The sequence below is a fragment of the Macaca nemestrina genome, chromosome 11, assembly GCF_043159975.1.
Source record: "Macaca nemestrina isolate mMacNem1 chromosome 11, mMacNem.hap1, whole genome shotgun sequence".
Classification (NCBI taxonomy): domain Eukaryota; kingdom Metazoa; phylum Chordata; class Mammalia; order Primates; family Cercopithecidae; genus Macaca; species Macaca nemestrina.
The window spans coordinates 133,573,521-134,726,953 of NC_092135.1; the positions used below are offsets into that span (position 1 = coordinate 133,573,521).

The window sequence follows — 1,153,433 nt, forward strand, 5'->3', positions numbered from 1 at the left end:
AATAGTAAAAATGTCAGCACATCTCTGGCAAGTTGTGGAACCCAGCCAGCAAGCCAACACAGCTGGCTACCAGGGTGCTTAGGCCATAGCAAACTGCGTGTGAGCCGGTGAAGGCTCAGCAGGCTTTAAACTGGGATGCCGGCCGGCTGGTTGTGTTTCAAAAAGACCACGCCGATGGCTGGGGGCAGGGACTCAGCCAGTGTCCTCAATCCAGGACCTTGTGAGACCGCCCAGCAGTCGGTGCTTCCGCAAATCTCAAGGGTCCCATTTGCCTCAAGGCTGCGGGACGAGCCTTCCAAGCGCTACTGCAGTGCGGTCCCAGCTCTGCGGGGTCCCCGGGGCTGAGCTCAATCGGGGACTGCTGTGGGACGGACAGGCCAGGGGCTAGGGACCCCCGTGGAGCAGGCAGCGGCGCTCAGGAGGCAGCAGCTTGAGATCCACGGCTCAATTTTTAAAAATTGTAAGGGAGAAGGATGCCTCGAAAGCCTCCGTGGTATTCTTTCGCATCTCGCACCCCTGTCTAAACTTTAGTCCACTCGTGGAGTGTGGATCCCCACGCCGCATGGGTTCAGGAGGCGCTTCGCCTTTGGAAAGAAATCGTATATATTAAGAGAAAACACGTGTGCTACTTTGAGGAAAGGAGGCAGAAAGTTACCAAACGCGGGAGGGGGAGGCCCGCTAACCAAGCGAGGCCGTGGGACGCTGGCGAGTCGCAGAGGCTCCTGGAGCCAGCCGCTTGGAAACAAACAAAAACGCAGGCGGGCGGACTCCTGGGCAGCCTCCCCCGTGCCGGGGCGCGGGGGCCGCCGCGAGAACCCGGATAGGAGCTGGGTGGCGCAGGGCCCGACCGGCGGCAGGGTCCTGCACCCTGGCCTGGTGTGAACACCCCGCGCACCCCGCTGCCCCGGCCCGCCGGGTGCACGGACTACAAGTCCCAGGAAGCCCAGAGGCAGGCGCGGGGCGGGGCCTGGCGCAATTCCCCGGGATCCGGCGCGCTGGGAAGCGCCGAGGAGGACGCAGCGGCGGCGGCCGGAGGGCGGCGAGCGCGCGGGCGGGCGGGGCGCGGGCGCGGGCGAAGGCGGGGGCGGGGCCGACGTGGGCCGGAGCCCTGCGTGCCAGGGAGGGGGCCGGCCGGGCAGGCGGCGGGCGGCGCTCGGAGCTGGCTCCGCGGCTTGCACGGCGCCTGCGGCTCGGTTCCAGCTCGGCCGGCGGCGCACGGCGGGCTCGCGCGGGGTCCCGACGCGCCGGGCGGCGCAGTACGCAGCGCGCGGACCCACGCCGCGGCCAGGAGCCCGGAGCGGCGCGGTCACACTGCCCAGGGGTCGGCCCTCGGCCCCGGCGCTCGGAGTGCGGCGGCTGCCTGGGCTTTAATGGCTGCTCGGCGGAGCAGCCCCTAGGGCTGGAAGGCGGCTGCGGCTCAGGAAGGCGCCCGAGCGAGCCTCCTCCGGGGCCGGCCGCGCCCGCCGCGGCGCGCTCCATGGGGGCGCGCTCCCCGCGGGCGGCCCGCTGACCCGGGACGCCGGGGCCCGCTCGCTTGCCGGCCGCGCGTCCCGGGCATGAACTGAGCCCGCGGGCCAGCCCCGCGCCTGCTCCGCCCGCGCCTTTCTTCTCGCGCCTCCTCCGCCCGCCGCCGGCGGGCCCGGCTCCCCGGGGGCTGCGGAGCCCCGGGCTCGGCGGCCCTCGGGCCCCGGGGCGCGGGGCGGCGGCGGCGGCGGGGGGCGCGCGGCTCCAGGCGCGGCGCCTGCACCATGAACTACCAGCAGCAGCTGGCCAACTCGGCTGCCATCCGGGCCGAGATCCAGCGCTTCGAGTCGGTCCACCCCAACATCTACTCCATCTACGAGCTGCTGGAGCGCGTGGAGGAGCCGGTGCTGCAGAACCAGATCCGGGAGCACGTCATCGCCATCGAAGGTGAGGGCCGGGCCGCCTTGGGGCCTCGGGAAGGCGCGGACGCCCGCGGCGCGGCGGGGGTGTGCGCTGTGTGCGTGCGGGTGTCCACACTCGCCGGCCGGGGCACGCGGCTGCCCCGCCGAGGGAGCATTGCGGCGCTGCTTGCCTTGCAAGGCCGGTGAGCGTCGCCTGCGCCCCGCGCGCTGCGAGCTCCGCCAGGAAGATGGATCGTCAGCGTTAATTTGATAATGGACAATAGAGTCTCTCCTGCGGGAAAGTGGCTCGGTGCCTCAGCGTCCTGGGCCGCCCAAGCGTCCCGGCCCAGCAGACGCCGGGGGGCAGCCAGAGGGGTTGGCGCCACCCGACCCCTGACAGGTTGCCAGGCCTGGGCGTCTTGCTGGACGTTGAAGACGAGTTCTGCAGAAGTGCTGCCTCGGGGGGTGAGGCCCGGGCCGGCGTGTTTGGGCGGTGCAGGGCTGCCCTCCTTAGTGTCTTTGCTCAATTCAGGGGTGCAGTTGAACTTAGTGGATGCCGAGAGCCAGCCCCAACCGCGGGAGCATCGCGTCCAGATGCAGCTCCATTTGCCCCTGTGCAGACGCTGGCCCCGGTAGTGTGCTTTGTACCAACCAGAAGTCCTGGGTTGGATGAGAGGAAGGAAGAACCCTACCAGGAGGGCAGGGCGTCCTCCAGCGGAAGGGTCTCGCTTTCGTATGTTTGCAGTTGGAGGCCACTGAAGTGGAGGGTGCTGTGGTTTTAAGGCGGGCAGGATACTTGGGCAGAACCCCCCTCCCCCGCTTCCCTCTGCATGTCAGGCAGGGCCATGGCCTTCCAGGAGAGCTGCAACAGCAGTCTGCCTTCCGGGACAGTGCCCTTTGGATTTCTGGTGGCTCTCATTTCTCTGTTTCCAGGCTGCTGAATTATTTCCTTGCTTCATCCCTTTGGTCCTGCCAAGACTCACCTGGGGCACCAGGTGGCATGTGTGTGGGCAGTGTGGAGTCATATCCTAGCCACAGTTGATCAGCACTTTCTCCCCTGTCAGCGCTATTGGCCAGTGATGGTAAAAAGCCTGCAGAGTGGCTTGTCCATAATACACACTGGCCGGTAAGACCTCTATTGAGGAACATTGAGAATGGCTCAAGGCCGGCAGGAATGTGCCTGAAAGCCTGGTGCTGGCGTTGCCCAGCCTCTTCCCTCTGTGAGGGAGAGGGTATCAGCCCACAGAGAGGCTTTGCCTTGGCACTATGCAGTCTGAACTACTAACCCCAAAGTGTTTTGGTTTGAAACTTGGCCAGTTAGGTGGAGAAAGTGGATGTTGTGTTGCTGAGCCCTTGGCATTTGGCAGCCCTGTAGACTTGAACCATGTCCCAGCCAGGCTGGCTGACTGGCAGACTATACCCTTGGGGGACTTGCTAATTCCAGGGGAGGATCCAGGTGGAGCTCCAGCTTTATGGGGTCCTGGCCCTTTGTGTGTATCTGTCTCCGATGAGGTCACCTGGCTGCCTTGTTGGTGACTTAAGATGCTCTGTGAATTCCTCAAGAGACAGGCCGGGTCTGCCTCTGGATGACTCGTGGTGAGAGGCGATGGGACCTGCACCCCTCTGCTGATGGTTGGGTGGTGTTGCAGCAAGGTTCCTCCAGAGCTCCAGCTCTGCGTCTGGTACGGGAGCTGTGAAGGCTGCACGGTGCTCATTTCAGATGGTTCTTCCTGGCTGGCAGCATCCGCAGAAGTCTGATGAAATGCTGTGAAAGCCGGCGTCAGATATTGAAGGCACCTGGCTGAGAGCCTCTGTTGCTGCGTGAAGACCTCTGGCTGAGTGGGGTTCACAGCACCTCGTTTTTATTTCCCATTCTTGAAGCTGAGCTCTGGGGCTCAAGCACTTCCAGCAAAGCAGTTTGACTTTCTAGAAAGAGGATGTGGTTGCCTTTTCCTTTCTTCCTTAAAAAAAAAAAAACCAAAAAAAAAAAAAAAAAAAAGTCGTTCCTAGATGATGGTGGTTTTTGACAGCATGAGCCTCCCTTTATGATTTGAGATTTTAGGCCCCTTCTTGGCCAGGATCCTTGTCATTTGTAATAAGGCTTAGAATCATTGGGCGAATCCTGTTTGGAACTGGGGTGATGCTGTTATTTTTCTCTTAGAAATAGGGATGTCTACATTGTGTGGAGCTGTAGTTAATTTAGTGAGGCTGAAGAACCACTCAGACATGCTGCTGTTCTTTGCATGTTTTTCTGTGATCAATAATGATACCACCTTTCATTTCTGTAGAACTTTAACAGAAATCTTTTTGCATTTGTTGTCTCATTGTGTGACTTCACCAACCCTGTGAGGGAGGGTGGGTGGCTTGTTATCCTCATTTTATGGAGAAGCGGTTGGAGGTTCAGGGAGGGATAATGGTCTCCTGAACATTTGACTGCGGTGGTTTAAAGTCTGATCTGAACCAAGGGGTCATTTGAATGGAGCTTCAGTCTCCAGACTGCGTGTGAATGGCAGAAACCCAGTGCTGGCAACTCAGCCTGTGCTGGAACATCACAGTAACTGCAGAGGGCTCCCCGCAAAGAGCTGCCCCTGCCTGTGCGTGCACCTTGGAGGTTTTAAAGTCTAACCATTTATAATCAGAACAGCAGGTGCACATCATAACAAATGGCTCAAAAAGTCACTTGTCCCACCAGATAGAAAACTAGCCACACTTTAGAAGATTTTCAGCTAGGGTTTTTTTTCCCCCCTTCCTCCATATGTACATACACAAAATTGGGGTCTGACTTCCAAAGCTTCTGGACTACCATGATGTGGGCACTTCTTAATGTTATGAAGAGCTTTTGAAGATAGGGTTTCTCTTGTTGGCACAATATTCCCACATTTGGCTGCACCCTACTCAAAAGTTCACTGTTTTCTGTCATCTTCAGGAGTTTTTGCTGTTGGAGTGAGGTGCGGCCTTGTCCAAGGGAAGGATGTTTTGGCTGATGCTCATTTCAGAGCGAGTTGAAGTGGGTCTGGGTTGGAAAATCTCTTAACAATGGACGAAATATATTTTAGTTGAAAGGCTCACCAAGGCTCCCAAATAAAAACAGATCCGTAATCCTGTTTGTAGGCATGGGATTACATGTGATTTTGCCCTCAGTCTTGTTTTAAAACGTTAGCTTATCAGGAGAGAACTGTGTTTTTTTTTCCCCAATTTTTATTTTGTACATTGAGAGGTTTATTCCTCCCTCCCCCCACCCCCAAATTGCTAGAGTTTAAGGAAGCATTGCTGATTGTTCCAGATTTATCTGATCAGGTTTCTGGGATGTCCTATGGGGCATGGGGTGCTGTGAAACGTAGCCACACAGCTGTGTCGTCTCCGGAGCCTCTGCAGCCACCATGCCCAGAAATGAGCCTGAGACCCACCTCGCCTCCAATCTAAACAGCGTGTGTTAGTTTGCCCTCTGATTCTCTTTAGAAAACTCCATCTGGGGTTGATGGCGTCGAGGTAGATGAATCAACTGCCTTTCTTGTTCAATAAAGCTTGTTCTTCTTTCAAGGATAAAGGCTCTCTTAGCAGTCGCACATCGTAATTCAGCTTGCCAGCAGCAGGACCGTGATGTGAGTGAGTGATAACCCAGCCAGCTCATTCAGCCAGGCAGCGCGATTCCCAGGTTCCCAGGCATCGCCGGGAAGGTTGGCCTTCCTCTGAGGTTGAGCCCTCAGCCAGCCCTCAAGCCTCCATCCCCACCAGGTGGCCGATGAGAGGAAACCCAAGCTCTCCACTGGCCTGGCCTGGCCTGGCATTTGGTGGGAGAACCCTGCGCTGCACTTCTTAAGGGCATTTTCACAGGGAGATTCCAGGACCCTTTAGTAGTATCTGAGCCCCAGTGTTTGGGGGACCTGGGAAGGTGGGTCAGGGTTCCCCATTTTGTCCCATGATACAGCTGCTCTGTTGAGCATCGGTGCCCCGCAGAGTGTGGAGTGTCTAATGTGCATCATCTCAGTTCGTCCTGCGGCGATCCTGTACACAGATGCACTGCTGAGGCCCAGCAAGCTTGGGACACTTGTGCAAGAGCGGTGAGCTGGGCCCGGCCGACCTCCCCTCTGGCCCTCTGTCGCCGTGTGAGATAGAAGCAGAGCCCCTGTTATTCATACTTCCCATAGGCTGTGTGTGCAAAGCGTTCCATGCTTGTTTCCGCCACCTAAGGCAAGAGGATTTGAGAAGGCCCCAAAGAACCAAAAATATTCTCTGTAAAGCAACTGACTGTGGCAAAACTTCCAGAAGCGTTTGTTTTCACGTGGAAGTGTATTTGGTCCGGTTGATGCGGGTGTGCATGTTTAGGGAAACAAACATTTTCTTCCTGCCGCCGATAAGTGTCATGTTTCTTTGTCACCATTGGCCATGTTCATAATCCTTCAAGTTGAATGGAAGGCAGCAGGTTTGCAGTCCCCTCCTTAAAAATAACACTCAGTTGGCTTTTAGTTGCTTCCAGGTGAGCTCTTGTACCTTACCGGCACCCGGGGCCTCCACCATGCGGGCGTTCCTTGTGAGTCCGGCTTACTCATGCCTCTTAGTTGTGGTGCAGGTGCTCTTTGAGATGCTGCCTTCTCTGCCTGTTGCTCACCATGCGAGGCCCGGTCTGTGTTGGTGTCACTCATGACCAGCCTTGCGTCGCCAGAATTAAGGCCCTCCTGCTCTTTGCCCTCCCCGTTTGGCTCACCTACTTAATCCCACTCCAGCGGGGAGGTCTGGAGGCTGGTCGGGAGGTCTGGAAGCTGGTCGGGAGGTCTGGAAGCTGGTCGGGAGGTCTGGAAGCTGGTCGAGGGCAGATGTCGGGGCTTGTTTATTGTTGTATCCTCAGTGGTTTGATATATCATGTCTGGCCCTCGAAGGATGCCCGAGGATTGTTTGTTGGCTGACTGGCTGACTTGCCAGAGGGTCCTTTCAGAAGCTCCTTCTTGGTAGGATCAACAGTGTTTATGCGCTGCAGAAGTAAGGGCATTTTGAAACGTCCCCAGAGCACAGAAGTTAGGGTTCGACACCTTTTGGATTTGGTGGGCTGGCTTGGTGGGAACTCAGTATCATGTGGTGTTTGGGATGGAAGTGAAATTTTCTTTACTGTAGGTAGGGGAAGCAAAAGATTTGCTTGCTAAATCTTGGCAGCTTTTTCAGATCACCTGTCTACAACAGGTTGGTGTTTATGTTTGGTGTAAGTGAATTTCAGACATAGAATCAATATTAAGAGGACAAACAGGTGACAGCCTGTGTCACTGCCATGATGTAGTATCTTCGGTGTCACACTGAGAGCACATTGTGTGTGTCAGGTCACATTGAGGGCTGGTGGAAACAGATTGCCGGCCCTTCCTGTTACCTCCCAAGTTTCTAGTTCTGTGGGTTTGGAGCAGGATGCAAGAATATGCCTCTCTAACAAGTGTCCTGAGGATGCGGATGCCCTGGTCCAGGGACCACACTTCAGGAAGCATTGCTGTAGAGGGAAGGCAGCTCCAGTTGACTTGGTATCATCTCTGGGCCATTACTACTTCTTCCTTGCTGTGCTTGTAGCCAGGTGAGAAGGTTTCATCAGCCTCTCCTGCAGGTTGCAAGTGAAGACACCGAAGGCCAGCTGCTCAGGGAGCTGCTTGTGGTCACACAGGCTAAGCGTGGTGGAGGAGGGACTTAAACCAGATCTGAATGGTATCAAGCTGGTGTTCATGTGAGCTCCATGATGCTATTTGAAAAGCAGCTGAATGCTGGGTCTGTCATCCTGGACCCCTTTGAATTTCATTAGGGATGGCACTGGGTTCAAGAGACTGGAGAAGAGACCTAGAGCCAGCAAACAAAAGACAAAGGGTTATTTAGGGGAATTTATGTACAGAGTGGTCCCATGGTGGCCTGGGCAAGAGAAGCGCTGCTACCTGCTTTCAGAAAGTGTGCAGTTTATATAGCGTTTCCACTTAACACATTCCTCCAAACAACCACCACCCAGCAACCTTCTTTTAACCCCAATCAAAGAGCCTCAATACCCTGTATGGCCTGCTTTCCATGAGACAGGCTGGGGGTTTAGATGTTCCTCATAGATAAGGAATGAATCTCCGGGTTGGCCACTCCCGGATTCCTTAGCTCAGAACCGCGAACACACATTCAGGTGCACCTGCCATGCAGGGCCATTCTCAGGGTGTGCTTCAGTTATTGCTCTCAGGGGCATCTGCCAGTGGGCTGTGTTTCTGCGACATGGTGGCATGGCGGATGGCCATTGCCAAGAGAATCTGGTCTGGAGGTGGAGACAGCTGATGTCCATTTCCTTCTAGTCTTGTTCTGTGGTTTTGTGGATTTTCCTTCTTGTCTTTTGGAGATTGTTGCTTTTTAATGTAGTCTCATGTATATTTAGATGGGGTTCTTCAATATTCACTTATTGTATGATAATTTGGCAGATGACACATTTTGTTACCAATATTTCCAAGCTGAAAGCACATTTCTGTAAAAGACAGGATCTAGATGTTACTAGTAGCTTAAAAGAGCTGTTGGAGGAGCCTGAAGGAAGTGACTCAGAAGGGAGAGAAGCAGTGGGGGCAGCTGCAGGAACCTTCAAATCAAAACCTGCAGCCCTGTTGCTACCACCTCTTGTTTTTTGCCTAAACCAGGCATTTTATTTTGTTAAGATGAGAATCCCTTATTTTGCATCCGTTTTTCTCCCTGTGTACCCTGCAGGTGTTTATAGTTTGTGAGTCTCACTCTGGCTTGTTTTAACCACCGATTTCGTTTTGTCTCATGTTTCTGTACACTCTAGCAAACCTGTGTCCCCCTCCCTGCCCCCATCCCAATCCTCCAGACCCTTGGAGTCCTTAGCTTAAGTGATTGAGTCTGGCAAAGCGGATGAGGCTTAGCTATTTTTAAAATCCAGGGTTTGAGGTTCTGATCTGGTGCTTAGCTACATAATTCCTTCCCTTTGTTAAGTACCTTTCTCCGAGAAACAAAATGCACTCTACAGATGTTAATCTCTAATCTTTGCAGCATCTGTTATTTTTATTCAGGGGTACAAGTGCTTTGTGTGTGCTGCCGTGAACCCTGGCCTTCTGGAAGTTCTGTGCTTCTGAGGGGCTGAGGGGGATTTGGGGGTCCCATTTCATAGTGCGGGCCTCTGTCTTTCCCAAGATGCAGTGATGACCATCCGGAGGCAGGGCTGGCATTGTCCATTGGGTCCAGTCCCTCTCTCTTCCAGGGCTTTTCTCACAAGTGACCATGGCCAGAAGTGGGTATCGTGCTCGTGTCTGAGGCCTGGGGAGGAAAGGAAAACAAATACCACCCCCTGCAGAAGAGATCGTTGATGGACCCTTTGAATAACCAGCCAGATAGCTTGTTTGTGTGCGAGGTTAGGACATTTTCCATAAAGAGCAGACTAAATATAGGCTCGAGGGTGGGGACCAGGGCCCGAGAGGGGGCCATCGCTGCTCGCTCCAGTATTGTTTCTTCCGTTGGTAACCAGAACTTGCCACCAGCCCCGAACAGGTGGCCACCCTGAGCTCTCTGGGAACAGATTGGTGTTTTTGTTTAACCAGGGGCTCATTTGCAAATTTCACACTTCTCCCGCTGTTTGATGGGGATTGTCTTTTTTGGGCTGCAGTGTTGGAGTATTTGTACAGTGTTTCTACACAAGCAACTGTCTAATCTTTAAAACTGCTCATGCCGTCTGGTTGTCATTAGCATCATGGTTAGAAGCTTTTTATTTCCTTTTTTAATTTTTTTTTAAAGGGTGGGAAAACACTTTTCATGGTTCTGGGAGAAGAATTTCAAATAATTACTGGCCGTGTTCACAAATGATTTATGTTTGGTCTTGGAGAAATGTCAACATTCAACAGGCTCTAGTAAATATAACCATGTTGATTTCCAGCTTAGGACAAAAGTACTGTTACCCTATTCTCACTCAGATAATAGTCTTAAAGGCAGAACGGTATCTTTAGAAAGTAAATGTAGCTTCAATTCAACACGTTTTAGTTTTAGCCGATAGTGACTTATAGTATTGAGGATACTTGAAAGACAGAAGTCAGACATTTAAAAAAAATGTATATGAATGCCTGCAACAAATAGCCACAAGACCTACCCTTTTTTCAGGAAAGAGTTTTCACTTCTTAAATGTCACCTTGGGGGCACGCCCACCGTGTGATGGTACCCTTCAGCAGGATTGGTATTGTCGGAAGTGCTGGCTCGCTTATGTAATGAAAAAGAAATTGATTTGGAAAGACCTGATTGCCCTGAACTTCCATCCTGTTTGTGCATCGAGCTGCCCTTTTCAGTGGGGGAGAATCCAGCATGTTTTCCAGAGAGGGCACTTCCGGAAGCCTGTCTGCCCCCGCTTTGTTGTTGTTTTGGAAGGTCTGGGGTGCTGCTGTGAGCCCGGATCGAGTATCTGCTCCTGTTCTGACGACACTGCTCCTGCTGGAAGTTCAGGCTGGTGAACCTGATTTGGGAGGGGATGGTGTGATTGGCAGGGAACAGCATTGTCGTAATTTTAGCTTCAGCAATCAAGCCTGGGTCTCTGAGTGTTCATGTAGTACTTGAAGTTTGGGTTTGGAACTGGTGGGATTGAGACGACTTCAAACTCTTTCTTGGAACTTTTTATTATTTATGATTTGTTTTTTGAGACAGGGTCTCTGTTGCTCAGGCTGGAGTGCAGTGGCACTGTTGGGGCTCATTTGTAGCCTCAACCTCCCAGACTCAAGTGATCCTCCCACCTCAGCCCCCGAAGTAGCTGGGACTATAGGCGTGCATCACGCCTGGCTAATTCGTTGTATCTTCAGTAGAGACGGGGTTTCATCTTGTTGCCCGGGCTGGTCTTGAAATTCTGAACTCAAGCAATCCACCTGCCTCAGCCTCCCAGAGTGCTGGGATTACAGGCATGAGCCACCGTGCCTGACCTATTTTTTAATTTTTGAGACAGTCTCGAATGTCAGTCAGGCTGAAGTACAGTGGCATAATCATGGCTCACTGAAGCCGTGCCCTCCTGAAGCGATCCTCCTGCCTCGGCCTCCCAAGTAGCTGGGACCACAGGCACATACCACCATGTCCGACTATTTTTTTTTTTTTTTTAATTTTTTTGTAGAGATGGGGTCTCGCTATGTTGCCTTGGTCTTCTGAAGTCTTAGAATTACAGGCTTGAGCCACTGCACCCAGCCTCGAACTCTCTTTTTTTTTTTGACACATAATGTATAGAAAGGTGCCCGAGTTATAAAGGAAAAAGTTTTCACAAACTGTTTGTGGTACCAGCATCCAGTTCAGTGGCCAGCACAGACTCATCTGCCTTGAGGGAAATGGTTAGAAATTGTAGCCCCTGTTTATTGGTCTCTTCTGCCTGTGATGTGTGCTTGAGTGGCTGCCTGTTTTGGGGCTGTCAGTGTTTGAGTGGTTGCCTGTTTTGGGGCTGTCAGTGTTTGAGTGGTTCCCTGTTTTGGGGGCTGTCAGTGTTTGAGTGGCTGCCTGTTTTGGGGCTGTCAGTGTTTGAGTGGCTGCCTGTTTTGGGGCTGTCAGTGTTTGAGTGGTTCCCTGTTTTGGGGGCTGTCAGTGTTTGAGTGGCTGCCTGTTTGGGGGCTGTCATTGTTTGAGTGGTTCCCTGTTTTGGGGGCTGTCAGTGTTTGAGTGGCTGCCTGTTTGGGGGCTGTCATTGTTTGAGTGGTTCCCTGTTTTGGGGCTGTCAGTGTTTGAGTGGCTGCCTGTTTTGGGGCTGTCAGTGTTTGAGTGGTTCCCTGTTTTGGGGGCTGTCAGTGTTTGAGTGGCTGCCTGTTTTGGGGCTGTCAGTGTTTGAGTGGCTGCCTGTTTTGGGGCTGTCAGTGTTTGAGTGGTTCCCTGTTTTGGGGGCTGTCAGTGTTTGAGTGGCTGCCTGTTTGGGGGCTGTCATTGTTTGAGTGGTTCCCTGTTTTGGGGGCTGTCAGTGTTTGAGTGGTTGCCTGTTATGGGGCTGTCAGTGTTTGAGTGGTTCCCTGTTTTGGGGGGCTGTCAGTGTTTGAGTGGTTCCCTGTTTTGGGGGCTGTCAGTGTTTGAGTGGCTGCCTGTTTTGGGGCTGTCAGTGTTTGAGTGGCTGCCTGTTTTGGGGCCATGATGAATAGCACCACTGTGCAGATTCTAGCTTGCCTTTTGGTGCCCTTATGGCCTCATTTCTGTCGGGTGTATGCTGGGCTGTGTCTCTTTCTCTCTGTGGGTTGGACGTAGCTGCTCGTGAGGCCGCTCCTTCAGCCCAGCAGCCGCTACCTGGGAAACCTTTCAGTGCTTTCAAGGTTCATTTTATGACACTCGGGATGGCCGTTTGTCTCCCTCTGCTGATTTTCATTCTTTCAGTTGTTTGTTCATAAACAAATATTTGCATGGCTAATGCATTTCCAGCACTGTCTTAGAGATTAGGTTTTTAAACTTTTGGATTGTCTGCAGGCTATTAATTCCTTGTGAGTTAAATAATGACGGCTGTGAATGGAGCTGTGTAAGTGAAATCCCTCACCAGGAAGAGGGCGCAGTTCCCCTGGGACTGGAACAGGGGCCCCCTTTGGCTCTCCTTGGCTCCTAGCAGAAGTCAGTTGTCAGCTGGGGGACTCTTTCTGGCTGAGTCCCAAGCAGCCCCAGTCCATCTCTGTGCTGGGTTTTAGATAACCCACTGGATCTGTGTTGGTGTTTGAAAGGGAATTCACTCTGTATGTTTGGCCTAAACTGTGTTACGGCCTTCATAGTTATGTATTAGCATTATTCAGTTTTTGTTGTTTGTAGCAATTATGCTGAAGACACAAAAGAAAAAAAAAAGCTAAGTGTTGCCAACTCAAGGAGTAATTTTCTTTGTTCCGGGACTGTGTCCTGGGAGCTGCCCATCCCCCTCCACAAAGGCCAGTGCTAAACAAGGCCAGAGCCAGGAAGGACACGCGGGGCCATGGATTGAGTAAGGGCGGTGTGTGCATGTGTGGATTTCTCTGGTGGCTTTGCAATGGCAAATATTTATTTTGAGGGATGGTGGTGGGAGGACCAAGTTTATACTTACTTTGTTTAGTCGGGGAAATGGCTAAATGTGAGAATCAATAGACAAGATTTTATCAAGCCCCTGCACTGGGCAGAGCCCAGTTTTTGAAGCTGGGAGAACAGGCAGATGTGTGGGACACTCAGGGCCCTTCAGATCTCACCCGGGAGCCACTGATACCTTAGAGATCTGAGCCACACAAGGCTGTGTGGGAGGGGCCTGGGGGATGGGCGGAGTCCAGGGAGAGATCCTGGAAGCCAGGTACCTGTCAGGAGGGCTTTCCCGGCTTTCCAGGCCAGTGGGTACTATGATTGGAGCATCCGGAACAGTCTCTTCAACCTGGGAAGAGCAGGGTAGGTGGCCGAATGGTGGGTGATCCTTGACAGCCCCCGAAAGCAGGCTGGGAGACCTTTTATTGGACGATAGGAACTACTGATTATGGATCTCGCTTGGAGAGGGGAATGCTTTTTTTTTTTGGCTTTTTTTCTTTTCTTTTTTTTTTTTTTTTTTTTTGAGATGGAGTCTCGCTCGCTCTGTCGACCGGGCTGGAGTGCAGTGGCGTGATCTCGGCTCACTGCAGCCTTTGCCTCCCAGGTTCAAGCAATTCTCCTGTCTCAGCCTCCTGGGTTGCTGGGACTACAGACATATGCCACCACACTCAGCTAATTTTTATATTTTTAGTAGAGATGGGGTTTCACCATGTTGGCCAGGCTGGTGTCGAACTCCTGACCTCAGGTGATCCGCCAACCTCGGCCTCCCAAAGTGCTGGGATTACAGGCGTGAACCACTGCGCCCGGCCGGGAGTGCTTTGATTCCCAGCTGTTACCACGCAGGATGGAGATGCTGGTGACCGGGGGTCTGGGCTGTGGGAACAGCATCAGGGCTGTTATAAGGGAGGGAGCTCATTGCAGTCAGCGTTTCCAGAAATGTGTGTTTAGAAGACCCATTTTCCATGGTTACCGTTACCTTGGCTCTTGTTACATAATTCGTGTTAGATCCAGATACTGAGGTTTTTTTTTTTTTTAATTTTTATTTTATGTTTTAATTTTTTTTCTTCTTACAGAGTCTTGTTCTGTCACCCAGGCTGGAGTGCAATGGTGTGATCTCAGCTCACTGCAACCTCTGCCTCAAGTGATTCTCCTGCCTCAGCCTCCCGAGTAACTGGGATTACAGGCACCTGCCACCACACCCAGCTAATTTTTGTATTTTTAGTAGAGATGGGGTTTCACCAGGTTGGCCAGGCTGGTCTCAAAACTCCTGACCTCAGGTGATCCACCCACCTCGACCTCCCAAAGTGCAGGGATTACAGGCATGAGCCACTGTGCCCGGCCCTATTTTATTTATTTATTTATTTAGCTTGAGTTTCAATATTTTAAAAAATTTGAAGCAGGATGCGGTGGCTCGTGCTTGTAATCTCAGCACTTTGGGTGGCCGAAGTGGGAGGATTGCTTGAGGCCAGGAGTTTGAGACCAGTCTAGGCACAGTGGCGAGTGCCGTTAGTCCTAGCTACTTGGGTGGCTGAGGTAGGAGGATCGCATGAGCCAAGGAATTGAAGGCTGCAGTGAGCTATGATTGTGTCACTGCACTCCACCCTGGGTGACAGAGTGAGATCTTGTCTCAAAAAAAAATTGAACCGTGAAGACTATGACATTGTCTTTTGGGGGTTGTCTGGACATAAAATTCAGAATTTTACGTAGAAACTTGAATTTATTTGTCCAACAGTTTCTTGTTTTGAAAGTAGGGTGCCACTGGGAACATTCTTGGTTAGGAGCTGCCAGAAGCAGGGTCTATACGGGCAGGGCCAGTGAGATGCAAAACCACACATGAAAGCGAAGCACACACTCTTGTTTTCCTCATTCACATCCATGTTCATCCTCTTTCCTGTGTTGATGGTTTGCAAAGCTGGGAGAGAATGAGGGCTGGAACCTTGGGAACTGAACGGCAGAGCAGGTGACATAGAGACCTCGGCTGTCTGCCCACAGGGTATGGGCAAGGTTTATTTCTGTGCATTTTCCTTTCAGTCTTGTGTACATTATCGTCTCTCGCAGGACTTGAGCTTGGAGGGAGCTGGAGCTGGAGCTGGAGCTGGAGCTGGAGTGGCCACTTGCTGAGTCTTTCTTCCTGGAGCCCGTGGGCAGCCGGTGACGCTTGCGCTGGGGCGACCCTGACTTAGGAGCTCCTGCCATTTCTCTGGGTGACTGCTCTGCAGTCATGAGTCGTGTCTTTAATGCTGAGCGTCAGTACCTGCACAGGCCTGAATGAAGCAGCTGCCCAGAATCTGTCTTGTCATCAATAGATGGGCAGTTGCTGAGTGTCCTGTGTGCCGACCAACTAAGGAGTTTTTGTCCCTGTCACCCTGTCCCCTGTGGTTTTATTCAGACGTTAGTTATGAATCTGTGTTTAGGATGAGAAGACATAAGAGTGAGGAGGATAAGTGAGAAGCTGGCAAGAGTCTGGATGGTGATGGCAGGGGAGCGCTGGCGGAGGAGTCGGGGGCATCCCGCTGGACTGGGGCACAGCTCTACTGCAGCAGCCGGTGCGGTTTTGCCTTGTAAGTGACACCATTGCCTGCAGGCATCTCTGACAGCTGCTCCTGCTCCAGATTCCGGAAATTTCTATGGAACGTTTCCTGAACCATCCTCCTGGTTTCTTCCCTTCCCCTCACTGAGTAAAATCCGTAATAGCACCTGCCGCCTGAGTGTTTGGGGACGACACTCAGGACGCTGTGTTCAGGGCTGGGTGCCCTTTGTGTCATTTTGTTATCCTGGTCACTGCCAGACAGAGGTGGTAGAACCCTCATTTGGCAGATCAGGAGCCTGCAGCCTGGAGAGTTTAAAGCCTTGCCTGAATCTGCCCACTCCTGAAGGTGGTGGAGGCAGGATTCGAACTCAGGACCCATGGACACCAGCCACCCATGGGTTTTTATTTTTATTTTTTTAAAAAGCTTTTAGTTTCAGGGGTACACATGCAGGTGTGTTACATAGGTAAGTTGTGTGTCATGGGAGTCTGGTGTACAGATTATTTCATCACACACATAGTAAGTGCAGTACCTGATAGGTAGTTTTTCAGTCCTTTCCCTCCTCCTACCTTCCACCCTCAACTAGGCCTTGGTGGCTGTTGTTCCTTTCTTTGTGTCAATGTTTGGCTCAAGTGAGAACATGAGATATTTGGTTTTCTGTTCCTCTGCTGGTTCGCTTATGATATTGGTCTCCAGCTCCATCCATGTTGCTGCACAGGACGTGATCTCATTCTTTTTTTTTATGGCTGCATAGTACTCCACGGTGTACAGGTACCACATTTTCTTTATTTAGCCCACCATTGATGGGCATTTTGGTTGATTCCATGTCTTTGCTATTGTGAGTAGTGCCACAGTGAACACACAACTAACTGCATGTGTCTTTATGGTAGAACAATGTGTATTCCTTCAGGTATATGCCAAGTAATGCCACCTACAGTTTTGATGTTTTAATAAAACAGAAAAGGCAACTTCAGAAATCAGCCCATAAGTCTGCAGAAGTACTTGGGGAATTCTCTGTGCAGTTTGCAGCTCTCCTGCAGATTTCAGTTTGTGTTTTGAAACTCACATTCACCCTCAGTTTTTTACTCACCAAGGTTATAAAGAAAATAACAGCTGTTGGTTCACTTTTATTCCCTTGCTGAGAGTTGGTGGTGGCTGGGATGCTGACTGACGGTTTTGATTACATGAGGAGGAGGCATGGAGGCAAGCTGACTGCCTGCGATTACAGGTTCCGCAGTGCGGGAGGAGGGAGGATTTCCAAACAGCATGCCTTTGAAAATTCACCTGAGTTTAGGAAATCTGCACCACCTTTAATCCTAGCTAGCTGAAAATACAGCTTACATTTAAGCCACACGAATTCTGTGACATTTTAATAATGGAGATGTTAGTGGGCAGTTAACTTTTTATACATGTAAATAGAAGTTACTTTCCCCCTGTGCTGTAATTAGCAAAAGAGGGAGAAAGGGATGCTCTGGGCATCAAAGTGATTTGCCCAGGGTTACACAGAGGAAGGTGGCAGAGCCGGAAGTGGCAGAATCCAGTGCATGGGCCTGATGCCGAGTGTCGCCAGACTCTCCACCGCTTTAGTGGGGGGTGTGGTGGTGACTGTGCTGTCTGCTTCCCACTCACTGGCGTCCTAGCAGTGTGGGGGGTGTGCTCACCTGCAGCCACCCTCACCTGCTTGAACCAGACTTGCCTAGAGGGTGGTGTGAACTCATGTGATGTGAACGATTACTCACAGTTACCGTGAAAATTACTGGTGGGTTTTATAGTTGGAATGCTTTTTCTGCACTTACTTGATTTTTGTCTACCTCTTTAGAAAAGTGTGATTTTTTTTTTTTTTTTTTTTAAATTTGAGACAGAGTCTGGCTCTGTCACCCAGGCTGGAGTGCAGTGGCATGATCTTGGCTCACTGTAACCTCTGCCTCCCGGGTCCCTGGCTTTAAGCAGTTCTCCTTCCTCAGCCTCTTGAGTAGCTGGGATTATAGACATCCACAACCACGCCCAGCTAATTTTTGTATTTTTAGTAGAGACAGGGTTTCACCATGTTGGCCAGGCTGGTCTCGAACTCCTGACCTCAAGTGATCCGCCCTCCTCAGCTTCCCAAAATGTTGGGATTACAGGTGTGAGCCACTGCGCCTAGCCAGAGGTGTGATTTACATAAAAAGTAAACTCCAACTCTTGAAAGTTCACCATTTGATGAGTTTTGACCCGTGTAGCCACAACGGAGGTATGGGAGGTGACCATTCCCTGACTCCAACACTTCCTCATGCCCCTTTGCAACCCACACCACCTCTACTTGTCTGCTTGCACTCATCTGCTGTCTGTCACTGTGGATTAGTTTGCATTTTCCAGAATTAAATAGAAATAAGATGCATTAAAAAGGGGGTCCCCAGCCTCTGGGCCATGGACCAGTACTGGGCCTATTAGGAACCAGGCCGCACAGCAGGAGGTGAGTGGCGGGCCAGCAAGTGAAGCTTCATCTGTATTTACAGCCACTCCCTGTGCCTTTTGTTACCCTCTGAGCTCCACTTCCTGTCACATCAGTGGTGGCATTAGATTCTCATAAGAGCACAAACCCTACTGTGAACAGCACATATGAGGGATCTACATTTGGCGCTCCTTATGAGACTAATGCCCGATGGTCTGCCGCTGTCTCCCATCCCCCCCAGATGGGACCGTCTAGTTGCAGGAAAACAAGCTCAGGGCTCCCACTGATTCTACGTTACGGTGAGTTGTAGAATTATTTCATTATGTGTTAAAATGCAGTAATAATAGAAATAAGGTGCACAATAAATGTAATGCATTTGAATCATCACGAAACCATCCCCCTGCCTCTCATCACTGGAAAAATTGTCTTCCATGAAACCGGCCCCTGGTGCCAAAAAGGTTAGGGACCACTGCAGTAAAGGACCCCTTCTTTGACTGGCTTCATTCAATCAGCAGGATGATTTTTAGGGTCATTCAAGTTGTCATGTATATCTGTAGTTTTTTCTTTTTCATTGCTGAGTTATGTTCCATTGTATGGATTTACCACAGTGTGTTTATCCTGCAAATGGATATTGATGGAGTTGTTTCCAGTTCTTGGCTTTTACAAATAGAGCTGCTGTGAACATTCACACACAAGTCTACATATGGGCACGTGCTTTCATTTCTCTTGGGTAGATACCTAGGAGTGGAGTGGCTGGTAGATGTGGTGGGTGTATATTTTTTATGTAAACTGCCTACTGTTTTCCAAATCGGTTGATTTTACTCTCCCGCTAGCAGTGTCCACTTTGGGCTTAAGTTCAGCAGGCTTCTGGCAGTGATGGGATAGCGGCTGTCCTTCAGAAAGAGTGTTTGCCATCTGTGTCTCTTGGGCTGTGAAGTGTCTTGTACTGATGAGGGGGTGGGAGGCTGTAGGGGTGAGGCTGAGGAGGGAAAGGAGAAGCCCGAGAAAGAGGTGCAGACTGAAGACCACCTTATAAGGTCGCAGAACCCAAGGGAGCAGAACCAGTGTGCCTCTCCTTGTGACCTCTGGCCTCAGTTTCCCTGTCTGTAAATCCAGATGTTTGGCCAAGATCAGTTTTCAACAAGGTGCTAGGGGTGGGTGGGTATGGTGTGCAAGCATCATAGCCCCCAAGAGGACATTTGGCAATGTCTGGGGCAATTTTTGGTTTGTTACAACTTTGGGGTGGCGTGGTTTTTACTGGCACGTGGCAGGTGGAGGTGAGGGACGCTGCCCAAGATCCCACAATGCTGGGGACAGCCCTGAGTCTTCATCATCCTGAGACTGAGAACCCCAGGTCAGATGAGCTCTGTGACCCCCTCAGCCTCTGATCTGTACTTACCAAGGGTCACTCTGGTACACGCTTCTGTTTCAGGTGGAAACTGGTGGAATTATCTAGAGGTGTGTCTACCAGTGTGTCCAGAGGGGACCGCCCTCTCAGTGAGCAAGGATACCTGGTTCCCTGGGGTCTGACCCTGGCCCTCAGGGAGGGGGCAGCCAGGAGCAGCAGGGAGCTCAGCCAACTCCTGGCCCACAAGTGTTCTAGGAAACCGGCTTCTCCGTGGGGATATGACTCTCCCTCTCTCCTCCCATTGCCTGAGTAGGCAAATTCCACCTAGCTCTTTATGACTAACCGCCTGGCAGCCTGAGCTCAGGGCAGTTCCTAACGAACTTCTTTGATTATTAACCTATGCTGGGCTCAGGGAAATTACTCACTTGTTTTCTGGCCAAGAGAAAATCAGGAAACTTTTATATATAAATCTTTTTGACAATTCCGCATTCGAGAGAGTTCCCCTGGCAGTTCTATTTGTAGGGTGGGGAGAAAAACCCATGTAATTTCCCCAGACTGTGGATTTTGTTCCTATAAAACATGCTTGTGAGATTGTGTGTATATGTGTGAATGTGTGTGTGAATGTGTGGGAGAATGAGTGAGTGAGTGAATGTGGGTGGATGTGTGTGAATGCATGTGTGTGAATGTGTATGTGTGAATGTGTGAGAATGTGTGTGAATGTGTGTGAATGCATGTGTGTGAATGTGTGTTAATTTGTGAATGCATGTGTGTGAATGTGAATGCATGTGTGATTGTGAGTGCAAGTGTGTGAATGTGAATGCGTGAGTGTGAATGTGTGAATGCGTGTGTGTGAATGTGAGTGTGAATGTGTGAGTGTGTGACTGTGTGTGAATGAGTGCGTGAGTGTGAATGTGTGTGAATGTGTGTGTGTGTGAATGTGAATGTGTGTGTGTGAGTGTATGAATGTGTGTATGAATATGTGTGTGTGTGGGGTGATGGTCATTGTCCACATTGGTGGCCATGCCAATCACTTCTTGATCCGATGCTGCATCAGCAGAATGTGGGGCAGGTGGCTGTATCTTGTTTGGAGTTTGAGAGTTTGAGTATCTGTTTTTTAACTTTTAGGGGAGAATGCCAAGGTTGGGGAAACACTGCTTTGTTGACATAAGAATAAGAAAATTGGGCAGGTGCATTGGCTCACACCTGTGATCCCAACACTTTAGGAGACTGAGGTGGGACGATTGCTTGAAGCTAGGAGTTCAAGACCAGCCTGGGTAACATAGGGAGACCCCCATCTCTACTACAAAACAAAAAAAGCCAGGTGTGCTGGTGCTGCCTATGGTCCTAGCTGCTCAGGAGGCTGAGGTGGGAGGATTGCCTGAGCCTAGGAGGTTGAGGCTGCAGTGAGCCATGATTGCAGCACCACTCTCCAGCCTGGGCAACAGAGTGAGACCCTATCACTAAAAACCAATCAATCGATCAATCATTCCATGCATATCCTCCCCCATTCCTGCCTTGATTTCCCTGTTAGGATTCGCCATGATGTGGGCAGCTGGGCAAAGGCGTCTGAACTGGAGGAAGGTGATGAGCTCCCTGGGCCTCCCACCCTGCCTGCCCCTGCTCAGTGTGCTCAGTGGCTCCTGGGTCCCTCCTGACTGTGTAACCTTTGCGCCAGCCAGAGAATCTGCCCTTTGCCTTGCTCTCCAGGAAGTTGTTGAGATACATGAGTGAAAATGTTATTCTTTTAAGTTCTTTGGATGTTATTAAAAAAACACACTGTGCCATTAATCCATGTGCAGGGCTCCCGGCTGGCCTGGGCCCTCTGCACCTGAGATTCCTCCAACAGCTTCTGTTTAGAGCTGGGCACTCTTGGTTCTGGTCAAGTTTATCCTGACCGGTTCATTTCATGACAGTTCGGGTCATTTTTGAGAAAATCTAGTTTGCAGTTTCATTGGACCCCTTTGTGCTTTTCTAGTTCAGATGTGGCTTCTCCAGCTTTTTCTTGCTGCTAAGTGGTCTTAAAGGTTTGGGATCAGTGGTTCTCAGATTTTAGCTTGCATCACGGTTACCTCAGGTCACCTGTGTTTTAACTGAGGGTGGGTTAAAATGCAGATAACTGTGCGGATGCGGGTGGTTCATGCCTGTAATCCCAACACTTTGGGAGGCCGAGGTGGGCAGATCACTTGAGGTCAGGAGCGAGACCAGCTTGGCCAACATGGTGAAACCTCGTCTCTACTAAAAATACAAAAATTAGCCAGTAGTGGTGGCAGGCACCTATAATCCCAGCTATTCGGGAGCTTGAGGCAGGAGAATCCCTTGAACCCAGGAGGCGGAGGTTGCAGCAAACTGAGATTGCACCACTGCAGTGCAGCCTGGGTGGCAGAGCCAGACTCTTGTCTCAGAAAAAAAAAAAAAGGAAATGCAGATCACTGGGCTGCACCCCCAGAAGTTCTGATTCAGTGGGTGTGGGGTGAGACCTGGGAACTTGCCTTGCTGACGAGTCCCCTGGAGAGGCTGCTGCTGCCATTTTGGTGTCACATTTTAGGTACTATGGCTCTGGGCACTGCCAATCCAGGTGCCATGGCATGGGGAACAGTGGGTAAACCAAAACCTGGAACCTGGACTGTTCCAGTGGGCGCATTCCTGGCTGGAGGATAGAATACCACGTAGCTGTGCTTGATGGGGTCTAGAAGCATCGAAACTGGTTTGCCATTATGATGTCCATGAGGTTGGAGTCCTTTCTTACTTAAAAAATCCGAAGACCCAACAACACACAGTCCCCGCACACTCAACCCTCCCAAGAATGATTGAGCTCTTCCAAATAAAGGGCAATTTTGTAGCTTTTCAAGTGTTAACAGTTTGATAACTCCCAGGCTCCCGTTGAGATGTTTTATGAAGAGGTTGTGTGTTCCCCTGTATCTTTCCTGTGGGTGTCCATGTGTCCAGAAGACATGTATCTGTATTCAGATGACTGAGCACAGGCGATTTTCCCGAGTCTCACCTTGGTGTGTGCCAGTGCGGTCCGCGTGCACACACACACATCTCCTCTCAGAGAATGATGTGGCAATTCATGTTTGACAGCTGGGTTAACCCATAAATAGGTCCCAAAATATAAATCTACCCAAACCTCAACCTGCTTAAGCCTTTAAATGGCTCACTAGGGCTTTTAGAATGAAGTTAAAATTCCTTGGCCTCACCCTTAAGCCTTTTTAGAAGGAGTCACGGAGGAAGTAAAGAAATGGAAATGGAGTTGCCTCGCTGGACTCCCAGGCCCTTTGCTGTGGCCCTGCCTGCTTTCCAGCCTGGTCTCGCCCGGCCTGTGGCACGTTTGCTGCGTAGGATACCAGGAACCAGGCTCACAGTTCCTGGCAGGCCACTTGCTCTGCCTGGGGCCCCTTCTGTGGCTTTGGATCACCTGAGTCCTGCCCCTTGGCAAGCCTCTGTTCTTAACCCATCCGACACCTTCACAACCCAGCTCAAGAGTCCTGCTTCCCCAAGGCCATTTCGATGGCTCCTGCTGGCGATGCCAGGGCCTGCCACCTGGTGGCCTGTGTACTTTGCTGTGATGGGGACTGCACGTCTCTCCCCAGCGTGGGCTCAAGGTGCTCAGGGACCAAACCCCAGTGTCTTGTCCAGGACTGGACACATGGTGAGAGCTCCGTGGAGCTTAACTGCACGAGGGAGGTGAGATGGACTCTGGCCTGCAGGGCACAGCCTGTGTAGCAACAAGGAACATACCTCGTGTTTAGATCAGATGTTCAAGGACTCATGTCCCAGAGAAGGGGAGCTGCGGCCATATTGATCAGTTGGGGAACTTGTATACTCAGGCCGTTGAGGTTGCCATGGCCACCATTTTGGGAATCTTTTCTTTGGGAGTTGCCATCAGAATTTAGGGCATTAAAAAAGTCCTTACATTTAGGTAATGTTTGCCTTAAGCAGATGGGCTTTTGCCTTTTAGAACTGTCAGAACTTTTTACCCTTCAAGCTGGGGACTGTGGTAAGTTGACTCTTTGGGTCCTTGGTTGAAAACGTGAGAATCCCATTCTGGCTGACTCCAGCAGACATGGATTTTATTGGAAGGATGTGGGGATGGCTTTGAGCATGGAGGCATTGGGGTGGACTGAACCGGGGGCCCAGTGGACAGGCTCAGGCTGCCTGTGTATTTAGGGCACTGCTTGGGTTGCCTGGAGAGTGTTTGATTGGCCCAGATTCTGCCACTCCTTGGCCAGGGGAGGCCTTTCATGGACAGCCTCATCAGAGTGGCAGCAGAGAGAAGAGCGGGGCAGGTCCTCAAAGGAACACTGAAAAGGTTCTCTGAAAGACAGGAGTGTAGATACTGAGCTGGCAGTAACAGTGCTGATCCACTGGAGTGGGAAGGGTCACGAGCTGCTCTCTCAAGTCGTTCGTCAGGCGTCATGGGGATCATTTTGTGCATCTGCCTTGTTCAGTGTTTCCTTGTAATTTTGCAGAAAAAGTCTGCTTGGTGTTGAACCAGACATTCTGCAGCCTTTACAAGAGAATGGAAATGGAGCGATTGTGATGTGTTCATTGGTGACTTTTGACACGGATGCTAACATGAAGGTGTGCAGACATATCATGTGCAAACTATTAAGATGCTGTCTACATTTTGAATGACTTCTTGCAAATAGGAAGGAAATTAAACACACATAGTGCTGGGCAAATGCTAGAGGATGGTGTTGCCTTTTGCATCTTGGTGGAAAAGAGATATTTAAGGGGGTGAGGGGAGCTCAGCAACAGTGACTTAAGGGCCTGCTAGGAGCAGGGAGAAGTTGGTTACTGGGGTGTGTGGCCTCTGTAGCCCAATCCTCTGAGGATTGTGACATGTGGGTGCCTCAGTGCTCAGGTATGGGCTCCTGCTCCTGCCGCATGGGCTCCGCTGCTGCTGCTGCTGCTGGCCCGGCTGTTCCCATGGGCTCTCCCTCACCTGTGCTTCCTTCTGCTCCCCGACTTCATGGTTGGAATGTGCTGTCTTCCCATCCCTCTGGGCACGTGGCTTCTCTTTTACATGCACGCCTGGCGAATAGTATATCCCCAATAAAGGTTTTGCAGAATGAATGTCTTTCCTGAATGTTCTGCTCTGCTCCTGAGCCCATAGAAATAAAACAGAAATGCTGTACTCCTTCCCTCTCTCAGGCCCAGGCGCATTTTTTTTTTTTTTAATCTCTTGTGGCACTTTTCTACTTTCTCCTCCACGGTACAGCTGCATGTGGAGAGGCAGCGTATGTCATGCACAGTGTATGTCGTGTCTAAGAAGAGTCCTCAAAAGGAGTCTGGTGCAGCTTCCTTCTAGCTGTGTGCTTTTGGGAAAGCCATCTGAATTTGGAGCCTCAGTTTCCTCTTGCTTTACTCCAAAGGAAACAAATGAGTGCTTGGCACCTGCCGCCTGAGCGCAGGTCATGCTGCCCCTGTTTCTGGCTGGCCTCCGTCCTCCCGGACCCAGCAGGAATGTGTTTGTGGCCTCTGGCCCTAGGCACCCTGGCTTCCTGTCACACCTGGAGACCCTGGGACAAATGCTGGTGGAGTGGATGAGTGAGTGGATGCGGGTCCACTCAGCTCCCCGGCAGGCGTCAGAATACTTCCCTGTATTCTGGGAGTAAGTGGGGTTGCTGCTTGGTTTGGGAGAGTGCCATGTGGGACCCTGTTCCGTCAGCTGGGTTGGTGCAGCGGGACTGAACTTTCTTCTTGGGTTGCCCCTCTGCAAACAGCCATGCAGATGTTATTGATGGGCAGTTGCAGGTAGAAGCATTTTTGGCCCTACAGGGTAGATCTACCAGCATGGCAGGCTGCAGCCACAGGTGCCGTGCGGCTTTGGAGGGGCTTGGTGCCTGCATTAGTCAGCTCGGGCTGCTGTGACAAAATACCACAGACTGGGAGGCCCAAACGTATTTTCTCACAGTTCTGGAGGCCGAGAGTCCATGATCCAGGCGCTGGCAGCTTTGGTTTCTTCCCGTTCTGTGTCTCACCTGCTCTTTTCCGTGCGTGTGGTCTTCAGTGTTTTTCCGTTCTCAGGAGGACACCAATCTTGTTGGACGAGGGTCCCACCCTTAAGCCCCCATATTACCATGATTGCCTCCTTAAAGACCTTATCTCCAGCGACAGTCACCATGGGGCGTGAGCCTCTGCAGAGGAATTTGGGGGATACTGCGCAGTCCGTACAGCATCCCTCCCTCCCTGGGGGTTTCCGAGGATTTGTCGCTGATGTAGCATCACGAGTGTTTCGTCACTTAACCCAGAGCAGGACTTTGACGACATAGCTGTGCCCAACATAGATCTTTATGATCATTTTATTTTAATTGAGGTTGCAGGGACTAATTTTTACTGGAAAGAAGTAGCAGCCATGAGGCAGGAGATCCTCTTTACTTTGTTAAAAACAAATGTAAAAGAACTTGTTTAGATCAAAGTCATGTTTTAAAAATATAAACTAGATTATGAAAAAAATTAAAACTCTATTTAAAAAGAATTCTGGGCCAGGTGCAGTGGCTTGCACCTGTAATTCCAGCACTCTGGGAGGCTGAGGCAGGCAGATCAGTTGAGGTCAGGAGTTTGAGACCAGTCTGGCCAACATGGTGAAACCCCGTTTCTACTAAAAACACAAAAATTAGGCATGGTGGCGCATGCCTGTAACCCCAGCTACACGGGAGGCTGAGGCAGGAGAGTCTCTTGAACCCAGGAAGTGGAGGTTGCAGTGAGCCCAGATCGTGCCTATGCCCTCCAGCCTGGGTGACAGAGTGAGACTCTGTTTCAAAAAAAAAGGTAGTACTCATAGTTGCCGTTGAAGTCTGAGTCCTGGCTTGCCTCAGTTGGGGTTCTTGCCCCCATTTACAGGTGAGGGGTGGAAGCTCAGGCAGGCCCAGTCTCCGAAGGTGCAGCGCAGGGACCTGAATCCGAGAGCTGGAAATGCTTTCTTAGAGAAAGCGCAGAAGGGCTGTGGCCATCTCCCCTTTGCCCGAAGACGACTGTTCTGCTGCGTTGGTTTCACTGTGTTGTTTCTGTAACCCTGGTGTTTAATCCACGTGAAGACAGTGGAGCTGTTTACACTGTTTGATTGATTGGGTGCTTATCAGGAATCTCAAAACCCAGCTTTGGGCAACCGGATGCCTTTGACTTCTCTTTCTCCCACTGACAGTGATCTCTGAATGCTTTTAAAAAAGGTTTTTCATAAGGAATATAAAAAGTGACAGAAATAAAATTGGCAATCAACCAATTTCCTTACCTCCCAGATTACCTCTTCTAAGATTTTTTGTGATGTGTGTGCCCCGCCCTGCAATTGGTTTCATAGAAATTCCTTGGATTTCCTCTTTTTCTGACGAAGAGCCAGGGCGGAAGCTGCAGGTCACCGGGTGCCAGCTGTTTCCCACCGTCAGCCTCGGGAGGGGCATGGAGCTTTGCAAATGTCTCTTTAGCTGGTGTTTTCTGCCGTAGGACAAAGAGAAAGGAGAGTGACGTGTGGTGTTTTGAATGTTTCAATAAGAAAACAGCCTCCACCTGCACACAAACAGAAAAAATTAATGCTTGGATATCACTTTTTTAATCCTCAAAGTAATAAGAACTTTCTGTATCATAAGCCAGAGGGATGGTGGCATAGCTAACAGCAGCTGCACGTCCTCAGGTTAAACTTCACATCTGGACTGGCAGGCTTGCCTTGCGGGTGCACTTCGTGGATGCCCGCTGCTCCTGCAACCGAAGGGTCTCCTGTTCTTGGGCCTCAGCGGCAGGGGCGGCAACAGGAGGCTGCGGCCAGTTGGCTTCACACTGTTTGGGAACAGCAGAATGGTCAGAGCAAACCTCAACATATCTGAAACAAGTACTGTTAACAACAGCAATTTGCAGGTTATGTGACAAGAATCATATCATTTAGTGTGTGTGTATGTGTTTATTTATGAAACAGGATCTCACTCTGTTGCCTAGGCTGGAGTACGGTGCCACGATCATAGCTCACCATAACCTCAAACTCCTGGGCTCAAGCAATCCTCCCACCTCAGCCTCCCAGGTAGCTAGGACTACAGGTGCACACCACCACACCTGGCTAATTCTTTATAATTTTTGCAGAGACAGGCAGGGTCTTGCTCGGTTGTCCAGGCTGGTCTTGAATGCCTCAAGTGATCCTCCCACTATGGCCTCCCGAGTTGCTGGGGTTACAGGCATGAGCCACCGCACATGGCCCTAGTTTATATTTATTAATTGGTTTAACCCTCCCAGCAATTTAAAGATACAATTCCTGATATATAGGTGTCAGAATTTGAGACTGAAGAGTATTGAGTGATAATTCATTTCTCGCCTCTCTGGAAGGAGGTGTAATGATAAGCATAGAAAATACAGAATTTTTGGCCGGGCGCGGTGGCTCAAGCCTGTAATCCCAGCACTTTGGGAGGCCGAGACGGGCAGATCACGAGGTCAGGAGATCGAGACCATCCTGGCTAACACGGTGAAACCCCATCTCTACTAAAAAATACAAAAAAACCTAGCCGGGCGTGCTGGCGGGTGCCTGTAGTCCCAGCTACTCAGGAGGCTGAGGCAGGAGAATGGCGTAAACCCGGGAGGCCGAGCTTGCAATGAGCTGAGATCCGGCCACTGCACTCCAGTCTGGGTGACAGAATGAGACTCCGTCTCAAAAAAAAAAAAAAAAGAAAATACAGAATTTTCTATGTACTGACATAACACATATTTTCTTGTGTGTACGTGTGTATGTGTTGTGTGTACATAGTGAACAATGGCACAAGAAACATTTAGGCTTAAATTTTTTTAGCTAAGTATAATTTTCTAGAGCTTACCAAAAAATTCAAATACATATAAGTATGTAGAATAAGTGTAATGATCTCCTGTGTACACTCAACCAGCTTCAGTAATTAACCTATCCTGTATACACCCTGCCACCTACCAATATTATTATTATTATCATTATTTATTTAGTTTTTTGAGACGGAGTCTCGCTCTGTTGCCCAGGCTGGTGTGCAGTGGCATGATCTTGGTTCACTGCAACCTTCACCTCCTGGGTTCAAGCAATTCTTCTGCTTCAGCCTTCCGATTTGCTGGGATTACAGGTGCCCACCACCACACCTGGCTAATTTTTTTGTGTTTTTAGTAGTGATGGGATTTCACCATGTTGTCCAGGCTGGTCTCAAACTCCTGACCTCAGGTGATTTCGCCCATCTCAGTCTCCCAGTGCGCTGGGATTACAGGCGTGAGTCACTGCGCCTGGCCTGATATTATTTTGAAGTGAATTTCAGACACCCTGCCATTTCATCCATAAATATTTCAGCATCTGTCTCTAAAAAATGAGAACTTAAAAAAGCACACATGACCATTACCACACTTTAGAAAATGAACAGTTCCTTAATATGGTCAAATATCCAGTCTGTGCCCGCATTTCCCGTTGTCTCATGATTAGCATAACTTTTCCCCTCCGTTTGCCGGTTTGAATCAGGATCAAATACTGTGTGCATGTTGCAGTTGGTGGAGACTTCTTCCAAAACTCCTCCAATGAGTAGGTTCCACAACCGTCTTTCTCTCCTTCCCAGGGCCTGTGTTTGTTCAGAAGCCAGCATTGCTGGTCTGGAGTTTTTTGACTGCCTCCCCTTGGAGTCAGTTGGCACGCTTCTTTGTCTCCTGTATTTTCCTGTAAATTAGTGGGTGTTTGGAGGCTTGTTTAGGTGTTTAGCTTTTGTTTGGTTTGGTTGGACTCCTTCCTGGGCGGGTCTGTGTGGTTCATCAGGAGGATCCCACCTTGTATTTGTCATTTTGTCCACGTTGGCAGTCTGGACCAGTTAGCTTGTCAGAGGTTGCAAAATGATGATTTTATAGTCCTGTCATTTTTTTTTTTTTTTTTTTTTGCTGTTATTTGTTTAAGATGAGATAATTCTATAAAGAGTACCATTCGGGTCATGTGGGAAAGGCAAGATAACCCTCTTTATTTACTAATTGTAAAAATAGCAAGTTTTGGTCTAGTAGACTCCTGTTAAAATCGACTAATTAGTTTTAGATCGTTGTGAACTCTCTGGATTAAATGTACGTGGTGCATTCCGACGGAAGCTGTTACGGTTGCTCCAGTGATCCCATCTTCGGCATGTGGCAGCGTTTCAGGAAGCCGCCTGTGTTCTCTTGACATGACGTTGACTGCTTCCTAGATTTCTGATGTCACAGGAAAGATAAAGACGGAAAGATGCTGCAGTCACATGTGCTACACTGGTCATCTCTCTAGCAGTCAGGGTTTTCAGGGATGTGAACATAATTCCTCATTTGCTTTGGGCTTCCCCAGATAACTCTCAGAAGACATCTCCAGCGCGACTTCCAACAGTGTGACCACCAGAACGAGTTCAACGTGCTTTTCATCTTTAGGGTTTGTCTCACTTTCGGTGATGAACTCCAGTTACTGTGTTTTAAGTCATGTGGAATTGGTCTTCTCTGTGACTCTGCTATCCTGGTGGAGATGTACTTAGATGCATTTCTTTATTTTCAATTTTTAGGGAAATAGTTATGTAACTAGTTAAATATTTATGTGGAACCAGTGTCACATCATCAAAAGAAATTCTAAGAGTCCTGGCTTTGATTCTTAAAGATAAATTCAAAGACTCTATCTTTGTCAGTTTTTTGCCTTGTTTTCTTCTCTTCACCTATAAATGTTTTTTAGTAAGTATTGTTTATATCGTCTCTTTTAAATATAAGCAAATCCATGTGTATGGGTACTTAACATAAGCTCCTGCTTAGATACATGTAGCTTGCCATGCACTGTTTTTCATTTGCCTTTTTAACTTAGGAGCATGTTCTAGAAACCACTCCATAGCGTGGGTTCCAGAACAGGCCTCATTGTGAAACTGTTTCCAGTTTATTAACAGGTCCCCTATTGATAGACGTTGGGATTGAGCCAGTTTCTTGTTTTTGTTTGTTTTATGTGTGTGTGTGTGTTGCTATTTAAAAAATAGTGCTGTATAGTCTACATCTATCTTTTTCTTATTTCTTGTCAATGTATTTTTGGGATAGATGCCTAGAAAGGAGGATTGCTAAGTCAAAAGGGTAATGTGCATGTAGTTTTGCTAAAGGTTGCCAAATTCCATCCATAATGAGTGTGCCACCAGCAATATATGTGAGTGCCTCTTTCCCAACAGGGTGTTGTCAAACTTCTGGATGTTCGCCAGAGAGGCACAGCTTGGTTTTTGAATACATCGGATGTAATCAGGATGTACAGTCTTTTTGATTCCTAGAGGCTGACTGGGCTCTGAGAAACCTAGAACATTTCCTCAAGAGGCTTAGAGTCTGTTTAGGGGTGATGAGGCTTCCTGGCAGTTCCTTAAATGTCAGTAAACATTGTTCGTATGCCCGCCTTAGGCCAGGCTCTGTTAGAAGCTGGAGCTATGTACAGGGAGTCCAGATGGCGTGGCGAGAATGTCATGTCTGTTGAGGATTTGGAGAGGTCACTGGTTTTGGTAAAAAGGTGGTAAGGAGTGGACGCATTGGACTTAGACCTCCTGGGCTTCTGTCTGTACCAGCTCCGAGGTACCTCTCCTCCGTAAGACGCTCAGCCTCTCTGTGCCTGTGGGGTCTTGATAATACCAATCTCATGGTTCATAGGAGGTGTGATGGTGGTGATGGTGCTGGTGAGGAAGGAGAGGACACAAGAGAATGGGAGACACCCTGGAGAAACCAAGGTGGGGAGGGAAGGGAGACGGCCCATGAGGAAGGCCAGGTTTTTGGATGGGAGAGACTTGAGTATGATGAGTGCTTGGAGGATGCTGGCCCTGATGAGGGAGCGATTGCAGCGACGGGGTGATGCCAATGAAGAGGCTGGCCACAAGGCAGGGGAGAGGCTGAAAGGTGTGTGAAGATGGCGGAGTGGGAAAGACAAGCAAGATGAGAGGAAGGGAGGACGTCCTGGCCTTTGCGCCTGAGCCTATTTTCTCTGTAAGCTGGAAAGCTGAACTTTATGGTGATATCTGTTTGGTACCGTTAGAGCGATTTGACCTGCATCTCTGGGCAACCTGCGGGCAGAAGAGGAGAAGGATAGAGCCTTCTGATATCTCCCGGGATTGGCAGTTGGCACGGTGGATGTCTTGTGGGTGACATTATGCCACCAGGATGTCTTAGCTGGGGCTACTGTAACAAAACACCGAAGACTGAGTGGCTTAAACAATAGTCGTTTATGTCTCGCAGTTCTGGAGGCTGGGAGTCCGAGACGAGGGAGCCAGTGAGGGCAGGCTCAGGTGAGAGCTGTCTTCCTGGCTTACAGACAACTGCCTTCTCGCTGTGGCCTCTCCTGGTGGAGAGAGAGAGAGAAAGGCTGGTCTCTTCCCTTCCTGTAAGGGCGCTGATCCCATCATGCTCCTCACTGCCATGACCTCATCTAAACCTGACCGCCTCCCAGAGGCCCCACTTCCTCATGCCATCGCACTGGGGTTTAAGGCTTCAGCATACGGATTCGGGGGGACACACGCATTCAGCCCATAACAGGGTGAGGGTGCAGTTCTTCAGCTGGAGCCCCAGGAGGCTTTTGGGGAGAAAGCGTTTCCTTCCCTGTGGGGATCTAGGCTTTGCTCACCTGTGCCGCGTGGTGATTGTTGTGAATTTTGAGAGGAACTACTTCTTACCAGTGCCTAGGACTTGACGGATGGTGCCTGGCAGGGTCGGCTACTTGGTGCAGATTCCTGTGCCCATGTCCGGGTGCACGCTGTCCGCTTGGCTCCCTCCCAGCCCTTAGTGGTCCTCACTGTGAAAAGCCGATTTGAGAAAGGCTTTGTTTCACCCAAGGATGAAACGGCAGGTGTTACCAGTCAGGCAGTGGGGTGGGAATGGATGTCTGCAGGGGAGGCTGCATGTACTGGTGGGGGGTGGTGGCCAGTGGTCAGTCAGGTGGCCTTGGGTTGAAAGGCCCACGGACCACCGTGTGACCTGACCAGGGTATGGGATTGCACCCTGCTTCCCTGCCCTTCCAGGAGGGATTACCCTGCATGGGTGTAGCAGGGGGACGGTGGTCTCAGGTTGAATGGCCCATCGACCACCCTGTGACCTGACCAGGGTATGGGATTGCAGCCTGCCTCCCCACCCTTCCAGTGGGGATGACCCTGCAAGGGTGGCTGGGGGCGGTGGCCTTGGGTTAAATGGCTCACTCACTACCCTGTGACCTGGCCAGGGTGTAGGATTGTGCCTTGCTTCCCTGTCCTTCCGGTGGGGATGATGACTGGCATTTGCTGAGTTCCATGGGACTGTGGAAAGGGCTGTGTCACTGTAGACGCTCCATCAGAAATGCTGATGTGTATTCTTACCACGGGCATCTGTGGGCCGCCATTGTCTCCCGGCATCTGGCTGCCCTTGGAACCCAGCAACACCCAGGGACTTGGGCTCTGATCAGAAGTCCTGCCCAGAGCGAGTAGGGTCACGCCAGAGTGAGGCTGGGGACAGCACGGTCCACTGTGGCCGAGATGTAACTTTTAGTCCTGCCTCCTTATCCGGTTTGGCAGGAACAGGACAGGGCGGTTAGCAGGCTGCAGTGTGGTGGGAGTGAAAGTGTACAGTCCTATGCGGTATTTTTGCACAGCCTGACAGTGGGGTCAAGTTTAGAGCCTTTGAGCTGAGAATCTGGAGAGAGCAGTGGATGCAGATGGGCAGTTGCTCGTCCTTGAAGACAGGCCACGGGGCTGCACGCAGCCCCCATGGGTAAGTGTAACCCCCACCCCACCACTGCCCGCCCACCATGCCTTCCCCACGTGGATGAGCTGCTCCCTCCTGTAGAGTAGGAAAACATGCTACCGCTGGAGAGGATGCCTAACAACAGCTCCTGCTGCCCACGAGGAAGGGACCCTGTGTCCAAGAGAAAACCTGATGGCCGGTAACACATCACCGCTCTCTTGTAGGGACCTCACCCTTTTCTTTTAGGGACCTCATTGGCTTGTCTTGGACCCAAACATAATTAGTGGGGGTGGGGGCGAGGAGAGAAACTCTTCAGTGAACAGGTGTCTTCTTGGGCCAGTTGTTGGATATTGCTTGCCAGCTGGTTGTTAAATTCTAGAAAAACTAATTCTTTTTACGGATTCTAGGTAAAATGTCTCTGTTGCAAAATAGGATTTTTCAATTAAGAAAAGCTTTAAAATGTATCGTGTGTTCCTCCTTAGTCTGCAGTATCTGAATGTCACCTTAAAATGTCAGGGTTAAATTTCTTACGGTTAGTACGTGGGGCAGGCATGAAATTTAGCACAGAAAATTGAGATTGATTACTTTCATTTACTTTCTCTCTTTTGGGGCAGTAACTGTTTAATGTTAAATTTGTATTGTATGTCAGAGCCTCTTTGGAAACTGGAGATATTGATGTGATCTTAAGCAAATGTCTCCATTACAGGAGAGAGGACTGATTTATAAAGTGGAGAACTGAGAGGCAGTTGTATCCGGATGGCTTTTTTCAAAGTAAAGGCCACTCAGCCAGATGAATTCAGAGGCATATCTGGGTTCTCCTGATTGACAGGAACCTGCAGACCAGCTGTGCTCTTGGTCCTGTGGTCTTCCAGCGGGGAGGGTGTGGGAAGGGCTTTGGTGCACCACAGATGTCTTGGCCTGTCTCTTCCAGTGACTTCCCTTTGCTTATAACTCATACCTGTTTACTCGGAGACTGGAGACTGTGAATTAGATTTTTATTTTTGCACCTAGAAAATCATTTGAAATTGTAGACTATTCCTCTTGAAATCTCATTACATAAAAAGATTTAACAAGCCTCTAGTGAATAAGTTAGGGTGACAAGGAATGAATTATTTGGAGAAGTAAAAAAAAAAAACCTTAAAAATTAAAAAAGGTTTTCACAAGTAATAAGAACTTTACAGAATTACTGTGTATACATTAATATCAAAGGGATATACTGATGAGGACCTGAACAACATGGGTGATGAGTAAAAGGTCATTGCCACCCTGAGGTTGGAAATTTGAGGTGCTTGTTGCTTCTTCGGGTTCAGAATAGTTATGATTTATGATAAACCTAAAAGTCAAAATACCAACTTTTCTCTCAAATCATATGTGGGTGGGTTGTGTCCAGAAACAAACAGGAAAACTTCCACAGATGGAATGAAATAGTGGACCAGATATGGTGGTTTTGTTTTGGAAAGGATTTATCTCCACACTTTTGGGGTGGAGACATTCTAGTCTTGTTTTTCTTCTGAGATGGAAACACTGGCAAACTCAGAGTCTTCCGTGAAGCTGTATCAAGCAAAAATGAACCAGTAGTTGTCCTGTGACAAGTTAATATTTTGTCCATGACATACAGCAATCAGTAGAAATAGATAAGGGATGGGATATTGGAAAATCCCCTGGAAATGAGAAATGGTGGATGACATGTGATGAGAGGAGGAGGATTCAGGGAGCGGAATGAAGACACTGGCCAGGCAAGCGTCTCAGTGTGGAGACAGGGCTGCTTACACACTTAAATTGACCTAAATCACGCAGTTATTAATAAATGGGGAAAACACCGGAAAAATCGTACTCCATTCCTGTGCCTGTCAGGGCTGTTCTATTATTTTGAAACAGACTTTACTTACCTTATTGATTGATTGAGACATGGTCTCACTCTGTTGCCTAGGCTAGAGTGCAGGGGCACGATCATGGCTCACTGCAGCCTCGACCCCCTAGGTTCAAGTGATCCGCCTACCTCAGCCTCTTGAGTGTCTGGGACCACGGGCATCACCATTGTGCCTGGCTAAAATATATATATATATATATATTTTTTTTTTTTTTTGCATTTTTTTGTGGAGACAAGGTCTTGCTACGTTGCCCAGGCTGGTCTCGAACTCTTTTGCTCAAGCCATCTGCCCATCTTGGCCTCCCAAAGTGCTGGGATTACCGGAGTGAGCTACCGCTCCTGGCCTACTTTAAACATCTATAATTTGTGTTCATTGTAGGGTTATTCACAGTAGAAACAGGGCGGAAAAAAATGCTCACAGCCTGGCATTTCAAGACGCAATATTTTAATTCTTGTGTCTGTCATTACAGATGTTCTTTACTTGCTCCCGTTCACACCTTAGAACAGAGAGGCTCCTTTGTGTAAAAGTATTCATAAGCCTTATGCCCTGCGTTTCACACCTAGCAGTATAATAAGTAGAGCATCTTCACCAAATTCTGTCTGTATCGTCTCGAGTACACAGATGTTTCTTAACTAGCCACACTTCTTTGGACACGTAAGTCGTTTCTCAGTTTTCACTATTCTCAGCAACGCAGTGAGGATATTTTCATGATAACCTCATTAGGCTCTTTGTGATGTTGTCCTGGATCTGTCAAAAATTGGTCTGTCAAAAATTTGTTCTTAACAATGATAGCATATTGTTCCAGAAAGTTTGTACCAATTTACCCTCCAAGCAGAATGGACCTCCTTCCCCATCCCCCCACATTCAGGACCTTGCATCTTAGGGGGAGCCTGGCCGCGTGGTTGGCATTCCTGAACCATGCCAGGCTGCTGGAGCGCACGAATTCTTTCACCCCAGCAAGCCCTGCTCCAGCCACCATCTGTGCACTCAGGCTCCATCCCCTGCCCCCTCCCCTCCCACCGGCGGTTTTATTTTTATTTCTTATGCTTTATAAGGATATTAATTATGGACTTTTGGCTGATTTCGGATCTAGAATTACAGAGTGAGATGGAAAAATGACAGAAATGCAGGGAAGAGTCGAAGCACAGTGTGGGAGTTGCGTATGGCGAGATGTCAGAGAGATCGTCATTTTCCTTTAGTCAGTGGAAGATTGGCTTCTCAACAAACAGTGTCTGCTCAGCTTGTTTTGTATAGTAGTTCTGGGAGACCATACCTCTCCAGCCTTCTCTTGTGTGCGTTTGTATGTGGGGCTAAGTGTTTGTTTGTTTTGAGACAGAGTTTCACTCTGTTGCCCAGGCTGGACTGCAGTGGCGTGATCTTGGCTCACTGAAACCTCTGCCTCCCAGGTTGCAAGCGGTTCTCCTGCCTCAGCCTCTTGAGTAGCTGGGATTACAGTCATGCACCACCATGCCTGGCTAATCTTGTATTTTTAGTAGAGATGGGATTTTGCTATGTTGGCCAGGCTGATCTCAAACTCCTGACCTCAGGTGATCCACCCACCTTGACTTCCCAAAGTGCTGGGATGACACGCATGAGCCACCGCCCCCAGCCAGTGGGGTGAATTTTTGTGATCATCGTCTGGCTATTGGTTATTACTTGATTTCTCCTGCTGTGTGTCTTCTCTCTTTCCTTCTCTGTGGTGCCAGTTGTTTCTGAGAGCCAACAAAACACCAGGTCCCCTTGCTCGTGACTCTAGCTCCGTGGCCCCTAGGCCGCACCTCTGCTGTCTGGTTACTTTCCTAGCTGCATTGTGACAGAGCCCCTGTGGCCGTGCAAGTGTTGCCTTGGCGCCGGTCCTTTCCTGTGGTGGAAAGTTGATCTCAGTCCTCCCAGGGAACTAGTCTTACAGTGTATGCTGAAGGCTGCTTTGTGCTGATGGTTGTCATAGCCACAATTTAGTGGACAGCCACTGTTGCCAAGTATCTTATGTACATTGGTGACCTCTTATAATAATTTACTGAATCCATGCTGTCATTGCCATTGTAAGGATTAAAGTGGCAAATGGCGAATCCAGGTTTGGTGTCCAGGGGTGCCTGATCTTAGAGCCTGTGGATGGGGATTGAACTGGCAGGAGGTACAGATCTCGCAAGCATGCGGAGTGTCTGTGGGACAGGGGACAGCTGTGCAGTCAGCGTGAGACTCCAGTTAATACAGAGCGCTTGAGAGCTCATGCTCCCCACATCACAGAATCCAGGACCTGGAAGGGAGCAGTGAGCCCCCACATTGAGGTTATTTCATGACTGTATTAACCTGGCCCCCACCGATGACCCCCCGTGTGAGGTACACACATTTGTCTGCATGTGAATCCTCAGCTCTGGTCTGTTGGGAATGTTGGAAGCAGTGGCTGGGCAGCCGAGGAGAAAAGTGAAGCTGGGTGGGCAGAAATCCAGGCCCCAGGCCCATCAGCCTGAGTGGTTGGGAGGAGGGCTCGGAGCTGGATTGGTGCAAGAATTGGGCTGGGCAAAGGCAGTGTCCACCTTGTTGGGTGATGAGGATGGGATTCGACAACTACCTGTCCTCTGGAGATTGAAAGGTTTTGATAAGGCTTGTTGGAGGCTTTACAGTCTAAAGCTTCTGTATGGTTTTGTACAAGTCTTGTACCAGTGTACTGAGGAGTCTTGTACCAGTGACAGTAAAACCCCCCATAGGACTACAAGATGGTGATCATCCCACAGCTGCAGTTAACCTCAAATGCAGGTTCACGAGCTGACCAGAGCCAGCTGCTACAGAGGCTGAGCTCATTCCCAGTCTTGGTGTATCTGAACTCAGGATTGAAAGATTTTGATGTACTGTTGACTTGTCATATGTGCCATGTGATATCCCCTTAGACTGTGCTTTTGCTTTAGATAGGTAGTAGTTACAAGGGCTTTCACGGGAGCCCTTGTGATCTTGGTCCCGGTGTCCGTTTCCCATTGCAGCTGTACGAGGTTACCCCAGATGCAGTGGCTTCAAACAACACACATTTATTCTGTTACAGTTGTGGAGGTCAGCTCCTAATATCAAGGTGTTGGTTGGGCTATATTCCTTCTGCAGGCTCTAGGGGAGAATTTGTTTCCTTGCCTTTTCCAGCTTCTAGAGGCTGCCCGCATTCCTTGGCTCATGGCCCCTTCCTCTGTCTTCAAAACTAGCTGCGTGGCGTCTTCCGATCCCTTCTTCTGCGCTCCACTCCATCCTGATGTCCCTTTCTCCAGCTCCTCTGCTTTCTTCTTTCATTTGAAAAGGACCCCTGTGATTACACTGGGCCCATCTGGATAATCTTGAATAATTTCCCTGTCTTAAAATCCCTGACTTAATCACAGTGACAGTGCCTCTTTATCATGTAAAGTCACAGTCGCGGGTTCCGGGGGTTAGGACTTGGGCATCTTTGGGGAGGATGGTGTGTGCCCACCTCAGTCTCCTTCCTCCGTGTTTCTCCTGAGGGCTGACTCTTCCCTCACTGTGGGAGGCCCTGCACACCTGCTGTCCTTGGGGCTGAGCGAGTCAACACCGGGTGAGGGTAGGGGGGCACTGGCCAACCCAAAGGCTCTCGGCGGTCTCCACAGACTTCCACTTCAGTTTAGGAAGTACAGTGAGAAAACCAGTAGCTGAATAAAGATTTGGGGTATTTAGCACAGATCTGCTAATGCACGTGTCCGCAAATCTAGACTCAGCACAAGGAGGCTAACTTTGGGATCACAGCGGATTCTCCTGGTCCAGTGATACCTCTGGGCTCTTCTTCACTGGCTAGAGCTCCTCTTTTTGCTGGGAGGCAGTGCTTCATCTTGCAGTTCATGAGATGACTGGCACTTTTGCAGCCAGCCTCACGTTGCTGGTCACGTGCATGGAAGAGGTCTCACTGCTTCCTATGGCTTTTCTAGCTGGGCAGACTCTGGCTCCTGGATTCTCCCTATCACCCATGGTGTTGAGTGTTCACTGCCCATCCTTTCCGCCCTGCTCCGTGGCTTCCTGTCCTCGTCTCTGCATCAGTCTTTTCATGTCCTGTAGCTCATGAGTGACCCGCTCCCATGTCACCTGCCACTTTGGCCTCGAAATTTGGTAATGATTCGTGCATGTGTCCTCGCTTGTGCCACATCCAATGGGACAAGGGAATTGGGATACCTTTGGTTCTCTGGTAGCTTTGCTTTTTTTTTTTTGAGACAGAGTCTTGCTGTGGCACCCAGGCTGGAGTACAGTGGCACGATCTTGGCTCGCTGCAACCTCCGCCTCCTGGGTTCAAGCAATTCTCCCATCTCAGCCTCCCAGAGTAGCTGGGATTACAGGCGCCTGCCACCATGCCTGGCTAATTTTTTGTATTTTTAGGAGAGACGGGGATTTCACTGTGTTGGTCAGGCTGGTCTTGAACTCCTGACCTCAGGTGATCCATGCGTCTGCCAAAGTGCTGGGATTACAGGCGTGAGCCACCACATCCGGCCTAGCTTTGCTTTTAAATTGCAAGCAGGGACTCCAGCCCTATGAAGTGGCTGTCCCCATTAGATCGGACACCTGGCAGACTCTTGTTTAAGTTTTAGAATTCTAAAAACGAAAATACAGGAGAAAAGGTAGAGTTGATCACAAAAAATAGATTTTGCAGGAAATGAGTTTAACTTTTTAAAACCGTATCAGCGTGTTATATGCTACTATGGAAGACTATAAAGAAGAAGAAAACAGTCACCTATAATTCGTCCATCTGGAGGTACCTGCTGTTACTCTTGGGGATGGTTGTTTTTTCTACCTTTGTTTTTTTTTTTTTTTTTTTTCCCTGAGACATGGTCTCCCTCTTACCCAGGCTGCAGTACAATGGTGTGATCTCAGCTCACTGCAACCTCTGCCTGCGTGGCTCAAGTGATCCTCTCACCTCCACCTCCCAAATACCTGGGACTACAGGCCCACGCCATCACACCTAGCTGATTTTTGTATTTTTGTAGAGATGGGGTTTCACCCAGAATGGTGTCAGACTTGGGCTTAAGCGATCCTCCTGTCTCTGCCTCCCAAAATGCTAGGATTACAGGCATGAGCCACTGCACCTGCCCTACCTTTGTGTTTTATGAGGGTTGTGTATGTGTCACATATGCAGTGGTTTGTCTAGTTTTTCTCCTACTACAGCGACATTTTTCTGTGTCCTCAGCTTTTCATAAACTCTTTTTAATGTTTGCTTGATATTTAATCATGGATGTATTGAGATTGATTCATCTCAAACTCTGTTAAAAACACTCTTTGGATGCTTTAAATAAAAAATGTCATAAGTTAATGCTGTAAAAGAAGTGAAAAGAAAACCAAGAGCTCCTGCCTGCCTCAGCTTACCCTTTGTTTGGTACGTGGGTGCAGCGTGGCTCTGGCTGCAGTGGGCAGTGAGCCGTGCCATTCCCTCCTGGCAGCCGGTGCATGGCTGGCCGTGGTCCTTACCAGTGACTGAACAGCCATGGGCTACTTTGTTACCCACCCAGTGCTATTTTTGTATGTTGGAAATTGTGGCTTTCGCTCTCCTTGGTTTGATTCTGTCATTGATGCTTCAGACTAGTCATGCTTTTGTTTGAAGGGGAAAAAAAAATCAATCAGTCAATATCAATAACTTGCTATAGATTTTTATAAAGGAAAAAAACCCACAACCATGTTTAGTGGGGAGTGAGTCGATGTGGAAGGAGTCATGACCGCGTTAAGTTAGGAGAGTCACGGATGTGTGGAGTTACAGCTCTGCTGTGGATGTTTTTATTTTAAGAAAACATCTTTTAAAAATCCAGTAATAGTTCATTAAAAACCAGAAATGGTCAAGCTCGCTAAAAACCATCATCAGCCACATTCTGATGAAAGAGGTTTTGACTTTAATTTTTAAAAAATTAATGAAGATACATCCAAATGTTTGTGGCAGGCAGGAAATGAAGCGGATTTTAATGGGAAATTATGTAAGAAAGCTTAATGACTAATTTTTCTGTATCAGACAAGTGGAGAACAATCTCAGGGAAATGTGTACATCCATTACTCATTAGTTTGCTATATTATAATTACCATCGTATAGAAAGAAGCATGTCAGATAATTAGGAACTGGGTGGCATTTTATGCTAAGGATCAAAACAAAGATTTTGCTTGGAATGTTGAGCAAAATTACACTCTGGCTGAGATTAAACACATGGCAAGCATCCTACTCCAGTATTTAAAATCATCAGCCAGGCTTTATTATATTTTTTGGGTCTTTGTTCTTTCATGTTTTGCTCTGATAAAAAGGAATGCTTAGAAAATGGCATTGGGAGGCCAGCAAGAAATCAGCGTCGGGATTTTCTCATATGTGAGGAGCTGTTACTGCTCCTGTCCCCTGGTTTCACCCCTCAGCTCTGCTCCCAGGAGTTGCATCCCTCCCCACCGGCCCCTCTGTACTGCAAGCATCCATTTTGGACTTGGGGATAATGGTCAGGAGAGTTGGTTGGTTTGGACTGTGAGCTGGACAAGCGCTTGCTGCTTAAACCATGTTGATTGTGGCTTAACTGCTGAACCAAACCAATGCTTCGTGCAAAGAACTTCTCCAGGGAGGGAGTGGGCTTCAGGGGAGCCACATGGGTAGCCCCCAACCAACATTTCTGTAGCACTTGATTGGAGCCTCCAAACACCATCTCTGTTGATGCCACAGTAGTCCTCTGGGTGCAGAAGGAGTACTCACTCTCTGTTGATGCCACCGTGGTCCTCTGGTGCAGAAGGAGTACTCACTGCGTGTTCTCCGTGCCCTTTTGTCTCAGAATCAGCGTGGCGTGTTCGGATTGTGCCCTCCTGCCGACCCCTGGTGGCTCAGGCCAAGGGCTTGCCAGATGGTCGGTGTTCTTTGCCAAATGGGACGATAGTGTACTCATTGTGGGGAAGAGGGGAGGACTGGGGAAGTAAATACAGTGCCTGCTGCCACGTCACTCGCACACGGTCCATGTTTAATAAGAGGTCGCTGCCGTGATGATAGGGGTCGGCCAGACATTTCCACTATTTAAAAAGCAGCATCCGTCTGAGGACTCATTGGATTAAATGTACACCTAAAAAAATTACCGTGGCACCTGCCTGCAGTGCCCAAGGGTGGCTGTGCTGTTTTACCGGGTTCAATGTTTTTTGGAGATGCACGTTTGGTAGTTCATTGTTGGGTTAGTATTTTTGTCTCCATAACCTGTTTCAGCCTCAAGGTCATTTACCTTTGATCAGTGCTTGAAGCTTAGAGGTTTGTTTATATACATATTCATCTATAAATTATATTGCTCAGTCTAATCATAATATATGCCCAGTGCAAATCATTTCATTGAAGTCTCAGGGGTACACGGTGCCACCGTTTCCTCATGCAGGGACACAGGGATAGTGGTAGTGCGTTTTCAGCATGGCATGGGGAAATTCAAAGGCAGTCATCCATGGAAGAGCCGACGGCAGCCCGTGCAGGCGTCAGTGCCTGGGGAGTAGTATCAGTCTACATCTTTAGTTGTCAGGGTATCTTGTTTCAGCCTCATCCTGCTCTCTTTAGGGGTCTTTGGATGAGTTATCAGTTGTAGTATTGACATTTTCTGTAAATAGTGTCACTCAAGCGAGTGACAGTGGGAAGCAGACACCAGCTCTTAGGGAGCAGCCCAGGATGCTTTTTTCCTGCAAATGCCTCTCGCGCATTCCCGTATCCTCGCTGGAGTTGGAGCCCATGTGTCTGCAGATGTAAAAGGACCTGCCCCCGCAGGTGAATGGATTCTCGCCAGGGCCAATACTTTTCCGCAGGGGCATGTGCCAGGCAGCCCAGGTCAGCCTCTCTCCACCGGGCCACCCACACCAGGTTGCCTCCCATCCTTTGCAGGAGCGGAGGACCCGACGGAGCAGTTTTCACAGTGCCCTCGCCGCTGCCTCCCGTTTCATCTGCACGTCTCTTTCAATGCGGGCGTGCGAACTTCCAGGTAGAGCCGAGTTCAAGAAAATGAAGTACTGCGTGCGACGAGCAAGTTTATTGAAGAGGGTGTGAGGTCGCGGCGCCTGACCCTCATTATGTCAGTTACTACTAAATGAAATTAGAACTTCACTGCCCCTTTTCTTTTTCCCATCGAGGTGCAGGAGGAATTGATCTTAGGGTAGTATTTTGGATTTAAAAAAACACATGAAATGAAATCCCTGTCCTCTTTATCCTCCCCTCTCTCTGTTCTGCGCGGCAGGTAGCAAGGAACGGTGGCGGGGCCAAAGGTTTCCTCAAAGACCCTGGGGGCCGGGCGGGGCTGTGCCAGGCACCCGCGTTGCGCTCCAGCTCCAGCCCTTTAATGCTCTTTGCCATTCAAGCCACTCACTTTCATTTTCTATAGAAAAGCCTTTCTGCCGCCTTTCACAAAACTTGTATTTTCATGCCTAATAAGTGAGCGTGTGACATGCAGTGGGCTCAGTCTCTGCATAGCCCGGCAGGCAGCGGCTCTGCTTTCCAGAACCTTCTGGGAGTGGCAGACACCATTGGAAGCCCACGCGCAGGTAGCCTGGCCTTTGAAGCTCTCCAGGTTCCGGCCACAGGGGCTTTCCTGCCTTCCTTGTCTGGTGGACGTAAGGCCCCTCGCCCCATCTGCTTCCTGCTCTCCTGGAGCCGGCCTCACCTTTAAGACTCACGCTTCCAAGATGGCTTTCTGTTCCCCTGGTGGTGCCTCCTCTAGACCCCTGTGGGGGTGGAGGGGCTGCCTTCTTTGTGGCTTTCTCACGATTTCCTCGCAGTACACACAGCAGGACCCCGGGGTTTCTGTGTGGCATCCTACACACACACACACACACACACACACACACACACACACAGCAGGACCCCGGGGTTTCTGTGTGGCATCCTACACACACACACGCGCGCGCACACACACACAGCAGGACCCCGGGGTTTCTGTGTGGCATCCTACACACACACACGCGCGCGCACACACACACACACAGCAGGACCCCGGGGTTTCTGTGTGGCATCCTACACACACACACACACACACACACAGCAGCACCCGAGGGTTTGTGTGGTATCCTACACACACACACACACACACAGAGCAGGACCCCGGGGTTTCTGTGTGGCATCCTACACACACACACACACACACACACACACACACACAGCAGCACCCGAGGGTTTGTGTGTGGTATCCTACACACACACACACACACAGCAGGACCCCGGGGTTTGTGTGTGGCATCCTACACATACACACACACACAGCAGGACCCCAGGGTTTGTGGCATCCTACACACATATACACACACACACACAGCAGCACCCGAGGGTTTGTGTGTGGTATCCTACACACACACACACACACACACACACAGCAGGACCCCGGGGTTTGTGTGTGGCATCCTACACACACACACACACACACACACACACACACACAGAGCAGGACCCGAGGGTTTGTGTGTGGTATCCTACACACACACACACACACACACACACAGCAGCACCCGAGGGTTTGTGTGTGGTATCCTACACACACACACACACACAGCGCAGGACCCCGGGGTTTGTGGCATCCTACACACATATACACACACACACAGCAAGATCCCCGGGTTTGTGGCATCCTACACACACACACACACACACACACACACAGAAGGACCCCAGGGTTTGTGTGGCATCCTACACACGTACACACAGAAGGACCCCAGGTTTGTGTGTGGCATCCTACATACACACACACACACAGCAGCACCCCAGGGTTTGTGTGTGGCATCCTACACACACACACACACACATACACAGAAGGACCCCCGGCTTTGTATGTGGCATCATACACACACACAGCAGGACCCCAGGGTTTGTGTGTGGCATCCTACACACACACACACACACACACACACACACACACACACACAAAAGGACCCCTGGGTTTGTGTGTGACATCCTACATACACACACACACACAACAGGACCCCCGGGTTTGTGTGTGGCATCCTACACACACACACACACACACACACACACAAAACAGGACCCCTGGGTTTGTGTGTGACATCCTACACACACACACACACACAACAGGACCCCCGGGTTTGTGTGTGGCATCCTACACACACACACACACAGAGCAGGACCCCCGGGTTTGTGTGTGGCATCCTACACACACACACACACACACACAACAGGACCCCTGGGTTTGTGTGTGGCATCCTTCACACACACACACACACACACACAACAGGACTCCTGGGTTTGTGTGTGGCATCCTACATACACACACACACACAACAGGACCCCCGGGTTTGTGTGTGGCATCCTACACACACACACACACACAGCAGGACCCCTGGGTTTGTGTGTGGCATCCTACACACACACACACACAACAGGACCCCCGGGTTTGTGTGTGGCATCCTACACACACACACACACACACACAACAGGACCCCCGGGTTTGTGTGTGGCATCCTACACACACACACACACACACACACAAAACAGGACCCCCAGGTTTGTGTGTGGCATCCTACACACACACACACACACACACACACAACAGGACCCCCGGGTTTGTGTGTGGCATCCTACACACACACACACACACACACACACACAACAGGACCCCCGGGTTTGTGTGTGGCATCCTACACACACACACACACAACAGGACCCCCGGGTTTGTGTGTGGCATCCTACACACACACACACACACACACAAAACAGGACCCCCGGGTTTGTGTGTGGCATCCTACACACACACACACACACACAACAGGACCCCCGGGTTTGTGTGTGGCATCCTACACACACACACACACAACAGGACCCCCGGGTTTGTGTGTGGCATCCTACACACACACACACCCCTTGCTTATGTCCTCCACCCGTCCCTGAAAACATGAGGTCTGTGAAGGCGTCTCTGAGTCTGTTTGGCATCCCCAAATGCAGTGGTGAACCAAAGAGAGAGGGAGCATTCACTTGAGTCTTCACACGTCAGTGTTTTTCACTTCTGTGGCTGGGGGACGGCGTGTTTCACCTTTTCTTAGTTTCCAGGGACTGCGGCTTCCTTCCACCTCTCCCCTCCCTCTGCAGTTGGACAGGCCATGGCTCCCTGGTTCTCTGCTGTGGGCAGGTGCGGGAGTCCGACCAGCTCCTCCGTGAGTCCATCTATCTGTGTGTGTGTTTATTCATTCCTCTCTAGTGAGGCAGGCACCTGATGAGCGGCTCCTCTGCGCCTGCCCAGGTCCAGCGATGGGGATGCCGTGATGAACAAAACAGACTCAAACGCATCTTCACAGAGCTCATGTTTTAGGGGACGAGTGGAGGATATAAACAATAAGCACAATTTAGTAAAACATACGGTACCACAGCTAGCAAACGTGGCATGGAAAACAATGAGAGCGGGGGTGTTGTGAATGTGTGTGTGGGTCCAGGGGCACCTTGGGAGCCTGGCTGGGAAGGTGGCATCTGCTGCAGAGCCAGGAGGGGAAAGGGTGGATGCTGCTTCCAGGCCCAAGGAAGAGAAAGACAGAGGCCTTGAGGAAGCACACAGCTTGAGGGAGAGGGCTGGCGTCAGCTCAGGGAAGCAGGGAGGCCAGGCGGGGAGGCCAGGCGGTGTGGGGCCTCATGGAGGCTGGGGAGTCATGAGGATGGGGGAGCTCTGACTGCTCAGGCAGCGGGGAGAGGACAGCACCATAGTAATATGCCCTTGTGTTCATGTCTTGGCTGCCCCATTGCTGGGCACGTGTAAAATAGGAGAAATCTTAAAGCTTGCAGCTCTCCATGTGAAAATGATCTGTTTGTTTCTTCTTATTAGTTATCAATATTAATATTGATCCTGTAGTGCTTTCACGTTCACATTGTTGAGTTCCAAATCTTGTCTAATAGTTATCTCAGCAATTGGGATACCGTTGGCTGAGGGTCATGGAAGTTTTCAGGCTAAAGTCACTGAGTGATTGGAGGGACTCACTGCTGGCAGTCACTTGTATGTTTTGTGGGTTTTTTTCTCTCCCTCTCGCCCTCCATTTTTCTGCACAGCATTAAGTCAGCCGCATTTTAGATTGTGTGCTTCGGTCGTCGGAATAACTGGCATGCTTGCCCCTGATAGCAGGCTTGACATCTTTTTCTGATATTTTGTACCAACCGCACTAAGAGGTTTCTTGTTAGCTGTTAATTCATATTTTCTGAGGCTGCTAATATGCATGGTAGAGCCATTACTGTTGCATATTCAAGATAAAAGCCAAATCTCAGCTTATACCCTGTTCTCCCAGGATAAATGCAGAGAATCGCTGTGAAGTCTAATCCATACTGTGATGTTGCTGAAAAGGAAATAGGGGTATAGGCTTATTTGGAGCCTTTCACTGTTTGTGGTTGTACGAATTGGATGTTACTGACTTATAATGTAAAATTGGAATTTCCAGGGCAAGGACAAGGTTCATTTCTGGCCGAGGCATCTTGTGTCCGTGGGGCTGCTGAAGGAAAAAGAGCATTTTATTTTTATGTGATTAGCATTTTGCAATCACAAAATGCATTGGATTCTACTCAGACTGTGGGAGAATATGCTTGCTCCTCTCCTAGGCTGTGGAGGAAGAACCTCAGCCACTGTGTGTGTGTGTGTGTGTGTGTGTGTGTGTGTGTGTGTGTGTAGGAAGAACCTCAGCCATTCTGTGTGTGTGTGTGTGTGTCTGTGTGTGTGTGTAGGAAGAACCTCAGCCACTCTGTGTGTGTGTGTGTGTGTGTGTGTGTGCATGCTTGTACACCGAGGGTGGGGAAGGGGCTGAGACCTAAGTCCTGGGGTCCTGTTCTCTGCACAGACTTCCGCACGCCGTGCTGTCTCCTCCTTGTTGCAGGCGTGGAGCAAATTATCACCTGGTGGTAACTCCAGTCTCCGCCACGGAGACTGCCTTCCCTCTGCCTCTGGTTGAGGCTGAACCATCCTCACTCATCTCGTAGAGCCGCCCGTTCCCATCTCCTCATCCATGTTTCCTACTTTCCTTGAGCGTTCCTTTTTGTTCAAGATAGGATTTAGTATCCTGGAGCCAGACTTGGAATTCCAGTGTGGGGAAAGCTTGCTTACTATTACTTTATTGTGGCATTTTAAAAGTTTTTTCAAGTAAGTGGAAAAAGGCTTTTCGAACCTGTTACTACTTTCTTATAGCATTTTAAAGCCATTTTTTTTTCCTAGTGGGAGGCAGAAAGAAAAACTCGGTCATGTTTCACTCACTACTTTCTTAAAGGGAGAGTTTTATATTATACCTTCTTGTTCACAGCCAAGTGGCAGCTACATTGCTAATTGCAAGCTTTCAGGGTGAGAAAGGGAACCCGTGCCTGCCTGCCTTTTCCTAATTGAAAATAGTGATCTGCGTTGGTCTCAAGACCTTGCACAGCCTCGCGGAGATTGCCCCGCACACATCCGATTGCATTGAATCGGAACTTTTTCTGCAACCCCTGCCAGGAAAATGTGTACTAGGAAGGCTACCTTCTGCAGCTGGACTTTTGTGATGCACAGGATTGTCATGGCCTTAGAGATACCAGCAGGGCACAGAGTGACAACAGTGCTTTGCAGTCTTGACGCATGCCAGGTAGTGGATCTCTTAGGGAGCTTTCTGATTGAACTCCATGCCCATTTTGAGGGATGGGGATGGGCCGTGGGTCTCATCCCTGCCTGGCGCTGCCTTGTGAGGGGTGCTGGCCTGTTGCCTCCAGTTCTTGCTCCTTTTCAGGAAGCCATGCTCCCTCCTTCCTTGTTGTGCGGTTATTTTTCGGGTTGTGTCTATTTTGGTATTTTTTTTCTCTTCCACCTCCTCTCCCATATTTCCCTTGTAGGGTGGGAGGGAGGAGACCCAGGTGTGAGGTAGTGCAGGTGGCTGCTGTGTCCTCAGAGATACTGAGCTGTGGGGCAGAGGTAGCTGGAATCTAGATCAGCTCACCTCTCTTTTATCAACCATTTGTTCTGAGAAGAGAGGCTTCCAGGAGAGACGCTTCAGTAAGGACTTGCTGTGGGGCCTGGGGTCAGGGGTGTTAGTTCTGGGTGCCAGTGGGGGACACGAGAGACAGAAGGGATAGAAATGAAAATGAAGAGCAACTAAAGGACATGAAGATTTCCCTTGCACTTGTTTTGGGAATAGGAAAGCAAGCCCTTTCAGTCTGGGGCAAGGAAGCGTGTAGTGCCTCCACCTGGTCATCCACCGCAGTCGTCCTGGCCTCCGTTCAGGCCCACAGGTCTCTGGACTGCCCCATCCCTCCCAGGGAACTGCCCTGTGTCCTGCTTAGGAAGGTGGTGGGGAAGGGGTAGGCAGGATGGACAGATGGACAGTGACAGGTGGGGACACCACCATCTCGTTTTGTTCCTCTCAATCCATTTGTTTTTCTTTTCTTTCTTTCTTTTTTCTTTTTCTTTTTTTTTGAGACAGTCTTACTCTGTTGCCCAGGCTGGAGTGCAGTGGTGCAGTCTCAGCTCACTGCAACCTCTGCTTCCTGAGTTCAAGCAATTCTCATGCCTCAGCATCCCAAGTAGCTGGAATTACAGGCACGAACCACCAACGCCTGGCTAATTTTTGTATTTTTAGTCAAGATGGGGTTTTGCCATTGTTGGCCAGGCTGGTCTTGAGCTCCTGACCTCAGGTGATCCACCCGCCTCAGCCCCCCAAAGTGTTGGGATTATAGGCGTGAGCCATTGTACCCAGCCTCAATCCATTTCTTTATCCTAATTGAGGAGAGAATTTGAAAAGAAATTAATAGAATCAAAAAAGAGAAAAGGGTCTGGTTATCAGAAATGCAAAATGAATGATGTTTTTAAAGATGCTAGAAAGCTGTGCTCCCTCCCTGGGTGCTTTCTCTTTGGAGGGGAATGCTGGAGAAAATGTTTACAAAATCTTCCTCTTGCAGTGCCTGGGAGAGAGTAATGGTGAGCACATCCTTGTTGAATTAAAATGGGATGAAGAGACCCTTATGAAGGGAGAAGGCAGGTGAAGATGGTGGGGATAGGAGCGGGACGTGTAGCCCCTTCACTTTCTGTGCCGGGCAGTGTAAAATGGGAGAAGGAAACATTTCAGGGCTGGTGCGTAAACTTCATGTTGGATAAATATATGACTTCTGGTATTCTGGGGGCGTGGAATCAAAAAGTTACAGGTTTGGAGGGATGTTAGCAGCCACTTCTTACCCAACGTGGCTCTCTTTGTGGTTGTTCAATGGCTTACACAAAGTCTGGGTAGACTTAGAATTTTTTTTTTTAATACAAGTAATATTTGCTTATAGTTTTAAAAAAGGGAGTATAACCATCAAAAGTAACTCTAGCGAATGATTTTGGAATATTCCAGAAATTTTCTACCCTTATATGAGCTTGTATCTCCTCATCTAAAACAGTTAAACGCAGTAGCTCTGTTTAATAATCACTGTTGGGCACGTGGACTTTCATCAGTACATGTAGATTTGCCTCACACAAACAATAATGAACTTGAATGTACAGATTAAGGGATAATAAAAATGGCATCCTGGCTGCCATCTGGCTGAGGAGATGTTTTACAAAACCTTTGAAGCATCTTGTGGGCCTCTTCTCCATTTACTTTGCTTCTACCCCCCATCCCCCTTCCTAAATCTTCTGTTCATTATTTCCTTTTTCCATTCTTAATTTTATCACTTAACATACCTGTATCTGTATCTGAATCTCTACCTCATTATGTATGTAATGTCCCTAAAGTATATTGCTCAATTTTACCTGTTTCTGTAAACTTTATATAGATGTAATTTACCTGTAGGTGGTTCTGTGACTTGCTTTGTTGGCTAAACATGATTTTTGGTAATGAGTCATGATAATGCACGTAGCTATAGTTCATCCATTTTCACTGCTATATAATGTTCTATTTAATGAATTGCACGGTATGGCCTCCATTGGTTCTTCTTTCTAATGGCTGCATTATTTATTTTTTTCTGCCGTCACTGGATATTATCTTGACATATTAAATGGATAAGGACCTAAGTTGCGAATGACCAGATTGTTCCAGGATGGAAGTTGTTATCCTTTGTGGAAGCAGGGTTATTGCTCTCAAGGCTGGAACTGTTTGTGTGCTTTGTATTTTCACTTTCATTTACTGCAACTGGACTTCAGAGCGGGACCTAGGAAGCAAAGTGCAGTTCAGACAGTGGGTCCCTGGGGGGGCCAGTTGTCAGAGAGCCCGGAGTTAGGTGTTTGAAGCCTTGTGAGCAGAGACCCAGCCTGAGCACAAGGGCCAGGGCCAGGGTCTTGGCCTTGGCCTTCAGGGAGCCCGCCCTTGTGTGGATGAGCGGGATTGAATCCTCAGATGAAAAGGAAGCAATCAATGGAGCTCGTTTCCTCCTGCAGCTTCAGACAGCGCCATCTCTACCGGATCAAAAGAGCTCATCAACTCCCAGCCTCCATCACCGAACAAGCAAGTCTCATCTCTGTCTGATAATACCTATTCACTGTTACAAAGGAAAAATCCCAAATCTGTACATCCTCCTGACCCATGTGATACTAATACATATCTTTGATGTGTCCATTCAGATTAAAAATTCTTAATAAAATGATACATATTTTACATGTACAATCATTTCAAAAAATAGACTGTTCTGAGAATTGTTTGCAAATATGATCTTAAAAAGTTGATTTTCTTGGAGACTTTAAAAAACTAGTTTGTTGTATTTATCAATCTCTATGTATATAAATATATGTGTTTTTTGTACTGAGCCGTTTGAGACTCCTGCAGGCCCCGTGGTGCTTCAGCCCCCAACACTGCTCCCTGTGTCTCTTGGGACTGAGGCCCCTCCCGTAACAGGCGCTAAATCTCACTTTCACCTGTGTGAATTGCATCACCCAAGGGGAGGAGTCCAGTTGCATTGGGCTTTTGTCCTTGTTTTCCTGACCTGGGGATGGTCTCCTGGAAGCCCGACTTCCTGTTTGCTGAGGGCGGACTTTTCTTCAGGACCTGTTTGGCAAGTTGAGCCTGGAGCCACAGTCATTCCCTCCTTGGGTATTGTGAGACCCTGCTCCCCCCTCAACCCCCGCCCCCTGCCCCCCATTGGGTGTTGGCTGTTGAGTGTCCCGGGGCTTCCCGGCTGGGATGCAGGCAGTAGTCAGATCATCAGTCATCAGCAGCCAAAGTGACTCAGTGTCGCCCACAGGTTCTGAGTGGGAACTTGACGGAGCCAGGCAGCATCAGTAAGAAATACATAGTCGGAACGTACGTGTTCTTCAGGGTAAACTTAGTGGCTTCCCTGTATTCAGTTTCCACTTCTATGGGGCATGATCTCCAGGAGAGAGTTGAATCAGAGCCTGGAATTCTGGCTGATGGGCTGTGTCCCCGTGTATGAGGAGAACTGCTGGTTTCAGTCTTAACCAGGGGACGAAGGACATGACAGAGCATCCAGAGGAGAAGCTGGGGCTCGGCCTGGTCTACCCGGCTGCGAAGAACTGTGCTGGATTGAGGTGTGCAGCAAGGGCTGTGGCTGGCCAGGGGCGTTTCCTGGGCCTCTCCTCAGCCCGGAGCTGTGGCACTGGTGCCTGATTACAGTGCCCGGGATAGCAGTGAGGCAGGTGGGGGGTTGACCTCGCTCTCCAAGGATCTGTCTCCTGGAGCCCTTCCGTGCAGGCCTGGGAGACTGGGCTGAAACCACCTCAGGCCTGTGCATCTGGAGGAACAGCACGAGAGCTCCTTGGAGTGGTGGCGTCAGGGCGGTAGCCATCCGAGCTCACACTGGTCCTAGGGGCTGTATCCAGGCAACACGTGCCCTCTAGAAGCATAGACTTGTCAGGGAATCACGGGATGGTTCCAGGGTGATACCTGGCCAAGGGTTTGCTGAAATAGGAAGAGTTCTCTCTCTGCTGCCTGTGCCCAGGCCACTGCTGTGGCCTAGTTCAGGTTGGCTCTGGCCGTGCCCTGTTCCTCGTGTGCTGGCTGTTAGTAACCCCCTGCCCCCACTTTAAACAAACACGTTTGAATGCAGAGTGATTCGGGGTGACATTTTCATGAGGCTAACCTTGAATATGCTCAGATGCTTAAAAGGCATTTCATTTGTGAATGGCGGCATGTCTTTATGAGGAGTGACAGATTGCTCAGATATGACTTTCCCTGGCTTTCAGGAGGGGTCTCCTCCTGTCCAGTGGGCCAGGGAGGGTCAGGTGGTGTGGCAAGAAGGGAGCCAGCGGACTTCCTTTTGTTAAATTTGTGCAAGCACCGCACCGCCTGGGTTTGTGCCTCCTGGCGTTGCTTACGAGGTTCTGAGTCCCGCAGGCACTGGCTTTCTTCCTCTCTAGGAGTTTCCTACCATGTAAGTTTTAGAAGGAAAGGATACTCTTTGGGGCCTCAGCGGTCCCCTTGGACTGAACATCTGAGTCTTCCCCTGGTCACTGTGGCTGGAAGGAGGCTTCCATCGCTGGAAATCCATTTCTCAAAGCGAGGAGCCAGCCGGGCTGACCACAGAGCCCCTTCCTCTGTTACGCACGAAGTCGTCCAGGTGTTATCCCATCAGTGGTCCACCGAGGTGGGACAGTGCATCTTGGGCCAGGCGGAGGTGGGGAGGCCTGCTGGGTACCCCTGCTGGATTGTAGATGGCCCCCAAAACCAATGCTGCCTCTCGCAGGCAGCCCTTCGCCTGAGGCCCTCCCACACTGTAACTGTCAAACTCGAATTTCCAGTTGAGGGAAAATCTGTCTTCCTGCTGGAATGTTGACTTGAGGGGACCTTTCCTCTCAGATTTCAGACTTGCTTTGTTTCTGCTGGGTCACGTTGCTGTCTTCTCAATACTCGAGTATTCTTGGTGTGGTGGGGAAGGTTTTAAGTTAAATTTTGAATAGTTTTAAAATTCAGGTTTGAGTTCAGCAGTATTCTCATGGGATAAGGGGTCATTTGACATACCAATAAGTCTTTTACACTCTATATAGTGGAATTAGACAATTTTCTGAACCTTCCGTCCCAGCCTTCCGTCCCTTACCATGGTTCTTGCTGCTTTGTTGTTTAGATCATGGTCTGTTAGCGGAAATATGACTCCACGCGGCCCATGATATGGGCACTGGACAAGTTGTTCTAAATAACGGCACATAGGTTCAAAGGACTTCTTAATAATAGTGCCATTGAGTAAAATCATTTTGGCCATCACCTCCTTCTCGTGTGGAAAATAGTGTTCGGTGTTCAAGAATGTGATCGGTGAAACACGGCTTAATTCAGCTGTACAGCCCGAGTGTGAGTATTTAGCCCTGGAAAGGAAGGAACGATTATTGCAGGGTTACAAGGTTCAGGAGAACAGTGCCTCCCTCCTAGTCACAGTTCTGCAGGGCTGGCGTGTGAGCCCTTACTTAGAGGTTTACTTATAGGAAGTTTGAGACTGAGCCAGAACCTTTCTGGGTCTCTTGCACCTGCAGGGGAAGTAGTAGCAGCTGGGGTTTTCTGCTTCTAGCACATTGTTAGTGTTACTCCGACTCCGTTGCTGTTTCCCAGAGTCATTTGCTCTTTTTGAAGACGCTGGGCCGTGGGCGTCACTGCCCTTGGTGGAGTTCCTTCCTGGCAGCTCTCCCTACAGATTCTGCCTCTGGAAATCAACACGTATTGCTCCCGTGCTCCCCCGGATTACTTGGCTGGAGTCCTCTTTCCGTCCTCTCACCTGCAATGACATGCTTCTTCCAGCCTGTGGGATGTTGCTTTATGCTGGACAGAGCTGGATTCTGTCTTGGCTCTGCTGGTGCTGAAAGTGCCGAGGCCCAGGACCACTGTCCACACACCTCCGATATCTGGCGAAGCACCAGGCATTGTTGGCGTTGCTGAGTACTCAAAGAAGCACCAGGCATCGTTGGCGTTGCTGAGTACTTGAATGACTGACTCTTGACCATGAAGGCAGGCAGGCAGGGTCCCCTCTGTCTGGATGGCTCCCCACCCTTCGCCCGTAGGCACCTTGGCCAGACCCTCCTCATTCTTTAAGATTCTTCAGCCCTCGCCTGCTGTGAGGAGTGAGTTAGGTTCCGTCTGTGCCCAGCTGTGCTGTGTGCTTTCAAATGAACTGCAACAGTCTGTCTGTGAAGGGGAGGGCAGAAATTGAGGGATGGAGGACAGCTCTCATCAAAGCAGGCCACACCAATCCGGCTGTTCTGCTAGAATTCAGTTGATTTCTTATTTTATGTGACTATTGTTCATCCGAGCCCAAGATGGAGCTACAGGAACCCCATGTCTGAGCGTCCAGCAGGCCCTCAGTTGCCACCTGATGGGGACATCCTGCTTTTTCAGGTCCTTGATTATATCCCACAAAGAGAAATAGATGGCTTGAAAGTCTTTTTTCAGAGGCAGAAGGGACAAGAAAAGTGGAAGTGTAGTCTGGAAGTAGCCAGATTTTAAGTTAACCAGGTTGCACTTCTGGTGGTTCCTGGCGTCCTCACAAGAGAAGGAATTATGGCCCCAGAGCCGTGCCTGGAATCTGCACGTCTGTCGCAGATCTCTGCTGGGAAGCCAGGCTGGGTCCCTTCCAAGGTGAATGGTGGTTTCCATCCAGGGTTCAGGTTTCTTCGCAGCTAGTGGTGATGGTGAGGGTGTGAGTGTGGAGACATGGCTGGGGTGGTGATGGGGGTGTGGGGGCATCCTTGGGAGTGATGAAAATGGCTTGTCTTCTCACCAGCAGGTTTGGAGTCCAGAACCACGTGAATGACCTCAGGGTGGGTCAGAACAAGGAGCTGTCAGTCTGAGACCTCTCAGTGTACTCTTTCTTGGTTAGCAAGTTGCTTTACCTCGGTGGTCATCAGTTTCTTCTTCGACAAAATGAAAAGATTTTTATCTAGACGCTGCTGTGCATCTTGAAGCAGGTTAAAAGAAGGTTAAGGAAAACCGAGCAGTTTGTGGAAGCCGACTGTGCAGGCGGCTCACTGGCAGTACTCGGCTCTCCACCCGTGGGGACCTGCTGTGGCAGCCGTGAAGCTGTGCGGAGGTGAACCGCTTCAGCAGAAAGGCTTCCCCAGAGAGATCTAGGAGTCTTTGACTGTTTAACAGGGAAAAAATCCCCATGCTTTTAGGATCGTAGGGTAAGACCCCACGGTGGAGAGATGCTCTCTACACTCCAGCACAGACCAGGGCGGGGACAGACAGTGGCTTTGGGACACCATTAACTCCAAGGAGATGAGCTAGCCACTTGAGGCCCGTGTCCAGAGTTACACACTTTCTTTTTCTGATTCTTGAAGGCTTTAAGAAATTCAACCCAAATGTCCATCAGTGACAGATTGGATTAAGAAAATGTGGCACATATACACCATGGAATACTATGCAGCCATCAAAAAGGATGAGTTTGCGTCCTTTGTAGGGACATGGATGCAGCTGGAAACCATCATTCTTAGCAAACTATCACAAGAACAGAAAACCAAACACCACGTGTTCTCACTCATAGGTGGGAACTGAACAATAAGATCACTTGGACTCAGGAAGGGGAACATCACACACAGGGGCCTATCATGGGGAGGGGGAAGGGGGGAGGGATTGCATTGGGAGTTATACCTGATGTAAATGATGAGTTGATGGGTGCAGCACACCAACATGGCACAAGTATACATATGTAACAAACCTGCACGTTATGCACATGTACCCTACAACTTAAAGTATAATAATAATAAATAAATTAAAAAAAAAAAAAGAAATCTCTTTAGCAAGTCTTTACCTGTTTTTAATTCTTTTTTTTCTCCCAACACCTCAGTAAAACTCCGGGCAGTAATATGCTGCTTACATTGACTTACTTTTGTTTTTTTGAGACGGAGTCTCGCTTTGTCACCCAGATTGGAGTGCGGTGGCGCGATCTCGGCTCACTGCAACCTCTGCCTCCCGGGTTCAAGCGATTCTCCTGCCTCAGCCTCCAGAGTAGCTGGGATTGCAGGCATGCACCACCACGCCTGGCTAATTTTCGTATTTTTAGTAAAGACGGAGTTTCACCATATTGGCCAGATTGGTCTCAGACTCCTGACCTCTGGTGATCTGCCTGCCTTGGCCTACCAAAATACTGGGATTACAGGCACTGACCACCACAGCCGACTAATTTTTGTATTTTTAGTAGAGATGAGGTTTTGCCGTGTTGGCCAGGCTGGTCTCAAACTCCTGACCTCAAATGGCCTGCCCTCCTCAGCCTCCTGAAGTTCTGGGATTACAGGCATGAGCCACCGTGCCCCGCCATGAGTCCTTTCTACTGTGGGGTTGGCCTTATTTCCCCTTGCTCCTGTGAGAAGCTGAATTCGCAAATGCCAAGGTGAACTTGGTAGTAGAGGCAACAGTCAGATGCTCGGTGTCTGTGGGTTGAACAGAAAAGAGCCCGGTGAAATTCCATGCCTGTCTGTGTTTAGCATGTGGTTTCTGAATTATTTCATGAGAATGCAGGTATAGTGGTGACACGTACAATATTTGTTAGCCAAGCTGTAGTCAAAGGGTTGGCGTCAGGCTGCTGTTTCTGCCCCAGTGTCATGAGAAATCGCTGTGTCCATCTTAGAGCAAGAAAACAAACAGCGTGATTGCTCTGCTGTTCCTGTTCTAGGGCAGAGAGCTGAGTCAAGCACTCAGCAGACTGCATCTCATCTCCCTTGGAACGGCAGTGGTAGAGCTGCGCTGCACACCGCACTGCTCTCCTGTTCCTGTAGTGTCGCTCATGTAAAATGCGGTACAGGCTGGTGCTGCTGAATGGGCTCACTTTCTCCCATTTCCTTTTCCTTCACTTTCAGATTCGTTTCACCTCTCTCCAACTTACCTTCAGAGATGCAGCGACGGGCCAGGTGCGGTGGCTCACACCTGTAATCCCAGCACTTTGGGAGATGGGCAGATCACCTGAGGTCAGGAGTTCGAGACCAGCCTGGCCAACATGGTGAAACCCCATCTCTACTAAAAATACAAAATTAGCCAGGCATGGTGGCATACACTTGTAATCCTAGCTCCTCAGGAGACTGAGGCAGGAGAATCACTTGAACCCAGGAGGTAGAGGTTGCAGTGAGCAAAGATCGTGCCATTGCACTCCAGCATGGGCAAAAATCATGAAACTCCATTTAAAAAAAAAAAAAAAAGAAAAGAAATGCCACAATGTGTGAAGACCTGCAGCCCCTTATCTGGAATTCGAAAACCCCAAAGCACAGATTTTTGCAGCCCACTCATTTGGCAGCAGAACCTGAGTTATCTATGCATGTGAGGGTGCACCCTTCATTAGAAGAGTACCCGTGCGTTTGACCAGGGGTGCTCTGGGACATGGGTCGGCCAACTCAGGCCACTGCCCCGTTTTTTAACATAGAGGGTTATTGGAACACAGCCATAGCCTTTCGCTTATATTGCCTTTGGCTGTGTTTGCACCTGGTCCTTACAGAAAATGCATCTGGACCCCTGCCCTAGAGAGGACCTGCCCTGCTTGCGAGGTGGTCCAAGTCTGCGTGGAAAGCACTACAGGGCAGCTTGTGCAGAAACTGGGACCTGCTCTCCTTGTAGAGACACAACCCCAGGGTACTTGGAGCTCATGCTGATGACTGTAAATCATTCAAGGCTTCCTCTTCTTAGATTTTATACCTCTTAGTTCTTTGAGGATGGTGTGCCATGTTCAGCGGGATTTTCCAGACCTTTTATTTCTAAGGAATGCAAACTAGAAGAGGCTGGTTCCTGTAGATGACAAAGGTGGGAGGAACGTGGAGGACAGGGATGACTGGGAAGAGCTGGCGAGTGCAGCCTGCTGGGATGCCAGCTCTTACCTGGGAAGGGCAGCATGCAGGGTTGCAGACTGCTTAAGCCCCCTCCTGTCAGAGAACCCCAGAGAGAGCACCCTCAGCTACTTGGAGAGATGCTGTTGAGGTTGGGAGGCGATGTAGGGTGTTCACCAGCCAGCATGAGACCCTTGCTTCCAGCCTGTGCCTTTAGCCCAGCCTTGCTGTTCTAGGTGGTGTTGGCAGCCTTTTATGTACGGAGTTGCATTGCTCGTCCGTCTTCCGCCTGCCTGTGGGCAGCTTTTGTTCCTTTGGATTACTTTTGTTTCTTTAAAACTGCTTTGCACCATCTATTTTTTTTTTTTTTAACGGAGTCTCGCTCTGTCGCCTAGGCTGGAGTACAGTGCCCGGTCTTGGCTCACTGCAAGCTCCGCCTCCTGGGTTCACGCTATTCTCCTGCCTCAGCCTCCCAAGTAGCTGGGACTACAGGTGCCTGCCACCACGCCCGGCTAATTTTTTTGTGTGTTTTTAGTAGAGACGGGGTTTCACCATATTAGCCAGGATGGTCTTGATCTCCTGACGTTGTGATCCACCCACCTCAGCCTCCCAAAGTGCTGGGATTATAGGCGTGAGCCACTGCACCTGGCCTGCACCATCTAATTTTTTAAAAATGAGCCTAATACTGTTCACATTTTAGCACCTGGCAAATGTGTTGATAATTTCTGGGCATTCACATGAATTTAAGAGTGCCCCTAGCAGCTCGCGGTCTATATAGGAGAACTGTTGACACCTCTCAGGATTCTTACTCTGGCAAGCAGGTGTAGACAACACCCTGGTTGCATCTCACAGTGGCCTACCATCCCTGGGAGCATGGGGATTGGTGGAGTGAGTGGGAGGACTCGCCCTGCACAGGTGGAGGGTGATGAGAGGCTGGGGATGTTCGCGGGTGACCACAGGTGTGAGGCGGCCCTCGGTGGAGGAACTACCTGGGCCTTACTCCTTGGCTCTGGTAGTCTCACATAACTCTTTCGTGGTCTGCAGCTGTATAACATGATAAATGTCCTTGTGTTGTACATTTTCAGGAAGGACGGGTAGGGTTGCTGCTTCAGAGATAGAGTGGCATGTCCATGTCTGGACTAGACCCTGAGTGGGGCAGAGCCAGCGTCCTGTGTGCAGCCTGCACACTCCCAGCCCCCGTGGCTGTCTTAGCAGATGGATTATCACCGAGCACACAGGCAGCCTGAGACACCTGCTCATCACAGTGTTCTCCGCAGCCCTGACTGGCGAGGAGGGCAAGTCCCCACGTTCATGCCTTGTGCTAGGGTCCCCTCTGGCACTCTTTCTCTGGGGCTCTGTGTTTCTTTGCCTTTGAGCTCTTTATAAAATCACTGTCAGTGACTTCTCATAGCTGTTCGTCACTGGGAGTCAGCTGAGCGTGCACACGGGCTCTCAGGTCCTGGTCCCAGCTCTGCCTCCCTCACCTCAAATGCCATTCACAGCAGTGTCAGTGCCTGCCCGGAGTGTGCTAGAATGCCAGTTCTTGGGCCCCACCGCACACCTGCTGACTCCAGACTTGGAGTGGATGAGGGTCCACAGGCTTCAGTCTGAGAGCCGCAGACAGGTGTGCTTGCCGCAGAGGTGCCGAGGGCCCAGCAGGACCGTAGCACAGGATCAGCAGCGCCCACACCCGAGGCGTGGGGATCTCCGCGCACGATGCCGAACTTGGTGACGATTGCAGAGCCTTCCTGTGGCTGGAGTGAGCTCGTCCATGCTGATGAGATAGTGTTTATTTATTTTTATCTTTTTTTTTTTTTTTTGAGATGGGGTCTCACTCTGTTGCCCAGGCTGCAGTGCAGTGGCACTGTTTCAGCTCACTGCCACCTCCACCTCCTGGGTTCAAGCAATTCTCCTGCCTCAGCCTCCCGAATAGCTGGGACTACAGGCGTGCACCACCACAACCAGCTCATGTTTGTATTTTAGTAGAAATGGGGTTTCATCATGTTGGCCAGGCTGGTCTTGAACTCCTGGTCTCAAGTGATCCACCCACCCTGGCCTCTCAAAGTGCTGGGATTACAGGCGTGAGCCACCGTGCTTGGCCGTAGATCGTGTTCTTAAGAGTGAGTTTGCTTCTGAGGAAGAGAAGTGGGGGTCGGGGACATCCCACCTCCCTGGCCACCCCCAGTGGTGTGAGTTGGTTGCTTGATGTCATCTGAGGTTAGGCCACCTGGGAACGGTCCTCACGTCTCACTTGTACGCCTTCTTGGATCAGGATTTCCAGGCCTCTGCATCTCTTGAGTTGATTCTTAGAGGGTGAGGAGAGAAGGGCTAGACGAATTCTTTCTGTTGAGACAAGGTCTCACTCTGTCACTCAGGCTGAAGTGCAGTGACCCGATCATAGCTCACTGCAGCCTCAACCTCCCAGGCTCAGGTGGTCCTCCCAGCTCAGCCTCCCAAGTAGCTGGGTCTATAGGTCCCACCACACCTGGCTAATTTTTTTTTTTTTTTTTTGTAGAGACAGGTGTCACCCATTGACACTCAGGTTGGTCTCTAACTCCTGGGCTCAAGGGATACACCCACCTCAGCCTCCCAAAGTGCAGGGATTATAGGCATGAACTACCATTGCCAGCCTGAGCCGCACACATTGTCAGCACCCTTTGTGAGACTAGTTAAAACGTTTTTCCTTCCAAGGCACGTGGCAGATGGGCGCTGTTTCTCTCCTGCAGGATGTTTGCTGAGCATTTGTGAGTGGAGCATCTTTAGGCAAAGCAGGATAAACCCTAAAAGGCTTTCTCTGAATGTTACCTTTGCTCTTCACCTTGACTGGTAGGTCCCGAAGGTGTAGAAAGGGGGTCCTCTGGAGAACACAAACTGAGCATTGCTGGGCCTCAGGAGCTTCCTGTGAAGCTGGAGGCGGCCACTGCTGTCCTTCAGCTGTGAGGAGCCAGGAGGGTGATCCCAGCTTTCTCCTGGTTGATTTTACCCTCTTAAAAAGATAGGAAGTTTGCAAGATTTCTTGAAATAACTCTAGTTGGAGTTGTAGAACTAACGTTTTTTCTCTGGTGCCTGCCACCCGCTGGAAGGGGACTGCAGGAAGTGTGTGTGCTTGGCTGTTCAGTGCCCCGTAACTCTGGCCGCAGTACTCTGGACAGGGCTTCTGAGAACCACCTGCAGTTCTGCTTATTGATGGTGTTGAGAAATAGTTTCTGCAGGAAGTAGAGAAACATTGGCGCCAAGAAATTCTGTCGGGGACATTTAGTAACTGCAAATAGCTTAGGAAGCCAGGTTTGGAGTGCTGCCTTGGTGTCCTTATAATGCAAGTGGGATTTCATTATGTGTTTAAGGCTTGGCATTGTTGGAGCTCAGGAAGACCAACTCAGTCAAGCAGAGCCATTGGCTGCTTGAGTGCCGTGCAGAGCACTGGGGAATGGACTTCCTGGGAAGTGTGGGATTTTTTCTGCTACTCCTTCATTCACACCTGGCTTTGGTTGCCCTCATGAGCTCACCCATAATGTGTGTAGGGGGATGCTGCTGCCATTGGCCAGGCACTGGGGATGCGGGGGATGGGCAGGTGCACACACACCTGGCAGAGGTTTGGAGCTGGATTGTGGGTGAGGGATGCAGAGAGGCTTAACCTGGAGAATGGAGGAAAAGGAGACCAGGAGAGTTCAGAGAGTTGAAGAGTGAGAAGAGAACAGTGGCCAAAGTTGAGAGAGTTGGGTTTCGGAAAGCCAGCTGCAGAATGCAGTGCCCGACAGAGAGTGTGATGGCCCCATCCCTCTCTGCTGAGCCGGGTTCTGACTCCGCAGAGCATCAGAGGCCTTGTTGTGGGCTCTAGGAGTGCAGAGAGGCAGCGCCTGTCTTGGCCCTAACTTCTCACACACATACATCCACACACGTATCTGCTTGTGTGTGTGACACAGTGAAGGGTATGGGGACAGCCACATCTGGGTTTCAGTTTTCAGTCAACTCACTAGCTGGGTGGTTCCTCTGAGCCTCTGCTTTATTTCATCTGCAGTTGGCATTAATACTGTAACCGAATGCAGAATCAGCTACTCACCACTCGAAAGCCGGACTTGAGAGCCGAGGGTTGGTGGGAGAAAAAGCAGGGGTATTTGAAAACCAAGAAGATGGTGAACTAACATTCTCAAGTACTGTCTTAAGTCAGTACAGATTTTAGGCTTTTTATATTAAGGGCTGGGGGAAGAGGAGGGGTTTGAGATCAAGAGGTGACCAATGACTGCGGACATCTGGGAGGCAGTGGGGGTCAGAGGAAGTTGTGAGTTGTTTTGTCTTGATCAGGTCATGATGCTCCTGTGAAGTTTTAATAAAACATAGTTGTTTACATACCTCTTCTTTAATCCCACAGTTAGTTTTAAAAACTACATGATTGTATTGCTAGGATTAGTTAAGAACTGATTCGAGGTCACTGGCACATGGTGAGTAGTTAGTAAATAATTGCTCCAGCTGGAATCACCATTGTCGATATTAGGAAGGCAAGTGCACGCATCTCTCTGGCCTGCTGGCTCACATTTGGGGGTGTGGCATTTGTGCGTGAAGTGGAGCCTGGTCCCTGGTGACCCAGGTACAGTTTACGTCTGGAGCCACCGTTTGGAACGTTGCCTCCAGGGTCCGGGATTTGGAGAGAGCCAAGTGCCAGAGTCTCAAGCAGGTGACGGTGGGGTGCAGGAGAGGAGTGTTCAGGGCACCTGTGAGCACATGTGACATTCGTAAGCGGCACTCCTCATGCTGAGCAGTTGAAGTCGTATTTCCACCTGACAGTGGGTTGGTTCACTTGATGCGTGAAAGGAACTTCCATGCAAGGATCCCAAAGCACGGTTGCCTCCGCCTCCCACCCCACCCCGTGGTGGGGCCTGTGCCGAGACCAGCCCTCTGAGGTCGGCCCTCCTGGACCCCTTACTGGGTGGACAAAGGCTTTTGTCGGTGACTTACCTCTGGCCAGAAATTCGGGGAAGCTTATTTGTAACCAATACCACCCAGTCGCTGCGGGAGACTGCAGAAGGCTCTGGGGAAAGTGATCTCCAAAAATAGAAAGGTTGGGTTAAGGTAGGGCTTTTGGGAGAAGGAGAAGGAGCCTGTAAGACAGCACATTAATTTGGCAGGTAATTAGGAACTCTGATCTTGAGCATCTCATTTTAATTAGCGTGGTCCAGCCTGCCTTGCGGTGCTCACGCTGAAGCAGAGTGGCCTGCTTAGATGCTCCGCACCATTTATTTGGGTTTCTTATTTGGGAAGTTTGCATGTGACCGGGCCAAGTGACATTTGTTTTGAGGTCCCTCCTAGGGCCCAGGGGTGAGCTCTTAACAACCCCAGGGTAGAGGTGGGGCACCTGCGCTCGGGCATTGATTTCCTGGGAAGGAAAGAAGATGCCAGGTCAGGCTGCTGTGTTACAGCCCGTTAATCAGAAGCCCTCTCTGCACCTGGGCCTGCTGTTCCCAGTGCCTTTCAGGAAACCACCAGCAAAGCTCCAGCTTTAGGGAGGATGGTCCATTTACACGCCTGTGGTTGGAAGTTCCAAGTGCCTTGAAAAATGCCTTGATGTCCGTTGGAGCTGTTTCTTTCTTCTCTTTCCTTTCCCTTTTAAAATCATGGAACTGTTTCTTTTCTTTTTCTTTTTTTTTTTTGAGACAGAGTTTTGCTCTTGTTGCCCAGTCTGGAGTGCCGTGGCGCAGTCTTGGCTCACTGCCTCCTGGGTTCAAGCAATTTTCCTGCCTCAACCTCCTGAGTAGCTGGGATTACAGGCGCCTGCCACCATGCCTGGCTAATTTTTGTGTTTTTAGTGGAGACGGGGTTTTACCATGTTGGCCAGGTTGGTCTTGAACTCCTGACCTTAGGTGATTCAGCCACCTCGGCCTCCCAAATTGCCAGGATTACAGGTGTGAGCCACAGCACTTGGCCGGAACTGTTTCTTGGGTTTTTCAAACAATGCCTCTTCTCCAGCCAGTTCAATTTTAGAGGGTCCTTGAGAGGTCGTGGAGCAGTTGGCTTCTCAGCATTGTGGGGTGGGGCTGGGGTGAGGACAGTGCGGCCGCCAGCGTCAGCCTGGATGCTCCTAGGCAGAACCACAGGGGTTGCTGATTCTTGTTGCCAGATGGATGTTTCTGAAGTCTCTCTTGAAGGAGCCAGAGGCTTGCCTGCTCTGCAGTGCCATCCTTCTTGCCGTCCCCACCCACTTCTGTGATGCACAGAACCTGCCACCCTGCCCTGTCTCTGTGTTCACTGGTCTCCATTTCTAGTGTCTGAGTAAAGGCAGTCCCCAGTCCAGTCTGCAAAGCCTGGCCACGTGCACAGGAAGATGCTCATAGATGCCTGGTCCCTGCCAGTGACACACGTGAACCTGGAGCAGGTGGGTGGGTGGAGCTCAGGGAACAGGCATGTGGGGCACACTCTCCAGGCACATCCAGGGCTGGACTGGGGCCGGCATGGGGGTCACTGGCTGCAAGCGAAGGCAGCTTATGTCATTCCCTCCGCCGCCGCCAGCTGTGCTACAGCAGGAAGAGGTAGTCATGTTTGGAGGCCGGCTGTGCGTGAGCTCTTCAGGCCTTGGGGCCTTTTCATCAGGTTCCTTTTGACAGAGTATAAGGAAGTTGGCCCAAACCATGTTTTTGAACTTCTGCTTTGGCCTTGTCAGTCTCCCTCTGTGATTCAGACCGTAGTGAAGCCCTGGTTGGCTGAAGTGCTCAGGAGAGGAGACTTTGGAGGTCATCACTCATTTCTGAGTTACAGAAGTTCAATAGCGACTTGATTTGGGGGCATGCCATGTGTGTGAGACTGGAGTTTGCAGGTTTGTGCAGGGCATTGATTGGTCGGTTGGTTCATTGGCTGAGGAATATTTGGGGCACCTGCTCTGGGCCAGGTACACAATGAGGCAAAGCAATACTTAGACCTCAAAAGCAAAGCGACGTAGACCTGGCTGCTGTGTCCTTGTGTTTCTACCTGTGGGCTGCCTGGGAGCTGTGAGGGAGAAACAGCATCCTGCAGGAGAGCGATGCCTCCAGCCTGACTTCCGGAAGCCTCCAGAAGGATGGACGGGGAGACTGAGACCTGAAGAAGGGTTGTGCATGTGGGAGGGAGCCAGCCTGGTGGGGCCTGGCCTGCACACCTGCAGCAGCTCCTCAGAGCTGCCTCCTCATGCCTCCACTGATCACAGAGCACCCTTTCTGTCCAGGCCACTGATCAGCCCCCAGGTCCAGGTCCAAGAACAAGCCTGTGACCCCCTGGGTCCCCTTTGTCCTTGGCCTACACCTGCCGTCTGCGTTCTGGGGCTCACCCTTTGCTTCAGTGGCTACAGAAGAGAGAGGAGAGACACCGACCCCAAGGCCCAGGCCAGTCTCGTCCAGGCTGCCCACACCTAAGTCTTCAGGATGGGACAAGGCAGTCTTGGGGACTCAGGCGACACAAACCAGAGAAGGATTTCAGTAGAGGGCCATGAGTGCCTAACCTTTTATCTGTTTTCTGCTCTAACCAGGCACCTGGTGGGAGGGAAGGCATCCGGAGCCTTCTGCTGAGTTCAGTGGAAGCTGGTCTTCCTTTCCAATACTCTCTGGTTCCCTCTCTCCCCTGTGTGCATGTAAATAATATGCTACTACATGTAAATTAACACAAACGGATGTAAGATAGTTATATGTGTCTCCTGCCTTAGAAAGTACAGTAAGATGAATATTAAACTTCTCAGACCATAAGGTCATGAATCTAAAAGGCGTGGCCTATTGTATATTTGAGAAGTGGCGCTTATTTACCCTGGAGTGAATGTGTTACTGGAAGTGTCTTTTGGCTAAATTCCTGACTGAAGCTTGTGTGGTCTTTTGCTCTTCACTGTCAATGTAGAAGTCAGGTTTGGACTGAGGGCTGGCTTATTTTAGATCCAGGTTTGATCATTTTCTGAGGATACAGCATTTAGTGCGTACCTCTGTTGTGCAACACAGGGCTTTCTGGAGGTTGCGGGGGCGGATCCTGAAGGCAGGCTTGGCCTTCCCAGCTGGCGTGGGACTGGGGATTTACGGGACTGGGTCCTGGGATGAGCTCTGGAGCCCGTGGGTCTGGTTGTCTTGCTGACCGGATCTGCCTCCTGCTTGCTTCCATAGCAGAGCCTGTGGGACGTGAACCACCATTCATGATCCTGGGAGGTGAAGCCCTGGGAACATCTGCCACTTGGAATGAGAGGGGAAGGCTGGAACCGAGCTGGGCTGGTCATGGGGATGCCCAGAGCCCGGCTCTTTCATGGGATCCCAGTCCATTCCCCTCGGAAGCTGTTGCTCACCACGTGTTGATTTTATTGAAGCTGGAAAGGCTTGTTCACGTGTCACTGTTGGGAAGGGAAATCACTCCGAAGACGGTGGTGCTGGGGACGGACTCTGGAGTCATCTTGATTTGGTAAAAGGCATGAAGTCTGAGTTCATTCCAAAGATTCTGGCTTTTGAGAACTTATATAAAGAGAACTTATAAAAATGGAAAATGAGAAATGATGTCAGTGAACATTTATTGGCCTTTTTCTCTGTGCCAGTAACTCTCAGTGCTTAACCTGAAGAAGCCCACTTAATCCTTCCAGCGTCCTGTCCTAGAACTTTCCCTACTGTCTGGATAAGGAAACTGAGGCACAGAGGGTCGAGGAACTTTCTGTGGTCCACCCAGACATCCTGACCCCAGAGCGGGCACTTCAGGTCCCGCCCTGTGGCTGTGTGCACCTTCATGGTACGTGCTGGGGTCGAGCCTTATGAAAACGACGGACTTGGCTACACTTCGACAAGGGGAAGTTAGACACTTTAGATCCACAGTTAACTGCTGATGCTTAAATGACGTTTGAGGAACCTATTGGTGCTTCCTTGCGCCCTGCCCCATGTGAGTGAGGTCCTGGACAGGTTAGCTCCCCTCCAGAGGCTGCCTGTTTGTAAAATGATAGGTTTAGACGAACAACGTGGTCTTTAGAGACAGATACACCTGGGGCAGAGTCCATCTGTGAGTGGGAAGAGTACCAGGCACGGGCTGTGGAGAAGGGGGATGGCGAGTAGGAGGCTGGCGGCCTTCCCTGTGTGGAAGGGGCCTTGCTCTGTGCCTGGCCCTGCAGGGTATGCAATACAGACCCACGTTTATGGGAATTATTCGGTTCTGCATGGGCTGTGTGTAGATGGGGGGTGTGATGCTCAGTGGAGATGGACCAGGCTCTCCTCCTCGAGTACTGTCACCTCTTCCTTTTCTTTTCTGTCACCTCCTTCTCATCACCTCTGTTGTCTGTCCCTGACAGGCTTCTGTGCTTTGGAGACCTCTGTGTGTCTTTCTTGGTTCCGGTTTCCCTGTCTCCCAGCATCTCTGGGAGATATGTGTATGATTGATTCCAAGAATCAAGTGTGACCAGGAAAGCCATATGTTTTGAAATCTGACCTCTCAAGCCCTTGAAAATACTCAGAGCTTTTCCAGAATGTTCTCACGTCTCCATCCACTTCCTTTCCCTTTCTGCTTTAACCCCTCTACCCTCCAGTTGTAGCCTTCAGGAGAAATAAAAAGACCCCAGAGAGGCCAGCCCACTTTCCCCCACACTGAGTTCCAGGAAGCTCAGTCTGGTTTTCCCATAGGAACAATGTTATGGGATGGGGACCGCATTCCTCACAAAGGACTCTGCCTTGAAATGTGCGATTAGAAAGATGCAACCGCTTTCAGCCGCAGCAACTTACAATAATGCCGTTATACCCTCAGCCATAAAAACACTGTGCAAATTGATTTCCTGAGGAGCCCCAAGGTACTGTGGGTAGAAGGAGAACATCTACAAATGTGAGTGCTGTGAAATCATTACCATAGCCTCAAACATGTCTGTTCTTAATAAGGAAAAAAAAAAAGTTCATTACATGTCATTGAAGTTTTTTTTTTTTGTTTTTTTTTTTTTAAGATAGGGTCTTGCTCTGTGTCCTAGGCTGGAGTACAGTGGTGTGATCTCCGCTCACTGCAGCCTTTGCCTCCCAGGCTCAAGAAATTCTCCCACCTCAGCCTCCTGGGTAAATGGGACTGCAGGCATGCGCCACTACACCCGACTAATATTTTGTATTTTTTTGTGTGTGTAGATGGGGTCTTGCCATGTTGCCCAGGCTGGTCTTGAACTCCTCGGCTTAGAAATTCTCCCACCTCAGCCTCCTAGGTAGCTGGGACTACAGGCATGCGCCACTACACCTGACTAATATTTTGTATTTTTGTGTGTGTGTAGATGGGGTCTTGCCATGTTGCCCAGGCTGATCTTGAACTCCTGGGCTTAAGCGATCCTCTCGCCTCAGCTTCCCCAAGGGCTAGGATTATAGGCCTAAGCCGCCACCACAGCTGGCTTGAAGATTTTTTAGAAACTTGCCAGCTTAGACCTTATAAAAATACAATGAAGGGGTGATTTGGATATCCCAAGACTGTTTGGAAGGTTGTTCTGAGAAGCAGGTGCTGATGTTTTGTACTTGATGGACTTCTCTGCGGCAAGCCAGAGGCCTCTGTGATGAGCACGCCTGCAGATGCTGGTGGGTGCTTGCCGTATGCCAGTGGGTTGATTGACGTTAGTGTCAGTATCTCTCATTGTGAACTTTCTTCTCTAAGGTTGAAAGTCAGTTTTTCATTATGAAAGTAATGTGTACTCAGTGTAGGAAAAATTAGCACAGGAGATACAAAGCTGAAGGATATCCCTCATGATCCCTCATCCAGATCCCCAGACATGACCACTGTTACGTGGTTATGTTATGGCCTCCCAGAAATTTTCTATACCCCTGAAATTTAGCATTTTGGTGGGTATGATGTAGTATCTCACTGTGGTTTTGATTTGCATTTCCCTAGTGGCTGAAGGTGTTGACCTTTTTTTTTTTTTTTTTTTTTTAAACATGCTTATCAGCCATTTGTATATCTTAGGAGTAATACCTATTGAAATCTTTTGACTGTTTTTAAATTGGGTCTTTTTATTGTTGAGTGTTTGGAGTTATTTATGGATTCTGGATAGTAGACACTTATTAGATGTATGATTTGCAAATATATTCTTTTTTTTCTGTGGTTTGTCCATTAATGTTATTGATATTGTTCTTTGAGGTACTAAAGCTTTTAATTTTAATGAAATCTAATTTACCTGTTTTTTTTTCTTTGCTATTTGGACTTTGGTGTCATAGTTAAGAAATCACTGCCTAATCCAAGGTCATGAGAATATACTCCTTATGTTTTCTTCTGACAGTTTCCTGATGGTTTATTTTACATTTAGGTCTTTGATTTTGACTTACTTTTTGTATATGCTATAAGATGGGGTAATTGTCAATTTTTTAAAAGGAGAATGAAATTCTATTAATATTGTACAGGTTGTTTTCCCCTCCACAGCGTATTTGGCTGTCTTTGTATCAGCATGCTTAGATCGATTGATTGATTGATTTCTCTTCTTTCTTTCTTTCTCTCTTTCTGCTTCCCCGCACCTCTCCCCTCCCCTCATCCTTCCCCTCTCCCCTCTCCCCCTCCCCATCCCTCCCTCCTTGCCTCCCCCTTCCCCTCCCCATCCCTTCCCCTACTGTGGTAGATAGAAAAATGGCCCCAAGATGCCTGTCCCCTAATCCCCAGAACTTGTGATGATGTTACCTCACATGGCCAAAGGGACTTTACTGATACGATTAAGAACTTGAGATGGATGATCTTGTGGGCTCAACAAAATGATGAGAGTACTTAAAAGTAGAAGAGGGAAGTGAAAGAGGAGAGTTAGGGGACTGTGGAAGGAGGGCGAGAGAGTTGCAGCGCTGTTGGCTTTGATGATGGAGGGAGGCTACCAGCCAAAGACTGTGGATGGCGTCTAAAAGTTTTGGAAAAGGTGAGGAAACTTGGAGCCTCCTGAAGGGCACACAGCCCTGCTGACACCTGAGTAAGCCTGGTGAGACCCACGTTGGACTTGTGACCCTCAGAACTGTCAGACAGTGAAATCACGTCATTCGTAGCCAGTCAGCTGAGTGGTCACCGTGGCAGTGGGAGATGAGTGCACCTCCCCTTTCCAGCCTTGTAAACCTCAGATGTTGCCTTCTCCACTAGGCCAAGCGATGCTCCAGGAAACCTCAGGTCACAGCCAGATGCTCTGCCCTCTGTCAGTTTCTCATGTCTCCTTGAAAAGTCATAAAAAATGTTGTCCAGAATATCAGTGCGGGCAATAAAGGTGCGAGGGTTTCTTTGGAGTGGGTGCCACTGCCTGGTTGTTTGGGCCACGCACAGAAGGCTTGCGGCAGGAGACGGTGGCTCCTGCAGGGGAGAGTGTGGGACGAGGTCTCCCAGGACTGGTGCTGGGTGCACCCCTGCCTAGGGTCTCGATTTAGCCTTCTCTGTTGTGTTGGCTTCCGTAGTCTCACTGCCTCCTCACCTGTGCTGTTTATGTGAGCACAGAGTTTCGGTTTCACTGTGGGATGGGGAGGTTTCAGTGAGTTGTCCATGGACCTAGTCGCTGTTTCCAATGTTATTTCCTTAGGGAAGGGTATCCCCACTTTTAAACTGCCCACAAACAAATGACCTTTTGGAAACCTTGTAGGTCAGGGGCTGCGGGGAAGGGCAGGAGGGCTTGCTAAGCTCTTCCACTGACTTGGGGGTGAGGTTGGGAGGGCTTTCCCGACATGGTAGAATTTTTCTTTATTCCTACTCATTGGTTCAGGTGTGTGATTATTAATAGTTACACCATTTATCTCTGGCTTCCTCTGGCTGCTGACCTGGAGGGATGCTGGGAGAAGGGGAGGGCTGGAGGGTTGCGGATGAGTGTACCTGGCTTCCTTCTAAGGTTTAGGGCTAACCCTGGACAGTCCCAGCCCCAGGCAAGTATTCTTGAGGCTTATTGCTGTCTGCCTAGTTGGGGAGGATGTTGAGAGGATTACATAGCTAATTCAGTATTTGGAAAAAGTATCTGTAAACTTAAATAGAGGCCCATTACATACCTTCTGTGGATTAGAACTGTAATTGACTTAGTGTTTAAGGCAGAAACTAAGGCCTTTGATTTAAAAACTGTTGACAGATCGGAGCCTAAGCTGCTTCTGTTTGTAGAGGAAAGCCGTGACTTCCAGTCAAGTTGAAACATAGGTTTCTTTATACCCTTCCCAGTTGGACCTCTGTCATGTTTTACAAAATTCAAGGCTTTTAACTTAACTTAGATTTATGGCTCTTCCATGGACTATCTTGAGGTTTTTCTCCAAAGCAAACCAGCTCATACCTTGACATTGTCAAAATAGCAAAAACACATATCTTAACAAATGATCGCGAAATATTTGAGCTGAGAGATTGGGGTATGTGTAGTGTTATACTTTTGCATGTAAAAGATTATGTCAAGCAATCTTCTAAAGGAAATCAGTCAGTTTTTAGTTAACTTTTAAGGCTGTTCACCATGATTTAAAGCAATTCTTTGATTCCTGTGTTACATTAAGTATGATTGAAACTGTACCTTTATTTTCTCATGCCTTGATAAGCAGTGTAGTCAAATCATAACATATTATGACTGCAATCAAGTGATTATAGCATGTGATTGTACCTTTTGCCTCTGTGGTATGAGGAGTGGAAAGCGTGTCTTTTTTTGCACCACTTGGCACTAACCTTGGAGAGAGATGGTTCCCCGAAGCCCGCTCCTTCTTGTGCGTTTTGGGGCAGAGCGCCCTGTTCCTGAATAGCACTGATGGCACGTGTTTCTGAGCACGGCGTGTAGGAGACTGCTTTCCCTTCCTGCCGTCAACTCGCCAAGGTGCCTCCCCAGTCCCAGCAGTCCAGCTTCTCTCCACCGCCCCGCGCTTTCTGGTGGCCTGGCAGACTCAGGACTATCTTTGAGTCCTTCGCAAAACTCTCCTCCACATGCCTTCTTTTGTGAAAACCCTTAGTCCTGTTTAAGAGCAGGGCCTCTGGAGCCAGACGGCTCCGGTTCGGTCCTGGCTCCGGTCCTTTGCAGCTGGGCGACCTTGGGCAAGTCACCATGCCTCTGTGTTTTTCATCTTTAAAATGGGGATACTGGCTGGTGTTGTGGCTCATGCCTGTAATCCCATAACTTTGGGAGGCTGAGGTGGGAGGATTGATTGAGCCCAGGAGGTTAAGACCAGCCTGGACAACATAGGGAGAACCTCGTCTCTTTAAAAAAAAAAAAAAAAATACAAAAAAATTAGCCCAGCATGAGGGTGTGCGTCTGTAGTCCCAGCTATTGCGGAGGCTGAGGCGGGAGAATCTTTTGAGCCCAGGAAGCCAAGATTGCAGTGAGCTGGGAGCATGCCACTGCACACCAGCCTGGGGCAACAGAACAAGACCCTATCTCAAAAAATAATAAAAATAAAATAAGTACAGTCACTTTGGCCTGGGGCTCCTGTGGAGAGTCTGCAAACAGGACCTACCTCATGCTGAATGCAGCACGTCTGTTGTCCTTGGGAGGCGTGCAGTTCCAGCATCTCTCATGCCTCGCACCCCCTGAGCTGCCTGGCCTTGGCCGTGCCCCCCAGCCCTGGCCCACTGGGCGTCCCCAGCACTTCATTTCTTTCCATCCTTCCCCCCTTTGCTGTGTCTGGTTCTTTTATCACTGCTCTTGTGTCTGCCTCCATGCCCTCCTCTCTTGGCTGTGACTTGAGCTCACACTGCCATGCCTCTTGCCCAGGTGACCCCCCCCCCCCCGAGAAGCTTCCCGAGCTCCGCTAATCAGCCCCCCTTTCCTCCGCCCACACAGAAACTAAGCTGCCTCGGTTCCTTCTGTGGAGGAAAGCAATGTGTTAATTGGATCCAAGGTCCCCAGCACACACTGGGCTATTTTTACAGTTGGACAGGAAGTTGTCGTTTTATAACGTTCTCCTGTGTAAATTATAGCCGGGGGCCGGGGGACTTGGATTGTTCAGAAAGTGATCGTCCTGTTCTTAGATAGGGTGATTTTGGCTCTCTGGGTAAGTTCTAGGAATTTGCTGTATTCTCTTGATTCTAATGAACTTTGCTGTGGCTTGGGAAGGGACCTCTGCATGGAGAGAGAGAAGGAAGCGAGCGTTTCTTGAGGGTCTGGTATATGCTAGGCTCTGTGCTGGCTGCTGAATTGGACTGTTTGATTTAATCCTTGTCACACCCCTGTGAAGTGGGTCTGTTTACCCTCTTTTACAGATGGGGCCACTGAGGTTCCGGCAGGTTAAGAAGCTTGCTCCAGGTCACGTGGCTATCACTGGGAAGCCGGGTGGTGGTATGGACAGGTCTGTGGTTCCCAAACCCATCCTCAGATGCTCCCGGAGCCTCTTTGTGGGAGAGTGCATGTGTCGTGGCGAGTACGTGGCTCTGCGTTTGGAGGAAATGTCTCTGGACCAGTCAATAGGTCTTCCTCTTTTCAATTACCTTTTCTCATGAACGTTTTTTCTTTAGCCCACACAACCTTTTAAAATCTGTTTATGATCATGACCCTGGCCTTTATCCATCTAATCCTAAAGTGATCTGGCTACTACTGACCAGGGGTGACAGCCGGGCTGCTTTCCTTGGACTGAGAAACCTGGCTTACATGACAGCCTTGAGCCTTACTTTGGAGCAGCCACCCTCTCCAGGGACACTGTGACTACTACTGAGCGTTCTTCGCTGCAGAAGTTGGTTCCTTCTGCCATACAGTAGGCCAGGGAGGCCTGCAGGTACCTTTGGTGGGGGAAGGATTTTAGTTGCTCAGGCCAAATACCCGAGACTAGCTCCCTGCAAATTCCATGGAGCTGTCTATACTTCTGAGTATATCTTCAAGTGCTACTCCTAAATTTAAGGTTCTTCTACTTTTCATCCAGTTCACATGTAGTTAAGGGCTTGCCTGCCTTGAGCCTGCCAGGGGGCCAGGTATGAGCCTGGACCACCACCCATGGCCAGATGTGAGCCTGGACCACCACCCAGGGCTACTTGTGAGCCTGGACCACCACCCAGGGCTACTTGTGAGCCTGGATCACCACCCAGGGCTACTTGTGAGCCTGGATCACCACCCATGGCCAGGTGTGAGCCTGGATCATCCTCTCAGGGCCAGGTGTGAGCCAGGGTCGTCCTCACAGGGCCAGGTGTGAGCCTGGAGCAGCACCCATGGCCAAGGTGTGAGCCTGAACCACCACCCACGGCCAGGTGTGAGCCAGGATCATCCTCCTAGGGCCAGGTGTGAGCCTAGACCACCACCCAGGTCCAGGTGTGAGCCTGAACCACCACCCACAGCCAGCTGTGAGTCTGAACCACCACCCAAGTCCAGGTGTGAGCCAGGATCATCCTCGCAGGGCCAGGTGTGAGCCAGGATCATCCTCGCAGGGGCAGGTGTGAGCCAGGATCGTCCTCGCAGGGCCAGGTGTGAGCCAGGATCGTCCTCGCAGGGCCAGGTGTGAGCCAGGATCGTCCTCGCAGGGGCAGGTGTGAGCCAGGATCGTCCTCGCAGGGGCAGGTGTGAGCCAGGATCGTCCTCGCAGGGCCAGGTGTGAGCCAGGATCGTCCTCGCAGGGCCAGGTGTGAGCCAGGAGCGTCCTCGCAGGGCCAGGAGTGAGCCAGGAGCGTCCTCGCAGGGCCAGGTGTGAGCCAGGATCGTCCTCGCAGGGCCAGGTGTGAGCCAAGATCGTCCTCGCAGGGCCAGGTGTGAGCCAGGAGCGTCCTCGCAGGGCCAGGTGTGAGCCAGGATCGTCCTCGCAGGGCCAGGTGTGAGCCAGGATCGTCCTCGCAGGGGCAGGTGTGAGCCAGGATCATCCTTGTAAGGCCAGGTGTGAGCCAGGATCATCCTTGTAAGGCCAGGTGTGAGCCAGGAGCATCCTTTCAGGTCCAGGTGTGAGCCAGGATCGTCCTCGCAGGGCCAGGTGTGAGCCAGGAGCGTCCTCGCAGGGCCAGGTGTGAGCCAGGAGCATCCTCGCAGGGCCAGGTGTGAGCCAGGAGCGTCCTCGCAGGGCCAGGTGTGAGCCAGGATCGTCCTCGCAGGGCCAGGTGTGAGCCAGGATCGTCCTCGCAGGGCCAGGTGTGAGCCAGGAGCATCCTCTCAGGGCCAGGTGTGAGCCAGGATCGTCCTTGTAAGGCCAGGTGTGAGCCAGGAGCATCCTCTCAGGGCCAGGTGTGAGCCAGGATCGTCCTCGCAGGTCCAGGTGTGAGCCAGGATCATCCATCCAGGTCCAAGTGTGAGCCAAGATCGTTCTCGCAGGGCCAGGTGTGAGCCTGGCATTGGTCCCATGCCACATGGTGCTCTTTGTCCCTTGTCAGCATTTTAAACCAAGGTGAAGAGGTCCCACTTAGCTATGTGGTATCTGTTTTATAGGAATGAAGCAGGTATTTTAACAGGTTCATCTTAGGATTCTCATCTCCAGTGTTGCCTGTGCAGTTAACCACTCGTGCCCACCCAGCATAATTAACAGTGTGACCTACGAAAGGTGGGGCGGGGCTCACAGGAACTGACCAGGGATTCCTGTGTGTGAATGTTATTGTGAAGACACTTTACCTCATTAGTTATTTGTGATGAAAATACTGTTAAAAGGCCTGCTATAAAGCATCAATACCAAAAGCTTCTCATGTCATTGACATTAAAAGACTTTTTGGAATTTTTTTTTTTTTTTGAGACAGGGTCGGCTCCGTCACCCAGGCTGGAGTGCAGTGGCATGATTTCTGCTCACTGCAACTTCGGCCTCCCAGGCTCAAACCATTCTCCCACCTCAGCCTCCTGAGTCGCTGGGACTACAGGTGCATGCCACCATGCCTGGCTAATTTTTTATTTTGGTAGAGACCGGGTTTTACCATGTTGCCCAGGCTGGTGGGCAGTTTGTCCACCTCAACCTCCTAAGATATTAAGAAACTATTAAAGAATGTTTTGCCACTGAACTATTGTTTTACAACTGAACTATTGTTTTACAACATTTCATTATGAAAACTTTCATACAGAAAAGTGGAAATAATTTTATAGTGAGTACTTGTACACTGATTGTCTAGATTTTATAAGCAATATTTTCCTCTGCTTGTGTCATCTCTCATTTGTCCATTCCTCGATTGTATTATTATTATTATTATTATTATTATTATTATTATTATTTTGAGATAGAGTTTCACTCTTTCGCCCAGGCTGGAGTGCAATGACGTGATCTAGGCTCACTGCAATGTCTGCCTCTGGGATTCAAGCGATTCTCCTCCCTCAGCCTCCCAAGTAGCTGGGATTACAGGCATGTGCTAATTTTGTATTTTTAGTGCAGACGGGGTTTCTCCGTGTTGGTCAGTCTGGTTTCAGACTGCTTTGGCCTCCCAAAGTGTTGGGATTACAGACGTGAGCCACCATGCACGGCCTTGTATTATTTTTCAGTGCACTGCAAAGTCAACGGCAGACTGAAGGACTGCTGCATCCATAGCTGCTATTATTAACTCGAGATCAATATTGATTTACTGATTTGTTTTTTAATTTCCAGATAAGCATTCATAAACAGTGAAAAGCACAAATCATGAGTGTGCCGTGAGTTTTGGCCAGCACTTTATTTTATGAAACAGAGGACTAGGTGACCAGTGCTGTGAGTGGGCAGGTCTGTCTCCTGCCTGTTGTATTTATGTTGTATGCTGAGCACCTTCCTCATCCCGCAGGACCAGCCGGGACCAGGGAGAGGCTGTTCAAGGAACACAGTATGTGTATTCAGGCAGGAAGTTGTTAGGGTTAACATGAGTGGACCCTAGATTTCCCTGCCCGAAGGGGGTCCTATGTCAGTTTCCCATGACTGCCGTAACAGCCACAAACTAACTAGGTGGCTTAAAACAACAGAAAGTCATTCTCTCACAGTTCTAGAGGCCTGAAGCCCAAAATCAAGGTAAGGCCAAGATCAAGGTGTGCCCAGAGCTGTGCTGCCTCCAGAAGCTAGGGCAGGATTCCTCCTAGCCTCTTCTGGCTTCTGGTGGCCCCTGGCAATCCTGGACATCCCTTGCAGCTGCGTCACTCCAGTCTCTGCTTCTGTTATCACGTGCCCTCTTCCCGGCGTGTGTCTTCTGGGTGGGTGTGAACTTTGGGAGGACACTGTTCACCCCAGTACAGGCCTGAGCCTGGTTGTGGGGGCTGTGTGGACCTCTCCCACGGGTCTGTCCCCCTAAAGGGAGCACACTGCCAGTGTGCCCACCCCCAGGCCAGCAGGCAGCCCTTGGTGGAGGGTATGCATAGAGCTTGGATGTGTGGGCTGGATGTCTTTGCCTCTCTTCTTTCCTGTCCTGGTTTCAGTTGGAAGGATGTTCAGACATGAGAACGGGAAAAGGCAGAGCGGTGTTTGTTCACGGGAGAGGACTGTCCTGCCCTCAGCTGGCCCATGGCCTTCCCTTCCAGAGCCCCAGTGGGCCCTGCCCTCAGCTGGGAGATGGGCCCTGAGTGTCATTTAGCTCGAGCACCTACCTGGTCATCCTTCTGTCCAGGCCCCAGTCGCTGTCCCTGGGAGAGGTTCCACAGCTCCCCACTCACACCTGCGCCCTTGCTTCTCCCGCTGTGTCTGTTCTTATGCTGTTCATCTGTATGGGAGCTGTCTTTTCATGGGTCTCAGGTCTGTGCCAGTATGCAGCTGGGGAGCTGTGAACCCCAGGTTTTCAACCTGCTTCCTCCCAGCCCATCGCATACTGTGGGACTGGTGGACTATTTAGAGGCCCAGGGAGTGGTGGGGAGAAGGGGCTGCAGGGCAGGAGCATCTGATGGTGGTGGCCAGGAGGAAGGTGGCCTTGGGGTGGGAAGGGTGGGAACTGTCCACTGTGGGGGGCGGCTGAGGAAGCCGAGGGGTCTGGGCCTGTAGGGGAAGTGGGGGAGGAGAGAGGAAAGGACAAAGATGAAGGTGGAAAGGGGGAGGTGACAGTGGCCTCTCAATACGCGGAGGGCCTTGAGAACAGGAGGGCTGTGCACTAGAGGATGCTCTGGGGCAGAACTGAGGCATTTCCAGAAGGTGGCTTTGGAGCCAGCATCCTTGCTGGTATTTAAGAAATGCCAAGTATATGCCCTCTGGGAGGTTGTGCTGTGGGCTGGGTGTCACTGCCAGTTCCCTCCAGTCTCTGGGGCTGTGACTCAGTGGGGATTTCCACACTGACCTTGTGATGTCTCTAGTGGCCTCAGGGCCCCTGGACAGCATCCTGAGCTGCAGCCTGCCTGAAAGGAGGCCCCTGAAGGTGTCAGGTTGTCAGATCGAGGCCCACATGGACGTCATTCCTTACTGGGCTTGGTGATGCTCTGCCAGCTAACTTGAGGGCAAAGGGGTGCTGGCAGGTTGATGAGCAGCTCTGTGGGATCTGAGCTGCTGCTGTTTGTGGGCTGCCTGCCGTGGGCTAGGCGCAGTGTGGAGCGTGGACGCCCGTTCTCTTACTCTGTTGACGCAACAACCCATTGAACCAGAGTTTGTCTCCGTTTTACGGAGAAAGAAACTGAAGCTCCTTGATGAAGTGAAGCCATGTCCTAAAGCCACCAGCACTTAGCATGTGGCGGGCACCTGGCAAGCATGCGTGGGATGAGCATGGACTTATAGCAGAACCGAGACCCAGACGGCAGGAAAGAGAAGCTGTGTGTGTGTTGGGGGAGGATGTGGATCGCTGCTGGCTCAGTGCCGGTTGTAAGAGGAAGCAACTGCAGATGTTTCTTACTGCTGCTATAACAGATTACGACATATTTAGTGGTGGAAAACAGCACACGTCATTCTCTTTGAGGTCAGAAGTCCTTAAATGCATCCACAAAGCTGTGTTCTTTCTAGAGGGTGCAGGGAGAATCCATTTCATTCCCTTTTCTAGCATCCAGAAGCCACCTGCAGTCCTTGGCTTGTGGGTCCATCCTTCATCCTGAAAGGCGGCAGTGGATGGAGCATCTTCCCACCTCTCTGTCCCTCTGTACCATCATCATGTTGACCCCTAACTTTACTGCTTCCTCTTACAAGGATGCCTGTGATTACATTGAACCCCCCTGGATAGTCCAAGGCACCCTCACCTCAATGCCATTACTGTAATCACACTAGCAAAGTTCCTTTTGCCGTATAAGGATATTCATAGGTTCTGGGTGTTGGGACATGGACATTTTGGGGGACCCATGATTCAGTTTCCCTCACATTGTTAGAAAGGATCTTGGAGTAAGTACGTGACCCCGAGTGGATGCCTCTCCTGGCCAGGTGTCCCCTTGTGTATGTTATCCTTAAATCTTCCCAGCAATCTTCCAAAGTAGTTTTCGGGATTCAGTTTTACAGATAGGGAAACTAAGGCACAGAGAGACTTTTGGTGGCTCTATAGGCAGTACAGGGCAAAATGGAAAACGAACCTGGCCTCTTATGCCTCTGAGCCCTGAATTCTGCCCTCTGCCCACGTGAGCATGGTCTGTGAGCAAACCTTCCTGGGGACAGGTTCGGGGGATTCGAAGGGACAGACATCCCTGGAGGGACTGTGCCCCTGTGTGAGGGTTTGCAGTCTTACACCTTTGCCAAACCCTTTCTGGGTTTTGCCCCTCACAGGAGATCCAGGTCTTTGTATGGAGCCTGTAGGTTCTAAGACAGAGCCTTGGGTAGTTTTTATTTCTTAGGCTCTCTGGAGTTCTCCCAAATCCCCATTGCTAATCAGTAGCTGAAAGTGGATGCTATTGTTTTTCTGATTGGTGGTCTCTTTACTTGCTTAGTGAAAACAGCAAAAATTTAGAATGTTTATAGAGTTGAACATGAAAACCAGAATTGTATATCTAAGGAAAACATGGTGTGACTGGCCCGGGATCCAAAATATTTGCACCGCCTGTCGTCTTTGTTAACTCTGTCAGTTCTCTTTTTCTTTCCTTCTCTCTGTTTTTTTTCAGTTTGGGTTTTTCTTTTTGAAGAGGGAATCAAAGGAAAATTATTTTCATTTTCTTCACAGTGAGTTCCCAGGCTTCCCCGCAGCCTTTGCTTTACTTGCTGTGCCCAGTTCCGTGAGAAGAAGTTGTTACATTTCTTCTTCCGAAAGCAATGATTGGTGCTACTGCCCCGGTGGAGAAGGCTTGAGCAGCCTCCAACCAGCAGCTGTTGCTGCCTACAAGCCTCCGCCTCCACTAGGAAGCCATTTATTTATGGGGCCTAGGTAGGGGCAGGAGGTTCCTTTCAAGAAAACAACAGGTTGCTTAATGCTGGTCTCCTTGTTGCTGACCAGAAGGAATGTTAAAGCCAGATCATTATCTTATAGTTATAATGTGTGTGAGAGTCCTGCTTAAAAAGAGGACAAAGACTTATGACACAAATATGCTTGGGTCCCTTTTAATGTGGGAAGCACATTCCATATAAAGGCAGCCTCCCATTCCTGTCTGTCTTTGCAGAGACTTGGAGAAGAAGCAGTGCACTCATCGAGCGTTCTTTTGATCACTTGCTAGGTGTGTTTGGTGGTTGTTTTAGTGCTCATCTTTGGCCTCGGTATTAGAGACTAGTTTTTTAAAATGAAGTTTCTTTGGGTGTCCCAAGATTCTTTTAAATCCAGAGACCATTTAGGTTCCAGCTTCCTTGAGCCTCGGTTTCTTCCTCTGTGAAGTGGAGATAATGGCAAACATCTGAAAACATTTTATCAGGATTCAGTGTGACAGTGCGTGTAGGTGATTAGACCGGTGCCTGGCAAGTACTGCTGCTCGAGGAATCTTAGGTATCTGCATTCATCTGTTCTCACACTGCTATAAAGGAATACCTGAGACTGAGTAATTCATAAAGAAAACAGATTGAACTGGCTCCCAGTTCTGCAGGCTGTACAGCAAGCATGGCAGCATTTGCTCAGCTTCCGGGTGGCCTCAGGGAACTTACAATCATCTCGGAAGGCGAAGAGGGAGCCCACGTATCACATGGTTGGAGTAGGAGTAAGAGGGGGTTGTAGGGGGATGTACCACACACTTTTAAACAACCACATCTCGTGAGAACTCCGTATCACAAGAACAGCACCAAGGGGATGGTGGTGCTAAGCTGTTCATGGAGGATCCACCTCCACGATCCAGTCACCTCCCACCAGGCCGCACCTCCAACATTGGGGATTACAGTTCGACATGAAGTTTGGGATTAGGACAGGATTCACACCTTATCAGTGTCTTATGCATAGTAAAGCATTTTATGAATGATTGTCTCTATATACTGTAGCTGTGTATCCTCCAGTATAGGCCTCATGTGGCTAAATTTAAATGAAATGAAAGATTCAGTTCCTTGGGTGCACTAGCCACATTTTCCAGGCCTGATAGCCATGTGCTGCTGATGGCTGCCTTATTGGACCACACAGATAATGAAAGGTTTCTGTCACGGCTGAGAGTTCTGTTGGCCAGTGCTTGTTCAGCTAAGGTTAAAATATTAACCACTTATACTTCCTTTGTATCTAAACCCATTTCCTTGGTTCTTTCCCAATACTTATTGCCTGGGTAGCTCTTTGTGTTACAGGGAAATTGTGAATTTTCATTTTAAAGGCAACTCACCTGGGAGATGACTTGCTGAGAGGGAAGAGGCAGACACTGTAGTATATAGTCAGTGTTCAATGAAGGGAAAGGGGCTTCACTTCCCCAACAAAGTGGCCCTCTGAAAGGGTTTTACTTTGTTGCCCAGGCTGGTCTTAAACTCCTAGGCTCAAATGGTCCTCCAATCTTGGCCTCCCAAAGTGCTGGGACTACAGGCATTTACTGCCACATCCAGCTGCTGCTCCATCTTTAAAGTTGTCTTGCCCACACTTGTGTGTGTGTGTGTGTGTGTGTGTGTGTGTGTTTTTAAAGCAACTCGTCTTTATTGAAACTTCTCAAAACATCCTACCTGATTTTCAAAGCTCACAGCTCTGCTCCTGGCTTTGGCGGGGCTTAGCCTCTAATTTGGGTCTGAACGTTATTGAGCTTTGCTTAGCAAATGCAATGACGAAAGCATTACCAGGTGCGTTACTGAGAGCCCTTGAGGGTGGGGGCGATTGCGTGCCGTGCCCTGTGTGTGTCAGCTGGCTCTTGTTGACAGCCTCTTGCACCCCAGCATGGCTGTGTGACTTAGGACTTTCTGGATGCACATAATTTCGGGAGTGGCATTTGAGTGCATTTGGCTTCCCCTGCAGGGCACCAGGCACGGAGTGACTGAGCCCCATGAGTGGCACCTCCCTGTTGCTGTGCACTGGTGGGGGAGTTCTCCGGGCAATGGGAGTGATATCCGTCAGCCAGGTTCCACCACTGGGCACCACCGCCCTTCCCCGGCGGGTGCTCCTCTGTCCTCTAGAAGTCCTGCCTCCTGTATCCTTTGCACCACACCCCACAGGTCCTGTCACCCCTGCCCTTGCTGTTTTCATCTCTGAAGTCCCTCTCATAGGGGCTTCCTGCCCACTTCTCTGCGCCTGGGCTTCTGCCCCAGCTAAAATCTCACCTCTCCAGAAAATAGTGGCCAACTTCCCCATCACCTTGGCTAGAAGTCACCCCTCAATTTGGAACGCCACAGCAGCTGCCCCTAGAGTCTTCCTGCTCTGGCAGGCTGTTGTATGTATCACACTGACTTCAGCCCCATGAAGGAGGACCTACTGTGTGCCCAGTGTGTGCCCAGCCCCGAGCAAGGCTACACACGTGAACAGGACCAGCTCGGCTGCGGGAGCTTCTGGCGTTGGGGGCAGGCAAGCAGACGTTCTGCCTGAGATTCCTTTTAGAACGTGATTGAGAAGCAGCACGAGAGCTGCTGTCAGACTCCCCCCACTGCTCCATCTTTTTTTTCTTTTTTCTTTTTTTAAGATAGTATCTCGCTCTGTTACCCAGGCTGCAGTGCAGTGGCACAAACAGCTCACCACACCCTGGATCTCCTTGGGCTCAAGCGATCCTAGAGTGGCTGGGCGACAGGCGTGCACCACCATACCTGGAGGATACTTTTTTACTTCTTTATAGAGACAGCGTCTTACTTTGTTGCCCAGGCTGGTCTCAAATTCCTGGGCTGATGTGATCCTTTAACCTTAGCCCCCCCCAGTGCTGGGATTACAGGTGTGTGCCCCTGCACCCGGCTGCTGCTCCATCTTTAAAACTGTCTTGCCTACACTTACTTACATTTTTTTTTTTTTAAAGCAACTTGTCTTCATTGAGACTTATCAAGACATTCAACTTAATTTTCGGAGGAAAAAATCCTCTTATTTAAATTCTTATTTAGTCAGTGTGTATAATGTTTAATCAGATGATGTCATTATAGTTACTGTTATTAAAGCTCCCATTTCATCGATTTGTGTGATATTTAAGTGAGGTAATTATAGTTAGAAGGAAGCGTATGGAAGAAAGTGTGGCAACAACACTGCTGGCACTGGAGGACCGAATTCTGGTCTCTGCAAGCGGCGTGGGTGCACCCCGTCACCAGCGGGTGGGCTTGGCAGGTGTGCCTCGGCTCATCTGGAGAGTCAGGTCAGGGGTGGCTGCTCAGGATAGCTGTTACCACATGGAACATGCGTTCCTAGATCCAAATGCTTGCCTCGCCCCAGTGCTGAGCCTGGCCAGCTGAGAGGCTGGAGACCCCGTGCGTTCGTGGCTGGAGCTGGCTCCTGGCAGAGCCTCCCAGCGGGGTGGCATTCTCTTCAGCTTTCTCCTGCTGTCTGCACAGCCTTTTCATTGACCCCTCCCTTCCTGTGTTGGCCAGGAGCCTGCTGGCTTCACCAGACCCTGACTGTTAGCTTGTCAGGAAGGCAGGGCCTGGGTGCCTTGGGGCCTGTCCTGTCTGAGGTCCACAGCCTGCAGGGACATCACCTAAAAGTTGTCATCAGCTTCGTTAGCAGCACGCAGCCCAAGCTGGGCATTCAGCTGTGAATGCATTCTGGAACCTGAAGCATCAGGGCCTGGACGGACTTTTTCAGGTTGTTTTACCATTTGGATACTAACGCCTCTGAGATCCACCCCCACTCCTGCCATCAGGCATTAAAATCTTCCCAACAGAAGAGCTGCAAATGTTCCCTTACCTTACGGGAAAGGCCTCAATGGATTGATTTAATTGTATGTGTAAAGCATTTTTTCTTCTTTGCTAAATGCATAAACTGTATAACAAAATGTAATTAGTGGAGGTGCATTACCTGATAAAGTAAATCTCAGCCACTGGTAAGAGTCGTTTTTGGCAGTGTAATTTCTCTTTTAATAGCTGTGATCAGATTATACCTTTAAATCTCTTTAAACACTTCCCACCACTGAAGTCTTTGGTTTCCTTGATTTGGTAGTTTTTACCAGGTTGTTCAAAAAGTCAAGCAGTATTCTTTTAAGGTCCTTTTTGGTTCTGTGTAACAGTTAATGAATAGCTATGCACATTTGACCCCTAAAAGGAAGGCCTTTTGCTTTCTAAAGAGAATGTATTAAGAGGAATAATGGAGCAAGTACACAGGAGGGAATGAACGAGAAAAAAAAAAAAAGAAAAAAAAATCACACAAGACCAAATAACTAATTTTGAATATTTTCTGAGACCTTTGGTTTAGAATCTAAACTTAGTTGAGTCTGGGCACAGTGGATCACGTGTGTAATTCTAGCACTTAGGGAGGCCGAGGCGAGTGGATCACCTGAGCTCAGGAGTTCGAGACCAGCCTAGGCAACATGGCAAAGCCCGGACTCTTCCAAAAATACAAAAATCAGCCAGATGTGGAGGCACACACCTATGGTCCCAGCTACATGGGAGACTGAGGTGGGATGATCGCTGGAGCTTGGGAAGTTGAGGCTGCAGTGAACCACTATTGTACCACTGCATGCCAGCCTGGGTGACAGAGTGAGATCCTGCCTCAAAAAACAAAAAGAACAAACCAGAAAAAGATGACATTGAGAATAAAGAGATGGTGGTTGGATTTGTGGGTATTTTTCCAGCTGCTCAATAGTTGTACAAAATGTAGCTTGGCTTAATGAGTGTTTCCTAAATTCCTAAATTACATGTGATGTTTGTTGATTATTTGTATATGTTTTAATTTTTTTTATTTTTTGAGGCGAAGTCTCGCTCTGTCGCCCAGGCTGGAGTGCAGTGGCGCGATCTTGGCTCACTGCAAGCTCCGCCTCCCGGGTTCCCGCCATTCTCCTGCCTCAGCCTCCCGAGTAGCTGGGACTACAGGCGCCCGCCACCACGCCCGGCATTTTTTTGTATTTTTAGTAGAGACAGGGTTTCACTGTGTTAGCCAGGATGGTCTCGATCTCCTGACCTCGTGATCCGCCTGCCTTGGCCTCCCAAAGTGCTGGGATTACAGGTGTCAGCCACCGCGCCCGGCCTTTGTATATGTTTTAATGTGTATTAAAAAGACACCAAAGGTATGAGTTCATAAATATTAATACTTAGGATAAACCTAAGGTTTGAAAGAATTTAAAGTTGAAAAGAGGTGAAGTAGTTGATAGTTTGGGTGGTCTTTGAATGTGGCAGAAGCCATAAAGGTGGTGCATGAAGTTTGGGAAAAACTGAGCCAAGGAAACTTGAAGGCTTTCTCCTTTAAGGACCAATGTGATTCTAGACTGTTGAACAATATCTTCAGATACCCATTCGGCCTGTTGCTCTGCCTCCCCCGTGACCTGTGCTTGTGGGTGGCCAGGCGTTGGACACTGGTGTCCAGAGATGCGCCCTCGGCTCTATTCCTGGAACCTGGAAGAAAGGGCTGCCGTAGGGAAAGGTGTGAATGCACAAGTTTGCATGCCTAAAATTATAGCACTTTTTTATTGCAAAGGTTCTTTTCAGCTTTTTTTTCTTTTCAAGTAAATGGAGATATGTCTTTCTTCTGTTTCTGATGTCCTTTTTCTTTCTGTAAAATAACCACCTCTTTCCTGAGATTGGGGAGGGAAGTATGTCTCCATTGAATTGTCTCCTGTCAACATCAGATAAGACATTACCTTCTTTTCTGTTTTCAAAAGATGATGTGGAAAAAAAAATAAAAAACAGCGGCATTTTTATAAGACATGTTGTCCCCTCACATAACTTCTTGGGTCCCTTTCTCTTGTCCTAGGGACCTAAGCCTCTCTGGGTGTCACTGTGCATGCACAGCCTGCGATAAGCCGCTGTGTGGCAGAGACCAATTGTGGGTGATTTGCTGCTCTCCAGAGCCTGGCTGCAACAGGAGGAGCCACCAGGCTGGGAGGGCACCAGGCAGGAGGCCGGGCCCATACCTGGCGCAACCCTGGGCCTCATGTCCCCAGTGGCAAAGGTAGGATGGGGGCTTTGGTCGCCTCTGTGCTGTGAGTCTTTGTCCAGTTCGTCAGTCGCCATATTCATTTTACTCTCCAGTCTTTTCTATAAAAGTGTTGGGGGCTGGGAGGTGTTAACCTGGTTCACTCGGAGCTGATGCATTGATGATTTTTGTGTGTGTTGTACTCAGCACGTGCTTCTTAGTGCGCTGTGTCCTCACTTGCTGTTTCCCCTGAAGTTTGGCGAGTATGGTATGTTCTGGTCATGAGGCGGGTGGTGCTTGGGGAATATCTACTGTCGGTATGCTGGAAGCATTGCCTGATTTTTATGAGTTGACTTATTGCATCTGGTTTTTAGAACTTTGTTGCAGGTATTGGTTGACTGCAGTGTTCCCAAGTGGTCGTGCTGTGCCCTAAAGGCTGCTAGAACCTCAGAGGCCGTGGAGGGCAGGTTCGAGTCCCGCAGGCAACAAGGTGGAACTCTGGAGAGGAGAGGGTTGCCTTGGCCGGGGCCCCCTCTGAGGGAGGACTGTCGCCCCTGCTGCTGGGAGCATCATTAGCTGCAGCCCCTCACGGAGAGATGCCCAGCTTAAGGGCACATCCTATCAGACCGTCTTCCCGTGACTGTTCCTTCAGGGTGTGAAGGGCAGAAGGGTGGGGCCATCTGGACCCATCATGGGACAATTCTGGTGGCCTCTCCATTGCTCCCTGTTGGGTTGGCAAGGTGGCCTCAGGCTTGCCTGGCAGTTCCGCCTCTCTGTGGCCTGTTCTGCTTCCTCCCCTCCTTCCATAGGTATCTGTCTTCCCTCCATACCCCAAATGCCAAACTCCACTTCCACATCTCCACCACGGAAAGCATTTCTGTTGTCCTGAAATATCAGACTTTCTTGAACCCCCTTGTACTTCTGTCCAGTGGAAGTAGAATGCCAGCCACAGAGGTCATTTAAAATTTTCTACTAGCTACATTAGAAAAAATAAAAAGAAACAGATGAAATTCATTTTAATAAACTCTGTTTAATCCAACATATCCAAAATATTATCCTTTCATTGCAATTATCTGGAATTTGTGGACGAGGTGTGCTATAATCCTGTTCGGTACTGATGCTTTGGGTGGTGCTGTGTAACCTTCATTCATCACACATTTCAATTTGGCCACGTGTTAGTGCTCAGTAGCACCTGTGGCTGGAACTACTGTATTGGACACCACGGCCTTAGGGTTTTGATTTAAACCCCTTTCTCTTGACTTTCTGCCCAGAGCCTTTGCCAGATGAGACGGTGCCTCTCACTGAATGCCTTCTCGGAGCAGAGTCCTGTGTTTGTTTGGAAATGATCTGAAGCTCCTGTGTCCCTGGTCACTTGCTGGAGTCGGTGGTAGCTGAGAGTCCCTTGCTGCCCGGAGCATGGCTGTGTGGCTGCCTGACTGCATGGCTCTTCCCCTGGTTATTTTTGTTTGGGCAGTTAACTCTGAGCATTCGGAACATTCCCCGAGTGGAACGTGTGTGTCGTCATCCCTTCGAAGGCTTGGCTGATTGAACCAGTAAACAAAAAGTGCATTCAGCACAGGCTTGTCTGCTGGCCTCCCCTGGGAGAGAGAGTAGGTTTGCTATTCCTGAAATGTAATCCCTCCTTCAGCGCTGCACAAAAGCCCCATGTCTGCTCGCTGGGACCTGATAGTTCGCCTTTGTACAGATGAAAAAAACCAAACACTGAGCCTGGTCTGAGCGGGGCTATTGGTTGAGGCTCCTGCTGCAGAGAAGGGAGCAGTGTCTGCATGGAGGGGCCTGGATCGCACCTGACACCATCCAGGTACCTGCTTGTGCTGGCCCCGCTGTCAGGACTGCCCCTTGTGAGGAGCTGGGTACCACTGTTATCCTGCCTGCTGCTCTGAGGGTCCGAGCATGATTGGGAGCAGAGGGAAGAGTTCTGGGGGGGGCCTCAGTTCTGGGACCACCACTGATCAGTAGAGCTGTAAAGGACTTGGCCACCACCATTGGGGCTGAGCCCCCCAGGTCATGAAACTGCCACCGTCAGAGTCAGCCTGAGCTCCACGGGTCCCACCTGCACTGTGCCCCACATCTTTGTGGACAAGGATCTGACCTCTCCTTCCTGACCCATGACCCAAGAACCACGATGCCTATTCGCCTTACCTGCCCCCAGGTGTTCTGGGAGAAGTCAGTGACGTGACTAAGACCTTCAAAAATTATAGTAAGCATGTGACGGTGTGAAGGTACTTAGTGCCACTGAGCTGCACACTTAAAAGTGGTCAGAACGGTGCATTTTATGTGTATTTTGCCGTAGTTTAAAAAATTACAGGCTGGGTGCAGTGGCTTATGCCACCCCAGCACTTCGGGAGGCTGAGGCAGGCAGATCACTTGAGGTCAGGAGTTCGAGACTAGCCTGGCCAACATGGTGAAACCTCGTCTCTACTAAAAATACAAAAATTAGCTGGGCGTGTTGGTGGGTGCCTGTAATCCCAGCTACTTGGGAGGCTGAGGCAGGAGAATCACTTGAACCTGGGAGGTGGAGGTTGCAGTGGGCCGAGATTGTGCCACTGCACTCCAGCCTGGGCAATAGAATAAGACTCAGTCTCAGAAAAAAAAAATTTTTTTTTTTTTTTTTTAAACAATAAGCTGTTTAAACATTTGTGTGTAGCCCAATAGTTTTTCACTGTTGAGGGTCAAAATTTTACCTTTGTCTACCTGTCCCTCTAGCTGTCAGCCATACAGACGGATGTTGATATGTAATTTGAATTACTTCTCTTTCTTTCTCTTGTTAATCTAAGTCTTAGAAGAATTAAAGATTTTCTTATTACTGGCTACAGTAAAAGGTACCCAGTTTAATCATCATGGAAAGAAAACCAGGAAACTAAATTATCATCCTGAAACAGCCCAGCGTGTGTCACCGTGGAGCGCTCATTTCTGTGGCTTGTTTACTGTCGTCAAACTTTCGTATAAGGGCGCACTGTGTCAGCCCCTGTGCACTGAGGGCTTCAGAAATGAAAGGCACTTCTATTTACACCCAGCTGGCTTCTGCAGAGCCGGGCTCCGGTTTTCTCCGCATGGGAAGCACCTTGGAAACCCCTGAAGGTCTCACTCTGATGCCACACAGTAGCATCCTGGGGCGGCCAGGCCACTTTCTGAGGCAGCTCATCAGTACTTGACAGTTTACCAGGCGACACTTTTGCTTTAGTCCTTCCTGGTGTGACGTGACCTTTCACTGTCCTTCCCATGCCCCGAGGTCTCCAGCCTTTTTGTTAAAAAACAAAACAAACCTTACTTGGGCGTGATCAATACAGTTGTGGGTTGCAATCCCAGGGGGGTGACTTGGCTCTTCTTGGTGTCATTAAAAATTATTATTGAGGCAAAATGTACATAACATAAAGTTCACCGTTTAAAAGTGAACACTTACCTGGCATTTAGTGCATGCGCCATGTGATGTAACCACCCACCCCTGTCTAGTTCCAAAACAGTTTCATCACTCCCGAGGGGAAACCCCATACTCTTTAGCCATCATTGCCCGTTTCCCCCTCTCCCCAGCCCCTGATGACTGCCCATCTTCTGTTCCTGTGGGTTTCCCATTCTGGACATTTCATATAAACAGAACCATACAACATGTGACCTTTTGTGACTGGGCTCTTTCCCTTAGTGTAATGTTTTTGAGATTCATCGAAGGTTGTGGCACGCATCGGTGCTTCATTCCTTTCTACAGCTGAATGATATTTCACTGTATGAAGGGACCACATTTTGTTCGTTCATTCATCTGTTGATGGGCGTTTGGGCTGTGTCCATCTTTTGGCTACAGGGAACCGTGCAGCTATGAACGTGCATGTACAGGGATTTGCTTGAGTTACCATTTTCACTTCTTTGGAGTACATCCTTAGGAGCTGAGTGGTTGGGTGGAAAGGTAATTGTATCTGACTTTGTGAAGAACCGCCATACTGTTCTCCCCATTAGTGGTGAGAATGAAGACATGCCAGCCGCTTACATGTTGTTGGGCTGATTTCTTCATTTTCTTGCATCTCCTTCACAGTGGCAGCGGTGGCTTTTCCCTTGGTGCTTGTTGGAGACAGCGGTTGAGGAGGGCACGCTTTCCACTCCGCCATTCTAGTGTCTCCTAGAGGTAGAGTTGAGTGTATCTGAGAGTGCTTCCCTCTTAGAATAAATGACATTAACATCTGAAAACACAGCTGCTTGTGCCTGACTGGGCATTTTCATGTACAGGAGTTCTCGAAGCTGAGTTTATTGAGAACGGTTTTGTTACCTGATGATAGCTATCTTTCTGTGTTTAGTTCTTCTTGACTTCTTTGGCCTCTGATATTTTGACAGTGGCACTTAGGTGACAGTCAGCAATTGCAATAGTGAATGAAATCACACAGCCTGAGTTCAAGGCGGAAAGAGAAAAATCTAGAGAGGATGTTACCTGACCTGGTGTGAGAGGTGATCATCCTGTCTCTGAGCAGTGGGTTCTTGCTCTCGACCTTAGGGCATAATGTGGCCCTGCTCCTCGTGTGGTGAATAACTCGTGACTGCTGTGTTTGCCACATGGCTTGACAGTTCACAAAGCACTTTTGTATATATTATTGCATCCTCTGATCCTTATGATAATCCGTGAGGTGTGGAGTGGAGGCTTAAGAAACAGAGACTGCTTTGGGAGGCCTAGGTGGGCAGATCACCTGAGGTCAGAAGTTCGAGACCAGCCTGGCCAACATGGTGAAACCCCATCTCAAGAAAAAAAAAAAAAAAAAAAGCCAGGCGTGGTGATGGGTGCCTGGAATCCCAGCTACTTGGGAGGCTGAGGCAGGAGAAGCGCTTGAACCTGGGAGACAGAGGTTGCAGTGAGCTCAGACCCTACCATTGCTCTCCAGCCTGGGTGACAATAGTGAAAGTCTGTCTCAAAAAAAAAAAAAGAGATAGAGACTTGGAGGTTGCACACTCTTCAGTGGAGGTGCGGGACTTCTGGCTCGGTCTTTGTCCCCAGCTTTATAAGAATTCGATCATGAATATGATTGTTTATATTGTTCTGTTTTTTTTAATGGATTGAGTGTGAAACTGGTGGAAATATATTCCAAGAGGCCATTTAAAAAGAAAATAGGCGGGTACAGTGGCTCATGTCTGTAATCCCAGCACTTTGGGAGGCCGAGGCGGGCAGATTGCCTGAACTCAGGAGTTCAAGACCAGCCTGGGCAACATGGTGAAATTCTGTCTCTACTAAAACTACAAAAAATTAGCCGGGCATAGTGGTGTGTGCCTGTAATCCCAGCTACTCAAGAGGCTGAGGCCGGAGAATTGCTTGAACCCGGGAAGTGGAGGTTGCAGTGAGCTGAGATCGTGCTACTGCACTGCAGCCTGGGCGACAGAGTGAGACTCCATCTTCAAAAAAAAAAGAAAGAAAGAAAATAACAAGGTTACCATGGATATCCTGCAGTCACATGATCGTTCTCAAACATCACAGTGATTGGTGTCAAAATTTGAAACCTGGAAGAAGAAAACTGGACTATGATTGTTGAATTAGCACCCAGGGAGGTTTTATTGTTCTGTGTTGACCCCAGGAAATTCTTAAGGCCTGAGTGTTGATGTCCTTCAGCAACCCAACATGTTAACGCCGTCTTTAGGAGATATGAAATGTTCCTTCCACCCAGGGAAGATATGATTGCAGCAGGCAGGAGTTGTAGTGATGCTGTGGGGCTGTCTGCCCTGTACGAGGAGCAGAGAGACCCCTGGATCCTCGTGGGGCCCCTGGTCCCCAGATGTGAGTCCTGGAGCGCATGATTGTGGTTTTGACTCATTCTTGCCCCAGCTTGAGCCTGACCTTTGGCAGGTGCAGAAGTGTGCTGCGCCTTTCTACCCAGCTGCGCGGTGCTGCCTGCAGAGGTGGTGTGGCTTTGTGTGCTGGCATTCAGGTTGTCATTAAAGCCCGAGACCAGGATTGCTTGGCCTTTGCAGTGTACTGGACAGGAGCCACACAGTGTAGAAGTGACTGGCCCTAAATGCTGATGAGTCCTCATTGAGAAGCGTGGCTGTCCCGTTAGGCATCATGGAGCTCATTGCATTGATGAAGCCCTGCTGAGTCAGATGGTGGGGTTGGTTGGTCATGCGTGTGATTATGTGGTAAGGTTTGGTGCCTTGAGATTAAAGGGATGCCACATTTTGGGCTTCTCAGATATAAAAGAAGGATTCTTTGGGGGAGGACCTATAAATACTTCTTAGAAGTGTTTTACAACAAAAGCATGGAACGTACTTCAGAAGGAAGGATTTAGCTGCCGCAGCGATGGCCAAAGGAGCCCGGGAGAAGTCAGAGCGCGGTGGCTCGTGGTCCTTATTGGACTCTCATTGCTGTTAGTGGGAGTTGACACTTGTGTCTCCCATCCTAGCCTCCCGGGATCACAGCCTTCTGCCGCATTTCCTAAAGTGCTTTCTAGTACTGACTGATTCCAGGAGGTAGCGCTGGCAAGGATTTTGGTGAGCCTTTGATGGAGCATGTTCCGAATTCGGGAGGAAACTTGTAGGGCTGCTTTCCACTCATTTTACGTTGTTGGGGATTTGGCTCGGAACCTGCCAAGGACCCCTGTGTGTTAAAGTTGAAATAGTTTTCCCTAGTAAATTGGCCACTTTCAGACCAGCTGCATTTTCTAGAATAATTCTCATTTGTCCTTGACTCATAAAGGGAAAGGCCAGAAGCCAGGGGCTCTGGGGCAACTCCAAGGGGGCCAGGATTAGGTGTGGGTCCCCTGCCTGGGTTAGTCTCACTGCCACAGAACCCTGGCCATGGTGATCTTACCAGAGAAACTCATTTGAAGCTATGCGGCTGCTTCAGGCCGGTGGTTATTGGCCTGATAGGAAGAGAGCATACTCAGCCTCATACTCAGCCTCTCGTGTAGCTGGGGCCACAAGCGTGCACCTCCATTCCTGGCTAATTTTTTTTTTTTTTTTTTTTTGGTAAAGATGGGGTCTCAGAGGCTTGGTGTGGTGGCTCATGCCTGTAATCTCAGCAGTTTGGGAGGCTGAGGCAGGTGGATGACTTGAGGCCAGGAGTTCGAGACCAGTCTGGCGAACACGGTGAAACCCCGTCTCTACTAAAAATACAGAAACTAGCTGGGTGTGGTGGTGTGCCTGTAATCCCCGCTACTCAGGAGGCTGAGGCAGAATCGCTTGAACCCAGGAGGCGGAGGTTGCAGTGAGCCAAGATTGTACCACTGCACTCCAGCCTGGGTGACAAAATGAGATCATGTCTTAAAAAAAACAACAAAAAAAGATGAGGTCTCACTTTGCTGCCCAGGCTGGTCTTTGAACTCCTGGACTTAAATGATCCTCCTGCCTCAGCCCCCCAGAGTGCTGGGATTATGGGCATGAGCCACCACACCTGGCCAGGGCCTGCTTTTAATTGTCGAATTGCCCACATTGCGTTATCAGGATTGAAAACACAGTAGTGGCAGAGCCTCCTGGAGCGTGCAGACGTAGCTCACGATACCGTGGGGTTTCTGCAGAGCATGACATCAGGCCGTCTTCCAGCCTTGCCGCACTAAGAACATGAAGCATGACCCTCAATAAGCCACTTTTTTTTTTTTTTGCATGGAAATCTGTGAAGGAAGAAGGCCTTGGGAAGGCCTGCGTCCAGGCCTGTCATTGAATGTAATAATTACATTAACGAGCAAGTGATTTAAGTTCTACACTCTTTGTTCTTATAGGAACAGGGTTGAGGAAAGACTGTTGTGGGTTGAAATGTGTCCCCCAAAATGGTGATGTTCAAGTCCTAACCTTGGTAGCTGTGTGTGTGGCCACACTTGGAGACAGGGTCTTTGCCTGTAATTAGTTAAGATGAGGTCATACTAGATTGGAGTGGGTCCTGATCCAGTGACCAGTGTTCATCTGAGAAGAGGGAGGTTGCGACAGCAACAGGCAGGAAGGGCCATGTCACGATGGAGGCAGAGGCTGCAACAAGCCGTGCTAGGAAGAGGCAAGGAGGGATCCCCTCCCCCAGCCTTCATGAGGAGCACGGTCCTGCAGACACCTGGATTTTTTGAACTTCTGGCTTCCAGAACTGCGAGGGAATACATTTCTGCTGTTTGAGCCACCTGGTCCGTGGTACTCGATTACGGCAGTGCTAACCCTCCCCACAGTTACCCATGACCTCTGAGTACCTATTTGCTGCTCACTCCTCCCTCTCCCATTGCCACGTGGTCTCTGCTTTTATTGCTTTTCTCGGTGGAAACTTGGAGGCTGTTGGCTCTTTTGTGGTTACCCAGTGTATTGCGGCTAAGCCATTACCTCTTTTTTTTTTTAAAGAAAACCCGAAACCAAAAAACTCCTTTTAGGTGTCCCCCCACCGAGCCTCTGAGGTCCGGTGCTTCTGCTGCTGCCCCGGGCTTCTTGCAGCCTTCTTTCTGACTCTCTGATAGAGACTCGTGAATTTCTTGTAGCTCTGACATTTTTCTTTAGCTCTGGTCTTTCCCTCTTTTGGCTGTGGATTCGTTTCTTATTGCTGTTGTAACAAATTACCACACACTAAATGGCTTAAAACAGCATAGATTTATTACAGTTCTGAAGCTCAGAAGCTCCAAATGGGCCTTACAGGCCTGAAATCAAAGGCTGTGCTCCTTTTGGAGGCTCTGGGGCAGACTCGATTTTCTTGCTTTTTCCTGCTTTGGTGACTACTGCCTTCCTGGCCTTAGCTCTGTATCGCTCTGGCCTCTGCCGCGGTGGCTGCGTGGCCTGCTCTGACCCTGACCTCCTGGAAGGACCCTGTGATTACATTAGACCCACCTGTGTAATCCAGACTCATCGCAAAACCCCCATCTCAGAGTCTTTCACCTAATCACACGCACACAGTGGCTTTGCCACGTGGAGCCACATACTCTCACGTTCCAGGAATGAGTCTGTGGGCATCTCTGGGGGCCACTGTGCAGCCTGAATGCGTTCTGAGGCTTAGTATTTTGTCTCTTTGAGTTCACGTTCATTTTGATCATTACTTCATCATCTGCAGGGAACAGGTGATTCAATCTAGGGTTGGGAAGAGGTACTTAAAAAGGCTCCACAGAAATTTGAGTCCATTTTTACTTAAATGTACTTTTACCTTTAGAAAAACTTGCAGGTAAAAACCAACAGATGCATTCAAACCGATCACATGCCGACTTTTACCATCCGCCACTGTCTTACCTTCTGCTGCAGGGTTGGCTTATTATTTTGTGCGGACCCGAAATAAAGGCAGTCTCACCCTTTCTGTTTAATTGGAGGGCCTGGAGAGCACAGGTGAGTTGTTAAAAACCCAGTGAATCCTGCATGCATTGGCAAACCAACCTACTTGGAGAAATCAGTTAAATTCTCAGGTTTCAGGATTGCAGCCGTCACTGAGAAGTGTGTTTAGACAGGTTCTGGCAGCAGGTTTGGTGTTGGGCTCGAGTGGGAAGGTGATTTAGGAGCTTCATGAGCAAGTCAGATGCAGGTTGGGGAAGTGGCTGAAAAAAACCCCTCCTGGAAAAAACAGTAAATTTTGTAAGGATTTAGGTCGGCCGTTGGCTGAGTGTAAGTCAACACCACCGTGTGTGTGCGTGCGCGCGTGCTTACACGTGAACAGGGTGGGCCCTCAGCCCACCATACGGGCATGTTATCCGGAAGAGGGCAGAGAGAAGCCTGCTGCACTCTGCACCGACCAGACCACCCACTTGGCCCTCTGCAAACTCATTCCATGAAGGACGCAGGTGGGGCCCCTGCCGCAACCCCCTGGGTGTGTGTGGAGCTGGGAAAGAGACGGGATGTTGAACCTGAAGAGGCTGTGACCTCCCCAAATATTTGGACTCCCCTGTGGAAGGCAAGGTGGAGGCAGATGTTATGTGATGTCTGGGCCTTGAATTCACAGCAGTCAGGGCTGCCGCGAGCGAGTGTCTTGTGTGCTCCTTGTGTCCATGCAGAGGCTGACGCCAGAGGATGCTACGCACAGGCCCGTGTGACCTGAAGGCCCTTGCAGACTGAGGTCTCTTGGTGATAATCCACACACTGTCCTGGGCCTTGGTGTTGCAGCATTTCCAACTTGTGTTGTCAGAGTAAGGCTGTGCAGGACCCTCGCTGTACAGTATGGTTTCTATACGTGAACAACACAGACCACTAAGAGATGTGACAAAGCTCTTCCATCAGAGGAAGCAGAGCTTGGGGGACAAATCCTCCCATTCCTGATAGGACAGGAGGGGTGGTTGGCTGGGAAAGACCTGAGTGAAGGAGTTTTCTCGAGGACGGGTTTTGTTGGAGTGTAAGTCACATACCATGCACGGCCTGTCGGCATACAGCTGGGATGAACTCACGTGTGTAACTAGCAACCAGATCCGGAGGCAGGAAATTACCAGGGTGGCAGTTTTGAGTCCCATGAAAACAAACACATTTACTCTGTCTAGCTCCATCTCTAGTTAATTCCAGCGCAGTTTAAATGCTCACAGAATCCTTATTTGAATGGATGAGTCAGTGGTTTGAATTGAATAGTTTTTGAGCCATTTGTAGGGAGATGGTATTACCCAAACAGAAACATGGTGGTGATAATAGACTCACCTTGATTTCACTTGTTAACTGAGCAGACACTTCTTGTCTCCTCATTCCGTGCAGAGCATTCTGGGTGGAAAAGTCATTCCGTGCAGAGCATTCTGGGTGGAAAAATTTCTGAATTTTGTTAAATTCACAGAGTAATACAAATGGTGATCTTTCTGTTCCTTTAAAATCCGTCTTTGATTTGGAGATTACTAGGGTAAATTATAGATCAAGAATGTCATACATGTCATTATTCACTGGAATTTGCAGTCAGCTCTGCAGACAGTGTCCTGCTTCCTTTACACAGCACGTTGGGGATTGTAACTACTGACAAGACCTTTAAAGAATCTTCTGGCTGGGAAAGGTCCCGCGTGGCCTGCTTTCCTGGCTTGTTTGAGAATTTTGCCTGGCCCCTAGGTTTCTCAGCAGTCTATATTTCCCACTGTTTGTTGTGTTCGTGAGTTGTTTTCCTATTGAAATACAACTGTGTTTTCTTGACCTTGAATAGCTCTGCCAGATTTCCCAGGTGCTCCTTGCTCTGGGAGACCCTGAAATGCCCTTTCTGGTTCCTCTTGGGTACAGTGCCCAGGGCCTCTGGAAGGTTTCAGGAGCCCCAATGCTGGTAGAAAAGGAGATTTTGAGAAATACCAGTTAATGGCTTATTGGTTTTTTTTTGTTTGTTTGTTCTTTTGTTTTTTTGAGACAGAGTTTCGTTCTTGTTGCCTAGGCTGGAGTGCAATGGCGCAGTCTTGGCTCACTGCAACCCCTGCCTCCCGGGTTCAAGTGATTCTCCTGCCTCGCCTCCCAAGTTTGGGATTACAGGCGCCTGTCACCATGCCTGGCTAACTTTTTTGTACTTTTAGTAGAGATAGAGTTTCACCATTTTGGCCAGGCTGGTCTCGAACTCCTGACCTCAGGTGATCCGCCCACCTTGGCATCCCAAAGTGTTGGGATTACAGGCATGAGCCACTGCGCCAGTGCTGGTCCCAGTTAATGACTTATTTCTGAATTTCCCGTCCAGCCAAACTTTTCAAGTGTAACTCCTGGTTCTTCATGGGCAGGAAGACCATGTCCGCTCTAGGTGGCATGTCCTCTTTGGGAAGGGCTGTCTTTGCATTTTAAAATTATTCTGGATGACAGAGTGAAACCCTGTCTCAAAAAATATGCGTATTTTGAGATATATATGTACACACACACACACACACACACACACACACACACACACACACACACAGAGAGAGAGAGAGAGAGAGATTGGAGATAATTGGAGGAAGCAGTGGTCATTTTAGCGTTTTTTAGCCAGGAGGGCACCGTCAGGACTCACTCAGAGTTGGGGTAGCCAGAATTCAGAGCATCTGGAGAGAGAGAGAGAGGCCCACCTCTTAGGAAAGGGGTTGGGAATGAGTAGGAAGTGTCTTTTCCTTTTTTTTTTTTTTTTTTTTTTTGAGATAGTATCTCGCTCTGTTGCCCAGGCTGGAGTTCAGTGGCACAATCTCAGCTCACTGCAGCCGCTGCCTCCCAGGTTCTAGCGATTCTCCTGCCTGAACCTCCCGAGTAGCTGGGATTACAGGTGAGTGCCACCACATCTGGCTAATTTTTGTGTTTTTAGTAGAGAGGGGGTTTCACTATGTTGAGCAGGCTCATCTCGATCCCCTGACTTTAAGTGATCTGCCTGTCTCAGCCTCCCAAAGTGCTGGGATTACAGGCATGAGCCACCATGCTCGGCCCTTTCTTTTCTGTCACTGTTGCTGTCTCCCTGAATTTTTACTCCGTGGTAACGTTTAAAAGCTCCAGCTTCAAAACTAGTTTTTAGTCTTTCTTAAAATACAGATGTAAGCATCCATAAGCTCTCTGCCCAAAGATAAATATTCTTAACCTTTAGGTGCCCATCCTTTTATGCCGGATGCCGAGTTGACCAGGGAGTGTCTGCGCAGATTCCCAGTGTGTGCACCTCCTAGGGATATGGAAGGAGGCCTAAGCTCCGCGAGGTTGGGTATTGAAGCTGGTGATGAACAGGTGTGGGCAGGAAGGGATGGGAGGCTGGAGACTGTGACCGTGCCCAGAGACAGGGCTTCTGGGGGTCACCGGCAACACCCTGCATTGCACTCTCCACCACAACCTGCTTTTCGAGTTTAAAGATAACAGAGCCTGCCAGGAGAGGCCACTCATTTTTGTTTTTGTTTCTGGGTTTTTTTTTTTTTTTTGATATATTTTTTAATTTTTTGAGACAGAGTCTCGCTCTGTTGCCCAGGCTGGAGTGCAGTGGGGCGATCTCGGTTCGCTGCAACCTCTGCCTTCTGGGTTCAAGCGATTCTTGTGCCTCAACCTCCCGAGTAGCTGGGATTACAGGCGCCTACCACCACACCCAGCTAATCTTTGCATTTTTAGTAGAGATGGGGTTTTGCCAGGTTGGCCAGGCTGGTCTTGAACTCCTGGACTCAGGTGACATGCCCACCTCAGCCTCCCAAAGTGTTGGGATTACAGGCGTGAGTCACTGCTCCTGGCCCTGTTTTTTAAATTCTGTAAACAGCAAAGGAATGAATTGACTGAATGGAGGGGGAGTGGAGTGGGAAGCAGTGTGCCGCCTGGGTCTGGGGTCTGAAACGCGGTGGCCCTGGCCAGAATGTGCAGCAAAGGCGCGTGGATTTGGGTTTAGAGACCTAATCCCTCATTCTCTTGGTGTGATGTTGACTCCGCAGGGGCAGATGTGCCCCAGGCTGCAGTCAGCTGTTTGACCTCGAGTCTGGGATGAGCGCACGGCCTCTTCAGCCTGATGTCACTGATGTGGTTTGGATGATTTTCTCCAAATCTCACCTTGAAATGTGATCTCCAGTGTTGGAAGTGAGGCCTGGGGCAGGTGCTTGGGTCATGGGGGTGAATCCTTCATGAATGTCTTAGCACCACCCCCTTGGCAGTGAGTGAATTCTTGCTCTGATAGTTCATGAGAGATCTGTTTTGTTTTGTTTTTAATTTTCCTTTACAAAACAATATACAGTATTAGATGCCAAGAGACTTGGTTGTTTAAAAGAGCCTGGTATCACCCCCCCCTTCTCTCTCTCGCTCCTCTCTTGCCGTGTGACATCCCTGCTCCCCCTTCCCCTTCCCACATGATTGGAAGCTCTGGGAGGCCCTCAGCAAGAGCAGATGCTGCTACCAGCTTCCTGTATAGCCTTCAGGAGCATGAGCCAAAATAAACCTCTTTCTTTATAAATTACCCAGCCTCAGGCATTCCTTTATAACAACGCAAGAACAGACTCATGCAGTCATATATTGAAGTGGCACTGGTTCACAGGGGCCCAGGCTTGGCTGGACAGCGCCCTGTGGCCAGGAAGGCCTGGGGAGGGAGGGTGGCCGGAGGCCAGGAGCTGTGCTCAGTATCCCTGCTCTGCAGCCGAGGAGGCTCCTCCTGCACTGCCCTGGCCACCTGGATGCTGCATTGAATTCTGGGCACCATACTCCAGAAGGAGGAGTAGATGAGCCATGTTCTGGGGGCAATGAGCAAGATGGTGAAGGAGCTTTGAACCGCAAGAAGACCTCGCCTTTCCGGGGTTTGGGAGGGCTGGGCTCCAGGACAGGCTCCTTTAGGGCTGACTGCGGGCTTGCTGCTGGTGGCATGAGCTTTCGGAGATTCTCCCTAAGGAATCAGCCAGTCAAGCCTTCCTTTCTCGTGGGTTTGAGCAGATTCCAAGCTGGCTTCACGGAAGGCGTGTTGAACGGAAGTAACCACGTCCGAGTCAAGGCAGGGAGGTGAGACCTCAGTACCGCTTGATGTTGCACACGGAATATGGGCGCATCTTAGGGTTCAGTCCCAAAGCCTGTGTCTGGCCGAGGTTGCCTGGGGACGTGATGGCTAAAGCTGTGCCCTTGCAGGGTGAGGGTGCTGGGTGGCTGCTCATCTGGAGAAGAGAGCACCGCTTGGGAAATGGAAGATGGGGTGGGGATCAGCTTCTGCACAGTTTCCAGGAACACTGGCGTCTCAGGGAGACACCTGGCATCTCAAAATAAGGATAAGCTGTCTGGGCCGGGCGCGGTGGCTCACGCCTGTAATCCCAGCACTTTGGGAGGCCGAGACGGGCGGATCACGAGGTCAGGAGATCGAGACCATCCTGGCTAACACGGTGAAACCCCGTCTCTACTAAAAAATACAAAAAAAAAACTAGCCGGGCGAGGTGGCGGGCGCCTGTAGTCCCAGCTACTCGGGAGGCTGAGGCAGGAGAATGGCGTGAACCCGGGAGGCGGAGCTTGCAGTGAGCTGAGATCCGGCCACCGCACTCCAGCCTGGGTGACAGAGCGAGACTCCGTCTCAAAAAAAAAAAAAAGGATAAGCTGTCTGACAGCTTCAGTTAAGGATGATCAGGTGGGCAGGGAGGGTGGCCTGGAGGGCCGCTGAGCGTCTGAAATGAGCCTTAGGTGACCCTGACCTGTTGAAGGCCCCTGTTCACCTGACCAGGTGAGAGATGGCTTGGAAGTAAGGGAGAGGGGTGCAGGTTGCAGGCCTATAATCCTTACTGATCTCATCCGCCCTCAACCTGAGATGTAAATCGGAATCACCTGTGGCTCCCAAGCTGGCATTCAGACGGGCAGCTTTTCCTGAGCTCTCCAGAAGATTCTGTCTTGTAGCTCATGGGTGACAATTGGAATGGGTAAATAGGCTTTTACCTGGAGGAATGGTGTTACCCCAGACACCCAAGACTGAGCTTAGGAAACAAAAGTGGAACAGAACAACCTTCTGATTTCAAAAGCAAAGGCTTAAAATTTATTTCACAATGAGTTATGGTGATATTAGTAAGTTTTTTTAGGTGGGGAGGACAGAATCTAATTTTAATTGTTTTAGATTACAGTACTTTTTCCTGCTTGGTTTACATGTTAAATGTTTCTGATGAACTGTTAAAATCTTCAAGGTTTTTGCTTCATTTAAGCAAATGATGCCTGCCAACTCTACAACATAAATATGTTTTCTGGGTATATACATACTTAAATATATCTACTGTGTGTTTTGGCTTTGAGGTTTTCAAAAATGTGTATTCAAATTGTGTAGCACTACAGCTAATTAAGTAAAAAGGACCAGGTTTAGTGGCTCATTCCCATAATCCCAGCACTTTGGGAAGCCAAGATGGGAGGATTGCATGGGGCCTGGAGTTCAAGACCAGCCCGGGCAACATAGTGAGACCAACATCTCTTAAAAAAAAAAAAAAAAAAAAAAAAAATTAGCTGGGCATGATGGTGAGCATCTGTAGTCCCAGCTACTTGGGAGGCTGAGGTAGGAGGATCACTTGAGCCCAGGAGTTCAAGGCTACAGTGAGCCATGATTGCGTCACTGAACTCCAGCCTGGGGGACAGAGCAAGACCCTGTCTCAAAAGGAAAAAGAAGAGAAGGAAAAAAAATGAATCAAATTCTAAGGTGAATTTAAGAGTATATGTAAGTTTAATGAAAATGTTTATTTAATAATCACAAGGGTACATGTAGTAAGGATAGTTTTCAAGTGGTATTAAGAAAGTGGAGATTGAGATGTTAAATAGAATCTGATAGGCATTTGCTTTTCAAATAGACTTTTAGTACTTGAGCTTCTTACTCTAGAGACAGAAGAAACAGTTTTTACATGGCCTTTAAAATGCTGCCCCCTTCTGGTGACTAGGAAGATTCTAGTATCTGTAGCAAATAGGCATTCTGGGTTTTTTTTTTTTTTTTTTTTTTTTCATGTTTAAATATTAGTTTTATTATTGAACCTGAAAAACAAAATGAGGATCAGAGGTAGCATCTCCTCCCCTGTACGGTCCTTTCTTCCTTGAGAGGAGAAATAACTTTCTGTCTCTTGCTGTTCTTTGTAAATGATAGTTTTTTTGTCCTTCCTTCCTCTGATGGGTAGAGCATCTCTGTCAGCCAAGGCATTGTGTTCAGCATTTCGTTACATTTATCAATTTTAAAGAATTGACAATATGATGCGGAGTTTTCCAGATTGCTGGGGTTTTTTGTTTGTTTTGAGAAGGAGTCTTGCTCTGTTACCCAGGCTGGTGTGCAGTGGCGTGATCCTGGCTCACTGCAACCTCCATCTCCTGGGTTCAAGCAATTCTCCTGCCTTGGCCTCCCAAGTAGCAGGGATTACAGATGCATGCCACCACACCCAGCTAATTTTATTATTATTATTATTATTATTATTTTATTTTTAGTAGAGAAGGGGTTTCACCATGTTGGCCAGGCTGGTCTCGAACTCCTGGCCTCAAGTGATCTACCTGCCTCGGCCTCCCAGAGTGCTGGGATTACAGGCGGGAGCCACTGCGCCCGGCCCAGATTACTGTTTTTTTTTTTTTTTTTTTTTTTAATGATACAAATAAGAGTATCAACATATTTTTTAAGGAAAATTTTATCTGCTGCTATCTAGAGGAGGTAGCTAGAGCCAGAGCACCAGGTTGGCACTGGCAAGGAGGAGAGGGGCGCCTCCCGGCATATGGATGGAGTGGCCCCGGTGAGGCAGGTGTGGAGCCAGAGGGGCCTATTGCAGACCTGAAGAACTCCAGTGTTTTTTCCAGAAAGGGGGCTTCAGAGAATAAGGGGCAGCCTTGACTCAGAGGGCTTGGGAGAGGAGTAAGTGCAGCCCAGCCTCCGGGGGAAGGGGAGGGAAACTGAGGGTTTGTAAGGGATCTGGCCAGCATGATTTTGATGCCTGGAAACAGCTCCTGGACTTCTCACCAGTGTTGGCAGCTGACTCTTAGAAAGACAGGCTTCCTGGGGAGCACACCCCCGAGGGGCCGGAAACCGTGAAATTGACCCCAAGCTGGTAGGTCCGGTGGACACTGAAATACATTCTCGGGAAGTAAGTGCAGCTGAAGTCCGGAACTCACCTTACTCTCACTCCTGGGCCTGCTGCTGCCTTAATGTGCCTGCTCCTGTGTTTTTGTTCTGAAAAACATGTATAGCACTTTCAGTTATGCTGTTACTTATAGCTAAGTAAAGCAGTGCTAGGTCGGTTAGTCGGTGCCACTTAGTACAAACTAAAGCCTGGATTTTTGGGGGACTCATTTCCAGCAGCCGCCAGCAGGTGGAGGGAGTGAGATGCATAAACAAACTGTCCCTCACGCTTGGTGTTTGTGCAGATGCGTCGCTAAAGCTCGCTCACTAATAAATCCCCTGCTGATACGGCACAAATATTTGTAGCTGACGATTGATGTGAAATTAACAAAAACTAGCAGTTGATAGCGATAGGAGGTGGCAAAGGCTATTTGAGAAAGTTTCACTTGTCTTTGAAAATTAAAAAAAATTATACATTTACTTGCCTTGCTAAGAACTGTTTAAGAATAAATCAGCATAAACTAGGGCAGCTTCTTAAACTATGATGGAGAAGGACAAGGTCAAAGTGTTGCGTCTCAGAATGAAGCAGTAATGTATTACTTTGCGTACTGTGTACAGGGACCGGCAGATGTTTCCGTTGTTAGAAGCTGTGGTCTTGGAAGTAGTTGTGAAAATCGCAGCCCTGTGAAATTGTGTGCCCTAAGAGCCTGCTGTGCTCCTAACAGAGTGATGCCATCTTTCCATGGAAATCACCCATAAGTACAGCCTTCACTCTAACTTCATGTCAAGTGTCAGCGGCACAGCTGTCCATGAACACTGTAAACATTCCCAATTCCATCTAAGGCGATTAAGATTAAACGGAGTCAGAATCTGGCCATGGATGTGTATCACTCTTATTTAACAGATGCTCAAACTAGACAGGTGGGACTATCCAGATGCCCATGGGGCCCTACGGAGGTATGAGGAAATAGAGTCTCAGACTGCAGCCCCAAGGACCTTGAGGACGGAAGTCTACCTGGGAGGGGCATCCAGAGACTTACTTCAGCTGCTCAGACTCCCGTGTGCCTGGAGTCACCTTGGGACCTTGTTACCTGCAGATTTGGATTCAGCAAGGCAGGGTGGGCCTGAGAGTCTGTGTTTCTGGTGAGCGGCAGGTAGCACCCCGGCTGCTGGTCCCTGGTCTGGGGAGAGGCAGGCAGAGTGGAGAGACACCTCCCAGGTTCCTGACTGCAGGCGCTCTGTCATCGTATGGCTGTATTTGATGCGATTACTTAAGAAGACGTTGTTAAATTTATTTTTAGAACGATAGACTTTTAGATAGAAAAGAAACCTCGGAGGTCAATCAGCTTTCACTCTTCCTCTCTTATGCCCCAGTCCTAAAGATGAGAAAACTAATGATGTTTCCTAAGGCTGGGGCTATGGGCTAAATTGTGTCCCACCTCACATTTGTATGTTGAAGCCGCACCCCGCAGTGGGATGGTATAAGGAGATGGGATCTGTGGGAGGTGTTAGGTCACGGGGGTGGACCCCTCGTGGTGGCATGAATGCCCCTCAGGAGTGCTTGCTCTGTACCCTATGAGGACATCATGAGGAGATACGTCTTCTGCAGGAAGAGGCCTCACCAGGAACCAAATTGACCAGTACCTTGAGCTTGGACTTCCAGCTGCCAGAACGGTGAGAGGTAAATGTGTGTTGTGGAAGTGCCTCTGTCTTTGTGACAGCAACCCCGGCTGACTCATCACAGCCAGATTAAGGGAATGGAGATTAAAAGCACACCAACATGGCACATGTATACATATGTAACAAACCTGCACATTGTGCACATGTACCCTAGAACTTAAAGTATAATAAAAAAAAAAAATTTAAGCCAATTTTGCGTTTTAGGAATAAACCTCACTTGGTCAAAAAAAAAACAAAAAAAGAGTCAAGGTTCCAGACTCCAGCTCCAGAGTTCTATTTGGAAAGATGTCCCTTCAACCACCAAAGGCAGGGGTGCCCTGTGGTTCAGTGTTGTCACCCTTGTTGCCAGCCTCCAGGGCAGAGCTGGGGGCACCGGAGGTGTTCAGGACACGTGGAGAAGATTGGGAGTGAGTGTTGTGTGCTCAGGGCCACCTTCTCTCTGCAAGCACAGCTCCCAGAGATGAGGATGGAGTTTGCTTTGTCCTCTGTCACTGTCACACACAGCCCTTCGTGCAGGGCCTTGGCCCCTCCAGGGCCACACACCTTGGCCACCCAGCAAGCACCCCTTGCTTGGCCAGTCTTTCCGTCACTTCCTTTCCTTTTTCTCTGTCTCCTGAGTTTCAGACTAGTTGACCCTGAGGAGTGTCTCCAGCTGTAAATAACTGTCCAGACTGCTTGTAAAGGAGAACATTGTAACCACCTCACTGCACAATTGATACTGTTATTATTTTTGGGTTACCCAAAAATGTGCAGCACGCCCTCGAATAACATGGATTTGTTCTAATGCTGATGATGAAAAAAATGGATTCCCACTGGGGCCCCGTCTCTGTGGAGCGTGCATGTTCTCCCGTGTTTCCTTTGGGTCCTCCGGTTTCTGTCCACGTCCCAAAGCTGTGCACATCAGGTGAATGGCATGTCTACAGCGTCCCAGTCTGAGTGAGTGTGGGCATGTGTGAGTGGCCCCGCGATGGAACAGCGCCCTGGCCAGCGCCCTGGTTCTTGCCGGCCCCCACTGAGCTGCTGGGACAGGCTCCAGCCACCCACCACCCTGAACTAGAGTAATTGGGTAAATAATTGTTTTACTTATTTTTACTAATCTTTCTTACGTGTATGTAAGCTCACATTTATTGCAGTGTTTAATATTAGAAGTGCTTTGGTGTTTATTTAGACGTTTGGCGATGTTTCTGTGACCAGAAATAAGACATAGGAGCTTAACTCTTATTTATATCAAATAAGCCTATGGGAAACTTGGTTGCATTGTACGTCGTCTCATTTAAAGTTGCTGTTTCCAGGAACCTATTGGTGATGTGAAGTGAGGACTTACTGGATGACATGAAACAAATTTTAACTTTCTTTTACTCATCGTCCTGGGATTACTCAAGTATAAACTCAGGATTGCCAAATTAAATGCAAAGATTTGAAAAGGAGCTGCTTTATGTTGAATGTACAGATGATGCATTTTTGCTGTGATGGAGTCGTCCCTCTTGTGCTGACTGTGCCACTCAGCATGGTGGGGTGGCCAGGGCTGTGTGTTTGGTGCACAGTGGAACGTCTTAGTCCCACTACCTCAGCCGGACTCATGGCAAAGTCCTTATTTTTTAAGATAATTTATTTTAGATTTTATTCAAAATGAAAACCCATTTAAAAACATACATCACCCCTGAAGATTGTTGAAACCAGGTCTGCTGACCACCTTTTTGGGAAACCTTCCTCAATACACCCCTGCTGTATTAGTCAGGGTTCTCTAGGGGGATGGAACTAATAGGATGTGTGTGTGTGTGCGTGTGTGTGTGATATATATGATATATATATCCAATATATATGTTATATATATCCAATATATGATATATGATATATCCTATATATGGGTATATATACATATGTCCTATATATCATATATCACACATATATATGTTTATTGAGTAGTATATATACACATATACGTGTTTATTGAGTAGTATATTATATACACACACATATATGTGTTTATTGAGTAGTATATTATATATACACATATATGTGTTTATTGAGTAGTATATTGTATATACACACATATATATGTGTTTATTGAGTAGTATATTATATATACACACACATATATGTGTTTATTGAATAGTATATTATATATACACACACATATATGTGTTTATTGAGTAGTATATTATATATACACACATATATGTGTTTATTGAGTAGTATATTATATATACACACACATATATGTGTTTATTGAATAGTATATTATATATACACACACATATATGTGTTTATTGAATAGTATATTATATATACACACACATATATGTGTTTATTGAGTAGTATATTGTATATACACACATATATATGTGTTTATTGAGTAGTATATTTTATATACACACACATATATATATATGTGTTTATTGAGTAGTATATTATATATACACACACATGTATGTGTTTATTGAATAGTATATTATATATACACACACATATATATGTGTTTATTGAGTAGTATATTATATATACACACACATATATATATATGTGTTTATTGAGTAGTATTAACTCACACGATCACAAGGTCCCACAATAGGTGCTTCCAGGGGGTGTTGATCTGTCCTCACTTTCTGTGTATTGTCCATGAAGGACAAGGCACCACGTTTAAAAAGTACGGTTCTAGGAAGCCTTGATTTGGCAACGAGACCTTGCATTTGAACAGAAAGAACCATAGGAATGGGGAGCCCTTGATTAAGGATGTGAGCAAAGGGCTCCTTGTAAATTAAATTCAGAGCCCAGGCAGGTGATGGGGCTTGGTGGGTGGGGAGGGTGGGAGGTCACCACATGCATATATGACTCTGCTGATCTGAAGGGAGGGTATCAGTGCAAGTTGAGGAGTTGGGGCTTTCTCCTGGGAGAAGTCAGGAGCCATTTCCTCACATCCGGGAGCTGAGAGCTCTGAAATTGTGTGGTGCTTCTTCGGGCAGGTGAGTGTGGTGGTCCAGGTCACACGGGAGAGTCCTCATTGCCCTTAGAGAGCTGCTCTCCCCTGGTGAACCCAAGATCCCCTGGCAGAGAGAGGTGATGGTTACTTCTCACTGATGGTCAGAGAGAGGAGCTGGGGCTTCATTCCCCTGGCACTTGCTGTGTGTACTCGAGCAATGGCTTTATTTAAAAAGCACATGAGAAACGAGTTCTTTATTCACCGATCTAAATATTTAGGGCTGTGGATGGGCTCAGCTGCTTTAAATATTTGGTTGGGTGGATGAGTGGGAGCCTGTCTTCCTCTTGTTGACATTTCCCTGTGTGGTGGTGTACACAGACGGGCTCACTGCTGTCCTCGGAGCAGGTAGGAATGCGTTTATTTACTCGCATGCCTTCAGATGCTTGCAGTAAGTCCGTTTGAGATGCTGCTTCTGTTTTCCTCATGGAAAACTTACTTGACGCCAGAAAGGACATTTCTAGCTGCTTGTAGAAAGCACCCCGGGTTGCGCAGCCAGCCCCTTCCACAAATACTGCGAGAACCCACACAGCTGTTCATTTCAGTGGCCAAGGGCATGTGGGCAGGGGTACGTTTACACTGTGTGTTGGGTGGCAGTGTGCTTTCTTCCTGCCCCTGTTTTGCCCAGGAGGAGTCTGGTGTTGGAGAAGGTGTGGCGGGCGTCGAGGAGGCTGGGGAGGTGGGTGGTGCAGGGCGAGCTCTGGATGACCCAGGAGGAGGTGGGAATTAGCCACATGCAGGGGGCACTTATGTGTGATGTGGGAAATGACTGCAAAGCTCTCTTACTCTTTATTCCATGGCCACAAAAATAAGTTTATAAAAAGCCCCCACAAAATCAGGATTTGTCCAGAATGGTCACTCTGCTTTGGACAATTGCACAGAACTGTGGATCCCCTGCCATGGCCCACGTGCCTCCTGAACCTTCCGGGAGTAGATCGTAGAGCCTGTTTTCATCCTTCAGATGGAATCCTGTGGGCCACTTGCCCAGTGTCACTTCCGCCAGTGCCCTTTCTGGGCCCCACTTGATTCCACCTGATCGCTGGCTCTCTAGGCAGATTCAACTACCGAGGGCTTTTCCCCTCCAGGTTCAGAGAGAGCACCTGCCCCAGGGCTGGGAAGATGAGCAGGGATCCTGGGATGCGATGGTGCGGTCAGTCGCCCCTGGTGGAGGCAGTGCCGGTACCCACGACGTGGAGCCCTGAAGGATGAGGAAAATAATTTCTGAGAAACTGAGTCAGGGAGGTGCCTGTGTTCAGGATGGAGGTTCCACTGTGATTTGAAAACAGGCAGTTCTTCCAGACAACTTTAAAGACGCGTAGGTACACACTGCAGCCACAGGAAACTTCCGGGTGCCAACTTCGGGGAATGGAAACAGCCTCTGGGAGCCCCTCTCTCCATCCCAGCCTTTCTTCCTCTCTCGTAGCTGTTATTTACTCAGTAATTATAGGTTCACGTCCCTTATCCAAAATCCGAAAAGCCGACACTGGAAATATTCTGTAGCTCATCTGGCAGCAGGGCCAGAGCTGATGGTCTAATTTGGATGATTTATGGCCTCTGTTTACCCCACAGACGATCAATGTGCCTGCTTCCAGGGGGCTGCTCCTAAGGGAGGTGTTGGCACTACCATTTCAGCCTTCATGGACTGTGCTGGAAACAGTAGCAACTCAAGCTCAGGGAGCCCTCACCTGAAGCCCTCCTCTTACCCACCCACTGCCCTGTAAACCCCCATACCCCTGTAGATACCCCCTCGTTAAGACCCCCACCATCCCCGCTGTATTAGGATTCTCTAGAGGGATGGAACCAGTAGGACAGATACATAATAAAGGGGAGTTTATTAAGGAGTATTAACTCACATGATCACAAGGCCCCACAATAGGCTGTCGGCAAGCTGAGGAGCAAGGAAGCCAGTCCTAGTCCCAAAGCTGAAGAACTTGGGAGTCCGATGTTCCAGCACGAGAGAAAGATGTAGGCTGGGAGGCTAAGCCAGTCTCGCCTATTCGTGTTTTTCTGCCTGCTTTATATTTGCTGGCAGCTGATTAGATGGTGCCCACCCAGATTAAGGGTGGGTCTGCCTTTCCCAGCCCCACTCAAATGTTAATCTCCTTTGGCAACACCCTCCCAGACACACCCAGGATCAATACTTTGCATCTTTCAATCCAGGCGGGTTGACACTCAGTATTAACCATCATACCCACCACTGTTTCACCTGCAGCCTCCCCATCTCAGCTGGTGCTCACTCTGTTTTTACGGCTTGTTGTTCTGGCCCCAGACCTCAGAGTCCTGGTAACGCCTCTCCTCTTCTCACTGCCTTCTGTATCCATCCCAGCTGAGAAACGCCACTGCCCCAGTACCTGCAGGGTCCGGCCCGCTGCCCACCTCTGCTGGATGCCGCTGTCTTAGTCAGCTTGGGCTGTCACGACAGAGACCGCAGAGTGAGTGGCTGAACAGAAGTGTATTTGCTCATAGTTGCAGAAGTTGAAAGTCCAAGGTCAAGGTGGCGTTTCTGGAGGGGCCCCTCTTTCTGTCTTGCAGATGGTTCCTCCTTACTGTGTCCTCTCTGTGCTTGGGGGAGGGGAGAGAGGCGAGGAGGGAAGAAGGAGATGGAGGCAGGTTTGCTGTCTCTTCCTCTTGTTATAAGAACACCAGTTGTATGAGTCTGTTCTCACGCTTCTGATAAAGACATATCTGTGACTGGGTAATTTATAAAGGAAAGAGGTTTAACGGACTCACAGTTCTACATGGCTGGGGAGGCCTCACAGTCATAGCGGAAGGTAAATAAGAAGCAAAGTCACATCGTACATGGCAGCAGGAAAGAGAGCTTGTGCAGGGGAACTCCTGTTTATAAAACCGTCAGATTCTGTGAGATTTATTTACTACCACAGAATAGTATAGGGGAAACCACCCCATGATTCAGTAACCTCCCACTGGGCCCCTCCCATGACACATGGGAATTGTGGGAGCTACAATTCAAGATGAGATTTGGGTGGGGACACAGCCAAAACATATCACCAGTCCGTGGAGCCAGGTGTGGGGGCTCACACTTGTGATCCCAGTGCTGAGGCGGGAGGATCACTGGAGGCCAGGAGTTTAAGACCAGCCTGGGCAACCTCTTTTAAAGTTAATTACCTCCCAGCAGGCCCTGTTTCTGGTACAGTCACCCTGGAGGTTCAACACAATCCAGCCACCATGTCACCCAGGTCACTGCAGTAACCTCTTAGCTGGCCTCTGTGCCCCAACCCAAAAGGTCCATCTCAAAGGAGACTCCAGGGTGACCCCTAAAACCCAAGTCCAGTCACGTTACTCCTGGGCCTCACACCTGCAGCAGCTCTCCGAAATACTTAGGATAAACGCTGATGTCCTTACTATGGTCTACAGGGCCCCAGAGCAGGCACTGGCAAACTGCTGCCACCTGCTTCTGTATGGCTTTCCAGCTCAGCACAGTGGCTGTGGTTTGCAGTAGTTGGGGAAAGAAATCAAAAGAATAAATTGTGGTACATGACAATGATATGAAATTCGTATTTCAGTGAGCACAAATAAAGCCGTGTTGGGTCATAGCCATGCCTGTTTGCTCAAATGTTATCTGTGGCTGCTTTCCTGTGACATCGGCAGAATTCAGTAGTTGTGATGAGACCTACATAATTCGCTCGATTTTGTCTCTTGGCCCACAAAACTTAAACGATCTACTGTCTGGCCCGTGGCAGTGGAACTTTGTTAATCCCTATGTGGCCTTCTTTCTCTGCTACCTCTTTGCCCACCAGGCTCACCCTCCTTCCCTCCACTCCAGCCACACTCAGTCCCTGCCGTTCCTCTAGCACACTAGCCCCAGGGCCTTTGCACCAGCCATGCCCTCTGCCTGAGTGCCCTTCCTCTTCCTGCATTTTGGCCTTCCTTCAAGCCTTTGCTCAGACCTCAGCTTCTCAGTGTGGCCGTCCCGTTCAGCCTAACGGTGCATGTTTCCTCCACCTCCACAGTTCCTCTTGTCTTGTTTCCATTTTCCGTAGCAGTTATCTGCATCGGCGTAGCAGTTATCTGCATCGGACACATTTCTTTTTCTTTTTTTGAGACAGAATCTCGCCCAGTCACCCAGGCTGGAGTGCAGTGGCGTGATCTCAGCTCACTGCAATTGCCGCCTCCTGGCTTCAAGTGATTCTTGTGCCTCAGCCTCCTGAGCAGCTGGGATTACAAGCACTTGCCACCACACCTGGCTAATTTTTGTATTTTTAGTAGAGAAGGGGTTTCACCATGTTGGTCAGGCAGGTCTTGAACTCCTGACCTCAGACGATCTGCCCGCCTCGGCCTCTCAAAGTGCTGGGATTACAGGTGTGAGCCACCGTGTCTGGCCCATAGGACACATTTCTTACTGATACGGTTTGGCTGTGTCCCCCCCCAAATCTCATCTTGAATTGTGGCTTCCATAATTCCCACGTGTTGTGGGAGGGACCCAGTGGGGGATAATTGAATCATGGGGGCAGTTTCCCCATACTGTTCTCATGGTAGTGAATAAGTCTCATGAGATCTGATGGTTTTATAAGGGGAAACCCCTTTTGCTTGGCTCTCATTTCTCTCTTGCCTGCCATGTAAGACACGCCTTTCACTTTCCGCCATGATTGTGAGGCCTCCCCAGCCACTTGGAACTGTGAGTCCATTAAACCTCTTTTTCTTTATAAATTACCCAGCCTAGGGTGTGTTTTTATCAGTAGCATGAAAAACGAACTAAGGCACTTACTGTATTTGTTTCCTTGTCCATGCACCACTGCGGAACTGTGAGCTCCCAGAGCGCACGGATGTGTGCCCAACACCGAGATCAGAATGGGTGCTTCGTAGTGCTCAATACATTATTTACTGAATGCCTTAATGTAGAATGAATAGCCACGAAGTTCAGGTGCTAGGAGCAGTATGAAAGTCATAGAGCAAATGCTTTAAGAAACTGTAGCATACACCAGGAAATGCAATTCTTTAGTTAGATACCTTCTCTTTTGGGTATAAAAGTTATGTTCAGTGCCGTAAATCGGCAACTTTCAGTGATTTGTTTTTCAAACAAGTGGCTTTTTATCTTTACCTCTTGACGGTGAGTGTCTCTCCATGTGTGAAGTATTTTCTCCCCTCATATCTGTGAAGTCCTGCTTGTAAGTGTTTTGGCTATGAAATATTTCATGGGGAATTTGAGCACTGGAATTCTTGGTCGTTAGTTAGGTGGGTCTTACCACATTTGTCAGAAAGGAATGCATCCATCGAGTTAGTTGACCATCTACAAGTTGCCGTCTTGGCACAGGCTCCCACCCATCAGAATGACACACTGGTGACTCTGGTTTCTTCAAGCATCCCTGAGATGAAGAATGAAAAAACTGTCGCGGAGCAGCTGGATCTTGCTAGAAGCTCTCCAGCCATGCGATTAATTTGCTCATGTTTTTTTTCTTTTAAGATAAATATATCAGAATTGAGGCATATTTCTGAACCTGGCTTCAGGAATGGAATTAAAAACAAATTAGTTCAGATGTATCATTCCTCCCACTGGCGTATATGAAAAGAGTAGTGTGGCTCTTGCCTGTAATACCGGCACTTTGGGAAGCCAAGGTGGAAGGATTGCTTTACTCCAGGAATCTGAGACCAGCCTGGGCAACATAGTGAGACCCCATCTATAAAAATATATATATTTTTAATTAGCTGAACATGGTGGTGTGCACCTATAGTGCCAGCTACTCGGGAGGCTGAGGCAGGAGGATCCTTTGAGCCTGGGAGGTTGAGGCTGCAATGAACCATGATTATGCCAGTGCACTTCAGCATGGGCAACAGAGTGAGACCCTGCCTCAAAAAGCAAATGCTTGTTACTCTCCTCTTTATGCCAGTTCCTTTAGGTTGCACTTTCATGCTTCTTTTTTATTTTTATTATCATTTTTTTTTTTGAGACGAGTCTCGCTCTGTCCCCCAGGCTGGAGGGCAGTGGCGCCATCTCGGCTTACTGCAACTTCCGTCTCCTGGGTTCAAGTGATTCTCATGCCTCAGCCTCCCAAGTAGCCGGCCACAGGCGGGCGCCACCACGCCCAGCTAATTTTTGTATTTTTAGTAGAGACAGGTTTCACCATGTTGGCCAGGCTGGTCTCCAACTCCTGACCTCAATCAAGCGATCTGCCTGCCTCGGCCTCCCAAGGTGCTGGGATTACAGGCGTGGGCCACTGCGCCCAGCCTCATGTTTCTTTTGACAGATAACATTTAATAGTAATAAATAAGTGGTAATAAGTAATAAATAATAATTGAGTGCTTTCCGCGTTCCAGGAGCTGTGCTGTTTTGCATTTCACACCCCTCATCTTCATTTATATTATTATTCTTATTATCCCCATTTTGCAGATGAGGAAAGCCAGGCCCAGGGAGTTTGTAACCACCCCAAGGCTGTACAACTGACATCCAGAGAGCAGAATTTTGCCACATGTGAAGATTCTAGCTAATCCTAAAATCTGTTCTTCACCAGACGATGCCCGCCCTTCCAGCTTGTCGTGCAGCACGGCATTATCTGGTAGCCACCATTTGTATCCTGGCATCATTTATCTTCTCCCTACCTTGTTGCCAAGGCAAGTGTGGGTCCCTAATGGATGGAAACACCAGTTATTCAAGACACCCTAAGGGAGACCAGAAGGAAAGCGACATTTAAGAAATGTCGCTTTAAGCATTTTAGACTCATTCTCCATCAGAAACAGGGAGGTCTTTGAAGAGGCTGCTTTTGTAAAAATTGCCAGCTGTACCCGGTCAGCACATTTTTGTTGTCTAACATTTGTTCTCAACCAGCAATTAGTCAATGACTCTAGAATTTCAGCGCAGATCCGATGAGTATAGAGGACGCGGTGTACGCCCTGTGTTGCCATGGCGACGCGGCACGCACACCCTCCTCCCTAGGCTGCAGCGTGGTGGTGAACAGCACTCGGTTGCTTAATGCTGTCTGCAGACACTAAGATGTGTTTGCCTGGTGGAATTACAGCGCTTTTCTTTCTACTGTTTAAGAATTTTCTACACTTTATCCAATTAGTATGTGTTTTATAAGGAAAACAACAAAACAAGCAAACATGTCTGTAGGTCTGCAGAGAAGAGTTCTTGTAAACAGTGTTCAATAATCATGGTTCCCAAGATCGGCCATTTCCCCGGCCTTTCACAGATGAGAGGTGAGGTGTCTGCTCTGGCCAGTGGCTTGCGTTCCATTGATCACCCTTGGCATTGCTTCACAAGTGTTTGCGGCTGCCCTTTTTTAACTCCTTGGTGAATGTGATGTAGGAGGCTGAAGAAAGGACTTCCGTTCTCCACAACAGCAGACGGCTGAGAGCCGATCGCGTATCTGTTCTTAAGGAAAGCAAAACCCGCTTGCCAGAGATGAGTATCCTTCACCCTGGAGCCAGCCTCTGGTAGATTTGGGGGCTTGGGGTGGCAGAAATGAGTTACTTGATTCAGAGACCAAGAAGTACTTCTGTGAAAGCATCATCTGGGCGTATGTTTGGAAAGTCTAGTATCACATCCATAATGAACCTTTTTTGAAAAAAGCGATTGGGCATCAGAATGAATCTTGCATGTCACTGATATTACGAAAGCCAATCCTTGGTCATAGAAGCATTCATTGGTGCCAGAACTTGAAAGAAAGGAGGAGCATGGCTTACTTTAAATTATAATTGTTTACCGTTGTTTACAAACCTGTTGGTGCAGTGGCTCACGCCTTTAATCCCAGCGCTTTGTGAGGCCAAGGCGGGTGGATCACCTGAGGGTCAGGAAATCCAGACCAGTGTGACCAACATGGCGAAACCCCATCTCTACTAAAATACAAAACAATTAGCCTGGCGTGGTGGCGCACGCCTGCAGTCCCAGCTACTCGGGAGGCTGAGGCAGGGGAATTGCTTGAGGCAGAGGCTGCAGTGAGCCGAGATCACCACTGCGCTCCAGCCTGATGACAGAGCAGAGCAAGACTCCCTCTCAAAAAAAAAAAAAATGCTTACCTTAAATTAAAATTGTTTACAAACAATTTTACAAAATTGTAAATTTTGTAAAATTACAAAAAAACTGTTTACAAACCTGTTTCACACACATTATCTCATCTGGCCCATGAGACTGTCAGGTGAGAAAAATGGGTATTAAATTATTGTTTACATCCCACTGACAAAAAACAGGCTCAGCTGAGTGAGGGACGTTTCCTGGATTCGTTAAGTGGCAGAGGTGGGACCACAGTGAGTTCCTTTGTTTCCAAATCCAGAGCCCCCCTCCCTGCCCTGACCCAGGGCTGCCCCTAGACCATGCAGGGGAATCCTAGGTGGGAAATGGGACATTTTGTTGAAGCTCAATGCGTGATTTAGCCCACTAGTACTTGGGTTCTAATATTCCATTGTGTGCTAATAACAGTGTACTTGAATCAAACTTTACCTTATATTCATGTAATCTCGCAGTTATGTGGAAATCTAGCTATTATACAGAATAATATTAACCTACCTTTAGGACTCCCCACAGCAACAAGCAAACTCACAGAGCCCTGGGCAGGAAGAGAGCTGTTCTGACTTCAGGTAGCCTTGCCAGGAGCCCATTGGCCTGGGTATCCACTGTTAGCGGATGGAGATTGATTTGGGGTACCTTTCTCGGCCTTTACCTTGTCTGTCACCTGAAGGGGGCTAGACCCCAAGCCTTGTAAGGCCCCCTTCAGCTGGCACACACAAGAGGACAGCTTTGGGCCTCCACCAAGGACTCTGGATCCCACTTTAAGTGCGGGCTTGGGTGTGGGAAGCTGCAGGCCAGCCTCAAGGGCAGCCTCCTGGAGGTGGAAGGGCAGCGGGGTGGGGGACTGCTGTGCTGGTGGAAGGCTCGGATTCCCAGACCCCAAGTCACTGTCGGGGAACATTCTTTGAGGTTTAGTAGTATTTTAGGATTTTTTAAAGGATAGATAATATCTAGATGTTGTGTTCTACCAAAACAAATATTGTTCTTTTGAAAATATGTTAGACCAAAAAAATGCATCTAGATCTTCAAGTTTTGACTTGGAAGTGCCTCGAGTGAGTGAGTGCCTGCTGTGTCTCAGACACGAGGCGGCTGCTGAAGAGCTTACCCCGACTTCATAGCGTCCTGTCTCAGAGCGTAGGCAGGTTGGCATCGTCTGCATGTTGACTGGGTCGTTTTTAGCTTTGCTCACTTTTCATTTTGGGCTTCACAGAGTGATGCCTCTGGAGCATCCCCTTGCGGAGCCTCAGCATCTCTTCTCTCCTTGGCCCACGTCTAGCAGCCCTTCATCTTGCAGGGAAAGTGTGTTGGCAAACATGCTGGAGACTGTCAGAATCAGAGCAGGCTGGATCCATGGCCGTATTCTGTAAAATTCCATTGTATCTTCCCCCCCACCCCCATGTAATCTGGCTCTGGGAGGAAACCTGCTGATTGGAGACCAGCTGAGAGGGCTTGGCTAGGATTCCGTGGGGTGGGGCCTTCAGGAGGTGGAGCTGCTCCAGGCCATGGAGACCTGGAGATGCTCAGGGAGGGAGTGGTCAGGCCCCGGGTTCCACAGCAGCGGCCTCCCTGGCCCAGCGTTGGACTGGGACCCTCTGCCTCTCCCAGTGAGACCAACCCTACTCTCTGAATGGATGGGAGGACGTTGGGGAGCTGATGATGTCCAGAGAGGTTACAAGACTGGGGAATGCATCCAGGGTCCCAGGCCCAGGAAACAACAGAGCCAAGACAGGAACGAGGTCTCTGGATTCCAGAGGCCCTGCTGCTACTTGGCCTCCAACCAAAAAATTGTTCTTGTCCTTACTTTCTTAGTAGGGGAGAGAGGAGCGATTTTCCATGGAATATATCTGATGGCGGGCCTTGAGATCAGTCTGTCGGAGGCCTGGGAGATCAGGGGACAAGGGTGAAATTCAAATAGATTGTCCGAAGGTTTGAGCTGGCATGACCCAACTTTGGCCATAAAACCTTTCAGCTTGTTCTTGACTTCCCCCCAATCCCTAATACCCCCAACCATGCAAACAATAGTACTGGGAATAATAGTTGTAGAAGTAGTAATAGTAATTACAGAAGAGCACATTTAAGAGACCATGGAGGGAGGAAGGAGGCAGCGGTCAAGTTCTGCATTTTTACACAGAGCTTTGTCACTGGGAAGGGTGCTTATCACAGGGGACTGGTGAATTTGTTTTGTTCTTGCCTTATTTTTGGCAGTTTTCTTTCTTGATGGTCAGGAGAGTTTGTGACCAGGTCCTAGTGAGGCAGCTTTCTGAGCACTTTTTCTTGATCACTGATGATGACCGTAAACAAGCCGTGGGAACATAAGGAAAAGCGGACGTGGCCACTGGTGGTGCTTGGAAGAGAACACAATGAAATTGAGTCCCTAGCATGAGAAGTCCCTATTGAAATGGCCAGAGGACATGGAGACATGGGGCACGGAGAGCTTCGGAATGAGCAGGAAGCCTCCACAACCGGTGGAGAAACTAGCAAGGTCTGCTGGGCACGATCATTCGAGATTCCAAGACATAAGAACTAGGGGCTGGGCTGTGGAAGAAGCATGAGAGGCTGTGGGGAAGGCAGGCTGGGTGTGCTGTGGTCATAGGCAGCCTACACGTCTTGAGTTTTCGGTAGAGAAGGCCTCCTCCTCGCTCTGACCCCAGACCTACATGCGTGCTGAGGATGGCAGAGGGGCTCCTGCCTGTCTCAGTGCCCTGGGGTCCCGGGCTGGGGAACCATCCTTATTGTAAACGTCCCTGGTTCTGTACCGGAGGGACAGGAGCCCTGGAGGTCTTCTGTTGGCCGTTGCATGCTCTGGCTCAGAAGTTATGTGGCCACTTTCGCTCCCATCTCACAGGCCAGCAAGTGTAGCAGGAGGCTGTGGGCATACGTGGCTCTTGGCAGGATTGAAGGCGCAACTCTTGGCTTTGTGTTTCAGAGGTGGGTAAATGGAGTCTTGCTCGCCGGGTGCATGAGGTGAAGTCACTGGGCTGGGTGCAGGGAGTGAGTGGCCGGCCACCTTGGAATACCTGACGTCTCCTTCCTCAGGGACAGTTTGGCACTGGGCGACAGCTCCATTTAGCTAGGGTGGGATAATTGTAAAGTTGTCAGCAGCAGTGCTTTTCCTGCATTTGTCCCGACTGTGCAGGGCCAGCACTTTGAGCTCCGAGTTACAGATACGGTGACAGGCTTGTCTCCACCTTTGGAGTAAGCTCCAGCCCGGCTTCTGGCTTCTGCTCTGTGTTGACTGCTACCTGATAGAGCCACAGTCATCCTGTGTGCCTGCTTGAGTCTGCACCCAGCACGGCTCTGGCTTCTTAGTTGGCCAGGCGGGATCTGCTGTGCCCTGATACCTGGTCATCTTGGAGTCCACCGTGCATTTGTCCGCTTGGGCCGCCGTAACAAAATACCAGATGCTGGGTGCCTTAAACCGCAGAAATGCGTTTTCTCACAGTTCTAGAGGCTGAAGTCCAAGATCAGGGTGCTGGCACGGTTGGGCGCTGGAGACACTCTTGTCCCGGCTTCTAGACGTCCACTGTCTTGCTATCCTCACGTGGTGCAGAGCATGCCAGCTCTCTGCTATCTCTTTTTATAAGGGTGCTAATCCCATCATGAGGGCCCCATCCTTATGACCTTGTCCGACCCTGATTACCTTCCAAAGACCCCACCTCAGATACCATCGCATTGGGGGCTACAGCTTTAATATATGAATTTCAGGAGAGCTCAATACAGCCCATAGCACAGTGCTTCCGCACACATCCACAATGCAGACCCGCCGTCCTCAAACGCCCTGTGCTCCTGTGAGCTCCCTGACCTGGAGCTGAGACCCCGGGCTGGGGAGGAGGTGCGCTAAGACTAGGCCACAGGCGTGCTCTGGTTCAGAAAACTCTTGCAGGCACTGCTTCCTGCCTTGACACCACCCCCTGCCCTCAACCTTCTCATTCTTTTCCTGTAGCCCAGTTTTGTTTCAGCTGTCCCCTGCCTGTGATCCTTTTCAGCCTCTCTGAAGAGCCACCCAGTGGGATGGTTGACTGACGTTAGCTTGGCTTTCTTCCCAAGGCACCGTCTTCTGCACTGAAACTGTGCACCATGACCTCCAGCAGCCTGCTGACTGCCTGCCTGTGTCCCCGTAGCCCAGTCAGCTCCCTGAGTGCGCCAGTGTGTTGACCTTACACTGCCCTGAGGGGAGGACTCTGCCCCACTGGGTCCTCCGCCTCTCACTTCATTTTGCCAGTTGAAATGTTCCCCCGCCCAGCGTAGGGACTACCATTTCCATGCCGTCTTGCCAGAGCATCTTCTCAGGCAGCTGCAAAGGTGGTCTTGGTTTGACTCCCTTTTGGCCCACATAACACTCTCCTTGGAGATGAAGAGTCTCCCTTTCAGATTGCAAGCCCCTTGAGGTCAGGATGCTGCAATGAATATAATAGAAAATGATGTTAATATTTCAAGGTCGTGGTCATCCTCAGTGCAGCCTTCCTATTTTCATAATGAATAGTTATCATTAAGGAGCTGATTTTTGGAGGAGTGGTTTGTCTGCATTTGCACACACCTGTGGTAACATGGGGTGGGTGGTTCTGATTCCTGCTTTGAGGTGGTGATTTAGGATGCCCATGTACTTCCCTGTGGTGCCCAGGCCTGCAGATTACAGACGTGGTGTCATTGGAGAATCCCTCTCCATATGTGTCCTCTGAACAGGGAGCCCAGGGAGGCTTGGATCTTTTGATTGATAAGCAGGATAGTAAACCAATTGTGAGGAACGTTACATAGAGAAAAAAAACAACCTTGAGTTTCTGCTAGAATCTAGATTTCGTATAACTGTCTTCATTTCTTTAAAGAGCATTTGTCAATGATATTAATGATTTTCATTTATACCTTTGTAGGAGTTTTCATATAAATAGATGTACATAGGAGACAAAGGAATCCTTCCCTCCCTGTTCCAGTTGTGGAACATATGGTCACTGTTCTGTGACTGGGAGCATTGCTGTTTGGCGTGCTTGTGGGCATGGTTTAAGGGTTGAGACCACATCCTAAGCTGCGGTCACAAACCCGGCCCAGCGGCCTCCCTGCTAGGCAGTCCTCCATCAATATTGATGTTAATAATTATGTAAAATCATTCTGGTCTGCAGCCTACAGTCTCACTGGAGAACAATCAGACATGCTTTATTTTCTACTTGTAATCGTAATCTGAGTGCAATTTCAGGTCTTTGTTTTCCAGATGGCTCATTGTTTCACACGTTTTCTTCTCTCAGTGAAGCCCAGGTAATCTGCTGCTTGGGCGGGTTTGCTGCGCTGAAAGAGAGAGTGTACAGATTTTACGCCAGCACCTTTCATCTCAGGGGTGCTTGTGAATTGATTGCACCTCTCCTGTGGCGTGGAGGCGGTGCCTGGTTAAAGTGGGGCTCAGATGCCCCTTGGTTGCATTTAATGTGTGTGCATAATCAGAGGGCAAGGACAGCAGTAAATAATTTATGTCAGCTGGAGCCCTTGGCCCTGGTAATGAGATCTCAGGGGCAACGCCTAGAGTGCTGGACCCTTCCAGATGATCTATGAATTGGTCTTTGCCTTTGTACTTATTCAAACTGACAAATACGTACTTAATAGCTAATTGTGTTCAGGTGCTAAGGGAAAAGAACGTGACTGTGTGGGGGTCTTCCTGACTCCTTAGAACCTGCAAATGCGTGCAACTCATATAAGAACAGTTGTGATTCACATGGACTAAACCTGGGAATTCCTGACCAGTGCATCCAGCATCGCTTGAGGTGCAGTGGTCCTTCTGCATGGGGTGGCCAGCCAGCCGGGTGTGCCAAGTCCCACCCGGGCTTGCATGCTGAACGCCCGCCCGGCACCTGCTTCCAGGTTGGCCTGCCAGCTGATGTTGTGATCTTGGGCGGGGGAATGACCCCATGTCTCTGGATTCTGGCTTCTGCTTCCACGTGAAACTCAGCCCAGGTTATGTTTGTGGCCTTTTATCTCTCCATTGTGAGGCATCTCTGATGATGCCTAAGGATGTTCTTCTGATTTGGAGTTAACCTCTCTTTCCCAGGTGAGGTTAGCAAATAGATATAGATTGTAATGGGAGAGTTTTGCTGTTTTTTTGTGTTTTTTGTTTTTTGGGTTTTTTTTGTGGAAATGGAGCTCACGCTGTCGCCCAGGCTGGAGTGCAGTGGTGCGATCTCAGCTTACTGTAACCTCTGCCTCCCGAGTAGCTGGGATTATAGGCATGCACCACCATGCCCAGCTAATTTTTGTATTTTTAGTAGAAACTGGTTTTCGCCATGAAGGCCAGCCTGGTTTTGAACTCCTGGCCTTGAGTGATCCGCCTGCCTCGGCTTCCAAAAGTGCTGGGATTACAGGTCTGTGCCACTGCACCCAGCCACATTTAATGTTCTTTACCTGAGATTTTTGAGGCAAGCAGACCTGGGGATGTAAGCACCTTTTAATTTGGCAGCTTATTTGATAAGAAAATGGGTTATATCTTAAAATCCAAAGCTGTTTACACTTAATGCATATTTTGAGAGCTGTTACCCAAACCTTTTTGCTTCCTTCAATGAGAAGACATATATCTTTTTGAGTAGAAACTGTGGATTCAGAAACCAACAGAACTCTTCATTCTCCTTAAGGAGGTAGAGGCCAGGGAGAGTGTTTTTAGGTAAATAGTAAAGCCTTCTTTCCTCTCTCCCTTTATCTCCCCATTCTCCCTAAAAAAAAAAACTACAAGAAATTGTAAGGAAGAGAATAAAAGAGGAAATAAATCACAGGTAACTAGAAGCACTTTATTGCTATTATTCCAGGTGATCTGCTGATACATTAAAAGAAGGATTAATATAAACTGGTAATTACTTTAAAATATTCCTTTGTGAATGTGCCTAATTGGCGCGGCCTTCCCTATAGAACCAGGCTCCTCCTGCAGTTCCAGGAGAGGCTGTAATTAACAGTGAATTAGCATATAGCGGCTCTGTGCGGCCCGCAGGGTGGCCTTGTCCATCTGCTGTGTAGGGGACTTAGGTGACACCTGGCTAGCGGTAGCCTGCAAAAATGCTTTGTTAATGGGAATGTTGTGGATGAATCAGAATTCAGAATCTTTGGTATGTTTTTTTGTTTTGTTTTCCTTGTGTGGATTTTGGCCAAATACTCATAAAAGCTCTAAGTTTTCTTGCTTGGTATCTATTCATTTATTGATTCACCAAATATTGATTGTACATCTGTGAATGTGCTGGACACCCTACTGGTGCTGGTGAGCAGAAGCAGCCAAGGTCTTTGGCCTTGGGGGTCCTTGGAGTCTAGAAGGGATGGTGACATTGGCCAGAGTCACCCCATAATCATACAGTTAGCAGTGTGGTCAGTGTCACTTAAAGCTGGGAGGTGGCTGGTGCTGGAGCGTGTATAACAAAAGTGAGATCCAGAAAGGGCTCCTGGCGAGCGGGAGTTTTCTAGGGAGCTGCTGCTCTTGCTTCAGGTCTCAGATGGTGTAAGAGGGTGTGTCATCCCAGAGGAGCAGCAGCAAAGGGCCTGTGACTGGCTGGATGTATTTGGGGAGGGAAGAAGGCAGTTGTAGCTCAAGGGAGAGAGAAGGCAAGGAGAAACATGGCAAGCGGGGGTGGAGGGTGGCTTTGCCCTTTAGCCCGTGAGCAGTGGAAGGTCATTGAAGGCTGTCTGGTGTAAAATCTGTTATCAGTTTCGCTTCCATCCGGAGCACCCAGGCCTGCAGGAGTGTGGGCTGGCTCTCTACCCCCATTGCAGATTGACTTACGGTTTGGGGTGTGCCAGGCTCAGGGACAGGCCCCTTTTTCCACACGCTTAGGGAAGATGTTAGACTGGCTAACTCAATATTCTCCATGAATTCTTTTGTGTGAAATAGAACACAATGTTGGGTACCAAGAGGGTGCTGTGTTTTCCCATTTTCTTGGCCTCTTAGGGAATCAGTTTGATTCTGTGGCTATTAAATTAATGGTTTAGCAGAGATGTTTAGCTCTCTACTCAGCCCAATGCCATATGTGATATTTTACAACGAATTTGGTTTACTGGGGCTGACTTGAAAATAGTCGAAGTCCAAGTAAGCGTCTGCCTGTGTGTGGTGCGCTCAAATAAAGGAGGCAGTTCGAGTTGAGTGGTTTTCCTGGCGGTGCGGTTTTTAAAATTTCTAATAAAATGCAAATGATTACAACCTCTTCCGCGAAGAGCGCAAGTACGCGTGACTCCTCTGCGCAGGGAACGAGCAGCCTCTGCTCCTTCATTTGATTGCTATGACAACCCACAGAGGCGGGCGTTGTCACTTCCACTGCCAGCCAGCTTGCACGGTCCAGGGACGTCCCCAGCCTGGGTTGGGTCATCTAGGATCACGTGGTTGGGAGTCAGAACCAGACTTCAAAGGGCATGTGACTACAGCATCCATCCTCCCTGCTCTGCCTCGCACCGCCTTTTAATGGGCCCCACTGAGGAGCTTGCCAGTATTGTTAAAATTGGAGTGATCTAATACGACCAAAAGTTGGAATGATCCCATTCTTTACTCACAGCCTGAGCTGTTTTTTTTTCAAAGCATTATCTCACTACTGTTTGTAGGCAGAGAATTTATTAAATTTTGCCTAAATTTATCCATAAGCATGGATCAAATGCACATTTGGCATGAATCTCATCTCTGAGCCATTGCAACCTATTTTTTAATGCCAAGAGAAAGTATTTTAAGGAAGTGGGGTCAGCGTTCCTCTGCTCCCCTGACTTCACAGGATAGCTATGCATTTCGCCTCTCGGGGAGCTGGGTTGTTGTGAAACTAGGTCAAATTATTGTTTTTCTCTTTGTGCTCACAGCCATTCCAAAGTCAGAATCCTTTCCTCAAAAAATGAGTATTTTTTAGTGTTCATATATTCTTGGGATGGACTTCGAGGGCAGAAAATAAATGAAAGGGAATTACTTTGACAGCATCTGAACAACGGAACCCCTTCTGAACAGCACAAACATTTGTAGCAAAATTAAAAGACCAACAAAAATATTTATTACATGTAGAGCATTGTCTTCTGTATGTAAAGAGTTCTTACAAAACAATAAGAAAAACAGAAATTTCCTAACGAAAGGACATGGGCACAAAATTCATAAAAGAAGAAACAAAGGACCAATCAAGATGTAAATATATTTGGCTTTGTTGATTAAAGAAGAACAATTAAAATGACAGGTGACTTCTGGGCCAGGTGCCGTGATTTAAGCCTGTAATCCCAGCACTTTGGGAGGCCAAGGCAGGCGGATCACGAGGTCAAGAGATCAAGACCATCCTGACCAACATGGTGAAACCCTGTCTCTACTAAAAATACAGAAATTAGCTGAGTGTGGTGACGCACGCCTGTAGTCCCAGCTACTCGGGAGGCTGAAGCAGGAGAATCACTTGAACCCGGGAGGCAGAGGTTGCAGTGAGCCGAGATTGCGCCACTGCACTCCAGCCTGGCTACAGAGTGAGACTGCATCTCAAATAAAAAAAGAAGAAAAAAAAAAAAAAAAAAAAAAGAAAGTACAGGTGACCTCTTTCTTTTCATCTGGTTAAGTTCAGTGTTAAAAACAAGGCCCAGTGTTGGCGAAGGTGGTGGAAAATAGTTCCCCTTTTACGTTTAAGTGGGAAAAATGTAAATTGAGATAACCCTCTGGAGAGAAATTTGTCAAACTGTAATAAAAACCCTGACAATGTATTTGGCCTCTGACCTAGCAACTTCATTTCTACCTATCTTCTCTTAACCCTAGATTAATTAAACTCGTTAAATAAAACACATCGTGGGTATACAAAACTTTATAGGTTTCTGGCTTCTTGCCCCTCCTGCGGTTTCATTCTGTCCGGTTGTGTTCAACTGGAAAACGCTTGGTGCCTAGCACAGAGTAGACCCTTAATAAATGTTTCTGTCCTGAACAGATTTAAAAACAAATAGTGAAAACAAAATTCTGAATGCATGATTTAAAAAATCATTTGGTAGCTTAACTAACACTTAGGAAACGTACTTTTTTGTTGCCTCACTGAAGTGAGGAGGGGTGTACTTGTAATTTTTAAATGCCATTATTAACTTCCCTAGGGATGCTTGTAAAATGAACAAATGTGAATCTTTAATTTTTTTTTTTTTTAAGCTTCGAATGAGTTGAAAAGTCAAAGTCACATCAGCTCTCTAGGGATTGGGCTGGGCTCACATTTTATGAATTTGCAGTAAAGAAGGGAAACATTTGCTTTCATTTTTGGCATGCTGAAGTGGCCTTACCAGGGGATTGTGACTTTAATTGTAAGAATTAATTGTAATGTAGGGGGAAAAAATGTTGTTAAAACAGAAAACAAACACGTGTGAATAGACGAGGAACAGCAGTTAAAATAATAACTTTCAACAACTAGGTTAAAATGTCCAGAAAATTAGATTTTGTTAATGTTCAAAGCACAGCCAAGATGCTTTTTCTACAAACAATTTTTGAAAACATTTTTGATTTTTAAGAGGAAATTAGAATAGTGGTTGAAATCATTAAGCCCCAAATCAGCAGTGTGCTTGCTGTTAATTTTGTTGTTGTAAAGAACATTTGTTTTTGGCCTGGTGCGGTGGCTCACACCTGTAATCTGAGCACTTTGGGCGGCTGAGGTGGGTGGATCACCTGAGGTCAGGGGTTCGAGGCCAGCCTGGCCAACGTGGTGAAACTCTTGTCTATACTAAAAATACAAAAATTAGCCAGGTACAATGGTGGGCGCCTGTAATCCCAGCTGCTCGGAAAGCCGAGGCAGGAGAACCGCTTGAACCTGGGAGACGGAGGTTGCAGTGAGCCGAGATCCCACCACTGCATTCCAGCCTGGGCGACAGAGTGAGACTCTATCTCAAACAAACAAAAGAACGTTTGTTTTTGAGTTATAATCTCTATTTCTGTGACCTGGCTAAAAGTTTGGATAGAAACATGTCTTACATACATGAGTATTTTGTTTTTTGTTTTTAAAAACACTCCGAATTCAGATTTCTTTTATTAAGTAAGTGGATGCAGTACATAGTTTTGAGATATACATGCGTGCACTTTTGAATTTAAATACACACTGGGATGGCAGTTGGGGGACCTGAGTCTCCTTTGTGGTGGTGTGGGTTTGTAGGGGATGGCGAGTTAACCGAACTAAGTAGCTCACATTTCGTGGAGCATCAACCAAGAGTAGGCAACTTGTGTCATTTTGAGAAGCTCAGACTTGGAAGTTCTGCATCTGTATGTGATCGCGCACGTTTTGGAGGGTGGGATGTGTTCGGTCTTGGGCGCGTGCAGTTTCTGCTCCCTTTTGCTATTACTGCAGTGGTGATGTGTAACCCGTGATATTCATGAGTTGCTGTGATTTTTTTGTTTGTTTGTTTTGACCCAGAGCTCCAAATACGTGGGATGCTGGTAATTTCTGTGTTATCATTGCTAAACCACAAGAGCTGGAAAATGCCAGTAGGTTTTTGTAGGTGATTTTTGGGGAGCGGTTGATTTTCCTTGGCCTTCATCCTACTCTACAGAGTGGATGTGACTAGGTTCAGTTGTCATGGGGCACCTGGTCTGTTCCTGCAATTTGAAGCCCCTGTCTGTCCAGTTTAATTGGCCTCCTGCAGGTCTGGTCTTTTCTTAGTTTTTTTTCTAACCTTCACTTTCTGGTAGACCCATTTCACATGAGTGCAAAAAATTTTCAGTCTCAATTCAAGCATAAAGCTTCAAGTTAAGGATTTGTAGATGAAAAGGGTTTAGTTATTTTATCTTTTTATTAAGATCCATTATTAAGCTTACATTTAAATAATGTACCATAAAAGCTTAAAATTACAAGACTTTAAATTTTAATAGTGGCTACTAATAATTATTATTACTGAGCCCTTGTTATGTGGTATGTATAATCTTATGTAATCCTCAAAACAAAAGCAGAAATTAAAACCTGGATGGGTAGATGTGGTAGAGGTAATAATGGCCCCCAAAGATGTCCCGAGTCCTAATCCTTGAAACGTGTGAATGTGTGACCTTATGTTGGCAAAAGAAATTAAGGACCTTGCATTGGGAGATTATTCTGGGTTATCTGGATGGGTCTGTGATAATCACAGGGGTCTCTGTAAAAGGAGACAGTAAGAATGATATTTTGGGTCAGAGTCACAGAAGGAGATGTGAAGATGAAAGCAGAGGCTGGAGTGATGGAGCTATAAGCCAAGGAATGGGGGAGCTCTCTAGGAGCCGGAAAAGGCAAGGAAATGGACTCTATCTCAGAACCTCCAGGATCACAGCCCTAAGTCACCTTGATTTTAGCCCATATGGATTTTAGACCTTGGATGTAAGGTAAGAAATGTATGTTGTGTCAAGCAAGCCACCAAGTTTGTGGTTTGTTAGAGTAGTAATAGGGAACTCACGCAGTAAGGACAGGGCTATCCCCACTTTACCATGAAGGAAACCAACACTCAGAGAAGTTGAATGATTTGCCCGAGTTCACATCATGAAGTGGGGGAGCTGGGATCAAACCTGAGGCTGTTGGACCCTAGGATCTTGAGCACAGTCTCCAGCTGGAGGAGATTAAAGGCTCCATGTGGACGCAGCCCTTTCCCCCATGCCCACCCCTTTAGTTTCATGAGCATCCTGGGCTGGCTGCACTGGAAGGGGACAAGACTGCCAAGAGGCAGCCAGCTGCTGGAGGTCAGCAACACCAGCTTCGGTGACCGAGTTGCTGCAAACTGTCCCAGCAACTCAGGTGGGTGTCCAGCTCCTCTGAGAGGACAGGTGTGCGGGTGATTCTGCATTGCAGCAAGGGCCCCGTTCTACTATTTTCTGCAAGGTTTGTCCAGAGTGTGCGGCCAGACTATATGCTGGGCTTGGTTTTCCTGAGCCTGGGCTGCTGCTGGCCCCCCGATCCCGGGCCAGTTGTTCTTGGTGGCATGGCTGTCCTAAGGAGACCCGTGTTACTGTCTCTGTAGCTGCCTGTGCCCCCAGGTGTGGTGCTGCCTTCCTGGGCCTCTGCAGCACCTGCCCTTGTCCCCCAGGGACCTTCTTTGTCACAGCTGAAGTCCTCGCATGCTGGAGACTTGCCATTCTTAACCTGCAGGGCACGGATGCTGGCAATGGAACCGCCTTCCAGAAATCAGCAAATGCTGGGCTGTGCCTTCAAAGTATATCCAGGATGCAGTGGCTTCCTGGGCCACCTCAGCCATTAGCACCCTGGTCCTGGGCAGCAGCGTTGCTTGGTGGATTACTGCTCTCCTCTTCAAGCCGATGCTGCTACTCTCCTGGACAGTCCACTTGCCCAGCAGCCAGGGGCATCCCTCAGAACCCGGGTCAGGGTGTGATGTGTGACGCCCTGTGCCAAAACCTCCTTTGGCCCTCACCTTCTACCGCTCTCCCCTTGCATGGCTCTGCTGATCCTTCAGTGAAAGGCATGCTCCTCCCCCTTACGTGTCTGCACTGCTTCCTCTTTCTGGAAAACCTTCCCAGGGCCCTTGCAGCTCGGCGCTCACTTCCTTCAGCCTCACCTCCAGTGTCATTGAGGATCCTCTGTGGCACCTGGCCCTGCTCCCAGCCACAGCCCCTCCTGCTCACCTGCTTCCTATTTCCCCGTAAACCCCAGCTCCCTGACATGCCTGGTGTCTCTCTCTCCCCACTGGATGGAATATAAGGGCTTGTGTTTGCTGTGTCCCCAGCACCTAGACAGGACCCAGCTCATGCTAGGCCCCTTATCGATGTTCGTTAGGCATGCAGCTGAACAAGTGAATGAATGATGCTGATTTTGCTCTGGTTTCCTTCTAGTTGTGGGAAGTAATTCCCGAACTGCAGCCCTACAGCTTTTATTGGTGACAAGTTCTTGACTCCCCATCACCTCTGATGGAGAGGGCTGGCGTCCGTTGTGAGTTCAGGAGCCAGTGGGCTGCATCTGCATCTCGGCTCAGCTGCTGAAGTGGCTGGGTGGCCTTGGAGATCTACTTAATTTTTTTCCTTTTTTTTTGAGACCCAGTTTCACTCTTGTCACCCAGGCTGGAGTGCAATGGCACGATCTCGGCTCACTGCAACCTCCGCCTGCTAGGTTCGAGCAATTCTCCTACCTCAGCCGCCCGAGGAGCTGAGACTGCAGGCACCCGCCACCATGCCTGGCTAATTTTTGTATTTTTGGTAGAGACGGGGATTCACCGTGTTGGCCAGGGTGGTCTTGAATTCCTGACCTCCTGTCATCTGCCCACCTCGGCCTCCCAAATTGCTAGGATTAGAGGTGTGAGCCACCGCGCCCGGCCGATCTATTTAATTTCATTGTGCCTTGGTTTTTTCATGTGTTTCAGTAAAATGGGTGTGTTAACAGTCCCTACCTCCCAGAGTGGGTGGGAGGGTTATGCGAAGTCAGCTTTGGAACAGCATCAGGTACTTAGACAGGGCCGAATGAGCCAGAGCCTCTGCTGCTGTCGTTGGCGTTGTCACCATTCTTACCTCCTGTACCTACAAGGCCGTAACGAGAATGTGTCAAGGGCTCCCACCTAAACCATCAAGGGCCGTGTCATGTCTCTGATCTGGCTTCTCTGGCCACCGGCTGGGCTGACCCCAGTGGCCCCAGCCCATCATGCATTTGGAGCTCCTCTGACTCCTGAGGTCAGTGACCCTTCTGGTGTCTCCTACACAAGGGACGGTCATTCCCTGAGCCCATTGTTCACGCGTTAGAAGTTGGAGTGCCTGCTCTCTGCCCTGGGTTTATGTCGGAAGGATTTGAAGATGGAAGAGGCACAGCAGTCACTTGGGAGGTATTCCCAGTCTAACAGGAGAGGGCACATGGCAGTAACCCCCTGGGAGCAGCCGCTGATATTCCGGCTCTCTGCAGTTGGGTACGAGTGGAGGGGGGGTGCGATCTGAAGGGAGTGCCACACAGACCCCTGCCCACTCAGAACAGCGGCCGCTGTGTGGATGTTACTGATGGCCTCTTACAGACTCTGTCCTTTTTGTTGTCGCTGATGGAGCAGAATTTTAAATGCATGCCTCTAGCTAGTGGTCAGCTTGCTACTGTCCAACCTAAGATCATATTCAGCACTTTAGGATGCCTTCGTCTTGTCTTGTTGTGTTTTGAATAGGTTACATGCAGACATCCAAAATAAACTTTTTTTTTTTTTTTCTTCTGTACAAGATTAGATTTAGTTAAAGTAGCTTAGGTTAAAAGCTGCTGTTCTTCATGCTCTTCCCAGTTTTGGGAAAGGAACCCGTCGTCTTTGCTTCCTGGGAATGGTCACAGTCACCCCAGCCCTCCCGCTGGCTTTGTGGTGTGCTCGCAGTGGGATGGACTGTCAGCAGGTCCTGGGATGAGTCTCTGGACAGCATTAGTGGTCTGTAGCATTCTCATCCTTCAGAGCTCCCTCAGCTTCTTGACGGCCACACTGCTCATGCCTGTCTGCCCATGTCACTGGGGTGATGAATAGGTCTAGACCTGGTGCCTGGACTCAGTCTGCAGAGACAGGTGTCTGGGATCTGAAGACAGCAGTTGAGGACAGTGTTGGCTGTCGCTATGTTTCCTTTAACTGAACCCCCGTGTCTCAGTTGCTCCTCTTCTTGCACTCAGTACGTGAGCTTTAACACTATAGCCAGCGTCAGTTTTGAGAACCCGACGTGCGAAATTGGAGCCCTGGCTGGATCAGAAGCACATGGTTCGGTGGACACTCTCAGAGGTGCTGTGGATCACTTGGACCACAGTAGCTAATGTTTGTAGCACACTCACACATGCCCGACTCTCTTAGCACTAAGCCTTTTACCCAGGCTCTGTTATACTGTGAGACTTCAGGGCAGGCACACATATCACTTCCTGCACACACACTGGACAGTCATTGTAGAAAGTAAATTATGATGTTAATCGTCTGTTCTCGGAGTCAGCATTGCTTCACGGTCCTATTGGCATGAGAGTCACGTCCCCACTATTCCCACCTGCACACTGGAGGGAAGCAGGAGGGGAAAAAGTCAACAGCAATGACTGTCACTGAACCTAAGTTTATTCTGGGTTGAGAAAAGTGGATGAGGTTAGAAGCTAACTTGGACATTCTTTTGGGGGGAACAGATATCTCTCTTGCAGCTCATTTTCCTGTGGATTGCCTGATGTTCTCCAGGCTGCTACAGCTATGATATTTTTAAATCAATGGGCCTTTCCTTTCGTTTTGAACTTTCAATACAGCTGCAGAAACAATGCCTCTGAATGGATGGACTGTTTTGGAGATTTATGCATGTTCTGCAGGCTGACCTCTGCTTGTTGATTGTATTATAGCATGTGGGGCATATCAAATGAATCTGGGCGTTAGCCTACAAATCAAGATTCGCTTTGTCTCGTTGTGTCAATATCAGCAAACCACATTTTGGGGATGGAAAACTAGTTAATTTGGAGATGGTGGGTTATTAGACTTCACTTGTTCGGCACGTGGTGGCTTTGAGATTTGCTGCTTTAAGGTTTCGGGATGACACGAGCCAGGAGGTCGAGTATGTTTGTTTCAGCCCCTCTGGCTCAGCGCTTCTCTGTTCCTGTTCCTGTACTGCTGGGCCTTTACTGTATGGTGCTCCCACGCCGGCTGCTGAAGCTGTGGACCTTTGAGCCAGGCTGCAGATGCATGGTAGGTCAGGGTGCTGTGCTGCAGGTCTGTGATGCAGTTGCAACGTATTTCTTGACTTTTGGATCTTCACTCCTCCCCTCATTTTGGATGTTTTCTCAGAATGAATGATGCATCTCTGCTTTCAGCCTCTCTAAGCCATTAATTTACATGTCAGATTTTTTTGAGTATTGTAGTGTTTTTCAGTATTTATAGAATGCTTAGTATTTGTAATGCAACAAAAGGTCAGAATTAATAAGGTGTAGTGCCCAAGAGGAATATTTTGTTTCCATTTTCAAGATGATTCCAATTTGAGCTGTCTCCTGGAGAAGTTGGATCCATCTGTGTTTCTAAGTGTGCTCGTAAGCAGTCTTGGGGGATCTGTCACTGCTTACGACTCATAGGAAAACACCAAAATAAGGCCAACCTGCTCCCAGGCTGAATCCAGGAAAGCCAGTGGCCAAATATCAGCTCTGCAGCCACCATTACAAGTGAGACTTTGTGAAAGGAAACTTCTCACCGTTAAACGTACCTTGTATCTTAATTGTTGAATGTACAGGATGGTTCAAATACTAAAAACTGGAGGGAAGACCATGATGGATGTCATTTCTCCCTGATTGGACATTTTACCATATTTGCTTTCTCTATATGTTGTGCATGTTGACGTTTATGGAAGAAGCCCCTGCCGAGACAGTGAAGTCCCCTTGCCCCCTCCTCTGCTCTGTTGAAGACGGTCTGTCTTTCCCGTCGGATCTCTTTCCTCCGCTGACAGTCGATGGTGCTGTGTGTGTGTGTGCGGGGAAGCACCTACGGTGGTCGCCTGCTGCAGATGTCCTTCAGCGGTTGGAATGGAAAAACAGTTGTTCTGCTGCCTGTTGCTCTGGTTCTTTCATTTTACCTGCTCTAGAATATTCCATTTAGAACTTAAAATATTTTGTTATTTAAATATAGCCTTTTCTGTTCTGTGTGCCATAAAGTGTATGTGCATGTGCGCTGGCGTTGTAATGTTTATGCTTGTGCGGAGGGTGGAGGAGATTCTGATTTTGCCAGGGGACTCAGCTGTAGCCCCTCAGGTCATAGCAGGTGATATGGTTTGATGTTTGTCCCCTTCAGATCTCTTGTTGAAATGTGATTCCCAGTGTTGGAAGTGGGGTCTGGTGGGGGGGTGATTGGATCATGGGGGCAGGTCCCTCATGAATGGTTTAGCACCCTCCCCTCGGTGATGAGCGAGTTCTTGCTCAGTTCATGCAAGATTCAGTTCAAGGGAGTGCACCCCTTCCCCGCTCCCGACCCCTCTACTCCCACTCTTGCCATGTGATACTCTGCTCCTCCTTCACCTTCTACCATGATTGGAAGCTTCCTGAGGCCTCACCAAAACCAGATGCTGATGTCATGCTTTCTACACACTGCAGAACCGTGAGCCAATTAAACTTATGAATTACCCAGCCTCGGGTATTCCTTTAGAGTAATGCAAGAGTGGACTAACACAGCAGGTGTGATCACTGGATGTGGAGGGCTCTCAGAATCATTCCAGGTGCCTGCTCTAGGCTCTTGGTGTTGCTCCTTCCTTCGTGATCTTGAACTCTCTGACTCCAGCAGTCCCCTCTGCACATGCCGGAACTGCTTCAGGGCACCCTGCAGGACACTCAGGCCTCCAACTCTGGGGTGATGCTTTTAGCAGCAGTGAGTAGAAGGTGACCTGGAGGAGGTGTGAAGACCTGCACGTGTGGACAGTTTGGAAGCCTAGCTGAGGCAGCTGGAAGAAATTCATGGGAGTCCTGCATCACTGAGGTCAGGGGAGGTTCTGTATATCTGGGAGAAAGGTGCCTTTCCTTTGGAGGGATGGTGGGTTTCAACAGTTTGAGAGAGAAAACCATGCTTTGCATGTGTCTTGTTACCAACTCAACAAAATTGCTGATTTTGCAAGTACAAGTCACCAAATTTTAGTTGTTTATAAACTTCAGCTTAAAAGGAGGGGTTAATAGGGAACAACATAAATGAGGGCAGGTATGTGTTTCAGAGATCTTTGTGCAACTTTTCTACATACGGAGTTGACTGTGACATATTTGGCTGGAGGGAAGATAGTCATCCGAAATATATTATGGTTTGTTTGTAGCTTCAGCTAGTACTTTTCATTGTAATCATGGCTCAGTGAGGTTTCTAAGAGAAGATTAAAATAATTTAGGAGGTTACCCCACACTGATGGGAGGTGTAGATGTTGCTGCTGCATCTGGAAAGCATTGTGACAACATGTGACCAAACGTTGAAAATGTTCTCACATTTAGTCTTGAAATTCCACACATAGAAAGGTGTTTCGGGGAAGTGGAATATTAGCAGAGCTATTTGTAAAAATAACACACAGGCATTTGCTGCTGCAGCCTATGAGCGAAAACTTGGGAAGTGTGATATCTGTGTCTGCCTCCATACTGTGCAGAAATCACTGAATATAGGCCTGTGGGGTGGCTCCTGCCTGTCATCCCAGAACTTTGAGAGGCTGAGGCAGGTGGATCACTTCAGGTCAGGAGTCGAGACCAGCCTGGCCAACATGACGAAACCCCATCTCTACTAAAAATACAAAAAAAAAAAAAAAATTAGCCGGGCATGGCAGCGCATACCTGTAATCCCAGCTACTTGGGAGGCTGAGGCAGGAGAATCGCTTGGACCTGAGAGGCAGAGGTTGCAGTGAGCCGAGATCACGCCACTGTACTCCAGCCTGGGTGACAGAGTGAGACTGTCTCAAGAAAAAAACGAACTGAATATGGCTGTCACTCCTTTGTAAGCTTCCTTGGTGCATTAATGGGGAGATGCATGTAAGGCCTGTGTGCAGTGCGTGGCACATGGGAAATGTGTGACAGTTAATGGTGGCATTTTTTAAAAGTACATATGCCTATAGCAGTCTGGAAAGGCATACGGCAGAATGTTTGTGGCAGTGACAGTGGATTTTGTAAGTGATTTTTTTTCCCTTTACATTTTTTTCTTAAATATGTATATCTCCTTTCCTCAATGAACACATTAATTATGTGAATAGTTATTTAAGAGGAAGTAACCTGAGTAATACTAAAAATGTATTTTCTGAGGGGCAAAAGTATAGTTGAAGTAAAATGTTTTAGTGCGTTTTCCAGAATGGGCCAGATGGTGACTATTTTAGGCTTTGTGGATGGTACCATCTCTGGCAGCTGCTCAACTCTGTTGTAGGGAGAGGAACAGATACAACTTGGCATGGGTGCGTTTCAATAAAACTTTATTTACAAAAACACATGGTGGGCTGGATTTGGCCCATGGCCCATGGCCTGATCTGTGTTCTAATATGTCCCATTAAGGACTTCATTTTTGAAATCCACTGGTACTGGGTCATTCCAGCACATAGGTGTGTTGGGTTTATTTTCACTATTCACGTAACGTCAGTTTGAAACCGAACTGTCTTAAGTTGAAAAGTAAGAAATCGCATGGATATTGTTTTGTCATTTAATTTTACACTGTGGAATCCTTTTCATAAAACGATTCAGTCTGAATTGTAAGGGGGAGTGGCATTGTCCCCTGATTTTCCTATGCGGGCCCCAGGCTGTTTTGAGATGTTTTTGTTGTTGTTGTTGTTGTTGTTGTTGTTAAGACTGGGTCTCTGTTGCCCAGGCTAGAATGCAGTGGCGCGATCTGGGTTCACTGCAGCCTCCACTTCCTGGGTTTAAGCAATTCTCCTGCCTCAGTCTCCTGAGTAGCTGGGATCACAGGCATGCACCACCATGCCCGGCTAATTTTTGTATTTTCAGTAGAGACGGGGTTTCGCCATGTTGGCCCTGCTGGTCTTGAACTCCTGACCTCAAGTGATCAGTCCACCTCGGCCTCCCAAAGTGCTGGGGTTACGGGCGTGAGCCACGGCGCCCGGCTGTTTTGAGTTCTTTATGTTGGGCATGCAGATCTCCTAGCCTTAGCGTCTGACCGTCTTGGTACCAAGTCCAGTGCCCTTGGGGCTTATTTTGTGGTGTGAGGTGAAGCAGCAGCATGTGTTGATTTTGGGGTCTGTGTCCCCCAGATTGCCCAGGATAATAACAGTAACATGCTTTGTCCCTGGCTCAGCCCTTAGTCTCCCATTGCAATACTCCCATTTGAGATTATTCACAGTTGGGGCTCATGTCTATTGCTGAGAAAGGGAAATGGTTTTTCTTGGTGATTTTTCTCAGTGGTTTGAATGTTATTTTTGAGTTTTGGCCAAACAGAGATGGGACAAGGTCAGAACTAGAAAAATATGTCCTGGAATCTTCTCAATGGGAGGGAGGAAGAGGTTCCCTCAGGAGCATGAACTTAGGAAAGAAAATGGTGCGTTTGGTGGAAAAGAAGGGGGGCATAGGCTGAGCTGGCACCGTGCCCTTGACTGACACAGGGAGAGGGTCCGAGTCCCTCATGCACTTACTGGGCAGGTCTCCCCCCGAAGCAAGGTGGACCTGCATCTGGTGGGAGGAGAAGGGGGAGCACTAGACCCCTCCGTGAGACCATTGACTGCACTGGGGTAGCTCAGTGGTGAGCGGATGGGGAGAAGGCAGGGCCAGCCCCCGGCACACATCGGGCACTGTCCTGGGCACCTGTGCATTGCCGCCCATAGTCCTTTCAGAGACTTGGCAGCTCAGCGAGAGCCCCTCACCTGCCAGTGGTGGAGCCGCTGCTGGGGCAGAGGATTCTGAGCCTCACCACTGCCCTGTGCTTGTTCCCGTCCCCATGGAGGAGCACTGGGCATGTCCAGGCACCAAGCAGGGAGCCGGGAACCCGGGCAGGGCCAGAAAAGGGGTGTTCTTTGCATGGATTTCTGAGAATGTGCTTGGCAGAAGGGAAGCCTGGAAGTGAGCTCCAGGCAGAAGAACAAGCAGGTAGAAGGACCCGGTTCTGGAAGAGCCCAGAGTATCTTTGGGAGAAGATGGAGACAAGATTGGGGGGGCCTTGAATGCTCTGGAAAGAAGAGGGAGCCATTGCCCATCTCTTTTTTTTTTTCCATAGGTTATTGGGGTACAAGTGGTGTTTGGTTACATGAGTAAGTTCTTTAGTGATGACTTTTGAGATTCTGGTGCACCCGTCACCCAAGCAGTGTACACTGCACCCTATTTGTAGTCTTCTATCCCTTGCCCCCACTTCCATCCTTCCCCGCAAGTCCCCAAAGTCCATTGTATCATTTTTTGTTTTGTTTTGTTTTTTTGAGATGGAGTCTCACTCTGCTACCCAAGCTAGAGTGCAGTGCCGTGATCTTGGCTCACTGCAACCCCTGCCTCCTGGGTTCAAGCGATTCTCCTGCCTCAGCCTCCCAAGTAGCTGGAATTACAGGCGCGAACCACCGCTCCCAGCTAATTTTTGTATTTTTAGTAGAGATGGGGTTTCACCATGTTGGCCAGGCTGGTCTCGAACTCCTGACCTCGTGATCCGCCCGCCTCGGCCTCCCAGAAGTGCTGGGATTACGGGTGTAAGCCATTGTAGTATTCTTATGCCTTTGTGTCCTCATAGCTTAGCTGCCACCTATCAGTGAGAACAACAATGTTTGGTTTTCCATTCCTGAGTTATTCACTTAGAATAATAGTCTCCAAGCTCTTCCAGGTCACTGCAAATGCCCTTAATTCATTCCTTCTTATGGCTGAGTAGTATTCCATCGTGTATATATATATATCACGGTTTCTTTATCCACCTGTTGATTGATGCCACCGCCCATCTCTTGAGATGCAACAGGATCAGAGTTGTTGGGGAACAAGGAGGAAAGTGGGTGGTGGGAGGCTCTGGCCGTAGTCAGACACCATAGACCAAGAAAAGGAGAACAGGACAGAGACATGAAAATCAGCAGGTGAGTATCAAGTGTCCAGCACAGGGACCGAGTGTTCAGCATGGGGACTTCATGAGGATTTTTAAGAGTAAGAAATCATTGAGGGTCTGGGAGCAGTGGCTCATGCCTGTAATCCCAGCACTTTGGGAGGCCAAGGCAGGAGGATTGCTCCAGCCCAAGAGTTTAAGACTAGCCCTGGCAACATAGTAAGACCCTATCTCTACAATAAAAAAAAAACAAAAAACAAAAAACAAACAAACCTTGGCGTGGTGGCATGCACTTATAGTCCCAGCCCCTCTGGAGGATCCCTTGAGCCGGGAGATCAAGGCTGCAGTGAGCCGTGATCATACCACTGCACTCCAGCCTGAGTGACTGAGTGAGACCCTGTCTCTTAAAAAAAAAAAATCACCATTGATAATGTGACATGAATAGACTTCATGAAAGACATGGAATTACCATTACTCCAGAGATTTTTATGATTTTTACTTTATTAATTAAAGTATCATCTTCAAAGATATTAACCACTTCATCACTGTATACAAAATGTCTGATTACATTTAATTTTTTTTCCAGCAGGGTGGAAATGCATGAAGATGAAACTTTAAAAATATAAGAATGTAGAAAGATTTTGTGCCAAATTAAACATATACTGAAACAAAAAAATTAATTTTTGAAAACCCAGGGAGTTATCACACAATTGTTAATATTTTAGTGGAATTCTTCCTAAACATCTTTCTGTACTTTTTTTTTTTCTTCTTTGAGACGAAGTCTCGCTCTGTTTCCCAGGCTGGAGTGTAGTGGTGTGATCTCAGCTCACTGCAGCCTCTACTTTCTGGGTTCATCCAATTCTGCCTCAGCCTCACGAGTAGCTGGGATTACAGGAACCCACCACCAAGCCTAGCTAATTTTTGTATTTTTAGTAGAGATGGGGTTTCACCATGTTGGTGAGACTGGTCTCGAACTCCTGACCTCAGGTGATCCACCTGCCTCGGCCTCCCAAAGTGCTGGGATTACAGGCGTGAGCCACCATGCCCAGCCCCTGTACATTGTTTTTTAAAAGATGGTTAAGATAGGGCTTGTGGCCTTAACACATTAGCATTTTTCCATGTCATGTTGTAATATTGCACATCCATGTTATTGATAAGCTGTATTTGAGAAAGAATTAGGGGTTTGGTTTGGGGAGCAGCGGCTGATGTGTGCCTCAGTTCTCGTTAATTGGTCCTGCTCCTTGTCTGCCCTGGTGTGCCCCTTGGCTCGCCACTGGCTTAGGTGCAGGTACATTTGTCTTTCATCGGAACAGGACCACCCTCCGTTGCTGCCACCATGGCAACGCTCAGCCCCGCTGCCTCCGTTTGTCATTTCTCCTCCTAATGATTTGAACTGAGGTCTCTGTGCTGGCCCAGCCCGTTGCGGGTCTGCATAATGTATGAACACGAGTGACAGCCAGCCGCAGCCCGATCAAAACAAAGAGCCGCTGCACGAGAGGGGCAGATTGCGGAAGCATATTGTGAACACATTCTCTGGTAACTGTGAATCGTGTCGTAAAACGCGTCTTGGGCCTGTCAAAAATATTTTGACAGGGCCCACAGTCTAGCTCCTTCATATGCAAATGCGCTGGTAATGCCTGGATACCAGGGTTATACACTCAGGGAAAATCCACAGGACAAGGGCTGATGTTAGCAGGGTTCATTACTTCTGCAAATAAACACGTTGAAAAGGCTCCTTCCAGTGGGTAAATGGCAAACTCGATAACTGGAATGCTGTCAGATCCCAGGGTAACAAAAGGGTGGTGTCCCCTAAAGGCTTGGAAGGATTGAGTTAGAGAGTTCATCGGAAACGTCCAGCATGGCACAAGGAAGGACAATGGATTCGCCAACCATGACCGGCCAGGCTGTGCGAGCTAGCCAAGGAGAGGCCAGGTGGCGGGAGAGCCAAGGAGGATAGCCTCTGGGTGGGCCATCACTGCTGGTAGAGAGGGTTCCTGGGTCCTAGGACTGGACTGCATGGTCCTGGTTATACCTGCTGGTCAAAGGTCAATCTGCCAAGGCCCCTCCTTGTGAAAATGGACACTCAGGGCACCCTTCCTAGAGGACCTATTTTCCTCTTCGGTTTCTTCTGCTTTTTGCTTCTTCCCTGGGCTTGCTTTCCATATGATTCTGGGCAAGTTGGTTAACCTCTCTATGCTTACATGACCTTTGATGGCACGGGGGACAGTAGTATCTGCTTCACATGGTCGGAGTGAAAAATCCGTGAGGTCACGCACGGAGCCTTAGAGCTGCCTGTGGCAGGTGGCGGTGCTAATTAAGTTCCGGCTGTTGTGATGGTCTCCTCGGCTGGGTGGCCCTTCCTGCTGTCAGGTGTGGCCACTCATGGGATGCAACTGGAGGTGTTTTGTGGCAGCTTCTGGAAGATCTCCCTTTGACCCTTCCTTTCTGCTTTTTCCATCTGTTACCTGCATGCATATATGATAGCTGGCCACCATCTGAGACCGGGACAGCGAGGGTCATGTTGGCATTGGAAGAGGTCTGGGTTTATGGGGTCACCAGCCTCCAGGGACAGCCCACCTGGAGATTTTGTTAAGGGATAAGAGAAATATCCTTCTGTCTTGTATAAGCCACTGTTAATTTGGGATTTTCAGACATATGTGGCCAAGTGATTCTAATTAACACACAAGGTGAGAATGTGTTACCTGCAAGATCCAGAGCTTAGCCACCCTGGCAGTTAGTTCAGTGACTTAAGGGGAGTTAATGAACTGGTTTTCTGACTTCATCTCCCACCACCCGAGCAGTATTCCCATGAACCGCCCAGCCAGCCATCCCAAGGAGCTGAAGAAGTCAGTTTCTGAGCTTGAGAGCCTCTGGCTATCCTCGGGGTGCCTCAGAGTTGTGAGGGCAGCTGTGGGGAGCTGGGACCTCTCAGCCTCCCCTCCGCCTTTGTGTTCTTCCATGAGCCCCTGTTTTGCCACATCTGTTACACTTGCAGTAGTCAGCAACTGCCTAGTGAGCTTTGCATGCCTGATGGGCTTTGGTGAGCTGGCAAGTCTGAAGCACACCTGGGGTCATCCATGACCATCTGCTGATGGCCAAGTCTGATAGGTTTTATTTTTACTTTCTTTGCTGAAATCGGACTGGGGTCTTGGCAGCAGTTGGGAAACTTTGATTGCTTCAGTTACTTCAATTTTTCTAGCTCCACCTGGCCTCCCTCTGGGGACCGAGGCTCTGTCGCCTCACCTGCTGTTTAGGTGGCCGTGTTTCCCATGCTAAACAGTGCCTGCTGATTTAATCAAGCGACTTGATAGCCGGCCATTGCACGTTCATCAGCCTGGTCTTCCTCTTGTGGTGCCTGGTGGGGTGCTCGTGTGTGGTTTATAAAACATGCTCTGCCGCTTTGATTTCCCTGCTTGGATTGACATAATTGTTTTAGAAGAAGGTTCAGGTGCTTTGCTGGCAGAAAAAGGGAGACGACCTCTTGCAAAGTGGGGTTGGCCCTAGCCTTGCAGGAAGGGGTCTCGGCTTCCTTCCAAACCAGAAGCCCGTGGTGCAGCCTCTGAACCCCTGGCTCTTGGTGGGCTTTTGAGTTCTTTTTTTTGCTTGAACCTCTAGCGACAGAAAGGGGGCGATCCCTTTCTACTCCATCATAAGGGTCATGGCCCACATCCCTGTAACAAAAGACAGGTTAGCAAGAGAGAAGCATTACACATTTCTTTGATCCTGATTTTACGTCACATGGGAGCCTGCAGAATGAAGACCCGAAAATTCAGGGGAGGTCATCTGTGTGCCTTGGTTCCATGACTTGGGGGCAGCCAAGTAGAAGTGGAATTGGACAAAAAGGGCATGAGCGGGCCAGGCACAGTGGCTCATGCCTGTAATCCCAGCACTTTGGGAGGCCAAGGTGGGTGGATCACTTGAGGTCAGGAGTTGGAGACCAGTTTGGCGACATGGTGAAACCCCATCTCTACTAAAAATACAAAAATTAGCCAGGCATGGTGGTGGGCTCCTGTAATCCCAGCTAGTTGGGGGGCTGAAGCAGAAGAATTGCTTGAACCCGGGAGGAGGAGGTTGCAGTGAGTCAAGGTCACACCATTGCACTCCAGCCTGGGTGACAAGAGCAAAACTCCATCTTAAAAAAAAAAGGCCGGATGCGGTGGCTCACATCTGTAATCCCAGCACTTTGGGAGGCCAAGGTGGGCGGATCACAAGGTCAGGAGATGGAGACCATCCTGGCTAACATGGTGAAACCCCGTCTCTACCAAAAATACAAAAAATTAGCCGGGCGTGGTGGCGGACGCCTGTAGTCCCAGCTACTTGGGAGGCTGAGGCAGGAGAATGGCGTGAACCCGGGAGGCGGAGCTTGCAGTGAGCTGAGATCCGGCCACTGCACTCCAGCCTGGGCGACAGAGCGAGACTCCGTCTCAGAAAAAGAAAGGACCTGAGTGAATTGTCATAGACGGAGTGGGGAGGCCCAGCAAGGCCTGTGTGTTCGGATTCCTCTTGGCCTCTGTGTGACATTTCCTCCTCCCGGGTATGGGATGGGACCCTCTGGAATGAGCGTCTTAATTACCTTATGACAGCTTTACCTAAAAAGATAGGGGAAGGTTAGAGTGATATTTTTAGGCTTATGGCGAGCTTTGGGGAAAAGGGGTTTTGGTTTCTATGACCTGCCTTAGGGAAGAAGAATTCTAGTTCCTGTGGCTCAGGGGAGAATGAGGGATACGGACAGGAGAACAGGAGAAGCTTAGAGAGAAACTTGGCTGCTTCTGGGGGAGGCCTTTACTTTGGAGTATCATTTTTCCGAGCCCCAGCAAGCCCCTCCCCGCAATGTTGCAGCCCCCAGCAAGCCCCTGCCCGCAACGTTGCAGCCTGGTGCCCTGATTTTCTAAAGATCTTGGGTGGACGGTCCCACAGGCTTGGGGAAAGCCATAGCTGAGGCTTTACGGCAAGTTTGTGGGGCTTCTCACTCGATTTTCCCACCATTAATCTTGTCTGTCTCCTGAATTTCTTCAAGTCCTGATGATCAGTTATGGCATATATTCCAGAATACATGTTTGAGTTTGCGTTGGTGCATTGCTAGAGGAAAGCACCTAGTTCACTGTGTATCTCTGTGTATTTGTATATTTCATCTACACATCCTTTGGAGTCTTAAACACAGCAGCAGCACTGTCATTGTAATAATTGTGCACCCTGCCTATGGTACTGTTTAAGCAACAAAGAGCTGAGACTCCGGAAGGTTGCCAAGGGCATCCCTGAGATGGGACTTGGTCCTGCCACAAGCAGCTGTGGGAGCTGGAGCTTAGAAGCTGTCCATCAAAAAAACAAGTTTTTGTGTCAAAATGGAGTCTCTCAGGCTGTGAAGCAAGCCCGTCTCTAATCAGTTCAGCCACCTGTACTGCAGACTAATTGTGACCAAGACACGGCGATTCATCAGAGAAAGCTGAGCCTTTTGGGGAATTTGGGTACAGCCTAAGTTCTTCCTCCGCATTCCATTTTAGAAAGGCTTGTGTTCCACATTTTTGTGGCTTTTTCTCATCAGATTTCTCTGTGTTCTTGCTTTAGTTCAAAACTGAGAACACTAATTTTTTTTTATTTTGATCAAAATAAAGCCATCTTTTCAAAATGTCAAAATGTTTACTTTTCAGAGAGAATGGAGTTTACGTACCACGAAGGAGGGTCTGTTTTGTTCCAGAACATGCTTTGGTTGGTTATCGGTGTTAGGATGTGTTTGTTGCATGCACGAGTGGGTGGAGCAGACGGTGCCTGGTCCACCCCCACCTCCTCACCCTCATCCTCCCCCCGCTATAGACAGTGGCCAACTGTGTGTCCTCAGATCTGCATGGAATTTTCTGTGGCCCTTTCTCAATTCTGGGACCAGTTTTCCCTCTGAAGTGTGAATATTTCCTCTCCAGTTGGGAATCTCCTGCCCCAGGACGTGGTGGTCTAGGGACTCTGGGTATAATTAGAAAGAGCAGCTGGACTTAAAGACAGGGATCCTGAGTGTCGATGCCAGCCTTACCCTGACCCTGTGTGTGGCAGCGGTAGGTCGGTCCAACCTTTCCAAGTCTCCGTGTCCTCATCTGAAAATGGGAATGAGGATACCTACCCGAGGTAACGTAGCAGAGAATGAAACACGCCCGTGAGTGAGCTGCGCATGGTCTCCTTGTACAAGCAGGTCATTTCTCCCTTTCTCTGCCCATAGGATTGACTTTCATCTTACCTGGTAATAAGCCCTCCTAGGAAAACAAGTTACTCTGAAAATTTGTCATTTAGATGTGGTGAATTCGTTCTTTTATTCATCATCCAAAAAGTTCCATTGTCTGAGATGATGTAACATGATTTGGAAACCATGGGATAAGTCTCGGAGGAACAAGAAGACAGAAGAAAGAACGCACTTTGGTTTTCTTTTGGAAACCTAGAGCAACCTACTAGATCAATGAGTTTTCTAGGGTAGGCATCAGAGTTAGCAGTGGCGCCTTCTCCAAAGCTGCCTCACTCCTGCACTGATGCTGTGCTGTGGAGAGCCGTGTTGCCCAGAAGTCTGATGCGTGAGGCGAGAAGGTTAAAATGTGTTGGTTTTAGAGGTTTACCGATAGGTCGTTCTGGGTAGAACACATGTCCTTTCAGTGCTTTGAAAGTCTCATCTTAGACTGGGCGCAGTGACTCACGCCTGTAATCCCAGCACTTTGGGAGGCCAGGGCAGGTGGATCATGAGGTCAGGAGTTCAAGACCAGCCTGGCCAACATGGTGAAATCCTGTCTCTACTAAAAATACAAAAATTGGCATGGGGGTGCAAGCGTGTAATCCCAGCTACTTGGGAGGCTGAGGCAGGAGAATCGCTTGAACCTGGAAGGCGGAGGTTGCAGTGAGCCGAGATCGTGCCACTGCAGTCCAGCCCGGGCAACAAGAGCAAGACTCTGTCTCAGAAAATAAATAAATAAATAAATAAATAAATAAATAAATAAAAAGTCTCATCTTATGGAGCAAAAGATTCTCAAGAGAAAGGCTGGTCCTGAATTTCATCCAGCTCAGTTCTGGTTTCTTCTTTCTTCGGCGAGTGCAGGACCTTTATCCTTGAGGCACCTTTCCGGGACTTTATCTGACTCTGTGCAGACAGACAGGGAAGTGGTCCCTACCCCGAATTTTTGGGGTGACCACTAAAAAATGAACACACCCACTCAGGGAGCATTTGTGGGATCACTGAAGTCAAATCGTTCACACCCGGGAGAAAGCCCTTCGCTGTGGATTTGGTCATGCCTGTGGAAAGGGAAGTTGGCTGTCTGGTCTCGAGCTCTCTGAGTCAGTGTCAGGGATGGCAGAGGACTCATCCAGAAACCAAGATGAAGTGAAGCCTCCCCTTCCAGAGGCCCCCCCCCTCCCCCCCGCCAGCATCCACTCCCCTAGGCATCCCTCACCTGTGGGACCCTCCACATCAGCGTCCCATGACATTGGGCTGGACTCACCGTTCCGGGACTCCACTGGCTCAGGGGTGAGTCGGCCTGACCAGGTTGTCGTGTCGTCACTTGTTGGGGGTTGAAGTCCTACCGCCCGGTGCCTATGAATGTGGTCGTCTCTCAGAATGGAAATAAGGTCGTCGCAGATGTAAGTATTTAAGATGAGGTCATGCCAGAGTGGGGTGGGCCCCTCATCTAATATGATGGGTGTCCTTCTGAGAAGGGAAATTTGGACGCAGATGCACAGAGGGAGAACGTCATGTGAAGATTGTGGTAATGCTTCTGCAAGCCAAAAAGAATGCCAAGGGTAACCAGACAGCCACCAGAAGCCAGGACAGAGGCCCACAGCAGACCCTCCCTCACCGCCCCTAAAGGAACCCTCCCTGCTGATGCCTCCATCTTGGACTGCTGGCATCCACAGCTGTGAGACGATGTATGTCTGGTTTTGAAGCCACTCAGATTGTGGCACTTTGTTACAGCAGCCGCAGGAAACTAAAATGTTACCTGACTCACTGTGGGATTCAGCGTCTTGTACGAGGCAGTTGCCACCAGTCTCAGTTCCTTTGTCTGTAAAATGAGGCTAAGACTTGCTTTATTGAGTGGTAGTGACAGTTTGCCTGATACCTCCTAGGAGCTCAAAATGTGACTGTTTTAAAAAGACAGTCTTGCTTTGTCACCCAGGCCAGGCTGGAGTACAGTGGCACCATCATAGCTCACTGCAGCCTTGACCTCCTGGGTTCAAGTGATCCTCCCACCGCAGCCCCGCCAGTGAGTGGGACCACAGGTGTATGCCACCATGCCTGGCTAATTGTAATTTTTTTTTTTTTTTGTAGAGACAGGGTCTTACTATGTTGCCAGGCTGGTCTTGAACTCCTGGACTCAAGCTATCCTCCTGCCTCAGCCTCCTGAGTAGCTGGGATCACAGGTGTACAGCCACCGTGCTCAGCCCTAATTATTATTTTTAGGACAAAAGTGAAGGTGGAAAGTTCGGGCCAGAGGGCTGTATGTTTCAGACCTTTACAAATACGAAGAGGAAGTATTGTGTATGGAAGAAAGTGAGTGTTGCATTATTCAGGGTTCTCAGAGAACCAGAACCAGTAGGATGTATGGGTATAGAAGAGGAGGTTTGTTAGGGGAATTGGTTCGTGAGATTATGGAGGTCCAGAAGCCTCATGATCTGCCGTCTTCTAACTGGAGAACTGGGAAGGCTGGTGGCATCTTTCAGCCCGAGAACCAGGAGCGCTGATGTCCGAGAGCAGGAAGAGACAGACGTTCCAGCTCCAACAGAGAGAGTGAGTTCGCTCTTCCTCCACCTTTCTGCCCTCTTTGGGTCCTCAGTGGATTGGATGATGCCCCCGGCATGGGTGAGGGAGCTCGTCTTTACTCGTTCTACCGATTGAATTGTTATCTCTTCCAGGAACACCCTCATAGACACACCCACAAATAATGCCTTATCGGCTGTCGGGGCATTCCTGAGCCCAGTGAAATGCCCAGTCCAATTGACACATAACATTAACCATCACAGGTGTGGGTAGACAGTCAGGAGAGCAAGACTGTAGTTGGTTCTGTCACATAGCAGAGCTGTGTGGCGTGGGTATACTCCTCCCATCTGCCTGGGCTGCTGTATCCTGGGCTGTAAGGTAGGAGGTTTGATCAGATGACCCCGAGATGTGCTGTGAGAGGTGAGTGTGGCCCCTCACAGCTGGGCTCTTGGAACTGGAGCCTGGAGACTCCAGGTCTTCATCTTGGGAGGTGCACTACACAGGGTGGGTGCTCCAGAATCGTGGGGAAAACCGGAGTGTGCTCCAAGAAGAAGTCGTGAATAGAAACTAGTTAAAATAAACATCACAACGGTGATGGAAAATGTTATTTCACTTTATTAAGTTAAAACAAGTTATAAAATAGTAGGTCACATATAAGCTCAGTTTTGCATTGAAAAACCCTCAAAACTGGATATATGCCCAGAAAAAAAGACAGGAAAGAAAGATACCACAGTATGAATGGTGGCTCCCAATTAGTAGGAGAATTAGGAGCCATCATTGCCTTTGCTCTCCAGAGAAGAATAACGTGGTGTCCTGGAGTCACACTGCTGCTCTGGCTTCCCAGTGGAGAACAGGCTGAGGCCGGAGGAGGAGGGAGCAGGCAGGAAGCTGTTTGCAACCCAGGCGAGGGCTGGTGTGGGCCTCAGGGGTCTTCAGCTTCGGCAGTATTGACATTTCGTGCGAGATAATTCTTTGTTCTGTGCATGTCAGGATGTTTAGGAGCATCTCTGGCCTCTACCTACTAGATGCCAGTAGCATCTCTTCCAGCTGCGGTGACCAACAGTGTCTGCAGACAATCCAGATCAAATGTCCACTAGGGCACAGAATCGCCTGCTGAGACCCACTTGTTAAGACAGTGTCAGTAGGGGTGGAGAGGAGGGGACAAAAGAGTCTTAGAGCCATTTGAGAGGGAGCTTCTAGAGGACTTGATGGATGGAATTTGATCAAGGCAGGAATGAGGGTGGATGTGGGGCTTGGGGAATTGAACGGATGATAGTGGCCCACAGGTCGAGGGAGGGGATGGGCTCAGCTTTGGCCATGCTGTGTTTGTCTGTGGTTCCCAGGGAGCAGCTGAGTAGGCTGTTGGGTGAGTGGTTCTCAAGCTCAGAGCTCAGCTGGGGGCGTCCGTTTGAAGGTTATCGGAAGACAGAAAGCACGCCCTGGGGGTGGGTGGGTGAGCTCACCCAGGACCATGGTGTGGCCTGAGAAGTCGGCCTGCTATAGAACCCGGGGAATCCCAGCGTTTCCAGGGTGGGCAGAAGAAGAGGAGGCTGGGAAGGGAATTTGTTTCTCTGGCCAGAGCTGTTGCTCAGCGACTGTTGGCCGGTGAGGATGAGGCTCATGAACAGATGTGGAAACATCGTGGGATGATCTCATGGTGGGTGGGACTTGTCCCCATCATCCACTCAGCACTCTCTGGCCTTTATTGGTCAAGTTGCCTGCTGTGTTTGTGGTGCCCAAATGTTCTGGGCACACTTTTGTTTGGGGAAGAATCGCAGGGACTGTCCTTCACTCTTAGAAAAGTGGCAGCGCTTGCCTTGCTGCATCTCATGTTCTCAAAATCAGCGCGTTCCATCTCACATTCTAGACCATCCAGTTTTGCTTCTCAGCTCTGAAAAACACTTTAGGAGCAGGATAAACTGTTCTTGGACTTCCTTTTTGGATTATTTGCAACGTCTTGAGGGGTCCAGGGATTGATAGAGTTGGCAGGGATGGACAGTTTCCCCTTCGGGAGATCAGCACCTTTGTAGTTGTGATTTGCCCATGATGGGGTTAGAGACCCACAGTTGCTCAAAAGCACTTTTTGTTTTTCTTGATAATGGGGTTCTCCGCTAGATTTGGGTTATGTCTTAGGAAGTGGTTAGCAGCCTTTAGGGCAACCTAATTGCATTTCTTTGTTTACAAGCACTTAACTTCGTCCCTCTCAGGTGCACACCAGCACTGTCTATCACTAATACTGGCAGTTCTTGTGTGAGGTGGACAGTTGCAGTTAGTCAGAAACTCACTTTGCTGTTTTCCACTAGATTCCCAGATAGAGAAGGACAGTTGTTTCAGGCAAGCCTAAGACCCTGTAACATTTCTTAGCCTTTTTGATTCGAACTCCCTATCTCCATAGCTCTGGCTGGTTTTACCCTGCAGTTAAAAAAGAAAAATGGTCTTTACTGGCCACATGGTCTCAGGCCAGGAGAAAAGGTGCTGTTCCTTCCAGCAGAAATTTGAAGGTCGGGGGAGGCTGGCCCAACCCAGGTCAGAAGGATAATCTCAGAAAAAGAAGGAAGCGTGTATTACCCATCTCAGAACTTAGGAACAAGAAAATCCTAAAACTCCAAAGGACCGTTTTTCCCCGCTGACAGGCCCAGCTTAATTAGAGACCAGCTAGGAGTTGCGTTTCCTGGTTGTTTACTGGCTGTTCTCTTCGGTAAACAGCTTCGGTCTGTAATTAAGCTGTCTAATTGGGAATGACTGCAGGAAAAACCATGAATGGGGCTGGCCTCCCTCTCTCTAACCCCTGTCTGCTCTGTTACCTACCACCGTTGTTATTCCCCTGTCTTCTTTTAAAAATGTCATGGGGGCAAATTCTAAAGAATAGTCTAGGCAGGCAAACTCTTTGAACTTCACTTTGCAAACCTGCCTGAGAGTGAGTCTGGGAGGCAGATTGTTTTTCTTTCCACTTGAAGAAGTGTCAGAAATTTGGTGGATTGGAAGAGATTGGAGAGGAAAGTCCAGGAGTCCTGATTGCTTCCACTCATTTAGGCAGGCTGGCAAGCTGCGCCGGCCGCTCCACCTGTTTTCCTGCCTAATAACAGTGTCTTTTATAATTGTCTGATTTGTCTGATAACAATGTACTTTATAATGTCTCATCACTCTGCCTTTTTGTAACGACCGGCCTAATACCTTTGCCTACAATAGTTCTTTTTTCCTCTGGGAGTTTAATTCAGGTTGTGATTAGAGAGTATTTCCCGTAAATCACGCAAAGCACACGTCCTGCCCACCAGTAAATTACAGAAATGGAGTTGGTCAGACCTACACATTATCTGAAACAATGCGTAATGGGAGTTTTGAACTAAAAAAATTACTCTCTAATGTTACAAATACGATTCAGGCAAATAAAACCGCAGATGTATGTGTAGGTCCTCAGTACTGCGATTGTCTGTCTTTCCTTTCCTCTCCTCTCCTCTCCTCTCCTCTCCTCTCCTCTCCTCTCCTCTCCTCTCCTCTCCTCTCCTCTCCTCTCCTCTCCTCTCCTCTCCTCTCCTCTCCTCTCCTCTCCTCTCTTTCTTTCTTTTGTTTTCTTTTCTTTCTTTTCTTTCTTTCTTTTTTTGAGATGGAGTCTCGCTCTGCCACCCAGGCTGGAGTGCAGTGGCGCGATCTCGGCTCACTGCAATCTCCGCCTCCCGGGTTCACACCATTCTGCCTCAGCCTTCCAAGTAACTGGGACTACAGGTGCCCACCACCACGCCCGGCTAATTTTTTTTTTTTTTTTTGTATTTTTAGTAGAGATGGGGTTTCACCGCGTGATGGTCTCGATCTCCTGATCTCGTGATCTGCCCGCCTGGGCCTCCCAAAGTGCTGGGATTACAGGCGTGAGCCACCGCGCCCGGCCTCTTTCTTTTCCTCCCTCCCTCCCTCCCTCCCTCCCTCCCTCCCTTCCTTCCTTCCTTCCTTCCTTCCTTCCTTCCTTCCTTCCTTCCTTCCTTCCTTCCTTCCTTCCTTCCTTCCTTCCGTCCTTCCTTCCTTCCTTCCTTCCTTCCTTCCTTCCTTCCTTCCTTCCTCTCTCTCTCCTTTCTTTCTCTTTCTCTCTTTCCTTCCTTCCTTTCTTTCTTTCTCTCTCTCTTTTCTTTCTCTCTCTCTCTTTCTTTCCCTCCCTCCCTCCCTTTTTTTTTTTTTTTTTTTTTAAGTGTCCTGGTTGTGTTAGGGTAATGTAGAAAAGAAATGCCTCTCCTCTCCCTGACCTGTTTTTTTTTTGGGGGGGGGGGGCGGGGCGGGCGGGTAGGATGCCTCCCTTTGCATTCCAAGGCAGCACTTCCAGCAGCACTGTGGTAAATGTCAAAAAGTTGGAGAGACTGAGTGGGTTGCGTGGCCTGTCTGTGCCTGTGGGCTCCTCTCCCGCCCATGCAGCTGTGCCTCTTACTCAGAACCCTGCTTCTCTTGTCTTTGTCCCAAGGCTTTACTTTTCCCCCCCATAGACGTTCAGTGACATTATATATTACATTTTTAAAAATACGTATTTTATTTATTTCACAAACAATGTTACTGGCATAACGTTACCACACTATAGGATATAATGGTTGAAGAATGATTTCCCATCATCTAATTTCAACACATTACCTGGATGGAGTATTCTGTGTCCTCTCCAGCCTTGCTTTTCCTTGTGCACAGATATGACCTGATTCCAGTGCTTTTTAAAAATTATCGTTAGCATTTTCTGCATTGCTCTTTAGCCTTCACAGTTGTCATTTGAACAGTGGCACAAGATTCTCTGAAACTGCTCCTCTCTCTTCATTCCCATTTTGTGAGCATTTAAGCTGTTTACTATTGATTGTCCGTTTCTTCAGGTATCTTCTTACATCATCTTGCTTCTTCACTCAGCATAAAGCCTCATGGTAGATTCTCAGGTCCCAGGTGTGCACAGGCCTGTGTTATTACCTTACTTCCCCGGGGTCCTCCAGAGGGTGCCCATCCACGGAGTGGGGCGCCTGCTTGACTTGGCCTTCTGACACTGGGGATTCGTCTCCTAAGTCTTGCTAGCTCGTGGCATGTGCACTGGTATCTCTTTCCTGAGTGTGCATTTATTTCCTCACTGACATTTGGGGGCATTCAGTGGGGGAGGATTTACAAAGAAACTTGAGGTGGGGGGCCCTCTGCACTCAACCTCCTGGGACCTGGGGCTGCACCCACTGGCATTGATTGGAAGAGAGCTTGTGACCGAGGAAAATCTAGCTAGGTATTTATCTGCAGGGACTGTCCCCAGTCGGTTTATCAGAGCCCAGGACAGCAGCAGCCCTCTGGATGGGGATTTGGGTCTTGGTTTTGCCAGCACTCCCAGTGGACAGTCATGCCTGGACTTGTCTTCTCCACCTTCCACTTGTCCTAACAGCTGTTGGGACCGTCATCCACCAGGGGCCAGCTGTCCAGAGGCAGACCCACCCTGGAAGGCAGGCCAGCCTCCAGCCTCCACACCAGCCTGGGGGTGAATCAGCGGGTGCTCTGACCACTACTTTCCCAAGGCCACTTTGCTTCAGAAGTTACAGCAGCCGTAGAGGACTCTGCTTATGCGAGATGTGCAGACATAATTCTTGCTTTTAGAAGGAGGAGGGAAAATAGAGAAGTAGTTATCTCATTGTCTTGGAATAAAATTATTTTGCTTTGCAAAACAAAGTTCAGGCGAATCCCAGGTTGCTGAGTCTTGACAGATTTCTCATGGCCTAGACTGTGGTGTTTGGGGCCGCCTGTCTGTGATGTGCTGCCATGACAAGGCACGGTGGTGCGGGGCCTGGCGAGGTAACGAATGGAGGAGGTCATTGTAGGGGGAGACCTGGTGAGGTACCGAATGGCAAAGGTCACTGTAGAGGGGGACCTGGTGAGGTGCCGGACGGCGGAGGTCACTGTAGGGGGGACCTGGTGAGGTGCCGGACGGCGGAGGTCACTGTAGGGGGGACCTGGCAAGGTGCCGAACGGTGGAGGTGACTGTAGGGGGGGACCTGGAGAGGTGTCAGATGGTGGAGGTGACTGTAGGGGAGGACCTGGAGAGGTTCCAAACGGCGGAGGTGACTGTAGGGGGGACCTGGAGAGGTGCCAAACGGCGGAGGTGACTTTGCGGAGGGACCTGGCGAGGTGCCGGACGGCGGAGGTGACTGTAGTGGGGGGACCTGGCGAGGTGCCGGACGGTGGAGGTGACTGTAGGGGGTACCTGGAGAGGTGCCAAATGGCGGAGGTGACTGTAGGGGGGGACCTGGCAAGGTGCCGGACAGCGGAGGTGACTGTAGAGGGGGACCTGGAGAGGTGCCAAATGGCGGAGGTGACTGTAGGGGGGGGACCTGGCGAGGTGCCGGACGGCGGAGGTGACTGTAGCGGGGGACCTGGCGAGGTGCCGAATGGCGGAGGTGACTGTAGGATTAGCCCTGGCTTTGTGGCAGGTTTCCTTGGGAGGAGAAAATACACAGTTGGGACAGACTCCAGAGACCAGCTTCTTCCCCCTTCCTTCTATTGCAGAGGGGGAAACTGAGGCTCAGGCTGCGCATACATGAATTCTTTGAAAGTTTAAAGGATGGCCAGGTGCGGTGGCTGACACCTGTAATCCCAGCACTTTGGGAGGCTGAGGCGGGTGGATCACGAGGTCAGGAGTTCGAGACCAACATGGTGAAACTCCGGCTCTACTAAAAATACAAAAATTAGCTGGGCATGGTGGCAGGCGCCTGTAGTCCCAGCTCCTTGGGAGACTGAGGCAGGAGAATTGCTTGAACCTAGGAGGCGGAGGTTGCAGTGGGCCGAGATCGTGCCATTGCACTCCAGCCTGGGCAACAAGAGCGAGACGGGGTCTCAAAAAAAAAAAGAAAGAAAAGAAAGTTTAAAGGATGTTAAAAATTTTCCCCACATTATCTTTTAATGTGTTCGTCAAGGAGCAGTGATCATCATCGTGGCACTGGGGAAATGGAAAAAACTGGAAAACTTTCTTGGTTTGACAGAAAGGGATAGATCTGTTTAGTGTTGCCAAGTGAGCCCCCAAACATCTCCCCTGGGAAAGTCATTAGGCATTTACCATCTCCATCTGCAGGGGCCCAGTGAGACAACCATATCTAGCACGGCCATCTGAGCAAAACCCCGTTTCTCTTCCCTTGAGTAGGAAGCCAGAAACCACTGCAGGGCACTGTTGAAACATAGCTTCGAAATAGATACTTTGTGGGGGGAAAACAACCGACTTTCCCATTATGCTATCTCTTAATAGGGCCCCTGGTATCTGAGCCAGCACACACATTTGGTTCTTCGTGTCCTGTGATCTTCCTCTGAGTGAAAACTGATTATCTACTCAAAGGAAGCAGATGACAGAGCCCCCGTGATGTGTGCTGCCCTTGTTCTGTGCCTCTGTAGTAAGGGAGGCCTGGAATGAGCAGAAAGATGGCTCCCCTGGCCACAAAGGGGGGTCACTCTATCGCAAAGCAGCCTTCACGTTCTGGAAGCAGGGAGCAGTTGGAGCCGGGGAAGGTCAGCCTTGCAGACTTGCAGATGTCATAGGATTATTTGAGCTGCTTCCGCTGCAGGTGGTTGGGAAGTACTGGATGGAATCCTTGGAGGCGAGATGAGAGGATGGGAGAAGAAAGTCTGGAAGAACAGTTAGATTTCTTCCTGATTAGATAATACCAAGTGAGAGTGGGAAGAACGGAGCGGAGCCTGTTGCCAGCACGGTCTCTGTCCCGTTCACTGTCATGTGGCCTCTTCACGGACATATGTGTGTCTGCAGGGACTCCTGAGAACTCTTGTTGATGTTTAGCCCTTGGACATGCTGGTGCTTACGCATGCGTTTCCATGGAGTCTGTACCAAAACCACAGAGGATCGCCCCCGTTTATCTGAGAGTAGCTCATCATCATTCTCTGCTTGGGTGTAAATAGCTCACTGCAGAATCTTCATCCCCAGAACTGGAGACCAACCATTTTCTCTGCACTTGGAGGGAATCATTCGAACATCCCTGTTGGGTCAGCATGAGGAAAAGCCAGGTCAGGCGCTTGGCCACCGGGGGATCTTGGCAAGAGAGGCCGTGGGATTTGAGTAGAACTGATACGCAGCCCAGTGCGCCTTGGTGCCGGAGTTCTGACCGGTGGTGCTGCGTCCACTGGTCCACCATGACCCATGCATTGAGAACCCCTGTTATGTGTTGATGCTATAGCAATATTACTGTGTTCAGCTTCGCTGTCTTTCAAGGATGACTTGCGTAGATTGCATTTAAGTGTAGTTGAGCAACAGCAATCAAGGTGTAAGACTTTTTTTTTTTTTTTTTTTTTTTTTGAGACAGTTTTACTCTTGTCACCCAGGCTGGAGTGCAGTGGCACAATCTTGGCTCACTGCAACCTCCGCCTCCCAGGTTCAAGCGATTCTCCTGCCTCAGCCTGCTGAGCAGCTGGGATTACAGGTGCTTTCCACCACACCCAGCTAATTTTTTGTATTTTCAGTAGAGATGAGGTTTCGCCATGTTGGCCAGGCTGGTCTTGAATTCCTGACCTCAAGTGATCCGCCCGCCTCGGCCACCCAAAGTGCTGGGATTATAGGCATGAGCACTGCACCCGGCCAAGATATGAGTTCTAATCTTAGGCCTACATCCTGCCATATGGCAAAGTAGAATTAAAATTGAAAACTAATTAACTCTACATAAAACAAAAATGAAGAGGTGGGCTCGCATACCTATCTCAAAGTTGCTCTAGAAGATGGATTTAGCCCATTTAAAGGAAGCTAAGGGATAGAATTCACGAGAAATGAGGTCTCCGGCTTTGTATTTATTAGGGCACTATTGTTAAACAGCAACAGATAAATCCCAAATTCTCAATGACTAACCAAAGGGATGTTTATTGCCCTTTCACATTAAGTTGGAAAGAGATGCCTCTGCTTAGAGGCACTCCTTCCATGACTGGGCTCAGCCATCCAGGGCCACCGTGCAAGGAGAAGAGTTGAGAGGATGGGGTGTTGTAGGGGTTTACGCCCCAGACCTGGCAGGGCCACAAAGCTTTGCACATCCCCCTTCTACAGGTCAGCACGCAGTCAGATGACCACCCCTTCCTGCAGAGGGAGGTGGGGAGACAAGGTCGGCCTGAGTGTCCGGGGCAGGAGAAAACCAGCCAGAAACAACTAGCCAGTCTCTGCTTGTTACATCAGAATTTATAGGAAGGTAATTTTTAAACGGCTTAGAGAACTTTTCTAATTTTTCAGCGAGGGTCTTGTCTGAAAATTACAACTTGGGATAAGGACTTCAGAATCTAGCAATTCTTTGCTCCATTGCTACAATTGCCCCAACCCAGAAGTGGTGAAACCAGGTCTATCAAGCTTCTTGGTTGACATCAAGAAGGTTGTTCCGGCCGGGCGCGGTGGTTCATGCTTGTAATCCCAGCACTTTAGGAGTCCCAGGTGGGCAGATCATGAGGTCAGGAGTTCGAGACCAGCCTGGCCAACACAGTGAAACATAGTCTCTACTGAAGATACTTGACTGAGCATGGTGGTAGGTGCCTGTAATCTGAGCTCCTTGGGAAGCTGAGGCAGAAGAATCCCTTGAACCTGGGAAGCAGAGGTTGCAGTGAGATGGCACCACTGCACTCCAGCCTGGGCAACAGAGCTAGACTCCGTCTCAAACAAAAAAAAAAAAAAAAAAAAAAAAAAGATTGTTCTGTTTGGTAAACAGAAAAGGAGACATCTTAAGATAATGCATCTTTATTTAACAGTTATGAATAGAATCTCTCCAGGTCCAAAATGAATCTTTTGAAAGAACTAGAAATTCTTGCCTGTACCAACCTTACTAGCAAGACTTGAAATGCAGGTGATTGAAATGCAGCATTCTAAGATGTGCCTCAGGAATAATGTTACTGACCGAAACCAGACATCAGCTTGCAGCCTTGTGAAGCCTCCTCTCCACGTAGGAACGGTGGGCATTTCGGTTAGCTGGATTAGGCTTTGCTGAATTTTAACATGACATGCTTGCTTTTCCTGTGCTGGTATGTTGCTTCTCTCCCTTGCCCCCCGCCCCGCCCCTAACTTTTCCACGTGTTCTCTGACTTCTCCATCTTTCCAACCCCTGAACAACAACTAGAGATAAGTTCAAGGTCACTGCTGGAACTGACCTGTGGGTGCTTGGGCCACCCTTAGGCACAGAGAGGCACAGGCTGAGGCCTTCTGTCCAACCTCCTGGCCAGTGTGGAGGGGCCGGGCTCCAAGCAGGCTCATCCTCATCACAGCAAGTCAAGAGTCTTCACAGTGAATGTTGCCAGTGAGACAAGGTCAGCTTTTTGTTTGCTTTTCAAAGGTTCCAGTCTGGTCACAACTGCATGCAACTGAGTTTTGTAATTATCATCTTAACAATTTGATCACAGTCTGCCCTGCCATTCATGTATTTGCTTAAGGGTACCCATGTAGCATGACTGTCTCAGATCAGATTGAAGCCTTAGTGAATAGAGGTTTTTAGTTGAGCAATCACATTTCTTTTCTGAGACAACGTCTTGCTCTGTCACCTGGGCCGGAGGGCAGTGGTGCAGTCATAGCTCACTGCAGCCTCAGACTCCCAGGCTCAAGCGATCCTCTTACCTCAGCCTCCCAAGTAGCTGGGACTACAAGTGCACCCCACCACACCCAGCTAATTTTTATACTTTTTGTAGAGATGGGATCTTGCTGTGTTGCCTGGGTTGGTCTTGAACTCCTGAACTCAAATGATCCTCCTCCCTTGCCCTCCCCAAATGCTGAGATTACAGGCATGAGCTGCCACACCCGCCACTCAGCCTCCCAGAGTGCTAGGAATACAGATGAGAGCCACGGCACCTGGCTGAGATTCAGCTTCTCTAGCACCTCCCAGGTGGTTGTGCTGCTGCTGCTTGTCTGGGACCTTGCCTTGAGGAGCACTACTCTGTAGATTCTATCACTGTAATGATACTGTAATGTACAGGGCATCAGGTGTCACTCATTTAAAGATCTAGGCTGATGAAAATGAAACCAATTGAAGTACTTCAGCTCCTCCACGCAAGCATGGGCTGGCTTCTCTTATTTTACTGTGGAGTGCCTTTTACACCAGAGTAGTGGCTTTCTAATGTCTGGCTCAGGTTAATTGATGAGATTCCAGGGCAACATAATTCAGTAAATGAAACCGGATGAACATCCTCTACCATCAGAAAAATATATTTTTGATTAGATGGTGATCTTTGGATGGAAAATATTAAAAAAGGAATTGATTAAACCAGCTAGGCATGGTGGCTCACGCCTGTAACACTAGCACTTTGGGAGGCCAAGGCGGGCGGATCGCCTGAGATCAGGAGTTTGAGACCAGCCTGCCTAACATGGAGAAACCCTATCTCTACTAGAAATACAAAAATTAGCTGGGCGTGGTGGCGTGTGCCTGTAATCCCAGCTACTCAGGAGGCTGAGACAGGAAAAATCACTTGAACCCAGGAGGGAGAGGTTGCAGCGAGCCGAGATGGTGCCACTGTGCTCCAGCCTGGGCCGCAGAGTGAGTTCTGGGAATTGGGTTTGTTCATTCATTTATTCATCTGTCCATCTGCCCTTATGTCCTTCCATCCTTCTAGCCACCTAGACATCCATGTCTTCCTCCTCTCCTTCCTCTGCCCACTCACCCATCCATCCATTATGTGTTACTTGAGCATGCTCTGTTTCAGTTCTAGGCACGGGGGATACAGCAAAGAAGAACACATAGAACTCTGCAGTCTCATGCTGTGGCAAGTGGTGCCTTCTGAGGTCCAGAGTGTTCCTGGAAATTAGCTTGCTCTTTACCCTGCTCTGCTGAAGAAAACCTTGGCAAATAGGGCACAGAAAACTCAATGTCAAAAACGTACCAATTTTCAGAGTAGGAAAAAGTGTGTTTTTCGCAGATTACAAACCTGTGAGCTTAGCTTCAAGTAAAACTCTAGAAAGACTTATTAAAGGAATGTCCTGTAAAAAGAGCTAGTATGTGCTCTGGAAGAGCTGGGTCTGGCAGAGCAGCCTCTGAGATGTGTGGCACCGTTAGGAGACAGCCAAGATAGAGACCCTGGCTGGGCACGGTGGCTCACGCCTGTAATCCCAGCACTTTGGGAGGCTGAGGTGGGTGGATCACCTGAGGTCAGGAGTTCAGGACCAGCATGGACAACATGGTGAAACCTGGTCTCTCTTAAAAATATAAAAAATTATCTGGGCGTGGTCGCATGCTTCTGTAGTCCCAGCTACTTGGGAGGCTGAGGTGGGAGAATCGGTTGAACCTGAGAGGCGGTGGTTGCAGTGAGCTGAGATTGTGCCAGCCAGTGCACTCCAGCCTGGGCGACAGAGTGAAACTCCGTCTCAAAAAAAAAAAAAGAGAGACACCCCTGCAGGCAGTGGTCACAGGCCGAGGAGTCTGGTGGACGAGCTGGGGAGCAACTCAATGGAGGATGATAAACAGGAAGGAGATCTAGTACCACTGAGAAAACAATCTGCCAGATATCTGCATCAGCAATGTTCCTAACATGTTTTGTTTTTGACATACTCCAATCCTCATTTTGACAAGTTTAAGGGAAACATATTCGCAGGGAATGTTGCAGACAAATGGTTATTCCTGATGTTTAAACAGCCCATACAAATAGATTGGAAAAACATGAAGATTCCCATAGGCAAATAGACAAAAACGAATTAATCTGAAACGCTGTTATTGAACAAATCAGCAAAGACTAAAAACAGTGACGACGGCGACATAGACAGATTCAGCCCTCTAGACACATTGTGGCTGTTGGCAGATGAAGCCCGTGTGCTGGTGGGTGGGCTGGGAGTGGGCATCGTTGAGCCCCCCAAATAATGATGGTGGAAATGGAAACCTTTGTAAACACTTGTTTGGAAATGTGGATGTATGAAATGTTGGCTTCCTTTGACTCAGGAATTGTGCTTCTAGGAATCTAAGCTAAAGAGATTTTCATAATAATTGACAGGTTGATTTATATTTATACTCGTATCTTGTTCCAGAAAGGATAAAGAGGTCCACGGGGAGGGACAGGCATATAAAGGCCGCATGGCACCCAGAAGACAGCTTGTCTTGATGAGAAAAGGAGCAAGTTTTACAGCAAGTGTCTTTTGGTATGAAATTCTTAGGGTTTGGGGCACCCTTTTTGTTTTTTGAACTCTCTGCTTTTTTAATGGTTATAATTGAGAAAGACAGGATATTGCAAACCCTAGACCATATTGAAGGGGGCAAACTTAATTTCATTTGAAAGACCCCTGGACTGGGCAGGAGACCAGCTGATCAGCTCTCCAGGTGGCAGAGGCAGCTTTTATAGTGACTTCCCTGACTGGCTGACTGGAAGCTTGGTTGAATGTCCTGTGTCCCTCTGGGAGCAGCCCACCTCTCTGTGAGGGCCCTGGCTTCCATGGTTATCAGGAGATGGCCATCTTAGTTATCTGGCCACTTTCCAGCCTTCTGCCCACGCAGCCCTGAGGGCCCCTCTCCCCCCGCCCTGCCCCGGGCCACTGTGTCCCTGGAGACCCCCCTGTCCTCTGCATGCTTCCTGCCCCTTAGAGGCCCATCAGCCTCCAACAGCCACCCTAAGCAAGTCACCTGGTCACCTGTCTGTGGGGTGACAACACTGAGTCCATGTTAAGAGAGCAGCCTCTATCAGGCTGGGGGAGGAGAGTCCGTGTGATTCAGAAGACGCCACGTCATCATTTCAGAGCCATCACTGAACATCAGGGAAGAGAACTCAAGGGTGGAGTCGAACAGAAACTAAATGATCCCAGGCCGGGCGCGGTGGCGCACACCTGTCATCCCAGCACTTTGGGAGGCCCAGGCGGGTGGATCACTGGAGTTCAGGAGTTCAAGACCAGCCCGGCCAACATGGTGAAACCCTGTCTCTACTAAAAATCCCCATCTCCGTTAAAAACACAAAAATTAGCCAAGTGTGCTGGTGGGCACCTGTAATCCCAGCTACTTGGAAGGCTGAGGCAGGAGAATCGGCTGAACCCAGGAGGCAGAGATTGCAGTGAACTGAGATTGCGCCACTGTACTCCAGCCTGGGTGACAGAGTGAGAGTCCGTCTCAAAAACAAAACAAAACAAAAACAATCCATGTTCATTTTAGAAAGTACAGATACAGAACCAGAAGAAGAATCGGACAGTTACCTAGAGGAGATTTTAATCAGCATCCTTTAGGTTCATTCGTTGCTTATTTCAATCTGGATTGGGACAGGACAACAGAGACCCATGAAGGCATTCTGTATATAACTGTGTGCTTAGTGTGACGTGGGTGTTTGTGTTTTATCCCCTGGCCTCTTTGTGGCATGTGACATCTTTGACAGGAACCCCAATTGATTCCTCTGTGCTCAATGGTGTCTTCACTGCCGTGGTATTTCCTGCACAGCTGGGGTTGCTTAACTGTGTAACTACAATAGCAAGATAAGGGAAACAGATTTTCCAATTGGATATTTTAATAAATGATGGCTTCAGAAGGGGCACAATATTCTACGCCACTGATTGAATGATGACAAGAAATATTTTAATAGGTGCATTGCTGTCGCAGTGTAGAGACCAAAAGTAAAGAATGGTTCACCAAGTCAGATCATCCTCAGATGTCCTTACGTGTCTGTTAGTGGAGATAAAGCCATCTCAAGACGGTGACACATTTAAAGTGACGTGAACTAGATTATTAGTAGTCAGTAGTCCCCCCGGCCACTTCTAAAGATGACATGCTTCTAATCATACCCACAGGATTTTTAAGGTCCTTTTTTCTTTCTCTTATCAAATGACAGTGCTTGATGATAATTTCATCAGAAGGTCTCCATCACTAGTCTCTGCTTTATTTTCACGTAGGCAAATGGTCTCAAGAAAATCGGAATAAAAATATTCAATTAGAATCTCCCAGCTATATCTGGAGCAAGATTAAACAATTATAAGGAGTAGGCAGTGTGTTTTCAAGCCCTGTGTTGTCTTTGTCACCATGATTTGCATTCATATCGGAAGGCCAGCAAACTCGGAAAGAAAATGACTTTCTGATTGAATCATACCGTTTTAAACAAAGCTTTTTCACGAATAAAGAATATTAATTACTATATCCAGAATGATCCTCTTTTTTTTTTTTTTTTGAGTTGTGTGTTAACAGAAACATTTGTGCATTTGGTACAAGGTCAGCATAGATTTATCAGGAGACATAAGCTTTGAAAATTTATTCATGCTGGAATTGAACATGGAATTAATTAAGTGTACAGAAGCTGGAAGGTAGATGGGTCGTTGTCTCCATTTTTGTTCTTTAAAGCACTTTATTCCATTGGGAGATCACAATTTCGTAGCCTGGTGTATGCATTCCTTGTGGTGTGTATTAATACATCGAGTAGGTGAAAAAGACAATAGATGGAAAGCTGGAAAGTGATGTGGCCTGAATTTCTTTCTAGGTAATTTCGATGTTGGTAATGCCCAGGGATCTCTTTAAGTGTTGCAGAATCACACCTGGACAACCCAGGTGTCCAGTCCTTTATTGCCTCATGGGCTCTCTAGTCTTACTTTTGATCCCTTTTCCGGTATTTCACCGGTATAATACTCCCTGCCCCTAGATGGGAATATCTGACCTGTGTTGAGTACCTGTATCTGAGGAGTTAGTAGCTGTGAAAATGTTTCTCTAGCAAGGCTGCCTGTGAGTGGGATCCCAGGCCGAGCAGTTCACTGCGTTCCAGCAAAGCAGGTGCCCCGTGTGTCACTCTGCAAGTCCACATGGAACAAGATTCCTTAAAGAAGGGATCTGTAGTGCCATGTGTGTATTTTTAACACATTTCCAAAAGCATGATTTCTTCAGGATTAGGTTTATTCAGTAGAAATTTCCAAGGTCTTTTTTTTTTTGGAGTCTCGCTCTGCCGCCCAGGCTGGAGTGCAGTGGCCGGATCTCAGCTCACTGCAAGCTCCGCCTCCCGGGTTCAGGCCATTCTCCTGACTCAGCCTCCCGAGTAGCTGGGACTACAGGCGCCCGCCACCTCGCCTGGCTAGTTTTTTTTTTTTTTTTTTTGTATTTTTTAGTAGAGACGGGGTTTCACCGTTTTAGCCAGGATGGTCTCGATCTCCTGACCTCGTGATCCGCCCGTCTCGGCCTCCCAAAGTGCTGGGATTACAGGCTTGAACCACCGCGCCTGGCCTTTTTTTTTTTTTTTTTTTTTTTTTTTTTTTTTTTTTTTAAAGTGGGGCACCGTCCTGGATGCTGTGGAAGAATCTTTGTTGGAATATGACCCTGGGTTTTACATGGAAAAGGGAGGGGGCAGTGCAGGATGTGGCAAGGCAGTTGTTGGAGCTCCAATACTTCTAGTAAGTAACTAGCAGGGCTGTATGCACTCTACCAGGAAAGCCAGAGAAATGCAGAGTCCAGGGAAAGCAGTCCATCGCATGTTTCTTCCTTCCCTGCAAGGGCACTGGAGTTCTCCTTCACCAGGAAGACTGCAGCCCCCATTCTGATTGGCCTCAGGGGGCCGCTCCTGCTGATGATGGCTAATGAGGACGAGCAGTAGAGAATATTGCTTTCATTTATCTTGGTGCTTTGTACTGTGATGGAGACAGATATTCGGCTTTCAAGAAGACAACTTTTTTTGCACCGCAGGCATTGTATGCTTGTTTTAAGGCTACATGCGAGAACAAACAACAGTTTCAAGCCTAAGACTTGGGTTTACATGAAGCTAATTGTTAGATATGGGTTCTAAATTTCTTTTCAAAGAATCAATATGTCAGTATGTTCAATTCTTTGCCTTTTACTTTTAAGCTTAACTTTCTCATAAAGCAACCTTTTTTTATTACCTGCTCCACCCTGACTCATTTCAATCACCTACTCCACCCTGACTCATTCCGATTACCTGCTTCCTGCTCTGCCCTGACCATTCTCCACCCTGCATAACCATTTTTGCCGCCAAACCACTCACCCCGTCACTCTCTTTAAATTAGCCAGTCGGAATTAATTTAGCCTGTACGGTCTAACCCAATAGGGGAATGACACCGTAGCAGGGGTCATGTGCATCAGGGATAAGAACCCCCTTCCCTCCCTTGTCCAAGTGCGCGCTCACCATTGCTCCATCTTTAAGGGCGCACCCTTCTATGGAAGTGACTTGCCTTGCTGAGAATTAAAAAGAAAATTTTATATTTGAGTGCTATTTCTTTTGCGGCACCAAAACTTTATTTATGACATAATGCTGCAGTCCTTTAACATAACAGAAAGGAAAAGGAAAGGCATCCTGTTCAGTTCTGCACTAGGAGTCCCCGCTGAAATTGCTGACCACAGTCACATGGACTATGATTTAATATTTGAGCAAGACATGCATGATTTTAAATGAATCCAATTAATATTCCATTGAAAAGTGGAAACCAGAGTCCAGATAAGCTGACCGAGCTCTCACACATGTACTGTTAACTTTCCTACTTTCCAACGTTTCTGCTTTCCCCAAGAGTATCACAGTGAAATTGAGCCGTGAGGGACTCTCTGCTTCTTCCAGTTGGAAGCCTCTGGACTTCATCCTCAGACACGGGAGATCTTGTCTCTCTCAGTCCTGAGTTTCTCTCCCATTTATAACTGCTACTTCAGTTGTGGGGCACTGGGTAGCCCTGGAGTTGAGTTGTGCAATGCGTGACCTTGTTTATGTCGCTCTTTGAGTTTTTATTGAGAAAAAGGCCTTCTGTGAATCCAGATGTGACTATTACACACTGAATGTTCCCATTACTTTAAGAATGAGTTATGGTGGTGTTATTATTATTATTATTATTATTTGAGATGGAGTTTCCCTGTTGTCTCCCTGGCTGGAATATAATGGCATGACCTCAGCTCACTGCAACCTCTGCCTGCCCCCGCCCCCGGGTTCAGGTGATTCTCCTGCCTCAGCCTCTGGAGTAGCTGGGATTACAGGTGCCCACCACCATGCCCAGCTAATTTTTTATATTTTTAGTAGAGATGGGGTTTCACCATGTTGGCCAGGCTGGTGTTGAACTCCTGACCTCCGGTAATCCATTGGCCTCGGCCTCCCAAAGTGCTGTGAGCCACCATGCCCAGCCCAATGGTGTGATTATTACACAACCATGGTGGTGATTCCTGTGGGCTAAACTGTGCCTCCCAGAATGTGTGTGTTTTAAGTCCTAACCCCAGTGCCTCGTAATGCGATTCTATTTGGAGACAGGTTCTTGAAAGAGGTGACTGAGTCAAAATGAGGTTAGTAGAGTGGGCCCTAATCCAGTAAGACTGTGTCCTTATAAGAAGAGGAGATTAAGACACACACACAGAGGAAAGACCATGTGAGGACACAGGGAGAAGACGGCATGTCCAAGCCGAGAGTACTCGAAAGAGACCAGCCCTGTCCACACTGTGCTGATTTCGGCCTTCTAGGCTCCAGAACTGGAATAAATAGGTGTCTGTTGTTTGAACCACACAGCCCGTGGTACTTTGTTAGGTCAACGCTGGTAAACTCGTACAGTGATGGCTTCAAATGTTATGAACATTAAAATCTTTCTATTGCTAGTGAAGGGCGTTAAAACCTTGGTGGCCTATTAAATATTTATGGAATTTTTTTCCTTTACACTTTTGCAAAGCATTTTTTCTTGTTTGTGCATACCTTCTTCTATTAGCAAAAGGTCTTCTATTACCAGCTTTAGAAATAATGGTGCTGATACTTTCCTTGGAAGGGTCTGGGTTGACAGACCTGCGAAAGGTCTGGATGTGTTCAGAGAAATAAGCGATTTTTCGAAGGCCCAGGCCTTGGTACTGCTCTAATTATATCCGGAATGCTTCGGATGGGAAGAATTTATGGCTTTGTGAGTGAGTATTTCCGCATTAGCAAAGAGACATCTACAATTGAAAGACTTTCCTGCAGCCTCCCGGGGTCGAGGTCAAGAGTCTGGGAGGAGGTGTGCAGTGGAGTGTCCGGTGAGAGGGTGCTGGGGGCACGCGCCCAGCAGGGGTGGAGGGGTGGACAGGCTCAAAAGAGAGACCTGGGCAGTGGACAAGGCTGGGCTTCCCTGGAGCTGTTGGCGGGGCAGAGCCAGCTCAAGGAACACCTGCCCAGCCTTTCCAGGAACTCTGGAAGGAAACTGGGGACTTCGTGGTGAGGGTGGGATTTGGGAGATAATCCTAATCACTGGGCTGTTCCTTTGTCCTTTGACATTCAAATGAAATGGGAGCCTGTTTTACCCCAATCAGCCTTGAGTTTTCAGCACCCTCCCCCTTGGAATACCAGTGAGGGACCTTCTGTTTTTGTTGGTGGTGTTTTACCCCTTTTGACTACCATTTCTGGGTACTTTCTCCGAAAGCTCTTTTAGCACATTGCTTTTCTCTCTGCCCTCCCTCCCTCCTCTTTCCTCCTTCCTGCTCTCACTCTGAAGCAGCCCAGCAAAATGTACAGCTCTTGCTTTCCTTTGAGAGTCCCTCCATTGTTCCCGCCCTGCCAACTTCCACGCCGGCCTCCTTTTGCAAATCCACCTGCTGTTCTGGGCTTGCCCTGGGGAAGGCCCTGGAGCTGGATTCCCACACCCCGCCGAGAAGAGTTTGTGTGTTTCTGTGAATCTGATGAGTGGGTCGTGGACTTCAATCCAGCCCCACCCTTTTCAGTGAGATCCAGGGACCCTTTTAACCTGTGGCTGACTTTTTATGTCTTTCTGTGTCTGTAAAATCGGGATAGTAATAGTACCTACCTCTCCGGGGCACTTTGGGGGTAGAATGGATGAACTGAATTAACGTCTGAAGTGCCACCACGTCCTCCTTAAGCATTGGTCTTGGTGCATTGGGAAGGGGTGTCAGCTGAGCAGGCTGAACCTGTCACCTTTTTCAAAATTTCCAACAACTGTGGCTTCTGGGGAAATCCTTTGACAGTCAGGGTGCTATCTGAACACGTGTCTTTGTGGGTCACTTCCCAGACATCGATGCCCTGCTCGGGGTCACTTTACAGCTCCCCTGAAGGTGCTATTTGAAGCACAGCAACCATTCCTTTGAGAACCTGTGCAGGTCCAGGTGCCGAGAGCTATCAGATCCCTGCATCAACTCTGGGGATGGGTTCAATTATTATCCTCTCTATAAACAGTTCTCAGTTATTCCAAGTATTCCGTTTCTTAATGGATCTTCTAAGCCCTGGATCAATAGTGTATATTTCTTTGTTTCTCAGCTAGGGCCCTGGCCTCTGCAGATAAGCCCTTGGATGGGAAGTCTGGGGAACCAGCCAGCCACCTCTGGTCCTGGGAGGGTCAGGGACTTGTGAATCTACATCTGGCTTCTTGTGCAGTGGGCCTGGCATGGGCCCAGGCTGGTGGGGTGGGCAGGGAAGGAACAGGCCCACAGGCACCCCCGCATGGGTCCCTCAAGGCTGCAGACCCCTCTGTCTGAGCAGCAGCCCATTCTCTGAAATGAAGCAGCTGCCAGCAGTCTGACTTTTCCCAGGCAGTCACACTCTGGGATGCTCCCCACCCCCTCGGCACACGCAGTGAGTGTTTTCATGTTTTCCACCGAGGGAGGGAGGGACAGGCTTTCTCGGGGGGCGGCCACCCAAGATCAGCTGCGCCGAGGATTTTTGTGGCCAGGGGAAGAAGTGAATCACCCTCTTCTCTGTGTCTTTCCCTAACCACTGGAGACTTCCTAGATAAACTTGCGGGGTCATGGTGGGGGAGGCACTGTGTGGAAGGGTAAATGGGCTTCCTGGGGGTTTAGCACAAGTTGACCAACCTTGTTGTCGGTAACATGACTGAGGCATTACCTGGATTGATTAAGTCAACCACCAAGCCGCATTTATTAAGCAGAACATTGATAAGGGCTTGAGGGTGAGAGACAGAAGTTGTCCTTGACTGAAGGAGGGGGTTCTATAAATGGAAGTGTCAGGGCAGGGTGACAGATGCCCAGGTGCGCACAGGTGTGCCCAGGTGTGAGGGGAGAAGACGGGGTCAGAGCCAGCAGGGGAAAGAGCTTGGGGACTCCTCAGTCCAGGCCCCAGTGATGTGTATAGTTGAGCTGCATCCTGCTGGTGCCAGCAGGAGACAGTGGCGAGACTGGGTATGGTGTGGTTGGGAACTAGAAAGGACACTGGTGTGTTTAGATGGGGAATCCTGGGATGCAGCAGAAACAGCCCCTGTTGGTTTTCAGCATTGGAGTAGATGCTTCCCATACATCATCACATCTTACTGTCACAGCTACCGTATTGTTATTGTCTCGTTTTTGCAGAAATGAAAACCTGATGCAGAGCCTCAAGGTCACTTTCCCGAGGTCACATGTGGTTTGCATCCTTGTGGCCTTGGACCCCAGCCTCTTAGCCACTCAGTGCAACTGGGGAGACTGGAGAGTGTCAGGGGCCTTGAATACCGGTTAAGGAAATGGATGCTTTATTCTGCAGGTGACAGGGACTCACTGAGGGCTCCAAACAGAATCGTACCCTCAGATTCTGACTGCAGGAGTAAGGATGGTTTCCTGAGAGTAGGCTGTGTCTAGGGGTGGGTCAGCAAGGACGCGTGTGCTAATCCCGGGATGGAGGAAGAGTGACCAGTAGAGGAGAGTGGACTCTTCGGGTGGTTCAGACAGATGCGCAAGTGGGGAGAGATTGGCAGGCGGAGGACAGGCTTTTGTTGAAGGCTGGAGGGAGGGCTGGAGGGAGGGCGGAGAGGCAAGCTGTTTGTGTTTTCTGGTAAGTGGGATGTAATCGAGTGTTCTCCTCTGCCGAGTGAAGGAAAGGCAGTGATTGTGATTGAGGGTGCAGGGTCCATTTGCCAACTCTGAGCCAGAGAGTTGGGTGTGGGCGGGAGGCAGGACATTGAGGGAGCTCTGAAGTCATGGCCGGATGCCATCCTACTGAGGGGATGGGGCAGTGATAGTTTCAAGGAATCCTAGGAATGGGAAACGGTCTGACCAGGGTTGTGGGGGTGGTGGGGCTGTGGGATGCTGGAAGCAGCCCCAACTTGTGTGCATCTGCAGCTGGGCTTGGTGAGGTGGACTTGGGGCTTCTGATGCTCGTGCTCCCCTGAATCTCCGGGAGACGTGGGGCATCTCGGGGTGGGGTCAGGTTTCCGGGTGAAGCCCCTGCTGCTGATCTGTGGACCGTGCTTGGAGAACACTGGTCCAGTGCACTGGAGTTTGTACAGATCCGCCTTTGGGGGCATGCTCAGGTGGGGTCTTACAGGAGCCAGGTACAGGTGGGGCCGTGTCTGGAGTGGACAGTGATACAGTGATATCCCTTGGCCTCTGGAGGTGCCAGGAGGCAGCTCTGAGTTGGGATGGAAAGGATACATGACAGTCAGCTCCCCTACAGCTGGAGGGGAAGTTCCAGAAAGAAAGGATGGCCAACCTGGGAGTTGTGGGCAGAGAAAGGGCTTTTGGAGGCCAAGACTGTAGGGCAGCATTATCCTGGGTGAGTTGGGGTGTGGCCATGGGAGGAGGCCCCAGGAACTCAGGGAAGGAAAAGACCATGGCGCTGAGGAGGCGGCACGGCCTGGTCCTCCACCTCCAGGCTGACCACCCTACTCAACTCCTTTAGGGTGGAGTGACTGTGAGGCAGTGACCAGGAAAAACGGGACCCAGGGTGGTGGCACATGAATCCCAGCTTGGTGTATCCACTCAGTGCCATGCCAGGCAGTCACATCTTAACTTGTGGCATGGCTTTAGAGAGTGTCTGTGCAGGCTTCCTCTGATCCCTCAGTCCGTGCGCAGAGCTGAGCTGATGAGGAGTTAACCTCCTTTTCCAGATTTGGAAAGTCTTGGTACGTAATCAACCAGGTCCCACCTTCAGCCACACTCCTCGGGACAGAGTGCGTCTTTGGAGGGGAGGACTCACAGCGGTTTTGAAGTAATGTAGATCGTGTGGCCATCACAATTTAGTTTATCATTCCCCCACTCAGTCTCTGCCTTCATGGAAGTTGGTGATTTATTTATTTATTTATTTTTGACTCTGTTGCGCAGGCTGGATTGCAGTGGTGGCATCTCGGCTCATTGCAATCTCGGCCTCCTGGGTTCAAGCTGAGGCTCCTGCTTCAGCCTCCCAAGTAGCTGGGATTACAGGTGCACACCAGCATGCCTGGCCGAAGTTGGTGATTTTGGACAGAGGAAAGATAGCACGGTGTCATAACTCAGCAAAGGTGCTCAGCAGCTGCAGGAGTTGGGGTTCTCCGGGCTCACACCCAGCCTCTGTGTCCCTCATCCCCCTGCCCCGCTGCAAGAACCCCTCACCGTGCTCAGTGCTCCTGGCCACTGCTGACTGGTACATGGTGAGCAGAGGTTTTATTCCATCTTACTGTGTCAGACGTGATCCCGGGGACCCAGTTCTTTCTTAAGAGCTCCCATGCACATTCCAACTAGGAGGGCGGGTAGCTGCCGCTCCCAGCAGCCCCTGATGTGTTTTCCTCCAAGCCTGGGGAACACAGAGCTAGGGACATGCTGTCTAATCGAGGAAGGGGAGCTGGGTGTGGTGGCTCATGCCTGTAATCCCAGCACTTTGGGAGGCCAAGGCGGGTGGATCATTTGAGGTCAGCCTGACCAACAAGGTGAAACCCCGCCTCTACTAAAAATACAAAAAATTAGCTGGGCGTGGTGGCGGGTGCCTGTGATCCCATCTACTTGGGAGGGTGAGGCAGGAGAATCGCTTGAACCTGGGAGGCGGAGGTTACAGCGAGCCGAGATTGCACCATTGCACTCCAGTCTGGACAACAAGAGCGAAACTCTGTCTTAAAAAAAAAAAAAGGAAGGGGAGCAATCATGTCCCTCCCTCTGCTGGGACGGGAGCAGCAGCCAGGGGTTGGGCTTTGAACTGGCATCATAGGCATTTTGCTTTCCACATTTAGAGGAAAAAGATACATCAAATATTCAAGTCCCCTCGGCACAGATGAAAGATTTTTCAGATATCTCTGCAGCCAAATCCCAGATGGGATGCAGAAGGGAGAACTGTGTAAAATGACGCTCTTCCAGAAGCTGGGCTTTGTAATGGGGCTGGCAGAAATTCCCAGGGCATCGTTTGTGGCCTCGATGTGATTTTCATGTAAGTCATGGATTTTCTAAATCTTTGAGGTCAGTGGATCTAAAGAAAAGCTTGGTAAACATCCAGATGTTGTCAAACATATTTAGGTCATTGTTCTCTGACAGCTCGTGGTATTCGTTCCTACTCCAGGAGGCTCTTAGGAGAATCCAAATCTGACTCTTCCCTGTGCTTTGAGAAGGAGTGTCTGCATGCAGACCATCGTACAGATGGCGATATTAGAAGAGTTCCCTCCCGTGAATCCTGTAGAGGAAAATGTTACCAAAGAGGCCTGTTCCCCTGTGTACCTAATACTAGGAAGATCAGGTAATTTGTAGGGATGTCTTGGTTTTTCTGCACGCAAGCTCCAGAGCTGCTTGGAGGCTGTGTGATAGACAGCTGCAGTGTTGTGTGTTACCCTTGACCGCATCCCTCCTGTCCCTGAGCTCGAAGGCTGGATGGTCGATGGGAGTTCCTTTGGTGACTCTCTAACTGTGGCCAGAACTGGGAGCTGCTGTGTTTGTAAAGTGGCTGCTCAGTGTTGTTTGTGTTGGCTCTATAAAACAATGCTTAAAGAGATCGAATTTTAATATATAGCTTTTTTTTTATTTTTTATTTTTTTGGAGATGGAGTTTCACTCTTGTTGCCCAGGCTAGAGTGCAGTGGCATGATCTCAGCTCACTGCAACCTCTGCCTCCTGGGTTCAAGCGATTTGCCTGCCTCAGCCTCCCAGGTAGCTGGGATTACAGGTACACACCACCACGCCCAGCTAATTTTTGTTTTGTATTTTTACAGATATAAAAAAGGTTTTACCATGTCGGCCAGGCTGGTCTCAAACTCCCGACCTCAGGTGATCCACCCGCCTCGGCCTCCCAAAGTGCTGGTATTACAAACATGAGCCACCATGCCCGGCCTGATTTAATATCTTAAGTCACCTTTGCCTGACACTTGGCAAGAAAAACTACCAAGAAATATCTAATATTTTCCTTTTGTTTGGTAATAAGAATCTACTCACAACGGACACTTACTGGCTTGCTTTAAAACCAAGCTTGCTTCTCACTGGCCTGTTTAAGTGGAAATGAAGTCTCAGTGTGGGGTCCGATGCTTCCTGTTGGCTGCATGGAGGAAAGGAAACTGGGCCTGAATCTCCCGTGTTCCTCATGCGTGGGTAGAACTAAAGCCTCTTCTTCGGTAACATGGCAGTTCCCATTCTCAGAGCATAAGGTATGTGTGAGTGATGCCACCTCAACCCTTAGCCAGGTGCAGGCGTAACAAGGGAGACCCACCTGTGCAATATAGTGAGACCCCCATCTTTACAATAAATGAAAAAAAACATTAGCCAAGCATGATGGCTCATGCCTGTAAATCCCAGCACTTTAGGAGGCCACGGTGGGAGAATCACCTGAGGCGAGGCATTCGAGAGCAGCCTGGGCAACATGGCAAGACCCTCCTCTCTACAGAAAAATTTAAAAATTAGCCAGGGGTGGTGACATATGCCTGTGGTCCCAGCTATTCAGGAGGCAGGAGGATCACTTGAGCCCAGGAGTTCAAGGCTGTAGTGAGCTATGATCTTGCCACTGCCCTCTAGCCTGTCTGTGTGGTGGTGTGTTCATACACAATAGAAATGGCCAGTGTTCTGTTGGCAGGAATTGCTGTCGTTGGTCCTTAAGAAAAAACACAGGAAGGATGCAGGTGCTCAGAGGACCTTCTGGGGTCTTTTTTCCTGTTGGATCAATGTTCCTGCCTTAGAGACAGACCATACCAGTCCTTCCTCGACTAGCAGATAAGGGTCAAGTCCTCATCTCTTTTACAGTTCCATGTTTAACCTTCAGCTTTTAAAATGAGAAAAATGGGATCCCCGGTGAGTTCAGCTGGAGTGTGCCAGGCAAAGAGATGCATGCAGAATTTTCAGTTCCTAGAAGCTGAGCATCATGGCAAATCTTAGCTTAGAAACCATTCTAGCATGACATTCTCAGATGAGAATTTGAGTCTCATGCTAAAAATATAAAAGTATTAATAAGACATAACTGTCTTTCTAATTGCTTCTCCTTACATGTATCTGTCAGTCAACTGGCTACCAGAAAATAGCCTTTGATGTGCCCATGGAGGGGCTCTTGGTTGGCTCCCGGGGTGGGCATGCTCGGGCCAGGGCAGAACCAGTGGTTGGCCAGTTTCTACAGTCAGCAGACGCGGTTCTGCTAAGATACTGCAAACGTGATTACTGGCTGTCAGGTTCTGTTATTTGGAAAGCCAGCCTGTGTAGCAGATGGCTCTGCTGACTGGCTACCAGAAGTTTCCTTTAAATAAGGCTTATCGACTCTAGCAACACTTGGAAATACTATTCTGAAGGAGAATGTTTGATTTATAGGTCGCTAGAAATGACCCGGGACAGAGGAGTCGTGGGACGGTGGCCAAAGCATCTCATAAAGTTGGAACTAAGGGAGCGAAGCCAGCTGCTGAGGGTGATGAATGGGGGTTAGCTAGGGCTGGCACCTTTCCTGAACTCTCTGCAGTCTTCCTCTCTCGGGCGGCATTAGTCCCTGCAGCACGGAGGCATTGCCCGACTGCTGTTTGGTTTTGAGGTAGCAGTGAAATCAACTACATGCTTAAAAAAAAAATGGTGATATGCTCCATGGCATGGAAAAATTCAAGAAATGACAGTCTAGTGGAGTCAGTTTTAAAAACCACAGGAAAAGAAAGCATAATGCCATCTGAACATATATAGTAGTATGATTTTTTTTTTCCTCTTCAAAAAAGACTGGTCTGGCTTTGTAGAAGGGGATTTAGATTTTGGAGTGACATGTCGGGAGCATGTGTCTTCTTTGCATCGGGAGAGCCCATCTCTCTAGGGCAGTGGGGAAAGGCAATTCTCTCTGACCAGGTGTTTCAGCACCCACAGTCGTACTTGACATGGCATTATTATGATCGGTATGGAAACTAAGTGCTTCCTTCTGAGGTGGAAATGCTGAAGGATCACAAACACACTGGCTATGGCTGAAAGAGGTTCCCTGGAAGAGTCAGTGTCATCTAAGGTGGAGGGAATGGATTCTTCTACTCTGCAGCCTGCATCTCATATGGCAAAGTGCAAAACCTGGGATGGATTCTAGACAAAGGTACAGTAATTGGGAGAGACAAACAGTCCAGTATTTTAGCCCTGAAGGAGTACTACTTTATTTTTTACTTTGGGCTCTATGAATGCTTCAGAGAACAAGCGAGATAGATTTGCATATCTTAATTCTGGACAAGCTACTTTCATATTAAAGTTCATCTCAGTATCTGAGCATAGCCATGGTCTCAAATCATGGGAATTGATCTCCCCTTCCCGCACCTGGCTAAGTTAGGAGCCCAGGGTTCTGGTCCCACCCTTGACAGTAGCAAAGATCTCTGTCTTTCCACGTTGCTCTGTTTCTCAACTTACAGACCTGGGTGACCTTTAAGTCTGTACAGCTGCAGTGATAACATTTTAGACTTTTGCCAAATTTTAGTGGTGTTCATCATTAAAGAGAGGGTATGGCACTGTAGCTATCTCTGGCATTATCGCGAAGCTTTTATCTCCCTCACTGTCCTTTTGTGGTAAAATCACGTAGTCTTAGCATTTTTTGGGTGTTGTGTCAATTCTTTGAGGACAGAACCCCTGTATTGTCACTGTGTAGCATTGCAGTAGGTACTCAATATATATTCGATGAATAAATGAACCAATAGAAAAATGAGTAAGTCTGAAAGTTTGCTAAAAATGCTACCTGGAAATGTCAAGATAACATTTACATTTGATTTGCTTGGAGTTTAGTAATATTCACATGTTTACTTTTGTCTTTGTTATCAACAAAGCAGAATGCTGATGCTTACTAAGACAAAAAAAAATGAGCACAGGCAGTGTGACCCCCAAACCCCAGATTTCACCCTTACTGAGGAGCTGTGTAGTCCTGGGGAAGTGCCTTTTGTCTCCAAGCCTCTGCATCTCCCTAACCAGATGGGCGTTAGGCTATCATTCTGAACCATTCTGACAGATGAATCCCGCCTGGCTCCCACTCTAGAAGTTGGGGGTTCTTGGTTCTTATCAAAGAGGGCTTCTTTATTGAAACTCAAAAGGTAAAATGATTCTGTCTTGGGAACCCCTCCTTACAATGAGGACGTAATAAGAGGTACCACATCCAGAGCCTTTAAAGTTTGAGTAGCTGGTAGGCTGAGGTGTGACCCTATGATGGTGAAAATCATGTTGAGGTCGAGGCCACAGAGGGTGGTCAGGTGTATTTTAAAGTATCCTTTCAAGAAAAATAAAGTGAATCACCTAGCACTCTGATATATTTCATTAAATCTGAATATTAAATTTCAAACTGTCATAAAATCCAGATTTCCTAGGCTATAACTTCTATAACTTCCTTCAAAAGAGAGCTTGCCCAATTCATTTTTATGCCACTTCCAGTGCCGTGAACACAATAGGCACCCCCACAATAAGATTAAAGTAGGGAAAGTTGGCACCTGACAATCCCTGCCTGCAAATAGCATATCCCAAAGTAATGCTTCCCCCTGGCCTGGCCACCAGCACCTTGCCCAGAAACAGCCTGTAGCAAGCTGTGGCATTTCTAGGTCTGGAGAAGGTCGTGTAAGCATGTAGTGTGATCAGGGGACATTGTATTTTTCCTTCTGAAACTTTTTCATCAAGGAAACTCTGAAACAATACATCTGTGTTTAAGACAGCGTGAGGAACTGATAAGTAGATCACCTATGTCTAAATATTGTGTGGCCTGGGATAATATCCAAGACCAGTATCTGTCAGCCCACCAGGTAGGAAGTGGGGGATTTGATGGAAGAGACGTTCAGTTTTCAGTATTAATGGTGAATATTTAGCATGTACACAGAATGCCTGGCACATAGGATTTTAATCAATTTAATCTTCACAAGAATGCTCAAAGTTTAGGAGCTTTTATCGGCGCTCCTATTTTACAGGTGGATAAGCCTGGCTTGCGGGCAGGCACGTCTGTCTTCTTGCTCTTAACCACAGTATTTTCCTGTCTGTCGTCATGGGGAGTAAGTGCTTACCTGTGAGGAATCTTTCCCCACACATTGGTAAAATAACCCGACGAGATTGTTTTAGAAGCTTTGCACAGAGTATGGATGATACGGTATGGTAGTGTATGGCACCATAGAAGTTTATCTGGGGTGAGATTATTGCTAATTGAAAATGAAAACAAGACAGAATTATGTTAGGAGGCAGATTGTGGCCCTTCATTGGCAGGGCATTGGTGTAAACAGCACCCTCCCCTCACAGTCACATCTCTTTGTTCTTGTCTTCCTGGAAGCCCACTTGTTCCTAGGTGAGGTTGGGGGTAACAGGTACCAAAGATACTTGGTTTTTTAAACGAGTCACATGAGTTGCATCTTCGAGGCTGCATGGTTAGGAAAGATGCCTCATATAAACGCGCAGCAGGTGAGATATGCCCCTAGTTTTGTTTTTGCAGGCCAAGCCCCAAAGTGTGCGTGGTTTTAGGGTGCAGGCTGGTGCTAGGCTAGGGCCCCCCCGAGGCTCCGGTCCGCGCTGCGCCGATCCATCCCGGCGCTTGGGCCTGCACGCCGCCGCGCTCGCCGCCGCCGCCGCCACCGCGCTCCCGGGACTCCGCCAGCCCGGCTGGGCGCGCGGCCCGCGGTCCCTGCACGTCGGCCCCCGCCGCCCGCCCCGCCCCGGCGCGCGTTTCCATTTTAAACCGCCACCCGCCGCCCGCCACCCGCCACCCTTCGGTCGCAGCCGGCGCAGCTGTCCGCGCGTCCCGGAGCCCAGGGAGTGGCGGAGGCTGCGGAACCGCCGAGCTGTGCTGCCGGGGCGGGAGGATGCGCACGGGCCCCGCGTCGTAGACAATGAAGCCGCGGGCGCCGCCGCCCGCCCTGGGCCCTGCGCACCGCGGCCGCACCTGCCGGCGAGAGCGCTCTCGCGCCTGACCGGCCGCCTCGCCTGGCCCTGCCGGCCCATGGCTCGGCGCCCCGGGCCCGGACCCCGGCACTCGGGCGGCGCGGCGTACGGGCCGGCGGGTGCCAGGGGCGCCTTCCCCGCAGCCTGAGTGCGGCCCTCGCGGCGAGCGGGGGGCGTGGGCCACACTCCCGGACCGCCTGCCCTCCTCGCCTGACCCGGCGCCCTCCCAGCCCGCGGGCTCGCTGGATGCGGCGGGGCCCCAGTGCGCGGGCGACATGTACTTGTTGGACGGCAGCGGCGAGCCCGCGTCGCCACCCGCGGACGCGATGCCGCGCGGGACGCCTCCCAGAAAGACCGTCTACCGCATCTCCGTGACCATGGTCAGGAAAGAGCAGCTGGCCGCGCCGGGCTCTGGCGGCCCGGACCCGCGCCCCGCTCGGTGGCCCCGGCCCGCGCGCTCCCCGGACGCGCCCGGGCGGCTAGAGGAGGAAGCCGAGGAGGCGGAGGGTGTGGAGGAACCGGAGGGTCGCCGGCCGCGCGCATGGGATTTCCGCACCTTCCGCACCCGCAGCACCGGGCAGCTGGAGCTGGGGCGGCTCCGGCCGTGCGCACGCGGCCTGGAGCCCGCGGACCTGGCCAGCAGCGGGCGGGCGGAGGAGGAGGGACGAGGCTCGCCCGCGCCCGGCAGCCCCGACGTGGAGGGGGCCCGGGCCGCGCCCCTGCGGCGGAGCTTGAGCTTCAGGCACTGGAGCGGGCCTGAGGCGCCGCAGGGCCGGACACTGGGCGGCGGGAGGCGCCACAGCAGCTCCGGGAGCCTGGCCTGGGCGCCGGATGACGAGGCCGCAGCCGGGGCCACCCTGGAGCCCGCGGCCGCCACGCAGCCCTCCTCGGAGAAGCGCAACACCCTGGACGTGGGCGAGGTGCTCAGCAAGAACGACACGCTATCGGACCTGGAGCGTTGGGAGCGCAGTAAGAGCAAGAACCGCACGCTAGACAACAGCGACCTGCAGCGGCTGGAGCGCGCGCGGGCGGCGGCCGGGGCCGGCGCGGCCTCGGAACACCGGCTGCTGCGCTTCTTCAGCGGCATCTTCGCGCGCAGGGATGGGGGCCCGGGCGGCGGGCCCTCCCCACGGAGCGGAGCCTCGCGGCCGCGCGGCTACTTCAGCCTGCGGCGGCCGCCGGTCGAGGCGCACTCGTCCAGCGGCGAGAGCATCGACGGCTCCCCGCGCAGAGGTGGGCAGCGTGGCCGGGGGTCCCGGGACGGGAAGGGGCGTGGTGGGGACTTGCTGGCTCCACAGTGGCCATGGAACCCGCCCTCCCGGGTCGGTAGCCGGCACGTGGCCTGGAGAGAAGTGAACTCGGGTACTGCGGTTTTCCCCAGCAGGGCGCAGCGGTCCTGCGTTTTCTGGCTGCCCCTGCGCCTGGCTGTGCGTGCCAGTTTCCCTCGGGGTCCACCACCTTCATCAAGGAGAGCTTGACCCGGGACAGGTCGCCTTGCCAGGCGGCGCCGACCTCCCTCGAGTTCTGGCTGGGCCTTCTGCGGGAGCGGGCCCTGAACTGGCTGCCCGTGACACCTGTGAGGCCGCCCCAGGGAGCCGAGGCTCGCCGGTCGCCGCCGCACAGGTGCCGCTGCCTGGGTGGGAAAAGCCGGCATTTATCCTGGCGCCCCTCCCTGCCTGCAGTCGTCTCCCTGTTGGTGCTACCATCTGTGAATGCTGTGGTGGGGCCTCAGATGACTCCGTGGCCCTCGGTATTGAGCTGGCTGTGAGGACACTTCACTACAGTGGTGAGGCGCAGGGCGGGACGGAGGCCTCTCTCCGCAGCTTTCCTGCCAGGTGACATCTTAATGTGGAGAGCGAGTCTGGGACCGGATCTGTTTCCTCGTAATGTAGGCTAGCAAAGGGGCAGGAAAACTGCAGCCCTGCAGCCTGTTCTGAAACCTCAGGTGTCTGTTCCCTTGTGTCCTCTGACAGGGACTTTGCAGGGAGGGATCTCCAGCCAGGTATGGTATTCCACTGCAGGAATCAGTTAACCTTTTGGTAGGTAGCATTTGGGGGTCAGAGCCTCCAGAAACTTCCCTTCGTGTATTCTCTTAAAATATTAGAAAGTGATGCGTGTTATTTTGTTAAAAGAATTGGTTTGCACGAAGTTGCTCCTGTCATCATTGGCGTTCAGAGGAAGTTAAGACCTGAAGGTCCCAGTTCTCTAATAGCAGGCTTGCATCTTTGTTCTGTGGACTTTGAAGAAAACAGTAATTAGCTGCATTGGTTCCAGACGAGTTTGTATCAGAGCGAGAAAGAGAAAGGCACAGACATGATTTAGAGAGGATGCGTTTCGTTGTGGTCCCTCTTGATACAAGTTAAAAGCATTTGGGGTTTGGGTAGTTCCTCTCTGGTCAAATGGATTGATAGTAGATTTGGAGTAGTAAGGGGGTGACGTGTGTTGGAATGTTTATAGTAATGCTCAGTTTGTTCTTTGTGGTCAGTCCTTCTCTGGGTGGAATTACTTTGGTCTGAGACATAATATTAGTAGCATTGTGAGTTGTATAGAAAAATGGAAATTTAATGAACTACATTACAGCACATATGGTCAGAACTCTAGGGCCTCACTTTTTTCTGAAGTTCTAAGTAATCACGTACTCAAAAAAGCTACATGTTTCACCTGGATAAATTCTTTGCCTTTGGCTAAAATGTCTGAAATATCAATATTCTTAGGATTTTGGTGATACCAGTGTCTATTACAGGTAAAAGTTGTAGTCCCCACAGGTATCACAACCTCTCATTTTATTACACTTCTCCAGTCTTTACATGTTTGCTTCCTGTGACATAAATTATTCAGAATTTAGGTGCTGTATAAGGTTTTGAATTTAGATGAGAGTCTCTAAGGTAAGAGTCAGATGCAATAGAGCCCAAGCTTGGTTTCCCTGTAAATGTCCATAGGATGCAAGTCCCCAAACCACTGGGGACAGGTGAGTTTGTAGAACTCGGAAATTTTGGATCTGAGGAAGGTAAAATGGTGTGTGTTGTAGAACACTGCCTGTGAGGTCGGGTGGCGCCCTGTAATAACATACTAGTATTTTGCAGCAAAGCCAGAGATATCCACACTCAGTGAAATAAATAGTGATTAAAAATAGCCTCATGCCAGTTAGGTTAGAGTCTGGTTTTGCCACCAAAATAATTTGCCAACCATTTATGAAAAGAAGTTCCTTCCATTCTCAGACCTTTTTGGATTTTAGATTGACAGCTAAACTGTCGTAGATCTGCAACATGATAAGCATCATGAGAAGCACCACTGGCTTTCTCTGCATCTTGGCCATAATGTTTAAAATTTAGAGTCCTTGAAAATATAAAGGAAATTAAAAATGACATCAGCTTGTGCAGGTTTTCCTTCTGTTAGAATCTTTCCATCTTCTTTAAAACAGCTAAGTAAATTTTTGAATTGGCTACAGGAAACTAAAGACTAAGTAATTATTGCATTAAATAGTCTATTTGGCTTCCCAGCGTTAAATGCTTAGGCAAGGTATTTCCATTAGCACAGGGAAGCAAGATGGCTGGAGTCTTATTTTAAAGCACACACGGGCTCCTACATATGTGTGCCTTTGGTTTGCCTGTATTCTGAACTCAAGGCGTTAAGGATGAAAGGATTGGAACACCTACCTTTTGTAGGATGATTCTCTTGTACTCTCTGATCCTTGTTGGAACTTGTCTATTTAGGCTCTTCCCAGTTCTTCCCCCTAATGCAGAACAGTTGCCTCCCTGAGTTCAGGGCTGCTCCCTCTATGTAAGGCTTGCAGCTGATGGCAGCCAGCCAGCAGACATTCCAGAAAGACCCTGTGTCACATCGAGGGCAGTTTCGTGTTACCTGATACACATGTATTGAGGCAGAGTCCGTTGACTCAAGTATAATTTAATGCAAGGAAAGATCAAATAATAAATGATTAATGACACTGTAGGGTGTCCCCTTGCAGCGCATGCTCTGCATCCCAGTGGATGCTCTCCGGGCCGGCCCTGGAACCAGCTGCGCTGGGAGTGAAGTCCACACTGACTATGCCCATCCAGAGCATTCAGTGTCTTTAGGGTGTTCTCTAGCTGTCTGGGAGGATTGATTACAGTAATAAAGTGATTCATTGATACTCTTACTGAGGTTAGCTTTTAAAATTAGTAATTTACAACTAATTTTTGACAGCACATTTTATGACTGGCTTTGTTCTTTAATTTCTGATTCCCTTGATTTATATCACTCAATTACTGTAGGGTGATAGACCTTTTTTTTTTTTTTTTTTTTTTTTTTTTTTTTTTGACGGAGTCTCACCCTGTTGCCAGGCTGGAGTGCAGTGACCCAATCTCGGCTCACTGCAACCTCCCCCTCCCAGGTTCAAGCGATTCTCCTGCCTCAGCCTCCCGAGTAGCTGGGACTACAGGCGCCCGCCACCATGCCCAGATAGTTTTTGTATTTTTGGTAGAGAGGTGGTTTCACCATGTTGGCCAGGATGATCTCCATCTCTTGACTTCTTGATCCACCCCCTCAGTCTCCCAAAGTGCTGGGATTACAGGCATGAGCCACCGCACCCTGTTTTTGTTTTTGTTTTTTTAATCATTTTAAACAAACAACCTTCAGTGGAGAATGTGAGGACACAGCAATTAAATGAAACAATTTGATAAATTTTGATTTTTAAATTTGATTTGTTCCTGAAAAGGACACTTGTAAGGAAACTATGTAATTCAGTGTTTCTCATTTGAAACATTTTGAACTGATCACAGTTTTTTGTTATTAGAATTGATTAGCTACAGTCTTTTGTTGTTACAATTGAATATTCCTAGAGTTTGCTTGCTTTTTGTAAATGACTCCAGATAGCAATTTGGGAAACTCCTCATTATTTTTGTTTAGGGCTAAAATTATTCTCCTGGAGACAGAGCAGTTGTACTTGGGGTACATGGAAGAGCTGTGCTGAAGGTCAGCCAGGGAACCTTCTAAGCCACCCGGGGTCTGTGTCCTGCTGTGTTTATTTCCTTAGATTGGAGCCCAAGTTTCAGCATAGGTCACCTGTTAACATCTTTCTCTTTGATGACTTGGGGTGGAATATCCTGCCACCAGGGGAATGTTCAAAAAGTACATCTGCTCCAGAGGTCCTCCAGTGTTAACACGCACATTGCAGCAAATTATTGGGTTATACAGTTAACAAATACCTTTTGTTTGGAGCTGTAAGACCCAATTATAAAGCACCAGTAGTTTTGTTTTTTTAAGTAATCTTATTGTCTCTAATGCGTTAACAAACATATATTGCGTTTCTATGGTGTGTTCTGCGTTCACTAGGCAGTGGGAGCTGGGGCTAACTAGAGCACAGTTCCTGTCTTCACAGGTCAGTAGCACACTGGAGGAGATGGAAACGATTGAATGAATCACAGCCTCACGGGGTACTTGAGGGAAGATATGACTATTTCTCTGCACAGCATATCTCCATTAGAGCACTAGTCGCACTGTGTAATAATAACATCGCATACATGCCTGCCACTTCTAACTAGTGAGTCCTTCCTGGGCATGAAGCATGATCATTCCTCTGTGTACTGCAGAGTTATAGACACCGTGCTTGACACGTAGATTTTAGTAAATGTTTGTGGGAGGAACTAATGAGAGAACTAGAAGAGGGAGTGAATTGAATGTCCTTGAGTTAATGGAAAGGAGTTAATGAAGGCCTCACATAGGGGTAAACGAACTGGATCTTGTAGGATCTGTAGGAGTTTACCAGGTAGAGACGACTCCACCAGCAAGGTGTTTGGGATTTCTGTAGTTAATTGCTAAGAATTTATTCGTGTTCCCCAGATCTTTATGACTAATGCTAACACTAAACATAAAACAGGATGTTACTCTTTCTACAGTGAGCTTTGGTGTTTTTGTTTTTGAAAACTATTTTTGGTATATGGTTTTTGTTTCTGATAGGAATTCTCCTTTAGGCTATTGTCAATTTATTTTCCTGTAATGATTCGAAACAATTATATTAACTTAAAATGATGTCACAGTGAGTGAAATAACGACAAAAAAGTTTTAGTTATTGAGGGTAGTCTCGTGATGAGCTGAAGTGCGCACAGCTGCACTCATGTTGCCAGGTGATTAAGAACAGAATTGGTATTAAGGTCAATGGATTAGCAGAAAGGGGGGAGATTATTGTCTCTTCGTTATTTAGAAAGAAGTACCATCTGCCCATGATCGTTTTGGTTTAGGTTTTGTTCAGCCCAAATTAGAATCCGCTGTGGTGTTGATTTTTCCTTATGGATGGCAATCCTACTGTGTTTCCCATTGTTGATACATGCACTCACCTTTGCTAGTTCTCTCTTCTCCTATTAAGACATGAATGTAGCTGCTCCTTTAATTTCTTTTAGCTAGTTTTAATTCAACAATGGGTCTTGGCCCTTTGTTTTCTTATAATCTTTTATTGTGTTCATTTTCCTGGTTGATTTTTAATTGTGACATCACTAACAGCTCTAAAGACTCAGAAAGCTTACCAGGCAGCACGCTTCCCTGGGTCAGAAGATGGGAGTCCTCTCCTCTCATTCAGTACCAGGGTGTACCAGTGAGAGGCTTGTGAAGGGATTGTTTCGGCAGCTCCTTGTCTAACAAATGAAGATAATTTTTATGAGGTGCATTTTGGTCGGTGGGAGTGGAAGGGAAAATGATGGTTGCTTTCCTATACTGTCCTTTGTTGGGAATGGTGAAAATATTTTGAATCTGTTTCTGGTGTGATCGTTAGGTCCAAGATGTCACGTGACGTCATGTGCCGGGTGTTTTGGTCAGCATGCAGGAACGCTCCTTTTCTCTCTGTACGGCCTTTTGGGGCATCGTTTGAGTGGATGTTCATTGGTTTGAAACGACTGTCAGAGGGAATCTTGTGTTCCTTTGCTCTCTGTGCCTGTCATTGCAAGGGCTTCTTTGAGCTGGTCTGCTGACCGTCAGGCACTTGAGACTGACTCGGTGAACAATGCCGCCAGCCTTTCTGACACGGGCCCCGCCCTCTCTGACTCCTACACAGGGTCAGAATCACTCAGATACCACTTCTGTTGGTGGAGATGAGGGAAGAATATTTATCTAGTTTCTGCCTTTCTGCCCCCATTAGCTCTTTACAGGGGGGGGGGAAAAAAAAAAAAAAGCAAAACCAGTTGTTCTGTGAAATATGCAAAGCAGGGTTTTGGCCTTGAGGATGTGTGTTGGTGACTTGCTTTCCTGTGCCGTAAGTGCTGCTGCCTCAGGAGCCGGCACAGTCACTTATGGCGCTGATGGGCCTGCGTGGCACTGGTCTTGCTCCTCTGGTGCCAGTGCAGCTCGTTGACAGCTCCAAGATACTTGGATATCTCACTCTTCTGGCTATTTCAGTTGCCAGACTAGAATCCCAACCTTCTGAGAGTCTGTTCTCTTTTGGATTTGTTCATAGATGCCTACTCTGCTCTCCTGATCTGGTTCATGAACACTCGGGAAGCCAAGTTCATTGAAGACACTGTGGATGTGTCATTTGGAAGAGGAGACTGGAGCATGGAGGCTTTGTTCCTAGTATTAGAGAAACAGACATGGAAAGGACACAGTGTCTAGTGCTGCTTAAGGAAACTTAAAGGCAAAAGGATTTGGGCTCCGAATTAGGAAGTCATTTCTCACAAGCAGAGCTGTTCCGATGTGGAAGAAGCTGGCTTCTCCTATCACTGGAGGCACCCAGACTCGGGCTGGTGAGGGACTGTTAGGATGGGGGCTGTGTGTGTGGTCACGGGTAGAATTGGTGGTCTTCAAGTCCCATCCTAGTTTTCAAGGTCTAGAGTCCTTTCAGAATCTAGGATTTGATTTTTCACCTGGTCTTCTCTCAGCGGTTACTTTTCTCCCAGATTTAAAGGAAGATAATTGTCTGAAGTTTCTTTGGACTGTCCTCCTGCCTGCCTGCCTCCCGCCCCCACCTTGAAATCCTGGTATATTCTGCCGGCTCACCTGAGACGTAGTAAGAGTTCTGCCTGTCAGCTGCAAAGTGCTGGGTGGAAGGTCCCTGCTTCCCACTCTCCTTTTCCCGCCTGCCAGCCCCACAGTAGTGCTGCCTGGGCTTGTGTTTGGCCATGAAGCCCCTCTCAATACTGATGCCATTTGCCTTCGGGCATCCAGATGGCGAGTGGTGGCTGGGCATGATCTTAATCGGATTCTCCCTATGCACAGTCTTGGCTCAAAAACTGATTTCAGGTGTGTGGATAATACAGTGATGGTGGCAAGAAAGAATGAACGCTTTTCTCTTGGTTGTTGGAACACATTTAAATTGCCATATGGAGAAAGCAGTGTCTTGATTCAGTGGAGTGGATTTAGTCTTCACAACAATACTTCGGTTAGTAAGGTGGTTCTGCCTAGCTATCTACGTCTCTGAGCCCTGCCTACCTTATGCCAGTAAACAAATGTGTCACTGTACAGCCCAGCACCATATCTTTGTTTTAGTTGATTTAGCTGTAATACGGGTTTTGCAAAAGACCTAAAAATAGAAACATTGCATATGTGGCTATGTTTGTATTTATAGTTACTATGAGATACACATTTGCTCAGGTGGATTTTTAATATCCCGAAGCTACAAGTATAAGCCAACCTTGTATTTTGCTTTCACTGTTTTCCCCTGTGTTTTCTCATGATCTTCAATTTAACTACTTCCTTTAAAATTATTGACCATTGTTACCTTAAAATTATAAACGGGAAGAATAAAGCTCTTTTTTTCCTTTGGCTTAATCCCCTTCCCACTCCTCTTATTCGTAGAACTGGAGGAGTAACGATTACTTGGCAGCATATGGATTCGTCTCATTCCTGGTACAAGCCAAATATGTGTTTATGTTGGAGAGCCAGTCTGAGTGCTGCGTCCCAGCGTCACCTTTCATAATCCCTGCTGTGCCTTCTTCCGGAGAGCTGGCACCAGAGAGCATTGCCTGGAAAGCAGAGTAATCTGTGTTCTTGAGATTTTAGAGAATAAGGATGGATATTCGTTGTTGGGTGTGACTTTCCATCTTCAGAGTAAGAAAGCATTGACACAATATATCGATGAGGTTTGTTCACTGGAGTGTAATAAAGGTCATTCGGTGAATTCGGTATTTTCAGATATTTAGGTTTCTAATATGATGCGAATGGTGTTACGTGGATCTGTGTTATACTGACGCTGACATTTTGACTGTCATTTGTAAGTAACGTACGACTACTTTGGATCAAAAGCACCATGGCTTAACCGTTGAAGATAATGTTACAAACTTAGATAATGGTTGTGCCAGCAGGTAACTAGTGAGAGGAACTTTAGCTTTATATGCCAGAGATCAGAGCACAGGGAGCTGGCCCCATGGCTGGCCTTCCTTGTGGCTACCCATGCCCTGCAACTGAAGAGCGGTGATTAAATATATATTCATAGAAGATTGATAAAATCTACTTTGGCCGTGGAAATGAGCTAAAATATTAAGAATTCAAGGATGTTTGGCCAGGATTTGGTCTTTGATTTGGCTGCAGGAGAAGTGTTGGGCCTGAGCCCTGGTGGGGGTGGGGTGGGGCAGGGGTTTGAGTGTGAATGCTGGTGTCCAGAGGGGTCAGGGGCCCTGCAGCCCCCTCTGGAAGCTGTGACTTGGGAAGCACGCTCGTGACCATTTGGACCCATCTCAGGTGACTTGATGTGTGATCCCCCCGTCTCTGTTCTGTGGCTCTCTGTGGGCCTGGGGAAGGGGTCCCAGGCATCCCCTTGATGCCATGGGGGGAGGCACCGAGAGCAGAAGGCTGGCTTCTCCTGGTGTCTTGTTCTTGGCCGGGAGCAAGTGACATCCATTTTGGCTGGTGCTGACATGGTGAGTGTACCTGCGTAGGTGTGTGCAGCTGGGGCTGTACCTGCCCGGAGCATCCTGGCGTGGGTCTCCTGCCTGAGCCTCTCCTTGTTGGGAATGCTGTCCTTAGGCACATCCTCATCTTCAGGCCTCACCAGAAGAATCGCCTGGCCTGGTGGGAAGAGAGTGGCTGCGGGCTCCCACAGGTTCAGCTCAGAGTCCCACTCCACACTTCCTGGGTCAGCTTCCCCCTCTGAACACCTGAGCCGACACTGGGACTGTGAACCCAGATACGATGACTGTGCTCACAGCTGCAGCTCAGGATGCAGCCAGCTGTGTTTTTCCTACTTCCTCTCAGCTGGGCAGTTTGCTGGCCTCTGAAAATTTCAGCCCTTTTGACACTGATCCTTCTTACGCGCCTCCCACGGAGGAAGCATGCACTAGAGCGGAGGAGCAGGTGACTGCAAACCTGGTGCCGTGCTAGAGCGGGAGAGGGGTGACTGTCCTGTCACCTTTCCTCCAGCTAGTGAACCATCTTGTCTGCTCCCTTCTCCCAACACAGCCCACACGTGGACAGCCAGACACATGCAGAGCCATCGTTTTTTCAAAGACCTGTGAAAGTGTAAAGGCTTTGTTCACTCATTCTTGAGACTAACAGTTCAAGTTCACAAGACAAGAATAAATGTGGAATACAGTATGCACCTAAAAATATAATACAGTTTTAATTTTCATCTGTACCGTTAGCATTGACCAGCACTTACTGAATGATGTGCTCTTAGACTCTGTGTTAATTGACTTTTAAAAGTGGATTGTTAATAGAGCAGTAGGTTGGAAATTACAGTATTGGCGAAATTTATTGTTTTCCACGTGTGTATACCTTAAGTACTCTAAAGGGTCTAATTTAGTTTGCTTGTAGTTTTTTTTTTTTGAGATGGAGTCTTGCTCTGTCGCACAGGCTGGAGTGCAGTGGTGCAATCTTGGCTCACTGCAGCTTCCGCCTCCCGGGTTCAAGCAGTGCTCTGCCTCAGCCTCCCAAATAGCTGGGACTACAGGCATCCGCCACCACGCCCGGCTAAATTTTTTTTTATATTTTTAGTAGAGACGGGGTTTCACCATGTTGGCCAGGCTGGTCTCGAACTCCTGACCTCGTGATCCACCCGCCTCAGCCTCCCAAAGTGCTGAGATTACAGGCATGAGCCACCGTGCCTGGCCTCAGTTTGCATATTTTATACTGTGTTATAAAACAGTATCAGCCCTTTTGTTTGTTTTAATGTAGAAATAACTATATATACATTGTGGACTCCTCCTTTCAAGATGGGCATATTTCATTTTCACTCTGAACTAGCTTGGTGGCTAAGAATGAGGCGTCTGGAGCCAGGAACCTGTTTGGTGGGGGTTTTGTTTTGTTTTGTTTGAGATGGAGTCACACTCTGTTGTCCAGGCTGGAGTGCAGTGGTGCAATCTCGGCTCACTGCAACCTCTGCCTCCCAGGTTCAAGCGATTCTCCTGCCTCAGCCTCTCAAGTAGCTGGGATTACAGGTGTGTGCCACTATGCCTGGTTAATTTTTAAAAAATTTTTAGTAGAGATGGGGTTTCGCCATGTTGGCCAGACTGGTCTCGAACTCGTGACCTCAAATGATCCGCCCACGTTGGCCTCCCAAAGTGCTGGGATTATAGGCCTGAGCCACCATGCCTGGCCCAGAACCCTGAATTTGCCGGTTACTAGATGTGTGACCTTTAGCAAGTTATTTAACCTGTCTGTGCCTTAGTTTTCTCACCGGAAAAGCGAGGACTGGCAATGGCATTTTACCTGCTGGGCGTTGGTGAGTGAACTCGATATGTGGGAGTGTGCGCATGTGCATGTGTGTGTGTGTTTTCAGGCAGCACGAGCGTGGAGTTCGTGTTCCGGCTTGTTGCCAGCTGCTGTAGTTTACAGTCCTTTTTGTTGATGGACTCATCCCACCCCCTCCAACACAGGGAATGTTCTGGAAGGAAGTGCGGCTACCCTGCCATGGTTCTGTGTTTATGGGAAATCTTATTCTCCTGGAAAACCCAAAGTAAATTATTTTCTTTAAGACAGAACTGGGGACTGGCGCGGTGGCTCAACTCCTGTAATCCCAGCACTTTGGGAGGCCAAGGTAGGCAGATCACTTGAGGTCAGGAGTTCGAGACCAGCCTGGCCAACATGGTGAAACCCCATCTCTAGTAAAAATATTAAAAAAATTAGCCAGGCATGGTGGCGGATGCCTGTAATCCCAGCTACTCGGGGGGCTGAGGTGGGAGAACCGCCTGAACTCAGGAGGCAGAGATTGCAGTGAGCTGAGATCGCACCACTGCACTCCAGCCTGGGCAACAGAGTGAGACTCCATTTCAAAAAACAACAACAAAAAAGACAGAATTGGTAAAAAATACTGACCCCTTGGAAAGAATTAACTATTTTAGATACCATTGTTTTATTAAAAATGTACTTGCCTCCCTCATATTTGATATAATGCCATCTATGTTTGTATAATTTATAAATATTGTACATACTTAATACGTATTATATTTAATATTTATAAATTATACAATAAAATTTATAGATTTTAAAATAAGTTTAGTTATTTTAATATTTAAATGTGTTACATGTAAGTTTGTAAAATTTAGGAATAACTTGTTAGAAAGACAAAGAAGCTCTGGATTGAAAGGTGTCTGCTAAGGTCAGGAGTCCAGCTCGCTCCCCTTCAAGGAGATGGCCTTTCTTTTTTTTTCTTTCTTTCTTTTTTTTTAAATTATACTTTAAGTTCTAGGGTACATGTGCACAACATGCAAGTTTGTTATGTAGGTATACATGTGCCATGTTGGCTTGCTACTACACCCATCAACTCGTCATTTATATTAGGTATTTCTCCTAATGCTATTCCCACCACCCCCAACCCCCTGCCCCCGCCGACAGGCCCTGGTGTGTGATGTTACCCGCCCGGTGTCCATGTGTTCTCATTGTTCAACTCTGACCTGTGAGTGAGAGCATGTGATGTTTGGTTTTCTGTCCTTGTGAAAGTTTTGCTGAGAATGATGGTTTCCAGTGTCATCCATGTCCCTGCAAAGGACATGAACTCATCCTTTTTCTTTCTTTTTTTTTCTTTTCTTTCTTTTTTTTTTTTTGAGATGGAGTCTCACTCTGTCATCCAGGCTGGAGTGCAGTGGCGCAATCTTGGCTCACTGCAACCTCTGTCTCCTGGATTCCGATGATTCTCCTGCCTCAGCCTCCTGGGTAGCTGGGACTACAGACAGGCACCACCATGCCCAGCTAATTTTGTATTTTTAGTAGAGATGGGGTTTCACCGTGTTGGCCAGGCTGGTCTTGAACTGCTGACCTCATGTGATCTGCCCGCCTCAGCCTCCCAAAGTGCTGGGATTACAGGCGAGAGCCACCACGCCCAGCCAAACGCATCGTTTTTTATGGCTGCATAGTATTCCATGGTGTATATGTGCCACATTTTCTTAATCCAGTCTGTCACTGATGGACATTTGGGTTGGTTCCAAGTCTTTGCTATTGTGAATAGTGCCGCAATAAACATACATGTGCATGTGTCTTTATAGTAGCATGATTTATAATCCTTTGGGTATATACCCAGTAATGGGATTGCTGGGTCAAATGGTATTTCTAGTTCTAGATCCTTGAGGAATCGCCACACTGGGAGACAGCCTTTCTTAAGGCAATCATGAGACCCAGCCCATCGTGGCCTGGTGAAGGAGCAAGACCTAGGATTCACTTTCAGTTTGCTTATATGTATATATATACATATATAGATACACACCTATGTAGGTGTATGTATACGTATACACATATATACACACCTATATATGTATGCACATGTATCTGCATATACATATATACACATATGTGCATGTATGCATATATGTATGTATATATGTGTGTGTGTGTATATTTTTTTTTGAGACAGGGTCTCGCTCTGAAGCCCAGGCTGGAGCGCAGTAGCATGATCATGGCTCACGACAGCCATGGGCTTAAGCAATCTTCCCACCTCAGCCACCCAAGTAGCTGAGGCTACAGACACATGCCATCATGCCCAGGTAATTAAAATAATTTTTTTTTTTTTGTAGACATGAGGTCTTACTGTGCTGCCCAGGCTGGTCTCAGAGCCTTGAGCTTAAGTGAACCTCCTGCCTCTGCCTCCCAAATGTTGGGATTACAGGTCTGAGCCCCTGGGCTTGGCCTAGGAAGGCTTTTTGAATAATCATCTTGCTCACTCTCTTTCTGCTCACTCTCCACTCAGTCCTGATGAACCCTGCTGGAATGTATTACATGTCTGCTCACTTGACATGCAGATTGCAGATCAGGTGGGCGGGAACTGATAACAGTCTCACTTGGCCTCAGTTTCCTCGTATGTCCAGTGAAGGGATGCACCCTAGCTCTAAAAGTAAACATTATTCTCAACAGAAGAATCTGGGCATTTGCTATCAAACAGATTCCCATTCTTCAGGCAGTTAATTTTCCACACTGCAGGAGATGTTGGCGACATTTCACATTTCTTTGAAGTCTAAGGTAGATATTGATCCCTTGGAAGGAGATTAAGTTCTCCAGTTCCATCAGGTGTAATGATTTCAGTTTTAATGTTCCTAGGTGGCGAGTGCTAACCCAAACCTTTCATGTGTCAGAATGTCATCCCTCTGCAGACCTTTGAGTCCAGATTTCATTTGTAGTTGACCTTTGGGGGTGACAGTCTGATATGTGTAAATTGTAATAGCCCTTCATCGTAGATACCAGTTTAAAGTTCATTTTAGGTGAGTTTCCAAACAGATACATTGGAGGTATATCAGTTTAGTTTGATAAACATGCAGATAAAAACGTATTCCATGAGGACCAGCTTTTGAAAGACGGTTTACATGACCTGATAAGTTTTCATTTTGTCCATTTCCAAAATACACAGGGATGTAGGAACGCCTGAACACCACCTTCATTCAGATCAGACTTATTTTCCTTCGCAGGATGTGGCTAGAGATTTATTTAAGACATTAGCTGTGATGAGGAAGGTCAGATAACTTAAGTGAGGGCAAAGTACACATTACCGAGGAATCAGCGCTCTCTGGTAGAAGGATGTGTTCCTGGATTTTTCTTTTTCTTTTTCTTTTTTTTTTTTTTTTTTTGGATTTTCTTAATCTCTGCCCTCTGACTATTTATTTATTTATTTATTTATTTATTGAGGTGGAGTCTCACTCTGTCACCCAGGCTGGAGTGCAGTGGTGCAATCTCAGCTCACTGCAACCTCCACCTCCTGGGTTCAAGCTATTCTCCAGCCTCAGCCTCCAGAGTAGCTGGGATGCACCACCATGCCCAGCTAATTTTTGTATTTTCAGTAGAGACGGGGTTTCACCGTGTTGGCCAGTCTGGTCTCAAACTCCTGACCTTGATCAAGTGATCTGCCTGCCTCGGTGTCCCAGAGTACTGGGATTACAGGCGTTGAGCCACCATGCCCAGCCTTGCCCTCAGATCTTGAACCTCCTGTCTGCTCTTGCTGGGCTGTAGTGGATAGAGGTGTCAGTATTTTCGGTGTGTGACCACTCCTTTTGCTTGTTGGTGTTGGGGGTCCGTGATGTCTGTTTGGGGAGCAGGTGTGTGCAGGAAGGAATCTGCATTCTCCACTTTTGCTTTCCCGACATTGTTTTTTTCATTCTCTCTGGAAGGTCATGAGGGTCCCCTCCACTCACTCACCTCTCACATTTCCAGCCCCCCCCCCCCCCCCCGCCACTTCAGACAGACTTCTGAAACTTTCTGCCTCTCTCGGGGTGCTTAGTATGCCCTGCAGACGTAAGCTGCTTTCAGAAAAAGCCAGATCCCGCCACATGAAACTGCAGGCCCTGCTAGAATCTGTTGAATCCTACATCTCCAGTTTTAGGTGGGTGGGAAGTGGGAATTGGAATTTTTTCCTTTTGTTGAGATTTTCGTCATGACCACGTGTGTACCCGTTTAGACTAGACAAGGGAGTCACCGCTGCTGAAAGAAGAGTCATTGTTTATTCATTTTGTATTGGAGGAAATGAGCATTGGCATGTTTTGGTGACATCTCGGAGGAGCAGGGGAATCAATGGCAGGGCTAGGCCTGGGTCCCCTCATCCTGTCCCCTAATTCACCTGCTAGTGCTATTTGAGGGCCAGAACCACCTGTGCCTGTGTTTAGACGGGGTTTGTTGCTGTGCCACAGTAACGCAGTTGCAGCAGCAGCAGCAGCAGCAGCCACACCCGTGTGACGTTCGCCAAGCTGGGTACTGTTGGAAGCACTTGGCATGCATTTGTGCAGCGATTCCAGCAACAACCCTGTGCGGTCGATTATTGTCCCGTAGATCTGTAAGATTGATTGATTATCTGTAGGAGACATCTACATATACATAGTTATAGAGCAGTGAAGAAATAAGCCCAAGGCTATCCCATGAGTTAGGAGCTTCAGGGCTTCTGTGCTTTGCTGGCCCTTGTGCTGCCTTCAGTAGATGGCCCTGGCCCTGCCTGTGCCCTGGACACTCTTCATTCGCTAGCACTAAGATGGTTCAGGGCACTTGGGAGCTAGAGCAAGAGCAATGGAGAGAGTGAGGTTGCTGTGTCCACAGGTCACTGCACAGCTCACCATGCTGGGCCTGCTGCTGTTCATCGGCCCGTAGGGTCTCCTGCACAATACCGGGTTAGTGAGCAGAAAGTAGTGCGTTAAACCATAGAACATAACAATTTTGACTACAGAGAGGCAGGCAGAATAGCTTGTCCAGGAAAATAATAGTGCATTTGTAAGCCAGAGAAAGATGGTACTGTGTGGTGGGGAATTCTGAAAGTCTTAAGTCTGTTTCTCAGCTCCGCTCGTTTTCCTTGTTTCAGGCAAATAATTTCTGATGGACCCCAAATTGGCAGGTCACCATAGGGACCACCCCTAACCTCAAATCTGTGTAATGAAGTATCTGAAACATTCCCACTCAGTTGAGAGTTCTACTTTTTGGGACAGTCATAGAGCTGTGCTGTTGGTAAACTGTCCGGCATGTATGTATGTGCACACTTGTGTGATGTGCCAGCTCGTGCCTGCAGAGACTCGGCCAGCAGGGCTGAGGCTGCTGCCAGGAAAGTGTCTAGGGTGGTGTCCTACACCTCCTTCCAGGAGTTTCTGTGTGCATGGAGCACTTCAGAACCTATAGTGTCATTTATGGTATTTTTTTTTAATACTGCTTTTGTTTATTTCCCTGGTCTAATTTTTTTGGATGGTAAATGGATCGCATTGTCGCATGCATTTGATGAAAGTGATATCATAGCAAATGCAATGGTGACTGGGAGTTCTAAGCCCCTGGGTGTCTCTCCTTGTGGGTTTTCATGCAGTATTGACAGTCTGTTCTCCCCAGGTGCTAGTTCCCCAGGTTCCCCTCTACCCCTACCTGAGGTACTGAGGGATCTCACTTCCTACCTCATGCTTGGAGCCAATCCAGTGGCTTCACTTTTATCACTCAGAGAACTTCAGTACACAGTCTTAAACAACCCTGGAATGTTGAGCTAAAAGGGACTCTGACCCTCCCTCTGCACCCCACCCTTTAAAGGTGAAAGCAGCAGGTGGGGCGGATTCCTGGGGCTGGGGAGGCCGTGCCCCTGGGTGCGGGGGCAGGTACAGGAGGGAGCCTGGGTTTTCAGGTTAAATTTTGTTTCAGAGGCAGGGCTTACATTGGAGCACTTGATATTGTGCATTTGAAACATTGAGACACAGCTTCTAGTTTAAAATAAAAGTGATAACCAAGGGGGAAAGCGTGGTTTTTTCCTAGCTTCCGGTAGAGGAGGCTGGCCAGCTCAGACACCTAAGCAGCCACATCAGACCCAGAGTCCGAGGCAGGATGGATATTGCTAAAGCTGAGAGCTCCAGCACCGTGTCTGCTTGAGGAGCTCTGACGGGCCGGGCAGCCAGTGCTCCTGGCCCTGAATGTATTTGAAGGAGCTCTTTGGGAAGAGGTATGGACTTCCGGCTACTAGACTTCCGGCTACTGTCTGCTTGGGGCAGCCGCACTGACTTTTTGTTGCATTTACAGTATCTTTGGGTAAAATCATTGTGTTTCTTCTTGATGTATTTATTTTTTCTCCAGTCTAGTCATAGTATTGGTTTCGAGAAGTCAAAATCAATGGTTTTATTTTCAGAGTTCTAAATCCAGCCATATAAATACTTCGGATCTGGCCTGAGGGTTTGGCAGGGATTCGTGGCTGCTATTTTAGATACGCCAGGAGCCTTCTTGGAAGTTGCTCACCACCCGGTTTTCTCCAATTAGGCTGTGAGCCTATATCTTCGAACACTCAGATTAGTGTGCCTAGAGTGCCGGGGTGGGGGTTGTAGACAAGATTCTACCCCCTCCTCCAGACTCTGCTCCCTAGGCTGAGGCAGGGCCGGTGAGGAGTCTGCCCCAGGCGATTCTGAGGCCTTGGTCCCTTCTGAGAGACCCCAGCCCTGGGAGGTTCTGGGCTGCTGGATGCTGGTGCCTTTTTCCCCACCATCAATCAAGCACATGCACGTAGGTCTCTGCACCCGGCCCCAGGACTGTCATATCCAGGGAAAGGCCCCTCTCTGGCAGTGGGCGCCACCCTGTTGGTGGCAAGTTAGAAAGGCACACCTTTGTAACGGCCAATGGTTGCCAGAGCCTTACTTTTGGAGGCAGGAATTGTTAAACGTCTCCATCGCAAGAAGCAAAAGTAGATTTAACACATCTTTACAATCTGCTGAAGACTCTAAAGATACTCATTTAAGATGTGCCAACATTTATTTGGGGCACTGAGGATTCTGTGACTGACTGTCAGTCCCTCTCCCTCCACACAGCAACACTGGTTCTAAAACGTTTGGACAGCCATGGTCATTTGTGGATGTGACCACTGCCAGGCCCCATGTTGACAAGTGCTGGACAGTGGACACCGGCAGGAGACTCAGGACAAGTCATATTGCTTTGGGCTCGTGCACATCTGCAGAAGGCTCCAAGCTGGGGAACCGAGGGGCCTCTTGCTCTGGGGACCGTGCCTGCCTTCCCTTCCTTCCCTGTCCTGAGTGTGGCCTCTGTCATGTTGACCCCTGTGCTCCTGCCCACGCCCTGTTCACCCACTAGGAGAAAGTACTGGATAGGGATGAGCTTGGGGACAATGGCCAGTGACATCCAGGAGAGGGAACTTAGAGGCAAGGCAGGAATGCAGAATCGGAGTTCCCAGTAGAAACAAACATGCAGCATATTGTGAAATGTTACAGCGAAGTCAGCAGCATCACGATAGCACATTGTCTAGTTGCTGGTTATCTAGTTACTAGTGGTAAGACACGGCCAGTTAACAAAGACCATAAAGTTTTCTCAAGAGGATGTAAACGAAGTAAACCAAATCAATTCAGACCCCAAGTGCGCATATTGAGTTTGACTTTGAATATCCATCTAGGAAGCTTTTGTACATGTGTTATGTATCCATAAGCCAAAGTTGGGGGCTCCCTGGCAGATGCCCCTGCCTGGCCAGGTCTCATCAGTCTAGGTGGTGACACCCATGTAGATATGCCCGCTGCCTCGCACCTGCTCCTCTGGCCTCATCCCCGTAGCAGAACATGGCCCCTGCCTTCCATCTTCCCCAGGGTGCCAGTGGGTACCTTGCCTTCTCCAGCACTGGGCTGTCCACTTTCTCCTTTGTGCCTGCACTGCCAGGCGCACATCAAGCCTAATCTGGCTTAGAGAGCAGGAGGGGCACCAGCTGGAAAATGTGACTCATGTTGCCTTCCAACTCCCAAAAGCCACCAGGTGACTTCCACTGCCGTTAGAATGAAACCCAAACTCTGCCCTCCAGCACCAGCATCAAACCACACTTGGCCCTGCTGCCCCTGTGCCCTCCCTCTTGCCTTCCTGGGCCGTCCTTTTCTGACTCGGCCTCAGTGCCTGCCAGCGGTGCCTTCACTGCTGGAGACGGCCATGCGGAGGCCAGCTCCCGTCGCTGACCCTCAGCCCCTAGTCCCAGCACCTCAGAGAAGCCGCTGACTGACATGCACCCCACCAGCCTCCCCTGCATATCCTTTCCCGCCACCTCGTGTGTCCTCTGTGGCGTTCATTACAGCCCGCAGTCACAGGTCTTGCGGTGGACTTGCTGGTCGCCTGCTCTGCTGCTTCTCGAAGGCAGAGTCAGGGCATGCTTGGCGTGCGTATCTCCCTTGGTGTGGTACTGCCTGGCTCCGGAGATAGCGAGGGAGGGAGGGAGGGAGGCAGTGAGCAGGACCCGCTGCTGTGGGCGGTGGTGTCAGTCGAGTTGGCAGGTACCGTCCATGGGAGAGGGAGTGTGGCCTGCAGACCAGTGTGGACTATAGAGTGTCAGATTCCACTCACTGGCCTAGGGGCCTTCCTGGTGTGGGCCGCGACAGTCACCGCTGGGGAAGACCAGGCAGAGGGCGGCTCCTCGGGAAGGAGCCTCTGGAAGGAGAGCACGTGCTGCAGCGCCTCTCGAGCTCCCACCTAAGGATTCGCTCAGCTGGCAGGCCTGGAGGAGGGGGCTTTGGGGCTGCAGTTCAGTCTCCACAAAGGGTTCAGGGGCCCTGAAGGTGGTAGCACTGTGGGCTTAGTAGCTGGGGTAGCGCTCCAAGCTGTCCCTCATTAGGCAAGGGGGCTGGGCCTTTATGCCTGTTACCAGTCTGTGATTGGACGTGTTCTGTCCTCCGGGCGTCATATCCTTGAGCCACACCACTGACTTCTCAGCCCAAGTGCAGTCTCTGGCGTGGGGACTCGGACTGGAGTGACCAGCCACCTGCGCTCGCGGCAGCCAGGTACTGAAGGCTTTACCCCTGAACAGAGGGGCGGGCTGGTGCCCACCACAGTCACGCGAAGGCATTGCGGAAAGCCCTCATTAAAAGAGCATGAAGCCAGGCGTGGTGGCTCATGGCTGTAGTCCTAGCTACTCAGCAAGCTGCGGCGGGAGGATCGCTTGAGCTCGGAATTCAAGTGCAGCCTGGGCAACATAGTGAGACCTCATCCCCAAAAAACCCCTCAAAACATTAGACGTAGTAGTGCTTGCTATTTCCATAGGAGGGTGTAGAAATTAGGTAAGAGTTAACTGAGAATGGATTTGAATTAGTTTCTATTCCCATTGAAAAAATCAGAAATAAACTTGATTTCCCCTGGCTTAAGTGTGGGTCCTGTGAGTTGGTCCCCAGGATTTACTTGGGAGTTAATGACATTCCCATTGGAAAAACATGGCAGTTTCAGTGTCTCCTAATGTTGCAAAGCATACCAGGAACATTTTGTAAAAAGTAACAGAGACTACCGTGTGATTCTGGAAGCTGCATAGTTAACTATCCGTTTATCTTGAAGTCTAGTGATGTAAAGCATAAGAAATAAGATCAGGAAGCTGGCCGGACGTGGTGGCTCACACCTGTAATCCCAGCACTTTGGGAGTCTGAGGTGGGTGGATCACCTGAGGTCAGGAGTTCAAGACCAGCCTGGCCAACATGGTGAAACCCCATCTCTACTAAAAATACAAAAAATTAGCTGTGCCTGGTGGCGGGCCCCTGTAATCCCAGCTACTGAGAGGCTGAGGCAGGAGAATTGCTTTAAAGGGAGGTGGAGGTTGCAGTGAGCCGAGACTGCGCCACTGCACTCCAGCCTGGGTGACAAAGTGAGACTCTGCCTCAGGGAGAAAAAAAGAAAAAATCAAGAAGCTGCTACCTTCCCAAGGACACTTGCTCCTCCTCGTCTTGCTCAGGCATCTCCTGGACACCTTTCGGGGCAAGTCCTGCTGTCACTGCATAGCTCACCTTGTATATGTAGGGTGTTCTCCTCCTCTCCTGGGGAGTTATGGATGATTAGGAAGCACACGCATCTCAGACTTGGATATCAAATGAAGAGACGTGTAAGCATCAGGATGCCTGGGGGGCTCCAGCTTCTTTGCAGTTTCACCTGCACGTGGGTGGGTGGGAGGTGCTGGCGGGGCTTCATAGTTGGGGAATGTAAGTATTTTAAAAATCTTGTGTCTGCTATTTTACTATCAAATAGACTGTATACCCTCGAAACCAGGTAAGAATCTTTGACATTCATAATGTGAAGAATGAGAAGCTGGGAAATAACAAGGACCTTTGCCTCATGTTTCCTCCTTAACGATGCTTGCCGGGGTTTTAAGCATCGAGGCTGATCTTTGCAGGCTTCAGGGTTACGTGGATGCGGATGAATCAGCTCACGCCCTAATAGCCCTTAGAGGTGTAGAAAGGAACTACCTCTCTCCGTGAGAGCACCTTTATTACCGTATCTTACAGAAATACCAGATGCTCATCGTACAGACTTACAACAGGATTGAAACTGGTGAAGAGAAAAAGGCAATCCCCTAGCCCCCGTCCCTCAGAGATAGCTGCTGTTGTAAGATCAATTGGATATTCTTGAAGACAGCTTCCTCCACAGGTGTTTATATGCTGTCTCAATCAGTCAGTGACACGGTGAACACGGGCTGAGGGTCAGCGAGGGGAGCCCATTGGCTAGGCACTGAGGCCGAGTCAGAAAAGGATGGCCCAGGAAGGCAAGGGGGGAGGGCATGGGGGCAGCAGGGTGAAGTGTGGTTTGATGCTGGTGGGGTGCATGTCAGTCAGCGGCTTCTCTGAGGTGCTGGGCCTAGGGGCTGAGGGTCCGTGAGGGGAGCTCAGGGGCTCAGATTACAGACAATCTGTAGCCCAGTTTTTGTGCTCAGTATATTACACTTGATCTGTCATGGAACTTTTTTTCGAGAACAGACAGCTTTTGTTCCAGACACAGTATTTGGTGGGGCCAAGGTCTGCCTCTGAGCATACATATTGGCAGAGCAGTGTCTCTTCCACATCTGAGCTGGTCAGGCGGAGGGCCGGGCACAGTGGGGGCACTTTGCTGGGTGAAAGAGGTAAGAGGTAAGTCAGCAGGGGCACAAAGAAACCGTGCGTATTTACAGGAACATTTGAGCTCCAAGCCCAGGGAGCTGAGAGGGGTCACTGTCCTTCACAAGGAGGTGAAGGCTTCTCTTCTGGACACCAGACAGCATGGTCATGGGAGATGCTGAATAACCACCACTTCTGTGACGTAGTCTTCAAGTTTGATTCCCTTCAGTGCACCCGTGGAAGGTCTGTGCTGAGAACAGAGGAGGGCCAAGGAGATGCCTGCATGGGGTTGTCAACAGAGTGACACCAGGATGGGTATTGCCCAGAGGGAACCTGCATAATTGTTTTGTTTACCTTTTTTTTTTTTTGAGACGGAGTTTCACTCTGTTGCCCAGGCTGGAGTGCAGAGGCATGATCTCAGCTCACTGCAACCTGTGCCTCCCGATTCTCCTGCCTCAGCCTCCAAAGTAGCTGGGATTACAGGTATGCACCCTCATGCCCAGCTGATTTTTGTACTTTTAGTAGAGACAGGGTTTCTTCATGTTGGTCAGGCTGTTCTTGAACTCCTGACCTCGGGGTGATCCACCTGCCTTGGCCTCCCAAAGTGCTGGGATTACAGGCGTGAGCCACAACCCCTGGCCTGTTTACCAATTTTTTAACCATGATTTATGACCCTTACCCTGAGCATCAGTGATGGGGAAACTTAAGAGTCGTGTGAGGTCCCAGGGTGCACGGTGGACATTTCAGTGTCAAGGGCAGGTCGGGTGCCCCAGCTTCCACAGTTTCCAGCCTGGATCGTGGCATCTTGGATTCGAGGCACAGAACAAGCCCACAGGGAGGAGAGAGGGTCTGTGTGGGTCAGCTGGCTCCACAGACCTTCTCCCAGGAGGCTGATTAGGTTTGCCGGGCATTACAACCTGATGGGCAGGATTTGTTTTAATCATGTAACACAACCACAGAATTAGTAGTGGCACCATGAAATCGCTGCCCGTTCCCCATGCATGTGCTGCAGACTTATTTGTGGGGGAAAAGTTATCCCTGCCGCCTCTCAGAATGAGCCTCGTCCCCACCTTATACGAGACCATCCCGGCCAACACGGTGAAACCCCATCTCTACTAAAACTACAGAAATCAGCTGGGTGTGGTGGCCGCATGCCTGTCATCCTAGCTGCTCAGGAGGCTGAGGCTGGAGAATCGCTTGAACCAGGGAGTCAGAGGTTGTAGTGGACCTAGATGGCATCACTGCACTCCAGCCTGGCGACAGAGCCTGGAGACTCTATCTCAAAAAAAAAAAAAATAAAAATAAATATCCTAACTTTTGTTTGGTTCGATTTGGTTTTATCAACGTTAAGTCAGGGGTGATTTTAGCTGAACCTTCCTCTTTGGTCAGTGCCAGCCCGTTAACCTAAGAGAAGCTGGGACAGCCCCAGGCACCAACCCGCTTTAGATCTGCACGGAAAGGGTGTTCTTACTAAGAGTAGATTCTGGGAGGTGAAAGCTGGAAGAACCAGATGCGGCCCTCCCATTTCACAGATGAAGAGATTGAGGCCCCAAGAGGCTAAGTGACTCGCAGAAAAGCTGCCCAGGTGTTCCATGCAGAGCGTGGATTTGAACGAGCATTGCCGCATCGGGATGGGGAGGTGCTGGTTTGCTTGTGAGCTGTGTTGGATGTACATGTAGTTCGTCTTCATGTGAGGTTGTTAGAAGTAGTTTAGCCACATTAGTCACTGCTCCCACTTCCCCCTGCAATCCCTGATGAAGCAATGCTTCTGTGTGAGTGACATGCCAGTGGACTCTCTGTGCCTGTCACCCCTCTGCCTGGGAGGGGTGACCCTTGGCTTCACAGACTGTGCTCCCTTCACCTTGCCCCAAGGACCCTCCCCCAACCAATTTCTTAGTCTGCTGTTATGGCCAAAATTCAGCACCAGTAAGGAGCGAGTTAATTCTGATTGCTCTCTCTGTAGTAATCTTCTGAATTTGTTTGTGTCTATTATTGAGCCATCCCTTATTATAAACATTAATTTCACCATGAATTAAACAATATGACTGACTGAATTAATAATTCTTTCTGAAATGAAAACTGTCAGGCCCAATTATATCCAGCCCAGGACTGACAGAAACTCCACATATGAATTGTAAATATCTTCTCTCCTACGTTCTTTATTTTAACCCGGGAAAATGTTCTCATGTCCCTCAACTTTGTCTGAACTTCAGCAAATACGGTGGCTCTTGCATGCTACCAGCATCTAAGCTGCAGAGTCGAAATTATCTTTTAATACAGTGGTCTCCATCGTTTTTTTTTTTTGGCACCAGTGACTGGTTTTGTGGAAGACAGTTTTTCCAGGGACCCAGGGGTCGGGGAAGGCGGGATGGTTTGGGATGAACCTGTTCCACCTCAGATCATCAGGCATTAGATTCTCATAAAGAGCACGCATCCTAGATCCCACACAGGTGCGGTTCACAGTGGAGCTCGCACTCCTATGAGACTCTAATGCCGCCACTGATATGACAGGAGGCAGGGCACGGGAGGTAATGGGAGCGATGGGGAGTGGCTGTAAATATAGATGAAGCTTCGCTTTGCTCACTCACACGCTGCTCACCTCCAGCTGTGTGGCCCTGTTCCCAACAGGCCATGGGTGAGTACCAGTCCATGTCCCCACGGTTGGGGACCCGTTTTAATAAATAATATATATGTCCACCCAAACTGCAGTAAGACAAATAGCTGTCTACTATTACATCTCAGGAAAAAAAAAAAAAAAGGCTGTGAATTTAACCTACGAATTTTGTTTTCTCTTGCAGTTTCTGACTCGTACCTTTTCATAAAATACCCCTATTTCAACATTTTTACTCTCAAGGACTCGGCGGTTTCATTTTAGGTGTTAACATGTTTTAAAACATTCTCGAGATCTGTTCAAAATTCTACGTCTTGTATGAAATGTAGGATTCTGGCTTTGGTCTAAGGTGACAATGTTCTACCGCTTCTTAGGGGTGCCAGGAACCCCTGGCAGGAGGCCATGTCTCCCTAGTGTGACAGCTGGCGTTCTGGTGGTGGCGCTCAGTGTGTTCCTACAGTCATTTTCTCAGGTTCTTGTTATTGTAGCAGCTTGATGGTTGCATAATTGTTCATCACACCTATCACAATTTTTAAATTTTTATTGCTCTTCCCACTTTAGATAGAAGCTCAGTTACTCAGAGGCTCAACAATAAATTGAACATGTAGTCAGCGTGTGAAAACCCTGGGGTGGGTTTTTAGCAAGCTCCTGAAGGCAGGTGTCTGGAGATTAGAGAGGAGGGGAGCACAGGGGAGCCCCGTCCCTGTGGCTGGTCGGTGGTGCAGGCAGGAGATGGGGGCCTGGACCAGCACTGGCATCAGACACGCCACCCCCCATTCCCCCACCCCAGGCTCGCACAGGAGGGACTGGAAGGTGGGAAGGAAAGAACTGATTGGGCAGGATGTCCCCACTGGGCCCCATGCCCTCTCCCTTCCCCTCCAGGTTTTCCCCTCCTTTGGTGGGGGGAGTCAGGTGTTACTGCGAGGCATGGGAACTACAGTGGATGAGCTGGGTCAGGGGACGGGGCCCCAGGGCCTGGGGAGACCTCCTGTAGATGCAGGCAGTGTCTTTGGTTGGATTATCTTGGTCCAGAGAGCCTGATGTATTTGTAGGAAGGCTAAGAAGGTTTTGGATGGTGGTGATCAGGGGCTTGGTCCCTTTAGCAGGGGAAACTGGGGCTGACTTTTCATAACATTGGAGCTCACTATATACCCGAAGTTGAATTGTACTTTTTTCCCCTGGAGTTCTGTGACTCCTCAGGGGTTAAATGGGATCCTGGATACTCCCTCCCTCTTTGTAAAACCCCCGCAGCATTTTGTGGCTGAAGTTTACTTCTTAGAGTCATGAAATGCCCTCCAAAAAGTAAAGGACCACATCCAAATTGCATTGCATGCCCAAAGTGGTTAACGTCACTCGGAGATGCAAACTCGAAAGCAGTTTTGGTTTTGAGAGCCGCAGTGCTTTACCCACAGGATGGGCAGGCCATTCCTTCTCCACTGACCGCGTCAGCAGTCCGGGCTCCAGGAGAACCAGCATTCTCAGTGGGGGTGTCTGCACTCTCTGCCATCGCAGTGCGGGTGTCTGCACTCTCTACCAAGTCCAGGTTCGGGAATTAAAGATGGAAGTGAGACTGTGAAACAAGGAACTTGTGAGGTGTGGGGCTTTGCCAGAAGTGCCAAGAAGGCCGCAAAATGTATTTTGGAGGCAACCTGAGGCTGGTTCTTCTGGGGACCTCGGTGTTGGGGGAATGGCCTGTTTCTGGAGCTTGGGGTGAACGTCGTCCCTGCATCTGTGAACAAGCTTGTACTCAGCCTGTAGGTTAACAAGCTGGGGCCAGAAGGCCATACTGCACTGGACCCAAAACCTGCCCTAGGAAGATGCTTGCAACAAAACCTGTTATCACTTTGGTTTATAACAGTGAGGTGGAAATTAGGTGGAATTGGGGCACGGGTTTCAGGATTGTCAAGTTATTATTTATGCATTAAATATTCTGAAGCAGCCTCAGCTAATGAAACACAGTTCATCTAAAGGAAATGTGGAAAATAATCCCAGCAGCGCGGGAGAACTGTGCTCCGCCCCTCAAGGCTGTAGGTGGGGCCTCTGTTTTCACATTTTAAAAAGGAAAGGGCAGTTTTCTTCCTTGCCGTTTTCACTTTCAAATCCTCACGCCCTCTGCTTTGCTGCTGTCAGACATGAATCCTTTAAGCAGTGCTTTAGACACCCACAACAAGGACGTTCTTGGGGAACATGGTGATTCTGGAGCAGGAGTATTATGAGGCACTCAGGAATGCTTTCGAAGAAACTGTAATGGAAATGAGGTGGGGCTTGGTGGCTCACACTTGTAATCCCAGCACTTTGGGAAGCCAAGGTAGGCGGATCATTTGAAGTCAGGAGTTCCAGACCAGCCTGGGGAACATGGCGAAACCCTGTCTCTATTGAAAATACAAAAATTAACCAGGCATGGTATCACGTGCCTGTGGTCCCAGCTACTCAAGAGACTGAGATAGGAGAATCCCTTGAACCCTGGAGGCAGAGGTTGCAGTGAACCAAGATTGTGCCACTGCACTCCAGCCTGGGTGACAGAGTGAGAATCAATCTCGGGTGTGTGTGTTTGTATAGTATACATTATATATATTATATATGTATAATATACTCTACATAGTATATATTTATAATATACACATATATATATTATGTGTATATTATGTATTATATACTCTATATAGTATATATTTATAATATATAATATATGCCTATATGTATTATGTACTCTCTATAATATATAATATAGTTATGTGCATATATTATGTATATATTATATACTCGTGTGTATTTTGTGTATATATACATATATATACGTATATGTATATATGTATGTATATATATGAGAGAAAGAGAGAGAGGAAAAACAGTCACCATCATCTTAAGAAGTTAAAAACCTGCAAATCCTCTAGAGCCCACTTGGGCTGGCAGACTTTTGCTTTGGGATTTCCTTAGAGGAGAAGAGAGAGGACCCAGTCAAATGCTGACATTGTTATGACAGATTCTGAGTCACCTCAGGGCTCGGGGGAAAGAGCCTTGGAATTGTAGGCAATGGTGTGGATGTGCCTGCAGGCGTGGGCATGGTGGCATGTTGGTGGCCAGGTGTTCGTCACCCTGCACTGAGAGGGCCCGGTGAATGGGAGGGCAGGGGATGCTGTCGGGACGTGTCAGGGTGGGAACCTGTCTTGTTTGTGGATCTTTGAGGCTGCTGAAAAGGATCTTTGAGCCTGAACTTCCAGGGAAGTCTGAAACCAATCTGGTATCCCCAGGGTTTATGTTTTATTTCAGTTATTATAGGGATTCAAGGATTTCCAAATAAGAAATTAAATCATACCATTGAAACTGTACTGGTGAAGTTCTGCTAAGTCCTGCATTTGAAAGTCATCAGCGGATTATGTCTGATCCAGTTTGCAGCGGGCTCTTTTCCGGCTGCATTGAAATGGATTTCTTTATTAAGGACTCCACTTCCTTCCTCGGCACAGAACTGACCCGGCCGCGGCAGCCACAGCCTCCTCCAGCGCTCCTCTCCTCTGTGTGGATGTGCCATCTTTCTTCCATTGTTGTTTTATTTTATATCTGGGGACTTTACGGCTGCTTTAAACTAAAAATAAACGCACCTCCCCTTTTCTGTGCTAAAAATAATAGTTAAAATCCTTGTGACATTTAAGGTTTTCAAAGAAACATCCCCATCTCTGAGATAATATGTTGTTTTTAAAATCTCACCTGCAATTTCTGGTTCCTTTTTTTACCCTTGTGTATAATTTCACGAGTTTTGTCTGGAATGCATATTTGTGGTTCCTGGAGCCAAACAGGGCTGGGGGTTGAGCTAGGGTGAGCATGACACAGGAGACCATCAAGTCATTCTGATATTTGGCTGCCTGCTGTGCTTCTAGTTGATAATTTGGAGGAGAAAATTAGAGTCCATAATTCTGCTGGGGAATGAGCCTACCTCCCAGGCGATGGCTGTCTTAATGAAGATGAGGTCCTGGCTCCCTTGTCGAATGAAGATTGTCTGGGAGCCTTTAGCAGAAGGCTCTGAAATCCCCAGGAAGGACGCAGTGGAAGCACCGCTGGACAGGAGCTGCCTTCCCTGGTCCTTGCAGCCGGGCTCCTGCAGCCTGGGAAGGTGGGGCTTCCTTATCTCAGGTCCAGTCTCCTCTGAAAGTTCTCTTCCTTGACTGTAGTCCTTGGACCCTGTTCCTTTGATGCTGTTGTTTGCTGAGGTAGAATGCTAAGAAAGGCCAACTGGAGGCATTTCCAGGATTACTTCCCACTCTAGAATTTCTGGTATTTGTTAGTAGTCATATCACATGGATGACTTTTTTCATGCATGTTTATGTGCTGTAGGTTGAACCTCCCTATGAAATTGCCGTTATTCAACCATATTTGACCATAGTTGTGCCTCCAGTGCAGCAGCGAGTACAGGTAGCTCGTGTGCCCGTCTCCAAGCTGGAGCATCTCCTCCTGGCTGCGGTCAAATTGACCTGGCAATTTTATGTGGTTTGATGCAATATAAGTTGACCTGGGATGAAAACTAACTCTAGTAATGGCTTTTAGTTTGTTTTACTCCGTGTAGAGTTAATGGTCACTGTGAGCCAGTTTTCTTTTCTTTCTTTCTTTTTTTTTTTTTTTTTTTTTTTTAACAGAGTCTGGCTCTGTCTCTCAGGCTGGAGTGCAGTGGCGCAATCTCAGCTCACTGCCACCTCCACCTCCCAGGTTCAAGCAATTCTCCTGCCTCAGCCTCCCACGTAGTCTGGGATTACAGGTGCACACCGCCTCACTTGGCTAGTTTTTATATTTTTAGTAGAGACGAGGTTTCACCATGTTGGCCAGGCTGGTCTCAAATGCCTGACCTCAAGTGATCCGCCCGCCTCAGCCTCACAAAGTGCTGGGATGACAGACGTGAGCTACCACGCCCGGCCTGAGCCACAGTTTTCGATCTCCGTGGTGTGGTTGCTTCATCAGGACTCGGCAGGCCTATGGTGCTCCAGGCCCACCTGTGCCTCCAGCGCTGCAGCAAGTTCAGGTAGCCGGTGTGCCTGTCTCTGAGCAGGAGCATCCTCCCCCGCTGTGGCACCTGGACAGTGGCGCCTCAAGCCCTGCTCTTTAATCCTACCTCCAAAGGTAATAGGGGGCTTCCTCTGTGGGTAGTTGGGCCCTTTCCCAGGCATCCTGCCACCTCCTTGGTAGCATCTCCTTGGGACCTTACAGAAGCCTTAGGAGATAACTGCTCCCTCCCTTCCCCTCCCCTTCCCCTCCTCCCTCCCCTCCTCCTCCCTCTCCCCTTCCCCTCCCCCTGCTCCCTCCTCCCTCCCCCTCCCCTCCCCCCTCCCCCTCCCTTCCCCCCTCCCCCTCCCTTCCCCCCTCCCCCTCCCCTCCTCTCCTCCCTCCTCTCCTCCCTCCCTTTCTCCTCCCCCTCCTCTCCTCCCTCCCCTCCCCCTCCCTTCCCCCCTCCCCCTCCCCTCCTCTCCTCCCTCCCCTCCTCCCTCCCTTTCTCCTCCCCCTCCCCTCCTCCCTCCTCTCCTCCCTCCCCTCCTCCCTCCCTTTCTCCTCCCCCTCCCCCTCCCCTCCTCCCTCCCTTCCTCCTCCCCTCCTCCCTCCCCTCCTCCCTCCCTCCCTCCTCCCCTCCTTCCCCCTCCCTCCTCCCCTCCTTCCCCCTCCCTCTCCCCTCCTTTCCCCTCCTCTCCTCCCCTCCCCGCTCCCCCATCCCCCAGGCTGGAGTGCAGCCTTCCCTTCCCTTGCTCTGTCCCCCAGGCTGGAGTGCAGTGGCACAATCTCATCTCACCACAACCTCTGCCTCTTGGTTCAAGCAATTCTCCTGCCTCAACCTCCAAGTAGCTGGGATTACAGGCGCCTGCCACCATGCCCAGCTAATTTTTGTATTTTTAGTAGAGACGGAGTTTTGCCATGTTGACCAGGCTAGTCTCGAACTCCTGACCTCAGGTGATCCACCTGCAGGCTATTCTCGAACTGAACTCAGGTGATCCGCCTGCAGGCTAGTCTTGAACTCCTGATCTCAGGTGATCCACCCCCCTTAGCCTCCCGAAGTACTGGGATTACAGGCGTGAGCTACTGCACCCGGCCAGAAATGCTTCTGTTTTATGGCAAGGAAATGGAGAGACCAGAAAGTTAACTGAGGTAATTGTCAGACCCATGACTCCTGGCTCCCTGACCCCTCACCAATTTCCCTCTGCCTCCTCTTGGTCTCCCATGGACACTGGGATGGGCAGGGCCAGGTGGGAAAAGCAGGACTCATCTCTGAGGGCTGCGTTGTGGGGTAGGTAAGAGCCTTTAGCCTCAGTAACTGCAGCACTTTCTGCCCATGACAACCTGTGCTGTTTTCACATTTCTCAGAAATTCCCACTCTTGGTGTTTTGCACTTGTAACATCTGCCTAGCAAATTTTGAAAAATTGAAGATAGAGAGTAATAAAGCGTGGACAGAGCTCTGCAGGGAGCTTGTTAGAAATGCTGATTTGAGGCCAGGTGCAGTGGCTCTTGCCTATATTTCCAGCTCTTTGGGAGGCCGAGGCAGGCGATCATGAGGTCAGGAGGTCGAGACCATCCTGGCCAACATGGTGAAACCCCGTCTTTACTAAAAATACAAAAATTACCCGGGTGTGGTGGTGGGCGCCTGTAGTCCCAGATACTCGAGAGGCTGAGGCAAGAGAATTGCTTGAACTCGGGAGGTGGAGGTTGCAGTGAGCCAAGATCGTGCCACTGCACTCCAGCCTGGCAACAGAGTGAGACTCTGTCTCAAAAAAAAAAAAGAAAAGAAAAAAGAAATGCCGATTTGTAGGCTTTAATTTCCAGAGTCCTGGCTGATGCTCACCTGTTGCCGGCTTTGCTAAGCGTCCCAGGTGAGTCTAGGGCAAGCAGACTCTGAGCCACACAGCAGGTAATGAGGGAGGGTTTTAGAATCTGGCATTGCCAAGGGGGACTTTCCCAAGTGTCCCGCTATGTCCAGGGGCAGCAGCAGGGAGAACCTGCCCTGAAGGGCTGCAGTGGTCAGTGAGCCCAGCACCTGGCTAGCTCTTGGGAAGGATCATTACTGTCACCAACCTCAACTGTAAGACACTCACAAGACGTGGTTTTGTTTTGTTTTGTTTTGTTTTTTTGAGACAGTCTCACTCTGTCACCCAGGCTGGAGAGCGATGGTGGGATCTCGGATCGCTGCAACCTCTGCCTCCCGGGTTCAAACGATTCTCCTGCCTGAGCCTCCTGAGCAGCTGGGATTACAATCATGTGCCACCACGCCTGGCTAATTTTTGTATTTTTAGTAGAAACGAGGTTTCGCCATGTTGTCCAGGCTGGTCTTGAACTCCTGGTCGAGACACTTCTGAGAACGAGCTGCATCCTCTGTGACGCTGGATTCTGGCTGATCCAGGAACACAGGTGTGCATGTATCTGGATGTGCATCCACACACGCATGCGCACATGCCCAGCTGTGTTTCCCTGAAGCATGTTTATCCTTCCGGTGTTCCTGCACTTCAGAAGGAGGCAGAACAGCTGGCCTGGGCCCTGCCCCGCCCTTCCTCGACCCCACCTACTGAGTGATGAACAATTGCACGCCAGCACCATGTCCAGCTCACAGATAGGTCCCCATAGTGGAGTAGGAGGAAGGACTATTTTGGTATGTATGGCTTTCGCGAATCTTTGTTAATTTTCATTTAGCTTTGTAGGAGGCAGCATTCCATTTTGACTGGGCAGTAACGGAGGTGATGAAAGTTTTTAAAATAAATATTTTTTAATGGAAGATGAGGAGTTTTGGCTAATTGAGTCTAGCATGTATTTTATTACTCTTGTTGCCACAAACACAAATATGTTCCATTCAAGTGAGGATGTATTTGCAAGTAAAAAGATGCCTCACATTGTTCCAATGTTTATATAATCATGCATCTTTGTTTAATGGAGCACTGTTAATTTATAATGAATATTTTATATTATTGTTAGAAAGTTAATCTTATGGTGGTATGTGTTGAAAAATCAGCAGTGCATTGATGAATAGAGCTAATTTTAATTCACAGTTTACCCTCTTTGTTTTACTATTAAAGTTCATTTTTAAAACTTCACAATTTAATTTCTTATGTGCCAAACGGAATAAAACTTAAAAGGTGCCAGAAGGTAACAATGAAAGGAAAATCGTCTCATCACCCTTGACTTCAGCCATCCAGTTCCTAACCCTAAATCAGCACTTGTTAAGTTTGAAATTTTACCAGAAACAGTCTCAGCTTTGACAAGCATATGCATGTTTTGCACCCCTCACCCCCCATACACTTTTTAGGAATGTGTTTGTGAGGGTCCTATCCATCCATCTCTGTATCATGCCTGGCTGTCTTCATTTGATAATAGCCTGGGGACCTTGGGGGATCTCCACTGCAGTATGTTGAGCTTCAATTACTGGTTTTACTATTTCATTATGTGGATATATCCACAGTTACTTAACCAGGGTGTGGTTTGTTACAGTGCAGCAACAGGGTGACGTTCTGAGAAGCTGGACACTATTGGTGCATGCATTTTGGAGTCATCATCATTGACCTTTCAGTTTTCCCTGGACCATTGGGGTCACCCTGCAGATCCTCTGAGGCCACATTGCCGTTTTTCTGCGAGACTAGTTGGTAACAGAAAGAAGTGTTTTGCAACTTAATTGGTAATGCTGTTCACTCATGGTGTTAAGACACAATTAGTTACCACTGAGCGCCTGCTGAGTGTCAGGCCCATGCTAGTGCGTTCCTCACGTCATCTGTCCACGGGTAAAGTTTGTCTGCAGCATGTTGGGGTGGTGTTTGGGTGCGCAATTATGCAAAATCACAATGTGCACCCCCGATATTTAGCTGCCAATGCGTCCGTGTCAGTGGGAGGAGAGTAGAGGGACAGTAACTTGGAGTCTTTGTGGGCGGTGCAGGGAGAAGTCCGCCTCCCAGGCGTCTTCCTCCTCAGGGCTCTTGTGCTTTCCTCCTGAGCTCCTGCAGATGGGCCTCTGCCGGCCTGCTCTGCCGGCTGGATAGGCGTTTTTGTGCCCCAAAAGTCTCTGCCCTCTAGAGATCACTCAGATCTCCTGATCTACCCAGCCATCCTTTTCTGGAGCAGGGAGTGCTCCTCTGACTGGATGTCTCACTCGACATCGGGAGACCCTTGGTGCTGTCGTTGTAGGGCCTGTGGCATCTGGTTGGTTTGCTGCGCTGTTGCCCCCCCGGCTCCCCGCCCAGCACACACTGGGTAGATGTGCCCCGTCCCATCTGTGACCTGGTGGGACGTGCTCCCCAGCGTGTGACCTGGTGGGACGTGCTCCCCCGCGTGTGATGTGCTCCTCATCGTGTGACCTGGTGGGACATGCTCCCCCAGCGTGTGACCTGGTGGGACGTGCTCCCCCGTGTGTGACCTGGTGGGATGTGCTCCCCAGCATGTGACCTGGTGAGATGTGCTCCCTCCCCAGTGTGTGACCTGATGGGTTGTGCTCCCCCAGCGTGTGACATGGTGGGTTGTGCTCCCCCATCGTGTGACCTGGTGGATTGTGCTACCCAGGGTGTGCCTGGCCTCCTTCAGATGCCAGTCTTGCCTTCCTGTGTCACATCCGTGGTCTGGTCAGGCCCTTGGCTTCCAGCCCTGCATCCATGCGGTCCTCATATCACACAGTTCTTTGAAGGTGATGGTTTTTCTTAACTTTTAGGCATCTTACGAATCACGTCACCTCTTAGACATAATGTCGAGTGAGTTTCAACATTGGAGGACAGTATATCGGAAGTGAATCCCATGTGGAAAGAGCTGTTTTTCTGTGAGTGGGATGCACTTCCTTCCTCTAGTCCAGCCCACTCGGCTTGTGTTGACCGAGCTGCCACGTGGTCATCAGGACAGATCATGGCTACTATTGTGGGGTCTCATTTATGATAAGAGTGGCTTGTGGTGGGTGTGGAAAACTGGGTCGCAGGTTAAGCCATGGTCGTTTGGGTCATCTGTATCAGGTGGGCGCCCTGTGCACAGCCCATCAGGGGAGGCGCGGGAGAGTGCCCCTGCACAGGGCTGGGCTCTGTAGACCACCCCATGGAGCTTAGGAGCCCTGCATCTTTCTGACATAGTCTAAACCATCCTGGCTGGGTCTTCAGTGTTTAATATCTTTGTGAGGATCAAAACTCTAGCACCAGATCTTTCTTCTGAGCTATAATCTGTTATTTATAAACACTAAAGTGTTTACTTACATTGTGAGTGTTAAGATCTTCAAATTCAGTCGTCGTACTTTTTTCTGTGTGTGTGGGATTTCAGAAAAGTGACTATTGTAGTAGACAACCAAAAGACCAAAAGTGGACCTACTGGCTCTAACAGAATCACTTCCCAGAAAGCTAGGCGTGTCCTTAAATACCTCCACACTTGTGAGCAGGCACAGTCAGGAGGGTCTGAAGATACATGCTCCTCCTTAGGAAGGGCTGTGGCTTGAGCAGGGGAAGAATGAAAAGTTAGATTTTTCAGTAACTTTCGAAGTCATTGGACAGAGCATGTGTTACCGACCTCAGACTTGGAGCTGGAACACCCCACTGGCATCTAGCTGAGTGTCATGAACTGGGACAAACTGCTCTTTCTGGAGTGGCAGTGACACAGGGAGGCTGGTCTGCACCATCTCCGGTGACCTTCGGATGGGAATATGGTCCATTGAAGGTACTTTGACTTGGCCTTTACGTGAGTTGTGGTGTCTGACTTTGTGTCCTCCTCTTTTTCAGATGCCTTTGTGAACAGCCAGGAATGGACGCTGAGTCGATCTGTCCCGGAGCTCAAAGTGGTGAGTGGTTCCTTCTGGCCCTGGCAGTTGTCCTTCCTCACCTGTGGGAAGGGAGGGGCTCTGTGCACACCCAAGCCTGCATTCCCAGGCAGCTGGTCATCGCCGGGGGCCCAGACGGAGAGTGTGACTCTGGGTGTGTTCCTGGGAAGGGCCAGGTGTAGCTGGTAGCTTGGGACTGGAGTCCAAGTCCCTGAGTGCCCCTGGGACAGCTACGACAGCCATGACTGCCACCCAGCCAGGGTGGCGTTTCGTGTGCCGGGCAGAGGCCATCATCCTCCTCTCTCTTATATCTCGTGGGTGGGTTGATTTGTCCTTTGCAGGATGTCACGGAAAGCTTCTGTAATGGGTCGCCAAGCTTTGGCATCCATCATTTTTGAAATGTAACTATTTACCCTATGACCAAGTATTGGCATAAAATGAAAAAAAATTTTTTTTTTTTTTTTTGAGACGGAGTCTCGCTCTGTCGCCCAGGCTGGAGTGCAGTGGCCGGATCTCAGCTCACTGCAAGCTCTGCCTCCTGGGTTTACGCCATTCTCCTGCCTCAGCCTCCCGAGTAGCTGGGACTACAGGCATCCGCCACCTCGCCCGGCTAGTTTTTTGTATTTTTTAGTAGGGACAGGGTTTCACCGTGTTAGCCAGGATGGTCTCGATCTCCTGACCTCGTGATCTGCCCGTCTCGGCCTCCCAAAGTGCTGGGATTACAGACTTGAGCCACCACGCCCGCCCATAAAATTAAAATTTTTATCATTTATTATGAACTTTACCCTTTTGGTGAAATTATCTAGAGCTTCGAATTGGCGTATGTAAAAAGTGGTCCATTGCAGCCACCCTTTCCAGCCACTCCCCTCTAGTCACCACCCACCATAGGACTGAAGGAAGGGGCAAGTTGAACTTTGAAACAACCACGTTCTTTGTTGTGAAATATGTGGTATCTGTGTGTATGTTTATGTATGTAGGTATATAGGTGTACATATGTCTAATTTCCGTGTGTGTTTATATTTATGTATGTATGTATATATGTGTGCATATATGTCTAATTTCTATATGTGTGTGTATGTATTTTCTAATTTGACCATGAAAGGAAAGCAGATGAGCTCTCACTGTTCTACAGGCTCCGGCATGGGCCTGCCTGGTGTCTCTGTCCTCTGCATTTCTATAGACAGCACCAGATCCCCTGCGGCCCGTGGACTCCTCCCCACTGACCCCCAACCTCATTGCGTGCTTGGAGGACAGGACAGGGGCCAGGAGACAGGATCCTTTCGGTCTTTCCTGTCTGAGATGAGGAGATAGAGCAACAAAGAACTTCTAGGTCTTTGAAGACACTTTTGTCACCAGGAAAAGTATTCGTTTTTAAACTTAGGAGATGAAGTACAATGAGTGGGAGGTGTCCTGAGATGGAAGGCCCTGTGGTCACTGTGCCCTCTCTCTCATTGGTGTCTGACACACCCATCCCCACTGCGACCACGGGGTGTCGTCGGCTGGGCCCATCTCCTTCCCAGTGTCTGCCCCCTGCCCCGTTCCTCCCTGAAGGTCTCTGGGCTGTCCCTGCAGCACTCGCCCATGGGAGACAAAGCATCTCTCAGTCCCAGTGCTGTCTCAGAAGCCTGGGGTTCCGCAAGACTGGCCTGCAAAGAGCCTCCTCTCTCTGCCTTTTGTGTGCTTTGTCACCGCGGCACTGGCAGGGTGTCTTAAGCCCATTGAAGCCGTCCAGGAAATATGCGTTGAATGAATGGCACAGGCTTGGCAATGTTGTTACCAGGAGATTTCCAGAACAATCCCCCAGTTTCAGTTACTCCCTGTTAAGACAGCCCCTGCCACTCGGGTGCTGTGATGGGCACGGAACAGCAGGCACGGTGCTTTACTGGTGGTGATGGTGTCGATACAGCGCTGGCTCGGCTCTGTGCGGGTCGTGTTCTGAGTGCTTGACAACATTACTTAATTCCTGACAACTGCCCCATGGGGAGGGGTAGGTATGGTTATCCCCATTTCACAGATGAGGAAATCGAGGCTCAGAGACATGAAGAACTTGCCCAAGGAGCCACAGTAAGTGGTGGAGCTGAGGTTTGAACCTGGAGTTAGGGCTTCCACCACCGCACTGCCTGATAGAACTTTCTCGATGGTAAAAACCTCCTGTGTCTGCACTGCCCAATGCGGTCGTGGCTGGCACCATGTGGCTGTTGAGTGATTGAGATGTGGCCGGTCAGTGCCATCAAGGAGCTGCATTTTAAGTTTGATTCTAGTTCATTTAAATTGAAATAGCCACACAGGGCCAGTGGCCACCCCAGTGCCAACATTACAGACTAACTGATCGTCAAGTATCGAACCTCCTGACTTGGCAGTTCCAGGTGTTACAGGTTTAGAGAGGGCCCACATGATCATACCAACCCGTAATCGAGGATGCTTACCACCAAAAACTTGTACTCTACCAGTATTTTGAAGGCATGTGATTTTCTGGAATATCTGCCTAGAGCTGGAGGAGAGACAGTTGCATTTAAGGCAGCAGGGGCTCCTCATTCTGAAACGGATTGTCTTAAGGCTTGCTTCAATTTGCTGACACCGGGGACTTCATTGTTGTTGGTTCTACAGTTCTCAGAACGCTCCTGTCCCTGGCCTCAGTGTGGATGGACTAGATCCTGGCAGGCCCACCAGCTCTGCTCTAGCCCAAGTGCCTTCCTGTGTGGCATCAGCGGGCGCTGGTCCTCATCGGCAGCCCCAGCAGATCCCTTGTGTGCTAAGGAGTGCTCAGGGTCTGAAGAAAGCGCTGCTTTGTTTCCTAAGCAGCCTCCAAGTGCCTATAGGGCTGCAATTGTTTCCTTCCTAGTGCAGCCCCCCCAGGACAGGTGGCCCTTTAGGTCAGCGTCTCAGGATCCCAGCCCCTGCTTCGCAAATGCAGCAGTGACATGATGTCATGGCAAGCCTCCAGTAGGCCCTTTATGTAACATTTTGCAATGAATCTTTTGAAATCTGTCAGAGAAAAAAATTCAATGTTCGCTTTCTTCTCAAGAGTGGTAGTACCATGCCTTATGTTTTCTTTTTTTTTTTTTTTTTGTGACAGGGTCTCACTCTGTCACCCAGGCTGGAGTGCAGTGGGGCCATCTCGGCTCACTGCAACCTGCCTCCTGGGTTCAAGTGATTCTCGTGCCTCAGCCTCCTGAGTAGCTGGGATGACAGGCGCCCACCACCACATCTGGCTAATTTGCGTATTTTTAGTAGAGACAAGATTTTACCACATTGGCCAGGCTGTTCTCGAACTCCTGACATCAAGTCATCCGCCTGCCTTGGCCTCCCAAAGTGCTGGGATGACAGGCATGAGCCACGGCACCCGGCCTTATGTTTCCTGAAGTTGCACTGTGGTCAGATCGTCCATGACCAATTGCTTTTGCTGCTGCAGAGGAGCCAACCACTGCTGGCTGCAGATGTGTGCCCAACGGTAAAGACTTGATGCTTGTGTCGGAGGGGAAGGTAGATAGGCCCTGGACGTCTTGCCTGTGTCGGGGACCTCAGTCCCCAGCTCCTCACATCCTATTTGTGTGTTTTCATTGAACACCAACTGGGATTTTTCTAAAAGCCTTGATTCCCTTCTTAGCAAACCTCAAGGTTAGCAGGTCAGTGGTGAAGTGTGGGGCGCTGGAGAAAAACAGTTTAGAAAGACACTGCGTTTCCTTTGGCCTTGTAATATGAAGGGCCGAGTATGGGCTCCGACACACTTCATGGCCCTGCACAGATGATGCGGGGTTGACAGTGGCGACCTCTTCCTGCCTTGAGCGTGTAGTTCTGTGGTTTTTAAGACACCTCATTCCTCCTCACGTAACTCTTTGGCTCGCTCTGGATTGATTTCCTCCATCTTGGTTTACTTCCAGCAGCCGCTCCGACACCTTCACGGGTGACGTGATGCACTTGAAAGGGCATTCTGACTCCTTATTTTATTTTCCTTTCACCATCAACCGTTCATTTCCACCAGCGTTTCAAAGTAAAATAATGCCATCATGTGTGACTGTGAGGTGGTCTGTGAGATGGCTGTTCCAGCCAAACCAAGCCCCTTCCACTGCACTCCAAGATTGATTGCCTTTGTTCCCCTAAGGTGTGAGCTTAGTCTTTGCCCGTCTTGTTAGGCAGAAGGCAGGAACGTTGCTATGCAGAGAAGGCGCAGACCAAAGGATGTTTGGTTTTTGAGCATTTTCTTCCTCGGGAAAGAGAAACTGATCTTAATTAAAAATTTAATTCTGTGGCATACTGTTTTGGATTTTCCCAGCATGAAGCTGACAAACAGCGGTGCCCTTGAGCAAAAGAATAATTAGTAGGTAGAAATTCTCAGATTATAGAGGCCCCAGGGTAAAAAAAGATGTATGTCGAATTAGGAGGGGAAACAGATTTTTTTAGAATCTGTCCACACAGCCTGACTTGAGCCTGGCTCTGAGCCTTAGTAATAAGCATCTCATTCATACTCACCAGCAGTGGAGTCGTTCATTTACTCGGCCAGTGCTGTTGAGCGTCTACCTTGGGCTCTGTGTTACTCAGGAATTCAGAGAACAAGACAAGTAAGACAGGGTGCCTGCCTTTGAGGAATTGTCAGTATTGGAGGGAGCCAGATCAACATACTGTTGTTTCCAAAATAATGTGTTCCCTTGTAAGATGTCCTTGGGGCAGTGGCCTAAGGGCGCTTTCAGAAGAGGCATCCAATTGAGACTGTGGCATTAGGAAGGTATCTTCGTCTCTTCCGGCTCCTGTAACAAAATATCATACACCGAGCAGCTGATAAACCACAGAAATGCGTAGCTCACAGTTGTGGAGGCCGGGAAGTCCCAGATCAAGGTGCCTGCAGATTTGATGCCTGAGGACCTGCTTGCTGGTCTGTAGGTGGCATCTTCTTGCTGTGTCCTCACGTGGAGGAAGAGGCAAGAGATCTTTCCCAGGCCTCTTCTATCAGGGCGCTAATCTGCTGCCACAACTGCCTCACCTCGTAATACAATCACCTCGGGGGTTACGTTTCTTTTTTAAAAAAATTATGTATTATTTTGTTTTTATTTTTTGTCAGCTCCGTCACCCAGGCTGGAGTGCAGTGGTGCAAACTCAGCTCACTGCAACCTCTGCCTCCCAGGTTCAAGTGATTCTCCTGCCTCAGCCTCGAGTAGCTGGGATTACAGGCATGTACCACCACGCCTGGCTAATTTTTGTGTTTTTTAGTAGAGGTGGGGTTTCACCATGTTGGCCGGTCTGGTCTTGAACTCCTGACCTCAGGTGATCCACCTGCCTCAGCCTCCCAAAGGGCTGGGATTACAGGCGTGAACCACCGTGCCCAGCCGGGGGTTAGGTTTCAACATACGAGTTTGGCCAGGAGTGTGTGGGTAGGAGGGGGAAGCCTAAATATTCCTACCATAGCTGCAGGCTTCTCAGAGGAAGTGACATCTGAACTGATAGAAAGAGTAGGTTTCAGGGAATGATTGATGTGGAAAGCTTTAGTTGCCTGGAGACAGCAAGGCCTGTTAGGATGGGGCTTGGTAGCTGATTGACTAGAAGGCCGAGCAGAGAGCAGGAAGGTGAGAGAGAGGAGGGTTGTAACTGGGGTGTAAAAGAGGAAAGGACTGGGTATAGGTTTTAGAAAGGCCACTCTGGCTGATGAGTAGAGAGTGGGAGTGGCCATGACTGGGTGAAGGAGAACATTTGGATCCATAAGCCATCACTCAGACAGCAGACCACGGTGGCCTGTAAATCACTGAGAACCTTTTTTCTACACTCTCATGCAAAATTTGTTCTTCTATGTTTGTTTGTTTGTTTTCTTTCTTTCTTTTTTTTTTTTTTTGAGGAGTCTCGCTCTGTCACCCAGGCTGGAGTGGAGTGCAGAGACGTGATCTCGGCTCACTGCAACCTCTGCCTCCCGGGTTCAAGCGGTTCTCCTGCCTCAGCCACCCAAGTAGCTGGGACTACTATAGGTGTGTCACCACACCCGGCTAATTTTTTTGTATTTTTAGTAGAGATGGGATTTCACCATGTTAGCCAGGATGGCCTCGATCTCCTGACTTCGTGATCTGCCCGCCTCGGCCTCACAAAGTGCTGGGATGACAGGCGTGAGCCACCGCACCCGGCCCTGTTTGTTCTTATAGCTATTGGCTTCATCATCTACTTAATCAATGGTCCTTCCTCCCTCCTGTTTCTCCTCCTCTCCTCTCCCCTTTCTTTCCATCTCTCCTTCCTCCCTCCCTCCCATCCTTCTTCCTTGCCATCCATCTATCCATCGACCCATCTTGTGTTTACCAGGCCTCTCCTGGGGCCAGGAGCTATGACAAGTGTACAGAGTCAGAGTTGGTGTCCTGGCCGGTATCCAGAGACAGAGATCTTGGCCCTCAGGGTCCTAAGTGTAGTGGGAGGTGGAGCCCAGGGCCTCACCAGCCACTGTCAAGGCCCTCTGGGGGTGGGAGGAAAGCAGGGAAGCCTTCCCAAGAGAAAGTGAAGCCCTCATCAGGCGAGAGGGGAGGGGTGCTCAGGTGACAGGAGTAGTGAAGTGTTCTTGTGGCAAGTTCACGGACCTGCTGGGTCCGTTAGCTGCCAGCAAAGTTGTGTGTGAGGATTTGGAGGGAGACAGTTTGTTCCTAAAATGTTTGGAGTTTGGCCTCCAGGCAGCAGGAGTCTCCCAGGGCTTGTGAAATGAAGGAATGCCACTTTCTCATGGTCAGTTTGTTTCCAGGAACCTCTCTGGTGTTCTCGGGATGAAAAGCAGGTGCTTGCAGGCAGGGAGAGGCCCTAGAGGCTGCCTTCTCGATCTGTGCACACCGGAGAGTCCACACCGAGGTGGCAGCAGCGTGCCCAGGAGGGAGTCGGGGCTGGCCTCCAGCTTTCTGGTTTGAGAGGCTGGGTGTGATGTGGCCTCAGGAGCTGATGAGCAGTCTGGGGGAGAGAGGCGAGGTGTGGACTCGTCGAGGCGTGAGCACCACGTAGGTGGTGTATGGATATATAAGAAGTCCTGGTGGGAGCTGAATAGGGGCGCCTGGAGCTGGGGTGGACGGCGGCCAGGGGATGAGATTTTGGGAATAGGCCGCTCTTTTCCCACATCAACCTTCTATCAACGAGCTATGATTCCAGAATCTGCAGGGCGTCTCCTTTTAAATGGAATCACAGCTCATTGAGAGAAAGTTGGATATGGACAGGCACATGTTGGGACATTAGAGTGGAGGATCAGCTGGAGATGTGAGGATGCAGCCCTGGCGAGCCCCAGTGTGTGCCGGCAGATGGAGGAAGAGCCCACAGGGCTGGGAGGGAGGCAGAGGCGGAAGCCAGTGTGAGAGTTGGAAGAGAGTGTCTTAGCAGCAGCTGCCGGTGATGGGGTCAGGTCAGAGCAAGACAGGCTAGTGGCTTTGAAATGAAAGTCACGGGTGACCTAGTGGGCAGTTTCCTGGTAGCAGCAGGGCCAGAGCTTCAGATAATTTGAGTGGAGGCAGGAGGGAGGTCAACAAGTGGAACCGAGAGCAAGTGGGGCCAAGAGCAAGTGGGGCTGAGTCCCAGCTCTGGGAATGGCAGGTGGCCTTAATGAGCACCTGTGCCCAAGGATGGGTCCCTTGTGATGTTTTGGGCTTTTAAAGGAATCAGTTCGATCATGCTTAAATTTGATTGCTAGCAATGTTCTAGTGGGGGAGGAAAAGATTAAAATGCAGGAGATTTTTGATGAGCAGCTTCCCACAGAAGGCAGCGTCGGGGGGATACAGCTCCCAGGCACAGGGAAAGGGAGGCTTCCTGTGGGATCCGCCCACTTGGAGGCTTGGAGGCCAGGTGTGTCCACTGTGTCAACAGGGAGCCTTCCTCTGAAGAAGCCCCTGGAGCGTCAGCCTCGTCACCGGGTTACTGCTAGGACAGCGGCCCTCATGTCACCCTTACTCCTGAGGGTCGCCTTCTAATCCAGCACAAACGAGCACCTTTGCCGTCTCTCCCAGCAGCCCCGGCACCGTCCCCTTTTTCTCGGAGATGCCGTGGTGGGTCCTGTGTCTGGGAGGCAGGTGTGTGCCCTCCTTACCTGTATGGCCGGCCCCTGCCTCACTGCTCCACCCCCAGGTCTCCCCACACTGCTCTTTTCTGCTCCTGTTGTCCTGCCCCCAAGTCTACCCTAGACTCATTCCCTAGAGATGCTACCATGCATGGGTCCTCGCCACTCTTCCCACGTCACTCAGCTCTGCCCTTGGATGCCACCTCACCTGCTGCTTTTCCCTGTCTCTGGAGGGTGCACAGTAGATGCCGGCGGGCTAACTCAAGGAACACAGCCCTGATGTAAGCAATGTGCTTGTTTTCTGGAAGAATACCAAACCAGTGTTTATACCAGCATTGCTGATGCCGTTGCAGCTGTTGAGGCTGATGAGAACGTGAGATGTTAATTAAGAGTATTGGACTCCCTTTTACTCCAATAGAAGTAGTGAACGAGCTTGTTTTTGGCCATCCAGCCAGTGCTTGGTTATGTTTGTGTTTAGGCCTCCTGTCTATTTTAGCCTCTTTGTATTTGCAAAATGCCAAATAGAGTGATTTGCTTATGCTTAACGGTTGTCCGTTTCTGTTTCAGGGAATTGTGGGTAACTTGGCCAGCGGCAAGTCTGCCCTGGTGCACCGGTACCTGACGGGCACTTATGTCCAGGAGGAGTCTCCGGAAGGTATGCTGTTTGGCAGGCAGTTGGAAGCTTAAGAATGTAGTTTTTAAAAATTTTTCCTTAGCATATTGTAAATCATGACTTTGATGTATCACAGGTCAAGAAAGCAATAAAACATACCAAGCAGTAAAAACCCTTAAGTATGTGGTTTCTTCTGTAGTATTTCTAGCAAACCCATTATATTCACTTTGATATTTGGAATAGTACAGTAGAACCATGAAATACCATTGAATTTATTTCTTATCTAATTGTTCTGTCCTTTCAAATGTCGTTTTTAATCCAGTGTCCTTTTTATCCACTGTTACTCCTTTAAATATTGACTGGACATTTCTGTGATCTGGATATTGAATTTATACATAATTTGTATGTAATGTTACTTAGTTATAGATATGAGCCTTTCTGGATAAGACGTTCAGATTACCACCACCATATGTTTGAGTATGTTTCCCCCCTTATATTTATAAACATTTAATAATCATTTTGCATGAGAGTAAGATTTTTTTTTTTTTTTTGCCATTAGGCATTTACTTCTTCAGTTAACATGTCCATGTTTTATTTTTTGCCTTAAATAAAGTTATGATAATGATAGGAAAGCATTTAGCTCCCATGTCCCCTAATGAAGGGGTGTAGTTGACAAGCAGTTTTCTAAATGAAATTTTCTCTCCATGTAACCTTGTTAAATCCAACTCTGAGACACTGAATTTCTGGTTCCTTCTTTTTCTTACTGGCTGTTCCATTCTTTGCAGATATGGATGCAGGTAACTATTCATTTTCTTCATGGCAGCGCTTGTCTTGTTTTGGAGAGAGAGGAAAGGCACCACTTTGTACTGTAGCGTTCCCTTCCCCTCTTGTTCTGTGTGCCATCCTATTTTGTTTCATTTTATCTTTTTTTTCAGTTGAACATTCCACCCTGTTTTGTCCCTTAGTTGTCTTTTTAGCAGTAGTCCCAAGTAGCTTCACCTGTTTCCTGTAACACCTGTCCTAGCATTTAACTCTTGTCCTGAATACTGTGGAACCGTTCGGAAAAGTATAGAAGTGGCTTGAGGCTCTGCCACTGTTTTGCAGAATTGTGCGGTCATGTAATGAACACCTCACGCTTCAGGAAAAGACCTTCCGTACGGAAATGATGATTTAGGAAGATGAGAGATGGAAATGAAGGCTCGTATGTGGGGTCAGTAAGAGAAAGCTTGCCTCTCCACTGAGAAATGCATACAGCTGCTAGAAAATGGCATGATTTGGAGAAACGAGCAAAGGCCACATTTTGCCAAGGCTCTGTCCCTGGGTTTTGATGGCTTTTATTTGCTCCTTTGTGTTGGAGTCTGAATTTTAGCCACAGTCAGCTGATGACAGCTAGAGAATCTTTTAGAGATGTTTCCTTGGGTTTTCCACTTATTTCTCAGGGCTCGCTATTGTAGAGGTTATACAGAGGTTAACTCACCTGCAAGTGAAATGACCACCTTTTCCAAGTAAATCTACCTTCAGGCCCCTGCAACTCTGTGGATTTCAACCTGGGATCACAGGAAGTTAGACGTGGGTGGGGCCCTGGTTTTGTTGCTGTTGCTCTGGCTGTCCCTGGCTCTGGGGTTCAGGTGTCTGGTGGGGCAGCGCTGGAGGCCCTGGGTCTCTGGAGTAAGAACAAGGACCACGCCTCCCTCATGGTAGCCTTTCTGCTGTATGGCTATTTGGGCATTTTTATGGCTTTTTGCTTTTTTCCCTCTGGGCATTCACAGTGTGTTCCGTTGTGTTTGGTTCCAGCTGTGATGTCTTTGCAATGCATAATCGACCCTTACATTTTGACTAACACCAAGGCATTTCTCTTGAACGTTTATACATCAAAAGGAAGGATTTTGGGGGGACCTAAACTGATCGCTAACCGCCCTGCTGCTTTGATTTTTCAAGTAGTACATTTTACTCCATTGAAATTTCATAGTATTGTCTATGGTTTTTAAAAATACATTATTGTTAAGAGTAGGAGCGTGGGTGAGTACCTCCCTTTCTTCATCTGCAGAGTGGAACTAGCTCATCCTCTCCATGGGGCCCCATGCCCAAGGCTTCCTGGGTCAGGGGAAAGATCATGATCCCTGACCTTTTCTCATGCCCTGCAGCAGCCCTCCCTGGGGATGTGGCCTCTCATCTTTTCACTCATGGTCCCAGGGATTGTTCTGTGGGAGTGTGAGGAGCTGACAGCAGCAGACACCCAGGTGCACCCCAGTGGGTGTGCGTCTAGGGCCCCCGGGTGCTGAAAGAATTATGAATATGTGGCTCCTCGTGCCTGGAAGACTCTTAGTCCTGCTGAATTCATTCTTCTCATGGCTGAGCCACCTTTCCCGTGTAGAACCAAGCAGGTGGTTCCACACTGTCTTTGTCCCTCTTAACGAGACCAGGGAACGGACTTTTACTTCCTGTTCATTTGACTGTGTGCCTCATGACAGTGGCAGCAGGGAGCCATAGCTTGTTGTAATGTAACTTGTAATGAAGGGAGCCATACTTGCTGTTTGGGAAAGAAAGTGAATGAGAAGCCGTGATTTCTTTCATACCATGGTCCTGCCATCCTGAAATTCCTTCTTATGCTCAGGGAGCCTGTACCTGGAAAGTGATTTCAATTTTTGTCCAGTGAGTGTTGATCAATTACCCGTGCTTTGCTTAATTGAGAAGCTTTAGGTATAGAGTGTTGTGGGTTTGGGATATAATTTACTGTGCTGTCGCCTGGGTGTGTGGAGAATATCAAAGGGATGTGTTGTCCTCGGGGAGTGCTGGAGGTTGACAAAGCCGATGATGGCCCAGCCTCACCTGTGGTTAGTTACCCACACAAAGGTGAGGGCACAGCCGATGGTGGGAGTGGCTGGCGCCCGGTTGAGGAATTGGATTTTGAGTGAGCTCTGTGACCTTCCCATTTCTTGGTGTACTGCTCCTTTCTCATCAGCCCCCCTTTCCTCATATGACTGCTAGAGCGATCAGCTGGGCAGCTGCTTTGAATGAAAGGCATTTTGCTGTGTATCTGCCTGTCCAGATAGTTCCTTGGATTCTCCCTGTGCTTCTTAAATGTCTGTACCCTGTTCTTCTGATTTATTAGTGTGTGAATATCCTTTATATCCTAATCCTGACCCGTGGCTGGGATATGTAGCTTGCTGGGAGCGGTGAGGTGGTGAGGGCCTTCCTGTCTTCAGGGGAGAGCTCTCTCGTGGTAGAAAGATTTCTGGTGCACAGCTGTCTCCAGATCCGAGCCTGCTTTTCATCAAATACATCAGATGGATTTTAGCTCCATCCCAGAGGGTATATCTGCTGTCTTTTAATTGTATGATGCATTTTGGTTGAACTTTATTCTTGTAGTGAAGAGAGCCAACTCACAAGATTTGGATCATATTATTTATTTATTTATTTATTTTGAGACGGAGTCTCACTCTGTCACCCAGACTGGAGTACAGTGGCGCGATCTCAGCTCACTGCAACCTCTGCCTCCAGGGTTCAAGTGATCCTCCTGCCGAGGCCTCCTGAGTAGCTGCTATTACAGGTGCGTGCCACCATGGCTGGATACTTTTTGTATTTTTAGTAGAGGTGGGGTTTCACCATATTGGCCAGGCTGGTCTTGAACTCCTGACCTCAAGTGATCCACCCGCCTGGGCCTCCCAGAGTGCTGGGATTACAGGCATGAGCCACCACATCCAGCCAACATTTAGATAATTTTAAAGATGCAGTTCAAATGAGGGAAGGATGTAAATACTCTGTTTTTCAGTTAGTGAATTAGCAGCGCAGAAGTGGGTGACACGGCAGGGAGCTTGGGATTCCATGAAAGCAGTCAGAGAGTAAAAGTCTTGGATTGACAGATTCCTTAACTCTGTGTGTGTGTGTGTGTGTGTGTGTGTGTGTGTGTGTGTACAGCTAGGTGTGTAGTACGTGTATGTGTACTTCAGTCCTAGCACTGTAGTAACAAACCACCACACACAGTGTGGCTTAAAACAGAAATGTATTCTCATAGTTCTCAGAAGTCTGAAATCAAGGTGTTGATGGGGTCGTAAACCTCTTGCATTGACAGATTCCTTAATTTTGTGTGTGTGTGTGTGTGTGTGTGTGTGTGTGTGTGTGTGTGTGTGTGTATGTCCAGCTAGGTGTGTAATACATGTATGTGTACTTCAGTCCTAGCATTGTAGTAACAAACTACCACACACAGTGTGGCTTAAAACAGAAATGTATTCTCATAGTTCTTAGAAGTCTGAAATCAAGGTGTTGATGCGGCTGTAAACCTCTTGCATTGACAGATTCCTTAATTGTGTGTGTGTGTGTGTGTGTGTGTGTATGTACACATAGATGTGTAATACATGTATGTGTACTTCAGTCCTAGCGTTGTAGTAACAAACTACCACACACAGTGTGGCGTAAAACAGAAATGTATTCTCATAGTTCTTAGAAGTCTGAAATCAAGGTATTAACGGGGTTGATTCCTTTTGCAGCTTCGAGGTTGAATGTTGAATCTGTTCCGTGTCTGTGCAGTTCTGATTTAATTAGTGCGTGAATATCCTTTATGTCCTAATCCTGACCTGTAGCTAGGATATGTAGATTGCTGGGAGGGGTGAGGTGGTGAGGGCCTTCCTGTCTTCAGGGGAGCGCTCTCTTGGTAGAAACATTTCTGGTGCAGAGCCGTCTCCAGATCTGAGCCTACTTTTCAGCAGATACATCAGATGCATTTTAGCTCCATCCCAGTGGGTAACATCTGCTGTCTTTTAATTGTGTGATGCATTTTGGTTGATATTTTATTGTTACAGTGAAGAGAGCCAACTCACAAGATTTAGATAATTTTAAAGATGCGGTTCAAATGAGGGAAGGATGTAAATACTGTTTTTCAATTAGTGAATTAACAATGCGAAAGTGGGTAACAGCGTAGAGAGCTTGTGATTTCATGAAAGCAGTCAGAGAGTAAACTTCTTGTATAGACACTTTCCTTAATTGGGTGTACGTGCTCACGCGTGTGTGTGTGTGCACACCTAGGCGTGTAATATATGTATGTGTACCTCAGTCCTAGGGCTGTGGTAACAAAGTACCACAAACTGTGGCTTAAAACAGAAATGTATTCTCACAATTCTCGCAAGTCAGAAATGAAGGTGTTGACGGCATTGGTCCCTCTGCAGGCTTTGAGGTTGAATCTGTTGTGTGTCTGTGCACCGTTGTTGTGATTTAATTAGTGCATGAATATCCTTTATCCTAATCATGACCTGTGGCTGGGATATTTAGATGGCTGGGAGAGTTTCTGGTGGTGGTCAGCAATCCCTGGCCTTTCTTGGCTCATAGACTCCTAACTCCAGTCTCTGTCTCTGTGGTCACAGCGTTTTCCCAGCTACCGGTGACCGTGTCCAAACTTTTTTTCTTATAAGGACAACAGCCATTTGATTAGGGCCCACCCTCCTCCAGCATGACATCATCTTTACTTGATCCCATCTGCAAAGACCCTGTATCCAAGTGAGGTCCCACCACAGGTCCCAGGGGTTAGGGCTTGAACGTATCTTTTGGGGGACACATTCAATCCGCAACAGTGTGTGCGTTATATACCTGTGATGTTTTCCAGGGGTGTCCAGTCTTTTGGCTTCCCTGGGCTACATTGGAAGAAGAAGAATTGTCTTGGGCCACACATAAAATACACTAACACTAACAATAGCCAATCAGCTAAAAAAAAAAAAAAAATTATACACACACTAAAAACTCATGTGTTAAGAAAGTTTACGAATTTGTGTTGGGCCTCATTCAAAGCCGTCCTGGGTGGCAGGTTAGAGAAGCATGGTTTAGACGGGCACTGCACTTAGAACTGCTGGAGTTGGCCCCATCACTTGGTGGTGGTCACGGTTCTGCGGGCGACGCTTTTGCAAGCTCCGCTGGTGTTCTAGAACCTCACAAGGACTCATTGGCTGGCAGTGACCTTCACACCTCTGAGGACAATTTCACAGCTGCCATTCACTTCCAGAATCAGATGAAAATTTCTCATTTGCCAGTTGAGCCCTATTAATGGCTGCTGATTAGAATCGTGTGACGTTTTGGGGGTGTGATGTGACTTTGGTCATCGTGTGTTTATGTGCTTCATATTCAGCATGTGCCTGCTTCCCCCAACACAGGCCCCACATGATGCCACTGAGCTTTTAACTCTCCTTTCAAAACAGAAAAAGTGAAAGGAAACAAAGCTAGGACATCCAGTATTATGTGGACGTTTGATAGGAAATGTGGACCTGCCCTGAGACCCTTCAGCCCCTGCAGGTGGGGAGAGCGCGGCCCCCGCAAGTGGGGAGGGCGCAGCCCCCGCAGGTGGGGAGAGCGTGGCGACCTCCTGAGATCTTTCCAGGTTGCAGAACTGAGTCATTGCTCTGAGACCCATTCGCTAGGACGTCTTTCTCTGTGACACCCATGGCGTCCCAGGTGCCCTGGGCCATGGGCCCTCCTGGGCTGTACAGGGTAGCCCATGTGCTAGAAGGACCTAAGGACCAGAAAAGCTGAAAGCCGGCACCACGTTGAGATCGTGGCACACCTGAGTAGGGCAGAAAGGTGGCCCCACAAGTTTCCCAAGATGAGATTAAACTGTGTATGGATTGAGTGGGAGCTTTTATGGTTGGCTGGTCGAGACTGACTTGAGAATGTTCATAGACCAACTCCAAGCTGCGAAATGGCACTGAAAGTACCGAGAGGAAGTACTGAGAGCCGCCTTTCATCCCAGATCTGGAAGAAACCAACATCCAGGTGTGAAAGGGGCAAAAGGAGGGCCGAGGCCGGCCTGCCAGTGGGGCCCAGTGGCTGCCTGCGAGGGTCAGTGTTGTCGTAGCCTGCTGCCACCACACAGGGGGATTCGCAGGGAAGGGCCTTAGCCAGGCATGATGTGGGAACATCGGCCCTGTCATTCCCGAGTCTTCATGAGCTTAATTCAGCAGGGGCTCCTTTCTTCAGTGATGGAATCTGGAGTTTCTGATTGATTCTTAACCAACTCAAAATTTTAGGCAGAAAGCTAGCTCCAAGGCTGAGACAGTCCTGAATGTGCCTAGGCCAACAGCCAGCAAGCTCCTGGCTGGGAGCCTGGTAATGGGGATGGCTGGTAAAAGCTGTGCCCGCCCTGCCTCCCTCCCAGAAGGGTGACCCTCCAGCCCCATCAGCCCCATCTCCAGGCTCTCCCATCTTCCCAGCTCGGGCCACACATAGGTAGCAGCTATCCCCATGCTCTGTCCCAAAGACAGAACACATTGGTCACTAGGAGGTTAGCCTCCCCTGTTCATTTTGCCGATAGAATATGATAGTCGTAGCTGGAAGAGTAAGGTGAAGGGACTCAAGGCAGCTCTTTCACTCGAGAGCCTGCCAGCGTAGGGCAGGGGAAGCCGGTGCCCTCCCAGGTGGAAAAGGTACCTGCGAGGGGGCTTCCCTATGTAAAGAAGAGTCCAAAACAGATAAGGGAGACTGAAGAAACCTCAACACCCCGTGCTCATGAGGAAAAGCTTTAAGAGAAAATACCAGGTGCTAAGAGCAATTATAACTACCAGGTAAGGACCAGTGAGAAACAGTGGGTGAGATTAAGCTTGACGGTCCCATAACTCAGGAAAGTCGAGTTTTTGAGCATAAGTCCTAGGAAATTCTCAAACATACTTTTGCTTTGTGCCTGGGAAGCAGGAAAGTACACCAGACCCATTTCATCTCTCACATCTCTCCAGAGAACCCTTTCGCTTGTCTGTTCGGTTTATTTGGTTCACATCAGAGTTTGCTCAAGGCTTGGAGGTTCTGTAGGAAGAAATGAGCTGCTTCACCTCCTGGAGAAAGGACGTCTCGTTTCCAGCATCTCGGGGGTCAGGCTGTGCTGTACTGAGGCTGAAGGGTTCTGGGATTTTCCACTGCGTGTTTGGTTTCTGTTGCTTGTTCCTAGCTGCTGATGCGACATGCTGGAGGAGAGTTCTACTGGCCACTGGCTTCTGGCCCCCAGGGCCAGCTGGCTGTACGGCCACCTTCGAGTCTTTCTCCCGGGGTCAGCCTTACTACCCTCCTCCAGGACTGCCTAGAATTTTTTCCTGTCATCAGGATAGTAAATGTGTTCTCAGGAGCACGTGTATCTTAAACATGTTTTAACGAATGTTTACTTAGTTTCCTAGAAACAAAACATGTGGTAAACACCCAGTCTTATTTTCTGGGACACATGAAGTGTGTTTAAGCTGTCAGCTCCAAAAACCCTTTCCAAGTCAAATAAGTTAAAAAAAAAAAAAAATAGTTGTCAGCTACCACTGCATCCCAGATGTTAGGGCTTATTTCTAAAGCTGTTCTTGGGTGCTGTTTAATGTTCCAGTGGAAAAAGAACCTGTAATACTCCAGTAACACATGACTAGTCGTGAAATCTAGCCATTTAGATTTTTCAACCTGAATTTGACCGTTAGTTGCAACCAAGTGATTATAAACACATGATAATTTTTTAATGAGGATCATCTGTAAACTTTGAGATTATGAGCCTGCTGCTGTGTTGGTTTCATAGATAAAGCAGAAGTCAGTTCAGCCATCTTCACTGATGATTATCAGAATTACCCTGATCGCTCACCATGGAAATACCGTTCCCCTTTGTTCTTGTCTTCCTCTGTGTGTGACAGTCCCTAACTTGACCCCTGGCATGGAAGCTATCTGTGAGGATCAGGTGATATTGTCTAAAAATAGGTAAAGGATGCTAACATTACTAGATGTTCAAAAAAATAATAAAAGGAAGCATGTTCTGTTTCATTTTGAGCAAGAAAAAAAAGCTGTAAAATCAGACTAAGGAGATTGTCATGTTTTTGGCATTGATGAAATTGGCAGGGCAAAGTGTGTTTTTGAGTTGGCTGCATGGACTCAGAATGTATTGTCCCATATTGTTACAATTAATTTGACAAGAAATCCAGGGCTTACTGAAAGCCATACTGGGCCTGCGGTGGAGCCTGCGTTCCAGGGAAAAGACCTTTCTGAATGAGTAACCGTGATTCAGGGCTGGGACTTACACCCGATCTGGGAGCGCCCTGAAGAGGACAAGCCCGCTGGCTTCTGTCGGGAGTCACTGTCTCCTCAGGGCAGGACCCAGACGCTCATACGTGTCCCTTAACTCACAGAGAGCCCAGAAACAGCACAGCACATGCTGTTGACATAACTGTTGCTTTCCTAAGAAACCTCACGGCATCAGAGGTTTTAACAAAACCGTTCTTTAAGAGGAAAAAGAAGACTAGAGCCTAGAAAGTTTCACATATGTAATTACTAATCATTTTTCATTTTTCCTAGAGAAATTTTACCCCAAAGGTGTTCTGAGGCTGTATGCGCATTTACCTGTTAATTGCGGATTAACAGAGCCATTGGATCTATCCCAAGGGAACCACCATCACACACTTTCACCTGTGTTCACTGCTCCCGTCTGCCCATGTCTTTGGCCTTGATCACACCATCTCTCTGGAAGCCCAGCTCCAGGTCCAGGAGACCAGATGGCAGCAGACCAGTCTGCCCCTGGCCAGGAACCTCTTGCTCTGGTCTGGAAGCCCCAGAGCCATGCCCATTGTGTTAGTCTATGCTCTTGGTTGCAAGAGATGGTTGACCAACTTCGAAGAGCTAAAACAGAAAGGCAGGGGGCCAGTGGTGAATTATTAACTTCGTAACTTGCATCCCTGGAGCAGCCAAGGGGATGGATTTAGTTTTAGAAAGACCCTAATCTCCTGATGCACTGGAGTTCTTGAGGAACCCTCTCCCCCATTTCTTGCCTGTGTTGGTCTTCATGCCCAGCCAGGTCTCCCCACTTGGTAGCAAGCCCTTCATGGTGGTTTCATGGTCCTTAGTGCTCAGATATGGTGAGGAGGGAAAGGTGAGTATTTTTGTCAATAGCTCCAGCAAAAGACTATAAGTCAGTTCCACGTGGCCTCGTTTGAGCCACGTGCTTTTCCCTAAAACAATCAGTATCACAGGGGTTGGAGGGGATATTTTGATTGTTCTGTGCCTTGGGGTAGGGAGATGAGGTCGGCCTAATTGAGCTGAGTGGCTTGAGCAGGAGGAGTATGATAGACTAGGGCTGGGCAGAAGGTGGACTCGAGAAAAGGCGGGGAGGCACGTCTGCACCTTGTGTCTTCAGGATTTGTCCTTTTTAAGCATTTTGACCAGTATGGGGGTTGGAGGGAGGGGGGTGTTGTGCAGTGCAGTTCTCTCTCCTAATTCACAGATCAGGTTACACCCAGCTTGCACGGTTTGAACTTGGGTGCTAAAGGAGAAGCACCTGGGGTATGTTTGAATTCACCCCAAAGCTACCTCTGGTAAATGTCTCCCTGTGACTTTTACAATCTCACTTGGGCTGTGGACCTCTGACGTTTTCAGGCAAGTTTTTCCTTCTTAATCTCCAATGCCGAAAGCTTAGTCTTTGAAATGTTATACATTGTTTGGATCTTAAAAATGTCAGCTCACAAAATGATGTTTTTACATCCTTCCTCCAACATCATCAGCCACATTAACTCACCACCACTCCTCCTCTCCCCTTCTCCCCCAACCTATTTTATCGGTGTCAGAAAAGGGGAGAGAGCAGTTTCTCAGAAGGTACCCATATTGATCATAATACAGCCTTTCTTAGGCATAGGCAATCCAGCAATCAGGGTTGAATGGTTTCCTGTGGAAGGTAGCATACTGAAAAAGGTGAAGTGCAGAGAAAAGACGGGGTGAGGGTGCAGCATGTCTAGTTTGAGGGTCTGGCTGTGGGTCAGGATGGAGAGATTGATACTTGAGAGGAGGCCGGGAATGAAATTGAACGTGCGGAGCACACGTTCCACTCAGCAGTGGTTAGAGCTGGGATTGCCTCTCGCAGCTCCCCGAAGAAAATGTTGCATCCTGTAAGATCGTGCCTGCCCAGTGGGGACCTGGACACTAAGTGCTACTTCTCTGCCTGTGGCAAACTCCAAGGGCCAGGACAGTGGAGACAAGGAAAGTAGAAGTTGAAGGAAGGTCCCAATAGCGAATTAGGTCGAGTGCCAGAAAGAATTACATCAGGAGAATTTGAGATGTAATGAAAGTGCCCTCAAGCTCCCCACTCCGCTTCATGGGCTACCAGCCATGAGATCTGAAAAGGGCTGGGCTAGACTCTGTGTGTGTGTGTGTGTGTGTGTGTGTGTGTGTGTGTGCGCACGCGCGCTCTTAAATCAATGTAAATTAGGCTATATACGGCTGCCAATAATCTGCAAAAGATGACAGTTTCATATGGTTCCAATGGCTTAACATAAATTCATTAATGATTGACCCAGACTCGAAATGGAAACCTGATTCAACTCACAGTGTAGTCCTTTATCCATGCTTGGTGGCTTCTGGAAGGCACAGAGTTCGGGAGGATTCTGAGGCAGGGTCTGGGTGCAGGAGGAGTGCTAGTGTGACAGCTTCTGGTGCCTGCCCTGGGTCCACAAGCTGGTGGTCTCTTCTTGTTGCGTGAGGGCAGCCCATGTGGCCAGCGTTTATTTTCGGAGCCCCGTTTCTTAATGTTGTATATTTTTAAAAATAATTAACACCACCACAAGCAAGAAGGAAAAAAATCAGCACTTGCTCTTTGAAAGCCGAATACGGTGAAATGAAAGCATGCCTGGTGGACCAAGAGTGGGGCGAGGAGGAGGGGAAGCCAGCCTGCAGCGTCTCCCTCTAGACATAAGGGAGGTTTGGAGCCTGGACAAGAGCAGGGGGTGTGGAGGAACGGTCAAAACCCAGGCGTGATGTGGCTGCACCATCTGGCAGGAGACCAGGCCAGCTGCTGTGTGGGTCTTCCAGGGACAGAGAGAGGAGAAGTGGGGTTGGCCGGGCAGAGGCACGATAGAGTCAGGGCGGCTGGGCTCCAGGGCTCCTGCCAGGTTGTTAGTAGGAGCACTGGCTTTGGAGAGGGACTTAAGAGGACAGATAGGGGAATCCCCAGGCTACCTCTGGACCTTGACACTGGCTAATGGGATGAGCTGCTGAAACCCATCACCATGAAGCCCCCTGTGCTGACTAGGGCACTTGCTCCTTCAGGAGCTGCATCTGCTTATTAGGCCTAAGAAAAACTGGTTCCCAGGTGTGTTTGGACTGTCTAGAACCATGTGACCTGGCACCTACTTTAACATGGGCAGCATCTAGGCTGGGAGCCCCAGGGAGCCTGGCAGTGCCTCAGTGGCAGATGTAGCTCGTTCCAGGATGTTCCAGAGGCAGGAGGTTCCTGGAAGAACCTCTGGGCCTTGGGTGGTCAGCTCAACCTGAGAGCCAGTGACCCCATCCCCCACGAGGATGCTGTAGGGGTGGTCTAGGGGCGGTCTCACCTCTGCCACCTGTGGATGAGAGGCTGGACCCGGTCTTGGTGCTTTCCAGCTCAGGGCGTTGGTCCACTTGGGTATTCTTGGGGACCAAAATCCTAGTTAGGATGGGGACAGGCCTGGAGACAACTTGCTGGCCTCCTTCCATTAAAGCCATTACAGTGTCACCTCAGGATTGTAAGAATTACAAATGCGTTTTCCGGAGTCCCCAGAGTAAAAGGAGTCTAGCAGTTAGAAGAGCAAAGTGCATCGGTCAACAAAAGAAATACCAAAGATGAGACTGCAGCAGCGACCTGTCACCTCGTCTGTGTTGCTACTGCCTGAGAACAGAGGTTTTTAGTTTTTTTTAAAGGGCCGTAAACATAAAAACAAGGATACAACATGCAAGGCCTAAAATACTTACTTTCTGGCCTTTTACACGAGCAGTTCGCCAGCCCCTACCCTACAGTATGGAAAACTGACGTAGAATAGTCAAATCGCATAAGATTTCGTGGTTTCTCCATGCAGGCTCATCGAATAGCAACCACCCTTTCTTAGTTTCTTGAAACAAGCACCTTATTTACATTCAGAGATTATATGTGGACTAACAGCTCATCAGCCCATACTTTCACATACTCACTTCCTGAATTGTGTATTGAAAAAGAGAGTTCATGTAAAGCCAATTATTTTTTAATCTAAAGTTACGCTCACATAGGAACCACTAGTGTAGAGCAATAGGCTCTGAGGGACGAGGAGCCCGTGTGGGCAGCCGAGTAACTGCCGAGGGGCCCCTGAGTGGCACTCTGCTCTCCCACTTGCTTCCTGCCCTCTGGATTCTAACACTTGTGCCATTGTGCATCCATCTCAGGTCACGGTGCCATTACTTGGTGAGAAAGCCTTATTTAAATACCCCAGGTGAGGAGTTAGACACTTTCTCCAGTTCTGCAATGCTCCTTTGTTTCCTTTTTTTTTTTTTTTAACGAGACAAGGTCTCACTCTGTCACCTGGGCTGGAGTGCAGTGGTGCCATCATAGCTCACTACACCTTGAACTCCTGGGCTCAAGCGATCTTCTTGACTTGGCCTCCCAAAGTTCTGGTATTACAGGTGTGAGCCACCATGCCTATTTACCTTTTTTATGCTTAAAATAAATGTACAAAATATTAAAAATCATTTTCCTCACAAGAACCAAATGTGTATGACTAAATATGTTAAGTTGACCATGCAGGCTATTTCAGAGACAGTGGGAGATGCGGAAATATTCAAGCACCACTGCGTTGGTGGGTGTTGGAAGATTTTCAATCAACAGTTTACTTATTTGGTTGTAAATTAGGTTTTATTGGGTGGGACCCATCATTATGTGACTATTTTTTTTCTTCAAAGTGGTGATTGAAAAGCAGCCCCCAACCGTTTTCTCTGAGAGGTGCAGGCTGAGCCTGCCTGCAGCTCACCCCCAACCCCCAGCCCCCAGCCCGGCTCTCCTTGTCTAACATGAGTCAGTTTGCTTCTCCTGCTGCTCTGGACAATAAACTCCATCAGGGCGGAGACCTTGTCTTGTTCACCCTATTCCTGGCATCAAGGCTGTGTCTGGCATGTTATGGGGCTGGATGTTTGGTGGTGGTTGAGATGACCAAGATGTTCTTGACCTGTGTGGGGTGGTAATGGAGAAACAGGCACAGGTGCTTGTGGTGTAGTTGCAGAAAAGGAGCTCACACCAATAGGAACCAGATTGTATCACTGGCTGAGTATACAGCAGATGCGTTCCCCTTTGTTCTTTTATCACTTGCTTACCTGCAAGCTCTGGTCTGACTTTAGGAACATGCCACACACTTGGATCAACATGGACTCCTTTACTGGAGATTTGTAGAATCTTTTCCCTGGAGCCATTTGAGAAGCACTTGTCCAAGACATGCGATTTTACAGGCTGTTTTGATGTCAGGGAAGAGATGTATCCTGAATCTTCCAGAAAGCATGGAATTACGACTGCGTATTAGGAAGAGGCCTGGCTTTCCTATGGGAATTGAACGGAAGACAGATGCATCTCTCATGTTCTAGTTGTTGCAGTTTTACTGCTTCTGTTCATTGAATTGGTGTTGCCAAACTCTCCCTCCATGTGTGAGTTTCCTTTTGGAAATGATATGGTCATGGTCGTAATGTAGCAGTCATTCGTTAATTTTTATGAGCCACTTGTGACATTTCAGGAAGCTGACAGACAGCCGACGTGGATTAGCTCATTTACACCTAGGGAAACAGAGGCACCAGAGGCCACAAGAGATATTCAGGGTCATATAGCCTAGAGGTATGGGCCTGAGGTGGGTTCTTGGAACGTGGCTCAGAGCCCATTCCCCTGCATTGCTGCCCAGAGGGCCGCCACTCATTTCACAGTCAGCAGATGTGCTGACGGGGTTCAGAAGGACTTCTCCTCACCCAGTGGACTGGAGCTGAGCCCACACGTTGGGCCGGATGAGACCCCAGAGCAGCTGCTGAGCTGTTGAGAGAAGTGTGAGTTCTGTGAAGCTCTTCGGGAGCCTGGGGTCTTGCTTCCAACAGTGGATTTGCAGAAAGTTCCAATATGCAGAAAGTTCTGAGACAGGCACAGGCAGGACCCCATGGCTGGTGGCAGGACCCCATGGCTGGTGACAGACCTGGGCTGGCAGCCCAGGGAGGTGAGTGGTCGTTTGCAGGCCGACTTCTCTTTCCCGAAGGCATTCTCCGTGTTTTCACGCCATTATCTCAAAGTGAAGTCCTTATAACTTCACAGGAAAAAACATGCCTTGGGCTTTGTGGCATGCTTGCTCTTTTCAGGTTTGATGATGCTGCAGGGCATATGTTATTCTTTGCAGTACAGTCATGTGTCCCTTAATGATGAGGATTTATTCTGAGACATGTGGTGTTAGGCGATTTCACTGTTGTGCACTCATCATACATGTGCTTACACCTACATGGTGTAGCCTGCTACACACCCAGGCTACGCAAGAGGACCTGTTGCTGCTGGGCCACAACCTGGACATGTGACTGTACTGAATATTGTGGGCAGTTGTAACTCAGTGGCAAGTATTTGTGTATAATCTAAACGTAGACAAGGTACAGTAAAAATAGGTTACTGTGATCTCATGGGACGACTGTCATTTATTGCTCCGTGGTTGACGAAAGTGTTGTTAGGGTGCAGGTGACTGTATCTGAAATTCTGCAGCTGTCAGAGAACACTTTGTTGAGATAATACTATTTTGCAGTAGTTTTAGATCTTTTTTTCTTTTGTTTTTTATTTTTATTCTAACGTCTGCTTTTCTAAGGATATAGTGTTTTCTAGAGGGAAAAAGACTAATAAAATCTAATGAAGTTGCTTCTGCTGACAGTTGGATGTCGTCGGATACTGATGATGGAAATTGGTCCGTGTGAACCAGCCTACACCACCTTGCCAGACTTTTTGTTTCCATTTTAGTTTGTGTATTTGTTTGTTTGTTTTTGAGACACAGTCTCACTGTGTTGCCCAGGCTGGAGTGCAGTGGTGCAATCTCGGCTCACTGCAACCTCCGCCTCCCAGATTCTCCTGCCTCAGCCTCCTGAGTAGCTGGGATTACAGGCACCCACCACCATGCCCAGATAATTTTTGTGTTTTTAGTAGAGACAGGGTTTTGCCATGTTGGCCAGGCTGGTCTTGAACTCCTGACCTCAGGTGATCCACCCACCTCGGCCTCCCAAAGTGCTGGTTTTACAGGTGTCAGCCCCCACACCTGGCTGTTTTTATTTTAGTTTTTAAAATATGTTATTTGGAAGAGAGAGCTCTTAATAGGTTTTATGTGTTAAGCTGCTAAGTTTTGTTTTTCTCAAAGCTCTTGGAAGTCAAGATGTAAGGAAATTAAATTGTAACTATTGGGCAAGAAACTGTTTTCTCAAACACTAGTTTTTCAGCTTCTTTTCGAGCAGCAATATCATATTTTTTCAAAAATATTGTAAGTATAACTTTTACTAGTTCAAGTTTATACATTTGTACATTTGTTGAAGACAGCAATGAAGTTATTTTCATGAACACATATTAGGTCTCCAGGTTTCAGTTTTATATCTGGTTTTTCATCCAGTGAAGTGTGTTTTTGTTTACTTTGTGTCAGTAATTCCTGAGCTACTCAGGTAAGTCCTCTCCTGTTTTTTTTTGTGTGTGTGTGTGTTTTTTTTTTTTTTGGCGGGGAGATGCCCAGACTGGAGTGCAGTGGTGTGATCTCGGCTCATCGCAACCTCCACCTCCTGTTGGTTCAGGCCATCCTCCTGCTTGTGTGCATTCAGAGATGTGCTGAAGGGGTTCAGAAGGACTTCTCCCCACCCTTTCTTTAACGTATAACCTACTTGTAATTTCAAGCGCTCTTCAATTAAATAGATCCAAAGTCTTTAAGTAATAGGAGTAGTGGGTCTTCAAGAATTCCAAAGTGGGTCAGTAAAAGCAACTGTTCTCATTCCTTGGAAGTTGTCAGATAGAAGCCTTCTAAGTCATGGTAAACATTAAACCCACCATAACATACTTTGAAGAGTCAGCTAGTTAACAGTCCTTACTGCTTACCTGACATGTCACTCATGAGAAGGTCGGATGCCTCCCACAGCTGTGTGCTTGTCTGCATAATTTTCAGGTGCAAACAAATGCAGGCCAAGGTTGTTGAAAGGCCAGTGTGAAGCTGCAGCCTTCCAGCCTAAGCCACAGCAGGTGGACTCTGCTTTGCACAGGAGTTTACCCAACACGAGTTTACCCACGTGTTCCGTGTTCTTGGTCTCACTTTTATTCGGTAGCACACTTGAGTGCAGGTTTGTTGTTACTGTGATACAGTTTAAAAAACAGCTGTATATATGTATTTTAAAATATCTAAAGCAGCCTTTTTTTTTAAAATTATTTCTATTTCGGAGACAGGGTCTCACTCTGTTGCCCGGGCTGGAGTGCAGTGGGGCAGTCATGGCTCACTGCAGCTTCAAACTTCCAGGCTCAAGCGATCCTCCTGCCTCAGCCTCCTTAGTAGCTGGGACTACAGGCCTGTGCCACCATGCCTGGCTAAATTTTAAATTTTTTATAGAGACGGTCTCATTATGTTGCCAGGGCTGGTTTTAAATTCCTGAGCTCAAGCGCTTCTCCCACCTTGGCCTCCTAAAGTCCTGGGATTATTACAGGTATCAGCCACCACGCCCGGCCCTGTAGCCAGTTTTGAATTTGCTGATGCCTCCTTGGAAAAGTGCTCCTTGGAACTCACTTTGAAACCCTGCTGCTCTGAGGTCTTGCAGCCAATAAGAACCCCACCCCCCACCTCGGCCAGCGTGTGCTGTTTTTCCCCAGACCTCGGTTTTCTCATCTTGAAAGCTGTGAACCTGTGTCACGTTTTCCTGGGGTATTGCGTGCACTTTTGATCTGCGGATTCAGATCTTTCTGCGTCTCAGGAACATTCCTTTGTCTTTTATCTTCGAATAGTCTTTGAGTTCTTTTGCAGGGGATGTGTTGTCAGAGATAACCATTTATCCTTTTGTTTAGGTCCGTTTGTCAATGAACTTCTCTCTTAAATACTTTACCTCTGTCTTTTTAATCTCATTGACTGTGTCTGTTTCAAGCCGTTCCTCTGTGTCAGAAACTCAGCTTTCAGCCTTGTCTCTCCTGCTCCTTACTTTTTCTAATTTTATTCATCAGTTCCCCAAATGCTGTTTTGATCCTCGGATCTGGACGTTTCCATTTTATCTCATGTTGTTTCAAATTCTCATCCTGGAGTTTCTCGTCCCACGGAATGGCTGTTCTTTCTTAAGTCACATTGGAGTGGGAAGCGGTTTAACGGACTTCCTTCTGCTTTTTGAGTTTTGTTTTCTTCTCCATTGTTGCTTTGTTTCTCTTCTGTTCCCTTCCCTCCTTCCTATTCCCAAGCCTCTCCCACCTTGCTGTTTTCCCTGCTGGGGAGCCTTTGCATAATGTCCCCAGCCCTGCTCTTCAGCCTTCTCGGCTTGGACCTCTCTTCCCAGACATTGTCTTGACCGAGACTGACGCTGACCACTGGGAAGGCTTCTCCCTCATTCCGAGTCAGGCTGTTTGGGAGCCTCTCACCGCCCTGCTTCCTGTGGTGGGAGAAGGTGAGGGAGAGGAGATGCTGTCATCCTGAGTGCCCCGGACGAGATGGGCCGGACCCTTCTGCCCACATTCCCATTTGCCAGAGCTCAGCCACCTCCCCCAGCCAGCTGCAGGGGCGTTCGGGGGCATCTGTCGAGTGTCACTGCCCATGCCGCAGGACCTGAGACTGGATGCCGTTCTTCCAGAGATCCCAGGATTTGCTGAGCATCCATGCCCTGCCATCCCTCTGTAGTTGGAGGGAGCTGCCTCCCGTTGAAGGAGTCTGCCCTTCATTAGGGACCAGGGCTCTGCTCTTCCTGGGAATTTACCACGTCCTCTTCCAGGTTCCCTTCACCTGTCCTGGGGGGTGGGAGGAATATATCATTGTTCCCCTTGAGGTGCCCCCCTACGTGGGTCACTTCTCCCACTCACCAGGCAACGCGGGCATCTTCTTCGCCTCCAGAGAACCTTTGCCCGGCCATTCACTTCCAAGGCTTTGTCATTGCCATTCCTCAGTCAGGAGACCAAAAAGATGAGGCCACGGCTGCCCCTTCCGTTTCTTCCCTGTGCACTTTGGGGTGGAGTGATGGGGTACTGATGGCTCAGGAGAGACGAGGAGCCTCTGCCCAGCTCAAATCTTCCTTTTTGTTCCTTAGAGCCTGCATTTTTTGAGGTCTGTTATGTTAAGCTGTGCCCTTTTTCCTGTTGGATGGTGAAGTTCCTTCCTTCAGGCTTTCATGTTTCCCCCTTGTTTTATTAGCAAAGGAGGAAAGAAAATTCAGTTATAGTGAAGTTCTTATCCGCCATCTTAACCTGGAGTTTGGCTTTTTTCTTTTTCTGTGTTCCTTTAGTACCTTGCTTAGATCTGGGTTAGACAAAACCATGAGAGACCGTGGCCTGCCCAGGAAAATCGGGTGTTAAGTGCCCCCATTTCACTGCGGGTCAGAACCCCGGAGTGTTCCCCCCCCCCCCCCCCGGAAATAGTCAGCAGTCCCCACATGTGGGGTCCTCACTCACTGCTTGTACCTTTGTATAGTAGTTACTTTTTATTTTACAATGTAAGTTTTTAAAAAACAAGTTGAGAGAGGAAGTGAAATCTGATTTGGCTAAATTTTGTAAACAAAGATGTTACCAATAAAACCTTTTTCCCAGTGTATAAATAAATATGTGGTCCAAAATTCCTTTTAAATGTCACAATACGAAACTTTTCCAAAACCGCAACATTGGTGACTGACTTCAGTATTTTTATCCAAGTTAAACGAGCCAAATTAATTTTTTTACAAATTTCTGGCGCATTCATGATTGAAATTTTAAGTATTCTCCTAGAGAAAAACGAGGGGCGATTGTCCTTTTCAAGGTATCCATCTCATCCCACTTGTTAAAAATAATTAGGGAACAATGCAGTTTGCAGATTTTTTCCCGATGTCATGATGGCACTCAGCAACAAAGAATATTGTAGATGAATTTTGAAAATGTTTTCCTGGAAGAAATCCCAAACACATGGCCGGAGGGAACCCAGGACCTGCCAGCCATGCTCCGCCTGTCTTTCTCCCATCCAGTCTGACCCCATAGCGCTGGGCAGTTGACGAGGCGTGGCCAGCTTGCACCTGCTGAAACAACCGGGTGGCTCCACTGCATCTTGATCAGACACTGCATGAGGTCCCTCCCCTCTCTAATGGCAAAGGGAAACAGTGGGCTCTGCACATGCAGCTTTGAAGTCAAGAGTCATTTTCATCCTTAGCTCAGGCATGAAAAAAAATAATAATAAAAAATTTTAAAACACTTTAAAAAGATAAAAATCAGCAGTGAAAAATGAAAGTTACAGATAGGTGTCTGTCTTTCTAGTTTCCTAAGCACAGTGATGATGATTGGAGCTAAAGGCAGAGATCACCGTTCCCCGAGTGTGAGTGGAGTAAGGATAAGATAGTCCCACCTCTCTGCATGTTTGATGTTGGCCCTGTGAGTGCTGCAAAACCCAGCAAACACGGAGGCTGCCGGCTTTGTTTCTGTAGGGCTTGTCTTAGCAGAAGTTCACATGGAAAGAGAGGGAGGGGTCAGAAGCAGTCAGAGCGTCTGGATTTGAGTCTTGGTCCTGCTGCGTGCTGGCTGTGGAGCTCTTGCTCTGTGTCTGAACTCCTTTTCCTCCTGCGTGGATTTGGGCGTCACCAGTGATGTTTGCATCATAAGACGGGGTGAGGGTTAACGGAGATGATGTGGGAAAACAAGTGCTTTGTAGACGACGGCTTTGGAAGGCACACTGTCGTTGCCATAGCTGTCGCTTGGAGGACTGTTAATGATACGTTGATAGCTTTCAGTTCAATTAGCCAAAATGACAGAAATGCCAAACATCTGTTGCAGTGTTGACTCCCAAAAGAGCCCTTTTTTTTGGAACGGGAAAATTCAGTTTTCTCTTTTTTTTCTGAAAGCAGAAATGACAGCATAGATGATCCCCCTCTCCGACGTCTCCCTGTGTAGACCGCACTTGTGTTGAAGAGGCTCGTCTGTAGCTCCACCCCGCGTGAGTGCAGAAACTCGAAGGAACCCGCTTGTTTTATTTCCCCCACAGCCCACATTTAACACTGGTTCTCACATTGTGAGACCAGGATTCAGAGTAGTAATCACAAAAGACTAGGAGGACTTAGAAAAAGGTATTTGAAAAACAAGAGTGCAGCTGTATCCTTTTCTTCCTGGTGTACTTCAGCATCTTGGTGGAAATAACTCAGTTCCACCTTCCATACACTTTTCTCTCTGCAGTGTGGGATTTAGGGAGAAATTAAGACCTCGACTCACTCACAAATACAAGCTCAAGGGCAAACCAAGGCTCCCAGTGCAGTTTCCACATGTTCTGGGAACCCTGAACACTTGCCTTGGGGTGAAACAGAAACCTAATACATTGCACTTGAAGTTGACTTCAGACAAGAAGACAGTACCGCTGTATCCCCAAGTAACTCAGACGAGATAAGAGCCCTCCATTCTGCTTTAAACTCCGTACAGAAAGCCAAGCCCAGAAAGGATGCGGGTTCTGTTCTCACCTCCCTCTGCTCTAGGCTGAGGATTCCGTGTGATGCTGTTTACCTCCAGTGACATCCTTGTGTCCTGGGGAAGCACAGATTTCAGTGAGACTGGGACTCTGTTTTCCCCTCTCACTGAGATGCGGTCACAGCTGCCCAGCAACCTGGTTCCACCTCAGGGTCAGGCAGCTGCGGCTGATCTGTCTGGTTCCTCAGCCTGGGGGTACCCGCCATTGGGAGGTGCTACGGTTCCAGGGTGACGCTTGCCCCTGCCTGCAGAGCTCGCCTAGCACCTGTTCACAGGTGTGCCTGGGCCAGATGCGTGTCTGACAGGGACGTCAGGTTTGGGGAGACTGAAAACCCTTGTTGAGAATGAAGTTATCCTGATACGATTTAGTGTTATGTCAACATAATTGGCAGCAGAGAAGGTTGCACATCACTCATGGCAGATCTGTCACATGGGCCATGGGCCAAGCTGTGTGCATCAGGTGCTGGGAGGATCCAGGTGGGCGAAACAGACCTGCAGGAAAATACGTGGAAATGGGGACAAAATTGGCATTTAAAAAGCGACATTCAGCTTGAAACTGGATGTAGCATTTGGTGATATCCTCTAAAATTTTGGTGGAAAAAAGATCTCCCTTTGGGAGGCTGAGGCAGGTGGACCACTTGAGCCCAGGAGTTCAAGACCAGCCTGGGTAACATAATGAGGCCCCACCTCATTTACCCAGGTATGCCGGCGCATGTCCGTGGTCCCGGCTACTCGGAGGGCTGAGGTGGGAGGATCTCTTGAGCCTGGGCAGTCGAGGTTGCAGTGAACCTGTCCGTGCCACCGCACTCCAGCGTAGGCAACAGAGTGAGACTGTATCTCAAACACACACACACACACACACACACAACAACAACAGCAACAACAATGAAAAATCTAATGACTGGGATGAGATCTGATGAAATGGTGGGGTTGAATTTAAAATGATGCGAGTGGTGGTGCCAGCAGAATACCAGCTTGTTGCCAACCATGGTGTCATCCTAAGGCTCTCCTTCTGTGGTTAAAGTGGTTCAAGTGCAGAAAATGAATTTTAAAGTGTTACCTACCTGCCAGCCCAGGCTTCTCAAGGCCCAGTGGTCCTATTGAGCTGAGTTTGCACCTATCAGTAGTGCCCTGCAGGACCTTTTTAAAGACATTCTTGAATTCTTACAACCTGGTTGCTTGAGCACCTGGCTGACTTTTATCTTATTATTCACCTTTGGGTTTGTGGCAAATACTTAGCAGCATTTAATTTTTGCTTTCTAAGGGTAATACAAAAAAAAAAAATCATGCAAATCAATTACCAGTATCTAGTGTTTGAAACTGTAAAATGCTGCAAAGAACTATTAATTATACTGTGTATCTGGGGAGGGAAGTGTAAACCGACTTTAGGATTCGAAGAGACCTTGCTGATAAGAGAAGGAATCACTGCTGCTTTTAGAGGCAGTGAAAGCTGGGCCTGGAGTCCTTTGCTTGAGGTCACAAAGCCAGAGACTTTAGAAGAGGAGAAGGGAGAAGGCTCAGTGCCCTCCTAGGGAAGCTTTTGTAACTTGAATGTTGTGATTCAGCCACCTGGAAGCTTCTTCACTTGTGAACGTGACTCTGCAAAAACACGTTAGAGGAAGCAAAGGAGAGGATGGACGTGAAATCGTCCTGCATGTACTCACCGGAATGCAGCAGGGAGGGTCGTCTGCCAAGGCGTCATGGTCATTCCACGAGAGCTGGGTGGTGACACTCCTCAAGTCCCCACTCCCAGGGAGGTAGGCAGCCGAGGGACACTGGCATTGCAGCGCCCCTGGGACAGGCCCCACTCCTCCCTTCTTGCTCTGGAGGTGACACAGTATAGTGATTGAGGAATGGGACCTGGGGCCAGCGTGCCTCGACAAGACGAAGCCTCAGCAAAGTTGAACCCTACGGTTCATCTAGCGGGGAGGGCTTCCACGTACTCTTGTATCTGGGGCAGCCGTCAGAGGGCAGGGCTGGAGCCAGGGCCCTGTAGGGCAATCAGCGTCCGGAGGGCACAGAGGAGCACATGGGGGGCTCAGGCCACAGGGTCAGGACGATGTCGCGGTGAGATCCGTCTGCTGTGCTATATGTTAGGGGAAGGAGGAGCCGAGGCCGGGAGTGGGCACGGACAGGTGGGAAACTTGTGCAGAAACCTAGCGAAGAAGTGTAGATTTCAATGAATGTGAGGGGTAGGGAAGGAGAGCAGAGGGAGATGAAGATACTTGGGGGTGAGGTAAGTGGGGTGGGGGTGATGAGGATACCTGTTCACTGAGCTCTCTGTCCCAAGCAGGATTCTAAGTGCTTTTCATGCGTTAACTCATTAAGGAAGGCTCTGTTTACCCCCATTTCACAGGTGAGGAAACTGAGGCACCGAGCAGTTGAGTTATTTGCCGCAGGTCACCCAGCCAGGGAGGGCTAGACAGGGATTTGAACCTGGTGGGCTGGTACCTGGGGCCATGCACAGATCAGGGTATGGAGGAGATTTTTCTCCAAATAAAGAATAACAGATTTCCTTTTCAAATGTTATTTTTCTTTTTCTTTTAATTTTTATTATTTTTTTGAGACACAGTCTTAGGCTGGAGCAGTGGCGCGATCTTGGCTCACTGCAACCTCCGCCTCCCAGGTTCAAGCAGTTCTCCTGTCTCAGTCTCCCAAGTAGCTGGGATTACAGGCACCAGTCACCACACCTGGCTGATTTTGTATTTTTAGTAGAGACAGGGTTTCACCATGTTGGTCAGGCTGGTCTCGAACTCCTGACCTCAGGTGATCCACCTGCCTTGGCCTCCCAAAGTGCTGGGATAACAGGTGTGAGCCACCACATTCAGCCTCAAATGTTATTTTTCTTAAAAGGGTGACATTCGATTCATGTCTCCAAGATATAGCAGGTTTCCAGCATCTCTTTTTAAAAGGTTTTTTTAAAGAGAAATAATATTGCTATCACTGTTGCAGATTTTTCTGTTGTAAGCAGGTTTATTCAATGTTAAATTTGACTTTTATAAAAGCAGGTTAAAAGAATCTTGGCAGAAATTTCGAGTAAGACCAGGCTGGGTACTGTTCAGGGTGCTTTGTGTCAACTCGTTACTCCTCACCTGCTAGGACATCATCCTCTTTGCATCTGGGGACACTGAGGTGGGTAGAGGTGAGGCGAGGCTACACAGCTGTGTGTGGCAGAGCCAGGGTTCAGGCAGAGCTAGATCAGTATCGGCGTCTGGGGGCGACCGTCTGCATCAGCTTCACATACGTGGGGACGTCCACCTGTGTCAGATGTTTCCCAGCTTGTTTCATGATGACAACAGCTCTGCTAGAAAAGCAGTTTCCTTTTTGCCTATGAGCACTCTCGATTCAGGGGCCCTGAGTCTTTGGGCCCCTCGTGCAGCTGGGCCTCACCCTGTCTGGACCCAGCATCCTAACTGGCCTGGCTCTGTCCCCTGCTAATGGACCTCAGCCTGACTGTTTCCAGCAGGCCCTACCCTCTTGTTTCAGTGATGGGGGGACAGCAAAATGAGAGTTTACCTGCTTTAATATCAAAAGGTTTTCTTCATTGTTGTGTTATTGAGTGAACTGAACAGCAGATTTATTTGCTTTAGCAAATGCAACTGCCTGTGATGGTGGCATAGGTGTTGAGTGTGACCACACGAGCGCGGCGGGAGTTTGCGGGAATGGGCGAGTACCCCAGTCAGCCCTCTGTGGCCTCAGAGGGTAGCTGCCCGTCTGGAGGGCCTCGGACACTTTCAGGCTGGGATGGGTACTCCGATTTTTTGCTTCTCGGGCACTGATGTGGTTCAGACCCGGGATTCTAGGAGGGAAGGTTCCTCTCGCAGGGGAGGGAGTCAGACGTGTCTCTGGGTGGCAGAGGAGCTGGCAGGTAGCCTCTGGGCTACCAGTGGAGCACTATCCAGTCCTCTGGATCCAGTGATTTGGGGTTTAGACAGGGTTTCTGGAAGACATCCGCACAGAGGAGCAGAAGAGGAGAGCTGGGAACTGATGCGTGCCTTCCTCTCTCTAAAACGAGAGTTCCGAGTCCCTGTGAGGGTTCCCTAGCGTGGTCTCAGAGCCCAGGATCTGGAGGGGGCGTCTGTCGTTGGAGAAGGCAGAGGAGCCAGGGTGGAGTCCTTCCCGCTGGCGAGGAGGAGCAGGGCTGGCCTAGAGGGCCGGCTGGGCACTGCAGCCACCTTGTACCATCCCCTCCTGAGAGCGTCAGGGGCCGGGACATCCAGGGTAGCACCGGGCCACTCATGCCCGTCGCCCCCCTCGTGGTCTCCTCTGTTCCTGCAGGGTCCCGGTGGTCTCCCGCTAACCCCGCGTGGTCTCTAACGCCTCCTGTCAGCTGCTGCTCTGCTGTCTCCACCTGTGTGGAGGTCCCATCCAGTAGTTTCTGTCTAACCCGTGTGTAGTAGTGAAGCGTCCCTCCCCTAATTGTGGCCTGTGACTCTGGAAACACCATTCTCGTGATGTTCTATGTCTCCCTTTCAAGAACTGGGTTTCTCTTGAGGAGAATACAGGTTCTCGGCCCTGTCATTTACCAAGAGGTTGCAGATCAGGCACCTGTTAAGCATGAAAAATTTGTTTTCAGTTTCGTGAACCCAACAAGAGAATGACAATTTTGATGTTCTCTGTTTCCCAGTGAGTGAGAATTCCTGAATTTACCTAGAGAGCCCACATGAAAAGTCCACACTTCTCGGCCACGAGTGACTGGCATTGCAAAGGAGGCTGTGCCTTCTAACTGGAAACGCACACGGGTTCTTAAAGACGAACATTTAAATCTGAGTTCAGCTCTGTTAAAATTCAGCGTTGGCTGGCGACATCCTAAGTACTTAGTTGCCTCCAGGGCGACAGCCTAGGGTGTATTTTTCCACAAGCGAAGCCCACGTCTGTCTGCCCTGCTCACTCTCTGCTGTTCTTGTGTAACGAGGTGCTTTGTGTGTGTGGCAGGTGGCAGGTTCAAGAAAGAGATTGTCGTTGACGGACAGAGCTATCTGCTGCTGATTAGAGACGAAGGGGGCCCCCCGGAGGCGCAGGTGAGTACACGCACACGCCCCAAGCCAGCTGTTTTCCCTTTGTTTTCTAAGGTTTCATGCAACACATGCTTCTAGAAACCAGTGACGTGCTTTCCAAAAAAGTGGAAGTCCCTTAAAAAATGTTTCCTGTCACTGCATTTTTTCTCATCTCTAAGAAGCTAAGTCTTTTCTTCCACCACCTCCCTGCCCAGACTAAATCCTACAGAGAAGTTGGGTTTATATGGTAGCTTTTCACTTTCTGTGTTTTTAAAAAGGCAGGAAACGCACCCCCTGCCCTGGTTGGGGAACCCAGTTGAAATGACATCTGGACATTTCTGTAGTTTGGTTTGTGTTTTGGCCTTTTCCTTTGAGTGGTGTGATCTCTAGAGCAGTGAGATGTAGAGAGCTTGCTGGGCGGAATTTGGAGTCCCGTCTTCTCTCTGTCTCTGCTAACCGTAGGCGTTGGCGCCTCTGTGCCTCCCTGGCCTTGGCCCAAGCAAGGCGGTCTCCACTGAAAGCTGGTATGAAGCATATTATGATTTCTTTGGAAGTTCCTGGAAAGATGGGCATTCTGGAAATAACAAAGCATGAGTGTGGAAGATCTCTTTTTTTGGTTTCTTTAACCTGCTTTGTTTTACTTGAAGCATAATTTACCGAGTAAACACTTGAAAGGAGCCAGGAGCTAGTAAATGCAAACTGAATGTCAAAGATTTTTTTGGCGTTATCTCCTGGACCTGTCTTTTTGTGAACATGCAGCATAGGATTGTAAGATGATGAAAGTGAAAGATACTGAATACAGGACTTCTTAGGCCTCAGGTCTAGTACTCCACACATCGGAGGGCTGTGTGGTTATACAGAAGATGCCACAGATTTGCCATGTGCCATTGACTAAAACACCAGTGACCGTAGGATGTACCAATATTCAAAAGGAGAATGCTGCCAATTAAACTGTGAAACAGCCGCAATAATTAGGCGCATTCTGATTTCAAAGATGTTAAAGTGTGTAACATTTTGTTTCTTAGCATTAAGGATACCATATGCTGATCATAATAAGGAAAGACCTTGAAGACATGTTGAAAGTGAAAACTTAGTTGCAAAGCAGTTTGAGCCCATGTTCAGTGACCATCTGGTAGTTTATAGTAAGGCAGGGCAAAGTTAGAGGTCTGACTGATAGGATCCTAGGTTTGTGATGCTGATCAAAGTCAGCTCTTTCTTAGTCCCACTGAGGGTATAGGACCGTGTTCAGTGACCATCTGGTAGTTTATAGTAAGGCGGGGCAGAGTTAGAGGTCTGACTGACAGGATCCTCGGTTTGTGATGCTGATCAAAGTCAGCTCGTTCTTAGTCCCACTGAGGGTATAGGACTGTGTTCTGCTGCACAGGAACTCTTGGGTGCAAGGGCCCTCCTGTGGCTGGTGATCGGAGAAAGAAGTAGGTAACAGTTAGAATCACCTGAGTTTATTTTCCGTTTTCCCCAGCACATAAATGTTTTGAGTGACTGGAAACAAGCTTTTTTCTCCACAATTAAGGAGCAAGTCTTAGCAGTATATGAAGCACAAAATTGAATATGAAGCACAAAAGCTTATAGATACAGAAAAATCTACAGAAGAGGCTAGATGCAGTGGCTTACACCTGTAACCCGAGCACTTTGGGAAGCTTAGGCAAGCGGATCACCTGAGGTCGGGAATTCGAGACCAGCCCGGCCAACATGGTGAAACCCCATTTCTACTAAAAATACAAAAAGTAGCCAGGCGTGGTGGCGTGTACCTGTAATCCCAGCTACTTGGGAGGCTGAGGCAGCAGAATCGCTTAAACCCAGAAGGAGGCGGTTGCAGTGAACCGAGATCTCACCACTGCGCTCCAGCCTGGGCGACAGAGCGAGACTTTGTCTCAAAAAACAAAAAAAACCCCAAAGCATAGTTTCAGTTTTCTGCTGGTGAACATGTTAGAGTGGGGGGTTATGTATTGGGTACCCCCCACACAAGGAGCGTGGAAGTCAGAATGCACCCTTAGGGGATGACGGCCACGGTGCATGTTTCCTCCGGGTGGACGCTCAGATGGGCTTCAGCTCCCGATTTGGGAACTGAGGTCTCTTCATGGCGCAGGGGGAGTGTGCTCCCACGTGTTTGGAAGAGACAGGAAGAGCCTTCCTCAAGGCAGAGAAGAGGAAAAGGAGATGCCTTTCATCAGTCTAGGTCCTGCTGCACTCTGTGGGAGCTGCCATCGCGGTCTTCCCAGGTCTCTCCCAGCCGCCTTTGTTGGACTTGAAGTCCTCATTCTCATTTAATTTTGTATTTATCATTAGAACTTTGGGTTAAGTTTTCTCATGTAAACGTTTTACATATAACTGAATACACTTTTCACTTATATGCGGAAGTCAGAGTTTAACCCATTAAAAACTTCCCCCAAATGTATTAGAGGTGATAACCTTGTCCATAGAAACCTATCTAGGAACTACAGCTGCTTTTAGAGAGAAGGGAAACAGGATGCATTTCGGTTTTGTTTTTCAAATTTCCGCTTGGAAAGAGAAGGATCTTTGTTGCCTGATAGACCTGATGTCAGATGTGCTGAGCCAGTTGCAGCGAGTGTGGAAAGCCTCTGCCCTGCAGGGAGGCTCTACTCACTCAGCTCCAGTTTTGCAAGATGGTTATTGGTACTAAATGAGGTATTAATATATGCCTGACAGTGTGGGTATTTGTCAGAAAGAGGATGTGATGTAGGTTAAACTGGCAAGACAAGAATAAAGTGAGTACAGCAAAGCAAGAACAAAATGGCAAGAGTCGGGCTTTCTTCCCTAAGTTTTGTTAGTTTCCCTGAAAATAAGTAGTCATTTTCTCGCAGGGGTGGTGCAGGAGTTCCGCCAAGGCTGAGCCTGGGTTGAATCTTTACCCTTCGGCAGAGTAGGCCGGCCGCTGCGGTGGCGAGTGGGGAGGACTGTGGGGTGGGGGGTTCTGAGCAGGCCTGAGGGGTCCAGCAAGGCTTCCTTAAGAGGTTGGGAGTACAGTGGAAAGCCTCGGGGTTTGAGAGGCTCTGGCAGGAGGTGGGGCCGGCCGCCTGTCTGTGGGACAGCAGGTGGACAGGCCAGGAGCATGAGGACCGCGGGGAGACTGCGTGGTTTGTGTCCTCTGAAGACGGAGCGTCTTGGGTGGGAGCAGGATGAAGGGCCCATTCCCGAGGGGAACACCGCCCACGGTGTGCTCAGGAGGAGGACGTTGGTGCCGTGACAGTGTGTGATGGTGACGGTCAAGTCAGGCACCCAGCACGCGACCGAGGGGATTCCTGCAGCCCCTGCTGCCCGCCACCGTCCAGACGTCTGTTCTTAATTAAGCCTTCTCACTCAGCTCCTGCTGTCCTCCCCTTCTTCTCTCCCTAGTTTGCCATGTGGGTGGACGCTGTTATATTTGTCTTCAGCTTGGAGGATGAAATAAGTTTCCAGACCGTTTACCACTACTACAGTCGAATGGCCAGCTATCGGAACACGAGCGAGATTCCTCTGGTTCTCGTGGGAACCCAGGGTGAGTGATGCTCGTGTGCAGGTGGTTTTCAGAGGATTCTGACAGTTACGTATTTTCGGTATGGGGGAGTTTAAAAATGCTTTAAAAAAGGAAAAATTGCCTACTGAACGCTCACTGTTTTTGGGAAAAATCGTGAAACTGAAATTATCACATTTCCTGATTGGATTTTATGGTGAAACCACTCATTTAACAACCTGAAAACAACACACACACACATATCCTAGGTGCTTTAGGAAAAATAAATCTATTTTCCCTTGTTTTCTGGGAAAAAAAAATATATATATATATATATGTGTGTGTGTGTATATGTTTTGTATATAAACATATATAGTCAAATACATATATTGTTTTCTGCTGTATTTTAATTCTCCGTTCTATAAAATGATTTATAAACAATCTATTAAAGCTTGTCTTTCAGTGCATCTTGAAAATAGTGCTGATTTTCAGCATAAGAGCAGTTCCGTTTATTAAGTTCTATTTGTCACCATCTTGTGATCTGTATCTCATATTTAATCTAGCAGGCCCCTCAGAGAGCGTAGAATCATACTGGGCACGTTTCTTGTTTTCCCTCAGGTCACTTCACGCTTGGTCTGTTAGTAGAGTGGCTGTCACATGGACTGAGGCACAGCATCCTCGCTCTTGATCACAGACCCATGGCTGTGCTGGGGTCTGCCACTAGGGTCTACGACGTTACATAGGATGTTTTTAAAAGCCAGGTGGAGGTTAGCTTTAAAACTGCTTTGTCAGAAATATGGGTAACTGACAAATAATCCTGTCAGGAAAAATTGTATATCCCTTCATTTTGTTGTGGCTGTTAATAGACTGTCTTGCAAATTCTTTTAAAATTAGCCTATCTGACATGCCCGTCCATGCTCTGATGCGAGACGTTTCTCTTTAGGACGTCAGCTGTCCATACCGCACTGGGTGTGGTCTAAGTAGGAGGTTGCGCAGGCAAATGATTGGCAGCTTGATCAGGAACCTACAAAAGCCCAGATAAATAGTGTGGCATAAACTAAAAGCATTTTGCAGCCAGACATGGTGGCTCACACCTGTAATCCCAGCACTTAGGGAGGCCCAGGCGGCTGGATCACTTGAAGTCAGGAGTTGACCAGCCTGGCCAACATGGTGAAACCCCGTCTCTACTAAAAATAGAAAAATTAGCCAGGCATGGTGGCGCATGCCTGTAATACCAGCTACTCAGGAGGCTGAGGCAGGAGAATCACTTGAACCCAGGAAGCAGAGGTTGCAGTGAGCTGAGATCGCACCACTGCACTCCAGCCTGGGTGACAGAGTAAGATTGTCTCAAAAAAATAAAATAAAAAGCCAGGCATGCTGGCGGGTACCTGTAATCCCAGCTACTTGGGAGGCTGAGGCAGGAGAATCTTTTGAATCTGGGGGAGGTGGAGGTTGCAGTGAGCCAAGATTGTGCCACTGCACTCCAGCCTGGTAGACAGAGGGAGACTTGATCTCAAGAAAAAAAAAAAACGGAAAAACTAAAAACATCTTCTCAGTGTGATAGATGGGAGGTGTTAGAGTTGGGCTTCCTGGAGAGCACCTCTCCACCCCGTTTTTTTTTTTTTTTTTTTTTAAAGCTCACGCGGAGTGGCCACCGGCCACTCTCCCTCCTGAAACCTTCAGAGCCAGAGCTCTGTTTATCCTCACTCAGAAGGGAGGAGGGATTCTTAGGCCTAACACGCCCTCTAGTGTTCACCAGGAGACAAGGCCGCACCACCAAAAAAGTCCTTGGCTCTTGTGAGAATGCAGAATTGCCGTATTTGAGGTGGCGTCTTGAAAATTCCTCATCGTGTTTTCAAGTGGATGCTCATCCACAGCGGATTCTGCTTAAAGCCGCCTTGAAGTCGAATAGAGAAATTCCAAAAAAGCTCCTCTTCCCTCAGGCCCGACCGTGGCATTTCTGAGCAGAGTCCTTCGGGGCTATGCGGACACCACTCGTGGGCTGTTGGAGCTCAGGAGGTTTGATTTTAGGACTCAGAATGGGCTTTTGCTTGGACTCACTGTGAAAAGTGGCAGTGAGGTTCCCAGCCTGGAAAGATTCTCTGCGATCAGGGTCTGTTCTCTGAGTTCTGAGTACACAGCCATGTTCCGCCAGTGGGAAGGGAGTGTCTGAGATCCCGGGAGTTGGGACCACACACACCTGCATGTGACTGGCTGCTGCTGGGTGACCGTGACCCCCGGGGCTCTGGTGGGGTTCAACAGGAATTCCCAAAAGACACTCAGTGCATCCATGGGTAGGTGATAGGTGTCTAATGGTGGCTGCTTTTGTCCCTCATATTTCAATGTGTGACTGGTGTTCCAAGGGCCCTGCCTGGGATCCTGAACCCCACCCCCGACTATCCCTGCCCCTGGAGACAGCATATCCCTCTGAGTCTCCTGCCTGAGCCGAGGGGCACATCGAGCCTCCTGCCGGGATGGCTACTTAGATTCTCAGGAAACGCTAATGAAGTTGAAGTCCTTGAGTAAAAGAAAGTAGCCCCGTTTATTCCCATGAATTCCATGAACATCCATTGATCGGATGTGGAAAGATCCCCAGGAAGACCACAGGGGAGTGTCTGCATGTGCGAGGGTGGCCTCCGGGGTGGGGAGGTAAAGCCGGCCCCACACCCTCCCTGGGCGAGCAGGTGAGCCGGCCCCATGCCCTCCCTGTGGGACTCCTTTTAGCTGGACCACCCCCGATGAACCAGAACGAAAAGTTCCAATTAGGGCTGCATTCCTCACCTGTGGGATTCTGTTGGTCCTTACCTAGATTTCAAGGAGCAGCCCAGCAGCCCGGTGGCAGGAAGCTGGCATGCACATGGGCTCGGAGGGTCCCTGCTGCGACGCTTGCTTCCTGCCTGCAGACTTGCTCTCTCGGAAGCCTGTGCTGGGCTGCTTTTGCAGGGACTTGGCTTCCTGGGCTGCCAGAGACAAAAGAGGGACCACGTTGTCCAAGAGGGCACCTGGCGTTTCTCTTCCTGCTGGTTTGGGGTAGGCGGCCAGAGAGGTCAGAGCATATGGGATGGGAGAGAACCGAAGAGGAATTAGGTTCATTGCCAAAGAATGCCTGGGCTGGGGTGAGGCCTCCGCCCGCTGGCAGGAGGGGCAGCTCTGCCCACAGGAACTCTTTCTGGGCAGTAGCTAAGGACTGCGCGAATGTTCGTAATTGGACAAGATGGGAATGAATGAGGTAATCATCTAATGTTTGTTAAACAGGTTCTGTTTTAAAGACTTGCAAATTAAATGGATTTGAGGGAGAAGCAGGATCTGTAAAAAGCTACGGAGTTAAAAGTGGAGTGAAAATGAGACAGGTATAGAACCGAAATGCGAGTGCAGAAGCCGGTTTCCATGCAGTGGGAGAGATTCCCATGGTGCACCTTTGAAGCGGAAAGTTGACAGAAACCGAGTGAGCCACTGAGGACGGAGGGGCTGCGGGATCGCTGGGCCGCAGGTCAGGGTCTCGTGGAAGCTGAGTGGATGCCACGTGGCCTGTGTTTTCAAAATTATCCTAGAACATGGAAACATCATAGACTTTTAACTTCTTTCTACAATTAAAAAGAAATGTTTATACTTAAAAAAAAAACTTTATTTTCTTAAATGTTGTGAAATGCAAGTGAGATTTACTAATCAGCAGGACAAGAAGGCAGGACGAGGTGCCCTTTGACCGTATCTCTGGAACGGGGGTGCAGCCTGTGGAGGCTGTAGTGGTAATTGTCAGAGGAAGAACCCTTAACTACAGAATTCAGTTGCCTTCTGGTAATGGAGAAACGTCAGCCCAAACCTATTTCATAGGGCTGAGAAAATAACATGAGAAAACAGAAAAGGAAAAACTGAATACATTCCTTAGGACATCACGTTTTAAATATACTTTAGAAAATGGAGTTGCCAAATGCCCTTCCTCTACAAAAATAAAATGTCAAAGGTGGTCGCTCTGCAGTATAACTTTGCTACTATTTCTTTGGCTGGTAGAGAAATCCTGTTGGTGGATTTTTGTTTAAAGAGTTGTTTATTGTTTTCTTTGGCGTAAGAGCCTTCAAACCCTATGAAAAAGATTCAAGTTAGGAAACTGTCTCTGAAGGCTGGGCACAGTGGCTCACGCCTGTAATCCCAGCACTTTGGGAGGCCCAGGCGGGTGGATCATTTGAGGCCAGGAGTTTGACACCAGCCTGGCCAACATGGTGAAACCCTGTGTCTACTAAAAATACAAAAAATTAGCTGGGCGTGGTGGTGGGTACCTGTAATCTCAGCTACTTGGGAGCCTGAGGCAGGAGAATCACTTGAAACCAGGAGGCAGAGGTTGCAGTGAGCCAGATCACGCCACTGTACTCCAGTCTGGGCGACAGAGTGAGACTCCATCTTATAAAAAAAAAGAAAGAAAGAAAGAAAAAGAAAACCGTCTGTGAAAAGTCCTCTCTCTGCCCTAAGCCTCGTGGCTGTTCACATTCCAGCTCCTCATTTCTGTGTTCCATGTGCCACTGTAACTCAGTAGTAACAGAATGAATGGGGCGGGTCTGAGGGTGGGGAATCCTGGCAGCTGAACTTAAAAAAAAAAATGGCTTAGTTTCTTTTTTAGGAAACGGGTGCCAACATCCCTGCAGCTGCTCAAACGCCCCCATGTGCACACATGACTTAGATTGGGTGGATTCAGGTCACCTGTGACCCTGAGGAGGTCCATCAAAACCTCAGGGGACTCGCTGCTCCCCTCTCCGCACACCTCCCTCACCCCCTAGGCCTCACCCCTGCAGTATCTCCCTCATATCCACCAGCTGCCCTGCCGCCCTCTGCCTCAGGCACTCTGCCCCAGGCAGTGGCTGCTGCACCCACCTGCTGCAGGTGAGGGTTCCCTGATCCCTTTAGCAAGGACTGTAAAACCCAGACTCACCCAAGCCTCCTGACCTCCTTCCCGGCATCACTCACAGTGTGGCCATCTTACATTCAGAACCATTCATCACCTTCGTCTTTATTTTCTGCTTGCCTCTCTGGCCAGCTAGAATGTCTGTTTCATTCACTGGGGTGTCCCTGTGCATAGAACAGGAACAGACCCCAGTGCTCAGTGAGCATTTATTCAATGGGTCATTGGACAAGTGACCACGCCTGGAAGAAGAATGCCGGTGTCGGGAATATGCTTAGCCACCTGCGTGGTGCACAGAAGGGGACCTGCACATAAGGACTGTGTGTGGTTTTTCCTTCTTTCCGAAGTATGTGTCCTCTAGACCCACATTTCAGTCTTGTTGCTTCTTTCTGAACATTATAAAATTTTAGTTTCAGAAGCTCTCCTGCAAAACACATTTCTACTAATGAATAACTTTCTCTGGTGTTTGAGTCTGTTATTTGGGAGGCAAACTACGCTCTACAAACTCCAGATTCATAGACTAATAACATTTCTGTTGAGTAAGGTACTGGTTTTCTGCGACGTGGGGAGTGTGGGAAGTAGTCGGAGCTGTCATTGTCACCGTGCCGTTACTGTTTTGGTCTTCTGTTCCAGATGCCATCAGTTCTACTAACCCGAGGGTCATCGATGACGCCAGGGCGAGGAAGCTCTCCAACGACCTGAAACGGTGCACGTACTACGAGACGTGCGCTACCTACGGGCTGAACGTGGAGAGGGTCTTCCAGGACGGTAAATGCGCACGGCTGGGAATTTACTTCCAGTTCACAATACAGGAGGCAGTTCAAGAAACCAGTCCTGCCTGCACTTGTGCACGTGGGTGGCGGAAATACGTCATTGATGGGTGGGCGTTAGTATCGAGAGCACTCCATTCCAGAGGCGACTCTCAGGTATGTTTCGGATATAAAGTGCCGTGTTCAGAAGAGACAACAAGACGTGGCTTGAGAACAGCCTGGTGTCGGGTCTGCGTGTCACTTATGGGGCCTTTTTGTATACAGGATAGAACATTTCTTGAGCTGTTGTTCATCCACGGGCTCCATAAAACTTGTTTGTGAGCCATTTCTTTATTGTCATTGCCCATGCTTAATCCAATCCCGTCCTTTAAAGCAGTTTCAATATTTGATATCGGGCTTTGAGGAGAGAAGTGAAAGGAGGAGAGAGAGTATCAAGTTTGGACTTGCCCACCAAAAACGTAATAACATGGCACGGTGGGACTCACAGCCGCGAGTGAGGACCAGCCTTTTGGAATTGTTTTCAGGTGATTTTATTCATTATTGATCATCTGCCTTCAGGAACGGCCACAGATCAGACAGACAATTCTCCTAGAAGAGCTGAGGTTCTGCCAGGGGGTCAGATACTGGCGGATGATGGTAGCTCCAGACGTCGGCTATGAGAGAGGAGCCTGTGGAGATGCGTGGAGTGGGTGGGGGAGGTGGCGTCACCCTGGGGACAGGAAGGTCTGGGGTGAATAAAGACTGATATTTCTAAATCCAGTCTTTTCACCCTGGGGGCTTGGGAGAGGCCTGGTGTTCTGGCAGAGGGTCGCACTGCTGGCGGGAGTGGTGGACATCACTTGTAGGTCCTCTCCCCTTCTGGTTTAAATCCATGGGGGCCGAGCCACCTGTGCCCCTGCTCTGGTGCCGAGGGGATTGTTGGGGGCAGAGCAGGGCAGCCACGCTGGGGCTCTCCGGAGAGTGCCAGAGCCGCTCGGAGCTGGGAGGAGATGGAGGACTCGCCGCGCCCTGACCCCGAAGACCAGCTATGAAAGCAGTGACTACGGGACTGTTTCGGGACCTCCTCCAAATGGGGCAACCTGTGTTGTTCTTTTAAATGTTTCAATTAGTCTTCAGATGCCGTTGTAGAGATTCTGTACGTTCACTGTTCAACTCAGTTTCAAAGATGCCATCAGTTCCGTCAGTTCTCAGACTTTACGTTTTCTTTCCTGTAGCAGTGAGGTTCCTTTTCTGAGCCTGCCGTCTCTTCCCGCGCATCTCTGCCTCTCAGATACTCAGCTGCACTTCAGCACGTTGGTCCTAGTTAGTCCTTCACGGCTTCAACGTTTCTTCTCGCCTTTTCCAGTGCCAGTGCTGAAGAAGCGCAGGGTTCCCCTGAGAGGCAGCACGAAGTCGCTGGGGGCCCACAGCCCCTTCTTCCCTCCACTCACGTTTATTCCGGGCACCTCGTGCCGCCTCTGTTGGGAGAACGTCCTATGGGGAGCAAACCTCATGTCAAGCCGTGCTGGTGAACGTTAGTGAGATGTTAGTAAGACTTGGAAGAACTGTGCAGGGAGGCCCCTGGAGCTCTTCCGAGAGGTGAACCCTCACGGAACAAGGTCACTGTCGGCCACCGCGCTGCTGAGGCCCCGTGAATGTTGAAGTAAAGCATTGTAGATGAAGCGTCCCCGGGCCCATGCATGAGGCCAGCTGCCTGTTTTCATAAATAGACTTTTCTTCTTTTTTTTAGACAGAGTCTCGCTCTGCCACCCAGGCTGGAGTGCAGGGGTGTGATCGGCTCACTGCAACCTCCACTTCCCAGGTTCAGGCAATTCTTGTGCCTCAGCCTCCCCAGTAGCTGGGATTACAGGCACTCGCCACCACACCTGGCTAATGTTTTATATTTTAGTAGAGACGGGATTTTCACCATGTTGCCCAAGTTAGTCTCAAACTCCTGAGTTCAGGCAGTCCACCGACCTTGGCCTCCCAGAGTGCTAGGATTATAGGCATGAGCCACTGCGCCTGGCTGTAAATAGACTTTTGGTGACACAGAGCCACGCTTGGTGTCGATGGGCTGCAGCGGGTTTGGGCTGTTCTCCAGCTGTGACAGCAGAGATGAGGGTCTTTGCGGCCCGCAGAGCCCAGAATATTTCCTCTCTGGCCCGTGCAGAGAGCCTGCCAGTCCCCGATGCAGGATATCAGGGACTCAGTTGTCTGGGTAAGTTGAGTCTGCACAGTGACTCCTTTGCTTTTGTATTTATCATGGTTAACATACATGAGTTTTCCATAAATTGATGAACGTTCCTTATAAAAATAATGTTATCAGTTAACGAATGCTGGAGGATGTCAGGATGATGGTGCCTTCCTGCCAAACAGCCTATCTTCGGCCATTCTGGCTGCTCTAACAAGACCCAGTGGCTTACACAACAGACTTTTGTTTTTCCCAGTTATGGAGGATGGGAGTCCAGGGCCAGGTGCTGGTGGGTGTGGTGCCTGCCGAGGGCCATCCTCCTGGTGGGCTGTGTGCTCACATAGTGGAGAACAGAGGACATGAGCCCTCACCTGTCCCTTCCCATAAAGGCGCTTAACCCATCACAGGGCTCCACCCTTGTGATCAGTCACCTGGCAGAGGCCCCACTTTCCCCCTGAGGGTCGGGATTTCAGGGTAAGAATTTGGGTTGAGTTCCATACCATACCCAGCACGTTCGAGTCTGAGGACAGGCAGCCACCTCTGTGTTGGAAGTGTTTCATTTTCGTCAAGTTGGGGGCTTGGCAGGAGGAGAATAAGGACTGATATTTCTAAATATTTTTATTTAAAAATATTTAGATAAAGCGTTTCCGTTGCCGTGACAGCTCATGTCACACCTCCCCAGGTAGTGCTGTGACGAGTGTCTGTGTTCATAGGCACAGGAGATTTCCATTCCGGTTTCGTGTTTTAGAAATAATACATTCTCTGCCGGGCACGGTGACTCACACCTGTAATCCCAGCACTTTGGGAGGCCGAGGCAGGCAGATCACCTGAAATCAGGAGTTTGAGACCAGCCTGGCTAACATGGTGAAACCCTGCTTCTACTAATAATACAAAAAAATTAGCTGGGTGTGATGGCATGCACCTGTAATCCCACCTACTGAGGAAGCTGAGGCAGGAGAATCACATGAACCCCAGAGGTGGAGGTTGCAGTGAGCTGAGATTGTGCCATTGCACTCCAGCTTGGGCAACAAGAACAAAACTCCATCTCAAAAAGAAAAAAAGACATAATACATTCTCATTAAGTATTCAGATTTTGGCCAAGTGTGACGACTCACGCCTGTTATCCCAGCAGTTTGGGAGGCCGAGGCAGGTGGATCACCTGAGGCCAGGAGTTTGAGAGCAGCCTGGACAGCATGGCGAAACCCCATCTCTTCTAAAATTACAAAACATTAGCTGGGTGTGGTGGCGAGTGCCTGTAATCCCAGCTACTCAGGAGGCTGAAGCAGGAGAATTGCTTGAATCTGGGAAGCGGAGGTTGCAATGAGCCAAGATCGCACCACTGCACTCCAGCCTGGGTGACAGAGCGAGACACTGTCTCAAAGAAAAAAAAAGTATTCGAATTTTATGGAATCTGAAAAGCAAATACCTGTGATGCTGCAACTACTGTGACTGTTGCGATTTTTTTGTGCTTCAAATATTTTCATATGAAGATACATTTTAAAAATCAGGGTTACTCTGCATATTTTATATAGTAGTTATATGGTATATGGTTTCTTATATATATTTTTTCACTTAAATCACAAGCACTCTCATTGTTAGTGATAAAAGTAGTTGCTGAGGAATTGCTTTATTTAGTACTTAGCAATCCCTGACAATAACAGAGTAAAAATCCTCAAGGAAAGTTAAACATTGTAAGATGTATATAATGTTGAAGAAATTGTGGCTTAGAGAAATGACATAGCTTGACCCAAAGGGACACAGCCTGGACTGGATCCCCCGTCTTGGGACCTGAGAGCCACAACTTAACCACAACACTGGAACATTTTGTCATTAAAATGGAAGCAAGTCAGGTCCTGGGGCGTCATAGAACCCCAGCTCTGCCCACAGGTCTGGGGAGGGCCTGGCAGGGTATGCACCCAGCCAGCAGGGCCCCTGCCCGCTCTGCCCACAGGTCTGGGGAGGGCTTTGCAGGGGACACACCCAGCCAGCAGGGCCCATGCCCACTCGCAGACTCAGTTTATTCAGCTATCTCGATGACTCTCTGGCTTCTTTTTTGCCCTAGGGCTTACTTTGTTTATTTGCTTTTTATACCGATATATGGTAGAAAGAAAACATGAAGGAAAAGCGTGTAATTTCTACATAATGTTCGGCTTGTAAATAAAAGAAAAACCAATCCAGCTGCTTCCGTTGCCCTGCGGAGTCTGTGTTCCTGATTGGCTCTGTACTGAGGTTCATTTAAAAGGCCAGGGACCTTATTCTTTGCTTCTTCAACATTTGACTTAGTGTCTTGTAACAAAAGGACATTGTAAAAATTAATGAAGAAACATTGCATTCACTTTCCTGTTCACTTGTGTAGTCCTGTTTACTTTGCTTTCATTCATGGAGTTGCCAGATGGCTACTAGCAAGTGGCTTTAGGTATTGGGAAGCAGGCTAGCAAGCTGGTTCATCCATCCAGTCACTCGTTCGTCTGAGCACCAGCTTCCCACCCACTGTGCATCTGGTCGGTGGCTAGAGGCAGATTCTGAAGCGTGGGCAGGGTCCCCTTCTCCATGAAGTTAAGGTCCGCTAGGGAGCATAAACATCAAACAGTCACCCAGAAACATGACTTTGTGTCTTGCCCAGGGGTGGAGAAGTAGTGTGGCGGCCCAGGCCGTTTTCTGGGGGTCCTTCCCAGCAGCCTGGGAGCGTCTTCGCTCCTGCTCGCAGGCGAGATCGTGTGGCTCGCGGGGCAGGCGGGATCGTGTGGCTCGCGGGGCGGGGCGGGATCGTGTGGCTTGCGGGGCGGGGCGAGATCGTGTGGCTTGCGGGGCAGGGTGAGCTGGTTCCACAAGATGGTTTCCGCTTGACCTGGGCAAGTGAGCCGGACGTGGGCCACGGGTAGCCAACTGTTTGGATTCTCAGCAGAGCCCTGGGGGAGGGAGACACTGGGGGCTGGGGCGGGCTGGACGTGTGGACTTGGCAACTGGGGGCTGCAGGTCCGTCTGTGGGGGCTGCACAGGGCTCCCGTTCCTAGATCGCCCCACAGCCAGCGGCTCTGCACCTGTCAGATTCTGCGTGGCTCTGTTTGCCTCTTGCCACATCTGGGAAATTACCTATATACAAGTTTTTCTGTTCTTAAGGTTAAAATGGTGGTTTCAGTGTTTGGCATTAAATTTTTTGAAAGTCCCTGTTCATTTGTTCTCCTAGGGCCTGGATACATGAACATGAAGGATTACGGAAAAATAAAGTTCATTCCCTGTAGACATTGTTTCTCTGGTCCTGCGATTCCTTCCTTCCTTCCTCCCTTCCTTCCTGCGTCCCTCCCTCCCTTCCTCCCTCCCTTCCTTCCTTTTTCAGGCAGCGTCTCTGTCACTCAGGTTGGAGTGCAGTGGCACGATCTAGGCTCACTGCAACCTCTACCTCCTGGTTTCAAGCAGCTCTCCTGCCTCAGATTCCTGAGTAGCTGGGATTACAGGCATATACCATTATGCCCAGCTAGTTGTTTGTATATTTAGTAGAGACTGGTTTTTGCCATGTTGGCTAGGCTGGTCTTGATATCCTGGCCTCAAGTCAAGTGGTCCTCTGGCCTCGGCCTTCCAAAGTGCTGGGATTACAGGCATGACCCACTGCGCCCAGCTTGCGAGTCTTCTTTAAAGAGACCTTTCTCCCACGTCATATGAAGAACTAGCTTGAGTGGCGGCAAGCAGCTCTTCCGGACAGACAGAGTGCGTGTCCGACATGGGACTGTAGTCAGGTCTCCGGAAGTTCAGGAAGGGTGTAGTGTTGGTGATGGGATTTCTCAGCTTACGTGCTGAAAGGTCACCTAAATTAGTTATAACTTAGCGACAAAAGTAAATCCTCCTTTCAGAAGGCCAAGTCATATATGCTCAAGTTGGTAGCAAGCCGTGTATAGGTAGCGACAGGGCCCTTTTGAGCATTACACGTGCACCTTGGAAGGAAGAGAGCAGAGATCAGGCTCTGCCTGTATGTTCTTGGATGGTGCATTCAGCACTGTCGTTCCCTGCAGTTAGGTTTTGGAGAGCGTCAGTTTTAGTCTGTCTTCAGATGCGTTTGAGTTTCTTGTCTTCCTGAGTGGCGTGTTAGGAGCTTTCTCTGCTGCGGGTGGCAGTGCCATAGAGGGACACAGGGGCCTGTGTCGTGGCATCTTTTCAGTCGGGGAGACAGGATCAGGGTGTTTTTGTTTGACATTTTAGAGCCAATGCACCCCAACTTTTATTGGGCATAGTTTCTGACTTAAATTATGGTGTCCTTGTGGTAGCTGTATGGCATGTGGGATTTTAAAGGCCCCTCATACCTACAGAAAGAGGGGTTTCCCCTTCATGTACGATCAGGAGTACAACCTGATAGTGGTACAAGAATTGTTTTCATTTCTTCTTCTCCAAACAGCTTGGTGCCCTTTCTCCCTTCACTCCCCCTCTCCTAGAATGAGCTGGTAAAGATGTGTCTGAGTGGTCCACAGTGTGGTTTTATGCGTGGATTGTTTATTTGCCTCCCAGCATGTTTTGTATACAGTAGGGGTCTCCAGTCAGGCCGCACAGGAGGTGAGCAGCTGGCAAACGAGCATTACTCCCTGAGCTCTGCCTCCTGTTGCATCAGCGGCAGCATTAGATCCTGGGAGCACGAGCCCTGTTGTGAACTGCGCATGCCTGGGATCTAGGTTACATGCTTCTTATGAGAATCTAATGCCTGATGATCTGAGGTGGAACAGTTTCATCCCAAAACCATCCCCATCCCCCACCTGCCCCCCAACCCCTGATCCTTGGAAAAGTTGTCTTCCATGAAACCCGTACTTGGTGCCAAAAAGGTTGGGGACTGCTGGTATATAGAATTTAATATTCTTGCATGCATCTTCTGAACCTTCTAGTCAGTGGTTAAATCCCAATTCAAAGCATCACATTATATGTATGATCTGCGCTGTGCTAGGGCGTGCTCCCCACCAAAACATCAGCCTCTTCTTAACCTTGTATTCATACGACCGTAGGAAAACCTACATGCAGAACTTTGACTCTGGTAATAGTTGTTAGACCAGGTCAAGATCATGTCAAAGAGGTAAGTTACAAATTATCATCTCTCTGCTTAACTGTCTCCAGGGCCAGTTTGGTGATCTCACATAGGAGACTTCTGTCCTAGAACAGACCTGCATTATTGTGGAGGGAGGGACAGTGGGGTCTAGGTGTATGGGAAAGCTGGACAGTGGTGCTGGAAGGGCTCTGTGTGCCAGGTGCTAGCATGGCCACAGCCTGTGGCTTATTAGGGATTCCTCTGATTCCCTGCTGTGTACATCATCCTGGTGGATGGGTATTTATCTGGCAGAGTAGTTCCTGGTCTAGGCAGATCTATGTTAGTCCTTTGACCTCATTGCCCCAGGTTTTTTATGTTTGTGTTGCAATTAACATTCTGGAAAGCACTTTTACAGAAGCCATTCCATGTGTCTTTTGTCTCTTCTCAGTAACAGCTCACCTGGGCATGTCCAACCCATGCCGAGAGCCCGAGCTGGGAGAGTTTGCGTGATTTTACCAAGGTTGTGCGGCGAGTCAGGGAACCTCGGTGTGCTCTTGATGCTTTGCTTCCAGAGATTGAAATCCTAGTGTACAAAGAACCCACCTCATATTAAATGTCTGCAGCTGCCTGGTCCTAATGACAGGAGTGTCCACAACCAGGGGAGCTGTATTAATGAGCCCGTCGGTGCCACCTAATTGCGTGCGCCAGAGCGTCGGTGAATGTACTCAGGCTTCTGGGCCTTTTCTCCTGAGTCCTCCGTCATCTTGGACCGTTTCGTTTTGCTTACACTGCAGTCTTTGTGCTGTTAAAGGATATATCCATTAGGCCTAGTCCGTTCTTTCCTGAAACCAGCTTCATTTTCATTGTCGGGGTGGCCGGTTTTATGATTTGTTTTTGTTGCTATTTTTTTTTCCTCCTTTATTATGTTAGAGATTAGATTGGAACTTGTGTGTGTGTGTGTGTGTGTGCAGGCATGTGTGTGTGTTAGCGAGGGAATACTTCAAAAAATAAGATTTTTTACACTTGAAAGCATGCCCTGTATATGTGTACATTAGGCACTTGATATATGTTGAAAAGATGAATTAATGGGTCATTAATTGTCCATTTTTTAATCACTTGTAATGACTAATAATTATGTAACAATTTAACGGCTTATGCTGTAGGATAGTGGATCTCATTAGGCCCAGTTACAGCTGGGACTACATTGCTGGAAATGCTTCCTTCCCAGAGGCACATGGTGCAGCTGGTGTCAGGCCGGGCCAGCATTTCCCGTTTCTACCTGTGGTCTTGGCTGTGCACCTGTACTCATCACTGCGCCCCTCTCCACACCCCCACCCCCTCCACACATTGAAAGTCTAATTCCAAGACTTCCTGGGGCAGATGGTGGTTGGCGTGTATTAGGACAATATGAAAGAGGTTCAGCTGCTTAAATTACACTTCATTAAGGGGGTTCATATTTTAACATTTTCTGAGAACAAAGATGACACGAAGAAAGTGACTTCCGTAAGGCTCTGGCAGCACTTATGCGGCACCAATACAAATGGGGGTTGGATGATCAAGTCACGTAAGACGTGTTGTTTTTGTTTTGTTTTGTTTTGTTTTGAGACAGTGTCTCACTGTGTCACCCAAGCTGGAGTGCAGGGACACAATCTAGGTTCACTGCAACCTCTGCCTTCTGGGCTCAAGCCATCCTCCCACGGCAGCCTCCCAAGTAGCTGGGATGACAGGTGTGTGCCACCACACCCAGCTAGTTTTTGCATGTTTAGTGGAAATGGGGTTTTGCCATGTTGCCCAGGCTAGTCTCAAACTCCTGAACTCAAAGTGATCCGACTGCCTCAGCCTCCCAAAGTGCTGGGATTACAGGCGTGAGTCATGGCACCCGGCCATAGAAGGGGGTTTGATGCTAGTTTGGGAGCCGTTCTGGCGTCATTAGCCCTAGGGTCATTGATGTCACTCGCCAGCAGCTTCTAATGTAGGGCCATTCGGTGCATGTCAGAATCTGCAGATTGTCTCCAGATGTCTCCAGAAGAGCCACATCTGGCCGACCTAGTAGCTTATCTCCCAGCGAATGGGGGAGTGCCGACCTGCCATTGACTATAAGGAGACTTGATTCAGCCTGTTGGTGGGGGCGCACATGTAAGGAAGAAGCCTTTGTGGGTTTGTGTGGGTCTTTCTCTTATGCCATATCCCTGGTTTATATTTGGATGGGAAAATCTGTACATGTTTGATAGTGATCATTTTTATGAAACATGACATTGCCAACTCCTTTCTTCGTAATGCTTTTTCAAATTCAGTTGTTAACCAAAGAAGCTCTTTCTACAACGGGGTTAAATTATAAACTGAAATAGCAAATTAATACCAAAACTAAAATAAAGCTTTTTGTATAATAAACCATACATTCAGAGGTTTAAAAAATCCAACAAAATGAAAAATAACTTTTGAGTTATTATTTTTAGAAAAAAATTAGTTTGGATTGAAAAATTCTTACCCTCATGAAGCTATAAAAGCACATGTTTTACTGATGAATGAAGCTTCTGGCACATCAGCTGAGACAAAAATCTTCCATACTGACTCAATAAATACAAATATAGAAGATGGGCTGGGCGCAGAGGCTCACAGCTGTAATCTCAGCACGTTGGGAGGCTGAGGCAGGCGGATTACCTGAGGTCAGCAGTTTGAGACCAGCCTGGCCAACATGTCGAAACCCCCGTCTCTAAAACTACAAAAATTAGCCGGGCATGGTGCCGCACGCCTGTAATCCCAGCTACTCAGGAGACTGAGGCGGGAGAATCTCTTGAACCCAGGAAGCGGAGGTTGCAGTGAGCTGAGATCATGCCACCGCACTCCAGCCTGGGCGACAGAGTGAGCCTCCGTCTCAAAAAGACAAAACCAAAAACAAAATAAATACAAATGTGTAAGATAGAATTCATTATGAAACTACACCAACCATTTTCAGAACTAATTTGAGAATGTGCTTGAGGTGATGATCCTTAAATCATCCAAGTGTTTTTGAATATCATTTCAGTGATGTCATCTTAGCAATAGGAAATCAGCTCGCTTCTTGTTTGCAGTTGCCCCTTCTTTTTATTATTATTTCTTAATGGAGACAGGATCTCGCTCTGTCACACAGGCTGGAGTACAGTGATGCCCTCATAGCTCACTGCAGTTTCAGACTCTTGGGCTCAAGCAGTCCTCCTGCCTCAGCCTCCTGAGTAGCTAGCACTGCTGGTGCATGCCACTATGCCCAGCTCATTTTTCAAAATTTTTGTAGAGATGGGGGTCTCGATATATTGCCAAATCTAGTCTCTGGCTCCTGGTCTCAAGTGATCCTCCTGTCTCAGCCTTCTAAAGTGTGATGGGGTTATAGGCGTTAGCCACCACTCCCAGCAGCCCCGCTTTTAAAGGATTCTCTCTCAGTCTGTCCCTTGATTTGCTTAACACCAGCCATTTAATATGAAAATGTTTAGGTGGGGGAGGGAATATCTTAATTATCATTGTGCTCCGTACTCCACAGATTGCACCTGCTGGCCTTAACAATGTGGGGTCAAGTATGAAACATAAAGTGACACCAAAGGAACCAATAAGGAAAGGAATTTTGATTCAAAGATAACAGGAAGAAATTATCTTAAAATCTTAAGGTTGATATTACAAACAACGAGAGACAATAAATACATTGTTATTTAGTAGTGTTGTAAAATATTGTGTTAATAGAGCCTGTGATCTCTTCTGGCAATTTCTTACCCTAAGTGTGGGATTTTTCCTGCTGTGCTTCTCTTACTGGAAACGTTAAGTGTGCACAGATATGCTTATATGTGTGCAGAGAAATGCCTGAATTAACTCTCACACTGCCAACATTAGATCATTAAACACACTATTAGGAAAGTTCTCTATTTTGATTTTCATGTTAAGACTCATCTCTTTTGCTCATAGAATTAATTTTATCAATGACATAGAAAATGGTTATTTGAATACTTTTCTGCACTGCGGTATCATAGCTGTGTTTTGCCCCAGGACTTCTCTCTAATGACTTTAGCCAGCTTGAATTAGCGTGATGTATCATTAATGCATACAAATGGCTTTTATTTTTGTTCATAATCTGTTCATAATGCCACGGCATTCTGCTCTTTCTAATGTTTTTAAAATGATTAAGTAGTGATGTACTTTTTGACCTAGTTAACCCTCCACGGAATCGCTGATCAAAAGAATAAGAGAATATTACTTAACTAGGCTAGTCAGAAGTTGTTACAATCCGTAGCTGATGTTTTCCAGTTATTTTGAAGTTTTTTATAATTTTTTTCCTTAGAGAGTATGGACATAGGCTGGACACACAGTAGCTCACACCTGTAATCCCAGCACTTTGGGAGGCCAAGGTGGGTGGATCACTTGAGGTCGGGAGTTTGAGACCGGCCTGGCCAACATGGTGAAACCCTGTCTCTACTAAAAACAAAAAATTAGCCGGGTGTGGTGGTGCGCGCCTGTAATCCCAGCTACTCGGGAGGCTGAGGCAGGAGAATTGCCTGAACCTGGGAGGTAGAGGTTGCAGTGAGCCAAGATTGTGCTATTGCACTCCAACCTGGGGGACGAGCAAAACTCCGTCTCAAAAAAAAAAAAAAAAAAAAATGTGCAGAGAATATGGACATAGCCATATGGTCCTTTTTCCTAAGTAGACTTCACTCATAGGGGAGCTACCCTCAAACCACTGGGTTAGCAGCACTGAATTTGTTCACTTCATGGCAGATGAGGAAAAGTAATCCTTTTTAAGTCGTGAAGTTCTTTAACCTCAGAAAGGGTGGCTTTGTCTCGTGGACTTTGATATTTTTTGCATGGTCCTTGTAGGATGAGCCTGGCCAGGCACTGGCTCCAAGAGGATGTGAAGAATTGGAGCAGATCGGGGCATCCTTGAAGGTTGGGCTCTGGAATCCGGGGTGAGTTTGTGTATTGAATGTGAAACCGCTGGAAGCATTGTGACGAGGAGAGTGATGCACTGACAGCCTTGTCAGTCTTCCCTGATGCAAGCAAAAGTCAGCTGTGAAGAGTGGATTTCAACCTTGTTTTTCTTAGAGAAAAATAGGCCAGATGCAATGGCTCACACCTGTAATCCCAGCACTTTGGTAGGCCGAGGCAGGTGGATCCCCCGAGGTCAGGAGTTCAGGTCCAGCCCGGCCAACATGGAGAAACCCTGTCTCTACTAAAAATACAAAAAAAAAATTTAGCTGAGCATGGTAGCGGGTACCTGTAATCCCAGCTGCTCAGGAGGCTAAGGCAGGAGGATTGCTTGAACCCAGGAGGCAGAGGTTGTGGTGAGCTGAGATTGCAGCGCTGCACTCCAGCCTGGGAGACAGAGTTGAGACTCCATCTCAAAAAAAAAGGAAAAATAGATTGTAAAACCTTCAGTGAGTACATTGGATTTTGTGAAATTTGCCAAAGAGAAGAAAGATCATTTTTAAAGGATATAAAATATGGAAATAAAACCAGTCACAACACTGCCACCCAGGGGCAATGATTGTTAAGGCTCGGTGGGTGGGGTTGTGTGTGTGTGTGTGTGTGTGTGCACGTGTGTGCGTGTGTGCCTGCCGTGTTTGAAAAAGATGGACTGTCACGCATTGTGAGACTTTATAGCGTACTCTCACATACACGAGGAGCATCCCTAACCCGAAAATCCAAACTCTAAAACTGATAATGCTCCAAAATCTGAAACGTTTTGAGTGCAGACGTGCCACACAAGTGCTCACGGAGAATTTCGGATTCCAGGTTTTCAGTTTAGGGATGCTCAGTCTGCAGATATTCTGCAAATACTCCAAAATCAAAAAAAAAAAAAAAAAAAAAAAAAAACTGAAATTCGAAACACCCTGGTTTCCCAGCATTTTGGATAAGAGATCCCCAACCTGTGAATACTTTTCCTACCCTGTGGTTACTGATTTTGCACGGCATTTCCGTGAGCAAACAGAACAGCGTTTGGATCCAGTCTCCAGTTAGACATTCAGTTGGGTTTTTATCCCTCTGTATTTCATTTTGATCAGTGCTTCCACGCATGGTTCTCTTTACTGAAAGCTGTGTCTTTGTCCCTCCTAATTTCCCCTAGGATACATCTCTGGAAGTGAGACTGTGCGTCCACGGCTTGCTGAGTGTTAGGGCTTTCAATCCTCAGTGTTGACTTGCCTTCTAGGAGGCCCATCCTAATTCAGGGTTCGCCAGCAGCTGCCCTTTTTCTATACCTGGCCACACTGGGAATATTCATTTTGAAAACCTCTATCAGTTTCTACACAGAAAAAAATCAAGTATTATTTCATGTAAGTCACCCCCAAATAAGCAAGTAAGTCCACGTCCTGTCATCAGTTTTGTTAACTGATTTTGCACCTGTCCTAGCTAGGAGCGTCCGTGAGATGGGGGCATCTGGGAGCGTCCGTGGGATGGGGGCATCTGGGAGCGTCCGTGGGATGGGGGCGTCTGGGAGCGTCCATGGGATGGGGGCGTCTGGGAGTGTCTGTGGGATGGTGGCATCTGGGAGTGTCTGTGGGATGGGGGCGTCTGGGAGCGTCCATGGGATGGGGGCGTCTGGGAGTGTCTGTGGGATGGTGGCATCTGGGAGTGTCTGTGGGATGGTGGCATCTGGGAGCGTCCGTGGGATGGGGGCATCTGGGAGCGTCCGTGGCAGCTGCTTTGCTTTCCGCATGGGTGGCAGTCTCATGCTGCCCCCACAGGCCCGGCCCCTCCAGTGGGAACATGTGCCTGCGCTTCTTAGTCAAACATAGAGTTAATCAGCAGCAGTCCAGCCTAAAAAGAGAAGCCGAACACTGTTTGGGGGCTCATCGACTTGCTGCTGCGTGGTCAGTCCTGGTGCCGTGAGTGCAGCCAAGTGGACTGTACCACGTGTTCTCTTCTCCCTGGCTGAGCACTCGCTTCCCCCCTAAATGTTCAGCAGCACTTTGGCTTGTACATGTCTACTTTTGCAGGAGAGGCTGTGACTCATCCCCAGCCAACCGTATTCCAAGTACAGCCATAGTTCAGAGTGACTGTTTATGGTCTGTGAATTCTGGAGTTTCAGAAAACTCCCTCATTTAACTTTGTGTGTAAACTGTAAGAAAAAATACTGAACACCAACATAGTCATCTGGATACAAGGAACTACTCCCATGCCCGCACCGAGATTTCATTATTCAATGAAAAGTCCAAGGTAGCGCTTACATTTCTGGCCTGACCTCTAGATGTGTAGAATTTCAGAGCTGGAAGGACGGAGACCCCACCTAGCGCGACCCTTCCCCTCACAGGTGGACAGGACCGGTCTTGTCAGTGTTCAGTAGCAAGGCAGCTGCTAGAAATTAGGTCTATATATTTTGGCTGCACAGTTTTTTTCTTGTTTTATGAATGTGATACTTAGAAGCCATTGGCTACATTTCAAAACTTGGTAGTGAGCTAAAATAAAATTCTCCTTTAAGTTATTATTTTTAATAAAATTTAAGCCATTTTAACACAGGGTGCTTGGTTTAAATGCAGTACGATAATCAACACGTCGATTATTTTTTATAAGCTAACTAATAAAAACTCATTCACACAGAGCGTTTTCTGCGTGCAGCAGAACATGGGGATAACAGGACGTTGGATCTGTGACAAGGTCTGAGCTAGAAGGACCATATGGCCCATGAAGTACAGTGTATGCATTCAAGTGCTGTTGTAATTTAGTAAACCGCCACTAGGGGGCATTGAAAGCGCTTCTAAGGATTATTCTCGCGCATATTTTTTCCTTTTGGTGTCACCATGGAGAACACAGATGTAATAAAACACACTGGTTTAAGAGACCATTTAGACCTGTAATAAGATACACTCCATAAAGCGTGTGAAGTTACTGGATCAGCAGCACATGAGTGCAGAAGTAAAAAAGTTTCATTCATTGGAATGAGGAGGAGAACAAAATTAAAAAGATGAAATTTTATATTCTGTGGTTAAAGAATTCTACATTCTGTGGTTATATATTCTGTGATTTTGCCCTGCATGTAACTTTACAGAAGAATCAAAGAAAAGTTGGCCAAAGATACAAAGGGTTTTTTTGTGTTTTTTTTGTTTGTTTTGTTTTGTTTTGAGAAGGAGTCTGGCTCTGTCGCCCAGGCTGGAGTGCAGTGGTGCAATCTGGACTCACTGCAACCTCTGCCTCTCAGGTTCAAGCAGTTCTCCTGCCTCAGCCTCCCAAGTATCTTGGACTCCAGGCACCCACACCATCATGCCCGGCTCATTTCTGTATTTTTAGTAGAAACAGGGTTACACCATGTTGGCCAGGCTGGTTTCGAACTCCTGGCCTCAACCATTCCACTCACCTCTGCCTCCCGCAGTGCTGGAATTACAGGTGAGCCAACGTGCCTGGGCAGAGTCTTCTAGTTTCTTGAAGGTTTTTTCTTTTCCTTCTTAGTTTTTCTCACCCTTAGATAGAGGGCTGTTCCTTGCCAGTTTTCCTTTATTTTTTTACTGTTTTCACCCTTTGTTTTCTCTCACTAGATAAGGTTCATTAGAATTTGAGAAATTGTAGCATCTCAGATCAGAACATTTTTAATTTCTGTATTTGTAAAATGGTACTAATTGTATTTTCAATACCTCAAATGAGAAATACATCCAATCACAAACTCAGTATTCTTCAAACATTTTCTCTATCAGTATATGTACAAATTGAGTGTCTAGAATTTATAAAGATTTTGGAGAATTTTACTACTTTCAGTATATAGAATAGTGAACATTTGGCAGAAAGTCATGAGAAAAGTAAGTGAAAGTGGGCATTTCCTCAGAACGGAGTGTCACATTGCCTTTAGGAGGGTAACTTTCTCAAAGTAGTCTTTTAGTGCCAAAGGACAATGTTTTACCATCCTCTAAAAATTAGGGCATTCTATGGGAAGCCAGTGGGTAGAGCTGTGGCCCAACGTTCAGGAGGTGCAGTCGAATCAGTAAACTCGGGCGGCATCCAAGGATGTGCACGATGCCAGGCGTATTCACAGAACCTGCCTGCAGGTGGGCACGGCTTTGTAGAGAGGCACAGCCGCCGTGGGATGAAGCCGGCTCCCAGCACCGTGAGCGGTTGACAGGCTTGTCAGGGAGATAGGGGTCACCATGTGGTCCAGGCCGCAGTTCGGCCAGCGCTGCAGCTTCCTCTGTCTGATTCATCGAGTTCCGAGATGCATTGCTTACAGAAAAAGAAGCACCTGCTGCCGAAATGCAGTTTGAAAAGCGCTCATCTCAGAAATAGGATTCCTGATGACCTTAGCAGATATCCCAGTAATTATACCAACTGTATTAAAGATCCCAGTGACTCGAGTAATTCACAATAAATGAGTGAAAAGTATTCAACTGCATTAGAAATGGCCAGCCTAGGACAGTTTTCCCAGATACTTTGTTTCCCTAGGTATTTTCCCTCTTCTGGGCTCTTGGTGCCTGTCCCCGGTAGCTCCGTCACACAGTCCTGTTGCTGCTGCCTTGGGGTCCAGGCGTGTCTTTTGTCCCCCAGTGCCTGGCATGGTGCCCTCCAGGAGCACTCCTAGGATTGGTGGCAGGTCATGCAGTCACTGCTCACCTGCACACAGAGCTGGGTCTGTCTCTTCAACCCACAAGAGCCAGGACGTGCCTGGGCTGCTGAGCGGGGTGTGCCCAAGTCTTTCTGCTTGGAGTTTTCTTTTTCCTCTAATGGCAAGGTTTGTGTGATCTTCACCCTTTTGCAGAAAATTGTTGGCATTGCATCATTGGCTTATGCTACTAACTAATATTTTAAAGAATTGGAGTTTTGCGAGAGAGATGGTGACAAGCCTCACTTGGGCCTTTGGTTTTTGTCCTCCTTCCTAGGCAGGCCCTTTGCCCAAATGGTTGTTAAAGAAACGCAAACAGTTAGTTGTTCCGTTCGTGTTGTTGCGTGAGATAAGTTGGGATGCTTTTGAAGAAATTTAATGACATTCAAAGGAAATCCTTCCAACACAGTATACAATTAATTGCTGTAAAATATCGTCAAAATGTCGGGGAGGCAGTGAAGAAAAACAAAAGCAGGGACTAAAGGGCATCTCCAGGTGCCGCCTCTCACCCGGTCGTGGATCATGGGGGAGGCACAGACGACATGCAGAGGCAGCCTGGCTTGTGTCGGCTGAGTTCTGCCCTGGCACAGGGGAGGACATGGCCCTCAGCTGCCAAGGAGCATCCACTTCTTTCCACGGACTTTGGTTTTCCAGAGTTACACTTCACATCCATTTCTACTAAGATACACAGTTATGTATGTTTCATATATTAGCAAGTGTATCTCATATCTTCTCAATATTTACATACATTTAAACATGTTTTTGTGATTAAAATAACTTGTTTGTAAAAATACAGGAAACTATAAGAAAGCCAGTAAAAATCACCTGTAATCCCACCTGCTAGTAATAACTAATATATATATATACTTTTTTTTTCTAACTTTTCTTTTTGAGACAGAGCCTCACGCTGTCACCCAGGCTGTACTGCAGTGGTGCAATCTTGGCTCATGGCAACGGCAGCCTCCCAGGCTCAAGTGGTTCTCAAGCCGGGACTCCGGAGGGCTCCTGCATCCCATGACGGGTATTCAGCCAATCATAAAATCTCCTCAAGCTGCGCCACCACGCCCGGCAAATTTTTGTATTTTCAGTAGAGACTGGGTTTCATCATGTTGCCCAGGCTGGTCTTGATCTCCTGACCTCAGTTAATCCACCTGCCTCGGCCTCCCAAAGTGCTGGGATTACACGCATGAGCCACCATGCCCAGCCAGTAACTAATATTTAATTGTAAATGCCCCTTAGTTTTCAATACTACTTAAGTAAACTTGGGACTCTCTCTTAAATAATTTGCTTTAATAAAGCCTGACACTATTTACCATGTTATTTAATTTCCTCTGGAACCCATGTCTTGATGACACCATAGCATTTTTTTCCCTGCTGGCATCTGCTGGCCGTGGATGGACATCCCCAGAGGCAGCCATGTGCTGTTCAGTCCTTCTCTGGGTCCGTTCTGTGCATGTTTTTTGAGTGCCTACTGGGTAGCAGGAGTGGCTGCCTCTTGTTCAGGAGCTTTTGTTGAACTCACAGCAGCTTAGACTCTGGGCATTTAGCCCAGGCACAGCCAGCTGTGACATTCCTGGGTCTGACCAGAGCACCCCGGTCATGGGAAGACAGGAGCTGGTGCATGGCAGCACTCCCAGATGGGTGCCCCAACTCCCTGCTGTGTGGGGGGGATGTCAGCCTGTCAGGACCCCCTCTCCTGCGTCCCTGGTCACCCGTGGACTGTGCAGTTAAAAACTGGCTTCCAGGTAGATTTTGCCATGAGAAGTCACCAGTAGCCAGAGGGTGACAGTAGTCCATCCCTTTGATAAGTAGATGTCTCATTGGAAATAATGGAACTGATATTAAATAAAAGCATTTGATGAAAATTGCCAGGGACTGGATAGGCTCATTGAGTCCCCTTTTTGCTGGCAAATGATAAAGCTGAGCTGGATTTTATAAAGATCCACTCCTAAACCTGTGATGAGTGTTCACCCAATCATAAAATCTACAGTAGAAGATTTAAATAGAAGCTTCAATTGAAGACAGGCTTAGAACACTCAGAATCATTTCAGACTTTTATTTAAACTACTTAGAAAAGCTGGTGGATTTTGAGAAAAAAAAAAATTGCCTTTGGTGGATTATCACAGTCAGTGCTAGGACAATTAGGCTCGAAATGACAGATTCCAAAGCTTCAGGAATGTCCGATCCCTGTACCGAGATGGTGTGGTGGCGGGAAGATGGGTTCCCAAAAGATATGTTCCAATCCCTGGAATTGATGCATGTTATATTTTGTGTCCAGAATATAAAAGGTCTTTGCAGATGTGATGAAGAATCTTGAATACATTCTGGTCAGGCCCTGAAAGCAGTTGCATGTATTCTTATAATAGGGAGGGAGAAGGGTCCACGTGGAGCAAAGGAGTTGGAAGATGCTGCCTGGATGTTGGGACTGACATGGCCCAGGAGTGCGGCAGCCACAGGTGCTGGGAGGCCCACAGATCACTGCTCTCCTAGAGCCTCTGGGTCCAGCGTGGCCCCCAGCACCTTGCTGTCAGCCAAGTGATGGCGATTTCGGACTTTGGCCTCCAGAACTTTGAGGAAATTAAGTTTCTGTTGGGCCACTGGGTTCGTGGGAACTTGTTAGAGTAGCTGCGGGAAGCTAAGGCAGATGGTCAGAGGCAGGCCGGCTCCAGAGGGCTTCTGCTGGGGAGCACGTCTCCAGGCTGTGCCGTAGGTGCAGAAGGTTCAGGTGCACCTGAGGAGCCTCGGGGCTGCTCTGGGGCTCCCACCACACGTGGGCACAGCTGGGAGCAGGGCACCGCCAGGAACCCACAGACCTGCCACACGACACAGCCAGGGTGACCTAAGGCATGTGTGGCATGCAAAGATGACGGGTGTGGCTTTTCAACTGGAGACATGGTGGTCTCTGGCTCATGGAACAGGTGGCCGCGTGTTCACGTGACTTCAGAGCTCCATCTGCCCTGTCGGGTGTTCCCCGAAGACTCATCCCCGCCTGAAGAGGCTTAGAGCCTGGGAAGCTGAAGCGAGCAGGAGAGGCTGTGACTGCTGGCTCCTCTCCGGCCATTGTGGTGGGCCCCCATCTGCATCAGTTTCATCTTATGCAGCCAGGGGCTCCCTGCTTCCTTCTTCCCACCCACTCACTCCTTACCTCCCCATCTTCCCAGCACTCCTGTCTCTCCCCAGCGTTAGATACGAGTTCTGAATTTCTCTTCAAAGAATCAGTATGTCGTTTTAGCCTTATGATACTGCATATTTTAATCATTCATCCTTTTTACTTGTTTCGAGACCTGTGACAAAAAATTCAGATGGAATTACATTAACAATTCTGTTTAGAAAATAGAAGTAAATGCAACGTTCCAGAACTGAGATGTTTCTTTTTTCTTTCCTTTTTTTTTTTTTTTTTTTTTTTTGAGATGGAGTCTTTCGCTCTGTTGCCCAGGCTGGAGTGCAGTGGCGTGACCTTGGCTCACTGCAACCTCCACCTCCCAGGTTCAAGCGATTCTCCTGCCTCAGCTTCCCAAGTAGCTGAGATTATGTTAATTGACCAACCACCACGCCTGGCTAATTTTTGTATTTTTAGTAGAGATGGGGTTTCACTATGTTGGCCAGGCTGGTCTTGAATCCTGACCTCAGGTGATCCGCCTGCCTCAGCCTCCCAAAGTGCTGGGATTACATGTGTAAGCCACCACACCTAGCCCCTGATGTTTCTTCTAATCCTGCTAATGACAAGACAAGCAGAGCGGATGCTCATCACAGACCATACTGAGAAACTGATTTCTCTTGACAAGCTTCCCTAAAGACAGCTGTTGACAAATAGCTACTCACCAGTAGGCACATTAATTCCAGCCCCATCAGATCTCCATCTTAGTTGTTCCTCAGTCAGCTATCCAAGAAGCCAGCACTTGTAGATTATGGCCTCTGGATGGATAAACGCTGGGCTGGACCACAGAGTCCTCCCATTCATGGTGATTCAGCATCTCACTCAGTTGACCCAGCTGTGAAATGGATCTGCCTTTTCTTAATTATCTCCTTCTGGGAATGCCCGTCATAGCTGAAATGTCTGTAGCTTGGGCCCAAGAAGGTGGGTGACACTAAACACAAGGCAGAGAGTTCATTGTCACAGGACTGAGCACAGCTGAGCGGCTGTGAGCAGCCTTTACACAGAACCAGCCGCAAGCAGACAGGCAGAGGCCGCCCTCGGAGCCTGGGATGCACACTGGTCGGTCTCTGACCTTCAGGAGGTGACCGAGTCCTTGTGGGCCCTGCAGTCTTTACGTGCCCAGTAAAGCTGTTGGAATGGCTCTGTTTGATTTTGTTGGGATCTAGCGTAAAAAGCTTCAAGCTCTCTGTAACCACTTTTTCTCCCCTCTGTGTTTTGGAAGCAGATCAACTTACTGTTGTTACTGGTGGAGGGTATCCAGGTTCTTGGCCTTTTGAACAAAGAACTGAACAAAATGCACAAACAAGGCAAGGAAAGAATGAAGCAACAAAAGCAGAGATTTATTGAAAGCGAGAGTACACTCCACAGGGTGGGAGCAGCCCGAGCATAGGGGGCTCAAGAACCCAGTTACAGACTTTTCTGGGGTTTAAATATCCTCTAGAGGTTTCCCATTGGCCACTTGGCATACACCCCATGCAAATGGAATAGTGGCCCCCAGTCAGTCTCATTTGTTGCGGAAAGCAACCAATCCAAGGTGGAAGTGAGGTTACAAAGGTTATGCTTCTATGCAAATGAAGATTTGACCTAGGGTCCGTCTGATTGGTTGTGGAAAGCAGCCAATCAAAGGCTGAAGCAAAGTTACAAAGGTACTCTCCTATGCAAATGTCTGATTGGCTGCAGAAAGCAACCAGGCAGAGTCACTTTCAATTTTCTGTCTGCCATGCAGAAGAAGGCAGGGAGGGGGCTGCAAAGGGAGCAGCCTCAGGTCCTTTTGTTACTTAGGTATGGAAAGTTGGGATTTTCCTTCTATTTAGTTCCAGGAAGTCAGCGTGAATCAGCCTTAGGTTCCCTGCCCCCGTACTCTATTCTACTGCCTCACTATAGATTCAGATCCTTTTAAATAATAGCGCTGGCTCATTCATTAGAAACAGTGGTTGGACCTGTGAATGGACTGGTGAGTCATGTCCTCTCCTATCAAAGTTTTCTGAGATGGGGCTGGTTTTCTTCGGAGAACCACAGTTTATTTTCTAATTAATTGAGTGTCCTTTGTTTTCCTTTATTGTCCTTGCACCAAAAGAAAAAAAATCTTTTTGAAAATATTGCCAACATTTATTGAAGAGATTTTTTTCTTCTTTTCTTGCTTGAAGAGATATTTTATGTTTGAAGACAACCAACTCTTCATCTCGCCTGCTGGTCCATTCAGCCAGTCTTTTTTTTCCCCCTCCTCTAAGATTTTCAGCAAAAGTAAACAGGACCAAGAGACAGCAATTATTACTACTATTATGACTACTGTGAACAAAAGCTAAATTTCTTAATCTCAAATTGTTTTACTGTCTTGCAATTAAATATCCAGATCTAGGAGAAAACTATTTGTAGAAAATCTTGAAAATTCAACTGATAGATAAATGCCCTTATTCTTGACATTATAGACATTTCTCCCATGAAGTACGGCATCCCTGTAAGAATGCACATCCGGAAAATCCGTAAGACAGAAATGCTAGCCTCCCCCATCCACAGCCATCAGAGGAGTCCCTGGTGCACCGTCGCCAGCCCAGGGATGGGAAGATGGACGCCCTGCTGCAGAGGGAGTTCCGCGACTCACCCCTGCTTCCAGTTTTTAAAAAGGGCTGAGTCTGTCGGGTTGGGTACCCCCCTTCCATCACGGCAGGCAGTCACTTTTCCCAAATCAGCGTGGACTTGGGCAAGACCAGTAGGCTAATGGGAATATAAGAATCCAAACCTTCAAATGTAGTAGCCTAAAAATTGCTGATAGGAAAGCGATCAAGGGCTGAGAACTGTCCCATTTAAAATGGAAATGAAGCCAGCGCTCTGAAGTAGAGCTGGGCCTAAATGCAGTAATTAAAATAGTCGTTAGGCCGCTTCCAATTACCTTAGCTGCAGCAGGCTGTCTGCATCTTTATGGCGGTACTTTGATTCCAATCAGAGATGTCAAATGAACTTACTTTGGTATCTTCAGTGAAGTCTCAGAGTAGAAAACAGATGCAGTCCTAAAGTAATTACTAACCTTTTTATCTTGTGAAAGAGAATTCAGATGAGTGAGATCTCTGCAGTGGGATGATCTGAGTGATGCCTGCATTCACTCTCCCATTCCTTCACCTCCTGTGCTTGCCACCAGGCTACAAAAACGAAGCCACCACCCCTCACTGGGGTCCCTGTTGACATGTCAGTGTCAGTTTGGGGAAGGCTGGAGCTTCCTTCTGAGAGCCAAATTTATTTCTTTTATGGAAGGGATTCCCCTGTAAATTCTGGAAAGGTTTGAGAGAAAGCTCCAGGAGTGATGACAAAGAAAAAGGACTGGGTGGACAGAAGGAACGTTGGAGATTGTCCTGTCTGCCTGCAGCCTGCCGGGGAACAGAGAAGGTGAGTGGAGACAGCGCCCACAGGTCCTGCAGGTGTCCAGGAACCAACCATTTGGGATTCCTGTCCCAGACGGTTGCACGCTCTTCGGCGCAGGATTGTCGTGGGGCCGTGTCACCCTCATCGAAAGGAGGTTTGCATCAGTATAGCCTGTGTTTGGGGCCCTGATGACTGGAAGAATTCTTGTGAGATCACTTTGTGCCAGCCAAAAGTGAGTTTTATTAGTGGAAGCATAAAAAGCTGTTCTCTTAAATCGTGGATATAATGACTTTCTTTCCAGGACAAGTTACCATAGAAAGCTTTTTTTAAAAATGTGATTTCCTACCTTCTGAGCCTATTCCTTAAAGACAGAAAAGAAAAATAAATGTACTTTCCTCTGTTATTGTCAGCCTAGATTTCTCTGTCTGCCAGGAGATAAAGGCTTAATAATTCATGGCCACTGAGAAGTGTCATAGTCCTTCCTCCTACCCTGCCCCGAGTTATGTGTTAACTCCGGTACATACCTGGTTACACTCTAATTTAGTAATGATGGTCCTTTGCTATTATAAATTTTCTCTGGGGACTTGAGGGGATGGAAGAGCCTTTACTTCGTCTTAAATTCTATGTACATGTAATTAATCAAAACATTGATTAGTACTCCTGGAAGTATTTCAAAGATAGAAAAACATTGGAAACACATTTTAGGAATTTCTGGACATAAGTTTTCAAGGAGGTTGTGCAGAGTTGGCAATAAGAATTGAATATGAAGGTGGCCTGTTGATTCCTTTTAAGTGTTTAGGTTTTTCTGTGCCTGGGATTGCCTTATGTGCAACCGCCAGCTTTGGTCCTTTGAAGGTTTTCCTAAGATATTTTCCTAGTTTAATAGGAAGTGTGGACATCGGACATTGTACGGCGTAGGAGACTGCGTTGTGTTTGGTTTTGAATATAGGTTAGATGTGTGACCCTTCCTCTTAAGAACTGATTTTGCTTTGATAAGCTCTACAAGGGCCAAAAGTGGACCTGTTTCAAAATTCTGGTCACAGTGTCTAGAATATGGTGAATTCTCCATCAGTGTGGCTTAATGAATGAGAGTGACACGGGAGGAGGGTGGGGCTCCAAGGCCAAGCAGGGGTGGTCAGGACTGGTGTTGCCTCCAGTCCCTCAGCCTCTCTCCCCCTCCCCACCGCCCATTTGGAAGTCCAGGCCTCCTCCTCGGTCACTGAGACTGCTTTGTCAGCCTCCCCCTTCTGTATCCAAACAGATGACCCCGATCTGAATCTTTGCTGTGCTGGCCTCTGCACTTGCCTGTGACAGCTCAGATAGGATTCTTTCCTGCTCAAAAGCCTTTGATGACTCCCTAGCACCTACCATAGTGGTTTCCAAACTTGTGTTTGGCTGTGAACTCGTCGAAGGTCTCCTAAGTTGAAGGCCAGTGTGTAAGGCAGCAGGCAGTGCAGGGCGCCGGGATTCCTGCCCTCTGAATGTGGCACCACCTGCCCCAGTGGGCGTCACTCGCTCACTGAGCAGCTCTTCCCAGAGAGCCTCCTGTGTTGCAGACGCCATGCCCCTTCCCCTTGCACACCTTGTACTCCAGGCACTGCAAGCTTGCACCCTTTCCTTAGCCTCGAACGCTTGCTCCACTGAGCCAAAACCTGCCTGTACCTCAGGCGTCGGCACTAGCTCGGAGCCCCTTTTCCAAAACCTCCAGGCTGCCCTAGTCCTTTCTTGGCTGAAACCTATCTCTGCCTTTTCCGCCAACCTGGAAGCAGCCTCCGAACAGGAAGAGCTGGGGCTGTGCTCACTCTTGCTTCCCTTTGCGGAGTACATGGCGAGTTCCTGGCACGTTTTATCATATGAGCGTCTGCTCTTGAGAGGCCGGACTGGATCCCGCAGAGGAACGAGGAAGTAAAGACAAAAGTGATTCCGGGCGCGGTGGCTCACGCCTGTAATCCCAGCACTTTGGGAGGCCGAGGCGGACGGATCACAAGGTCGGGAGATCGAGACCACCCTGGCTAACACGGTGAAACCCCGTCTCTACTAAAAGTACCAAAAAAAACTAGCCAGGCGTGGCGGTGGGCGCCTGTAGTCCCAACTGCTCGGGAGGCTGAGGCAGGAGAATCCCTTGAACCTGGGAAGCAGAGGTTGCAGTGAGCCGGGATTGCCCCACTGCACTCCAGCCTGGGTGATAGAGCAAGACTCTGTCTCAAAAAAAAAAAAAAAAAGGCCAAAAGTGATTTATTGAGTTGCTCCAAGCTGGAGACAGAACCAGCAGACCTGGGACAGGAGAAAAATTCTGGGTGTGAAGAGCCTGTGTGGGGCTGATACCCGCCCACCTCCCTCCTCGTTATCAGCAGGCAGCCTCACGTCTGCCTCTGGGAGCAGAAACCATTGTTTCAGCAGCAAACTACACTGGCTGTACTCACCATGACCTGTCGCCATAGAGGACGAGTCCCAGCTGTCTCACCTGCGCCCCTCCAGTCGCCTTCTCAGAATCTGACGCTGGTCCTAAGTGCCTTCAGCTGTCACCTGAGCACGTTCAAGCCTCCTGCCCAGCACCTTCCTTGAGCACTGCCATTGGCATAAGGACTAGGTAGGCAGATGTCCTGATAAAGGTGCATGCTCAAGTGTTTGGGATGTTAACAAATGATGGCTGTGATATAACTGACTCAGTTGACAAATACAGAGATAGAACAAATATGGCAAAAGACTTGTATTTGTTGGATGTTGGTGGGTTTATGGGGTTTATCTATTGTATGTTACATTTTCTGTACCTTTGAAATGTTTGTAGTGGTCGGAAGGAGGAGGCTTCCTTGGCCCCTCCTGGCTCCGCCCTGGGCCCACTGCCCTCACCCTCTGCCTCAGACCTGGGTGATCTCATATCTGTGTGTTTCACCGGGGCGCTCACATTTCTGCCCACTGAGATCCTTTCTCTGAGCTTGAGACTTAAATATCAGCTGTGTCCTTGACATCACACCTGGGCCCCAGCTGAGTGGCCCCTGTGTCCCTGGCTCAGGTTAGACCTCTGGACCGCTCTGACGCTTCTTAGTCCCTGTGGCCACTTGAGCACCAGGTTATATTGGTTCACGTACCTTGTGCGACCCTTGCCATCAGTGTCCTGGCCCCAGCCACCATCGCCCCGCCTGGGTTTCCTTCCGCACTTTCCACTTTGGGTATCCACCCATTTCCCCCAGTTCTTTGACCAGTGCAGCCAGCGGGGAATTTTATTTCACGTCTCATCAGACAGCACCTCTTTAGTGTCTTTCTCAGACCCCCCTATGCTGTGGATCCTGAGAACCAGAAGGTTCCTCGAGATTCTTAGAGTTGCTGTCCTCATCCTTCCTGCTCTGTGCTCTTCCTCCTGCCCTGAACCCCTCACTCGCTCCTTATCTGTGAGCGTAGAGCTTCAGCTTCTAGCTTCCCAGGGAGTATTTCTTCCGCCTCTCCTCCCTAGTTCGGTTCTGGGGTCAGAATTCCCGGCTGCCATGTGGCTCCCCTGACCCGAGACGCAGTGCCAGGGTCCTCATCTGAGAAGTTGGTGATGACAGAGGCCCTGCCAGTGCTTGCAGCAGGGCCCCACACAAGGTGGGGCTCAGCAGGGCTTGGAGATGACAGTGACCTCTGATGGCTGTGTTCTTGGTCTAGACTATAAACCCCACGGGATCAAGAACCACATCTAGACCCTCATATTAGGGATGCCAGCCCGGGTACCCCATCTCTGTCACATCTCTGTGGTCTCTTCAGCCCTGTGGCAGTCCTCACTGCCTGAGGCTGGCACCCTGTCTGTGCCTCACATGGATTAACTGACTTTCCTCACCAACCCCAAGAAGTATATCGTGTGTGTCCATTTTGCAGATAAGGAAACTGAGGCACAAATGAACCAGGTAACTTGCTAAAGATCGTGCAGGTCATAAATGGCCTAATTGAGCTGGGAACCCAGGCAGTCAGCGTCGGCGCTCCCCAGCTCTGTCAGGCGACCTGTGAACATTTGCCAGAAACACAGACTCATCTGCAAGGAAGCCTCAGTAACCTGACAAGGAGCAGCTAGAGGGCTCGAGGGAGAAAAATCCTTGTAGACACATCAGTGGATTCAGGTGGCGTGTGTGATTTTTAAAATACAGCTTCCCCAAGATACAATTCACATAGCCTCAAACCGAACGATTTAGCTCTGTTTTTGAGATCGTTTTGGGTTTGACTTTTTTTGAGGGGCCTGCCCCACTCTTGGGTTGTTCGTAATCTGAAAATAGTTGGGGATGAATGTTGGTTACATTTCCTCCCATAGGACCTCAGTCTATTAGCCTTACCCCTCCGGGCTCTTCAAATGCCATATTTGGCTGTGTGAGAATTTATCAGAGCTCAGCACTCAGAACCTGCTATGGCTCTCTGGTTTCTGCCCCTTGGAAAAGTCTGGCAAGTGACAGCGGAGGCCACTAGATGGCAGTACCACCCTGGCTAGAGGTGCCCTTGGAGCTGGGGCTCAGACATCCCTGCCCCTGGTTTCCTTCAGGTGAGATCATCAGTAACCTATAGGCTTTGCAGACTGAAGGTGATAGCCAGTTAATGTGCTACATCCATTTTAATTTGAAAGATACAATTAATTAAATTAGGCATAAAGTGAATGTGATAGGAAACTGGAAGCTCAGGGCTGAGGCCCGGTCCGCTGTGGGAACTGTGCAGCCTAAAGCCTGGACCCCTGGCAGCTGCTTTGTAAGATGCAGCAGCAAAATCCTCATCACTGGCACTCGGAATATACGCTGCAAAGTTTGTACCTAACAGCAAATGGCATAAATAGTCTCTGTTCCATTAAAGAATTGGACTGCACAGTCTCCTTAGAGAAGATTTAATGAAGCGGTTCATGCAAGACCCAGAGTAATGGTATCACCACGTTAGCCTAAAAGAGTGTTTGAGATAGGAGGTGACATTCCTGGGGGACTGCCCCTCCCACCTCCACCCCTACCTCCTGTTTTCGCCATCTCTTGATACAGTTGTGCCTAATTTTATTTCAAAAAGAAGATAGTTTGTTGCCTTTTTTTTTTTTTAACAGCTTTAAAAAGTAAGTTGAGGAATTTAAGTTTAAAAAAATTAATAGCTACAGCTAACTGCAAAAGATATCATTGGCAGATGCAGCAAAATATATATATATATGTTTTCCACAGAAAATTGGATTCTGCCCATAAAACTTAGTAATACTAATAAAGTCAGGTCATTACCAGTTTTCAGCCAAATAAGCAAACTCAAAGAGATCTGCTGTCAGTGTGATTCTTGGTGGTTTTTTTATTTTTTTGGAGAAGTGTAAATCAGCTTTAGTGCAGCAAGCACACCACAGATTTGCTCAAATCATTCCTGCCCCTTCTGAAGGTGGGTAGAGTCGCTCGGCCAAGTAATTTACAGTGCTGTGGCAAGGTATGTTTATATTTAAGCTGTGCAACGGTGTAGCTAATGAGAAAGATAAGAAATTTATAGTCCTTGGTGATTGATAGGATTACTGCCTAGGCATTAATTGAAATCTGAGGGATCACAGCTGTGGGTTTAAGTTAGGGGGAAAAAATTACTTCAAGTAAAGGAAAACTTTTAGATTTGCTTCTTAACATTTTGAAGATAGTTCTCCCGCTGACAGTCTGGTTGGTGGTAGAAACAGTTGATCCTGGCCAAGGCTGGGGTAATTATACCGAGATAATTATGGTATCTACTGTGTAGCCTCTTCAAGGTAGGTGGTTTATAAGTGTGGGAAAAAAAAATAAATACTGTGGGGTTTTTAAATGGCTTTAAAATTTTACATGTATAATAATAAAATTCTCTGCAGTTACTCTTTGCTAAATATTCTCTGGACTATTATTTAAGACACTTAAAAAAAAAGAAACCCGAACTAATAATGGCAGAGGCAAGCCTGTGATATTAGTCATTGCCTTAAAATTTCCACTGATTATACTTAATCTGGGTATGTCTAAAGTAATCTTATAGACCTTTCCCTACCTGTCATTTTTTAAATGTACCATTCCTGTTGAAGCTCAGTCTTGTGAAAATGTCTAAATTTTCCCATTAAGTGCTTAAAAAGTAATAAAACTAAAGTCATTAGACTTCACTTATCAGAGCTATATCGGGAGAAGTATTCTTTGGTGCAATAAATCTGACCAAGGGTTCGACATTCATATCCCTTGGATTCATTCCCTGGAAATGGACGTTTGAAGGTAAATTGCTTAAGTAGGGCAGTTTAAATTTTTAATACAATCTTATTGTAACTGTTAGCTCATGATTAAAGTGCAAAGGGGCCTTAGATGTTTTGTAAGATTTATAATAAATGCTCTATGATGCCTTTTCTATGCTGAATTTTGGATGTTATGACAGTTAAATGCTTATAAAGGCCAGAAAGGCACAAATGAAGAGTTGGGTCTTTATTGGAGACTAAATCACACTTACCGAATGCAGACAGTTTTTCACTGGACACCTGTTCATTCCTAGATTCACAGTCTCAGAGGCACCTAGAAGCCTTCATAAGCCAGACAGTGGCCGGTATCTCTTTTTTCTAATGCAGTTGGGCTCTGGAAGGGCAAGGCCTGAGCCAGTGGAAGCTGTTTTGAAAAATACCCAAATGACAAATTATTGTTCCCATCACCAGTTGGCTTTTTTTTGGGGGGGGTGAGTGGAAGGTGGGGGGGGGACTTTTTTTTTTTTTTTGGATGTAAATAATCTTTTCATCAGATGCCTGTTTCTCTAATGGACGCCACTAGTGCATACGGAGTTTCTGCATTCCTTTTGTAGAATCAAGGAAGCTTGAAGCTACATCTTTTTGCGTCACGGAAGCTGTGATACCCTTTAACTTTCTAGACCCAGTGATACAATGGCCACAGTTTGGCCACGGTTGATTGGAATTGTTGTTTTAAGGCCTAGTGTAACTGGACAGCAGGACTAACTCTTCATTTCAGAAGGAAGGCCTCCAGCCCAGGAGATGGAGCTGGGCAGGTGCCCTCCTCACGAGAGGCTGCAGGCCAGACGCAGGGCACCGAGAGCATGGCGTTTGATTCAAAGCCATGGTTGGGTGGATTTTCAATCTATTTGAAGGATAACTTTGGCTACTATACAGTATATACACTCCTGCCTGTGTTTTTGTTTTTGTTTTTGTATTTTTTCCATCAAAAGAGAAATCTGTTTTGAAAATAGAGGTAATATCTTTACCATCTTTTCTCATGTATGTTATTTTTTGGAGGAAGGAAATAGCTGATTTTCTATACTTTGACAGTGTCACCATTTGCCATCTTAAATTTTATAAGCTGTAATTTGCGTTTTTCTTAAGTATCTCATCCACAGATGTATTTGAGTGTCCACAGTGAAATGGTTGCATTACTTTCAAATTACTTCCTTTAATTCTTCAGATGGGTGCTAATGGTTTGGGTTATTAACTGGCACAAATTTGAGTTCTTTTTATCTATGCACATTGTTTTTTTCCCCCTTCAAAATGAATTTGCAAAAGCATCACTAGAAAAGCTTACATGTAAACATTTATGCTGGTAATAGATAAAAAGGTGCTGCGTAGCAGTACCATTGGGAGAACTCTGGAGCCCAGAAGGAAAAATCTACTTTCTTTGGAATAACTGAATAGGAGTCCCTGTCAGTTATTCCCACTTTCTCTTTATCACCCTTGGATGGTATTGAGGAAACCGTATTGCATGCTTAATTTTCACAGCGCTCAGTATTAAGGAAAACCTACGGGTTGTGTTTAAGTTGCGGTATACCTTTTCCAAGTAGTTGTGTAACTGGCAGCAACAGAATAGGCATTGTACGGGAGGCAGCATTTTCAGCTGTAAGTGCAATAAATAGTGGTTTATTTGTTTTAGTTTTTAACCTTTTAGACTACTTTGTGATCAGCAGGAGAGTGTGTGTGTGTGTTTGTGTGTGTGTGTAGGTTGCAGAGTGAGGATCTAGTCTATGATTGAGACTTGTTTTCAAAGTGTTCACCATGGATTTTTTTTCTTAAATACCATTTTTCTCAGTGAGCTTTGCACCATGCTGTCACCAAAGACAGTGTTTCTCAGGCTTTTCTTAGTGAAAGATAGTTTCCTCGGGTAGTTTATAGCAAGATTTGGGGGTAAAATTGAATTTATGGCCTGAAGAGTCATTATAACCTTTTACCTATAGCTAACACTTACATACCTCAGGTCAAATAAATTTAGATATATGCTTAATGTTCTAAAAACTCTGTTCCTTGTTCATCCATGGCCGGACCAGAGAAGTTATTGATCATCAGGTATTCCTTTCTTTGTGGTAGAACATCACCATGTTCTCATAGAGTCCTGTTAGGAAGCAGAGGACTGACTGCTCTGTGTCACTGTGGAGAGAAAAAGACCTTGTCCCGTCCCTGTCATCAGAGGATTCTAGTATCTTGTTATGCCAGTGATGTGGTTTGAAAACTTGTTTTTATGGACGTGCCCGCAGAACATTATGCTCTGTGGAAAGAGGCGGGCACAGAAAAGAGTGATTCCATTTATATGAAGTTCGACAACAGGGAAACTAATTGGTGATGAAAGAAATCGGAAGAGTGGTTGCCGGGAAGTGAGAAGGCAGGATTGGCTGGGGTTGGGGGTGGCCCAGAGGAGCTCCTTAAAGGGATATCGTCATCGTGGCTTGGCTCACATGGCATCTGTCAGCATTCATGGACTGGTACAACTAAGGTGTTCTGCATTTCACAGTATGTACATTTAATCTCAAAAAAAGAACCTAGTAGTTAATCATGTGCATGTTGAAATGTGTGGGAGTGAAGTGAACTGATGCCTGCACCATAGTTGAATTGCATCAGAAAATGAAATGGACAGACAGACAGATGGACGGACGAATGGACGGACGGACGGACGGATGGATGGATAGGTAGATATATAATAAAGCAAGTATATAGCAACATGTTACAATTATAAAATGTAGCTGGAGTGGAAGGAGGTGTTCGCTTTCAACGTTTTTTGTACGCTTAAAAAATGCGTTAATAAAATATAGGGGGAAATCAAAATAATTGTTACTGCATTAAAAATGTCACTGTAGATCTCTTACATGAAGATGGGTCCAGATAAACCTAATGTAATGTGAGCGCTTTCTCACAAGTAGAAGTGTACAGTATTACAATGAGCCACAATTTTTAAAAAAATGAATCCTGCCAGAATTAAAAGGCATACATGATTCTTTGAAGAATTTCACTAAAGCGTAGAAACTGCAGTAACAGAAAAGAATACTTTGACTTCCTCACAATTCCTAAATCACAGCAGATTACAGATTCAAAATCAATCAGTATTCTCTGCTGAACTCTAATTAACACTTAAACGTTATTAGTCACAAATGTGAAATCTTGATCAGCGATGACCTCAGGTATTCTAAATGTAAATAAAATTAGATTTAGATCCCTTTTAATTACCTGAGGTGCTGTGAGTAATTACAATGGCAATTGATAAACTTAATTTCTTATTAAAGGGGGAAAAAAAACCATGAAAAGTTTCTCTCTGCTATATACTTAACTCTTCAGTAGCCATGGCCTATGCCAAAAAAATTTTATCTAGATTTATATGTCAATCATGTCGAATTGTACATCATTTTAAAAGTGTTTATGTGGAGCCTCACATTCATCATGCATCTCCTAACTTCGTGGGTAATGTTCCTATAACATCACAAAGGGCACAACTTCCCCAAAGGATCTTCATGTATCAGAAAAGGTAGGTTTCTCGGAGGTAATGCTGGTTAAGTAATAATAATGGATGGGTGCTGGGGAGAGTATTACAATGACTTAATGCACAAAGCCCTGTTGAAGACCAAGTGGAAATCTGTTTTGTCATCTCATCCTTCTTCCTAATTGCATCACAATACATTGTATAATTCAACCTGTGTGTCACTGTCACTTCTTCCCGTGCACGGGGCCACCGCTGCTGGTTCATTATTAACAGAGCAGGGAGGAGAGGAATAATTCTCTCAGGTTCCAACCAAGACATCTTCTCTCCCCCACTTTAAGAAGAAAATGTCTTTTTTATGGAGATTGTTGTAAGGATAATTATTTCTGGAAATAGGAAAACAGCTTCAGTGGTGGTAGATACGTCCATTTTTCTTAAAAGTTAGAAGCTATCCGAAGGAGAGTGTGCCTGTGACAAATGGAAAGATTAGAGAAGTTTCTAAACTCCTTTTTCTGTTGGTATTCGTATCTAAAAATAGGAAGCAAATTAGACCTGATAAGTTGTTAAGCCTGTATTAATCAAACTGTTAATTTTTTAAAAAGAAAACCAATTATTGTACTTAACCGAATCTGTCTCAAGATTCCTGATTTCAAAATCGACTTTTGGCCTTTACATCTTACGTTTTCCCTTCTTTAGGACTCTTGAGTCTCCTGTTCGTCATTTATCTTGATCTTGTCATCTTTTTTTCTTTAAAATTTTGTGTAGTTTAGCTGGAATAATTTAGCATAACCTATTTTCTTTTAAATTTGTATAGTTTCTTTAGCTGGGATAATTTAGCACAATCTATTTTAAATTTTGTGTAGTTTCTTTAGCTGGGATAATTTAGCATAATCAGTCTGGCACGCTATCATGTTTTTGTTGGTATGTTTTTCTCTGTGTATGTTTTAAAATCCTTTGCCAGTCACTTTTTCTGTATTCTGTCTTCATAGTGTGTCGTATTCCTTTGATGCCACCACATTTATCTGCACTTAGGTCTTTCTTTCATTCCACTGACAAATTGTGTTAGTTTACTTTGTAACCCCTAATTTGGGCCTTTTTAAAAAATGTGGATGGAAAAGGGAAGTCCTGTGGCCTCGCTGGCGTGGAAGAGTGTGGAGGAACCTCGCCATGCGGATTAAAGAATTACCGGTGAGCCTTCATCTTCAGGGGGTGGCAGAAGCATGGCTGCTCCGGGATCATCAACTTTCTCTGCGAGACAGCTTGATGAGTCGAGAAGAACTGACAGGCTCATCTTTCCCCTCTTTGTTTAAGCCATTTATCTTTGAGATCCTTGCCTGCCATCTAAATTGTATTGCCAATTTACTGGGATATTCACTTGCCTCGTCTTGGAAGACACTGATTTGCATCCAGCTTGAGAATGAGTGAGCGAGAAAGTTAATCATCTCCTGGCCTCTGGAACAGATTTGTACTGTGTTTAATTGTAGCGTTTGAAATGTTACATGTTTTCTAATGAGAGTCTATATTCAACCCTGTGTTAACCTGTATCACAAGGAGAATAGAACAGGGTCCTACTCTAGAAAGCTCTGCTCTTCGGAAGATCTTTATGCTTTTTACATATCTTTCTCCATTTCAGATTAACCTAAGCTGTGTGAGCTGCTTTTGAATTCTGCCTGCTTGTTGTTGATGATGATTTATTTGATTAAGCGGAATAATTAATAAAGAATTGTAGTTGGACGTGGAGGGAAATGGTGTGCTCAGAGCTCTAAGAGATTCTGAAATTTTTATGGAGATTGTTGTAGAGATAATTATTTTTGGAAATAGGAAAACAGCTTCAGTTGTGTTCAAGTCCATTTTTCTGGAAAGTTAAAAGCTATCCGAAGGAGCATGTGGCTGTGACAAGATCTCGTCTATTTTCTTGTGCCCTGTGATGAGAAGAGCACAGCTCTCTTACTCTGAGCAGGTGAGGTCCCGAAGAAGAAGCTCATTAATAAGGTCCTGAAGAATAAGTTCATTTGTTTATAGGGATCAGGAGACCCCTAGAGTTCCAGTGAGAAAGCGTGAGCTCTGTCCATTGATCCTCCCGGGCCTGCCACTCTTCCCCACTTGTACTGGCTCCCGTATTCTCCTTGACATCTTTTCCGAGCATATGCTAGTTTTGTTTCCGTCAAGCTTCCTCGAGGGAGCTGTCAGCCCCCCATCAGGGTCTTGACACCAGCTCCTGCCACTTTGACACATACTTAGGCAGTGCTCGGAGCCGAGCTGGCCCGGGCCATGGCCCCACAGGCTTGTGATCAGTGGGTTCCAGTTCTCACTTCTTGCCTTTGAGTTCTCAGACTTCTCCCCTCTCCTGTTTTAGAGTTGAACTAGCAGGGGCTGCCTCCCCCCTTGGCTGCTGCTTGCAAACCATGTGGGTTTCCTATGTCATGAAGGCTTTTCTTCGTTTTGCGCTAATGACCGCCCGTTCCACAGGCGGAATACTTTCTCATGTTTCATTCACCCATCTGAGTGTTTCCTGCTTTAGGTGTCTCTTCCGTGTCTATGCAACATTCATGATTTCTCAGTATTTCCCTCTTGCAGATGATTCCTTCTTTGTCTGCATCATAAACACACACCTCTCTAGACAGCACTTTCTGTATCCCACACGCTGTCACTTATCTAACACATTGGGAGAGAAAGGTGCTGACAAGGTGTGCAGGAGGTGGATGGGATGGATGTTCTGGTTGGTTGGTTGACATTTTCTAGATGGTGCAGCTGGCAGATTTGTCTGGATCCCACAGTCTCCCACATCTAGCAAGTTGCCTAGCACATACTAGTTGCTCAATGAAAGCAGTCAGTAAATGGGATGAGTGAGGGATGCTATAAAGCATAGTGAAGAAACCTTCCTTGACACATTAAAGGGAAAAGCAGCCAACTCCACATTGTAAAGAATGGGAAGCAACTTGCTTGGTTTCTTTGAGGACTTGCTTAACTCTGCATTGACCAAGAGCAAGCCGAAGAGCATTCTGGGACCAGGAAGATGACCAAGTACATTGTAGGATCAAGAGCATTCTAGGCCATGAGCATTCCAGGACCAAGAGCCATGACCATGATGAGCATTCCGGGACCAAGAGCCATGACCATGATGAGCATTCCGGGACCAAGAGTTTGACCAAGTATTACACGTTCTGGGACCTTCCTAGGCCATTGGCATCATCACTGCAGCCTCTGGGTCACGCGTGCCTCATGGGTGTCATCCTGACTTAACCTGTGCTTGATGGGTGGGACTTACTTGAGTAGGGCAGGAGGTTTTGAAAGGCCATGATCATACACAGTACTTAGCTCAAGTGCACTGAGAAGCAGAGCTCCATCCTGGGACTCTGGTACAGCCAGCCAGAGACACAGGGTTACAGACACAGCTTAAGTCCTTCAAGCTGGAGTATGACTTGGATGTACAAACTCCTAATCCCTAAGGATAGGAAAAGACCTAGAAGATCTGAGGATTTTAATTCAGGAAGGTCCACCAAAAGGATAAACAGCTAGTAAGCCGGGATGGTATGGTGCGGATTTTGGATGAAGGTGGCTGAGTTTGAAAACTGGAGAAGGCATGAATGAGACCAATGCTGAGGGAAGGCGAGGCAGGGCAGGGAGAGGAGTGGGAGAGTAGGTGAGGCGGGGTGAGGAGAGGAGTGGGAGGTAAAGTGAGGCGAGGAGAGGAGTGGGAGGGTCCATCGGTGTCCTCAGTGCCTGGAACTGACTGGTGGGCGTCCTGTTGGCACATGGGGCAGACTGAAGCCTGACACATGACCCCCGAGGGTTCTCCAGACAGGATCATATCGAGCCCCTTCTCCTTTCCCAAATGGTAGTGTAGACGTGCTGATGGAAGCAGAATGGAACCCTCAGAAGCGCGCGTTCAGACTGGCAGTAGACAAAACCAGCTGCAGGGCCACACCACGTTTAGGGTGCTTTTCAGCATCTCTCGGGGGAGTGAATGTTGGCATGTTGGTGCTTCTGAATACAGGATCCCTGGTCCTTCCGAGGCCTGGACCCTGGCAGATGGTCAGCTCCCCAGCCCCTGCGACCCTCTAGCCCAGGGTGACTATGGGAATCAAACATGCCTGATTTTTGGCAGCTTGATTTTAGCATGAAATTTTAAGGAACAATTGTGCTGTGAAGGAATGCATGGCAGAGGAAGGAATGTGTGTTTCCTGCAGCATGATTTGATGTCCCCTTTACCACAAACAACTACTTTATACCAGAGTTGGATACACATGTTAACAAATGTCAAATATACTCTATTTGTTTCAGCAAATAGTGTTTTTGTTCTTGTTTTTGTTTTTAATTGTGTTCTTTCCCCTTTTCTCTGAAAGGAAAAGGGAACTCCAGCTGCCCTAGACATGGTAGAAATTCCCCCTCATTCTAAAATTCTGAAATTAATGTCAGCAGCCTTGACTTTGGTCCGTCCTGAAGGTAACTGTTTATTACAGTCGGCATTTAAATCCCCCGATTAATAGGAGCAATTAAACAATAGCTTCATTTCCAGCAAATTAACAACCCTAATAGGTAATTGCGACATAAATGAAGATAAATTTGTTTTAATACAACGAGATAAAAAGAATACAGACAAGAACTGAATTTCAGATTAAGAATGCAGACTTCAGTACTTCAGGAAAAACTTGAAAGCTTCCCTAGAAGAAATTAAAGCAAGCTTGCCTTTTTAACCATAGCCTGTTTTAGATTAGAGGGTTGTTTGCGCAAAAAAATGTATATATATATAGAGAGAGAGAGAGTCGTATTTTGTGCTTCGATACTCAGAAGGTAAGGCATCAAAGGATTACTTTGATATACGTGAGGTAAGTCATCGAAGGATTACCACCCACCACACCCTTTCTCCTGCTGCCTTGCTTGGGGCACGGCAAGTCCTAATGACTTGCTTGAGCCGTTGAATCTTGGCCACAGCCTCTCATTAGGCTTTCAGTGACAAGGAACCGAAAAGCAAATGCATAGAAGAGCATTTCCTGTTTTTACACCCCTACGTTAAATTTATGACCTGTTTATTGCAGGATGTCTTACTTTCCTTGTTAGTATTTGTTCTGATTGGGAAAGTATTCTGCAAAAAAAAAAATAATTTGCAAAAATTAGAATTTGTCCTGTTGAAATGTGGAAGTGGCTGGACCAGACTTGTTGATAAATGCAGTATCTGTGTGAAGGATGGGTGGGAATGAGTAGATTTGGGGTGAATAGCGAAGTGCTGATTTTAAAGGTAGTGGCAAAAAAATGATGAAAGCCTTTTCTTCTAGAACAGGGATAATGAATTTCTCCTTGTGGGGTCGCCGTGCTTATGGGAAGATGGAACGCAGGTTAAAGAAACTATTGGAGTTTAGCTAAAACTGTATCAGTGAGCTTGTATCCACTTATCAGAACTCATTTGGGTAGCTTAGAATCATCAGATGATATGTAATTAGCCTAGAATTCTATGTGCTGCCAAAATATTAATCCAGTAAAAGGGTAGAGGGATACAGTTTTAGATATGGGAGTCTCAAAACAAAATTCAAATTGTGTGTTTCTCGGAAACCGCTGGAACCAGTCTGCTGAGTTCAGCCCCTGAGGCTCTTTCCCAGCCTCTCCCCACACCCCTGCACACTCCAGGTAGGAATGACCTGTATTTTCTAACCACCCCAGGTATCTTTCCAAAGCATAAATCTCTTCACTGTTCAATTTGAATAACCCCCGTTTGCCCTAAGGACAGCTTCACACTTGCCACTCTTCTCTGCATATCGAGTCCTTAGAAATGCATTTCTGGTTGACCGTTTCAGCATCTTCTCCCACTACCTTCTTATAACCTTCCCACTCCGGCCCCACTGTTGATCCATCCATCCATTCATTCATCCAGTTGGTGTGTGCCCTTTGAGTGTCGGGCAGGCCCTGGCCCTGGGAAGTTAAATACAGCATGGCCTCAAGCATTTCCAGAAGAGGTCCCAGCTCCGTGGAGTTGACCCATTGTCTTGGAACATGGGCTGACTGTATTCTTCAGTAGACGGCACAGTTGGGCAGGATCTCCACAGGTGTGTAAGTGCCAGGCCATGCCGTGGGTCCCATGGTTCACTGATTGCCATGAAAGAACATACTGTAGCCGGAAGACCCAAGAGACCCTCATGGATGTGTGTGCTTCCTCACATGGCTATGATTTGACTTAGCTTTTCTTTATTGCTCAAAACACAGATCATGTGAAAACACGTTTAGAAGATGGGCTTGAATTATCAACCATATAGAGTACACCTTCTTTAACATTTAACTTTGAGATATTCATGGTGAGAAAAATTCTGCATATTTCTTTTCACTCCAAAGTCACACATTCGGAACTACATAGATAATTTGGTAATTAGTTTCTTGTTAATTAATAAGATAGTTTAATCACTCTACTGTAATTTAAAACTGAGTTGAGACGTTAGGGGATCTTTTATTTGTTACTGGAAGATTTACAGCCGGTAGGAAGGTCTCCAGGTAAGCCCCCTGTGTTTCGAATGGAAGATCCTTTCTTTTTCTTTTTTTTTTTTTTTTTTGAGATGGATTAGGGACAAACTGTCCCTGATATGCCCTGCCCAAACTCCTGACCCACAGAATCATGATAAACAATAAGATGGCATGTTGATATGATTTTTTTTTTTTTTTTTTTTTTTTTTTTTTTTTTTTTTGAGACGGATTCTTGCTCTTTGGCCAGGCTGGAGTACAGTGGCGTGATCTTGGCTCACGGCTCACTACAACCTCTGCCTCCTGGGTTCAAGCAATTCTTCTGCCTCAGCCTCCAGGGTAGCTGGCACTACAGGCACACACTACCATGCCTGGCTAATTTTTGTATTTTTAGTAGAGACAGGGTTTCACCATGTTGACCAGGCTGGTCTCGAACTCCTGACCTCAGGTGGTCCGCCCATCTCTGCCTCCTAAAGTGCTGGGATTACAGGCGTGAGCCACCGTGCCCGACCTAGAAGAGCCTTTCAATGAAAGGTGGAGTAAATGAAGACACGACAAGACATGCAGTGCCCTCAGCTATATAAATTTTGCTTTTAAAATATTTTTGTGGAGTAAAGTTAGTGTTTCATCTTGTGTGAATTAAATTTCATCAGTGTGTCTATGGTGAACATTTAAAATACGGTTTTATTGGAGACGTGGTTCATACTTTATAATCCCTACCTATCAGTGCTTACTGGGAATTGCTCCCCTTCTCCCGAGTTACTGGCCTCACTGTGCTCCAGCTTTCCCGGTAGCAGAGGAATCCACTTCCCAAACGTGGGCTCGATTTACACCGAGTTGTTGGTTGTCGTCTAATGGTGGCTCTTCAGTGTCACTGGAATCTCTACGCTTTCTCTGTGTCTTCCTTAGTTCTCTGCCCCCACTTTTCCCACCCTTCGCATGTCATCCGGTCCCCCACAAAGCTTCTGCATGCGGCTTGTCTGAGCTTTCTGCTTATTCCAGAAGAGACTATGATCCTTATCCAGTAGTGCTAATACAAGGAAATACCAGGTGTGGACAAGCCACCTTCCCCAAACGTGAAAGAGCCCAGTTTTGCTAAGGAGCTGTTGAAGAAGTAGAAATAGAACAGTGCCGTGGTAAGATCTGCCTTTGAGGTCACCCCGTGGCGTGTTCAGGTCCTTTAGGGGGCAGTCAGGGAGACTCATTTGGAAGCTGCTTTGGTCACAGCTATGGAGGGATCAGTCTTAGATCAAGGCAGTGGAAGTGAAGACGAATTTCTGGGAAACTCGGTGGTTGAACCAGTAATCTTTTAGGCCTGTTCTGTCCATGCTGAAGAGTGGGTGTGCCATCGACTGAGCTAGAAAACAGATGAGAGACAGGTCGGAGAGAGGCGAGGAGGCCCAGGCTGGGCAGTGTGGACTTGAAGGCGCTGCAAGCAGATCCAAGGGGGGATCCTGAGTTGGTCATTGGCTGCACAACTCTAGAAGGCAGGATGCGAGGCAGAGCTCTTCATGGCAATGGCGATGCTGGGAGCACCTGGCACTGAAGTGGTGACTGAGACATTCGCGAGGAGATTGCCCACATTCGCGAGGAGATTGCCCAGCCAGAGGGCATGGGAAAAAAGAGGACACCAGGAGGGCGCCAGGGAAGCACCCATACTTCAGGAGCCAGCAAGGGAGGATGAGAAAGAGAAGTTCCAGTCGGAGGAGGAAAACCAGGGACGTCAGGGTTTATGGAAGCCCGAGGAAGATGCAGAAGAGGAAAGGAGAGAATGACCAGGAATGCCACGTGCTGCTCAGAGGTCCAGGAATGTGCGACCTAGCCTCCGGGCCGTTCCCAGTGACCATGGCAATGGCAGGCCCAGCCCAGAGATTGCAGAGAGCAGGAGAGGCAGAGTCTAGCAGCATCCCTAGGCTTTCCAGAAGGCCTGGCTGGGAATGGGGTGTGGCACACGGTGTAATCGGTGTGCCTTGGTGAGCACCTCCTGTGTGCCGGTCACCACGTTCAGTCCTTTTCAGCATTTGGCTGGAAATGGGGTGTGGCACACGGTGTCATTGGGGCAGTCTTGGTGAGCACCTCCTGTGTGCCAGTGGCCACACTCAGTCCTGTTCAGCATTTTGTTTAGTCACCCAAATAAAAGTTAGAAATTGCTGAGAAACTGAGAGTGCAGGGCAAAAGAACACATGATTCGTACTGTGGAAGCAGGACGGTCTGTTGGGGTGCTGGCAGGGAAGTTGGGTGTTTGATTGCCACATGGTGGTGTCATGAGCAGTCACGGAGCCGTCGGATTGCTCTGGTGAACTCGCTGCCTGGTTTTTCTCAACTGCAAAATGAAAGAGCTGAGAGGATGAAATAAGTTAACAGATGGGAAGTGTAGGCCACCCAGCCCTGCTCAGCCTTTGAGCAGCAAAGAGGAGGAGGAGGAGGAGCTGTTCTCTGGTTACAGAGGGCATGGGGCTGGCCCGGAGGCTCATAGTGTGACCAAGGGCGATTCCTTGCCTCATTTTGTGTGATTTAGAAACAAGGTGGAAGCAGAAATTGGGCATTATGTCAGGATTTAATGAAGCCTTGTTTGGGAGCTATTGTCTTATTTTTAACCACTAATTAAAGGGTGCTGTTTCCCTCTATAGAATAAAACATTTACAATTTGTAGATAAAGTAAATGTATGCCTCACTTTTTTCGTTAAGTTCTTAAACTTTTTTTTAATTGAAGAATGGAAACATACATGAAAGTGTATTTGGGCTTAAAAAGTTGTCACAAAATTATCCTCAGGTCAAGAAGGACCCATTTCCAGCCCCCAGAACCCCCTGCATCCTGTCCCAGGCACCTGCCTGCTCTGCTCCCTAAAGATGGGCACACTTCTCCCTTCTGACCCTGTGGTGAAACCGGCTTGGTTTTCACCTTTATGCAGGGTACACACACACGCACACGTGCACAGTCGCAGGGCTAGCTGAAGGTATCTTCTATCTGTAAATCTAAATAAAATTTTAAAATTGTAGAGGAAGTGACTTTTAAATGAACGCTAAGCATTACTCTTGGGAGTCTCAGGAGGGTAATTTAATTGGTAGTGTCAGTAGTAAGAGCAAATGTTTTCTGTACCCGTTGACACTGTTTTAGATTTAGGAATAGCTCATGTGACAGAGTCATGGTGAAGTGTGCCATCCAATTTGAGAAAAGATCAAATCTCAATGACAAAGCTTCCAGACTTTTTTAAACATTAAATTTAATTTTTCTGAGACTGTCTCTGTTGCCCAGGCTGGAGTGCAGTGGCGCAATCTTGGCTCACTGCAACCTCTGCCTCCCGAGTTCAACTGATTCTCTTGCCTCAGCCTTCCAAGTAGCTGGGATTACAGGCGTCCGCCACCACACCCAGCTAATTTTTGTATTTTTAGAGATGGGGTTTCACCATGTTGGCCAGACTGGACTTGAACTCCTGACCTCAGGTGATCTACCTGCCTTGGCCTCCCAAAGTGCTGGGATTACAGGTGTGAGCCCCCGCGCCCAGCGACTTCCAGATTTTTTTTACGTAAGTCCATGTGATTGTGTTTCTGATCTATGCACCCACATACATTTACATTGAACATATTTATGTCTATGCACCCACACACGTTTACACTGAACATATTTATGTCTATGCAACAAACACGTTTACATTGAACATATTCATGTCTATGCACCCACACACATTTACATTGAACATATTTATGTCTATGCCCCAAACACGTTTACATTAAACATATTTATGTCTATGCACCCACACACATTTACATGGAACATATTTATGTCTTTGCACCCTCACATGTTTACATTGAGCATATATGTCTATGCACCCACACACGTTTACATTGAACATATTTGTGTCTATGCGTCCATACACGTTTACATTGAACATTTATGTCTTTGCACCCACACACGTTTACATTGAACATTTATGTCTCTGCACCAACACACATTTACATTGAACATATGTATTTATATAAAACAGCAAATTTATTTCTTGAATAATCAAATATAGACAGAAACTCAATGGTTATAAAAAGCTTCCCAGACAGCATAGTCTGGGGTAATATTCACATGTTAAACCTATTAACATTTAAATGTTCTAAATATTATGAGTAATTAGCGATTACAGCCACAGAAGAGGAGCTCCCTCCCGTGACATTCCATCCATTTTCTTTGAGTTGTTTTTTTGGGGGTGGGAATGGAGGGGGGTTCCTCCACTCACATAGACCCAGCAAGCTTTTCCCTCTAGGAGCTTTTGTGAACTCACCCAGCCTGCTGCCAGGTTATGTGGAGAAGGACTGCAGATGTCTTGGATGGCAGTCGTCACACTAGTTTTTTGCTTGCCCAAACAATTCATTTAGGGATGTCTTCAAGTGAGGTGCCTAGAGATTCCATCCCATCCCTGGGACATCGAGCAAATAGCAGCAACAGCCATTGGCAAATTTGTGGCTGTTTGCCAGCGTTGACTCTGTAGTCAGTTTGCATTTTCAAGATGGGGGAGACATGGGCAGATGGTACAGAGGCGTCCTTTCCCTTCCGAGTCCTCATGCTCTCCCTCCTCCTCCTCAAGTCAGATACTTTTTGTTCTTCATTCAAGTTTTCCCTTATTCTTACGGGTCACCCTATAGTCTTAAAGCATTCAAGCAGTCTGTATATTTTAGAACAACATATTTATAAATCATTTTCTTTCCTTCGTTTGTGTATGGAAGCAGGAAGGACATAACAGTTGCAGGTAGAGGGAAAATAGGACAAATATGAAAAAAACAGTAGAGTTTAAAAAATACTACCAGTTATTGGATGTTGTGACGTCGTTTTATTTTTTAATTAATGTGCTAGAACAATAATTAAATAGAAGAATTTCAGCAGTTAACAATGCTAAATACTCATACTTTGTACATCCTGTCTGTAGTTTGATGAGAGGCTTTGTTGTAAAAATATTCTCTTTACTCATGAACTGACTCTTCCTAGACTCCAAGTAGGAAGGATAGAATATTTATTTGCATTTGAAGTTTCATACAATAGAGATTTCAATAACATATATGACTTGTCTTAGGAAGTTTCTCACATCTTCCCTAGTTTCTACAAATGAAAATGTCTGCAAAGCTCTCAAAGCCTGCATCCTAGACCTATCTAATTCTGACGTCTGCGCATTTCTTTCGAGTGTAAAGTCAGTGTGGCCATCCAGCTGAATAGTAACTCTGAGGCTGGGAGTAAAATCAGATATCAGTGTAGTTGATAATCAAAGCCCCTTATTGCTATTTTTCAAAAACAAAGTAGCAGTACTTTAGCACTCACCCAGGCAATTATGATTTTTGGCTAATTTACTTTTGGTTTTTGCAATTTCAGGGTACCTAGACAACACATTTTGCATCTGTTGAAGTCTTAGATTTTATTTTTGAGTTCACGTAATGACTTTTAAAATATTCTAGTAAATGTCTTCAAAGACCCCAGATCAATATGCCAATGGTTCTGAAATGACAGAGTGCCACGATATTCCTCTGTAATTTAAACATGATTAGCTGATGAAGGTTATGATCAATACACTACCGGAAGATAAATTAATTGATATCATCCTTTCAGGATGATAAGAGGCCTATTGGAGGTGGGATGTAACTAATGAAGCTGCTTCTTCATCTCTGAGAGCCATTTTTTACTTATTGCATTTTCACTTAATCATATTTATACCATCATTCATTTACATGAAACCTATAGGCTGTGGACAGACCAGTTTCTTATTAAAATTGTATTCATTTGGAAAAGAAATTATCTGCAAACACGATATGGGCCCCGTCTATGTTATAACCTATTGCTGGGGAGAGATCACATGTTCTTCTCCATGGACATCTTCGAAAATAGCAACTATCTAGGCAAAGACAAGGATTGAATATCGTTGAACTTAATTACTGCTAGTCCCCAAAGACACACATCTATTCAAATCAAAACTGTAGTTATTCTGCGGCAGTGACACCTATTGGTGTAGGAAGTTTTCTAATCGTTGACTTCCTTTCCAATTACATCCAGTATGCTTTATCAGCGAGCCTATTTGCCAAGAGAAGTTATGGCTGCTTGAATTTAGATTTGTATTGATTAAGATAAACTTCCAATGTGTGCAGTAGTATATTTAAATAAAAGAGGTCTTTGATATAATTACATGTCCTTGAATATAATTCTGTATGATAGCTTGTAGAGTTAAGAGGAATTCTTTAGGCTTTAGGGGGGGAAAAAACCCCAAAAAAACAGTTTTTGTCTTTCCAGGGGGTTTGGTTAAATTGCCCTGCCTTATTTAGGATTATTTTTGTTCCAAGTAACTGGAAAAAAAGATCATTTTATGAGAATAACTTAAATGAGACAGGTGTGTATTTTTTTGCTTCACATTCCTCTGAGGTGGTCTGTGCAGGGCTGCTGAGGCCTTCTGTGGAGGCGGGAGACCGGAGTCCGGGGACCGGCTCTGTCTCCCTCCCATGTGGCTCCTGTTCCCAGCGTCACCTCGTGTTCCACAATGCTGCTGAGGCAACATAACATTTGTGCATTTCAGGCAACAAGTAGGAAAAACATACAAGAATTTGGGGGCAAAGGGAAGCTCTCAAGAAAGATCCTTAAGCTGCCCTGTGATCCTTCTGCTCTCATCCTGCTGGCCAGAGCTGGTGTACCTGGCCATGTTCAGCTGATGTGGGGGTGGGGGGATGGGAGGAGGCTCTGGAAAATGTCATATTTATTCTGGTTGTCATTTGCCCAACTAAGAACTAGGAATGCTATTACTGCGAAAGAAGGAAATAACAGATTTCGATGACAGACTGATGATCTCTGCTCTGTTCCTGAATTTGGAAATTGATTGACATGGATTTCTTTTTGTCTGTGTGTCCACCAGTTGCCCAGAAGATTGTTGCCACAAGGAAGAAGCAGCAGCTGTCCATAGGACCCTGCAAGTCGCTGCCTAATTCTCCCAGCCATTCCTCCGTCTGTTCTGCGCAGGTGTCCGCCGTGCACATCAGCCAGGTACGTTAGGTGACGTGAGAAGTCGGACTCTTAGAACCAAAGAGAATGTGCAAATAGTGTTCCCAGCCAATGCAAGGTTGAATTTTTTTTTTTTCAACTTTATGAGTAACAGCATGATGTAATTGACTTAACATTTTCTTCAGAAACTGCTGTGGCCAAGTGAGTTTTATGGGAATCATTCGTTAATGTTTTCTGTCTTCATGCTGCCTGTGTTATGAGGCATGCTGGCCCGGGTGGTGATGGGAGGTGTGTGGCTGTGGTCCTCGCTGGTGATTTAAACCACCCTTCTCTGGTCTTGGTCCTAGTCTGCTTATAGGTTGAACAGTTGTGAGTAAATCTTAATGGCCAATCTCGCTTTATACTTAAATTTGGTAGTGGCATTCAATTATAATTATCATCTCCCTTAGGTCCCATAGAAACTGCTATCTTTCCATAACAACATTTTGCAAAATTATTTACTTGGAAGCAAACGAAATAATTGTCACTTTGAAGAACCCAACCAAAAACCTCTTAATGCTTTGTTTTTGCCTGTGCTTGTTTTTTGATTACGTTTCCTGGGCAGGTACTCTGTTGGCACTTTTTTTTTTTTTTAAGGACATGGCGAAAAGGTTCAATGTCATGCTTTCAGTTCACTTGGGAAGCCAGTAAAGTTAGGGCATGTATTGTCAGAGCCTGTCCAGGTACAGTCATGAATGTTCATGCTGGCTGGGCTGAGTGGCAGATGCCTGTAATCCCAGCACTTTGGGAGCTCAAGGTAGGTGGATCGCGTGGTTCAAGACCAGCCTGGGCAACGTGGCAGAATCACACCTCTGTATCTACAAAAAATAGAAAAATTAGCCAGGCATGGTGGCTTGTGCCTTGGGAGGCTGAGGTGGGAGACCTGTGCCCAGCAGAAGATTGAGGCTGCAGTGAGTGAGATCGCACCACTGCACTCCAGCCTGGGTGACAGAGTGAGACCCTGTCTCAAAAAAATAAATAAATACATAAAAAAAGAATGTCTTCACTTGCTGTGTTTATTTTTCTGTAAATCTTGAAATACTTTTCAAAAACACTCAGATTTTCCAGGTGTCGCTTTCAGAATGTTAGCTGTGGTTCTACTGATCTAAGGCAGTGAAGGAAACATAGAATCCGTTTAGTTTAACCAATCTCTTTCATTTTCAGAGGAAAGAGAAAATAATCAAATTTGAACTTCAGAAATCTTCTAAGTTAAATGAAAGAGATTTCTTTGTCTTCAGTCACTTTTCTTAGGGGACGCCACTGAGTGAGATGGTTGGCATGTTCCAGGATGAGACCTCGTAGACGTGATGCTAATACACCTGGCAAAGCCATAGACGCCAGTCAGCCATTCTCACGCATCCCTTCCGTGGGGCTCATGCCCCCTTGTTGGTTATGACCTTGCTTAAGTGGAGGGCTTGCGTTCCTGAGTGTGTCGTTAATAAAACCTTGGATTTTAATCATTTCAGACAAGTAATGGAGGTGGGAGTTTAAGCGACTATTCCTCCTCCGTTCCATCGACTCCCAGCACCAGCCAGAAGGAACTTCGGATCGATGTTCCTCCCACTGCCAACACGCCCACGCCCGTTCGCAAGCAGTCCAAGCGCCGGTCCAACCTGTTCACCGTGAGTGTCACCCCTGGGTGGAGATTTGAATGAGATTCTGAAGCGTCTCCATTAACGCAAACCTGGTTGCCGCACGGTTCAGTGGTATTTGTAGAATCTCAACTATATTAAAGTTAATACCATTGATTTCTGTGGAAGACTAAGAAAATCATGAGAAGCAAAGATTTGGATGTTGAGTAGAGTGGGGGTTTCTTAGTGTAGACATTCCTGACTTCATGTGTCTGAAATAAAGAGCTGGGGGTGTGTGTAAAGGCACTTGTTATCCTGTGGCTCCAGCTAAACACATGTCACAGTGGATACAAGGAGATGACAAAACTCTAAGTTTCCCAGATGTGTGTCTCTAACCGTTCAGATGATATCTAAGCTGTCACTGTCCACAGGCCCCCTTCTGCTGCTGCTGGCGTGCCTGGCGCTGCCTTCGGGGTGGAGGCTGGGGGCTGGGAGGTGCTTCCTGGAGGCTCATTGCCATGAGGCTCTCCACTTGGGTTTTTTTCTGTAGAGCATCTTGAAAGCAGAGATGAGCTATCTGGGTTCAGGTTTATAAATTCACAATCTGGGTGCACTCGGGCACGTGTAGTTCCTTTTTTTTTACCCCCCTTTTGAGATGGGGTCTCACTCTGTTGCCCAGGCTGGAGTGCAGTGGCTCAGCCATGGCTCACTGCAGCCTCAACCTCCTGAAATCCTCCCACTTCAGCCTTCTGAGTAGCTGGGACCACAGGCACTCACCACTGTGTGTGGCTATTTTTTTTTTTTTTAAAGAAATGGGTTTTACTGTGTTGCCTAGGGTGGTGTTGAACTCCTGGGCTCAAGCCATCCTCCCGCCTTGGCCTCCTGAAGTGCTGGGATTACAGGCAAGAGCTATAGTGCACAACCAGCATGTGAAGTGCTTAAAAACTCCCTGGGTGATTGAGATGCAGAGAATAGCTGAATTACAGAGGAGGCAGAAATGCCACCAGCCTGTCCCTTCCCTATGCATAGCAGACATTACCAGTCAATCTGGAGTCTACACAGTTGAGCCTCAAACTCCAGGCACGGCTGCTGTCAGGTGACCGAAGCCTTTGGACTTGAGAAGAATGCTTTTCCTCCCTGGATCATGCATTACAAGTACATGCTTTTGAAACAGTGCTTCTCAACCAGGGTGGTTTTGCTCTCCAAGGACATTTGGCAATTTCTGGAGAAACTCTGGGCTATCACAACAGGAGTATGGGAGTGGGAAGGTAAGGTTCTGCAGATGTCTAGCCGTGAGTAGCAACCAGGGGTGCTGCAAAGCATCCCACAGTGCACAGGTCAGCCCCTCACAGCAGGGAATTATCCAGCCCCACATGTCAGTGGTGCCCTGTTTTAAACCATCTGACTTCCATTTCTGGTTGGTTACTGCTGACCCAGATGCAAAGCTTAATATTTCCTATTGAGTTAAAGGAGGACTCTAGAGGGGTGGCTGGGAGTCAGATTGCTGCCCCTTTGTAAATCCGATCTTGATATTACGTTGTGGTTCCTGCCAAGTCTGGGAGATCCCCAGCCCCTCTGCCACGTGTTTGGGGCAGTCTCTCATTGGACGCTCGTGACTGCTGAGGCGGTTGCCAGCTGCACACACCCCCTCCTCCCCAGCCTCCCCTTGCCTTTGCTGGTTGCGTTACACCACATCAGCTCCCACAGAGGCTGCTGCTGGGCATCAGGGTGAGGACTGATCAGACAGACCAAGCTCAGACCCTGGCCTCCACTGCTGATGGATGTTTGACCTTAGGCAAATGACTTGACCTCTCTGGGCTGGAAACCACAGTACTTCTGCAGTGGGGCTTCCGGGAAGACTTCCTGGAGGAGGCAGAAGAGACCTGGTGGCATTGCTTCCGTTGTTTCCTCACTCCCATTGATGCTATAAAATGATTTCTGGTAGTGTTAAGCATATGTGATAGATTATAGGAGGTGGGTAATTAGGTTTCTGCAACATACAGGTGAGTATCTCACATGCTTAAATTAGTGCATGGATAACACGTTTTATTGGGCAGTTTCTTCAGACACACCGAGAACAGCAGCAGTTACCTAAATAGCTGCTTCCCAGCTCCGTCTAACACCTGGAGCCCCTGCCTGCACCCAGCCCGGGGGGCTTTGGGTTGAAGTGTTTCCTCTCAGAACAGTCTGCACAATGACTCGGTGACTTGAGAAACCAATAGCCAAAGATGCAGCTGGATTGAGAGAGGGTGTGGGCTGTGGGCAGGCGGCCTGTGCCTTGGGAGGAAGGGTGGGCTTGTCATCGTGGTGGTCGAGAACACCTGTGCCTTTGTTAAGGGAGTGGAAGGGGGACAGCACTCATTCTCAGACGCCTTCTGAGGGCCACATTTTCTGCTTGTTGACTTCGCTTTCTCTTCAAAGGAGAGAAATTTAAAAACCACAAAGTGTCTTTAAAAATGAGAATATTTACGAGGAGAATGCCAGCACCTTCCTGTCCCCTCCCTTTATAAGCTGTGGAACTGGAGTGTGCCAGAAAGCAGTATCCCACTGGGTAACTGACCACCCAGGTGACTTAGGGAGGAAAACACTTCAAGGCAGAGAGAATCAAAATAAGAGCTCAGTTAATAAATACTGACTTAACATCTGTCTGCACAGCCCTGGTTTAGCTCAGTGTCTAGGAGAAACTTGCTGCCAGAGTCAACGCATGTTCAAGAGAAAGCATTTAGGGTGAAGGAGAAGGGACTCTGCACCCTAGGAGGAGAGACCCTGTTCCTGTAGATTCACGCTGCAGACACACAGATGCACTTACAGGCATCCATGAAGAGGCCGGGCAGGGCAGGTGCAGAAGCCAGTAAAAACTCATCGTTACAGTGACCAAAAATCACAATTAATTATTTCACCATTAATGTGTTGTGTAATATAATGGCCTGCCTATGGATCTAAGTGTGACCAGTGTTTGTTGTCTTTCTCCTTGATCCTGGAAAACAAATTTGAGATCAGATCAGAAATTGAATCCAGCTGCCTCATTGGCATTAGTGGGAATAGGAACTTGGAGTCATAAAAGAAGCTGCCACTACAATAGGTTTGCATTGTGGCATTTAAGGAAAAGATGGTGATAGTTCTGGGCAGGGATCCATATGTTGGTCCTCAGTGGGCTCGACATTGAACAAAATGATGGTGATGATGATGGTGGTGGTGGTGGTGATGGTGATGATGCATGTGGTGTAGTCTTAAGTTGAAGTTCTTGGAAATAGTAACTCCACTAGATGTCAGTGTCATCCAAGGAACAAAAGGAAGGCAAATTAATTTTGAAATCATAGCAATTAAGTAATTAAATTTTTAGCATGACCAGTTTTCTTCTGTTTTTAAATATGTAAAATTTGATAGACTCTTCATCCCTGGCAGTTGTTGGTGGTTATAGGCATAAACTGTCAAAATGTGTGTGTATTTGGAAGTGTCTAGTCGGAGGACAGATGCATGGTATACAGACAATCTTAGTGAATAAAAATTTGTGCAGACTGGGATTGTAACACCCAGCTGGAGGGGCACTATCCACCGTATTTATTAGAACATCATAAAGAGGCCATAGTTAATTAAGTAGCACACGCATCATTTTTTCCGATACCATTCTTATACATTTTATAAAGTAGACTGTAATGTACTGGTCTGGGCTAACATTTTGTGCTCCCAGATGTTCGTTTGCATATATTCATATACAATTTTTAAACAAAAATAAATGACACTTTTTTACAAAAGAGTACGAACAAAATCTCTGTAATAATCCAAATTATATGTTACATTTACAGTAGGAATTATACTTAACTGATCAAACACTAAGTTATATTTTATTTCATTCATTTCTTTGGGAAAAAAAGCATTAAAAGACTGTCTCCAGTTAATGCCTAGTTTGGTAATATGGGTTCTTAGAGCAATTAATTTAGTTTAGCAGCCCTAGTTTACATGTGGTTAAAATGTTTTATTAGAAAAATTTTTCAGACATACAGAAATAAAAAGCATATGTGTACTCACCACACACTTCATCAAATATAAGCCCTTTTCTGCCATGCTGCTACTGCAAGAAATAAGCAAATCCTAAGTAAAAGTTGCAGCTCCTTCCATGTGCCTCCAGAACGCATTTTTCCTGCCTGTCTGCCCAGGGATCAGCATTAACCTGAATTTGGTCTATATTATCTGTGTCCATGCTGTCAACTTGCTCTAGTTTGAGTCCTGAAATTATACATTGCATGGCTTTGTCCATTTTCAAGCTGTATAATAACGATGTCATTTATGTGATGTTTTTTTAAAAGCTTACCGTATAATGCTGATACCGTTAGAGCCAAGCGTACCCAGGAAGCAAAGATTGTGAATATACATTGCCCAACTCAGAAACTTGCCATAAAAAAATAAGGCAGCAAAATTCATAGTGTGAACAGAACTGTTTGAATGGCATTTATTTGTTTTTGCAGAGGAGCTCCTGGGTACCTCCCATAGTGTGTTCCAGCAGCCGTTGACTTAGCCACTGGTTGAAAGGGGGAAAGCGGTTTCTGTTTGATACAGAGGGCTCTTGGCAATGATGCCCTTGTTCCTGTAGGCAGGTAGTTAGTTGATGGGGGTGTCCTTCATGGCTTCTCTCACCACGTCGGGAAGTTAAACATTTTTGTAAAGAAGCAGGTGATAATTGGATTACCTTAACCTTTCTTTCCTCTGCATTGAGTGTTTGTTGGAGGCGAAGCAGTTACTATGGTGGCTTGCTGTGCGTTGACTTTAAATCTGCAACCCTTCTGGGATGGGTGTGATCTGCTGTTGTTACATTTCTGGCAGTGTGCAGCAGGCTGTATGCAGGGCAGGGTCACTCCTGGCAGACGCCGTGGGTGCTGAGGGCTGCCTTGTGTCTGATGATTCTTCGGAGCCATTCCAGCATCACAGAAGGATGTGCCATTAGGGATGAAGTCTCCCAAGTTGGCAGAGAAAGGAAACCTTACTGGGAATTTGTGTATGCTGGGGTGTCTCTGTCCGTTGGATTTGATTTAGTCTGGTTGTCGGATTTCAAGTTTATGGATACAGCCTGATGTAGACAAAGTGATTGTGGGGCTGAGGTACAGCAAACTCTTTTGCCTCACAGCTTGCCACTGTTCTTTCCTGGAAATTTTAGTGTTTTGACTGTCTCCAGCCAATTGTTCAAGTTGTCAGGAAATTTTTGTTTTATTTTTGCAATGAAGTCTTACTGAAGTTTCAGTCTCTTTTATCTCAGTGTGTTATCAGATGCTGAGTTGCGTTGCTCACAGTTCGTGTTCTAAGGTGTTTGCAGCAGGGCAGTGAGCTGTTTTTTCCCATTTCAAGTGGAATCTGAAATTCTCTTCTGAGAATGGAGTGGCTGGGGGGACAGATGTGCTGCCTTGAGGAAGATGTTAATTTTTTTAATGTTTGTTTTGTTAATTATTCTGGTTAATAGAGAATAATGAAGATGGATTTCCAAATTTAGAAATTTAGAATTTGTAAAATTCCCAAAGTACTCTAAATATTCTTTGTTAATTAAAAAATATTTTTTTTTAGTGTTATCACTGTGTGCTTTGAAATTTATTTTAAAAGTAGGAACCTCAGGAGCCAGCTCTTCTCATCAATTGAGACGTGGAGAAAAGAATTTAAGGCTATTGTGTAGCTCTTACTATACATTATTAATTAATTAAAGAGAAAAATGAGCTCTTGACAAGGAACTGATAAATATCTCTCTTTTCCTTCTAGCCCAAAGGGTTAACCTTACGTTTTATATTCTTCTGCAACTTTGTGTTTGTTACTTGATTTATTCCCTGTCATCTCATTCTAGGCATCCACCATCCTAAGGGAAACAAGTGCACAGTGCTTGGCACGTAGTAGGTGTTCAATAAACATGAGCTCTTATCACCGTCTGCGAAGCGTGTTTCCTGATGAACACAGCTGCGCAGGAGAGTAGCACCCTTTGAAGTGCTGGATCTGAGTTTCCATCATGGGAACTGTTCTCCTTGTCCTCCTCCTTAATTTGGTAGCAGCCTCTTCTGGAATCCTAAATGTGTCCCATCAGCCCTTGTTTTTATTATGACCCGTGACATTGCCCCTTTTAATATGTATATTTTTTAAATCAGCTGTTCCATCTCACATCCCTTTGAACCTGGATTCCATTAGCTTTTCATTGTAGCAGTGGACACCACAAAGTGTTCATTTCATATATCATCTCAGATTTGAAAAGCACATGAAAATGTTTCTCCATTTTCAATATTGCGTGAGTAATGTTCCCATTGAAAAGTAATGGAGTGAAGTTGTCACTTGTCAGCACAGTTATTAAGGAGGACGAGTCTCCGATCTTTCTCTCATAATAAAATAAATCTGTCAGAAAATCATTGTGCTCACACTTCCTCATGCCATCGAGAGAGGAGGCTGAGACGATGGAGCTCCTTCAGTTTTACCCAAGTCAAGGTGTGCTTTTGGCTGGGGCTTCCCTGGGTTAAAGGTCGCCACCCATCCCACCCGGCGCCCGTCACTCGTTGTCCGCAGCAGGTCAGCAGTGCATCGGAGATAATTGACTCAGGACCTCGTCAAACAAAGCTGTTCATTATTTCCCAAATACTGACCTTTTGTCCAAAGGCGATTTTCAGGGGTTTTCTTTTCCCTTCGTTATTTTTTGTGGTTTTGTCCATTAGCTTAGCTTCGAATTTGCCATTTTCCACCCACCCAGAAGCAATACAAGGAAAATGTTAACGGCACCTTGATACTAATCAAGGGTGTGCCGTTAAATCGCACAGCTGACTAGTTAATAGAATTTTAAAATCATTCAAACATTAGTTAAATATGTATGTTTATGTAGTGGATTTTCCAAATGAACATTGAGCAGCCCCTTTTTTCCTCGGCTCTGTGAACTGCAGCTTTCGAATGCGTTTTTCTATTGGGCGTTACTTTCCTCTATGGCCCATTGGTTTGTAGTAATTGAATTTTGAACTTTTTAAAAAAGAATTAAAAGATAATTTTGTGGTAGAAAAGTCAGTGGGAAAGTTTAGACGGATCTCTTTAAAAATGATGAGTCAGTGGAGATGAACTGCTGAGCGGTCTGCTGGTCGGACGTGTCTGTGCGCACACATAGATCACGCGTGTTTTCTAAATGTGTATTGGCAGGAATTCTGCAAACAGGGGCAGAGCCCCGTCTGTGAACTGCAGCCCTTACCCAGATGCCAACTTTCCTTTTGCTTTGCAGTCTCGGAAAGGGAGCGACCCAGACAAAGAGAAGAAAGGCCTGGAGAGTCGTGCGGACAGCATCGGGAGCGGCCGAGCCATCCCAATTAAACAGGTGAGCAGCATCCCCATCCTTCCTTCCCTGTCGCCGGAGACACACCTCAGGTCTTCCCAGAGATGATGCTGGCTCGCGCGCCAAGGTCTGTCTGCTGTGCTCTGTTGATGAATGTAGAAGTCTGTCACTTGACATCAATTAGCAGAGTTCCTGTGTGTATTCAAATGGGATCATTAGAATGAGAAGAGGGAACGGAGACAACAGACCTAATGAAGTGCGGGCTGCCCGCCTGCATATGGAGTGCGTTTCCAGGCTGAGAGCCTTCAAAGGCTGCCTTTGTAGCGCGGCTTTGATTGGGCCGCGGGCCGCCGGGCAACAGGGGTAACTCAGATCGCCTACAAGAGCCCCTTGTGATCACAGGAACAGCCCGACGTGGCCCTAATTTGCTCTCACAGACGGACATCTGAACACTGTTTCAGGCTGGTTTGTAACAACGAGGCAATTAGTTGTGATAATCATAGCTGGTGTGTCAGCTGTGCGCTCTTGTTTGTAATTTGCTAATGAAGGAATTGTAACTTTGATTAGGTTCGGTTTCATTTAGACCTTATTATATAAAGGAACATTTACGGCTGTAATGTGGGGCCTTAATTAAACTTCCTCATTACACAACAGGACTTGAATTCAACCATTTGTTTTGGCCTGTGTTGCTAGCCTGGAACAGGGTTTCATTAGCCCAGAACCGGATTCTAAATCACTTTATGTCTCCAATAAGAAAAAAAAAAAAAACCCTGGAGTCCACGTGTGACGTAGATTGTGGTTCGATTTCCAAGGAGAATAAAAATAGAGTTCAACCCCACACCGTGGCTTCTGGAAATGGCATCTTCTGGTTTGTTAAAGAAAGCCAGTTGATTTGGAGTGCATCCTTCTTGAGCAAAAGCCTCTGGGCAGGAGAAGGGCTCCGCCTCTCAGGCACAGGGCTTGTGACCGGTGTGCACCTCTGGTCCAGCTCACTGCTTTGCTGTCCTCTCTCCTGCGGGTACCTACACGGCGTCCCTAATCCCTTAGGAACTGTGTAGGCACTGGCTGCCCTTAACAAGGGGACAGTCGTTCCACACATGGAGTAGGATTATTCTGGTCATGTAGGGTTCGTGCATTTGAAGCAAATAGGAACACAGCCTTAGAGACGGGCCAGGCAGTGTCAGCGCGAAGATGTGGGAGAGGAAGGGGTTAAATAGGACCACGACATCTTGGGTGAGACCAGAGGAGGGAGTCCACAGAGTTTCCCAAGATGCCCAGGAACTACTGCAAAGACCGCAGCTCTGCCCGCAGTGTAACTGACCCTGCCCGGGATCAAGCTTTCTCCTTCCTGGCTCACAGGGCATGCCTTTGCCAGGCAGAGAAGGAGGAGGCCTGCAGGCCATCACCAAGGCCCTCATGCATCTGTGTAAGACACACGTTCATCTACTGGGCCGCACATGTATGGATTGGCCCGGGGCACCTTTAGGAGAGGTTCTCTTCCCTCCATATATTCAAAGACAGCAACAACAGAACTTCCCACTTTGATGGTGGGTGGTGTTTTCACTATAAAAAAGGTCCTTCACTTTAGAGGTCCGTGCACATAGTTGTTTATTCTTTCTTGGTGCATTTATTTATAACCTAACTCTGCGTAAGCTGATTTTAATGTGTAATTTTTATGCCATTGATCCCTTTTTCAACTGGAATTATAAAAATCATTTAACATTTTATTTTCTTTTTTATAAACTGGTGCCAGGACATTTACTTTGGGGAATATTAAAACTAAATAATAGACCGTTTTCTTAATGCCTGTCTGTGGTTGATTTGGGTGGGAGTGCTCACCAGCCTGGCAGGAGTCCCTCTGTGCGAGCCAGGCAGGCCCCCAGAATAATTGGAACCTTCATTCAATTTGTACCCTGCTCATCTGTGGAGGGGGCTAGCTTTGCAGGCTAGCTTTTCAATATGTGTGCAGATTGGAGTTGACCATCAAGCGTAAAATGAGTATTATCCAGTCCTTGGAAGCCTTTCGATTGTGAATGTTCAAAGTAATCTCGTTGAAATCTAAATCATGGTCTGATTTCCCGGTGACTCCTGGGCACAGGGAGCTCCTTGTCCCTCCTAATTGTCCCCCTCTTGTAGCCATAGACAGCTCCCTTCTCAGATCCACACCTGGCCCAGCAGAGTCCCCCTGTGGCTGGCACTCCAGGCCTCAGGTGCCTCATCTGTAAAATGGGGAACTGGATGATGTCTGCAGCCCTTGAAGCAGTTAGATGTGGAGGTTCCACAGAGAATTTTTAAATGTTAGCAATACTGGATTTTTGAATTAGTCATGTTCAGGGCACCCTTGTCAGAGCCTCTCTATGCATCGGGCGGATTGATGTGGATTTGCAGACGGTTGTATCGATTTATCTCACATCCCTGTGTGTGCCCTTGTTTCTAAAGGAACATAGATCACTCCAGGTAGCCTCGAATTCCTGACCCTCCTGGTGTGATGACTTCAGTGTGGAAATGAAATGAGAGGATTGCAGGGGATGGAGCCTGATGGCCATATTCTAGAAACTCAACCGAATTATTTGTTGAATAAATGAACAATTAAATGAGTGCTTATTATGTAAGTGCTGTTCATTCGGGATCCTGTTTAATCCTCGACATTGCCACAGTTGTGGTAGCTGTGTTGTCCTTATTTTAAACACAGAGATGGGGAGGACCCTATACCAGGCAGCCAGGAAGTAGGTGCAAGGATGCGGACCAGGTCTCTCTGCCCCCATGCCCATGCTCTTTCCACTGCCCATCGATGAAAAGCCTTCAGAAAGCTTAGGAAGCAACGTTACATGTTTTAAATTAAATAAGTGAATCACAACCTGAGACAAAAGTATCTGATGACTGTAGAAAGAAAGTTCTCAGACTGCCTGCAGCAACATGTTTCTCCAGGGATAACACAGCCGTGCTCAGCCGTTCTCCGGGTGGGAGGCATCTTTCCATTCCCCTCCTTACCGTGTTTGCCGCAAACGTGTTCTCTGCTCTTGTCACCAGCTGCAGAGGACTGTGTCTTAGTGCTCAGCCCATGCGGAAGTCTCAGGTCTGCGTGATCAAAGCCTCACACACCAGCTGATGGACCTTTGCCTAATGGCAGAGGAATTGTTTTAGAACCTCAGCAACCTGCGTGGAGTTGTTATTGCAGGCTCTTCTTTCCCCCAACAGGAGTCTTGTAACGGATGGTTTAGGACCCAGGCAAGGCAGCCTTCAACACTCTTTGCAACCTAACCTCTGAGTTTACAGATTGTACATGTTGCAGTGGCTTATGTTAACCCCCTTTCACTTCCATGTGATATCTCGTTCACCGTGAGCACCAAGGCGCCCCCGACCTCAGTGTGGGAGTTCGCTGAATCATGGTGGTCAGTGACATTATCTCTTCTTTCTCCCAATTACAGATTCCCCATCAAGAATATAACTTATTTTCTGGACCACAACTTCATTTCTTGTGGACCTGGGTCTACTTCTCCTTTTGTGTCCTTTCTGGGGTCTTGGAAGAGATTGGTTCAGAGAGTTCGGTTTCTTTTTTTTTTTTTTTTTTTTTTCTTTTTTACCTAAGAAGATAAGGTCTATTGGAGTAAAAATTAAAAAGCAAAGCAAGAAAAATAAAAGCCAGAGGCCCGGCTCAGCGGCGAGTGGGCTTGTCACGTATTAATTTTTCATTGCTGTGGAGAGTTGTACATACATAATCACTTGATTGCAGTGGGAGTTAGGGAGCTCCTATGGTGCCATTTGCATAAATCTTGTTAAGTCAATGGCAGTTAATGAAGTACAAATGAGCCCGGAGAAGGTGACATGCAAATCGTGGGTGGCAGATGGGAGGTCTGTTTGGGGGACGGCAGCTGTGTGCTCTCCTTTCTTTCTTTCTCTTTAGCATTTTTTAATCTCTATATTTGAGTACAGATACACAGCCGTACGCCTTGGCCTCCTCCCTGCCCTTCGCAGAGCCCTGGCCAGAGAACCTGGCCATCTCCTCCTGCCCCTGATGTCCAGGCTGCAGACACCGTTCAAGACTTGCCTTGTACTTGGGTAGCGTACACTAGAAGGATTTGAATTTTTTGAAAATCGTGCTCAGTTTATTTCGTCATACTTACACAATTGAAAACATATTATTTTTATTTGGTGGGGACACGCAGAACCTCCTCATGACATTTTTTGAGACTGTGTGTTGTCTCATGAGGTTTCAGAATGAAACAGAATGGAAGATACCATCTTTGCCTTATCATGCTTCCATTTGGGGGTCTTGTCTTGCTGCTTCAGACAGGCCAACTGTATGTAGCCATTATCTCCGTCCCTGGTTTGTGGTTGGACCCTCAGAGGATTGGCGTTCCTAGGGTTAGTCAGGAATGAGAAATACAGAAAGTGTGCGGGGCATGCTCTGTGCCTCAGGCCATGGGGACGACCCCTCCCTGTCATGCAGACCCCTCAGAGGGGCCGCCCCTGGCCTGGCTCAGCTTTGGCCAGGGTGTCTCGCGCTCGCGGTTTTGTGTTTAAGGATTTAAGTGCTAGCAGGACTCCCAGAGAGCCCTTAGAGATTCACGGGAAGAACACTGCCTGCGACTTTCGGAAGTTTTATGTTTGTTTGATCAACTGGCTGATGTTTTGAGAGAACCAGGTCTCTGCTTGCCTCAAAGAAAGGTAGGCAGAGAGGTGTGCGTCGGGAGGCGACAGCCCGGATGGCTGCGGTGGTCACGTGCTGGGGGTCCTTTTCTTGCAGGCCACCCACTCTGGTCCTTCCTCTGCGATGCCCGCCAAGGTGCTGTTTCTCAGTTCTCGGGGCTGCAGGGCGCTAAGGGGGACCCTCCTATCGGGCAGGCTCCCTTTTGTGATGCTCGGTGGAGACACCAAAGAAACAACATTCCTCAAAACTTTTTTTGTTAAGTCTTCATTTTGACCTTGAACCCTGATGTCATGGCCACCTCCAGGGAGTCAGCTGTGAGAGCAGTCATTTTCCAGCAGCCATCTGAAGCCGCGGGAAAAGCCTTCCCAAGCTGTCAGAGGAAGAGCCGGCCTGCCCGGGGCAAGCCCGCCGCACCCGCCATCAGGCCTGTGAACTGTTTTGAAGCCGTGCGTGTTTTTGATTCTCAGTTGAGTAGAAAGAGGCAATTGTCAATTAAGTGAAAGGAACCTCTGGAGTTAATCCCCTCGTCCAGCCTGCCGCAGGCCACCGACCTGTGTTGTCTGGTACCTGGGATCAACACGAGGGGTGTATTGTGTGGCGTGGGCAGAATGAAAGCAGCCTAATGACGCCCGCGTTAACAGCTCCTGAAACTTTGACACTGGTCACAGCGAGTTGGTTGACTGCCTCGCCGTCGCGTGCTGCTTTCATGGAGGAAACAAATGTGCAGACCACGCTGAAACTTGGTAGAGATCGGAAGAGATAGAGAGGAATGGCAGCGCCCTTCCTTCAGGGCTGTGGAGAGAGGAGCTCGCAGGCCTGCGGCCTCTCTGCGTAGACAGAGGTTTACAGGAGAACGGCTCACGTTCATTAAGCCCGACCACTGAGGAAACAAGGTGAGCGAGAGGCTCGCCGAGCATACGATGCCCACCCACGTGGCAAATCAGCCCTGCCTGGGCATCGGGGCCCATTGTGCTCCCCAGAAGCAGATAATTTACGGGGTGAACTTGCCGTGCCCTGCGAGCTAATTGACCTCACTTGGGTGAACGGCTCCCTGAGAGTCATATTTAGCCTGGTTCACAACAGACCCGGCCCAGTTACGATGATTAATTTAGTGGCCAGGCAGGTGTATCAGTGCTTTTACTTTGACTCCTCAAATCTCATATTGTCATTGCCAGAACAGTCCAGAATATCTGGAGGCCTACACGTGAAATGACAGTCATCTGTCTTTGAGCATATCGGGCACACCCTCCCCTACATCCCCGCCCTTTTGGCAACGGTGGTGGGTGACAATATGTTCCTCACAAGATGCACAGAATGTTTATTGGAATTACTTTAGCCAAAACACAAAACCCATCATTTATACACAAATCTGCAAAGCAGTGGAGAAGAATACTTCCCTGGGTCGTGAGGGCTGCATGAGGGTGATGGGAAGTAGTGTAGGCCAAGGTGCTTCATACGCTGCCAGCTGCCGTGCCAGCAGAATGGCACTTCCGAGAACGGAAGTTACTTTTAAGACTCAGTGTGTCCTCTGTGTATCCATTCTCCAGGAGCTGGTGAAACAGGAAAAGTTCCTTTATCCGCCTCACAGGGCGTGTGATGGGGTGGGGCTCACTTCTTCGGTGCCCCGCAGCTCAGACCCCTAGAGGGGCAGGCAGACAGGCGGCTTGTGGGGAGCGTAGGCTCTGACCCCACCGCATGGGCTTGGGCTGGGCGTTTACAGCCCCTGAAGCCCCAGTGGGCGTGTGTGACAGTGTGCTTTTCGGCTTGACTGTCCACAGGCAGCCTGTGATCGTCAGCTCAATTAGTTCCTCTGCCTTATTGCAAGGACAGAGGGTTTCTGTATCTCAGGATTCTTTCCTTAGTGTTCTGGAAGAATTGGATCACACAGTGGCTTGGAGAATGAGTGCCAGGTTTTACTGAGTGGTGGCAGTAGCTCTCAGCAGATGGATGGGAGCCAGAAGGGGGATGGAGTGGGAAGGTGGTCTTCCCCTGGAGTCCAGCCATTGAGTGGCCAGACTCTCCTCCCACCGCCCCCAGCTGAATTCCACGTCATCCACATCATTTTGCCATTGGTGGCCTTCCAGAGTCTGTTGGTATGTTCTTCTGCTGGTGTGCTTCTGTCGATGCCCAGCTGCTTGTGTGTGTGCCCACTAGGGTCTCAGGGTTTTTATAGGCACAGGATGAGGGGGCATGGCAGGCCAGGGTGGTCTCGGAAAATGCAATGTTTGGGCGCAAAAACTGGAGTGCCTGTCCTTACCTAGGTGTGTGGACATAGACCCAAGGGTGGAGCTCCCGCCAGGTGACCTGCCCTTCTCTACCCAGCACTTCCCTGCCTCCCTGCCTGCCTCCCATTTCACCGCGATAATGTCTAAGTGATTTGTTTCAGCAAAATAGTGCTTATTTTCTTTAAAAGTTGAGCAGTGGTGGTGAAATCCAATTCCCTATGAGCTCAGAAATACAAACTATCCTACAAGTAGAGGAAAGATTCTCAAAGTTAATGTTGCCAGAACTTACTTTTGTGTTGATGAATCAATAAGATACTTATTTCTGGAATTAATTTCTTACCATATTTGATCAACTAGTAACAACTGTGCTCTGGTCCTTGTGTGACATGCCCCGGGTCCTCTGCTAGGGCCGGAGGAGGCAGAAGGTGTCTGCAGCGTCCGGGCTCAGCTCAGACATGTACTGACAGTCCCATCCCATGACCCCCGATGCACGTGGACGGGTGTCACACCAAGGAATGGTGAATTCTACTGAGTTAGACAGGAGAGGGTGAGGAAAGGACAGCTAAATGGAGGTGGGGACAATCCCACTGGACTGGGACGTACAAGTAGGTGGTGACAGAACAGGAGGGAGGCGGAGAGCAGAGCTGCGGATGGAGGGGTTCAGGAGGAAGTGGGCAGGAGGGTCCTAAAGGCCCGGGGCATCTGCTTGCCAAGGACTCTGGCTGCCCTACAGAGGGGAGTTGATTCCCCCGTATTGTTTGTAGGAGCAGTGGTGTGGGGCTTTAGAGACTTGTGGCCACACGGAGCGGATCTCCCTCCCCTTCTTACCCTGTCCCCACAGGGTTTGAGATGATGGGGGTTCTAATGTACCAGAGTATTGGCGGTAACCAGCATTTATTGACCACTTTTTCGAGTGCCCTGTTCTAGAGTTTCCTGCTGCCGTCCCTCTTGCCTAGGAAGTGCCACGGTCCGCTTTCCCATATGGGAACATTAAGGCTTGGGGAGACAGTGGGGCATGCCGGGCAGCCCCACACAGCGCATGAGTCCCCAGGGCTGCTGTAATGAAGTCCTGCAGCCTGGGCGGCTTAAACAGCAGAAGTTGATCTCTCAGTTCTCCGAGACAAGGCCTGGCAGAACCGGTTTCTGGAGAAACCTCTCCTTGGCTTGAGCCCGTTGCCTTCTTGCTGTGCCCTCCTATGGCCTGGACTCCATGTGCACACGCCTGGTGTCTCTTTTTCTTATAATGATGCCAGTCCCATTGAATCAGGGCCCCATCTGTACAACGTCGTTTACCGTTATAGACCCCCTTAAAGTCCTCGTCTCCAAAATACAGTCCCCCTGGGGTTGAGGGCTTCAATGTGCAAATTTGGGGGGACATATTTTATCCTGTAACACACAGCTGGGTAGTAGCAGAGCTGGGATGGGAGCTGAGCTCTGTGTGGCCAAGGGCCATCTGCCATGTTCTTTCCATCTGGAATGTCCTAGCTTAGGCCTTCCTGGTCATACAGGGTGAGGCCACTTGATTTCTAACCAGCATGTTTGAGAATAAAAAAGAGAAACTTAAGAGGCTTCATGCGTTAGACAGGAAACGTACGAGGCTCAAAGTACTCCGACTTGAGGGTTTCCTTTGAAACTCTCCTAAGTTTGGTAAACTATTGTCATTTGAAATAAGACTGTTGCTGGAACGAATCCTTATCCAAGGTGCGTAGCTCTCACTCTGCAGTGCGTTTTACAGCTGTTAAGGCCTTTCAGTCGCGTCCACGGGAGACCTCCTTCAGGCTGGTTTTGAAAACCAAAACTCCCTTTCTGTGCAGAGGCAGCTCCTCAGGGCCTTGGGCAAACGTTGGGCCTGCAGCTGGGGATGTTCTGGAAAAGCCTGTGGATTGAGCAGGTGCCCACTGTCCGTCAGTTGTGTCACTGGTTGCTTTGACCGTGGCTGTGGTGCTTTGTGTTTTAATTTCTCCCAGGTATAAAAGATGGCTGTATACTTACTTCACTACTGAAAGATACAGCTGGGCGCAGTGGCCCATGCCTGTAATCCCAGCACTTTGGGAAGCCGAGGTGGGCGGATCACAAGGTCAGGAGATCGAGACCATCCCGACTGACACAGTGAAACCCCCGTCTCTACTAAAAATACAAAAAATTAGCCAGGTGTGGTGGCGGGCACCTGTAGTCCCAGCTATTTGGGAGGCTGAGGCAGGAGAATTGCGCGAACCCAGGAGGCGGAGGTTGCGGTGAGCTGAGATCGCGCCACTGCACTCCAGCCTGGGTGACAGAGCAAGACAGCGTCTCGCAAAAAAAAAGAAGAGAAAGAGAGAAGAGAAGAAGGAAAAGAAAGGGAAAAGAAAGAAAGAGCAGGAGTGCAGAGACCCCAGTTGAGACTTAGGAGGCCTTTCACCTTAAAGGTTAAAATCCACACACATGACGAGTAGCTATGACTACTTCCCACAGTCTTTGGCCATTTGCAAACACTACATAGAAACAGATGTCTACCAGCTGGGTGTGGTGGCTCACGCCTCTAATCTCAGCACTTTGGGAGAGTCTCCGTGGTGAGTGGATCACCTGAGTCCAGGAGTTCAAGACCAGCCTGGCCAACACAGCAAAAACTCATCTCTACTAAAAATGCAAAAACTAGCCACATGTGGTGGTGCGCACCTGTAATCGCAGCTACTTGGGAGGCTGAGGCGTGAGAATCACTTGAACCCCGGAGACGGAGGTTGCAGTGAGCCAAGATCACACTACTGACTCCTTTTTGGATCTCTGTCTCAAAAAGAAAAAAAAAAAAAAGATATCTACCAAGACCAATAATCCTGAGGTAATCGGATCATTAAAGTCTTATTTCAGTTCTGCAGTATTTATTTAACAGTTCCTAACAGCAGCCTCAGTTTCTCCTCGTGTAGGAACTTGGACTGTGGAACAGGACTTCTCCCAAGCTGAGTTTTGTCCTTTGTGAGTAGAGAATTTGACACCCAAACAAGCACCTCTCCTGGCAGAGAGAATCACTGGCCGTCAGCGTTTCATGTTTTGTTTAGAAACAGCAACCATGGAACTTAACAGCACTTGGCATGGCTGTCACACCAGACACGTTTTCCCAGACGTGGTCAGGAAAGCCCAGACTGTCGCTGTGGTTCTCCCTCACACACCACTTGATGCCATGGGTCTGCTTGTTGCCTACTCCAGAGCCTTTGGCTCCACAAGTTCTAAAGAAGGTGGCAGCTTAAGAAGTCTTCACAGTCCTCTTTTGAGACTTTGCAGGAAAGTCATCAGGCAATGACATTTTTATCAGATAGTTTTGAGTAGCAAAAACACTTTTTCCTTTCCTACATCTAAAAGTAAAAGAATTTACTTTTAACTGACTCACTGAAGGCCAAGTTTTGAAACCAAAAAACACTATTTCCTTGGTACCAAAGCTGACAGCTATAATTAAATATATAGGAATGTAAATATTATAAAGCAGGCATAGAAGAGTTTGTTAGTTTTGGGTTGGGTGCGGTGCCCCATGCCTGTAATTCCAGCACTTTGGGAGGCTGAGGCAGGCAGATCACTTGAGGTCAGGAGTTCAAAACTAGCCTGGCCAACATGGTGAAACCCTGTCTCTACCAAAAATACACAAATTAGCCGGGCATGGTGGTGCATGCCTGTAATTCCAACTACTCAGGAGGCTGAGGCAGGAGAGCCGCTTGAACCCGGGAGAGGGAGGTTGCAGTGAGCTGAGATCGCACCACTACACTCCAGCCTGGGTGACAGAGTGAGACTCTGTCCCCCGCCAAAAAAAGAAGAGTTTGTTAGTTTGGGAAATATGTTCCTAGTTAGACATTGTCTATAAAATACCTAATACTATAGTTAATGTTTGCAGACTGGTGAAAACAGAAACATTTCAAAATACTATTAACATCTTAGGGCCGTCCCAAGCCTAGTCCTCCTAGTTCAGTCCAATCTGCTCTCTGCAATATTTACTCCCTACCCTTTCTTTCTGTTTAAACGCATCAGAATCAACCACATTATTACTCTGTGAGACTTGTAATAAGAATGCTGACATATGCCGAGTACATATTGTGCATTACATTGGATGCTTCATCATAGGACCTTATTTAATCCTCCACCAACCTAAGATACAACTTGCTACTCTGTTCTAGACGAAGTTTGAGGTTTGGGGATGTTAAGGTATGAGACCGATGTTACCTCCCCGTGAGTGGAAGAGCTGGGATTCAAATCCAGGAGGCCTCTCTGAAACTTTCTAGAAAAGCCTGTGCTGTTGCATCCCCCTCCTGCCCCCACCATGCCATCTGTGCTCACCATGACCGTCTTTTTTTTCTTTTTCTTTTTTCTTTTTTTTTTTTTTTTTTTTTTTGAGACAGAGTCTTGCTCTGTCACCCAGGCTGGAGTGCAATGGCACGATCTCGGCTCACTGCAACCTCCGCCTCCCAGGTTCAAGCGATTCTTCTGCCTCAGCCTCCCAAGTAGCTGGGATTACAGGCACGGGCCACCATGCCCAGCTACGTTTTGTCTTTTAGTAGAGACAGGGTTTCACCATGTTAGTTAGGCTGGTCTCGAACTCCTGACCTTCAGCAATTCTCCTGCCTCACCCTCCTGAGTAGCTGGGATTACAGGCACAAGCCACCTTGCCTGGCTAAGTTTTGTATTTTTCGTAGAGACGGGGTTTCACCATGTTAGGCTGTTCTCGAACTCCTGACCTCGGGAGATCCACCTGCCTCAGCCTCCCAAAGTGTTGGGATTACAGGCATAAACCACCAGGCCCGGCCCGTGGCCATCTTTTCAATGCGAGATCAAGCGTCAAGTACACGGCGTACTTTCCTGGTGGGGGACAAGCAAGGCAGATTGTTTTCTACAGAGCTGTCCTGGAGAGTCTGTGCTATCTGGCACCTGGATCAAGATCAGATGAGATCCTTGAACTCCAGTGTTCATCGGAGTCCCTGTGGGCCCAGAGGTTGCCTGAGTAGGTCAGAATCGAGTATCAGGAAATTGTATTTCTTTTTGTTTTTGGATGCAGAGTCTACTCTGTCGCCCAGGCTAGAGTGAAATGGTGCGATCTTGGCTCACTGCAACCTCTGCCTCCTGTGTTGAATTGATCCTCATAACTCAGCCTCCCAAGTAGCTGGGACTACAAGCGTGCACCACCATAGCTGGCTAATTTTTTGTACTTTTAATAGAGACCAGTTTTTGCCATGTTGCCAGGCTGGTCTCAAACTCCTGAGCTCAGGCAGTCCACCCACCTCCACCTCCCTGGGTGCTGGGATTGCAGGCATGAGCCGCTGCACCTGGCAAGAAATTGTATTTCTGTGTTCTCAAGTGATGCTGATGCTGCTAATCCAGGAGCCATACTTTGAGATCCCCTTTCTAGGTGCGTGGAGTCACTTGGGGCTTCTTTCCTTTCTGGCCTCACACGCAGGTGACTCTTAACTTTGGTTGGTGCCACCCCTTTAATCTGTGCTCGTGAAAATCTTGCCATCCATGAGGCCTGTGTCAGATGCCTTCTGGTCTGAGAAAACTGATGAGGTGTGTTCTCTTTCCTCTTCTGTCCTTCGATGCCTGTCCGTTCTTGGGCTTTTGCTCTCTGTCTTCCCTGTTGATACATGTGTGCATCCTTCACATCTCCTTTGCCACGTGCTTCCTGATGGTGCACACTCCGAGACATGTTCTCCCGCATTGTTTACACAGCAGGGAGGGTATTTGTTAGGGAGGTTGCTGGTGGTAGTAATACTAGGTAGCATAAGTTAATTGTGTAAAATGGCTTTTCTTTTCTTTTCTTTTCCTTTTTTTTTTTTTTTTTTTTTTTTTTTTTGGAGACGGAGTTTCACTCTTGTTACCCAGGCTGGAGTGCAGTGGTGCAATCTCAGCTTACCACAACCTCTGCCTCCCAGGTTCAAGTGATTCTTTTGCCTCAGCCTCCCGAGTAGCTGGGATTACAGGCATGCACCACCACATCAGCTAATTTTGTATTTTTAATAGAGATGGGGTTTCTCCATGTCGTTCAGGCTGGTGTCCAACTCCCAACCTCAGGTGATCCGCCTGCCTCGGCCTTCCATAGTGCTGGGATTACAGCCACCGTGCCCGGCTAAAATGTCTTTTCTTCATCGAAACAGATTTTGTTTGTTTAAAAGAATATGTTATATTGGAGAAGTTGCAGTATTCATTAAATTGTATTTTCAGGAACATTATAATTTTTAAGTCAACGTTCTTTAACTTTTATGTATATAAGATAGTATATTTAGGTTACACAAAAGTGGTCACATTTTTTTTTAATCTGCAAAGAATAAAATTTTGCCAGAGACCCAAAATAATTTCAGAAAACTGGTTTCTTATACAACTTTTCTACTTTTGAGTATTTATACAGAAGAAAATTTGTCCATATAAATGTCTTCACATACATAATTTTGTTTATAAGGAATTCTTTAAGGTTAAACCCACAAATTTTAGAAACACCGGACTGTTTTTGTAATTGGCAGGTTTTTACCGTATTGTTCAGTCTCTATCAGCCACAACCTCTGTGACTGTAATTACTGTTAAAAACAAGAATGTTTATATTTTTAGCATACATAAAAATTAATTTTATACAAATTTATAAAACACCAACTACATAGAAATATTAGTGGAGACATGAGTAATGTGCCACGTCATGATTAGGCAGTGAGGCACCATGAGAAGCAGATAGCCCTGGATGGGTGTGTGGTCTTCCTGTGCTCATATCTAAAGTAACGGAGATTTAAGACCATATGAAATCATTGTATACTAAAATGTATCATTAACAAAGAACGATAAAATCCTACTCTAAGAAAAATGAGCAGGAGCAGAGTTGTGGAAATACACTGCTATAGTCCTGAAACTTGACCCAGCCCTCTTGAAGGGCAATCTAACAGTCATACATGATGGACATAAGAAATTTGATGCACTTTCTCCCAGTGATCTGTCTTGTAGAAGTTTATCCTCGAGGGAATAATTCACTAGGAGAAAGGGAAAAACACCTCCAGTGTAAAACAGTGTGCATAGCAGTTATTTATAATATTAAAATTCTGGGAGCTACAAATTTTCAACAAGCAAGAAGTTAAATTAGTAATTGCTGACTGAATAGTACCAGGATGTACAGCCATTAAAATGGCCAATTTGAATACTCTTTAGAGATAACTGAAAGCATAAAACATAAAACTGTTTATAATAATTGAAACATGAAAATATGTATACATGTGGTGTTAAATTGGATGAATAGGAACACAGTAACAAGTGAATTGGGCTAGGATTAAAGCAGAACTTTACTTTTTTTTTTTTTTTTTTTTTTTTTGAGATAGAGTCTCGCTGTATCACCCAGGCTGGAGTGCAGTGGCACCATCTCAGCTCACTGCAAGCTCCGCCTCCTGGGTTCACGCCATTCTCCTGCCTCAGCCTCCCAAGTAGCTGGGACGACAGAGAACTTTAAAAATTTTAACTTCTTGTTTTGAAGTAATTTTAGATTTGAAGGAAATTTGCAAAAAATAATACAGAGAGCCCATATACCCTTCACTTAGCTTCCTCCACTGTGGACATTTTTATGTAACTAATACAGCTATAAAACCCAGGAAATTAGTATTGGTAAAGTACTAGTAACTTATCTATATGCCTTCTTCACATTTCACCAGTTTTTCCCGAAACGTTCTTTTTTATCTCAGGATCCAGTCCAGGATCCCTCCTTTCACTTAATTGCTTTATTTACTTTGCCACTTCTACCCTGAGAAAATTCCTGTCTTACGGTCCATGACCTTGACACTATTTTAGGAATATTGATCAGTTACTTTGTAGAAAGCCCTTTAATTTGGATTGCCCGATGTCATCTCCTGAATAGATAGAAGATCTACATTTCTGGCAGGAAAACCACAGAAGCCTTGCACCTTCCTGGTGCTGTCTGCCGGAGGCACCTGACAGCCACCTGTCTTATTCCTGGGGACATTGACCTTGGTCATTTGGACAAGGCGAGACCTATTGGATTTCTCCCTTGAGTTCTTATTTTTCCATTTGATAAAGATAGGGATGCATGTCTTGGGGGAGATACTTTGAGGCTGTGCGGATCATTTTTAAAGTTGGACATTGTATTCAATAATAAGTAGGTTTTATAACATGAAAACTCTTTTCTTCTGGTAATGTGCACAATCTTTAATAAAATTTACAGTGCTTTTTCACTCCTCCTGTATTGGAGAGAAGGAGTAAATGAGGATGATTTTGAAACTTATTGGTTACTTAAGACCTGGGGAAACCTAGAGGTGAGGAGGAACTGGAGAAGCCCAGGGGTGAGGGGGAGCTGGGGAAGCTCAAGGGTGACAAGGAGCTGGAGAAACTCAAGGGTAAAGAGGAACTGGAGAAGCTCAAGGGTGAGGAAGAGCTGGAGGAGCTCAAGAATTAGAGAAGCTCAAGGGTGAAGTGGAGCTGGAGAAGCTCAAAAATGAAGAGAAGCTGAAGAAGCTCAAGGGTGAGGAGGAGCTGGAGAAACCCAAGGGTGAGGAGGAACTGGAGAAGCTTGGAAATGGGGAGAAGCTGAAGAAGCTCGGTGGTGAAGAGGGACTGGAGAAGCCCTGAGTGAGCCCAAGCTGGGAGTGTTGAGGGTGTGAGTGTGAGTGGACCTTCCCAGATAGATCTGGTGAGAATGGGGTGGCAGTTCTGGAACTGAACAAGAGGGGCCCCTGGTCGTGGACCCCGAGGGGTTGGCACGCCATAGATACCCAGCACATCCAAGGGAAGGATGGATGGATGGCTATTGATTTCCTTTCAGGCCATGCCAATATGTTTATCAAGCAAAAGATGCAGTTAAAGTGCTGCTGTGATCCAGGCATGGTCCTCTGTTGAGGTAAAGAAGCTTCACAAAGGCACTGCCACAAACCAACGTGTTTTCTTTGGGTTTCATCTCATCTAATTTCATTCATGAAGGTTGGAAATTCTGTTATTCAGAATCTTACCTGTTTTTCCCAAGTAATTTCTCTCAGAGAACAAAAACTATATATAGTATGTGTATACATATATACATTCATGTAATATGTTAACATGTTATGATATGTAACATATTATATATTATGTTAACAATTGTAATCTATAATTCTGTAGATTAACCCTAAGATTTATTTTTCCCTTCCATCTTCCCATTGTTGCCCAAATAACTGAGTGCCCTCCTTCCCCACCTCCCCATGTCACCCAGGCTGGTCTCGAGCTCCTGGCTTCAAGCGAACTTCCTGCCTTAGCCTCTCAGAGTAGCTGGGACTATGGGTGTGAGCCACCACACCCAGCTCTAGAGTGCTTTTCCCCGTGCTAGCGCCAGAGTTACAGTGAATTGCCCAACAAACGTGCTGTTTTTAAAGCTGGAACACCTTCATCTTCTACATAGGGAAACTGAGTCCCGGGAAGAGTAAAGAGCATGCCCGAGGTCCTTCCAGATGCTCTTCCAGTACCCTTTCCACCACTGACACTGCCATTTCCTTATTCCTAGTGCACTTCTCAAAAAAATAGAAATAACAAATAGTGTTTGTTTACTGTTTCAACCCAGATATTTTTATTGTATTGTGACTGGTCAGCTTTTTCTAAGTTGAATTCTTAAGCTTCATGCTGTTTTATCTATTTGTTTTTTAATATGCAAGGGAATAGATTAAAAGCATTACATTTGAAAGCATCTGGTTACTAAGAGAGAACACGACCATCCTTTGTGTTTATGTATCTCGCAGGCTCATTGATTCCCAGCAGTCCTGTGAGGCTAGCTGGCATTCATTCCTCTGCACATTTTATAGATGAGAAAGCTGAGGCTCGCCTTGCATGATTTCCTAGAGCCTGGAAGAGGCAAAGATAAGATTCAAACCCAGGTCTACTTATCCTAAAACCAGTGGCCTTCACCTTGAAGGGCCTTATGTGGCACCGAGCTCCCAGTATCGAACTTAACTTAAAAATATATAACTTACATTTTGTTTATGTTAAAAATTCAGGCACAGGACTACACCCAGGGACTGCTGCAGAAACGTTTTCTAAATAGCACCAGCACTGAGGGGTCTTCGGTTGGTGGCACCTGTGTTCCATGGTACAGCTTGGCCTTCTGCGAGATCCCTTTCGACTTAATGCAGGAATCCTCGAATAAGTGTATTCGAAAGCAGTTGTTTGTAATTGGAGTATCTGGGATTGACAGTGGTTTTAATTAGTTGATTACCAGTTCTTTAAAATGTACTGTACTCACTGTGGATCTTGCAAATTGGTAACTGGTAGCTACCAGTATAATTAAATATTTCCGAGCACTTGGCTACAGTAGCATTGAACTGTGAAGAAATAATGTTGTACAGCCAATCAAAAAGAGATACTTGTAAACTCATTTACAGCGTCAGTGTGTGTTAGGACCATCATTGAGATGCTTATTGCTGGAGAAATTAAAGATACAATTTTGTGCTAAGAGGCAATATAGAAATTAGTTCCCGAATTACTTGTTAATTGATTTGGTGATTCCCTCGGGTCTGCATGCTCCTTTTCCCCCTTTTTGTTGTTGCATTCAGTTAACAGTGACTATTCCCAGAGCAATAAAAATATATTCCACACTTAGATGAGATGTGCCCTTATATCAGACGGCCCTCATTCTTTCGTGGCACCAAAAAATACCCACCTAAAACACAACTGTGTTTTTCTCAGGCATATTGTTGTTTTATGTATACCCATCAAGGTAACCGGTGCATTCACGGGTTTGGATAATTTCAGGAAAAGGAAAGCATGTTTTTATGTCTTACGTTTACAGGCACTTTTCTGATTTTTCCTTCCCCCTAATGGAAACCCTCCTTTTTTATCAACAGTGGAAGAGATTCAGGAGACTTGATTTATGGAAGCTTTTTCTTATTGTTTGCAATTCAGCAAGAATAACCATATGAAAGACCATTTGTAGAAAAGTGCAAATTGCTACTGAAAATGATACTGAAAGAAAATGAGACCTGTTTCTCCTTGTTTAAATTGAGTGTGGATAGAAGGAGAGACAGTGAACCATCATGGGCCAGGCTTCCTGGACGCGGGCTCGCATCTCCAGACCCCTTCCTTCTTGGTGAGCAAGGGGAGAGGACACTGAAATGAGGCCCATACTGGTGCTGCTTATGTGGAAGATGTAGAAACCGTTACCCTTTTCAATTTCCAGCGGAAGATCCGGCGACCCTTTGGACAGCTGCCAACGTGGTAGCTGTGGCTTCATTTTGAGGAAAACATTTTTAGTATCTTGTTGGCTGTGCTTATGGCCTGAAAAGCAGCATTAACAAGTTTTTGAAAACTATTATTATTAATTTTAGGCCAGTCCATTATTTTTTCTATTGCCCTTCCCGTGATCACTTACACATATAAATATCATTATGCTTTTGCTTAACTGGGGCAAAAATCATGTGCATTATTTCCGTGTCTACTTTTAAAAGTAGATGGTGGTAGTTTATTTTCAGTTAGGTAAAGCAGAAAATGTATTTAGCAATGTCTTCATTAAAAAGCTGAAGATGGCTAGAACTAAATATACATTGAACACAGTTACTAACTTATCAGATAAATATGTTTGCATGTTGGTCAGTATATACAATAAAAAATAGTGTTTAATTTGAAATATAAAAACACTCTCTAGGTCCAAAAAATAGAATGAGTGAGACCTACTATTTGACAGCACAGCAAGGTAACTACAGTCAGTAATAACTGTACCTTGAACAATAACTTACAGGGTGTCGTTGGATTGTTTGTAGCTCAGTGGATAAATGAGAGGATGGAGACCTTGTTCTCCACGGTGTGCTGCTTTCACATTGCATGCCTGTATCAGAACATCTCCTGTGCCTCATAAATGTATACACCTACTGTGTACTCAAAAATTAAAAACGGGAAAAAAAATAGAAACCCTCTCAATTGTTGCTGCACCCAGCCGTGGAAGAGGTGTGCTAAACCGTGCCTACATGGTGCCACGCCCTGGGATGAAAGCCACTTGGTTAGTTGTTGGCTCCAGTAGGAGGAGAAGGAACACTCTGTTTGCTTACTGGATGGCAGAGCTTTGGCAGCCTCTCTATGCCTGATAGATTCATTTCAGGTTACCCCCAAATGGAGTAACCTGGTTTTCCTCATGAGCATGACTTATTAAGGGCCCCAAAGTCCAACCTCTGCCAACTCAGAGGTGCGGCTTGGGCAGATACAGGGCCTGACTGGGGATAAGGAAAGGTAACCATCAGCTGCATAACCATGCATTGCAGGTTCATTCTTTCTACTTTCGTCTCCGTTGCACTTGTTTTTTTTTTTCTTCCCCCGCCCCTCTCCTTTTTTTGAGACAGAGTCTTGCTGCTCTGTCACCCGGGCTGGAGTGCAGTGGCATGATCTTGGTGCACTGCAACCTGCACCTCCCAGGTTCAAGTGATTCTCTTGCTTCAGCCTCCCGAGTAGCTGGGATTACAGGCTCCCACCACCACAGTCGGCTACTTTCGTACTTTTAGTAGAGACGGGGTTTTACCACGTTGGCCAGGCTGGGCTCGAACTCCTACCACCCCTCTCAGCCTCCCAAAGTGCTGGAATTACAGGTGTGAGCCACTGCACCCGGCCTGCTTCCCCATATCTTTTTTAAAATGTTTTTTTTCAACATTAGCCCCCCTGAAAGTCTCTTCACGAAGTTCCTGTGGAAGTAGCTGGCTGTCTTCGTCACTTTCTCCACAGAATGTTTCTGAAAGACAAATTTGGCGAAACAGCCTCCAAAGCAATGATTTCGTAACTCCTTCCTCTTGTTTCACTAACTTTGATTAAGTTAGAGAAAAGTATCTTCCCTCTTCAGATATGGTGGCTCCACCTGTTGGAGAACTCAGTACCAGATCATGGCTCATCCTAAGCGGGGCGGGGAGGAGGGGAGCTCTTCAACCCTAGGCGGGTTTGTAATGTGGCTTGTGCATCTCCCCAAATCGCAGAGGAGAGGAAATACGTCCCCCCTTCAGGATGAGAGGACACAGCTGCAAACATCTTATTTTAAAAACAGATGTGACTTTTGCTTTCTGCTTCATAAACGTATCACGTGTTTGAATATACTTTCTATTATTTGTCAGTTAACATTGCTGTTTTTCTCCAAGTGCTTGAGTGAAATTGATTCTCCACCCAGGCTCTCTGCTCACTCGGTGGTTTCAGGGCTTTGAACTGAGGACTGAGACCACAGGGCACAGCTCCTGACCCACGTGGCTGAGGAGCTTGGAGCAGGAGGCGAGGGCTGCGGGCATAGCTCCAAGGTGATGAGTATTTCTACTTGATATTTCTCATGATATTTCTGCACTTTAATGACTATTTCTACTAATACTTGTACTAATAATTTTTAATGGTTCACATTGAGTAGGTGACATTTTGATACATTAATGAGCCTTATCAATGACTTTTAAAAGTTCTTTAGTGTGCCGGGATACTTTGCTGCAGCCCCTGGAAGGAAGGGGAGAGGGCGTGGCCATGGCCAGGGCCCCCATTCTGCCCTCTGAGCGTAAGTCACAAGTGGCACAGGCCGCACACCTAAGAGTAGCTGAATCGCCACCCGTCTTGAATTGCACTCCAAGGTTAGTCCGGGAGGCTTTGCGCTAACATAGCTTGCCCCTACTAAGAGCTGTCAGAATACTAGAGAAATGTAGGCCTTGAAGATGGAGGGGTGTTTTCAGGGGTGGCTGTCTTCACTCTGGAATGCTTTGGGCCTGTTGGGGTGTTGCTAGCACGCTTAGGGGTGAGGCCTGGGGGGCCGGGCTGCGAGGGAGGCTGCGCTGGCTTCTGGGAAGCGCTGGTTTCTGGAACGGGCCGGCCCGGCAGGGTTCCGGTACTGAGGCTTGCCCAGCCGCTGCGGGTCCTGACGGCGCAGCAGGTCGGCTCACCGAGGGGCTGCATTTTGACAGACTTAACGACAAGTATCCCAGAGAAAGATGAGAGCGGGTGGGGATCCTGAATTTTGGTTTCCTGGGGACGAGTGTTTTCTGGTTTGTTCTCAGGTTTCTGGGAATAATGGGATCAAATTCAAGTGTCTTTCTTGGGTACAGGACTTGATGGAAGAGGAGGTATTTTGAACTCAGTGAAATGAGCATTTCTCTGTGCTAGGTTGACGCCTTTCCGTGGCAGCCCCTGGAACATAAGCACCCCAATGTCGGGAATTTCTTTTTTTGGTCACTAGTGTATCCCAGACACCTAGAGTAGCTCTCAGTAAATACTTATTTAATGAAAAATCGCAATTCTCACAACCACCTTAGGAAGGATAATAGCATAATCCCCATTTCACAGACAGACTGAATGCTCAGAGAAGTTGAGCCACTTATTCAATGTCACGCAGCCTGGGAGTGGTAAACTAATGCTTATGCATTGTGTGGGACTGCCCACAAGTGACATTTGTTCTGTGGGAAGGCAGAAAAGACCTGGAGAGGTCATGCCCAGGGGCGTGTACGTCTTAGTTGATAAGCGTCTGGAATTGGAAACGTAGAGGGTCATCCGTGGTAGAATTTAGGCTCAAGTTTATTTTGAGAGCAGGTTGTCCTAAGAGTGGAATGTCAAGGAGCAAATTCCAGAAGCTTTCGCTCACCCAGCATTTTCAAAGTCCATCCCAAGACTGTTGGGTCCACATGCTACTTGAGTGTCACCAGGTGTCCCTGGTTGACACGTTGAGGACATACTAAACCACACAAAGATAATGGGTGTCATTTTGCATGAGTCACAGCCTTTACCATTCGAATGTGCAGTGGATCCTTCGAGAAAGGACAGACCTTGAGTCCTCGTTTGCAAGACACAGCTCTCAGACGGGGCCCCTCCAGAGTTCTGAGCCTCAGTTTTGGGGGTCAGGTGTCATTGTTTTAAGATGAAGTTTTTGGACTGGTACAGAGTTCAGTCTAAGGCAGATTTCTCTGTTTTATTCCTGTTGTCTTTCAACAGCTGGGCCGCTGGGTAGATGGTCACCAGTGTCTGGGTGGATTGGCACCAGGACTTTGTCTACAACCTGCGTTTCCCTGTTTGTTCTGCCATAGGGCGTGAGGCAGAGCCTGGCTGACCTTGGACTTGCAGGTGGCCTCTGTGCATCCCCCCGGCCCCTGGCCTTGCCGTTAGATGGTGCATTTCATTTTCTGAAGAGAGAGAGCTGGACCACTGTGGCCTTTGTCAGAATTCCACTTTCTTGATCAAGGATTTCTTTTCTTTGTGTCCATTATGTGATAGGGGCAGCATTAGCAGTCGGTCACCTGTGTTTCCAAAGGGAGAAGTATTTTCGGGATGTAGAGACTGGCCATGTTAATAACCAAGTTCTAACTTTCCTAAGAACCCTGAGACCTTGTGAGCAAGAAAGGGCACAGCATTTGACATCTAAGTCAATCCTGGCCAAATATGTACTGAATTGCCGCTGGAGAATTCACTACCACTCCTGATGAAGTCAGTTGGGTAGTTTGTGAAAAATTAATCATGATGTTAGCTTGTTGCCTATTGTGAAGATATTTTTTATAAGTTGGTGATAGATGATTTTTAATTTTTTGGACTCTGTGTATTTCTACATCTTCTCTGTGGGAAATTCTTCAAACTCCATGAGGGTTTGGTGTCTCAGCCTGATAGACAGGAGGCTGCTTGGCCCTGAGGAGTTTGCCATGCAGGGGCTGGTCAAGGACCGGAGAAGGTGGTGTGAAGAACTGGCAATAGAGAGTGGGTATCCCTGGGCCGGGACAGGCAGAGCTTCAGGAAGTGACAGGTAGTGTTTGGGGACCAGCACACCTGGACGTGGACAGTCAGAAGGAAGATTGCTGGGGGTGGGGACCAGCACATCTGGACATGGACAGTCAAAGGAAGAGTGGGGGCACATGGGGACCAGGACACCGGGACATGGACAGTCAGAAGGAAGATTGCTGGGGGTGGGGACCGGCACATCTGGACATGGACAGTCAAAGGAAGAAGGGGGGCACGTGGGGACCAGCACACCAGGACATGGACAGTCAAAGGAACACGAGGTCGGGGTGGGACAGCGTGATGCAGAGCTTTGGCAGCTGATGGAGACGTTCTCATTTGGGAAGACACTGTCCGGTGCTAAAGCAGTACTTTCCAATGCAAGGGCACGGTGATCCGAGACTGGGAGGCCCAGAGAAGATGCAGACAAGGTAGGAATCGGCTCTGTGCGACTTCCCCATGACACCAGTGGGCCAGGCTACAGTCTCCGTCTGAGTGCCGGTGGAGGATTAGTTTACTTAGTCAATTCATTGTATTTTAAAAGTCTACTGAATTATGTAGCAGATGGAATTTTTCATCATATTTTGGTCATGTCAATGAGGAGATAGATGTGTGCTGCTGCTTAGCAGTATCCGTTGTCTTCAAATGAAGGCCAGTGAATTTTCTGGTTGCAGGCACTTTTGAAGCAGTCAGTTCCATTCATTGTTTTTCTTTCTTTTTTTTGTTTTGTTTTTTTGCAGTTGCAAGATTCAATAGAGTGAAATAGAGTGAAAACAGAGCTCCCATACAAAGGGAGGAGACCCAAAGGGGGTTGCTGTTGCTGGCTGGAATGCCTGGGTTTGTATCCCGATCATTGTCCCTCCCACTGCGCCCTTAGGCGACAGATGATTGGCCATTTCTTTACCTCCTGTTGTTGCATAATTAGCATTTTAGTGAGCTCTCCTTACTATCTGATTGGTCGGGTGTGAGCTAAGTTGCAAGCCCCGTGTTTAAAGGTGGATGCGGTCACCTTCCCAGCTAGGTTTAGGGATTCTTAGTCGGCCTGGGAAATCCAGCTAGTCCTGTCTCTCAGTCCCCCCTCTCAACGGGAAAACCCAAGTGCTGTTGGGGAGGTTGGGTGACGACCACTCTAACTGCTTCCCCCTGAGTTGGGGTGTAGTAGGGGTTATGCAGTTGAGATTTCCTCAGGAGGGGTGTCTTCGATGTCATTAACATGGGAGCACAGGCTAGCTGGCCGGTCCAGGGGTCCGTGGTAGATCTTCGTCATGGACTGCATCTGGGACTGCATTTGAAGAATGATTTGTGGTTTATAGTTTTGATTCTGGAAGAGACAAACTTAACAAGGAGGTTAAAGATACAGGGATTGAAATGTATGGCCTGCAGTGCACGGGATTATTTCTTTGGCACACTTCACAGGCCCTGACTATCTGCTTGATAGTTTTGAAAAGACTTGGTCCAGTAAATAATAATTTGGCCATCTGATGGGTGCTGTCAATGCCTGAGTGAAAGGTTTGGTGAAGGGTTTTAAGTAATTTCTGTTGGTTAGCTGCAGGCAAAAGTATTGTTCCTTCTTCGATGGCTAGCCATCTGGAGGGGAGGAAAGTATGTCCTCGTGAGGTTCCCTATTCTTTTTTTCCTGCTGAGTACTGGGGCTTGGTTTCCTGGAGGGGATTACCTCATACTAGGGGTCCTTCTTTTTTTTTTTTTTTTTTTTTTTTTTTGAGACGGAGTCTCGCTCTGTCGCCCAGGTTGGAGTACAGTGGCCGGATCTCAGCTCACTGCAATCTCCACCTCCCAGGTTTACGCCATTCTCCTGCCTCAGCCTCCTGAGTAGCTGGGACTACAGGCGCCCGCCACCTCGCCCGGCTAGTTTTTTGTATTTTTAGTAGAGACGGGGTTTCACCGTGTTAGCCAGGATGGTCTCGATCTCCTGACCTCGTGATCCGCCCATCTCGGCCTCCCAAAGTGCTGGGATTACAGGCTTGAGCCACCGCGCCCGGCCCATACTAGGGGTCCTTCTATGAACATTTCTAATGGAGGGTCCTGCCTTGTGGCTCTTTTGGCTTCAATATCCACTTGGCGGTTCCCTTCTATTTCCCTTTCCTTTCCTTTCTGATGACCCCGGCAGTGTAAGACTGCCACCTCTTTAGGTTTCTGGACAGCCAATAATAATCTCCTAATGGCTTCCTGATGTTTGATAGGTGTTCCCTCAGAAGTTAGGAATTCCCTTCCTCTCCATATTGCTGTGTGGGCACGGAGGACTAGGTAAGCATACTTAGAGTCTGCATATATATTTACCCTTTTTGCTTCTCCTAATTCGAGTGCATTCATTGTTTTTCAAAGTGTTCATTTCATTAAACATCCCAACAGTCAGAAAGCCGCTGATAGAGGGTGCCCTCTCATCAGGTCCGTGTGTACCAGCGAGTTTACAGTTCAGAAGTGTTGCATGCTGAGCGCTCTTTGAGAGACACTTTGGGGGCTCAAGGGGCTCAAAGTTTATTTGTGGGGGGAAGCAATGTTGGGGGTGGGGGTTGCACCTTGAGGTTCCCAGGCCAGCCCAGGACAGGGTGCGGCCCCAAGCCACTAACACGGCACTCCCACTGTTCCTCACAGCAGGTGGAAAATGCATTTATAATATATTTCTTCCCTGGAAGTTATTAGCTGGTTAGTTGTCTGCAGCTAAGCAGGAGTGGGACTGGATGGTGGGGACTCCTGTGAGAATGTTGATGGGTGCTGCCTCATCACCTGTGTGTCACAGGTGTACGCAATACCCGGGAAGCCCTTCTATGGGGCTGGCATTTGCTACCTTTATAAGATGTCCCGAGTGTGGCCCATGAGAGTCACAGTGGTACCAGCACCTGCTGGCTGCTCTCTGCGCTGATGACAGCTGTTAGGGAATCACATTCAAGACTTTAACTGGATTGGTCTGGAGTGTTTCACTCTTCTTCTTTAAAGAAAAAAAAAAGTAGATGTTCTTTTTTAGAGCAGTTTTAGGTCACAGCAAAGTTGAGCAGAAGGACACCCACAGCCTCCACCATTGTCCCCCACAGTTTGTTGCAGCCGATGTGCCTGCACTGACAGCACTGTCACCCTTGGTCCATCTGTACTTTAGGGTTCACTGTTGGAGTGTGTTCTGTGAATCTGGACAAATATATAATGAGCTGTATCCACCACTGTGGTATATAGGGTCATAAGAAACAGTTTCACTGCCCTAAAAATCCTGTGGTCTGCCTGTTCATTTCCCCCACCCCCTGAAATCACAGATCTTTTTACTGCCTCTCTAGTTTTTCCTTTTCCAGGATGCTATAGAGTTAGAATCATAGAGGTGTAAGCTTTTCAGATTGGCTTCTTTCACTAATATGCATTTAAGCTTTCTCCATGTCTTTCCATGGCTCAGTAGCTCATTTCTTTTTCAGTGCTGAGTAATATTCCATTGCCTGGATGTACCACAGTGTGTTTATCCATTCACCTATTGAAAGACATCTTGGGTGCTTCCAACTTTTTGCAATTATGATTTCTGCTGCTAATACACATTTGGGTGCAGGTTTTTGTGTGGACCTAAGTTTTCAGCTCATTTGTGTAAATACCAAAGAACATGATTGCTAGATGGTATGGTAAGAATATTTTCAGTTTTGTAAGAAACTGCCAAACTGTCTTCCAGAGTAGCTGTATCACTTTTTACTTCCACCAGCAATGAATGAGAGTTTCTCTTGCTCCACATCCTGCCAGCACTTGGTGTTGTCAGTGTTAGACTTTGGCCATTCTGATGTGTGTATAGTGGTATCCCCTGATCATTTTCATTTGCAGTTACCTAATGACATATAATGAGGAGCATCTTTTCATACATTCATTTGCCATCTGTAGATCGTCTTTGGTGAGATTTCTGTTCAGATCTTCTGCTCATTTTTCGATTGAGTTGTTCACTTTCTTATTGTTGATTTGAAGGGTTCTTTGTATGTTTTGGATGATATTCCTTTTCAGATGTGTTTTTATAGATATTTTCTCCCAGTCTCTAGCTTGTCTTCTCATTTTCTTGATCTTTCTTCTTTTCATTCCTAATCATTGTTCTCCTTCAAGGTTCTCCAGCTTATTGATATGCCGCTAATACAGATCTTGGGCTTGATTTTGCCTGTACTATATCATTAGCATTTTCTTTAGTTTGGTAAAATTAATTGCAACAATTTCTACACTGTTAAACCTTCTGAGTGAGCACATCCTCAAAATCATCAACTCTTCCGATGAGATAATTGCTTAGGAGCATATACAGTTCTTAAAAGCACTTTTATACATTGTATGAAATGTAGAATGGGTGACATTTTATAAGTTATATGTTGTAGACATTCTAGACTTCATTCCACTTAATAAGCATTCAGGAATCCGTGAAGTTCTTATGAATAATCATTCTCCCCATCCCGTGTCAGTGCTAATAACATCTGTAATTAACAGCTGGGAAAGTCGTTGCCTGTTTGCAGCTGCGCTCATTGGCTGAAGTGACCACATGCAAACCAAGCCTGGCTGAGCCTTGGGAGTGGGGGGATGTTCAGCCCCACAGATGAGAAGGCAGGTGGGCAGCTGGCACCCAGTTCCCATGGATCAATACTGTGCGTGTGAGAGAGAGGGAGGGAGGGAGAGCCCAGGCTGCCAGGAGGAGGCTGGTCTCTCCCCTGCTTCGTGGTGTGCGACAGGAGACTGGCAGCCCCAAGGCAGTGAGTAGCCTCTGTCACTGCCCTGACCCAGGGCCAGGGCCTTTGGCTCTGAGACCATGTCACATCTGACGGCCAGGGCATGGACATCATCACAAGGAAACAAGACCTAGAGGGGGCTGGTGGGCCAGGAAACATGGCAGAAGAGGCAAGCCGGAGAGCAGCTGGCTTGGGGACAGTGGCAGGACCCTAGGGTGCAGGCAGCAAGCAGGCTGTTGGGTGCTGCAGGTGCTCTCCGTTGGAGCAGTGCTGTGGAAGCACCGTCGGCCTGCAGCCATGCTGAGTAATGCCAGGGCCACGGCAGAGGCTCGTGTCGGGAGAGGGACCACACGTGGCCAAATGAGCAGGAAGGAAGGGTCTAGGCAGCATTATTTTAGAAACTTAGAAAAATCATGCCCGCTCGCTGTAGCAAAATTAGGAGATGTTCATGGACAAAAACATAGAATTCACCCCCTTAATGCCATTACTCTGGGATGAAAGTGATTATCCCCATAGTTTGCACCCCTCGAGTTCACTTTCTCTGAAACACCTTCTAACCCACCCACCCCCACTCCCCAAGGCCCTCGTGCTCACCTTGGCTCTCCCCATCACCGCACTCCCTCCTCGGAGTGCTTGCTAATGTCACTCTGGATCCCACCTACCCCGGCTTCCATGTGGGTAGAAATCTTGACTTTTCGTTACAGTGAATGTCATAAAAGGTGCTCAAGAAATATATCCTGAAGGAATAAATGGAACGATAACTGGTAAACCTTTAAATACATTTATCAAATGGGATCCCACTACAAATATAGTTATAAAATGGAACCACACACTGGTTATATATGTGCATGTTTATGTATACATGTGTATAATTGAAACAAAAGTTCCATGAAATGATCCTAAGTGCATCTCATGCCAGTCCTCCAATCTGGTTCTTTGTTTTTGTTTTTGTTTTTGTTTTAAAGCTCTGGTTGCAGCTCACTAAAGTAATTTCATGACCCACTAATTATCTCACATATTTTGTAAAACATCATAGTAGCAGCACTGGCTCTTTGTCCAGTATTGACATGTTAGCTGTCATCCTGGGTGAGCCAGCCTTCTCCACGTAGGTCAGTCTGGAGCAATCCAGTGCTGTGTCTCCATGCAGTCTGCTGGCATGCTGAGTTTTCATTTACCTGGTTGGAACACCTGGTGGTTAGTTCTCAGCGCGATCACCGTGGTCAGATGGGTGCCCCATATGGTGCCTTATGGGAGAAAAGTTCCAGGTTTTCTTTAGCTGCGTCCATAGGTACACAGAGGTGTGCTGGCCGTGGGGTTTGTGTCTCTGCATGTTCTTCCGTATAGGATGAGGTGCAGGCTTTTATTTCATAGGGACACAGCAGTGTCAGAACATGGGGACAGGATCACACTGCAGATTCAGGTGTGCCTTCTCCTCTTTCAAATGGTGTATCCTGGTTCACCTTCTGTCCCCGCCTGCTGGAATAACTGCTTCCCATGCTGTGTCCTGTCCTCGTGTTCCATCTGGGAGCTGGGCGGCACCCATCCAGGCCACAGAGCTGGATCTGTGAACAGCAGGAGGGCAGAGCCCTGTCCTCCTCCGCAGCATAACCCATACTTACGGTTCTTAATTTACATATTCCGTGCCTGCCTTGAAAAAATATTTTACCTGGAATGTCAGTTTTTTGGGTACCATCCGCTGGAGTTCACATTCATTTTCACCAATTGTTCACTTAGCAGACCATTAGAAAGGAGGTCCCCGCGAGGTCCCGGTGAGAGGATAGGAAAATGCCATTTTAAATAAAGGTCAGCAAGAGCGAGAGGCTCCGAAGTTAGACAGGCGTCTGGAGAAAGGTGGATGTGGAAAGAGAGGTTGACTTCTGGGCACTTGTGCGGAATATCCGGGCCCTTAGAGGCTCGGGTGGTGAAGGATGAGGCCCCTCTGCCATAGGGAGAGCCCGTCTTAATCATGCCACGCAGGTGGAACAGACGCTATACAGAAAACTTGCAGAAGCATTGTGCTAACATCACGAGAACATGTGATTCGTTAGTTGGAGTGGACGGGGACGACTTCAGAAACCAGAGCAGGGAGTCTCGCTTACAGCCTTGACATCCCCGTCCGTCGGCCTCACACCTCCCCCGTTCCCGATTCTCACTACTTCTACTCTACCCAGTTGCACAGTAGCCTCACCGGATGGACAGGTGCCCTCAGTGTGTTCCCCGGGCGTGCATTTCCCACACTGAGTTCAGAGGTAGCTTTCAGTGAGTGCCAGCTGGATTTTGTCACTGCCTCACTTGCAGTCTTCAGTGGCTCCCCATGGCCTGCACCAAAATGTTTATAACCCTTGGAAGGCATAGGAGCCCTGCACACCCCAGCCCTAGTCTGGTCTCAGATAGTTTCCCCAGAGCTCCCAGCCATCAACTTTGTTGGTTTTCAGATACACAGTGTGTCTTGTGCTGCCACCCCTGCCAGAGATGCTCCTCAGCCTGAAGCATTTTTCTTCCTTCATCTACGTCCTGTCTGTTTTGTAAACTTGTCATCTTTTCAGATGTTGCTCATGTAGCCCCTCTCTTGCATAACCATTCTCATTCATCTGAGGTGTAAGTTGCCCGCTGCCCCACCCTGTGGGCCTCTTAGCACTTTGTCCATTACTTTGTTAAAGTTCCTGGCACATTGTGTAAGCTTTTCCAAGGAGGGTGAGAGGTTCCTGTCTGGCTCTCCATGGACACTGAGTTCCTGGAGATGGCTGGGACTTTGGTGCTTAGCCCTGTGCTCAGTACTTTACAACAAAATCATGTCTCCGTTGCAGAAAGTTTGTATCATGTTAAGCTTTGCTCGTGAGGCTTACTCTAATAAGTGTGTATCAGAGATTAAGGTAGAAAGGAATGATTTTGATACTACTGCTTAGACAAAGAAGGCAGCTGACAACAGCCAACCACTGACTGGAGAGGCTCCGGCTGTCACCGTGATTATTAATACATTGTAAAGACATTTTGGGGATTCCGCCATATTTTGTATGGTTGCCAACAAAATGTTGACAGTTGTATTGTGGTTAATAAATTCATTTAGATTTATAAGCATTGTTTACAGAACCTGTTCGCCTGCTGAAACTCTAACAGCATCTGTTCCTTCTTACTAATTAACTGCTAATTACGAATGAGCTTTGTGTGTTTGTCAGTATAACTGGCTCATGCATTTTGTAAGGAACATTAACAAATTGATTTACATAGTGGAAAAGCAATCAAAAGAGTAAACTGAACAGCACGCGTCTAAAGCCCTTTAGCCGGCTTTTGAATGAAGCAAACTTTTGATGGCTATAAATATTGCCATAAATTTTCCATTACCTTAATTCTTTGGTAAAGGTACAGCGATCAAAAGCAATATTGAGTGAGTAATCCTCAAATTAGAGCACTGCAGCAGGTGGTCGGGAGCGCTGGTGATGGCCCTGCGGAATCCTTTAGGGGCCGATAGAGGAGAGACACCAAAAAGTGGTCCCGTAGGAAGTGCGTCCACTCCCTTGTGGGAATGCTGCTGACTTTTGAAAGCTACGCTCGTGACTGGGATTGCTTCAGAACCCAGTCACTTAAGTACAGGTTCTCCCTGTGATACCAAAGTCAGTGTCTCAGCCAGCCTGCTGCAAGGAGCTTAGCCGGGAGGTGAAAATCTGATGTCCATCACACTTTTTCTCCTCTTGGGTTCTCAGATTTCAAACTGTTGATTTGTGTCATGCTTCAGGGGGAGGCATTTAAAGTTAACCAGTTTAAGTGGGTGATTCCAAAAATCCAGGACTCCTTCATCCACTCTTCTGAAGGAGCGGGAGGAGATGGAGACAGCCCTGAAGAAGCAAGTTCCTGGTGTGTTTTCTAAAGCTGCCTCCTCGAGATAGAGAAGTATGACTTAGGCAAGAGCAGTGGTTCTAAAGCTCCGTCCTTGAGAAAGAGAACTATGACCCAGGCCAGAGCAGTGGGTTCTAAAGCTGCCTCCTCGAGATGGAGAACTATGACCCAGGTGAGAGTGGTGCGTTCTAAAGCTCCCTCCTCGAGATGGAGAACTATGACTCAGGCCAGAGCAATGGGTTCTAAAGCTCCCTCCTCAAGATAGAGAACTATGACCCAGGCCAGAGAAATGGGGGCACAGACAGAACAGAAGGAACGGGTAACACTGGTGCCGTTTACATTCACAGTTAACTCTCTAGGTGATTCAGAATGCTGGTGTAAAATGAGATCACAACTCAGGCAGCTGGCTGGAGAGTTCAAGGGTTTTTTTCTTTTCTTTTCTTTTCTTTTCCTTTCTTTTGTGGTTTGAGACGGAGTTTTGCTTTTGTTGTCCAGGCTGGAGTGCAGTGGCACAATCTCGGCTTACCGCAACCTCTGCCTCCGGGGTTCAAGTGATTCTCCTGCTTCAGCCTCCCAAGTAGCTAGGATTATACAGGCATGTGACACCATGCCTGGCTAATTTTGTATTTTTAGTAGAGACAGAGTTTCTCTATGTTGATCAGGCTGGTCTTGAACTCCTGACCTCAGGTGATCCGCCCACCACAGCCTCCCAAAGTGCTGGGATTACAGGCATGAGCCACCGCACCCCGCCTTCATGGGTTTTATTTTTTTAGAAAGGTTCAGGTTAAATATGATTAACAGCAGTTACATTAAAGTAATACTGAGTACTTTACTGAGAGGGCACTTTTACTTTAAAGGATCCAGATACGCAGTTGTAGGCCTGAGCCCTGACACTAATGTTCAGGGTGAGAACTGCTGGAAGAGTGGGGAGGGCTGCTAGGTCCAGGGCCGTAAGCCTTGGAAGGAGGCCCTACTTGCCGGCTGTGAGCCTCAGGCAAACCCCTAGACCTCTCTGAACCTCAGTTAACTCCGGTGCAGAATGAGGGTGATAGAACAACCCTCTTCCCCAGGGTTGTTGGTGGATTAATAAGATGATGGATACTACCTGTAAAGCAGGTGGCATATAATAATAGCCCACTAAATAACAGTTACTATCCTCATGATCTCCGTATTCCTATAAAAGTAACCATATGTAAACACTAGACGTTGAACCTTATTAGGTCATAGTAACTCCGTATCGGAGGAGTCTCTTTTCTCATCAATAAATTTATGACTGTTAATTCCAGATAAATGTTAGAAAAAAATTAAGCAGAAAAATAGAATAGATAAGGGAGTACAGGCTCCCTTAATAAAGGCTAAGAAGTGATGTCAGAGCCGGGTGTGGTGGCTCACACCTGTAGTTCCAGCCCTTTGGGAGGCTGAGGCGGGTAGATCACCTGAGGTCAGGAGTTTGAGACCAGTCTGGCCAACATGGTGAAACCCCATCTCTACTAAAAACACAAAAAAAACTTAGCTGGGCATCGTGGTGCACACATGTAGTCCCAGCTACTTGGGATGCTGAGGCAAGAGAATCACTTGAACCCAAGAGGCAGAGGTTGCAGTGAGCATAGATTGTGCCATTGTACCCCAGCCTGGGTGACAGAGTGAGACTGTCTCCCCCCCGCCAAAAAAAAAGAGGGAATGTCAGGGTTACTTTACAAAGCTGTAGTTTAACACATTTAATTGGCAATTGAGCCATCTCACAAATGTAAGTAAATGGCACTATTGATAAATAACAGGCTTGCCATTGGTGAATATTTTACCTCCAAAGTGATTTTGCTAAAAGTATGTATATAAACGTTTTCCGTAACATTTCATATGGTAGGAGGAGGAAGAGGCGCTGTGCTCTCTGAAGCATTCATTCCTCCTTAGAATTTTTCCCAGGGGTAAGTGTTCAGATAATCTGATGAATTCAAAAGAGTTTGCTCCAAAATATTATGACATGATTAACTACATATTGTGCCAGCCAGCATTTACTGACCGTATATATGTATTAGCCACCATCAGTAGTTATAAAAAGGAAATGGATTTGAGTGAGATACATCTACGCTCTTAAGAACTCACAACCTAGGAAGTAACTGCTGTGCGGATCTGACTCTACTAGGTATGCACTAGATAAAATGTGTCAGGGGAACCCCAAAGGGAGCATTTGCTTCGGTTTCATGTGTTACATCCATCCCCAACCTTCTAGTATTTTCTTCAGATGACATTTAGTGAACAGAAAGCCTCTCTCTTAGACCTTAATTGATTAAAGACTTTTTAAGAAGTGTAAATTAGAAGTGAACACAACTTTTTGGACTTATAAGTGAAAAATCCAGTGCCTAAGACTTTCTGGTTAAATGTTGCCACTCTCGAATTTCAGTTGGAAACATAAAGCCATTCATTAGGCTAACTCGGATGTATGTGAGATTTCTTCAAGAGATAAATGGTTGGTGTTTCAGTATTTAGCACATTAACCCTGTTTGGTATTTCGTGTGACCGAGATCTAAACATCAGAAGTCATGCCCGTGCCATTTCTCTCCCCAGCGACCTGAGTCTGCATTTAGTATGAAGCAATCTTTTATGGAAAAAACTTACAAACAGTAGAATGAGTTTGCAATAGAATGTCTGAGAACACAAACCTGTGCTTCTCCATTTAAATATGGCGCAAGGAGACCCCAAAGGCTTTGGACCAGTGATTTTCAACCCTGGAAATGCCCACAGGTGCAGGCGTGCACACACACATACACACACTCTGTCCACGGAGGGTCAGATTCACACTCCTTGGGCCTGGGTGGGGCCCGGGCATCTATTCTCTAGTGTTTCCCATTTAAAGGTGTTCGTTAGAATCACCTGGAGAGCTTAAAAAAGCAAAAAACAAGCCGGGCACAGTAGCTCATGCCTCTGATCTCAACACTTTGGGAGGCTAAGACGGGAGGCCAGGAGCTCAAGGCTGCAGTGAGCTGTGATCGCTCTACTGCACTCCAGCCTGGCCGGTAGAGCAAGACCCCACCTTAAAAACAAAACATGATGTTGAAGGAGCCAGACCCCAGGCTTTGGGAATGGGCTTTCCTGGGCAGGGCAGATTTGTTGAGAATCCATTTTCCCAGGGAATTCATTTCCACCCTCTTAAGAACAACCACTTTAGAGGAATATTAGGCAGAGGAAAGGGGCTCCTATGTGTGCCTCCTTTCCCAGGAAACATGGGAACAGGAGGAATATTTGCCTTTTCGTACTTGAAATGGTTTTTTATTTGCAGATTATCATTTGAAAGACATTTTCGTAGCCTGATTTCCACTCAGAAATAGATGTCACCAACACAGGATGAGAGAACCTTATAAAGAATTATGAACTTCTGTTAAAATGAGAAAGTCAATGAAGGGAGGCGGCATACCCAGAAAAGGGGAAAATTAAAATCTGAAATAATTTATGAGGAAAATAATTTTCCATCTAAGAGCGTATTAGCTGTTTATTCAAAACCCTTGATGGGGATGTTTGTAATCAGGTCATATTGTGATCTTCCCGCAGCCTGTGGCTTCTGTTTTTCCCCTCCTGGCCTTACAGTTAGGGGTGTTAGGGTAGGTTCCCTCCAGAGGTGACACCTCTTGACAGCCGGGCTTTCGTGGCAACAAGCCGCTGTCCATTCTGATGGCTTCAGCCATTGCAGTGACCATTAAAGAAAGTAAAGTGGCTTAGAGACATAACAGGGTGACATTTATGCAGGGGCAGAGAAGACACGGCTGTTCCTCTCCTTGTTCTCACCTTTGCCCAGAAGGTGTTAGAAACAGCCTCTTCCTGAGCCTCCTTTCTATGCTTCTCCCTTTAGAAGCCATGCACTGTGGTGGGTCAGTCCTCAATACTCATGGGTCCGTGTTGTCTTGGCGGTACCATTCAACCATGTCATACTTCAGAAAGGCCAAGCTGGCCGCAGAATGGAGGCCGTCGGAGGGCAGGAGCCCAGGCAGGAGGTGGTCGGTAGAGCAGCATTCCCAGGGAGAGCCTGGTGGGCTGTCAGAGTTGGGGGCTGCAGGATTGGAGAGGAGAAGACCTGTCTGGAGGCGTTCGGGAAGTAGAATAGATAGGACTGATGGACAGGTTGATTCAATATGGAGGATGAAGGAGAAAGAAGAGGTTTTTTGTTGTTGTTGTTGTTGTTGTTGTTGTTGTTGTTTTAATAGATGAGGGACACTTGTGCTGAAGGTGGTATGTATTTGGGAATCATACAGAAATAGCCATTGAAGACATGAGAGAGTGTAAGATCCAGGAATTTCATGGAATGAGAGCTAAGGAGCACTGGTGTTCTTAGGAGAGACGAAGGCAGAATCGCCAGAAAGCAAACAGGACCAGAGAAGCGGGAAAGAAATGTGAGAGACTGTTCTCCTAGGAGAACAAAAAAGAACTTGCCTTTTGAAAGAGGGAGATCAAATAGGAAAAGAACTAACGCATGTCCATTGGCTTGTGGGATGGAGGGGTCATTGATGACATCAGGGAAATGGTGGAGGGGAAGCGGCGACAGGACTGTGAACAATGAGCAGGAGGGAGCCACAGCACAGCAAGTGTAGACACCGCCCAGGAGAGGCCCAGCTGTGACGCTAAAGGGAGGAACAGGTCTAGAAGTTACCAATTCGCTTGGAATAATAAATGCTATAGTGGAAAACTGTTCCAAACAGAAGTTACCAACAGTCCCCACTCACAAGGAAACCCTAGAGTAGAGATACATTTGATTTAAGTTAGTAGCTTGCGGGCCTGATGTGGTGGCTCATAACTAATCCCAGCACTGCAGGAGGCCAAGGCGAGCGGATCCCTTGATCCCAGGAGTTCTAGACCAGCCTGGGCAACATAGTGAGACCCCATCTCTGTAAAAAATAAATAGATTAGCCAGGCGTAGTGGTGTCCATCTGTGGTCCCGGCGACTCTGGAGGCGGAGGTAGAAGGATCACCTGAGCCCAGGGAGGTTGAGGCTGCAGTGAACCGTGATCATGCCACTGCACTCCAGCATGAGCTGTGACAGAGCAAGACCCTGTCTCAAAAAAAGAAAACTTGTAGCTTATCATTCAGCAATTTATAAATAATTATCTATATTTGTCAAACACTTTGTACATGTCAGGCATTGTAATTTGGCTTGATGTTACGAATGCATTTAATTTTCACCGAAGGACAGTTCCTTCCAGACAGCTCTGAGTTTCTGTTTTCCTCGGTTGTTGCTGAGAGCGTAAGTTATATTCCCGACTATAGTCTCATCCAGGTCGCATTTCCTCCTGATTTCCTGTTTCCTCACCCATATCCCACTGCTCTCTCTCTTCCCTGAAGCTCTGGGAAGTCTTCCGTACACACTCATTAGTGAGTTAGGGAACTTCGATGCTTCTCCGTGTTTAGAAGAAACCTTGCTGTCACCACTCCATGCAGATGCTCGGATACTAAGGTTTTCACCTGCTGCTTCCTGCGGGGTGCCGCTCTCGTGGACGAGGGCCTCTCGTTGGAAGCCCTGGCTCACTCCATGGCTGCGCCTCTCCCCAGCCTGCTGGCCTTGGGCTTCCTTCCGCTCCCGCTTTCTTAGTTTTGGAGCACAGACTCTGTGGTTCTGTAGCTAGAATTCAGGGGTCCGCGAATGTGGCCGGGGGAAATTCATTCGTATTTCCACTGACTTCAACTGAAAGTTAACGTTTCCTTCAGACACGAATGTACTCACAGTCGTGTTAGCAGTACCTGTGACTTTGCCGCCCTCGGAATTGCAGACACATTCACAGCACGTTGCCGTTGTCACAGATAATTGAATAGGTGGTTTGCTCTGGTCACCATTTGGCAATGGTAGGTACTAGGTCTGCCGTCGGGTCTCAGTGCATTAATAAAGCAGTGTGCTTATTACCCAGCCACAGGCATTGCTTATATTTTCATGACTGCATTTTGATATGATTGGTTCTTTTGTAATCCTGTGAATTTAAACCTAATGTTTTGAGAAGGGATCCTTTGGGACGTGCCAAAAAAGGCTCACCTGTAGCAAGCCTCCCTGTGGATTTGAGTTTCTTACTCTATTAATTCTATAAACTGAAGTTTTCATCCCATGTGTGAGGTTTGTTTTGTTTTGTTTTGTTTTGTTTTGTTTTTTTGAGATGGAGTCTCACTCTGTCACCCAGACCAGAGTACGGTGGTACGATCTTGGTTCACTGCAACTTCCACATCCCAGGTTCAAGTGATTCTTCTGCCTCAGCCTTCCGACTAGCTGAGATTACAGGCATGCGCCACCACGCCCAGCTAATTTTGTGTTTTTGGTAGAGATGGGGTTTCACCATGTTAGTCAGAATGGTCTCGAACTCCTGACCTCAGGTGATCTGCCCGCCTCGGCCTCCCAAAGTGCTGGGATTACAGGCATGAGCCGCCGTGCCTGGCCCATGTGAGATTTGATGTAAAATTGAGGACGCCGGTCTTCAAAATGACACAGAAGTACTCATTGTCCTGTTACCACCCTTGTCGGCTTTTCACCCTGCAGCCCCTCGAGACCAAATCCACCTGTGAAGTTGCTGTTCATCCCTGCAGGCTCCCTGTACCCCCGGCTCCCAGAACCCATCACCAGCCCTCCTTCCTCTTAGAGAGCAGTCTTCGGGGGGACCTGAGCTTCGGCCGCGGCCTTCCAGCCCCCTGGGTCTCACTGCTCACTGCCTCCCCTTTCTCACCCGGGCGATTCTTTCCATCTCCTCCCTTTGTCCCACGCTGAGTCCCTTTCTCTTCCTTTCTTTGAGTTCATTTCAGAATTCCTTCTCTGTGTCTGCTTATTGCATGGCACGGTCTGATTGGGCCCCACTTTCTTCCTGGAAAGGTATTTTCTGGGACCAGTGAGCAATGTTACCATTTCCAGAAAAGCAGTGCAGCTCCTCCTGCACGGCACTCTTTCTGCCCTGGGATGCCTCCACCTCCCTTCGTTCCCCATTTGGAGCTTCTGGGTGCCATGTCTTGACCAGCAGTGCCAGCCTTCTCTTCGCCATCAACTGTGGTCTTTCTGCACCTGGGCTCCCCTCCGCCCTGCATCTGAGATCGCTGTGTTTAGGCCAGCTCTCCCTAGATGTGTAGCCACTGGAATCTTTTTCATCTCATCAGCTCAGCTCCCGGCAGGACCTCCCCATTGGACTTTTCCAAGATGTCAGTGGACAGCATAGACCTGGGTGCCGGTGGCCACCATCGAGAGTCACTGCCACATTTCTTTTCCTTTTGTGTCCGCACTTGGCCCAGAATCTTCGTCCAGGCAGCCTCCTGGGCCGCCAGTGGTGTGGAGCTGGCGGAGAAAGGAGCCTGCTTCCCAGCATGGCCTCACATTGTCATCAGTGTCACTCAGGACCTTGCCGGCTGCCCCAGCTCAGAGCTTGAACCTCTCCCTCTTGGAATCTGTCAGGGGTCCTCATAGGACCACCCAGCCTCAGTCTTGGCCCCATTGAGTCTGCTCTCCCCACTGCTAATGAAGTCTTTCCTGCTGAAAGCCTTCTGGGCCATCCGTTGTCTGCATGTGGGCGTCCTTGCTTGCCCCCACAGGCCTCCCCTGCTGGTCTGGAGCTCAGCTAATGGCTCTCATCCCCATTCCCTATCCATCTTGAATGTTCTAAACAGTGAATTAAAATGTTTAACTTGAATGCAGGAGCCAGGCAGGTACTTGTCATGCATGGGTTTGGAGGGGGCAAGGATCTGGGTGAACAGGGAGGGCAGCCGTCCCTCACTTCCACCCTCCTCATGCCCAGTGGCCTCATGTTCCCGGATGGTCCTAGTGTTTAAGGAAAGCCAGGAATTTTGATTTGCATATAAAATTTTATAATTTTTAAATGTTGGCAACTGATTCCAAACATCTATTATGCGCTTTTGGGGGCTGATGAAAATGCTTCTGCAGACTAGAAATAGTCCCCAAGTCACCAAGATGGCATCCCTGCATTAAACCCACCCCCTGACCTTCCCAGGAAGCTCATGCAGCTTGGCACGGCATTTAAGGCTCCCCCGACCAATGTCTGCCTTCCTGTCCCAGCTTCTGTCTTATCCACGTCCAACACCCAAGTCCCTAGGCATCTGAGTGGCCTCCTCTCCGTACCTGGGCACACAGTGCTCTTCCATCCATCACTCATCCGCCTGACTGGTCCTGCTGGTCCAAGACATGCCTCCTCTCCGTACCTGGGCACACAGTGCTCTTCCATCCATCACTCATCCACCTGGCTGGTCCTGCTGGTCCAAGACATGGCGTTAGTGCTGTCGCCCCTCAGAAGTCTTCCTGGCTTTCCTCTCCCTGGCCTGAGGGGGCGCCTCTTTTCTGTGCCTCATCCCTTCCTTCCCAAGATGGCCTTCTGTAGACGAACGTAGTGGCACCTGTCACGCTGGGTAATGATAATTTATTACCTTTGCTGCCTTCCCCGCTAGACTCTGATTTTTGTATGAGCAGCAATTATAGCTTGCTGTTCCACGTCCCCAGGACCTAGCGGGGTCCCGGCCCAGCAGTGGGGCTCCACATGGCTGAATTGAGCAGTCTGCAAAGCAGCCTCCTAACCGCAAGTCCTGCGTCACCCTGTTTAGCCGGTCACTCACTCAGAGAACTGTGGATGGGGCTGAAGCTTAGTCCCAAGAGCTACGCGTGTCCAGGAGACCTGGGAGCACCAGCCCAGCCATCCCAGGATCTCACAAAGAGGCCCAGCGGCGAGTACGGGGGAGACAGACAGACCCCTGCGCGGGACTCTAGAGGCTGAGTCTGTAATGAATCCAGCTCAGACCACATGTATGGTGTGCTCAGGGGACCCCCAGACCAAAATCCAACACCGTGCTGGCTTCTGGGAGTGCAGATTTTGCAGATATATAAGCAGAAAATCATGTGATACCCTGAGTTTCTGAGTCAGCAAATGGAATGGGGGCTGAGCATTGCTCAGCCAGCTGGGCGAACCCTGGGCTTCCTGAGGACAACCAGTCCTTAGCTGTGGGGTGACCACTAGCCACCGACAGCCTAACCAGTCAGCTGCAGACCTCTGCTTCCAGTTCCTCCTTTCCTGACCCCCCCAGATCTGCTTTTCAATTTCTCAGTGTATGTTTTCTGGTATAATCTGCTTGTCTTTGCCTCTGAGTGACATCCATGGAGTCACCCAAGTCGCCCGTCGGGACTATTCCTGGTCTCATCTATTATCCTTCTCCAGCTGCTCCTGGATGGTCACCGGGTCCTTCCTCCCTTTCTTCCTGAGCACCTGTCCCGTCGTGCCCGCCGAAGGAGTCGTGCATGTGGTTTGGGGCCTGGATGTGTGTTTGGGCCTCCTCACTGGTTTCCAGCCTTCAGTCTGTAGCCCTCAGACACGCCCTCCTTCCTGCACCCCCAGAGTGGCCCCTCCACTCGCCCTTCAGCTGCAGCCACAGGGTTGAAATCTTTCCCAGGCCCTCCAGACCTCCCAGTTAAGGCTTAAATTTAAAGAATACTAAGTTAAATTTAAAAAAATATTTTTTTTAATTTCACTATTTCCTCAAACTTCTCACCTTTACACTCACCATATTTTACTGAGATCCTATATTTAAATGTCTTTTTCTCCATAAGCCATTGAGTTTGAAAGAGACATCCTTGTAAATCATTTACTGAACTGTTGGAAATTTCGATCTAGGACTCAGAAGATACAGAAGATTTTAAAGAAAGCCATTTGTAAATTCTTACCCTGAGGTTTGTAGACCCTTGTGAAACCCAAAATGGAATGTAAGAGTTTGTATGTACATCTCAGAAGAGGTTCTATGGGTGATTGATTGATTTATTGACAGAATCTCACTCTTGTCACCCAGGCTGGAGTGCAGTGGTACGATGATCTCAGCTCACTGCGACCTCCACCTCCTGGGTTCAAGTGATTCTTCTGCCTCAGCCTCCTGAGTAGCTGGGATTACAAGCAGGCACCATGATTCCTGGTTAATTTTTTTTTTTTTTTTTTTTTTTAGTACAGACAGGGTTTCACCATGTTGGCCAGGTGGGAACTCATGACCTCAAGTGATCCTCCCACCCCAGTCTCTAAAAGTCCTGGGATTACAGGCATGAACCACTGTGCCCGGCCTATTTATTTATTAAATAAATAATTTTTTTTGTTTGTTTTTAGAGACAAGGCCCAGGCTGGAGTGCAGTGGCATAATCACAGCTCACTGCAGCCTCTAACTGCTGGGCTCAAGTGATCCTCTCACCTCAGCCTCCCCAGTAGCTAGGACTACAAGCATACTCCACCATGCCTGGCTGATGTTTCTTTTTTCGTAGAGAACAGGGTCTCACTGTGTGTCCCAGGCTGGTCTGGAACTCCTGGTCTCAAGCAGTCCTCCTGCCTTGGCCTTTCAAAGTGCTGGGATGACAGGCATGAGCCACTGAGCCTGGTCTGGTTCCACAGTTTTGAAGAGGGCCTGTGGCCTCCCCATCTTCCCCACCCTAAGAGGTTAAGAGTCGTGGATTGCTTGACATGTCCCAGGTTCAACATGTTGAGCAAAATGCTAGGAGGGTGGTGCAGAGGCCACCGTGGCAGGCAAACAAGTGGACCAGCAAGCACTCCAAGACTCAGCAACTTTTTGAATATAGAGGCTTAAAGGTAGAACATCTCATGAGACTTTAGGTTTCCAGAATGGGTGCCTGTAAGAATGGTGGTTTCATTAACAGAATAGCAAACTAAGGAAGAAAAGATGATTTGGTTCAGAAAAAATAATGCTGTCAAAAGGAAACTGGGACTGAAAATCGGCCGTCTTTTTCATGTATGGCCATTCTGGCTTTTGACTCTATCCCAAAATACCAAATGCTCTTTCTACTCACTGACTCTTGCTTTCAATTTTGTCCAAAAGAAAAATGATTCACAAAGAAAATGATGTTGTTACACAGTGTACATACTCAATATTAAATTCATAAGTAATGTGAACCACTTCATAAATTATTTAGCTTGAAGTTCATTTTGTATAGAAAATTACATCTTTGAAAAGATATGACAGGGTTAAAATGAATCAAGTTTATCGTAAAGCTGTTCTAGCCATAGTAATTTAATCTGAGTCATTTTATCAAATAAGAAAAATTTTTAATATTTTGACTACTCATCACTCAAGCAGTACAGCTGGTGTTACTAAAGAGGTCATTTCTATTCAGTACCGTTCGTAGATCCTGAAACGGGCGCCTTTCTGTGCTTGTTTGCCACGACAGTGGCTCTCGTACATGACGCCTGACGTATATCTCATGTGAAGGTGCTGCCCAAGCCAAGCTCCCTGGGGCTCCGTTTTCCGTTTCTTGACCGAGGGTGGCAGAATCCCCAGGAAGTGATCCTGTTCCTGGCTTACGTTTTACAGGATGGATCTTACCAGGCAGCCTTGGAAGCCACTTCTCACACCAGGGTAATAAAGTCCTGTGTTTTCACAGTCTGGGTAATACAACGGGGAAGAATTAAAACCTTTGGCATAACACAACTTTTGGTCCATTCTGTAAGCAAAAGCCGTTCACAGCCTCCTGAGTGATACCTGTTTCTAGGCACTGCTTGGTTTCTGGGTGCCCTAGACAGGGAGGATCCCACCGCTTACACTGTCACTTGCTGTCATCCTGAGGACGCTGTTTCTGTGAGCCATGGCTCACACAGCTGTCCTCACGCTAGGTTAAGGGCCCTTGCCTGGGTCCTCACAGTGCTCTGGGCATGGCCCTGTCTTGGCCTAGCTTTCACTAAACTGCATCTGTCTGTCCACATCTGTGGATAGACAGTGCTGTGCCTGTGCTGTCATCTGTCCACCCACACCCAGCACAGGACCTGGGACAGAGTCCATGCAAGGTCAGTGAATAAGGAACGAGGTCATACTCAGAGGCACATCTCTTCCTTCTAACACTGGGAGCTGTTCAAATGCCAATGCCATATGAGAACATGCTTAAGAACATGCTTAAGAAAAAGAGGGAAATAATTATTGTCTCAACAGAGATTTGGATTTAGCAAAAACTGGAAATAATTCACAATGAAATTAATAATCCATTGATTGTGATGTCCATGGTGAGATCATTACCCTTGAGAATAATCCTGGTAATTTAGTTTGCTCGGAAGGTCCTATTTTCAAAGTACTTTTACATTTTCCAAACCCTGCTGTGTGTGTTGAAATGTAAATCACACAGCACCTAGATAACCAGATGATTTTCCTGGTCCTTTGACCAAAAAGATCAAGTGAGAACACACAGTTGCACCTTAATCATTTAGTGCTTTAACTTTCCCCCCCCAGCTAGTATTTGAGGAGTTTCTCTCATTTGGGCTCTGAATGCTTTTCTGATATTGGGGAAGGCTTTAGGAATTGTATTCAGGGCTGCTTTGTTCTCCCCCTTCCTGCCCGTCTCAGTGTTTAGGGTTGTCAGTATCCCAGGACTGATTTCCCTGTCCATCCGTGTGCTTTGGAGGTATCCTGGCCATGTTATTCCTTAAAGTTCTAAGTAAAAATGACTTTGTTCCGTGGCACTATGTTAAATTGGCTGGTTAATTCTGGTGTTATTTACCCTGTAATTCATTAGTTTCACCCCACCATTGGCAGCTGACAGGCTGTAATTTCACGCCTTGCAATAAAAGATGTCTCATAATCTGCTTCATTTAGCAGCAAGAGAATTTAATGAAATTAACTGCACTCCTAATTATGCCAGTGAATACTAAAGACCGCCATCAAGTTTTCTCAGAAAAAGGACAAGGTCCACCTCGTGAAGGATTTAGAATATAATTTCCTGGGAAAAGTTGCAAATATCTTCCTCCTATTGGCCAACCAGGGCCAATTATGAGTACACATATGACTATAATTAACTGGTTTTTTGGTGAATGTCTCTCCAAGTATTCATTGTTTGAAATCAAATTTAAAAGTGATTTCTCTATCGGAGTGGTGTAGATGATAGCAACAAGCTAACGTTAAGTTTTCAGGCAGCGGCCTCTCCTCCTGCAGTGGAGGACAGGTTTGCAAAACATCACAGTTGGAGTGCAGGTTTCCGTGTGTGACTCTGGAGGGTTTCTGGAGTGAGCAGAAGCCCTGGCCGCCTTCCGCCTGTACACTGAGAGCTCAGCCTCTGCAGCCACGACTTCTCCATGCTGCAGGGATGCTAGGCCTGGATGAGGGTTGCCGCCTGTTGGGCATGGAGTGTCCAGTCTCACCCGACCCCTCACCTGGCCTTTCTCCGTTCCTCATGGCCGCTAGGGCAAGCCCTCCCTTCTCCAGGACAGATGGCCTTTCCCCGCTCTACCGTCCATCTGCATCCTGCCCCTGGAGGGGAGGAAGACGAGCTTGTTCTGGGTGCCCTGTGCGCCTGTCCCCATCTCACACGTGTGGAACAAGCCACTCACACGCTGACATGCTCTTCTCTCCCTCTTACCACGACTCTCTCTTGGTCCTGCCTTTCTCACCTTTCCCTCTGAGCCTTCTTCACGGCCTCTTCCTCTTTGATGGAGGACAGGGCAGAGGAAAGGCAGGGAGGAGCATCGATGCCTCCTGAGCAGGTCTGGCCTGGCACTTGCCTATGCTGGGTGTACACACACCTGTCTCCTTGCCTTTCCCACTCACCCCACAGTGTCCTGGCCCCAGGGCTCTGCAGCCCACAGCACCTTTTACAGTGCTGTGGACAGATTCAGGCGAACCATGGATTAGTAACCGGAAAACATTAGCAAACACAGAGGCTGCAGCTGAGCCAAAGGAATGGAGACTCTAGAAGGAAGATGTGTATGTTCCAGCTCTGCAGAAAAACAGCTGAAGCAGTGGGAGGTTCTCTGTTACATCTAAATGCAATGGAAATCTCCATAGCCACAAGTGACTGGCCTCTACCTCTCTTCCAATCTTGCTCTACTCATGTGTGGCCTTTCTGTAGTTCTGAAAGGAGCCCCCTTCCCAGGGGCAGTGCCTGATGTGGTGTCCTTGGTCCCAGCACCTCTGCATCATGCACCTTTGCAGGACATCAGCCAGCTTGCTCTGCCACCCCACATGAGTGTCCACACACCTTAGTGAAGACATCGCTCTGAGCAGCTCTAACTTCAGAGGCCTCGCTTGGGAAGCGAGGGCGCGGTGTTGCCCCTTGGTTTCCTGAGGCTGCTGGCAAGTAGGGCTTTGCAAAGACATACTTCAGGACATTTTGGAATAGCTGTTGTGTGTTCTCACCAAAAATAGCTGCTTTGGCAAAGAGTATTCCTGTTTCTGGTCACCCTTCGTCTTCATGCCATCCCACAGGATGGGGGTGGTGACTTCACACACATTTTAGATTTGAAAGGATGATGACTGTACTTCAAAGTCGGGGAATTCCATGGCCCACCCCACAGCCCACTCATGTCAGGTGCATTCCAGGGAGCAGTGGGTTCCAGGTTCAAGTCCATTTGGGGGACTGTGGTTCTGTGGTGGGCAGGGGCTGACTGACCTGCCCAAGGGGTTTAGCAAGGGAATGGCTGTTCCGGGACCTGGCCCAGCATCCTCCCACTGTACACAGCCTCCCTGCTCAACCTACGGAGGGGCTCCCGGGCAGGCTGTTCACGGGCTTGGCGTTCACAGGACTCTCCCACAGGAAGGGTGCCGGGCTGTCAAGGAGCCAGGAGACCTGATTTCTAGGCATGGCCCAGTGTTAACCTTGGACACAGCAGCCGGTGTCACCAGGACCTCTGAGCTCATGGCCTGACCTAGAGTGCGAGGAGCCAGTGGACCTCAGAGGGCCCTGTCCAGGCTGTCAGTGCTGAATATAGACCATCAATGCCCGCCTGGCACTCCTGCTGTTCGGTCAGAGCTGGGAGGGAAACGCAGCTCTGCTATAGACATGGGGTTTGGACTGGGAGGCCATGGAACGGTGAACACACTTAGCAAAGCCATTTCCTGGAAAGGGCAGAAGCAGCTTAGCCCCAGGGGTCTGCACATCACCCCTTTCCCTAAACTTCACCTGTCCACCAATGTACCGTGTGCCACAGGCGAGTGATGGGAACATGGCCCTTGTTTTGGGGATTTTTTTTTTTAAGGCAAAGTGTGTTGTGTGTTCTTGCAATTACTTGCTACCAGTGTCCCTTGGATATCTCTCCCCTTGGAGCGTTTGCAGCCAGTGGCACCAGGATGCCCACGGCAGTGTACTCTGGGCTCATCTCCGCGTGTGTGGCCCTGAACCCAGAACACCCGGAAATACAAGTGCAACTGCAAGGAGCCCATGAACAGAAAGAAGAAGAAGGGGATGGGGAAGCGCTTCTTGACTGCTCGCCATAAAAATAATTGAGCTGAAATTAAATCTGGGGGCTTTGGTAGCCTCCTGTTAGGAAAAGAAATAAAACCCTGTGTTTTGATGCACAACTCGCACATCTCATCTGCAGTACGCCAGAGGTAATTTTGGCGACAAGCAGTAAGGAAACCTGAAGTATTTCTCTCCCAGACCCTCCCAGCTTATTAAAAGAACTTATAGACATGAAAATACATTAAAGTGGGCAAAGCGGAGAGAGGGTGAAAGAGATTAACAACCTCCGCTGAATAGAACCCATTGATGAAACAGGCCTGTGAGCTGCTGCCGACTCTGAAACAAGGTGCCAGGAACTGAAAAGAAGGTCAGGCCTGTCCAGAATTTAGGGGGGAAATGGAAATGTATATTTAAAACTAATATATGCCTAAGTGCTCGTTTCTCCCCTGTTGCTGATTGGAAAGATTTACTCGGGAAGAGGAAAAACAGTTCTGTAGCCGATTACCCAATGTGAGCACCCAAATTAAAAGATTCACTTAAAATGCAGCAGAGACAAGGGAGGCAGCGGAGAGGGGCCCAGGCGTGCATAATGCCTATTGTCTGCGTCTGCGTCTGCGTTTGCGTTTTAATGCCAGTGCCCAGCATGGGAGCAGGGACCTCCTAGTGTGTGCGGAGGGGGCTTGGGGTGGAAACGGAGGGAACCCCCAAACAGGCCGCCTTTTGACAGGTGCCTGACAGGTATGGGTGCCTTTGGAGATCTTTTTAGGAAATTGGGTGTTTGCGAGTATAAATTGAAGCGAGCATGCTGTGTGTGGATGTGTGCGAGAGAAAGTTAGCCGTCAGTCAAGTTTTATCTCTTAATGAATAGAGACTGCTGAAGTAAGGGTTAGGTAATTGAGTTTATAATTAATTAGCCATAACCCTCATCAGATAAAGCAGTTGTGAAGAATTTTTTTTATCTTCTTTCTGTCCCCAGGGCCTGCCCTTCTTTGTCCTTGCACTGACAGCCAGCACTTATCTCGGGCCTGCTGGAGCCCGTGCCCGTCAGTCCTCCCCCTGGCCAGGGCCGAGGGGTGGTCAGCCCAGCCCGCATTGTGCTGAAGGCCCACAATCAGCCCAGCTGTCCGGGCCATGATGAATTAGCGGTGGGAGTTAACATAGAGGTGAACTCCAGATCTGCCGATAGCTGGCAGGCCGCCGCTGTTTGTCCTGACTTCAGCGCATCTCTGATAGACCTTTGACACCTTCCAACAAAGAGGTTACGGGAGGGAGAGCTGGAGAAATGGAGCACTCCTCCAGAAAGTTGGGCAACTCACAAAAGACCCCTTAATTTCTATAGCGGGCAATTCAGTCCACAAAGGAAGGAAATCAATGAGAGTTTACGCTCTTTCTTTAAGGAACCTTTTTTTTTTTTTTTTAAAGAAAAAACCATTTGCTGGCATTTTGCATGTTTTGGGTACGAGCAGTAGTAGAACCATAAGACATTAAAATTGTCTTGACTGCGTTTTATAGACTGGATGAGAAAAAAAACAGGGTAAAATGGCTCCCCTACTCTGCTTCAAGATTTGAAATATCTGATTCAGGCAGGTTGAGTGAGGAATTGTTTTAGGAACAGGGAAGGTTGTGACTTTCTTGGTACTGAGTTGGAAATAATGTCAACTTCCTTGTGATTTTAGTTGTTCCTTTCTAATTAACCCCCAGGCAGGTACAGATAAATCTCTCAGTACCCTAGGGATGTGGCAGATAGGAAGATGTGAGCCTTTCTTCTCACTCTTCTACAGTCAGTGTTTTATAATAGACAGATTAAATGGCAGTTTTGTTTCTTCTTTGTTAGCAAGACTAGGTATCACTTTTCCAGACCCACCCTATGGTAATTATTTGGGGACTTAAGGCCAGAATGTTTTATCAGACAATATGGCTGAATAATGATTTTGGATGTTAATGAAAATTTAATCAGACAAATATATTATTCAGCCTCGTTTAGGGAGTAAAGTATGATAAGTGCATCTACAAGTGCTGAAATTTGTAGAACAAACGAGTTCATTTTTGCGAAGTAGGATGAGAAGCCAACAGACAGGTGTGTGTGGATGGGGGAAAGGATGGGTGCTAGTTTGTTTTGTTTTTAAGTGTAGGCCATACCGAGTTAACTTGGGAAGCACTGTGACTAGCGAAAGTCCCTAGTCATTCATTGTAGACTCATTGTCAGCTGCCCATGTGGACATACTAGATGCCATAATTGAGCCACACCTAACGATTCCGAGTTTTTAATGAAGCAAATATGGTAAATATGTCCATTCCAGGCTTGCTTTGAGTATAGCAAAAGAAAGTTGATGTGTAGGCTCATGGGATGATTGCACCTTATACGACTGGATAAAATCCAAATAACTCAGCTAGAGAGAGTGGAGCCGCCGTGTAGAGGCAGGCACTCCCCCTCAGCCTCCCCTTGTCTTCCAGGGCTTGTGGGGTCACCTCCAGCAAACCCAATTTGAAAACCAGTGATCAAGCGTTGACAACTCCCGTCACAGCCGAGAAACTCAGGCCTTGTTCAAGGTCACATGGAGAAAGAATATTGCATGGAGTAGACCCTGCTCCTCCCCCGCATCCAACTGAACATGGGCTGTGGTCCTGTTGGCTCCCTGCGGGCCTGCTCTCCTTCCCTGCTTCTCTCCCCCTTAGATGGGACCTGTGAGGCCTGTCTCTAGCCCTGCTTGGCATCAGATGGGGCCACTCCTGCCAGCTCACCTCCCTGCTGGCCATTTGCCCTTCATCACAGAGGTGGGGGAAGATGGCAGCCTCATTCCAGCCTCAGCTGCTATTGTGGCTGCAAAGGTACAGCCAACTGTACAGCAGCCCATTTCAGTGCATTGTAGGAAACCAGAGGCTTTCAACCCAGACCGGCTTGGAGCCTAGGGCTGCCGCGTCCGCTTACTAATGGTGGACTTGGGGATGTTTCTTACCCTCCAAGCTTGACGTGCTTTATCTATTAAGTGGCAGTTGCTGATGGCAGTGAATTGTGGAGTGATAGGTACTCTCATGGGAGGAGCTCAAAAGTGGCTGGGTGTCCCCTGGTTTCACTTGTTTTATTATTATTATTGTTTTCATAGAGGAGTTAATGGAGCAAATGAGAAACAAATCTTTATTCATTCTTGTTTTTGGAGTCTGCATCCTGTACAATGCCCTCAGAAGTGTAGATTGCCTCTGCTCCGGGAGCCCAAGACGTTTGGTCAGCTCTAACTTCATCACGTAGACTTTGTGAGAGGATGCTTCAGAGGAGGCCCACCATGAGGTCTGCCTCCTTGTATTTGTTACTTTTGAAATCTTAATGCCAGTTATTTTAAACTAGGGTGACTAATGGACCCTTATTTCGTGAAGGAACAGAAAAGTAGAAAAGGTTTAAAGGCAAAAAAAGATGAAGGTATTTGTCTGTGATGTTCAACAAACCGGCCTCATCGGGCCCCAGGTGGAAAACTGACGTGGTGATGCGTGTGCTTTCCATCCCTGGGGGTGGCGCACGGAAATGGAAGCGTGAGGTCATCCTTGTGATCAGTAACAAAAGTCTACCTGGAAAATGGTTGCTTTGATTTTCCAGGGAGTTAGTAGTGTGACAGGCATGTCAAAATTAATCATCAGTAGATTTATTCAAAGCTAAATGTCAGCTGAAATTCTAAGTTCTCTTTGCTATACTACATTTAAAGATAATTGCTATAGTTTCTTAGATGTCCTTATTCATTCAGTTACAGATTTATCATTTTTCACACCAAATTCTAAACTGCGTTACGTTCAGTACGTTTTTGAAGTCATAAAAGTTGAGTTATAGTAAATTTAAAATCGAGCGGTTTCTGCTTTAAATATAGAGTATCAATCTTTCCTTTAGATTCGCTGCTCTGAACTTTTGATTTTGATATTATAAATATACAACTATTCATCTCATTCTTTTACCTCCACCGTGCTGGGAAGACTGAGAGGCTGAGCAGCTCCCCTGAATTCAAGTCAGAAGATGTTTGTTTGAATTGGAGACTGGGTGTTGGTAAATGTGTGGCAGTGACAAGTGGGTGAGTGGGGACACATCCTTGATCCTCATGCCTTAGAGGAAATGACTTGCTTACCCTATGGGGTCTCTAGATGCACAGAGGCTACTGCATTCCCAGGGGGTCAGCCTTGTCTCAGAAGTACTGAGAATATTCTTTTTTTTTTTTTTTGAGACGGAGTCTCAGTCTGTCACCCAGGCTGGAGTGCAGTGGTGTGATCTTGGCTCACTGCAACTTCTGCCTCCTGGGTTCAAGTGATTCTCCTGCCTCGGCCTCCCGCGTAGCTGGAACTACAGGCACCTGCCACCACGCCCGGCTAATTTTTGTATTTTTAGTAGAGGTGGGGTTTCACCGGATGGGCCAGGCTGGTCCTGAACTCTTGACCTTGTGATCCGTTCGCCTCGGCCTCCCAAATTGCTGGCATTACAGGCGTGAGCCACCGCGCCCGGCCGAGAATATTCTTAAATGTTCATCTTAAGTTAGCATCACTGAAGCTATAGCTTCTTCTCTTTAGTTTATTCTTCTACCCAGTGATTCACCGAGAATTATTTGAGTTTTCCATGTAAGAAAATGTGATTCGCTTGGTGTCAGTAAAGTAGGGATTCTCTGACTCATGGAAGCAGGGGGGTCACCCCAAACAGCACTGTGAGGAGGCGTGGCTTGAGTTTGATCCCTCTGGGTTGGGACTGCCGTCAGGGTCTGTACATTCTCATGACCCATGTGCTTAAACTTGGGCCCTTGAGGTTCCTGTCCTTTCCACGTGTCAGCCAGCAGTAGACTCAAACCAGCGTCCTGGAAGTGCCCTCATCAGTCGTGAGCAGCCCCATGTGGACCATCTGCTTGTCCAGTACTGAACCAGTTCCTGTGACTGGGGCTCATTGTCTTGGCCTAGGCCACATGTTAACCCAGAGTACACAGGCCAGGATGGGAAAGGGTCACCTTTCCCATGCAGAGTCACAGGTCCTGGCCATGAGCACAGGAGTTGGATGTAGGACAGCCACCATAAATGTCCCTTGCCCAAGTTGTCCTGAAAGTTTAGAACTTCGGCCAATGTTCCCTACTTGACACTCAGACCTGAAGGCCTCCTGCAAGTGGTAGCCACTGTCGTGAGCTCAGGGTTCTGAGAACGCGCTTGGTTCCCACGCTGCGGTTCGGTTGGATGTGGTAGATGTGAGACCAATGCCTGAAAGAATGCCGCCGTAGAGAAACGTGAAGACACACACACTCGGCCACGCGGTATTTAATGGGCCTGGATTTGTGTAAGTGGGAGTCAGACGTTCCATGTGAAGTGCCCTCCCTGGAGCAGTAGTAGCATCAGTGATCTCCATGGAAACGCAGGTGGTGAGCCTGAGATGCTACACTTTAGAGCAGGGGTCACCCATTCCTGGGTGGTAGCCTGGTACCAGTCTATGGCCTGTTAGGAACCAGGCCACACAGCAGGAGGTGAGCGGCGGGTGAGTGAGCATTACTGCCTGAGCGCCGCCTCCCATCAGGTCAGCGGGGACATTAGATTGTCATAGAAGTGCGAACCCTGTTGAGAACTACACATGTGAGGGATCTAGGACGCACACTTCTTTGAGAATCTAGTGCCCGATGATCTGAGGCGGAGCAGTTTCACCCTGAAACCATCCCCCCTCCCTGTCCATGGCAAACTTGTCTTCCAAGAAACTGGTCCCTGGTGCCAAAAAGGTTGGGGGCCGCTGTCGTAGATCCTTTCATGAGCATCCCCGAGGAGACCCTCAGACACAGCTTCCTGCTTGCAGGGTCCTGACCCCAACCCTCCAGTGGCTCACAGCATGCGTGCGGCTTTCCACCCTGGTTGCAGCTGTTCCTTCTTAAACAGAACCTACAGAAGTCGATACACCAAGAACATGGATGCATTGTGTGTCATGTGTAGACATTGTCTGTGTCCCCACATGTGCACCATACAGACATGACACGGAAGAGCACCTCCTCGGTTTGCCAACCAGCTTTTGTATAGCAGCAAATTCAAAGTCAGTTGGTGATGAGGGAAGGCTGGATGCAGCTAATAATAAGCATTTTTGTATAATTCATTTGCGAGAATGTAGTACAGTCGGCATTTGGGAATTGACTGGGTGTAAAGAGTTTTCCAGTAAAAGCACTGAAAGAACCAGAGCCTGCGGGAGCAGCCTTTCGCCCTGTGCCGTGTGTTTTGCCACACTGTCTGCCCATGTTGGGAGTGTGAGGCATATCCCCAGGGCTGCTTCCTGGGTGATCTTGGGGGATTTTCATTTTTCTGGTACAGGACTGGAGAGTTTACACGATACTATGACGGTACAGCATTTAATTTAGTATCACCACTTTGGGAAAATGTGTATCTTAATTGCTAAAATCTTCAACTTTGTATAAATTCAAATTGAACATAATCCAGACTATATAGCAATCTTTAATGAATTCCATCATCAACATTACCACATAAAGGAAGTTAAGTTGGGCATATAAAATTGTAATTCAGTAAATTTTTCTTTAGTTAGTAAGCAGATTACTATTCATTGCTAAGATGCGTTTTATCAACGGTTTTGGTAGCGTTAGTTAAAAAATGTAAGGATGATGTTACAGAACATGAACATAACATTTTTAGAGAAGTATACTTATCAAACTTTAGTTACAAAGTTTCTAAGGGCTTCTTACTGATTAAAAAATGTTTTTACTTATAAAAAGTCAGCCTTTTTTTTAAGATAAGACATTGAGCTTTCAAGTTGGCAAATTAATGGGCAGAATGTATATATCCTGTTTGTACATATTTGAGTTTAAGATGTAGTAGTTTAGGGGGAAAATGTTTTAAAACCATACAAAATTTGGGAAACAGACCTTTTAACCAATAACTGTTATTGAGAGGTGATTAAAAAATCATAAATATGAATTAGTTCACAATGAATTATATTCTGTGTGCATGATTGTCTGTGATCATTACTTGATGTGTACTTCGCCTTTGTCAAAAGTTATAATGTATCCATCGACCATAAAAGGTCCCCAGAACATGAAAGGTGGATTCCCTACATGCCTGTGAAATTGATGAGCAGGGAGAGGCTTACTCATATTTTAATGCCAGCGGTAACAGTGTTCACACCCAGAGATCAGGGGCATCAAAGTTGGTGGCAGCAAAGAGTATTTGCCACTGTAATTGACAAATAATACCCCTCATAAATACTGCCAGTCTTTTCAATTAGTTTTCATCTAAAATTCGGGCTACAAAATGATGGCCTGTCAACTGACAATGAATGGCAAAAATTAATAAATTGTCTTCTAAATAGAATGGACACTTAAGAAAAATTGGGCAGCCAATTTAGCTCAGCATGAAGCGAGGGGAACCTTTTGTACTGGTGCCGACCACTAATGTTGTCTCGATCTTTATTAATGGTGCTTGGCGGCTGCTGACAGTTTTGTTGCTACTGGCAACTTTCTTCATTAAAATTAAAGCCAGCATCAAATTCCATTAGCCGTACTCTGGGCACCTTGCTTTTTTTTTTTTATACATATTGTTTCTTTTGTTAACTCCCTCTCCACCCATAAGAAGTTTTCAGAGAAGTTAAATGGAAGGAATTGTTTGCTAAGGCCAGAGAACCATTCTCTGTTGTTGTGGGGAAATGGCCATGACTGGCCCGGTTAGAACCCCCATCCTGAAATCTGCAACCCCCCCTCCGCCTTTTGTTCCATCCCCTTTCAAAACTGGAGCATATTACCTCTAAAAACTACACACTATTTTGGATCTGCAGAACGACTAATTGGTATGAGGCCTTCTAGTTTCTTATTTTTCCTGAGCATTTTTTTTTTTTTTTTAAAGTTCCTGGTTCCCTTTTCTAACTGTATTTCCATAGCTGACTATACCTTAACACAATAGTAACTCAATGCTCAGAGAGTCTCGCATTTGTCCGGAAGGCCTTAGAGTTATTTTCCCGAAGGCATTACTTTTATCTGTAGGACAAATTTCAACCTTTGAAGGAAAGAATCGAGCTTTGCTGAATAAGTTCTGAACTATTGTCTGAAAAGCCATTGCCTGCCCTTCACAGCACTGTGTGGAGTTCAAAAGGCTCTGAAATGCCTCCGCCCTGGAGCTGCTCCTCTTTCGGCAGCAAGAGGCAACAAACAGCTCTGATTCTGGGACAACTCAGTTCTTGGCTGTGCGCAGCGCCTTCCACCAGCAAGCAGAGGTTGTATGGCCACAGCGAATGTCTCTTGTAAAGGAACTAGGCTGGGATCACCATCCCCATGGGTTACCTTCCCCTCCCAGCCCAGTCTCATAATTGCCTTCTTCTGTCCTCAGTAATGCTAAGTTTAGGGGCTAAACCTTCATCTCAATTTGTTTTCTTCTTATCCTCCTCTTCCTCCTCCTCCTTTTAACTTGTATCTTACCCTGAAAGAAACACAGATACTCATTAAAACAGTGAAAAGATAGTTGTCAAGCAACAAAGGAAAGGACATTATCCCAGAAAACATACACTGGGAAATAAAAAATATAACTTTGTCTCTGAGCGTCCTAGCACTCAAGGCAAAAAGGAAGATAATTCTGAGCTCTGCTGGAAGTCATTACGTAAGTGCATTCTGTATTTCCTTTAACTGTGTTCTAACTTGAAACCGTAATTTATTACCTTTTTTTTTTTTTTTTTTTTTTTTTTGCCTCAAGGAGGTGGCTTATGGATTTAATATGAGGATTGCCTTTTTCTAACTGCGCAGCTTTCTAGTCACCACTGTCTCCCCATACCTTCCAGTCTCACATCACAGATAAGTATTTTATTAATGGTATCTAGGATAGTGTTAAAGGGACTCTAACAAGTGCAATATTGTCCTCGTGAATCTTACTCTCAGTTTTGGAATTTTTTGAAAATATAGCAAGTGACCGGGATTCCAAACAGCTCATAATTAAAGACAGTACAGGGTTTAGCTCCACAGAGAAGTGGCGGTAGTGCAGGTTCTGGTTTTTTGTAATAAATGTTTCTGACATTTTAATAGTGAAGTAAATTAATCAAATAATTGCAGGAAGATTCTGCTATTCAGCCGTTCTTTTTTGAGTAATCTTAAATAATTAAAGGAAGAACAACATGCCAAATGATGGTTCAATTAGCATGTATAAAAATAAATATTTACCAAGACTGCATTATTTGCCAAAACGGAGATGTGCAATTATTTAATATTGTTGATGGACCCATAAAACAAATAGTACCAAATCTGCCCCTGTGTATGGCCATCAGCCTCCAAGGGCTGTTCTCCCACTGCAGACACCCCTCCTCTCAACCCCCACAATATCTGAACCAGGCAAGGAGACAATTGTCACTTGATGACTGAACCCACTAATATGTTACAGGAAATGGGGCATGAAATATAATACTTTATGGTATGTACGTGTGATTCTTCCATTGAAACAAGGCCGTCTTTAACTTGCTGATACAATATTTGCAGTGGTTCATCATTCGACTGTCCTGATTAACAATCAGCTTCTATAGAGGGACTATTTGAGTCGTTTTCTTTTAAATGTGATGAATCAGAGGATTTGTTCAATATCACTTCCTCCTCTTCTTTAAATGGTAATTGGCATTTGGGAACTTTGGAGTGGAATAAGGTGTGGTCTGTTTTATGTGGTCATTTCCAGAAGTGCCATTTTGACCATGGCCGTGCATTTCATGCAGATTTCTGAAACTGGTAAGGTGTCAGAGGCACCATGTAAATCTACTCCGTCATCAGGGAACACATTTCTTGTTGATAGCAACAGCATGCAATCTCTGTTACAGCCTCTAAGTTGGAACAGAGAAGGCTTTCGTAGAGGACATTTGGTGGAAACGAAACACATCCAAGCCGTCCCACGTGCACCACCTGTGTTTAGCAGGGCAGCCTCTGCCTGTGACTTGCAGGGAGCGCATGCTGGTGGCTCTCTTCCCTCTCCTTAGTTCCAGGAAGGTCCAGGCGGTTGAGCTGACTGCTTGTCTGTAGAAAGACCCGCTGTCCCTGGTGGGCAGCGGTGGACTGGTAGATACCCTGGTTCCTGCTCATCTGGGGAATGATTCTGGGCATGACCCTTCACCTTCTCTATGCATATCTATATCTTACCCCCATCTGGTTACCATTTCCAGTAACTTGGCATTTCCTTCAGTGAAACGTTAACATCTGTAGAAAAAGCTCTCTGACATTTTAGATGTAACATGACTTAAAAAGTACCATTTGGGAGGAAGAGAACCATTGGGAACCCTGCCCCATGGGGTTCCTGAGTGTCCTGGGTACCTTTGCTTGAGCTCATTCTTTTCATCACAGATCAGAACCAGGAGTGCCTTCTTCAGCTTGTGCTACCGGATAGCTTAGCACCTGGCAGGTGAGTGTCTCAGGAAGAAAACTGCAGGAGCGCATTAGACCACTCAGGGGCCCAGCTGTCCCGGGCGTTCATCCATGACTCCGTTCATCCATGATTCCATTCATCCATGGCTCCGTTCATCCATGGCTCTGTTCATCCATGATTCCATTCATCCATGATTCCATTCATCCATGGCTCTGTTCATCTATGATTCCATTCATCCATGGCTCTGTTCATCCATGGCTCCGTTCATCCATGGCTCCGTTCATCCATGATTCCATTCATCCATGATTCCATTCATCCATGGCTCTGTTCATCTATGATTCCATTCATCCATGGCTCTGTTCATCCATGGCTCCGTTCATCCATGGCTCCGTTCATCCATGATTCCATTCATCCATGATTCCATTCATCCATGGCTCCGTTCATCCATGGCTCCGTTCATCCATGGCTCTGTTCATCCATGATTCCGTTCATCCATGGCTCTGTTCTTCCATGACTCCGTTCATCCATGGCTCTGTTCATCCATGATTCCATTCATCCATGGCTCTGTTCATCCATGACTCCGTTCATCCATGATTCCGTTCATCCATGATTCCATTCATCCATGGCTCTGTTCATCCATGATTCCATTCATCCATGGCTCCGTTCATCCATGGCTCCGTTCATCCATGATTCCATTCATCCATGGCTCTGTTCATCCATGATTCCGTTCATCCATGGCTCTGTTCATCCATGACTCCGTTCATCCATGGCTCTGTTCATCCATGATTCCGTTCATCCATGGCTCCGTTCATCCATGGCTCTGTTCATCCATGATTCCATTCATCCATGATTCCATTCATCCATGGCTCTGTTCATCCATGGCTCCGTTCATCCAGTTCCGTTCATCCATGATTCCATTCATCCATGATTCCATTCATCCATGGCTCTGTTCATCCATGGCTCCGTTCATCCATGATTCCATTCATCCATGATTCCGTTCATCCATGGCTCTGTTCATCCATGGCTCCGTTCATCCATGATTCCATTCATCCATGATTCCATTCATCCATGATTCCGTTCATCCATGGCTCTGTTCATCCATGGCTCCGTTCATCCATGGCTCCGTTCATCCATGGCTCCGTTCATCCATGGCTCCATGCACACACAGCCCAGGACCATGACCCTGATTCAATGCACTTTGTTTTCCAGAAGCACAGTTTGTTTTCTAACTTCTAATCCGTTCAGGATGGTATTCAGATGTCCAAGAAATTAAGTTATTTGTAGTAGGGAATCACTGCTAGTAGCAGTGGTAGCGGTCCTTGTCATCATCATCGTCAAAGTGGCAGTGGTAGTAATAGCAGTATAAGGAAATATTTGCTCTGCTCATAATGAAATGTGCACATGGAATGTTTCTGTAGATCAGGGCCAGATGAAGGGTGCATTTTCTGTGCCAGTTCTCATCCATAGCAGAGACTGCATGGAGTACTGTGTTGAGAAGGCTTCTGAGGCTTAGGCGTTGCAGATGCCATCTGCCATCACCATTGGGGTAGGGCAGTGGGAGCCCACTTGCAAACTGTCCCAGGTACCTTTTAGCCATTCTTGGTTTAAGTCTTTAAGACTGAAATTGACACATGGCTATTTGTCTGCATAAACCTTTTTCTTTCTTTCATCAGGAAGAAAGTGAGTAATCTTTTTCATTTCTGCAGTAGGACCTCTAGTCCATGTCTGAAGTGCCTTCCCCGACCATATGCACCTCTGAACTTCTGTAACAGATGTCAGGATCCTGAGGGCAGCCCTGGGTGTGTTCTTTATGCCTCTTCGCATCCAGGGTAGTGCTGTCCACTCACCATGCGTGCATCAAGACTGTTTGGGTTGCTTTGGTCTCTGGTGAGATCGCTGTGTGCATGCTATTTCTAATCTCGTCTGCTCTGTGTAGGGCAGGGCATATGTATGTGGTTACCATAATGGGATTTGGAGCCCACAGACAATGTGGCTTCACCTTTCCTCCTCACTGGTTATATTACCTTGCCCAATTATTTAACCTCCGTGAAACTTTTTACCATTCGTGATATTTGTTAGAATCAGTAATTCATTCATCCAATACTTTGAACACTTGATATTTGCCAGGTTATGGGCAAGACGGGAATGGTCCCTACTGTCCATAAGCCCATGATCCAGCAACTAAGGAGCCAGGCGGCAGTGGCATCCCACGTGGTCTGAACAGCCCTGTCAAATGGAATCACAGTGCCAACCACAATGTAATTTCCATTTTGCAAGGGCAGATACATTAGAAAAAGTAAGAGGAAACAAGTGAATCCAAAGTTTATTTTAGTGTGCTCTGTTTAACCTAGTATATCCAGTGTTTGATCATTTTAGCATATAGTCAACACAAAAAGTTACCTTGTGCCCTGTGGAACCTTCAAAATCTGGTGTGTAGTTCACCTATACAGCACCTCTCACCTGGGATTGGCCTCCCGTCGAGTCCTCAGTTGGCACATGTGGCTGATGGTGGCCCTGTGGGACAGTACAGGTCCAGGGACAGCCTCCTCTTTGAGCAAGGGATGATTTCAGCTGACCAGGAGACAGACGCTGGCTGGGGTTGAGGAGGCAGTGTGAGATGGGCCTCCTGGGCCCGAGGTCATCGAAGGCCCGGGTCGGGAGAGCACATGGCTAGCTGCAGGTCGCTCGCCAATGCAAGACAGCAGCGTGGGAGGAAGCCCTGGTGTGAGGCAGGACACCTGGCGTGCGGACTGAGGATGTGCCACTTGTGGGACACCAGGTACTGATGTCTGCAGCTGTGGATGAGACCTTCTAGGGGAAGAGTTAACTCGGAAAGAAAGGAACTCTGAGCATTGAAGAGTCGGGTGGATGAAAAGTTGCCAGAAATGGGAAAGAGGAACTAGAGGGAACAAGGGAAGTGTGTCTTTCAGGAACTTTCTGTATTTAAAAGTGTGTGTTGGAGAGAAAGGACAAATCTCCCATGCAGAGGACTTGTAAGTATTTTCCATAGATACAAAGATCGACTTCATAGCTTGCCTGGTGTCCTCGGTTTTGACTCTCTAGATCTGACTTGAATGCGCAAGCAGGCCATTCCCACGTGACTTAATAAACAGTTGCGGTAGCATGTATAATCTTTGCAATGGCAACAATTTAGGGATCGTTCGCTAGAATAAAGCAGGAGCAGCAGGTTCCGATTGTTCCTTTTACAGGAATTCCTCCCTGCCATATCCGTGTGCCACTGTGGAGTCCCGTGAACTCTTTGCGTTTTCGCAGAATGCCCCCATCACATGAAGTGGGGGTTCGGCTCACTCTGTGACCGGCCTGGAGGCCTGGGTGTACTTCCTAGGCAGGCAGTTGGATTCTGTTTAATTTTCTTTAGCTATGGGAGAAATGGAGTCCATTTCCAGACCATGGTAAGTGCCCTTTGGTTTTGTTTGCGGTTCTGGCCTCCAGGGCGGTCTGGGTGGGAGGAGGAGATGGGCGACCAGAAGGTGATTGAGCGTTTCTGCTCCATTGCACGGCCCCCGGGGCCCCCGGAGCCCCCGAACGCAGGTCAGCACGGAGGGCCGGCCTGCAGAGGTGTTACCGGCAGCCATTAAGTGCAGATACTGTCGTCCCTGGTGTCGTCCCTGAAAATCTTATGACAGGGAGAGACAGAGTGAAGAGAAAGAAAAACGAGGCAATCAAGATATAATATTAACTAGAAAAATCAGGAGGGCATCTGTCAGTCCTGGTGGGGAAAAAAAAAAAAAAAACATTTTGTTTTTCTTAGTTTCCTTTTCCTTTCTTTTCTTTCCTTCGGATGGAGGAGGTTTGGTTTGGTTTTAGTACCCCAGCATATAGTAGCTTCATTGGCTTTTTTTCTGCCCATATTCAAAATTCCTTTGATTAGCATTTGGTTCTGGTTGAGACTTAATAATGCTAGCCAGACCTAATGTGAACCATACATGTCATCGGCATTACTTATCGTCAGCATGGTTTTTTTTAAAGGGAAGGAAAGAAACACAACAAACTTTTTATTTCTTTCCCTGTCATTGTTCTTGGTCTTGTTATTCAGTGGACGCTGTATTAAATTGGATTCTGTGTCCATCATTATTAAAATGTGAAGTGTGTCGGTCACAAAGCATACATTTCGGGGCAGTTAGCTGAATAATTCTTTTCTTTATTATCCCAAATTACTGCTGAGCTCTGGAGAGGGGAGCAGTTTAGCCAATTATTGCCATTTGAGCTGGATTTGTGGGTGATTAGCTCCTGGCCGAATCCAGTCCCGACCGGCGCTTTGAAGCCTGTGCTGTGTGATTTTCTCAGCAGTGAGGTAGGAATAGACGCGGCTAATGACAGGAAGGTCGCGCGGGTGAACTGACCTGTGTGTGGCACAGGCTTGGGTTTCGCAAATAGGGCATCCACAATAACAAGTGTGTCACTAACCCCGCCGTGCATAATCGGGGCTTTACAGGATTGTTGGAGATGCTGACAGCTCAATTAAAGTGTAACCCTTTGTACCCTGCAACCTGGCAGAACGACAGAAATATTACTCGCCAGAAAGGGGAGGGGGTCTTTGGGGAGCTGGTTAAAGATCCAGAATCAGCCCCTGGCCCGTTTGCCCCTCCCCCAGCTCCCTGTACAGAAGGAGCCACAGAAAAGCCTCCATCTGTAAAATAATAGGTGCTCTGGAGGAGGGGCAGGGCGGGAAATATTACTATTTTAAAAAGCTCGGGTAAGGGGGGATTCCTGCTGTTCCTATGGAAACACTTTAAACTGGATAGAAAGTTAAAAAGATTTAGTAGTGGCAAAGCTTGTGTCTACTGGTCAGATTTTCTAGTCATCTCCTTTTACCAAAATTTACCTCCCAGTATCGTGGATGTGAATTTGCCAGAAGTTTTCCATTTGTGGAGGACTGGGGAAAACCGGTTAATTGGGATGTGTTTTTGCACCCAACGAATGATTTCTATGTTATCGATTTACTTCTTCCACTTAGCGGCATTTTCTGCAGCTTGAATGAAAGCCGCCTTGATCCATATATGCGTATCTGTGGTCTGGTCATTTTTGCCACCCTTGGTTTTTTCTGTTAAATCCTACGTCCTGCAGTATGTGCGTCACTCATCCAGATTGACTTGATGCTGTTTTAATTAAGCGGCAGCATGTGACGTCCTGTGCGCTTCTTTATTTTTGGTTTTAAGTTTTTGATGGATTGCTTTGATTTTTTTTTTTTTTTTTTCTGAGACTAGGAGTACCTGTAACTTGGTGTGATTATTCTTGCAGGTAGAGCCGGGTGCCAGCTACTGATGTGGGAATCTGGGAGCCAGAGCCGCCTCAGACAGTCCTGACTCCCCAGAATTCCTAACCCACTGGGGAGACAATCCGTGTGTGTGATTGGGGTGTGTTGGACTTGAGGTGCCTGATAGATGCTTGGGGAAGTGTGTCCAGTACGCAATGGGAATTGAGACTCCAGCAAGTGGGGAAGAGACAGCCGAAGTCCCCAGTGTGACACCAGGGCCTGTGGGGCGTATTTGGTGAGACTGGTGAGGTCAGCGTTGGACCGCCTCCCATGCCGGTGCCGTCGGTATGGGAGGGGGAAAGGGGAGGACAGCATTTCTCTGTCCTAGAGCAGTGCACGGCCTGTTCATGCACCTGTGTGTGAGTCAGCTCGAACTGCCCTAACAGAAGACGACAGACTTTGGCTTAAACAGCAAACGTTTGTCTCCCAGTTCTGGATGCTGGAAGTCTTAGATCAAGGCATCAGCGGGATTGGCTTCTTCTGAAGCTTCTCTCCTTGGCTTGCAGACAGCCATCTTCTCCCTGTGTCTTCACGTGGTCTTTCTCTGTGAGTGTCTGTGTCCTGATCTTTTCTAATAAGGACAACAGTCATATTGGATTAGGGCCCATCCTAACAGCCTTATTTTAACATGATTTGCTCTGTAAAGGCCCTGACTCCAAATAGAGTCACATTGTGAGTGCTGGGCATTAGGATCTCAATATCTGGATTAGGGAGTGGAGCATAATGCAGCCCATAATAGTCATCGTCTAATGGATGAGCATTGGTGGGGGTGTTTGCTTATGTAGAGCCTGTGACCCTGCAGCTCAGCATGGGAGGCTAAAGGGGTGCTCACAAGGATGGTCAGAGTAAGGGGGAGGATGTAAGAAGGACATTTCGGGGAGAAAGAATTGAATTTCCCAATTTACATTAAAAGTGATGGCCTCTGGTTGGGTCTGCATGGTTTCCTGTCCTATAGCAGGAATCAGCAGTCTTCTATAAAAGGCTAGAGAGGAGGTACGTTAGGCTCCATGGGTCCTGTGGTTTCTCCTGAACTACCTACCTCTGCCAGTTCAGGGCAGATGCACCCATTCCAACGAATGAACTTGACTCTGTTCCGATAAAACTTTATTTACAGGAAGAGGCAGAAGATCAGATTTGGCCAACATGTGGGAGCTTGCCGGCCCCAGGCCCGTAGGATCCCCAATGCTAATAGTCTGGATGAGGGTGCACAGGCTGTGAGAGTTCCTGTTAGGTGGGAAGGCTCTGGCCACTCGGGATTGTACACCTTATACTGGTGCTGTAGTGTGTGTGTGTGTGTGTGTGTGTGTGTGTGCGTGTGTGTGTGTGTATGAGTGCGCGTGCGTGCGCACGCACCAGCCTAATCATGAGTGCAAGTGAGGGAGGGTGACCCCTAAACCAGGCACACGGGGCCATGGATTTTCAGTCTCATTGGTCCAGGCCTATTTCTAGCTAGGTGTTATCTGCAGGGAATAGCTTAGCATAATGAGAGCAAAAGCAAGCTGAGTAAGTGTTCATCATGGAAGAGTGGGATATCGGGAGCCTCAGCAGGGGCATCACCTGGATGGACCATTTTCCGCATGGAGCTGGTGCCGTGGGGGAAGAATAGGTCACAGCTTGTATGACCCGTGTGCTTCTCCATTTTCCAGTGATGACATTCCGTCCACCTACCACCCACCCAAATGCATTTCTCTAGTTTTATTGAGGTCAATTTGGTTCCTGTCAGCCACAATTTTAATACGTGTTATAGGGAAAAAAATCTTAATTAGAATAAAATTATTAAACACAAATGTGAAAATTGAGTGATTGGTACTCACACTCTTTGGATCTCAGTTAAAGGTACCAGCTTTTCTCTGAGCCATTTTAGAACTTCATAGAAACCTTTAACAAGAACCTGTTCCAAAGTGTAATGAATGCAAATCATAAAGTACCAAATGAGCGATTAACAGTATTCACTGTAAAATCACAGAAGTACTCAAACATCACTTTTTTTTTTAGAAGTAGAAACAAACATTTTTGAACTTGCATGGATGTTTTTAAGCCAGGAAAAACTTTTTTTTTTTTAACTTGGTAATTGGGAAACTATTAGTGCTCCTGCAGCAGCAAGAGGATTCATTGGACCTCGCTGCGAAATCACACGGGCACCGTCCTTTACATTCAGTCAAATGCATGTGCGGCCTCCCGGTGTCTGTTAAAGCCGACAAAGAATGCTGCCCACAGAGTGAAGGCGAGTGGTTGCGGACGTGCCTGTTGATAATCTGATCTTGACTTGGAGCCGCCTGCATTGAGACTGTTGCTCCATCACCACGTAGGAGCTTAGCCATGAAATGTTCGCTCTGTGTAACGACGATCCCTGTGCGAGCACAGGCCAGGACCATTTGGTCTCTGAGACTCAAAACAAAGACTGATTTGCCTGGTTAAGACCCCCAGTCTCTAATGCAGTCAATAAATCTTTGTTGGTAAATAATTGCTATCGAGCAGAGTTTTAATATAAATTTATGAGTGGTGTTTTATCACAGCTTGGGGCTGCAGCAAACACTGAGTGATGGATTTCAGATAGCACTTACATTCATTACATTAACTTTGTAAGTTATTTAAAGCTTGTACACTTAACATTGCTTTTGGCTTTCAATGACCTCTTGGGACTAGACAAAGAATACACATGACGAATAAAGAGATTGCAGCCAAACGACAATTCTACTCTTTGCTCCACTGTAGAAAAGGTTCCTTGGGCAGAAAGCAAAATGTGCCTGCCTGGAATCCTGATATTTTGGTTGTAGATCATTAAAATCAGTCTTTCTGATATGTCAGTAAATTAGGTGGTAGGAATTAGACCAACATTTGCCATTTCCAAGTAAGATAAGAAGAATAATTTGAGGTGTCACAAAACACTTAAAATTTCTTGCTATACAAACAAGTTAAAATTTGTCTGGTAGATGAAATGGTTCGCACGGAAGCAGCAAAGCAGCAGGGTGACAAGTACAAACCCTTGGTTTGTACCTCGAATCTTGCCCCTGTTTCTGCCCCTTACTGCCGTTTGGGTTATCTATTGCTCGGTAATGAACCCGAATTATAGTGGCTTAAAACAGTGCCATTTTGGCCAGGTGTGGTGGTTCACACCTGTAATCCCAGCACTTTGGGAGGCCAAGGCAGGTGGATCACTAGGTCAGGAGATTGAGACCAACCTGGCCAACATGGTGAAACCCCATCTCTACTAAAAAGTACAAAAAAAAAAAAAAAAAAAAAAAGCCAGACGTGGTGGCGGGTGCCTATAATCCCAGCTACTCAGGAGGCTGAGGTAGGAGAAACACTTGAACCCAGAAGGTGGAGGTTGCAGTGAGCCAAGATCGCACCACTGCGCTCCAGCCTGGGCAACAGAGTGAGACTCCATCTCAAAAATCAAAAATAATTTTTAAAAACAGTGCCACCTTATTGTTTATCATGATTCTGTGGGCCAGGAGTTTGGGCAGGGCATATTGGGGACAGTTTGTCCGTGCTCCACAATATGCTTTCTTAGGGCTACAGCGTCCAAGAGCATTTCTTTACTAATGTATCTGGTTCCTCAGCAAAAGTGGCTCAACTGGCTGGGGGTCATTGGCAGTCATCTGTCTGAGACCCCAGTTCTTCCTCGAGTAGTCTCAGGATGTCTCCTCTTTACTTGGTCTCCCTGGTAGGATAGTCTGACCTCTTAACAGGGGTGCTCAGGCTTCCCAGGGGCATAAAAGCAGGAACTTCCAGGCCTTCTTCAGGCTTTGGCCAGAAGTGGCACAGCATAATTTCCACCACATTCTGTTGGTTCAATTGAGTCAGAGGGCAGAGTGATCACACAGGGTATGAGCACCACGGGGGATGAGGGGACTGGTTTTTGTGTGCCATCTTCAGACACTATCTACTTCACTCTACCCTCCTTCATGCAAAGTACCCACAGCCTGTCCCCAGCTACCCAAAGTCTCAAGCCATTATGGCATCCGGCCCAGGCTTAAAGGTCATGGCCTTGTCATCTACACCAGGTACACATGTGGATGAGTCTCTTTGGATATGGTCCTCCCCATCGGAAGACCAGGGTACCCAGGAGACAAGTTATCTCACACACTGTGCAGGGGTGACTCAGGAACAGGAGAACTGCAACAGATACCCTTATTCTAAAAAGGTGGAGAGGCTGTAATCCCAGCACTTTGGGAGGCTGAGACAGGTGGATCACCTCAGGTTGGGAGTTCAAGACAAGCCTAGCCAACATGGTGAAACCCTGTCTCTACTAAAAATACAAAATTAGCCGGGCGTGATAGCACATGCCTGTAATCCCAGATACTTCGGAGGCTGAGGCAGGAGAATCACTTGAACCCAGGAAGCAGAGGTTGTGGTGAGCCGAGGTCGCACCATTGCCCTCTAGCCTGGGCAACAAGAGCGAAACTCCATCTCAAAACAAAACAAAAAAAGGTGGAGAGGGACAAGAGACATGGAGCAGTCACTGGCCCATAACAATTCTGAAATCCAGCCAGCACATGATGCTGATTCACCCTGCTCTGGGCATAAGAACGGTATATTCTCCCCAGGAGGCATCCTCCTTGGCCCTGGGCTCTGCCTCTGCCTTTCCCATAAGAATTGACCCATGTTTGCTACTACACAGCTTTCTCAGCCTGCTTCCTGCTGTACTTAAAGTTGAGGGCCCAGAGACCACTTTTCTTTCTAAACTTTCTCTGTGCATTTTAATCCAAGGTGGTATAATTCCTTTAAAAATCTTGTGGGTATCCTTTGTGTTGAATCATAATCTGTTCCATTAAACAAAAACTAATGCACAGATTTCTCTCTGTAATCCATGGATCTCTAATCAGAAGGGTCTGTGAGGCATTGCCTTCAAATCTTTGAGTTCTCATGGAAAGGGTCTGACTGCCACACTGTTGAAGAGGTCCTCATTCTGTGATCACAGCTACTGGTATCCCCAGAATTTGATCTTAGTTCCGATGCCGGTTCTTACTCAAGGGTTTTCTGCTGTCAGGAGAAGCTGGGAATGAGAAACTGTTTTGTGATCAGTCCAGCAAGGTTTTCAGTTGAAATATTTGTTCTAATTGTGCTGGAAAATTCCCTGGACCTCCTCTTTCTCCTCCCGTGTTTAACAGAGCCAGGAGCACTTCCAGTATCCGGCATGGCAATCTGGTAGCCAGGTGTACAGGCTCACGAGGCACTCTTGCTATGCTACCCATCCCCCTGATGGGTGGGGGGGGCAGGTTTGCTAATTGCCCTGCTGGTGCACGGTCTGCCAGCCCCATTTCCATCCTCAGGTAGGATTTTCCTCACTGTCCTCACAACTTCCACTCGTGCTGCTTACGTCTCTGCCAGCCTCAGCCAACTGCCTAGTTCCAAAGCCACTGCCCTGTGTTTTTGATTTTTGTTACAGCAGTACAGGAGGCTAATTCTGTTTTTCTTACCTGTTGCTGCATAAGGATCCACCCTGAAACTTCAGGATTTAAGAAAATGATCATTTGACTATTTGTTATAACACTGTGGCTGAGGCCTGTGGACAGAGCCCAGCAGGACTGATTTGTCTGTCAGAGCTCCCCAAGGCAGGTGCTGCCAGGCTTTCTCGAGAATTAAACCCAAAGGAGATAGTGTTATTCCCATGGATGCTGTTAGCTAAAGTGAGTCTTGGGCAGCCCAGGGTCAGTGTGGGAGGATTTATTTATACTGGAGCACCAGTGCCACGAAGTGTGGTTCAGTGGGAGCCGTCTTTGGAGAACAGATACCACGCTGGCTGTGCACGTGGGGCAAGTTACATTACCAGTCTGTTTCAGTGTCCTTATCCGTGAAATGAGGATCGTCGTGGATGTCAATTGTGAATGCAGTTGATGAAATACACAGTTGTGAATGCTGAGGGACTGGCGTTCATACTCTTTGGACCCCTGTTAAAGGTGTCATATCAATTCCCGTCCATGAAATGAGGATAATCAATGACCATCCGGTTGTCATGCACTTGCAGTGGGTTAACAGTTGCAAGGCACTTAGAGCAGCAGCATCTGGTTCAGAGTGAGCCCAATATTGTATAGAAATAAAAAAAACTTTTTAATAAATGCCGAAGCCACATAGGAGTCAAAGAAGGCATTTTAATTGATGTCTTCACTGTGACAGCTGGACAGCAAGAAAGAATCTTAAGCAGAGGTGGTTTTCACATGTACAAAAGTGGCATCTGAAAGATGGACAAAGTATGCATGGTGACATGCCACCATGCCGTTTGGCCCTGGGTTATGCGGAATCAAAAAGACTTAGGATCACAGGGGCCATTGGCACTCACTGACGGGAACTGTCTGCCTGAGCGTCTCCGGCAGAGCCTTCCGGCCTCTGTCATCTCCTGACCAGTAGGATCGTGGCTTCATCTCCTCTAAAAGTTTCAAATGAACTATTTTTAGAGTTTTCCATTTTCTTGGTCCTTAGAGTAGGGAAGTGTGAAAGTTCGGACTGATGGAAGCTTAGGGGAGGCTGTCTGCGCGCTCAGCCCAGACCAGTGGAGGCCACCTTAGTACCACTTCCTCCCTAAGGAAGGCGACGGGCTCGCTGTCTTCCCCAGTTGTTTTCCATTTAGCTGCTACACGTGGGGGACGCTGAGTGTATTCAGAGGGGCGTCCCACGGTCGAACTGGAACTGGCTTTGGGAAGAGTGTGGACTAAGAAGGGGCTTGGCTTGTGTTGCCACATGTGAGAAGACATCTCACTGGGGCTTTTGTGGCGGCTCCACGGTCCCTGGAAGTCCCCGCTAGCTCAGTGCACCTCTAGCGTTAGGTACCAGCCGCGCCCTGGGAGGGCAGAGGACCCTGGCTCTTTCCAAGGGAGACCGTCCAGGCAGCTCTCACTGTTGAGACCTGTGGACCCCTGTCCCCAGGGTGCTCATGCAGAGACTGAGGGGCCCCAGGTGGGGAGCATGCAAAACATTTTTGTAGCAGATTCAGGGCTGAATGGTTTAACTTCTGGGGCCTAGCTAGGCTGAAATTCTGTGATTCCCACTTGGTACAAACACTCTTCAAAAATCAATGTTCAGAATTAATTTAAGCCAAGAAAGAAAAAGCATGTTTTTAATCCACAAAATCTAGTTCCCGAGTCTGCTCATTTGTAGTCCAATTGAACCTCTGATTACGAATGCTCATCTTGCCTCCTGCTTCTGAAGCCCCAGCCAACGTCTTCACTCATCAGAGAGCTGTCTAATCGTGCTTTTGAGAAAAGGCCTTTTAGAATTATGTAAGGAGAGACAATAGAGAGTTTTGTAGTTTATCCTATTGTTTTGGCAAACTTTTTTTTTTTTTTTTTTTTTTTTTTAAGGTTTACATGTGTTAAGTGCAGACATGGACTCTCTGATGTCAACGATCTGTGGGCGTTAAAACCACAGCTGGGCTTTCCTGGGATTGGGGCCCTTCAAAGAAGTTGAAGCCTGTGTAGTAAGTTGGAGGCCTAAGCTGCCCGGCTGTGGGAAGGCCAGTGCAGCTGTCCGGTCCATGTGGAAGGACCTTGATGTCAATCCAGAACCACATTTTTGTTTTGTTTTTGAGACAAGGTCTTATTCTTCACCCAGGCTGGAGTGCAGTGGCACAGTCATGGCTCACTGCAGCCTCGACCTCCTGAGCTCAGGCAGTTCTGTACCTCAGCTTCCCGGGTAGCTGGGACTACAGGTGCACACCACCACACCTGGCTCATTTGTGTATTTTTTGTAGAGACGGACTTTCAAGGGTTTCAATTTGTTGCCCAGGCTGGTCTGAAACTCCTGGACTCACACAGTCCCCTTGCCTCCGCCTCCCAAAGTGCTGGGGTCACAGGCGTGAGCCATCATGCCCAGCCCTGAACCACATTCTGTTTTTTGTTTTGTTTTGTTTTGGTTTTGGTTTTGAGACGAAGTCTTGCTCTGTTGCCCAGCTGGAATGCGGTAGCATGATCTCAGCTCACTGCAACCTCTGCTTCCCGGGTTCAAGTGATTCCCCTACCTCAGCCTCCTGCCCAGCTAATTTTTTGCATTTTAGTAGAGATGGGGGTTTCACTATGTTGGCCAGGATGTTCTCGATCTCCTGACCTCGTGATCTGCCCACCACGGCCTCCCAAAGTGCTGGGATTACAGGTGTGAGCCACTGCGCCTAGCCCAGAACCACATTCTTGAGCTGAGCTCCCGAGGTTACCTGGTGATGTAGAAAGAAGGTGGCTTAACTGGGGGCGCTGCAGTAGCTTCTCAGACATGGCTGCCCTCATGCCTCCTTGGGGCCAGGGCTGTGGTTATAGTTGCTGTCCATCACTCTAGATGCTTTCGCCTAGGCAGAGCAACCGAAGTGCACTTTGCAGGGAGCTAAGAGGCTTGGATGCTAACATCTGACGGGTTTGGGTGGGACAGGGGTGCACTCAAGATGCTGTGGCAGGCCTCACTTGGATCAGCTGCTCCTATCCCCAGGGGTCAGGACAGGACTCTGTCATGTTTCTGGCCTTGCCTTCATCTACTCTGGAAATTTCAAGAGAACCTGGACATGTGAATATGAAAGAGAAGGCATTCATGTATAGAACTCATTACAAAGACAGCATCACTCCTAGAACCAAGATACTCCGTGTGTGCGTGCGTGTGTATGTTCGTGGATCAAGGCAGACACGGGCTGAGTTTAAAAACTGGTACTAAAATACCCACTTATTAGAGAAATTGTCACTCTCATGGCCCCACATTTCCATTAGATAAGCAGTAACCTCTTGTGAAGTGGAAGCAAACTAGAAACAGCTCTCCCAAACGTGGGCGAAAAGAGAAACTAGAACTGGTTGAAGACTGAGGTTTTGGGGGAAGAACCCTGGAGGCCAGGGGCAGTATTCCTGGGGTCCTGGGATGGAGAGAGCCCTGTCACCCCCTTTCCCCCATCTGCCCTTGCTGCAAGGAGGAGGTCAGCCTTGTTTTATAAATGGGGTCACTTTTCAACCTTGCTGGTCCATGGCCCTGTCCTGTTTCTGTATCTGCCAACTAGAGAGCAACTCCCATCGTTTGTTTTCACCTCTTAGAATTCCTGGGACTAACAACAATTGTAATAGAATCGATGGTATTTTAAATGCTTGGGATGAACAAGCACTTTGGGTTCCTGGGATCTTAATATAAAAGCCCACCGAGGTGCAAGTCTCACCATCGTGCTGTCTGCTGAGAGATCTGATTCCCAGGGGACCAGCCTTCCCCACTCGATGTTTTCCAGGGCTGAGACCTCAACACAGGTCTGTGATGCCCATAAGGCTGTGCTTCTCAGGGCCAGGTTGATTTTGAGTCACGTGCTTCCTGTGTGTTGGAACACTTGTGCTTTGAAGGCTACAGTTGGACACATGATTCCCAGCACGTTTCCTGAGGTTCCACCTGCAGCCCGGGCCTGTGGTTGAGTAGAGCTTCTCTCCCCAGCTTTCCTGGGAGTGTGTGCTCTCCTGTTTCCCATCTGCATTTGCTTATGGGGCGCCATGAAACCAACGCATGGAGCCACTTGGAGACTTTCGTGTTAGTTGTGCACAGATATCTACACTTCTCATTGCCAAACAGTGCGTGCACTGATTTTGATGGCTGATTATCTAGACCAATCAGACAAAAACATCTTCCAAAATACATTGTAATTGCACTAGGGACTTACAAATGTTTATTCAACTGGTGAATGTCTTTTTATTTCATTTTAAAACCTCGATGCATTGTTTGTTTATATTTAACATGGATTCATTGAATGAGAATTAAGTTTGACCGTATAATGGAACAAATGCTAATTTCCTCAAAAAGTAGTTGTTCTATGTCAGACCCATGACCAAGGTCTCCTCGCTGTAATTAGATGACTTGTTTCCAGGGGAAGGGGCTCACCTGCAGATAATTTTCTCATCTCCAATACAGGTGTGCGTTGCTTTCTCTTTATTTGCTTCATTATTCTCTAGCTTCCTCATTTGAAAGTGCAAATATTCTTATCTGTTGTTTTCCTAAGGTGAACATGATGCTTTTTACTATCAATTTATGTACTTTTAGAAATATTTAAAATAATTTATTCTTAAAGGAGAATGAACTAGTCAACCTATTAAATGATTACATCATAATCTTAAAGATTCTCAGGAAAATTTTGCTGACCCTTAGATAATAATTCTTCCAAATGGGATTCTGATTCTGTGTTGGCTAAGCAGATTATAACCCGGCCCTTGTGTGCTAAACCTTAAGTGTGACCATGTTCACCCCCTAGGCTTCTTCCTGTATCTCTTGGCTCCTCCCCAGCCACCCTCCATCTCCCAGACTTCCTCCTTGAACATGGAACCTCAACGGCTGGCCTGGCCGCCTTGCCTACCTGGGTCCCCAGCCCCTCCAGTGCCGTGTGGCTGATACCAAAGTCTTCTTTTCCCTCCTGGTCACCAGCTCCTGTACTCTCTGGCTCAGTGAATGACCCCACTGGGCCACAACAACTAAAGCCTGACTTTGTCTGTGCTGGCCCCGCCCCACCCCACCCAGCGCCTTGTCCCGATTTTACCTCCAGCGTGTTTCTCGCACCTGCGTTCTCCTTGCCTGCCTCACCTTCTCCTCCCTTGCCCCCAGAAGTATCCCTGATCATCACTGCCATTCTAGACCAGTCTTTCCCACATTTGAGTGGTGTGGAACTTTTGTTTTGGTTTGGTTTGGTTTTGGTTTTGGTTTTAAGACAGTTTCACTCTTGTTGCCCATTCTGGAGTGCAATGGCGCAATCTTGGCTCACTGCAACCTCTACCTCCCGGGTTCAAGCAATTCTTCTGCCTCAGCCTCCCAAGTAGCTGGGATTACAGGCATGCACCACCGTGCCCGGCTAATTTTTGTATTTTTAGTAGAGATGGGGTTTCACCATGTTGGTCAGGCTGGTCTCGAACTCCTGACCTCGTGATCCACCTACCTCGGCCTCCCAAATTGCTGGAATTACAGGCGTGAGCTACCGTGCCCAGCCAGAGCCTTTTAAAAGAACAAAAATCTCATGAATCCTTCAACATTTATTTAATTGTTTTGATAACAAGTATACAGTTAGGTACAAGCAGAAAACTAAGATTCAGCTCCTTGTCTTTATAGCTTTTGAATAAATATGAAAGTTATATTTATTAAAAATTTAATAGCATTAATTTATTGTGCATTTAATAATAAGGATGATGATGTTTTGCTGAAACAAAATGACGGCCTTCCGTGCCAGGGGTTAGGGATGACGGTTGCAGTGCAGGCTCCTTTGGTTCAGCTGCCTCGTGACTGTATCACGTGGTGACCCCAGCCTCTTTCTTTCCTGCTTTCATACTGAGAAATCGTTTTGTGTGCAGCATGCGGTGCCTTCCCCGGGGGTTGACTTGTTCTCGGAGTGAGTGATTTACATGTTGCGTCTCCCTCAGTGCTCTCCCCCTTAGCGCAGCTCGTGACCCAGGAAGTCAGAGATGCCAACTCGGGTGGTGGAATCCAGTGGTGGTTTTGGATCACTTTTTAGATAGTGATTAAAATACACTCAAAATTTTAAAAATTCTCTTGGAGAAATTATGGTTCCAGAGAAAATGACAGGTTTCCAACGTGTCTCAAATTTGCTCAGACCGTCTGGGGATCTTGTTACCTTCGGATTGATTGCTCCCCTCTCGAGTAGACCCAACCGCTGCTCCAAAGTGGGCCACACTTTGAGCCGGAAAGCGCTTCCATCTTTCCAACTGCTCACCAGGGGAATCTTTCCTAATGCAAATCAGATAACCCCTTCCTTCCTCCACCCTAGTCACCTGTGGCAGGGCCCAGACATTCAGGCACCTCCAGGGCCAGGCAGGAAGTGGGGCTGAGGGTAGCCCGCTGGTTTGAGAGAGGGGCCCACGGTGCCCGCGGAAACCCGAGATTGTGGCCTCTGCACGCTGCTGGACTCTGCACGCTGCTGCCCCCTGCACGCTGCTGCCCCTCAGGCCACGCTCCCCATGCCGCATGGAGAGTATGGGTGCTGTGACTGCTGGATCCTTAGATCCATGGGAGGCCGGGGGGGCTCCATCCAACCCCAGTGACTCTTGGCCAAAAGTCAAAAACACCGTGGGCATGTGCAGCTGGCCCGCAGCAGGTTCGGTGTAGCCTGTGTTCAGTGCAAAAATGTGTACCTGTGGCCAGTATTTTAAAATAAGAAGCCATCACACACAAGTCCAATGTTTCTACTTCTCTTCGATAATCAGGATATCTGGACACATGGGGCCCTCCAGCCCTGCAGGGTCGCTGTGTCGCACAACCCCAGGGGCCTGGTGGTGGCGGCATGTGGCCTTGTCACGTTCTGGGCTAAAGTAAGCCTCCTTGCCAAGCAGGTCTGACCTCCAGTTTCCAGCAGCCCTGGGCACCCCGTTCCTGGAATTTGCTAGTCGGGTTAAGATTTCTTGTCCTCTGGCTGCCCTTAACATTTTTTCCTTCATTTCAACTTTGGTGAATCTGACAATTATGTGTCTTGGAGTTGCTCTTCTCGAGGAGTATCTTTGTGGCGTTCACTGTATTTCCTGAATTTGGATGTTGGCCTGCCCTACTAGGTTGGGGAAGTTCTCCTGGATGATATCCTGCAGAGTGTTTTCCAACTTGGTTCCATTTCCCCATCACTTTCAGGCACACCCATCAGACATAGATTTGGTCTTTTCACATAATCCCATACTTCTTGGAGGTTTTGTTTATTTCTGGAAACCATCATTCTCAGCAAACTATCGCAAGAACAGAAAACCAAATACTGCATGTTCTCACTCATAGGTGGGAATTGAACAATGAGATCACTGGGACACAGGAAGGGGAGCATCACACACTGGGTCCTACTGTGGGGAGCGGGTAGTGGGGAGGGATAGCATTAGGAGACATACCTAATGTAAATGACGAATTAATGGGTACAGCACACCAACATGGCACATGTATACATATGTAACAAACGTGCATGTTGTGCACTTGTACCCTAGAATTTAAAGTATAATTAAAAAAAAAAAAAAAAGATTTCTTGTCCTGTTCTCTTTTCCTTGAAGACACTCAGAGTGGAGGCCTTCTCAGGCTGCTCCTGGATTTAGCAAACAGAAACTGCTTCCTCTAGAGCCATGTGCACTCTCAGTTAGGGGAAATATTTGCTCATCTGCTCTCACTCCGAGCTCATGTTTTGTTTCAGTGGGAATTTGGGAGTGAAGCGGAGCCCCTGTCTGCTTATGTTCCTTGACTGAATCAGAATGTCTTGGGAATTGGGGATACCCTCGGTAAACTGTGGGGTGCAGCGGGAAGATAAAATGCGAGTTGTCATAAAGTCTCACTTCTCTCCCTACAAGGGACTCAGGTGACAGAGGTGCCTGCCAGAGGGATCCTGAGCAGCCGCCTCTTGGTGTTTGTGCTTTGGAAGGGGGAACTGAAGTTCAAAACCAGAAGTGCTAGGCTGGGCAGTAGCTGGAACACCCAGAGGTTCTGTGTGGGGAGCAGGTCACCGCCCATCAGTAGAACGGGAGACTTTGGCAGCCTAGCAGCCCAGTGTCCTGGCAGGAGGGCTGGCCCTGCCACGTTCCGTTAGCTAACAAGACACTTCCCCTGTGTAACTCAGAGTCCTGGCTTTCAGGGAGCCATGGCTTCCATAACTTTGCTGCCCCTGACCTGTTCCTTTGGGGAGCAGGGGAGTCAGGGGACACGACTGCACAGCCAGGCTGAGCGTGGGGTAGTGCTCCAGCCCCTGAAAGAAAAGCGCACCTGCCCCAGCCCAGCTGGACCACAGCCATGACGTGACAAGCGGGGCAGCCGAGTGGCTCTTCGTCTCCACAGCAATTCTTGGGGGCGTCATATAATAAACCAACTGGGGCCGAGGCTGGAAGGCAGAAATATGACTCCTAAGAGGCCAGGGTATTCCATAGTCCTGCTGACTTACGCAGCATTTGAATAGTGCCTGTAATCCAAGATTATCCTCCCTGGCAAGACGTAGAGTTTAAGTTAAGTTTATTTATTTAATAAGCTCTTAAGTTTATTAAGAGTTTTCCTAGGATCAGAAGAAAGTCAGCCTAGGCCAGGTGCAGTGGCTCACTCCCTGTCATCCAGCACTTTCTGAAGACCTAAGCGAGGCACAGTGGCTCACTTCGGTGTTACCCCAGCACCTTTGGGAAGCCAAGGTGGGAGGATTGCTTGAGCCCAGGAGTTTGAGACCAGCCTGGGCAAGATGGTGAGACCCTGTCTCTACAAAAAGTAAAATAAAAAATTAGACAGACATGGTGGCATGTATGTGTAGCCCTAGCTACTCAGAGGAGACTGGGGCAGGAGGATTGCTTGAGCCAGAAAGTTCAAGGTTGCAGTGAGCTGTAATTGCATCAGGGTACTGCACTCCAACCCGGGCAACACAGCGAGACCTTATCTTTACAAAAAACAAAAATAAAAAAATTAGCCGAACAGGATGGCACACGCCTGTAATCCCAAGCTTCTCAGGAGGAAGGAGGGAGGATCACTTGAGCCCAAGAGTTCAAGGCCACAAGAAGCTATGATGGCATCACTGCACTCCAGCCTTTTTTTTTTTTATTTAAAAAAAGTTTTACTTCAGCCTAGTTTAGTTCTTCAGAAAGCTATGAAATCATGTCTTCACATGCCTCCCGATTAGACTGTTTCCCCTTTTTTCCTTAACAAATAAGTCCTCGTAGCCTTCACTGCAGTAGGACAATTTTGAGGATATGATTTGCTCACGAAAGCACCCCCCACACGCCAGCCAGAAGAGTGGTGCAAGTCCATCCGCATGGAGCCCCAGGGGTGTGCGCCGTGGCCAGCATGTGTCTGAGTGGGAACGGACGAAGCTTTTTGAATGAAGCCGGGAGCATCTGTAATCTTCTGGTGACACCAGAGACCTGTCATTGTTTGAATTCCATCTGAAATGAATGACGGAAAAATGGGAGCCCACTGGAGAACTTGACTGAGGGCCGGGCGCAGTGGTTCACGCCTGTAATCCCAGCACTTTGGGAGGCTGAGGCAGGTGGATCACCTGAGGTCAAGAGTTCGAGATCAGCCTGGCTAACATGGTGAAACCCCGTTTCTACTAAAAATACAAAAAATAAAAATAAAAAAATTTAGCCGGGCATGGTGGCACGTGCCTGTAATCCCAGCTATTCAGGAGACTGAGGCAGGAGAATCACTTGAACCTGGGAGGTGGAGGTTGCAGTGAGCTGAGATCGCACCACTGCACTCCAGCCTGGACGACAGAGGGAGACTTTGTCTCAAAAAAAAAAAAAGGACCTTGAGTGAGGCTTTGTTATGCTAAGTTTTAAAATCCTCGGGAATCCCACTGGAGAGGGGTCTCTCATGAGTTGAAGCAAATGCTTATTTATTACTGCGTCAGTAGTGGTGACTGCCCCTCTCCTCTATTCCTGCATGGGAGGAAGCTCTTACTGTCTTGGTTTGCAGCTTAGTAGCATTTTCCTATGGACTTGGTTCGTTCAGTTGATTGGTCTCAGTTCCGTATTTGGTTTATAGTGATTTAGATTCCAAGAAATCAAGGTATGCCACATTTTGCCACGTTTCCGTGAATAAGAACTTGCAAAGAAATCATCTTCCAAAGTCGTTTCAAACTCAAATGTTTTCCCTTAAGCAACGATGTCTAGTGGTGGTTGGAGCCCCAAGCTGGCCCATACTTCATTATGTTTGCGAAACTTGGTTACGATTTAGTAAATAAAAAACAGTATTGTCGCAGTACTGGTAATTAATTGGAAATTGAACTCAATTATATCCCATAATAGTAGTTAATTCATTCTCATGTTGTGATTCTTGAAAGATAGCAGAGTTTAGGAAGTCAGTGGAGGCTGGGAAAAGTTCCGAAGGCGATTCGTAGGGCATCTCGGCTTTCTCAAAGTGTCTTCTTATATTTCAAAACTCAAAACTCCTTCTGCCTCAGTCCAGGTGAATTCGCTAGCCTGAGTCTTACGCTTTCTCAGTCCTATTAACGTTACATAAGTTTATAAAAGGATAGCGGAAAAGGAAGTAAAGAGATTCTCTTATTTTTCTTGGTTAACATGGAGCAGAGTAAGATGAGAAGGGAGGAAGACAGAGGCAGAGACTCTGACGTGAACGCTGTCATTGAAAGGGACTGAGCTGGACAGGCATGGAGCCCAGGCTGAGAAGGAGAGAACCCCAGCTCAAGGCGCTGGGCCTGCCCAGGCTCCGTGTTGGCCATCGGCTTCCTTAACAAAGGGAAACCTGTAAAGATAGAGCAAGGCTTGCTGGGAATTGGTGTTAAAACAAGAAGAAATTCTCAGCAACCGTTTAAGAAAACTGGATTAAACATGGCTTCAAAAATGTGTTGGTTTCAGATTCTGAGTGGTTTTCAAGGAGGCCTAATATGATTTCATTAAAAGTGAATTAGAGTCACTTACATGGGATTCATCTGTTAAATATTGTTACTGAAACTTGCCAGTGGAATTTTGGTTTTAATAAAAAATCTGAAATGAAGGAAACTGTAAAAAAAATTCTTCTTTACAAATCTAAGGTGAGAATACAGTTAATGCAGTTTGGGTTTTTCTGGGGTTTTTGTGGGGTTTGTTTTGTTTTTTGGTGTTTCTTTGGCCACCAGGTGTGTTTTATTTTCATTATTCATAGAAATAATTTTCTATAATGTCCCGGGGCCAACCGGAGAATTTGGCAGTCCGATTGGGGGTGGTTCCTTCAGAGACCCACAGGCCGGTGGCATTGGCGCGGGGTGCCCAGGTTCACAGTGCGGCTTGTGGCTCGTGTCCGTCTTGCAGGTGGCTCTTCCTCCACACCATGACTGGGGTCTCAGGGATGATGAGGGCAGGAAATCCTCCAGGCGCTTAGGAAATTTTACTCCGCTTCTGCCCAGTGGTCTCTTTGGTCGGCAGGGTGTTCTCCTGCGTCTCTGTTTTCTTCAACTTGGCCCCATCAAAGCTGGCGATTCCCCCCATGTCTGGTTTGTCTGCCATTTTCTTAAAACAATCGGTGCCATCCTGCTCCGAACCCAATGGTTTGTGTGTGTTTGTTTGTTTGTTTGTTTTTTGGCGGAGTCTCCTGCTAGAGCCCAGGCTGGAGTGCAGTGGCGGGATCTCAGCTCACTGCAACCCCTGCCTCCTGGGTTCAAGCAATTCTCCTGCCTCAGCCTCCCCGAGTAGCTGGGATTATAGGTGCCCACCACTGCGCCCAGCTAATTTTTGTATTTTTAGTAGAGACAGGGTTTCACCAGTATTGGCCATGGTTGGCCAGGCTGGTCTCAAACTCCTGACCTCAGGTGATCTGCCCGCCTCAGCCTCCCAAAGTGCTGGAATTACAGGCGTAAGCCACTGTGCCTAGCCCAGTTAATGCAGTTTTGTTTTTTTTTGTTTGTTTGTTTTGTTTTGTTTTGTTTTTTGAGATGGAGTCTCGCTCTGTCGCCCAGGCTGGAGGGCAGTGGCGCGGTCTCGGCTCACTGCAAGCTCCGCCTCCCAGGTTTACACCATTCTCCTGCCTCAGCCTCCCGAGTAGCTGGGACTACAGGTGCCCGCCACCTCGCTCAGCTAGTTTTTCGTATTTTTCAGTAGAGACGGGGTTTCACTGTGTTAGCCAGGATGGTCTCGATCTCCTGACCTCATGATCTGCCCATCTCGGCCTCCCAAAGTGCTGGGATTACAGACTTGAGCCACCGCGCCTGGCCAATGCAGTTTTTTAAGTTTGTTCTTTCTTTTTCTCTCTGTCTCTCCTCTCCCCTCTCTCTTTCACAAGGTCTCGCTTTGTCACTCAGGCTGGAGTACGGTGGTACAATCATAGCTCACTGCCACCTCAACCTCCTGGGCTCAAGGGATCCTCCCACCTCAGCCCCCCAAGTAACTGGGATTACAGAAGCACACCACCATGCCCAGCTAATTTTATTTATTTATTTATTTATTTATTATTTGTTTAGAGATGGGGGTGTTCGCGTCTTGCCCAGGCTGGTCTCAAACTCCTGGGCTCAAATGATCCCTACAGTGTGCCCAGCCTGAGGTTTCTTTCTTTAAAACATTACACCTTTAGGTGTTCCCTGTGTGTTTAGCAGTTAATTATCCGAAAGATCTAAGTGTAGCACGCCTGCATGTGTTTGGGTCGTGTTTGTTGAACTAACGGCACATCTTATCAGCATTCGCCAGTGTCACAGAGTGACGTTCTGCGCGCGCGCGCGCACACACACACACACACACACACACACACACACACACGTGTTTTGAATGTATGTGTTGCCTATGTACCTGGTTTTTCTTTTTTTTTTTTATTTACGTCAGACTTTCTATTTGGCTCTTTTTCCCTTGCAGGGCATGCTGTTGAAGCGAAGTGGCAAATCGCTGAATAAAGAGTGGAAAAAGAAATATGTCACCCTGTGTGACAATGGCGTGCTGACCTATCACCCCAGTTTACATGTGAGTATGGCCCCCTCGGAGCAATTAACAGCTGCAGACCTCAACTAAACACCGTGGGGAAGGGGGACCTACCAGCAGCCCAGCCTCTTGTCTCTGTTTGAAGTGAAAGTTCGTATTTGGTCTCCTGCTCAACTGCGAGATAAATAACACTGTCCCTCACACTCCACTAGACCATATGTCTTTCTCTCTCTTCCCCTCCCTGCTAGTCAATCTGTGGCTTTCCAATTCTACAAAGAATTACAATAAAAGGCACAGATGAAGTAAAATTTTAGATGAGAGTAAAAAGACAGGGGCAAGAAGAAAAGAGAAAGGAGAGAAGAGTGATGTAGCTGAAAATCGAGAACGTAGGAAACAATCACAATTGAATCCAGGATTTAGCTTTGAAAAGCTGTGAACAAAAATCAGAAGTGAAATGCAATTCATGACTCAGCTTTTACTGTCAGATAACACATTCCAGTTCATTAGGCAGAAGAAACTTTTCTCTTCGTGTTATATGTAAGATGGTGTTATATATAAGTTTGTTATACGGGTGGTGTGTAAGATAGATTTATAAACAAAATTAACTTTATTCTTGGGGAAGAAATGCAGACATTCTGCCCATTGATAAAATACAAAAAATGCAGACATTCTACCCTTGATAAAATTTAAAGTTGGGGTGTTAATTCTAGTTTCATAGCAATACATTCCATAACTGTTACTTAATGTAGAGCAATGTGTAGATTAGAATATATGGTGGAAGTCAGTCCTTCTATTCCATTGTCCCTCAGTATCTATGGGGGATGGATTCTGAGATCCGTCTTGGATACCAAAATCCATGATGCTCGAGTCCCTTATATAAAATGGCATAGTATCTGCGTATAACCTGAGCGCATCCTCCTCTGTGCTTTTAAGTCATCTCTAGATTACTTATAATATGTAATAGAATGTAAATTGTCTGTAAATAGTTGCTATACTGTTGTTTTTTATTTGTATAATTTTTCACTGTTGTATTAGTTATTTTTCACTTTTTTTTCTTTGATTTTTTTTCTTTTTTTTGAGAGGAGTCTCACTGTGTCTCACAGGCTGGAGTGCAGTGGTGCGATCCTGGCTCACTGCAACCTCTCTCTCCTGGGTTCAAGCGATTCTCCTGTCTCGGCCTCCCGAATAGCTGGAATTACAGGTGCCTGCCACCACGCCCAGCTAAATTTTTTTGTACTTTTGGTAGAGGCATGGTTTCACCACGTTGGCCAGGCTGGTCTCGAACTCCTGACCTCAAGAAATCTACCTGTGTTGGCCTCCCAAAATGCTGGGATTACAGGTATAAGCCACCATGCTGCCTTCTTTTGAATATTTTTAATCCACGATTGATTGACTCTGCACATTCAGAATCCACAGATACAAAGGACAACTTTCTATCACTGTCAGGCTAGTGGTAATAGTAGCAGCAGCAGCAGTATTTTTTGGTAGAGATTGGGTCTCCCTATGCTGCCCAGGCTAGTTTTGAATTCTTGGCCTCAAGCAATCTGCCTAACCTTGCCTTCCCAATGTGCTAGGATTACAGTCATGAGCCATGACACCCAGCTAAGCTATCAGTTTTTAAAAATTTGAAATGCTTTATAAAATGGCACAGTTATTGATGAGAAGTTAGAAAAAGCATATTGAAGAAAATTAATATTATTCCTAAAATACCACCTAGGGAACCTGACTTAACATTTTAGGGTGCATACTCCCAGCTCTTTCTATGTATATATGCCTTTTCCTTCCACAAACACGTGGCCACTGTGTATACACTGCCCACAGCCTGCCTTCCTCACTAACAGTAGATGTTTTCATGTCAAGGAATGTATTTGTACACCACCATTTTTAATGATTATATAATATTTCACTGTGTGGATATGCCTTCATTGATCCCACAGTATCTGAAAAATGAACCTTCTCAAATAAATTTACTTTCAGTTTTTTCGCTATCAAAGAACTCTAATCAGCATTCCTCTGTTTATCTCTGTCCCCTTGTCCGTTTGCCTTGCCAAGGATAATTTCCTAGCAGTCGGCTTCCTGCGTTGAAGAGTTACGTGTGCTTTCATGGTTTTGGTGTATGTTGTCAAATTCCCAGAAAGGTTGTATTAGTTTGTCTCATCTGGCCTTTTCTCGGCCCTCTCAAGAGCATTTACCTTCAGAAAGAAGAGCTTTTCCTAATATGATAGGTAGCACACGGTAACCTTGATGCCGAATTCGCTTGCTGGCCTGAACTGCCCCCGTCTCCTCATCGTTTAGCAGTAGCTGCACCTTTCAGAACCACGCAGCAAAGCAGGTGTTCCATCGGCATCTCTGGTTTCTGTTGTTACTGAGAGCACCTCCCATGCATTACTATTCAGTGGGGTTCAAGATACAGATACAGATAGATTCTTACATAGATATTCTTTATTGTAGTAAGGAAATTCCTTTGTGCTCAGTGACCCACTCGTTTAGTTTTGGAATATAGTCAGACTGGTTCTCCAGGGGGCCTTCAAATCAAAGAGATGTAATGCCTGTTCCATGAGGCCCACCTGGGACCAGGTTGGCATCTCTCCAGGACCACCCCATCTAGGTCTCCAGTTCTGCAGCCCACTGCACACCCAGCTTCCATCCATCAGAACAACAGCAAGGCACCGGGTCTTCCCTCGTTCTCTCCGCAGAGTTGCTCCATCAGCAGCAGCGGGGCTGCCGTGTTGCTGGCTTAGCTCCTCCTATGGACCCTGTCAGAGAGCGGAGGTCTAACTATTGAACCAGTTGCTTTATGTAAGTTAGAGAAGTGCAATCAAAATATCATTCTTGGTAAGACTCACTGGCCAGTAAAAAGGGAGAGCTGATGAATGATACGTTTCCAGTCAACCTACGCTCACTGCTGAGCCCAGGCTCCGTGGAAGGGATGTTTGCTGCCTCTTGCCAAGGGGCAGGTGTGGTAACAACGATATGTATCAGAAGATTCCCTCAGGAGGCCTAAAGCCTGTTTGCTTTTCATCCAACCTCTTGGGTATAGAATCACAACCAGTTCTTCAAAAATTCTCCTATCCACAGGCATTTTCTTGTCATGTCCCTCAGTGTTTGCCAATTCCATCCTTTCGCCTTCATTCATAAGTATGCATGAATATTATTGGAGTACAGAAGAGGGGCGCAGTGGGGCTTTGTTGTATAATTGTATAGCAAGCAAAAGCCAATGTCATTTTCTTTTTTTTTCTTTTTTTTTTTTGTGAGACGGAGTCTCGCTCTGTCGCCCGGGCTGGAGTGCAGTGGCATGATCTCGGCTCACTGCAAGCTCTGCCTCCCAGGTTCATGCCTTTCTCCTGCCTCAGGCTATAGAGTAGCTGGGACTACAGGCGCCCGCCGGCACACCTAGCTAATTTTTTGTATTTTTAGTAGAGACGAGGTTTCACTGTGTTAGCCAGGATGGTCTCGATCTCCTGACCTAGTGATCCACCTGCCTTGGCCTCCCAAAGTGCTGGGATTACCAGCTTAAGCCACTGCGCCCGGCGAGGCAATGTCATTTTCAAATGCAATCCTGTTAATGCTAGTCTCCTTGGAACTGAAATTTTTGATGCAGTTACATAGTTCCCTAGGGGAGGGGCTTAATCCAGGAATGGATTTGAATCACTAGAGCCTGGTGAGATTGCATGACTTTCCATGTAATCCTCCATTGGTTTCATTTTCACAGCCAAGCATTGGATAAAATTGTGGAGAGGTAGTGACTTCCAGGTGTATTCTCTGACAGGTACATCCGAGTCTGTTCTGTTGTGAGTTGTTAGGGGAAGTGCTGACCCACACCAGCTGGGTTAGTCCGGTGGTCTTGGTTCACAATGGGAAGAGGCGTTCAACGGGACACTCATGAGCCGAATCCAGATTTTCCTTAATAAGAAACTTGAGAGTGTGCAAATGTGTTGCTAGTTCGAGTCCCAAAATTCTACACCGTGAGAGTGACCCCGTTATCTCAGTCTGGAAAATTTCAAAGGATCGTAGAACCAGGTGATCTCAGTTAAACACGGACCACACTGTGACACCCACATCCTTGGTTATCTCCAGGATGTATTACGGCAGAAGGACCATGAGAGTCATTGGCCACATGCAGTGGTGGCGTGAGTGGTGAAGTGCTGGGAAAACTGCCAAGATTGGTGGCGTTTGGGTTTCAGAGTCATTCTTGTTGGTCCTGACTCTATTACTGACCACAGCGTGCAGTGGGGCCCCTCCCTGCTAACACCCTATTGTCTGAACATGGGAACCTGCTTCCTTTTCTCTCCTCTGGGATTCAGGCCCATGCCAGCCTCTGTAGAGCTGTATCAAGTCATTAAAAGTAGATGTTAACCTGTCAGTGGACCAGAATAAGCCCCTGTCTTACACCAGAGGAAAATGTTGTCTGGTTTCTGAGAACACGGTCCTCATCCACCTTTTCTCTGAAAGGCAGATGGGGCCCAGGTTCCACAGGAGCCCCCAGAGCAGGAGCCCCTGGAACGGGGGCCTGCATTGTTCTCGTATAGCACAGCCCACAGCCCGTTCTTTTCCACAGAGCCCAGGAAAAAATCCCGGCCAAACCATCAGATATTTTTAGAGTTTTCTACAAAGATGTAAGCGAGTATCAATAGTGAGGTTGCTGTACCAGCTCCTGGTGTATACCACTAACTTAAGAAGCCCAGGTAATTAGTGGACTAAAAGGAAACTAGCATGCTTTTGGGGAGACGGGATTCTAACCAGCTGATACTTCTATTGTGGGGTGGGGACTTGAGAGCGCCAGGCCTGCAGTTGTATTAAATATGGCAGATTCAGACAGAGATGAGGTAGGGCCGTGCAGCAGCCCATCAACACCAACGCTTGCCTGTGGCGGCGAGGCGCTCTTCCTTCCGGCACAGACATTTATTTTCTGTCCACGTGTATGCTGCTCACAGTCCCCGTGAGGCTGGACCCTGGTGCCACCAGCAGCCTCCTTCCATTTGCTTATCATGTTAAATTCAGGGATCTGGGGAGAGGGTCTGGCACACAAGGAACGTTGGAGCAGGAGTAAACAACTGAGTCAAGTTTAAATTCTATAGGCCAATGTGGTTATGGGCAGGGGTGGGGGAGGCGGTAGTTCAAGAGGATCTCAGGATTGTTTTTTCTTTAGGATCAAACCCAGAAGGTGGAATCGAGGGTCTTTACCAGCCTTGTCCTTCTCCCTCTGTGACACAGGGATGCTCAGGCATAGTGGCCGATGTCAGAGGACTGCCCATGTGGGATAGGAGGGTCTAGAAGGCTCATCTCCCCTCCTAGGGCTGCTCCACACGGCTCCTGCATTAGTCAACCAAATTGAGTTCCCCAGCAAGCTCCCCAACCAGTCCTCCCTAGACAAGACAGGCATGCAAGGGCCGAGTTGATAGACCAGCCTGGGCAACATGGAGAGACCCCATCTCTACAACAAATAAAAAAATGAGCCAGGCGTGGTAGAGCACACCTGTGGTCCCAGCTACTCAGGAGGCTGAGTCCGGAGGATCGCTTGAGCCAGGAGGTCAGGGCTGCACAGTGACTCCAGCTTGGGCAACAGAACAAGACCCTGTCTTTAAAAAAAAAAAAAAAAAAGTTGATAGAGGCAGTTTGTCGCTGTCGGGTGGAGCGGCTGCCCGCTACCCCAGCCTTCCCTGTGGCCGCCTCCGCTCCTGCAGGCTCCCGGCAGTGCCAGCATCCTCATACCTTTACTTGGGAAAGATGCCCCAGCAGTGGGGAGCTCTGGCTTTCAGTTCCTTTGCACACTGTGGAAGCAGGAGACTGACCATTTCCGAACCTTGCTAAAATCTCTGGGTGAGGGTTTTTCAATGTCTCTGTTAGATGCCCTTAGAAGAAGATCTCCCTGAAGAGGTGAGTTCGATTCCTGAGGTATCTGAACACCATTTGCTTATTGCACAAGTGTCCACGGACATGTTTGTGTGAAAGATCGATCACCTTTGGACACGAACTTCAAGTATCAGTCCCAGACAGATGTTTTCCACACATCGGTGTGTTCTAAAATAGACGCAGCTCTTGGCCAGTCGGTGTGTGGCCGTGCTATGTGCTGAGCTTGTGGAATCCCAGCAGGATGACCTGCTCTTTGGAACTCTGGCTTCAGAACAAAGCAGCCAGTCATGAAACTGGGGGCACCTGGCATTGCAGGACACTGTGGGGCTGGTGTGAGGCTGAAAATGTACCTGGAATGGGTCGGTTGCCTGGGAACCTCACAAATACTGATCCCCGGGGACTGCGTGTCTCCCTCAGAACGGGGGCAGCTTTCTACGTGCAGAAGATCATGACAAGGGACTTCAGCTGGGTGGTGGCCCTGGGATGTCACTTTCCTTCCCATTGAATTGCTTCAGATTTCTCCTTCCGTTCTTGTCATCCCCCAGAAGTGTCTTTCTCGGTTTGTTGGTTTTTTGGGGTTTTGGGGGGGTTTTTTTTGCCCTGAGCCCCAAGCTCAGTCCTTACAAAGACTGTTAGGAGACCAGCACTCCCTAGTTCCTTTGACACACAGCCCAGCCTCACTCTGCCCTTTACTTAGGACATAAGCTAAATCTACATACCCTTCCTACACCACAGATGGAAGATGTGGAGGGAAATCTTTTTCCCCAGGTCTGTTTCCTGTTGTTGAAAATCTTAAAGCTTTTTCTTAGGAGAGAACCTCTGTTTCTAAGCAGTGGAACAGAATTGCTTATGGAGTAGTCAGGTCGTAGGATGTAATAATTTCCCTGGAAATCAGAGGAGAAAATAAGCAAAACATTGAGCCAACTGAGACTAAGAAAGCTCCCTGAAAGTTTATGCCAGTGGTACCTCCAGGCCCCGGATCTCCTCAGCTTAGATTCTATGAAGTCTTGACCCCAGCCATCACCCACAGCCACATCTCCCAGCCTCCTTCAACTCTTTCCCAAAGGGTTAGGAGATGTTAGCACTGGCTGCCCCGGATGATGAGGTCCCTGCACTTCTGTGCTTTGTAGGTTGAGAGAAGGAGGTATGGGCACAGGAGGACGTGATAGTAGATTTCCACTGTAGTTATTTTATTTTATTTTATTTTTTTAAGAGTCTTGCTCCGTCCCCCAGGCTGGAGTGCTGTGGCACAATCTCAGCTCACTGCAACCTCCGAGTTCAAGTGATTCTCCTGCCTCAGCCTCCCAAGTAGCTGGGATTACAGGCGTGCACCACCACACCTGGCTAATTTTTTGTTTTAGTAGAGATGAGGTTTCACCATGTTGCCCAAGCTGCCAAGCTGGTCTCAAACCCCTGACCTCAAGTGATCCACCCACCTGAGCCTCCCAAAGTGCTGCGATTACAGGCGTGAGCCACTGCACCTGGCTGTGGTTATTCCTAAAGGCCAGTGGTAGGGCAGGATAACAAGGACAGTGCCAGAGTGGGGAGAGGTGAATGAACCTACAGCGTCCACATCATTGCTTCCCTGGCAGAGTATGTTCAGCCACTGGTTGACAGTAGGCGGGGGCTGCCCAGCCTGTCCAGGAGCGTCTGCGTAGCTTTCGGGTCACACAGAGGTGCCCCGCTGCGGACGCTCAGGTTACATCTGTTCTAGTGGGTACGTTTGAAAGTAGACATTGGGAACTGGCTGGAAGGTGTCCGTTTTGGAAACGTGGAGAATGAGTTCTTTCACTGGGTAGGAAGTTTTGATGACGTTGTCTTCAAACTTAGTAATGTCTGTGGACTTAAATGTGAGCCTTGGGGAGCACCTCGAGAGAAAAATGGAAGCATAATGAGAAAGAGTCACTTCATACTCTGACGAGTGCAAGCTCTAAAACTTTCAGCAAAAGCTCTTAGCAAACAAAAGCTAATGGAGTTAGTTGGATTTCTAAGGAAAACGCTGTCCTGAAGTTGAAGCTACTGGGGGTAAGACTAAAACTGGGGCTCAAAAAAAAAAAAAAAAAAAAAGCCTTCAGTTATTTCGTCTTTCTTTCTCAAGATGCTATTATTAAATGAAACCTATAACCCAGTTTAGATAACACATAGAAAGCTCAACCAAATAATGAATGAAACTGCCTTAATGGGGTGACCAATCGCCCTGGTTTTCTGCAGGACTGAGGGGTTCCCAGGGTGCCGGACTGCCATAGCTGAAATCAGGGAAGTCCCAGGCAAGCTGGGACCTGGTCACACTTACTCCGGGACTGACCACCCTACCAGCTCCTTTACCTCCACTTGGCATTTCGCAGAGATAACCCCAAACGTGTAAATAAGACTGACACGGTCAAAGCAAGCACGCTGGCTGCTGCTGCTGCTCCGTGGTCTACATGTTTGTGTCTTTGAAAAATTGTATGTCTCCAAGACCTTTAAAAAGCCCTGACTCTTAACTTTGTTGGGGGAAAATATATATGAGTGTCTCAGGGTTTCAGACACTTCGCTGGATCACAGTTGAGGGGGATCGAGGGCAGCCTGTTCTGAGACCCTGAGAGTCCCTTTCTGTGGACTTAAATGTGAGCCTTAGGGAGCACCTTGATAGAAAAATGGAGGCATAATGAGAAAGAACTTGGACCTCAGGGCTTCACAGTTCAGCGTGGCCACCTATTCATCTTCCGTGTCGCGAGCACGGCCATCGAGTGCATGGCTGCAATTCCTGCTGACAAAAATGTGTGCAGTGGGATTCCTAAGTGGACCTGGAAGGATGAGCTCGGTGGCCTCACGGTCAAGCCAAGGACTTCACGGTGCCCCTGTCCAGGAAAGCTCACCTGGGTTCCGATCGTGGCTCTCTGGGCTTCCTCGGGAGGTCGTTTGGCAACTGTGAAACTCCTCCCTTCCGGGCCATACCTGGCTGACGTGCATGAACTGCTCAGACTTCTAAAAAACCTCCTTCTGGCCAGGCGCGGTGGATCACACCTGTAATCCCAGCACTCCGGGAGACTGAGGTGGTTGGATCACCTCAGGTCAGGAGTTCAAGACCAGCCTGGCCAATATGGTGAAACCCCGTCTCCACGAAAAATATAAAAGCTAACCAGGTGTGGTGGTGGGTGCCTGTAATCCCAGCTACTTGGGAGGCCAAGGCAGGAGAATTCCTTGAACCCAGGAGATGGAGTTTGCAGTGAGCCGACGTGGTGCCACTGCACTCCAGCCTCAGCAACAGATTGAGACTCCATCTCAGAAAAAAAAAAAAATCTCATTCTTAGATTCCTTTCCATTCTGCATGTGCCCAGACTAAAACAGCTGTAGCTCTGTCATTTCTTCCTGACCTGCGATACTGGAATTTTCCTTCTTAAGTTTTCCTCCTTTAAAATTGTTAAAGAGCTTTCCTTCTTTTCATTACTGGGCAGGTTAATTTCTAACTGAGTGGCTTGGACTCCCCTGCAACACACAAACCCTTTGATTCTGTGTGTCGTCGAGATTTGGTTTTGTTTTTTCAAAGCCAGGGCAGCCAAACCTGGACTCTCTAAAATTATCATCAGAAGGCAGATTTCAGAAAGTTTCTAGTTTCAAAATGAGACGGAAGACCCACTTTTTTACTGATGTAAAGATAACAAAAAGATCTGTGATGATTCCTAAGTGGGTATTTTCCTCTAAAGAAATCATTCAAGGAAAAAAAAAAAAAAGATACGTATGCTACGTAGAATAGCAGCTCGTGGCTGTGCTCAGTGCCCATAATTGCCTTTGTAAATACACGAATTCCTCACACAGGACTGCAATATTTTACCTGGATCGAGGATTCACTAAGAATCTGAGATCCGTCTCTTCACCCACCTTCACATGTCTGCTAGGGGGGACCTCGAACTTCTTAAGGTGGTGAATATTCATTTACACTCAGAGAAACTTTTCACTGATTTCCCCAGAACATTGAGACAGTCAGAATAACTCCTGTACAGGCTACTGGACTGACAAATGTGAAGGCCAGATTTTCAGATGTGAGGCTGCGATGACCAAAAAGACAGACCTCCCTTTCTTACTGAGAAGAGCGTAGTCAGACGTGTCAAGTCGATGGCACGCTGCTGCAGAAGGCGTGATTCATCTTAAGATCCAAAATGATTTCATCTTGCTTTCTTGGTCGTAAGCCAAGGTGCCTGGAGCTGTCCTTTGGCCTTTCATGTGCTGTCTCTCTGGTGCGGGTGTGCCGTGTCTACCATAAGAGTGTGGCGTGTCTGTGGCGCAGTGTGCCGTGTCCATCATAAGGGAGGCCCGTGTCTGTGGTGCGGGTGTGCCGTGTCTGTGGTGCGGGTGTGCTGTATCCATCATAAGAGAGTGCCGGTCTGTGGCATGGGTGTGGCATGTCTGTGGTGAGGGTGTGCCACGTCCATCATAAGGAAGTGCTATGTCTGTGGAATGGGTGTGGTGTGTCTGTGGCGCAGGTGTGCCGTGTCCATCGTAAGGAAGTGCTATGTCTGTGGAATGGGTGTGGTGTGTCTGTGGCGCAGGTGTGCCGTGTCCATCATAAGGAAGTGCTATGTCTGTGGAATGGGTGTGGTGTGTCTGTGGCGCAGGTGTGCCGTGTCCATCATAAGGAAGTGCTATGTCTGTGGAATGGGTGTGGTGTGTCTGTGGCGCAGGTGTGCCGTGTCCATCATAAGGGTGTGGCGTGTCTGTGGTGCAGGTGTGCCACGTCCATCATAAGGAAGTGCTATGTCTGTGGAATGGGTGTGGTGTGTCTGGTGCAGGTGTGCAGTGTCCATCATAAGGAAGCGCCGTGTCTGTGGCATGAGTGTGGCATGTCTGTGGTGCGGGTGTGCCGTGTCTGTGGCATGGGTGTGGCGTGTCTGTGGTGCAGGTGTGCCGTGTCCATCATAAGGGAGCACTGTGTCTGTGGCATGAGTGTGGCGTGTCTGTGGTGTGGGTGTGCCGTGTCCCTCATATGGGAGTGCCGTGTCTGTAGCATGGGTGTGGTGTGTCTGTGGCATGGGTGTGCCATGTCTGTGGCATGGGTGTGGCGTGTCTGTGGTGAGGATGTGCCTTGTCCATCATGAGGGTACACCGTGTCCATCATACAGTTGTGCCTTCATGGCCCGCCCTGGTTCCCAGGCCCCATCTAGTGTGTGTCATTGCCTCTGGTGAGAATGTCCTTTTCTGCCCCATCTAGTGTACATCGTTGAGGAGGAGAGCTGTGTTCCCCACAGTCTGCCCAGGGGTTGTCATGTGAGTGGCACATAGGTATTGCTTAGTACGCACCGGTCACAGTGACTTGAGTGCTGCCACAATGAAGCTTCCGATCATGTGACTCCTTCAGCATCTTTGCTCCTGAACTGCCTGGACTCCAACCCTCAACTTTGGCAATCCTGGCTCTGCTCTACAGATTGTGGTGTGATTGAGCTAACAATACTCACCACGTCGTACAACATGGACTCCCTAAGCTGACATAGGGTAGGGGGAGAACACACACACACACAAGTAATCACTCACACGGCACTATTACAAATGCTGCAAAATCTAAAAACATCACTGGAATCCAAAAAACAATCCATTTAGAGGTATATGAGGAGATTATACAGCTATTAAAGAACAAAGATCTGGAACTCTATGACAACAAACCAACATGGCTGTTCTAGCCTGAGCTGGCAAATGGGAACGGTTTCGTAAACAATACGAACCGCAACGGGTATTTCTGCAAGTTTCTAAGACTGGCAGGAGTCAGCTCGGGGGAAGCAGGAAGAATCCTCAGTTGGTTGGCTGTTCTTGGGACTAAAGAAATAATCCCCATTGAACAGAGCTTACACTCACATCCTTGAGTCTGTGAATGTTCTTCAGTTCCCTGGGAACAGCCAGAGTCCAACTTTCCGCATGGATTGCTTTCACAGGGACACCTGGCCCTTCAAGCCATTACTATGAATGTCACCTCGGCAACCTTGATGTGTAGATATTGCCTGTGTCGAGTCGTACTGCAGCTCTGCCTCTTTCCACGATAGGATTTAAGGCAGCTTCCAACAGACAATTGATGTGAAAATGTATTGTGAACACATGCATGGGACCATACGTACGTCATACACTCACACTCACACATACAATACACACACTCATACATACATACACATGCGCATATACACACACACACACACACACACACAGAGCTATGGGCACAACTTCATTTCAACTTCTTTTATGTAGATTGTGAAGTAAAGGTGTTGGATCTTTGTGGTTTGCAAATCTAAATTACCTCCTTCCATCTTAAGATTTCTTCCCCTCCTTGATTCTAAAGTGAGAGTCAGTTCCTTTCTTAGCTGATCCTTCTAGTGTGCAGGTCAAAGGAACACAGAACTGGGAATCAGACATGGTTTCCGGTCCAGCCATTTCCCCACCCACCTCCATGTTGGTTCTAACATGGCTTTGTGGAGTCCTGGGACTCAGGCACAGTGTGAGAATCACTGAGCCTCTCAAGGTCAATTATGCAGTGATTGCTTTGCTAGCCCTTCTTCCTCCACCCATAACCTCGGCCTCCGTTTTCTCTTCCTCCTGGGAATTCATCCAGAATGGCGTCAGAAGTCACACCGAGATGATCTTGCAGACCATACTCCCCTGAGTGTGCATCCTACGTTTTTGCTCAGTTCAACTAGCGCAGTGGCCTGCTCATAAAGTTTTCCACAACCTGTTGGCTGTACGAAGAATAGCGATTACTCCTCAACTGCTTTGAACCTTCACCTTGTCATTCTAATCATATTTTTGTTTGTTTCCCTCCTTTGAGTTCTTTTCTGTATTTCAATGATGGAGATAGATCCCTCCTCCCCCTTGGATGATGTCCGTGCCCCTGCTCTTGCCCCAGCTTGCCTCCTGAGACTCGTCTCTCACCCCCTTCCTGCTCTATCGCTGTCTTTGTTTGCTTTTAGTTTCTCATACTTGCCATGTTTTCTGGTAATCCTGGCTTAAATGCTGCCTCCTCTTGGGAGTTTTCCCCCACTCGGCCTATTTGAGCACCCGTGCTGTGTGTGGTCTCACATTACTCTAGAGGGCCATCTCTCTGATTCTCCCACAAGACTGGAAGCTCCTTGAGGCAAGGATGTATATGTTACCAGTGTATCTCTAACATCTGGAACACTGGCTTGTTGGATGGATGGACGGACGGACGGACGGACGGATGGAGGCACAATTAGCCCATATGCTTAACCTTTCGTTAAATCTGTAGGACTAGAGTTCCTGAAACCTCGTGGAAGGAATCCACCATGCAATGCTTTTAGGAAGCAGAAATATGTCTCGGCCATATTCTGGCTCCATTTGCTGCAACTTAGAGAAGGATCTCGATGGTGGGAGAAAAGCTTCAGGATTTTGTTGGTTTTTTTTTTTTCATTTTAATTGTAAAATACATACAACATTTGCCATCTTAACCATTTTAAGTATACAGTTCAATAGTACCATGTAGGTTCATGTCGTTGGGCAATCAACCTCCAGAACTTTTTCATCTTACAAAACAAACTATGTTACCCATAAACACTAATTCCCATCCCCCCTCCCCTCAGCCCCTGGCAACCAGCATCTAGGTTCTGTCTCTATGAATTTGTCGGCTCTAGAAACCTCATATAAATGAAGTCATAACACTGTTTGTCTTTTTATGACTGGTTTGTTGCATTTAATATTATGTCCTCAAGGTTCTTCCAGTTGTAATGTGTGTCAACATTTTCTTCCTGTTTGAGGCTGAGTAATATTCCGTCATATGTACACACCACATTGTGTTCGTCCATGATGGACACTTGCTTTCACATCTTGGCCATTGTGAACAATGCTGCTAAGAATGTGAGCATACAGAGCTTGGGTTTTAAATGTAAAAACTGTAACATGGGAAAGCTGCAGAGTATGGCTGAATGTTAAACCTGCCCAACCTTGCCAGCACTCTGGTCATGGGACATTTGCTGGGCCCAGTCCTTACCGCAGTGAACGGTGTAGGCTTTGTAACCTGCATGGTGGTCTGGAAGCCATGTGATAAGAAAACCACCTAGCAATGACATGGTCACGTGGGCCCCCCGGAGTTTGCCAGGCACCTGGGTGACCTGGGAAGGAGCTTTGTCATTCGCGTGACCTGTTTGAAAGAGTATGGTCTGTTGTTTCTCCCATATAGCAACAGTTCCAAAGCCAAGGTATTAGACCACCATAAAAGTAGAAATATTTTCAGGGCATATTGACAACTTTTGTTGGAAACGGAGCCTACTGAAAAACTCACTGCTATTACACAAACGCAAAAAGGATTCTTTATCAAAGTCTATTTCTGTCTAAGGAATTCTTTATTTTATATACCCCCAGGGTTTGGAAATGTTTGGGATTTAAAAATAAAAGGGCCGAAAGCTGTCCTCACGACATTTCATTGTTGATGTTGTTGACACACAGTGAATGGAAGTAGGGTGAGACTGGACAAAATAAGTCCTCTTATTTTTTTCTTTTCTGTTTTTTTGTTTGTTTTTTGTTTTATTTGGTTTTATTTGGTTTTTTTTGAGACAAAATCTCGCTCTGTTGCCCAGGCTGGAGTGCAATGACGTTTATCTCAGCTCACTGCAACCTCCGCCTCCAGGGTTCAAGCAATTCCACCATGCCCTGCTAATTTTTATATTTTTGTAGGGGCAGGGTTTTGCCCTGTTGGCCAGGCTGGTCTCGAATTCCTGACCTCAACTGATCCGCCCACCTCGGCCTCCCAAAGTGCTGGGATTACAGGAGTGAACCCCTGCGCCTGACCAAGTCCTCATGTTTCTAAAAATTAAACCACTAAATAGCGTAGATCCTATCTAACCTATTTTCAACACTGAAAAATTCTGCCTTCTTGCATTTCCTGATAAAATGAAAAATCGAGCATATGTGTGTTTCTATAAATAGCAGATTTAACAGTGTGGCTGAAGGGTTTGAGTCTCTAAGCTTCCAGTGGAATCCAAGAGACATTGTCCTACCAGTATACAGCGTGATATGTCAGATCGTCTCTGGCCGTCCTTTGTACCCAACTGATAACATTTTGTTTTCCGTTTTTGGCCTTTTAGTGTTACTCATAGAGGCCAAAAATTCTTACGCAAGGTAAATAAATCCAATCCCTCTGGTTTCCTCAGCAACAGTAAGTCACAGCCGAGGACTCAGTGGGAGAGGATGACTGTGGGGGGTCATGAGGAATGTTCTTTTACTTCTAAGAAATTGAATTTCGTTATTATATTTTATAAATATTTTCTTACTTGGCTCCTAACCTGATTGTGGGCTTGTTGCCGCGGTCTTGGAAGGTAGGGAGGGGCGGGGCTGGAGAAGCCTGTTTCTTCTCAGGTGTGCCTGTGGCCCCAAATGGAAACCAATCAAGGTGCGATTTATGTTCATTAAGTGCTTGTCAAAACTGAAAAATTTTCTAATCAACAGCAATCTAGCTGCAGCCCCCTCGATGGCTGGGAGGGCCGCCTCTGCCGCATCGGCTATTTGCCTGTTACAACTCTAGGCTAAAAATCCGCTGATGATTACATTAGGCTAAGCTGCGAAGTAAATGAACCATGTCTTATTTAGGTGCCACTAGCTTCAGAGTAGTCCTGCCCCGCAGGGCACTTGATAGCGTTTTATGGCTTTAAAATTAGTGTAGCTTCCCATTTGCTGCAGGGTGCTACATGTTATGCCTTTGAACTCAATAAGCAAAGGGAACGGGGCCTTTTGTTTTCCCCCTCCCCTTTTTTTCCCCCCTTGCATTTTAGCAATTTTGTTTTGCATCTTTTCCAGACGGCATTTTGCAATAAAAATGTCTGACTATCATATACATGCCCCACTTAAAAAAAAAAAAAAAAAAAAAAGGTGAAGGAAGAGAAAGAAGGAAAAGCAGAAAATGCCATGCGTTTGCAGAGGACAGGTTTTTCTGTGTTTCCCCCCCTGTGCTGCAAAGTGAAAAACGGCTTTGCAGGTCAACCCTAATGACTTACCATGTCCCACTCAAGTGGGAACAGCACCTTTAGCTCAAGAAATTGCCCCATAAAGTCAGAGAGAAAATATTTCAGTATTTTTATTGGACAAGAGTGATAAGAGCTAACATTTATTGAGGGCTTTGGCGCTCTGTTAAACACTTCAGTATTATCTCAGTGAACCCTCACAACAGTATCATGAAGCAAGAACTGTTTTTAAAGATGTGGACGTGGGGACTCTGAGTGGCTGAATGACATGCCCTCCGTGTGCAACTCGGAAGACAGTGGAGGTGCTCTGAGTTCGAGGCTTATTCCCTGACCAAGAGAAAGTGGACTTTTGTCTTCGGAAGACTTCTTTAGGAAGTCAGACAAGTGTGGTTATCAGTGAATTACCTGATTCATTTGAATGGAATCTAATACAAGGTGCTGTGAACTCCCTTGGCAGGCATTATGTTTAGGAAAACAGAGTAATTCCTGTAAAAGCAGTGCATGGGAAAAATACATATAGGAGAGTTCTAAATAGGCCTAGGTGGAAAGTTTAAAAATTGGAAGTACTTACCATTTGTCATGGGGGAAAAACCAAAAACCGAAGTGGGAGTTTCTCCGTGTTACCTTGGGTCTGATGGCAGAAGACACAATGTAGCAATCGATATTCACTTCAGAGGACAGATGTGTATGCTCTGCTGTCTTAAAACTCTACTGTTTGGCCAGGCACGGTGGCTCACCCCTGTAATCCCAGCACTTTGGGAGGCCGAGGCAGGCAGATCACTTGAGGTCAGGCGTTCGAGACCAGCCTGGCTAACATGGAGAAACGCCGTCTCTACTAAAAATACAAAAATTAGCCAGGCGTGGTGGCGGGCACCTGTAATCTCAGCTACTCGGGAGGCTGAGGCAGGAGAATTGCTTGAACCCAGGAGGCAGAGGTTGCAGTGAACCGAGATCATGCCATTGCACTGCAGCCTGAGCAACAAGAGTGAAACTCTGTCTAAAAATATATATGTATATCTATATAGTCTGTCTATATATATATATACACACACACACATATATATATTCTGTCTGTTTTAGCTGCACATTTCAGCAAATTCATCCAAAGAAATCTGAAGTTTTAAAGAGACCCAGACAGGCAGTATCACCATGGTGGACGTTTCCATATAACAAAATTTCTAGGATCTGTTGATCCAGTTGTTTCAAGCCATATTCAAATATTAAAATACTAGGACAGCAAAGGAATGGTGCTGGCTCCTTGAAGTTCATTGTAGTGAGAGGCCTACAGCGACTGTGTAGAGACAGGCAGCTGTTTTCATATCCGAGGCATTCATTGTACAGGCTAGGTTTGAGCAGGCGTGGCTTACAACTGCGTAATGCTCATTTTAACCTAGAATGAGAAAAATCTTTCCCGCAGTGTAAACCTCAATATAGTAGGTCAGTCAAGACAGATACAATCAAGAAGCAAGAGGTGTATTCATAATTCGATTTGGAATTTTCTGCTTTTTGATTTGTATTACAATAACTTATCCCTTTGGGCTGGTGGACTTGAGCCCACACATGTTGGATGCTGGCCTCTGCAGCACCTGGAGCAGGGAAGTTTGCTTTTGCCGTCATGTAGGAACTCTCCATTGTACGAGAAGCTGCCACCACTGGTCCCCAACAAGGCCTCACCAACCTTCTCTTTTACCATGTGTAGTGTAATGACCCAGACCCAATAAAGGATTTACTAAGTAAGAATATTCCACACATACTCTTCCTTACCTCCATGATGGAGTGATAGACTGATTTCATCTTGATAGTCCGGGTCAGTCATTCCAGCCAACACTGTAACTTCCTTGTTAGCCTCTTGACTTTGAGGTAGGAGGAGCCCGAAGTGGCCAGGTGACAATCTTCCAGTTTAATGGAATTGTTATTGTGTCTCCTGGTGGCAGCATTTCTCCCTCTGGAACTGAGACCCCTTGGCCAGCAGAACATAATGTTGCGGGAACAGGAAGCAAAAATTTAGCTAGTGGGTCACTAGGGGTGACGGTGAGTGGTGCCACTTCCATTTCTGCCCCTCAATTCCTGGACCCGTGAATCCTAGCAATGGGAAAAACAGTACCATATATTGGACACTGATTCAGAGCATACACGGCCTTCTGGAGAACTTTGCCCCAGCCCTGCAAAGGATTGTCACCTAGTTGGCATTGTAATTATGATTTCAAAAGGCCATTCCACCCTTCTATCAATCCAGCTGCTTCAGGATGATGGGGAACATGGTAAGACCAGTGAATTCCATAAGCATGAGCCGTTTGCCTCTATCCGTGCTACACATCTGATTGGCCAGGTGCCTTCTTCCTGCCGTGGCTGCTGGTCACTCTCATGTACTTGCAGGCATGCATCAGGTAGTCTTTAGGAAGGCAGTTCTGAAAGAGAAACACTGAATGCTGTTGGCTGTCTTCGGAAACAAAAGTATTTCTCATGGGATTTTTCCTTTTGAAGCTGCTTCCTACCTTGCTATTGTGACTATGATCCTTTGGAGAGAAGAGAAATTGTCTTCTTTGAGTTCTGTGATCTGAAGGGATGTGGCCAGAAGATTTTTCATAGTTTTACAATATTTTCACAGTATTTTTAGGAACATGACTTTGGTCTGCACCTGTGACTACGTACGAGGCTATTGTTTATTATTCATGAATGTGGGACATGAACATTTGCTTGATCTTTTTGAATGAGTGGTCCTATATATATCTTTATGATTAGTTTCCTTTGAAAATAACATTAAATGGAGTTTGGGAATAGCAGTGGACTTTACGATGGCTTCTCTTACATACTTTTTTTTTTTTTTTTTTTTTTTGAGACGGAATCTCGCTCTGTCACCCAGGCTGGAGTGCAGTGGCGGAATCTCTGCTCACTGCAAGCTCTGCCGCCCGGGTTTACGCCGTTCTCCTGCCTCAGCCTCCTGAGTAGCTGGGACTACAGGTGTCCGCTACCTTGCCCGGCTAGTTTTTTGTATTTTTAGTAGAGACGGGGTTTCACCGTGTTAGCCAGGATGGTCTCCATCTCCTGACCTCATGATCCGCCCGTCTCGGCCTCCCAAAGTGCTGGGATTACAGGCTTGAGCCACTGCGCCCGGCTTTTTTTCTTTTTTTTAAGCCCAGAAGTGAGGCTTTTTAAAGACAGAACTTAACAAATTACTGCTTCCTTTTGACGCTGGATATTCATGAAGTGCAGTAAAAATAGGAAATAATGAGTCGTTCTTTTCCTCCAGGAGGAGGAACAAACAAATGTGAAAACATTTACGGTATCTTTCCACAGTGCAACCGTTTGCTCCTCCCGGGTTGTGTACATAAAAGCGTACACATGGAGCCAGTGGCTGCTTTGCAGACATAAATCTAGACTAGTGGTTCTCAAGACTTTGGACTCAGGACCCCTTTATCTTTTTAAAAAGTATGAGCCAGGCATGGTGGCTCACGCCTGTAATCCCAACACTTTGGGAGGCCAAGGTGGGTGGGTCACCTGAAGTCAGAAGTTGGAGACTAGTCTGGCCAACATGGTGAAATCCCATCTCTACTAAAACTACAGAAATTATCAGAGCTTAGGAACGTGCCTGTAGTTCCAGCTACTCGGGAGGCTGAGGCAGCAGAATCGCTTGAACCCGGGAGGCAGAAATTGCAGTGAGCCGAGATCACACTGCTGTACTCCAGCCTGGGCGACAGAGAGAGACTCCGTCTCAAAAAAAAAAAAAAAAAAAAAATTATGGAGGGACCCCAAAGAACATTTGTTCATATGGGTTTTGTCTATTGATATTCATCATGTTAGAAATTCAAACTGAGAAAAATTTTAAATGTGTAATCCATTTAACAATAAACCACCCGTTACATGTTAATGTAAATAATAATTTTGTGAAAATATAATTTTCAAAATAAAAAGTCATGAGAAGGGTTGCATTGTTTTATATATTTTTTAGGTCTCTTTGATACCCAGTTTCGTGTAAGAGAGCTGGATTCTCATATCTGCGTCAGTCTGTTGTGATAGGTTGTTTTGGTTAGTCTTTGAATATCTCATGTTACACAGATGTGTGGTTGGAAGAGGGAGGAGTATTTCAGATCATTGTGGATATTCCTCTTACATACTTCACCAAAACTCAACATGTGATAGTTTCTTTTTTTTTTTTTTTTTTTTTTTTTGAGACGGAGTCTGGCTCTGTCACCCAGGCTGGAGTGCAGTGGTGCGATCTCGGCTCACTGCAAGCTCCGCCTCCCGGGTTCCCGCCATTCTCCTGCTTCAGCCTCCCGAGTAGCTGGGACTACAGGCGCCCGCCACCTCGCCCGGCTAGTTTTTTGTATTTTTTAGTAGAGACGGGGTTTCACCGTGTTAGCCAGGATGGTCTCGATCTCCTGACCTCGTGATCCGCCCGTCTCGGCCTCCTAAAGTGCTGGGATTACAGGCTTGAGCCACCGCGCCCGGCCGTGATAGTTTCTTAAAGCTTAGTACTGCAATGTGAAATCACTAATTTTTTTTCCTCCTCTACTACCTTAAAATCCATCCAACTGACTTGCCCTTTCAATGATCTTTTATGTGTGTTTCATCCACGCAGGCATATCCACATGCATCCGTGCATGTGAGGTCATACCCCGGCCATTTCAAGAAAAACTATTTTTGAAATGAAGTATGCAGATTTCTAAATAGTGACCGTTTTCATCATAGAGCATCAAAAAATGTCATTCATATCACCGCCGATCTTGTCAGAAAAGTTGCTAAGTCTTTGGAAGGTATCAAGCTCGTAGTTAGAGATACAAGTTTGCCACATACGTAGAACTGAAAGCCATAGTCAGTCAATGTCTGGCATAGTCATTCTCTCGGGTGAAAATGTTGTCCCACCAAAAAAGTGGCTAGTTCAGCTTGCAACTCCAACAGTTGCAGAAGTGCCTTTCTGTAAGACAACCATCACCCTCTGGTACCCAGCAAAAATGCTTTATGCTTGCTTTCCACGTCATACCTGAGGAGATGAAGACATGCACTCAAAGGGTGAAATGTTTAAAAATCAGTGGCACTTCTTTTTTAAGTGTATTCAGAACATCTGTAAGTGAAACTGTTTTTGTTCGTACTTAAAGAACATGCCAGTGAATAATGTGATGGTGACTAGTACAGTTTGGGGCTACTACTCTGATTCATGTTAATCACCAGCATGTTTGCACCATCAAAACCAATGTCAACACAGCACTAAAAAGTCAAGTACTGTTTCTGAATTGTTTTGAAAATCTTATTGATTTGTCTGAAGAGTTATCTATCTTTTCAGTATTATATATTAATATAAAATGTTATATTTCTCAACATACATGTACAGTTTAGAACATAATGGAGAAACCGAATTGGAAAAGATTTCCACTATTTTCCATTATTTTTTCCATCCTTGAACTATGTAAATTAAAAGTCTTAATACTTTTGTAAAGTATACGTAAAAATGGAGTATGCTGATTACATTATCTATCCTTGAAGAAAGCGGCACGTCAGCACTGTCAGATTTTCGAAGCCTTATGCTTATTTCTGATCTAATGTTGAGATGCCAATCATATAGTTTATGCATTTCAGTTTAGCTTTAAGATCTTGTTAACTGCTTTTAGTACCCCTGTGAACACATCAGCAAACCATCTTTCACCAGACAGCCAAAGGTAACCTCCGGATGCGAGGCAATGAGAATCAATATAGTAAGGGTATTTTTAGGGACTGTTGATGGATTGCTGTATTTTGAGCTTAACTTCAAGTGCCAAATGCCCCAGAGCTGACTAAGATGAACTCACCATTTACTGAGGACGGGAGAGGCCATCAGGCACATAGTGGAATCTGGGATTGCCAAGACAAGATGTACGCACCTTTCCCTTTGTAGTTTTGGGGAGAATTCTTGTATATTTTTTAGTAGCCTAATATGGTATTTTGATGAGGACTTTGTACCACCCTCCTTACTGGAGCCAAGTGTTACTCATTTGGTAACCTCTTGGTCCTGGGAACACATAACTGTGAAATTCTAGGACAACGTGATACAGCAGCGAATCAATTAATTCTCTGTATCAGGAGGGATCTGGTACACCGAGGTACTAATGACTCTGCGTCCTTCTCCAAAGGCAGCCCCACAGAAGGCGGGCGCCACGTTAAGCTGTGCTGCTGTCAGCAAGCCGAAAGCTGTGGGTCTCTGACACGGCTCTCAATTGCTAGCAGGTTTCTCTCATTGCACCTCATTTGCATCTGGGACATCAATTAGCATGTTTGTTGAGGCTAATTGAATGAAACTCAATCATAGCTCTTAATTGCTTGACTATGTGAAAAGAAATCACATTAATGCAGCTAATTAAGTGTACGGCAATAGATGCAACATAATTAGGAGCGAAATGTAAAAAACAAGGGATGGCAAAGGTGCCGGAGCAGGGTTGCAGGGGGACAGCAAGGCACAGTTACCGAGCGATTGGCGGGTTCGGAAACAGGTCCCTTTGCTCTGGCGCCTGCTTGGAAAAAATAAGCCGCATGATGATCATGGACAACTTGAGAAGGAAAATGCAAATAGGTTTGCAATTACTACTTTTTCAAGCTGTTGAGGGGCAGGAGATGGCACCTCTGGGGGGCCTGGCTCTTGAGTGGGCCCCAGGGACTTGTTAAGTGCTGTTTAAAAGTACTTGGCTTTGAATTACCCTCATGCCTTGTTAAAGGGTTTTTCCTCTTTTATCTTCGATCAGCATTTTCAACAAGGAACATGGAGAAGGATAGTATCTGTAACATTTGCATATCAGAATCAAGCTTCCTGTCTTAATTTTACCCAGTACCCTGCCTCAGACCTGTGAAGGGTCTGCACAGCCCCTTGACTTCTAAGGAGGACATTGTTTAGTGATTGTAGCTTTAATTCCTCAGGTACCAAGCTGGGGAGAGAGATGAAAAGGATCAGTTCTTTCAAAACCAATGTCGTTCCTCTTGGGAGGAACTAGAAAGTGTCGTTCCTCTTGGGAGGAACTAGAAGCCACAGATACCTGTGTCTTCACCTCCCACCTGTGTGTGAAGCACTGAGTCGGAGGGCTTTTATTGACTAGGAGATGCATTTTGTAAAGTTTTTAAAATTGTACAGTGCCTTGAAATATAAGAATTGGCTATTTTATATACCGATTTTTTTTAGAGCTAGTTCTGAGGTTGTAATGCCTAACTCAGGCAAGAAAACAGATCCCTTAGCCCATGCTGAGCTAAAGATAAATGGGTTCCCTTGCCGCTTTCGAATCTGGAGAGCAGACACTTGGTTCATTTCTATAATAATTTTAAATAAAATATCCTGGTTATTGTATGTTAAAACATGCCTATTAAAAGAGCCCATGCTGAGGCTTAGTCACTATCTGATTAGCCTCATTTTAGAGCCCATAAGCAATAAATGCTCAATTACACTCCTGTTATTGTATTTTAATTTGTTAAGAATTGGCATTAAGGAAGAAAGTTATAGCAAGTTGATATTTTTAAAGGAGTAACTGTGCAAGAAGGAATTCATTATTTACAAGCATTAACTTTGGTTTGGAAAGTTGGGTTTGCATATTTTCAGTGGATATTAATGGAAGTAAACTAAAGATGCTTGAGAAAAACCTTTTTTAAGAAATGACCAACACTAACCACTCTATGGTGTGCCTTGCCTTGCCTTTTCTTTTCTTTTCTTTTCTTTTCTTTTCTTTTCTTTTCTTTTCAAGACAGAGTTTCGCTCTTGTCGCTCAGGCTGGAGTGCAATGGCACGATCTCTGCTCACTGCAACCTCTGTCTCCCAAGTTCAAGCGATTCTCCTGCCTTAGCCTGCTAAGTAGCTGGGCTTACAGGCACGTGCCACCACGCCTGGCTAATTTTATATTTTTAGTAGAGAAGGCATTTCACCACGTTGGCTAGGCTGGTCTTGAACTCCTGACCTCAAGTGATCCACCCTCCTCGGCCTCCCAAAGTGCTGGGATTACAAGGCGTGAGCCACCGCACCCAGCCTGATATGCTTTTCATTTGTCATCCTCAACACAGCACAGTCCTGAGAATTCCTGTGTCTCTTCCGGCTCTACCTTTCCTTCCATCTACTTTAACAGAGTTAATTCAATAATAACTTTTTTCTGTCTTTGGTCTACATCCTCTCAAAGTTGTTTATGTTTTGTGGAGTCCAGCTTCTCGGCTTCCAAGTGGAATCTCCTTTCGGGGGCTGGTGAAGTCAGATTTGTGGTTCCCAGCCCAGATACCACCCTCCCATACCCCCAACCCACCATGACAGCTTTCCTCCAATGGGACCGTGGCTGACTCCGGCCAGCCTGCCCTGAGTCAGGCCATCCTCCCTGAGCCACCCTGTGAGATGAAATGGCCAGTCAGCAGCCTCGGGTGGCCGGGCACCTCTGCTCCCGGCCTCTGGGCTGATGTGAGATGCACGCGTGCCAGGGTTTTCCGCCTGGATGGCCTGTCTGTCCTCTGCCGGGGATGCCCGGCCTCGCCCCTGCCTCTGAACTTGCCCCACTGTGGCAGTTTCTGATCCTTTCTCCAGTGGTCTTCAGCCCATCGTTCTTCCTCCTGGTTCTGACCTTGGTGTTTTGAGCTTTCTGTCTGCACCAAGACTTCTGTCCTCAGGGGTCACCAAGGACCCTGAAGCATCTTGTCCCTCTGGGGCTGGTGTAGGGGAACCTGCATTTCTGTATTTCTCTGCCAGAATGTCCCCCGCCAGTGTGGCTGTGCCCTCATGTAAGAGGTTCTCCTCCCGCCCATCCTGCCATTGAGAATTCCTGCACCCTTTTCCCTTGAGTCTGATTTGACTCCACGTGGCACCCTCTTAGTTGCGTCGGTTGCGGGAGGTCTGCACTGTCACACCCCAGGCTCACCCACCTTCCCATGGTTGGGCAGGGAGAAAACAGATCTTCTCATCCTCTGCCCCAAGGACCCACGGTTTCATTCCTTTCCCCTGAACTGGAATTGTGTACTTCGTGGCTTTTGTTGTGCTGTTTCTTCTATCAGCAAACATCTACTTGTTGATAAACCTGTGACTCCTTCACCAGTGTGGGTGTTGTCCTGCAATTAAAAGGTGTACTGCTCGCCTGTAATCCCAGCTACTCAGGGGACTGAAGCAGGAGAATCACTTGAATCTGGAAGGCAGAGGTTGCAGTGAGCTGAGAGCATGCCACTGCACTCCAGCCTGGGCAGTAGAGTGAGACTCTTATCTCAAAAAAGAAAAAAAGGTGGACAGCCTGTTTCCTGGAAGCCACTGGGATCTCGCTTTGGCCTCTCTGCTACCCTGTATCCCAGTAGCTCCCTCAAAACACTTGGCCAAGTTTCCTAGTCCTTGAGACAGAGGCTTCCAACCCTTGCATAATGATTCTAGAACTTTATCCAACTATCTCTCTGCATCAGGTAACTGCCGTTGGGCAGTTAAAAGACAGCAGCCCACTTCCCCACCCTGCCACGGTCCCTTGCATCCAGCATGTGAGTTTATTAGGCAGTTCTTCTAAAATTACGTTGGCTGAGCACGGTGGCTTATGCCTGTAACCCCAGTGCTTTGGGAGGGTGACTTGAGACTAGGAGTTGGACACCAACCTGGGCAACCTAGCAAGACCCCATCTCTAAAAAAATTAATAAATGAAATGGAATTATGTTCACCTGAACTTAATTACTTATAACAAAGACAAATTTATTGGTTTTCAAATCTAAAGGGAATTCACCAAGATGCTGCCAAAGAAAGAGCATACTTATTCCCACTTCCTGCAGAGTCTTAAAACACTTGAAATGTTGTTTTTCCAAGGGTGATTTCCAAATACAATCATTTCTCTGTATTCATGCAGGATTGACTCCAGGACCCTCCAGAATACCAAGATCCTCAAATGCTCAAGTTCCTTATATAATGCAGCATAGTATTTACATATAACCTGCACACATTCTCCCGTATACCTCAGATCATCCCTAGATTACTTATACCTCATGCAACGTAAATGCAATATTTTCTTATTTTGTATTTTTTTAATTGTTATATTGTTACAGAGGGCTGAGTATATATTCTTTCTTAAGGTGTGATATTGAGTAATATGTGTCCAGAGTGCTTAAGATACTGTGTTTGCAGGCAAGGAGCCTCATTACCAAAAAAAAAAATAAATAAGTAACACTGAGTGATGATGATGATGATGATGATGATGCACTAAAGGATCAGTAACTCACTGACCAGCAGGCCCATCCCCCGGCTCTCAGTTGCTTGTTCACCTTCCCCCTTCCCTGCCCTTCAGCCAGTTCCCAGGTACTGTTTGACTCCACGGTGAGTTAAGTGAGCTGCCAGAGAGCCGTCACTGTCCACTGAGGCGTCCCGGTAGTTCCCTGATCGCTGCTGGTCATGTGCTTCTAAGGCCTAGAAAGCCAGATTCTTTTTCTAACATCCAGCTTTTTTGTATCCATCCCTGAGCTCCCTATTTTTTTGATGCCATAACTCCCACCCCTTGGATGTCTTCCTGGTTCTTAGCACAACACTTGACCTTTTTACTTCCAGTTTTCTCCTGATTTTTCACCAGACAGCTTCAGCCTTATCAAGATTTTAATGACATTCCCATCTGAAACAGAAAGGTTATTACAACATGGTTTCCTACTCCATGGAATTTTATTTGGAATTTATGGGAGGAGCCTAATGTACCCTCTGATAAGCAAGAGTTCAAAAAATCAGATTTTATGTGTAGTCTTACTTCCTAATGCCCCTTGAAGGAGGTACCTGCTGTGTTTCTCCTTATATCTCTAGCTCCTGGGTTAGTTCCAGGACACAGAAGCAAAACTCTGATTTAAATATAATGATGATGCTACCAGTACTCTGCGGATAAAAATCTCATTATTTTTAAAGTGCTTTCCACAGTGGAAGGGTCTTAGGGTTATAACTCATGACATCTGATAGACCCTTTTGTTCTAGGTTGTAAAAGGTCTTTTTTTTTTTTTATCTCTCTTGGATGTTTAACATTTTGAACAGGATTACATGCAGAATGTTCATGGTAAGGAGATTGACCTTCTGAGAACCACTGTGAAAGTCCCAGGGAAGAGGCCACCCCGAGCCACGTCGGCCTGCGCGCCCATCTCCAGCCCTAAAACCAATGGCCTGTCCAAGGACATGAGCAGTTTACACATCTCACCCAATTCAGGTAAGCTTACAGCAAACGCACTAAGAAATCAAGTTCAACGGCAACAGATGGTCCAGGCTTGAGGACATTGTTGGGCTCTTAGGTTAAGTGGAGGCGGTAACTATCACATTACAGATTAAGGTTTAGAAACCTTATCACTTCTGTGGCTGATCATTTCCTTTAAACTTTCAGTTCCGCAAATGCCAGCGAGCAAATGGTGCTTTGAATCACAGCTGCAAAAACCATGCATCTAGGCCTTTCGCGGGGCCGCGTGGTGGAAAGTGAAGTTTAACATGTGAACTGGGTATTTAAGGGCCTTCTGAAAAGCATGAATTAATGTTAAATGTCAAAGATTAACTCATTTGCGGTAACTGTATGTATGAAAGTGGAAAAACCATTCGGACGCAAGATTCAGAGGAAATCATTTGACCTATATAAAATGTAAATTTTGTGTTATTATATTTTAATTATCTGCCATTCTTTAATGCAACTTTGGTTCTCTGTATTCTCTTTTAAAGGAGATTTTTTATTCATTCAGGATCAGAGAAAGCTAGTATTTTCTCAAATGTTGATGTGTTTAGAAATTCCTGGCTTCTGTGCCCAGTTGCAAGCCATCCAAAATGACGTTGTTCATTTTATTTACGTTTTTGCAAATAATTGCCCTGTGTCATGAACCTTCCCATTGCTGTTCATCAGAGATAAGGCGAAGATGCTCTTGAGTCCTCCCACACACACAGTCAGGCTCCTTCAGCATAGGGAAATCCCTTCAAGAATTTTGCATTTTCTCCAGCAGGAAGTCCAGAACTTTCGTCTCTCCCACCTACATCCTGTCTTCTTAAAACAGATTTCTGGCTAGGCTCAGTGGCTCACGCCTATAATCCCAGCACTTTGAGAGACTGAGGCGGGAGGATCGCCTGAGGTCAGGAGTTCGAGACCAGCCTAGCCAACCTGGTGAAACCCCATGTCTACTAAAAATACAAAAATCAGCCAGGCGTGGTGGCAGGTGCCTGTAATCTCAGCTACTTGGGAGGCTGAGGCAGGAGAATCACTTGAACCCAAGAGGCGGAGGTTGCAGTGAGCCAAGATTGCATCATTGTACTCCATCCAGGGTGACAGAGCAGGACTCCATCTCAAAAAAAAAAAAAAAAAAAAAAAAAAACAGATTTCTCTCCTACAAGAGTTTCTGGTCTTTAATGCTGCACTTTCCTCTTCTGAAGCATTAAGTGCTTTTAAAGAGGGACGGTGCTGACGGCCTGGTTCTGTGGCATGAACGACACTGGTAGGAGAGAGCAGGATGGTACAGAGGAGTTCAGATTTGGGTCCTCCATCCTGGGCTCCACCGCACAGTGTTAGGCAGTCCCTGAGCTGGTTCCTTCCCACCACATTGGGGTGCTCTTGCCTGGCCTGCCTGTGTTGCGGGGGGGGCGATGTCAGAGAAGATAACATGATAGTGCTGGGAAAGCTGAATACAAACACAAGCTGTTGTTTCTCATCAAAAGAAAAACTGGCTTTATGCTAAAGGAGTCTTGAGTGCCTCCCAGAAAAGTGAGAACAGTATTTTTCCTGGGGCTTCTATGACCTGCCGACCTTTCTTCCAAGACGTGCGTGAGGTTTTTCTTACTAGAGCGGTGTGCTAACTATGGGGTGGGAAGAGAGAAAAGAAGGGCACAAGAAAGAGAAAACAATCTGTAGTGAGGAAAAAGCTGAAGGCTTTATTGCATTAGCACATTACGTAAAGTCATTCATTTATTCAAAGAATATCTATAGGCCGGGTGCGGTGGCTCACGCCTGTAACCCCAGCACTTTGGGAGGCTGAGGTGGGTGAATCACCTGAGGTCAGGAGTTCAAGACCAGCCTGGCCAACATGGTGAAACCCCATCTCTACTAAAAATACAATAATTAGCTGGGCGTGGTGGTGCGTGCCTGTAATCCCAGCTACTCAGGAGGCTAAGGCAGGGGAATCGCTTAAACCCAGGAGGCAAAGGTTGCGGTGAGGTGAGATCACGCCACTGCACTCCAGCCTGCACGACAGAGTGAGACTCTGTCTCAAAAAAATATATATATATATATCAAGCACCTATTATGTGCCAGAAATTGTGCTAACTATAGATATGGAGTCCCTAACCTCTAGAATTCTTCCATTTCCACCTCCCCTTCTGACCCATCACATCACATCTAGTCATCTAGTTATTTAAGTCGACAAGTGTTTATTGAGTTTCGTTTTTATAATTTTAAAGTGATAAAAATATGTTAAATAGAATTAATTAAACTTAAATAAAAATTTATCTTTGTAACACGGTGTTTTGAATTATGTATATACATTGTGGAATGGCTAAATCATGCCATTTGTGGACTTTCTAATGTGTGCCTGAGATACAGTTCCTGCCCTCAGGAATCTCCCCTGTTGTTGGGGAAAGAGACAAGTAGACAGAGGCCGCACCAAGCCCCAGACCCCAGCAGGGCTGTGTAAAGGGCAGGGCATGGAGACACAGTGATGCTGTGGTCGGCTCCACCCCAGGAGGTGGGCCAGGCTTCAAGGAATAGGGGATACCTGCTGAGTTTGAATGAAGGATAGGAATTTGCCAGGCACACAGATATGAAGGAAGGGCACCAATTCTGTGAAGAAGGGTTCACTATGTAAAAGTAGGATTTCGAACTTCCTCATCTTGAGACTTACGTTCCTTGGAGCCAAATGCCACTGTTGTCCTAAGGGAAACTCTAATGTTTGATTATAAGTAGATAATACAAAGGCCCTCTAAACCGTGCCATAGCTGATGGAATCGGCTGTGGCATGGGCCTCTCTCTTTGAGGGAGTGAGCTGTGTGTCCTTGGAAGGCATTTCCCATTGCTCAGTTTCATTCTCTTTAAGAGCCCCCCTGCTGGGCAAATGGGAGGGATGTGACGTGATTGAAATCCCTTTTCCATGGTCACAGCCCTCAGTGTGTGACATCTCCGCAACCCTCAGACAGGTTAATCCCACACAGGGGCCTGGCTGACTTTCCCTCTTCTCTGGATTCCAACTAGGGCTACAGAAGTGGGGGTATGGCCTTAGCACAAAGGCAGTGCCACTTTGGGAAGAAGAAAATGCCTGATGGCCACAGCAGTGCTAAGGGAAGTGGCACCCTGACCAAGCATGCCGGCGAAGTCATCAGCTGGTGTGCAGCGAGAATGCACAGATAGATCCTCAGATGGCAGCCCCCTGTGGATTGCTCAGCTTCGTTCTCGGGTTCTGAGAATAAGCCATGGGTGGAGGCACCTCTGTAAGAGGAAGCAGCTTCATTAAAATATTGGGAAATTTTAATTTGCATTCACCTCCTCTAAACATGAACATGAATCTGTAAAGTGATACATTCTTTCTTGCTTAAGAAATTAAAGCGTTTGGGGATTTGAGTTTTTATGCTCTTTGAAAATTGAGTTTCTTATGTCTAAAACCATCATTCACAAAATGTCCTTTCACCTGAGGAATTCCAACACAACAAATTCAATCTGAAATAAATTGAGGCTACATTTAAGAGATGGACTTTTAGCTAAAAATAGGTATTAGAGAGCTGTTTGCCAAAAAATTGAATACTTTATTTTTCACTCTTGAGTCTCGTTTGTTTTGTCTCAGTTCGAGGTGAACTGGAGGCTTTTCTTCCTTTGTATTTTCATTTCTGTATTCATTTTCTTACCTCAATGTGATTGAATTAGATCAACGTTTTACGCCTTCTCTTCCCGTAATTTGCATTCACATAGACCTGATATATGTATGAACCTAAGTCTTTGTGGATAACACCTATTATTGCTTTGGAATTACTGTCCATATGTGGAATGATTCATTCGGTTGGTACAACCATTTCCAGGGTTCATGATACACATTTCCAAATTAACTTCTAAAAGGTTTTATATAAAAACTCTTCCCATCCATAGCCGTCACCCATTTCACCTCACACCCTTGCTAATGCTATTAATATTATTGTTAGAATTTATGCTAATCTGATAAGCCATAAAAACACCTCATGTTTTGTTTATTTGGATTTCTTCAATAGGTAGTGAAGCTGAACAGCTCACATGTATTAGCTGTACGTGTTTCTTACATTGTAATTAATTGTTTAGGTGTATATATGCCCATTTTTGCTCTAGGTTCTGTCTTTTTCTTATTGATATCTAAGAACTCTTTGTATATTTAGGATATGAATATATTTTGCAGGTATTTCCCCAGTTTATTATTTGCCTTTTAAATTTTATGGTCTTCTTTACATAAAGAGGTTTTCCCTCTCTTTTATTTATAATCAGATTATCTTTTACTGTTGTGATTTCTACTTTAAGCTATTTAGAAAGCCTTTAATAATCTTGAAACCAGATCATAGTTTATATATGTATACCTCTAAGTTTTAGTTTTACTGTTTTTTTCCTTAAAAAATATATGTATATGTGTTTATGTGTGTGAATATATGTATATGCATATATATCTGTATGTATGTGTGTGTATACATGTATATGCATGTATTTAGCCCCTAATCCACCTTTAATTTGTTTGGGTCTATTGTGTGTGACAGAAATCTAATTGAATTTTTTATTCAAATAAATAATCAACTGTCCTTTTTTCTCTTTGTTGAATTTTTTTTTCTTTCCCTATTAATTCCATATGTCTCCTTTGTTGTAGAACTCAATCATTTCATCAAATGGGCTGTGTTTCTGGCCTCTCAGATGTTATTCCGAGACCTGGTATCCCTGCATTGTCTTACCTTAGGTAGATTTACCACAATGTCGTAGGTTTATGACTCCGTTTATATCTGGTAGTATATAACATAGTTGAATATTTCTCTTTTATCTTCCAGTTTTTCTTGGCTACTGCTGCCTGCTTATTTTTCTCAAATGAACTAAAGAATAACTTGAAACCTTCTCCGTCTTGATAAAAATAATCCCCTCATTGGGGCACGTGACATCAGGACTTCCTGAGGCTGTGATACGGGCACGTAAATAAAATAATAAAAATAATCCTATCATGGCTTTTAACTGGCATTGCTTTTAAGCTATTAATTGTGGAGGAAGTGACATCTTTACTATGTTATTTCCCAATTTATTCAAATTTGTATTATAGCCTCCAGCAAAGTTCAGCATTTTTTTTTTTTTTTTTCATTTAGATGCTGGACATGTCTTGTTAATCTATTCTGTTAGTTTATAATTTTTGATGCATTGTGAAGGTAATCGTTTTTGGAGGGGTGGGGTCTATTACGTCATCTAATTGGTAAGAATTAAGAAAACTCCTAATTTTTGTATTTTCTATATTCCTCCATCTTGCTGAACTCTTGTTAGTTGGAATAGCTAGTGGAGGTTTCTCTTGATTCTCTAGCACACAGTCATCATGCATTCCATATTTCAAATATTATAATGCCTAACTGTCAGTCAGTGTTGACTTTTAATTTCTCCCACCAGTTTACTGACACAGAGAGTGGATTGTGTCGCCGCCTCCTGTGCCATTCATCTCCATTGTTACTGAGTCTGCTGTGCGCCCACCCTTGATTAATGCTCTGGATATCGGAGTAGGGGGAGGACAAGACGGTCTCCTTCCAGGACCCTTACACTCAAGTGGGGGTGGAGGATTCCAAAGATAAACACACAAGTAAGATCGTTGTAAGGAGTGATAAGTGCTGAAGGGATACTTGGGGCAATTGAATAAAAAATACCTGGAGGGGGTTTGGGGTGGGGTATTCCTAGGACTTGGGAAGTTATTTGCCTGTATTGGAATAGTGACTACATTTCACACTTTAAAACGCTGGAAATGTGGTCATCTTCCTGTCAGTTTTTGCTGTGGGTTTGGGAGAGAGGAAGAAACACACACTGTCAGAGCAGCTGCCTTGTGCACTGCTGATGACTGGGCTCAGGCCACCCTCTGGGGCTCATGCATTGAGGAGAGCAGAGGAGCTGCAGTGGTGATGGGGTGGCTCTGGGCTCCCTGTGGCGGTCGTGGAGTTCAGGAGTGGGCTGGGGCACAGAGCAGGCTGTGCGACGAAATCAAGGAGAGCTGGCCAGTGTTGTCCCTGCCACCAACACCCCCAAGAGAGCATGCATCAGAACAGGCAGCATGCCTAGGGAGAGCAGAACCTTTTGATGTGGATGCTGGTGCTCGAAACAGGGAAACGGAGATGATTGTGAAACTCAAACCTCCTCACAGTCACAGAGGAAGAGAAAGAAATGGAGAGGCAAGGCAGCTCTGACCATAGGTGGTATGAAGTGCACCAGCCACTCACAGTGCCCCACACAGTAGGTCTAAAATGAAACCCACCAGTCACCATGGGCCATACACCTGCTCAGAGCCCACAACCAGCCTTCTGGTTGGTCGAGGCTGCAGAGAAAACCTTGGCCACTTCATCTGCCTTATCAACCCACATACTCTTGTTCGTAGATAATGGACAACGAAGACATTTGTGGGAATCAACAGTAAAAATGTGAAGGATAACTGATCTTAGGAAAAAGGGTGACATTTTGGTGAAAGGGAATTTAAAAGGAAATTGTAACTCCTATCAACAGAAGGATTTAATAGGTTAGTTATTAATGATACTCATAAAATTAAGCAAACAGAGAGCATGTGTTTGGCCGGGCATGGTGGCTCATGCCTGTAATCGCAGCACTTTGGGAGGCCTAGGTGAGCAGATCACCTGAGCCCAAGAGTTCGAGACCAACCTGGGCAACATGATGAAACCCTGTCTTTACAAAAAATGCAAAAATTAGCTGAGCATAGTGATGAGTGCCTGTGGTCCCAGCTGCTGAGGAGGCTGAGGTGGGAGGATAGCTTGAGCCCAAGAAGTCAAGGCTGCAGTGAGCCATGATCATGCCACTGTACTCCAGCCTGGGCAACAGAGTGAGGCCTGTGTCAAAACAATAAAGAGTATGTGAAAATACTATAGGAGAAAGAGTTTTAGAAATAAAGATTGCAAAAATTAAAAAATTCAGTAGACAAATACTGTAAAGAACATGGCTAAAGACATGTTGGTAGTCAAAGATATAACAGAAGAATATATGCTAGAGGCAAGTAAGGATATCTGAAGAGTCAAGTATCAAGTTGGATGGGAGAGGAGGCTCTGCAAAATTAAAAATAAAATCTTAAAACACACCCAAAATAGGAGAACAACAAGGTAACCTACAAGAGAAATCTGACTGTAGAATTCTCAAGAGCAACATGCATTCTTAAATGTAATGGAAATATTCCCTCCTAAGGACAATTAAATCTGAACCTAGAAGCCTATGCAAAGACGACGGCTAATGAAATGAAGGTAGGAAAAAAGACATCTTTAGACAACATACAGGGCTATACAACATCTCCATCTTAAAGGGTTTTGAAAAAATTACTTAAGGATCTACTCCAGAAAAAAAGAAGAATCCAAAAAATATTTATTCAGGCCTGGTTAAACCTTCCCTTCCTCATTCAAGGTCACTGGCTTCTCAGGATGTCCATGGCCATTATCCACTTCCATTCTTCTGGCCTGGAACTTATGCTGTCTTAAGTTGCCATTCTAATGGGGATCCACCAGAAGCCACATTTTGGAGAATCTTCCCAACTTGAATTTCAGGTATAGGTCCAGAGAAGGAGGTGAAACAACGTATTTTCTGACATGAATGTTTGGCCAGCCTAGTTTGGTGAAGCTTTATCCACATGTAACAGAATGCAGAGTTGTACTGGCTTCCACAGTTATTTTCACATTTAAGTAGAGAGCAGGAAAACATAATGGCCAAGAGCAAGGGTTTCGGAGTCAAAATCACTGAATAGAATGCCATTTCTCCTGTCTCAGACCCTTCTGAAGTTGTCTCAGTAAACCCCAGCTTCCTTGTTTTTAAAATGGGGAAATGGTGTCCACTTCTATTCTACAGAGAAGAACACACAGCATTCCTTTGAAAAACTTGGCTGATGCTGACTTCACAGAATTATATCATTACTTCATCATAATGGTTATGCCAAAAGGAAGGAAGAGGGGAAAGAAATTATGTTCTTGAATTAATTTTTCAAATACAATAAAGCATTGACATAGCCTTTGAGTAGACGTAATGGACATAGGGCTTAGACTTCACAAACCCATGCTCCCCAACAGACAGCATCCCACTATCATGGCAATGAGGGGGCAGACAGAAGAAATGCTCTTTCGGACTTTCATGGATCTCCATGGAGCTATCTGCTCCAGTCTGTGTCCTGTGGTCACTTTATTCTGTAACTCCTGGTTGTGACATTTTTGTTCTAGGATGACAGATATCTTCTTGTCTCTAAAGTGTGTCTTTGTTGGGTTTTTGCAACTATGGATATGTTTTTATCCTAACCAGATTGATGCTTAGACCTTTGTCAAAGGAAACCTTTCCGCTTCTCCTCCACATCCCCCCCCCTTGCCCACTTGAGGCCCCCAGCGGTTTCGAAATATTAAAGCCGTCAGGAGGGTTGAAGCTGATTTTCCAGGGGAGGTGGGGGAGGCGGGGACAGCAAATGTGTTTTGAGTATTGAACTGCCGTTGACATCTAAAGTCTCAACCATGCTGTTTTCTCCACACTTCAGCAATCAGGACATCCAGCAAACCCATAAAAAACCAAACTAATAGCATGAATATTCAGTGACCTAGAATACTAATTATTGTCATGAATATTAATGTGATCGGACTTGCTTTTTCCTCTCCTCTTTCTCTCTCGTCCTCTTTCTCCCTCTCTCCCTCTCTCTTTTTTTCCACTTAGCCGGCTCTAAAGATGGGTCATAATGAGAGCATTTAAGAGGGAGCGCTCTCCGCCGTGACAGGGACCGGGGTAATAAGGAGAGCTTGATTAACGTGGTGCACTTGGGGGAGAGATGAGAGGCTTCACGTGGGCCTGTTCGGGGGAGGCAATGAGGCACCGGCGGCTCTGTTGCTGCTCCCGGAGATTAATGAGGCCTAAGAGTGCATTAGGAACAGTGACAAAGGTTTGATCTAATGGGCTCAGTCATTTTTCCTTTGAGTGACAGACGCACAGAAGTAATTGGCTGTGCAGAATGGCAGCTCATTGGTGGTACTTAAGGATACATTATCCCCGTTGTGTGGCCCGCAGAGGCTGTTTATCAAAACTGCTCACACTGCAGACGCGGAGTCGCGAAGCTGCTGTTACAGTGGTAATAGCTATTAAAAAAAAAATAACGCAACATCAGAACTAGACCCGTTGTTGTCTCATGGAAAGAAAGTTTTTCTTTGTTTAGTTTCAAACGGTCTAGAAAACAGTATAATAACTCTGGAGTCCGGAGTCTGTTGTGGGCCCTGGATGAGCAGTGTCAGTCCACGCGTGTCCCCTGCCGGCATGCGGTGTGGCCAAGGCTTGGTGGAACACAGATCCTTGCTTCCCACTCGTGTCGACCGAGGTCACCCGGGAGTTTCCCACACACTGGATCTTGGTTCCAACCTCTGATATGTAAACTGGAGGCTTCTGCTAAGTACCCTTCTAGCACCTTGGTAGACCATTTGCAAATGGAAGCCTTATTGAGGGTTGAGAATTATTTTTCTGAAATAAAACCTCAATATCAGTAGCGTGTGATGTCTACTTTCATAAACCAGGTTTTGTTGGAATTGGTTTTAATGTCTATTTGACAATTTTTAGGGAAAAAGTTAATGTTTTGTGAGGCTTCTCTTAGACATCAGGAAGTTAGCTAAATCTGACATTAAAAGACACTAAAGTTCATCTTAGTTCTTTTTAAGAATTGCAGCATCTTCAGCTTTTATGAGTAATGCCTTCTCACTACTAGTTGTTTCTGTATTTATACATTGCTCCCACTGAGGTTTAGGCAAATTCGTGTGATATTGCTTCTATCATTAAATTGTAAACTCTTTGAGGCATACACTGTTATTTCTTTCTTTGTTATCCTCTCTTAGTTTTGTGACCTAGCAATTATTTTTTCATTAAGTCTATAGTCCTGCATGTTACCCGTCATGTGAAATGTAAGTGATCGATGTTGAGGAGATTAGTTGGTTTCCTGCAGATGTTGTTCCCCTGTAGTAGCCCTCCATGGTCCCGAGCATTGGTGTGCAATTCAGAAGTAAGTGTCGCACTTCCGATGTAAGGAAAGCTTCCATTATTTGAACTCTAAGTAGAGTGTTCTTTTCTGAAAGAACCAACTAAAGCAACTTGATTCCTGATGATTTCAGCTGAGGCATAACAGGATGGCCAGGCTCCCGAGTTGGATGTGGTAACAGGTGTGCCTACAAGTAAATAAAAGGTGCTTCAAAAACTTTTTTTCTCTCAAAAACGTGTGTAGGTGGTGAGGAATAGTGTTTCAGCTGCTGCACTGATGCTTCTGAGACCAGCGAAGTGGTCTGCAGGGTCAGCTGTGGGAAAGAGGAGGTGCCTGGAAGAGCCTCTGTGAATTACTCGGGCCCCCTCCACCAGGGAGCCAGCTGCCAGCCCCAGGCGCCAGTGAGAACCGAGGCCTTGGGAAGGGGCTTCTGACTCTTCCAGGCTAGAGTTGAGTCCGTGGCTTCCCTGCTTTCTGCAGTCCTTTCCCACATTGGCAGAGGAGAGTTTTTCGAAGTAATCGTGACATTTTTCCGTCTCGAAACCTTGTGACCCATTGTTTTGAGTTACCACTCACATAGTGAACGATTGCGTTTCTGGAATATTTCTAGTGAGTGGTCAAACTCGGCAACATCTCAACCAGCAAACCTGTAAAACCCGCCCATGTTATCAAACTTGTGAGCCCAGGGTACTCCTTGGTGCTTAGTGCTGGATTCGGTTGTGAGATCATTTTGTAAGAACTGGAAGGCAGAGAAAGAAGTAGTAGTAAATACTTCTCAGAGTAGAGCAGTGTGGCCACCTGCTCCTGGAAAGGGACTGTAAAATTCAGAGATGACCAGAGAAAGTTCTCCTCAAAACAGTGTTGTCAAATGAAAATGAATTCTATGTTTAAAAACACACACACACACACCTGTTGCATTTATCATATAAAGGAGAAAGAATGAAGATGGAACCGTTATTCATGGCAAAGGAAGACACCAAACAAACAAAAATTCTTTTCTTCTCCATTTTCATAATGCTTACACACCTCATCCTCACTGTTGCATATCAGCTTGTCCATATAACCCATACCAGGAGATGGATTGTGGCCAAGCCAGCCGTATGATGGCTCTCTGTAAACACTATCGGAATCTGGAGCAGCACGTGTTCCTTCAGCAGATAAAAATGGCGAAATGAGAAGGGCACACATTGTTTTGCGAAGATCAGAATAAAACTCCACATTTTAGGAAGTGACAGTGAACCGTCTTAATTCTAGGATGTTGAATTCTGCATGGCCACGTTGATGTATTTAGTAGTCATGACATTTGTCGTTGCAGCTGGGTCTGGATTCTATATATTTTTTCTGTTCAATGTAGAACTGTGTGGCTGGAGAAAGCTACTTTGTCTTTAGAATAAATAAATACACTTATTTCTAAATATAATTACTTAAATGAGAAGTTAGCGTCTGGCATGGTAAATATTTTGTCTTGAATTGTACGAGCTGCCACATGATATCCACCCCCAACATGGAGCAGTAACCCAGGGATGGGAGGGAAGGGATGACCCTGGCACTCCAGCTCACTGTCACCTGCTGTCAGGCCACGTCCTTCATCTGCGTGTACATGGTGCCCCAAACACAGGGTTTTGTTTTGTTTTGTTTTCTCTCCTTCCTTTCTTTTGTAAACTGTACCTCTGACAACATTGGCATCGCTCTGATCATCAGACCTTTGGGATGCTGGAAGATGGGGGTGCCGTGGAGTTGTCCACAGCACCAAGCACTTCACTAGTTGATGGTGGGTGTTTAGTAAGCACTCACTGAGGGAGTGAGCTCAAGCAAAGTGATGCCAACTACAGCACTAAAGCAAACAGAAGGCAGATGGCATGACAGTTTATACTTGTAGAGACACCATTACAAGGGAAACATAAGGAGAATATTCAGACATTTTAGATTTTAAAGACAAAATTAGCAACATCATCTTTTTTTTTTTTTTTGAGACGGAGTCTCACTCTGTTGCCCGGGCTGGAGTGCAGTGGCCGGATCTCAGCTCACTGCAAGCTCCGCCTCCCGGGTTCACGCCATTCTCCTGCCTCAGCCTCCCGAGTAGCTGGGACTACAGGCGCCCGCCACCTCGCCTGGCTAGTTTTTTGTATTTTTTTTTTTAGTAGAGACGGGGTTTCACCATGTTAGCCAGGATGGTCTCGATCTCCTGACCTCGTGATCCGCCCGTCTCAGCCTCCCAAAGTGCTGGGATTACAGGCTCGAGCCACCGCGCCCGGCGCAACATCATCATTTTAAGCTTCTGCTAAAAAACTGTAGAGATAGGAAAACCCACTGTTGATGAGATTAATAACTGATATCTGCAGAGGTTTTGCAGTTTACAGAGTGCTTTACATAATTTGATCATTATATTAACCACATGGGGCATACTGTTATCATTATCACCATTTCTTCATTATTATTATTATCCACTTTAGAAATTGTGGACTAAATTGTTTTAAAGATGCCCAGGTTCCATCTTCTTTTAGTTACTGGTCATTAAGAAAATTAGCAACACATATCATGAATCAAAAAGACGTATTGTGCTGTTTGTTCCAGTAATAATATGCTACTGAGAATTTCTCCTAAGGAAAATTCAAAAGTAGAAGATGTCATTTGCAGTGTTGTTTACAGTCAGAAATTGGAAACAACCAAAACTGTCCAGAATTAGAAAAATGGTAATATAAATTGTGCACATTAAATCAATAATGCTACATATCTAAAATTATGAAGATTACATAACAACATGGGGGAGATGGTTAGGAAATCATATTAAAGAAGTATATAAAGTTATCTCTTTTCTGTGGCCATAACCAAGAAAAATGTATGCGTATGTTCACTAAAAATTCGATCTATTAGATGAGATTTTGGTGGATTCCGTTTACATTATTTGTTTATCTGTACTTTTTTGCCAAGTAAATTTTAACAGTACAACAAAATAGGCCCCCATTATTTTTTCCTTGACTTCATATTTTAGAGCAGAGAGGAAGCAGCACACAATGAGCTGTTTCTACATTGTAGGAAAGAGCCATGAGCTGTATAATTCCAGGATGTTGAATCCTAAGCCTGGCCACATTGCTGTATTTAGTAGTAATTACGTCTGTCATTGTGACTGGGTCTGAACTCTGTACTTTGTCTCTGGTAAACATAACATGGAAAATCTCTTAACTAAAAAGAAAGGTATCAAGAAACACCAGATTTGTGTCTCCCTAGTAGATGTGTTGAATTGTATTCTTTTACAAAACAAGTATCACAGGATGCGGAGTCCTGAATGCCTGTATCTTACAAGATACAGAGTGTGTCCTTGGAAAAAAATCCTCTTAGCCTGAAATTCCACTTGCCAAAAGCAAGGCAGATCTCCAATGCAAATACAGGAGCGAAGGGGTCCCATTCACAGGCCTTAAATCATGTGTGTCACTTTTTATGGTAGTGTTGTGAATTATATTCTTTTTGGGTTTGTAATTAGAGGACAGAACAGATGGCGAAGGCCTAGTTTGAAGTGATGTGACCATTAGCGTCGCCTCCTTCATCCAGTTGTGATTCCAGGGAACCTGCTTTTCCCACGCATGCGCAGAACGGGTGCGGTGCAGCTGTAGGGTTTGCAAGGTAGCCGCTCACGCTGAGTTTTTATAGCATTTGAAGCTATCTGTGAATGAGATTGGACCGAAAAAAGCAGTCCCTGGATGTTTCTGAGGGTGAGGGCTCCAGAGGGGAGGGGTGAATTCCTGTCAGTCATATTCCTGTAATTAGGATTTTTTTAAATAACAGGTATACAATTCTGCAGTGGGAATAAACGTCTGGTTTACACTCAGGTGCTCATAGAATCCTTTTTGGCTTTTTCCCTGCCCTCTTTCTATGTACATGAAAGTTCCTATCACCCATCACCAATAGTTGCTCCTGTCTTCAGGCTCATTTAACCAATAAGTCAAATGCCAACTATTATTTTCCTAGTGAAATGCTCTGGTGAAGTTAAGTCCTATTTGTAAAGACAGACCAAAATTGGAAGGTGCAAGGAATGAACTTTTGTATTTTGTTATTGTTATTGTAAAGATTTGTTGATGAATCTTCCTTTGAATGCTGTGAAAAGCCATCATTTCAGAGTATATTTTTAAAAATCAGAACAGGCTATTTTTAATGTAATAAGCCAATAGCTTAAAAGAGGGATTCTGTCTTTGATGTTATTTGGTGGATGAAAACATTCTTGTTCAATAGAAAACCAGCATCTTTTTCATGCTCATTTGAGATCAGTTCAGGCAACATACTGATATTCATTCAGATATAAATGCCATATTCACTTTGAAATGCAAATTGTTTAAAGAAAAATAGCATATGGTGGAGGTAAGTACCTTTTCAAATCAACTCTTCCACTTTAGGGATATAAGTACAGCTAAAATTATTCTTTGGAAAGAATCTGGCGCTTTTGACACATGGAAGCTTGCACTAATCAAGGCAGCGCAGTAAGCACACACACATATCCATATCAAGGAAGTGGCGCTGCGAGGACATGGATTAGCATGGTAATGCGCTCGCCCCCTGCTAATCGGGGCGAGTACCAGCTGATCCGTAGATGGAGTATTTGAGGAAACGCTCTTTCTGAGTTCAGAATGGGCCAAGTTGTCAATCATGTATTTCATGGTAACGCAAATAGTATTTGGGGGACAATGCCAAAAAGGTCCTTTTATGACTGCCTTCTTGTGGAAGCCAGCATCCTATACAGTTTGGGGCTGGGCCACTTTTTAAGGACTTGTTGCTGGTAAAACTGTTCCCTTGCACAACCCTGTTCTATCTCTTACACTTCCTGACCTGACCTCTGCATTCACAAACCGTTCCAATGACATTTTCTCGTTTTTTGGGTAAGTGTTATTGATACAATGTACACATAAGAATGACTTAACGATTCTGTACTTCTGAGAGGGTTCACTCTGTGCCACTCCAGAGAGGGGCACTTCTGTTTGCTGTCTGGGACAGTAAATGTCGCTTTCCATGGCAAATTTTGGACAGGCTTGCTTACATGCTATTATTAAACACAGGGGTTTCCTAAGCTCAGGGTTCGTAAGTCATATGTAAAGAAACAAAAGTATTTTGTTTCTATAATCGTAAGTCACAGCCAGGTTTACAGGGGCCACCACTCACATCCAGAAGCAGGAGGTAGCCAGCCCTCATGGACCCCTTCCTGTCACATGCACCCCCACCCCATCCCACTCACAAGGGTCACCACCATCTGTTTTCTCACTGCATAGATGGGTTTCGCCTGTCCTTGAACAGGATCCTAACACTTGGCACTCTCGCACTTGTCTCTGGCACTGTGTTCTGTGTGTGATGTTGCCCCAGTTGTGGCCCGTGTCAGTAGTTCATTGTTACCGTTGTGTAATGTTCCATTGTACCGTGATGTACCTACGGTGATGGACAGTGCCGTCATTCCCAGCGTGGGGTTGTTATGAGCACTGCTACTCTGAACATTCTAGCACCTACTTTTTGGTGGCCATGTTTATGTGCATCTGTATGATTTAAATCTGAAAGATGTGAAAGGAGAAGAGAAATCTTAAAGGAGAAAAAAAGAATTGATCTTGAAATGTTTTATGAAAGCTTTGCATCTGGTAAGTCGATTAGAAGAGCGATATAGGTCGTCCTGGGACAACCCTGAGCTTAGGAAACCCCTGTGTTTAATAATAGCGCGTAAGCAAGCCTGTCCAAAGTTTGCCGTGGAAAGCGACATTTACTGTCCCAGACAGCAAACAGATGTGCCCCTCTCTGGAAGTAGACACTACCCCTGTCGTACCAGTCTGTTCACTCTGTCAACATCCTTTGCAAGATACTACGTTAGCCTTATGGTGGTATCTCCCCTTTCCATCTGTTCTTTATCTAGATGGGCCTAATTCCAAAGTTTAAAAGCCACAGTGTCCCCTGGAGCCTCTCCTGTACCTTCCAGCAGGGGTGGGCTCCCTGCCCCTCATACTTTCTGGCCGCTCTTGTGTTACTCTGCCTTGCATTTAGACCACATGTGGACCTGCTGTATACCTTCTACTAGACTAGATTGTAGGTTTCCTAAGACAGGGACTCCTTCCTTCATCGTGCCCAACACAGTAGGGGCTCAGTTCCATGCGGCTGCTCGGCAAGCTAGAAGGTCAGTGTTAGAATAGGCGGCAGCTCCTGCATGCCTGTTCCCATCTTCCCCTACCCATGGGTTAACAGGTTAGCCTACCCTAGGTTCCTGGGTGATGAGACTCCTGAATCAAGATGAATGACAGTCTCTTGCAGCAATAGCAATAGTGAGAGTGTCAGCATTGTCATGCACTGGCTCCCCAAGCCTCAGTTCCCATGGGGTGACACCAGCACACACACTGACTCACGTTTTAAGAGGAACCCCGAGCTTAGGAAACCCCTGTGTTTAATAATAGCATGTAAGCAAGCCTGTCCAAAGTTTGCCATGGAAAGCGACATTTACTGTCCCAGACAGCAAACAGATGTGCGCCTCTGTGGAAGTAGACACTACCCCTGTCGTACCAGTCTGTTCACTCTGTTGGCATCCCTTGCAAAATAACCCAGAGCAGAGGGCACCTGCCTGTGTCCACACTCAAAAGACGAGAAGAAACTGAGGCCTGCGGAGAGCTGGCTGCCAGCAGCAGTGGGGCAGGACGTGCTGGTGGCGGCAGGGAGAGTGGAAGGCAGGGAGGAATGTAAGGGAAGGGAAGAGTGGAGAGTACTCACCCCCAAAGGGGCAACATCCTTGTACTTATCCCGGAGTACAAGTGTCCCCTCAGCTTCTGGGGGTAGAAGCTTCCTTTTAAGACTCTTGTATTTGCCCATGACTTGAGGTTGGTGAGTTAGGACCACTTGTTAGACTTACCTCGTCTGCCCCAGGAAGGAGGACATTCTAATCTGGCTTTTACAATCTCTTCCTTCTAGGGAAATACAGACATGCCTGCAAAGAACATTTCCAACTATGGTGCACAGAGTTCCCCCACGTCTAAAAGACCCCAGCTTCATGTCTTATTCCTCAGACACAGGAATGAAATTCTGTGGCGAAACAGCAGTGTGTTGAGGTGGTCCCTGATGGAGACAGACTCAAGAGGATGAAGGTTGGGGCGTGGCTTCCTGCAGACCCCATGCACCTTGCATTCCTCCTGGCATTTCTGAATGTAGCTCTAAGTCTAGTAGCCTTCTTGAAGTAGTAACTTTAATGCCTGGGTAGCAAGCACTCAGGCCTTTCCTTAAACTTACCCTGTTAGCTATCAGGTCTAGGTGTGAAAATTTGATTTAACTAATCAGTGTAGTAGCAGCAGAGCTTGATGTCTTTGTTGACTGTTGGTGGCCACATGGGTTTAGGTCCCCTGCCCTTCAGCCTGGTTGCTGGGTATGAGGCCCCCATCTTGGCAGGACTGCTTCGGGCTGACCTGGACTGTGTTTAGAACAGTGTTTGATGCACTTGTATCCTCGCTGGTCTTGATGTCAGGATCCTTACCTCTCAAGCAATCACAGTCATCAGCTTCTTTCACAAATGAGGACTTCAGACCTTCAGCCTTAATTAATAACTTGTTAACATGAAATGAATTCCAGTCAGTGAAAACAGTAGCCCTCAAGTACTTTGAGTGAGAAGACAGTGATTTTAAACAGAGTCTTCCTTTTATGCTTAAAGATATTTCCAGAAGTGTTCAAAACTCCTGTGTGGTAACACATAGGGCCGGTATTGCTTGATGCTTACATAACAAAACTGGATGCCAGGACAGCATTAGTAGGTCAGTTAGTTGATGACATTCATTCAAGAACAGAAATGAGGTTACATGTTAGACTGTATGCACATGTGTATAAAAATAAGCATGAGAAAGTATGACACTATGATTGGATTTGGAATGTGCACAGTTATTAAAAAGATTCACTCCACATTTGGGGGTGGTTCATTTGTTTGACGGGTGGATTTACTGAAAGTGAGTGGAAATGCCTCAAAGTGTGGCCACTGGCCTGGGACCGCTGACACGTGGCACGAGATGCTCCACGGGCCTGTTAACCCAGCATGGCAGCTTCCATAGTGTCGTGGCTCAGGCCGTGGACCACTGGTTTGCCTCAGAGTTAAAGCAGGTGTCTTCATGCATTTACGTTGAAAGGCAGGTACTGTGTTCGGATCCCAGAAACAGTATTTCTGACCCTCTGTAATTTTTTTTAGTTAACTATGTTTCTGCATTATCGCAGAAAATACTTCTGTTTCTTTACATCATGGTTAGTTGGTTTTTCTGAAAGAAAGTTTAACTGACATCAAATATAGTGAATGGGTATATATTAAAACAGAGATTTACTCCCTTACGAGAAAATCGGAAATGTTTTGCTTATGGAATGAGACTTCTCCTCTGCGCATTTTGGAAGGTCTTGACCAAAGGTCAAGAGTGAGGTGGGTTGAGTGCAGTGGGGTTGGGGGAGGCAGGTGTGAGCCTGGGCAACAGCGGAACCCACTCAGATCCTGCAGACAGATCCAGAGAGAGAGAGACTGTGTCAGCTCTTTATTCACAAACACAGGCCCACAGCTCCCGGATACTCTCATTTTCTAAGTGATGCCAGAAACCACCAGTTTTTAGGTGAAATCTCCCAATTTAATTCTACTTTGAAAGAAATGATCAACTAAGTAAAATGCATCTATGAGCTCAGCCTGGACGTCAGGCGATAGTCTATGGATCTGATTGAAAATTTCACCTTTATCCCTGTGTGTCCGTGTATACACCGTGATGTGGCCCAGATTCAGTCATGGCTGTTTCAGTTTAGTCCCGCAGTGGGGAAGTGGCTGTGGTTGGGGCTGGGGGGCCTTCACGAGCTATAGGACTCTTAAGAGTCTGCCGTCAGAAGGATTGTGTGTAGCTGGTCTGGTGTCTTCCATCTGGACACCAGGAGCCTGTGGTCTTGCCAGGAGGTTCTACACCCCAGAGGTTCCAGGTTGGCTCCTTGGGACTCTCTCAGGAGGCAGAAGGTGGGCTGTGAGCCACGCCCCCAGAGCTGCTCCACCAGCATCTCAGTGGATTGGACTTGTCCTTGAATTTTGCTGGACAGACAGAAGTTTGAGAACAAGTGCATTCGCAGCAGAGTCCTGTTGTTTCTCATTAGTGTGTAGACTTGAAGGAATCTCTCCCTTCCTTTTTTGACAGTGTGATGTTTGGCCTTGAGATGCAGAACTCGTAAACCTAAGATGAGTTCTTGATCAGCTACCTCCATTGGACCATTTCGTGGTTCCTTGTCTGGAGTTGAGATTGACTTGGCTCTCCTTACTGTGTGGATACTTATTTCTGGAGCTTAATTGCAAGTAGTCAGTGAATACACTGAAATACTTTCCTCTGCCTTTTAAAGGGAATTGTTCTGGAAGGTTTCTAGGCCTGGCTGTCATCGGAGAACCACTCTCCAGGGAGAAGGAGCAAGAGAAGTGGTGCTGTATTGAGTGCCATGTTGTCATCAACGACCCAAAGATGGAGGGACAGACAGACACCGTGAAATTCCTCTTTGTTTTTCAGGTGTTTGAACCTTATGTGCCTAAAGCTGGTATAAAATGAGGCCTGTGGACAGATGGCATGCTTAATGACGACTTGACAGGGGTCTGACTGGGCATTGCAGTGGGGAAGAAATCACCTCCTTGACACCGTACCCACACAGCAGGCGTCCCTGCAGGTAGAGCAGGCTCAGAAGTGCCTGGCACGGCAGTCAGGGTCCCAGCAAGGGAGGTGTCCCCCCGCCGCACCCCCAACTGTTTGCAGGCATCTTGTCATTGTCCTTTTCCACCTTTCCGGAGTCCTTTCGGCCACCGTAACAATGTCAGCAGTGACTGGAAGCCTTTTGTCTGCTCGGAATTCACGTGATGAAAGTAGAACCAGGCCAAGGAAGCCCCGGCAGCCACTCTTGGGAGGCGCCTCCTCCCCAAGCGTACCTTTGATAGGTGGCTGTGTGGGATTGAGGTAGAGAAGGGGAAGAGAAGCACACAGGACAATGCAGGCACCAGGGGCCACTGAGAAGAGGGGGTCACCCAGCAAGATGACTGCTCGGGGAAGGAGCCCTGGAGTCAGCACCCACCCTCACCCTCCTCTCTCCTTTAGATTCCTGCCATGCTCGCCATTGGTTGAGCCCAGTGAGAAGCTAGAAGGTGCTGGAGCCAACAGGTGCAGCCCACATGGGTGCCTTCCCAGGAGGAGAGGGGGGCGGAGAAGTAGTATGGCAGGAACACGGTGGGCACGGGCTCCGGGAGGGGATCCCGCAGATGGGAGTGTCTCCTCTGCTCTGTGCGGATGCTGCCTTCTGTGGGGTCTGAATGTCCTATTGTAATACGGATCCGGCTAAGGCACACAATACCCAGAGGACAACCCCAGGGTGGCTTCAATGGTGGCACGTGGAGAATACAGGAAGGAGCGTGAGTGCTCCCCTTAGTGCCACATTGCCAGCCCTGGGCTACTCCTCCATGTCTCTAAGATGCCACACGCCTGGTCCACCTCCCCAGGCTGCTGTGAGGCTTGGTGCAAGAGCAAGCGTGGGAGCACCACATGGCACTGTCATGCAAAATGTGGGCTCCAAATGACGCTGTGCGTTGCTAGGGCGTTAGGGTGCGCCCGTGCCCTGAGATGGAGCTCTCAGAACATCAGGGATTAGGGGCATGAGAAACTGCCTAAAGACCCTACATGTACGCAGGGGAGCTCAGACCCGAGGCTTCCAAGCCATTGCGCTGTGCTCCTCCCACCTGAGCCCCTTGGATGCCAGTGGTCTGCCGTGGTGGAGTTTTGGTTGCGATGTTTTGTTTCATGGTGGTGATTTTCTGGCTGGAGTGGTTTTTGTAATTAATGTGCATGCAGATCGCCCGGGATCTTACCAAGAGGCAGTTGGTGGGTGGGGCCTGGGATTCTGCATTTCTCTCATGCCTCTTGGCAATGCTGCTTCTGTAGGTCCAAAGACCACAGCCTCTGTGGCTTTCCCATCCTTCCCTTCCTGGGGCATCACTTTGGGCTTTTTTCTGGAATCAAGCAGACCTGCCTATGACGTTCAGAATGTGCTCAGTTCAGACAACAGCATAACATAGGTATCTTTTCCTTTTTTAAGGCAAAACTCTATTCTTCAAAGCCAAACGCCTCATTGTTGTTCATCGCTGATTGGGTGTAGGGCTCGTACGCTGGCTTCAGCTCGTCATTCCCTGGCTTCCCAGTGCTGCACGGAATCGCGGTGAGGCCACTTGTTTGAGGGGAGCCCTGGTTCCTGCCTCTGGCTTCTCATCCAAATCACCGGCGTGCTTTTGAAAATGCATCTTTTCCCAAGCCCCATTCCCAGAGCTTCTGAATCAAAATCTGTATTTTTTGAAGCCTCTAGTTTTAAAAAGCTCCACAGGAAATTCTGGTAATTGGCCAGATTTAAGAACTGCTAATATGGGCTGCGTATTTATTATAAAATCCTGCACTTTGAAAAACTTCTGTTGAGACAGTTTAGAACTTAGTTGGTTCTGAACTAAAACAATTGGAAGAAAATTTTTTGTATAAAAAGCCCTAATACCTCCGAAGATCTACAGACAGACCTAACAGACTAATTCGCTGGCAGCAAAGTATGATTGGCTGAGCTTTAGAGAAAGGCACTTAATTATGTTTTTGAGTCTAAAATTGGTATGACCAGATAATAACTCATTTTGATGTTGAGCAACTGATTCAAATCATTAAGTATACAATGGAATCATTTTTCATCACAGCCCATGTGCTCTGTGAAGTCACGCAGGTTATTTTTCCTCTGCTTAGTCTTTTCAAGGTTAAGAGTAAACTTACCTGGTTGAAGAGCCTGCATTTCCTCCGTGTCGTGTCTAGGGACTTTGATTTGTGTTCGTCATAAAGTATGGCTTCCCCATGAAAATAATCCTCTGGCACCAGACAGTTGACTCTCAATGGGTGATCATTTTCTGTTCCGTTGATAGGGTGACACGGCCAGGCTCCTGGAGCTGCCATCTTCGGATCGCGGTGCCTCTGCTGAGACCAACTGGGTCTTTTGTCTTCTCTTCCACCCGATGTTGCGATTGCACTTGGGTTGTGTCTTTGTATAGGGTTGTTGTGTACGAGTCATCTGCGGCATGAGGTCCCTTCACATTGCTTTGTCAGCACCATCAAGATTGGCGTCGCCTTTTATTCCTCCCAAATATCTTCTGTCTGGCGCTTTCGTTTGCCATGCAGGCAGGACGAGGGCTGCTCTCGGTGGTGAGGTGCACTGTGTGCCAGCGCGTGGGTCCCGTAGACTAACTCGCGCTGGTTTCTGTGGTCTGCAGTCCGCGGTGGTGTTCACCTGACTTGTTTATTCCTAGGGAATGTCACTAGTGCATCTGGGTCTCAGATGGCAAGCGGCATCAGCCTGGTCTCCTTCAACAGCCGACCCGACGGCATGCACCAGCGCTCCTACTCAGTCTCCAGTGCCGACCAGTGGAGTGAGGCTACGGTCATTGCAAACTCGGCCATCAGCAGTGGTAAGAGGGGGCACAGCCCCACGGACCCACGGCCACCTCGAGGTCCTTCGTTGTAAGCCGGGGGCTGGACAGGACGCCCTAAGCTCTTATGTGCCTCTGGGAGCGCGGCACCCCGTGGGGCGGCTGCAGCAGATTCACACCTTACCTTTCATCTATGGAACGTTTTGTCCTTGCTAGGCTGTCTTGCCCATGTCATCTCATCTGTTCCTCTTCGACACAGGGAGGAGGTGGTCATCCCATTGGGTCACTTTGGAAACTGAGGCTGCAGACAGGGCAAGTGGCTTACCCAGGGTCATGTGACAGAGCTGGCAGCGCTGAGAAATAGTATCTGATTTTATCTACCCAATCACACTGCCCTACATGGCGTGGCCTACACTTCTACACTAGTGCACATTTTATATCATTAGGGTGAATTCAGTCTCCTTGTCTGTTTTCCAGAATTCCTGGTGTACCCTCTAAATCCTGGAGTCCCCTTTGTAATCCCTCAGTTTTCACATTCCTTCAGCATTATTATTATTATTATTATTATTATTATTAATTATTTTGACAAGTGTAGCCAGCTTTTCGGGAAACAAGCGTGCACGTTGGAAACGATCTCGCCGTCTGTGTGGAGCGTGAGTGACGCGGCGCCGAGGGCACCCGGGCGGCTGCAGCAGGGTTTGCCTGTGGCGTTTTGTCTCTGGCCTGTTCACCGGTATCTAAGGGAATTCCCACTGTTGTATGTAATCTATCAGACAGGGTTTTAGAGTAATCTTAGCATAATTTGTTCTAATTAAAAGATTCAGCATCAGGTCTTCCCTATAGACCCACCAGCTGCTGCAGCAGGACGTTTGCTTTGGGTAAACATCGTCCTTATTTCTAGTGGTTCCGCAGACACCACCGAGCAGAAGCGTTAAAGGAAGACATCTCCAAACTGAGCCAGGAGACGCGGAGTCAGTGAGGCAGCTCCACGCCGTAGCGCTGTGGGTCTGGAAAAGCCTGTGACTTGGAGCAGACACACAGAGCGTCACGCGCCTGCCCCGGCTGGCCCGTTCCCAACCCAGTGTCGGGGCTCCTTCCTTCCCTCAAAAGAAGGCGCTTTGGTAGATAGCAAAGGTCTGCCTGCAGCCTCTTCAAGGGCTCTCCAAGGCTCTCTGCCTCATCTGGAATCACGATGAAAGGCCTGAAAACCCCAAACAAGAAGTTTGCAGTTAGGATAAATTAACTGTCTACAGTTTACTCCCTTTGTAACCATTGCGTGCCCCAGCAGGCCTCGTAGTCAGCCTTTCATCAGACCTCCATGTGCTGCAGCTGAAGCCCCGCCTCCTGCCAACCGGGCAGCCTAGCATGAGCTTCTGTACCTCCATGAGCCTCCGTTTTCTCATCTGTTCAATGGACACATTCTCCCCTCCCTTACCTAGTAGTTAGGCATGTGCCACAACACAGGACACTTGGCCCTTCATGACTGAAGAACTACTGTTATCACGGTTCCTTTAGGAGGAGCAAAGAGTCCACATACTCACTTCATTATCAAATACTTTAAAATATATATTATCAATGACTATTACTATTTGATAAGGTTTCATTCTGTGGCCGCCATCTGGTGAAGGTGTTCTTGCTCAGGACCACGTTTGAGGGTGTGGGAGATCCACGCTGGGCCTTCTGGAGCCAGGTGCACAGGTGGCACGGACAAGGCCTTGCCTTTCCAAGCAGCCTCTGCTGAGTGAGAGTAGTTCAGGTGCCAATAATACAGGTCTTTAAGTACTCATCTAAAATTCATCCTGTACAGATTTTCCTTTTGCACACGTACCTGTTTGATAAACACTCACCGGGTAACTTTCCCTCTACTGAGTAGCTCTTTCTGTTGAGCTGTTCGTACGTGCGATGGGCGTTTCCACACTGCCACGTCGTGAGACTCTGCTGTCCAGAGCCTCGGTTTGGTTGGAAGTCTCTTTCCACGGAAGTGGGCCGCGTTGTCTGCACACACGCATTTGTACAGTACCCATGCGAGTCTAAAGTCACCTAAGTTTGAATGCCGGTTTTTTATTCACAAAGCAATTTCTATAATATTAACACACGTGGGTGTCCATTAAAGACCAGTGTGCTCCCTGACCTCGTAAATCTTGAACCCTGAACACAGAAGATAAGAAACAAGCAAGCGGATGCCCCAGATGTCAGCCTGCTGAGGGACATGGAAGGAGAGCTGTAGGGAGAGCCCAGGGCTGAAATTGTGCAGGTCGTTTAAGGATTGATAGAGTTGATCAAGGAAAGCTTCCCAAAGAAAATCAAACTTGAGCAATGCTTAAAGAACTAGATGGATTTTTTTGTGCAAAACAGCAGGAGGAAGTTATTATAAGCGTTGGGGCACTTTGGACAAAGACCCAGAGAGGAGGAAAAGGGAAGATGGAATAGCCACGAGCTACAGTGAAGTGAAAGGTGATAGTTGGGGTGCAGAAAAATGAGGAGAGACCGAAAGAGATGAGTGTTGAGAGCCCAGCGCTGCCAAATTAGCATCTGATTTTCAGACTTGCGAGCTGACATTTTACAGAGCAAAGATCCAGAAAGACAGCAGAATGGTGCACAGAAGTCTGATTCCTACAGTTTTACGGGGATCTTGGTTGATTCCAGCATTTTCTAAGGATTAATAATATGTCATACCCAAAATATTTTGAAAAGGGAGACGATAATAGTAATAATAAGAGCTACAGTTTATTGAGGGCTTTATGTAGATAATCTCATTTGATCGTCACAGAGTAGATCCAGTTGTTACCTCCCTTCTACAGGGGCTGCCTTTGGTATAGAAGAGTTAAATATCACCTGCTCAAAGTCACATCCTAGGAGGGGCCGGGATTCAAACTCAGGTGGCCCGATTCAGCTCTCCATCACTGCATGTCAAGGTGTGCCTCCAGGAGCAGCAGCAGCAGCCACCCCTGGGAACTGCTTAGAAATGTCCATTCTCAGGCCCCGTGTCAGTCCCACTGAATCCAGTCCTCAGGGGATGGCACCAGGCAACCTGTGTATAGCAAGCGCTCTGGGGCCACGTGGCATGCTGAAGCTTGGGAACCACTGCTCTAAGTCCTCACTTCCCAAAGCCTGGTCCACGGACCACGTGGCATCTGACAGCTCCAGGGATTTGACTGGTGATGCAGAATTCAGGCTCCACCCAGACCCGCTGGACCCATCCTTGTCTCTCTGCGCCGACGACACCATCCCGGCATCCCTCTGGTTCGCGTCATTCCCCCCTTCAGTGCACTGATCCGTCAAGTGGCTAGACCCCAGCAAGTTTTAGTGAACACCAGGGCACGGGATCTCATGGACAACTTCAAGAAAACATGTTTATGAATGGATTTCAAGGCCTCAGTCTTGGCATAAACCTTCGCTGCAGGGCTTAGAAAATAATCACAGAAGAAATCAACATGATTAAGAGCTTTCTGTCATGTTCTTTCTTCTTAAGTTGCAGGTCATATTAAGTCCCCCCTGCCCCCACTTTCTTTTTAAATGTATCTGCCCCCATCCCTAGTCTTTGGTTTGGATTTCAGTCGCTCACTCTGTGCTAGCAGCAGGAATGAATGGGGAGAGCCTAAGCAGCTTGGGAAGATAGACGCCCGTGTTGGCAAGTTTGCCTTCCCATTGTCGCGCACTCTCTTATTCTAAAACATAATAATCATAACAACATTGGGATTCACTGTTTCTCTGCCCCCCTGTCCACCCTAAATTAAGACTTTGGCTCTGGAGAACTTTTCAGAACTCTCTAGACACACAGGTCCTCCCGGGGTTTCTGCCTTTAAAGCAGCTGTGAGAAACTCCTATTTAGATAGATTCCTTTGTAGGGGCAACCTACAAAACAGGAGGTGCTGCTTAAATTAAGGGAAGAAGAAAAGAATCCATTTTGTGAAATGGAATGCCCACTGCTTTATGACTATTACTGTTGTAAGGTTTCACATTTAAGTACCTGAGGTTTAAAATTAAATGTCTAATATAATTTGGCGTTGCTAACATGAGACCCGCATCTGCCCTTAGAGAAAATGCAGACAGCTCGGTTCAGGGTTTCAAATTGCCGTCTGCCGGCTTGCAGGCAGCACAGAGGATTGGATCCCTCCTCTGCTGAGCACCACATGCTGCTGAGTGTAATTTTTTAAATGCAGAAACATATTCATCTTGAGCCTCTGCACTGAAAAAGGCCGTTCCGGGAGTACATGAAAAATTAATTTTTTTACATTTTTTCTCACTCTTCTAAGTGTTTGACAGAAGTAATTTTTGCAGCAAGAGAGAATAAAAACTGGTGGCTGTAAATTCCTGTCCTGCAACCTCTTGTGTAGATTCTTTATGGACCCAGAATTGATCTACATGTCAGATCCTGTTGTGGTTTAAACTGTTTATCACCGTAATGGCAGTAGTGAGCCCGTGAACACCAACTTATAATCCTGGGTGAAAGAAATTGGTGTTTGCAGTCAATGAAGGGGCAGCTTTGCTTTATTGATAGATTCAGAACAATTATCTCTGCAACAAGTATTGGCTGAGGGTTCTCTTGAATCTTACTGGAAGCCTGTAATTTTTTTTGATTAATCATTTCCTCCATAGGTAATTTCCTCTGGAAGTGTTAGCCACGAGTCAGCATCACTGTGGGTAGCAGGGGCCCTGGGGGGTCGTTTGTAGCATACTTGGCCGTCCTATCTTACTTCGAGGCAAGATGCATCACACCTGTCCTCAGGGCCAGAGCGCTTACCTGCCTGCCTACCTCCTGAGTACCTGGGTGAGCCTGGCCAGCCCTCCCCGCTGGCTCCTGCCTGGGCCAGCCTCAGCTGGTGGCCTCAGCTGATGCTGTTGCCGTGGCAGCCTCGCTCCCCCAGCCCTGGGCTGTCAGGTTCTTCTGATAGCTCCACCCCATCCCCGATTGCTTCAGTTCAACAGTTTATCTTCTGCCACGCCGACTGGCCATCACTGTTAATATTGCATTTCTTCACATGACTCTTCCGTGTGGCTCTTGAGCCTCACTTCCCTCAGCCTCCCCCAGGCCACCACGCGGCCTTGTCACCATCGAGCACAAACACCATATCCATCTTCCACGTGGAAGGAGTGCATCACGTGTGTGTGTGCGTGTGTATGCTCTGCTCCCTGTTTCCTTCTGGCCGTGTAATCATTGTGTCTTTCCAGTAGACTCTGTGGTTGTAAAGCAGCTGATCCTCAGTGGAAAGCATCTGAGTTTTTGCCAACTTTTAAATGTCTTTTCTCATTATAAAAATGTTTTGCACATCAATTTTGATGAAGGGGGTTCGAAACACGAGTTTCAGCTTCGGAAGCTGTCCGTCCCACACTTCCTTTTGGAGCCAGTGCATTTGAACCACACTTTCCAGCAAGCATGTCCACACCGTTCATCAGTTTTTATTTATAATTGGAGCATTTTTTTTTTCTCTTTTTGGATGTTATACTGACAATTTTAGTGCATGACCAGCAGGCGGCGGTAATGTGATACTGCCGGTCTCTGACCTGGAAGCTTCTTTGATGGGAGGGTATCAATGAAGCCTGGTGAGGAGGAAGTACAAGTGTTGACTGCCTCCCCTATGGTGACCTTCACACCTAACACTCGTTTCCCTGGGGATCATCATCTCTGCCTGATAACTGAGCTTCCAAAAGGCTAAGAAACCAAGACCATGCTTATCATAATTAGCCAAAATTCAAACCCAGGTCTTTCTGATTTCAAAGCTTATAATCATTCCCCTCTGCTATTTTTTTTTTAAAGGAGAAACGCATGCTTAGTACTAAAACATTGTATCATAAAAATTGTTTGTCTTTTGATAGCACTTGCTTTTCAAGGAAATACATTCTAAGATGGATAGACATTTTGTCTTCTCTCACTGATGCTGAAGTTTCCTTTATCAATTCTTCCCAAATCTTGGCTGGCATTCAAAAGCCTTCCCTGGGGGTTGTCATCAACCTTCAGCTTAGCTCAGTGTTAAAGGCCCCTGGGCTCTCATCTCTCAAAGCTGGGCACTCCCTGCCTCACCGCCGGGGGGCTGCTCGGCTCGCCAGGCTGGCCGGCCTAATTAAAAGGCTGACCCCGCTCCCTTCTGTGCTCGGAGCCTGCTTTCCTATCTCTGCATGTGGCCGAGGAGCAGGCAGAAGCGTCCTGGGGTAACTGGACACAGGGGGTGAAAGGTGGATTTTTTTTCCTCCCAATCAGAATGTTGTAACTTTGTACTTTGTCTCCTTAGTTCCTTCCTATCAGCTATTTTCAGCAGTAGCTGCTGACCAGGGGAAACAGAGGACAGTGAAATGCTGCCCCGTGATCAAAACCAAACGGGGGCAGCGCATTTCATGCCCGAAGACCAGAAATCCTTATGTCGTTGCAAGGCAAAAAAAAATTCTAGAAATCCTTGTAAACAGGGAGTAGAGAAGGATATTGTTGATAGTTGCTGTAGTGCCTGGACCAGACCTCTTAGTCCTCTGGCCCTCGGCGTGTCTTCCTCTATTCCAGGGGCTCCCAACCAGGGGTGATTTTGTCTCCCTGGGACAGTTCGTGATGTCTCAAGGCGTTTTTGGTTGTCACTTATGGGAGGGCGATGCTACTGGAAGCTAGTGGGTAGAAGCCACCAGGGTGCTGCTGAGTGTGCCGTGGTGTAGAGGCCAGCCCCCACAGCCAAGAGTTATTCAGCCCAAAACACCAGCGGTGCCATGGTCAGGAAACCCCGATCTGGGCAATGAAGGTTTTGCTTCTGTGGCCCCTTCCAGCTGCGGTTGCTGCATTGCACCGCAGGTCAGTAAGAATCCTTCCCAAAGAAGGGAAAGCTGGTTTCTGGTTTACAAGAGGGTTACTGCAGCCAATCCAGGGCAGTGCCTGGTCCTCAGGCTGCTTTCCACACCGCTTCTCAGAGCATCCGCCTGGGGCCACGGCCGCTTCAGCAGCAGTCCTGCTGCCACCAGCGTTGACGTGATGTGACATTCATGGAACTCGCTGCTTGCCGGGCACAGGCCCCCAGGAGATGAGCGCCAGAGACTTCCCCATTTTAGATGAAGCAGGGGCAGAGGGCAGTTGGGCCTATTACAGCAGCAGGTCAGTGGGCAAGGCTAGATTCAAACAGGCTGTGTCGTAATTGTCACTAAGCTGTTCCCCTGCCCACCTGACCCGCCTCCAAGAACACTGGGTGCTCAGCGTGTCCCTCCGCTGCGTGTATGAGGACGGGGAGGGTGAGGCCATCAGATGTGGATGCCACAAGCTGAGACATAATCTACATTGAAATCTCCAGATTTAGAGACTACAAAATGGGTCAAAACTTAACAAAGTGAAACAGATAAAATCTTGAATTCAGGCTCAATAAACCAGCTTTACAGATAATGGAATAGGAGTACCGGACCCTGGTGGGGAAGGCCTGGATGTGGTTTGTCTGCAGAAATGCTTTCAAGACTTAACATTCTGCACTAAGGACGAGAGAGGTTCTGAACGTCTCACTGGACTCCGAGGATCCTTTCGGGGCCCACATTTTGAGAAAGACATAGGCGGACTGGGAAGCACATGAAGCGGAGGGCCGGGATGGAGGGAGGGGCCTGAAACCCACAGCAGCCAGCGTGGCTGAAAACCTGGGAGGGCCGGAGGAGCCTCTCGGGAAGGCGTTGTCCAATGGCTGCCCATTATATTCTTGGGGGCGATTTTTTAAAAGCTTGTTCCTGGGACCAACAGCTAGAGATCTAGTCCATTTGGCCTGGGATGGAGCGCTAGCAGTGGATTGTCCCCCAGGAGTTTCAGATACGCAGCCAGGGTTGAGAAGCTCTTTCAGAGGGACCTGAATGATGTGTGTGACTGGTGGTCATAGGACAAAATCTGATCCTGATTCTGTGTAAACCCAGACAGTTGAACTGGGAGCAATGGCTAGGAGTTGCAGGAAAGACATGTTTTTGACACCAAGTAGTGTGATGCAGTGAGACTGTTCCCAGTGACTGTTTCCAGCTTTCTCCTCTGGCATCTCCGCCTTCCTCTCCCTTGCCTGAAGGCCCTCTGCCTCCTTTCCCAGTGAAACGGGGGATGGTGCCCATGTCTCTCCCATGCAAAATCCATATGCCTCTCCAGCCTATGGAGCTACCATGTGTGGTCTGTTCCTGCCTGGACATGGGATAGGGCATCCCTTCCACCTCTGAACCCATCACCTCTCGTCTTCCAAAGGACTGTGCTTTTGCGGACACCCTCTCTCCTGTCCCAGCGGTTTCTCCCAGATACCGGATCACTCCTTTCAGCTTACACACCTGCTCGGCCATCGCTCAGCCCAACACCATGGCCCTCTGCAGTTTTCACCTCTCCTCCTACTTTCCTTCTCACCACACATTCCAGGACACTCGTCTGTCCTCACTGTCCCCAGCTACCACCCACGTTCTCTTCGACCCTCTCCCATGTGTCGTCAGGCCAGCACCCTCCAACACTGCTCTCATCCACAAAAGTCCCGGGAGCGCTCCTTGGTTCCCGTGGTAATCTTCGTAGTGGGAGTCCTGCTGACTCCCCGTCTTGCTTGAAACCCTCTCTCCTCTGGGCTTTTCTGAAGACATCCATGGGTTTTTCCTGCTGCTCTCTGGCTGCCCCCTGTGTCATCCTCCTTTTACCACTAGACCCCAGGTGATGGATGTGGCCCAGAACTCAGCTCTCTCCCATCCTCCCTGCACTTCTCTTGAACTAGGCCTGACCATTCCTCTAGACTCAGAAGATACCCAAGTTCACATCCCCAGCCATGACCGCTCTCTCCACATCGAACACAGGTAACCAAATGCCTACTCGTGGAAGGCAGTTGGGCGGCTCATGCTCAATGTGTTTGAAGAACTCCAGCTTTCATCCAGAGCGTCTGTTTCTCACCCCCTTTTCACCATCTATCCTCCCGATAGCTAAAGACACACCCAAAGCGTCATGTGCACACCCTCCCTTGGCCTCACCTCACAGTCTGTTCATTTGCTTGGTTCCCTCCACTTGACCTCCAAGAATACAAGCTGGGTCTGCCCCGTGCCTCCACCTCCTCTGTGTTCCCCCAGTCCTTCTGCTGCATCAGTCGTAACTTATCTCTGGCCTGTCATTCTTACTTCCCAAAAGTCCTCTCTCTCTGCAGCCAAATTCACCTTTTAAAAAAACAAAACGTGAGCCAGATTGCCACTCCCCACACCCACTCCAGTGGCTTCCCACTGCCCATGGAATATATTCTCAATTCTTGATTTCTGGCTGGCAAGGCCCCAGCTGGTCTGACCCCTGTTTCTTGACGGCCTCTCCACGGCTCCAGCCGGCTGCTCTGCTGAGATCTGGGATGAGTCATCCACCAGATGGTTCAGGCTTCCGCCCAGACGTCAGGTCCAGCGTGCGCCCATCGCTACAGACAACCCCTCTCCATCCTGTTCTTCGCGGTTACCCAGACTTTTCTTATCTTTCTCAGCAAGTATTGTGGCTTGACTTACTCTGGGCACATTCTTGTTTGACTCCTACCCCGTCACTAGCAGTCATCCTGCCCCTGCCATCTTGTATGGTTTTCCTATCGTCTGTCACTATCCGAAATGATCCTGTTTGCTTATGTGTCTTCTGCAAGAATTCTAACTCCACCAGAAAGAGGGGCTTCAGGGTCTTGTCTGTCTCCACTTTCTTGACTACCTGGAGCTGTGCCCAGCCCGTCATCACAATGTCATTGCCCAGGAATTATGCTGAGTTAGTGAGCACACTTGAATGGCATCCCCAAATAGGAATCGTCCAAGTGGTGGCAGGGGCGGGTGGCTTGGTGTATTTTATTAGACTTGCGAAATGAGCTCCAAGGCTCCCGCCAGTTTTATATGATATAATTTTTTGAAGTTTTAAGATTAAGTATCTTAATGCTTTGCATATTGCTTTAGAAACTCGTTCTTAACAGAACCAGTGCTGGCGCCCCTTAAGACAGAGCGTGTTGATCACCATGTGTACAGTGTATGGCAGAAAACACTGGGAGCAGTCTCAGCAACAGGTTCTTAAATTAGTGTCAGTAGTTAGAGTGGAAACTGGGTTTCCTGCCTTGGATCATCTTAGCCTGTTCCTGAATCATAAGTAAAGTCAGTGGTGTAAATTAATAGGGATTATGTAGATTAGGTACATTTCACAGCAGTTATTTCATATGTAACTTCATTTAGTCCGCAAGTGTTTATTGACCACTTGTGGCCACCCACTGCCCTGGCCCTGGGAGTGGAGCAGGAATCCCAACGGAGTTCCCAGGTCTCTCTAGTTGCAAAAGAAGAACGGACGGATCATCACTAAGGAAACAAATTGAAATCTGCTTTGTCAGGTGGTGAAAAGTAAAATGAGGGTGAGCAGGTGCGAGGCATCCGTTCGCGTTCTGAAGTCAAGTCGTGCATGCATGAGTGTGTGAATTACTAAGCGTGTTTTCAACTGAGACCATCACAGCAACGTATCTGTTTGTCGTTCGTTCCATTCATTCGACAAACATATAACTAGCACTTTATCATATGCAGTGGTGTCCCAGGGTACACTGGAAAGTGACCCCAGAGAGGATGGACGCATCAGTGGGTCCAGTTCAACAGATGCTGCCAAGAACTCAGTAGGCTAAAGGGTGTGTGGGATCCACGCAAAGGGAAGGGTATGTGCGGCTATGGAGCTTTGTTGTGGGGGGCGGTAAGAAGGGCAGCCACTGAAGGTGAGGCACGGAGGAAGAAAGGAGGGTTGCAACCCAGTCAGGAAGAGTGAGGAAAAGGATTCTAAAAAGAATTGCCCGTGAGGCTGAGCCAGCAGAATGCCCTAATGGATGTCAGAACTCAGCTCTCTCCCATTCTCCCTGCACTCCTCTTGAAATAGGCCTGCCCATTCCTCTGGACTGAAGATACCCAAGCTCATATCCCCAGCCATGACTGCTGTCATCGTCTCCTAGGGAGGAGAGGAATGTCGTATGAAAAGATCCCTCTTGAGTCAGCCTGGATTATCTACTATGTAGATAGGTTATAGCAGGCTTAGTTAATTGAGAGCAGAGTGGGCTCACTGCAGACAACCCACGATTCCCCTGGTTCCAGGAGTCTAGGAGCCGTGGGTAGAGCCGTCACTGAAATTTGCATCTCGTTCCTTGGTTCCTTTCTCATTTGCTTGGCCCAATTTTTAGTCAGGTCACTTCTCATTGGCCTCAAGGCAACAATGTGTCATTAACTTACATTTTAGGCCGGGCGCGGTGGCTCACACCTATAATCCCAGCAGTTTGGGAGGCCGAGGTGGGCAGATCACCTGAGGTCAGGACCAGCCTGACCAACATGGAGAAACCCCATCTATACTAAAAATACAAAATTATCTAGGCGTGGTCGTGCATGCCTATAATCCCAGCTACTCAGGAGGCTGAGGCAGGAGAATTGCTTGAACCTGGGAGGCAGAGGTTGTGGTGAGCCGAGATCGCGCCGTTGCACTCCCACCTGGGTAACAAGAGCAAAACTCCATCCCAAAAAAAAAAAAACTTACATTTTAAAAATTTCCCAGCATACAGAAATCTAAAATTTTACAAAATTATTTAGCGTTTTATTAATTTTTTTAGTCCCCATGTTTGCAGATGCAAATTTTGAATTTCAGGGGGACTTTTTAAAGATAGAAAGCATCATTGACTACCTTAGCTTCAAATTATGAATAGGTAGTACAGGACAGAAAGATTTGTCAGTTTGAGACCAACCTGGGCAACAGGGAGAGACCCTATCTCTACTAAAAAAATGCATTTAATTAGCTGGGCCTGGTGGTGTGTGTCTGTAGTCCCAGCTACTTAAGAGGCACATCTATTTGAATATTTGCCAAATATATGTGCTGCTTCTCCAACTGGAAAGAAAACTTTGTGATCTTTTGTGTTCTCCACATTAGAAGGTCTGATTTTATAATGTACATTTTTAAGCAGTACAGGACTTTTTTTCCACATGACTTTATACCACGCTTGGGACAGGAAAATAATTCACTTTGTATTTCTGTGGTTTGCTCAGTTGCACAACCTAGGAAGCCAACAGGTTAAGAAACCTCAATCGTACTGTCTCGCTGGTGACTGTCAACTATTCGAATAAAATTGGTCAAATCTTTCTCATTTCCTCCGTCACTTCCTTTTGTAGATTTTATAAACACATGCAAAAAGGCAAAGACCTAAAGGCCTTTTTTTTTTTGAGACAGAGTTTTACCCTTGTCTCCCAGGCTGAGTGCAGTGGCACGATCTTGGCTCACTCCCAGGTTCAAGTAATTCTGCCTCAGCCTCCCAAGTAGCTGGGATTACAGCCGCATGCCACTATGCCTGGCTAATTTTTGTATTTTTAGTAGAGACAGGGTTTCGCCATGTTGGCCAGGCTGGTCTCGAACTCCTGACCTCAGGTAATCCTCCTCGGCCTCCCAAAGTGCTGGGATTACAGGCATGAGTCACCGTGCCTGGTCGCTTAAAATTTGGCGGGGGTGAGAGGTATCAAGGAGAAAGAAAGGCATGGAAGAAGTGAGTGTTGGAGAAGAGAGGTATTTAAAACGAACAAGTTGTTGTAAGATGATTATAACATGGCTAGCTCGAGAGATAGCCAGAGACGGGTGACAGAGGGTGGGGTGTGACCGAGCAAGCCCACTGAGCAGCTTCTCCTTTAGGATGTGTATGTGACTTTGGTTTTGCGTTCTTAAACTTCTTTCAATGAACATATCATGTTACATCTTGGCTTTATTACGTGACAGATAAGGTTATTAACAGAAAGTGATATTAATATTAATTATACAATGATACTAAAAATTTTATATCACACAGAAGCAGATGGTTATTTTAAATGACTTAAAATTTTACTCTTTCATATGAGAAGAAACATTTTAAACATATTTAGTTATAAATGCTATTTTAATTGCTACATTATTTCTGCAGTGGGATTTTTAAAATCTTACCACATTTGCAAGGAAATGTTTCTATGTATATTTCAGATCCTGTTAAATGATATACTTATTTACAGGCAACAATTATAATTACATTGAGAAAACAGAATGAGGGGCTTCAGATTATCGATAAATACATCACACTGTTCTCACACATGATCATTCCATCTGGTCATAGTTCAAGAATTCAGCTCTAGGAGGAGACTTGCTCTCTGAACATTCATCAGGTTAACAACCTTACCAGTTATCTTTTTCAGTACTCTATTTTTATGATGTTTGTAGATAAATAGTCCTTTGCTGGATTTTGAAATTGTAACTGGGTAAGCATACCACTTAAGAATTACTTCCTACGTGAAATAGAATCAGAAAATTCCATCTACTTCCAAATTCTTTATGTACTTCCACATTTGAAGCTTACTTTCCCAAGTTGGGAAACTCAACTTTAAACCAGCCGTTGACCCATTCTTTGTTCTATTATCAAGCTTCGTATTAACACAGAAAGTGAAATGAGTATCTCCACTCCCCCAAAGTAATACATCTGAAATCATCTGGCTGGCTGTTGCTTTCCTCAACATCCAAATGTTCAGGAAAGCCTGTGTCCAGAGGCACCACGTCAGTGTCTCTTTGCGAGAGCCTTTATGGGGGTGGTACGAGGGGAATTGGAGTCCAGGGGCACGTCAGGCCCTCATCAATCAGGAGGCAGTGGCAGCGACAGCAAGACAGGCGGGTCAGGCCCCCAGATGAGATTTGTGAGGCTGCAGCATCCGTTCCGACCACACGTTCTGGAAAAATTATCATCTTACACCACCTTCTGAAGCAGTCAAGGTTTGGGTTATTACCTGGACCAGCACCTGGCTTTTACGTAGGACTTTCTCCTGGGGGACGGCGGCAACATTGTAAACCAAAGGGTTATGGATCAAATCTTGCTAATCCAAGTTCCTGACAGTTAATATTTTAAAAAAGAAATTATTTGTCCTTTTAAACAACTTTTCTCTTTTCCTAAAATTGTCTTATGTGAAGCTTTTCATTTTTAAAATTCCTTCGTTACAGAAGCATGGTTAACGTGTGCGCTAGTGGACAAGTCCCACCAGTAAATGGAGGCCACAGCGCGTGGCTGGAGGGCAGCAGGATGTTGGTATCTGTTGCGCATATTTCAGCCTGTTTTTACAAGTCTGCCTTTTTCTTCCAGCATGTGGGTTACCTACCATTTCTCTTTGCTAATTTTACAATAATACCCTTGCATTTTCCGGTAATAAAAAAACATAAATTTTAGAAACATTTAAAATGCAATTAAGCTTTTTGATTTCTAAAAAAAACTCCGTCCTACACAAAGCTGTTAGATTTGGGTGTGTGTACCTGTGTGAATCTGTTCTCACACTGCTATAAATAAACACCTGAGACTGGGCAATTTATAAAGGCAAGAGGTTTTGTTGGCTCACTGTTCCACACGCTGTATGGGAAATGTGATGTTGGCGTCCGCTTGGCTTCTGGAGGGTGCCTCGGGAACCCTACCATCATGGCAGAAGGCAGAGGGGGAGCCCGCACTTCACGTGGCTGGCAGGGGCAGGGGGGCAGTGTGGGGGACTTGCCGCACACTTTCAAGTGACCAGATCTCATGAGACCAACATCGAGGGGGAACTCTGCCCCCGTAATCCAGTCACCTCCCACCAGGCCCCACCTCCAGCACTGGGGATGACTATTCGATGTGAGATCTGGGCGGAGACACAGATCCAAATGATGCGCTTTTCCCCTAATTTAAAAACATTTTAGAAACATTTAAAATGCGGATAAGCGCTTTGGTTTCTAGAAAACTCAGTCGTAAACAAAGCTGTTAATTTTGGGGGTATATACCCTTCCAGTTTGTGTGTGTGTGGCTATTTGTTTATTCCCCCAAAGTGGATTGGATCATAATAGGCTTTTTTTCCTTTTTTTGTTTTTTTTGAGACAGAGTCTCATTCTGTCAGCCAGGCTGGAGTGCAGTGGTGCGATCTCGGCTCACTGCAACCTCTACCTCCCAGGTTCAAGCGATTCTCCTGACCTCAGGTGATCCACTTGCCTTGGCCTCCCAAAGTGCTGGGATTACAGATGTGAGCTACTGTGCCCGACCAGGCTTTTTCCACTTAAACATACAATATGTTCATTAAAATTTTCCGTGTCATAGAATATTTTCATGTACTTAATGGCATTTAAAAGAAAATAAGTATAAATATGTTAAATTTCCACGCTTTCTGGAAACAGTTCAGAAACTAGAAACAATCTCCATGTCCAGCGTTAGGGGACTGAGGGACCCTCCACGGGAGGCTGTGCAGCCATTCAATGCTGCTTTCTATGTAGTAGCTTGGAAAGCTGGCCGTTGAAATCACCAGGTGTCATTGTTCTAAGAACCAGCAGGGAAGCAGCACTGTGTGGTCCCGCCCCTCTGCCAAGCCAGGCATATCCCTGCCACCCCAGTGCCTTTTCACCGGCTGTGCATGGGAACCCCTCCCCACCCTCATGTCCACCAAATACCACCTTCACCATGAGGCATTTCTTACCCCAGTTTTAACTTGCCCATGTCCTTCCTCCCCACCTTACTTCTCCATGCCACCACTCACCTTCCAACAACCTTTGTCCTCTACTCCTTTCTTTCTTCTTTAAAAATATTATATATAGATATTTTATTTAGCTGGTTGAAATCTGATTCTTTTTTTCTGGTTTTTATTTTGAGCTCAGTAGGTTTTTGGGGAAATAGGTAGTATTTGGTTATATGGATAAGTTCTTTAGTGCTGATTTCTGAGATTTTGGTGCACCCATCACCCGAGCAGTGTATACTGTACCCAGTGTGTAGTCTTTTATCCCTCACGCCCATCCCACCCTTTCACCTGAGTCCCCAGAGTCCATTGTATCACTCATACGCCTTTGCATCCTCATAGCTTAGCTCCCACTTATGAGTGAGAGCATACCATGTTTGGTTTTCCATTCCTGAGTTACTTCACCTAGAATAATGGTCTCCACATCTGCCCAGGTTGCTGCAAATGCCATTATTTTGTTCTTTTTAATGGCTGAGTAGTATTCCATAGTTTTATATATATATATATATATATATACACACACACACACACACACACACACATACACACACACACACAACATTTATATATATAACATTTTCTTTATCCACTCGTTGATTGATGAGCATTTGGGCTGGTTCCGTATTTTTGCAGTTGCAAATTGTGCTGCTATAAACATGCGTGTGCAAGTGTCTTTTTGTATAATGACTTATTTTCCTCTGGGTAGATAGCCAGTAGTGGGACTGCTGGATCCATTTTCTGATCTGTCATCTACCCCACCCCCCCACACCAGAATTTAAGCTTCTTAAAGGGAGGGACTGTCTTGTTTGTCTCTATTCTCAAAGCCTAGAACAGTGTCTTTATCAGTAGGGGCACAGTCAGCCTCTCGAGTGATTTTTCTAAGTATTAAGTGGTAGAATGAGCAGCTGAACATTACTGTTTGCCAGTGTCTAAGCCCTGGATTCATTGCTTTATAGGCACTATTTGTTACGTCTGCGCTGAAGTTCTCTGAGGTGGTACTATTATCCTCATTTTCAAATGATTAAACTGAGTCCTAAATAATTTGAATAACTTGCTCAAGTCCTAAAGAATTTGAGTAACTTGTGCGGGTGCGGAGGATCTGGCATATATGGAGCAAATGAAGAGGGCAGGGGACTCGTGGGAAGTTTTACCTGTTTTCATGGGAAGTTTTACCTGTTTTACCTGTTCCGTTTCAGCTTTTAGTAATAAGTACATACTTATCTAAAAATGTGCCGGGATTTTATTTTATTTTATTTTATTTTTTGTCTTAGAGACGGGGTCTCACTCTGTCACTTAGGCAGAGTGCAGTGGCACGATCTCAGCTCACTGCAGACTCTGCCTTCTGGGCTCAAGGGATCCTCCCACTTCAGCCTCCCAAAAACCTGGGACCACAGCACGCGCCACCATGCCCAGCTAATTTTTTGTATTTTTGGTAGAGATGGGGGTTTCACTGTAGTGCCCAGGCTGGTCTTGAACTCCTGAGCTTAAGTGTTCCCCCCACCTCCATCTCCCAAAGTCCTGGCATTATAGGCGTGAGCCACTGCGCCTGGGCTAAAAATGTTTTAAATGAAGTTATTTTAAAATACGAATTTCATACTGAAAACACGAATTGAGAGGTGAACATTTGAGCATTTCCACGTCCGCTTCGGCAGTGGGGATGTTTAGTTTGAAACTTTAATTTAAAAAGTGAGTGCAGTGAGTCTGTCTTTGTGGTGCTAGAGAGGGGTCCTCAGCTGGCCGTGACAGAGAAGGGCAGGCAAAGGCGAGTGTTTGAGACTTGGAGGGGACAGTGGGGGCACAGCGGCCAAGCAGAGGCATGTGTCAGGACAGAGTCAGAATGCTAGGATCGTGGCCCCCATCCTGCCACTTGCCACACAGTCAAGAAAATGGCAGGTGTACAGGAAGATCCAATTCAATACAGAGCAGCCAGGTTATCAAATCACGGTGCGGCTCTGCAGAACCTATGCCGTGTCCAGTAAAGCCGACAGCATTCCAGTGTTACCTGGAATTATGTACAAACGCAGTGTCCACAATAGGATACATCACGACTTACAGTTTAGTTAGATTAAGCAAGTTATAATTTTTCATAGTCCGTGAATATTTTCACCTGCCCAGATGGGGAGCAAGGCTCTGAATCCTCTCTTGCCCCAGCCCCTTCTCCCTGGGGGAGGCAGGCATGGCGTGAGTAGATAGGTTTTTGAAAAGTGCCTGATGTACAGTCAAATACAGGAAGGCCTCTTCTTTCAGACATGCAGGTTGAGCTCCCTAAAGCTAAAATCCAAAATCCAAAGGGCTCCATTGAGCATTTCCTTTTAGCATCACGTCGGCACTCAAAAATTTTCAGCTTTTGGAACATTTCAGATTTTCGGATTAGGGATACTCAACCTGTCATTTCCTTTATAATTTTTTTTTTTCTGGGAACACCTATGAAGTTGAATTGGTAAGAAATGCAGCCATACCACTTGAAAAGAGGGCAGTGGCCGGGGGTGCTCTTCCTAAGGAGCTGAAAAATGCCATGAAATTCCTGATTATGCTGCTTCTCAGCTTGTTCTTCTGCACCGTGTCTCCACATCATCATCTTAGTCTCTTTCTTCACAACTGAACAGATCTGCTTAAATCCCTCGAGCACCCAAGGCCGTGTAGATTTGACGCTTGGAGCATGCCTAGCAAGTTCCATTTTTGTGCCTCTTTTGCATAGTAAGCTTATAAGCGCCATGCTCTTTTCTAATTATCTATTAGAAAATTAGTTATTTCTATTAACTAATATCAGTTAAAATCTTTACATTTTCCACTTAGCCTCATAAAATACAGGCAAAACACAAGTTGCTCCAGCTGCATAAACACCCCTGGAGCTGAGCTTCCCCAGCCACACCGCACCCCCCAGCACGTGGATGCTGTGCTCATCTCTGACCACAGTATCAAAGGCCAGAGTCACAGCTCATGCAGAATGGAAAGTTCTGCCAGGAAAAATGGACTCCCTCGCCTAGACAAAAGTATCCTGGATGTAGAACTAGAAAACTAACCTGAATCTCATGGAAGAAACTGCACCTGTTTCTTCTTTTTCTGTAGCCAGAGCTGGGAAATCTGGGAAGACACTGAAAGTAGCGATGGAGCGGCTCCCTGGAGGGTCGCTGGGAGACGCTTGGACACAGAGAGTGAGGTGTTTGCTGGGAAAAGCCAATCGGGATGGGTGAAGGTCCACGCTGGAGTTAGAGAGCGCAGAAAGTGGGGTGAGTGTGAAAGTCTAGCCTGGGTTACAGCCCCAGTGAGCCTGCACAGATTTGGAGTAAGAAACTCCCGCCAGTCTCATGCCCAGAGTGCCCTGGGAAAGTCTTCTCTCCCAGCGGTGACTCCAGGTTTCCCCAGCCCGGCACAGGGACTTGGGCTGGTGAGCTACAGAATTCCAAAGAACAGCAGGAGCCAGCCAGCCACACCTGGCCATGGCTGTGCCGTAGGACATCACAGGGTGTGTGGGCAGGAGCAAATGCCAGGAGTGCATGCAAGAGAAAATGATGGCTGGTGGGAACCTGCAGGAATTGCGGGAGGAGAAAAGGGGTGTACTCCTGAGGATTGGGGGCTGGCAGCGCTGGGAAGGAAGGGAGGGACCCTGATTCTGGCTGAGAGGTGGGGGGATGAAAGGCCGCTGTAGGGAAGAATGGCCGGAGCTTTGTCTGCTGAATAGCCAGCCGGCCAGGATTCTGCTTCTCTCCACATCCAGCACTGACCCTTCCAGCAGCCACAGGAGGTCAGGGTTTTGCTTAAAGGAAAAGAGAAAAATGTCAGTTTTTACATTTTGGAGCACAATCTTACCTTTCAGTTTATTTTAAAGCAATTTTCCCTAAAGATCAACCACAGTATCTGGCAAAACTATGTTAACAAAATTTTAGTTTGATAAAGGAAATGCTTTAAACTGACAGCAAATGTAACTCAGGATCTCCAGGCGCCTTTTTTTTTTTTTTTTTTTTTTTTTTTTGGCTAGGACAGAGGCCAGATTCCAAGACACTAGTGGAAATAATATGATACAACTTTGGTGGTGCAAACAAACTCAGTTCTTTTTAAAAAAAAAAATGTTCTAATAGTATCTAATAGTAATGGTGAATTACTCATAGTTTTTTGTTGGAAGTAAATTTAATTCTAGTTTTTAAATATCATTAATTCCAGAGTTTGCACTCTGCATGATTTCTAATTTTGTGGAAAATACAGACTAAAGAAGACACATTTGGCCACTGTGATGGAACTGTTTTTAAAAGGCTGTGCTTTAGAAGACACTTCTGACTTTGAGCTGCAGTTGTGGATGAAGATGCTCATGAGTGGAGGTGTTGGTGGAGATAGTTATCCCAAGTATATACTCGATCGATGTCCACAGTGCATTCAAATTATCTTTCATGTTACAAACTTTCCCAGTGTTTACCAGCCCCAGATACGACTATGGACAATGCTGTCGGTCATCAAGAGACAGAGTAGCATGGAACTGAAAAACGTGTAGCAGGTTTTCAAACCTCTTACTTGCCCAAAGCTTAGTTAAAATTATTAGATTTCCTCTGAACTTTGTTCTTCTCATTATTTTTGGAATGATTGCAGGGTTGGTTTAAGATTGCCGCTACCACATATTAATAATTGCACTGAGAAACACGTGTAAACGGAGGTTGTCCCGGGAAAGACAGAATGAATGTCATCCTGGTGAAGGCGGCTCATGTCACTGTCCTTTGCTACAGCCTTTGTTTCTCACCAGTTCATTCTCGGGAATCGCTCGTTGTCTGTTGATATAAAATAAACATTTCCTCCTATCCCGGATGACCGGAGCCTTGGGCGGCAGCTGAATCACAGCACGCCAGTCTCCCAGTCCCATCACACACAGGCAGTTTTTACACCAGCCAAACTTAGAGCTTCATAAATGCAGCAAACTGTCAGGTTCCTTTGCAAGAGGAAGTCTTAGCTACAGGTTTTTGGTGGAAACAAATGGTCCACCCTGAACTACTCATTTACCATCTGGTTTGGGGAAGCTTCTGTCATCCTACCTGCTATGTATTTGTGACCTGGTAAATTATTTTTAAACACAGTTGTTTAATAGTGTAGTCAGCAATGAAAGGTCATAAGCCTCATCTTCTCATTAACACCACACCAGAATGATTCGGATATTCAGTGCGCAGATGACCTCATGTTTCAACTTCCTTATTGACATGAATGTGCTGAGCAGAGCTCACCTGCCTCTTGTCAGAGACATGAATGGGCTGATAATATCTAGTTTTCAAGCAGAAGAAGTTAGAGGTGAACCCCAGCCTCGGAATCTACATAAAATATGTAGCACAGTCATTAGTCATTTGCAAAATCCTAAAACAGCAGGAGAGAAAAATATTTTCTTTTCAGTGGCTGTCAAAGAAGTCATAACATACCTTTTAAAAAAAAAATTTCATCAGCCAAATCCTCAAATTTAAATATGGGGACTTTTTTCCTGTATTTTTATCAAAAATGTTTATATTCTTAAATGGTTATCCAGGTACCAGAGAGATGCCCCAGGCAGCTCATGATGCAAGTGTACACAGATATATTTTGAGTGCCCCTGTGTCTACGAGTCAATCTGTATCAGTATAGAATTAATATTGGATTAGTGTGAAGTGTTTGCACTGTAAATTTCATCTGTTTTTTTTTTCTTTTTTTAACTAGAAATACTCTGTTTTGTTTCACTACTATTTCCCCAGGGCCTTAAACAGTGCCTCCCCCTGAGTGGCCCTGGGTAGTTGGTGGTCAAATCCGTAAATATCTGGAGTTTCCTGCACACAGCCCTCAAGTGTGCCGTCGAGATCGTGTCCCTCCAGTGCTGAGCCTCACCATCCTGGTGGTCCTGAGCAGTGCATCCCCTCCCTCAGCTCAGCCCCCTGGCCTTCTGTTCAGGGTCACTGTGGATAAATTACCAGTGGAACCCAAGCCCTCAAAGCTGCCCTGTGGGCTGGGTGGCTCCAAGAGCCAGAGTATTGCTCTGTGACCTCCAGCCTGTTGACCGGGGCAATTGTTAGAGCCAGGTGTGGCGGAAGGACCCGTACGGCCTCTCTTTCAAGTGACTGGGCCCTCCGTACGAGGCACCTGACACCACGATGCTGTCACCGTCCTCGCTGACTGGGACATGCCACCCACCTCCACTAAAGGCTTGGGAGCCCCAAGGACCCCTTTTCATAATGAAACCTCCTGTCCACAGTTTAGGAGAGAGTCACAAAATCACCTGGAACAAGAAGTTTTTCAAATATTTTAGGTGTTTACAAAATATTTCTATGAGGACAGATAAGGGGGAATGAATTTTGCAAATTAGTGCAAATTAGTATTTGATTTAACCCCCAAAAAAGTACCCTGATGGTTCCCATGGTTACCTTCTAACATAACAAAAGGTTACATGTGAAGGCCAAGGGAAAAGAAGATGTAATTTATCATTATGTTAATTTTTTATTCTCCCAAATGTTCAAACTGCAAGGATATTTCATACAGATTTCTTAGCTGGTATTTAAATAATACTCAACACTCCTAAGCCTTAAATAGATAATTAGAAGTATACTGCATTTTTTTCCCTCCAGCATTTCAAAGACATTACTCAAATTTTGTTTGTTCTTGTGCTGCAGTGGTCTTACTTGGCACCTCCTTGTCTTGACAGACTTGATTATGGAGCACCTATTTTGTGCATGGTGCTTGCTGGCCACTGAGCATCCGTAAAGAAAATTTTTTCCACACCTGTAATCTCAGTGCTTTGGGAGCCCAAAGCAGAAGGATCACTCAAGCTAGGAGTCTGAGACCAGCCTAGGAGATATAGTGAGACCCTGTCTCTACAAAGAAATCATCAGAACGTGGTGGGGCACACCTGTGGTCCCAGCTTCTTGGGAGGCTGAGGCAGGAGGATCGCTGGAGCCCAGGAGTGCAAGGCTGCAGTGAGCTATGATCATGCCACTGCACTCCAGCCTGGTGACAATGAGACATTGTCTGAAAAAGAAAATGTACTTTTAAAACTCAGGCCGGGCACAGTGGCTCGTGCCTGTAATCCCAGCACTTTGGGAGGCTGAGGCAGGACTCCCTGAGGTTGGGAGTTTGAGACTAGCCTGACCAATATGGAGAAACCCTGTTTCTTCTGTTCTCTACTAAAAATACAAAATAAGCCAGGCATGGTGGCACATGCCTGTAATCCCAGCTACTCAGGAGGCTGAGGCAGGAGAATCGCTTGAACCCCGGAGGTGGAGGTTGCTGTGAGTCGAGGTCACGCCATGGCACTCTAGCGTTTGCCGTAAGAGTGAAACTCCGCCTTAAAAAAAAAAATCAGAGGGACATAGCCACATAAAGGAGACATCCACAGAAGCTATCATAACACACTAAGGGCCATGAAAGGGGTGCAGAGTCCGAGGGAGCTGGGAAGAGAGGCTGCCTCCTGTGCCACTGAAGGGCAGGCTTCAGCCCTCCCAGCGCGGCCCACAGGCACGGTGGTTTGTGTAGCTTTCGCTGTGGCAGGTCTAAAACTGTATTTCCCAACATCCTGTCTCATCGTTCTCTGACTTTCTCCTTACAATGCCTCATCTTTTCCAGAAGTGACGTGCATGTCATATGTTACGGGTCTGTGTTGAGGGCCTGCGTTTTAACTGTGTGAATGATGATTCTCTGGAAAAGCCGGGGGCCCTTCACAGCCATGTTTGCACTTTCTTTAGGAACAAGGGGGGCTTGGCACGCCAGCAGCCTCCCATCCCGCCTCCACCTGCCACCCCATTGCGAGTCCTTCAGTTTTGTCCACAGCACTTGTCATCCCTCCTCATGATCGATACGCACACATATATATGCTTATTAACTCTCTCCCCTTGCTGGCACCTGAGCTTTTCAGGGCAGGAGCTTTGTTTATTTACTGCTATTATCGCAGCTCCTAGGAGACAGCCTGACTGGGGCGTGAGTTTGTCTGTCCCTCCATGTGTCTGGACGTTGTCTAGCCCCACACCAAGCACATGGTAGATGGGCCACATGGCACTGCCTCCCCTTGGTTTGACATGGAGGGTCTTTAACTGGCTCTTGGCCATCTTAGTTGACCAAGATGGAGAAGAGAGCGAAAGTAGGGTGAGGCTGTTTGAGGGTAGAGGTTCAGGGGTGCTATTTTGTTCATTTCCTGTGTGAAGAAATTGAGGCTAAAAGAAATGACATGCCCAGGGTCACATGGCCAGGTGGCTAGGCTGGGACTGGAGCTGACTTTGAGTCTGTGCGGTTCCAGTTCATGGAGCACCATGCAGTTTTCTCCCTGACCTCCATCTGCCTCCTCCTTGTACCCTGGGTGTGGGCCATCCTGAGGAACGGGGACCTCTCCATCAGCAGGTGGGCAGGGTGGGAGCTGAAGTGTAACAGACGTGTCGGCTCCAGCGACACACGGCTTGGACATCCCCATACACCGTTGATGGGAGCAGCCCAGAACTTCGGCTCAGCAGCATGTATCCAGAGCACCACGAATGCTCGTGTTCATGAACCTGTCTCGAAAACTGCCCCCAAAGTCATAATTCTCATTACTAAAAACACACAGAAGTACTGATTTACGGTCAAAAATTTGGAATCCATCTAAGCAGCAGGGAACTGACCAAGCAAACCAAAGCATATTCTGCTCTTTATGATGTTAAAGAAGAAAAGAATCCTGTTACTTATCTTCTTAGGACATTTAACGCTCAACCCATGGGAGGATATCTCACAACCAGATTGCCTCCTTTTTAAGTCTGGGCGTCTGCATACCAGGTTTTCCTGTAGCTGAGGACACCAACACACTTTTTCAAACCACATGATGTCAGTAGATAAGAGCAGGGATGTATTTCGAGGCAGCGGCCTGAGTTTGGTGTATTGCTGTACCTTGAGCAGAGTGAAGTGGCCAGGTGCATTCAGGACCCTGGACAAAGCCCCTCGCTGTACTGGCCTAAGGAGCCCCACCTTCCCTGCTCAGACAGGACGCTTTCCTGTGCAGCAGTGGGTCATTTGACTACATGTGACTTTTCATAGAAACAGCTAAATTTCTATAAGCTGAGAAATGTATGTGATCAAAGAGGGCTCCTACATCTAATTACCTTCCTGATTTAATTGAGTTTTCTGCAAGACACCCTCAGTCTCTCCCCAGCCTGCTCACCCTCACACGTGAAACAGAATCTCTTTTCAATTTAGCAGATCTGAGCACCCAACTTGAGAAATGGTAGTGGCTGATTATGTAAAAAGTGAAGAGGCTGGGGAGAAGCAGGACTCTCTCGAAATGATTTCATTTCCACCTCACAGCACTGCGCATCGTGCCTTCCCATTTATCGGAGTTCACCGTAGTAATTTAAACTTTGTGCTGCTTGCATTCAGCTAAAAATCAGCTAGAGAACAATTTGATTTTTGAGCCTTAACGATAAAATCCTGACGTGCATTCCCAAGCATACTCCTTTCTGGCACACTCCCCGTGGCTTCCCCAGACTTTCTGCCTCACTTGGCCACTCTGTGTTCCTTCTGTCATCCCTTCAAATTGGATGATGCCGTTCGGCGCCAGCTGGCCCTCCAGCTTGGAAAAAAAAAAAAAAAAACTATTGTAGTGGACAAGAAAGGAGAGATACCAGGAAACGGATGGGATGCACAGAAAGAGACAGGAACCAAGAGGAAAGAGCAGAGGAGTATGACCTGGGAGGCGAGAACACAGAGAAGCTTGAGAAGCCCAGGGCTGTCCCGCCTGTGGGAAGGAGGAGGCTGGGGACACCCCTTCAGTGTGGGGCCCTATGAGCAGCTCAAGACTAGGGCCTCCTGTGGGTCTGCTGTGTAGAGCCAGATCCTGGCAGGTGGCTGGAGACCAGACAGCCACGTCCAGACTCAGCTTGTGGCCCAAGTCTCATGATGGCCTTTAGCTTCTGTTTCTGGGGGAACCCGGCCCACCTTCTCCCCCCTCTGACCCCCTTCCCCATCTCACTGGAACGTACAGTGGACTTTTGAAAATCTTCCGTGTTTAATTGCTTTGCAGCATTTAACACAACGACCCCTCCCATTTTTTTCTTGTTTTTTAAACAGCTTTATTCAGGTAAAAATCACGTAACACACTTCCCCCATTTAACAGGTGCAATGCAGTAGTTTTCAGTATCGCAGATACGTGCAACCATCACCACCACAGTCAATCTCAGAACATTTTCGTCGTCTCCAGAAAGAAACTCTGTACTGGAATCGGTGGTCAGAACATGCGCTTTTTTTCTTTGTAAGGCTTTATAAACATGTTTCAGTAATCAAGGTCCTCATCTCAATGGAAGATCAAATTTCCTAAATTCCTACTGACTCGGCTTAATTTAGAGAGATCTCTGGGCGTAATTGAAAATGGCCCGAGTAGGCGATTCTTCTCTCCCGTGTGTTCTCTTGGTTCTGGCTCCTCCTATTGTATTCCTTTCCTCCCCGTTTTTATAACTCAGCCTAACACTGTGTTGTCTTTTCCTTTCGCCAACACCTGTCATCTTCCTGGGCCCCCTGCCGTGTCCCCGCTGCCCCTCTGACATTGTGTACCTCTGTGTGAGCGGCAAAGGGAAGGGACAATAATACCAGTCTCTGAAACATCTTCAGAGATGGGGGATTCAAGTCAACCTCCTCCCGCTGAAAGCTCCCGTCAAAAGGACTGTGGAAGGGGTGAGGTTTTGAACCTCACTTCACACTCACCTTTTAACAGAGACCCAGGATGTTGTGATTTCCTTGGATGGCAAAGGTGGCCTGTTCTTTATTTACCGGCCTACACATCTCTGTAAGCTTCAGAAAGAACAGAGCCCTTATTAAAGATCCAAATTAGCTTTCTATCGTTGGCCGTGTATCAAAGGAAGTGCGTTTTAATTTACGAGTTCCTACAACGACTTCATCTTGAGTTCATGGGGGGCTTTAGCCCTCAACTGATTTCCCTTCCTGACACCTACAAATGGGCCTGTCTTTGATAATTTTAAATTCTTTTAATACCAAACAAAAAAGGATTTTTTAGTCATGTACCTGACACTGCCAAATAGGTAAATTAAGGTATGGGTGGAAGCCAGCGGGGGCGGGGGGGCCCATACACATGTGCTCAGCGTTTTCCTCTCTCTTTTCTGTTGTCTTTCTTTTCCTTTTTTTCCTGTATAGATGCATGCTTCTTATGAACATGTTTTAAGGCTTTTTGTATCTTTAATCAACATGTAGAAAATTAACAGCCAACCCTTCAGGAACCATTGAAGCTCCCCCACAGTGAGTGTTGGCTCCTTCTAGCAAATTCTTGGTGTGCCCCTCATCAAACTGAGCCCCCTGCGGAAGAGTGGTTGGAGGTGTCTCTGGAGGGCTCAGCACTCCCTGAAATCCAGGCTCCAGGGTCAGGGAAGATCTGACCCGGGCGGGGATTAAGGCCCTGCTAAGGGCGGCAGCAGCGGCGGGAGTCCTTGCGGCAGGGAGGCTTGCAGAGCAGGTGCACCTCCCCCAGCACCTCCCCCGGCGGACACGCTTAGAGGCCCTCGGGAACGGGAGGGACATGAGAATCACAAGCACGGAGCCCCCTCTCTTGAATATCACCCGGGATATCAAAAACCCATCCGCACACCTGGCGAGGACCCTCACCAAGGCGAGCTCCGTGCAACGGTTCATCAAAAATTGCCCGGCTAATGATCGGCTGGGCAGATAATCGGAGGAGAGTTAATTGTAAGGTTCGATATGGCATCTTGTCAGCAGAGATAAGTTGTCACGTTTTCCACTTGAGCTGAAACTAAATGATTGTAAAATAAGTTATGAGTGTCCTTGGGCCTGTCTGCCGGAATGATAGCTAAGAATACATTCCTGGCCCATCAGTCTCAAGCAGGCTGCTTGATATTTATGCGACGGAATGTTATTTTATTCCCCCTCTAGTCATGCTTGTCAGCTCTCCGAGTGAAAAGTGAAACTGCTTCTTTGACTCATACTTCACGTTCCGAAGCTCGCAGAGACTGCAGATTGTGATCATTATTGCTCGTATTATATATTTTTTGGGGTGTGCGTTGAACATTGATGCCCGATTGGGAAGAACTAATGGCTGACATTGAATGTGCGGGATGATGCCGGCCCATCCTGGTTCAGCGCCGCTCGGCTGGGGACCCCGAGTCCCTCCGTCAAAGCCAGTTTAGATGTGGAGTAATGAGGCGCTCGCTTTTTTAATTTGGCATGGCTTTTTTCTCTTCGTGTCTCCCCTCCCGTACTTAACACCATCGACAGTAGTCGTCTGTCCCGGTGCCTGGTAATTGATACAAAATAAAATGCATTCTTTGTATGCAGCCAGGAGGAGTGGATGGCGCTCCGTGGGCCGGCTGGAGCTCATTTACAGTGTCTCAGGCGGGGCTTTCGGGGCCTCTTCAATTTGAGGAATACCTTGTCAGGCGAGAGGAGTAGTCGGAATGGAAAAGCACAGCGTGGAAGCCTAGTGCATTGTGATTGCTCATATTTTAAACCCAGGGAATGTTAAACAACTCCTTGAAAGGGAGCTCTCAAGACCTAGAAGCCAGGGGCATTCATATTCCCGTAGCGGAGCCTGGCGCCCAGTGGACGGGAACCTGGTCATTCTTACCATGAGAACACCCAGCCCAGGAGAGGTCAGGGCCTGGCCTCCAGGCCGGTCCTCTCCGGTTGGTCCTCACTGGTCTTGAGTCCCAGGTCACACTTCCTGCCCGACTTCTGTCTCCTGCCACGGCCCCCTCAGTTCACATCCCATTTCACCGCTGCCATCGCCTTCTCAGCACCATGGTGACCAGTCCCTCCTGCAGCCGGTGCCCCTGCTGCTGCAGCTGCGCCCTCCCACGGGCAGGCATCTGGAACTGGCACCAGAGCTCCCTCCTGTCAAGGCTGTGCGGCTTTCCCCGCCGGCTGCCTGTCCACTCCTGCCGAACCTGCTCCCACTCGACCCAGCCCAGAGCACGTGGCTTCTCTAAGGGCTTGAGTGCCTCCCTCTTGGGCCAACATAGACACCCCACCTCGGAGTGGTCAGGTGCCACTGGTTGTCTCCTTCCAGCAAGAAAGTTGGAGTAAAATGTCCAGGGCCTGGGTCATAGAGTGTTGGAGCATTGCCGTGGCAGGAGAGCCCAGTGGACAGAGACGCACCCCACCCTGCCTGCAGCATGGCCTCGAAAGTCACTTACTGCCTCAACTCCATGCCTCCAAATGGGGGCAGGGAGGGTGCTTGTGGGCCCACCTTGGAGGACCAAGGACCTCGGCCCTGTGAGCAGCAGATTGGAGCGTGGGCTGGTGCTGCTTCCAGGATCTCGGGTGCTTTGCACACGTCAGTTACTCAAGTCATAGCCTCCTGAGGACGATTACCAGGAGCTCCTGAATGCTGGCCTTGCTTTCTGTTTCTATTCTTGAGATCGCCGTTGTTTTTATTCCATGACAGCCCTGTGTCCTCTGAAAAGCTTGCCTCCCTCCCCCTGCAGTGGCCAGAACAAGGCTCGTATTTTTCTGCTCTTTCTCCCCAGCCCTCTCCTGGGCTTTCTCCTGGTGCAATGACACCTTCGTCTCCCTGTTGGTCCCATTCTCTGGGGCGGCTGGAGGTGGCCTGGGTATGCTCGGCCCAGTGCAGGTGTGCGTGTGGACTCTTACATACCTCACTTCTCCCTGCACCTGCGGCCCCTGCCATCAGCGCGCTTGCCGGAGATGTGATTCCCCTTGTCCTTCTTTGTTCAAGTAGCAGGGCCCAGGAAAAATCGTCTTTTATGGAAGGCATCAAGCAAGAAATCTGATAGGCATTCTCTTCACTCCTTAGAAATCAGCCCTGTGGAGACAGGGGTCTTGCCCTTTATTCTCTGAGAGCAGCCAGCTCCTAGGGCATGCTTGGTGCATGGGGCCACTCAACAGGGAGATGCTTTCTCCATGTCAATAGACTTCACTCATGGGCTCCGTCGATTGCCTAGAACTAGATTCCAAATGGCTGGAAACTCAGAGGACAGTGCTTTGGCACAAAAGCGTGCTTGTGGCTAGTTTTAAAAGTAAGTCGCGAAATTGGTACACTGCTGTGTGCTACACCAGAAAGCATCCGTTCCATCCACCTGTGCAAGTGCCTCTCACACAGGTCAGTCCTTTCATAAAACAAATACGTATGGAACCCCATTACTCATCCTGAATATGCTTCAGGAAGGATGTGTGCTGGCGAAGAGGATGCGCGAAGGCCCACCTTCCTGAAGCTCGAGCACTCGCAGGGAAGATGTTCCCTAAACAAAGAAACACTCATGGAGCATGTCGTGTCCCCATGTGGAGAGAGCCACCGAGCACAGGGGCCTGGGACGGGCTGGATGTGCCAGTGGCCAGCTTGGGGAAGGCCTCTCTTAGGGCTTCTTCCTTTGGCTTCTGGAGTCTAAAACTTCCTGGTATCCCTTCCGCCTGCCTAGCAGAGCCCCTCAACACAGTTCCCCATCTAAGGCAGCAGGTATGAGCTGTGTGGACGCTGCCGAGACTGGTGTGACTGCTTTGAACCTTGTCCACTGATGCAGCACCTACAGGGTGCTGCTGACCCCAGTGGTTGGTGGGATGTGAGCGGGACTGGAGTGAGGCCAGCTGTGGACAGCAGTGCAGCGGGACAGGCCCTGGGGCGTTGCACTTTAAAGAAGGACAGGAGTCAAATGTCCAGGGTGGAGGTGTGGGGCCAAGGGAGAGTTGCATTAAAAATGTGAGATGACGGGGCTGGGTGCAGTGGCTCATGCCTGTAATCCCAACACTTTGGGAGGCTGAAGCTGGTGGATCACGAGGTAAAGAGATCGAGACCATCCTGGCCAACATGGTGAAACACCATCTTCACTGAAAATACAAAAATTAGCTGGGTGTGGTGCAGGAGAATCGCTTGAACCCGGGAGGTAGAGGTGGCAGTGAGCCGAGATCACGCCACTGCACTCTAGCCTGGCAACAGAGCAAGACTCCATCTCAAAAAAAAAAAAAAAATGTGAGATGACAGCTCATGTTTAGTGCCGGGCACTGGGTGAGCGAGGGTGAGGGAGCATCCAGTTCCCAGGGGAGGGGCCCCGTGCCCATGGAGACTGCTGGGACAGGCTGGGGCAGGGTGGGGTGGAGGGTGCCCTCTTCTGATGGATGCTTTTGGTTTTTTGTTTTGTGTTTTTCAGTGAAGTGAAAAGTGAGGTCATCATAGGAATGGTGTGGGGCGTGGGGTGTTTGAAGCGGGAGGAGAGGCTGTGAAATAGCCCCCTGGAGAGTGGGAAGTGGGTTACTACAGAAGTGAGGTAGGATTGAAGGGCAGGCCAGAGACCATGGAGGGGTACACTGATCACGCAGAGGTGGCCGGTGTGCACAGCACCACCCTCTCCCAGCCCTGGCCCGTGACGGTGCCAAGCACGTGGAGGGTTGGAAGTCAGTAAAGTTGGGACTTCCTGCTCAGGAGAGATGGTGGGAGGAGGGAAACTTACAAGGATGAGTTTCAAGTAGTGTGGGATGCCGCCCGGCTGTATAAGGACAACAGTGGGATGTGAGTGGGTTGGATGTCAGATGGCGTGGAACTCAGGGCATAGAGGAGCCATGGGAGTGAAGGCCTAGTGAGCTGGGGAGGCAGGGGTGGGGGTGGTAGTTGTAGACCCCAGAAACTGTGGTTCTTGCTGGTAGCAAGCCTGGGTGAGACCATGAGAGAGGGTGGCTGAGGTCCAGGGCAGAAGAGCTTCATGAGGGTGGAGTGGTGCAGAGGCCACAGTGCTGGAAAGGACACCCAGGAGGTTGAGATGCAGACAGATCAAAATTCCAAATGAGGAGCCTGCGAGAGATTGAAGACTAGAAGTTCTGGTTAAATTCTGTGGGGTTTCTCGCTATTGATATTTTAGGTATTTGAGACTGTTCTTTGTGGCGGGGGTTGTCCTGTGTATTGTAGGGCATTTTTCAGCACCTCTGGCTTCTACCACCTGATGCCTCTAGCACCTCCACCCCACCCAGTTTGATACCCAGAAACGTCTCCATCCATTGCCAGAGGTCCTGGGTGGGGGCTCCTGGAGAACTAGTGGATCTGTGGAAATCGAGAGTCCCATGGGGCTGGAAGTGCTGGTGTGGAAGGACGCAAAAGGAAAATGCGGATGTGGAGGAAATGCTGATGGGTTGGCTGTGGTGGTCTCTTAGGGAAAGGTGGGTGGTGGTATTTCCGAGTGCTGTTTCCTTCCCAAGACTGCCACTTAGCTGCTTCCTCCAGGTGAGTCCGGGATTTCTCCCTGAATTATAAATATTCCAAGATATGGAGAAAGCTTGGAAATGAGAGGTCCCTGTCCCTGTCAACTATTTTGCAAAAAGTTTTCTACAGCTAGAAGTGGGAAGGGGCCTAGTAACAGACGTGCCATTTTGATTTCCAGAAACATGAATTCTGAGCTAGGTGCCAGTGAGTCAGGTGACACCCAGGTGGGATTCTGAATTTGATTGTTAAAGAGGTGCTTTGTGTGCACGTGGAAAAGGAAGCATGTATTTGAACAGGGAGAGTTTATTAAAGAGAATGGGTAGACATCAAATAGATGTCCCTTTGTTGTTTTTAAGTTGTCAAAAATATGTGTGAGTTGGGTACCCATATAGCCCTCAGCAGAGTATTTGACAAGATTGTTCCTTGGTTTCCTCGTAGGCAAGTTGAAAGATATGTGAGCTGAACACAAAGACAGTATGATTTATCTGGGCTCAGTGGTCACTCTCAGAATCTTCCAGGAGTGGATGGTGCATCTGAAGGTGGGAAGCTCTATCTTGACTCCACCCTGTTCACCATCTTTTTCGTTGACGTGGATGGATGTACAGGAGTATATGGTCAGAACGGCCAAGCATAACTAAGGCAATTGTGAAGAGTAACAACGCATAGGCTTAGAACACCGAGAGAGACATAAAGAGTGGTGGCCTGGAATAGAGAGCCTAGTAGTAGACCCACCATGCCCGTGTGGAAGCCTGTCGTGTGGACGACATAGCTAATGTATGTGTTCTGAGTATCTTAGAAATACTGGTGTACACTCATAAAAACAACCGCTGGATAACGGAGGACAGTTTATGGTATAATGCCCCTGCTGTGGGCTCAGCATTGCACAGGTCACGGGGGAGGCGAGCACTGGTGGTTGCCCTGGGCATGGGTGCAGGCATGCTAGTTAGGTTGAGATAAGCGACTGGCAGCCGCATGCAAAAGGTCCTAACTGTGGGCTCCATAGGAGTTTAGAGATGAGAAATGTTAGTTTGGGAGAGGGTGTTAAACAGAGTGACAGAAGGAAGGACACACAGTTGGGGATGAACATGGCCTGTCAAAATGAGAGGACACCCAAGGGACAGAGTAAAATAATAATATGATTTTAATGTAATATTACTTAATAGCGGCCCCCGGCAGCAGGAAAGTTGCGTTTGCCTGTTCTGCTTATCTGCCTGCAGGGCTAGAGTTGAGCTCTCTGAGGACAAAGACAGTCACAGTGACCATTGTTTCCCATGGCCTGGCACCAGGCCTGGCAGACTGGGCTCCTAACACTGAATAGAGAGGATGGAGTAAGGGGGTGAAGACTTGGGAACCCTGGGCAGAAAATATTTAAAATGAGCAAAAGGATTCACTGCCTGGTTTGAGCATTGAATAAATAACACAGGGAAGGGTTGCTTTAGAACCAGGTCATGATCTTGGGGGTCTCTCGATGTCCTACCCCTGAACGTTACGAGACTTCTGAACAGTGTTAAATCATACACAAAAATGAATTAGTCTTGCCCTTTTTTCCGGGGTATCTATAACTTTTATCTGATATTCAGTGGAATCTGGTATTTCAGAAATACATGTAAGAACCACTACTTTAGAAATATTAGTATTGTAAAAACATGGGACAGCTTAAAAAGTCTGGGAGGAGAGGAACCTTGTGGAGTTGGCTGCACGGTCCAGGCTTGGGGGTGAGGTAAGAACTGGACCGGGGTGAATGGTGCTTAAATGGAGAGCAGGCAGCCAGGGAGCGGCTTTGTGAAAACAGACTGAGCTCGGGGTTCCAGGCTGCTCAAGGCAAGGGACGTGTCTTGTTTAAACCTGCCCGCTCCCACCTCTGCAGTCCCACCGCAACCAAACAGCCATAGTGCAGGCTCAGGGGGTCTCAGGACTGCTGGCTGCACCTTGGGTCCAGCTGACCAAGGAGGTTTACCAGATGTCCACCGTGGAAAGCAGGAGTTGGGCAGAAGTGGCGGGCAAGTGTCAAGTTTCAAGGGTGAAGCCCAAAGTGATAGCAGAGAAAGCTGCCCGGAATGCAAAGGTCAGAGTGAGTGCTGTTTCTTGGGAGCCAACTGCTGGGAGGAGAGGGTCAGGTAGAGCCGAGCCTGGAACCAGTGTTGGTGTCATGCACATGGAGAATGCCCCCGTGGACGTAGGGAGGAGAGGCAGGAAAACATGGCATCTTGGGTCGGCACAGTTAGCATGATAAGGGAAAGGAAGGCTTAAGGGGGCGAAGGAAGGCACAGTGAAACAGTGTGCCATTTTGAAGAAGCAGTGGTGAGGGAAGCCAGACTTCAAGGAGTCAGGAAGAAACGCAATGGATTTAAACCCTCTATCTGGATAGGAACCTTGTCTGGAGAGGTCTGCAGCGGTTTTGAGCAGACCCGACCGAGCTCTGTGACTTCAGCAAGTTACTTAACTTCCCCCTGTGCCTTGGTTTTCTAATCTGTAAAGTGGAGGTAGTAGGGACACCACGTGCCTCAGCGGATTGCTTAGAGCCCTGAACGCTTTGCTGAAGGTAGAGCTTGCAATAGCCCCGATGGGTAGTGACCTTGGATGAGTATTTGCTGTTGAGACTGTGGCTTCAAGGGTTAAGGAAATAATTCTTTAAGGAATAATGGGGTTAAGGAAAGGTGTAGGGAAGCAGGTGTGAAAGATCTTGGGACCTCTGAGGACAGGAATGAAGCGATGGAGAGGGAGGAATGAGTGAAAGTGACCTGGCCAAGACACGTGAGGATGAAAGATGGAACCAGGACAAGCTAGGAAGGTTCATTTAGCGAGAGAGGGGAGCCTGTTCCCCTAGGGATGGAGAGAGGGGAGCCCATTCCTCTAGGGATGGAGGAGAGGGGAGCCCGTTCCTCTAGGGATGGAGGAGAGGGGAGCCCGTTCCTCTAGGGATGGAGAGAGGGGAGCCCGTTCCTCTAGGGATGGAGGAGATGGCAAGAAGACCAGTAGAGGAGCCGTGATGGTGGAGTCACAGCAGTGATGCCCCAGGAAGCTGACAGCCAGATTTCTGCCATTGACGTTACCTCCCTCCCACCTGCCACCAGGGGACACTGACCTGTCCGTGTGCCTCTGCATCTAAGGATGTGCGTACATAGGAAGCACCTCCGCCCTGGTAGAGGGAAAGTCGCTGAGACACCGAATTGCCACATTTCTCACAACTCCTTAAAGTGGTGAAGGGACCTTCCACCTTTTGTGAGTGAGTGTCCACCCACAAGGAGTGCACACGGTTGACACAGTCGCAGGGGTCTCATGGTGTCCAGTGCCGCCTGGGCTGCCCTGCAGGAACCCTGGAGTGGCCCTTCACCCCCTTCGCAGGAGAAGCTCCCCACAGCCCTCTTCTTCCGCGTGTAAAGGGTGCGTGCAATAACAGGTGACGCTTCCCACCGTGCAGAGAGGGGCAAAGGGTCTCTGCCTTAGGGCGGCCGGGAACGTGCATCGGGGTGTTCTTGGGACCGTATGTATTTCTCAGATACCTTAAATTGAATGTTTTTACACTTCTCAACATAAAATAAAAATTCCTAGAACTTTGCAAAATATACATATTTTCAATTCATTTTGATTTCCATTATCTTTATATTTGAAATCATGTCACTGTTCTGCTCAAAACCCTGCAGTGGCTCCCCATTTCCCCCAAAGCACAGGAGAGGGTCCTCATGGTGGCCCACAAGCCCCCTCCTCTCCAGTGCCACCTTCCACAGGCCTCCCCCACCCACACCGGCCGCCGCCACTCCGGCCCCCTCTCCGTTTCTGGAACACACCAGGCTCCCTCCTTAGAGCCAGGCTCTGGCTGTTTCTCTGCCCTCATTACCTTCTCACTCCTCTGCCATTTTCAAGTCTTAACTCAGTGTCCCCTGCTGCTCAGTGAGACCTGCCCCAGCTACCCTATTTTAAATGACACCCCCCATTGCTGCCACCTCTCCCAGACCTCCTAGCCTCGATGCCCCGTGTTCCTATTCTGTCTTTCCCGTAACTCTTACCAGCTTCTGGTGGACTCTAGGTTCTAGCCCGGCTGCCATGTCACTGCCACTCCACTTTAGAGGGTTCCCACTGGGGGCAGGAATGTTTTATCTGTTTCTCCTCAATCAGTGGCAGCTCCCAGCATCTCGAAAAGCTGCTGGCTTACAGTCAGTGCTCAAAAAATCAGCTGAATGGGTGCAGTGTGCTGCACAGAACTCTGACTTTGGACTTAAAGATGCTGAATCGTAAAACAAAAACTTTTCAAGACTCCAGAGGCACGCACCACCTGTTTTTCCTGCACATGTTCAGTGTACTTTTCCACCCTGGTTGAATTATATGTGCATTCTGGTTATTTCATACCACTTTGGCCTTCTCTTTGATAAGATACAAATGGACATAATACATTGAGAGTTTCACTTACAGTGAATAATCACGTGTGCACTGGTTTTGAAATTTTTCTAAGTGGCTTCAGTGAATCAAAAATTGGCAGGCCTGCTATATCGACTTCCAAACACTGTCACTGGACATTGGTGAGAGAGAGAAAAACATAGCATAGAATTTTTCACTGATAATAAAACAAGGTGAAGTTACAGTCATCTGTAATATTGAGGCCAGAAGAAAGGATCAGGAATCCCTTATCCTGCGCACCCACAGGAGTCAAACCCATTTCAGATGATATTTCCAAATGTATTCCTAAATGCATCGTTTTCATTTCTAACATATCAAGGTAATTTTAAGAAGAGAAAGACAACTAAAAAGCATAAACTCACCCCTTTCCTTTTGCAGAGCTCCAGTCATGCAAAGGAGAGAAGGAGAACTTATCCATAGCATGCTGGTGATAGAAAAATAAATGCTTGTTTTTAGATGGCAGGTGGCACAGTAGAGCAAGGGGGACTGAGCCCATCTCATACCAGAGGCTCTGGGCCTCCAACCCAGCAATGCAGTGATGGGATGTTACTTGCAGGACCCCGTGTGATGTGGGAGGAGCGTGGCTGTGCTGTTTCTGCGTACTCTACTTTGTAAGTGCTCACTCTCTGCATTTTTTTGCCTTTTCCGGTCCAACGGCAGACACGGGGCTGGGTGACTCCGTATGCTCCAGCCCCAGCATCTCCAGCACCACCAGCCCCAAGCTCGACCCGCCCCCCTCCCCTCACGCCAACAGAAAGAAGCACCGAAGGAAGAAAAGCACTAGCAACTTCAAAGCCGATGGCCTGTCCGGCACTGCTGAAGGTAAGGGCTCCGGGGTGTCCAGGGAGAGAGTCTCCACTTCGGAAAATTCTTTTGTTATTCTTCAAATGTGTGAAATGAGACACCCTTAGCACCACAAATGCACAGTAATGCTGGTCACCGAATGTGCTTTCTGTTTGCAAGGTGGCACTAGAGGGCCCTTGGGACCTTTTCATCACTGTCTGATTCTCATGTTTCTCAACCAAATCTGCTCTCACTCTTGGCCGCTGTTGCTGGTAGCTGGTAGGAGTGCTGGTCTCCCAGCTACGAGCCTGATCCGGTTCTGAGGTCTCGCCCACCCTGGCAGCCTGGGCGAGTGTCCTCTCCAGCCAAGGCGGGCCATGCTGCATGACTCTGCTGGGGACGGTGCCTACTTCTAGTTTAGGAATCGTCTCTGATATTGGTGACTCTTAACTAACCAGACACCTGCCTTGATTTCAGCTTTTAGCAACGTGTTATGATAAACACCTCTTCTGTTAATGTCCATCAGCTCTTTCTGGTATGTGGGCTCTATTAATATTCCAGTTGTCACCGCTCATTGTGAGGTCTCCTTTCACCTGAGTCCTTACTTCATTTTTATTGCCACTGATGGCTGAAGCTGAGCTTCCTGAAGTGGCTCCTCCAAATGAATTCCCTTTTTTTAATTCCATAGATGCAAGTAGAGACACGTGAGTGCATGCATACATACACACACATACACACAAACACCCCACATTATGAGAGGTAAAATTAGCGCAGTTGTAACAAAGGAATACTTAAAAGGAAAAATTAACATTTGAGAACCTTGTTGTCAGAACATGAATTGTTGCCTGTGAGACCGGCAGTGGTAAGAGAGTGTGGTTATACCTGTGAGACCGGCAATGGTAAAAGCGTGTCTTCAGCAAGGGTCTCGTGCCCAGGGGCAACCTTTATGGCTTCCGTCCTTTCTCTATGGCTGCCACGCTTTTTCCAGATACTCTGCTCGATTGAGGGTTCAAACCCGCGAGCTATCAGACAGTGGCCACATTAGAGGGAGTGGCCCCTCCCCTCCGCATGTCCAGAACGGAGTGCGTGAACCCAAGGTGCGTGTGTTAGCAGGGAAGGGGCAGAGCGTGGGGTGTGTTGTGTGTTTCCATAACGCCCGAGGCGGGGAGCATCATTTCCTTCATCATCAGGAAGCTGAAGTTCAGAACTCTGAGTAGCCCGCCAGCCTCTGCAGAACGGTTGGAAGCCTTTCTCCTTCACGACATTTCTTCCCGTTTTGCCTCCTATAAGCTTTCTGCTAACATATTGAGGCAATAAAAACTGATTTTTCGGCCGGGCACGGTGGCTTACACCTGTAATCCCAGCATTTTGGGAGGCCAAGGCAGGAAGATCACGTGACGTCAGGAGTTTGAGACCAGCCTGGCCAACATGATGAAACTCCGTCTCTACTAGAAATACAAAAATGAGCCGGGTGTGGTGGCGCGCACCTGTAATCCCAGCTACTTGGGAGGCTGCGGCGGGAGAGCTGATTGAACCCAGGAGGTGGAGGTTGCAGTAAACTGAGACCACACCACTGCACTCCAGCCTGGGCGACAGAGTGAGACTCTGTCTTTAAAAAAAAAAAAAGATTTTTCTCATGTAGTGGTGAGTGAGGATAATTCCGTTAAGTCAGCGATGGTGGAAAGTAATGGTTACGGGTCAGAGCAGCCACAGGTGCCACTGACCTTCCCACTGAAAACGGATTCAGCCACAAGCGCTTTGTGTTGGTAAGACTCCTTCAGGCAACTGTTTGGCAAAAATCACCCTGGCAAGCACGTGCAGCCACCCCTCCCTGATTGGGAAGAAGGTTAGCCTCCCCCAGGGTGGGCAGCCTGTGCCCTCCACACCCCCAGGCTGCACACACAGGGGCAGGGGTTAGATTCCCTTTAGGGTCAGGCCGTGTGCTCATTTTCACAGGTACACGTCTTCTTGCATTTGTTGTGTGTTTCCAGTCGAGGTCTGTGGGTTTTTTTAATGCACAGCCTGGTAGGAACTGACCGTTGCCACTTAGATACACTTTCGTTATCCCACCCACGTGTTGACTGCTGTGTAAACAAGTGAATGGGGGCGGGGAGGGGGCGCTACCATAAATCAGTAGCATTTCTGCACATTTAATTGAGCAGCTGGTACTACCCAGTGTTCCCTTCAGCACGGGTGCGTTTGAAGGAAGTTTGACAAGTGACCGTGACCATGTTGGATGCCTGATGTTTCGAGTCCACTTGCTGAGTGAGTGGGATGGTATGTGGGTGCCAGGCAATAGTGGATACCAAGGCTGAGACGGTCTGTGTCCAAGCAGCAACTGGGGACCCCTTTCCTTAAAGGGTCTTACTGCCGAAGTGGTAACACCAGCAGAAAGATTTCAGGCACCATGGAAACTCCGAGATGAGGAAATGGCAAGTGTCTCAAACATGGATGTGTAAGTGGGTGGCGTGTGTTTGGAAGTCCAAGGCAGAGGTTTCGAGGGAACCACCCACTCTCTAATTAGGAGAGTCTGGTCTCTATGTCAGCGGCTATGACATCTTTCCAATAGAAAATAAGTCATAAGTTATTTATAAAAAGAAAATGTATCATTTTTCCCTGGGAAAAGTTACCTATCAGACTACAAATGAGTCGCTTTTATGAAACAGTCTATATTTCATTTTTTCAAAGCCATGTTTTCCCCCCAAATTGTAACATCTCTAAAGTCAGAACATATCTTATCATTGTAGATTCAATGATATACGATGTTTTTGATCGTTTTATGTACTGTTAATTCCTTCAAAGTACATTGTGTAAAACACCCAAATTAAACATTCTGTTCTTGAAAATAAAGCTAGTTATATATGTTTTGTTTTATTTTATTGATTGATTGATTGATTGATTGTATTTTTTGAGACAGAGTCTCACTCTGTCACCCAGGCTGGGGTGCAGTGGTACGATCATGGCTCACTGCAGCCTCGACCTCCCAGGTTCAAGTGATCCTCCCACCTCGGCCTCCCAAGTAGCTGGGACCACAGGCAGGCACCATGACACCTGACTTAATTTTTTGTATTTTTGTAGAAATGGAGTTTCACTCTTTTGCCCAGCCTGGTCTTGAACTCCTGGGCTCAGGCAATCCTCCCACCTCAGCCTCCCAAAATGCTGGGATTACAGGCATGAGTCACCACACCTGGCCTGTATTTTATGTTCTAAGAATACTGTTCAGTTATAAGAAAGCATTTCTGCTTCTCTTTCCTGCAAGGCTCTGTGACTAGTTACTTCTAGTGTGTTCTCTGTCGCCTGACCAAGTGCTGAAAAGTTGGAATTACAGATATAAAAAGTTGTATAGAAGATGTGTGTTAAGTAGTTGAATTTTATGGTTTTTAACATAACCTATTGAAACAAATAACTAGGTTCAAATCTCTTTAGAGTATAAGAAAAATAAAATTCCATTGAAGTCAGCAAATTCTTCAGGGTCCTTTGAATCCATTGGTCAGTAGAATGCATTGAAGTCAGCTGATGAATCTGGAATGGGATGGGGCTCGCAAGCTGGCTCACCAAGGAGAGTCTTCCTGGGACTGTCTGCAGAGGTGCGGGGAGAGTGGTGGGTTTGGTGTAGAACCTGGGATGTAATGGGGCGAAGAGAGGGCAAGTATCTGGGAAAGCTTCCAGCTAGGATCTGTGGCCTTCAAGAGAGACACATCCAGCTGTGGTGACCGGGAGGGTGAGGGTGACCTCACTCTTCTCCCTCCCACTGGTCTCCAGTGGCCCCTCCTTGACCAAATCCAACCAGAAGCCAAAAGGCCTGAGAGCCCCAGATGCCAGTTCACACAGTTGGCTCCCAGGACCAAGACAAAACCAGCGGAAGCCGTAGGGTGTTCATCTTTCACAGCACCTCCTGCCGCCTGTGCCATGCCACTCTGCTGGTGGTCCGCAAGCACAGGAAACGAAGCCTCTAGAGGGCACGGGTGTGTGCTCCCATCCATCATCCCCCAGGGTCTGGCTTTAGCCTGGCCCAGGGAGCCCTCGCGGCTTCCTGAACAGACCTCGGCGCCCTTCCCCAGCTGTGCGCGACAAGGACCCTGCCAGAAGGTCTTCCTAGACTCCTAGCCGAGCGCAGAGGTTCTCACTCTGGCTGTTTCTTACCTCTGTGGCGTGCTTATGCAGAAAGTAAAGGCTAATGGTAGGAATCATCAGTATCTGCTGCTGCAAACCCAGAAACGCTGTGTCTGCACGGGGCTGTCAGGGTGACCGGTGGACATAGGGCCGTTCCTGCCATTGAGTTTCTCCCTGCACAGGTCCTTGCTGTGCTCTTTTTGCTGAAGAACGGCCACTTTGTTCTGCACCAGATGGCAGAGGGTGTCAGACCCCAGCCTAAGGAGAGCATTTATTTTCTTAGGTTTACAATTTAACATGAATCGGATGAATCTGGAAAGATGCAGGAGCAGGGACTGTGACTGGAGAATCCCTTACCTTGTTGTGTATGTTTTGGGTCCTGAGGATTACCAGGAGATGTGTGGATGACGGAGCCCGCCACTAGGCTCTTACATCACAGGCGGGCTGCTGTGCTGCCTGGTCACTGTAGACCAGTGGAAGGAACTTGAGATGTGACTGGGCAGGATGATGACGGGGCCTGAAGCCCATGCATGGAGGGAGCATGCAGTGACTGGAGAAAAGGGTGGTGATGAGGATGAGGGTCATGAGGCACGGAGACTGTGACCAGCTGGTGGAAAGTCTGCCGAGTGAAGGGCAGCCCGACTTGTCCTGGATGGCCCAGGTGGTAACCATGGGACCTGATGGGTCGAAGCCTCAAGGAGATGTATTTTGGTTCTGATATTAAGAACCCTAGGAAAAGCTCTATGAACCAGGGCCACCTGAGAGGAAGTGACCCTGACTCTGCATGGGGTCTGCATGGGTTGGACCACGGTAGAGGAACCCAGGCTCTGGAACGTGATTGCACCACGGCCCTGGATTCCCGACCAGGTCCGAGTTTAAGGGTATGTTTCCAGGGAAAAGCACCTGGAAAAGATCTGGGATTTTCCAGATCTTTAATGGCTTGTCACCTCTTGGCATTGTCTTTGAATTACAATACTTTCTGGGCATCTTCTTATCTTGGGTCCAGTAGTGAGGTTGTCATTGCTAAAATGAACGGTCTCTGCAGTCCCATTCTGTGGCCCCGAACCTGGTGGTTCTCGTTAGTTTTATAACATTCATGCAAGTTTGCATCAAGTGCTAATTTCCCTGTTTCCCCAGTGAAAAGGCTGAAGTAGAGAGAGGTTAAGTGGCTTTCTTGTCCAGGGTCAGATTGCTGGTAGGTGACAGAACTGTCTCTTGATTCTCTGCCTCAAACTCTTTCCACCAGGCAAAAAGCAAGTCTTTGAGGTATGTGGAGCTGCTTTTGAATCTGGGAGTGGGGCACACTGAATAGCTTCCTTGATATTTCTCAGATTCCATGTAAAGACACTGACTTTTATATGTCTCATAACATCTAGAAGTTGTGTAGCAAAGATCTTTCTTTAAAAATGCAGGACCGGGCTGGATTTACCCAATCTTATTATACGAGAGGGTATGCAGAAATCCTGGTGTTTTCCTCCTCTTGGGTTCACAGCGCTTTGTTCTGAAGGTCTCAGAAGGGAATTTATTTTATCCTTCTCATCTTGTTCCTTTGGTTGTTCATTCTGGTCTTTATCGCACCATTGTGTGGTTGATCCTGGATGGATATTGAAAGATTCTCCTGTAGAGGGTAAGTCACAAATGGGCCTCTCACTGTTATGGTAGAAAATGAATTGCTCATCACAGCTGCACTCACTGAGCAATGAAATGTTGACAAATTTCATTAACTCCAGAGTTGCAGAGGTCACCCAGGACTTAGTTTCCCTTCACTCTTTCAAAGGAGAACCTGAAATTGTGGATCATTTAATTCTTTCATCAAATATGAAGCAACCACCACAGGGAGAGCGTTGTGTGTTTGGCTCCATGGGAGACGTTGAGAAATGAAACTCAGTTCCTCTCTCTCTCCAAGGAGTTTAGAGCCTGATTATGGAGATAAGACATGCAAGAAACTATAACGAGGATGTCAGGCAGAATATTCGAGAAAGGCATGGGAATTCAGAAGAAGCACAAAAACGCACTGAGTTGTAAAAGTTAGGGAAGGCTAACCTGTTGTAGAGCTTAATTTTTATTGTGCAGATTGAGCACATAATGGTTATCTTATTTAATAAAACTGCAGAAAGCATTACTTTTTCATTAAATGTTGCCTATTTACAACTTTAAACGCCAGTGGTGGTGATTTAATTAGTCACAAAATGGAGTTTTGTTTTTACTTAGATGCTAAGAAACAGATGTTGCTCTTCTTGATCAGTTACCTTTTACCTTAGGACTTTTTTTTTTATATTAATTAGTTGATGTTTTGGAAGGCACTTTGGAGAGAAATTAAAGAATCGTGCATGCGTAACGTACGGTGTTTTTTTGTTTTGTTTTGTTTTTTTTCTTGCATACTCATTATTACAGAAAAGCAATACGTGGGTGCGTGGAAGCTCTCAGTTAATCTGTAACCATCCGGTTAGATGGACTATCATGCAGCTTGAGCCATTGCTGGGTAGTTTGGGGATTTCGCATGCCGTGATTGGGAGGACAGTGTGTTTGTTTTGTTATTTAGAATATAACAAGGTTGTAAGAGTCTTATTAGCACAAGGTTCTCATCTGTTCTCACTCCTGGGGTGCAATTAGTATGCACGTGATGGTGAGCACATGACTGGCAAGGTGTCAGGGCCCGGAAACTGTTACCTTCCAGGTTTATATCCGGTCTAGAGGGGCTTTCACATTGAATTCTGTGTTATTTGGAGGAAGCTGGAGGGGAGATCCAGTTGCACGAGTGTTAATGTCATTCCTCCCTTGGGTTTTCTCCTTTTCATCTCCGTCAACGTTCCACTGGCACCTCCCGTGTCTGCTCCTTGTTTACCATTGGCAGCTATCCTGGAAAGGGAACAAGAAGTCTCCACAATCAGCTCCGTTAAAAACTGCATAATCAACAGTACTTTTTGATACAATAAGGACTTCTTAATTAAACTTCCTTATTGGTGAACCACTGGTTAGTGCATCTGAACAGTTAAGTTGAACAGTTCATTATAGCGAATGTGGAAAACCAAGAATCAGAACATTTTCCTGGGAGATACACTGGCAATGCAGTCATTTGACTCTGCTAAGGGTATCGGGAGACTGGCTGGGTTTCCTCACCCTTGAGCTGTCATGTATCCTGATGGACTTGCCTCCTCCCTACAAACTAGATGACTTTTCCAAAGACAGTTTGCTCTCAGGTTGTAACTCCAGCTTCCGAGAGAATGAAGTTGCTGAAATTGAGGAGATCATCTGTGTTTACTCTAGACATTGACATTGTAGATTGGGCACAGTTGACTCAAAAGCCATCCTGCAGGGTACGGTCCGGCCGCCACAAACACACACAAGCTGTAAGCGCTCTCAGATCCTTTGTGGAAGCCGGCAGGTCAGAAATAAACAAAGATGAGTCGATCACAGCAGGGGCAGCCAGAACAGAGGATTCCATCATGATGAACCGATGCACAGAAGGATTTTTGGTAGTGTGGTTTTGTTTGTTTGTTTGTTTTTAATTTTTTTAAGCACACGCAAACTTAAAGGGGTTAGATTCAGGTCCAAGAACGTTCATTGAGCACCTACTGCACTCAAGAGTTTTGTCTGATGCTGGATGGGACGTTAACTGAAGCAGCCCAGCCATCAGGACGCACATAGACCAGTGGAGAAAGTAGAAACACGCTGGGAAACTTGGATATGCAGGAGCACAGGGCACCCCCAGCTGCCTGGAGGACCTCAGGGAGGTTCCCCAAAGGGCAATAGACACTCACACACATTCTACAGAGAATGAAATATCTGCTATTCCAAGGAGAAAAAAAGGAAACAATCTGAAAAGTCAAAACAAACTAAATCTTGTAAGGAGGTGGCTTGGAGCTCCTGGGGGTACCTAGGCAACTCCTGACACCACAGACAAGCGTTTGAGCTCCTTAGCCTCCTGCTACACAGAAGCATAAACTCGCCTTTGAAAAATGCTGACTACTCACAAGATCCCTTTCTAAGATACAGAAATGTGACGGACCTCACCTCCTTTTTTTAGCTAGACTTTGAGATTCTCTCCTGTAAGTGAGGCTCGGTTAGCCTGAGCTGCTCACGGGCTCTGGTGTCCACCAGCAGAGAACTCGGGACACCATGTTTTCCTCTGTGCACCCTGGGAGTATAATTCGGGCTAGCTTGAGAGACCCTGCGTTGGTCGACTTTCATCAGAATCTAGGATCTGTCTTGAAGTCTTTTCTTGATGGTCTCAAAATGTTTGAGCTCTCAGGCTCTTTGTATGTCATTTAAGCCACGGTGAAATTATGGTCCACTCTGACCAAGGTCCTGAAGCCGGAAGAGGGGCTGGTTCTGGCGGCCAGTGCTGTTCAACTTGTGTCTTCCTTACTATTCTAAATCCTCATCTACTCTTTTATACTTTCTCAGCTGCATGTATTTTACACACAAAGTACAGGGATGCAGATTGAAATGTTCAGCAGCAAGGTATGAGAGGTTCTCATCTCATGCACAAGGGCATTTTTCTCGGCCTCAGCAGCCCTCAGATGTTCCCATGCTCTGTTAGACACGTGCGGCCTGGGCTTCGGGAAGTAGAGATGCCCAGGGGGTTATATTTTCAGATGTTCTAGCTGAGCTCGCTTTGTCTTTCCTCCCAGCCCTGGCAATAATGAAACTAGGCAGTGTTTTATCTCACAGGCAGTGGCGACTTCGTTCCTCTGTCTAAAGATGTAAAACAAACGGGATATTGACTAATGTAAAACTTAGTCTATGTGGAAGCAACTTGGCAAATGGGGAGGATGAAATAAAATTGCACCTACCGTTTGTCTTAGCCTGCCATATCAAAATGCCACAGACTGGGGGCTTAACCAGCAGAAACTCATTTCTCATGGTTCTGTAGGCTGCGAAGTCCAAGATCACGGTGCCAGCTGACTCTGTTCCTAGGGAGAACTCTCTTCCTGGCTTGCAGGTGGCCCTTTGTTTGCTGTGTCCTCATGTGGCCCTTCTGTGGTGTGCACACACACACAGAGAGAAGCTCTTCTTTTTCTTATAAGAACACCCATCCCATCATGAGGGCCCAGCCCTCATGGCCTCGTCTAACCCTCATCACCTCCCAAAGGCCCAGTCTCCAAATACCAGCATGTTGGTGGGGTGAGGAGTTACAGCTACAACATGTGAATTTTGGGGGAGACAAACATTCAGTCTGTAAAACCATGCCACTTTCTATTCCTGGTTGTGGGATTAATGTCCCTATGGCCCCCACCCACCCACTCACCCACCCACCATATGCCATTTAAGGAAAATATTTCATGGACTCTCTCAGGTCAGAAACTGCTTGGACAGATCACAGCTGTCCTTTCCTCTTCACTCTTCCCTCCCGAGTCTTGGATTTGTTGTCAGGAGACATCATCCAATGCAGAGGAAGGACACCGTGGATTTACTGCCTGCTCGTAAATGTGCGCTACCTCATTGCATCCTTAAAACAACCCTGTGCAGTGTTGGCAGGTGTGTGGTGGCATTTCTGTTGTCACAAATAAGGAAGAGGGTTGAATAAAGTTGAGTAATTTGCCCAAGGCCAGTAGATGAGTGGCCTCTGGGACTTGGAAGTCTGTATTTTGCTTTGCATTTCATCTGTTAACCTGGAAAAGGCTTCAGGGGATTGGAGTGGGAGGAGAGCCTTCTGTAGGCCTCTGACTCTCAATCCTGTGGCTCTCAGAGTTGCTTCTCCCTCTGTGCATGTCCATTTCTGCACACAGCAGGGCCGTGCCCACGGATCCCCACCACTGCCCTTGAGAACTGGGGAACAGTCATTCCTTTGCTGGGTTTCTCAGGAGGCCTGTTGGGTTGTGGTATGGCTTCCTTGCAAACAGTGCACACACACTCTGATACGTTTGTTAAAAAAGATGTAAATCGCTGCTTCAGCTGCTTTGCTGACAGTTAGAACCTACAGGATAAGATGGGCTGTGTTACAAGGGGACATCTCTTGAAATTTTTTTGGACTTATGGACATTTAATTCAGATGCAGTAAACCCAGTTTTCCTGTTCGTTTTAAGATTGATACGCCTTTTTTTTTTTTTTTTTTTTTTTGATGAGAGAAGTGTATTTGTGTTGTTTTTGGGATGTGGTCTCGCTGTGTTGTCCAGGCTAGTCTCAAATCCCTGGTCTCAAGAGATCCTCCCATGTCAGCTTCCTGAGTTGCTGCCATTTACAAGCATGTATCACCACAGCCAGCTAGAGTGCGCATTTTTAAGGGCAGTTTGAGGTTGGAGGGAGGAGGGTGGCGATTGATTAAGCCCTCCCATCGTTCATTTGAATCCTGCATCGCTGATTTAAGTGTTAATCAAATGCCTGTCTCGCCTGGCTGCGGGGTCCGATCATGGTTACTGACTCACTCTCATTTTATCACGATGTATTATTCATGCTTTGGAGAAGGTATAGTTGAGATAAACTTTGTGTGTTTATTTAGTAATCTTTGCTAATACCCTCTTGGCTTTCCGCTCCACCCCTTTCTCATCTCAGACATACCATAGGCACCAGGGTGTGGAGCCAATGAAAGGACAGGCGCAGTGAATGCTTCAGCAGGCATTGCCGTGCACGCACACACAACTTCACAAGGGCCTCTTGTGCACGTGGGACATGGAGAAAATTGGCCATTTGTCTGTGGGGTAATGGGCTTTGCTGCAATATGAAAATCTATCAAATGGGTAAAATCAATGACATTGTATCAGAGTTCATGAAAAGTGCCTACTGCACACAGTTTAATTCTATTTAATTTTTTTAAGTGGAAAAAAGCAAAGGAAAAATGTTTTAGTTTTCTCTTAAGCTGATTTCGCTCTGCTTTTTCTTAAAAGTGCCTTTCTAGTTGCCACACAGTGATGTGATCATTATCTGCCACCTCGTCGCCTTGCTGCCTCTGCATGCAGTAAAATACAAAAAAAAGAGAGCAAGAGAAAGCAGGGGAGCTTGTGAAGTATGACTCCCTATCCCAAGACTCATTGCCTGCGATTCGTACCGCTTGACAGTAATGATCTTATTACAGTACTGTGGACCTTGAAGAGATTTCATGAGGAGAGTGAAAGGACGAACCTCCGTGTAATCAAGTGGCGCTGAATATTCCACGCGTTTTTGATCACACACTGATTGGGCACAGTTTTAGCCCATCTTCTAGTCAATTATGCATGGCCCCTGTGCTCCTCGAATAGTCGGAAACATTGATGGCTGTTGTCTGGGTTTTGGCAGGCAGCCAGGGGTTTGAAGTGCCTTGTACGTCGTCATCCCAGGATAAGTGCTTTTTAGTTGGAATTGATTACCTTTCTTTGGGTTTTGCTTAATAGCAAAACTGCGTTTGGAGAGGGCTTCAGGTGAAAAATGGACATATTTAGCCATTGAGAGCATCCGAACTCCTAGTCAATTGTTAGGCTTCCCTTGTTTCCATCTAATTTCTGTTTAATGATAACAGTGTTTGATAATATTTAAGATATCTCACCGCATTTGCCACTGAGCACACATGTTGAGCGTCGAGGACAGGTTCAATTATGTGGCCACCGTGTTCAGGTTCCCGGATTGATCCAGGGGAGGCTCCAAGCTTTGAGGAGATCTGGCGGTTAGTTTCCATCTTGGCATAAAAGCATTAATTATCTAAAGATATTTTCATCTGCAGGAAAATAGGCAGAGAATTCTTCCTACTGTTGAGTGGTCGCTCCGTGTGACCGTGGAGCTCACGTCAGCATTGCTGGGTTTGGGCTCAGCCTGCTACCCTGTGCCCAAAAGGCTTTTTCCCATTGTTTCCTCCCTCCCCTTGCTATTGATCTTGAAGTCTGGGGACATTTGAAAGGATGGGATTGTTTCCTACCAGAATGAGGCATGATGTTGCCTGTTAGGAAAGTCAGACAATTAAACCAGTGTTACTATGTAGAAGTGAAAACCGGTATAAACCAAGTTTTTTTGCCTCTTCATGTTATGCTGTTAATTCCGATTCTTGTCTTAAGGATTGTCTTAGAATTGTTAGGACAATTTCTAAGGTGTTTTTTGTTTTTAACATTTTCTGCAAGGCTTAAGGAATTGGACATCTCAGAGTATGTGATCACTGTGAGATGTCTCTCAAAGTCTGTCTTGAACTTGCCAAGACACGCTGCCTGGGGGCCTCTGGTCACTAAGCTTATGTAAGGGATGAGAGTCCTAGCATTGCTCCAGCAGGTATTTCAATCACTTGATTTGACTCTTCTTAATTCAATAAATAGGTAGCTTTGTTCTTTGGCTTGATTTTTCATTTGGATCTTTCTTGCTTTCTTCAGGTAGGAATGATTTTCCCCTTCAGTTGGTTTTCTGCAGAAGCCATGATATACTGTAGGCATGGTTACCAGAACACCCCTGAGAGAGCTGACCAGGATTTCTAAGTTCATGTTCCATGCGTACACACACACACACACACACACACACACACACACACACAGTGGTATTTTTTTTCTTTCTGAATTTCATGAAAATAAAATATTTTCTACCAGAATACACATTTAGCGATGCCTCTTTCAGAGAGGAAATCAATCTCAAAACAGAAACTCATAGTTGTCAATCTATTAGCAATATCATCACAATCAATTATTGACTATTGCCATGTGTCAGGCACTGGGCTTAAATGCTTTGCACACAGCGTCTCATAACCCTCACAAAAACCTGGGAGGTGGGTGCCATTATCCGCATTTTTATAACCGAGGATACCGAGGGTCATAAAGTTTAAGTAACTTGCTCAAGGCCATAGACATAGAAAGCGGCAGTAGGGCCACCGATCCAGGTGAGGGCAGCAGTGCTTGCTGCCTCTGACGCGTCTCCACGGTGACCTTCCCTCCCCCTGGAAGGGGTGCTTGTCTTCTCAGTGGTCTTGCCTCCAAATCTTGGCTTGTCTAGGATTCTTCCTACAGAATAAGTTCATATAAAATAAGGGGTTTTATTATGGGTTATCTGAAGAGTGTTTCTTAATTTTAATAAGTTAATATTCCAACCATAAAAACTTCTGACATTTTACTGGAGGCTGTGCTTCAGCAGATTGACAGAAGGCGTTTTTACAGCACTTGGAAAATATCAGATCCACGAAGAACCAAATGATCAAAGTTTCAAAGGCTGTAATTTTGGAAAGCTGGCATATATAATGATGATCTCTTTGCAGCCTGGTAATTTTACCTGGACAAGTAAATCCATTTCTCACATTTAAGGAGAATCAAAGAGTCAGTAAACATGCAGAAACACTTTTAGCTGTGAGTGCAGAGTCACTCTTACAATGAACATATAATTACCTCAACAGGCCAATTAATTCAGCCGTTTAAGATCTGTCACTATTTTCTTGATTTTCCCCCCCAAATATTACTTTATTCTGCACAACGTGGGGACATCAACTGGGAGGGTCATCGCTAGGTGGTCAGAAGGAAGGGGGGATGATTCATCCGATGAGGCACTGCTGTCGTGGGGTGTTGGTTTGAAGAACTCATACATGGTAAAAGTAACTTGTGTTATCATTGGCTCTAGGGGACTACCGAAGATAGGAATTTTCAACCTTCCTCTTCCTCATCTGCTCTCCCAGGCTCATTGAAGGGACATAGAGAAGGTTTAGGCCCTGTTTCCTTTTGAGCAGCACAGAAACACCTGCCCAGTCCATTCGTGGAAGGGCAGAACCAAAGCCAGCCCTTGGTTGCCATTCTTTCCAGACTTCCACCATTGTGTCCTGAGTGGTTCCAGAATGTCCTTGATGGGAAATTGGTTTTCTTTCCTTCTGAACATTCAAAGATTAATATGTTATGTCATCAGTGACTTGTTGCCTTCTACTTCTGATTGCCCATCAGCTTAGTTTGCCCAGGAGAACTACTTTTTCCCAAGTTCTTTTACTTGAGTTCTGAGACAAGATTTGATACCCATTCGTGTATAGGCCAAATCCAGTTCTTGTCTTAATTCTTTTCCCAACCCCTAAAAAGCATTTGAAAACACTCCTCCACACTGTTCAGATGCGTGATGTGTGAGCATGAGGAGACATTCCATAAGCCTGCAGGGTCTCTGGAAGTGTACTCACTGCTGCAGGGCCGTTTGCTGGGAGAGGAAGCTGGCCTCAGGGGTCTCCCAGGATGCTGGGGCTGGTGGAAGGGGCAAGATGGGGGGTTATGGAAGTGCCCAGCAAGGGGAAGCTGCGGCAGGGTCTCTGTACAGGTGTGCAAAGGACCAGTGCTGCTGCAGGGAACACGGCTGGGAGGGCGTCCACCGGGGCTGGGGGCCGGGCAGGGGGCTTCTCCTCTTACTAGGCCCCCTCCTTTTGTTCAGCTCCTCCTCCCCAGCCCAACCTCCCATCACTTCCTACCTTCTGGCCCCTTTTTCTCCTTTCCCTCTTTCTGTTCCATTCTCCTTTTTCCTGTAAGGCTGTCCTTGCTTCTCTTATTTAATTTCTCTTCTTTTCCCATCCAGAACTTCATCATTGTCTTTTTCTCCCTTTCTTATTCCCTTTTTTTCTTTCTTTTTTCTTTGAACTGTTTTATTGTGGCAAAATACAGTCGTGCATCACATTGCGACATTTTGTTCAATGATGGATCATGTAATGTGATGGTGGTCCCATGAGATTAGAATACCATGTCCTTACTGTGCCTTTTCTATGGTTAGATGCTTAAATACACACTTCCCATTGTGTTACCGCCACCGACAGTATTTGGTATAGTCACATACTGTATGAGTTTATGCCCTGGGAGCAGTAGGCTCTGCACACAGCCTGGGTATGTGGTAGGCCACGCCATCTAGGCTTATGTATGGACTCTGTGGTGGTCACACAATGGCAAAATTGCCTAACAACACGTTTCTCAGAATGCATCACTTAACGATGGGGATACATGGCTGTATGTAACACAAAATTTGCATTTTAATCATTTTTAAGTGTCCAATTCAGTGCCATTGAATTATATTTGCACATTGACAGTGCTGGACAACCATGACCACCATTCCCAAAACATTTTTTTCACTCCAAACAGAAACCTGCTAACCATGAAGCAACAACTCCCCAGCCTCTACTTCTCCTAGCCCCTGTGACCTCTGATCTGTTTTCTGTCTGTGAATTTGCGTCATCTGGATATTTCATATAAATAGAATCATGTGATAGTTGAATATGGATCTTTTTGTGTCTGGCATCTTATATTTGGCATGATGTTCCATATTGTAGCATGTGTCCATACACCACTCTTTTTTAAGGATGGATAATATCCCATAGTGTGGATTTACTATATTTTGTTTGTTGACGGACACTTGGATTGTTTCCAACTTTTGGCTATTGTAAATGATGCTGCAGTGAACATTGTCATACGAGTATCTGTTTGAGTCCCTGTTTTCAGTTTTTTCCGGGTATAAACCTAGGAGTGGAATTGCTGGGTCATCTGGTAATTCTGTTCAGCTTTTCAAAGAACCACCAAATTCTTTTTTCTTTTTTTTCTTTATTTCTTCAAAAACAAAATAATAAAAAGGATACATGCACAGGTCGTGCAGGTTTGTTACAAAGGTATACATGTGTCATAGTGGTTTGCCGCACCTATTGACCCATCTTCTAAGTTCCCTTCCCTCACCCCTGACCCCACAACAGACCCTGGTATGTGGTGTTCCCCTCTCTGTGTCCATGTGTTCTCAGTGTTCAACTCCCACTTATGAGTGAGAACCTACGGTGTTTGATTTTCTGTTCCTGTCTTACTTTGCTGAGGATAATGGCTTCCAGCTTCATCCATGTCCCTGCAAAGGATATGATCTCATTCCTTTTTATGACTGCATAGTATTCCATGGTGTATATGTACCACATTTTCTTTATCCAGTCTGTCATTGTTGGGCATTTGGGTTGGTTCCATGTCTTTGCTATTGTGAATAGTGCTGCAATAAACATATGTGTGCATGTGTCTTTATAGCAGAATGATTTATATTCCTTTGGGTATAAACCCAGTAATAGGATTGCTGGATCAAATGGTATTTCTGGCTCTAGATCCTTGAGGAATCGCTATATTGTCTTCCACAATGGTTGAACTAATTTACTTTCCCACCAACAGTGTAAAAGCATTCCTATTTCTCCATAGCCTCACCAGCATCTTTTGTTTCCTGACTTTTTAATAATCACCATTCTAACTGGCATGAGATGGTATCTCATTGTGGTTTTGATTTGCATTTCTCTGATGATCAGTGATGTTGAGCTTTTCTTTATATGTTTGTTGGCTGCATAAATGTCTTCTTTTGAGAAGTATCTGTTCATATCCTTTGCCCACTTTTTGATGGGGTTGTGTGTTTCTTTTTTTTTTTTTTTTTTTTTTGAGATGGAGTCTCGCTCTGTCGCCCAGGCTGGAGTGCGGTGGCCTGATCTCAGCTCACTGCAAGCTCCGCCTCCCGGGTTCACGCCATTCTCCTGCCTCAGCCTCCTGAGTAGCTGGGACTACAGGCGCCCGCCACCTCGCCCGGCTAGTTTTTTGTATTTTTAGTAGAGACAGGGTTTCACTGCGGTCTCGATCTCCTGACCTTGTGATCCGCCTGCCTCGGCCTCCCAAAGTGCTGGGATTACAGGCGTGAGCCACCGCGCCCGGCCGGGGTTGTGTGTTTCTTGTAAATTTGTTTAAGTTCTTTGTAGATTCTGGGTATTAGCCCTTTGTCAGATGGATAGATTGCAGAAATGTTCTCCCAGTCTGTAGGTTGCCTGTTCACTCTCATGATAGTTTCTTTTGCTGTGTGGATGGTCTTTAGTGTAGTTAGATCCCATTTGTCAATTTTGGCTTTTGTTGCCATTGCTTTTGGCATTTTTGTCATCAAGTCTTTGCACGTGTCTATGTCCTGAATGGTATGGGCTAGGTTTTCTTCTAGGGTTTTTATGGTTTGGGGTTTTACATTTAACTCTTTAATTCATCTTGAGTTAATTTTTGTAAAAGGTGTAAGGAAGGAGTCCCATTTCAGTTTTCTGCATATAGCTAGTCAGTTTTCCCACTACCATTTACCGAGTAGGAAATCCTTTCCCCATTGCTTGTTTTTGTCAGGTTTGTCAAAGATCAGTTGGTTGTATATGTGTGGTATTATTTCTGAGGTCTCTGTTCTGCTCCATTGGTCTGTATGTCTGTTTTGGTACCAGTACCATGCTGTTTTGGTTACTGTAGCCTCGTAGTGTAGTTTGAAGTCAGGTAGCATGATGCCTCCAGATTTGTTCTTTTTGCTTAGGATTGTTTTGGCTATACAGGGTCTTCTTTGATTCCATATGAAATTTAAAATAGTTTTTTCTAATTCTGTGGAGAATGTCAATGGTAGTTTCATAGGAATAGCACTGAATCTGTAAATTACTTTGGGCAGTATGGCCATTTTTATCATATTGATTCTTCCCAGCCATGAGGATGGAGTGTTTTTCCATTTTTTTGTGTCCTCTCTTATTTCCTTGAGCAGTGGTTTGTAGTTCTCCTTGCAGACAGCCTTCACATCCCTTGTTAGTTATATTCCCAGGTATTTTATTGTCTTTGTAATGATTGTGAATGAGAGTTCATTCATGATTTGGCTCTCTGCTTGCTTATTGTTGGTGTAAAGGAATGCTTGTGATTTTTGCACATTGATCTTGTGTATCCTGAGAATTTCTGCTGAAGTTGCTTATTAGTTCAAGGAGTTTTTAGGCTGAGATGATGGGGTTTTCTCAATATAAAATCATGTCGTCTGCAAACAGAGACAATTTGACTTCCTCTCTTCCTATTTGCATACCCTTTATTTCCTTCTCTTGCCTGATTGTCCTGGCCAGAAATTCCAACACTGTGTTGAATGGGAGTGGTGAGAGAGAGCACCCTTGTCTTGTACCAGTTTTCAGAAGGAATGCTTCCAGCTTTTGCACATTCAATACGATATTGCCTGTGGGTTTGTCATAAATAGCTCTTACTATTTTGAGATATGTTCCATGAATACCTAGTTTATTGAGAGTTTTTAACATGAAGGGATGTTGAATTTTATCGAAGGCCTTTTCTGCATCTATTGATATAATGATGTGGTTTTATCTTTGGTTCTGTTTATGTGATGGTTTAACATTTATTGATTTGCATATATTGAACCAACCTTGCATCCCAGGGATGAAGCCGACTTGATCGTGGTGGATAAGTTTTTTGATGTGTTGCTGGACTTGTTTTGCCAGTATTTTATTGAAGGTTTTCACCTCAATGTTCATCAGGGATATTTGCCTGAAGTTTTCTTTTTTTGTTGTGTCTCTTCCTGGTTTTGGTATCAGGATGATGCTGGCTTCATAAAATGAGTTAGGGAGGAGTGCCTCCTTTTCAGTTGTTTGGAATAGTTTCAGAAGGAATGGTACCAGCTCTTTGTATTTCTGTTAGAATTCAGCTGTGAATCTGTCTGGTCCTGGGCTTTTTATTTTTTTTATTTATTTATTTTTTGGTTGGTAGGCTATTAATTACTGCCTCAATTTCAGAACTTGTTATTGGTCTGTTCAGGGATTAGACTTCTTCCTAGTTTAGTCTTGGTAGGATATATGTGTCCAGAAATTTATCCATTTCTTCTAGATTTTCTAGTTTATTTGCATAGAGGTGTTTATAGTATTCTCTGATGGTAGTTTGTATTTCTGTGGGGTCAGTGGTAATATCCCTTTCATCATTTTGTATTATTTCGATTTGATTTTTCTCTCTCTTCTTCTTTATTAGTTTAGCTAGAGGTCTGTTTTGTTAATTTTTTTCAAAAAAACAGCTATTGGATTCATTGTTTTTAGTTTTTTTCCCAAAAATCCAGCTACTGGATTCATTGATTTTTTTTTTTTTTTTTTTTTTTTTTTGGGAGGGTTTTTCATGTCTCTATCAGTTCTTCTCTGATCTTAGTTATTTCTTGTCTTCTGCTAGCTTTTGGATTAGTTTGTTCTTGCCTCTCTAGCTGTTTCCAATGTGGGCATTTAATGCTATAAATTTCCCTCTGAACACTGCTTTAATGGTGTCCCAGAGATTCTGGCTAAGTTATCTCTTTGTTCTCATTGGTTTCAAAGAATTTCTTAATTTCTGCCTTAATTTCATTATTTGCCCAGGAGTCATTTAGGAGCAGGTTATTCAATTTCCATGTAACTGTGTGGGAACCGCCAAATTCTTCTCTTACATCATTCTGTGACTTCACCTTGTCCTCATCCATCCATGCGTAATATGGAATTAAAGCAGCTCCTGTAATGGAGCCAGTCAACTTTCAGGCTCCCTCCTAATTACAAAAGTAGATGATTTAAACATGTTAAAAGTATTATTGCTTTTTCCAGAAAATAAAACCAAAAGTATGCAGAAGGTTGGTAGTTAAAACCCCTTTTGTTATTTTGTGTGTGTTTGTTCTGTTTTGTTTTTTGAAACAGAGTCTCACTCTGTTGCCCAGGCTGGAATGTGGTGGCACCATCTCGGCTCACCGCAACCTCCGCCTCCAGAGTTCAAGTGATTCTCCTGCCTCAACCTCCCAAGTAGATGGGGTTAAAGGTGCCCGCCACCACGCCTGGCTAATATTTGTGTTTTTAGTAGAGACGGGGCTTCACCATATTGGCCAGGCTAGTCTTGAACTCCTGACTTCAGGTGATCCACCTGCCTCGGCCTCCCAAAGTGGTAGGATTACAGGCGTGAGCCACTGTGCCTGGCCTAACACTCCTTTTGATTGGTGCGTGGTTGACAGTGGATTCCTTGTCCTTGCTGCCATGAATCAGTCACTCCTGCTTCAGATACTGCTCAGAATTTCTCGTCCTTCAATGCGACCCCCCCCCCACCCTGAAGTCAGAAAGTGATTTCTGAACCTTAGTGTAAGTGTCCTCTGGCGGGTGTGGCTGTGTCTCTGAGCAGCAGGTACTGAGTCAAGGCATGCAGGCATTTCTCCTTGTTTTCGTTTGTCTGCAGAGGTCAGCTTTTTCCATTGTCTCTGAAACACTTGCATTTATCCTATAACTTTCCAGTAATGAGTGGCCCAGTGGGTAAATGGAATCTTAAAGATGAGAGATGATTTTTTTTTTTCCCGCCGACTCCACTCTGGGCAAGATGAGCTCTCAGATTGCACTTCAGAATCGGGGATGCATACTCATTCCCCTGCACCCACCCTTTTTGCTGTGGTCGGCTCGTGTTTCCCAGGCTGGGCGTCACTGTCACCTCCTTGGCTGTCATCACTCACATGGTCTCCCAGCAGGTGATTTGCTTCAGCGCTGCTTTGCCTGGGAGCTGGTGAGCCTCCAGTTCTCAAGCACCTGCACCTTGGGGCCATTGAGTTTTAGTTTGGGTCTCCCGAGGACCGCACAGACCACATGTTGTCAGGCTTCCCTTGGCCGACAATGTGGAGTCGTGGTTTTCCTGTTCTTCAGAGTTTGCATCCCCTGAGAATTCCTCTCCTGTGTCCTTCAGATAATAATGTGAGATGAAGGTGGTGATGATGGTTGTTACTGTTATTTAAAACTGTAAGACTTAGGCAATACCAGATCTTAACAGCTTGTAGTCTGTGGTGTCTTTCTTCTTCCTTGGAATCAGATATTTTTCATTCAAGCCGCTGACAGGTATTTATTGACCAGGCACTATGTAGAGGTCACTGCTGCGTGTGGCTTCACCCAGCTCTTCTGCCCATTTGGTGACTTTGTAAGCTTACAATGTCCTGAATGAAAACCTAGTTCCTAAGCCTTCCCCCAGCTGGAACCATGAGGGGAGGAAGAATAGACCAGGTGAAAACATCAGGAGGGTCCGCAGCTCAGTGGTGATGAGCACAGGGGAGAGGTAGGAGCTGGGACAGGACGAGCTGGGCTGGAGGAGGGTTTGCCCTGGGGAGGCGGCCCCAGGCAGGGCCTGGGCACACTGGTGGCATAGCTGAGGGGCTGCCTGTGTGGAAGGAGGACGTGAAGCCACACACGAAGCTTAGGGCCGCCCAGGAAGATGTGGGAGAAACTAGAGGGGATTAGAAGAGTTCGGGCTGCACCAGCTCCTAGGTGTTGGTTGGAGAAAGCGTTGTGAATCGAGGAGTCCAGGAGGATGAGGAATCCCTGGAGGAGGTGGGTCAGTGGGAGGAGGACTGAAGAAGACATTGGCAAGCATCACTCCATGCGGGAGAAGTGCATGGATTGGAGCAGTCACAGCAGCAGCTCACTGGGAGGGACAGCCTCGGAAGAGGGAATCCATGAGTCTTCCTTTTGCCCACAGGAGAAGAGATGAAAGAGAAGGGGAAGGGCTGGCCAGTCAGCAGTCTGGACAGTTTAGATCATTCAACTGTGTAGCCAGGATTGGGAACCAGTGGTTTAGGTTAAGATCAGCTAGATCTGTGTGAAGGACCAGCGTCACCGAGACTCAGACTCATCAAAATGTGGGCCACACCCCAGGACCCACAGCCCCACAAGCCGTGTTGTCCCAAGAGCTCTACCATTAGGATTCCTGTTAAAACCTTTTTTTTTTTCATGTTTTTCCTACCCTGTTTTATTGGTTTTAATCAAATTGCAGAAAAATAAAAGCTCAAATATTATCTGTTGTGTCAAAGTTACTATTTGAGCAGTAGATGCTGTTTTCAAAACAGATCATCCTCCTTAAAGCACCCATCTCTCTCCGCTGACGTGTGCCCCTGTGTCCATCCACACCTTCCAGCAGAGTTCCCACAAAGATGCTTCCCCGCAGCCTCTGCGGGTCAGGAATTAGGATGGCTGCAGCTAGGAAGGCCTGAGTCTGCCTCATGATGTTTGGGGCCTCACCTGGAAGACTCAGAAGCCAAGACTGGCAACATCTCGAATCCCAGTCGCTCACATGTCTGACTGTTGATGCTGCCTGTTGGGTGGGACCTTAGCAGGGGCTTTCAGCCAGAACACCGACACAGGACCTCTGCATGTGGCCAGGGCTTCCTTCCAACCTGGCGGCTGGGTTCTAAGGGCAGGCATCACATGAGAGAGGTGCGTGGCTGGGCAGAAGTCTTGTTTCCTCTGTGACCTTGCCTCGGAAGACACAGAGTGTCAATTTTACTCCATCTGTAGTCAACAGAGTCAGAGTCCCACCTAGGGTCTAGGGTAGCAGAAATAGACTCTGCCTCTGGATGGAGAGTGGCAAGGTTCTAGAAGCACATGTGGACTGCAACAGTAAATAAGTGAATGTGTAATGTGTCAGATTGTGATCAACACAATGGAATAAGATAGAGTAAGAGGAACTGGGACCACCAGGGGTGGGCAAGGTTCTTTTCTGCGAAGGCAGCCAAGCAGGGCTCACCAAGGAGACCACACAGCAGAGGCCCAGCAGAGGTGAGGCTGTCGCCAGGTGGCCCTCTGTGGTCAGCATCTTCCTGGCCGGGGAATTGTGTTTGCACTGTTGTGGTGGCCGTGTTAAACTCAGTACTTGTTTGTAGTTAACATCACGTGCTGTATGCTTATGTTCTACTGTATTGTGTAAAACAAGCTGAATTTTACCTAGATTTTTGTGTTGTACTTATTCTCTGGTAATATGACTGGAGAAGTATTTTATGTCTCAAGAATTATTATACATTTCTTATTTCTCTGTCCTTAAGTTTGGAAGGGTCAGTATAAAAATACTTTATTCAGCTGGACGCGGTGGCTCACGCCTGTAATCCCAGCACTTTGGGAGGCTGAGGCGGGCGGATCACGAGGTCAGGAGATCGAGACCATCCTGGCTCACACAGTGAAACCCCGTCTCCACTGAAAATACAAAAAATTAGCCGGCCGTGGTGGCGGGCGCCTGTAGTCCCAGCTACTCGGGAGGCTGAGGCAGGAGAATGATGTGAACCCGGGAGGGGGAGCTTGCAGTGAGCTGAGATTGCGCCACTGCACTACAGCCTGGGTGACAGAGGGAGATTCTGTCTCAAAAAAAAAAAAAAAAAACACTTCATTCAGTATGTTCTAGCTCATTCTCCACATACAGTTATATTCCAATATTTGTAGGGTTTATTCTATCCAAGCAGCATGATCAATCAGAAAATTGGACAGTTTTAAAAAGTGGTCCAGAGAACCAGCAAATATGAAGTGGTGCTAACAAAAATGCATATCACTCTTATACAGTTTCAAGGCAATTTCCTCGGGAGACTGAGGCGGGAAGGTCGCTTGAGGCCAGGAGTTCAAGTACTGCCTGGGCATCCCAGTGAGACCCCACCTCTTAAGAAAGCAAGAAGATGGCTTTTTAAATCATTTCATTTCATATAAGATAATTTTCAGAGGTTGGTGCGTGGCATTGGAGTTGCCCAGCAATTGGAAAAAGACACAAGCGTTTGATACTGGGCATTCTCTCTAAGGCTCTTAAAGTGAAGGCAATCACGTAAGGCTATCTTGCTTCATGGGTAATTAAGGCATTTCCTTCTGCAATTCCCAAATCTAATGAAGAAGAAGGAATTTCTCTTCTGCTGAAATATTTCATGTAAGGGTTTCATTTCTTCTCATTGCTCCGATTTTGGAAAATGTTCTTTTTACCTCTGATTTTCTCCTGTAATGTCTTCTTGAATTGTGAGTCAGGGGAAAACAGTAAAAGATTCTCCACAGATTCAGATTTGCAGAAAAATGCTTAGAATCTTGCTGTCCATGAAAATGAAACATCCAGCCTCACAGATGTCCACACTTCTCTCTCATCTGTGAGGGCCCAGATGACAGGGGTGGTGAGGAGTGCACAGACGAGCCAGTCTCCCTGGGTTTGAATTGCAGCTCCACTTCTTCCTGGCAGGGTGGCCTGGGCGAGTGCCGCACGCTCTCCTGTAGTGCTCTCTGCTGTAAAATGGGAAGAGTCAGGTTGTCTACCTCCCAAGACTGTTGTCAGGATTCAGTCAGTGGACTCCTGTGCTTCAAGTGTCTGGCATGTAGCGGCAGGCGACCTTCCATGTGGGGACAGAGGCTGCCACCCATTCCTTTCTGAGGATTCAGTTCTTATAGACTGCAATATTACACATGGGAGCCAAATTATGTACAGTGTATTTTCAGATTTTATTGACTCACCTGAGAAAGGCTCGGGGACATTGTTGTGTTCTAAGAGATCACTTGTTATATTACGCTTTTTAAATGTTGAAGGCAATAATCGTCAGAAATTACACATTAAATAGCACTGAACCACATTTTTAAGGTGACTCTTCAACTCACCAAGAATATCCTGGCCACTAAGGTCCTGCCCACCTGGGGATGCGTCAGCGCCGTGGACGCCGAGGAGAGCATAGCCTCCCGGTAACATAGCCTCCTGCTGCTCTTTGGGGTAGACCAGCTGTTTCCACGCACAGGCTGCGCATTGCTTCGTGGCAGTTGAGCTTGTGTTGGCCTCTTTCCATTGTGAACCATGGATGTCTCTCTTTGGCCTCCTTCATACCTGGGAGAGCCTGGCTGGCCACATAGTGGAACTGGAAATGCCTCCGTGCTGTCATGTCTGCCTTTCATGTAAGATAGTAGCAAAAGTTATTGTTATACATTACAAAAAAATGAGTTGAAGACATGGATTGATTTTTTTCGTATGTACAATCCGAAAATGACTTTAGCAGAGATTCTGGCTAGTATATGGAGTTGTATAAGTATTGTTTAAGTATGTAAGTATTGATAGCAGCGTATATATAGGATTCCCACAATTGACAGTTGTACAGTTCAAACACCAAACTGGTTTTACGGGGAGGAAGGCGATTTGCAGTGATCTTTTCCTCAGCTCAGGCCAGTCTATACAATACTATTGATATTTACTGCCTTGGAGCAGCCTTGGCAGCCTTGTGTTCTGACCTGCTGTCAGTGTTTTAAACATTTCACTTGGGTTAGCCTTGTCCCTTCGACTAGACTGGAAGCCCAAGAAGGCAGGAGACTAGTCTCAGATATTTCCTGGTGTCCCTGAAAGTCCAGCACAGGATGTGCATGTGGTATTGGCCTGATGGAAACTGCTTCTCAAAGTGGAAGATAGGGAACACCTCCGCAGGCCTATAGGGAGGTACTAATTGGATTTGCAATTTATTTCTTTTCTGCAAGTGTGGTTTTATGTGATATAAACCAATGCTTCCCAAAGTTCACATTGTGGAAACTGAAGCCAGCAAGATACCGTGAAGGAAAATGCATGGAGAATGTTGCAGCCTGTTGGAGTTTTTGATGCACAATACCCAGTTAAGGGCTCTGAGAAACCCTCTGTTTGAAAATACCCTTGTTTAACTTAAACTCTTTCTTACCAAACCGGCTTTGCCACGCCCTTCTGCTTTGGCTGTGTAGATGCTGTTCCAGTCCTGGGGAGCACAGGTCTGTCCCCAGGTACTTTGAGAAGGTAGAGTTTTAATTACTTAACCAGCAACATTTGGGACGTCCTGAGACCTCCTCACTTCTAATATGGGAAAAGTCTGTGAGCAATTGGGATTTTACTAATATGAAAACCCAGAACATTCCAGATGTCATAGGAGCACAGGTCCTAGGTGTTTTATTTTTTCCAGCTTTGGAAAGTTAGGACGGCTCATAAGCCTACTCCACAGGACAGCTGTAGCACAGGCACCTTTCCCAGGGACCCCCATTGGCTGTGTGTCCCCCAGCTTCTAATTCCTCTAGCATATCATGCCCAAGTTATTGCACTCTTTCTGTATCCCCCAAAGCTTCTAAACACGCTTTGCGTGTGTGTCCTTTTTAACAGTCTTGTCGTTCCATACTCTCATTTCGGCAGGACACCTTCATCTTAGAGTGCCTACATCCATTCCTGTTGAAACCCATCATATTTAGTATTTCTCCATGTCTGTGCTTTTATGCCCTCCTGAAAGCTGGTTCCATTTGGGGTGTTCCCTGTCATGTTCGTGCTGTGCAATAGTTGATGAAGATAACAGTTGATAAGGCATACCTCAAAATTCATTTCTTCTCATGTAACAAGTTTTTTAGTGCTCATACTTAGTTACCTGTGGATAGGACAGCATGAACAGGGGGTCGTTTCTTTCTGGTTTAGAAGTTGAGAAGTAGGTCATTACCGTATTCAGTCCTGACTTTCCCAGCCCCCCGCAAACAGATGCTACAGTGACCAGGCAGCAGTGGAGAGCGCAGAGTGCTCAGTTGTTTAGATTTCCATGTTACACAAACTTCTGAGGGGAAGAGCGTGATGGATTTCTTTTCTTTTTTTTTCTTTTTTCTTTTTTTTTTTTTTTAACTAAAATTAGAATAGACCAGGCACAATGGCTCACACCTGTAATCCTAAGCACTTTGGGAGGCCGAGGCAGGTGGATTACAAGGTCAAGAGTTTGAGACAAAGGCCGGGCACGGTGGCTCAAGCCTGTAATCCCAGCACTTTGGAAGGCTGAGGCGGGCGGATCAAAAGGTCAGGAGATCGAGACCATCCTGGCTAACATGGTGAAACCCCATCTCTACTAAAAAAATACAAAAAACTAGCCGAGCGAGGTGGCGGGCGCCTGTAGTCCCAGCTACTTGGGAGGCTGAGGCAGGAGAATGGCGTAAACCCGGGAGGCAGAGTTTGCAGTGAGCTGAGATCTGGCCACTGCACTCCAGCCTGGGCGACAGAGCGAGACTCCGTCTCAAAAAAAAAAAAAAAAGAGTTTGAGACAAGCCTGGCCAACATAGTGAAACCCCATCTCTACTAAAAATACAAAAACGTTAGCCAAGCGTGGTGGTATGCTCCTGTAATTTCAGCTACTTGGGAGGCTGAGGCAGGAGAATGGCATAAACCTGGGAGGCGGAGTTTGCAGTGAGCTGAGATCTGGCCACTGCACTCCAGCCTGGGCGACAGAGCGAGATTCTGTCTCAAAAAAAAAAAAAAAAAAAAAGTTTAAGACAAGCCTGGCCAACATAGTGAAACCCCATCTCTACTAAAAATACAAAAACGTTAGCCAAGCGTGGTGGTATGCTCCTGTAATTTCAGCTACTTGGGAGGCTGAGGCAGGAGAATGGCATAAACCTGGGAGGCGGAGTTTGCAGTGAGCTGAGATCTGGCCACTGCACTCCAGCCTGGGCGACAGAGCGAGATTCTGTCTCAAAAAAAAAAAAAAAAAAAAAGTTTAAGACAAGCCTGGCCAACATAGTGAAACCCCATCTCTACTAAAAATACAAAAACGTTAGCCAAGCGTGGTGGTATGCTCCTGTAATTTCAGCTACTTGGGAGGCTAAGGCAAGAGAATCGCTTGAACCCGTGAGGCAGAGGTTACAGTGAGCCAAGGTCGCGCCATTGCACTCCAACCAGGGAGACAGTGCAAGACTGCTTCAAAAAAAAAAAAGAATACAACAGTATCTTATTCTGTACCACAGTAGTAAAGTACCACAGTAGTAAATACCTTATTTGGAGTATTGCTTATAAATAAAATCTTTAATTTACTTAAAGCTGTCATGCCCCACCCCCCTCCCATAGTAAAAAACAAAAGAAAAGGCTAGGCACAGTGGCTGATACCTGTACTCCCAACACTTTGGGAAGCCAAGGTGGGCAGATCACTTGAGGTTAGGAGTTCGAGACCAGCCTGGCCAACATGTTGAAACCCTGTTTCTACTAAAAATACAAAAATTAGCCGGGCTTGGTGGTGTGCACCTATAATCCCACCTCCTTGGGAGGCTGAGGCAGAAGGATTGCTTGAACCTGGGAGGCGGAGATTGCAGTGAGCCAAGATGGTGCCACTGCACTTAAGCCTCAGCGACAGAGCAAGACTCTGACTCAAAAAACAAACAAAAGAAAGAAAAAATTATACTTAAAGAAGAAAGACCTTCTGTGCATCATAAACGGAAGGCACATTCACTGTGCACAGCAGCCCCCCCACCGATGTGTGGCAGACAACCTTGGCAGAGCAGCTTGACACTGCGGGTCCAATTCTGCCATCGAGAAAGCTGCACAGACCTTATCGGAAGCCGTTGATGCTTTGGTCCCATTGATGATTCCACTTCTCCTTCTCGGAACCGTGCTTTAGATGCGTCACTGCAAGCTGTGGCCTGGGTGTTGTGATGGTGGTGGTAGTGGTGGTGGTGGTGTGGCAGTGTTCCTTTCTTTCTTGCCTCTGGCTCTTCTGTCCCTCACTTTCCCTCACCCATTGCCAAAAATGGGTTTGGAGGTCATTGTGCAATAGGTCTGGAGGTCAGCCTCAACAAAAGACCAGTCTTCGGCCCTCTCAGCCTCCGTGCAGTGTTATTAGCTGTTCCTGATTTGGATGTGTGAGCACAAGCTGCCGCGTGGGCTCGGAGGGGTACAGAGATTAACTGGAGGCTTGCCAACCGTTTGTCACACAAATAGCAGTGCCAGTAAACTGGGATACGATAAATCATTTTTCTCAAGATTGAAACCTTTTATCAGTTGTGTCAGTTTCATTATTCAATAAGCGATTAGTAGCGGCCATTGTCATTTATTTATCTGTAGTTAACAACTCAAAGCTTCTGCCAGCAGGGCGCCCGCTTGACACCTGCACCCAGGTGGAAACCCGTCCACTGCCCACCTCTCCAGCAGAAATTAGGCCACACTCACCTCCCACGGCCACTTGGCCCGTTAGAGATTCGTGTCTGACAGGTGTCTTCTGATTTTTTTAACTTACGCTTTGACACATAATTTCTACTGTAGTTATGAGAATAGTAAACAGGTGGGCGTTATACTATTACCACCTACTGATCCTTTTATGAAAATATTCTTGCCTTTTAATTTAAATGCCAACCATCTTGATTAGAGAAATGGTGGTGTTCCTACCTGCACCCAAGCCCTGACGTCAGCATGACCTGGTGGTAGAGCCAGGCCCTGCCAGCCGGCCGCCCACTGGGGACCTTCTGTTCACCATTACTCCCAGTTCATCTGGAGTAAGGAGAGAGGATGGAGCACAGCTCCCAGCCTGCAGGACAGACCTCTGGAGACGCCAAGGGCCTGGAATCAGTGTGTAGGTGTGTGTAGGTGGAAGTAACCATATAGTGGAATTGTGATTAATGGGAAACAGTCATTTTAGGATGTTGCTAAATTGTGCTCATCCAAAAACGCCTCTGCATATTTTGTAAAATTTGGGAACCACTGAAAGAGATTAATCCTTGCCAATTTTTTTACTTTTTTACTGAAGTCTAATTTATCAGAAGAAATAAATCCACCACTAGCTAAATGTAGGAAAAGAAAAAAAAAAAAATCACTGAATGTATGTATCATGGAGACCTGTTTAATTATTCTACCAGAGTTCTGGCTTTTCCCATAATGGAGACAGGAGTGTGTGTGCGTGCATAGGTACATACATACATGCGTATTGCCTTTAATGAAGATCTTTGTGTTGCTGTTGTTGTTGAGACGGAGTTTCACTCTCGTTGCCCAGCCTGGAGTGCAACGGCGCAATCTTGGCTCACTGCAACCTCTGCCTCCCGGGTTCAAGTGATTCCCCTTCCTCAGCCTCCCAGGCAGCTGGAATTACAGGCGCACGTCACCACGCCCACCTAATTTTGTATTTTTAGTAGACATGGGGTTTCTCCGTGTTGGTCAGGATAGTCTTAAACTCCTGACTTCAGGTGATCCGCCCACCTCAGCCTCCCAAAGTGTTGGGACTACAGGCATGAGCCACCGTGCCTGGCCTAATGAAGATCTTTTAAAATACAGTATAACTCGTAATTTAAGATGTCATTCTAAATTGCATTTCTAGTACTTTCCAGCACCTTTCTCTACTACCTTAAGGTTACTGTTCGGTATTTTTGTAGCGTGGCCAGACATTTTTGTGAGGCCCGGAGTCCTGTCTTGTGTCTTCCATGCCCGCAGCATCTAGCTGACCGTGTGGTAACTGCCCACTGGATGTAGGGACTGCCTGCGTGGATCCTTGTGAAAGCTTTTGGTTTATTGTTTAAGAAGAAGTGGCTTTGAGAGCTTCTGAGCCACTCCAGCTCCCTAGCGCAGTCCGTCTCCAGAATAACCAAGAAAAACTTTTTTTTTTTCCTAACTAAAAAATCTGAAGCCCATTCAAATGGAAGGTTCTGGTCTGCCCTCTTAATTGCATAGTAGCTCAGTCCCTTCTGTAGGGATTGCATTTTTAAGCGGACCTCCCAGTGCATTTGTTTATGGGGTATTCTTTGAAACTGCGAGCCATGGTCATCTTCCACGTAGCACTTCAGGGTCTTGGAGACCGGTGATATATGTGAAGGGCCCACAGTTTGGATGCAGTTAGGTCGCTGTTGCCTGCTGTTTTACTCTGAAAGTGGACCCCAGGCATTTTTAATTTCAGTGATTAACGAAATCGTGTCAGTAAATTGAGAGACTGACGTAAGATTGACCAACTTTGAGTTTTGCCAAACAAGGATGTTTAAAACAATAACCACCGTGGACTGCCACCATCGTTTCATAGAAGAAGACCGCGTAAGCGCCGACGGGAGAGAGCAAGTGTAAGCTCTGGCCGAGGTACAATTAACTGACTTACCCTGACGCTGCTCAGAGCGTCTAATTTTATTGCAGATGGGAGGAAAACATTTTGTATTTGTGTTTAGGAAGCTCTGCTCAGTTACCACCTAGTGGAGAAATCTAGGAGAAAAAGCTAAAGATTACCTGAGGCATATGTCAGGTTTTCTTGACTGCAGGGACAGGGGTGAGAAGATGGATGCGTTGGAGGTGAGCCAGCAGGCTCCGGAGCCCCTCTCACTGAGCCCCTACCTTACCCCTGAAAGCTGTGGGGCTTCAGCCTAGCTCTTACACCTCTGAAATGGAGATAGAATAGCACTTCACTCATGGAAAGGCTGGGAAAATGGAATGAGATAAAATAATGCCTTAGGGTCAGCTTTCTAAATCTAAAGCTATGGTAAGTGCTCAGCATGGTAGCTGGCTCAGCAGAAGATAGGGATGGTGATAGTGACAATGGTGAGAGGTGCAGGTGGTGGTGGTGACGACGATGATAGCAGTGGTGATGATAGCAGTAATGCTGATGGCGATGGTATGATGATTAATGTACAGTGGTGATGATGGTGAGGTTATGAAGGTGGTTGTGACAGTGGTGGTAATGATTGTGGTGACATTGGTGAGAGTTGGTGGTGGTGGTGGTTGTGAGTGTGGTGAGGATGGTGAGAGTTGGTGGTGGCGGTAGTGGTGATGGCAATGGCAATGATAGTATGATGATCAATATGGTATGGTGGTGATGATGGTGAGAGGTTATAGCGCTGGTAGTGACGGGTAGTGGTGGTGATTGTGGTGACAGTGGTGAGAGTTAATGATGGTGGTGGTAGTGGTGATGGCAAGAATGATGATGATGGTATGGTGACCAATATGATATGGTTGTGATGATGGTGAGAGGTGCTGGTGGTGGTGACAATGGTGGTAGTGATTGTGGTGATGATGGTGAGAGGTGATGTTGATGATGGTGGTGATGATGGTGGTGGTGATGGTGGTGGTGACGATGATAGTGGTAATGGTGATGATGGCAGTGTGATGACCAATGTGGTATGGTGGTGATGATGGTGAGAGGTGGTGGTGATAGTGGAGGTGATGGTGGTGGTGGTGATGATAGTGGTGGTGGTAATGGCGATGATGGCAGTGTGATGCCCAATATGGTATGGTGGTGATGATGGTGAGAGGTTATAGTGGTGGTGACAATGGTGGTAGTGATTGTGGTGACAATGGTGAGAGGTGGTGGTGGTGGTGATGATGGTGGTGGTGGTGGTAATGGTGATGATGGCAGTGTGATGCCCAATATGGTATGGTGGTGATGATGGTGAGAGGTTATAGTGGTGGTGACAATGGTGGTAGTGATTGTGGTGACAGTGGTGAGAGGTGGTGGTGGTGGTGGTGATGGTGGTGGTGGTGGTAATGGCGATGATGGCAGTGTGGTGCCCAATATGGTATGGTGGTGATGATGGTGAGAGGTGGTGGTGATGATAGTGGTGGTGATGGTGGAGGTGATGGTGGTGGTGATGATGATAGTGGTGGTGGTAATGGCGATGATGGCAGTGTGATGACCAATATGGTATGGTGGTGATGATGCTGATTATGATGATGATGGGAGCCAGAGATGAGGAACCTGTATCTTGATGCTTCCCTGAATGTTGGGGGTCAGGTCTGAGCTGTGTAAAGTGGGGCAGTGTTCTGACTTCCATTCATTTAAACTTGTAAGTCACAATTTTTACATTTTTGGGTGCTCCTGATGCGTGCCCAAAACAAAACTACACCAAGAATGTAGTTTTATAGTCATGAGTTCAGAATAGTCTCATAGACCATTGATCCTGCTTCTAATGACTGTCAGAAAGAATGTGTGAAGGCCAGCTTCTGGACCGGTGTCCTCACATGCGGGCGTCCTCCAAGGTTTGTTTGTTAGTAGCCATAAGCGTGCAGCGTCCATCTGGGAGGACACACACCCCCTGCAGGTCAGCTTTTGTCTCAGCATCACTGGAGAGCTGCGTGTTACGATCTTATTTTCATCTTTCCAATTACACTAAGTCCTCACTCAATGCCGTCAATAGGTTCTTAAAACTTTGACTTGAAGCAAAATGACTTATAATGAAGCCAGTTTTTTTCCTCATCAGCATCATAACGAAACAACTTGGAAGGAAACAAAGTTATTTGAGGACCTGCTGTACACAGTTTCGCTTAAAGTCACACATGTCCAAGAACCTGTCGATGGCACTGAGGACTTTGTGTACAAAAATCACTATGCGTGACAGCTCAAATAATAAAAAATTGCTTAGAGACAGTGGTCCTGCGTCCCCCTCCTCCCGTCCAGTCCCCAACCCTGAGCGTTGATGGTAGGGTGTGAATCCCCCACCCCCTGAGCCTGTTCCTAAAAGGCCGTGGAGCCCCGGCTCTGTGCAGAGGCTGGGCAAACACCAGCCCGAGCCTGACTTGAGCAGGATGGACACGGACGTCGTTGGCACTCACTTCCCTGCAGGGAGGTGCACAATGAGGAATAAAACACAGCTGTTTTCAGATAGTGGCATGTGCCTGGGGCGATGAGCCCCGATGGTGTGGCGGGCCAGGTGCTGGAGATTGTGTTTGCAGTGAGGGCCACTAAGGAGGGCAGAGGAGTTGCCCGTGACAGCAAGAAGGAGCCTTGCTTGTGCTGAGCTGTGAGGAAGGTCTTCCAGGCACAGAGAGTGCCTGATGAGAGAGGGCCTGCGGGGGAGGAACCGGGGCCAAGTGAGGGAGGCAGACGCCACATGGCATGAGTAGGGCGAGAGTCTGTGCCACCAAGGACTGTCATGCATCTGTTGTGGGCTGAATTGTGACCTCTAGAAGGAGATGAGTTGAAGTTCTAACTCCCAGTACCTCAGAATGTGGCCTTATATAGAACCAGGGTCATGGCAGATATCATTAGCCATACAGGAGGGGAAGGGATGGACCCTCAGAGGTGAGACAGGCACACAGAAAGCACCACGTGGAGACTCGGGTGGTGGCTGGGGCAGCACGGCCGTGGGCAGAAAAAGCTGAGATAAACGCCACCAACAGAAACCAAGAGAAAGGAAAGGGACAGGCCCTCCGGGGAGCCTTCATGGGGAGCACAGCCTTCAGGCCTCTGAGGAACCCAGAGGAAACGCATTTCTGTGGTTTCACGCCGCCCAGCGTGCAGTGCATTGTGGCAGGTGCAGGCTACTAGTGCCCCCCGCCCAGTCTCTTGTGTCCTCTGCACGGTAGGGAGCCGGGGAAGGTGTGTTAACGTGAGCCTGTTAACATTGAAAATTCCCCTCTGGCGGCTGGGCAGAGTGGGCTGCAGGGGCTGAAGTAGGCAGTGGTGACGGCGGCTTCCCCAGGCATCGGCGCCACAGGAGAGACAGACTGTGGGTTGGAAGCAGAGCTGGCAGGACTTGCTGATGGAGTTAATATGGGAAGTGAGGGGACACAGAGGCCAGGGCTGGGAGACCAGGAGGCCGAGAGCGGTAGAACATCACATCCTGGAGGGGCGGGGATTTCACCTTTTGTTTTGTTTCTGCATAAATTAGATCATACCATGTATATTCTGGAATTTTACTTTTCTAATTTAGTGCCCCATGGGTCTCCAGTTCTTCGACAAGCTGTTTGAAAGGCTGCAGGACACTGTGTAGAATGCGTGGCCTCTAATAGGTTATGCCAACCCCTTTCATTGGGCATTGAAATTGCCCCAACTGTGTTTTAACAGTTGCCAATAATACTGTCCTGAACGTTGTTTTAAATACACTCTGAAGCGCTCATGCTTTGCTTCTGTGGACATCTCTGCCTGATAAGAAGCTTGCGTTGCATATTCAACTCATGCATCCGTGGCTGGTCCTGGACTTGGGTGAGGACACCCTGAGAAACAGCCAGACTTGGGACATCTGTGTTGACAGGGCCATGGGTGAGAACAGAGAGTTTCTCAAGTGACATGCCTGGAACTGCTGGCTTCCCTGCACAAGCAGTGCTACCAGGGGCCCATTTGTTACTGAGTCATTCATTCAGCAAACTCGTTCAGAACATGTGTGGTAGGCACGTGCTGGGCTCTGAGAATAAACAAACACAACATTACCCACGCACCCAGCCTGAGCCCAGGAGGCTGCTGGTCATGTCCTGGAACTGGCAGTGTCTCAGAGCTCAGACATCATCCCCAGCTGGACAGTGCAAATGACTTTCCTTCTTCCCCATCCCCTTTCCTATCCTCACTCTCTTCCATGTATCCATGCGCACATGTGTGCACCTGTGTGAGTAGGGGAGAGACTGTGTGCTTTCATAAGCGAATCCTGATTTTCTGACAAAAGAGACATGAAACAAGTATGTTAACAAGTAATGTCACCCCCTCTCATGAGGGGTCACTGGCTGTGCTTATAGAAGGTCTTGGAAAGAATGACTTCATGCATTCCTGTTCATTGGCAGTCTTTGGCCTTTGAGGGTGGAACTCTGTATCTTCTTGTCCTCCTGGGTGAATACAGGACACTTAAACTTTTAAAGCGGGGACACAGAGATGGGCAGGTCTGTGAGAGTCCCCCTGAAAAGTGAGATTTCATATAAGTATTGAATTTTACCAAAAGTTTCAGAAGTCCAATTCGTATTAGATTTCTATAACTGGAAACATGTATATGACATTTCTTGCATTGAATTCAGTATGTGCTCAAGTTAAGTGTGGTTTGAAAAATGACCAAGCCTCCTAAGGTGAAGTTTGTGGGTGAACAGGAGGGCCGGGGTCGCTGGGTTCCAGGCACAGCCACGAGATACCTGCTCTGCACCCAGCTCTTGTTTTGTTTTGCTCACCAAGAAAAAGAAGACTCAGGAACCACAGAACTAACACAGAAGTCAGTTAGAAAGTTATTCACATATTTGCCCACTGTGTGCCAACAGAGCCTTACTCTGTTGCCTAGGCAGGAGTGCAATGGCACAATCTCAGCTCTTACTGCAGCCTCTGCCTCCCAGGTTCAAGCAGTTCTTGTGCCTCAACCCCCAAAGTAGCTGGGATTACAGGTACATGCCACCACTCCCAGCTAATTTTTGTATTTTTAGTAGAGACGGGGTTTTGCCGTGTTGCCCAGGCTGGTCTCAAACTCCTAGCCTCAGGTGATCTGCCTGCCTCAGCCTCCCAATGTGCTAGGATTACAAGAGTGAACCACCACGCCCGGCCTGGAGGGCCTTGACCTCACACAGCAGGGGAGGATGCTGGCCCACACCAAGGCACCAAGATTTTACCCCCTGTGTGTGTGGTCACACGTCCTCCTCATGGCCATGCTGAGATGGAGGTGGACTCTGAGCACAGACAAGGGACCCAGAGCCCAGGGCCTGGAGTCACCCCCAGCCACCCTGCACCACTGCCACCCGTGTGGGGTGACCTTAAGACCCACACCCGAGCTCTCTCCACCCCACACTCTCCCTTGGATTTGCGCCTGTTCTTTCTCTGGCCGTGCACCTGGTGGTGCAGAGAGGAGGGCCTGGTGGGGGGCACTTCCACACTGATCCAATTCAGTCATTAACCCCACTGAAACCTGACACGGCCTGCGTTCAGGTCATTGTGGAGGGGTCACTGCTGTCCTGCTACTTTTTTTTTCTGGCAGTTTACATGTCCTACCCTATCTGTAAGTATGTAACTTTTTTTCCAAAGAATTTAAAAGGAAAGAATATGAGAGAACCCCTAAATATGTAAATAAATACATATGTGGTATAGATTGATGCGGTCAGACAGTCAGCCTCTGGACTCCGTGGCTCTGTGGAATGGGTGGTTTAGTATTCCTTTTTCTGGCAACTCACTTGGGGCTTTTACAGGTGCAGTGAGGTTTGGTGAAAATTGCCAGTGGGCACCTCATACTTTGTGCCCCACATATTCCTGTTTAGGACAGTGTATTCTGGATGCCTGGGTGACTGCAAATCTCCTCCTGTGTAACTTTGTCACTGTTTTTCCTGTCTCAGGAAAGATGCTCATTTTGTCTCCCGACTGTAGCAGTTGGGGTTCTTGAGACCGTTCCTGAGTTCAGACCTTCCCAGGGGAGATGAGCGACCACAGATGTGCCTCGGTGAATTTCACAAAGCCAGCTTAGTGTGACCCAAGTCTCCAGCTTTACTGAACTTTGTCATTGTTATTAAAAAGATGATTTTAGTGTGCTGATTAGAAGCTGGGATCCAAATTCAACATAAGCACAAACCTTTTTTTCCCAGTGGGCCAAAACTCATTTCTGATCATTAAAAGCTAATCCTGAAAATTAGCTGGAACGTGGTTCAAGCATACGTTGTAATCTGTTAAAGGCAAAAATAATAATTTCAAGCAGTGTTCTGCGTCTTTGTGGAAACAGCTGGTCTACCCCAAAGAGCAGCAGGAGGCTATGCCCTCCTCCCACAATTCCAAATAAAATATAAGGAGACAGCACAGTATCCGGAAGAACTGGCTTTGGTAAATTATTGCCTCCAAAGAATATTAGTTAGCAAACATACTTTGAAAGCCATCTTCACAATCGTAAATTAAATAGTACTTCTTTCAGTCACAACTGAATGCCGGTTGGGGCAGGCTTTTGAGTTGTTAAGCAGTTCAGTACCAAATATGACATATAATGTGTGTGCCACAGTAAGATTTCAAATTGTCATTAATTTGTAAAATTTAGTGAGGAGAAGAAATGATATATTGTGACGAGATAATAGTTTTCTCTGTGTGTACTCCAAGCTATCAAATACTTCCAGCCTTTAATTTGGCAGTGTTACTCTTGGCATTTTATTCAATGGAAACAAGTAAAATGAATGGAAGAAAAAATAATATTCCTGTTCAAGATACTTATTAGAGTGTATTTGATAGACTTTGTTTTCTAGGAAAGCTTTAGACTTTTAGAAAAATTGAGGAGATATTATAGGTAATTCCCATAGGCTTCCCACCACTTCCCCTGACAAGTTTCTGCTGTTTTGTGTGTGTGTGTGTGTTGGTTTTTGTTTGTTTTTATGACAGGGTCTCACTCTGTCACCAAGGCTGGAGTGCAGTGGCGCAATCTTGGCTCATTGCACCCTCCACCTCCCATACTCAAGCGATTCTCATCCTTCAGCCTCCCAAATAGCTGGGACTACAGGAGTGTGCCACCGGCTAATTTTTTCATTTTTGGTAGAGACGGGGTTTCACCATGTTGGCCAGGCTGGTCTCAAACTCCTGACCTCAAATGATCCGCCCACCTCAGCCTCCCAAAATGCTGGAATTACAGGTGTGAACCACCATGCCCACCCTCTCGCCTGTTAATTTACCTCTTTCATTAGTATGGTACGTTTCTTACAGTTAATGAGCCAATATTGCCACGTTTTTATTAATTAAATTCCACACTCTCTTTGCATCTCGTTAGCTTTAACCTCATGCCCTGTCTCTGTTCCAGGATCCACATTCTATTCCGTTGTCACGTCTCCTTAGCCTTCTCTTGGCTGGGACATTTTCTCAGACTTTTCTTGTGTTTGATGACCTTGAAGGTTTTGAGGCGTGCTGGGCCAGGTGTATGATAGGAGCCCTTCTGTTGGAATTTGTGCAATGCTTTTCTCAGGATTAGTCTTGAGTTAGGAGTTTTGTGGAGAAAGACCACAGGGTGATGTGCTATTTCCATCCTATCCTGCGAGGGTATCTACCGTCAATTTTATTTATGGCTCCTGATGTTGACCTTGATCCTTTGACTGGAGGTAGTGTCTGTCAAGTTTCTCTGCTGTGAAGTCATTGTGCCCCTCCCCAGCCCATTCTGTACTTTTGGAAGGAAGTCACTCTGCACTTAAGGAGTGGGTTGTTAGACCCCCTGTCCTTGAGGGCAGGGTGTCTATGTAAATTATTTAGAATTCTTTTGCAGGGGAGATTTGTCTCTGTCCCCCATTTATGAATATATTCAGTGGTCTATTTATATTCCTATGGACCTGTGAATATTTATTTTGTATTCTAGCCTGCTGTCCAATACTGCTGTGGCTCAGATTTTTCCACCTGTGGCTCCTAGGGGCTCTTCTGGCTCCTCCCGCGCCCTTTGCTCCTGCACCCCATCTCTGTGGGTTTGCTTTTGTTTGAGCACTTTCCTTCCTTTCGGTCAGTACAGGGTGCATTTTGTATCTTTCCTGCCACAATCTTAGAATCAGCTGTTTCCCCAAAGAGCTTTGGTTCCTTTTACCAGAGAAGAGTATTGGAAATCAGTGTCTTGGAGCTAGGTGTGCTCATTGTTTCTGGGGTGCCATTTCTTGGTTCTCTTGGCCAACAGAGTAAAGAAATAAATGTGTGTATACTAACCTGCGTATGCATATATATCTACAAATGTTTCTAAATGTAACCATTTGTATCTATATTTAACAGATTTCATATTCTCACTGGCATAAAATTGGAAATAACTAAGTGTTTTCACATAAGGAATGGCTACAACTATGTTATACTACCTCCATGATGCAACTGTTAAAAGCAACAGTTTGGAAAACTATGGAAACACAATACTTCAGATTAAAAAGTAGTACAGGTCTCTGTTGGATTTATGCTTACAATGTGATAGCTGTGTGTGTGTACGGATAAGAACTTTAAAGGAAAAATGGAAAAGGTAGATTAGCCATGGCTTATTCTTAATATTAAGCTAACATAAAATTAACTTTGCTTCTGCATTAATATTAGTCTTCCTATGAGTTCTTGCTGAAACCTGAACGAATTTGATGTATTTAATTTTAAATGAAAGAAATGAGACTTGTTTTTATTCCGTCGTTGTGTTAGCCCTGCAGTGCTTTTTCAGGCCGTCCCAGATCAGTAATGACCTTGTTTACTCATCCACAGTAACCAAAGAGCATGCTAAAAAGTTGTGAGGTTACGGTCAGAGCAGTTTTATGGGAGGAAATCTGTGCATGTTTAAAGGAAGGTATTTCCATAATAGCGAGGAGAGCCCAGAGTTGGGAATGCTTCCTTTGTTTTTCCACGCTGACCTTTGTATTAATACTTGATTGACTGAATAAATGCCGTGTATCTTATGGTTTTCATGATTTCTCAAACCATACATCAGGATACTTTTGGGAATTTCCGGAGAAGTCCTTAAATGGAGAAGCTAAAATTATCTCTAGTAGATATTTCCACCAGTCTTCAGTTCAGATGGCTGACATATAAGAGGAACGCGATTGACTGGATAACCCTGAAGTGTATCATTTCACCTGCTCTAGTTGTCAGAACTCAACTACAAAGATGGCAGATCAAATACTTCCAGAAGGGTGGTTGTTTGCCATTGTGGAGGCTGGTGGTCCAGCGATCACAGCCCCCCAATTACGGCCCCGCGTGAGAGCGCAAGCAGCAGTCATTACATAATTATACCTTTGATGAGTTGCTTGAGCTGCCCATTGCCTTTGAAATATGATAACACAATTTGGAGTTTGATTAAAAAAACAAGTTTTTTGGAATGTTTGAAAAAGATTTTGTGTTTAAGAAAGAAAAAAAAGAACCAAAAGGCCTGCAATATATTCTGTTAGAGGAAATTAAAAAGAAGAAAGGGATGAGGGAAAAAAAGAGATGAATGTTTCCCATTATCACCCATTTCTGTCTCAGGAGGGCTGAAGTGGCCCCTCCTCACCAGCCTCCCCATCCCGGCATCCCCAGCCCCCAGCCTTCCATCCGCTTCACGGAGCAGCCAGCCAGTCCTTGGAGAGGGGATGTGAGAAGGGGCAGAAGTCAGGGGACCTGCGGCTGCTCCCAGGCACCACTACTGCTCAACCCACACAATTGTGTGACCACAACTGATCAAATCTCACAAGAAAGAGGTGCATGTTACTCCACACGTCATTTGGTTTTGAAAAACTAATTTGAACCTCATTTTTTTCTAAGTGAGAATTTGGTTTGCTGTGTGTGTGTTTTCAATTTTGATTGCCAAGTATTCAGTCCTAACGTATGTTACGATTGGAGTGCATATAACACTGTGCAGCCGAATAACTAGACCTAGAAAATAAAACTGATCACGGTGAAGTTATTTTCTAGGCAGGGGATGCCTCGTGATGCTGGCTGGGGCCCAGCCACACTGAAGGCCTCGTCGGTTTCTGTTCTCATGCTGTTGTCATATACCCCGCAGAAGGGGAAGCCCGGGAACCATGGACCCCCGGTGTCAATTCCCTGACAGGCCATCCTCCAAAAAAGCCTTTCCTTTGCGAAATGAACAAGCACTCCGTGAAAACAGGGAGAGAAGTTTCTGTTTTTCACTGATGCGTTTCTCATGTTCATATGACAATGTGCAAAACAAAAAGTGTACATTAGAAATGTGTCGTGAAGTTATATCTTACTTCAACTCACTGCTTTTCGCTCCCTGTAAAAACTTACACTCTTGGTGTTGTATCGAAATACCCAGTGGATTTGGGGTGCACCTGTACCCTTGATCTCTGCCTCTGCGTGTTTCTAGGCCAAAGGGAAAACCACCTCGACCTAATTGGAACTTCTGGTTTTATTGCATATCTTGGAGGTCTTGCTTCGTTTTTATTTTCCCTATTTTCCCGGCTTGATGGTATTTCCCGCGTGCACCTACATTAGCCCACTATGGAGAAGCCCTTGGCAGTTTTCACAGAGTAAGAGGTTGAAAGAAGCCACCGATGTGAAAGTTGTATTTGCTGTAAAGAAAGCCATTATGAGTTCTTGGAAACCAGATTCAAATTCCCTAATTCGAGATTGATGACTTTTATTTCATGAGTTTTACTTAGGTTATTTTATCTTCTGTGTTTTGTGGCTCCAAATTACGAAGACTGTTGGCCTTGCCAGAAACTGATCACGATAAAGTTATTTTCCTTCCTGAACATGTGTCCTATATATTTGCTTGGCCTCGGGTTTTGTTTAATCCCTTCAAAGGCCCTTTGAACTGACGTTTCAACATGACTCCTTCTCTGTGAGGTCTCCGCTAGGAAGCGGCCATGATGTCAAGCCCCTTCACAGCTAAAGTAGTGAGTTCACATAGTGGAAGAATCTTCTGGGTTGCATCTTATGAAAAAAAGAAATCCACTGCCTTTTTATAAGAGAACAGAACATTTACACCGTCTTGTTGAGCAAATGAACGTTCAAATGGCCAGCACAAAAGAAATCCCCAATCTCTAACCTCACAATGAAATCGCCACGGACAAAAGATCACGGGATACCGGGCACACTAAACTGGAAGTGACACAAAACCACAGCAGAATCCGCTCACACCTGCCGAGGTTCCTGGGGGATGATCTTTATATCAAGGATCCTGGTGCCGCAGTGAGCCTGAAACACTCCAAGGAGCAGAGACGCTCCCCTCGGCAACGGTGGCATTTATACTGATGGCATCTTTAAAAATAAATTAATACACGTCTAATGTGGACAGAGAGTAGTGCTGTCTGACAAGGTGATCATTTGACTTTTCTTAGAGGTACAAATTTACACTCCCTTCTATGAATAGAGAGAGCTATTTGTTTCATTCGGAGACAAGACATTGTTAGAAATGAGTGGCACACCTCTTCAACCCAGCCCCTTCTTCCATGGAGGTAAAAAGATCCTATTAGTTCTCGTAATTGATTCTGAGGGCTGCAGCGTGCCTCATTTAGCCGGCCCTGCTCGGTTCACGCCAGGATGTAATTCATGCACACTTGGACGTCCAACATGGCCGACGCGCCTTGGACACACAGCCTCAGCGCTGCATCATTTTTTAATCAGCTATCTGAGGAATATTTATCTGATCAACAAAGAGTGCTGTCAGGAGGAGACCAGAGGTGACATTAATAAGCCTGTGGTTTCCTGGTACAATGATGGAGGAAGAGTTTAGAATAAAACCCTGCTCGTTTGAGCATGCCGGCAGACTAAAGAATATTTTTATTCTGCTTATACAGAGCCAGTCAAAAGAGTCTCAGGTGATAAGTTTTCAGGCATTCACATGTGTTAGTTTAAAAAAAAAAAAAAAAACTTAGAGAAACAAATTAACAAATTTTATTTCAGAATAAAAATTGAAGTCCCTCATGTCACAGGAACCCAGATGAAAAGCTGTAGCTTCTAAAAATAAGTAGAGGTGTAATAATTGGGAGCTGTTAACGCTAAATGATTCCAGCTACTCTAACTTCGTAGAAAGACGTAGTAAGCTGCACACTTTCCCCTTCTGTCTCTTTGAAAAGATTGTGACTGTTAGTAATTACAAGGAGTTGAATGTATTATGCCAGGCCTCGTTTGGTCATCCAGACACAAGATCTGTTGTTTATAACTATCAGATGCCTTAAGAAATGTTCTGTGAATTAAAGTTTCCATCAGGCTTTCTTCTTTAAATGCATCACTCTAGTGTGCACCATGTGAGACCCTCACGAGTGGAGTGACACCCATCCCATCTGCCAACCTGAAGACGTAGAAAATACATACATAGCCAGTGTAGACATAAAGCACACTTTGTCCACGTTAGGATTGTGGTACCAGAAGGTGCCACAGTGATCTCTCTTTGTAATTCAAAGACTGCCTTATGAATTCAGTTTACTAACGCCTTCGGTGTTCCTCAACAGGAGGGCTCTGTGTGTGTTTGCAGGAAAATTAATACCATTGTTATGATAAGGGTAAACATTTTATCTTAGAGTTTAGGAGTGAGTCTCCCTGCATTGTCTTAACGTGAGTTTTTCAAAGTTTTGATCCTTTTAATCCTTAGAAAATACCTTCCAGCCAGTATGATGATGCATTTTCCACGTGTGTTTTAAATTCCCAGCAGTCAGCGGTGATTCTCTTGTTGTACCTCTTGCTGTGATACCCACATGTAGCACTCTTGTGTTTCACCTGAGTTCACGGTTCACGTTTTGGCACCATTGTGGGGACAGTGCTGTCCTCCCACGAGTGGCATTCTCTCCCCAGGCCCACTGACTGTTCCATGTACCCAGATTAGAGCTCAGAAAGTTCCATTTAATTTGCAGACTAAAGTGAGAAGAGATCAGTCTCGCTGTCTGCACTGGAGCCGACAATCAGTTTGTACCACATCTGAAATTATACCGGTGGGATTTCATGTCCATTGAGATTTGCATGTGTGTTTTTAAACATGTGAGAGAGTGCTGAGACATCCCGCCGCGTACATAGCTGTGGGAGGCGTTGTGAAACTCTGTTTACGGAAGAGACTTTTGCCTGTGCAGCAAGCAAAATAGCAGAGTGGAAAACACTAACAGAATGCCCACACCCTGCTGCCTTTTTAGTCAATAATAGGTGAAATTTTGATATCAGAATAATAGGTTTTGTGAGAAATAACATTAGTAACAAAATCAAAATAAGTTAGCCTGTGTTTAAGAGGAAGAAACTGTATTCATGAAAATAAAACAGGAATTTGACTAACACTTTTATTTGATTTTAATTAAAATAAAGACCTGGAAAGTTTAGTCTATAGCTAGTGCCCCTGAAGTCCCCGAGATTCACCTTTTATTCCAAAGGCCTGAGACCAGAGGGAGGCTGCCAGTGGTGGGCAGTGGCCAGGTGGCACCGAACATCAGCTCGGAGCCTCCTGGTTCCATTTGGTGCAGTGCCTCCGTAGCCCCTGGGCGTGATTCCAGGCAACAGCATCCGACATAACCCGAGGTGTTATTGATGATGATAGGATTGTATTTTCTCGTTGAGAAGCTTCTAAACAAGGGAACTTAGAGCAATCAATGTCCCCGGAGACCGATGCACGTATCAGGACCTTGGTATCAGCCAGAAAACGTCCATTTGTTTAAGAGGAAGACACAGGCACGACATTTTGCACATTAAAATGGATTATTTCATCAATAGGTTAATAGAAAGCCAGGCTGCAAGTTCACTTCCTGCTTATACATCCTGTGGTAATGGGAAAGCGGAGTGTGAAAAATGCAAGGCAGAAAGCGGGCGAGGAAAGAGGCTTCCTGCACCCCAGCATCCCTCCCCTCCCGAGGGGTGCCCAGCCTCCATTCTGCCTATTTCTATGTAAATGTTGCAGAAAGAAGTAAGTTGTACTCTGAGGAGTGCAGCCTCCTCATGGCTACTTCTTTCTGGAACTTGTGAAATACTGTCCCAGACACCAGAGCTGCAGCAGTTAAAAATTAAGCCCGTGCCTAATTCTGCATCATTATGCCTGGGGCCCCTGGTACATATCCATCAAGCATTTCTAAAGCACACATTTGAGAGCTGTGACGGGTTTGGTTTCCTTCGTTCCTCATGCAAGGTATTTGTACCCGTGGGTTCGGAAGATCCTTTTCCCAGGTTTGGAACTACCTGAGACAGATACTTAGGTAGGACCTCATAGATAGTGAAGAAACCTGAAGATATAGATATAAGGAAGACTTCACTTGTGAAAAATTAAATGTAGACCCATATCCTGTAAAACTGCAGGTGCCTGCTAGTTTAGAGGTTGTTTCTTACTAAATTATTGGTTGATTTTTTTTTTTGAGACGGAGTTTCTCACTGTCGCCCAGGCTGGAGTACCGTGGTGCAATCTCAGCTCACTGCAACCTCTCTCTCCAGAGTAGCTGGGATTGTAGGCGTGCCCTACCACGCCTGGCTAATTTTTGTATTTTTAGTAGAGACAGTGTTTTGCCATGTTGGCCAGGCTGGTCTCGAACTTCTGTCCTCAAGTGATCCACCCACCTCAGCCTCCCAAAGTGCTGGGATTACAGGCGTGAGGACCTGGCTTATTTGTTGATTTTCATGCTGCAAAGGAATTGTTAGATGTGTTTAGTTATAACAAGTTAATATCACTTTAAATCAAGAGGCAACTAAATCACAGCTAGTTTTTACTTGTGAGTGACGTAAAATTTGCATCCTAAGTATACAGTGCTTTATCGCAGAATTTTATTTACTTCCTTAGAGGTTCAGGTGTCTCGCATATGTTTTGTGTTGTCTCTACAAAGAAATCCAGTGTCGTTAGAAGCACTTGAGATTCATTTCTGCAACATAACTCATCACAGGGGCCTAGGCATCACACTGGGTCATTTTGTGGCCACCAGAACTTGGTGCACACGCAGAACCTACAACCACAGCCTAAACTGTACTGTTTGAAATTGAGAATTTTGGCTCAAACACTACAGCAGGCAAGAAGAGTTAACCTGTCATAAGTCAGGAACGCGTTGGGGTTGATTAGGGAGCTGACCGTTGGCCAACTCATGCCTTGGGAACCAAAGGGTCAGCCTGGCTGCCTGCTTTGTGGGCCTAAGACCTGCCTCTGGAAATGTAAAGGCCTGCCTGTCCCAGATAAGCACTGCTCACCTGCATTACACAAATGGCCACACAGAGCCCTGTGGGAGCGTGCACTGGTTTCTCTTCCAGCCTGTGGAAGTTGAGAGAGACAGACAGTCCTGTGAGACCCCTTCTTCAGAACGTGAATGGCAGTGACCGCCACTAAGCATTCGGTCGTACCTGCCTGCACAGTAGGCCGAGCCCTCCAGCCCTGTGAGCTGGGGCTGTGCCTTTCCCTACATTTGCCTGAAGACTTGAGCCACCCTGTTGAACTCTTGGGTTTTTATAACATATCTCCTGAAGGGAGAGAGAACGTCTCAAGTCGACGTCTTCCCTGCCACAGATGTCAGCATTTCTGAGTTGATGGTTGGGAGGGTGGGGGCCTGGTGGAGTGGAGAATGTGTCCCTGGAGGGTGGGGGTCCCATCTCAGTGATCCATCCAGGGACTACACACAGCCTGAGTGGTGGGCCTGCTGCGCCCTTGTTAAATTGCTTCTCTTCGTAACCCAGCGTCCTGCTGTCGGTGACTTGGCGTTTTGTCCTTCCTTCTGAGAACCTGAGGTGGCATTTGCTCTTCTGGTTCCCAGGAGCTCCATTTAGAGCCTGAAACTCCCCCAAGTGTCAAAGAGAATGGACTCCTCCTTTCAAGACAGCAAAATGGCACTAGGGTTTTGCTGCTGTAAATAGCGCCTGGATCAAAAATCTGTCTGGGGAAGACAACTTCACTTTTAACAGCTCTTGGTTTTAAAACCTACCTTCTGCAACACATAGGCATGAACTGCTCCTAACCAGGGTCTCTTGATTTGACATGCTGCTAATATTTGGCTGAATCAAAGGGCTTATGGTGACTGGCATCATAGCTGCTTCAAATGGCGTCGTCATTTCTCAAGGCAGAGGCCAGTTCTTGTGCTGTTTTGAGCGGCCACGTGTGAAACCCAGCAGGGCGAAGTAGACTGCTGCGCATGGGTACTTCTTTGATGTGAGATGCGAACCTGATGACCCTGGTCCACCCCCCGGCCTTCCCGAGTTCCTCTGTTGACTGTGGGGGAGTTGGAGGGCTCGGGCCAGGGAGCTCCATGGCACCCACCCGCTTCGCGCAGACAGCTCTGAGGCAACGTCGTGTGCTGCTTTGACCTTTTTTTTTCTCCCCTTTTCATTTGTTTTCTTTTCCTTTTTGTTTTCTCTCTTTTTCCCCTCTCCCCTTTCTGCTCTCGGGATGCAGCCAAACGCAAAGCATGGAAACTAAACCGTGTTGGTAGCCTGCGAAATATATACAGCAGCAGCACCAACACCGAAGGTAACGCCTCCACACCTCCACCTGCCCACACCTCCACCTGCCTCTTCCCGCCTCATCCCCTGCCCGCCCCTTCCCTTTCAACACAGGCATGGAAATGCAATTTGCCCACAGCCGCATGCTCCCTTATTGTGTTTGCAGAGTCATTCCTGTGGTCTTTTCATCTTTTTGTTTGTGTGTTTTATTTTACCATTCATGTTCCTTTCAGCTTACTTAAATTTTGACCTTTCCCTTCAGTCGTAGAGTAGTGATGTTTAAATTACTTCAGAAACCTATTTTCTCCTCTTTTTTCTTTTCCTTTATACATGTGGGCACTCAGTGTAATATTTCCCAAGTTATTACAGTTTTTAAAAGTGTTAGTATCAGGTGTAATGATCTGTAGCCAAATACAATAGTGTGCCGTGACATTTAAGTAACAGTCTTAATTTGTTTTGTGGAAGCATTCTCCATAATGCTCTCTGCAGCTCTAATCCACAGGCAAGCAGGCCCGGGCCATTTGCATGGGCTGCTATTGCTTGTAAATTCAGTATTTTGTTGTGTTTCTAAAGGTCGTTTGGTGCCAAAGTTCACAAATTGACTTGCGTTGCTTTTTTCACCGAAGACAGCCGTCATTGCTTTTGTATAATAGCAGATTGAATTTTTCCCCCACCTTCATTTGAACAACACAATTATAAATTGCCTTTTTTTTTTATGATTACAAATGTCAAGGGTCAGAATTATTTTGATGCCAGGCAAGGGAAAGCCACCACCATCCGCCCATGCACACATAAGGGAGGCGGGGGTATAGGAGGTGCGATGCAAAGCAGGTCACAATCCAGCGATCTTGGTATAATAGGGGGAAATTTTTTTTCACTTAAGTGCAAGCCAAATGGGTCAAGTAATCGCAAGCTCGTGCCCTAACACTAATTGACTTATTTGGGGATTATTATAACTGTAATATTTTTCTTAATGTCACTGTTTTCTGGGCTGTTGATTTTAGCGATTGCCAAGCCATGGCATTAAATCTCTTGTAAATTTTAAATTGCACGCTATTTCTGTAAACAAGTCCCTCTCTTCACATCCTGGTCATTAACCTTTGCTGATTTATATCGCCATCCTCTTTTTTCTTTCTTTCACAATTACTCCTGTCTTGCTGCTGAAAGCCCTGCTCTCAGCCAGGAAAAAAAAAAAAGAAAAAGAAATCTGGAAAACAAATCTACATTTTCACTATGGCTTGTTAAAGAGCCATTTTTTAATTTTTTTTTTTTTTTTTTTTTTTTTTTTCCATTTCTCAAGGGGAAATTGTTGTCTGTTAAGATACCAATGGAGCTTGGCCTGGTGGGTATCTTCTTTCAAAGCACTCAAGAAACACCAAATGAAAGGGAGAAAAGAATAGAATTTAAGAAACGTCACATTCAGTATCGTTTTTGTTGCATTTTAAAGCGTATTAGTGTACTCTTTTCACTGTTTTTTAAAAGTTTTTCAACTTAGCGTGCATATCATTTCTCCTCCCTGTGTACTTACCAAATATGTTGGGGTTTTTTAATTAATTTATTTATTTTTGTATGCATGTAGGTTTGTCACAAGTTTGTTTATTGACTTCCAGCCTTTTAAAAAAAAAAATTGTGAGGTCTGATTTCAAATGCAGTTGTATACAAAATTGGGGGATAGCAAGGGGCATACCTCCTTAGCCTTGAGGGCAAATGGTTCCCTGAGACTTGCTGGCCTTCCTGGAGACGCTGGTGGGTGACACGGGACCCAGTAGAACCAAGAGTGAGGATTTGCAGCAGTGCGAACTTCTCGGCCTTAGCTTCTCAGGTAATACACAGCATCTGCTCTGCCCAGCACCTCGGAGGGGCGGATGGTGCAAATTCCTCTCTGAAATCTGTCAGTACTGTATAGCATTGCAAACTTGGGGTCCCTCTGTCAGTAGCTATGAAAGGCATTCCTGGGGATATTAAATAGTGACTGCATATCCAATTGTCCCTCACATTTTCTCTCATTTTTCTCAGTTACAGTAAGTTTCTGTTTGGTGTTCAAGGTCATGTGTGAATTTTCAATTAAAAGACAGCATTCTTCATTTACTTTGGGTTTAAGATTAACATCTGTACACATGCAATCTCATTTCATATGGTTTTTAATAATATATTACAGAATACAGACCAGATGCAGTGGCTCATACCTGTAATCCCAGCACTTTGGGAGGCTGAGACGGGTGGATCACCTGAGGTCAGGAGTTCGAGACCAGCCTGGCCAACATGGTGAAACCCCATCTCTACTACAAATAATTTTTAAAAATTACCCAAGCAGGCCAGGCGCGGTGGCTCAAGCCTGTAATCCCAGCACTTTGGGAGGCCGAGACGGGCGGATCACGAGGTCAGGAGATCGAGACCATCCTGGCTAACACAGTGAAACCCCATCTCTACTGAAAATACGAAAAACTAGCCGGGCGAGGTGGCGGGCGCCTGTAGTCCCAGCTACTCGGGAGGCTGAGGCAGGAGAATGGCGTAAACCCGGGAGGCGGAGCTTGCAGTGAGCTGCGATCCGGTCACTGCACTGCAGCCTGGGCGACAGAGCGAGACTCCGTCTCAAAAAAAAAAAAAAAAAACAAAACAAAAAAAATTACCCAAGCATAGTGGCGGGCACCTGTAATCCCAGCTACTCAGGAGACTGAGGCAGGAGAATCACTTGAACACAGGAGGCGGAGGTTGCAGTGAGCCAAGATCACTCCACTGCACTCCAGTCTGGATGACAGAGCGAGACTCCATCTCAAAAAAAAAGTACATTACAGAATTTATAAAATTATATAAAATAATTATCAAATTCCTTTCTGATTTGCAGCCTTTTGATGTGTGATGTTATCACATATTCACTGTCTATAAAGTGACCCTTCATGAAAATTTGTATCCTGAACTTTTTAGCTTTGGTTTAACCTCATGTCTTGAGTGTTACACTAAATATACCCATCCCCAAGTGGAGTACCTTTTAAAGTGGCCCACTTGAGTGATTTACTCAAAGGCACCCAAAAAACACCACCCAAGTAAGGTGGACACTAGAGTTTCCTGTGTCTAGAGGGAGAACTTGAGCTTCAGGGATAAGGGGAGACACCCGCTGGGAGATGGGAGTGGACTCAGCTGTTCTGGGACTTTCCTCGGGATCCAGGTTTAGGAGAGATGGGCAGAGCCACGGTTTGAGTCTAAGGATCTCTCTGAAGCCCTTTTTCTTCTATGTCCTCTCTCTTCCGGCCCCTGGACCACATTATCTCATTTAATCTTCACACTCCCCTTGCCAGGTAGGTATCATGTGATGGATGGGAAATTGGGATTCTGATAACTCAGGTGATTTTCTGCAGAACAAGCTAGCGTGTACCAGAGGCAGGACGTGGGCCCAGATCTCTTGACTCTGGGACCTGCTCACAGATCCACGTGGAAGGAGTTTGTGGATGGATGTCAGGAGTGGATAAAAACAAACAAAACTTGCAAGGGAAACGCACAGACCAGATTAAAAAACAAAAATATTTTATCTGTTGTCTGTCCATTATGGCTAACACTGAAACCGAGATAGAAACTTTGGATATATATGATTGCACTAATGTACAAACTTTTGTTGCTTTTTAACAATGAACTTTCTCAAGATGGGTGAAATTGAATATTCTTCAACCAGAATGCAGCTGTAACTTTTCCATCTCAGGAGCTTGTGAATGGAAGGGTGTCTTCATGATATGATCCTCCAATAAACTGCTGACTCCCAACCCAACGGAGAAAAAGCTCTAAATACCAGATGACTGAGGCTAGACTCACACATGTTCAACTCTAAAGTAAGTGTATTGGAGAAAGAACAAAGTGGACCAAGTGGCGGAAGAGTGGACGTTGTGCAAGAGGAAACTCGGGAGGGAGGCCTCTGATCGCTGCACAGCAGGGCAGAATTGCACAACACCTGGACCCATCTCCAGGCCTTGCCTGCCCCATGCCACTAAACACAGATGATGTTGTCAACCGCTGTGAGTTGGGTGAACACATGGGCTCTTTCAAGAGCGTTTAAGCTCACTGTGTTTGCAAAAGAAAAGTACTTCCAGTACCTAAACAGATAAAGGAGAGAGGTTTTAGGAAACAAGGGGGCACTTCTTGGGGTACCAAGCCCATTCCTTGGCAGCAGAACGAATACTTAAGATAGGCCTCTTCACACAGGTGATGACGCTTGCATGCAAGTGTTAGCGAGATTCAGTATTGGCCTAAAGTCCTAATTGGAGCCTGTCTATAAAGGCTCATTTCTGTGGATTTAGAGCTCGCCCCAGCAACAGACCTGGGAAACCTCTGCTTTGGGTACTTCTCTTCACCACAGTGGGCCAGATTGCTGCAACCCAGTCTCCCTGACACTGGGATTCCAAGCATAGGCGTGGCCATGGAGAAACAGCAAACCTCCTTTTGGAGATTTCATCACAGACACAGCTTCGAGCCTCAGGCCTGCAGTCAGACCCGCACCTGCCTTCTCCACTGAACAGCCCAGATGGTCACTGTTTCTCTGAGCAGATGTGAGCAGGCCTAACGCGTGGGCCATTCCCTCTACCACTCGTATTCTTGGTCACAGTTCTGAGACTTCAACTCATTCACAGTTAAACAAATTACAGACCCACATCTGAGAATGATGGTCTTGCCGAGTGTGAGGTAGGCCTGCCTGCTTGTTCCTGACTCAGCTCCCTGCCGGGATGCGCCATTTCCTGTGCTGGGTGCTGGGGCAATGGAGAGGGTAAGGGTGCACCCGCCTACTGCCCTCAGGGAGCTTACTGTCAGTCTAGGAGGCTGCACAAAGGATCTCATGCAGAAGGAGGGAGGAGGCCCTGGAGGCTCTGGGGGCTTTGTGGAGAGCGGAAATACATTTAATTTAGGGGTCAGGACAGGTATCACGGCCTGCGGGATGTGACAGGAACCACAGCGACCGCATCCTCGGCACTGAGCAATTTCCTGCATCCTGTCGTGCACCCCTAGCAGAGGGAGATCTTTTCCTCCTTGTTTTATAAAAGAAGAAACTGAGCCTGGGAGAAGGGCAGGCGTGAGCCCCAGGAGCTCTCAGGGAGATGGGGCTGGAATTCTGGGTGGAGGCAGCAGCCTGCACCTGGACGGGGCTCAGTACAGAGCCTGCCGCGCCCTTAGGCTTGAGTGTGAGGTATGTGCAGAGGATTCTTCTGGGACCGGGACCGGTGGAGGGGACTAGATGATCCCCAGATCTGCAGACAGCCATCGTCGTCATCTCCAGCAGAGGAAGAAGGCAGCCCTGCTTGACCATCTGTGACCCATCGTGTTGTGTGTTTCCTGAAGGACTCACTGCAGTGTCTGATCAAGGCCCCCGCCAAATGCCCCAGCAGTCTCCCCAGTGCCCCGTGTAGGTCCCCACTGTGTGAGGCTGCCTTCCAGAACCTGCTCTCTGCAGTGAGCATTCTCCAGGCTCAGACGGGGTTCTCTTTCACACTGAATCACTGCTCTTGTTTGTACAAGGCAGGCGTTGGCACCAGACTCAAGCCCAAATCTTAACTCAAGTGGTCTTGGTTCAGTCCCACATCCCCACTTCATAGCTCTAACCTTGGGTTCTTGATGTGTCTTCCCTGTACCTCGGTTTCCCCACCTATAAACTGGGGTGATGACGCCCACTGCACAGGGTGTGGGGAGGAGTCAGCAAGCTAACATACCTAGAGACGTGGAACATGGCCCCTGCATTGGTCCTTGCCTGGGACCAGAAGCCCCAGTACTCAAGTACCCAGATTCTCTCGTTATTCAAAGAAAATTGCAGTGCTTGAACGTTGTTCATGTAGCCAGGAACAGAGATTTGATAAGAAGCGTTGCCTGTGAAGCATAGGGGGGGAATTTAGAAATGAAACTTAATCTGTTTTCTAGACTTTTAAACCTACCCTCCTGCTTCCATTTGCTTTCTCCATCTGAGAAGAATCGTCAGTTGTAGAAATTTGGCTAAAAGCGTGAGCTGTCGAGTCACACGCGCCTGGGTCTCATCCCCTCTCTGCCACTTCCCAGCTCTGTGGCTTGGGATGCTTTCCTGGATCTGTCCTTCCTCTCTGCTCTTTTCTTCCTCTCGCACGGAGACAATGAAACCTACCTTGAAGGGTGATTGAAGAAGAAATGAAGTGAAGCCTGTGAAGCGCTTCCCACAGAGCTTGGCACGTGGGTAAGCTGGCCACCGTGGCTGCTATTAAATTGCTATACAGACTTATTTAATAGAAAAATGACCCAAAGACTCCATGGAGAATATCTGTGGACTATTCGGTGGGCCTTTTTCATGTATCAGTGCAGAGCAGAGCGGGCCAAAGCCAGCCCTCCTCAGTGATGAGCAGCACCAACTAAGAACTAATGCAGGTAGGCCGGGCGCAGCGGCTCACTCCTGTAACCCCAGCACTTTGGGAGGTCGAGGTGGGCGGATCACTTGAGGTCAGGCATTCGAGACCAGCCTGGTCAACGTGGTGGAACCCCGTCTCTACTAAAAATACAAAAAGTAGCTGGGCGTGGTGGTGCATGCGTGTAATGCCAGCTACTTGGGAGGCTGAGGCACAAGAATCTCTTGAACCAGGGAGGCAGAGGTTGCAGTGAGCCAAGATCGTGCCACTACACTCCAACCTGGGCGACAGAGCAAGACTCTGTCTCAAAAAAAAAAAAAAAAAAAACACTAATGCAGATAACTTCAGATTTGGGAAATGCTTGCATGGGAAAAAACTAATGCAGGTAACTTCAGATTTAGGAAACCCTTACACGGAGAATAACTAGAATTGACATTTTGGGGAGAGAAGCAAGATTGCCCATTTTTCTAGCCCCCTCCTTTTGAAAGGATGACAGTCTTGGGCATCACCTCGGCGCTGGGCAGCACCTAGGAGGGGAAGCCCCCCGTGGACAGTGGAGGGTGCCACTGCAGGTTCCTGGTGAGCCCAGGGGCCGGGTCTCGTGATGGCCATGCTGGACTCTTGCAGAGGAACCCGCCCTAGGCCTGCCCAGCGTGGCCGTGTTCACTTATTCCTATAAATAGGAGTCCAAGGGGACCTCTGCAAAGTGGGGAGTGTGTCAGGATGAGTAACAAATGGTTACCGCTTAGGAACGAGATAAATCGAGATAAATCACGACATGCGCCTCTCATTGCTTTCTCTTTCTAAACTGAACACTTGGGCCTGGAGCTTTCACAGGGTGTCTGGGACGGAGAAAGTATAAGGGAGACCTCAACACTCACTCCTGCCATATCGCAAGATGTTTTCAATTTGCAGTCAGGTAACTTTTTTTTTTCCCCCCCCCCAAGAGCTTTGTTTTGGCGTCTTTTCTTAATTTAAGACATGCATGGGCCAGGCACAGTGACTCACATCTCTAATCCCATCACTTTGGGAGGCTGAGGTGGGTGGATTGCCTGAGTTCAGGAATTCAAGACCAGCCTGGGCAACGAATTTTTCTCTACAAAAAATACAAAAATTAGCCAGGCGTGGTGGCACACGCCTGTAGTCCCAGCTACTCGGGAGGCTGAGGTGGGAGGAGCACTTGAGCCCAGGAGGTGGAGGTTACAGTGAGCCGAGATGATGCCCTTGTCCTCCAGCCTGGGCGACAGAGACCCTGTCTCAGAAAAGAAAAAAAAAAAAAAAAAAAAAAAGGCACATATGGCATCCTACAGATCTGGAAGCCAAAGCTTTCAAATGGAGTTTCTTTACACGTAGCCCTTGAACTGCTCTCCCAACTCTTTATGATGTGTTTGAAAAACAAGGCCGGGCGCGGTGGCTCAAGCCTGTAATCCCAGCACTTTGGGAGGCCGAGACGGGTGGATCACAAGGTCAGGAGATCAAGACCATCCTGGCTAACCCGGTGAAACCCCGTCTCTACTAAAAAATACAAAAAACTAGCCGGGCGAGGTGGCGGGCGCCTGTAGTCCCAGCTACTCGGGAGGCTGAGGCAGGAGAATGGCGTGAACCCGGGAGGCGGAGCCTGCAGTGAGCTGAGATCCGGCCACTGCACTCCAGCCTGGGTGACAGAGCGAGACCCCGTCTCAAAAAAAAAAAAAAAAAAACAAAAGCGTCCTTTGTACGTCATGAGAACCCTCCCGGGGAATATTTAGTAGTTAAACGTTCCTAACCTTGTAATTTACCTGTGGGGATTTGCTTCTTCGCAGAATTAATCACACTCTTCTAAATTAAGCCACAGGACAACACTTCTGTTGGACTCTCTTGGCTTAACAAAGATATTGACCAAATTCGGAGTTTCCAAAAACAGTTACCTGAGAACCGTGAACTGTGTGTGTTTATAATGATCTTTTGTTTTTGTTTAAAATTAATAACTTCTCAATTATAGTAAGGGGTGGGCTTTATGTGTTATTTTCCATAGGTCTTGGTTCTGTACAACCCTGGTTCGTGTTCTCCAGGCTTGCCTGCTTCGTCTTTTTTTTGGGGAGGGGGCAGGGAGTCTCACTCTGTTGCCCAGGCTGGAGTGCAGTGGCACAATCTCCGCTCGCTGCAGCCTCCATCTCCAGGGTTCAAGTGATTCTCATGCCTCGGCCTGCTGAGTAGCTGGGATTACAGACACCCGCCACCACACCCAGCTACTTTTTGTGTTTTTAGTAGAGATGGGGTTTTGCCATGTCACGCAGGCTGCTCCCGAACTCCTGACCTCAAGTGATCTGCCCCCACTGGGCCTCTCGCAGTGTTAGGATTACAGGCTTGAGCCACCGCACCCGGCCAGCAGACTTTCTTTCACATCAATCTTTTCCTACAAAAACGGGAGAAAATTTGAAAATAAAAACTGACTTTTTAATACTGCGCTTTGGCTGACATCTTAATGTGTGCACTTTTTGTCATAGTTGGGTAAAATATCTAAGCCACGTGCCTATGTAATAGATGCTTTTAAAACAGAAATATTGGCCGGGCGCGGTGGCTCAAGCCTGTAATCCCAGCACTTTGGGAGGCCGAGACGGGCGGATCATGAGGTCAGGAGATCGAGACCATCCTGGCTAATACGGTGAAACCCCGTCTCTACTAAAAAATACAAAAAACTAGCCGGGCGAAGTGGCGGGTGCCTGTAGTCCCAGCTACTCGGGAGGCTGAGGCAGGAGAATGGCGTGAACCCGAGAGGAGGAGCTTGCAGTGAGCTGAGATCCGGCCACTGCACTCCAGCCTGGGTGACAGAGCAAGACTCCGTCTCAAAAAAAAAAAACAGAAATATTGGAGGATTTTACAAAGTATACGACGGAAAATAGCATTAAAGCCCGGGTGGGTGCCTGACATTGCCACACGTTGCCGCTTAGGGTATGGGTCGTGGTAGAGGGAGAGAGACCACAAGGTAGCGAGGACATTCCGTCTGAGTCTCCAACGCCGTTGCATTGACAGTGGCTACCTGGAGAACTGTGTGAAGAGGAATTCTGGGGCTGCACCAGCCTCTTCAGGAACAGTTAGGAATGTCTGTTTCTCAAAGAAAAGGAGAGAGAGCTTCCCTTTGTCATCCCAGATCCAGCGTGATACCTCCCTTGCAGATAAAGCTGAAATCAGAAAGATGAAGTGGGCTGTTCATGGGCACCAGTCCGTCAATGGCAGAGTGGGAAGTAGGTTCCAGGAGAGAGAACCCCAGAATTGGAGCTCCGGTTCGGACAGAACTGGGAGAACCCATAGCGAAAACTCACTTGTTAAAAGGGAAAAAAGAAAAAAGGCTTGGCGGAAGGTAAGCATCGGTGGTAATGTGTTCACCAGGGCTTTGTGGTGTGTCCTAAAACAGAAGTCCCAATTCTTTTACCAAGGGCAGGAGTGGAGAAGATGGTTATTTTCTGCTCAGGCCTTGGCTATTGTATTGTCCCGCCATTTTGCAGAGTGGAGAAGATGGTAATTTTCTGCTCAGGCCTTGGCTATTGTATTGTCCCGCCATTTTGCAGTGGTGCCGTCTGGAGGCCTCTGGGCTTGGTAGATCCTGGACTCTTCGTGCAGCGAACATGCCCATCCTCCACGCTGAGCGTGTCATCTCTGCACCGTTGCGATAGCACATTTCGTTTTCATCATGGGTTTGTCATTAAATATGTCACAAAGGATGCTTAGCCTTGTGGATGGAACACTGGGTGGGCCTCAGGATCCTGGATTTCAGGCTATAGGGCACCCTGGGAGAACCTCCTCTCTCCCCAGGACCCAGATTCTCATCCGGTCATTGAAGAACTTGGAGTGAGTGACTTCTACATCCTCCTCGAGCCTTTTTTGATTCAGATGAGAAACAGATCTCGGCATTGCACCTGCACCCATCAGTAATTTGTTTTGTTTTTTTTTTTTTGAGACGGAGTCTCGCTTTGTCACCCAGGCTAGAGTGCAGTGGCGTGATCTTGCACCTGCACCCATCAGTAGTTTTTTCTTTTTTTTTTTTTTTTGGAGACAAAGTCTTGTTTTGTCACCCAAGCTGGAGTGCAGTGGCGTGATCTTGGCTCACTACAACCTCCGCCTCCCAGGTTCAAGTAGTTCTCCTGCCTCAGCCTCCCGAGTAGCTCGGACTATAGGCGCACACCACCACGCCCAGCTAATTTTTTTTATTCGTATTTTAGTAGAGATGGGGTTTCATCATGTTGCCCAGGCTGGTCTCGAACTCCTGAGCTCAGGCAGTCTGCCCACCTCAGCCTCCCAAAGTGTTAGGATTACAGGCATGAGCCACTGCGCCCAGCCCCATCAACAGCTTTGAGCCATTTTGCGTCATAGTCCAGGACACAGATCCAGGTCCTCTTGGTCTTTGCAAGAGCACAGTGCAGTTGTCCTCTTCCCTAAACCCCTTACCCGAGACCTGTGCCTCTGTGCCTCCCTCCTTCCCTCGCCTGGCACCCACGCTCCCCCATGCATCCTTGTCAGATGCCTCCTGTTGAAAGCAACTTCCAAATGTGAAACGGTTTTCAGCTGTTTTTAGCCCTTTAACCCTTTGTCTGCTAGAATTCCGCCAAAAAATAATTGATGACGGATTGGCCCATTAACCTTTAAGAAAAAAAAAAGTTTGACAGCCTGGATTCGTGTAATGAGGAGGGATTCCTTGTGAAATCAGTCTGATGGCTGAGTTTCTTGCCCCTAAGGAGGCAAAATTAGCCCCACGGGGCCTCGTCTGCATAGAAACTGGACACAATTAGTGTAATATCCGGTGTTATTAATGTCGTTTGGAATAATTGGGCAGGTTGATTTCGACAGGTTCATGGTGCTAAAATACTATTATAGTGGACCTTTCCACAGCTAACCGTTCAACACAGAAAACTGTTTAAATCCCTGTGAGCCCAATCACAAAACTTTATTAAACAGCCAAGCCCTGGAATGTCACACGGGGAAACAGCACACCATCCGTTACTTCGGGCTTTGGGGCGTGGTGGCGTTTTGATTTTTCAGGAGCAGGGGGATTAATTTTGCTGTCTGTGCGTGTATCTGAAACTTCAACATGCTTTTAATAGATATACCATCAGGAACTTCTACAACCCAAAATCCGTTTTTACAGTGAATGAAATAGAAGCCACTGCAATTGTCACTAATAGGAAGTTTGTATTAGTGAAATGACACCACGAAAAATGAAAGCTCGGAACGGGGCATCCTCACGGGTTCGTGCTTGTTCTGCACGTTTGAAGTGAGGGTGGCAGTGGAGAGTAATGCTCAGCTCTGTCTCTGACTGATGGGCCTCACACTGCCAATTACTGTTTTGATCATTTTTAATTTAGTTGCTCATAAGTAAAATGTCATCACCGTGCCACTTCGTAATGTGTTGCAGCCCTTCGGGGCCATTGGTGATTTGAATAAGGCTCTATCATCTGCTAAAAATTCTTCTTTGAACCTCAGGAGGAGCACATGTTCCTGTTCTCTCCACACAGAAGAAGGGAAAACACTTGGGTCCAAACATCTATTCACTGTTTACATAATGAGTGTAAATGGTCACACCAAAGTGTAAACACGGATTAAATCTTGAGATTTGCTAGGTGTTGACCTAATAATGTCACCAGAGCAGCACATAGGAGATCACCACGAGGATAGGTCTTCTCCACTGGATTAGTCAGAACTGGGTTTAGTAACGACAGAAATCCAATTTTAAAAGAGTGAGACACTGGGCATGGTGGCTTACGCCTGTAATCCCAGCTACTCAGGAGGCTGAGGCAGGAGAATCACTTGAACCCCGGAGGCGGAGGTTGCAGTGAGCTGAGATTGTGCCACTGCACTCCAGCCTGGGTGACAGACAGAATGAGACTCCTTCTCGGATGGATGGATGGATGTCTCATGGAACCAACTGTAGGACAGGCAGGTGGAGCTTCAGGGACCTCAGAGGCACCAGGCTCCCTGCCACCTCCCATCCCTGGCTTCACTCTGGTGGGCAGTAGCATTCGTACCTGTCCACAGGGAGTGGCCCGATAGCAGAAGTGTTCCTTCCCATGGAGCGGGCAGAGGCACCTGCACCTGTGGGCCACGTCCTGACAGGTCCCAGATAAGAGGGGAAGGCACTCGATGGACCCAACTCAGATGTGAAACGCTGGAGGACACTTGATGATGCGCCCCCACCAGGACTGATCAGAGCGGCCAGGGTCATCACATGCTCCAGTTGACAGACACAGATGGGGCCATCCCTGCCCCCCGTGCTGGCCAGGGAGCCAAACAGCCAGCAGGTGGCACATGGAAGTCCCAGAGGACCACCACCTCTGGGCACCGTGTCCCCAGCATTTACCAGACTGGCCTGATTGTGTGACCCGACATCAGTTAGAAAGAAGTATGACAGACCGGGCGCGGTGGCTCACGCCTGTAATCCCAGCATTTTGGGAGGCCGAGGTGGGCAGATCACCCAAGGTCAGGAGTTCGAGACCAGCCTGGCCAACATGGCAAAACCTCATCTCTACTAAAAATACAAAAATTAGCTGGTCATGGTGGCAGGCGCCTGCAATCCCAGCTACTCGGGAGGCTGAAGCAGAGAATCACTTGAACCTGGGAAGGGGAGGTTGCAGTGAGCTGAGATCGCGCCATTGCACTCGAGCCTGGGCTACAGAGTGAGAATCCATCTCAGAAAAAAAAAGAATAACAGTAGTACAAGCTGTTGAGGGATTTCTGGAGAAACTACTTTCAAAAGGCCCAACCATCTTGCTCTCTTGGCATGAGGAATAGGAGAAGATAATGGAAAGCCACTGGAGACCCTTCCGGCCCCTACGCCATCTTTGATTCCCAAGGAGAGCTCCTTTTTAACGTTAATTTGTTTTTAGGAAATGGAGGAAGAGTACTGCCACTTTAAGAGAGGAAAATGATTACACGCAATAATGGCTGTAAAGTCCTGGCGTTGTGCCTGATACGGAATTTGGAGCCCAGCGGTGTTATTTTTTGTATTTATTATTCCGTGCAGTAGATTTGTTACAGATAAACAGATTTCCTGGAAGTTGGAACATGACTGTGCAGTTGCTCTGTAATCCTTGTGCTTATTTTTTTAATCTTGGGAGGCAGAGAAAAGTCACATGGCAGATATCAATTAGATCTGAAACTCTGCGTGTGGGTATTCACCTATTACTCTCCCTGAAAATAAAAAAATAAAGCCACCTAAAGACAGGATCCTAGGAAACACATGGGCCTAACATAGCTGGATTCCACTCGGCAGTGTTGGTGTAGAGGGGCCTTAATTAGGCTCTGTGCTCAGATGTTAATCCTTCCTCAGGAAGCAAGGGCCAGCTGTTCAGATCCTTGTCATAGATTTCAGGGCCTGAAAATCCAAAAGAAGGCACAGGGTAGCCCCCTGCTGGGGCCCGCCTCTGCATGGAGCGTGTAGGGTTCCATCTCCCGCCTCTGTCCTGCCTCCCCCAGGGCAGACTGAGCCTCTCCCCTCCAGGTGTCCCAGACGTTTGCAACACAGTTCAGCCCCGGTCCCCATCAGCACAGCCTGCCTGGGAGAAGCCAGCCCAGGGTCAGCAGCACCATTGCCTCTTGATTTGGGAGCTGGTGCTGGACCCTGCATTGACGAGACAGAGGGGGCCATCTTCTGCTTCTCCAGGTATAGGCTGAACCATCCAGTCAAAACAGAACGGAAACCCCAAAGAGCCGTTCATCGTCCTCTCACTGCATTCACTGCATGGTGAACTGCCACTCACACGGAAAAGCGTGGCGTTAAGACCTGCCCTGTGATCACAGGGCCTTTGTGCGTGCTTCGTACACATCAGAGACTAGACCATACCCAAGGATCACAGAGATGGCACAGCTTCCTGCTCACCACACTTTGTCACCGAGCTGTTGATCCTGAGGATTGCAATTCTTGTCTTCATTTCTTCATTATTTGTATAATCCCGTGCTTTTCCAGGTTTAGAGTTATCGCACAGGACTCCCCCTCGAAAAAAGAATATCTTAAGTGAGCCTAGGGTTGCACAGTTGGTTCTTAGTTGGGAAGCGAAGCTTAGCGGTGCTTTCCTGGGTCAGCAGGGCCTATCATGGGGCTGGCCTTCCTCATCCATGCCTTTACCTGAAGCTGGTGTCCATCAGCCTGGATCCCGGAGTGTCTTGCGTCTGTTTCCTCTTTACTCTGCTGGGCCTTGTTGGTGTTTCATGGTAATTAGCCAATTAGCCAGGGTTTCATTCTCCAAGAGAGGAGGCCTGAACCTGAGCAGGCCACCCTCGGACTCTGGCTAATCCGTCACCTCCAGGCAAAGTGTGAAGTCTTCTCTTTACCACCTCTTCTGAGCGGCTGCGGATGCCAAGTGGTTCTTTATGTTACTTTTAGGGAAGGATTTAGCTCATTCACGAGTCTGTGTGTCTCCTTTTCTACTCACAGATATAAATATATGCCCATTATTTGGGAAGGCCTGCTTAAATACGATTTTTGTTTGCTAGTGTACATAAATGCAATTAATATTTCTGTATTCATCTTGTATCTTGCCCATTTGCCAACTGCTGTTAGGTTTTTAATAATCTGTAGGTGATTTGGGGTTTTCTATGAAGACAGTCACATACCTTGTGAATGTCTTTATCTTCCTTTCCAATCTCTCGGTCTTTTATTTCCTTATTTTTGTCTTGCTACACCGGGTAGCAGGGACGAAAAAAAGCAGTTACGGTGGGTGTCCTTGTCTTGAGCATCCTGTAACTGAGTGTTCAAAGGTATGTTTCTAACATCTCACCCTTAGGATTAGTGACACTGTGGTTTTAGGGAGAGATCGTCTCTGTCCAAGGTAAGGGGGTTCTCTCCTATTCCTCGTTGGCTAAGAAGTTTTAATCATGCTTCTTTTATTTTTTTTTTTTTCTTTCTTCTGGTTGAGAAATTGCACATTCGACTTCTTTTCTTGCAGAAGTTTACCACATAGACTTAATTTACCAACATGTGAAGTGAGTCCTTAACCTCCCCCAGTAGAGCAGTCCAAGGCCCCTATGACATCCTAACTCCCATGTCCTCACCGCCACTCTCATGTTCTCCAGCATTTTGACTTTTCCCATGGTAGGCATGTCATTAGCAGTTTTAGTCGGTATTGTTTTTGTTTAGATTTTTGTTTTTACGTATTTATCAGTTCCTTTGCTCATCAACCCGTCTTTCACAAACCTGCCTTCTAGGATCTTCCTGAAGTACATCTTTTCTTTTTTTTTGAGATGAAGTCTTGCTTTGTCACCCAGGCTGGAGTTCAGTGGCGTGATCTCAGCTCACTGCAACCTCTGCCTCCCGGGTTCAAGTGATTCTCCTTTCTCAGCCTCCTAAGTAGCTGGTATTACAGGTGCATGCCACCATGCCCAGCCAATTTTTTTTTTATTTTTTTATTTTTTTTTTTTTTTTTTGGTGTTTTAGTAGAGACAGGGTTTTGCTATGTTGGCCGGGCAGGTCTTGAACTCCTGACCTCAGATGATCCACCTGCCTCGACCTCTCAAAGTGTTGGGATTACAGGCGTGAGCCACTGTGCCTGGCCCTGAAATATATCATTTAGTAATTTCCCTAGTGGACGTCTATTGGTAATAAGCGCTTTGGGGGTTTTTTGCAGAAAAATTATATTTCATTCTTTCTTTTCTCTTTCCCTTTCTTTTCTCTTCCTTTCTTTTCTTCTCTGCTCTTTTCTTTTCTGATTTTTCTTTCATAGGGTCTCACTCTGTGACCCAGGCTGGAGTACAGTGGTGTGATCACAGCTCACTGCAGCCTCCATCTCCCAGGCTCAAGTGATCCTCCCACCTCAGCCTCCCAAGTAGCTGGGGCTACAGGTGCAAGCCACCATGCCTGGCTAATTTTCAAATTTTTTGTAGAGATGAGGTCTCACTATGTTGCCCAGACCAGTCTTGAACTCCTGGGCTCAAGTGAATCTCCCACCTCACATCCCAAAGTGCTGAGATGGCAGACGCGATCCCCTGCACCTGGCCTGTATTTCATTCTTGTTCTTCAGAGTGAATCTCAAGAATTTTCCTGAGTCTCAAGTCTACACTGTTATTTTCCCTTGAGGATATTATTCCACACTCTCGCGACTCTGACTGTTACTCTTAACAAGTCTGTGATCCGTCTTAATATTTGTTTAAGAGCAATCTGTCTCTAGAGACGGGGGTTTTACCATGCTGACCAGGCTGGTCTTGAACTCCTGACACCTTAGGTGATCCACTAGCCTCAGCCTCCCAAAGTGCTGGGATTACAGGCGTGAGCCACTGTGCCCGGCCTATATCAGTAATGCTTTGGATCGAAATCTGCTGTCTTGTTTGCAGTGTGTTGGGTGACCTCTGGTTTTGAGTTCAGATGTAATTGGTCTCCGCCCATGGGAAGCTTTCCTGTAGAGAAGATACCAGAAGCCAGGGGAGCTCTGAGACTTGGGGCTTCCCAGCTCCTGTCCTTGCAGGATTGCCGGGTGCTGGACCCTGGGTTTATGTTTCCTGTCTTAGGACCTTATCTGTTGTGCTACCAAAGGTGTTTGCCTCTCAGGGTAGCCTTCACTTTTGCCGGTTTTTAGCACTTTAGGCTCACAGTTCTAGTTTCAGCTCGTGTATTTGATTTGGGGAGGGAGAAGGAGGGTCCTCTTGGAGATCAGGCCTCACTGTGGACTGCTGTGTTGTGAAGCAGACAGCTTGGAAGGGAAGCCAGGCCCCAGGAACAAGGGAGAAGTGCTTAAGTGTTGGGGAGGGGAGCAACTGCACAAACTTCCTACACGGTAAACTCAGAGAAGGATTAAAGCTGGGCCAGAGCCAATTTCACAGTCAGGCAAGGGCTGAAAGTAGAAGGACGTGGAAGGGTACAGATTGGCGGATATTGCTAAGCAGGGCTGTGACTGATGAGATGGCAGTAGGAAGAGGGAGAGGGAGGAGTCCAGGTAATTTTGAGATTTTATGATTAGAATAGCATTGTAATCGTTAAGAGAAATACAGAACCCCAAGAGGAGCATTTGAAAATTCTAGCAAATCTATGTGATGCGTGTTAAATTTGATATGAGGACAAAGTATTTGAGAAACAATCCATAGGCATTTAAAATTCCAAAACCGATTAGATATATGAATTAGTTATATATGTGTGTGTTTATATATGTATATATATGTATATATGAACTGTACATGCCTGTAGGAAGTGACTGACTAAGCTTCGGAAGGAAAGGAACCCTTAAGAAGGAGGGAGGAGGAAGGAGGAACATTAAACTTGAAGTTTGCCTTCACTAAAGGCCACATGCAGAGGAACCAGGGAGGAGAAAGAGAAGCAGTGATCAGAAAGCTGGAAAGAGAACTATAGTTGCACAGTGAGAAGATGGTAAGCACGCCACGGGCACCCCTCCTTGCCCTGGGGTAGACATTGCTAGCTAATCACAGATCCTTCTCCAGGAGCCTGGAGCCAGCCTTGGAGATCTCAACACAGAACTCTCTGCAGCTGCTCAAAGCTGCCTGCATTGAGAACACAGATGCAAGATAGTTCTCAGCTATCTTGCATCACTCCCACAGGATCTCAGAATTGCAAGGGCCCTCCCAGTCACCTGTGAGATGCTGAATTCCCACCAGTCTCCCTCTGAAAGGGCCACATTCAAGGGCCTGAAACTCCCAAGGGAGCAGAACCCATAAGCTCCATCTATGGATAGTTGTGAGAGGGAAAGAATCTTCCACGTGCGGGGTCTCCATCATTTTTTTCTGTCCTGGGTTGACTCCAGGGCACCCAGAACAGGTGTCATCCGTCTTCCATCAGACAGAAGTCCCCTGTGCTCAGAGTCCCCAGTGAGCAGTCCCTGGCATTGGGCTCTCACTGTGGTGCCTGCTGGCTACCACCCTGAGTGATGGAGACAGGACCACCTCCTCACCATTGTGGATGACACACTCACAGCCTTCACTTTCATCGGGAGCCCCATTATGGGCTGGCTGTTCACTGCAGTCCTTCAGCCTGTTCATATTTGTAGTTGGGAAGCAAAATCTTCCCCCCAAACCCCTCTTGCTGTTGGGGTCCAAGGGAAGGAATTCTAGTCATGCATTTGACCATTTGAGTTGTCAGTTCAGCTCAGAGGTCCTCTTCTTTTTAGACCCTGGGGATGGGAATAAAACCTTAGTTTATCTGCTATCCCCCAAAACTCTTTGCTCTCAAAATTTGGTAAGCAGACTTTATATGTCTTTATCCAAGTCATTGATAAAACATAATGAATATTGAATGAGGCAAAACAGAGGTAAAAGTTCCATGGTTGACCACTGCAGATCTCCTACTAGTTTATGCTACTTAGTACCCCTTAGTTGTGAATCCATGTAACTCTATTCATATCTCTTTCATTCACCCTGATAAATGCCTTGCTCACATCTGGGTGAGTCTTCAGGGTGATCAAGCATCTCAGAAGACCAAGGGGGAAAATACTACAAGATGGTGGTGCCTATCAGCCCCATAAGGTGCTCCAAAAAGAGGGGGGTCAGTGAGAAAGAAGACTGAGCACAGCCCATGACCCCTGGCTGTTCCTTGATTTGTAGTCTTATAAAGTGAGGTTTCAATCGGGTGGATGATGGGGAAGCATTATTAGAAAAGACAGTGTGGTAAAGAGCTGGATGCATGCATACACGTGTCTGCTTTGCACGCTGTGCAAGTGAAGGATGAAGAAAAGAGGTGATGATGTCTCTCAAGGATGGAGTGAGATCAGGAAGTGAGGTCAGGAGGTCTGTAGAAGGGGGACATCAAGTTTGCAAGAGAGTGAGGAAACCATGCCAAATCCAGGTCCGCAAGAAGGTATGAGGGGACCAGGTAAATGATGCAGAGAGATAGGGGAAGAAAGGACCAGGAGCTGAAAGGAGAGACAGAAATGTTGAGTGACATAGAAGATACTAGAAAAGGGAACTTACTTGTGTCCAGTATAAGAAGACAGGTGGTGGGATAGATTGTTAAAGTGAATGTTCAGCCAGGTGCAGTGACTCATGCCTGTAATCCCAGCACTTTGGGAGGCCAAGGTGGGCGGATCACCTGAGGTCAGGAGTTCAAGACCAGCCTGGCCAACATGGAGAAACCCGTCTCTACTAAAAATATCAAATTCGCTGGGTATGGTAGTACCCACCTGTAATCCCATCTACACAGGAGGCTGAGGCAGGAGAATCGCTTGAACCCGGGAGGCGGAGGTTGCAATGAGCTGAGATCACGCCATTGCGCCCCAGCCTGGGAGACAAGAGCAAAACTCTGTCTCGAAAAATAAATAAATAAATAGAGTGAGTGATGAAGCCGTAGAACAGCCACCGTAGGGAGCACATTTGGAAATCAGCTTGAAATGGGTTCTGATGTTCTTGTGAACACTTACATATATTTGTTCCCCTAAGTAGAGTTTGCATGCATAGGTAAATTTTGTTTACATAATTAATCGGGCAGAGCCAAACTGTGCTTTAGCAATTTAATTTGCAAGTTTTGTCTTTGCATGAGATACTGAGAGTATTCCAGTGCAAGATACCAGATAGCAGCTACTGCATTGAGATGAGGCAAAAAATAGAGATGTTCCTGTGGAACTTCCTTCCGATTTCCATTGTTTTGATCACTTTGTGTTCAGTCATCTGCCTGCTTGTGTGTGCCCGTCCTCACCACGTAGAGACATTCAGAGGGTACAGGCTTCTGCGTGCTGGCATCTCTTTCACCCAGCCCAGTGCCTAGCATGTGGGGCAGGGCAGCTGAGGACCACAGTGACCGACACCTGCACCCGTACAGTGTGATGCAAGTTCAGCTCTTGGCCTTTGTTCCAGTGACTGTAGCTCATGACTGGCTAGAGGCACACATTTGAACAGGAAAGCTTTACAGGGGACCAGTTGTGCATAAATTTAACCGGGAAGCTAATGGTTGTAATTTTTTTCACTAGAAGATCCAATAAACACTGATCAGAGGGAGCTTTGATACGTGTATTTGAATTTCACAGATTAAACAAATTGTGAGCCTGTTGAGTTGATCTCCTAATGAAAAATTGTCACATCCCACCCATGAATTACCAAGTGTTCCTTATGACCTAACTGTGAGTTACGTAGTTTTTTCTTACCTTACCTATCTGTTCACTAGGAGAGTTTTGCATAAAATACATGAATTGGGGCACTATCCTATGAGAATCTGTAAGAAAAATGTTGTAATTCATAGTACTAGGACATAAAAGCCCATGGATCAAGAAGCTGGACCAAGACCCACAGAGGCAGTGGCTCAGCCAGTAATTGCAGGGTATCATTGTAAGTCAGCCATGGTGAAACCTATGTGAAACTTACAGTTACAATGATTTTTTTTTTTAATGAAAACTCCAAGTCCCTGAGTGTTTAAGGTCATTACTGAAGGCATGACCTGCAGACACCCTGACCCCCACCTTCCTCCCCCACCCCCCTTTCCACAGCAGGTGGAGTGTTTGCATCTGCATCAATACACAAGTGGTGGGGTTGGGGGGGATCATTTGTTCTTCAAATGCAAGAGCCCAGTAGATTGGGATAAAATTCCTGAGCAACCAGACCCTCCCATCCTGACCTTTGTCAGACCAGCTCTCCAGAAATCAGGAACCAGGGTAACTGAGAGCACAAAGGACACCCACATACCGTGTGGGCCAGCCGAGGACTTTCTCTGAAGACTTTTCTCTCCCCTCCCACTCCAGCCCAGATCAGTCCCTTTCACAGATGGGGTGGGCCTCAGTGCCGACACCCCAAGGGAGACTAACCAGCCAGGGCCTCAGGCCCAGCCTCCACTCAGCACCCACATCACAGCACTTTGCTGCAGCCCCCAGAATATGCCCGGGGCGCAGTGGCTGTCAGCACCTAGGGGAGTCACAGACCTTTGAGGGGCTGGCGGAGGCCATGGGCCCTCTCTGGCTGGGCGCTGTCCCCACACCCCTGGGAGTGAGGCTTGGCAGCATCAGTGGGCTGTTCAGGTGGAAGGGATCTCTCTCAGCCGCAAAGGGGCTGCATGTCCACCCAGCCAGAAAGGAGTGGGGAAAGGGCGAGTGGGATGGCACGTCCTTATGTCCCAGGCGGGGCCTGGGAGAGCCAGCCTAGGTAAGGGCAGTAAGCCGTGCTTGGAAGCTGGGCTACAGGGACCAAGAGTCTGGAAGGTCAGAGGTCCGTGCAGTAGACATGAGCCAGCCCAATGGCCACGGGCTGGGGACGGAGATAAGTAAAGTGGTTGGCAGACAGGTAGATGAAAGTCAGTACCAATCATAGTTGCTCGCCAGCGGATTCTAATGCAGCTAGTTCACAGGCCAGGGCCTGGAAATATTGAGTCAAATGAGGTGTTGCGTCTAAAATCCCAGCTGAAGATTTCTTAATGAGGGTCTGATGCAGTGGCTCACACTTGTCACTCAGCACTTTGGGAGGCCAAGGAGTGAGGATCACTTGCGGTCAGGAGTTTGAGACCAGCCTAGGGTCTCAGGAGGCAAAGGCAGGAGGCTCGCTTGAACCTGGGAGGTGGAAGATGTAGTGAGCTGTGATCGCACTACAGCACTCCAGCTTGGACCACAAAGTGGGACCCCATCTCAAAAAAAAGTATTCATGCTTGTCTGCAGTTAGTTATGCTCTTTGCCAGTGGTGCCTCCCCCTTTGGCAGGAATCATGAACAGAGGCCGACGTGAATCTGTGGAGTGTCTCTCGTGGACCAGGCCCCACATCCGCCTGGGTCTGTACACTTCATGGAACTAGCAGGAAAGCACTAGACAGTTGGTGCCCTTTGCCTTCATCTTATGGGTTAGAAAAAATGAACTCCTCCTCGGAGGAGTCAAGGAACCTGCCCAAAGACTCCGATGTGGCAGGTGGGGTCGCAGGGGTAGCCCCAAGTTCCTTTCTTCCCATTCCAGACACGGCCCCAGAGTGGCTACCAAGTCTGGGGCCTGTCTCAGCTGAGATCCTCCTAAGGCGCGCGGGATCCCACGCACTCTGCCCAACTGAAACAAGGGAATTGATGCCTCTCCCACGGTAACAGGTCCTCTGCCATAAAAGAACAGAAACCTTCCCACGTTCCTCTTTCCATGGAGTGTCTGCGGATCTATGCGAGTGCTTGGGTAGAAATTAACCCTGCATCCGGAGGTTAGCGGCCCTAACTTAATTTTCATCCCCCAGGTAAGGATGGTCAGCCTGAGTTACATAGTTATTCTCGTAGGTTGCTTTGTGTGCGTGCCACAGAGAGACGCTGACATCACCCGTCCGTGTCATCAGGCCTTGTCCCCTGAGCCTTGGTTGAAACCTGGCTAAGCCATGCTGGCCTTAGGAACCACATCTGGAGGGTTGGGAGGTGCATGGATTCAGATCTCCGCTGCCGTGGTTGTCCAGTGCTGTGTGCGCCACCGGCCCGTGCAGGGGCAGCTGAAGCCAGAGGCACTTCTATGACAGAGGGCCGGCAGGGGGACTGCTGTCTCGTGAAAGCTAAACTCTTCATCCCACACTCTGTGTTTCAGAACAAGAAGAAAACTTTGAGTTTATCATTGTGTCCCTCACTGGCCAAACGTGGCACTTTGAAGCCACGACGTATGAGGAGCGGGACGCCTGGGTCCAAGCCATCGAGAGCCAGATCCTGGCCAGCCTGCAGTCGTGTGAGAGCAGCAAGAACAAGGTAAGGCCCCAGGCTGCCCAAAACCAAGGCTGCGGCTGCTGAGGGGGAATGCGGGCCCCAAGTAATGCCCCAGGGAGGGGAAAATAGAGGACTGGTGTGAATGACAGGACCTAGCTATTCTTTGTGAGCAGAAAGCTCAGTAACTAAAACGATCAGAAACACCTGTGTCTATACCGTCATATGTGAGTATTCCAGCCTGACTGTGCTTCCCTGGCAGAAGAGCCAAGGTTAAATCTTCACTCTCTCAGCCAATCCCAGAGGGAATCTTTTGGACTCTTGTGGCTTCTGGGTCCACATTTATTTTTGTTCTGGACAGAATACGCTCAGAAAAAAAAGAGACGGACTTAAAAGATGCACTGTTCTCATAAATGCCCAGAATTCAAATTGACATCAAGTTGGAAAACTGTCTCTTGTTAGGGACATAAATGAAAAGTACAGGGTCTGTATGAGCGTGCAGGGAGCTTGGGAAGATAAAGTTTCTGTTATCTAAACTGATAAAGCCTGGTATGTGTTTTATTCAATAATTAGAGGTGGTGTTGCAGCTCTTTTCTATATTAAAAAAATAATTAGAGGCAATTTGTTTTTCGTAGTTATTTAGCTAAAAAAGAAAAAGATTTTAACCTGTATTTTTTTTCTCTCTTTTTTTTCTCTGGAGAGAGTCTGTCTGTCTGTCTGTCTGTCACCTAGGCTGGAGTACAATGGCACAATCCCAGCTCACTGCAATCTCCAAGCTCAAGCATTCCTCCCACTTCAGCCTCCTGAGTAGCTGGGACTACAGGCATGTGCCACCATGCCTGGCTTGCTTGCTTATTTATTTGTATATTTATTGATTTAATATATATTCTTTGTGGAGGTGGGGTTTCATCATGTTGCCCAGGTTGGTCTCAAACTCTTGGGCTCAAGTGATCCACCTGCCTTAGATGCCCAGAGTGCTGGGATTACAGGCATGAGCCACTGCACCTGGCCTAACCTGTATTCTCTAGACTACTGCCCAGTGATATTCCTTCTACAAAAGTCCTTTTTCCCATCAAGGATTGCTTCCATGTCATTATTTTAACGTTTGGTTCTCTTTAACCTCTTTGTTGGGACGCTGTAGATTTTTGGAGAGCATTTTGATATTTCAAACTATGTACAACTAGAAACTAAGAGACAGGACGTTACCCACCGACCTGCAGTTTCATTTGTAACCATTTAAAGAAATTTCTGCCAATGATTTATGTGCGGCTTTGTCACTGAAAAGAGAGTCTGTCTTTCAGAAAGATAAAGTGTCTTATTTTATTACCCTCTTTAACCAGGATAAACCAGACCATAGTCATTATTATTATAATGTAATTTGCTTCCCTTTTTAAAAAATGTTTTATACCCAAGGTGGGGAGAACCACTGCCTTTCATTCCATACACCCTGGCTTTACTGGGTCACGTCCACACGCATCCACAATGTGTCTCCTGAAACGAGCACAGGGTACTTTGGGGCCACCTCGATGGGGAGCAACAGCACGCCGCATCCTCCAAGCGTGGGCAGCTCATTGTGCAAAGGAAGACGGGGAGGCAGGATGTGTTACCAAACAGAGAGGCACAGATTCCCGCCTTCATGGGAGAATCACAGTCTCTCACAGCAGACTCTGAGCCCATGCCATCTCGACCTAATTCAGGAAGATCTGGGATGGTGGCAGCCTTTCCTATTCCACACCTTGCCAGGCTCCTCCCCGCTCATGTCTCAGCCGATGCACACATAAGCCTTTAGAATGCTGCCCTTTGGCCCCCACTAGGCGCCTGTGCTCCGGGGAATTGCTGCCTTGGGAGGAGGATGCGCTGAGCAACCAAAGGTGGCCGACTCACAGCTGGTCATCTTGGGCATTGGTTGAACAGGTGTGAGGGCATAAAACATGGAAATACTGTCCACAAGGAGTGGCAGGAGGGCAAAAACACAGGCCAAGTTGACCACCAGCTTTATAGTGTTTTACCTGCCAGTGGATAATTGAGAGCTGATACAAGTATAGGCATAGCTAGACAGACAGACAGAGAAACCAACCAACCACAGAAGTGATACATGTACACAGAGAGACAGAAGCACATCCGTGTGTGTGTGTGTGTGTGTGTGTGTGTGAGATCATACATGTGCATTCCAGAAGCCAATGTAAACTGTTTAAACATATTTTGAATACTTGGGTATCTAACCAAAGGGAATTAAAATTCAATAACACATGATGCTAATTAGACAGTAGTAATTAATACATTACAATTTATTATTATGTAGCAAGTAATATATGGTTTCACATCAATTTGACATGAGATGTTTCAATTTATGAAGAATTCTTACACAAAAATCAAGCTTATTGTAACTGTCCTCTGAAATTGATCAATTTTTGCTTTAACTATAATATTAAATGCATATTTAATAAATAAGCCTTAAAAACTGTACATAGCAGCCAGACACGATGGTTCACGCCTGTACTCCTGGTGCTTTGGGAGGCTAAGGTGGGGGGATCACTTGAGGCCAGGAGTTTGAGACCAGCCTGGGCAACGTAGGGAGACCCCCGTCTCTACAAATTTTAAAGTAGCCAGATGCATGGCTCACACCTGTAGTTCCAGCTACTCAGGAGGCTGAGGTGGGAGGACCACTTGAGCCCAGGAGATGGAGGCTGCTATGAGCTGTGATTGCAGTACTCCAGCCTGGGCAACAGAGCAAGATCTTCTCTCTAGGCGGGGAAAAAGGTACATCTCCAGTACATATCCTTTTACTTAGAACTTCTACTTCCGGGAATGTATTCTTAGTAAATAATCATGAATGTGTACCAAGACTTAGCCATCGTATGTTCTTACAGCATCGTTTATGATAGAGAAAAATTGGGAGTGACTTAAATGTCCACCAAAGAGAACTTAATAAATAGGTCTTCACTAAGTAGAATGCTATGCAGCCATTTAAAATGATGATGTCAGAGACTATGGGATGGCACTGAGCAATGAACAGATTCCGTTAGGCTGGAAAGGGCAGGTTTCTACACAGCAATATGTATTATGCTGGCTTTTTAAAGTACATATGTGTATGTAGATGTGTTCAAACAACAGGCTGAAAGAACAGATATCAAAATGTTAATAATGCTTAACTATGGATGGCCATATCATTGTTTATAAATCTTTATGTTCTTTTTCCCCTCTCTGTATTTTCTAAACTTGCTGCAATGAGCACGTATGTTTTTAAATCCTTTTTAAAGAAGACCATAGAGCTAGGTGCAGTGGCTCACACCTGTAATCTCAACACTATAGGAGGCTGAGGCAGGAGGATCACTTGAGCCCAGGAGTTCAAGGCTGCAGTGAGCTATGATTGCGCCACTGCACCCCAGCTTCATCCACAGAGCGAGACGCTGGCTTAAATAATAGTAAATAAATAAATAAATAAATAAATAAATAAATAAATAAATAAAAATAGAGCAAGCCATCAAGTGTAAGGTTAAGAATCAGCACCCTCAGCTATGCTCATGTTTCTCCCTGCCCCCACCTTGGTGAGTGGCTTCATCACTGTAACAACTGAGGGTCTTCAGATGACAGGTGCATCTCCCAGGGTGATGTGTGGTACGGATGGGGTTTTCTGACAAGGAACCATGAGATATGTCTTACAGTGCTGATGGAGCCCTAACCCTGGGCTTATAAACGGATTATTTCTTTCTCATTCTTCATACCAAGTAGACATGTGGCTACTGCCCAGAAGGTTACCCATTTACCTTCTCCAGGTGACCATGGTCCATGTTTATTCACAGATGATCCAGAGCTGTCCTCTTTGCTCATTTCTGGCAGAGTCCCTCTCAGCTGATGAATGTTAAAATGTGACATTTCCTCCCTCCCCCAGCCCCATGCATGATGATTTCTCCTTCAGTTATGCTGTTTCCCAAAGACGTCAAAACAGGGGTGATTGTTTGGAAATTACCCTCATCCTACATTTGCTCCCAATCTGTTTGATCTTTCCCTGACGTTATCAGTGATGTACGTTTCTCCTTGTATTTGTGTCTTCCTCGTGCCCAGTCCCGGCTGACGAGCCAGAGCGAGGCCATGGCCCTGCAGTCGATCCGGAACATGCGCGGGAACTCCCACTGTGTGGACTGCGATACCCAGAGTAAGTGTATGCGGTGGCAGCAGGGGCTGGCGCTCTGCAGCTGGAGACCACGTGGTCCCACTAGGCCCGGGTTGCAGGGGACTCACATCTGTCCTGTTGGCAGATAAGAGTTAACTGCTTTTAGGAAACTGAGATATTTTGTTTGGATTTTACCTTAACAGAGCACTTTCCACACAGGCCTCGCCCCTGTCTGCGGGGTGTGTTTCTCTGAGTCTTTCCTTGCCTTTGGCATCTGATGAGCAACAGTCACACCTGGGGTGCAAAGGATTCGGCCCCACAGCCTGTGCCAAGGCTAGGAAGGCCGGGAGTTCAAGACCAGCCTGGGCAACACAGGGAGACCCCATCTCTACAAAAAATTAAAAATTAGCCAGGCATGGTGGCTGGCTTACTTTTTGATTAATTAGTGATCACTTACTGATTTTTTTTCATAAAAATAGAATATAATTGGTTCATTCCTGCCTAGAGATTTCTGGGTATTGTTTTTTTAATTTCACAATCATATGTTCTGGGTTTCACCATCAAATGATGTCTTTGTTTTTTTTTTTTTTTTTTTGGTCTTAAATCCATTACCCACTAATGCCTCTGATTGAACTGATACAAGTTGTAAGTACTGCTTTGTGCCATAGAGTAACCCAGTTTTATTTCATGCTTTCTGTTGTCTAATCCATACTATTATTTTCCCTTTGCAAAATTCATTTTGCTGTTCATAATATTGAGAGTATGGACTTATTTTCATTGTTGCAGTCCCAGCCCAGAGACAGTATTGGAGACATTCAGTAAACTTCTTCCATTCAGAATTTTTTTTTTTTAAGTAGTGTTTTGAAGAGAAGGAAGTCCAGTTCAAACAAGGTAAGAGGTGCTGGTACCAGGCTGGGTGCTGCCCAGGAGTTAAACGTGCATAGCGTGGTGGGTCCTGCCATCATGAAGCCTGAAACGCACTGGACAAGGCACTGACCTGCTGACCATGGAGCTAAGCGCTGGGGAGAGTCATCAGGGGCACGCAGCGGCCTTGCCACCCACATGGGAGCTGTCTGTCAGCAGGACTCTGGAGATGGGCAGGGTGTGTACAGGGAAGGGGCCAAAGGAATCATTGTGAGCAAAGTGAGTGGCTTGAAGAGAGCTTCTCCGGGTGGTTGTAGGATCAGAGGTGCTGTTTGGGCTGGGAAACCGGTAGAAGCCAGTTGGAGTGTGAGTGCTAAGTGAAACTTTCCAGCTTTGTTCTTCATTTGTAAGCAGAGGGACATCATTGGAGTTTTAGAGCAGGAAGGAGATGGACCCTGAGCTCCACTTGGGGAGACGGATCTGGCCAGACCATTTTGAACAGACTGGAATAGAGGCAAAGCAGGGAGGAGGCCAGCCGGGGTCAGCTCGGCCGGGAAGGGAGACAGGAGCCCAGGACTGCTCCAGACAAAAGGGAAGGGAAGCACCCCTCCAAGAGTGCACTCAGCGGCGTAGCAGGCAGGAGAGAGATCAAAAGTCCGTCCGCGGCCTCTGTGGAGGAGTCTGTCCTGCGGCTGAGGGAAGGGGTTCTTCTCCAAGTATCTTGGGGTTCTTCTTTAAAGCACCTCCTTGTGTTTGAATTTTTAAGTTTTACTTTCAAACGTGTGGTGAAATGAAGTTCGAAGAGAGAAGCAGTTATTTGAAGTATGTTTCTATCAAAAAGTTTTAAAAGTAAGAGCTTTTTTAAAAGCACAAACCTGAGAAATATTAGAACATCCATTAAGGAAAATGCCTGCAGTTGTTTCCACCATGCATCTGAAGGTTGCTTTAAAAGAAAGCCATCCGTGGCTTGCGGGGACCGTGATACCTGGCAAATTGGAGGTCGCAGGTCCTGTCTGAGATGAGCTTGTGCATGTGAGTGCAGATGGGGGTGGGAAAGGGAGGCCAGTGCAGGGGAGGTGTGGGCCAGTTTGTTCTGAGCAAGACCACCTGAGCAGATAGACAGGGACAAAGGAAAGGGCAGAGTTTGACAATTCAGGAGAAAGAGGCGATAGCAAGCACGCATTTGCTAAATGTGTGGTCTGTGTCAGCCCCGTGCCAAACCCTCGCATGTGTTGTCTTTTCATTCTGCAACCCTAACAGTTGCTGCTCCTGTGGGCCCCACTTAAAGGGGAGGAATTGAGGAGCCTGAAGGGTCAAGTCATTTGTCTGAGGTCACAGAAATAGCAAGTCCCGTAGCAGGATTCAAACCAAGCTGTTGGCCAGCCTGCTGTATTTTCTCAAGAACAAGGGCCTTGAGAAGAATGGAAAGGCTCAGAAGATGTAGCACGTTGGCAAGGATGTGTTAAGTAAAAATACCCAATTTTGGTGAAAGTACCAGGATAGGTACACTGCCCACACTGATGATGAACTGTAAACCCCTCCATGGGGCCTTTTGAGAATGTATATAAAAGCTTTTGAAGAGTGGATGCCCTTGACTCCAGGTGTACACTCCAGGAACTAAACCGATGGGACTGAGCAAGGCAGGCGCAGAGATCTGTCTTTCCAGGTGTTCATCACAGTGCTTTGTATGGCGAAAAAATCAGAAGCATCCCAAATGTCTTAACAATTGAAAAGCAGTTCATGGTGATGTCTTCTCTTTTCTACCTTTAAAAATCATGGGAAAAGACTTAATTGAGCCTGGGCGTGGTGGCTCACACCTGTAATCCCAGCACTTTGGGAGGCCGAGGTGGGTGGATCATCTGAGGTCAGGAGTTCGAGACCAGCCTGGCCAACATGGTGAAACCTCATCTCTACTAAAAATACAAAAATTAACCGGGCATGGTGGCACATGCCTGTAATCCCGGCTACTTGGGAGGCTGAGGCAGGAGAATCACTGGAACTGGGGAGGCGGAGTTGCAGTGAGCCAAGATCGCGTCATTGCACTCCAGCCTGGGCGACAGGGTGAGACTTGATCTCAAGGGAAAAAAAGGGAGGGTGGGGGGCTTGAGATAAAGAAACTTCATAATGTGTTGTACAATGAAAAAGGGGTATGACAATGAGTCTGGATGAACCTAACGAATATTTACAGGTATTTAGCAGAGAAAGATCTGTAAGGCTGAACTCTGAAAGGTTAGCACCAGTTGTGTCTGAGTGGTAGGATCTTTTGAGGCTTGGGGATTTTCATGCAGCGTGGAATTTGGAATTGTGGTAACAGCTCCCTGGCCCCCTAATGCTCTAGACCGCCAGGAGCCCCCTCTGTCTGCGCACTGGGCACATCCCAGAGCACTGTTTCCAGAGTGGACGCTGAGCTGGAGCGTTGGGGGTGCCTGTCTATAAAGGGTTTCCTAGAGCCAGTGAATTTGGGAAACTCTTAACAGCATCCACCTCCCAGGAAGTTGCAGCCTTCGGACATCTGTGCTTCTGAGGAGTCCTGCTCTGAAGATACCTGTTCAGCACGGCCCATCCCAGCGTGTCCCAGGCCCATTGGACAGTGGGGCCTTTGTTTAGGGCGCCTGTTGCCTGCCTTCTGCCAGGAACATGCCAAGGGAAGTCCACACTTGAGGGCCCCTGAGAATCCTAGGGCTTGGGACCATCAGTGGCTCTCACCAGCAGGTCTGACCTTCATGGGCAGGCCCTGAGAGGCAGGCCACCATTTCTGCTGCTTTCTGTCTGCCCATCCACGTCATCCGTGAAGCCCTGGTCAGAGCTGACCGTGTGCTGCTCCCTCCCGCCCTGCTGCGTGGACCTCACACGTGCCCCTCTCTCCTGGGCCTTTCCGATGTCTAGAATCCTGCCTTATTTCCCTTTGTGGACTCCAGGCCTGCACACAAGAGGGAACTGGCACCCACCACTACCACCAGATAGCTCACCACAGCCTACGGTAGGAGCACATCCAGGCTGTCATCTTCAGCTTGGCCCACAAATAGAACCTCGGGTCCCGCAACGTTGGGTCTCTGTCCCATTGTTGCCTCTTAGTCCTTCCCTGACCACCAGGTTTGAAATCACACACACACATCCCTACTCCCTGCTGTCCTGCCCTGGGGGCTTCCTAGCTCTGGTGTATCGTACAATTTTCTTAGCTCTTTTCTGGTTTGGGCGGGGGCAGGAGTGGGTTGAGATGGGGTCTTGCCCTATAGCCCCGGATGGAGTGCAGCAGTGCAGCAGCTGGGCTGCCTCTCAGGGCCTGTCCTTGGTTGCAGCAGTATAATCATGGCTCACTGCAGCCTTCAACTCTTAGGCTCCAGCAATCCTCCCACCTCAGACTCCTGAGTAGCTGTGACTACATGTGCATGCCACCATGCCGAGCTGATTTTTTAAAATTTTTGTGGAGAGGTAGTCTCACTATGCTGCCCAGGCTGTTCTTAAACTCCTGGCCTTCAGCGATCCTCCCCCATTGGCCTCTCAAAGTGCTGGGATTATAGGCAGGAGCCACTATACTGAGCCTGGTTTTTTTTACTTTTTCCTAGTTGGTCTGTCCCCATAGAATCTACATCCTACATTTCTGTGGGCAGGGATTTTTCTCCGTTTTCTTCACCGCTGTATCCCCAGAAGCCAGTGTGTTAATATTGGTTGAATATGTGAAGGAACAGATGTAATTACAGCCAACACCTAACACTGTACTTCCCATGGGGCAGCCACTGCTCTAAGTGCCTCGTAGCTTTTAATCCTTCTGACAGCCCCTTGAGGATGGGAATTATTGGCCTCATTTCTCAGGAGGGGAGCTGAGGCCCGGAGAGCGAGGGGCTTGCAGAGGACAAAGGTGGAAAGGCAGTGCTGGCAGGTGGCACGCACACAGGTGTGGGGGCCTGGAGAGCAGGCACGGCAGGCCTGGGGCTGTGGAACCAGCAGGGCCTGAAGCCAGGTCGGGGGCAGGAGACAGTTCAGAGGTCTGAGGCCATGCCAGGAGGCTGGGATCAGCCACAGGCCGAGGTTCTCCACCCAGGCGGAGACACAGCGAAGTGTCCCAGTTGGCCTTAAGACATCTTTCAAGGAAATTGCAGTGGTGATGCTTAGATACCAACCCTTGCCGATGAGTCATTCTCTGCTGGAGCAGAGGCGAGGTTCTCCCCTCAGTCAGCCCCAGCCTTCCCTGTCTCTAAGCGGAGGGTGGTGAGCACGGGGCCCTGGAACACTTTACCCCCCGCCCCCTGCAACATTTTGGGTTTCACAGAATTCAGAGTCCAGGCACAGGAACGTGTCCCACGCATTCATGTCATCCTTCAGATCTGGACCTGACAGCCTGGGAACTGCTTGGGGGAGGTAGGAGGCAGGTGCACGAAGGTCTGAACGAGAGGCTAGCGTGAGTGGCTTCTGTGTCTGCAACCCACAGCGGCATGGAGGGCGGTGGGGTGGGCATAGGAACCAAATCAGAGGTTCTGGCAAGAGTTTAGGCAAGTGGCTGTAGGGATCCAGATGTGAGTAGGGACAGTGTGTGAGACTTTTCCCCACAGCACTTGGTGATGGGCCAAATGCGGGGACGTAAGGGAGCAGGAGAGGTGCTGGGTTTTGAGCGGTGGTGTGACATGATCAGCAGTACTGTGTTCAGTGGGGCCCTGGCTGTTGTGTGAAGAGGTCTGCAGGGAAGCGACGGGCGAGGCCGCAGACAGGAGCCCCTTGCACCCCACTTGCGATACTGGTGAGGATGCCCATCGGAGCAGTAGGTTCAAGAAGAAAGGGTTGGACTTACGAGAGGTTGAGAACGTTGTGATTGGCTGTGGGAATGATGGAAGAATCAAGGTGGACCCCTGGGGTCCCAACTTGAATAGCTGAGACAGGAAGGACCTGGCAGAAGAATGCATTTGCAGAGTGGATGTTGTCGAGGAGATTCTCCCAACTGAAATGTACGTGGTCGTTGCGTGTATGATAATTCGGGAGCCAGGAAGAGGTGTTCGTGCTTGGGTGGTGATTAAAGTGTGGGTTGGGTTGGCCTAAAAGAGACTACAGAGTCGGAAGAGATGACCCCACAGGAGCCCGGAGGTCAGGGAGGAAGAGCTGGGAAAGAGATCACAACAGAGCAACCAGGAAAGTGGGGAAAAAATCTAGAGAGGTTGTTGACCAAAAAGGTATCAGAAGTTAGCCCTGGCCCAGCACAGTGGCTTATGCCTGTAATCCCAACACTTTGGGAGGCCCAGGCAGGAGGATTGCTTGAGCCCAGGGGTTCAAGACCAGCCTAGGGAACATAGCAAGACCCCATCTCTGCAAAAAAAATGTAAAAAGTTAGCCAGGCATGGTGGTATGCACCTGTGGTCCCAGCCACTGGAGAAGCTGAGGCAGGAGGATCACTGGAGCCCAGGAGTTTAAGGCCGCAGTGAGCAGTGATTGTGCCACCATGAGAGACCCTATCTCAAAAAAAAGTAGTAGTCAATGTTGTGAGGAGGGGTTGGGCAGTGACCAGCCCACAAGAGGCCAAGTGAAATGTTGGCCACAGGAGTCTTTTGGGTTTGGCCCTGGAAGGGGCTGGTGACTTTGGCTGTGCTGCATCCATGATCTGGAGGTGGAGACCTGGTTGTCAGTGATCCAGAGGTGCAGAAGCAGAGGGGGCCAGTGGAGAGGTGGGCTGTGCAGACACAAAGGGAGAGCCACAGGAGAGGAGGGGTCCATGCCAGCTGTGTGCCATGCCTCCACCCTCCACACCCCCAGACCAGGGCATCCCCCATGTGGCCATCCTTCCTGTCCCCGCTGCCCTCTTCCTTCCCATGCCACTTGCGCATTGGTTCTGACTGCACTTTTTAGCATTGAGTCTTTGCGTTTCTCTGTTCTCTTCTGCTTGGGTTTTCTCCATTTGATGCATAGGTTTCTCCTTCCCAGCCAGAACCTCTCTGAGGTCACAGATCTCTCTTCTTGCATTTCTTTTTTTTTTTTTTTTTTTTTTTTTTTTTTTTTTTTTTTTGAGAAGGAGTCTCGCTTTGTCGTCCAGGCTGGAGTGCAGTGGCAGGATCTCAGCTCACTGCAACCTCCGTCTCCCGAGTTCAAGCGATTCTCCTGCCACAGCCTCTCGAGGAGCTGGGATTACAGGTGCCCTCCACCATGCCCAGCTAACTTTTTTGTAATTTTAGTAGAGACAGGGTTTCACCATGTTGGTCATGCTGGTCTCGAACTCCTGACCTCAGGTGATCCGCCCATCTTGGCCTCCCAAAGTGCTGGGATTACAGGCATGAGCCCCCGCGCCCAGCGTCTTCTCACATTTCTTGTGGTATCTATCGCTGCCTTCTTGCACGTGCAGTAGATGTTAAATAAAGGACTGGTTTTCTGATTTCTGATCAACTGGCGTAACGCTATTGCTGGTCACTTGACATTTATAAAACAAGAGATGTCTCCCCAGTGAGTCAAATGTGACCTGAGCTGCTTGGTCTTTTGTAGACTGTTCAAGTGTGCCCGGAGTAAACATTGCCTGTTCCCAGGAGAGTAAGCCGTGTCTACTTACAGCGGTGAAAGCCATTGACTCTCAAGGTCAACCCCATCTTGGCACATCAGCTGTAGATTCTAGCATGAAGTCAACCCGGGCCTGAGTTCTTGGTCTTCTGATGATGCCAGCCAGTTTCACGCAGTGAATGCTCCAGTTCTGGGGTCCCAGTGCTGCTGTCTGAACCCATTTCTTGTCCTGCACAATCCTCACACTAGTCCTTGGTCTAGTTTCACAGCCCAAAGCCTGTCACCATTCCTTCTGCAAGTCAGCGTTGGTTGCGCTGCGTGATAACCCCACCAAAGGGCCTTGCCCACGGTGCAGTTGCTTCAGTAGCTATAGTTAAATAAGATCACTGAAAACGATATTTTTTCACTGTAGTGTACCTCTCTCTCATCTTTGAAATTTGCAAGCATGCCCGTTGTGTACCTCCTGGAAACTTTGATGTGCCAGTGGCTGCAGAGGTAGCAATAAGGGAATGACCAGAGTCACGGTGTCACCCAGCTGCCCCTCAGCACTTCTCCTCGGCAGCAGCTGTCCCCAGTGGATGCCGAGTCACACGTGTTTTTTTCCCGTACAGGTCAGCCCTCTCAAGGTGAAAGCTGCTGTGACGTATGGGAAAGTGCATCTTTTCTATCCAAACCAAAGCTGTCAATTATTTATTGTGTGGGAAATTCCAAGGCTTTGGCTTCAGCCAAATGTGTTCTGAAGCTACTACCAACTGCCAGTCGTTTGGGACACCTCAAACAGGACTGAGCACTGGCTAGGGAGCATTTCTTCTAGCCATGGATGTGGTTCTAGGAAGAGCCTGTCAACGCGAAGTTTGACTGATTCGTGGCCTTGTATTTCTAAGGACAGTTGGAATGAGAGATGATGGTCTGATTGCATTTAGCATTCTGTTCCTCTTCCCATAGATCCTAACTGGGCCAGTTTGAACTTGGGAGCCCTCATGTGCATCGAGTGCTCAGGGATCCACCGGAATCTTGGCACCCACCTTTCCCGAGTCCGATCTCTGGACCTGGATGACTGGCCAATCGAGCTCATCAAGGTGATGTCGTCCATCGGGAACGAGCTAGCCAACAGCGTCTGGGAAGAGAGCAGCCAGGGGCGGACGAAACCCTCAGTAGACTCCACAAGGTAGGAACTTTGGAAGATGCCTGGCTCCCGACACGTTTGCCAACAGTTAGGCAACTGGAAGTGATCGTAATGACAGCCACAGTTGGGATGGTCCTGATAACCTGTAGGAGTTCAGGAGTTCTGATTCATCCGGCATAGGAATGTCGGTGTTTAAAATTGGTCTTAAGCAGACGTGGAAAATTCACACTCCTTAATTTTTTGTATTTGTTTTTAGGCCTTGGGGATTTCTCTCCCCCTCTTAGAAATGTATTAAGCTTCTAAACTTATGAATATATTACTTTAATTAATACATTTCTAATAGGCATAAGCTGTGCCGTTGACACTAATTATGAATTTTTGATCCTTTAATTTTGTTATTCTTATAGCTTTGATAAGCATCTGCTCTGTCACTCCCCCCCACCACCATCACACAAAAGTTATTTTTATGGTAACAAAATATATTTTATTTTCTAAAATATATCTCTAACACATTTAGTCAACCAAGTTCAGCATAATGTATGGTGTAACTCCTCATTAATGTTAATTGTTAAACTGTGTAAAAAACGCATTTATTTTGAGGCCATTTAGTTTCTCATTTTTCATTTACAGCTATTATAAACCGTTTTTGAGTACACATACATATTTAATGTTCCTAAGAGGTGATAAAATGGCATGTCTTCCGAGAAGGCGTGTGGCGTGGAGGCAGAATAGAGCATTTCATCTCCGTGCTTGTCTAAAGCAAGGGGCTTCCAGGGTTGCCCAGGTGCTGTGTTTTTCCCCCACAATAGGAAGTAGGGGTTTGAGGTTTGCTGTCAGTGTTTGCCTCTCAGGTGTCTGAAGAGATGAAGGGAGAGGAGAGGTCTCCCATCGCTGGTACTTTTTAGGTTCCTCTGATTTGTTTTGCTGCTGATCAGATACAATGAAAGTTCAAGTGGTAATCTGTGGTTCAGCCACAGAAACCGGTTTCTACTGCAGAGCAGTAAGAACGTGAGAAGGGCTGGTGGACTTCAATTCATTAACACTGAAAAATGAATTTGTGGTGCCACCTTTGGCTCACTGGAGAGAATGAAGCTGGTGTGTTACTCATCTTGCTCTCCATATGAGGGATTCTGTGGTAGTGGGGAGGACAGGAAAGGTGCAAAGAACGTATTTGTTTAAAATTGCATGGTTTTGATACATGAGCACTTTATGAGTTACGCTCTATAGTGTAAACAGGGGTAAGTTTCTTACAAACTGAAGAAATTGTGGACTTTAAAAATTATTTTCCTCGATTTAACACTACCATAGAAATCGGCTGGGTCGTCGACTGTGGACATGCTTAAAACATGAATTCATGTTTTAATACCTATTTTTTAAAAGATAATAACATTGGAGGAAACCTGGGTCTGAAAATGAAAAATGATTGGAAATTAGATTGAGCTGAATGTATGAATGCAGAAAACATTGAAATAAGTTGGAAAAAACGATGCATCTTACAGTTTATATGTAAAAGAAGCACATCCACTATTTTTAATACCCTGAATCATTAGAAGTTTGTTTATCCATCCATTACAATTTAGAAACAATTTAGAATTATTAGAAGCAAATATATGGGTTCATGTTTTACCTGATAAATATTTTATAATTTCATCTTCATTCATAAATGAAGATTGTGTGTGCACAGGTATTTCATAGTTCTAATTTGCATCCTTGAATTAAGTTCTTGAGTGTAGAGCCCAGTCTTTTTTCCAGTGTTACATACATCACATCATTGTATTTTAGAGACCTATTGCCGAGACTTGCTTTCTCACAAGTGCAGTGGTTGCAGGTCAGTCCCATCTTTTCTTCAATCACCATAGCTTTCCTAAAGAGCAGTGCCGAGTTGTAACTCCTCTCCGAGACTGTGGTGTTGGTCATGTGGTTCCCTGCTGTTGCTGAAGGTAACTGTGGAATTTCCAAATTCCCTTCGCACCTAAGAAGATAAACACATACAAGAATTGAATGTTTCTTTGTGCCTGTGGTAATTTTCCTGGGGAGTTTTGTTTTCAGTGAAAATCAGCAAATAATCATTGAGCATTTTCTGGTAGAAAAGAAACAGTAAGTGATGATTGCAGTTCCCTGGTGATTGGTGAAGGTTCTCAGGGCCGCCTGAGGATGCCAGGGCTCGGGAGAGTGCTGGCAGTAGGTGCGTTCTGGGAAGTGTCACTGGAGAGATGGCATCTGAGCTGGAATAGGGAGTGATTCCCGGGGCCGCGGCCAGGGGACCAGGTGGGAAGGCTGGTTGGAGGATGGGAGTGGCCTCGGGGGTGCAGGCTTGGCCCGTGGGGAGGTGTGCATGTCGGTGAGTCCGGCACCGTGGATGGCAGCCTCCCATGAATGAGGAGGAGCAGGGATGGGGGAGGCCCAAAGAGCAGAAGCAGGAAGGGCCTCTGAGCCAGGCACTTTAAAAGCAACCCTGGGGGCAGGGGAGAGGGGAGGGGTTTGTCTCTTCATGGGTTCTGTCTGTCCCTTCCAGCTGGAAGGCCGGGGTCCTGGTGGAACATGCGGGAAGCCTGTCCAAAGCAAAACACACTGTCCAAAGCAAAACTACACTGTCCAAAGCAAAACACACCCAGCCCAATAACAGAGTAGAAATTCAGACTCCCACCACCTTCACCACCTCCTCAATAGAAAATGGGAAAGTGAAAGCAGGGGGCTGGAATCTCCGCATGCAGTTCTGTCCATGACGTGAGAAGATTCTGCCTTTCGAAGCCACCCCCGCTCCCCCTTCCCTGCTCCCTCCACCCCTCCTGGTCTCTGCAGAACCTACGATTGTTAGGAGAAACAGCTGGAAGGTTCTTTTAATGTGGCCCTGAGGTAATACCAAAAAGAAATATTTTAATAAATTTTTATCTGTATCGAAGGAAAAGCCAAGTGCAATATATTCGGTGTAATTCTTTGAAAAAGGGCCCAGCTGTTTTCCCGAGGAGCTCTGGTCCATTCCATCTTGTGCAGAAGAGTCATTCTGACAGTGGAATATAATTAGAAATGCGTCATTCCGCCTGCCCCCACCCCCAAACACACACGCGCGCGCGCACACACACACACACATACACACACACAATTCAAGACCATGGGGAAGTAGAATACAGCAGATCTTCCCCCAAAGAGACTGCCGCACACTGGAGTCACCTATTTGTGCGGCCAGTTAGGACAGCAGGCGCCCTGGACAGCCGGCCTCTGCCGTGTCCCTGCACCCCTGATTAGGGCAGCTTCGGACGGCTTATAATTGGTTCTAGTAAATCTCTGCCGCCCTGAGAACTGCCGTTCAAACTTGAGCAGCATCATGATCAATCGAAGCTGACGGCTGAAGCAGTATTGACTTCCCATTCCTAAACAGGGGAATCATTAGTCAAGGAAAGCATCTTTTAATTACTCCCAGGAAGAAAAAAAAAAATCTTTTTGGATGGATTCTGCAACAACTGCCATTTTTTCCCAGTGCATTCGATATTAAATTTATTGTCACAGGAGGGGAGAGGACGCCCTTCGTCCCCCTCTGTAATGGGGGTTTAATTTGGAGAAAGAAGCGCGTTAGAGAACAGATCGATGCTACAACAATTAACTACATCTGGGGTAGAATCAGAATTCCCCTCTCTAATTGCTATTGATACCATTTAAGCACACACTTAAAATATTGATTTTAAGTGGGGATGTTGAAGTGGTGGTAAGGTAGTAACAGTGGACAGAACTAACTAGGTTTTAGGGGTTTAAGAAGGGAGCAGTCAGCTGTGTGTAGGACAGGACTTATAACACCTGGCTTGTGTATTTGTGTGGTACCATAGCATAGTGTGTTGTAGGGCATTGAGCAGCGGGGCCGGGGGCTACCAGCCAGGCAGGGCTCTGGGTTCCAGTGTTAGAGGCACATGGTGTTACTGAAGGGAGAAGTTGCCAAGCTCCTTGGTGAGCCTTTCAAAGGCAAGAGTAATAAGCTCAGAGGTGAAGATGTTGAAACAGTGGAGCGAATGTCTCCTGCATGAATGAATGATTGAACGAGTAACTGAGTGAAAGCGGGAACTCGTCATCATGGAACACATGTCAGGTGCTCTTGCTCCTTCGGGGCCTTGGAATTCCTCATGTGAGTGAAACTGGGGCTTTGACGTTTGCAGCACCAGCAAAGCCGTCTCAGTAAACCCGTCCACGCACATCCTCTCTCCCTCTCTCCATCCTCTCATCCTCTCTCCCTGGCACAGCAGTGTTTCCGGGGCTGCACCGCAGCGCCCTGGCCCGTTGTTCTTTGTTGTTGTCCCCATTGCACTTAAAAACATTTGGGATTGGCTGCAGTGCAAGTGATTTCCTAGCAAGACGTAGCAGAGCCCTCTGGTGCCTCCCTCATTCCTCTTGGCAGAAGCCTCATTCTGCAAGACGCTGCGTCTCCCATCTCTGCGTCCCGGTGTCAAAGCATTTGGCCCCCAAGGCCCTGCAGGGACTCGCTGCTATTTGCATTTCAGTGCAGGTAGCCTGTTTACACGGGGGTTTGGGAGCCTGCTGATTTGGGCCAGGAAATCAAAGGAACCTGGAAGTGGAGAACAGTGTTTTCAATTCCCTGAAAGAGCCCATGAGAGGAGCTCTAAGCGCAACTGAAATCACCCATTACCTCTTTGATGCCACTTGGAAGGGAACCGAGTTTGCTGATTTAGTATGTGTTCTTTTCCCTTTTTTAGCATCCTTTCTCTTTTTCTTCCCCCCGTTATTTGTAAGTTCACCTCCGTGCCTAAACTCCCTTCTCGTCTTTAACCTATAAAAAGATGTCGCCTTCGATAGGAAGATTTGGGGCCAGACATCAGAAATCTGCGTGGGAGAGACTGGCCGTACACTTCCAGATGGAACAAGTCTGCCCAGTGATGTGAGTTCCGTCTCTCTTTGATTCTGGAACTCCACTTTCATCTTATTTATGCACATGGAGATATTGATAAAGGGGAAATGTATCCAAACTGAAAATAATTGGATCCCTACAGCTAACTCTGAGATATTAAAAGCAGTACCACTTGGCTGTGTCTTTGTCTTGTTAGGTTTGATCATAAGATCACAATATAGTAATCTCGGGCTCAAATTTCTGGCATAAAGATGCACTGTTCCAAATGTGGCCTCAGGGAACACGACTGCCCACACAGCCCCAGGATTGTCTCATCTTATTATTTTTCAACAGTTCTTGGCCTGCTGAGGTCAATGTTTTGTCTCTTTTGAGTGTTCCTCTATGCTTGACACCTTTTCCTATTTTCTTTCTTTAAAAAAAAAAAAAAATGGGGAGGGGGAGAAAGGAGAAAAAAAAAATAAAAAAAGGACTTTGCCGCGATGACCAGAGTCCATCTGCAGTTGGGTGGCATCTGCTCCCCACATGTCACTTCCCTCATTAACAAGCAATTGAATTAATTAAATGCTACTCAGAACACGCATAACAAGCTACCGGCAGTGTCCAAATTAGCACTGATAATCAAGGATGATTTCCTTTATTATCCTGCTAAGTGGTGTGCAGACTCTGATCTCCCTGTCTGCCCTCATCTATTTACATACCCCCAGCTCCTGCCTTTGGAAGCGGAGGTTATCTTACCTAGTTAATTTGCCACGATCACCGAGCATGGCGGATTGATGCCCTGCCCCTGCCGCCACTGCCGGGCCCGGGCCCCCTCCCCGGCTGCCCTCCCCCAGCCCCAGCCTTTGTATCTCAAGCTCACTGATAAATTAAAGGCCACCCCTGTGGTCTCTCAAGTGAGTAATAGAGGCAGAAATTTCATTTTGCAACTGGCTGATTTAATGATCCAAAGGGTAATTAATGGCCTGATTATCTTAATGTTAAATATGTCCGGCAGCAATTACTGTGACCTCCCGCTTGTCAAGGTCCGGGCTGTGCTCTTCTTTCAATTAAGTTCTCTGGGGCTTAATGGTATGAATAAACTCCTCTGATTCTATCATCCCGGACGCAGAGGGTTCAGGGAGCTGGGGGCTCGTTTAGAGTTTTAATCAGCCTGTCTTCTACTCCGGCGATCAGAGTTAACAATTACAGCAAGGACAGTTTAACTTTCTTCTTCCCCGTGCAGACCCCCCTACACATACACACATGCACACTTTTGCGTGTGGTTTTGTGTGCCTTGTTTTCATGTGTTTCTTTCAGTGCTCTGAGGGAGAATTCTGTTTGTGGAGGAAGCCGCTGTGCTCTGTGAGGCTCGTCTCTTCCAATATAAATTATCATGTGAACGCTGTGGTTTTTCTATTTGACAGGCTTAATTAATTGGCAGGAGCCCCCGAAAATGACAGTGCCACTAATTGCAACTCAAAGTGAATTTCTGTCACCACGGCGTGCCTGTCAGTGGGCATGCCCTGGCCCCAGCCGCAGAGCGGGTCCACCCTCCTAGTTTCCCCGTCCAGGCGGGGTCTATGCCCTGCTCAAGCCACGACAGTGGCAGACTCCTCCAAGGAGCCGTGGGTTTGCAGGCACACCGTCTGCTTGCAGGAGTGACATTTACTACCAATAAAGTTTATACATTCTCAGCTCTGCAAACGCAACAGCTGCTCGGGGACCTCAGCCTTTACTTAAGATATTTTAGCAACTTCTCTTAGCAAGCCAACTTGGAATCAGACCGAGAGAACCATAACTCACTTAGCCACCCTTCATGACTGGATGGTCCTCATTAGCACACTGCTAAATATGCTTCAGTTTACTAGAGCTCCGGGCCCAGATCAGAAATATTCTGCTATAAATATTAAGCCAATTAGGAAAATGTACAAATGAGAAGTACGTTAACACTGCCTTTAAAATAATACCTATAGATTACGCTTGACAACAGATACAGCAGTACATCTAGTGAACCTCCGCAGGGAGCTTGGTGGGAATTCGAGCAAGCTCTCCGTAAAGACTGGCTCTAATTATAAGAACGGTGATTCTAAGAAGATTCTCCATGAGGTTAAGTATAATGGGATCTGCTTTTGAAAGGATAACTGTACTTACATTTGCCTTTGAACCAGACGGACAGAATGGTGCTCTCGGTTTATCATGCCGCCTGCCGCACACGAACCCCAGTTATTTGTTTGATCCTGCAAGACACCAGTGTGTGCTGGGAGCCGGCTTTGCTACCACAGAGCTGTCTTGGGTTGAAAATCCTTATCATTTACGTTCTGAAATATGACCGTCGTGACAATTAAGGAGTTTCTGATGCTTAAGAATTTTTACTACCCCTAGCAGATGAGAAGACAAGTCATCAGCAGGCGGCAGCTGGCTTCCAGGTGTCCTGACCACATTCAAGCCCGTGTCTACTTGTGGGAGTATACGAAGGAATGGAATGGGAAGATTAACCTTTTTAGGCTTGAATTATATAACATGGGCCAATAAATATGGCCTCATTTTGATTCCTCCAGCAGTCGAGCATTTTCCAAGGGGCCCTGTCTTTCAGTGGTGTTTTGCTTATTTTGTACCAGGGATTCTCTGTCTTCTAGGGCACTTTTCTCTTTCTTCTTCTTCTTCATAATGAAGAGGAGGGAGACAAAAACATGGCCGGAGCATGCAGTGCCCTGTGTGCTTGGATTATCCCCATTCCCAGGAGTGTGCCAGGGTCACGTGGGAGCACGGGTCAGACTGCAGGCACCAGGATCTGACTCCAGATGCCGCTCTGCAGTCCTGCTGCTGCTCCTGTTCCTTTTCTGCCAAATCCATGTCAGGAGTGGCATTGAGAGAACCGACATGTTTAGCAGCATCCCCTGCCACTCGCCCCTGGTCAGTTTCTATCTCAGTAGCCATCGTGTGTCAAACTGATTAAATAAGTAGTGCAAACTTATGTATAATAATATAACTACAGTGTCTTTCCACTGTACAGTAGCTTCACTTACAGTAATGTAAGTAATCATAAAGCCTCTTCCATTTTAGTTTACATTCATGTAGCAAACTTGACTTTTTTTTTTTTTTTTAGTTGGCGTCTCGCTCTGCCGCCCAGGCTAGAGTGCAATGGCGCAATCTCCGGTCACTGCGACCTCCACCTCCTAGGTTCAAGCGATTCTCCTACCTCAACCTCCCAAGTAGCTGGGATTACAGGCATGCACCACCACAGCCAGCTAATTTTTGTATTTTTAGTAGAGAAATACATTTTAGTAGAAAATACATTTTTAGGGTTTTGACGTGTTAGCCAGGCTGGTCTCAAACTCCTGACCTCAAGTGATCGCCTGCCTCGGCCCCCCAAAGTGCCGGGATTACAGGCATGAGCCACTGTGCCTGGCCAAAACCTGACCTTTTAAGTCACACAGCCATGATTCTGAAGTCTTAATTCTCTTCCACCAGTGCTAATCCTAAGAGCTTCCACAAAAAAAACAGCACTGAGAACTGTAAAATGTTGAGATCCACCCACACAGGTGCAGAGTTAGAGCCCCCATGTTTCACATAACCACATCCTACTCATGTCCCTGACCCAACACTGCCTTTTGGGAATGTAAAGCCTATATTGCAGAGACCTCACAATTATAATTATTATCTGCATGGTACAATATGGAGCCATATCTCAGGCCACAAAGTTCCTGGTTCTGGTTTCATGCCTAGCATCTTCTGCCATTTTAATTTTTTTTAAAAAAGGGTAATTCCTCATTTCTAAGAAGAGACTAGTCATTTTTCCACCCACTTAATTATGTAGATTAGTGCTAAAAGAAAATAATATTTATGAAGTTTCCTGGGCTGCTTTTTTATCTGGAAGACACAATCAGCTTTGAGGCCTGGGTCATGCATACTGGCAGTGAGAGGGACAAGTGGTCCATGCCCTCCCCAGTGGTTGTGGAGGACCTGCTGATATAGAAGATGTGGTCCATGTTTATTTGCTTTGTATCTATATAGTGGTTTATCGTAGCATCAGTATCACATAGAAAGGTATATTCTTGAGCCCCACCCAGGCTTACTCAGTCAGCATCCGTAGGGGGTAGGGTCCAGTGGTGTGTTTTAACTCTCTAGGTAATTCTTATGCACATTAAAGTTTGAGACACTGTGGTCTGCACTAAGTAGGAAAAATTAAAGTCCACAGTCTCACCTGTGAACTCACTGTCTTAGTCCAAGTCCCTGGACTTCATTCCTCACTTCTTGAGACCCAAGTCTTTTGTTTTCTTCCTTTACCAGACTGTTGTCTGGCCTAGCATATCCAGCAGATGTTACAGCCAGAGAGCATCTGCAAGAGGATTATACTCTGTGATCAGGTGGCATTGAATGCAAGGAAGGCAAGGTTGGTTCAACACACAGAAATCAGTCAATGTAATATACCACATTAATACAGTAAAGAGAGAAAAAACATAATCTTTTCAAGGGATGCGGAAAATACATTTGACAAAACCCATTGCCCTTTCCTGGTAACAAACACTCAGCAAACTAGGAATAAAAGGAAATTTGCTGAACCTGATAAAGGACATCTCTAAAAACCCCATGGCTAACATTGTACTTTATGGTGAAGTACTGCAGGCTTTTCCCCTAAGATCACGAACAAGACAAGAATATCACCAGATCTGTTCAGCATTATACTGAAGGTTCAAGCCAGGGAATTAGGCAAGAAGAAGAAACCAAAGGCAACTAGATTTGAAAAGAAGAAGTAAAACTACCTCCATTTCCAGATGACATAGTCTTTTATGTAGAAAATCCTAAGGAACCCACAAGAAACAAGTTAAGCCAAATTGAAAGATACAAGATCAATATGCAAAACTCTTAGCTGGCCATGGTGGCACAGGCCTGTAGTCCCAGCTACTCAAGAGGCTAAGGCAGGAGGATTACTCGAGCCCAGGATTTCAAGGCTGCAGTGGGCCACAGTTGCACCACCACTTTCCAGCCTGGGGAACAGAGCACAACTCTGAATCTTAAAAAATCAAAAAGGCCAGGTGCAGTGGCTCATGCCTTAAATCCCAGTGTTTTGGGAGGCTGAGGCTGGAGGATTACTTGAAGCTGGGAGTTCAAGAGCAGCCTGGGCAACATAACAAGAGCTTATCTCAAAAAAAACAAAAACTATTGTATTTCTATACACTAGCAATGAACAATCAAAATAAAATTAAGGACAATTCCATTTACAAATAGCATCAAAAAGAGTAATACACTTAGGAGTAAATTACCTGTACACTGAAAACTACAAAGCATCATTGAAAGAAATTAAAGAAGACCTATATAAATGAAATGACATCATGTTAATGGGTTGCAATACTTATTGCTAAGATGGCAGTACTGTTCAAATCAGTGTACAGAGTCAGCAAAATCACTTTCAGAATCTCAGCTGCCTGTTTTTTTCCCAAAAATTTGACAGCTTATCCTGAAATTCATATGGTGCGATAAGAGACCATCAAATACCAAAACAATCTTGAAAAAAGTGTTAAAAAGTTGGAGATCTCACACTTTCTGATTTCAGAGTTTACTACAAAACCATAGCGATCCAAGCCTATGTGATATTCGTGTAAAAATAGACATATATCAATGAAGTAGAATCAAGAGTCTGGAAATAAGCCCCTTCATCGGTGGTCAGTTGATTTCCAAAAAAGATGCCAAGACATCTTCCCCATCAATGGGGAAGGAATAGTCTTTTTAGGAAGTGGTCCTGGGACAACTGGGGATATCCACTTGCAAAAGAATGAAGTTAGACTCTTATCTAATGCTATATATAAAAATTAACTCCAACGCCTGTAATCCTAGCACTTTGGGAGGCGGAGGCGGGTAGACACTTGAGGTCAGGAGTTTGAGACCAGCCTGGCCAATATGGTGAAACCCCATCTCTCCTAAAAATACAAAAATTAGCTGCGCATGGTGGCATGCACCTGTAATCCCAGCTACTTGGGAGGCTGAGGCAAAATAATCACTTGATCCCAAGAGTTGGAGGTTGCAGTGAGCCAAGATCACACCACTGCACTCCAGCCTGGGTGACAGAGCAAGACTTCGTCTCAAAAAAAACACACACACGCACATTAACTCCAAATTTATCAGAGACTTCAGCGCAAAAACTGAAACTATAAAACTTTTAGAAGAAAATAAGGGGTAAATCTTTGTGACTTTAGATTAGGCAGTGGTTTCTTAGATATGATACCTAAAGTAAATGCAATAAAAGAAACAATAGATAAATTGAATATTCGCCAAATTAAAATTTTAGTGCTTCAAAGGGCAGTGTCAAAAAACTAAAGATGCACAGAATGGGTGAAAACATTTGAAAATTAAATATCTAATAGGGGTCTGGTATCCAGAATATTTAAAGAACAGTTACAGCTGGGCCTGGTGGCTCATGCCTGTAATCCTAGCACTTTGGGAGGCCAAGATGGGAGGATCACTGGAGCCCAGGAGTTTGAGACCAGCCTGGACAACATAGGGATACCCCATCTCTACAAAAAATAAAAAACATTAGCCAGGCATGGTGATGTGCACCTGTGGTCATAGGTAAGCCACTCAGGAGGCTGAGGCAAGAGGATTGGTTGAGCTTAGGAGGTCAAGGCTGCAGTGAGCCGTGATCACACCACTGCACTCCAGCCTGGACAACACAGTGAGACCCCATCTCAAAAAAATAAGAATTAAAAAAAAAACACAACTCAACAATAGAAGGTAGATTGTCCAATTTAAACATGGGCAAAGAGCTGGGCACAGAGGCTCATGCCATAATCCCAGCACGTGGGGAGGCTGAGGCAGGAGGATCACTTGAGGCCAACAGCTCAAGACCTGCCTGATCAACATAGTGAGACCTCACCTCTACAAAATCTTTTAAAAATTAGCTGGGCACAATGGGGCACCTGGGAGGCTACCTGGGAGGCTGAGATGGGAGGACCTCTTGAGTCTAGGAGTTTGAGGTTGCAGTGAGCCGTTACCACACCACTCCACTCTAGCCTGGATAACAGAACGAGACCTCGTCTCAAAAATAAAATCAGTAAAAAAATAAAAATGGGCTGAGAATGTAAATAGGCATTTCTCCAAAGAAGGTATAAAAATGGCCAATAAATACATGAAAAGATGCCTAATGTCATTACTTTTTAGGGAAATGCAGATCAGAAACCCGTGAGCCCCCACCGCACATGCTCTTGGACAGCTGTGGCAAGTGTTGGCGAGGAATGTGCAGACACTGGAGCTCTCGACGCTCCCGATGGAAATGCCAAATGGTGCAGCCACTTGGGAAGATAGTCTGGCACTTCCTCGAAAAGTTAGACCTCGAGTTACCGTATGACCCAGCCATTCCTCTCCCGGGTCTATACCTAAGATACATGGAAACACATGTCCACACAAAAGTGTACACATGAGTGTTCACAGCAACGTCATTCATAATAGCCAAAAAGTGGAAGTAACCCAGGTGTCCATCTGTGGATGAATGGGTGGACAAAACATGGTCTGTCCATACACCAGAATGTGATTCTGCCATGGGAAGGAGTAAAGGGTAGACACAGGTTGTAGCTTGGGTGAACCTTGAAAACATGATGCTGAAGGAAAGGAAGCAGACACAGAAGCCACACCGTGTACCACTCCGTCTGTCTGATGGCCAAAACAGACACCTCCATAGTAATGCAAAGCAGATTCATGCTTGCCAGGTGCAGGGGAGGGAGGGGCAATGACGTATAGGGAGTGACTGCCTAATGAGTACAAAACTTCTTTTGGAGACAGCAAAAATGACCTGGATTTACATAGCAGTGATGGTTGTACAACCTCGCAAATATACTAAAAACCACTGAGTTGTACACTTTTAAAGTGTGAATTTTATGGTATATAAATTGTGTCAATTTTGAAAAAAAAAGAGTTTCCAAAGGAAAACAGATGGGCCAGGGCATTCCACAAAGAGAGCAGCTGGGGCAAAGGTGCTGGTGCACAGGAATGGGGCCTGGGTGCTGGGCAAGGGCTAGTGTGGCTGCCCCTCCTCAGGCCTGGGGAGCAGAGCTCTGAGCAGGATGTGCACTGCAGGCAAATTCTGGCCCGCGGACGTCCCAGAGGAGGGTGAGAGCAGGTGGAAGGTGGTGCCTCTATCCAGGTGAGCAAGTGAGTCTGAATCAGCGATCATCACCACCAGATACTGGGGGTCCCTGGGAGAGACCAGGCACTTGACAAGCCCTGCCTTGTGGAATCCATACAACAAACCAACGTCATTCTTTCCTTTTGCTGGATGAGGAAACTCAGGCCTGAGTCTCCCTGAGCCTGTGAATGCAGGATGGGCCAGAACCTCCCCCGCCAAGATCTGACCTTCCTAGAGGGAGCCATGGCCAGAAGGGAGGGGAGGGAGGCAGAGTCAGGCTAATATGGGATTCTAGGAGCATACTCAGGACTCGTATTTTGTTGTTGTTGTTGTTACTTTTCATTTATTTCATGTATTTTTTTAGAGACAGAATCTCACTCTTATCACACAGGCTTGAATGCAGTGGCATGATCATAGCTTACTGCAATCCCAGACTCCTAGGCTCAGGCAATCCGCAATCCTCCCAAGTCAGCCTCCCAAGTAGCTGGGACTACAGGCACACAGGCACGTGCCTCCACGGTTTTTTTGTTTGTTTGTTTTTTGTTTTTTGAGATGGAGTCTCACTTTGTCGTCCAGGCTGGAGTGCAGTGGCACAATCTTGGCTCACTGCAGCCTCCACCTGCTGGGTTCAAGCAGTTCTCTGCCTCGGCCTCCCAAGTAGCTGGGATTACAGGTGTCCACTGCCACGTCTGGCTAATTTTTGCATTTTTAGTAGAGATGGGGTTTCACCATCTTGGCCAGGCTGGTCTTGAACTCCTGACCTCATAATCCACCCGCCTCGGCCTCCCAAAGTGCTGGAATTACAGGCGCGAGCCACCGCGCCTGGCCATCAGCTTTTTTTTTTTTTTTTTTTTTTTTTGAGAGATGGGGATCTCACTATATTGCCCAGGCTAGTTTCAAACTCCTGGCCTCCAGTGATCCTCCTGCTTTGGCCTCCCAAAGCGCTGGGATTACAGGTGTGAGGCACTGCACCCGGCTGTACTCAGGACTCTTTTTGCCTTTTTTTTTTTTTTTTTTTTTGAGATGGAGTCTCGCTCTGTTGCCCAGGCTGGAGTGCAGTGGTGCAATCTTGGCTCACTGCAACCTCTGCCTCCCAGGTTCCAGTGATTCTCCTGCCTCAGCCTCCTGCCTGGGATTACAGATGCCCACCACCATTCCTGACTAATTTTTGTATATTTAGTAGAGATGGAGTTTCGCCATGTTGACCAAGCCGGTCTTGAACTCCTGACCCCAAGTGATCCACCGGCCTCAACCTCTGAAGTGTTGGGATTGCAGGTGTGAGCCACCGGGACTCTTAACCAAAGTGAATGTGCCGTGTGGAAAGACAAGCATTCGCGTTGACGTTTAGTTTCTTTCTTGGGCCATTGGGAAGATGATGAGGCCTTTAAACAACATGCAAAAGACACAAAAGATAATTCCGGTCTTAAAATCTGGACGAGATTATATTCATGTTAAGAAAGGTAGAAGTTGCACACGTTTGTGCTGGTGATTTTGACAAGATTGATTGATTGATTGATTGATTGATTGATTGATTGATTTCTAGGCTGGCCACCCAGTGTAGCAGAGGCCTAGCCTCACCTGTGCGGTCTTGGCTTTGTGGCCGGGTCACTGGGCTTCAGAGGCAAACTGTCCAAGGCCAGTGGGGCAAAGCAAGTCACTCCTGGTTGCAGAGATCTGACTTCTTCACAGAATTACTTGAGGCCCAGGAAGGGAAAACAGCAGTGGCAACACCATTAAAGCTTCAAATAATTAAATGTCATTTATAACTGATACAAAATTTCATCAACCAGGGGTCCGGAAAATGAACGTTTTCTGGAGTACACATCACTCAGTTTTAGGGATCCACTCATATAAAAAGCATCTCTGATGTACATGAACTAATACAAATGACGCTGGAGGACACATACATAATCATGATGACTTACCTGTAAGTTTCTCCTCAGGAACCTCGAAGAGCTGCCACAGTGTCTTCACACTGATCCTTGTCATCTTAAGAAATTAGGAGATAACTATTTAAAATCTGAGAGGATGACACCCAGACAGAAAAAGTGACTTGCCTGTAATTAACCAAGCCTGTGGACCCGTCACCCACAGGCTCCTGAGATATAAGCCAACAGCGTGGCTTAGGAGCGTAGAATTATGGCTGCAAATGCCTCCAGTGGCTTTCAGCCTCCGATGCTAAAGCCCAGGACACTCCTACACAGTGAAAATCGGTTCTGCGGTGGCTCGCGCCTGTAATCCTAGCCCTTTGGGGAGGCCACCACTTTGGGTGGATCACATGAGGTCAGGAGTTTGAGACCTGCCTGGCCAACATGTGAAACCCCATCTCTACTAAAAAGAAAATACAAAAATGAGCCAGGCATAGTGGCACACGTCTGTAATCCCAGCTACTCAGGAGGCTGAGGCAGGAGAGTCGCCTGAACCCCGGAGGCGGAGGTTACAGTGAGCTGAGATCGCGCCACTGCACTCCATCCTGGAGGACAGAGCAAGACCCTGCCTCAAAACTCAGTAAATAAATAAACAAAATGCCGGTAGCACCCTTGCTGAGGAGCATGGAAAGAGCCCCCCAAAAGTTAGACCCGCAGTGCTGCAGAGGGACCCAGGCTCGGCTCCCACCAGCTGATTGCTGGTGTCCTTTCAGCAGCCCGGGAAAAGGCCTGGAGGAGCCTCACACCCTTGCTGGGAGAATTCTTTTGGGGTGTGGAGGGAATGAACTGAGAAAGAGGAATATGTTTTCATTCTAAATGGCCAAACTCTACCTTTCTAAACACATAAAATGAAAATAAGAATAATCACCTGTTCCGTAACATTCCAGAGGAGCCATAGTAGACATTCAATAAATATTTGAGAGATAGTGTTACTTTTTCATTGTTTCTTTCCCCTAAAACTAAAGTTAGGGTTGCAATGTATGACTGATAAAAAAAGGAAGTGGAAGTACGGGGCCAGGCAAAGGCTCCGTGGAGTGTCAACCTGACTGACACTGCTGGAGAGGTGAGGCAGATACAGACAGCTTATCGGAGGCCAGAAGGCTCACGTGCTGCCTTCATCATGGGCTTCGTCAACACCTCTGGGATTCAACACGGTGTTGGAACAGGCTCTGTTACTGACGTTCCCACTTGTGGTTTTGAAATTGCCAAGCCAGTGGAAGTTGAATAACTTATTCACACACAGGGGCACGTCCATTGGCTTTGAGTTAGGAGTGTCGACGGTGGTGTCTTCAGCTCCTCGGGCCCCTATTGTTGCTGCCTGCTTGTGACTCTGCATTCAACTGGACGCATTTTATTTCTGAAATACACTCGCCCCGTGGCCAGTTTTCATCTGGCTGTGAAGCAGCCATCAAAGCAAGCTCCCCTAAATATTCTGTTCACAGGCAGCCTAGAAACCTTTTCTGACATGTTGCTAACCCTCCATGAGGCTCTCTGTGGAACAGGAACAGTGATCGGCCAGGCTGTGGACACTTGGGTGATTATCGAAAGGGAGGCTCACAGGGGTTGCAGAGCTCATAGAAAAAGTAATGCTTTTGAATGTGCATATTTACAACAAAATCCTGTTTCCTAAGGCAAGCGAGTGGGATCCCATTGTTGCCGGAACAGATCATCTCCATCATCCTCTTAAAAACGGGGCTCTTCTGACAGCTGCCTCCTGCTGGGTTGCGGAGCTCTGTGGCGCCCAGTTGGGCTGCAGGACAAATGAAGCCTTAGGACCCACCATCTAGCACTGCTTTCAGCAAAGCCTTCCGGAGCCCTTCCTTCTGTCCGGCAGTTTCCTGATCAGATGGGAAGATCTTTGCATCATTAAACGTGACAAGTCACTGTGCTTGTCCCCAGCTGTTGTGCTGAGATTCTAGGGAGTAGCTGTCTGGCGGCCGGGGTGGCAGTGTGGTCGGCATGTGTCCAGCAACATCAGAGTCACTACTTGTGGTCCTCAGTGGGATGTGCCCTCAGTAATGACTTGCCCGTGTGTCCTGAAAACCCTTCTTCCGTTGCTTGTCCCACTACCGCCACCCTGCCCAAGCTCTGGGGGGGACACTCACTTTGCAAATCCATTTACTGACACATGGGCCTCAGGAAGCCCTGATTTGCAGGCTGCAGCGAATGCACAAATTACTAGAATTGTGGTTTTTGTTTTTTATTGGTTTTTCTTTTTGGGGGGGTTGGTTGTTTTGTTTTGTTTTGTTTTGAGACAGAGTCTCACTCTGTCGCCCTAGCTGGTGCAGTGGCACAATCTCAATTCACTGTAACCTCTGCCTCCCGGACTCAAGTGATTCTCCTGCCTCACCCTCCTGAGTAGCTGGGATTACAGACACCCGCCACCACGCCCAGCTCATTTTTGTATTTTTAGTAGAGATGGGGTTTTGCCATGTTGGCCAGGCTGGTGTCAAATTCCTGACGTCAATTGATCCACCTGCATCGGCCTCCCAAAGTGCTGGGATTACAGGCACGAGACGCCGTGCCCAGCCGAATTACTAGAATTTTGAATACTTCATTCTCAAAGTGCCAGTATCATGCCATTCTTTTTAGATTGTTGAGATAAATCATGAACTCTTAAAATGGTTGGATTACCCAGAGCAAGTGGCATATTTTTCTTTTAGCTTTAAAAAAAAATTTATATTGGGGTATAATTCGCATACTGCATTGCACACATTTTGAATATACAGTCAGTTCAACTGGTTTTGATAACTGCATAGGTCTATCAATAATATTCCTATCATCCCAGGAACTTCCCCTGTCCCCCGTCCTGTTTATTCTCCCCGTTCGGAAGCAGCCATGAATCTGACATCTGTCAGGATAGGTTAGTTTTGCCTCTTAGAAAATTCATGGAAATGGAATTATATGGTATATACGTTTTTGTGCCTGGCTGCTATCACTCAAAAATATAATTGAAAAGGATTGTGTATCTACCAGTGATACATTTTCCGCATGTAACGGGATATCTGAAAATGCCTTCTCAGCAACCAATTTTTTTTTTTTTTTTTTTTATCACTGAGACCTAAGAGTTTACTGTATGTCAGATGTACTCTGTGTAGACCTGCTTTTGGAGTTGGAGTTCAGAGTTCCAACTCAGGTCAGACTGGCAGGATCCAACCTGGTCTTGACCACTGGCTTGCTGTGTGACCTGGGCTGGATGGTTACCCTCACTGTGCCTCAGTTTCCCAATCTGCCAAGTGAGGGGTAAGTGTAGCGCTTGCCTCATCAGAATGATTTCAGGAATTAAATGAACAATGTATGTAACACAATGCTGAACACCTAATCTTCTCAATAGGGGGCTGAATTCTAAATAGAAGTCATCCATTAGTTTTTCTTAAGGAAAAATCACTAAGCTTTTAAAGGGGAAAAAGTTGTAAGAGGGAGACACTGAGCAAGTTCAGAAACTTCATTAAAAATTATAATGAAAAATATTCTGGCCGGGCGCGGTGGCTCAAGCCTGTAATCCCAGCACTTTGGGAGGCCGAGGCGGGCGGATCACGAGGTCAGGAGATCGAGACCATCCTGGCTAACACGGTGAAACCCCGTCTCTACTAAAAATACAAAAAACTAGCCGGGCGCGGTGGCGGGCGCCTGTAGTCCCAGCTACTCAGGAGGCTGAGGCAGGAGAATGGCGTAAACCCGGGAGGCGGAGCTTGCAGTGAGCTGAGATCCGGCCACTGCACTCCAGCCTGGGTGACAGAGCAGGACTCCATCTCAAAAAAAGAAAAAAAAAAAAAAGAAAAATATTCTGTCTGCCTTTCGTATTTGCTATAATGTGCCAAATCAAGTGGGCAGGACAAGTCTTCAATATCTACAGAAATGCCTAGGATTGAGCTGGCCCCTTTGAGAAAGGAAGGGTGTTTCTAGAAAGACAGTCCGATTATTTTCTTAGGAAGGTAGTGTGAAATAATCCATGTTACTGTGCACTAGATGATGTGGCCAAGATTGAGAGTAACACGTATTGGAAGAAGAGAATGGGGTCCGGTCTCTCCTCTGTTCTGGGGAAGAAACCTCGTCTCTTAACAGAGACTTTCTGCACATTCTTTCCAGTATGTCGTGTTCACGTGAGGTGAGACGAGGAAGAGCGAGTGTTTTTCACAAGGGACTCAGAGGAATGACCATTCCTGGATGTTTTGCATCATGTCCCAAATCATAACCACTGGGCTGTCAGAGTCATCCGTCCTTTGCTAGCTCATCTGGCAAAGAGAAGGACATGTTGTGTATGTTCCTGTAAGACAGAGTGGCTCTTACTGAAATCAAATAATTGGCCGGGCATGGTGGCTCACACCTGTAATCCCAGCACTTCGGGAGGCCAAGCCAGGCAGATCGCCTGAAGTCAGGAGTTTGAGACCAGCCCAGCCAACATGGCGAAACCCCGTCTCTACTAAAAATACAAAAATTAACTGGACGTGGTGGCGTGTGCCTGTAATCCCAGCTACTCGGAGGCTGAGACAGGAGAATCGCTTAAACCCAGGAAGCAGAGGTTGTAGTGAGCCTAGATTGTGCCGCTACACTCCAGCCTGGGCAACAGAGCAAGACTCCAGCTCAAAAAAGAAAAAATCAAATAATTAGCACAAATCACTATGAAACATCTGATGGTAAAAAATAAAGATTTTTTAGTGCCTTAATATAATAACCCTTCCTGTTGGCCAACTCCCTTTCCTCTCCTCCGGCGCTGCTGGTAAGAGTGAAAGTTGGGGAAACCTTCCTGGAAGGAACTTGGCATTCTGTGTCAACAGACTTTAAATTAGCCTTTAAAATGATATGCTTTTTGACGTAGCAGTTCTTCTCTTAACATTGATCCTAAAAAATGAAGGATGTGGGCCGGGTGTGGTGGCTCACGCCTGTAATCCCAGCACTTTGGGAGGCCAAGGCAGGTGGATCATGAGGTCAGGAGATCGAGACCATACTGGCCAACATGGTGAAACCCCATCTCTATTAAAAATACAACAATTGGCTGGGCGTGGTGGCACGTGCCAGTAATCCCAACTACTCAGGAGGCTGAGGCAGGAGAATCACTTGAACCCAGGAGGTGAAGGTTGCAGTGAGCCGAGATCATGCCAGTGCACTCCAGCCTGGGCAACAGAGTGAAACTCCATTTCAAACAAAAGAAAAGAAAGAAATTTTAAATAAAGCAAAAATTCAAAATAGGCAATTGAATAATTACTTTAGTATGCAAGTAATACATATACTTACATTATATAAAATACATGATTTTGTGGTATACATGTGACAATGTGCAATGTAAACATGATGTATAATTGAATATATATCATAAAATCTTACATTTCATATAATGTAATGCATTATATATAATGTATACATTTTATATGGTAAGTATATGCATTATTTATACAAATGATTATAGCACATGATATAAACAGTGCAACTTTTTTTTTTTCTTTTGATACAGAGTCTCGCTCTGTCACCCAGTCTGGAGGGCAGTGGTATAACCTCGGCTCACTGCAACCTCTGCCTCCCAGGTTCAAGCAGTTCTCCTGCCTCAGCCTCCCAAATAGCTGGGATTACAGGCGCACACCACCACACCTGTCTAACTTTTGTATTTTTAGTAAAGACAGGTTTTCACCATGTTGGCCAGGCTGGTCTTGAACCTCTGACCTCAAGTGATCCGCCCACCTCAGTCTCCTAAAGTATTGGGATTACCGGAGTGAGCCACTGCACCTGGCCAGTGCAACATTTTGAAGCCATGAAATGTGATGCAGGCGAAAATGTAATTACATGGGGAGATAGCTATGGCATTCCGTTAAAATACAGTGTACCCCAAATTGTTAATTGTGACTCTTTTTCTAGGGGATAGGATTCTGATTTTTTCTTATTTATTGCTTTATTTTCTAATTTTCTGCCATTTAAAAAATTTGGTCAGATTTTTAATAAGCTATCCATGAGATCAGAGCCATAGAGGGCCGGGGATGTGTCATTGACATGAATGGCATGGCTTGCCTTTCACCCAGTGTGACGGTGGCGCTTAGAGCCCTGGCATCTGCTGGCTGTGGCACTGTATGGGAGCGTTGGTGTTAGGAGTACCACTGGGACGTGAGCCCCACATTGCTCCCGAAAGCTGTGCAGCTGTACCTGCGCCTTCCGCAGACTCAGTTTCCTCCTCTGGAAGTGGACCTGCTAGTTCTCCTTTTGTTCCCAGTTTGCTCTTGGTTTGGATTTGGCATCAGGGCAAGTGGTTAGGGGCAGCATCCAGACGCCGTACTCACCCACCTGGATGAATGAAAAAGAGCTGCACATAGGCTGGGCGTGGTGGCTCACGCCTGTCATCCCAACACTTTGGGAGGCCGAGGCAGGCGGATCACGAGGTCAAGAGTTTGAGACCAGCCTAACCAACATAGTGAAACCTCGTCTTTACTAAAAATACAAAAATTAGCTGGGCGTAGTGGCGCACGCCTGTAATCCCAGCTGCTTGGGAGGCTGGGGCAGGAGAATTGCTTGAACCCGGGGGGCGGAGGTTGCAGTGAGCTGAGATCACACCACTGCATTCCAGCCTGGGCGACAGGGCAAGACTCCATCTCAAAAAAAAAAAGAGAGAAAGAGCTGCATGTAAATCCTCAGGCTCATTCTGAAGGACTCTTGGCAGGTGAGGAGCATCTGTAAAGTTATGAGTTCCTCCAAAGTTTCAGTGTAATTTTACAGCTACTCTGGGGCCTACCAGTTCCATCCCTAGGTGTGTACACAAGAGAAATGAAATCTGTGTTCAACAGAAACTTGCACATAAATGTTCATGGCAGCATTGTTCCTATTAGCTAAGCAGTGCAAACAAACTAAATTGTCTATCCACCAATGAATGCATAAACAAAAGATGGTGTATCCACACAATGGAATATTGTTCAGCCACAAAGAGGACTAAAGCATTGGTGTATACTACAATGTGAACGCTCCTTCAGCATTATGAAGCCAGTCACAAAAGACGTCATACCGTGTGATTATATGAAATGGCCAGGATAGGCCCAATCCATACAGACAGAAAGTGGATTGGGGTGGCCCTGGGCCAGGGCAGGGGTGGGGAGACATCGGGGAGATGGGCAGTCCTTGCTCATGGAAGTGGGACTTCTTTTTGGGGTGATCAAAATGTCCCAAAATTGATTGTCATGGTGGTTCCATGACTCTGAAAAATGCTAAAACCATTGAATGGTGCATTTGGAAATGAGTGAATTGTAGGGTATGTGAATTACATCTTAACAAAGCTGTTAGAAAAAAGAAAAGATATGCCACATTTTAAGTGGTGGGAAAAATCAAAGAGAGCATGTTCCGAGTTTTAAACAAAGCTGGAGGAGATCATGTTTCTGAGACCGTTAAGGAAGCCCACGGCTTTGCCGGCGTGGAGCGAGAAGATGGGAACCGCCTGCCCAGTCGGGCTTGGAGGGCAGCGCTGGTTCATTTCTTTGACATCAGTGGCCTTAGCCCCGAAGAATCCTTTTTAGAAAATCAAAGAAGCACTCACGCTAAATATGCAGGATTTTTGAAGTGTCCAACAGATTTTATTTGAGACAATAAAAGAGGTTTGTGAACTGTCCAGGACAGTCATGGACCAAGTCTGAGCTCACCTGGCCTGCAGATGGCTTCCTGCCGAGCACCTCAGTGGTCCCAGCCACTCCTGGAAGGATTGGTTCTAGCACAGAGAGCAGACAGAGGCCACCCACGTGACTGTGAGGGCCTAGCAGGGAGTGGCAGGGCCTGACCCCAAGGATACATACAACCTGGAACATTTGTTCAACAGCCACTCTCCCAGAACCACACTGGGGCCATGTGATCCGCAGACCCTTGTGTGTGCCGTGTGTGCAGAGGGGACTCACAGTAACCAGTGTAGCCAGTGTTTGTGAATCTGCAGTAATGCAGGAAAACCTGCCTAATCTGCAGTGGACTGACCAGGACCAGCCTAGGAAAGCCATCTGGGCTGATGTGTCTGAAAGCGCTGAATTAAAAGTGAGAGTTTTAATAATAGAAATGAAGAGGGAAAAAAAATGGCCCGCAGCAGGGGAGTGCTCCCCAGTGTGGCTGGGGAGTTTCGCTGCTGCCCAGCCCCTGTTCAGGGTCTTCTGGAAGCTCCCAGCAGCCTCCGGAGACAGACAGGTTGGAGCACTACCGCTGCCTGTGGCTGGCACACACAGTCGTAATTTTTCTCAGTTTTAAAAACCAATCCAGATTTTGGAATTATCCACCGTTGTGGTAAACTTAAAATTGTCCAAAGACACCAGATGATTCTCCTTCAAGTGGTGTCCCTGGCCCATCTCTAGGAGAGAACTAAACCTTTTTTAAAAACTCACATATCCTGTGGTTTTTCAGTTCTCAAAAAATGCTTTTGTCTCCCCTGTCCTCTCCTAAAGTAGTCTTTGTTTTTGTTTTGTTTTGTTTTAGGAAGGTCGCTGGGCACGGTGGTTTGTGCCTATAATCCCGGCACTTTGGGAGGCTGAGGCGGGTGGATTACAAGGTCAAGAGATCAAGACCATCTTGGCCAACATGGTGAAACTCCGTCTCTACTAAAAATACAAAAAATTAGCTGGGCGTGGTGGCGCACACCTGTAGTCCCAGCTACTCAGGAGGCTGAGGCAGGAGAATTGCTTGAACCTGGGAGGCGGAGCTTGCAGTGACTCAGCTGAGATCATGCCACTGCACTCCAGCCTGGGGACAGAGCAAGACTGTCTCAAAAAAAAAAAAAAAAAGCAGAGATAGGGTCTCACTCTGTTGCCCAGAGTGGAGTACAGTGGTGTGATCATGGCTCACTGCAACCTTCAACTCCTGGGCTCAAAGGCTCTTCCTGCCTCAGCCTCCTGAGGAGTCAGGATTACAGGTATGAGCCACCATGACCAGCAAAATGTAATTTAATTTACTTCCTGACGTAGGTAGGTAGGTAGGTATAGACAGGGTCCCACTTTGTTGGCCAGGTTGGCACAAACTCCTGATTTCAAGTGATCCTTCCACCTTGGCCTCCGAAAGTGCTAGGATTACAGGAGTGTGAAGCACTGCATCTAGCCCAAAAATAGTCTTTTCTTACATTTTCTCCTCTAATGTCTTACCATCACTACTGTCTGCAGTCCAACTGAACTATACTGGGAGCCACATGTGTTGTTTTAAATTTTCTAGTAGCTACATGTTAAAAAGTCAAAAAAAGCTGATGGAAGTAATTTTAATAATATAGTTAACCCAGTATATCTTAACATGTCAATTCAGCATAGCAAGCAATGTAAAAAAGCATTCAGGAGATATTTATATATATATATATGTTTTGTTTTTTTGTTTGTTTTGTTTTGTTTTGTTTGAGACGGATTCTCGTTCTGTCGCCAGGCTGGAGTGGGCAGTGGGGCGGTCTCAGCTCACAGCAACCTCCACCTACCGAATTCAAGCGATTCTCCTGCCTCAGCCTCCTGAGTAGCTGGTACTACAGGCGCGCACCAGCATGCCCGGCTAATTTTTGTATTTTTTAGTAGAGACGGGGTTCCACTGTATTGACCAGGCTGGTCTTGAACCCCTCTCCTCGTGAACCGCCCTGCCTCAGCCTCCCAAAGTGCTGGGATTACAGGTGTGAGCCACCGTGCCTGGCCTATATTCTTTTATTCTTTTATTCTGAGCCTTTGATATGTCGGTAAGTTATTTCACACAGCACATCTCCGTTAGGACGTTTCAAGCTTCTGATGGCCACACGTGGCCCATGTTTAGCCATCACGGGTCTAGGTGGCTTATCAGGGCAGGAGTTACATTTGCCCTGTCACCTTGCAAAACAGCTGGGGAGTGTGGGTGTTGGATTCTTCCATCCTGGTGTTGCGCCAGTCGGGAGTAATTGTCGTAAGTTAGTCTTTGATGAGGACCTTGTAATGATGCTCGCATGTAAAATAATTTATAAATACCTGTAACGTAACCTGAGAATGGCGATTAAGTAACCTGATCTTAACTCCAGGGCCCACCACAGACAGCAACTCTGAGCTTAGAAGCCGCTTAACCGCTGTGACTTGTAACATCATCAGTGGTGGGGGTACAGGCAGGTCAGCTTGTTCACGTGGGCCACAACATGGCTTTACCCCACCATCTCCCGTGGCCTTCTCAACACATTTTAAAATCTGCGGGAGACCTGCAGCCCCCCGCCAGACCCACAGAATCACACTATGCTGGTGGGTCTGGGCATGCCCCTCCCCCCAAGCATTTCCACTGCACATCCTGGGTCAAGAACCACCCTCTGGGTGCCAGGGTCTCCTCCAGGAGCACAGGTTCTCACCTGGGGCTGATCTGCCCCCAGGGACATTCGGAAATGCCTGGAGACATTCTGGATTGTCCTAGCATGGTGGGGGGCTGGGGAGCTACCACTGGCATCTAGTGGGCAGGGCCAGGGATGCTGCTGGCCAGCCTGTAATGCACAGGGAAACTCCCCTGCCACAGAGAGTTACCTGGCAGTGCTGAGGGTCAGAAACCCTCCTGGGGCCGCAGTTCTCAGAATCACCTGGAGGGCGTGTTGAAAGCCCAGCTAGCCCGGCCCAGGCCCAGAAGTTCTCACTCAGTGTGCCTGGGGCAGAACGGGCGAATCTGCATTCTGACAAGTTCCCAGGAGAGGCTGGGGCTGCGGGTCCAGGGGCCACACTTTTGAGAGTGGCTGCTCCCTAGAGCACCTGGGGCTCTAAAAAGGCTGATGTCTGCCTCACCCCCAGAGACTGTGATTAGACAGAGGTGAGGTTTAGACTTTCAGAATTTGCAGAAATTCCGCAGCTGATTTGCGTGTAAAGCCAAGCTAGGGAAGCTCTGCCCGACAGAGTCTGAATGAAGGGGTGAAGAGGTGGGGCGGAGAGCAGGGGCCCAGGAAGAAGCTGCACAGGGGAGTCACAAGCCCACACCTGGCCAACGAACAGAGCAAGGGCTTTTCTGAAACCCCTCTGGAGATGGGCCCCGTGCGTCATCAGGAACCTCGAACCACTGTCGCCCCCAGATAAAGCCACCACACCTTTGGGGACAGGCAACATGGCTGTGAAAGAGGAGAGAAAAGCAAGGCTGGGGGTGGGCTGGGGTTTCCACGCTGGTCCCCATCAGGCCAGGGCCAGGCTTGAACAGACCCTCCTGAGGAGCTGTTGAACGAGCCCGGGGCCATGCTCCATCCCGTGCTTTTGCCAGTGGGAGCAGTCTGGCGTCGCATTACAACGGGTTCTGCCTCTGCTGCGTGCCTCGTTCTCGATTCTGGCTCCTCCACTTCAGAGAAGGCCGGGGAAATGGCTTCCCCCAGAACAGATAGCCGATGGTTTTTTGGACTTCCAAACAGTCCTTCCTAGCAGACAACTTTCTTTCTCATTAAAGATCCAGTGACAGTTTGCATGAGTTTTCTCCATTGCATCCCAGCTGACTGTGAGGAGCAGCTTGACGCAGTAGGGGCCCTGGTGAGAAACCTTGCCTTCCTGGACCATTTGGGCCACAAGTCAGCATCAGTCGCTTCTCGTAACGTCAGTACCCTCTGCAAGGGAGAGGCTAAGCACGAAGACCCCCGGAGAGCCCCTGCTAGCTTGGGAAGTGTGTGATTCTCTCCACTCCCTCCCCATAGCATCAACTGTAAAAGCTTTAGCCATTTCTTTGCGACGACTTTGGATCAGCATAGAAGGATACTGGGGTGTTCTGTGCACACTATGCACTCTGGGAAGTTAATGAGCAGTTTTTATCTGGCCTGGCACAGGCTGTTCTTAATTTTTATAAGCTTAAACTCAGCAGTTTCCAGTTCATTCTAAACATTAAAAGAGTCCATTTGCTCTTACGAGATAATAGTCTCCATAAAACCTGACACGTACATACAGTAGGCATTCTGAACCACACTCAACCAAAATAAATGTGTAACAATGTTATGAAACATTTATTGAATTAGACAGTGACCAAAAATTTCTTCAGGGCAAAGCACACTCAGATTCGGTTTTTATTTCCATTTCTTGTTTTCATTTACTTAGAGTCTATAGAATTAACATAAAGACTGAGTTCTCAGTGAAAGAAACCAGGCTGGGCACGGTGGCTCATGCCTGTGATTCCAGCAGTTTGAGAGGTGGAAGCATGCGGATCAGTTAAGCTCATGAATTCAAGACCAGCCTAGACCGCATGGCAAAACCCCATCTCTGCAAAAAATACAGAAATTAGCCAGGCATGGTTGCACACCTGTAGTCCTAGCTACTCGGGAGGCTGAGGTGGGAGAATGGTTTGAGCCTGAGAGTTGGAGGTTGCAGTGAGCCAAGATCACTCCACTGCACTCAGCTTGGATGATAGAGCCAGACCTCTCAAAAAAAAAAAAAAACGAAGCACAAAAGGCTATATAGGTGTTGTGATTCTGTTTATATGGAATCTCAGAAAAGGCCAATCTGTAGAGATAGAAAGAGAAGCAGTTGCATCGGTGTGGAAATGGGAATTTCAGGTGGGCATGAGGAATCTTTTAGGGGTGATAGAAATGTTCTAAACCAGATTCTGGTGATGGTTGCAAGCTGGTTTTTTTACTAAAAATCACTGAAGTGTATCCCTAAAAACAGGTAGATCTTATGGTATGTAAATTATACCGTAATAAAGCTGTTGGGGAAAACAGAAGACTTGGTACTGCCCATCCCCAGCCCCAAGGGCTCCCAGTTTATCAAGAAAAGTAAGGAAAACATAAGAGAGATGGATGGGGGTTGAAGCCACAAAGGGTCCCGGCTGCTGCCCCCTTACACATCCTAATAGTGAGTTCTCAGTGAAAGAAACCAGGCTGGACACGGTGACTCAGTGTTCTAGCCTTCGGTGAGGATGAAGGAAGCTGGGCCCGGATCTTTTTCCTTGGTTTTCAAAGCTTTCCACGTAAATATGGGACCTGCCAGGTTTTTCAGCACTGGAAACAGCCGACGTACCCCTCAGTGGCCTCCAGGGGAAGCCCCCCAGGAGCTTTGAGGAGCTCATAGCCCCTTCAAGCTCTTCCCAAACCTCACAGGCCTTTCTGCGTCCCTGACAAGGGTCCCAAGAGGAGCCTTTGACAAACAGCAGTGAGAGCTGAGAGCTGCCCAGTGTCATCAAGATGCCGTCATTGATTCTGGCTTTGAAATCTGTGGCCAAATAGGTGGCTTAATCTGAAATTCATTTGGAGAAGGCAAACAAATATTCAGAGGAAGCAACAGAAGTTCCATTAGAGCAAACCTCCACAGGGAGTGACAGCAGGGGCCACGATGCAGAGGAGGCCAGGGCAGCGTGGGTCACCCAGGCGGAGGCGGTGCCACCCCCTCACACAGACCAGGGATCCAGGGGCAGCTCTGCTCCTTACCAAGGCCCAAGACCGGTGCTGTCATAGCGGTCCTCCTTCAGAGGCACCCCTCAATCAGATCTAGGAATTGAAAGTCAGATTGGTTTCACAAGAGAATATTGTGGAGTTTTTTTAAATCTTGAGGCCGGACCCCGTGGCTCACACCTGTAATCCCAGCACTTTGAGAGGCCAAAGTGGTTGGATCACTTGAGGTCAGGAGTTCGAGACCAGCCTGGCCAACATGGTGAATCCCCATCTACTAAACATACAAAAATTAGCCAGGCAGGGTGGCGTGCACCTGTAATCCCAGCTACTTGGGAGACTGAGGCAGAATCGCTTGAACCCTGCAGGCAGAGGTTGCAGTGAGTCGAGATCACGCCATTGTACTCCAGCCTGGGTGACAGAGTGAGACTCCATCTCAAAAAAAAAGTCTCGAGAATGTCCACTTCCTGACATTTCATTCTTACACATGGCCCATAACAAGCTGTCCTGACCTTCTCAGCATGTGACCCAGGACACCATGGAATCTGGGAAAGCCGTGACTTCCACAGTATACTCCTGGAAATTTTAATCTCAGAGAGTTATGATAGATGTTCTGGAAAAGGAGTTGTTATGTTTTAAGAACTGGATTAAACAAAATTACAGAGGCTTCTTTACGGTACATGTGATTTCCCAAACCACTAAAGAGGGAAGCCCCAGCGCTATGAACATAGCTGGCAACAGAATGATTCCTAGACAGATGCCTCCGGTCAGCCAGAGCCACATTTTGGGAAGTGACTGTATCCTACAGATGAGAAAAATAGGCCCAGCACAGCGGCTCATGCCTGTAATCCCAGCACTTTGAGAGGCCAAGGGGAGCTGATTGCTTGAGCCTAGGAGTTCAAGACCAACCTGGGCAACATGGCGAAACCCTGTCACTACAGAAAATACCACCCCCCCCCAAAAAAAAGCCAGGCATGGTGGTGCATGTCTGTGGTCCCAGCTACTCCAGAGGCTGAGGCGGGAGGATCGCTTGAGTCTGGGAGGCGGAGGTTGCAGTAAGCTGTGATTACACCACTGCACTCCAGCCTGGGCAACAGAGTGAGACCCTGTCTCAAAGAAAAAAAAAAAGAGAGAGAGTAGAAAAAAAAATAATAATTATATATATATATATTCCAATCCTCGAGAGATAATCAGTTAATGTTTGACATATTACATATAGTCTTCCTATGCAACATTTGTGGAAATAAACAATGCTTTAAAGACAATTTAAGAGCCTTTTTTGGGCTAACACTATATTGTGAACATCTTCTCATGTCCTTATGTATGTCTTTTTTTTTTTTTTTTTTTTTTTTTTTTTTTTTTTTGAGACGGAGTTTCCCTCTGTTGCCCAAGCTGGAGTGCAATGGCACGATCTCGGCTCACTGCAACCTCTGCCTCCTGTGTTCAAGTGATTCTCCTGTCTCAGCCTCTTGAGTAGCTGGGATTACAGGCACCCGCCACCATGCCCAGCTAATTTTTGTATTTTTAGTAGAGACGGGATTTCATCATATTGGTCAGGCTGGTCTTGAACTCCTGACCTCAGGTGATCCGCCCACCTCGACCTCCCAAAGTGCTGGGATTACAGGCGTGAGCCACCGCGCCCGGCCATGTGTGTCTTTTAAAGCGTTATTTTTAATGTGTCACAGTAATCCATCCATGGTTGAGCCGTCATTACATAATTATCCCCCTTAGACATGGGTTTGCAGTGAAATATCAAAATACCTCTGGGTTGAGCACGTTTGTGAGTACAGCTTATGGAGCTTATGATTAATTCATTTCTAAGGATGAGTTTCTAGAAGGAGCCAAACGAAGTCAAAGGCTGTGGACTTTTTCAGGTATTGATCCAGCCTCACTGTGCTACTCTCCAGAAGGGTGGCGCCCTCCGTGTGTATCTGTTCTTTCTCACCTTGCGCCTCCCCAGGGTCACTGCCAGCCTCACAGCACTAGAGCTCTGCTTCGATTGGCTCATTGCTCTGCTCTCAGCCCTGCTGTATCCATCAGGGTTCCCCAGAGAAACAACCAATTGTGTGTGTGTAATCTGAAGTGTGTAGGGCAGGCCAGCCGGGGGTGGGGTGTGTGTGTGTGTGTGTGAAATCTGAAGTGTGCAGAGCAGGCTGGTGTTCTGGAAACCCAGGCAGAAGTTAGTGGTGCATGCTTGATGTAGGATTTCGTCGTCAGGAAACCTGTGTTTTGCTCTTTGGGCCCTCACCTGATGGGATGAGGCCCACCTGCATTATCAAGGATAATCGCCTCTGCTTGGAGTCCACGGACTGTAGGTGACATCTACAAAAGGCCTTCACAGCAGTGCATAGGTTACGTGTGATGAAATCACTGGACACCGTGGCCTGGCCAGGTTGACATGTGAAACCGATCATGAGTCACCCTGCTCTGACTTTAACTGCCTTGAGAATTCCTTCCCGGCAAAAGCCACAAGCTGCCTCTCCCGGAGGGGTGGGTTGCACTTCTTGGGCACTTTTGCCTTTGAAAACGTCATCTCCCTGGGTAAGTATTACTGCTGAACTACCTGCTGAGCAGCGTGCTAGCATTTCTTGACACCAGATGTTTCACACACGTCTCTTCCCTACCTGGCTCCTGTGGCTGGGTGCGGGATGGGACCATGGGACCCAGTCCACCCTCCGGCCCCTTCTCCCTGTAGGAATCCTAAGTTTGAGCCAGACTGGTTTTTCTACCAGGCTGGTTGCCCACCCTCCCACCCCTGCAGCTGCCCCATCCCACATGGTTAAGCGGGTGGCCACACCCACTGCCTTTCCTTTCTCACCTCCAGCTCTGTTCTTCATTCCAGCAGAAGGTCCAGCCTCACACAGTGACCCAATGGGCTTGAACAGTGAAGTTCCAGTCCCATCCCTTTAGCCTCATACCCTCATGGGGAAGATACCTGACGCCAGGGCCGGGGGTGTAGGAGGTGGTTGAAACAGCCTGATCCACACCCCTGCCTGGTGGGTTAGGGCTCTGATGCTACGCCAGGCCTGGCATTAGACAGAGGGTTCTACAGAGTCCCCTCTAGCTGCTGTGTGCCAGGCACTGTGCTAGCCCCACACCTGCCCTCAGGAAGCTCACAACATGAAGGGGAGACAGACACTCCAAAAATTGCTTGATACTGTGACCCATGCTGGCCAGGCACCATGGCTTACACCTGTAATCCCAGCACTTTGGGAGGCCAAGGCGGGAGAGTTCCTTGAGACCAGGAGTTTGAGACCAGCCTAGACAGCGTAGTGAAACTCTGTCTCTACAAAAAAAATTAAAAAAAAAAAAACCAAAAACAGGCATGGTGGCATGTGCCTGTGGTCCCAGCTACTCAGAAGGCTGAGTTGGGAGGATCGCTTGAGCCCAGGAGTTTAAGGCTGCAGTGAGCTGTGATCGTGCCACTGCATTCCAGCCTGGGTGACTAGAGACCTCATCTCAAAAAAAAAAAAAAAAAAGTGTGTATATATATATGCACACACATATACATGCATACATATATATATATCATGATCCATGCAAAAACTGCAGCAGAGGTGGGCAAACAGGAGGAAGTGGGCTGCAGGGTCAAGGCAAGCCTCAGAGAAAAAAACCTGAGACAGAGTGGCCCTGACAGGCAGTTGGTGGGACAGGGAAGCAGTGGTACAGATGAAGGGAACCCCCACGCAAAGGTATAAAAGAGGACCCCCCAGTATGCTAACATGTATACCACTGTTGCTGAAGACTAACACTCGAGGTGCTAGTTACCAGGGAATGAGAACTTGTGATGGGTTTGAGATTTTACTTCCCTGGCAAGTTCTTCCAGTTTCACGGAGTTGGTCTAAGATACGAGACTTCAGGATCAGAGACAAAGAAAAATTCGTTATTCACAGCAATAGCAGTAGCCAGAGTATTAGCATCTGGGTCATTTCCCGGGCCCCAGTGCCCATAGCTGTGATGCAGTCAGGGCCCCATGGCATCCGCACACATCGAGGGCTGCATTGCAGGAATGGAACCCTAAGCTTAGGAACCCAAACTTCTACCGTGGGCAGAAAGCACATTTGCCGTGTGCTCTGGAGGGAGATGCTGTCTCCGTCATCCAAGGCTGTTTCCTGTGCACGTTCTTGGAAAGATAGCTGGGAAAAAAGGCAGGCAGAGCTTCTGCTGGAAAGACACGGGGAAAGGACAGAGAAGAATTGTTACCCAGCAAAGGAAGGAAGGCAGAGATCAGACTGCCTCCTCCACCAAGTCTCTGGTCTAGATTCTGTGAGTCCAGAAACCTCCATCTCAGTCTGGGAGGGACAGCTAGGAGGAAATTAGGACATCAGTTTGGAACCAGGCAAGTTTAGAGGCCTGTGGAATTCCCAGGCCAAGGGAAGAGGTGTTATGGAGACACTGGCCAAGAGGGACAGATCACACCAGACATCAAGCTCAATGGATGCCACCAAGGACAGCCACCTGCTGTGTCTTGTACACGTTTCATCCATCCAGCCTTTAGCCTCTCAGTCTTTCTCTTCCTAATAGGGTAGGTATAAGATTCCCATTGCTGCTGTAACAAATTACCACCCACTAAGTAGTTTAAAGTAACACGGATGTATTCCATTACAGTTCTGGAGGTCAGAAGTCCAAGCTGGGTCTGCATGGTTTGATTCCTTCTAGAGACTATGAGGGAGTCCATGCCCCTGTCTTTTCCACCTTCTAGAAGCTGCCACTCGTCTTGGTGGCCTTGCATCCCCTCTGACCTCACATCTTCTGACTCTGATGCTCCTATTCATATGACCCTCTTATAAGGACCCTTGTAAATTGGGCCCACCTGGATAATCCAAGATACTCTGCCCTCTCAAGGGCCTTGGCTTAACTGTATCTGCAGTTAAATTGCCATGTAAGGTTGCGTAGTCACAGGTCCTGGGGATTAGGACGTTGATGTCTTTGGGAGCCATTTCCCTTCTACCACATTATTCTGACCTCCATAGACACTGTGGCCCATGTCATCAAACCCCCATGACAGTCACAGCCCTGCCTGTTTCTTTCCATCCAGACAGGTGGTGCCTGTGGGTACATCTCAGCACAGGGTGCAGATGCAGTTGTCTGTTGGAGGGAAAACCACATAGAACTGGGAAGGGAGAGTCCTGGCTAGAGTGAGGACAATGGGCAGGAGGCCGGGGTCTTGTCCTGCCACAACACTGACCAGTTAGAACCTCACCTTTCTTCTTTAAAAATAAAAAGAGAAAGAGAGAGAGAGTAAGCACTCCTGCCATACTGACCCCCCCCCCAGGTTGTATGGAAGCTCAGCAAGAAAATGGCTGGGGTGCATGTCTGAACCCCACTGCATTTGGACAGACACTCTCTGTGTCACATTTTAGTAGCTGCAGTGTGTCCTCCACCCGACTGAGAGTCTGTGTGTCAAGACTGGGGTAAATTCTTTCTGACTAGTTGCAGACAGAAACCACACCTCCTGGTCCAAAGCCACCAAGTCATTACTTTTCAAAGCTTTTCCAGTAGAGATGCATGACTCCTTCCTTAAAACAACTTACAGTGAGAATATGTGGATGGTAGAAAAAGTAATGTTTCCAGTCTGCTGAAAGTTCTGTGGGTTTTTTTTTTTTTTTTTTTTTTTTGCAGGGCAATTATCTGTATAAAATACTTTTTTCTTTTAAGTAGAATCCTATTGCTAATGAAACCATATTTTGAACATGAAAATTGTTACAAAGAAGAAAAAATGTCATTATCCAGAAAAGCTGCAATAGCTCATGCATTTGATGGTCTAAATAGAACATTTTTCTTCTCAGGGAGATGAAAGCGGTCCCCTCCTATTAGCCTATGAAATTATTTTTGAATTGGGTTTTAATCCCTGGAACGAGAAAGGGGGATGGAACCCGAACATAGGTTCCATGCATGGGAAGTCAAACCTGAAATTTAGAGACAGGAAATATAGCACGCCTAGTCACTAATCCAAAAGAAATGTGAAAAAAGAGTTGTTTTAATGTTGGAAAAAGGCAGCATGAAAGGTAAGGCTTCCTTCCTGCCGTTTCCTCTGGTGCCCTTTTCTTTCCCCCGATCACATTTGCTAGATGTCCATTTCTGTAAGTTTTCCCTCTAGAACAAACCTATCATTTTTCACCACGGGATATTTACAGCTTCAATCAGTGCCAAATTCAATTGGCTTCTGATCTCATCGCTGGAAGTTATAGATGCAGATATTATTTGCACTGCGGTTAATTATGGAGCAATCAAACCTTGGCTTTTCCACTGTAATTTCCTCTGCCAGCTAATTTAATTAATCACCCCCAGCTCAGCTCTTCCAGCTGAGACCAGCAGGGTCATTAATTAGGCATGTGGCGGGAGCTCACCCACCAGGTCCTGCTACGGGGCCGCTGCCCATTTGATCTCTCAGGGAGGGAGAGCTTTTCCTAAGCATCGATCCCCTCCAGAAAGGAAGATGGTTCCCAAAAGGCCTGTCAGGGGCAAACAGCTCACCTGCAGTGTGATTGGTTTACGAAATTCACCTAGTTGAAGAAAAGAGGGCCAGGTGCAGTGGCTCATGCCTATAATCCCAACACTTTGGGAGGCCGAGATGGGTGGATCACCTGAGGCCAGGAGTTTGAGACCAGCCTTGCCAACATGGTGAAACCCCGTATCTACTAAAAATTAGCCTGGCGTGGTGGTGGGCACCTGTGATCCCAGCTACTGGGGAGGCTGAGGCAGGAGAACTGCTTGAACCCTGGAGGCGGAGGTTGCAGTGAGCCGAGATCATGCCATTGGACTCCAGACTGGACAACAAGAGCAAAACTCCATCGGCCAGGCACAGTGGTTCACATCTGTAATCCCAGCACTTTGGGAGGCCGAGGCGGCCAGATCATCTGAGGTCAGGAGTTTGAGACCAGCCTGACCAACATGGAGAAACCCCATCTCTACTCAAAATACAAAATTAGCCAGGCATGGTGGTGCACGCCTGTAATCCCAGCTACTTAGGAGGCCGAGGCAGGAGAATCACTTGAACCTGGGAGGCAGAGGTTGCAATGAGCCGAGATCGCACCATTGCACTCCAGCCTGGGCAACAAGAGCCAAACTCTGTCTCAAAAAAAAAAGAAAAGAAAAGAAAAAGAGGCCCCGCCTTCCATTTAGACTGGCTCGTGAACTTGCCGAAGAAGGGGCTGTTGTCAGTCGCCGAGGCTTCGGTGTTGGGTTTTTCAGATCAGCCAGTGTGTGCCTAATAATGCAGATGTCATGTGATGAGCTCAGTTTGTTACAAGGAAGCGTCGTCCTCCTCATGGGCTTATTACATTGACGTTGTGGCTTTGGAGGCTGATATTTTCTCTAAAGGAAAGATTAAAGGATTGCTTTCATTTTATTATAAGGAAGAGACATTTTTGGTATGAACCCATCAAAGTTGGTGCCTAAATGCTGCAAGTGATTCTCTTATTATTTTGAAGAGCCTGTTTATTTTCCAGCAGTTACCAGCTTAACTAAGACGTCATCACTGGAATTCCATGTAAATGTGTCCATGCCCACACCTATACCTACATAGAAAGAGAAGTACCCCATATTTGGGAGGCTTTCTTATGATCATTCTTAGTTTATTTTCTTATAATAATGTGGTTTTTTTTTTTTAACTTAATATATTACATAGGAAGTTTTTTTTTTGATACCTTAAAAAAACTGCACATTAAGTCTGGTTTTTTACAAAAGGATGAATGGATGAACAGGTGTTTTTAAGAGCCGTAATAAATCATCGTAGAGCAAGGAGTGCCTCTTCTGAGATCCCATTTGATGCCCTGCCCTCAATTAAATGAACCAGAGATAAATGGGGATGTGCGTGTGTATGCACACATGTGCACACATACACAGCCACACACACGTGCACACATACACAGGCACACACATGTGCACACATAGGCACACACACGTGCATACATACACACACAGGCACACACATACACACAGGCACACACACATGCACACAAAGGTTCTAGATGAGAAGGAACAGAGGGATCCAGCTCAGTAATTAAAGGGATAATAAGGACTCATTGTGTGCCAGGTGGAAGAAAAGGTACAGGAGGAGGACTCACAAAGTCTGGAGGATTGGCACTCTCTGTTCAGCCGGGCAGGAAGCACCCCCATCATAAAACCCCTACGGCCTGTAAACACCAAAGTTCACTCCCGCTCCCGCCTTGGAGTGGGGCTGGGAGGCCCCAGTGGGGAATGGCTGTAATGATGGTTCGCTTTAGTTGTGGCTTCCTGAAGAGGAGGGGTCTCTGCGGCCACCTTAAACTTAAACAAGTGTATTCAGTCTTGACGGCCAGCCCCGTGACCTGCTGGCATATTAAAATTTAAATTCACAGTACATTCATTCACTTCACGCTGTAAGGATCATTCTGGAACGAATGATAAGTAGTGGTTTTTCCCTGACATTCCTACTCTACTTTTGGAAGTGTGGAAGATTGTTGAGCTTTTTTAAACAGCCATAATGCAAGGGGCTTCTGTGTATTTCTATTTCTTAAAGAAAGTGTAGCATGCAAACAAAAAATTAATTTTCAGCCATTTTCTTTCAGGAGAACCTCTGTTTGGCTGTAACTAATTGAAACCTTGAAACAAATATGTCGTTCTATTCACAACTCAAATATCAATTATAAGAATTTTTGCCGGGCGCGGTAGCTCACGCCTATAATCCCAGGACTTTGGGAGGCCGAGGCAGGCAGATCATTTGAGGTCAGGAATTCGAGACCAGCCTGGCCAACATGGTGAAACCGCATCTCTGCTAAAAATACAAAAATTATCTGGGTGTGCTGGCAGGCGCCTGTAGTCCCAGCTCCTCGGGAGGCTGAGCGGGGAGAATCGCTTGAACCCGGGAGGCAGTGGTTGCAGTGAGCCGAGATCATGCCGTTGCACTCCAGCCTGGACAAAAGAGCGAGAATCTATCTCAAGAAAATAAAATAAAATTTTTTATTTACCCAATTCTATGACTGCCTGAACTGGCCAGGACAAACAGAGAAGGTGGGGGCGGTGTTTGATTCTTTCTGGAGCACCCAGTCACGCTAGAGCACTAGGGTGCAAATCAGAAGCGTCCTTTGTTGGTGCAGCTGTCCCCAACTGCCCAGAGGATCTGTGTGGGAGAGGAGCACTCTGTAAGGCTAGTTTTGTTCTTGCTCAGATGATCGAATCTCTGGTGCGTCTCTAGTGCCAGCCTCGCTTCCCAGCCTGAGTTTCCATTCCTCCCCAGTTTCCCCACCCAAGGAGCGATAAACACTGTCCCAGCTGGTAGGAGCAGCCCATGGATCCCAGAGGCCCAGCAGGCTCAGGGCTCCTTTTTTCTCATTTCTCTCCTCCCCATCTCCAGACAGCCTTTACTGTTCATAAAAAGAAACGCAGCCCTAAAGAGAACCGGGGGCTAGAAGAGGGTTAGGCCGAGTCCCATTGCCCAGGGCGTGACCAGGGCCCATGTGGTGGCCCCCAGGGGCATCCTGTGGTTTTCCAGGCCAAGGAGCTGCCTGGCTCCATGGGCCGCCTCAGGATGTGGCCCAGCCGGCTTCCTTTGTGAAGGCAAGCCCACCGCAAGGAGGAGGGCTCCTGGAGGGGACAATGGCTGTCCATCAGTGATAGCAAATTCCAGCGTCCTAGCCATGGGTTCATCTGGCCGCTGGGCTGGGCTGATGGCAGCAACCCTGACCACACTCGTCATTTCTCTGCTGTTATCACAGCCTTGGAGCGGGACAGGATCTGTTCCATTTACTGCATTTTTAAAGCTGCCCTCATCTTCCTTTTTGTCCTAATCTTCCTATTCCTAGTGCCTTTCCCCCCCTTCCTCCTGCTTAGATACCGGCTCTGACAGTCCAAATGTAAGAAATAATTGGATTCTAAATTCTAATTCATCTGTAAAGTATTCGGTGATTAAATTAGCCTAATAGATATTATTTCTTACATGACTGCATAATTTTATCCTGATTGGATCTCAGTGGCACTAACGTGCCCCCCAATTTACTATTGACTTGAAATTCTCAGAAGATGAGACATAACTCTCAGTCTTCCTCAGTCTGTTTTCCCAGGTTAAAAGTTAAACTGATTTATGCTAACAGAAGATCGCCTTACTGCTCAAGGATAGTTGCACAGTGTAGATTATTCTGTAAGAAGAGCAGTAGAAGGAAAATATTATTTTATGTAATTTTAAATCTTCTTTTTCTAATCAGAAACTGAAAGAAGTACTGCCCATCTAAAGTCTTTGGGCAGCAATTTGATTGCGGGTACCATAGTTTCTCTTTTAAACAGCTGGAAGTCTTATCCAAACAAAACTAACCGTCGCTTATAGCATAGAGCTGAGAAGTGTTGTGCATACATTCCAAAAATTTTTCAATATTCTTAGGATAAAATTTTAGCTAGGGCGTCTTTAGTCATTTTTAGTAGAGCTGCTTAAATTCTTGGTGAGGAATGAGATAGAAAGGGAACGAAGTCATGGACCCCAGAGATACACAGGAGGGCATCCATCAGCCAGCACGTATTCATCAGCATTATTTCTTTCTTTGCATAAATTTAATTTCTTCAAGTATGTGCCTCTCCCCTCCCCCACCCCCCTGCCCTACCTCCCTCCCTCCAGAAATCTGCAAATAAAATTCCCCGCTTCCTCCCTGGTTGAGTAGCTGGAAGCAGCTGGTGGGTTTTGTGTGGCTGCTGAACAGTGGGGGAAAAAGTTTTGGCAAACACTCGGGAAACCCAGGACAGAGGAGGTAGGTAAACTCAGGAAACTGTTTTCATGAGTAAATGAAGGAAACAAAGGCCGCGCAGCAGGAGCAGAAGGGACACACACTCCCTCTGAATAGCTCCCTAAAAACAGAGCTGAAAAGGAAGAAGGCCCATTTGCTTCTGGGAATCCAATAAATTGTTTCAGGAAGTGAAAGTCTGTCCAGGCTAATGGAGCTGTGATTGACAGGCCTTCTCATTATGGAGCCCATCAGGGGACAGGGCATTCCAGTGTTATTTAGGGGGCGAGGTGGGAATGAGAGGAAGCCAGAGCCTGGGGTGGGGGTGGGGGCGGGGGCTAGCTCTGTGTGTTCATTGAAAGAGTCCAGGTCCCCGACAGCCCCACTCCCAGGACAGACAACCTCTTCTTGCAGGATCATTTACCTTTTATGTTATGACCTAGACACTTGTCATGGCTCTACCACACCATCTTCCCGAGAGAGCTTGTGCCCGCCCCACAGTCCCGGCTGAAATGGCACATGCGGTGTGGGACCGCGGTGCACACTTCCCCATGACTGGCCGCTTGGACAGCTCATGCCCACCTGTGACCAGTCTGATGTTCTGAATGGGGACCCTTGGGTAAACGTGATAACGTGATTTCCTGGCGTTTTTTAAAGCTTTTTTCTGTTTCCATGTGGTCCATTATGTAGTCTCATAAGCCATGTAAGTGGCCTTATTGGTTAGGTGACAACCGGGGACATACCCATTTTCTATGTCCATGAAGCACCAAATAAGAAGAAGTTATTATTCTTATAATTTCTTAAATTGGATTGACTATTTATTATCACAAGGCTTTTGAATGGGCTGTGGGGAGGAACAGACCAGAGGTCTTTGCGGGGAGGAGATGTTACGGCGGTCCTCTCTGGTTGGGACCTGCTTAAAGATGTGTAAAGACCTTGAAGACTGTTCCTGATTAAACATCAGCATCTCACACAGCCAGGAGAGGGGCAGGGAGGGCGAGAGACCTGCTTGGTGTCCTTGGCTCCGGGGTCCAGGTTATTCAGTTTGATGATGGCTATCTGGCAGGACTCCCTCATGAGCAAGAAAGACCCTCAGTCTCCACGATTGTTATTTCCAGCAAAGTGGGGACCCTCACCAACGTGCCTTTCATTGTGAACCTTATACCCAGCTGGGCTCCAGGACACCTAGCCACATCCCCATCTCTGAGTCCCCAACTTCATCACGTGTCCGAGTGTCATCAGACAGTGGCATCCTTCCATCACCTTACTGAGAGGCCAGCACGGTTTTCATTTTGGAATTGGCAAAAGGAAAGTTTCCTCCTGCGATGCTTTGAAGGGGTTTAATGCACACTGAAGAATCAGCTAGATAGCTCCAGCTGTGCTGGGAAGTGCAAAGGCCCATTAAGCATCTGGAGTTTGGGGTCCTGGGTTGCCACACTCTGTAATGACCGTCTTGGAGGGTAAGACACTTGCAGTGGGCATGTGAGTTGGCTGGCATTGCCACAGAGTCATCCTCACTGCTGGGTCCGTGGGTGGTAGCTGTGACATGAGGAGGATGCCTCTGTGAACTTCGGTGTTGGTTCAGTGACTCACAGGTTCCAGGCAGATTCATAGATGCTTTCCTGGTTACTGAGGCATTTTGTGTTCTTAAGCTGCAGAACATAGTGTTAATTATTTATCTGGGTTTAACTACACTTTAATTTTTGTAAACTAACTCCAGAGCTGTCTACGTAGTAAAAACCATAGATTCTCTTTGGTTTGTTTGGTTTCTGTGAATTCCAGCAGTTTATACCACAATTGTAGCCCTGTCCCCATTGTCACGAATCTGTGTATCCATCTGCCTCTGTTCACCTGTGTTCCAGAACCGCACGGTGCAGTGCAGCACCTCATTCCTCACAAGTGCTTAGTTGGTATTTCTTGAAAGAATGGATGCCTAACAGGCATTCGATGGTGATGGTGAAAGTCCTAAAGACACACAGGGCTGAAATCAAATTCAAAGAACTCACTTCTACCAAAAGAGAGAGAGAACTGGTTTGTATAATATGTTTCAAAGTATAGAAGGTGGAAGGTACATCACCACCGTCCATCACGTGAAGGAGTAGAAAGAGTGGGATGCCACACTTGGGGCAGAAAAGATCCGAAAGGAAAGGGTACAAGTCAGACCGCTCACATGGGTGGCAGCGTCCAAGTCCAGTTTGTACATTTCTGTGTGGATGAGGTCTTTTCAAAGCACATACACTTGTGTGATTTTTTTTTTCCCCAAGAAAAAAAATAAAAACTTAAAGTCAGTCTAGTCAATTGCTTTAACACAAAGAGCAAACTGACACACAGTTTCACTGGGCAGTGCTACATGTTCCTTGTTCTTCTGTAAAGGACACACGTGCCGCTGTGCCTCTCAGTCTCCCAGTTGCAAAGATGCCATCCCGGGTCAAGCTGAGGTCCTTGCCAGTGAGCTGCATGCTGGAGATAAAGCACCTACTAGGCTGCCGGGTACAGGCAGAAGAGAGTGAGCAGAGCAGCTGGGAGGTGGCCTGATGGCCTGCGCCTGTTGGCTGTTGATGAGACCCAAAGTCTGGAACAAATCTGGTTCCACGTAGAGTTCATGCTCATCCCGAAGTCCTTATTTGGCGCTGGAGAACAAAGAAGAGTTTGCACAGAAGAAAAGGGAGGTTGTGTAACCAAAAAGCCCTCTGCAAATTTCTGATTCCTGTACAGTCAGCATTAATATGCCACTTTTCAGACATACAGATGGGGGATTGAATTGCAAGAGTGCAGGCAATAAAGAGTGCATTTGTGGAATGATAACCTGACTGGCATCCCTGCCTCTTGAATGGCTGACGAGGTCTAATTGGCATATAACGCCCTATAAATTTATTAGCATGCCTCACTTCTCATTGGTGGACTTTCTACTGTTAACCACCAAGAAATTACCAATTTTCAGGAGTTAGTCACTCAAGTCGTACTATGACTAGGTTGGAAAAAAAAACCCACACTGCTCCTGTGATAAATCAACCTTATGCCTGTACAGTGGCTCTCCGGCTGCAAATGACTCCATCAGATACAGAAGTTTGGGGTGAGTGGAGTTGCAGGGAGGAGCACGTGTTTACCAGGAAACCCACTGCTCTCCTGACACTGCCCTGCGCGCCTGACCCTTCAAAGAGACCAGCCATGTCCTCGCCCCTCTGTTGCCATCCTGGCCTCCAGCTGCACAGGCCGGAGATGGGCTGTGTAGAAATGGCAGTTTTGTGGCCGTTCGCACCCAGGACTTTGATGTTCTTACTGATACATTCAACCCTCAGGCATACCATGCAAAGAGGACATAGCCACCCTCTTATTTCAAGAGCATAATAGAAATATTCAGAAGCAGACATAATTATTTCAATTACTTCTCTCTGGTTTTTGAGACGCACACTCAAGAGTCACAAATTAGAAAATAATATTCACATGTTTCTTCTAATTGGTAACAGATTAGAGGCATTTTATCTTTTTAAATAATTTCCAAATGTGCCCCCAAAGAGACTGTGAAGGGAGGGAACAGAGGCAGGGAAAAGCAAACGGGCTTTGCCAAGCGAGTGAAAGGAGGGGGCCGGAGGGAGACCTGCCTCCTGCAGCGTGTTTCTAGTTGTTCAGATTTTTGTGTTATTTTCATCACTTTTTGATATTGAAAGCTAGCAGGGGGGGCTCTTCCCAGTTATACTGCGCAGCTTGCAAACGTAATCCTTCCTTGTTTTTGTTTTGGTGGTGGTGGTGGTGGTTTGTATTTTTGAGAGGGAGGTTCGCTCTTGTTGCCCAGGCTGAAGTGCAGTGAAAGATCTTGGCCCACTGCAACCTCCGCCTCCCAGGTTCAAGCAGTTCTCATGCCTCAGCCTCCTGAGTAGCTGGGATTATAGGCATGCGCCACCACACCCGGCTAATTTCGTGTTTTTAGTAGGGACAAGGTTTCACCATGTTGGCCAGGCTGGTCTTGACCTCCTGACCTCAAGTGATCCGCCTGCCTGGGCCCGCCGAAGTGCTGGGGTTACAGGCGTGAGCTGCCGCGCCGGCCGGAATCCCTCCTCGTAAGCACATTCCTGACACATCAATCTGCTGCCTGCGTGTCGTGTCCTTGGCCATGCGTTTTCTACACACATGCATGTGTGTTTGCGTATCTGCTTGCATTTTTATGTCCAGTATACTTCCAAAAACACATATCTGCTTGCATTTTTATGTCCAGTATACTTCCAAAAACAGATTTGAGTCAGCTGTGCGTGTCTGTCTGTGCAGGAACTTTGGAGGGGTGAAGACGGAGGTCACTGCTAGTCCAGGTCGCCGGGGGCCCTGCCCTCTGACACAGAGGATTTCAAGTTCCTCTAAATCCCGAGGGTCTCAACCGTTCCTTTTTCATAATGGAATTTGGTTTTATCAAATACTGTTTTGTTTTGTTGTTTTTTTGTTGTTTTTTTTTTTTTGAGACAGAGTCTTGCTCTGTCGCCCAGGCTGGAGTGCAGTGGCCGGATCTCGGCTCACTGCAAGCTCCGCCTCCCGGGTTTACGCCATTCTCCTGCCTCAGCCTCCCAAGTAGCTGGGACTACAGGCGCCGCCACCTCGCCCGGCTAGTTTTTTGTATTTTTTTTTTTTTTTTTTTTAGTAGAGACGGGGTTTCACCGTGTTAGCCAGGATGGTCTCGATCTCCTGACCTCGTGATCCGCCCGTCTCGGCCTCCCAAAGTGCTGGGATTACAGGCTTGAGCCACCGCGCCCGGCCTCAAATACTGTTTTTAACATTTAGTTGCCTCTGCTCTGAAAAACAGTTTGACAGTTTCTTATAAAACGAAACATGCACCTTCCTTATGACTCAGCATCTGCGCTATTAGGCACTCACCCTAGAGAGAGAAAAGCCTAGGCTGGGCGTGGTGGTCACTCCTTTAATCCCAGCACTTTGGGAGGCTGAGGCAGGCAGATAGCTGAGCCCGGGAGTTCAAGACCAGCCTGGGCAACATAGCAAGATCCTGTCTCTACAAAAAAATACAAAAATTAGCCGGGTGTGGTGGCACGCACCTGTAGTCCCAACTACGCAGGAGACCGAGGCAGGAGGATCGCTTGAGCCTGGGAAGCAGAGGTTACAGTCAGCCTGGGCAACAGAGCAAGTCTCTGCCTAAATAAATAAATCATAAAACCTAGATTTACACAAAAACCTGTATGTGAATGTTCTTAGTGGCGTTGTTCGTAAGAGCCCCAAACCAGAAACAACGCAGATGCCCTTCAGTGGGTGAAAAAGTAAACAAGCTGTAGACCATCCACACTGTGGAAAACTAGTTGGCAGTGAAAAGGATTGAATTCTTAATACACACAACAACTTAGGTGAATCTGCGGGGAATTACATTGAGTGAAAAAAAGCCAATCCCAAAAGATCACATGCTCTAGGATTCTATTTATGTCACACTGTTGATATTACAGAATTACAGAGCTAGAGAACAGCTTAGTGGTTGTCCAGGGTTAGGGATGGTGGAGTGGGGGTGAGGTTTTAAAAAGGCAACAAGAGAGACCCTTGACTGGTGCTAGATACAGGAATGTGCCTGTGATCAAATTGCATTGAACCAAATACGTGGACACATAAATACAAATGACCGCAAGGAAAACGGGAAATGTGAACAGGCCAGGTGGATTGTATCAATATCCTAATGGTGATAATATACTATAGTTTTTTTAAGATACTGCCTTTGGGAGGAAACCAGGTAAGGAGCACATGAGATCTCTGTATTATTTATTTTTCTTTCTTTTTTTTTTTTTTTTTTTTTTTTTTGTGATGGAGTCTTGCTCTGTCACTCAGGCTAGAGTACAGTGGCGCGATCTCGGCTCACTGCAACCTCTTCCTGGGTTCAAGCAGTTCTGTCTCGGCCTCTCAAGTACCTGGGATTACAGGTGCCCACCACCGTGCCCAGCTTATTTTTGTATTTTTAGTAGAGACGGGGTTTCACTATGTTGGCCAGGCTGATACCAAATTCCTGACCTCATGATCCACCTGCCTTGGCCTCCCAAAGTGCTGGGATTACAGGCGTGAGCCACCGTGCCCAGCTGTATTATTTCTTTAAACTCCATGTGAATCCACAACTGTTTTAAAAAAGTTTACTGAAAAGTTTAAAACAATCAAGCAAACTAAAAGGTGGCTTCCCTTAAAAGAATCTGGGCTCCTTGGAGAAATGGCTCATTCCAGATCTGGTTGAGAAGTAGGGAATGGCCCAGGAACATCCTGCTGTGCCAGAAAGAAAGCACAAAGCTGTCAGGGACCAGGGCAGACGCAGCAGACAGAAACAAGAGCGGCTCCGGGCCTCCCACTGGCCAAATCTGGAACAATTGAAGCATCAAAAAGAATAGTGTTGGTGGCAGTTTATGTGACACATTTAATTTTTAAACATGGGTCCACGACGATACTCCAGAAAGGCAGTGGGGGAGAAGCTCTTCTTTATAAAAAATGCCAACCAGTAAACAGACAGGATGAGGGAACTGAAAGATCTCTATCCCGCAACCAAGAATGTGATTTTTTTTTTTTTTTTTTTTTTTTTTTTGAGATGGAGTCTCGCTCTGTCACCAGGCTGGGGTGCAGTGGCGTGGTCTTGGCTCACTGCAGCCTCCGCCTCCTGGGTTCAAGTGATTCTCCTGCCTCAGCCTCCCAAGTAGCTGGGATTACAGACATGCGCTACCATGCCCAGCTAGTTTTTGTATTTTTGGTAGAGATGGGGTTTTACCATGTTGGCCAGGCTGGTCTTGAACTCCTGACCTTGTGATCCGCCCACCTCAGCCTCCTAAAGTGCTGGGATTACAGGCGTGAGCTACCGCGCCCGGCAAGAATGTGATATTTTAATTGGTTCAGTCAGGGATCATCAACTGAAGCTGCGCCCCTTGGAGGAGAGGAACAAGATATTCCGCCTCACGGTGTCAGCCCAGGGATCACTTGGTCGTTGTAAAGGGGGACGGGGACCTGGACAGAGGCCTATTAGCTCCTGCTTTAACCACAGACTCAGACAGACTCAGTAGTGGAACGACTCACAGTCTGTGCCTCCTGCTGGTGATACAAGGGAGACGTGGCACCTCCGTAGTAATATTTTGACCCAAATGGAATTGGACACACACAGTTGGGGGCGTTTTACAATAGAAATAGCTTGAAATCCTCAAAATACCAATGTAAAGAAGGGCCAAACAGAAGAGTGGGGTTTGGAAGGGACTCTCACATGGGAGGAGGTATAAGAGGATGACCAAAGGCAACATATATCCTGGATTGGGAGAGAAATTCAGCCCTAGAACATATTTTTTGATCATTTGGGGAAAACTGAATATTGACCACATATCAGTGGGTACCAGTCATAATCGTGAAAGACGCAATCCCAAACACCGTAATTCCAAGTCTTGAAATCTTGAAAAACTGAAATCTCTCAAGTGTGAAATCCCCAAAATCACAATCCCAAAAAATCGAAATCCTGGAAAAGATCATTTGAAAAATTACTTAAGATATTTATTGACATTTTTAAAGGAGGTTTCTCTGAGAAACATGTAAAAACTCAACAGAACACTTTTTAGAGCACTTTTCACGATAAAATAGGCAATGATAACATATATTTTTGGAAGCATAAAAACCCCCGGTGTACTAACAGCAGTCATACGGCTATAACAGTTACAAGCAGACCGTATTCATAGGTCGGAAATATATCAATGCATGTCACTGTGGTTGCTAATTGTGTACACTCAGCTTTATAACACCTGAAATACAGTGATGAACAACTTCAGTCTTTTGACAAGATTGATCAAAAGTTGTGATGGACCCAGTGTGTGGCACACGACCATAGTCCCAGCTACTCAGAAGGCCATGTCAGGAGGATCACTTGAGCCCAGGATTTCCAGGCCAGCCTGGGCAACATAATGAGACTCTGTATCTTAAAAAAAATTTTAAAAAAAGCCAAAAGAGCTGAGAGCTGAGAATATATATATATATATTGCTCACTGCAACCTCCACCTCTAGGGATCCAGCAAACCTCCCACTTCAGCCTCCTGAGTAGTTGCAAATATAGGCACAGACTGCCACGACCAGCTAGTTTTTGTATTTTTTGTAGAGCCCAGGCTTCACTGTGTTGTTCAGGCTGGTCTTGATCTCCTGGATTCAAGCGATCCTCCCATCTTGACCTCCCAAAGCACTGGGATTACAGGCATGAGCACTGCACCCAGTGAGATCTGGAGAAATTTTGTCTTTCACAAATGCAGATGTTCATTTATTGAAGAAATTTCATTAAATTTGTGGACTGTATATAAATGCATACAGAATGAATTTCCACATACCCAAAACTATGAAAAAGCCTGGCACAGAAGATGGAAAAATTGATCGGGGCAACAGTGGCTCATGCCTGTAATCCTAAAACTTTGGGAAGCCAAGGCAGGCAGATCACTTGAGTCCAGGAGTTCGAGACCAGCCTAGGCATCATAGCGAGACCCCGTCTCTACCAAAAAAAAAAAAAAAATTAGCCGGGTGTAATGGTGTGTGCCTGTGGTCCCAGCTACTCTTGAGGGTGAGATAGGAGGAGCAGTTGAGCCCGGGAGGTCCAGGCTGCAGTGAGCCCTGATCAAGCCATTGTACTTTAGCCTTGGTGAGAGTGAGACACTGTCTCAAAAAAGGTTGGGGGGTGGGGGCAGGGCAGGCATGGTAGCTGACTCAGCCTGTAATTCCAACACTTTGGGAGGCCAAGGCGGGTGGATTGCTTGAGCTGAGGAGTTCAAGACCAGCCAGGGAACTGTGGTGAAACCCCCTCTCTACAAAAAATTTAAAAATTAGCCAGGTGTGGTTGCCTGTGCCTGTGGTCCCGACTACTTGGGAGGCTGAAGTGGGAGGATCACTGGAGCCCAGAAAATCAAGGCTGCAGTGAGCCATGATCATGCCACTGCATTCCAGCCTGGTTAACAGACTTGGACCCTGTCTTGGCTGGGCACAGTGGCTCATGTGTGTAATCCCAGCACTGTGGGAGGCTGAGGCCAGAGGATCACTTGAGCACAGGAGTTTGAGACCAGCCTAGGCAACATAGTGACATGCCTTCTCTGTAAAATAAAAAAAGATTACAAATATGAAAAAAAGACTGTCTTAAAAAAAAATACATAAAAAGGAAAATGTAACAAAATTCTCATGTTGGCAGATGTTGACATGGGCACAGTGCTTACAGTGTTGTGGTAAATGTACTTTGATGGAGTCAAGTTTGCAAAAAATGCATAAAACTAATTAGAATAATGCTGACAATGTAAAATTGTGGAAAAAACTTTTAAGAAATTTGACATATTAAAAAGTATATTAGTTTAGGGATAGATTATGGGTAGTTGCACAGAGATAGTCCGTAAGAGCTGGCCACCTTTCACGATCATTATATTCTTGAGTTTTGCATCATGGCACATAGCTGCTTTTTTCCTTTTAGGATGTGACTCTCTGTAGAGAATAAGTTCACATTCATTTTCTGTGCGACGCTGCTCTTTTGGAAATTCTTCTGTGATTCAGGGTTTGCCAACATGAGTTATTTCCCATTACATTTCCCCAGCTTCTGTGCCATACTTCTTCATTGTTTTGGGTACTTGGAAATCCATTCTGCATTCACTGAGATACAAACCACAGATCTGGTAGAAGCAGTACTGGTGATGGAACAGCAATGCTGTATATCTTACTCTACCGTGTGCATAGTTATTGTTGAACCAGTAGGTAACTTCACTGGCTTCTTCACCCAAATGTGACTTTTCTCATTAAAAGCTCCTGGAATGTCGGCCAGGCGCAGTGGCTCACGCCTGTAATCCCATCGCTTTGGGAGGCCAAGGCGGGCGAAGCCCTGAGGTTGGGAGTTTGAGACCAGCCTGGCCAACATGGTGAAACACCCATCTCTACTAAAATACAAAAATTAGCTGGGCGTGGTGGTGCACGCCTGTAATCCCAACTACCTGTAATCCCAACTACTGGGAAGCTGAGGCGAGAGAATCCCTTGAACCTGGGAGGCAGAGGTTGCAGTGAGCCAAGATCGCACTACTGCACTCTGGCTTGGGGAGCAGAGTGAGACTCCATCTCAAAAGAAATAAAAACCGCTCCTGGAATGTCGTCAGTTAGATGGAATGCCAATGCAGACAAATGATGCAGTTTTATTATTTTTTTTATTTTTTATTTTTTTGAGACAGAGTCTCGCTGTTGTCACCCAGGCAGGAGTGCAGTGGCACGATCTCGTCTCACTGCAACCTCCACCTCCCCGGTTCAAGTGATTCTTCTGCCTCAGCCTCCTGAGTAGCTGGGATTACAGGTGCCTGCCACCATGCCCAGCTAATTTTTTGTATTTTTTTTTTAGTAGAGATGGGGTTTCGCCGGGTTGGCCAGGCTGGTCTCGAGCTCCCGACCTCAAGTGATCCACCTCGGCCTCCCAAAATGCTGAGATTACAGGCGTGAGCCACCCCGCAGGGCCAAATGAAGCAGTTTTAAACCCAAGTTTCATCCTTCCAGTATCACCTGGCCAATCCTCTCATCTGACTTTTTTACCAAATGCATTGTGCTGAATGGAAAAAAACAAAGTTTATTGGTAATATCTTGAAATTCACTGTCAGAAGCCCTGATGGCACCAATTCCAAATCTGTCGCTGTGGTTTGGGACTCAGGTGAAATCTATTTCCTCCTGCAAAGTCCCTCAAATCTTCAAATAAGCGTTTATAATAAAATGCTGTACTTTTTTCAGCATTTGGGATTATGGTGTTTGGAATTGTGTCTTTCAGGAGTATGATCCTAACCCATGATAGGTAAACCCATGATAGGTTAAAAGGTATCAATTTTAAGTTCTTTGGCTAAATGTGGGCCTTCAAAATATGGGCTTGCAACTTGACTCATACTGTGGTGTCTGTCTGAGGGCGCAAAGGAGTACCCAGAGTCTGGATTTTTTAATTGTGATGAAATATACCTAACATAAAATTTATCCTAACCTTTTTTTTTTTTTTTGGAGAAGGAGTCTTGCTGTGTCGCCAGGCTGGAGTGCAGTGGCACGATCTCCGTTCACTACAACCTTTGCCTCCCAGGTTCAAGCGATTCCCCTGCCTCAGTCTCCTGAGTAGCTGGAACTACAGGCATGCGCCACCATGCCCAGCTAAGTTTTTGTATTTTAGTAGAAATGGGTTTTGGCCATGTTGACCAGGCTGGTCTCAGCTAGGTGCGGTGGCTCATGCCTGGAATGCTGGCACTTTGCGAGGCCAAGGTGGGTGGATCACGAGGTTAGGACATCTTAACCAATTTTAAGTGGGCAGATCAGTGGTGCTCAGTACGTTGACATTGCTGCACAACCATCACCACCATACATCTCCAGAACTTTTCCATTATCCCAAACTGAAACTTTGTACCTATGAAATACAAACTCCCACATCCCCTGGCCCCTGGCCCCCGCCATTCTTCTCTCCTTCTCTATGAAATGACGACTCCCAGCACCTCCTGTGAGTGGAATCCTATAGTGTGTGTCTTTTGTGCCTGACTTACTTCACTAGCAGAGTGTCCTCCAGGTTCATCATGTTGTAGCAGATATTAGAATTTCTGTCCCTGAATATTAGAATATGCAGCCTTTAAGAAAGCTGAATGCTATTCCATTGTGTGGGTAGACCACATTTTGCTTATCTAAACTTTTGTCAATGAACACTTGTGTTTCTTCCACATCTTAGCTATTGGGAAGAATACTGCTGTGAACGTGGACAGACCAATGTCTACTTCAGTCCCTGCTTTCGATTCTTTTGGGTATATACCTAGAAGTGAAATTGCTGGACTATACACTAATTCCATGCTGAACTGTCATACCATTTTTTCAGATTCTGAATGTTTTATTCATTTAAAATAATGTTGGGCCAGGTGCGGGGGCTCACACCTGTAATCCCAGCACTTTGGGAGGCCTAGGGGGAATACATGAGGTCAGGAGTTCAAGACCAGCCTGGGCAACATGATGAAACTTCTTCTTTACTAAAAATACAAAAATCAGCTGGGCGTAGTGGCGCACGCCTGTAATCCCAGCTACTTGGGAGGCGGAGACACAAGAATCACTTGAACCCAGGAGGCAGAGGTCGTAGTGAGCCGAGACTGCACCACTGCAATCCAGCCTGGGTGACACACCAAGACTCTGATACAAAAATAAATTAATTAAATTAAAATGTTGGCTGACTTAATGAAATCTCTTTTTTTTTTTTCTTTTTTTTAGATCAGCGGGGTTTTGGGTCTTGCTCTCCTGCCCAGGCTGGAGTGCAGCACCACAAACATAGCTCACTGCCGCTTCTAACTCCTGGGCTCAAGCAGTCCCCCACATCAGTCTCCCAAGTAGCTGGGACTACAGGCATGCAGCACCATACCCAGCTAATTTTTTTTTAATTTTTATAGAGACAAGGTCTCTTGTTGACCAGGCTGATCCCAAACCCTTGGCTTCGAGTGATCTTGCCACGTGAGCCTCCCTAAGTGCTGGAATGACAGGTGTTAGCCCGCCTGGCCCTAAAAGCCTTTTCTAAAGGCCTCCAACCATCCTAGTGCGTAAGGACAGAGGAAGGAGGCTAGGCCTAGGAGCAGACTGACCCACCTCCCCAGCGCAGCAGCCACAGGTAGGCTGCTGGGCACAGACTTCACTGCAAGGACGCACGGAGGGATGGGGCTTCCCAGTTAAGTCAGGTTTTAAAATGTATTTGGGGAATAGAAATAGGGTGCTTGGTTCTTAATTTTGCAGAATTCAGGACATTAAATAAGTCATTCACTGTCAACCATCATTTCAAAAAAAGGACTTTTTATAGGGAGGCCATAACATCAGAATTGCCCTACAAATTCAAAAATCTAGCTTTCTGAAAACCTCACTATATGGTTTTATATTGTTTCTCAGAAGACTTGGTGATATCTTTGCCACCAACCGACACTTGAAAGCAGCTGGGCTCTCCAGGATCAGCTAGAGAATTTGGGGCCCATTTAAATAATTATCAAGAATTTGAGGCTGGGCGCGGTGGCTCACACCTGTAATCCCAGCACTTTGGGAGGCTGAGACAGGTGGATCACCTGAGGTCAGGAGTTCAAGACCAGCTTAACCAATATGGTGAAACCCTATCTCTATTAAAAATACAAAAATTACCCAAGCATGGTGGCATGCGCCTGTAATCCCAGCTACCCAGGAGGCTAAGACAGAGAATTGGTCGAACCCAGGAGGCAGAGGTTCCAGTGAGCCGAGATCGTGCCACTGCACTCCAGCCTGGGCAACAGAGCAAGACTCCATCTCAAAAAAAAATAAAAAAGAATTTCAAGGTGGTAACAGCAGAACCGAGCATGGGCCACTTCTGAGCACAGGGCCCTGTGCAACCGTAGAGACCCACGCCCATGCAGCCAGCCTTGGGCTAACAGAGCCCCGAGGCCCCCTCCATGCCCCTCTTCTAGGGTTCCTTCCCCACCAAGAAGCTCAGCAGAAAGTTTTGATTTTTGCTTTATCAAAGTCAATGACATTGAGCAAGTTAAACTCTGTGTCGATTGTAGAAAATAAAACATCTGACCAGTTTCTGCCTCCTGATCCCATTAGTGATAGGTTTGGTGGTTTTAATGAAAGAATTTCACTTAGCTTGTTAAATAATAATGCTTTCCTTACTCTAGAGAATTAATTTATGTGTTCGTGATGAATCGTTCTCATCAGCTCTCCAGCTACACAGCCAAACTTAGGGGGAAAAAAAACCTAGTGGATGTGTAGATTTGACTCTGATATTTGTATTATTTTTAAGGTTAAGATTAGTTGAGGCCGGATGCAGTGGCTCACACCTGTAATCCCAGCATTTTGGGTGGCCAAGGCAGGCAGATCACTTGAGATCAGGAGTTCAAGATCAGCCTGGCCAACATGGTGAAACCTCATCTCTACTAAAAGTACAAAAAAGATTAGCCGGACGTGGTGTGGTGCACGCCCGTTGTCCCAGCTACTTGGGAGGCTGAGGGACAAGAATCGCTTAAGCCCAGGAAGCGGAGGCTGCAGTGAGCCGAGATCACATCACTGCACTCCAACCTGGGCAACACAGTGAGGTTCCGTCTCAAGAAAAAAAAAATTAGTTGAGAAAGAAAAGCCAGGTATTGTACATTTGTTGGGTTTTCTCTGAAAGCGCCATCCAGTCTGTAATAAAATTCCAGTCGTCATTACGCTGGATGGAATTCATCTTGGCTGGTGTGAGTGGCTTCATGCCAGGCAACCCCATTGCAAAGAATGTGAGTGTCAGCCAGGCTGACGCAGGGATCCGCAGACCCAGGCCCCTCATTCCGTCAGCTGCTTTCAGCGTGTTTCCATGTTTTCATATTTTGAAAAAAGTCAAAATGCAAATTAATTTTCAATGTATTTCCCTTTGGTTATTCCCCACTCCCATGCCTGTCCTGTCTTAGAATCTGTGTGGTTGTTGGTACTGCTGTTTGGCCGTTGTAACTGTTGTAAGCCCGTACCGCAAGCAGATTAAAAGGAATACCACATTAAGAAGACTCCTTATTGTTCCAAAGCAAGAGTCCTCTGTCTTTAAAAAATAATATTACCACACGCTGCAGTTCTTACAGCCGCCTGGCAGTTTTTATTGGAAGCCTGCTTGGAGTTCTCTGCAACTTTTTCCAAACGTGTCGCCGTGTCATAGCCTGCGACCTTCTCTTTCTCGGGTTTGACAACCACTTAGCCAACAAGTCCCTGAGAAGCCACCGGCCTGTGCTGTGCCCTCTGCAGTCACTCCAGCCTGTCCCTGGCTCTCCCGTGTGAGAAGAGCCTTGGCCGTTCCTCTCCCCGGTGTTTAAAGGGCCTCAGTACACGTATGGCAAGGGCTCGCATCCACTTTACAGTATCCCGAGCGGAGGAAAAGGGCCATTTCTCTTCCCTTATCTGTTTATGATGCGATATGTTCCAAAGCGGATCACATCAGCCACTGTTATGGTGAACTTAATATTCGCTGTGATGGGGGCTGCTACCACCAGGGCCGCCGTGCGCTTCATGCCACATTATGCGGAGTGTAGGACTGCCTCACCCCACTGGCTCCGGCTCCCTCTCACTGGGCATACATTTATCGGGATTTATGCTTTAAAACAGTAGTTCACATGTTTTCTGATGGTGAAGTACAGAAACTTCCACTCTGTGTGTGACTAGCATGGCTTAGCTATGTTTCTGTGCAGACACACGCACACAGTTTCCAAATGAATTCACAAACTTCCCTTATAAAACTTCCTTTGAGGCCGGGCACGGTGGCTCATGCCTATAATCTCAGCACTTTGGGAGGCTGAGGCGGGCAGATCTCTTGAGGCCAGGAGTTCGAGACCAGCCTGGCCAGCATGGTGAAACCCTGTCTCTACTAAAAATACAAAAATTAGCCGAGTGTGGTGGCTTATGCCTGTAATCCGAGCTACTCAGGAGACTGAGGCAGGAGAATCACTTGAACCCAGGATGAGGAGGTTGCAGTGAGCTGAGATCGCGTCATTGTACTCCAGCCCGGGCAACAGAGTAAGACTCTGAAAAAAAAAAAAAAAAAACTTCCTTTGAGCAGAATAATAAAGTTGCCTGTGTTAAATGCCAAGTAGGTAAAATACGTCTGCAAGTGGAGAATGGCAGGAAGGGGCTCAGAGACACAAAGAGACTTTGCAAGTTAAGGGGGTGTCACTGGCAATTTTCCCTGCAAACGTTCCGTGTTTTGTTGTGTTGTTTTTACAACAGATTAGAAAATGGTGGGGAAATAGTAAAATTAAAAAGATCTCGGCTGCTTCTGGAACATTCTGGATGTTTTGCCTTTCACTAATAGTGTAACCTTTTTTTCAAAAGTCATTTTCCTAAAAGTTAGACTTCAAAATGGCTTTCTGTTCCCCCACCGCAAGCCCCCGCCCCCCCCCCACCTTTTGGCTCTGCCTATCCCCTCCCCTCCGGGGTTTCTGCCCACCCCCCACCCCCAGGCCTGGCCTTCTGGGTGCCACATCTCCAACGCCTGCCCCATTAACAGACTCCCAGAAGACACAGCCCTCAGCATAGCACCTCTTCCTGCTCCAGACAGCACGTCTGGACAACACAGTCATGGAGGGGTCTCCCTCACCAAAACCAGCACCTCTGTCCCGTTCCATCCTCTGGCCTCATCTCTGCCCACTGCCTCCCAGAAAAAGGAAAAATCTCTACACCAAGGTCACTGGTCAGTCACCCCGCGTGCCAGGCTCTGCTGTTTCCAAAGTAATGGTCCCACCCACTGGTCACAAGCCCTGAGCACCCAGTTCGGGGCATGTTAGCCCCCAAGGGGGCAGCTGGGCTGGCTGGTCCTCATTTTGTTCACAACCTGTGCAGTCCGACCCTGCTGGGCCACTCCCCACCCCCCACCTCAGCACAGGCTCCATCTTTTTCTCCTGGGTCCCTTGTTTGTTTCTTTCTTTCTTTCTTTTTGTTTTTCCTCTGAGACAGAGTCTTGCTCTATTGTCCAGAGCCAGAGTGCAGTGATGCAATCTCAGCTCACTGTAACCTCCGCCTCCCGGGTTCAAGCAGTTCTCCTGCCTCAGCCTCCCTGGGATTATAGGCACCCACCACCATGCCTGGCCAAATTTTTGTATTTAGTAGAGACAGGGTTTCACCATGTTGGTCAGGCTGGTCTCGAACTCCTGACCTCATGATCTGCCCACCTCGGCCTCTGAAAGTGCTGGTATTACAGGCGTGAGCCATGTGCCCAGCCTCTCCTGGACCCCTTCTAAGCACCCCGCCATCCTCCCTGGCTTCTGTCCCCACCCTGCCCTTGTGCGTTTACCAAGGGCTAACCCAGGCATTGAGCCACATGCATAACCGCCTTGCATCCTTACTGTATCCCTGAGATGTGGAGAGTTTTATCCCCTTTTTTGCAGATAGGGAAACTGAATATTCGAACCCAGGCCTGCAGCAATGTGAAACCTTAGGTACTTCCCACTTGCATTTAGGTGGGGGGCCTTGGGCAGTGGGTCTGCCCCAGGAGCCCCGCAAGGCGGGAGGCCTGTGTAAAGGCCTGCGAGAAGAGGCTGAGGGCCCGTGCCAGCAGCCGGGGCACTGATAGGGCCAGGCCTGTTGGCTGCTGTAGAGACACACCACCAGGCCAGGCTGACCCGGGCAGTTCCAGTTTCCCAAGGCAGTCCAGCCTCCAGCACCCGATCCTGTTCCATCCCCAGTGCCCTCTGGCTGCGCAGGACTAAGAAGTCCCCCAGCTGTGCTCCTAGACAGGTGGAGACTTCAGTCCTGCAGCCTCATCAAACGACTCCGCATCAGGGATGGATCCTGCCCCTCCACCAGCACCTGTGCTGTCTGCCACTCACAAAAATCCTTGTCCCTTCTCTGATTCCTGGTGGCACAGGGCTGTGAGGGTCAGGACCATCATCAGAATCCCTTACAAAGCCACAGCCCTCTCGCCTCTTAGAGAATCCAACTTGGGTTACAAAGACGAGTGTGTACAGGTCAGGTGCGGTGGCTCACGCCTGTAATCCCAGCACTTTGGGAGGCCAAGGTGGGTAGATCACAAGGTCAGGAGTTCAAGACCAGCTTGGCCAATATGATGAAACCCCATCTCTACTAAAAATACAAAAATTAGCTGGGCGTGGTGGTGCATGCCTGTAATCCCAGCTACTTGGGAGGCTGAGGCAGGAGAATCACTTGAACTGGGACCCGGGAGGTGGAGGTAGCAGTGAGCCCAAGACCATGCCACTGCACTGCAGCCTGGGCTACAGAGTGAGACTCTGTCTCAAAAAAAAAAAAAGTACTAGCAGCATGCACAGAGAGCCCTCGAGGTACCAGAGCAGAGCTGTGGATGCCCGTCTCAGCCTGTGCCCGTAGCTCTGACTGCATTTCACCAACTCCACCCTGGCAGGTTAGCATCAGGACAGACAGGCTATGAAGGAAGATGGAGCTGAGTTCCTTCCGTCTGTCTCAGTGAGAGAAGGCACGGCCCTCACCCAGGGGAGCAGAGATCAGGGCTGACTTTCCAAGCCAGCAAGACATGCATTCGGGCTACCTGCAAGGAAAAGCAGTTAGATTCAAGCAAAGTGGTGAATTGGTCTGAATGGAAAAATCCAAAACATCCCACTTACCTGTTTTGAAATGAAGAACCTGGCGTGCACACAGTCTTGAGTCAACTTCAGTTTTAACATGATAGCCAGGTAGGGGTGAAAGATGGGACGGGCAGGGGGACCAAGGACAGAGAGGAAGACAGAGGCTCTGTGAGCTCCACCTGCTGTGACAAAATACACAACAGACATGTATTCCTCACACTTCTGAGGGCTGGGAAGTCCACGATCAAGGTGTTGGCTGATTTGTTTCTGGTGAGGGGCCTCCTCCTGGCTTATAGACAGATGCCTCTTGCAGTGTCCTCATGTGGAAGAGAGAGGAGAGGGCATCTCTCTTGCGTCTCTTTTTTTGTGTGTGTGAGACTCCATCACTCAGGCTAGAGTGCAGTGGCTCAAACTCGGCTTACTGCAACCTCCGCCTCCTGGGTTCACACCATTCTCCCGCCTCAGCCTCCCGAGTAGCTGGGACTACAGGCGCCCACCACCACACCCGGCTAATTTTGTTTTTGTATTTTTAGTAGAGACAGGGTTTCACCATGTTAGCCAGAATGGTCTCCATCTCCTGACCTTGTGATCCACCCACCTTGGCCTCCCAAAGTGCTGGGATTACAGGCATGTGCCACTGCGCCCGGCCCCTCTTGTGCCTTTTCTTATAAGGGTGAGAATTCCATTCATGGGGGTCTACTCTCCTGACCTAATCACCTCCCAGAGGTCCTGTCTCCAAACACCATCACATGGGGGGTTAGGGCTTCAGCGAGTGACTTTCGGGAGCACGCACACACCAGCGCTCCTGTTGCCCCTCCCAGGGACACCTTGCACTGCAGCAAATCACTGTTTTCCGGCTGCCCTTGGCTGGCTGACTGGCAGCCTTTGGGGCCGGGCCCTGGGCATCAGGATGCCTGCTCTGTTTGCCAGTTTCAAAGCACATACTGGAATCAGTGTGGCTGGAGCTGGAGAGGACCTTGGTTTTAGAACTTTGATTGAAGCCTAAGGAGCTTTGGTCCATCTGCAGAGCAGCAGTGGCCAAGCCTCTCTTGGCCTTTCCTAGCATGTCATCCAAACCAGAGTGGGAAGCAGATGTCCATACGCAGCTCGCCAGAGCCGGCCTAAGGAGGGTTAATGTGCAGGCACTGTGGCAGGGCACAGGGCGCGGGGCCCCAGGGCACCTGTGTGCCACCCGGGCTGTTGTGTGTGTGACTCGGCCAGCCCCTGCCCTTTGTGTGATGGACGCTGCACTTCTTCCAGCCTTGTGGCATCCCAAGTAGGCAGTGAAAAGCTTCGAGAAGGGTGGGCTCGGCGGGGCATGCTGTGATTCCAGGGACCCGAGAATTCACGTAAGCCAGTTCTTTCATTCTGGGGTGGATCTCCCATGAATGCAGTTGGAGAAAGCAGCTGGGGTCACACACAGCCAGCTGGTGGGCAGGGCTGTCTGCAGGCCATGGGCTCATTTTCCCACCTGTGTTAGTCATGGTGCTGGTGGCAGCAGGATGGGGTCTGCAGGTCTCGCGGGAGTAGGCCGGGAGGAGCAGGCAAGGTCCGGCTTCACGATGGGGACCCAGGAGAGAGGGCCGCAAGAACCTCTTCTGCCTCCTTGCCCAACTGCATCTCACAGAGTGTGCTGGGCCCCGTGGAGGTGCCTGAAGTCTACGAGGGGGTGGCTGCCCTGGCCTATGGTGCATTTTACAGATGTGTCAACATGGCAAGCTGGGCCAAGGCCGTCCTGGGAGGAGGCTCAATGAGAGAGCACCCTGGGTGGGGTCTGTACCTGCTGTGCAGGCCTTTTGCTGGCAGCTCTCTGTTCCTGAGGGGCAGCAGCTGCCTTCTGTCCTGTCTTTACCCCCCGCCCAGCGGATTCTCCTACAGGACCTCACACTTCAGAGGCAGCAGGCCTTGAATCATTGAGCCTCTCTAGAGGGAAACCGAGGCCTGGAAGAGGGTGGCTGCCCAGGGCCCCACAGCCAACCATGGCCCTGCCCAAAGAGGCCTGGGTCCCTCCTCCTCTGTGCTGGGTGCTTCTTGAGCGCTTGGCACATCTACACACCAAACAGGCCCTTGGGTCTGAGCTGGCTGAGTTCACTAGCTAGCCTCACGCATCCTCCCTCGCAGGCTGCTGTGGGCTGCTGGCCCGGTCCCACGTGTCCTAGGTGCCTGCTTTCATGATTCCTCGGATAGTCTCCATAGTTTGCCTCAAAACTCTAGAAGAATGAGGCTGCATTTGCACTGTGACTTGTATCCAGGAATATTATCCTGCTCAGGCTGGTCAGGTTCTCAACAGGCAGGGAGGGTTGGGAGTGCCCAGTGGCTAATGACAGCAAAGCCACGAGTGCACCAAGTCTCAACCTGAACCTCAGGCGAAGGTTTGGGGACAAGACCAAGCTCACCTCCCGGTAACTGGCCCTCCCCTTGCCCCAGTCCCTTCTGGAACAACACAGGCTGTGCCAGCCTGCACAGGGCAGTGCAGAATCAGGAAAACCTGGCTGGGGCCAGAGCACCCGGGCACATCCTCGCTCTCCTGGGCCGCCTGGGGCCCGCACCTGCCGGGGATCCGCCAGCCCCCACACCTGCGGCCGGGCACATTTAACTGTGACTTGCAGAAGTAATAAGCCTAATATGGTTGACTTTATTTAATTAATAATGATCCTCTTCTGTTCCTCTGTGCTCATAAAACACCCTGCAGGTTGGCAAAAACACTCATAATATTGATCAGAAGTCAGGCGGGATATTTATTTTGTCTTTGCCCCCCAAGCATAAATCCTTGTCCACTGACTCCTGCTCCCCGTGTGCGGGATTTACAGTGGCCAGCTTCTTAAAAGCATTCAGTAATTAAGGAATAAATATCCATTGGCCTTTGTGGGCTGTGCTCCGTCCCTCCGCCTGACCCCTAGCAACGAGGCTCGGGGAGAAGGCATGCATGCAAGGGGGAGGCAGCTGTCAGCGCCCCTCGCAGTGGGCCGGGGTCTTCCCCTGCCGAGAGAGGAAGCCCCTCTCTTTTCCTCACATATTGTTCCAGCCCCCTCTTCCATGCCTCCCCTCCCAGTTCCTGTTTTGCTTGAGGCAGGAAGCACTGTGGAAATTCCTTGCTGCTAGCCTTCTTTTCTCTTCTTCCTCTGCCCTTCCTCTCCTCCTCTGTCAGTTTCAACACCAGGGGGGCGGGTCCCCTCCAGTGCCTGCTCCTTACCCCCAGGGTGTTCCTCCATGCCAGCCCCCTCTGCTACAGAATCTCCTTGAATATCACTGCCCAACTCCTCTCCCACCTGTTGGCGGGGGCAGGGGAAGATGTTTCCAAAGGGAAGACTGTGACAAGTGGCAGGCACACATACACAAATTCTTTTGGCCTTTTCACACTGGAAGAGAGGAGGTTCCAATAAAAATGAACACATTAGACTCGACCTGGAGTGCACTTTCGGGAAAGGCTCTTGCTCAGTGTTTTATAGACGTGCTGAGAAAGCCACATTTGTGAGATTCGAAGGCTGAGGATGAAACCACCAAGGGACCGTTTTTATAGCATCCCAGAGCGCCCCAGGCCTGCCACACACAGCGGCCCCTGTGAGGACCAAGGCGGGCGTCTGGCTGCCCACTCCCTTGTCTGTGTCCTGTTCATCTCCCAGCCCCTGCCACAAGACAGTGCTGAAAGGCAGTCAGAAGCTTTGTGGTTATTTGCTTAAAACTTTCTTTTCTGGGAATCCAACCCATTAACCTTATTACCCCTTGGCAATGTGCTGACGCTTCCCTGCCAGGACCAAAACACAGCTGATGGTGGCTGTGTGAGACTGCATCTTTGTAGCTCTCAAATGCATGAGGAACAGAGGATGGGGCATTGCGGGAAGACAGTGTTTCTCTCTGAAGGCAGTTGTGTGTAGGTGTGACTCTCCCTGCGCTCTCCAGCTGTCCCCAGAGGTATTGGTCTACGCTTTGCTCATCGCTGACAAGGATTTGCCAGTGCATAAATGACACTGCCACTAGCAGTGACCAAGGTCACCTCTGGGACTCAGCTGCCTGGTCAGCCTCACCCCCCCCCGCCCCGAGTACCTCCTACCTGGGCAGCACTTCTCTTTTGGGTACTGGTATCTATATGACTTGCCTTTTCCTTTTAGTGATCTTTGTCTTCATTCTAAAATTCCATGAATTATTAATCTTGGTAATTATTATAAATATTTATTATTATAAATTATAGATAGTTTTGATAGGGAAGAAGAGGAGGAAGGAAAAACTGAGATGATCTAGATCCATGCATCCTCTGTAATAGCAGAAGTGTTCTCAATCGGCAGCCGTGGAGACGTCCTAGTCGGCGGCAGTGTCGGTGCTCTAGACCGGCAGCTGTGGCGGCAGTGTCAGTGCTCTAGACGGGCAGCCATGGAGATGTCCTAGTCGGCGGCAGTGTCGGTGCTCTAGACCGGCAGCCGTGGAGATGTCCTAGTCGGCGGCAGTGTCGGTGCTCTAGATCAGCAGCCGTGGAGACGTCCTAGTCGGCGGCAGTGTCGGTGCTCTAGACCGGCAGCTGTGGCGGCAGTGTCAGTGCTCTAGACGGGCAGCCATGGAGATGTCCTAGTCGGCGGCAGTGTCGGTGCTCTAGACCAGCAGCCATGGAGACGTCCTAGTCGGCGGCAGTGTCAGTGCTCTAGACCGGCAGCTGTGGCGGCAGTGTCAGTGCTCTAGACGGGCAGCCATGGAGATGTCCTAGTCGGTGGCAGTGTCGGTGCTCTAGACCGGCAGCCGTGGAGATGTCCTAGTCGGCGGCAGTGTCGGTGCTCTAGACCGGCAGCCGTGGAGATGTCCTAGTCGGCGGCAGTGTCGGTACTCTAGACCGGCAGCTGTGAAAATGTTCTGGAATCGAGCAGCCCAAGGTGGCAGCTGCCAACCGCATATTTATGTCAAGCACTTGAAATGTGTCTAAAGGAACTGTGTTTTTAATGTTATTTTGTTTCAATTAATTCACATCTACACCCACGGGCAGCTTATAGCTGCCCCATTGGGGGGCACATCTCTAGATTCTTTCTCTGAAGCAAACCCTACCTAACCCTTCGCCAAAGACCAGAACCAAATGTTGAGATGGCCAAAGGGAGAGAGTGAGAGTGGAGCTGTAGATCCACCTAGACTCTTGAAGCCCAGGTGGTGGCTGTGCAGATGGGAAGAAGTTTCCTAATTTGGGAGGCATCAGATCCCTGAGCAAGAGGTCAGGCAGTGCCAGGGCAGCCGGTCTGTCAGGTGTCCCAGCTGGGAGTCCTGGGCAGTGTGCTGTATCACTGTCCTCCTCCTCTAAGATGCGGGTAAGAACATGACCTTCCTCACCAGGTGTTGTCAGAATTAAATCAGGTAATTGTGCAAAAGCTTCAGCCTGGGCTGGGTGCAGTGACTCACACCTGTCATCCCAGCACTTTGGGAGGCCAAGGTGGGAGGATTGCTTGAGGCCAGGAGTTCAAGACCAGCCTGGGCAACCCTGGTGGAGCCACTGCACTCCAACCTGGGCAACAGAGAGAGACCCTGTCTCCAAAAAAGACCCCCTTCTCTACAAAAAAATTAAAAATTAGCTGGGCATGGTGATGCACACCTGTAGTTCCACCTACCTGGGAGGCTGAGGCAGGAGGATCACTTGATCCCAGGAGTTCCAGACTGCAGTGGGCTGTGATTGCGCCACTGCACTCTAGTCTGGGTGATAAAGCAAGACCCTGTGTCAAAAAACAAAAAAGCCTCAAGTCAGTGGTTGGCACATCACAAATACTTGATAAGCATTGGCTGTGAACATTACTGATACTTTTCCTAGTCTGTGTAACAGAGTTTGTCTATTTTAATAGTGACTCTACATTATATAAATATATGTCCATGATCAGTCACCTAAAACCCACCATTTGGCTCAGGTAGCATTGTAAATAAAGATGGAGAAATTATGCAGAAAGGCCTATGTTCATTATTGTCTTAGTCCTCTGGGGCTGCTGTAACAAAATACTTAGATGGGGTAATTTATACACAAAAGGAGTGTCTTGCTGATGGTTCTGGAGGCTGGAAAGTCCGAGACAGAGGCCCCGGCAGATTCGGTGTCTGGGGAGGGCTCCGTCTCTGCTTCATGGAGAATACCTCATTGCCGCGTCCTCATGTGGTAGAAGAGGCAAACCAGCTTCCTCAGGCCTCTTTTGTAGGAGCCCTAAATCCCATGTATGAGGGCAGGGCCATCATCAGCTAGTCACCTCCCAAAGGCCCTCCCTCTTAATAACATCACCTTGGGGAGTTAGGATTTCAGCAGAGGGATTTGGGGTGACACAAACACATAGCAGTGATAAAAGAGCAGACTTTGTTGATAAATCCGTGCAGGGAAGGCACCCTCACTGCAACATTTCCAGTCACTGGGATGAGAAAGGGCTGATCCCAGCTGAGCATGGTGGTGCATGCCTGTAGGCCCAGCTATTCAGGAGACTGAGGTGGGAGGATTGCTGGAATCCCAACCTGGGCAATATAGCAAGACCCCTATCTCTACAAAACAAAAAAACAAAAAGCGAGGCATGGTGGCACACATCTGTAGTCACAGCTGCTCAAGAGACTGAGGTAGGAGGATCGCTTGGGCCCAAAGCAGTCCAGCCTGCTCGAACCCAGCCTGGTCTACATAGCAAGAGCCTATCTTTAAAAAAAAAAAAAAAGAAAGAAAGAAAGAAAAGAGAAGAAGACCGGGCACTGTGTCTCAACACTTGTAACCCCAGCACAAAGCAGGTGGATCACTTGAGTCCAGGAGTTTGAGACCAGCCTGGGCAACATGGTGAAACCCCATCTCTACAAAAAGTACAAAAAATTAGCCAAGCATGGTGGTATACACCTGTATTCCCAGCTGCTTTGGCGGCTGAGTTGACAGAACTGCTTGAGCCCAGGCGTTTGAGGCTATAGTGAGCCCTGGTCAAGCCACTGCACTCCAGCCTGGGTGACAGTGAGACCCTATCTCGAAAAGAAGAAGAAGAAGAAGAAGAAAGGGTCCAGCCCAGTATCGGGCAGCATGAAGTGCCGGGAACACACAGACCTACCCGTGGCATCCCCCAGTCACTTGAGGACAGATAAACCATCACAGTTGGTTGTTGCTTTTTCATTGGAGTCATCGACAGTGTTGTCACGCGAATGGTCTTGCTCAGGTACATTCTCCAGTGGGCACTGCAGTGAGGGCTCCCATGTGGTCTTCCCTCGGGCTTTTACCCCAGGACCTGTAACCGCAAGACAGAGCCCGGTGCAGCCTGCATGTGATGATTGGCCCCCACCCTGAGTCCTTGCCACAGAGCTTGAAATGAAGACTCTCTGGAGGCCAGGTGTGGTGGCTCACACCTGTAATCCCAGCATTTTGGGAGGCCGAAGAGGGTGGATCACCTGAGGCCCATAGTTTGAGACCAGCCTGGCCAACATGGCAAAACCCCATCTCTACTAAAAATACAAAGATTAGGCGGACATGGTGGCACATGCCTGTAATCCCAGCTACTCAGGAGGCCGAGGCAGGAGAATTGCTTGAGCCCAGGAGGTGGAGGTTATAGTGAGCCAAGATAGTGCCACTGCCCTCCAGCCTGGGTGGCACAGCGAGCAAGACTCCATCTCAAAAAAAAAAAAAAAAAAAAGAGAAAGAAAAGCTCTCTCTTCCCCCAACACTGACTTGCACATTTTCTTTTGTAAACACAAATGCTTCTCTCCATCCCCCATCCCCTCCCTCCTGATGTGTTACTGACTCTGCCTTGATTCTGTTGTCACTGGATTGGCTGTCATGCTGTCTGTGCAGCACCTGCTTTCTGTTTGCAGGTTCTGGGAGTTGTATGACGCTGGGCAAACTGGGAGCGGCGTGAGCATCCCGGCCCAAGCTCGGGCTCAGGAGTCGGGAGTCGGCACTCACTCGCACACGCACACGCACACGCGCAGAAGGCTCTCCCGCTCTCTCAGTCGGCACGCACGCTCACACGTACATGCACAGGAGGCTCTCCCGCTCTCTCAGGCTGGTCCCTGGGCAGGTGGAAGGCGGCTCAGCATCCATCTTTTTCCAGAGAAGAGAACTTTGGCCCTCCCAGGTGCTAGCCGGCCACCTCATGGCTCCAGGCCTGTCCTAAAGGTGGGGACCAGATTGGGAGCCTCCCTGCTTCTGCTCTGCAGCCCCGTCTGGCCTGAATGGTGTAAAATTCCCTGGGTCTTTCTTTCCTTCTTGCTCTGTTTCAAGGAAGGAAAAGCCGGGTCTGTCAGTTCTAGGCTCTCCACTCCTTCTCCCCTTTTGAAACTTGCAATAAAATCAACCTTCTCTTCTTTCCTGCAGCCTTTCTTTTTTCCTGTGATTTCCCAAAATATGGCCACCACTCTGCCGTCACGTGTCCGTCTTGTTCCACATTTGATATGGAGTTTGTTTGTTTGTTTGTCTGTTTTTGATACTGAGTCTCTTTCTGTTGCCCAGGCTGGAGTGCAGTGGTGTGATCTTGGCTCACGCAACCTCCACCTCCCGGGTTCAAGCAATTCTCTGCCTCAGCCACCCGAGTAGCTGGGATTACAGGCGTCCACCACCACACCTGGCTAATTTTTGTATTTTTAGTAGAGATGGGATTTTACCATGTTGGCCAGGCTGGTCTTGAACTCCTGACCTCATGATCCACCCACTTCAGCCTCCCAAAGTGCTGGGATTACAGGCCTGAGCCACCATGCCCGGCTAGAGTTTGTTTTTTAAATGTGTATATGCTCGGGGGTCCTCTTAAGAGTCTGGTGTTACCAGGAATGATCAATAAAGTCAGTTACTGTCATCCTTATCCCGACACTAAGTGCTCTGGTTACATGGAGATTACACCTTGCCAGCTGAGTCATGCGGTGGATTTGGCGTGGCGGGCACTAAGTATGCGGGTTGCAGGTGGGGAGTGTCCAAGATAATTGTCTTTGGGGTGGACACAGGAAAGCCACCTTGGCCAAGTCACCACCCCTCAAGGTCAGGTGCAGCAAAGCCCATCAGGCAGCAATGCTAGAGTATCTGTCTCTGAGCTATCAGACCCCGAAAAAACCAGAGGGTTCATGGCTCCTGTGACCTACCCAGTGATTCCTATGTCCTATGCTCAGTGCCTGGCTGTCCTTGTAGATGGCTTCCTGACATGGCCCAGAGAGAGGTAAAGAGCCACCTACAAAAGAGGTCTTCTTTTAGGCAGGAGGAAAAGCAAATATAAAATACGATGGCGCCTTAAATGTACCTTTTCTTTTCATTTTGGGGATTGTGTCACTGCCTTTCTTCCGCTGAGTCGCCCATTCCCTCATTTTCCCTCGCTCTCCTGCGGTTGATTTATTTAAAGGTGTGTCAGCACCGCATCAAATGAGGAACTGGGCCCCCTCCTTTCTGCTGACGGCCGGCCGCGCCAATAATTCATTTTTTAGCTCATTAGCTAACGGAGGCTGTGAGCAGTGGTCCTCCCGGGGATTGGAATGAGGGGAGGTGATCTACTGCCGGCTGCCTGCTCTTGAACTGGCCTTCCTTGGGGAAAATGAAAGGCTCAGCCAAGACAAGCCAGGGATCCCGGAAGTAGAACCGCGGCCTCCGAGTGACCATCTGAGTCTGTGTGTGCTTTGACGTCGTGGCTTCTTAGGGCAAATGCCTCTAGACGGAATATTCTCATCGAGAAGAAGCCATTGTCAGCATGTCCCTCGGTCACATGTGGCCTGTGTTTGCAGACGCTAGTGAGAAAGATGAAGGATGCTATCCAGAGTATGCGTCAGCTCAGGCTGCCATAATAACGTAATACACACGAGTGGCTTAAGTGCAGGACATTCACGTCTCACAGTTCTGGAGGCTGGAAGTCCGGGGTCAGGGTGCCCAGAGGGTTGGTTCTGGTGAGACCTCTCTCCCTGGCTCAGACGGTGCCTTCTCCCTGTGTCCTGCCTTTCCTCCCGGTGCGCTCAGAGTGGGGGAGACATCGCCAGTGTCTCGTCCTCTTATACAGGTATCTGGGTTATTGAATTAGGGCTGTACCTTTATAGCGTCATTTAACCTTGATTCTCTCCCTGAAGATCCCATCTCCACATACAGCAACATTGAGGGTTAAGGCTTCAGCGTGTGAATTTTGTGGGACACGACTCATCCTCTAACATCCAAGAAGCATTTAAACATCTCAAGGCTATGGGGCAGGAGCCAACCAGATGTTGCTCCTGCAACTCTGACAGCTATGAGGTCATTTAAACCAGCCAAACTCCTTACCCCGGAGTCTCAGGATCCTCTGCACCCTGGGGGGAGCTCACAAGATGCCAGCAGGCTTGGCAAGGCCTCTGGCCAAGAGCGGCCCCCGTACCATGCTGAGCATGAGGACTTGCGTGAAGCTCGTATGTACACACAGCTGTGATTTAGAAGCCTCCCGCACCCAGCAGGCCTTCAGTACCCACGGCCCTGTGCCACTGGCACTTCCCCTACACGTGCCACTTCCACTGGTGAGCTCCTGTTGCTCACATAATGTTGAATTATCAGAGAGGTTCTCTTCCGTCATAACCACAGCCGCTGTTTGCAGGGGAACCGCTATGGCCATGGTGTCATCCAAATGCGTGATCCCAAATCCCAAAACAGCCCTGCCTGGTGTAGATGTCACTGTCCCCATTTGACAGATGAGGAAAGGAGGGTCCAAGAAGTTATTAGAAAGGTGCACATCTGCACCACTAAGTCGAAAAAAGCAGGCACGCAAGCCACAATCTCTCTAGTGCTTAAGAGTAAGCCTGTGAGCCCAGTATTGGTGGGGAGTTTTGCTTTTCCTGCCTTTGGGCCTTGCAGAAAGTGCAGGGAGCTGAGCTTTGCCCCTGGTATCAGGATGGGAGCATCCATAGGAGGTGGGCTTCAAGTCACAGCAGGGGACTGACATGCGTGAGGTTGCTGAAGTAGCACCCAAAAAACCCAGCGCCCTTGTCTGAGTCCTGTTTTCATACTAGTTAAATTTCAGCTGCTAACAAGAATCACGTCTGATGCAGACACAAAGCCCAGTGACTGCCCCTAGCTGCCTGATCACCTCCTAGTGTCCAAAAAACACTGAAATATTGCAGTCCCAAAGGACTCAGAAGTCAGCATTGAAAGCTTCTGTTTTGCTTTCTTTTCTTTTCTTTTCTTTTCTTTAAACAGACTCTTGCTCTGTCACCCACGCTGGAGTGCAGTGGCGCAATCTTGGCTCACTGCAGCCTCCACCTCCTAGATCCAAGCGATTCTCCTGCCTCAGCCTCCTGAGTAGCTGAGACTACAGGTGTGCCACCACGTCAGGCTGATTTTTGTATTTTTAGTAGAGACGGGTTTTCACTATGTTGGCCAGGCTGGTCTCGAACTCTGGACCTCAGGTGGCCTGCCCAGCCTCGGCCTTCCAGAGTGCTGGGATTACAGGCATGAGCCACCGCACCTGGCTGAAAACTTTTGTTTTGGAAATGGAGTTTCACTCTTGTTGCCCAGGCTGGAGTGCAATGGCGCAATCTCGGCTCACTGCATCCTCCACCCCCCTGGGTTCAAGCGATTCTCCTGCATCAGCCTCCCGAGTAGCTGGGATTACAGGTGCACGCCACCACCCCCGGCTATTTTGTATTTTTAGTAGAGACAGGGTTTCTCCATGTTGGCCAGGCTGGTCTCGAACTCCTGACCTCAAGAAGTCCACCCGCCTCAGCCCCCCAAATTGCTGGGATTACAAGCGTAAGCCACCACAGCCAGCCATAGGTAAGTTCTTTAGTGGTGATTTGTGAGATTTTGGTGCCCGAGCAGTATACATTGTACCCTATTTGTAGTCTTTTATCCCTCGCCCCCCTCCCACTCTTCTCTCCAAGTCCCCAAAGTCCATTGTATCATTCTTATGCCTTTTGTGTCCCCATAGCTTAGCCCTCACATATCAGTGAGAACATACGACGTTTAGCTTTCCATTCTTGAGTTACTTTCCTTAGAATAATAGTCTCCACTCTCGGCCGGGCGTGGTGGCTCAAGCCTGTAATCCCAGCACTTTGGGAGGCCGAGACGGGCGGATCACGAGGTCAGGAGATCGAGACCATCCTGGCTAACACGGTGAAACCCCGTCTCTACTAAAAAATACAAAAAAAACTAGCCGGGCGAGGTGGCAGGTGCCTGTAGTCCCAGCTACTCAGGAGGCTGAGGCAGGAGAATGGCGTGAACCCGGGAGGCGGAGCTTGCAGTGAGCCGAGATCTGGCCATTGCACTCCAGCCTGGGTGACACAGCAAGACTCCGTCTCAAAAAAAAAAAAAAAAAAAAAAAAAGAATAATAGTCTCCACTCTCATTGGAGGTCACTGCAAATGCTGTTCACCCATTCCTTTTTATAGTTGTGTAGTATTCCATCGTATATATATATATATATATATATATATATACCACAGTTTCTTTATCCACTTGTTGATTGATGGCCATTTGGGTTGGTTCCACAATTTTGCAGTTGTGAATTGTGCTGCTATAAACGTGTGTGTAAGTATCTTTTTCATGTAATGACTTCTTTTCCTCTGGGTGGATACAATAGTGTGATTGCTGGATCAAATGGTAGTTCTACTTTTAGTTCTTTAAGGAATCTTCACACTGTTTACCATAGCAGCTGTACGAGTTTACGTTCCCACCAGTAGCATAGAAGTGTTCCCTGTACACCACATCCACACCAACATCTACTGTTTTTTTTTTTTTTTTTTATTATGGCCATTCTTGAAGGATTAAGGTGGTATCAACAATCCTGATTTTTGTTTGTTTGTTTGTTGTTTGTTTGTTTGAGACAGAGTTTCAGGCTGTCTGGAGTGCAGTGGTGCAATCTCGGCTCACTGCAAGGTCCGCCTCCCAGGTTCACGCCATTCTCCTGCCTCAGCCTCCTAAGTAGCTGGGACTACAGGTGCCCGCCACCGCGCCCGGCTAATTTTTTTTTTTTTTTTTTTTTTTTTTTTTTTTTTTTTTTTAGTAGAGACAGGGTTTCACCGTGTTAGCCAGGATGGTCTCCATCTCCTGACCTCGTGATCCGCCCACCTCGGCCTCCCAAAGTGCTGGGATTACAGGCATGAGCCACCGGGCCTGGCCAACAATCCTGATTTTTAAAAGTAAAGAACAGCTCATTCAAATGTGTATCAGCTTGTCAGTTCAGATGAGGTTGCCTGTGGGGTGAGATGGGAGGACAAAGAATCACTCCAGCAGTTCCCGGGGAGAACATACTGACACAGGGAAGGGTTCAGGAGCTGTAGGTTTGTACTCATTCTTTGGCTGGGGTGTTCGAATATTAAAAAGAAATTGAATAATTGCAGTTAGCACTGTAGCTACTGTGTTATCTGGTTTATCCCTGGGTGATTTGGCAATGGCTATTAAAATCAATCGGAGCGGAATCAAATAGTTGTGATTTTAATGCCTACCAAAAAATGAGAGTTAGCAAATTGGAACTGGAAAGTCTGGACGTATCCTTCCCCGTCATCCCTTTTCATTTAATTCACGTTTTGCTCCTTCTCTTTTGTGATTTATGAAATGCATCAACACATGTTTAATACATTTTCAATAAGGCCTTTAAAACAGTATCAGAAGCACTTCTTTTTGTCTGTCTCCTGAACCCATATTTCCCAGACATTGTCAGTGCTTTTGTGCTTGTGTTTTTGCCCGAGTGGGGTGCGGGGGCTGCCTCCGCTGCGTTTGTGGGGGCTGGTGTCAGTTCTCAGCTGTAGCCAAGTGTTTGTCCTGGAAATCTCCAAATGAAAAGAGTCGGGGGTCACTCTGGGGTCACTCCCATGTACCAGGAAGTGAAGCAAAACTAATCCAGATTTACTCCTGGAAGAATTTGTTTGCCTAAGTATTTAAAAACAGATTAGGGCTAACCCGACACTAGATCACTAGGTGCAATGTAAACACGGGTAAAAGGTGTAAACAAGGCCTTTCCTCTGTACTTCGGAAGCAGAAATGTCATGGGTAATGAGTTTTCTTTCTAGACTTTCGCGGAGGCCCTGAGTGATTTCTCCGTGTCGTTTGTAGCTGTGTACTCTGATTATTCCCCTGGAGAAACCTGAATTTTGGAGAGGGCAATTGTGAATCAGCGCGTTATTAAAGTCTCTGTGGGTAACTGCAGTGCCTTCTTACATGTAGGGCTTTTCTTTCCTTTTTCTTACTTTTTTTTTTTTTTTTTTTTTTTTTTTGAGACAGGGTCTCATTCTGTCACCCAGGTTGGAGTGCAGTGGTGCAGTCTTGGCTCACTGCAACCTCTGCCTCCCGGGTTCAAGCGATTCTCCTACCTCGGCCTCCCGAGTAGCTGGGATTACAGACACCTGCCACCACACCGGCTAATTTTTGTATTTTTTGTAGAGACAGGGTTTCACCATGTTGGCCAAGCTGGTCTCAAACTCCTGACCTCAGGTGATCCACCCACCTCGGCCTCCCAAAGTGCTGGGATTACAGGCGTGAGCCACTGCATCCGGCCTCTTTTCTTTGTCATACTCATCAAAAAGGCAGGCAGGGAGCACTTCCCTGGCTGGGCTCTGCTCCTGGGATCCTTGTAAAATTTCAAGAGCTGCTTGTAAAATCTCACATTGTTCTTTGTAAATTTCTTGTCCCCCACCGCCCCACCTTTTTTCCCCCCTCTAGCAGTGCTACAGAGTCTTGAGTTTTCAGTATCTCTTAACACTCTTTTTTAAGAAACCAGAAACCATCGTGAGTAGCCAGAGGACAGGAGCTGCTCGCCTGGGGTCCTTCCTTTGGGTCAACGTCAACATGTCTTACTGTCGGTTTCCTCTTCTATTTCTTGAGCTTCTCATCTCGTCCTGTCCTCTCCTTCTCAGCCCTCCCCACAGATGGGTAGCAGGGTCCCCATCCTCTGTAGACCCCCCAGGAGAAGACCACCACGTATTACACTGGCCAGCTCAGGCAGCCCCATCTTAGCCAGGTTGTGATGCTGGGGGTGGGCAGGCACCAGCATCATCTGCTCCCCACACCACCGACCCCATGCACCCCCTCCCCAGCTTCGTTCTCTCCTCTGCCTCTGGGCTCAGCTCTGGCTTCTGGGAGCTACTTGCCTGTTTCCCAGACCCTGGAACAGTTTCCCTCAGAACACCCAACCGTTCTTTGTCATTTAAGGAATTCCTGACATTCTGTCCTTTCCACTTAAGCGTTTCCCAAGTATCTGGAGATTCCAAAAGCTGCATCTCCCTTCTAAACCTCCTCATTGGAGTCTACCCTCTCCTGCTTGAGTCTGTTGCCATGTTTTCTTCAGCTGAAAGGGTTTAGAAAACCTGGGGAGTCCACACACACACACACCCTATTTCGGAGTTTGGAGCTAAGACCACATGGGCACCCCCAGGTGTGGGGAGCACACTGGCTGTCCCGTTCCCCCACCCCCCAGCTTCAGCCAAGTGTCCTATAGTCCTGACTACAGCCCTGCTTACAGTAAAACAGCTCTCGGCCCCGGAGACCTTGCTTCCATCGTGCCGGTCCCAGGCAGTAGGGTGGCTTCCCCTGTGTGTCGGCGTGTGAGAGCCACTGATCACTTGATAGTTTTCTTTCCAAGGACAGATTCTGCACTAAAAGTGACAGAAACAAAGAGCACCAAGACAGCGTATGAGCCTGAGATCAGCGGCTCTCACACCTTGGGCCCATTGGAATCCCCTGCAGGGCTTGTTAAAACACTCCTAGAGGTTCGGATTCAGGGGGTCTGGGGCGTGACCTGAGAACCTGCATTTCTGGGCTGATGCTGCTGGTGAGGATACTGTTTTGTGAAGGTGGATAAACCTTTCCTCCAGGGAGCTTTGTGCCGAGTGAGGACCTTTGCTTTCTGTGACTTCACTTCCCTCTCGGCTCCTCCCGACCACATGGGGCGGGTGCTTGCAGCCTGTGTTCTCGGGCCTGATCGTGACCGCACCTGTCTGGTGGCTCTTTGCAGGGAAGAGAAGGAACGGTGGATCCGTGCCAAGTACGAGCAGAAGCTCTTCCTGGCCCCACTACCCTGCACGGAGCTGTCCCTGGGCCAGCACCTGCTGCGGGCCACCGCCGACGAGGACCTGCGGACGGCCATCCTGCTGCTGGCACACGGCTCCCGGGACGAGGTGAACGAGACCTGCGGGGAGGGAGACGGCCGCACGGCGCTGCATCTGGCCTGCCGCAAGGGGAATGTGGTCCTGGCACAGCTCCTGATCTGGGTAGGTGGTCGGCACCCCTGGCAGAGGACGAGGCCACAGGGGGCACTGTCTGCTTTGTTCTGCTTCCATGGGCATCTTTCTGGCAGAAGGCTGTTGTTCTTTGTCCGCAAGTGGGAACAGTTCCTAATGGGAAACTCCGATTGAAGAACAGAGGGCCTTATACAGACACAGTCGGTCCTCCTTGTACAGTACTTGTCAGTTTCTGAAAATTGCCACCTTGTAATTGCCCCTTGTCAGGGAGGGTTGGTGGTGTCCCTCTTTTTCATTTCCATCATCTTCTAGAGAGAAGGCGGTGTATTAACAGGATGACTTGTAGGGTTTCCCCATTTCCAAACCTTTGGTGTTTTTACTCACTTAACAGAGAAATACTGGACCCTCAACTTTGAGGTCTGATGTGGCAGGAGTTTGTCAGAGGGCTTCTTTTGAACCATTCTGATGAATTTCTACTGGGGAAAAGTATTCTGTACATTCCTGTTGAAGCATGTGGCACAATGCTTGAATGAGTAAAAGAGAAGGATAAAGTGGTTGAGCAGAGAGGCCTTGCCTGTGCCATGCGGGAGCTACATCTGAGAAGCCGTGCCCACCTAGGGGCTGCCCGTGGACCCCTGGGGCTTCAGCCGAGGCAGGTCCCCACCAGAGGCAGGCTCCACCTGCAGGGAGGCTCCCCAGCTAGGGAAGGCAAGCGTGTGCCCAGAAGTGGGGACGGCACCCAGAGGTGGGACACCCAGCTGGAGGCTCTTCTGTCTCCACTCGCAGGGCAGGATGGGTCAGTCCCGCAGGGCAGCAACGTTCTACAGCCGCACGTGTGGAGTGCTGCAGGCTTCTGCATGTTTTTGATCTAACTTTTTTTTTGTTTTTTTGAGACAGAGTCTCGCTCTGTCGCCCAGGCTGGAGTGCAGTTGTGCGATCTCAGCTCACTGCAACATCCACCTCCCAGGTTCAAGCGATTCTTCTGCCTCAGCCCCCTGAGTAGCTGGGATTACAGGCACCCGCCACCACACCCAGCTAATTTTTTTTTTTTTTTTTTTTTTTTTTTTTTTTTTTTTTTGAGACGGAGTCTCGCTCTGTCGCCCAGGCTGGAGTGCAGTGGCACGATCTCGGCTCACTGCAAGCTCTGCCTCCCAGGTTCTCGCCATTCTCCTGCCTCAGCCTCCTGAGTAGCTGGGACTACAGGCGCCCGCCACCGCGCCCGGCTAATTTTTTTTTGTATTTTTAGTAGAGACGGGGTTTCACCGTGGTCTTGATCTCCTGACCTTGTGATCCGCCCACCTCGGCCTCCCAAAGTGCTGGGATTACAAGCGTGAGCCACCACGCCCGGCCTATTTTTATATTTTTAGTAGAGACGGGGTTTCACCAGGTTGGTCAGACTGGTCTCGAACTCCTGACCTCGTGATCCACCCACCTCAGCCTCCCAGAGTGCTGGGATTACAGGCATGACCCACCGCACCTGGCCTTAATCTGACTTTTTTGATGGGTGCAGTTGGAGAATGAGATGAGATATACAGACACTACACCAAAATCAAAGATATTACCGTTTACTCATTAGTCATACATGTGATGTAATGCAAATTAAATAAGAGTTGTGTGTAGTGTGCTAGGGCTGCCATAACAAAATACCACAGACAGGTGCTTCAACAACAGACATTTATTTTCTCACAGTTCTGGAGGCTGGAAGTACAAGATCAAAGGCCCGGCAGGGATGGTTCCTGGTGAGGCCTCTCGTGGCTGGTAGATGGCCGCCCTCTCCCTGTGTTCTCACAGGTCCTTTCCTCTGCACTTGCTCCTAGGAGATCTTTCCTTTCCACCCTCCCCTCCTCCTTTCTGGGACAAAGTCTTGCTCTGCTGTCCAGGCTAGAGTGCAGTGGCACAATCATAGCCCACTGTAACCTCGAACTCCTGGGCTCAAGCAATCCCCCGCCAGCCTGCCAAGTAGTTGGGACCACAGGCATGCACCTACATGAATGGCAAATTTTTTTTTAATTTTTGTAGAGTTAGGTTCTTACCATATTGCCCATGGGTTTTGAACTCCTGGCTTTAAGCAGTCCTCTCACCTCAGCCTCCCGAAGTGTTGAGATTACAGGTATCAGCCTCCCAGCACAGCCTCTTCCTCTTCTCATACAAATACTAACCCTATTGTGACCTCATTTAAGCTCATATACCACCATAAAGGCTCTATCTCCAAATACAGTCACATGCGAAAGTACTGGGTGTTAGGACTTAAACATACGAATTGGTGGTGGGAGCAGAGGACACAGTTATAAATTACAGGCCATGTTTCCTCCTCCAACTGAGCAAAAATTCCTTTGATGGCGCTGGTTCCATGCTGTTGAGTGGCCTCAGACTCCCACACATTGTGCGTTGGCAGAAGTGGAAGTGAATTCACTCTTTTTCATGAGCAAAAAGCTTAAAAATGTTGTGTACTTTAGCCCTGAGAAAGATTCTGTGTGAGGACATACATCCGGGTACTGTTTCTTCCAGTGACAATTTTTTATTTATTTTCATTTATTTATTTATTTATTTATTTTTGAGATGGAGTCTCACTCTGTCACCCAGGCTGGAGTGCGGTGGCACGATCTCAGCTCACTGAAACCTCCGTCTCCTGAGTTCACACAATTCTCCTGCCTCAGCCTCCTGACTAGCTGGGATTACAAGCATACACCACCAAGCCCAGATAACTTTTGTATTTTTAGTAGAGACGGAGTTTCACCATGTTGGTCAGGCTGGTCTCAAACTCCTGACCTCGTGATCCTCCCACCTCAGCCTCCCAAAGTGCTGGGATTACAGGATTGAGCCACCGCACCCAGCTCCAGTGACAATTTTTACAGAGTGTGCACGGTTGAGGGGAGAGTTCTGAATTCTGTTCCTGTGGTGGAATATTGTATGACTTGCCTGTGTCATGCTATTTGTGGGGTGGGGAGACAGGGTCTCACTCTGTTGCCCAGGCTACAGTACAGTGGTGTGATCTCGGCCCACGGCAGCCTCTGCCTCCTAGGCTCAAGTGACCCTCCCACCTCAGCCTCCTGTGTAGCTAGGTCCACAGGCACATGCCACCATGCCCAGCTAGTTTTTAAAAAACGTGTTTTTTTCTAGAGACAGGATCTCCCTATATTGCTCAGGCTAATCTTGAACTCCTGGGCTGCAGTGAGCCACTGCACACAGCTTGTGTCGTGCTTCTGAGTAGTGTTTTTTGTTGTTTTTCTTTTTTTTTTTTGAGACGGAGTCTCACTCTGTTGCCCAGGCTGGAGTGCAGTGACGCGATCTCGGCTCACTTAAGCTCCGCCTTCTGGGTTCACACCGTTCTCCTGCCTCAGCCTCCTGAGTAGCTGGGACTACAGACACCTGCCACCACGCCCGGCTAATTTTTTGTATTTTTAGTAGAGACGGGGTTTCACCGAGTTAGCCAGGATGGTCTCTATCTCCTGACCTCGTGATCCGCCCACCTCAACCTCCCAAAGTGCTGGGATTGCAGGCGTGAGCCACCGCGCCCGGCCTCTGAGTAATGTTTAATGATGTAAGAAAATGATCACAGTATAGTGATCAATAAAAAATGAAAAACAATACAAATTATTTGTATTGTCTTATTTCAATTAGGCACATACACATTTAGATTCAAAGAAAACCCATTGGAAGGAAATCCACTAATTGACAAAGGTTATCTCTGAATAGCAAGATTATGGGTGATTTTTTTTTCTTCTTGAGCTCTTATGTGTTATTTATATATTTCTTATAATGAAAATTCTGAGATCAAAACAGTGATCTTGTTTTTCTTTGTGCAGTTGGAAAGTCAAAATAGAAACAGCAAAACTAAAGTTATCTTTGATTCCTTAATGTCGCACAAAGGAGGGGCCTTTCAGTTGAAAAGAAGACACGTTCTTTCCTTAAAAGAATCCGCTGGCCACGGGTGCAGGCTGTGCCAGCCAGTTCTGTAGCTGGCCCCGCTGTCCAAGCACAAGCCACGCACAAGGGCTGTGAGAAAGCGTCTCTGCCCCCTCCTTCCATCACATCCCCCGGGATACTAATGTGGGCTCCGTTACCTCCGCAGTATGGGGTGGACGTCATGGCCCGAGATGCCCACGGGAACACAGCGCTGGCCTACGCCCGGCAGGCCTCCAGCCAGGAGTGCATCGACGTGCTGCTGCAGTACGGCTGCCCCGACGAACGCTTCGTGCTCATGGCCACTCCCAACCTGTCCAGGAGAAACAATAACCGGAACAACAGCAGCGGGAGGGTGCCCACCATCATCTGAGGAACAGCCGTGCCCACCTGCTCGCCACACCCGGGACGCGGCAGCCTTGCCGCATACTCGCTCGGAATTCGCAGCACGTGAGTCCCGTCGCATCCCCTCCCTCTTCCTGGTGGCCGCCTCCCTCCCGCCCACCCACTGTCACCCCAAACAAAATCACAAAACCTGGACATCCTCAAGGGGCAAAGAGGCGGCCGGGAGACTGCAGAAGTGGCTCCTTTTCATAAACTCCCCTAAACCACAAACAGGAGAGAGCGACGGGCCTCGGCCCTTTGACGATAGCACACGGCGCAGGACCCTTGTCCTGGTGGCACAAGGGACGGGGACGTGAGGGGGAGGGGAGGCGAGGAACAAGGAGAAGGGGCAACTTTCGTTAACTGGCAGTTAAGCACATAGTACATTTCACCTCTAGCAAACGGAACACTTGGATTCCATCTCTTCTCTGAGGAGCTTGACGGCATAAATCAGAAGCAAGCACACAGTTTGTCAGGTTTGAAGCCCCTATGATGGTATGTGTCAAATCAGTTGTAGCTAATCTGTCCAGGGAGAATACTGGCTTCATTACACTTGTATAGTTGAGTTCTTCCAGCATTACTGCTGTTTAATAGAACATGATTAGTCATCACCGAGAAGAAAGCATATTAGCCGAGGAGGTAGTTACGTGGCACGCTCCGGTGATTGCCACGATGTGATTGCAATACTCTTAGAAGCATCATATTATCCCAGACATGTTCTTTCAAGCCCTTGGAGCCCTCCTTTCTAAATTCACTGTCATAATTTAGTATCTGTTTAATTTTTCAGTCCAAAGAGAGGAAATCAGTCGCTGAGTATTATTTGACTGCGATCTCCTTGGTGCAAAAACAAAATGGGAAAAATAAATAAGAATAACTCAGAAATTCAAAAGGAAATCACAAATTCAGCTAACAGTAGCATTTCGAGTATATTTCGTAAACTAAGTAAATACACAAAAGGCTATTTTTTCCGACCGTAAGAGAGATTTTATGTCCTTTTGCCGAGGTGGATGTGTTAGTCTCAGGCCCTCCTGGGCCACATTGCCCAAGTCACACAGGCTTCTGTATTATGTATTTAGATAAGATGTGTGAAAATATATTTGAATAAAAGAAGTTCATAAATATGCATTGATTTTTGTACAGACAAATGGCACCTCTCTTAATTTATAAATTGAACTGGATGTGAACTAGTAATGTGCAACTAGTTGAGATAAGAGGGTTACAGATCATTGTACATGGAAAATATTCCCAGCAGTAAACACTTCCATTAATGTGATCTACAGCTTTTAAAAAGGAGCATCTCAGAATAAGACGGTGGTACAATTTGCTTATTAAAATTGAGAAAGAAAAAAAAAGACACACTGAAGTATATTAGAAAGGAGAAAGAAGGAATGTGGTTTCTCATGATTGAAAGCATGATGTAGATCAGATACGGCTTTTGCTAACCAAGACCAAGGGGCTCTGGCAAGACGGGGTGGTTTTCCGAATGCCAGACCGAGGTGCCTTACGGAAGGCAGCTGCTGATGGTTCTGTGGCACAGACTGGCTCCTGAGAACCCAGGCAACCTTGACCCGGCAGCCCGGCCCTCCATGCTAGTACCTCGCCTGATTTCCATCGTCGCGGTATCTGGCCGCTTCAGACGTCCGCCGCCTTCCGTGGTGGTAGTCATACGTAGTCAGCCAAACCACAGCATCCCTTAGATTAAAAGCAAACGGGGCGGCTTTGCCCAGAGCCCATTGGCAGTGTGACTCGGGGAGAAGGGTTGTCACGATGGAAGATGAGGACACTAGAATCCTGTAGCACAGAAACACAAAGCCGCACGTGCTGGCAGCCTCCGGGGTGTTCCTTGCTCTCATATATTAAACCTTATATTTTATAAGAGTTTTTCCTCTTCTTTCACTTTTTAAAAAAAATTAAAGTAGGTGGGGAAGAAATAAAGCTTTACACATAATTTATATGTGGGTAAGTGTTTCATGGAAATTTCTAATCTTAACGAAGCTAAGTGGAGCTCACTCGTATCCAAAAGGATAACAGGTGCAGCAGCCACAAGTCTGAGAACTTTGACGACAGTCCCATCGTCCTGCCATTTGATTTTTCAGTCTGCGTTTCATCACTGTGTAGCTATTGTAAATGTGAATAGAAAAGAAAAAAAGGTCATTGCCTATTTTTGAAGAGCGCGTTGGTGTTCGAATCCACTAGACACACTCGCTCCACACAGCCTTCACCGTAGACTCTGTAGTGGACACAAATATAGCATAAATGAAATTGTTAAATTATTTCATTGTAGTGAATTCCCACTATAGGAATGCTTTATCATAGTGAAGCTTCTTTTGAGAAGAAACGGAACTCCTTGAGGCTTCTCTTTGGGATGTATATGACTGTGTACATATTATTCTATGTGTTTATAATATAATATTTTCCCAAATGACTTCTTGTTTCACTTTGCCTTCCACAACCTGAATGCTAGATTGGCTCTTTCCCTTCCTGGTCCCCAGCACGGGCCGCCATGACTCCCCCTCAGAAAACACAGCCCCTCCCCTGCCATTCTCAGCGACGTCCATCTGCTCCACGAGCAGCCGCCTGCTAGGGCCCGAGTTTTAGTAGCAAAAGGAAAGGCAGTTTCAAGGGTCTTTCCAAATAAAGAAGACAGCTGGCTAATCTGTTTGTATTTCGGTGTCTAACCAAAGCCCTTTTTTTGCTGACCACACTCTTGTTCCCACTTTCAAGCTAATTACCACCAAGGCTGGGAGAGGCAAGGACCGAGGGCAGAGTTAGGAGTAACGTGTTTGAGAAGGGAGTTGAGTTTTTGTTGTTCATTTCCATGTTCAGTTCTGTGACGTGATGATGACAGATCACCACTGCAGGATCCACCTCCCCTTTCCTGTTCAGAATTAAAACTCTGCCTTGACGAGAAACAGCCAGCTGGGGGAGGCACACGAGCGGCCTGTGTAGCCCTGTGGGTGATCTGGACACGTCTGCACCCCGACGTTCAGCTTCACAGAGACTGAACTTGGAGGGGAGTGGAGGGGCGTGGTGCAGACCTGGCTGCAGCAGGAACATCCCGCAGGGACAGGACTCTGATTCTGACCTGAGGTGCTGGGGCAGACAAGTGGTTTGCCCCACCCAGCACCCCAGTCCTGTCCCTGGTCCTTCTCTCTGTTTCATCCCAGGAAATGAGCAGCCCAAGGGCGAGCAAGTGACAAATTTCTGAGTCATTTGCCCCAAAACCAGGTGCAGTGTCCTATCTCCCAAGTGTGTGCACAATGTATATGCACCGGAAAGGAGGGCGAAGGCGGCAGGTCGCTCGCCAATCGCAGGGTTCTCAGACGCAGGAGAGAGCGGGATCTTACTGAACTGCATTTCCTGCAGGGCCCCTAGTCCACAAGCCAGTTCTGGGCAGTGGCTTTTCAGCACAAGGGCCTTGCGTTGAAACTCCCTCTTCTGAGACTTGGCCCAGCCTGATGAGGTCTGCATGGTTCGGCCTCTGTCATCCAGTGTAGATACCAGTCTTCCTGTTTTTGTGACATCTGCACATTGGAGGTCATTCCCTATGTCTGCATAGGAGCTGCTGCTAACCTTGTTAGGGAGAAACATGGTCTGATGAAAAAGCCGGACCCCTAGACTCAGCCGGCCCTGCCATCCCTCCAGAGGATTCCCGCACAGCTCTGGACAGGCACCCAGCTTCCTGAGCTCTTGTTCCTCATCTGTGAAAGTTGCAGGGTGCAGTGAGGTTTCAAACCCGTGTGATAAATGCCAGCCTCACACCTGGCCAGGGGATGCTGGGGAGACCGGAGCACTTGTTAAGAACAGAAACACTGATGGGACCAAAGCCGGCACACACGCCAGGAGACCTGCCCGTGGCTGACACTGTCCTCCAGCCTGCACCCAGGGGAGGCCGTGACGGGCATGTTTGCCAAGCGCCTCCAGTAGAGCCCGGGGCCCTCCTCTCTCAGCCTGCCAGTGCCCTGCCCTGGCCCTCCACATGGCGGGGAACAGCATCCCTTGCTCCCTGAGAGCCTCTCTGGAACCTGCCCACTTTTCTCAACATGGATATTCCACTTTGTAGTCTGAAGTTGATTTTCTAGAGGCGAGGAAGGGGCTGAGTTCTGCCCTCGTGCTGTTCGCCGGTGCTGGTCAGGGCCAAGACGACCCTTCGCTCTCCCCCACAGCCTGTTGAGGTGGTGTCGGCGTGGACAGCGTCCCTCCCTTCAGATGCCACCTTCCCCTTGCCGTGAGCTGCGTGACTCACGCGTGCATTGGGCCTCCCCTCCTCCTCCTGTCTGAGATCGGAGCTTGCTGGAGAGCACCCCGGGTCACCGTGCTTGGCTGCAGGCCGTCCCTCTCTCCCCGTCCCCAGGCTCCCAGTGTGTTTTGTGCTTGAACTTGGTGGACTCATCTTACCCCACAAGAGAGACCTGCTCAGCCTGCAGCATGCAATGTGCCGTAGGCGCCCTGGGTCCCCGTGGTGCCCACGATGCCAACTCTTCCTCCCTGCACTTAGGATGTTCTGGAAATGAGGAGAAATCCATATTCCTGCCCTGGGAGGTGGGAAACCTGGCAACGATGTAGCTTCCCCTGAGATGGGGTATAATCAGGCCTCAGCAACCACTCAGGAGGCAAAGGTGTTTGGAAAGCAAACCCCAAACCTCCGGAGGGGCCGCTTCTCTCCCCGCACGGCTGTGCTCTGCTTCCGTCCCTCACCTCCTGCACAAGGTCGTTGAGACTTTTCTAGAACTCCCTGGGGTTGTATTTATGGCCTTCAAGCAAACAAATTAAAAAGCAGTCAGGAAGGAGTTCTGATAGAAAAGTGCTGGAGACACACAGCTTTCCTTCAAAGGAAATGTAATTTATTTCCAACCGCCGCCTCAGATGGGGGTTTCACGTGTTGTGAAGTCACATCTTGAATGATTGTCACCCTCATCCTTCCCCAAAAAGGTAAATAAGGGCCTTTGGCATCAACGCGTGCATTCTCCACCTTTCCGAGGCTCACACTTGGATTTCTGAGTGGCTTTCTTCAGGGAGCCCTTGTGGTCACACGGCTTTAATGCCGCCCCCGTCCCCCCAGGCCAGGCCAGCACGCCCAGGTGATAGTGGGGCCAGGAGACCCCCCTGCCCTGCCCAGTGGACAGATCTGCCCCAGCCCTGCTGTGTGCCCTGTGGGGACGGGCCCTCTGTCATTTCACCACACACGTTAGGCTGCTTTTCAGCGAAATGTCAGCTTTGCTCCCATTATGTGGGAGACAGAAGGGGCGCAGGTGTATCTCCTTGGAGTAGCTGGGTCACTAAGACACAGTCCTCAGACTGGTCCTTCCGACACAGCGAGGGAGTGATCCTGATCGCTGGCCCCTGGGATGCTGCGCTGTCTGTGATTAGAGAGAAGTGACCAGTGCCCCGTCTGTGATGAGACAGCAGCCCCTATGGCAGACCCCTCCCCTCTCCATGGAGGAAGACATATGTACTGAGATATTTGCTGTTTCAAAAACACAAACTTTCTTCCCCTTAGAGAAGAAATACTGCCCTTAAATAGGCTGTTGAAATATGAATGCCCCACCCCCTGCCGCCCCATGTAATCGGTGTGTCTGCGGCTTTCTTCGCATCACACGTCTGCGTTGGCAGGTGATTCTGGAAAGGGAGTCTGTGAAACCAACAAGTTTTTTTAAACCTGTGAGTTGTATGAGAAAGTATTTAAGTTCACCAGTGTAGTAAACACCCACCCCCGTAGCAGTAAGCAGACCTAAATCTGAAAACCCATTCTTACTGTCTTTCCCTATGAGGTGCTGGTTTTGGTGTAAAACGACAGCACTTGGTTTGGGGTTTTGCACCTGTTTGGTAGAACTGTTCTTGTCTGAGGCCCTCACCCGCTACAGATGGGCCTCAGGGCCTGGAGATGGGCAGATGGGGCCGGAGTGGCCGGCAGAGACTTGCATGGGCTCTGAAAGCCCCAGTGCTCAAGCCTAAGGCTGCTAAGTGAGACCAGCAGGCAGCTGTGGCTTCCGGCCTTGGGACACCCAAGCTGGGCCACTCCCTGTGCCCGAAACAGGATATCCTCATGAATGTGGGGAGAGCTGGCTCAGGGCTTGGCTTTCATTTTGGCCTGGCACAGGGCGTCTGTAGGGAGCACCCCCCAACCCGAGGATGGTGAAACCATATGATAGAGACTCCTTGTCGAAGTCCACGTCGGACTGATCTAGAATGCTCTCTGGGGGAATTGCATGGCCTTTGCCTTGAGATGCAGGTGAAAGGAAGGAACCAAACAAGGCGTGAGTGCGTTGGGGAATCTTCCCAGTGGAGCAAACCCCCTTAACACACCAGCTGTTGGGAACAGCTGCCCCTAAATCAGATTAAACCCTCATCTGCCTGCATCTCCCTGGTGCCGAGCAGTCTGCACTGGCCCAGGAAGCTAATGCCTGAGCTGCTTGGAGAGCTCTGGTAAAAAGAAGACACTGGAAGCCCACTCAGTCAGCAGCTGTGCATGAGGATGTCAGGGGCCTTTGGACTTGAGGAAGGACAGTCCAGGCACATGGAATCCTGATGGGCCTTACGCAGACACTGGCAGGCAGCCCAGCCCCTGCCCAGTACCACAGCCCTGGGGTGTCCCCTGACATTCTTGGAGGTCCCTGGGCAAAGGCATTTCCCGCCTGGGTTCTCAGGGTAGGAGAACAGAGAAGGCTCCAAGGGTGTTGTGAGCCAGGGGCCAGTCTGGGGAGTGGGTCTCACGCACTGCTCAGGTTGGCACATGAGGGACCTCCCCAGCCCCAAGGGTCCCAGCAGGGTTCTCGGCACGGCTGTTTTGAGGGTGCACAGGTGACTGGAGAGGGGCGGGGCAGTTGCATGGTGGATGGGCAAAGTGTGCATTTAGAAGCTGCTTCATGGCATTAAGAACGGGGGAGAGGGCCCAGCACTGTAATGTTAGAAATAATTCCTTCTTGCAGACTTGAAAAGCATCAGTTTCCCTCCCACAGCTGGATTTTTTGTGTCTGAAATACATCTCATTCTCCAGATGCAGCCCCTCTCAGCACTCAGCACCTGAGCACTGGGGAGGCCTTTGTTGGGCTCAGCCTGGAGAGGGGAGGGTCGCACGGGTCCCAGGGGCAGGTCTGGCCCACTCTCCTGCCCTGACTCTTCCCTTCTGCCAGCTTGAAATTTGGTTCTCATCTTGCCACAGGGGCGTGTTTCCTAAAGGGGAGCCGGAGCAGGTCAAAGGTGACAACTGAGATGCATTTCTAGGCAGGGGCAGGGAAGGCCAGCCCACCTTACAGCCGGTTTTCTGTTTCTGTAAATAGCAGCGTATAGAGGTGGAAGGGCAGCGTGGGCTTATCCACAGATGGGTTGAGGCTTTTTTTTTTTTTTTTTTTTTTTGGATGTTTTCTATTACCTCATTCAGCAACTTTATGTTTCACAATGACTCAGTGATGCTTTATTTATATTGTTTGTACTGTAATTAAAACCATTGACAGACATTTCACTTGGCTTGTTATTTCATATGATCTTGTTTTGATTAAATATGCCAGTTTGTATTTTCCTGCCTTGGGATTTTTTTGTGTCCGCTGTACAGTATTCTAAGGGGAAAAGAAAGATGTGTAAAGTAACAGAGAGAGGTGGCTATGGTGTAGAGCCCTCTTTCTAATAAAGAAATGAAAATATGTCTACACCCTTCCGTGGACTTTCTTTCTTTCTTTCTTTCTTTTTTTTTTTTTTTTTTGGTGGCATTGGTCATTTATCACAACTAATTGTGTTTCTAAGCCCAAGCAAGGTAAATGAGAAAAGGGGCTTTGTCTGCCCCGGGGAGGGGCTGCCCCAGGCCCGAGGGAATTTGCAGTTGGAATGAGGAAAGAGATCGGGAGTGTCTCTTCTGACTTCCTCCTTTACAAGGACAGAAACTCCAAGAGAATGTTCTTTGCCCAGCCAGGGTTGACTGGGCCCAGAAGTTCCAGATGCTTCAGTATCTTTGCACTGTGCCACACTGCCCCAGGTGTGTCATAAGAACTGTTCCCAGCAGGTGGCTAGCAGTAAAACCATCCCAGAACTCTGATTAATACCATTATTATCATTAATATTACTGTAATTTTTGCATACAAACTACATTATATCTTCCTCCCGCAAAAAAAAAAAAAAAAAAAAAAAAACTAGCCAGGTGCGGTGGTTCACACCTGTAATCCCAGCACTTTGGGAGGCCAAGGAGGTTGGATCACCTAAGGTCAGGAGTTCAAGACCAGCCTAGCCAACATGGCGAAACTCTGTCTCTACTAAAAATACAAAAATCAGCTGGGCGTGGTGGGGCACGCCTGTAATCTCAGCTACTTGGGAGGCCAAGGCAGGAGAATCGCTTGAACCCAGGAGACAGGTTGCAGCGAGCCAAGACCACGCCATTGCACTCCAGTCTGGGCAACAGACCAACACTCCATCTCAAAACAAAACAACAAAGCCACCACTAATTTTGGGAATGCCTTCCGGAGACTCCTCTGCAGGCACAGGGGTGTCCTCTTCCCCCCACTCTTCCATTCAAGACATAGAGAACCTCATGATCTCATGACACATTAGTGACATTTTTTGTTGACGTTTTCCCATGGCATGGGAGCCCACAGTGCCACGAAATGCCTTGTGGACAGCCCCAACATGGAATGTGAGGCCACAGGCAGGGCAGCCCCTCACCCAGCACACAGACCTGGTCATCTGCAGTCACAGGACATCCACAGGCCTCATGCACAAGGGTACCGGGCTGACTTGGCTTCTAAGAAATACAGAAGAAAAAAAAAGCACAAGGAAAGGTGCTTTTAGGAGGAATCAGTGCCATTTAAATGCATATAGATGGCCAAGCGCAGTGGCTCACGCCTGTAATCTCAGCACTTTGGGAGGCTGAGGTGGGCAGATCACCTGGGCCCAGAAGTTCCAGACCAGCCTAGGCAACATGGCAGAACCCCATCTCTACTAAAAATACAAAAAATTAGCCAGGCGTGGTGGCGCACACTGAGGTGGGAGGATCGCTTGAGCCCAGGAGGTGGAGGTTGCAGTGAGCTGAGATCATGCCACTGCACTCCAACAGAGCAAGACCCTGTCTCAAAAAAAAAAAAATGCATATTTCTTATCTGTTGAAATTATTAACATATTTACAAAACCGTGGCTTAAACAAATGAAGGGTTTATTTTTCCTCCCAAAAGAAGCCTGGAGAGAGGCAAGCCTGGGCTGGCCAACAGCTGCAGAGTCTGCTGGGCCCAGCCTCCTCCCGGCTGTCTGGTCAACCATGGCTCCCAGGTGCTTGTGACCTCTGGGCACCTTGGAGAGCTGCATCTCCAGCATCTGCGTTCCAGTGGGAGGAAGAGAGAAGGTGAGGGAAGAGGCAGCTGAGTCGGTCCCTCTTAACCAGCTTCCCCAGAAGCCACCCTCATGCCTCCACTTACACACCACTGACCGGCCTGGGTGGGGTCCCTCAGGGCTGCAAGGGACGCTGGGAAATGGGGGGAGGGAGGTGATGTGGAAGGATGGGGAGAGCAGTTATTGAATAGGCAGCTCAGGTCCCTGCCCAGCCACCTTCTTGTTTCCCCAACATTCACATGCACCCTTTGGTCAGCACACAGAACACTGCCTCCCCAGGAGAGACCCGGGGCCAGGCTGTCCCTGCCCTGCTGCTGCTCAGTGGCTCCTCCTCTGTCTACAGCATTGTCCACACCCACCTTCCTCCAGGGCTCTGTGTGAACCTCAGAGTATCTGTCACCCTCCTAGGAAATGTCAGAACCCCAGGGGTGGAAAACAGAATCACCCTCCCAGACCAAGGTACTTAGGCCAGGTGCTCTGGGAAGCTCTCAGGTCACAAAAGCAAGACTGAATGTTTAGATTTCATAGCCAAGACTTACTGTGATCACATGCAGTGCTGGCAAGGCCACGGTGAGACGAACCCAAACACGCTGCTGGTGGAGACAGCGCTCCTGCAAAGCCATATGAAATCGTGCACGAAGACTCTGACAAAAGCTTCCCTCGTGACCCAGGAAGCCAGAACCTGGACCACGCCTTCATTACGATAGAGACTCAATACGTGTTTATTGACCACATGAATGAATTCAATGCCCACGAATCTGGCCAGGGAATATTGGGAATACTTTGACAAGTACCTAAAAATGTTCATGTCTATGGTATTTAGAGTAACAAAATACCGGAAGCGAGGTCAAAGCCCAACACGGGGAGAGTTAAATATATCATCGTGCATCTATAAAGGGGAAGATGATTTAGTCATTTCAAACTGTGTTTATCACATGGGGAAATAATATAAATAAAAAATTAGGATATAAAAGTATTTACAGGAGTGATCTCTAATTAAAGATATCTTAATATCCAGGAAAAAAATATCCAAAATGTTCACAGTGCTGTCTTTGGGGAATTCTGCGTGGTTTTTGTTTCCTTCTTTATACTTTACTGTTCCCATTTTCTCCATTAGCATGTACAGGTTGAATATCTTTAATCTGAAACCCAAAATAATCCAAAATCCAAAACTTTTTGAGCACCAACATGATGCCATACGTGGAAAATTCCATACCTGACCTCATGTGGCAGGTTGCAGCCAAAACTTGGTTTCATATACAAAATTATTGACAATGTTGCATAAAATCACCTTCAGGCTACATGTACAAGGTATGTGTGAAACATGTGAATTTTGTATTTAGATTTGGGTCCTCTCTCCAAGATATCTCATTGCAAACATTGCAAAATCTGAAAAACTTCAAAAGCCAGATCACTTCTGGTCCCAAACATTTTGGATACACGATGCTTATCCTATATTGTAAAAAGTTACATTGAGGCATGTCTTGAAGCTCACATTTTGCCACAGACTTTAAAGAAAGTGTTTGGGGTTTTTTATTAATATATTGTTCACTCATGCTGAAATTGGAGAAACCATTGGTTAAACTACTTTGATCCTGAAAACAAATTGATTTTAAGTTAGGAAGAGCCCAGGCACGGTGGCTCACACCTGTAATTCAAGCACTTTAGGAGGCCGAGGCAGGAGAATCGCTTGAGGCCAGGAGTTCAAGATCAGCCTGTGCAACATAACAAGACTTCATCTCTCCAAAAGAAACCTTTTTTTTTTTGAGATGGGGTCTCACACTGGCACCCAGGCTGGAGTGTAGTGGTGACATCTCAGCTCACTGCAAGCTCCGCCTCCCAGGTTCACACCATTCTCCTGCCTCAGCCTCCCAACTGGCTGGGACTACAGGCGCCCGCCACCACGCCCAGATAATTTTTTGTATTTTTAGTAGAGACGGGGTTTCACTGTGTTGGCCAGGATGGTCTCGATCTCCTGACCTCGTGATCCACCCGCTTTGGCCTCCCAAAGTGCCGAGATTACAGGCGTGAGCCCACCCCACCTGGCCCAAAAAATTTTTTTAAATTAGCCAGATGTGGCGTCATATACCTGTAGTTGGCTACTCGGGAGGCTAAGATGGGAGGATTACTTGAGCCCAGGAGTTTGAGGCTGCAGTGAGCTGTGATTGCACCACTGCACTCCAGCCTGGACAACAGAGCAGGACCCTGTCTCTAATAAATAAATAAAGGCCGGGTGCGGTGGCTCATGCCTGTAATCCCAGCACTTTGGGAGGCCGAGGTGGATGGATCACAAGGTCAGGAGATTAAGACCATCCTGGCTAACATGGTGAAACCCCGTCTCCACTAAAAAATACAAAAAAATTAGCTGGGTATGGTGGCAGGCGCCTGTAGTCCCAACTACTCGGGAGGCTGAGGCAGGAGAATGGTGTGAACCCAGGAGGCGGAGCTTGCAGTGAGCCGAGATCGCGCCACTGCACTCCAGCCTGGGCGACAGAGCAAGACTCCATCTCAAATATAAATAAATAAATAATAGATAAATAAATTTTTAAAAATCAGGAAGCATTGCGATAAGGAGCAAACCAAACCGTAAGTTACAGAATCTGAAGAAATAAAGTTCAAACTGACCCCTGACCACAACATCCAGACACAGCTGGGAACCTTCCAGAAGGCCAGCCCTGCCTCCTGCCCCCTCCCAGCCCCCTCCTCTCCCACCAGGGGACCATGCTGGCTCCTGAATGTTCTCTCCTTGACCTTTCTTGTCCCTCCCAGGGATCTGATCCTGCTCTCCACCTTTTCCTCCACCTGGGAAGGCCCTGCTCTCTGTGGCTTCTTCCTTGTCATCTCTGGGGTCTCTGATGAACTGTCCCTTCCTCAAAGAGGCCTCCGTACCTGGCCCTGGCTCCGTCAGGCTTCCCTGCTCTTGCCCTCTCTGCGGTGCTCACCACAGGCCTTTCCTTGTGGGATCATTCACCCCTCTCCTGCACCTCCCCTGAGCTCCAAGACCATGGATCTGTGTGGGTTACGCCCAGGGCCCAGGGCCCAGCCTGAACGAATATCCACTGACCCAACCAGTGAATGAACAAAGGAACAAGCTCTGGCCCATCAGTGGCCTTGTCTGCCTTGGAGCAATTGAGTGCCGAGCATCCAGCTGCAGCAGCAATTTTCTTTGCGTCTACTTTTCAGGAAACCAACCCTCATTATAACTGTGACGGGACTGAGGACAAAACACGGGCTGGGGGGGCGATGCACCCAAGGGACCCTCCTTCCAAATTCCAGCCAGGCCCACCCAGTTTCCCTGGAAGGAAGGGCCAGGCTCGCTCACCCCTCCCTCCTCTGCAGCCCATGGCACTTTGGTGGAACCTCAGCTATGGCCTATGTCCCAGGGGCCAGGTCCCTTGTTGACCTGCGGGCTCTCCCCTAGCCTGGGTTCATACAGGGCTCCCCACCCCGCCCTCGCTGCACCCAGACCTGCCCGTGGTGACAGCGAAGATGACTGTGCAGCTGTACAATGGACAAAAGCCTGGCAGTCCACTCCAGTCGCGAGTGGGGAGGAGTTACGATCAGCCCTACTGTCTCCAGCATGTTCCGAGAAGCCACTCCGCTGCAATTTATCACCACTAGAGTCCAGTAAGGCTCCTAATTGGCCCATAAATGTGGTCCAATAACCGCACCTGACATCCAAAGACACTGCAGGCAATTAGCACTTATTTATTTGCATATGGTATTGACCAATGCTCTAGCTGCACTCACTTTCAAGATCTGTTTATTTTTAAAGCTGGAGGGGAAAAAACGCCCTCATTTACTGCACTACAAGGGGAACTACCACACACACACACACACACACACACACACACACACACACACACCCCACTAGCAGGGATGATGGGAACTTGGCATCGCGCTGCCTCTGGCTAAGGGATTCAGTGATTCACTTGTATACAGGGTCCTCTGAATATCTTGCAAAGTCCTCAATAGATGCCACCTGTCCAGGTGACTGTGCCGGTGCAGCCAGCAGCAGCCTTCTTGCCCTCAGGCTGGGGAGGTAGCTGAGGGGATGGAGTAGCCCAGGACTGCGCCCCACTTGTGTGGGTTTTCCAAGTGTATGGCGAATTGCCTTTGCCAAACCGCACTCAGCTGGGACCACAGGCACGTACCACCATGCCAGGCTAATTTTTGGCAGAGATGGGGTTCCGCCTTGTTACACAAGCTGGTCTTGAACTCCTGGGCTCAAGCAATCCATCCGCCTCGGCCTCCCAAGGTGCTAGAATTGTAGGCGTGAGCCACCACACCAGCCTGAGATTAAACTCGATTTTAATTTGTTCTTTCTGCTCATTTGAACTATTTGTCTGAAAAATTATTACTTCTATAACTATTTTTAAAAGAAGGAAAGAAAATGAAATGAACAATGACCAACCCCCAGAGACAGGCCTTCTCAGGGTGTGGATACGTGTTCCGCCATTCTGCATCCTGTTTAAAATAAACATGTACTTTTTTTTTTTTTTTAGACGGAGTTTCGCTCTTGTTGCCCAGGCTGGAGTACAGTGGCATAATCTTGGCTCACTGCAACCTTCACCTCCCAGGTTCAAATGATTCTCCTACCTCAGCCTCCTGAGTAGCTGGGATTACAGGCACATGCCACCACACCCAGCTAATTTTTGTATTTTTAGTAGAGACGGGGTTTCACCATATTGGCCAGGCTGGTCTCGAACTCCTGACCTCAGGTGATCCACGCACCTTGGCCTCCCAGAGGGCTGGGATTATAGGTGTGAGCCATGGTGCCAGGCCACATGTATTTTTTAATTAAATTTAATTAAATTAAATAATTTTGTTTTTGAGACAGAGTCTTGCTCTGTCACCCAGGCTGGAGGGCAGTGGTGGAATCATGGCTCACTACAGCCTCAACCTCTGAGACTGAAACAATCCTCTCACCTCAACCTCCTGAGTAGCTGAGACTACAGGTATGTGCCACCTCACCTGGCTGATTTTTTAATTTTTTATAGAGATAGGGGTCTCACTATGTTGCCCAGGCTGGGCTCAAGCAATCCTCCTGCCTTGGCCTCCCCTAGTGCTAGGATTACAGGACTGAGCTGCTGTGCCCCACTGTACTTTTATTTTAAGAATAAAATAGCATTCTTCAAACCATCTTATAGCCTATGCTTCCCTTCAAGTGTTTGCGTTGAAAAATGTCAAGCCAACAAAGAAGCTGAAGAATGGAATAGTTCAACGAACACCCAAAGATGCCCATCTCTACTCACTAGTTGTTAACATTTTAACACATGGCATCTCTCTAGATAGACAGACAGACAGACAGACACAATGCTGAAAAAAAAATTTTTTTTTTTTTGACAGAGTCTTACTCTGTCACCCAGGCTGGAGTGCAGTGGCACAATCTCGGCTCACTGCAACCTTAGCCTCCCAGGTTCAAATGATTCTCCTGCCTCAGCCTCCTGAGTAGCTGTGATTACAGGCACACACCACCACACCCGGCTAATTTTTTTTTTTTTTTTTTGTATTTTTAGTAGAGGCGGGGTTTCACCATGTTGACCAGGCTGGTCTCTAACTGACCTCAGGTGATCCGCCTGCCTCAGCCTCCCAAAGTGCTGGGATTACAGGTGTGAGCCACCACGCCCAGCCGCATTTTAAAGTAAATGAGCAACAGCAGGATTTTTCACCCTTAAATAAATACACAAGCACAAGGACTTTCTCCGCTGTAACCACAAGACCATGACCACTCCCAGGATGGGACTGTTGGTATGATACAACATGCAGTCCATATTCAGATTGCCTCAATTGTCCCATAATGTCTTTCTCAGCTGATTTTTTCCCCTTATCCAAGATCTAATCAATAATCACACAGAGCTCTTAATTGTCATGAGAACCTACTTCTTAAAATTTAAGTGAGCATGAACAACTTTTCATGGCAGAAAAAGAAAAACTAACAAGATTGAAACACTGACCACTGGGAATCAGGCTGCTTGGCTCCCCATACTTCACCAATATGGGGTCACTGTTTTTTCCAATTTGAAAGGCCAAAAATAGGTTCTCTTAGTTTATCTGCATTATATTGCTATTAGGGATAAAAGTTTTATGTTTAATGCAGATTGCACTTTGTGTTGTTACCCTTGCATAGTCTTTGTTCACTTCTGTATTTATCTTTTTTTTTTTTTTTTAGAGATGGAACCTCGCTCTGTCACTCAGGCTAGAGTGCAGTGGTGTGATCATAGTTCACTGCAGCCTCGAACCCCTGGGCTCAAGCCATCCTCCCACTTCAGCCTCCAGAGGAGCTGGGACATTAGGCACAATATTTTTGTTACTGATGTGTTAACTTAGAGGATACTAACCCTTTATATAACATAATGTGTTATAACATTTATCTCATTTTTTTTCTTTTTAATCTTACGACTTTTTAATATGCGGAATTTTAACACTATGAACTCAAATCAGTCTTTACCCTTATGACTCCTGTCTTTGGTGCTACGCTTAGAAAACCCTTCCTTGCGGTTAGGTGAGGTGGCTCACACCTGTAATCCCAGCTCTGTGGGAGGTCGAGGTGGGCAGATCACCTGAGGTCAGGAGTTCAGAGACCAGCCTGGTCAACATGGCGAAACTCCATCTCTACTAAAAATACAAAAACTAGCCAGGGGTAGGTGCCTGTAGTCCCAGGTGCCTGTAGTCCCAGCTACTTGGGAGGCTAAGGTGGAAGAATCACTTGAATCCTGGAGGCGGAGGTTGCAGTGAGCCGAGATCGCGCTACTGCACTCCAGCCTGGGTGACAAGAGAGAAACTCCATCTCAAAAAAAAAAAAAAAAAAAAAGGAAAAAAACGAAAATTCTTCCTTGTTCAATAGTATCCAAAACTCAGTTTCTCTCTAGTAGACTTCTATTATTTTATGGCATTTTATTACATTTAAATTTTCATTCATTGTTCATTTGTGAAATTTTTACTTTTTCCAAATGGTTAGCTAATTGTGCCAATTAAACAATAGGATGGAAGTCTTTTTTAATGAATGACACATTAATTATGGAATATCCACATGATAGGTTAGCATTACCTATTGAAAAGAATCATGTAGACCTACAGATGGTCAGGATATACTATTAAATAAAACATTTGGCTGTGTGTGGTGGCTCATTCCTGTCATCCCAACATTTTGAGAGGCTGAGTCAGGTGGCTCACTTGAGCCCAGGAGTTTGAGACCAACCTGAGCAACATGGCAATTCCCCATCTCTACAAAAAAATACAAAAAATTAGCCAGGCGTGGTGGCGAGCGCCTGTAGTCCCAGCTACTCAGGAGGCTGAGGTGGGAGGATCATCTGAGCCTGGGAGGTTGAGGCTACAGTGAGTCATGATCTCGCCACTGCATTCCAGCCTGGGCATCAGAGTGAGACCCTGTCTCAAAAACAAAAACAAACAAAAATTCAAGTTGCAGAGGAGTGTATAGACATGTAGCATAGGACCCCAAAGCAGAGGCTGTGTGTGCTCACACATGCACACACACACATACACAACACATTCTGTGGTCCCTCTTGGTTTCCCTTCTGCCCCCTCCTCTTTTGTAAATATTGGAGGCCACAGGACTCAGTCCTCAATCTCTGATATTCTCTACCCATGGGACTTTCTAGGCAATCTCATCTAGTCCCACAGGGTCCAATATTGGCCTGTGACTTCCAAATTTGTATCTCTAGCCTTGCTGCTCCCCTGGATTCTAGACTCATATCCGCTGATGAGTAGGTATTGAATGTAGTTAGGAATGCTTTTGGCTGCAAATAATAGAATCCTCAAATGACAAATGCTTGTACTGAAGACATTTAATTCTATCACATAACAATATATTTAAAGGCAGACAGTCCAGAGCTGGTCTGTGGCTCAGCAATGTTACTTCTTTAAATTGAACTTCTTCATTTTGCTCCACTCTCATTAGCAAACCGGTTGCCACCTCCCAGTCAAAAGACGGCTGCCATGACTATAGGCATTACATTCATGTCAAAAGCAAGAATAATGGGATAAATAGATGGAACTTGCCACATCTATCATTCCCATCAGGAGAGTAAAGACATTCCTAGATTTTCTGGCATCTTCTAGCACACTTTCTTCTGTGACTTTCTCATTGGCCAGAACTTGGTCATATGGCCATGACTGGTTGCAAGGGAGGTTAGAAAAGCAAGTATCTATCCCTTCCAGCCTCTGTTCTGTTGGTGGGAAAGATAAAAAGGAGCCAGGAATAGGTGTTGCCGTCTCCAAGCAACAGTGCCTCCAATGGCAAATAGTCATCTCAGGTGTAACTCCCAAAACAGAAATGCACAATTCCTTCCCAGTTCGACTCTCCTAAATATGCCCCATCTTGGGAAGCAGCACTTCACCCTCCCCAGATGCTTGCCCAAATGCTGAGGAGCCATCCTACACTTCTCTCTCTCCCCCTCCTATCAGTCTGTCCTATCATCTCCAAAGATCCATCCCAGAGTTGACCATGTCTCCCCCACAAATCTGAGTTCCGGGTTATTCCAGTCGCCCCAGGCTGGCTTCCCTGCTGCTCCTGCTGCCTCTGGGTTTCATCTTCACTTGGAAGCTAGAATAACCCTCTTAAAGTGAAAGTCGGCCGGGTGCAGTGGCTCATGCCTATAATCCCAGCACTTTGGGAGGCCAAGGCGGGTGGATTGCCTGAGGTCAGGAGTTCGAGACCAGTCTGGCCAACATGGTGAAACCCCTATCTCTACTAAAAATATAAAAATATTAGCCGGGCATGGTGGCATGTGTCTGTAATCCCAGCTACTCAGGAGGCTGAGGTAGGGGAATTGCTTAAACCCAGGAGATAGAGGTTGCAGTGAGCTGAGATCGTGCCACTGCACTCCAGCCTGGGCAACAGAGTGAGACTCATCTCAAAAAAAAAAAAAAAAAAAAAGCTCATGAAAGCCTTGTGCTCACCACACGGACAGCTTCCTGGCACCCCTAGAATAAAAGCAATATGCTTACCATGCCCTGCAAGGTCCTGTGTGATCTGGTCTGCCTCCTCTTCTGATGTCTCCTTCTCAAGCTCCCCCACACCCCATGTATTGCCCCCACCCTCAGACACACCGGCCTTGCTTTTTCTGAACAATCTGAATGAGTTTCCATGTTTGCACTTGCGGTTCCCCCCTCGCCCTGCCCCCACCCCAGCCCCTGCCCCGTTAGCTCCTCATGTAGTCCTCCCGTGGCTCCTCCCTTGCCTTCCTTAGGTCTCTATTCAACGCTCATCTCCCCGGAGAAGCACAGCCTGACCCTGTAACTCAGTCCCTACCGACACTCTCTTTTCCCTTATTCCGCCTTCTTTGTCTTTGGGGCGCTTTACCGCTCCTGAGTGACAGCATACCTGCACTGTTACCTGCTGGAGTCTACATCGTCTCCAGAACATGGATCCCAGGAGGACAGGCCCTACTTCTATCTCACTGGCCACTTTTCCCCAGCACCCAAAACAACACCTTACATAAAGTGTTTAGTTAATATACTGAATACATCAGTTTTGCCCTCCCCTCACTGCTCTGGAAACTCATCAGCTGTAATTACACTGAAATGTCTGCCCCGACTCCCAGGCCTGGCCACGCAGAGTTGCCAAGTGGAAAGCAGCTGGACAGGCCATCCCTGTGGACTTCCGAGTGGCTGCGAGGAGGAGCTCACAATCGCTGTTGCTGCTGGCTTTCCCTGCCTGCAGTGTCCTGGTGTGCCCTGGGACCTGCTTTGAGCCAGGTTCAGACGGACTCTGAAACAGCTGCTCTGCCAAGAACCCAGAATCTTGAGATGGAGACAGATGGGACACAGCCGCCACAGCCTGAGACTCCTTCTTGCTCCAAGGTCCGGAGAATCTCCACCTCCCCCCGCTGCATCGCACCAGAGACTTATCCTGTCTGTGGGTTTGGGGACGGGGAAAGCTCCAAGAGCTCGGGAAAGGGCACTTCCTGGCTCGTTATGAGGCAGTAGCACCCCAGATACATCAGTTCCCAGCCCCTCTGCAGGAGTCCGCGATGGGGAACAGGCAGGGCTGAGCCAGGTGGCCCAGAGTGGAACCTCAAGGGAGGCCCCGGAAATGTGTGCTTGGGGAGAACCGGGTTGTTACCTTCAGCCCTGACTGCCCCAGGAGAGGCCTGGAAAGGAAATCACTGAAATGTCCAATAGAGGGCGCTGGTTAGAGGCTATGGACTGGCCGGTTGCTGGGAGTCCTAGGTGGGCGGATTGCCTGAGCTCAGGAGTTTGAGACCATCCTAGGCAACATGGTGAAACCCCATCTCTACTAAAATACACACAAAAAATTAGCTGGGCGTGGTGGTGGGAGCCTGTAATCTCAACTATTCTCGTGAATTGCTTGGACCAGGGAGGTGGAGCTTGCAGTGAGCTGAGATAGCGCCACTGAACTCCAGTCTGGGCAACAGAGCAAGACTCTGTCTCCAAAAAAAAAAAGGGGGGACCAAATGGGCCAAAAGAGCCAGGCCCTTCCATATGTTCTGTATGTTCTGATTATGGAAAAGTGACCGTGATATAGTAATTTTTTAAAAAGTCAAGGTACAGAGTAAAACATCTCTGTTAGTATAAAATGCAACACATAAGCATATCATTTACCCATTTATACATACTGATACACGCACAGAAACAATTTCTGGAAGGAACACAAACTATGACCTGTGTTGGAGCACAGTGAGTGGCGTCACCATCCAGTGCCCAGGGAGCAGAGGTCTCGTGAGATGTCAGGTACCTGAGCAGTGATGCGCGGGAGATGGCTTTCACCGCCTCTCATGGGCTGCTCGGGAGTACCTCTTCCGAATTCTGTGTTCCGTGACATCACATGGGTAGCTGGGAATTGGCCAAGGTGGGAGTATTTACACCACGGAAATTGGCAAATGCTACAAATCCTCCCCACCACACACACCCACCCCCAGAGCTGGTTGTTAAGCTTTTACCACCACACCTGGAATAAAGTGTTCTGCTCTATAGAACCTCAGAGAGGACTTTGTGGTCACACATATATGTGGAAAATGCTGAATATGGGACCTCAAACAGCCTCTGTGGGCTCAGTTCCCCCATCAGCATAGTGAAGCCTCCCAGAAGAGGTTGAGCAAGGAGGTCTAATGTAACTAATTGATTTTTACATGATACATGTTTTGTTACTACGTTCTCAAGGACATCCTAAGGAAAAGGCAGTATTTTGAGTTAAAATATTTCATGATCTATTTAGACCAATTTGCCTATAGAGTGTGTCATCCCCTCTAAAGCCATGATCTAAAGCCAGGGCAGTACAGCCACGAAGGGGTTAAGCATCCCCAGCTAGGAGCTCGTAATCGTCTCCATCTTACAAAGGAACAGAATGAGGCCTCAAGAGGTCAGGAACCTGCCCAAGGCCACATAACTGTGTGAAAAGGCAAAACTGAGGCCTGAGCACCCCTGGAAATGTGACTAGCTACATCCCTGGCTGAGTGATCTGAGCTCTGGCTTGGTGGGGTGCACATGCTGAACTTCAACCTGATGCAGCCGTAGATTAAAAAGCAAAGTGAAGCATCCCTGGCAAAGTCAGGAACACATCAAAGATGCAAATTATCACCACTGCACTCATTACTATATTGAAGGGTCTAGCCAGTGCAATAGACAAGAATAAAAAGGGGTACAAATATTGGAACAAGAGAGAGAAACCCCACAAAAAAATCAACTGCACACTGATAACATCTGAAATTTTTGTGTAAGATAAAGGTTACCAATTTACAATACCAACTGATATTTGTTAAGCACCCAGGCATGCACTGCGGAAGGCATGTGCGAGCCCCACGTGAGCAAAAGTCTAGATCTTTCCAGAAGCACAGCAGAGACCTGAACAACAGGAGAGCTGGCCCATGATCGCGCACAAGACTGTATTGTGAAAACGTCGCATTGCCCTCCAGTAGCCTGTAAGTTCAGGACATTGGCAGTCAAAAGTCCAAATGGGATTTTCAAAACAACTCAAATAGATGATTCTAAAATTCATTTGGAAGAGAAAATGTGAAAAATTAGCTAAGAAAAAGTGGAAAATGAAGAACACAAGGAAGAGCTCCCCAAAACCGGTATCAAAACTAGAAAAATTAAGGTGATGCAGTGTTGGAGCAGGAAGTAACAAATAGATCAGGCCGGGTGCAGTGGTTCAGGTCTGTAACCCCAGCACCTTGGGAGGCCGAGGCAGGCAGATCACCTGAGGTCAGGAGTTCGAGACCAGCCTGGCCAACAGGGTGGAAACCCATCTCTACTAAAAATACAAAACTTGGCCGGGCACAGTGGCTCACGCCTGTAATCCCAGGACTTTGGGAGGCCTAGGCAGGCGGATCACGATGTTGGGAGTTCGAGACCAGCCTGGCCAACATGGTGAAACCCCATCTCTACTAAAAATATAAACATTACCCGACCGTGGTGGCAGGTGCCTGTAGTCCCAGCTACTCAGGAGGCTGAGGCAGAAGAATTGCTTGAACCCGGGAGTTGGAGATTGCAGTGAACCAAGATCTCGCCACTGCACTCCAGCCTGGGTGATTGAACAAAACTCCATCTCAAAAAATAATAATAATAAATAACAAATAAATAAATAAAATTTAAAAAATACAAAAATTAGCCAGCTGTGGTGGTGCATGCCTGTAATCCCAACTACTCAGGAGGCTGAAGCCGGAGAATCACTTGAACCGGAGAGGAGGAGGTTGCAATGAGCAGAGATTGTGCCACTGCACTCCAGCCTGGGCAACAAGACGAGACTCTGTCTCAAAAACAAACAAACAAACAAACAAATAGATGAGAGTTATATCTAGGTTCTAGAAGATGGACCATAAACATATGGGAATTCAGAATTCCATAAAAGTAGCACATCACATCAATGGAAAAAATGAACTATTTATAACTAGGGAGGGACAGCCAGGTGCAGTGGCTCACGCCTGTAATCCCAGCACTTTGGGAAGCCAACGCAGGCGGGTCACGAGGTCAGGAGATCGAGACCATCCTGGCTAACACGGTGAAACCCCATCTCTACTAAAAAAAAAAAAAAAAATTAGCCGGGGGTGGCAGCAGGTGCCTCTAGTCCCAGCTACTCGGGCGGCTGAGGCAGGAGAATGGCGTGAACCTGGGAGGTAGAGCTTGCAGTGAGCAGAGATCGGGCCACTGCACTCCAGCCTGGTGACAGAGCAAGACTCCATCTCAAAAACAAACAAACAAACAAACAAACTAGGGAGGGACAGTTGGCCAACCATTCAGGGACAAGTATCCTTAGACTCCTACCCTGCCACAGGCAAAAATAAATTCCAAATAGAATTTGTCTAGCAAATGCAAAATCCAAAAGTATTAGAAAAATATGGCATATTTTTAGAATTCTGGACTGAAGAAGGCTTGCCTCATCAAAATATAAAAATCAAAAGCTTAGAAGAATGGACAGATTTTGCCTATGTAAAAATTATACAGTAAAACGCATCATTTGTCTTTTCTTAAAGGTTTTTTTTCCCTCAGGACTTTGAGCAAGGCATCAGCAATAGGAAATACAAAGGCTAGAAGAAAATAATACTTTGACAAATCTAGTCAGGAGAGCATTCGGTGAGGATACTTGCATGAAACCTTCAAAAAATCAATGCCATGGAAGGGGAGGTGGGTGTTCTAGAATAAGAGAGACTCCAATTTGGCTGGGCGCTGTGGTTCATGCCTGTAATACCGGTGCTTTGGGAGGTTGGGGTGGGAAGGTTGCTTGAAGCCGGGAGTCCAAGACAGCCTGGGCAACATAGTGAAATCCCATCTCTACAAACAAAAAATTTTAAAATTAAAAAATATATATATATTTTGAAATGGAGTCTCGCTCTGTCGCTCAGGCTGGCGTGCAATGGAGGAATCTCGGCTCACTGCAACCTCCACCTCCCAGGTTCAAGCGATCCTCTCACCTCAACCTCCTGAGTAGCTGTAATTACAGGCACCTGCCACCATACCCAGGTAATCTTCGTATTTTTAGTAGAGACGGGATTTCACCATGTTGGCCAGGCTGGTCTCAAACTTCTGACTTCAAGTGATCTGCCCACCTCGGCCTCCCAAACTACTAGGATTACAGACGCGAGCCATGGCACCCGGCAAAAATTTTTCCTGAAAGAGAGACTAAAAATCATAATAATCAAATGCAATTTATGAACCTTGATGGCTGTTTTTTTAAAGCTATAACATATGAAGCACCTGAGGAAATCCAAATATGGACTGGGAATTGAAAGCTACTGTAAAATTACTGATAATATTTTTAGGTGGGTGATGATTTCAGAGTAACCTAGTCACATGTCTTTATTCTCAGAAGATGCGTGAAGGGTTTGGAGTGATTCAACCACAAACCATAAAATATTAGTGACTATTGAATGTAGGTGAAGCGTATACAGGAGTTCACATGCTATTCTTTTAATTTTCCTATATATTTAAATTTGAGAAATAGATTTCATTAGATAAGGTGTGATGCTAGAATGGGATTTATAGAAGCTATGACAGTGAATAACAAAATAACCCACCGTCCTACCGAAGTGCTAGAAAATTACCAATGCCCCTGAGTATTTCTCCCGTAGAGGTGACCTCTATCTTGAATGCTGTGCTAATTGTTCCCTTATGTTTTTTTGTTTTGTTTTGTTTTGTTTTGTTTTTGAGACAGAGTCTTGCTCTGCTGCCCAGGCTGGAGTGCAGGGCGCCAAGATCATGTCACTGCACTCCAACCTGGGTAACAGAGAGAGACTCAGTCTCAAAAAAAAAAAAAAATGTGTAGCTTGAAGAGTGAAGAACTGTATTGCTGTGAAGAGACGGGGCATGGTGGCTCACGCCTGCAATCCCAGCACTTTGGAAGGCTGAAGCTGGAGGATCTCTTGAGCTCAGCAGTTTGAGACCAGCCTGGGCAACATAGTGAGATGAGACCCTAACTCTACTAAAAATTTAAAAAAAAAAAAAGCCTGGTGTGGTGGTGCGCACCTGTAGTCCCAGCTACTCAGGAGGCTGAAATGAGATGATTGCTCGAGCCTGGGAGATCAAGGCTGCAGTGAGCTGTGATTGTGCCACCACCTGAGTGACAGAGGGAGATCCTGTCTCGAACTAAAAATAAAAAAGGCATTAAGAGAGGCAAATTGTTATTTATTCACAATCAGAGCTGGGCGCGATGGCTCATGCCTATAATCCCAGCACTTTGGGAGGCCAAGGCTGGTACATCACCTGAGGCTGGGAGTTCGAGACCAGCCTGGACAACAAGGCGAAACCCCGTCTCTACTGAAAATACAAAAAATTAGCCAGGCATGGTGGTGTGTGCCTGTAGTCCCAGCTACTCGAGAGGCTGAGGCAGGAGAATCGCTTGAACCCAGGAGGTGGAGGTTGCAGTGAGTTGAGATTGTGCCAAAGCACTCCGGCCTAGGTGATAGAATGAGACTCCGTCTCAAAAAACAAACAAAACAAAACAGATTCAGCCATTTCTTGCTTTATATATTTGACAAAATTCCTAATACTTTTGTATTCCTAATTTTTTTTGTATAATACACTTGAAATATAATGAAATAAAATTACTTTATTTCAAAAATTAAAGGTTTGTGTAATTATTTTTAATGCTAATACTTACAATGTGCCAAGATTATGTATATTTCAATGATTACACTTATGATTTAAAAAACTGAGATTTCAACTTTAAAATACGTGAATGGATACAAAATTTTTCAAACTCTTTTAGGGAGTCCATGAGGGGCGAGCTGGAAGACCATAGACCTAGGGAAACTCTTGCACACTAGGAAAGTGTATGAGAACGTTCCTGGCAGCCTGGTTGGTGATGGCAAAAACTGGAAACTCAAATTGTGGTGCATTCTGGAAAGTACAAATGAATGAACTCCATTCAGTAACACACAACATGAACACGTCTTGGAAAATCTGTTGAATGTAAAAAGAGAATGATTCCAGTTTTATAAAGCTCAGAAATAAGCAAAAGTACTTGTTACGTATAATAACTAAACTATCTTTTAAAAAGCAAGGGAACAGGCAGGGGCTTATGTCCGTAATCCCAGCTCTTTGGGAGGCTGAGGCATAAAAATCACTTGAACCTGGGAGGCGGAGGTTGGAGTGAGCTGAGATCGTGCCACTGCACTCCAGGTTGGGTGACAGAGTGAGATTATACCTCAAAAAAAAATTATAGTAGCTGCTAACTTGATTACTTCCTCTTCCATGTCATTGAGCACAATGCATTGAAAACCAACTGACTTGCAATAAGTTTATAAAGCAATCACTAGTCATTCACTTTTTCAATTCTGACATCAATATCTCTCACTGCACCTACATCTGACAGTCTAGAACTTTCTGCAACCTGCAGTGATATATCAAAGAAAAGATTTAAGCGTGGGGAAGGGAAAGTAGGAAAATCATCACTTGTGAAAGGGAAGTGGGAAAGGGGAAATGTAGAGAAGAGGACATTTGGAAGTTTGTCTGAATAGAGTCCTGAAGACCGTCAGTTTCTTGCAACTCCTTGGAAAATCATTGTGTGCATCTCTGTTTGAAACCATTGTTCTAGAATACATCCCTAAGAGTAGAGCTGCTGTGTGGTAGGATATGCGTGTGTTCGACTTCACAGTACAAAAGCCAAACTGTTTTCTTACGTGGTAGTACAAAGTGACATCCTCACCAACTATGTGTGAGAGTTCCAGGTACTCCACATCTTTGCCACCACTTGGTACTGTCAGGCTTTTTCATCTTTGCCAATCTGATGAATGTATAATTGTATACCATGAATAAATGGCTTTAGTTTGAATTTCTCTGATTACAAATGAGGTTGAGCATATACTCATAAATGTACTTGCCAAGCATGGTTTCTCCTTTGTGAAATCCCTATTTGTAGACTTTTTCTTTCCTATTTTATATGGAGTAATTTGTTCCTTTGTCATGAGTAGCTGTTCTTTATCATTCTTTAGACCAATCCCTTGCAAATATTTTCTTCTAGTTTGTGACTTTTTTTTTTTTTTTTTTTTTTTTTTTGCCCTCATTTGATGAACAGTGCTTTTACAACCTGTTTAAGAAATCCTTTCCTTGGCCGAGCGCGGTGGCTCAAGCCTGTAATCCCAGCACTTTGGGAGGCCGAGAGGGGCAGATCACGAGGTCAGGAGATCGAGACCATCCTGGCTAACATGGTGAAACCCTGTCTCTACTAAAAAATACAAAAAACTAGCCTGGCAAGGTGGCTGGCGCCTGTAGTCCCAGCTACTCTGGAGGTTGAGGCAGGAGAATGGCGTAAACCCAGGAAGCGGAGCTTGCAGTGAGCTGAGATCCGGCCACTGCACTCCAGCCTGAGCGACAGAGCGAGGCTCCGTCTCAAAGAAAACAAAAAAGATAATCCATTATCTCTGTCATAAATCAAGTTTCCAGAGATGCATGGGGTATATATATTGGCCCTTTCCTTCTATTTCCTTACCTGGTTTCTTCATTCCCATGTCAATGCTACACTTTCTTCCTTGAGAGAACTTTACAAGTCTTTTTTTTTTTTTTTTTTTTTGAGATGGAGTCTTGCTCTGTCGTCCAGGCTGGAGTGCAGTGGTGTGTTCTCAGCTCACTGCAAGTTTCACCTCCCGGGTTCACACCATTCTCCTGCCTCAGCCTCCTGAGTAGCTGGGACTACAGGTGCCCACCACCATGCCTGGCTAAATTTTTTTGTATTTTCAGTAGAGACAGGGTTTCATCGTGTTAGCCAGGATGGTCTTGATCTCCTGACCTCTTGATCTGCCTGCCTCGGCTTCCCAAAGTGCTGGGATTACAGGTGTGAGCCACCGCGCCCGGCCTACAAGTCTTGATATCAGGCAGGATATTTCTTTTGTTTGTTTGTTTGTTTGTTTTGAGGCGGAGTCTCGCTCTGTCACCCAGGCTGGAGTGCAGTGGCGCGATCTCTGATCACTGCAAGCCCCACCTCCCGGGTTCATGCCGTTCTCCTGCCTCAGCCTGCTGAGTAGCTGGGACTACAGGTGCCCGCCACCATGCGCTGCTAATTTTTTTGTAGTTTTAGTAGAGACAAGGTTTCACCATGTTAGCCAGGATGGTCTGGATCTCTTGACCTCGTGATCCGCCCACCTTGGTCTCCCAAAGTGCTGGGATTACAGGCGTGAGCCACCGCACCTGGCCGATTTCTGGCAGGATATTTCATCCTTCATCATCTTATCTTCCTCTTCTCATGGGTCAAGGCTATTCTTTTTTGTTTTCTTTTTTTGACAGAGTTTCGCTCTTGTCGCCCAGGCTGGAGTGCAATGGGGCAGTCTCGGCTAACTGCAACCTCCACCTCCTGGGTTCAAGCAATTCTCCTGCCTCAGCTCCCAAGTAGCTGGGATTACAAACATTTGCCAACAGGCCCAGCTAATTTTTTGTACCTTAGTAGAGACAGGGTTTCACCGTGTTAGCCAGGCTGGTCTCAAACTCCTGATTCGCCTGCCTCAGCCTCCCAAAGTGCTGGGATTACAGGCCTGAGCCACTGTTCCCAGCCAGGTCAAGGCTATTCTTAATCCAAGCTCCTCAAATATCTTCATCGGGTTTTTTTTGGGAATAACTGACATGCTTATAACATTGAATCTTTCTGCCCAAAACTGTGGTGTCTCTCTCTATCTGGTCTGATGTTCTTTCATGTCTCCAAAAAAAAGCTATAATTTTTCCTATGTGCTTTATATTTTTGTTGGTTTTAAATATATCTTTCATTAATATGCTTTGACTTTCCCCTTCTTCATCCTATGCCTTTTGTTTATTGTTCTTATCTTATTCCTTTGGTTAGGATATATAGTAACAATGCTGAATAAAAGTAATAATAGTAGTTTTCCTATTTTCTTTTCAATAAGGCTAGTCAAGGGAAGCAGTGAGAATGGAGAAGGAACAAAATAATCTGTAACTCATTGTGATCAATTAGTTATAAACACCACTGCACTCAGACCAGCCCATTACTGTTTTTGATAGTAAAGTGTATTGCTTATTGTTTAACAAATATAAAATAGACTGAGAGAACATTTTTGGTCTACCTCCTGAACACAGATCCCTTGTCTCTTATCTTGTGCTGCCTCCCCAACCCCTCAAAGATTATCTGGCTTGGAAGGGCACAGTGGTTTATGCCTGTAATTCCAGCACTTTGGGAGGTGAAGAGGTGAGGATTGCTTGAAGCCAGAAGTTTGACATACGGCTGCACTGCAGCCTGGGTGACAGAGTGAGACCCTGTCTCTAAAAAAGGAACAAAACAAAACATTACCTGGCTCATGGCTCGTGGTGGATGCTCAATGAATGTCTATTGATTTAGTAAGCAGATGTATTTCCTCCAGCCATAGATGAGTGTCCATCTAACTGCACCATATCAGTGTCTGGTCTTAAAATTTTTTGATATTTCATTTTGGTTTTAATGTTTATCTTTTTATGTTTGAACAATTTTATATGTTTATTAAAAAATAAAGAAAAAATGTACTCCTCTGCTCTAACTCCACTAATGTCTTCCTGTATCACTTGAAATAAAATTCAAAATTATTTGCAGAGCCTCCAAACCTCCCCACGATTAAACATGATTGCATGTCTGGCTACCTCTGTGAACCCATCATTCATCACTCTCCTCCTTGCCCAATTTACCCAGTTACATTAGTCTCATTGCCTGTCCCTCTGCCTGGAAGGTTCTTCTCCCAGATCTGTGCATTTCTTAAGCCCTTGCTTCTTTCTTTCTTTTTTTTTGAGGCAGAGTTTCGCTCTGTTCCCCAGGCTGGGGGTGCAGTGGTGCAATCTTGGCTCATTGCAACCTTCACCTTCCAGGTTCAAGTTATTCTCCTGCCTTAGCCTCCCGAGTAGCTGGGACTACAGGCACGTGCCACCATGGCCAGCTAATTTTTGTCTTTTTAGTAAAAACGGAGTTTCACCATGTTGGCCAGGCTGGTCTTGAACTCCTGACCTCCAGTGATCTGCCCACCTCAGCCTCCCAAAGTGCTGGGATTACAGGCATGAACCACCATGCCCGGCCCCTTGCTTCTTTCAAAAAGTTACCCAATAGTCAGCAAGATGGTCCCTGACCTCTTCATCTAAAATAGCCCCTTCCACTCCCTACCTCCTTACTGTGCCTTATTCTCCTTCCTATCAGTTACATGTCTTCGTAATACCTGATGTTATATTACATATCACCTGTTGGTTTGTTTTCCGTCAGCCTCACCCCATAGATTGCAAGCTCCATCCGCAAGACGAGAACGGTATCTGACAAGTCACGACTGCCCCACATATATTTGTGGAATCGGTGTGTTTGCTTTTCACCCTCCACGAACTGGCCATCCATGCCCTTTTCCAATTTTCTTTCTCTTTCATTCTAGCTCTTTATGCAGAAACATACTAATTCACCTTGTCATGTTTCTGATAAGCATTTTTCCCAATTGTTCCTTGTATTTTTCATTGTTTTATCTTTGGAATGCACAGAAACCTCTGTTTTTTATGTAGACAGCTTTGCTATTCTTCCCTTGTGTCCTCCCCACACAGCAGATAATGATCCAGCTAATCCTCTTTCATAGTTTTAAAGGTTGCCTTTTATACACTGAATACTTTAATCCATCTGTAATTGATCTGTGGCAAGGTGGGAGGTGAAGATTGTTCCACCTTTCCCTCCAATTAGCCAGTTTTTCCAAATATCATATATGCAAAACAATTTTTCCTTTTCCACAAATTTGCAGAGGTTTCCTTATCACAGATTAAATTTTCACCTATTCTAGAGTCTATCTCTGAGTTACATAATCTGTTGATTATATAATGTAATCTTATGAGCACAAGCCCTGCAGCCAACCTATCTGGGTTTAAATTCCGGATCTACCAATGGCGCTGTGTGACCTTGCGCCAGTTCTTATTTTCTCTGTGCCTTGGTTTTGCGAAATGTAGATGACGATAACAGAAAATTGCCATTTCCTAGGCCTCAAAATCATCAAATACCAGCAATTCTGTATGGTTAAAGGTAATACCTACTTCCTAGGGTTGTTGTGAGCTTCAAGGTCAAATGCTAGAAAGAGTGTCCGTCACCCATGCACAAGGGGCAATCACTCCTCTTGAAGCAACTGCCCCTCTTCATGATGTGTCTCTTTAAAAATTCTCCAGCTGAATTCATATGTTTATTCTCCCAGATGTGCTTTAGGACCATTTGGTCAAGCTTCCAAGATAACTCTACTGGGATCTGATTGGGATTGCATTTAACTAATAAATGAGTTTGGGGAGTGCTGACATCTTTGCAATCCTTGTCCTCCCACCCCATGCCCACTGGTCTCCCTGGTGACTCCAGTCTCCTCTGAGGGCCCCAGCAGAGTTGGTTTCATGTGCTCTGGAAGGGAAAGGAAGGGAGAAGGTGGACCACACTGAACATCTGGAACCACTACCAGCCGGCATCTGGAGGATCTAACACAGGGCTGGGCAAGGAAGGGGGCTCATCTTATTAAATCAGGATTTTCAGACTAAGGCATCTCTGTCAAGTAGGAATCATGTCAATAAGAAACTTTCCAGAAAATCTCATCTAATTCCTCCGGCTGGAGCACTGCAGTGCCAGGGCGCAGGCAGCCTGTGGGCTTAATGTGCTGAATTACTCAGAAGCTGTAGACTTGTCCTCACCAAGGACTTCGCGAAATGACTCCAAATTAGACTGCCTCCTTAGCTGTCAGGTGGCTGAGGCTGGGTACTGTGGGGAGGAAGGGTTATTATTATTTTTTAAAATTTATCATCATCATCATCATCATCTACTATTCATTCATTCATCTTGAGAAAGCATTCCAAAGGCCTGTGGAGTTAGCAGCCACTTCAAGAGCTCTGGGTGGCCAGAGCAGATCCCCAGGAAGGCCCTCATGTCCCTGAGACAGACCAGAGGGTCCTGAGCCCAAGGAAGTGGCCCTTGAACCACATACGTGCTGTCCAACCTTGGCAGGGGAGAGGTGCCTTGAGAAAAGAGGGAGGGCTCACTGCGCAGAACTGGCCAGGCCCAGACCTGAGGACTCGCCCTGCGTTTGGTGTCAGCTATGAAGCCCAGGTGCCCACAGGGCAGGGATCCCTCAGCCACTGCCCAGCTCTGGTTGGCTGCGATCACTGAGCTCAGATGGGCAAAATCCCCCCGAGCTTCAGAGGCAGAGTGAAGAGCCCCAGGGAAGCAGGACCGCCAGAGCCCAGAGGGCATCTGAGGGGAGGAACCGGTGAACTTGGAGGCCTCTAGGCAGAGGGCATGGAGTTCCAGGTGGCCAGTCTGAGTGAGGTCTGAATGCAAACCCTATTATGTTGACTCCAGGCCATGGGGACCCAAAGCATCTCCACTGCAAAGTCATTCCCTGGGGTGATACCTGCTCATCCCACAGCCTCCGCCCAGGGCTCCCTGGCCCTGAGCACCTTTCTCATCCATGCTGGGGATGAGGCCCCTGTGTGAACTCAGGGCATACTGGTCTCCTCACACTGGCTTCTACCTGTCTTCCCCATGGGTTCTGAACCCCTGAGGGCATGTATTGCACACAAGTGCCTGTCAGTTCCTCATGCCTAGCACAGTGGCAGCAGAGGACACTTAACTGGGGACAGGTCTGCTTTCCTCTGGGGCACTTTTGGCTGTCACATGACAGGGTGCCCCTCTGGCATTCATGGGCAGTCCCACACCACAAAGAATTATCCTGTGCCAGTGCCCACAGCCCCGGTGGTAAAGCCCTGCCTGTAGGTAGTGTAGGGGTAACCAGAGGACAGCCCCCAGATCCTCTATATGGCTGCCACCTACTCAGGACCAAGGGCACCGCCACAGTCCACCCAGCTCACCCCCCGTGGCCTCTCCTTTGCTGCAGGCCTGCTGGGGGAGAGAGTAATTAGAGGGAGAATGGAAATCTCCTGACTTCACAAATGTGACTTTGCAAAATGAGGCGGGAAGACAAATCTGTCTTCACTACTATTCATTAAAGAAAGTCCTTTATAAACCCCAAATTAACAATTTCTCATTTAAAGATGGGCGATTATCATTCTTTTCTGGCAATTTGTAGCTTTCAAAATGCTGAAATGTGAAAATTACTGGGGGGAAAATTCCAGCTATGGTCACAGAAAATGGAAATCTGCTTCAAGACAACTGATAAACATACTTGAAATGATCAATAACCTCAGGTTCAAAAGTAATGCTCACATACATATGTGTGAAGTGACTGCTTTGGTAATAGAAACGCTCTGTGTGATCACATTAAGGTCAACATTCTGCATCCAGGTGGCTCGGAGCCCCAAGTTACTGGAAAATCAAATGATTCATCTGGCAGGATCTTACCCAGCTTGGAGATTCTTTGACTAAGGATGGTGACAACACAGGGTTGAAATTCTTACCTTAGGTTTTGCAATGCTTGGGTTCCTGCCATCTTTCTAACTAATCCACCAGGCACCTCTGAGGGAGGTGGGTGACCCTGTGCAAAGGAGGAACTGTGCAAATACTAGGAATGGAAAAGGCCTTTCTGAAATGACACTTCATTGTTCATAATTGACACCTTCACTGAGACCTCCCCTGCCAGTACTAAGAATAAGACAGAGTCTGAATCCTGCCTCTGCCCCGGGCCAACCCCAGGGACCCTCTGCCTCTGGATCTAAGATATCAAAGTAGGTCCAATAAGATAGAACATGAAGATAATTGAGACCCTCTGGTTTTATGGGGGAAACTGAGCAGAGATGGTCTATATGGGTTAAAGAGGTGTGTAGCCATCCTACGGAAGCACCCTGGGTCAGCAGCCCACAGCGCCATCTCTCTCCTTCCACAGACCTCAGGCTCCTCAGGTGGAGGGCACCAGCAGAGGATCTGAAGCCTGTTTGCCAAGTGAGTAAAGAAGATGCTACTATGAATTCCAAACCATCTCCACAAAGGATAGGACTGAATGACATGGCCTTAAAATGTGGCAAGACAGACCTGGGTTGAGCAGGTGGAGGGGCTGTCACGGAAGAATCTGAGCCAGACACACAGCAAACCCTAACCAAGGTAGAGCCACACAGGAGGACTGCCCTGGAACCTTGTTTCTCTTCAGCCTTCAGCAGAAGAGCCAGCCTCTGTGTGGGTGGTGATAGAAACGGTGGCTGATGGTGACCGGCATTCACTGTGTGCCCAGCTTGGCACGGCACCCTTTGCTTGCATTGGACCAGCTGAGGAGGAAACTGAGACTTGGAGAATTAACCACCTGAGGATGGAAAGTCAGGTGGTCTGAGTTCAAAGCTGTGAACCTAGCCCTGAGTGGGCTGCTCGTGGGGGTGTGATGTTATCACGCACTTCACCTCTACTACACCATTCCCTTCCCCCAGAAACCAAGCTGTCTGCAAGACACCTGTGCCCTAGAAGCAAAGGGCATGCGCGGTTCCGCTGTGTGGAGTGGTTTGATCTGGTTAGCTAAGGGGAGCCTCCGCCAGGAGGGGGGGCCTCTCTGGCCTCTGGACACAGCTGTGCACCTCTCCCACAAGTTCTACCCAACTTCAAATAAAGATGATGAACTCGGCTGAGAAGAGAAGAAAAAGGAAAACTTGAAACAAGAGCAAACATCGCAGCTTCCCCCAAGCACTGTCCGGTATCCACCAGCAGGGGTGGTCAAAACTCTGGCTCTCCTCTCCCAGGACGGGCGTCCATTGTCCCGCCCTTCTCCCCGCAGGCAAGGGGCTCTGCCTTGGCCCCCGACCCTGGCAAGAAGTCAGTGCCAGTGGCCTTGGCTCAGAACCCAAGGCTTGTGGAGGGGACGAGGTCAGGATTTGGAGGGATCCAGGCCAGTTCCCGCTGCAAGTGCGGCTCAGCCAGAGTCCCCTGCCCGGGCTGGCTGCTCTGTCTGCAGAAAGGGACCCTCACCCTTGCCTCTGGGCGGCTGTGCCACACTGGAGGGCAGGTAAGGTGCTGGGTGCAAGGACACCTCTTTCTCGTTTCTATGGCATCCCAGGCCCCAGGTGGAGTGGTGGGAGAGGTGCCTCGGAAACTGCCACGCAGAGCCATCAAGCATGGCTTCTGACAGTCTGGACTGCACACACCTCTGCACGCTCGGAGGCCGGGCCAGGCTGGGGTGGGGTCTGCCCCTCTTTCTTTCCTTTCTCCGCCTGGTCAGGCTCGGCTTTTGTTATTCATAGCCGGGTGCCTCTCTCTTCCTGGGGTCAGGCGGCCACTTCCAAACCCTCATGGCTCTCAGTTCTCTGCCGGGTCCCCGCCGAGCCAGGTGCATCGGGGAAGTCGGATGGGGGGCGGGGAGAAGGGGAAAGCGAGAAGGTGGGGGTAGGAGATCTGTGTCCTCCCGGGCCCGGGCCTGGGGGCCTGGCCGCTAGCGGTCAGGCTTAATAGGATCAGGTCTGTGTAATCCCATTTCAGCCATTGTCATTCAGGAGGCCGCGGGGCTGAAGCTGGGGGGCCCGGCCCTTTAGGGCGACGGCGGCCACACCAGAGATGCACCGGCATGACAAAGGCCGTCAGGGACCCAGTGGCGGTGAAATAAAGAGATGAAGGCTTTGGGGGTGGGTGCCCGGAGTGACGTCCGCCCCCCGCCCCCGGGCCTGGCCCTGCCTCAGGCTTTCGCCTAGGGCCCAGGCCGCTCTCGGGCCGTGGGTGCACCCTCGGGGCTCGGCCCCCGGTTTAGGTCTCAGGCCCCCGGGAGTATCAGGAGAACAAGGTCGCCCGAGATGGGCCGCCGCGTCCCGATACGGCCTCCCTGCCTCCCTGGGTGTCCAAGCTGCCAGGCCGGTAGCGCAGCCGGACCTCCTGCCTCTCTCCCTCAAGGCCCACGGGGTGCACGACTTCCTGCAGGACCAGGCCTGGCGGCCTACCCCTGGGCTACCCTGGCCTCGGTTTCCCTCGCCCTAGCCTAGCGTGTGGCGCAGCTCTGGGCCGGTTCCAGAGAGAGGATGAGGGTGTGCCCGACTGCGGCATGAAGGGGATGGGCTGTGGGGGCGCTGGGAGTCAGTTTAGGAGCAGAGAGAGAGAGAGAGAGAGAGAGACAGAGAGAGGCAGAGAGAGAGAGAGAGTGTAGGGGCGCCTGGCGGTGGAGGCTAGGGTGTTGATGGTGGACTGCGGAGGTGGGGAGCTGGAACAGCCCATAGGCCAGACCCGGAAGAGCTCTGAAGTCCAGGTGGGGGTGGGGGCAGTGTGAACTGCGGAGGGGGTCATCCCAGGGACAGAAAGTGGGGGGTGTTCCATGCGTTGGAGGTTGGGGGTATGTGGGGAGAGCTCAGAGGCCAAACCCTGGCGGTGGGGGGAAAGTGGACTGTAGGATGCCGGGTGGGAGTCACAGACAAGAGTGGTGCGGGGTGCGGGAGTCCTCTAGGCACTGGGGAAAGAATGGGGGGAGGGGCTTCCCGCCACGGAAGGGATACACTGTGAGAGGGAGCAGTCCACAGGGGCGGACTCGGGGGCACAGGGACCGTTCAGCTTTGCTGGGTGCCTGAGGGCAGCATTTTTGGCTGAGCCAGTGGGGTCGGACCCTTGGCTATTTGGAATGTGGAGAAACTCGGCAAAGCAGGGTTGGACGTGAAAGGGAATGGCACATGCACACACACACTCCCACTGTCACCTGCTCACGCCCACACATACTCAAGCACTTGCACACCCGTCCACACGCGCACGCTCACATCCCTGCTCATCACAGAGCCAACTCCGTGGGGATCGAGGGAGGCGCTCACCGGGACCTTTTTGAGTTCAAGCCGGAAAATCTGAGCGGGTTCCAGGGCAGCAGCACCAGGCACGGGCCACCAGGACCTGGGTCAAGGGGCAGCCTCCCTGGGGGTGGGACTCCCGCCAAGCCATGATCCGCCATTGGTCCCCCAGTCCAAGAAGCCTGGATCCTCCCGCGGCTCCCAAATGCGTGGGCCTGCCCCCTGCCCCAGCGGAGCAGAGCTTGCCGACTGCAGTGACAGTGTGCTGCCTGCCTCCCAGGCCCCCTGTGCCAGCCAGGCCTCAGTGCAGCGCTGCCGGGAGACTCGGTGCAGTCAGTCCAGTCCCCCCTGTCCAGGGGAACTGCGGCTTGACCTTTCCCCAAAGCCACGGAGGGTAGGGGGGAAGTCAGCTTAGGCCCCCACTTCTGAACTGTTCAAATAGGCAATCAATTTTTATGATGTAATTTATAATTTATGCAGGTTGTCTTCATACATATGGTGTTGCTTTTGTGCGTCGGTGTTTCAGGTGCTTTATTACTCTGCCGGTGTGATCTGCATTCATGTTCCGTTACCAAGATCATATTTCTCCTGTTTACACCATAAGGGCCTAAAATGAAGATTAATGCCACCTCCCTTCATCCGGACTGTCCCTGTAGAGCCCCGACTTTAGCTTCCCCCAAGACCCCAGAGCCCTGCTACCCTGGAACTGGGCCCTGAGCACTGCACTGAAGCTGCCTGGGAGGCCCCAGTGGCCAGAAGGTTAGAGCAGGCCACCTGCTCTGGCTGTGCATGCCTGGGCAGATGCCTGGGGTCTTGGGACAGAAATAGGTGTGTGCACTGGAACCTCCTTCCCTGGGAAGCCACAGCTGGGCATAAGTGAGCCACTCTGCCACATCGCCACTGAAGTCCAGCAGGGGAAAGAAGAGGGCCCCAAGTGGGTCTCTGCTGCCAGCGCTGCCAAATGCGTGGGCTCCAGCCACTTGGGACTAGGAAGGCCCTGAAGTGAGAACCAGAGGGTGATCCAGAGGCTCCTGAGGCCGGAAAGCTAGAAGGTCACTCCCGGCTTTCAGTGCACCTAGAACCACCTGTCATGGGGCATAGCACGTCAGCTCTGTTCCCGACAGGTCTGGGGCTGGAGGGAGCAGCCCTGGAGGCCCTGTGCCAGCCTCACCAGACGCAGCTGAAATAATTAAGCCCATTAAGCTCAAACAGAAACAAGACGGAGAGGGTGCTGACCCCAAGAGAAAGGGTTCTTGGAATGCAGGTACCAGTGATGTGCCCAGGCTGGTATAAGCATCCAGGCTGAAGGCCAGACCTACAGAGAGCCATAGAGTCAGGATGTCCTCCGAGGCAAACCCGGGCTCAAAAAAGCCTGGAGGGCCACTCCCTGCTCTCCATTTAGCTGACAAGCCATCTGTGAAAGAACCACCCAGGGGGCTGAAGACAGGAGGCAAAGGCTGGATGCACAAGCATGCACTAAATCTCGAAAATTCCAGAGCAGGTTGGGATTTGAGCAGCCTCCAGTGCAGGTGGTCCTGGCTGCTGGGAAGGTAGTCCTGGGCTCCTCCTGGAAGAGGAAGTTGCTTGAGGCCCAGGACCAAGCTAAAGAGGGCCCTGCCCCACGAACTGGGAGATGGCTGCGGATTTTCAGCATACCTTTGGTTCTCCAAGGGGGCAGGGGTGCCTGACTTGCCAGGGAGCAAGGGCAGTCACTGGGTGGAGTGACTGTTCTTGTGGCCCTCCTCCGACCTCTGCCTAGGTCGGTGGCTGCGGGGTGCAGGCAGCCCTGAGGCATCCCAGTGCATGGCTAGGGGCGCAGGTCCAAGGAGCTCCCAAGCGTAATTATTTGATCTGCAGATGTAAGTGGAATTTATTGTAACAACAAATATAGTGATGTCAAAACCCAACCTTGGATTAAAGCCGGCAGCCAAAGGGGAAGTGTATTAATTTCCAACAGCATCTCAGGCCAGAGCCTATTAGAACAAGCTATTCTTCAGGCCCCCCCATCAGAATTAATCATTGGGAGTTAATTTGAAGCGCAGACAAGTTGCTGTTAATTTAGTGCAGGGAGGACGGGATGGAATAAAAAGCGGAGGTGCTGGCCGAGCCTCGTGGGTCTCATTAATCAGCCAGCTGAGACGGCCTGGCTTGATTACAATTTGCAAAAAAATTCATTAGGGCCCGGGCGATTGACAATTTTTCTCTCTGCCTGTGATGTGACTCATTAGGCAGCCAAATGAAAGCCATGATGACGGCCATGATGACAGCGGCCATCAAGCGCCGCTTGTTTATCTTCCTCCCCTCGGCCTGTCTCCCGGGCCTTGGCCTCCCTGCCGGGCTCTCGGGGGCGCCCGGGCGCTCAGGGGTTGGGGCGGGAGGGGGTCAGCGCCCCGAGGAGCAGGAGGGCGGGCGGCGTCGGCCAGCTCGGGCCCTCTCCTCCTCGTGTCTCCATAGGGCAAGGACCTCGAGGCTGGGAGGGCCCGGAGCTCGGTCCCAGAAGCGGGGCTTCCTGACGGCGGCCTCCAGCTCCTAGTGGGCTTCGCTTTCCCGCCGGGTTTGCGCGGTCAAGGCTTCCGGTCCCTCTGCCTCTCAACCCTGCCACGGGCTTTTGGAGAAGGCAGGTGGGAGTTACACTTGTTACGGTGGAAGGGGATGTCGGGGGCACTCCAGGATCTGCGGGGAGTCCCAGGGTCTCTTCCCCCGACCCGCAGTGCCGGCGGGGCAGAGGCCGCAGCTCCTCCACCTTCCCAGCTAAACTCTTCGCCCCCAGCCACCGGCAGACTGGCTCAGGTGTGTGGGTCGGGAAACGGCGTCCCTGCGGGCCTCGAATGCTGCAGCAGCGTCGTGTGGCCAGTGGGGACCTGCCCCGAGCAGATGGCGCTCACCGGCGACCTGCGCTCTGCGCGTCCTGGCGGGTGGGATCCGGGGCTTGCGGCCACCGCGCCAGGCCAGGGCGGGACCCGGGCGCCATCCCCGTCAGGTTTCATGGCGCTGGGCGGGGCGCGGCCAAGAGCCTCTGCAGCTCTCGGCGCCCCGCAGAGCCGGCCGAGGCCCTCGGAGGACTGGCCCTTCTATTTTACTGGGATCAAAAACCAAGCCTGGGCCATTTTCTGCCACCGGAACTGTTGGGAACGCGGCGGGAAAGGGTGACTCGGTCGCTCCCAGCCTTCACCCTGCGCCTGAAGTTTGGGTGGAGGTCTTGGTCCCCAGGCCCCTCCAGCGTGGGGAGGTGACGGCCTGTAAGTAGTAAAAATTAAGTCAATATTAGTGTTAAACCCATGGCGGGCCGCGCTTCCCCTTCTTGGGCTGAGAATCGCGCCAAAGGCCTAGCGCCGCTGTATTGCAGCGGCTTCCCGGCCTCCCCTCCTTCCCCCACTCGAAAGGCTGAGGCTGGCGGAGCCCCGGCTTCTCTCGCGCTTCGGGCTGCTGGCTTGGTGGCACCATGCTCACCCTCGCTGGCCCGCTGCACGCCCCTGGGCGCCCGGGGTCTGTCCGCCGCAGCCTCCCGCGGGCCGGACCGCAGTATCTGGCGGCGCGCTTTTGGGTCCGGTAGGGAGCTCGGGGCTCTGAGCGCAGGGCCGGGGGTGGGACAGGAGTGGGCTTGGGGACCAGGCACGCCCCCACCGAGCTGGGGAGGCGCGCAGCTCCCCGTTCCCTGCAGACCGACTCCCAGCTCCCTGCGTAGCCTCTCCTCTTTTCCCCCTTTGTGGTGAGGGATACCGGGGCGTCCTTGGGGTGGGGCGGTGGCCGGGTCCCGCCCCCTCGACCCCGCCCGGAGGGGGAGGTGCAGCGGCCGCGGGCGCTCCAGCCCGCCACCGCCTCCGACTGAGGGCTGCCGGGAAGCCGGCTGGGCTCGCTGGGTTTTTGCTCCTGTCGCCAGATAACGCCCGGAGCCTGATTTATGGACCCTCCACTCTGCCAGCAGGCGAGCACCGCTTCTTTTCGGGCAAAGGAAAGACGTTTCCTTCCTGGCTGTAGTCGATTTGGAGCATCAGGAGTTTGTGCAAAGCCACCAATACCCGCACTCGCTTGCCTCCTCCGGGCACCCACCTCCTCCTCTGGCCGAAGTTTGCCGGCCTACTAGGTATCGATTAGGCTGTGCAAAAGGGGGATATAGATTTCTAAGGTGAGAATTAGGTTTTCTTAAATTCGTAACCCTATCGGTGCTCTTGCCCTCCTATTTTAAACCTGGTAAAGTGCTGGGTGGCTCAAGTCCAGGCTGCCTACGGAAACAGGTTTTAGGGGATGTTTCTCCAGTACTGGTTCCAGACCAGTTGCCCGGCCACACCCTGGCAGTGCCCGGGACAGTCAAATTCTGGACACACTTATGAGGCCCAGGGATTGGTCTTTCTCCCCCCTCTCTCCTTTTTATTATTCACAAGACTGAAATTGTTTAAATGTCATAACTTATAAGAAAATAAGCTACATTGAAATAAATTAACACAACGGAGACGTGCTTCACATGGCTCAGATAGGATAGGCAACCCCAGGGGAAACCAAAGCCAGGCAAAACCAAAGCAAAGCAAAGCGAATTTCCAGGCTGCCTAACAATGTCTGCTTTTCGGTCAACTCAAAAAGCCAGAACGCAAACCAAAATCAGTTTAAACCCCAGCGCTTGTTCTTGGGTTTCACGTTTACCTTTGGAAAAGTATGGAAAGGTGGCTGGTAACCGCACATATTACAGCAGAGGTTTTGTTTTCTTCTGGAATGAGTGGAGAACATTACTGGGTAATTAAGTCCTATAACTTTCAAAATACTGCAGCTGAGATCCAGTCTATAGAGATATTTATGTACAAAGTAGGATAGTATAATAAATATTTAGTGTGTCTTCTGGTGTGGCTGTAAGCCCCTTCAAAAGCAGTCTTTTAAGCCCATTTAGTGAATATATTCTCAATTTGCTTAGGATGGCCACAACTAGGCTGTGACTCTGTTGCTTCAAACACAGTGGAGTCCACCATGGGTTCCCTTGGGTGCCGGGGCTTCTCCAGGTGGGTGCCAGGCCCTGGCCCTTCTGGACCCTCAGGGCCGGGCCTGCTCTAGCTGCTGATGCTGACTTCTGATAGCGAACCTGCTGACGTGGACGGGGATGGGGACGACGATCTTAGGGTTCCGGGAGGGCTCCCCTGTCTTGGAATTGGCATTGCCCGCCTTCACTCGTTTCCACTTGGCCCGTCGGTTCTGGAACCAGATTTTCACCTGCACCTCGCTGAGTTTGAGGGCGTGGGCGATCTGCGAGCGCTCGGTCAAGGAGAGGTACTTTTTGCAGTGGAACTCCTTCTCCAGCTCCAGCAGCTGCTCGCTGGTGAAGGCAGTCCGCCGCCGCCGGTTCTTGCCCGTAGACGTGGTGCTGCCCGCCGCGCCGCTGCTCGGCGGGGTCTCCTCCAGTGCGTGGCCCGGGTCTTCCTCCTTGTGAGCTGCCTGGCCAGTCAGATTGTCATCCGAGCTGTAGTCCACATCGCTCTCCAGCGAGAAGCTCTCCTCCTTGCCCTTCGGGTCGTCTTCCACCTTTGACTCGTCTTTCCCTTGCCCTCGGACAGCCCCGACTGAAAGCAAAACCAAACGGCATTTTATTACATTTCGCACACTGGCCTTCCTTTCTCCTTCCCACTGTCACTTGGGCATTCCGCGCCCCCCTCCCGCCCCCCGCCCTTTAGCGGATTGTCTTTCTATGACATTAACACATTGTGATTTCCTGGCCTTTGAGGGGTAGAGGAGAGGTGGGGGGAGCGTGAGAAAGCTCAAAGAAGAGGAGGCAGTACAGGCGACGGCCCTTTGCCCAGAACCATCACTCAAAGGGCCGCCATGCCTCCCCCGCACCCTCCCAGCCTCGGCAGCATCAGGAGAAGTAGCAGGAGGCGCGAGGCCCAAGAGATTGCCCGCTTTGTCCCTGGGGTGGGGGCTGGTTGAGGACCGATGGGGGAATTCAGGATCCATCCTGCCTCCCCCACCGTGAAAATTCAGTGAACCTCAATTGCTTCCTAACCGGACTGGAGGCGTAGGGACGTGCAGATCCCAGACCGTCTTTTTTGAGACAGACAACATTGGTCAAAGGGATGTTTTGTGGCCTTAGAAGTTCCCACCAGACACCCCCAACACACACACACAGACACACAGCCTCCCAGGAATCCGTTCTCCCGGAAAGTAGCAAGACCAGCGAAGAGGTTTAGAAAGTCTGGGCGCCCCTGGGCACACGCACGGCTGAGACGCTCAGCCCAACTCGTCTCCCCTAGAGGCTGCAACCTACCCAGGACCCCAGGTCACCACGGAGCGGTAGAGGAGGACTCGGACAAACGCATCGTCAGACAGATATGCGGCCCAGGGCAGCAGCTGGTCGCTGGGCGCTAAATGCCCCCCCGAGACCTCGCTTGTTGCGTGGCTCTGAATGTCCCCCGGAGGCCCAGCGGCACAGCCGGGCCTCATCCTCCAGCTCCTCCGGCGGGGGTCGAGCGGGGGCGCGGCCTCGCCCCCTCGGTCTCCCGCGGGAACCCGGCGCTGGCCCGCCCCCGCCTCCTCCCGCCCCCGAGTCCCGGCTGCGCGCGCCGCCGACTCACCGAGCGAAGCCTGCACCGCCTCGGCCGCGGAGAAGGCGAGCAGCGAGCCCTCTTTGGCCAGGAAGCCTTTGCCGTCCTCTGCGTCAGCCTGCAGCGCCTCCGCCTTGTCGAAGTTACCGCCGCCGGGCAGCGGCTGCGGCGCGAACTTGCGGGCCGCTGCCGCCTCCTGGTGCTGGGGCGACGCGGAGAAGCCGCCGGGGAGCGTAGCCATAAGCGTAGAGGTGAGCGCCATGCCCTGCGCCAGGCTGGAGCAGAAGCCGGTGGGCAGGCTGGGGATCTGGTGGTGAGGGTGTGCGGGCGGCAGCGCTGGCTGCAGCGCGGCCTGGGGCAGCGCGGGCGGCGGCGGCGGCGGCGGCGGCAGCACTACCGGCCGGTAGGGCATGAACATGGGGTAGCCAGTGTAGACGAAATGGCCTGGGCTGGGCTGCGGCGGGCTGCCGATCAGCGAGTCTATGCTGAAGGCGGTGCTACTCCCCAGCGGGCGCTGCATCATCATCAGCGACGGCGGGAACGCTGCGCTCATAGACGCGCTCGGGAGAGGCCAGCGAGACGCGAAAAGTCCCCGCGCCGCGCCGCCGCCGGGAAGCCCGCCGGACGCCGGGAGCACGGCCGGGAGCGTCGGGCAGGGGCCGAGCGGAACCCGGAGAGCAGACGCCTCCGCCCCTCAGTCCTGGGCCCGCTGCATGCCCGGCGGGTGCAGGGTGTGTGCGGGGTGAGACCGTGCGCCCCGGAGTGGAGAGGACGCCCGGGCCCCGCGGGCTCGCCGGAGCCCCCGTCCGCCGCTTGCCCGTCGGAGCCCGCGCGCGTCGCGGGTGCCGCCCTAGGCCCCGGTAAACTGCCGTCTGTCCGTCCCTCCGTCCGTCCGTCTGTCCCGCCGTCCGTCGCCTCCCGCGGGCCGCTGGGTAGCGCGCGAAGCCGGCGTACTTGTCTCCGGCGGGCGCCGCCAGCACCTTTAAATCGCGCTCCTCTTTCTCATTCACATTTTGCCTGCCGCCTGGCCCGGCTCGCCTCACGTGGGGCTGGGCGCCGCTGGCCATTGGCTGAGCGGGGAGGGGGTGGGGCGAAAGCGGGGCCCCGCCCTTTCCACCCAAGCTGGCAGCGAACGGGCTGCGGGCGCCACCGTCGGAGGCGCGCGGGCCGGGGAGCCGGAGCCTGCGTGTCTAGCCCGCGCCGCGCAAACCTGAGAGGGGCGGATGGCACCTCCAAGACTCGGACCTTGGGGCCCTGCAGCCTTGTCGAGGCCGCCTCGAAGGGCAGCCTCCGGAGCCCGCACCCCCGCGGCTGGGCCGGGGGCGCTTTATTTCTTTTACTGTATTTGTCATGGAACCAACCTGCCTGCGGCTCACTCCAGCGCTGGGTGCTCCGGCTGCTCCTGGGGTCCGGGCGAGGATCCTGGAGTTGGGGACAGGGTCCTACCCCTCCAGAGCCGCCCCCGGGACGAAGGCTGGGAGCAGGCAGGCCCTGCCTGCCGCCGGGAACCCGCCGGGTTGCTCCCTGCCGGTCCGCGCTCCAGGTGGGGCGGGGAGGCTGCTGCTTCCCCCATCCCGGGCTGGGCTCTCCCGTGAGCGATCCCGTCTCTCATTTTTCATGACATTCTTAATCATCGCACCTATTTACACACTTTGCCAGCGCGCACCAAAATAACAACCACGATAATTATGATAATAAAGAGAGTCCTTTATCTGCTCCATCCTCGGGGAGGAAGGGGGGAGTTGCTGCGCCTCCAGATTGTGTAACGTGAGATTATCCTGATGAAAGCTTTATGATGTTTGCTCAAATAAAAGCTGCGTTTTGTAAATAGGCGCTAATTAAGCACCTTGCGAACGCAGGGAGTGCTCACCCTGGCGCCGCCGCCCGGTTTCCAGCGCGAGGACTCGAGGGCGCGCGGTTCCTCTTTGCTGACTGCAGGATGGAGCCGATCCCCTCAGGATGTTTCCCCTGTTCTCAACAATGGTAAAGACCCCCAAATTTGGAAGTAAGGGAATTTGGGGGTGGAGGGAAACCAGGGACATTCTTATCCCCTCCTCCATTTTAAAACAAAAACTTTCAGCTCTTGTCTTCCCTTTAAAAATGGAATAATTTCGTGACAAGGGCAGACCGTGCAGAGTGCACCAGCGCGCGCGCGGGGCTTCCTCGCGACTCCAAGGCCCGGGCTTCAACTTCCCGGGTCTAGACGTCAGCCCTGAACCGCCAACAGCACCGGGTTGGGGAGAAGGAAAGAAGGGCATTGTTAGTTCGGTCATTAGAAATCAGCTCACGCCGAGGAGCTAGTGGTTGGGGAGTTGGCCCGTGTTGGACGTGTGTTATGTATCACTTACAAGCACATTTAATTGGGAGATAAAGATAAATCGATCTTTATGAATTTATCGACCCGATTCTTTGAAGCTCTTTTTTCGCGTTCTTCCTGTTTCTCTCCCTCCAACCCCAAGGCCCCCCGGGGGACGTCTTAATCCCAGATCAGCTCCTCCGCCAGGAGTCCCGCTGGAGACCCACTGCCCATCCAGCGGGCCTGGAGGAAAGAGGGGAGGGTGTGTCCTTGGCGCCCCGGGGCGCTGGGAAAACTCGATGGTCCCGCCGCCAGCCCTCTCCTCCTCGCCTCCTCCTCCCTCCCCACCACCACCTGGACAAAGACGTCTCGAGCGCGTTTCCCCACTCCAGGCCGCAGTAATAGATCGCTCCGGCAGCAGGCGGTTTGAAAGGAATTCATTAGGACGCTGCCTGGATTGCCTCCCCTGACTTCACGCCCAGACCCCGAGGTGGCTTAGGCAGTGTGAGGGGGAAATGAATTCCCTTTGGGATCCATGGAGAAGGAGGTGTCTATGGGATTTCCAGGCTCTATCCCTCCTTCTTCAGTCCCAGAAAAGAAGAAAAAGAAAAAGAAAAAAAAAATCGAATCCCAGGGCAAAAGGCTGATATCTTTATGAGCATAATAAATACTCCCTCTCATTATGAGATAGTTACAGTAACACAGCCTTGGGTGCCATTACCTTGTTTTTTGAATACTAAGAAACGCTCCACTCCTTCCTTGATTTACGTGGCTACAGCCGGGGCCCTTCCGGCTTGCCACTGGCATGCCGGGGGAAGCTGTTATTCATTTTACCTACGCAGGTTTGCCATGCACTTTGCTATTTCGCCCCAAAAATATTGTTCTAGGGACTTTTGTCGCCTAATTACCCTCCGAGAGACAGGGATTCCTTTGATTATTTTGGTGATTATTCTACATTTAAAGTTCAGCAAGTAGATTTAGGTCCGTCGAATTATAGCTACACTTGAAATAATTTGATGGCATATTATTTGCACCCATAAATTGCCATAGAAAGTATTGACTGCAGGGGTTATAATACTAATCTTTTGTTAGTGAGTTCAGATAATTCTCATCAATATGAATTTTATTTACTAGTGCTTTTTTCGCAAATGCAATGCAGTAATACTCTCTCATCTAATGCTTAACTGCTTAGAAAACGACTGTTCGTGTCGTAAAAGGATCCTTGTGTTTCAGCGTGATTAACAAGACTCATTCGGGGCACCTCAGCTACCTGCAAAGCGTTCAGAGCGTGGGGACTGCGGATAATAAAAGCCTTTAGAGTTTTCTCGGATCCTCAGAGAGATTTATGGACAGGAGCGACAGATACATGGCTTATCCATCCTCCGGATTCCTACCTGCCTTAGCTCGTAACAGCCTCAAACTGCAGAGTCCTCCGTGACTCAGCTCGGCCCAGTCTGCGCGGGAAAATCACCGGGCACAGATGTTTGCAACTTTATCCCCTCCCCCCTCCAATTAGGAAAAATGAAGGGCGCACCCGAAGGGAGAACTGGGTCCTCCAACTCCAGTTAACTTCGTGAACTTCCCTCCCCTCTTCCCCCCCACCCAGATGAAGATAGCTCAGCCCCTGGGCACTTTACTCGACAGGTGCTAGGCTAGTGTCAGGTTCAGATTATGCCACTTAAAACCTCAGACATTCCGAAAAAGTGATGGTAATTAAGTTGGCCCCTCGCTTCGGGGTTGTCCCAGTCTGCACTTGCATGCAGATGTATGAAGGTTGAGGGTGAAATAGAAAACGCACAAGTAAATGAATATTCATGCAGCAAACTTGTGCTGGCCTGCCCAGCCCAGCCCAACCCAGTCTGGAGGAGGAAGCACCGCGAATCGCGCCCTTCGCTGCCGCCGCCAGAGTTGAGGTCGCGGGTGGTCGTGGAGAGGATACGGTGTGGGCGCCCGTGGTCTCGGAGGACGCGGGGAATCCTGCGGGCCTCGCGGGTCTGGCGCTCCCGCCAGTCGCCCAGTCCTAGGCGACAGGCTGGTTTCTCGGGCAACCGAGTTGTTTTTATTTACAGGGATTTTGAGAAGCCCGATCGTTTGGTCATTGCCACAGCTCTTGCTCCTGGCAATAGTTGGGAAATAACTTGGGATGGGTTTTATTTATGGAAGGGCAATTGGGATTCACACCCAGCTAACCCTGAACAGTCCCTCCCGAGGCCCGGACGCACTTACAAAGGGGTGCTTGTGTAAAATTCCCCATCAGACACACCAATTTGCAAGTAGCAGAAAGCATTGAAGCCTCATCTTTTTAAACATTTTATTCAGCTTTTTTTTTTTTTTTTTTTTTTTTTTTAAATCTGAAAGCCCAAAATAGACTCCATGTGGTTCTAAGTGAAGTCAGCCCTTGGCTGGCTTTGAAATAGCTCCTGCAATTATGTAAAAGAGCCATTCACCAACAGGACGGAATTAAAAGGGATCTCGCCCGCTTCCCTTTCATTGCCAACCTCTCATGTTTGGCTTTTCAAAGCACTTCCAACACGATGTCTTTCTCCAGGACAAAAGGCAGAACAAAAAAAGTCCCCAAACTTGTAAATTGAACGTCAAGGGAACTTTAAACAATTTAAAGCCCGTAAATAATGATAAAGGGGACTGGCAAAAAAGGCAAACCCATTCAATTAATAGAGTTTCCCAAGCAAAGATCAAGTGGTTTATAAAATAAAAGTCTTTGGTTTCATTATTCTGCTCCTTGACCATGCAGAAAGCAGGACAGGGGGTTTTCTAAAGCGCCCTGAAGAAGAAACACTTTGCGGGACTGTGTGTGCTGCGACATTCTTATGTAGAAACTTTGCTTTTTGTCCCCCACCCTCAAAGTAGCAGAAACAAAACAACTGCAAAATAGAAATGTGAAGGGGAGGGTTTTTCTTCTTCTTCTTCTTCATTTCCTCCTGGGAGTTGGAAAATGTTATCCGCAGGCCTGAAGGCTGGGAAACGTGACCTTTACACCTGCGCCACCCTCTCCACTCCAGCGACGAGGAACAGGAGGAGCCACAGCCGCTAGGCCCGCGAGGCGAGCCCTCGTGGGATCTGGGGACAGGAAGGTGGGGATGGAATTCTGCACAGCCCCGGAGTCCCTGGGGGGGCGGGCGCTATGGCGCTGACTGCGCACCCGGGTGCACGTTGCCTACGCTTGGAGCCCAGGACTACCCCAACTCCACGAGGAGCTCGGCTTCCCCGGCCGGGATCCAGATGTCCGAGGGCGCTTGCGGGTGTCCTAGTTCTTTTTCAGAGCAGCCCTAACGATTGAGGCTGGGGAGTTCAAGACCACTGGGGATAACTGATCGCCCATCGCCTTCGTCCTGGAAGCCCAGCGCCCGCGCTCACCACACGTCTCTCTGGGAGCACCTAGCCAGGCAAAGGGAGATTCTCCATGGGGACTGAGGCATACGCCCGCCCCGGGGCTCCCAGCCTGGGAAGAGGGAGCACCAGGCAGAGGCCAGGCTGGAGACTCGGGCTCAAGGGCTGCAGTTGTGCGGGCAGAGGCCAGGGGTGCGGATGGAAGTGGTGTCCCCTCGTGTCCCGTCCGGATCTGACTCCTGCCGGGGTTCTGGAGGCCGCGTGTTGGCGAACCCCAGCCCCTGGAGTGTTTGGTGAGGGAGACGCCGGCCGCCAGGCGCTTCTCACCTGGCTTTATCTCCTCCCATCTGCTCCCTCGATTCCCGAGGCCCCACCTTTCGGGGACTTCAAATGCGCCCTGCCACCCGGAGTCCGGCTTTCATCTCCCGCACAGCAGGCATTGTTTGTGGGACTTCACAGAGATGCTAATCCCCGGACCGCGTGAACCGCGGCCTGGGAGCCGGGCAGAGGGCACCGAGAGGTGAGGGGGTGCGCACTGGCCTGGGCTGGGGACCTTCGGGACGGCCTCTCGAGCAGCCCTCCTGAGGAGCCCGGGTCCGCTACCGTGCGGGCGCCGCATCCCGCCTGCCTTGTATTGGAAGGCTGCGGGCGCTTCGCAATGGGCCTGGGCTGGACGCAGTCAGCGTCCAACACACGGAGGAAGAAGCAGCAGGCCAGGGACGATGGCCGGCGCTCAGCTGTGGGCCCCACGAGCTTCCAATGCTCGCCAGGAGACCGTGTGTCTAGGAGAGGCAGGCCATGGACCCTATGAATCTTCCCTGGAGGCTGGAACCCCCCGGGACTCTTGGACACCCCAAACCAAGTCCCCAGCCGCTGCCTCCACGATGGCCCCGACCTCCTTCAGGGGCGTAGTATTTTAAAGAGGATGCGGTCTGCCCGGAGGGCATGCATTTAACCCTTTAGAAACCGCGCTGGAGGGAGCAGAAGGGTGTTGAATCAACAGCCTTCCACAACAGGGGCACCCCTCCACCTTTAACTTCTTCTGGGACCAAATGAGCAGTGATTGCTGTAGCAAGAACTGTTTCTTCTTCCAGAAAATCCTGCAAAGCAGAGCCTGAATTTGCTCTGGTTATTTCCTCCTCCTGAAAAGAATGTCGCAAGACAGGGGTACGGGGTTGGGTATGAATGGAAAGGAGAGATGTTGATTAAACGGGGAGGGAGAATTGGAATGGCCTCTGTCACCAGGTGGAAGTCCCGGGCGAAAGTCATTGGAATTCCCAGAAAACGCCACTCAGAAATAAGCTCATCTGGAAAACTCAAGGGTAGGTGTGTCTAGCCCCACTGACATTGCTCCAAAGGACCCCTGTGCCTGTCAGAGAAAGCTCCTCAGGAAAGTCGCCCTAACTGACCGGCTCTTCCCAGGAGAGAACAGGAGGGGAGTGTGCGCTGATGCGAGGTGGTGGGGGGTCCATTCTGTTTACAAAAAAGTGAGGGCAACAGATTCCCATCCTTTAAAGAAAGTAAACACGATCACTTCACTTAAAGTAGGGCACCAGGTTTACAGAATCAGAGAAAAGAACACTTGCCCCGAAACCGCCTGGGGCAGACATATTTCCATATTGGAGGAGCATCCCAGGGTAGATCTTTGCTCTTGTTTGAGACACTTGAAAGTCCTGGAGAACCAGAGCCAGTGACCACAGACTCAACTGCCCCCACCCACTTCAGGCTCTTGGAACCCTCATCTATCCTGGGCTCCAAGGTGGGCTGTGAGGTCATGGTCTCACAAGAGGCTGAGCCAGCTCCTGAGCCATGAGAAATGCAAGGTAGGCTGGGGCCATCTCCAGCAGTTCCACAGTTAAGTCACACCTCCTGATCATTCTCTGCCACTGCCCGAGAAGTTTGGGCTGAGTTCACAGGAAGGAGAGCCTCTTTGTTTTTAGATCTGCAATTGTTCCCAGTGCGTCAGGTTCTTTAAGTACACAGCCCCTTCTTGGTGATTACAGAAATAAGTGGGAATGGTGACCTCCTTGGCCTTTGAAACCTTTGAGTTTCTTCCATTTATCATGGGAAAAAATACGGATAACTCAATTTGCATGACTTTGCTGCAAACAATTATGTCTCCCTATGGGTGTGGCCTGAAGTTCCCAAGCTTTAGAAAAAGAGGGAACCAAGAGTGAGGTCAGAGAACAAATCCAAAGATCCCAAAGTATTTCCAGCTAGTGACCAAAAACTGCTAGAGTGCGTGTGAAATAAATAGGAAACTGAGGGAATGAGGAGCGATTAATTCTTTGAGTCACAGTGGGAAGAATCCAGAAAATTGCTGGAATCCAGAATGCTGCCTCTCAGACATTCCTAGAGGACATTTCTGGGTTTTGTAGGAAATGAAAACATTTTGTATGGGGCATGTTGTCCGTGTGTGTGTGTGTCCGTGTGTGTGTGTGTGTGTGTGTGTATAGTGAGTGGTTTTTTTTTCTCTCCAAATAATGAACACGGAGTTAAAGAAAAGGTGTTCAGACTTGCTATCTAGTATTTGTTCTGCACAGTGACTTTAAAACACCCCTGCAGGGGGAAGTCATTCACAGGACCGTATGTCATTTCCCTGCGGTTCCTTTACACCCACACATGAAGGCGGGCAATTGCTATCTGCAGGGGACACAGCCATTGACACCAGAAGAGGAGCTGGGGGCTGGTTCTGGGGGGGTCCCCTGTGTGTCAGATACCTAGTGTGACCAGGCCACAGCACAGCAGCCACCGCTGACAGTGACTTTGTGAATGGGCCTCTTCCAGGCCCTCTGCCTCCCAGCTTTCCTTCTGGGCACATGAGAAAAACTAGTATGGGAAATGAACCAAAGTCAGAAGCTATCTGGCTTGTCTCCATCTGGACACACCTGTTCCCTGAAGTCTGTGACAATAATGAACACTGAAGCTTTAGAAGGAGCTGCAATTGATCATGGCTCAGAAAATGACGATGATTGGACTGGATATCATGTGACCAACTTTGATACCTTCATTGAGTTCAGGGACTTTCTTTCTTTTTTTTTTTTTTTTTTTTGAGACGGAGTCTCGCTCTGTGGCCCAGGCTGGAGTGGTGCAGTGGCGCAATCTCGGCTCACTGCAAGCTCCGCCTCCCGGGTTCACGCCATTCTCCTGCCTCAGCCTCCGGAGTAGCTGGGACTACAGGCGCCCACAACCGCGCCCGGCTAATTTTTTGTATTTTTAGTAGAGACGGGGTTTCACCGTGGTCTCGATCTCCTGACCTTGTGACCCGCCCACCTCGGCCTCCCAAAGTGCTGGGATTACAGGTGTGAGCCACCGCACCCGGCAAGTTCAGGGACTTTCTTCTTCTACTTACCCAACTTTATTCCCTCCCCATCTCCTTATTTTATGGAGGTGAATGTTGTAGAATCTAATTGTTACCGTGATATTCCTAGTCTCTCTCTTAGTTATTATTATCAATTTCCCCTTGTTCTCTAGTTTCTTATAGACCCAGTTAAAGCACAAACAAGACAATCCTGGAAACCTTAAGAGATGAGAGACTTTTTAAAGTTTAACCAAAAAAGTTTCACATTCAGTTCATTCCCCATATTGTAAGTTATTTGGAAATTTATACTTTAAAATGAAGTGAACTTCATAATGTAGTTTTACATTATATTTTTAGCTGTCTAACAAGGTTATTCATATCTGTAAACGTAACTCAAATAAGTATTATAGATTTTATAGTTAATGAGGGAATGGCAGGAAACAGTTTTATTTAAGGCTTCACAATTTCTGAAGTATTAACCTGAAGATCCTCGTGGGTGTGCAGGGCGCTCAAGCACCCGGAGCGCCCCCTATGCACCACGTAAGAAATGGCATCCGCGGTGGACGCTGGCTGGGCTCTGGAATCCAGGGTAGGATCCGACTGTCCATCCCCAGGGGTCAGAAGGGCTGAGAGGTATGTCTTTCTCACGCCTATAGTTGGACAGGAAAAAGATCTCCAGTTTCTTTTCATTTTAAACACCCAGGCCACCAGAGAAGCCTTTGTCATAAACGATGGGGAAATAAAATCAGACCTCCATGATTGCTGAAGGTGTAAGAAATACCGTCAGATTTTGGAGGTGATCTTAGAAAACCCGCCTCGGCTTCCTTATAGAATCCAGGTAAGGTTCTCCAGGCTCTGCCTCACCCTGAGCAGGTCCTGGAAGGGGGTAGATAGGAAGACCTCGGACATCTGGGCCTGAGGGTCCTGGGCTGCAGCTGAGGCCACTCTTCCTCTGCAGTTCCATTTGCCTAGTGGGCGGGAATCCCCGCTCTTCTCCACCAGCGGCTTGACTGTGTCCCCCAAACGGGGATAATTAATATAGCACGAGTTGATGTGGGCACTGGGCACTGAACTCGATCGTGTAGCACACGTGGGCCGGGAGCCTGGCCCAGAGAGGATGCTCAGGAGGGCAGCTGCAGGAGCAAGCACTGTGCAGGGAGCTTGGGGAGCGCGGGCCAGCCAGGGGCGAAAGCCTGTGCTCTCGGAGTGAGAGTATCCGTGGGAGGGCAGCCTCTGGGCACCAGATTCTGGGGCATTTATTTATTATTAATTGATTAATTAATTTTTGAGACAGAGTCTCACTCTGACACCAAGGCTGGAATGCAGTGGCATGATCTCGGCTCACTGCAACCTCTGTCTCCCAGGTCCAAGTGATTCTCCTGCCTTAGCCTCCCAAGTAGCTGGAATTACAGGCACGTGCCACCACGCCCGGTTCATTTTTGTATTTTTAGTAGAGACAGGGTTTCGCCATGTTGGCCAGGCTGGTCTCGAACTCCTGACCTCAAGTGATCCACCTGTCTCGGCCTCCCAAAGTGCTGGGATTACAGGCGTGAGGCACTGCGTCCGGCCTCTGGAACATCTAAAAACAGATCAGAGGCCACCCAATGGAACAGGACGCAGTGTGACATTTCACAACACACGATGCCTCTCCCGGGAAGGGAGAGCCCGCGAGCGCCTCTACTGGGTGGGCACAGCGCCATTCCCATTGCACGAACCGAGACGGAGGCCCCGGCCCTGGAGAGTCCTCCCTCCGCCGTTTGCTCTCAGTACCAAGTCTGGCATCGCCAGGGCGCCAGGCATGGCTTTCCCAGGGAGAAGGCTTTTCTGTCATTTTTTGGATTATTTTACTTTAAATATGTGTGCAAAACCTCAGCTACATTCTTGTGGGCCGGGGAGAGGCAACGCGTGCACCTAGGCCTCCTGCTTGCCCCCACACTCGGTCTCCCCAGGGCCACCCCCTTAACCCCCCCATGCCATCAGAGTTTTGAACACCGCTGGCGATGGAGCGTGGGGGGACGGAGGGGGGCGAAGTTGGGAGCGGGACCCGAACTGCCGGCCAAGGACCTAGGGCTGGCCTCGCCCTTGGCTCCCACCGGGCACCGTTCTCGCCGCGGGACCTTGGCTTGAGCGCGCCCCCTGCGGGCCGCGGTGGGGATCGGCCCCTTGCAATGAGGGAACTGGGCCGCGCGCGCCGGGGCGGGAGTGGCGCTGCCTTCAGGTCCTCCCAGGTCCGGGTATCCCCTCCGAGATCCTTGAGGGAACCCATCCCGTGCACTACCGGATTTCCGGTCTCTGACCAGCCGGGGCTTCATTTCTACGCTTCCTTTTACTGTTGTCTTCCTCCTTCGGCGGTTTTTTTTTTTTTTTTTGAAAGGAGCAAACATTTCCAGCTTTAATGCGGCCCAATTATCTCGTTTGCACGACTTAAAATGTTTCTCTTTAACTCATTTCAATCTAGTAAATATGCTTCAGCAAGTAGCTAATTTCTCAGGGATGGCTTCGCCTCGCCGTTTGCATATAAAGCACGTCGGGGCCCGGCCCCTTCGAGTGCGCGAGTCTCTTCTCCCGGTGAGCGGGTGGCAGGCAGCCAGGCCTCCTCGTCCAGGGAGGTCACCTAGGTTTGGCCTAGGGAAGGCGGAGGCTGGGGTTCGCGACAGTGCCTGGGGACCAGGGTGGCAGGGAGGGCAGGGAAGCTTGGGCCGGGGAGGGGCCAGGACCTTCTTCGGAGTCCCCCAACCCCCGCGCCGCCCCGGCCTCCGCCGTCCCTTATTCCGAGGAGGGGCGCCCGTGGGGTAACACGTCGGCGCGAGGGTCTGGGGCGCATTTATCCTCAAGTGCGTTTATTAAATCGCGTCTGGAGATGGATGGACTTGGATACAGGAGAGGAAATCTCAGGGCTCAGTCGAGCAATCTCCTGGCTTTAAATTCCGAATAAAAGTCTCAAATATTCCCGGGTCATGGGGGCACTGTCTCATTAAAACCACTCTCGTCCTGAAACTGCAATGCAGACATTAAAGTGCAGTATTTTTCAATTAGAGCTGACGAATTCAATCAAAATTCCATAGATTAGGATGAAATGAGGCATGGGTCATTTACAGGGGAATTTAATTGCCGAGCCATTAGACAAATAGTATATTTGCCATTCCCGCGTTATCCATCATTTTCGACATCAATACCGGGGCCGCATCTCCCCGTCCCGCGGCCGCCCGGCGTCGGCTGTAAACACTCCCTTCCCTGTATCTTCTGATTATATCTGATTTCATTTAGGGCCATGGGGGATTATAAATGTTCACGCAATCAAGTTCATTAGGACTTCAAATCGCATTTCTGATTGGGATCGCTCTGCCGCCGTCCTCCCAGCGCCTTTCAAACCCCAGCGCGTGGCTTTCAAAACATCTTTTTGAATTTAAAGCCTCACATCCTTTTGTCTTGCGACGCCCCCTCCCGCCCCACCCCGCCCGGCGGCTCCCCGCTCTTCGGGCCTCCTTCCCGGGGGAACAGCCCTGAACCCCTCTTGCTGCCAGCGGGTCTGGGGAGAGTGGGGCTGGGCTCCGCAGGCTGTCGGAACCCCCTCCCACGCCGCGCAGCCGCGGGGCGCTCGTGTCCCCGAGGCCTGAGCTGGGCGTGGAAGACGGGCCCTGCGTGTTCGCGGATCGCTAGTGGGGGCCAGCCCCGCACCTCCCGTCCCGGCCGGGCGCTGCGGGTAGGGGGAGCGGAGCAGAGGGGCCGCCTCCCGCCTTTGAATCTCCTGGCTGAGGGCCTCTGGGTAGCGATTAGACCCACCCTTGGGGACTGGCGCTGGGGACCCCTTCCTGGGCTGGTCCCTTTCACTCCAAAGCCCCAGGTGAAGGCGGTGGCCGGTGGAGCAACGCGCTCTTCCTATCAGCAAACCCAAGAAACAAAGGGGGAGGCTCTTCTAGGGAGAGCGCGACAAGAAAGGCTCAAGACATCCCTTCCAGCACAGCTGAAAAATAATAGCTTAATATTAACTGCTTCTCATAAAAATATACTTTCACAGAGACACAGTTACAAGAAGCAAACCCTCATTTTATCCCGTACTTTGTGCTCATGGCTGTTAGCTGCCTCAGTAATTTAATTGGAATGGAACGTGAGAAATGTGTCATTTTTGAAGAATTTATGCATCACTTCCTAGAAATCTCATTGTGTTAACTAGGAGCCTACTGCGTTCTGTTTAGAACCCATAATCACATTTTTATGTGTCTGTATTACGAGTTAATGTGACCTCCTGTCTTTAGCAGATAAAAAGAAAATGTTCTCTTGCGGTAACATCTGTATCAAACTCTGGCTTACATCAAATACGCCACAACCCTGGTTTTCCAAGGTTCTCCAAACTTGCGAACTTTCTTAAGAGCAGGGAAAATAAATGTGAATGGAAAAAGTGTCTACCAAATGAATAATTACCCACTAAATTAAAACCCTGTGTTAAACATAGTCGACAGCAAATACTGCATTCTCAATCATGTTTATTGCTTACAAATTGCATTACAAAGAAATTCACTGTTTTTATTGGAGTGATTAAGCAGAGAATGTTAGGACTGCAGAAATACCATTCTGGAAAATTAGACGAAGGCTGAAAACCCAGCTAGTTACATTGCAATAGTAAATGTATAATTTTGTTAAAGAACACGTTTAACACACAAATGAGTATTGGGCTGTTATTATGGTATCATAAAAGAGTCAACTGAAAATTATATTTATTTATAAACACATTGCCTATAAACTGCACATATTTAATACAAAGGAAGCAGGCAATTCCATAATCAATATTTTAATTACTGAATTTTTTATTATGGCAGCACGATTCTATACGATAGTTTACGAATCTGTAGTTTTCCTAGGCTCTCCTCCCCTTTACCATGTGAGCTAAGATCTTCCTGTTTTCCTCGTTTTTTAATTCTGGGGAGAGTAGGGTGGTGGGCGAGGGTAAGACCGTTTGCTTATGGCGCCACCTGCAGGCCTCTCTGAAAATGAATTTCAATACCTATGCAATCTTCCGCGGGGTTCTAGATTGCTCAGGCTTATTTTAGCAGTTTAGTGAAATTAATTTTTGTTTTAACAGAGAAGGATGTTAACAATTTCAAGGCAAATCCCAGAGTTTGAAAAGGATTTTGATGTTCCCAAACTACACTTAAATCCTAGAAATGAGATGCAGTATTGACCGTAATTGAAACACAGGGGTTTCTGCATACCCCATCTGGACATAACAAATTTGACGAAGCAGTAATTTATCCTTAAAATAATGGAATAAAAGATACAACATTCCTGGTTTATCCCTGGGTCCTAGGGCAGCCCTTAAGAGATGAAAAGCACTTGGCAAGCTAATAGCACCTGAAATTGTAGTGATTGAGCAGCTTCTTAGGTGCCTGGCGTGGTCAGGAGGCGGGGGCGCTAGAGTGGACCAGCTCATTCCCCAAGCCTGTATTTGACACTGTTTCTGCAGAAGGTTAAGGGTTCTTTGCAAAAGTTCAACAGCCTGCCCCATCAGTATGTGTCTAAAGGGTCATTTCAGAGATTGGAAATTTGACAATTATATACAGTTACTGGGATCAGCAAATGCTCCATAGACTTAAAGAGTCAGTGGCTTTGATTTTCTTTAAACCATACTGAGTCAGTGATTATCAAGTAACTTAAATCAACATAAATATACTAAAAAGACAGGCCTAATGCTGGGCTCAGAGTTTTAAACATAACATGTCACACAGTGCTGGCTCTGTGTACTAATTGCCTGTGGATGGTGGATTGTGTCTGATGGTCCAACCGTGATTTTTTTCTTCCTGTCCTGGCATGGTTGGTGATGACAGAGGCCAGCCTCCCCAGGACCAATATTGGTGGAGAGCTTCATTTGTGTGTTTTATTTTTTTGAGATGGCGTCTCACTCTGCCACCCAGGTTGGAGTGTAGTAGCACGATCTCTGCTCGCTGCAATCTCCGCCTCCCAGGGTCCAAGCGATCCTCTCATCTCAGCCCCCTGAGTAGTTGGGACCATAGGCATGTGCCACCATGCCTGGCTAATTTTTTGTATTTTTGGTAGAGATAGGGTTTCACCAGGTTGCCCAGGCTGGTCTTGAACTCCTGAGCTCCAGCAATCTACCTTCCTAGGCCTCCCAAAGTGCAGAGGTTACAGGTGTGAGCCGCTATGCCCAGCCACTTGTTTCTTTTTTAATTCTCTGTGGTCAACGACAAGTAATAATCAAAGACGTTCAACAAAAGTTGGAGGGAAAATATTCCTCTGTTGTCTTTTTTGTTTCTTGGACACAGGGTCTCACTCTGTCATCCAGGCTGGAGTGCAGTGGTACAATCATAGTTCAATGGAGCCCTGACCTTCCAGGCTTAAGTGATCCTCCTGCTTCAGCCTCCTGAGTAGCTGGGACCACAGGTGCATGCCACAATGCCCAGTGAATTTTCAAATTTTTGGTAGAGATAAGGTGTCACTGTGTTGCCCAGGCTGGTCTTGAACTCCTGGGCTGAAATGATCCTCCTGCCTCCCAAAGGGTGGGGATTACAGGCACGAGCCCCTGTGCCCGGCCCTCTGCTATCTTTCTTTTTTTTTCTTTTTTCTTTTTTTTAAGTAGAAACAGCTGGTAAAAGCATCCTTTACTCTTTTGTTACTTTTTGAATTTTGAGCTGTGTGAATGTGTCATTAAAAGCTAAATTTGAAATTAAAGGAAATAATTTAGGCCTTGTAGAATTGAGTTTCGATAATATATTCAGTGAGAAAAAGAATGATATTCAATGTGAACTGTGTAAGAAAGGAAAACATTTTTAGACCCTTTAATAAAACAAACAAACCAGAGTATATTTTGTTCACTGGAAAAGAAGTAAGCCAAGATAATTCTAGTCTTAAAGTAGAATGCCCCTTTAGATGTTTATCAACTAACCTCCCTCTCTCCTTTTTTCCCTCCCTGCTTCTCTAATTGCCTCCTTTCCTTTTCTTAGTCTTGTCTCCCTCCTCCTCTTCTTCTTCCTTCTCTATCTTCTCTTTCTTTTTGTTCTCTTTCACAAAGTCGCACTCTGTTACCCAGGTTGGAGTTCAGTGGTGCCATCTTGACTCACTGCAACCTCCACCTCCCAGGCTCAGGTGATCCTCTCATCTTAGCCTCCCGAGTAGCTGGGCCTATGGGTGCATGCCACCACACCTGGCTAATTTTTTGTATTTTTGGTAAAGATGGAGTTTCACCATATTGCCCAGGCTGGTCTCGAACTCCTGGGCTCAGGGTATCCACCTGCTTTGGCCTCCCAAAGTGCTGGGATTACAGGTGTGAGCCACTGTGACTGGCTGTTTCTCTTCTTATTGGTATGGTTTGATATTTTTCCCCTCAAAATCTCATATTGAAATGTAACCTCCATTGTTGGAGGTGGGGCCTGGTGGGAGGCATTTGGGTCATGGGGTGGATCCCTCATGAATAGCTTAGCACTATCCCCTTGGTGAGGAATGAATTCTTGCTCCGGTGGTTCACATGAGAGCTGGTTGTTTAAAAGAATGTGGCATCTGCCCCTTCTTACTCTCACTCCTGCTTTCACCGTGTGACATGCCTGTTCCCCCTTCACCTTCCACCATGACTGAAGCTTCTTGAGGCCCTCACCAGGAGCAGATGCCGACACCATGCTTTCTGTATAACCTGCAGAACCCTGAGGCAATTAAAACTATTTTCTTTATATATTACTCAGCCTTAGCTATTTCTTAATAGCATTCCAAGAACCGACTAATATAGAAACTTGGTACCAAAGAGGGGGGTGTTATGATAAAGATACCTGAAAATGTGGAAGCAACTTTGGAACTGGGTAACAGGCAGAGATTGTAAGAGTTTGGAGGGCTCCAAAGAAGACAGGAAGATAAAGGAAAGTTTGGAACTTCTTTGAGACTGGTTAAATGGTTGTGACAAAATGCTGATAGTGATATGGACAATGAAGGCCAGGCTGAGGAGGTCTCAGATGGAAATGAGGAACTTATTGGGAACTGGAGCAAATGTCACCCTTGTTATCCGTTAGCAAAGAGCTTGGCTGCATTGTGTCCATGCCCTAGGGATCTGTGGAATTTGACCTTAAGAATGATGACTTAGGGTATCTGGTAGAAGAAATTCTGGTTTTTTTTTTTTGTTGTTGTTGTTGTTGTTGTTTGAGATGGAGTCTTGCTCTGTTGTCCAGGCTAGAGTCCAGTGGCATGATCTTGGCTAACTGCAACCTCTGCCTCCTGGATTCAAGCGATTCTCCTGCCTCAGCCTCCCAAGTAGCTGGGATTACAGGCACCCACCACTGTGTTTGGCTAATTTTTGTATTTGTAGTAGAGATGGGGCCTTACCATGTTGGCCAGGCTGGTCTCAAACTCCTGACCTCAACTGATCTGCCCACCTTGGCTTCCCAAAGTGGAGGATTATAGGCATGAGCCACTGTGTCCAGCCTGATAGAAGAAATTTGTAAGCAGCAAAGTGTTCAAGAGGCAGCCTGGCTGCTTTTAACAACCTACAGTTAGGGAAGCAAAGAAATGACTTAAAGTTGCAACTTATATTTGAAAGAGAATTAATGCATAAAAGTTTGGAAAATTTGCAGCCTAGCTGTGTGGCAGAGAAAGAAAAAGCATTTTCAAGACAAGAATACAAGCAGGCCATTAAGCAACCATTTGCTAGAGAGATTAGCATGACTAAAAGGGAGCCTAGTGCTAATGTCCAAGACAATGGGAAAAAGGCCTTGAAAGCACATTTCAGAGATCGCCAAGGCAGCCCCTCCCATCACAAGCCCAGAGGACTAGGAGGAAAGAATGGTTCTGTGGGGCAGGCCCAGGGCCCTGCTGCCTTGTACAACCTCAGGACACTGTTCCCTGTATCCTGGCCTCTCTGGCTCCAACATCAGCTCAAAGGGGCCCAGGTATAGCTTGGGCTGCTGCTTTTGAGAGCACAAGCTGCCATATACATTGGCAGCTTCCACATGGTGTTAAGACTGCAGGTGCACAGAATGCAAGAGTGAAAGAGGTTTGGCAGCTCCCACTTAGATTCCAGAGAATGTAAGGAAAAGCCTGGGTGCCCAAGCAGAAGCCTGCCACAGGGACAGAGCCTCCATAGAGAACCTCTACTAGGGCAATACGGAGGGGAAATGCAGGATTGCTCAGCTGCTGAATGCAGTTGTGGGAAGGGGATCTCCACCCTCCAGACCCAAGAACGGTAGAGCCACTGGCAGCTTGCAACCTCAAGTGTGGAAAAGCTGCAGGCACCCAACTCCAACGTGTGAGAGCAGCCATGTGGGCTGCATCCAGGGAGGCCACAGGGGTGGGGCTATCCAAGGCCTTGGAAGCCCAGCCCTCACACCAGGATGCAGGATGTGGAGTCAAATGAGATTGTTTTGGAGCTTTAAAATTTAATGACTGCCCTGCCGTTACAGACTTGTGTGGGCCTGCTGACCCTTTCCTTTGGCCAATTTCTCCCTTTTGGAATGGGAATGTACACTCAATTCCTGTACCACCATTGTATCTTAGGAGTATATAATTTGTTTTTGACCTCCTAGGCTCATGGGTGGAAGGCACTCCAGATGAGACTTCGGGCTTGGCACTTTTGATTTAATGAATGAGCTAAGGCTTTGGGGGGCTATTGCAAATACATAATTGTATTTTGAAATGTGAGAAGGACATGAAATGTAGGGGTCTAAGGCTAGAATGATATGATTTGGGTATTTGTCCTCTCCAAATCTCATGTGGAAATGCAGTCCACAGTGTTGGAGGTGGACCTGGTGAGTGATGTTTGTCCTCTCCAAATCTCGTGTGGAAATGCAGTCCACAGTGTTGGAGGGGGGCGTGGTGAGTGGTGTTTGTCCCCTCCAAATCTCGTGTGGAAATGCAGTCCACAGTGTTGGAGGGGGGCCTGGTGAGTGGTATTTGTCCTTTCCAAATCTCATGTGGAAATGCAGTCCGCAGTGTTGGAGGTGGGGCCTGGTGAGTGGTGTTTGGATCATGGGGGCAGATCCCTCACGAATGGCTCAGTGCCGTCCCCTTGGTGATGAGTGAGTTTTTACTCTGGTTGTTCACATAGGATCTGGTTGTAAAAGAGTGTTGCGCCAGGCATGGTGGCTCATGCCTGTAATCCCACCACTTTGGGAGGCTGAGACGGGCAGATCACCTGAGATCAGGAGTTCAAGACCAGCCTGACCAACATGGTGAAACCTCGTCTCTACTAAAAATACAAAATTAGCTGGGTGTGGTGGCGCATGCCTGTAATCCCAGCTACTCTGGAGGCTGAGGCAGGAGAATCGCTTGAACCCGGGAGCTGGAGGTTGCAGTGAGCCAAGATTGTGCCATTGCACTCCAATCTGGGCGACAAAGTGAAACTCCATTTCAAAAAAAAGAAAAAAAAAAAAAGAGTGTTGCACCTCCCCACTCTCTTGTTTCTACTCTTGCCACATAATGCACCTGCTCCCCCTTTGCCTTCCGCCATGACTGAAGCTTCCTGAGGCCCTTTCTGGGAACAGGTGCTAGCACCATGCTTCCTATATAACCTGGAGAACCCTGAGCCAATTCAACCTCTTTTCTTTATACATTACTTAGCCTCAGTCATTTTTTATAGCAATGCAAGAACAGACTAATACGCTTATCTATGTGGAATTATGCAAGTCCTTTAATTGTAGAACTTCCTAACACGTGTAACACAGAGCATGGCTAAACACAGTCATTGAAACAATATTTTTGTCAGGCATTTTATTTTATTTTTTGCTTTAACAAAGCAATTTGCTAGCAGTAAATTCTACAAAATTATGAATAAGTTCCATCTCATCTGATGATTAAGATAGGGCCAGAGAACCCACTAGCCATTTTTGTCTTACAGAATCACAGCCATCCATAAATCAGGTACAATATTCAGCACATCTTGAGAGCCACTAGAACCCAGGTGACTCAGAACTCATTTCTAGTGCCAGTTGATTTCCTACCCATTCTCTTGCAGCTGTGATGTATGTTCCTGAGAAGTTAGGGGCAGAGTGAAGGATTCTTTCTGAGGAAGTTCAGTTAATTGCTGTGTGACTGCTGCACATGGTCCACGCTGACCAAGAGCACTTGGCTGAAGGTCTGGTTGGCATAGTTCATGTGATATTGACTTGGTGGGGTGGGACTAAGGGAATGCTTATCACAGAAATCGCCTGACTGCCTGTGGGACACTGATGAGAGCAATGGCCAGGGAAGCCACACGGTGCACAAATTGCCATCTGCCCTGGGAATATGACAGCCCTCATTCAACACAGGCCCATAGGCAGAGAGAACATGGCCAAGAATGGGAGCCCTTCCTCTCCATGCCTTCCTAATATGCCCAAATTTCTCCAGCAGCCTTGAGACAAGCTGTCTTATACTTGGCTGTGAGCACCAAAAGCAGGAGGGTACCAGTCAAGTCTGTCTTGTTGATGATGGATCCTTGGCCCCAAGCACTGGGCTCCACCCCCAGCAGACTTTCAAAAGTGGTAGCTAAATGAGTGAGCAAATGTCAAGAAAAAAAAATAGAAACCCAGAAAATAGTTACAGTTGATGAGCATGTGGGGGAATTGGAACTCTTGCATATTGCTGTTGGGAAGGTAAAATTGTGCAGCTGCTATGGAAAAATAATATAGAGGTTCCTTAAAAGATTAAATCCAGAATTACTGTGTCATCTGGCAATCCCACTTTTGGGTATATATCTAAAGGAATTGAAAGTAGGATCTGGAAGAGTTGCTTGCACACCCATATTCATTGCAGCATTCTTCACCACAGCCAAGAGGTGGAAACAGTCTAAGTGTCCATTGACAGAGGTGTGGATACACAAAATGTGGTATATACAACAGAATATTATTCAGCTTTTATTTTTTATTTTTTAATTTTTATTTTTGTTTTTGAGATGGAGTCTTGCTCTGTCGCCCAGGCTGAAGTGCAGTGGCACGATTTTTGTATTTTTAGTAGACACAGGGTTTCACCGTTTTAGCCAGGATGGTCTCGATTTCCTGACCTCGTGATCCACCCACCTTGGCCTCCCAAAGTGCTCACTACAGGCGTGAGCCACCACGCCCGGCCTATTCAGCTTTTAAAAAGAAAGAGGCCAGCCATGGGGGCTCATGCCTATAGTCTCAGCACTTTGTGAGGCCTAGGTGAGAGGATTACCTGAGCCCAGGAGTTCAAGACCAGCTAGGGCAACATGGCGCGAGACCCTGTTTCTACAAAACATTTTTTTTTTTTTTTTTAATTAGCTAGATATGGTGGCATGTGCCTGTGGTCCCAGCTACTCAGGAGGCTGAGGCAAGAGAATCAGTTGAACCCAGAAGGTCAAGGCTGCTGTGAGCTGTGTTCATGACACTGCACTTCAGCCTGGGTGACAGAGTAAGACCCTGAATCCCCACCCCCACCCAAAAAAAAAGAAGGAAATCCTGTGGCATGCTACAACATGGATGAATGTTGAGGACACTATGCTGGATCAAAGAAGCCAGTTGCAAAAGGACAAATATTGTATGATTCCATTTAGTAGGAGGTATTTAGAGCAGTCAAAACTATGGGCACAGTAAGTAGACTGGTGGTCGCCACGGCTGGGGGGAGGGGAAACAGGGAGTTGCTTTTCAATGTGAAAAAGTGCTAGAGAACTATTACATAGCAGTGTGAATCTACTTAACACTACTGAACTGTACCCTTAAAATAGCTAGGAGGAAATTTTTTTCTTTTTTTTTGAGACGGAGTCTCACTCTGTTGCCCAGGCTGGAGGGCAGTGGCGCGATCTCTGCTCACTGCAAGCTCCACCTCCCTGGTTCAAGTAATTCTCTGCCTCAGCCCCCCGAGTAGCTGAAATTACAGGCGCCCGCCACCATGCCTGGCTAATTTGTTTTCTTGTTTTTGTTTTTTTTGTATTTTCAGTAGAGACGGAGTTTTACCATCATGGCCAAGTTGGTCTTGAACTCCTGACCTCATGATCCACCTGCCTTGGCCTCCCTAGTGCTGGGATTAAAGGCATGAGACACTGTGCCCAGCTGGGAAAATTTTATATTATGTGCTTTTTACCACAATAAAATGTAAAAAAAAAAAATTAAAAATAGGCCAGGCGCGGTGGCTCACGGCTGTAATCCCAGCACTCTGGGAGGCCAAGGCGGGCGGATCACGAGGTCAGGAGACTGAGACCACCCTGGCTAACATGGTGAAACCCCATGTCTACTAAAAATACAAAAAATTAGCAAGGCATGGTGGCAGGCACCTGTAATCCCAGCTACTCAGGAAGCTGAGGTAGGAGAATGGCATGAACCCAGAAGGCGGAGCTTGCAGTGAGCCGAGATGGCGCCACTGCACTCCAGCCTGGGCAACAGAGCCAGACTCCATCTCAAAAAAATAAAATAAAAATAAAAATAAATAAATAAATAAATGAACAAACGAGTGAATGGTTTATTCCAAAGGAACTTCATGGATTAACTCTTCCCAGGAGCATCTGAATTTTAAAATTCTTAGGAGTAAAAATAATGAAAAAGAAATAATTCCTCCATGTTGACAAAATTTCAGGCAGCTATGGGGAGACCTTTGGGGATCATTGTGAGAATCATGTTGCTGTTTTTAAGCTGCAATTTGGGGAAAAATCAGTTTTTGGAAACCTAATAATTGATTATTATTTATTAGATTTTTAAAGTGTAAAGTCAGTATGTATGTATGTATTTATTTATTTAAAGAGTCTTTTTCTGTCACCCAGGCCAGAGTGTAATGGCGCAGTCTTGGCTCCCTGCAACCTCCACCTCCCAGGTTCAAGTGATTCTCCGGCCTCAGCCTCTCAAGGAGCTGGGAGTACAGGCAACTGTCACTGTGTCCCGCTAATTTTTGTATTTTTAGTATAGACAGGATTTTGCCATGTTGGTCAGAGGCTAGTCTTGAACTCCTGACTCAGGTCATCTACCCACCTCTGCCTCCCAAAGTGCTGGGATTACAGGCATGAGCCACTATGCCCGGCTAAGTCAGTATTCTTTTATTTTATTTATTTATTTTTTTTGAGATGGAGTCTCCCTCTGTCGCCCAGGCTGGAGTGCAGTGGTGTGATCTCAGCTTACTGCAACTTCCACTTCCCAGGTTCAAGTGATTCTCCTGCCTCAACCTCCCGAGCAGCTGGGATTACAGGCACGTGCCACCATGCCAGGCTAATTTTTTGTATTTTTAGTGGAGACGGGGTTTTGCCGTGTTAGCCAGGATGGTCTCAATCGTCAGTATGTTTTAAAAGAGCTCTGCATTCTTCCAGGACTCTTCGATACATACTTAAAATTTTAGAACGTCAACCAAACCGTTTTCTATGGTAGGGTGGGGTGGAAGGGGTGGCTGGAGGATATAGTCTTAGAAGACAGGCATATTTCCATTTTCAGAATTCAGTGAGGACTGGGCTCCTTGAAGGCCATGGTGGCTGTATTTCTTACTGTTCTTACCCATGCTATTTAAATAACATTGCTGGCTGGGCATGGTGGTTCATGTCTGTAATCCCAGCACTTTGGGAGGCTGAGGCAGGCAGATTGCTGAGCCCAGGAGTTCAAGAGCAGTCTGGGCAACAAAGCAAGACCCCATCTCTACAAAAAACAAAAAAATTGATGGTGTGCACCTGTAGTCCCAGCTACGTGAGGGGCTGAGGCAGCAGGATCACTTGAGCCCAGAAGGTCGAGGCTGCAGTAAGCCATGTTCAAGCCACTGCACTCCAGCCTAGCTGACAGCGTGAGACCTTGTCTCCAAAAAAAGAAAAAAAAAATTGCTATTTTTCCCCATTTTTTACAGTCTCTATCTTAATATTGGGCTGTTTTCTTCTTCTAATGATAAAACAATCCTAATAACAGAAGGAACCATGGATCGAATTCCTTCTCCGGGTTGGGCTCCGGGCCTGGGTTTTTGCAGTTTCTCTGCTCAGTGAGGCCTGCAGACCAGGATCCAAGGTTAATAGAAACATCCAAATGCTTGGAGCCACAGAATCTGGGCTCCACTGCAAACCTCTAGAGTCTGCACCTGCATTTCAACAAGATCCCTTCAAATTTGGAGAAGGCCTGCCTTACATCAGACATCTTACTAATTCCTAAGTAAGTGAGGCGCAGACACGTTCACTTCCCAGGTAAGCAAATTGAGCCAGTTTCAGTTACGTCATTGTTCTTGTTCAGTAGAGAAGCTCTGTACCTGTCTCTAAGGCGTTACCTTGGGCTGCTACTCATCTTCCAGTGCATTGCATCCCTTTCCGGGGCAAAGCGATCTTCCTAGAGTCCCACTGAGACCAAACCTGCTCACCTGCTTCGTGGTACCTCAGAGCCCGTCCAGTGAGGTTCAGAATCCTAGGTCTGGAAGCCAAGTACCTCCTGATCTGCCCCCACCTTCTCCAGCCTTGCCTCCTTCCAGCTGCCAAAGCGTGGGGATCCTCCCAGCCAGGAGGGTAAATCACTGTCCCTCCACGGAACCCTATGCTTCCCTGCACCCCTGCCTTCATTCAAGTTTTCCTTTGGAGGCAGTGGTAACTCCTGAAAGTCTATGTAGGAAAGGCTTGGGGAGAATCATCTGCCTGGGATGGGGATCTGAGGGGTCTTGAAGCTGAGTTGACATAGCCCTTTTGTAGGACAGATCAATTGTCTATCTCAAAGGGTGGGTGAAGGTGGGTCAGCTGATGGAGCTGGGGGATGCTGTCTTATCACTCCCTGGGCAGATCCACTGTGTTAAAACTTGATGGTCCACCAAGCTACAGCCTGGCTACCTCCTTCATGATGCCCGTCCTCACTTCCTGGGCTCAGGCTGGGCCCCCCTTTCACTCCATAATGGGCTATACTCATGGTGCATACAACATCCCACCTCACCCGGCAGTTATTTGCTGGGGTCTGAATTCTCTTTCCAGACTCTACCAATAAGAGGGTAGTATGGTTTGTATATTTGTTCCCTCCTAATCTCATGTTGAAGTTTGATCCCCAGTGTTGGAGGTAGGGCCCTATGAGAGGCGTTTGGGTCACAGGGCCTTGGTGCCCTCCCTGCAGTATTGAGTGAGTTCTTGCTGGATTAGTGCACTTGGGAACTGATTGTTAAAAAGCCCAGCCCCTCCTCCTCACTCCCTTGTCCCTCTCTTGCCATGTGACACACTGGCTCCCTTTCACTTTCTGCCATGAGTAAAAGCTTCTTGAAAGGCCTCACCAGAAGCAGATGCTGGCACAATGCTTCTTGTACAGCCTGCAGAACTATGAGCTGAATAAACCTCTTTTCTTTATAAATTGCCCGGCCTCAGCTATTCCTTTAGAGCGATGCAAAACAGACCAATACAGGGGGAGTGTCTCCTCTGAGGTTCGTCGGAGCAGGAGAGCCACTGCTTGTCCTTGGAGGATGACCATGAAGAGTGTTTGCTTTAAAATACAATGTATTCATAGATAGTTCGATGTCTCATAGGGCCAACAGATCAGGAGATGATTGCTGTTGAAAAGGTGTTTTACTGCACACTGTTCCTAAGAGCAGAGGGCGTGCTGTGACATGGGGCAGCCCATGGAGAAGCCTCACGGTCTTTCAGGAGGTTGGGGAGGAATGGGCAGGAGAGGGCAAGGCTGAAGTTTGGCTAGTTTGATAATTTCAGCAGACTCTGGGGGCATACGGCTGTCCCAAGTTGTGTGGCAACTGCTCTGGAGTAGGCAGTGGTCTGGCATGTGAGAAAGAGTGGGATATAAGAGGTGGTTGAGGTGTGGGCTCTGGGCTCCAGATTGGTTGGCTAACATTGGAAAAGCATGCTCTGTGTGAAATTGTTTACTGTCTCTAAGAACTAGCTAAGCCTGGTTGGTCGGGGGGACAGTCAGCTCCTCTTGGATCAGCAAGGCCCCAGATGTCGAAGAATCTGAATAGAGAAAGTAAGCTAGGGGAGGGGGCTCACTCCTGTAATCCCAGGTACTCAGGAGGCAAAGGCAGGAGGATTACTTGAGGCCAGGAATTAGAGCCTGGGCAACATGCGAGATCCCATCTATTTTAAATAGAAAAAATTATCCCAGTGTGGTGGTGTGCACCTGTAGTCCCAGCTGCATGGGAGGCTGAGGCAGGAGGATCACTCGAGCCCAGAAGGTCGAGGCTGCAGTGAGCTATGATTGCACTGCTGGGTGACAGAGTGAAATTCTGGAATATATATATCTGGGCACGCGGAACCAACATACATTTTCTTCCCAGCCAGACCACTGATGGGACAAGCGGGCTTTTCTATGGCTAACTGATCCCAGATAAGTGCACTGGAAAGAGATGCACCATTTTGTGGGAACCACCCTCTACCTCAAGGTATATATATATATGGAATAGAGAAAATAAGACAAGGTTGATATAGTCCTTGATGTCTAGAGCATCTCTCTTGGCATGTGACGCTCAGGCTGAGCTGAAGGCCCCTTCAATCAACCTGTGTCTGTTCTTGGCATCTGACTTCGCGGACTGTTCCTGGAGCTGGAGCAGTGGCTTCTGGTGAAGGTGTCACACGAAGACTCACACAGGATGGCAACTTCTCACTCACCATCCTGCTGGTGTCCTCCTGGGGAGCTCTGGACTGTAACGTGCTTGGGAGCACCAACAGGCCCAGGGCAGGTGTGTGTGCGGCGGTTGTAAGTGTCCATTCTCAACACGCAGGTCCGTCGTGATCTAGGGTACAGAGCTTCCCTGGGTGGTCGGGCCCCAGCGGGGTGAGAGGCCTCTCTGTGAGGGGAGGGTCCCAAGGCTCAGGGACAGCATGAGGGCTGCTAACACATTGGAAAAATATGTATACAGCAAGTCCTTAAATAATGTTTTGTTTAACGTCATTTTATTATAACACTGATGAGAAACAAAACTGATTCCTGGTCAGGGCCACTGTCTGTGTGGGTTTTCTCTGGGTGTTCCGGTTCCCTCCCACATCCCAAAGCTGAGCAGGTGAGGTGAGCTGGGGTGTCTGAATTGCCCCAGTGTGTGTGTGTGGGTGGGTGTGGGGGTGTGTGAGCACCCTGCAATGGAAGAGCACCCCATCCAGGCCTGGTTCCTGCCCTGCACACTGAGTTGCTGGGGTGGCCTCTGGCCACCCATGACCCTGAACTAGAATAAGCACGTTAGAATACGAATGAATGAATACAAATTATTGTAAAGTAAAAATTCATAAGGCATACAGTAATCATCCAAATGCATGACAATAAATGATGCGGTATGAGAGGGCCTAGCAAGCCTGCCACATTGGTGACTGTTCTGAACTTCGTGGTGGCAGGAGGTGCTCCTGACAAGGTTCGTTTTGCAAACATTTATTCCTTGATCTAACCCACGAGCAGGACAAACACCATCACTTACTGACTCACTACAAATTGGGCAAATAATTATCTTACTTGTTATTAATCTCTTAAGGGTATGCGTAGCTTGCATTTATTTCAATGTTTACTATTAGAACTGTATTGGTCTTTATTTAGAAGTGTGGCAATCTTTTTGTGACCAGAAATACGCTGTGGGAACGTTACTCTTTTTTTTTTTTTTTTGAGACGGAGTCTCACGCTGTTGCCCAGGCTGGAGTGCAGTGGCGCGATCTCGGCTCACTGCAAGCTCCGCCTCCCGGGTTCCCGCCATTCTCCTGCCTCAGCCTCCTGAGTAGCTGGGACTACAGGCGCCCGCCACCGCGCCCGGCTAATTTTTTGTATTTTTAGTAGAGACGGGGTTTCACTGTGGTCTCGATCTCCCGACCTTGTGATCCGCCCGCCTTGGCCTCCCAAAGTGCTGGGATTACAGGCTTGAGCCACCGCGCCCGGCCACGTTACTCTTGTTTATATCAATTAACCTTGGGAAAACTGGCTTTGTTATACATCATTTCGCTTAAAGCTGGTTCCCAAAACCTATCGAAGACCTTAGGCGAGGACTCACTGTACCTTTTGGCTTAACTGTTGTTGAAAGGTACTTTCCGAGACCAGGTGCTGTGATAGTCACGATTTCACTGGATTTTCACAGGCGACCCTGAGAGGCAGAAAGGGCTTTTGTTGCCAATTCCATTTCGAGGTGAACCTGCAGCTTGGCAAGGTCTGTGCCTCACCCGGTCCCACCGAGAGCACTTGGGAAGGGAACTGCCATCACCTCCATCTTCACCAGGGTGCTCTCCTCAACACACAGCCTCCACAGAAGGGCAGCGAGGAGAACAACAGCATTGGTTGCAGCGTTCTGTGTTTCAGTGCAAAACACCCTGTGGCTCCAAAAGTACATAATTCTGCAGGGGCTTTGGCAAGGGTAACAGGGGGATGAGGTCAAAGCACCTTTTGCCAAACAGTCTGCGAAGGGCACAGCGGCAAAGATGCTGCAGGCAGCGTGGGGTGTGGGCCAAGGCAAAGAGGGACTGGTAGAATGGCTTGTGCATCTGGAAGGGAAGGCAGGTGGATTAGAAATCTGGGCACGTGAAACCAACATATGTTTTCTTCCTAGCTAGACCACTGATGGGACAAGCGGGCTTTTCTATGGCTAACTGATCCCTGATAAGCGCACTGGAGAGAGACGCACCACTTTGTGGGGAACCACCCTCTGCCCCAGGGGCTCGTATGCTCTCCCAAAGCACAGTTTCTGCCAAGTGAGAGGGGATTCTGACTGGGGTGACTTCAGATGCTCCAGGTGGTCTCCCCAAATTCCGTTTTGCTCTATCCTCTTTGCACAGCAGCCCTGCAGTTCCGGGGTGGCCCTGTTCATCTCCCCCAGTCATGACCAGCTCTTCCTTTTTGCCAGGGAGGGGCTCAGGAGCGAGTGCATGGCATTGGTCTGGTCGTCAGTCATACACACATGACTCAAGTCAGTGAAACAGAAAAAACACACACAACTCTTCTCACTCTCGCTCTCTTTTTTCTTTTTTTTTTTGAGATGGAGTCTAGCTCTGTCGCCCAGGCTGGAGTGCAGTGGCATGATCTCGGCTCACTACACCCTCCACCTCCTGGGCTCAAGCAATTCTCCTGCCTTAGCCTCCTGAGTAACTGGGATTACAGAGGCGCCTGCCACCATGCCCAGGTAATTTTTGTATTTTTAGTAGACAGGGTTTCATCATGTTGGCCAGGCTGGTCTTGAACTCCTGACCTCAAGTGATCTGCCTGCCTTGGCCTCTGAAAGTGCTAGGATTACAGGCATGAGCCACCGCACCTGGCCCGTTCTCACTCTCTTTTAATGGGCAGTCACCTGTGGACTTTGTTGTGGATAGATGCAATGCCCACTGCTTCCTTGGTCATATCTTGAGCAGCTGGAGCATGAAGCTGATTCACAGGGCCGGAATAGTATGTCCTGACATGGAGCTAGGCCCGTGGATTCAGGCAGCTTCGGCCTTTCTTTGGACACTGGTTAAGAGAACCCTGGCGTTTTTCAGGCCAGCATGGGGCTCTGTGCTCCTTGAGGCCACGACACTGCAACTACTATAACAAGCTCCTGGCTGTGTGATTATGGAGCCTCCAGAAAAAAAAAAACCCAGAAATTGTGCAAATACACCCTCATTTCCCATTCTTCCTTTTTCAGATGTATTACACTTAGCTGAATATCAGTGCAAAACTCCCCATGCAAAGAAGCAAAAACAGACAAGAGTTTTGGACTAAAGGCAGGCGGAAAGGCAGCTCTCTTGCCTGGAATACTTCCTCAGGAATCAGTTCCTTCCAGGACTCTGACACGCAGAGCTGAGGGTAGGAGTTGAAAAGCACCTCGAGGACGGCGGGGGCCGATGCGCAGGTCTTCAGCACCTGGTGGGAAGAGGTGAAAGGCGCAGCGTAGGCTGACTGGGTTCTGGGTCTCACTGGGGAAGGGGTGAGGGGGTTGTGCGGGGAAGCTCTCCCAAGCTGTGTGACCTCCCTATGCCCAAGTCACACAGGAAACAGCAACAGAGCAGTACCACAGGGCTGCTGCAGGGATCGCCTGAGTTAGTGCACACAAAGACACAAGGCAAGGGCTCTGCAAGGGAGCCCTTCTTCCTGTGATGATGGCCGCCCATGCGAAGTCTGGGCCAAGTGCTTAAGCATTCAGGTTCCCGGGGGGGCTATGCTGATGGCTCGGTATGCCTTCTTGGCCCCCCAGAGAGCTGCTCAGAGAAAAGGAATGAAGTTCTGTTAGGAGGAAGTGTGGCCCGCGGATGCTCTTCCCAATTTCTTACCTCAATTTTCAAATATATCAGGAAATTGAGAATTGGGGGAGAGGAATCGTTTTGCTGTTGAATTTCCTTTTGACTTGGCATTTCCATTTTATTTTCACAGTCCCCACTGGCAAAGATTCCTATTTCCTTACTCGCAAATTTATAATTCAAGTCCATTAGCTTCACCATAAAGATAGGAACACTATTTGCTTTTAAAAAATAAACTTTTTTTTTTTGTTATGGAGAAGTTTGAACCTTCATACACAAAAGTAGCACCAACAGTATGATAAACTCCCATGTACCACCCCTCCCATCAACCCATGGTTAATCCTGCCCCATCCACTTCCCGTAAGATTAAAGCAAATTCCATGCATCCTATAATTTTATCTGTATTTCAGTGCATCTTTTATATGACCCTGTGAAGAAACAAAGAGAATATTATAGCACCTGAGAAATTAACAATAGTTTTGTAATATCATGTCATATACAGTGTTTAAATTCACAGATTTCTCTTAAATGCCATTATATTAACAAAATAATTTGTTGGTTTGAATAATCATTCTAGTTAAGGCCAACATAGTGAGACTGGTTGCTGTGATGTATTTTTAGATTTTTTTTTTGTTTGTTTCATGTGACTTATTTGTGGTGGGAACTGGGTTATTTGTAGCGTTTCTCACTGTGGTGCTTTTGCTGATTACATTCCTGTGGGGTTTGTGGACATGCTGCTCTTCCTCTGTTTTCTGTAAATTAGTAGTTGGATTTAGAAGCTGGACCAAATTCAGTTGCCAGGCACAGTGGCTCGCGCCTGTAATACCAGCAGTTTGGCAGGCTGAGGCAGGCAGATCACCTGACATCGGGGGTTGAAGACCAGCCTGACCAACATGAAGAAACCCCGTCTCTACTTAAAATACAAACATTAGCTGGACCTGGTGGCACATGCCTGTAATCCCAGTTATGCGGGAGGCTGAGGCAGGAGAATCACTTGAACCCGGGAGGCGGAGGTTGCAGTGAGCCGAGATTGTGCCACTGCACTCCAGCCTGGGCAACAAGAGTGAAACTCAGTCTCAAAAAAAAAAAAAAAAAAAAGAAAGAAAAAAGAAGCTGGACCAAATTCAGATTAGATTTCGGAGAGGTGCAGGGCAATTTCATAGCTCTCTCTTTTTGAGGTCTAAGATTTGCCAAGTGTTGTACAATTTGTTCTTTCTACTTCTTGGTTGAGAAACCTGAAGTTATGCAACTTTACTAAGACCAGCTGCCATATATCTGCAACAATGACTTGAACTACTACCGGGGCCTGCCCTGTGTCATGTCTGCTGGGGCTCTATGGACACAGAGTCAAACAGAAGAAAGTATTGAAGTCACTCATACTGGCTGCTCACTTCACAACTTGGCTCCCTTCTCCACAGCTCCAGGCCTAAAACCCCTTTAAAATACAAATATGACAAACTAAAAAAAAAGTATTCATATTCCTTTGGTCAGAGATAACTACTATTAACATTTCGTGTAAGCTAATGTTTTATGTGTTTACACAGAAACTTAATATATATGACAACAATGGGTGAATGCTTTGCATATGATTTTGAAATCTGATTTTTTTCCATGCAGAATAGATTGTGAATCTATTTACAATCAATTATTCTTTTTTTTTTTGGATGGAGTCTTGCTCTATCACCCAGGCTGGAGTACAGTGGCGTGATCTTGACTTACTGCAACCTCTGCCTCCCAGTTCAATCTATTCTCCTGCCTCAGCCTCCCAAGTGGCTGGGACTATAAGCAGGTGCCACCACACCTAGCTGATTTTTGAATTTTTATTAGAGACAGGGTTTCACCACGTTGGCCAGGCTGGTCTCGAACTCCTGACCTCGTGATCCGCCCACCTCAGCCTCCCAAAGTGCTGGGATTACAGGCGTGGGCCACTGCGCCCGGCCCAGTATGGACTATTTACTTTTGTTTTGTTTGTTTGACCATTTGTTTTTCTTCCTTTGTGAATTGCTCAGTTATGTCTTTTGCTCATTTTTCTATTGGTGTGTTCATTTCTTCACTGATTTGTAAGTACATTTTATTTATTAGGGTTATTTTCAGGTAGACAATACTTTTGTCTATGATGATTTTTTCCTCCTCAATATTAATATTTCTTATTACACTGGCTAGAGCTTTTCAGTTCAATGCTAAATAACAACATTAATAGCATTCATAATTATCTTATTCCTAACTTTAATAGGATTGTCTCTAATGTCTCACCATAAATATAACCTTGAATATTAGTTTCAAATAGATACTCTGTTCTAAGTTAAGAAAATATCTTTCTATTCCTAGGTTACTACAAAGTTTAAGATGTAATTTCATGTTTTGCCTTTTTCTAACCAAGTTGATAGAAAAAGATTTTCCAGGCAGACGTGGTGGCTCATGCCTGTAATCCCAGCACTTTGAGAGGCTGAGGTAAGTGGATCACCTGAGGTCAGGAGTTCAAGACCAGCCTGACCGACACGATGAAACCCCTTCTCTACTAAAAATACAAAAATTAGCCAGGCATGGGGGTGCACGTTTGTAATCCCAGCTACTTGGGAGGCTAAGGCAGGAGAACTGCTTGAACCCTGGAGGTGGAGGTTGCAGTGAGCTGAGATCATGCCACTGCACTCCAGCCTGGGTGACAGAGTGAGACTCTGTCTCAAAAAAAAAAAAAGAAAAAGATTTTCCAATACTGACCCATTTTTGCCTTCATAAAACAGGCCCTATTTGGCTATTCTTCTATATTTAATGCACATATTATATATAAAAAATATAATTATGATATCACTATATATCAGAGAGAGATATGATATATGTGCTATTATATATACTAGATCGCGCTAGATCTTCACTATAATATCTATGAATAAGCACCCTTTTCTCATTTGAAATAGTATAGTATATATAATACAGTGCCAGACTCAATTTACTAAGTTTTTAAAATCTCTTTTAATAAATAAATTTGGTTTATAGTTTTATTTTTTGAGCTATTTTTGTCAGGTTTTAACATCATGTTATATTAACTTAGTAAATTTGTTTTTTTTTTAATACTTGGGAAGAAGTTTTTTTTTTTTTCTTTTTTTTTTTTTGAGACGGAGTCTTGCTCTGTGGCCCAGGCTGGAGTGCAGTGGCGTGATCTCAGCTCACTGCAAGCTCCGCCTCCCAGGTTTACGCCATTCTCCTGCCTCGGCCTCCTGAGTAGCTAGGACTACAGGCGCCTGCCACCTCGCCCAGCTAGTTTTTTTGTATTTTTTAGTAGAGACGGGGTTAGCCAGGATAGTCTCGATCTCCTGACCTTGTGATCCGCCTGTCTCGGCCTCCCAAAGTGCTGGGATTACAGGCTTGAGCCACTGCGCCCGGCCATACTTGGGAAGATTTTAAAAAGCAGACCATTATTGGAATTAGGAAGGCCCAGTAGATCTTGCATTTGACATTGCCTATGCCTGGCATTTAGTTGCAGGTCATAATTTGATATTTTTCATTTCTTTCATGTTTACTGGCACATTTTATTTTGATTTCTTCTTGAGTCCATTTTGTTAATCTATATTTTCCTGGAAAATAATCTTCATTTTAAAGAAATTTAGCATTGCATAGGTACCAGTCAAGGTCCAATAGAAAAGAGATGGAGAGGCCGGGCGCGGTGGCCCACTCCTGTAATTCCAGAACTTTGGGAGGCCGAGGTGGGTGGATCACCTGAGGTCGGGAGTTTGAGACTAGCCTGGCCAACATGGTGAAGCCCCGTCTCTACCAAAAATACAACAAAATTAGCTGGGCATAGTGATGCACATCTGTAGTCCCAGCTACTCGGGAGGCTGAGGCAGGATAATTGCTTGAACCCAGGAGGCAGAGGTTGCAGTGAACTGAGATCATGCCACTGCACTCCAGCCTGGGCGACAGAGCAAGACTCCGTCTAAAAAAAAAAAAAGAAAAAAAAGAGATGGTGAGTTCGATATGGGATCATTCCAGAAGTGTTTATTGATACAGGAACTATTTAACCAGATGTGGGTACAAGGAAACTGACAAGGGTCAGGGTAGTAATGTGGGGTTGGTGGCAGAGGTATTACCATCCTGGGCTGAAGGCCAGTCAAGTGAGCTGTCTTAGCAGAAGCAGCAATCCTTGCTTGGGGATACACAGCTAGCCTGAGGCAAAGAGCCAGCCCAGAGAATGCATGTTCTGCCCTCACTCTCCTTTCCTCCCTCCTGCTGCCAGGACACCCCACTGGCTAAACCCAGCTGGAAGGCAGAGGGCCGAGAGCTGTAGAATGAGGTCCATACAGATCCATAAAGGTGGAAGGAAGAGATCTTCACTGTATCGATGAATAAGCACCCTTTTCTCATTTGAAATTCACTGTAATTGTGTTTTCAATGTTTTCCTGTTTAGTTTTGCTGGAGGTTTTTCCATTTTGCACCTTTTTTCAAGAAATCAGCAATGGGATTTTGTTGATCAGTTCTCTTTTAAAATATTCTAACCCATTAATTTTTGCCTCCATCATGATTAATTCCTTTCTCCGATCTTCTTAGGTATGTTTTGTTTCTCTTTCATGCTCCTTGGATTGACTGCGCAGTCAATTTCATAACATTTTTTTCCTAGAGTCGTAATAAAAGCAACTTTTAAAATGGTATAAATTTCCCTTTGAACGTTGGTAGGGTCATAGCCAAGAGTTTTGAGGCAGTGTTTCCTTCCTTCCTTCCCTCCCTCCCTCCCTCCCTCCCGTCCTTCCTTCCTTCCTTCCTTCCTTCCTTCCTTCCTTCCTTCCTTCCTTCCTTCCTTCCTTCCTTCCTTCCTTCCTCCCTCCCTTCCTTCTTTCCCTCCCTCCCTCCCTCCCTCCCTCCCTCCCTCCCTCCCTCCCTCCCTCCTTCCTTCCTTCCTTCCTTCCTTCCTTCCTTCCTTCCTTCCTTCCTTCCTTCCTTCCTTCCTTCCTTCCTTATTTTGAGACAGGGTCTTGCTCTGTCACCTATGCTGCAGTGCAATGGTGTGATCATGGCTCACTACAGCCTTGAGCTCCTGGACTCAAGCAATCCTCCCACCTCAGCCTCCTGAGTAGCTGGGACTACAGGCGCATGCCACTGTGCCAGGCTAATTTTTAAAATTTTTGTTGTAGAGACAAGGTCTCACTTTGTTGCCCAGGCTGCGCTCAAGTGATCTTTCCACTGTAGCCTCCCAAAGTGCCGGGATTATAGCTGTGAGCCACTACACCCAGCTCATCTTTCTTAATGGTCTGCAATTAAATAACTGTTGAGGCAGCAGTTATTTGGGAGTGTGCTATAACGTTTTCAAATGGTTATGTTATTTTTTAAAATTAACAAGCTTTTTACTGTTAGTTTTCTGGTATATTGCAATATGGCTGTAGACAATGTCTGTTTCAGCATTAGCAGAAGTCGCATTTCATTTCTTTCAAAATATGTTTGTCACATTTATGATTTGGAGCTACTGCACTTCATTTTTTTTTCTTGGCTCACTTGGTCTGTGATAGACAGATATGAATTAAAAATCACCTAAATTATTTTTCAGTCAATTTTTCTATTTTAACACAATCTTCTTTGGCACATAAAGTTTATAATGGTTATCTTTTCACCATGGACTGTATCCTTGGTCATTATCAAATGACTATTTTTTCCCCTCTCATTTTGTGTATTTCCCTGGAATTCTATTTGCATATTGATATAAAAATACATTTTTTTGCGGTTTGTTTTTGCCAGAATTATCTATCTCTGCTCTTTTTTCTTTTTCTTTTTTTTTTTTTTTTGAGATGGAGTCTCATTCTTTTGCTCAGGCTTGAGTGCAGTGGCGCAATCTCAGCTCACTGCAAGCTCCGCCTCCCGGGTTCACGCCATTCTCCTGCCTTAGCCTCCCAAGTAGCCGGGACTGCAGGTGCCCACCACCACACCCGGATAATTTTTTGTATTTTTAGTAGAGATGGGGTTTCACTGTGTTAGCCAGGATGGTCTCGATCTTCTGACCTTGTAATCCACCCGCCTTGGCCTCCCAAAGTGCTGGGATTACAGGCGTGAGCCACCGTGCCCGGCACTCTGCTCATTCTTTAATTTTTTTTTGAAACAGAGTCTCGCTCTTTCACCCTGGCTGGCGTGCAATGGCGAGATCTCGGCTCACGGCAACCTCCATCTCCTGGGTTCAAGCGATTCTCCCTCCTCAGCCTCCTGAGTAGCTGGGATTACAGGGACCCACCATCATGCCCAGCTAATTTTTGTAGTTTTGTAGAGATGGGGTTTCACCATGTTGGCCAGGCTGGTCTTGAACTCCTGACCTCAGGTGATCCACCCACCTCAGCCTCCCAAAGCGCTGGGATTACAGGCATGAGCCACCACACCTGGCCTCATTTTTAAATTTTAACCTTTGTTTCAGTTTGTTTGAAATGTGTTTGCGAGTCTGTGTTGGTAAGAGGGTAGTTTAAGCGATTTTCATTTATTGTTATAAATCAAGTGTTTGGTCTCACTCCAGTCTCACTTTATTCTTTTTGTTTTTTTCTGCTTCTTGTTTCCTTTGTTTTCTGGTTCTGTTGTACAGGTTTGTATTTTCTTTGGATTCATCTTCCATATTTTGGAAGTATGCACTGTCTTTAAAATGCTATTAGTTACCTTCAAAATAAAAAAATACCAACCTAGGCCTGGTGCAGTGGCTCACACCTGTAATCCCAACACTTTGAGAGGCCAAGGGGGGCAGATCATGAGGTTAAGAGATGGAGACTATCCTGGCCAACATGGTGAAACCCTGTCTCTACTAAAAATACAAAAATTAGCTGGGTGTGGTGGCACGTACCTGTAGTACCAGCTACTCCGGAGGCTGAGGCAGGAGAATCGCTTGAACCTGGGAGGCAGAGGTTGCAGTGAGTTCAGATCATGCCACTGCACTCTAGCCTGGGTGACAGAGTGAGACTCTGTTTAAAAAAAAAAAATCTCTCTCTCTCTCTCTCTCTCTCTCTATATATATAAACCTATAGTTCTCTAAAAATCTAAATAGTATCTTTTATGTTCTGGATATTCCATCACCCTTTCTCTCACATTTCTCTCTTAACCAGTTCTTCTCCCTTCCTTTCTTAATAATACTGGAGTTTGGGTTCAGTTTGTGATTATTACATGATCATATTTTATATTGCATATCTCCTTCAGTAACCATTTTGGTATTTGCATTTAGTTTTACAACTCGCTTCCCAATTATTTGTCACAATTCTAGCTTGTATGCTCACCACCTGTCCTTTAAGTCATCCCTTCTGTAGGTATTTGCCGAGCTCCTACTAGAAGACAGGGATCGTGTTTTGTCTGCGTGTTATGATGGCCAGCTCCACCTTCACAGAGCTTTATGGTCCCAAACATAACAACAACAATGCAGGTGCTGTGGTCATATAAGGGGGAGTTCAGGGGAAGATTTCTGGATGAAGTGACATCCAAGTTGAGACCTGGCCGTGGAGCAGGAGTTAGCGGGGGGAAAAAAAGGCATGGAGAGTTCTGGGGACGAGAGTGTTCTAGGCAGAGAAAACATATTATGCCAGGTTTGGGAGGTGAGAAGGAGCAAATAATGTTGGCGGGGGAATGAGTCTGACATGGGGAGTGCTCGGCAATGAAACAGGAGAGCAAAGCAGGGAAGACCATGGAGTCCATTATCTGCCTGAGAAGGAGGCTGACACAGGGAGCACTTGCCGGGTATGAGTGGAGGAGCGGCCGGGTCTGATTTTAATTTTAGAGATATCACCAAGGCTGGGTGTGGTGGCTCAGGCCTGTAATCCCAGCACTTTGGGAAGCCAAGGCAGGCAGATTACTTGAGTCCAGGAGTTTGAGACCAGTCTTGGCAACATGGAGAAATCCTATGTCTACAAAAAATATTAAAAATTAGCTGGTCCTGATGGTGTGCACCTGTAGTCCCAGCTACCCAGGAGGCTGAGGTGGGAGGATTGCTTGAGCCTAGAAGGTCGAGGCTGCAGTGAGCTATGATTGCACCGCTGTACTCCAGCCTGGGCAACAGAGTGAGGCCCTGTCTCAAAAACCAAACCAACCCAACCAACCAACCAACCAACCAAGGAAATATCACCAAGGCTGAATCTGGGGAAGAGTTTAGAGGAGACAGAGAGCCCAATGAAGAAGATGTGTCCATCTAGGGGAGAGATGGTGGTGGCCTCACCTCAGGTGGTGGCAGTCAGGAGGGTAGGGGATTTTGAGAGATATTTAAGGGGCAGAGTGGGGAGAATCTGGGGATTGATTTCCCCATTCCTGAGCTCTTCTTTAGTGTTAACTCTTTGTCAGCTGCAGTACGTCCACCTCAATGGGCCATTAGCCCCAGCCATTCCCCCATACTGTCCTTACCAAGGGCACCAATGCTGCTCTTGGCCCAGGCTCTGCCTTGCCAGTGGTCCATACTCTGCCTCACTTTACTTGCTGTGTCAGCCATGCCTGACATGTTGACGATGTCTTCTACCTCAATGCAGCCTTCACTTGGCTTCGAGGAAGGTGTGCTCTCATTCTTTCCACCTCGCTGGTTGCCTCTCTTCAGTTTCCTTAGCTGCTGTCTCATCTCCATCCTTCAGATATTGGACTGTCTCTGCATTCAGGCCTGTTCCTTTTTTCCATTTACTCTCACTTGCTGGTGATCTTGTCTAGTTTCCTGGCTTTAAATACAATACCATCATTTTTCACTGACCCTCAAAGGTATATCTCCAGTTGGCCAAATCTCTCCCTCTCAGATTTGGGCTTGAATACCCAGCTGCTTACATTGTAGCTCCACCTGACTGTATCTCACAGTCAACATACCAAAAACCGAACTCCCTGGTTCACCAGGTCCCAACCTGCTGTGCTACCCATAACCTGCCCCATTCCCAGTTGACAGCAAACTCATTCTTGCAGTCTCTTGGGCTGGAATCAGAGTCATCCATTGCTCCTGTTTCTCCTATACTCCACATCCAATCTGTTAAAAAAATCCTGTTGGCTCTACCTCCAAAATATATCCAGGGTCAGATTGCCTTCCTTGTTCACACCACCATCATCCCTCACGTGAACCACAGCAACACCCTCCTAACTCATCTTTCCATGTGTGTTCTCCTCCTTCTCAAGTATCTGCTTAACATGGTGCTGAGGGGAAGATCTTTACAAAATATTGTTGGATTACGTCACTCCTCTGCTTAAATCCCTCCAATGGCCAAAGTCATTACAATGTCCTGTAGACCCCACACAACCTGTGCCCTCTCCCCTACCCCCCCAATCTCATCTCCTACTCCCATCCCACTAGCTCCTTCCACCTCCGGCCACACTGGTCCCCTGTGGTTCTGTGCGCAGGGCCGGCCCACTCCAGCCTTAGGCTACAGATGGCTGGTCCTCTGCTGGACTGCTCTTCCCCAGATATCCGCACAGTGGGTCCCTCACATCTCTCAAGTCTTTTTTCAGCAGTCACTGACCCTAACTGCCCAACTTAAAATTGCAACTGCCTTCCACCCTTTTAATTTCTCTATAGTCCTTATCACCTTTTTGGTCTGCTGATCATGCTCAGTGTTTAATGCCTGTCTTCCCCATTAGAATGTAAGCTCCACATAGCAGGAATACTGCTTTCCCTCATTAGTTCACTCACTTATCCCATGTGCCTAATATGTTGCTGGGACATGACTGGTGCTCAGTAAATACTTGCTGATAAATAATTGAAGTATTTTTTTTCTTTTTCAGAAAATGCATTAGAAAGGCATGTTTTTGAACGCTTGATATCTAAAAGTGTCTTTTGTCATCAAAATGAAACTATCTTCACTGAGTCTAAAATTCTAGTGTCCAAACTTTTCCTTTCAAAATCGGTAGATGATATTTCATTGTCCTATGTTACTATTACAGTAGAAATATCTGACTCCAGCCTGGTTTCTATTCCTTTATGAATAGCCTGTTTTCTGCTTAAATACTTTGCCAGATTCTTCCATGTCTTTTTAAAACATTTTTGTTAGAACATATATAGGTATGTGCCTCCCGTCATTGATTTGCAGAGAGCACCCTTTCGATTGCCAACCAAAAGTTAAGACTTTCAGTGCAGCTAAGTTTTCTTCTATTATATCTTTGGTTATTATTTCTGAACCATTTGTCCTAGGCTCTTCTGCAGTAACATCACTTACGTGTGGGTTGGCTCTCTACTCTATCCTTTATTACCATTATTTTCTCTTTTAGTTTCTTGTTTTTGTTTTTGTTTTGCACTTAAGAAGAGTTTTTAACATTAGTCTTTCATTATAGTGAACATTGAGGTTGACTTTCCAACAATTCAGATGATGAGTTTAATCCAATCATGGTAATCCAATCTCTTTTGCCAGTTATTGGTTCAGAGAAGGGCAGGTTTAAGCCAACTGATGACACTTCCTCAGGGTTTCTAGAAAAAAGGAACAACTGGATATGAACAAGGAAATGGGCCCATTGTTGCTGGAAGCCATCTTGTGGCCATGAGGCAGCCATTCTGAGGACAAAGCTGACTCACTGAGGGTGGCACAGCAGAGAGTTGGGAAGCACCAGGTTCTTTGAGGACATCATCCAGACACTGAAACAACCAATTCTGAAGCCTGCTACTTCTGCACTTACTGATATGTGAGATAAAAAGATACATTTCCTTATTTAAACCTGTTTGAATTGGGTTTTCTGCTACTTGTGATTTAAACCACCCGTATCAGAGTCCAATCAGGCAAAGGAAACCAATCCAGGTATTTCAACCAGAAACAACTTTACACATGGAATTGATTATATAGATAATCAAACTGCTGAGATTCCAACAAGGGGAAGGTGAAGTAGCCTAGAGATTAGCAAAATAGAAAGCTGTCATTACTCTTAGAGTTGGTGGGACAGTGGGATGAGGTAGCCTAATCAGAGTCCAGAGAGCAGGGCCATCTGCTGGAACCAAGTTGAGTCAGGGGCTACCCACTGGGGACTGGGGCCGTGAAGGGAGGGGCTTCTGGTGGGTGTTGGTGTCACAGAGAAGATGCAGGTGCTGCTGGCGAAGCTACACAAGACAGAGACAGAAGAGGAGAAATACTTGGCTTCTTTCTTCCTCCACACTCGTTTCCCATGGTGTCTCCCACTGGCTGAGTCCAACTAGAAGCCAGCTGATGGGGGCTCTGAGGGCAGTTTGAGGGGGCTTTCCCTTTCCCCCGTCCCCCAGGATGCAGAGCGGGACCCAGGAACAGCAGGAAAAAGGGTCTGAGGGCACAAGGGTCAATGGCCCAGCACCCATGGATTTGATTCTTTCTTTATGAATCAACTCTGCCTTTTCCTTCTTTAGTGTATACTTCAATCTGTGCTGTTAGTTTCTTGGTATACTGTCTCCTCCATCTTCCGTTTCATGTCACTCTATTGAGTTTTCATCTTAACTAGTACTGTTTCGATGGATCCCAGAGGCTATGTCTTCTTGTACTCCATACAGGATGGCATATACTTTCTGAGATTTTCTTGGATCTCCTTTCTGTTTTCTGGAGGCTGTCTATTTTTCTTTGTTTGTCCTCTTTTCCCCCATGAATCCGTTCCTTTTTCTCCTTATTAGTCTTTGATTAAGGAGAGAAGCAGATGCAAATTTTGCCAACATGCAGGGGAAGTCTGTGGTCCTGCTCTGTGCCCACCCGGGAGACTGCGGAGGGACAGCGTGCAGGGAGGGGGACGAGGGCCTGGTCCAGCCCCGTTCCCAGTTGGATGGTTAGCCCGGTGGACTTGAGCTTTGGCCTGGAGGCTTCCTCCTGCTACCCTCTTCCTGCAGTTGGCAGGTTGCTCTGAAACCGGGATTCCTGCGATTTTCACCTCTGCACTTTACTCTGGCTTCACGGGCGTCCCCCACTGCCTGGCTGACCTTTTTTTTTTTTTTTTTTTTTGGTAATGTCCGCCTGACAGCCTGGAAACTGACGGCCATGCAGTGGAAGGACATTGGGTCTGGGTCTTCCTAGACTCAGACATGAGATTGCCTTATTGTTGCTGTGGATTTCCTCTCTCTCTTTCTCTCCCTTTCTTTCTTCCTTTCTCTAATCTGTGCCTTCAAAGCTATTTTTTAGAGGACAGGAGCTGCTCTTTCTAGACTGGGCATCATACTGACACTGTAAGAGCTATTATCGGTGGTCCCCTCCCCACGCCCAATTATTTTTGTTCTCATCCATTACTGTCACTGAGTCAGGCTTAGCAAGCTTTAGGGAAAGAGAGAGATGGAGCATGAACACAGAGACACGGAGAGACCAAGCCACAGAGGGAATGCCTGGCAGGTGGCCTGGGGCCGCCACAATCTTCCCAGTCCATCTCGCCAGCCCTGTCCCTCTCTGCGCCCCACACATGTTGGTATTTCCGGCTATCATGAGCCCCACTAACATGCCATTTCCTTGTGCACGGCAGTCTCTGATTTCAATTATCCCCTTCTGTGTTGGGAAAAAATCACGCCATTAAGAAGGACTCACGCTGGACCCCTCGGGATGGAGTCTGCTGCTATTTATCTGGTACCCTAGGCGATGCTCAGGTCTTGCTCATCGCAGCCCTCCAGCGACCCTCCCACTGGCCCTGTCACTTCTCTGCAAAATGTTAAATGGCTCCCAGGGACCGCAGGTAACCCAGACAGGCCCCACCCTGGGAAGAGCTGCCCTTCCTTAGAGCAAAAGCACCGCCTCCTCCCGCCCCTCCCCCACCGGGTCACAGACTGTGACAGAGTCTTATTGCCTGTCTCTGGGAATTCATTTTCTGTCTCTCCTCTGTTCCACCTCTCTGGGGCTCCCTGCCCCTCCCCGTCCTCTGCATCGTGCCCCCTCGTGTTTGCCAGGCAGCTGGCTGCCTTCATTATTTTTACGCCAACACAGTTTAAAAATCTCCGCTGCCTCCTTGCTGTCTGCGGAGAGGCGGCTGCCACATTACTCTGACATGCTGATGTCATTAGTATCCACGCGCACTCTCTTCAGCTAATGAGGCGGCAGAAAGAAAATTAAGGGGGAAAATCACACAGGCACATTGCTTTATATGTAGATGGAGAAATAAAACAAGAGCAAGAAAAACACAGGCACCCTACTTATGATCTCTCCTCCCTCCTCCCGCTGGGGACTGGGTGCACTCGGCTCTGTGAAAACGGGAGGGGAAGCCCTGGTTTTTGACTACTGCTACCTCAGAAATCTCCCACTAAAAATCCTGTGGAATCGGGATAAGTGAAGTCTCTTTACCTGATTCTGTAATTAGGTAAAAAGAAAACATGAAAACTTTAGGTCTCCATTTGCAGTATGGTTAGTGCTCAGAAGCTGAGACAAGACCAGAGATTTGCAGATGTTTCTAGAATCTTTTTTTTTTTTTGAGACGGAGTCTTACTCTGTCGCCCAGGCTGGAGTGCAGTGGCGCGATCTCGGCTCACTGCAAGCTCTGCGCCCCGGGGTTCACGCCATTCTCCTGCCTCAGCCTCCCGAGTAGCTGGGACTACAGGCGCTCGCCACCACGCCCGGCTAGTTTTTTGTATTTTTTTAGTAGAGACGGGGTTTCACGGTGTTAGCCAGGATGGTCTCGATCTCCTGACCTTGTGATCCACCCACCTCGGCCTCCTAAATTGCTGGGATTACAGGCTTGAGCCACCGCGCCCGGCTTTTTTTTTTTCTTTTTTAAAGACAAGGTCTTGCTCTGTCGCCCAGGCTGGAGTGTAGTGTCACGATCATGGCCCACTGCAGCTTCCACCTCCTGAGTTTAGGTAATCCTCCTGCCTCAGCCTCCTGAGTAACTGGGACTACAGGTGCATGCCACCATGCCCAGGTAATTTATTTTTAATTTTTTGTAGAGATGGGGTCTCACTATATTGTCTAGGCCGGTCTCAAACTCCTGGGCTCAGGTTATCCTTGTGCCTCCCAAAGTGCTGGGATTATAGGCAGGAGCCACTGCCTCTGGCCTAGAGTCTGTTATTCTTGCATCAACCTCCATCCCCCATGCGAGCTATGTGAATCCTTCACCTGGACCACCACCACCCCCTACCTTGTGTGTTCTCTACGTTGAGCTTAGAAATTCCAAAATACTGATTTGATGATGTAATCTCCTTCTTTGAAAATTATGTAATCAACTCCTAATATTCCCAAGTCAGAGGCCCAGGCCCTTAAGGCCCCACTTGGCTACCTAGTCTCAACTGGTGCCCCCTAGCTGTTTCCTCTCCAGCGACTGGGTCATTTTTCCAACTGCACAGGACAACCGTGCCTGTCCTGCTCCAGAACATTTGCCCAGGACGTTTGTCTAGAATGTTTGTCCCCTGTTTCACACAGCTGAGCCTTCAGCCTTCAGATCTTGGCTCACTCATCACACACTTGAGGGAGCCTTGGACCCTGCCCCCCAGCCAGGTGAAACCCCTGTTCTGTGCTTTGCAGCACTTCTCACCACAGCAACTTCACCTTGGTGTGTGCACTTGGCTGATCCACGTGACAAGCAGCCTCACCAGGGTGGGAAATACGTATGCTCCTGCTCCTCCCCGTGACTCCAGTACCAAGCACCCAACTTCCCCCAAAATGTTTGTGGAATGAATACATAAGTACTAAAGGGATGCCCGTGGGAAGCACAGCCAATGCCTACATGACTTGGGGGAAAATGTTCATTACTGGTGTTGTCCCTGCACGTCCCTGACTGGTGGACAAGTTTGAGTGTGAAGTATTATTAGTATTTCATTTTTACACAGGGGAAAGTGGAAATGCAGTCCCTCTCAACCACAAATCATGCAGTTTCTGCATCTATGAGTTTCTCGTATCTGGGAAAACTGTGCTGGAATGCAATCCAGTCTCACCCTGAGAAAACCACCTTTGTGATCATGGCATCTCCTCTCCCAGGTGGGAGCCTGAACTCTTTACAGCCACCTGCAGGTGCGTTTCCCCGGGCTGCTGCTGGCCTCTGCACCACAGGAAACAGAAGGGCCTTTGGGAAATAGCACAAAATAGGAGACAAGGTAGGAGGGGCTGGACTGTGCTGGCTACGCATGCTGACTGCGAATGAAAAGTGTTCATGGACGGGTGTCAGGTGACATCCAGGGACAAATAGAGCTGGCCATGTAAACTGAGCCAGTGAATCAAGGAGGTTCCCAAATGAACACCTGTGAAGGAGGCAGGGGAGGGCAGGGCTGTGAGCCCTGGCTGGGTGCTGCTACCATCAGCTCTGTGTCCCATCTTGGAGCGGGGCTAGACTTACACCTTCCCACACTCTTTGATGCTCCATCATTTTCTGGGGGTGGAACCAGAAATATGCTCTTCAAAGAGGTGAGAAGAGCATAGCGCTTCCTTGGAAAAAGATCACATGGGACTTCATGACTGTTTCACACATTTGTCTTCCAGCTAAGGAGAGGCTGAAGGAAAGAGACCCCTAAGCACAGCCTTTTATCCAGACCAAGCATCCAGCCCACAAAGTCACCTGTGGCAGGTGCCACACAAATGCAGGTCCACATCTGTGTGCGCTTCTCTGCCTTCTTGCCTGCTGCCCCACAGGCCCAGCCCCAGCCTGTCCTGACACCTTCCAGAATCCAAACCTGCCAGAATCCACAGCCTGCCCCCTGTGCCTGCCCTCGACGCCCTGTCCCTGCCCCCAGTGTTAACGAGCGGTCAGCCGGGCAGAAAGCCCTGGCACTGTCAACATGCGGGCTTCCGAAGCCGTGACACTGCTTTGATTCTCAGTGCAGAGCACTGCGCCGGCTCGGAAGGATGCCCTGTGTCCGCCTGCCGCGGCGATGGTGCCTTTGTCTGGGCATGGGGAGCTGTGATTTATGTCATAAGCTCGCTGTGAAACCTTTTGCCTCAGTAATTCTGTGCTCCATGGGTGTCTCTTTACATCTATTCACAGTATGGCTGCTGCCCACGGACGGCGTGCCCTGTGACAGTGCTGGTGGCTCTGCGCTCGCCTCGCCATGGCGCCCGTGTGGTGCCTGCCCAGCATCTTTGTGGCCGGCTGCGGCGTCTGTTGGGTCTGTTGCTTTGATGTCGCACATGATTAGATGCTGTCCCTGGAGGAGCGATTGCAGGGAGACTGGGTGGAGGAAGAGGCTGCCTCTAGCTTTCCAGAGTGTTGTGCTTCGGTTGTGGGGACAAGGCTAGAACATGACAGGCACTGCTGCCTTTGCTTAGGGGATTCTCAGCATGGTGAATGCGTCCCCATCTGCCACCCTCTCCTGGCCAGGTGTAGGGGTACCTGCTGGAGGTTTGGGGGAATCCCCGTGCAAAGAGGTGGAATCCTTATTTACAAAGATTTAGTGCAGGCCATGAGCCCGGAGTGGCTGGAATCCCTTCATTCATTCAGCAAACACTGATGGAAGGTTGGCACTTGCGGGCGCTATGTTCAGGGAGGCAGTGGTGGGCAATGCTTTTTGGTAAAAGCCTCAAGGTATTAAGATTTCTCCAGAACAAACTGTCCCCCAAATCTAAACCTACCCCCAACTGAATGGAGGATGAGTTGCATCACTGACTGACCCCATTCCTGTATGGCTGACATAGTATTGGGGATCCCATCCCAGAACAGGGCCCCTGAACACCCGGAGAGGAGGCACTGTGCTTTGTCCTGCATCTCTAGTCAAGGCAGGGTAATTCCTACAGCCTTGGGAACGGAGTCCAGGGGTCAGAGGTCCTGTTCCAAGAAATGATGCCTGTGGGGCTGCCCCTAGGACTTGAAAGCCTGGTCAGAGATCACTTCACATTGAAATAACTTCAAGGCTAACAAAGGATTACTTGTAGTCACTACTGAAATATACTGACCTCTTTCTTTTTCTTTAAAATAAATTACCCCATTCTGTCCTGGAGAAATAAGTCAGAAAAAAAAACTGCCCCAGATATTTTCCCCTTGTGGCCCATCCTGTAAAGTTTGTTTTCTCTTTTCATTCCTTTCTTTTGGAAACACGGTCTTGCTCTATCACCCAGGCTGGAGTGCAGTGTTGCTATCACAGCTCACTGCAGCCTCCACATCCTGGATTTAGGTAATACTCCTGCCTCAGCCTCTTGAGTAGCTGGGACTACAGGTGCATGCCAACAGGCCCAGCTAATTTTTAAAAAAAAATTTTTGTAGAGATAGGGTCTTGCTATGTTGCCCAGGCTGGTCTTGAACTCCTGGACTCAAGTGATCCTCTTGCCTCAGCCTCCCAAAGTGCTGGGATTACAGGTGTGAGTCGCCATGCCTGGCCTCTTTTCATTCTTTTTTTTTTTTTTTTTGAGACGGAGTCTCGCTCTGGCACCCAGGCTGGAGTGCAGTGGCCGGATCTCAGCTCATTGCAAGCTCCGCCTCCCGGGTTCACGCCATTCTCCTGCCTCAGCCTCCGGAGTAGCTGGGACTACAGGCGCCCGCCACCTCGCCCAGCTAGTTTTTTGTATTTTTTTAGTAGAGACGGGGTTTCACCATGTTAGCTAGGATGGTCTTGATCTTGTGACCTCGTGATCCGCCCGTCTCAGCCTCCCAAAGTGCTGGGATTACAGGCTTGAGCCACCGCGCCCGGCTCTTTTCATTCTTTATGCAGTTTCATATGACAAGGGTTGAAGTGTGTGTTGGTTTAATGCAGACATAACGTGCATGGGAAGGGCAGTGGGTGAGTCTTGTTTCCATGTTATAAGTTGATGGACTAAGCCTGCTAATGCTGGGAAACATTAAAATTTAAATAATAAATATAAAAGGTAGCTGTCACAGAACATAAAAATGCTCGCATTTCTTCCCTTTCAGGAGTCCACCATATTGAAATCACTGCATTAGTGGAACACCGCAAGACAATTACCCATAGAGGGGGTGAGATAGCACCGGGAAAGTGCCATCCTGTTTGTCAAGTAAGGAAACACGAGGGGAGTTGTCTTGGGGGATTTTCTAACTTTTCCTAGATAGAGTCTTTACTCTGAACGCATCTATAATGGAAAGTTAGCATTTGAGAGAAATGTGTGAATCTCACTTCTTGATGGTTCAGACCACTGAGAACACTGTCCTTTTGCATATTAGCTTTTCAGCTATTTGTTCAAAACTCATCAAGCCAAAATATGTCTTATGCCTATGAGTGATGAGTCTTGGTTGATGGAGATAATTTTTAAATGAAAAACATCCGGGTTTTACATCTAATGGAATGACCCCTTCAGTGAAGTCTTTTGGGGAGGACAACCTCTTACTCCAACCAATATTTTGGAAACATTTTCAGTCTTTTGGGTATTTTCTGAGGTGAGAAATCTTTGTTCTTTATCGTTATTATTTCTTTTTTCTTTCTTTCTTTTTTTTTTTTTTTTGAGACAGAGTCTTGCTCTGTTGCCCAGGCTGGAGTGCAGTGGCACAATCTCGGCTCACTGCAAGCTCCGCCTCCCAGGTTCACGCCATTCTCCTGCCTCAGCCTCCTGAGTAGCTGGGACTATAGGCACCCGCCACGACGCCCGGCTAATTTTTTGTATTCTTTATTAGAGACGGGGTTTCACTGTGTTAGCCAGGATGGTCTTGATCTCCTGACCTCGTGATCTGCCCGCCTCGGCCTCCCAAAGTGCTGGGATTACAGGCGTGAGCCACGGCGCCCGGCCTATCATTATTTCAGGGTAGATCTGACGGGTGGAACAAGGATGAGTTGTTCAGAGTCAAGTCTGCAAGGGTGAGCCATCAGAATGGGGGTGAGGTCCCAACACTGCAATGACCTGGGCAGGGCACTTTACCTGGCCGAACCCCAGGTAGAGGAAGAATATCACCTGCCTCTCGTGTTTCACTGCAATGTGGTGAGGACCAAATGAGAGAAGTCTGCAAATGTCCGAAGCGCTCTCATTAACAAGGTGGATGATCAGATTGGGTAATTTCGTTTCACATCAAATGCCAGATGTGGCAAGAGACTGATTTTCATCGTTCTGAAAATTATACCTAAAGAGAGCTGCCTAAATATTTTGAGCTCTGACTGCATCATCGAAGTAAGTGCCTGGTGTCCGTCCCCAGGTGACTACTTTGAAAGGATGCATTCTTGACATGCAACCCCTTATTTCTCCAGTGGCTCTAATCAGAAGGCTTCTAGGCTCCCGCTCCTCAAAATGGGGTCCCAGGACCAGCAGTCTAGGCCACACCCGGGAGCTTGTTAGCAATGCAGGTTCTCCCACCCCAGACCCACTGAGCAGATTCTGCATTTTCACAAGTCCCCGGGGGTGCCTGGGCCATTACAGTTTGAGAGCGCCGCATGCAACCCAGCTCCCAGGCCGGTCACTAAGTGGCAAAACTCCAGGGCAGGTGCCAGCCCGGCCGGATCCTGCCTTACCTTGGGGAAGGCGTCGGGCCACACAGTGGGCGAGCCGTGGTTGAACAGCGCCTGCACCGTGCGCTGCGGTGCAGCCTGGAGCGCGCAGGCTGCGCTCTGCAGCACGCGGGCCAGCGGCGAGGCCCCGCCATAGTCGAGCGCGCCCGCGTCGGCGCCGTGCCGCAGCAGGAGGCGCGCCAGGCTGTGGCTCGCGTGGCCGCAGGCCTTGTGCAGTGGGCTGCGCTCGTCCTCGTCGCGCGCGTCCGCCTCCGCCCCGTGCCGCAGCAGCAGCGCGCACAGGCGCAAGCAGCGCCCGTGCTCATCGGGTCTCCGCGCCGCCCCGCAGGCCACGCTTAGGGCCGTCTCCCCGCAGCCGTTCCTCGCGTCCACGTACGCCCCGCGGTCCAGGTAGAGGCGCGCGTGCTCGTCCAGGCCGCGCTGCGCCGCCACGTGCAGCGGCGTGTCCCGGCCCTTGCCGCCCACGCGCTGCACCGAGGCCCCGTGCTCCAGCAGCGCCTGTGCGCACCTGTAAGAGGCCAGGGCCCATCACTTGGGCGCCCCGCAGGACGCCCGCACCCTTCCACCCCCGGCCTGCTGCTCCAAAATATCAAGTAATCCCTGAATGAAAAGATATGCTCCACTCTCCCATACCAAGGCGTCGGGAATTCAAACTAAGCTGGAAAAAAAAAAAAAAAAAAAAAAGAGAGAGAGAGATTATGGCACCACCAGTTCCCGAGTGGTGGAAATAGCCAAGGACATGTCATAAGAATCCACGTGCAGAGTTACATTTTATAAGGAAATGTTAACTGCTTGGAGCTTCCTGGGAGGGTGATGTGGTTCAAATGACAGTACTCCATGCACTGGTTACCTGGGCTGTTTGTCACACCCGGAGGTTAAGCGTTTGGCAGTCACAGTTCTAGGGAGAGGCCCTTGGGAGTCAGATTCTTTCTCGGCCGCCAACTAGCCCTTCTGGAAACCGTTCAGCTTTGTGAGGGTGTGAGGCAAGCCTTGCCTTGCACCACGAAGGGACTTTCCCCATCCCTCAGGACACTGACTCAGCTTGGCACCGCCCTGTCCTCTGACAGTCCGGGGAGCATTAGGTGGGAAGCACAACTGTGCCCTGTTGTGAGCCTACCTGTGCTCCTTGAACAGACTGGATATTGGCTGCATCCAAATTCCCCAGTGGTCTCTAGGAGCTTCTAGACCCCCATGGGAGCCTGTGGTCTCCCCCAGAGATGTCTTTCTTCTGCTGCCTCCAGGAGCATGACTGTCCTCTACCCCAGGCACCAACGCTTCCTCAGAGCCTCTCCCATCCCCTGGGGGCATGCTAAACAGCTCAGCCTAGGCTCAGATGCCTGGTGAGAAGTGTGCTCCAGCCTGGAAGCGGGAAGACACTCATACAGACCCTCCTCCCCCCGCTGGTCCTTGTCCTTCATGGACACTGAAAAACACAAGTCCACCCCCAACTTCAGCCACCTGCTCCCACAGTCACCTGCCATAGGTAAGGCCGCTCCAGCCTTGGAAGTCTGCAAACATGCCGACTTCAGACTACAGCCCCGGTCCTCTAGCTCCCCAACGCCTGTTGGTCCTACTCGCCATCTTTGCTCTATAGAGACCTAAGCCCTGGACCTCTTGTTTCTCTCTACCCTTCCTGGCTTCAGTTCCTTTCCTGGGCAGCACTGTGGTCACCTCCTCATCTACAACCTCAGTTCCCTTGAATGGAGGGGACCATGGCCATCCCCTACTCAAATGGCCGAATCTTCAAGCCAGCGTCCATTCTTCACCCCCCTCCTTTTCTCTGCCGGTCTGCCGAGCCCTGTTGGAGGACGTAGCATTCATGGAGCTGGACTTGGTCTCATCTGGGCCTCAGTTAACTGATACCTTTCAGTGTTAAGGCCACCTCCTCCTGCCTTGCTCTTCACTAGCCACTCCTAGTGTTGACCTTGGTCCTCAAGCTTCCGCCCTCTTTCCGCCTTCCTCCCTCTTAGCTGTCTGCACTGGCTTCATTCAGGGTGCGGCTCCTAGGAACTCCCTCACCTGCCTGCCTTCTGCAAACACATCTGTTCCAACACTGATTAGAATCTGTTTTGACAACTGCTGTTGCCTCCCTCTTCCTCATGCCTAAAGAAGGCACTCCCTCTCGATCATCTTGACCCAGAGTTAGTCCTCTTTGGCCTCTTTGGGGTCTTGCTCTAGATGACTTGCTCCTTGCCATTTTCATGTCCTTCTATTTCCCTGCTCCATTTCAACTGGTCACTGAGCCGTGTTGGGTCCATCTCATCACCTGAACTGCTTCCCCCCTCCACTCCCACTGTCACTGTCCTTTGTTGAGGCCACATCGTTTCTCTGAATGCTTATGAGTCTCTTTATTTGCCCTTTGCTGCAATCTAGCAAGCTGCATACTATCTGGAAGGAACTTTTCCAGTGCGAAGCAAGTATGTGCCTGCCGACGACCCCACCACTCCCCCTGCCCGCTGGGCGAAGCCCACACTGCTCTCCTCAAGACCCAGGACACATCATGATCCAGCTCCTGGAGGCCTCACCGGGTTCACCTCCTGAGGCGCCGCCTCTCCATGCTTCAATTCTACCTGACCAGGTATGGTGCTGAGAGCATACGCTGCCGTGCCATGCCCCCACGCCCTCCGCTTGCTTCTTCCAGATTGCCCTGCTGCACGCGATGGCCCACACAGTCCCATCTTTCCTTACTTTTAGAAGCCTTCCTGTGCCACCAGGCAGAGGAAGAGGGGTCACACCTCTGTGTTGTCACATGCCTTGCACTGTGTGCCCAGGCACCACATTGGTCACCCCATATTTCAAATATTTGTTGGGCCAGGCACGGTGGCTCATGCCTGTAATCCCAGCACTTTGGGAGGCTGAGGTGAGTGGATCACCTGAGGTCAGGAGTTTGAGACCAGCCTGGCCAACATAGTGAAAACCTATCTCTACTAAAAACACAAAATTAGCCAGGCGTAGTGGTGGATGCATGTAATCCCAGCTACTCGGGAGGCTGAGGCAGGAGAATCACTTAAACCCACGAGGTGGAGGTTACAATGAGCCAAGATTGTGCCCCTAAACTCCAGCCTGGGGACAACAGAGCGAGACTCTGTCTAAAAAAAAAAAATGGCACTTTGAACTCCTTCGGTGTAGAAATGGAGGCTTTGTTTATCTCTGATTCCCAGTGCCTACCACACTATTGGTATTCCCTAAAAGCATGTTGAACAAACACATTCCATTAATTAACACCTTTCAGCTTTTCTTTGCCGCTGCTTTTCCTACTATATTTACCTAACTGGAGCTCTGAACAAGATCATCCATTGAGGGTTTCCCGGCTGCCCTTAAATCCATTTATATTTTTACCTAGAGGCTCTCAATTTTTAAATTCTCCCTTTGGACTGTCTCGTTTCTACATCAGCAGTGTCTTGAGAAGTGGTCTGTCTTGAGTGAAAGATCTTTACAAACAAGTACAGTTTGATGTGGAGTCCTTTGGGACCAGGATTGGCTAAGGGAGGATGCAAATTTTACAGTAGAGTGCTTCACTTTGCTTCCTACTTGCTTCTCTGGGAGGAGTTTTGAACAGTGCAGCAGGAGGTTAGAAATCAAGGGTTCCATCTCGTTTTGCCACTGAGCCTGTGAGCACTTGCAAACAATTACAAAACATTTTCTTCTTTTTAAAGAAAAAAATCTTTTAAGCAGCTCAGCCTCTCTAAAGAAGTCCACAGGGAAATACGACCAGTCCCGTTTTCCACGTGCACAGCCTGTAGCTGGCTAATGGCCAGGCTTTTCCACATGCACAGCCTCGCTGGCTAATGGCCAGGCTGTTGTTTGCAACACAGATACCTTTCAGAGGAATGAGGACACTGGCCCACCCTCTGGAGGGCTGCAGATGCCCTTTTGGTTTTTAATGAAGAGCTTCTAATTGGCTAAACCTTGGCACTTTTTTAGAGTGGTCAGTGGTTTAAGTTGCAGAACCACAGGCATGGGGAAGAAACAACACAACAAATTGACTGGGGCATGTCTCTGCTTGCACACAGTGGCAGTCATTAAAAATGAAGGTGTGAGAGCCTATTTAATGGCATGAAATATATTTGCAGTGGATATGTGAACAGATCAGGTTACAAAATAGCACCACTGTACAATCCCATTTTGAAAAAGCATAAATATATCTATGCGTATATGAAGAATACCAGAAATTGGCCGGGCGCGGTGGCTCACGCCTGTAATCCCAGCACTTTGGGAGGCCGAGGCAGGCGGATCACGAGGTCGGGAGATGGAGACCATCCTCGCTAACACAGTGAAACCCCAGCTTTACTAAAAATATGAAAACTTAGCCGGGAGTTGTGGCAGGCGCCTGCAGTCCCAGCTGCTTGGGAGGCTGAGGCAGGAGAATGGTGTGAACCTGGGAGGCAGAGCTTGCAGTGAGCTGAGATTGCACCACTGCACTCCAGCCTGGGTGACAGAGTGAGACTCCATCTCAAAAAAAAAAAAAAAAAAAGAATACCAGAAATTTTTCATTTCAGTTTTTAATTGATTTTAATTTTAATTTAATTTTTTTAGAGACAGGATCTTGCTCTCTCATCTCACCTGGAGTGCAGTGGCACGATCCTTGAACTTCTGGGCTCCAACAGTCCTCCTGCCTCAGTCTCCCAAGTAGCCAGGACTATAGCCGAGTGCCCCCATGCTCGGCTAAATTTTTTTTTTTTTTGTATTGACGGGGTCTTGCTATGTTTCCCAGACTGCTCCGAAACTCCTGAGCTTAAGTGATCTTCCTGCCTTGGCCTCTCAAAGTGTTGAGATTATAGGCATGAGCCATTGTGCCCTGCCAAAAAACCTAGAAATTTAGAGGGCAATGTGTGTTTATCGCTGGATGATGGGCATAGTGGGAGCTTCTGTTTCCTTTCTGCCTGCATGTATTTTTCAAGTTTTCCAAAATAAGTCAAGGTGCAGTTTGATACAAGAACCACAACAGAGGTTATTAATAACAAAACCCTCCCTACCTGCTCCAGCAACAGCTCATGGATTCTAAGAATATCCCTTTGGCTTTCCAGGTTCCCAGAATACGCTTGAAATTTGCATTGATCTGTTTAGGTATAGGCAGCATTTTGGAACATATGTATGGCAATGCCCATGAGAAGGTGAGGAGAGGAGAGGGCTGGGCTGGCTGGGAGCTACTCAGTGATAACAGACCTGACCCCGGGACCCAGGCCCATCCTTGAAACACTATCATTTCAATCCCTCCTATCAGTGTCACCAGTGGAAGAAATGGCCCAGTGGGGAAAGCATACTGTTTGTCATTTCATTGCCTTCTCTGTATCAATGTCACCAGTGGAAGAAGAAATAGCTCAGTAGGGAAAGCATCCCTGAAGCTTTGCAGGCCTATGTGTGGGACCCAGCCTTGGCTGAGCCTTTTACTCCAAGGCAAGATTTTGTGAGTGGGTTTCCTGCTCTCTTGATAGGCAAAAGTCAGAAAGGCCTGGGGTCAGGGTAGAACGGTCACTGTTGGGATCTAAGGGTAGAATTCCCATCTGAGGATGTCAGAACAACTTTGTCTTTATCTTGCAAGGACTAAGGAGACACCATGTTGGCTCAGCAGCTTCTGATATGAAGCACCTTGGACAAACACATTCATCTCTGGGTCCCTCATCTTTGTCTTCGATAATAACTACAATGACAGGCTGTTACAGGGGCCTAGGATTGACAGCAGAAAGAAAAAGTAACTTAAGCCCAAAGGCAGGAGTTAATAGAGATGAACCCATCAGGGACTGTTGAATCAATGTCATTCCAATTCATGTCTACGGGATGGGGGATGTGGGACTTTGGCCACTCCCTGCACACCCTCCTGTCCACCCTCTAGCACCTTCCCAAAGCACTGGCTTTTCCTAGTCCCCTCCCAGGGCACAAGGCCTGAAGGCCTCAGCCGGGGCTCTCCCGCTGTTTGCTCCTTCCTTTACCCACCTGTCTCACCCACCTGCTCCCACCTGTCTCACGTGCATGCCAAACCTCCATGCCCCCTGCACGCTCTGCCCAGGTGCCTCTTCTCAGCCAGAGCCTGTCCAGGCTTCCATTCTCTCGTCTCCCCTGCTTCCTGATCACCCTCTTTATTTAAAGCTCTGGAAATGCTGCTTCTCTGCCTCCTGGTTCTGAACTGAAAGGTCTTTTGGATTCCCCAGTACTTGGTCTTTTTTTTTTTTAAACAACTATTTATCTTTAGTCCCTGCAACAACTTTGCATTGTAGGTGGAATTTACAGTTGGGGAAACTGAGGCTTAAAAGGCCAGTGACCTGCATAAGGCCATGTGGCCAGGAAGTGGCAAAGCAGAGGTCTCATTGCTTCATGCGGCTTCCCAACTGTCAGTCACACACCCCTCCACTGCCCCTTCCAACTGGTTTTATTTGTTAAGCACCTTCTCTGAGGCAGGTTCTGTTCTAGGCATTTTCCACAAGTTATCACTGACCTTTTCATTCATTCAGTAAGCAGAGAACATGTGCCATGCTCCTTTTGAGGCAAGGAGAAGTATTTCTTCTTTTATCACTCCACAAGAATTCCTGGACAGATTCACCGACAGGACACTGAAGGTAGGGCAAGGCGACCCATGGACCTCATTCTATGGGGTGGCACAGTAACCAGTTCTCACCCAGTCCTCCCAGCTACCTGGCATGGTAGATGACATCCTCCCTCATTTTTGGTGAGGAGTTCGTCTTTGAGGTTTAAGCAGTGGTCTCAAGGGCAGGGCCTGGCAGAGGATGGTGGCCTTGCAGTCAGTGTGTTCTGTTTGGCATATGAACTCCAACCCCCAGCTATCCAGTGGTGAATATAAGGACTCCAAACCACTGAAAGATGATGCTGACTGAGCAATGCAACAACAACAACAACAAACAACTGCTAAAAATAAGGCTGCATTCAAGACTCAAACGTCACCTCTTTTGTGTGTGTGGGGGGAAAAGGACATTGCTTCTGAACATTTTGTTGGAAATGTTAAATATCTGATTTGGTTTGCTTGTGTCCCCACCCAAATCTCATCTTGAATTGTGCTCCCATAATTCCCATGTGTTATGGGAAGGACCCAGTGGGAGCTAATTGAATCATGGGGGCGGTTTCCTTCATACTGTTCTCTTGGTAGTGAATAAGTCTCACAAGATCTGGTGGTGTGATAAGGGGAAACCCCTTTTGCTTGGCTCTCATTCTGTCTCTTGCTGCTGCCATGTGAGATGTGCCTTTCACCTTCCACCTCCCCAGCCACATGGAACAGTAAGTCCAATAAACCTCTTTCTTTTGTGAATTTCCCAGTCTCAGGTATGTCTTTATCAGCAGCGTGAAAATGGACTAATACAGCATCTGTCTCCGGAAGTTGCCGGAGTCTTTGGGCAATCCTGAGCTCCTTCTCCTGTTCTCCTTACGTGACTGCTGCTGGAATCTCTTCTGACAGACAGAAGGGGGTTGAGCACTACACAGTGTATTCAGTGGGGGTAATGGGTGTTATGAGCTCATCTTGTTGAATTACTGTTACTGCTGCTTTTCCTCCTCAGAGATGACACAGAGGCAGATGGGCTGGAGACACGTCTCAGGGGAAGTGGGGCTGCAGTTGAAGGCTGGGTCCCAGGGTGGGTGCTGGGCATGTGCCAGCCTATGGGGGCAAGGTAGGGGGAGAGCCTTGGGAGCAGAACAGAGCCGTGTTTTCTAATGAAGCTGCTGCAGGAAGGTTGTCTCCTGTGGGTCTATGCCCCAGCTGACTGCGATGAAGGACGGGGAAGCCGCAGCTCCATGACTTTGATGGAGGAGCAGTTCCACTTTATTTCCCTGGACCTTCTGCTGAAGCTTTCCTTTGGGGATCTTCCATCTACCCACTTTCTGTTCTGCATTTTCTTCTCTCTCCCTCTCTCCTGGGATGCTAAGTTATGAGACTATCAGGCATAAATGTTTGCAATTGAAATGGCTGATATGAATACACAAATCCATCAGGGTAGGAGGGCGACTGAGAAAGAAACTGGTTGGCCATTTCTATCATCATGGTTTCCCTTGGAGCAATGGCTGCCAACCATCATATGTTTTTCTGAAGTGTGGGATGATTGCAGTGGATTATGTTATTTTGGGCAAATTCTCTCTCCATTGTAAATGGAACCTTGGCAAACTGAAAAATGATTTCGTGAACAAGATTTGTAAAGTCAGCTCCACTGTTTGCCCCATGATATAGTTTGGATATTTATCAGTGCCGAAATCGCATGTTGAAATGTAATCCCCAATGTTGGGGGTGGGGTGGGGCCTGGTGGGAGGTGGTTGGATCATGGGGGTAGATCTCTCACGAATGGTTTAGCACCATCCCCTTGGTGCTTTCGTCACGATAATGAGTTCATGGGTGATCTGGCTGTTTAAAAGTGTGTGGCAGCCAGGTGTGGTGGCTCATGCCTCTAATCCCAACACTTTGGGAGGCCAAGATGGGTGGATCACCTGAGGGGAGTTCGAGACCAGCCTGGCCAACATCGTGAAACCCTATCGCTACTAAAAATACAAAAATTAGATGGGCGTGGTGGCACACGCTTGTAGTCCCAGCTACTTGGGAAGCTGAGTCAGGAGAATCACTTGAGCCCTGGAGGTGGAGGTTGCAGTGAGCTGAGATGGTGCCACGGCACTCCAGCCTGGGCGACAGAGGGAGACTCCATCTCCAAAAAAAGGTGTGTGGCACCTCCCATCCCTGCTCCTGCTTTCACTGTGTGGTGTGCCTGCTTGCCGTTTACCTTCTGCCGTGAGTAAAAAGCTTCCTGAGGCCTCCCCAGAAGTAGATCCCAGCATTATGCTTCCTGTACAGCCTGCAGAACAGTGAGCCAATTAAACTTTTCTTCTTATAATTTCCCAGGCTCAAGTATTTCTTTATAGCAGTGCAAGAATGGCCTAATACACCTCACGTGCCCACTAGCAGCATCTGACCTTCTGGAAGCTTCTTTGGTGCCCCTTCCTCAGTAAGGCATGCGTAACTTTTCTTCCTCTTTCCCTCATCCCCTGGTCCCAATATACTAGATGAAGAGGAAGACGCAGTAGCATCGGAGTGAGAGGAAAGAAAAGGAGGAAATGGAGGTCAGAGTGGAAGCAGGTGTGAGAGGGTCCAGCAGAAGCAAACATGGCTGCCAAAGTGTTTGAGTCCATTGGCAAGTTTGGCCTGGCCTTAGCTGTTGCAGGAGGCGTGGTGAACTCTGCCTTATATAATGTGGATGGTGGGCACAGAGCTGTCATCTCTGACCGGTTCCGTGGAGTACAGGACATTGTGGTAGGGGAAGGGACTCACTTTCTCATCCCATGGGTACAGAAACCAATTATCTTTGACTGCCATTCTTGACCACGCAATGTGCCAGTCATCACTGGTAGCAAAGATTTACAGAATGTCAACATCACACTGCGCATCCTCTTCCGACCCGTCGCTAGCCAGCTTCCTTGCATCTTCACCAGCATTGGAGAGGACTATGATGAGCATGTGCTGCCATCCATCACGACCGAGATCCTCAAGTCAGTGGTGGCTCGCTTTGATGCTGGAGAACTAATCACCCAGAGAGAGCTGGTCTCCAGGCAAGTGAGCGACGATCTTACAGAGTGAGCAGCCACCTTTGGGCTCATCCTGGATGACGTGTCCTTGACACATCTGACCTTCGGGAAGGAGTTCACAGAAGCGGTGGAAGCCAAACAGGTGGCTCAGCAGGAAGCAGAGAGGGCCAGATTTGTGGTGGAAAAGGCTGAGCAGCAGAAAAAGGCAGCCGTCATCTCTGCTGAGGGTGACTCCAAGGCGGCTGAGCTGATTGCCAACTCACTGGCCACTGCAGGGGACGGCCTGATGGAGCTGCACAAGCTGGAAGCCGCGGTGGACATCACATACCAGCTCTCACGTTCTCGGAACATCACCTCCCTGCTGGTGGGTCAGTCCGTGCTCCTCCAGCTGCCCCAGTGAGGGTCCACCCTGCCTGCACCTCTGCGGGCTGACTGGGCCACAGCCCCGATGATTCTTAACACAGCCTTCCTTCTGCCCCCACCCCAGAAATCACTGTGAAATTTCATGATTGGCTTACAGTGAAGGAAATAAAGGTAAAATCACTTCAGATCTCTAAAAAAAAAAAAAAGAAAGAAAGAAAAGGAGGAAATGGAAAAGAAAAGACTCTACTAGCTTCTTAGACAGGGATGGGGTGAGGTTGGGGGAGCTTTTTTTTTTTTTTTTTCCGAGATGGAGTCTCGCTCTGTCTCCCAGGCAGGAGTGCAGTGGCCGGATCTCGGCTCACTGCAAGCTCCGCCTCCCAGGTCTATGCCATTCTCCTGCCTCAGCCTCCCGAGTAGCCGGGACTACAGGTGCCTGCCACCTCGCCCGGCTAGTTTTTTGTATTTTTTAGTAGAGATGGGGTTTCACCATATTAGCCAGGATGGTCTCGATCTCCTGACCTCATGATCCGCCCGTCTCGGCCTCCCAAAGTGCTGGGATTACAGGCTTGAGCCACCGCGCCCGGCCAGGGAGAGCTTTAAACTCGACGAGAGAAACGTTGTATGCATGCAGGTATATATATATATTTTAATACAGTATCTTCTGTGAGGTACACACACAGAAATGCACAGGTCTTAAGAGCACAATTGAAGGAATTTCAACAAAGGACTATACCTATGTAACCAATACCTCCATGAAGATGTAGAATATTTCCATTTTGCCAGGAATTTCTCTTGTATTTACCACCAGTCAGTCATAACCCCCATAGGCAACCACTGTGCTGATTTTTCTCACAGTGGGTTAGTTTTGCATTTTCTAAAATTTTCCATTGTTTTGTATCTGGCTTCTTGTGCTCAGCATCATGCTGTTCACATTCATCCATATTGTTGCATGCATGGAGTAATTCATTCTTTTTTAAAGTTGCTGAGTCGTATTCAATTGTATGGATATACCATAATTTTAAGCCGTTTTCTCATTGATATTGATGGACATTTGCATGTTTCTATTTTTTGACTATTATGAATAAAGCTTTTATGAATGTTTTTGTATAAGTCTTCCTGAGGACATATGTTCTCATTTTTCTTAGGTAAACACCTAAAAATGGAATTGCTGGTAGGTATGTATTTAGCTTTGTAAGAAACTGCCAAACAGTTTTCCAAAGAGATATCATTTTACTCACCCAAAACTGTGTATGAAAGTTCTAGTTGCTCCCTAATCTTGTCAACATTTGGTGTTGTAGGGTTTTTTTTTTTTTGCCATTATAATGCATGTGAAATGGTGAATATTTCTTTGTGGTTTCATTTGCATGTCCTTGATGATTAATGACGTTGAGCACCTCTTCATTTGCTTATTGGCCATTTGTATGTTGTTCAGAAAGTGTCTGATCAAGGCTTTTGCTCAGAGTATAAAGTTTTGATTTGGCATGGACTGGCTTTTGGGTATTAAAATGGGACTTGCCAAGTGACCAGAAAGCTGAAGAATGTGCCTGGGATGCCACTGAGGGTCAGGGAAAGGGACACACTTGTAACAGAGGATGTTTGAAGGGAGGTGGCCAGAGATAAGTGGACTACTTCCTGATTATAGACAGTTTTTGGGGAAAAAAACTTCAGTTAACAAAGGAGAGGCAATCTTTTAGTGTCGTTCTCACAAACTTTGGCTTTGGGTCCTGGCTCTGCTGGTTTCTGTTCCTTGCCACCTTACCGGCATAACACGGACTCTCTCTGAGCCTCGGTTTTCTAGTCTGTACCATGCCTTGCAGGCCTGAGAGGTTCAGAGGAAATAAGACATTTGCAAATGCTCAGGAATGTGTGACATTCTGCAAATATTAAATCATCTACTGGGGGCCTCCTTTCTCTGACATCTCATTCTTCAGTATTCCTCAAGATGCCTTAAAGTTTTATTGAACAAGACCATGTTCTCCTCTCTACTTGAATAACCAATAGTCACTCACCTGGGATGTGGAAAGAATGTATTGTTTTCTGGATTATGTATCAATGCCTGTGAACCTGGCATCTCAGGCAGGTGAACTTCCTGTTCTTAGGTGGAGATTACTGGGTTCCCCAACCCATAAGATAATTAGCTGCTTTTATAGATCCAACTCCAGCTGATGAATCATTTTTTGTTTGTTTGTTTGTTTTTAAGACAGAGTGTCACTCTGTCACTCAGGTTGGAGTGCAGTGACGTGATCATGACTCACTGTAGCCTCGACCTCCTGGGCTCAAGTGATCCTTCAGACTCAGCCTACCAAGTAGCTGAGACTACAGTTGTGTGCCACCATGCCTTGCTAATTTTTCTCACTATGTTGCCCAGGCTGGTCTCAAACTCCTGGGCTCAAGTGATCCTCTAGTCTTGTCCTCCTAAAATGATGGGATTACAGGCATGAGCCACTGTGCCCACATGAATTATTTTTCATTTAGTTGAATTAACACACCTGAGACAAAAAAGTAAACTTGCATGCTTTTCATTAATAAGTTCCATGAGGAAAGCAAGTCATCCTCACTTTTGTTTAAATCAAGACAGCTATAGATAAGAAAAAGAACAGGGCATCAACACATTATTTTCTTATTTTAATTATCTCGAATAAAAAAGGATCAAGGAGAGGAATCTGATAATAAATAGGGCGAGGCTAGCATGCAGGCTACTGATGTGAACACAGTAACTTTACTGGAACTTTTCTTTTTGGGAAAATCTCTTCAAAAGGCTCCTAGATTAAAGCTCTGATATCCCTGTCAGTGTGTTGAATTCTGAATTCTGAAGCTTGCTGGTTGGAAGGAAGCACAGGTAATTTTTTTTTTTTTTTAATCCCAGGAACTCAGAGACTCAAAGGTTTTAAAGTCCTGTGCCCATGGCGAATTGCCAACTAAAAGGGGATGGAGCAGAACAGGGTCCCTAGGTGTGGAGACCATTGTCATCAAGAGTCAGAAAATGGAATGGCTCTGTATGTAGGTCAGCGACCCCCTCTCTACTGTGAGGTAAAAAAATTAAGGATGACCTAAAATCTACTGTGTTTAAAAAGATTGCAGAGAAAGTAGCTCTTTCTTGTCAAAGTGATAATGTTTATACTACCTGAAGCCAGACCTCCTCAGAGTATGACTTTAGGGGGACTCTTTAGAGCTGAAAAGCCATGGTCAAAACCTCAGGCCCTTTCGACATCTATTAACTTTTCATCCTTCAAGGTAGTTGGCTGTGTTATTGTAGAGGTGTTCAATGGGACCTGCCAGCATATTCCATTATCATCATTGATACTGAAAGGATTCTAAGTCAGCTATCACAGAGTTCTGCCTGAAATGCTGGTTTATTCATCACTTATCTTAAACCTTCCCCCAATAATCCGGATTTACATAAGTCAAGAGTGTCAAATTAAACAGCCAAAGGGAAAGATTCCCATAGAGCGACACAGAGAAGAGAAAATGAAACAAGAAAGAAGGAAGAAGAGGAAGACAGAAGAGAGATTTTTTAAGTCCCCACTCTAATAAAAAGACATTTAAAAAGTCCTTATTAAACAATGGCCTGGGCCCGTATGATTTTTGTAAAACCAACGGAAGCCAGGATATTAGATTCTGTTGTGCAGCGTGTAAGCTGAGTAGCTCTGGTGGTCTGCAGGATATTAGATTCTATTGTGCAGCGTGTAAGCTGGGTAGCTCTGGTGGTCTGCAGATGGCCTCAGCCCCTTAATGGTGTCCAAATGTAAGCTTGTTGGCTTCTCTTCAGGAGTACTGTAAGGGTTCACAGCATTTGTGTTTATTTTGTGCTATGATTGGGTGCTGCATTCTCATTTCTTAGTAAGAAGCAATACTTTTCTGATCCTTTAAAGTGGGAGAGGAGTTGGGGCCCAAGGTGTGAAGCAGACTTGATTTTTAAAAACCTTTTTATTTTAAAATTATTTTAGATTTTCAGAGGAGTAGGAAAGATAGCATAGAGAGTTTCTGAATATCCTTCACCAGCTTCCCCTAAAGTTAATATCCGATATTATTATGGTATATTTGTCAAAACAAAGAAATTAACAATGGTACAAGACTATTAACCAAACTGTTGACTTTATTTGGATTTTACCATGTTTCCCACTAATGTTCATGTTCGATTTTAGGATCCAATGCAGGATACCATGTTGCATTTAAAGAACTTAATTTTGAACAAGAGAATAATAAATATAACCATGCATTTTGGCAAGGCAGGGAGGGAGGAATGGTGAATACCCTGCCTTGGAATATCATCAAATGGGTTATATTTTCCATAGGAACATGTTATAATGGGGAGTTATATTCTTGACTAAAGACATTATAGCAAGTAAGTAATAAATGACCAACAACTATGGAGATAAAGGAAAGAAACATCAAGCCCCCAAATGAATTTGAAATAGTAAAATATAGTTTCAATTCCCATAAAAGAAATACAGTGATTGGACATGAGGCCCCAGCAATTGCTGTCAGCACCTGTGTAATTCTATTTGGTTGGTGCTCTTCTAAGCAAATTAGCTATAGTAATTCATTCAATTCTCATAACCGTTCTATGTAGTAGGCTCAATTATCATCCCTATTTTACAAGTGAGAACACAGAGACCCAGAAAAATTAAATAACGTGTCCAATGTTGCACAGCTAGTAAGTGTTGGAATTAGAATTCAACCTGGGCCTCAAATGTGTTAAATATGTAAGTGTAGATATAAAATTGTATCGTATGAAAATGTGATCAAACTTGAATGCATTCAATGCACAATTGAATAATTTTGCCTCTTTTCTTAGTATATAGGAAGACTTTTGCAATTGATTTGGTTGGCTTCCATCCTTTAATAAAGCTGATGCTTCTTTCTGTCTTAGAAACTTTCTGGTAGAAATCCACCAGCATCCCATTCTCAACCTCCATGCATACAGTATATTTAACATATTTCTGGTCCAATGTTTGGCACATTGCCATATCATTACCTTCCTCTCCCCTGAAACTGCAAGCACTTTGAGGGCAGGGACTATGTCTAATGCAGCCCAGCTTCAGCCCCTCACAGGGTTCAATAACTGGTGATTGAATGCTTGCAGGAATGGAGTCAATATTGGTTGACCTTGGAGCTGTGTGTTTCAAAATAAATGGAATTTCTATAATTTTTTCACAAGATGACACCTTTTCACATCCCAGCAAATCATCTATCAGATGAGTCAAGAACAAAAATTGCAAGTGAATGCAAGGTAGAAATTAATCCATGTTTAATTAATAATTGGAAAGAAAACCTCTTGGTGGAAAGTGGAGAATGCCCGCAGCTAAGGACAGAAATGTCTCACAAGGTTGGAACTTACTCCCCAGTATGATTGGCAACATTGGATTTCTCAACCTCCCAAAGGCCTTCTGGGCTCCCAGGCTGAGGGTTCTATGAAGAGGATCCAGGCAGAGCCTGGTGAGCTCTCTGAGTGGAGGAGATGGCACTGGAAGTCTAGGGATCCCAGGGCAGCTGGAGTTTGTAGGGTAGGGTGCTGGAGAGGAGAAAGCTTCACACAGAAAGAGCTTCACACAGAAAGAACTTTGCAGAGGGCCCCCTTGAGTATTCAGCTCAATACTAACTAGTGTGTGGGCATGAGGAAACTACTTAAGCTGTGGAAAAAACCACCTGAAAGGAAGGATTAGAACCGACTGAAATGTGTCAAATATATTGTGTGCATAGAGGTTGAGAGTGTGGGCTGGTGGATTTCTACCAGAAAGTTTCTAGGACAGAAGTGGTGCAGTGCTCATCACATGCACAGGTTCAGGAATAGTGGCTGTTCTCAGCAACCAAAGTGTGAAGCCTTATAAATAATTAGGTATGGAGAGAGTACCAAAATGAGTTGTCTCAATAGTAGAAAAAAAAAATTAACCTTAGACTAACCACCGATTGAATTCTGACTAATAAAGCTTAAAAGCAAGACCCAAAAGGATCAAACTATTTCCAAGTAACTTTACATTCCAGAGCAGAGATCAAGAAAATTGACAGGAATACAAAAATATCAAACACCCAATGAAATATAGAGAAAAAAAAAAGCACAAAAAATCAAAAGTGACCCAGAGGCTGGGAGTGGTGGCTTATGCCTGTAATCCCAGCACTTTGGGAGGCTGAGGCAGGAGAATCATTTGAAGCCAGGAGTTTGAGACCAGCCTGGGCAGCAAAACAAGACCCCAATTCTACAATAAATAAATAAGTGACACAGAAATGACACAGGTGACAGAATTAGTAGGCAGGGCCATTAAAACAGTTGTTATAACTATATTCCACTTGTTTGAGAAGCTAGAGGAAAGACTGACCATGTTAAGTAAAATACAGAAATGTAAGTCCTAAAATTGGAATTCTGAAGTTGAAACTACAATGTTGGAGATAAAAATGTACTGGATAAGGTTCATGGCAGATCAGGTATTTCAGAAGAGATCAATCAATCAATCAGAGAGAGAGAGAGAGAGAGAGGCTGAGGAAAATGAACAGAGCATCAGTGAACTGTGGAACAATTTTAAGTGGCATAGTATATGTGTAATTGAAGTCCCTGAAGGAGAGTACTGGTTGTATAGAAAAAAATGTGAAGAAATAATTGCCAAAATATTTCCAAATTGGATGAAAAGCATATAAACCCACAGATCTAAGATACTCAATGAATCCCAAGCATAAGAAACATAAAGAAAACTGGCCTGGTGTGGTGGCTTACACCTCTAAGCCCAGCACTTTGAGAGGCCAAGGTAGGCAGATCATCTGAGGTCAGGGGTTCAAGACTAACCTGGTCAACATGGTGAAACCCTGGCTCTACTAAAAATACAAAAATTAGCTGGTGTGGTGGCATGCATCTGTAATCCCAGTTATTTGGGAGGCTGAGGCAGAAGAATCATGTGCATCCGGGAAGCAGAGGTTGCAGTGAGCTAAGATCATGCCACTGCACTCCAATCTAGGCAACAGAGTGAGACATCATCTAATAATAATAAAAAAGAAACATAAAGAAAACTACATCAAAGCACCTTATAACCAAATTGCTTAAAACCAGTGATTACAGAAAATCTTAAAGCCAGATAAAAGGATATTTATTAGATATGAAAGAACAAAGACAAGAAGGGGATAGCAAATTTCTCATTTTAAAAAATCCAAGTTAGAAGACAGTACAGTTATGGGTCTAAAGTGCAGAAAAAAGAAGAAGAAAATAAAAAACTGAACTGTCAACTCATAATGCTGTATCCAGCAAAAATGCCTTTCAATTACTCAGGTGAAATGAAGACTTTTTCAAACATACAAATGCTGAAAGGACCCATTACCAGTAGACATACAGCACAAGAAATGTTAAAGAAAGCCCTTTAAGCAGAAGGAAAATGATACTAGATGGAATTTTGGAGCTACACAAATACATGAAGGGAACTCGAAGTGGTAACTCTATGAGTAAACACAAACACTTGTTTCTTATTACTTCAATATATTTAAAAGAAAATTCTCTGTTTAAACAAAAATAATAACAATGTATTGCGGGACTTATATGTAGAAGTAAAATGTATATTACCAATAATAGCACAAAGGCCAGGAGGAGAGAAATGGAAGTATACTGCCATATAGTTTTTATACTACACATGAAGTAGAATAGTATTACCTGAGGGTAGAATGTGATAAAGATGTATACTATAAACCCTAAAGAAATCACTTAACACAACAAAAAGTTATATTTAGTAAGCCAAAAAAGGAAGTAAAATGAAATCATTAAAAATGTTCAGAATAGAAGAAGTTAGAAAAGAAGATAAAGAGACAAATAATAGATGAACCAAATAGAAAAGAAATAGACATTTGCTTTAAACCTAACCGTATCAAAATTACATTAAATATGAATGATCTACACCCAATTAAAAAACAGAAACTGTCAGATTGGATTAAAAAAAGCAAGACTCAATTATAATCTGCCTACAAGAAACCCACTTAAAAAATAAAGACACAGGTAAGTTAAAAAATGAAAGGATGGTGTGGTAGGCAGTCTCTAGCATGGTTCCCCACTGAAGTCTATCTTCTGGTATCCATGCTCTTCTCTCCTCTCCTTGAGTACGTGCAGAACATTTGATTTGCTGCTAACCAATAGACTATTGCAAAGGTGACAGGAGATTGTTTCTGTGAATAAATTACAGAAGATTATAACTTCCATCTTGCAAGCAGATCGTCTCTATTGTCTCCTCAGCTTGCATGCTTTGATGAAGCAAGTTTCATGTCAGAGAGGTACACATGACAAATGCTATGGTTGAATGTTTGTGTCCCTCCAAAATTCATGTTGAAACTTAATTCCCAATGTAATAGTATCAAGAGGTGGGTCATTAGGAAGTGATTAGGCCCTCATAGATGGGATTAGTGCCCTTATAAAAGGCCTTGAGGGATTAAATTTGCCTCTTCCATTTTTTCTGCTCCTCCGCCATGTGACAATGCAGCAACACAATGCCATCTTGGAAGCAGAGAACAGGCCCTCACCAGACAGTGAATCTGCTGGCACCTTGATCTGGGACTTCCCAGCCTCTAGGACTGTGAGAAATACATTTTTATTATCATCACCCCTGGCTAAGTGTTCTCGTTATGTTGCTCAGGCTGGTCTCAAACTCCTGGCCTCATGCAGTCCTCCAACCTTGACCTCCCAAAGTGCTGGGATTACAGGGGTGATTCACTGCACCTGACCTAGACCAAAGAATATTACTAAAGATAAATAATTTCATGATGATAAAAAGGTCAATTCTTCAAAAGGACAGAATAATGCTAAGCATTTATGTACCTAATAATAGAGCTTCAAATTACTTGAAACAAAACCCAATAGAACTGCAAAGAGAAACAGACAAATCTACAATTATACTTAGAGAGTTTGACACTCTTCTTTTAATAACTTGTAAAACAAGTCCAGTGAAAATCAGCAAGTATATAGAAATCTTAAACAACACTGTTAGGCAACTTGATTTAATTGACATTTATCACTCCATTGAACACTCCATTGAACATTGAACATGAGAACACTCCATTGAACTACTGCAGAGTATACATTCTTTTCTAGTATACATGAAACGTTTGCCAAGGAATAGCATATCTTGGATCATAAAACAATTCTCAATAAATTTAAAAAGGAGTAAAGTCATACAAAATAAATTCTCTAGCCACAATGGAATTAAATTAGAAATCATATCTGGAAAATCCCCACATATTTGGAAACACAATAACATACTTCTATATAACCCATGATTCAAAAAAAAGGAAAATTAGAAAGTATTTAAAACTGATTGAATGCAAAAACACTCATATTAAAATTTGTGGGATTCAGCTAAAACAGTATGTAGTGAGACATGTATAGCACTAAAAGCCTATATTAAAAAACATGAAAGTTCCTGACTCAATGACATTAGCTTCCACCTTAAGAAACTAGAAAAGAAGAGCCAATGAAACCCAAATGTGAGCAAGAAAGAATAATAGAGAGTGTAGTGGAAATCAATGAAATAGAGAAAAACAATGAAACCAAAAGCAAGACTTACTAGGAGGAAAAGAAGACAAATTCTAGTATCATGAATGAGAGAGGTGATATCACTATAGAATCTACAGCGCTTAAAAGGGTAATAAGGAACAACTTTATGGCAGTAAGTTCAACAACTTAGCTGAAAGAGGTCAATCTCTTAGAAAATACAACTATTAAAGCACTAAAATGCTCACTCAACAAAAAAAAAAAAAAAAAAAAAGAGAGAGAGAAAGAATCTGAGTAGCCCTATAGCTAGTAAAGAAATTAAATTCATAGTTAAAAACCTTATCACAAAAAGACTCATGTCCAGATAGCTTTACTGATGAATTCTACCAAACATTTAAGGAAGAAATAATAATTTTACACAAGGTCTTCCAGAAAATAGAAGAGGAGAGACTACTTCTCAAATTATTTTTGAGGCCAGCATTACTCTGATACCAAAACCAGACAAAGATATTACAAGAAAATAAAACTACAGACCAATATCTTTCATGAACATAGATGTGGATATTAAATATTTTTTCCAGTAAATCAAGCCCAATAATATATAAAAAAGGATAACTCCTCATGATCAAGTGTGGTTTATCCCAGGAATGCAAGGTTAGTTTAACATTTGAAAATTAATCAATATAAAGTATTATATTAACAGACAAAACTTACACCATATGATTATCTCCATATATGTAGAAAAAGCACTTGAGAAAATTCAATATTAATTTGTAATACAAACTGTCAGCAAACTAGAAACAGAAGAGAGTTCTCTATTTCTGAAAAAAGGAATCTGCAAAATTTTACAGCTAATATCATACTTAGTGGTGAATTAATGCTTTCCTTAGGATCAGGAACAAGAAAAATTGTCTGCTCTCACCACTTTTATTCAGCAGTGCACTGAAGGTTCTAGTCAGTGCAATAAAACAAGGAAAAGTAATAAAAGGCATCTAGATTGTAGAAGAAGTAAAATCATATTTATTTATAGATGACATGATTGCTTACAAGAAATCCTGTGGAATTCTACTAGAACAGTGAGTTTAGAAGGGTTATAGGATACAAGGTCAATATGCAAAAATAAATTATTATAAATTTTATATAGTAGCTACACACAATCAGAAATGGAAATTTAAATATACAGTTGACAACAGCATCAAAAATGAAATAATTAGGGATAAATCTTACAAAATATATGCAAACCCTGTACCTTAAAAAACTATCAAACACAGCTGAGAAAAATTAAGGAAGAAATAAATAAATGGAGGAGTATATAGTGTGCATGATTTGAAAGCCTTAATATTTTTATTTTTATTTTTCTCCAAATTGATTTATAGATTTGGACAACATAACCCAGCAGGCTATGTTGTAGAAATGGATGAACTGAATCTAAAATTCATCTGGAAATGCAAAGGAGTTAGAATAGCCAAAACAACTTTGAGAAAGAAGAACAATGGTTGAAAACTTATACTACCTGACTTCAAAATGTATTATAAAGTTACAGTATTCAAGACAGTATGGTATTGGTGTTAAAATAGGCAAATAGAGCAATGAAACAGAATAGAGATGAAGGGGGATGGCTCTGCCATGGCACCCTGGTGACCCTGCACATATCCACATAGGCCACAAAGCAAACCAGTACTGAATCTACGTCTCGGCAGAACACCTGGATACTCCTGGGTTGGATGCTTGTAAGGAGTTGCTATAAGGCCCTTGCCCCCTCGCCTGGCTATGTCCCCTAGGAGGCTGCTATAAGACGGTTTCTCAATGCCTTCTGGATCCTGAGGAGGCAGGGAGCTTCCTGCTTCAGCCCCTTCAGAATAGAGATACAGGCTATGAACCGCTCAGTTCAGAGCTAGGCATGGCTGCTCAGAAATGGGGTATTCTTCAACTTGCGTTGACGTTATCCAGCCCCTTTTGTCTAGGTGTTATCCTTTTTGGTGTGTGGGATAAAGACCGTGAGGAGCCAACACCACTGGCTACTCTTCCTTTCACTGTTTATGTAATAAAGGGGCTCCTCACGTCTTCACCAGGTGAACCAGTCAGACCTTGCCCTGTTTTGCACATGCGTGACAAGACAGCTCAGAAATAAACTCATGCATATATAGTCCATTCATTTTTGACAAAGGTGCAAAGACCGTTTGGTGGAGAAAGGAAGGGTTTAGATGCACATATACTTATTTTCGACTAACTGCTGGAACTGTCAGATATCTACATGCAAAAATAAATAAATAAATCAAAAGCTTCAATCCATACTTCACATCATATTCAGAAATGAACTCAAAATGGATCACAGACTTAAATGTAAAATGTAAAGTTATGAAATTTCTAGAAGAAAATATAAGAGAAAATCTGTGTGACCTTGGGTTAGGCAAAATTTTTTTTAGATACCATAACCCAACATAATCCTTAAAAGAGAAAAAATGGATAAACTGGACTCCATAAAAATTAAGAACTTCTGTTCTTCAAAACACATTGCTAAGAGAATAAAATCTAAGCCAGAGACTGGCAGGTAATACCTATCAATCACATATCTCACAAGAGATTCATATATAGAATATCCCAAGAAACCTCAAAATTAAATAAGAAAACAAAAAACCCAATTTAAAAAATGGGCAAAAGATTTGAACAGACACTTTATCAAAGAAGATACAGTCATGTACCTTATAACAATGGTTTTAGTCAACAACAGACCACATATACAATAGTGGTCCTATAAGATTATACTATACCTTTTCTATGTTTAGATACACAAATACTTCCTATTGTGTTACAATTCCCTACAGTATTCAGTACAGTAGCATGCTGTCCAGTTTTGCAGCCTGGGAGCTAGAGGCTAAACCATATAGCCAAGGGGGGCAGTGGGCTATGCCATCCTGGTTTGTGTAAATATACTCTATGATGTTTACATAATGATGAAACAACACATTTCTGAGAATGTATCCCCATTGTTAAGCCACAGATGACTGTATGTGGATGGCAAGTAAGTTCATGAAACAATGCTCAACATCACTAGTTACCAGGGAAATGAAAATCAAAACTAAAATAAGATATGTCTACACACCTGTTAGAATGTGTACAGTTAAGGCCTGACCATACCACGTATTGGTGAGACCATGAAGCAACTGGAACATGCAGACATCGCTGGTGGGGATGTAAAATGGTACAACTTTGCAAACTAGTTGGGCCATTTCTTAGTTATTATTATTATTATTTTTTGAGACAGGGTCTCAACTCTGTCACCCAGGCTGGAGTGCAGTGGCGTGAACAGGGCTTACTCCTGTGCTCAAGCGATCCTCCCACCTCAGTCCCCTGACTAGCTGGGATTACAGGTGCATGCCAACATGCCTGACTAATTTTTGTATTTTTTGTAGAGACGGGGTTTTGCTGTGTTGCCCAGGCTGGTCTCGAACTCCTGAACTCAAGTGATCTGCCTATCTCGGCCTCCCAAAGTGTGGAAATTACTGGCATGAGCCATCGCACCTAGCCTAACAGTTATGTTCTTAATCATATCATGTGACCTAGCCATTCCAATCCTAGGTATTTATTCAAAAGACATAAAAGCATATGCCTATTCAAAGGCTGGCACACAAATGTGCATGATAACTTTGTAAAAGACCCAGACTGGAAACAATCAAATGTTTCCCAACATATGAATGGATGAGCATACTGTGGTTCATCCATACCACGGACCACTACCCAGGAATAAAAGGAATGAACTATGGATACACACAGCAACATAGATGAATCTCAAAATAATTATGTCGAGCGAGAGAAGCCAGATAAAAGACTGCAGATTCCATTTATACAAAATTCTAGAAAATTCAGACTAAGCCAAGTAATAAAAAGCAGACGCTAGGGATGGAGAATAAGGAAGGGGCCAGTGGGAGGGAGAACCGTGGGCACCGCGAGGCCACAGGGACAATGATAAATATCTGCCCTCCACGGACTGTGGGGTGTTGCACGAGTGTATAATCTGAGGAATTTATCAAATTGTACGCCTTAAACACGTGCGGCTTGCTGAATGTCAATCACACTTCGGTAAAGCTGCTTTTAAAGAGCATTGCTAGAACCTTGTTTCCTTCCTCATTCACAAGACTGGCGGGGGTCCACGTGGCCCTCTGAGTCCCCCCTCTGAACTCAGGTGACCTTTCTTAGGTGGGTCCCCTGGCTGGGTCCCTGAGTGCCCAGTAGCCCCGCCTGCCTGCATTGCTGCCCCTGCTGGGCAGGACATCCAGCAGCTTTGACAGTCGGTGGAGAAGCAGCAAGGGCGACGCGGTTTCTGAGAGCCGCACGGGTTCCCAGCGCTAAACGTGGGCGACTTTCCTTACTCTTCCCCTAGAGACAGAAGGTCACGCAATGACAACTCCAAGGGCAGGGGCTGGAGCATTCTAACAGAAATGTCAAGATGACACAATGCAAGCCGAGAAACCCCACCACGAGTCCCGTACAAAGACACATGGCCCCGCTTCTTCTCCGAGCCCCGGAGCACCCGCTGGGAGGGCGCTCTCCAGGGACGGGGGCTGTGGGACCCCCAGACCCCGCGCCCGGGCGCGAACTGGCTGCGCGGCCGCTGGGCCTCCCTAGAGGCCGGCACAGCTCCGTTTCCGAGCGGGCCTGGAAGCCCCGCCCGAGGAGCTAACCATTTATGTCACACTGTGACAATTATTCTGCATAAAATTATCATTAAAAACCCTAATTTTTCAGCCTCCAACCCCGCCAGTGGCCTTTTAGCATCCCCGGCGCCGGCGGCTGGGCCGTGATCACCGCGCTCATTACCTCGGCGTGGCGCCTCCCGCGCGCGCTCGCAATCAAGCGCTAATTAAACCCGCGGGGGCCGGGGCGCGGGACGAGGGCCGGGAGGTGCCGGGTCTGGGGTCCCGGGTCAGGGGTCTTGGCTCTGGGTCCCGAAGCAGGGGCCAGGGTAGGGACGGGGCGGATGCGGCCCTGGGGATCCAGTGTACAGAGTCAAGGGTGCAGGGTCTGGGTCCGGAGGCGGGGGCTGGGACGGAGGCGGAGGCGGGGTCGGGGGCCTGGGGGAGTGGTCTGGTCTTGGGGTGGGGCGGGCGCCGCGGGCCTGACCTGAGGTCCTTACCCGAGCGAGGCGACCGTGCGGCAGAGGTGCAGAGGCGCCAGGCCCTCTGCGCTGAGCAGGTCGGGGTCGGCGCGGTGCTGCAGCAGCAGGCGGGCGCAGGCGGTGTGGCCCCCGAGGCAGGCCTCGTGCAGGGCGCCGCGGCCGCCGGGGCTGGTGTCGGGGTCTGCGCCGCGGCCGAGCAGGTATCGCACGCAGGCGGCGTGGCCGTGGGCCGCGGCGATGCACAGGGGCGTGGTGAGCTCGCGCTTGTATTCCAGGGTCCAGAGGCCTGCGGGGAGGGAGGTGGAATGTAAGGTCGGGGAGGTTAGTGGTGGTGGTGGTGGGCGGTGTTCATTAAGGCGGAAAGAGGGTGAAGCGTCTCTTAAAGGTAGGTACCAGGTGGGCATGTAGGGAGAAGAGCATAGAATCAGAGACGCACAGAGACAGAGAGCAGAGAGACACACTGGGAAGAGACAGGCGGAGACAGAGGAAGAAATACGAAGGAGAGATTGAAGGCTAAAACGGAGCCAGAGAGATGGGGCGCCAGGTATTGAGAAGCAAGAGGGTTTTGCCAAATACGGGGGTGACTGGGAAATGGGGTCAGTTAAAAGCTGTCCAAGCAGGGTGCACGGTAGGCGAATTTAAGTGAGGAATCCACCCGTTCCAGGCCCTGAGTTAGGGCAGCTTGACAGAGGAAAGTGGGTTGTGGAATTTTCCCGAATCCAGTACTCCCTTGCTGAGCCCCAAACTTGTCCCTTTGTCATTAAGAAGAGACAACGCACAAAACAAACTGACCCACACATCACCAAGGTTGTTCAAGAAAAGGACTCAGAGAAAGTTTAGCTCTCTTGCAAGTGGCTGAGTTTTTAGAAGCACGCTTTGATGTGGCGGTCCACATTCAGCACAATTCTGGTTTGTTTCTTTGCGCTTTTTAGGGGTGTGTGTGTGTGTGTGTGTATAGGGTTGCTCTTTCTTGAGGGATGAATGGAGCAGGTGCTACACATTTTTACTTCTCTGAAAACTTTGGCACTTTCAAAAAGCCCGTGGAAGGTTGTTAGCGGCCAGGAGCGCTCGTGGAAATGGGGGACGTAGTCCCTGGTGAATACACATCAAGGGGCAGGATTTCACATGGCAGGAAGGCCTTCTGATAATGATGGAAGAATCGATACCGTGGCTGTAATGAGCCGCAGAGGAGACCCTTTTCACAGGCCACCTCCTTCCTGGGACCCATGCTGAGCAGCCTTGAAAGCCCATTCATTAATTACCTACCTGCATGTGGTGCCAGTTCCAGCCGCCCCGAGTCCCCAAGGCCCAGCCTGGAGCTTGTTGCGCACTCGGTGGGGGAAGGGGGAGCTGTGGGACTGGCGTGGAATGGTGGTGGCCAGAGGCCCTGGGAACGTGGACCTGCATGGGTTTGAGCTGCCCTTCCCGGTGAAGACCAGGTCCGATCTGGAGGGGGTGATGGATGTACTCTATCTACACTGTTATCCCGGTGGTAACAATAACCTACATTCCTGCAGGCGCCAGCTCTTGGTTTTTTGATTCGATTCGTTTTTTTGAGAGATGAAAACTATTTACTGCCTTCTCTGGGGAATGCTAAGTCCCCAACCCAGCCCCACCTGACCCTAGCAGGTCAGTAAACCCGCTCTGGATTCCTGAGTCTTCCTAGGGACTGATGGGAAGAAGCCGTAGGTGGGGATCTAGCTCAGCCACAGTATGGGCTAGCACCGTCTCCATGTCCTTGGTGATGCAGTCAGGAAGCCTGAATCCGCTTTCTGTAACTCCCGCCCTCTGGTCCCAGTTCTGCCACCAGGAGGGACATGGATTAAGGCTTCTCTGCATGTTGTGCGTCCCTCTAAGCATCAGCTCACCCATGTCAGTGCTCTCTATGACTGCGGGCTGGATGGGCCGGCATTCCATCACGGAGGGGCACTGAGGTGGTGGCCACTGGGGACCTGCTCCGTGTGCTCAATTCCCCACCAGGGGAGCTGGAATTGGCCACCGGGAAGTCTTTTCATGGGAGAGCACGTGGGGCCACTGTTTTCAAACAGGGTCTGGTCGTTTCTGCTGCTGGATCTGCTGCCGGGCAGTCAGGTGGCTGTGCTGAAGGAGACTGGAATCCAGGCAGCCTGAGCTTGCCTCCCTCTCTTCCCAGCCTGTGCGGAGGCCTGGGGCCACTACTCACGTGGTGGCTGCGGTTTCCTCCATATCAGCCCACATCCCTTCACTGTGGGCGTGCCCCGGCGTCCTGTTGTCCAGGTGTGCCACAGGACAGCAGCAGAACTTAGGGGTAGGAAGACTCAGGAGGGAAAGAGGAACCTGATTTTGGATACAGAATGTGCAAATGATGGGTGAACATGACTATCTATTTGAAACGGTGACATTTGTGTGTGTGTATGTCCGGGGCTGCAGTTGGTATTTTTGGCCTGGGATAGGTGAGGGAGAGGAGGCCCAGAAGGACTCCGCTGGGACATGCAGCCCCGACAGGAACTGCCATTTGCCTTTCTCACAGCCCCCACTGCCTCACTGATTGGCAGAAGCTGCTTGGCCCACTGACAGTGTTTTGAGTTTATTCTCTTCTCCCATGTGAGGTATAAACAGAACTGTGTCAGTTCTTTGGAAGCCGACCTTCCTCATTCTTTGCCTGCCGGAGCTTAAGAATCAGGGACATGGGACACTGGCCACCGGCCACTGACCTCAGATTCTCAAATCCCATGGTCTGGGAGAGCTGCTGTAGATTCCAACGCATGAACCTTCCTGGTAAATATGTTGCATCTGAGCCGGTGGCAGGTGGGGTGCCCAAAGCAGTGCCAGCCGAGAAAGGCCTGGATGCAGCATGGTGGTCAGCAAGCGTCTGCACATCCTGAGTAGGCAGGGAGAGGAGGGGACCTCTCTCCACTTGGGAGGTCTGCTTGTCTGCCCAGCGCACAGTCACCATGTTCAGGCAGCAAGAGCACCGGCAGACATGTACGAAGTCAGGACCTCTGGTTTCTTCCCCTTTCCTTCCCCATTCTTGGGATTCCCTAGATTCCAGGAGGAGGATCTACAGAGAGCCCTGGGGTCCTTCCTCTACTGGTGCTGGCTGTGACCCGGTCACCCTGCTGTAGCTGTGACATTTGCAGATTCATAGAAGAACCTCACACAGAGCTGTGTGCCAGAGGCTGCTCCAGGCGGAATTGAAGGAGAGACTTTCCTTCTTCAGCGCCCACCTCCCTGGCTGCCAGATGCAGGCACAGGCAGCTCTGCACCCAAACCAATGTTCCTTTGTAAAGACGAGGCACACACAGCGTCATCGGACAGGCATTCCCGCCAATCGCTGCTTTGCCTTTCCAGTTGGATCTCTTATAGGCCATCACTTAAAACGTACACTTTAAAACTACTGCAGAGCAAACTTCGTCAGATGTCCTTTTCTTGTATAGGTTAAACCCAGTGCCACTGTGCCCAGTCTACACGCGGGAGCCTTACATTCCAGGAGAGTATTAGTAGCCCCTTAAAAATAAATGACTGAGCTTTAAAGAACAAGGGTACCTGACAGTCCAAACGTGGCTGGAGATTTCACCTGCCATTCCATCTCATCCTTATTGATCTCAAACACCACATTGGCATCCTGGAAGAACTGGTCCATGAGGGGCTTCAGATGCTCCAGGTCCCCTGCGACCAGGGCAGTGTGATATTCCAGCACTGGAGACCCTGCTCTAGCTTGCGGCTCCTTCTCTGTCTTTTGAAAGATTTGAAGTTTTCCTCTCTCTGGCTCTGGCTGTCTCTCCATTACAATACCGTCGATTTCAGTTCAGGAACGGGAAAGATGGTCTTATGGAGTGTGAGCTATTTCTATTGTCATTACTCAATTGTCATCCAGTTGGGGCTCGATGGTGGTGTATTTATAACTCCTGTGGGCTCTGATGTGATAATGGTTACTTGATATGACCAGGGGCATGTGAGCACTGGGATGTTGCAGTGCTGAGCCACCCCCTTTGTGATGATATAGATGCTAATTCCGGAGATAGAACACATCTGGATAGCTCCAAATCTACTCTCCATGCACTGAGGGCAGACTCCCAGCACACATTTAATTGTGATGGACTTGTTTATCCTGCTGTTGGGCAGATGATTCCCCAGTCTTAATTAGCATTGAATTTACCTGTTTATGTGGAGTAAGAGACTCACTTATAAATATGATGTCAGTGACCAGAATACTTAGCAAATAAGTAATATCTTCTCAGATTTTTTTTTTAAAGTACTATATTTAGAATCTGGAAATAAAAGTCTTAAGCTCAGAGGAAAGAAACAAATATTTATGAAGCACCCATTGTATACCAGTTGCTTTTTAAGTATTACCATATTTATTTATTTACTCCCAATAACAACCACATGAAGGAAATAGCATGACCACGGCCTCTTGGCAAGCTAGCAGCTATGCTGTGATTGGAACTCACGTGCGTCTGTCTCAAGAGTCCGTCCTCTGTCCCCCACACCACTCTGCTGGCTTCCAGTTCATCAGGTAGGACCTACTCAGAACTGGGTCAGCACTGTCAGGAGCCACTTTCCAGAGAGGGCTCTTGGCTGCCCAGGATTTAGTCTCTCTCCAAGTGAAGGCGGTGCCACGTAGCAGGACCTACTCGCAGGGTGATAGGGCTGAAAGGGTCTGTCTGCTGTCACTAGTCGGCGCTCTCCACTCCCAGCTCTTGTATGGTTTGGGTGCTATGAATGGTTTCTACATTTATAAATAGTTGGGAAAAATCAAAAGAAGAATAATGTTTCATGATACTCACGGCAACCCTCCACCTCCTGGGTTCAAGTGATTCTCCTACCTCAGCCTCCTGTGTAGCTGAGACTACAAGCATGTGCTGCCACGGCCAGGTAATTTATTATTATTATTATTATTTTTTGTAGAGATGGGGTTTCACCATGTTGACCAGGCTCGTCTCGAACTCTTGATCTCAAGTGACCCGCCCACCTCGGTCTCCCAAAGTGCTGAGATTACAGGCATGAGGCACCGTGTCTGGCCAATCCCAGCACTTTGGGAGGTCGAGATGGGAGAATTGATTGAGTCCAGGAGTTTGAGACCAGGCAAGAGAGCAAGAGTCACCCCATCTCTCCAAAAAAAAAAAAAAAAAAATTAGCTGGGCATGGTGATGTGCACCTGTGGTCCCAGCTATTTGGGAGGGTGAGGTGGGGAGGATCACTAGAACTCGAGGCTATAAGGAACCATGATTGTGCCACTGTACTCCAGCCTGGGCAGTGAAGTGAGACCCTGTCTCAAAAAAAAGTAATTACTACCTGAAATAAGTGAGACTTCTCTTTCTTGGTTTGAAGGGTGTCTTTTTGCTTTTTATCCCATCCATGTTCTCTTTGCCAGACCAGTAATGAGCAGATGTGTGTTCCAAGGGTTGTGGCCAGCCTGAGGATGTGTGAGGGAGGCCCCACTGGACACTGCAAATGACCAAGTTCCAGATAAGTGTCCCTGGGTGTTAGGAGGCTCCATGGGACAGATAGGGGGTTCCCAAAGACATGATCAGGGGTGCTGGTACCTGTGAATTTCTTTCAGGGATGGATAACTGATCCCCAAATGTGTGTCCCTTGCTGAAGATGAGAAATGCCACATTTTTTTTTTTCGAATGAATGGTAACAGTTCTTGATTAGTAACTTATGAGTTATTTACTAAGGTTTGGTTCAGGGCTTTATTTTATTGTCAAAAAATTAAGTAAGCTCATTTTTTTCTTGTAATATAAATCATATGCACTTCCTTCCTTCCTTCTTTTTTTTTTTTTTTGAGACAGAGTCTTGCTCTGTAACTCAGGCTGGAGTGCAGCAGTGTGATCTCTGCTCACTGCAACCTCTGCCTCCAGGGTTCAAGTGATTCTCTTGCTTCAGCCTCCTGAGTAGCTGGGATTACAGATTCTCGCCCCCACACCCAGCTAATTTTTTTATTTTTAGTAGAGACAGGGTTTCACCTTGTTAGCTAGGCTGGTCTCAAATTCCTGACCTCAGGTGATCTGCCTACTTTGGTCTCCCAAAGTGCTGGGATTACAGGTGTGAGCCACTGTGCCTGGCCTGTTTTTCTTTCTTTCTTTCAACCATTCTTGTTTTTCCCCACTAGGAGGTTGGAATGGGCCAATGATGGTGAGCGACAGAGTTCTTTGGCTTGTGCACATGAGTTATAATACAAACTATGTGAGCAGAGGCTGGAGGGAGGTGAAAGGGTCAGGAGAGCTTTGCCTGGATGAGCAGAGAGAAGGGCAGTGGAGTATGTGCCCGGGAGAGCTAAGCAGACCCTCGCCCAGGGAGGTGGGCATTAGCATGAGCCCCCATTTGCTCATGGCCAGTGTTAGACCTGGGGACCCATGGGATCCCATCCCCACATGGTGTTGCAGGAAGCAACAGCAGAGAAGCAACAGGAAAAGAGATGCGAAATAAAGGAATACAGCTCACTGGGCTGCGCATCCTTGGTCACAGTCGAGCTTCCTAAGCTTCCTCTTATGCTAGTTTCTTCTCTCTCATTCTTCTCTGAACACAAAGGCTGCCCTGTGACTCCCCCTACCTCTCGTTAAGTGCCCCCCGACCTCTGAGTGTCCAATCAGAGCAGGCTTTCTGTGTGGGCTCTTTATTTGGAAGAGTAACCTGGCCTTTGGGTTGCCCCTTTCACCAAGATCTTTTGTAACTAAGGGGTGCCCAGCAAAGGGAGACCTTTGATTTTCCTTACAAGAGGTTGCAGCAAAGGGTGGAGTAGAAATCACACACATTTATGGTTTGATATAGAGGTGTCTTGACCCTTGTTGTAGAACCCTTGTTCTGACCCTTGTTACAAGCATGAGTTTATGTGCACAGACTGACCCCAGGCCTGGAGGTTCACCCAAATGATAAAACCCACCTCTCTTCTACAGAGGAGGGCTGCAGGGTGCTGGGTGGGGAGGGACGAGGCCACGTTTGGACATCTATGATGCAGCGGGGTTAAGAGACAGGGGCTGTGCCATGAAAGCTGAGGAGCTCACACGGGTGAGAGTCAACCTCAGCTGGGTGTCGGGGGAGACTTGGCCACAACCCCAGTTGGTTGCCATGCGGGTCGTGAGTTTTTTTTTTTTTTTTACCATGTTTATCTGACCTCTGGGCAAAGACTCAGTTCTGAGGCTGCAGAAGGGCCCACTGGGCTTAGCTTTTGGGGGGTCAGGGCCAGCTGCCCTCGGGGGCTAGTGCTCCCTGGACACCCACTGTTAGAGACTGTGTCAGATGTATCCCTGCAGGTGGTTACCCTTGAGGTCATTTGCAGGTGATGAAACTGGAACTCACAGATTCAGTTACCTTTCTCAAGGTTTCTCAGTCCTGACAAAGCTGTGCCCAAGCACCTTCCCGTGAGTACAAGGGCTTCCTACCTTGCCCTCACTGTTGTCCCTGGAGCACGCCACACCTTAGCATAGGGATCTGCAGTCCCCGGATAGCGCCTTCCTCTCTGCAGGTGTCTGTGCAGGCTGTTCCTTCTGCCTGCGGTTCTTATTTTCCCCTCCTTGCCTGGCCAGCCTCATTCATCCTCCAACACAGCTTAGCCTCCCTTGACCTCCAAGACCAGTCCTGATGTCTGTCCTTGCCTCCTGACTGTGGCACTGGGCACTCTAACTATTACTGCTGGTTCCTTGTCTGTGTCCCACTTCACCATGAGCTTTTTGGAGGACGGTGGGGGCTGTCTCTTCCTCTCTGGGAAGTTCTCCATGCCCTGCATGGTGTTCCACACAGAGAACGTCTTCAGTGTCAATAAGGGAGAGAGCGAATGGACTGGACTCTTTGAAATTTGCTCAATGTTAAAATTCCTCAGTGGTTCTTGCTCTTATTCTTGGCCATCTGTTGCCTTTCGCCCTTAGGGAAGAACACCATAGTAACGTGGACGCTCCGCTGGCCTGGGGCAGATCTTGGGTGCTCAGTGTGGGGACTTACCTCAGATCTGTGGACCTCACTGCACAGCCCATCTTCTCCCACCTGTAGAGATCCTTACCAGGTTTTGTAAGAAGACCTGGTCTGGCACAGTAGGTCATGCCTATGATCCCAGCACTTTGGCGGGTGGATCACTTGAGGTCAGGAGTTCAAGACCAGCCTGGCCAACATGGTGAAACCCTGTCTCTGCTAAAAATACAAAAGGAGTATAATGTATGCCTAGGAGGCATAGGTTGCAGTGGGCCGAGATAATGCCACTGCACTGCAGCTTGGGTGACAGAGTGAGACTCCGTCTCAAAAAAAAAAAAAAAAAAAAAAATCTTGGCTACCGTATGCTCCCTGAGAACTCTTTAAAACCTTGTTTCACATGTTTTTAAAGTTTATCTCCCTTATCCACATCATCAGTAGCAAAAGCAGCATCAATGTTATCAATGGGAACAGCAGAGATTTTTTTGACAAAGAACCCACTGTGTATGTAGGACTCTGCTGGGGCAGTGGAAAATGCATCAGTAAAGAAGAAATGGACCGTATTTGTTAGGAACTTAGAACCTTCATTGGAGATCAAATGCGTTTGCATGCATAAAATGACCAACAGTAACACAGTGGAGACCATGTCCCTTCTCAAATGTCCGCCAGAACAACATGATGGGCTTCGGGCTCATCTCCTTCCCCTTCAGTTATGTATTCCGTAGTTGCACTATTCATTTCCCCGCAATATGAAGCTCTCGGGGTCTTTCCTTTCTCTAAGCATAGCCATTTTGCCATTTTAGTTTTTCTCGGACTGATTGTTCGTGATTAGATACATTTCTGAAGGACTTACTCATGCACAGCTATAATCTGATCCAACTTGAACCTGTGTTTCACTTTAAACTAGCAAATTTTCTGATGCCTGATATAGCTTGTCATTGGTTATTTTTAAAAGGGGTGGGACACTGGAGGTAAGTCCAGGGATAAAAGCCATTCCACACTGCACCAGATGCTAAATTTAGCTTTCCAGTGTTATTTATCAACAGCTCCCTAAATATCCAAGCTTGATTTCAGTAGGTAAGGCATCGTAGTCAAGAAACAGACTTTTTTTTTTTTCCCCGAGAGCTTTAAAAATAGCTCATGGTAGATAGCATTAGTTCATAAGTAGGACATGCAGATAACTTCATAAGCATGGCAGAGAGCTGTCTTTTTTTTTTAAAGAACAATAATAGCCACATGTTGATGATTGCATTAAAACAAACAAACCTGAAAACCAACCCATTCATTCATTCATTTTCATTCATTCATTCAATAAGCATTTATTTAATCTTTTTTATGTTTTAGGGTGAGTCTTAAGGTTTGAGGGTTTGAAGGCAAAAAACCTAATAATACCCCTGCCTACAAGGATCAAACAGGAGAAAGCAAGGAGCGGAGGACTCCAGCAGACAGAAGTTCTTTAGCTTTCTTTCCCAGCAGCTGAACGATGTCCTGTAGTGGCGTGAATAACACTGTTTTCTGACCCAGTGCTCTCGACTGTGGTCTTTGTTGCCTGCCGCCTTCACATTATCTATAGCTTGCTTGGGTCAGGTCATTTTAATCTCATTATTTTTTTGGTCCTCACCCTTCTCCGCTTAGTCAAAGCCAATACATAGCCTCAAGATACAACTCAGGTTTTATCTTCTTTGCCAACTTTAGCACATATACAAATTCAACTTCTTTCAAAAGTGAATTTGTATATGAAGTTGCTGAACAATTGTCAAAGTCTTTGAGGAACTGTGATAAAACAAAAAAAGGACCAGAAGTCTAGAGGTTTAGTTTTCAAATGGAAAGAGACTTTGGATTGCTCAGACTGATGATCTTGACATTAGACCTGGGCAAGATCCCTACACGGATTATGAAAAAGATGGTCTGGGAGCATTTAGAAAACGGAGTGGAATCACCTGGAGCTCCGTGAGTCACTAGGAACATGTCGGGGTGGACTAGAATTTTCTTCTGTGACAGGGTTATCATAAATATGCGGAGGGGGTATAGACAACAACCTGCAATGCCAGTTTCATGACAGCCTCTTGGAGGAGATGGAAGCAGTGTGAGTCTTTCTTTAGGAAACTTTGGCTAAATAATGCAAACTGGAGAAATAATGCACACGATGCCTTGACAGCAGTGGTTCAAACCTTGGCTGCAAAAATGAATCACCTGGGGAACTTTAAAAAACACGATGCCTGGAGCCCACCTGGGAGTTTCAGGCATAATGGGCTGGAGGTGCAGCCTGGGCATCAGGACTGTTAAAAAGTCCCCCGGTGGCTGGGCGTGGTGGCTCACGCCTGTAATCCCAGCACTTTGGGAGGCTGAGGCAGGTGGATCACCTGAGGTCAGGAGTTTGAGATCAGCCTGGCCAACATAGTGAAACCCTGTCTCTGCTAAAAATACAAAAATTGGCCAGGCAAGGTGGCATGTGCCTGTAGTCCCAGCTACTTGGGAGGCTGAGGCAGGAGAATCACTTGAGCCCAGGAGGCAGAGGTTGTGGTGAGCTGAGATCATGGCACTGTACTCCAGCCTGGGCAACAGAGCAAGACTCTGTCTCCAAAACAAAAAAAAAGAGTCCCCAGGAACTTCTACCATGCAGCCAAGTTTGAGAACCATTGCTGTGAAAGGCAGGCGTGGAATCTGTGACCCTTTCAATGCAGTGTGGAATGGCTTTTATCCCTGGACTTACCTCCATTCTGTGTGATACATATCGTGATTTGAATACATATGTGGAAAGTTAGCGATCAGATGGGTGGCATGGAGCGTGACACAGCCAAGATTCCAATAGGTCTCAACAGATCAGAGCAAAAGGCTGATTCAATCAATGCCGCAAGGCAGTGTTCAAACCCCAGGCCCATAGGAATCTGTTATCCTTGCGAATCGCGTGGCTGAAACAGCGACTCACTGCTATGGGTTCCCTGTTTGGGGCACTAGAAGTTTATTTCTCTTGTTTTCAGGTTCAGATGTTGTTGGTTGTTTTGATGCATTGATATTTATACCCGAATTTAGATGGCATAAATGCAGCAAATTATTTGAAAACATTCAAAGCATGTCTGTACAGTAAGAGTAACTCATGTCAGACAGATGACCATTTAAGTTCCCTTTCTCATTGGCACTCTTGGCTTTGTAGAACTGAGCGTCCCTCTGAGAACTCCTGAGAGCCCCTGTGCTTTGCTTCCTGGTGTTGTCCTTGACCTCTGTGTTTGCTTGCACTGTGTACCTTCCGCTCTCCTCCCACAATGGCGGCCACCATGGGCTTCTTTGATTTTTCTTGGTTGGTTGGTTTGTTTTCAAGCTAGCCCACTAATAGCATCACTTAGTGTATCTGGCAATCACAGTGAGGATGTGATGGGGTCCATCACAGTTTGCACAGCCTTATTCCACTTTTCACTTCCATGTCTGTTTCCTTTCTCTCTGGTACAGCCATGGAAATCCTCCCCCTTTTTTCTTCAGTGTTGTTCTGTGCGTTGCCAGGGCCCGTGGGGTTTCAACGTCTACTCCAGGGTGCAGGTCAAGGAAATGCTTCTAAACAAATACAGTGCCCTTCTTGAAATGGAGGGATTCTGATGAATGTAACTTTCTCCAAGGCAGTACATTTAATAGTTTTAGTTTTTCAAATGGTGTACTTAGTTGATGAGGAAGCTCATTTGTGTGGGTGGACCGTGGCAGAATACTAAACAAATGTAATTGCTGTGGTCTTTTGTTGCAGACCATGAAGTGAATTTAGGAAAAGGAAGGCAAGAATCTCCAAGCAGGAGAGGAGGCCTGGCTTGTGTCTGGCTAACTGAGTGAATAGACCGAATTTCTCTAATATTTGCCAGGTAAGTCAACTGGATTTAAATATAATTTTGCAAAGAATATTTTGGAGGCTTAAATAATAAGCATAATGTTTCGTCTGCAGGAGACACAAACACTAGTTCTTTATAACTGAGTCCTATAATGTAGGTAGCTAATGAGAGGGAGTTTTTGCCTCTGGATCAAATGAGATGAAAAAGGTAAAATCCGCCTTGAAATTATAATGGGGTATCCAAACGGTAGCGTTTGAATGGTGATTATTATTTTCACGTGACATTGGGATCTTTGCTTCCTGCCATTGAGTTGACTAGTGATTTTCTTTTCCCCAGAAGCCTCCAAGGATTAATCCAGCTGAGGCTGAAACCTGGGGCTGGCGGGCTTTGTGGCAGGGTCACGCTCTTTCTCCATGGTCACAACTTTCCATGCCTTCAAGCCAAGAGGTAGAGTTTTCGAGGCTGCAGGACACCCTGCCGTTTTCTTCTGTTCTTGGGGAAGGGCAAATGTTCAGATTCTTTCCTAGGTCATTGGCAAATGTCTGGCTTCCTTCTGGAAACGTCCAAGTGGACAGACAGGGGCAGAAGGTCATTACCCTTGTGGACATTGTGAGATTCCGTGCACTCTTTCTTAAATATGCCAGTGCACATTGTTGACCTGGTCAATTTCCTTCTCCCCTTTTTTACCTGAAGGGTTTCTGTAAATGGCCATGTACTAAGTCTGATTGGACTCTGCGATAGTAACATCACTACAAACTGGTGCAGCAGCCCCAGGCCTTCCAGTGGGGTTACTTTCTCACCCTTTTCTGGTCTTTATTCTTCCTGTTTTAATGTCTAAAGCCACCTTTCTTTCACCCCACTCCCTGAAGAATTTAAAAAAAATTAAAAATAAGAAGCTGGGCAGGTATATAAAGTTCTGCTTTTAAGAGTTCCACGACACATCCATCCACCAGAGTTAGTCACACAGACATTAATATCAAAAATGTTAAAGTATCTCAACCTCCTCTCTGAATAACAATGTTAGCACAGCACACCTCATTTAACAAAACATTAAAACATTTTACTTCCTCAGATCAAGTGCATCTATTAATAATGACTTAAATTGTCTGTGCTGATTTCACATTATTAAGAAATCTCATTTCCATCAAGTGGAGGAACACAATAAGGGAGTTTCGAAACCACCTCACTAACTTATTTTCCCGTCATTGCTACCAAGCCTAGTGCAGATAATGCAGAACAACAGTCGCTTCTCATTATTAATGTGATCTTATCCAAAGGTCAAGTGCTGCTTTCATTGGCAGCCCAGGAGGGCTTTTTTGGAAGCTCAGAAACAAAGGTGCCCTTGAACGCCGTGTATCCGCTGTGGATGAGTGCAAAACGCAGCGGCCCAATCCTCAGCGTGCACAACCACGAGTAAATAGCCCTGGAAGGACATTTATAGACTCTGGGGACGTTGCTGGAAAGTGTATCATTGAAGCTCTCCCTGATAAAGGTGACGAAGTTTCTTTACAACTGGCGTGGGGATTTAATTACATGATAAAATTGCAGCTCCTGCCTCTTGAGACAAATTGCATGTTCAGACTGATTGTTTTTTATGAATCTCACACAGAGAGCAAAATACTTCTCTCTTGAAGTTGGTTTGGTCTGATTGTTCTGCCCTGTGATCCTTTAAATCCCTTCTAGAAACAAAAAGTTTACCTATCCTGCAGTTGAGAAGGGTGGTCTGGGAGACAATTTGGTCAACACTGCATACAGCAAAGTGAGGCCAGTTTTGTCTGACGGAGTTAAATTCCAAAATTAGAACTTTAAACTTCCAAAAAAAATGATGAGAACTATAAGTGATGCTAAACCACAGGACCACTAATCACGTTCAGTTTGACTAACTTAAGATGCAAGTTAAAAATGACAAGAGATCTTTTTGCCTATTGTGAAAGATTTTTTAAAAGTCAAGTTTTTGAAGAGTTCAGTGACACTAATGCTCTCCCAGTTGGCAGGTGGGAGGGTAAATTTCTGTTCAGTTTGGAAATGTTCTATTCGGAGTTTACATGTAGAGAGCATTTTTCAGGTACTAGAAGCTTACAGAAATAAACAGAAATCTGGCCAGGCGTGATGGCTCATGCCTGTAATCCCAGCACTTTGGGAGGCTGAGGCAGGTGAATCACCTGAGGTCAGGAGTTCCAGACCAGGCTGACCAACATGCTAAACCCCTGTATCTACTAAAAGTACAAAAATCAGCCGAGCGTGGTGGTGTGCGCCTCTAGTCCCAGCTACTCAGGAGGCTGAGACAGGAAAATTGCTTGAACCCGGGAGGCAGAGGCTGCAGTGAGCCGAGATCGTGCCACTGCACTCCAGCCTTGGCAACAGAGCGAGACTCGGTCTCACACACAAAAAAAGTAGAAATCCTTGCCTTTAAGGAGTGTTGAATTGAGTGGGAGGGCAGATGGCCACCATTAACTAGCGGTGGAATCAGATCACTGCTGTATGGAGGTACAGGTATTAAGATGGGGATGCCTCAAATAAGGGATCAGAGCGATGGGCTAGGGAAAGGGCCCGCTTTCCCCTAATGTGGCATCTGAGCAAAGCGAGAGGGAGGTGCAGGACACGGAAGGTGCATTTCCTCCCCAGGATGTCTGTTTCCTCCTCTTGATCTATTGCTGTGGGGAGCTGTACCCTATGTTCTGGCCTGAGCAAGAGGCGGGTGTCACTAGTCACCATGCTATGGTGCATGGGGACACAGGTACAGTCAGGAAGGCAGCCAGCCCTTTGATGACACGGAGGGGTCAGGCCGACGGGCACCTGAGCAGGAAATGAAGCCGCCACAGACAGCAGGCCTGTGATTCAGGACTGAGAGGAGAGGAGGGGCCTAGATGGTTTGGTGGACACAGAGATGAGCCCCCCAGGCCCCAGCTGTAGGGAGGACTTGTCACCCCAGCTGTTAGCTCCTCCACGGTTTGCCTCAGCTGCAGAGCTGCCTCACCCAGGAACACTCCTCCCAACGTGGCCAGATCCAGTGATGGATCCAGGTGCAGCTAGAGCTGTCCTGCCATTTTGGCCCCAAGCAGGGAAACCTGTGACAGGTCATCTCTGTTCCAGAGCTGCCCCTGGGGTCAGCCAAGGCATGGTTAGGCGGTGTCAAGGATCCCCACTGCCCTTGCCAGCCTGGCTTTCTAGGTGTTAATCCTATGAAGTTTCCTGCGAAACAAACTCTGCTCAGCATCCAACGCTGACCCCTGAGCTCACAAGCCACTGGGAGGATGGTGGGTGTGTTGCTGGCACACAAGAGGACGGGAAGCAGCAGAGGAGGTGGCTGTGCAAAGGCCAGGAACGGACTGGGGACTGAGGTGTTGTGGAGATGTGGCTTGGACTGGAGTTTCTTAAGCACCCGAGGTGAGGGACCGCAAATTTCCTTTTCTTTTCTTTTCTGATTCTAATTTGTTGCAGTTTGATTCTCGTTCAAGGGGCTCAGTCTTTATTTTTGTTTTTATTTTTTAAGGACAGCATCTCACTCTCTTGCCTAGACTAGAGTGCAGTGGCACAGTTATAGCTCACTGTAACCTGAACTCCTGGGTGCAAGTGATCCTTCCACCTCAGTCTCCTGAGTAGCTGGGACTACAGCCACTTGCCGGTTAATTTATTATTATTGTTATTATTATTTTTTTTTGTGGTGGGAGATGGGGTCTCACTATGTTGCCCAGGCTGGTCTCTAACTCCTGGCGTCAAGCGATCCTCCCACCTCAGCCTCCCAAAGTGCTGGGATTACTGGCCTGAGCCACTTCACCTGGTCTGATTCTCTTTCAAAGTACAATGAAATTAGTTACTGGCAAAAATAAAACTGAAAAACAATAGGTAATTACGAGTCTGCAAATCAAACTCATAGATGTTACGTTAATGTGTTAAATTGCTGTAAACACGTCTAAATATTTACTGTCAATTTCGGTCAAACACTTCCCACAGTGACTCCTGCCTCCCACCACATTCAGAGTAGCCCTGTGACTAATCAGCCTCGGTGGGTGCAGGGATGTGGGGAGAGAACAGCAGGGATGCTGGGAGAGAATGGCAGAGAAGCCGGGAGAGAACGAACGGCAGAGCTGAGTTAGCTCAGAGTACATCTTTAGGCCTTTGGATGCCTGTTATAATATTTAAACTGTGTGCTGTTGGACAGGAGTCACCAAACTTTTTCCATAAAGTGCCAGACAGTAAATATTTTACATTTTGCAGGTCATGTGGTCTCTGTGGCAACTGCTCAATTCTGCCACGCTCACATGAAAGCAGCCATAAAGAATATGTAAATGAAGGAGGTGGCTGAGTTCCAATAAAACTTTATTCATAAAAACAGGCAGCCAGCCCACAGGCCAGCCTTTGCTGTAGGCGGTACAGAGCATGGCAGGTTTGTGGGAAGAAGAGTTACATGATGCATTGCCATATATCGAACTGATTGCACCCTTCTCTCTGCACACGTTTCACCCCTTCACTCCCATGGAACCTGCTGTTTATTCTCAGAGTAAACTTGACTCAGCAACAGGAATTGAGCACCCAGGCATGTGAGCCCACACAGCTGACTCCCTTCTGTCAACTCTGCCCTTCTTCTGGTTGGCTGAACATCTTGGATCTATAAGCTTATGTTTTTTACCACTAAAATTGGGAAACGCTTGGTAGTTATTTCTTTAATCGTTTTTTCCATCCTGTTATTGCTCTTCTCTTCTCTTTCTTGGACTCCAGTTGTGTATGTTAAACCTTTTATCTTGTCCCACAGACCCTGTTCATTTAATTTCCCATCATTTTACTTTCTCTTCTTCAGATCAAATATTTTTCTATTGATGTTTTCAAATTTGCTGGCTCTGTCTTCTGTCCTCCTCCATCTGCTGTTAAGCCCATTGTTGATGGGAACAAGACCAGCCCTAGCTTCAAGGGAAGTGGGTGATACAGTTTGGGTTTGTGTCCCCGCCCAGATCTCAGGCGAATTGTCATTCCCAATGCGGGAGGTGGGGCCTGGTCGGAGGTGATGGGATCATGGGAGCTGAGTTCTCAGGAATGGTTTAGTGCCATTCCCTTGGTGCTGTTCTCAAGAGAGTGAGTGAGTTCTTGTGAGATCTGGTTGTTTAAAAGTGTGTAGCACTCCCCACCCTACTCTCTCTCCTGCTCCTGCTCCTGCCGTGTAAGCTGCCTGCTTCCCATTTGCCTTCCGCCATGATTGAAAGTTTCCTGAAGTCTCCCCAGAAGCTGAAGCCGCTATGCTTCCTATACAGCCTGCAGAACCGTAAGCCAATTAAACCTCTGGTATTTCTTTTTTCTTTCTTTGAGATGGAGTCTCATTCTGTCGCCCAGGCTGGAGTACAGTGGCGCGATCTTGGCTCACTGCAACCTCCGCCTCCCAGGTTCAAGCGATTCTCCTGCCTCAGCCTCTTGAGTAGCTGAAATTACGGGCACACACCACCACGTTTGGCTACTTTTTGTATTTTTTGTAGAAACAGGGTTTCACCATGTTGGCCAGGCTGGTCTTGAACTCCTGGCCTCAGGTGATCCATCCACCTCAGTCTCTTAAAGTGCTGGGGATTAGAGGTGTGAGCCACGGCGCCTGGCCTGGTATTTCTTTATTGCAATGTGAGAAGGGACTAACACAGTGGGGAGATGTATTTCTTTCTTCAGGTGGGCACGTTGCACACTACAGGATTTTGCTGGTAAAGCAGAAGAGGAGGGTGGTTGTGAGGGGACAGCTGGCAGCATCTCCTGGCACTTGTCCTTTCTCCTCTATCTTCTCGTTAGGTAAAAGAGTCAGGTGTTTTCTTTACAAATTAAGATGACCTCATTCCTTTGCTGAATGGCTCCTCATGGCCTTTCCAAGTAAGTGTAAACACCTGTGCCTAGAATTTGTGGCCTCAAACAATATCGTCCCAATCTCTTTGCCTGGGGCTTCCTCTCTTCTCTGAGTTACACACCCAAGTCCCAGTTGGGTCCCACTTCCCTGTCCCACGTGCCATGCCTTGGGGGCCCTACGTTTGCTGCTGGCCTCCCTTTATTTGGGCTTCCTTCCTTTGGGTCACAGTCTCCCAGGAACATGCTCCTCTTTCGAGGGTGGAGCCAGAGGATTTCTACTGTGTTCTCCCTGTGCTATTTGGCGCATTAATATTTATTTCTTATTTATTTATTTTTAACTTCTATGTATTCATTTGTTTTTCGGAGACTGACTTTCACTGTTGCCAGGTTGGAGTGCAGTGGCACGATCCCGGTTCACCGCAGCACCTTCCAGCTTAAGTGACCCTCCTGCCTCAGTCCCCCGAGTAACTGGGACTGTAGGTGTATGCCATCACGCCCGGCTAATTGTTGTATTTTTTGTAGAGATAGGGTCTTGCCATGTTGCTCAGGCTGGTCTCAAACTCCCGGGCTCAAGAGATTCACCCACCTCAGCCTCCCAAAGTGCTAGGGTTACAGGCATGAACCATCATGCCCAGCCCATAAATATTTATTAGGTACCTACTATGTGCAGGATGTGTCAAATAAGACAAACCTAGTCCCTGTCCAATCTCCAGGTGCAGAGGCTGGCATTAAAAGATAGTGGGGCATTGGATGGGAAGCTGGAATCAGGCTATAGAGAGCATGCCTGCCATTTCCAATTAGTTCCTTCGGAATGTTTATTTCTCAAGCCGAGCACTTGTGGCAGGAAACTGTCGTCATCTTGGAAAGGTAGAAAAGCCTCTTCGCTATTATTCTCATTTCTTTTTGTTCTTTCCAAACTCTCCAGTGTGCTTGGGAGTGATGCTAATAGATGTATGTCATCAGCATACATTATTTCTTTATTAGCCCGTTTCTCAATTTTGATTCTGAAAATTTCCTGATTTAGTCTAATTGCAATTTCACTGTGTTCCACGGGCAGTGACGATTCATACTTGGGGGGAGCTGAGACGCGACCCTGTAGGATTTTTTTTTTCTTGCCCATATGCCTTTGAAGCCGGACCATTAGCTCTAAGGCATGCATCTCATCTCATCACAGTGTGATTCAACCTGCTTCTGGGGGAAAAAAAAGAGCCTAGGGTGTGTGTCTCATAGAAAGCAAAGAAACATTTTAATTCTAGGTGGTGGGAGATATTTTTCTGTATCTAAAGAGAGGGCTGCTGCTGCAGCCATTTTATTCCTAAATAATTTAACTATATTCAAAGATAATCTGATGTTATTGTAGGAAAGTGTATTTCTAATAAATTCCACTTGATCTGGGTGAATCAATTCAGGCAGCGCATAATTGAGTCTGTTAGCAAGGACTTTAGCAAGAATTTTGCAATCAGCGTTAATTAAGAAGATGGGACAATAATTTGTGCATAATTCCGGATCTTTTCCTGGCTTGTGAATCAAAGTAATAAGAGCAATGCTCAGGCTGGTGGTGGGAGAGTGTCATTAGGTGCTGATTTATAAGTACTTAGAAAGGTTTAATTTCATTTTGCTTCGAGCAGGGTCTCCCTGCCCCCACGATCTCTGGTGGGGTGAGCAGTCAAGACAGCAGAACGCTTCTCGTCCTGCCTGCCCTGCCGTGGGTGACCTCTCGCTTCCCATTTCTGTTTTTATTCTCCAGCCTAGCACCCCACTCACTTGCCTGTGATTTTTTGGATTATTTTTGCTCAATGATTTGAAACCAGGGACTCCATCTACTGAGATTTTGTGTGTGTGTGCGCGTGTGTGCATGACTGTGTGTGCACGCGTGTGCATGACTGTGTGTGCGCGTGTGCATGACTGTGTGTGCGCGCGTGTACATGACTGTGTGTGCGCGCGTGTGCATGACTGTGTGTGCGCGTGTGTGCATGACTGTGTGTACGCGTGTGTGCATGACTGTGTGTGCGCGTGTGTACATATGCATATATGTGCATCGCATCAGATTAAAGGGTTGTAGACAGCTTCACTGGGAAGTTTTTTCAGGGACCTTCCTGCAAAAAGTCTCTGGGTGGGTAGGCAGCATGTGTCCCTGACTACAAGTCAGGAAGCATACCTGCTCCCACTCGGCTCCTAACTGGCTGTCGACTAGCAACACAGGTGAGCAGCAGTGTTCCCGTCTGTAGAACGTAGCTGTGGGATGAACTACAGGTGCCATGGAGCACAGGAAAGGGCACTGGGTTTATATTGCCGACTGTGGAACCCAAGGTGTGTCATGCAACTTCTCCAAGCCTCATTTTCCTCAGCTGGAGGAGTGGAAAGGTGAGAGCTCTTGGAGATGATCTCACCTGTTCTCCAGGGAACAGCAGGTCCTTGATGCATTGCCGACTCCTCCTTCTTTGCCTCTGTTTGCCCAGTTTCAGTTTGAACATGCCCTGATTTGGGGACTTATTCTTCCTAAGCCTTGAGCCAAGCTGCTGCTTAATCTGTGCATATGAGTTCGTACACCAGCTTCCTACGCACCTTCCAGCTGGTATCCTCACTGCCTCTTGACTTGAACCTCACCACTGGAGCCCTTCCTTCCAAGGCGGGGTGTGGCCCACACAGGCCCCTGTTAGAATCCATCATCCTGGGAAGGCAATGGGGGTCGGGAGGCTTTGTTCATCCCCTCCACAAACACAAGCCATTCGTCTTAGAACCTGAGTTAGTCCAATTGGTAAAGATGCTTAGAGATGATCCAGACCAATCCATCTTTGAAAATGAGGAAATTAAGGTTCAAAGAGGTGGTCTGACATGTTCAAGGTCACACAGGTCATGGGAGAGCTTAGGCAAGAACCTGGGTCCCCTTCTTCTCAGTCCCTTGCCCTTCCCATTACACCACGTCTCGGCACCACCATCAGTGGGTACGCTCTTGTCATTGCGTTGGAAAATGATTCCTCCAAGGCAGGAGCTGTGCTCATTTAACTTAGAGTCAACCATTTGGTTTGTCCTGAGTGATGTTATTCTCCAGGCATAAGGAAGGATGTCTGACTTAAAGGAGCAGGGGATATGGCCCATGTGTCATGGTTCGCCCCGCATCAAGCCTTAGATGAGAAGTCTAATTCTGCAAATGGACCCCATTTTCACATGTGTGCACATGTCCGTGGTGTGTTTACCCGCACTCATTCCCCACCTATACATGCGGCTGGTGAGATCTCTTAATAAAAACTCAATTAGTATTTCTTTAACTTTCCTCTGGATGCTTAAATACCATTACCCCAAACACAACATAATGCCTCTATTTTTCTATTTCAATCAAGAATTCAAGTAGCATCTTGACTTGTATATAATATATCAGCAGCAAAATCATGGAATGCTGACATCCTTAATAATAGCAATTAGTAATCAGTTGTTTCTTAAGTCGTTTGATTACACTAGTTACCAAATTGTACAGTTGATGCATTTGGGGGGCGAGATGGGTCTCACTGCCCCTCCCCCAGCCGTCCTTTCTCCCTCTCTGTGTTCTCTGCAGCTACTGAGCCAATTGGTGTTGAAAAGAGGCAAGCACAAATAATGCAGTTGTTACTAATATTAAACAATAGAGACTTGGCTTTAGCAGAAAGTAGAATTAAATATTTCTCTGCAGAAACACAAATCCCGATAGTGTCTGTGGAAATGCAGTCTGTGCCCACCCAGCTGAAGGTGAGCAAAGGAGCTTGGCTCCTCCATGCCAATCACTGCACCCAGAGTCCGAGCTTTCTCTCAGGGCTAAAACCCCGTGCTAGACTCTGGATATAATCGAGTGTTAGGTGAGGTTCTTGCCCTGGAGGAGGTTGCATTTGGGTTTGAATTGTCCAGTTGGTATATAAAAACCAGCCTAGCAAGGCCATGCATTTCAGTAATGGATGGAGACTAAAGGCATTGTGCTTTCATGGAGGGAGGATGCAAGATTTCTGTCCCAGAGCTCAGGGATGGCCTTCCAATGGAGGTGACCTCCCCTGCTTGGGGTCTGGAAGGATGAGATGGCAAAGGTGAGCAGAGGAGGTGCAGCCCTGGCTGGGAGGATCCTGTTGGGATGGGGAGGCTGACTGTAGGGAGTTGGGGGGTTAGCCTCAGTGAGCCCAGCAGGATGTTGAGTGTCCCAGGTCCATCCTGGCAGGAGAGCAGGTGTCTTCGCAAGGGCACGGGCCAATTGCCTCTTTAAGAGAACTCGGATTGATGGCCATTCTCCTGCCTAATGCCTGCCTCAGGGTATGTTCTGTGCTTTGCCCCAATGTCTGCTAGGGCTAAAATTTTCAGTTCCTTTGACTTCTGCCTGCACCAAGGTGGGGGCACATGTTCACCTGAGGGACTTCTCCAGAAAAAGTTCTTTCCACCATTGGATACCCCTTTTTCTCTATGCTTTTTTTTTTTTTTTTGTGGTGATGTTGACATGGATGCATCAAAATATATTCTGTTTCTTTCTGTTCTATTTGGTGGAAGTAATAAGTTTACAGGCCAATGAGCATGGTGATTGCAGTGCAAGAGGCAACGTCCTCAAGTGATCATGTTAACATGCAGAAAGAATGGTTACTTTTCTTTTTCTTATTTTTTCACATTGTCATTTTTTGAACAAAACTCAGAGTTCTTCTGTCTACTGGGGTTGTCCTTGGGATAGAAACCTCTTCCCTCTTCTTTCCCCCAGGTACTTTTGCCAACATGAGCCTTGACCCTTGCCTTCTCCTGGCCCGGGTGGGCATCCCTAGCTCTGCCCCCTCTCTTGGCCCAGCCCTGTTTTCCTGTGTTATCATTCCTTCCTTTTCACATTCTTCCTCTCGGGGATTTAGATGCTTGACAGGGTCTATTCCCAATATGTGCTGCATTTCAAGGTCATTGTGATGAGTTTTGACCACTGTTCAAAAATTGTAAAGACCCTACATGTAGCTTACAATCCAAACAGCTCTTTCTCCCATGAAAGATGGTCCCCCCAAACTTTCCCTTGCCTTGAGAAAGAGAACATTTGTTCCCACAGGAAAAAGGAGCCTACGCCCATTTTAGGCTGCGACAGTGAGTCTTTGGGATTATGGCTTCAGGGAAGCATGGAGAAGGAGGGAACCTAGATGATCCAAGCCAGCAGCGGTTCCCCAAGAGCCTCTGCAAATCACCCATTCTATGGGTTGTCAGCAGACATGAAAGTGAGGTTCTGGGGTGAGATGAGAAACCGCGCCAAATGCAATTGCAATCCTTAAGTCCCTTTGTGGTAAAACTCCTCCAAGTCTTTGATATGTCATCGTGGCAATCTCTGAGGGGAGGACCCAGCAGAAAGCAGTTCCCAAGCTCATCCCACCATGGAGCTTTTCTCAGGAAGCTTGTGGGTCTCTATGTGGGAAGCAGTGATCTAATCTCATACCCTTGTTAATAAGTGGAGACGTTGGTCTGGAGAGAGAAAGTGACTTTCCTGAGGTTACATAGCTCAGTGGAGTAGAGGTTCAATAAATCATCATAATCCCAGATCCCTCTTGTTTCTATCTTAGCCGGTGGCCCTATCCTCTTCTCATCACCACAGCCTTCCCATTGAGCCTCCCAAATATTTGTAAAGATGCTTAGAGATGATCCAGACCAATTCCATTTTTGAAAATGAGGAAATTAAGGTTCAAAGAAGTGGTCTGACATGTTCAAGGTCACACAGGTCACGGGAGAGCTTAGGCAAGAACCTGGGCCCCCTTCCTCTCATCTTTGTCACTTTGCCTTTGTGTCTTCCTCTGCCTTGGCTTAGACTCTTGCCATTTCTCACGTGGGCCACTGCCTTCAATGAACTCCCAGCTAGATTCATCTTCTTCCTAGCCTTTCTCTGCCTCCTTCAAATCCTAGTTTCCCATGTTAGCCAGAGTGGCATACCCCAAATGAACGTCTGACTGTATCGCTCCCTGCACCCTCATCCTGAAGTCCAGCCTGCTTTCTCTGTGATAAAGTCACTGATAAGGCGTGCCCTAGGATCACCTGTTTAATCATTTAGCATACCATCATCCTGAATTGAAGCAACCTGGAGAGACCCAAGCACTTTAAACATGTCATCAGTATCAAATTGTTCCTGCACTGCTGAATCATTAGGTAGGAAAAAGTACATGTGTATGTGTATCAGTCCGTTTTCATGCTGCTGATAAAGACATACTGGAGACTGGGCAATTTATAAAGACAAAGAGGTTTAACAGACTCACAGTTCCACATGGCTGGAGAGGCCTCACAATCATGGCAGAAAGCGAGAGACGAACAAAGTCACGTTTTACATGGTGGCAGGCAAGACATAAGGAGAACCAAGCGAAAGGGGTTTCCCCTTATAAAACCTTCAGATCTTGTGAGACTTATTCACTACCACAAGAATAGTATGGGGAAAACAGCCCCCATGATTCAATCATCTCCCACTGGGTCCCTCCCACAACACGTGGGAATTATGCGAGCTATAATCCAAGATGAGATTTGGGTGGGGGCACACCCAAACCATATCAGTATGTAATTTATAACTTAATGGATTCATTGTGGAAGGAATGTAACTTTCCTATCACCATTTTCACAGTTTCAAGTGTTTGGTACAATGAGACACACAGTAAAGATTTTGCAGGGCAATTAGTAATGTGAAAAGAAAGGATATTTAGGTTCGAGATTCCCAATACACAAATCTTCAACCGGCTGGGACAGGTTTATGAAGGAAGAGCTGTTGAGAGGACGCTTGCTGCAGTCAGGATCCCAGCAGAAAGCAGATGGCATGAGCTCAGGGCATGCTGAAGGCAGGCAGGGTTACAGGAGCTACAGGAGACCACCTACAGGCGGCAGCAGCCACAGTGGGTGGCCATTCCTAACCCTGTACCTGATGGCACAGGAGGGGCAGGAGCTGCTGGGAAGGAGCCGAGCCTTCCGCAGAAGGAGGTGCTAAACCCAGCAGCAATCTGGCAAGGAGGGCCGGGGAAGCACTCGCCCTGCCCTCGCTTTCCCCCAGCTCCTTTCATTAGTGGCACCCAACAGGAGCCAGAGGGCAAGTGGGACTGATGCAGTTTGCAGAGATCAGCCTCTGGGGCTGCTTGGGTACGGTGGGCCTTGACGGCGAATGCAAGATGTACAGCTCAGCACTTCCGGTCCAATCACTGCTTGTGATGACGGCCTTCCCTAACCACATCCCCCCAGGGCAATCATCTAGAGAGATGGAAGGTACCAAATTTTGGATCATGGCTCTTGACTCCTGCCAGATGTTAGGAAAACCAAGGTGAAGAGGAAGCAAGAGAAGGTTCCTTCCTAAAGCGGCTTAAGTCCCCGTTGCAAGGCAGCCCAGGAAGTAGATCCAAACCAAGGGGGTAGGGCGGACCCCCTCAGAAGTTCCAATCTCAGACCTCAGCACCTCAGCACCCCGAAAGCTCCATTCCCTAGCAGCAACTCTCACACATGTCCCATCCGTGTTCCTCCTGCATGTTGCGTACATGTGTGTGCATGTGTGCACCTATGTTGGAAGGGAGAATGGGGGTGAAGAGGAGCCCTCAGCGTCCCTTAGGGGCCAAGACTAACCTCGTCCCCTAATCCGACAAGCTGGGAAACAGCACAATACAACTAAAAGTAAATCACAGGTCAGGAAAACGCTTTCAGGAAGCACAACAAAGGGATGATTTCTATTGCTACATAAAGAAGTCCTACAAAATGATAAAAATGATTCAAAGAGATGGAGAGTTCCTGCCCAAGACCCAAATAGACAAGTCTTGCACCTGATGAGGCCTACAAAGAAAAAATCCTGTGGACAAGACTTCGTCCAGACCTGCAAAGAAAGGATGGGCGCAGGCAGTGAAGAATTACCAGTGTATGCTTATTAAATGGCAATTTAATACACACATTCATTACCAGCGATGCTCCATGGTGAGGCTGTGGCAAAACACATCACCTCACTGTCAGAGGGAATAGAAACCCTTGCGGAAAACAATTCGGAACCAATTTAGAAACAATACACTTTGAAAAAATGTTATGTTCTTGTTCCAGTTATATGGCTCCTAGGAATTTATGGTAAGGATATAATCCCAAATAAGAAAAAAGCCATATGAATCCTAATAAAGATGCTCGTTACAGCATTATTTATAGAAGCAAAAAGGTAACCAAATATTATATTTTTGTAGGCATTTGGTTTAAGTATTTCAATAGGGGATTGAAATTAGGAAGACTGGCAACATAGAAGATACTTTAGATTTTTTAGATCTCAGGGGAGCAGAACACACAATTATGTGTATGATATGGTTATCCGTGGGTGAAATTTACACATGCAAATGGACAAGCTTGGAAAACAATGGAGCCACAGAGCAGCCACTGTGGTGGATTATGGCACCAAGGGTTAGTTTTTTTGTGTTGTCTTGCACTTGTTGCTTATGTAGCACACGCATGTACAGTATGCAGTACGCGTGTATGCACGTATGTACGAGAGTCAGATACCCAAGTACATATCATTTGCTTTTTTCAAACATTTGCCCCTCTACCTCCAGGATCTGCCCACCCATCAGCGTAACTTAGTAATAAAGTCCCAGATGCAGCAGGCTCGTTCTGGTTACCTAGCAGCATGCCGGGGGGCAGCTGAGCCGAGGGGTCTTTCATCCAGTCGTCATTGGCCAGTTCTATCACGGCGTCCACGGGCGTGACTTCAGTGCAGATTAAATCCCCCACTCTCTCCTCATCTTTGGCATCCAGGGCAGACTTTAATCTCTTCACTAAATCTGAGTTGAGTGGGTAGTCGGGAAGGTAATCCGAGTTGGACATTGTTGTGTCGTTTGTGCAGGGACCAGCCCTTCTTTTCTTCCTCTAAAGTGACTCCAAAATCAGCAGCTGTCCGCGAGAGTGGCGTGAGGGCTGCTATAAGTGGCAGCACCCTGGCTCCTCTTACAGTCCCTGGGGAGGGCCACCTGCCAGCAGGGAGGTGTGAAGTAATCTTTTCAGAGGCCTCAGCGAAGGATTATTCTAGAGATGGGGGCAGCAGACATGTTTGTGAATGGTGCAAGAAGGAGAGACAATATTTTCAAAGAGAGCTTTCATGGGTATTGTGGAATAATGTCTTCTTTTATCAAAAGTGAGGCTCTCTCCTGAAACTTTGAAAACCTCTTCCTGGCCCTGGGCTTGGACCTCAGTTCTGCAGAAAGGAATATTTTCTAATATTCTATCCCTTGTGTTCCTTCACTTCCTCTAAAAGGAGCGTCTGGTCACCTGTAAATTGGACATGCCTCAAACTGCATAGAATAGAATGGAATCTTTGGTTTCCAAATTCAGAGAAGGACTGGCTGATCTCAGGAAGACAAAAGCATCACAGAAGTGAGAAAAAAGTAACCTAAATATTACCTGCGACCTCCCCATGCCTCAAGGCTGGTAAACTTGGCTCAAAGCCTATAATTCCATGACTTGTGGAAGTGCAGAGACCTCAGGTGGATTTCTGTGCACTCCTAGGGGCAGAGGTGGGGCTTTCTCTCCTTTACCTGTGTCTTCAGTGTGCTTGGGTCTCTGCATGACAACTTGTGCCTAAGCACAGCTGTTCCTGCAGCTTCTCTGCTGACATGAAGTGTACTGTGGTCTCTGAGGGCCCAGTGAAGGCCGTGGAGCTTACAGGGCCTCCTTCGCCTTGCCTCACATCTTGCCACCTTTTCCATTCCCCACTTTCTCCTCCCCTGTGCTTAATTTTCTGTCTCAATTTGGCCGGGACCACAGTGCGCAGAGACTTGGCCCAACGCTAGTCTAGATGTTTCTATGAAGGTGTTTTGGGATCAGATTGGAATTTCTTGAACCGGCAGATTTGGAGTGAGGCCAATGGCCCTCCCTAATGTGGTGTGGGCCTCAATCAGTCAGCCGAAGGTCTGATTAGAACCAAAGACTGACCTTCCCTGAGCAAGAAGGAATTCTGGCGGCAGACAGCCTTTGGTCTCAACCTCAGGTCTTCCCTGGGTCTCCAGCCTGTCAGCCCACCCTGCTGATGATGGATTTATCAAGACTGCACAATAGTATGAGCCAATTCTTGAAGAGAAATTCTCTGTCTCTCCCTACATAGTGTTGGTTCTGTTCCTCTGGAGAACACTGACTAATATACCCTCTTCCTCCTTTCAGCTCCTTTGTGTGATTTTCCAGCTTCTGTTCCATCTGCACTTGAGGTGCCAGGCACTGTAGTTCCTGCCCAACATCTACTCTCCTTCCACCTGCCCAACAAGGCCTGGCTTTCTTGGCAGGAGCACTGTGCCCAGTCCCTGGGGATGAGTCACGTTGATTTAGGTCGGTAATGTCAGTCGCAGTCTCCTTTGCTTGCTACTCAATGTCCGGTCTCCCTTGCAACCCAATTCTGGCTGGCGGTAGCAGGCATGGGCTGCGGGGGTGAGTCTGGGAAGTTACCTGCTTTCCTGATCAAGAAGGACAGAAGTGGCTGGCATCTCTCTTTCCTGTTCTTGTTTCCTTAAACATGGACATGGTATCTGGAGGTGCAGCAGCCACATCACAGCCGGGAAGCAACAGACATGAAATGAAGGATTATCACACAAAGGAGAGTGGGACGGAAAGTGGGAGAGAGACAGGGGATGACATTTCTGAACCCCTGCCCCAGCTCTGGAACCCCAGCCACCAGACCTCTTGTCTTTATGCCGTAAGCACTTTCTGTGTGTTTTCTGTTACAGCTGAAGGCATTCTTGATTGATACAGCTAGTGTATTTACTCTGCCTTTCAATCATGGAAATGTCCTGGTTTTAGTCTAAGGAGGTGCAGGGGGAATGGCTCAGCCAGTGAAGAACTTGAGTTGATCCTCCCAAGCCTTCTATTCTTTGATAATAGTAATGCCCTGCCTTCTATGATAAAACCCCAATGGATTTTTTAATGACAAGAGCCAACTCCAGACTCCCCGAGTGGAGGAGCAATGGCACCACAGGTTGGGCTCATGAATGAGCAGCAGCCAGTGCCACTGGAGTGACTGCCTTTTAGTGTCACAGACCCTGACAAATGGACCCCGATGGAGACATCCTTGGAATCTCTGGTAATGGACTCTGCCCAGAAGGGAGCTACGAACTCCGAACATCTGCCTGCTGTTCAGAGGCTTGACCGAACTGCAGAGTATAATTGGTCTCAGCTTCTTTCTTTGGCCCAAGAACTGGGGGTTTTGAAGGAGATTTTGGAGCTTAAATTTCCAAGCACGAATACTTTGCAGCATCAAATATCTTACATGTAGGGAGAAATCTAGCACTGGTACATTCGTGTAGGTACAATGAAATGGGGGGTAGTGACCATAGGAAAATGATCAGCACTGGGGCAAGGCAATTTAAAGAAACAAAACGAGAATTATTAGAGACTGCTATCAAGCTTCAAATCAGAAGGGAGGTAAAGATGAAGCACTTGTTAGGCAGATAATAAGATGACAAAGCCTCAAAATACGACACTCACTGATCTTAATTACCAAGCTATCTGCTGGGTGTTTAATCAGTGGCACATACACTATGCTAATTATTCCAGCTAATTTCGTTATAATGCAATTCTTTATCAACCCTGCTATGTATAAATTAGGAATTGAAATGTAACTAACACAAATTATATTTAAGGCAACATGAATTTCTTTATTTCAGCATGAAATCTTCTAGTCTCTATTTCTTTCTTTTTGTGATTATCTAATGTCAACCCCTCCCCACCCCAGTCCCCTGCAGCCTAAACCATCATTTGAGGAGAAAGGAACCCAGCACAAATATTTCCCCTTTTAACTTCTAGGAAATCATCTGTTTGACTTTCTCCTTCAGCGACTGTCCTTGAAAGGTGTAGAATATATTTCAGCAATCAGTGACAGACGGATCCTGGCTTTCTCTGCATAGATAAAGGTTGCTTTATTGTTCTATTTTAATTTTTAAGTAATCATTGGAGGGTACCATAATTTATGTATTTTCAGTGACATATTGTATGTAACTTACATCAAGTTATGTTTACAAATGTGTTTAGATGAGGACTAATAACATGTATCTTATAGAGAAGCATAAATATTGTCTGGAATTTTTAATGTCATGCGGCTCTGCATCCAAAGAGGTCAGGACTGCCAGGCTTGTGATTTTCTCCTCCATCAATACTTTTGGTTTTGAACAAATTTGCAGCAAAATAACAAAGCCTAATAAATTAGTTGATAAAACTGGGGTCTAATTTAGTCCCAGCACTAAGTCCATTGCCAAAGGAAGGCCATGGTCTGGGAGAAATGAACAGTCCCAAGTCCTCAGACCCTCCTGTGACCTCAGAGTGAGGGACAAGCACTGTGCCCATCTAGACTCACTCAAAGTGACTGAGACATAGCCCTGTCTATGGATTCACTACTCAGACTCATTTCTTCTTTGGGCCTGAAATGTCCCTGCTTTTCCCTGAGAGCGTGGAGAGCAGCTCCTTCATCCTCTGGTCCCCTGAGTGCTGTTGGGTGTTTCCTCGCCTCCAGATCCAGCTGCTGGGCCCTTCCCACTCTGGGTCAGCTGGGGCTTTGCTCCCAGGACAGAGGCTTCCATCATCTTGCATCATCCTCTCTCCTGTCTTTGATTCCCACTGTCTTATTTTTATTTCTCCTAATTCTCAGCTCCAGTGACATAGATGTTTCTCTTTGTGGTCAGAAGCTTTTTAATTTTGCTAAAGATTAATTTTTTTTGACAGAGTCTCGCTCTGTTGCCCAGGCTGGAGTGCAGTGGTACAATCACTGCTCACTGCAGCCTTTACCTCCTGGGCTCAATCTAATCCTCCCACCTCAGCCTCCCGAGTAGCTAGGACTAGAGGTGCGTGCCACCATGCCAGGCTAATTTTTAAATTCTTTTTAGCAGAGAGAGGGTCTCACTATGTTGCCCAGGCTGGTTTCAAACTCCTGGGCCCAAGCAACCCTCACGCTTCAGTCTCCCAAAGTGCTGGGATTATAGGTGTGAGCCACCATGCCCAATTTGAATTCCTTTTCAATGAGTCTTTTCTAGCTTTTCTGTCTGGACAGGTTTGACCGAGATGTTTGTGTGAATGTATTTTCCATTTTGTGTGGGGCCAGGCTCACCCATCAACCCACCAGGCTGCAGTAGCCACTTTGTAGTGCAATCTTGGTACTTGAACTTGAGGTGGTTCTTTGTGCAATGAGAGAGCAGGGGCCACTTTCATTTCCCCTGTGTCTTCAGAGGCTGGAAACAATGCAATGGGATGTGGGCACAGACTAGATGTGAAGAAAGTCATTGACAATTCTTGAAATTTTTTTTTTCTCTATTGGGGCATGATTTGTGATGATGCAAGGATGGAGTTGTACAATTGGAGATATGGGTATTTCCTACCAATATAATCATCAAAGCCCAAATAACACACAAATGATTTTCATTCAGTAAACACTTTTTGAACCCTGGTTAATGCCAGGCACTTCTTGATGTGTATGTTGATTATATAATTCACAATATGTGCCACACACTTTCTAAAGGTGTTGCAAATATAACTTGTTTTCTCCTTTCAATGGTACTGAGGTTATTATCACTTGAGAGATGAGGAAACTGAGTGGGGAGCTACTGCTGAGGCCACATGGCTATTAAATGGGTTAAGATGCAAACACACAGCTGGCTGTGCATCCCAGTGTTGTGTGGTCCTGCCTCTTGTTCTGTGCCCAGTTCTTCCATCTCCTAGTTAGCTTCCTCCTCTTCCTTCCTGATATGGTTTGGATTTGGGAAGAGTGGTTTCATGGGCCAGACCCAGGGCCCTGCTGCCCTGTGCAACCTCAGGACACTGCTGCCTGTGTCCCAGCCACTCTAGCTCTAGCTGTGGTTAAAAGGGCCCCAGGTGTGTCTCAGGCCTCTGCTCCAGAGGGTGCAAGCCAGACGCTTTGGTGACTTTCATGTGGTGTTAAGCCTGCAGGTGCACAGACGGCAAGAGTTGAGGCTTGGGAGCCTCCACCTACACTTCAGAGGATGTATGAAAATGCCTAAATGTCCAGGCAGAAGTCTGCTGCAGGGGTGGAGCCCTTATGGAGAACCTCTACTAAGGCAACATGGAGGGTAAATGTGGGGTTGGAGCCTCCACACAGGGTCCCCACTGGGGCACTGCCTAGAGGAGCTGTGAGAAGAGGGCCACCATCCTCCAGACCCCAGAATGGTAGACCCACCAACAGCTTGCACCATGCACCTGGAAAAGTGGCAGGCATTCAATGCCAGCACTTGAGGGCAGCCATGGCTGCCTCCACCCTGGGTGCAGGCACTCTCCACCCTGCAGAGCCACAAGGGTGGAGCTGCCCAAGGCCTTGGGAGCCCACCTCTTGTATCAGTGTGACCTGGATGTGAGACATGCAGTCAAAGGAGATTATTTTGGAGTTTTAAGATTTATGACTGCCTTGCTGGATTTCAGACTTGCACGGGGCCTGTAGCCCCTCTCTTTTGGTTAATTCTTCCCTTTTGAAATGAGTATATTTACCCAATGCCTGTACCCCCATTGTATCTTGGAAGTAACTAACTTGTTTTTGGTTTTATAGGCTTATAGGTGGAAGGTACTTACCTTGTCTCAGATGAGACTTTGGACTGTGGACTTTTGAGTTAATGATGAAATGAATTAAGACTTGGGGGACTATTGAGAATGAATGATTGTATTTTGCAATGAGAAGGACATGAGATCTGGGAAGGGCTGGGGTGGAATGATATGGATTGGATCTGTGTCCCTGCCCAAACCTCACATTGAATTGTAATCTCCAATGTTGGAGGAGAGGCCTGCAGGGAGGTGATTGGATCATGGGGGTGGATTTTCCCCTTGCTGTTCTCATACTACTGAGTTCTCATGAGATCTGGTTGTTTAAAAGTGTGTAGCACTTCCCCCTTCTATGTCTTCCTCCTGCTCCTGCCATGTAAGATGTGCCTGCTTCCCCATGACGGTAAGTTGGCCATGACGGTAAGTTCCCTGAAGCCTCCCCAGCCATGCTTCCTGTACAGCCTGTGGAACCAAGAGCCAATTAAACCCCTTTTCTTTATAAATTACTCAGTTTCAGGTATTTCTTTGTAGCAGTGCAAGAACGGACTAATACACTTCCTGCCGGTTATTTTGGTTTCTTGATATGTAGTTTTGTGAGAAAAGATGTAGAAGGGGTGGGAGGGAAGAGAAGAGGGGCAAAGGCTAAGGCAGGGACCAGGAGTGTCAGGGGAGACTTCAACAGAAAGAGGCCTGAGAGTAGGTGGGAATTGGATAAAGAAAGAAAGGCCATTACTTTGATATAATCTCTTGGTTGCTGGATGGTGTTTTCCTAATCAAGATGCTTATTTGAGACTAGACCACAAGGGTCATGGCTTTTAAAGAGTTATTTAACTAATTATGTGAGTCTCTGCTGTGAAAGGAAAATCTTGGGACCCCAACATTACTAAGCTGGGAACTGCTCAGGACAAACCTGCCTCCCATTCTATTTTAAGTCATCCCTCTGCTCACTGAGCTAGATGCATATTCTGATGGCCTCCTTTGGAAAGGCTTATCAGAAACTCAAAAGAATGCAACCATTTGTCTCTTCATCTCTCTGTGGCTTGGAAGATCCCTCCCTGCTTCAAGTTGTCCCTGCCTTTCTGGATGGAACCAGTGTACTTCTTACATATACTGATTGATGTCTCATGTCCCCCTAAAATGTATAAAACCAAGCTGTGCCCCGACCACCTTAGGCACGTGTCATCAGGACGTCCTGAGGCTGTGTCATGGGCGTGTGTCCTTAATTTTGGCAAACAAACCTCCTAAAGTGATTGGAACTTGTCTCGTCATTTTTTCTCGACTGACACTGTCATTGGGGGTAAGAGGATCATCAGTCAAGCACAATGATGTAAGGTGAAAAGTCTGCCCTCTGATAATTAGAGGTTAAAATCATCCTAATAGATCAAAGCAGGACAGTGTAAAGTCACTTAAAGGATGAAGAATAATTTGAGAGAGCATATGCTTTCAAATTTAATCCCCTACCTCCGTCTCAAATCATCTTTGAAATAAAGGAAAATGAGAAAAATGGAGAAAATCTGTATCAGTGATTAAACTTAGGACAAAGTGCATCCCTGTGACAAAAAGTTTAAGACATTTCTGGCATCAACCGGGTGGGCAGGCTTGAGGAAGGGTAGACCAGCTGGCCAAGGGTGTGAGTAGACAGAAATGCAAGCTGGGGCCCTGGGGTGAGAGTGGGGCAGATCTTGCCTCATTGGCAGGTTCAGAAAGGACTCCTGAGCCCCACAGTGTGCCCAGAACCTCAGCATCTCATGTCATGCTCAGCTGCTGGCGGCAGTGAGCAAGGTGAGGAGGGCTGTGGTGGGCACCTGGGGGGCAGTCATGCATGCTTCAGAAAGGCGCACAGCGCCTGCCATTCAGGATGGTATAGATTAAAAAATGAAACACACAAGAAACAGGAACGGAATACCCTGCCTTAGTGGTGAAGGTCCCTGGCCATCACTCTTGCTAGTTTTTTTTAATTTCCATGCCTCTGTTACAGAAAAATAAAATTTCCATAGGATTAATGTCTGTCCTCTTCTCTTTGGGCCTGAAAATACTTGACCACAGGCACACATAATCGTGATCCAACCCATCTGTGGTGGGCAGCCTTGGAGATGGCCCTCATATACATGCCCTTGTGTAACCTGCTCTCACATGGGCTGGGCCACGCTTTGTGACTTGCTTCTCACAGATATGGTGCCACTAAAGCAGAAGTGACGGGTGGCCACTTTTGTGATTAGGTTATAAATTATAAAGACACTTTGGCTTCGGTGTTGGGTGCTCTCTTTAGCTTCCTCCTCAGTAGCTCCCCTTGGGGGAAGCTAGCTGCCTTGTGGTGAGTCAGCCCCAGAAGTGGGGCTGGGGAAGGGGCAGGAAAACCTTCAGCCCTAGTGGAGCCTGAGGGTGATGGCAGCCTCCTGAAAGACAGAACCACCCACCAAAAGCCATGTTCAGTTTCCTGGCCTGCAGAAATTGTAAAATTAGGAATGTTTGCTGCTTTAACCCTTTAGATTTTTGGAGTAATTTGCTATGCAGCAGTAGATAATTAATATACCACCTTAACTAGCATTTGAAGAAAGTCACAGACTTTATCCTTCCCTTTCTCATTCTCTCCTTCCCCACTCGAGGATAAGCAAAGCATGAACTCTGATTCAACAGTGGGAAATAATGGATGATTTTTGAGTCCCAGGGTAAATGTCTTTTTATGAAACAAGAGTTGCTGCGAGAAGTGAGAAAATTTGTGAAAATCCCAAATCCATACTATCACTGAGAATCTAGATAAACATTGTCTGAAAGAGGAATGAGAGAGGACCAAGGAAGAGTCCTCTGGGATGAAAACCATATTTCAAGTTTTAAAATGAAATTTATACAGTGATTGAGACTGCAGAAGACGAAGTCAGTGATTTTAAAAGACCAGACACAGAAATCCTCTCAAACTCAGAGTATGAAAGGAACAAAATGATGCACATAAAGAAAAGTAATGCCAAAGACAGATTCAGGAAATGTGTATATCTTAGGAGAAATAAGAGTAGAGAGAACATAATAAGTAAAGAAGTAATACAATATACCTTTTCCTATGGACTGAATTGTGCCTCATGTCGCAGGTTACAAAATCAGTGTACCCAAATCAGTAGTACTGCTATACACCAATAAAAACCAAGCTGAGAATCCAATCAAGAACCCAATTATTTTTACAATAACTGCAAACAAAATCTAGGAATATACTTAACCAAGAAGGTAAAAGATCTCTACAAGAAAAACTACAAAAAACTGCTGAAAGAAATCATAGATGACACAAACAAATAGAAACATATTGCATACTCATGAATGGGAAAATGACCATACTTCCCAAAGCAATCTACAAATCCAATGCAATTCACACAAAAATGCCATCATCATTTTTCACAGAACTAGAAAAAACAATCCTAAAATTTACATGGAACCAAAAAAAAGAGCCTGCATAGCCAAAGCAATACTAATCAAAAAGAAAAAAATCTGGTGTCATCATATTACCCAACTTATACTACAAAGCTATAGTTAACAAAACAACATGGCACTGGTATAAAAAAAAGGAATGTAGACCAATGGAACAGAATAGAGAATCTTGAAATAAAGCCAAATACTTACAGATAACAGATCTTCAACAAAACATGCAGAACATAAATTAGGGAAAGAACACACTATTCAATAAATAGTGCTGGGAAAAGTGGCAAATCACATGCAGAAGAATGAAACTGGACCCCCATCTCTCACCTTATACAAAAATCAACTCAAGATGGATCAAAGACTTAAATCTAAGACCTGAAACCATAAAAATTCTAGAGGATAACATCGGGAAAAATCTTCTGGCTGTTGGCTTAGGCAAGGAATTCATGACTAAGACAAAGAAAGCAAATGCCACAAAACCAAAAATAAACAAATGGGACCTAATTAAACTGAAAACCGTCTGCACAGCAAAAGTAAATAGACAACCCACAGAGTGGGAGAAAATAGTCATAAACTATGCATCTGACAAAGGACTAGCATCCAGAATCTATAAGGAACTCAAACAAATTAGGAAGAAAAAAACCAAATAGAGCTTATCCATGTAATAAAAACCCACCTGTACCCCAAAAACTGTTGAAAAAAAACAGTTTACCACAAGCAAGAAAAAAAACCAAATAATCCCATCAAAAAGTGGGCAAAGTTCATGAATAGACGTTTCTCAAAAGAAGATATACAAATGACCAACAAACATGACAAAATGCTCAACATCATTAATCATCAGGGAAATGCAAAATAAAACCACAACGAGATTCCACCTTACTCCAGCAAGAATGGCCATAATTAAAAAGTCAAAAAAACGATAGATGTTGGCATGAATGTGGTGAAAAGGGAACACTTTTACATTGCTGGTGGGAATGTATATTAGCACAACCATGATGGAAAACAATATGGAGATTCCTTAAAAAACTAGAAGTAGAACTGCCATTTGATCCAGCAGTCCCACTCCTGGATATCTACTCAAAGAAAAAGAAGTCATTATATGAAAAAGAAACATGCACTGAATGTTTTATAGCCACACAATTCACAGTTGCAAAGATATGGAACTAACCTGAGTGCCCATTGATCGATCCATAAGTTTATAAAGAAATGTGGTATATATACACCATGGAATACTACTAAGCCATGCAAAGCAATGAAATAATGTCTTTTGCAGCAACTTGGATGGAGCTGGAGGCTATTGTTCTTTTTTTTTTTTTCTTTTTTTGAGACAGAGTCTCACTTTATTTCCCAGGCTGGAGTGCAGTGTCATGATCTCAGATCACTGCAACCTCCACCTCCCAGGTTCAAGGGATTCTTGTGTCTCAGCCTCCCAAGTAGCTGGGATTACATGCGCCACCACACCCAGCTAATTTTTGTATTTTTAGTAGAGACGGGGTTTCGCCATGTTGTCCAGGCTGGTCTTGAACTCCTGACCTCAAGTGACCCACCTGCCTTGGCCTCCCAAAGTGTTGGGATTACAGGCCTGGGCCACTGCGCCTGGCCTGGAGGCCATTATTCTAAGTGAAGTAACTCATGAATGAAAAACCAAATATTGTATGCTAAGCTATGAGGATGCAAAGGCATAAAAGTGATATAATGGACTTTGGGTACTCGGGGGGGATATTGGGATGGTGAAGGTATAGAAGCCTACGTAGTGGGTACAGTGTACACTGTTCAGGTGAGGGGTGCACTAAAATCTCAGAATTCACCACTACAGAGCTTATCCATGTAATAAAAACCCACCTGTACCCCAAAAACTGTTGAAATAAAAAAAAGATAAAAAATTATATCTAAAAGATCAACAAATCAAATCCAGGAATGTGCTCAAAGAATAATACATATGATCAAATAGTTTATTGTAGGACTGCAAAATTTGTTTAGCTTTAAAAACACTATTAACATGTTTTACCATCCTTTGGTATATTATGAGATAAAATAAAAATAAAATATGATAAAATACGATTGTATCTCAATAGATGATACAATAACATTTAATACCATTCAATATCCATTTCTTATTAAAACTAGGGAGCTAGAATTAAAGGATATTTTCTTACATGGTAGAGATTATCTGTCTAAAAGTAACAACCAACATCATATTTAATGCTGAGTTTTACTATGGTCAAGAGCAAAACAAGCAAGCTCACCATCATCACTTCTTCCCTGTCTCAGTTTGAAATCAGTTGAGAGGAGTCATCAGACACATGGGTCAAAATGTCAGCTTCATTAGTGATAAAGCCAACTGCAGCATGTGGCTTTAGATCTGAAGCCAGAAGAGCTTGCCAGCAGTCCCTGAATTAGACAACATACCACAGTCACTGGCAGCTCTGACTCTCCCCACCCATACCCAGCTAGGGCTGGCTCTTTCAGGAAGCAGAGAAAACCAGACAATGCTGCCTTCTCAGGTGGCAGATTCAAAGAGAATCCAGAAGAGGCCAAGCCATGCAGGCAAATTCTTTCTCCCAAACAAATGCTCCCAAGAAGGAAAATATGAGAATTCGAGGAAGGTCAGGAGCATCACAGAAATGTAACCTTTACCATACGGGAGCATGTAGTCAAGGGGACCCCTAACAGTATTCTACACTCTTTGAGAAGTTTTAGCCATTGTGATAGGACAGGAAAAAGAAACGGGAATGGTAAATATCTTAAAGGAAAATCAAAATGATTGGTCGTTATCTGCAAATGTTATAGCTATTTAGAAAATCCAAGCAAATCAATTGAAAAACATTAATTAGAGCTTACAGAAGTGTTTGGTAAGCTAGCCTATTGCTTTCCTTAAATGACAGAATTAATGGCTTTTCCCTATACCAGCAAAGTTAGAAAATTGGGCAAGTTATGGAAGGAGGGATCCTGGGAAAATAAATTCATAACAATGTCCAATAAATACAATAAAAGAATTTTGGAAGAAAATCTGCCTTGCCAAACTGACAAAATATGTTATGAAACTACAATAATTCTTAAAGTGTGGTAGTGGCAAAAGAATCCATGCAAGATCAAGGGAAGAATACTAAATTCAGAAACAGAACTAACAAATAGGTTTAGAATATGACATAGTGGCTGTGATGGTTTGAATGTGTCCCCTCCAAAATTCAAGTGTTAGCAATGTGATGGTCTTAAGAGGCAGGGCCTGTAAGACTGATGAGGCCGCGAGGGTTCCTTCCTCACGAATGGGATTTAAGGCCCTTATAAAAGAAGCTTCATGCAGTATTCAGCCCTTTTTGTCCTTCCACCTTCTGCCCTGGGAGGACACAGCGTTTCTCCCCAACAGAAGATGCAGCATCAGGGTGCCATCTTGAACGTGGAGACCAGGCCCTCAACAACGAATCGCCAGCCTCTCGATCCTGGACTCTCAGCCTCCAGAAAGGTGAGAAATAAAATTATGTTGCTTTTTAACGACCCAGTTGCAGGTATTGTTCTGTAGCAGCCCAAACAAAAAGAGTGACATTTAAAGTCATGATTCTAGGAAGGATTGTCAACAAACGCAGTTGGCATAACTGAAAAAAATACAAGTTAAATCTGTCATCCCACACACCAAAAGAAATCCCGGATGATTTAAAAATTTAAACAATGAAAATGAAATCATACCACCACTAAAGGAGACTGTAGATACACAGTTTTATTACCTTGGGCTGAAGAAGGGCTTCCTAAACTTCAAGACAAAGGTAGAATATCGAAGATAGATTTGCCCACCCAAGCGATTTTAAACTTCCAAATACCAAAAAACCTTAAAAATTAAGTGGAAAGGGCACCTGTGAGAAATGTCACAGAGGGTCAAACCTTCACATGTCAAGGGCTTCTTAATATTCAGTAAGGACACCTCCACATCTCTGATGGTAAAAAGGTCCAATGACAATTACAGCCAATTCACGTGAAAGAAGTCAAAATGCTAATAAATTTCTAAAAGTGATGTTCCGTCTCACTAATATTCAAAGAAATGCAAACTAAAATATTAAATTGATAAAACTTTGAAAATGTGTGTATATATGCTGGGATACCTATAGGAAAGGGGCATTTCTGTACATTTCTGGTGGGCATAAAGTTTCTGTAGGATGGAATGCATGGCATGACATGATTTCATTTTTGGTAAAGTATATTTAAAATGATGTTTAGAGAAAGATGGGAGATTCCAAATATTAACCATGGTTATCTCTAAATGAGTGTTTACAATTTTTGTGTGGTCTCAGTTTTCTACCACAAGATGGTCTTATTTTTGTAAACATACTGAAAGCTATTTTTTTTTTAAATAAAAGGATACATTTATGAGGCTACTTTAGAAAACTTTGAGGAATGAGTAAAAGATTGGGGGTGTCCTAAAAGGTACAAAGTGACAGCGATAAGAAGTGTGGTATGAGTGTGGGAATTAACAGACTAATGGAGTAGATGAGATGGGCTAGAAATAGTCCTCGGTGCATATTAGATCTCAAGACTTGAAGCTGAAAAACTGTCATTTGGAAGATTGCAAGCGATTCCTGTAGGGGGAACTTTCCCTGGGAGGGGCTGCTTACTAAACCCCTTTAAATTGGAAACAACCCAATATCCAACAATGGGGAATTGGCTAAGTAAACGATGGTACGTTGATTCATTGGAGTTCTATGTGGCCATACAAATGCTGTGTTGGTAGAATATTTAATGGCATGGAAATTTGTTTACAGTTTATTGTTAAGTGCACATCTGGTTTCAAAACCAAATGCATATTATGATCCATATTTGTAAAAAGTATGTATTTATTTAGAGAAAAGACTTGAAGGATGCATTTCATTTTTTTCTGTTGACTTATCTGTATTATATTTTTTCTATAGTGACATCTATTTATTTTATAAGAGAGTACACTGTAGATGCAATTTATATATAAGTTTACATAGAAATGTAAAAAGAGAGGGAATGGTTTTCAGGTCGGTAAGTCTCAGCTCTGAGATGATGCAATGAATCAATGCACCCAGGAAGGGTGAGTCACAAGGGGGTTTGTCAGCAAAAGGCCAGGGGGCAAATGCTATTGTGGGCCTCCTAAATCCTGTCCATGGGAGAGCACCCTGGCCTCCAAAGAGTAAAGAGCCACAGGCTAAATCCTCTATCCTGTGAGGCAGCAGCTTGAGGCCATCCTGACCAGGAGTCATGTGACATCTGCTTCATGTCGCTGGCTCTCTGGTTCTGGCTCTGTGCACTTGGCTAACTGCTGGTGGTGTGGGCTTCCCTTGGACTGTGGAGAATGGATTAATGGGACATTATCTGGGACAGGAGGCCAGCTGAGTCACGCTTCCCTGTAGGGAGATGAGCAATGACTGGAGAGTCTGAAATGACAGTGAGGGAGAGGCGTTAAGAGCCACAGGGCTGTGTGCCTGTGGGGTTAAGGGCAGGTGGAAACACCCAGGAGAAGAGGAGAACTGTTCTGAGAGGGGAAATGATGGAACAACTTTGAACATGTCGCACCTGTAGACCTGCAGGACGTACAGACGGAGATTTCTTGGGTGTGGTAGGATGTTCATGTCTGGGAGGATTCTGGACCAGAAGAACAAATACAGGGTCATCAACAGATGATATTCTTGAAGGAGGTCACCCAGGAAACCCAGAGAAACAGAGAAGCAGCTAAGGACAGAACCCCAGCATTTCAATACCCAGAGGTGTGGAGGGGAAGGGGAGCATGCACAGAAGTGTGAGGGGATGATCAGAGAAGAGGGGATCAGCACGGAACCCAGGGCAGAGCGGGATGCTGAGGCCAGGGGGTCGTCAGCGGTGTTTAGTGGCACAGAGCAGTGCAGAAGGACAGAGGATGAGGGAAACCATTTTGGTCAAACCCCAGGGGCAGAAGGCTGCGCCTTGCTGAGAATTGGACCAGAGGAAAGAGAAGACTGAGTGTCCACTGTCACAAGGAGACAGGATTTGAAGGGAAAAGGATGGACCTGTCATTGTGTGGGACTGCAGAGCTTTGACAATGCTTGATTCCCAAAAAGTAAAAGTGCCCACAGAGAGACTTCATTGTATGGAAGGTAAAGCAGCCAGTACTGCATCCAATACAACGATGGAGCAGAAAGGCTGATGATCACGGAGTCAGGGGTCTCACCTCCAGCTGAAGCAGGAACACACCCACTGGTTCAGGAGGGAAGAAGGATGGACAGACAGATGTCAGTTTGTCCTGGGAGTCCAGATTAGTGAGAGAGGAAGTCTAGTGGTATCTTTTCTTTTAATACAATAAGAGTCAGAATCATTTGCTGAGAGAGAGGCAGAGATGGCTGGGCACAGAGCTTGCACAGCAGTAAACATTAGAAATGGTTGTTGTGGTTAGTAGGAGAGTATATTAGTCTGTTCTCAGACTGCTAATAAAGACATACCCAAGCCTGGGTGATTTATAAAGGAAAGAGTTGTAATTGAATCACAACTCTGCAGGGCTGGGGAGGCCTCAGGAAACTTACAATCATAGTGGAAGGGGAAGCAAACACATCCTTCTTTACATGATGGCAGGAAGGGGAAGTGCTGAGCAAAGAGGGAAAAGCCCATTACAAAACCATCAGATCTTGTGAGAACTCACTCACTATTATGAGGACAGCATGAGGGTAACCGCCCCTCCCTTATTAAATTACCTCCCACTGGGTCCCTCCCACAACACATAGGGATTATGGGAACTACAATTCAAAATGAGATTTGGTTAGGGGCACAGCCAAACCATATCAGAGAGGTAGCTGATTAGGAGCAAAGGGAAAATGGGAGGGTAGCATGGAGAGACCATGAGTGTTAGTGGCACCTGCAGTAAGGGATGCTCCCTGCTTTGAGCCTGTCACAGGTCTTACTCTCTGATCTATCACGAAGGGTTAAGGAGAGACATGGTCTATCTTTCAGTTGTCCTTAATCCCAAAGAATTATTCTAGTAAGCCTCTGCGCTAGGCTTGCAGAACAAGGTTCATGGTCTCTAGGGGTATCTAGCCAAAAGAAGTGGGAAGATAAGAACATAAAATAAGGAACTTGATCAGCCCGGGCAATAAGTGGTGGTGAGGGGGAGGCAACTTCTTGCTATTGTAACCACAGAACTCATGGGCAGGTGGCTTTTGCACTGGAATCCAAGGGATGGGCATAATTTTGGAAGGTGGAAGGTTTTCCTGGTTGGAAGGAGGTGGGTGAGCAAAGGGATATGATATGGAAACACCAACAGGTGTGTAGACCAGACCAGCAGGAGAGGAGGGCACGAGTGAGATGGAGCCTCAGGAAGTGGCTAGGGTGGCAGGGAGGGTCCTGAACGCCAGGGATCGACTGTTCATGAGCAACTATATAATTTTTTGGAGAAAGCTTGTGAAATGACCAGGGTGCTGTTTTAGGAAGGTGAATCTGGCATAATTTCTAGGAAGGAGAGGAAAGGAGAACCTGGGGGTAGAGAGATGGCTCCTGTGTCACCGATCTCTAAAGAGTGGCTAATGAGTGGCAAAACAATGAGATTAAACAATCCACGTGATTATGCATTTACACTTCTAATTTTAAATCCAGCACCCTAATTAAGCATAAATTATTTTGTCATTCAAATGTATTCTAGTTCGAAGCTCCCTCTCTGTTGGTGGTGAGAGGGAGGAGGGTAGAGGGGAAGTAACCACAAGACAACAATCAGGATCATCTGTCGTTTCTGCTAAAGAGTTCTGAAGGCCATGCAGCTGTTCCCAGGTTTCTTGCCTTCTAAACGGTGCTGGCCGCTTGCCATCCTGACCTGGCTGTACCTACTTTGAGAGGTGGCCATTGCCAGAGGTGGGTTGTGTCCTTTGGCTGTGACTCGTTTTTCATGTAACCCCCCCAAGTCTCTGCCTTGTAAAGGACGGCTGGAGTACAGCATGGGAGAGTCCAGTTGCCCTCATGTCTAGAATCAATTAGAAGCCCAGTTATCACCAAGAAGAATGTCCAGGCACCAAACAAATTTACACAGGATACCAGACATTCCCTCTGTGACAGCCGAGGAAGGGGATGTCTGAGCCCAGCTGGGCAGGGAAGTGCAGCCCATTCTAATTCCGTCGGTGATGCAGATGGCCTGAGGGGAGAGCTGGGTAGGATGGAGGGAGGGAACCCACGTAGGAGGGGAGGGGATGCTGGGTTCACGTGGATCTGTAGGACTAGCCTGCATGTTTGGGAACTTGTGGTTCTGCAGAGCTGTTGCTCTCCCTCTGGTGGATGAGCTGCGGGCCTCGTTTGTCCTGCAGTGGTAATCCCCTTCCCTCACCTGTCCCACCAGTGGGACAAAGCCACTATTGGGGTGGGGGAAATGTGTGCCCAAGAAGAAGAGGGGCTCATTCTCCTGGTGCCTTCCAGACTGCCTGGGGTTGTAGGGACTTGGGCCCCCCTCTACTGACGGCAGCACCCCCTGAGTGGCCCCCTCTACTCTTGAGTTTAGGACCTCTCAAGTGTGGATGTTGGGGCGAAATAGTTACCGTGTTTAACAAGTGTGTGCTTCATGTCTTTTCAGTTCCAGACTCTGTAAGAGGGCACAGGATAGAAACATTAAAACCAAATAATCCCTCTTGCCGAGGCTTTATAATATGGCTGACAGCCAGTCATAAGTCTAGAGAACATTTTAATGCATGATGTCAAAGGCAAGGGTGGTAGACATGATATGTAAGTGATGGAGGAGTTCATAAGAAAAAAGATGATTGTAAGTTTGGATTGTATTCTGAAGACTTCCTGGAAGGGGTGACATTGAACCTGCTCCAGAGCGGGGTATGATTTAGAGAGGCAGAGTGGGGCTTCTGGAGGGGGGGCGGGGCGGGAGAGCCCAGCAGAAGCAGGGCAAGGGTGAAGAAGGGGACTGAGCACACACTGGTTAATTCAGGAACTCAGTTAGTGATCCTGTGTTCCAGGCACCAGGGTCACAGGAGTGAACAAGAGACAAGGTCCCCATGCTCCTATGGGAGACAGTGAACAAATAAACACCTCAGAGGCCACAAAGTGCCTTGAAGGAAAATAAGGATGGGGAGCACTAGAGGTGAAGGGTGGCTGCTTTCTGATGTGGCGTGATCTGGATGCTTCCTTGGATAAAGTGACATTTGAGCAAACACCAAGGGAAGAGAGGAAGGAGCCATGCAGATATTGGAGGTGGGGGTGGGTGGAAGAGTGTTCTAGGACAAGAGAACAGCAGGTGCAAAGACCCCTGGGCAAGGAATGTGCTAGCTGTGTTTGAGGAACAACCAGGAAGTTCACTAGGTTGGGGTGCAGTGAGATGAAGGGTGGCTAAGTCATGCAGGGGCTTAAAGGTCATTATGAGGAGGCTGACTTTTCTGCTGGGGGAGATGGGAAGCTACTGGAGGTCTGGAGCAGAGGATGACTCGCCTGCTTTGGTTGCTGAAAGGATCTGAGGGTGGACTACAGAGGGCAGGGGTGGGACCAGGGAGACACTTAATGGAGCTACTGCAACAATTCAGGTGAGAGTTGGTGGCTTGGACCAGGGCAGTAGCAGTGGACGGCATGAGAGGAATTTGGAAACTGAAAATATGTTAAAGATAGAGGAGTCAGGATTTCCTGATGGATCAGATGTGGATGTGAGAGGAGGAGGAGCCCAGGGTGACTCTAGGCTTTTGGGCTGAGCCACCAGAGCTTGGAGTGTCTATGACTGGGATAGGGAAGGCTTGGGGAGAAAAAGGCATCAGTGGGCAAACCCAGGACATTAACTTTGGACTTTTAAAGTTGGAGTTCATCATTATATATCCAAGGCAGGGGTTGAGTAGGCAGTTGGAAACACTCCACTATTTTTAGTTTGAGGAAAAGGTCCAGCTGGAAGACAGAAATTTGGAAGCCATCAGCATTTAGATGGCATTTGAGACCTTTTGGTGAGATGATGCTATACAGAGGGTGAGTGTGGATACAGAAGAGACAAAGCCAAGGATGGGGCACCTGGGACAAGAAGACAAGGGGTGGCTAGTGAGAAAGAAATAGGGAGACAGGTTGGCTGCCATGGACACAGTCTTGGGAGGGGGACTGGGAAAGAGGAGGTCAGGGCTGACAGAGAGCCACAAGCAACAGTGGGGCATTATCCCTTGATCTAGTAGCATTAGGGTCTTCTCAGCACTTCCTTGCCTGGAAACTATCCTACCGAGCGCACCTGTCTACACCAGTCACCAAATCACCACTGGAAGGGATCACAAAATTGCAGTGAGCAAACTCGGGTTTCCACAGGATGATTTGCAAAAAACCAGACAAAGTACATGGGTCCACCTTGCACAAAAGAAAACATTGCCAAGTAAATTTTTTTTTTTTTTAAACAACTTTATGGCCAGGCATGGTGGCTCATGCCTGTAATCCCAGCACTTTGGGTGGCCAAAGTAGGCGGATCACCTGAGGTCAGGAGTTTGAGACCAGCTTGGCCAACATGGCGAAACCCTGTCTCTACTAAAAGTACAAAAATTAGTTGGGTGTGGCGGCGGGTGCCTGTAATCCCAGATACTTGGGAGGCTGAGGCAGGAGAGTCGCTTGAACCCAGGAGGCAGAGGTTGCAGTGAGCCTAGATAGTGCCTCCGCAACCTGGGCAACAGAGTGAGACTCCATCAACATAAATAAATAAACAAACACAACTTTATACAAACACAACTTTATTGAGCTATAATTGACATACAATAAAATTCCCTCTTTTTTTTTTTTTTTTTGAGACGGAGTCTCGCTCTGTCGCCCAGGCTGGTGTGCGGTGGCACGATCTTGGCTCACTGCAAGCTCCGCCTCCCGGGTTCACACCATTCTCCTGCCTCAGCCTCCTGAGTAGCTGGGACTACAGGCGCCCGCCACCGTGCCCAGCTAATTTTTTGTATTTTAGTAGAGACGGGGTTTCACCATGTGAGCCAGGATGGTCTCGATCTCCTGACCTCGTGATCCGCCCACCTTGGCCTCCCAAAGTGCTGGGATTACAGGTGTGAGCCACCGCGCCCGGCCAAATTCCCTCATTTTAAGTGTAAGATTTGACTTTTGACAAATGCATGTTGTCGTGTACCCACTGTCACAACTGATATGCAGGATGTTTTCACTACCTTAAAAACCCAAGTAGGAATTAAAAAATATTCTTCCCCCACTCTGACCCACTACTATGGGTTATTTTTGTGCAATGCGTTCGTATCTTGCTTGGTGCAGCGTAAACATCATAGAACCTGAGGCCAGCCGGCTGCCAAAGACTGAGTGTAGCAGTCAGCATTCACAAAAATTCTGAATCTAAATAGTGCAAAAATAAAGGACTTATTTTATCATTTACATTTTAAATGGATTAACTTACTTCCCGAGTAGGAGTCTGGTTCAGGAAACCTCCCTGATTGTAAACGCTGACAGACAGTTTTTATGAAAGGACATGTTTATCCCCATTGGACTAAGTATCTTTCAGACCAATACAGTTAATGGAATCTTGGTTTGAGTTCGGCCACAGATAACTGGCTGCTCAGGTCCTGGGCTCCATTTTGACAGGACTCCGCTCCCTAACCACTAGGAGACACAACATGGAACTCTCTCCTGGGATGAAGGACAGATCACATCTAGGGCTTCCAAACGGGCACAGGCCACACGAGAAACCTCAGTAAGGCTCTCTTCAGGAGGTGGAGAGATCTTCTCACAGCTCTTCCGCTTGTGCCTTGCCAGACTCAGAGCAGCTGGGGAGAGAGGAGCTATTTTGATGGGAGGGACGTCCTTCCACCACTGGCCACTCACAGAAGTGACCAGAAGCCTGTCCCCAGGGCCTCTCTCTCCATGGTAGGCCCTGGAATGTGGCTGATGAGCCCAGGTCAGGTGAGCCTGGGGCAGCAGCCCCCAGGTGTCTCTCCTGGGGCCAACCGCTGACCTCCCGGCCTCTGCTCACACCTGCTCCGAACCCGCAGAGCTAAGGCCTCGGGAGAAGAGGCCCTGCAGGTGGTGACAGGGCACACCCATCAGGATGCTGTAGAAGGGGAGTGGGGTTAGCTGTAAGAGTTGGATCCTAAATCAATCGGCATGAGGTTGAGGCAAATCCCCCCTGCCACTGGAGTCTTTGGAACTTGCCTGGGTGAACATCCCTCGCCAGCCACGTGTCATGGGGTGTAACCCGACATCTCTGTGCCTCAGTGGTCTCCTCCATCAAATGAGGGGAACATAACACTCTCACGTGCGTTAACACATGAACGGTGCTGGCTCCCGGCAAGGACTCAGTCAATGCTCTCCTTATGATTATATGAATGTTGTTTAGTGAGGCGTGAATGTGACACTGTACACATTGGTGTGTACAGCAGTTCAGCCAGGACTCTGTGGCCGTGGGTGTAACCTTTGTGAGGACAGGAGTTTCTTCCTCTTCCTGGGAGAGGAAAATAGATCTATTTAGCTGAGAGCCTCATGTACATGATGGTAAAAATCATCCGTGGGTGGGTCAGGCAAGGTGGCTTATGCCTGGAATCACAGCACTTTGGGAGACCAAGACAGGTGGATCACTTGAGCCCAGGAATTCGAGACCAGCCTGGGCAAGCTGGTGAAACCTTGTCTCTGCCAAAAATACAAAAATTAGCCAGTCATGGTGTTGCATACCTACAATCCCAGTTACTTGAGAGGCTAAGGTGGGAGGATTGCTTGAGCCTGGGAGGTTGAGGCTGCAGTGAGCTGAGATCATCCCACTGCACTCCAGCCTGGGTGATAGAATGAGACGTCATGTCAAAAAAAAAAGAAAAAAAAAAAGAAAAAAAAATTCATCTCCGTATGGCCACAGGTAGGAAATTGAGGTGTGTTTCTCCCAGGGGCATTTGACTACAGTAACAGCCTAATTGGGGCCTGGATGGTGTGATAAATGGAGGGCTGAATGCCCAAGGTTGGTGTAGGGCCATCTACAGCATCCTGGGTCTATCCCTTCCTGCCCTGATAAGTGGTCTCAGTTTCTCCATATGGACTATGATGAGCTTGGATGAAATTATCTCTGGGGTCCATTCTAGCGCCGAAACCCTTGATCTCTTAAGAGTTAGTGCTTAGACTCTCCCCAGGCAGCGTCCACTGGATTTGATAGAGATAAAAATGTGAACAAGTATCTATTTAATACCAACAAGACCTCAATTTCCCTTAAATTCCTGCTCCAAAGCCAGTTTTTTCCCGCAGCTCCGAAGGGCAGAGGAGCATTGCCAGGTGAGCCTCATCAGGCTGGACTCAGCTGCTGGCAAATTGGAAAGTATTCTTTGCTTCAGAAGGTAATGAGAATTCGTTGCCAGGTCGTTAAACTTTGCTCTTTCCTGGAGGCGTGGGGAATTACAACAAGGCACTTTGGAGCAGGCCCAGCCATTGACTGGGAAGGCCACAGATCCATGTGTGTCCAAAGTGGACAGTCCATCTTTCTTCCTTTTTTTTTTTTTTTTTTGAGATGGAGTCTTGCTCTGTCACTTCACTGCAACCTCCACCTCCCAGGTTCAAGTGATTCTCCTGCCTCAGCCTCCCGAGTAGCTGGGATTACAGGCATGCACCATCATGTCTGGCTAATTTTTCTATTTTTAGTGGAAATGGGGTTTCATCCTGTTGGTCAGCTTGTCTCGAAATCCTGACCTCAAGTGATCGGCCTGCCTTGGCCTCCCAAAGTGCTGGGATTACAGGTATGAGCCACTGCGGCTGGCATTTTTCTTTCTTTTTTTCTTCTTTGAGACAGAGTCTCTCTCTTGCCCAGGCTGGAGTGCAGTGGCATGACCTTGGCTCGCTGCAACCTCCAACTCTTGGGCTCAAGTGATCTTCCTACTTTAGCATCCCAAGTAGCTGAGACTATAGGTGTGCACCACCACACTCAGCTAACTTTTCATATTTTTGGTAGAGACAGGGTTTCATCATGTTGCCCGGGGTGGTCTTGAACTCCTGAGCTCAAGTGATCCACCCAACTCGGCCTCCCAAAGTGCTGGTGGGATTACAGGTGTGAACCACCATGCCTGGCCTCGTTTTTTGTAAGTCGTGGTAAAATACACATAATGTAAAACTTGCCATTTTAGCCTTTTTTATTTTATATTTATTTATTTATTTATTTTTTTAGACAGAGTCTCACTGTGTCACTCAGGCTGTAGGGCAGTGGCGTGATCTCGGCTCACTGCAGCCTCGGCCTCTTGGGCTCCGGTGATCCTCCTACCTCAGCCTCCTAAGTAGGTGGGACCACTACGCCTGGCTAATTTTTGTATTTTTTTGTAGAGATGGGATTTCTCCATGTTGCCCAGGGTGGTTTACTCAAGTGATCCATCCGCCTCAGCCTCCCAAAGTGCTGGGATCGCAGGTGTGAGCCACTGTGCTTGGCCTCATTTTAGCCATTTTTAAGTTCAATGGCTTTAAGCGCATTCATACTATTGTGAGGATCATCACACTGTCCATCTCCAGAACTCTTTCTTCTTCTCAAAATGAAGCTCTGAACCTATTGAACAGCTCGCATTCCCATCTGCCCCCAGCCCCTGGCAATCGCCATTCTGCTCTCTGTCTCTATGAATTTGACTATCTTACATACCACATCTAAGAAGAATCAAACATTCTTTGTCATTTCGTGACCTGTTTACTTCACTGAATATAACGTCCTCCAGGTTCATCCATGTGTGAGGATTTCCTTCCTTTGAAGGCTGAATAGTATTTCGTTGCGTGTAGAAAATCACATTTTGCTCACCCACTCATTGTCAATGGCCATGCGTGTTGCTTCCACTTTTGGCTATTGTGAGTAACGCTGCTGTGAACATGGTGTGCAGGTGGAAAGGGCACTTCTTGTGCCTCGTTTCATCGTGTGTCCCTTGCCCCTGCTTGGAGGGGCTGAAATTCCTCTCCCTAGAGTTGGGACTTCTCTCAGATATTGCAGCTCCAGTTTGTTTATTTTCTCAAATATCCGAGTGTCTTCCAGAATGCTACATACAGCACAGAGCAGAGAAGGGATGATTGTGGCTGGGCAAACAGTAAGCCAGGAGCCCCTTAATGTCCATTTCTACCAAAATAGCTTCCTAATGTGATGCTCATCACACACTGTATTAGGATTGGGACTGCATCCTAATGGACCCTCTAGGACACATTAGCCCTATTCTCAACACACCCACCCCCCTTCAAATAGGCACAGACGCTGACCTGTGGAACATCACATAGGAATATTCTTCTGGAGCCTTCAAAGAACTTGGCAGAAACAACTGAGGCTTCGGCTTAGGTTATTTAAATGTTCTTCTTGACAACAGTTGTTCAATAAACTCAGCTAATTCTTCTGGCCGTTTCTGCAGGTCCATGAATGTTTGAGGAGGCACACCTTCCGATTTTTTTTTCTTGCCGGGATTCATGCTTCCTGTTCCCCTAAAAGTAGCACCACATTTTTCAGTTAATTAAATTTAGTTAAAAGAAGGGAAAGTGGGCAAAAGACATGAACAGACAAGGGGAAGTACAGATGGCAAATATGCACACAGAAAGATTTCACCATCATTAGCCATCAGGGAAGTGCAACTTGAAGTGACAATGAGTTATGGCTGCACATCGATCAGAATGGCTAAAATAAAAAATTGCAACATCAAATGCTGGTGAGGATGAGAGAAACTGGCTCACTCATTCCTGGCTGGTGAGTGTGTAACACGGTGCAGTCACTCTGGAAAAACAGTTTGGTGGCATCTTTGTAAACTAAATATGTAATTTCCATAGATCCGGCAATTTCACTCCTGGGCATTTATCCCAGAGAAATGAAAACTTACGTTCACCCGAAAACCTATACATGAATATTCATAGCAACTTTATTTGTATTACCGCAAACCAAAAATAACCCAAGTGTCCTTTAATGGGTGAGTGGCTAAAGCAACTGTGGTGCAGACATACCGTGGGGTACTGCTCAGCAATGGAAGAGGTACAGACGTATGCAGTAACTCGGATGAATCTCACGGGCATTATACTGAGTGAGAAGTCAGTCCCTAAAGGTACCACACTGTCTCATTCCATTTATATGACATTCTCGAAATAGCAAAATTACGGAGTTGGGGAACAGATAGTGGCTTCTAGGGCTAAGGGATGGAGGAGGGCAGGGAGGTGGGTGTGCTTGTAGGAAGGCAACCAGAAAGATTCTTCTGGAGGAAATGTTCTGAGTCCCGACCGTGGTGGTGGATACAGGATCCTACACCTGATAAAATTGTATAGAACTAAGCGCATGTGCACACACACCAATGAATACACAAAATGAGGATAATTCGAGTAAGATCAGTGCTTTGTATTTTTGTCAATGTTCTTGTGATGTCGTATTATAATTTTGCGAGATGTTACCATTGGGGGAAACTGGGTGGAGGGGACACGGGATCTCTCATCTTTCTTGTATTATTTATTACAACTGCATGTGAATCTGCAGTTATCTAAAAATAAACGGTTTAATTGAAAAACAAGGGAAGGGGCTAAGCCATTAGACTCCTGTTCCTCCCTCTGAGATGAAGTTTGTTTGGCCAGAGGGCAGCACCCACCCATCCTGATTCTCAAGGCGTCCATGAAGTCCCTAAAGAATCAGGAGGATCGCTTGAGCCCAGGAGGTTGAGGCTGCAGTGAGCTATGATCATGCCACTGTACTCCAGCTTGGGTGACAGAGCAAAATCCTGGCTCTCTAAAACAAAAATACATAACTGTAGTGCCTGGTGAACCCCAGTTTAAGGCTTGGGGTTCTTTATGCATGGTGTTGGGGCCTAAGAGCCCAATGTCTTGGTTTAGCATCCAGCTCTGCCCCTTACTGCTGTGTGAGTTTAGGTGAGTCCATTTACCTCTACTCCCCGTCTGTAAAGGGGAGAGCAATACTACCTACCTCACAGGCTGCTGTGAGGGGCAAATGATGTAACACTTGGAAAGGGCTTAGATGGTGCCTGCTGTGTTATCTGGGCATGATACCCACTACCATACTCTTAACTACCCCTCCCTTTCAGGTCTCCATTTACAAGTGACATGGGCCAAATTAGATGGGGCATTCTGGCTTTCAGTTTTTGTTTTTGTTTTTTTTCTCCAAGAGCTGTCATTTAAAAACTGCCAGGGTCACGCTCCCTACTCTTATGTAGCTGGATATAGTAAAGCAATCTGGAGCAGAGATTTTTGGTCTTGAGGAGCCCCTCTCAGTTATGTACATACGAGATCGGGGGGCAAAGGGAACTCCGTCTCTAGATCGGAGGGCCTGGAACACACAGGTGGATTTTATCAGAGATTTTCTGATGGATTGAGGGGGTGCTGACTCCTGCTGATGGGAAATGACAGAAGCCCCGTTAGCAGGCTGAATGGTGGCCCCCAGAAGATATGCCTCCTGGAACCATGAATGTGACCTCATTTGGAACGATGGTCTTTACAGATGCTGCTACGGGGAGGATCTTGAGATGAGACCATCCTGGATTATCCAGGTGGATCCTAAATCTAGTGACAAGTGTCCTTGGAAGAGAAGAGTAGGGGAGAGACATAGGAAGGTCATGTGGTCACAGAGGCAGAGGCTGGAGTGAGCCAAGACACAAGCCAAGGAGCACCCAGGATTGCTGGAAGCTGCTGAGCCAGAGGGAAGCAGGGGCCAGATCCTCCGTCACAGCATCCCGGAGAAGTCACCCCCACCCATGCCTTGATTTCAGACTTCTGGGCTGGAGAACTGGGAGAGAATAGAGTTCTGTTGTTTGAAGCCATCCAGTTTGTGGTGCCTTCTGCTAGCAGCCCCGGGAAACCTCCGATTTCCTGCAGCTGGCTTCCCGGCCTGGGAGGGGCATCCTGAACCGGAGGCCCACGCTCAACACTGGGCTCTACGTGGAGTTTGGGATCCACTGGCTTTCGTGTGGGCCCCCCTCAGGGAAGGGCTGAGCCTGGGAGTAGGGGTCAAGACCTGTCACCTGGAACCTGAGCAGGACTCACCTTGACAGAGAGGGGCCCCGAAAGAGGAGACCCTTCTCGCTCTGGAAAAGAACTGCTACAGACAGGCAGGAGGTTGGACAGACAAGGGCCCAGCAGTGGAGACAAAGGCCAGCACCATGGGAAAAGGTCTGGCTGAATGCAGGGCGGCCTCAATGGCATATGACCTTGCCCTCCTATCAGTGAAGACAATGTGTGTGCAAAGCATCATATGCACACTTGTTCACTTGTTTACGCAGCGTATAGATGGACTGTGGCTGACACATGTGGTTGGTGTTTAAAAACTTCACTTCTGGCCGGGTACGGTGGCTCACCCCTGTAATCCCAGCACTTTGGGAGTCCGAGGCGGGTGGATCATGAGGTCAAGAGATCGAGAAAATCCTGGCCAACATGGTGAAACCCTGTCTCTACTAAAAATACAAAAATTAGCTGGGCGTGGTGGTGCATGCCTGTAGTCCCAGCTACGAGGGAAGCTGAGGCAGGAGAATCACTTGAACCCAGGAGGCGGAGGTTGCAGTGAGCTAAGATCGCACCACTGCACTCCAGCCTGGCCACAGAGTGAGACTGTCTCAAAAAAACAAAAAGCAAAAACAAAAAACTTCACTTCTTCCCTTTTTTGATAGACAATTGAATATAAATAAAAGTTTTAGTATCTCCTCTGTATATCCCAAGGGACTATTGCGAGCACCCCTGAGGTTCACGCACTTCCCTTCAGAGCCCACCGTTGAATGGATGGATGGGATTCTTTAGCTCCAGTTTCTATCAGCGTAGGAGAGGCGATATATTCTGGATATTTGTCCCTGCCCAAATCTCACTTTGAATTGTAATCTCCGGTGTTGGAGGTGGGGCCTGGTAGGAGGTGGCTGCATCAGGGGTGGGTTTCTCATGAATGGTTTCCACCATCTCCTTGGGACTGTCCTCAAGACTGTGAGTGAGTTCTTGCGAGATCTGATCGTTTAAATGTTGTTTAGACATCTCTCCTACTTCGTCTCTCTTGCTCTTCTCCTGCCATGTGAGACACCTGTTCCCCTTTCCCCTCCACCATCATTAGAAGCTCCCTGAGGCCTCCCCAGAAGCAGATGCCAGTGCCACGCTTCCTATACAGCCTGCAGAACCATGAGCCAAGTAAACCTCTTTGCTTATAAATTACCCAGTCTCAGATATTTCTTTATAGCAATGCAAGAACACATTCATATGACATGTCACTGGAGGGAGGTGAGTGGGTTCTAAGAGATGCACAGACTTGGCCTTCAGACACATGGGCTCCCCTAGTGAGGAAGTCAGTTGCCCATTTTTAACTGTTTTTAACAATAAGAGATGAGGACTCCTTTGGAGTGAGAGGCTTTGCAGACAATCATATCTTGCTAGAATTTTGTATTTTTTGTTTTCATTTTGTTAGTTTTCTCCCTCCCTCCCTCCCTCCCTCCCTAGTTCTTTCTTTTTTTTCTTTCTCTTTTTTCTTTTTCTTTCTTCTCTTTCTTTTTCTTTCTTTCCTTCTTTTCTTTCTTTCTTTCTTTCCTTCCTTCTTTCTTTCTTTTTCTTTCTTTCTTCTTCTTTCTTTCTGTCTCTGTCTTTCTCTTTCTTTCTTTCTTTCTCTCTCTTTCTTTCTTTCCTTTTCTTTCTTTCCTTCTTTCTCCCTTTCTTTCTTTCTCTCTTTCTTTCCTTTTCTTTCTTTCCTTCTTTCTCCCTTTCTCCCTTTCTCCCTTTCTCCCTTTCTCCCTTTCTCCCTTTCTCCCTTTCTCCCTTTCTCCCTTTCTCCCTTTCTCCCTTTCTCCCTTTCTCCCTTTCTCTCTTCCTCTCTCTCTCTCTCTCTCTCTCTCTCTCTCTTTCTCTCTTTCTCTCTTTCTTCTTCTTTCTTTCTTTCTTTCTTTCTTTCTTTCTTTCTTTCTTTCTTTCTTTCTTTTCTTTCTTTCTTTCTTTCTTTCTTTCTTTCTTTCTTTCTTTCTTTCTTTCTTTCTTTCTTTCTTTCTTTCTTTCTTTCTTTCTTTCTCCTTCAGCCTCCCAAATAGCTCGGATTACAGGTGCATGCCACCACACCTGGCTAATTTTTGTATTTTTAGTTGAGACCAGGGTTCGCCCTGTTGGCTAGGCTGGTTTTGAACTCCTGACCTCAGGTGATTCACCCACCTCAGCCTCCCAAAGTGCTGGGATTACAGGAGTGAGCCACCGCGCCTGGCCAGTGTAGTTACTTTCTACTTAGGTCAAGTGAGACTGGTCTTTTTGTTTAAATTAGTTATTTTTTTAGACAGAGCCTCACTCTGTTGCCAGGCTGGAGTGCAGTGGTACAATCTTGGCTCACTGCAACCTCCACCTCCTGGGTTCAAGTGATTCTCCTGCCTCAGCCTCCCAAGTAGCTGGGATTACAGGTGCCCACCATTGTGCCTGGCTAGTTTGTATCTTTAGTAGAGACGAGGTTTCCCCATGTTGGCCAGACTGGTCTCAAACTCCTGACCTCAGGTGATCCACCTGCCTCGGCCTCCCAAAGTGCTGGGAATACAGGCATGAGCCACGGTGCCTGGCTGAAACTGTTAATTTGGAAATAAAAGCAATGCAGTCATATTCTCAATCAAAATTATAGCATTCAATGTTCTTGGTTACCTAAGCAAACACAGGTGATAGGAGCCAGAAAAAATTAAAATAAATGAGAAAAACAGAGCCAGGCATGGTGGCTGATGCTCGTTATCCCAACCTTTTGGGAAGCTGAGGCGGGAGAATTGCTTGAGACCAGGCATTCGAGACCAGCCTGGGCAACACAGAGTGACCCTATCTGTACAGAAATTAAAAATTTAGCCAGGTGTTGTGGAGCACTCCTGTAGTTCCAGCTACACGGGAGGCTGAGACGTGTCCATTTAAACTCTTTGTCTGTTTTTTTTAAGTGGATTGCTTACCTTGTCATTATTGAGTTTTAAATATTCTTTATATATTCTAAGTATAAGTCCCTTATCAGATACATGATTTACAAATATTTTCTTCTATCCTGTCGGTTGTTTTTCCACTTAACTTTTTTTTTTAATGTTATTAGGTGTGTTTGTTTATATCTACTTAAAGCAACAGAAAAGCAGCAAAATAAAAATCAGTAAAGTTGTACATTTTTTCAGATTCTTAGACCTGGGATGAATCTTGGACTAGTCAGATGACTGGTTTTGGAGACTAAGCAACTGAGGTTTGGGGAGACCGAGTCTTGCCCGAGGGCTGTCTGTGCCTGTTGGTGGCAGGATTGGGCTTCACTGTTCTGTGTTTTTTTACTGTCCTTCTTTCCTGCTTCTTGTTTTTGTTGCTTTAGATAAAACATATGTTCCCTTTTATTTATTCTTAGTTTAAGGAATTATCTCTGGCTGATAACCTGTAGGGTTTTACTCAAACTGGTCAGTAGGAAGATTCTAAAAATGTTTTTCTTTTTTTTTTTTTTCTTTGAGACAGAGTCTTGCTCTGTTGCCCAGGCTGGAGTGGTCATGTGATTATAGCTCATTGCAGCCTTGAACTCCTGGCCTCAAGTAAACCACCCAATGTCTGGGAATATGGCATGAACCACCCCATCTGGCCTAAAAAGTGGTTTTCTTTGTGTCTGTTTCTACATCTATTTCCCTTTCACCAATTATGCAAGCAATGACTTGTTTCCTGCAAGACATAAAATCAAAGCATCTGGAAGTATTTTAGTTATTTTTTCTTTTTTTTCTTTTTTTTTTTGTATGTGTGTGTGTATGTGTATTTGAATCTTCACATAAACACAGATGAACTTGACTTGTCAAAGAAATTCCATGTTCTGGGGCATCTATATTTTAACAAAAGACCATTTGGGTTCCTTGCCTTTTTGCCGTCATGTACCCCTGTTTTTAAAATTATTTTCTCATATAGCCAGGAATGGGGAAGGCATGTCTAATGTCCATTTCTGACTCTGGCTTCAGTTACTTCTGAGAAATGGTGTGTCAAATTACAGGACAGTCAGGTCATGAAAGAGCATGGCCAGTTCTTTGGGCTAGCACCATACACCTGGCCTAATAGATCACTCTGTCAGCTCCTGACATTTGGCGTCTGAACTTTGCCCATAGAGGTGAGTGATGGGTGAGCAACCACTCTCTGGTGTGGAACGCATTGTTGTCTCTATACTTATCAGGGAACCCAAGCGCGGTGCCAATGCTTAACCCTGAATATTTAGAGCGGTGGGATAAAAAACTTGGACAGACATAGGTTTGTACTAATGGAAACAGGACTGTAATGTTGGGACCGATAGGAGAAGTAGGTTATCCCTTTTCCACAAGGTGGGCCCAACGACTGCAAGTAGGGACAACGATCGCATATGGCACCATGGGCCACAGGAACTGGAGCCATGACATTCCTGAAAGGCCACCAGTGTTTATCTGCAGCCATATGGCCCGTTGCCACTTAGGCCAGTGTCTTCACTTAATTTTACAAACATAAATGACACCCAGCTCAATCAGTTATCCTGCCCATGCATCTGCTCAGACATAAGGACAATCACGAGAAAGCATATGGATAGGTCAGTGAAACTGAATCCTAACCTCAGGGCTTCCCTTGGAAGTACCTGGCAGAGGCTGTTGGAATGTGTACACCTAGGCAAGCCCAGGGTTTTGGACATGTGGACACAGACACACATGTACACATGCGTACACATGCACACACACCCATGCTATCACAACTTGGAAGCATTAAACCTCAAACACAAATACAAATCTAAATGTATGATACTTTCATGATAGGGAATCAGAAAATACACAGAAACAGAAAATTATAAAACTACAAATAATCCTATATTCCTGTAATAACCACATTAATATTTTTCCTTTATGACCTTTTCAAAGATAGCATCATACTTAACGTGTTTTGTAACACTCCTTTTCATCGAATCATAGATCACGGAATTTAAAATCAATAATAGAAAGAATAGATAATTTGGTAAACAGTATTGGGATGAATGACTTCCTTCACTGGAAAAGAAGTACAGTTAGATTCTTAACTAAGAGCACGCATATAAATATATTCCAGATGTAGTAACTAGATTTTAAATAAAACTATAAAAGTAATAAAGTAAAATAAAGGAAAATTTTAAAAACTTTAGAGTGGGAAAATGAACAAATCTGATTAGGTAAAAATGACAGATATTTGTATGCAGATATTTGTATGTGGAATCAAAAGACAAAAGACAGACTAGGAGAGAACATTTAGAGTTTATAAAACAACCAGAAAGAGTAATACTTTCAACATATTAAGAGGTACTCTAAGCTAATAAGACAAGGATATTCACAGAATATTCCAGAATATAGAAAAAAAGTTCAATCTCTATGAAAGTGAACAAGCAGCAAATTAAAACAAATTAAATTATTGCTACAGCAATATCTCTCCAGGTCTGAAATTTGCTGAGGAAGCAGTAAGGAGGAGGGTATTTCAAAGATAAAATTCACAGGCTCCTGCTTTAAGGAAATTGGTTTATTATACCGCATTTTATAGAAGATTTTAAAAAGTTCTTGGATAATGAGCACTAAAGTTGGCATGTATTGCTATAGGCAAAGTGAGAGCCAAGGTGTTGACTGCTGGGAAGACCCCGGCATTCTGAGTGTTGTCTTTGCAAGACAGTGTTCCTGAGCGGAATACTAGCTTCCTCCAGGTCCTGCTGACTGGGGAATGGATTTTACTGTATTTTATTTTATTTTATTATTTATTTATTTATTTTTTTTGAGATGGAGTTTCATTCTTGTTGCCCAGGCTGGAGTGCAATGGCGTGATCTCAGCTCACCACAACCTCCGCCTCCTGGGTTCAAGTGATTCTCCTGCCTCAGCCTCCCGAGTAGCTGGGATTACAAGCGTGCACCACCACACCTGGCTAACTTCATATTTTCAGGAGAGATGAGGTTTCTCTATATTGGTCAGGCTGGTCTTGAACTCCTGACCTCAGGTGATCCACCTGCCTTGGCTTCCCAAAGTGCTGGGATTACAGGCGTGAGCCACTGCTCCTGGCTGGGAATGGATTTTAAATGGCAAGTGCTACTGAGCTTTGTAGAACCCAATTGCCTCTCAGCCACCATATCTGATCCATCTCCATTAGGTTCCGGTTACTGTCAGTTACTGTCCTCACTTTAGCAAATGCCTGAGCACCAGTGACTCAGTACACTTGAAATGAGCAAACTCAGGGACCCTATGGAGCCTTGGTGTTTCAGCTGTCAGGGTACAAATCCATTGTGGTGTAGACTCCACCAGATGAATGGTGAATGTCTTAGTCTGTTCTGTGCTGCTACAACAGAATACCTGGGACTGGGTAATTTATAAAGAATAGAAATGTATTTCCCACAGTTCCGGAGGCCAGGAAGTCCAAGATCAAGGCTCTGACATCTGGTGTCTGGTGAGGGCCTTCTGGCTGTGTCCTCTCATGGTGGAAGGTGGAAGGGCAGGTGAGACAAACTCCCTTTGCCACGTCCTTTTATAGGGGCAGCTAATCCTGTTCATGTGAGAGGAGTCCCCATGGCCTAATCACCTCTTAAAGGCCCCACTTCTTAATACTATCACCTTGGCAACCCCTGAATTTTAGGGGGGACACATTCAAACCATAGCAGCTATCAAGCCATGGAAAGGCAATTCAGTCGGCAGCTTATATATTACGTCATAGCTGCTCCCAGGCATGGTCCATTCATAAGGGGCCTCTGGCTGTTTGTCTGGTGGCAAGAACGTCCACAATCTTCTTCAGTTTCTCCTCTTTCTGATTTTCAGTGAGTAAGACTGGGTGTCTAAACAGAACTTCTGAAATCTTAATGTGCATTTGAGTCACCTGGGGATGTCATAAACAGCACATTCTGACACAGTAGGTCTGGGCTGGAGGACGTGATCCTGTATTTCTAAGAGCGTTTATGGGGACCTGCAGCATCAATATCACCCAAAGACTTGTTAGAAATGCAGTATCTTGGGGTCCTACCTTGACCCACTGATACATAATCTGCATATTAACATGAGCCCCAGGAAAGTCAAAAGCACATCCAACACCAAGAGGCGCTGCTCAGGGGGAGGGTGCAGCATGGCACATGTGGGATCCTGGAGCTGCAGGTGAACATCTCTCAGGCAACCAGTGCCTCGTGTTCTGCCAGGGGCCCTCCCATGCACTGGGGCCCTAGTCAGTTTCTTTAAGCCCAGTCCGGATCTTCCATCATTTTTGCTTCCAGGCGACATGCACGATCCCCTGCTCTCTCTTCATGGTGTCTCCTAATGACATCTGCAGGGGCCCCCTGTGAACTCTTTCTAGTTAACAGGCATCTCTTTTGTGCAGTGAGCCTTCCTCTCCCCACTTACCAGCTGTGTCTGCCCTGCAATCCTAGGGGCCCCGGACAGAGATGGGGTCCAGTGGGCAGGGTCTGAGGATGTTTTATTGACCTGCAGCTGTCCGAGAGCTCTCTGGGCGGTTGCAACGTGAGGCCACATCATGCCGTCCCTGCCAGCGCTCCTCCCCCTCACGGCTGTCGGGTGCTGGGCTCCCGGGGTAAAGTGCGGGGAGAGAGAATCTTAGGAGGTTTATTGGCCTAATAATGCCAGCAGGACACCCTGGATGATAGCGGTGTCATGTCCTCAACTTGTATCCAAGAAACCAGCTTTCAAGAAGATTTTATTGGCCCCAATATATTCACATCAGCCTTCCTCTCCTGATCCAGCTCCTCTTATCACCCTGACAATCTCCATTCCACAGGGACTCACCCAGGCAACAGGAGGAGGACTTGGAAACTCCATCTTGTTCAAGGGGCCCTTGCACGTCTTTCCACAGTCAATGGAAGTCATTAGGATGTCACATTTCCAATCAGACATGTCACCCCACCCCACAGTGAAACCAAATCAGATATGTCAACTCAAGTGTATGTGCATGCCCTGGATGTGGCGGGGATGGCGGTTTGGTAAGGTCAAAATAACTGTCATATTCTAATATAACTGGCCAAGACAAAGATAAAGTCGTGGACAAACACACATTTATTTAGCTTTGGGGAAGGCATGTCAGATCCCTCATTCTAATAAGGAGAGAAGAAGGGGTCGATGTCAAATTTTCCATTCCTAAGCATTTCTTCCACATTCACTCAAATACGAAGCCTGTCTGGTTAATATCACACCTCTTCAGACATCGGCTCTTGCAGCCTTAACTTGCTAGTCTTATCCTGTGTGTAAATTATCACAGAGGCTCAAAGAGGTTATGTCTGTCCCACTGTATAATCCTCTCCCGTTCTGCCCCCGCTTCTTACACCATTGCAGCCCCGTTCTGTAATAAAGTGAGGGAAACGTTAGGAGGGTGGGGCGGGGTGATTGTGGGATGGAGTCTTCACTTGACCATCAGAGAGGTTTGTCCTCAGAGTCAGGTCCTTCCTCCTCACGTGAGTCCTTCCATCCCATGCACACAGTACTGCCCACACTAAGCAGTCCTGTCCCTAGGGTTTTTGAGATTCAGGGCGGACACTTTCCGGTGGATTCGTCAATTCGTGGATTGTCGGTGCTCAGGACTTGCCTCTTCCACATCCGGCAGGAGAAGAACCCGTACAGAGCACGCATCTCAAGCAGACCCCCTGGCTCCTGAGACAGTGCCCCAGGCTTAGAGGCACGTGGGAGGTGGAGCCTGCAAAAACACCATCCAAAGGAGAGGGGAGGCCGCGAGGAGGGAGATGGCAGAGGCCAGTGCCTGCAGATCCCTGTCCCTGAGCCAGGGCTGTTTGAGCCACTCCCTTTAAAATGCTATTTTTAAAGCTTATTTTTAAGCCTCACAGTGACTTGTCAAGACAGCAACTTCCTGGCCTCCTTGCAGTTAGAAGGCCCTCTCCCCATTGCCCATTTTTGATTTAATTCTGGTGTTTTCCTGCAGCCCAGCTCAGCATCCTAACAGTGGCCCAAAGGGTGGTGGCAGGGATGTCCTCTAGGATCATCTAAGGCAGGGGGTGTGAGGATGCCAGACTCTTTCAGCAACATTCTATGGAGCTGCCTTTCAGAAATGTTCATCCCACCAGTGATGAGGGCGTGGAATTAAAATCTAATGGAAGCATTTTCCCTACTCTCAGTGTATTTGGAGTTCATTTCAGCTTTTCCGTGACAATAACTTCCCTGCTGCTTTCTTCTTCCCTTTTGTGTCTGGTGTGGCTGGGAGGTCCTGGGGCCTTTTAAATGCACAATGACACAGGTGTCCTCATATGCTGTGGGGGCACAAGCATCGTAGTGTGCTTGCAGTGACACAGGCGTCCGCATGTGCTTGCAGTGACAGGCATTGTGGTGTGCTTGCAGTGACACAGGTGTCCTCATGTGCTTGCAGTGATGCAGGCATCCTTGTGTGCTTGCAGTGACAGGCATCGCGGTGTGCTTGCAGTGACACAGGCATCCTCATGTGCTTGCAGTAACAGGCATCATGGTGCGCTTGCAGTGACACAGATGCCCCTTGTGTGCTTGCAGTGACAGGCATCGTGGTGCACTTGCAGTGACACAGGTGTCCTCATGTGCTTGCAGTGATGCAGGCATCCTTGTGTGATTACAGTGACAGGCATCGTGGTGTGCTTGCAGTGACTCAGGCATTGCCGTGTGCTTGCAGTGACTCAGGCATTGCCGTGTGCTTGCAGTGACACAGGCATCCTTGCATGCTTGCAGTGACTCAGGCATCGTGGTGTGCTTGCAGTGACTCAGGCATTGCCGTGTGCTTGCAGTGACACAGGCATCCTTGTGTGCTTGCAGTGACACAGGCATCCTTGTGTGCTTGCAGTGACACAGGCATCCTTGTGTGCTTGCAGTGACACAGGCATCCTTGTGTGCTTGCAGTGACGCAGGCATCCTTGTGTGCTTGCAGTGACGCAGGCATCCTTGTGTGCTTGCAGTGACGCAGGCATCGTGGTGTGCTTGCAGTGATGCAGGCATCCTTGTGTGCTTGCAGTGACGCAGGCATCCTTGTGTGCTTGCAGTGACGCAGGCATCGTGGTGTGCTTGCAGTGACGCAGGCATCGTGGTGTGCTTGCAGTGACGCAGGCATCGTGGTGTGCTTGCAGTGACGCAGGCATCGTGGTGTGCTTGCAGTGACGCAGGCATCCTTGTGTGCTTGCAGTGACGCAGGCATCCTTGTGTGCTTGCAGTGACGCAGGCATCGTGGTGTGCTTGCAGTGACGCAGGCATCGTGGTGTGCTTGCAGTGACGCAGGCATCGTGGTGTGCTTGCAGTGACTCAGGCATTGCCGTGTGCTTGCAGTGACACAGGCATCCTTGTGTGCTTGCAGTGACACAGGCATCCTTGTGTGCTTGCAGTGACGCAGGCATCCTTGTGTGCTTGCAGTGACGCAGGCATCGTGGTGTGCTTGCAGTGACGCAGGCATCGTGGTGTGCTTGCAGTGACTCAGGCATTGCCGTGTGCTTGCAGTGACACAGGCATCCTTGTGTGCTTGCAGTGACGCAGGCATCGTGGTGTGCTTGCAGTGACACAGGCATCCTTGTGTGCTTGCAGTGACGCAGGCATTGCCGTGTGCTTGCAGTGACACAGGCATCCTCATGTGCTTGCAGTGACGCAGGCATCATGGTGTGCTTGCAGTGACACAGGCATCCTTGTGTGCTTGCAGTGACGCAGGCATTGCCGTGTGCTTGCAGTGACACAGGCATCCTTGTGTGCTTGCAGTGACGCAGGCATTGCCGTGTGCTTGCAGTGACACAGGCATCCTCGTGTGCTTGCAGTGACGCAGGCATCATGGTATGCTTGCAGTGACAGGCATCATGGTGCACTTGCAGTGACACAGGTGTCCTTGTGCGCTTGCAGTGATGCAGACGTCCTCATGTGTTTGCAGTGATACAGACATTGTGCTGTGCTTGCTCTGCCAACTGAAAAGTGACCTGGGAGAGGGTGGAACCAGCCAGTGTCTGGGTTCCTCTGAAGGCATTTACAGACATTGACAATTCAGGAAATGTCTCCAACCAGGCCTTGCTTTTCTCAGTGTGGAACACACCTGCCTTTGGGCAGTTCCTCTGATGGCAGGAATGATTGACAGGCATCCTCTGCTGGGGGTGTCCATCATCGAGGAGATGGGCTGGCAGGAGGCTGTGTCCCCTGGTCTGTGACTTTTATTCTTCACCATCTTCTGCGTGTGTGAGCCTCCACGTAGCTGTGCCACTTTTGGGAACCTACCCAGCAGACCCAGATGCAGCAATACACAGAGGTCTCTGCGTGGGGATTCTTGTGGCACAGTTGTGAGTGGCCCAGGTGGGCAGCTGTGGCAGCTCACGCTAGCACTGCTGTGTGATAGTGAGCCCTCTGTGGCCAGTGTGGGAGCTCTGCCTTCCATCCAGAAGGAACATGCAGCATTTGTCCTTCTGTGCTTGGCTAATTCCACTTAACATGGCATCCTCTAGGCTCATCCACATTGTTGCAAAGGAATTCATTGAGTTTTACGGTGGAATAGTATTCCGGCTGTGTATATACCACATTCTTTTAATCCATCCCTCCGTAGATGGACGCTTGGGTTGATTCTACACCTTGACTATTGTAAACAGTGCTGCAATGAACACAGGAGGGCAAGTCTCAGACCACCACACTGTACCCCATAAATATGCACAATTATTATCCAACAGTTAAAATAAAACTCAAAGCAATGAAACAACAACTACAATGAAGGAACAAGTGCTTCTGCTACAGGGGAGCTGTGAGCGGGAGCCTCCAGCTGTTGGGACCTCTGGCGTCCACCTTTAAGCCAAAGTCTTTCTCTTCCTTTCTGGGCAGCACCTGGCAGGTGGTGAGAAGCCAAGAGAGAAGGTTGGTGGCTGATGACCAGGTGAGACCCACAAGAGAGGCATCAGAATACACGTGTTACCTGCACTGTGCGTTTCCTACAGGACATAAGCAGCCGCACAGTGGCTGAGAACTCCCTCGTGGTGGCTCCCTGCTCCAGGCACTCCCTGAGTCTGCACTGTGCCCTGGCCCAAGTCCAGCCCTGTCAGTCCACACTTCAGAACCACACCGTGCATCACAAGGTCGATAGCTACTGGGGCCTTGCACAAAATCGGCCCAGTGAAAATGTTCATTAAATGAGTGTTTCTTTCAGCCCTAATCACCCTTCCTTCCCTTTCCACCAAGGCCAACCCCTCCCGAGAGGTTCCAGGGTCCCAAAGAAGAGGCATCCCGTTTACTCACAGAGGCATCCTGTTTACCCACAGGTGGCCATTGCCTGTGAGCATTTGCAGAGTGGGTGGGAAGGCAGGGGCGGGAGGACGTGTGGAGGTCCCCCTAGCAGGCTCAAAACAGACATTCTTGACATTCTTTAAATATTTGTCCAACATTTACTTATTGGAGATGGCGAATAGCTTATTTCCTGTTAGCAAATAAATATACTCATCCACAAAATGCCACGTCTCCATCTTTATATTTAGAATAAGAGATTTCTCACACACATGGGTCATCCTAGAGCATGTTCTTAATCTGGAATTGATGGAGAGCGGTGCCTGCAAGTCTCCACTTGAGGGCACTGTGACCCCAGTGTTGTGTTGGTGTCCCTTTCAACTGGACCCCTGGGCAGGTGCCCAACGGTCCATCTCCTCATCCAGCTCTCACTGTGCTCCTGGAGGATGGAGGGATGTTTCCAGCCTCACCAAGGAGGGAGGCCTTGAGCTGAGTGACTGGCATCTCTGCTTGGGCACCCTTGGCCACTGGAGGACCAATGCTGGTGAGAAGAGCTAGTGGAAATCCCCGCAGGGCCGGCAAGCTCTCTGGTGCTGCCCTGCACCCGTGCCTGCCCACAGTTTGATCAGTGATGGGTGCAGGAGAGGCTGGGTCCACCTTCCTCACAAAGCAAAGGGTGTAGGGCAGCCTGGCCACCAGCAAGGTCACTGCTAAGCCTAGGAGGACAGGCCCATGAAGCAGCAGTGGGCATCCTTTGCTGTCTGGTTGCCCCCTTTGCCTTGGTTGACCCTGGAAAGATCTACACTCCTCCCTTTCCTGGACCCAGGAGAAAAGGCAGGAGCTGGCTTCACCACGGCCCAAGGTATCCCAAATCCAGATGCTAAGCATTTGGAGGACAACACCGAAACATCTGCAGAAGAAACCCCGTCCTGGCAGTCCAGAAGTTCCTCCCCAACTGGACATGGCACTGCCATGCCCCAGAGACATACAGGAAACCTCGACGGTTCCGGTTTCATCAGCTCATTATTATCAGCATTATTTAATCCTGGTTGTGCCTTAATCCTTTCCCCTGTGTATGTGTGAGTATGTATCATGCAAGATTCAAAGTCACTCGATGTCATGAGGAAAATAAAAAGACTCTGCATAGAGCAGAAATAATTTGCACAACCAACTTGGGGTAGAGTGTTCTCAAATGAACTCCAGTGGTCCCTGGGCTTTCAGAGGGCCAGGCAGGCACCACCGTCGAAGGGCTGCGTAACAAAAGGCCCTGGCTGGGTGCATTATAATTTGCTCCAACCAGTTCCAAAGTACTCAGATTTCCAGTGATGTGAAGAGAAATACTAATGTCACAGGACGTGGGCATTGTGCCTCATATAAATACACACACAAAAGCTAGGCGAGGGTATTTTGGATGTCTTGTTGGGGAGGATATAATTAAATTTCCCTTAGAGAACACTCTGAAGTCTGTGGCTCACTGTTTTATATAAAAGTAACTTCCCCATTTGCCGATCTGTCAGTTTTAGAATTCTAGCCAATTGGGAAAGTTGCTGAGGGAGAATCAATTAGTTTCCACTTGGAGTAAAATCTATCTTTCAAGAGGGAGCTATCATGCCTGCTCTGGCTGTTTGAGTCAAGCATCAACCAATCTCACCTTCTGGGACGACACACTGTGCTCAAGGAGCCTTGGGGGTCCCTTGGCCAAGTGCAGTTCTCTGCATAGCCCCCAGGTGTGTGCTGTGGGGAGGCATCGGTTTCCAGCTGGTATCAGCTTCCACCCAGGCCTCACTGCCACACAATGAGATCTCCCCACCCCTCTGAGCCCCACGCACATGGGAGCCTGACCGGCAGGGCAAGCGCCGCACCTGGGTGGGTTGTGTTGGAGGTAGCAGCTGGTGGTGCTCACTCCACAGGGTTGGAGGCAGTGGGCAGAGTGCAAGCTTCCTGTGAGCTTGGGAATCTGCTGGCAGTCCTGTGTCTCCCAGTTTCTCCCCATCCCAGGGAAGAGGCTCACAGTGGGGCCTTGCTCCTGTGTCTTATCAAGAGCAAGCCTTGTCTTTCACCTTCTCTGTCTCATTCCGGTCACATTTCTCCAGACATGGCCAGAACTGACCTTGCTCTGCATCCAATATTCCTGTTTTCTTAGGATCCTGGAGGTCTGGTGGTTGCTGTGGTAGCAGAGGGTGGTCCCAGTGAAGCAGATATTGGGGTACTAGGTTCAGAGCAGAGATAGTGCAGAGCACAAAGGGAACCAGCCAGGACAGGCAACACTGTGGGCTTGGCCAGCTGGATAGGGGTGCGTGTGTGTGTGTGTGTGTGTGTGTGTGTGTGTGTTGGGTTGGTTATTGGGCTCACTTTTGTCTCACTGGGTCTCCTCTTTGAGAAAAGCTCATGCTTAGACACGCGATCCTAGGCTTTGGAGTGCGACAGGATGCTAAGCCAGGCCGGAGAGAGCAGCGGCTGCTAGTAGGGAATGCAGGTGAGGTTTGCAAAGGATGAAACTGTGCAGCCCCTTTTCCTCCTATTTCTTCTCCCCTAGTGTTTTCATTCTACAGCTATGTTAAGGTGATGTGTCTCTTCACTTTCCAGGCCATTGTTCAGCTAAGTAGATACAAGCTTTTGTATTGTTTTCTATAATATTTTAAATCATTAATTGATTCCTTAAAACTCACATTTTCCATTGTTCAACAGGTTCACTTTTGAAAAACCTATCCTAAGATTCCAGATGTGCTCCCTAAGGACATATAGAGATAAGGATTTAGTACAAAAATTAAAATTAACATCAGGACTGAGACACCACTGAATCTGCTTTTCCACAGTTACTCAATTTATGGAACTTTCAAAGCCATTTCAGTCTACCATGCCTTCACACAGAGCATTATAGTAGGCCAAACCTCCATTTTTGAATCATGACCTAATTTCTTTTAATTTACGTGTGTACATCATAGTTCTTAAATATATATATATTGTATTCTAATTGCAAATGTAGTATGTATTATACAGGAAAAGCCTGTAAAGTGACAAAGAAAATAAGCATTCCCATGACTGATTTTGATATATGCCCCTCTAATTCTATATGCACATAAGTATAGCCTGAAATGCATAATGATAACTATATTTCATACTTGGAGATTAAGGAAAATCTTAGTACCTATCAAGAGATAGATTTTCAGAAAAAATTGTATAGGTCTAAATCTATATAGTGAAAAGGAAAAAGGGTAAAAATTAATGAGTTAACTATCCTCAAGAAGTTAAGAAAAATAGCAGCAAGTTAAATCCCAAGAAATAGAAGGAAAGAAATGATAGAGATAAGAGTAGAAATTAATAAAGTAAAAAAATTACTATAAAGACAGCCATCAAATCAAAAAATTGGCTCTCTGAATTTTTATTTTTAAAGGAAAGATAAAGCCCTGATGAAACTGATCGAGGGAAAAAAGAGAAAAGGCACAAATAACTAACATCAAAGAATTAAAAACAGAACAACATTTCAGCTCTTACAGGTATTAAAGCTAAGAAGAACATATAGTAAAAAACTTTATGCTGATAAATTTGAAAATCTAGATGAAATAGAGAAATTCCTTAAAAAACACAACTTACCAAAACTGACACTAGAAGAAATAGAAAATCTGAATAGTCTTAAATTCATTAAGAAATTAAAATCCTTTCTATACAGATGGATTTACTCATGAATGCTACTAAACCTTTAAGAAAATATAATACTAATCTTACAGAAATTCTTGCAAAGAACAGAAAAAGAAAGAATATTTTGCTACTGATTTTATGAGGTCTTGATATAAAGACCTAACAAAAATATTACAAGAAAGTTATAAAACAAGTCTCATTTAAGAACATAGATGCAAATATTCTAATATTCTAAGCCAAATATTACTAAATAAAATAAAATTATATACAAAAAAATACACTATAAACATAACTTTGTACTTGAAAATGCAACACTGGTTTAACCATTATCAATCAATCAATTATTACATATATATCAGGTAAAAAATTGTGACAATACCAAATGCTGATGAGGATGTGGAGAAACTGGATCATTCATACGTTGCAGCTGGGAATGTAAAATGGTACTACCATTATGGAAGACGGTTTGACAGTCTTGACAGTTTCTTATAAAGCTAAACATACATAAAACCAGCAATTGCACTCTTGGGCCTTATCTCAATTTTTCACTGAAAAACATATTCATACAAAAGCCTATACAGAAATCCTCATAGCAACTTTATTTGTAACAGCTAAAACTTGGAATGAGCCCAGATGTCCTTCAACAAGTGAATGGTTAAAAAAACTGTGATGAATCCATACCATAAAATACTATCAAACAATAAAAAGCCATGAACCTTTAATACATGCAACAACATGGGACTTATTCCCATGGAATTATGCCGAGTGAACAAAGCCAATCCTAAGAGGTATCAAACTGTTTATTCATTTATATAACATTTTTAATATGATGCAATTTTAGAAATGGAGGACAGATTCTTGGTTGCCAAGGGTTAAAGGAAGAGGAGTAGGAGGGAAGTAGATGTGGTTAGAACCGGGCAGCATGAGAGATCCTTGTGGGGTTGGAATTGTTCTTCTGTATCTTGGCTGTGCTCGTGGATACACAAACCTGAAAAGATGATAAAACTTAATACATACATATATACACACTCAAATGAGTACAAGGAAAACTGTGGAAATCTGAATAAAATTGGTATATTGTATCAGTGATATTATACTATAATTGTGCAAAATGTTACCATTGGGGGAGATTGGGCAAACCTATGCAGGATCTCTCTGTATTATTTAAGTATGTGAATCAATAATTAGTAAAAATTCAATTAAAAATCATTCAATAAAATCAACCATGGTAACAAAAGGGGAAAGTCACGTGATCATCTTCAATGAGGCAGAAAGAGTATCTGCTACAAGTCCACATCCATACATGATAAACATTCTTAGCACACGAAATGTGATAAAGTATAATTTCAAAACTTTGTACTAACTGATAAAATGTTGAACATTTTCCTGCTGAGGTCTGAAACAAGGATGTCTTCTATGATCACTTCTAGTCAACATCATAACTAAATGGCCAAGTCAGTGCAATAAAGCAAGAGAAACAAAAAGCTATGAAAATTGCAAACAAATAAATAAAACTGTCATTTTCCAAAGGCAATATGCCTATGGATGTTTAAAAAAACACCATAGAATCTAAAAACAATTAAAATTAGATAATAAGTTTGGCTTGTTGCTGGATATACAACCAATTGAAAAAGTCAATTTTATTTCTATATACCAGCAACAAACAGGTATAAAGGAAAACTTCAAAATGTAATTTATAATGGAAATTATCAAATACCTCAAAGTGAATCTAAGGAAAGATGTGTAAGATATGTAGACAGAGAATTACAAAACATCATTAAGAAAATTTAATGGCTAAACAAATGCTGGGAAATATCACTTTCATGGCCTGGAAAACTCAATAATGTAAAGATGTCTGTTCTCAAACTGATCAATATAATTTACATTAAAATATTAGTTTTTTGGTGGAAATGCCTAAGCTGATTATAAATTCCTTTAGAAGTGCAAAATGTCAAGCATATCTAAGATACTTTGGAGAAAAAGAAGGTGGGATGACTTACTCTGTGGATGCAAACCATTATTGTAAAGCTACATTGCTCAAGTCAATGTGATATTGGCAGAATGATAGATGCAGTAGCTCAGAATAGAGGATTCCTAAGCAAATCACTGTCTACATAAACACTTGTTTTCATTGTTGTTGTTTTTAAATACTTGTTTTCAATGATAGAGGGCACTGAAAAGCAGTGGGAAAAGAACAGTCTTTTCAATAAATGGTGCTGGGTCTTTGGGTCAATCACATATTCATATGGCTATGAAATAAAACTTGAACCATGAACAAAAATCAATTCCAGGCAAACTGGCAGATATAAATGTGATAAGTGGAACAATAAAGCTTCTGAAAAGGGGAGAAATAGGAACGTTTTCACACCGTTGGTGGGAATGTGAATCAGTTCAACCATTGTGGAAGACACTGTGGCAATTCCTCAAAGATTTAGAACCGGAAATACCATTTGACTCAGCAATCCCATTACTGGGTATATACCCAAAGGAACATGAATCATTCTATTATAAAGATACATGCATGTGTATGTTCATTGCAGCACCATTCACAATAGCAAAGCCATGGACTCAACCCAAATGCCCATCAGTAATAGACTGGATAAAGAAAATATGGTACATATACACCATGGAATACCACGTAGCCATAAAAAGGAACAAGATCATGTCCTTTGTGGGGACGTGGATGAAGCTGGAAGCCATTATCCTCAACAAACTAATGCAGGAACAGAAAATCAAACACTGCATATTCTCACTTATAAGTGGGAGCTGAACGCTGAGAACACGGACACACGCAACACACACTGGGGCCTGTTGGAGGACGGTGGGTTTGGGGAGAGCATTAGGGAAAAGAGGGAATGCATGCTGGGCTTAATACCTAAGTAATGGATTGATAGGTGCCGCAAACCACCATGGCACACATTTACCTATGTAGCAAACCTGCACATCCTGCACATGTACCCGGAACTTAAAATAAAAGCTTCTGAAAGCTATTAGCAACAATAGTGTCATAATCTTGAGGCAGGCAAAGAACTGTTACATAGGACACAAAAAAACTGTAACCACAAAGACAAAGTTGATAAGCCAAATTACCTTAACATTAAGAATTCATTTTCTTTTTTTTCTCTCTCTCTCTCTTTTTTTTTTTGAGATGGACTCTCACTCTGTCGCCCCGGATGGAGTGCAATGGTGCGATCTTGGCTCACTGCAACTTCTGCCTCCTGGGTTCAAGTGATTCTCCTGCCTCAGCCTCTGGAGTAGCTGGGATACAGGCACCCACCATCACGTCCAGATAATTTTTGTATTTTTAGTAGAGATGGGGTTTCACCATGTTGGTCAGGCTGGTCTCAAACTCCTGACCGCAGGTGATCCACCTGCCTTGGCCTCCCAAAGTGCTGGGATTACAGGTGTGAGCCACTGCAAGAACTTTCATTAAAAGACACCATTATGACAGTGAGATGGAAGCTAAAGAGTGGGAGACAATATTCCCAACCGTGCACCTGCAAACAGCTTCTCACTAAAAGTATAAAATTAATAAGAAAGAAATAGACAACCCATGGAAAAATAGCAGGGGTTTTATTTAAAAGCACGGTAATATTCAAATGATCACTACTCATATGAAAAGATGTGCAACCCAGTAGTCATTAGGAAAGAGGAAATTAAAGCCATTGTGTGATACCACACACTCCAGAGTGGGGACAATGAAAACGGCTGACCACACCACGTTGGGAGGATGTGGAGTAGTGGGAGTTTGCATGCATCGCTGGTGGCAGGGAAATTGGAGCAGTCACCTCAGTAAACTTGGTGGCACTGCGACCACATGTGATGATGCTCTGGGGTGAGCAGTTGTCTTCCCAGGCATATACAAACAGTAATGTGTGCACATGTGTGTAGAGAGACAGATACACATGTCCACAGCAGCATCATTCATAATAGCCCCAAACTGAAGAAAAATGATGGGCACTCGGCTGGGCACTATGGCTCATGCCTGTAATCCCAGCACTTTGGGAGGCTGAGGCAGGTGGATCACAAGGTCAGGAGATTGAGATCATCCTGGTCAACATGGTGAAACCCCGTCTCTACTAAAATACAAAAAATTAACCGGTCATGGTGGTGCACACTTGTAGTCCCAGCTACTCAGGAGGCTGAGGCAGGGGAATCGCTTGAACCTGGGAGACAGATTGCAGTGAGCTGAGATCGCGCCACTGCACTCCAGCCTGGCGACAGAGTGAGATTCCATCTCAAAAAAAAAAAAAAAAAGAGGCTTTAATTAACAGTAAAATAAGAAGCCTAAGTGTGGCATCTATAAGGAGACACTACGCAGTGATGGAAGTGGACGAACTGCGGCTGTTTGCAAGGCTGCAGGAGTCTCACAAGCGTAACATTGGCTAGAAGAAGCCGGACAGAAACGAATACACACTCTTTACTTCCATGTACATAAAGTTCAAACCCCGCTAAAAGTAACCTAGGATGCTGGGAATCAGGACAGTAGTTGCCTTTGCAAATGGAGAGGGCAGTGATCAGGAGAAGGGCTTCTCGGGAGCTGGGAGCATCTCCACTTTACATGTCGGTGGAGCCGTTTTCTGTGCTTTTGTCATAATTCAACAAAAGCATACACGTTTACACCCCTCTCACGGATACTTACATTTTTCTAAAAGACGACTAGAAAGATTTATTTCAAAATAAGGAGTCAGCAGTGGCGTTTCCAGGCACAATGAGTGCTACGGTTGAAGGATTTGCCCCTCCAAAACTCACGGCCCCTGGCATGTGGAGTGCCTCTATCTGAAGAACGAGAGGAACTCAGAGCTAGAAGCCTCTTTATGGGGATCACTCCAGGTCTTTTATTGATGAAGAAATAAGTATGGCTTCCTGGGGTCCCCTGGGAGGGTCCCAGATCACCCCTCATTCAGTCTCCATCCTGCTCCTCCCAGGCAGACACGGTCTCACGGTGCGGTGCAGGGGAGCCGTGCTGTGTCCTGGAAAGTTCATTAGCTTGTAAAGTGGCGCAGCGCTTCTGGCCTGTTGCCGGTCCACGCCGCTCTCCTTGGGTGCAGCAGGGCCCCCCACCCGCCCTCCTTGGACCCACCGTGCAGCTGGGAGCCACGGTGTCTGCGTCAGCCTTTCCTGCCGCAGCTGGGGGCTCCTCTGACTCCCACGGGGAGCAGGAAGCTGCTTTCCCGGTGCGCTCGGTGTAAACAGTAAACACATCCCAGCACCTGCGAGGCCTCCCCGTTCCGCTGCTCCTGTCCCTGCCGCAGCCCTGGGAAGAGGCTTGAGGCCCAGGGGTGTGTGTGCAGGCCACCAGCATCTGCAATGAGCCCACCGAGGAAATAATGGCGGCTGTGGGACTGCACGCATGCCTATGTGTGCATGCATGTGTGTGAACACGTGCATGTGCGGGGTGATGTGTCTGCACGTGTGGGATGTGTATATGCATGTGTATGTGTGTTTTTGTGCCTGTATATGTATATATGTATATGAGTGTGTGTGTAGGGAGTGGTCCATGTCTGTTGTGTGTTTTTGTGTACATGCACACATGTGTATGTATGTACTGTATGTGGTTTGTGTATATAGTTTGTTTGTGTGCATGTGTTTCTGTGTGTTGTGTGTACAGATCACATGTGTACATGTGCATAGTGTGTGCTGTATATGAATGCCCTGTGTGTGTGCATGCATGTGTATATGCTGTACATGTGTATGTATGTGTGCGGCCAGACTGACCCAAGGTCACTCAGAAGGTCTGTGAAATTAGCCCAGCCCAGTGAGTTTCCCATAAAGCCGCAATCCTCTTGACAGCACCCGGCTCATCTTCCTTTCCAGATGGGTAGGGAGCAAGGCCTGAGGAATGGTGGGCGCCAGGCTGGCCAAGGGCTCCAGAGGTGGAGCCAGGGATATTCAAGAGGTGGTGGACAGACGCGCAGGGCACCCCCAAAGCCGCCCCAGCAGGAGAAACAGAGCGGAGTGAAATGAGAAGAAGGGTGGTGGGAGGACCTGGAGAAGGGTCCCAGCTTTCTTGGGGCCCCAGGGGCTTCTCACAGGACCCTTCTGCCATGCCCCTCCTCCTTCTTCATCGCAGCCTGCACTTCCATTCCAGGAAGGTAGAGCCTGCCCCTGTGGCACCTGTTCTGCTGGGCGGGGTCTGCTTTGGGCACTCAGCAATAATTGAACAGCAGGCAGTGTTCACTGAGAATGTGCCCTCGTGCCAGGCATTGTGCCGGGTACACAGCTCAGTTTACTCCTCACGAGAGCCCAGGGAGGCAAAGATGAAATGCACATCCAGGGAGGACGCTGTGTGCTGAGCTGGGACTGATCCAGGCTCTGGCCAGGATGCAGCTGGGATGAAGCCTGAGTTAGGGTCAGTCAGAACCTTGCTGTAAACCACTCGAGTTGACTGAAGAGACTACATTTCTAGGATGCTTAATCTCTTGACCAAAAAAAGGTACTGTGTTTGTCTGCCACGTTGAGGAACTGATTAGTGGCCTTGGGAACTCTGACAGTCACCTGACAACAAAACCAGTATGCAGTGGAGAGGCCAGAACCTGCCCCGCACTCCTGGGTTCCCAGTTGCGTCCCCAAAGCTCAACGTGAGAAACTCACTGAATATGTATAAAGCAATAAACACAGATTGTACCTCTGTGCCAGGGACCTTGAACACACTATCTTGGGTGATTATATAGGCGGTAGGTGCAGCCGTTAAGAAGAGCCAAAGAATCAGAGAGACCTGCCACTTCGTCACGAACTCTCAGATTCTCCATCAGAAAAGGGTTCTTGCAGGGATGAAGCCTTTTCATCCCTGTGTCCTGGGATGAAACTCCTGATCCCTCAGCCTAGGCAGGGTTTTCTCTTCCTCATGTTCATTGCATGGATCTGGCCTTGCACATTTATTTGTATGTCCATTTTCTTAATGTGTCCTTCCCCCTTAGACTGCAAAGCAGCTCACTCCTGCATCCTCAGCCCCTAGCACTGAGGGCTGAGAGTGCTCCATGAAAGAACTGGAGCATGAGCCAAAAAACCACTGCTGTGCTGCAACTGTGAATTTGAACGCAGCAGAATTGTTAGGGGGGCGACCCTGCATTGATGAATGAATGATTCTAGTGGTGGAGGTTTCAGGTGCCTTCACACACACATTTTGGGCCAATGTCCTTTTGCTTTCCCACATCCCGTTGCTTGGGCGGCTGCCAGCTTGGTTTACAACCCACAGGCTTTGTCTCCTTGGGTTCGTTTAGCATTACTGCATGCTTCTCTCCAATTCAAGTCTTAAGACTTTCAAGGACAGGACAAGCCACTTACGCCATGGCTTGGGTTCCATAGTATCATTAGAGGCTAAAAATCATGTCACTCCTGTGAAACAGCCCTGTGACCACCTACCACAGTTATGGCCTTTGTATTAAATGTGGCTATGTGTTTTAAAAGGGTCTCAAACATAGATTCTTCAGCATCAGGGTGTTTTCAATTTGCTGTCTCTGAAGCTGTTTGGTGAAGCTCCGACAGTCTCGGTCTCAGGAGCATCTTTTCAGCATGCCCTGGCATTGGTTGTGGACCTGGGACCTACTTATTCCTAAATGCAGAGCTACCTGAGAGCTCAAATTGCACTTTAATCAGATTCCATCCCGCAGAATGCTCCCTTAATGAGGGTTAATGGTATTAATTACTGTCCCCTCCACTTCAGAACGTGCTCAAGAGGAGCTAATTGTCACATAATGGCCCAGGGCAGCTGAGGCCCTAGCAGAGGTCTGAGGAGTCCTCAGGTCCCTCCACCGGTCCCTCCGCCGGTCCAGCCCCGCCATCGCCTTCCTCCCATTTCCTCCCACAGGGCTGCCGTGCTTCCTCTCCCTGTCAGATAAAAGTGGGAGTTCCAGGGCATGGCAGTCTAATCTTCCAGGAGGACTCTGGGTTTTCAGCATGGATGGTGAATAGGCTCACAGTTTGTTGACCTACTCCGTGGATGACAAGGAACCATGCCCTTGCCTGCAGAGTTGGTGTGACCAGTGCCTCTTTACAGGACAGTCTGTCAATAGCTACCCAAATGAAAGACTCAGAGGTAATTTGGCCCAGTAATTTTCCTTCTAGGAATTAATCCTACATAATTTTTTTTTGGTATACACCCATGAAGACTATGTAAAGGCACTTATTACAGCAAGTATGGACTAGCAGAAGGGTGGAAATAATCTAAGTATCTGTCAGAGTGGACTGATTAAATAAATGATGGTGTATCTATAAAGTGGGGTAGTATGGAGAGAATACAAAATGAGGCCCGTCTGTATGTGCTTGATATTGAACAATATTCAAGTTACAGAATTAAGCAAAAACAGCAAGAAGCTTTAACAGCATATATGTTCTAATGGCATGTTACCATTTGTGTAAAACACGCAGAATATGAGTATGTGTGTGAGTGTATCTAAGTGTATCTACACCCCCTCTCCACATCCACTCACATACAAAGCAGCAGGCTGTGATGTCAATACCAGCATGTGCTGAGCTATGGCGTGTTGGCTCTGGTGGACTTTGCAGTGACAGACAAAGGGTCCTCTGATCCATGGGCAGCAGAAAAGTGTGTGCATCTTTGGCTGAGAGGCGGGGCTGGCTGACACTAGCCAAGATTTCAGACAGAGCTCATGGCCCCACGTGTGACAGGGCAGGAGCACCGACATCTCAGACAGTTCCAGCTCCCCTTCTAGCCTCTTGCATTTCAAGGATATCACTTCTCTTCTAACTGCAAGCAGCCAGAAAGAGTAGAGAGTAACACCCATATAAGACAGCTCGGGCACAGAGGGTGGGGGGAAAGTCTCTTGGGTAACCAACAAACTTTACACTCATACAACGGGACCCAGTAAAACAATGGACCCTAATAAGTACATTCCTTTCCCTTTAGGTGCACTAAGATAGGGAAGCTAAAAGCAGACTCGGTGGGTATGCCTGCAGCTGCAGAAGATGTATGGGAACAGACACACAACTCTCCCTCCCAGATAAGCAGGACAAAAAGACACAGAAACATTCCAAGCCTGTGATAAGCTCTCCTGCCCTAAACCTTGAAATACTCTTGGTCTGTAAGAGAGAATGCCTCTGACCTAACTCAGCCAGAAGCCCCTCTCAGGTTTATTCTCCAAAATCAACGTGTCTTTGACTGTTGAGCTGCTTTTCATGTTTCTTTCCTCTTTCTTTAATTCTTACATTGTGGAAGTAGAGCACAAACCTAGCATTGGGCAGGGCAGGAAGCCATCCTTTGGGAAAAGGCTGAGTGAGGCCCTGGAAATCACATCTCCATGTTAGTGTGCTGGGAAAAAGGAAGTGAGCATGTAGAAAGGATATTTAGATATCTTTACCAATTTTTAAACTTAAGTTACTCTGATGCCATCCTGCCCAATACACCAGTCACACCAGCCACGTGTGGCTATTTAAATGGAAATGAACATTGAATAAAATTAAAAATTCAGTTCTTCAGTTGCACCAGCCACATTTTGAGTGCTTAGTAGCCTGGTAGATTAGTGTGACTCCTACTGGGAGATCACAGATCTAGAACTTTCCATCATTGCAGAAAGTTTTATTGGATGGTGCTCTAAAGCATATGTATCAAGTTTCCATCACTCCATTACTGTTTATTAAATGTTACCTGCACAGGTTTTTATGAGTTCTGAAAAAGCGTGCTTGTCATGAAACTAAGATCAAGTGAAATGGTATTTTAAAAAATGGTTTACTTTTACCCTCATACGTTTCATTTCTTTGCGGTGCAGATCTTGTTACTTTGCAATGGACATCAAATCCTAGAGCCCTGATGTTCTCTTCTTGGGCCATAAGTGGGGTCTCATGACATGTGAAAGGATCTTGGCAGAACCATCTTGGAGACATGAATGTGAAATCACTCTGGGATGTTAGGGTGGGGGAGTCTGCCGTTTCTCAGGCCACCCTGGGCTTTGGCTAGACATAGTCTGAAGTGGGTAAGGGGAGTCTGTGGAAATTGGGGCACCTTTGGTAATGAGAAGGCAAATCAGTGGAGGGCACCCTGAAGGCAGAAGTTTGTTCAAGAGGACACTCAGGAGGAGGATGACTTCATGGGGAGTGCGGAACTGTCCAGGGCACATCAGCCTGTGACTGTCTCTGTCTGTCCCAATTTGTGTCAGACTGCTGTGTACAGACACAGGCTAGGGGGTGTGCTGGTGGTCAGAAGACACCTGGGAACCATGAACCTTCGTGGTCATTGATGATCCAAGTCACTGGGAATCCTGGTAAAACTTGGATGCCTGACCTGGTCTATGCAGTGTGAGGTTTTATGAATTTCTGTGGTCTAACCCCAAACTGTCAGACAGGGTATTCTTAAAATTCAAGTTAAATCCATCCCATCTCAATTGAAGTCTACTTCCTCTGATTGTGTTCTTACCACAATTTAGAAGTGGGTTACTTGCTATCTTCCACCAATAGCCTTTCACATCCTCACACAATTTAAATTTCTCTTTTGAGCTTTCCCTACTCTTTAATCTTTTTCTTATTTACCCTGTTTTATTTCTTCACGTAGGCTTTCTCTTCTCTGCATTTACCCCATTTTTATGCCATGGTTTTTCATCCAGTCATTGGCCTGACAAGTTTTCAGTCCTTCCAACAAGGACTAGGCGGGGCTGATGATGTCCAGGCCCCAATATTAGCAGTGGGACCTGGACTTCAGCTATCTCAACTTCAAAATTAGGATGTTGAAACAGTTCATTTGTAAGATCCTGTTTTAGTTCCAGCAACCAAATTACCGAGTCAGTTCAAGGACAACAGCTTTATTTCATTATATAAAATCTATTACTAGAGCAAAGAATTAATTTATTAAAATAGATGCAAGATACTATACAGTGTACATCCATTAATAAAAAGCTAGTGTACTGATGATATACTCATTGCTTACTAATTGTCAAACTAGAATATTCTTTAACTGTCACATTTTAAATTTGACAGCTAGTACTGATGACAGGAAGAGTCCAACTTTGAAAGACTGTGGAGGGCGTCACGAGTGAATTTCAGTTATATACAAACTTGGCGTGGATTAAAGCTATGGAAAGTTGTGATGAACACCCAGCTAGGTGTCCAGCCTGGGAAAGGCATAACAGCACACGCAGTGGTTAGCAGGTGTGCGGCATCAGCTCACCTGCAAACTGCTAAGTTCCTTCCCCTGAGGGCTTCCTCAGGCGAGCAATGGTGAATTTTTTCTTTGGTGAGTTGGGGTCCTCTCCATCCCCGAGAGACTCAAGCATGGTTCTTCAGAAAGGCGTTACTTTTTCTTTTTTGCCCTTTTCTCTTTCTTTTCTTTCCTTTTCCCTTTGTCCTTTGCCTTTTCTGTGCTGCCTCCTGTTATCGCCAAGGCTCGTTTTTTACCCAGAGGGGTTTTGGCATACCAGTTCTGAAATACAATAAAAGTTTCGGAAAAGGTCAGAATGATACCAATTCACCGCAATACTCTTAAAAATAAAGAAAAGCCTGCTAAGCAGGAAGGGGCAAGCAGCCATTGTACTTTGGGCATTTAAGGTATGCTTAATACAACCTCTTTCTCAGTGGGTTTTCCAGCCTGTTTTTCTGCATGATTTGAAACTTCAACCTGTATTTCTGCATGATTTGTTAACTCAGGGAGTTAACAATTTCAGAGAATCACAGGCTAAATCTAACCAGCAATCCTTCTCAACAAAGTCGCCTATTTTCCGGGCATCCTACTGTGTCCTAGGGTTGGGTTTTCTCGGGAATGTGAAGGGTGCTCATGGTTCACATGTGGGCATGTTCAATGAACAATGGGCGGTCATTCAACTACTCCGGGGGAGGTGCTGTTGAAACCACGGTAGAAATAATGAAGCCCAAATACCAACCAAGAACTCAAGAACTTAGTGATTGTAACTGGCCCCACAATGGCATTTTTCTCAACCTTTGCATTTTATTTGAAACCTAAGAAACATTTGGGTTTATAAACTTTATAATAGCAATATTTCATTGCAGGATTATATTACGTGTTATTTATCAATTGTCCTAGTAATGGATATATGACATCTGAATTTTTGGTTATTATGAAGAATGCTGAAGTTCACAATTTTTACACATCTCCTTGTACCTATGTGAGAGAACTTCTTTAGGGCACACAGATAGAAATAGAACTCCTGGGGTTGTAGGGAATGAACATCTTCCATTTTACTTGATATGGCTAAATTGCTCTCTGAAGTGCTGTAAGTGGGAAATTCTCTCAGTCTTTGTACATCTGTTTTTTTTTTTCCTGAGACTGAGTCTCGCTCTGTCGCCGAGGCTAGGGTGCAAGGGTGCGATCTCAGCTCACTGCAACCTCTGCCTCCCTGATTCAAGTGATTCCCCTGCCTCAGCCTCCTGAGTAGCTGGGATTACAGGCGTGCGCCAACACGCCGGGCTAATTTTTGTATTTTTAGTAGAGACAGGGTTTCACCATGTTGGCCAGGCTGGTCTCGAACTGCTGACATCAAGTGATCTGCCTGCCTCAGCCTCCCCAAGTGTAGGGATTACAAGCATGAGCCATGGTGCCTGGCTTCATATGTCTTAAAATGTCTCTTTTCTCCTGACTCTTGTATGCCAGTTTAGCTGGATACAAATATTAGGCAGACAGTTGTTTTTCCAGCACTTTGTAGATATTATTTCGCTATCTTCTGGCACCTATGGTTGTTAAAGAGATGTCTGATTTCCCAATTGTTTCTTGGTAGGTAATCTGGTAGCTTTTAAGACTGGCTTTTAATCTTGTTCTTAAGTTCCCAATAATATATCTAGGTATAGATTTATTTGATTTGTTCTGCTGGTTACTAGGAGTTTATTAGTTAATAAATTATTTCACTTGGGGTTTATTTTCAATCTATCTTTAATTCAGGAAAATTCTCAGTAATAATGTCTTTAAACAGTTGTTCCTCTGACACTTATTGTCTTCTTTTCTTCTAGAACTTCCATTAATGAAGGTCAGCGTCTTCAACCCACCTTTGATGGATCTTTATACTTTTATGGATTTTACCTTCTTGTTTTTCTGTACTGACTACCAGGGGGTGCTCCCCAGGACCATCTTCCAGTTCACAGATTGCTCTTTGACCATGTTTAGTTTAGAGTTCATACCTCTTTCATTTCCTTTGCCACTTTATACTGATTACCATATTTTAAATTTCTAAGCTTTCTTTTTCTCTGCAATTCAGACCTCAGTTTCTGACTCTCTAAGCTTTCTTTCTGTAACATTTTTTCATAATTATCTCTTCTCATTTCATTTTTTCCCCCAAAATGTTCTGTACATTTCTAATGGAAGTCATACTCTCATTTATTTTTTTGAACATATTAATTGTATTAATTTAAACATTTTGTCAGATTGTATTTAGCACTAGATTTCCTAAAATGTTTTCGAATTTTGATTTTCAGATTTTGTGTGTGTGTGTGTGTGTGTGTGTGTGTGTTTTATGGCGTCTGGCTTGGGCACACATCACCGCACCTGGCTAATTTTTGTATTTTTAGTAGAGATGGGGTTTTGCCATGTTGTTCAGGCTGGTCTCGAACTCATGACCTCAAGTGATCCACCTGCCTTGGCCTCCCAAAGTGCTGGGATTACAGGCATGAGCCACCATGCCTGGCCAAGATTCATTTAGAGTGGGAAGTTTTGTTTTGGGCTCTGTCTCTCTCTCCTTATTCTTTCCTCCATAGCAGTCCTACAGTTGCTTCTGTAAGATCCTCTAAACTCATATACAGAACCAAGTCTTATAATGATGTTTTGATTGATGCTTCCCTTAATGCTTCCTGGTGATATTAGGGATATCAAAGATCCAGTCATAAAAGAAGCAGGCATTATTTTATCTTTCACAAACCATTCTTTTTGTTTTTGTTTTTGAGACAGAGTCTTGTTCTGTCACCCAGGCTGGAGTGCAATGGCACGATCTTGGTTCACTGCAACCTCCATCTCCCAGGTTCAAGGATTCTCCTGCCTCAGTCTGGGACTACACGTGTGTACCACCACGCCTGGCTAATTTTTGTATTTTTAGTAGAGACAGGGTTTTGCCATGTTGGCCAGGTTGGTCTCGAACTCCTGACCTCAAGCGATCTGCCTTGGCCTCCCAAAGTGCTGGGATGACAGGCATGAGCCACCATGTTCAGCCAACTCTTAAACTCTCTTTGATTTCTATACTTTATTTTTCTCTATGCTGCATTCTAGGCAATTTTCTTTGCTCCCTTTTTCAGTTCTTTTGTTTTTTCTCTTTAGTTTTGTCAAATCCACAGATATTTATTCACTGAGTTATTTATTTATTTATTTATATTTTTTTGAGACAGAGTTTTGCTCTTGTTGCCCAGGCTGGAGTGCAATGGCACGATCTCGGCTCGCTGCAACCTCCGCCTCCTGGGTCCAAGCGATTCTACTGCCTCAGCCTCCCGAGTAGCTGGGATTACAGGCATGTGCCACCACGCCCAGCTCATTTTGTATTTTCAGTAGAGACGGAGTTTCTCCATGTTGGTCAGGCTGGTCTTGAACTTCTGACCTCAGGTGATCTGCCTGCCTCGATTCACTGAGTTTTTAATTTTAATGACTATATATATTTTTTCACTATCAAAAGTTCTATTTGGTTCTTTTTCAAATTTGCCTGTTTTTCCTCCCTAATGTTTCTGGTCTTTAATTTAAACATACTTATTTTGTAGTCTCTTTCGGAATGTCCTTTTATCTCAGATTCTTGGTAGTGCTATTCTGTTATTTGCATTTGCTGACTGTCCTTGGGGTAGATTATTGCTTGTGGCTCATAATTTTTTATTATGAACTCATCTTCAGCAAGGCTGGTATTTCCTGTAGGAATCCTATATACCCTGACTTGGCTAAATTTCCATACAGAGTGGTTTTTAATTTTGCTTTTGATGTGACTTCAGGGGTTTTAATGATACCATATCAGTTTTAAAAATTATATTAATATTTCAACTTGAGATTCTGGGACTATGGAGGTAGTACAGATTTGGAAATTTGTCGTGCAAGGTGTAGCTTGGATTTTGATTTCTTATGGGCCACTTTTATTCCCCACCTAGATCCTGGAGAAGATCACAAGTTCCTTGATACTTCCTCATGGCAATCTATAAAGTGTCCCAGCTTCGTGCAGTTCCAGCGTTCTGTCTCTCACAGGCCTCCCCTTGCCTTACTGTTTGGATCTTATACACCCCTAGGCTACCCATGCATTAGCTCATGTAGTTGTTCTTGTCTTTGAGATGTACCTCTCTGTTAGTGGCACTGGGGGATTCCCTCCTCCTCCTGTTCGCCTTGGCTCTGTTTTTAACATAAGGTGACGTGGCCATGTACTTAAGGGGATGAACTCCTAATTTACCGAGACCCAGTATAGAATATAGTTAATGAAGTTGGCTTTGGGGAAACGTATGAATTTCAGCTCTGCTACTTTCTAGTTGTGACTTTACTTGCCTTTTGTATTGTTTATTTTATTGTTGCTGCAGTGAATTTCCAGAAACATGGTGGCTTAAAACCACACATTTATGATTTCACAGGGTTGTAGGTCAGAAACCGGGAACGGGCCTCACTGGGTGACAATCGAGTTGTCTGCAGTGCCGTGTCCCTTTCTGGAGGCTCCAGGTGAGAATCTTTCCCTTGCCTTTTGCAGCTCTCAGAAATCACCTGCTTTTCTGGCTTGTGGCCCCTGCTCCACCTTTGGATAGCAACGCTGGGCTGCCTGGAGTACCAACATGCCTTCTCAGACTGCTCTCTGGTTCTCTCTTCCAACTCCCTCTTCTGCTTTTCATGATTACACTGGACTCGCCAGGGTAATTCAGGATAATCTATCTTCAGGTCAGCTGACTAGCAGGCTTACTCCATCTGCAGCCTTATACTGCCTCTGCCGTGGAACCTCACTTATTTTCAGGTTCCAGGGACGAGGATGCAGACGTCCTTGAGGGGCCATTATCCGGCCTACCATGACTCTCCGTATCTCAGTTTCCTCATGTGCAAAACAGGGTGTTACGAGTCTAAATGAGTCAGTACAGTGGCTGGCATATAATAAGCAGTCAATAAGTGTTAGCTAACATTATTAGACTTACTATCATCGTTTTCATACATATTCTCTCCATCATGTCTGTGGAGCAGGGTAGAACGTGCTTGGAGAATCTGCAAGGTCTTCATCTGAGATAACGTTGTCAGAAGCACAACGAGGGGAAATTTCTCAGGGTTTGCCTCATTAGCAGGAACCATAGCAATGGTATCACATTGTTCAGGAGAATGTGAGGGTGTCATTCCATCTATCCATGTGTTTAATTAACGTGTCCCTAAACAAATTTATTAAGCATCTACTTGGGGCCAGGCACAGGGCCAAGCACTGGTGCTGTAATGGAAGCACCAAGGGATTGGGTGGAAAGGGGAATGGTGGGAAAATGATGCAGTTTCTTTTGAAAATGAATAGAGCAAACAAATACACCAAGAATGGATGTGTGAAGCATATGCATTCTCATCCCAGGTCATAAAAGGGTAGTAATTCCTTTTCTTGAATAGTATGATCGACCTCAAGCACCTATAGATAGAAAAAGTACTAGAGATTACTTTGGAAAGTTAAAGGCTCAGCCATGAGAAAGGATAGGCTTCCACACCCTATCATCTAACTTCTCAAAATAAGGAGGAAAATTAGTATTTTAGAAAGGAGAAAAAAATTGGGAATTTCGGAAAAGAATATGAGGTATCATTTGAAGAGGATAATATCAGCAATTATGAACAGGTTTAAACAGTTAATGAGAATATGTTAATAATTCAAATGCTTGGTAAACACTCAGCTAGAGTTAAATCTTTTTTTCTGCCTTGCTAGAGCAGGGGTCAGCAAAATATGGCCGATGGGCCAAATTTGGCCTGTTGTCTGTTTTTGCAAATAAAGTTTTATTGGAACCCAGCCATACGCATTCATTTCTGTATTGTGTATGGATGCTTTTGTACTCTGATGCACAACTGAATACCTGTGATAGAGACTGCATGGCTCTCAAAGCCTAAAATACTTACTATCTGGACCTTTATGGAAAAAGATTGCCAACTCCTGTGCTAGACCATTATTGCTGAAATCATTATTGTGACTATTTTTCACCTTTCTAATGCTTCACTGAAGAATTAGGGGCAAACCAGGAGGGAATCATAGTTTTAGATTTGCTGGAGAAGTGATGTGTCGCAGAGGGAGATTTTCCTGATGTGAAGCAGGCTCTCAGAGATGGGCTCGGATGAGAATTTCAATGCCCCTTCTGGTGACCGCACAGCCGATACTGTGGTGGCCTTCAATTGCATGCATATAATCTTCTCTTACCTTTGGAGTTGGCCAGGGAAAACTTCCTTCAGAAAGACAACACCACTGTATTTATTTTGGCTCAAAGGAGAGCAAGCAGAGTTTGAGGAGTGCCCACTGGCCTGGGCACTCCTCCTATAAGAGAGGGTGTTGGAAGAAATAATTCTCAAAGTTTCCTTCAGATCCAGAAATTTCTGTGAATAGGTCAGAATGTATTCAAACATTGGAAACTAAATTTTGATGAGTTATCTTGTGGCTTCCTATTGCAAATGAACTGAAACTAAAAAACAAAGTGTTCCATGACAATTTTGGGCCCCAAACAGCATTGGCTTGAACTATCCTATTTGGGGAATGATTTCTCTATGCAAAACTTATTCCATAATACCAAATAGGAATTAAAAACCAAAATAAGTATATGTGCCTATGTGAATCCAATGGTTTTGAAGTTGCTACTCAATTCTGCAATTTGGCTGTTAATATATAAGGCCACACACCATGATTCTCCTGAAATTTGGAAGACACATGCTTTACTGCCAAAACCCCAAAGATTTTGTCATCCAAAATTTTAGGTTTCCAAATGTCATTGTATATGGCAGAGTTCTGATTCATGAAACCTATGGAACTCCAGAGGGAGGAGGCAGTGTGAGGAGTGTTTGCTGCTAAGATTTGGTCATGAGGGTGTTCCATTTACCTTAAAGCTCTCTTCTTCCTCTTTGTACACCGGATCCATGCTGGTTATTGCGGTAATAAACTCAACTGCAGTGAGAGGTTTATGAATTTGCCGCCGGATTCTCTGATCTGTGAGCACAGCTTTAACCACTTTGACTATATGTCCTTGGGTGAAGCCGTCAGTGACCTTCGCCAGGCAGCTGACATTCAAGGCACTGGTGAGGACTCCTCCATTGCGTTCAATGATTTGTTTCCACAGAACTGTTGTATCCAGAAAAGACACAGAGAACAAGGGTTACCACTGAGAATCAGTGCCAGTTTCCCTCTCGGTTGAAAGTTGCATCTCATCAAGAAAGGAATACACAAAAGTCTACTCTAACTTATTTGTAACTCAAATGAACCAAAGCCAAGGAACTAAATGCTTTCCTCTAGAGAATTTTCAACCATAAGCCATACATATCAATGACCCTGAGGTCTACAGATCTACAAGTGCCCTGCAAATTAACAAGGAAAAACACCAGCAGTATAGTTTTAATGTGGTACCTGTAAAGATGTTGACAATCTTTCAACATTTGAAATTTTCATAGGGTGTATAATGGCATCTCTTCTCATCAGAATATTGTATTTCCCAAGTAATTTGGATAAGGAGTTTAACTTATTTTTTTAGATGTAAAGTTAATATCTCATATTATTTTTACATCTGGAATCAGAATGCAGATTCCAATTTTCATCAGCTACTGCCAGGGTCAGTTCCCTTTCAGTGGAAGACACTGTATTACACATTGTATTAAATAGAGCAATTTGACCCTTATTCTTTCCCCCTCAGCAACTGTAAACACGCACTGGTTGACTAGAGTCCTTCAGATGAGGGCCTGGGTGTTCTCTGGTTTGTGGGACCTGGAGTAAATGAGATATTTCAATCTGAACACAGGGGTGCTGTGAAAATGAATTATGAAATAATTCTGGGTGCTTAACTTTAGAGATGGAATGAACTCCTGTACAATCCTTAAAATCATTCTGTATTTGGAGAATTACCTCTATTCTGTAAAGGGAACACAAGTAAAGGAGACTTGCTGTAACTTATTTAATTATATCCAGACAGTGGAGAAGGGTGAAGGGCGTTTACAAGAGCATCTGTCAGTCTCAGCACTGGGATAATCTGGTCAAATATCTCTAAACCATTTTGAGTTCACTTGAGGAACACTTGAAACCATTTTTAAAAAATGTCAATGACTACCTGATCTGAGCATTGTCAGGCCTGGTAAGGGGTTAATTCTGAGTCTGTTAAATGACTACATCATACAAGTATGTTGATCCAAAAATGGCTGATAAAAGGAAAAGGTCTACTTACTGTAAAGGAATACAATGGCTTATAATGTAACTATGAACCATGCTGGAGAATCTGGCTTTTGGGCTGTGAGCTATTCCAGCAGTTCACTCCCACTGTCCTCTTTTGGGGGGTCCTTGGCCCTGTGGGTGAGCTGAGCTGCTGGGAAAGGGTGAACTGTACCTCGGGGCCTGCCAGTTTCTCTGAGCTGTGGAGGCTCAGGCATCCAGCGTTTGGAGACCTGCAGTGAAACCAAGGAGGGCCACAAGGACCCCAAACTGGCCTAAAGGATCATCAGATCCCCAATCTACTCTGCTCCTTCCTTGGTGGGTTTCTTTGAGTTTGAGCCCCAAACTAGTCTTATCTGTAAAACAGGCGTAGAAGGATTGACTTCTCAGTGCTGCTGTGAAAAACAAGCCCAACAGTGTTTATAAAGCACTCGGAAGTGCAGCAGCCCGGCATGTGGTGGGGACTTGACTTTCTGTAGCTACGTTACTGTTGTTATTACAATAACAATGATTGTTCATTCCATCTTGCACTGAAGTTTCCTAACCCTCATTAAAACATCAACTACAAAAGACAACACAAAATAAGCTACAGAGTGTTTCAAAGCCTGTTTGTGTAGGGATGGATGGCAGCAGGTGAAGACTATCCTTATCCAAATATAACTGTTGCAGAGTTAGAGATAAGAAAACATAACCCACGGTAAAAATGATCAACAACACCACCTAGCCCACATCTTCACTTGAGATCCAGTGTGTCTGCTCGTCACATTTATAACATCTAAACAAAGTACCAGCGGGTCTGAGTGGTGACTCTGGAAGCTGAGAAGGGAACACGATTTATGGGAGAGTCACAGGTAAGGCCCCAAAAGCTGAAGTCGACATCCCAGGCTGGGTTGCACGTTTGCGGACTCAGTTCTGGGCTAGCAGGAGCAAAATTCCTACCTGTGGTGCCAAAGGGAACCATCAGTGGGAAAGGGTGAGGGCCACGTGCTCCCTGGCAACCAATAACTCTCTCCCTGGCTTCTCTGTGAGGTCACAACAGTCACAATCTTGGAAGTTTTCTGCCCAAATCATCCAACCTTTTTGCAGGAGTGATCACATGATGAGTAGAGATGCATTAGTAACGGAGTACAGTTACTGTACTGGGAAACGGTGAACTGTACCGTGGGGCCTGTCAGTTCCTCCAAGCTGTGGACGACTAGGCATCAAGGCTTTGGAGACCTGCAGTGAGACCAACAAGGGCCAGAGGGACATGTAAACCCGCTGCTGCCCATTTAAAGTGTAGGATACTTGGTATTCACGGAGAGTTTCGGTCAAGATTCCTCTCAATACATGACTCCTTGGTTGCTCTCCATAGATCACCATTTTTACTGGAGTTGCAGCAAGAGAGATCTGTGAAGCAGTCCCAGCTGTGGTGGGACCTGCCCACCTGCCCGCTCATCTGAAGACCCAGAGAAGGGGATGCAAAACCAGGCTTGGCTTCCTTCCTGCAGCTGATGAACTTGAGCTGTTGGTCTTTCAAAGAATCGCTTCTATTGCTTTTACACAACCACCCACTCATGGGTTCTTGGCCCTTAAATAGCTGCTCTGGGGCCCACGGTGGTGTCAGGTGTGGCGGGAGGCACAGCACGGTGGGCTGGGTGGAGACTGGAGCTGGCAGTGAGCATGGGAGCCCCAGAGGCTGTGGGGTCTCTGGTCTAGGAGTGCAGTGGGGAGCACAGATGCACTGCAGTCTTGGGGTGTGGTGAAGGCTGTGTTGGTGAGGACTGAGGCTAGGGGCCCCAGAGTGTTGAGGGCAGTGGAGGGGCTCTCCAGGCCGAGTGCTGAATTTTGCTTTGGTCTCTTGGATGCAAAAGGCTCCTCACATCTTCAGACCAATCTACATTCTCTTTCCCTTCTTTGGATGAAAGCATCTGGCCTTTGGCTCCCCTTCATCTGCTGTCGACATTCCCAGTGGATTCTGTCTTGGCTGGCGCTCGAGATGACGCAGTCTCTGAACATTCATTTTTATTTGGGGTTTTCCAAACGCCTGAGAGGTGAATAATGTGACGTGGGTGAGCTTCTGACCCTCTGAAGCCTGGAATTGCAGAAAAGGCTAAAGACAAATCCTGGACCCATCTGACCAGACACTGGGTCCGGGTGGGCCTGTGATGAATTGGGTTATTAGCGAAATTGACCCCAGGGAGAGAGGCAAGAGGAGGAGGGCACTGGGAATGTGGAGAAAAGGAAGCCCGAAGGGATTTCTGGGGACCAGACAGGGCATCCATCAGCCTGGGGGGTGGATTTTCTTTGCAGAGACAGCTTGGTTTGGGGGAAAAAAGGAGAGATTGAATGACGTTTGGTGAACCTGAGGGCTGCGTTTCCTCCACAGATCCGCCCTTCACTTCTCAGCACTGTCTGTCCCCACATGGCCTAGAGGAATTTGAGGAGTGGGGCCGTGGGGACTGTCGCACACCTTCGAGCTCCATTGCGGGTGGAGAGATGGCCAAGCCGCCGTCCATGCTATGGATTGGCAGCTCTTGCTTTATGGACTGGAAGAGACCACTTTTGATCGCCACAAAGATAAGAACAGTCTTTCTCTAAGACAGATGTCCCAGCCACTGTGGCTATGAAAACTTCAAGGTCACTGGAGGAAATGCTGGACGAGGGGCAATGATGTCAGCCAGAATGGTGGCCTGAACACATCACTCCCCAAGACAGAAATATTGAGGAGCATGTGCTTCAGTGGACAGAACCCAGGGTCTGAGAGCAGTGTCTGGTGCAGCTTTATCATCTGCCCATAGGTGGAGGGACGCTTTCTCTCCTTCCTCTCCCATCACGATGCTGTGAGGAGATTCAGGTAGGAATCTGTAGTGTGATTTGAATCCTAAAGGATGCATGGTGTTTTATCAAAAGAACAAAATTGCCAGCCATCCATCAATAGCTTCATTTTTAAAGGGCCTATAGTTTTGTCAAACAATAAAAACCATTCTGTTCAGAGTCCAGAATAATGCTCCAGCCCCTTTGAATTAATAATACCCCACCTTATTCCATTAACATAGCTTAAAATATAGACACAATACAAAAAAGGAAGAAAAAAAGAAGAGTGCATGAGAGGAGAGAGGGGTAGCCCTGCTAAGGTCAGGGGCGTGGAATCTCCGGCATCGGCTGTGTGGGCTGCGGCGAGACTGTGTGCCCGCCCGTCTTGTGCTGTCTTCTTTCTTGGCTGGACAGCCCTACCCCCTTCATCCATATTTTTCATTCTGGCCAATGTGATCTGCCTGGAGGAAACGTTGGCCTCTTCTGGGTCTAGTCCTTAAGATCTCCTGTGACTCCTCCATCCTGTCTTCCCTTGCTTCTTTTGATGCTGGCTGGGTGCAAAGGGTTCGTGGCGGGGGCATTTTGAGGCCCTAAAAGATGAAGAAGGCACTAGACGGATGCAGAAATAGCTGGGCCTAAAGTCTTCCTGTATTTTGTGTACAACATTGATTTAGAAAGCCAGGATCACAATTTATCGGCCAGGCACAGTGGCTTATGCCTGTAATCCCAGCACTTGGGGAGGCTGAGGCGGGCAGATCACGAGGCCAACAGATCAAGGCCATCCTGGCTAACACGATGAAACCCCGTCTCTACTAAGAATACAAAAAAAATTAGCTGGGCGTGGTGGCGGGCGCCTGTAGTCCCAGCTAACTGGGAGGCTGAGGCAGGAGAATGGCGTGAACCCAGGAAGCGGAGCTTGCAGTGAGCCGAGATCGCGCCACGGCACTTCAGTCTGGGCGACAGAGCAAGACTCCGTCTCAAAAAAAAAAAAAAAAAAAAAAAAAAAAAAAAAAAAGCCAGGATCACAATTTATCAAGATGGAAATAAGCACATGTTGCAAACACAGTGGCTAAGAAGCTAGTCGTTTATAGCATGTGGAGAGTAGGGGGTTGTTCTTTTAGCAAAGAAAATTGAGCAGCAACTTATGAACAGCCAGAGAGGACCATACGTGCCCTCTGCTTTGCAGTGCTCATGTGATTGAAGAAGGAAGAACAGAAACCAAGTCTGACCTAATCACTGTATTACTATCATTCATGCTGACCACCACCGCCACTGCCACCACGGCCACCACCACTGCCACCACGGCCACCACCACTGCCACCAGCACCTCGACTGTTCCTGCCACTGACCGTCCTCATCTCCAGTGTCAAATGTGACCTTTGCCACCATTCCCAACACCCTCCCCAGAGCCACCCACACTGCCACCAACACAGCCACCCCATCTCTGCCTCCTCAGCATCATTCCACACTGCCTCCACCCCTACTGCCAGCAAGCACTTCTGTCTCCATTAGCACATGCTGTCACCTCCGGCCAACCCCCTCCACCATCTCTAACACCGACAGCGCCATTGCCATCTCACCTCCAAGTCCTCACTGCTCCCCCACCAGTGCAGTGTTACGGTGGCCCCGCCACGAGCCACCCCTGTGCATTCACACCCGTGTGTCCCCGGCCGCCCTGGAATCTAGGCTGGCCCTGTGCCTTCCTCTTGACCAGCAGAGGGTGGAGATGGTCACTCTGTGGCTTGTGAGGCTGGGTCACAAGAATCCTTTCAGCTACTGCCCCAACTTCTTGAAACATGTGCTCATGAGATAACTCCTCGTGGGACCCAGCTGCCGGGTGTGAGAAGCTGCACTGGGCCAGGTGCAGCCTGTCCGGTCGACATAGGTCCTGCTCAGTGCCCATGATGGCAGCAGCAACCCCAGTCACATGCGCGAGTGATCCTGGGTATCCACACTGCCCAGTCTCCAGACGAAGGAGCCTCAACTTTCATGTGACTCTCACGTCATGAGGTACATTAAGGAGAACGCCCCAGCTCTGCCCAGACAACCGTTGGAAGGAAGCACACAGTGGAATAATGTGCTGTTTGAGCCTTCAGGGAGGTTTTCACACAGCACTAGATAACGGAACGGCCGCCAGTACTCTCCTCAGCTTCCCTTGCCATTCGCCATTCCCTCCTCCTGCCCAGCCCACGCCACCCTCTTCTCTTCCTCTACCTCCACCACCACTGCTGCCAACACCCTTTCTCTCTGGGGGCCACATGAGGCCAGGTGCTCTGCTAACACCTCGTGAGTGCCACAGCAGCCCTGTGGTGTGAACCGTTCTCCTGCTTCACAGATGAGAAGATGGAGGCTCAGAAGGTGACCGACTTGTCAGGGTCACCCAGCTATGCAGGGGCAGAACCAGGATTCTGAGCCAGGAGTCCGGAGAGCCCCAACCCAGGCTCCTCCCCGCTCCACTGCTTTGCCTCCCAGGGGCCCTTTTTTTGTGTCATTCCCATTAAAAAACATGTTTCAAAAGTAGTGGATTTTGAATCTATGTAAGGAGAAAGAATTGAAAAAGTAAGCTCTCCTTGTATTTTAATGTTCATTTTAAGTAAATCATCATGCAACTGGACTTTGAGACTGGAAGAAAAAAAAAAAAAAACCTAACCCGGTGAAAAGAAACTGCGCTCTATGAGGAAAACACCACCACCATGGCTGCAAGGTGAGTGATCCTATCTACCTGTCCCAAGAAGCATCAGTACCCACAAGGCTTTTGTCACTGTCAGGGCCAGAAGTCATAATCCTCGTCCAGTTTCCTTTTGTCTTGGGTAGAGAGAAATAAGCTAAGAACAGAATGTGGCCTAGTGGTTTACATCTGCAGCACGTGCTCTGTGTTGGATGCAGGTGCACTCACCCCACCGGGTGCAGGCTCCCCTCATCTGGGGCACACTGGGTCCAAGGGCCACCCTCCTGGCAAGCGCACAGCGGACAGCCCAGCCTCAGCTACCATGCATGGGAAGGCGCTGGGGGTACTTGCCGTATCTGGAAGCATAGTCTGGTCTAGGCACCAAAATAATTTTCTGGTAAACTCTGCAGAAAGGTTGGAGTTCAGCATCGAAGGGGCGCCGTGTGGTCCCCACAATCAGAATCCGGTCATCTGGTTTCAGGAGTTTCAGGATTTGGAGAAGGTGTCTTTTCAGGCGTTTAGGTTCATTCTGGGAGAGAGAGAGAAAAAAAATGGGTCCACATACAGAAAAAAAGAATGAAAAAATGAAAGAAAATTTACTTAGAATGTGTTGCAGCATCGTTTGTTAAAGTGATTGCAAAGCTCTGACAAACACAATTTCTTAAGGTTTATCCTGGGATGGGTCTTGGAATGTGCTTCCTAGCATGACCCAGTGGATTTTAATTGTCAGTGTTTCCTTTCCTCAACCTCTGGTGTCCAGATTTAGAGGGTGGGAAGGAAGGAAGCACCTTGACCCTAGGAATGGGAAGTGGTGGCTGATTTACAAATGGAAGGAAGCTCACTGGGACTTGTAATGAGCTGTGGTGCTCCCATTTTCCTGAGTTGTTTGGAAGCTGGACACAAGACTTCCTTTGCCGATTGCTGAAACAATGAAGAGCCCAGCTCCTGCATCTCATGTCTGAAAAATACCTGGTTACATAAGATTGTGAAACTTATCTCTCTGAAGCAGTTGGGAAATAGTTTGAACCTGAATTATTTTAGTATAATCTCAGAACTAATGAGGGAGAGGAACGAACGAGGACAGGCTGGCTGTTCAGCACCCCAGGGAGGACGACTTCCAGCCCGTGGGAGTCAGATCTGACCATGTTGCCATGGGCAACAGCCTGGCCGCCAGTGAACCTCGCCCCCAGTGCAGACAGCAAAGAGGAAGCTTCGGAAGGAGGAGCACACCAGGGGCAATGGTGAGAGCCTCTGCAGAGACTTCCCAAGCACAGTCGAGGCCATTTTTGCTCCCATTTGGCTGATGGCTAATGATGTTCCTGCATCTTTTCATGTGCTTATTGGTCATTTGTGTATCTTATTTGGAAAAATGTGTATTTAGATTGTTGGCCCACTTTAAAAGTTGGGTTATTTGTCTTTTTAATTATTGAGTTGTAAGGGTTCTTTGTAGGTTCTATTAATAGATAGAAAACCCTCAATATTACATGGTTTGCAAACATTTTCTCCTGTTCTGTGGGTTGTCTTTTCACTTTCTTGAGGATGTCCTTTGCAGCAAAAAAGTTTTTAATTTTGATGAGGTGCAGTTTTTCTTTTGTGGCCTGTGCTTTTGGTGTCATATCTAAGGAACCACTGCCTAATCTAAGGTCACAAAATTTATGTCTATATTTTCTTTTAAGATTGTTCTAGTTTTAGCCCTTATTTTTAGGTCTTTGATACATTATGGGTTGATTTTTGTATATGGTGTGAGGTAAGGGTCCAACTCTTTCTTTTGCAGGTAGCAATCCAATAGTCCCAGCACCACTTATTGAAAAGATTATTCTTTCTGCATTGAATTGTTTTTGCACCTTTGTCAAAATGAACTGTAATATAAGGCTTTATTACTGGATTCTTGATTGTGATCCACTGATCTATGTCTCTTCTTAGGCCAGTACCATACTGTCTTGATTGTTGTAGGTCTGTGGTAAGTTGGAAAATGAAATTGGGACATGTGAATCCCCCAACTTAATTTTTCTTTTGAAGAATGTTTTGGCTGGATCTCTTGAATTTCTGGATGAATTTTAGGATCAGTTACCAATTTCTGCAAATAAGCCAGCTATTTCATGGGAATTGCATTGAATATGTAGGCCAATTTGGGAATTATTGCCATCTTAACAAGATTAAGTCTTTCAACCAATGACTACAAATGTCTTTCCATTTATTTACGCTTCCTTTATATTTTTCAACAATGTTGTTGTAGTTTTCAGAAAAGTCTTGCACTTCTCATGTCAAAGAACTTTGTGAGAATAATTTCTTTTATTTTTGAGACAGAGTCTCGCTGTGTCATCCAGGCTGGAGTGCAGTTGCACAATCTCTGCTCATTGCAATCACCACCTTCGGGTTCAAGTGATTCTTGTGCCTCCTGAGTAGCTGGGATGGCAGGTACGCACCACCCATGCCCGGCTCATTTTTGTATTTTTAGTAGAGACAAGGTTTTGCCTTGTTGGCCAGGCTAGTCTCGAACTTCTGACCTTAAGTGATCTGCCTGCCTTGGTCTCCCAAAGTGCTGGGATTACAAGTGTGAGCCACCGTGCCCAGCCCTAAGAACTTTGTGAGAACAATTTCTATAGAGTGGTGGGGGCAGCAAGCTGATGGCGGTGGGTTGAGGGGTGAGACTCGCCTTTAAGGAACAAAGCAGGTGGTGGCAGTGACTGGGCATGTGGGGTGCACATGTGAGCTGCCCAAAGAACAATGGAAGTAGGACTGATCTGAGGGTCCTGGTGAGGCTGGAGACTGAGAATCCATGGGGCTAGAGACATACCTGCATGGTCTGTGCCCATCCTCAGCAACCCAGTTGCCATGGTGATGGCAGTGTGATCCCTGCCCTTTCTGAGGCAGGACATGATACTGCTACCTTTGTGTCCTGAAATGGCAGGGACGTTTGAAATGAATCAGCCTATTTGGCTAACATTGATCCTGGGCAATGTCCAGAGTGACATCCTTGCTGACGGTGAGGTGCAGTCCCATGAAGAGGGGACAGAAATGGTTGTGTCATTCAATTGGTAGTTCCCCTACACTCAGATCACCCCTGTTCCAGTGCAGAGCTGTCCATTATGCACGAGACCTGTGCACTCATCAATCATGCCAGCAAACCACCCCACAGTCACCTGGCCACCTCCAAAACCGCCGCCCCTACCGCGGGGCCTGCCAGTCCCTCACAACTGTATTTCTTTGGGCAATTTCAAATTAGTGGCTAGCATCCACGCAGCAATTTCAATTTGCTATTCTGCAGTTAGCTCCACAAAACAACCGCCACAGCCAGCCCCCAGAAAGCAGCAATTCCTTGGTGGAGGCACTATCGTGATGTCAGGGAGGCGCTTGCTAGATGAAGTAACAAAGGGTAATGGGGCAGAAAATGCAGGAGCAGCCTGTGCGCCTCATTCTTTACCGCCTTCGCCTCAGACACAAACAACTGACTGAGTGCACTCAAGGCGCAGATGGGAGGGGACACTGCTCTCCTTCTAGGAGGAGGAGAAAGGGAGCGGGCCTGGTCCAGGTGTCTGCCGGGGGCAGGGGTGTGTTTGTAAAAGTGGCAGGGGTTGGGGGGGCGCCTACTTGGAGTTTGCACTTTGCTGAAATTCTAGAGGTGTGAGGGCTTCTCTCAAAGGTTGCTGAGGACAGTGAGAGGGGAACAGGAGTGTGGGCAGGAGGACAGAGAATTCCAGAGTAGGGCCCATTTGGTTCTAAGACAGGAGGGCCCCAAAGGCAGGTTTTGGGATGATGTTTAGAGCAGCCCCAGGGCTGAGAGGGCTGCAGGGATGCGGTGTGGTTTAGGTGCACCAGGAGGGCTGACCGTATGGGCAGAAGGCGAAGCTGGTGGTTTGCCCTCGGTGTCTTCCAGCCCGTGCTGTGCATGGGCGGGAGAAGGTCCTGGCCTCTGCATTCTGGCAACCTTGTTTCTGAATCCCAGCATGAGCCCTGAGCAGCTGTGTGCCTTCTGGGAGCCTTTGTTCTCTTTTGTGACACAGAGAAAACAATGCCTTCCTCTCAGGGTTGCTGGGAGTTTCCCTGACATATGTATTGTGCTTGGGAAAGAGGAGGTATTCAATCCACGCCCCCCACCACCGCCGGGGTCCTCCTTTTCCTGTCCGCAGCAGTGTCCCTGCACTCGCGAAGTTTGGCTTCCATGCTCGGGAGGCGTCACTGGTCTTCGCCATGCCCCATCCCCGGGGGAACTTCCTGCCTCTGACTGTGGGAGGGGCCTCACCCCAAAGGCAGAGGTGCTGGAGGGTGCCTTCAGTCACTGTGGATTTTCAAGGGGATTTCCCGGAATCCCTTAACCCCAGGGCAAGGTCGGCCCTGCTGCCTGTATGGCAGCTGTAGCTGGTGGAGTGCCAGCCTCCTGGATGTTCTTCTTTGTGCCTCTGTGCCCTTGGGATCAGGGCAGTCTTTGGGACAGAGGCCAGGGCAGGTGGGAGGAAGGACACTGGGCTCCCTAGGTGGCTGAGTGATGCAATGAGGAGCCAGTTACAGTGCCTCCTGGGCTCCTCTTGCCTGTGGATGCCTCTGCTGCCCTTGGCTTTTGGTCACCTTCAGAATGTGGACGTCCAGTGCTCATGGCTACCTGGGGCCCTGGTGGCTGAGGATCTTGGATGAGACAGAGTCTCAGAGGCTGGGAGGCTGGGAAGGACAGCAGGACTGGCCCAGTCATGGCCCTGGAGACGCGGGAAGGCAGCAGGAACTCTGCAGCCCTGCTCCCTGAGGGCAGGCCCCGCAATGCTATCACTGCATGGTGCAGGCCGAGTGGAGCTGGAGTTCCGTGTAGAGCTGGGCATGCACAAGCAATGGTTTCCTCCCCCGCCCCTCTCCTGCTGCAGCACTGGAGCCAGGGGTGGAAATACTGGGGGTGGGGGGTGGAGGATGGTGTTCATGCCTCTTGCAGCTCTGAGTCTGGGGTGGCTCAGGTCCCCTGGTCGGCCTTGCAGATGCTCAGGAAGCTGGGGTGCCCTTTGGCTTGCAGTCCCCTAGGACTTATCCCAGGATGTGACTCCTGGTCCTCAGTGCAGTTGACCTCCCCAACAGACGACGGACTCCTCTAATGGGAAGGGAACCGAGAAAACGTCCAATTCGTCCACAACAAAGACCATGCCTCCGGTGGCCTTCATTTCCTACAGGGACAAAGCGAGGCATGGGCAGGGTTTGCGCGAATCAGGGACGGTGCTGAGAGGTTCGCTCTGTGTCAGCAGCAAAAGGGCTGATTCAGGGCAGGGTTCTGCAGGCTCGGCTGCTGCTTCATGGCTTTCCGTTCCCTCCTCAGCGGGCCTCCTTCCCCTCACATCCACTCCCTTTATGCGAGGGTGTCTACAGGGCCTATATTTTATTCCCTGCCTCCAGCTTTCTCTCAAAGGCCCCCTCTCAGCACTCCTTCCCCAGTGCTCCTCTGGCTCTCTCAGGAGGAACATTCCCATTCCCTTTGCTCTCCGAGACTCAGACGTGCAGTGAGCAGACAGCCTCAAGCACTGATGGCAAGCCCAGGGCACTGTGGGAGAATGCAGGGGGCTGCATGAACTCGGAGTCCGCGCAGGCTAAAATGCTTTCATTTAATAGTAAAGGAAGCGGAGGCTCAGAGAGGTTAAGTTACCTGTTTAAGGACACACAGCCAGCTGTGTGAATGCTGTGCATGGCTGGCGTGAGTTCCAGGCCAGTGTCTTCCATTCCCCAGGCTGATGTGTGGCGGGAGAGGGAATAGCCCCTGCCCATGAATGAGCCAGGTTTCTGATAACTCCAGGTGTGTGACACCTGGGACGAAACACTGCCCTACATTTCTCTTAGACGTGGGACCTGGTGGAGAGCCCCGTCATTCCTGCCATCCATTTTGCATAACTACTTGCGGACCTTTTCAAGTTTTTATGCAATGCAGCAACTTCGCCAGCAGAGGGAGCGAACTACTAGAATCCCAGATTAAATAATAAATGAGTTCTCTGAACACTTTCTGAAATGACAGGGCAATCAAGGCTCATTTGGGGAAGAAAAGATTGAGCTTCCACTCTTTATCCAAATCATCTCTACCTGCGAAAAGTGATGTATAATACATAAGGATCAAAAGTGATTAAAATCCTTATGAATTTAATCAGAAATTCACAGTTAACCACTATTTGCTTTGGTGCAAATTGATGTGGAATAACAATCTCGTGTATCTGCACATTTTTTTTTTAACTTGTGGGAAATTTGCTGGTGATTTGTGGGGGGAAGTGGCGGGTCGGGGGGACCATTGAAAGGAGAGAAAAGAAGGAAGGAAGCAATTGAAACAGGACTCCCTGGAGGCCCCGAATGCTGTGTACTTAGCAGTTCTGTTGAGGATCTTTGTTCATAAATTTTGGGTCTTTTGCTATTTATTATGATGAACAATAGGAAATCCTAATAATAACTCCTATGTGTGCCATTTGCTTTAACTGAGCAGAGTTCTCTAAATTGTTCGTTACCTCTGAATCGTATGTTTGGGTGGAAAATCCCTCTCCCCTTTCTTCCACGCTTTCTTTCCTTTCCTTCCAAACTATGCCTCATAAAGTCAGACCACAGAACCCTTTCAAATACAGAGAGGACAGACAGACAGAGACCACTACAGAGAGCCTCTGTGTTTCCTTACTTGCTTGAAAAGGCAAGGCCTTCTTGAAAAGTAGAGGTAGGCCCTGGTAAGGGCCTCCTTTGGAGGAAAGAAAAGGCCAAAGTAAGGCATGAGAAAGTCCTCACCGTCTTTTCTGCGTTGGGAACTTTTTTGTAGAAAGTTTTTTCTGTGTCTTCAATCCACACCACGGAGGGCTGGAGCTGTCGAGCCACCTGCAGAGGAAAAGGCAGGGCCCTGCTTGTAAATGCACTTCCCTCTCAGGTGTGCAGAGCCCTGGTTGTAAATGTGCTTCCCTCTGGGGTGTGCAGAGCCCTGCTTGTAAATGCACTTCCCTCTCAGGTGTGCAGGGCCCTGCTTGTAAATGCACTTCCCTCTCAGGTATACAGAGCCCTGCTTGTAAATGCACTTCCCTCTCAGGTGTGCAGAGCCCTGCTTGTAAATGTGCTTCCCTCTCAGGTGTGCAGGGCCCTGCTTGTAAATGTGCTTCCCTCTGTGGTGTGCAGAGCCCTGGTTGTAAATGCCCTTTACTCTCAGGGGTACAGAGCCCTGGTTGTAAACATGCTTCCCTCTCAGGTATACAGAGCCCTGGTTGTAAATGCACTTCCCTCTGGGGTGTGCGGAGCCCTGGTTGTAAATGCACTTCCTTCTGGGGTGTGTAGAGCCCTGGCTGCAAACCTGCTTCCCTCTGGGGTGTGCAGAGCGCTGGTTGTAAATGCACTTCCCTCTCAGGTGTGCAGAGCCCTGGTTGTAAATGTATTTCCCTCTGTGGTGTGCAGAGCCCTGGTTGTAAATGCACTTCCTTCTGGGGTGTGCAGAGCCCTGGTTGTAAATGCACTTCCTTCTGGGGTGTGCAGAGCCCTGGTTGTAAATGCACTTCCTTCTGGGGTGTGCAGAGCCCTGGTTGTAAATGCACTTCCTTCTGGGGTGTGCAGAGCCCTGGTTGTAAATGCACTTCCTTCTGGGGTGTGCAGAGCCCTGGTTGTAAATGCACTTCCTTCTGGGGTGTGCAGAGCCCTGGTTGTAAATGCACTTCCCTCTCAGGTGTGCATCTGCTCTCCCAGGAGCAGGGCGAGACGCTCCCTGTCCGGCTCCTCAGCTGTGCTGCACAGGCCCAGGAATGTTCTGCAGCTGGAAACCTGCCCCACCACGTCCCCTCCTTCACAGCAGCAGAAGTCCCCCTCCCTCCCTAACCCCTCCTCTCTCAGTCCTGTTCTGACAGGCAGGACAAGCTTGAGGACAAACATTCTGCTCTAGGACCCCAACATCCTCTCAGTTTGGCTTGAAAGAAACCCCCAGTTTTCTGCTGAAAATGAATGGAGAACTGGGCCATGAGTTTTAATTACCGCCTCTGGCCGTTCCCAGGTTTATTCAAGTTTGCTTACCATGAGAAAAACCCGTTTCAGCACTCGGGCCCCCACGAGGCTATTTGTTCATCTCTGTTTGGCTGTGCCTTTGTGGCCCAGGCTCCCCCTGAAAGGCGGCTCCGAGCCCCTCTGGACAAGCAGGGCCTCACGACAGAGCTGGGATGGGACTTACCGTGGGCCCGTGAATAATTGCTGTACACCTAACAATCTCTTCAAAGCACCCCCATGATAGCGAAGTTCAGGTATTTTTGCAACAATTTGTGCTTTGTGCGAAATTGTGACAGATAAAAGCCGTGGTGAACACAGCGTTATGTACTCCTATTTTTATATTTCTTAAAACATCATTAAGGCAGCAGGCATGATTTTAAACCAAGACAGTCATTCAATGAGTGATGGAAAAATCACTAGGGACACTCCACTGTGTCTGCCTCCCCGTCATTATGTACGAAGTGGCAAGTCGGGGCTATAAAGCAGATTATGCACCTTCAAAGGCAGAAGTGGGCACTGATTGAACTGGATCCTTGCGCTGGCCCAACGCCTGGGCCGGCTGCATTCCCAGGCCCCAGCACACACGGACATTCAGAGAGAAAAGAGTGCCAGCCACAAACACTATTTGGTAGGTGTTGTTTTGCAGACCCAGAGTCACAGAATTTAGGAACTCAGAATCCCAAATTTTAATCCTGATCCCTGAGCCGGTGTGGTGTGATAACTGCAGTGAGTGAGCTGGCAGACGTGTGCCAGGCATCAGCCACCCATGTGCCCAGCATCACACATGGCCAGAGCCAGCACACACCTGGCGCTGCCTCCTCCTGGAGGCCTTCGCACATGTGGAATAACCTGCTCATCTCATCTGAACCCTACGAAGCAGGAACCACTGGTATCATCCCTGTTTGCAGACGAGGAAACCGAGGCTTGCAGACGTTAAGTGACGGCCCTGGTCACACAGGTCCAGTGTGGCAGCAGCAGGACTGGAGGCCAGGCTGGGGGCTGGACTCTGTGCTGGCACCTAAGGCAGCCTCCATGGGTTCCCTCATCTACTCTCACCACCACTGTGAGCGGCCAGCCCTAGGACCTCTGCTTCGGAGCTGAGAACTGAGGCCCCAGAGACGAGCAGGTGGTCATGTTACAGTGGGGAGCTAGTCCGGCATGAGCAGGGCAGGAGAGGGCTCCTTCCAATACATACACACACCAGCAATGTCAGGTGACCATCCCATGACGGGTAGGAGGTTGTTTACTGTCTCTATAATAATCATTGGTCACAGCCTGCACTAGCGAAAGGCAGTCTCCCGATAAACAGAAACACCGGAAGCTGGCGATCAGCAGCTTCCCAATAAGATCTCAGGGGTTGGGCCAGTGGGTTCAAGCCTGCACATTAAGAGGCAAAATGGTGGTGTTTAAGTGGTCTAGGACCTTCCAGGGACATTCGACTGGTAAGGGAAGAACGTCTCAAGTGAGCATGTGCATAGCTCCAGTAAACACACTGCGCATGCTCCCTCCCGGCCACTGTGCATGCGCACAGCACACCCCAAGGGAAGAATCAGGGGAGAAGGGGCGAAAGACCCCAGAAGCACGCCAACATATAAAACCCAGGCTGGAGTGCAGTGGCGCGATCTTGGCTGACTGCAACCTCTGCCTCCCGGGCTCAAGCGATTCTCCTGCCTCAGCCTTCCGAGTAGCTGGGTTTACAGGGGCGTGCCACCACGCCTGGCTAGTTTTTGTATTTTTAGTAGAGACAGGGGTTTCACCACTTTGGCCAGGCTGGTCTTGAACTCGTGACCTCAAGTGGTCCGTCCGCCTCGGCCTCCCAAAGTGCTGGGATTCCAGGCGTGAGCCACCGCGCCCGGCCAGTGCACCTGTCTTTCAAGTCACCCACCCTGCACTCTTCCAAGTATCCCTTCCTTCCTTTCCTTCCTGCTCTAAAGCTTTCTAATAAACTTCCACTCCTGCTCTCAAACTTGCCGCGCCTGGTCTCTCCTTCTGCCTCCTTGGTCCAATTCTTTCTTCTGAGGAGGCGAGAACTGAGGTTGCTGCAGGCCTGTATGGATTTGCCACTACTAACATACTTCGGTGCCGCATGACTTGGATACGTTTTGCTGCTAACAAAACCCAAACCCTCATCTTTAAATCCCAGAGGCCTCACCCTCTTCCTTCATGGGCCGTCACTTCTACGTCAGATACCAGTAAATACACTGTGTATGTTCCCTCCTAAGTGCTGGCAGGCCACTGTGCATGCGGACAGCACACCCCAAGGGAAGAATCAGGGGAGAAGGGACGCAAGACCCCAGAAGCACGCCAACATATCAAACTCAGGCTGGAGTGCAGGGGTGCGATCTTGGCTGACTGCAACCTAGAGCACCAGACCTCCTACCCTTCTTTCTGCTAAATGTAGGGGTGACCTGCATTCGTGGGCATTTTATTTTGGCCTTGCCACTAGGATTTTATTTTTTGGCATGATCAGGGAACATTTTTACACTGCTGATGGGAATGTAAACTCGTACAGCCGCTGTGGAAAACAGTGTGGAGATTCTATAAAGAAGTAAAGGTAGAACTACCATTTGATCCGGCAATCCCACTACTGTATCTACCCAGAGGAAAAGATATGAAAATGATACTTGCACATGGATGTTTATACTTGCACATGCAGCACAATTCACAATTGCAAAATTGTGGAACCAACCCAAGTGCCCATCAGTCAATGAGTGGATAAAAAACTGTGGTATGTATATGCGATGGAATACTACTCAGCCATAAAAAGAAATGAATTAACAGCATTTGCAATGACCTGGATGAGACTGAAGATTATTATTCTAAGTGAAATAACTCAGGAATGGAAAACCAAACATCATATATTCTCACTAGGACGCAAAGGCCTAAGAATGACACAATGGACTTTGGGAACCTGTGGGGAAGAGTGGGAGGGGGGTGAGGGATAAAAGACTACAAATAGGGTGCAGTGTATACTGCTCAGGTGATGGGTGCACCAAAATCTCACAAATCACCACTAAAGAACTTACTCGTGTAACCAGATACCACCTGTACCCTAATAACTTATGGCAAAAAATAAAAAAATAAAAAAAAATCAAAATCTGAAATCTCAAATCAATGCGTAGGTTATTACCTATAGCACCTGCCAGTGGACTTGAGAAGCAAGTCTATTTCAAAGCCTAGCCGAGAAGACTAGCTGATGAGGAGAAACACCAAGCCGGGTGCTTTGCCCCTGAGCTTTCATCAATGAAACAGACAAAATGCTACAGGAAAAAGGAACTCTCTCCTCTTCTCTCTTCATCTTTGATTTTTTAAAAAAAAAGCTTAATAAAATCAGCTCTCTGGTAGATCACAGCAAAGTATTACGTGATTCTCTGGCTTAAACATTCTGTGCTTCTACAAAGAAAGCTTTTGCATAAAATGTAGATTCGAAGGGGCCTCTGAGTTCTGGTCAGTGTGCAGCAGAAAGTCGCGGCGGGAGGGAAATCCAGGAGAAAATGCAGGGCGTGCTCAAGGGCCTTTGGAAATGGAGCTCGACGCTGTACACTGAACTGAGCTATACTGATCCCGGCTGGGCACCATACCCTCCGCTAGAGTAGCAAGGGCAGGAAGAGGAACGGGATGGGTCCTGTCCGAACAGGGTCACTCCAACCGGGAAGCGCACCCAGTCAGGAGCAACAGCACCAGGTGGTGTTGACAACAACACGTGCTTGGAAGCTGGAGAAAAGAGATCCCCGTGCGCGGAGTCTCACAGCAGCAGGTAAGAGAGGAGGGACCGAGTACGAGCCTCTTTCTTTCACTGACAGTTCCGTGCTTCTCACTGGGATCACCCGGGGAGCTTTGGAAACTACGACCTCCAGGTCCCAGTCCTGGAGATTCTAGCGTGACTGGGGTGTCGTCCGGCATCCGCAGTTTTGAAAGCTCCCCAGATGATGCTGAAGAGCAGCCACGGTCAGGAAGCCCCACCCGGAAGCAGAGATGTCTATTATGCGCTGGCTTAGGCACAGGTGCCCAAAGACCCTGCCCTGGTTTCTCTGCACTCTCTCAATACCACCTCGAGGGCTAATCTCATCCACTCTGGTAGCTTCAGTTGGTGTCTACGTGCTGACCACACCCAAATGCACATCCAGAGCTCCAGGCCGGAGGTTCCCATTCCCACATGGAATGGGAAGCCTCAGGAGGCCACCTTCCCTCCCTCCATCCTGCCGCCTGCCGGTTCCCTGTGTGACTCTGCTCCTACCCAAGCCAGAGGCCTGGGTATCCACCCTCGTCTCATTCCCCACGCCTAACAACCCCACAGTCTATTCATGGCACTTCCTAATCCCTTTCAACTCCAAGTCTTCCATTCTCTCAGCTCCTTGGTGCAAGCCCCCAATTTCCTTCCAACATGGCCTGGGCACTGCTGCCAAGGGACAGAGCTGAAGAGCGAGGAGGGGGCAAGTTCCAAGGGGCCACTGTTCCCTTACAGCTATTTTAAGTCAAAAGCTTCCCTACTTTCAGCCCAAAAGTAAATAAGAACATGGGACGTTGTATGTAAAAAGGTTTACACTTCTTAGAGAAAAGATAATTTGTAATAACAAAGACAAGACCTTATTTTTTTCAGTACCTCTTAAGAATCTTAGTTTTAGAATTGAAATCAATGGAGAAATCATCTTCACATCAACAACTGTCTCTTCAGATTGGATAAAGAAAATGTGGTACATATGCACCATGGAATACTATACAGCCATAAAAAAAGAACAAGACCACGTCTTTTGCAAGAACATGGATAGAGCTGGAGGCCATTATCCTTAGCAAGCTAATGCAGGAACAGAAAACCAAATACCACTTATTCTCACTTATAAGTGGGAGCTAAACAGTGCAAACACATGGACACAAAGAAGGGAACAACAGGCCCTGGAGCCTCCTTGAGGGTGAAGGTTTGATGGAGGAAAAGGAGTGGAAAAAATCATTACTGGGTACTGGGCCTAATGCCTGGGTGATGAAATAATCTATACAACAAACCCCTGTGACACAAGTTTACCTGTGTAACAAACCTGCACACATACCCCTGAAATAAAAGTTAAAAACACAAACAAAAACAACCGTCTCTCGTCTTAGCTGACTGCACTCGTGGCTGCTGTGGATTACTTCGCACGATGTCCACGTGGCAAGCAATGGGTTTTCCATAGTTCCTATTGGGACCTCTATTTTCTCAACCCAGATGGGAATTGCAGATGTGAATACCAAGAATTTCACCATTAACTTTTCTCTTTCTGCTCTTAACAAACGAAGCTGCGCAGCCTTGAAACAGGAATCGTACTAACTTGGAATGATTTGAGACTCACAATCTTGTTTCCAGCATCTGATTCTAAATCAGTTGTTTTGAAAACGGTGGCACCGTTCTGTTGACTGTGACGTCAGTGATTGTTCCTTTAAGTTGGAGCTCCTTCAGAACTAATGGGGGAATTCCATGCTTCCTGTATTTTTAACACACACCTGTGAAGGAATTCCTTTCCCTAGTTCACCAGCTTTGGGGACACACAGGTTGTACGGGGCACTCTGGAGTGATGTGGTTTGGAAGGGCTCAATTATTACCAAACAAAACAGAAAACGCTTTCTAAGAGTGTTCTCGGATGAAGATAACAATACAACTAACGTTTGTTTGCCAAGTGCTCTGGCGTCCAGGACACCATTTCCATCCTCGCTGGATACATGCTCCATGAGTGCCAACCACACCCCGTGGCTCTGCCCTTTCACAGATGAGGCTGCTGAGGCAGAGCCAGGTGAGGGGTGAGTCACGTGCTGGCTCAGCAACTGGTAAGTGCTGGAGGTGGGAGTGGGATCTGGGTCTGCCCAGTACCCACAAGGCCTTGCATGGCCACCACATTGCCAGGGGAGACGGGATGCCTATTCTAAAGTGTTTCTCTACCCTTGACCTGTATCATCCGCTACCATCTTTCATCCTAGCAGGAAGAATCCTAAAGCCATCACTGTCTTGCCTTCCAGAGCTCGGATCTCTGGCTTTCCTGACCTTCCCCTGGGGAAGCTGAGGGGGGCTGCTGGTCGCGGGACCCCTGGTGACCATGTTCAGGTCTGACCACAGAGAAGACAGGCATGGAAACTGAGGCAGTGTCACGTGGAAGCTGCTTTGTCCAGGAGGGATGAAAGGGACAGAGGTTGCTTCTCTTGGAGAAGAGAAGACTGGAGGCAGGTAAGTTTGCTGTTTTCAAATGTGTGAAAGACTGCCATGGGGAAGAAAGGTTTTGCTAAGTTTGGCCCTGAATGTAGAATGAAGGCTGTTCTTTCATTTCTTCCTTTATAAGACGTTTACAGAAGAGCTTTGATGTGCCAGGCACTGTGCTAGGTGCCAAGGTCACAAAGAGTAATAATGCAGGGTCCCTGACCTCCAGGAGCCCACCTGTGGTAGGAGAGAGCAGACCTGAGGTTGAGGGTGTTCCAAGGAAATCAGGATGTCAGTGAGGGCCACCAACAACAGAAAGGGGGAGAAGTGGGCAGGTGGGGGGAACTAGGAATGGAGACCACAGATAGCGGTTAAAGCAGACAGGCCTTCCAAGGTCTCCAGAAGATCAGATGGTCTGAAGTGGGGGGAAGCGCCCTGCTCGGGCCAGGTGTCAGGGCACAGGGTGAGGTGTCCTCACTTGGGGCACACGGGGAGTGCCTGGCACTTCTGGAAGGGGTCAGAAAAGTGCGTGGCCACGCTACAGAGGTTGCTTGTATCCTAGAGGCTGTGGAAGGCATGGAAAAGACTTAAATCAAGAACTTTGATCCTTTTTATGTTACAGAAAAATCCCTCTGGGGAGTGTGTAGAGGAGGATGTGGTGGGAGCTGTGCCGGCCTCGGGGAGCAGGCAGGTGTGGGCGGTGGCACAGTGAGGACAAGGCCCAGGCAGGGAGGTGCTGCGGGGCTGCTGCAGGGAGAAGATGAGAGTATGCAGCGGGGGATAGGCAGGGCGGGATGGGGAGGGCAGGACTGGCCAGACTCGATAACAGTGGGTTGTGGGTTGCGGGAGGGGGCTCGATGCTAGATGTGCAGAGGATGGTAATGAGGTCAGTGTCGGCTGCCATGAGCCCCCGCACAGTGGGGCAGGCAGGGAGGGCTGCTGGGGCCAGAGAGGAGGAGAGAGGCAAGGGCCGGAAAGGCCTCCAAGGCCACAGCAAACCACCAGCAGTGGACGCCTCGAGTGGATGGAAGGAATTCCCGAGTAAAGGGGGACAGTGGATGAGGCCAGGAGAGGGTGGCAGAGAGCCCAGGGCCACACAGGGAAGACGATGATAGAGGAGGAGGTCTGGGCTGCCAAGGGGCAGCAGCTGTGGAGAGAAGGGACGGGTCTGGAGGGATAGCCAGCCTCGAAACCAGGGGGCCAACAAGCGGGGGAGGGGGGCGGCCAATGGTGGCCCATGCTGGCCAGAGAGTTTGGTAATGAGGAGGTCACTTGTGGCCTTGGCAGGGAGTGGAGGGAACAGAGCCAGGTGACAGGGAGAGCTCCTGCAGAAAGACGGGCAGACAGTAAGCCTGGGGAGGATGTGGCACTGGAGTAGTCAGTGCCCAGGAAATGTTTGCGGATAGCATGGGCTAGGGACAGAAGGCAGGAGGATGGGCTGGGAGGAGAAGGGCTCATCTTCCTTGCACCACAGACACCAGAGGGCAGGGTGGCTGCTGCTGCAGAAAGTGTGCAGGCCACACAAGAAATGTTTGCAGGCACCTCTGCTGGGAATAAGATCTGCTCTTACAGTTTGCGGAAAAGCAGTGTTCTTTAGTAAAAATCTCAGAATATACAGAATGGCATAAACAACACCTTTTCTCCCTCCACCTAGAATCAACCGTCGAACATTTCCTGTCCTTACAGATCCTTTACGAAAATGGGATCTTGTTCAACACATGCTGCTTTATGGGCTGCCTTGTTCATGTCATATGAAAGTTATTTCTCCATTATCAATTTTCACAGGAAGCACCAGGTTTAGGGTTCTAATTAACCCCCTGTTTTTGAATGTATAGATGGTTTCCATCTTTTACTACTCCAAATAGTATTTATTTAGGGCAGCTGGCTGAGAATTTCCTTAGAATGACTGCCAGGAGAGGCTTCCAGGTGGAGGCGCCCGGACGTTCTGTGCGTGTCGTTTTTGCGTGTGCTGCCGCAGTGCCCTCCTGGGGTTCCATCTGTTTACACTGTCCCCAGGAATAAATGAGGGCTCTGGCTTTCCACACTCTTCTCCTCAACAAGGATTAATAATAAAAAACTCTCTGCCAATTTGCTAATGAAAAATGGTATCCTTTGCTTTTCTAATTTTCATTTAGCTATGAAAAGGCTTCATTGAAATTACCCACAGATAGTTTGAGGTCATGGACAATTACATTAATTAATTCATAATTGAACTTTCCAGAGTTCTGTTGGATAGTTCCCTTCGCCTGCCAGTAGAGGGCTCTTCGCTCCTATCAAATATCACTAGAGGGTTTTTGTTTTGTGTCAATTATGAAATAAAGACAAATCGCCACCGTGTGCTTTTTCAAATGCTAGCAAGTTCTAGCAAAGAACTAAAGACCTCTCCATCCACATGCATTTTATGGGATTGATCTTTTGTATTTTCCAAAGAAACACTGTCAAACCTTCACCATCAGAATTAGATTCTCAGGGGATAATGGCTCAACAATTAAAACCTGTTTGTGTTTCGGCACGCATGAGTTATGAAGATGCTCTGCCCAGATGACCCCTGGACATTTTGGAGGTTCTCTCTGAAAGAATCCTATTTTGCTTGCCAAGGAGAACTGCAGGAATAAAACAGCTACTTGTTTTTTTCAGCTGCTGTGTCTCAGCTGAAACTCATTCACTCATTCATTCATCCCACACGTATTTACGGTGCATCTGAGAGCTCTGTGGTAGGAGGCAGGGGTGTCTGGGAGTTGGGAGACATGGTCCCTGCCTGTAGAGGGTGCAGCTGCCTGTGTCTGAATGGGCGACGCTGAGTGAGGTGCTGCGGGGTTAGGGAGGGTATGGGGGAGTGAGGCCTATTTGCAGGGGGAGAGGGTTCACTTTCCCATACTGTGGTCACTTGGATTCTGTTTAAATAGTTCATATGACACTTTGGCCTGCATTTACACTATTGAAAAATTATATTTTAAGTTTCTATTTCCTTGTAATACCTTTTATGTACTTGCAGAGGTTACTTCAAGTCCTCACTGCAATTAGCTGGACATAAACCATAAATGATCATCAAAAGAAGGGCAGAGGTATACTACAAAGAGAAGCCTGGCTGGGCTGACCCTGGGTGGGATGGGAGGTAAACTGAGGCAGAGCAAAGAACCAGAGAGGAACTGGGATGCAGCGGTTCACAGGAAAGACTGGGCAGAGTAACTAGGACAGGACATGTATGTATGTGTATGTATATGTGGTCAATGTGTGTGTCAGTGTATGTGAGAGTGTGTGTATGAGTGTGTGTACATGTGCGTGTGCATGTTAGTGCATATGAGCATGTGTCAGTGTGCACATGTACGCGTTAGTGTGCGCGCATGTGTGTGTTAGTGTGCATGTTAGTGTGCGTGCATGTGCGTGTATGTTAGTGTGCACCTGTGTGAGTGTATGTTAGTGTGCATGTGTGTGTTAGTGTGCGTGTGTGTGTTAGTGTGCGTGTGTAAGTGTGTTTGTGTGTGTGTGTGTCGGGGGCAGGCTGGTGCTAGTAACAGGAACATGTCGATGCAATTAGTGCTTCTCCAGACTGTGTTCAAGGGGAAGGTGTTGGATGGTGGGGGGCATCAGGCTTACAAACCACCTGAACTTAACTCTTGAAGCCCCGTCTCCTCCCCAGCCCTCTGCCCACCACACCGGGCCAATGAATTCTCGCCAGGTGGCACGGACTCTGGCCAGCTTGGAGAAGCCTGTGTCCAAAGCCATTCTTAACTTCCCAAGGCACCTCCATCGCCCCCACCCCGAGTGTTTCCGGGTTGCCTAAACATTTTGAATGCTTGTGGCATCAAGCCCTGGTCCGGCATCGTCCCCGCTACAGAACACCTGCGGATGCCACGCTGTGGTTTCGGTGATTGACAGCCTGCAGACTGTGTCTCCACACCTGGCTGACACAGCGCCCGGGGCCTCCACAGCCTGACGCTGCCTCCGTGGGGTGCTCCCTGTCGTCACTGGACAGGTGGAGTGGGATGTGTATCCCGGGTCCTGGAGAAGCCTGGCCCTCGTTTCCTTCCTCCTGGGAGTCCCCTTCCCACGGCAGCCTCTGACACCGCTGGACCCGGCTACATGGCCCACCGTGGCCTAGGGCCTTTCTTTCGTGTTCTTTTTTCTCCTTCTTTCTTTGCGGGTGCATGTGTCTGAATTCCGAGACGTTTCCCATGTGTGGGGGTCTAGGTCTCCCTCCCCACCTGGGCCCCTCCCCGGTGTCTGGCTTGACGTGGCCTCCCAGGACTGACACGGATGTTCCAGGCAGTGGAAACAACGGCAGAGGCCTCACTGGCCGTCCAGAGGCCTGCACCCCCACCGACAGCGGGTTTTGACGGACTCTGGGCGCTAGTGAGGTGTCGGTCTGGGTTCCTTACTGTAGCACATGGTGGGTGTGGCCCACGGTGGGGCGTGGAGAGTGGGGAGGCCCTGCCTATGTGAGAACAGGTTATGTGGGAGCTGTCTGCACTTTCTCCTCCTTTTCGCCAGGAACTGAAAGCTGCTCTGAAAAATAAAGTCTCCGTAAAGAACAAAAGGTTCTGAAGCCTGTGTGCACGCCCCTCCTCAGCCTGCAGCTGCCTCCGCACACGGTGCAAGAGGAGTCTGGCCTCTTCATGGATGACCCGCTCAAGACTCAGGGCACTGGCCTCCCACCATGTCCACACCTGAGGCTGCACCGGAGTCGCTAAATCCTGCGTCCCTTTCCCCCTGTCCTTGCTCCTCTCTTTCCTCTCCCCCTCCTTTTTGATCAGCCCTGTTTTGGTGGCCAGGTGTAGGCCTTGCATTATCCTTACTGATATCCACCTTGTAAAACGAGACTAACATATTTATTACACTAATTGTACATCTGTGTGTGTGTGTGTGTGTGTGTTTTAAATACAATCATCCACAAATAGCAGCAATGTCTTTGTCTGGGTTATTAATCAGGAAGAGAAGTCTTCTATGAGGAACATTCCTTCTACGAGCTACAGAAACTGGCCAGGCGCCCCTGCGGACACCTAGACTCGCCGTCCACACCACCACACACCACATCTGGGCGAGAGCCCTTGGTGTGCTGCCATAGGCTGCTGGCGGTGAGCCCACCGAGGAGCCGGGTGGTGGTACTGAGCTGGGTGGGTGGTACAGCGGCACAAGGGCATTGAGGGTCCCTTTTGTCCAGATGCTGCAGACCCCTGTGAGCCACGTGTTCTACAGCAGACACTGCCCTGGCCCCATTCTCCCAGGTCCTCACTCTAACTCAGCCCTCAGGCGCCAGGTCGCCAAGCAGAGGGCAGGAAAGCAGAACCTATGAACCTCCGGGGGCAGAGAGGACCCTTGCCCAGGACCAAGGGGGCCGCTGAAGCGTCCTCTGGTCCAGCCTCCTACCCTGCGCCCTGCCCTGGCCTCCCCTTGCCTCTCTAATGAGAAGTCTGGAGGGTGGGGGGCAGTCTCACTGGCAAGGGGGATGCAGGAAGAAGCAGAATGGCCTTCAGTTGCTTCACCGTCTCACACTGGGATACTCCCAGCAGACTCGCTGGCCCAGGAAGAGCCTTATCCCTGTGTCTTGTGGGGGGCACAGCCTCCCACAGGGAGGGGCACGCGGAGCCGAGGCTTCCCCAGAGGCCAGCTGGGGTGCCATGCGATGGTCTTGGGGCCCAACCTGGACTGAAATCCAGAGGTCAGTCCTCTGGTTCTTTTGCATTTTTGTTGAAATTCAGCACTCTGAGTGTCAGTTTTCTCATCTGTAAAATGGGGATGTTAATTCCTACCTCATGAGAGCTTTGATGCAATTAAAAGAGAAAGTATGTGTAAAACGCCTTAGCGTGTGCCTGACTCCAGGGCAGAGGTCAGAAAAAGCCATTCCCGCTCCTCTGTGCCCTGATTTACTGTTATACAGACTCAAGGAGACTGGTACCTGGGGTGGGTGATGGGCAACAGCCCTGCCTTATAAATTCTTTTACCTGTGAAATGCTTATTGCATGTTCATCATTTGTCAAATATTTATTAATTGGTTAGACAAATATTCCTTATATTTCCAAGATAAGTATATTCTTTTCCATGTATAGCTTTAGTAGTATAGGGAATCTGAAATAATAGTCATTTACTTGTAAACGCATTTCTTAAAAAGGAAACGCTTCCCCTCACCCCGCACTCATTATTCTATTAGTCACTGTGTGTAAAATAAAGAAATCCTCCAAATGCAATGATCACAAAATGGATTTGAATTTACGGTTGTGCAACAAATCAGAGACTCATTTTCCCTGCGTGCTTCCACAGTGCTGTGAGTGAGGCGAATACGACCTGCCTGAAGTGAGAAATGACGCGTATTTCCCAGTAGTTTCCTGATTTAGCCTCTCGAGATTAACTTGGTAACAGGACTTCTCTCTAGGAAGACTCCATGAGGAATCAGGCCCTTCTGTTATTTCACCTTCTCCCGCAAATGCCACGAACCATATTCTGCTGCCCTCGAGCCACGGCCCGTGTTCTGCGGCTCACACGGCACAGTCAGGCACTCCAGCTTCCTGCCGCCAACGTACCAGCGCAAGCGTCCTGTCCCACTTGCCTGTGGTTAATGAAAAGCAAATACTTCTTTGCAATGCGGATAGCTGCTCTGTCAGTCACACTGGGACACGGTGGCCTCACTGCACACAATTTTTAATTGAATGGCTCCCACTCCTGAGACCTCTGGGTCTTTCATTAATCAGTTATATACACAAGAAAGGTGAAGCTTAATGAGGTGTGTGTCAGGCACTCTGACACGAAGTGGCCCAGGTGGATGAATGTGGTGCTCCACATTTTAATAATTTGACACCCAGCATTTTGCGGTCCACACAACGTCAGTCTGTGATCATTCTAATAGATGCAAAGATCACTTATCTGGTATCAAGACAAAATCTCTCAGCAGCAGGAACAAAGACTTTCCTAGAGTGAGAACAGAAAGGTCACATCCTTGCTCTGTCCTAGATTCACACCAGGAGCTACTACACTGTTTGGTGGGTCGGAAAACGGATACTTAACTCAGCCCCACTTGGCCGTATAATGCAGTTTTGAAACTTGGAGGCTCTGGAGCCAGGCTGTGTGAGATCCTATCATTGCACTGCAACCAAGAAAATTACTCAAATGACTTGTGCCTCAGTTTTCTTATCAGAAAAATGGGTATAATGATAATGCCTACCTCATAGAGTTGTTGTAAGGACTGAATGACTTAATACATAGTGATGTATGGAATAGTCTGGGATATGTGGATGCTCACAAAACACTAATATTTTTATATTTATGTGCTTCTGTCTGTTACTTGACAATGTCAAATGTCAACAAAATTTTATGTTTAGAATGAACAAATTCAGGTGTTCTTTTGGGCAAGAGGATGGGTTCATTTTACCTTTCCTCTGAAGAACTTAGTGCTTACTGGTAGTTAAGCACATGGAAGCCACAAGTCAGGTTGCCTGGCTTCAAATTCCAGCTCACCTTCAAATCATTGGCTAATTTTAGATATGTGCTTGCGTGGGGGAAGATTCTAAGAAGCTCAGTGAAAAGCAATAGATGAAAAACTAAAAGAATAGAGCACATTCCTCAGCTACTGCCAAGTCAGAGGAGCTTGGTAAACAGGCTTTCCATTGAAACCTTGGAGTAAAGACCATATTCCAGGACTAAGAGATTTGTTTTGGACCATAGACAAAGTCAAAATAGACCCATATTAACAAAATGGAAAACGAAGCCTCTGCAAGTTCAAGCTGATCAGCCAGTAATTTAACTGCCCGCTAGAACAAAGCCCCGCTTGCTTCAGAGGCTCTACAACGTACCATCCACAATGTCTAATACACAGTAAGAATTATCAATCAGATGAAAAACCAGAGAAATGTGACACATGGTCAAGGGAAAAGCAGTCAAATAGAAATAGGCCCCATTATGACCCCGATTTTGAAATGAGCACATAAGGGCTCTAAGGCAATTAAGTTCAAAGACTTGAAGGAAAAAGATGGTTGTATGAAATGGGTGGATAGAAAACTATGCAGAGAAATGAAAACGAGTAATAAGCAAACGTTAAGTGCTAGAAATGAAAAGCAAAAGATAAGAAGATCAGAAATAAAAAATAAGCCACAAGATGGGCTGAATAGCAGATTAGAGATGGTAGAAGAAAGGGTAAGTAAATTTGAATACAGATTAATATCCAGTGTGGGAACTAGAAAGAACAGAACCTCAGTGACTTGTGGAGCAATATCAAGCAGTCAAATGTGTATATAATTAGAGCTTCAGAAAGACAAGAGACAGAGAATGCAGTAAATACAAACTGGAGAAAATAATGGCCCAAAGTTTCTAAATTTGATTTAAAACATATGTTTACAGATTCAATGAACACAGTGAGCTACAAGCAGTATAAATACAACAACAACAACAACAAAAACAAAAACCAAACACGAATGCCTAGACACATCATAGTCAAACTGATGAAAATCAAAACAAAGAGAAAATCTTATAACTATTCAGAGAATAATGACACAGGAGATTGCACAGGAGATAGAGTTATTTATCTACACATTACACACAGGAGATAAATAATTAAAAAATTTGCTAACTTTTCATAAGAAACAAGGAAGGCCAGAAGACAATGGAATAATGTCTTAAAAGTGCTGAAAAAAAGGTCAACCCAGAATTCTATATCCAGCAAAAATATCCTTCAAAAATGGAGGCAATGTAAAAAATTTTAAGATAAATAAAATAGAGGCCAAGAAAATTTGTTGCCAGCAGACCTACACTAAAATAAATGCTAAAGGAAGTTCTTTAGCTGAAAGGGAAATGATACCAGGTGAAAACTTAACTTGACAGAAACAAACAGAGTACTAAAAATGGCAAATACATGGAGATGTATAAAATACTGTATTTCTTCTCTCAATTTTTAAAAAACACAAATGACTGTGAAATGCAAAATAGCATTCTATTGGGGTATATATAACATTTATAGATGTAAAATGTATAATAAGAAAATGAAGGACAGAGATAACAAGTGGATTATGTTGTCACCAGATTCTCATATTTTATGTAAAATACCATATTAATTCTACATAGACTGTGATAAGTGAAGAATGACTACAGTAATCCGTAGGCCACCACTGAAAAACAAAATTAAAAAAGACCAAAAAGAAGGCAAGAAAAGAGAAGTTGAATGAAAGAGGAATGGAACACATGGAGAACAAATAGCAAAATGGTAGACCTAACTCAATCATTTAAGTAATTGAATTTAAAATAAACAGAGCGAATGCTCCAGTGAAATGACATATGTTGTCGGATTGAATAAGAAAGCAAACCCAACTGTGTGCTATCCATAAGAAATGCACTTTAACTATAAAGACATAGACATATTAGAAATAAAACAGCATAAAAATATACCATACACCCTCAGCATAAGAAAGCTGATGTGGCTCCATTAGTATCAGACCAGGTAGATTTCAAGACATGGAGTATTTCCAGGACAAAAAGGGTCATTTCATAATGATAAAATAATCAACCAGGAAGGAAGACATAACAGTCCTAAACATGGATGTATCTCATAACAGTGCTTCAACATATGTGAAGCCACTGACAGTACTACAGGGAGAAATATAGAAATGCATATAGTTGGAGAGCTCCTCCAAATTCTCAGAAATTTTGAAATACTAAAAAGTATGAAATTAACCTAAACAATGAAATGAACCAATGAAACCAATAACTAAATGAAAGGTATAGTTGATCCTTAAACAACACTCGTTTGAACTGTGCATGTATACGTAGATTTTCTTCTACCTCTGCCGCCCTTAAGACAGCAAGGCCAACTCCTCCTCTTCGTCCTCCTTCTCCTCAGCCTCCTCAATGTGAACAAGACATAGATGAAGACCTTTATGATGATCCACTTCCACTTAATGAAGAGTAAATAGATTTTTTCTTCTCTATGGTATTCTTAATAACATTTTCTTTGCTGCAGTTGATTATAAGAATACAGTGTATAATACATACACCATACAAAGTATGTGGTATTCAACTGTTTCTGTTATCGGGAAGGCTTCCAGTCAACAGTAGGCTATTGGTAATTAGATTTTTAGGGAGTCAAAAGCTATATGTGGATTTTCAACTGCACAGGGGATTAGTGCCCCAAACCCTGTGTTGTTCAAGCATCAACTATAGGTAAATGACTTGAATATAAATTTCAAAAAAAAGTTGTACAATGATCATATGTGCATGAAAATGGTGGTTACACATTGTATACTCCACAGATTCCTCTCTGAACTCCTTCCTTACAAGCATGAGAGAAAAGGAGAGTGGCATGTCCTGAGTCGCTGCAGTGGGAGGGACCATGTGGCTAAGGGAAGAAATCCTACTACTGTCGCTCCCTTGTTTCTTAGTGTATTAGCATGACACTAAGGAGGAGATGTTCCTGTCCATTTATCATTCCTGTAAACCGCCTCGTTGCGGAGCATCTCTCATGCTTTACAGCCCCTCAGAAAGCAGACACAGAGCCAACACCTGGCCTCCAATATGGGACAGTGTTTGCCACCAAGTAGGTTTTGAGACAGTAAACGCTGGCATGGCAGTTAACTGAAACGAATAGCATAAGGCTAACCTGGAGGTTCTCAAGCAAGTAGAAATTAAATTTTGTAAAGCCTTTGTATTAAATAAAAAATATTCTGTATCAAAGTTCTTTTAAACACATTCATTTTGTGATGATAAAATGGAGACTCAGGAAAGCTAGCAGCTTAGCTAAGATCACAGAGCTGCTCAGATCCTGTGATATCACCGCGTCTTTACATTACTCTGGTTGGCTTAGGTGCCTACAGGCTTCTCCATCACACCTGTGTGAGGAGTGCACAGAAGCACAGAAGGTGCCATACCTTGGTAACTCATGTCATGTAAGGAAGAATCCAAATAATGCAAATATCTCTACCTGATGCCAATTATTAAAGTGAGGTGGGCCAAACAAAGCAATTGTGGGTTTAATTTTCAATGAGACATGAAAGCATTTCCAGAAGGGTTCCTGTGGCAGAGGGAGGGTGATCAGGACGGCACAGTAGGGTGCTTACGGAAAGAAAGAAGTTGTTTCTAATTGTGTGTGTTTGGCCATATGCAATAATGAAGTAATTTGCAGGGGTAGACAATGAGGAAATGTAAGAGAGTCATGCTTGTCTGCCAACAGAAATTGTCTGCAGGGTTTAGAAATGTAATTTGAAAGGGAGGAGAGTTGGAAACCAAGAAATATAATCAATACCTTGAAGACTGCATGCAGCATCATTTGGAGGCCATTTTTGCCAGGGTATTTCCCAGCAATGTTAGAGGAGGACAAGTTGAAGAGGTTGGCTCCCGTTTCGGTGCAGATGGCATGGACCAGCATTTTCTTCCCTACCCCAGACGGCCCGGCTAACAGCAGCGATTTCACCAAGGGAGCTTTCTCATGCACTGCTGCAGAACCTAAAAAAGGCAGAGGCAAAGGTGCTAATGTTCTGCCAAGAAAATCAGTGGTTCTTCAACTAGGATAACTCAAGGTCAAAACTGCATCATGTGACCCCACTTTCTGCAACAGTGATAAAGGTGTCGAAAGCATTTCAAACCAGAGACACGCCTCCATCCCAGCCGGCTCCGTGACACCTTTAATTTGTATGTCAGGGCTCGTGGTGGAGCCATAGGGTCTCTGTGGGTCCTTAATACCCTTCTTCTCCCCCTCTCCACATCAGTATTTCCCCTAAAATCATAATTTTTAAAGAGCATTCCTGCAATAGCTTACCTTTGGCTGTTTTTTTTTTTTTTTTTTTTTTGAGTGCTTTCTCTGCTTGTCAGCAGCAGCATTAAATTCTTTGCAAGCTTGGGAAGAGGAATGTGGAGACACAGACGATAAGGTTGACTAAGTGTTTATTTCCTTGCAACCCTCTTGTCTACCATTTAGTGATTCTTGTGAGATAAAGGGAAGACGGAGATCCAGGCAGCAGTAGCCTGAACTTCTTTCTCCTGCCCTGGTTTCTAGCTGTCAGGAGCGGCAGAGTTAACCTGACACTTGGTAATAACGTGACTTGGATGATTAGAGTCATTCGGAGGTTCATGCCCTGTGTTCTCCACCACTGTCAATTTCCTTAGTGCCCAGAAGGGGCCTCGGGTGTGGGTCTTCTCCACTGCAGAGAACACAAGCAGAGCAGGTACTGGGCACAAAGCAACTGAAAAGTGAATGGGATTAAATTCTGGAAAGTGCTGCGATCAAATCATTTATTATCATGTTAGTTTGCGTTCTGTCACTTAATGGGCTCTTTTTGATAATCTATAAATGCCAATAAAATGATTATGCTTTTCTTTTTTCTTGTATATTGAAAAGATACAGAAACTTTAAGTGATGATTAGACATGTCATTCTTATGGTTACCTACTACCATTCTCCACATAAACTCAGAAAATGGTTTTGAGCAAATTCTCTTCAAAATGTAATTCAATGAGTGTGCTTTTTTTGTGGTTAGTAGGGGCTGCGGCAATCTAACGGGATAAAGGAGAGGCTGTTTTCCACAACAGGAGAGAGATGCCATTCATGTGCCCTGCATTGGACACCTGGGTATCAAAGGCTGCTCTGTGCTGGCCCTGGTTGGGAGCTAGGGCGGGGCCCGTGGGAGTGGGGGCTGTGGCGGGGAGTGACACAAATGTGGAAAAGACTCTGGATTTGCTGTGGACAGTTCAGGCCAGGGGCGGAGCTGAACCTGAGTTGCCATAATGAGAACGGGAGGCAAGCGGTGTGAAGGTCCAGGAGAGCCACAGGGAGCTCAGAGAAGAAACTGCTCCCCGCGGGGAACTCCGGCTAGACTTCCAGGAGGAGGGGGCACCTGGGCTGGCCTCTGAGGAACGGGCAGAACGGTAGCATGCAGTGAGGGGGTGTGTGGGCAGGCTTCACGTGGGGTCGGGAAGCCAGGCTGGCACAGGGAGGGGTGAGGAGCCAGCGGTTAGGGGCCCTGAAAGGTGGTGTGGGACGGAGGTGCCAGGGGTGCTGGCTGAAGCCAGGGGGCCGGGAGAGGTTTCTGGGAGCGGGGGAGGGAGGAGAGAACAGTGCTGAGGACAGAGTCTTGGGTTGGGAGGGGGTGGCAGGAGGCAGAGGAGCAGGGGCGGGTGAGTGGGCCTGGGAGAGTGTGTGGCAGTGACACAGGCAGTGGCCTTCCAGAGAAAGGAGGTGGTCACCAAGGTCACCCAGAGACATGAAAAGGGTGGTCCCAGGGAGGCCTCTTCAACTGGGGCCTGGCTGACCTCAGGGAGGGCAAAGGTGGGCAGAGGGCCCAGGAGCTGGCAGGACACACATGTGCCAGTGTCCACAGCTCTTCCTGCCCCTCTTGTAGAGCTACCAAGAGACACAGTATGGTTCCAGTTTTCGCACTTGAGCCCTGTTCAACTTTCCGAGGATTAAGAGATAACAAGGAGGCCAGTGTTCTGTGTCCTCAACCCAGTTTAGCCCCTTCCTAGCCCTGTGACTCCAAGGAAGTGCCTCTGCATCTTGGAACTGCTTATGAATCAGTAAAAGCTGGACCACATCCACCTGGAGGCGTCTGGCAGGCGATGAAACAGCGGCCATGGTTTCTGCTCTGGGAGCACGCCTCCTCCCTTCGTTCTCCATCATCTCTGTGTGGCAGCAATACCTCCAGGAGGGTGGCTGGATGCTGACCAGATACTTCCTGGGCTTCCTCTTCTCTACCAACGTGGTTTCAGAGTCTAAGACCCAGCCCTAGGCTGCAGCTGGTGACTCCTGGCCAGGTATGTAAGCGGCCACGAGATGTTCTCAAGGTCCTCTGCTGAGTGGCCGGGTTTTTAGTCTGGGCAGTGGCCACCATTTAAAAAAAAAAAAAAATATATATATATATATATACACACACACATATATATATATTAATCGCAAATGCCATTTATAGTAGTAAATTCCATTTACTACTTCTGACATTAATTTAGAAGAGGAATTAACTATTTCTTGCCAATAGGCTTAAGTTCTGAAGTCAAAGTGGAACACTAAGGGTTTGAACTACCCCCATCTCATTGTAAAGCAAATTAAACACACAGAATGTGACTTCTATTTGAGAGTTGTTGTCAGAACTGAAACTCCTGGCTGCAGTTGCCGTCCCTGCCCCAGGTGATTCAGGTCATACACATATCAAAGCCATTAAAAAAAAAAAAAGAGAAAAAAGCGAACGTGAGCCGCAGATATCTGTGTTACGGAGAGCCCATCTTTCCTGCATCACTTGCACACCACAGAGCTCTAGTGTGTCTGTCTGAAAAAAGTCACAATTGAACCTCATTTAGCAGTGAGAGTAGACTTCGGTGAAAACTGGCAGGGCCTTAAAGGTGATCCTTTAGATCCATGAAATACACTTGCACTGACTCCTGAAAGGCTGCCTCTGTTTAGGACCTAGTAGTAGGAGCCTGTGGGTAAAAGGCAAGTGGTAGCCCTAGCCTGTTCTCTAATTCGATTAATCGTAATTGCAGGTACTTGCTTTGCCTGTTGTCTCCCCAGCTCACTGCCCGTGTGTCCTTCAGCCCAGCACTGCTAAGCAGGCACACAGAGAGGGTGTAGAGGCGCCCTCCCTGGGAGTCCTCTGTGTGCTCGTGGGCACACTGTCAAAATGAAACTGTGCCCACTCAGAGTTCTCAGAAGGAAAAGTCAAGCTGCAGTGCGCTTTTGCTGACAAACAGGAACACACCGTCCAAACTAGCAAGTGGTGCAAGCTGCTTTGGAAAAGGCACATCCGCGCACGCCGAGTCTTTACCTAATGGCCAGATTCCGTACAACGTGATGAGCTGTCTGACATCCAGGAGGGAGGGCATGGGTTCTATGGATACCTGGCGAAGAGTAGTCCCCAGGTAGCTGTACTCACCTGGAGAGAAAAGAAACAGAGGAAAAATAAATGGAAAACAGCACTGGTCTGAGCTGCATAATTTTGGTCTGCAAAAACGATCAGAGAATACAAATTTAATATTTCAGAGCAAACAGAATCCTATTAGGAGAGTCATTATGAAGAACACCTCTTTTCTCAGACAAAGGTTTGAAGAAAAACTATCCAGGCAAGAAAGCCCTGCTCTACTAGCTAGAGTAAACTGGGAATTATGTTGACTATTATATTAACCTCCTAATACTTCCTAAAACAACATTTGAATATTGAGTTACGTGACATGGGGCAAAGTGCTAAAAAGGAGGACACACAAAAAAGGCTGAAATAGAGGGGGCTTTGCTTTATTTACATTCCAAGAGATTAGGTATAACATTTGTGCAAACTTTAAAAATAAGTTATTTAAGATCAAATTCTACAAAAAATGTAGAATTTGTATTGGAGCAGTGTAAATCTGAGTGTAAAATGCAGTCATTTGAAAGGAAGGGTATGAGTCTAATTTAGGATAAATAGAAACATCTCCTTTTGAGGGTAATATTCATTTACATTTTTATATTTTTAAGAGATTACCAAAGGAATAATATAGAAATAAATCTTTACAGGTTTAATTAGAAGATATCAAAGGGCTTAATTGTAACTAGTCATAAATCTGAAATGTTATTTTCTAACTAATTTAGATAAGGTCACCAAGAAAATTAGTTTGGCTGTCTCCATTTGTCATGAGGACGGACCTTTATAGGTTCATATGATTTTCTCTTGATTTGTATCTGAATCTGGAGTAAAAATATTCAATGAATGAATCATCGTGTCTGGATTTTTTTCCCCGATGCTTTCTTTCTATAGCAAGTCCTGGTCCTGCAGAGCTTCGGATGCTACACGTGTACGGCAAGTACAATATGCACATTGATGTGTGTAGGAAACACCGAAAATATCCCAAGCTTTTAAGCATTTTCAAATGCTAAGGAAATCAGAGTTAAAATTCAGACAGTGACTGCTGTTTTGTTGTGGGGTGGGGGGCAGCCTTTCAGAGCCTCCACATAAAAAAAGTCCTTGGCAAGGACAATGGGTATTGGTTGGGAGAATGAGCAATAATGAAAGCATCTATTACAGCTTCAGATACCACACTTTTTAATGAGCAGGTAATAAACAGAAGAGTGGTTAATTTAGCCTCCACTAGAATAGAAAGAGATCCTGTAACAACCGTTAAATCCAGCGCTCATTGCCAGTAAACATGACATTAAAGGTGACAGGAAAGTGACCCCAATTTTCCTGCTTATCTAAACCCGTATTAATCTCCAGACGCACCATATTTTCTAGAACCTAACAGATTTTGTTTAAACAAATTATATTCAGTTGAATTAGTGGGTGTTGGTTCTAACAGAGGCAAGGACACAAGTAGCCTGGGCTGCCTGCCAAGTTCTGAGACTCGCACTGAAAGCACGTTCCTGTGTCTGCAGTAGCCCCGCGTACAAGCCATGCCCCTTCCCATCCATGCATTCGGAGCTTGGAGAGTTCAGGATTCCCTGCACAGACATCAGATCTTCCACAGGGGAGGGAAGAAGAAAGTGGCAGATGAAAAGGCGTTTGGGATAGAGGGCATGAAAATGCCAGGAAACCCAGAACAAGGGGCAGAAAACCAAACAGGGGCTGCATGACAGGTGGAATCGAATCCCCTTGCAATTCTATGTGGAAGTCCTAATCCCCAGCATCTCAGAACACGACCTTATTTGGAAATAGGGTTGTTGCAGATAGATTTCATTAAGATGAGGTCATTAGAGTGGACCCTAAATCCAACAGGACTGGTGTCCTTATAAAAAAGGAGAAATGTGGACACAGAGACAGACATGCACAGAGGCAGAGCACCACGTGAAGAAAAAAGCAGAGAGGGAGGTGATGGTTTTACACCAAGAATCACCAAAGATCGCCGACCACACGCCAGCTGGGAGCAGCTGAACGCCGTGCAGGTGCAGCCTGGGGTGCTCCATCCAGCAACTCGCTTAATGTTTACAGCGATTTAGTGAGGCATTCGCTGTAATGACCTCATCCCATAGTAGTGGAAACTGAGGCACAGAAAGAGTAAGGAAAGGCCTGGCATCCTGGAGGGAGGCAGCCTCAGAAGGATGAGAGGAAGGAGAGATTCCTTGAGCCTGGGAGGAGAGACTGGTCAGTGGCCCCTGAGCAGCGGGCATCCAGCCCCTAGGCCCTGGAGGTCTGGGGGGCCTTCATGGGCACCACCCCCAGAATATCTCTGCAGCCTGGTGCTACCTGGGAACTGGGGCCTTGACGATATCTAGGGGCAGGGGTGGGGACTGGCAAGAAGGACTGAGTTTAAATCACCTTGTTAGTATAGGGGTTGTGAAGCCAAATTAAGGTGATTTAAAGAAAATAAGGAAATTGCTATTTCTCGCACACCTGAGATTGTGGCAGGTGCTTGCTGCTGGGCACAGGGCCAGTTTTGGAGCAGGGTGGCCATGCAAGGGTGCGGCAAGCAGTGGGTTGGGTGGTGGGGGTGGGCTGTGGGAGCTGAGGGCTGGGCCTGGAGGAAGGGGTCCTCCCGAGCTCTGCAATGCAGGCTTGGCATCCTCTGGGTCCGTTCCTCCCCTTCAGTCTCCTGTAGCTCTCATCTGCTGTGATTCTAATGACTGTTGGAAGTTCAGTGGTGTTGAGGAAAGAGTGGGATTACAAATCTCAAGACTATAAAAAGCAACTCTGTGTCCAGCGGCTGAGCATGGAGGATCTGTGTAGCGCATTCCTGGCCTGGTGGAGACATCCATCTGGGAAACCACGTTCTGTGTCTGGGGATCCCTGCCCCTGCCCCACCTGGATGAAGGGCTAGGGAGGAACAGCCCACATCTACCCTCTCTCCTTCTCTAGAAGCAGGAAGAAATAAAGGGCTCTGAGCACTGAGGCTTTGTAGCACAGACCTCTGGAGCAACGGAATGGGCAACAGAGGAACCCTCTGGGCCATGCCTCTGTTGTCAAGGTGTTAAAAAGGAAACAAGATAATAAATTCGAAACCAGGGAACCCAAGGGTGAGTGAGGGTGCCTGGGTCCTCATCTTATTAATTCTCTTCTTAGACAAGATGACGAGGCATGACTTAGCTGGGTGCTGAGAGCAGTGTGCTTTCCAGAGGCAGGGGGCCATTCCCTAGCTCCCCAAGTTTACGAGATCAGGAAGAAGCTCCCAGCTGTGCAAGAGCCCAGTCCCCCTAAGGCAGAAAGTCTGCAATGCCATGTTGGCAGCGCACACCGCTGTTAGGCACCGTACTCTCTCTCCTGAAGCCCTCACTTTCTATTGGTTTTATGGGTACATGGAGGATGCTCACTACCAATCCTCGTGCCAAGGTCCCTCGTGCCATTTTTGATTGTCAGTAGGTCATTCTTAGCAGATTCTTCAGGAAGGGCTCAGGGGGAAAATTGCTGAGTTCTTGCATGTTTATCAGTTTGTGTCCTATGTACTTGAAAATAAACCTGACTGGGTACAAAATCCTAGAATCCTGCTTCCTTTCCTGGAGCATCTTATATATGCTATTCCATTTACTTCTGGTGTAAAGCATGGCTGTGGAAAAGTCTGACGATAATCTAATGTTCTTTCCTTTCCAAGTCCTGTGATCTCTTTTACATAGATGCCCAAAGGCACTTTCAATAGACTGTCTTCTTGATCAATCTGAGTCAATATTCTCAGATAGACAGTGTGGTCTTTCATTATGTGGTTTTAATGTTTTTTTAAACATTTAAACCCTTTTCCTGTTTGCCCTGAGAAGACTCACCAGAGATGCTTTTCGGCTGCAGCATTTGCCCCAAGAAAACTTTGCCACGAAGCATCTCGTTTTTATTATTATTTTTGCATAGCTCTAGTATATTGACTTCAGAAACAAAAGACATCATTCTATTTATAGCATTCTGTTTTCAGTAGTGGTGTTTCCATTTAGAAAATATAGTAATTCTTGATTGCTGAAAATATCAAATCCTAAGAAACGTAGCATTCCTATGCATGATCTTGACATTGTTTTCCAATGGTTGTTGGCTGAAGATTCATTTGATGAATCTGATTTTCTCGGAAATAGACAATCCTGATGATTCAGATGATTCTGATATTAGTTCTGTTTAGAAATAACTCCAAGAACAGTTTCTACATTTTATTTTCACGTTGAAAATTAGTCAGATTTGCTTCAGCCTTAAACAGCACGTTCACATAAAGTTAAATGAGCATTACCAGCGAGCTGCGCTTTCTTTTTCTAAACAGGAAAAGGCCTAAAAGAAATTTTCATGAATTAAAATTATATATATTTATAAAATCGCAATTTGAGACAAGGTCCTGCTCTTTCACCCAGGCTGGAGTGCAGTGGTGTGATCTTGACTCACTGCAACCTCGAATTCCTAGGCTCAAGTGCTCCTCCTGCCTCAGCCTGCTAAGTAGCTGGGACTACAGGTGCGTGCCACCATGCCCAGCTAGTTTTTATTTGTTATTTTTTTTGTAGAAAAAGGGTCTTGCTATGTTGCTAGGCTGATCTCAAACACCTGGTCTCAAGAGATCCTCCTGCCTCAGCCTCCCAGAGTGCTGAGATTACTTACAGGTGGGAGCCACTGTGGCCGGCCGAAATTCTTTGTATTTTTTCGATTCCTTTGCTTTGATTTTCTTCTTTAGGGACTCGTATTATCTGTGTATGTTGGATTTTCTTTGTCTGTCATCAATATTTGATATGCTCTTTTGAATTCTTTTAATATCCTTCATTTCTAATTTTGCTTTAAAAAATTTGTCTTTTTGCCTTTTATTTCTAAAGCATTATTTATTATTTTTATTTGCTCTTGTATTCATTATAATTTGTTTTTTTCCATAACATTTTCCCCTTTATTTATAGTTATTGAGATTTCTCACCTCATTTCTGGGTTTTACTTATTCTATTTTATGCTGTTCTCACACGTCTTCTATAATTTTTAAATGTATATTAACTTTTTTTTTTTTTTGAGATGGAGTCCTGCTCTGACCCCTAGGCTGGAGTGCATTGGCACAACCTTGGCTCACTGCAACCTCCCTGGCTTCAAGCGATTCTCCTGCCTCAACATCCCAAGTAGCTGGGATTACAGGTGTGTGCCATCACACCTGGCTAATTTTTGTAATTTTTGTAGAGACGGTGTTCCTCCATGTTGGCCAGGCTGGTCTGGAACTCCTGACCTTAAATGATCCGCCCACCTCAGTCTACCAAAGTGCTGGGATCACAGGCATGAACCACCGCACCCAGTCTCTGAATGTATATTGTTTTGCAATAGTAGGTTTCACTATAGACCTGCTTTGTGGAGATGTCGTTTTGGGATGTTAATGTTTTCTTATTCTTTTTTTCTTATGATAATTTTGCATGGGCTTTGACCTTGAGCTTTTCCATTGCTCAAATTTATATGAGTGAATAGTCCAACACTTTTAGAAGGAAGTGTGGCGCAGGATAGCTCTTCCAGTTTCACAGAGCTCCCTCCTCTGTCATCTTTATAGATGCTAAAAATGTGGTGGCTTGCTTTCTGAGACGTTCTGGCTCTGGTCCCCTTCCCTAATTTCTTCTGGGTCTTCTCTATGTTTCATCTTTACTTTTCCCATCCTGTTCAATTTTGATTTCACTCCCAAGAGTTTCTTCGTAGTATGGGCCCTGTGGAGGAAGGCACTGGGGTGAGTCACTGTCCCAGCCCCTTCACACTTTCTTATTCGGGTCCTTTGCACTCATCTGCTATGGAGATGGGCAAAACCCCTCCTAGTTTCAGCTTTGATTCTTACCTGGCCCACTGCACATTACCTGGCCCATTGCTCTCTGGTTATTTTGGGGTCTCCTATTCTCAGGTCCTTTGGTGTCCCTAAAGTTTGTACTTTGGGGCTCAATGAGGAAAATTTGTCATTTAGTTGTGGTGCAAGTGTTGCCTGGGGGGTTTTGGTCTTGTTTTCTAGTTCCTCTATTTTACGATGTGGGGATTTAGGAAGATACACTGCCATCTTTCAGGCTAAGGACTTTAACTGGGAAAAAATGAAAATATGGACAAGGTCAAAGTATGCCAGATTTTGGTGGGTATTTGACTACTTTGGTTAGATTGAGTCATTTTCACTTAGAGTCTGTATGAATTTGTTCTTGAATTGCTATAAAGAAATACTCAAGACTGGGTAATTTATAATTAAAAGAGGTTTAATTGGCTCATGGTTCCGCAGGGTATACAGGAAGCATGACGCTGGCATCTGCTCAGCTTCCGGGGAGGCCTCAGGAAACTTACAATCGTGACACAAGGCAAAGAGGGAGCAAGATGTCTCACATGGTGGGAACTACAGCAAGAGAGAGAAAAGGGGGAGGTGCTACACACTTTTATTTTTATTTTTATTATTATTATTGTTTTTTGAGATGGTGTTTCTTTCGCTCTTGTTGCCTAGGCTGGAGTGCAGTGGCGTGATCTCGGCTCATCGCAACCTCCACCTCCCAGGTTCAAGCGATTCTCCTTCCTCAGGCTCCCGAGTAGCTGGGATTACAGACGAGTGCCACTACTCCTGGCTAATTTTTTTTTTTTTTTTTTAGTAGAGATGAGGTTTCTCCATGTTGGTCAGGCTGGTCTCAAACTCCTGACCTCAGGTGATCCGCCCGCCTCGGCCTCCCAAAGTGCTGGATTACAGGCGTAAGCCACTGTGTCCAGATTGCTACACACTTTTAAATGACCAGATCTTGTGAGAACTCACTACCACGAAGAAAGTATCAAGGAGGATGGTGCTAAACCGTTCATGAGAAACTGTCCCCATGATCCACTCCCCTCCCACAAGGCCCTGTCTCCAACACTGGGGATTATAATTCTACATGAGGTTTGGTGGGCACACAGATCTAAACCATATCAGAGTCACTCTTAAATGGCTGACTCCATCCACTTTGATCTTAGGCATCTTAAAGATGCTTCCTGAAAATTGACAGATCATTGAAAAAGTTCAGAAGGGATAAGAAACTAATAATTAGTTGAGAAGTCAGTCCACACATAGGTAATGGGAATCTACCATGTGCCAGGCATTGTACTAGGCACTAGGATCTTTTGTTCACAAATCCAAACCATAAATAAGAGAAGGTTCTGTTAAAAATAGCCATTTAAAAATATCAACAGAATTAACAAAACAGAATCAAGGCACAGGAGAAAATTCTCCAGCACCTGAAGAAGAAACACAGAAAGTAAAATAAATAGAAACCCAAAACATATCTCAATATATATTCTGGCAAAATTCTTATGCTATTAGGAAATGTGAGTGCTCCTTCAAGTCCTCAAGAAGAAAACAAGGCTGTCTTGAAAAGGGATTAAAATAACCATCCTTTGATCAAAGGAGAATGCCAGCCTTCTTGCTCTCACAGACCAAAATTGGGTCAATGTAAGTATCAGGATGGATAATGATAGGCATAGATAATACATTGAATAAAAAAAGAATCCATGTGTCTACACTGATAACAAAATTTTAAAAGATTACACACTTCCTTACAGAAGAATGATATCTATTCAATGTAGAAGGAATGATAGAAAGAGAAAAATCTCCACTTTACAACTGCTACAGCAATAACTGATGCAGATAAAAATCGTCAGTGGGTGCTAAAACGCTTGCCTGAAAGGATGCTGGGAACAGAATCTCCACAGCCTCAAAATATCACCCCTTGGATTCACTGTTCATTAATTATAAAGGCAAAGATGATGCTTTACAGTGGAGAAATAGAGGGAACAGTGCCTAAGCCACAAGATTAAACTTAACATCATCACCGATGGGACAAAGTGGCATTAGGTGCCCCCAGTGGGAAACACTGACAGGGACACACCATCGTTTTCCTCTCAAATGTTTACCCTGAATCAAATAATGAGGAAACCATGACGCACATTCAATTGAGGGACAGTCTGTGAACAGCTCAGACTCTTCAAAAATGCCAGTGTTGTGAAAGATGGAGGAAGGCTGGGAAACTGTTCCAGAAGGAAGGAATTATGGGAGACGGAAGAGACACAACAATCACTCGCACCATCCTTGGCTGGATTTTGGATGCAGAAAGACAAGTATGTATACAGGACATTATCAGGACAATTGGGAAAGCTGAAAGTTCACTGTATATTAGGTAACAGTATTGCATTATTGTTTGATTTTCTGAGTGATTTTCCTTCTGTGGTTATGTAGGAGAATGTTGTCATCCATTGGGGTAATTTCTTCATAAAAGTAAAACTAATAACTGCATTAGGGTGGTACAGTTATGAGGAATTTTAAGATTTAAGTGTGTTTTCAGGTCATCATCGTGTTTTTTAAAAATTCAGAGAAAACCATTAGGTGAGGCTGTGATAACAAATGTCCCCACCTCATTCCTCCCCAATATTTGTGTCTCTATTGGAAGGTATCTTTTGGAAATAATTCCTCCAGTAAAGAGTGTGTTGTGGAAGCCTTAGGTGCTGCCCCAGGTGCATTTTTTACATGTGAAATCATAAACAATTCCCCATCTCCTTAAATCAGATTATGCCAGAAAGAATGCATCGAGGAACCTTGCTAGTAGGTTAAAAACCTGCTTCTATTACATTAGGGGAGAGAGCTGCAACCATTTTATTAAGAGAATCTTTTAGTTCACAGCATCCTCTTAGGTTATTTGAATCAATTCAATCCAACATTTACCAGGAGCCACCATGGGCCAGGTTTTGGCTTGAACAAAAATGTAAATAAAACATATTTCTGGCTGCTGGGATTTCAAAACACAAGAGGTGACACGTGACACACACATGCATTATTCTTTGCGTACTCACCAATGTAATCAGAGAGGTTGACTTTCAGAGCCTGGATCAGTAATCCTTCTTCCACCAGTTCCTTATACAGAGACTCGATGGTCCTGGGGAGAAAGCAGAGTGTCTGTTCCAGAGTCACACACACAGAAATCAGCAGTATTTCTGTTAATGATCACATATGTGGAGAACCTAAACCAGATCTATTTCCAAGTACATTTGTTCATATGCAAATAAAAGGAGTTTTGAAGTGTTTCTACAATTTGGGGATAAATTAGGCTTTTTAAAAACAATACTTTCACTCATCCATGTGTGTATCTGATGTTTCCCATTAATAAGAATGATATCTTTGGATGTCTGGGACCAGCTATAACTCCTGCAGTCTGCCCTTCCATCAGTCTTCATGATGGCACAAATATGAATTAGAAATTACCCAATAATAGTAACGCAATGGACCTATAATTATATATTCGGCTAGCATCTGCAAGCTGTAGTACGTCATTAATCCTTTGTGAAATTTATGTTTCCTTTTAACCCAATTGCACAATTGTTTGAAAGAAACATCTACAAAGAACAAAGGATGAGACTGAAGATAATTCTTATATGGAAGATAAAACGTCTAAAGCTATGAGGGTGATGATTTTTTAGGAGGGTGTTATACTTTATGGAGTGTTTACAGATGTCAAAACCACTTCTCTAAAAGGACCTTGGGCATATAGCCAGCACACTGGTAATTTATACTAATTGAGAAAAAAATGGACATATATCTATCCCACGTAACGGATGAAACTCCCAGTGATACGTGCTGGGTTTGGCTTGCATAAATTAGATAGGCTAAATTCCAATATTATTCAGTATAATCCTTTGAGATGTTTTGTCTTTTCCTCTTCTTTATTCTTCCATCCCACTCTGGTCTTTCTCTAAGTTGAGAACTATAAATACAACTTTATTTAGACAGTTCTTCTGACTGTCCTGTGACCCAAGTTAGTGTGATTAAAATATACCCGAGAATATCAGCTAGATTCAAGCCAGATACTATTAGGGGAAATGCTAATCCAATGACCCCAGTCTTTGGATGACTGGAGTTGTATTCCACCAAACATGTTTAAAGTAGTATGCCCTCTGCTGAAAGTTAACAAACATTTAATTTAGCGGAATTTGGGATAGCAATATTTGACCCATAGATATCAAGAAGGTATCAACTGCAGTGTTTTAACTTGAATACTTATTTAACATAAACACTTAACACATGTATAAAATATTAACATAAATTTGAAGAAGATTCTCTAACATAATCAGAACAAACGATATTAAGAAAGTCCGAGGCCAGGCGTGGTGGCTCACACCTGTAATCTTAGCACTTTGGGAGGCTGGGGGGGCCGATCATTTGAAGTCAGGAGTTTGAGACCAGCCTGGCCAACATGGTGAAACCCCGTCTCTATTAAAAATACAAAAAAATTAGCTGGACCTGGTGGTGGGCAACTGTAATCCCAGCTACTCAGGAGGCTGAGGCAGGAGAATCACTTGAACACCAGAGGCGGAGGTTGCAGTGAGCTGAGATGGCACAACTGCACTCCAGCCTAGGCAACAGAGTGAGACTCCATCTCAAAAAAAAAAAAAAAAAAAGCTAGTAGAAGACACCATGGCATTGTGTGTGAGCATGGGCTGCACCTTCCTCAAGGGATGGGACTCTGAGGCCCCTCTGCCCCCCAAATCTGCCCCAGGAGGTGCCAGTGTTTGCACATGGACAGATGTGTGTCTCCCCAGGAACAGGGGCACCTGAGACTCAAAACACTTGACCAGCTGCCTCTTAGGCAGCCGCCAGCCACAGCTTCTCGACCTGGAACTGCTTCTCAAACAGTGCAGACTTGAGTGGAGAAACCTGTAACCCTCTCCCTCTATGGATGTCCTGTGAGAGCCATTTCTCTAGAGAGCAGAAACCCACACTCCCCGTGACTGTGTTTTCAGGGGCTGCTTGCCAGGGCCACGGCAGTGTTCTGGCCTGGAGGCTACAGATGCCTGGTGCCCCTCTGGGTGCTCTGGCCTCCTCTTCCCCCTCAGAGAGCTCTAGGCAGGGCTTTCTCTCTCACAGAGCTTCTCTCGAACAGTTTGGGGAGAGTAACGCTGGGACGCAGGGAGAAGCAGGAACCCCCAAACAGGGTAGCGACAGGACCAAGGGGAGGGAACCCCCAAACAGAAGAGTGACAGGACCAAGGGAGAGGGGAGGGAACCCCCAAACAGGGGAGCGACAGGACCAAGGGAGAGGGGAGGGAACGCCCAAACAGAAGAGTGACATGACCAAGGGAGGGGAGGGAACCCCCAACAGGGGAGCGACAGGTGTTGACCCATTAATAAGACCCATGGGAAGAAAAATACACATTCAAAATTATTTCCCACATTATTTATTAGGGATTTTAATTAAATTCCTTGATAATATTTGAAAACCTAGGTACTATTTATTTTCAGTGTTAAAGCACTTTCAGGCCACTTCAAGTTAAAAATGAACACTGAATTCATTCGTCCTGCACTGAAGCTGGGCCCATGAAGCTCCGAGAAAGGACACAGCCCTTCCTGAGACTGGGCCTCACTGCTCTCATTCCTTCCGCGGCAGGAGCAAGGGCCCCAGCAGAGGCGCTTGGACAGATTCCTGCCCTGTGGGTACTCAGAGTCTCCATATTTCCTCAAAAGCTTCACCAGGCTGTTATTTCTTAAACACAAAATTTAAACAACACCCCTTCCATGAATTTTAAAACTTAAAAAAAAGTTATGAAGTCAGAAGTCATGGGGGTCCAGGTTTGCCTTCTGGGCCACCCAGGCATCTTTCCACTCTGGGATTTGTAGGGACAGGACTGTGGAGGATGAAGAGGGCGTGGCACCACACAGGGGGTGCCCTTGGGGTTTCCTGTGCTCTTCTCTGGGGCACCCTCTTCTCACATGCGTCACAACACAACGAGTCCATTCCTCACCTGTCCGCTGTCAGATCTTTATCCTTCTTTGTCTTTTTCTCTTTCTTTTTGCCTTTCTTTCCTTTCTTCTTTGGAAAAAAAGGAAATAACCAACAATTTAGTCAAAACAGGCAAGCAAATAAGTCCTAGAAATTAGCTAAGCACGTTGTTTTCTGGGGGTGGTGGGAGGTGGAAAGTTAACTGTGGCGGCGTGAACATGGACCACAGTGTTTTCATGGACGCAGGGACTGTCCTGGAAGATCCCATCCCAAGTTGCTTATGTAGGTGTGTCCTTGTGTGGATAGACGTGAGATCCCCACTGTGGAATTTACACGGGGCCAAATTCCAAAGAGGGAAGAGCATTCTGGCTTTCTGGGCTCTGGCTTGGTGTCCCACAAAGGATGAAAATGCTGTGTGCACACACAGAGTCAAGCTGTGTTCACCTTTGGTGCCTGATATAAGCTTGTGTTTCCCCAAAATTCATGAGTTGAAACCTACCCCCAAGGTAGGTATTAAGAGATGGGGCCTTTGGGAGACAATTAGGTCACGAGGGTTCCACTCTCATGGAGAGGTCTGAGGGAGCTTGTTCACCCCTTCCACTATGTGAAGACACAGCTAGAAGGAACCATCTTTGAAGTGGATAATGAGGCCTTACCAGACACAAAATCACTAGACATCAAATCCGCTGGTGTCTTGATCTTGGACTTCCCAGCTCCCAGAACTATGAGCTATTAATTTCTGTTGTTTATAAATTACTCAGCCTAAGAACGTTGTTATAGCAGTTCGAACAGACTAAGGCAGTACCCAATCACCTTTCTCTGTTAGCATCTAGCCCCAAATCTGGAGCCCTCAGGGCCAGGCAACAGTCTACCTCTAGTTCCCAAGGGGCTTTGCATTCAGGAACTTGTGATGGCCTAGAGGGACATGCTCCAAATGTGCTTATTTCATGTGCTTATTTGCCATCTGTACATCCTCTTCAGTGTAATGTCTCTTTATGTCTTTCACTCATTCTCTAATTGGGTTGCTTGTCTTTTGAGTTTTGAGAGTTCTTTATATGTTTATATGTTTGAGAGGTCTATATATGTCAGTATATGAATACTAGATCTTTGTCAGATATGTGGTTTGCAAATATTTCCTCCCAGTCTGTAGCTTGTCTTTTTACCCTCTCAACAGGGTCTTTCACAGAGCAATCATTTTTAGTTTTGATGAAGTCCAATACTTCCTTTTTAAAATTGTGTTTTGGATGCTAATTCTAAGAACTCTTTGTCTAGGCTTAGGTCCCCAAAGTCTTCTCTTTTTGTTTTTGTAAAAGTTAAGTCTGTGACCCATTTTGAATTCATTTTTATATAATGTGTGAGACTTAGGTTGAGGTTCATTTCTTTTTGCTTATAGATGTCCAGTTACTCTGGCACTACTTATTCAAAAGTTATCTTTCCTCCTTTGAATTGCTTTTGCAATTTTAGAATAAACTTGTCTATGTCTACAAATTATATTTCTGGTATTTTGATAGAATTGCATTAATCCTATCCTATAAAAATATCCTAATGGACATTTTTACTATGTTGAGTCTTCCAATTCATGAATATGGTATGTCTGTCTATTCAGATCTGCTTTGATTTCTTTCACTGGCATTGTGCAGTTTTAACATACAAGTCGTATATCTGTTTTGTTAGATTTACACATATGTATTTCATTTTTTGAGTGATTTAAAAGCACATTCCATTTTAACTTTTGTGTCTATGTATTCATTGACGATAGATAGAAATACAATTGATTTCTCCATGCTTATCTTATATCTTGCACCCTTGCTGATGTAAGTTGATTTGGAGTTGGTAGATTCCTTGGGATTTTCCACAAGAAAATAATGTCATCTGCAAACAAAACCTTTTAATTGTATAGCAGTTTTAGATTTACAGAAAAATTACAAAAGTAGTACAGAAAGGTCCTGTATCTCTCTCACATAATTTTCCATATTAACATTTTACATCACTATGGGACATTTGTCACAACTAAGAAACCAACATTGGCACAATATTATCAACAAAAACTCAAAGTTTATTAGGTTTCCACTAATTCTTCCCTAATGTCCTTTTGCTTTCCAGGATCCCAGGAAGGTTTTGGAGTACTGATTTAATCTCTTTGTTATTGATTTGTTGAGGCTTTCTATTTCTTCTAGATTTGGTCTTGTAGGTTGTATATTTCTAAGAATGTATCCATTTCTTCTAGGTTGTCCAATTTATTAGCATCTAATTATTCATAATAGTCTCTTATGATCTTTTTTGTTTCTTTGACATTGGTTGTAATTTCCTCTGTTCTATTTCTGAATTTACTTAAATCTCATCTCTTTTTTCTTAGTCTAGCATAGAGTTTGTCAATTTTAAAAATCCTTTCAGAAAACCAACTCTTAGTTTTATCATTTTTTCCTACTATCAATTCTCTATTTCATGGATTTCTGCTCTAATCTTTGCTATTTCCTTTCTTGTGCTAGCTTTGGGTTTAATATTCCCCTCTTGTTCTAGTTCCTTGAGGTATGTTGGTTATTTGAGATTGTTCTTTTTTTTTTTTTTTTTTCTTCTTTCTTTCCAAGTATTTAATTACTCGTGATGCTCTTAGATAACAGTGAATAGCATCTACAATGATATAAACAGGCACTTAAAAAAAAAAAAGGAAAAAATATATTTTCCTGTCCATTAAAAAGTACAACATGCAACAATGGAATATTATTCAGCCTTAGAAAGGAATGAAATTCAGACACGTTACAACATATATGAGCCTTGAGGACATTACACTAGGTAAAATAAGCCAGTCACAAAAAGACATTGTGTGATTCCACTTATGAGGTACCCAGAATGGTCAAAATTACAGAGACAGAAAGTAGAAAGGCCCCCAGGGGAGTTGTTGTATAATAGATATAGCGCTTTGTTTTGAAAGATGAAAAAAAGGCCGGGCGCGGTGACTCATGCCTGTAATCCCAGCACTTTGGGAGGCCAAGGCGGGCGGATCACAAGGTCAGGAGATCGAGACCACGGTGAAATCCCGTCTCTACTAAAAATACAAAAAATTAGCCGGGCGCGGTTGTGGGCGCCTCTAGTCCCAGCTACTCGGGAAGCTGAGCCAGGAGAACGGCGGGAACCCAGGAGGCGGAGCTTGCAGTGAGCCGAGATCGCGCCACTGCACTCCAGCCTGGGCGACAGAGCCAGACTCCATCTCAAAAAAAAAAAAAAAAAGAAAGATGAAAAAAAGTTTTAGAGACTGGTTGCACAATAATGTGAATGTAAATAACATTACTGAGTTGTACAATTAAAAAAACAGTTAAGATGGCAAATTATATGTTATGTATAACACAAAACTTTAAAAAAAATTTTAAGGTAATTATGTGCATTTTTTTCCTCAGCAATTCTTATTACCTTAAAGACGTACACGGGTATATGCTCATTTGGGTACAAAATTGTTAACTGTTGCATTATTTATACTATAAAACACCAAAAACACACTAAATGATCATTAAAATAAAGCCTTTTTTTTTTTTTTTTTTTTTTTTTTTTTTTGAGATTGTTCTTTATTAATGTAGGCATTTATGGTGAAAAACTTCCCTCTTAGTATTGCCTTTGCTACATCCTATAATTTTTGGTATGTTGTGCTTTCATTTTTGTTTCGATATACTTTCTAATATCCCTTCAAATTTGTTTCTTTGACCCAATGGTTGTTTGAGAGTGTGTGGTTTAATTTCTGCATATTTGTGAATTTTTCTGTATTATTTTTGTTATTGTTTTCTAGTTTCATTTCATCGCAGTTGTAAGTTACCTGGAATGTTTTTAATATTCTTATACTTATTAAGATTTGTTTTGTGACTTAGCATGTAATACATCCTAGAGAATGTTCTATGTATACTAGAGAAGAATGTGTGCTCTGGTGCTGCTGGGTAGAATAACTCTTAGGACTATTTGGTTCCTAGTACTATTCAAGTCTGCTGTTTTCTTATTGATTTTCTGTCTGGATGATATATTCATTACTGAGAATGGGATAGTGAGGTCTCCTACTATTATTGTATTGCTGTCTATTTCTCCCTTCAGATATGTTAATATTTGCTTCACATATTTAGGTGCTTTGATTAAAGGTGTATATTTATTTATACTTGTTATATCTTCCTATTGAATTGACCCTTGTATCATTAGTTAATGATCTTTTTGGTCTCTTGTGACAGTTTTTGATTTGAAGTCTATTTTGTCTGATATAAGTATAGCCATTTCTTCTCTCTTTTGCTTATTATTTGCATGAGATATCTTTTTTCCATCCCTTCACTTTCAGCCTATGTGTCCCTAAATCTAAAGTAAATTACATGTATATAGCATATAGTTGAATTTTTAAAATCCGTTCAGTGACTCTATATCTTATGATTGGTGGGTTTAATCTATATACATCTGAAGTAATTTTTGAAAGGAAGGGCTTACTTTTGCCATTTTGTTATTTCTATTTTGAGGTTCTTTTGTTCCTCTCTCAAGTTACAAGTTGCTTTGTAACTGAATGATGTTTTGTAGTGCTACATTTTGATTCTTTTCTGGTTCTGGGGTCCAAAGACAGGCCCAACACTGATTTTTGTGGATGGACTCGCAAAACTAAAGAAGCACAATGGTTGCAGTAAATGACTTGCTATTACATTTGCTATCACAAAAGTGGAGAGAGCTGCCACAGAAGCAAGGCTCACCCAGGGTTTGTGGGAGGCTCACGGTTCTGGGGTCCAAAGACAGGCCCAATACTGATTTTTGTGGATGGACCTGGTGTCAGGGTTTGTGGGAGGCCCATGGTACTGGGGTCCACAGGCCTGGTGCTGAGCTCCATGGCAAAGTCAGATGTTCACTTCTCTGTCCCTTTCTTCCAAGATAGAACTCATGGGTCTAGGAAATCTCTCTTGGCACTAGGATGTGTGGGCTTTGGGGTGACATGGGTAAAGTGAAACTTTCATTCTTACTCTTTTCAATGCATCTTTTTTTTTTATGATTCTGTGCTCCACCTGGGTGTGCAGCCTCTCACCTGAATCCCAGAGCTCTTGTGAAGGTACTTTCATCTATGGATGGTTATTAAATTGGTGTTTTCAGCTTACAGTGAAGGATCTTCAGAACACCAATTCAGCTGCCTTCAGGGTTAAACCATAATATCAATGCAAAATGGATCAAGAGCCAGTCATCCTGAAAAGACCACATGGCCCCTGATCTAGCAAAAGTAATCACAAATGCAGCTGAATGTGTGGAAATCTCTAAGAGAAAATGTGTGAATCACAGGAAAAGTGGCTCAGTCATGGAACGTGGAGAAAGCTGCCATACAAGCAAAGGCTGCCTGTGCTCACGCCAGCACTGACAGGGAGGAGAACTCTCCGCTCTCTACTCTGGGTATCTGGCCCCAATGACAGGGCTGTCTCTGGAATGAAGGTAGAAGTAGGGGGCAAACTAAAAGAACTTAAAATACTCTGATCTAACTAGCTACTCTAAACCACTGTGAGATGGATTGGTGGCAACTTAACACTTCAATTCATCCAATTCCTTTCCCTATGATTCCCCCACTCACAAAATCCTACTCATTACCATTGGCCTCCCTTATAGCTCTATGTACAGGAACAGATGGGAGACCATTTGGGGAATATGCTTTGGCTCTTTTGATAGTTCTCTTTCTATCAGTGGGGCTTGGGTAATATGAATCTGCAACCGACCAGGGCTTGGGAGATGTTACTCTCAGATGGTTGGGTTTATCCTATTTATGAATCCGCAGGCCCAAAGGTTAAATGGTGGACCAATTAAATTTACCAAAGGCAGGCATGTTTCCCCGTGAGGTGTCCTGGCAACAGACAGCCCTCCTGGACATGCCACAGAATGGCAGGGGCTGCTTTTCATGACTGAATCGGCTCCACCTCACCCCTCTGCAGGGTCCTTCCCCACTCACCTTCTTCTTCTTTCCTACTTTTGCTGGATGCTCCCTTTCTCTGTCCACAGCTAGCTTTAAGTTTTTTAGTTCCTGTCTCATCAACTCATCAACCTAGGAGAATACAAAACAATACTTTTAAGTCACTTTGCATGTCTTGTGTTTTGTTTGTGAAGTTTAAAAATCCCTTAAATTATGGGGTAGGTCATTAATAGGAAATTGTAAAGAAGCAGAATGGTTGAAGTAAATGATCTGCTATTACTACACCATAAACATAGCTGTACCTGTACCCTGATCTCTGACTCTAATTCTTTCCGTTTCTCCTCTTTGATCAGTTCTGGATCAAAGTCCTGAGAGAAATTCCAAGACTCATCTTTATTCATCCAGATCTCTATACTCCAGAAGGGTAAAGAAAAAGAAAAAAATTTAAAAAGATGTAGGTTAGTGAAAACAGTTATTGCAATATAAACATAAGCCTAACTTCATATGCTATTGCATAGGATAAAAGTTTGAGTAAAATAAGCTAGACAGATGACATTCACATATGTGCTTGTAAATACACCAAAAAAAAGAAAAAAACTGCTGATGTAAAAATTTTTTTTTTTTTTGAGACGGAGTCTTGCTCTGTCCCCCAGGCTGGAGTGCAGTGGCGCGATCTCGGCTCACTGCAAGCTCTGCCTCCTGGGTTCATGCCATTCTCCTGCCTCAGTCTCCCGAGTAGCTGGGACTACAGGTGTCGCCACCATGCCCCGTTAATTTTTTTTGTATTTTTAGTAGAGATGGGGTTTCACCGTGTTCGCCAGGATGGTCTCGATCTCCTGACCTCATGATCCACCCGCCTCGGCCTCCCAAAGTGCTGGGATTACAGGTGTCAGCCACCGCGCCCGGCCTTGTTTTACTCAATATTTTTTAGGAGTGATACAATTGTATTCTACTGTATTATTATAATCATGTAAAAACAATATGTTAATGGTGGGATTATACAATCATAGGTGACCCTTTTTATAATGTTTTATCTCACTTTTTTTTCTTCAAATGATTCACTAAAATACAAAAGATTTTGTTGCCTGTTGAACCCTCCAGGAATTATCTCTTGCCTCCTATTATAAAACAGACAACATTAAACACACAAGTACCCAGTATTTCTCCCTAATTCAACAGCTAAATTTCCTAATTACTTTTTGGATGTTTTTGAAATCACACATATTTAACATTTCCCTTTTGCCTCCTCCTGGTGGTTAGGAGGGTGGACCTAGAGAAACATGACCCTAGACAAAATAAGAATAATTTCCCATCACTAAAATAAATGGAAATAGAGCTCCTTTCTCAGAAGGGAGGTTCCAAACGTATGCTGAGGTGTGGGACAGCTGGAGCCTCGACGTGGGACTTGGAAGAGGTCTCCCGTGGGAAGCCAACACTTGTCATTTGGGGAAGGAGACGTCTTTCTGGAATCTATGTCGAGAACGTAAAGGAAATTTGCTGGAATTGGTGAAGCTGACAACCGCCAACCAGTCTGGCCACTTCACTGGGACCTGCCTTTAGGGCTGTGATGACCTTTAACCTGGGAAGGTAGCTGAGGACTTGGGGCACAGACAGAGGCTCCCAACCTTTGAGGGACGAGGGCTGCCCCTTGTGAAGACGGCAGAGGCTGCAGGCCTCCGAGGCAAGGCAGGTGGGGTGGTGAATGAATGAAGGAGGCTTCTCAGCATGGCCTCCCTGACAAGCATGGCATGACCCGCTGACTGAGAAGGGAGAGGGTGGCACTCTAACTCTACATTGGGAGGAAAGTCATAGTCACAGACAAAAGAACAAATCTGGCTGCTAGAGATCCAGAGCCATCAAACGTGAAGACCTAGCATAGAGAAGCTTCCCCAGAGAATCATGTGGGTAAACAAATGGGAAGGAGAGGTTGAGTCTCTGAACAAACCACAGAGGGACCAGGAACTGGCAAAAGGGATGAACAAGGAAAGGGATAGGGATGAGATGCTGTGAGACCCAGGAAAACCTAGACTCTCAGGAGAAGTGGAGAGAGACTGGGGAGATTCTGATGCAAACTCAGAACTGGCAAATAGGCAGGACAATTGTCCCGAGGTTTTTGGCCACCTGCCACCTGCCCGGGGCAGCACAGCTTGGTGCAAGGGCCACTGTTTGTGGCCAGGTGGAACCCCTGCCCTACCACCTACCAGTTGGTGACCTTAGCAGGGGACAGCCTTTGCTGAGCCCATTCCCCTTTCTGAGAAATGAAAATAACCCCTTCCTCACGCCGATATGGTGATGGTAAATGGAATAAAATAAAGTTATATGAATAATTAATTTTTAATAAATATTTATATATAAATAAATATATACAGTTCCAGTTTAGCCCCAAATAGTTGCTGCCATCCCCCAGGAAGCAGAGCATCTCACAGGGTCTTAGCCTACCTCACTGACACTCTCTACTTCCTGGAGGGAGAGGATCACACAGGACAGCAGCTACACCAGAAACAGCTATGCCCCAAAGCAGGTGCGTGCCAGCAAAGAGCAATTGGGGCCCTGGGGCCAGTGCCTGTGCCTTTAGTGGTCAGAGTCAGGACCCTCAGGACAGGACACCTGCAGGAAGACAGGACATGGAAACGCAGCTCCAGTTTTCAAAAAGAGTGGGTCGGGCTGGGCGCGGTGGCTCATGCCTGTAATCCCAGCACTTTGGGAGGCCGAGGTGGGCAGATCACGAGGTCAGGAGTTCGAGATCAGCCTGACCAAGATGGTGAAACCCCGTCTCAACTAAAAATACAAAAATTAGCCAGGTGTGGTGGCACGTGCCTGAAATCCCAGCTACTCAGGAGGCTGAGGCAGGAGAATTGCTTGAATCCAGGAGGCAGAGGTTGCAGTGAGCTGAGACTCCAGCGTGGGCAACAGAGCGAGACTCCGTCTCAAAAAGAAAAAAAAAAAGAGCGGGTCGGGTTCAAAAGCTGCAGATGCTGACACCAGAGGTGACCACAGCGCTTTCTGGGCAGAAGGGGTTGTTTGCCACACACGGCCGAGGCAGGTCCACCTGACTTCCGGACAGACTGCAGCACGGATGGCTCAGCAGGTATCTGGGCGGGGTGGGTGGTGGGGGGTCCAGCAGGACCCAGCAAGAGCTCTTGACCAGCCTACCTCCTACCAGCAAACTGAAGGGCAGGGCTGTGTGTATTGCTGGCTGAGCACCGTCTCTGCCACAGAGATATGGAGGACCAGCCTGTGGTGATGCAAGGTCAGTTGGGCAGGTTTTTGAAAATGATGCAGGAAATGATGCAGATTTCTTTTAATGTGGGCTTACAGACAGACAAAAAATAAATCACAAAGGTGGCAAATTTTTCACGGTACCAATGCACTTAGGTGTCCTTCCTGACAGGGCAGTCTCATAAGAGGTGGCCCAGGGATTGGGGGCACAGAGCTGGGGGTGGGAAGGGGGCTCGGATGGGACTCTGAAGGTGACTGCAGAGGTGAGGCTGAAGTTCAGGGGATGTCATCATTCACATAGGGCAGGTGGCCAGCCCAAAACAGGTGTGACAACAGGAGGGGAGAAGAGGCGAAAAAGGTTGATGAGCTGGAGTGGGCCTACAGGAGGGGGCCTGGGCTGAACTTCTCTCGTTACACATAATCCTTCCCAGTGAGAGCCAGCCCGAGAGCCAGGGTGTAGAAAACAAGTATTGTATACATTGTCTAAAGCATCCCATTGGTGGAAGAGAGACTTCATGTCACTAATAGGTGGAAGTTCATTCTTCGCCCTGCACTCCCTTAGATTTTGTGGTTAGCTTGTATGATGTGTGTACTCCAAAGGCCCGGAGGGTTTACAACTCCTGCATTTGAAGCGAATTGCTCTTTTCTAGTAAATTTTCTGAAATGTACATAAGCTTAAACTGTGAAAAACTTCAAAATGTAGGAATAACACGTAGTGATAAAATGTAGGAAAAGGAATCAATGCTTCCTTTTATGTGTCTAAAATTGTAAGCATTCTTCCTCGAAAATTCTAGAAAAGGTTTAAATGTGTCATAACGTGCTGTTTACTAATAACAATCCCCCTTGTGGGATTTCTAAATCTTCTGCAATAGCAGCACCTACCTGTTACATCAGGGCATTTTAAACAGAACAGCTTTGTTAGTTACGGGAAGCTACTTTTCTTTTTCACTAGATTCACTAAAATCAGGAAATAACGTATTTCATAATAAAAGGAAGGCAGAATCTCTCACAGAAGGGAAACCATGACACAATTACTTATGTAGAAACAGTTGTACGGTGGAACACATTCTCATTCTGGAGTCGCAACTATATTTAAAATAAAACACCGCGGAGCCGTTTTGCCCATTTCCCCTCTAGATCGTTTAAATGGATTGAGTTTTCTACTGAAACTTTGCTTTTCTCATGACACTTTTGCGCAGGGCACTTTTCAATCCCTTCAAGAATTTCATGGACATTTATAAATGCAGGAAGCTATTCACGGCCCTCAAAGGGCAACGACTGCCCCACTCTCTCCTAGAGCGGAGAAAGAGCTTTTATCCCGAGAATGTGAAAAGCGAGGCCAAGGCAGTTTCACACGTGGGGGGGCAATGAAAGAGCGGCGCCGGGGCGGGGGGCTAATCTTAGTGATTAAAATGCTAATGTTTTATTTGAAGAGGAAAATCTTTGATTTTTTAAGAAAAGAACTCTAAGAGGAAGACATTTAATTCCTTGAAGTTACTAAAGACCTGGCAGATAACAAGTCCAACGCCACACCATCCGACCAGGAAAATGACACTGCGGGTTTGCTTCCAGGAGGGACACTGCTTGCTTTTTCAGTCTTAATGGAAACAGATATTACACAAAAGGCGTGGACAGTTTTCAGAGCTTTTGGGCCGGTCAGCAGGTTGCAAGAGTTGGCTTCCCATGGGGATGTTAGATTTCTCCCAAATTAATTTTTGCTTGTATCAAAATGATACACATTGTTTTAAACAAAGTCAGAATATTAAACAGATGATAATGAAAAACCTGTCCCACTCTGTCTACCTGCCAATTACATTATCCAATGGCATTCTTTCCTATATTCATTTATTCATTAAAAATACACAGGACAAATGCAGTTATTACATTTTGACTTTATTGAGCCCGATTATGGGCCAGGCACTGCTCTCAGAGCAGGTGGATAATGGAAGGCCCTGCCCTCAAGGACTTGGCATGGCACCGTGAGAAACGTCTGTGAACACACACTCACACCCAAGTGGGCAAAGGGTGGGCACGGGCAGAGGGGGACTGTCACTCCACAAGGGCCCTTAAAGAAGGTCTCACTGGCACCGAGGCCCAAAGGGACAAGCATTCTGAGCCAGAGGAACAGAAAGCATAAGGGCCAGAGGTGGAGTGTGCCTGGCCTGCTGGAGGAAGCGCAGCGGCCACAGGGGCGTGTGCAGTGATCTGGTTTCATGGAAGCTATTTCGGGTAGTTTCTGTGTTCTTTTCCTAGTGTCTATAGAACATGCTCATATGTTACTTCTTGATTTATCAGTCTCAGACACGGGCCCCTGACTTCCTGCCACGGGACAGCAGGCTTCTGCTCTCCAGCTCCTTCCTTCCTGTGCCGGTGTCTTAGCTGTATCAGAAGAGAAGGGAGCCCTGCCTTCCACATCCCGGGGCACCTGCTGTCTGAGTGTGAGTGCAGGACAGCTTTCAGATGCCCATGGCAGCCAAAACTCCCCTCTGCGAATCCCTTCTTGGGACATCCTAGAGAATGAGCTCCACCAAAATGAGGGAGAGGCAAGAAGTCAGCAAAGGCCAAGTAAGGCTCAAGGATCGCAGCTGAGCGGGAGGGCTCCACAAAGGTGCTCTCCAGAAGAAAACGAATTAGTATGTTACCTGGAGTGTTTGGAGGCATGGGAGTTATAGATACATGCAGTAACAAGCCAGTGAGGGTGGCAGTAAAGACCAAATAATGATGTGCAAAGCAGAGTCTTAGATGGCATTGTTGCTGTAGACACACACCTGATGCCAGTGGCACCCTAGCCAGGCCCCTGGCCCCACCGTGTGGATGATGGCAACTCCCAGCAGGTCCCACTGGATGTTGTTACTGTCATCCTAACTTACAGAAACTACCCAGTTTATGCCACTATCCCCACCCGATCCCACCACTATAACCCCCAACATATAAGCTTGTTGTTGGCAGGTGTTACCTTTATATCTCCGGGCTAGCACTGCACCTGACACCCTGGAGATGCTGACTGTTTGTTGAAGGAATATGCAAGTGAAAAGGTGTTTTGATAGTGACTGCTCTGCAATGTTAAGTAGGTGATGGATTCTTAAGCTTGGATGACAGCAGGGCTTCTACCAGTACCTGCCCACACGAGGAGAGCAACATTTACCTCTCCCAGTTGTTGTGAAGATTAAATGAGATGGGCATGGAGAAACTCCAAGCCTTGCATGTCTTAGGTACTTAATAAATGTTAGTTTTCCCTTTTGACCTCCTTTCTTCCCAATGAAAATGGATTCAGTTGCCAAATCCTGCCAACGTCATCGTGCCCCCCAGGGTTCCACTTCAGTTCAGCATCTCATGCGGTGGGGTGCCCATGCATGGTATGTAAGAGAATTTTCACTGGCATGCAGACATTTTTATCTTATGTCACTAGCATGTCAAACCTATGGCCACATTCATATTGTTGCTTAGGATGAGGTGCAATTATTAAGGTGAAAGCCCAGAGTCAATTTAAAAATACAACTATTAAGTTGATAATATCCAGAGAAGACCAAGGCTGGGAAGGAGGCCACGAATGACTGCCATTTGGAAAGATTCCACTTCATATCCAGATTGCATCTTTCAGAAACTTCCATACTAGCACTAATGACCGAGGTCATCTTGGCAGGTCACTGTGTTTGGATTTATCCTGAGGGCACAGTAGAACCACAGGAGTTGGGTAATAGTTCTAGGAAATTAAAATGCAAATATCTGAAAGACCAGTTCCTACATTTGCATATCCAGCCAGATGACAGCTATACCCATCAGGCTGAACAACTGACAAAAAAATCGTGTGTCAGAATTCAGGCACATGTCTTAGTCTAATAGGATTAAGACATTTTACTGTACATACAGTATCAATTTTCTTAATTTAAGTAATCTAAAAATATCTTTCTTCCCTGCCACTAGCATGAAAACATTCAGCTGAAGTCTTAAGGGTTCAAAAACAGGATGGGGGTCTTGACTATCTTCTCATCCTAAATGTGTCTTGCCTTTTAACTAATTGTATGCTTCAGGCCACCAAAAGGAATTTTTTTTTTTTTTTTTTTTGAGACAGAGTCTCGCTCTGTCGCCCAGGCTGGAGTCCAATGGCGCGATGTTGGCTCACTGCAAGCTTCGCCTCCTGCGTTCAAGCGATTCTCCTGGTTCAGCCTCCCGAGTAGCTGGGATTACAGACGCCTGCTGTTATGCCCAGCTAATTTTTGTATTTTTGAAGAGACGGGGTTTCACCATGTTGGCCAGGCTGGTCTTGAACTCCTGACCTCAGGTGATCTGCCCGCCTCGGCCTCCCAAAGTGCTGGGATTACAGGTGCGAGCCACTTAGCCTGGCCAGGAAATTTAAAATAGAGACAGGCAGAACGTCTCGGTTGTGAGTAGCATGCAGCAGCCTCCCCTGACGGGGTTCCCAGCACGTGCTGCTGTCTCAGTGACCATGCATGTTCTCCTAAACTTACCTTTGTATGCGTTACATCCTTCCTTCATCGCAGGGAGAAAAAGACTTGGTGACATTTTCCATTTTTCATCTTCTTCCTGTTCAAAGCAGAATAGTTTTGTTAATCACAGGCAAGACCGGACAGCAAAAGGCGCAGACGCTGTGATGACCGTGACCAGGGTTCATGCTGGTCCCCCGGGGCAGTGCCCCTCTGGCCCGTCTGAGTATGACCCAGTCCTGGTCCCCCGGGGCAGTGCCCCTCTGGTCCGTCTGAGTATGGAGTGCTGTGTCCACTGAGCAGGCGTGGGTGGTCCAGGCTCACCAAAGCGTCCCCTGTTGATATCAGCTTTCCCTTCTCAGTGGCCTCCCCTGGGGTACCCCATGCCCCGAGTTTGATCCTGTCTTCTTTTTTGATTAAAAAACTTCTTTTTCTTTTTTTTTTTTTTTCTGGAGACAGGGCTTAAGCGATCCTCCTGCCTCAGCCTCCCCAGTAGCTGGGACTGCAGGTGTGCACCACCACACCTGGCTAATTTTTAAAATTTTTTGTAGCGGCGGGGTTTTGCCATGTTGCCCAGGCTGGTCTTGAACTCCTAAGCTCAGACAATCTGCCCCCCTCAGCCTCCCATAGTGTTGGGATTATAGGCCTGAGCCACCACACCCAGCCTGGTCCTGTCTTCTCATGCTGTCACTCCTTCCTCGCTCTGAAGGCTGATTTCCCAGCCTGAGTTCATCTACCTCCCTCCTTCATGTTCCTGTAACCAGCCCTTGGAGCTACTCCCCATCCTTTGCTGAGCTGTGCTGCTTGCCAGTTCCAGCACCTGGGCTGTTCCTTCCTCTCGCTACCTGCCTCGTCCTTGAGCCTGGAAGCCATCGTGAGCTGCAGCCTGACACTGGGGCTCTGCTTCCTTCCTGGAGCCAGGGTCTAGCTAGCTTCCCTACCCTGGGCCCCCCAAAGCAGAGAGAGCCAGGCCACCATCCCTGGCTCCTGCCGCCAGCCTTGTGCACCAAGACTGGAGACTGCAGTGCTACCTGCCGTCAGCCCAGGCCGCAGCTCTGCTCTGAGCCCCAGCACAACACCCCCTCTGCCCCTCTGCCGCCAGGGTTCACCTGTGCCTAATAGTGAGAGCTAGGCCCTGCAAACCCTCATGTGGTGTTTCTCTGCAATAATGTTGACATTGCCTGAACAGTCATGTTTCCGATGACCACTATCATGGCTATTGCTACCCTTAGAGAGGGTGAAAGGAACAACGCTGGCTCTGTTCTGTCCTCGGGTTCCTGAAGCAGGCTCAGTACTCTCTATGTAGTGGGAGGAAGGGCAGCAGTTGGGTGACGTGGACGTGCCTCCCCTGGGCTGTTTCCCGAGCACGCCCTGACTCTGGCACCTGATGGGCCCTTCCGTTTCTGGGCTCCAGGGTTGGGCTCTGGGATGCAGTGGCCTGAACACGGTGTCCCCACAAGTCCTCGTGGTTGTGCAGTATCCATGCATCAGATCCAGAGGCATTTCTCCTCTCTCTCCCCACGGCCAAGCAATCACCAAACCCCACTGTTCTGCCGCGGAGGCTTTCCTGGGGTCTCCCTGCTTCCGCCTCCAGTCCCACTGCCCTGGCCCCTTGCTCCAAGGTTGGCTAACGCAGGGTCACTCTCTTCTCTCCTGCTGGAAGGGGTCTGCAGCAGACCTGGCCTCACGACTTCCTTCCTCGAAAGCCCCACAGAGGTATCTGTCTTGGAGCTCCTGGGAGGTGCTGTCCCCCACAGGATACAGTCCAAGCCCCTCAGCAGACCACACACCACCCCCACAGGTGTGGTCCCCCAGAAATGCCCCCGCGCCCCTCTGCGGCCTTTGTCCTTGCCACCTCCTGCCTCCACCATCACTGCAGAGATGCTGACAAGGCCACCCCCCTGCACCTGCCATACTCTTTCCCTGCTGTTCCATCCGCCTGGACGGCCACCCTTCTCCTATGCTTTCTGATGAATTCAGACTCTGAACAGACCTCCCGTCCTCCTGAAATCCTCTCTGATGGCCTTCCTGCCCTTGTTGCAGGCTTGTCATTTCCTCAGAACAGCCTGCTTTTCCCACCAGACACAGCAGGCAGGAACGACCCCGTCAGCCCTGTGGCCTGGCCGCTTGGCCTGTGTGCGACATGGGCTGAATGAAACAAGAATAGGAAAAGTATAGGCTCAATCCATGGATAAATGGGTAAACACAATGCGGTATTTCCACACAATGAAACGTTGAACTCACCCACAGAAAGGAGCGAACACAGACATGAAGACAGACACAGGCTATGGTGCGGAGGAAGTGTGAAGACCTAGGCTGAGAGTGTGAAGCCAGACCCCAAAGGCCTCACAGTGTATAATCTCGTTTATATGAAAACAGACAAACTTGGGCAGAAAACAGATCAATGGTGGCCAGGGGGTAGGGGTGGGGAAGAGAGGGGGGAAGGGGAGGGACTGCTTAATGGGTACAGGGTCTCCTTGGGGTTGATGAAAATGTCTTCACTGTCATGCTACTTCACTGCATCCCTCATCGTGATTTTTGCCAGATCTGAGAATCCCTGACCAATAGAACCATCGTTTCTTTAAAGACTCACTTACATTCTTTAAAGAGGCACTCTCTATTGCTAAAGTGAAACCATAGTGGATACATTAGTTTCCTGACACACATGAGAATAAAACACAACCATTGGAATAAAAGAGGCCGGGTGTGGAGCCATCGGACTCCCCCCAGCGCGTGCCCCAGGTGCCTGGGAAAGCCAGGGCTTCCTCGAATCCTCCCCAGCCCAGGGCTGGCAGCGGCTCTCCCTCCCGAGACAGTGCTGGGTTACACCCGGAGCCAAGGCACACTTGGCTGCCTCAGTTACTTTCTGAGGCAACTGTAGCTCTGATCAAGTCACCTGGTGGCTCAAGTGTTCCCAGGGGCTTTCCACGGCCCCCTGAGACCATGGTTACCAGCTCACTCAAAGGCCACACCTCCTGCCCCTCTTGACTCTCATCTGTGGTCTGTCCCCCTGTGAATCCGCCGTGTCTCTTTTCAGCTTTGCATTTTTCAGCTTTGTATTTTGTTTTGAGTCCACTGTGTCTTCCAGCTTTGCATTTGCTCAGGTCACCAGGAAGCAGGGAAGACATGTGAAACGGGATCACAAGCGCTTCAGGGGAGGCCCAGGGTGCTGCAGAGGGGACTCTCACTTCATGGGGAGGTGGGGACATGGCAGGCTTGCCTGGAACTGCAGCCCATAAGCCAGGCAGGGGGAGCTGCAGCCAGCGGGGAACCAGGGAGAGAACCTGGACCCGGAAACACCAGGGGGCCCAAAGCCTATGACACAGCTCACCGACCTTCCAGAGCTCACACTAAATCAAAGCTCTCTGGTAAGGAAGTCCCACCTAGAACTCAAGGTTTGGGTTAGCTACGCCCCGTTCCTGGCTCCCAAGAGACCCGGGCATTAGAGAAAAGCCTGCAGAGCAGCAAGAAAAAGACCAGTAGTGGATAAAGCAAGGCCTGGGAGGAAAGAGGGAGAATCCATGAACGAAAGAGAAATTTAGAATCACTTTCATTGGTATATTTATCCTCAGAGATAGTATTTATCATCTGTCTGTCTCTCTCTTTCCAGGTATCACTAAGGAGTCATACATCTTTATTACTTTTTCGTCAGTGTTATTGTCTATTATTGCCATTTTTGTTTTGGATACTCAGATTGTTCTATGTTTGGTCTCTGGGAGCCCCTACACTGGTGAGGCTGTGCTCTTAGGGATGGACGAAGGGGAGGAAGAGGAGAAGGGTAAGGTGGAGGGCTCCAGGGAAGGAGACTGAGGTGCGGCAAAGTGTTTCCAGCAGAAGGAACAGCATGTGTCAAGTCCAGATGGGGAGGCTGTGTCTCACAGGGATGGCTGAAGGAGGTTCAGCAGCCGTGGGGACTGCGTGGGGCTGGGCAGACATGAGGCTGGCATGTGGGGAGAGAGAGAGGGAGAGAAGAGAAGTGGGGAGGAAAAGAGAGACAGGGAGACAGCGATGGCGAGACACAGAAAGAGGATGGCCCTTGAAAGGACCGTGAGCTGTGCTTTTCAGGGAGCCTGGAGTTGGCTTACAAGCAGGGCAGCTACCCAGGAGCCTGGTGTGAAGGGATTGGCCCCTTGAGACATCGCTCTGGCTGGAATGGGGGTTTGAGGGGTGGGAAGGAGGCTAGTATGCATGCATATGTGATGTACATCTGCTATAGCAGAATCATATTTTATGACTTAAAAGTTTTGCTGGATGAATAGGCGTAACATGGTATTTTTGAAAAATTGTATTTCTTTAGTTGGTGGGGCTGAACTTCATTTTGTTTGCTTTTCTGTTCATTGTGGCCTTATCTTGATTTTTACAAATGAAGGTGCATGAGCCTATCTGTTTACCTGTGAACCTTTCCTGAGCAGCTGCTAAGGGTGGGACTCACTAGGTTGCTAGAGCTGCACGGGGCCTGCCTCTGAGATCCCTGAGTCCTCCTGTCCCCGATCCTTGCTCACTATGCCTCAGGGGCCCAGCTGCACCACACCACAGCCTCTCTTCCCCCGACGCCTTCTATTGGGTGGTTCCCAGGTCCAGGGCTTCCCTGTAACTGTCACACACACGTTTCCCCCAGTAGAAACCAGGGGTCACCTTCCCAGATCCCATCCCACCACTGTGGCTGGCCTTGCACACTCTGGCCCACTTCCTGAGGTGAGGAAGGCCAGCCATGACCGGAGTTCAGACGCTCTCTTCCTCTACACAGGGCGGGTGGCCCACTCCACTGTCAGACAACTCTTCTGACTTAACCCAATGGAGAGCTAAAAAAAAAAAAAAAAAAAATCCAATGCCCAGCTCTGCCCTAGACCAATTATGCTCAATTAAGTAAGAATCTCTTCTAAGGTGTGTGGACATTGGGAGTCGTTTTTTCTTAAAACCACCCCAGGCAGCTAGACTGAAGGCCACAGATTCATTGAAGTTGTCCTTCCATCAGCTGAGGCCCAGTTCCTGGAGCCTCAGGAGTCTGCACCCTTTCATGCCCTAAGTCTGCTCCAGATGAAGCCTTCCTGACTCCTATCCCCATCGCTCAAAAGAGATTTCCAGATTGTTCGCCCTGCTGGCCATCTCCTGTGGACTGTTCTAGCTACCCAGGCTCCCAGTCAAGCAACGGTGCTGGTTTAATGGTCATGGGTGGAGCCATGGCCGGTGACCTCCTTGGCCTTTGCGGCATGCGAAGGTGGCCTGCAGTTATGCCGCTGTCTGGACGTTACCAGCACACCATGAGTCCGAGTTGACAAAGTCCTCCTACCTAAATGCATATACCATGTAGACAGATTTCTCCTGCCTTGAAATTATACTAATGGTTTTTAGGTGTTTATTCCTAATGACTTGATCAGCTCGGGCTGCTATAAGAAAATATTATACACTAAGTGGCTTATAAACAAAAGAAATGTATTTTTCACAGTTCCAGAAACTGGCAAGTCCTAGATTAAGGTGCAGATTCTGTGTCTGGTGGGGGTTGCTCTCTGCTTCAGAGACTGTGCCTTCTAGCCCTGTCTTCACTCTGCGGAAAGGGCAAGGCAGCTCTCTGGGGTCTCCTTCATAAAGGCACTAATCTCAATCACAAGGGTTCTGCCCTCAGCACCTAATCACCCTCAGAGGCCCCACCTCCCAACACCATCACACTGGTGATTAGCTTTCAATGTCCGAATTTTTTGTAGGTGGGTGAACACATATTCAGACCATGGCACCTAAGAAACGTCAGTTTCTTACATTTGGCCGCCTAAGTGACCGCACGCTGCGGGAGGGGAGCGTTTATTCACGCCTCCGCCATTTTCCATCTCCATTGCTTTCCAGGCTTGCTGGCTGAACAAGTAATGAACAGACGGGAGGAGAAGTGTGTTCTCACCTGCACACCGACCTCAGAGTTGAGTCACTGTAGTGTCTGCTTTCTCTTCTTGGCCATACCAGCATGCCATGATCTGTGGTTTGTCGCATCCAACTTTCTTCCCTTTTTTGCAAACTGAGCCATTTCCATGGCTCCAGTCTTCTGGGCCTTGCTTTCTCTGGGGCTCCTCAAATATCACAGTCAGCAGCACTGAGACTTGACCTGCCCGGTCTCTGGCTACTGCTAAGACGCTCAACCGCACAGAAAGCTTCCTTTAGAGCAGACAGTTGCTTTCTCATCGGCTTCTCACTTTCTTTTTATGGCCCAATCAGTTATAAATCACTCAGGACAAAGGAGTTGTTAAGTAAAAAGAAACTTTTGGAGGCCTCTTGATTTGATTTAGATGATAGTAGTCCCCCTTTCTCCAAGGAGGATACGTTCCAAGACCCCAGTGCACACCTGAAGCCTCGGATCGTACCAAACCCTACATACACTATACTTTTTCCTATATAGAAACAGGCAGGTAGTGTATACGGCATGAACATGCTGGACAAAGGGATGATTCACGTCCATGATGTGATGGGACAGGACGGTGCAAGACTTCATTAACACTGCGAAGAAGGGTGCACGATTCAAAACTCAGGAATTTTCCATTTAATACTTATGGGTCACACTTGACCGCGGGTAACTGGAACTGCAAAAAGTGAAACTGAGAATAAGGGGGGGACTAGAGCATATTTAAAAAGCTGGTTTATGGAAACTGACCATTTTTGGTAAGTTTCCAGTTACTGTATGAACTTTGTCCCTCACACAACTCAGATAAATGCTGCATGGAGAACGTTTCTAAAGTTTCTTACTGAGAGTCAATGGGACATTCGGAGAGATGCAGAGATGCAAAGCAAATGTTTCCAGAAGAGGCTTTGTTATCAAATATCTTATCCTCTCTATTTGTCTTTGTGAAATTAGGAGGGCAGTCAGAGATAAACCACGCTCCCTCTTCTTGCCCTCCCCAAATGTTAACTACTGTTATAATTTCCTGCCTGGCTTAAAGAGTGATTCAAATGCATGGAGGTTTTGTTGAAAATTTTCTATTGGCAAGTATGTGCATCTGAAGTAGGTTGTTGAGGGATGGCTAACATCTCACACTGGTAGGGCTGTGGAAAAATTCAAATAGGGCTGCAACTGTTAGATTTTTCGAAATGAAGGTATACATTTTGGCATACACCCGTTAACATACAAGTTCAAATGTCGAAGGGATCACTCCGCGGCTTTCAGATTACCTGCTCCTCCCCTCTGGGTCTGTATCCTGGGGTGGGGGAGAGGTCCACCAGGCATTTTGAAGAGGCTGACAATTTCCCACTGATCTGAGAGTGAAATAATTATCCCTTTCTCTAGACTCAGAAGTGAAAACCAACCCAGAAACTATAATGGCTGAAAACTATATTTAAAAATTAACATGCACCAAACAACGTGATAGCTTATGCAACTAAACTTGAAAAACAGATCAAGCATCTCCACTATTTTTGAGCTTGCATTTAGCTTATCGTTTTACTTTTCTGCTCATGCATTTCCGTCAGCACTAGGGAATCAACGTTCCTCATGGCTTTGAGGGCTGCAGAGTGCTACTCTGAAATACAAAAGAAATACAAGAGAGAGGAGAGAATCTACAGTGGGAAATCTAAAAACATGTAACTATGTCCTAAATACATTTGTCTCAAGTTTCTTTGATGGTATCTGTGTTAATTTTTATCAGAAAGATCTTCTTGGTTATGAGTATGGTACTAAGAAATAAACCACATTTCTCACATGGGCCATGCAAGCCTCCAGCTGGTTACTGGCTCTCCAGCTCTCCAGTCCTCAGACTTGGGCTGGAGTCTACAACACGGGCCCTCAGCTCTCTGGCCTTTGAACTCTACCACCAGCTCTCCTGGGGCCCCTTTTTGCAGATGGCAGATGGCAGATGGTGGGACTTCGCAGGCTCCATAACCGAAGGAACCAATACCTTAATGAATGAATCTTTCTCTCTATAAATATAAAAGGACACAGAGGAGATATATACACACACACATGCACACATATATATACACACACACATATACACACATACACACACACACACACACACAGGCCACATGTATTTTTTTATATATCGCTCTCCTATTGGTTTTGTTTCTCTGGAGTGCCCTGACCACACTTTCTTCTCACCTCTGCTACATCATTTACTCCCTGTGATCCTCTCTCTCTAAAGAACCTCCTGATTGCCTCCATCACAGCCTTAGTTTTCACTCCTCATTTTTTTTGCAGTGGAAAATAACTTTTATTGAGACCCCACCAGCTGCAAAATCTGTTCCTGGCATTAAGCTCCATCTTCTATTGCAATTTGGTCTTTCTTGAGTGGTTTCATGAATACTTTCCATGAATATTTTCTTTCTTACATGGTCTGGGAGCAGCCATGGCCAAACTTGGCAGTGGTGTCAATAAATTTAAGGTCAGTCTTCTCCAGAGCCCACCATTTGGTCTGAGCCAGCAAAGACTTGTGAAGGGTGAGCACTCACTTCTTGGTTCCCACCACACATTCCTTCAGCATGACAAAGTCACTGGTCACTTCACCTTATGGGACAAAGTCACCCAGAGAGTTGATGCTCTTGTCAGTCAGGTCATGGTCAGCGGAGGCACTGTTCTTGATCAGTTTGTCGTCCTTGATAAGGTAGCCCTGGCCGATCATACAGATTGATCTTCTTGTAGTGTGGTGATGGTAGCCTTTCTGTCCAGTGCATGCCACAGAGAAGGTCCACACAGGCAGGATGCCATGCCCCAATCCAGGCCACCTTGCACAGGCCTCATTGGGTCTTGCAGGGTAGCTTCTTGGCATGCCAATGACTTGTGACCCCTTTGTAGTCTTTGCCCTTGGTCACCTTGAAGATGTCAATCATCTCATCCTGCCCAAACACTTGGTTCACAGGTACCTGCTGCTCTAGCCTCTCCCGGTCCCAGTCCAGCTTCTTGGCCACGGTGCCTCTGTTCACCTGGATCTCCATCAGCGGGGCCTTCTTCTGGCGCAGAGGAAGCAGGTGCATGTGGGTGTGGGCAGTGACGTGGATGACTTGGCAGTACTTCTTCATGCTGCTGAAGTCTTGCTCCAGCTGCTTCTTGCTATCCTTATTCTGCCATTTCTTGCAGTAACTGGTAAAGGCCTTCTTCTTAGATTTATGTCAGTTCTTAGAGAAGTGCTTTTTGCACTCATTGCTGATGTGCTTAGCAAAGATGGTCTTGGAGGTCTGTAGACCTTGAGGCTTGAGGGGTTTCCACGTAGCCCACAATGCCCACAGTCACCATGGCGGTATCTCCACAATGGTCACAGCCTCTACCACCTCCTTCTTGTTCACGTTGGATCCTAGCCTGTTGACTTCTTGCACGACGTGGGTCATGCCAGCCTTGTATCCCAGGAAGGCTGCGAGGTGGACCCGCTTGGAAGGGTCATCCTTAGGGAAGCTCTTCGCCTTCCCACGATGCTTCCTGTGCACTTCCGAGGCAGGAAGCCGAGGGACCCATGTCTGGGAGTGGAAAACTTCCTGTGAGACATCACTCCATCAAATTTCGCTGGTAGAGCCTAATTTTTTTTTCTTTTTTTGAGACAAGAATCTCCCTCTATTGCCCAGGCTAGAGTGCGGTGGTGCAATCATAGCTCACTGCAACCCTGACCTCCCAGGCTCAGGAGATCCTCCTGCCTCAGCTGCCTAAGTAGCTGGGACCACAGACACACGCCATCATGCCTGTCTAATTTTATTAAAAATTGTTTGTAGGGATGGGGGTCTCCCTATGTTGCCCAGGCTGGTCTCGAACTTCTGGATTCAAGTGATCCTTCTGTCATGGCCTCCCAAAGTGCTGGATTATAGGCATGAGCCACTGCGCCCAGCCAGTTCTAACTTCTTATGGCAGAGGGACTCAGGAGGCAGAAGGAAAACCTTCCTTTTATCCTTCCAGAAATTCCCAGTTGGAAGACTATATAGGAAGTTCATGGTGCTGGATTTCTTCCTGGCTTCCATGCTGTTCCCATCCCCCAGTTGGTTTTACCTCTTCCTCCTGCCTCAATATGTGGCTGTAATCCGGATTCTCCAGCCTCCATTCACATGGATTTTCCTATACCTCATGCATGCCCCACCTTCAACTAGAGTTTTCCTGAGCAGGGATATGTCCTGATCCACACCACTGGTCTTTATCTCTCCTGAGTCTGTCCTGAACTTCCAGCTGTGGAACCATAGACAATGGTTTGACTCAACAGCTCTAAAGCCAGCCCTGGTCCGTCTGTCCTCAATCTTCCCTCTGTTCCAATCAAGACACCTGGAGTTCACTTCAACTCCTTGGTCTCCTCCTGTTTCTTCCACACCCCGTCAGTCATGCCAGTCATCCTTTGTGGTATCTCTTGCATCCTTCACGATGTCTCTTGCATTTGTTTCATCTTTTTATATCCAGTACTTTCACTTTAGGGCAGATCTTCATTTGAGATTTATTCATCTCTTCAAAAATAATTACTGCATAGCTCTTGAGTTCCAAGCGCTGTGAGAGATGCCGATCAGAGTTTTGGGTCACTCTAGCTGCTGCAGGGGAACAGGCTGTAGAATGGCAGGAGAGGAGGTGGGGGCATTGGCTGGGAGGCTGGTGCAGTTGCAGCCTGAGAGGCAATGATGCCTCTTGGTCAGGTGGTTGCCATGGAGATGGGGAGATGTGGGCAGACTTGGGCTATGAGCATAGGCTCCTGAAAGAGTCTCCTGCCATTCCATATCCCCCATGAAGCCTCCCCTGCCACTCTGGTGTCTAAGATCATCACCCTCCTTTGAGTATGCAGTGCCTCCATTGGCCCTTTGCCTGTGTAACCAAATATGTCCTTTCTCTAAGCAGTGATCTTTGAGCTTTTTATAAAAGGGACCTCTTGAAAACGTGAAGAAAGCCCACACACCTTTTTCCCAGGAGAACGTTCCTTCCCATGAAAGTTTACATAAAATTGCAGGATGTTTAACCATGGGGCCCCTGTTCCCTAGGCTAAGGACTCTATTATCTCTATTGCCCATAAGCCAACCCCTCACTTCTTTCCATCTTCTTCTCTTATTGTATTTCAGTGGACACAGAAGATGCTCCAGACATACACTTCCACGATGGCGCCCTCATTCCTGATCATTTCCTTTGGAAATACATGATATTCACTTGTCCATTTTTGTAAAGTCATGCAAAATTGGGTTTGAAATGTTCTAAAACAACCTAAGAATGTGGTTGGCTTAATCGTTCAATGTGGAGCACCTCTCTGGGCCAAGGGATTGGAGAGGAGGAGCTGTGGTCAGAGTTAGGTCTGCTGGCACTGCACATAAACAAATGTTTTCATTGTGAATTGTGCTCTGTAAAGGTCCAAGCGTCCTTCCAGAAGAATTTAGCACTAAGTTAAATCATTTTGAGGCTGGAGTGAATTTAGAGAAGACTCATTAATGTTCATGTGATCATGTGACAGGTCAATACCACTTTAAATTGTTTCAAATGGTCTAACCCGTGGCTTGAAAAATAACAGAGGAAACAGTTGTAAGGATAATTGCATAGTGCTCTGTTACTGTTACTTTTGTTTCTAAAGCCAATGTGAGGTCCACACAACTGTGAGACAAAGGCGATTACTTTGGTATTGAAGGCACTTTTGCAGGACTGCTATCAGTTTGCAGAAAATGTCCTCCTCCTGGCACTAGCATTGTCTTCTGTTAAAGCGCTTTCCACAGAGCAGTCCTTAACTGCAGTCCACAACAATTTGGATTTAAAACTGAGGACTCAAAAGAAAGACTTTTTTTTTTGAGAGTTCTGTATATATTCTACGTGCTAATCCTTTGTCAGATAGATAGTTTGCAAATATTTTCTCCCATCTATAGCTTTTTTTTTTCATCCTCTTCACTGGGTCTTTCACAAAGCAACAGTTTCTGATTTTGATGTGGCCCAATTTATAAATTTTTCCTTTTATGGATCCTGCTTTTGGTGTCCAGTCTAAGACCTCTTTGCCTCGCTCTAGATTCTGAGGATGTTTTTCCTATGTTTTTAATCTCAAAGCTTCATAGTTTTATGTTTAAGTCCATGACCCATTTTGAATTAATACTTGTGGAAGGTGTGAAGTTTACCTAGAGATTCATTTTCTTGCCTGTGAATGAGAGACTAATTTTTAGAACCTGATATTTGAATGTATTTATTGTGCTTCTTTTTTTGTTTTCAGTACAGATGGGGTCTCATTGTGTTGCCCAGGCTGGGTGCCAACTCCTGGCCTCAAGTGATCCTCCTGACCAAGCCTCCCAAAGTGCTGGGATTACAGGTGCGAGCCACTGGGCAGGACTACTGTGCTTTTGTGTTTTCTCTTCCACTAGCCCCGAGCTGAAGACGAACATCCCAGACTGTTCTGTTTTCTTCTGTCTTTCAGCATCTCAGTATGGAGGGGCTCCGATGGATCCAAATGAGGAAATGAAAACATTCATCTTTTAAACATTAAACTGTTTCACCAAGTTTCTTGATGAAAAGATCAAATGCATGCAAGATTACTAATGACAAGATGTTTTATTCTAAAATGGTCTTGTGTACAATTACAGAGATCCACCATGACAACCCTGCTCTTTCCCACTCCACTAGCCCCGCATTAAATCGGAAATTCACACAGGAACACTGATTCATTGTGAAATTCAACTGAAACGTTCGGCAGTTCTCATGACTTTTTTGCACTTATAGATTTTTTCATATTTATGTTAATTTGTAACTATCTCATGGACTTGCAAAGCTTTTAGCTCTCTACCTGTGTGATATTTAGAAAATAACTTATTTTCCATTTAAAGAGGTCAGTTGAAATATTCAGATAATCCTATCAGTTTTTAAATATAAGGTCTTTTCCAAGTTTTCTGATTATGCATCTAGAACTGGCAATTGATATGTGGTCTTATCAAAATACTGAAAGAACAATCATGCAGCTGGGCCCTGCGAGGGCTGGGATAAGCCAGCATCCAGACATGTGAGACAGAACTGCTTTCCTCTGTCTTCTCCCGTGCCCTCTAACCACGAGGAATTAGAGTGCCTTTTGCTCTAGGTCAAAATGTCCATTCTCACAAAAGGATTTGAATAACTGGTCTCAGGAATGGTTTGAGGTTCTCTGGGGTTGACACCAGAGTAAGACTTTTAAAAAGTCTCTGGAAAAGGTAATGTGATCTCTAAGAAGTATAGCAGCATAACTTAAATATATCAATGTTTATTAGAGCTGACCCTTTCTTCTTTTAATAATCACATTGTCACTATGCAGACCTGCATTTTTCATGAGAAATTTCATTTCTGATTCTGAAGGCGTTTCCCCTTCATTTGCAAGCATTTCATAAATGCTGATGTTCTCAAACTTTGCTTTTTGTTCAAAACTGTTCATCGTTAAGTGACTCTTTAATAGCTAGTTAATAAAATACTTTCACCCAACAAAGACCAGATTGTGTAGCTGGTAATTTCAGATTTATACGGAACAAGCTTCACTAACAGCAAATTTTTAATTTGCAAGTATAAAACTCCCTCGTGCATATTTAGAGGAAGAGATTCTTAGAATAAAATTGGAATGCTTCCAATTCTCTTTATTCTTAGGCACTTCTTCAAAATTATCTTGTAGAGTAAGTGTATGATTTTTAAAATTAACTGTATTCAGGGGGCTTTTATTTTTTTTCCAGAACAAGCTAGAACTTCTGGGGTACAGACAGAACAATAGGGCCCTAGGCGGTCTCCCAGATCGGGTTCCCTGGAAACACTCAGATGGAGATGGATGTAGGTGGTCTACTGGGAACACCAGCCAGAAAGAAGAGAGGGAGGGAAGCAGCCCTGGGCAGAGGGAGAAGCTAAGTTGTGATGCAATTGCAAGAGAGCTGTCAGCTGATCCCAGAAGGAACAGCAGAAGCTGGGAGAACCCTCGGAGTTGTCCAGGCAAGGAGAGGGGCTGGGTTTTGGTACTATCACGTGACTATCCTTGGATGCAGGCTGCCCCAGAAGGGGTGTAACCTTGCTTGCAGTGGCACCCTTAGACTGTAGCAATTCCTGGGGTGGGATTCAGCTGTGAGTGTCAGCACTGGCATGTGGGGAGCCAGGTGCTTGAGTGCCTTGGTCCCGAAAGGGGTATCCGAGGGGCCCAACTCAGCGTCTACTGCCAGTGAATTGGGTTGGGCCCCAAATGAGCAGTAAGGGGTCTCTTTTCTTTTGTTCATTCAGTGAACATCAGTGGAACGTGGTTAAAGAAAGGGATGAAGACAAATGGAGGCAGATGGAAGATCCACTGTGGGTCACAGTGCAGGAGCCAAGCATGTGAAATGAACGACTGCCTTCAGCCGGCCAGCCGCAGTCATGCCCAGCGCTTTGAACACATGGTTGGCTTTTATTTATTTATTTACTTTTAAATTTATATATATATATTTTGAGAGAAAGTCTTACTCTATCACTCAGGCTGGAGTGCGGTGGCACTTTATTGGCTCACTGCAACCTCTGCCTCCTAGGTTCAAGCGATTCTCCTGCCTCAGCCTCCTGAGTAGCTGGGATTACAGGCACCTGCCACCACGCCTGGCTAATTTTTGTATTTTTGTAGAGATGGGGTTTCACCATGTTGGTCAAGCTGGTCTTGAACTCCTGACCTCAGGTGATCTACCCGACTTGGCCTCCCAAAGTGCTGGGATTACAGGTATGTATTTTTAGTAGAGATGGGGTTTCACCATGTAGGCCAGGCTGGTCTCGAACTCCTGACCTCAGGTGATCCGCCTGCCTTGGCCTCCCAAAGTGCTGGGATTACAGGTGTGAGCAACTATGCCTGGCCAAAATGTTGGCTTTTGTTACCATTGCCTACACTGTGAGTTTATGCCAGACTTGGGTGCTGTGATTTTATGTTTACCATTACCCTTTCTCCCTTGCTCGTAACTTCTGACTCAGGTAGCTCGTCCTACTTGACTGCACAGGCTGTCCCTTTTCTCTCCCACTGTGACCTGGCACCAGGGTTCCCAGACACGGTCTGCCAGACCCTCGGAGCTGCTCCTCCCATGCAGAAGTTCGCGAGTCTGCATGCTGGTCAGAACCATCCTTGGAACATGAGGAGCATGACTGTGGCTGTCTGAGCCAGAGCTGGGTCACATAACCTCTACCGATCCACTCTGGAGAGCTGATGCAGATTGGAGTAACAGCGGGATCATGATTTTTTTTTTTTTTTAAATATTAAGTTCTGGGATACATGTGCAGAACGTGCAGGCTTGTCACATAGGTTGTTGCACCTATCAACCCATCATCTAGGTTTAAAGCCTTGAGTGCATTACATATTTGTCCTAATGCTCTCCCTCCCGTTGCCCCCTACTCCCCAACAGGCCCCGGTGTGTGATGTTCCCCTCTCTGTGCCCATGTGTTCTCGTTGTTCAGCTCCCACTTATGAGTGAGAACACGCAGTGTTTGGTTTTCTGTTCCTGTGTTAGTTTGCTGAGGATGATAGTTTTCAGCTTCATCCATGTCCCTGCAAAGCACATGAACTCATTCACTTTCTGGCTGCGTAGTATTCCATGGTGTATATGTGCCACATTTCTTTATCCAGTCTATCATTGATGGGCATTTGGGTTCGTTCCAAGTCTTGCTATTGTGAATAGTGCTGCAATAAACATACGTGTGCATGTGTCTTTATAGAATGATTTATAATCCTTTGGGTATATACCCAGTAATGGGATTGCTGGGTCAAATGGTATTTCTGGTTCTAGGTCCTTGAGGAATCGCCATATTGTCTTCCACAATGGTTGAACTAATTTATACTCTCACCAACAGTGTAAAAGTGTTCCTATTTCTCCACAGCCTTGCCAGCATCTGTTGTTTCCAGACTTTTTAATAATCACCATTCTAATTGGTGTGAGATAGTATCGCATTGTGGTTTTGATTTGCATTTCTCTAATGACCAGTGATAATGAGCTTCTTTTCATATGTTTCTTGGCTGCATAAATGTCTTTAAGGATCCACTCTTCAAGCTGATTCCGATTGGATTTTGGTCAGCCGTGAAGTGGTATCTGACTGCAATATAGTCTACTTCAAACAGTTATGTTTTAGGATGAGACCATCTTCAAGCCTGAGATCCGTTTCCCATAGAAAGAGTTTATGCTGAGAACACATGAGCCCTGAGAGTGCACTTATCCTGCAGGCTTCACCATGAAGATCCCCCCAGTTATTGGCAAGTTCATCCCACCTCCACTTCCAAACCCCCTACACGAGGCAAGGACGGGCCCAATATTACACTGTGTGAACTCTGATTTCCTTTAGTAACAAATACTTCTGTTAAAATATATCCAGATATCAGTGCTAGATGATAAATGTGAATGAACACATTTTGGTTAAATTAGTATGATTATTTTGACTTTCCAGTATTTACTTGGTTTGTTAAGTATTTTTACTTCTCTCTACCACTGAGGAAAGAAAAGTGGGATAATTTATTTTGAGGAAGGAAAACTTAAAGCTATCACATATGTGAATCAACATGTGAGGTATCTGAGTGTTGAAACCACGATTGATCCTAATTGATACTTACAAGTTATAGAAAATGTGGCAATGGATTGCTGATCAATATTTAAAAATTGAAAACCTGTTGGTAGATAACATGGTTTCTCCAGGAAACAAATGGCTGCAATCCCAACAGATTTGGAAATATCTCATTGACCCAAAGCAAAAAAGTCACTAAAAAGAAAATGAAATCAAATTTCTAAATTTTATACAAATATTTTACCTTATTTTTTTCCTTGGTTCCTTTCTTTTGTCTTTTGGTTTTCTTAGGTTGTTTTTCCTTTTTCTTCTTTTTCTTCTTTTCGTTTTTTTCTTCTTCTTCTTGGTTTGCAATGATATCCTCAATAACCTAGTGAAAACCAAAATAATCATAGCATTTTCACAGATCCCTATCGAGAGGAGGACTGTTTTTCCTGTCTGGAAGGAAGTATTTGTGCTGGTCAGTATCTCCTCTCTGCCTGGCCCTGGACCCTGCAGGCCGACCCCTTGTGGGGTATGGTGGGGGTCCTGCCTGCCATCTACCCTTAGCTGGATTCGTGAGTAGGGGGCAGCAACCTCAGTATAGATGGAGAGAGAGTCTGGACATTTCTGAGCCCAATTCCTTCCCTAATTCCACCCGCTCCAGCTCTTGGAGGTTCCACAAACTCTAGGGGAGGTCACAGCTTCCTCAACGTCTCAGCAACAGCTGGATGTGCCAGCCCTGCCCACAACTCATCAAAATCCAGGGGGAGGATGCCACTGTTTCCTGCCAGGCTCTGATGGCAACAGCCACTCTTGCAATAACTTCCATTTTCATGAATTGGTTTCTTTCACCAGTGATTTAATTTATATTCCCTACAGTGACAAAAGACCTTTTATCCTCCTAAATTATAAAATATTTGTTAAAAAGCATCCAGTTCACACAGGATTAGCACCACTGCAGAACTATTATACATTTGTTTTAAAAAAAAACATATAATTCAGTTCAATACAACAGTGTTCACTGAGCACTCACTCACTGCCATAGAGAGCGGTGACAATGACAGTACACGCTTCCTGTTTGGCCCCTGGGGCTTTGCTCATCACTCGTCATGTGGCCAAGACAAGCTGCATAAGCTCTCTGAGACTCAGTTTCCTCAGCTCTAAAATGGAGCCAGCATCTCCATACACAGCACTTAGGATCCGCCGGGCAAGCTCCTGGAAGTCTCCCGGAGACAGACTCCGCTGCTACACCAGACGCACGGGGATTGCTGTTGTTGCCCCGTTTTATGGATGAGAGAACTGGGACACACAGAGTGCAGTATCCCAGCCAGGGACACACAGCTAGTGAGTAGCTGAGCTGGGATTCAGGTGGCACTAACCAGAGTGAATTTCATAACGCAGGGAGAAAAGAGGCACGATGCATAAAAATACATGTCAACTTACTCCATCGTACAAAATGCACAGAGTGAAACCAACAATCCATACTCCAGTTTCAGGTACATACACATGTAGTCCAAGTACAAAGGAATGTAAGGGAATGACCTACTCCAAATTAAGTACAGCAGTTGCCTTTGAAGATGGAGCAATTAAAAAATTGGGGGTGGGGAGACAAGGGCTAATATTGTTTTATCCTAGTGTGGAAAAAGGAGAGAGGTGAAGCATGTGTTGTGCACATATTTGGCCACGCAAAAATGATCTTTTCCCAGCCCGGGCAACATGATGAAACCCCATATCTACAAAAAAATACAAAACATTAGCCAGGCGTGGTGGTGCACACCTGTACTCCCAGCTATCTGGGAGGCTGAGGTGGGAGGATTGCCTGAGCCTGGGAGGTAGAGGCTGCAGTGAGCTATGATCCAGCCACTGCCCTCCAGCCTGGGCGACAGAGTGAGATCCTGCCTCAAAAAATGAAACAAAACAAAACAAAACAAAACAAAACAAAACAAAACAGACAAAGGTTCATCTCGACTCACAGAACCAAGGTGTGGCTGCCCAGTTCTTCATTGCACTGGAGCACTTGGAACACAGACATCGTTTGGACCTTAGAAACTGCAAAACTTTCAGAAATGTAAAGACTTAAAAAAAATAGTCTGATATATAAAATATGAGCAGCTGAAAAAAAGATGAAATCCTTATTTGTGGAGTATACATTTCACTGTGGCCTTATCAGTTACGCCTTTTAAAGTCTTACCAATTATATGGTTTATTTCATCTCTCTCCTTTTAAAGTTTATTAGTTTAAATTTTTGAGTATTACACTTTCATGGTTCACAATTCAAAAGTTACGAAAGAGTAATTATACATAAATACATAATATACAGTGAAAGGCTTCCTCCCCATACTATTACCCAGCCAAGAAGATCCACTTTCTCTTTTTATTTTTATTAAGGCATAATTGACAAAAAATTAATATATTTACAGTATACAACATGACGTTTTGATATATGTACACATCGTGGAATGATTAAGTCAAGCTAACTAACATGTCCATCCCCTTACATTCTTAGCATTTTTTTGTGTGATGAGAACATTTACAATATATTCTCTTAGCAATTAAAAAATATACAAAATAATATTGTTAATTATAGTCATCATGCTAGACAATACATCTCCAGAACTTTTTCCTCCTGTGTAATGGAAACTCTGTACCCTTTGACCAGCATCTCTCCATTCCCTGATCTTCCCCTCCCAACCTTGTTAATCATTATTCTACTCTCTGCTTCTGTAAGTTAAATTTTTTTTTTAGATTTTATTTATAAGTGAGATCATGCAGTATTTGTCTTTCTGTGCCTGGCTTATTTCACTTAGCATAATGTCCTCCAGGTTCATGCATGTTGTCACAAATGACAGAAATTTCCTTCTTTTTTAAAGCTGTATAGTGTTCCACTGGGTACATACAATACATTATGTTTATCCATTCATCCACTGAAGAACACTGAGGTTGCTTCCGTATCTTGGTTATTGTGAGCGATGCTGCAATGAACATGGAAGTGCAGACACCTCTTTGACGCACTGATTTCATTTCCTTTGGATACATACTCAGTAGTGGGATTGCTGGATCATATGGTAGTTCTATTTTTCATTTTTTGAGGAACTTCCATGCTGTTTTCCATAATGCCTGTGTTAATTTACATTCCCACCAACAGTGTACAAGGGTCCCTTCTCTCACATCCTTGCCAACATTTGTTATCTTCTGTCTTTTTGATAACAGTCATCCTAACAAGTGTGAGGTAATCTCTCATTGTTTAATTAGCGTATGTCTGTTGCGTTGAGCATTTTTCCATATACATGTTGACCATTTGTATGTCTTCTTTTGAGAAATGTCTATTCACGTCCTTTGTCCAATTTTAAATTAGGTTGTTTTCTTGCCATAGCAGTCTTTAAATTCTTTATATACTTTGGATATTAACGCCTTTCAGATGTATGGTTTGCAAATATTTTCTCCCAATTCATAGGTTGACTCTTCTCTTTTGTTTCCTTGCTGTGCAGAAGTTTTTTAGTTTGGTGCAATGCCATTTGTCTACTTTTACTTTTTTTGCCTGTGCTTTAGGGGTCATATCCAGAAAATCACTGCCCAGATCAATGTCATGGAGATTTCCCCTATGTTTTCTTACAGTAGTTTTATAGTTTCTGGTCTTTTATTCATGGCTTTCACTCATTTTGAGTTGATTTGTGTATATGGTGAGAGATAAGGGTTCAATTTCCTTGTTCTGCATGTGGATATCCAGTTTTCTCACACCATTTATCAAAGAGACTTATCTTTCTTCCATTGTGTGTTCTTGACACCTTTGTTGAAAATCAATTTGCTGTAGTGTGTGGGTTTACTTCTGGGCTCTCTCTTCTGTTCCATTGATCTTTATGTCTGTTTTTATGCCAGTATCATGCTGTTTTGCTTTCTGTAGCTTTGTCATATATTTGGAAATCAGGAAGTGTGATGTCTCTAGCTTTGTTCTTTTAGCCCAAGATTAACTGGATATTTGAGGTGTTTTGTGGTTCCATATAAATTTTCGAATTTTTTTTTCTATTTCTATGAAAAAGTGTCACTGAAATTTTGATAGTGATTACATTGAATCTATAGATCACTTTGGGTAATATGCTCATTTTTACAACAGTAATTCTTCTAATTCATGAGTACAGGATATCTTTCTGTTTATTTGTGTCCTCTTAAAATTATTTCATCAATGTTTTGCAGGTTTCAATACACAGACTCTTCAACTCCTTGGTTAAATTTATACCTAAATTAAAAAAAGTTACCATAAATGGGATTGTTTTCTTGATTTCTTTTTCAGAAAGTTCACTGTTAGTGTATGGAAATGCTACTGATCTTCTGTATGTTGACTTTGTATCTTGAAACTTTACTAAATTTGTTTGTCAGTTCTAATAGTATTCTTAGTGGAGTCTCTGGGGTTTTCTTTTTTCTTTTTAAAAAAATTTAAAAATTTAATACAGACAGGGTCTTGCTTTGTTGCCCAGGCTATTCTCGAAAACCTGTGCTAAGTGATCCTCCCACTTCAGCCTCCCAAACTGTTGGGATTACAGGCGTGAGCCACCACGCCTGGCCTCTGGATTTTTCTACATACAAGATCAAAAACAGGCAATTTCACTTCTTCCCTTCCTATCTGGATGCCTTCTATTTCTTATTCTTGCCTAATTGCTCTGGCTGGACTTCTGTACTAGGTTGAATAAAAGTGGCAAGAGTGGGCATCTTTATCTTGTCCAGCTCTTAGAGGAAAAACTCAGATTTTTCACTATTGAGTATGATTTTAGCTGTGGGGTTTTCATAGTCTTTATTGTGTTAAGTTCCTTCTCTGCATAATTTGTTGAGTTTTTTTTTATCATGAAAGAGTTCTGAATGTTGTCAAATACTTTCTCTGCATCTATTAAAATGATCATATGATTTGTATCTCTCATTCTGTTAATGTGGTATATTACACTGATTGATGTGGATAGGTTGAACCACTCTTGGATCCCAAGGATAAATCCTGTTTGATCATGGTGAATGATTCTTTTAATGTGCTCTTGAATTTGGCTTGCTAGTATTTTGTTGAGGGTTTCTGCATCTATGTTCATCATGAATATTGGCTTATACTTTTCTTTCAGTGTCTTGTCTGGTTTTGGTATCAGGTTTATGCTGGCCTTATAAATGAATTTGGAAGTATTTATTTCTCTTCAATTTTTGGGAAGAATTTAAGAAGCATTGGTATTAGTTCTTTACATGTTTGGTAGAATTCACACAAGAAGCCATTTTATCCTGGGCCTTTCTTTGTTGGAAGGGTTTTGACTACTGATTCAGTTTCTCTACTCACTATGATTTTCTATTTTTTTTTGTGGTTAGTCCTGTTGTTGTATAAGAATTTATCCATTTCTTCTAGGCTAATGAATTTGCTGGTATATAATTGTTCATAGTAGTCTCACGATCTTTTGTATTTCTATGGCATCAGTTGTAATGTCTCCTCCTTCATTTTTAATTTTATTTGTCTGACTCTTTTCTTTCCTAGTCTAGTTAACAGTCTGTCAATTTTATCTTTCACAAAACCAACTCTTAGTTTACCTTTTCTGTTGTTTTTTTGGGGCTCCATTTCATTTATTTTTGTTCTAATCTTTCTTTCCTCTGCTAATTTTGTACTTAATAATAGTTTGTTTTTCTTTTTCTAGTTCCTTGAGGCATAATGTTAGGTTGTTTGAGGTCTTTCTTCTTTTATGGTGTAGGCATTTATTGCTAGAAATTTTCCTCTTAGTACTGCTTTTGTTGCATCTCATAGGTTTTAGTATGCTGTGTTTCCATTTTTATTGGTTTCAGGATATTTTAAAATTTGCCTTTAAATTTCTTCTTTGATCCGTTGGTTGTTTTAGGAGCATGTTGTTAATTTCTATCTGTTAAATTTCAAAGATTTTTCCTTTTATTGTTTCTGGTTTCACACCATTGCAGTCTGAAAAGATATACTTGATATGATTTTGATCTTCCTAAATTTGTTAAGGCTTGTTTTGTGGCTGAATACATGATTTGTCCTGGGGAATGTTCTATGAGCATTTGAAAGGAATGTATATTCTGCTGCTATCGGATCAAATGTTCTGTATATGTCTATTAGGTCCATTTGGTCTAAAGTGTAGTTCAAGTTCATTGTTTCCTTATTAATTTTATGTTTGAATGATCTGTTCATTGTTGAAAGTGAGGTATTGAAATTCCCTACTATTATTGTATTGTAATCTCTCTCTCCCTTCAGATCTATTAATGTTTGCTTTTCATATTTATATGCTCTGATGTTTGGTACACATACATTTGCAATTGTTACATTCTATTGATGAACTGATCTCTTTATAATTATATAATGATCTTACTTGCCCTTTTTACAGTTTTTGACTTAAAGTATATTTTGTCTGACATAATTATAGTTACCCCTGCTTTCTTTTGGATTTAGTTTATATGGAATATCTTTTTCTATCCCTTCGCCTTCATTCTACGTGTGTCCTTAAAAGTAAAGTGAATCTCTTGTATGCAGCATATAGTTGAATAATTTTTTAAAAATCCATTCAGCCATGCTATGTCTTTTGATTGGAGAATTTAATTCATTTATATTTGAGATAATTATTGACAGGAAGAACTTATTGCTGCCACTTTGTTTATTACTTTCTGATTGTCTTGTAGATCCTTCTTTCATTTTGTTCTGGTATTATTTTCCTGATTTCATTAAATAGTTTATTTGTATTGTCTTGTAATTTGCTGAGCTTCTTTAGAATACTTATTTTGAATTCTCTGTCATGTAATTCATGGATCTCCAATTCTTTAGGGTCAGTTAGTGAAAGTTTATTGTGTTCTGTTAGTGGTATCATGTTTCCCTGATTCTTCATGTAGTCTTATAAATGAGTCTGCAAATTCCAAGAAGTAGTCACCTCTTCCAGACTTTATAGACTGGCTTTGGTAAGGAAAGACCTTCACCTGTGGGCAGCAGGGTTGAGGGACAGAGGCATGCCGGGGGCACTGTAGCACTGGGTCTAGTGTTGTGAGGTACCAAGTGTTGGGGCATGTGGTGACTCCAAATCTGGGGGAGCATTCAGTCTTGCCATTTCAGGCAGCTGGAGTCTGTGATGTTGGCACCTGCTTAGTCCTTTGTGGCTGGGGCCAGCTGCAGGTGCACATGTAGCAGTGGGGCATATGCATAATTACAGAGGCCAGCTGCAGACCAGCAACACCATCTGCGTGCATGGCCAACTTCAGGCTGAGCTGGAGTGATGCATGCACATGTAGCTACAGGGACCAGCTTTGGGAACAAGCATAGTGTGGGGATAGGAGCTGGAGGGCAAGGCCAACTGGTTATGCTCACCTAGTTGGGGGGGCCAGGCTAGCAGCTACTGCAATAGTCTGGCTACAGGAGCTAGTCTTGAGTGCATGCAGTGGTGAGGTTGGAGTCTGTGGTAGGGGGCTCCAAGGTTGTTTTCTAGCATACATGCAGTAGCTGCTCTGGGTCCCTGGCCCAGAGAACCTGTGGAGGCAGTATCTGGGGTGATTTCAAGGAGATGTGGTGACTTAGGCACCTAGGGAACATGAGGGCCACTTGGGTGGGTTGCTGGGCTGGGGTCACTGTGGCAGGAGCAGTCATGTTGCTCTGGGTGGCTCCAGCGGGGGACGGGAGACTCAGGCACCTGGAGATTGTGAAGGTGAAAAGAAATGCAGTGTCCTCAGTGGTGAAAACTGAGGGAGGTCCACTGCTTCTGTGCAGGCAGCTGGTTTCCTCAGCTGTGAAAACTGTAGGAACTTCTGCAGAATATGCTGTTGGGGTTCATGATAACCAACCCTGAGGGGTCCTCTGTGGTGAAAGCTGCAGGTGGTTGTGTGGTGGTCTTGAGGGCTGTTGAGTTCCTCAGCAGAAGTCTACAGGAGTCCTGGGCTAAGCAGGACACTGGGGTTTGTGGTGACTTCCAGTGTGTGGCTGATCATAATACATTTGCTAAAAAATCAACCCAAATACTTTGGATATGCTTCTAAAGACACTTTATACACATATATGCAAATATACATATAATACACACACAGAGCACACTGGTATTGTTGTGTTATGTTTGCCAATTGTATAGGTGAAAAGTAATATGTCACTGAAGTTGTCTCTTTTTTAAACCAATACAAAATTTATTTTACCTGCACTCTTCAGTTATAGCAAAATCTTCCAAGTGCACACAGATGTACACATGTACACACACAAATGCACATTACAAACATCAACTTGTCGTTTTATACAAATGTTAGCATATTATAATACTGTTCTTGTTCTGCATTTGTCACCTAATAATATATCTTGGCCATCTTTCCTTAGTGATACATACAGAGCTTCACGGTTCATTTTTTAAAGGGGTATTGTAACAATTTATTTGGTCATTCCCCTACCAAATAAGATTAAGATTATTTCTAACAGTAATCTGCTGTTATTTCTAATAGTAATCTGCTACTACTAACATTGTTGCCATGAATAAATGCATGCAAATATCATTTTGCAGGTGGTGAACATATCTGCAGGATAAATTCCTTAAAGTAGAAATGCTGGATCAAGTGTACGCACATTTGTAATACTGTTAAACTTCCCACCATGGGTTGTGTCAATTTACCCTTCTGCCAGCAGTGTAGGAGAGGGCCTGTTTCCCCATATGCTCGTTGTCATGGTGCATCTTGTTTGCCAGTTACATGGGTAGAAATGTAGTTGCTTTCGTTTTTTTTGGGAAGCCAGAATTGAATTTATTTTGCTCTTGTTCATCAACTTGAGCAAAATCTTCCAAAGTTAAAAGTACACTTTACTGCCTATTAAGTCAGCCATCATTTTTTTGGCCTCAGGGTCAAATTTGGCCTGGTGCCTGTTTTCTTTTCTCAAAATATAATTTTATTGAAGCATATCATATACGCACTCATTTCAAGTGTGCAATTCAATAATTTTTTAGCAAGTATATCAAGTTGTGTTCCACTACCATAAATCAGTTTTAGAACATTCTATCACCCCAATAAGATTCTCTCATTTCCATTAATTGCTAATCCCTTTTCTCTCCCCTTCCCAGGTGTATTAGTCCATTCTCATGCTGGTGTGAAGAAATACCCAACACTGAGTAATTTATGAAGTAAAGAGGTTTACTTGACTCACAGTTCCACATGGCTGGGAAGGCCTCAGGAAACTCACAATCATGGTGGAAGGGGAAGCAAACAGGTCCTTCTTCACATGGCAAGAGGAAAGAGAAGTGTCGAGCAAAGGGGGAAAAGCCCCTTATAGAGCCATCAAATCTTGTGAGAAGTCACTCGCTATCACGAGAACAGCATGACGGTAACTGCCTACATGATTCAATTACCTCCTAACAGGTCCAACCCAAAACAAATGGGCATTACGGGAACTACAATTCAAGATGAGATTTGGGTGGGGACACAACAAAAGTATCTCACCAAGCAAGCACTAATCTACTTTCTGTATCTACAGGTTTCCTTTTTCTAGACATTTCATATAAATGGAATCATAAAATATATAGTCCATCGTGTCTGGCTTCATTCACATTGCATAATGTTTTAATATGGCATAATGCTTTAAGTTCATTCACGTTGTAGCATGTATCAGATGTGCGTTCCTTTTTAATTGCCAAATAATATTAAGTTGCATGGATATACCATATTTTACCATATTCCCCAGTTGATATGCATTTAAGTTGTTTCAAATTTTTGGCAATTATGAGTAATGCTGCTATGAACATTCATCTACAAATGTTTTTGTGTGGATATATGTTTTCATTTCTTTTGGCTAGAGTCCTAAGAGAAGAATTGCTAGGTCCTTTGGTAAATTTATATTTTACTTTTAAGAAATTGGCATGATGTTTTCCAAAGTGGCAACATTTTATATTCCCACTAGCAATGTATGAGGGCTCCCTTTTCTCCACATCTTCATCCACATTTTCATTACCCTAATGACTAATAACGTTGAACATCTTTTCATGTTCTTACTAGCCATCCAGATATCTTCCTTTGTGAATTGTCTGTTCAAGTCTTTTGCCTGTGTTTTGATTGAACTGTCTTCTTATTGAGGTGTAAGAGTACTTTGTATTTTCTGGCTGTAAGTTCTTTAGCAGGTAGGTATTCTGCAAATATCTTCTCCCAGTCTGTTACTTGTATTTTCATTTTCTTAATGGTATCTCTTGAAGTGCAAAAGTTTTGCATTTTGTTGAGATTCAATTGATCAATTTCATCTGTCAGTGTAGTTTTAATTTGCATTTCTCTTACATGTGTGAGGTTGTTCATCTTTTCATATGTTGAACATCTTTTATTATGTTTCAAATTCATTTGAGTTTTCTCTTTCTGAGAACTGTCTATTCACATCCTTTTGCTGATTTTTGTATTGGGTTATTAATCTTTTCTTATAGAGCTGTAGGAGTTCCTTACATATTAGAAGAAAGGTCTCTTGTCTGTGATACTTATCACAAAAAATTCTCTCAGGGTGTCATCTGTCATTTCCCTTACTTGGGGTCATTTTTTCCATGTAGGATTAAAACAATTTTGTGCATGTAGTTGAATTTATCAATTTTTTTCTGCTATGATTCCTGGGTTTGCACCATACTTAGAAGGATCTTTCCCATTCTAAGGTTATGACATATTTCTTTCTTAGCCTCTTCTAGTCCTTTTGTGTTTTTGTTTTGTTTTATACCTAAGTGTTTGATCCACTTGGAATCATTCCAAAGTAAAGTATAAAGAGTTAGGGATTTAATTTTCTTTTTTCTTAGATGACCACCTGGCTCTTTTTATACCATTTATTTCCTTTTTTTCCTTTCACATTTGAGATGCTGTCTTTATTATAAATTTCCATATGTATTTGGGTCTATTTCTTGATTTTCCGTTCTTTTCAATTGATGTGCCTTTTCAGCCTTTTGTCTGTGCCAGTGGGCTCCTAAGAATATGTTTTCATACCTGGCAAAGCTAGTTCCTCCTCATTATGCTTCATTTTCCAAATTCCACTGGTTATTCTCAGTTATTTGCTTTCTACTTAAAGTTTAGTTTGGTCATCCTCCCTGCGTCCTCCCCGCCAATGCCCCAATATAATGCTATTGGTATTTTTATTTGGATCATATTATGTTTATAGATGATATTTAGGAGTCAAGGTATGTATGGTGTTGAGCATTCCTACCTAAGAGCACGATATGCTTTTCCATTTCTTCGCATCCCTCAGGAGTGTTGTAAGCTTTTCTTCACGTAGAGTGTACATTTATCATTAAGCTTATTCCTGGGCATTTTATCTTTGCACTGTTGGTGTTGTAAATGGTCTCTTACATTATATTTTCTAGCTAGCTACTGTTTGTATGCACAATAGCGATTGCTTTCTGCATATTAATTTTGTAATCACCCCATCTTGCTTCTCATATTATTTAAAGTAGTTTTTAGTTTATTCTCTTTGCTTTTTTGCTCTTTAGTTATTCAATGCTTTTCTAAATATTGAACATATGTGCAAAAGGTGATCATTTACCTCTTCCGTTCCCCTTTAGAACACTAGAAAGGGGATATATTGTTTAGTAGCTCCTATGGGACCATGTTAAATAATAGTAGTGATGATGGCTATTCTTGAATTTTTCCTGACACTCATAAGTGGAAATGTTTCTAGTGAATTTCGTTAAGCATGACACTTGGTTTTGAACTAAGAAATATTTTGTAATGTTCAACAAGTATCCCTCTATTCCAATTTTGTAGAGTTCTATTTTTAAATATCAAGAATGGATGTTAAATTTGTAAAATGCCCTTGCAACCTCCACAGTGAGGAACTTATGGTTTTCCCTTTTGGACTTTTTAATACAAGGCAGTGCATTCACAGACATCCTTAACCCAAACCATTCTTGCATCCTGGAATAATCACCACTTGTGGTGTTTTACTAGTTTAATGTGGTGCTGGTTTTAGTGTGCTAATACTTTAGTTAAAATGTTTGTGTTAATACTTATAACGCAGACAGATCTGTGTCTTTTTTTGTTGTTCCATTTTTTCTTTTTGGGTTTTGTATCAATGTTATGATCATTTCAAAAAAAGTATTTGTATTATTTTTGTGTTTTATTACTATATATTTCACCTGGTACATACACTGTTATAATAATAATGCTTGGTCTACTCTCTCTTCATACTATGGCTACAATGGCTACTATTACTGCTATTATTAACATTAGTAACAACTGTGATGATTTTCTGAAGGGTTTCAACGTGCCAAGCTCTGTTCTAAGTATCTCACATGTATTGTCTCATTTAATTATTACCTCAGTGCAGGGAGGTAGGTGTTGCCAGTAACCTCCACTTACAGATGAGAAAACTGAATCGGCGGGTGTGGGGATGAAGCTTGCCTAAGCTTGCAGGTCTAGTGTGTGGCGGAACTGTGATTTGTAATCACCATGCCGTTCTGACTCTTCAATCATCTGTCTTTCAAGGCTAAGCTGCTTTGTGGTCTCCTCTGTTCTCTCTCAATGTGTTAACCAGACATTCTCAATTTTCTTTTGACTAGTAGTTTTTAATGTTTCTCATGGCAATTTAGATGTTCTACCAACATTCTTAATCCTATAATCGCTACTTTTCTAACTGAACATAAAATGTGTCTGGATGTTTGCCATGGACTTCCAAGACACAAATTGTGCCTGGCAATTTAGCTGGCGGGACAACACCTAAACACATAAAAAAAGTGAAACAACTCCAAATCAAAATGACAATCACTCAAGGCAGGGCTTGACAAACTGCCAAATAATAGGGTCAATATTTAGTGCTCATGGAATTCAGTGGAGGAGGGAGGAGTCCTGTGGAGGGCTGAGGCAGCCTTTGGGAGCGGAGGTTGGTTTCCGATGGAGAAGTGAAGGAAGAGCAATTCCTGTGTGCTTAACTCTGAGGGCTCTTGGAGGGGAGCACAGGGACAAAGGGAGGCCGACAGCAGGGTCGGTCCCTTGAAGTCCTGAAACCCTGAGCAACAGCCTGGTTTTTACTGCTGCAGAGAACTTTATGTTACTTAACGAATTCCCTGTTAAAGAACATCAGGCTGTTTTCTTCTTTGTCAATGCAATAAACAAGGCAGACGTGAACAGCATCCATGGCAGGGGTCAGCAAATTATGGTGCATGGGCCAGCTCTGGCCGGCCGCCTGCCCATTTTTGAAATGAAGTGTGACTGGAACACAGCCATGCCCATCATTTACATGTTGTCTATGGCTTCTCTGATGCCTGTATTAGTCCATTCTCACATTGCTATAAAGAACTGCCTGAGACTGGGTAATTTATAAAGAAAAGGGGTTTAATTGACTCACAGTTCCGCATGGCTGGGGAGGCATCAGGAAACTTGCAATCATGGCAGAAGGGGAAGCAAGCATGTCTTACGTGGTGGCAGGAGACAGAGAGAGAGAGAGCACAAAGGGGGAAGTGCCCCTTATAAAACCATCAGATTTGTGAGAACTCACGATCACAAGAACAGTCTGGGGGAACCACCCCCATCAGGTCTCTCCCTTGACATATGGGGATTTGAGATGAGATTTGGGTGGGGACACAGAGACTAAGCATATCAATGCCATATTGGCAGAGCTGAGTAGTGCCAGGAGAGAATGTATGTGCCACAACCTAAAATATTTACTATTTGTCCCTTTACAAAAAAAGGATGTTGACCTCTGACTTACGACAACTTCTCTTATTTCTTTAGTATAAATTCCTCAAAGAGCATTTATGAGCCAAAGCACATACACATGAAAAGTTTTGATATTCATTTGATCCACGTTCCTTAAAAATGTCATGCTAATTTACATATCCAGTAGCAATGTATGAGAGTGACTTTTTCCCACATGCATACCAACTCCAGTCATTACAATGACTTAAAATTTTTACCAGTCCTATAGGTGAAAAGAGATATGGCAACATTACTTTATACATTTATTTGTCAGGGAGTTTTAAAATGTTTTCTTATGTTAAATTCCTGTTCATATTCTTTGCCTTCTTTTTTATTGGGATATTCCAATTTTTGTTATTATTTTCTGAGAAATATTTATACATGAAAAATACCCATTATCACATATGTTGCAAATGTTTTCCTCAGTTATCATATAACTTGAACTTCATTTGTGATTTTTTTTTTGGCCATTTTGCTATTTGAGTTTTATGTAGTTAAGTATATGGGCAGAGTCTCTTCATGGTGTTTGCCTAGGGTGCCATGCTTATGAAATTTTCTCCAGTTCAAACAATTTCTTAAGTAATTTGTGGCTTAACATTTTTACATGTAAATATTTAATTCATCTGAAATTTGTTTTGTATAATAAGGAAGGCTCTACTTGATTTTGCCAAATGGTGAGCCAGTTATTACTAAATAGTATTATTTATTAGTCTGTCCTTCCCCATTTATCTGAAATGTCATCAGTATACTACTGAGTTCTGATACATATACCCGACTAAGTTTCTGAGCACACTATTCTAAAGTCAGATTCCTTGAGTTTGAATCTCAGCTCCACAACTAATTTGGCCAAATTTTTTATCTTCGTAGTTTGGAAGAATTAAATAAGTTGACTTATATAAAGTGCTTGCATGGTACTTGGCACAGAATATTTGTCCAACAAATGTTATCTGTTATTTTTGTTGTTATCCGTCTATTCATTTTCCAGCATTGTGGTACTTTGGCTACTTTATATCTTTATAATTTGTTTTATTTCAATATGGAAAGTTCCCTATTACAGTTTTAAAAACAACTTTTGGGATATTTCCATGCATTCATTCTTCAGATACTTGAAAATAATTATGTCAATAAAAACTTGTTTTGATTTTAACTGGAATTGCATTAACTTCATAGAATAATAAAAAGTGTGTATTTATACTTTTGTGTGTATAATTAAAGTATTAAGTGCGTATAATACTTTATATTATTGAGTCTTTTTATCCAGATAAATAAGTGTTCAGTATATCATTCAAGTCTTCTTTTATCTTCTTCAGTGAGATTTTGTCAGTGTAATTCTGTTCAATTCTGTATAATTTGTCAATATAATTTCTTGTTAAATGTATTGGGTTTCCTAGGGAGATAATTACATGATCTTAAAACAATGATAAAATTCTCACTTTAAAATATTTATCACTTCTTTCCTTTTTCTTATTTGTCTGGCATTTTTTAGAATGTCCAAGGAAATATTCACTAATAGTTCTGATAGCAACTATTATTTTCTTGATTTTGACATTTTTTTCAACAGATTTAACCTAACAATTTTATTTCCTTAAAAAAGAAAACATTTTTAATTTAATTTAAAAAATTAGAGACTATGTTCTCATGGCTGTAAAATTAATATTATCATTATTAAGAAAAACGAAATATATATTGAGCACTTACTATGCGCTCATTTCTATGATTTTAAAGAATCTTAAAATATGGCTCTTGCCCTTAGAAGGTTCATAATCTCATGGAGAAGATGAGCCTTCTGTTCTTTTGTTCAGCAAACATTTGTTGAATGTTTACATATGCAAATTAAAAGTCCTTCCTCTGGAGAAGTTGACAGGCTAAGGAAGAGATAAAGCATGCACATGAATGTTATGATACAAGCTTGTAAATGGTGAACCAGCTTAATAGAAATTCAAATAAGATGCTGTATGTTTGAAGGCCCCCTGCATTAAAAGAAAGGTGTCCATGTGAAGTAGCGTAGGGTAAACGTCAAATGAGTGATGTTAATAGCACAGGGCTTTAGAGGAAGGGTTAGTCACCCAGGTTGTGGGCAGTTGGGGAAAATTTTACTCAGGAGATAAGACAAATTGTCTTTATTGATTTTCACTTTGACAATGCCTCTAATGCCTCGTCATTGAGTATAATGCAAATCTTCTCTTGGTTTCTATGCTAAATACTATGAAGCTAAGAAGAATTTTCCTATTCCTAGTTTACGAAGACATTAAAAAAAATAGTTTTAAATGTCAATTTCATCAAATGTCACTGAAGCATCTACAGAGACGATCAAAGGTGTTTCACTCGAAAAACATTAATAAGACAAGGAGCTGGGTCTTGACAGGGGAGCAGGAGCTAAGCAGGAAGGCGCCCAGAACTCAGGAAGAGCATGGCACACCCAAAGGAGCAGCGGCATGAGCCAGGAGCACAGATGAGTGGACTGCTGGAGCCAAGGGCCTGCTGAGGGGTGGGGCATGGAGATGAGAGGGAGAGGGAAGCTGGGACCAGAACATAAAGGGCTCCTGCAGCCAACCTACTCAGAATTTACTAAGAAAACGACCTTCACACATCATCACATCTCCTTCAAAGATAAGATGGGGAAAAAAAAAGAACTCACTTTGAATAAATATGAAAGTACATACAATCATGAACACCCAAAAGTATTTCCATGTAAATATGTATAGGAAAATAAACGAGACCCAGTAAGGCTATAAACTCATTAATTTTAAAGTTTAAAGAAATGCCATTTGATACATTTACACTTCATTTCTCAAGCATATCTGTACCTGTTGTACGGTCTTGTTAGAAAAAATAATAGCTGAGCCTCCTTCTTCAATGTCAGGGTAGTCAGGAAATGTCCCGGTTAAATTTCTGCAGAAAAAAAATAGCAAATTAAAATAGAAATGAAGTCCTCTCCTGTTATATATCCCATTTAATTTATTTGCTTATGTTCATTTAAATGAGTGATGGTCATTAAGGGTGGACGGTTCCCTGTAAATCAAGGGCCGGGCATGGTGTCTTGAAGAAACTGAAGGTACTGATGGCATTCAGTAGCAGGTTTCCTTCCTCTAGAGAATTGTTAGTCTGATGCAAACATCTCTCTTTAAAACAGTTTGTACTTTTCTTCCTCCTTTTTTTTTTTAATGTTGAGATGCTCTGTGTTTGAGTTAAGAATGAAGACAGAAGCACAAATCATTTCTTCCTGTTTAAAACTGAGAATAAACACAGGATTTTGAAACTAAACAGAAGGACAGAGTGGTCGAAATTACACAGTTAGTAATAACGTGTTAAATACCCACCCATGGTTTAGGTTTTAGTTAAGTCTGAGGCCCTATGTTTTATGGGTTCCAAATAGTATTATTTTTCCATAACCACATTTTAAAAAAGCAGACTTTGAAATTTAGTGTTGAGAATTTCAGAAGGGGTAGGTAGTTAGTATTCTTAAAAGAAACTGACTTTGACATGAAAATTATATTTATTGTACGTAAGACTACCTGCCAAGTTAGTTCTATTAATTCACAGAAGTACAGAATCTGAGGTTTAGAGGTGACCACCATGTTTAAAATGGCTCTTAAGAAACTGGTTCCCAAACTTTTGGCCTTAGAAGCCCTTTATATTCTTATTAATTTTTGAGGATCCCAAAGAGTTTTTGCTAGATAAGTTACAGCTATCGATAATTTACTGTGTTAAATATTAAATCTGGCTGGGTGCAGTGTTTCACACCTGTAATCCCAACACTTTGGAAGGCTGAGGTGGGAGGATCACTTGAGTCCAGGAGTTTGAGGCTGCAGTGAGCCATGACTGCACTGCTGCACTCCAGACTGGGTGACAGAACTAGATCCTATCTCTAAAATAAACAAATAATTAAAGCTTAGAAATTTATAAAATATATATTTTAGTTAATTTAAAAATAAAGTAAACTCATTATACGTTAACATAAATAACACTTTCTGGATAATAAGTATATTTTCCAAAACTAAAAGAAAAGAGTAGCGAGAAGAGTGTCACAGCTTTGTATCTTTTCAAGTCTCTTTTGTGTCTGGCTGAATGGCAACTACCTGGATGCTTATATCTGTTTCTGCACTCAGTCTGTGGAAATCTTTTGTTTTGGTTGAAATATACGAAGAAAATCTGGCTTCACATGGATGAGTACATACAGCAAGAAGAAGTATTTTAATAGCCCTTTTAGCTAACTGTGAATATTCTGCTTTGATACTACACCACAGCTAGACAACTAGTAGCTTCCTACAGGCTAGCTGTGATGTGGAATCTGAATCCGTATCAACAAACTTTCTCCCTCCCTGTCACATGAAAATCCGTGGATCTGTCTTGTGCCTGGAATAGACCTTTTACCCATGCATGATTTTGTGTCCTCAGGTCTTGGTCACTGGAAAACAATGGTTTGCAGAATTATGTGGGTCTTCCCGCAGTTGATACATTTCATTATATTGAAAATCGCATTCATTAATAACACCACAGATCTTATAACGGAAGGTCTAAGTCATGGGAACCTCTCCAACTCATAGGAGTGAATACAAATTTTCTAAAATCATAATTTTTTTCTGGAAAGCTCAAATTTTACCATTGGCAACAACTATTGTCGATGGTTTCTTCTTCTTCAGGTTCATCTGATTCACTTTTGAGGAAAGTCTCCCCAAAACCCAAAGTCCAGAGTTTGTCAGTTGTTTTCTCAAGGGACAAATGACATTCCATTAAGAAGTGGCTGGTTCAACTCAGGCTGAAACACCTCACAGGTGCTTCTTGGAGACAATCTTCACGCTTTGGAGTGCAGCAGAAGGGATTCATAAGCACTGCTGATTTTGTCACGTAGAATGTTAAAAAGCTATGTATTTCAAAGGTCAAGTCTGAATAATATTATTTTTTATTGCATCCTCAAGAATATTGTCAAATAAAATAAAAGTTGAAGGAAAAATAATAATTTTAAGTTCTGGAGTACAAGAGCAGGATGTGCAGGTTTGTTACATAGGTAAATGTGTGCCTTGGTGGTTTGCTGCACAGATCCACCCATCACCTTAGTATTAAGCCCAGAGTACATTAGCTATTCTTCCTGATGCTCTCCCTCCCGCCACACGCCTGCCCCAACAGGCCCTCCCCATGTGTCCAATTATGTCGATCCCTCCATGTGTGTCGTTTCCCTTCATGTGTCTGTGGGGGACACAGGGTTCTCACTGTTCTCACTGTTCAGCTCCCACATATAAGTGAGAACATGCAGTGCTTGGTTTTCTGTTCCTGCATTAACTTACTGAGGATAACGGCTTCCAGCTCTATCTATGTCCCTGCAAAGGACATGATCTCATTCCTTTAATATTCCATGGTGTATATGTACCACATTTTCCTTATCCAGTCTATTACCAATGGGCATTTGAGTTAATTCCATGTATTTGCTATTGTGAATGGTGCTGCAATGAACATATGCATGCAGGTATCTGTGTAACAGAATGATTTTTACTCCTTTGGCTATGTACCCAGCAATGGGATTGCTAGGCCAAATGGTATTTCTGCCTCTAGATCTTTAAGGAATCATCACACTGTCTTCCATAGTTCCTTTCCACATTCCCTTCTCTCTGCAACCTTGCCAGCATCTGTTGTTTCCAGACTCTTTAATTGCCATTCTGACTGGTGCGAGATGGTATCTCATTGTGATTTTGATTTGCATTTCTCTAATGATCAGTGATGTTGAGCCTTTTTTCATATATTTGTTGGTCACAAGAATTTTTTTTTTTTTTGAAAAGTGTCTGTTCATGTCTTTTGCCCACTTTTTAATGTTTCTTTTTTTTTTTTTTTGTATATTTGTTTAAGTTCCTTGCAGACTCTGGATATTAGACCTTTGTCAGATATACAGATTGCAATTTTTTTCTCCCATTCTGTAGGTTGTCTGTTCACTCTGATGAGTCTCTTCTGCTGTGCAGAAACTCTTTAGTTTAATTAGATCCCATTTGTCAATTTTTGCTTTTGTTGCAATTACCTTTGGCGTTTTCAACATGAAATCTTTGCCTATGCCTATGTCTTGAATGGTATTGCCTAGATTAAATAAAATTATTTTTAAAGGCGGTGTATGGCAGTGAAGTCTACAGTGACTTTTGTGCTGGAGCTGGTGGCTTGATTCCTGGGTCAACAGATCTGCCCTGCTACTATTGTACCATTGGTGCCAATGTCAAGAAAGCAAAAATAGCAAGCAATGTCTTGGTATTCATTTGAAAGCAGTTTGGCTTTTGGATCCCCTGAACAGGTTTTGAAGGCCCCCAGGAGTCCTGGGACACGCTTTGAGAGCCAGGGGCCCTGGGGACTGGGACAGACTTAGAGAGCCATTCCCTTGGCCACTGCTTAAATGTTTCCCATGATGGTGAGCTCACTCCCCCGAGGCAGCCCATCCACTTCTGGATACTTCCTGACACTGCACTGTCATCTTACTCCCTGGGCCACTGAGCCACCCTCTGGGTCCAAACAGAACTTGATTCTTTTTCTACACAGGAGTTACTTTGGTGGGATCACTCACTTACTCCTCCATCCATCCAAGCTTTCATTCATATAGTCAACCAACAAATATCTGTTTAGTCCCAACTAGATTCTAGATGCAGTGATGGGAGACAGAGATCTGACATTCAAAGATGGCAGAGGTTGCCCTCACGCAGCTCACATTCCACAATCATATGGCCGATGCGGATATTGGGCCCCAGGTGGTGCTTGTCCACATGACTCATGTCTGAAACCTTGTTAAACTGACCACGATCTGCCTCAGACCCGCACATCGCCCAGCCTGGACAGGGCTTAGAGAGAAACCATGAATACATTAGGAGTCAAAACGATAGCGCTGTTTCTTTCAGTCCCAATCACATTTTTCCTTCAATAACCACTTTTACAAGGAACTCCACTGCATAATTTTATTTTCATATTGTAAAGCTTGAGTGTTTTTGAGGACTCAAAACAAACTTAGTGACATATGAAAAAGCAAAAATAATTTACATATGTCGTTTCTAACATGGAATTCTTAATTATGGAACACATCGATGGTCATACTAAGATTTAATAATATTATGCTATCATGGTGCTTTTGGTAAAGATAGTATTAAATATATCATTTATTTAATTTTAGACAGAGTCTTGCTCTGTCACCCAGGCTGGAGTGCAGTGGTGCAATATTGGCTCACTGCAACCTCTGCCTTCTGGGTTCAAATGATTCTCATGCCTCAGCCTCCCGAGTAGCTGGGACTACAGGTGTGCACCACCATGCTTGACTAATTTTTTTTTTTTTTGGAATTTTTAGTAGAGATAGGGCTTCACCATGCTGGCCAGGCTGGTCTCAAACTCCCGACCTCAGGTGATCCGCTTGCCCCAGTCTCCCAAAGTGCTGGGATTACGGGCGTGAGCCACTCTGCCTGGGCTATTTTTAACAGATGAACATATTTAGTTTTCCTTTGACATGTTAGTTTATATAATTAGTCATAATCTGAAATTTAATTAGTTTTATCCTTAAAGAATGAAGAAAAACTATTGTAGGGTACACATTAAAAATATAAAATTTGTGTCTAGAAAGTGACAATGTGCCTGAGAGCTCTTTATCACACATACACAGACACACCCACAAATGCTTCTGCAAACAGACGGGTGTGCACTATCCCTTTCTTGCTCACTGCACTCCATCTGTCCCTCCCGTGGGTGGCTAGGAGGCCTCTGTTCACACAGAGGTTGGACCCCCGGTGTGATACTCCCAGGGTGCCCTGGCTTTGCACTGACAGAGTCTCTCCTTGGCCCCCTCCCTGTGACTTGGCCACTTACAGCATGTTAAGAGAGACAGTTATGAGTTCTATTTTATATTCCTGAGACTTTACCCCCTTGGCTGTTGTATTTCTCCCTCCCCGCATTTTCAGCTGTGTCCTGTGACACAAACAGGAACCTATCCTGACATCCGACTGAGCCTCCTCAGAGTCAAGGCACAGTTGGTCCCGCTCCTGCTGTTAATTGTAAGGAAGCTGCGAGGTGATGAGTGCTCTGTGCTTTGGGCTCAGTGCGCTGCATGAGGTGTAAAACCTTCAGGGGAGAGAGGGCTGATGATCACAGACCAGTGAACGGAAAATATTTGGCTCCCACGATGTTTCCGGTGTAAACAGATGGGGTCAGAGGCACTGACTGCAGGTGACTGCCCACCTGGGGACTTCCCCAGGAGTAACTCAGGAACCCAGATTACAGGGTGTCAGGAAGACAGTTCTCTTGGTTACAAGTGGAAACCAAAGTCTCTGCTTTTTGTGGAACCTGATTCCTTGGAGCCGCTCTCTTGTCCTGATGGGCACTTACCCTGTCTTTGTTTTCCCGGGGTCTCAGGCCCCTGCAGAGGCATAGGCTGCCCTCTGGACGCTTAGACACACATGTTCACCAACCGTGGTGCCTGGGACCCACAGGCCGAATGCCTGGAAAACCCTCTGCTGTGCTTAGGGCTGCCACATGGTGTGGGCATCTATAGTATTCAAACAACTGGAATTGCAAAACGCTGGGCTCTGGGCCCTGGACAGGCCCTGCCAGTCACGCACACCTCAGGGCGCAGGCACTGTCTGCCCATGTGTCCCAGGGAGAGGGGAGAGGGGAGCCACCAACTTCAAGAGCCGATTCGTCCCCCTTGGACCCGTCTTGCCACTTCCCCTGACTGTGGCTGCTGGGCCTGGGGTCTCTTGGGCCCTTGGTGTCTCCCACTTCATGCTCCTGGGGACCCTCTCCTCCTTCTGTGCCTCATCCCCTGTAGATCTGCAGGATGCTCAGGTCTCACTCATTTAACAAACTCGCAGCCTCCTGAGCTCCCAGCCTCCTCCAGTGACTCTCTCATCTCTGTCTCCTTCCCAGGCTGGCTCTTCAAGAACTCTTCATGGTCCCTGTCTCCATTAAAGTAGCTCTCACCAGGGACGATGGGCTGTGCTGCGCCTCCCGCCCCCTCATAGTCACATGCAGATGTCCCAGCTGCCACTACCTCGGGATGCGACCGGGTTGGAAACAGGGTCACTGCAGAAGGAACTGGCAGAGGCGCGGTCATGCTGGAGTAGGAGGGCCCCATCCATTCGGGCTGGTGTCCTCGTGAGAAGAAGAAATGAAGGGAAGACACTGTGAAGAGACGCTGAGAGATGGTGAGGAGAGAGGCCTGGACAGAAAGGTCCCTGGTGCCAGAAAGGTTAGGGGCCGCTGTGTTACAGATTGCCTTATCTCCTCCATGACAGCATCAGCCACGTGATGGGACTTATGTTTTAAGAGGATCACTCCTACAGAGGAGTGTCGTCCCTGAGAAAGGCACCAGCATTTGCTTGTAGGTGACCAAATGTTGACTAATGGTTCGGAAATACCTGAGAAACTTACAATGGTCTTATCAAATCAGCATCCACTTCCCACACTTTGTGTTCCCAGATGCTCTTGCCTTTCTTGTTTCTCCTCTTGTTTTGTTCTGTAGATTTGGGTGAAGTGAGAGAGTCCTCATACAGATAGTCCAGGTTATATTTTTCATGCGACCACGTGATGAGTTCCATTTTCTGCATCGCTGGTTCCATCTGGTGGTTTTGCATGCCCAATCGAAGAGTCGGCTTGGACCTTGCCTGTTGCAGAAATCTGAGAGCAAATGAGAGCTGGCCGATGGAGGGTCAGGGAGAACGGATTCAGGAATGATATTGTAGCACACGCTGCACATCAACTTTGTAAATCAGCAAAACGATGAAAGTTCGCAGATAATCAAGTGGCTTTGGAATTAAGATTTGAAGTATAATTGAGGGAAAGCTGCAATTTAAATAATTATTATGCACAAAAGCAGCATATTTAACATAATGATTTTGCAGAGGATTTTGTGTTAAAATTGTTGATCTCTGCATCTATTAAAGTACTTTACAAACTGCAAAGAGAAACCGAGATAATCATCCCCTAAAAGCTTAACATCCTTCCTTTTTCTCCACCCCAAAGATACACACCTCAGTAAGATCATCGGCTGTGAGATGAGAGGGAAATCATTTGATCAAAAAACATACTATACACGATAATTAGGGAGGACCTCTCTGATATGATGGCACTTGAGCAAAACCTTAAAGCAAGTGAAGGAATGTGCCACTTGGTGTATTTTTAATTATTTACTTATTTTTGAGACAGAGTCTCCCTCACTCTGTCACCCGGGCTGGAGTGCAAAGGCGATTCTCCTGCCTCAGCCTCCCGAGTAGCTGGGACTACAGGCGCCCACCACTACGTCTGGCTAATTTTTGTATTTTTAGTAGATACGGGGTCTCACCATGTTGCCAAGGCTGGTCTCGAACTCCTGAGCTCAAGTGATCTGCCTACCTTGGCCTCCCAAAGTGCCGGGATTACAGGCATGAGCGACCATGCTTGGCCGTATTTATTATTATTATTTTTTAGTCAAGGGCACAGGCTCTGAGGAGGGGGCCTCCAGAGTGCCCAAGGTGCAGCCAGGACAGCAGAGCAGCTGTAAGGCGGCGGGACAAGGCCGGGGGTGGGGACAGAGACTATCATGTAGACTGTTGTAAGTGGGGGAGCCGTGGAATTTCATGTCTAGATCAGGGCACCTTTAAGAATGACAGAGGGTGCTGTTAGTTTTTTATTTTTTACTGTTTTCTGAGATATAGTCTCGCTTTGTCACCCAGGCTGGAGTGCAGTAGCATGATCTCGGCTCACTGCAACCTCCATCTCCCGGATTCAAATGATTCTCCTACCTCAGCCTCCCGAGTAGCTGGCATTATAGGTGCTTGCCACCCTGCCTGGCAAATATTTGCATTTTTAATAGAGATGGGGTTTCACCATGTTGGCCAGGCTGGTCTCGAACTCCTGACCTCAGGTGATCCGCCTGCCTCGGCCTCCCAAAGTGCTGAGATTATGGGAATGAGCCACCATGCCCAGCCGGGTGCTGTTATTAATCGAACATAAACTCGGCCTGACACTAGTAAACTGAAACGTAGATGAACCTAACCGTATGGGCACTGGTTTCATTCTGAGCGAGAGAACTGGGAACCGTGAGCCGAGACATGGCATGATATGTCTTCTGTTTTAAAAGGATCACTCTCCTGTAGGAGGCACTGGCCCAAGGTACCACTCTGCCATGAAGCCAGGGACAGCCAGACCTGCCCACTCTCTCGCCTCCGCCTCCGCAATACTTGATTTTGTCCATGGGGTGTTTGCCTGGAAGCTGAGTGACTCAGGCCGTGTTGCTGCCGTTTCCTTATCGTAGCTGGAAGGTTTTGCACCCGAGCCCCACAGCCTGGAGGCAGGGGCTGGGACTCCCTTGAGGCAGAGAAACCTCCTTTGCACTGTTGGAGGCAGTGTGCCTGCCTTGCTGGCCTGGCTGGACCTGTGGCACGCTACTACTCTACTCACTCATGTCAGTTTAGTTCATGGCTTACAGGCATCTCTGCTAGCCCCGCAGCAATCTGTTCTGAAAATCAGGTGCTCTGTGCAGGAAACACTCTCTGGGGGCCTATTTCTCATTATTTTAAAAGGGAAAATTAAGACGCCTTACATGTTAACCACCTCCCCTCCCCAGCTAAAGCCTGCTCATTTCCTGAAATAATGGTAAGAGGAAGACCAGGTTGTGAAGAGACATGAGTTGCCACTTTGCTTTTGGTTGAATGAAAAAGGGACAGGAGGAGAAACCCCTACGTGTGTATTTACACTTGCAGGTGCTTGGAGACAGGCGAGAAGTTGTCCACCTGGATTTGCTTGGAGGCATGGGACTGGAGGGAGGCATGGGACCGGAGGGAGGCATGGGACTGGAGGGAGGAAGACTGCTAATTTAAAAAACATGCATTTCAGTATTACTGTCTTTGCTACAGCAAATAGGAACTATGTAATCAAATAAAACAATAGAATGGTTTATAATAAATATTATGTTTGGTTGTATGTCGTAGTTTTGGAGTTTGATTATTGACTTTATAATTTTTACAGTGGAATGGGTCCAATTTTCTTTGAAAATATTTTTGTTTCTAGAGTTAGGAAATTGTGACCTGTCTTTAGGGGAGTTACATTTTCTATTCGGCTTTCTTTTTTCTTTTCTTTCTTTCTTTCTTTTTTTTGGAGACGGAGTCTCACTCTGTTGCCAGGCTGCAGGGCAGTGGCGTGATCTCGGCTCACTGTAACCTCCACCTCCCAGGTTGAAGCGATTCTCCTGCCTCAGCCTCCCGAGTACCTGGGACTACAGGTGCCTGCCACCACACCCAGCTAATTTTTGTATTTTCAGTAGAGACAGGGTTTCACCATGTTGGTCAGGATGGTCTAGATCTCTTGACCTCGTGACCTGCCCACCTCAGCCTCTCAAAGTGCTGATATTATAGGCATGAGCCACAGCGCCCGGCCTATTCAGCTTTCTACTATTTGTTGGCTTTAACAATTAAAGCAATCTAGTTATTGCAACTCTGTTATTTTCCATTCTTACTACGTTTTTAACCTTCATTTATCATACATTACTCATTTCCATCGATTTCTGTCAGCTCCTGGGCTCTCCATTTTGTCTGATGTATGTTTATGCTTTTGTATCAGTGTGATGCATTTACCTTGTTTTTCTTTATAATAAAGTTGAAGATCCAGTGCCATTTGTCCTTCCTTATTGTTCTCATTTTATTTTAATCCTAATGACTTTAACAATTATGTTTTCAAGTTCAATAAATAATCCTGTTGGGATTTTAATTGAAATTGCATTATCTCTATAAATTATCTAGAGCAGATTTATCATCTTTCCCTTTAACCAGAAACATAGTCCATTTCTCCATTTATTCAAGTCTTTTCTCATTTCTTCCTTTTAACACTCATAGACTTCAATTTTCATAAGGTTCTTATACTTTTCTTCCATATTTAGCCCATCATTGATTGTTAAAAATACATTTTGCCACTTTCTTTAAAATATTCATTTTTTATTTCCTTTTCATGTCCTTGTATTATCAATAATTTATATTATGGCACTAATTATATTAGGGGCAAAGATCATCTACATTGTCCTTTCCTTTCCTGGGAAGACCTATAGTATTTCTCCATTAAGTTGTCTTGTTTAAAAAATATATTAAAAAAGAGTACAGCTGTCTTGTTTAAAATAAAACAAAAGAACTTTATATATATATATATATGAGTATAGCTGTCTCGTTTAAAAAATACTCGGTTTTTCATTATTCCTTCATAACATACCTATAGACTATTTTATGCCAGATACTGTTCTGGGAAAAGGCAGTGAACAGAGGACATGAAAATCCCTGTATTTATTGAGCTTACATTTTATTATGCTGTGAATTAACCTTTTCTATTTAAAAATTTAAAAAATAAGATGAGTAATTTTATCACATGCCTTTTCTGTATGAACTTAAAATGATAAGGCTCACAGGTGGGGAACCCAGTAGAGCCCACTGGCCAAGGATGCCATGCTGTGGGCCTGAAGGCTCCAACCAGAAACTTTAAAATAAAGCTTTACACCTGATAAAGAAGCAGTTGGGAGGGTAGATGTATCATGAAAATTGTATTTTACTGGAAAGGAAGAAGCCCAGGGCAGCTGCCATTGATTAGTTAGCTGTGTGATGTGGGCAAATCATGGTATCATGGTGGGAACTTGGTTAGTTTTCCTCTCTGCAGAATGGTGCAATTGAACTAGCTTTATTCATTTAGTTATTTAAAAATAAGTATGTATGCCTAGTAGACAATTTCCACAGATCCTTTCAGCTCTGGAAACTCTATGATTTACATGTGACAAATGCTGGGAGGGCAATGTTAATTTTTTACATAATTTATTTATTTATTTATTTATTTATTTATTTTTTGAGACAGAGTCTTGCTCTGTCGCCCAGGCTGGAGCGCAGTGGCCGGATCTCGGCTCACTGCAAGCTCCGCCTCCCGGGTTTACGCCATTCTCCTGCCTCAGCCTCCCGAGTAGCTGGGACTACAGGCGCCCGCCACCTCGCCCGGCTAGAGACGGGGTTTCACTGTGTTAGCCAGGATGGTCTCGATCTCCTGACCTCGTGATCCGCCCGTCTCGGCCTCCCAAAGTGCTGGGATTACAGGCTTGAGCCACCGCGCCCGGCCAATTTTTTACATAATTTATTCCATGATTAATGTTACTTTCTTAATAGAAACACACTCAATATAGCCATCTGCCTTTACATTCTTTTATTTGCAAAAGCTGGATAAGAGAAACATGTGTGCCTGATATCTTTCAGTTAGCAAATGTGAGGTATGGAGCATTTGGTCAAGTTAAGGGCTATTAAAAATTTATGCATATCGTCAAAAATTCTTGCACGAATGTGAAAATGCCCATTTCTAGAGTTTGCAGTGATTTAGAAAGCAGAGCTACTACAATGATCAATCTTTCCCCTGAGGTCCGACACTGAGCTTCAACGGGCCTCACCATTTCAGACTCACAGGACAGAGATTTATCTGTGTTTCATCAAGTATGAAAAATATGTGGATGGAGGGGTTTCCAGCCGGTCCCCCCCAAGTCATCCAGCCACCTCCATTAATGTCAGCAGGCTCATAAATTTTTCCTGCATTCTAAAGAAAGCAGCTTGTGCCACTGCACAGAAGCCTCCAAAGGTGGCAGTTGCTGCCTATAAATTCACTTACACTCAATAAAGGCAACCGACTGCACATGGACTTAATTACCATGGCCCTCCTTGGGAAACTGAGGGGCTCACTATTTCTCAAAGGAGAGGAGGAAAAAGTGGTACATGAAGCAAGGCAACCTCTTAGTGGCACATTACAAAATCTGATTTATTCATTGATGTTTCTACTTATTACCGGGATAGTCTTAGCAGTTATCACTCAAGACCGAAGCGTCCTTCTTGATTCGAAAGTATTATCTTGAATTCTACTCAGGCTTGAATCCTACAGGAACCTCCCTATCCAACCTTTTTTTTTTTAAATTTTATTAAAAGGAACAATATCTTACTCAGCACACAATTGGCTATTTTGGTTCTGGTTACTCTTCTACTCAGAAAATGAGATGCATGCATTATTTTCACCTTTCTTAAATATTTACTTGTGTAGAAAAATGAATACCCAGGGAAGAAGAGAGTACCTTAGGAAGGGATGGAAAGATTCTCCCATTCAAAGGCACTGTCATCCCTTTCTCTTCACCGACCCATCATTCAAAACCTGTGCCATCATTCACCCAGCAACCCCAGCAACCCCTCCTCATTGAGAGGAACAGGTCATTCCCTTTTCTAACTCAGGAATCCAGAAAGCTTAGGAAAACAGACATAGGAGAAAAGTCAGGTTAGCAAAATGTTCAGTCATCTACATTTGAATTCACTTCTTATGCACTACTTTTGAAAAGAAGTAATCTTTTACAAGTGGAAACAAGAGTCAGCTGAAGAAAAGGACAACTTTAAGGTCTAGAGGTAAACTTTGAAGATCCCCCAGCCTTATTTGATCAAGTGCTAAATGAATATTTATCATATTTACAAAACACAAAGGCCTGATTGTTTCTGCTCAAAGCAGCACATACATGTTGACATACGTCTCCAAACAACACAGAAATTAAGAGCTTGCGAGAACAAACTGAATGGCTCTATATCCAAAGAACAGCTCTGTCCTCTGCCGCAGATGCATTAAGTACTGTAAAGAACATTCCCAAGTCCTCTTACTTCCCCAGCTACAGTGACTGCAGCAGAGATGCAATAGATTTGAGGTCCTCCACTTTCCCAGGATAGCACCAATTCTAATTTTTTTTTTTTTTTTTTTTTGAGACAGAGTCTCACTCTGAGGTTGGAGTGCAGTGGTGCAAACTCAGCTCACTGCAACCTCTGTCTCCTGGGGTCAAGTGATTCTCCTGCCAAAGCCTCCTTAGTAGCTGGGATTACAGGCGCCTGCCACCATGCCTGGCTCATTTTTTGTATTTTTAGTAGAGACGGGGTTTTATCATGTTGGCCAGGCTGGTCTTGAACTCCTGACCACAGCTGATCCACCTGTCTCGGCCTCCCAAAGTGCTGGGATTACAAATGTGAGCCACTGTGCCCGGCCCAGTTTTAATTTTTTAGTGGTGTCCTTCCCCTCTTTAGAGTGATTCTCTGCCCTGGATGGCATGCAGAGGGTAGCAGTGACTGCTTAGCCCACGGGTTCTTCAGGTCATGCCCCATTGGCAGCAGCAGGGATCTCGTTTGTCACTTGGATTCCAGTGGGATGGACAGAAAAGCACAATAGAGGGTATACTGGGACCCAAGGGTGCAACCTGGAACAGCCTGCGGGTCCATAAAGAGAAAATCCATTCAGTGCATTTGCCAAAGAGCCCTGAATCTGTCTTTCATCGTGACTTGGCGCCTGGATAAACCAAGAGAGCCTAGAGCTGCTGGATGTTCTTAATTTGTTTTACTGTGATGACTGACATCAAAATCTGCAATTTCACGCGAGCGTGCACCTGTCCCTAAGGCCTCAGTGAATAGTGCCTGGACCTTAAGTTCTCATCCCACCTCTTCCTCCATTCAACCTAATATATTTTCCGCCAAAGCAAACAGTAGAAAAAGTTATTTGCCTTCTCATATGAGTAACTTATACATGGTTCACATCGCCACAGATCACAGCTGCTTTTGAGAATTTACTAAAAATATAATTACACAAGGAATTCAAAATAATGAGCCTCTAACTCACCTCTCTGTATGTGACCATCAGTCTCCCTCTGTCTTTCTAAAACCTCTTTTTTCATGCTGAAAGTAATTCATGCTCCATGCAGAAAACGGACTACAAAGGGAAAGAATACATACAGCCATGGTCCTCAGAAGATATCTATTGTGAACCTTCAGGTGGCTTCCTTTGATGTCCTTAGAAGTCCTCAGAGAGAACAATTCTGAACTTTCTCTTGAGAAACAATTCCAGTTTTACACAATGCTCGTGTTTCAAAAAGTCTTTACTCACCCAGATTGTAGTTCTCAATCTGACAGTAACTAGGCAGGTTTTCAGCCAAGTTACCTGACTTTTCTGAGTCTGCTTTGTCATCTATAAAATAATTGGGGCAAGCCACAGTCAGCTTTCTCAAATCACGCGATTCTTCTCCTTCTCTCTTTCTCCCCTCCTCTGTCTTTTTCTCTTTTCCTTTTAACTACACAGAACCATCACTACGCTCTGCATGAAGATGCTAAGAAGTAGGAGAGAGGCAATTAGGAGTTAGGAAAGACCCGGGTTCCCAGGCGGCACCTAGTGAGCCATGTGACTTTGTGCAACCACCATCTGTTTCCAACAAAATGCTGACCACCTACCACTCCTCTGCAACACGTGGCTGAGGACATTTGCACTGGCATGCTCAGAAGGAGACCCACTTGGTGTTGTGGGAATCAGAAACCTGAATATTAATTCCAGCTTCACCTGTTACGAGTCATGAGCCCTGAGAAAGCCACTGAGCATGTCTAAGACTTGGGTTCCCATGACAGCTTTCTGGGGCAGCACCTGGTGCCATCCCCTTGCCTAGCAGGAGCAGTAGAGAAATGCAAGTTCATCTGAGAGAAAGGACAGCTTTTAAAGGTGTGACTAGTGAGGGGAGGTGCTGCAGGCCTGAGAGCTCGGAGATACTATCAGGGAGAGCATCAGGCTGGAGTGGAGGGAGGAACGTGAAGATGTGACATTCTGTCTATTGCCCGAAGCTCTCTGGACAGTGAGTATGGTCGCTCTCGCTATTTGCGAATTAGCTCTCGAGTTCGACTGGCATCTACTGGGAAGATGACAGACAAGGAATCTGGAGGTCTCCCCAGGTCCCGCAAGCCTTCGAACGACAAAGCTGAACTCGCAGAACTGTACACTGAAAGGGGAGAATTTTACTGCATTTAAGCTGTATCTTAATTTTAAAAATGAAAAAAATAAAAATAAAAAACAAAACAAAAAAAAACAACGAAGCATTTCAAGACCTCCTCCAGAAAGAATGAGCATTTGCTGGCGATCTGGAGGCATGCCCTGGAGACTCACGCACACTGCGTGTTTTTTTCTTTTTTTTTTTTTTCAGTTTGTCTGCCCTGTTATTATCCCCTCAGCTGCATGCCCACCCCCACCACTGGCAGCCCTTGCTCTCGGCGCCTCCACCACCAGCCAGTCTCTCCTTTTGTAGGTTGGCAATGCAGCATTTTGACTGTGGGAGCCACAGAAGCTGTGTACAGCTGTGAATACAAAGGCCCCAGACTCCAGAATAAAAACATGGGGTACTACGGATATGGGAAACATCCAAATTACAAGTCATTTATTTGAGAATCTGATAGACTTTCTATAGGTTTAACATGATTACTGAGGGTGTAACATGATTTCTATAGGTTTATCTTGTGCCACATATTGTTCTAAGGGCTTTATAGTTACAAATCTATATTACTCTACCTATGAGGTAGGTACTATTACTATCCCTACCTCCTTTTTAAGATGAGGAAATGGAGGCACAGAAAGGTTAAGTAACTGGCTCAAGGTCACACAGCCTGCAAGTGATAGAGCCAGGATTTGAACCCAGGCAGCCTGGCTCTAGGGCCTCTGCTCCTCTGCATGTGTGTGGCATTTGCAATGCATTTGTTGATTAGAGATACAGAAGACACCATCACATCACAAGACTGAAAGCAGTGGCTGGTCTATACCCTTAGTCAGGCTCGTGTGCTGAGGACCTTGACAACCTCAAGCCTCCGAGTTTTCCCAGGTCACCCCACTTCTGACTGATTATGTGTTGGCTTAAAAGACAGAATGTGGCTACCTAATTTACATCACTTTCAGATTCCTCAAGCTTACGTGAATTAAAACGAATCTGCTAAAATCAGACTAGCAATGCCCTTCGGCCAGTGCCAGAGCTGGCACCTGATGGGAGTGGGGTAGAGGGTGGGTGTTTACTCCCTCTGCACTGAAGAATGAGCTGGAAGTCAGGCATATTTTCAACAAATGAAGTAACAGGCATAGGTGGCGGAGAAATGGCAATGTTCCACAATAGTGCAATTTGGAATTTTCACTTGGAAAGATTGTGAGGCCTAGAATCAGTCCCAGGGTCCAGAGATGACAGCCACTCAGGTGGCTCCGAAGCCCATGGGGAGATGAGGAGAGGCTGCTGCATCTTCAGGGGCAGGAGCCCACAGTCCCGAGGCTGGCTGTGGGCCACGCAGCCCACCTGGGCTTCAGGCTTCTCTGTTATCACCCCAAGGGGCTGGATGAAGTTACAGCTGAGACCCCTTTATGATACTTTAACGTGAAGCTTATTGATACATCCTGAGACCTAGACGGCAGTTCAAGCCGTGAGAAAAACCAATGAGAGCAAGATGTTTTCTGATAACAAGTGTACCTGTGACTGCTCTGTCCAATATGGGAGCCACTAGCAACAAGGGGCCATCAAAGCTTAAATTTAATGAAATAAAATGAACTGAAATTAAAAATTCAGATCCTCAGTCACCCCAGCCACCTTTCAAGTGCTCAGTGGCCCCATGTGGCCAGAGGCTACCACACCAAACAGTGCACATCAAGCACGTTTCCACCACTGCACGAAGTCCTATTGCACAGCCCTGGTAAGGACAAATACAAACGTCTGTAATTTCCTCCTTCGTTATGAATGCTATTCATGAATGAACAGGATTATGACGCTCATCTCATAAAGCTGTTGAGAGTTGTAGTAGACACTGAATAATGATCCCTAAAGATACTGAGTGCAAATCCCCAGAGTCTGTAAATGGTATTGCATATGAAAAAAGGGGTTTTGTAGATGTGATTAGATTCATGAGAGGGGGAGATGATTGTGGATTAGTCAGGTATGTCCTAAATGCAGTCTTAAGTGTCCTATAAGAGAGAGGTAGAAGGAGATTAGATGCACATAGAAGACAACGAGGTAACGTGACCACAGAAGCACAGAACAGAGCGATGTGACCACAAGCCAAGGAATGCTGGAAGCCCCCAGAAGCTGGCAGAGGCAAGGAAGGGAGCTTCCGGAGGGAGCACAGCCCTGCCAGCACCTTGATGTCAGTCTCCCAACCTGTGAACTGGGAGAAAATAAATTTCTATTGTTTTAAGCCACCAAGTTTGTGGTAATTTGTTACAGTTCAACAGTAAACCAATACAAGGGTTAAATTAGTTAAAGTATAAAGCACTTCAAATTCCTGATGTAGAATTATAGAATGAGTGCTCAGTAACTGTGAGTCTCTATTATTATTATTATTGAATACACACCTAATGTGTCCAACCACCAAAATGGTTCTAATTACAGGGGAGGCCAGGGGCGGGGTACAGGGAAGGAGCCCACACTTGAGTTGTGACTCTGGGAGGAGGAGATAGGGCCAAAGGTTTAAGTAGAGGGCATCAGTGTTTGCTTGATGAACAACTGAAGCGCCTCCAAACCCAAAGCATGTTCCTTAAATTGCAATATTTGACAAAAATAGCTATCTCAAATCGTTTATACAGTACAAAGAAAAATAATCACAACTATCACACTATCTAGAAAATTCTAGGCCTGTAGAGCTTAAGTGTGAAGCAAGAGAAAACACACCGGCGTGGAGGCAGGACGTAAAATCCAAGAGAATTAACTAAAAAACTACAAGAACTAATGTGGGAATTCACTTAGGGATGCACACACTATATACAAGTCTGCAACCAATCACAAGGAAAATATTGGAAGAAAATCTCATTCGAAACAGAAAATGCACACATAAAATGCATACCCTCAACAAGTAATTTGTGGGGCCCAAGTATTTTATTTGCATCACCTCATTTGACTCTACAGAGTCAGAGAAGTGATACTCAGGGGCTCCCAGCCAGCAAGGGGGCATTCGCTGGCAGAAACCGTGCAATGGGCTGCTGGGACAGTATCGTTTTTCTCACTGTTGCTTTCTTTCCCTCTCTTTCTGGCTTTCCTATAAGCCAGTTAAATTAAAAAAAAAAAAAAGGCCGGGCGCGGTGGCTCACGACTGTAATCCCAGCACTTTGGGAGGCTGAGGCAGATGGATCACCTGAGGTCAGGAGTTTGAGACCAGCCTGGCCAACATGGTGAAACCCCGTCTCTACTAAAAATACAAAAATTAGCTGTGCATGGTGGCGGGTACCTGCAATCCTGGCTACTCGGGAGGCTGAAGCACAAGAATTTCTTGAACCTGGGAGGTGGAGGTTACAGGGAGCCGAGACTGCACCACTGCACTCCAGTCTGGGCAACAGAGTGAGACTCTGGCTCAAAAAACCAAAAAAGGCAAATGATAAACTGAGAAGTCATTATTGCAATAATTCAAAAGGCTTTGGTATCTGTAATACATATATAACTACATTTTAGAGATCACCTAAAGAAAAGAAAAAAAACGCCCAAAAGGGAAGCGGATAAATGACTGGGCATTTTACAATGCTTGTGACAAAGAAACCAAAAGATTCTTTAACCTCCCTATTAATACAATGCACACAAATTAAAAGATGACTGAGATACCATTTTTCTTTTATCAATTTGGTAAAATATTTAAAAAGATCATAATCAATTAATTAACTAGTGCATCCATGCAATCGAAAGTGAGGCCATCAAAACAAAGATGGTTTTCTTTGGAAAAATATTTTAAGGACAAGGGAAAAGTCAATGTTAAATTTTTACAAATTGGAGAAATGATTCCTAAAACTGTAATTAAAATATATATGTGAAAGAAAAGGACTGGAAGGAAATTTATCAAAAAATTTCATGGTAGCTATCTCTACATCCTCACAGATGATTTCAATTTTCCTCTTTAAGCTCTATCTTGTGAATGCTCTACAGTGATCACTACTTTCAACATTGGGGAAAAAAACTTCATGTACAATAACGTAGAAATTGAATTAAAAAACAAAGAACCCCTTTTGGCAACTATAAGCGCTAATTCAATGAGATAAGCATAAGTATTCCAAATCGTGGGAGTGCATATTAACTGTAGCTTTTAAGAATTTGTTGAGCCATCATTGTGTGTCCTACTGGAATTTATCCTGAGGACTGACCATGTTTCATGTTTCAAAAGACAATATTTGCTTTTTATTTGTCTTTGATTTAAAAAAGCAAGGAAAGGGATTTTATCAAAGTCAATCAGATAAGTATAATCCAATTAAGGAAAATAAATTCACTCTTGACCTTCCATTACTTCAAAAAGAGGCATTTTTACATCTTTGTGAAGTCTGCACAGCACACCCACGAGGATGACTCTAACTGGCCTCCAAACTGTCAGGTCAAGGACACTGGATAAAGTGTTCTCAAGGGACAGGCCAGTGAGGGCCGGATCTTCAAAGGTGCCCATAAACCCTGGGACAACTGAGAAGGCGCTTCTGGGATGACATCCAGAGCTGCTTCTGTCTCCCATGACCCTGCTGGGACCTCAGGTGGGGAAGCAACTCACATCCATGGCCAGCCCCGTCTCCCTACCCTTTGGTCAAAAGACGATTGCCACGGGTGTCTAAGGTATATTCATTGACGTTTCTAAAATCAGGGTGTCTTAAAAACATAAAATCAACCCAAACAGATGGCCTTTCTTTTTCCTTACATATATGTTTTAGTGAGGGTTTTTATTATAAATATAAAAATAACACTTATTTTCTCTACTTCTAACAGTAGAGAAAAATATGAAACAAAAAGTAACCCTACCACTCTAGCCCCTAGAAGTAGCCATGCTGACAGTTTCTGGTGTATCCTTCCTGAAGTTTCCATCCATCTGCAAATATATATATATTTTATTTATTTATTTTTTGAGGCGGAGTCTTGCTCTGTTGTCCAGCATTCTCGGCTCACTGCAACCTCCACCTCCCGGGTTCAAGCAATCCTCTCGCCTCAACCTCCTGAGTAGCTGGGATTACGGTCACCCGCCACCAAGCCCAGCTAATTTTTGCATTTTTAGTAGAGATGGGGTTTCACCATGTTGGTCCAGGCTGGTCTCAAACTCCTGATCTCAGGTGATCTGCCCACCTCAGCCTCTCAAAGTATTGGGATTACAGGTGTGAGCCACCGTGCCTGGCCTGCAAACATAGATTTAATAAGTTAAATCTGTTTGTGAATATATATATATATATAAATATTTTAGCATATTTGGGGTTACAGTTGTACATAGTGCTTTCAACCTGGTTTTGCCACTTAATAATAAATTAGATTTTACCCTGTCTATATGAAAGTAAAGAATCATTTCATTTACAGAAAATATATTTTTGAATACCTATTCTTTGACACACGAGAAAATGGGGGAAGTTCCTGATAAGGGAAATTCATGAACATTGAGCACACAGCATATAATCCTTGTTAGCTATGGAAAGGACAGTTTTAGGTGTAAACCAATGTGATTTAATCAGAAGACTTAAATCTTTTGAAACAATGCCTTTCTACCTGCATTTCCATGATTGCAACTGCACAAAATCATCCCAAGTATATTTTCTCCAGACCCAATTATGTAACTGAATAAGAATGAAAAACTGTAATACCATTGGCTTGAAGCACCATTCACTGCTTATTCATGAAATTTATATACCAGTTTCATCCTGCTAGCAGGCACAGTCTTAATGGGACCTGCAGTTTACATGGGAGGGGGGCATCTGAGTGAGCAGTGGTTATAGTCTGGGAGAAATGACAGTGGCCCACACTTAAGAGGTCTAAGCACCCTTCATCTGTTCACAACTCCGTGAAACAGGGACGATTCTTGTTCTCATATCACAGATGAGGAAACCTACGCACAGAGAAGCTAAGTGACTTGCCCAAGTGTACACAGCTATTTTGCGGGAAGCAATGACTCCAGTTTGCATTCCTAATCATTGTGTCAAACTGCCCGGAGGAGCAAAGCGGAGGGGCTCTCAGAGCTCACGGAGGAGACGGAAGGAACCTGGGAGGGAATGGTCAGGGGGCTTTCATCACAAGTCATTCTCAAGTTGAACAACAAAGCAGTGGAGCAGCACGGTGAAGGAAGGAAAGAGAGGAGTGAGGGTGGGGACCCTGAGTCCTTGGGACCCATCCTGTAAGGGCCTCAGTCAAAGAGCGGGGTGAATGTTGAGACCACAGCGGAAGCCCCGGAGTGGCTGACAAGAATCTGTGAACTTTGAGGCGGTGCTCATCTTCCCACCTGGGCAGCATTTTCGATGGTAGCAAAATGGAGGGGACCTGATGGATAGGCCCCTGAGACATGGGCCTGGCACCACCTATGTTCATAGGGGAGAACTAGCAGCCAGCAGAGCCGGGCTCAGACCCAAGAGGCTTGGACTGTGGGTAGCCAGTGCCTGGGGACAAGTGGCAGAAACCACGGGCTGCAAAGGAAGCCCCCAACAGACCAGGTGGGCCGGACCAGCACAGCCACACCACATGGCTGTAGAAACCCACCAGGGGCTGGGTGCGGTGGCTCACGCCTGTAATCCCAGCACTTTGGGAGGCCGAGGCGGGTGGATTACTTGAGGTTAGGAGTTTGAGACCAGTCTGGCCAACATGGTGAAGCCCTGTCTCTACTAAAAATACAAAATTAGCCTGGTATGGTGGTGTGCACCTGTAATCCCAGCTACTCGGGAGGCTGAGGCAGAAGAATCACTTAAACTTGGGTGGCGGAGGTTGCAGTGAGCCGAGATCACATCACTGCACTCCAGCCGGGGTGACACAGCGAGACTGTCTCAAAAACAAACAAACAAACACAAAACAAAAAAACCACCAGGGTATGAAATGGTGTGCCTGGCACTCTCCCCAGCTGCCAGCTGTTAGTGTAAGGATATGAAATTTCCTTTTACAGTCAGATGCAGTAAGGAGAAGAAAAATGGGGCAAGATTCTTGAGAGAGAGACATTTAAATTGACTTCAAATTTACCCAGGAGAGACAGTTAACCTGAAAGAGACTACTTTAAACCAGAAGAGACAAAGTCACCTATAATTGGCAAATGCAAGTATTCCCTCCCCCACTGCTTTTTAAAATTATTTATTTATTGTCTTTTTTACTGTGACCCATTTTTGATGAAGATGCAAGTCTTATACCATGAGCAGGAGTGGGAGTCTGAGAACGATGGTAGTGACTGGAAAACTGGGTTTTGGTATTCTGGATAACAGAACATGATATTTTAAAGAACGACAAGCATTGGCATTTTTGCTGATATACTACTATTACTGTGATATATTTCTAACAGCTTTATGGAGGCCTGAGTGATATACAATAAACTGATCATATTTCAAGGATAGAATTTTATAAGTTTTGACAAATATATGCTCTCATGAAACCATCCCCAGAAAGCAAGGAGGAAAGTGATGGAGAAAGGAGGGCTATGTGCACATCGATACCATCTGCTCAATTAACAGCAGCCCTCCGTCTCCATTTATCATCATCAGTACAGAATTTACACAACATCAAATTCCTCATTTTAAATACCCCCTCATTCAAAATATCCCATTTTGCTATAAAATATCTCTGATAAATAAGACATAGAAAGAAAATCTCACAAATGTAATCAATTTTGAATTTTTAAAAGTCATCACTTTTAAAATTGTATTGTAGGAAAGGATGGAACTCTCAGTCAAAAGCATGTCACTGTTATGTCAAACACTCATGAAGAAACTTTAGTATAAAACTGAAGTATTATTGAGGAGATAGTGTATTAGGATCCCACATAAAGTTAATACAAGAAGTTTATAGTACTTTAGGTTTTTGTAAATCACTGTAAAAGTAATTGATATGTATTAGACACCTATTGCTGCATAACAAGTCATTCCAAGCCTTAGCAGCTTGAAACAACAAACACATATTGCATCACAGTTTATGTGGGTGGGGAATCAGATGTGGCTCAGCTGGGCGCCTCTGCTTCAAGGTCTCCCACAAGGCTGTCATCAAAGTGCTGGTGGGGACTGTGGTCTCATCTGACGGCTCACCTGGGTCAAGGGGATTCACTTACAAGTCTATGCCTGTGGTTGGTGGGTAGCATTTAGTTCTCAGGCTGCTGGAGGGGGGCCCTCAGCTTCTCAATGGCTGTTGCTCGGGAGCCTCCCCCAGCTCCCTGCCATGTGGGCCTCTCCACTGGGCAGCAGACGCTATGGTGGCTGACTCCTCTGAGCCAGCAAGGGAAAAGGCAAGTGAGAGAGCAGGAAAGGCAAGCAGGATGAAGGTGATATCCCATCACTCTAGCCATATCCTTGTCTTTGGAAGTGAGTTACTAGGTATACCTTACACTTCAGGGGAGGATCACTGGAGGCCAGCTTAGAGGCTGCCTGCCACAGATATCTTTCAACAGAATCTTTTGAGAGAAAGTTCAATTTTTCTACTGCCAACATTTAAATTCTCTGGTCCTGATGAGCTAACCACAGTTGGCGTCAGAACATCTTGAGACCTGATGTAATATGATGCAATACCCCATCAAGAAAACAGATGGCCAAGTCTGCCTTCTATGGCTCCTGGGATTTATCATAACAATCTGCCCTCTTTTCTTCCCTTCTTGAAATAAAATTGGTTTAAAAAATTCTTCTAATTAGGTTACCAACAAACTGTTCTGCTGTGAAGAAAAATTCTCTGATGAATACCATTTAAAAACCATCTTTTGTAAACAAGTTTTAACTCATTTAATGTTTCATTTAAGAGCATTAAAGAACACCCTTAAATATGAATACGCTTGGAGCCTTGTCCCCAAAACTACCTATCTACCCATTTGATAAAGTTTGGATGCCCCCTCCAAATCTCATGTTGAAATGTGATCCCTAGCGTTGGAGGTAGGGCCTGGTGGGAGGTGTCTGGGTCATGGGGGCAGATCCCTCATGGCTTGGTGCTGTCCTTGCTATAGTGAGGGAGTTCTTGCAAGATCTGGTTGTTTAAAAGTGTGTGTGGCACCACCCTCCCACTGCCAACCCCACACTCTTTTGCTCTTGCTCTTGCCATTTGACACGCCTCCTCCTGCATCACCTTCCACTGTAAGTTGAGTTAAAGCTCCCCAAGGCAAACAGGAGCAGATACCAGCACTATGCTTCCCATAAAGCTTGTAGAACCTTGAGCCAATTAAGTTTATTTTCCTTAGAAATTATCTGGCCTCAGATATTTCTTCATAGCAACGCAAGAACCACATAACACACCATCATTTCAAGGAGACCTGGTGGCAAGGTGTCAAGTCCCAGGAATCAGCAGCTGCCTCAAAGCATTATGACCGAGAGGGACCATGATCGAGAATCTCAAGCTTCTTACAAGTAGAGAGGCTGGCTAGATGCCAGAAGGGAAGGTTGTTTCTGGGTCTCGTGGCTTTCGGACAGACCTGGCATGTGAAGTCCTGCCATCCTGGGGCTATGTCATGCACCCATTATATTCCAAGCCATGTGGTCACAGAGGCACTATGTGGGCCGTTTTTCCATATTTAAAAAAATTAATTTCTGAATTCTTAGCCTTGGCACTTCACGCTTCTAAAACGAAGCCAAGAAACCTCATGACTCTATATCAATATGCTTCTGTGCTTAAAAACATACAATAACCTCAGACACTAAAGAACAGACTGTCTGGACATATCACGATGTAGCTCATATTCACCTGCATTCAATGAACCAATGCCGGATCTGGTCTTGAAGGTTCTCCTTGATGTCCAGGCCTTCTATCAACTTTAGGTCATTCTTGATGGTAACCAGGGCTTCCCTGTAGTCCTCTTCATGCTTCATCTGCACCTCGTTCCGCAGGCGGTCCACCTTTTCAGCCTGGATTACTGTAGCACTGACTTCATTAAAGAGAGGAGGTGGATTCTGAAAATATATACAAACAAAAAGGTTTGAGGTCATAAAAGTTACAGAGCTGGCAAAAATATCAGAAACTAAACAAATGTGTTAATATCTTCCATAGTGTCCTAGCAAAGGCAAATAAGAAATGCAAGCATCCAGAGGAAGCAAAGCTAACTGAGTACATTTACTCAGTGTATTTAATCCACAGTCCCTGACGTAATGCTTTATGTTCTTTTGTTTTGAAGTTTTCAGCTTCAATATGTTTGAGGTTTCTCTCTTGTCAACAACATAGATCTGGATTAAAAAAACTCAATCTGAGAATTATAGAAAAGAAAAATTTTATTCATTGTATAGAAGAAACATTTGGAGATAATCTTAAGTTTCTTATCTAACACATTTTCTTTTTGTTTTGTTTTGTTTTTTTCCTTTCCTACCTTCTGCTGGATTTATGGAGTTAGTTTTGTTCATTCTTATCATGTAGTGGTTTAAAAATTATACATCTTATTTTAATCTTCTACTGGTTATCTTAAAATTTTAACATGTTACTTAATATGTGTATTTCTATCTGTCTAGAATTTATCATAATCTAGAGCTTCTTTGAACAAGTATAGGACCTATGCATGTGTTCACTTTTCTTCCCACAACCTCTCATTTTATAATATCATAGACTGTAATTAATTTTGAAAACATGTGTTTACATTTAACTATGAGATGTCCTGGTTTCTCTGTTTACCCTTTGCATTAGTCCATTTTTGCACTGCTATAAAAGAATACTGGAGGGTGGGTAATTTATAAGGAAAATAAGTTTATTTTGGCTCATAGTTCTGCAGGCTGTACGAGAAGCATGGTGCCAGCATCTGCGTGGCTTCTGGTGAGGCCTCAGGAAACTTACAATCATAGCGGAAGATGACAGGGAGCCAGTGCCTCACGTGGTGAAAGGGAGCAAGAGAGAAAGAAGGGGAGGTCCCAGATTCATATAAAAAACCAGATCTTGTGTGAACGGAGAGAATTCGCTTATCACCAAGGAGATGGTGCTAAGCCATTCATGAGAGATCTGCCCCCATGATCCATCACCTCCCACTAGGCTCCACCTCCAACATTAGGAATCACATTTCAACACGAGATTTGGAGGGGACAAACATCCAAACCATATGACCCTTGTTCTTTTTTGTATTCAGTTTTCCTTTTGCTGAAGTATGTCCTTGAGTGTAACTTTCAGAATGAATATGTATAGCCATAAATATTATAAGGACTTGCATTTGTAAGGATGTCTTCATTTGGTCCCTCCCACTTGAATGGCATTTTGGTAGTTCCTTTGAGGAATTCTACTTCTAATATGTAGAGTTTCCAGCTCCATTTTTGCAAACGTAATTGTTGTTCCTTTGCAAGTAAGCTGTTTACCTCCCTGAAAGTATTTATAATGCTTTACTCTTAAGAGTTTTGAAAGTTCATTAAAATGTATCTAGTTGTAGGCATTTCTTCATTCATTGTATTCTCCTTTGGTAGGTCTATTCAATATAAAGAATTACCTTCAACTCTTCAAGTTTTCCTTCTATTATCTCTTTCTCTCCATTTCCTTGTCTGCAGTAAACATTAGATAAATGCCAGACCACCAGATTGATCTTTCATGACTCCGAGCTTTTATATTTTCCATTTGTCTATTTGCACTAGGTGACAGTGCAAATAGGAGAAAAAAATCACTATGTTATAGCGCAGATAGGAGATTTCTTTAGCTTTATCTTCCAGAACCAATTTGCTTTTCAGTTATGTGTACCATTTGGATTATTTAAATTTTGGAGTGGTTACTGTTGTTGTTTTAATTTTGGGCATGCTCTTATATTCCCAGAATAGTTTCTTATTTTATACTTGTTCCTTTCTTATTTTTTGTAGTCACTATGGTGAACACTATTGTGATTGTTGTCATTAGGACAGGCTGCACCAATAGCTAAGTGGGCGAAATCCAGGAATACTAGGGAGCTCTGGAGTAAAGAAATGTCCAAGGGTAAGAGAACAACGTTAAAGTCCATTTTGAAAGCTGTGAAACAAGAATATGACAAAATTCAAGACCCTGTTTATAAGAGACATTAGCAAAACTATAAACTTAAATCAATTACTTCAAAAAATCATTATCTTAAAGATTCAATTCATGTCTTAAACTAAAATTTTGAACGAATTAGTTAAATGTAACACAAATGTACACACACATATACACACACTCTCAAAGAAATACCTATGAACCTCTGGAGGTGGGAGGGATTTCACAATGAAGATGTCGTTAAAATACAGTGTCCACTCACCCCATAAAGTCAGTGAAAAGAGAACAGGAAACCACATATATCATACTTGGTAAATATATGCATTAGAAAATCCTAAGGAAATTTGAGCCAATTTTCTAAGTTTAGTAAAATGAGAACAAACAACTTTTCTTTTTTGGAGACAAAGTCTCACTCTGTCACCCAGGCTGAAGTACAATGGCACAATCTCAGCTCACTGCAACCTCTGCCTCCTGGGCTCAAGCAATCCTCCCACCTCAGCCTCCTGAGTAGTGGGAGTACAGGTGCGCACCACCACACTTGGGTGATTTTTTATACTTTTTGTAGAGATGGGGTCTTGCTGTGTTGCCCAGGCTGGTCTTAAACACCTAAACTCAGGCAACTCACTCGCCTCTGCCTCCTAAAGTGCTGGGATCACAGGGGTGAACCACCATGCCTGGCTGAGAAAATACAACTTTTATGATGCTAGAAGAAAAACCCTAAAAATTACTTTTTAAAGTAATATAAAAGCAAATATAGAATGAGAATTACAGAATCATTTTAAAGAACAATGTTAAAAACAAATGATCATTAATTGCCTCAATAAAGGTGCTCAAAAGCATGACTTTTCTTTATATTATGTATTTGTGTCAAAACTGAACAGTAGGAATTTCCTTTATATTATCATTAAAATATCCAGTTCTTATATTGTCCAGGTAATGTTTTTCATTCCTAGTGTTTACATCTTAAGTGTGTAAGACATATAGCATAAATTCATACAGAGACTTTAATCTCTCCAATGGCTAATTTAGTTTTCATGGAGATGTTAAAATGGATCTCTGCAATAAATGACCCAAATTTTTTTTTTGCCTCTGATTGAAGTCTTGTATTAATAATGTCACAATTATCTACTGTATAATGTATCATCTGGTGTTGCTTTTCTCCAAATTATGTTGTTCCTGTCGTTATTTGTAGATTTCCTTCATAGACGTATACAGACAAACTATATTTTACCTGAGTCTTTTCTCCTTTCATCCCTACAAATGAATGAATGAGCAAGTGATTCTAATTTGTGTCTTGTCAACAGCCCTATACGATGTGTCCAAGAAACTTCCTAATACTTCCACAATCCATGAGTGCAACAAAACACTCAGCTGTCACTGGATTTTCCTAATAGCCCCTTGGCATGGTTCCTGTCTTACATATTCCTGTGCTGCGTTTCTTTATTCATGTCCACATCTATTTTCATTTCATTTTATTTTTATTTATATATATTTTTTGTGAGACAGAGTCTCACTCTGTTGCCCAGGCTGGAGTGCAGTGGCACGATCTCGGCTCACTGCAACCTCTGCCTCCCGGGTTCAAGTGGTTCTCCTGCCTCAGCCTCCTGAGTAGCTGGGACTACAGGAGTGCACCACCACACCCAGCTAATTTTTGTATTTTTAGTAGAGACGGGGTTTCACCATGTTGGCCACACATCTATTATTTGAGGTAAGAATGAGGACATGACTATCCTACTAAACAGATGAGGAAACAGAGGTTCAGAACTCAGTGACTTTCCTGTCATTCCACGTTAATGAAGAATCCAGCAATAAGGCTTCCCGGCTCCTTTAGTGCTGTGTTTCTCCTATTACACCACGCTGTGCTGTTAATATGTGTGTATTCATGCATGTTTCTTGATATAGACTTTCTCTGACAAAAATACATTTGGGTCATTTGTGGCTCCTTTCTCTGGTTGCTTTTGAATTTAAAGGTTATAACATATTTAGGTCCTATGTTAATGAGCAGCTTTTCCTTTGGGCTAAAACATCTTTTCCTCTTTAGCAACTTTGGTCATGTGGAATTCAAATTTGTTAACTCACTGCATAAACAGCAACTCATTTAAAAATAAATTACAAATATTAAAGGGAGATAGAGAACACGATAGTATACTATATATTGAAATACATCAGCTGTAGAATAATGCATCTTAATGAAGGCTTCCCATGTGAATAAACCATTATATTTACAAGCTTTCCATAGTTAATGACCCAGAACTGGATAACGAAACCTACATTTATAGCAAGGTCCTCTGTCAGCAAAAATATACATATTAATAATTGATGTTGCTGTAAAAATAGGACATAATGTGATGCCTCCTGAGTTTGTGGGGAAATAGGACTACATGGTCCATTAACTTAAAATGCTTATCTAATGTTTGATGGGCTTTGTCTTTAAAAATCCTTCTTCAAATTAGTAAGAGAAAATGGACATTTGTCCAAATGAAAGTCTGTTCAATTTATCAGCTGCAAATATACTTGCAAATAAGTGACTGAATGCTGTTAACTTTCTGGGGCAGTTCGCTGTCTCGCTGGATTGTGCTCTTTGTGGCGCTTTGTTGTTACCGAAGGCAAAGAAGGAGCAGGGTAGACATCTATTCCCAGCAAATGACCATCCTGTGAAATTTCTTGCCATCGTCAATGCAGAGATTGATGAGCACTGCGGCGCCCCTGGACACCTCAGTGTTCATTAGGACCTAGCACTTAGAGGCACATGTTCGGTCAGATCATTGGGCTCGCCGCATGCCCTGGCTCTAATTTTGCACATGGAAGACCTCACGCTGAGGAATGCACCACTCCTTAGTTGGTTCATTTCAAGACCATGCGAAGAGGGAGGTGCTCTTTAGTTTATTAAAATCAGCCATTTTGTTTCATCATTTCATTTCAGAGTAATATATCTATATTTATGTATCTGTGTTTATACAATACACCTACTCATAAAGATGAGTCCAGCAGGAGAAGTGACGAAAGATAGTACGGATAGCTAGAGCTGATGGTTTGCTTTTACCCTCTGCTCAGAGCAAAGTTATGGTAAATCTTTATCTGAGATGCAACAATTTTAGTGGGCACAAAACTATTAAAGAATAAAAAATGTTCTAGCCTGTTAAGCCTAATTTCTGAAAAAATTTTTAGTATGTAAAAAAAATAGCTTTATTAGGAACTGGGTTATAAGAGGTCTAGTTGTGCTTATAATTAATTAGTGGTGGGCTTTTCATCTGTTACTCTTGTGTGCTTTCTTTAAACATATATTAAAATAAACACTTTGATGGCATTTATGGTTTCCGAGGTACTATTTTACGTGGTTGAAAAGTATTAACTCCCTTATTTCTCAACACAGCCTTATGCTACTAGGTAGCATTATTATCTTCATCTTTATATGAGAAAACTGAGGCACAAAGAAGTCAAGGAACTTGTCCAGGGTCACACAGCTAGGAAGTGGCTAGGGCTTTCGCCTGAGGCATCTATTTCTGGAGTCTCTGTTCTTACTCTCCATGCTTTGCTGTCTCTCTCTGCTGATAGGTTTCCTCTGACTTAAAAAAAAATTATGGGTACTATAGACCATACTTTTATAAAAAATGTGCATTTGTAATTGCAATACTGCTGAACTGCCTTGCAAAGAGGCTGGGCTATTTACTCTCCCCTCACAAGAAGTGCATGACAATGTCTGTGCTTCTATACCTTGCCAACACTGTAACGTTAACTTTTTTGATATTTGCTAACTTAAGTAGATAAAAGATGGCAATTTAAGAAGCATTTTTGAATTATGAATGATGTGAGCATCTAAATGCATGTTAATAATCTATTTTAAAAATTAACAGCTAACACTTATGTAGTGCTTACTGCATGCTACTACTGCCAGACATTAGTTTAAATGCCTTACAGATAGCAATTTCTTTAATGCTTAACACAAATCTATGAGCTAGGAGTTATTACTGCCTCCATTTTACATGTATAGAAACTGTGGCACAAAGGGGCCAAGGTGCCAGCCCAAGTTCACACAGCTAGAAAACAGTCGAACTGGAATCTGAACCCAGGTAGGTTGGCTCCGGGGTTCTTGACCTTAACGGCTTTAAACTGCTGCATTACATCACTTTGCAATGAGCCCTCATATTAGATAAGTAAAGGCAGATGTCCTGCCCTAGAATGTAGACAAAGGAGTCCTGGGCTCAGGGGACAAACAGGAGGGTAAGGAAGAGAATTCTTTTCGTCATTTAGTCTCTGATGATCTGGAGACCTGAGACAAGAATAAAACTGCATCCCAATACGAAGAAAAAACTAAAAACAAAACCAGAGGCTCCCAAGTAACTAGATTGCAAAATCCCATGCAATAGAAAAGAAAACGGTGACTTTTCCTTTTTCTCCCCAAAGCCTCCTGAAGTGGCCTTTCGAAACCACAGATGCTTCCAGGCGTCCTTCTTGAAATTCTAATCTCCCCACTCAGGTGTCTGATGGCCCTGCAGACACAGTTGTACAGGACGCACTGCTTGTTGTGTTTGCAGACTTTTTGCTGGTGCCAAAACACAAGCTGTGTGCACAGGTAGCACCATTTTTGCCTCCACAATTCCCCCCTGCAGCTAGCTACAGTAGCCGCAGATGAGGTTTAAACCCTATGGGCTACTCCAAACCCTTTGCTTTACAGGATCGTATTTTTAACAGACTACATTTTCAGTTCATAACTTCAGCAGTACATGATGACAAAGGCCAGGATGTTTTATAGTTTGAACTCAGTTGCACATGTATTTATACAACAATTTATTTATTTTGAATTTTTTTTTGTTGCATGAAATTATTTTGTGTTTTGTTGCATGAAAAGTTGTAGTTCTTGATAGTTTTCCACTCTATGAATCAGTCAGATATCGTGACAACATACTATAATTTTTCAAGATAATTAACATCAGCCAGCATTCCATGATGGCATATCTTACTCCAAGCTCCAGGCTAGACCATTTTCCTTCAGTCTGTCCTAAGGGCCTCCTAACAGCATCTCTGTGAAATAGGTAGCACTCTCCTGCCCTTAGAGAAGAAGAAACTGAGGCTCACTGGTAAGTATGTCACTCAAAATCCTTCCATTGGCACACTGCAGAGCTGGGCTTTGAGCCTAGCTCTGTCTGCCTGGGAAGCGCACACTCCCAACTGTCCTCCAACCCCATGCCTGGTTCTCCCTCAATGCAGGGGAGCAGGCCTTCAAAGCTGGTGCCTGGAAACTCACACTCGTTTCCAAGGTGCTGCTTCCTTCCCAGGACATGTAGGGAACAGCGCTTTTGCATTTAAAAAGTGTAACAAAACAAAAACAAATCCAAACAAAAACCCACAAATTACAGCGAATCTATTTTTTGAGAATTTTTAAAAAAAATAAAAACAATCAAAGATCATCTGCAGCAAATATGATGAATAATACACATGACCAAGCTAGACTACATAGTTTCATTTCATTTTGAAATGAAAGTGTGATCATCAAAGAGAATTTCATTTAGATTCTTTGCTCACTTTGGCTTTGACAGCAATTCCCAAAGAGGAACCCCATGTTCTGAGGGCAACAAAAGCAGTTACAATATGCACAGAGCTTTCCCAAACGGAGTCTCGGGAGAGGGCCATGCTCATTTGGGCGCCCAAGCTCGTACTTGAGGTTAGCTGTTAATAAGAAAGAAATTGAATGTATTGGCCAAAAAATCATTTAGAATACAGCTTGCTTCATGTTAGAGTGGGAAAGTGAACAAGGTTTTATGCTGCTTTTAGGATTCAGTAGATGTGTTTAAAAGTGACAGGTCTTCCTCTTTAATAAGTGTTTCCCCAGTGTTCTTTATTATAATGCAAACATTGATAGCTTCAGGGTAACATAAAATATATGATGGTCATGACTGTAGGACAAATTATTTCAAAGGGATCCACAAAATGAAATGTATTACAATCATTAAGTTTCCTTCTACTTGATCCACTCCATTGGCTCTGCCAATTAAAATAATTGCACATAAATTTTAGAGTGCTATTTATTTTTCTTTGTATTTTAGAATATAAATATTTAAAATGGCAATATCCAAAAAAAGACAATTTATAGGACAATGGTAAAAGAAACATTTGGTCAGGAATTGAAGGCATGATGATGTCTCTTGCTCTAATTTTGGTTTCAGTTACTAAATAGTCACTCCTAGAAATATGCCAAACCTCTCCTAAAGATACAAATATGGTTTAGATCAGACAAGTCAATGGTTTCTACATTGGTATAGTGCAACAAAATGAAATAACAAAAAATAAACTTTAAAATGAGTAGGTAATATCTTAACCAGTGATATAGTGGAAAATATATTCAATTGCAAACATTTCTTGGATTTAGGGTAACAGATTTTGGATTTTTAAAAGTGGTTTTCAGCCAGTGAACAGAAGATAACATTCTTTTAAAAACTGAATCCATATATCTCTTAATGGTGTAAAATTTCAATAGAACATGTCATGCCAAGTGAAGACATACTCAAGAAAAAAAAAGCAAACTGAAGAAAGTCACATTGAATACAAAACAGACGTTATTCTCTTTATACCAAACTTCATTCAGAAAAAATTAATACAAACTTCATTCATTTGAGCTGAGTACATATAAACTACAAAATAACACTAAAAGAAAGTTAAAAACACGTAATTCTATCTTTGTATGGTATCAGTGTAAGCTAGTAAGACTTTAGCATGAACAAACTGAACATTGCCTAAGTTTCTGGTGTGTGGCACAGCATAGGTGTTCAGTAAATGTAGACTGAATTAAATAAAATGGAAATCTAATTAAATAGAAGTTGTTGAATCCCAACTGATTCTAAAGTAATATTTCATGTTAAACTTAGATTGTATTAGATTAAATCTTTGACTTCTAATTTAATTTTTACAGTAGAAAACTGGATGTAACAATTCTTTTTATAATTACATTCTATATCCATGTGTCTCTTATGGGTGTTGAGCAGAGAAATACTAACATATCATCATGTACCCATCTACCCATATACACCAAACAATCTGGAGATCTTAGGGGAAAAATTTATGAAACTCTACTGTCATTTAATATTACTTTTTTTGTTTTGTAAAACGTAGTACTATTTCTTTATTTTAAAAAATGAATGCATAATAGATGTACATATTTTCAGTGTATATGTGATATCTGGATATATTCATGTAATGTGTAATTATCAAATCAGGGTAATTGGACTATCCATCATCTCAAATATTTATCTTTTCTTTATACTGAGAACATTCAAATCCTACTCTTTTAGCTATTTAGAAATATACAATTGATTATTGTTAACTATACTCACCTTATTGAACTATCAAACACTAGATCTTATTCCTTCTAAAGAACTGTATTTTTCTACCCATTAATCAATGTCTCTTCATCTCCCCTCACCCACCTACCCTTCCAGTCCTCTGGTAACCACCAATCTACTCTGTATCTTCAGATGATCTACTTTTTTAGCTCCCATGTATAAGTGAGAATATGTGATTTTTGTTTTTCTGTGCTGGCTTATTTCACTTAACATAATGACCTCCTGTTCCATTCATGTCTGCAAATGACAGGATTTCATTACTTTTTATGGCTGAATAATATTCCATTGTGTATATACATACCACATTTTCTGTATTCACTTATCTGCTAATAGGCACTTAGGTGGATTCCATATCTTGGCTATTGTGAATAGTGCTGCAACAGACATGCAAGTGAAGTTATCTCTTTGATGTATTGGTCTCCTTTCTTTGGGATATGCACTCAACAGTGGGATTGCTGGATCATATGGTATTAGGTTGGTGCAAAAAGTAATTGTGGTTTTTGCCATTACTGTTAATGGTTCTATCAGCCTAATAGTTGTATTTTTAGTCTTTTGAGGAACTTCCATACTGTTTTCCATAGTAGCTAATTTGCATTCCCACCAACAGTGCACAAGCGTTCCTTTTTCTCCACATTCTTGCTGGAATCCATTATTTTTTGTCTTTTTGATAATAATGTATTTTGATTTGATTTTGCATATGGTGAGATATAGGGGTCTAGCTTTAATCTTCTGCATATGGTTATCCAGTTTTCCTAGCACCATTTATTGAAATGACTGTCCTTTCTCCAATGTAGGTTCTTGGAACCTTTGTCGAAAATAAATGGGCTGTAAATGCATGGATTTATTTCAGGGTTTTCAATTTGTTCCATTGGTCTGTGTGTCTGTTTTCAAGCTAGTATCATGCTGCTTTGGTTACTACTGTTTTGTAGTATATTTTGAAGTCAGGTAGTGTATGTAATACCTCCAGCTTTGTTCTTTTTGCTCAGGATTGTTTGGGCTATTCAGCGTCTCTTGTGGTTCTATAGGAATTTTAGAATTTTTTAAATTTATTTTTGTGAAGAATATCATTGTTATTTTGATAGAGATTGCACTAAATCTGTAAATTTATTGGGTAGTATTCATATTTTAACAGTATTAATTCTTCCAATCCATGAGCATGGAATATATCATTCCATTTTTTTGTGTCCTCTTCAATTTTTTCATCAGCGCTTTATAGTTTTCCTTGTAGAAATCTTTCACTTCTTTGGTTCATATTTCTCTTCTAGGTGTTTCATATCTTTTGTAGGTACTGTAAATGGGATTACTTTTTTGAATCTTTTTAGATTTTTTCACTGTTGGCTATAGAAATGCTACTGATTTTTGCATGCTGGTTTGTTTCCTGTAACTTTACTGAATTCATTTATAAATTCTCCCAGTTTTTTTATGGAGTCTTTAGGTTTTCCTAGCTATAAGATCATATCATCTGCAAAAAAGGCTAATTTGACTTCTTCCTTTCCAATTTTGATGTCTTTGATTTTTCTCTTTTGACAAATTACTCTGGCTAGGACTTCCAGTACTATGTTGAATAAAAGTTGTAAGAGTGGGCATCCTTGTCCTGCTCCAGAGCTTAGAGGAAAGGCTTTCAAATTTTCCCCCATTCAGTATGATGTTAGCTGTGGGTTTGTCATATATTGCCTTTACTGTTGGGAGGTATGTTCTTTTGGTGTCCAGTTTGTTTAGAATTGCTATAGTAAAGGGATGTTGAATTTTACGGAATGCTTTTTCAGCATCTATTGAAATGATCACACAGTTTTTGTTCTTGGTTTTGTTAATGTGATGTTTCATGTTTATTGATTTGTGTATGTTGAACCATTCTTGCATCTCTGGGATGAATCCTGCTAGGTCATGGTGAATGATCTTTCTTTTTTTTTTTTCCTGATTGTATTTTTTTAAATGTAATTTCCAGGGTACATGTGCAGCATGGGCAGGTTTGTTACATAGGTAAATGTGTGCCATGGTTGTTTGCTGCACCTATCAACCCATCACCTAGGTATGAAGCCCCACATGCATTAGCTATTTTTCTTGATGCTCTCCCTCCACCCGCCCCCCACCTCCAACAGGCCCCACTGTGTGTTGTTTCCCTCCCTGTGTCCATGTGTTCTCGTTGTTGTGAATGATCTTTTTAAAGCATTGTTGAGTTTGGTTTGTTAGTGTTTTGTTGAGGATTTCTCCATCTATGTTCATTGGGGATGTTGGCCGGTAGTTTTCTTTTTTTGTTGTGTCTATGTCTGGCTTTGGTACCAGACCTTATAGAATGAGTTTGAAAGTACAGATGACTTTTGAACAACATGGGAGTTAGGAGTGCTGGTGCCACACACAGCAAAAAAATCTACACATAGCATTTGACTCCCCAAAACTACTAATAACTTGTTGACCAGATGCCTTACTGATAACATAAACAGTCCATTAACACATATTTTATATATTACACGTATTACATACTGTATTCTTGAAGCGAGAGAAAAGAAAATGTTATTAAAATCATAAGAAAGAGAAGATTATTTATTACTAAGTAGAAATCTATCATCATAAAAGTTTTCATCCTCATTGTCTTCAAACTGAGTAGGCTGAGGAGGAGGAGAAAGAGGAGAGGTTGGTCTTGCTGTCTTAAGGGTGGCAGAGGCAGAAGAAAAATCTGCTTATAAGTGGGCCCATGCAGTTCAAACCTGTGTGGTTCAAGTGTTACCTGGTCTTTTGTTCTCTTTAATTTTTTTTTAATAGTTTGAGTAGTATTGGTATTAGTTCTTTAAATGTTTGATAGAATTTAGTAGGGAATCCATCAGGTCCTGGGCTTTTCTTTGATGAGAGGCTTTTTATTATTGATTCAATCTCATTAGTCATCACTGGTCTGTTCAGGTTTTCTGTTTCTTCATGGTTCAATTTTGGTAGGTTGTACACGTCCAGAAATTTATCTGTTTCTTATAGACTTTCCAAATTGTTGATGTACAGTTTTTTTGTCATAGTTTCTAATGATCCTATATATTTCTGTGGTATCATTGTTAAGTCTCTTCTTAAATTTCTGATTTCTTTTATTTTGGTCTTCTCTCTTTTTTCCTCCTAGTCTAGCTAAAAGTCTGTCAATTTTGTTACCTTTTCAAAAACTCAACTTTTCATTTTGTTGATTTGTGTGTATATGTGTTTTAGTATCAATTTCATTTATTTCTGCTCTGATCTTAATTTCTTTCCTTTCACTAATTTTGGGTTTGATTTCTCCTTGCTTTTCTAGTACCTTGAGGTACACTATTAGGTTGTTTGAGCTCTTTCTGTTTTTCTGACGTAGGCCTTTATTTGCTATAAACATCTCTCTTAGTGCTGCTTTTGTTATATCCCATGGATTTTCATATGTTGGTTTCCATTTTCATTTGTTTCAGGAACTTTTAAAATTTTTTTGTTAATTTCTTCATTGACCTGTTGGTCATTCAGGAGCATGTTGTTTAATTTCCACGTTTGTGTAATTTCCAAGTTTTCTCTTGTTACTGATTTCTAGTTTTATTCTATCATTATCAGAAAAAATACTTGATAGGATTTCAAATTTTTAAAATTTGTTTTCTGGACTAACACATAGTCTATTCTGGAGACTATTCCGTGTGCTGACGAGAAAAATGTGTATTCTGCAGCAGTTGGGTAAAATGTTCTGTAAATGTCAGTTAGGTCCATTTTGGTCTAGTGTGTAGCTTAATTCTCATGTTTCTTTGTTTATTTTCTTTCTGGATGATCTGTCCACGACTGAGAATGGGGTGTTGAAGCCACCTATTGTTATTGTATTGTAGTATATCTCTCCCTTTAGGTTGATTTAATGTCTGCTTTATATTTGGGTGCTCCAGTGTTGGTTTAATATATAATTATTCTCTTGCTGAATTGACTCCTTTATCATTATATAGTAGCCTTTTGGGGTTCTTTTTTACAATCCTTGGTTTGTAGTCTTTTTTTTTTTTTTTTTTTTTTTTTTTTGAGATGGAGTCTTGCTCCGTCACCCAGGCTGGAGTGCAGTGGTGCGATCTCGGCTTACTACAGCCACCACCTCCCAGGTTCAAGCGATTGTCCTCTCGAGTGGCTGGGACTACAGGTGCCTGCCACAACATCTGGCTAATTTTTGTATTTTTAGTAGAGGGGGGCTTCACCATGTTGGCCAGGCTGGTCTTGAACTCCTGACCTCAAATGATCCACGTACCTCAGCCTCCCAAAGTGCTGGGATTACAGGTGTGAGTCACTGCGCCTGGCCAGTTTGTGGTCTATTTTATTTAACAGAAGTATACATATTCCTGTCCTTTTTTTCCACTTGCATGGAATATCTTATTCCATTCCTTTCTTTAAGTCTATGTGTGTCTTTATAGGTGAAAGTGGCTTCCTGTACACAGCATATGGTTGGATCTTTTAATTTTTAAAATCCATTCAGCCACTCTATATCACTTAACTGGAGAATTTAGACCATTTACATTAAATGTTATTTTTGATAGGTAAGAATGTACTACTGCCATTTACATTTTTTTTCTGGTTGTTTGTAACTCCGCTCTTCCTTTCTTATACCCTTCCTTTGTGTTTAGGTGATTTTCTCTAGCAATATGTTTTAATTAATTGCTTTTTATTTTGAGTGTATCTATCATAGGTTTTTGCTTTCTGGTTATCATTAGGCTTACAACAAATCATATAAGTTATTTTAAACACATGAGGACTTACCTTTGATCACAAAGAAAGGCATAAAGGAAAAAACTAAAACAACTATACTTTATCTCCCCATATTTTGACTTTTTGTTGTCTCAATTTACATCTTTTTATATTACTTGTCTCTTAACAAGCTGCTGTAGTTATTGTTAATTTTGATAGTCTTTTAGTCTTACTAGAGATATGAGTGGATTACACACCACAATTACAGTATTAGAGTAATCTGGCCTTGTCTGTATGCTTACTTTTATCAGTGGCTTTTAGATCTTTAAATGTTTTCTTTCTGCATGTCTTTTTCTTTCAGACTGAAGAACTCCCTTAGCATTTCTTGTTAAATGAGACTGGCAGTGATGAATTCCCTCAAATTCTGTTTGTCTGGGAAACACTTTATCTCTTCTTCATGTTTGAAATTCAGCTTTGTTGAGTGCAGTATTCTTGGTTGACAGGTTTTTTTTTTTTTTTCTTTCAGAACTTTCAATATATTGTTCTACTACCTCCTGGCTTGTATGGTTTCCTTTGAGAAGTTGTTACCAAACTGGAGCTCCGTTATACATTATTTGCTTCTTTTATCTTGTTGCTTTTAGACTCCCATTGCTGTCATTGACTTTTGAGAGTTTCATTATTATACACCTTGGGATAGTCTTATTCGGGTTTAATGTGTTTGGTGATCTCTAACCTTCCTATACTTGGATATTTTTATCTTTCTCTAGGTTTGAAATATTTTCTGTTATTATTTATTTGAATAAGCTTCTACGCTTTTTCAACTCTATCTTGAATACCAATGATTCTTAGATTTGCTCTTCTGAGGCAATTTTCTATATATTGTAGGTATTCTTCATTCCTTTTCATTCTTTTTCTCCTCTGACTGTATTTTCAAATAGCTTGCCTTCAAGCTGATTCTTTCCTCTGCTTGATCCATTTTGCTGTTAAGAACCTCTAATGTATTTTTCTGTCTAGCAAATGTATTTACCAGTTCCAGGATTTGATTTTTAATATCTTTTTATTTTTATTTTTATTTTTATTTTTATTTATTTATTTATTTTTTTAAATTTATTTATTATTATACTTTAAGTTGTAGGGTACATGTGCATAACGTGCAGGTTTGTTACATATGTATACTTGTGCCATGTTGGTGTGCTGCACCCATCAACTCGTCATTTACATCAGGTATAACTCCCAATGCAATCCCTCCCCCCTGCCCCCTCCCCATGATAGGCCCCGGTGTGTGATGTTCCCCTTCCTGAGTCCGAGTGATCTCATTGTTCAGTTCCCACCTATGAGTGAGAACATGCGGTGTTTTGTTTTCTGTTCTTGTGACAGTTTGCTAAGAATGATGGATTCCAGCTGCATCCAAGTCCCTACAAAGGACTCAAACTCATCCTTTTTTATGGCTGCATAGTATTCCATGGTGTATAGGTGCCACATTTTCTTAATCCAATCTGTCACTGATGGACATTTGGGTTGATTCCAAGTCTTTGCTATTGTGAATAGTGCTGCAATAAACATACGTGTGCATGTGTCTTTATAGCAGCATAATTTATAATCCTTTGGGTATATACCCAGTAATGGGATGGCTGGGTCATATGGTACATCTAGTTCTAGATCCTTGAGGAATCGCCATACTGTTTTCCATAATGGTTGAACTAGTTTACAATCCCACCAACAGTGTAAAAGTGTTCCTATTTCTCCACATCCTCTCCAGCACCTGTTGTTTCCTGACTTTTTAATGATTGCCATTCTAACTGGTGTGAGATGGTATCTCATTGTGGTTTTGATTTGCATTTCTCTGATGGTGAGTGATGATGAGCATTTTTTCATGTGTCTGTTGGCTGTATGAATGTCTTCTTTTGAGAAATGTCTGTTCATATCCTTTGCCCACTTTTTGATGGGGTTGTTTGTTTTTTTCTTGTAAATTTGTTTGAGTTCTTTGTAGGTTCTGGATATTAGCCCTTTGTCAGATGAGTAGATTGCAAAAATTTTCTCCCATTCTGTAGGTTGCCTCTTCACTCTGATGGTAGTTTCTTTTGCTGTGCAGAAGCTCTTTAGTTTAATGAGATCCCATTTGTCAATTTTGGCTTTTGCTGCCGTTGCTTTTGGTGTTTTAGACATGAAGTCTTTGCCCATGCCTATGTCCTGAATGGTACTACCTAGGTTTTCCTCTAGGATTTTTATGGTATTAGGTCTAACATTTAAGTCTCTAATCCATCTTGAATTAATTTTCGTATAAGGAGTAAGGAAAGGATCCAGTTTCAGCTTTCTACTTATGGCTAGCCAATTTTCCCAGCACCATTTATTAAATAGGGAATCCTTTCCCCATTTCTTGTTTCTCTCAGGTTTGTCAAAGATCAGATGGCTGTAGATGTGTGGTATTATTTCTGAGGACTCTGTTCTGTTCCATTGGTCTATATCTCTGTTTTGGTACCAGTACCATACTGTTTTGGTTACTGTAGCCTTGTAGTAGAGTTTGAAGTCAGGTAGCGTGATGCCTCCAGCTTTGTTCTTTTGACTTAGGATTGTCTTGGAGATGCAGGCTCTTTTTTGGTTCCATATAAACTTTAAAGCAGTTTTTTCCAATTCTGTGAAGAAACTCATTGGTAGCTTGATGGGGATGGCATTGAATCTATAAATAACCTTGGGCAGTATGGCCATTTTCACGATATTGATTCTTCCTATCCATGAGCATGGTATGTTCTTCCATTTGTTTGTGTCCTCTTTTATTTCACTGAGCAGTGGTTTGTAGTTCTCCTTGAAGAGGTCCTTTACATCCCTTGTAAGTTGGATTCCTAGGTATTTTATTCTCTTTGAAGCAATTGTGAATGGAAGTTCATTCCTGATTTGGCTCTCTGTTTGTCTGTTACTGGTGTATAAGAATGCTTGTGATTTTTGCACATTAATTTTGTATCCTGAGACTTTGCTGAAGTTGCTTATCAGCTTAAGGAGATTTTGGGCTGAGACAATGGGGTTTTCTAAATATACAATCATGTCATCTGCAAACAGGGACAGTTTGACTTCTTCTTTTCCTAACTGAATACCCTTGATTTCTTTCTCTTGCCTGATTGCCCTAGCCAGAACTTCCAACACTATGTTGAATAGGAGTGGTGAGAGAGGGCATCCCTGTCTTGTGCCAGTTTTCAAAGGGAATTTTTCCAGTTTTTGCCCATTCAGTATGATATTGGCTGTGGGTTTGTCATAAATAGCTCTTATTATTTTGAGGTACGTTCCATCAATACCGAATTTATTGAGCGCTTTTAGCATGAAGGGCTGTTGAATTTTGTCAAAAGCCTTTTCTGCATCTATTGAGATAATCATGTGGTTCTTGTCTTTGGTTCTGTTTATATGCTGGATTATGTTTATTGATTTGCGAATGTTGAACCAGCCTTGCATCCCAGGGATGAAGCCCACTTGATCATGGTGGATAAGCTTTTTGATGTGTTGCTGAATCCGGTTTGCCAGTATTTTATTGAGGATTTTTGCATCGATGTTCATCAGAGATATTGGTCTAAAATTCTCTTTTTTTGTTGTGTCTCTGCCAGGCTTTGGTATCAGGATGATGTTGGCCTCATAAAATGAATTAGGGAGGATTCCCTCTTTTTCTATTGATTGGAATAGTTTCAGAAGGAATGGTACCAACTCCTCCTTGTACCTCTGGTAGAATTCAGCTGTGAATCCATCTGGTCCTGGACTTTTTTTGGTTGGTAGGCTATTAATTGTTGCCTCAATTTCAGAGCCTGCTATTGGTCTATTCAGGGATTCAACTTCTTCCTGGTTTAGTCTTGGAAGAGTGTAAGTGTCCAGGAAATTATCCATTTCTTCTAGATTTTCCAGTTTATTTGCGTAGAGGTGTTTATAGTATTCTCTGATGGTAGTTTGTATTTCTGTGGGGTCGGTGGTGATATCCCCTTTATCATTTTTAATTGCGTCGATTTGATTCTTCTCTCTTTTCTTCTTTATTAGTCTGGCTAGTGGGCTGTCAATTTTGTTGATCTTTTCAAAAAACCAACTCCTGGATTCATTGATTTTTTGGAGAGTTTTTTGTGTCTCTATCTCCTTCAGTTCTGCTCTGATCTTAGTTATTTCTTGCCTTCTGCTAGCTTTCGAATGTGTTTGCTCTTGCTTCTCTAGTTCTTTTAATTGCGATGTTAGAGTGTCAATTTTAGATCTTTCCTGCTTTCTCTTGTGGGCATTTAGTGCTATAAATTTCCCTCTACACACTGCTTTAAATGTGTCCCAGAGATTCTGGTATGTTGTATCTTTGTTCTCATTGGTTTCAAAGAACATCTTTATTTCTGCCTTCATTTCGTTATGTACCCAGTAGTCATTCAGGAGCAGGTTGTTCAGTTTCCATGTAGTTGAGCGGTTTTGATTGAGTTTCTTAGTCCTGAGTTCTAGTTTGATTGCACTGTGGTCTGAGAGACAGTTTGTTATAATTTCTGTTCTTGTACATTTGCTGAGGAGTGCTTTACTTCCAATTACGTGGTCGATTTTGGAGTAAGTATGATGTGGTGCTGAGAAGAATGTATATTCTGTTGATTTGGGGTGGAGAGTTCTATAGATGTCTATTAGGTCTGCTTGCTGCAGAGATGAGTTCAATTCCTGGATATCCTTGTTAACTTTCTGTCTCGTTGATCTGTCTAATGTTGACAGTGGAGTGTTGAAGTCTCCCATTATTATTGTATGGGAGTCTAAGTCTCTTTGTAAGTCTCTAAGGACTTGCTTTATGAATCTGGGTGCTCCTGTATTGGGTGCATATATATTTAGGATAGTTAGCTCTTCCTGTTGAATTGATCCCTTTACCATTATGTAATGGCCTTCTTTGTCTCTTTTGATCTTTGATGGTTTAAAGTCTGTTTTATCAGAGACTAGTATTGCAACCCCTGCTTTTTTTTTGTTCTCCATTTGCTTGGTAAATCTTCCTCCATCCTTTTATTTTGAGCCTATGTATGTCTCTGCATGTGAGATGGGTCTCCTGAATACAGCAGACTGATGGGTCTTGACTCTTTATCCAGTTTGCCAGTCTGTGTCTTTTAATTGGAGCATTTAGTCCATTTACATTTAAGGTTAATATTGTTATGTGTGAACTTGATCCTGCCATTATGATATTAACTGGTTATTTTGCTCGTTAGTTGATGCAGTTTCTTCCTAGCCTCAATGGTCTTTACATTTTGGCATGTTTTTGCAATGGCTGGTACCGGTTGTTCCTTTCCATGTTTAGTGCTTCCTTCAGGGTCTCTTGTAAGGCAGGCCTAGTGGTGACAAAATCTCTAAGCATTTGCTTATCTGTAAAGGATTTTATTTCTCCTTCACTTATGAAACTTAGTTTGGCTGGATATGAAATTCTGGGTTTAAAATTCTTTTCTTTAAGAATGTTGAATATTGGCCCCCACTCTCTTCTGGCTTGTAGAGTTTCTGCCGAGAGATCTGCTGTTAGTCTGATGGGCTTCCCTTTGTGGGTAACCCGACCTTTCTCTCTGGCTGCCCTTAAGATTTTTTCCTTCATTTCAACTTTGGTGAATCTGGCAATTATGTGTCTTGGAGTTGCTCTTCTCGAGAAGTATCTTTGTGGCGTTCTCTGTATTTCCTGGATTTGAATGTTGGCCTGCCCTACTAGGTTGGGGAAGTTCTCCTGGATGATATCCTGAAGAGTGTTTTCCAACTTGGTTCCATTTTCCCCCTCACTTTCAGGCACCCCAATCAGACGTAGATTTGGTCTTTTTACATAATCCCATACTTCTTGCAGGCTTTGTTCATTTCTTTTTCTTCTTTTTTCTTTTGGTTTCTCTTCTCGCTTCATTTCATTCATTTGATCCTCAATCGCTGATACTCTTTCTTCCAGTTGATCGAGTCGGTTACTGAAGCTTGTGCATTTGTCACGTATTTCTCGTGTCATGGTTTTCATCTCTTTCATTTTGTTTAGGACCTTCTCTGCATTAATTACTCTAGCCATCAATTCTTCCACTTTTTTTTCAAGATTTTTAGTTTCTTTGCGCTGGGTACGTAATTCCTCCTTTAGCTCTGAGAAATTTGATGGACTGAAGCCTTCTTCTCTCATCTCGTCAAAGTCATTCTCCGTCCAGCTTTGATCCGTTGCTGGCGATGAGCTGCGCTCCTTTGCCGGGGGAGATGCGCTCTTATTTTTTGAATTTCCAGCTTTTCTGCCCTGCTTTTTCCCCATCTTTGTGGTTTTATCTGCCTCTGGTCTTTGATGATGGTGATGTACTGATGGGGTTTTGGTGTAGGTGTCCTTCCTGTTTGATAGTTTTCCTTCTAACAGTCAGGACCCTCAGCTGTAGGTCTGTTGGAGATTGCTTGAGGTCCACTCCAGACCCTGTTTGCCTGGGTATCAGCAGCAGAGGCTGCAGAAGATAGAATATTTCTGAACAGCGAGTGTACCTGTCTGATTCTTGCTTTGGAAGCTTCCTCTCAGGGGTGTACTCCTCCCTGTGAGGTGTGGGGTGTCAGACTGCCCCTAGTGGGGGATGTCTCCCAGTTAGGCTACTCAGGGGTCAGGGACCCACTTGAGCAGGGAGTCTGTCCCTTCTCAGATCTCAACCTCCATGTTGGGAGATCCACTGCTCTCTTCAAAGCTGTCAGACAGAGTCGTTTGCGTCTGCAGAGGTGTCTGCTGCGTTTGTTTAGTTTACTGTGCCCGGTCCCCAGAGGTGGAGTCTACAGAGACAGGCAGGTTTCCTTGAGCTGCTGTGAGCTCCACCCAGTTCGAGCTTCCCAGCAGCTTTGTTTACCTACTTAAGCCTCAGCAATGGCGGGCGCCCCTCCCCCAGCCTCGCTGCTGCCTTGCCAGTAGATCACAGACTGCTGCGCTAGCAATGAGGGAGTCTCCGTGGGTGTGGGACCCTCCCGGCCAGGTGTGGGATATGATCTCCTGGTGTGCCTGTTTGCTTAAAGCGCAGTATTGGGGTGGGAGTTACCCGATTTTCCAGGTGTTGTGTGTCTCAGTTCCCCTGGCTAGGAAAAGGGACTCCCTTCCCCCTTGCACTTCCCAGGTGAGGCAATGCCTCGCCCTGCTTCAGCTCTCGCTGGTCGGGCTGCAGCAGCTGACCAGCACCGATCGTCCGGCACTCCCCAGTGAGATGAACCCAGTACCTCAGTTGAAAATGCAGAAATCACCGGTCTTCTGTGTCGCTGGCGCTGGGAGTTGGAGACTGGAGCTGCTCCTATTCGGCCATCTTGCTCCGCCCCCAGGATTTGATTTTTAAAAATTATTTCAATACCTTTGTTAACTTTCTCTGACAAATTTAAAAATTGCTTTCCTGTGTTATTTTGGAGTTGGCTGAGTTTCCTTAAAATTGCTATTTGGAATTATTGATCTGATGGCACACATGTTGCCATCTCATTAGGGTCAGTCACTGGCTTCTTGCTTTGTCTCATTGAGGAGGTCACATTTCCTGTTGGCTGTTATTTCTTGTTGGTGTAGGTCTATGTCTTGTCATTGAAGAATTAGTTATTTTTTCCAGTCTTTTCTGTCTGGATTGTTTTGGTTTCCCTTTCATATGTTTGCTTAGGGGTTCTTTACAATTTACCTGTTGAATTTCCTTTATTGCTAGGTCACTGCCTCCTTTTCAGTACTGTATGGAACCTTAAGCCCAGGTTTGCATTAGCTCTAGCAAATGTTTGGAGTGCTGCCTGTCCCAATGGGGAAGGTCCCAAAGGGGATATCCCTGCTATGCAGGAAGACTGGCTAGTGGTTTGTGCCTGGGGGACCTGTGGAGCCTGCCTTCTACAGTGTGGTGCTGCTGAACAGCCATTCTGACTTTGCATCTCTTTTGGCCAAGATACAGTGAAGAGTTTTGTGGGCTGGGGTTGCTAGTCCTGCCTTTCCCTTTGTCTCTGGCTGCCCTAAAAGGTTTGTATCCCTACGATACTCATGATGCTTCCTGTAGGTTGAGGCAGGGATAGTTCTCCTGCAAGGGAACCCAAGATGGGGAAGCTGGTTGTTTACTCTCACTTTCTCCAGGGTAGAAACCATGAGTCTGGGGGAGATTTTCCATACATGAGGTGCCTGGCAGATTGTGGGGAGGAGCACTGTGGATATAGAAGTCTAATTTTCTTACTATTGGCTCAGAGTTTTTTTTACTTCTCTGTGGCCCTGGAGGTCATGTCATCCTTAAATTTGAGTTATGGGACATTGATGGTGATAATCTTGGTGCTGGATATTCGTTTTTGATTTTCTGTTGTGGGGAGAAGTCAGGCTGCTTCTATTCTGACATTTTGGTGAGCTGCTTTTACTTTTAAATATGTGTTTTTTTCTAATTAACGAAGTAAAATTTGACTATTTTAGAAAATGTGATGATTACAGACAAAAAAGAAATCTCCCAAAGCTCACACATTAAAACATCAGCTTTATTCAGACTTGGCATATTTTCTTTCTTTCTTTCGTATGTGCGAGGATGCTGTATATACTTAGTTGAAGTCTTTACCCTTCAGTTGAAATCTATATACTTTAGAATTATACACATAACATGTATAATTCTAAATCCTGAATTTTTACCTTGAGCATTTTCACGTAGTCAAAATTAGTCAGAAACACACTTTTTAATGCTGGCATATCACTACATTATACAGGGACATCATACATTATTTAACATTGTAATTATTTACCTAGATACATACTGTAAGAATACTAAAATAAGTTATTTCCAATTTTTTCACTATTAAAAAGAACACTGTCAGGAACTCCTATGCACACACATCTCTATTTTTGGTGATTATCTGAAGACAGAAATGTAACTTAAGGATGAAGAATATAAATATCTTAACCATCCTGTGGCAACTTGCCAACTGGCTTTCAGAAAGGCTGAGTCCATTTAACTCCCTGTGTTAAGAATGAGCATCTCATCACCGCCTTGCCAATAGTTATAATTTTAAAAACTGTTAATATTCTCCTAATAAGACAGACACCACTTACCCCATTTCACTAATTCTAAGATGCACATTTTTCATAGTTTAGCATATCTGAAATTAGGGATGGATGTATATTACAATCAAGGTTGTGTTTTGGCTTATTTGGCAGCATTTTTTTCTTAATGGCAACTAAAAATAATGATGCATCTTACAATTGATGATATCTTAGATTCAACGAAATTACAGTAGAATCTCATGTAATTTTTATTTTGTATTTTTGACCACTAGGTAAGAGCCATGATTTATACAGAACCATTTCAGTATACATTTCAACATGCCAGTGAATTTTTTAAAACAAATTTAATTGTGGTAAAAGAACATAATATAAAATATACCAGTCTAACTATTTTTCAGTGTGCCTTTAAGTAGTGTTAACTATATTCACATTATTGTGCAACAGATGTCTAGAACTTTTTCATCTTGAAAATGGAAACTCTGTATCCATTAAGCAACAACTCCCCTTTTCTCCTTCCCCAGCCCCTGGCAACCACCACCTATTTTCTGCCTTCATGGGTTTGACTACTTTAGATAGTGCATATAGGTGAAATCATACAGTATTTGTCTTTATGTGACTAGCTTATTTCACTTAGCATAATGTCATCCATGTTGCAGCACGTGTCAGAATTTCCTTCTCTTTTATAGCTGAATAATATTCCACCCAGTGAATTTCTAAATCATAAAAATTTTTAACAACTTGCAGAAATTGCTGACCCATTGGATTCTGACAGCACACCTAAACAACTAAAAAGTAAAGGACAGGGCTGGGTCCCAAGGGGTTCCAATTTCCAAAAACAAATGTTGGCTTATTTTTGAAACACAAAGATCAAACAGAAATCAAGAATGTAGGTGATAAAAATCAAGATATTTTTGAAATCATATCTGCTCTTTTGGTGTTATTTCCTGTTTTTCAGGGCATAAGCTTGGATATCACAATTTGAGAGTTTACAAACACAGATATGGTAAGACCATGCCCCTCCACCAGGAAACTAGGCAGTTCCAAGTTTCTGGAACATGGACTTGAATTCTTTCCTCAAGCAAAATAATTATGTGCGAACAACAAAGGCCATGTGGAGAGGCCACAACTGCAGGTGGAGCAATGCATGACGAGGGGCCAGAGTAAAATGTAAACTATTCTAAAACTAAATGAACTTGCCGTGTCATTTAGAACGTGCCATTGTAAAACTGATGAAAATTACAGGGCAATATCCTGAAAATTCAACTAAATTATATTTTAGTTATACTTAATACCACTGGCAAAATCTTTTAATTTATTTTAAATCCTAAAATCCCCCAAAAGAAAATTGAATATTTATACAAGAAGACTTAATTAAAATATGGCTTAAATGGTTAGGTTTATGGTTGATCACAGAACAAAAGGATTTAAAGTATCAACCACATAGTGGTGACCACTTTATTTATTTTCCCTGAAAGTGAGAAGAGGAAGGCAGTATTAGAAATTAACACTGAAACCTAAAAACAAAGAAGATTAGAAAGAAAACCATATCCTCACATTGGTTAAAATGTTGTATTTGTTTTACTTCTTACGTTATTCTCTGACATTTCTACTGTGTCTACTGTTATAGACAGAAAAGAAAAGAATCCCGATTTTTGTCTTACCTGAAGTACATATTTGTTAAGTACATAGAATTGGAAAAACGTATTTCAACTGGAGTATTATTTGATTAAGGTACAATTTTAAAAGCTACAAATTACTTAAGTCATGATTCATGTCTTTTCCCCCTCTGACATAATTTTGAATACGCATTTTATCTGTAATTTTTTAGACATAAAACACATGTTTATTGCAGAAAGATGTAAGACTAAGCAAAAATTAAAAAATAGAATCATGGTGTTCATATTTTACATTTCCCAAAATATGTAGAAACTCTAAAACATCACTTCTAAAGATACATAATGGGATATTTTAAGTATTTCTGGGCACCAATTTCTTACAATTCTAAAAATATACTAATATGAATATCTATATATTGTATACTTTGCTCATATTCTTGGCTTTTTTTTTTTTTTTTTTTTGGAGCAAAGAAATTCCAAGGGTTGGCACTACTGGGAAAGAAGGTGTGTTTGTAATGAGACAAACTGAACTTAGAAAGGTGGGCAAGTAAAACCTCAGTGGCAGTCCCTGGGATTGTACTTGCCACTCGGTCCTTACCCAAACTGAGTGTCATCCTTACTGGGTCTCTTTTCTTTTGTTAGCATGGATTTTTAAAAGCGATTTAAGTTTCCTTATGGGCACTGTGCTGCACGGGGAGACTCCCCCTTCTCAGCCCTCATTCCTTGGTGCCTGCTTCCCGGCCGCCCGACCTGCGTCATGATCTGAGGGTTCTTCCTGCCTTCTTTAGCGCCCTCCCTTTATTCCTTACAGACATTCTCCTACTAAATCTCTTGCGTGCCTAATTCCACCATGGCCTCTGCTCTCACAGGACCCAAACTAACAGAGGCACTTTGAAGATCTTTTCAGCATTTGCTGCATGGTTGTTTTATTTAGGTTTTTTCTCCTTTGGTCAGTTTTGCTATTCATACTTCCCTAGACAGTTTTCTCTGTTCAATATTTTCTATTTTATGACCATAATTGTTCATGACATCACCTAATAGTTTTTAACTTGCTAGTGCCTGTGGTTATTGTATACTGCGTATATGACCACATATATGTCATATATATGTATGTGTATATATATGTCATGTGTTTGTAAATATACATATACATATATATAATATTTGTCATACATTTGTATTTTCTTTTCTTCTTTTCTTGATTAGTCTCACCAGGGGTCTGTATGTTATTAGCATTTTCAAAGACCGAGTCATTGTTTATCAATGTTCCTGTTTCGACATTTTTACCTGGGCACTGGATAGGGGGTATCAAGCCAAGTAGCTCACCAGAACACACCTTAGGTCAATGCTGGAACAAGTCCCAAACATGCTTTCTTTTCTTTTTAAAATTACAATGTCCTTTAATGAAAACTGAGCAGGTCAACAAAGCCCCACTAGGACTGACTGGTCCCCTTCTCTGGTCATAATGAGCTTTGCAAAGAACTGGCTTCAGGGGGTTTGACAGCTGCCTCCAAGGGCTGAAGGGATTGTCATGTGAAAGGGAAAGAGGACACATTCCAAGCTACTGCAGGGGACAGAGCCCAGTCTGGCAGTGGGATCTGCAGGGAGGCCAACTGCAGTTTAATGAAAGAGAATGGGCTCCTGTGGGAGGCAGAGGTTCTGTTTTCAGGAGGGGCTCGGGCAGAGGACAAGTCAGCCTTCCTCAGATGCCATGCACTCGATGAGGCAAAGCATGCAGAAAAATCTTTAGCAGCAGACAGACTCTAAGATGGTCCCAGTGACCCTGCCTTCTGGTCCTCTTCCCTCATGTAATCCCCTCCCCTTGAGTGTGGGTGGCCCCTATACCTTGCTTCTAACCAATATGATAGGGTGAAGGTAATGGGATGCCACTTCTGTGATCATTTGTGTAAGATTCTGAGCAGCCCGTCTCTCCCTGCTGGCTTAGACGAAGGCAGCTGCCATATGGATAAGCCCACATGGCATGGAGCTGGGGGCTGCCTCCAGCTAACAGCTGGCATGAACTGTGGCCCAGGATCTGATGCCCTACAGGGAAGAGAATCTTGCCAGCAACCACACAAGCTTGGAAGCAGGCCCTTCCACAGTTGATCCTCAGATGAGACCTCAGCCCTGGCTGACACCTTGACTGCAGCCTTGTGAGATCCTGAGCGGAGGACCTAGTTAAGGGGTACCCAGATTCCTGGTCCTCAGAAACTGTGAGACAACAAATTGGTGTTTTAAGCTACTAAGTTTGTGGTAACATTGTTATGTGACAATAGATAACTAATCCATCTTTCCAACTCTATGATTCAGTAATCACCAGCACCAAAAAAAAAAAAAAAAAGGCCTGCTGTATCAATGCAAACCTACTGTCATGACTGTCCATACTAATATAGTGGTGTGCACTGCTGACATCAGACAGGAATAGCAGATTGTGACAGCTCCTAGCCTGTTTCCACATCTATACCATTCCGCATCTTGCAAAGAAATATGTAAATGGATATAACTCTGATCTCTTCAGATCTCCCTGAGCAGGTTTCTGTACCATATGGGTGACTCCATTCCATTAAATCATGTATTTTTCTTTCCTTTCTTCCCTCAAAAACTCTCTAAAGAAGACACAGTCTCACATATTCTACTGTCTTTAAGAAAACCAGATGCTATCTCTTAAAAAAAACTTACCATACCCAGGAAGATCATCTCCTCTTCTCTCAGTTTTTCAGTTTTCTTACATTGATGGAAACGTCGCCAAACCTAAAAACAAATAAATGGTTACTTGTTTAATATACACAAATATAAAGAAAACATGGTTTGCGGTTTCTCCTATATAAACCGCACATCTCAAAATGCCAACTAATCCTAAGCTCTAGGTTGTCCATGCGTGTGTTGACAGAGTATTTTTTCTTTTGTGATCACAGGCAAAAAAATTATTAAAAAGAATGAACCATAGAACTGACCTATAATTGTTATTAGTGAGATTCCTTTACCTTGGTTTCTTCAAGAGGAACTTCTAGGTAGGAGGAAAGTGAGGCTAGATCTAGGGATGGCACTTCATGGTTTTAAAGGAAAAATTTCCAAAGTAATGTGGGGAAATATAGTAACCTCCAAGAACTGTACAACTCAAGCTTTTAACTCAGATGCTAAAACTTTAAATATTCCCACAGAAACCCGAAAGAAATCGGTCTTTTATCCATCCTTCCCTACCACCTTCTCCTATTCCTATTCAGGGAAAATTAGGGACAAAGAGTCCTCATCTTCTGGCCTAATTTTATGTCCTTATACTTATTTTCTCTGAAACCTAATGCTAGTTTGTATCACATTGCCATCTGCTGCATTTCCCTGTAAGTAACCCTAGCCTCTATTTGAAAAAAAAAAAAAAAAAATGGGGCACAAATCCATGGTGCTTATCTGATAAGGAAAGGAAACCTTACGGATTCCTTCCAGAAGGGACACTGATGTACTGGTTATTAGTGATGGCTGCTGCATGTTTCTGGAAGCTATTAAGGCCTGCTCCCCCTTCTGTAATTATATATCTGTGTGTGAATGTATTCCAAAAATCCATTAAGGATTTATATCCTCACTGCATTTCAGCAACATTCATTTCAACAATTACCAATGGTCTTTAACAATATTTGAATAAAATGCCCTGAGTTTAATACCTATTTAGAGTAAAAATTTGAAAATATGACCAAGCTTAGGTAATGGTTTCCCCAGGGTAAGTTAATAAATCTTTCGGGAATGTAATCCAGTTCTATAAGGGTAGGATTCGGGGTTTGAGTTTTGAAGCTCAGCCCCGAAGTTGGGATGCATCTTTAGTGTATAAGACACCCTGTACCCCCAACTCCAGGAGCTCTAGGTTTGCACCTTCTGAATGCAGAGTGCAGCAGCCCAGGCATCTGTCACTTTCTTGCCAAGCGTCTTGGATTGCTTTGCTCTGTATTCTTGCAGATAGATTTGCTTCATGAATAACGCCCTTAGGCGACCTTGCCGTGCCCTCTCAGCAATCTGGATTAATTTAACAGCCTGGTCGAAAGGCATACTCTTTACAGGGAATTTCTGCAAACAACAGTTAAGAGAAACCAATGTTTGAACATGTTAACCACATCAATTGATCCCGGACACATCACACGCTTACTTCAAACACAATCCTGCTAAGAGTCCCCACGGTTGATGACAAGTGTGAGAACCACTGAACACTGTTCATTTTTCCAATGAATGATGTATATTTCGATAACATGCCATACTCATGCAGTGATCCCAAATTTAAGGACCTCATGACTTTCCTTTATCCTTCTGCACAAAATACTAATTAGCTCCATGATATTTTAGGTTGGCAGCAAATTCTACTAAAAATGCCAATAAAATTGATGCTGTAAAACTTGAAATTGCTATCAATATTTCATTAACTTAAGAGGAGAAACATAGAAATGGAAAACATACCTCTAATATGAGCTTTTAAAATTTAAAATATACATGAAGTAAAATGCTGATCTTAAAATCAATTACAGAATGACCCAGTGAATACAACTGATAACAAAATCATTTTTGGGGCATTGAATTTTAGATATGAAAAGTCTTCCAGTGTCTATAAACTTGCACCTTAAAACATTCAAACATGATGAGTACTAGCAAAACAGAAAAATCAGGGCTGGTAAGTAAAATGTTTTGGGACATCTCATATGGTGTACGTGGAGACAAAGTTAAGCGAGGGGCTGTGCCATTTTTTGAGGAAAGAGGGACAAGAACAAAGGGCTCTAGGTGCATGCTGGGGCCTGTGTGGGATCTGGGTGCAGGTGAGGCCTGGGCGGGCTCCGGGTGCAGGTGAGGCCTGTGTGGGCTCCGGGTGCAGGTGAGGCCTGTGTGGGCTTTGGGTGCAGGTGAGGCCTGTGTGGGCTTTGGGTGCATGCTGGGGCCTGTGTGGGCTCCGGGTACATGCCGGGGCCTCTGTGGGCTCTGGGTGCAGGTGAGGCCTGTGTGGGCTCTGGGTGCAGGTGAGGCCTGTGTGGGCTCTGGGTGCATGCTGGGGCCTGTGTGGGCTCCGGGTGCAGCTGAGGCCTGTGTGAGCTCCGAGTGCATGTTGGGGCCTGTGTGGGCTCTGGGTGCATGCCGGGGCTTCTGTGAGTTCTGGGTGCAGCTGAGGCCTGTGTGAACTCTGAGCAGGCTCATCAGGAGGCCCCAGTGCTGTTCCAGAGGCCCCACAGCAAGGGAAGAGGGGCTCACGTGGCCTGGCTCGGGGGATGTCCATGCATGGATGGAAGCAGAAGGGACAGATCACTGGAGTGAGAAAAGCAGCAAAGAGGCCAGGCACAGTGGCTCACACCTGTAATCCCAGCACTTTGGGATGCCGAGGTGGGAGGATTACTTGAGTCCAGGAATTTAAGACCAGGCTAGGCAAAGGGGTGAGACCCCATCTCCACAAAAGAATTTTTTTTAATTAGTGGAGTGTGGTGGGACACTCCTGCAGTCCCAGCTACTTGGGAAGCTGGGGCGAGAGGATCACCTGAGCCCAGAAACTGGAGGCTGCAATGAGCTATGATCATGCCACTGCACTGTGTCTTGGGCAATAGAGTAAGATTCTGTCTCTAAAAAGAATTTAAAAATACATTTAAAAAGAAAAGCACCAAAGCATAGGTGAAGCCTGTTTCCAGGCCTCAGAGGGCAGCAATGGTTGCCACAGCAGGACAAGGTGAAGGTGCTGAGGCCTCATGAGTGGGGTGCTGTCACCAGGGCCATTGCTGCCAGGATGATCCCTCCTCTGTGTAACAAGGCCAGGGTCGGGGGCACAGGAAGGAGTGAGAAGGAGAGGAAAGGTACACATATATTGAGAACCTGTAGATGTCAGACGCTTTTTGTATGCATGCTCATCATATTCACAAGAGCAAACTCCAAGGCCGGTATTACTACGACCACTTAAGACTGAAGAAAACTGAAGATCAAAGAAGTAAGGCAACTTATGTAAGGTCCCGTGGGTAAGAGAAGGAGCCAATTTGAACAGACTGACCCTCTTTCCACTAAGCCACCCACTACCCTTCAACATGGCACGAGGAATATGGTTGCTTATGAGGAAGCTCTTTCACATAACAATCCCTCTGAGTTTTGTTTTCAGTAAGATCTCACTGCTTCAAATTTGCAGTGAGCACACATTTTCAATAATGCACTTGTCAAGTCAGAGTAGAATGAGTATCATTCTGGCATTAAATGAGATGATGAACTTAACATATGGTACCCAGCAAACATGAGTTAGTATTGTACTTCTTTCCTTGAGATTCCAGGCTGTCATTCTGAAAATAGTCGTGGCCATTATCAAATAATTCTAAGGGATTTTGAGTAGGGAACTCAACACGTCAAACATTTTTAAGCATTTAAAGAGGCCCACAGTAGATATTAATGTAGGAGATGGACAATAATTTTCATGCATCAAAATTCTTCTTGGGTTATATATTGTGTGTGTGTATATATATATAATATTCTTCTTGGGGTATATATTGTATATAAGCAGCTTAAAGAAAGTGGTCTTGTGAGACATCAAAGGCCATGGGGAAGTAGCAGCAGGGAAGTCCTTGTGGTTTTCTGAGCCCCTGGCACATGTGAAATGAGACTGGGGTGGAGATGAACTGCTTAACCCAATGGAGGTGATAGGAGCTGGCCAAAGCTGGATGCTGAAGGAACAAAGAAGCCTGACTGCTGTGACCGAGAACAAATGAAGAGGAACAGTGAGCAGAAAATGGCAAAGAGGAATTTTTAGGATTTCACTGTAGTGAGAGCATTGTAATCTCCCTTCTCCATTTTCCAACACAAAATCTTGAGTAATTCTGCAGTGCTCATCACTGCTTGGTGCAAAGGGATTCCTTTGGGGGGAACTAAATGCAGTGTGAGTGCTTCGCCCTGACTCATGCATGGACAGAAAGCACAGACACAGGAGCCCAGGGGTGAAAGGATGGCTAGTTGACCCCCAAGTAAGTTGGCTTTGGAATGGACTTCAAGGAATTCATAATGTAAAGGAAGGGCCAGTAGCTGGGAGCAGGGGCACAGGAAGGAGAGGTCATCTGGAGTTCAATGGCTGCTACGGTTTAAATGTGTCCCACAAAGTTCGTGTGCTAGGAACTTAGTCCCCAGTGCAACGGTGTTGGGATGTGGGACTTTTAAGAGGTGATAAGGTCATGAGGCCTCTCTCCTCAAAATGAATTAATACTGTTATCCAGGGAATAGCTTCCTGCTAAAAGGATAAGCTCACCCCCTCGCTTCCTGCTCTCTTACTATGTGATGCCTTCTGCCATGTTATGACACTGCAAGAAGACCCTTACCAGATGCAACTCCTCAGTACTGGACTTCCAAGCCTCCAGAACCATAAGCAAAACAAACTTGTGTTGTCTTTAAATTACCCAGTCTGTGGTATTCTGTTACACCAACACAAAATGGACGAAACCAGTATGTCAGGAAAGGTTTCTTGAAGGATGGTGTATCAAGCTAGGCTCTGCAGAATGGGGACCATTTTGATGAGCAGGTACGTAAGGGAGAAGAACAAGTCCTCTATCCAGCATGGAACATGCCTATGGAAAATGAGAGACAGCACTGGGCTGGCAAATACAGGGCATGCATTTCACCTGTCTTCTGAGGCAGGCACATAGGGCACTTTTTTCTCTTGCCATCCTCAGCATACACTTGGAATCTTCCTTAACACCATCACCCAGGCTGGCAATACCCAATGAGGGCTATTTGTAGAAAGACTGCAGGTGCTGGTTTATCCTGGGATCCTGGCCTGCAGCTGCAGCCTCAGCATAGTTAGTCACAGTGCCTCTTTCACCCTGGAGTGTCCCAGCTTGAATGGACAAGTGCTGCCTTAACTGCTTAGGCCATGAAGGCCAGCCAGAGGGGCGAGGCAGTAAGTTAGTGAAATGTATAGGCAGACCTGCCAGAAGGTAGATAGGACAGTGCCCTGTGGAAAGGGTGGGAAGAAGACTCCCCACCAGTAGGCTGCATGGCGGATGATTACAAGAATCCAAGACGTGGTCATGAGAGTCAGGACTAAGACATCTGTGGAAACAGGAAAAAGATGCAGCTGCAAAAATCCTGGGGACAAAAGAGGTATCAGGGCACAGAACTAAACGGATTTTGCTCCTTGCTTCCCAGGAGGGATCTTTATGGATTATTCTTCCCCCAATGACAGTCCATTCAAGATGATCTAAGTGTCACTCAATGTATTAGTCCGTTTTCGCACTGCTGATAAAGACTTACCTGAGACTGGGCAATTTACAAAAGAAAGAGGTTTAATGGACTCACAGTTCTATGTGGCTGGGAAGGCCTCACAATCATGGCAGAAGGTGAAAGGCACATGTCATACGGTGGCAGACAAGAGAGTTTGTGCAGGGAAACTCCCCTTTATAAAACCATCAGCTCTTGTGAGATTTACTCACTATCACGAGAATGGCACAGGAAAGACACACCTCCATGATTCAATTTCCTCCCACCAGGTTCCTCCCACAACACATGGGAATTGCAGGAGTTATAGTTCAAGATGAGATTTGGGTGGGGACACTGCCAAACCGTATCCACTCAGCCTGCAGTTATAAAAGGCCAATCAACATTTTTAGAAAGTGTAGTAACTTTCAAGTTCCTAGTAAGTTATGTTAGCACTTAATTATTTTACATGAATAACATTTAGCTTCTAGCTTCAGCTAGATGAATTTGAGATGAAACATTAGACTGAGTTGATAATCAACAGATACTGATACAAGTAGCAAAACATACATTTTGATCTCGATTTCTAAGCTCTTGAAAAATAATGATTATATATCACCAAAAGCATGTCCAAAAGTTATGCAACTTCTTATGCACTGTATAACAAGGAGGGAGGGATTATTCTTTCCTTAAACTGAAAATAACCTAAGCGTTGCTCACACAATTAGGAGCAGCAGAAAAAGGAAGTTACACAGATTATGGATTAATGTTTGTTAAAATGATATACAAACCATTTCAGATGTATCTATTCCGCTGTCGGCTAATATCTGAGCAAGAATTTTCTCTCTTCCTTTTATTACTTCCAACTTCTCCTTCAAAAAATACTTGGGTATGGGAATATCCAATTGTTGCTAGAGAAGAGAAAGAACAAAAAAAGAGCATTTCTGTCACAATTCCAGGACTCGAACTTTATTTAAAATATACAGTAAGGATGTGCACATCAAAGACGCTTGCTTTACTTCCCATTTTCATTTAAGGAAAAAAATGAGGCCAGCAGAGTGAAGAGAATTCACTCACTAAAGAGACACAAAGTCAAAAAGAAAATCATAACCATGCCCATTGCTTTAATCATTACAGAAAAGCATCAGGAGTTCATGTCAATTAGGCCTCAATTAACTAATGATTACTTAATGGATTTCTTTAAAGAAATACAATATTACCTCGTTTTACCTAAAATAATGGTTCAAATTGGAGTAGTAGAGTATTAAGCTGTAGAGATCTCTGAACTAAACCTAATAATTTATCATTAGCACCATCGACTATTTGTATGTAAATGGTCACATTTTTCTCTAATAATTTGGTTTTATTTTTACCAAAATTACCCCATTGCAAAAATTATTTACAAAAGTAGTTTGCTTTATTATGAAACTGGTTTTTATATAAAAAACTTCTATCCTTCATTTGTGCATGTTACCAAATATTTCAAACTAGCGGGGGGTCAGATGAAAATTTACCAGTCCAAATTGAGTGAAAAGGAGTACAGAAGTACTCTTTAAGGATAAGGGTATGCCCTTGGCCAATCCCACTGAGAAACACTATCCTAGAATTTCTGTCAGACCTGCTTGGCTGTTTTGACAGGGAAGCAAAGGTCTTTGTCTTCAGAACTGGCTACCTTATTTTTTTTCCAATTCCAGGTGTGACTTCCCATAACCTCCCTCCAGCCCAGAGAATTTTGGATAGGCCTTCCCCTAAATAAATGTTTAAGCCTAAGAGGGTATCATTTTTAGGACTTGGTGGGACAGTATCCCCATGGCTTCTGGGAGGTGACAATGACTTTTGAACACGAAACCTTTCTGAGGCTCATGGAGGGCTGGGGGTGACTGGAGAGTGAACTAGCAGAGTCCAGTGGGTGGGTGTGGCCTGAGGAGAGAGGGCAGTCGGAGAAGAATGATGACATTTTGATTTAATGTGATTTTTATTTATTAATAAGCACATTCAAGTGTGGTACTTTTATAACTTTGAAGACAAAACCTCATTGTCTTATAGCTCCATCTGGTCCATTTGGTACCACAAAATTATAGTTAGCTGGCCAGGCATGGTGGCTCATGCCTGTAATCCCAGCACTTGGGGAGGCTGAAGCAGGTGGATCACCTGAGGTCAGGAGTTCGAGACCAGCCTGGTCAACACGGTGAAACCCTGTCTCTACTAAAAATACAAAAATTAGCTGGGTGTGGTGGCACGCACCTGTAATCCCAGCTACTTGGGAGGCTGAGGCAGGAGAATTGCTTGAACCCAGGAGGCGGAGGTTGCAGTGAGCTGAGCTTGCACCATTGCACTCCAGCCTGGGCAACAACAGCAAAACTCCATCTAAAAAAATATTATACTTAGGATTTTGAGGATGAGAACACAGAGTCACTGAGAATGGAAGAGAAGCAAAGAAAGATATTAGTTGCTCCATCTTCGTCCATGATGCGTTTCATGTCCATCCCCGAAACCTTGAGGCTTCTCATTCCCTATGGAGTGGAATCTAGGAAACTTCCAGTGGTAGAGAAAGGCTCTTTCCCGCATATATTTCTCTCTATGAGGTGGGCCCATTAGGAAAGTTTCCCCACGTGGCAGGTTACAAACAGTCTTCGGACTAAGGGGCAGTTTAAGGAAGGATTTGGGGAACTCATGGAACCAAGGGCAGGAACCCAGCTGGGTGTTTGTCAGTCCTGGGGATGTGGCCAAGAATGAAGGTGCCTTCAGCCTATCCCAACCATGTGGGATTCAGTGACAGCACATGGTTCAGTCACTATTTCCAGGACTGCGAGGAAACACTGTTGACCGCCCCCTGCACGAAGGCCTCCTGGATGCCATCTGCTCGTTTGTCACTCCTCTTGGTGCTTGGTGGCCCCGTCCCCACAGCAACAGTGGCATGGCCTTTAGGAAGATGATGTCCCTGGAGCAGAGGGGCTGGCTGATGCGGCAGGAAAGGCAAGGCCGTGGAGGGGCTGCCACACACAGCCCTAAATGCACTATTCCTCAACAACAGGGGCGTGACTTCCTGTTCTTGAAATTCAACTAATAAATGTAATATTACTTCATTAGTTAAATTTAGGAATATGTATTACTTCATTAGTTAAATTTAGGAATATGTATTACTTCATTAATTAAATTTAGGAACATGATTTAATAACCATTTGTTTCACAGTTATCCTAAATTGTTCATATTGTCACTTTAGTGAGTAAAGTGCACCAGATCAAATCTGGTGATCAGTCCATGCTCTTACAGATGAATGCAATAAGCATAAAACTTTTGGAATAATCATCAACATCTTCATTCATTTCAGTTATTCTCATTATTCCATTCTGATAAAATAATAATGTGAGGAAAGCCTATCTCAGAAAGAAAGATACCTTTATAAAAGCCCAAATATTTTCAAGGAGAAGAAACATGAAACACTCATGTAGAAAATTAAAGACTTTCTCCTTTTGATTTTACTTCAAGGAAATGTTCCTTTCAAAATGAAGGTGCGCTCCCAGGACCATGACACTGATGGGAGGTGGCCAGTGGCCCCGGCAGCCCAGCCAGCCTGAGTCAGAAGAGAGGCCCGGTGCCCGGCAGGAATGTCAGAAGGCAGCAGGGGCCGAATGCTTGCAGGAGGGGGGTGTGGTTGCCAGGTGCCAGCAGGGAGGGCTCCAGAGAGAGAGGGAAGGAGGGGAAGAGAGGCAGAGGGAAGGAAGGGAAGAGAGGCAGAGGGAAGGAAGGGAAGAGAGGCAGAGGGAAGAAGGGAGAGCAAGCACATGAGCTCTCCTTTGACGTCTGAGGCCCACTGCCATGTAAGCCATACATTCCCCTGGGTCACCACTGTCCCAAAGTAAGGAGGAGATGCATCCACCTGGCAGTAGGGAACCTGTGACCAACAGGCTACAGAGAGATTCCCATGGAAACAGAGGAGCGGGTGGTGCTACTGGATGCTGGGAGGGTCCGTGCTTCAAGGGTGCTGATGAAAGGGCTGGCCCACTGCATTCCAACAGCCTTGTGCAGACACCATGGTGTCAGGTAAGACCACGGCCACTGCAGTGCCTAACACAGCCAAGAAGTGTGCAGATGCATCTGCACCAGAAACAAAGAGAACCCAATCCTTGTCCACGACAGCATGGTGTAATTGAAGGGAAATGTTTAGATTTTCCACACACCAACTAGTAAACATGGACAGGAAGTCTGTAGGGTACTGGGTACAGGGCTACATATCCTATTTATAACAAAAAGCAACTAATAAGAAAACAACAGAGTGCTTACGGGAGCCAGCTTTAGATCCTGCAGGATATCATCGAAATAATGGAACTCCGTGAGTTCCAGCTCCACCATCTCGTTCTTCAGCTCCAGGATGCGGCCCATCACCCCGTCCAGGACTTTCCTGATCAGTATTCGTTTCTGGGGATGGACGATCTGGTCGTAGACATTCTCCAGGTTTCTAAAGATCTGCACATACTTTATGTAGAATGTGGCCAACGTTTGAAAGATGAAAACCTGATTTCTTTGTGGTTCAACCATCTTCTGAGGTTCTTTATCGAGTAAAGCACCGAGGGCTTCTTGGGTCTGATGCCACATCTTATTATACATTCTGGGGGAAGATAAGGAATTTAGATGACACAGTAAATAAAAATCACTTGGTAAAACATAAACATCGGGCTTTTGGTATTGCAAAATATAACACAGAATCAAGTGTGAGCTAAGAATATCGTTATGTAGTAGAAAGGCTTGTTAGACAATTTATATCCTGTTCTGATGTCCTTGTGATTTCTGAATATGTACCAACACTATTATCATCAAATAAATAGTTTTAAAAGCATTTTGTCTAAATGATATGAAGTTTTTCCTCACTTCGCCCATAACACCACTATTATTATACACATTTAAAAGAGGACAGAGTTGATATCCAGAATAGTTAACTGATTTGTCCACGTACACAGCTGGTGAAGTATCCATTGGAACAACCACTTTGGAAAGTAATGCAGCATTTTCTTACGAAGTTGAATGTGTGCATATCCTATGAATGAATAACTATACCCTAGAGAAACTTGTAAATATGCATCAAGAATGATCACTTGCATTTTTTAAATAATAGTAAAAACCTGGAGATAACACAAATGTCCACCAATAAGACAGTGGATAAATACATTGTAGTAAATTCACCAATGGACTATCACACAGCAGTGAAAAACGAATGAAGTACAGCAAAAGGCAACCACTAAGAATCTTAGAACCATAATGTACAGTGTAAGAAATGAGGTGTAGGCCGGGCGTGGTGGCTCACGCCTGTAATCCCAGCACTTTGGGAGGTCAAGGCGGGTGGATCATGAGGTCAGGAGATTGAGACCATACTGGCCACCCTGTCTCTACTAAAATACAAAAAAATATTAGCCAGGCGTAGTGGCGCCCGCCTGTAGTCCCAGTTACTTGGGAGGCTGAGGCAGGGGAATCACTTGAACCTGGGAGGTGGAGTTTGCAGTGAGCCGAAATCATACTGCTGCACTCCAGCCTGGTGAAAGAGCGAGACTCTGTCTTAAGAAAAAAAAAAAAGAGAGAGAGAGAGAAGCGAGGTGAGGTGCAGACTGTGGCCTGGGAGGCTGAGCTCTATGGAATGCACCAGCTGGGCTCTCTGCCCTCATTCCAGTGAGTTGAGTTAGTGGATTGAACAGAGAGGAAGCCAGAGAGCAGACGAGTATGACCCTCTTGTCCACACCCTGGCGAGGCAACAAAGGCTGGGTGTGCCCTTCCACCAAAGCCTTGGGGTGGTGGTGGCTCTGTTGTGGCTGGCTGGCCCCAGAATACTGCCCCATCCCTTACCAGTTTCCCTAGACTATGTCCACCTCTTTGTTACTGGTCTCTTTATTAGGCCCTCATGAGTGTCCCCACTTTTCCTACCAGGGCCAATACATTCATGGTAGAGATTCCCACCTTCCCTTACCAAATTTCAGGTGATTTTTTGATTCTGCTTTTATGTTCAAGAACCAGGACTGAAAAGTGAACTGGAAAGTCAGTGTATCTGGGAAGGAGCTTCACTGTAGAAAGTGGGTGTGGAGAGCCCTGATGACTGATGAAGGAGAAACCCAAAAATGTCAGTATCTTTCTGTAGGTCTTTCCCTATGCTAACGGGGGTGGGGGGGGCAGCCCTAATCCCCTGAAGGAGAAGCAAGTCGATCAAGGGGGCTCACCTCTTCTTTACTGTCAGCCAAGCCACTCATTCCCACGCTTACCTGTGCCTGGCATCCTGAGTCCAGGTTGGCTGCATGTGCCAACTTCTGCCTGGTTGGCTAGTGGCTTGGCCACCTGCTCTCTGGGGTGTACAAGTGATTGGCAGCCTAAATGTGGCCTATACAGATGTGCAAGCAGTCCTCCAATTTCAGCCCCATCCCAGAAGAACCATGCCCCCCATCTGTCTTCCCAGGGAAACAGCTGGCTTTTGATCACCCCAGCCCCATCTGCTGGCTTTCAGGTCCCACATTCTTTGCCCTTCCTCCATTCCCTTTCATCCATGCCTGCTCTCCCTTTCCCACATGTTCTTTTTTTCTTTTGAGACAGAGTCTCAATCTGTCACCCAGCCCTGAGTGCAGTGGTACAATCTTGGCTCACTGCAACCTCTGCCTCCCGGGTTCAAGCAATTCTCCTGCCTCAGTCTCCTGAGTAGCTGGGACTACAGGCGTGTGCCACCACATCAGGCTAATTTTTGTATTTTTAGTAGAGATGGGGTTTCGCCACACTGGCCAGGCTGGTCTTGAACTCCTGACCTCAAGTGACCCACCTGCCCTGGCCTCCCAAAGTGTTGGGATTACAGACGTGAGCCACTGTGCCTGGCCTCCTGCACTTTCTTGGTATCTCTTGTCAAATGTTTTCTTTGTCCTTGTGAGTTCATAGCTTTAAAATCCTTTATTGCCATTTTGGAGGCAATTCAGGAGGAAGAGGAGATAAGTACCCATGGTTAGCCACCCTGTTTGACTGGGAATCTCTCTTCTACATTCCTAAGGTCATTATTAAATATCCCCTCCAGGTACCCTCTGCCCCAGGCTCACCATCTGCCATTTCTCAAACATGCTCCATTCTTCCCTAAACACTAAGCATCATTTACTGAAGCACTGATTATACGTGCTTTTCCCACCTTTCTGGCCAAAAAGTAAAAGCATATCTTGATGTCTGCAAGATTTTGGGGTTCAGATGATGATGATGATGATGATGATGATGATAATGATGATGATGATAATGATGATGACGATGGCGATGGTAATAGCTTACATTTATATACTGTGAGTCACTGTCTTAAGTGGTTTCCATGTAATAACTCATGTAATCCTCACAACAACCCTATGAGGTAGGCATAATTATTAGCCCAGTTTACATATGAGAAAACTGAGGCAAAGAGAAGTTACTGCCCAAAGTCACACAGTTTGAATGCAGGATATACATGTAGGCAGTCCGGCTCCAGAGTTCACTCTCTAAACCACTTCATCGCTTCCCATTTGTCAGGGAGAAAGTAGATGAGGAAGGAGGGGTCCTGTGACACAGAGGTAGTTACATCACAAGCAAACAGACTGAGCATAAAAACCAAAACTCTTCCCCCCAACACCCCACTGAGTCAGGACACTGAATTCTGCCTTTAGAATCCCATCCCCAGCATGTTCGAATGCCAGATTTCTCAAAACTCAGCAATATTTAAAATACTGCTAGTGAAAGGGCACTCTTCCAGACCAGCTTATTATAAGAAAGAAGGTTATTATCAGAAAATTAGAATTCCACTTGGCACAGTGTATTAGTCCATTCTCTCACTGCTATACAGAAATACCTGAGACTGGGTAATTTATTTATTTAGAGATGGAGTTTCGCTCTTGTTGCCCAGGCTGGAGTGCAATGGCGTGATCTCAGCTCATTGCAACCTTCGCCTCCCAGGCTCAAGTGATTCTCCTGCCTCAGCCTCCCGAGTAGCTGGGCAGGCATGCACCACCACGCCCAGCTAATTTTGTATTTTTAGTAGAGACAGGGTTTCTCCATGTTGGTCAGGCTGGTCTTGAACTCCCGACCTCAGGTGATCTGCCCACCTCGGCCTCCCAAAGTGCTGGGATTACAGGCGTGAGCCACCATGCCCAGCGAGACTGGGTAATTTATAAAGAAAAGAGGTTTAATTGGCTCACAGTTCCATAGGCTGTCCAGGAAGCATGGCAGCATCTGTGTCTGGGGTGGCCTCGGGGAGCTTTTACTCACGGTGGAGGCAAAGTGGGAGCAGGCATCTCACACGGCAGGAGCAGGAGCAAGAGGAAGGCGGGGAGGTGCCACACACTTTTAAACAAGCAGTTATCCTGATAACTCACTATCACGAGAATGGCACAAAAGGGGAAATCCACTCCCATGATCCAATCACCTCCCCCCAGACCCCGCCTCCAGCATTGGGGATGACAATTTGACAGGAGAGTTGGGTGGGGACACAAATCCAAACCATATCACACAGAACACACATTGACTCCTGGCAGAATTAGTGACTCATAAACAAGTACATTGACCAGGAACAACAACAACAAAAGCAAAACCTCATGCCAGTTCAAAGCTCCTGAGACCCTCTGACATTCTGCTTGCTCCACCTCAAACAGACAAGCAGGAGGGGCTGGAAGAAGCAAAGATGACAGATGATCAAGGAAATGGTTTGGCTGTGGACAATGATCAAGACCCACAGTTCAGCACGGTGTGAGTTTTCCAAGTCCAGACTTCCAGGACCCGAGAAGGGACAGTAAACCCAAGGCACTCACTGGCCTGAGTGAAGACACGGGCTGAACATACTAACGGGTGTGACAACTGTTGGCATAAAACATAGAGCAATGCTCAAGTTGCTTTGTGGACTTAATAGGGTTTGGGGCCCAAACCTGCCAGGACAACATTCAAGAGGAAAATTACAGGCTAATTTTGTTTAGAACTCAGATCTGAAATTCCACTTAAAAAACAGAGCACAGCTCCAGATCAAAAGAATTGTTGCTCTAACCCAGGAGGGGTGATTGCGGGAGTGCTTTTCAGTTCAGCACAGAGGAAAGCATAACTCCAGACAGCAGCGGACCAGTAAAAACCCCAGCTTGTTTCATAGATACCAAGAAGATGCTCAGTAAATTGTAACTTGCAACACAGGCCGGATTAAAAATGCCATCCCCACACACCAGGAAAAAAAGAATGACGACTTCTTCAAAGTGCCAAAAACCAGTGACCCAATGGACCTTCAGTGGAGAAACGCTAGAAATATGCCCTCAAAATTAGCAGTAAAAAAGGACAAGGGAGATACGTAAGTAATATAAACCATTTTTTAAAACACCATTGCTTACAAATGGCATGATTGCAAAATCCAAGGAAATCAGTAACAAAAATACATCAACTAGTATGGCAAAGGACGGGCGTGGTGGCTCACGGCTGTAATGCCAGCACTGGGTGGCTGAAGTGGGTGGATCACTTGAGGTCAGGAGTTCTAGACCAGCCTGGCCAACATGATAAAAACCCATCTCTACTAAAAATACAAAAAGTAGCCAGGCATGGTGGCAGTCGCCTATAATCCCAGCTACTTGGGAGGCTGAAGAATTGAGACAGGAGAATTGCTTGAACCCGGAGGCAGAGGTTGCAGTGAGCCAAGATCTCACCACTGCACTCAAGCCAAAAAAAAAAAATTACAGCAAAATTGCAATACTTTAATGCAGAGAAAAAAATGAAAGAAGAAACCCATTCACAGCACCAATAAAGAACATTAAATATTTAAGAATTCACATGGTGGGAGCCACATGAAATCTAGCTAAAGGAAATTCTAGAATGCTGTGTACAGATCAGCACAAGCAGAAGGCACTATCTGCTCCTGTCCAAAGAGGCAAACCCTGTCTCTACCAAAAACACAAAAATTAGCCGGGTATGGTGGCGTGCACTTGTAATCCCAGCTACTCGGGACGCTGAGACAGGAGCGGGTATGGTGGCGTGCACCTGTAATCCCAGCTACTCGGGACGCTGAGACAGGAGACTCACTTGAACCCGGGAGGCGGAGGTGCAGTGAGCCAAGACTGCACCACTGCACTCCAGCCTGGGCAAGAGTGCGAGACTCCATCTCAAAAAAAGAAAAGAAAGGCTATAAAGACAGAAGACTCCTGAGACATACATACAGATTTAATATGGCCAAGAATTCAGTAACAATAGACTAAGGACTATAAATAAGTCTAGTAATAATTTTTAAATATGGGAGCGGAACAGGCAGTAAAAGTTAAATGGCATCTTATACTTCCAACATTGGCCACACCAACAAGCATTAAGTTTGTACAATACCCTAAACAGGCTGCCTCCGTGAAGTTCAGGTGGGGTGACCTGAACTCCACAAAGATGCAAAGTCAACAATAGCAAGAGATCTTGGGTTGAAGAGGCTCCTGCTTCCACCAGGGGAAACCACAGCCGACCTGATGGGGCAGAGCACAGTCAGACTTTCTGGATGTCTGGACCTGCTGTGGGCTCCCACCCAAGGGAGCCCAGTCGCTCAGGGTCAGAGCCCTCACTGGCTTCAGTCAGGTCAGAGAAGCAGGACTTTTCCAGGGCCTCACAGAGCTGACCCATAACTGGAATTTTTGGCCAAAGACAGTCCTGGTAGCTTCAGCCTTCTGGGTCCTGCAATTTCTTTCTTCCCCATCTACAGTCTGTCTGGGGATCCCTGTCTGGAGAGACCAGGCAAAGATTCCTGGCTGACAGGAAAATGTTTGGCAGCTTTGAAAGCACACGGATCCCTGCCTCATTACCTGTTTTCCTCAGTGCTGAGACATGGCGTCATCTCTTTCCACCAGACCCTCTTCCCTGGAAACTGCTTCTGGCTTCCTGCTCCCCAGCTGTCCCGATGCCTCTCCATGGGACCACACCCCCTCACGCGTCGGACCGCCAGCGACCTGGACACCATGCCTCGGCCACACCATCCTGGGGAGCCCCCACCTTGCGCTCAGTCCATCTGGCCTTGCACCCCACCTCCTCGCCCTGCAGCTTCAGCCTCCTTCTGCCTGAGCCCAGTCATGAAGGTCAAATGAGACAAGAGAGGCAGCAAGATGATTTTTCATAAGAGCATTGGTGAGATAATTCACACAGCATAGAATTCACTCTTTTCAAGTGTACAATTCAGTGGTTTTTAGCATACAGTTGTGCAACCACTACCATTATCTAACTCCAGAACATTTTCATCACTGGGAAAGAAACTCACACCCGTGAAGCAGTCACTCCCCATTCCCCATTCCTCCCCGCCTTTGGCAACCACTAACCTAATTTCCAGCTCTATTTGCCTATTCTGTACATTTCACAGAAGTGGAATCACACAAGAGGAGGCTTCAGTGCTGAGCTCCTTTCCCTCGGTGCGGTGTCCTCAAAGTTCATCCACACTGTCGCCTACTTCGTACTTCATTTCTTTTCATTGCCAAGTTTCCTTTGTACGGATACACTATATTCTGTTTATCCATTTGTCAACCCATGGACACCTGAGTCGTCTCCACCTTTTTTGCTGCTCTGAATAACGCTGCTAGAAGCATTCCTGCATGAGTTTCTGCGTGGACATATGTCTTTATTTTCCCCGGATATGGCAAGGTGGTTTTCAAAGGTAAAAGCGCTCTACATTTAAAATAGAAACCAGTGTCCTGAGCAGCTCATCCCTGGAGGTCACTCAACCTCTTTGTGCTTACGCCTCCTCCACTGGCAAACCTGGATGATGAGACCAACTCTGGACACCTCCAGGGACTACTGTGGGATGGTGATATGGTGTGGCCGTGTCCCCACCCAAATCTCATCTTAAATTGTAGTTCCCATAATCCCCACGTGTTGTAAGAGGGACCCAGTGGGAGGTAATTGAATTACGGGGACAGCTACCTCCATGCTGTTCTCATGATAGTGAGTTCTCACAAGATCTGATGGTTTTATCAGGTGCTTTTCCCCCCGCTTTGCTCTGCACTTCTCCTTGCTGCTGCCATGTGAAGGGCATGTTTGACTTCACCTTCCATCATGACTGTAAGTTTCCTAAGGACTTCGCAGTCCTGCAGAACTGCTAGTCAATTAAACCTCTTTCCTCTGTTCCAGTGTGAGAACAGACTAATACAGGTGGAATAACAGGTGTGAAAGTGTTCCGGGAATTTTAAATGCACCTTGCAAACAGAAGGTAGTATTTTATCCATAAGACTACTTAACAGTTTTTAAAAGTATATGATTGGTTTCAGAGTTGAGCATATGACTTAAGAGATATGACAGACTTTGAAGTCAGGAGGATTATGGATGGAGAAGACTGAATATAACAGTTAAAAAGACCAGACTGTTAATTCTACAGCTTGGCAGTTTTCCTATAACGGAGTGGGTTGGGGAGGGAAACACTTGCATATTCAGACATACTATGCACGTCCACGGGAAATCAAAATATTGCAAAATGGGAATTCTTTCCACGTAATTTTGCACATGATAAAACCTTCTGAATCTTCCAATCTTAACTAGTTTGCTATCTTCTTCCCTGAATACTCCCCCTGTCTTCTTGCTCTATGGAAGGCCTGGCTCTGCTCGGAAGCCCTCTCAGTAGAGGCTCCTGTTCCCCCCCAGAGCCCTCTGTCTCTGGCTGTGGGGCTGGGTCAAGGGGACCCCTTCTTTTCACTGCACCTCCAGATATCTGCATTCCCTCCTCCCAACACTCCCTGGCTTTGAATCCCACTTCATCTGATGCTGTCACCACTGCCCCTCAGTCACCATCATCTTCCATCTACCATGATCATTCCAGGCCACCTCCAGGGCACCTACCTACTGAATAGCATCTTGACGCTGCCTTCCCACCTGTTCCATTGCTAAGTGCTGAGTTCCTCTACCTAAGGCCAGTACCCCCTGGATCCCATGTCCTCTCACTACCAACGATGTCACCCACTTCTCCCTCCTCTTCATATATCATTCTGGGCCATTCCCTTCCACACACAAACATTCTATTGTTTTCTGTCTTGGAGCCATGTGCTCTGCCTCTAGCTGCCAACACATTTCCTTTCCTTTGCAGCAAAACTCCTTTAAAGAGTTAGCTATGTTCACTGTCTACAGTTTCTCTCCCTCCTATATTCACTTGAGTAAGTCTTTCTATCCCATCACACCACTGAATCAGCTCCTGTCAAGGTCACTGCTGAACTCCACACTGCCAAATCAACAGTCAGTTCTCAGTTCTACCCCAACTTGTCTCAGGAGCACTTGACGGAGGAGAAAGAAGTTACTTCTCCTGGAAACACTATTACTTCTTTCATTTGCTTCTTCCTCACGGATCATGTCTTTGATCCCTTTGCTGGGTATCCTCTTCTCCCTGCCTTACTGTGGATGATCCCAGGCTGGGATAATAATAAACCTCTTCTTTATTAATATTCATTCTATGTCTCACAAAGACCATCACAGGCTGACAGCGAGCAAGTTTATATTTCAGACGTGGGTCTTGCTCCTGAACCCAAGATCTGAATATTTTAACTGGCTATTTCATCTCCATGTCATGTCCAATGGGCACTTCCAACTCAATAGGTCTTAAACAGAACTCTTGATCTTCCCCACTCCCAAACCCTGGCAAGCCTTTAACCTCTCCGCTCTTACTTCCTTGCCTAGAAAAATAGGGAGTGTAACAGCAACAGTGCAGGCTGGAGCTACAGTGCCTGCCTTGGCACTGTTTACTTGCTGTGTGAGCTACTTCACCTCTTCATACCCAAGTTCCCTCATTTGTAAAATGGAAATAACAGTATCAACAGCCCATACATTACAGGGTTGCTGTGAAGCAGTTAGAACAGTGTCCACAGGGTCAGCCCTGTACTACCTGTTTGAAATTATTCTTATGAAGACCAAATGAGGTACCTTTGTGCAAGTGCTGTGTAAACGACACAGTGCTAGGCACACACTCCTTTCAGTATCACTGCCACTCGAGGTGGTGAAAAGCAAATGACAATAACGCTTTCCCAAGATCTTTCTAGACTTAAATTTCAGGACCTAGGTGTTTTCACAAAGCAACGTATTTACTACTGTGAAAGATTAACAAAAAAAACCCCAGACAAAATGGCTTATCAGCAATAGCCCCTAAGGGCTTGGCGGGTATAGGGAAGACCGGGAGCTCATCCCCATGGGGTGGTGGGATGCGTGGGGGAGGGGGAGATCTACGCGTATGATCTTCCTTGCTCACAAGAAGCAGATACTCTATCCCGAGGCATATATGAATTTCCTAAAAGGAAAAAAAGTGGGAGAGAGGAGGGAAGTTGAGAGGCGAGGGGAGGAGAAAAGAAAAGAAAAAAGAAAATAAGAGAAGCAGAAAGCAAGCCACCTTCTGGCTTGGGGAAGCCCACCCCATAGCTGTGGCTGGGAGCCCATCACTTACGTGTTCGACATTGCTGGCTACTTTCCCTCTTTTCCTCGCCCTCCGGGAAGCTCTTCCGTTGCTCTCTGAAGGACGGTGGCAGCAGGGGTCAGGGCACTACCAGGAGCTACAGAGGACTGGGAGAGGGTCTTCTAGAGGGAGAAACCAGGACTGCGATAATCTCTCGCTTCGGGCAGGAAAAGGTGAGACCGGGTTTGCGTCGCAGGCACGGAGCGCGCAGGCGCAGAGAGGGTGCTTCGCTCCTTCCCGTCGGGACCCAGAGACTCGCGAACCTCACTTCGGCCACTCAGGTGGGCGCGACGCGGCCCTAGCAACGGGAACGCCGCGCCTGCGCATTGCCTTCCGCCTGTCCCCTGCGCCCTCCGCGCCTGCGCCACCGCCTCCTGTTGCTGCAGGAACCGCGAGGGAGGCCTGGGTGGGCGCAGCGGCGGTAGCCTGTCGGAGTTCCAACCATCCGTCGCGGGGCCGGGCAGCCTGGCGAGCCTGCTCCGGGCCCCAGTCCCTGGCCCGTGGTCCTCCAGGCCGTCTTCCCGCTTTCCTGCTGGCCCCATTTTCATCCACCGTCAGCTCTGCGGCCTTGGGCAAGGCCCTTAATGATGGTGGTCTTCAGTTTTTCCATCTGTAAAGTGGATATAACAGTCGTTCGTTCAGAACTTTACTGGGCACCTATTCTGGGCCAAGTGCAGACTTAGATTCTGGGGACTCAAGACTTACGCAGACGCCCCCTTCGGAGACTTAATGAGTATGAACCAAGGCGCGGGTGCGTTGTCAATGTAAAATGCAGTGTGGATGTTATCAACAGTTATCCGTAAGTTGGTATTGAGTGTTGGCTTTCATTGCTCTTCTTTCTTCGCCTTTAGTAACTGTTGAGGTTTATTTGCACATTTTAGGCTCTGCAGTTCCTATTGGAACACCAGGTTTAATGCTGTCAAAGGCGTGGAGCGGACATCCAGGTAAAAAATGATAATCAGGATCAAAAACCTCTCCCCCACCATTATTAATGAAATGCACGAAAGCGTAGTAAAAGCCAGCCCTCTGCACCCCCTTAAAATAATGGAGCAAATTATTTCTCAGACGAGAAATTAAGTACAACCTGTACCGTAAACTTTAAAAGCTCTTTGAAATAGCTGCGTGCAGTGGAGAATGGTGTTCAGCCTCATCTCCACTCTCCCAAAGCCCTTCGGGGGAAGAGACCAAGTAGACACAACACCAAGAATCTCATTAATGCTTTTTGATACAAAGAAGACACAAACTGAAAAGAAGGGAGATGAAAGGGTGAGCAGAACGAGCAAACGCCTGGGGAAATCCTACCAGATAAAACCATCCTGAGTGGAGGTTAATCCCTGCCACCCCCAGGACCTGAGCAAGGACAGGAGAAATCGCCAGGGTTTGCCATTTTCTAGGTTCCTACATTGAATTGAGGCAAAGATTCAAAGTCAGAGGGCATTTTGTCACAGGAATAGGGCACACTCGTGACAAGAGTGGGAGGATGGTGGCAAAGGAGCTTATCAAAATCTCACAAGAGAGCAGAGCCCGGAAGTTGTGTGGATTCAGGGGAGCGGCCCTTATCCTCAGTGTGTACTCAGGCTCCAGAAAAGCAGAGAGAAGTGCAGTATCTCAGCTCTGGAACTCAGATACAGTGAAAAGACAGTCAAAGAGGATTCGCCCACATTATGTTTGAACAAATAGAACATTTTCAAAGAGCAACACGTGTTAAGTAGGAATAAGATAGAAAGAAGCAGCATATCCACTATCTAAAACCAAGACTTTCATAAAAGTAGAAGAAAGGATTATAACATAGGCCAGGCAAGTGAAAGAAAGAAAGTATGGAGAAAATGTAACCAAATAAATAAAAGCAGAAAAATCTTGGTTTTGTTTGTTTAGTTTAGTTTTTTTTTTTTTTTGAGACGGAGTCTCCTTCTGTTACCCAGGCTGGAGTGCAGTGTGTGATCTCAGCTCACGGCAAACTCTACCTCCCGGGTTCAATCTATTCTCCTGCCTCAGCCTCCCGAGTAGCTGGGATTACGGGTGCCCATCGCCACGCCTAGCTAATTTTTGTATTTTTAGTAGAGACGGTTTCCCCATGTTGGCCAGGCTGGTCTCGAACTCCTGACCTCAGGAGATCTGCCCGCCTCGGCCTCCCAAAGTTCTGGGATTACAGATGTGAGCCACCGCGCCCTGCCAAAGCAGGAAAATCTTTACACGTGTTCCATGTTATAGAATAAGCTAATAAGAACATTAAGGTAATACAATAAGAACTGGGAGAAAATATAAAACAACAGAAAGAAAAAGGAAAGAAGATTACACAGCTAAGGAAACCAAAAGAAAAACAGAAGTAGTCCAATACAGAAAATAGGTTAGAAAAACCAAGAAATAGACCAGGCACAATTCAGCTGAATTACTGACTTAGAGAGAAAACCTGACTCACCTAACAGTAAATGTAGAGAGGAAAGAGTGAGAGACACTTGAGCAATTTACAAAAAGGGTTAGTTGATATTCCTGAAAGAAAGACCTTCAACATTAGACTATTTTCAGAGATACAAGAAATGTTTTTGAAATAAAAGAATTAAATCTGTAGATCAGAAATTCTCACTGTGTTCCAGGGGAAACTAATATACAACACCCAGCATCAGGAGATGTCCTGGATACATTATTGAACTTCAAAGAGAAATGGCAGGAGAAATCTGGCTAGCCTCAGATCTCAATGTCAGATGAAAATGAAGCAATATTTACAAAGTTCTTGGGAAAAAGTGTGACCCAAGCATATTTCTACTCATTCAAGTTAATAGTCCCAATATGAAAGCCCTCAGGAGATACAGCACTCATGTACAGATTGATGTGTTAACAAATGCAAATAACAGAAACCCAGTGAGCACTGGCTTAAACAATAAGATTTTAAATCTCCCTTAACACCAAGAATAGAGGTGATGGCTCATGATCTCAGTGGCTCAGTGACATCATCAAGGATCAGTCTTCAATGATCTTTCCATCTTTTGGAGCTGTTATAGTAACCATACGAAATGACTTTCTTTGTGGTCATAAAATGCCTGTCGCAGCTCTAGGTCTTATATCCTCACACTGTGACATCCCAAGATAGAAAAAGAACCAGCAGGGAAATATGATACACATTGCCCTTTTAGAGTAATGAGGATTTACCTGCATTAAGAGGTAGAGAGGTAGATGAAAGAATCCAATCAGAACTCTGTCAGCACAGAAGAAGGCAGGATTGGCTGTATGTAGGCACCATTCAATATGAGCCACCCATGAACTCTTCTAGCAAATAAATTACTTGATGATGAAATACAAGCAAAAGATACAAATTAGGTGAAAAGGGTTAGCATAATACTCAATATGAGAAGACAGTAGAACAAGGTCCCTCAATTCTGCAAGAGAACAAATATAGTTTCTCTGTGATTATACCCTATGAGCTTTGCCAATTGCTGCACTTGTTGACCTCTTGTTCTCTGCCAGAAAGTATTGAGGACGTGACATAAATCATTTATTAAATCTCATTAACTTTGTGAGACAGGTAATATTTTCATCCCCCCCCCCACCTTTTTTTTTTTTTTTTTTTTTTTTGAGATGGAGTTTTGCTCTTGTTGCCCAGGCTGGAGTGCAGTGGTGCAATCTTAGCTCACTGCAACCTCCACTTCCCGGGTTCAAGTGATTCTCCTGCCTCAGCCTCCTGAGTAGCTGGGATCACAGGTACCCACCACCACACATAGCTAAAAAAAATGGGTTTTCTGTGAGACAAATGTTACTAAAAACTGGTTCTCATAACAGCCCATCCTTTAGGAAAAATCATTGCTACCTAGGTACATGGATACAGTAGAAAAGGTTACTTTATCCTCAGCATTTAATAATTCATACAGCCTCAGATCCAGACTGCCAGGTCTCTGGGGAAATCAGTCTTCTCAGCCTTCTTGGTACATGTGACATTTGGGCAAATATTTATTGATGCTTGTTCTGTGAAAAACACAATACTCAACACCATGCAATAGAAAAAAGTTGGCTCTGATAGGAAGAATTCTGCTTGCAGGAGTGGAGGAGAGGAGAGGGGATCATTCAGGAGAACACAGGCTTCATCATCACATGTGCATTTTCTTGTGGGATAATAGGCTGGGAAGGGCTGTTCCAGGTTGGTCGTCAGATCTGCTTCCTTCAGGTGCGTCCGGTCCCCAGTACCCTGCCACCTCCTGAGCATCCCTTCTCTGCCAACACACTTGCAGTGAGAGGGACGCCTGACGCTCTAGGAAGCCCATTCTGGTTTCGGAAAACTCTCACCATTGCTCATTGGTTTTACATTGACGCTCCAGGGAGAAACAGAACAATCCAATCCCTTTTTTTTTTTTTTTTTTTTTTTTTTTTTTTTTTTTTTTTTTTTTTTTTTGAGATGGAGTCTCGCTCTTCTTGCCCAGGCTGGAGTGCAATGGTGCAATCTTGGCTCACCACGACCTCCGCCTGCTGAGTTCAAGCGATTCTCCTGCCTCAGCCTCCCGAGTAGACAGGATTGCAGGCATATGCCACCACGCCTGGCTAATTTTTTGGTATTTTTAGTAGAGATGGGGTTTCTCCATGTTTGTCAGGCTGGTCTCAACTCCCAACCTCAGGTGATCCACCCGCCTTGGCCTCCCAAAGTGCTGGGATTACAGGCATGAGCCACCGTGTCTGGCCTCCAATCCCTCTTTTTTGGGAGCAGTCTTTGAAAAGTTTAAGACCATGTCCACCTGTCCACCTGCACACCCCACCCCTCATCAAAGTCCTCTTGGTTACAGGGTAAGTGCCCTCAGCTTCTTCTGCATTACAAGATTTTTAAGTTCTCCTTCTCTCTGTAATGCTGTTAACACAACTTAGCATGCTTCAGCATAAACCAATGAAACAAAAGCTTCTAGTGGGAGGTGGTAGGCATTTCATCAAGTAGCAAAAGGGGCCTTTCCTTGAGTCTCCACACCTTAGATCCATTGTAGGGCGGCCACGCCACACTGTTAACTCATGACGCCCATAGTCCGCTAACCCCACAAATCTGCCTACAGTGTCTACTGTTGAATGTCTCCTCTGTTTTTCAGTGTGTTCACCATCCTATCCAGTTCCATGTCACCCCTCAAATGATCCATGCCATTGATAAACATGTTCTCTATGACAAAGCTGGGAACCCCATAGCACAGCACCAGAAATGAGCTCAAGTTAGCATCAAACCACAAGTTCTAAACCTGCCAGCCATGCTATCATCATGGCTTGTATTTCTCCTTGCCCTCAACAATTCCATGTGGTAAGGATTGTCAAATGCACAGTAATATGCAGCTATATCCTATCTAAAGCATTGCCTTATGTACTATGTTAGTAACTATAGAAATTTACAAGTAGGCTGATCTGGCATGCTTTGTTTTTGGAAATCCAAGATGATAATACTTGTTACCTTTGCTTCCTTTTCTAAAAACTCACAAATCATTTTAATGGTCTGAGTATTTCCTGTGATCACATGAAGTTCACTGGGCCAGAACCTGACCTATTTAAGTGAATGAGTCATCAGTCACTCAGAACCGCACAATTCTCTCTTGTAGTTTTTTTCATTATGCCATGACAATTCAGTCAAACCAGGGAACTTGTTTCTTTACTAGGCCTGAACCAGGGTTAGTGTCCCAAAGCAACTCATCTGTCTACACCTCGGCCTAAGACAACACAGGCTGCAACAGGAAGCAGGGCCTTTTCCTGCCACACGGTGGCAGGCCAGCCACTAACCAGTCAAAGTGAGGACCACGCAATGCTTCCTGCTCCCACCTTCTCACCGAAGGACCCAGCCTCCTTCCTAACCTCCTTCGCTAACACCCCTCCCATTTCCCTCAGTAACGGTAAGACTAAAGCATGACAAGATAGGAGTACACTGTACCAAAAAACGAGGCTATAAATAGCAAGCACAGCAGACTGAGACCTTGCCCAGGAAGGCTCCTGGCAGCTTGGGGGACAGCACTGGCCATGGAACTGACCATTAACATCCACCAAGGAGAAGCTCCTTCCTTGAAGGACCAGAGCAGGTCCTGGCATTCCAGGGAGGACCAGAGCTCTGCTCCACCCACCCTGGTCTCTCTGTCCTACTCAATCCCATTCCAGGGTCCCATCCTGCCAAGCCTGAGTGATAATAAGCTTCTTTTCTCTTCTTACATGAGAACCCTAAGCTTACTTGTTTAGTAACCACTCTCTGTACCTTGCTAGGCATCTGAGGGCCAAATCATTATTCTGATTAACTTTTCCAATAATTTCCTCTAAATTGGTCACTATTTCTTCCACAGTTACTATGTTTTTGTCCTGAACAATTGATGTTTTATTTTATGTCAAATGTACATGTCTTTATACAGCCTCATAATCAGACTGCCAGGTATCTGGGAAAATGTTTTTTTCTCATTGTTCTCAATATGTATGAATTCAGTTAGGCAAATATTATGGACACTCATTCTATGCCAAGCACAATACTCAATGTGGTGTAATAGAAAAAGAAACCTTTGCTAGGAATTCAGCCTTCAGGGAGTAGAGTAGAAGAGATAAAGGTAGGAGGTGATTAAATGTCACAGTGCAAAGTCTTTGGGGAGTTTAGAAGAGAGGGGCTACTTTGCCCTTCGGAAAGTGGAAGGTGTTATGCTGGTGGGATTGGAGCTAGCTACATAAAAGGTGAGTGGGGCTTTGACCTGAGGAAATGGGAGACTGTGCCAGGTGAAGGAAACAACATGGCAAAGGCAGAGCAGCAGGAAAAGTACAGGGATATGTTCGTTTGAGAGCCGGTATTTGTCTTTGACCTGGGAATAGGCTTGTCATGATGGACTCAGGTCAGATATTACATGGACTTCATAGCAGGCCGAGAAGTTTGGACTGAATTGTACGGCGACCCTCAAACTATGGAGGTTTATGTGAGCAAGATAATTGACAGGGTCATGAGGCAGGGGACCAATTCAAAGACAAGAAGTAGAGATGAGTAGATAAACAAAATGTGGTGTATACGTAAATAGAACAACAGTCAGCTGTGGAAAAGGATGAAGTTCTGACACATGCTGTAGCGTGGATGAACCCTGAAAGCATTATGCTAAGTGAAATGAAACCAAACACAAAGGAACACACTTTGTATGATTGCACTTCGTATGCAATGTCTAGAACAGGCAAATTTGTAAAGACAGAAAGTGGATTAGAGGTTAACAGGCTGGTGGAAGGAGGGAGTGGAGAGTTATTTCTTCATGTGTACAGAGTTTTCGTTTGGGGTAATGAAAAATTTTGAAATATAGTGGTGATGGTTGTACAACAACGTTGCGGATGTAGTTAATGCCACTGAATTACACACTTACAATAGCTAAAATGGCACATTGTATGTTTGAGAGAGAGAAGCATGACAAGACAGGAATACACTCTACCAAAAGATCAGGCTGTAAAAACTAAGCACAACAGACTGAGGACCTTGCCTGAGGCTCCTGGCAGCTTGGGGGGTGGCAATGGCTATGAACTGACCATTAACATTGACCAAGGAGAAGCTAACTGATGCCTAGACTGTTTTGAACGAGAAACGAAGAATAGAGGAGAAGGTATAAAATATTGAGAAAGCACAATTCATAGGATTGTAGTGTGACTCAGAGAGGGAGAATTCTGAGCTGAGCTGAGGCTTCAGTGGCAGGTGGCTCAAAGGAGCAGAGCTGGAGGTCAGGCTGGGGAAGGAATGGAGGCTGAAGAATGGAGGAGCTAGAGCGACTAAGTACAGAGGCGCCTACTGAAGCTTGGTGAAGGAGACAGGAAGGTAGCTCAAAAGTGATAACAAGCATATGGGAAGATGTTTCAGATTAGGGAGGCAGAAACTAATTTTTAGGATAAATGGAAAGAAAGAATTTGAACATGTATTCCTCTGCCAAGTGCGTGTCGTTTTTAAAACCCTGGTCTAGAAGCACTCTTCTGGGATATAATGTGCACTGGCATCTCTTTATACTCACCACCCTTCTTTCTTTCCAAGAAATCCCAATACTCTGTGTTCTCACGCCACATATAGACCCTTCCCTGAGAGTTTTGGTGGTGTGATTCAGCCTTTAAAGAATCAGCTGGAGTAACGGGCAGAGTGCTGTTTTGGTAAGTCTGGAAAAGGTTTCTGTAACACCCCAGAGAAGGCCAGGAAGGCATCACGCCTCTCTTTATTGGCCAGAGCACAGTGGGGATCACCCAGTGTCACGTTGTGTCCCTTCCTTCCCAATTACAGGTTTCCTAAAACTCTCGCAATGTGTGGATCATGCTTATGAGTCTGTAGAGCCCAGGATGCTGCTTGTTTTCATTTAATACTTTACTTAGTTTATTGATGCTCAAAAATAGGTTACAGTTTAGTTAGGCATATTATAAGCTGGTTGTTCATAAGAAAACAAAAACTGGGCATTTGATTACTGTAAAATTGTAGTCAGTTGGAGCAACTGGTCCTGATTGTTCCATTTTCTTCCTTCCTTCCTTCCTTCCTTCCTTCCTCTTTCTTTCTCTCTCCTTCCTTCCTTCCTTCTTTCTTTCTTTTCTTTTCTTTCTTTTCTTTCTTTCTCTCTCTCCTTCCTTCCTTTCTTCTTTCTCTTTCTTTCTCTTTTCTTTTCTTTCTGTTTCCCTTTTGTCTCCCAGGCTGGAGTGCAACGGCAGCATCTCAGCTCACTGCAACCTCTGCCTCCTGAGTAGCTGGGATTACAGGCACCTGCCACCATGCCTGGCTAATGTTTGTATTTTTAGTAGACACAGGGTTTCACCATATTGGCTAGTCTGGTCTCAAACTACTGACCTCAGGTGATCCATCACCTCGGCCTCTCAAAGTGCTGGGATTACAGGCGTGAGCCACTGCGCCCGGCTGATTCTTCTATTTTCTAACAGTGTGACTTGAATAAAGTCCAGTAACATTTCTGAACCCAAATCTCTCTCTCTACAAAGTGATACCCACTGTGTCACTCAAAGCATTGTGATGGGGCTCCTTGAATGGTTTTTAAGTTGCCTTTTGCTAGAAAACTGGTGTGACCTTGTGTACTTAGTAGCCAGGTGATCATTTGACTCGCAGGTTTTATATTCCAGAGATTTTGTTCACGAAGTGTTTTTCTGAAAACTCAGTGTTTGTAGCATTGTTGGAAATTTTCCTCATGTCCTCACTGAATTTGTATTGAAGGAATCGAGTCTTTGAAAGGTGGATTTACCTCCCTGTTTAATAAGTGATAAGCCTGTCGTTTGAGTTGTCCCTTAGTGTGAGTCCTGGAGTTTGAGAACAGCGACTGCTGTGATCCTACCGTGATTTGATGGGCACTTCTAGGCACAGTGAAAGGGAAGTGGAAGTTTCTGGTTGACTTTGATTCAGTTCCAACACGTTCCTCAGGTAGGCCTGCCGAACTGCAGAGAGTGAAGTCAGCGGAGATGAAAGTGAAAAGGTGTAAAGTTCACACTGAGTTTGAAGGCCTTCTCCTCTAAACTTAGATGTAAGAAACATTTTCTATGCTTCTAAGTATAAAATGTCATTCTACATAAGAGGTGTATTTTAAAATGTCAGATATTAAACTGTCTGCGGTAACATTCCACTTTTCATGTCTAATGTTATGTCTGTATGAAAAGAAATGGATGAAATGCTAAGCTTGTTCAATTTGAATACATACCTGGAACTAAATCAAATGTGTTTCATTAATTCATAATCATTAAAAGTAAGCATTGGTAGACCCTTGACCTAATACTTCGAGATCTAACATTCACAGTTTTGACTTATTCTGAGCCACCCCTAAGGTCCATGGCATGTTATAATTTAATGGGGACAGGCCTACTTCCCTCAGAGGATTGCTATAAGGATTAAATAAACAATGTATGTAAAGCACTTGGCACAAATTTAAACCAGCATGCTGTTATGTGGCCGGTAGTCCTGTAAGCTATTGGGGGAGTCTGGAGGGCTGCTCAAAATCAGCATCTCAGTTAACCGTATTCCTCAGTTTAGGCTTCACAGAAATCCCAGGTGGCAAAGACCCGCTCCACACAGATTGTTCCATTGAGGGCCCATAACATGCACATTGCGTTCAGAACAATAACTACAAACTCCTGCAACAGCTGACACCAACATTCCAAACAGCAAACAGTTTGATTGTGAATCTTGGCTTCTGTCCAGTCTATTACCATAACATGTCAAAGCATAGTTTGCACTGGAAATGAGTCTGAGTTGATAGATTTTGGTGAGAATATGCTAGTAAACTAATTTAAAGGGATATGAGCAATGTGTATGTTACCTTCTGAATAGAGTTCCAAAGAGAATAGATCTCACAAACACCAAAGCCGTTTTACGTCAAATAAACATCACTTCCACTGGGAAATGAGTGTAAATGTGTGTGTGTGTGTGTTTCTTATGAGCTGCCGCTATTATCTATTAATAAAACTGCCCAGTGTGAGAAAAAAGAAAAAGGAACTAGCTGGAGGCAGGATGTTGGGTTTTTTTTAATTATTATTATCCTGTTTTTTTTCACAAACACTGAGGCAGCTTTTGTAACCCAGATGCAGAGAAGGTCACTTTTCAATTGTTTTAACACCTGCTGTCTATTAAAATGAACATGGTTTCCACAAGCCATTGATAAATTCAGTCTGAAACCTACCTCAAGTGGCGGTTTCCTTTATTTTGATAAAACTTTTGAATAAATAATATGTCTGTCCAATTTCTGGTGTGTGTGCGCGCGCGTGTGTGTGTGTGTTTGCTATTTGACTCTCATATCCCGCCTCTTACTATTTTATTTTCACAGTGCTTATAACAAAACAATAGTTTTTGGTACCGAGAGTAGAAAGCTAATTACAAATAACAGCTGTGTTGTTCATAAAACAAAAGTGAAGCTAGGGCACAGTGGTGCACTCCTGTAACCCCAGATACTCAGGAGGCTGAGGCGAGAAGTTAGCTTGAGCCCAAGAGTTTGAGGCTGCAGTGAGCTATAACAGTGCCACTACCTGAGTGACAGAGTGAGACCCCATCTCTTAAAAATGTGACACACTTAGTCATTAATGAGACATACTTAAAGTCTTGAATTGGCAATGGCTTTGACTATATCAGCAAGATGTAATTTAAGAGCAGAGAAAATGTCTACTTAATCTACTGATTCATCCTAGAATACCACCAGACTTAATAGAAATATAATCTTGGTTTAAAAAATATCAAGCAGGAGGCTGGTAAGAATTCTTGTAGGCTTGTTTCTTCCTCCATCTGTCTGCCAAATGTCTGTCTCCTTGTCCTCTGCTAACTCTTTTTTTGAGGTGGAGTCTCATTCTGTCACCCAGGCTTGAGTGCAGTGGCATGACCTCGGCTCACTGCAACCTCCACCTCCCAGGTTGAAGCCATTCTTATGCCTCAGCCTCCTGACTAGCTGGGATTACAGGCACCCACCACCATGCCCTGCTAATTTTTGTATTTTTACTAGAGACAGGGTTTCGCCATGCTGGCTAGTCAGGTCTCGAACTCCTGACCTCAAGTGATCCATCCTCCTCGGCCTCCCAAAGTGCTGAGAGTATAGGCGTGAGCCACCGTGCCCTGCCCTGCTCACTCTTTCTACTGAGAAGTGCAGCACTTCCTTGGATGAGGCATTGCTCTGTCCCAGGGTAGGAGGAGCAGCAGCCCTCACTGCAGGCAGAATGCTGCTAACCCTTGCCTGTCAGCTTCCCCCAAGGCGTCACATTGGTCTAGACCCGGTGCAGTCTGTTGCTGCTATGGAGGTTTACATATTAAAGCCATCCTGGGCGTGTGTCTGCCTAGTGTATTCTCAGGGAGTTGTTTACTTTCACTTTTCATGCTATGAAAATGGTTTCAGACTTTGTAGATGTCCTGGGACATGAAATGCAGGTAAAAATATTAAATAGCTACAACTTTAAAAAGACTTTTTATAAAAGTATGAGTGCAGAAAATGGGCAACTCTTTAGCGTACAGCTCAATGCATTTTCACAATTTGAGAATACCCGTGTACGAAATACCCAGATTGAGACTCGTGAGAATAGCAGAATCCCAGAGGCTCCCAGAGGACGCCTTCCAAACCCATTCTGTCCCTCCTTCCCAAAGGCAAATGCTGCCTAACACCAAAGGTTAATTTTTCCATTGTAAAGAAAGACTTCATATATAAGCTTTATCAGAATGGAATTATATAGTGTACAGTTGACCCTTGAACAATGCAGGGGTTAAGACGGCACCAACCCTCGAGGCAGTCAGAAATCTGAATGCAACTTTTGACTCTGCAAAAATGTAACTGCTACCAGCCTACGATTAACCCGAAGCTTTACTGATAACATAAACTGTCCATTAGCTCATATTTTGATTGTTGTACGTATTGTATAATGTATTCTTACAATAAAGTAAGCTGGAGAAAAAGAAAATAGTCTTACTTAAGAAAATCATGAGGAGAACATGTACTGACTATTCATTAAATGGAAGGGAATCCTCATCAAAGTCTTCATCCTCATCGTCTTCATGTTGAGTAGGCTGAGGAGAAGGAGGAAGAGGAGGAGATGGTCTTACTGTCTCAGAGGGGTACAGGTGGAAGAAAATCTACATATAAGTGGACCCATGCAGTTAAAACCCATGTTGTTCAAGGGCCCACTTTATTCTTTTGAATCTAGCACCTTTCAACATACTTATGATTGATCGTGAGGTTTATTCATGTTCTTGCATGTAGATGTAGTTTGTTTTCATTGCTGTGTAGTATTCCACATATGAACAGATCACAGCTTATTTATCCATTCCACTATTGAAGGACAGTTGGGTTGCATACAGGCTTAGGTTATTGGGATTAATGCTGTTGAGATCATTCACATACATATCTTTCAGTGCACACACATACTCCTTGCTGGACTATGGGGTATACACGTATTCAGCCTCAGAAGACACTGACAAAAATATTTTCCAACGTTGTCGTACCAATGTTTTCTTCAATTTTACCAATAAGAGTTCTGGTTGCTTCCAAGGCCTCCTAACCCTTTGTATTTTCTATCTTTTTCTTTATTTTTACAGTTGTAGTATCATTCTCTCATAGGGCAGCAGTCCCCAACCTTTGTGGTACCAGGGACTGGTTTCGTGGAAAACAATGTTTCCATGGACCGTGGGGTGGGAGGATGGTTGTGGGATGAAACTGTGCCATCTCAGATCATCAGGCATTAGATTCTCATAAGGAGAACACAACCTGGCTCCTTCTCACGTGCAGTTCACAGTAGGATTCGCGCTTCTGTGAGAATCTAATGCCGCTGCTGATGTGACAGAAGGCGGGGCTCGGGTGGTAATGCGAGCCATGGGGAGCGGCTTTGCTTTCTCACCTGCCACTCACCTCCTGCTTCATGGCCCAGTTACTAATAGGTCACGGACTGGTACTGGGGGGTGGGCGTCCCGACATAGGGGCTTTAATTTGCATTTCTCTGGTAAGAATGGTACTGAGAATCTTTCTGTATACCTCTTTGACCATCTGGATATTTTGTGAAGTGCCTGTGGATATCTTTTGACCCACTTTTATTGAATTTCCTTCAACTTTTTCTTATGTTTGGTAGAAGATATTTATATATTCTGGCACAAGTCTATGTTGAATGCTTTTATTGAAAAGATCTCCTCCCACCCTGTGGTTTTCCTTTTGTCTTTTTAAATGGTGTCTTCTAATGAACGGATTTTCCTAATTTTACTGAAATCTAATACATCAACATTTTCTTTAAGATTAGTGCTTATTTGATGTCCTGTTTAAGAAATTTTTTACCTACTTCAAGGGGAAAAAACATTATTCTATGTTATGTTCTAAAAGCTTCATTGTTTTATCTTTCACATTCAGATATATAATCTATTGAGAATTAATTTTTCTGTGAAAAATGTGTGTGTGAAGTAGATGGATTAAATTTCCCTCTTTTCTATATGAAAATTCAAATCAACCAGCACTATTTACAAAAAGACCATCTTGGACCACCTGTAGTCCCATCTACTCGGGAGGCTGAGGCAGGAGGACTGCTTGAGCCTAGGAGGTTGTGGCTGCAGTGAGCTGTGATTGCACTACTGCACTCCAGCCTGGGCAACAGAGCGTGACCCTGTTTCTGAAAGAAAAGAGAGAGAAACAGAGAAAGAGAGAGAGATGGAGGGAGGAGGGAGAGAATGAGAGAGACAGAGAAAGAAAGAAAGAGAGAGAGAGAGAAAGAAAGAGAGGGATGGAGGAGGGAGAGAGGGAGAGAGTGAGAGAGACCGAGAGAGAGAGAGAAAGAAAGAGAGAAAGGAAGGAAGGGAGGAAGGAAGGAAGAAAGGAAGGAAGGGAGGGAGGGAGGGAGGGAGGAAGGAAGGAAGGAAGGAAGGAAGGAAGGAAGGAAGGAAGGAAGGAAGGAAGGAAGGCAGGCAGGCAGGCAGGCAGGCAGGCCATCCTTTCCCCACTGCTCTGCAGTGATACCTTTGTCACTAGTGAGGTGTCCATATGCTGCTGGATTTTGTTGAATGCTTTTCTGCATCTTTGCAAGGATCATATGATTCTCTCTATTCTGTTAATGGAGTGAAGTACATTGATTTTTGTATGCACATCTGGGTAAGCTGCATTTGATGGGTTATACTTATTATCCACTGCTCAATTTCGTATGCTAAGATATTGTTGAAGATTTTTGCATCTACATTTATAGTTTGTAATTTTCTTTCTTTTAATGTCTTTGTCAAGTTTTGTTATCAGGGTTATCTGGACCTCATAAAATAAATTAGTAAGTGCTCCTTTTCCTGTATTTTTTGAGAGTTTCTGTTATATTGTTATTTTCTTCCTTAAATGTTTGATAGAAACATTGGGCTTGAAAATTTTTTTTTTTTGTGGGAAGCTTTTGGCTAAGAATTCAATGTCTTTAATAGATACAGCACTATTCAAATTTTCCATTTCTTTCTAGTTTTGATAAGTTGTGTCTTTCAAGTAATTTTATTATTTCATATAAGTTGTGGGGTTTACCTTATGAAGTTATTCATAATATTCCACATTATTCTTTTAGTATCTATAGGATCTATAGTGATATTCCCTTTGTCATTCCTGATATTGGTAATTTATATTTTCTCTTTTTTCATTGATTGATCTTGCTAGGGGTTTGTCATTTTTATCAATGTTTTCAAAGGGGCAATCTTTGTTTTGATTAGTTTTCTTTGTTGTTTATCTCCTACATTAGTTATCTATTGCTGTGTAACACTTTGTATCCCCAAACCCACTGACTTAAAACAACACACATTTATTAGCTCGGAGTTTCTGTGGGGCAGGAATCCAAGCACAGCTTAGTGGGGTGCCTCTGCCTTGAATTCTCCTCATGAGGCTGCAGTCAGGGAGACAGCAGGTGCCGTGGTGTCATCTGAAGGCTCAGCTGGGGAAACGTCTACTTCCAAGCTTACCTGAGTGGCTGTTGGCAGAATTAAATTCCTCGTGAGCTATTGGACTGAGGAATCCAGTTCTTCATTGGCTTTCCTTAGTTCTTTTCTGCACAGGCCTCTCCAGCTCACAGAATGGTAGCTGAACTCCATCTGAGTGGGCAGACAAGAGAGAGCATGAGAGGAGGAACAGGAGGAGGGCCAGGGTCTTTCTTTAACCTCCTCCCAGAAGCCACAGCTCATCCCTGTTACTTTTCTCTTCTCTCTGATTCTGCACTGCCTCAGGTCTGAAAATGCCTGAAAAACAGGCAATTCACAAATTTGATCCAGTTCTATCATTGTTTATGATGGGAGGGCTGATCCAGTACCACTTAATTCATCAGGGCTGGAAAGAATTATTATTTTAATAAGTAATTGCTTTTAGCTTTTAGGCTCCACAGGACTTGTTGTTTCTCTGCCAAAAATTATTTCTTTACACTTTCTGCTTCAGACTATTTTTTAAACATCTGTTCTTTTCTTTGTCTTTGCTACATCTAGATTTAATGACATAGACAATAATTGTAGCATAAAGTTAATAAGAATGGCAGCACCTCCATTTGTAGTACTGATGGCTTTCCTGTGACTGTAACTGATTGAATTTAAAAATCATTTCAGAAAAGCCATGGATCATAAGATACTATGCTATGAAATCATTACAATCGTCTAGAATTTAAATGAATGGTATGTAGTCAAATTGTAATTTCATTTAACTTTTTAATGTTCTATATACTTATTATCGTTGTTGTTTGTGAATACACCTTCCAGTTATCTACTTCAAATCTAGAAGTGACCTGAACTGTGAGTTCGGTTTTAGTCCTCTTATATAGAAAGATTTGACATTGGAGCATCCAAACTTCCAACCTTTGGCTCCTCTTGGAGAATGCCACCTCCTGGGCATGGGGCCCTCGTCCACATTCCTCTGAAAAAGCACTAGGATGAACAAGAGTCAATGAAAAGTGCCCAGAGACCTGGAGATGCAAGGAAGAGGACAGGTGAGTGGGTTGGCCAGGTGAGGCCTGGGCTGCTGGCACGTTTGTTGGTATCCCCACATTGCTAAGACAAATCAGGAGACTCTGTTTCCCCTGCTTATGGTTGACGGAATGTCTTCAGACTCTGAAAGAGGTTCTGGTGTCCTCCCAGTCTGATCCCAGCATGAAGGTCTTGACCCTGTGCTCACCCACTGGCCATTCTGCTGATCTGGGACAATCATGTGCCAAATCAAACCTTTCGGTTTATTTGTTAAAAATGCAGGGATCTCTGGTAAGAATAAATCTCTGTTTTCAACAGAACCAGAAGTGAGAGCGAGATTACTTTTATTTCTGCTTCTTTCAAGGTCTTGGATGAGTTTAAAAAAAGAGCTGAACTAGGATTAACGAGGCTCACTTTTGCTCTTTTCTGTGATATGGAAGTTCTATCATTATTAAATAATGTAACGGATACAGAATTCAGACAGAGACACACGGAGAAAATAAATAGCCAGATGTGGGGGGTGAGGGGGGAAGGCAAAAAAAAGGAGAAATAGATAAACCATATAGAAGATGTGCTCTGTATTCATTTTTCATTGTTTTGTAACTGATTACCACAAACTCACTGACTTAAAACAGCACCCATTTAGTATCTCAGTTTCTGTTGTCCAGAAGCCAGAGCATGACTTAGCTGGGTTCCCTGCCTGAAGTTTTCAAGGCTGAACTAGAGTGTTGACCAGGCTATGTCCCCTCCTGGAGCTCTGGGTCCTCTTGCAAGCTATTCTGGCTGTTGGTAGGACTCAATTCCCTGAAGTTGTGGCACTCCTGGAAGCTGCCCTCAGGTCCCAGGCACATGGTCCTCTCCCAGAATGGCAGCTCATTCCTCCAAAGCCAGCTGGAGAACCTCTTTCCAGTCCCCTGCAATGAAGTCTCAGCAAGGGAGTGAGTGTTTCATGCCAATCACAGTCCTGCCCGCATTCGAGGGGAGAGGGCTTAAAGGCATATCTAACAGGGGTGGGAATCTGGGTGACCATCTTAGAATTCTGCCTGACACATGCCGTTAAATCAGGTGGTTTAAAATAAACACTTTGGCTAATGAAGAAAACAATAGATATATTTGGAAGTGATGTCTCCTGCTGGCCAGTCTCTATCGAATGGAGATGTTCTGTGAAACCTCTCTCCCACGTGGGGTTGTTGCAAGGCTGGTTAGGTCTGCCTGTGAAAAGCCTCTGCAGAATGGACCCTGCTCTGCAAGTGTAAGGGAATTAGAATGTGTGTGTGTGTACATCTGTGCATTTGTGTCTGTGGGTTCATGCGCATGGATGTGTATGTGCGTGTGTGTGTGCGCATGCATGTGCATGCATATGTGTGAAGCAAAGTATACCACATCAGCTGCCTCCCTCTTGGCTCTCCCCATCCAGAGTGAGCCCACCCCTTGCCAGCTCCTCGTGGACCTTTGCTGTCTCTAGATGCTTAACACCTCCCACCTGGTCATGTACTGTTGTCCCCTTTTATCTGTGGTTTCACTTTCTGTGATTTCAATTACCCATGGCCAATCATGGTCAGAAAATATTAAGTGGAAAATTCCAGAAATGAACAATTTATGTCTTAAATTGCATGCTGCTCTGAGTAGCGTGATGAAATCTTGTGCCGACCCACCCGTGGCATATCATCCAGCGTGTCCGCAGTGTAGATGCCACCCACCCATTAGTTATCCACATCATCTGCTCCTGACATCCATCCATTCACATGGTCACGGCTGGATGATCCAGGGGCACCCAAAGCAGATGGTCCTCCTGTTGCATCGTCAGAAGTAGTAGCTGAATGCTATGTCACAATGCCTAGTCATTGCCTCACTTCATCTCATCACGTGGGCATTTTATCAAGACAGACCATCACAAGAAGCAGAAGGGTGAGTACAGCACAATAAGACAATTCGAGAGCGAGACAAAGAAAGAGAAACCACATTCACATAACTTGTATCATAGTATATTGTTATAATTGTTCTATTGTATTAGTAGTTATTGTTGTTAGTCTCTTACTGTGCCTAATTTATAAACATTATCATAGGTATGTATGTACAGGAGAAAACACAGCATATATAAAGTTCAATACTATTTGAGGCTTCAGGCATCCACTGGGGTCTTGGAACATATCCCTTGAGGATAAAGGGGGACTACCGTATTTCTTTTGGACTTCGTATCAATTCATCACCACTTTACAAACTTTCCAACTGTAGAGTTTGCACCTTGATCATTTTTTGCATTCCCTTTTGTGTCATGAATAAAGGAAGCGAATCCACTCTAGACTTGACCTCTTGTAAGGCTGAGCACAGTCATGGCGCAGTAGGGAGGGGCTGCTGCTGTCCTGAGGTCCTGGTAAGCGGATTTCACCTGATTCATTCACTGAGCATCTCTTGAGTGCCTGCAGTCAGCCCAGGGAAACATCATCTAAATGGCGCTACTCTCCAGGGCCTCTCCTGTTTTAGAGATGTTCTTGTTTCATAATGGCACAAGACACTACTTTGAACCACTTTCCTTTATTATAAAACATAAAAAGTGCTAAACACACGCATGCTTTAAACATTGGCAGTAGTGACCAGTAGCCTTCAGGGCGACTTGCAGTAGACCCTGGTGGCCAGCTTCACAAATGCAGGCAAACCCAGCTTGCAGGTGGTGCATCAGTCTCTTGACAGAATAGAGGGGTGTAGGGTAAAGGTACCATCAGCAAATCAAGGCTGCTTACATGGGCTCACTGAGAGCTGGCAAGAGGGCTATTGCTCATGGTGTAAAATAAATACTAGTGGTGGGGCAACATAAATCTTCTGGCTGAAGGAATTATTAGTGGCACATTGACCTGGTGTGAACTTGTAACGAGTTAAGAGGTATTATTGATAGCTTTTCTCATTCTCCAGGCTCAGAGAGGGTTACCTTTTACTGAAATGTAAACACACCAGACATGCTTTCAATAACAATTGTCAACCATGTCCCAGCTTAGACTCAAAATTCCCCCTTGGTTAGCTTTTTTGACACTGTACTTAAGACTAAACTTGTAACATGAATTCTAGCAACGTCGAGGACTTGGAATCTTAAGCTGTTTATCAGATGAGGGCTGTTCCTTATCTTCTCGGTGAAAGATTAACCAAAACATGCACCAGAACCACCGCGTGTTTTCCTTCCCAATATGGGAGCCTTTTTCCTAGAGAAGAAAAATTTAGTTCCGTTTCCTCTTCCAGAGCTCAGACCTTTCACTAAACCACACATTACTGCCTAGCGGCCTACGTGAGCTCTCTCTGGGGCTGAGAACAGCAAGCTCCTCTCCTGCACAGCAACTCCTTCAGTGACTTCATTCCTGTGCGGCCTTCAAAGACCAGACGAGTCGCACATTTGCCACCGCCCTTCTCTCCCACCAGCCCTGTCTATGGCCAGCTCTCCCTCATCTAAACTCCTGCAGGATTGTTTGCTTTTTTAGGTTGTAAATGGCAGGAAGAAACTGACTCAAATTCGCTTAGAAAAAAGAGATGTTTAGTGGCTTGCAAACCTGAGACACTGAGCGTTAACACTTCTCCATGCAAAGCCGAACCTGGGGCCCCTCTCTTTTTCCCATATACTAGAATCTCATTCTTTGGGACCAGATTCACTGTCCCGGGCTGGCGATGTAGACAGGATACTTCTCTAGCTTATCTCAAGTCAGCCATGTATTTGCCAATATCAGATCATTTAAACAGTTACATGGCTTATATCACTTTCATCTGGCTGTTTCCCTCCCTCCCCTTTTTCTTTCTTTCTTGTGTATAAATAAACAGATCTTGCCTCACATGCAATTAGAAGGTCTGAGTACTAGGACATCTTTTCTGTTTTTCTGGACCCTTGGAAGTGAGCTGGTGATTTATGTTATCAACGACTGAAAGCCATACTAACTGATGGACAATTGATACTTTTTCTTTTACTACTTATGGCAAATGAAAACGTTTGACTTTATAGTTATTGCTGCATTTCTCTTTTGAAAAAGTAAAACCATTCTTGTTACTAAAGTGAAAAATGTATCTTTATCAAACAAATTTCATTTGAGTGGCAAAGGACAAAGGATTGGTTCTGTGTTTCCTTTGAGTCCTAAAAACCCAAGGGAGCATCAGCCCTTTGCTGTCCCCCACCGTGATGTAGGGCCACCTTCCTGTGGCATCTCCACCTTGGAGCCTACTCTGCTCTTGACCTGCGCTCCTCTCTAAGAAGAGAGGGTGAGAACAAAGAGAAGGCAGAGAAAGTAGAAAAAAGCAAGATGGCAGGCTCAAATCCCACGACATCAATAATTACACTAAATGTGAATCGCCTAGGTGCTCTGGCCAGAGAGGAAGGCTTGAAACGCCCTGGAATGCCTTGTGTCTCCACTTGGTGAGGTCTGATGAGGGAATCTGGGACCATGCTTACAACCTACTGTTTTGAGTTGTGTTTTCTCCAGAAAGAAAAGTCCTGAATGACTTCAGACATAATCATTGTCTACGTTGCCTTTCTGACCCCACCAGTGGGGCCCTTTAGAAGAAATGACCTGGACCTTTATGGGCCTGGGTTTCAGTCCTGACTCTGCTACCAAGCAATGGAGTCAGCTCTGGCTGGGCCTTATCTCCATGCTTCGCAGCCCCACGTAACTCCAGAGTCCTCATCCAGAAAACAGCTGTGATGGTGTTTTTCCTGCAAACCATGCAGGGGTTGTTCTGGGAACAAAATAATATCAAATGACTCTATGTAGCTGTATTAGTCCATGTTCACACTGCTGTAAAGAACTGCCTGAGACTGGTAATTTATAAAGGAAAGAGGTTTAATTGACTCACAGTTCTGTATGGCCGGGGAGGCATCAGGAAACTTACAGTCATGGTGGAAGGTGAAGGAGAAGCAGGCACCTTCTTCACAAGGCAGCAAGAGAGAGAGAGCACAGGGGAAACTGCCACTTTTAAACCATCAGATCTCATGAGAACTCACTATCATAACGGCATGGGGGGAAACTGCCCCCGTGATCCATTTACCTCCCACCAGGTCCCTCCCTCAACACTTGGGGATTACAATTCGAGATGGGATTTGGGTGGGGAAATAGCCAAACCATATCAGTAGCATTTTCTTGTTTATAAAACACCTTTCATATCTATATCTATATCTGTATCTATATCTGTCTCTCCTTCAGACTTTATAGTAGTGAGGCAAGCTTTATTATTATTGTATAAATATGAAAACAAAGTCATATAACTTTCTCAAGGACACACAGCTAGTGTAGCAGAGCCAGGACTCACCTCAAGACTTTTACAGTCTAGAACCTCTCAGAACAAGAAAGAATTTGAGAGAGTTTTGCGAAGTGCGTTACCACTGGAATCACTTGGCAAAAGGAAAAGAAATCCATGCAACTAACTTACACAAAAAGAGGATTTGTTAAGAAGACTCAAGGACATATCCAGAATCCAAGATCAGCTAGACCTCATAAGGGCCACGGTTCCAGAAACACTGCCAGAAGCAGAAAGAGCCAGCCTCCCCAGCGACCTCACTCTCTCTGTGGGTCTGCTGGTCCTGTCCTGCTTCCCAGCTCAGTGCTGTCCCATCCTTCTCTCTCTGCTTTTTGTCAGATTTCAAATGCCAAACCCTGGACCTCTCAATCCATTGCTTTTCATAGGTAGTAAACACATGCTAGGTAAAACACCATATGTGTTCTAATATATTGTTCACTGAGGAAATACACAAGGCTCTATGAAGGCGAAATAGTCACATGTCAAGTTTAAACTACTAATCATTTCTAAACAAGGTGAAATAATTATTTTATATGCTGTTTCATACCAAATTTCATATATACATTGCCATCTATTATTTCCCAAAACTTTTTAGCTTTCATTTTTTGTAATAGAATCTTCTCAGCATAGGACTTCTATTATATAGAATAATTACTGATCGTCAACACGGACTATTAAACCCACAAGTTAAACATGGGTAGATCATTATTTCTTTTTCCATAAGAGAAAATATAATTATCAAATAAAAACTGGGCTATAAATCAATAATGAACTTTTCTAGAAAGCTCCAGAATGCTCATCTAAGAAGATAGTGGAACAGACAGCAGTACCAGGAGGTCTGTCTCCAAGATTTCTCTGTTGCGCGTACAAAGACATTTAAGCTCATTCAAAAAATGATGAATTTGATTTGCTTCAGGACTTCATAGGATGCTCTTCTGTAGTGCACAGCATAGAGATGGATCCATAGATGGCTCTCAGGATCTAAAGTCAGGCAGGCCTGGCACTCATAGCTTAACTAGGAAAAGTTTACATTAGAATGCCCAGAGAAGATACTCATATTACATCAAGAGCCACACAGATTGATACGAAACACATCAAGTAGTTAGCATGTGAATAGGCAGATGATCAGTAAACATCTTCACAAGAATTAGTACAAATAAGTGAGAAAATGTTAACTCCCAGGAGCAATCAGAGGACATAATTACCCTCTACTGCTCACCCCAAGGGAAATGATTTAGAATGTTATGACCTCTACTTCTGGGAATTTCTCCCATGAGAGAAAACATTTATCTGCACAAATTTATTTTCAGTAAAGAAGTGGCATTCAATATTAGGAGAACAGTCAAAAAAATTGTAGTGTCAGCCTTAATACAGCCATGATATGTTAATTTTGAAGATTACTGGCAACATGAATATATTTATATCAGATTTTCAAGCAACAGTAAAACAATCAGAAAGTCAGAGCTGAACAGGTTCTGAGACATGGTAACAACGTCTCCAAATCTTCCATGTATGTAAGTCAGAGAATAGCCTGTGTAAAATTGGGTTTGCCTTTCCCTAGTTCTCTACACAGGTTCTGAATATGACATGGATCTGGGCATACCAGCTGAAAGGGACAATGGGACGTTTTAGAGGAGAGACACAACTGTCAGAAAATCCAGGGAGAGCTGTGGTGGGTGTGGAATTACCTGACATTTGTATTCACCTGTGTATTCCCCACCAGTATACAAACTTTTTTAAAACAATAGAACCATGAAAAAAAAAGGTCTCATTGCACAATTTGGTGCTCCCTTCATCTGTGGGAGCAGGTGTCTGCACCACAGCTCTGGTGGCCCAGGGAAGCATTCTCAATAGATGAGCCAGCTGCCTCCCAGGCTAAGATCCTGGAGTCACCCTGTCAGCATGCTCAGACCCCATGTGGCTTCTTATGGCGCTGCCTCACTATCATGTCTTCCTTCTTTGGAGTTGAAAGGCTCTTCTTCCCACCTCCCCACTTTCCTAAACCCTCCAAAGTTATGTCCACGTAACAGTAATGAATGGGATCCAAGGAGCTTAAGTACTACATATGAAAGGCTAGGAAACCTCAAGGTAAATACTGCCTTGATCCCCTGGAAAATGGTCCTCTCTTTCACCGTCACTCACAGGCCAGGTGCCCAAAGTCATTGCATCTGAGGTAAGCAGATATCTGCAGCTGTGCGTTAGATACAGCTTCACAAAGGTAGACCCTGGGGTGAGGCCAGCCCTGTGAAGAGGGTCACAAAGCAGGTGAGAGTGCCCGTGTATTTGGCCTGCTGGTCCACAAGGCAACCTCTGATTTCCTTTTGGGCATTAGTCCATGGTCCCTCCTTATTGGCAGTGCATGGGAGTGGTGCCTGAACTGGGCCGCTATATTTTATCACTTCTCTCTTGGTTGTTGAAGAACTGTGGGCCCTGAGTCCAATCCAGTAAATGTCCTCATTACACTGTCTCAGATTGGGTTCCTGAAGTAGACTCTAAGGCAAGAAATTGAGTGCAAGTAGAGTATTTGGGAGACAATCCCAGAAAGTGCTTTTATGGGGGTGGGGAAAATGTGACAGGAAAGAAAAAAAATCAACAAAGGGTGCAGGTTCAGGCAGGTTTCCACTGTGGCTTCTGGGGCTCCTTCCCACTGAAGAGCGATGATGAGAGAGCCAGAGTTATACCAACCAAAGAGCAAGGCAGCTGAAGTCTTTAACTTCTATCTCCACCAGCGCTGGCTGTGGCTGCTCCCTGTGGCACTACCTCTGACAAAAGCTCTCTGGTGGGAGTGGCAGGTGTCTGTCACAGCACACCAATGGGTGACTAGTAGGTGCCCCTGTGTTTGGGTGGCTTATTGAGCACCTGGGTAAGGCTGGAAGAAGAGGGTGTGGAAAACACTACAAGAGATTGGCAGAGGGCATGAATAGGCAAGTCATAAAAGAAATGCAAATTAAATTTTAAAAAATTGTTTTAGATGTATTTTTTGGATCTTTAAATTGCAAGGACTGGAAAGAATGATAACACCCAGGAGTCAGTGAGGAATCTGGAGACCCACTCAGTTATATGTTGCGGTCAGATTATAAACTGGAATAAAGTTTGAAAGGCATTTTGACAATACATACTTAGGAATGATTCTCATTAACAAAAGTAATATGGGCATATCTCTTCCTGTCAACCTTAAATAGTCTGATACAGCTTAGAGAAGATATTCAGAACCGGTGTGCTCTGTATATATGGCGGTAGAGTCATTACAAATAATCAGGGACTGATAATTATCCCCTACTTAATAGTTCTCCCATGCCCGCCATCAACTCTTGCTAACTTTTCTTTCTTATAACTTCATTACCTGAAATTGTGTCATATATATTTCTGGTCTGTTTAATGCCTACTTCCTTTTGGTAATGTAAGTTCTGTGATGGTACAGACTGGTCTTAATTGTGATCACCTAGATTTGTACCTAGATAATACTCAATACTTATCTGGTAAGCAAATGCAAGGTTGCATAAATGGATGGATAAATGGATGAGTGGATGGATGAGTGGGTGGATGGATGAGTGAGTGGGTGGATGAGTGGATGCATGGAAAGATGAGTGGATAGATGGATGAGCACATCTTTGCTGATTGTTCTTTAAAGGTGAAGAGGAGATGGTGGGTAGGTTGAGGTCTGGTTTTGCCTAAGTGAAGTGAAGCCGTTGATAGGTTTGGGGCATGAACACCACTTACTCCATCTAGTGCCAGTCTTACCTGAGGACGACTTGACTAGGAACCCATATGACACTTTATACATCTATTAACCGATCAGACAATTCCTTTTGTGTGACCCCTACACTCATCCACAAAAATGTCCCATTTCTTTTAGAAGAAATATCATTGTCCTCAGTCAGCTGCTTCTGCTGAGACCCCTCCTTCCAGAAGATCTGGTGGAGGAAGCCCAAAGGCTCTTTCCGTCTGGAGAATTTGCAGGTTGTAATGCATCTCATCCCACTCGTGGAAGAGCAGAGACAGCCCAGTTGGGCGAGCACTTGCTGTGGAGATACACAGCCCTACAGGAAGCAGCTGCCTTGTGCCTGTCCTGCTGGGCTTCATGGCATCACATGCTTCTGCCAACTGGAATCTTCTGGTGTGTGGTCCATGGGGATCAGATTTAAAGGCACCGAATTCTGAACGGTCGTACAGTGACCTTGTGACAAAGTAGTTTATTACATGACAATGGCACAGTGATGGTTACCTTCCCTAAAATATCACGGAAAATTTCCCCTTTATGTAGTATATTTGCTAAAAATTGTATAAAAATAGCCTAGTTTATAAAAGTAGCACTAACCAAGTATACCTTAAAGTTTACATTTCTTGGACCAAGGATGTCTGGGTTCAATCTGCCTCACCATCCTGGCCAGGCCTCTTTTTGATGGGTTTTGTGTGGGAACAGCAGGAGGACCACAGTAGGGAACAAGTGGGGAGATGTAGCTCACAGTCGTCCGCTGCTGCCCTCGGTTCCTCCAGCTCTGACTCTCCTGGCTCTGCAACTTCTATGACTGACGTGTCAGCAATCGCTGGCCTTGCTCTGCTGTCTGGTGTTTGGGGCCTTTGCATTGCTACCCATCAGACCCTGGTGTTCATAAGTGTTTGGTTTTATCCTGCTCAGTCCCACTGTCATACAAGACTCAGCCTTGGGATCTCAGGGAAACACGTGGGTCTCCTGCATGAAAAGCATGGGGTCCCTTCCCTTCATGTCTCCAGCCCTGAGAACGAGTTGCCTGGTGGGAAGGAAATTCTTGGCAAATGTGTTTGGGTGGAATTACTATAAGGACTGGGTCTTTAAAGGCAACACCTCCAAAGAGTTCTACCTTTTCATGTGGATGATTTGCTTCGTTTTCCTGGGAGTCAACTTGCCTGAGAACATTGTTGTTGAGTCCTTGCCAACTCAACAAGTTAGGCAACATCTTGGAACTGTTTTTAATGAGAGATCTCTGTTCTAATTCTCCTGGATTTCTCTTCAACTGATTTCGATGGAGAGGAGGAAAAGAGGTCTGTTCTTGAACTTGAGTCTTGGTCTTACCACTACTGGGACTTGAATGGTAAGAGGAAAATGTTGGACAGACAGATGTAAGGATTTGATGGTGAAGAAAAGGCTTTTTCACAATCTGTGTTTCTGTGACCTTCCTGAGGCTCTCTTTCATCCTTCATGGCCTGGCATAGGATTCTCCTGTGTACTACTGAGATGTAGTATGGGGCTACAGCTAGAATTTAGAGTTTTCCCAGCTCGGAAAGTGGGCAACGACATGGGCAGCCTCTTGGGATGCAGCTGGGGTCCTAACTAAAAAGAAGCCAGGCTGGGCTCTCACAGGGGACAGTTGGGGTTGAGAAGTTCCATCCCCATGGCCTCCTTCCTTGGGACCCACTAAGGCTTGTTGAGAAACGGCAAGCAATTTCCCATCATTATTATTTGGGGAAATTTCATCCATTTGAGTGGAGGTTTTGTCCGTTTCTGGTTACTCTGAATTCCATAGGATTCCAGGCCCTTCCGGCTCTGAAGAGGAAGCTTTCTAGCAAATGTGGATGCTTGTTTCCAGTCCTGTAGATCCATATTCACATATTTTCTCACTCACTGAAGGGGTCAGGAAGAGAGTTGAAACCTCAGCAGGAAATTGGGTTGGGGGTCTAGGATGGAGCAGATTTGGAGCAATGCAGTGTTTTTGGAACCAGGCCAGGGAATGCCGTGGTAATTACTCTTTGTATTTCTAATGTTTCACAGGCTGAGCTTGGTGGTGTGCTTGATGCAAACATGGCAGATACGAGCCTGGTGTTGTACCCGTGGGCCAGGATGAGGCAGGCATGGGTGTGTGTGAGGCTCTGGGTGTAGAATCAACCAAAAGTGGAGACTTGCTAAAAGACTCTGTCTCCAGTAAATTAACTACCTGTGGGCCTGACTCCAGTCAAGATTGGCACCAGACTACCTTGGCTGAAGTGTCAGGGCCTCACATCAAGGTCATGCATGGAAGGAGGAATCCCAAGGAAGCTGGGGAAGGCCACTGGCTTCTCCCCTTGGGTGGAAAGGTGGAAGCCCTGGGGTGGGGGTTTAGGAGCAGTGCTCCTGTCCCCACAGAGTTGGCTTGGCCATGATGGAGGAAAGCCCGGGTCTCAATCTGGAGCCTTCTAGAAGAAGGGGAGGGCTGATGTCAGGCAATCAATCATGAAACCTTGATGTTGGGATCCAGTCCTTTTGGAGGGGAGTCCTTTTTTTTAAACTTTTATTTTAAGTTCAGGGGTACATGTGCAGGTTTGTTACATCGGTACACTTGTGTCATGGGGGTTTGTGGTACAGATCATTTAATCACCTAGGTATTAAGCCTAGTACGTATTAGTTATTTTTCCTGATCCTCTCTCTCCTCCCATTCTCTACCTCACCATAGGCCCCAGTGGGGTAGGGGACCTTCTAAGTCCAGAGTAACAGCAGCTTTTATAAACACAGGTTTTGCTTGGTGTCCTGTAGGCTCCCCTAGCTGGGCCGGCAGAAGGAGGTGGGCACAGAGGATGGCGGGGAGGGCAGTGGGAGGAAAGGGAGACAGAAAAGAGCAAGGGCTCTTGCTGGAGCCTGGGTTCCTCCCAGGTATTAGGCCTAGCATGATGGGGTTTGTTTGGGGAGCTCATCTCAGGGAACAGGAGCAGGGCTGGAGAGAGTGAAGTGGGGAGGAGGGCAAGGTCTTCCACAGTGCCTCCTCAGGCTGGCACCACTGTGGACTGCAGGATCCCATTCATGGGGCACTGAGGAGTTGGGGGGACCTGCCTCTCAGAGTGGTCTGCCTGAGAACAGAAGGAGGAGCCGTCATCTAGTACATGCCTTCCCCCCCGTCCAGGGCCGCCACACACAGTCATTCCCAGGCTGTGTGCGCACCATGCGGGTGTCATAGGAAAGGAGCCCACAGGTACCTCCTGCAGGAAGCTGGTCGCTGCCACAGTGGCTGGAGTAAAAGGTGGGATGAGAAGCCAAGAGATTGAGTTCAAGCAGAGGGCTCTGTGGTATGACGGGAACAGGAAAGGCTTCTGTGATGTTCATGAACTTGGTTGGTAGCTTGTGGGTAACCCGTGTCTTTCTATCTGGGGGACGGGACATTGGTCACCTTCAATTCTTGGGTTTCTGCCAGATGGCCTGGTTCTGGGGGAAGGCCAGGTGTGGGAGTCAAGAACAGCAACTCACTTAACCTATCTATCTGAGACTTAGTCTTCTCACCTGTAAAATGGGAATAATAATTTATTTCCTGTCTCCTGGGTATTGTGAGGTAATAGTGAATTACAATAATAAATTTCCAAAGGAAATGCCTTGAGGTGTGTAAATCCCTATGCGGGTGTGAAGTGAAACTAATAGTGAAACACGGATGCATGTGAACTCTTTGGTGGTTGTGACAGCTGGCCCCTTGAGGGTTCTAGGGTGCCTAGTGAGTGTCTGGCACTTTTATATGCTTAATATCATCTCATCCTCCTTGCAGCTCCTATGCCGATCGCTGTTATTATTCCCGTTTACAGATGAGGACACAGAAACTCAGAGAGAGCAAGGGCCTTGCCCTGGGCCCTGTAGGAAGTGGTACTGGGAGGCTCCACACTGCCTGTCTGCATTGCAGAACCTCAGCCTGTTTCCTGCCCCAAATCTCTGACGCCTGCTTGGTTAAACACGGTGTCATCTGGCTGTGTAGCACTGTGGCAAGTAGTCTACTAATCCTGATTGCTTTCTAGGAAGACCGGCAATGGGATGGCTGCCACCTGCTTGCAGGGAGAATGGAAGAGGCCAAGGTCAAGCCCAGGGGCAGCCAGGAGGAGGCAGAAGCTGGTAAGGAGGCTGGTTTTGCTTAGCACAAGGATTGTTACCCAGGCTTCGTGAATTAGGCTTGGGGCAGTGTCTCAAGCTCTTGAATGGCTTGTATGTGTACGGGCCCACGGGTGCATATGCTTTTCTCTAGGAAGCAGGTTCATCATTTTTATTAGTGTCACAATAATCCATGACCCAAAGTTTGAGCGGCAGTTCTCCACTGGGCCACTCCGGCATAAATGCAAGTGGTACAGGGCCCCTTGGATGTCTCTGTACACAATGAGACCTGGACAACCTGTCCTTCTGAATGGCTTAAATTCCAAGAATTTTGCTTCTTTGTGTGGCTGCTTTTAATTTTATGTTTTTACCTTTTTGCTACTATTATTTATGAGCTAGAATTAGGAATTTTCTGAGAAGAACTGGAGGGAGGGAAAATGTGTCCCAGCTTCATCATCCACGTGCTGTCTTCCACGGCCTTTACTTTTGTCTGCATTTTCTCCAAAAGGTTTAATGTTCTTATCAAATTCAGTTTTCTTTCTCTCACTAATACGTATTCATACTCTTTCAAGCAAGCAAATCTGCTTCTATTAGGCAATCAGCTCTTGCAGATTACACCTTTTTTAGTTGCTAGGCTAGAAAAATAAAAATAACCTAATAAGAAAGTGTTTATGTTGAAAGTAGGTATTGCAAAAAGAATAGTTCTTTTAAAAATAATTCCCAGAACAACTCTTAACAGGTCTTGATTCAAAGACGTTTTGTTTTCTTTTTTTTTTTTTTCTAGTGTGAAAAGCAATATAAATAAACCAGATCCTTTCCTTGTGTAGGGTGGTTAATATTAGCACACATCACACCTGGTATTTGACTTCTTGGAAACTTGCTAAAAACCTTGTGTGGCCATAATCCCTGACTTGATTAACTGTGATTGAGTGTGTTCTGCAAAGTAACAGGAGCTTTAGATGTCTCTTGAAAAGAAAAGCAGAACAGACACAAATTGCCAAAATGAAAGAGCAACACAGTGATGATATATTTTCACAATTTGAAATACAAAAAATGTGGTCAAAAGAATCCATTCGAGTCAGAGATTGGGCTCTGTCTGTGGCCACAGGGGAAGCCAGGTGCCCTCCCTCTTCTAGAACCTGAGAGCCCACCACCCTGACCTTGGAGGGACAGTAAGACTTGAAACCCCTACCTCCTACTGAGGAGTCCCTTGGAGAAATCAAGGGCAAAACTGGCCCCAAGAATGGAAAGGGGCTGCAGTTCTAAGGTGGTCTGGGGCAGAGCTTGCCTTCTGTCTTCTGAGAAGTGGCTGGGGGTAAGACCAAGTCTAGTGGGCCTCTTCATCAGAAGATATCTGCCCTGCCCTTAAAAAGCCAACAGCAAGCTGCAGTGTAGGCAGGGTTGCCAGATAAAATATAGACTGCCTAATTAAATTTGAATTTCAGATGGACAAGGAATAGTTTTTCAGTACAAGTATGTTCCATGCAGGTAGGTGCCATGCATGCTTCCAATATTTCATGGGACATTCTTATCCTAAGAAATGATGAGCGGTTTACCTGAGATTGAAACTTAGCTGAGCATCCTGTATTTTTATTTGCTAAGCCTGGATACACTAGCTCAAGGCAAAGTAGGCGTGGACAGACTGTTTTGGCTCACCTTTCTGGTCAGGGCTATAGATTGTGCTCTCAGGTTCTAGAACTTCATGTAGCTGGAATGATGCAGTATGCCTTCTTTTGTGTCTTGCTTCTTTTACCTGGTATATTATTTTGAGATTCGTCCCTGTTGCTGCCTCTATTGTAGTTTGTTCCCTTTTGTTATTGAGTAGTATTCTACTGTAAGAAAATACTACAGTTTATTATCATGTCTGGATGGGCTTTGGGTTGTTTCCAGTTCTTGTCTATTATGAATAACACTTTTATGAGTTTTGATGAACAAGTTTGTCTGTGTGTCTCTGTGTGTGTGTGTGTGTGTGTGTGTGTACACATTATTTTCATTTTTTCTTTTCTTTCTTTTTTTTTTTCTTAGACAGAGTCTCGTTCTGTCACCTGGGCCGGAGTGCAGTGGTGTGATCTCAGCTCACTGGAACCTCTGCCTCTTGGGTTCAAGTGATTCTCCTGCCTCAGCCTCCCTAGTAGCTGGGATTACAGGTGTTCACTACCATGCCCGGCTAATTTTTTGTATTTTTAGTAGAGATAGGGTTTCACCATGTTGGCCTGGCTGGTCTCGAACTCCTGACCTCAAGTGATCCACCCACCTTGGCCTCCCAAAGTGCTGGGATTACAGGCGTGAGCCACTACATCCAGCCACTGTTTCATTTTTCTTGGGTAAATACCTAATAGTATAATTCCTGGATCTTCTGTTGTATTAGTCTGCTCTCATGATGCTAATAAAGACATTTCTGAGACTGGGTAATTTATAAAGGAAAGAGGTTTAACTGACTCACAGTTCTACATGGCTGGAGAAGCCTCACAATCATGGAGGAAGGCAAAGGAGAAGCAAAGGGATGTCTTACATGGCGACAGGCAAGAGAGCATGTTCACAGAAACTCCCATTTATAAAACCATCAGATCTCATGAGACTTATTCACTATAATGAGAACAGTATGAGGAAAACTGCTTCCATGAGTTAACTATCTCCACCTTGCCCCGTCCTTGACACAGGAGGATTATTACAATGCAAGGTGAGATTTGGGTGGGGACACAGCCAGCTGTATCATATAGTAAGTGTATGTTTAACTTTACAGGAAACTGCAAAACAGTTTTCCAAAATGGCTGTACCATTTTATACGGTGGCCAGCGATATGTGAGTATTCCACTTGTTCCCCGTTCTTGCCAACACTTGACATTGTCTGTGCTTTTATTTAGTTATTGTAGTAATTGTAAAATAGTGTCCAAGAATTGTGGTTCTAATTTGTGTTTCTCTGATGATAATCCAGTTGAAAATCTTTTCATTTGCTTAATGACCATTCAAGTGTCAAAATAAATTGTGTGTTTGTCTTTTGCCTGATTTTTTTGTTAGGTTGTGTGTCTTCTTATTGAGTTACATGGGTTCTTTCTATATTCTGGACACCAGCCCTTTGCAGGTATCTTTCTCCAGTCTCTGACTCGCATCTTCATTTTTATAGGTGTCTCTTGAAAAGCAGCGGGTTTTACTTTGATTAACTCAAATTTGTCATTATTTTTCATTAATGTTTAATGCTTTTCATGTTCTAAGAAATCTTCTTGCCTCAAGGTCACAAAACATTTATTTTCCTATGCAAGTTGTGTAATTTAATCTTTTACACTTATATCTAGAATCCATTTGAAATGAATTTTAGTGTGTGGTGCAAAGTCAGGGTTGAGGTTCATTTTTTCCCCACATGGTTATCCACATTTTTCCTTCATTTACTGAAGAGACCACCCTTTCCTCATTGATTGCATTGGTGTCTTTGTGGGAAATTTATCGATCATGTATGTGTGTGCCTGTTTCTAGGGTCTATCCTGCTCCACGAATTTATATGTCTGTCTTTATACAATAGCACATAGTCATGATTATTGTAACTTTACAGTAAGTACTTGAATCACTTGTACCCAAATACCTATAACAGATTACTCCACTTTCTGGCAGAATCCAAGCTAAGACAACTGGGGACATCTTACTGCACAGCTCCTTGCTAGCATCTCTATATTTTTTTACATTGGTACCTACAGTGACCTGGATCTGTTTCTGATCCTGTCTCTGGACTGATCTATAAAAAGCATTAACTGGCTATCCTTATCTGATATCACTGTAGAAAACATGTATTTTCCCTTCCTCTCTGCAATAACCTCATAAAATTATAAAAGTATAAGTTGTTAAAAGTTCTTAAAAATAAAGCTTACTTTGCATTTCTAATTTCTTAACTTTTAGTCTTTTTCTACTTTCGCTCCAAAAATGTTACCACAACAGACAAATGCCAGTGGTAAGTGTTAATACCAGCAGTTTCAGCTTTTTTAAATACCAAAGAACATGTGGTTCATGAAACATCCCTCGTCTGACGTACTCCCATAGCCTTGTTCAAATTCCTGAAGAATTCCCCTGTCTAAGAACTGGGATTCCATCTCTTTCTCTCCTTCTCAGAAATGTGCATCTAAGTCAAAATGATTGAGTCATATTATTATAAAGAAAATCTCCATTTCGAAATGGTCAGTACTTCTTATCTGGTACTTTATTGAGAGTAACAGGTTGCCTGTGTGCTAGCACAGATCTGCTGCTCTGTGTTTTGTTTAACTCAGCACAGAACCATGTACACAGCAGGGGCTTAATACCTGTAGAGTGGATATAAAAATGATATGGTTTGGCTGTGTCCCCACCCAAATCTCACCTTGAATTGTAATAATCCCCATGTCAAGTGTGGGGCCTGGTGGAGATAATTGAATCATGGGGGCAGTTTACCCCATACTGTTCTCATGGTAGTGAATAAGTCTCATAAGATCTGATGGTTTTATAAATGGGAGTTCCCCTGCACATGCTCTCTTGTCTGCCACCATGTAAGATGTGACTTTGCTTCTCTTTCACCTTCTGCCATGATTGTGAGGCCTCTCCAGCCATGTGGAACTGTGAGTCCATTAAACCTCTTTTTTTTCTTTATAAATTACCCAGTCTTGGGTATGTCATTATTAGCAGCATGAGAATGAACTAAAACAACAAATAAATGATCTACAAATTCAGCTGGATTCCACCATGCTCTGTATGCTATTGCAAATTAATACAGTGTGCTCAGTCAAGTCTGTCTACAGCAGGGAGATGTGCCTCCACCTTGGTGATGGACCTGTTGGTGATGAAAATTGAAGGCCTAACAAGAGACAGATTGCACTGTCTCTTCCCAAGTCCGTGTTTAGTGACATCATGTTGGTAGTTTCCAATCAGCCAAGATGGGAGTATTTACACTATAGACATTGGCATGAGCTACAAATTAGAACTTTTATCTCCTCAAGGAGCAGATTGTTAAACACCAGTGCATCACTGGACATGACCTTTCTGCTGGTAGGGAGGCAAGGTAGCAGTTGAGTTTTCATAATGTGCTGTTGCTGTGTGGGACGAGGAAGGGCTCATCCTGACTGAGGCAGTCATTTTAGGGACTGACATCTCCTTGCTGTAGACAGACTTGCCTGGGCACACTGTATTAATTTGCAATATCATGTAGAGCATTATGATGGAATCCAGCTAAGAACAACCTCAGAGCCAGTCTCCAGAGGTCCTTCTAGGAGAGGGCGTGGCCAGTGGTTGGCTCCCTGGTGTCCCCATCTGTGTCTGCCTTTGTGCCACTCGTTTGCTCCAGCAATTGCAGGAGACTGGGACCCCCTGTCTTCAAAATTACTACCCCTCTTTATGTAGAGGCACACTGCCTAAAAAAACAGTTGGAAAATTTTCCAGATAGCTTTGACTCAGTAATTATCTGACAGCATGTGAACTATCTCTTGGGTCTTTTACACCATCAAACCAGATTGGCAGCACGAAACTTATAATCCTATTTACACATGTTTTGGGTTAGGAAGGAGTGGTACAGATTTTGTTCTAAACAGCATTGTGGTATTTTTAAGAGCAGTTGCATTTCAGTTTGAATTAAGTTTACATATAACTGAAAAAGGATATGACATTTCTTATAAACAGGAAAGCAGCATCAATCTGGGATGCCACTCACGTGTGAGAATCTAACACGGGATGTTCCCCCTTCATTTTGAGAGTGTCTTGGAGAAACTCAGAGTGTTCCATAGCTTGTGTAGTAGTACATCATGCCATCGTTTCTATTCTGTTTGGGGGCCACTGAGTTATCCATTAGTTACTACTTGTACAATACATTCTATATGTGGGCTCTGTGATAAATGTCAAGGCTACAAAGAATGTGGCTCTTGCCCTCCGGGACTACAAATTCATTGTGGAAGACAGGGCAATAAAGCAATGACAATTGGGTGCAATCAGTGCTTTACCGAACTTAAGAAGAAATCAGGGAATCTTTCCAGGTGAGGTGCTACTTGGACATATATTTTCAAAGCAAATGAGTGAGAGTTATTCTAGCAGACGAGGAAAATGAGGCTGCTTCGGACAGAGACAGGTGAAGGTGAGAAGGAGACCCTCTTGCCTCTGGGGATCTCTCTTGGGCCCAGGGGACGTGGATCAGGGGCAGGCACCCATCTGGGAGGATGGGGCTCACGTTTTGTGGACCCATGGAAATGATATGGAGCAGGATATAAAAGTGGGATCATTTTGTTCAGTTTCAGAGGATCCCCAAGAAAATGACTGCTATGTTCCAAAGCAAAGTTTGAGGCCACTCTGCAGGAGGTGGTGAAGAAAACAGGCGGCTTTCTTACTCCTCACCCTTTACCCACACTCAGAGTATAGAAAAGGGCTTGGAGATAAAAAGAAGATTTTGGAGAGAGTTACTGATATGTTGTGAGTCCCAATCCCAGCCCCAGGGGAGTGGAGGGATAAATAGACACCATGGGTAAAGAGATGAAGCCCTCACGCTCCAGAGTGGGTGCCCAGCCTGCAGAAGGCGTGGACCCGCAAGGACGGGTAACTGCAAGTGACATCGCATATTTTAATGGAGTTGCTATACTGGATGATTTTACTACTACCTTGGATGGGCGCTTGTATTATCTGGAAGTGACCAGAATACTGATGAAATGTGACCTAAATTTCATTCAAGGGCAGGAGAAGATTCAGCCTCCAGTGTCAATTTGAAGGGTTGAGGGGATCCAAAATAAAATTACTATATTGTTATATCCACGATTTGAATTGTGCTTGTTCAATGACATAGTGGTTACAGATATGTGCAATTTTTTCTGCTGGGAGAAGGGTTTATATACATATATATTATATATAATATATATTACTATATAATATGTATATGTTATTATATATCTCTCACGCACACACACACACACACACACACACACACACACACACACATATATATAACTCCAAAGAGGAGAACTCTGGTGCACAGATGGTGGCTGGCAACCAGGGCAGAGCAGAGGTGGGGAAGACACGTGGCCCGCAAGGAGCCTGATATCTCAGGGCTGCCGGGCACCCTTGTTCACTATGGTCACTCAGGGTGTTCGCCTTTGCTGCCCTTGCATTCTGTGGAACACCCCGGGTCCTTTCTGTGCCTTCTTCATCTTTAGGAGCTTCCATGTGGCTGGGAGGGCGTCTGTTTCTAGCAACTGAAGGATGTGAGACAAACGCCCTGACTTCCAGGGGCTCTGTTGCCCAGGGGAGTTTGAGAGTTCGTGCCTGGTGGGGTCACTCACAGGTCTGAACTGCCCCCTCTGCTGGGATTCACAGCCCTCCTCCTGTCACCCTGCCTAAGAAGACGACACCCAGGCTTTCCGCTTCATTCACCGTCTCAAAGCCACATCACATAGAAACTCAGGGTTTCTATTTGACGTTTCTTCCTCATTTGTGCAGATGTCTGCGGGAAGGACACATGCTACACCCCACGGTCTGGGAGCCACAGGCAGATCATCAATGTTTAGATGATGACATTCAAGGTATGGCAAGAAGGGTGCACAAAATATTAGGGCTCCAGGGAAGAATGTGTGTATCAAATCGTCGATAAAACTGTGGCAGACTGACAAAATCAACTTTCAATGCTGCACTTTACAACTTGGTTATGAAACACTAAGATGTCATGGTATATGACACGGAATCTCTTCTATCTGGGGATGTAAAATAAAACCCCTGGGAATATACTTTATAGTTCTTACGGGGAGAGCTCACTGTGTTTTCCAAGCCAAATAAATTTATATTATTAGAAAGAGAAGTCATGTTTATTTATTAAATTATTTGCCTGGTTTAGTGTATCATTGTTGAATTTCACACCGAAAACATACGGTGTAATAAGAAGCGAAAAGCCCCAAGTTTAAAGTCTACGAGAAAGGAAATGAAGTTGTGGACAGCTGTTCTCTGTTTCTCAGCATGACTACAAAGGAGGGGCCATCTTTTCACCACAGTGAGTTTTGCTTCCTTTTCAGAGATTCATTACATGTATTCCTGGAGAAAATACAGGCCCACGTTTTGTGAGTTGTGAAGCACCAACAACGCGACGTTTTGCTCCCGTACCAGAATTTTCCTTCTAACAATTCTTGGTCCCGGGAGAAGCTAGATAATTAGCTAAGTTTGTTGAATTTGTGATAGGAAGATGATTTTTTACTTCGTTGTAGGCAAAATGGGTACTTTGATGACAGGCGTGCCCCCGGGGGAAAAGGACCTCTTTGAGGCCTCCTCCAGGAAGGATGGCTTCTCAGGGCTGACTCACTGACACACACCTCTTGACTTCAGTAGTCAGTGAAGGTCCCCCTCTATCTCTCTGAGTTCATCACTCTAAACAAGGGCAGGGCTAGTCTACATTGTGATTTTACTACATAGATATTGTTCCACTATAAATTTAATAAAATTTGTTGTCAGTTTTTGGTGGTTATAATGATAAATTATATTTCCAGGTATCAGAGTGTGCTCTGAGATTTAAATTGTAACATCCAAGATGAGCAGATATCCAGTCATCGTGGAGAGAGTGCTCAGGCCTGCCAGAGGTGACCATCCTCCTGCCTGAAGGTTTACTCACGACAGGAAGAGAGGGTCGGAGAACCTGGGCAGCAGAGAGTGCGTGGAGCACCAGAGGCAAACACGTGGGCAGTGCCATCCACACCCTGCCTGGGGACATGGAGCCTCATCCAGAGGACTGGGCGATCCAGCCCATCGGCAGGAAGGACAAGGAGGCTGTGTTTCCTGTGACAGTTAGCAGGAGGCTCACTTAGCCTACTCCCTTTGCTCTGAACCCACCCCAGTGAAAGCGTGTTCTTACTGTGTTTTGACTTCTGTCTAAGAGCTGCCTACAGGGAGAGAAAGGGGCTGGCCTTGGAGGTGGTTGTTCCCACTGTAAATCAATGCGGCATTGGCCCTGTGACTTTTGTCTTCCCCTGAACAGTGCATCCTCTCTTGATGGGCTTCAGTGGCATTGGCTCCAGAGTTGGAGAGTTGGAGGTTGGTGGGGACTTCTTATTCTGCCTGTCTTAGATGGCATCCATCACCCCTGTCCATAAACACACATTGTCATGGTGACAGGTGGTCATGAGACCTCAGCAATAATGATTCTAGAAACTGCGGAAAACCTATTACAGTGTGAAGAGGGAAATAAAAATTGCCCAGAGCCTCTTTATAGAGAGCTAATGACTGTTTACAAATATTATTCTTATTTTTATCTTCTTGCTTTTTAACATATTTCAACTCATACAGTATAAAAATGTTAGTACACTTAACGGAAGCTCAGATCCTAAATGAGAAATGCTCTTTAGAGAGGCAAATTTATCTCTAGGTTTATCTGCCAGAGAATGTATATTCCTTATACACCAAGAATAGGCTCCGTAAATATATGAATAATTTGGTTTGGATTTACCTACAAGCAGATGATTTTCTTTGCTCACTTTTCCTTCTTGTGTATCAGACCATTTTTTTCTGAGACCATTTTATTTCTTTAAGGAGTGGAACCTTTTGAGAAGTTCCTTTGAGGAAGGTTTGCTGGCAGAAAACTCAATTTTTTGATAGTTAAAATGTCTTTTAAATTTTTGCACTCATTCTTAATAGGTAATTATCTTGGGCTTACAATTCTAGGTTGACAGCTGTTGTCTTTCATCATGTTAGAGATATGAATCCACTGACTTCTGACTTCCATTTTTGCAGCTGAAAGTGATATTTCAATCGAATTGCCCATTCTTTGTGCAGTCTGCCTTTTCTCCAGGCTTCTTTTAAGATCTTCCCTGTTATCTTTCGTGCATTTTTTTTTTTACAGTGTATCTGGGTGCTAGCTGTTCCAATGCCTTCTGCCTGAGACTTGTTGTGCTTCCTCAATCTGAGGATTTGTGTCTTTCATCTGGAAAATTCTGGAAAACTCAGAGGAGCCACTTTCCCAGATGATTGTGTTATCCCATTCTCTGAAGTCTTTCCTTCTGGAATTGCAATTAGACATATGTTCCACATTCCCACTGGCCTTTCCTAGTTTTCATGTCTCCTTCCCATTTCCCATGTCTATGTTTTTTTCTATATTCTGATTTTGCAGTCTGTATCTGATAATGTTAAGAACTGTGGTTTTGCAGGTTTGATTCTGCTGTTTGTTGCTCCTGCTTAATGCTCATAGTATCTTGTTTTTTTCGTGTATTTTATGATTTAATTTTTTAAATTATGATCTCATGATCAGTGGTATTCAGGGAGTGGTTTGAGGCCTGGGTTGAGAATGCTTCTCCCAGACAGCATGTGTGTTTGTTTCAATCTGGCTACTGCATGAAGGCCTACTTTAAACTGAATTCTTAGCCGAGATACTTTTGGACCACAAAGATGTTATGAAATCAGGCCCTAAACCCACATAAGGTCTGGTGTGTTATTTTGAATTATCAGGGAACATTTTTTCTCCCTCCCACCAGAACCTAGGTTAAGATGGTAAGATTTTCACCATCTCCCCGGTTAATCTTCCCCGGGAGGGTGTGGCATCTTGTGGGGAGGTCTTTGAGCTGACTCTTCAGCTTTGTCACCAGCCCCATTTTTCGTAAGCAAACCAATTCAGAAAGAGGTCAGCTGAGTGAGGACACTGTAAACCTTACGGGCAAGAGTTATCATTCAACTTTGGAGGAGAGCTCCATGTGACTCTCTAATGGCAGACACTATGGAGCATTGTTTGAAGAGAGTTGCAGATGTTGACCTTCTCTGACATAACAGCCAATAAAAACTCACATTAGCACAGTTCAGTATTTATTTAATTGTGATTTATACTTACTGGATGAGTTTCTTGCCAACTAGCTTATTAAAAGCTCATGCACATACATCTAAAGAGGTCATATTGCCATTTTGGAGTGTCATTCCTGATGGCAAGCAACAAGGGCGCACATATTTAAAGCTATTCTTACAACTTTAACTTGAGCATCTTTTAGTCGAAAATTAGCATAAATTAAATGAAAAACTTGAATTACCTTAGGTCCACTTTGGAAGGAACTTGAGACTGCTTTAGTGTGTTACTAAGAACTCATGGTAAACTTTGTTTATCCGATATGTTTATCTTCTCATTTCCAATAAAATTGAGCAGAGATACTTTTCAGGTCCAGGTCTCTCTGCCCCTGCCCTCTCCCTGTGTCTTCTCCTCCAGCCCTAGCTCCAACCCTGCAGACCCAAGGGGAGAGTGTGTGGAAAGGGAGCGGCTTCCTCCTTTGCTGGCCTCAGCCTGCTCCACAGTCCCTCCTTGGCCTCTGCAAGCCTGCCCATATCCTTTTGTGGAACCCTGCATAGTCACCCCTGCTGAGGGCTCCATCGGTTCCCGGTCCCTGCCAGCAGGGTAACCTAGATATCCTGCATTCTTCCTTAATGACCCGAAGGCTCACATCCTCTGGGTCCCTGCATACAGCGAGGTGGCATGTCTGTCTCTCTGAAAGATTAGTCTCCATGAGGCCTCTTGACTAAGTGGTGTGTCTGGTCTCCTGGGAGGTATGTGGCCAGTAGGTTTTCAAGCGATTTAATTCTTAACTAAATAACAGTGGAGGCAAGATGTTAATTATGGCAGCACCGTCCTCCCTTGGCTGCACTTCTGGGTGTGAGAACGGTAGTAGGATCATAGTTGATGCTGGAAGACGTGTGTGTGGTCCGCGGTCCACCCAACCCATTGGTGAAAGGGAACAAGCCAACACGGACATGCCCTCCATAGCTGTGGCAGGTGCAACTACGGTGGAGCCCTGCACATCCCTGGGAAGTGCATTTTGAATGTGGACATTATCTGTTTTGGGTTTGGCGGAAGAAAATTGGCTGTGAACTATGTCTCAATCCATTTATGTCTGGAGGAGTGATGGGTAAACAGTGTTTGCAAGTCATCAGTTTCTCTAATGTGACAGAGGGAATTTCTAGCTCTCTGATGTTTCTGACATCCCCGACTGTGAAGGCCTATGCTAAGGCTGCCTGCTGTGGGTGGGGTACTGTCTGCCCAGGTACCCCAGGCCCTTTTGACAAGGGCTCTTTAAATGCAGGTTCATCAACAGCTCCAGTCCTATTGCCACAGCCATACCACAGCAGTGTGGATTCCTGCTTGGTGCATAGTCTGTTTCCACCCCTAAGGCCATGCGAGGGACTCTTCCTGGCCATTCTGTACAGTAAAGGTGCAGTGTGAGGAGAATTCAACAACATCCTTCTTCGTGCCTGCCCCTGGGGTCCGCTGGGCATGTAATGTGGCAGGATGGCTTTGCAAGACGAGGTCCGCATGGCAGATGTTGGGGTGGCAGGGCACCCGGCTGCACACACATCTGCCAGGCCAGTGTGCACGCTGCTCACCTTGGCAAAGGAAAACCTTTCAGTTTCCATTGGTGCAGTTAGGGCTGGTGTGTCAACATTCTTCATGTCATCAGGAAGTAAAATACATGCTGATTGACGGCAGCACCTTCCGAGGATATCCAGGCTTGTGAGATTGCTCTGGTTGGTTTCAGGCAGGTGGTCTGCATCAAGGGTGAGGCTAGGGGTGAGCAGGCCTGAGACTTAGCTCTGGGCAATGCGGGCTCTCAGAGAGCAAGTGAATCCAGTCTCCCTCAGTCAACTGGGGACTGACCTGGCACCTCGTAGCTGAGCAAGGCTTTGGACAAGGCATGAAACCTCTCCAAGCCCCCGCCCCTCATAGGTAAAATGGGTGTCTTAATAATTCTCTACAGGGCTGTCACCAGGGTTCAAAGAGCAATGCAAAGTCAAAGTCTCCATTAAAGAGCGGCTACTCAATACATATGTCTTACCCCGTCCTTGTGTTTATTGTTCATGAAACCACTTGCCATGTCATGTGCATTCACACACGGCTGCCCCGGCTGGGTGGCTGCAAGAATGACTCTTACCTTTCTGCTTCCCACAGCTGGAAAGCCCGGGCCCTTCCTTTTGGTTTCATATTACTAATCCTCCACCTTGTTTGTAAGTCCTTGTTAAGGGGAGAGTGCCTTCTTCCCGGTGGAAGTTTCTGCCTCAGTTTCCCTGCCTTCCTCAGCCTTGTAGGCACACCTGCCCTGCTGGGCTCTTCCACTAGCTGCAGCCCCTGCCTCTGCATCTCACACTTCCTGAGGGCAGGGCTGGGAGGAACCTGGCGAACACCAGAAGTGGAAACTTGGTGCTCCTTCTCCCTCAGCCTCCCGGTGCTCAGGACTCCGCATGTGGGCACAGCCAGGAAGTCCAGTTCTCAGGCTTCATGCCCCAAGTCCCATGCCCCCTCCCACCCAGCCATTTGAGTCCCTTGTCAAGCCTCAGGAGACCCCACTGGTGGCTTTGAGCTGGAGGTGGCTGCCCCTAAGGCCAGCCTTGTGACTGCAGGAAGGAAAGTGTGTTCCTGGCTCCCAGGAGGGACTCAGACAACATTTCCCCTTGAAACCCTGAGGTACTGGGTGGGCACAGCAGTCCCGCAGTGCTGTGGGTGAGCTGGCATCAGGGGCCATCCTGTCACCTGAATCTCCAAGTGTGCATTGTCTCTGTGGGAAAACTGGGTCCAGGCACCAGCTGATTCGCAGACTCACTGACTCCAATGTAAAAATGGACTGTGTCCAAACTCCTTCCCCTTCCCCCCTCAGGTCTAGTAGAACAATGGCTTCTAAAAGGCAAAATGGAATATTTGCAAATAACAAAATGTGCCTTGGACTGTTTGGAAACAATGTCGTACTTCTCCTTTTCAGTGTGAACCAGCATTGATTTATATTTCAGCCTAGACCTCCAAGACCTTGATGGGCTTGGCTCCCTTTGCCCTTAGTTCTCTGAGCCTTGCATGTGGGACCCCTTACAAAAGGCTAGGAGGGGCTGGGCCCACCGGGCTCTGAGACAGCGTTGCCCTGGTCCCGGCAGATCTAGTAGCCACGGCCTCCGCTCAGAGGCTCAGCTCTGGTCGGCCTGCTGGTCCTTCCCTGCCTCGTGGCCTGGGGGCCCTCCTGTGCACCCGGGCCTGGCTGCTTCTCTTATTTAATCAACATTTGGGTAACTGAAACCTGGTCTCTACCCCCGTGGAACTTTCTGCCTGAGTTTCCCGTCCAATACTCTGATTCAGGGTATTTACATTTTTGTAAGGAAGACCCAGGGGATTTCCCAGAGCAAAATGGTGCTGGTCTTTTAAGATGGAAATGTGCATTGTGAGCCCCTGAAAGGAGGGTGAAAAGGGAGGGAGACCTTGCTGCTCAGTCACCCTGGTGAGGACTTCGTGTGTCCTCCCGGGTGGATGTGAGGGCGTTGCAGGGGACAGACGCTGGGAGAGAAGGGCTGATCATGCATCTGAAGTTCATTCAATTACTTTCTATTATACATGGTGAAAATCTGAGGAAATTAGTAAAATCAGAACCAAGGGAAACTGTCAACAGTCCCCATCACCTGAAGAAAGTCACTTCTCAGGTTTTGGTGTCCCTCCTCCCAGTCTTTCTCCCCTCCTTTTTATTCTGGTGTAGTGGTGATCACTATCGTGGCAGTGATTCAAAACAACTTTCCTTTGTGGGAGGAGGGGAGAGAGATCCTTTTATTTGGAAAAAATGGTAAACGCTTGTTATTGTTAAAAAGGTAGAAAATACAGATGAACTATGATGACGCAGTTGGAACAGGGTGATTTTAGAAGTATTTGCTTACAAAGCAATGTTTACAAAGACATGCCCTCTGTGTAGGAAACTTGGAGTTGAGTAATAACATAGAGCATGTAGCCCCTGAAAGGACAAGGGAGGGAGGGACCCAGGGAGGGAGGGACCCAGGGAGGGAGGGGCCCCCAGAGCCGAGAAGTAGGGTCATAGGAAGGTTAAGGAGACGTCACGCTGGTCACTTGTATGGGCCTCTTCCCAGGCGCTAGGAGATGTCTCAGGATGTGTCCATGTCAGCAAAGTGAGAAATTTGCAGAAGTCACACATTTTAGCCAGGATCCGGTTATTCCATTTCTCTTCCCATTCTTATTTCCTTCTGCACATTGGCCCATGCTTGGTGGTTGGAGTGACACTGGCATTTTGTTTATCATGTGATGTTCTTTTTCTTACAGGACCACCCTAATTGTGTCCGTTCCAGGCCGCGCAACACCTGGCTCCACCGTTGTGGAGGAGATCGAGTTGCCTGTGGTTGGCTGCTTTGCAGTGCACCCTGGGGGAGGGTGGGAGAGCAGGTGATCTCTCTCTCCTCCTCCTCCTGCTGAGGCCCCCACGGGTGAATCCCACCCAGAAGCCAGAGGCCCCAGGAGCCTTCCAGGCAGACGGCAGGTGGAGGAAGGCAGAGAGTGGACCTGGAGGGGCAGATGGAAGATCTTGGCTCATCATATATCCAACGCCTAAAGAAAACCACAGGTGCCGTTTGGCAGATATATGCTTACAGTCCCTTAAGGCAATGCTTTAATTTTGCTTGAGGCAGAAAAAAGCAGGACAGGGAAAAACTAATAAAGAAGGGCCAGAGGCAGGGAAAACACATCGCCAAGGTTCCCAGCATAGGAGAACATAGGCTGAGCTGGAAAATGACCTGGTTGCTTGGAACAGGATCACAAATTCAGTGAGTTAAGTCACAGATGCAAAAGCACCTGCTTAAAGTCTGAGGACCAAAAAGGAAGCTCCCAATTCTCTAGCCACAGCTGAAGGCACACGTGTGGATCAGCCCCTGAAACCCCTGAAACTCAGGAGGGCTTCCCGCCCTGCGGGAGGGGCACCAGCAAGCCTGCGAACTGCGAGTGCTGGGCTTGTGGAGCGAGGCCCTTGGTTTGTGAGCGTCTGCTGCAGTAAAGGTAGTGGAGTGTCTCAGACGTCTTTAGAAAATGAAAATGTTTTCTTTGATAATGTTTTGAATATTTCGTCTCTATTTGTTTCTGTTTCTGTCATTTCGGGAAACGTATCTTGCATTGTTATTTAACAATCTGTTTGTGTAGAGCTTTGTTCAGAAAATCGTTTCCCACCTGCTGTCTACATCATAGCTGGAGAGGGTCCCGGACAGAGTTTCACAAGGACACAGTACACCAGGAGTGACGGCGAGCCTCAGGGTGCGTCCTGGGTGGATACAGAGCTCAATCTCATGGAGGAAAGTGTCACTGGAAAAAGTCCCAGGTGGCTCTGATATCTGCCCCTCTCCCTTCCTCCTTTCTGGGAAAATAAGTGAGTAAGACACAGTCCCTTCACTTTGAGGGGTTATTAATTCTTCATGCATCTTACACAAATATGTATAACGTGGAGCATCACTAAAGATCCAGAGGGAGTAACGAATTCCAAATAGGAGCAATCCAGGAAGGCCTCAGGAAGAAAGTAATGTTTAGACTAAAGACAGATGTGTCAGGGAAAGAAACTCCATAGTAACTTGAACAGGGAATGTTTAATTCAAAGAATTTTTAATTATAACAGAGGACTGGAGTAGGGAGGGATTGGCTAGAAAGAAGTAAAGAGAACTCTAAGGAACGTGGGATTAGCAGACATAGGAGCAGTCATGACCCCTAGGGCTGAGACAGGGCATCCAGGGAGAAGCCCCTGCCCCCAGGGCTGAGGCCCAGACTTTGGAGAGGGCACTGCAGCCCTCCCTGGGTGCCAGAATCCTGTCCTCTTGGGCACCAAGAAAGCTGCTCATGGGGAAGTGTCTCATTAGAGGCACCCACCACAAATAGCAGGGGGTGCAGGGAAGCGTCTGGCTGCCATGCGCTGGGAGAACTGGGCACCAGAGAAGGTATGAGCAGGGCAGGAGCTCTAGATCTAACACACCAAACTAGGAAACCAAACTCTTCCTCCTGCTGTGTCTCTCTGGCACCTCTCCTGTCAAGCTTAATATCATACCAACTGGCAAAGTAGAAATAATTAAAGGGGCCCACACTTATTTTCATGGAACAGGCAAAAAGGGTGCATTTGTAGCTGAGAAGCAGTGAGTCGATAAGCATCAGAGTAGGGGTTCGCCGAATGTCAAGTTTGGAAGTTTGTAGCTAAAAGGCGGTGAGTCAATAAGCATCAGAGTAGGGGTTCGCTGAATGTCAAGTTTGGAAGGGGCTTTAATGGTCCTATATTCCATCCCCCATCCTCAGGGTTTGAATCTCAAATCCTCACATGCCAATCAAGTGGTTGCCAAGCTCATGCTGAGGCATCCACAGCGGTAGGTGGCCTCTACTTCCTGTCTGAGATTCTCAGGAAGGTCTTGTTCACACTGAAGCCGTGCTGCTTCTAGAAATAACGAGGTCTCACCTGACAGCCCTTCAAATACATACATGAGCCGTTTTTCTGCTGTGCTTTCTCTTTGCTTTTGCTTTGTCTCTTGTAAACTACATGTCTTACCTCTGTGACAATTCAGAATCTTCATTCTATACCAATCATGGGCACGAGTACACTTCTATAGGTCTAGGGCTCTGCAGGGGTGGGGAATGTCTCCCCTCAAAAACCTGCTCCAGCTGCACTCTGACAGTGCAAAATGGAGCAGGACCATTGGACCCTTTCATATTTTGCCATTTCATCCATAACTGACCTCGTTTTGCTGGTCATGGTGATTGATCTAGGGAGTGACTCCTGATCTGTGTCAGAAATGGGACTAGGAAAGAGAAGTCTCTTTTCGCACCTGGTCATGAAACTAAGACGAAATGAGCCCTAAAAGCTGCCTTCAACTCTGATTCCAGCTTGAGAGGATGCATCCGAGAGGAGAGAGAAGCAGAGAAAAAAAACAAAGATGTCCTGATGCCATGACAGCCCCTGGTTCCTGTCATTCCTGAGGCCAACTCCGCCCCTCGCTCTGCCTCCGTGTGGTTCCAGGAGCCAGCAGATGTCTCCTTTTTTGCTTAAACCAGTTCTAGCTGGGTTTCTGGAAATTACCAACAAATAATATCAACCTACATGGCCTTCTTACCTTAAAGGAAAAAAAAAAAAAAAAAAAAGAAGCTGGAAACATTGGCTCACTCCTTTGCCACAGGGCTTCTGTAGAAGCAAATGTCACTTTAGCTAGAACTGGGAGTTTGTTGTGAAGGATGTTTAGGGACAGCATATTTAGAAACTAAGATCTTGCTCCTCCCCATGTCTTCCTTTTCCTTTCTGAACAATTCAGTCCTAGAGCAACCAGATGGGGGGAGTCTGCCATGGGAGCCACGGAGGCTCAGAGCGGGGTGAGGAGGGTGTCCAGGGTGGGGGCTCCTGTGTGAGGAGTCAGAGTCCATGTGGGATGACGGGAGCATTTTCATGGAAAGATCGCCCAGTCGGGGTATCAGGGCCCAGACAGGGTGAGGAGGACATCCACACCAGGGGACCAGGAACATGGAGGAGATGGAGCCTGAGCAAGAAGAGGGTGCTTGTGTGCAGCCAGGGTGGGGCTTGCCACGGAATGGGAGGTCAGTTACTGTGGGAGGCTGAATAAGAGCACCCAGAGAGGTCCACATGTTGAGCTCCAGAACCTGTGAATCCTCCCTTATATGGCAAAGGGGGTGTGGTTAAGTTCAGGGTCTTGAGATGGGAGATTATCCTGAATTATCTCGGTGGGGCCACTGTACTCACAAGGGCCCTTACATGAGAGAGGCAGGGAGTCAGTAGTAGGAAGTGTGAGGATGGAAGCAGAGGTTGGAGTGATTCAAGGAGGGGCCCAAGCCACAGAATGCAGGTGGCCTCTGGTAGCTAAAAATGTCAAGAAAGTAGATGTGGCCACAAAGCCTCCAGAAGGAAGGCAGCCCTGCTGGCACACTAATTTTAGGATGTCTAGAATTGTAAGAAAATACATTTGTTGTTTTGTTGTTGTTGTTTTTTGAGACAGAGTCTCATTCTGTAGCCCAGGCTGGAGTACAATATCGTGATCTTGGCTCACTGCAACCTCCGCCTCCCGAGGTTCGAGCGATTCTCCTGCCTCAGCCTCCCAAGTAACTGGAATCATAGTGCCCGCCACCATCCCTGGCTAACTTTTGTATTTTTAGTAGAAACAGGGTTTTGCCATGTTGGCAAGGCTGGTCTCGAACTCCTGACCTCAGGTGATCCCCCTGCCTCGGCCTCCCAAAGTGCCGAGATTGCAGACATGAGCCACTGCGCCCGGCCATTGGTCTTGTTTTAAGCCACGAAAATTATGGTAATTTGTTTCAGCAACAATAAGAAGCTAATCAAGTTACATCCAATGGGACTGAGCAAATAAATAATTATAACGAGGACAATGGAAGCTAGGTCTCTCACTATGGGGAAGGGAGTTACAAACATGGAAATGGAGAAAACTTGAATGAACTTTGTATAATGTATTGGAATTAGAGATGCTGGTGGGAACCAATTACTGTTAATACAGACATATGCATATATATTTTCATGTGAACATATGTCTGTCTGTGTGTGTGTGTGTGTGTGTGTGCATACATACAGATGTCTTGGCTTTCACCACTGAGAGAGCCGCCTGGGAGTTGTAACACACCAGTTGCAATGAGCACACTTTGCAACCAGATCTTGGCTTCTAAATATGGTTTTCCACTAAGGCTCCTTGGAAAGGCAGATTCCAGGGAATCTTAAAGAAAGTGCAAGATGAGCCCGCACTGACTTCTTGTGCCAGAAAACAAGGAAGTATTCAAAGAATGATGACCATACATTGAAAGGACACAGAGGCTAGCCCTCACTGGCCAAATCAGGAATAATCTGAGCTGTCAACTAAATACTGAGAGTAATGGGTTATAACTCACTAAATAGAACAGTAAACCACAAGTTCACACAGATGGAAATAAACAGATGAATAAACTGAAAGTTTGAAAATGAGACATTTGCATACATTCAAAGAATCTTCCTTCAAAATACTTATTAATGAACTAGAGAAAAGAGAAAAAGTGGAACAGCCTGACAGCCGGTTCCAATCACAGTGAACATCATCAGTCATGGGACAAATTGGCATTGGTGACCACCGGATGGGTTGCCATGAGAACACACCCTCACTTCTATGATATGCATGCCAGAAACCTGAGACCTGAATCTCATCATAAGGACCCATCAGACACACCCAAATGGAAGAATGTTCTACAAAATAATCAATCTGTTATGTTCAGATGTGTCCAGGTTATGAAAGTCAAGGGAAGACTGAGAAACTGGGCCAGACTGAAGGAAACTAAAGAGACCAGCAACTAAATGCACCACGTGATTCTGAGGAGTCTTTCTCTAGAACAGACAGCTTGGGATAGTTGTGATGCAAGGCAGGTTCTTGGCTTCGCTCAGGAAAGAATTCAACAGCCAGCTGGTGGTGGAAAAGAGCAGCTTTATTAAGTCCGGCAGTGATGCATCTCTGTGCCTGCTCCTTGGGGAGCAGGGCTACCCCACAGGCAGTGCGTGGACAGTAGTAGCCTGTGGGCCGCTGCTAGTCATATTTCCATTGACTTTTAATGACATGCTAATGAAGGGGCGGGTCATTCAGAAATAGCTAGGAAATGGGTGGTAACTTCCGGCTACTGCCATGGCATTGGTAAACTGTCATGGCGCTGGCGGGAATGGCTAATGGTGATGGGCAGCGAGAACAACCAGAGGCGCTTTTTGTGTCTTTTTCTAGTTTTGGCCCGTTCTCGATCTGGTCTGGGAGACGAGTCCTGCTGACCTCCTACCTCAGCTGGCCAAACTTGAGTGGAGTCTGGGAACTCGAAGGAAGGAAAGTGTGGATGCTAACTTCCTGATTTTGTGGTTACATTGGGACAAAGCGGAAGAATATCCCTACTTGTGGGAAATACACACTTAAGTATTTTGAGGGTGACAGGACATGAGTTCAGCAACCTTCTCTCAAATGGTTCAGGGAATAAAGATTCTTTTTGCCTTGAAAATTTACCTTGAAATTTTTCTCTAAGTTTATGGTTATTTCAAAATAGAAAGGAAGGAAGGATCTCCCTTAATAATTTTGTCTCACGTTGTTTTAAGCTCTTTAGCGTATTTTCAAAGGTAAGTGGAAATGAAAAAAATGTAACTATTAGCATATATAAAATGTAAATCTTAAAACCATGATCAACCCAAATAATTGTAGTAGATATACTGAGATATTTATTCTTTAATTCCCTTCAGGACTTAGATGTTTTTAAGCTGAATCATTTTTATGTTTTGAAGCTAAAATCTATATATTGACGTTTGAGGAGTGTGAAATCACAATACTTCAGAATGTTACCAACTTTTCAGAAAAACGCGACCTGGGTTTGACCCTATGTGCTTAGTAGCCCATTAGGCCCTCTGTGCTTTGATATACTCTCATGGCAAAAGTTTCCTGGTCTTACTAAGAGATCAGAAAAATTCTTTTCTGTGTCAAACTTTACAATGAAGTGAAAGTAGAGAAAGCAATGGTTCACTCAGAACTTTCTATTCAGGGCTTTTTCTTTTCTTAAAAACTGAAAGCTGAGAATGAAAAATTTCAAATATAGGTAACAGCAAGTAACATAAAGTATACCTATGTACCCACCAATAAGGTCTAACAAATGTGAATATTTTTGCCTAAAAAATAAAAATATTGTAAAGACGTTGAAAATATTCCTATGTATCTGTCTCTATCTCATTTCCCTCTCTCTCCCTATACCACAGGGTAACCTCTGTCCTCAAGTTGATGCACAGCCTTTCTTCCATCTGTGGTTTTTTGTATAGCTCTACAAACAATACATGCTTTGCTTTGAGTGCTTTAGAACTGTACAGAAATAGTGTCACTTTATATGAACATTCTGCAACTTGCTTTTTTTAATTGTGGTAAAATTTAATGAAAAGCATGGATCTTAACTGTACAGTTGATGTCCTTTGATAAATATGTATACCCACATAACCACTCCTCCAGTGGGAACACAAAACATTTCCAGCACCCCCAGAAAATTCCCTTCCAGTCTATCCCCACCTCTAGAGATGACTATTTGATTTCTGGCCCACAGATTAATACGACTGTCCTTCAACAGTCACATGATGTCTTTGTCAAACATCAATTGACCATAGTGTGTGAGTCTGTTTTTGGACTCTATCTTGTTTCCTTGCTCTGTTTGTTCTAGTGACAATACCATACTAGGTCCATTAATGTAGCTTTATAATAAGTCATGAAATCTCAAACTGTGAGTCTTTCAACACTTTCCATTTCAAGAGAGTGTTAGCTATTTTTAGGTCCCTTGCATTTCGATAAAATTTAAAATCAACTTGCTAATTTTGATAAAAAGAAACTTCTGGGGTTTTGATTAAGACTACATTGAATCCATGGAGCAATTTGGGAGAGCACTGACATTAACAACATTTATTTCAAATCTTTTGAATAAATATCCAGAAGTGGGATTGCTGGATCATCTGGTAGTTCTATTTTAATTTTTTTTGAGGAGCCCCATACAGTTTCCCATAGCGGCTGCACCATTTTGCACTCCTGCCAGCAGTGTGCAAGGGTCCCAGTTTCTCTACGTCCTCACCAGCACTTGTTGCCTTTTTTTCTGTAAAGACCATCCTAATAGGTGTGAGGTGATATTTCACTGTGATTTTGGTTTACATTTTCCTGATGAATAGGGACATCAGCCATTAGTCTTGAGTTCAATGATCTTTTTTCATAGACTGATCGGACATAGGTATGTCTTCTTTGGAGAAGTGTCTATTCAAGTCCTTAGCCCATTTTAAAATGAGACTATTGGTTTTTTTTTTTTTTCCTGTCAAGTTGTAGGAGTTTCTTATATATTTTAGAGATTAACCCTTCACCAGATAAATGGTTTGCAAATATTTTCCCCCATTCCATAGGTTGCCTTTTTACTCCGTTGATTGTTTCCTTTGCTGTGCAGGTTTTTAGTTTGATGTAATCTCAGTTGTTTATTTTGTCTTTTGCTGCCTGTGCTTCTGATGTCATTGCCAAAATCAATGTCCTGAAGCTCCTCCCTTTTGTTTCCTTCTAGGAGTTTTACAGCTTCAGATCTGGGTATTTATCCAAAAGACTTGAAACTGGGGTCCTGAGGAGATACAAACACTTCCCAGTTCATTACAGCACTATTCACAGTATCCAAGGTAAGGAAACAGCCTAAATGTCCTTTGTCAGATGAATGGATAAAGAAAATGTGGTATATACATACAACAAAATATTACCCCGTCTTACTAAAGAAGGAAATTCTGATATATGTGACAACATGAATGAAACTTGACATTTTGCTAAGTGAAAGAAGCCTGTCACAGAAAGACAAATACTCCATGATTCCATCTATACAGGGTATCTAAAATAGTGCATCTCATAGAATCAAAGAATGGAATGATGGTTACTAGTGGTGAAGGTTTGGGGGATGGGAGTTACTAATCAGTAAGCATAAAGTTTTGATGTATAAATGTATAACATTATATCTAGTCAATAATAATGTATTGTACACTTAAAAATTTGTTGAAAGAGTAGATCTCCTTTTAAGTGTTGTTACCACATTAAAATAAAATCTGAAAAAAGAAGAATATGGAAAGAAAATGATAACAACACAAGTGAGTCCCCAATCCATGAACAAGATCCTTTCCCATTTATTTTATTTTTCTGTAATTTCCCTCAGGACTATTTTTGTTGTTCTCAGTGTAGAGGCCATGACTGTCGTTTGTTAAATCTATTCCTATGAATTTTATGTGTTTCAAGGTGACATACACAAACACAATTGACTTTTTTTTTTTTCTTGAGACGGAGTCTCATTCTGTCGCCCAGGCTGGAGTGCAGTGGCGCGACCTCCACCTCCTAGGTTCAAGCAATTCTCCTGCCTCAGCCTCCTGAGTAGCTGGGATTACAGGTGCGTGCCACCATGCCTGGCTAATTTTTGTATTTTTAGTAGAGATGGGGTTTCACCATGTTGGCCAGGCTGGTCTCGAACATCTGATCTCAGGTGATCCACCCACCTCGGCCTCCCAAAGTGCTGGGATTACAGGTGTAATGCCATCCAACTGCACACTAACCAGAAGGGCTAACATGAAAATTACTGAATGTGAGCAAGGATGTGGAACCAACAGAATTCTCATGCACGAAGGCTTCTCCAGCGCTACATGGTGAGAAACCAGCCTTTCTTTCCTTTTAAATTTCCACTGCAGACCAAAACACATGGTCCCCATTGCATGTGAAGCTCCTCCCACACCCACCTCATAATGCAAGTGTGACAGCATCTAAACTGGTCAATGCACTGCTGGACGAGAAGAGCCTATGTCAAAGCACTGTACCCGGCCACACAATTGACATTTGTATACTGAGTTTGTATTCTTTGGCTTTTCTAAATTGACTTATTAGTTCTTGAAGTTGTTTTGTACACTTACCAGGATTTTCTGCATAAATAATCCTGTCAACTGATAATAAAAGTTGTTTTACATCATTCTTTCCAATCCATATGGCTTTTATTTCTTTTCTTCTTCCTTTTGCATTAGCTAGAGCTTCTAGTACACTGTTGAAGGGAAATGGTTAAAATGAATATCCTTGCTTTGTTCTCAATTTTAGAAGTGAAGTGTTCAACCACTGAGTATGATTTTGGCTCTAAGTATTCATAGGAGGCCTACGTCAAATTCATACACATCGAATATCAAATTGGGGAAGTAAGTCAAATTAAAATCATTCTATTTTTAGTGCACTTCAAGTTGTTATCATGAATCGATTTTGAATTTTGTCAAATGCTTTATTTTATTAATTTAGCAAGTTATACTATTTTCAAATGTTAAACTTATTTTTCATTTTAGTTATAAATTCCACTTAGTCACAGTATATCATACATATTGTTGGATTTGCTTTGCTTTTTTATTTTTAAAGGGTTTTTATATCTATCTTTATGAAGGATATTGGTCTACAATGTTTTCTAGTAATGTTCAGCTATTTTCAGTTTGGGTCTCTCATAAATAGTCCTGCTGTAAACATTTTTGAGTATTTCTTCTGATGCAATGTATACAGCTTGAAGTTGGGCATGTACCTTGCAGTGAAGTTTCTGGGTCACAGGGTATGAGCATGTTCAACTTTAGTGAATACTGCCAAAGTGGATGTGCCAATTCACATTCCTACCTTCAGGGACAGCAGTGCCCCTCAGAGTGTGGACTGTGAGCTATTTGTTATTAGATTGCAATGAGGTAAGTCTAGAAATCAAGCGTGAGCATTTAGAAACTTTTATAGAAATTTGATGTTGCTTTGACATCAAATATTGCTTTGACATAGGCTCTTCTCGTCCAGCAGTGCATTGACCAGTTTAGATGCTGTCACACTTGCATTATGAGGTGGGTGTGGGAGGAGCTTCACATGCAATGGGGACCATGTGTTTTGGTCTGCAGTGGAAATTTAAAAGGAAAGAGAGGCTGGTTTCTCACCATGTAGCGCTGGAGAAGCCTTCGTGCATGAGAATTCTGTTGGTTCCACATCCTTGCTCACATTCAGTAATTTTCATGTTAGCCCTTCTGGTTGGTGTGCAGCTGGATGGCATTGTGACTACAGTTTGTATTTCCCCAATGACTAAGGAAGTTGCCGGCCTTTTCATATGTGTATTGGTTTCATATGTGTATCTGCATATTCCTAGGTGTGAAGTACTTCCAATTTTCAAAGTATATGTGTTAAGTTTTCCTAAAACATTTACCCTGAATACTGTTCCCCCGCCCTCCTCCCATATTTCCATGATGAAGCAGGTGGGCAAAATATGGAGAGGACAAAAACCTGATTCACAAGTGTCATTCACCTGACTTTATTCGTTTAGTCAATGTTTATGAGCGTCCGGCACGCGCCAAGCACAGTGTGTGGAAACAGGGATGCAGAAATGAATAGAATAGAAATGTTCTTGTCCACTAGGGATTTATACTCCAGTTGTGGAGAAGATAGATAGTGTGCTGATACCTTTGGATGGTAGTAAGTGCCATGAAAAAATAGGATAACAAGAAAGTAACTAGGATGGGAATATTCTTTGGATAGAATGGCGAAAGAAGGTTTTCTAAAGTCATTATATTAAAGCCTGCATCAAAAAAATGAGAAGCAGGTGGCCATATAACAGGCCAGAAAGAGAATTCCAGGAAGCAGGAATGTCAGGTGCAAAGGCCCTGAGGTAGAAGCAAAGTGGTCTGAGGGTTAATTAGAGAACACTCCTTTACTTTGGTGAAAATTGACACAATAGATGCCATAGACACCTAGTGCGGTGGATACTGGTGGTGCTGCTCCCAGATGCAGGGACCCCCTTAGGTTCTGATGTGCCCCTCCTTCACCGTTAATGTGGGTTTACTGCCCAGGCTTGTGACTGGAACTAACCCTTGAGAGACTGTCTGTAGGTGGGTTACTGGATCCACTGTGCCCACACAGGCTGTGATCAGGAAGTACCTGAGGGGCTGCACTCTCCCTCCTACCACCCAGCAGCCCTAATCTGGTAGTTGGAGGATGTAGGGGTATGAAACCCCAGCCCCTGTGACAGCAGCTGGGGTGAGGCAGAAGAATAGGGTCTGGAGACAGGCAGCCTAAGACCCACTAGCTTCTGACTTCTTGGAACTGGACTGAAAGGAAAACTCCACCTCTCCATGCCCATGTGACAGGGGGCCAGAGGCCCCTCCCTCTACAAAACCCCCTCTCGGGAAATGCCTCTGATTGGTCAGAGGCCAAGCCTTCACTTCAGCCTGATTGGTCACAGGCCAATCCTTCATTCGCAGAAGGTGTAACCAGTTGGAGGCCTCTATTGGAGGCCTCTAAAGGGTACCTAGGGGTGTTACCAAATCCTTCTAGTTTAATAAAAACCCTAAAGAACATTGCAACTGGGGCTTTTGAGCCGCCTGATGGATCCTGCTCCCACTCTGTGGAGTGTACTTTCGCTCAATACATTTGTGCTTTTGTTGCTTCATTCTTTTGTTGCTTTGTGCATTTTGTTCAATTATTTGTTCAATGTGCTAAGAACCTGAATGACTCAGTCAAGACCTTCTATCTGGTAACAGGGGCAAACTCAGGGTGTCATTCAGGCTCAGAGAGCCATGGGGATCACACTGAGGCTGGGATTTAGCCAGAAATCATACCCTTGGTTGTCCTTTTCTATTTTCTTTCCTAGTTTTTTTTTTTTTGTTTTTTGTTTTGTTTTTTTTCTGAAAGCACTTCCTTAATAAATCAGTTGTCCCTGAACTCTTAACTTAGGGTCTGCTTTTAAGACTTAAAAAAGTCTGCAGTCTTAGGACTTAACACCCCTGCTATAGGTTTCTACAATTGTTTTTCTTTTTCTTTTAATGATATGTTTTTTTCTGTGGTACTAGGTAAGAGCATCAGGCACACTTGGGTTGGAATGCCAATTGCTATTCAGTCATAGCCACCCTTAGGAAGGTCACCTACTCTCTCTGGGTCTCAGTTTCCTCAATTACAAAAGTGGGACAAAGACAGTGCCACCTTTATGGCTGCTCTGAAGATTAAATGAAAGAAGATAGGCAACATACTTAACAGAAAGATGGGAAAACAGTGAACACTCAGATTTACCTATGACTATTAAACCTTTCTAAACTTCATCAGAGAGTTCAAAAAAATGTTGTCAAGCCTTGGGATATACATCTGTTGCATTCCTTTAAAAATGTATGGTATCACTGGAATTTGGCTGGGGACAGAGGAGAGAGGAGGAAGAGAAATAGCCATTCTAGGTAGTTGCAAGGTACCATTCATGTGTACCTTCTCATTTAATCCGGACAAGCACCCAGTTAGAATAGGAGGTTCTATTATAATTATTAAAGATAAGAACCTAACACTCAAAGAGGCTGTTATCTGAGGAGACATGGTGTTGAAGAGGTTAAAATATGTGATTCCAGCATATTGACTTAAGTTCGACACTTTAAAAACAGCAGGTGCAACAAGATGACTTTGACCTTCCTGCTGTTTCTTAAAAGCAGAGGGTGAAATTCCTATATGAAAGATGCCCTCCCTAGATGATGCAACATTTTTATATAGTCAAAGTTGAAACTGAGAGAATTCTGTACAGATCTTGTTAAAAATAACTCTCATCTTTTAAGCCTCTCCACATACTTTAGTGGCTTCTTCACAACGAACTCTTCTCTGTCCAATCCACTACATAAGTAACTGACTTCAGCTACTTCTTTGGGGCCTTCATTTCTTTATGAGGCTCCTGTGCTGCGTGAAGTTTGTATTAAGTTTTTCTTCTCTTCATCTATCTTATGTGGATTAAATTCTTGGACCCAGATGGGATCCTAAGAGGATGGAGGTAGACTCTTCCCACCCCTACAGTGTGTATATATCAGGGTTCCAAGCCAGGTTGTCTGGACAGAGGAACCCAATTCCCTTGAGTTGAGGGGCTGACTTTGCTTTTAGGCCCTCGCCCTGCAGAAGGGGCTTGGTGTTGCTCTTATTCTGCGGGAAGGTCCAGTCCCAGCTGAAATGACTCCTGCCATACCCAGCTACTAGATAATGAAGCTTCTTCCCAGGGTCACAACTCCAAGAATGATGAACGCCTTGTCCTCAGGCCAGTGGCGCAGTTGAGCCTCTCTGGGGTCATATCACAGTCACCATAACTGCACTGTCTCTACCCTAATGGGGCTCCCAGAGCAGAGACCTTACCTGCCGCCGCTCTGGCCCACCAGGATCCTCGCACTTTTAAGTCAGGTGCGGTTTCAGGAAGAAGCTTGGTGGTCCCACATCTACAGGCAAAGCAGATCCCAGAGCAGAGAGAGCTGACCGCCTGCCCTGTGGGGTGCACAACCCCAGGTGCAGATAACAGACAGGGAGGGAGGAAGGAGCTTAGCTGACCCTTTTCCAACAGGCACTCAGGGGTAGCAAAACATCCAGGAACTTTGAGTTCTGGGTCAGCTGGGACAGCTGTAGGGACAGCGTCCTGTTCGTGCCTTCTCTGAGTTTTCTATTAGGTGCCACCAAACACATTCCTACCCAAAGGAACCATTATGTAGGACCTTATTAAAAAGGTTAGAATATGCATTCTGGCATGGTAACTGTTTAAGTGAAAGGCACTTGAAAAACAGCAGGTGCAAGATCACTCTCCCCATATCAGAAGGAAAGACAGCATCCTTATCCTTAGGACTAGAAGCTGCCACCTAAAGAATACTGCACAGACCTCGTTAGAGTCACTCTAATCTTTTTAGTCACATTTTCAAAGTTTTTTCTTATCTGTTCAATCCAGTATTTAAGTAGTGGATGCCAACTGCTTGCTCGGGTCTGCCCTCCCTCCCTCCCTCCCTTCCTTCTTTTCTTCCTTCCTTCCTTCTTCTTTGCTCGGGCGTGCAATTTCTTTCTTTCTTTTTCTTTCTTTCTTTCTTTTTCTTGCTTTCTTTGCTTGGGTCTTTCTTTCTTTCTTTCTTTCTTTCTTTCTTTCTTTCTTTCTTTCTTTCTTTCTTTCTTTCTTTCTTTCTTTCCTTTCTTTCTCTCTCTCTCTCTCTCTCTCTCTCTCTCTTTCTCTCTCTCTCTCTCCCTTCCTTCCTTCCTTCCTTTTCTTTCTTTCTTTCTGACGGAGTCTCGTTTCTTTCTCATTCTCTCTTTTTTTCTTTTTTTTTCTTTTGACAGAGTCTCGCTCTGTAGCCCAGGCTGGAGTGCAACGGAGCAATCTCGACTCACTACAACCTCCACCTCCCGGGTTCAAGCGATTCACCTGCCTCCCGAGTAGGTGGGATTACAGGCGCGCGCTACCGCGCCCCGCTAATTTTTTTATTTTTAGTAGAGATGAGGTTTCACCATGTTGACCCGGCTGGTCTCGAACTCCTGACCTCGCGATCCGCCCGCCTCGGCCTCCCAAAGTGCTGGGATTACAGGCGTGAGCCACCACGCCTGGCCGGGTCTGCATTTCTTTATGAGGGCTCCCATGCCGCGTGAAACTTGCCGTGTGCTTTCCTCCTATTCATCTATCTTGTGTCAATTTAATTCTCGGACCCAGCCGGGACCCCTAGAGGACGGAGGTGGAGTTCTGCCCTTACACTGAAAACACAAACTTCCAAAACAGGGACACTCTTCAAAACTTTGAAAGAGACCTTTTAGGTCCTAGGGCAATTGAATCTCGTTTTCTTAAAAAGCCCTGCTTGCTTATCCTCTCGTTTTCCCCCAGGACTGTTTTCTGGGACTGAGTGGGAGGCCCAAGGAGACAGCAAAGTTCAGGCCCCAAGCACCCAGCTCCTCCTCCCAGGGTGCGAGCCTGCCCAGGGTTCCCGACCCACCCCGCCCCATTCCTCGCCGGCACTTGGTCCGCCCCTCCCCGTCTGGAAGCCTCCCGCAGCCCCGCCCGGCGGAACTAGGGGACGGGTGGGGAACGTCAAAGGGCGAGGGCGGTGACCCCGGGGCCCGAATCCTCTCAGGCTCCTGGGTCGGGTGCCCGGCCGTGCGTGAGTGCGGAACAAGTATGGGCGCGGGGCCGTGCGTGGGTGCGGGGCTGGGTGGGGGCCCTGGGTGGGCGCGGGGCCGGGGCTGGCGGGGCAGGGCGTGGGGCTGTAGGAGAGCACGGGGCCGTGCGTGGGTGTGGAGCTGGGTTCAGACCGTGGGTAGGCGCGGGGCCGGCGCTGGCGGGGCAGGGCGCAGGCTGCTGCAAGGCGGCCTTGTGGATTCTGGCCCCGGAGCGAGGGCGGGCCCCGGACGCACGAAGTGGGTTCTCCTTTTCAAAAAAAACTGCGTTGCGTTTTCCTTCCTCTAGCTTGGAAACAATTTGCTCTTTTTTCCCCAGTCTCTGCCATGAACACTTGAATGTGCATGCAACTGCAGAGCTTAATGCCACAACCTCCAGGAGATTGGGGAGAGGGGGAAGCTGCCCAGGATGGGGGTGGGAAAGCAAAGGAAAATGGAGAACGTTAGCAACTGCATCCTGTCAGGGGTCCCCCGTCCATGTGGCCTTTCTTCCAGCGACAGCACACTTAGCTCAGAACAGATTCACACCCACTCTGTGTTTCCACCGGGCGCGCCGGCTCTGCAATGCGGAGCGCGTTCTCTGAAGGACAGGCCCTGGAGTCACCGCCACAGCCACAGAAAGCGGAAACCGAGCCTCTGTCCAGAGGGGATCCCAGTACATTTCCAGCAGGTTCAGACACAGGGTCCCCCACAAGAAGGAAACAGGACGGAAAAAGTCAGTACACGTATGCTGTGGAGGGTCGAGGTCTTGCCTAGATCTTGGGTGTGGGTAGTCGTAGCCGCTCGCAGTTTTCCTTTCCAGCATCTCTGGCGAGCATGGAGATGTGCTCGGGGCCGATGTGACACGAAGAGTGATTGCGCCGCTCTGCAGAGGCGGTGGCGCGACGCTGCGCTCGGGCTGGGAAAGGCCGGCCCCAGGGCGACCCCTCCAGAGGCCCCCGGAGAGCAGGTGTGCGCCTCGCCTCCCGCTGGGCAGCCAGTTCAGGAGAAAAATGTGAAGCTTTTATCTAAACAAAATATTTCTTTTGTTAAGGGCTTTCTCCACACTGAGACTTTCTAGCCACGTGAGACTTTGACCTCCCAGTCCCCCAGATTCAGCGCTGGGACCGAGCGTCTGCTGTTATTTTTAGTAGAAGTATAAAAAGAATCTCAAAGTTTTAGCTCTGGAGAAGGCGTGAATACAGCTGGTGCCTTCACACACTCCACTTGAGCCGCTCTTAAAGAACTCCAGGAGATGAGAAAGCAATACGAAAGCCAGAGCATTGCACATGAGGACGGGCTGGCGGGTGGCCTTTGGGTCCCTGTCGTATGGGTGATTTTTGTAAATGGGGCATTAGAGATGAGTATCGCCTGGATCACATTTTTAGGTTGAATTCCTCCCACGGGGGGAACTTTAGGAATACGCTTCCAAATAAGAATGTAGATTTCAATAATTGTAGTAAAGTGTTTGCCAAACTCATCTCAGAAAAAGACATTATCGAAAGGCATTTATTATCTTCTTAATGCGTGTCTGGCACTGGGCAGACACTGTGGAATACTATCTTGATTAGAGTCTCAAGGATTTTGTACCTGAAGTCCTTTACAAATAAAAGTATTCAAGTATATTCTATTATAAAGACTCTTTTTCCCCAGTTTGGGGATATACGGTGTGGTATCGACTCATTGGTCATACCAAAACTGTTACTTCTGTTTTGGAGGAATTAGCAAAGAAAACCCAGGCTTAGCAAATCAACACCGAAGTTCAGAAGTTCAGAGTAATTTGTCTTGGGAACAAAGTCCTCCCTAGAGCGAAGAGGCATTCGCAGGAACTCTTGGTGTTAATGGGATTATTCAAGATATACCTGAGACCAGATAAATATTTGATGATTTTGCCAAGCACTAGAGTTTCTTGACAGTTTTTCTTTGGCTGACGTTTTCCCCAATGGGGTTCGGACTTTGTGGCTTCATCAGATTTTGCAAATGAAAGAAGGCTGGGGTTTCCCAAGAGTGCGCTTGTGCAGGAAACAACAGACTAGTGAGGTTTACAAGAGGGGTGTGTTCTGTGTGTGTGTTTGTGTGTGTGTGTGTCTGCCTGTGGGATGGGGGTGGCACGGGGGAGAGAGAGATGTGGGTTACAAAGCTGCCATCTAGAGGCGAGAGGCTCTTTTCTGCAGTGTATATAATGCAAGTCTGCAGCCAGCAGAGCTCACAGTTGTTGCAAACTGCTCAGCACTAAGGGAGCCAGCGCACAGCACAGCCAGGAAGGCGAGCGAGCTCAGCCAGCCGAGCCAGCGCAGAGGTAAGGAAACAGTGCTGGGGCAGCAGCTCTGCTTGGAAAGAAGGCATGGCTTCTGCTCTTAAGCCAAGGAGTCTTTTTCAAAGGACTTCTTTCAAATCGCTGAGATGGGTGCTTTTGAGTCTGCGGGTCTGGTTTCTAAAAACCCAGGCTGTACGTAGCTGCATTGCAAAGTGCTTTTGCTAATTCGGAGGGCTTCACCTTTCGCTTCAGAAAGCAAAGGGCAATTTTCTTAACTCACTTGCAGAAGGAAATTTCCTTGTGTATTTAGGAATCTGGTATTTATTTGCTGTGTGGCTATTTAAGCTCCAGTAAGCAGGGGAACTTTGCAAGAACACAGACTATCCATTCTGCCTGACCAATTTGGCATGGGGATTAGCTTGGCACCCCCTGTTTACCTGTTTTGCTTCTAGTATATCAGTTTGGAAACAGATAAAATTGGCAGTAAATACGTAATTCCAGAACGATGAACACTTTATGAAGAGGCATCCTTAATGGAGCAGAAAACTGCTGAGAATCTTTGTGAGTCCAAGATGTATTTGAATTCAGTACTTTGGGGGATTTACCAGAGTCTGTAAGTCCGGAAGCTATAAACGTGAATGTTAAATACAGCCCGGTCTTCTCTTCTCTTGATGGCACGCTTGCTAATCTGAGTACTGTTCTCTTAGAAGGTGTTAAGTCCAACTTCAATTGTTGGGGGGGGGGGGGCGGGAGGGAAGCACACACACAAGTCTACTATTTTGCAATTTAAATATACTCTTCAGGTAAAATGTGGATTTTGTTCAATTTTGTTGGCATGTGCAAAGATTCAAGGAGTGGCTGAGGGAACTTTGGAGTGAGGTCAGGAATGGGTGGTTAGCCAAGACTTGTAACTTCCAGGGAGAATGAGAAGTTGTAAAAGTCAGACTGGCTGTCTCTCTTTCTCTCTTCCTCTTTCTGTCTTTCTTTCTTTCCTTTTGCTCACAACAGGATTACTTAGTTTTTCAAAAGTGGGAGAGAGCTTCCTTAACTGGTTTACAGCCCTTTGAACGTATTTGGTGCAGTGACATCCCCTGAAATTTCAGTCTGCAACGTCTCAACATGGTCACTTTGTTCTTTTCTTTTTTAAAGGCAGATGCTGCCTTTAGTGTCCCTTTATTTATTCCAGGAAAAATGTAGACATCAGCTAGGCACTCCTAGCAAAGAAAGTGGAGGCTGCTGGTTTCTGTGCTTTAACTTTCCATAGATTTCAAATGAATAAACTGCTCGTCCTTCTTTCATCAGAATATGAGCTTTCCCCAGATGGAAAGCCTTTTTCTAAAGCAAAGTTGCACATGGGAGCTCTAGCTTGGAAACAATTTGCTCTTTTTTCCCCAGTCTCTGCCATAAACACTTGAATGTGCATACAACTGCAGAGCTTAATGCCACAACCTCCAGGAGATTGGGGGGAGGGGGAAGCTGCCCAGGATGGGGGATGGGAAAGCAAAGGAAAATGGAGAAATGGCTGTAGTTTGCTGCCTATCAGCCTTTTTCTTTTAAGGGGCAGACGTTGCAGTCGCCGTTTTAAAAAAGTTCCATAAAGTATCGCCAAGGCAGCATGCCTGTGCAGCACACACACGACTTTGGGGGGGTGTTTCCTCCGTATGAACAGCAAGTCGTTGAAGCGTTGAGAAGGTATTATGATTTTTAATCAGGCCCAGAACAGGCCAAGTATAGGCTTTCTGAATGAAAAAAAAAAAACAAAACACAAAACACACAAAAAAACCCCAAAACAAAAAACCCTACTTAATCAGGAACAGTGGCTTTTTGTGTGGATCATTTGAGGAGAGAGCTCCTGTTTTCAAGTCGATGTGAGGGAAATTGGTTGAAGTTACTCAAACCTGAGGCTGAAGGGCAGTCACTCTATAAACCTTAAGAGTAACCGAGGGGAAAGAAAAAGACGTCAAAGATTGCAAACCTTTAGATTTTTCTCAGTGATTTTGTACAACATGAGGGGAATTTGGGGCCAGAAGGCATTTGTACCTTTAAACCAAGCAACCGAAGAACTTAGTTTTACTCTTAGAAGCAAGAACAGTATTAAAATGCCTTCAATTGGATTGCATGTGTGTAGGTATAATTTAGAAAGAAACTAAAGATTGTGTCATGTCAAGTGTTATTAAAGTCCAGGAAAGAAAAGACAAAGCTCCAGGACACATATTTTCTGTTGAAATAAAAGCGAGCAAGCCAGAAATAGACAGATCAGGACAAGGAGGGGTGCAGGGGCTGTTCTTGATTTTGAATACTTGATGGTTTCCTGCAGGGAATATTTGATGCTTTTATCTACTAATTTGGAAGTGGGAAAAAAAGGCATTATTGCTTCGATATTAAAGTGATCAGGGAATTCCATCATTTTATGGTGACAATTTTAAAGAGCCACAGGTAGTTTTGGAAGCAGACTGCGTTTTGTTCCAGGCACTGAAAAGGCGGAGGGGGGCCGAGACTATCTCAGGTGGCCTTGAACCGCTGTCGGCAAAGGGACAGATAACGAGCCCAGGGCAGTGTGGGGGACTTTGCGTTTTGAAGGCTGGGTCAGCCAGATAGTAAGCGTAATTTGCTCTTCCTGCTATAACAGATATGTGGGCATCCTCCCTCAGTTGTATATGCAGAGCCTAAGTTTGCACAGCATCCTCCTGGGAAACCCATTGTGTCTGGCTGAGGGCGGGGGGTGAGGAGGCTCTCCTAGCCTGGCTGACCTCCCACTGCCTCGTCCTTGTCCTAAGCTGGGTGGGAATCAGGGCTCTGATTACAGTGGGCCAGCCCAGACGGCAGCATTTGTGACGTGGGAATCTCTGGACCTGCTCTTGTGGGTATAGCTTTGCTTCCCTGTCGGGCAGCTGAGCACAATAGACCAGATCAGGTTTCTGGATGTGGGATTTATTTGATCCACCAAATCCTTAAAGTGGACGAGGATGCCCCACGTGTTCATGTGAAGTATGTCTAAGGACCCTGAGAAGAGGTGGACTGTATCTGAATCAGGGTATAGAGTTTTCTGTAGTTACTGTTTTTTGAGTTCTCAAGCAATTCAAAGCAGGTACGTACGTGCATAAAATAAGATCACTCACGGTCACTAGTGAATGTGCAGTTGAGACTGTTTCCCATTGCTGGCAGCAGAGGTGACAGACAGCTCTCCATTCTGCTATCAGCCCTAGCGGATAGTCACAGAGAGTCCGCCTGGGCCGAAGCTTCCGTGGGTTTCTCCCCTAGGTTACTTGGTTGGTTTCCCCATAGATGTGATGTAGCATTGGTTAAAAACACACAGAGACACACACATGCACACACACATCCCCCACTCAGTGATGCGCAGTTGCCTAATGGTTCTTCGGAGGTAGTGTGGATTCTCCTGATCTAACTTCCAGGCTCAGCGTAAGCCGGGGCTAGCCTGGTGGAAGAGGTGTTACCTGCTCCAAGAGACCAGAGCGTTTGCTTTTGTAGCATGACTCCCGCTGGAGAGTCCCTGGAGATGTTGGAAAGGGGAAGAGAACTCTGTTCTTAGCCACAAGCCTGCCATAACCCAGTCTCTTCACCTGGCCTGGCCTCAGTTGCCAGGTGTGCAAACAGTGAGGGCCACTGTCCCAGCTCTTGTCTGGGACAATACCGAGTTTCTTCATGAAATTCCTTTGTAGGACACAGGTCTCACACTGCAGAAAGCCAGTGAAGGAGGCAGAGGTCCTGCAGGGCCCAGAGGGCCAGAGGGCCCCTCGTTTGGGAGCTGGTCCTGGGGCCCCAGGCCTGGCCTGGGTTATCTTATCTGTGCCACTGTAGAGGAGTGACGTGTGTGTAGCAGCCTGGTCTGCACCCAGCTACCAGAGCAGCCCACTGCAAAGCCGCCTGTGGGGTTCGTATTACCTCCATTCTCAAAGCTTCCTCTGCCCCAAAGCTATGGCCTTGCTCTAGACCTTCCTGGTTCCTGCATGGATAAGCCCAGGCCACATTTCTTGCCCACCCTTTAAGGCCCAACCCTTACCTCCATCTGCTCTCTGTGGAGAGTCCTTGCCTCAGCCAGGCTGGGTGACTCTACCCGTGGCTGTGCCTTCCTGGAACATCCTTGATCACCGCTACCTCCTTGAAGGCCCCATAAGCCACCAGAGTAGAAACCCCTCATCTTCCTGCTGAAGGGGCATGATGGGCCTGCGCGCCTTCCCAGTTAGCCGGAGGGGGGGGTCTCGGGGATTGCGGGGAGACGTTTCTGATCTGTTGTCCTCACGTGCCCCAGAGCAGTGCCTCCTCGAACAAGAGGCTCAGTCCGCCCACACCAGCTCGGTGACGATTTCAGAAAAGTCTCTCCTGGACGCCCGTCTCCGCTGCTGGCCACGGTCGCGGGTCTCGGTGGACCATGATTAACTGCTGGCTCATTGAGCACCTACTGTGTACAGCTGTAGCTGTATAAAGTTACAGAAGACTTGGTGGGGGCTTCGGGGCTTGGTAGGAATGAGGTGGAGGGGCAAGAAACGTGAACAACGTCATGGTACAAAAGACATTCCAGAATAGAGATGTGCGGTGTGCGGCCAGGAGAAGGTGGGAGAATCAGAAGGGCAGAGGGCATCAGTGGGGAAGAGTTTGTGATTGGAGACTGCAAACATATGGAAGGGAGTTTGGGGGAACACTGGCTGGGTGCCTGAACATGTGGCATTCTCTGGAAGGAACTAACCAGCGTGAGGACATGCTGATTGCATACTTAGCCACCACCCATGGAGGCTCTAAACCTGAGTGCTTCTAATTCTGGCTTCACCCTCAGCTTGCAGAGTGAGCCCAGGGAGACCATTTGGATGCAGCTGAATACCCCAGGCTGCTTGCCGCAGCACGGTCGTTGTCAAGGATACTTGGTTGATGAATAAAAAATCCCAGAAACGAGAGGTGAATCTCCGGGAAAAGTCCTGCAGTTGACAAGAGGAGCCCCATCTGGGCTGTGAGTGACAGAGGAGTCCCTTTGCCGGCCATAGGCTGGAAGGGATGCAGGGCTGGACAGGTGCTCGCCACTGCCGGCTACAGGGAAGTTCTCTCCCTGTCACTGCAACGTGCGACAGGGCCGCTAAAAAGGTGACCCCTGTACGAAGGAATGAATGAGATAAAACAGAGCAGGCGCTGGGAAAAAGGGAATGAAAGCTGACGTTCACTGCTTTTCGTTCTCCCTTGGGTCGCTGTGGTCCAGGAAAATGGAACATGAACCTCGATTGTTTGCGGACCATTCCTCCCTTTAAGAAAATTTACATAATTCTTGATGTCAAATTTCAAATAACACAGGAGTTTAAAGAGTAAAAACTACACGTCTCCTTTTGTTCCCTCCTCCTACCCTCCCGGCCCCAAGTTTCATACTTACTGCAGGTCTTTTTCTATGCCTTTGTGCACATGTATTTACATATAAAAATGCATAAGTGTAATTTTTGTGTGTCTTTCTGCATAGCTGGGATTGTGCTGTGTGTGTGTGCGTCTGCGCATTGTCTTTCACTGAACAGCATGCCGTAACTCTCCCTGTGGATGAAGGGAGGCCTCCCTCTCACAGCTGTATTATATTCCAGATGGCGGAGACCCAGGCTTTACTGAGTCATGCCTCTGTTGAAAGACATTTATGTTTCTCCAGTGTTTGCTCGTAAATAAATACTGCTTTAAAAAACATCTTGTATACATTTGGAGACACATGAATATTTTGAGGAGAGAAATGTGTGAATTTGTATCATCACAGAACTGGAAAGAAACGTCTTTTGTTCTGCACTCCCTCCCCTTCCTTCCCCCTGGAATCTTTTATGCAGAAACCTTAGAACCTGAGTGTCAGAAGTGGGTCTCATTCCCCTGCCTGCCCTGGCGTGGGCACGGAGGCCATAGAAACCCAGTCAGTGGGCAGGTTTGATTCACACCCAGAAATGGTTCTTAGACCCTGGCCTCAAGCGGGAATGGAATTGCTGGTTGATTCCAGCAAAGGGTGACTGGTCTAAGTGGAATGTCTCCTTCAGACCCTGTGGCTATTGGCTGTCCCAGCTTCCCAGCGTCAACAGACCCGGCACAGGCTGAGAGGCATTAAGAATGTATACAAGGACCCAAGGGCTGGCCCATCCAGATCTGTGCGGAATGCAATCAGCTCTTTCTGTATGGGATGAGGTAATCCCCTGCTTTTGCTTGAGGGGACCTGTGATTTCTGTGTAGGGCCCTCTGGGGGTTCATTAGAGGCCTCCCTCCCTCTCTCCACTTTCAGATTTTGCAGGGAGCTTTGTCACCAGGCCTTTGGGAACCAGGGGCCCTGGGTACACATTTCATAGTTTGCCCTATGAAGCCTTTGTTCCTATCAGGGATTCTGAGAGTGTCACTTGTTAAGGTCTAAGCAGGTAATTTAGGAAGATTCTTTGCTCCAATGGCGGACGCACACCATCAGTGAATGGTATTCAATGCAAGTGGGCCCTGCCCACCCTAAACGTCCTGCACGCAGGCTGGGGCGGCCAGAGCCTTTGTCGCAGACCACATTCCATGTTACGTGGCAGTTCCCTATTTTGAATAAGGGGATTGATTGTCTTTGTCAAATAATAATCTGTTTTCTGGAGACAGCCCTTGTTTCTGAAACCTAATGCATGAAAAATACCGAAATGACGAAAGGCTGAGCTATTGTATGACACTTTTTTTGTTGTTGTTGTTGTTTGTTTTCTTTAGCTCCCATTTAAATTTGCAGAGGACTTGATGACTGCACTGTCTGCTTAATCTCCCTTTTCGCTATACTTTCCTTCCTTTATCTGACCACTGGAGCTTTTGGTGATGGGAAGGAAGAGGCTGGTCCAGGCCCCTAGAGGAAAGCAGGTGATCAGGGTATGGGGCTCTGACTTCGTTTCCTGGCCAGTCCCAGTGTGGGCTGCTGTTCCTTGGGCTGGTTAGTGATTGAGGATTGGTGATCAGGGATCGGTGACTGATGATGGGTGGCCGGTGATCGGTGGGGCAGTGAGGAGCTCCAGCCTCTGCTCTCTCATTCAGCCCTTGGGCAGCAACAGCCACACCCTCTTTGGAAGTTTCCCACTGTGCCACCCAGGAGGGGAGAAGCAAGGAAAGGGGAGGACGGCCGAGCGGGGAAGGGCCTATCTCAGAAATACTATTTTTGACTCAGAGGACCAGTGGCCCCTAAATCAAATTTTCTTTGCCCAAAGAGGCAGAGGTAGAAAGCCAAGGACTGGATGGGGGTCTCTGAGCCCTCTTCCACCTCTCAGTCCCACTCTGAGCTCTAAGAATACTGAAGGCTGCTGGTAGCTCAAAGCGGGTGAGTGTCTGTTTTGTGCTCAGAATGGAGGAACTGGAAGGAAGGACACACTGGAGGTGTGGGAACCAGGCGTCTTCTCACTGAGTGACCTGGCCTTCCGCAGGGGCCGTCCATGCCGAGCAGTGGCCAGGCACCTGGCCAGCCGGCACCTGACATGTTTCTACACTGGAGGCCGAGTAAGACCTGAGCCAGAGGACTGTCACCATGGTGGGGGAGAGAGGTGGGGCAGATTCGGGATCCAAGTTCTGGCGAACAAAGACTGAGGGTCATTTCTTTCTAGCCCCTGTGAATGGCCCAAACCCCAGGATTTATGGCAGCTTCTGCTGAGTGGCTGTGCCAGTGGGGACAGAGCAGGGAGCCCAAGCCAGGCACCAGCCGAGCTGCCCTTTGGACCCAGCTGCTGTCCCTGCTGCTGCCCAGCTGTGGGGCCGTCCTCCATTCAAGCTCTTCTGCTCCCCGGGACTCTGGGGTCAGATGAGATCACAGGTGAAAGTGTTTTGGAAACCAAGCCATGATGCAAATGGGACAAAGGAAAAGGTGGCTGCAGTAGAGCCATGTGGGAGACCAAAGGTGACATCCTTGTCTCCTGGAATCACAGGGTGGAGAGTGGAACGTCAGCTCTGGGTGGTGGCCAAGGGAAGGTGGAGATAGTAGCTTCAAGGCACAGCCTGGGGCTGGCTGTCCGCCCTGGGGGCAGTCTGGCAGGCCAGGGTTTCCTCAGCTCCCTGCTGGGCCTACGTCCTTTTGGAGTTCTAGAGCTGCGTCTTAGGACAGGTGTGCCGAGCCTCCTACTTTGAGTTTCTGTCCTGACCTTGACCTTGCTCACCTCCACGGGCACCCTCCCATGCTTGGGCATCAGGACTTGTCATAAGTCAGTGGTCACAGGGCTTGATTCCTCCTAGTGGGTGACTCTGAGGACAACCAGGCCTCCCGCTGCAGGACCAGCGTGGTTCCCTCCATGAAGGGCTTTCAGAGTGGGGAGGGGATGCGGCTGTCATGGGAGGCCCAGCGCTTTCTGTCGGCCGTGGAGGACACCGAGTCAGGTTAGGTCACCAGGAGGGGACCCCACGGTGATTTACATCCTGCAGAGGGAAGTGCCCAGAAGCCTGCAACAGTCTCCGCTAAGTGGGGTTCAAGCGAGGTCCTCTGCTGTGAATGATGGGGCTGTGGAGCCGAGGCCGCGCAGTTTCTCACGTTTCAGGGATTCTGTTCCTATTGTCCCAAAGGAGAAACTCATCAAACAACCCAGTGTCTGTGTGAGCCTGTGAGTCTCCCTCCACCGGGGATATTTATTACTTAGCCAGTAAAGCCAGTTTTCAAGGGGAGTAGAATTAAACCAGGTTCTGCTTTTTGCTAAAGGGAAAAACCGCTCCCCTTAGGTGGGAGAATCCCCAGGGTTCTTTCTTCTTGGCCAGGGAGGGAGAAGCGGGAGACGTTTTACTGAGCATCGTTTTACTGAGCATCGGCTAGGGCCAAGCTCTGAATTAGGCCTTTTCTTCTTAGGGTATCTGTGAGATCGGTGCTGCTGTCCTGGGGAGGCAGATGCAGACAGATTAACTCTTCAGGTAAATGCTAATGAATAGAGCAGCCAGAATTCCAACCCAGGAATGTCTGATCTCGACATGGGCAGCTTCCCAGCTGTGGCTTTGCATACTGCTAGCGAGCGACCTGGACATTGATCCCTGACCGTTATCCTTGATCCCCCAGGGAATTCTCAAATGTAACCTGGAATCCACTTTAAATGAACTTGGTAAATAATGACTTGACCCTAGGCCAGTCATCACCTGGGACAAGTGAGGGGAAGGGCATCCACCCGACTATGTCGCTGTCAACTGCATCCTTGGGCTGAGGCTTTCATTTCACAGTGGGGTTCAGGCAGGGCCAATTGCTGACCCAGGACCATGGCCTGGAGGGATTTCAGGGCCTTCCCATGGGCGGACGGACTGGCAGTAGAAGACAGCCGCTGTCAGTCTGTCTGGAGAAATCACTGCCAGATAACAATGGTACCCCGTGGCTGAATTCTGGCTGGCAGTGAAATGGTGACGGAGTGTTGGTCCCACCTCAGGTCAGCAGGGAAAACAGTTGGGAAAATTGTCAGCCCTCCTGAAATGCAACAGTTGGTGGTTTTTGTGCTTTGAGTCTTGGCACACTTTGCTCTTGAAGCAGTTGAACAAATAAAGGAATGGAAAAACAGGTGCTGACCCAGAGCTAGAGACAGCTGGTTGGTTGCCTTTCGTTGAAAACCACGCTGTCAACCCAGAGTCTTCGGGTTCGGGGCGCAGTTAAGCTGTGGGCCACCTTGCGAAGGCTCACCGTGTTTCCGGAGGCTTTGTGACTGCACACTGGGGCTGCCTGAGACGCAGGTTTACATGTGAATTGAGCAGAAAAGTAAAGAGTGCTGAGTCACATTCTAAATGCAAATTTGGAGGAGGATTTGAAATGCTTTCATTAAGACACCAAAGCAGGACACTTGTAATACAGCGGTGCCAGGAGCAGACAACCCTGCCATTCTTTGGGGACGTAGATAAAATGGCTCCACCGTCCCCTGCTGAGAGCGAGCAGGCCATCAGCATCGCGGTGGCTGGGGCTCAGCTGCCTGACGTTTCTTTGGCCCCTGTACTGTGTTGATTTCACACCCTGGGCACAGCCAGACTGGCGGTGTCTTGAGAACATAGCCATGAAAAGATGGAGAAAGCAAACACAGTTTCTGTCTTGGAGAACCCCGTGGATTTAGATTCCGAGTATGTTTTATTTTGTTTTGGAGAGTTTTATTATGGATTTTTTTTTCTCCCTTCGTTGCAAAGACATTACAGAGCTAAACCCAAACCGCTGAGCCTATCAGGGCCTTGGAAAAGCATTTTGCCTGAAACTGGAGTTTTTCCTAATGAAGTGACTTTTCTCTTCCATCTTTTTTGTTTGCTTGGTTTTCTCGTAGGTCATTGGATTGCCCGCCCTCAGCACGATGGATCTGCATGTCTTCGACTACTCGGAGCCAGGGAACTTCTCGGACATCAGCTGGCCATGCAACAGCAGCGACTGCATCGTGGTGGACACGGTGATGTGCCCCAACATGCCCAACAAAAGTGTCCTGCTCTACACACTCGCCTTCATTTACATTTTCATCTTTGTCATCGGCATGATTGCCAACTCCGTGGTGGTCTGGGTGAACATCCAGGCCAAGACCACAGGCTACGACACGCACTGCTACATCCTGAACCTGGCCATCGCCGACCTGTGGGTTGTCCTTACCATCCCAGTCTGGGTGGTCAGCCTCGTGCAGCACAACCAGTGGCCCATGGGGGAGCTCACGTGCAAGGTCACACACCTCATCTTCTCCATCAACCTCTTCGGCAGCATCTTCTTCCTCACGTGCATGAGCGTGGACCGCTACCTCTCCATCACCTACTTCACCAACACCTCCAGCAGCAGGAAGAAGATGGTACGCCGTGTCGTCTGCGTCCTGGTGTGGCTGCTGGCCTTCTGCGTGTCTCTGCCAGACACCTACTACCTGAAGACCGTCACGTCTGCGTCCAACAATGAAACCTACTGCCGGTCCTTCTACCCTGAGCACAGCATCAAGGAGTGGCTGATCGGCATGGAGCTGGTCTCTGTGGTCTTGGGCTTCGCCGTTCCCTTTTCCGTCATCGCTGTCTTCTACTTCCTGCTGGCCAGAGCCATCTCGGCGTCAGGTGACCAGGAGAAGCACAGCAGCCGGAAGATCATCTTCTCCTACGTGGTGGTCTTCCTCGTCTGCTGGCTGCCCTACCACGTGGCGGTGCTGCTGGACATCTTCTCGATCCTGCACTACATCCCTTTCACCTGCCGGCTGGAGCACGCCCTCTTCACAGCCCTGCACGTCACACAGTGCCTGTCGCTGGTGCACTGCTGCGTTAACCCTGTCCTCTACAGCTTCATCAATCGCAACTACAGGTACGAGCTGATGAAGGCCTTCATCTTCAAATACTCAGCCAAAACCGGGCTCACCAAGCTCATCGATGCCTCCAGAGTCTCGGAAACGGAGTACTCTGCCTTGGAGCAGAGCACCAAATGATCCGCCCTGGAGAGGCTCTGGGACGGGGTTGCTTGTTTTTGAACAGGGTGATGGGCCCTGTGGTTTTCTAGAGCAAAGCAAAGTAGCTTCGGGTCTTGATGCTTGAGTAACGTGAAGAGGGGAGCACGTGCCCCCCGCATCCATTCTCTCTTTCTCTTGACGACGCGGCTGTCGTTTGGCTGTACGCGCTGACAGTTTTGCAACAGGCAGAGGTGTGTCGTACAGCAGTGCTGTGCATCAGAGCCAGCTGAGGACGGGCTTGCCTGGACTTCTGTAAGATAGGATTTTCTGTGTTTTCTGAATTTTTTATATGGTGATTTGTATTTAAATTTTAAGACTTTATTTTCTCACTATTGGTGTACCTTATAAATGTATTTGAAAGTTAAATATATTTTAAATATTGTTTGGGAGGCATAGTGCTGACATATATTCAGAGTGTTGTAGTTTCAAGGTTAGCTTGACTTCAGTTTTGACTAAGGATGACACTAATTGTTAGCTGTTCTGAAATTATATATATATATATATATAAATATATATAAATATATAAATATATGCCAGTCTTGGCTGAAATGTTTTATTTACCATAGTTTTATATCTGTGTGGTGTTTCGTACCGGCACGGGATATGGAACGCTCTGTAATGCAGTTTGTGACGTTAATAGTATTGTAAAGTTACATTTTAAAAAAACAAAAAACTGTTCTGGACTGCAAATCTGTGCACACAACGAACAGTCGCATTTCAGAGAGTTCTCTCCATTTGTAAGTTATTTTTTTTAATAAAGATTTTTGTTTCCTAAAAATGCATCAAGTCTCAGTCTTAAAAGTGTGTTTTGGCACTTGAGTAGCATGCGTGGTAGTAATACATGGATATATGCGGCACACACAGGCCAACTGAATGAAGATTTTAGAAGAAGAGTGCTACCGAAAAGCAAAAGCCACGAGGTTAACTTGTTTGAAATGATATAAAAAGAAAAACACTTGAGCACACTGCATAGTTTTTTTTTAAATTTTCAGGCAATAATGTGTTTGGTAGCGGGGGATGATTGCTAGGGTCCAGCGAGATGGTCATGGAGAGAAGGCTGGTACAGAGAAGGTGCCACTTGCTGTCCAGACAGGAGAGTTTCAGGTTGTGGGACTGGTGTCCTCATCTCTACCACCTGTGTGCTTCCAGGGCCTGTGCAAAGCCCCTTAAATCTCCTCTGCTAAGGTAAACACCTCCAGGGGCAACACTTCCTATACAAAGTCTTCATTTAAACTGTGCCAATCAGCTACCCTCTTGAGGCCACACAAAGAGCGAATCCCCAGCTTCTGCATGTCCTTACTAGTGGTTGGAAAGAGTGCTCTCAGAATGGCCAGTTCCTGCTGGGCCCTCTCTAACTCTACCTGGAGCCACAAGAACGGTGGAGACTTCAACAGACGAGTCAGCTGGGCAGGGGCTCAGAGAGGGGCTGGGCTCCCAGCACTGCCCTCACCACCTCTACCTCTGCCAAGACCTCTCTGCATAGAGAGCTGTTTGCCAACACAAAGGCAGTCCCAGATGCTCATCTGACCTGTGAGCCTGGGGGCTGCTGCTAGGTTGGAAAGCACCCTGTGCAAATCCTTGCCCCACAGACCCACAATGGGCAGCTCTGCAGTCCCCAGGGGCCCACAGACCGAGTCCACTGCAGGGGGCTCCTATTTCCTGCAAAGGGCTTCACAGCTTAGAGTTCTGAAACTAGGGCTGTAACTTACTGGAAATATGTTCTTGATACACATGTACATCCTCAGGTGCACATACACGTGGTCTTCAGTGGGATTCTGATTCGATAACAATAATGTAGGTAGTGGGATAACAGCATACAAAGAGGCAAAGATACCAAGAAGAAGGGAAAATAAGAGTAGGTAGGATGGCAACATGAAATTGGGAAAGTTCTCGACCTAAATATGTGTTCCTTGACAATAAAAATGGATTACATGTTTGCTGTGAGCCTTCGAGGCGTCAAGTTCAGGCAGAAATACATTTCTCCAGTAGTAAATTCAAAGTGGGGAGGGGGAGGGGGCATCGATTGCAATCCACACGCTCAGCTGTGCAACAGATGGAACAGGCATTCAACTGAATTGCTGTGCTGAATTGCCATCGCAGTCCATCCAGGGGTCTCTCCCACCCCCTTACCCTGGAATTTCAGTAGGCTCCCAGGGCCTAACAGTGCTGGGGTGGGTGGGGGTCTTTCAGGCTTGTCTGTCGACCTGGATGTCTGAGACGGCCACTGCCTGTGCCTTCTGCAGGGCTCCTCTGCCACCCCTGTTCCTGTGGCTCTGGCTGCTGTTTTTGCCTCGCTGGACCATGAGACTGGTTTGGCCCTTTTCTGTTTTTCTGCTGCTCTGCAGCCCGGGGCTCTCCCAGCTGCCTCCTCCCACACTGCAGTGGAGGGGCAGGGAGGGAGGGTGACACTGAACCAGACCCGGACTCACCAGGCGGCACCCTCTGCTTTGGGGGGATTTTCCATCTCCCACAGGGCCCAGGGCACCGTGGCCTGCTGTCCCAGACCCTCCGACGTCCCTGGGGTCTGCTGTCTGCAGGGGCAGGCTCCATCTCGGAAATGCTCCAGTGACTTTGTTCTCTCTCTTCCTTCTAGAAATCCCCTTCTTTGTCCTGCCTGGGGCTGGAAGAGTTGCTGGTTTATTCCCAGTTATCTGGACTCAAAATCTCTTTCCTTTGATTTCCACTGCAGGGTCCTTCCCTGGAGCCAGGAGGGATAACAGAGGCTGGGTCAAGGGGTAGAGTGTCCTGAGGGGAGGGGAGTTAATACTGAAAAAAAGAAATTCAGCCCCACCCTATGACTGTGGTGCAGAGGAGGCAGAGAGAATAGTGAGCCGTGTTTGGATATGGGGTGGGCCTTGAGGGGAGGAGGGATGGACAGGAGACCCCTGGCTCTCCTCAAATCCAGGGACTAGAGGGCCTGCAGTGCTGCTGTGGGAGGGTCGTTCTTTGGTGTCCTTTTCTCTGGACAGATCTTCCAAGACACCCGCCTCCTGATGTGGTAAGAAAGCTGTTAGCACTATGACCTTGGACCCCAGGAAGGATGTCTGGAGCTCCAGGCAGAGTGGGACCTCAGAGTTGGGAGAAAAGCAGTTTTGACTTTCTTGACGGTGCTTCCTGGATCCTTCTTCCACCCCAGGGAGAGGGGAACATTTTCTTCTCCATTCCTGTCTAATACACTGCTCCTGTTTCATGGTTGAAATGCCCAAGGCATGGCAGGCGGTGGGCAGCGGAAGGCCACCCCCAGCAGCCCGGATGGCAGCCCGTCATCGGTGAGTCATTGTTAAATGCTTTCCATCTGGTTCAACGTACGAGCTGCTAACCTTGATTGTACCCTGGGTTCCGTGCAAGTGAAGAAGAAAAACAATGCCGCTCAAAAGGCCAGATGGAAAATAATCTGGACACACAGGAATACAATCTATTTGCTGGCCGATGGCTTTTGGTCCTTCCAAGAGTCTCGCAGCAACCTGGGATGGGACCCGAGTGATATCTGTGGTCAGATCTGGCAGAGCAGCAATACATTTTAAATCTTCTGTAGCAGGATACTTCCTGGGGCCTCTCCAGGAGGCAGCAGCTCCAGGGCATGGTCTATTTTACTAGGAATGTGGAAATTCTGCCTTACTGGACTTCTACTCTGAGGACATTGGCTATAAATACATAATGGATCTGGGAGATGTCACATCTAGGCTAAGCACAGGTATCTCAGAACTCTGGGGAAACGTGGGGTGCTGTGGATCTGCCCTGATGGGATGGATGGCTGAGGAAGACAGCAGAGAAAGTTCCCAGAGCTTCCTCCTGGAGGTATGGGTTTTCGCCCCTAAGTGCCAGGGATACCTCTGCATGGGTTTATGCCACTGAGATTTTAGTCCTTCAGGGGTGGTGGTTTCAGGTGGGTTAAATGCTTTAAAAGATCGACCCACTACTATAGAACATTTTTCACTTCCTCTTTCTCAGTCTTGGATTTCCCAAGAAAAGCTCCCTGGTGGTTTGCATTTACGCAGGGCCTGCTAAGATCCCGCAATCTCGATATCACTGACATTTGATATGGAACAAGATTAGTTTGAATGAGGTTTGATAGGATGTTAAATCACTCTAACGCAGTTGAGATTTACAGTGGTTCGTTTGCCTTGAGGATGGCTGAGGACGGCCTGACTCTTCCATAAACTCTTCTGGTAGAGTAGCAGAGTTTGCTCACCTCACAGTCTCTGATGTGCACACACACCCGTGCATACACCTGGACTTGCTACCATCTGTGTGACCAACATGTGCTCTTGGACACAGCTTTCACGTGCGTGTTTAGGACCATCCTAGTGAGAGCCTGGGCCACAGGGTTGAGATCCACTTTCTCTAAGTCTCAGGCCTCTGCCAAGTGTGTAGCCTGAAGAGCCATCACTGTTTTCTATCCTGGGAAATGTGGGCCAGGTTTTCGCTTTGCTAAACTTAGCCTCCTTATTTATAATGTTGCATGATGATAGTACTTGATTCATAGGGCAATCATGATGATCAGATCACAGTCTCTGCAAAATGCATGTCACGGTGCCTGGGGCACACATAGTGCATGATCAGAGAACAACAGCCATCCTGACCACATTCTCTGGGCATAATTTGCATTTTTCTTGAGAAGAAACAATGCATTTCAGAGAAATGGGGCAAGAGAATATCTGCCCGTGGGTGGTGAGTGAAAAGATGAGGCACATCTGTCTCACACTCATTCTAACCAGGGCAATTTGCACCTTCAGGAGACATTTGCCAATGTCCAGAGACATTTTAGTTGTCCCAACTTGGGGTGGGGAATGCTCATGTCATCTTGTGGGTCAAGGCCAAGAATGCTGCTGAACAGCCAGTGGTACACAAGATGGTCCCCAAACAGAGAATTACTGCTACGGCTTGGCTGTGTCCCCACCCAAATCTTATCTTGAACTGTAGCTCCCACAACTCCCATGTGTTGTAGGAGGGACCTGGTGGGAGACAACTTGAGGCAGCTGGGAGAAAAGCAGCTTTGGCTTTCTTGATGGCATTTCCTGGAGCCTCCTCCCAATCATGGGGGCAGTTTCCACCATACTGTTCTTGTGGTAGTGAATACGTCTCATGAGCTCTGATGGCTTTATACGGGGTTTCCCTTTTCGCTTGGCTCTCCTCCTCTCTTGCCTGCTGCCATGTAAGACTTGCCTTTCACCTTCCACCATGATTGTGAGGCCTCCCCTGACATGTGGAGCTGTGCGTTCATGAAACCTGTTTTTCTTTATAAATTACTCAGTCTCAGGTACGTCTTTATCTGCAGTGTGAAAACAGACTAACACAATTACTGAGTCCCAGATGTCAACTGAGTGGAGGTGGAGAGACCCTGGCCTAGGATAAAACCAGTTATTAAGACACAAGCCTTCTTTCTGGATGCCATTCACTGCCTGGGGAATTCACTGAGGGTACAAAGAGCACCTGGGGAAAAGCATCTGAGTCCTTCGAGCCGTGGCTTCTCCATTTCCTGCCCCTCAACTCAGCAGAACCCTAACAGGCCAGGGCAACGCAGACAATCATGCTATGTGGATTCACGCCAGCATCTCCACTGTGCCCGAATATGTTTCAACTACAGGAATTTGGGGCATTTGCCATTTACATAAAAGATGTACTCCTGAAATAGGAACACACAAATTAAACATTAGTAGACATTTTAAGTACCCTTGGGAGGTTTTAAATTTTAGTTTAAGATTTAAAGTATTTTGCCTTAAAAGCTCCAGAAAGAACACGGTTAGCGGGACAGAGCTGTGGACAGGACTGCATGAGACCAGGGTGATAGATTCGGTTCTGCTTCTTATTAGCTCCATGGCGTTAGAAATATTTCTTCTCAGTTTCCTCACCCTCAAAATTACTGCTCCACCTTCATTAAAGGATTGTTGTAGAGATCAAAAGAGAGCATATATGCGAATCAATGCAGTTGAGTGAATGCAAAAAAGAATGAGTGAAGTGTTTGAAACTTGCATAGGGCCACACAAATGTTCCTAACCATTTTCTAAGCCTTTTTTGGTTTTGTTATCTGCGTGATTCATTTTTATATTGCCCAATGCTTAATCCACATGCTGTCTGGTTATGTCACAGTATTGAAATCTATCACGCCTCTAGCGTGCCTCATTCGTTCCGGGTTTGTCTGAAGTCTACGAGGGGTTCATGTTCACCTGTCTATTGCTGTAGGGCGCGGTGCTCATGGCCTTTATGTAGGTTTCACAGGGCTGGGCTTCTCCAGCTCTGAGATCAGGGCAGGACCCCTGTGAAGGGGGATGTGGTTATCTGGATGGCATGGGGAGAGGAATGCCCAATTCTGGAGTTTTCCTTACTTTTCAAAAGCTTCATTTTTGTTGGCCTTTCATATGCTTATGCACTCAGACCTTTCCATGTGGGATTCGGAACGGCTGACAATCATGTCATTTCTCCTGACGGGTTAGGGGGAAAAAAGTGGTGGCTTCATCAGTCATTTGTTACCCTGTAATGTTCAGAAGCAGCAGAATGAAAAAATCTGAATTTCCATAGTTATTTCCGGAACTAAACTGATTAAAATCATTTCCTAGGTAGGTCGGCATCTTCCCTTTAACAATTTTCAGAAGAAAAGGCAAAGAGAAAGTCATTGTGGCGATGGCATTAAATCTGCTTGGGTGACTCAGAATGTATGTTGGCACGGCAACATGTCATGGGGCGAGCAGCAAACATGTCCTGTCGGTGGCGGTGGCGTGTCTGAAAGGGCCTTGGGCTTCGCCGTGCCATGCTGGATTTGCTTCCTTTTAGCTTTTCACATGAAAGTGTTTGAAGCTAATCTTTTCATTCCTTTGCGAGGGGCTCATCAATAGGACGAACGCATTAAAGGTTTCCCCACCGTTGCGTTTCTCAGGGCCGTTGTTAAAAGTGTGAATTGTGTTTCGTGCCACAGTGTAATGAGAATTTGAATTTCGTGCGGAGCCCAAAGTGTAAATGAAAAATCGTCCGTTGCCCAGCTGTGCAGACGGTGAATGTCTTTCCCTGCGATGTATTCCACACTCGTTCTTGTTAATTTATTCATCCATCCACACGTTCGTTCACTCACTGATGGACAAGCTTTAGTGTGCGACCACTGTGTGCCCTGCTCTGTGCTTGTCTTAAAAATGTCACAGATGGCTGGAGGGTAATGTTTTTCCTGCTAAAATGCTCCCAGCCTGGAAAGGGAGAGGGGGAATGAGACGTAGAGAAATCTTTAAGGGGCAACATGGTAAGAAGGATTCTGGAAAGATCCTTTAGACTGGGGAAATTGGGAAGGCTTGAAAAGAAGGAGTCCTCCTATCCTGGCCCAGGGATGACCAGAACCTGGGAGGGCAAGCCCCGGGGATGAGGTATGGGATGGCAGGCCTCGGTTCCTGGGATGCCGTCACTTTTGGGGGTAGACACCTTAAGGAAAAGTGGAGGTGTCTGAGAGGTGTTCAGAAGTTGACAAACACTGATGTTGTCATCATTGTGCCGTAAGAGCTATTGATGGCGGGAATCAAAGGTCATCACGGCCACTCCCAGTGAAGACAGAAAAGAAGGCTGGGGCCAGGAAGTCGGGAAAGTGGACAGAGAGGCCTCTGGGCTCTGCAGGTCAATGGCTGTAGCCTCCTTCTGCTTTTGCTGTGCAGCCTGGGACCTTGTCTTCCCCGCTCTGACAACCAAACAAGCAGCTCCAAGTTCATGACTATCTGGGAATCCTGCTTAGCCAAAAATGACATCTGTCAGATGGGTTTCCCTTTTTCCCTGGAGGTTTTCGAAAGCTCTGGTTGTTCTTGAAGACCCGTTGATCCCAGGCAGACCCTGCAGGCGGTGCCCATAGAATGTGTGATGGCTGGTGGGTGACCCTCTGGAGCACCGTTCACGAGCACAAGCCTGGGCTGAGACCCGGATGCCAGGGGCAGCGAGCAATTTCCACCCCCGCACCAAAGGCGGGGATGCCTCTTGAGACAGTCACAGGATTAGTGTAAATAGAACTTGTGGGGAAGCAAAATTGTAAGCCTAACATGGCACTCAGCTCTTCCCTGCTGTAGAATGTACCACTGGACGTGTGTTTCCAGAAGGAAGGGGCAACTCTGTAAGCCTGAGCTCCTCTCCTGGTCCCTGCCTGGTGGCACACACTGCAGTGGCCTGTGCTGGTCTCTGAGGCGGTTCACAGAGGAGGCGGAGCGCACATTTTCACACTGGGCTCACGGTCTCACCTGGCCAGCGAGACGCAGTGTATCCTTTGCTCACAGTCTCACCTGGCCAGTGAGACCCAGTGTCTCCATCGCTCACAGTCTCACCTGGCCAGCGAGACTCAGTGTCTCCATCACTCACGGTCTTACATGGCCAGCCCAGACCCAGCGTCTCCATCACTCATGGTCTCACCTGGCCAGCGAGACGCAGTGTCTCCATCGTATTGTCCCCTCCGCCACACCAAATTTTTTAAGCCAAGAAATTAGAGTCATCTCTACATGCAAAACCCAATCTGGGCACTGGCAGAGGTGCCTGGTGCCCAGGGCTCTCTATCCTTTGCCCTCTGCCTGGCCCTTCCCCATATGGCCTGTGCACTGAGCACTTGGGTACTAGGACCCCTCATCATAAGGAGGGCTGGACATGCCTTGGAGTCCCACAGTCAGTGCCTGGCAGTATGGCTGTGTAAGAGCCCAGCTCCTGTGCCACAAGGCAGGACCAGCTTCAGGATGCACTTTGTGCTCTGAGTCTCCCCTTGATCACACCTTCCATTGGATTTCTCCCCTCCCCTCTCCTGCCTCACCCACTCCCTGGTTGGGACACTTACTCCCAAATTCTCAGCTTAGGGTCAAAGGAGGCCTCAGGAGAACAGAGCTCAGAGGGTGTATCAGTCAGCTCAGCTGCTACAACAAGATATCGAGGACGGGGAGGCCTAAACACCAGAAATCTGTCAGCGTTCCAGAGGCTGGGAAGTCCAAGGGCAAGCTGCCAGTGACGTAGGTTTCATTCTGAGGCCTCCTGTCTCGGCTTTGAGGTGGCCGCCATCTCACTGTGTATGCACATGGTCTCTTTGTGCAGGGGGAGATAGAATGAGTTCTCTGGTGTCTCTCTTAGAAGGACACGAATCCTACTGGGTCAGGGCCCCATCCTTATGTCCTCAATTGACATTAACTACTTCCATAGAGGCCCTACTTCAAATATAGCCACACTGGGGGTGAGGGCTTCAATATATGGATTTTGGGGGGGACACAAGCATTACAGAGATAAAGTAATGAATGAAATAGGAGCATTTACTGAGCACTTGCTCTGTGCCTGGCCCCTCACATACAGCCTAAAATTCAACCCAGAGACAGAAAGAGCCACTGTGTGCTACCATAACCCATCCCAGTCAGGTAAGCAGTGCTAGTGCAAAGGATGAGGCCACTCATTTTAGAAAGGAAGCAGGGGTGGGGGTGAGGGGCCACAGGGCACTGGCCTGTGAGCAGTAGAGCTGGCGTCTGAGTGCCACCGGTCAGGGTTAGAGCCTGTGCCCAGGCATGCTGCCTGCTGCCTCCTGCCTCCTGCTCAGACAGTGTGAGGACTCTATTAGCTTCCTAAAGCCGCCGTGACCAATTGCCACAAACTGGGTGGATTACAACCGAGATTCATGCTCTCACACTTCTGGGGGCCAGAAGTCAAGGTGTGGTCAGGGTTGGTTCTTCTGGAGGATCTGCGGGGTGGTGGGTTCCTTGCCTCCTCCAGCTTCTGGTATGGCCGGCAAGCCTGAGTTGGAAGATGCATCACTCCCATCTCTGCCTCTGTCTTCACTCGGCCTCCGCCTGTCTCATTTCACCTCCCCTTCTCGTCTAAGATCACTTGTCATTGGATTTAGGGCCCATCCTAATTCCAGGATGGTCTCATCTCGAGATACTTAAGTTAATTACATCTGCAAGGACTCTTTCCAGTGAAGGCCCCATCCACAGGTTCCAGGGGACATATTGTTTTGGGGGACACTATTCAACCCACTTCAGGGACGTTTCTGTCCATTACCAGGTGGACACATAGGTGTGCGCACTGTCAACCCTACACACAGGTGTGTGCATTGTCAGCCCTACACACAGGTGTGTGCATTGTCAGTCCTACACACAGGTGTGCATGTTGTCAGCCCTACACACAGGTGTGTGCACTGTCAGCTCTACACACAAGTATGCGCACTGTCAGCCTTATACACAGGTGTGCATGCTTTCACCCCTACACATAGGTGTGCACACTGTCACCACTACAAGTAGATGTGTGCACTGTCAGCCCTACACATAGGAGTGCACATCGTCAGCCCTACACACAAGTGTGGGCACTGTCAGCCCTACACACAGGTGTGCACATTGTCAGACTCATACATAGGTGTGTGCACTGTTAGCCCTACACACAGGTGTGTGCATTGTCAGCCTGCCTCCTCCCATGCAGGGCCTTCCTTCATGCGGGGCCACCCAGGCTTTCCCTCTTCCTCTCTCTTCCTGTTTCCTCCTTCCGGCTTCTGCATTTCACATTAGGGCTTTTCTCAAATAGTTGGTGATGGAGTCACATTTTACAATGAGGAGTAGAAGCCCGGCTGGAAGCTCTGTGCTGAGCCTGGAGACCAGTGAATTTCACTGAGGTCTCCAGATGTTCCCCTGGGGTCTCCCTGGATGTTAGTGGCTGAGGGCCCTTCTTCTCAGGTTGGTCTATTTTTGCGGAGAAAAATCGTTCAATGTCCCTGGAAGTGTCACCCTGACTCGCGGCATTCTGAGAAGGGGCCTGGAGGAGCCACAGCATCCAGTGTGTAACCCTCACGTAGTTCCCCGATGTTTAGGCTTTGCTGTGTGCCCCCCATCGCCTGTGCCTGGTGTCCCGAAGCCCAGAGCCTCCAGTCTGCTTTCCTCATGGGCTGAACTTAGGTCTTCTGCCCAGGCAGGTGGGCCGAGCTTCTGACTGTTTGAAGGATATAGGGTCTTGTATCCGACCAGGGTTTTTGAGATCACAACGCTTTTAATCTCACCCAGTGGGGTGTTGGTAGGTGTTTACATCTTGGGTTTCGTGGCACAAATAGGTTTGTTTCTTGTTGGTTTCTCCCTCTCTGGCCTTCTGATTTCATTATGGTTTTGGAAGATGACGGAAAGCAAAAGGTGAGAGGACAAGGCAAATATACACGCACATCTCTGCACGTGTATTTCTAGTTGCTGATTGTTATTTTCTCTGCTGCTGCGATCGTGAGGTTTTGGAAAGGGAAGCCAGTTATTTGCTGTTAAGGGTCATATTCTGAGTGTGAAACTTTCGTTGCTCAGATGGGGGTCTCCTGAGTAGACCCCGACTGAGGGGGGATGGGAGCTAAGCAATGCAGTCGGTCTGTGTTTACCAGGAAGCTGGAGCCATTTCCTCATGGGTTCACCTTCTCCACGCAGGCCAGTTCTCCTTGTCATCGACCACCGGGGCTGCCGCCTTCATCCCGTCCCTCTCATGTCTCCTCGTCAGTTTGTCTCCGACCTCGTCTTGTCCATCCAAGTCACCACACGAGGCTGGAGTGGTTCTCCGGAAAGTGCAGCGCTGATGGCTTCCGTGTGCCCCTGCCCTGCCAGCCGGCACAAGGTCAACACTCCTCTCATGCTTCGTCGACTTTGTGAAGCGAGCTGTTAAGCCTCAGTCAACACCCCGGAGTGTGGCCAGTAGTGCACACGTGACATCTTTAAACATAAAGATCTTGTTTCTGACCCACAGTGGAGAAAGCGAGAAAGGATAAGGAAGCACTTCCTTTAGTAATAGCAACTACACAATGGCAAAAATGACCCAGGCTCCGGAGAGGACAGCGTGACATATTGGGCGATCTTATGGTTGTGTATCTGTGTGTGTGGTGTGTTGTATGTTATGTTGCATGTGGAGTGTGTACATGTCCGTGTGTGTGTTGTGTTGTGTGTATGTGGTGTGTTGTGTGTGGGGTGTATGCATATGTGTGTGTATGGGGTGTGTGTCCACAGTGTGTATATGTTGTGTTGTATGTGTAGTGTGTGTTTAGGTGTGTGAATGGGGTATGTGTCTACAGTGTGTGTGTGTTGTGCTGTGTGTGGGGTGTATGTATACGTGCATATGTGTATATATGTGTGTATGGAGTGCATGTGTGTGTGGGGTGTGTGTAAAGTGTGTTGTGTGTGGGTGTGTGTATTGTGTGTGGCATGTATATGTGTGTGTGTGCGTGCAGTGTATTGTGAGTGTATGTATTTTGTGTGTGTGGTGTGTATGTGTGTGTGCAGTGTATTACGTGTGGGTGTGTGTATTGTGTATATATGAATATGTGCGTGTATGTAGTGTGTGTTGGGTGTGTGCATTGTGTGTGTGATGTGTGTGTGTAGTGTGTTGTGTGTGTGTGTGTATTGTGTGTGCAGTGTTCATATGTATGTGTGTGTGCAGTGTGTTGTGGTGGGTGTATGTTTTGTGTTGTGTGTGTTGTGTATGTATGTGTGCAGTGTGTTGTGTATTGTGTGTATTGTGTTGTGTGTGTATATGTATGTGTATGTGCAGTGTGGTGTGGCGGGTGTGTGTATTGTGTGTGGTGTGTATGTGTGTGCAGGGTGTTGTGTAGGAGTCTGTGAGTTGTGTGTGTGGTGTGTATATGTATGTGTGTGTGCTCAGTATGTTTTTAGTGTGTGTGTTTGCATGTGCATGTGCACACGCATGTGTCAAGCAGTCGACACTCAACTTTTTGGAAGTAACACACTGTTGAGTTGCAAGGCTAACTGCTGCACTTTTGCCAATGATGTGTGGAGTGCTGCTGTGTCCTGATGTCCTGGCTCTGATGCTGAGAGCCGGCATAGCATCTGTGACGTGATCTCGGCTCACTGCAACCTCCGTCTCCCGGGTTCAAGTGATTCTCCGGCCTCAGCCCTCCTGAGTAGCTGGGATTACAGGTGCGTGCCACCACGCCCAGCTAATTTTTGTATTTTTAATAGAGACGGGGTTCTGCCATGTTGACCAGGCTGGTCTTGAACTCCTGACCTCAGGTGATCCACCCACCTTGGCCTCCCAAAGTGCTGGGATTACAGGCATCAGCCACCACACTCAGACCAGTAACAGGTGTTTAAAGTTGCTTTTCAGGAACTAGGGGGCAGCTCTTGTCCAGTTCAAGCCAGTTGAATCCACCAGCCCTTCGGCTGGGCCTGCTAGGATGCTGGAAGAGTGACCTTTTGATATCAGAGGGCCAAGAACTCCACCCTCAGATCATGTGCCCGTGGCCATTTTCTGCACATCTGGTATGAAGAACCACGTGGCTCGTTTCCACTTGTGCAGATGCCCCAATTGCCTCGTCTTTCCTACCTGCCAGCCACCTTTCCCCACACTTTAGACCACCTGCTTTCTATCCCATAAATATCCCTAAACTCTATTTTCCTGGAGGCAGATTTGAGATTTGTTCTCCCATCTCCTTGCACGGTAGCCTTGTGAATAAAATCTTTTCTCTCTTGCAAAACCTATCACCAGAGTGATTGGCTTGCTGTGCACAGGCATAACACACCTAGCCAGGTCAACATTATTTTACAGAGAAAAAACAGATGCGGCAGGGGCAGGTGACTTGCTTGCAGTCTGCTGGTGATAGTGTTAGGATTGTTCTTGGGGTAAGGGGTTTCGGCTGAGTTAAACTTCTAGCAGCACTCCCTGAGAAAGAGTGCTTTGTAGACAAATACGTGTAAGAAATGTTGCATTGCATTGTCGGAAATTCCCAACGCACCGTGGGCACATCTCAACCTCTGAGGAGTCCTGGAATAAAGCCTTTTAGCTTCCTTGATCATGGAGCCCTTTCCTTGTAGAACATTCCAACTGGCCCACAGAGCTCCTTTAGCCTGTTGTGCTAATATTGAAAATGGCAGGGTTTCCAAGGCAGCAAGGAGACCCAACTGGGAAGGTTTTGAAACAAAAGAGATTCCTCAGGGTCTACCCGTGGAGAGTTTGGTGTAGGAGCTCCGGCGTGGGTCCCACAATGCACACGTTTTAAAATTTTCCAGGCGACTCTGATTATCATTCAGGTTAGAATGAGGACTCAGGTTCCACAAAGTCTCAGAGTTGAGTTTGGTTTTTCTTTTTAAGTCTGAGCTTCCCAGAGGCAAACCAAATAGAGAGGTCAGTAATGGTGCAAATCCATCTTAGGCTTACCCTGTGGGTGAACATCTTGGGAAACACGATCTCAAGAGAGGCCCTGATGGAGCCTGCCTTTCAAAGGTTGTGAAAGATGGCTGTAGGGAAAGTCGCATGACAACAGTGGCTTGCATTGAGTGCAACAGAAAACATTTGCTCCAGAGGCACCTTACCTGCACTGTTAAATAAGTGAGTCTTTTTTGTGGCAGGGGTAGAGGGGAGGAAATGGTTTCTTCTGTGAATGTGTATTTATCCCTGGCTTGGGTGGTATCCAGGCAAATGATTATAGTGCATGTCCACCCATCCCAAGAAATGTGTTCAACATAACATGGAAAAATTAAGTCATACGAGACATATGAGATGTGTGTGAACCAATTTAAAACCACTTTAGGAAGAGCCTGAGGTCATGGATTACCACTGATCCACAAGGTACCTTTTTGTAATGGAGAGGCAATTAGGCCTGTACAACTGGCTCCACTAAGGCGAGCCAGAGCAGGAGGAAATTCCATGTGAACTGTGGAGCTCGGCTGCCTCCAACCTCATGCGATGAAGCCATTACGTAGGACAGAGGGACCCGCAAAAAATGGAGGTGTCCAACACTTGTGGAGCCTGATTGCAATGAGTGACTGTCAACAGCATCTTCGAGAGACGGTTTCTAACAAGCACCCTGGAGAGGTAGACCCTGCCGTAAATGCCCAGGAGGTGAGCCAGGTTGGCATCCTAAGGTCTTAGGAATCTTGCGGTGGTTAAGTTTGGCTACAGAAAAGAATCTGAAAATCAGTTGAATAAGTTACCTTTAAAGTAATCATGTCTCATCTTCAAGTAAAGTTGCAAGGTTGTCAAAAGGTCTCAAAATCTTTCTTAGTTCACTGAGCATTTCCTTGTATGGGAGACTCAGGAATTTCCTAAGAATGCTTTGCATATGCGCATTATTTTTTACCTGTCCACTCCACTACCAAGGACCTGCAGGAGGCAGAGAGAAAGCTCCCATCTTGGAGGTCTTAAGCGAAACAAATAATGTGCAAAAACATGGTAAAGAGCTCAAGCTTTGGGTTCAAGTCAACCTGGGTTTTAGTTCTGGCTCCCGCCCGTGTGAGTTTGGAAAAGTTATTTCACACGTCAGAGCTTCGGTTTCCATATCTGAAACAATTTGGGGATAGTCAGGTATCTTCTTCATGGGATGGCTTTGAGGATTAAATCAGATAGCGTGTGTAAAGCATATGGCACAGTGCCTGGTAACCTTGTGCACTCAAGGTAGGGTAATTCTTACCAGCAGATGCTTAGAAGTTATTTGTCTCTCTGGGCTGTGCAGCACTTTGACTTGCCTTCTTTTACCACACCTCTCTCCAACTAGAGTGAGCCTGAACTGGGAACCAGATTGTCCCTGTACACCCAGTTTTCAGCAGCGCACTGGCTCTGCCAAGTACTCAATGCACACTTGTTGAATGAATCAATGAATGAATGAGCAAAAGTCAGAGCTTCTAACTCTAAGCCCTAAGCTCTTTGCATTGCCTTGTGCTGCCTTTAGAGTTAATTCAATGATAACAAACACTGTGAAACATGATTGATTTAAACTGATTAAACAATTGTTTCACACTCCATCGTCGATATATACATTCCGAAATTATTACAGAGAGAGAGCTAGAGTCCACCAACACTCATCAGGAGACATCCTTGGATTCGGTCCTCCCACGATGTCAAATGGTTTCCTGCTCAGTGCCCTGAAAACTGAGCTAGTAAATAGTGTATGGATTTCTTTTTTTTTTTTTCTGTGAAAGAAAAAGAATTATCTCTATGGGCTTTTACTTATAAAGTAGTATCAGACCCACAAAGTGGAAAGAAAAAAAAAGAAATGGTGACTATGTTCTTGGTACAAAAGCAGGCACTCCTGGCAGTCTTGGCTTGAGCTCTGGGTATTTTGAAGCTCCAGGAATGCCACCAGACTGGCTCACTGGACACAGCTGATTGGGAGTCTCTTACGTGAACCTCAGACTGGCTGGTTCTGAAGTCACTGCCCCCATCCGGGCTGACTCCAGATAAAGAAAGTGGTCTATGCAGACTCCACGTCAGGAAACCAGTGGATATTCTGAGACAGTCAGCCCAGCTGCCAAGAGTAAAACATAGCCCTGCCAGAAATCCAAACCCAATTTACTAAATAATTTTCTTCTTTCTTCCCCCTTTTTCAAGTTACAGGTTTGGGCATCAGTCCTTGAGTTGTTGGTTTCAAGAGCAGATACACCTGATTAAATATAGATTTATTTTACGGAATTCTCCAAAGCCAAAAGTCGTCCAAAGGCCAAATAAGATTGCATGCCAAGAGCGATATCTGAAAGTAGGAAATAGAACGTTTGGTGTTCTGCTCAAAATGAAGGAAAGATGAGAAGGTAGGTTTAAGATCGAGCAAATTACACCAGCTTTTCAACTTTGAGACTCACTTTTCCCCTCCTTTCTTTCTGACAGCTAGACTTGGTCTTAAAAGATTACTGTAAGGTTGTTAAACTGGCAATTCATTCTTTTTTCCTGACAGTGCATAAAAATAGTATGGATTGCCTTATGGGTAGAAAATTATTCTTAGAAGCTGGATCCCTGGGATAAAGATAGAGTCGTCTAGAAAGGCTGGAAAAACCAAACCATGTGGCTCGTTTTTGGTGTTAAGTCCTGAAATATCTGAAACGAGGTACTGCTTTTAGGGGAGGCCAGAGGGACTTTGTGAAGATCCTTTACTGGGGAGGCCGAGCTTCCTGCTGTAGTTGTAACCTCAAAGCACTGCTTTGCTTTAAAAGACGGTCATTTCTGTAATAAGCTCTTCTGTTTTATTTAGCACCTACTTTTGGTTACTTGATCCAGTAAATGCCCATATATTTGCATACTCGGCAGTGTTTTTTTAGGTTCTCTATGGTTAGTGTCTCATTCCATCATATTCCAAGAAAAGTCTTCCTTGGACTTTCAGTCCCCCTGTATCTCCAGGTTCTGGCACAGGGCCTATGTCTTCAACATAGTAGGATTAATGAGGCTTTTTCATCTAATAAGCAATTGAATGGATGCAGGGAGATGACGGCTGTTTTTGTTAACACCTCCCTTAATTAGGAAACATACAGACAGAGTGGACCCATTTCGATTTTAATTCAGTTCCAAGAAACTGCCCCGCCTGAGAAGATAAGGACCACTGGGGTCCGTCCTGGCTTTGAGCTCCCAATCAAGTGTGTGTCATTCCATTTTGGGAGCTGTTTCTCAGATGTCCCCGGCTGCAGGGTGGACCTCGGGACACATCGTCAGTGGATCCCGCCATCTTGGATCTGCACTGCCAGGATCTCGCTAAACCCAGACTCTCATTCTGGACTTCCCTGGAATGGACTTCCCAGTATTCCGAGTGGTTCTGGAAGCAAGGACTGCTGGCCCCAGGAAGCTGGCTCCTCTGTCTGCCGACTGCAGCCTGCTTCTCTCTCTAGCACATTCTGGTGCAGAGATGGTGACAGGGTTTGGGAACCAGACATATCTAGATTAAAATTCTTGCTCTGCACAAGTGACTCGGCTTCTCAGAGACTTGATTCTCTCTGCTAGAACTTGGACCCCATACAAGTACCTGTCTCCAGGGGTGCTCTGCAAATTCACGGAGATGATCCTATAAGCCCTTCCTAAACTGCATGGTGTACTTGTCCTGTTAACTTGGCTTACCCTGGCTCCTTTCTGGTCTGCTTTTTTTGTTTTTAGCCTTGCTCTACCGTTTGACATTATGGTAAAAGGAGGATTGAGAACGTGTGTGAGAAAGCTTTTGACACACAGGTGAATGCCTGGTGCCCCTCACAGGCCCCTACATACCGGAGGGGCTGGAAGAATGGTTGTCAAATGAGCCAATTGATAAGCTCAATTTCACCATTGGCAAATGTGGCAGATTCAACTTTATCCACATACCACATTGCATTGCAATCTTCTTGGTTATCTTAAAGAATCCTTTCTGTGTCGCTACTCTTCAATTTTTAATTTTTTTATTTTCTTAATTAATTTTTATTTTTAAGTGTCAGGATCCCTGTGCAGGATGTGCAGCTTTGCCCCATAGGTAAACATGTGCCATGGTGGTTTGCTGCACCTGTCAACTCGTCACTTAGGTAGTAAGCCCAGCATTCATTAGCTATTTATCTTGCTGTTCTCCCTCCCCTCACTCCCCACCCTGACAGGTCCCAGTGTGTGTTGTTCCCCTCCCCATGTCCCTGTGTTCTAATTGTTCAGCTCCCACTTACAAGTGAGAACATGCGGGTTGTCACTCTTTTAATACAGTTTTTTCAGAGGTCTTTGTTCTCACATTCCAAAGGTGAAGTTCTTTTCTATTTTAATAGTCCTCTGCAATTTGTTTCTAAAACCAAACCCTGTGGTTACATGCATACTGTTTGAGGAATTCACATGTTTCCAAAAATTAGTAAAAGTGGGGAAAATAAATAGCAAGTTTACAGCCCCACCTGCAGTGACAACTTGCATAACCCTCTGTCTGAGCCAGGGCCTGTGTAAATGACGGTCACACACTGTTCCCTAAAGTCGCTTAACTCAGGATTGTTGGAATAGCATGATGGCATAGAGATGGGGTTCCAGTTTGTTTTATCGGTCCCTGAGGGCTACCTGAAGGAGGTGGAATTCCTCCAGGACCAGAATCAGAATCTACTCCATATGCTTACCTGGGCAACTTTTTGATCTGACTGTCCCTGGACACCAGCCTGTCCACCGCTTGTCCAGCAACCTCGGGGATGGCTGAGAAGAGATGGGAAGAATGGGAACCGAACTGCTTTGGGAACACCAGAACCGGGAAGAATGTGGATCTTCTTCATCTGCGGGTTCTCCAGCCTCTACTATACTTTTAACGTAAAAGGAGATGGAGGAAGGCAGTGGAAGCAACAAACGGGAGACTGTGTCCTCCTCCTCTTACGTTTTCGGGTCCTCATGCAGTGCCCAGGACACAGGAGGACCCGCGTACGTTTGCTGAACTCAGGAAGGAATGAGCGAGTCCTGTGCCCTTAGTGGTAAGAAAGAGACTTCACTGGTTCAGACCCAGCTGATTGTGTTATGCATGTTCATGAAACTCCCATAAATTTGGCCAAGACTTACCATGTCTGTCCTTAGGGCAGGCTGGGTTTTTGAAAGCAACTATCTGCGGGTTCCTTTAATGAAAACCAAACAACATAAATCGTGCCAAGACACACAAGTGACAGCCCCAGGGAAGCGAGGCTCTTCTCTAATTACCTGCAGGACCAGGGGGTGGTGGTGAGTGCTGAGTGTGGATAGATATGTAAACAGTATCAGTCATCACAACAAAACCTGTGTCCTCGCAGCACGCCCTCCCATGTCTCAGGAGTGAAGCGTGATGAGGACATTGCTTGCAATGGGTGATGGGAAAGCTTCCAACCCAGCCTCTGCCCGGTTCTCCTGACTCTCACCTCCACCTCCAGTACCTGGCATGTAACTTTCAGAAGAAGAGATAAACACGAAATATTATTTTGAATGATTTTTTTCCCACTGAGAACAAAACTCACAAACTAAAGCTCCTTTTGTTTGTCTAGCTTCACAGCTCATGAAGGACTTTAGCTATGCTACTAAATACTCTGTATAGAATGACTCCATTAATCATGAAACCCCGCTTTTCATGCTGATGTTGTAATTGATTTTTACCCGCAGGAGCCAAAGCGGGTTTTGGATGTTGCTTTAGTAAGAGAAGCCTCACGTGATGTTTGGCTAGAGAGAGCTATTGCTGTTTTGGTCACCTGTGTATGGGCTGACCAGCTTGTTCGCCTCTGAAAGCGCCGTCTGGGAATACTCATTTTACTGAGATAACACTCAGACTTCAAGAGGTAAGGCCAACTCTGTCGATTTTGAAACAAAGTTGTTTTTCAAAATCCCCAAGTGACATCATAACCACTCCTTTAAAATGAAAACTCTTACTTCTGAAATGGCAATATTTAATAAAGTTTCTCTGAAAGACTTTGTCAATGAGGTTTGCGTAAATGGAAAAAAATAGAGCACTAAGGCATCATATATGACAAATTCACAGATCAGTAGTTGGCCTGGATGGATTTCCCCTGTGACACAGCTGCTGAATTGGAATGGTAAGGACATAGAACCATGAGGGCACGGAACCACCAGGGCGTGGAACCAGTAGGGCCCAGACCCCGTGGCCCTTGTGACTGGCAGCCCCAAGCTGACACTGGCAGAGTCCACACCAGCCTGAACAAGGAGTTAGCACAGATTTTTTTGGTCAATCCAAGAAGAATATTCTACAAGGTAGGTTTTTATGAATTCTGTTAATTTTATTGAGAAACACATGACAGGCCACCTGGTCTCCTGGCCGCTAGAGATTTACAACGACTGGCGGTTGGCATTGGAAGGCAGAGGAGCCTTTCTGCATGGTGTAAACCACAGTTCAGATCCTGTGGCTGGGTTTCTAGTACTTTCTTAAATGGATGGTCTACCACTTGATCTAATTTGTACCAGAGTGTGGGCCTTTCCGTTGCTGGCACAAATGCAGGTAGGCCAACATTTGTTTTTCCTCTCTACTTAGAATTATTTTGTGTGGCTGTTTACAAGACAATTCTGTTTGCCTTTCTTCTTGCATCTGCATGTATACTGATGGTGCAAATTTTATGGATCTTTGAAGAGTTCCAGATATTTTTGTTTTGTTCTTGGCCTAAGGTGTTAAGAGATGACATTGCACAGTGTCACAGAGAGGACTCAGTTGAGAGTTGGGAGGTCTGGGCTGGGCACCTCTGCCTGGACCCTGGGGAAGCACATCCCAGGTTGCTTTTCTATCACGTGTGTGGGGAACACAGCTCCCCATCCATGGATCTCCAGAATTCATAAGAAGGAGCCTCATGGGCGTGGAGGCAGACTACCAAGTTTCCAAAAATGCATTTGTCATCAATAAAACGAGCGAAGAATTTAGTGGATGATGCAAGTGTGACTGAGTATTTTCCTCCAGACATGCAATTCCTTTAGGGGCTCCTTTATGGTATCTGTACCTTAGTAAGCCCCAGGAGAGAGCAAATGGCTTGTTACTGAGTTTAATTAGTCAACAGGCATCTTATCCACCCTAAGGGATTTCTTTAAAACACTGGAAGACGGATCCGGTGATACTTTAAAACACCATGAAAATATCACGCCTGCAACATCTCTAGGACAGATCTCTTCAGCACATCTGGAAAGGTGTTAAAAATTTCAGAAAGCTGCTCCCTCTTCATAGGAGCACAAGATACTTGGAGGGCGCTGTGACCTCTGTCAATGGAGAAAAGAGCTGTCATGTTAGAAAACAGCCACACATTGCAGAGCTCACACCTCAGCATCACTTGCACCCCTAAAAATGCCCATGACGTTCATAACCCAGCAACTCTGAGGCAAGCGGCCAATTACCCCCCTTGCATCATTAAGTTTCTAATGACTTCAGACTGTTCCTTTGCCTGGATAAGCCTTATGTTTTCCTGCCTCCAGCCTTGCTGGTCCCAGCTACCTGAGGTGCTCCCTGGCGCACACTGACCTCACTTTCCCTTGCCATCTGTATTGTATGCCGTGTCCAGTATGGTAGCCACGCACCACCTGTGGTTATTTAAATTTAAATTCTTTTTAAAAATTCAGTTTCCCAGTTGCACCAGCCGGGATTAAAGTGTAACCGGGGCCGTCCCATTGGGCAGTACAGATGATGGTGCATTTCCTTCCTTGCAGAAGGTCTAGTGGACGGCGCTGTGAAGCCCCAGCCCTGGGTTTACACAAGCAGCTCCTCACTCCCTCTGATTCCAGGCTGGCTGCTGCTGGAGAAAAGTCACATGACTGTGTAGACTGGTGCCAATCAAGTGGGTGGATTTTCATCTGGGCAGAGCCCTTAGGCACTTGGCGACTGCACCCTTCTTCAGAAAGCTCCTCCCTTCCCTGCCAGATGTCCCCAGATCTCCTCTGGCTCCTCAAGCTCCCACTCTAGCCCCCACCTGCTAGCTCAAACCCTACCTCTGAAGGCAGATGACCTTGGAGAAAGCAGGGAGGAAGGACGGGCTCGTCCTGGGATTTCTTCCAGCATCCCCACCACACACCTCTTCTCCCCTTCTCTTCCCAGGAAGCCTTCCCCTCCTGCCACTCCCACCCAATCAGGCACCTTGTCTTCCCCTGTTCTGTCTAAACATGCTGGTCAGCCTGTGTACCCCACCCCTCTCCTTAATTTCCTGCTGTAACAAAGTGCCCCAAACTGGTACTTTGATTGTCTCAAAGTTCTAGAGGCTGGAATCCAAGGTCAAGGAGCCAGCAGAGCAGTGCTCATGCTGGAGACACTGGGAGCATCTGTTGCAGGCCTTTCTCTGGGTGCCTGGTGTCACTGGTCATCCTTGGCGCTCCTTTGCTGGCCAAGGATGCATCACTGTGACCCTCGTCTTTATAGGGCTTCACGCTGTGTATCTGTCCACATGCGGACGTCGTTTTGTAAGGACACCAGTCATACTGATGAGAGGCCACCTTCCTCTACTTTGACCTCATCTTAACTAATTACATCTGCAACAGTCCTATTTCCAAATAAGGTCATGTTCTAGGGTACCAGAGATTGGGACTTCAACACAGCTCTTTTTGAGGGAAGACGCAATTAAACCCACAGCTCCCCCAAATGCGTTATTCACTCTGTTCTGTGCCCTGCGGCGTGACCCTATGGCCTGCCCTCTTTGCTGTGCTCTGGTGCTTTAGCCTCGGTTAGAATTCCTGCAGGAGTTCTCAGGAGATCAGAAGGTGAGATGAGACAGGACTGGGCCATTTCTCCCCAGCCCTCCCTGCGCGGTGCTGTGGTTCCGGCGGGCAGCACCAGCGCCCCGCACAGCTTCCATGAGGCACCTACCCTTCCACAGCTCCAATTCTCGGCAGACGTGGGTGTCACCTTTCCCCCCTCATCCCCCAGGCCTGGATGTTTAATGACATTGTCCTTAGGTGTCTCAGGGCCCCTTCTGCTTCCCTAGGGCTGCCCACCTCCCTCTGCATCACCGCCTCATTGAATTCTCTCCACAATTCCAGCTGAGTGTGCCTTTTGTTTTATGCCGGGATCTTCTTGGTGACAACACATTCCAGCCACAGACGAGCTACTTGCCCTCTTCCATAGCAGAGGGCTGAGGCTTCTCGTATAACACACACACTCTTTACCAAACGCAAAGCGAAACAACGTCTAAAAATCTTCCCTGGATCCTTTGTCCCTTGACCCCACCAGCACTGCTGCCTCCCCCATTCCTGTCCTTTGTCCACGCCTCCCGCGGCGCCGTGTGCTCTTGCTCTGTCCACAGGCTGAACTGCCGTTCGCTCCTTCCAGCCACACGTCCCTGTTCTTCTGCGGAAACAGCCCTTGCTTTTGGCTCGTGAGTGGCCACATCACGTACTCTTTGCCATAAGTGTCTATTCCTGGTGCTCCATGGATGTGGCTACCTCTCTCCTGGGTCTCCAGCAGCGGATCCTTGTCTGTAGCCTTTGATTTCCCTTTTGTCCTCGCCCACAGCTTCCTCAGTTGTCCTCTGGCGACGCATTCCTCTTCTAGGGCGGCCATAGCCGATTATCATGGCCAAGGAGGCTCACACAGAGGAAATGGATTTTTCTCACAGTTCTGGCGGGTGGACGTGCCAAGATCAAGGAGTTGGCAGACTCAGTTCCCTCTGAGCTCTTTTTCCGTGGCTTGCAGATGGCCAGAATTCTCTCTTCTGTGTCCTCACAAGGTCTGTGTGCAGACACCGCTGGTGTCTCTCTGTGTGTCCAAATCTCCTCTTCCTATAAGACACCAGTCAGATTGGATTAGGGACCGCCCTAACAGCCTCGTCGAAATAGAAATTGCAACTTACGGAATGTCAGGGTTCTGTCTCAGCCAGCCCAGGCTGCCAGAGCAAAGCGTCACAGACCGATGGCTTAAAACAAAGGAATGTATTTCTCCCAGTTCTGGAGGCGAGGAGGCCCAGCTCGAGGTTGGGTTCCTCCTGAGGCCTTGCTCCTTGTCTTGTAGTTGGGGGCCCCACCCTTGTTTCTTCATTTATCCTTATTATCTTATCCTTATTACCGTATTATCTTTTCAAAGGTCCTAGCTCCAAACTCAGCGACATTCTGAGAAACAGGGGGGTTGAGGCTTCAACATATGAATTTTGGGGATGGGGGCACAATTCTGCCCATAACGTGCCCTTAACATGTGTTGGGCCTCCATGGGCCAGGCGGCTCCCTGCTTGCCACGTCCAGTCCAGATCTCTTGTCTAAGACCTGATCCCTGTTCCCATCTGCTCTCTGGACGGCTTCATGGCAACATCTCAGGAGCTCAGGCAAACTGGCCTGCTCACACCCACCACCTTTTCTCCAGCTGCCCCCATGCGTCTTCCTGTCTTCCCACCATATGAACGGGCTCCATCATTCTCTGTTACCTAAGCCAGAAACCTAGGGGTCTGGGGGTCCTCCTCCCTCTCTGTCCTGTTAGTCCAGCCCAGCCCCAGGGGTTCACAGATGGTTTTTGTCCATGTGTCACCCCTACCTTGGCTTAGGGCTCACTGTGTGGACTACTGTGTTCACCTTCCTGCTGGCCCCGTGCCCTCCAGTTTCACCCTTCTCCACAATGCCACCAGAGTGGCCTTTCCAAAGGGCAGATTTGAACATCTCACATCTAGATTTCAATTCCTCGAGGATGTCTCTTCACTTCCAGGAACAAGTTCAAACTTCGTTGTAGTCTTTTCTGCAACCACCTTTGCTGAGAAGACGTGCTCGGTGTTTGCTGAGAAGACGTGCTCTCCTCTCTCTCTGCCACATGCTCACAATACAGCTACTGTTGGCATGCTCCTCTCCAGTGAGACCCCATTCCCCCTAAGGGCTTCCACTGTGCTCTGGAACCTGTGCTCTCTGGGATCTCCAACAGGTTTAACCAGTCTCTGACATAGTCGGTTCTCAGCAGAAGTTTGATAAATGCATGAACGTGCTTTGCCCTGATAGATGGGACCTTCCAGCCTCACCCCAGATCCACTGGTCCTCAGCCTGATCATGGACATCTGCCTTCTGCCAATGGAGCAGAGACACTCCTCTTGGACCCCGCTTCCTGCGATGGCTGGAAAAGGAGGACCCATAGCCCTGGCACCAAGGGCACCTTTTCTGAGACTGGCTTTCCTGACACAAGGGGCACAGCTCTGCACCCTTCGGAGATGGCCTCTGACCATCCTTGGGCTTCTGGGGTGGTGCCTGACCAGGCTTAGCACAGTGTCCCATGTAAAGCCCAGACCCGCAGCATTCCCCTTCCTGGGGTAAGAGTGGGGTCTGCTCGTTTGACCTTGACTGCACCTCCTTAAGCATATCCCAGAGTCCCTCTCAGGGAGCACCTGGGGCTCCGTCTTCACTTATTCATGTCTTATTAGGTGCTGCAGCACGTACCCCACAACATGGTCAGCACAACCCCGTCTCCTGGCCCTGTGGGACTCATGCCCTGGACCCGTTGTCTGCTCACTTTCTTGGCATGTGGCCTCAAGCCCTGGCTTCCTGGGTTCTTTTCTAAAGAGGACCCTTCCTTTACCCCTCTTAGATCCTCCTCTCACACTCCATGGCTTTGGGCTGTCTTGTCAGCTGGGGCCGCCGTAACAAAGAACTACAGACCAAGGGCTAAGCAACAGGCGTTCATTTTCTCACGGTTCTGGAAGCTGGAAGTGCATGACCAAGGTGATAGCAAATGTGATTTCTGGTAAGTGTTCTCTTCTGGGTGTGCAGACAGCTGCCTTCTCTCCGTGTCCTCACATGGCCTTTCTGCTGTGTGGGCGTGCGTGCGTGTGTGTGTGTGTGTGTGTGTGTGTGTGCAGTGGGGTGGATTTGTGGTTCCTTCCTCTTCCTCTAGGGACACCAGTTCCAAGGACTCCACCTTTAGGACCTCAGCTGACCTTAATTACTTCCCTAATGACTTCATCTCTAAGACACCTTCACACTGGGGTTTAGGGTTTTAACACATGAAACTTGGGAGGACACAGTTCAGTCCACAGCAGGGATGGCGTGCTCAGGGATTGTAGAGGGGAGCTCTCAGGGGGTGCACTGGGTGGGGACTCAGCTCTGCCACTTCTCAGCTGTGTGATCTCAGCCAAGCCGGTGGACCTACCTGACCTGCTGAACAGCGTGCTCCAGCCTCCTGGGGCTGGGGTAGTGAGGGATACAGACAGGCTTTACAGTGAGCAGCAAAGCGCCTTTCCCACGTGAAGAATGGGAGCACAGGCCACTTCATTTGTGAAAGTGAACTTTGATGACAACATGGTGGAAACAGGGTGAAATCACCAGAAAAACAGATTTGTTGCTGCAATAACATTTCTTTCAAGAAAACTTTGTCCCTAGAGGTAGAGCCTGGTTGTTGACATTCAAATACCTTCACATTTCTGAACGTGGTTCTTTTTCTCCTATGTGACTAGAAGCTTAATAACATTACTGTCTAATGAATACCAGATGAGAGACCTGGAATGCCAGGGCTGCAGGACGGTCCTAGACCCTCCTTGCTGTGTTTGTCTCACATGGTACCTGACCTGACATTTCTGCAAGCTTAAACAGGAGATTAAAACCCCAGGCTTTAACCATTTCTTTATTATAATAATAATAATAATTATTATTATTATTGTTATACTTTAAGTTCTAGGGTACATGTGCACAACGTGCAGGTTTGTTGCATGCATATACATGTGCCATATTGGTGTGCTGCACCCATTAACTCGCCATTTACATTAGGTATATCTCCTAATGCTATCCCTCCCCGTTCTCCCCACCCCATGACAGGCCCTGGTGTGTGATGTTCCCCTTCCTGTGTCCAAGGTGTCCAAGTGTTCTCATTGTTCAATTCCCACCTATGAGTGAGAACATGCGGTGTTTGGTTTTTTGTCCTTGTGATAGTTTGCTGAGAATGATGGTTTCCAGCTTCATCCATGTCCCTACAAAGGACATGAACTTATCCTTTTTATGGTTGCATAGTATTCCATGGTGTATATATGTCACATTTTCTTAATTCAGTCTGTCATTGATAGACATTTGGGTTGGTTCCAAGTCTTTGCTATTGTGAATAGTGCTGCAATAAACATACGTGTGCATGTGTCTTTATAGTAGAATGATTTATAATTCTTTGGGTATATATCCAGTAGTAGGATGTCTGGGTCAAATGGTATTTCTAGCTTTAACCATTTCTTTAAAAGCTCATAGGCTTCCTGAATAAGTGTCACTGCTGTTAGTCCTTACCATCATTTACCAAGTCTTCTAGCAGAAACGATAGGCCTCCAAGAAGCTAACCCACATTGAGGGGCTACACCATATCTGTAGGCTGATTTGTTTTACATTTTCCTTTCGAGAATAATCTCAAAAGATGCAAAAACCTCCCTTTGTCATCAAGTCCTGTTAGAAGAATGTCAGGTCTGCAATGTGTGGTTCTGTCAGGTTGTAATAGTTTTATGTATAGTGTATGATACAGCATCCAACCATCCAGAATGGTGGGAGACCATTGAACCAGCTCATCTGGAAGACCCAGTCAAAAGATTGCAAAGTATGGCTAAGGTCAAGTATAAAATGATCTGGCTAATAGAAATTACAGGAATGAAGGGAATTTCAAAACTGTGGTGGCTGCCTGAAATTTTAGAGGATTCCAGGCTGGATCCTGGGCTGGGCTCAATTTTAAGGGAGCACATCCCATGGTGGGGAGCCTCAGTTTCTTCGTCCGTCAATAGGGTAGATTGTATCAGCTCAATGGAGCTACAACATTGTTGAGATACATAATCTTTTCTTTGGGTGCAATTAGACACAGACAAAAGTTGAAGAACACTGAGGCACTGCTCTAGCCATGGTGTAAAAGCATGGAACCAGCTCTTCTGGAAGACCCAGTCAAGTCACCAGGATCTGCATTTGTGTGTGTTAACTTTCGTGGCTCAGGAGGCCTACCTTCTGATTAAGTGTTCCCATGTAAAATCACCCAAACACTCCCTATTAATTTTATTTTGATATATGGATGAATAATAAAAGATTATATCTCCATGTCATTTAGTTGAATTCATTGATTCACTGAAATAATAATATAGGCAATGGTTAATGAGTCAATAACGCTGTGACAGGTGGCATCTTCAAGGACATTGGCAATCCGCCTTCTGCTCCCCATGCTCTTCCTCAACATGGCTTGCCACCCCTCTAATAAGTAGAGTCCTTGTCCCTTCAGCTACCATCAGTGGGAGTCCTTGTCAGTTGTTTTTCATGTCTTTGTAGGTGCTGCAGCATGTACCCATGGTGACACCAACAATATGTTCCAACCCAGCTACAGAATTTCCCTTCTCCTTTTGTAAGATAATTCAACAAGAAGTCGTAAGGATGGAAGGGGGATGGAGTCCATAGGCCCAAACTGTCTCCTTTAAATGCAACACTCAGCTGAGTTACAGCTGATCCCCACCACTCAAATCACCTATTTACTTTCTCACTTTTGCTTGGTCCTTTTGTTTTTGTTTTTAAATCAGGTTATTGTGTGTATTTTTAAACCACATTGGATATATTGCCACAGAGATGGGGAATTAAACAAATAATGAATGACAAAATCAAAATTGCCCCCCCATTTTCGTAGGACTCAATTTTCAACATAAAACAAGGTTTTTAAATGACAGCTCCTTGGTGAAATATCACTAAACAAGAGAGGGGCCTTGGAAGCAGGTGGGAAAGGCCTGTGATATGGCAGGCGATGTGGAGATGCTGATGTTGAAGAGACTTGGATATTGAGTTGTGCTGTTTTGATCGCCAACAGACCCTACAGAACAGTGGCCTCGATGGAGACACCCTCAATTCATTGGGTTCTTCCCCTGTGGGGAGGGCTTTCGTCAGTCATCTCTCATGGTCACGGCCACCTTGTGAGACAGGGCCCCTGTGATCTCTTATACAATGAGGCAGGTGGGTGATGCTGCGACCTCACAGCACAGGTCTCCTCCCATCCCTAGGACTTGTTTTCTTCATGATAGAGTAGGATGGATTTTCTTTTTGATGTCACATGATAAGAACTAGAAAGAGATAGTTTGTGACTGGCTGATGAAGATAAAGAAATACAGAGTCCTTATTCATAGCTGGCACTCTTCTAAGTGCCTTTTATATTAATGCATGCAAATCATAAAAGAGCAGGAAAGCAATTCCTACGCCATGATGGCACCCAAGCACCCATGTGGCTTCATGTAGAAAAGTGGAGAGCAAAGTGGCTTTTCAGAAATGTAGGGGTTAGCTGTATACCATATATACTTTTAAAAAAACACAAGTCATCAAGCAAACCACATATACTTTTTAAAAAAGAAAATAGTTTCCAGGTCCAGATTCATGTTCTGTAAACGGAACACACCCAAAGGTTGCACAAGTGGAATCCATTGGCCACCACGATCTTCAGAGGGGTCAATTTAGGATGGTGAGGCCAAAGGGCTTTCTTCAGGTCACCAGCAGCTGCAGGAGCCCTTGGAAAGTGAAGCTCCACAATGTGTTGGTCGTCACAATACAGAAGCGAGGGGGAAAGCCATGCTTTGGACAGAGAGTGGCAGGGACAGCTGCAACCAGAATGCCTCATGGGGGGATGGGGTAGGGAAAAGCAGCCCGTGAAAAATGCACCACCCAGGAGCATATGCTTTCTCTTAGGACCTGGAGTGGGCATTGGGGTTCTTCAAGAAAGAAATCCTCATGTGTATTGGTTCCATAAATATTTCATTAAACCAATGTCACGTTAATAGTGAGCCTCTGATGCTGGACTTGGTTCAAAGACAGTGGAGTGTGCATGGAAGTTTAGTCATACCTATTAGCCCTTTGAAAGTAATCCTTGCTAATGCTTCAGTCTCGTGATGTAAGCTCAGTGGAATTACAGTTCAACTGTTCAAAATTATATAACTAATTGCATTCAGCTTCAGTAACAATTATTAATCAGCCCAAACCTTCTAGCTCGTTTCTTGCTGGTGGAGGGTTCAAGTGAACTAATCAGACCCAAATTTATTTTGCTAACAATCTCAGATAAGCTATGCCCTGGGGCCAGGCAGGCTTTGTGTTGCACTCTCAGACCCAGGGCAAGTCATGAGGGGTGGAGGCTGTACTGTGTGGTTATGGAGGTCAATGTGATATTGAGTTAGAGGAGCTCTTAAGAAGTTGGGTCATTCACTTGGGTCAATCTGTTGGAATGAAGCCAGCTGAGCAGTAATATTTACAGGTCAGGAATGAAAAAATCATCATTAACATCTTTGATGTGCACAGCAGGTGTAGTTTATCTGTCATTGTTCACTTTGCCATTTAGTCCAGTAGGTTCAGCTCAAAATCCTTTTAACACAGTGCTCACAGAAGCTACTGCCAAATAGCTGGAGTTGGCCCAGAAGGGGAAGCTCATTGGCCATCTTAGCTCTCAGGGACCAGCGCTTAGGAAGCCTGAAGCTGTGAGGTCTCACACTGGGTCAGATGTGAGGGTGGCGTGGGGTCAGACAACGTGGTCATTGCCTGCTGAGAGGGTCAGAGCCTGGGCTTGGGAGAATGTGAGGTTGAAGCACGTTGCTATTTAACTGTGTGTCTGACCATAAAGGCCACGGGCCGAAGTTCCCTTGTTGTTAGCCTGCAAATTCCCCAAGGGCCAGGATTGTACGTGTTTCACCCACACTCAGCTGCAGTGCCTTCCACATGGTGAAGGAGTCTCAGAAATGCTTTTGTCTGAATGCACCAGAACAGGATGCTCCAAAGAGGATGGGTGAACAGCTTACTCCTTGGAAAGCAACGAATGATTGATCTTAAGCTGCTAATGTTTAGGTTCTCTTTCATGAGAAGGTTAATTTGGGAAAAACAATTTGTTTCTGCTATGAACAGCCCTCTGCACAGAAGCTAAGGAACTACTCACCCACCGTCTTTCAAAGTGCCCTCCCTACAGAGGGCCTGGCCAGCCCCAGGGGAAAGTCCGCTGCTCAGTTTTTCGTGAAAATCCTGGAAACACCCAGGCCCCTGAAAGCACCCCCAGAGGGCTTCTGTCTTGTGGATCAATTACACACATTGGAGAAAAACCCTCTAACTGCTACCTATTTGAGTCTTTATTCCCCGAGGTGAAGTGGAGGTTAGTACCGAAACCACCCTGACTTACACAGGGAGTCCCGTGAAACCTTGGGGGTTACTCGCCCGGGATTTCCTACCTGACCTTCAGGCAGGGCTTATTCAGCCTGCCTGGCCAGGCCAGCTGGCTTGGGCTTGCCCTCCTGCCCATTTTCCGCTTTGTCCGTCCAGCACCTGGCTCAGAAGACAAAGGGCTCATGGCTGCTACCTACCTCACAGTCTCCAAAACAACTGTTCTGACTTTAAAGCTTTTCAGAATCCTGCCCCAGCCCTCTGGACTCTCCCGCCCTCCTCCCTCCTCTCTATATGTGCACGGCAGAAAGCTGAGCTTCTGCCTGGCAAGAGTCTGTTCTGCTCTCTGAAGGGGCAGCTGTCCCTAGAGGCTTTTTGGTGGAGGTTGCAGGCCTCATGGGTTATTGAACCCTGGGCCGGTCCCGTGCAGCCTCACCTGGCTTGAAGCAGAACCTGTCAGCTGCTGTGTCTTGGGGCCCCTTTGCAGCTCCAGTGTGTGTCGGCTTCCTCCCTGCCACCTTTGTGGGCAGCTACGGAGGAGTGGGAGTTAAGGAAAAGCAGGGAGGCTGGTGGTGACGTTTACCAATTGGTCAAGGTCCCCGCTCGTACTAAGTCTTCCTTTGAGCTAAGATTACCAAGACCCCCGGGACAGCAGCCACCCCTTCCTAGGCATGGAAGAGATTACCCAGGAGTCAGGCAACTCCGGGCTGCCAGGCCCTCCCTGGCCAGAAGAGCTCTCTATTACAGGTTATCTTCCCCCACAGGACCCAGAACACCGCCCTTATTGTAGGGTGTGCATGGGAGCATGCAGGGGTGGTGAGCAAGCTGAGCTGGATGGAGGAGGGACTCGACGCCTGGGAGAGCCTGTCTCCAGCTCTGTGTCCAGTACTTGATGTTTGCTTATTTAGCCTTTCTTCCCATGATCGCCCGTGTATGGATGAGGAGGCTGAGCTGGTCTGAGCATGGCCAATCCATGGTGGGCTAGGCTGGGAGGCGGCCCCTCCCCTCCCACCTTGGAGGCTCTCCTCGGCTGACCCCAAGCCCTGGGAGTCTCCCATCTGGCTGTGGCCGCCTTGCCCCTTCTCCACGCTGACTGCAAGCTCTCTGATTCTGTCATTCCATCTGCTGGGTTGTGATTTCTCTTGAAGTCCTTCCAAGGTTGGCGTTTGCTGAGGCCACCAAATGAACATCTCCCTGCCAGAGGCACATTTTACATGGCAGCCAAAGTCAGGCTGTTGGAAACACATGCTTCTTTTTTAAATGAAAACAAAAATCACCACCTTTTAAAAAAGAGCATATTATGTTGGCTACTTTAACCTTTTGTTTTACTCAAAACAGAGTGTTAGTGTATGGAAGCCGTGTGTGCAGCAGCCTGTCGGGGCTGGCGGGGACTGCTGCTGACTCCTGCCCAAGTCCTTCCGAAAGTCAGCTCAGTCCACAGGGCTCAAGATGTGAGAACCAGGCCTGGGTGAAACTGATCGTGTATTGTACTTAGCCACTCTTCCTTGGCTCCACAGTCACCTACACACCTCGGGGTTTATCCAAAGCACCATTATATGGAATGACCGGGTTTGGAGCATCTGCCTGTTTTTGTAAAACTGCAACCCAAAACTCTCGGAGTCTGTCATTGCTGTCTGCATCATCCAAGTCACGGGCGATGCAGGCTTTCTGCAGCGCAGCCTTATGAGAAGGATCCCTCTGGCAGCTGCTTCCCTTCACTGGAGGACAGGAACTGTGGAGTCATGAAGTCCTCACTGCACCACAGCTGCCAGAGAGCTTGGAGCTAAGTTCTGTGCTTTGATCCAGGTTGTTTATCTCGCCTTAGGTTTTCTGGTAAAAATATTTGCCACCCCCACCTTATTCTTTGAGTCTTGTCTTTGTATTCCTGCTTCCGTGGTTTTCAGATTTATTGCAACTTTCTTAGTGTAAATCGCCCCAAACTTTCTCTGGAAATAGGCCACTTTCTTCCGCATCTGCTGTGCAGGCTGGCGGATGGCTGAGGCTGACCTGCCGTGGGGGCATGGAGTGTGTAAGGAGAGACAGGCCAGGCCTGGAAGAGCAGACCTGGGCTTACCTGACTTCACCTCTGTGAGCCTCAGTTTTCTCATCTGAGAAAAAGGAATAACCACACCAGGGCCTGGTGGAAATGGGAGACAAGGCTTTAAATTGCCAAGCCCTGGCACGCGATAGACTTCAATAATGTTTGTGTCCTTCTTCTGTGCGGCCTTGGGGGTGGTACACTCAGGGTTGCCCTCCTGGGTGGCTGAGCAGCCCAGTCATGGGCTTCCACTCAGAAGGGCCCGCACTTGGGGTTCAGTGCTTTGCAGTCACTGTCTGGAAGTTCTTCATGGTTTTATCTTTGCGTTTGTGTTTAGTGAGGGAAGTCGATGGGCCAGTCAAGCATGTGTTGGGAACTGAGGTCCCTGCTGCTTCCCTGTAGCTGCCTATGCCCCACCCGTGCCCAACACCCACTGCAGGCCACCTCTGACTCTAGGAGGGCCAAGATGGGCACAGGTGCCTTTGGAGGTCTGTAGTTGCCTTGTATCCTGTGCCCAAGGGAGAGTGACTTCAATAGCAAATCACTGCCATGGCAGGTTGGGAGAAAGGTTGCAGAAGAGAGGAGGAAGCATTTTCAACAAGACAGCTCACATCCCCATTTTGCACTGGCTTCTGCAAATTAAGCAGCCCACTTTGGGTCTGCTGGTCTCTCTGAGGGTAGCAGAGCCTGTGTGTGGATCAGTCTTGGGAAGGTTTCGTGTAGCCAGGGTCCCTGACTTCATTCTCTGATGAGGGAGGAAAGGAACGGTGGTGTACAGGGCTCATTTGTGACGGCTGCTATAACCTAGTGTTACAATCCGGATGGCTTAAAATGACAAAATGTGTCCTGTCACCACTCTAGAGAGACTAGAAGTTCAAAGTCAAGACCCTGCCCCCCACTGGAAGTGTGGAAGAAAGAGACCCTCCTTGACTCTTTCTGGCTTCTGGTGGTTGCCAGGAATCCTTCAGGTCCCTCGGACTGAAGGACTTGGGCTGCCGAGGTCGGTCTCTGTCTCCGTTGTCACCTGATGTCCTCCGCTTGCTTGTCTCTCTTTCTTCTCTTCTCCTTTGAAGACCATTGATCATATTGGATTCAGGGCCTACCCTGATCCTATAGGATCTCAAATTAACTTGATTACATCTGTTGAGACCCTGTTTCCAAATAAGGTCACATTTGTAGGTTCCGGGTGCACGCAGAACTTTGGGGAACACTGTTCAATCCAGTACAGATCGTCTTGGCAGGAATTACCCTGCACGGTTCCCGAGGAAGACCCAACAAGACACTGTTGGAGGGACTCCTCTTCAGTGTCTCGGACAGGCCGTGCTCAGTGACCTCCACCAACCACTTCCCCGGGATGGAATTTAGAAAGCACATGTTGGTTAAAGGACCGTGACATCGAATGGTGGCTGACAGTAACTCAGGAAATGCAAATGAGTAGCTCCAAAGAGGCCTAGAGCAGTGAGCTGGACACAGCCTACAGGCACCCACGACTGCAGAAGGCACCCACGTGTGCCAAATTTTGCATGGGTTTCATTCATTCTTGTTTCCATTCAACACATACGCATTGGATGCCTACGGTGTTCCAGGCACTGTGCTAGGTACTGGAATGTGAGATGAGTGTGACACAGGGAGGAATGTTCTGCAGACAGGAAGACCCGTGAAGGCCTCAGGAGCAGTGTCCTTGGAGCTGAGCGTGGGAGGAGGAGCCACATCTGGTGGACAGGCAAGGGGCTGTGCAGAGCATTCCAAAGAGGCCACCGTGTGGTTCACGCCAAGGCAGCAGAACCTCGTGTACCTCAGGGTGTGGCACATGGGTCTGCATGTGGATGAGCAGTGGCAGACACATCCCAGAAAGGAACTGGGGAGACCGATTTCAGCAAATGATTATAGAGACTTCAGGGAAGCACCATTAGTTATGGAAGATGTTCAGAAACAACCACGATGTTCATCACGAAGAGAAAAACTAGACAAACAGAAGAGCATCCACACAACAAAATGCTCTGCCGCCAGGAAAATGAGCTCAGTAAGTTGATGTACATGGATAAGAAAGGAAGGAAAGCCCACACCATCTGTTGACTGGAATGACCAAATTGCAAATCAATATGCAGCACGTGAACATGTGTATGGAAAAAGACCCAACCAAACATGTATTTTGAAGGTATTTCCATGCAGATATTTTCCATAATAGCTTCGTGTGTGTACAAGCTTAAGAAGAGACCCAGGAAGATAGACCACAAATTGTTATTTGCGGTTATTTCTGGGTAGTAGGAGGATGATGACAGAGATAAATGTGGGAAATGTACTTATGTTTCACATAAAGACGGTAGTCATCTCTTTATTCCTTAAGCTGTAACCAAAGTGTGAGCAAACTATGACACCAGCCAAAAAGAGGGAGAGTGTGCTGCTGAGGATGGAGGTGGAGGCTGGGAGGTTGCACAGGGGGCTTGTGAATACCAGGCCCTCTTCCAGATCAACACCCCCTAATTATATAGCGGTTGTTTGCTTCCAGTCCTCCCAAACTTATCTTTCTAGTTATACTGTCTTTTGTCTCCAATAAATGGCATGTTCCTAATTACTGATATATGTTTTCTGTGGGGAGGATTCGCATGTGCTTTGGGAATCCGGCTGCAGTTCCTGGAACCAATAAGGAAGCCTTCACCAATCTTTGCCGGAGGCCAGCATCCTGATGACCATGCCCTTTGCCTCCGTGCCTCTTCGTGGGATCCCTCTGGGAGGGTTTTGCCTGGTACCCTAATGCTAGTGGAATTTCACATCAAGGGCCGAAGTCTGGGCCTCTAGATAGGTGAGGGGGAGGAATGCCTTAACCGCTGCTTTCTTAGGAAGAAGCCGGCGCTGTCTTGAATAGAAAGGCGATGAGGGTGGTGGCAGGCTCCAGACTGCAGGAGCTCAGAATGTGTGTCTAGTGGCCCCTAGAAGAGCAGACCTGGAATCAGGAGACGTGGGCTAGAAGTGATCTGTGTAGAGATCACTGATGAGGCTTTCACTTCAACTAAGAAAGACAAGAAATACTTTCCTGATGACATAAAGCTGAGAGATCTGTGAACAGGTTGCACGACATTATTGGTGGGTAGTACTAGATCCTATCTAAAGGATGGAGTTTTGTAAGCAAAATGTACTTGCCCTCCAAAAACCAATTGCACGGGCACAAGGAAGGTGTGTTTGCGTGTGGCAGGTGTGGAGGAGGCTGGGGATTCCGGAAGACGATGAGGTAGGTTCATCTGTGGGGCGAGGGACTCAGCTGCAGGCGGTGCTCACAAAGGCAAAGGATGTGGGATGAGCTGCAGAGGAAGCCCCTGGACTCCTGCAGTCCTCAAGGGGCAGATCACTTTCTCAGAAGTGGTTGGAAGGAGAAACTTCCAAGGAGTCCTATTCAAAGACTAGACAACCAGAGCTGTCTAGGGATAAAACGGGCTTCCTTGGAGCACAGTGAGCTCCCTGTTGCTGGATGTGTGCAAGCAAATCTCAAAATAGGGAGGTGAGCCCCACGGGGCAGGGGCTGTGTGTTGTTCTCGCCTCCAGTCCCAGCAGTGGCACGAGGCAGGACTCTGACAGGTGCTCCGTAATGGTTGCCCAATCAATGACTCAATGAATGTTACTAATCTGGAGAAGTATTAGACACCCTGGAATGTTCCTTCCAGGCCTGGTGTCTGCAGCACCATGAAAATCCCACTTGAGGGAAGAGGCCTGAGTGAGTTTTCTGCGCCTGCTCCAACACCTTACTGCACACTCCGTGGGTTAAAGGCACACGCGTGTTCTCTCACAGTGCTGGAGGCCGCAAGTCTGAAATCAGTTTCACTGGCCTGAAGTTAAGGTGCTGGCAGGGCTGGTTCCCTCTGGAGGCTTCTAGCGGAGAATCCGCTTTCTTGCCTCTTTTGGCTTCAAGAGGCCACCGCGTTCGTCAGCTTCTGCCCCTTCCTCCGTCTCCACAGGACACTGCTCCAATCTCTGCACTCTCCAACACATTGCTTTCTCTTTTTCTGTGCCGTAGCTGCCACTCCTCATTCTTAGAAGGACACTGGTGATTACATTTAGTGCCTATGTAAATAATCTAGGATAATCTCTTCATTTTAACCTCCTTAACCACATCCACAAAGTCCCCCTTTACAAAGAAACATTCCCATTCTGGGGATGAGGACGTGAGCATCTTTTTCTTGAGGAGCGGATGGGACATTATTTACCTTAACCCTAGGCAGAAGAGAATAAGATTGGAAATGGGTTATTGAAGGCACCTCCATGTCTACGGAAAAAGGTGGAGCTAGAAAAGGAAGAAGTCACAGCATCGAGAGGCTGCTGTGACCACATGGGGACCAGCCATCCAGGGAGGAGAGCTGGAAGGAGAGGGGGTGGCCAGCATGGAGACAGATCAGGGCGTGGCTGCCTCTTCCAGTGCGATATCCTCGGTGCTGAAGATGGTGCCTGGCATACAGTAGGTGCTCAATAAGTGTCGTTGAGTGAACGAATGAGTGAATGAACAGTAATGAGGATGTTGCCACCTGCTGTAGAGAGTCTATGTTGGTAGTGCTCCATCAGCAGCTTCCCAATGCTGGGCTTTCTAAATCCCAGTGGGAAGCTGACATATGGGGAGTGTGTGACTGTGAGACAGAGGAGAACTGGACCTGAACAAGACTGGCTCCTCCAGCTGCTCTGTTTCAGAGGCTTGGAGGCTGCCCTTAGAGTATGAGCTTGTGGGAAGTTGCGCTGGACCCACAGAGAAGGCGAAGGAGCGCCAACTGGAATTCTGAGGTGGATTTGCCATGCAGAAGAATTGAGAACACTGTGAGGTTTCACGCCTGTGGGTTTGGTCCCACTTTCCGAAGAAGATGATGTTGAGACTCAGAAAGCACTGAGCATTGATTTCTATAAGCCAGAAATAGATTCAACTCTAACAAGATAACTCTTTATTATTCAGAAATCTTTTCCCCTCTTCCAATCTCTCCTTCTTTGGGGACCACCTCCACGTTTCTGCCTTCAGCTGTAACCCAATCACTGCAACTGATTAAAGGGCAGATGTGGAAACTGACATGATGAGCTCTGTTCTTAACTGTCTCCCTTGCTTGCTGCATCCAGCAGGTAGGGATGGCTTTCCCTTGCTATTCGTTCACCAGAGGTGCTGGAGCCCTTCACATTTTATTATGTTTGTTTGCAGAATAAACGTGGAATGAAATTTACAGGATTCCCTGAAGCTGTTACTGCCATAGACAGGGATGAATGGCGACACTGCCTCCCTGCAGAAGGCTCCAAGGCTTAAGCCTTGCACAGACCAGTGGATGCTGCTTAACCCAGAGCTTCTTGAATCCCTCTTCCTGATGGGTCCCATGTACATGTCAACCTCCTGTCAAGGGCTTTGATACTGGATTTGTTAGAATTCAGAGAAATATGTTTTGCAGAGTTTGTAAGTTAGCGCAAAATGAATTCTCTGTAAGGCTCTATGTTTACTCTTAGTAGAGGAGACCCCAGGTTGTAGGTTGGCTCAATCAAGCAGTCATTCATTTATCCAACACCAAGGAGGGCCTAGCGTGTGCCAGGCACTATGAATGCAAAGATGAAAAGGGCTCAGCCACTGTTGGCTTCTCAGGAAGTTCAGGCTGGTGAGTTGGTGGAGTGACAAGTGTGCAAACAGCGTCTGAGGCTTTGCACGGGAGATGAGGTCTGCATGAGACATGCCCACTACACAGAGGGTGGGGTGGTCCATGACTTGGGACAGTGCAGAAAAGCCTCCCAGAAAAGGGGCATTTGGTGGGATCTTGACGGAGGAAAAACAGTTTTCTGGGTAAAAAAATAAGGGACAGTTTGAGTGTTGGGCCCTGTGGGTGAGAGAGAGCTGCATCCAATCCCACCTGAAAAATCTGTTCCTGTGTCAATGCAGGGAACACAGTGTGGGGGCAGAGAGGCATGGTGGGAGACAGCCGGGGCGGAGGGTGAAGGGCCAGCAACAGGCTGACAGCAAAGAAATGGAAATAAAAGAGCAGCACGGCTGATGGTGGACAGTGGAGGTGAAGCAGGGGGATGGGAACCTGGAGGCTGGGGGCAAGGGGAGCATGTCCCGGAGAATACCGGGGTCACAGCCACATCATAGCTCAGCAGAGGGGTAGCCTTGTCAGGTGCTTATTTGGGAGGTGGGAAGGGTAGAAAGAGGTGGCTTTCTAGAGGCTACAGGCTACCTCTGCGATTTCATTCAGACAGGTGACAGGTCTGTCATGGTCTCAGGGACACTGGGAGAGGAGCAGAGTTTAGGGGAAGAATCAGGGAGTTGATGTAGGATCCAAGAAACGGGCCAAGCAGGGAAAATCCAAGAGGGTAGGAGAGAACCAGAGACAGGGGATCTGTCGAGAGGAAGAGAAATTCATGGAGCCGAGGGAGCCGTGAGAGCAGCCTAGGGCTACGGGTGCATCCAGCGCTCCAGTGCCCAGCACAGCCATGAGCCGGATCAGGGAGTGGGGGACACCGAGGACCGGGTGGTGGCCAGGAGCAAATGGGAGATGACCAAGTGGGGACACGGGGAGCATGTGCCTCTTTCAAAAGAAGAGAGAGGGTGACCAGAGCTATGAAGGGTACAGTTGAGGGCAGAGTTGCTCTGAGACGTGCAACTTGGCCTGTTTGGAAAATGGTGCCTCTGCCTGTTCTGCAGGGAGCTACAGCTGCACAGCCCTGTCTTACCTCTGCCTTCACCCCTAGAGCTCCTTCTTCCCTCACCCTCACTTCTTCCCTTCCTCCCACCTTCCTTCCATCCAGCCTGTGGGGCCAGTTGAAGTGGGTGTCCGTCTTCGACCCTCTCTCTTCTGCTCTCACCCAATTCTGTTGGTTTTGTGTAGCCCTATCTGCCTTCCCACTGCAGTTTTTGATTGTGTGACCATCTTGTTTCTTAGGGAGGAGGGCTGCTGCGTCCCTTGTCTTCTTGTCACCGTCCCACCGAGGCCTGGACACAGGAGAGGCACAAAGAGAAGGGACTTGCCTCTCCAGGTGGGAGGAGTCCACAGGGGTCACACATCCCCCAGGATTTGGCCGATGCCTGTGCCCTGCCCCCCATGGCATTGGCAGTCCCCTGGTGTGGGTCATGTGCTCCAGCGATGGGGAGGTTACTATTTTTATCTCCATAATCACAGTGACAGATACTAACATACCACAGGACTTGCGGCAGGATGTTCACAAGTGAGGTCGCACTCCCCACGCGACTGTGGGCGGCTGGCTCCACTGCTCCCTCCACAGATGTCCAAGTGGTGCTCGGAGTGGGCTAGTGGCATTGTGCAGGAGCACAAGGTACAGAAACAGAAGAGCTGGCTGGGAACCCAAACCCAAGACACGTGCTTTTCCCACCGTGTCGTGCAGCCTCATGAGATCGCCATACGTGGTACTTCGTAGGTGCGGAAGGCACCTGGAAGGCATTAAGCTACACAGTTGGGTGGCAGAACAGTCCTGGTTGGGTGAGCTGCCAGCAGCACTCTGGTGAGAGGCTTTGAGGAGGACTGATGGGTTAGTAAGGTGTGCGTGGTGCCCGGTGGGTTCAGAGGCAGAGACTGGGCTTTAGCCTGGTACTTTCTGAGACCTACCCGACAGCACGGACGGGCTTCCAGTCGGGTGACTCACGGTTGGTCTAGAAGGGCACATGTCTTGTCGGGACTCCTCACGGAAGGTGCTGGGGTGCTGCGGGTGGGAGGCCTGGGAGGTGGTGGAGGTGTGGGGGATGGAAAGGCATCCTGGGGCCTCCTGGAAGGAAGAAGGGGCCTGCCTGCCTGGATGAGGTGAAGTCTCCCCCACCCACCCCGTGAACGCTGCTTCCTGCTTATCTTACTTTATAAACTAAGAACAGAAACAATAAAAACAAGCAGACAATACTTCGAACAATGAAAGGAAAACTGTGAGGCAGAGTGAACCCTAGGAAAAAGTAATTTAAAACAATGAAGTTTTCAATAACGTAAAGATGATCTAAAAGCAACGCTGGGCTGTTGGGGCCCAGAAGCTTCCTGGGCTTCCCATGGGTCCTCCAGGCTGCTAGAGGGCACAGCCACCCTTGGAGCTGTGTGCTCAGCCCTTGGCCTCAGCTCCTTATGGCGCCTCTCTCCCTGAGGGCCCACCCCACACCTGGGCGGCACTATTCCTGACCACAGTGAAGCTGGCTGGTCCGAGACTGCCCCAGATGGGATGCCATGCCGGCGTCTTTGGGTCGCAGCTCCTGGGAGGAACACAGAGTCAGTGCCCTTGGACCTGCCTGCTCAGTCCTCTGATCAGGGTCACTGGATGCCAATGTGGATCATCCGTGGGTGAAATTTGCAAATGACAGAAGTCTGTCAAGACATTGAATTTGCTGGAAACAATTCCAGAGGCAGAGACCTCCCTGGGCTGGATCCTGCTGCAAATCCCACGTGCTGAAATGTGGCTGTGACGGAGCTGCTTCTGCACGCAAGTGTGAGCCCCAGAGACCACTCCTGTCCCGCTGCGTGAGGAACGCCAGCCCCACTGGGGGTCATTTTTCTATGGTACTACCTCATGGAACTTACAGAAAGTTCCAAGTTTCATGGAACATGGAAAAATACATGATACATATTCCTTTATGAATTTCTGCCAGGAAAAGTTGATCTTGACTGCCTGCCCAGTAGGCATCCTTTTACCTGCCAGGGGAAACCTGTCATGCTTCCCTCCATGCGCTATTTTCCAGGAAGCCTGCGCTAAAGCTTGCTTGGATGCAATAACCAGCTTATTTCAAGAAACTGGAGGACCTCACTCTGCCAGGTCTGTTCTTTCATATACTTGCGGCTTTTCCATTTTGTCTTATTGTGTGCTGTTTACATGCATGTTTCTTATAAGATATACAAATGCCTGTGTAGTGGCATGATCTTGGCTCACTGCAGCCTTGACCTCCTGTGCTTAGGGGATCCTCCCACCTCAGCCTCCTGAGTAGCTAGGACTACAGATGTGCACCACCATACCCAGGTAATTTTAGTATTTTTTGTAGAGATGAGGGTCTTGCAATGTTGCCCAGTCCGGTCTCAAACTCCAAGGCTCGAGTGATCTGCCCACCTTGGCCTCCCAAAGTGCTGGGATTACAAGTGTGAGCCACCACACCCGGCCAGTAGGGGTTATTTTAAAGTCTGACTCTTAGGTACAGAAAAGCCCACTGGTAAAGAATGGTCAGGCAGCAAAGAGTTGCTTTAGCAACGGGTCAGCTGAAAATGCCCTGGAGGAGTCAGGCAGCTGTAAATAGAGTGAGACTGGACAAGGGCGTGGCTGTCCGGGGACCTGAGATGGAAATAACCAACCATGTCAAGGCTGTGGAAGATGCTCTGGTCACATCCCATCTATAGCATGGCCTTGAGTCCTAGGCTGGGCTTCAAGAGGGGTGGGGGCAGCCTCTGTGTGTTCAGTGTTCAAGCTGATGGGCCGTGTTGGTCAGAGAATGAGAGGGACTGACCCGCGGTGGTAATGTTTGGAGGATGTGGCTGTGGATTAGACTAATTCTGTCTGCTTCTGGCCCAGTGAGGAGAAGCTGGCACAGTGTAAAGCCTCCCCAGGCCTTCTGCGCCTAGTGGGAAGTAATGGTGGTGAGGTCCCCGTCAAGGAAGGCATTCAGGAGGAGGCATTTGACCATTTTCCTACGATGGAGTAGAGGGGTTTTGTGCATGAGGTAGGGTTGAGCTTCTGAGCCTGAGAGTCAATTATCCACCTCCTATTGACAGGCTGACATGGGAGGTCTCAGCAGATCCATGCACACACACAGATTCCACCAGGGGCCATGAGGAGGGTCCCTGCATCCGAGCTGGCCTCCTTCTCACCACTTGTTCAGGACCTGATACTGTGCCCCTCAGCCTGCTGCTTATCTGCTTGGTGTAGGTTGGATAGCAGGTTCTGGGGGAAGAATGGGGGGCTGAGGACTGGGAAACCTTCCTGTGGGATGTCCCTGGTTGGGGGCTGAGGTGTGGAGAGGAGGAGGGGCCTGTTGTTTCCTTGTTTCTGAAGCTGAGGCTTTCAGGCTGGAGCAGTCAGGTCTGTGGGAAACACCATCCCAGGCCTGTCTCCAGCTTCCCCTCCTTTCTCTATCCTAAAGTTCTTCTGGGCGTTCTGGTCTCAGAAAAGTTCCTGTTGACATAAGGTTCTGGGCCCTTTAGGTGACTTTGCCTCGTTGGCTGCTGTGTTTAGGCAGTGAGGAGGGGTGTGATGGGTCTGTGGATGCAGACCTCAGGGCCAGGGACACAAAGGTGAGGCGCATCCCAGAATGTCACTGTGACATTCAACAACTCTGCTCCACACACACGGACTGAGCTCCCAGGAGCAAAGCCAGGGAAGCCACAGGGAGCTCCTGAGTGCCCAGAGGCAGCGCCAGGAGCAGTGGATCCTCATGGAATGGGGCCAGGAGCTCCAGGAGGTAAGCATAGGGTGCAGGATGGGAGGTCAAGAACAAGCCCTGCTGAGCTCCCACCCTGTGCCAAGTGTAGTGGGCACAGGGTTGCAAAAGTGGCCAAGGCTCGATTTCTGTGAGGAGCTGAGTGTGGAGGGCTTGGGACATTGGGGGAGGCCACCGCACGCCTAGGAACCGTAACGCACAGTGTGGCCGGCAGACAGATACCCCACAAGGCCCATTTACCCATGATGTGGAGGGTGCCCCGGAGTTGGGCTATGCAGAAGTTCAGTGGGGTCAGTGAACTGGGGATTTTGGCACAAGAGCTAGAGGGGCACAGCAAGGGGCAGTGACTTGTGTGTGTGTGTGTGTGGCAGGGGACCTGGTCACAGCGAAGAGGCGACACCCTCGTCCGTCAGGCAGGAAGTAAGGGCATCCTTGCAGCTGGCACAGGTATCCACTCTGAGGGCAGCAAGACCAGGCATCACTCCCCTGTTTTGTAGCCCACAAACGGGGCCTTGTTGAGGGCTTCCCAGCCATTTGTTAATAATAGAGAGACCAATTACACATGCGACCAGGCTCTCACACGATGATTTCCCTCTAACAATTTCCAGCTTTTTAATCCAATTCATCAGCCATTCTAGAGTAAGTGCTTCATGAAGTCCAAGAAAGGAGCTGGCAAGAATAATAAAAACTGAAGAAAGGAGAGAGGGGAAGGAAACAGAGGCCATCCCAAAGATTAAGAGAAGTTTAAACAAGCCCAGGAATGAAGAGCAGGGCTGGAGAGGCCATCGGTGAGGCGGAGCTGCTCAGGATGGGGCGGTGGCTGCCTTATGCTGGCCACAGGCCAGTGTGGGGAGGAAAGGGTGAGCTCTTGGAGCTCCTGGCTCAGCCTCGCTTCCAAAGCAGCACCCCTGATCTCAGTATTCCATCCCCGTCTCAGTACTCCACCCCCATCTCAGTACTCCACCCCCATCTCAATACTCCACCCCTCGTCTCAGTACTCCACCCCTGGCCTCAGTACTCCACCTCTCATCTCAGTACTCCACCCCTCATCTCAGTACTCCACCTCTCATCTCAGTACTCCACCCCTCATCTCAGTACTCCACCCCTGGTCTCTGTACTCCACCCCTGGTCTCAGTACTCCACCCTCGTCTCAGCACTCCACCCCATCTCAGTACTCTACCCCCCTGTCTCAGTACTCCACCCCCCCGTCTCAGTACTCCATCCCCTCGTCTCAGTACTCCACCCCCCATCTCAGTACACTCCACCCCCCGTCTCAGTACTCCACCCCCCGTCTCAGTACTCCACCCCTCATCTCAGTACTCCACCCCTCATCTCAGTACTCCACCCCTCATCTCAGTACTCCACCCCCATCTCAGTACTCCACCCCCATCTCAGTACTCCACCTCTGGTCTCAGTACTCCACCTCTGGTCTCAGTACTCCACCCCTCATCTCAGTACTCCACCCCTCATCTCAGTACTCCACCCCTCATCTCAGTACTCCACCCCCATCTCAGTACTCCACGCCCATCTCAGTACTCCACCCCTGGTCTCAGTACTCCACCTCTGGTCTCAGTACTCCACCCCTCATCTCAGTACTCCACCCCTCATCTCAGTACTCCACCCCTCATCTCAGTACTCCACCCCTTGTCTCAGTACTCCACCCCTTGTCTCAGTACTCCACCCCCAGCTCAGTACTCCACCCCACGGCTCACTTTCTGTCTGGAAACCTTTCCACAGTCAAAAGACTCCTCTCAAGTCCCAAGGGCACCAACTCTCCACAGTTCAGAATCCCATCTCACCCACCTTGTTGCCCCTGTGGCTGGATCCGTGTCCACTGCCGAAGGAGTGTGGAGGCGTGAGAAAGGCCCAGAGAGGTGGCCCGGGTGGCTCCTTTGTCTCAGGAACCAGGACTGCAGTGTAGCCTGCTTGCTCACCATTACGGACGTCGGGGCCTTTTAGACAAAGGGCCATTCGTTACCATCAACGGTTCTCCGGAAAGCGTCCTCGAAGCAGCGCCCTCGAATCAGCTCCCTCCTTGCCCGTGGGTCCGGGTTCTCAGGGTCTCCCTCTCAGTGTGGAAGCATCCTCTGGCTGGCCAGTCCCCACGGTGTCACTTGGGGAATCTGGTGATCCTATAGGTGGGGGCCACACAGCGGAAGGACCTGCACACTACCAGCCTCAGGGATCCACCTGGCCAGGCTCTCAGCAGAGGCAGCGTTTGCAACTCTGACAAGCAGAGCTGATGTCTGGGCCGGGCAGACTGGGCAGAACAAAACAGCCGATCCGAGGCAAGAGTTCCAGCTGGCAGCCAAATTTCCCTGTGGGACCCACGGACCTGAAGTTCTGCCCATGAGTCTCAGGGTGAGAGGGTGCTGGGGTGCAGTGAGCCCTGGCAGGACCCCCCCATTCCCATCTCAACCAGAGAGATGCCCCTGGATCAGTCTGACACGTTGCAATCCCATGCGAGGTTTTGGGGGGTGCAGGGAGAGGTCTGCTCTTGCTGAAGAGATGTTCAAGACCATTCGCGCAGTAGACGAGGCGTGCGAGGCGCCCTCCCATGTGGTGGCTTCTCCGTCTCAGCCCCGCCCACTGCTGCCACATAAGCACCTCACTTGTTTCTTTGTTGCCTCCCTCCCACTGGCACAGAAGCTGCCACAGAAGCTGCCACGGGCTCAAGTTCTGTGCATTTTATTCCTTGTTGGGTTCGCCACACCTATAACTGCCTGGTGCATGTCAACCCTTAAGAAATATTTGTTAACTGAGCAAGTGAAGTGCAGGGGTGGGATTCAGGAGACCCAGGTGTAAACCCAGCCCTACCGCCTGACTTTGATGAAAGGATTCAACATCTCTATTCCTGAAGCTGAGACCATCCCGGCTGCTACTGTCCCACAGCGGGTGAGTCCTGGATGCCAGATTCCGTCTGCACAGGCTGAGGATGGTTCTCCTGTCTCCTAAGGGAACATCCAAGGTTGGTTCCTCCTCGGCAGCCCAGGGTGGAGGTGAGGTTGGCCGGGGGAGGGAGGCCCCACGGGTCATCCACAAAAACCTACACTGGGGCAGCTTTCCCCACATGGCGGGCAGCATTCTTGGTGCCGTCCACGCAGGGCCCTTCACTCAGGGTGGCCCACAATGCTCGGGCTCCCTGACACAGTCTTTGGGTCCCTGCTGATGTAGGGACCCCATGACCTGGATTCCAGGGTCTTCATCACCTCTTGGCCTTGTGGTTATGGGAGAGTCACCTCTCTGGGCCTCAGTTTCCACATCCGTAAAATAAAATCACGATAGCCACATCACAGGGGATGGACGAGGGGTAACCGAGTCACAGCACGCAAGGCCTTTGGTGCAGTGCAGGGAACAGTGCGTGTTGGACACCCCATCGGCGCCCATTGTCTGCTCCCTTCTCATTATTTAGGGCCCACGGGCTCAGACCCTCCACCTCAGAGCCCTCAGGGAGCCTGGGGACACTCCACTCTCAGACCAGTATCCCAGAACCCAGGACATTTGAGGAGTCCAGAGTGGAAGTCTCAGCTAAGCTATGCCAAGAAGGAACCTGCTGTTCAACTGGAGCCCCAGCCCGCCTGGGGCAGTGGGAGCTAGTGTGGCCGAGGACCTGTCTTGGCAGGTGGCTGATCCTGACCTCACACAGCTCCTGGCCCTCACCTCCCCCCAGGCAGTGACCTGCAGGGGAGGGATCAGGCCATTTCAGGCATATGCCTGGGAAAGCGGGCAACACAAGGACAAGAGAAATTTACTTACTGGTGTCACTCACGGTGTTTCTCCTGTGCTAATGAATTAGCCAAACGATTCCTCTTCCATGTCATCAGAGGGAATTTTAGGGAGAAATATCACATCTGTGCCATTTGAGGACTCACCCACTGCGGGACAGTGTGGCCGAGATGGTCTCGGCTTCAGGAACAGACCATGCATCTCAAAAGGCCTGAAAAGGAGGGGAATGGATGCTGTCACCGTGAGAAACCTGAGCAGACGGCCCTGGGAGCCTGGGGTTCTCTCTGCTTGGCCCTTGCAACCCTTGCTGTGCCACCTGTCCCATCCGTCTCCCTGAACATCAGCAGGACGGCTGTTGCTGTTCCTGGTGTCATATGCAGGAGTCCAGTGGACAATTCAGAAGGACTGTCCCTTCCATGGGAAAGGAGCCTTTTCTGTGGCCCCTCCTAGGCTCTGGTCCCACAATCAATGATGATGCCAGGTCTGGCCCATGGGCAGGGACGAGGCCAGTGCACACTGGGGGCCTGTCAGCAAAGAAGGGAGGTGGGCATACGGCGACATGACAGAGCTGGCCCCAGTGACGGGCGGAGGACCCTCTTCCCTCCTGTGTGTGGGGACAGTGGCCCAGTGACGGGCGGAGGACCCTCTTCCCTCCTGTGTGTGGGGACAGTGGCCCAGTGACGGGCGGAGGACCCTCTTCCCTCCTGTGTGTGGAGACAGTGGCGCCCAGGGGCAGGTGTTGTACAGGCCTCCCAGGAGGCTTCATGAGACGTGTTCAGCAGAGCCGTGTGGTCGTCAGGGTGGTGGCAGGATCAATATGGCGGTGATCATTGTTCTTGGCCCTCCCTGCCTGCTCCCTTTCCCTGTGTCTCTCCTCCTTCCCCCTTTCCCGCTGTTTCAGACCCTGGAGTGAGACGGGCACTTGGAGGCTTCATCCAACTTCTGCTTCCTCCTGCTCAGACCTCCTTAGAGGCCAGGGTGTCTTCCACGGAGGCTCCTGGGCTCTCTTGGGGCTCCCTCTCTGGAGACCAGGGGGCTGCTGGGTGGGACAGTGTTGAGGGTGGGGCTGGGGTGTGGGAGTGTCCCTGGTGCCAGCTTCCAGTGGTTCACACCTTTGTGAGCCTGGCTTGGACTTGAAAAACACTGAGGATATTATATTAGTTTCCTCAGACTGCCATGAAACATGACCACCAACTGGGTGACTGGAACAAGCACTAACTTATTCGCATATAGTTCTGAAGCCCAGAGCCCAAAACCAAGGGCCACGGCCCCTCTGGAGGATCCAGAGAAAAACCCCTCCTTGCCCCTTCCAGCTTGTGAGGTTGCAGGCATTCCTTGTTTTGTGGTCACATTGTTCCAGTCTCTCCCTCATCACGTGGTCTTCTCTTCTCTCTGTCACCTCCTTTCCTCTTATAGGGACATTTGCCATTGGGTTTGGTTCTCACGCAGTTAATCCAGGATGATCTAATCTGAAGATTCTTAGCTTGAGAACATCTGCAAAGACTCTTCTTCCCAATAAGGTCACAGTCAGGGGTTGGAGGATGTGAACATATCTTTGGGGGCCACCACCGTTCAACCCACCACACTCAACCTAAACCAGAGGTTCCAGGGTTTTCACCAGGAGCCGCGGCCTGCTCAGCTGAGAGGCAGCCCCTCCTGCTCTCTCTGGAGTCTGGCCTGCTGGGATCCCGGGACTCACCCCGACTCTGCGCAGTTGTGCGTTTTCTGGTGGCGCAGGACCTAAGAAGGGAAAGTTGCTGTGCTTAGACCGAGAGCAGGTGCGAGACGCAGAGCAGGCTTCCTGGCAACACTGCTATCGAAGCTCTTAGGCACTTTCCTATGTCCTAAGGCAGTAGGACTTTCCCAAAGCGTCCTGGGCAGGAGAGTAATTGTTTCTTTGAAAGTCTGGGCCTGATCTCCGGAGCTCAGAAGACAGGCAGCCCGCTGTCTCCACGGCGCCCTGAACCATGGGTTGAACCTGCAGCTTCGACCCTGAGCTCCCTGTTCTGACCTGCAGCCTGCAGGGTTAGGAGGCAAGGGCTTTAACATTCCTCCCAGCTGCTACAGTCTGTGTGTCTTGACTCTGTCCAGGGCATAGCTTTGGCTGTTGCTAGGGTCGGTCATGGTGACAAGCAACCCTTAGTGGCGCTTAGTGGCCTTGGTGGAAATGAGCCGGTCTGTGCAAAGCCAGAAGCAGAGGCTGTCTGACTCTCACGGGGAGGGAGCTCAGCAGATGTCTTTTTATTGCTGTGCATGGTGTCCCTCTCATGTCTCAGTGATCCAGCAAGACCCTGGGTGCACCCAGGACAGAGCCTGCAACAGGTCTGTCAGGCTGGACCGTGTCCTCGTCACTCCATGCGTCCTTTCTCGCTGCAAACGCTGTGATTCCATTTTTGTTCCCGGAGCACAGTTGTGCCTGGCCCAGGGTCACTATTCGAGCCCTTGCCACAGCGGCCCATTGTTTTGGGGGTTTCTGTCTTTCTTTTCTTTTATGCTTTCTGTTTTCCTTGAGATAAATTTGTCTTTATTACTATAAATTATGCCTTAACCACCATTTTATATCTTTTTTTTTTTTTTTTTTGCAAGTGTGGTAGGTAATACTCAGGAAAAGACTTTGGTTTTCTTTAGATTTGGCCAGGAGGTTTGAAGGCATCGACAGGCTTGAGGACTGAGCTTCAAGGTCTTATTTTCTTGCTTTCATTTTTCTATTCAGATTTGTCTTCTCTTTTGATTTTCTCTGACTGCAGGGCACATGTGCAAACGCATTGAACTTGCTGTCCTCCAACCCTGAACAGTTTTAAAATTCACCTTTTATCTCTTACCCGCAGAGAAAGAAATGTTTGCTTCAACATGTATTGTTACAATCATTTTGGAATTTGGGATACGTGGGAAAGGTAGGAGGTTAACGTTTCTTTTTTAATGGACTGTTTTCGCATGACTTACAGTCGAGATAAAACACGCACAAGCGCATGGAAGAACGATAGCAACAGGGTTGCTTTTGGCAAGGATTTAAACAACAGGCACTGTCAGCCTAATCGTATCTTTAAAAAATTAGAGGATAATGAGCATCCACTCTGTGCCAGACCCTGCACTTGGCTCTTGAAATACATTATCTTATTTAATCCTTGCAGCCTCGTGAAGTGGATGCTTGTGTCTGCGTGTTCCAGAGCAGGCCCTGCAGCAGATCCACCTCCTGAAAGTCACATTCATGGCTCTGGCTATCTGGCTCCAGGGCTTACTCAGTCTTTCCATGACGCTTAACTCCAGCCACTGCCACTCCCTACTTTCTCCGCCCCTCGGTGAGGATGAAAGGTGCAGGGGCAGGGCCTGCCTGGGCCAGTGGGGCCCTGGGCTCATGGGCTGCAGACGCTGTGCACCAGTCCTGCTTGCAGGAGTTTGCAGTGCAGCGGGGAAGTGGACAGGACTTGAGGACTTACAAATGAGGAGGATGGCTACACCTCGGGACATAACTCCCAAGTGGTGATAGAGAATTGGAAGGGTGCAGTTCACTCAGGTGGGCAGGGCAGCCCACTTGCAGGAGGAAATATTGAAGAGGGGACTGGAAGGTTTGGAAGGAGCTGGGCGTATGAAGAGCACGCAGGGGAGGGCAGACTAAGCATAGGCAGTGTGTGTGAACGGGGAAAGGGGTCCCTCCGGTCTTGCTGGCCTGCGGTGAGAGGAGGGCGGGGGTGACATGTAGGCTGAGACAGAGGCAGAGCCAGTTCAAGCAGGTCCCTTCCAATCAGGGCATTTCATTCCAAGCCAAGGCCAGGGGTAAGCACTGGGGAGTCATGTGCTGTTAAAATAGGCCATTGTGCCTGCCAGGCGGGAACTGGCAGGGGGACCAGGCGAAGAGGGGCAGCTGCCTTCTTGATTTCCATCACATGGCTAGTAAGAGTGATCTCCTGACTGTAGACTGCTGGAGCAATGCAGAGACCTACCCCTGCTACAAACCACAGGTTCAGACTCACAGCAAGGTCCTTCCCATCCTTTGCTCGTTTGCTTGGAGGGACTGGGGTAGCACCATCACGCATTTTCTAGACGGTCCCTCCATTTGGGTTCGTCTGTGGTTGTTGTCGTGGTTAGACTGGGGTTGTGGGTTTTTGGAGAGAGCCCGCAGAGGGGACATGCCCCTCTAGTCACATCCTACCAAGGGTATAGGCTGTTAGTGCGACGTGTTCCTGAGGAGGGAGAGGGAGTCTGGGCTCCACACACCTGTGCTAAGGGTCTCTTGTGTGCTGGGCAGAGTGGAAGCTCTGAGGATTTGGAAGAGGATGAGACAGGCCTCATGGAGCTCACAGCCACGGTGTAGAAAGGATAGAACATCCACAGGGCAGCTACACATAAGTCATGTGAGCTGTGCAGGGCAGAAGTTCAGAGGGGCATACATTAGCTGACCTTGTGGGGACAAGGACTATTCAGAGAGGATGCCCGAGTGGGGTTTCAAAGGATGAATAGGAGCTGGTCAGGCAGGTAGTGGGGAGGGTAGTGAAGGCAGAAGGAGGAAGAGATGAAGACCAGCGAAGGTGGGCTGGGAACAGTGGTGGCTTTGCATTCCTGGGATACAGTGTGGATATGACCAGGGAGAGCTGCTACACAGAGGGAGGACTTGTTGGTCATGCCTAGGGTCCTGGTCTTCCTTCTGTAGGCTTAGAGGCTGCCCGGTGTTCCGGTGGTCATGGAGCTGCTTGATGCAACATGGAGGGTGGGCTTGATGGGGACGTGGGTGGGGAGAGAGCAGACTGGGAGCCAGGTAGGAGCTTTTATCAAAGTCTCCCCAAGAGAGGTGGAGGAGGGTCTGTGGAAGGAGGTGGCTGCTGGGGGCAAAGGAGTGGACAAGCTGAGAAATTCAGAGGGGAGGACAGAGGGGGTTTGAGGTCTGAGTGGAGACTCGGGGGAGGTGACACTGTCACTGCTTTGGGGTGCATGGACAGTGGGGGCAATATCCTGGCCAGGATCTACAGCCAGGAGAGCAGGTTTCCAGGAGAGAGGAGGCAGCGAGGACCAGCTCTTCTAGGAGAGAGGGGACAGCGGGGACCGGCTTGATGTGGACAATTGAAGGAATTGGATGTGTGTGTCTGGAGCTGGGATGGAGACCAGGGCCAGAAGTCATTGGTCTGTACTGGGTGGGGAGCAGGGGGAGAAGGTGAGAGATGTGGAAAGAGGGTCCTACAGTGTGAGCATCACAGAAAGTCAGGACTAGAACCCCAGGAAACATGAACAAAGGAACAATTCACCAGGTCTACACATATGCACCCACATCAACAGTATTTGAGTATGCTGGATAAATTTCATTACCATGCCTTTAACATTCTGGAACATTCAGTGAATGGGTTTAGAGGCTACCCACTCTAACTCCACACCCACGTTAAGATCTGAATCAATACATTCGATGACCTACGCCTGGTTCGGGAAGAAATCGAAGTCTTCGGCTGACGTTGACTAGAGTTGGGAGGAAATGTGGCAGCTCTCTTAATGGAGAACCCCTTTATTCTGGTGTAAGGGGTGAGCTGGAGGCAGGAGCACCACCTTATAATAGCAGCCCCCGACTAAGGTGCAGGGCGACTTCGGGCTGGCCTCCGAATTTCTCTGGTCGATGTCCTCAGCTCTGAGGTCGGGGCTGGCGGGGCGGCGGCCGAGCGCTCTTTGTGCTCCATAAATCGCTCTTCTTCTTTGTTTTCCCATCATTCTCTTTCTAGCTCTAAAACACAGGTGAAGGATTAATAATGTGGCAGGTTAATTAACTTTCCATATTTTCTTTTCTCTCCCACTTCCCTGTTCCTCTAAGCAGGTGACAGGTGTATGTGATTTATCTGTCCTGCTATTGTCACATTTTCTATTGTAATTCCCTCAGTCTTGGACCAGTGATCTGGAGACCTCGCTATCTCTTCCTGGATTTCTGTAATTTTTGCAGAGGCTGGTTCCCGCGCCTTCCCTCTGAGCATCAGGCTCAACTCACCAGAGGCAGCGGAGTGAAACCCCGGGCATTGGTGACAGCTGATATGTTCCACACGAGCTGTGGAATGATCTGCATTAAATGAGGATTTATGATCAATCCTCATAAATTAAGGCTGCCTCAGAAGCCCAAGGTGAGGCCCATGCTAGTGAGCCTTTGTTAATTAGCTTGGGGAAGCATCCTCACTTAGTCCAGGAAAGCCATGAGTGTTTGTTACAAGTGCATCTTTCTATTTCATGGAGGTTGTGGCTGGCGTTGATGCCACAGACCCTGACTGGGTGGCGGCTGCTTGCTGTGGGTCACCCTATGGGTGGGGGCCTGTGTTCCCTGGATAGACAGAGTCTACTCAAGGGCCCTGCCTCTTTCAGGGTCAAAAACCAATGCCATCTCTGGGTACTCTGTGTTCTGCGCCTTGCCAGGTGCGTACCCATCAGTTATTAAACTTTTCCTCCTGTAAAGTGGGGATAATGCCTCCTCTGGAGTGGCTTGAATAGCATCCCCTGCCTAACGTATGTCTATATCCTAACCCCTCATAACTGTGACTGTGACCTTATTTGGAAACAGGGTCTTTGCAGATGTAATGAAGGCTCTTAACATGGTATCGTCCTGGATTAGGGGAGGCCTAAACCCCATGACGGGTGTCATTACAAGCAGAGGAGAGGACAAAGAGAGACACAGAGAAGGGGACCGTGTGCAGAGTTTGGAGGGATGCAGCCCCAGGTCAAGGGATGCAGAGGTTGCAGGAGTCACTGGGGCTGGGAAGATGCAGGAAGGGTCTTGCCCTAGACCCCTTGGATGGAGCGGAGGCCCTGTCATCCTTCATTTCTTACTTTTGCACTCCTGAAAGATGAGAGAGCAAATCCCTGCTTTTTAAACCCACCTGGTTTGCTGCACATTGGTAGAGTAGCCACAGAAAGCCGGTGCACCCTCCTCTCGCACATTGGGACGGTGTGAAGTGGGTGAGAGCACGTGTCTGACACAGGCTGATGCAGAGCCAACCCGTGGCACCTGCTGGGCCCCACCGGCTGTTATCCTGCCTTATCCACCTACTCTCCCCACTCTCGAAGAAGGGCTCTGCCCTCTGCTTGGGGCTACATGGACAGGCCCCAAGAAGCAGGGCTGGGGGCCTTTCTGGCCTTTGCCCATGGGGCTTGCATTCTCCATGACAAGGTGACACAGGCATCAGGCCCTGGAGCCAGGAGGAAAAACATTATTTCTAATTCCTGATTATTTGATCATTTTATTATAATACACTTCGGAGGTGTGGTAAGCCATGTCAACTGTTTAGTGGGGTGAACTGGGGTGTGTGTAAACTCATAGGGTAATTAATTCCCCGTGAGGCTAGCAGGCTGTTAAAATAGCACCCCTCCTCGCGGACGTGTTGGCGTCAGCTTTTGTTATGGTTCTGTGATGGGGTGAACTGGAGGGGCCCCAAGGAAGGCCAGAGGGTCATGGTTGCGGCCCGAAAGGCCTTTCCTGGGGTTCTTACCACAGCAGGGCTTAGGGGTTCCCATCCTAGGCTGGACAAATGTGGAGTTTTAAAACTGGACTCCTGAGTCTCACCAGAACAACTCAGTCTTCTGGGAAGTGCCTTGCAAATGCTTTCTGGGGTCTTCAAGAGCTCCTGGGGTAGCTGAGGTGAAGTTGGCTATGAGATCAGGTCTCAGGAGAGAGTCCTCCAGCGCTGGGAGCTGTGAGCAAGGGAGGTCACTGCCCCACACGGAGACGGTCATCTACTGCTCTGCTCCACAAGGTCCCTGTTCAGCGGGGACCGCGGTCAGGGAGCGAGGGGGCTTCCCACTTTGTAGGGCAGCAGCGACACTGATAGGACGTGAAAACAGAGGGAGAGCTGTTGTGGGACGCTCAGTCATTCCTGAGTCCATGTTCGTTCCCGAGTCCGCCAGGCGGGCCAGAAGCCTCCCTTTTGAAACAGTTTTCGGTTGATTTGAAGCTTGTAGAAACCTATGAATAAAGAATGAAGTTAAGTGGGTGTCTGAGCAGTTTCAGACAGAAATCTCACCAAGGTTTTCAAATTGTAATAAGCCTTCAAAACAGAATGGTTGATTTCAGCTCAGATAGAGGTGGTGTGGGGTCAACAGAGTCCAGAAGAATCTGAATCTAGACCAGAATAGAGCAGTCCATGTCTACCAATGGCGGCTTAGTGAGGAGCGGCCAGAAGGCTATAGGCTGTGTGGTGTGTGTGTGTATATGTGTGTGTCACGCTGTGTGTGTGTGTGAGCATCTGTATGTGCGCACGTGCATGTGTGGGTGTGAGATATCACACAGTCACATAACAGTTCTCATTCTCATCCTCATGAGATTTGTCTTTCTCAACAAATCCTGTTGTCAACCCCAGAAAATCCTGCACTTTCAAAAGGCCTCCAGAAAGTACTTTCCATAAGGGGTTTGGAGAAGACTCTTGGGCCATGCAGAGCGCTGCTTTGAGAGGTTTCTTGGGTGCCATGAGTCACTTGGCACAGCTGCTGTCTACTCCGTAGCCTCCTCCGTGCTCTGAATCAGAAGCACACACTTGGCCCAGAAATACTTCTTCTCCATGGAGAGAGCAGAATGTGGGGGGCTATGTTAGGAGAGCTGTGTTTCATCCCCAGACTCGGGCCAAATGCCTGACAGATCGCGGAGCCTGTGTGGGCCTCATCCTTCTCGTTCAGAAAGTGTGAGAGCTGCTCTTGTCCTAGGGGAATGCGTGGTGTATTTTGGGAGTGCCGGAGGTGAGCTGGTCTTAACCTGGAACAGAATTAATCTCAGAGGAGCCCTCATCCTTAGCGCATCTAAAACGCCTCCTGGGCATGTTTCCTTCTGACTATGTCTTTTCGTTGGAACTCTTCCTGCCTGGTTTTCTCACCTCTTCTCCTTCCCCTGCCACCTGCCATCTCTCAGACTCTTATGAGTTATCTTCTTCCCACCCCTGGCAGCTTCTATCCTTAGTTCTCTTCCCTTCCCATCTTCCCCCTGCCCCTACCCTCCTGGGCATCTCAGCTCTGCCCCAGCATCAGTGTCTGGAACAAGCTGGGCATCCCACTCTTTCCATCTGCACTGGCCCCATCCCATGGCACCAGGTCCAAGATGTACCACGAGCAGGATGTCTCCACTGACAAGACCCTGAGTCACGTCAAACCCACCTCATTTCAAATGCAACTCCTGTCATGCCGCCAGAGCCCTGAGAGTGACTTGGACTGAATCTTCTTCCTCTCCACCTCCTTTCCTCCTCCCCAGATCTGGCATCTGAGTCACCTCCAGTCTGAGAGTAGCTGCTCTCAGACACAGACCAACTTTTTCTCTTTTTTCCCTCCTCAAAGCCTTTGGCTGGATCCCCTCTCATCACGGCATCCGAGGCCTTCTTGGCTCACCCTTTCCGGCCTCTTCCTGCATTCTGGGCTTCCACTCCACTAGCTCTGAACATTCAGTTGTCCCTGACCCCAGTTCTCTAGTGTATCCTTCTGCCTGGGTCCATCTGGTTTATTGGCGGACTTGTAATCACCCTTAAAGACCCTATTCAGGCCAGGCATGGTGGCTTGCACCTGTAACCCCACAGACTCGGGAGGCTACAGAGGGAGAATTCCTTGAGGCCAGGAGTTCAGGACCAACCTGAGCAATGTAGTGAGGCCCTGTCTCTACAAAAAATAATTTAAAAAAATAGCCAGGTGTGATGTGCATACCTGTGGTCCTAGCTACTCTGGAGGCTGGCTCAGGGGATCACGTAAGCCCAGGAGTTCAAGGCTGCAGTAAGCTATGATTGCACCACTGCACTCCAGCCTGGCAACAGGGTGGGAAGAAGAGGAGAGCTCATAAGAAACTGAGAAAAAGAGATGACATGTAGAAGGGGAAGGAGAAGAGTTGAGGAAATCAGGCAGGGAGAGTTTCAAGGGACGGGAGTGGTTAGAGAGAAACAGGCCAAGGATGTTTTAGATGTGAAAACAGGTCTCGAGACTCTGACTCTAAAAAAAGAAAACAGATGCTGTTCAAAGGCTACCTGCTTTGAGGTAGCCTAAAAAATGTCCCCTGCACTCTCAATTCATGCTGCTTCTGCAAAGCATGTCCTACTGTGCCGGCGTCATCTCTCTGCTCCGCTTGCCCCTCCTCCTGAAGGCTGTAGGAGCACCCAGTGCAAGGACTACTCCTTAAGGCTCTGCCTATCCCTGGCCTTTCCCACCCTCTCACTCCAGACCCCAGGCAGGCCTGTGCAGCCCAGGCTGGAGACACCTATGAGCCCATCCACAGCAGGGCTTCAGGCAGTGGGGATTACGGGGCAGGCAGGAGGACACCTGAAAGCTTCTCACAGGGTCCACTGCTGCTTTCCCCGCTGCAGTGGGGATGCCCGCTCCAGTTACTCTTGCAACGCCATTATACTTTCTCGTCTCTTCTTTATTGTTTCCTCTCTCTCCTTCTGAGTTCTAGGCAAAAGGGAAAAATGTCATGGACAGAGTTTGGAGGGGGAGGCGTGGGTCATTAGAACACAAGAAAGAGTGAGAGAATTGTTGCTTTGTTTGTCTTCTTTTTCTGTTAACTTAGCCATGTACGCCTAGTGTTCCATTATTGGAACACTATGCATGCGGGAGTTATTTATATATTTATATACTGCTCAAGGTCATTGCCAAAGTCTGATTGCAAAAATTCAAAAAATTGCAACCTCAGGCATACATGGGTTAAAATCAAGGTACAATTCTCAGGCCATAAATTTCACCCTTTCAAAGTGTACAAGTGAGTCATTTCCATATTTACAAAGTTGTGCAAATATCACCACTCTAATTGTAGGGTATTCTCATCACCCCAAGAAGAAACCCATTAGCAGTCACTCCTCACTTACTCTTCTCCTATCCTGTTAGCTTCTGATCACAGCATTATAGGCATCTTTTTCGGGGGGTAGCAGGGGCTGAGGATAGCATAAAATTAAAAAAAATAGTTTACTTCTAGTAAGTGTTAAATTATACAAATAACCCTAGTATCACAGACCTGACTGCAACGTGCACATGCTTTTGTGCACAGTGGCGTCAGGTGGAAACCTACGTCCTATAAGTTGATGTTTGCAAAGTGTTTAGAACTGTGCCTGGCACATAGTAAGTGCCAGACTGTGTCTGCCAAAGAGCTAACCAAATGGCAGCATTATCAGGAGAGGTAGGATTTCGGGACTGATTACAGACACACAGAATCCAAGTTTTCTCTAAAAGGATCGGATGGAAAATCCTATCTGTTGAAGTGCGGCCAGCACCAGATTTGAAACACAAGGTTGTCCCTAAGAGGGGGATGATTCCTTATTAAGTATTGGAAAGTATTCCTAGCCTGCCTCCAGGGAGAAGCCAGGGAATAGGACCAATTTCAAGAAAAACGCAGTCAAATGAAAGTAGAATTACAACATTGTGCAACGATAATTCCAATAAGTGGATTCTTTCCATTCGTTATTAATTGTATTCCCATCGGATGCTTCAGAGTCGATGGCGTTTCTACTCCTATCAGCATCAATATTCATGAGAGTCTCTTGTCCCCTCTTCTGCAGTATGGAGGAGTTATAACAACAAGGGTGTCTCCTATAGTGTTTTAAAATGCAACTCTTAAAACTCTAACTTGGCTTTTGGAATTAACTTCTTTTTCTTTGAGACAGAGTTTTGCTCTGTCGCTCAGGCTGGAGTGTGGTAGCGTGATCTCGGTTCACCGCAGCCTCTGCCTCCTGGATTCAAGTGATTCTCCTGTCTCAGCCTCCCAAGTAGGTGGGATTACAGTTGTGCACCACCATGCTCGGGTAATTTTTGAATTTTTAGTAGAGATGGGGTTTTCCATGTTGGCCAGGCTAGCCTTGAACCCCTGACCTCAGGTGATCCACCCATCTTGGCTTCCCAAAGTGCTGGGATTACAGGCATGAGCCACTGCACCCGACCATGGCCAGCAGGATGCAAGAAGACTTGGCTCCGAAGCCATGCTTAAGGACATTGTGCAATGGGGGACAAATCTGCAGGTGCTATTGGAACCCACAGACCCAGCTGGAGGTTCTGGGAGAAATTCCAACTGGAAGCAAACATGCTGCGTTCAGAGGCCAGGGTGATCTGGCAGAGGCAGTGCAGGAAGGGAGTGTGTGTGCAACAGCAGGGCTCGGGCCCCAGCTGGAATCAGGGCTGCAGGTGGGGTGACTGGAGGCAGCTTTCTGGAAATGATCTGGCAGGTAGGAGCGAGGTCCGGGTGGGAACTCTGAACACAGGGCAGAAGACAGAAAGCAGCCTAGTACCACGGGACTCAGAAGTCAGGTCCACGCAGGGCACGTGGTTTCTGGAAGTGAATAAAGGTGTGAATTGGCTACTGGAGGAGTTGGAGCCTGCACTGGCAGGAAAGGCACTGGGAGCAGTGCTGCCCTAGGGCCGAGTGGCCTGAGGAATGATGGGGCCTTCTCTGTAATGCAGGGGACAGCAGAATGGGGCTGCAGGAGAGTTCCCGTGGCTGTGGCTGTGAGGAGAGGAGAGTCGAGTCTGGGAAGGGCACCCAGCTGGTCTTTGCAGTGATGCAGTGTGAGTTCTCATGGCCGGTGGCCACTCTTCCCTGGATGTGCTCCCATTTGGTCTCTAAGTGAGGGACACAGGACTGGACGCGGGGCTTCAGCAGTGGGCAGGCAGATGAGAATTCATGTAATGCCTGGTTCAGGGTGTGGCTCTGGAATAAGGCAGGCTTGGGTTTGAATCTCAACTTTCCCCCTAACCAATATCATGGCAAACAGCATCTATGCTTACGACAAATGAAGCCCGTGAAAATCAGTTGATTGCGTTGGCTCGGTACTCTGTGTGTCCTGGCCCCCACATCAGTGTTCCTTAATCGTTTTTATTTTTCAAGGCACAAACTCCTTTCAAAGCCTGATTAAAGCTTTGCATGCTCTCCCTGCAAAACCCCACTCATACATTTTTCAAGGAATTTCAGAGGTTTTACGGATGTCGGTGTTGAGAATCTCTACCCTTGCCTTGAGGACAGGACTGCTTTTGTGACTCCCATCTTATCTGTCATTGTGCCATGTACAGGTATAATCCTACACAAATGCTTTACAATTAGAGTTTGCAAAACTAGCATTGTGATATGCAAGGCATCCTATGCATAGACAAAAACTAAAACCACCATACAAGGCAAGTTGGGATAACGGGAAATTTAAGTTGGGCGGTAGAGAAGAAGAGATCGTTAAATTCATGTTTCCATTCTTAGGTGTGATCGCAGCACTGCAGTCACCTAGGGGAAGATCCTCGTTCTCAGGGTGGAACTGTCAATGCTGTAGCTCCGTGCCCCTGGGGTCTTACGGCTTTCTAGGTCCCCACTAGGAGTGGATCATTTCCCTGGCTGACTCCTGTGAGTGGTCAGTGAGAATCACTTTGCTCTATTCAATCTTCCCTTAACTTTGACCCTCAAATTCCTAAGCTCTAAGGAAGAAGACTTTACTTCTTTCATAAGAAGTCGAGAGTTTCCCTAAACCCTCCTGGCCAAGCTACAAATACTTTCTGAGCTGATGGGTTTCCAGCTCGTAAATGGCCTTTGCAATGGAGTCGGTCTTTCTTGCCATGTTTCCAAACCAAGCATCATTTCTTTACTTTCTTGATGGGAGTTGGATCGGGTGTACCAGGATCAGGCATTCTGAATTCTCAAATATCTTGGGACTGATTCTTCCGTAAAAGGCTGTGGGCATGTGAAAAAGGTAAACACCGGGGAAGTTAGGAGACTGGGGTCTGAATGAACTTATTCTGTGACCTTGGACAAAACATTTGATTTCCTGGGGCCTCTGTGTCCTTGGAGGTTGCCTAAGGTCAGTGCACTCAACGCCTCTCAGTGAGTGGTAAACATGTTTGAGTCACTCGTGGAACATGACAACCAAACAGAAATCCCAAACTCCCAAACACGTGTCCACTTCCACTCCTGGAAGCCCTTAATCAGCAGGCCTGGGGTGGGGCCCGGTCTAGGGGGTGCTTTTTAAAAAGTCTGCATAATATTCTGATGTACACTTCTGTGGGGGAACCATGGAGCGACATGACGTCCAACACAGCTCCTGCCAGAGGAGAGGCTGTTAAGTGGCTTCCAACACAAGCTGAGGTTCAGAAATACAACTCTGTGAGGCTGACTCAGTGTTGGGGCCATTCACATTCTTCCCGGATGAGGTCGCGTCAGGCAGCACTCTTTTCTCCTCCACCCGTAGCTCCCAGACGTGGGGTGCCTCCCTCCAGCTGAGGGAGGGAGTGTTTTCACGCATGCTGGCTGGCCCCGTGCCTTCTGAGGGGTCGTTTGAACCCGAGTGCTGCAGTCAAGGCAAAGGAGTCCCTGGAATGACAGATGAGGTGGGTTTCAAAGAAGCCTGTTTTCAGCCTGAGAGGGGCTGCCTTCTGTCTCTGAGTTTCCCTGGAGTGCTGAGTCATGAGGCTCTGGCTGCCAGATTTCACAACCGGTATCTGAGTTCCCTAGAATCACCCCCCTTCCAAGAAGAAGCCAAGGCTTGACCTAGCCATGCTTTTTGTGTGTTAAACACTAAGCTGATTCTTCCCCCCTAAAAATGAGAATTAACAGCCTGGGAGTGTCACAGGCTGGTTTTCCTAAGAATTATATGGATTTTGGACCTTGTTTCTTTTAAGGTTCACACCTTAAAATATGGTAACCCAAGCAATGAATTGCCTCAGAACACATTCATGCAGTCCCTGGTTGTCCCCTGCCCAGCATCTCGAACAAACACTGAATACCTTCCTTCTGGGCTCTTCTTTCTGAGAAGCCCAGGTGAAGGGGCACTGATGCCTCAGTTGGGAGGGACTCCGTATTTGACTGGGTTGCATGTCCTGTAAACTGGCCGCAGTTCTCCTCATGTTACCATGGTCCCCTGGCCACCACTGTCTTCCATGGCCCCTGGAAAGGAGTATTTCTGGCCCCTTGATCTCCTGAATGACACCAGGCAACCCACCTGTGCACTCCAGGTACCATCTCTCCACATCAGTTGTGCTTCCAGACTCAGTCCTCCTGAACAGTTCATGCTGCAGCCTATGAGAAAGCAGAGTAAAATGTTATTTTCAAACACTCACAAAGTATGTGTAGTGGATTGTATGGTGGTCCCTCTGAAAAAATATCTTCACATCCTAGTCCCCAGGACCTGTGAATATTACCATATTTGGAAAAAGAATCTTTGCAGCTATAATTAAGCTGAAGATCACAAATGACAAGTGGTATGGTTTGAATGTGTCCCTCAAAAAGCATGTGCTGGAACACCTTCTGCCATGGGCTGATACAGCAAGAAGGTCCTCACCAGATGCAGGCTCCTTGACCTTGGGCTTCCCAGCCTCCAGAACTTGAGAAATAAACTTCTTTTCTCTACCAATTACCCAGTTTGTGGTATTCTGCTATCACAGATGAGAACTGACTAAGACAAGTATCCTAATAAGAGGCACATAGAGGGGAGACACAGAGGACAAGGCAATGTGACTGTGGAGGGTAGAGATGGAAGTGATGAGACCACAAGTCCAGGAATGCCTGGAGTTATCAGAGCTGGAGGGGTAAGGAAGGACTCTCCTGTAGTGCCTTTGCGGGGAGCACTGCCCTGCAGACACTTTGATTTCAGACTTCCAGCCTCCAAAAATGTGACACTTTCTGCTGTTTTAAGCCACCCAGTTTGTGGTCATTTATTATGGCAGCCAAAATAAACTACCACAGCACACATGTGAACACACATGTGAGCACACACATACACACACACCCACAGACAGACACACATGAGGCAGCTGTGAGCACAGAGGACTCTTGGAGGAAAGCAGAGGACACCTTGAGAGTAGTTGACACTGCAGCGGCTGACTGATACCCCGACCCACATCCTCCCTTGATACCCACATCATTTCCATCCAGGCCCTGCTTCTCGCCCAGAAGCCATCCACCATTCAGCTCGGTCTCCAGGTCACTGCCCCAGGAGGTACTGCTCTCAGTTCTGTGCCCCAACAGACCCACACTGCAGGAGGCTGTCAGTGGACCTTCCCAAGGCAATCCCCACCTCAGGCAGCTGAGCTCTGCCTCCCTGCTGGCCAGGGTTCAGGTGCTCCTCATCTGGCCCTCTGCTTGCTCGAGGGCCTGTCTTCATTGACATTCAGCTCTGCTAGGCTGTTCCATCTTGCCCCCATGACCACAGGCAGCCCCTGAGCCGTTCAACTCTGCTCCTTCCAAACCTGTGCGTGATTGCATTTTGTCATGGACTGTGCGTCCCTGTCACAGGAGCCTTGGACAAAGATGTTTTACTTTTTTTTCTCCTGGAAATACACTCCAGGAATCCTTTCTTCATCATTTGGAATTTAAAGATGATTTGAGCCATTTTGGATTTAAATAAAGAGAGTCCTGAGGACTTTTTTTTTGAGACAGAGTCTCACACTCAGGCTGGTGTGCAGTGGCGCAGTCTCAGCTCACCGCAATGTCTGCCTCCTGGGTTCAAGTGATTCTCCTGCCTCAGCCTCCTGAATACCTGGGACTACAGGCACCTGCCACCACACCCAATTAACTTTTGTATTTTTAGTAGAGATGGGGTTTCACCATGTTGGCCAGGCTGGTCTTGAACTCCTGACCTCAAGTTACCCACCCACCTCAGCCTCCTGAAGTGCTGGGATTACAGGCATGTGCCACCATATCTGGCCACTGAGGACTTTCTGTAAGCCTTTTTCATGCATGTGTGTCAACTTTGAGCCTGTTTATTTTGGAGAGTATGCTGAAGTCGGTTTTTCCTTTTTCACAGAAAGGTCTTCAGCACATCAATACTGTGAATTATCTATCATTAACATTGCTCTGAGGGTAAAAATTCTATATTCTGTGTAAATTTTCATAGTGATTATGAATATGTTTAAAATATAAATACACTTTCTAGAGATGCACCAATCATGCTTTGTGTCACTATTTTATCTCTTAACACTTGGAGTTTGATATTCCCTGGAATGGTATTTTCTTTTAATTTAGCTTTGATAAGATAGAGTCCCATATAAAACAAATATGCCTAAATAAATATAAAGAGGTAAACAGTTCATGACTTTGTGAGGGCCAGATAATGAGACTATCTCTTTTTTATCTTCGCATAAACTCTTACCATGACCTTGCATGGAGAGGTGGACACTTCAGCTTTCGCTTTCTCTCTGCTTCTTTGTGAGATTGTATGAAGTCTTGTTTCCAGCAGGATAAATCAGTTAGCCTCACTATGTGCCTCCTGTCTAAAGGGCAATGGGGATTCTTTTCATTCCAGCTGGAAATTTATCTTCTGATTTTCTGTGTACACTAAATACATTCCCTCCATCTCCTTTCCCATCCATCATGGTGGAACGTTGCAGAGATGGGATCTGATGGGGAAGGTCAGATGGAACACTTGTTGGACACACTGCTTTTGTCAAGTAATAACCAGAGAGAAAATAATTGAAAGAAGACAGATAACTCATTACTAATTATAGAGTAGGGCCATCGTGGCTTCAGATGTAGAGTTCAAGCTAAGAATATGTGGAAACCAAGTAATATTTTTAAAAGAGCATGTTTACGTGTTAGACATGGTTCGTATGTTCTGTTAGACTTCAGAATTGTAAGCCATCAAGGAGAGGCTACAAGAGACCCAAAATAATTTTACTTTGCATCATGGGTAGTTTCACTCTCAAAATAAAATCTTCCTAGTCATGATGTCATTGAATTACTAATTAAAGCAATAATATCACCATTTTGTAATACTCTAAAAATATTATTATTAGAAGACTAAAGCTGGTGGGACTCACTGGATGACTTTGGGCTGACAGCAGGGTCTTGAGATAAACAGCCAGAGTTGGCATTTGAGGCCAATGGGCATCAAGTCACGGCAGTGAATCCTTGGGTGGCAGAGGTGGTGGTTGCGGACGGACTGATGTACACGCATGGGAAAACGCACACTGCCTCTCCTCTAGCCCCTTCCTGAGGCATGTCTAGCTCATGCCAGGACATTTTGATAATATTAGTGTTTTGTAATTTGTTTATTCTGTTTTTCTCTCCAGCTTTCAGGAAACTCAGAGCTAAATTTAGTGTTCATGAGTAAGAATTATTTCACATCAATTAGCGTCCTCTGATGAATAAGGTGGCCTCTCTTCTGCTTTGACTCTTAATCCCCTGTTACATTTCGAAAGTATGTGGGGACACCAGAGCCCAGCTAGGGATCAGACTTTATGTTCCAAAGAAGAGGAGTGGAGAGGAGCAAGGTTGGATGAAGAGCTTGGGGCAGCCTGGGCTGGTGGAGAAAGGTCAAGGTCCAGAAGAGGTAAGGAGTTCTGCAGGGAGCCTCCGCGAATCTCCCCAGGTGCCTGCAGCTCCTCTCACATGCCCTCCTGACCCCTCACGGTGTCCCTGCATCCACCCAACAGGATGACAAATGGAGACAGCCATCCTTCTCCCTGCAGAGGGGCCAGTTGCCTCTCTGATGAACCCTGCTGGGCTGGACTGGAGCTTAAACCTAAAATAATGTGCAGTTTTATTAACAAATTCTAGAAAGGTTTTATATGTATTCATAGTGGGAGATAAGGTGAGTAAAATAACCCTTTGCCCATAATTCTTCTGAAGCATCTGTTTTCCAAATATTGTTTTACCCAGAGGGTGCCACCTTCAAATAGCTGAAGCAACTTCTGAGAGGGCCCGGCTGTCAAAATTGAGTTTAATGCATGAATTGTAGCTTCACCCTGCAAACAAAATCCATTCTACTGGAATTCTTTACTTAATGTCTGTATTTTTTTAAACGGCTTTTACTAAATGTGGTCCAGAATGACTTGCTTTAGAATCATCTAGAAATCTGCAGACCTGAAGGGAGGACCTGTTCTATAACTGCTTAACTAGAAACGCTCAGGATAGAGCATGGGCCTAACAGGTTCTGCAAAGATACTCAGGCAAAATAAAGTTTGAGACCCACTATATTAAGGGTTGGCAAACATTTTCCTTTAAAGGGCCGGATAGTGAATATTTTAGGTTTTGTGAGCCATAAGTCTCTGTGCCAACTATTCAACTCGCCATAGACGATGCATAGATGGATGGGCGTGGCTGTGTTCCAATAAAACTTTATTTACAAAAATAGATGGTGGAGCTGAATGTGGCCCACACCCTACAATTTGCCAATGCCTGCACCAGAGAGTGAGTTTAGAGAGTGGAACTGTATCTGTTTTGTTTGCTACTGTCAGAAACCAGCAAAGTCTGTATTATGAAATCATCACTTGGTAAACACTGATTAAATGCATAAATCAATGAATACTTACAATAGACACTGATATTCAAGGTTTCCTTTAATTCACGTAACGTAAAATTCACTGTTTTTGGTGTACAGTTCTATGAATTTTGGCAAATTAGTAGTGTCATGTGACTACCATTGTCATCAGGATGTGGAGCAGATCCACTCCACCTGGAATTGGTTCCCTGTATGGTAGTCTCATACCATACTGATCTGTTCTCTGTCCCTGTGGTTTAGCCTTTGCCAGAAGGTCAAATAAATGGAACAATAGAGCCCTCAGTATTTTAAGTCTGGCTTCTTTCATTTAGTTTAGTGTATTTGTGGTTCTTCTGTGTTGTTCATGTATCAGTGAACTGAGTAGAATTTCATTGAATATCACCGTTTTTTTTTACCCATTCCTCAGTTGAGGGGTATTTTGGTTGTTTCCAGTTTGAGGCAATTACAAATAAAGTCAACTTCATGTGCAGATACTTTTGTGGACGTGTGTTTTCATTTACCTTGGGTAAGTACCTAGGAGTGGATTGCTGAGTTGTATAGTAAGTGTATGTTAAACTTTATTAGAAATGGTTAGACTGTGTATTAGTCCATTTTCACGCTGCTGTAAACACATACAATTTATAAAGGAAAGAGGTTTACTTGTCTCAGTTCCACAGGGCTGGGGTGGCCTTAGGAAACTTACAGTCATGGTAGAAGGTGAAAAGGAAGAAAGGCACCTTGTTCACAAGGCGCCAGGAAGGAGAAGTGCTGAGCAAAGTGGGAAGAGCCCCTTATAAAACCATCAGATCTCATGAGAACTCAATCACTATCACCAGAACAGCATGTGGGGGAACTGCCCTTGTGATTCAATTACCTCCACATGGTCTCTCCCTTGACATGTGGGGATTATGGAGATTATGGGGGTTATAATTTGAGATGAGATTTGGGTGGGGACACAAAACCTAACCATATCAGACTGCTTTCCAAAGCTGTCCTACTCTGTGTACCTCCAGGCAATGCTTGAGCCTTCTAGTTGTTCTGCATTCATGCCAGCATTCAATAGTGTTATTTTTAAATATTATTCTAACAAGTATGTTACAGTATCCCCTTTGGTTTTAATTTGCATATTATTAATGAGTAATGATTTTGAGTATCTTTTCATAGGCTTGTTTGCCATCTGTATATTTTCTTTGGTGAAGTATCTTTTAAAATTTGGTCCATTTTTTAAAAAATTGGGTTTTCTGTTGAGTTTCAAGAGTTGTTTATATATTCTTGGTACAAGTTTATTGTCAGTTTTGTGATTTGCAAATATTTTCTCTCAGTAGGTAGCTCGTCTTCCCAATATTTATTATAGAACAAAGATTTTTAAATTTTGATGACGTCTAATTTATCATTTGTTTTCCTTTATGGATTGTGCTTTCTCTGTCTTATCTAAGAAATCTTTGCCCATCACAAAGGCTTTATAATTTTACATTTAGGTCTATAATCCATGTCTAGTTAAATTTTATATAAGGTATGAGATATAGGTCAAGATTTTTGCTTTTGCATGTGGAAGTCCAATTTTAAAATCCATTTGTTGAAAAGAGTATCCTTTCTTCATTGAATTGCCTTTGTGTGTTTGTTGAAAATTAATTGGCTATATTGTGGGTGGTTGATTTTTGAACTCTCTGTTCTGCTTCATTGGTCTGCATATCTGTTCTTTCACCAATACTGAACCATCTTGATTACCATAGTTTTATAACAACTCTTGAAATCAGGTAATCTGAGTTCTCCAACTTCGTTATTTTTCAGAATTATCCTGGCTATTCTAGTTCCTTTGCCTTTTCATATAAATTTTAAAATCAGCTTGTCAATGTCTACAAAAAAAAAAAGCCTTGCTGGGATTTTAATTGGCATTACATTGAATCTATACATCAAAATGGGAAGAATTAATCCTTTAACAATATTGAGTCTTCCAATCCATGATCACAGAATGTGTCTCTAATTATTTAGGTCCTTTGCGATCTCTTTCCTAAGTGTTTTATAGTCTTCTGCATACAGATCCTGAACATATTTTGTTACATTTATATGTTAGTACTTAACTGAGTGAGGAGGGAAAAAAGTGCTATTGTAAATGGTATTTTCTTAATTTCAAGTTCTAATTGTTCATTATTAGTATATAGGATATCAGTTGACTTTTTCTATTGACCTTTTATCCTGTGATCTTTCTCTTGTGTAACTTGTGTTTCTTTTAATTCTTTTTCTTACATTATTGCACTAGTTAGGATTTCTAGTATGATGTTGAATAGGATTGATGAGAGAGAACATCCTTGTCTATTTTTTATATTAGGGGGAAAGCATTTAGTAGTTGATTATTAAGCTTGATGTTAGCTGTAATTTGTTTTATATACCTTTATTAGGTTAATGAAGTTTTCAAGTGTTGAATTGTGTTGAATGCGTTCTGTTTTGCATTCATTATTGAGATCATTTGGATTTTCTTATCCAGGCTGTTCATATGATAAATTATATTACTGATTTATGAATGTTGAACCAGCCTTATGTTCCTTAATGGAGTTCACTTGGTCTTGATGTATTTATCCTTTTTATATATTGTTAGATTTGATTTTCTAAATTATTAAATATTTTTGCTTATGAGAAATATTGGCATGTAGTTTTCTTGTTGGTGTAACATCTTTGTGTGCTTTGGGGATTATGATACTTCTGGATCCATAAGGGAATTTGGGAGTGTTCTCCTCTTCTACTTACTGGAAGAGTCTGTAGAGAATTGGTATTATTTCCTCCTTAAATGTTTGGTAACATTCAGCAGTGAAACTCTCTGGGTCTGGTACTTTCTTTTTTGGAAGGTTATTAGTTGTTGATTCAATTTCTCTAAAAGATATATGGCTACTTAGTTTACTGAATTTTACTTAAGTGAGTGTTGGTAGTTTGTGCTTTTTAAGGAATTGGCCTATTTCGTTTCTCATTAAATTTATGAACATGGAGTTTTTCCATAGTATTCTCTTACTGTCTTTTAGTGTTCATGGGATTGGTAGTAATTACCCCCTAATTCTTTTTTTTTTTTTTTTTTTTTTTTTTTTTTTTTTTTTAGACAGAGTCATACTCTGTTGCCCAGGCTGGAGTGCAGTGGCATGATCTTAGCTCACTGCAACCTCTGCTTCCCGGGTTCAAGTGATTCTCATGCCTCAGCCTCAGCCTCCTGAATAGCTGGGATTACAGGCATGCACCACCACACCTGGCTAATATTTGTATTTTTAGTAGAGATGTGGTTTCGTCATGTTGGCCAGGCTGGTCTCGAACTCCTGACCTCAAGTGATCCACCCCCTTGGCCTCCCAAAGTGCTGGGATTATAGGCGTATCTTTTCTTTTTTTCTTGATTAGAGGTTTACCTTTGTTTTTCTTTTTTTCTTTTTATTTTTTTGTCTTCCCAAAGGAAGAGCTTTTGGTTCCATTGATTTTCTCAATTGTTTTCCTGGTTTAAATTTCATTGTTTTCTGCTCTAATTTTTATTATTTCCTTTGTATGATTGCTTTAGGTTTAATTTTCTCTTCTTTCTTTAGTTTCCTAAGGGGGAAGCTTAATTATTGATTTTTTATATATCTATATATGCATATATATATTTAGCATATGCATTTTAATGGTATACATTTCCCTCTAATCACTGCTTTTGATGCATCTCACATTTAAAAAGAAAAAAAAAATAGAGATGAGATTTTGCAGTTTTGCCCAGGCTGGTCTTGAACTCCTGGTCTCAAGTAATTCCTGCCTTGGCCTCCCAAAGTGCTGGGATTACAGGTATGAGCCACCATGCCTGGCCCCCACATTTTTGATGTTTTCTTTTCTTTCTTTTTTTATTTTGTTCAGAATATTTAAAAAATATCCTCTGTGACTTCTTTGATTCATAGGTTATTAAAAGTGCGCTGTATAACTTCCAAATATTTGAGAATTTTCAAGCTGTTTTTGTGTTATCAATTCAATTTTGTTATGGTCTAAGAATATACTTTGTATGATTTGTATTTTTTGAAAAATTTGTTAAAGCATGTTTTCAACCCCAGAATGTAGTTTATATGGGTGAATCTTTCATGTGCGCTTGAAAATAAGATATATTCTGCTGTTTTTGGATGTCGATTAGGCCACATTGATTGACAGTGCTGTTCAGATCACTTATATCCTTATTGATTTTTTGTCTGCTTTCTTTTCTGATTACTAAGAGGAGTGTTAATGTCTTCAATTTTAACTGAGCATTTATTTCTCCTTTTAGTTCTATGATTTCCTTGCCTCATGAATTTTGACACACTGTTGTTAATTGCACACATATTTAGGATTATTATGTTTTCTCTGATAATTGACAACGTATCATTGTATAATGTTCCTCTTTACCCATGATAATCTTCCTTGTTATGAATTCTGCTTTTAAGTTAATATGGCTACTCTAGCTTTGCTTTAACATTTGCACAGTATATCTTTTCTCCACTTCTCAACTCTTAACCTAAGTTTTTATATTTAAATGGGTTTTCTGTAAGCAACATATAACTGGGTCATTTTTCTTTCTTTTAATTTAGTTCGACAATCTCTGTCTTTTAACTGGTGGGTTTGGACCATTTGTGTTTGAAGTGATAGACGTATAGGCCATGCTTACTTCACACAGTTGTGTGGGACTGTAAAAATGACCACAGAAGCTGAAACCATACAAGGTGACTAATAATCAATGGGAAAGTTATGATGGCCTCATAACCTATAAATTTCTTTGTCAGAAGATTAAAAGTTCTCCTTCTGTTGGTTACAAATGTATAGGAAAATGAAAAAAATAGTAAAACTAATATTTATCTAAAACATTAATTTTAAAACGTTAGAAACATCGATAATTCAAATGTCTTATTCTTTATAAAATTTATCAAGAGTAGTTTGAACGATGTTTGCCTCCTTTTTATTATATACCTCACAGTATGTAGTGAACATCTTTTCTATGCCTTGGCGCACTGTCATACTCCTTTCTAAGCTGTAGTCAGCTTCCTACATTTCATCCTTAGCTCATTCTGTGTCATAAACTATCTCTCACAGTTTCCTTAATGTGAAGTTTTATCCTGATCCTAAACTCTAGGACATCTCAGTCCTTTTGGTCACAATCGCTTTCTGCACGTATGTCAGGAAGTTGACCTTCACCAGGTTCCTCTGGCTGGATATCTAGTCTCTCCTAAATGACAGTAGTGTCAGCATTCCCACAGTCAGTTTCTTCTTCTATAACTGCATCCATGTTCAATTTGAATTTTTCTTGAGCGTTATCATTTTCCATTTATTCAATACACGTTCATGTTTCTTGGTCAATTTCCTCTTTTGATAATCCTTTTTTTTTTTTTTTTTGTATATATCCCATGGTTTTATCACTGGGATATAGGAAAGCAAACAAAACATATGTTGCTGGCTGTGAAGGAACTGAATAATGGACACACAGTGCCCAGTTACCAATAGGCTTTGGAAGAAGTGATGAGATTGGTGGCTGGTTATAATGCACATCTATTATTTATGTAGTGATATGTGGACTGAAGCACTAGCAGTGAAGTTTGTACATTATGAAGTTACTCACTGTTAATATACAGTATTTGAACTGTGTTGTTGGGGGAGACCGGCACTGTTGAACCAAATTATTATTGCCTCCTCTCTAGCTTTGGCCCTTCCCTTTGAGCAGCTCCTCACTGAGAATCTGCCTGTGACGGCTCTCCCAGCTGTGATCTACTGTTATTGTATTTGGAGGCCTGATAACACGGTGGCAGAGCGTGGAGAAGGGGAATGTTCTCTACCCTTCGGATTATATTTCAGTCTTTGCCCTACACAGTGGGTCTACATCTCAGGGGCGTGGCCTTTACAACTGTTTCTCTCCCTCTTTCAAGGATGGAACTTCACCCTCTGTTCCCCCCATCCCTGACTGCAGCATTTCTACTCTGTGTCTTTGAAACTCTCTCCCCCATAGTTTAAGGCTTTCTTTTTCTTTTTCATTTTATTCCTTAAGTGATACAGGGGGACTGGAGTGGGGCTGGAGTGGGGTGGAGTTCCCTTTCACTAGTTGGATGGCATGTCATAGTGGCTTTCTGGCAATGTCCTTCCCAAGATGAAGGCTTTTGTTCTGTAAGCAAGAAATTCCTGGTTGGATTACATAACAGTTACTATGTTTTTCCTCTCGTCAAGGCCATGGAAAGAAGGGGATTCCCTCTGGATCCATCTGGATCCTGAAGAAAAACCTGCAAAACACTGTGCTTCCCAGAAACTTCTCCCTTGGTATCTCACATGCAGATTCCACAGTTCATTAAAATTTCTACTTTAATGTTCCTATTGGCTTAGTCAGTGCTTTCTGCTTCACGTAAACAAATCTCACTGCCTGTATCTCCCTGGAGACACTGATGTCTCCAGATTTCAGGATGGTGGTTTGCCTTGAGACCTCAGTTCTCTGATGGGTCCAATAAAAGTTGTTGATTTTCAGTTCATCCAGCTTTTTCTTATGGTAAAGATGGGAATGGTGACTTCCAAGCTCTTTACACATCCAGCAAAACTGTGTTGGAGTTTCCTTCTCAACTTTCTGGTTGTAAGGCCCGCATGGTGGGAAAAGCCCCATGTCGAAGAGTCACTCACTGCAGGTCAGAACAAATGTGGTTCTGATCAGACCACAAGGCTTCAGTAGTGGCACCTCCACAGTCCCTGGAGGAGCCAGAGCTGTTCCCTGTTGAAGGTAGGGTCTTGGTGTCTCTCCCCAAGGGGCAGGGGAGCATCTACAGGATGCTCAGGCCAGTGGACACAACCCTGGAGGAAGTGGCAGACCTGTCCTCCAAGTGCAGAGTGTCCTTCTCAGCTGATGGTGGCTCCAGCTGGGCCATTACAGTGACCCATGCAGACAGTGATTGGACATTGTTTGGGTGCCAGATGCTGTGCTATGTCCTCTACATGGATGGGGCAGGTGTAACTAGCTCCAGACGTGAGTTTACACGCCCTAGGAAACATCAGCCATGACTGCATCTCCTCGACATCTGCTTTCCCCAAAGTATGCTCTGCAATCCTGGTTTTGAGAGATGTTACTCAGGGTTATGGAGCTTCGGCATGGAGAAGGGGAAACCTGTTTGAGAAACTAGGCTGCCACTGGAGGACAACTCTGATTCCAAGCCGCTAATCCTTGTCCAGAGCTGGATCCTGGGGCTGAAGATGAAGGAGGCAGGGTCCATGGGGCAGGTCTCCTGGGAACCATTATCACCCTGACATTCCTCTCAAATATCAAAGCAAGGGATCTTCAGCCATGTTCCGTGTTTTCAAAAGTAATTTTTTTGAAACCAAAATTTATTTAACTAATCTTATAACCAGAGTAAATTCAGCCCTTGGTAAAGAGAAATAAACTTTGAATTTCAAATACCCTCAGTTGGGAGACAGCTCACATAAATTTCTCACTATGGGTCATGTTATGGGGCTTTGTTAAAGTCCAACAACTGAAACGCTATTCTTCTACTGGCTGGAAACAGAGGAAGGAGAAATAATGCACTCAGGAAATTTGCTTTTAAATAAGCTGCGTTTATAAAACACTATCCTAAGAGTCATCATTCCACTGAGCTTCCATTTGAGAATTTGTACAACCATTGAACTATTGTATTGAAACTGAA

At 46.9% G+C, this 1,153,433-nt stretch overlaps 6 protein-coding genes, 3 long non-coding RNA genes and 2 pseudogenes across 48 annotated transcripts; 6 read left to right on the forward strand and 5 right to left on the reverse strand.

Moving 5' to 3' along the window:
- Nucleotides 1-1,102: 1,102 nt before the first annotated feature.
- LOC105473862 (ArfGAP with GTPase domain, ankyrin repeat and PH domain 1) lies at nucleotides 1,103-645,279 on the forward strand. Of its 15 annotated transcripts, none has more exons than XM_071073619.1 (19): nucleotides 1,103-1,911; nucleotides 212,899-212,957; nucleotides 221,497-221,584; nucleotides 247,854-247,939; nucleotides 251,291-251,432; nucleotides 256,912-257,046; nucleotides 303,230-303,357; nucleotides 304,821-304,976; nucleotides 312,148-312,240; nucleotides 392,197-392,301; nucleotides 418,993-419,161; nucleotides 441,439-441,597; nucleotides 478,169-478,330; nucleotides 524,952-525,026; nucleotides 547,764-547,918; nucleotides 551,939-552,029; nucleotides 560,268-560,490; nucleotides 633,119-633,374; nucleotides 637,417-645,279. In XM_071073619.1, the coding sequence occupies exons 1-19, from the start codon at nucleotides 1,749-1,751 to the stop codon at nucleotides 637,618-637,620; spliced, it is 2,649 nt and encodes an 882-aa protein (XP_070929720.1). In that variant the 5' UTR covers nucleotides 1,103-1,748; the 3' UTR covers nucleotides 637,621-645,279. The 15 variants fall into 15 exon arrangements, with proteins under 15 accessions (XP_070929720.1, XP_070929723.1, XP_070929726.1 ...); XM_071073629.1 differs by lacking the exon at nucleotides 1,103-1,911 and adding an exon at nucleotides 2,153-2,330; XM_071073621.1 differs by lacking the exon at nucleotides 1,103-1,911 and adding an exon at nucleotides 13,344-15,388.
- On the forward strand, nucleotides 178,194-187,008 carry LOC139357259 (uncharacterized). The gene is made up of 3 exons (XR_011610161.1): nucleotides 178,194-185,296; nucleotides 185,713-186,773; nucleotides 186,880-187,008. It is a non-coding gene; the product is annotated as an uncharacterized lncRNA (long non-coding RNA).
- On the reverse strand, nucleotides 390,733-390,861 carry LOC139357258 (thymosin beta-10-like). Its single transcript, XM_071073630.1, has one exon. It carries the CDS (start codon nucleotides 390,859-390,861, stop codon nucleotides 390,733-390,735), a length of 129 nt encoding a protein of 42 aa, XP_070929731.1.
- A 30,583-nt stretch (nucleotides 645,280-675,862) lies between the features above and the next one.
- LOC105473854 (gastrulation brain homeobox 2) lies at nucleotides 675,863-681,010 on the reverse strand. 3 transcript variants are annotated; one of them, XR_011610162.1, is made up of 4 exons: nucleotides 680,057-681,010; nucleotides 678,144-679,048; nucleotides 676,956-677,601; nucleotides 675,863-676,742 (listed from the first exon to the last, which is right to left on the reverse strand). XR_011610162.1 is itself a non-coding variant. In XM_011727979.3 (2 exons), exons 1-2 carry the CDS (start codon nucleotides 680,577-680,579, stop codon nucleotides 678,525-678,527), a joined length of 1,047 nt encoding a protein of 348 aa, XP_011726281.1. In that variant the 5' UTR covers nucleotides 680,580-681,010; the 3' UTR covers nucleotides 677,730-678,524. The 3 variants fall into 3 exon arrangements, 1 of the variants encoding a protein (XP_011726281.1); XR_982532.3 differs by lacking the exon at nucleotides 676,956-677,601; XM_011727979.3 differs by lacking the exons at nucleotides 675,863-676,742; nucleotides 676,956-677,601 and having other exon boundaries at nucleotides 677,730-679,048.
- A 14,134-nt stretch (nucleotides 681,011-695,144) lies between these two features.
- On the reverse strand, nucleotides 695,145-779,978 carry LOC105474002 (ankyrin repeat and SOCS box containing 18). 2 transcript variants are annotated; one of them, XM_071073639.1, is made up of 6 exons: nucleotides 779,706-779,978; nucleotides 757,142-757,264; nucleotides 753,635-753,902; nucleotides 729,177-729,681; nucleotides 709,506-709,619; nucleotides 695,145-708,271 (listed from the first exon to the last, which is right to left on the reverse strand). In XM_071073639.1, exons 1-6 carry the CDS (start codon nucleotides 779,908-779,910, stop codon nucleotides 708,086-708,088), a joined length of 1,401 nt encoding a protein of 466 aa, XP_070929740.1. In that variant the 5' UTR covers nucleotides 779,911-779,978; the 3' UTR covers nucleotides 695,145-708,085. The 2 variants fall into 2 exon arrangements, with proteins under 2 accessions (XP_070929740.1, XP_070929739.1); XM_071073638.1 differs by lacking the exons at nucleotides 757,142-757,264; nucleotides 779,706-779,978 and adding an exon at nucleotides 755,485-755,792.
- On the forward strand, nucleotides 731,642-739,158 carry LOC105473855 (prohibitin 1 pseudogene; annotated as a pseudogene).
- Nucleotides 757,984-866,305, forward strand: LOC139357261 (uncharacterized). 7 transcript variants are annotated; one of them, XR_011610168.1, is made up of 8 exons: nucleotides 757,984-758,114; nucleotides 765,237-765,348; nucleotides 838,093-838,177; nucleotides 844,228-844,695; nucleotides 847,250-847,359; nucleotides 860,926-861,466; nucleotides 864,432-864,501; nucleotides 865,928-866,305. It is a non-coding gene; the product is annotated as an uncharacterized lncRNA (long non-coding RNA). The 7 variants fall into 7 exon arrangements; XR_011610169.1 differs by having other exon boundaries at nucleotides 860,926-861,072; nucleotides 861,262-861,466; nucleotides 864,432-866,305; XR_011610163.1 differs by having other exon boundaries at nucleotides 864,432-866,305.
- Nucleotides 833,354-1,021,711, reverse strand: LOC105473857 (IQ motif containing with AAA domain 1). Of its 13 annotated transcripts, XM_011727984.2 has the most exons (20): nucleotides 1,021,583-1,021,711; nucleotides 1,018,597-1,018,693; nucleotides 996,141-996,465; nucleotides 992,647-992,766; nucleotides 987,542-987,733; nucleotides 986,360-986,431; nucleotides 958,935-959,140; nucleotides 934,330-934,414; nucleotides 918,162-918,287; nucleotides 901,552-901,627; nucleotides 894,166-894,272; nucleotides 893,903-893,995; nucleotides 887,990-888,057; nucleotides 885,048-885,130; nucleotides 876,162-876,269; nucleotides 872,655-872,854; nucleotides 854,050-854,136; nucleotides 847,675-847,852; nucleotides 840,547-840,785; nucleotides 833,403-833,986 (listed from the first exon to the last, which is right to left on the reverse strand). In XM_011727984.2, exons 3-20 carry the CDS (start codon nucleotides 996,462-996,464, stop codon nucleotides 833,858-833,860), a joined length of 2,493 nt encoding a protein of 830 aa, XP_011726286.2. In that variant the 5' UTR covers nucleotide 996,465; nucleotides 1,018,597-1,018,693; nucleotides 1,021,583-1,021,711; the 3' UTR covers nucleotides 833,403-833,857. The 13 variants fall into 13 exon arrangements, with proteins under 13 accessions (XP_011726285.2, XP_070929736.1, XP_070929732.1 ...); XM_011727983.2 differs by lacking the exons at nucleotides 1,018,597-1,018,693; nucleotides 1,021,583-1,021,711 and adding an exon at nucleotides 1,006,234-1,006,534 and having other exon boundaries at nucleotides 833,354-833,986; XM_071073635.1 differs by lacking the exons at nucleotides 1,018,597-1,018,693; nucleotides 1,021,583-1,021,711 and adding an exon at nucleotides 998,102-998,454 and having other exon boundaries at nucleotides 833,354-833,986.
- On the reverse strand, nucleotides 906,926-918,154 carry LOC139357260 (large ribosomal subunit protein uL3 pseudogene; annotated as a pseudogene).
- Nucleotides 1,021,712-1,034,361: 12,650 nt separating the features above from the next.
- On the forward strand, nucleotides 1,034,362-1,048,922 carry LOC139357262 (uncharacterized). The gene is made up of 5 exons (XR_011610170.1): nucleotides 1,034,362-1,035,650; nucleotides 1,038,370-1,038,428; nucleotides 1,043,055-1,043,137; nucleotides 1,043,446-1,043,598; nucleotides 1,044,089-1,048,922. It is a non-coding gene; the product is annotated as an uncharacterized lncRNA (long non-coding RNA).
- Nucleotides 1,048,923-1,050,675: 1,753 nt separating this feature from the next.
- Nucleotides 1,050,676-1,080,184, forward strand: LOC105473859 (atypical chemokine receptor 3). Of its 5 annotated transcripts, XM_011727992.2 has the most exons (4): nucleotides 1,050,676-1,050,940; nucleotides 1,051,510-1,051,732; nucleotides 1,058,419-1,058,527; nucleotides 1,078,266-1,080,184. In XM_011727992.2, exon 4 carries the CDS (start codon nucleotides 1,078,293-1,078,295, stop codon nucleotides 1,079,379-1,079,381), a length of 1,089 nt encoding a protein of 362 aa, XP_011726294.1. In that variant the 5' UTR covers nucleotides 1,050,676-1,050,940; nucleotides 1,051,510-1,051,732; nucleotides 1,058,419-1,058,527; nucleotides 1,078,266-1,078,292; the 3' UTR covers nucleotides 1,079,382-1,080,184. The 5 variants fall into 5 exon arrangements, with proteins under 5 accessions (XP_011726294.1, XP_011726295.1, XP_011726293.1 ...); XM_011727993.3 differs by lacking the exons at nucleotides 1,050,676-1,050,940; nucleotides 1,051,510-1,051,732; nucleotides 1,058,419-1,058,527 and adding an exon at nucleotides 1,065,727-1,065,805; XM_011727991.2 differs by lacking the exons at nucleotides 1,050,676-1,050,940; nucleotides 1,051,510-1,051,732; nucleotides 1,058,419-1,058,527 and adding an exon at nucleotides 1,067,903-1,068,084.
- Nucleotides 1,080,185-1,153,433: the final 73,249 nt, after the last annotated feature.

Excerpts from the sequence above, each read along its gene's own strand:
- LOC105473862 (XM_024790362.2), top strand. The coding sequence starts at position 177,228 with ATGTACTTGTTGGACGGCAGCGGCGAGCCCGCGTCGCCACCCGCGGAC. Across the intron at positions 257,047-303,229 it reads GGAGAGGGTCTTCCAGGACG|TTGCCCAGAAGATTGTTGCC; the intron begins GTAAATGCGCAC and ends TGTGTCCACCAG. Across the intron at positions 525,027-547,763 it reads CAGCAGCACCAACACCGAAG|AACAAGAAGAAAACTTTGAG; the intron begins GTAACGCCTCCA and ends TCTGTGTTTCAG.
- LOC139357258 (XM_071073630.1), bottom strand. The coding sequence starts at position 390,861 with ATGGCAGACAAACCAGACATGGGGGGAATCGCCAGCTTTGATGGGGCC.
- LOC105473854 (XM_011727979.3), bottom strand. The coding sequence starts at position 680,579 with ATGAGCGCAGCGTTCCCGCCGTCGCTGATGATGATGCAGCGCCCGCTG. Across the intron at positions 679,049-680,056 it reads GGCGGTGCAGGCTTCGCTCG|TCGGGGCTGTCCGAGGGCAA; the intron begins GTGAGTCGGCGG and ends TTTTGCTTTCAG.
- LOC105474002 (XM_071073639.1), bottom strand. The coding sequence starts at position 779,910 with ATGTCCAACTCGGATTACCTTCCCGACTACCCACTCAACTCAGATTTA. Across the intron at positions 753,903-757,141 it reads AGCCACGTTTGGACTGTCAG|GCCTCTGGACCCTGGAATAC; the intron begins GTACCCTTGTTC and ends CCCTCCCCGCAG. Across the intron at positions 709,620-729,176 it reads GGCCCGACGCCTTCCCCAAG|GTGCTGAAGACCTGCGCATC; the intron begins GTAAGGCAGGAT and ends TCTTCCCACCAG.
- LOC105473857 (XM_071073631.1), bottom strand. The coding sequence starts at position 997,684 with ATGGGGCAGTATTCTGGGGCCAGCCAGCCACAACAGAGCCACCACCAC. Across the intron at positions 992,767-996,140 it reads AGGATCTAAAGCTGGCTCCC|CAACAATTGGATATTCCCAT; the intron begins GTAAGCACTCTG and ends TCTCTTCTCTAG. Across the intron at positions 885,131-887,989 it reads AAAGATCTGACAGCGGACAG|GACCATCGAGTCTCTGTATA; the intron begins GTGAGGAATGGA and ends CTTTCTCCCCAG.
- LOC105473859 (XM_011727990.3), top strand. The coding sequence starts at position 1,074,838 with ATGGGAAGGAAGAGGCTGGTCCAGGCCCCTAGAGGAAAGCAG. Across the intron at positions 1,074,880-1,078,265 it reads AGGCCCCTAGAGGAAAGCAG|GTCATTGGATTGCCCGCCCT; the intron begins GTGATCAGGGTA and ends GTTTTCTCGTAG.